The 1,153,433-nt window shown below is 50.3% G+C and overlaps 2 protein-coding genes across 9 annotated transcripts; one reads left to right on the top strand and one right to left on the bottom strand.

Annotated features, from left to right (window-relative positions):
• Positions 1 to 93,257: 93,257 nt before the first annotated feature.
• Positions 93,258 to 112,380, bottom strand: srp9 (signal recognition particle 9). The gene is made up of 3 exons (XM_072500298.1): positions 112,205 to 112,380; positions 98,200 to 98,268; positions 93,258 to 93,779 (listed from the first exon to the last, which is right to left on the bottom strand). Exons 1-3 carry the CDS (start codon positions 112,274 to 112,276, stop codon positions 93,660 to 93,662), a joined length of 261 nt encoding a protein of 86 aa, XP_072356399.1. The 5' UTR covers positions 112,277 to 112,380; the 3' UTR covers positions 93,258 to 93,659.
• A 407,367-nt stretch (positions 112,381 to 519,747) lies between these two features.
• On the top strand, positions 519,748 to 1,075,820 carry enah (ENAH actin regulator). 8 transcript variants are annotated; one of them, XM_072500300.1, is made up of 16 exons: positions 519,748 to 520,170; positions 556,815 to 556,948; positions 739,026 to 739,191; positions 824,657 to 824,834; positions 870,282 to 870,366; positions 916,907 to 917,181; positions 923,975 to 924,784; positions 938,535 to 938,863; positions 953,750 to 953,895; positions 955,407 to 955,464; positions 955,869 to 955,920; positions 979,215 to 979,281; positions 995,130 to 995,192; positions 1,044,663 to 1,044,741; positions 1,059,530 to 1,059,587; positions 1,066,604 to 1,075,820. In XM_072500300.1, exons 2-16 carry the CDS (start codon positions 556,926 to 556,928, stop codon positions 1,066,702 to 1,066,704), a joined length of 2,490 nt encoding a protein of 829 aa, XP_072356401.1. In that variant the 5' UTR covers positions 519,748 to 520,170; positions 556,815 to 556,925; the 3' UTR covers positions 1,066,705 to 1,075,820. The 8 variants fall into 8 exon arrangements, with proteins under 8 accessions (XP_072356401.1, XP_072356402.1, XP_072356400.1 ...); XM_072500301.1 differs by lacking the exon at positions 556,815 to 556,948; XM_072500299.1 differs by lacking the exons at positions 519,748 to 520,170; positions 556,815 to 556,948 and adding an exon at positions 634,612 to 634,889.
• Positions 1,075,821 to 1,153,433: the final 77,613 nt, after the last annotated feature.

Here is a 1,153,433-nt window from a genome sequence, read left to right as displayed (position 1 = left end):
AGAGACAGTGTCCCAGAAATAAGTCTGTCAACATCCCAGAGAGACAGTGTCCCAGAAATCAGTCTCCCAACATCCCAGAGAGACAGTGTCCCAGAAATCAGTCTCCCAACATCCCAGAGAGATAGTGTCCCAGAAATCAGTCTCCCAACATCCCAGAAATCAGTCTCTCAACATCCCAGAGAGACAGTGTCCCAGAAATCAGTCTCCCAACATCCCAGAGAGACAGTGTCCCAGAAATCAGTCTGTCAACTTCCCAGAGAGACAGTGTCCCAGAAATCAGTCTCCCAACATCCCAGAGAGTCAGTGTCCCAGAAATCAGTTTCCTAATATCCCAGGGAGACAGTGTCGCAGAAATCAGTCACCCAGCATCCCAGAGAGACAGTGTCCCAGTAGTCAGTCTCCCAACATCCCAGAAATCAGTCTCCCAACATCCCAGAGAGACAGTGTCCCAGAAATCAGTCTGTCAACTTCCCAGAGAGACAGTGTCCCAGAAATCAGTCAGCCAACATCCCAGAGAGTTAGTGTCCCAGAAATCAGTCTCCCAATATCCCAGGGAGAGAGTGTTCCAAAAATCAGTCTCCCAGCATCCCAGAGAGACAGTGTCCCAGAAATCAGTCTCCCAACATCCCAGAGAGACAGTGTCCCAGAAATCAGTCTCCCAACATCCCAGGGAGACAGTGTCCCCGAAATTAGTCTCCCAACATCCCAGAGAGACAGTGTCCCAGAAATCAGTCTCCCAGCATCCCAGAGAGACAGTGTCCCAGAAATCAGTCTCCCAACATCCCAGAGAGACAGTGTCCCAGAAATCAGTCTCAACATCCCAGAGAGACATTGTCCCAGAAATCAGTCTGTCAACAGCCCAGAGAGACGGTGTCCCAGAAATCAGTCTGTCAACATCCCAGAGAGACAGTGTTCCAGAAATAAGTCTGTCAACATCCCAGAGAGACAGTGTCCCAGAAATCAGTCTCCCAACATCCCAGAGAGACAGTGTCCCAGAAATCAGTCTCCCAACATCCCAGAGAGATAGTGTCCCAGAAATCAGTCTCCCAACATCCCAGAAATCAGTCTCTCAACATCCCAGAGAGACAGTGTCCCAGAAATCAGTCTCCCAACATCCCAGAGAGACAGTGTCCCAGAAATCAGTCTGTCAACTTCCCAGAGAGACAGTGTCCCAGAAATCAGTCTCCCAACATCCCAGAGAGTCAGTGTCCCAGAAATCAGTTTCCTAATATCCCAGGGAGACAGTGTAGCAGAAATCAGTCTCCCAGCATCCCAGAGAGACAGTGTCCCAGAAGTCAGTCTCCCAACATCCCAGAAATCAGTCTCCCAGCATCCCAGAGAGACAGTGTCCCAGAAATCAGTCTGTCAACTTCCCAGAGAGACAGTGTCCCAGAAATCAGTCTCCCAACATCCCAGAGAGTTAGTGTCCCAGAAATCAGTCTCCCAATATCCCAGGGAGAGAGTGTTCCAAAAATCAGTCTCCCAGCATCCCAGAGAGACAGTGTCCCAGAAATCAGTCTGTCAACATCCCAGAGAGACACTGTCCCAGAAATCAGTCTGTCAACAGCCCAGAGAGACGGTGTCCCAGAAATCAGTCTGTCAACATCCCAGAGAGACAGTGTTCCAGAAATCAGTCTCCCAACATCCCAGAGAGACAGTGTCCCAGAAATCAGTCTCCCAACATCCCAGGGACACTGTTTCCCAGAAATCAGTCCGTCAACATCCCAGAGAGACAGTGTCCCAGAAGTAAGTCTCCCAACATCCTAGAAATCAGTCTCCCAGCATCCCAGAGAGACAGTGTCCCAGAAATCAGTCTGTCAACATCCCAGGGATACAGTGTCCCAGAAATCAGTCTCCCAACATCCCAGGGAGACAGTGTCCCAGAAATCAGTCTCCCAATATCCCAGGGAGACACTGTCCCAAAAGTCAGTCTCCCAGCATCCCAGAGAGACAGTGTCCCAGAAATCAGTCTGTCAACATCCCAGAGAGACAGTGTCCCAGAAATCAGTCTCCCAACATCCCAGAGAGACAGTGTCCCAGAAATCAGTCTCCCAACATCCCAGAGAGTCAGTGTCCCAGAAATCAGTCTCCCAACATCCCAGAGAGACAGTGTCCCAGAAATCAGTCTCAACATCCCAGAGAGACACTGTCCCAGAAATCAGTCTGTCAACAGCCCAGAGAGACGGTGTCCCAGAAATCAGTCTGTCAACATCCCAGAGAGACAGTGTTCCAGAAATCAGTCTCCCAACATCCCAGAGAGACAGTGTCCCAGAAATCAGTCTCCCAACATCCCGGAGAGACAGTGTCCCAGAAATCAGTCTGTCAACATCCCAGGGAGACAGTGTCCCAGATATAAGTCTCCCAACATCCCAGGGACACTGTTTCCCAGAAATCAGTCTGTCAACATCCAGGAGAGAGAGTGTCCCAGAAGTCAGTCTCCCAACATCCCTGAAATCAGTCTCCCAACATCCCAGAGAGACAGTGTCCCAGAAATCAGTCTGTCAACATCCCAGAGAGACAGTGTCCCAGACAGAAATCAGTCTCCCAACATCCCAGAGAGACAGTGTCCCAGAAATCAGTCTCCCAACATCCCAGAGAGACAGTGTCCCAGAAATCAGTCTCCCAACATCCCAGATACAGTGTCCCAGAAATCAGTCTCCCAACATCCCAGAGAGACAGTGTCCCAGAAATCATTCTGTCAACATCCCAGAGAGACAGTGTCCCAGAAATAAGTCTCAACATCCCAGAGAGTCAGTGTCCCAGAAATCAGTCTGTCAACATCCCAGAGAGACAGTGTCCCAGAAATCAGTCTGTCAACATCCCAGAGAGACAGTGTCCCAGAAATCAGTCTCCCAACATCCCAGAGAGACAGTGTCCCAGAAATCAGTCTCCCAACATCCCAGAGAGACAGTGTCCCAGAAATCAGTCTCCCAACATCCCAGAGAGACAGTGTCCCAGAAATCAGTCTGTCAACATCCCAGAGAGACAGTGTCCCAGAAATCAGTCTGTCAACATCCCAGAGAGACAGTGTCCCAGAAATCAGTCTCCCAACATCCCAGAGAGACAGTGTCCCAGAAATCAGTCTGTCAACATCCCAGAGAGACAGTGTCCCAGAAATCAGTCTCCCAACATCCCAGAGAGACAGTGTCCCAGAAATCAGTCTCCCAACATCCCAGAGAGACAGTGTCCCAGAAATCAGTCTCAACATCCCAGAGAGACAGTGTCCCAGAAATCAGTCTCCCAACATCCCAGAGAGACAGTGTCCCAGAAATCAGTCTCAACATCCCAGAGAGACAGTGTCCCAGAAATCAGTCTCCCAACATCCCAGAGAGACAGTGTCCCAGAAATCAGTCTGTCAACATCCCAGAGAGACAGTGTCCCAGAAATCAGTCTCCCAACATCCCAGAGACAGTGTCCCAGAAATCAGTCTGTCAACATCCCAGAGAGACAGTGTCCCAGAAATCAGTCAGTCAACATCCTAGAGAGACAGTGTCCCAGAAATCAGTCTGTCAACATCCCAGAGAGACAGTGTCCCAGAAATCAGTCTCCCAACATCCCAGAGACAGTGTCCCAGAAATCAGTCTGTCAACATCCCAGAGAGACAGTGTCCCAGAAATCAGTCTGTCAACATCCCAGAGAGACAGTGTCCCAGAAATCAGTCTCCCAACATCCCAGAGAGACAGTGTCCCAGAAATCAGTCTGTCAACATCCCAGAGAGACAGTGTCCCAGAAATCAGTCTCCCAACATCCCAGGGAGACAGTGTCCCAGAAATCAGTCTCTCAACATCCCAGAGAGACAGTGTCCCAGAAATCAGTCTGTCAACATCCCAGAGAGACAATGTCCCAGAAATCAGTCTGCCAACATCCCAGAGAGATAGTGTCCCAGAAATCAGTCTCCCAACATCCCAGAGAGACAGTGTCCCAGAAATCAGTCTCCCAACATCCCAGAGAGTTAGTGTCCCAGAAATCAGTCTGTCAACATCCCAGAGAGACGGTGTTCCAGAAATCAGTCTCCAAACATCCCAGAGAGACAGTGTCCCAGAAATCAGTCTGTCAACATCCCAGAGAGACAGTGTCCCAGAAATCAGTCTCCCAACATCCCAGAGAGACAGTGTCCCAGAAATCAGTCTCAACATCCCAGAGAGACACTGTCCCAGAAATCAGTCTGTCAACAGCCCAGAGAGACGGTGTCCCAGAAATCAGTCTCAACATCCCAGATAGACCGTGTCCCAGAAATCAGTCTGTCAACATCCCAGGGAGACAGTGTCCCAGAAATCAGTCTCCCAACATCCCAGGGACACTGTTTCCCAGAAATCAGTCCCAACGTCCCAGAGAGACAGTTTCCCAGAAATCAGTCTCCCAACATCCCAGAGAGACAATGTCCCAGAAATCAGTCTCCCAACATCCCAGAGAGACAGTGTCCCAGAAATCAGTCTCCCAACATCCCAGAGAGTTAGTGTCCCAGAAATCAGTCTCCCAATATCCCAGGGAGAGAGTGTTCCAAAAATCAGTCTCCCAGCATCCCAGAGAGACAGTGTCCCAGAAATCAGTCTGTCAACATCCCAGAGAGACAGTGTCCCAGAAATCAGTCTCCCAACATCCCAGAGAGACAGTGTCCCAGAAATCAGTCTGTCAACTTCCCAGAGAGACAGTGTCCCAGAAATCAGTCTCCCAACATCCCAGAGAGTCAGTGTCCCAGAAATCAGTTTCCTAATATCCCAGGGAGACAGTGTCGCAGAAATCAGTCTCCCAGCATCCCAGAGAGACAGTGTCCCAGAAGTCAGTCTCCCAACATCCCAGAGAGACAGTGTCCCAGAAATCAGTCTGTCAACATCCCAGAGAGACAGTGTCCCAGAAATCAGTCTCCCAACATCCCAGAGAGACAGTGTCCCAGAAATCAGTCTCCCAACATCCCAGGGAGACAGTGTCCCCGAAATTAGTCTCCCAACATCCCAGAGAGACAGTGTCCCAGAAATCAGTCTCCCAGCATCCCAGAGAGACAGTGTCCCAGAAATCAGTCTCCCAACATCCCAGAGAGACACTGTCCCAGAAATCAGTCTGTCAACAGCCCAGAGAGACGGTGTCCCAGAAATCAGTCTGTCAACATCCCAGAGAGACAGTGTTCCAGAAATCAGTCTCCCAACATCCCAGAGAGACAGTGTCCCAGAAATCAGTCTCCCAACATCCCGGAGAGACAGTGTCCCAGAAATCAGTCTCAACATCCCAGATAGACAGTGTCCCAGAAATCAGTCTGTCAACATCCCAGGGAGACAGTGTCCCAGATATCAGTCTCCCAACATCCCAGGGACACTGTTTCCCAGAAATCAGTCTGTCAACATCCCAGAGAGACAGTGTCCCAGAAGTAAGTCTCCCAACATCCTAGAAATCAGTCTCCCAGCATCCCAGAGAGACAGTGTCCCAGAAATCAGTCTGTCAACATCCCAGGGATACAGTGTCCCAGAAATCAGTCTCCCAACATCCCAGGGAGACAGTGTCCCAGAAATCAGTCTCCCAATATCCCAGGGAGACACTGTCCCAAAAGTCAGTCTCCCAACATCCCAGAGAGTCAGTGTCCCAGAAATCAGTCTCCCAACATTCCAGAGAGACAGTGTCCCAGAAATCAGTCTCAACATCCCAGAGAGACACTGTCCCAGAAATCAGTCTGTCAACAGCCCAGAGAGACGGTGTCCCAGAAATCAGTCTGTCAACATCCCAGAGAGACAGTGTTCCAGAAATCAGTCTCCCAACATCCCAGAGAGACAGTGTCCCAGAAATCAGTCTCCCAACATCCCGGAGAGACAGTGTCCCAGAAATCAGTCTGTCAACATCCCAGGGAGACAGTGTCCCAGATATAAGTCTCCCAACATCCCAGGGACACTGTTTCCCAGAAATCAGTCTGTCAACATCCCAGAGAGACAGTGTCCCAGAAGTCAGTCTCCCAACATCCCAGAAATCAGTCTCCCAACATCCCAGAGAGACAGTGTCCCAGAAATCAGTCTGTCAACATCCCAGAGAGACAGTGTCCCAGAAATCAGTCTCCCAACATCCCAGGGAGACAGTGTCCCAGAAATCAGTCTCCCAATATCCCAGAGAGACAGTGTCCCAGAAATCAGTCTGTCAACATCCCAGAGAGACAGTGTCCCAGAAATCAGTCTCCCAACATCCCAGAGAGACAGTGTCCCAGAAATCTGTCTCCCAACATCCCAGAGAGACAGTGTCCCAGAAATCAGTCTGTTAACATCCCAGGGAGACAGTGTCCCAGAAATCAGTCTCCCCACATCCCAGAAATCATTCTCTCAACATCCCAGAGAGACAGTGTCCCTGAAATCAGTCTCCCAACATCCCAGAGAGACAGTGTCCCAGAAATCAGTCTCCCAACATCCCAGAGAGTCAGTGTCCCAGAAATCAGTTTCCTAATATCCCAGGGAGACAGTGTCGCAGAAATCAGTCTCCCAGCATCCCAGAGAGACAGTGTCCCAGAAATCAGTCTGTCAACTTCCCAGAGAGACAGTGTCCCAGAAATCAGTCTCCCAACATCCCAGAGAGTTAGTGTCCCAGAAATCAGTCTCCCAATATCCCAGGGAGAGAGTGTTCCAAAAATCAGTCTCCCAGCATCCCAGAGAGACAGTGTCCCAGAAATCAGTCTGTCAACATCCCAGAGAGACAGTGTCCCAGAAATCAGTCTCCCAACATCCCAGAGAGACAGTGTCCCAGAAATTAGTCTCCCAACATCCCAGAGAGACAGAATCCCAGAAATCAGTCTCCCAGCATCCCAGAGAGACAGTGTCCCAGAAATCAGTCTCCCAACATCCCAGAGAGACAGTGTCCCAGAAATCAGTCTCAACATCCCAGAGAGACACTGTCCCAGAAATCAGTCTGTCAACAGCCCAGAGAGACGGTGTCCCAGAAATCAGTCTGTCAACATCCCAGAGAGACAGTGTTCCAGAAATCAGTCTCCCAACATCCCAGAGAGACAGTGTCCCAGAAATCAGTCTCCCAACATCCCGGAGAGACAGTGTCCCAGAAATCAGTCTCAACATCCCAGATAGACAGTGTCCCAGAAATCAGTCTGTCAACATCCCGGGGAGACAGTCTATCTGGGATGTTGAGACTGATTTCTGGGACACTGTCTCTCCGGGATGTTGGGAGACTGATTTCTGGGAAACTGTCTCTCTGGGACGTTGAGACTGATTTCTGGGAAACAGTGTCCCTGGGATGTTGGGAGACTGATATCTGGGACACTGTCTCCCCGGGATGTTGACAGACTGATTTCTGGGACACTGTGTCCCAGATATCAGTCTCCCAACATCCCAGGGACACTGTTTCCCAGAAATCAGTCTCAACGTCCCAGAGAGACAGTTTCCCAGAAATCAGTCTCCCAACATCCCAGGGAGACAGTGTCCCAGAAATCAGTCTGTCAACATCCCAGAGAGACAGTGTCCCAGAAGTCAGTCTCCCAACATCCCAGAAATCAGTCTCCCAGCATCCCAGAGAGACAGTGTCCCAGAAATCAGTCTGTCAACATCCCAGAGAGACAGTGTCCCAGAAATCAGTCTCCCAGCATCCCAGAGAGACAGTGTCCCAGAAATCAGTCTCCCAACATCCCAGGGAGACAGTGTCCCAGAAATCAGTCTCCCAATATCCCAGGGAGACAGTGTCCCAAAAGTCAGTCTCCCAGCATCCCAGAGAGACAGTGCCCCAGAAATCAGTCTGTCAACATCCCAGAGAGACAGTGTCCCAGAAATCAGTCTCCCAACATCCCAGAGAGTCAGTGTCCCAGAAATCAGTCTCCCAACATCCCAGAGAGACAGTGTCCCAGAAATCAGTCTGTCAACATCCCAGAGAGACAGTGTCCCAGAAATCAGTCTGTCAACATCCCAGAGAGACAGTGTCCCAGAAATCAGTCTGTCAACATCCCAGGGAGACAGTGTCCCAGAAATCAGTCTCCCAATATCCCAGGGAGACAGTGTCCCAAAAGTCAGTCTCCCAGCATCCCAGAGAGTCAGTGTCCCAGAAATCAGTCTTCCAACATCCCAGAGAGACAGTGTCCCAGAAATCAGTCTCCCAACATCCCAGAGAGTCAGTGTTCCAGAAATCAGTCTCCCAACATCCCAGAGAGACAGTGTCCCAGAAATCAGTCTGTCAACATCCCAGAGAGACAGTGTCCCAGAAATCAGTCTCCCAATATCCCAGGGAGACAGTGTCCCAAAAGTCAGTCTCCCAGCATCCCAGAGAGACAGTGTCCCAGAAATCAGTCTGTCAACATCCCAGAGAGACAGTGTCCCAGAAGTCAGTCTCCCAACATCCCAGAAATCAGTCGCCCAGCATCCCAGAGAGACAGTGTCCCAGAAATCAGTCTCCCAATATCCCAGGGAGACAGTGTCCCAAAAGTCAGTCTCCCAGCATCCCAGAGAGACAGTGTCCCAGAAATCAGTCTGTCAACATCCCAGAGAGACAGTGTCCCAGAAATCAGTCTCCCAACATCCCAGAGAGACAGTGTCCCAGAAATCAGTCTCCCAACATCCCAGAGAGTCAGTGTCCCAGAAATGAGTCTGTCAACATCCCAGAGAGACAGTGTCCCAGAAATCAGGCTCCTAACATCCCAGGGAGACAGTGTCCCAAAAGTCAGTCTCCCAGCATCCCAGAGAGACAGCGTCCCAGAAATCAGTCTGTCAACATCCCAGAGAGACAGTGTCCCAGAAATCAGTCTCCCAACATCCCAGAGAGACAGTGTCCCAGAAATCAGTCTCCCCAAATCCCAGAGAGACAGTGTCCCAGAAGTCAGTCTCCCAATATCCCAGGGAGACAGTGTCCCAGAAATCAGTCTCCCAACATCCCAGGGAGACAGTGTCCCAGAAATCAGTCTCCCAGCATCCCAGAGAGACAGTGTGCCAGAAATCAGTCTCCCAACATCCCAGAGAGACAGTGTCCCAGAAATCAGTCTGTCAACATCCCAGAGAGACAGTGTCCCAGAAATCAGTCTCCCAACATCCCAGAGAGACAGTGTCCCAGAAATCAGTCTCAACATCCCAGAGAGACACTGTCCCAGAAATCAGTCTGTCAACAGCCCAGAGAGACGGTGTCCCAGAAATCAGTCTCAACATCCCAGATAGACCGTGTCCCAGAAATCAGTCTGTCAACATCCCAGGGAGACAGTGTCCCAGAAATCAGTCTCCCAACATCCCAGGGACACTGTTTCCCAGAAATCAGTCCCAACGTCCCAGAGAGACAGTTTCCCAGAAATCAGTCTCCCAACATCCCAGAGAGTCAGTGTCCCAGGAATCAGTCTCCCAACATCCCAGAGAGACAGTGTCCAGGAATCAGTCTGTCAACATCCCAGAGAGACAGTGTCCCAGAAATAAGTCTGTCAACATCCCAGAGAGACAGTGTCCCAGAAATCAGTCTCCCAACATCCCAGAGAGTCAGTGTCCCAGAAAGCAGTCTCCCAACATCCCAGAGAGACAGTGTCCAGGAATCAGTCTGTCAACATCCCCGAGAGACAGTGTCCCAGAAATAAGTCTGTCAACATCCCAGAGAGACAGTGTCCCAGAAATCAGTCTCCCAACATCCCAGAGAGACAGTGTCCCAGAAATCAGTCTCCCAACATCCCAGAGAGACAGTGTCCCAGAAATCAGTCTCCCAACATCCCAGAAATCAGTCTCTCAACATCCCAGAGAGACAGTGTCCCAGAAATCAGTCTCCCAACATCCCAGAGAGACAGTGTCCCAGAAATCAGTCTGTCAACTTCCCAGAGAGACAGTGTCCCAGAAATCAGTCTCCCAACATCCCAGAGAGTCAGTGTCCCAGAAATCAGTTTCCTAATATCCCAGGGAGACAGTGTCGCAGAAATCAGTCACCCAGCATCCCAGAGAGACAGTGTCCCAGAAGTCAGTCTCCCAACATCCCAGAAATCAGTCTCCCAACATCCCAGAGAGACAGTGTCCCAGAAATCAGTCTGTCAACTTCCCAGAGAGACAGTGTCCCAGAAATCAGTCAGCCAACATCCCAGAGAGTTAGTGTCCCAGAAATCAGTCTCCCAATATCCCAGGGAGAGAGTGTTCCAAAAATCAGTCTCCCAGCATCCCAGAGAGACAGTGTCCCAGAAATCAGTCTCCCAACATCCCAGAGAGACAGTGTCCCAGAAATCAGTCTCCCAACATCCCAGGGAGACAGTGTCCCCGAAATTAGTCTCCCAACATCCCAGAGAGACAGTGTCCCAGAAATCAGTCTCCCAGCATCCCAGAGAGACAGTGTCCCAGAAATCAGTCTCCCAACATCCCAGAGAGACAGTGTCCCAGAAATCAGTCTCAACATCCCAGAGAGACACTGTCCCAGAAATCAGTCTGTCAACAGCCCAGAGAGACGGTGTCCCAGAAATCAGTCTGTCAACATCCCAGAGAGACAGTGTTCCAGAAATAAGTCTGTCAACATCCCAGAGAGACAGTGTCCCAGAAATCAGTCTCCCAACATCCCAGAGAGACAGTGTCCCAGAAATCAGTCTCCCAACATCCCAGAGAGATAGTGTCCCAGAAATCAGTCTCCCAACATCCCAGAAATCAGTCTCTCAACATCCCAGAGAGACAGTGTCCCAGAAATCAGTCTCCCAACATCCCAGAGAGACAGTGTCCCAGAAATCAGTCTGTCAACTTCCCAGAGAGACAGTGTCCCAGAAATCAGTCTCCCAACATCCCAGAGAGTCAGTGTCCCAGAAATCAGTTTCCTAATATCCCAGGGAGACAGTGTAGCAGAAATCAGTCTCCCAGCATCCCAGAGAGACAGTGTCCCAGAAGTCAGTCTCCCAACATCCCAGAAATCAGTCTCCCAGCATCCCAGAGAGACAGTGTCCCAGAAATCAGTCTGTCAACTTCCCAGAGAGACAGTGTCCCAGAAATCAGTCTCCCAACATCCCAGAGAGTTAGTGTCCCAGAAATCAGTCTCCCAATATCCCAGGGAGAGAGTGTTCCAAAAATCAGTCTCCCAGCATCCCAGAGAGACAGTGTCCCAGAAATCAGTCTGTCAACATCCCAGAGAGACAGTGTCCCAGAAATCAGTCTCCCAACATCCCAGAGAGACAGTGTCCCAGAAATCAGTCTCCCAACATCCCAGGGAGACAGTGTCCCTGAAATTAGTCTCCCAACATCCCAGAGAGACAGTGTCCCAGAAATCAGTCTCCCAGCATCCCAGAGAGACAGTGTCCCAGAAATCTGTCTCCCAACATCCCAGAGAGACAGTGTCCCAGAAATCAGTCTCAACATCCCAGAGAGACACTGTCCCAGAAATCAGTCTGTCAACAGCCCAGAGAGACGGTGTCCCAGAAATCAGTCTGTCAACATCCCAGAGAGACAGTGTTCCAGAAATCAGTCTCCCAACATCCCAGAGAGACAGTGTCCCAGAAATCAGTCTCCCAACATCCCAGGGACACTGTTTCCCAGAAATCAGTCCGTCAACATCCCAGAGAGACAGTGTCCCAGAAGTAAGTCTCCCAACATCCTAGAAATCAGTCTCCCAGCATCCCAGAGAGACAGTGTCCCAGAAATCAGTCTGTCAACATCCCAGGGATACAGTGTCCCAGAAATCAGTCTCCCAACATCCCAGGGAGACAGTGTCCCAGAAATCAGTCTCCCAATATCCCAGGGAGACACTGTCCCAAAAGTCAGTCTCCCAGCATCCCAGAGAGACAGTGTCCCAGAAATCAGTCTGTCAACATCCCAGAGAGACAGTGTCCCAGAAATCAGTCTCCCAACATCCCAGAGAGACAGTGTCCCAGAAATCAGTCTCCCAACATCCCAGAGAGTCAGTGTCCCAGAAATCAGTCTCCCAACATCCCAGAGAGACAGTGTCCCAGAAATCAGTCTCAACATCCCAGAGAGACACTGTCCCAGAAATCAGTCTGTCAACAGCCCAGAGAGACGGTGTCCCAGAAATCAGTCTGTCAACATCCCAGAGAGACAGTGTTCCAGAAATCAGTCTCCCAACATCCCAGAGAGACAGTGTCCCAGAAATCAGTCTCCCAACATCCCGGAGAGACAGTGTCCCAGAAATCAGTCTGTCAACATCCCAGGGAGACAGTGTCCCAGATATAAGTCTCCCAACATCCCAGGGACACTGTTTCCCAGAAATCAGTCTGTCAACATCCAGGAGAGACAGTGTCCCAGAAGTCAGTCTCCCAACATCCCTGAAATCAGTCTCTCAACATCCCAGAGAGACAGTGTCCCAGAAATCAGTCTGTCAACATCCCAGAGAGACAGTGTCCCAGACAGAAATCAGTCTCCCAACATCCCAGAGAGACAGTGTCCCAGAAATCAGTCTCCCAACATCCCAGAGAGACAGTGTCCCAGAAATCAGTCTCCCAACATCCCAGATACAGTGTCCCAGAAATCAGTCTCCCAACATCCCAGAGAGACAGTGTCCCAGAAATCAGTCTGTCAACATCCCAGAGAGACAGTGTCCCAGAAATAAGTCTCAACATCCCAGAGAGTCAGTGTCCCAGAAATCAGTCTGTCAACATCCCAGAGAGACAGTGTCCCAGAAATCAGTCTGTCAACATCCCAGAGAGACAGTGTCCCAGAAATCAGTCTCCCAACATCCCAGAGAGACAGTGTCCCAGAAATCAGTCTCCCAACATCCCAGAGAGACAGTGTCCCAGAAATCAGTCTCCCAACATCCCAGAGAGACAGTGTCCCAGAAATCAGTCTGTCAACATCCCAGAGAGACAGTGTCCCAGAAATCAGTCTGTCAACATCCCAGAGAGACAGTGTCCCAGAAATCAGTCTCCCAACATCCCAGAGAGACAGTGTCCCAGAAATCAGTCTGTCAACATCCCAGAGAGACAGTGTCCCAGAAATCAGTCTCCCAACATCCCAGAGAGACAGTGTCCCAGAAATCAGTCTCCCAACATCCCAGAGAGACAGTGTCCCAGAAATCAGTCTCAACATCCCAGAGAGACAGTGTCCCAGAAATCAGTCTCCCAACATCCCAGAGAGACAGTGTCCCAGAAATCAGTCTCAACATCCCAGAGAGACAGTGTCCCAGAAATCAGTCTCCCAACATCCCAGAGAGACAGTGTCCCAGAAATCAGTCTGTCAACATCCCAGAGAGACAGTGTCCCAGAAATCAGTCTCCCAACATCCCAGAGACAGTGTCCCAGAAATCAGTCTGTCAACATCCCAGAGAGACAGTGTCCCAGAAATCAGTCAGTCAACATCCCAGAGAGACAGTGTCCCAGAAATCAGTCTGTCAACATCCCAGAGAGACAGTGTCCCAGAAATCAGTCTCCCAACATCCCAGAGACAGTGTCCCAGAAATCAGTCTGTCAACATCCCAGAGAGACAGTGTCCCAGAAATCAGTCTGTCAACATCCCAGAGAGACAGTGTCCCAGAAATCAGTCTCCCAACATCCCAGAGAGACAGTGTCCCAGAAATCAGTCTGTCAACATCCCAGAGAGACAGTGTCCCAGAAATCAGTCTCCCAACATCCCAGGGAGACAGTGTCCCAGAAATCAGTCTCTCAACATCCCAGAGAGACAGTGTCCCAGAAATCAGTCTGTCAACATCCCAGAGAGACAATGTCCCAGAAATCAGTCTGCCAACATCCCAGAGAGATAGTGTCCCAGAAATCAGTCTCCCAACATCCCAGAGAGACAGTGTCCCAGAAATCAGTCTCCCAACATCCCAGAGAGTTAGTGTCCCAGAAATCAGTCTGTCAACATCCCAGAGAGACGGTGTTCCAGAAATCAGTCTCCCAACATCCCAGAGAGACAGTGTCCCAGAAATCAGTCTGTCAACATCCCAGAGAGACAGTGTCCCAGAAATCAGTCTCCCAACATCCCAGAGAGACAGTGTCCCAGAAATCAGTCTCAACATCCCAGAGAGACACTGTCCCAGAAATCAGTCTGTCAACAGCCCAGAGAGACGGTGTCCCAGAAATCAGTCTCAACATCCCAGATAGACCGTGTCCCAGAAATCAGTCTGTCAACATCCCAGGGAGACAGTGTCCCAGAAATCAGTCTCCCAACATCCCAGGGACACTGTTTCCCAGAAATCAGTCCCAACGTCCCAGAGAGGCAGTTTCCCAGAAATCAGTCTCCCAACATCCCAGAGAGACAATGTCCCAGAAATCAGTCTCCCAACATCCCAGAGAGACAGTGTCCCAGAAATCAGTCTCCCAACATCCCAGAGAGTTAGTGTCCCAGAAATCAGTCTCCCAATATCCCAGGGAGAGAGTGTTCCAAAAATCAGTCTCCCAGCATCCCAGAGAGACAGTGTCCCAGAAATCAGTCTGTCAACATCCCAGAGAGACAGTGTCCCAGAAATCAGTCTCCCAACATCCCAGAGAGACAGTGTCCCAGAAATCAGTCTGTCAACTTCCCAGAGAGACAGTGTCCCAGAAATCAGTCTCCCAACATCCCAGAGAGTCAGTGTCCCAGAAATCAGTTTCCTAATATCCCAGGGAGACAGTGTCGCAGAAATCAGTCTCCCAGCATCCCAGAGAGACAGTGTCCCAGAAGTCAGTCTCCCAACATCCCAGAAATCAGTCTCCCAGCATCCCAGAGAGACAGTGTCCCAGAAATCAGTCTGTCAACTTCCCAGAGAGACAGTGTCCCAGAAATCAGTCTCCCAACATCCCAGAGAGTTAGTGTCCCAGAAATCAGTCTCCCAATATCCCAGGGAGAGAGTGTTCCAAAAATCAGTCTCCCAGCATCCCAGAGAGACAGTGTCCCAGAAATCAGTCTGTCAACATCCCAGAGAGACAGTGTCCCAGAAATCAGTCTCCCAACATCCCAGAGAGACAGTGTCCCAGAAATCAGTCTCCCAACATCCCAGGGAGACAGTGTCCCCGAAATTAGTCTCCCAACATCCCAGAGAGACAGTGTCCCAGAAATCAGTCTCCCAACATCCCAGAGAGACACTGTCCCAGAAATCAGTCTGTCAACAGCCCAGAGAGACGGTGTCCCAGAAATCAGTCTGTCAACATCCCAGAGAGACAGTGTTCCAGAAATCAGTCTCCCAACATCCCAGAGAGACAGTGTCCCAGAAATCAGTCTCCCAACATCCCGGAGAGACAGTGTCCCAGAAATCAGTCTCAACATCCCAGATAGACAGTGTCCCAGAAATCAGTCTGTCAACATCCCAGGGAGACAGTGTCCCAGATATCAGTCTCCCAACATCCCAGGGACACTGTTTCCCAGAAATCAGTCTGTCAACATCCCAGAGAGACAGTGTCCCAGAAGTAAGTCTCCCAACATCCTAGAAATCAGTCTCCCAGCATCCCAGAGAGACAGTGTCCCAGAAATCAGTCTGTCAACATCCCAGGGATACAGTGTCCCAGAAATCAGTCTCCCAACATCCCAGGGAGACAGTGTCCCAGAAATCAGTCTCCCAATATCCCAGGGAGACACTGTCCCAAAAGTCAGTCTCCCAACATCCCAGAGAGTCAGTGTCCCAGAAATCAGTCTCCCAACATTCCAGAGAGACAGTGTCCCAGAAATCAGTCTCAACATCCCAGAGAGACACTGTCCCAGAAATCAGTCTGTCAACAGCCCAGAGAGACGGTGTCCCAGAAATCAGTCTGTCAACATCCCAGAGAGACAGTGTTCCAGAAATCAGTCTCCCAACATCCCAGAGAGACAGTGTCCCAGAAATCAGTCTCCCAACATCCCGGAGAGACAGTGTCCCAGAAATCAGTCTGTCAACATCCCAGGGAGACAGTGTCCCAGATATAAGTCTCCCAACATCCCAGGGACACTGTTTCCCAGAAATCAGTCTGTCAACATCCCAGAGAGACAGTGTCCCAGAAGTCAGTCTCCCAACATCCCAGAAATCAGTCTCCCAACATCCCAGAGAGACAGTGTCCCAGAAATCAGTCTGTCAACATCCCAGAGAGACAGTGTCGCAGAAATCAGTCTCCCAACATCCCAGAGAGACAGTGTCCCAGAAATCAGTCTCCCAACATCCCAGAGAGACAGTGTCCCAGAAATCAGTCTCCCAACATCCCAGATACAGTGTCCCAGAAATCAGTCTCCCAACATCCCAGAGAGACAGTGTCCCAGAAATCAGTCTGTCAACATCCCAGAGAGACAGTGTCCCAGAAATCAGTCTCAACATCCCAGAGAGTCAGTGTCCCAGAAATCAGTCTGTCAACATCCCAGAGAGACAGTGTCCCAGAAATCAGTCTGTCAACATCCCAGAGAGACAGTGTCCCAGAAATCAGTCTCCCAACATCCCAGAGAGACAGTGTCCCAGAAATCAGTCTGCCAACATCCCAGAGAGACAGTGTCCCAGAAATCAGTCTCCCAACATCCCAGGGAGACAGTGTCCCAGAAATCAGTCTCTCAACATCCCAGAGAGACAGTGTCCCAGAAATCAGTCTCCCAACATCCCGGAGAGACAGTGTCCCAGAAATCAGTCTCAACATCCCAGATAGACAGTGTCCCAGAAATCAGTCTGTCAACATCCCAGGGAGACAGTGTCCCAGATATCAGTCTCCCAACATCCCAGGGACACTGTTTCCCAGAAATCAGTCTGTCAACATCCCAGAGAGACAGTGTCCCAGAAGTAAGTCTCCCAACATCCTAGAAATCAGTCTCCCAGCATCCCAGAGAGACAGTGTCCCAGAAATCAGTCTGTCAACATCCCAGGGATACAGTGTCCCAGAAATCAGTCTCCCAACATCCCAGGGAGACAGTGTCCCAGAAATCAGTCTCCCAATATCCCAGGGAGACACTGTCCCAAAAGTCAGTCTCCCAACATCCCAGAGAGTCAGTGTCCCAGAAATCAGTCTCCCAACATTCCAGAGAGACAGTGTCCCAGAAATCAGTCTCAACATCCCAGAGAGACACTGTCCCAGAAATCAGTCTGTCAACAGCCCAGAGAGACGGTGTCCCAGAAATCAGTCTGTCAACATCCCAGAGAGACAGTGTTCCAGAAATCAGTCTCCCAACATCCCAGAGAGACAGTGTCCCAGAAATCAGTCTCCCAACATCCCGGAGAGACAGTGTCCCAGAAATCAGTCTGTCAACATCCCAGGGAGACAGTGTCCCAGATATAAGTCTCCCAACATCCCAGGGACACTGTTTCCCAGAAATCAGTCTGTCAACATCCCAGAGAGACAGTGTCCCAGAAGTCAGTCTCCCAACATCCCAGAAATCAGTCTCCCAACATCCCAGAGAGACAGTGTCCCAGAAATCAGTCTGTCAACATCCCAGAGAGACAGTGTCGCAGAAATCAGTCTCCCAACATCCCAGAGAGACAGTGTCCCAGAAATCAGTCTCCCAACATCCCAGAGAGACAGTGTCCCAGAAATCAGTCTCCCAACATCCCAGATACAGTGTCCCAGAAATCAGTCTCCCAACATCCCAGAGAGACAGTGTCCCAGAAATCAGTCTGTCAACATCCCAGAGAGACAGTGTCCCAGAAATCAGTCTCAACATCCCAGAGAGTCAGTGTCCCAGAAATCAGTCTGTCAACATCCCAGAGAGACAGTGTCCCAGAAATCAGTCTGTCAACATCCCAGAGAGACAGTGTCCCAGAAATCAGTCTCCCAACATCCCAGAGAGACAGTGTCCCAGAAATCAGTCTGCCAACATCCCAGAGAGACAGTGTCCCAGAAATCAGTCTCCCAACATCCCAGGGAGACAGTGTCCCAGAAATCAGTCTCTCAACATCCCAGAGAGACAGTGTCCCAGAAATCAGTCTCCCAACATCCCAGAGAGACAGTGTCCCAGAAATCAGTCTGTCAACATCCCAGAGAGACAGTGTCCCAGAAATCAGTCTGTCAACATCCCAGAGAGACAGTGTCCCAGAAATCAGTCTCCCAACATCCCAGAGAGACAGTGTCCCAGAAATCAGTCTGTCAACATCCCAGAGAGACAGTGTCCCAGAAATCAGTCTCCCAACATCCCAGGGAGACAGTGTCCCAGAAATCAGTCTCTCAACATCCCAGAGAGACAGTGTCCCAGAAATCAGTCTCCCAACATCCCAGAGAGACAGTGTCCCAGAAATCAGTCTGTCAACATCCCAGAGAGACAGTGTCCCAAAAATCAGTCTCCCAACATCCCAGAGAGACAGTGTCCCAGAAATCAGTCTCCCAACATCCCAGAGAGACAGTGTCCCAGAAATCAGTCTCAACATCCCAGAGAGACAGTGTCCCAGAAATCAGTCTCCCAACATCCCAGAGAGACAGTGTCCCAGAAATCAGTCTCAACATCCCCGAGAGACAGTGTCCCAGAAATCAGTCTCCCAACATCCCAGAGAGACAGTGTCCCAGAAATCAGTCTGTCAACATCCCAGAGAGACAGTGTCCCAGAAATCAGTCTCCCAACATCCCAGAGACAGTGTCCCAGAAATCAGTCTGTCAACATCCCAGAGAGACAGTGTCCCAGAAATCAGTCAGTCAACATCCCAGAGAGACAGTGTCCCAGAAATCAGTCTGTCAACATCCCAGAGAGACAGTGTCCCAGAAATCAGTCTCCCAACATCCCAGAGACAGTGTCCCAGAAATCAGTCTGTCAACATCCCAGAGAGACAGTGTCCCAGAAATCAGTCTGTCAACATCCCAGAGAGACAGTGTCCCAGAAATCAGTCTCCCAACATCCCAGAGAGACAGTGTCCCAGAAATCAGTCTGTCAACATCCCAGAGAGACAGTGTCCCAGAAATCAGTCTCCCAACATCCCAGGGAGACAGTGTCCCAGAAATCAGTCTCTCAACATCCCAGAGAGACAGTGTCCCAGAAATCAGTCTGTCAACATCCCAGAGAGACAATGTCCCAGAAATCAGTCTGCCAACATCCCAGAGAGATAGTGTCCCAGAAATCAGTCTCCCAACATCCCAGAGAGACAGTGTCCCAGAAATCAGTCTCCCAACATCCCAGAGAGTTAGTGTCCCAGAAATCAGTCTGTCAACATCCCAGAGAGACGGTGTTCCAGAAATCAGTCTCCCAACATCCCAGAGAGACAGTGTCCCAGAAATCAGTCTGTCAACATCCCAGAGAGACAGTGTCCCAGAAATCAGTCTCCCAACATCCCAGAGAGACAGTGTCCCAGAAATCAGTCTCAACACCCCAGAGAGACACTGTCCCAGAAATCAGTCTGTCAACAGCCCAGAGAGACGGTGTCCCAGAAATCAGTCTCAACATCCCAGATAGACCGTGTCCCAGAAATCAGTCTGTCAACATCCCAGGGAGACAGTGTCCCAGAAATCAGTCTCCCAACATCCCAGGGACACTGTTTCCCAGAAATCAGTCCCAACGTCCCAGAGAGACAGTTTCCCAGAAATCAGTCTCCCAACATCCCAGAGAGACAATGTCCCAGAAATCAGTCTCCCAACATCCCAGAGAGACAGTGTCCCAGAAATCAGTCTCCCAACATCCCAGAGAGATAGTGTCCCAGAACTCAGTCTCCCAACATCCCAGAGAGTTAGTGTCCCAGAAATCAGTCTCCCAATATGCCAGGGAGAGAGTCTTCCAAAAATCAGTCTCCCAGCATCCCAGAGAGACAGTGTCCCAGAAATCAGTCTGTCAACATCCCAGAGAGACAGTGTCCCAGAAATCAGTCTCCCAACATCCCAGAGAGACAGTGTCCCAGAAATCAGTCTCCCAACATCCCAGAGAGTCAGTGTCCCAGAAATCAGTCTCCCAACATCCCAGAGAGACAGTGTCCCAGAAATCAGTCTGTCAACATCCCAGAGAGACAGTGTCCCAGAAATAAGTCTGTCAACATCCCAGAGAGACAGTGTCCCAGAAATCAGTCTCCCAACATCCCAGAGAGACAGTGTCCCAGAAATCAGTCTCCCAACATCCCAGAGAGATAGTGTCCCAGAAATCAGTCTCCCAACATCCCAGAAATCAGTCTCTCAACATCCCAGAGAGACAGTGTCCCAGAAATCAGTCTCCCAACATCCCAGAGAGACAGTGTCCCAGAAATCAGTCTGTCAACTTCCCAGAGAGACAGTGTCCCAGAAATCAGTCTCCCAACATCCCAGAGAGTCAGTGTCCCAGAAATCAGTTTCCTAATATCCCAGGGAGGCAGTGTCGCAGAAATCAGTCTCCCAGCATCCCAGAGAGACAGTGTCCCAGAAGTCAGTCTCCAAACATCCCAGAAATCAGTCTCCCAGCATCCCAGAGAGACAGTGTCCCAGAAATCAGTCTGTCAACTTCCCAGAGAGACAGTGTCCCAGAAATCTGTCTCCCAACATCCCAGAGAGTTAGTGTCCCAGAAATCAGTCTCCCAATATCCCAGGGAGAGAGTGTTCCAAAAATCAGTCTCTCAACATCCCAGAGAGACAGTGTCCCAGAAATCAGTCTCCCAACATCCCAGAGAGACAGTGTCCCAGAAATCAGTCTGTCAACTTCCCAGAGAGACAGTGTCCCAGAAATCAGTCTCCCAACATCCCAGAGAGTCAGTGTCCCAGAAATCAGTTTCCTAATATCCCAGGGAGACAGTGTCGCAGAAATGAGTCTCCCAGCATCCCAGAGAGACAGTGTCCCAGAAATCAGTCTGTCAACTTCCCAGAGAGACAGTGTCCCAGAAATCAGTCTCCCAACATCCCAGAGAGTTAGTGTCCCAGAAATCAGTTTCCCAATATCCCAGAGAGTCAGTGTCCCAGAAATCAGTTTCCTAATATCCCAGGGAGACAGTGTCGCAGAAATCAGTCTCCCAGCATCCCAGAGAGACAGTGTCCCAGAAATCAGTCTGTCAACATCCCAGGGAGACAGTGTCCCAGAAATCAGTCTCCCAACATCCCAGGGACACTGTTTCCCAGAAATCAGTCCCAACGTCCCAGAGAGTTAGTGTCCCAGAAATCAGTCTCCCAATATCCCAGGGAGAGAGTGTTCCAAAAATCAGTCTCCCAGCATCCCAGAGAGACAGTGTCCCAGAAATCAGTCTGTCAACATCCCAGAGAGACAGTGTCCCAGAAATCAGTCTCCCAACATCCCAGAGAGTTAGTGTCCCAGAAATCAGTCTCCCAATATCCCAGGGAGAGAGTGTTCCAAAAATCAGTCTCCCAGCATCCCAGAGAGACAGTGTCCCAGAAATCAGTCTGTCAACATCCCAGAGAGACAGTGTCCCAGAAATCAGTCTCCCAACATCCCAGAGAGACAGTGTCCCAGAAATCAGTCTCCCAACATCCCAGAGAGTCAGTGTCCCAGAAATCAGTCTCCCAACATCCCAGAGAGACAGTGTCCCAGAAATCAGTCTGTCAACATCCCAGAGAGACAGTGTCCCAGAAATAAGTCTGTCAACATCCCAGAGAGACAGTGTCCCAGAAATCAGTCTCCCAACATCCCAGAGAGACAGTGTCCCAGAAATCAGTCTCCCAACATCCCAGAGAGACAGTGTCCCAGAAATCAGTCTGTCAACATCCCAGAGAGACAGTGTCCCAGAAATCAGTCTCCCAACATCCCAGAGAGACAGTGTCCCAGAAATCAGTCTCCCAACATCCCAGAGAGTCAGTGTCCCAGAAATCAGTCTCCCAACATCCCAGAGAGACAGTGTCCCAGAAATCAGTCTGTCAACATCCCAGAGAGACAGTGTCCCAGAAATAAGTCTGTCAACATCCCAGAGAGACAGTGTCCCAGAAATCAGTCTCCCAACATCCCAGAGAGACAGTGTCCCAGAAATCAGTCTCCCAACATCCCAGAGAGATAGTGTCCCAGAAATCAGTCTCCCAACATCCCAGAAATCAGTCTCTCAACATCCCAGAGAGACAGTGTCCCAGAAATCAGTCTCCCAACATCCCAGAGAGACAGTGTCCCAGAAATCAGTCTGTCAACTTCCCAGAGAGACGGTGTCCCAGAAATCAGTCTCAACATCCCAGGGAGACAGTGTCCCAGAAATCAGTCTCCCAACATCCCAGGGACACTGTTTCCCAGAAATCAGTCCCAACGTCCCAGAGAGACAGTTTCCCAGAAATCAGTCTCCCAACATCCCAGAGAGACAATGTCCCAGAATTCAGTCTCCCAACATCCCAGAGAGATAGTGTCCCAGAAATCAGTCTCCCAACATCCCAGAGAGTTAGTGTCCCAGAAATCAGTCTCCCAATATCCCAGGGAGAGAGTGTTCCAAAAATCAGTCTCCCAGCATCCCAGAGAGACAGTGTCCCAGAAATCAGTCTGTCAACATCCCAGAGAGACAGTGTCCCAGAAATCAGTCTCCCAACATCCCAGAGAGACAGTGTCCCAGAAATCAGTCTCCCAACATCCCAGAGAGTCAGTGTCCCAGAAATCAGTCTCCCAACATCCCAGAGAGACAGTGTCCCAGAAATCAGTCTGTCAACATCCCAGAGAGACAGTGTCCCAGAAATAAGTCTGTCAACATCCCAGAGAGACAGTGTCCCAGAAATCAGTCTCCCAACATCCCAGAGAGACAGTGTCCCAGAAATCAGTCTCCCAACATCCCAGAGAGACAGTGTCCCAGAAATCAGTCTGTCAACATCCCAGAGAGACAGTGTCCCAGAAATCAGTCTCCCAACATCCCAGAGAGACAGTGTCCCAGAAATCAGTCTCCCAACATCCCAGAGAGTCAGTGTCCCAGAAATCAGTCTCCCAACATCCCAGAGAGACAGTGTCCCAGAAATCAGTCTGTCAACATCCCAGAGAGACAGTGTCCCAGAAATAAGTCTGTCAACATCCCAGAGAGACAGTGTCCCAGAAATCAGTCTCCCAACATCCCAGAGAGACAGTGTCCCAGAAATCAGTCTCCCAACATCCCAGAGAGATAGTGTCCCAGAAATCAGTCTCCCAACATCCCAGAAATCAGTCTCTCAACATCCCAGAGAGACAGTGTCCCAGAAATCAGTCTCCCAACATCCCAGAGAGACAGTGTCCCAGAAATCAGTCTGTCAACTTCCCAGAGAGACGGTGTCCCAGAAATCAGTCTCAACATCCCAGATAGACCGTGTCCCAGAAATCAGTCTGTCAACATCCCAGGGAGACAGTGTCCCAGAAATCAGTCTCCCAACATCCCAGGGACACTGTTTCCCAGAAATCAGTCCCAACGTCCCAGAGAGACAGTTTCCCAGAAATCAGTCTCCCAACATCCCAGAGAGACAATGTCCCAGAAATCAGTCTCCCAACATCCCAGAGAGTTAGTGTCCCAGAAATCAGTCTCCCAATATCCCAGGGAGAGAGTGTTCCAAAAATCAGTCTCCCAGCATCCCAGAGAGACAGTGTCCCAGAAATCAGTCTGTCAACATCCCAGAGAGACAGTGTCCCAGAAATCAGTCTCCCAACATCCCAGAGAGACAGTGTCCCAGAAAACAGTCTCCCAACATCCCAGAGAGTCAGTGTCCCAGAAATCAGTCTCCCAACATCCCAGAGAGACAGTGTCCCAGAAATCAGTCTGTCAACATCCCAGAGAGACAGTGTCCCAGAAATAAGTCTGTCAACATCCCAGAGAGACAGTGTCCCAGAAATCAGTCTCTCAACATCCCAGAGAGACAGTGTCCCAGAAATCAGTCTCCCAACATCCCAGAGAGATAGTGTCCCAGAAATCAGTCTCCCAACATCCCAGAAATCAGTCTCTCAACATCCCAGAGAGACAGTGTCCCAGAAATCAGTCTCCCAACATCCCAGAGAGACAGTGTCCCAGAAATCAGTCTGTCAACTTCCCAGAGAGACAGTGTCCCAGAAATCAGTCTCCCAACATCCCAGAGAGTCAGTGTCCCAGAAATCAGTTTCCTAATATCCCAGGGAGACAGTGTCGCAGAAATTAGTCTCCCAGCATCCCAGAGAGACAGTGTCCCAGAAATCAGTCTGTCAACTTCCCAGAGAGACAGTGTCCCATAAATCAGTCTCCCAACATCCCAGAGAGTTAGTGTCCCAGAAATCAGTCTCCCAACATCCCAGAGAGTCAGTGTCCCAGAAATCAGTCTCCCAACATCCCAGAGAGACAGTGTCCCAGAAATCAGTCTGTCAACATCCCAGAGAGACAGTGTCCCAGAAATAAGTCTGTCAACATCCCAGAGAGACAGTGTCCCAGAAATCAGTCTCCCAACATCCCAGAGAGACAGTGTCCCAGAAATCAGTCTCCCAACATCCCAGAGAGATAGTGTCCCAGAAATCAGTCTCCCAACATCCCAGAAATCAGTCTGTCAACTTCCCAGAGAGACAGTGTCCCAGAAATCAGTCTCCCAACATCCCAGAGAGTCAGTGTCCCAGAAATCAGTTTCCTAATATCCCAGGGAGACAGTGTCGCAGAAATGAGTCTCCCAGCATCCCAGAGAGACAGTGTCCCAGAAATCAGTCTGTCAACTTCCCAGAGAGACAGTGTCCCAGAAATCAGTCTCCCAACATCCCAGAGAGTTAGTGTCCCAGAAATCAGTCTCCCAATATCCCAGAGAGTCAGTGTCCCAGAAATCAGTTTCCTAATATCCCAGGGAGACAGTGTCGCAGAAATCAGTCTCCCAGCATCCCAGAGAGACAGTGTCCCAGAAATCAGTCTGTCAACATCCCAGGGAGACAGTGTCCCAGAAATCAGTCTCCCAACATCCCAGGGACACTGTTTCCCAGAAATCAGTCCCAACGTCCCAGAGAGACAGTTTCCCAGAAATCAGTCTCCCAACATCCCAGAGAGACAGTGTCCCAGAAATCAGTCTCCCAACATCCCAGAGAGACAGTGTCCCAGAAATCAGTCTCCCAACATCCCAGAGAGTTAGTGTCCCAGAAATCAGTCTCCCAATATCCCAGGGAGAGAGTGTTCCAAAAATCAGTCTCCCAGCATCCCAGAGAGACAGTGTCCCAGAAATCAGTCTGTCAACATCCCAGAGAGACAGTGTCCCAGAAATCAGTCTCCCAACATCCCAGAGAGACAGTGTCCCAGAAATCAGTCTCCCAACATCCCAGAGAGTCAGTGTCCCAGAAATCAGTCTCCCAACATCCCAGAGAGACAGTGTCCCAGAAATCAGTCTGTCAACATCCCAGAGAGACAGTGTCCCAGAAATAAGTCTGTCAACATCCCAGAGAGACAGTGACCCAGAAATCAGTCTCCCAACATCCCAGAGAGACAGTGTCCCAGAAATCAGTCTCCCAACATCCCAGAGAGACAGTGTCCCAGAAATCAGTCTGTCAACATCCCAGAGAGACAGTGTCCCAGAAATCAGTCTCCCAACATCCCAGAGAGAGAGTGTCCCAGAAATCAGTCTCCCAACATCCCAGAGAGACAGTGTCCCAGAAATCAGTCTCCCAACATCCCAGAGAGACAGTGTCCCAGAAATCAGTCTGTCAACATCCCAGAGAGACAGTGTCCCAGAAATAAGTCTGTCAACATCCCAGAGAGACAGTGTCCCAGAAATCAGTCTCCCAACATCCCAGAGAGACAGTGTCCCAGAAATCAGTCTCCCAACATCCCAGAGAGATAGTGTCCCAGAAATCAGTCTCCCAACATCCCAGAAATCAGTCTCTCAACATCCCAGAGAGACAGTGTCCCAGAAATCAGTCTCCCAACATCCCAGAGAGACAGTGTCCCAGAAATCAGTCTGTCAACTTCCCAGAGAGACAGTGTCCCAGAAATCAGTCTCCCAACATCCCAGAGAGTCAGTGTCCCAGAAATCAGTTTCCTAATATCCCAGGGAGGCAGTGTCGCAGAAATCAGTCTCCCAGCATCCCAGAGAGACAGTGTCCCAGAAGTCAGTCTCCCAACATCCCAGAAATCAGTCTCCCAGCATCCCAGAGAGACAGTGTCCCAGAAATCAGTCTGTCAACTTCCCAGAGAGACAGTGTCCCAGAAATCAGTCTCCCAACATCCCAGAGAGTTAGTGTCCCAGAAATCAGTCTCCCAATATCCCAGGGAGAGAGTGTTCCAAAAATCAGTCTCCCAGCATCCCAGAGAGACAGTGTCCCAGAAATCAGTCTCAACATCCCAGAGAGACACTGTCCCAGAAATCAGTCTGTCAACAGCCCAGAGAGACGGTGTCCCAGAAATCAGTCTCAACATCCCAGATAGACCGTGTCCCAGAAATCAGTCTGTCAACATCCCAGAGAGACAGTGTCCCAGAAATCAGTCTCCGAACATCCCAGGGACACTGTTTCCCAGAAATCAGTCCCAACGTCCCAGAGAGACAGTTTCCCAGAAATCAGTCTCCCAACATCCCAGAGAGACAATGTGCCAGAAATCAGTCTCCCAACATCCCAGAGAGACAGTGTCCCAGAAATCAGTCTCCCAACATCCCAGAGAGTTAGTGTCCCAGAAATCAGTCTCCCAATATCCCAGGGAGAGAGTGTTCCAAAAATCAGTCTCCCAGCATCCCAGAGAGACAGTGTCCCAGAAATCAGTCTGTCAACATCCCAGAGAGACAGTGTCCCAGAAATCAGTCTCCCAACATCCCAGAGAGACAGTGTCCCAGAAATCAGTCTCCCAACATCCCAGAGAGTCAGTGTCCCAGAAATCAGTCTCCCAACATCCCAGAGAGACAGTGTCCCAGAAATCAGTCTGTCAACATCCCAGAGAGACAGTGTCCCAGAAATAAGTCTGTCAACATCCCAGAGAGACAGTGTCCCAGAAATCAGTCTCCCAACATCCCAGAGAGACAGTGTCCCAGAAATCAGTCTCCCAACATCCCAGAGAGATAGTGTCCCAGAAATCAGTCTCCCAACATCCCAGAAATCAGTCTCTCAACATCCCAGAGAGACAGTGTCCCAGAAATCAGTCTCCCAACATCCCAGAGAGACAGTGTCCCAGAAATCAGTCTGTCAACTTCCCAGAGAGACAGTGTCCCAGAAATCAGTCTCCCAACATCCCAGAGAGTCAGTGTCCCAGAAATCAGTTTCCTAATATCCCAGGGAGACAGTGTCGCAGAAATCAGTCTCCCAGCATCCCAGAGAGACAGTGTCCCAGAAATCAGTCTGTCAACTTCCCAGAGAGACAGTGTCCCAGAAATCAGTCTCCCAACAGCCCAGAGAGTTAGTGTCCCAGAAATCAGTCTCCCAATATCCCAGAGAGTCAGTGTCCCAGAAATCAGTTTCCTAATATCCCAGGGAGACAGTGTCGCAGAAATCAGTCTCCCAGCATCCCAGAGAGACAGTGTCCCAGAAATCAGTCTGTCAACATCCCAGGGAGACAGTGTCCCAGAAATCAGTCTCCCAACATCCCAGGGACACTGTTTCCCAGAAATCAGTCCCAACGTCCCAGGGAGACAGTTTCCCAGAAATCAGTCTCCCAACATCCCAGAGAGACAATGTCCCAGAAATCAGTCTCCCAACATCCCAGAGAGACAGTGTCCCAGAAATCAGTCTCCCTACATCCCAGAGAGTTAGTGTCCCAGAAATCAGTCTCCCAATATCCCAGGGAGAGAGTGTTCCAAAAATCAGTCTCCCAGCATCCCAGAGAGACAGTGTCCCAGAAATAAGTCTGTCAACATCCCAGAGAGACAGTGTCCCAGAAATCAGTCTCCCAAAATCCCAGAGAGACAGTGTCCCAGAAATCAGTCTCCCAACATCCCAGAGAGTCAGTGTCCCAGAAATCAGTCTCCCAACATCCGAGAGAGACAGTGTCCCAGAAATCAGTCTGTCAACATCCCAGAGAGACAGTGTCCCAGAAATAAGTCTGTCAACATCCCAGAGAGACAGTGTCCCAGAAATCAGTCTCCCAACATCCCAGAGAGACAGTGTCCCAGAAATCAGTCTCCCAACATCCCAGAGAGATAGTGTCCCAGAAATCAGTCTCCCAACATCCCAGAAATCAGTCTCTCAACATCCCAGAGAGACAGTGTCCCAGAAATCAGTCTCCCAACATCCCAGAGAGACAGTGTCCCAGAAATCAGTCTGTCAACTTCCCAGAGAGACAGTGTCCCAGAAATCAGTCTCCCAACATCCCAGAGAGTCAGTGTCCCAGAAATCAGTTTCCTAATATCCCAGGGAGACAGTGTCGCAGAAATCAGTCTCCCAGCATCCCAGAGAGACAGTGTCCCAGAAGTCAGTCTCCCAACATCCCAGAAATCAGTCTCCCAGCATCCCAGAGAGACAGTGTCCCAGAAATCAGTCTGTCAACTTCCCAGAGAGACAGTGTCCCAGAAATCAGTCTCCCAACATCCCAGAGAGTTAGTGTCCCAGAAATCAGTCTCCCAATTTCCAAGGAGAGAGTGTTCCAAAAATCAGTCTCCCAGCATCCCAGAGAGACAGTGTCCCAGAAATCAGTCTGTCAACATCCCAGAGAGACAGTGTCCCAGAAATCAGTCTCCCAGCATCCCAGAGAGACAGTGTCCCAGAAATCAGTCTCCCAACATCCCAGAGAGACACTGTCCCAGAAATCAGTCTGTCAACAGCCCAGAGAGACGGTGTCCCAGAAATCAGTCTCAACATCCCAGATAGACCGTGTCCCAGAAATCAGTCTGTCAACATCCCAGGGAGACAGTGTCCCAGAAATCAGTCTCCCAACATCCCAGGGACACTGTTTCCCAGAAATCAGTCCCAACGTCCCAGAGAGACAGTTTCCCAGAAATCAGTCTCCCAACATCCCAGAGAGACAATGTCCCAGAAATCAGTCTCCCAACATCCCAGAGAGACAGTGTCCCAGAAATCAGTCTCCCAACATCCCAGAGAGTTAGTGTCCCAGAAATAAGTCTGTCAACATCCCAGAGAGACAGTGTCCCAGAAATCAGTCTCCCAACATCCCAGAGAGATAGTGTCCCAGAAATCAGTCTCCCAACATCCCAGAAATCAGTCTCTCAACATCCCAGAGAGACAGTGTCCCAGAAATCAGTCTCCCAACATCCCAGAGAGACAGTGTCCCAGAAATCAGTTTCCTAATATCCCAGGGAGACAGTGTCGCAGAAATCAGTCTCCCAGCATCCCAGAGAGACAGTGTCCCAGAAGTCAGTCTCCCAACATCCCAGAAATCAGTCTCCCAGCATCCCAGAGAGACAGTGTCCCAGAAATCAGTCTGTCAACATCCCAGAGAGACAGTGTTCCAGAAATCAGTCTCCCAACATCCCAGAGAGACAGTGTCCCAGAAATCAGTCTCCCAACATCCCGGAGAGACAGCGTCCCAGAAATCAGTCTGTCAACATCCCAGGGAGACAGTGTCCCAGATATCAGTCTCCCAACATCCCAGGGACACTGTTTCCCAGAAATCAGTCTGTCAACATCCCAGAGAGACAGTGTCCCAGAAGTCAGTCTCCCAACATCCCAGAAATCAGTCTCCCAGCATCCCAGAGAGACAGTGTCCCAGAAATCAGTCTGTCAACATCCCAGGGATACAGTGTCCCAGAAATCAGTCTCCCAACATCCCAGGGAGACAGTGTCCCAGAAATCAGTCTCCCAATATCCCAGGGAGACAGTGTCCCAAAAGTCAGTCTCCCAGCATCCCAGAGAGACAGTGTCCCAGAAATCAGTCTGTCAACATCCCAGAGAGACAGTGTCCCAGAAATCAGTCTCCCAACATCCCAGAGAGACAGTGTCCCAGAAATCAGTCTCCCAACATCCCAGAGAGTCAGTGTCCCAGAAATCAGTCTCCCAACATCCCAGAGAGATAGTGTCCCAGAAATCAGTCTCCCAACATCCCAGAAATCAGTCTCTCAACATCCCAGAGAGACAGTGTCCCAGAAATCAGTCTCCCAACATCCCAGAGAGACAGTGTCCCAGAAATCAGTCTCGCAACATCCCAGAGAGTCAGTGTCCCAGAAATCAGTTTCCTAATATCCCAGGGAGACAGTGTCCCAGAAATCAGTCTCCCAACATCCCAGAGAGACAGTGTCCCAGAAATCAGTCTCAACATCCCAGAGAGACACTGTCCCAGAAATCAGTCTGTCAACAGCCCAGAGAGACGGTGTCCCAGAAATCAGTCTCAACATCCCAGATAGACCGTGTCCCAGAAATCAGTCTGTCAACATCCCAGGGAGACAATGTCCCAGAAATCAGTCTCCCAACATCCCAGAGAGTCAGTGTCCCAGGAATCAGTCTCCCAACATCCCAGAGAGACAGTGTCCAGGAATCAGTCTGTCAACATCCCAGAGAGACAGTGTCCCAGAAATAAGTCTGTCAACATCCCAGAGAGACAGTGTCCCAGAAATCAGTCTCCCAACATCCCAGAGAGTCAGTGTCCCAGAAATCAGTCTCCCAACATCCCAGAGAGACAGTGTCCCAGAAATCAGTCTCCCAACATCCGAGAGAGATAGTGTCCCAGAAATCAGTCTCCCAACATCCCAGAGAGACAGTGTCCCAGGAATCAGTCTCCCAACATCCCAGAGAGACAGTGTCCAGGAATCAGTCTGTCAACATCCCAGAGAGACAGTGTCCAGGAATCAGTCTGTCAACATCCCCGAGAGACAGTGTCCCAGAAATAAGTCTGTCAACATCCCAGAGAGACAGTGTCCCAGAAATCAGTCTCCCAACATCCCAGAGAGACAGTGTCCCAGAAATCAGTCTCCCAACATCCCAGAGAGATAGTGTCCCAGAACTCAGTCTCCCAACATCCCAGAAATCAGTCTCTCAACATCCCAGAGAGACAGTGTCCCAGAAATCAGTCTCCCAACATCCCAGAGAGACAGTGTCCCAGAAATCAGTTTCCTAATATCCCAGGGAGACAGTGTCGCAGAAATCAGTCTCCCAGCATCCCAGAGAGACAGTGTCCCAGAAGTCAGTCTCCCAACATCCCAGAAATCAGTCTCCCAGCATCCCAGAGAGACAGTGTCCCAGAAATCAGTCTGTCAACATCCCAGAGAGACAGTGTTCCAGAAATCAGTCTCCCAACATCCCAGAGAGACAGTGTCCCAGAAATCAGTCTCCCAACATCCCGGAGAGACAGCGTCCCAGAAATCAGTCTGTCAACATCCCAGGGAGACAGTGTCCCAGATATCAGTCTCCCAACATCCCAGGGACACTGTTTCCCAGAAATCAGTCTGTCAACATCCCAGAGAGACAGTGTCCCAGAAGTCAGTCTCCCAACATCCCAGAAATCAGTCTCCCAGCATCCCAGAGAGACAGTGTCCCAGAAATCAGTCTGTCAACATCCCAGGGATACAGTGTCCCAGAAATCAGTCTCCCAACATCCCAGGGAGACAGTGTCCCAGAAATCAGTCTCCCAATATCCCAGGGAGACAGTGTCCCAAAAGTCAGTCTCCCAGCATCCCAGAGCGACAGTGTCCCAGAAATCAGTCTGTCAACATCCCAGAGAGACAGTGTCCCAGAAATCAGTCTCCCAACATCCCAGAGAGACAGTGTCCCAGAAATCAGTCTCCCAACATCCCAGAGAGTCAGTGTCCCAGAAATCAGTCTCCCAACATCCCAGAGAGACAGTGTCCCAGAAATCAGTCTGTCAACATCCCAGAGATACAGTGTCCCAGAAATCAGTCTGCCAACATCCCTGCGACATTGTCCCAGAAATCAGTCTCTCAACATCCCAGAGAGACAGTGTCCCAGAAATCAGTCTGCCAACATCCCAGAGAGAAAGTGTCCCAGAAATCAGTTTCCCAGCATCCCAGAGAGACAGTGTCCCAGAAGTCAGTCTCCCAACATCCCAGAAATCATTCTCCCAGCATCCCAGAGAGACAGTGTCCCAGAAATCAGTCTGTCAACATCCCAGAGAGACAGTGTTCCAGAAATCAGTCTCCCAACATCCCAGAGAGACAGTGTCCCAGAAATCAGTCTCCCAACATCCCGGAGAGACAGCGTCCCAGAAATCAGTCTGTCAACATCCCAGGGAGACAGTGTCCCAGATATCAGTCTCCCAACATCCCAGGGACACTGTTTCCCAGAAATCAGTCTGTCAACATCCCAGAGAGACAGTGTCCCAGAAGTCAGTCTCCCAACATCCCAGAAATCAGTCTCCCAGCATCCCAGAGAGACAGTGTCCCAGAAATCAGTCTGTCAACATCCCAGGGATACAGTGTCCCAGAAATCAGTCTCCCAACATCCCAGGGAGACAGTGTCCCAGAAATCAGTCTCCCAATATCCCAGGGAGACAGTGTCCCAAAAGTCAGTCTCCCAGCATCCCAGAGAGACAGTGTCCCAGAAATCAGTCTGTCAACATCCCAGAGAGACAGTGTCCCAGAAATCAGTCTCCCAACAGCCCAGAGAGACAGTGTCCCAGAAATCAGTCTCCCAACATCCCAGAGAGTCAGTGTCCCAGAAATCAGTCTCCCAACATCCCAGAGAGACAGTGTCCCAGAAATCAGTCTGTCAACATCCCAGAGAGACAGTGTCCCAGAAATCAGTCTGCCAACATCCCTGCGACATTGTCCCAGAAATCAGTCTCCCAACATCCCAGAGAGACAGTGTCCCAGAAATCAGTCTGCCAACATCCCAGAGAGAAAGTGTCCCAGAAATCAGTCTCCCAGCATCCCAGAGAGACAGTGTCCCAGAAATCAGTCTCCCAACATCCCAGAGAGACAGTGTCCCAGAAATCAGTCTCCCAACATCCCAGAGAGACAGTGTCCCAGAAATCAGTCTCCCAACATCCCAGAGAGATAGTGTCCCAGAAATCAGTCTGTCAACATCCCAGAGAGACAGTGTCCCAGAAATCAGTCTCCCAACATCCCAGAGAGACAGTGTCCCAGAAATCAGTCTGTCAACATCCCAGAGAGACAGTGTCCCAGAAATCAGTCTCCCAACATGCCAGAGAGACAGTGTCCCAGAAATCAGTCTGTCAACATCCCAGAGAGACAGTGTCCCAGAAATCAGTCTCCCAACATCCCAGAGAGACAGTGTCCCAGAAATCAGTCTCCCAACATCCCAGAGAGACAGTGTCCCAGAAATCAGTCTCCCAACATCCCAGATACAGTGTCCCAGAAATCAGTCTCCCAACATCCCAGAGAGACAGTGTCCCAGAAATCAGTCTGTCAACATCCCAGAGAGACAGTGTCCCAGAAATCAGTCTCAAAATCCCAGAGAGTCAGTGTCCCAGAAATCAGTCTGTCAACATCCCAGAGAGACAGTGTCCCAGAAATCAGTCTGTCAACATCCCAGAGAGACAGTGTCCCAGAAATCAGTCTCCCAACATCCCAGAGAGACAGTGTCCCAGAAATCAGTCTGCCAACATCCCAGAGAGACAGTGTCCCAGAAATCAGTCTCCCAACATCCCAGGGAGACAGTGTCCCAGAAATCAGTCTCTCAACATCCCAGAGAGACAGTGTCCCAGAAATCAGTCTCCCAACATCCCAGAGAGACAGTGTCCCAGAAATCAGTCTGTCAACATCCCAGAGAGACAGTGTCCCAGAAATCAGTCTCCCAACATCCCAGAGAGACAGTGTCCCAGAAATCAGTCTCCCAACATCCCAGAGAGACAGTGTCCCAGAAATCAGTCTGTCAACATCCCAGAGAGACAGTGTCCCAGAAATCAGTCTGTCAACATCCCAGAGAGACAGTGTCCCAGAAATCAGTCTGTCAACATCCCAGAGAGACAGTGTCCCAGAAATCAGTCTCCCAACATCCCAGAGAGACAGTGTCCCAGAAATCAGTCTGTCAACATCCCAGAGAGACAGTGTCCCAGAAATCAGTCTCCCAACATCCCAGAGAGACAGTGTCCCAGAAATCAGTCTGTCAACATCCCAGAGAGACAGTGTCCCAGAAATCAGTCTGTCAACATCCCAGAGAGACAGTGTCCCAGAAATCAGTCTCCCAACATCCCAGAGAGACAGTGTCCCAGAAATCAGTCTGTCAACATCCCAGAGAGACAGTGTCCCAGAAATCAGTCTCCCAACATCCCAGGGAGACAGTGTCCCAGAAATGAGTCTCTCAACATCCCAGAGAGACAGTGTCCCAGAAATCAGTCTCCCAACATCCCAGAGAGACAGTGTCCCAGAAATCAGTCTGTCAACATCCCAGAGAGACAGTGTCCCAGAAATCAGTCTCCCAACATCCCAGAGAGACAGTGTCCCAGAAATCAGTCTGTCAACATCCCAGAGAGACAGTGTCCCAGAAATCAGTCTGCCAACATCCAAGAGAGACAGTGTCCCAGAAATCAGTCTCCCAACATCCCAGAGAGACAGTGTCCCAGAAATCAGCCTCAACATCCCAGAGAGAGTGTCCCAGAAATCAGTCTCCCAACATCCCAGAGAGACAGTGTCCCAGAAATCAGTCTGTCAACATCCCAGAGAGACAGTGTCCCAGAAATCAGTCTCCCAACATCCCAGAGACAGTGTCCCAGAAATCAGTCTGTCAACATCCCAGAGAGACAGTGTCCCAGAAATCAGTCAGTCAACATCCCAGAGAGACAGTGTCCCAGAAATCAGTCTGTCAACATCCCAGAGAGACAGTGTCCCAGAAATCAGTCTCCCAACATCCCAGAGACAGTGTCCCAGAAATCAGTCTGTCAACATCCCAGAGAGACAGTGTCCCAGAAATCAGTCAGTCAACATCCCAGAGAGACAGTGTCCCAGAAATCAGTCTCCCAACATCCCAGAGAGACAGTGTCCCAGAAATCAGCCTCAACATCCCAGAGAGACAGTGTCCCAGAAATCAGTCTCCCAACATCCCAGAGAGACAGTGTCCCAGAAATCAGTCTGTCAACATCCCAGAGAGACAGTGTCCCAGAAATCAGTCTCCCAACATCCCAGAGACAGTGTCCCAGAAATCAGTCTGTCAACATCCCAGAGAGACAGTGTCCCAGAAATCAGTCAGTCAACATCCCAGAGAGACAGTGTCCCAGAAATCAGTCTGTCAACATCCCAGAGAGACAGTGTCCCAGAAATCAGTCTCCCAACATCCCAGAGACAGTGTCCCAGAAATCAGTCTGTCAACATCCCAGAGAGACAGTGTCCCAGAAATCAGTCTCCCAACATCCCAGAGACAGTGTCCCAGAAATCAGTCTGTCAACATCCCAGAGAGACAGTGTTCCAGAAATCAGTCTCCCAACATCCCAGAGAGACAGTGTCCCAGAAATCAGTCTCCCAACATCCCGGAGAGAAAGCGTCCCAGAAATCAGTCTCCCAACATCCCAGGGACACTGTTTCCCAGAAATCAGTCTGTCAACATCCCAGAGAGACAGTGTCCCAGAAGTCAGTCTCCCAACATCCCAGAAATCAGTCTCCCAGCATCCCAGAGAGACAGTGTCCCAGAAATCAGTCTGTCAACATCCCAGGGATACAGTGTCCCAGAAATCAGTCTCCCAACATCCCAGGGAGACAGTGTCCCAGAAATCAGTCTCCCAATATCCCAGGGAGACAGTGTCCCAAAAGTCAGTCTCCCAGCATCCCAGAGAGACAGTGTCCCAGAAATCAGTCTGTCAACATCCCAGAGAGACAGTGTCCCAGAAATCAGTCTCCCAACATCCCAGAGAGACAGTGTCCCAGAAATCAGTCTCCCAACATCCCAGAGAGTCAGTGTCCCAGAAATCAGTCTCCCAACATCCCAGAGAGACAGTGTCCCAGAAATCAGTCTGTCAACATCCCAGAGAGACAGTGTCCCAGAAATCAGTCTGCCAACATCCCTGCGACATTGTCCCAGAAATCAGTCTCCCAACATCCCAGAGAGACAGTGTCCCAGAAATCAGTCTGCCAACATCCCAGAGAGAAAGTGTCCCAGAAATCAGTCTCCCAGCATCCCAGAGAGACAGTGTCCCAGAAATCAGTCTCCCAGCATCCCAGAGAGACAGTGTCCCAGAAATCAGTCTCCCAACATCCCAGAGAGACAGTGTCCCAGAAATCAGTCTCCCAACATCCCAGAGAGATAGTGTCCCAGAAATCAGTCTGTCAACATCCCAGAGAGACAGTGTCCCAGAAATCAGTCTCCCAACATCCCAGAGAGACAGTGTCCCAGAAATCAGTCTGTCAACATCCCAGAGAGACAGTGTCCCAGAAATCAGTCTCCCAACATGCCAGAGAGACAGTGTCCCAGAAATCAGTCTGTCAACATCCCAGAGAGACAGTGTCCCAGAAATCAGTCTCCCAACATCCCAGAGAGACAGTGTCCCAGAAATCAGTCTCCCAACATCCCAGAGAGACAGTGTCCCAGAAATCAGTCTCCCAACATCCCAGATACAGTGTCCCAGAAATCAGTCTCCCAACATCCCAGAGAGTCAGTGTCCCAGAAATCAGTCTGTCAACATCCCAGAGAGACAGTGTCCCAGAAATCAGTCTCAACATCCCAGAGAGTCAGTGTCCCAGAAATCAGTCTGTCAACATCCCAGAGAGACAGTGTCCCAGAAATCAGTCTGTCAACATCCCAGAGAGACAGTGTCCCAGAAATCAGTCTCCCAACATCCCAGAGAGACAGTGTCCCAGAAATCAGTCTGCCAACATCCCAGAGAGACAGTGTCCCAGAAATCAGTCTCCCAACATCCCAGGGAGACAGTGTCCCAGAAATCAGTCTCTCAACATCCCAGAGAGACAGTGTCCCAGAAATCAGTCTCCCAACATCCCAGAGAGACAGTGTCCCAGAAATCAGTCTCCCAACATCCCAGAGAGACAGTGTCCCAGAAATCAGTCTGTCAACATCCCAGAGAGACAGTGTCCCAGAAATCAGTCTGTCAACATCCCAGAGAGACAGTGTCCCAGAAATCAGTCTGTCAACATCCCAGAAATCAGTCTGTCAACATCCCAGAGAGACAGTGTCCCAGAAATCAGTCTCCCAACATCCCAGAGAGACAGTGTCCCAGAAATCAGTCTGTCAACATCCCAGAGAGACAGTGTCCCAGAAATCAGTCTCCCAACATCCCAGAGAGACAGTGTCCCAGAAATCAGTCTGTCAACATCCCAGAGAGACAGTGTCCCAGAAATCAGTCTGTCAACATCCCAGAGAGACAGTGTCCCAGAAATCAGTCTCCCAACATCCCAGAGAGACAGTGTCCCAGAAATCAGTCTGTCAACATCCCAGAGAGACAGTGTCCCAGAAATCAGTCTCCCAACATCCCAGGGAGACAGTGTCCCAGAAATCAGTCTCTCAACATCCCAGAGAGACAGTGTCCCAGAAATCAGTCTCCCAACATCCCAGAGAGACAGTGTCCCAGAAATCAGTCTGTCAACATCCCAGAGAGACAGTGTCCCAGAAATCAGTCTCCCAACATCCCAGAGAGACAGTGTCCCAGAAATCAGTCTCCCAACATCCCAGAGAGACAGTGTCCCAGAAATCAGTCTGTCAACATCCCAGAGAGACAGTGTCCCAGAAATCAGTCTGCCAACATCCAAGAGAGACAGTGTCCCAGAAATCAGTCTCCCAACATCCCAGAGAGACAGTGTCCCAGAAATCAGCCTCAACATCCCAGAGAGAGTGTCCCAGAAATCAGTCTCCCAACATCCCAGAGAGACAGTGTCCCAGAAATCAGTCTGTCAACATCCCAGAGAGACAGTGTCCCAGAAATCAGTCTCCCAACATCCCAGAGACAGTGTCCCAGAAATCAGTCTGTCAACATCCCAGAGAGACAGTGTCCCAGAAATCAGTCAGTCAACATCCCAGAGAGACAGTGTCCCAGAAATCAGTCTGTCAACATCCCAGAGAGACAGTGTCCCAGAAATCAGTCTCCCAACATCCCAGAGACAGTGTCCCAGAAATCAGTCTGTCAACATCCCAGAGAGACAGTGTCCCAGAAATCAGTCAGTCAACATCCCAGAGAGACAGTGTCCCAGAAATCAGTCTCCCAACATCCCAGAGAGACAGTGTCCCAGAAATCAGCCTCAACATCCCAGAGAGACAGTGTCCCAGAAATCAGTCTCCCAACATCCCAGAGAGACAGTGTCCCAGAAATCAGTCTGTCAACATCCCAGAGAGACAGTGTCCCAGAAATCAGTCTCCCAACATCCCAGAGACAGTGTCCCAGAAATCAGTCTGTCAACATCCCAGAGAGACAGTGTCCCAGAAATCAGTCAGTCAACATCCCAGAGAGACAGTGTCCCAGAAATCAGTCTGTCAACATCCCAGAGAGACAGTGTCCCAGAAATCAGTCTCCCAACATCCCAGAGACAGTGTCCCAGAAATCAGTCTGTCAACATCCCAGAGAGACAGTGTCCCAGAAATCAGTCTCCCAACATCCCAGAGACAGTGTCCCAGAAATCAGTCTGCCAACATCCCAGAGAGATAGTGTCCCAGAAATCAGTCTCCCAACATCCCAGAGAGACAGTGTCCCAGAAATCAGTCTCCCAACATCCCAGAGAGTTAGTGTCCCAGAAATCAGTCTGTCAACATCCCAGAGAGACGGTGTTCCAGAAATCAGTCTCCCAACATCCCAGAGAGACAGTGTCCCAGAAATCAGTCTCCCAACATCCCAGAGAGGCAGTGTCCCAGAAATCAGCCTCAACATCCCAGAGAGACAGTGTCCCAGAAATCAGTCTCCCAACATCCCAGAGAGACAGTGTCCCAGAAATCAGTCTGTCAACATCCCAGAGAGACAGTGTCCCAGAAATCAGTCTCCCAACATCCCAGAGACAGTGTCCCAGAAATCAGTCTGTCAACATCCCAGAGAGACAGTGTCCCAGAAATCAGTCAGTCAACATCCCAGAGAGACAGTGTCCCAGAAATCAGTCTGTCAACATCCCAGAGAGACAGTGTCCCAGAAATCAGTCTCCCAACATCCCAGAGACAGTGTCCCAGAAATCAGTCTGTCAACATCCCAGAGAGACGGTGTTCCAGAAATCAGTCTCCCAACATCCCAGAGAGACAGTGTCCCAGAAATCAGTCTGTCAACATCCCAGAGAGACAGTGTCCCAGAAATCAGTCTCCCAACATCCCAGAGACAGTGTCCCAGAAATCAGTCTGTCAACATCCCAGAGAGACAGTGTCCCAGAAATCAGTCAGTCAACATCCCAGAGAGACAGTGTCCCAGAAATCAGTCTCCCAACATCCCAGAGAGACAGTGTCCCAGAAATCAGCCTCAACATCCCAGAGAGACAGTGTCCCAGAAATCAGTCTCCCAACATCCCAGAGAGACAGTGTCCCAGAAATCAGTCTGTCAACATCCCAGAGAGACAGTGTCCCAGAAATCAGTCTCCCAACATCCCAGAGACAGTGTCCCAGAAATCAGTCTGTCAACATCCCAGAGAGACAGTGTCCCAGAAATCAGTCAGTCAACATCCCAGAGAGACAGTGTCCCAGAAATCAGTCTGTCAACATCCCAGAAATCAGTCTCCCAGCATCCCAGAGAGACAGTGTCCCAGAAATCAGTCTGTCAACATCCCAGAGAGACAGTGTTCCAGAAATCAGTCTCCCAACATCCCAGAGAGACAGTGTCCCAGAAATCAGTCTCCCAACATCCCGGAGAGACAGCGTCCCAGAAATCAGTCTGTCAACATCCCAGGGAGACAGTGTCCCAGATATCAGTCTCCCAACATCCCAGGGACACTGTTTCCCAGAAATCAGTCTGTCAACATCCCAGAGAGACAGTGTCACAGAAGTCAGTCTCCCAACATCCCAGAAATCAGTCTCCCAGCATCCCAGAGAGACAGTGTCCCAGAAATCAGTCTGTCAACATCCCAGGGATACAGTGTCCCAGAAATCAGTCTCCCAACATCCCAGGGTGACAGTGTCCCAGAAATCAGTCTCCCAATATCCCAGGGAGACAGTGTCCCAAAAGTCAGTCTCCCAGCATCCCAGAGAGACAGTTTCCCAGAAATCAGTCTGTCAACATCCCAGAGAGACAGTGTCCCAGAAATCAGTCTCCCAACATCCCAGAGAGACAGTGTCCCAGAAATCAGTCTCCCAACATCCCAGAGAGTCAGTGTCCCAGAAATCAGTCTCCCAACATCCCAGAGAGATAGTGTCCCAGAAATCAGTCTCCCAACATCCCAGAAATCAGTCTCTCAACATCCCAGAGAGACAGTGTCCCAGAAATCAGTCTCCCAACATCCCAGAGAGACAGTGTCCCAGAAATCAGTCTGTCAACTTCCCAGAGAGACAGTGTCCCAGAAATCAGTCTCCCAACATCCCAGAGAGTCAGTGTCCCAGAAATCAGTTTCCTAATATCCCAGGGAGACAGTGTCCCAGAAATCAGTCTCCCAACATCCCAGAGAGACAGTGTCCCAGAAATCAGTCTCAACATCCCAGAGAGACACTGTCCCAGAAATCAGTCTGTCAACAGCCCAGAGAGACGGTGTCCCAGAAATCAGTCTCAACATCCCAGATAGACCGTGTCCCAGAAATCAGTCTGTCAACATCCCAGGGAGACAGTGTCCCAGAAATCAGTCTCCCAACATCCCAGAGAGTCAGTGTCCCAGGAATCAGTCTCCCAACATCCCAGAGATACAGTGTCCAGGAATCAGTCTGTCAACATCCCCGAGAGACAGTGTCCCAGAAATAAGTCTGTCAACATCCCAGAGAGACAGTGTCCCAGAAATCAGTCTCCCAACATCCCAGAAATCAGTCTCTCAACATCCCAGAGAGACAGTGTCCCAGAAATCAGTCTCCCAACATCCCAGAGAGACAGTGTCCCAGAAATCAGTTTCCTAATATCCCAGGGAGACAGTGTCGCAGAAATCAGTCTCCCAGCATCCCAGAGAGACAGTGTCCCAGAAATCAGTCTCCCAACATCCCAGGGAGACAGTGTCCCAGAAATCAGTCTCCCAATATCCCAGGGAGACAGTGTCCCAAAAGTCAGTCTCCCAGCATCCCAGAGAGACAGTGTCCCAGAAATCAGTCTGTCAACATCCCAGAGAGACAGTGTCCCAGAAATCAGTCTCCCAACATCCCAGAGAGACAGTGTCCCAGAAATCAGTCTCCCAACATCCCAGAGAGTCAGTGTCCCAGAAATCAGTCTCCCAACATCCCAGAGAGACAGTGTCCCAGAAATCAGTCTGTCAACATCCCAGAGAGACAGTGTCCCAGTAATCAGTCTGCCAACATCCCTGCGACATTGTCCCAGAAATCTGTCTCCCAACATCCCAGAGAGACAGTGTCCCAGAAATCAGTCTGCCAACATCCCAGAGAGAAAGTGTCCCAGAAATCAGTCTCACAGCATCCCAGAGAGACAGTGTCCCAGAAGTCAGTCTCCCAACATCCCAGAAATCAGTCTCCCAGCATCCCAGAGAGACAGTGTCCCAGAAATCAGTCTGTCAACATCCCAGAGAGACAGTGTTCCAGAAATCAGTCTCCCAACATCCCAGAGAGACAGTGTCCCAGAAATCAGTCTCCCAACATCCCGGAGAGACAGCGTCCCAGAAATCAGTCTGTCAACATCCCAGGGAGACAGTGTCCCAGATATCAGTCTCCCAACATCCCAGGGACACTGTTTCCCAGAAATCAGTCTGTCAACATCCCAGAGAGACAGTGTCCCAGAAGTCAGTCTCCCAACATCCCAGAAATCAGTCTCCCAGCATCCCAGAGAGACAGTGTCCCAGAAATCAGTCTGTCAACATCCCAGGGATACAGTGTCCCAGAAATAAGTCTCCCAACATCCCAGGGAGACAGTGTCCCAGAAATCAGTCTCCCAATATCCCAGGGAGACAGTGTCCCAAAAGTCAGTCTCCCAGCATCCCAGAGAGACAGTGTCCCAGAAATCAGTCTGTCAACATCCCAGAGAGACAGTGTCCCAGAAATCAGTCTCCCAACATCCCAGAGAGACAGTGTCCCAGAAATCAGTCTCCCAACATCCCAGAGAGTCAGTGTCCCAGAAATCAGTCTCCCAACATCCCAGAGAGACAGTGTCCCAGAAATCAGTCTGTCAACGTCCCAGAGAGACAGTGTCCCAGAAATCAGTCTGCCAACATCCCTGCGACATTGTCCCAGAAATCAGTCTCCCAACATCCCAGAGAGACAGTGTCCCAGAAATCAGTCTGCCAACATCCCAGAGAGAAAGTGTCCCAGAAATCAGTCTCCCAGCATCCCAGAGAGACAGTGTCCCAGAAATCAGTCTCCCAGCATCCCAGAGAGACAGTGTCCCAGAAATCAGTCTCCCAACATCCCAGAGAGACAGTGTCCCAGAAATCAGTCTCCCAACATCCCAGAGAGACAGTGTCCCAGAAATCAGTCTGTCAACATCCCAGAGAGACAGTGTCCCAGAAATCAGTCTCCCAACATCCCAGAGAGACAGTGTCCCAGAAATCAGTCTGTCAACATCCCAGAGAGACAGTGTCCCAGAAATCAGTCTCCCAACATGCCAGAGAGACAGTGTCCCAGAAATCAGTCTGTCAACATCCCAGAGAGACAGTGTCCCAGAAATCAGTCTCCCAACATCCCAGAGAGACAGTGTCCCAGAAATCAGTCTCCCAACATCCCAGATACAGTGTCCCAGAAATCAGTCTCCCAACATCCCAGAGAGACAGTGTCCCAGAAATCAGTCTGTCAACATCCCAGAGAGACAGTGTCCCAGAAATCAGTCTCAACATCCCAGAGAGTCAGTGTCCCAGAAATCAGTCTGTCAACATCCCAGAGAGACAGTGTCCCAGAAATCAGTCTGTCAACATCCCAGAGAGACAGTGTCCCAGAAATCAGTCTCCCAACATCCCAGAGAGACAGTGTCCCAGAAATCAGTCTGCCAACATCCCAGAGAGACAGTGTCCCAGAAATCAGTCTCCCAACATCCCAGGGAGACAGTGTCCCAGAAATCAGTCTCTCAACATCCCAGAGAGACAGTGTCCCAGAAATCAGTCTCCCAACATCCCAGAGAGACAGTGTCCCAGAAATCAGTCTCCCAACATCCCAGAGAGACAGTGTCCCAGAAATCAGTCTGTCAACATCCCAGAGAGACAGTGTCCCAGAAATCAGTCTGTCAACATCCCAGAGAGACAGTGTCCCAGAAATCAGTCTGTCAACATCCCAGAGAGACAGTGTCCCAGAAATCAGTCTCCCAACATCCCAGAGAGACAGTGTCCCAGAAATCAGTCTGTCAACATCCCAGAGAGACAGTGTCCCAGAAATCAGTCTCCCAACATCCCAGAGAGACAGTGTCCCAGAAATCAGTCTGTCAACATCCCAGAGAGACAGTGTCCCAGAAATCAGTCTGTCAACATCCCAGAGAGACAGTGTCCCAGAAATCAGTCTCCCAACATCCCAGAGAGACAGTGTCCCAGAAATCAGTCTGTCAACATCCCAGAGAGACAGTGTCCCAGAAATCAGTCTCCCAACATCCCAGAGACAGTGTCCCAGAAATCAGTCTGTCAACATCCCAGAGAGACAGTGTCCCAGAAATCAGTCAGTCAACATCCCAGAGAGACAGTGTCCCAGAAATCAGTCTGTCAACATCCCAGAGAGACAGTGTCCCAGAAATCAGTCTCCCAACATCCCAGAGACAGTGTCCCAGAAATCAGTCTGTCAACATCCCAGAGAGACAGTGTCCCAGAAATCAGTCAGTCAACATCCCAGAGAGACAGTGTCCCAGAAATCAGTCTCCCAACATCCCAGAGAGACAGTGTCCCAGAAATCAGCCTCAACATCCCAGAGAGACAGTGACCCAGAAATCAGTCTCCCAACATCCCAGAGAGACAGTGTCCCAGAAATCAGTCTGTCAACATCCCAGAGAGACAGTGTCCCAGAAATCAGTCTCCCAACATCCCAGAGACAGTGTCCCAGAAATCAGTCTGTCAACATCCCAGGGAGACAGTGTCCCAGAAATCAGTCAGTCAACATCCCAGAGAGACAGTGTCCCAGAAATCAGTCTCCCAACATCCCAGAGACAGTGTCCCAGAAATCAGTCTGTCAACATCCCAGAGAGACAGTGTCCCAGAAATCAGTCAGTCAACATCCCAGAGAGACAGTGTCCCAGAAATCAGTCTGTCAACATCCCAGAGAGACAGTGTCCCAGAAATCAGTCTCCCAACATCCCAGAGACAGTGTCCCAGAAATCAGTCAGTCAACATCCCAGAGAGACAGTGTCCCAGAAATCAGTCTCCCAACATCCCAGAGACAGTGTCCCAGAAATCAGTCTGTCAACATCCCAGAGAGACAGTGTCCCAGAAATCAGTCTGCCACCATCCCAGAGAGATAGTGTCCCAGAAATCAGTCTCCCAACATCCCAGAGAGACAGTGTCCCAGAAATCAGTCTCCCAACATCCCAGAGAGTTAGTGTCCCAGAAATCAGTCTGTCAACATCCCAGAGAGACGGTGTTCCAGAAATCAGTCTCCCAAGATCCCAGAGAGACAGTGTCCCAGAAATCAGTCTGTCAACATCCCAGAGAGACAGTGTCCCAGAAATCAGTCTCCCAACATCCCGGAGAGACAGTGTACCAGAAATCAGTCTCAACATCCCAGATAGACAGTGTCCCAGAAATCAGTCTGTCAACATCCCAGGGAGACAGTGTCCCAGAAATCAGTCTCCCAACATCCCAGAGAGACAGTGTCCCAGAAATCAGTCTCCCGACACCCCAGAGAGACAGTGTCCCAGAAATCAGTCTCCCAACATCCCAGAGAGACAGTGTCCCAGAAATCAGTCTCCCAACATCCCAGAGAGACACTGTCCCAGAAATCAGTCTGTCAACATCCCAGAGAGACAGTGTCCCAGAAATCAGTCAGTCAACATCCCAGAGAGACAGTGTCCCAGAAATCAGTCTGTCAACATCCCAGAGAGACAGTGTCCCAGAAATCAGTCTCCCAACATCCCAGAGACAGTGTCCCAGAAATCAGTCTGTCAACATCCCAGAGAGACAGTGTCCCAGAAATCAGTCAGTCAACATCCCAGAGAGACCGTGTCCCAGAAATCAGTCTCCCAACATCCCAGAGACAGTGTCCCAGAAATCAGTCTGTCAACATCCCAGAGAGACAGTGTCCCAGAAATCAGTCAGTCAACATCCCAGAGAGACAGTGTCCCAGAAATCAGTCTGCCAACATCCCAGAGAGATAGTGTCCCAGAAATCAGTCTCCCAACATCCCAGAGAGACAGTGTCCCAGAAATCAGTCTCCCAACATCCCAGAGAGTTAGTGTCCCAGAAATCAGTCTGTCAACATCCCAGAGAGACGGTGTCCCAGAAATCAGTCTCCCAACATCCCAGAAGACAGTGTCCCAGAAATCAGTCTCCCAACATCCCAGAGAGTCAGTGTCCCAGAAATCAGTCTCCCAACATCCCAGAGAGACAGTGTCCAGGAATCAGTCTGTCAACATCCCCGAGAGACAGTGTCCCAGAAATAAGTCTGTCAACATCCCAGAGAGACAGTGTCCCAGAAATCAGTCAGTCAACATCCCAGAGAGACAGTGTCCCAGAAATCAGTCTGCCAACATCCCAAAGAGATAGTGTCCCAGAAATCAGTCTCCCAACATCCCAGAGAGACAGTGTCCCAGAAATCAGTCTCCCAACATCCCAGAGAGACAGTGTCCAGGAATCAGTCTGTCAACATCCCAGAGAGACAGTGTCCCAGAAATAAGCCTGTCAACATCCCAGAGAGACAGTGTCCCAGAAATCAGTCTCCCAACATCCCAGAGAGTCAGTGTCCCAGAAATCAGTCTCCCAACATCCCAGAGAGACAGTGTCCAGGAATCAGTCTGTCAACATCCCCGAGAGACAGTGTCCCAGAAATAAGTCTGTCAACATCCCAGAGAGAGAGTGTCCCAGAAATCAGTCTCCCAACATCCCAGAGAGACAGTGTCCCAGAAATCAGTCTCCCAACATCCCAGAGAGATAGTGTCCCAGAAATCAGTCTCCCAACATCCCAGAAATCAGTCTCTCAACATCCCAGAGAGACAGTGTCCCAGAAATCAGTCTCCCAACATCCCAGAGAGACAGTGTCCCAGAAATCAGTTTCCTAATATCCCAGGGAGACAGTGTCGCAGAAATCAGTCTCCCAGCATCCCAGAGAGACAGTGTCCCAGAAGTCAGTCTCCCAACATCCCAGAAATCAGTCTCCCAGCATCCCAGAGAGACAGTGTCCCAGAAATCAGTCTGTCAACATCCCAGGGATACAGTGTCCCAGAAATCAGTCTCCCAACATCCCAGGGAGACAGTGTCCCAGAAATCAGTCTCCCAATATCCCAGGGAGACAGTGTCCCAAAAGTCAGTCTCCCAGCATCCCAGAGAGACAGTGTCCCAGAAATCAGTCTGTCAACATCCCAGAGAGACAGTGTCCCAGAAATCAGTCTCCCAACATCCCAGAGAGACAGTGTCCCAGAAATCAGTCTCCCAACATCCCAGAGAGTCAGTGTCCCAGAAATCAGTCTCCCAACATCCCAGAGAGACAGTGTCCCAGAAATCAGTCTGTCAACATCCCAGAGAGACAGTGTCCCAGAAATCAGTCTGCCAACATCCCTGCGACATTGTCCCAGAAATCTGTCTCCCAACATCCCAGAGAGACAGTGTCCCAGAAATCAGTCTGCCAACATCCCAGAGAGAAAGTGTCCCAGAAATCAGTCTCCCAGCATCCCAGAGAGACAGTGTCCCAGAAGTCAGTCTCCCAACATCCCAGAAATCAGTCTCCCAGCATCCCAGAGAGACAGTGTCCCAGAAATCAGTCTGTCAACATCCCAGAGAGACAGTGTTCCAGAAATCAGTCTCCCAACATCCCAGAGAGACAGTGTCCCAGAAATCAGTCTCCCAACATCCCGGAGAGACAGCGTCCCAGAAATCAGTCTGTCAACATCCCAGGGAGACAGTGTCCCAGATATCAGTCTCCCAACATCCCAGGGACACTGTTTCCCAGAAATCAGTCTCCCAACATCCCAGAGAGACAGTATCCCAGAAATCAGTCTCCCGACACCCCAGAGAGACAGTGTCCCAGAAATCAGTCTCCCAACATCCCAGAGAGACAGTGTCCCAGAAATCAGTCTCCCAACATCCCAGAGAGACACTGTCCCAGAAATCAGTCTGTCAACATCCCAGAGAGACAGTGTCCCAGAAATCAGTCAGTCAACATCCCAGAGAGACAGTGTCCCAGAAATCAGTCTGTCAACATCCCAGAGAGACAGTGTCCCAGAAATCAGTCTCCCAACATCCCAGAGACAGTGTCCCAGAAATCAGTCTGTCAACATCCCAGAGAGACAGTGTCCCAGAAATCAGTCAGTCAACATCCCAGAGAGACCGTGTCCCAGAAATCAGTCTCCCAACATCCCAGAGACAGTGTCCCAGAAATCAGTCTGTCAACATCCCAGAGAGACAGTGTCCCAGAAATCAGTCAGTCAACATCCCAGAGAGACAGTGTCCCAGAAATCAGTCTGCCAACATCCCAGAGAGATAGTGTCCCAGAAATCAGTCTCCCAACATCCCAGAGAGACAGTGTCCCAGAAATCAGTCTCCCAACATCCCAGAGAGTTAGTGTCCCAGAAATCAGTCTGTCAACATCCCAGAGAGACGGTGTCCCAGAAATCAGTCTCCCAACATCCCAGAAGACAGTGTCCCAGAAATCAGTCTCCCAACATCCCAGAGAGTCAGTGTCCCAGAAATCAGTCTCCCAACATCCCAGAGAGACAGTGTCCAGGAATCAGTCTGTCAACATCCCCGAGAGACAGTGTCCCAGAAATAAGTCTGTCAACATCCCAGAGAGACAGTGTCCCAGAAATCAGTCAGTCAACATCCCAGAGAGACAGTGTCCCAGAAATCAGTCTGCCAACATCCCAAAGAGATAGTGTCCCAGAAATCAGTCTCCCAACATCCCAGAGAGACAGTGTCCCAGAAATCAGTCTCCCAACATCCCAGAGAGACAGTGTCCAGGAATCAGTCTGTCAACATCCCAGAGAGACAGTGTCCCAGAAATAAGCCTGTCAACATCCCAGAGAGACAGTGTCCCAGAAATCAGTCTCCCAACATCCCAGAGAGTCAGTGTCCCAGAAATCAGTCTCCCAACATCCCAGAGAGACAGTGTCCAGGAATCAGTCTGTCAACATCCCCGAGAGACAGTGTCCCAGAAATAAGTCTGTCAACATCCCAGAGAGAGAGTGTCCCAGAAATCAGTCTCCCAACATCCCAGAGAGACAGTGTCCCAGAAATCAGTCTCCCAACATCCCAGAGAGATAGTGTCCCAGAAATCAGTCTCCCAACATCCCAGAAATCAGTCTCTCAACATCCCAGAGAGACAGTGTCCCAGAAATCAGTCTCCCAACATCCCAGAGAGACAGTGTCCCAGAAATCAGTTTCCTAATATCCCAGGGAGACAGTGTCGCAGAAATCAGTCTCCCAGCATCCCAGAGAGACAGTGTCCCAGAAGTCAGTCTCCCAACATCCCAGAAATCAGTCTCCCAGCATCCCAGAGAGACAGTGTCCCAGAAATCAGTCTGTCAACATCCCAGGGATACAGTGTCCCAGAAATCAGTCTCCCAACATCCCAGGGAGACAGTGTCCCAGAAATCAGTCTCCCAATATCCCAGGGAGACAGTGTCCCAAAAGTCAGTCTCCCAGCATCCCAGAGAGACAGTGTCCCAGAAATCAGTCTGTCAACATCCCAGAGAGACAGTGTCCCAGAAATCAGTCTCCCAACATCCCAGAGAGACAGTGTCCCAGAAATCAGTCTCCCAACATCCCAGAGAGTCAGTGTCCCAGAAATCAGTCTCCCAACATCCCAGAGAGACAGTGTCCCAGAAATCAGTCTGTCAACATCCCAGAGAGACAGTGTCCCAGAAATCAGTCTGCCAACATCCCTGCGACATTGTCCCAGAAATCTGTCTCCCAACATCCCAGAGAGACAGTGTCCCAGAAATCAGTCTGCCAACATCCCAGAGAGAAAGTGTCCCAGAAATCAGTCTCCCAGCATCCCAGAGAGACAGTGTCCCAGAAGTCAGTCTCCCAACATCCCAGAAATCAGTCTCCCAGCATCCCAGAGAGACAGTGTCCCAGAAATCAGTCTGTCAACATCCCAGAGAGACAGTGTTCCAGAAATCAGTCTCCCAACATCCCAGAGAGACAGTGTCCCAGAAATCAGTCTCCCAACATCCCGGAGAGACAGCGTCCCAGAAATCAGTCTGTCAACATCCCAGGGAGACAGTGTCCCAGATATCAGTCTCCCAACATCCCAGGGACACTGTTTCCCAGAAATCAGTCTGTCAACATCCCAGAGAGACAGTATCCCAGAAGTCAGTCTCCCAACATCCCAGAAATCAGTCTCCCAGCATCCCAGAGAGACAGTGTCCCAGAAATCAGTCTGTCAACATCCCAGGGATACAGTGTCCCAGAAATCAGTCTCCCAACATCCCAGGGAGACAGTGTCCCAGAAATCAGTCTCCCAATATCCCAGGGAGACAGTGTCCCAAAAGTCAGTCTCCCAGCATCCCAGAGAGACAGTGTCCCAGAAATCAGTCTGTCAACATCCCAGAGAGACAGTGTCCCAGAAATCAGTCTGCCAACATCCCTGCGACATTGTCCCAGAAATCAGTCTCCCAACATCCCAGAGAGACAGTGTCCCAGAAATCAGTCTGCCAACATCCCAGGGAGAAAGTGTCCCAGAAATCAGTCTCCCAGCATCCCAGAGAGACAGTGTCCCAGAAATCAGTCTCCCAGCATCCCAGAGAGACAGTGTCCCAGAAATCAGTCTCCCAACATGCCAGAGAGACAGTGTCCCAGAAATCAGTCTGTCAACATCCCAGAGAGACAGTGTCCCAGAAATCAGTCTCCCAACATCCCAGAGAGACAGTGTCCCAGAAATCAGTCTCCCAACATCCCAGAGAGATAGTGTCCCAGAAATCAGTCTCCCAACATCCCAGATACAGTGTCCCAGAAATCAGTCTCCCAACATCCCAGAGAGACAGTGTCCCAGAAATCAGTCTGTCAACATCCCAGAGAGACAGTGTCCCAGAAATCAGTCTCAACATCCCAGAGAGTCAGTGTCCCAGAAATCAGTCTGTCAACATCCCAGAGAGACAGTGTCCCAGAAATCAGTCTGTCAACATCCCAGAGAGACAGTGTCCCAGAAATCAGTCTCCCAACATCCCAGAGAGACAGTGTCCCAGAAATCAGTCTGCCAACATCCCAGAGAGACAGTGTCCCAGAAATCAGTCTCCCAACATCCCAGGGAGACAGTGTCCCAGAAATCAGTCTCTCAACATCCCAGAGAGACAGTGTCCCAGAAATCAGTCTCCCAACATCCCAGAGAGACAGTGTCCCAGAAATCAGTCTGTCAACATCCCAGAGAGACAGTGTCCCAGAAATCAGTCTCCCAACATCCCAGAGAGACAGTGTCCCAGAAATCAGTCTGTCAACATCCCAGAGAGACAGTGTCCCAGAAATCAGTCTGTCAACATCCCAGAGAGACAGTGTCCCAGAAATCAGTCTCCCAACATCCCAGAGAGACAGTGTCCCAGAAATCAGTCTGTCAACATCCCAGAGAGACAGTGTCCCAGAAATCAGTCTCCCAACATCCCAGGGAGACAGTGTCCCAGAAATCAGTCTCTCAAAATCCCAGAGAGACAGTGTCCCAGAAATCAGTCTCCCAACATCCCAGAGAGACAGTGTCCCAGAAATCAGTCTGTCAACATCCCAGAGAGACAGTGTCCCAGAAATCAGTCTCCCAACATCCCAGAGAGACAGTGTCCCAGAAATCAGTCTCCCAACATCCCAGAGAGACAGTGTCCCAGAAATCAGTCTGTCAACATCCCAGAGAGACAGTGTCCCAGAAATCAGTCTGCCAACATCCCAGAGAGACAGTGTCCCAGAAATCAGCCTCAACATCCCAGAGAGAGTGTCCCAGAAATCAGTCTCCCAACATCCCAGAGAGACAGTGTCCCAGAAATCAGTCTGTCAACATCCCAGAGAGACAGTGTCCCAGAAATCAGTCTCCCAACATCCCAGAGACAGTGTCCCAGAAATCAGTCTGTCAACATCCCAGAGAGACAGTGTCCCAGAAATCAGTCAGTCAACATCCCAGAGAGACAGTGTCCCAGAAATCAGTCTGTCAACATCCCAGAGAGACAGTGTCCCAGCAATCAGTCTCCCAACATCCCAGAGACAGTGTCCCAGAAATCAGTCTGTCAACATCCCAGAGAGACAGTGTCCCAGAAATCAGTCAGTCAACATCCCAGAGAGACAGTGTCCCAGAAATCAGTCTCCCAACATCCCAGAGAGACAGTGTCCCAGAAATCAGCCTCAACATCCCAGAGAGACAGTGTCCCAGAAATCAGTCTCCCAACATCCCAGAGAGACAGTGTCCCAGAAATCAGTCTGTCAACATCCCAGAGAGACAGTGTCCCAGAAATCAGTCTCCCAACATCCCAGAGACAGTGTCCCAGAAATCAGTCTGTCAACATGCCAGGGAGACAGTGTCCCAGAAATCAGTCAGTCAACATCCCAGAGAGACAGTGTCCCAGAAATCAGTCTGTCAACATCCCAGAGAGACAGTGTCCCAGAAATCAGTCTCCCAACATCCCAGAGACAGTGTCCCAGAAATCAGTCTGTCAACATCCCAGAGAGACAGTTTCCCAGAAATCAGTCTCCCAACATCCCAGAGACAGTGTCCCAGAAATCAGTCTGTCAACATCCCAGAGAGACAGTGTCCCAGAAATCAGTCAGTCAACATCCCAGAGAGACAGTGTCCCAGAAATCAGTCTGCCAACATCCCAGAGAGATAGTGTCCCAGAAATCAGTCTCCCAACATCCCAGAGAGACAGTGTCCCTGAAATCAGTCTCCCAACATCCCAGAGAGTTAGTGTCCCAGAAACCAGTCTGTCAACATCCCAGAGAGACGGTGTTCCAGAAATCAGTCTCCCAACATCCCAGAGAGACAGTGTCCCAGAAATCAGTCTGTCAACATCCCAGAGAGACAGTGTCCCAGAAATCAGTCTCCCAACATCCCAGAGACAGTGTCCCAGAAATCAGTCTGTCAACATCCCAGAGAGACAGTGTCCCAGAAATCAGTCAGTCAACATCCCAGAGAGACAGTGTCCCAGAAATCAGTCTCCCAACATCCCAGAGAGACAGTGTCCCAGAAATCAGCCTCAACATCCCAGAGAGACAGTGTCCCAGAAATCAGTCTCCCAACATCCCAGAGAGACAGTGTCCCAGAAATCAGTCTGTCAACATCCCAGAGAGACAGTGTCCCAGAAATCAGTCTCCCAACATCCCAGAGACAGTGTCCCAGAAATCAGTCTGTCAACATCCCAGAGAGACAGTGTCCCAGAAATCAGTCAGTCAACATCCCAGAGAGACAGTGTCTCAGAAATCAGTCTGTCAACATCCCAGAGAGACAGTGTCCCAGAAATCAGTCTCCCAACATCCCAGAGAGTCAGTGTCCCAGAAATCAGTCTGTCAACATCCCAGAGAGACAGTGTCCCAGAAATCAGTCTCCCAACATCCCAGAGACAGTGTCCCAGAAATCAGTCTGTCAACATCCCAGAGAGACAGTGTCCCAGAAATCAGTCAGTCAACATCCCAGAGAGACAGTGTCCCAGAAATCAGTCTCCCAACATCCCAGAGAGACAGTGTCCCAGAAATCAGCCTCAACATCCCAGAGAGACAGTGTCCCAGAAATCAGTCTCCCAACATCCCAGAGAGACAGTGTCCCAGAAATCAGTCTGTCAACATCCCAGAGAGACAGTGTCCCAGAAATCAGTCTCCCAACATCCCAGAGACAGTGTCCCAGAAATCAGTCTGTCAACATCCCAGAGAGACAGTGTCCCAGAAATCAGTCAGTCAACATCCCAGAGAGACAGTGTCCCAGAAATCAGTCTGTCAACATCCCAGAGAGACAGTGTCCCAGAAATCAGTCTCCCAACATCCCAGAGACCGTGTCCCAGAAATCAGTCAGTCAACATCCCAGAGAGACAGTGTCCCAGAAATCAGTCTCCCAACATCCCAGAGACAGTGTCCCAGAAATCAGTCTGTCAACATCCCAGAGAGACAGTGTCCCAGAAATCAGTCAGTCAACATCCCAGAGAGACAGTGTCCCAGAAATCAGTCTGCCAACATCCCAGAGAGATAGTGTCCCAGAAATCAGTCTCCCAACATCCCAGAGAGACAGTGTCCCAGAAATCAGTCTCCCAACATCCCAGAGAGTTAGTGTCCCAGAAATCAGTCTGTCAACATCCCAGAGAGACGGTGTTCCAAAAATCAGTCTCCCAACATCCCAGAGAGACAGTGTCCCAGAAATCAGTCTGTCAACATCCCAGAGAGACAGTGTCCCAGAAATCAGTCTCCCAACATCCCGGTGAGACAGTGTACCAGAAATCAGTCTCAACATCCCAGATAGACAGTGTCCCAGAAATCAGTCTGTCAACATCCCAGGGAGACAGTGTCCCAGAAATCAGTCTCCCAACATCCCAGAGAGACAGTGTCCCAGAAATCAGTCTCCCGACACCCCAGAGAGACAGTGTCCCAGAAATCAGTCTCCCAACATCCCAGAGAGACAGTGTCCCAGAAATCAGTCTCCCAACATCCCAGAGAGACACTGTCCCAGAAATCAGTCTGTCAACATCCCAGAGAGACAGTGTCCCAGAAATCAGTCAGTCAACATCCCAGAGAGACAGTGTCCCAGAAATCAGTCTGTCAACATCCCAGAGAGACAGTGTCCCAGAAATCAGTCTCCCAACATCCCAGAGACAGTGTCCCAGAAATCAGTCTGTCAACATCCCAGAGAGACAGTGTCCCAGAAATCAGTCAGTCAACATCCCAGAGAGACCGTGTCCCAGAAATCAGTCTCCCAACATCCCAGAGACAGTGTCCCAGAAATCAGTCTGTCAACATCCCAGAGAGACAGTGTCCCAGAAATCAGTCTGTCAACATCCCAGAGAGACAGTGTTCCAGAAATCAGTCTCCCAACATCCCAGAGAGACAGTGTCCCAGAAATCAGTCTCCCAACATCCCGGAGAGACAGCGTCCCAGAAATCAGTCTGTCAACATCCCAGGGAGACAGTGTCCCAGATATCAGTCTCCCAACATCCCAGGGACACTGTTTCCCAGAAATCAGTCTGTCAACATCCCAGAGAGACAGTATCCCAGAAGTCAGTCTCCCAACATCCCAGAAATCAGTCTCCCAGCATCCCAGAGAGACAGTGTCCCAGAAATCAGTCTGTCAACATCCCAGGGATACAGTGTCCCAGAAATCAGTCTCCCAACATCCCAGGGAGACAGTGTCCCAGAAATCAGTCTCCCAATATCCCAGGGAGACAGTGTCCCAAAAGTCAGTCTCCCAGCATCCCAGAGAGACAGTGTCCCAGAAATCAGTCTGTCAACATCCCAGAGAGACAGTGTCCCAGAAATCAGTCTGCCAACATCCCTGCGACATTGTCCCAGAAATCAGTCTCCCAACATCCCAGAGAGACAGTGTCCCAGAAATCAGTCTGCCAACATCCCAGGGAGAAAGTGTCCCAGAAATCAGTCTCCCAGCATCCCAGAGAGACAGTGTCCCAGAAATCAGTCTCCCAGCATCCCAGAGAGACAGTGTCCCAGAAATCAGTCTCCCAACATGCCAGAGAGACAGTGTCCCAGAAATCAGTCTGTCAACATCCCAGAGAGACAGTGTCCCAGAAATCAGTCTCCCAACATCCCAGAGAGACAGTGTCCCAGAAATCAGTCTCCCAACATCCCAGAGAGATAGTGTCCCAGAAATCAGTCTCCCAACATCCCAGATACAGTGTCCCAGAAATCAGTCTCCCAACATCCCAGAGAGACAGTGTCCCAGAAATCAGTCTGTCAACATCCCAGAGAGACAGTGTCCCAGAAATCAGTCTCAACATCCCAGAGAGTCAGTGTCCCAGAAATCAGTCTGTCAACATCCCAGAGAGACAGTGTCCCAGAAATCAGTCTGTCAACATCCCAGAGAGACAGTGTCCCAGAAATCAGTCTCCCAACATCCCAGAGAGACAGTGTCCCAGAAATCAGTCTGCCAACATCCCAGAGAGACAGTGTCCCAGAAATCAGTCTCCCAACATCCCAGGGAGACAGTGTCCCAGAAATCAGTCTCTCAACATCCCAGAGAGACAGTGTCCCAGAAATCAGTCTCCCAACATCCCAGAGAGACAGTGTCCCAGAAATCAGTCTGTCAACATCCCAGAGAGACAGTGTCCCAGAAATCAGTCTCCCAACATCCCAGAGAGACAGTGTCCCAGAAATCAGTCTGTCAACATCCCAGAGAGACAGTGTCCCAGAAATCAGTCTGTCAACATCCCAGAGAGACAGTGTCCCAGAAATCAGTCTCCCAACATCCCAGAGAGACAGTGTCCCAGAAATCAGTCTGTCAACATCCCAGAGAGACAGTGTCCCAGAAATCAGTCTCCCAACATCCCAGGGAGACAGTGTCCCAGAAATCAGTCTCTCAAAATCCCAGAGAGACAGTGTCCCAGAAATCAGTCTCCCAACATCCCAGAGAGACAGTGTCCCAGAAATCAGTCTGTCAACATCCCAGAGAGACAGTGTCCCAGAAATCAGTCTCCCAACATCCCAGAGAGACAGTGTCCCAGAAATCAGTCTCCCAACATCCCAGAGAGACAGTGTCCCAGAAATCAGTCTGTCAACATCCCAGAGAGACAGTGTCCCAGAAATCAGTCTGCCAACATCCCAGAGAGACAGTGTCCCAGAAATCAGCCTCAACATCCCAGAGAGAGTGTCCCAGAAATCAGTCTCCCAACATCCCAGAGAGACAGTGTCCCAGAAATCAGTCTGTCAACATCCCAGAGAGACAGTGTCCCAGAAATCAGTCTCCCAACATCCCAGAGACAGTGTCCCAGAAATCAGTCTGTCAACATCCCAGAGAGACAGTGTCCCAGAAATCAGTCAGTCAACATCCCAGAGAGACAGTGTCCCAGAAATCAGTCTGTCAACATCCCAGAGAGACAGTGTCCCAGAAATCAGTCTCCCAACATCCCAGAGACAGTGTCCCAGAAATCAGTCTGTCAACATCCCAGAGAGACAGTGTCCCAGAAATCAGTCAGTCAACATCCCAGAGAGACAGTGTCCCAGAAATCAGTCTCCCAACATCCCAGAGAGACAGTGTCCCAGAAATCAGCCTCAACATCCCAGAGAGACAGTGTCCCAGAAATCAGTCTCCCAACATCCCAGAGAGACAGTGTCCCAGAAATCAGTCTGTCAACATCCCAGAGAGACAGTGTCCCAGAAATCAGTCTCCCAACATCCCAGAGACAGTGTCCCAGAAATCAGTCTGTCAACATGCCAGGGAGACAGTGTCCCAGAAATCAGTCAGTCAACATCCCAGAGAGACAGTGTCCCAGAAATCAGTCTGTCAACATCCCAGAGAGACAGTGTCCCAGAAATCAGTCTCCCAACATCCCAGAGACAGTGTCCCAGAAATCAGTCTGTCAACATCCCAGAGAGACAGTTTCCCAGAAATCAGTCTCCCAACATCCCAGAGACAGTGTCCCAGAAATCAGTCTGTCAACATCCCAGAGAGACAGTGTCCCAGAAATCAGTCAGTCAACATCCCAGAGAGACAGTGTCCCAGAAATCAGTCTGCCAACATCCCAGAGAGATAGTGTCCCAGAAATCAGTCTCCCAACATCCCAGAGAGACAGTGTCCCTGAAATCAGTCTCCCAACATCCCAGAGAGTTAGTGTCCCAGAAACCAGTCTGTCAACATCCCAGAGAGACGGTGTTCCAGAAATCAGTCTCCCAACATCCCAGAGAGACAGTGTCCCAGAAATCAGTCTGTCAACATCCCAGAGAGACAGTGTCCCAGAAATCAGTCTCCCAACATCCCAGAGACAGTGTCCCAGAAATCAGTCTGTCAACATCCCAGAGAGACAGTGTCCCAGAAATCAGTCAGTCAACATCCCAGAGAGACAGTGTCCCAGAAATCAGTCTCCCAACATCCCAGAGAGACAGTGTCCCAGAAATCAGCCTCAACATCCCAGAGAGACAGTGTCCCAGAAATCAGTCTCCCAACATCCCAGAGAGACAGTGTCCCAGAAATCAGTCTGTCAACATCCCAGAGAGACAGTGTCCCAGAAATCAGTCTCCCAACATCCCAGAGACAGTGTCCCAGAAATCAGTCTGTCAACATCCCAGAGAGACAGTGTCCCAGAAATCAGTCAGTCAACATCCCAGAGAGACAGTGTCTCAGAAATCAGTCTGTCAACATCCCAGAGAGACAGTGTCCCAGAAATCAGTCTCCCAACATCCCAGAGAGTCAGTGTCCCAGAAATCAGTCTGTCAACATCCCAGAGAGACAGTGTCCCAGAAATCAGTCTCCCAACATCCCAGAGACAGTGTCCCAGAAATCAGTCTGTCAACATCCCAGAGAGACAGTGTCCCAGAAATCAGTCAGTCAACATCCCAGAGAGACAGTGTCCCAGAAATCAGTCTCCCAACATCCCAGAGAGACAGTGTCCCAGAAATCAGCCTCAACATCCCAGAGAGACAGTGTCCCAGAAATCAGTCTCCCAACATCCCAGAGAGACAGTGTCCCAGAAATCAGTCTGTCAACATCCCAGAGAGACAGTGTCCCAGAAATCAGTCTCCCAACATCCCAGAGACAGTGTCCCAGAAATCAGTCTGTCAACATCCCAGAGAGACAGTGTCCCAGAAATCAGTCAGTCAACATCCCAGAGAGACAGTGTCCCAGAAATCAGTCTGTCAACATCCCAGAGAGACAGTGTCCCAGAAATCAGTCTCCCAACATCCCAGAGACCGTGTCCCAGAAATCAGTCAGTCAACATCCCAGAGAGACAGTGTCCCAGAAATCAGTCTCCCAACATCCCAGAGACAGTGTCCCAGAAATCAGTCTGTCAACATCCCAGAGAGACAGTGTCCCAGAAATCAGTCAGTCAACATCCCAGAGAGACAGTGTCCCAGAAATCAGTCTGCCAACATCCCAGAGAGATAGTGTCCCAGAAATCAGTCTCCCAACATCCCAGAGAGACAGTGTCCCAGAAATCAGTCTCCCAACATCCCAGAGAGTTAGTGTCCCAGAAATCAGTCTGTCAACATCCCAGAGAGACGGTGTTCCAAAAATCAGTCTCCCAACATCCCAGAGAGACAGTGTCCCAGAAATCAGTCTGTCAACATCCCAGAGAGACAGTGTCCCAGAAATCAGTCTCCCAACATCCCGGTGAGACAGTGTACCAGAAATCAGTCTCAACATCCCAGATAGACAGTGTCCCAGAAATCAGTCTGTCAACATCCCAGGGAGACAGTGTCCCAGAAATCAGTCTCCCAACATCCCAGAGAGACAGTGTCCCAGAAATCAGTCTCCCGACACCCCAGAGAGACAGTGTCCCAGAAATCAGTCTCCCAACATCCCAGAGAGACAGTGTCCCAGAAATCAGTCTCCCAACATCCCAGAGAGACACTGTCCCAGAAATCAGTCTGTCAACATCCCAGAGAGACAGTGTCCCAGAAATCAGTCAGTCAACATCCCAGAGAGACAGTGTCCCAGAAATCAGTCTGTCAACATCCCAGAGAGACAGTGTCCCAGAAATCAGTCTCCCAACATCCCAGAGACAGTGTCCCAGAAATCAGTCTGTCAACATCCCAGAGAGACAGTGTCCCAGAAATCAGTCAGTCAACATCCCAGAGAGACCGTGTCCCAGAAATCAGTCTCCCAACATCCCAGAGACAGTGTCCCAGAAATCAGTCTGTCAACATCCCAGAGAGACAGTGTCCCAGAAATCAGTCAGTCAACATCCCAGAGAGACAGTGTCCCAGAAATCAGTCTGCCAACATCCCAGAGAGATAGTGTCCCAGAAATCAGTCTCCCAACATCCCAGAGAGACAGTGTCCCTGAAATCAGTCTCCCAACATCCCAGAGAGTTAGTGTCCCAGAAACCAGTCTGTCAACATCCCAGAGAGACGGTGTTCCAGAAATCAGTCTCCCAACATCCCAGAGAGACAGTGTCCCAGAAATCAGTCTGTCAACATCCCAGAGAGACAGTGTCCCAGAAATCAGTCTCCCAACATCCCAGAGACAGTGTCCCAGAAATCAGTCTGTCAACATCCCAGAGAGACAGTGTCCCAGAAATCAGTCAGTCAACATCCCAGAGAGACAGTGTCCCAGAAATCAGTCTCCCAACATCCCAGAGAGACAGTGTCCCAGAAATCAGCCTCAACATCCCAGAGAGACAGTGTCCCAGAAATCAGTCTCCCAACATCCCAGAGAGACAGTGTCCCAGAAATCAGTCTGTCAACATCCCAGAGAGACAGTGTCCCAGAAATCAGTCTCCCAACATCCCAGAGACAGTGTCCCAGAAATCAGTCTGTCAACATCCCAGAGAGACAGTGTCCCAGAAATCAGTCAGTCAACATCCCAGAGAGACAGTGTCTCAGAAATCAGTCTGTCAACATCCCAGAGAGACAGTGTCCCAGAAATCAGTCTCCCAACATCCCAGAGAGTCAGTGTCCCAGAAATCAGTCTGTCAACATCCCAGAGAGACAGTGTCCCAGAAATCAGTCTCCCAACATCCCAGAGACAGTGTCCCAGAAATCAGTCTGTCAACATCCCAGAGAGACAGTGTCCCAGAAATCAGTCAGTCAACATCCCAGAGAGACAGTGTCCCAGAAATCAGTCTCCCAACATCCCAGAGAGACAGTGTCCCAGAAATCAGCCTCAACATCCCAGAGAGACAGTGTCCCAGAAATCAGTCTCCCAACATCCCAGAGAGACAGTGTCCCAGAAATCAGTCTGTCAACATCCCAGAGAGACAGTGTCCCAGAAATCAGTCTCCCAACATCCCAGAGACAGTGTCCCAGAAATCAGTCTGTCAACATCCCAGAGAGACAGTGTCCCAGAAATCAGTCAGTCAACATCCCAGAGAGACAGTGTCCCAGAAATCAGTCTGTCAACATCCCAGAGAGACAGTGTCCCAGAAATCAGTCTCCCAACATCCCAGAGACCGTGTCCCAGAAATCAGTCAGTCAACATCCCAGAGAGACAGTGTCCCAGAAATCAGTCTCCCAACATCCCAGAGACAGTGTCCCAGAAATCAGTCTGTCAACATCCCAGAGAGACAGTGTCCCAGAAATCAGTCAGTCAACATCCCAGAGAGACAGTGTCCCAGAAATCAGTCTGCCAACATCCCAGAGAGATAGTGTCCCAGAAATCAGTCTCCCAACATCCCAGAGAGACAGTGTCCCAGAAATCAGTCTCCCAACATCCCAGAGAGTTAGTGTCCCAGAAATCAGTCTGTCAACATCCCAGAGAGACGGTGTTCCAAAAATCAGTCTCCCAACATCCCAGAGAGACAGTGTCCCAGAAATCAGTCTGTCAACATCCCAGAGAGACAGTGTCCCAGAAATCAGTCTCCCAACATCCCGGTGAGACAGTGTACCAGAAATCAGTCTCAACATCCCAGATAGACAGTGTCCCAGAAATCAGTCTGTCAACATCCCAGGGAGACAGTGTCCCAGAAATCAGTCTCCCAACATCCCAGAGAGACAGTGTCCCAGAAATCAGTCTCCCGACACCCCAGAGAGACAGTGTCCCAGAAATCAGTCTCCCAACATCCCAGAGAGACAGTGTCCCAGAAATCAGTCTCCCAACATCCCAGAGAGACACTGTCCCAGAAATCAGTCTGTCAACATCCCAGAGAGACAGTGTCCCAGAAATCAGTCAGTCAACATCCCAGAGAGACAGTGTCCCAGAAATCAGTCTGTCAACATCCCAGAGAGACAGTGTCCCAGAAATCAGTCTCCCAACATCCCAGAGACAGTGTCCCAGAAATCAGTCTGTCAACATCCCAGAGAGACAGTGTCCCAGAAATCAGTCAGTCAACATCCCAGAGAGACCGTGTCCCAGAAATCAGTCTCCCAACATCCCAGAGACAGTGTCCCAGAAATCAGTCTGTCAACATCCCAGAGAGACAGTGTCCCAGAAATCAGTCAGTCAACATCCCAGAGAGACAGTGTCCCAGAAATCAGTCTGCCAACATCCCAGAGAGATAGTGTCCCAGAAATCAGTCTCCCAACATCCCAGAGAGACAGTGTCCCAGAAATCAGTCTCCCAACATCCCAGAGAGTTAGTGTCCCAGAAATCAGTCTGTCAACATCCCAGAGAGACGGTGTCCCAGAAATCAGTCTCCCAACATCCCAGAAGACAGTGTCCCAGAAATCAGTCTGTCAACATCCCAGAGAGACAGTGTCCCAGAAATCAGTCTCCCAACATCCCAGAGAGACAGTGTCCCAGAAATCAGTCTCCCAACATCCCGGAGAGACAGTGTCCCAGAAATCAGTCTTAACATCCCAGATAGACAGTGTCCCAGAAATCAGTCTGTCAACATCCCAGAGAGACAGTGTCCCAGAAATCAGTCTCCCAACATCCCAGAGACAGTGTCCCAGAAATCAGTCTGTCAACATCCCAGAGAGACAGTGTCCCAGAAATCAGTCAGTCAACATCCCAGAGAGACAGTGTCTCAGAAATCAGTCTGTCAACATCCCAGAGAGACAGTGTCCCAGAAATCAGTCTCCCAACATCCCAGAGAGTCAGTGTCCCAGAAATCAGTCTGTCAACATCCCAGAGAGACAGTGTCCCAGAAATCAGTCTCCCAACATCCCAGAGACAGTGTCCCAGAAATCAGTCTGTCAACATCCCAGAGAGACAGTGTCCCAGAAATCAGTCAGTCAACATCCCAGAGAGACAGTGTCCCAGAAATCAGTCTCCCAACATCCCAGAGAGACAGTGTCCCAGAAATCAGCCTCAACATCCCAGAGAGACAGTGTCCCAGAAATCAGTCTCCCAACATCCCAGAGAGACAGTGTCCCAGAAATCAGTCTGTCAACATCCCAGAGAGACAGTGTCCCAGAAATCAGTCTCCCAACATCCCAGAGACAGTGTCCCAGAAATCAGTCTGTCAACATCCCAGAGAGACAGTGTCCCAGAAATCAGTCAGTCAACATCCCAGAGAGACAGTGTCCCAGAAATCAGTCTGTCAACATCCCAGAGAGACAGTGTCCCAGAAATCAGTCTCCCAACATCCCAGAGACCGTGTCCCAGAAATCAGTCAGTCAACATCCCAGAGAGACAGTGTCCCAGAAATCAGTCTCCCAACATCCCAGAGACAGTGTCCCAGAAATCAGTCTGTCAACATCCCAGAGAGACAGTGTCCCAGAAATCAGTCAGTCAACATCCCAGAGAGACAGTGTCCCAGAAATCAGTCTGCCAACATCCCAGAGAGATAGTGTCCCAGAAATCAGTCTCCCAACATCCCAGAGAGACAGTGTCCCAGAAATCAGTCTCCCAACATCCCAGAGAGTTAGTGTCCCAGAAATCAGTCTGTCAACATCCCAGAGAGACGGTGTTCCAAAAATCAGTCTCCCAACATCCCAGAGAGACAGTGTCCCAGAAATCAGTCTGTCAACATCCCAGAGAGACAGTGTCCCAGAAATCAGTCTCCCAACATCCCGGTGAGACAGTGTACCAGAAATCAGTCTCAACATCCCAGATAGACAGTGTCCCAGAAATCAGTCTGTCAACATCCCAGGGAGACAGTGTCCCAGAAATCAGTCTCCCAACATCCCAGAGAGACAGTGTCCCAGAAATCAGTCTCCCGACACCCCAGAGAGACAGTGTCCCAGAAATCAGTCTCCCAACATCCCAGAGAGACAGTGTCCCAGAAATCAGTCTCCCAACATCCCAGAGAGACACTGTCCCAGAAATCAGTCTGTCAACATCCCAGAGAGACAGTGTCCCAGAAATCAGTCAGTCAACATCCCAGAGAGACAGTGTCCCAGAAATCAGTCTGTCAACATCCCAGAGAGACAGTGTCCCAGAAATCAGTCTCCCAACATCCCAGAGACAGTGTCCCAGAAATCAGTCTGTCAACATCCCAGAGAGACAGTGTCCCAGAAATCAGTCAGTCAACATCCCAGAGAGACCGTGTCCCAGAAATCAGTCTCCCAACATCCCAGAGACAGTGTCCCAGAAATCAGTCTGTCAACATCCCAGAGAGACAGTGTCCCAGAAATCAGTCAGTCAACATCCCAGAGAGACAGTGTCCCAGAAATCAGTCTGCCAACATCCCAGAGAGATAGTGTCCCAGAAATCAGTCTCCCAACATCCCAGAGAGACAGTGTCCCAGAAATCAGTCTCCCAACATCCCAGAGAGTTAGTGTCCCAGAAATCAGTCTGTCAACATCCCAGAGAGACGGTGTCCCAGAAATCAGTCTCCCAACATCCCAGAAGACAGTGTCCCAGAAATCAGTCTGTCAACATCCCAGAGAGACAGTGTCCCAGAAATCAGTCTCCCAACATCCCAGAGAGACAGTGTCCCAGAAATCAGTCTCCCAACATCCCGGAGAGACAGTGTCCCAGAAATCAGTCTTAACATCCCAGATAGACAGTGTCCCAGAAATCAGTCTGTCAACATCCCAGGGAGACAGTGTCCCAGAAATCAGTCTCCCAACATCCCAGAGAGACGGTGTTCCAGAAATCAGTCTCCCAACATCCCAGAGAGACAGTGTCCCAGAAATCAGTCTGTCAACATCCCAGAGAGACAGTGTCCCAGAAATCAGTCTCCCAACATCCCAGAGAGACACTGTCCCAGAAATCAGTCTGCCAACATCCCAGAGAGACACTGTCCCAGAAATCAGTCTGTCAACATCCCAGAGAGAGAGTGTCCCAAAAGTCAGTCTCCCAACATCCCAGAGAGACAGTGTCCCAGAAATCAGTCTGTCAACATCCCAGAGAGACAGTGTCCCAAAAGTCAGTCTCCCAACATCCCAGAGAGACAGTGTCCCAGAAATCAGTCTCCCAACATCCCAGAGAGTCAGTGTCCCAGAAATCAGTCTCCCAACATCCCAGAGAGTCAGTGTCCCAGAAATCAGTCTCCCAACATCCCAGAGAGACAGTGTCCCAGAAATCAGTCTCCCAACATCCCAGAGAGACAGTGTCACAGAAATCAGTCTCCCAACATCCCAGAGAGACAGTGTCCCAGAAATCAGTCTCCCAACATCCCAGAGAGACAATGTCCCCGAAATCAGTCTGTCAACATCCCAGAGAGACAGTGTCCCAGAAATCAGTCTCCCAACATCCCAGAGAGACAGTGTCCCAGAAATCAGTCTCCCAACATCCCAGAGAGACAGTGTCCCAGAAATCAGTCTCCCAACATCCCAGAGAGACAGTGTCCCAGAAATCAGTCTGTCAACATCCCAGAGAGACACTGTCCCAGAAATCAGTCTGTCAACATCCCAGAGAGACACTGTCCCAGAAATCAGTCTGTCAACATCCCAGAGAGACACTGTCCCAGAAATCAGTCTGCCAACATCCCTGCGACAGTGTCCCAGGATTCTGCACCAACAACACCAGTAGTGGAGCTGCCGATGTGAGGTAACTCTTTGGGGTAACTCCCTTAAAGTTTATCGGGGGCCCCCGCATCCCCCTCATAATGCAACTCCTGCCCAACCCCCAGCAGACACCCCCCACCCCCAGCAGACCCTCCCCACCCCTACCAGACCTCCCCATCCCCAGCAGATCCTCTCCACCAGACCCTCCCCACCCCCACCAGACCCCCCCACCCCACCCCCAGCAGACACCCCCCACCCCCAGCAGACACCCCCCACCCCCAGCAGACCCTCCCCACCCCTACCAGACCTCCCCATCCCCAGCAGATCCTCTCCACCAGACTCTCCCCACACCCAGCAGACTATCCCCACCCCCACCAGACCCCCCCACCCCACCCCCAGCAGACCCTCTCCGCCACTCTCCCCACACCCAGCAGACTCTCCCCACCCCCAGCAGACCCTCCCCGCCTCCATCAGACTCTCCCCACCCACACCAGATCCCCCCAGACTCTCCCCACCCCCACCAGACTCTCCCCACCCACACCACATCCCCCCAGACTCTCCCCACCCCACTCCTACCAGACCCCTCCGTCCCACCAGACTCACCTACCAGCAGCTGTGATGAATTATCATTTTTTAAAAATCATTTATCGGGTGCTGCCACCGCTGGTTAGGTTGCCCATCCCTAGTTGCCCTTCAGAAGGTGGTGGTGAGCTGCCTTCTTGAACCGCTGCAGTCCTCGAGGTGTAGATACACCCACTGTTCTGTAAGGGAGAGGGTTCCAGGATTTTGTCCCAGCAACAGTGGAGGAACAGTGATATATTTCCCAGTCAGGGTGGTGAGTGACTTGGACGGGAACCTCCAGTTGGTGGGGTTCCCAGGTATCTGCTGCTCTTGTCCTTCTAGATGGGAGCGGTTGTGGATTTGGATTGTGCCGCCTTAGGAACCTTGGTGAGTTATTGCAGTGCATCTTGTAGATGGTACACACGGCTGCTACTGTTCATCGATGTGGAGAGTTTAAATGTTTGTTGGAGGAGGAGCAATCAAGTGGGCTGATTTGTCCTGCTTCTTGGGTGTTGCTGGAGCTGCACTCATCCAGGCAAGTGGAGAGAATTTCATTCCTCTCCTGAGTTATTCCATGTAGATGATGGTCAGACTTTTGGGGGTGGGGGGGGCATCGGGTTGTCCCATCGGGCAACATGGCAGAGACACCAAGAAGTGGGTAGCCTTTGACCTGCCCTGGTAGCCACAGTATTAATGTGGCTAGTCCAGTTCAGTTTCTGATCAATGGTAACCCCCAGGATGTTGATTGTGGGGGATTCAGCGATGGGAATGCTATTGAATGTCAAGAGGCGATGGTTAGATCCTCTCTTGTCGCCTGGCACTTGTGCTGCGTGAACATAAATTGCCACTTCTCAGCCTAAGCCTGGGTATTGGATGCTGTGCCCAGTAACTGCATTTGGTCATTATCTGAGGAGTTGCGAATCATGCTGGACATTGTGCAATCATCCACAACTCCCCACTTCTGACCGTATGATGGAAGGGAGGTCATTGAGGAAGCAGCTGGAGATGGCTGGGCCTACTATCCTCCAGCAGCTCTGGTAATTTATCCACTCGTGTGACCGTGACCCCCTGCCCCCTTCCTTCATCCATCCATCCCCCCACATTATGCCCCATGTTCCCTGACTTTCCCGCTCGCCTGCACCTCTCCCCATGGCCTCAGGCTGAAGGATTGATTCGAGATCAATGGGAACGGGAATGATGTATAAGCTGGAGGGTGTGTGATGGGATATGGGTCGTGACCTTTGCACAAGCTGTTTTCTCAGGATGGAGGATTGCAGAGCAGCTCAGCAGGGCGCTGGAAGTATTAAATCTGTAGCTAACAGAGACATGGCTGAGCATTTCACTGCAGAGAGGATTGGAAGGTAGAAATTGGGTGAATCCCAGAGGTGGAAGGAGGCTGTCATCGGGAAAGGTAAGCAATGATGGTGCGATTGTGAGCAGCTTGGTTCAGTGTGGAACGGGGAAGCAGACGGAGTGCAGATGTATGTTCTGGCTGCTGGTGGAGGGTCTGACATGAGAACTATGGGTCTTACTCCCAAACTTCTGTCCCATCGGGCAACATGGCAGACACCAAGGAAACCGTTGCATTTTCTTCCCATCCAATCTCCATAATCCCAAATTGATCACAGAGGAACTCAGCCATTGCCCATGAAGGGAACAACGCTCGATTTCACCTGAACCTACATACAAGGCGACACACCACCTTAAATATCCACTCTCTCCACAACCAACACAGTGTGGCAGAAGGGAGTACAGAGCAAAAACTCACCAAGTCAGCATGTTCCAAACCCAGGGCCTCCACCCACAAGCGGGACAAGGGCAGCTGGTGCATCTGGAGGTGTCCCTCGCAGCCACTCATCATCCCGACTTGGAAACATATCGCCGCACCTTCACTGGGTCAAAATCCTGGAACTCCCTCCCGAACAGCACGGTGGATGCACCTACACCACAGGGCCCACGCGGTTTGAGAAGGCAGCTCACCACCACCTTCTCATGGGCAATTCAGGATGGGAAATAGATGTAGCTCTAGTAGCGACACACAGATTTCATCAATCAACAAACACACAATGGGCGCTGTGGACAGTAACTGGCAGCTCTGGGACACACACTGGGTGCTGTGGACAGTAACTGGCAGCTCTGGGACACACACTGGGTGCTGTGGACAGTAACTGGCAGCTCTGGGACACACTGGGTGCTGTGGACAGTAACTGGCAGCTCTGGGGCACACTGGGTGCTGTGGACAGTAACTGGCAGCTCTGGGACACACTGCGTGTTGTGAACAGTAACTGGCAGCTCTGGGACACACTGCGTGTTGTGGACAGTAACTGGCAGCTCTGGGACACACTGGGTGCTGTGGACAGTAACTGGCAGCTCTGGGACACACACTGGGTGCTGTGGACAGTAACTGGCAGCTCTGGGACACACTGGGTGCTGTGGACAGTAACTGGCAGCTCTGGGGCACACTGGGTGCTGTGGACAGTAACTGGCAGCTCTGGGACACACTGGGTGCTGTGGACAGTAACTGGCAGCTCTGAGGCACACTGCGTGTTGTGGACAGTAACTGGCAGCTCTGGGACACACTGGGTGCTGTGGACAGTAACTGGCAGCTCTGGGACACACTGGGTGTTGTGGACAGTAACTGGCAGCTCTGGGACACACTGGGTGCTGTGGACAGTAACTGGCAGCTCTGGGACACAGTGTGCTGTGGACAGTAACTGGCAGCTCTGGGACACACTGCGTGTTGTGGACAGTAACTGGCAGCTCTGGGACACACTGGGTGCTGTGGACAGTAACTGGCAGCTCTGGGACACACTGGGTGCTGTGGACAGTAACTGGCAGCTCTGAGGCACACTGCGTGTTGTGGACAGTAACTGGCAGCTCTGGGACACACTGGGTGCTGTGGACAGTAACTGGCAGCTCTGGGACACACACTGGGTGCTGTGGACAGTAACTGGCAGCTCTGGGACACACACTGGGTGCTGTGGACAGTAACTGGCAGCTCTGGGACACACTGGGTGCTGTGGACAGTAACTGGCAGCTCTGGGACACACTGGGTGCTGTGGACAGTAACTGGCAGCTCTGAGGCACACTGGGTGCTGTGGACAGTAACTGGCAGCTCTGGGACACACTGGGTGTTGTGGACAGTAACTGGCAGCTCTGGGACACACTGGGTGCTGTGGACAGTAACTGGCAGCTCTGGGACACACTGTGCTGTGGACAGTAACTGGCAGCTCTGGGACACACTGCGTGTTGTGGACAGTAACTGGCAGCTCTGGGACACACTGTGCTGTGGACAGTAACTGGTAGCTCTGGGACACACTGCGTGCTGTGGACAGTAACTGGCAGCTCTGGGACACACTGCGTGTTGTGGACAGTAACTGGCAGCTATGGGACACACTGCGTGTTGTGGACAGTAACTGGCAGCTCTGGGACACACTGGGTGCTGTGGACAGTAACTGGCAGCTCTGGGGCACACGGTGCTGTGGACAGTAACTGGCAGCTCTGGGACACACTGGGTGCTGTGGACAGTAACTGGCAGCTCTGAGGCACACTGGGTGCTGTGGACAGTAACTGGCAGCTCTGGGACACACTGGGTGCTGTGGACAGTAACTGGCAGCTCTGGGACACACTGGGTGCTGTGGACAGTAACTGGCAGCTCTGGGACACACTGGGTGCTGTGGACAGTAACTGGCAGCTCTGGGACACACACTGTGCTGTGGACAGTAACTGGCAGCTCTGGGGCACACTGGGTGCTGTGGACAGTAACTGGCAGCTCTGGGGCACACTGGGTGCTGTGGACAGTAACTGGCAGCTCTGGGACACACTGGGTGCTGTGGACAGTAACTGGCAGCTCTGGGACACACTGGGTGCTGTGGACAGTAACTGGCAGCTCTGGGACACACACTGGGTGCTGTGGACAGTAACTGGCAGCTCTGGGACACACTGGGTGCTGTGGACAGTAACTGGCAGCTCTGGGACACACTGGGTGCTGTGGACAGTAACTGGCAGCTCTGGGACACACTGGGTGCTGTGGACAGTAACTGGCAGCTCTGGGACACACACTGGGTGCTGTGGACAGTAACTGGCAGCTCTGGGACACACTGGGTGCTGTGGACAGTAACTGGCAGCTCTGGGACACACTGGGTGCTGTGGACAGTAACTGGCAGCTCTGGGACACACACTGGGTGCTGTGGACAGTAACTGGCAGCTCTGGGACACACTGGGTGCTGTGGACAGTAACTGGCAGCTCTGGGGCACACTGGGTGTTGTGGACAGTAACTGGCAGCTCTGGGACACACACTGTGCTGTGGACAGTAACTGGCAGCTCTGGGGCACACTGGGTGCTGTGGACAGTAACTGGCAGCTCTGGGGCACACTGGGTGCTGTGGACAGTAACTGGCAGCTCTGGGACACACTGGGTGCTGTGGACAGTAACTGGCAGCTCTGGGACACACTGGGTGCTGTGGACAGTAACTGGCAGCTCTGGGACACACACTGGGTGCTGTGGACAGTAACTGGCAGCTCTGGGACACACTGGGTGCTGTGGACAGTAACTGGCAGCTCTGGGACACACTGGGTGCTGTGGACAGTAACTGGCAGCTCTGGGACACACTGGGTGCTGTGGACAGTAACTGGCAGCTCTGGGACACACACTGGGTGCTGTGGACAGTAACTGGCAGCTCTGGGACACACTGGGTGCTGTGGACAGTAACTGGCAGCTCTGGGACACACACTGGGTGCTGTGGACAGTAACTGGCAGCTCTGGGACACACTGGGTGCTGTGGACAGTAACTGGCAGCTCTGGGGCACACTGGGTGTTGTGGACAGTAACTGGCAGCTCTGGGACACACACTGGGTGCTGTGGACAGTAACTGGCAGCTCTGGGACACACTGGGTGCTGTGGACAGTAACTGGCAGCTCTGGGACACACTGGGTGCTGTGGACAGTAACTGGCAGCTCTGGGACACACTGGGTGCTGTGGACAGTAACTGGCAGCTCTGGGACACACTGGGTGCTGCGGACAGTAACTGGCAGCTCTGGGACACACTGGGTGCTGTGGACAGTAACTGGCAGCTCTGGGGCACACGGTGCTGTGGACAGTAACTGGCAGCTCTGGGACACACACTGGGTGCTGTGGACAGAAACTGGCAGCTCTGGGACACACACTGGGTGCTGTGGACAGTAACTGGCAGCTCTGGGACACACTGGGTGCTGTGGACAGTAACTGGCAGCTCTGGGGCACACTGGGTGCTGTGGACAGTAACTGGCAGCTCTGGGACACACTGCGTGTTGTGAACAGTAACTGGCAGCTCTGGGACACACTGCGTGTTGTGGACAGTAACTGGCAGCTCTGGGACACACTGGGTGCTGTGGACAGTAACTGGCAGCTCTGGGACACACACTGGGTGCTGTGGACAGTAACTGGCAGCTCTGGGGCACACTGGGTGCTGTGGACAGTAACTGGCAGCTCTGGGACACACTGCGTGTTGTGAACAGTAACTGGCAGCTCTGGGACACACTGGGTGCTGTGGACAGTAACTGGCAGCTCTGGGACACACTGGGTGCTGTGGACAGTAACTGGCAACTCTGGGGCACACTGGGTGCTGTGGACAGTAACTGGCAGCTCTGGGACACACGGTGCTGTGGACAGTAACTGGCAGCTCTGGGACACACACTGGGTGCTGTGGACAGTAACTGGCAGCTCTGGGACACACACTGGGTGCTGTGGACAGTAACTGGCAACTCTGGGACACACCGGGTGCTGTGGACAGTAACTGGCAGCTCTGGGGCACACTGGGTGCTGTGGACAGTAACTGGCAGCTCTGGGACACACTGCGTGTTGTGAACAGTAACTGGCAGCTCTGGGACACACTGCGTGTTGTGGACAGTAACTGGCAGCTCTGGGACACACTGGGTGCTGTGGACAGTAACTGGCAGCTCTGGGACACACACTGGGTGCTGTGGACAGTAACTGGCAGCTCTGGGACACACTGGGTGCTGTGGACAGTAACTGGCAGCTCTGGGGCACACTGGGTGCTGTGGACAGTAACTGGCAGCTGTGGGACACACTGGGTGCTGTGGACAATAACTGGCAGCTCTGGGGCACACTGGGTGCTGTGGACAGTAACTGGCAGCTCTGGGACACACTGCGTGTTGTGAACAGTAACTGGCAGCTCTGGGACACACTGGGTGCTGTGGACAGTAACTGGCAGCTCTGGGACACACACTGGGTGCTGTGGACAGTAACTGGCAGCTCTGGGACACACTGGGTGCTGTGGACAGTAACTGGCAGCTCTGGGACACACTGGGTGCTGTGGACAGTAACTGGCAGCTCTGGGACACACTGGGTGCTGTGGACAGTAACTGGCAGCTCTGGGACACACACTGGGTGCTGTGGACAGTAACTGGCAGCTCTGAGGCACACTGGGTGCTGTGGACAGTAACTGGCAGCTCTGGGACACACTGGGTGCTGTGGACAGTAACTGGCAGCTCTGGGACACACACTGGGTGCTGTGGACAGTAACTGGCAGCTCTGGGACACACTGGGTGCTGTGGACAGTAACTGGCAGCTCTGGGGCACACTGGGTGCTGTGGACAGTAACTGGCAGCTCTGGGACACACACTGGGTGCTGTGGACAGTAACTGGCAGCTCTGGGACACACTGGGTGCTGTGGACAGTAACTGGCAGCTCTGGGACACACTGGGTGCTGTGGACAGTAACTGGCAGCTCTGGGGCACACGGTGCTGTGGACAGTAACTGGCAGCTCTGGGACACACACTGGGTGCTGTGGACAGTAACTGGCAGCTCTGGGACACACTGGGTGCTGTGGACAGTAACTGGCAGCTCTGGGACACACTGGGTGCTGTGGACAGTAACTGGCAGCTCTGGGACACACTGGGTGCTGTGGACAGTAACTGGCAGCTCTGGGACACACACTGGGTGCTGTGGACAGTAACTGGCAGCTCTGAGGCACACTGGGTGCTGTGGACAGTAACTGGCAGCTCTGGGACACACTGGGTGCTGTGGACAGTAACTGGCAGCTCTGGGACACACTGGGTGCTGTGGACAGTAACTGGCAGCTCTGGGGCACACGGTGCTGTGGACAGTAACTGGCAGCTCTGGGACACACACTGGGTGCTGTGGACAGTAACTGGCAGCTCTGGGACACACACTGGGTGCTGTGGACAGTAACTGGCAGCTCTGGGGCACACTGGGTGCTGTGGACAGTAACTGGCAGCTCTGGGACACACTGCGTGTTGTGAACAGTAACTGGCAGCTCTGGGACACACTGCGTGTTGTGGACAGTAACTGGCAGCTCTGGGACACACTGGGTGCTGTGGACAGTAACTGGCAGCTCTGGGACACACACTGGGTGCTGTGGACAGTAACTGGCAGCTCTGGGACACACTGGGTGCTGTGGACAGTAACTGGCAGCTCTGGGGCACACTGGGTGCTGTGGACAGTAACTGGCAGCTGTGGGACACACTGGGTGCTGTGGACAGTAACTGGCAGCTCTGGGGCACACTGGGTGCTGTGGACAGTAACTGGCAGCTCTGGGACACACTGCGTGTTGTGAACAGTAACTGGCAGCTCTGGGACACACTGGGTGCTGTGGACAGTAACTGGCAGCTCTGGGACACACTGGGTGCTGTGGACAGTAACTGGCAACTCTGGGGCACACTGGGTGCTGTGGACAGTAACTGGCAGCTCTGGGACACACGGTGCTGTGGACAGTAACTGGCAGCTCTGGGGCACACACTGGGTGCTGTGGACAGTAACTGGCAGCTCTGGGACACACACTGGGTGCTGTGGACAGTAACTGGCAACTCTGGGACACACTGGGTGCTGTGGACAGTAACTGGCAGCTCTGGGGCACACTGGGCGCTGTGGACAGTAACTGGCAGCTCTGGGACACACTGCGTGTTGTGAACAGTAACTGGCAGCTCTGGGACACACTGCGTGTTGTGGACAGTAACTGGCAGCTCTGGGACACACTGGGTGCTGTGGACAGTAACTGGCAGCTCTGGGACACACACTGGGTGCTGTGGACAGTAACTGGCAGCTCTGGGACACACTGGGTGCTGTGGACAGTAACTGGCAGCTCTGGGGCACACTGGGTGCTGTGGACAGTAACTGGCAGCTGTGGGACACACTGGGTGCTGTGGACAGTAACTGGCAGCTCTGGGGCACACTGGGTGCTGTGGACAGTAACTGGCAGCTCTGGGACACACTGCGTGTTGTGAACAGTAACTGGCAGCTCTGGGACACACTGGGTGCTGTGGACAGTAACTGGCAGCTCTGGGACACACACTGGGTGCTGTGGACAGTAACTGGCAGCTCTGGGACACACTGGGTGCTGTGGACAGTAACTGGCAGCTCTGGGACACACTGGGTGCTTTGGACAGTAACTGGCAGCTCTGGGACACACTGGGTGCTGTGGACAGTAACTGGCAGCTTTGGGACACACACTGGGTGCTGTGGACAGTAACTGGCAGCTCTGAGGCACACTGGGTGCTGTGGACAGTAACTGGCAGCTCTGGGACACACTGGGTGCTGTGGACAGTAACTGGCAGCTCTGGGACACACACTGGGTGCTGTGGACAGTAACTGGCAGCTCTGGGACACACTGGGTGCTGTGGACAGTAACTGGCAGCTCTGGGACACACTGGGTGCTGTGGACAGTAACTGGCAGCTCTGGGGCACACTGGGTGCTGTGGACAGTAACTGGCAGCTCTGGGACACACTGGGTGCTGTGGACAGTAACTGGCAGCTCTGGGACACACTGGGTGCTGTGGACAGTAACTGGTAGCTCTGGGACACACTGGGTGCTGTGGACAGTAACTGGTAGCTCTGGGACACACTGGGTGCTGTGGACAGTAACTGGCAGCTCTGGGACACACTGGGTGCTGTGGACAGTAACTGGCAGGTCAGGGGCACACTGGGTGCTGTGGACAGTAACTGGCAGCTCTGGGACACACTGCGTGTTGTGGACAGTAACTGGCAGCTCTGGGACACACTGGGTGCTGTGGACAGTAACTGGCAGCTCTGGGGCACACTGGGTGCTGTGGACAGTAACTGATAGCTCTGGGACACACTGCGTGTTGTGGACAGTAACTGGCAGCTCTGGGACACACTGGGTGCTGTGGACAGTAACTGGCAGCTCTGGGACACACTGGGTGCTGTGGAGAGTAACTGGCAGCTCTGAGGCACACTGGGTGCTGTGGACAGTAACTGGCAGCTCTGGGACACGCTGGGTGCTGTGGACAGTAACTGGCAGCTCTGGGGCACACTGGGTGCTGTGGACAGTAACTGGCAGCTCTGGGACACACTGCGTGTTGTGGACAGTAACTGGCAGCTCTGGGGCACAATGGGTGCTGTGGACAGTAACTGGCAGCTCTGAGGCACACTGGGTGCTGTGGACAGTAACTGGCAGCTCTGAGGCACACTGGGTGCTGTGGTCAGTAACTGGCAGCTCTGGGACACACTGCGTGTTGTGGACAGTAACTGGCAGCTCTGGGACACACTGGGTGCTGCGGACAGTAACTGGCAGCTCTGGGACACACTGGGTGCTGTGGACAGTAACTGGCAGCTCTGGGGCACACTGTATGCTGTGGACAGTAACTAGCAGCTCTGGGACACACGGTGCTGTGGACAGTAACTGGCAGCTCTGGGACACACACTGGGTGCTGTGGACAGTAACTGGCAGCTCTGGGACACACACTGGGTGCTGTGGACAGTAACTGGCAGCTCTGGGACACACTGGGTGCTGTGGACAGTAACTGGCAGCTCTGGGGCACACTGGGTGCTGTGGACAGTAACTGGCAGCTCTGGGACACACTGCGTGTTGTGAACAGTAACTGGCAGCTCTGGGACACACTGCGTGTTGTGGACAGTAACTGGCAGCTCTGGGACACACTGGGTGCTGTGGACAGTAACTGGCAGCTCTGGGACACACACTGGGTGCTGTGGACAGTAACTGGCAGCTCTGGGACACACTGGGTGCTGTGGACAGTAACTGGCAGCTCTGGGACACACTGGGTGCTGTGGACAGTAACTGGCAGCTCTGGGACACACTGCGTGTTGTGGACAGTAACTGGCATCTCTGGGACACACTGGGTGCTGTGGACAGGAACTGGCAGCTCTGGGACACACACTGGGTGCTGTGGACAGTAACTGGCAGCTCTGGGACACACTGGGTGCTGTGGACAGTAACTGGCAGCTCTGGGACACACACTGGGTGCTGTGGACAGTAACTGGCAGCTCTGGGACACACTGGGTGCTGTGGACAGTAACTGGCAGCTCTGGGACACACTGGGTGCTGTGGACAGTAACTGGCAGCTCTGGGACACACTGGGTGCTGTGGACAGTAACTGGCAGCTCTGGGACACACACTGGGTGCTGTGGACAGTAACTGGCAGCTCTGAGGCACACTGGGTGCTGTGGACAGTAACTGGCAGCTCTGGGACACACTGGGTGCTGTGGACAGTAACTGGCAGCTCTGGGACACACTGGGTGCTGTGGGCAGTAACTGGTAGCTCTGGGACACACTGGGTGCTGTGGACAGTAACTGGCAGCTCTGGGACACACTGCGTGTTGTGGACAGTAACTGGCAGCTCTGGGACACACACTGGGTGCTGTGGACAGTAACTGGCAGCTCTGGGACACACTGCGTGCTGTGGACAGTAACTGGTAGCTCTGGGACACACTGGGTGCTGTGGACAGTAACTGGCAGCTCTGGGACACACTGGGTGCTGTGGACAGTAACTGGCAGCTCTGGGACACACTGTGCTGTGGACAGTAACTGGCAGCTCTGGGACACACTGCGTGTTGTGGACAGTAACTGGCAGCTCTGGGACACACTGCGTGTTGTGGACAGTAACTGGCAGCTCTGGGACACACTGGGTGCTGTGGACAGTAACTGGCAGCTCTGGGACACACACTGGGTGCTGTGGACAGTAACTGGCAGCTCTGGGACACACTGCGTGTTGTGGACAGTAACTGGCAGCTCTGGGACACACACTGCATGCTGTGGACAGTAACTGGCAGCTCTGGGACACACTGGGTGCTGTGGACAGTAACTGGCAGCTCTGGGACACACTGGGTGCTGTGGACAGTAACTGGCAGCTCTGGGACACACTGGGTGCTGTGGACAGTAACTGGCAGCTCTGGGACACACTGTGCTGTGGACAGTAACTGGCAGCTCTGGGACACACACTGGGTGCTGTGGACAGTAACTGGCAGCTCTGGGACACACTGCGTGTTGTGGACAGTAACTGGCAGCTCTGAGGCACACTGGGTGCTGTGGCCAGTAACTGGCAGCTCTGGGACACACTGGGTGCTGTGGACAGTAACTGGCAGCTCTGGGACACACACTGCGTGCTGTGGACAGTAACTGGCAGCTCTGGGACACACTGGGTGCTGTGGACAGTAACTGGCAGCTCTGGGACACACTGGGTGCTGTGGACAGTAACTGGCAGCTCTGGGACACACTGTGCTGTGGACAGTAACTGATAGCTCTGGGACACACTGCGTGTTGTGGACAGTAACTGGCAGCTCTGAGGCACACTGGGTGCTGTGGACAGTAACTGGCAGCTCTGGGACACACTGGGTGCTGTGGACAGTAACTGGTAGCTCTGGGACACACTGCGTGTTGTGGACAGCAACTGGCAGCTCTGGGACACACTCCGTGTTGTGGACAGTAACTGGCAGCTCTGGGACACACTGGGTGCTGTGGACAGTAACTGGCAGCTCTGGGGCACACTGGGTGCTGTGGACAGTAACTGGCAGCTCTGGGACACACTGGGTGCTGTGGACAGTAACTGGCAGCTCTGGGACACACTGGGTGCTGTGGACAGTAACTGGCAGCTCTGGGGCACACGGTGCTGTGGACAGTAACTGGCAGCTCTGGGGCACACTGGGTGCTGTGGACAGTAACTGGCAGCTCTGGGACACACACTGGGTGCTGTGGACAGTAACTGGCAGCTCTGGGACACACTGGGTGCTGTGGACAGTAACTGGCAGCTCTGGGACACACACTGGGTGCTGTGGACAGTAACTGGCAGCTCTGGGGCACACTGCGTGTTGTGGACAGTAACTGATAGCTCTGGGGCACACTGTGCTGTGGACAGTAACTGGCAGCTCTGGGACACACTGCGTGCTGTGGACAGTAACTGGCAGCTCTGGGACACACTGGGTGCTGTGGACAGTAACTGGCAGCTCTGGGACACACTGCGTGCTGTGGACAGTAACTGGCAGCTCTGGGGCACACTGGGTGCTGTGGACAGTAACTGGCAGCTCTGGGACACACTGCGTGTTGTGGACAGTAACTGGCAGCTCTGAGGCACACTGGGTGCTGTGGACAGTAACTGGCAGCTCTGGGACACACTGCGTGTTGTGGACAGTAACTGGCAGCTCTGGGACACACTGGGTGCTGTGGACAGTAACTGGCAGCTCTGGGACACACTGGGTGCTGTGGACAGTAACTGGCAGCTCTGGGACACACTGGGTGCTGTGGACAGTAACTGGCAGCTCTGGGACACACTGGGTGTTGTGGACAGTAACTGGCAGCTCTGGGACACACTGGGTGCTGTGGACAGTAACTGGCAGCTCTGGGGCACACTGGGTGCTGTGGACAGTAACTGATAGCTCTGGGACACACTGGGTGCTGTGGACAGTAACTGGCAGCTCTGGGGCACACGGTGCTGTGGACAGTAACTGGCAGCTCTGGGACACACTGGGTGCTGTGGACAGTAACTGGCAGCTCTGGGACACACACTGGGTGCTGTGGACAGTAACTGGCAGCTCTGGGACACACTGCGTGCTGTGGACAGTAACTGGCAGCTCTGAGGCACACTGCGTGTTGTGGACAGTAACTGGCAGCTCTGGGACACACTGCGTGCTGTGGACAGTAACTGGCAGCTCTGGGACACACTGCGTGTTGTGGACAGTAACTGGCAGCTCTGGGACACACTGGGTGCTGTGGACAGTAACTGGCAGCTCTGGGACACACTGGGTGCTGTGGACAGTAACTGGCAGCTCTGGGACACACTGGGTGCTGTGGACAGTAACTGGCAGCTCTGGGACACACTGGGTGCTGTGGACAGTAACTGGCAGCTCTGGGACACACTGCGTGTTGTGGACAGTAACTGGCAGCTCTGGGACACACTGGGTGCTGTGGACAGTAACTGGCAGCTCTGGGACACACTGGGTGCTGTGGACAGTAACTGGCAGCTCTGGGACACACTGGGTGCTGTGGACAGTAACTGGCAGCTCTGGGACACACTGCGTGTTGTGGACAGTAACTGGCAGCTCTGGGACACACACTGGGTGTTGTGGACAGTAACTGGCAGCTCTGGGACACACTGGGTGCTGTGGACAGTAACTGGCAGCTCTGGGATACACACTGGGTGCTGTGGACAGTAACTGGCAGCTCTGGGACACACTGGGTGCTGTGGCCAGTAACTGGCAGCTCTGAGGCACACTGGGTGCTGTGGACAGTAACTGGCAGCTCTGGGACACACACTGGGTGCTGTGGACAGTAACTGGCAGCTCTGGGACACACTGGGTGCTGTGGACAGTAACTGGCAGCTCTGGGACACACTGGGTGCTGTGGACAGTAACTGGCAGCTCTGGGACACACTGGGTGCTGTGGACAGTAACTGGCAGCTCTGGGACACACACTGGGTGCTGTGGACAGTAACTGGCAGCTCTGAGGCACACTGGGTGCTGTGGACAGTAACTGGCAGCTCTGGGACACACTGGGTGCTGTGGACAGTAACTGGCAGCTCTGGGACACACACTGGGTGCTGTGGACAGTAACTGGCAGCTCTGGGACACACTGGGTGCTGTGGACAGTAACTGGCAGCTCTGGGGCACACTGGGTGCTGTGGACAGTAACTGGCAGCTCTGGGACACACACTGGGTGCTGTGGACAGTAACTGGCAGCTCTGGGACACACTGGGTGCTGTGGACAGTAACTGGCAGCTCTGGGACACACTGGGTGCTGTGGACAGTAACTGGCAGCTCTGGGGCACACGGTGCTGTGGACAGTAACTGGCAGCTCTGGGACACACACTGGGTGCTGTGGACAGTAACTGGCAGCTCTGGGACACACTGGGTGCTGTGGACAGTAACTGGCAGCTCTGGGACACACTGGGTGCTGTGGACAGTAACTGGCAGCTCTGGGACACACTGGGTGCTGTGGACAGTAACTGGCAGCTCTGGGACACACACTGGGTGCTGTGGACAGTAACTGGCAGCTCTGAGGCACACTGGGTGCTGTGGACAGTAACTGGCAGCTCTGGGACACACTGGGTGCTGTGGACAGTAACTGGCAGCTCTGGGACACACTGGGTGCTGTGGACAGTAACTGGCAGCTCTGGGGCACACGGTGCTGTGGACAGTAACTGGCAGCTCTGGGACACACACTGGGTGCTGTGGACAGTAACTGGCAGCTCTGGGACACACACTGGGTGCTGTGGACAGTAACTGGCAGCTCTGGGACACACTGGGTGCTGTGGACAGTAACTGGCAGCTCTGGGGCACACTGGGTGCTGTGGACAGTAACTGGCAGCTCTGGGACACACTGCGTGTTGTGAACAGTAACTGGCAGCTCTGGGACACACTGCGTGTTGTGGACAGTAACTGGCAGCTCTGGGACACACTGGGTGCTGTGGACAGTAACTGGCAGCTCTGGGACACACACTGGGTGCTGTGGACAGTAACTGGCAGCTCTGGGACACACTGGGTGCTGTGGACAGTAACTGGCAGCTCTGGGGCACACTGGGTGCTGTGGACAGTAACTGGCAGCTGTGGGACACACTGGGTGCTGTGGACAGTAACTGGCAGCTCTGGGGCACACTGGGTGCTGTGGACAGTAACTGGCAGCTCTGGGACACACTGCGTGTTGTGAACAGTAACTGGCAGCTCTGGGACACACTGGGTGCTGTGGACAGTAACTGGCAGCTCTGGGACACACTGGGTGCTGTGGACAGTAACTGGCAACTCTGGGGCACACTGGGTGCTGTGGACAGTAACTGGCAGCTCTGGGACACACGGTGCTGTGGACAGTAACTGGCAGCTCTGGGACACACACTGGGTGCTGTGGACAGTAACTGGCAGCTCTGGGACACACACTGGGTGCTGTGGACAGTAACTGGCAACTCTGGGACACACTGGGTGCTGTGGACAGTAACTGGCAGCTCTGGGGCACACTGGGCGCTGTGGACAGTAACTGGCAGCTCTGGGACACACTGCGTGTTGTGAACAGTAACTGGCAGCTCTGGGACACACTGCGTGTTGTGGACAGTAACTGGCAGCTCTGGGACACACTGGGTGCTGTGGACAGTAACTGGCAGCTCTGGGACACACACTGGGTGCTGTGGACAGTAACTGGCAGCTCTGGGACACACTGGGTGCTGTGGACAGTAACTGGCAGCTCTGGGGCACACTGGGTGCTGTGGACAGTAACTGGCAGCTGTGGGACACACTGGGTGCTGTGGACAGTAACTGGCAGCTCTGGGGCACACTGGGTGCTGTGGACAGTAACTGGCAGCTCTGGGACACACTGCGTGTTGTGAACAGTAACTGGCAGCTCTGGGACACACTGGGTGCTGTGGACAGTAACTGGCAGCTCTGGGACACACACTGGGTGCTGTGGACAGTAACTGGCAGCTCTGGGACACACTGGGTGCTGTGGACAGTAACTGGCAGCTCTGGGACACACTGGGTGCTGTGGACAGTAACTGGCAGCTCTGGGACACACTGGGTGCTGTGGACAGTAACTGGCAGCTTTGGGACACACACTGGGTGCTGTGGACAGTAACTGGCAGCTCTGAGGCACACTGGGTGCTGTGGACAGTAACTGGCAGCTCTGGGACACACTGGGTGCTGTGGACAGTAACTGGCAGCTCTGGGACACACACTGGGTGCTGTGGACAGTAACTGGCAGCTCTGGGACACACTGGGTGCTGTGGACAGTAACTGGCAGCTCTGGGACACACTGGGTGCTGTGGACAGTAACTGGCAGCTCTGGGGCACACTGGGTGCTGTGGACAGTAACTGGCAGCTCTGGGACACACTGGGTGCTGTGGACAGTAACTGGCAGCTCTGGGACACACTGGGTGCTGTGGACAGTAACTGGTAGCTCTGGGACACACTGGGTGCTGTGGACAGTAACTGGTAGCTCTGGGACACACTGGGTGCTGTGGACAGTAACTGGCAGCTCTGGGACACACTGGGTGCTGTGGACAGTAACTGGCAGGTCAGGGGCACACTGGGTGCTGTGGACAGTAACTGGCAGCTCTGGGACACACTGCGTGTTGTGGACAGTAACTGGCAGCTCTGGGACACACTGGGTGCTGTGGACAGTAACTGGCAGCTCTGGGGCACACTGGGTGCTGTGGACAGTAACTGATAGCTCTGGGACACACTGCGTGTTGTGGACAGTAACTGGCAGCTCTGGGACACACTGGGTGCTGTGGACAGTAACTGGCAGCTCTGGGACACACTGGGTGCTGTGGAGAGTAACTGGCAGCTCTGAGGCACACTGGGTGCTGTGGACAGTAACTGGCAGCTCTGGGACACGCTGGGTGCTGTGGACAGTAACTGGCAGCTCTGGGGCACACTGGGTGCTGTGGACAGTAACTGGCAGCTCTGGGACACACTGCGTGTTGTGGACAGTAACTGGCAGCTCTGGGGCACAATGGGTGCTGTGGACAGTAACTGGCAGCTCTGAGGCACACTGGGTGCTGTGGACAGTAACTGGCAGCTCTGAGGCACACTGGGTGCTGTGGTCAGTAACTGGCAGCTCTGGGACACACTGCGTGTTGTGGACAGTAACTGGCAGCTCTGGGACACACTGGGTGCTGCGGACAGTAACTGGCAGCTCTGGGACACACTGGGTGCTGTGGACAGTAACTGGCAGCTCTGGGGCACACTGTATGCTGTGGACAGTAACTAGCAGCTCTGGGACACACGGTGCTGTGGACAGTAACTGGCAGCTCTGGGACACACACTGGGTGCTGTGGACAGTAACTGGCAGCTCTGGGACACACACTGGGTGCTGTGGACAGTAACTGGCAGCTCTGGGACACACTGGGTGCTGTGGACAGTAACTGGCAGCTCTGGGGCACACTGGGTGCTGTGGACAGTAACTGGCAGCTCTGGGACACACTGCGTGTTGTGAACAGTAACTGGCAGCTCTGGGACACACTGCGTGTTGTGGACAGTAACTGGCAGCTCTGGGACACACTGGGTGCTGTGGACAGTAACTGGCAGCTCTGGGACACACACTGGGTGCTGTGGACAGTAACTGGCAGCTCTGGGACACACTGGGTGCTGTGGACAGTAACTGGCAGCTCTGGGACACACTGGGTGCTGTGGACAGTAACTGGCAGCTCTGGGACACACTGCGTGTTGTGGACAGTAACTGGCATCTCTGGGACACACTGGGTGCTGTGGACAGGAACTGGCAGCTCTGGGACACACACTGGGTGCTGTGGACAGTAACTGGCAGCTCTGGGACACACTGGGTGCTGTGGACAGTAACTGGCAGCTCTGGGACACACACTGGGTGCTGTGGACAGTAACTGGCAGCTCTGGGACACACTGGGTGCTGTGGACAGTAACTGGCAGCTCTGGGACACACTGGGTGCTGTGGACAGTAACTGGCAGCTCTGGGACACACTGGGTGCTGTGGACAGTAACTGGCAGCTCTGGGACACACACTGGGTGCTGTGGACAGTAACTGGCAGCTCTGAGGCACACTGGGTGCTGTGGACAGTAACTGGCAGCTCTGGGACACACTGGGTGCTGTGGACAGTAACTGGCAGCTCTGGGACACACTGGGTGCTGTGGGCAGTAACTGGTAGCTCTGGGACACACTGGGTGCTGTGGACAGTAACTGGCAGCTCTGGGACACACTGCGTGTTGTGGACAGTAACTGGCAGCTCTGGGACACACACTGGGTGCTGTGGACAGTAACTGGCAGCTCTGGGACACACTGCGTGCTGTGGACAGTAACTGGTAGCTCTGGGACACACTGGGTGCTGTGGACAGTAACTGGCAGCTCTGGGACACACTGGGTGCTGTGGACAGTAACTGGCAGCTCTGGGACACACTGTGCTGTGGACAGTAACTGGCAGCTCTGGGACACACTGCGTGTTGTGGACAGTAACTGGCAGCTCTGGGACACACTGCGTGTTGTGGACAGTAACTGGCAGCTCTGGGACACACTGGGTGCTGTGGACAGTAACTGGCAGCTCTGGGACACACACTGGGTGCTGTGGACAGTAACTGGCAGCTCTGGGACACACTGCGTGTTGTGGACAGTAACTGGCAGCTCTGGGACACACACTGCATGCTGTGGACAGTAACTGGCAGCTCTGGGACACACTGGGTGCTGTGGACAGTAACTGGCAGCTCTGGGACACACTGGGTGCTGTGGACAGTAACTGGCAGCTCTGGGACACACTGGGTGCTGTGGACAGTAACTGGCAGCTCTGGGACACACTGTGCTGTGGACAGTAACTGGCAGCTCTGGGACACACACTGGGTGCTGTGGACAGTAACTGGCAGCTCTGGGACACACTGCGTGTTGTGGACAGTAACTGGCAGCTCTGAGGCACACTGGGTGCTGTGGCCAGTAACTGGCAGCTCTGGGACACACTGGGTGCTGTGGACAGTAACTGGCAGCTCTGGGACACACACTGCGTGCTGTGGACAGTAACTGGCAGCTCTGGGACACACTGGGTGCTGTGGACAGTAACTGGCAGCTCTGGGACACACTGGGTGCTGTGGACAGTAACTGGCAGCTCTGGGACACACTGTGCTGTGGACAGTAACTGATAGCTCTGGGACACACTGCGTGTTGTGGACAGTAACTGGCAGCTCTGAGGCACACTGGGTGCTGTGGACAGTAACTGGCAGCTCTGGGACACACTGGGTGCTGTGGACAGTAACTGGTAGCTCTGGGACACACTGCGTGTTGTGGACAGTAACTGGCAGCTCTGGGACACACTCCGTGTTGTGGACAGTAACTGGCAGCTCTGGGACACACTGGGTGCTGTGGACAGTAACTGGCAGCTCTGGGACACACTGGGTGCTGTGGACAGTAACTGGCAGCTCTGGGACACACTGGGTGCTGTGGACAGTAACTGGCAGCTCTGGGACACACTGGGTGCTGTGGACAGTAACTGGCAGCTCTGGGGCACACGGTGCTGTGGACAGTAACTGGCAGCTCTGGGGCACACTGGGTGCTGTGGACAGTAACTGGCAGCTCTGGGACACACACTGGGTGCTGTGGACAGTAACTGGCAGCTCTGGGACACACTGGGTGCTGTGGACAGTAACTGGCAGCTCTGGGACACACACTGGGTGCTGTGGACAGTAACTGGCAGCTCTGGGGCACACTGCGTGTTGTGGACAGTAACTGATAGCTCTGGGGCACACTGTGCTGTGGACAGTAACTGGCAGCTCTGGGACACACTGCGTGCTGTGGACAGTAACTGGCAGCTCTGGGACACACTGGGTGCTGTGGACAGTAACTGGCAGCTCTGGGACACACTGCGTGCTGTGGACAGTAACTGGCAGCTCTGGGGCACACTGGGTGCTGTGGACAGTAACTGGCAGCTCTGGGACACACTGCGTGTTGTGGACAGTAACTGGCAGCTCTGAGGCACACTGGGTGCTGTGGACAGTAACTGGCAGCTCTGGGACACACTGCGTGTTGTGGACAGTAACTGGCAGCTCTGGGACACACTGGGTGCTGTGGACAGTAACTGGCAGCTCTGGGACACACTGGGTGCTGTGGACAGTAACTGGCAGCTCTGGGACACACTGGGTGCTGTGGACAGTAACTGGCAGCTCTGGGACACACTGCGTGTTGTGGACAGTAACTGGCAGCTCTGGGACACACTGGGTGCTGTGGACAGTAACTGGCAGCTCTGGGGCACACTGGGTGCTGTGGACAGTAACTGATAGCTCTGGGACACACTGGGTGCTGTGGACAGTAACTGGCAGCTCTGGGGCACACGGTGCTGTGGACAGTAACTGGCAGCTCTGGGACACACTGGGTGCTGTGGACAGTAACTGGCAGCTCTGGGACACACACTGGGTGCTGTGGACAGTAACTGGCAGCTCTGGGACACACTGCGTGCTGTGGACAGTAACTGGCAGCTCTGAGGCACACTGCGTGTTGTGGACAGTAACTGGCAGCTCTGGGACACACTGCGTGCTGTGGACAGTAACTGGCAGCTCTGGGACACACTGCGTGTTGTGGACAGTAACTGGCAGCTCTGGGACACACTGGGTGCTGTGGACAGTAACTGGCAGCTCTGGGACACACTGGGTGCTGTGGACAGTAACTGGCAGCTCTGGGACACACTGGGTGCTGTGGACAGTAACTGGCAGCTCTGGGACACACTGGGTGCTGTGGACAGTAACTGGCAGCTCTGGGACACACTGCGTGTTGTGGACAGTAACTGGCAGCTCTGGGACACACTGGGTGCTGTGGACAGTAACTGGCAGCTCTGGGACACACTGGGTGCTGTGGACAGTAACTGGCAGCTCTGGGACACACTGGGTGCTGTGGACAGTAACTGGCAGCTCTGGGACACACTGCGTGTTGTGGACAGTAACTGGCAGCTCTGGGACACACACTGGGTGTTGTGGACAGTAACTGGCAGCTCTGGGACACACTGGGTGCTGTGGACAGTAACTGGCAGCTCTGGGATACACACTGGGTGCTGTGGACAGTAACTGGCAGCTCTGGGACACACTGGGTGCTGTGGCCAGTAACTGGCAGCTCTGAGGCACACTGGGTGCTGTGGACAGTAACTGGCAGCTCTGGGACACACTGGGTGCTGTGGACAGTAACTGGCAGCTCTGGGACACACCGGGTGCTGTGGACAGTAACTGGCAGCTCTGGGACACACTGCGTGTTGTGGACAGTAACTGGTAGCTCTGGGACACACTGGGTGCTGTGGACAGTAACTGGCAGCTCTGGGACACACTGCGTGTTTTGGACAGTAACTGGCAGCTCTGGGGCACACGGTGCTGTGGACAGTAACTGGCAGCTCTGGGACACACTGGGTGCTGTGGACAGTAACTGGCAGCTCTGGGACACACTGGGTGCTGTGGACAGTAACTGGCAGCTCTGGGACACACTGGGTGCTGTGGACAGTAACTGGCAGCTCTGAGGCACACTGCGTGTTGTGGACAGTAACTGGCAGCTCTGGGACACACTGGGTGTTGTGGACAGTAACTGGCAGCTCTGGGACACACACTGGGTGCTGTGGACAGTAACTGGCAGCTCTGGGACACACTGGGTGCTGTGGACAGTAACTGGCAGCTCTGGGACACACACTGGGTGCTGTGGACAGTAACTGGCAGCTCTGGGGCACACTGGGTGCTGTGGACAGTAACTGGCAGCTCTGGGACACACTGGGTGCTGTGGACAGTAACTGGCAGCTCTGGGACACACTGGGTGCTGTGGACAGTAACTGGCAGCTCTGGGACACACTGGGTGCTGTGGACAGTAACTGGCAGCTCTGGGACACACTGGGTGCTGTGGACAGTAACTGGCAGCTCTGGGGGACACTGGGTGCTGTGGACAGTAACTGGCAGCTCTGGGACACACTGGGTGCTGTGGACAGTAACTGGCAGCTCTGGGACACACTGGGTGCTGTGGACAGTAACTGGCAGCTCTGGGGCACACTGGGTGCTGTGGACAGTAACTGGCAGCTCTGGGACACACTGGGTGCTGTGGACAGTAACTGGCAGCTCTGGGGCACACTGGGTGCTGTGGACAGTAACTGGCAGCTCTGGGACACACTGCGTGCTGTGGACAGTAACTGGCAGCTCTGGGACACACTGGGTGCTGTGGACAGTAACTGGCAGCTCTGGGACACACTGGGTGCTGTGGACAGTAACTGGCAGCTCTGGGGCACACGGTGCTGTGGACAGTAACTGGCAGCTCTGGGACACACTGCGTGTTGTGGACAGTAACTGGCAGCTCTGGGACACACTGGGTGCTGTGGACAGTAACTGGCAGCTCTGGGACACACTGTGCTGTGGACAGTAACTGATAGCTCTGGGACACACTGGGTGCTGTGGACAGTAACTGGCAGCTCTGAGGCACACTGGGTGCTGTGGACAGTAACTGGCAGCTCTAGGACACACTGGGTGCTGTGGACAGTAACTGGCAGCTCTGGGACACACTGCGTGTTGTGGACAGTAACTGGCAGCTCTGGGACACACTGGGTGCTGTGGACAGTAACTGGCAGCTCTGAGGCACACTGGGTGCTGTGGACAGTAACTGGCAGCTCTGGGACACACTGCGTGTTGTGGACAGTAACTGGCAGCTCTGGGACACACTGGGTGCTGCGGACAGTAACTGGCAGCTCTGGGGCACACTGGGTGCTGTGGACAGTAACTGGCAGCTCTGGGGCACACTGGATGCTGTGGACAGTAACTGGCAGCTCTGGGGCACACTGGGTGCTGTGGACAGTAACTGGCAGCTCTGGGGCACACTGGGTGCTGTGGACAGTAACTGGCAGCTCTGGGACACACTGGGTGTTGTGAACAGTAACTGGCAGCTCTGGGGCACACTGGGTGCTGCGGACAGTAACTGGCAGCTCTGGGACACACTGGGTGCTATGGACAGTAACTGGCAGCTCTGGGACACACTGTGCTGTGGACAGTAACTGATAGCTCTGGGACACACTGCGTGTTGTGGACAGTAACTGGCAGCTCTGAGGCACACTGGGTGCTGTGGACAGTAACTGGCAGCTCTGGGACACACTGGGTGCTGTGGACAGTAACTGGCAGCTCTGGGACACACTGCGTGTTGTGGACAGTAACTGGCAGCTCTGGGACACACTGCGTGTTGTGGACAGTAACTGGCAGCTCTGGGACACACTGGGTGCTGTGGACAGTAACTGGCAGCTCTGGGACACACTGGGTGCTGTGGACAGTAACTGGCAGCTCTGGGACACACTGGGTTCTGTGGACAGTAACTGGCAGCTCTGGGACACACTGGGTGCTGTGGACAGTAACTGGCAGCTCTGGGGCACACGGTGCTGTGGACGGTAACTGGCAGCTCTGGGGCACACTGGGTGCTGTGGACAGTAACTGGCAGCTCTGGGACACACACTGGGTGCTGTGGACAGTAACTGGCAGCTCTGGGACACACTGGGTGCTGTGGACAGTAACTGGCAGCTCTGGGACACACACTGGGTGCTGTGGACAGTAACTGGCAGCTCTGGGGCACACTGCGTGTTGTGGACAGTAACTGATAGCTCTGGGGCACACTGTGCTGTGGACAGTAACTGGCAGCTCTGGGACACACTGCGTGCTGTGGACAGTAACTGGCAGCTCTGGGACACACTGGGTGCTGTGGACAGTAACTGGCAGCTCTGGGACACACTGCGTGTTGTGGACAGTAACTGGCAGCTCTGGGACACACTGGGTGCTGTGGACAGTAACTGGCAGCTCTGGGACACACTGGGTGCTGTGGACAGTAACTGGCAGCTCTGGGACACACTGCGTGTTGTGGACAGTAACTGGCAGCTCTGGGACACACACTGGGTGTTGTGGACAGTAACTGGCAGCTCTGGGACACACTGGGTGCTGTGGACAGTAACTGGCAGCTCTGGGACACACTGGGTGCTGTGGACAGTAACTGGCAGCTCTGGGACATACTGGGTGCTGTGGCCAGTAACTGGCAGCTCTGAGGCACACTGGGTGCTGTGGACAGTAACTGGCAGCTCTGGGACACACTGGGTGCTGTGGACAGTAACTGGCAGCTCTGGGACACACTGCGTGTTGTGGACAGTAACTGGTAGCTCTGGGACACACTGGGTGCTGTGGACAGTAACTGGCAGCTCTGGGACACACTGCGTGTTGTGGACAGTAACTGGCAGCTCTGGGGCACACGGTGCTGTGGACAGTAACTGGCAGCTCTGGGACACACTGGGTGCTGTGGACAGTAACTGGCAGCTCTGGGACACACTGGGTGCTGTGGACAGTAACTGGCAGCTCTGGGACACACTGGGTGCTGTGGACAGTAACTGGCAGCTCTGAGGCACACTGCGTGTTGTGGACAGTAACTGGCAGCTCTGGGACACACTGGGTGTTGTGGACAGTAACTGGCAGCTCTGGGACACACTGCGTGCTGTGGACAGTAACTGGCAGCTCTGGGACACACTGCGTGTTGTGAACAGTAACTGGCAGCTCTGGGACACACTGGGTGCTGTGGACAGTAACTGGCAGCTCTGGGACACACTGGGTGCTGTGGACAGTAACTGGCAGCTCTGGGACACACTGGGTGCTGTGGACAGTAACTGGCAGCTCTGGGACACACTGCGTGCTGTGGACAGTAACTGGCAGCTCTGGGACACCCTGCGTGCTGTGGACAGTAACTGGCAGCTCTGGGACACACTGCGTGCTGTGGACAGTAACTGGCAGCTCTGGGACACACACTGGGTGCTGTGGACAGTAACTGGCAGCTCTGGGACACACTGGGTGCTGTGGACAGTAACTGGCAGCTCTGGGACACACACTGGGTGCTGTGGACAGTAACTGGCAGCTCTGGGGCACACTGGGTGCTGTGGACAGTAACTGGCAGCTCTGGGACACACTGGGTGCTGTGGACAGTAACTGGCAGCTCTGGGACACACTGGGTGCTGTGGACAGTAACTGGCAGCTCTGGGACACACTGGGTGCTGTGGACAGTAACTGGCAGCTCTGGGATACACACTGGGTGCTGTGGACAGTAACTGGCAGCTCTGGGATACACACTGGGTGCTGTGGACAGTAACTGGCAGCTCTGGGATACACACTGGGTGCTGTGGACAGTAACTGGCAGCTCTGGGATACACACTGGGTGCTGTGGACAGTAACTGGCAGCTCTGGGGCACACTGGGTGCTGTGGACAGTAACTGGCAGCTCTGGGACACACTGCGTGTTGTGGACAGTAACTGGCAGCTCTGAGGCACACTGGGTGCTGTGGACAGTCACTGGCAGCTCTGGGACACACTGGGCGCTGTGGACAGTAACTGGCAGCCCTGGGACACACACTGGGTGCTGTGGACAGTAACTGGCAGCTCTGGGACACACTGGGTGCTGTGGACAGTAACTGGCAGCTCTGGGACACACTGGGTGCTGTGGACAGTAACTGGCAGCTCTGGGACACACTGGGTGCTGTGGACAGTAACTGGCAGCTCTGGGACACACTGGGTGCTGTGGACAGTAACTGGCAGCTCTGGGGCACACTGGGTGCTGTGGACAGTAACTGGCAGCTCTGGGACACACTGGGTGCTGTGGACAGTAACTGGCAGCTCTGGGGCACACTGGGTGCTGTGGACAGTAACTGGCAGCTCTAGGACACACTGCGTGCTGTGGACAGTAGCTGGCAGCTCTGGGACACACTGGGTGCTGTGGACAGTAACTGGCAGCTCTGGGACACACTGGGTGCTGTGGACAGTAACTGGCAGCTCTGGGACACACTGCGTGTTGTGGACAGTAACTGGCAGCTCTGGGACACACTGGGTGCTGTGGACAGTAACTGGCAGCTCTGAGGCACACTGGGTGCTGTGGACAGTAACTGGCAGCTCTGGGACACACTGCGTGTTGTGGACAGTAACTGGCAGCTCTGGGACACACTGGGTGCTGCGGACAGTAACTGGCAGCTCTGGGGCACACTGGGTGCTGCGGACAGTAACTGGCAGCTCTGGGGCACACTGGGTGCTGTGGACAGTAACTGGCAGCTCTGGGGCACACTGGATGCTGTGGACAGTAACTGGCAGCTCTGGGGCACACTGGGTGCTGTGGACAGTAACTGGCAGCTCTGGGGCACACTGGGTGCTGTGGACAGTAACTGGCAGCTCTGGGACACACTGGGTGTTGTGAACAGTAACTGGCAGCTCTGGGGCACACTGGGTGCTGCGGACAGTAACTGGCAGCTCTGGGACACACTGGGTGCTGTGGACAGTAACTGGCAGCTCTGGGACACACTGGGTGCTGCGGACAGTAACTGGCAGCTCTGGGACACACACTGGGTGCTGTGGACAGTAACTGGCAGCTCTGGGACACACTGCGTGCTGTGGACAGTAACTGGCAGCTCTGGGACACACTGCGTGTTGTGGACAGTAAGTGGCAGCTCTGGGACACACTGGGTGCTGTGGACAGTAACTGGCAGCTCTGGGATACACACTGGGTGCTGTGGACAGTAACTGGCAGCTCTGGGATACACACTGGGTGCTGTGGACAGTAACTGGCAGCTCTGGGATACACACTGGGTGCTGTGGACAGTAACTGGCAGCTCTGGGGCACACTGGGTGCTGTGGACAGTAACTGGCAGCTCTGGGACACACTGCGTGTTGTGGACAGTAACTGGCAGCTCTGAGGCACACTGGGTGCTGTGGACAGTCACTGGCAGCTCTGGGACACACTGGGCGCTGTGGACAGTAACTGGCAGCCCTGGGACACACACTGGGTGCTGTGGACAGTAACTGGCAGCTCTGGGACACACTGGGTGCTGTGGACAGTAACTGGCAGCTCTGGGACACACTGGGTGCTGTGGACAGTAACTGGCAGCTCTGGGACACACTGGGTGCTGTGGACAGTAACTGGCAGCTCTGGGACACACTGGGTGCTGTGGACAGTAACTGGCAGCTCTGGGGCACACTGGGTGCTGTGGACAGTAACTGGCAGCTCTGGGACACACTGGGTGCTGTGGACAGTAACTGGCAGCTCTGGGGCACACTGGGTGCTGTGGACAGTAACTGGCAGCTCTGGGACACACTGCGTGCTGTGGACAGTAGCTGGCAGCTCTGGGACACACTGGGTGCTGTGGACAGTAACTGGCAGCTCTGGGACACACTGGGTGCTGTGGACAGTAACTGGCAGCTCTGGGACACACTGCGTGTTGTGGACAGTAACTGGCAGCTCTGGGACACACTGGGTGCTGTGGACAGTAACTGGCAGCTCTGAGGCACACTGGGTGCTGTGGACAGTAACTGGCAGCTCTGGGACACACTGCGTGTTGTGGACAGTAACTGGCAGCTCTGGGACACACTGGGTGCTGCGGACAGTAACTGGCAGCTCTGGGGCACACTGGGTGCTGTGGACAGTAACTGGCAGCTCTGGGGCACACTGGATGCTGTGGACAGTAACTGGCAGCTCTGGGGCACACTGGGTGCTGTGGACAGTAACTGGCAGCTCTGGGGCACACTGGGTGCTGTGGACAGTAACTGGCAGCTCTGGGACACACTGGGTGTTGTGAACAGTAACTGGCAGCTCTGGGGCACACTGGGTGCTGCGGACAGTAACTGGCAGCTCTGGGACACACTGGGTGCTGTGGACAGTAACTGGCAGCTCTGGGACACACTGGGTGCTGCGGACAGTAACTGGCAGCTCTGGGACACACACTGGGTGCTGTGGACAGTAACTGGCAGCTCTGGGACACACTGCGTGCTGTGGACAGTAACTGGCAGCTCTGGGACACACTGCGTGTTGTGGACAGTAACTGGCAGCTCTGTGGCACACTGGGTGCTGTGGACAGTAACTGGCAGCTCTGGGACACACACTGCGTGTTGTGGACAGTAACTGGTAGCTCTGGGACACACTGCGTGCTGTGGACAGTAACTGGTAGCTCTGGGACACACTGGGTGCTGTGGACAGTAACTGGCAGCTCTGGGACACACACTGCGTGTTGTGGACAGTAACTGGCAGCTCTGGGACACACTGCGTGCTGTGGACAGTAACTGGCAGCTCTGGGACACACTGCGTGTTGTGGGCAGTAACTGGCAGCTCTGGGACACACACTGCGTGTTGTGGACAGTAACTGGCAGCTCTGGGACACACACTGCGTGTTGTGGACAGTAACTGGCAGCTCTGGGGCACACTGGGTGCTGTGGACAGTAACTGGCAGCTCTGGGACACACTGCGTGTTGTGGACAGTAACTGGCAGCTCTGTGGCACACTGGGTGTTGTGGATAATAATCACTTGTTGTCACAAGTAGGCTTCAATGAAGTTACTGTGAAAAGCCTCGTCGCTGCATTCTGCGCCTGTTCGGGGAGGCCGGTACGGGAATTGAACCCAGGCTGCTGGCCTTGTGCATTACAAGCCAGCATTTTAGCCCACTGTGCTAAACCAGCCCCTCTGGATAACTGGCAGCTCTGGGGCACAGCTGGCATGCGTTGTGTGTCTATTTGTCGATCACATTATGCTTTGGTTATGTTGGCAGCATGGTGGCACAGTGGTAGCACCGCGGCCTCACGGCGCCGAGGTCCCAGGTTCGATCCCTGCTCTGGGTCACTGTCGGTGTGGAGTTTGCACATTCTCCCAGTGTTTGCGTGGGTTTCGCTCCTACAACCCAAAGATGTGCAGGGGACGTGAATTGGCCACGTTAACGTGCCCCTTAATTGGAAAAAATGAATATTAATTTAAAAAACTGTTGGCTGAATATGGTTAACAATGTAATGACCGAATAACGTTGTGATGCTGGTGGAGGGATTGACACTGTGGTCATTCACTGGACACTGAGTTTCAGCAGCTAAAAGGCATGTATCAAATCCAGGGTTGCAAGGTTCTCTGACAAAGCAGTTTATAATACCGAGGCAGAACGGAAACCTAATGGCATGTATCAGAATATCCATTCTGGCAGGCGGAAATCCACAAGGCAGAACAGGATGTGAGGAATGAACTACGCCAATATTTCCTGTCAAGAGAAACACATAAGAGAGAGCATAGCTGCTGGCTGCGACCCACAAGACATTTAGCCACAGGGCGATGTTGTAGGTCTGTCTACAGAGAGAGAAAAAAATAAAAGATGAGGCAAGTTTAGCCAGGGATCATTTATTTTAGCGCCCAGCTGCAACACGAACGGACAACTTCCCCAGGAATCTCAAAACTAGGAGGGTGATGCAGAGGAAAAGGAGTTTGCCGTCACGCAGGAGTCTGCAGACACGTCACATGATACATGGCAGAGGTTTGAACCTCGCTGGCTGAACCAATCCCAGTCCATCCACCTCGGGGAGTTCATTCAAAGCTCCAATAAACTCGAGTTCCCACTGCAGCCTCCTCAGAGAGACTTCATCTCCAATCTCCAGAGACACCCTGTTCTCCGCAGTCCCTCCTCAATCTGCACCAGTCTTTCAACCTTCACTTCCCAAAAGGTTCTATTCACAGGAGTTCTTTTCGCCCCCCCCCCCACAAATGGGTTTTGCAGCAAACGTTGATTTTTAATCCATCTCCATCAGGTTGCTGCGAGATTCCCGGGAAACCAGGAGACGCATCAACTGGTTCTGGAATTTCTCAAACTTCTTGACATCCTGAGCTTGATCCGTCTTGTATTGCAGGCACTGGGGGAGAGAGAGAATGAAATGAGTGTGCTGTAAGATCCCAGTCAACAATCCACATAGTGGCAGCACAGTGTACGAGCCATTCAGCCCAGACAGTCTGGGACACACTGCAAATGAAGTTGCTGTGTAAACCCCCATGTCGCCACATTCCGGCACCTGGCCGGGTCACAGAGGGAGAATTCACAACGTCCAATTCACCTAACAAGCACGTGTTTCGGGACTTGTGGGAGGAAACCGGAGCACCCGGAGGAAACCCACGCAGAGACGGGGAGAACGTGCAGACTCCGCACAGACAGTGACCCAGCGGGGAATCGAACCTGGGACCCTGGCGCTGTGAAGCCACAGTGCTGAAAAGCAGATTTCAGCAATGTTGGTGCTGACTCAGTGAACACACCAGTTTCCAGTTGCTGCTGTCCTCTGGGTGCCCGTCTTTTTTTTATAAATTTAGAGTATCCAATTCTTTTTTTTCCAATTAAGGGACAATTTAGTGTGGCCGATCCACCTAACCCGCACATCCTTTACCAAGATGGCGCCGGAGCGAGGCGACTTTCTGCGAGCTCAATTTTGTAAACTTAACTTATACTCGTTCAAATCTTTTAAAAATTAATTCTAAAACTATTATTACTAACCTCTCTTTTTATCTTCTCTTGCAGGCTTGAACATCCTCCGAGGCCCTTGGAGACCTTTTGACCCGACCCGACCTCCACGACCTGGAAGTGGATCGGGCCAAAACCGGAAGTGAAGCCCCAACCTCGATTTGGAGCCGACCCGGACCACGGAGCTCCCAACCCGGCCTAACTACCGACGCCAGCTCCCGGATCGCCTTGCCCAGTCCCCGGAGCTCCCGACCCGACTCCCGACGGCAAGACCCGGCCCAACACGACCCTCAGAGACCCGCCCAGCGACCCGACCCGGAGAGGCCCGTCCAACAACCCGACCTACCTGGTGATGGAAGAAAGATCCGACCGCAGCAGCGCCCAGTGAGGGTACAGACCACGGGACCCAGCCCAACCTGCTTCAGGAAGCCCCTGCCCACGACCCAGGAACCCCGATAAGGCGGAGACCCCGCACGAGGACCCAAACGCGCTGCAAGGTATTCCCGCGCCCGCAGAACCCCGGGACCCATCCGGATCGCAAACATGCGCCCTAGCAACCCCTCTACCTCAACCAGCACCCGGGACCCTGCCAGACACGACCCCAGATACGTAGACAGCGCCCTGGTCCCCGCCAGCGCCCTGGACCCCGCCAGACGCAACCATCGACCTTCCAGAAGAGCTGACATCGGCCATCGGATCCCAGGATCATCCAGCAGCAGCCGCCGACCGAGGCAGTGAGGGAAACGCAGCGGTCTGCAGGTTAGACTGAAGCAACGCGGTTTCAAGATCCCTCTCCCCAGCATACTCCTGGCAAACGTCCAAGCGATCGAAAACAAGGTGGATGAGCTTAACGCCAGACTTACCTCTCAGAGGGAAGTAAGAGACTGCTGTGCGCTGTGTTTCAGAGACATGGCTCACCCCCGCCTCACTGGACTGTGCCATACAGCCTGAAGGCTTCTCAATTCACCGGGCGGACCGCACGGCATCATCAGGCAAAACGAAGGGTGGAGGGGTGCCTGGTGCTCGGATGTGGCGACCCACTGCTCCCCAGACCTGAAATATATTACCATGAAGTGCCGCCCATATTATCTTCCACGTGAGTTCACGTCAGCCATTATCTCAGCGGTCTACATCCCACCTCAGGGAGTAGTGAGGAAGGCGCTGGACGAACTATACACAGTTATAAACAACTACGAAACAGAACACCCGGAGGCCTTGTTCATCGTGGCCGGAGACTTCAGCAAGGCCAACTTCAAGAGAGTACTGCCAACATTCCATCAGCTCTTCCCCTGTCCCACCAGGGGCGACAACACTCTTGACCACTGCTGCTCAAAAATCAAGGGCGCCGACCGTTCCATCCCCCGACCGCACTTTGGGAAATCAGACCATAAAGACAGTGCTCCTTCTCCCGGCATACAAGCAGAAACTCAAGCGGGAGAATCCAGCTAAGAAGGTTGTGCAGTGCTGGTCCGAGGAGACAGAAGAGCTCCTACGTGACTGCTTAGAGACAGTGGACTGGTCCATATTTAAGAACTCAGCGACCAACTTAAATGAGTATGTCACCACCGTCACAGACTTCATCAGCAAATGTGTGGACGACTGCGTGCCAAAGAAAGCAGTACGTACGTTCCCCAACCGGAAACCATGACTCAATCGCGAGATTGACTCCCTACTGAAGGACAGATCTGAGGCGTTCAAGACAGACGATCGTGACCTATACAATAAATCCAGGTACGAATTCCGCAAAACCATCCGAGATGCCAAGAGAGAATATCAAACCAAGCTAGAGTCACAGACAGGCTCTCGGCGGTTGTGGTAAGGACTAAACATCATAACGGGCTACAAAGCGAAGCCGAACAGTATCTCTGACAGCAGTGCACCCCTCCTCAATGAACTAAATGCATTCTATGCTCGGTTCGAGCAGGTAACCAATAATCCGCTGTCGAGTGCCCCAGCAGCCCATAATTCATCCATACCCACCATCACAGCTTCCAAAGTCAGATTGGCTTTCCTGAAAGTGAACCCTCGGAAGGCAACGGGCCCAGACGGGATCCCTGGTCGTGTACTCAGAGCCTGCGCGGACCAGCTGGCAGAGGTATTCGCGGACATCTTTAACCTGTCACTACTCCACTCCGAGGTCCCCACCTGCTTCAAGAAGACCACCATCACACCGGTACCAAAGAAGAACCAGGCAACGTGCCTCAATGACTACCATCCAGTGGCCCTGACTCCAGTCATAATGAAGTGTTTCGAGAGGTTGATCATGAAGCACATCACCTCCATACTCCCAGAACGCCGTGATCCACTGCAATTCGCATACCGCTGCAACCGGTCCACATCAGACACCATTTCCCTGGCCCTACACTCATCCCTGGAGCATCTCGAAAACAAGGACTCCTACATCAGACTCCTACTTATTGACTACAGCTCCACCTTCAACACCATAATCCCAGCCAAGCTCATATCAAAGCTCCAAAAGCTAGGACTTGACTCCCCACTCTGCAACTGGATCCTCCATTTTCTGACCAACAGACCACAATCAGTAAGAATGAACAACAACACCTCCTCCACAATAGTCCTCAACACCAGGGCTTTGCAAGGCTGCGTACTTAGCTCCCTACTCTACTCCCTGTACACACACGACTGCGTGGCAAAACTTGGTTCCAACTCCATCTACAAGTTTGCTGACGACACGACAATAGTGGGCCGGATCTCGAATCAGAATACAGGCGGGAGATAGAGAACCTAGTGGAGTGGTGTAGCGACAACAATCTCTCCCTCAATGCCAGCAAAACTAAAGAGCTGGTCATTGACTTCAGGAAGCAAAGTACTGTACACACCACTGTCAGCATCAACGGGGCCGAGGTGGAGATGGTTAGCAGTTTCAAATTCCTAGGGGTGCACATCTGCAAAAATCTGCCCTGGTCCACCCACGTCGATGCTACCACCAAGAAAGCACAACAGCGCCTATACTTCCTCAGGAAACTAAGGAAATTCGGCATGTCCACATTAGCCCTTACCAACTTTTACAGATGCACCATAGAAAGCATCCTATCGGGCTGCATCACAGCCTAGTATGGCAATTGCTCGGCCCAGGACCGCAAGAAACTTCAGAGAGTCGTGAACACCGCCCAGTCCATCACACAAACCTGCCTCCCATCCATTGACTCCATCTACACCTCCCGCTGCCTGGGGAAAGCGGGCAGTATAATCAAAGACCTCTCCCACCCGGCTTACTCACTCTTCCAACTTCTTCCATTGGGCAGGAGATACAGAAGTCTGAGAACACGCATGAACAGACTCAAAAACAGCTTCTTCCCCACTGTCACCAGACTCCTAAATGACCCTCTTATGGACTGACCTCATTAACACTACACCCTGTATGCTTCATCCGATGCAGGTGCTTATGTAGTTACATTGTGTACCTTGTGTTGCCCTATTATGTATTTTCTTTTATTCCCTTTCCTTCCCATGTATTTAATGATCTGTTGAGCTGCTCGCAGAAAAATACTTTTCACTGTAACTCGGTACACGTGGCAATAAACAAATCCAATCCAATCCAAACTTTGGGTTGTGGGGGCGAAACCCACGCAGACACGGGGCGAATGTGCAAACTCCACACGGACAGACCAAGAGCTGGGATCGAACCTGGGACCTCAGTGCTGTGAGGCAGCAGTGCTAACCACTGTGCACCGTGCTGCCCTATGGTGCCCGCCTTGGAGGGGAACGATCTACACCCTGGGGCATAGAGTCACCAGAAACCCAGACTGTGAACTAGTACAAAGTCACAGCTAAAAGCGAGCAGCTCGAGGTGCATTACTCACCACAACATCATCAGTCACCTTCATCAAGAGGAGCCCAGCACAGTGTCGATACTTAATGACCACACGGACCTGGAACACAACAAGGACAGGAAGCAGTCAGCCAGAAACTCAACAACTGATACACCGAGGTGGCAGAGCTGGAGATACTGCCGAAAGGCAGCAGGCAAGGGGAGGAAAGCAGAATGGGGGGGGATTGAGAACAACCTGCAGGTGTAGGTACACCCACAGTGCTGGTGGGGACTTTGACATAGCGACCAGGAACGGGGACAGAGTTCGTTGTTGCCCCAGCGACAGTGAAGGAACGACCGATATATTTCCAAGTCAGGGTGGTGAGTGTCTTGGAGGGGAGCCTCCAGGGGGTGGGGTTCCCAGGTATCTGCTGCTCTTGTCCTTCTAGATGGTAGTGATCGTGGATTGGAAGGTGCTGTCTAAGGAACCTTGGTGAGGTCCTGCAGTGCATCATGTAGATGGTGCACACGGCTGCCACTGTGTGTCGGTGGTGGAGGGTTTGAATGTTTGAATCTTTGTCCTGGATGGTGTTGAGCTTCTAGAGTGTTGTTGGAGCTGCGCTCATCCAGGTAAATGGAAAGTATTTCATTACACTCCTGACTTGTGCCTTGTAGATGGTGGACAGGCTTTTGGTGGTGGCGGCGGGGGGGGGGCCTTTGACCTGCCCTGGTAGCCACAGTATTAATATGGCTGGGTCCAGTTCAGTTTCTGATCAATGGTAACCCCCAGGATGTTGATTGTGGGGGATTCAGCGATGGTAATGCCATTGAATGTCATGGGGCGATAGTTAGAACCTCTCTTGTTGCCTGGCACTTGTGTGGCACGAATGTAACTTGCCACTTCTCAGCCTAAGCCTGGATATTGTCCAGGTCTTGCTGCATTTGGACATGGGACTGCTTCACTATGAGGAGTCGCGAATGGCGCTGAACATTGTGCAGTCCTCCGCAAACATCCCCACTTCTGACATGATGGGAGGCAGGTCATTGATGAAGCAACAAGGGCGGCACGTGTTGACGAATGTGATATAAAATAGTTACTTTAGAGATATTAGTTAATGTAATGTAGAAATAAGCCACTTTGATTCTGGTTAGTTCAGAGACAAAGGATTTTAGACCGCATGGAAAAAGCAGGAAGAGGTGTGTCTATGAGAGTGGTGCTGGATTGATAGGGGCCGGAGAAAGGGATTGGAAGTGAGCCAATCAGAATAGATCAAACAGGTCAGGAGGGACATAGGATGACCTATGGGCGTCGAGTATGTGAAACTTGATGCCATTTGAATGTATCAGTACGGAGCTCTTTGTCTGGGACACACTTAGTCCCGGAGCTGCAGAGAGCAACACGTTATCTGTATCACTGTGGACTAAGTTTAGCTTGCAAGCTGAATAAAATAACTAATGTTATACCTGCAAATCCATCTCGACTTTTATTGAGGCCAGACTGACGGGTAAAGAAATTTGGGATTCAACAGTGTCACAGTGGTTAGCACTGGGGCTACGGCACCGAGGACCCGGGTTACTGTCTGTGTGGAGTTGGCACATTCTCCCCATGTTTACATGGGATTCACCCCTACAACCCAAAGATGTGCAGGGTAGGTGGGTTGAACACGCTAAATTGCCTCTTAATTGGAAAACAAATAATTGGGTACTCTAAATTTATTTGTAAAATTTTTATTTTTTTAAAAATAAATTGAAGCAGCAACTAATGAAGCAGCTGAGGGGCAGTACGGTAGCACAGTGGTTAGCACTGTTGCTTCATAGCACCGGTTCGATTCCCGCTTGAGAGTCTGCATGTTCTCCCCGTGTCTGTGTGGGTTTCCTCCGGGTGCTCCGGTTTCCTCCCACAAGTCCCGAAAGACGTGCTGTTAGGTGAATTGGACATTCTGAATTCTCCCTCTGTGACCCGAACAGGTGCCGGAATGTGGCGACTAGGGGCTTTTCACAGTAACTTCATTGCAGTGTTAATGTAAGCCGACTTGTGACACTAATAAAGATTATTATTAGCCTCTGATCTGCTCTTGTTGCTGCAATATTTATATGGCTAATCCAGTTCAGTTAATAACAGGAGTAGGCCATTCAGCCCATCGAGCCTGCTGCATCAGATCATGGCTGATCAGGCACTTCAATACGTTTTACACACACAACCCCCATAACTCTTCCAGTCAATGATAACCCTCAGGATATTGATAGTCAGGAGAAGGGCTGACATCTGGGGTGAGATATCCGGGGGTGATACCAGGGTGGGTAGTTGCAAGGAACGAAGGTGATGGGATATCGGTTGGGTAGATACCAGACGGAGATGCAAAATGTGTCAGGAATCAGGGTGGCACAGTGGTTAGCACTGCTGCACCACATCACCAGGGACCCAGGTTTGATTCCGGCCTTGGGTGACTGTGAAGTTTCGCCCCGTGTCTGTGTTGGTTTCCTTCCAGTGCTGTGCAGTTTAGGAGGGGTTACGGGATAGGGCGGAGATGGTCGCCTTTTACACTTTTGGTGCAGATTCAATGGGCTGAATGGCCCCTCCTGCACTGTAGAAATTCTATATTTCTATGGAATGGGAAATATGATGGGGGGATAATAACAAAGAGGTGGTGTTAGAAACAGGGAACAATTGGCATAGCGGGTGATAGTGACATACCCCTCCCCCCCATCCCCATAGTGACACACCCCTCCCCCCCATCCCAGTGACACACCCCCCCCATCCCAGTGACACACCCCTCCCCCATCCCCAGTGACACACCCCTCCCCTATCGTGACACACCCCTCCCCAATCCCATAGTGACACACCCCTCCCCCCATCCCCATAGTGACACACCCCTCCCCCATCCCCATAGTGACACACCCCTCCCCCATCCCCATAGTGACACACCCCTCCCCCCCATCCCCATAGTGACACCCCTCCCCCCATAGTGATATACACCCCCCCCATCCCCAGTGATACACCCCCTCTCATCCCCAGTGATACACCCCCCCACCCCCATAGTGATACACCCTCCCATCCCCATAGTGATACACGCCCCCATCCCCAGAGTGATACACGCCCCCATCCCCAGAGTGATACACACCCCCATACCCATAGTGATACACACCCCCATACCCATAGTGATACACACCCCCATACCCATAGTGATACACCCCCCCCCCATCCCCAGAGTGATACACCCCCCATCCCCAGAGTGATACACCCCCCCATCCCCATAGTGATACACCCCCCATCCGCATAGTGATACACGCCCCCATCCCCAGAGTGATACACACCCCCATCCCCAGAGTGATACACCCCCCCCCATCCCCAGAGTGATAAACCCCCCCATCCCCATAGTGATACACCCCCCCATCCCCAGAGTGATACACACCCCCATCCCCAGAGTGATACACCCCCCCATAGTGATACACCCCCCCCATCCCCAGAGTGATGCACCCCCCATCCCCATAGTGATGCACCCCCATCCCCAGAGTGATACACCCCCCCCATCCCCATAGTGATACACCCCCCCATCCCCAGAGTGATACACCCCCCCATCCCCATAGTGATACACCCCCCCCATCCCCATAGTGATACACCCCCCCATCCCCATAGTGATACACACCCCCATCCCCATAGTGATACACACCCCCATCCCCATAGTGATACACACCCCCATAGTGATACACCCCCATCCCCAGAGTGATACACCCCCCCATCCCCATAGTGATACACCCCCCCATCCCCAGAGTGATACCCCCCCCCATCCCCATAGTGATACACCCCCCCATAGTGATACACCCCCATCCCCAGAGTGATACACCCCCCCATCCCCAGAGTGATACCCCCCCATCCCCATAGTGATACCCCCCATCCCCATAGTGATACACCCCCCCATCCCCAGAGTGATACACCCCCCATCCCCAGAGTGATACACCCCCCATCCCCAGAGTGATACACACCCCCCATCCCCAGAGTGATACACCCCCCATCCCCAGAGTGATACACCCCCCCATCCCCATAGTGATACACCCCCCATCCCCAGAGTGATACACCCCCCCATCCCCATAGTGATACACCCCCCCCATCCCCAAAGTGATACACCCCCCATCCCCAGAGTGATACACCCCCCCATCCCCAGAGTGATACACCCCCCCATCCCCATAGTGATACACACCCCATCCCCATAGTGATACACCCCCCCCATCCCCATAGTGATACACCCCCCCATCCCCAGAGTGATACACCCCCCCATCCCCAGAGTGATACACCCCCCCCATCCCCAGAGTGATACACCCCCATCCCCAGAGTGATAAACCCCCCCATCCCCAGAGTGATACACACCCCATCCCCAGAGTGATGCACCCCCCCATCCCCATAGTGATAAACCCCCCCATCCCCAGAGTGATACACCCCCCCCATCCCCATAGTGATAAACCCCCCATCCCCAGAGTGATACACCCCCCCCATCCCTATAGTGATACACCCCCCATCCCCAGAGTGATACACCCCCCATCCCCTTAGTGATACACCCCCCCATAGTGATACACCCCCCATCCCCATAGTGATACACCCCCCCATAGTGATACACCCCCCATCCCCATAGTGATACACCCCCCCATCCCCATAGTGATACACCCCCCCATCCCCATAGTGATACACCCCCCCATCCCCATAGTGATACACCCCCCCATCCCCATAGTGATACACCCCCCCATCCCCATAGTGATACACCCCCCATCCCCATAGTGATACACACCCCCCATCCCCATAGTGATACACCCCCCCATCCCCAGTGATACACATCCCCATCCCCAGTGATACACATCCCCAGAGTGATAAACCCCCCCATCCCCAGTGATACACACACCCCATCCCCAGAGTGATACACACCCCCATCCCCATAGTGATACACCCCCCATCCCCAGAGTGATACACCCCCCCATCCCCAGAGTGATACACCCCCCATCCCCAGAGTGATACACACCCCCATCCCCATAGTGATACACACCCCCATCCCCATAGTGATACACCCCCCATCCCCAGAGTGATACACCCCCCCATCCCCAGAGTGATACACATCCCCATCCCCATAGTGATACACACCCCCATCCCCAGAGTGATAAACCCCCCCATCCCCAGTGATACACACACCCCATCCCCAGAGTGATACACCCCCCCATCCCCAGTGATACACACCCCCATCCCCAGAGTGATACACCCCCCATCCCCAGAGTGATACACACCCTCATCCCCAGAGTGATACACCCCCCCATCCCCATAGTGATACACCCCCCATCCCCTTAGTGATACACCCCCCATAGTGATACACACCCCCATCCCCATAGTGATACACACCCCATCCCCATAGTGATACACCCCCCCATCCCCATAGTGATACACACACCCCCATACCCATAGTGATACACCCCCCCATCCCCATAGTGATACACCCCCCATCCCCATAGTGATACACACCCCCATCCCCATAGTGATACACCCCCCATAGTGATACACACCCCCATCCCCATAGTGATACACACCCCCATCCCCATAGTGATACACCCCCCATAGTGATACACCCCCCCATCCCCAGAGTGATACACCCCCCCATCCCCATAGTGATACACCCCCCCATCCCCAGAGTGATACACCCCCCCCCATCCCCATAGTGATACACACCCCCATCCCCATAGTGATACACACCCCCATCCCCAGAGTGATACACACCCCCATCCCCATAGTGATACACCCCCCCATCCCCAGAGTGATACACACACCCCATCCCCAGAGTGATACACACCCCCATCCCCATAGTGATACACCCCCCCATCCCCATAGTGATACACCCCCCCATCCCCAGAGTGATACACACACCCCATCCCCAGAGTGATACACCCCCCCATCCCCATAGTGATACACACCCCCATCCCCATAGTGATAAACCCCCCCATCCCCATAGTGATACACACCCCCCCATCCCCATAGTGATACACACACCCCCATCCCCATAGTGATACACCCCCCCATCCCCATAGTGATGCACCCCCCCATCCCCAGAGTGATACACCCCCATCCCCAGAGTGATACACCCCCATCCCCATAGTGATACACCCCCCATCCCCAGAGTGATGCACACCCCCATCCCCATAGTGATACACACCCCCATCCCCAGAGTGATACACACCCCATCCCCAGAGTGATACACACCCCCATCCCCAGAGTGATACACCCCCCCATCCCCAGAGTGATACACCCCCCCCCCCCAGAGTGATACACCCCCCCATCCCCAGTGATACACCCCCCCATCCCCAGTGATACACACCCCCATCCCCAGAGTGATACACACCCCCATCCCCAGAGTGATACACCCCCCCATCCCCAGAGTGATACACCCCCCCATCCCCAGAGTGATACACACCCCCATCCCCAGAGTGATACATCCCCCCCATCCCCAGAGTGATACACCCCCCATCCCCATAGTGATACACCCCCCCATCCCCAGAGTGATACAACCCCCATCCCCAGAGTGATACACCCCCCCATCCCCAGAGTGATACATTCCCCCCATCCCCAGAGTGATACACCCATCCCCAGAGTGATACATTCCCCCCATCCCCAGTGATACACCCCCCCATCCCCAGTGATACACCCCCCCATCCCCAGTGATACACCCCCCATCCCCATAGTCATACACCCCCCCATCCCCATAGTGATACACCCCCCATCCCCAGAGTGATACACCCCCCATCCCCATAGTCATACACCCCCCCATCCCCATAGTGATACACCCCCCCCATCCCCATAGTGATACACCCCCCATCCCCAGAGTGATACACCCCCCATCCCCAGAGTGATACACACCCCCATCCCCATAGTGATACACCCCCCATCCCCAGAGTGATACACGCCCCCATCCCCAGTGATACACCCCCCCATCCCCAGAGATACACCCCCCCCAACCCCAGTGATACACACCCCCATCCCCATAGTGATACACACCCCCATACCCATAGTGATACACACCCCCATCCCCAGAGTGATACACCCCCCCCATCCCCAGAGTGATAAACCCCCCCATCCCCATAGTGATACACCCCCCCATCCCCAGAGTGATACACACCCCCATCCCCAGAGTGATACACCCCCCCATAGTGATACACCCCCCCATCCCCAGAGTGATGCACCCCCCATCCCCATAGTGATACCCCCCCATCCCCAGAGTGATACACCCCCCCCATCCCCAGAGTGATGCACCCCCATCCCCAGAGTGATACACCCCCCCCATCCCCATAGTGATACACCCCCCCATCCCCAGAGTGATACACCCCCCATCCCCATAGTGATACACACCCCCATAGTGATACACCCCCATCCCCATAGTGATACACACCCCCATCCCCATAGTGATACACACCCCCATAGTGATACACCCCCATCCCCAGAGTGATACACCCCCCCATCCCCATAGTGATACCCCCCCATCCCCATAGTGATACCCCCCCATCCCCAGAGTGATACACCCCCCATCCCCAGAGTGATACACCCCCCATCCCCAGAGTGATACACACCCCCCATCCCCAGAGTGATACACCCCCCATCCCCAGAGTGATACACCCCCCCATCCCCATAGTGATACACCCCCCATCCCCAGAGTGATACACCCCCCCATCCCCATAGTGATACACCCCCCCCATCCCCAAAGTGATACACCCCCCATCCCCAGAGTGATACACCCCCCCATCCCCAGAGTGATACACCCCCCATCCCCAGAGTGATACACCCCCCCATCCCCAGAGTGATACACCCCCCATCCCCATAGTGATACACCCCCCATAGTGATACACCCCCCCATCCCCAGAGTGATACACCCCCCCATCCCCATAGTGATACACACCCCCATCCCCAGAGTGATACACCCCCCATCCCCAGAGTGATACACCCCCCATCCCCAGAGTGATACACACCCCCCATCCCCATAGTGATACACACCCCCCATCCCCATAGTGATACACACCCCCCATCCCCAGAGTGATACACACCCCCCATCCCCAGAGTGATACACACCCCCCATCCCCAGAGTGATACACACCCCCCATCCCCATAGTGATACACACCCCCCATCCCCATAGTGATACACCCCCCCATCCCCAGAGTGATACACCCCCCCATCCCCATAGTGATACACCCCCCATCCCCAGAGTGATACACACCCCCCATCCCCATAGTGATACACCCCCCATCCCCAGAGTGATACACCCCCCCATCCCCATAGTGATACACCCCCCCATCCCCATAGTGATACACCCCCCCATCCCCATAGTGATACACCCCCCCCATCCCCAGTGATACACATCCCCATCCCCATAGTGATACACACCCCCATCCCCAGAGTGATAAACCCCCCCATCCCCAGTGATACACACACCCCATCCCCAGAGTGATACACCCCCCCATCCCCAGTGATACACACCCCCATCCCCAGAGTGATACACCCCCCATCCCCAGAGTGATACACCGCCCCATCCCCATAGTGATACACACCCTCATCCCCAGAGTGATACACCCCCCCATCCCCATAGTGATACACCCCCCATCCCCAGAGTGATACACCCCCCATCCCCTTAGTGATACACCCCCCCATAGTGATACACACCCCCATCCCCATAGTGATACACACCCCATCCCCATAGTGATACACCCCCCCATCCCCATAGTGATACACACACCCCCATACCCATAGTGATACACCCCCCCATCCCCATAGTGATACACCCCCCATCCCCATAGTGATACACACCCCCATCCCCATAGTGATACACCCCCCATAGTGATACACACCCCCATCCCCATAGTGATACACACCCCCATCCCCATAGTGATACACCCCCCATAGTGATACACCCCCCCATCCCCAGAGTGATACACCCCCCCATCCCCATAGTGATACACCCCCCCATCCCCAGAGTGATACACCCCCCCCCATCCCCATAGTGATACACACCCCCATCCCCATAGTGATACACACCCCCATCCCCAGAGTGATACACGCCCCCATCCCCAGAGTGATACACACCCCCATCCCCAGAGTGATACACCCCCCCATCCCCATAGTGATACACCCCCCCATCCCCATAGTGATACACCCCCCATAGTGATACACACCCCCATCCCCATAGTGATACACACCCCCATCCCCATAGTGATACACCCCCCATAGTGATACACCCCCCCATCCCCAGAGTGATACACCCCCCCATCCCCATAGTGATACACCCCCCCATCCCCAGAGTGATACACCCCCCCATCCCCAGAGTGATACACCCCCCATCCCCAGAGTGATACACCCCCCATCCCCAGAGTGATACACCCCCCATCCCCAGAGTGATACACCCCCCCATCCCCAGAGTGATACACCCCCCCATCCCCAGAGTGATACACCCCCCCATCCCCAGAGTGATACACCCCCCATCCCCATAGTGATACACCCCCCATCCCCATAGTGATACACCCCCCCCATCCCCAAAGTGATACACCCCCCATCCCCAGAGTGATACACCCCCCCATCCCCAGAGTGATACACCCCCCCATCCCCAGAGTGATACACCCCCCCATCCCCAGAGTGATACACCCCCCATCCCCAGTGATACACCCCCCCATCCCCAGAGTGATACACCCCCCATCCCCAGAGTGATACACCCCCCCATCCCCAGAGTGATACACACCCCCATCCCCAGAGTGATACACCCCCCCATCCCCAGAGTGATACACACCCCCATCCCCAGAGTGATACACACCCCCATCCCCAGAGTGATACACCCCCCATCCCCATAGTGATACACCCCCCATCCCCAGAGTGATACACCCCCCCATCCCCAGAGTGATACACCCCCCCATCCCCAGAGTGATACACCCCCCATCCCCAGAGTGATACACCCCCCCATCCCCAGAGTGATACACCCCCCATCCCCAGAGTGATACACCCCCCATCCCCATAGTGATACACCCCCCATCCCCATAGTCATACACCCCCCCATCCCCATAGTGATACACCCCCCCCATCCCCATAGTGATACACCCCCCATCCCCAGAGTGATACACCCCCCATCCCCAGAGTGATACACACCCCCATCCCCATAATGATACACCCCCCCATCCCCATAGTGATACACCCCCCCATCCCCATAGTGATACACCCCCCATCCCCAGAGTGATACACCCCCCCATCCCCAGAGTGATACACGCCCCCATCCCCAGTGATACACCCCCCCATCCCCAGAGATACACCCCCCCCAACCCCAGTGATACACACCCCCATCCCCATAGTGATACACACCCCCATACCCATAGTGATACACCCCCCCATCCCCATAGTGATACACCCCCACATCCCCATAGTGATACACCCCCCATCCCCAGAGTGATACACCCCCCCATCCCCAGAGTGATACACCCCCCCATACCCATAGTGATACATCCCCCCCATCCCCAGAGTGATACACCCCCCATCCCCATAGTGATACACCCCCCCCATCCCCATAGTGATACACACCCCCCATCCCCATAGTGATACACCCCCCCATCCCCAGAGTGATACACCCCCCCATCCCCATAGTGATACACCCCCCATCCGCATAGTGATACACGCCCCCATCCCCAGAGTGATACACACCCCCATCCCCAGAGTGATACACCCCCCCCCATCCCCAGAGTGATAAACCCCCCCATCCCCATAGTGATACACCCCCCCATCCCCAGAGTGATACACACCCCCATCCCCAGAGTGATACACCCCCCCATAGTGATACACCCCCCCCATCCCCAGAGTGATGCACCCCCTATCCCCATAGTGATACCCCCCCATCCCCAGAGTGATACACCCCCCCCATCCCCAGAGTGATGCACCCCCATCCCCAGAGTGATACACCCCCCCCATCCCCATAGTGATACACCCCCCCATCCCCAGAGTGATACACCCCCCCCATCCCCATAGTGATACACCCCCCCATCCCCATAGTGATACCCCCCCATCCCCATAGTGATACCCCCCCATCCCCATAGTGATACCCCCCCATCCCCATAGTGATACACACCCCCATCCCCATAGTGATACACACCCCCATAGTGATACACCCCCATCCCCATAGTGATACACACCCCCATCCCCATAGTGATACACACCCCCATAGTGATACACCCCCATCCCCAGAGTGATACACCCCCCCATCCCCATAGTGATACCCCCCCATCCCCATAGTGATACCCCCCCCCATCCCCAGAGTGATACACCCCCCATCCCCAGAGTGATACACCCCCCATCCCCAGAGTGATACACCCCCCATCCCCAGAGTGATACACCCCCCATCCCCAGAGTGATACACACCCCCCATCCCCAGAGTGATACACCCCCCATCCCCAGAGTGATACACCCCCCCATCCCCATAGTGATACACCCCCCATCCCCAGAGTGATACACCCCCCCATCCCCATAGTGATACACCCCCCCCATCCCCAAAGTGATACACCCCCCATCCCCAGAGTGATACACCCCCCCATCCCCATAGTGATACACCCCCCATCCCCAGAGTGATACACCCCCCCATCCCCAGAGTGATACACCCCCCATCCCCATAGTGATACACACCCCCATCCCCATAGTGATACACACCCCCATCCCCATAGTGATACACCCCCCATCCCCAGAGTGATACACCCCCCCATCCCCAGAGTGATACACCCCCCCATCCCCAGAGTGATACACCCCCCATCCCCATAGTGATACACACCCCCATCCCCATAGTGATACACCCCCCATCCCCAGAGTGATACACACCCCCCATCCCCATAGTGATACACACCCCCCATCCCCATAGTGATACACACCCCCCATCCCCAGAGTGATACACACCCCCCATCCCCAGAGTGATACACACCCCCCATCCCCAGAGTGATACACACCCCCCATCCCCATAGTGATACACACCCCCCATCCCCATAGTGATACACCCCCCCATCCCCAGAGTGATACACCCCCCCATCCCCATAGTGATACACCCCCCATCCCCAGAGTGATACACACCCCCCATCCCCATAGTGATACACCCCCCATCCCCAGAGTGATACACCCCCCCCATCCCCATAGTGATACACCCCCCCATCCCCATAGTGATACACCCCCCCATCCCCATAGTGATACACCCCCCCATCCCCATAGTGATACACCCCCCCATCCCCATAGTGATACACCCCCCCATCCCCAGTGATACACATCCCCATCCCCATAGTGATACACACCCCCATCCCCAGAGTGATAAACCCCCCCATCCCCAGTGATACACACACCCCATCCCCAGAGTGATACACCCCCCCATCCCCAGTGATACACACCCCCATCCCCAGAGTGATACACCCCCCATCCCCAGAGTGATACACCCCCCCATCCCCATAGTGATACACACCCTCATCCCCAGAGTGATACACCCCCCCATCCCCATAGTGATACACCCCCCATCCCCAGAGTGATACACCCCCCATCCCCTTAGTGATACACCCCCCATAGTGATACACACCCCCATCCCCATAGTGATACACACCCCATCCCCATAGTGATACACCCCCCCATCCCCATAGTGATACACACACCCCCATACCCATAGTGATACACCCCCCCATCCCCATAGTGATACACCCCCCATCCCCATAGTGATACACACCCCCATCCCCATAGTGATACACCCCCCATAGTGATACACACCCCCATCCCCATAGTGATACACCCCCCCATCCCCAGAGTGATACACATCCCCATCGTGATACACCCCCCCATCCCCAGTGATACACCCCCCCATCACCAGAGTGATACACCCCCCCATCACCAGAGTGATACACCCCCCCATCCCCAGAGTGATACACACACCCATCCCCAGAGTGATACACACACCCATCCCCAGAGTGATACACCCCCCCATCCCCAGAGTGATACACACACCCATCACCAGAGTGATACACCCCCCCATCCCCAGTGATACACCCCCCCATCCCCAGTGATACACCCCCCCATCCCCAGTGATACACCCCCCATCCCCAGTGATACACCCCCCATCCCCATAGTGATACACCCCCCCATCCCCATAGTGATACACACCCCCATCCCCATAGTGATACACGCCCCCATCCCCATAGTGATACACCCCCCCATCCCCAGTGATACACCCCCCCACCCCCATAGTGATACACCCCCCCATCCCCATAGTGATACACACCCCCATCCCCATAGTGATACACCCCCCCATCACCAGAGTGATACACCCCCCCATCCCCAGAGTGATACACCCCCCCATCCCCAGTGATACACCCCCCATCCCCATTGTGATACACCCCCCCATCCCCAGAGTGATACACCCCCATCCCCAGTGATACACCCCCCCATCCCCAGTGATACACCCCCCCATCACCAGAGTGATACACACCCCCATCCCCAGAGTGATACACCCCCCCATCACCAGAGTGATACACCCCCCCATCCCCAGAGTGATACACCCCCCCATCCCCAGTGATACACCCCCCATCCCCAGAGTGATACACACCCCCATCCCCAGAGTGATACACCCCCCCATCCCCATAGTGATACACACACCCATCCCCATAGTGATACACACACCCATCCCCAGTGATACACCCCCCATCCCCAGAGTGATACACCCCCCCATCCCCAGAGTGATACACCCCCCATCCCCAGAGTGATACACACCCCCCATCCCCAGAGTGATACACCCCCCATCCCCAGAGTGATACACCCCCCATCCCCAGAGTGATACACCCCCCCATCCCCAGTGATACACACCCCCATCCCCAGAGTGATACACCCCCCCATCCCCAGAGTGATACACCCCCCCATCCCCAGAGTGATACCCCCCCCCATCCCCAGTGATACACACCCCCATCCCCATAGTGATACACCCCCCCCATCCCCAGAGTGATACACCCCCCCATGCCCATGCCGGGGGGGGGGGGGGGGGTCTCCTGCCGCCGGTACCTTCGTTGTCTCGGTGACACAGAGTTTCTCGGCCGCTTTGACGAATTCCTCCCAGTTCTGGATGTAGGTCATGTTGACTGCCACAGGGCTCAGTCTCTGGTCAAGACCCTGGGTGTCAATACCAACCAATTATAGAGCGCGATACTGCGGGAGCTGCTTTCTGACCAATTACAGAGCGCGATACTGCGGGAGCTGCTTTCTGACCAATTACAGAGCGCGATACTGAGGGAGCTGCTGACGGACCAATTACAGAGCGCGATACTGAGGGAGCTGCTTTCTGACCAATTACAGAGCGCGATACTGCGGGAGCTGCTTTCTGACCAATTACAGAGCGCGATACTGAGGGAGCTGCTGACGGACCAATTACAGAGCGCGATACTGAGAGGGCTGCTGACTGACCAATTACAGAGCGCGATACTCTGGGAGGTTCTCAGTGACCAATCACACATCATCATACTGAGGTAGCTGCTCACCCACCAATCGCACATCGCCATACTGAGCTGGCCGCTCATTGGCCAATCATACATCACCATACTGTGGGAGCTACTCACTGACCAATCATGAATTATCATACTGAGTCAGCTGCTCACTGACACTCACATATCACCATACTCAGCTGGCCGCTCATTGACCAATCACACATCACCATACTGAGCCGGCCACTCGCTGACCAATCACACATCACCATACTGAGCCAGCTGCTCACTGATCAACATCATACTGACGTATCTGCTCACTGACCAGTCACACATCATCTTACTGAGCCGGCCATAAATTGACCAATCACAAATCACCATACTGAGGGGCTGTTCACTGACCAATCACAAATCACCATACTGAGGGGGCTGCTCACTGACCAATCATTCATCACCGTACTGAGCCGGCCGCTCACTGACCAGTCACACATCACCATATTGTGCCAGAGGCTCATTAACCAATCACAGATCACTCTACTCTGCCAGAAATAACCAATCGGACGTCAGGATACTGAGCCTCCGGGTGAGCGGTGAATCAGACGTGAGCGGCGGCGGAAGACGCAGCCAATCATTAACTGAGATGCGCAACTACAGCGCAACCAACTACCAATGAGCTGCCACGTTCTGAGAATATCCTGGCCATGAATAATCAGCCAATCATGAGTCAGAATGATGCTGACTGGCAGAGAGGATGATGGGATTTGGCCCCTTCAGTCTGTGCTGGCCCAATGGAAGAGCAGTTCCTGGCCCATCATGAGTGAAGCTGCTTCTGTTGAATCCTGATGTTTTAAATATAAATTTAGAGTACCCAATTAGTTTTTTCGATTAAGGGGCAGTTTAGTGGCCAACCCACCTACCTGCACATCTGTGGGTTGTGGGGGAGAAACCCTGCAGACACGGGGAGAATGTGCAAACTCCACCCAGACAGTAACCTAGAGCCGGGATCGAACCTGGGACCTCGGCGCCCTGAGGCCGCAGTGCTAACCACTGTGCCACCGTGCTGCACTGGAACCTGATCTGAACCATTTGCTGCCTGATTTACTTTTCTCTCAGGATCACTTTTTTATGCAGTTACTTTAAAACAGTGTTGTCTGGTTCTGGATCCTTCCACCAATGGGAACAATTTCTTATCCTCAGCAACTTTCCTGAATCCTTATTTTTTAGAAAACATTTTATTGAAGCATTTGTAATTTCCACAGTTTAACAAATGAACTTTCTAAACAGCCTAGCAGCCCGTCACACACAATAGTCCAGTAACATAACCAACGACCCCCCACCCCCACCGCCCTAGCTTCTACTAACTAGCTTTTACACTGCCATGCCTCTCATTTTTCTCCGCCCCCACTCCCCCCCGCACCCCCGCCCTTTCTGCTGCCAGGTTCCTCAAATCCCTGCCAGAACCCTCTCAACTTTGGACATGCCCAGAACATGTGTATGTGATTCGCCGGGCTTCGCCCACACCGGCCACATCTGTCCTCCACTTCCTCGAAAAACCTACTCATCCGGGCTACCGTCATGTGAGCCCTATGGACCACCTTAAACTGGATCAGGCTAAGCCTGCACACGACGAGGATGCATTGAGTCTCCACTTCTTCACCTCCACGATTGGGACCCCTTCCCACTCCATCAATTCCTTATATATTTCCGAGACCCTCCCCTCCCCAACCCCTGTTTTTGACATCACCTTATCCTGCAGTCCCCTTAGAGGGAGGCGAGGGAAGCTTGGAACCTGCCTCCGGACAAAGTCCTGTACCTGTCGGTACCGAAATCCGTTCCCAGCCGGCAACTCAAACTCCTCCAGGCTCGGAAAACCTTCTTCAATGAAGAGGTCGCCAAATCACTCAATCCCTGCCCTCTGCAACCTCTTAAAGCCCCCATCCAGCCCCCCCCCCCCCCCCGGAACAAACCGGTGATTATCACAGATTGGTGACCACACCAACGCCCCCTCCAGTCTTGTGCTGCCTCCATTGCCCCCGCACCCTCAGGGCTGCCACTACCACTGGGCTTGTGAAGTATCGAGCCGGCGAGAACGGCAGAGGTGCCGTTAACAAAGCCTCCAAACTCGTAACCTTACAGGATGCCGCCTCCACTCGCTCCCACACTGATCCCTCCCCCACTACCCACTTCCTAACCATCGATATATTCGCCGCCCAGTAATAATTAATAAAATTCGGAAGGGCCAAGCCCTCCATCCCCCCAAAAGGACCTTCCTCACCCTCAGGGCCTGACCAGCCCAAATGCAACCCAAGATCACCGCGTTCATCTTCCTGGAAAATGCCTTAGGCATAGAAATTGGAAGACATTGAAACACAAATAGCAATCTCAGGAGGACTGTCATCTTCACAGTCTGTATCCTCCCCGCCAGTGACAGCGGGAGCATGTCCCACCTGCGGATGTCTCATTTGCTCCACCACCCTGCCCAAATATAACTTATGGAGCTGACCCCAGTCCCTGGCCACCTAGATCCCCAGGTACCTAAAACTCTTCCCCACCATTTTAAACGGTAACTCCCTCAGTCTCCTCTCCTGCCCCCGTGTCTGAATCGCGAACACCTCACTCTTACCCATATTTAACTTGTAGCCTGAGAACCGACCAAATTCTTCCAATACCTCCATAATTCCAGGGCATTCCCCTTAACGGGTCTGTTATGTAAAGGAGCAAATCGTCCGCATAGAGTGAAACCCTATGCTCCATTCCCCCTCTCACTATTCCCCACTGGACATTTGATGACCTAAGGGCCATTGCCAAGGGCCCTATGGCCAGGGCAAACCGTAGTGGTGAGAGTGGGCACCCCTGTCTTGTCCCCCTACAAAGACTAAAATATTCTGACCGGACCCGGTTGGTCCTTACATTCGCCACTGGTGCCTGATGTAACAGCCGGACCCAGTCAACGAATCCCTGCCCGAACCAAAACCTTCCCAGGTTATCCCACAGGTATTTCCACTCTACCCAATCAAAGGCCTTTTCTGCATCCATGGCTGCCACCACCTCGACCTCGCGCCCTTCCGCTGGCATTATTATCACATTTAAGAGCCGTCTAATGTTGGAAGTCAGGTGCCTGCCCTTCACAAACCCCGTCTGTCCCTCCCCTATCACCTACGGGACACAGTCCTCTATACGTGTGGCCAAGATCTTTGCCAGCAACTTCGCATCTACATTCAAAAGAGAGATCAGCCTATACGATCCACAGTTCTCTGGATCCTTATCCCGCTTCAGAATAAGGGAAATCGATGCCTGCGATAACGTTGGGGGGAGCACGCCCAGCTCCTTGGACTCATTAACAGCCTTTACCAGGAGAGGCCCCAGCAGCCCGGAAAACTTATTGTAGAACTCGACCAGGCACCATTAGGTCCCGGAGCCTTGCCCGTTTGCATCGCCCCCAATCCGTCTATAATCTCCCCAAGCCTGATTGGGCCTCCCAACTCCTCATCTATCCTCGGGAACTCCAGCTCCCCCAAGAATCGCTTCATGCCCTCTTCCCCGCAGGGGGCTTCGATTTGTATAGTCTACTATAAAATTCCTGCAACATATCATTCGCCCCCGCCGGATCCACAACCACCTTCCCCCCCGTATCCTTTACTTTCCCAATTTCTCCCACCCTCTTCACTCTCCTCAGCTGCCCCACCGCCTTACCTGTGGACAGGAGCCCAAATTCCATTTGTCGTCTCTGCCCCTCCTTCAGTGGCCCCTCATCCGGAGACTCCGCATACCTCCGTCCACCTGGCCTGTCCCAACTCCGCCAGCCCACCCTTCTCCTTATGGGCCCGAATCAAAATGAGTTCCCTCCTGATACAGCCTTCAGCGCCTCCCACACCACCCCTGCTGAGATCTCACCCATATCATTGATCCTTATGTATCCCCGAATGGCCACCCGCTCACACACCTCGTCCTCCGCTCGCAGCCCTACATCTGACCTCCATTGCGGCCACTGGGCCTTTCCTCTGCTCACTTGCAGATCTACCCAGTGTGGGGTGTGGTCTGACGCCACAATTGCTAAATATTCAGTCTCCATCACCTCAGCCAGCAGCGTATTGTCCAGCACAAAGAAATCTATCCGGGAGTACACCTTATGCACTTGGGAGTAGAATGAAAACTCCTTACTCCTTGGCCTCCCAAATCTCCGGGTCCACTCCCATGCGCTCCATAAACCCCCGTAGCTCTTTTGCCAGAGTTGACATCTTTCCGAACCTGGGACTCGACCGGTCCAGTCTCAGTTCTAGGACAGTATTAAAGTCTCCCCCCATAATCAGTCGATGTGAGTCCAGGTCCGGGATCTTCCCTGGCACCCTCCTAACAAACTCGACATCATCCCAGTTTGGGGCATATATAGTCACCAGCACCACGGCCATTCCCTCCAGCTTCCCACTAACCATGATGAATCTACCCCCCCGGGTTCGCTTCTATCCTCCCAATGTCATGTGCCATCCTTTTATTGACCAGGGTTGCCACACCCCTCGTTTTAAAGTCCAATCCCGAATGGCACACCTGCCCGACCCATCCCTTCTTCAGTCTAACTTGGTCTCCCATTTCAAGTGGGTCTCCTGTAACTTGGCCACGTCCGCCTCCAGTTGCCTCAGGTGTGCGAACACATGTGCTCTTTTGACCGGCCCATTCAGTCCACGAATGTTCAATGTGACCAGCCTAGTCAGGGGGCACCCTACCCCCCTCCCCTGCCTGTCAGCCATAATCTCTCCTAGGCCAGCCCTTGGCCCATGTCCCGCACCTCACCTGGCCCACCCCAGGCAGCTTCCGTCATCAACTCTTCTCCTCCATCACCTTAAAAGTCCCTCCCTGTCAGTAGTCTAACCTCCCCACCACCACCCCTCCCCCTCCCCCCCCCCCCCCCTTCCGTTGGTCTTCAGCTCACCCCCACTTTGCTTCCGTGAACTTGCCCTCCCAGCTAGCCTGGCAGCCCCCGCCCCTGGCACCAAGCATCTTACCCCCCACTGATTCCTCTCCCTCCCCGCTCTTAATGAAAACTCTCAAAACAATGGCAAGAATCAAGAACAAGCAAACAGTCCCTCCCAAGGTCTGAGCACAGAGGCCACCTCTCCTCCGTGAACAAAATATTATCTATTCAGCTAACCCCACACAGAACCGAATGAAAAACAGAAAAAGAAAATAGATATACAAAGCCTCAAACGTCATTCCGAACATCGCAAATTGACCTTTCCTGAAGCCTAATCAACTGTCGCTCGAAAGACTCCCACATATCCGATATTGATTTATTATCCAACAGCCACACCCAATCCAAATTCTTCAATTCCTGTCTAATGTTATCGTAATTTGCCTTTCCCCAGTTTAGCACCTTAACGCGAGGGTTACCCTCATTCCTGTACAAAAGTACCCTAAAACGTACGGAATTGTGGTCACTACTCCCAAAATATCCCCGCACTGAAACCTCAACCACCTGACCAGGCTCATTCCCCAATACCAGATCCAGTACTGCCTGTGGTATTATCAGGTATTGCAGTGCCCGAGAGGCTGTAGACCATTGGGTAAACCTAGGAGTTTACCATTGGTTGTTTGGTATGTAGCTCCGCCCTGACAGGCGGGGTATAAGAACAGGTGCCGTCCCAGCAGCCCTCATTCTGTACCTGAGCTGCTGGGGAACAGTTCTAGTCTATTAAAGCCTTCAGTTGTGTTACTACCTCGTCTTTGAGTTTAATTGATCGTGCATCACTGCCCCTTCCCTCGTTGGACTATCTACACATTGCATCAAGAAGGCTTCCTGGATACACCTTACAAACTCTGCCCCATCCAAACCCCTAGTACTCAGTGAGTCCCAGTCAATATAGGGGAAATTAAAATCCCCTACCACAGCAACCCTACCCAGATTGCCTCATTGTAAGAGCCCTCTTGAGGTGTCCTCCCGCAGTATGGCTAGAATATTCTCCTTAACCAGTAATGCTACTCCCCCACCGCTTTTACACTGCCCTCTATCTCTCCTGAAGCATCTATACCCTCCAACATTCAGCTGCCAATCCTGCCCTTCCTTTAACCATGTTTCTGTGATAGCCACAATATCGTAATTCCAAGTACTATTAAATGACCTAAGTTCATCTGCCTTACCCGCTATACTTCTGGGGTTGAAACAAAGAACAAAGAACAAAGAACAAAGAAATGTACAGCACAGGAACAGGCCCTTCGGCCCTCCAAGCCCGTGCCGACCATACTGCCCGACTAAACTACAATCTTCTACACTTCCTGGGTCCGTATCCTTCTATTCCCATCCTATTCATATATTTGCCAAGATGCCCCTTAAATGTCCCTATCGTCCCTGCCTCCACTACCTCCTCCGGTAGTGAGCTCCAGGCACCCACTACCCTCTGCGTAAAAAACTTGCCTCGTACATCTACTCTAAACTTTGCCCCTCTCACCTTAAACCTATGCCCCCTAGTAATTGACCCCTCTACCCTGGGGAAAAGCCTCTGACTATCCACTCTGTCTATGCCCCTCATAATTTTGTATACCTCTATCAGGTCGCCCCTCAACCTCCTTCGTTCCAGTGAGAACAAACCGAGTTTATTCAATCGCTCCTCATAGCTTATGCCCTCCATACCAGGCAACATTCTGGTAAATCTCTTCTGCACCCTCTCTAAAGCCTCCACATCCTTCTGGTAGTGTGGCGACCAGAATTGAACACTATACTCCAAGTGTGGCCTAACTAAGGTTCTATACAGCTGCAACATGACTTGCCAATTCTTATACTCAATGCCCCGGCCAATGAAGGCAAGCATGCCGTATGCCTTCTTGACTACCTTCTCCACCTGTGTTGCCCCTTTCAATGACCTGTGGGCCTGTACTCCTAGATCTCTTTGACTTTCAATACTCTTGAGGGTTCTACCATTCACTGTATATTCCCTACCTGCATTAGCCCTTCCAAAATGCATTACCTCACATTTGTCCAGGTTAAACTCCATCTGCCATCTCTCCGCCCAAGTCTCCAGACAATCTAAATCCTGCTGTATCCTCAGACAGTCCTCATCGCTATCCGCAATTCCACCAACCTTTGTGTCGTCTGCAAACTTACTAATCAGACCAGTTACATTTTCCTCCAAATCATTTATATATACTACAAAGAGCAAAGGTCCCAGCACTGATCCCTGTGGAACACCACTGGTCACAGCCCTCCAATTAGAAAAGCATCCCTCCATTGCTACCCTCTGCCTTCTATGGCCTAGCCAGTTCTGTATCCACCTTGCCAGTTCACCCCTGATCCCGTGTGACTTCACCTTTTGTACTAGTCTACCATGAGGGACCTTGTCAAAGGCCTTACTGAAGTCCATATAGACAACATCTACTGCCCTACCTGCATCAATCATCCTAGTGACCTCCTCGAAAAACTCTATCAAGTTAGTGAGACACGACCTCCCCTTCACAAAACCGTGCTGCCTCTCACTAAACAAAGTACTATTGCTGCCAGATCTGCAGCCTGTGCACTCGTGTGCTGGACGCTTTCAGGCTATCTCCCACAGGGCCTTGCTTCCTTGGTCTTTCATGAATATCCCACATCCTATTTTGCTATTTCCCTCTTCCACCATGGAGGACTGGTCTACATAGATTTTTAGAGTAGGGTCAGTATCCCCCTTTGTTTTTGGTAGAAAAGGTCCCTTGCGGTCTTTTACAGCCGGAATCTGGCATCCGTGAGGTTCCCCTCTATAAGTTATATTACCTGCCAAGAGGGGCTGTTTAGCACAGGGCTAAATTGCTGGCTTTGAAAGCAGACCAAGGCAGGCCAGCAGCACGGTTCAATTCCCGTAACAGCCTCCCCGAACAGGCGCCGGAATGTGGCGACTAGGGGCTTTTCACAGTAACTTCACTGAAGCCTACTTGTGACAATAAGCGATTTTCATTTCATTTTGAAGAAGGTGGGAGTTCGGCTGTGCTTCGCGGCAATGCCCCGACCCTGAAGCGTAAGGATCCACCTCGCTAACCTATTCTGACCAACCGCCCCGCCTTTGATCCACCCGTTTGGCACGAGTTAATTAAATTCAAATAAATACTTATTCAATTATTATTAGATTAAATTACAATTAACTATATGGTCCCTGACACTAGATTTCTACTGTAAAATTAAATGCTAAATACTAATCTCCGCCCTCAGGTTTAGTTACTCCTCTACCTCGTTAATTAATTTGTTTCTTCAATGCTTTTTGTTCAAATTTAACACAGACCCACAGCCTTGTGGTCGACTCTCATCCTGCCTCTTCAAGGGCAATTATGAAATGAAATGAAAATCGCTTATTGTCACAAGTAGGCTTCAAATGAAGTTACTGTGAAAAGCCCCTAGTCGCCACATTCCGGCACCTGTTCGGGGAGGCTGGTATGGGAATCGAACCGTGCTGCTGTTTTGCTTTCAAAGCCAGCGATTTAGCCCTGTGCTAAACCAGCCCCTTAGGGAAGTGCAATCATTGCTGAAACGGGTCCTGCTGGCTAGGCCAGCATTTATTGCCCATCCCTAATTGCCCTTGAGAAGGTGATGAGCTGCCGTCTTGAGTTGGTGCAGTTCCACGGAATATAAGGGACAATGGCAACATGGATACAAAATTGATTGAATAATAGGAGGCAGAGATTAATGGTCAATGGATATTTTTCGGGCGGAGGAAGGTTTGCCGTGGTTTTCCCCAGGGATCAGTATTGGGACCCTTGCTTTTCCTGATACGTATGAACAATCTAGATCTTGGTGTGCAGGGGACCATTTCAGTTAGGTGGCAGGTGAAGTTTAATGTGGAGAAGTGTGAGGTGATGCATTTTGGTAGGAAGAACATGGAGGCACAATATAAAATAAGGGGTACTATTCCTTTTTAAAAAATAAATCTAAAGTATGCAATTCATTTTTTTTCCAATTGAGGGGCAATTTAGCATGGCCAATCCACCTAACCTGCCCACTTTGGGTTGTGGGGGTGAGACCCACGCAAACATGGGGAGAATGTGCAAACTCCACACGGACAGTGGGCCGAGATCGAAGCTGGGACCTCGGTGCCGTGAGGCAGCAGTGCTAACCACTGAGCCACCGTGCTGCCCTGGTACAATTCCAAAGGGAATTCCAGGAGCAGAGGGCCCTGGGAGTATATGTGCATCGATCATTGAAGGTGGCAGGACAGGTGGAGAGAGCAGTTAATAAAGCAAATCGGACTCGGAACTTTATTAATAGGGGCACAGAGTACAAGATCAAGGAGGTTAAACTGAATCTATACAAGACACTGGATAGACCTCAGCGGAATATTGTGCACAGTTCTGGGTGCCACACTATAGGAAGGAGGTGAAGGTTTTGGAGCGAGTACAGAAGAGGTTTAGAAGAATGGTCCCAAGGATGGGACACCTCAGTTATGAGGATAGATTGGAGAGGTTGGGACTGTTGTCCTCAGACAAGAAGGTTGTTTCTCATTTATTCCCTGATTTCCTATTTCTTTTATTTTTGCTATTACCATTTTGATCCATGGATGATTAATGGAGCTGTGACTTTAATACAGCCTGTATCCTGAAAACAAAGAAGCAACCTGTGCTCCAAGAGGCTGTTTTAGGGACATTCGGCGGCTCCCGTTAAAACGGACTTTTGGGCGAAACGTGCGAGGGAGAAAAAACAAGATGGCGGTGGGCGTAGATCAAGCGGGATGGGTGCAGGAGCAGCAGGAGTTTCTCAGGCGCTGCTTTGAGGAGCGGAAGAAAGAGGTGCTGGGGCCAATGCTGACGGCGATCGAGGGGTTAGTGGAGACCCAGAAGGCCCAAGGGGCGGCGATCCTGGAGGTGCGGGAAAAAACCGCCGAGAATGAGGATGAGATCTTGGGCCTGGCGGTGAAGGTGGAGGCACACGAGGCGCTGCACAAGAGGTGGGCGGAAAGATTCGAGGACCTGGAGAACAGGTCGAGGAGGAAGAATCTTCGGATTCTGGGTCTCCCTGAAGGAGTGGAGGGGCCGATGCTGGAGCATATGTGAGCACGATGCTCAATTCGCTGATGGGGGCGGGGGCCTTTCCAAATCCCCTGGAGCTGGATGGGACTGATTGGGTCCTGGCAAGGAGACCCAAGGCCAATGAGCCGTCAAGGGCGGTGGTGGTGAGGTTTCACCGTCTCGTGGATAGAGAATGTGTCTTGAGATGGGCCAAGAAAGAGCGGAGCAGCAGGTGGGAGAATACGGAGATCCGAATCTATCAGGACCGGAGTGCGGAGGTGGCTAAGAAGAGAGCTGGTTTTAATCGGGCCAAGGCGGTGCTCCATCGGAAGGGGGTGAGATTCGGAATGCTGCAGCCAGCGCGATTGTGGGTCACATTTCAGGATCGACACCACTACTTCGAAATGCCTGAGGAGGCTTGGACCTTTATACAAACTGAAAAGTTGGACTCAAACTGAGGGTCTGTGGTTGTGGGGGGGGGTGGAGGTCGGTTGTATACAGGGTTTTAACTATGCGTAGGGAATGTTCCACGGGTTGGGTGATGGATGGGGATGGGGGAAGAGATCTGATGGGGAGACTGTGAGAGAATGTGGGCATCGGTGCTGGAGGGAGGGGAGGCCCGGGGAGGGGAATTGGGATAAGGCCGCAAAAGGAGCTGCGCCAGAGGGGGCGGGTCCGGCTTAGGAAAGCGCAGGCGTTTTCCCGCTTTAGGGAAGGACGGAGCGGGGGGTGGAGTAGCGCGCACTGACCAATGGGGAGGAGGGGGAGGGGGGGGTGTCAATGGGATAGCGGGGGAGGCCGGGGTCAGCAGGAGTCAGCTGACTTGAGGGAGTGTTATGGGGGGAGCAAAAGAGCTAGACATGGGTCTAGCGGAGGGGAGGGGGGATATTGGGTTGCTGCTGCATTGGCCGATGGGGAACTGGAAACAGAAGAGGTGGTCGGGACGGGGGTCCCCCGTCTGGGGGACTGGAGGGTGTGGGAGGCACGGGCACGGGACTGGCCTAGAAAAGGAGATGGCTGGTCGGCGGGGGGCGGGGGGCCAATCCGGCTGTTGACTTGGAATGTGAGGGGCCTGAATGGGCCGGTTAAGAGGGCCTGAGTGTTTGCGCGCTCCAAGGGACTGAAGGCAGACGTGGTCATGCTTCAGGAGACACATCTGAAGGTGAAAGACCAGGTCAGGTTAAGAAAGGGATGGATAGGACAGGTATTCCATTCGGGGATGGATGTAAAGAACAGAGGCGTGGCAATACTGATGGGGAAGCAGGTGTCGTTTGAGGCCAAGAATATTGTAGTGGACAATGGAGGTCGATACGTGATGGTGAGCGGTAGGCTGCAGGGGGTGTGGGTGGTGTTGGTAAACGTATACGCCCCGAAGTGGGATGATGCTGGATTTATGAAGCGCATGTTGGGGCGGATTCCGGATCTGGAGGCAGGAAGCTTGATAATGGGGGGGGATTTTAACACGGTGCTGGACCCAGCATTAGATCGCTCCAGATCTAGGACGGGGAAGAGGCCGGCTGCGGCCAAGGTGCTTGGGGGGTTTATGGACCAGGTGGGGGGAGTAGATCTGTGGAGATTTGCAAGGCCCCTGGCCAGAGAATTTTCTTTTTTCTCCCACGTACACAGAGCCTACTCCCGGATAGATTTTTTTGTTTTGAGTAGGGCGCTGATCCCGAAAGTGGAGGGAATGGAGTATTCGGCCGTAGCCCTCTCAGACCACGCCCCGCACTGGGTGGAGCTGGAGTTGGGAGAGGAGAGGGACCAACGCCCGCTGTGGCGTCTGGATGTGGGATTACTGGCGGATGAGGAGGTGTGTGGGAGGGTGCGGGGGTGCATTGAAAGGTATTTGGAGGCCAACGACAACGGGGAGGTGCAGGTGGGGGTAGTATGGGAGGCGCTGAAGGCGGTGGTCAGGGGAGAGTTAATCTCCATTAGGGCTCATAGGGAGAAGAGAGAGGGCAGGGAAAGGGAGAGTTAGTGGGGGAGATTTTAAGGGTGGACAGGAGTTATGCAGAGGCCCCCGAGGAGGGACTACTTAGGGAGCAGCAAAGTCTCCAGACGGAATTCGACCTGTTGACCACAGGGAAGGCAGAGGCACAGTGGAGGAAAGCACAGGGGGCGACGTACGAGTATGGGGAGAAGGCGAGCCGGATGCTGGCACATCAGTTCCATAAGAGGATGGCAGCGAGGGAGATAGGTGGAGTCAAGGATAGCAGGGGAACTACGGTGTGGAGTGCGGTGAAAGTAAATGAGGCATTTAAGGACTTTTATGAGGAGCTGTACAGATCTTAGCCCCCAGCGGGGGAAGAGGGGATGCGACGATTTCTAGATCAACTGAGGTTCCCGAGGGTGGAGGAGCAGGAGGTGGCTGGTTTGGGGCTGCCAATTGGGTTGGAGGAGCTGGTTAAAGGTCTGGGGAGCATGCAGGCAGGGAAGGCCCCGGGGCCAGATGGGTCCCCGGCTGCGTTTTATGGAAGTATGCGGACCCGTTAGCCCCGTTGCTAGTGAGGACTTTCAATGAGGCAAGGGAGGGGGGGACCCTGCTCCCGACAATGTCCGGGGCACTGATCTCTCTGATCCTGAAGCGGACCCACTGCAATGTGGGTCGTATAGACCGATCTCGTTCCTCAATGTGGATGCTAAGTTGCTGGCAAAAGTGCTGGCTACGAGGATCGAGGACTGTGTCCCGGGGGTGATTCACGAGGACCAGACGGGATTTGTAAAGGGCAGGCAGCTAAACACCAATGTGCGGAGGCTCCTCAACATGATTATGATGCCATTGGTGGAGGGAGAGGCGGAGGTAGTGGCAGCTATGGACGCGGAGAAGGCCTTTGACCGAGTAGAGTGGGAGTATCTCTGGGAAGTGTTGCGGAGGTTTGGGTTCGGGGGAGGATTTATTAGCTGGGTTATGCTATATAGAGCCCCGGTGGCAAGTGTGGTTACGAATCGGCGGAGGTCGGAGTATTTCCTGCTGTATCGAGGGCCGAGGCAGGGGTGCCCCCTGTCCCCCCTGTTTGCATTAGCAATTGAACCTTTGGCCATGGCGCTAAGGGAGTCCAGGAAATGGAGGGGGGTGGTCCGAGGGGGAGAGGAGCATCGGGTGTCGCTGTATGCGGACGACCTGTTGCTGTACGTGGCAGATCCAGTGGACGGGATGGTGGAGGTCATGCAGATCCTAAGGGATTTTGGGGACTTTTCGGGCTATAAGCTCAATGTAGGGAAGAGTGAGCTCTTCGTGGTGCATCCGGGGGATCAGGGAAGAGGGATCGACGAACTACCGCTGAGGAGGGCGGAAAGGAGCTTTCGGTACTTGGGGATCCAGGTAGCAAGGAGCTAGGGGGGCCCTGCACAAACTTAATTTGACGCGGCTGGTGGAACAGATGGAGGAGGACTTCAAAAGATGGGATGTGTTGCCACTCTCGCTAGTGGGCAGGGTACAGTCGATTAAAATGATGGTCCTCCCGAGGTTTCTTTTTGTGTTCCAGTGCCTTCCAATTGTGATCATCAAGGCCTTTTTTAAGCGGGTAGGTAGGAGCATCATGGGCTTTGTGTGGGCAAACAAGACCACGAGGGTAAAGAGGGGGTTTCTGGAGCGTAGTAGGGACAGGGGAGGGCTGGCGTTGCCGAGTCTGGGTGACTATTATTGGGCAGCCAACGTGGCGATGATCCGTAAGTGGGTAATAGAGGGAGAGGGGGCGGCATGGAAGAGGTTGGAGGTGGCGTCCTGTAAAGGAACGAGCCTGGGGGCGCTGGTGACGGCACCGCTGCCGCTCTCGCCGACAAGGTACATCACGAGTCCGGTGGTGGCGGCAACACTAAAGATCTGGGGGCAGTGGAGAGGACATAGGGGGGCGATGGGATTCTCGGTGTGATCCCCGATCAGAGATAACCATCGGTTCGTCCCAGGGAGGATGGACGGGGATGTTTCAGAGCTGGCATCGGGCAGGGATCAGAAGATGGGGGACCTGTTTATAGACGGGACGTTTGTGAGCCTAGGGGCACTGGAGGAACAAAACAAAGAACAAAGAAATGTACAGCACAGGAACAGGCCCTTCGGCCCTCCAAGCCCGTGCCGACCATACTGCCCGACTAAACTACAATCTTCTACACTTCCTGGGTCCGTATCCTTCTATTCCCATCCTATTCATATATTTGTCAAGATGCCCCTTAAATGTCCCTATCGTCCCTGCTTCCACTACCTCCTCCGGTAGCGAGTTCCAGGTACCCACTACCCTCTGCGTAAAAAACTTGCCTCGTACATCTACTCTAAACCTTGCCCCTCTCACCTTAAACCTATGCCCCCTAGTAATTGACCCCTCTACCCTGGGGAAAAGCCTCTGACTATCCACTCTGTCTATGCCCCTCATAATTTTGTATACCTCTATCAGGTCGCCCCTCAACCTCCTTCGTTCCAGTGAGAACTAACCGAGTTTATTCAACCGCTCCTCATAGCTTATGCCCTCCATACCAGGCAACATTCTGGTAAATCTCTTCTGCACCCTCTCTGAAGCCTCCACATCCTTCTGGTAGTGTGGCGACCAGAATTGAACACTATACTCCAAGTGTGGCCTAACTAAGGTTCTATACAGCTGCAACATGACTTGCCAATTCTTACACTCAATGCCCCGGCCAATGAAGGCAAGCATGCCGTATGCCTTCTTGACTACCTTCTCCACCTGTGTTGCCCCTTTCAATGACCTGTGGACCTGTACTCCTAGATCTCTTTGACTTTCAATACTCTTGAGGGTTCTACCATTCACCGTATATTCCCTACCTGCAATAGACCTTCCAAAATGCATTACCTCACATTTGTCCGGATTAAACTCCATCTGCCATCTCTCCGCCCAGGAGAAGTTCAGGTTACCCCCAGGAAATGCGTTCAGGTATATGCAAGTGAGGGCGTTTGTGAGGCGGCAGGTGAGGGAATTTCCGTCACTCCCGTCACAGCGGATTCAGGACAGGGTGATTTTGGGTGTATGGGTCGGAGAAGGCAAGGTGTCGGCGATATATCAGGAGATGAAAGAAGAGGGGGAGGCTTTGGTGGAGGAGCTGAAGGGCAAGTGGGAGGAGGAGTTGGGGGAGGAGATTGAGGAGGGGCTATGGGCTGATGCCCTAAGTAGGGTTAATTCCTCTTCCTCATGTGCCAGGCTTAGCCTGATACAGTTTAAGGTTATTCACAGAGCGCACATGACGGGGGCGAGGCTGAGTAGGTTCTTTGGGGTGGAGGGCAGATGTGGGAGGTGCTCGGGAAGTCCGACGAATCACGTCCACATGTTTTGGTCATGCCCGGCGCTGGATGGGTTTTGGAGGGGTTTCGCGAGGACTATGTCCAAGGTGGTGAAAGTCCAGGTCAAACCAAGCTGGGGGCTGGCATTATTTGGAGTAGTGGACGAGCCGGGAGTGCAGGAGGCGAAAGAGGCCGGCATTCTGGCCTTTGCGTCCCTGGTAGCCCGGCGGAGGATGTTGCTAATGTGGAAGGAGGCGAAGCCCCCCAGCGTGGAGGCCTGGATAAATGACAAGGCTGGGTTCATTAAGCTGGAGAGGATAAATTTGCCTTGAGAGGGTCTGCGCAGGGGTTCTACAGGCGGTGGCAACCGTTCCTAGACTATCTCGCGGAGCGTTAGAAGGAGCTTGGTCAGCAGCAGCAGCAACCCGGGGGGGGGGGGGGGCAGGGGAGGGGGGGTTTCTTTTGTTCGGGGGTGGGTGGGCAGGGGAGGGGGGGGTTTCTTTCGTTCGGGGGTGGGTGGGCAGGGGGGGGGGGAGGTTTCTTTCGGGGGGGGGATTTTTGGGCGGGTGGGGGAGGGGTTTTCCCCCAGGTGGTATTTGTAAAAGCATACAGGAGGGTTACTATGTGCGGGAGAAACCCACTGTATAAGTTCTGTAGTATGTTTGATTGATATGTCTATGTTCTGTACTGCTCTTTTTTCTTTTTGTTTTCTGTTGCCGGGGGGGAGGGTTTAACTGGTTGAAAATTTTTGTTGGCAAAACTTTGAATAAACATATATTTTTTAAAAAAGGGGCTGTTTTAGACTGACATCAGTGATGACGCGGATTGTTGATGTGGCTGGTAGCCAATGAATGGGCCCAGGAGGCATTGCTCCGCCCGGTAACAGGTGGTGATTGGATATCACCTCACTGGAATGTTTCTCAGAGCTACAAGATTGCATTGTCCTTTCACTTTCCATTCTGCAAGCTGGATGGAGGAATCTCACCCACTCACTGCAGGAATATCCAGTTAAAGGTCACGGTGAGAGTCTGATAACCCTCTCTCTCTCCATAAAAAGGCTGATATGAGGCAGAATCTGGTAACACTCTGCAAAAAAGAGGCTGGTGAAGTCAGAGGCCTCTCCTGGAGAGGCTGTGAGTGCGATTGCTGCTGAGCTGCCAAGATCATTACGCGCTGTATCCCAGAGACTTTAATCCACACTCGTACTGTAAAGTGAGTGCACGGAACAACTCATCATCTGAAGCAAGGACTTATCTTTTGACCTTACTCGCTGTTTTCCCCTCTGTGTTTGGCTGTCATGTGGGTAGGGTGAGGGTGGGGCAATTGAAGGAGAACCAGGGTGTTAGCTCAACATTAAGCAGCTGTGTTTACTGTATATGTCATATTTGTTCTTGTTACAAATAAACAGTAAGGTGTTTACATTTACAAATCTCTGGGTCGCTGTCCGTGTGGAGTTTGCACATTCTCCCCGTGTCTGCGTGGGCCTCACCCCCACAACCTGAAGATGTGCAGGGTAGGTGGATTGGCCACGCTAAATTGCCCCTGAATTGGAAAAGAAAATAATTGGGTACTCTAAATTAAAAAAAAAATTTTACAAATCTGATGACTGTAATTATCGGGCAGCCAGGGGCCACCGATTTGGGGAATTTTATGAGAATGAATGGTTAATTCACTTGTGCTGTGACTGCGGGGCCTGTGGGGCTGAGATTGACCGTGCACTAGTCCAGGGTGGTGTAACAACGTAAGAGGAGATTTGATAGAGGCGTTCCAAATCATGAGGGTGTTGGACAGAGTCGACAGGGAAAAGCAGTACCCACTTGTATGAGGATGAAGAACGAGAGGGCACAGATTTAAAGTGATTTGAAAAAGATGGAAATGTGATGTGTGAAAAAAATTTTTTTTTGCATGAGTGGTTCAGGTCTGGAATGCACTGTCTGGAAGTGTGGTGGAGGCAGGTTCAATGGAGGCATTTCAAGAGGCATTTTGAGGGCAGTACCGTAGCACAGTGGTTAGCACAATTGCTTCCCAGCTCCAGGGTCCCAGGTTCGATTCCCGGCTTGGGTCACTGTCTGTGAGGAGTCTGCACGTTCTCCCCGTGTGCGTGGGTTTCCTCCGGGTGCTCCGGTTTCCTCCCACAGTCCAAAGATGTGCAGGTTGGGCGGATTGGCCGTGATAAATTGTCCTTATGTCCAAAAAAAGGTTAGGTGGGGTTACTGGGTTACGGGGATAGGGTGGAGGTGAGGGCTTAAGTAGGGTGCTCTTTCCAAGGACCGGTGCAGACCCAATGGGCCGAATGGCCTCCTTCTGCACTGTAAATGCTATGGTTCTAAGAGGGCATTCGAGGATGACTTGAATAGAAACAATTTGCAGGGGTACAGGGAATGGCATGGTGCTTGTTTGGAGAGCCAGTGTAGTCAGGATGGGCCAAATCGCCTCCCTCTGCACCATAAATGCTCAGGAAAGCAGAAGCACAAAGGGACAGGGTGTCCTTGGTCACGATTCCCTTCAGGTTAACCTGCAGGTTCAGTCGGTAGTTAGGAAGGTAAATGCAATGTTAGCATTCCTGTCGAGAGGGCTAGAATACAAGACCAGGGATGTACTTCTGAGGCTGTATAAGGCTCTGGTCAGACCACATTTGGAGTATTGTGAACAGTTTTGGATTGGATTTGTTTATTGTCACGTGTACCGAGGGACAGTGAAAAGTATTTTTCTGTGAGCAGCTCAACAGATCATTAAATACATGGGAAGAAAAGGGAATAAAAGAAAATACATAATAGGGCAACACAAGGTATAGAATGTAACTACATAAACACCGGCATCAGATGTTTTGGGCCCCGGATCTAAGGAAGGATGTGCTGGTCTTGGAAAGTGTCCAGAGGAGGTTCACAAGAATGATCCCTGGAATGAAGAACTTGTCGTATGAGGAACGGTTGAGGACTCTGGGTCTGTACTCCTTGGGAGTTTAGAAGGATGAGAGGGGATCTTATTGAAACGTACAGGATACTGCGAGGCCTGGATAGGGTGGGCGTGGAGAGGATGTTTCCACTTGTAGGAAAAACTAGAAGCAGAGGACACCATCTCAGATTAAAGGGACGATCCTTTAAAACAGAGATGAGGAGGAATTTCTTCAGCCAGAGGGTGGTGAATCTGTGGAACTCTTTGCCGCAGAAGGCTGTGGAGGCCGAATCACCGTGTGTCTTTAAGACAGAGATAGATATTTTCTCGATTAATAAGGCGAGCAGGGATTATGGGGAGAAGGCAGAATGGGGATGAGAAAATATCAGCCATGATTGAAGGCGGAGCAGACTCGATGGGCCAAGTGGCCTACTTCTGCTCCTATGACTTATGGTCGAATTAGGGATGGGCAATAAATGCTGGCCTAACCAACAATGCTCACATCCCATGGAAGAATAAAAAAGCTGTTTCTCACCTGCTGTAATATAGCCTTACAGGGCTTGATGTCAAATTTTACTTTCTAATGCTCTTGTAAAAGGCTTTGGACTATTCTGATGTTAAAGTGTTCTATAAAATACAAGTTACTGTCGTGTCAAATTTAATCAAAATTCTCACTGCCATGAGGGAACTTTAATCATGTCTCCAGATTATTAATGCAGTCACATAATTATTCCACTGCTGGACCCTACACAGCTGATCTCAAAAAACATTCCTCACTGTGCCTGAACCCCAGGGTGAAGTTTTGGTACAATGTGTGTTCAGTATGTCTGCTCCTCCCAATGAGAATTGGCTTTGAGTTCAGGCAAACATGTCACTGCAAAATGGGCATTATGGGTAACGTCTGCCTTGCAGACGAGACATGAATCTAAAGCTCTGCTTGCCAGTGAAAGTTAAATACCCCACGGCAATATTTGACGAGCAGGGAACTGTCCTAGAAACATTTATGCTTGAACTTAACAAATGTTATTTGGTTACTAATTACATTTCACTTCAGCCCTCTGGGATCTGTGCACACTCTGCGTTAAATAATCACATGGTTGGTATCGTCTTGATAGTTCATTAGTATGTGTTACATCATATCTGAATATCCTTCTCCCTAAAGAAAAGGAGTTTCTTAATCACAGAATTATTTCAATACTCGTTTATTTCTGTTCACTGCTTACTGAGCTCATTTTACTGCAGTCTGTGTTTCTGCTGTTCAAGTCCTCTGAGATACAGAGAGGACGTAATTGTCCAATATCCCCCTAAGAACAAAGAAAATTACAGCACAGGAACAGAAACCTGCACCGACCATGCTGCCCTTCTGAACTAAAACCCGCTACACTTCCGGGGTCCCTATCCCTCTATTCACATCCTATTCATGTATTTGTCAAACGCCCCTTAAACGTCACTATCGTCCCTGCTTCCACCACCTCCTCCGGAAACTCCGTGTTACTGATCATGGGTTCTGCGGGTGGTTGTGTGCCTGATGAGCCTGCTGGACAGTGACCCAGGGCTGGGATTGAACTCAGGCCCTTGGCCATTGCGCCATTGTTCTTCCCCTCCGTCTCAGACAATGTTGATGGTGCCTCTCCAGGGCCTTGAGATGGCACCTGGACGTAGTCCAAGTTTAAGTTGTATAGAAGACTTGGAAGGAGGACCGCCTTGTACACGAGGATCTTGGTGTCGCCAAAGACTCTCGACCTTCGATGTCCGAAGGAGGTGCTTACAGAATATGTGGTTTTCTTTGTGTTGCCTATTTCAGGATGGTTGGAGTAGTGTCCACAAAGACCACAAAATAGCTTGAACTTAAACAAAACTATAAATTTATTAACACTAATTTGGATTCGACACGTACTCCTAAAGAATAAACAGTTGATTAGTAACATTTAAACTACACTCATCGACAGCTAATTTCAATACTGAGATAAACTACGATCTGCTCTCACTTACGCTATTTGTACCTCTGACTCACACACAGACACACACTCTCTCTCTGATTGTATCAGGGTTTAGGAGTTCTTTGAAGAGTTTGCTCCATCAAAGGCCGATGTTTTCACTGTCTCTCAAGAGGGTTAATTCCTTACTCCACACTGGTTTGAGGCCGAGGGTATTGGGTCCCATATATCGCCTTGGTGGCACTGAAGAACTGTCATGCTTGGAGGTGAGGAATTGTCCACCATTGATTCTTGATTTCCCCGTTTTTTCTGTCTGCTCTGCTTTGGCTAACTGGTGATCTCCGCTTCGCCTTGCTGATCATGTCATATTGCCAGATGCAGGGAGCTTTCCTTTTCTTGTTGACGAGGTCTTAGTTTGTGTGTGGGTTTCATCGAAACAGTCTTCGTGTTTCTTAGCCTTGTAGCCAATGGATTCTTCACAGCTTGAGATGATGGCTTCAGTTCTTTAAAATAACGCCCCCCCCCCTCCCCCCCACCGAAACAAAATAACACAAAATCGCATTGAGCAAGATATAGACATGCAAAATGGTATATTTACATAGCTTTATACACTGGCTCTCGCCCGCACGTGCCAGTTTTCCCCACCCTCCATGTTATCTCCCGCTCACCCATCCCCTCAAACAGTCTCCCCCCCCCCCCCCCCGCCGCCCCCCCAGGGTTGCTGCTGCTGCTGACCGACCTTCCTCTAACGCTCCGCGAGATAGTCTAGGAACGGTTGCCACCGCCTGTAGAACCCCTGCGCAGACCCTCTCAAGGCAAACTTACTCCTCTCCAACTTTATGAACCCAGCCATATCGTTTATCCAGGCCTCCACGCTGGGGGGCTTCTCCTCCTTCCACATTAGTAAGATCCTTCGCCGGGCTACTAGGGACGCGAAGGCCAGAATGCCGGCCTCTTTCGCCTCCTGCACTCCCGGCTCGTCCACTACTCCGAATATTGCTAGCCCCCAGCCTGGCTTGACCCGGACTTTCACCACCTGAGATATTGCTCCCGCCACGCCTCTCCAGAACCCCTCCAGTGCCGGGCATGACCAAAACATATGGACATGGTTCGCCGGACTCCCTGAGCACCTTCCACATCTGTCCTCTACCCCAAAGAACCTACTCAACCTCGCCCCCGTCAAGTGAGCTCTGTGAACCACCTTAAATTGTATCAGGCTGAGCCTGGCACACGAGGAGGAGGAATTAACCCTACCTAGGGCATCAGCCCACAGACCTTCCTCGATCTCCTCCCCCAGCTCCTCCTCCCATTTACCCTTCAACTCTTCTACCAGCGCTTCCCCCTCTTCTTTCAACTCCTGGTGTATTGCCGAAACCTTGCCCTCCCCGACCCATGCACCCGAGATCACCCAGTCTTGAATTTCTTGTGCCGGGAGCAACGGGAATTCCCTCACCTGTCGCCTCACAAAAGCCCTCACCTGCATATATCTAAAGGCATTTCCCAGGGGTAGCTCAAACTTCTCCTCCAGTGCCCCTAGGCTCGCAAATATCCCGTCAATGAACAGGTCCCCCATTCTTCTAATCCCCGCCCGATGCCAGCCCTGGAACCCCCCGTCCATCTTCCCCGGGACAAACCGGTGGTTACCCCTGATCGGGGACCATATCGATGCTCCCATTGCACCCCTGTGCCGTCTCCACTGGCCCCAGATCCTTAACGTTGCCGCCACCACCGGGCTCGTGGTGTACTTTGACGGCGAGAACGGCAGCGGTGCCGTCACCAGCGCCCCCAGGCTCGTTCCTTTACAGGACGCCATTTCCATCCTCTTCCATGCCGCCCCCTCTCCCTCCATAACCCACTTGCGGATCATCGCCACATTTGCTGCCCAGTAGTGGCTCCCTAGATTTGGCAGCGCCAACCCTCCTCGGTCCCTACTGCGTTCCAGGAACCCTCTCCTTACCCTCGGGGTCTTATTCGCCCACACAAACCCCATAATACTACTGCCTACTCTCTTAAAAAAGCCCTTGGTGATCACGATGGGAACGCACTGAAACACAAACAAAAACCTCGGAAGGACCACCATTTTGACCGACTGCACTCTACCAGCCAGCGAGAGCGGTAACATGTCCCATCTTTTGAAGTCCGCCTCCATTTGCTCCACCAATCTCGTCAAATTCAGTTTATGTAGGGCCCCCCAACTCCTGGCTATCGGATCCCCAGATACCGAAAGCTCCCCTCCGCCCTCCTCAGCGGTAGGTCCCCTATCCCTCTTTCCTGGTCCCCCGCCTGTAATACAAAGAGCTCACTCTTCCCTACATTGTGCTTATAGCCCGAAAACTCCCCAAACTCCCTTAGAGTCTGCATGACCTCCACCATCCCCTCCATTGGATCCGCCACCTACAGCAACAGGTCATCCGCGTATAGCGACACCCGATGCTCTTCTCCCCCTCGGACCACCCCCCTCCATTTATTAGACTCCCTCAATGACATGGCCAATGGTTCGATCGCCAATGCAAACAACAGGGGGGACATGGGGCACCCCTGCCTCGTCCCTCGGTACAGCTGAAAATACTCCGACCTCCGCCGGTTCGTCACTACACCCGCCACCGGGGATCTGTAAAGGAGCTTAACCCAGCTGATAAACCCTCCCCCGAACCCAAACCTACGCAACACCTCCCAGAGGTACTCCCACTCTACTCGGTCAAAGGCCTTCTCCGCGTCCATAGCTGCCACTATCTCCGCCTCTCCCTCCTCCGACGTCATCATTATCACGTTTAAGAGCCACCGCACATTGGTGTTTAGCTGCCTGCCCTTTACGAATCCCGTCTGGTCCTCATGAATCACCCCGGTACACAGTCCTCAATCCTCGTGGCCATCACTTTTGCCAATAACTTAGCGTCCACATTGAGGAGCGAGATCGGCCTGTACGATCCACATTGCAGTGGGTCCTTGTCTCGCTTCAGAATCAAGGAAATTGTCGCCTCCAACATTGTCGGGGGCAGGGTCCCCTCCTCTCTTGCCTTGTTAAAGGTCCTCACTAGTAGCGGGGCCAACAGGTCTACGTACTTCCTGTAGAACTCCACCGGGAACCTGTCCGGCCCCGGGGCCTTCCCCGCCTGCATACTCCCCAAACCCTTACTCAGCTCCTCCAACCCGATTGGTGCCCCCAAACCAGCCGCCTCTTGCTCCTCCACCCTCGGGAACCGCAGTTGGTCTAGGAATCGTCTCATCCCCTCTTCCCCCGCTGGGGGCTGGGATCTGTACAGCTCTTCATAGAAGGCCTTGAATACCTTGTTTATTTTCGTCGCACTCCGAACCGTGGCTCCCCCTCCATCTTTGATTCCCCCTATTTCCCTCGCTGCCGTCCTCTTACGGAGCTGGTGTGCCAGCATCCGACTAGCCTTTTCCCCGTACTCGTAGGTCGCCCCCTGCGCCTTCCTCCACTGTGCCTCCGCCTTCCCCGTGGTCAACAGGTCAAACTCTGTCTGGAGCCGTCGTCTTTCCCCAAGTAATCTTTCCTCCGGGGCATCTGCGTATCTCCTGTCCACTCGCAAAATCTCCCCCACTAGCCTCTCCCTTTCCATGCCCTCTGTCTTCTCCCTATAAGCCCTGATGGAGATTAGCTCTCCCGTGATCACCGCCTTCAAAGCCTCCCATACCACCCCCACCCGCACCTCCCCGTTGTCGTTGGCCTCCAAGTACCTTTCGATACACCCCCTCACCTTCCCACACATCACCTCGTCCGCCAGCAGTCCCACATCCAGCTGCCACAGCGGGCGTTGGTCCCTCTCCTCTCCCAGCCCCAGTTCCACCCAGTGCGGGGCATGGTCCGAAACAGCTATGGCCGTATACTCCGTCCCCTCCACCCTCGGGATGAGCGCCCTGCCCAGAACAAAGAAATCTATCCGGGAGTAGGCCTTGTGCACGTGGGAAAAGAAAGAAAATTCCCTGGCCTGCTGTCCTACAAACCTCCATGGGTCGATCCAGTGCTGGGTCCAACACTGTATTGAAGTCCCCTCCCATTATCAGGCCTCCTTTCTCCAGGTCCGGAATGCGCCCCAACATGCGCTTCATGAATCCAGCATCATCCCAGTTTGGGGCGTATACATTTACCAACACCACCCACGTCCCCTGCAGCCTACCGCTCACCATTACGTATCGCCCTCCATTGTCCGCTACAATAGTCTTGGCCTCAAATGACACCCGCTTTCCCACCAAAATTGCCACCCCCCTATTTTTCGCATCCAGTCCCGAGTGAAATACCTGTCCTACCCATCCCTTTCTTAACCTGACCTGGTCCGCCACCTTCAGGTGTGTCTCTTGGGAGCATAGCCACGTCTGCCTTCAATTGCACGAACACTCGAGCCCTCTTCACCGGCCCATTCAGGCCCCTCACGTTCCACGTTATCAGCCGGATTGGAGGGGCTCCCCCCCCCCCCCCCCCCCCCCCCCCCCACTATCCATCTCCTTTTCTGGGCCAATCCCGTGTCCGCGCCTCCCTCGCTCTCCAGTCCCCCAGCCGGGGGCCCTCCGTCCCGACCACCTCTTCTGTGTCCCATTCCCTTTCGGCCAGTGCAGCAGCAACCCTTCCCCCCCCGCTCTCCCCCTCCCCCCCACCCCCCCGCTAGGCCCCTGTCTAGCTTTTTTGCTCCCCCCATATCACTCCCGTAAGTCAGCTGACACCTGCTGACCCCGGCTTCCCCCGCCATCCCTTTGACCCCCCGTGTGGGAGTCTCCACATCAATATACGTTCCTTCGTTCCCCTTCCCGCCTTTCTTCCCGCGCGCGGGAAAAGAACCCCGCGTTTTCCAAAGCCTGCCCCGCCCCCTCTGGCGCAGTTCCTGTCGCGGCCTAGTCGCTCTCCCCCAGCCCATATAACATTTCCTGCGCGTGATTGACCCCCTATATACAACCGCCATCATACTTCAACACTCAAACACCCCCCTCCCATACAAATCCTCAGTTAGAGTCCAATTTTTCAGCTAATATATAGGTCCACGCCTCTTCGGGCGTTTCGAAGTAGTGGTGTTGGCCATTATGTGTAACCCATAGTCGCGCTGGCTGCAACATTCCAAATTTCACTCCTTTCCGATGCAGCACCGCTTTGGCCCGGTTGAAACCCGCTCTCCGCTTAGCGATCTCCGCGCTCCAGTCCGGGTATATTCTGATCTCCGCATTGTCCCACTTGCTGCTCCGTTCCTTCTTAGCCCATTTCAGGACCCTCTCTCTGTCCGTAAACCGGTGAAATCTCACCACCATCGCCCTTGGCAGCTCATTTGCCTTGGGCTTCCTCGCTAGCACCCAGTGCGCCCCATCCAGCTCCAGCAATCCCGGGGGGGCCTCCGCGCCCATCAGCGCCCCGATCATCGTGCCCGCGTATGCCGCGGCATCGGCCCCCTCCACTCCTTCTGGGAGACCCAGGATCCTCAGATTATTTCTCCTCGACCTGTTCTCCAGGTCTTCGAGTCTTCCCGCCCACTTCTTGTGTAGCGCCTCGTGCCGCTCCACTCTCTCCGCCAGGCCCAGGAGCTCGTCCTCATTCTCACTCACTTTGTCCTGGATCTCCTGGATCTTCACCTCGTGGGCTTTCTGGGTTGCCCCAAGTCCTTCAATTATTGCCAACATAGGCGCCAGCATCTCCTTACGCAGCTCCTTGAAGCAGCGCTTGATGAATTCCTGCATCTCCTCTTTGTCCCTGGCCGCTGCCATTTTGCTTGTTTTCCCTCTCTTCTCCCGCTGCTCCAATGCCACTTTTTTGGCCGTTTCGCTGCGGGTCCGGTCCATACAGGTTAGTGGGGGACCTCTCTCCTCTCTTCCCCACGGGTTGGCTGTGAAAAAAGTTCCGTTGGGGCTCTTCTATCGAGCCCGAAAGTCCATTTTCGCGGGAGCTGCCGAATCGTGCGGCTTAGCTCCGCATAGCCGCAACCGGAAGTCCCGCTGGCTTCAGTTCTTTCCCGTTTCCCTCCACTCCATTTGAATGAGCACTTTGGAGATTTTGATGAAGTCATTGTTGGAAGTTCACTCACTTGTTTGGCTCTTAAAACCGCCCAACATTGATCTTTTTTGAGCTGTTTCTTCATCTTCCACGGCTGGTCGAGTTTGACGGACATACGAAGAGAGGATAGTCTGAGCAGCAGACCCTGCACTGGATTGCTCATTGCTCTGCTGATGAGGGCGTCCCGTTTTGATTGATCATGTGCCAGTGCTTTGATTGGGGTTGTCTCCAAGACAAGTCTTGAACTTGTCTTTTTGGTGATGACAAGCTGGCGTTCCGAGCATTTGGCCAGCAGGAGAACCCCTTGGAATTGCAATTCCTAATTCCTTCTTTTCTAGATTTGGGAGTCCTTTCAAACCCTGGCATTGAACTGCCAAGGAGGGTGATCTTATCTTCCTTTGGAATGTTGGGGAGTATGGTGTCCAGGGTGGAGTAGAAGCCTTATTTGGACTCATCATTGACAGAAAGGGTTGGGGTGTAGGCACCCGACCATTGCCTGTTGGCTCTTGGCAAGTTCTTGGCGGAGAGCTATGTGGTGCTGATTGATGCCGACAGGGAGCAGTTGGTTGACGAGTTGGTTCTTGATGGTGAAACCAATTCCACCTGGGCTGAGTCTTGGGTTTTTTTCTCCACAGAAGGTGTAACCGCCTTCCGTCAGCTGCCCTTTGCCTGCTCTTCATGCCTCTTGCAATGATGAAGTGCCTGAGATAGAGAACCTAGTGGAGCGGTGCAGCGACAACGATCTCTCCCTCAATGTCAGCAAAACTAAAGAGCTGGTCATTGACTTCAGGAAGCAAAGTATCGGACACTTTCAGCATCAACGGGGCCGAGGTGGAGATGGTTGACAAATTCCTAGGTGTGCACATCATCAGCAATCTGTCCTGGGTCGACGCTACCACCAAGAAGGCACAACAGCGCCTATACTTTCTCAGGAAACTAAGGAAATTCGGCATGTCCACATTGACTCTTACTAACTTTTACAGATGCACCATAGAAAGCATCCTATCAGGCTGCATCACAGCCTGGTATGGCAATTGCTCGGCCCAGGACCGCAAGAAGCTTCAGAGAGTCGTGAACACCGCCCAGTCCATCACACAAACCTGCCTCCCATCCATTGACTCCATCTACACCTCCCGCTGCCTGGGGAAAGCGGGCAGTATAATCAAAGATCCCTCCCACCCGGCTTACTCACTCTTCCAACTTCTTCCATCGGGCAGGAGATACAGAAGTCTGAGAACACGCACAAACAGACTCAAAAACAACTTCTTTCCCGCTGTCACCAGACTCCTAAACAACCCTCTTGAAAATGAAATGAAATGAAAATCGCTTATTGTCACAAGTAAGCTTCAAATGAAGTTACTGTGAAAAGCCCCTAGTCGCCACATTCCGACGCCTGTTCGGGAGGCTGTTACGGGAATTGAACCATGCTGCTGGCCTGCCTTGGTCTGCTTTCAAAGCCAGAGATTTAGCGCTGTGCTAAACAGCCCCTGATGGGCTTATGGACTGATCTGATCTCTTCACACATCTGTTCACACATGTTTACAGCTGGGCAGGCATGGTAGCACAGTGGATCGTACTGTGGCTTCACAGCACCAGGGTCCCAGGCTGGGTCACTGTCTGTGTGAAGTCTGCACTTTCTCCCAGTGTCTGCGTGGGTTTTCTCCGGGTGCTCCGGTTTCCTCCCACAAGTCCCGAAAGACGTGCTGTTAGGTGAATTGGACATTCTGAATTCTCCCTCTGTGACCCGAACAGGCCCCGGAATGTGGCGACTAGGGGCTTTTCACAGCAACTTCATTGCAGTGTTAGTGTAAGCCTACTTGTGACAATTTAGATTATTATTATCTTCCCTACTGAGTAGTCCTGCACTCCTGTATGCTTCACCCGATGCCTGTGTCTATGTATTTACATTGTGTATTTTATGTTTGCCCTATTATGTATTTTCTTTTCATGATCTGTCTGAGCTGCTCGCAGAATACTTTTCACCGTACCTCGGTACACGTGACAATAAACAAATCCAATCCAAACCAACTCACGGCAGTTCTCCATTCCAGTTGATTGTTTTGATCATTATCCCTGAAGGTTCATACATTCCAGCCTCCGAAATTCAGTTTAACTTTGATTTTCTGTTGAGGGGCTAGATGCGGGCTTCCAGCCAGTTTGGAGATGGAACAGGCTATTTTTAGGGCACCTTTTCTGACTCTTTCCCCGAGCGGGGTGAGCAGAATGGATCGTGAAGAGAGTTGTTCAGTTGTGAAGAAAGCTGTCAAAACGCTCTCCTGTTCCTAATCATAGCGAGACGACTGAATCGAACATCATCACCGACATGCCGGCCCGAAGCTGGGACTTGAGACATTGGGGTCTTCAGCACAGAAAGACCCGTCCGATCACACCTGCCCTGTTCAAAAACACCCAGATAAATATTCTGGTCCCATTTCCCAGCCCTTGGTCTACTCTGTCTATGGCCCTCATATTTTCATACATCTCAATCTTGTCCCCTCTCTGTCTGTGTTGGTTTCCTCCAGACGGTGAAGTACTGAAAACAGGCTGAGAAGATACACAGGGGCCAGGAACAAAAACTGCCTCATGAAACCCTGGCTGGAATCTATACTGGCTGCAGAAGCACTCAAGTCAATGCATAAACCTGTTATTGCGAAATGGGCTTTGTTATTATCCACTCCAAAGACTATGAATATGTAACAAACTTCCAAACACAGGTGATCAATGTCATGATATCCACATCAGCATATCATGGTGCTATCACACACACACACTGATGGACAGGTAGTTGGACCAACCAGCACACACACATCGCAGCCAATCACCAGTGGGAGCACACGCACTATAAAACAGGGAGTACCACAGTTCCTGCTCATTCTACCAGGAGATAGCTCAGAGCACAGAGCTCACAGCGCGTCACTCAGACATAAACCATGTGCTGAGTGCCTCACTAAGATAGTGGTAGGGCTGGGTCCACAGGTTAGCTGGTGAAGCACGTACCCAAGCCAGCAGTTAGTTGTTACCGTTGTTTAGACAACAAAACAGAGTTGTACCATCTACAGCCGCGTTGGATCATTTGTGCATCGGAACACCCAACACGACAATCAGCTTTGCAGCAGGACAAGGAACAAAAGAAGCCATCAGACTCCATAATGAGCTGATGGCTGGTCAGACAAGGGGAGTTTCAGAGGACAATGGGTCTTGATTGAACCACTGTGGATAAACAGGAGTATCTTGTCTTTCCCATTAACAAGTTGGGGTCTGGTTAGGACAATGGCCAGTGGTGGGCATATACATATGGCTCAATCCTAGTTTACCAGTATAAAGAAAGGACCATGGAACAGATCTTCAGCGATAACCTGGGAGTTCCCCAGGCACAACCATCTCAAGAAGGACCCTGGGTTTCGAACCCAGAGAAGACATCAACATCGAGTGGTCGTAGCTTGCCAGCCTCCTTTAAATGTGGGTAAAACCCAAAGCCCAGCTGTGAGCCTGAGTCAGATTTTGTGGAGTAAGAGAACTGTGAATAAAATTGCGTTAAACTGTGAACCTGTTTTGTCCTTTGTTCATCTCGCAAATACAGACACTGGGGGCTCCGAGCCTAGGGCTTGGCTGTCTGCAGATGACTTGTCATTATGTATTCTGGACTCATTGGGCAGCACTGGGGCGATTATGGAGATCCTGGGGGGATTTGGCCGGTTTTCCGGATACAAAGTGAACATGAGAAAGAGTCAGGTGTTCCCGATCAATGCCACAGGGCAGAAAATGAGATTTGGGGAGTGATTATTTAGGATGGTGGGGACAAGCTTCAAGGTGGGTACCTTGATATTCAGGTGACGGGAGCTGGGCCCAGCTGTATAGATGCAACTTGACCTGATTGGTGGAGGGGATGAAGGTGGATTTTAAGAGATGGGACGTTTTGCCTCTGGGGCTGGCTGGGCGGGTCCAGACAGGGAAAATGTCGATGCTGCCTAGGTTTCTGTTTGTGTTTCAGAACCTACTGATCTTTGTCCCCAAGTCTATTTTGGGGGACAGTCAATGGGTTGACCTCGGGGTTTGTGTGGGCGGGGAAGGTCCCGTGGGTGCGGTGGGCTTTTCGGAATGGGGTGAAGTGCGGGGGTGGGGGAGGCTGGCGTTGCTGAATTTGATCAATTATTATTGGGCAGCAAATATTGCAACGTGAAGAAATGGTCTGTGGAGAAGAGGTTGGTCTGGGAGCGAGTGGAGGCAGTATCGTGTAGCGGAACGAGTTTGAGGGCCTTGTTATTGGTGCCATTGCCATTCTTGCTGGCCAGCTACTCTGGGAGCCCAGTGGTAGGGTCAGCTTTGAAGGTATGGGGGCAGTGTAGGCAGCATTTGGGTTGTAGGCTATGTCGTTGTGGGCACCAATTTGCGACAACCACAGGTTTGTGCCGGCGAGATTGGTGTGAGGTTCCAGGGGTGGCAGCAGGTGGGGATTAAGTACTTCAGGGGCTTGTGAATATTGGGGCAAATGTGCAGGACTGGAGGAGTTGGCGTTGGAGGAATTGTGCAACTTGTCCAAGGCGAATGGTTTTAGGTACCTGCAGGTTCAGGATTTGGTGAGGAGGGAGGTGCCGTCCTTCCTGGGGCTGCCAGCTCCAACCTTGCAGGACAAGCTCTTGTCGGAGAATGAAATAGGGAAGGGGAAAGTGTTGGATATTTATAAATAACTGATGGAGAGGGAGGGTGCCCTGGTGGAGGATGTTAAGCACAAATGGGAGGAGGAGCTGGGTGGAGAGGTGGGAACCGGGACATGAGCTGAGGCCTTGGGTAGGGTGAACACGTCCTTGTGGTGTGCGAGGTTAAGGCCTCATCCAGTTTAAAGTGGTGCATAGGGCCCACCTGATGGTGGCGAGGGTGAGCAGGTTTTTTGCGGGGGTGGAGGATAGGTGCAGGCGGTGTGCGAGCGGGGGGGGGGGGGGGTTGGCCCGAATCAAATCCACATGTTCTGGCTGCGTCCAAGGCTCAGGGGGTTCTGGCAGGAGTCTCTTGGGCGTGATGTCCGACGTGCTGGGTGTGACGGTGGTTCTGAGCCCGGAGGTGTCGATATTTGGAGTGTCAGAAAACGCGGGGGTCTGGGGGGGGGGGTGGGCGTTTGGGCGGCAATCCAAGGAAAATTCTGAACAAATTATACAGATTGTGACGACGGAGACCTTGATATCGGGGTGATAAAGGACTGAATAGTAGTCGGAGTGGCTGATGATGCTCTTTCACACATACTACAGGCAGAAGATAATCCTCACAGAAGTGATCCAAATAGTCAGCCAGTGTCAACACATGGCAAGGTTAATCCCTGGTATAGGGCAACCTCAAACGGCGCACTTCATAAACCAAGTTAGGAAGAAAGTTGAGAAATCGGACCTCAAAGGTAGTGAGTTCAGGATTACTCCCGGTACCATGTGCTAGTCAGAGTAGAAATAGCAGGATATACGTGGCTGAAGAGATGGTGTGAGGGGGAGGGTTTCAGATTCCAGGGACATTGGCACTGGGGGCGGGGGGTTACTTGCTAGAATGGTTGGGGAGGGTTTAAACTAATATGGCAGGGGGACGAGACCCGATGTCAGGATTCAGAGCAGGAGGAATCAAGAACAAGAGAAAAACACAGTGAGGCGAGCATTCAAGATAAAATGGATGAATTAGTTGTGCTGATAGATGTAAAGGGATATGATATAGTTGGGATAACGGAATCATGGCTCCAAGGACTAAACATTGAGGGATATTTATTTTTTAGGAAGGACAGACATAGAACATAGAACATAGAAAATACAGCACAGAACAGGCCCTTCGGCCCACGATGTTGTGCCGAACCTTTGTCCTAGATTAATCATAGATTATCATTGAATTTACAGTGCAGAAGGAGGCCATTCGGCCCCTCGAGTCTGCACCGGCTCCTGGAAAGAGCACCCTACCCAAACTCAACACCTCCACCCAACACCAAGGGCAATTTGGACATTAAGGGCAATTTATCATTGGCCAATTCACCTAACCCGCACATCTTTGGACTGTGGGAGGAAACCGGAGCACCCGGAGGAAACCCACGCAGACACGGGGAGGACGTGCAGACTCCGCACAGACAGTGACCCAAGCCGGAATCGAACCTGGGACCCTGGAGCTGTGAAGCAATTGTGCTATCCACAATGCTACCGTGCTGCCCTTAAGAACAAATAAATCTACACTATATCATTTTACCGTAATCCATGTACCTATCCAATAGCTGCTTGAAGGTCCCTAATGTTTCCGACTCAACTACTTCCACAGGCAGTGCATTCCATGCTCCCACTACTCTCTGGGTAAAGAACCTACCTCTGATATCCCTCCTATATCTTCCACCTTTCACCTTAAATTTATGTCCCCTTGTAATGGTTTGTTCCACCCGGGGTAAAAGTCTCTGACTGTCTACTCTATCTATTCCCCTGATCATCTTATAAACCTCTATCAAGTCGCCCCTCATCCTTCTCCGTTCTAATGAGAAAAGGCCTAGCACCCTCAACCTTTCCTCGTAAGACCTATTCTCCATTCCAGGCAACATCCTGGTAAATCTTCTTTGCACCTTTTCCAAAGCTTCCACATCCTTCCTAAAATGAGGCGACCAGAACTGTACACAGTACTCCAAATGTGGCCTTACCAAAGTTTTGTACAGCTGCATCATCACCTCACGGCTCTTAAATTCAATCCCTCTGTTAATGAACGCGAGCACACCATAGGCCTTCTTCACTGCTCTATCCACTTGAGTGGCAACTTTCAAAGATGTATGAACATAGACCCCAAGATTTCTCTGCTCCTCCACATTGCCAAGAACTCTACCGTTAACCCTGTATTCCACATTCATATTTGTCCTTCTAAAATGGACAACCTCACACTTTTCAGGGTTAAACTCCATCTGCCACTTCTCAGCCCAGCTCTGCATCCTATTTATGTCTCTTTGCAGCCGACAACAGCCCTCCTTACTATCCACAACTCCACCAATCTTCGTATCGTCTGCAAATTTACTGACCCACCCTTCAACTCCCTCATCCAAGTCATTAAAGAAAATCACAAACAGCAGAGGACCCAGAACTGATCTCTGCGGTACGCCACTGGTAACTGGGATCCAGGCTGAATATTTGCCATCCACCACCACTCTCTGACTTCTATCGGTTAGCCAGTTCGTTATCCAACTGGCCAAATTTCCCACTATCCCATGCCTCCTTACTTTCTGCAGAAGCCTACCATGGGGAACCTTATCAAATGCCTTACTAAAATCCATGTACACTACATCCACTGCTTTACCTTCATCCACATGCTTGGTCACCTCCTCAAAGAATTCAAGGCAGAAAGGAAAAGGTGGTGGAGTTACAGTGTTGATTAAAGAAGATAGTGATACAATATCAAGGAAAGATATTAGCACAGACGATGTGGAATCTGTATGGGTTGAGTTTTTAAAAAACACCACGGGGCAAAAAACATTTGTAAGGATGGTGTACAGACCCCCAAACTGCAGTGGTAATGTTGGGAACAGCATGAGTCAGGAAATCAGAGAGGCAAGTGAGAAAGGAACATCTGACTTGGGTGACTTTAATCCGCATATAGATTGGGGACTCAATTTAGTCACCGTACAATAGAGGAGGAATTTCTGGAATGTGTACGGGATGGTTTACTGGACCAATACATTGAGGAGCCACCAAGAGAACAGGCCAATGTGCAATGAGAAAGGATTAGTTGGCAATCTAGTTGTGAGAGAACCCTTGGGGATGAGTGACCATGATATGGTAGAATTCTTTATCAAGGTGAATAGTGAGGTAGTTAGAACATAGAACATACAGTGCAGAAGGAGGCCATTCGGCCCATCATGTCTGCATCGACCCACTTAACCCTCACATCCACCCTATCCCCGTAACCTAATAACCCCTCCTAACCTTTTTGGACACTAAAGGCAATTTATCATGGCCAATCCACCTAACCTGCACGTCTTTGGACTGTGGGAGGAAACCCGGAGCACCCGGAGGAAACCCACGCAGACACGGGGAGAACGTGCAGACTCCGCACAGACAGTGACCCAGTGGGGAATCGAACCTGGGACCCTGGAGCTGTGAAGCCACAGTTCTAGCCACTTGTGCTACCGTGCTGCATAGTTGCTAAGGTAACTATGATGGTATGAGGCATGCGTTGGCTATGATAGATTAGGAAACATTACTGAAAGGAGCGACAGGGGACAGGCAATGGCAGCATTCAAGCAATGAATAACTGAACTCCAAAAGTTCTTTATTCCTAGTTGGCGCAAGAGGTAGAAAGGGAACGGTGACCAAACCATGCCTTACAAGGGAAATGAGAGATAGTATTAGATTCAAAGAAGATGCATAGCAATTAGCAAGAAAAAGCAATAGACCTGAGGATTGGGAAGAGTTTAAAATTCAGCAGATGAAGGGATTGGTTAAGACGGGGAAATAACTTCTGGTGGCAGCCATGGAGTGAGCGGTCGCACGTTTGGCAGCTCCCACTCATGGTGGTCTTTCTGTGGCTTTTACGCCGGATTGTTGCAGGAATTTTGTAAAGTAAGGGTGTAGAAGCAGGAACAGAAGGAGGGGACCCCCAGTTTATGGAACTGCAGCCCAGAAACAAAATCGGAAAAGCAGCAATCAGAAGTTGGTAGCGAGTGAGGACCAGATATCAAGTGTGGCAGTGGCAGATGCACAGGGTCCGGCCCCGACAGCTCAGTTGGTGAGCTTCCGAACGGACCAGTTGGTGAGCTTCCGAAATGAGAAGTTCACTCAACAACGCAAGGAGTGTGCGGAGGACCTGGCCCGGGCGGTGGTTGACCACGTGGAAGAGAGACTGATGACCCAGGGACAGACGATCCAGAGGCTGGAGGAGCTGGCGGGGGAGCAGGAGGAGCAGTCCACCTCGATGGCAGCAGCGATAGAGATGCTGCAAGACCAGCAGAAGCGACTGTTGGAGAAAGTGGAGGACCTGAGAACCGTTCGCGGAGGAAGAACATTCGGGTCGTGGGTCTGCCGGAGGGAAAAGAAGGCTTGGATGCTGGTGCATGTGTGGGGAAGATATTGGCGAAGCTGCTGGCAGAAGGTGCGTTCGACAAGCCGCTGGAGGTGGACCAGGCCCACAGGGCGCTTATGCGCAAGCCCCGGGGGGGGGGAGCCCCCCGCCCCCGAGCAATGATGGTACGATCGCATCGGTTCCTGGACAAGGAACGCATTATGAGGTGGGCCAGGCAGAGGCGATGTACGTGGTGTAACAGGACTCGCAAAGAGATGCGCAAGTTTTAACAAGGTCCAGTCGGCCCTGTGTGAAAAGGGAATAAAGTTTGGACTGCTATACCCGGGTCGCCTGTGGGTGACCTTTGAGGGTCGGGAACTGTACTTTCGCTCGGCGGAGGAAGCGGTGGACTTGAGAAGGAAGACCTTGAACCTTGACTGTGGGGAACTGAGCCATGTTTTAAAAAACTTGTAAGTATTGACTTGCGATGTTCGGACTGACTTTGAAGGTTCTGTATATATTTGTTCCGTTTTTTTTCTGGTTCTGTGTTACGGGAGGACCAGACGGGATCTGTGAAGGGACATCACCACATGTCCAACATTAGACGGCTCTTAAATGTGACAAATGCACCCCTGCGGAGCGGTGCAAGGTCGAGGTGGTGGTAGCCATTGATGCAGAAAAGGCCTTTGATTGGGTCGAGTGGAATGTCCTGGGAAAGCTTGCGTTTGGGCAGGGATTCGTTGCCTGGTTCCGGCTGTTACATCAGGCGCCGGTGGCGAATGTAAGGACCCACCCCCCCTGGGTTGCTGCTGCTGACCGAACTTCATCTAACGCTCCGCGAGATAGTCTGGGAACGGTTGCCACCGCCTGTAGAACCCCTGCGCAGACCCCCTTAAGGCAAACTTAATTCTCTCCAGCTTTATGAACCCAGCCATGTCATTTATCCAAGCTTCCACACTGGGGGGCTTCGCATCTTTCCACACTAACAAGATCCTTCGCCGGGCTACCAGGGACGCGAAGGCCAGAATGCCGGCCTCTTTCGCCTCCTGCACTCCCGGTTCGTCCGCTACTCCGAATATTGCTAGCCCCCAGCTTGGCTTGACCCGGACTTTCACCACCTGAGATATTGCTCCCGCTACTCCTCTCCAGAACCCCTCCAGTGCCGGGCACGACCAAAACATATGGGCATGGTTCGCCGGGCTCCCTGAGCACCTTCCACATCTGTCCTCTACCCCAAAGAACCTACTCAGCCTCGCCCCCGTCATATGCGCTCTGTGAATAACCTTAAACTGTATCAGGCTAAGCCTGGCACACGAGGAAGAGGAATTAACCCTACTTAGGGCATCAGCCCATAGCCCCTCCTCAATCACCTCCCCCAACTCCTCTTCCCATTTACCCTTCAGCTCCTCTACCAAAGCCTCCCCCCTCTTCTTTCATCTCCTGGTATATCACCGACACCTTGCCCTCTCCGACCCATAACGCCCGAAATCACCCCGTCTTGAATCCCCTGTGCCGGGAGCAGCGGGAATTCCCTCACCTGTCGCCTCACAAACGCCCTCACTTGCATGTACCTGAAGGCATTTCCCGGGGGTAACCTGAACTTCTCCTGCAGCGCCCCTAAGCTCGCAAATGTCCCGTCAATGAACAGGTCCCCCATTCTGCTAATCCCTGCCCGATGCCAGCTCTGAAACCCCCCCGTCCATCCTTCCTGGGACAAACCGGTGGTTACCCCTGATCGGGGACCACACCGAGGCTCCCATCGCTCCCCTGTGTCGTCTCCACTGGCCCCAGATCTTTAGCGTTGCCGCCACCACCGGACTCGTGGTGTACCTTGTCGGCGAGAGCGGCAGCGATGCCGTCACCAGCGCCCCCAGGCTCGTTCCTTTACAGGACGCCATCTCCAACCTCTTCCATGCCACCACCTCTCCCTCCATCACCCACTTACGGATCATCGCCACTTTGGCTGCCCAGTAGTAGCCACCCAGATTCGGCAACGCCAACCCTCCTCTATCTCTGCTACGCTCCAGGAACCCCCTCCTTACCCTCGAGGTCTTACTCGCCCACACAAAACCCATAATGCTCCTGCCGATCCTCTTAAAAAAGGCCTTGGTGATCACAATTGGGAGCCACTGGAACAGAAAAATAAACCTCAGGGGACCATCATCTTAATCGACTGTACCCTGCCCGCTAGCGAGAGTGGCAACATGTCCCATCTTTTGAAGTCCTCCTCCATCTGCTCCACCAGCCGCGTCAAATTAAGTTTGTGCAGGGCCCCCCAGCTCCTTGCTACCTGGATCCCCAAGTATCGAAAGCTCCTTTCCGCCCTCCTCAACGGTAGGTCGTCTATCCCTCTTCCCTGATCCCCTGGATGCACCACAAAGAGCTCACTCTTCCCTACATTGAGCTTATAGCCCGAAAAGTCCCCAAAATCCCTTAGAATCTGCATGACTTCCACCATCCCCTCCACTGGGTCCGCCACATACAGCAACAGGTCATCTGCGTACAGCGACACTCGATGCTCCTCTCCCCCTCCGACCACCCCCCTCCAGTTCCTGGACTCCCTTAGCGCCATGGCCAAAGGTTCAATTGCTAATGCAAACAGCAGAGGGGACAGGGGGCACCCCTCCTCGTCCCTCGGTACAGCCGAAAATACTCCGACCTCCGCCGATTCGTAACCACACTTGCCACCGGGCCTCTATATAGGAGCATAACCCAGCTAATAAACCCTCCCCCGAACCCAAACCTCCGCAACACTTCCCAGAGGTACTCCCACTCTACTCGGTCAAAGGCCTTCTCCGCGTCCATAGCTGCCACTATCTCCACCTCTCCCTCCACCGATGGCATCATTATCACGTTCAGGAGCCTCCGCACATTGGTGTTTAGCTGCCTGCCCTTTACAAATCCCGTCTGGTCCTCGTGAATCACCCCCAGGACACAGTCCTCAATTCTCGTAGCCAGCACTTTTGCCAGCAACTTAGCATCTACGTTGAGGAGCGAGATCGGCCTGTACGACCCACATTGCAGTGGGTCCTTATCCCTCCCTTGCCTCATTGAAAGTCCTCACCAGCAACGGGGCTAACAGGTCTACGTACTTCCTGTGGTGATGTGCATCACTGTAAATACATGTAAGCTAGACAGACACTAGAGGGAGCACCAGAAACATCACACACACACACTCAACCAATAGATAAGTTAGAAAGGAGACGACCAAGGGACACAAGGAGGTGACACGACCACAGGGGGGCATTACACCAACTCATACATAAAGGACACCACACACATGATCAGCCCCTTTGGCCAGTGGAGACAGTCAGTGAGGAGAGGCACAGGGTTGATTCATTATCACACCCACCACGTGGAAGACAGCAGCTGGTTAGTCAGTTTAGGTAGCTACAATAGGATTAGCAGTAGTGTCGAACTCAAGTTATAAAAGTGTACATAGTGTAAATAAATGAGTTGAAGTTATTTACACGTCGCGACCTTCCTTGACAAATGCAACACAAGGAAGCCGCTTATGTTATAACAAAACACTTCCTATAGAACTCTACCGGGAACCCATCCGGTCCCAGGGCCTTCCCTGCCTGCATCTCCCCAGTCCTTTAACCAGCTCCTCCAACCCAATTGGCGCCCCCAAACCAGCCACCTCCTGCTCCTCCACCCTCGGGAACCTCAGTTGGTCCAAGAATCGTCGCATCCCCTCTTCCCCCGCTGGGGGCTGAGATCTGTACAGCTCCTCATAGAAGGCCTTAAATGCCCCATTTACTTTCACCGCACTCCGCACCGTAGTTCCCCTTCCATCCTTGACTCCACCTATCTCCCTCACTGCCATCCTCTTACAGAGCTGATGTGCCAGCAACCGGCTCGCCTTCTCCCCATACTCATACATCGCCCCCTGTGCCTTCCTCAACTGTGCCTCTGCCTTCCCCGTGGTCAACAGGTCAAACTCCGTCTGGAGACTTCGCCTCTCCCTGAGTAGTCCCTCTTCAGGGGCCTCTTCATATCTCCTGTCTACCCTTAGGATCTCTCCCACTAACCTCTTCCTTTCCCTGCCCTCTCTCTTCATCCTATGAGTGCTGATGGAGATGAACTCTCCCCTAATCACCGCTTTCAGCGCCTCCCATATAACCCCCACCTGCACCTCCCCATTGTCGTTGGCCTCCAAATACCTTTCAATGCACCCCCGCACCCTCCCGCACACCACCTCATCTGCCAGTAATCCCACATCCAGACGCCACAGCGGGCATTGGTCCCTCTCCTCTCCCAACTCCAGCTCCACCCAGTGCGGGGCGTGGTCTGAAATGGCTATGGCTGAATACTCCGTTCCCTCCATCTTCGGGATGAGCGCCCTGCCCGGAACAAAAAAATCTATCCGGGAGTAGGCTTTGTGTACATGGGAGAAAAAAGAAAATTCACTGGCCAGAGGCCTGGCAAACCTCCACGGATCCACTCCCCCCATCTGATCCATAAACCCCCTAAGCACCTTGGCCGCAGCCGGCCTCTTTCCGGTCCTAGATCTGGAGCGATCCAGTGCTGGGTCCAACACCGTGTTGAAATCCCCACCCATTATCAAGCTCCCTACCTCCAGGTCCGGAATGCGCCCCAACATCCGTTTCATGAATCCAGCATCGTCCCAGTTCGGGACGTATACATTTACCAATACCACCCACATCCCTTGCAACCTACCACTCACCATCATGTATCGGCCTCCATTGTCCGCTACTATGTTCTTGGCCTCAAACGACACCCGCTTCCCCACCAATATAGCCACCCCTCTATTCTTCGCATCCAGCCCTGAATTGAACCCCTGTCCTACCCATCCCTTCCTTAACCTGACCTGGTCTGCCACCTTCAGATGTGTCTCCTGAAGCATGACCACACCTGCCTTCAGTCCCTTTAAGTGCGTGAACACTCGGGCCCTCTTAACCGGCCCATTTAGGCCCCTCACATTCCACGTGATCAGCCGGATTGGGGGGCTTTCCCCCCCCCCCCCCCCCCGCCCCCCCGCCCCCCCCCCCCCCCTCCCCCCGCCGACTAGCCATCTCCTATTTTAGGCCAGTCCCGTGCCCGCGTCTCCCGCACCCTCCAGTCCCCCAGACGGGGAACCCCCGTCCCGACCACCTCTTCCGTTTTCAGTTCCCCCTCGGCCAACGCAGCAGCAATCCTATTTCCCCCCCCTCTCTCCCCCTCCCCTCCCCCCTTCCGAATCTCACCCTCTTTCTATGCAGCACCGCCTTGGCCCGGTTGAAGCCCGCTCTCCTCTTTGCCACCTCCGCACTCCAGTCCTGGTAGACTCGGATCACCGCATTCTCCCATCCACTGCTCCGCACCTTCTTGGCCCATCTCAGGACACTCTCTTTGTCCGCGAAGCGATGGAACCTCGCCACTATCGCCCTTGGCAGCTCGCCAGCCTTGGGTCTCCTCGCCAAGACCCGCTGAGCCCCTTCTAGCTGCAGGGGGCTCGGAGAGACCTCCGCACCCATCAGCGAATGGAGCATCGTGCTCACGTACGCCCCGGCATCAGCCCCCTCCACTTCTTCGGGGAGACCCAGAATCCGGAGATTCTTCCTCCTCGACCTGTTCTCCAGGACCTCGAGTCTCTCGGCCCACCTCTTTTGCACCGTCTCGTGCGCCTCCATCTTTACCGCCAGGCCCAGGATCTCGTCCTCATTCTCATTAGCTTTATCCCTCACCTCACAGAGCTCCACCGCCTGGGCCTTCTGGGTCTCCTTCAGCCCCTCGATCGCCGTCAGCAGTGACGCCAGCACCTCCTTTTTAAGCTCCTCCACGCAGCGCCTGAGAAACTCCTGCTGATCCGGCCCCCATGCTGCTCGATCTCCGCCCTCCGCCATCTTGTTTTTTCCCCCTAGTTTCTGCCGCTGCTCCAAAGCCTCTTTTTCCCCCGCTCCACTTCTGGTCCCCTCCAAACACGACGGAAGGGGGACCTTGCTCTCACCTTCCCACACGGGAATCGGTCGAAAAATTTCCGTTGGGGCTCCTCCGGAGAGCCCAATAGTCCGTGTTAGCGGGAGCCGCCGAAATGTGCGGCTTAGCTCCGCATCGCCGCAACCGGAAGTCAGAAACGGGGAATTTATAATTGGGAACAAAAAAAGTGGCTGAGGAACTAAATTTGTACTTTGTTTCTGTCCTAATTAGTATTAGTAGAGAAATGGTTTTAGGCAATTAATGGGATTGAAGGCAGACAAATCTCCAGGGCCTGATAATCTTCATCCCAGAGTACTTAAAGAAGTGGCTCTAGAAATAGTAGATCCATCGGTGGTCAGTTTCCAAAATTGTTTGGACTCTGGAATGATTCCTACAGATTAGAGGGTAGCTCATATAACCTCGCTATTCAATAAGGTGTGTGTGTGGGGGGAGCTAACAGGGAACTACAGACCAGTGAGCCTAACATCGGTAGTTGGGAAGTTGCTGGAGTCCATTATGAAGGATTCCATAACACAACATTTGGAAAGCAGTGGTGTAATCAGACTAAGTCAGCTGGATTTATGAAAGGGAAATCCTGCTTGAGAAATCCACCGGAATTCTTTGAAGATGTAACTAGTGGAGTTGACCAGGGAGACCCAGTGGACGTGGTTTATATAGACTTTCAGAAGCCTTTCGGCAAGGTCTCACAGAGCAGGTTATGATGTAAAGTTAAAGCGCATGGGATTGCGTGTGGTGTCTTGAGATGGACAGAAAGCTGGTTAGCAGACAGGAAGCAAAAAGTTGGAATAAATGGGTCTTTTTCCGATTTGCAGGCATTGACTAGTGGGGCACCGCAGGGATCTGTGCTCAGACCCAACAGTTCACATTATATATTCATGATTTGGGCAAGGAAACTAAATGTAGTATTTCCACATTTATAGATGATACAAAGTTGGGTGGGAGGGTGAGCTGTGAGGAGGATACAGAGATGCTTCAGCGGGAATTGGACAGGCTGAGTGAGTGGGCACATGCCTGGCAGATACAGTATAATGTGAATAAATGTGAGGTTATCCACTTGGCAGCAAAATAGGAAGGCAGCTTATTATTTGAATGGGTGTAAATTGAGAGAGGTGGATACTCAGCGAGACCTTGGGGGTCCTCGTGCATCAGTCGCTGAAAGTAAGCACGCAGGTACAGTAGGCAGCAAAGAAGGCAAATGGTATGTTGCTTTCAGAGTGAGAGGATTTTTAAAACAAATCTTTATTAGTGTAACAAGTAGGCCCACAAAACACTGCAATGAAGTTACTGTGAAAGCTTTCTCGTCACCACATTCCGGCGCCTGTTCGGGTACTCTGAGGGAGAATTCAGAATGTCCAATTCACCACAAGTCTTTTGGGACTTGTGGGAGGAAACTGGAGCACCCAGAGGAAACCCATACAGACACGGGGAGAACGGTGCGAACCACTGTGCTACCGTGCCACCCTTAAGTATAGGAATAGAGATGTTTGACTGCAATTGTATCAGGCATTGGTGAGGCCACACCTGGAGCATTGTGTGCAGTTTTGGGGTCCTTATCTGAGGAAGGATGTTCTTGCTATGGAGGGAGTGCAGCAAAGGTTTACCACACTGATTCCAGGGATGGCAGGACTGTCATATGAGGAGAGATTAAATCGGTTGGGATTATATTCATTGGAGTTTAGAAGAGTGAGAGGGGATCTCATAGAAACTTTAGAAATTCTACCAGGATTAGACAGATTCAGAAAGAATGTTCCCGATGGTGGGGGTGTCCAGAACTAGGGGTCATAGTTTGAGGATAAGGGGTAAACCTTTTAGGACTGAGGTGAGGAGAAATTTCTTCACCCAGAGAGCGGTGAATCTGTGGAATTCACTCCCACAGAAAGTAGTTGAGGCCAAAACATTGTATAATTTCAAGAAGGAATTAGATACAGCTCTCGGGGCGAAAGGGATCAAGGGATATGGGGGGGAAGGCAGAATCAGGGTATTGAACGTGATGATTGCCATGATCAGAATGAATGGTGCAGCAGGCTAAAGGGGCCGAATGGCCATCCCCTGCTTCTATGCTCTGTGTATTTTTCTACGTGAAAGAGCACGGCAACTCCAGTTCAAGAAACACCCAAAGCAGACATGGTGGGACACCGTGCCCACATTGTGGAGCCAAAGACCTCAGAGGCACGAGGAAAGTGCAGCAATGTCTGTTCAGTGCTTCAGCTACAAGTAGTTGGTACACTTCTGGGAAACTGTGTAAGTCTAGGACCTCAAGACGTGCAGAGGATTACAAAACGCTCCACAAGGTTGAGGTACCAAGAAGGAACCCAACCATGCTTCTTGGGTGAGATCAATAATCTTGGGCCCTCCTTTTGGAATGCTGACAGTGCGAAAGGTCACCTTGATCAATTTCAAATAGCAGATCATGACCGGTACAGACTTGGAGGGCCGAAGGGCCTGTTCCTGTGCTGTATTTGTTCAGAAGCCATTGAAAATGTCCTCTCAGATTAGGAACCATGACTGAAAGACCTCTGGCTGTGGACAGCAGACACACTGCTCTATGTTCTTGGAGCAATCTGACTTTCTGTCCTTGGCATGACCCTCGAACTGCTCCAATATGGCGACATGCAAATAGTCAAGATGTTTTACAGCGAAAACCATTCCTTTTCCTTCTTGCGCAGAGTTGGCTGTGTGGCCCTTATCCTTCTCAAAACGGCAGAAGATGAAGCTGTTGCAACTACACAAAATGGTCGGGGGATCAGGGAAGAGGGATAGACGACCTACCGTTGAGGAGGGCGGAAAGGAGCTTTCGATACTTGGGGATTCAGGTAGCTAGGAGCTGGGGGGCACTGCACAAACTTAATTTGACGCGGCTGGTGGAACAGATGGAGGAGGACTTTAAACGGTGGGACATGTTGCCACTCTCGCTGGCGGGCAGGGTACAGTCGATTAAAATGGTGGTCCTCCCGAGGTTTCTTTTTGTGTTCCAGTGCCTTCCTATTGTGATCACCAAGGCCTTTTTTAAGAGGATCGGCAGGAGCATTATGGGTTTTGTGTGGGCGAGTAAGACCTGGAGGGTAAGGAGGGGGTTCCTGGAGTGTGGCAGAGACAGAGGAGGGCTGGCGTTGCCGAATTTGGAGGGTTACTACTGGGCAGCCAACGTGGCGATGATCTGTAAGTGGGTGATGGAGGGAGAGGGGGCGGCGTGGAAGAGGTTGGAGATGGCGTCCTGCAAAGGAACGAGCCTGGGGGCGCTGGTGACGGCACCGCTGCCGCTCTCGTCGACAAGGTACACCAAGAGTCCGGTGGTGGCGGCAACGCTAAAGATCTGGGGGCAGTGGAGACGACACAGGGGTGCGATGGGAGCCTCGGTGTGGTCCCCGATCAGAGATAACCATCGGTTTATCCCAGGAAGGATGGACGGGGGGTTTCAGAGCTGGCATCGGGCAGGGATTAGCAGAATGGAGGACCTGTTCATCGATGGGACGTTTGCGAGCTTAGGGGCGCTGGAGGAGAAGTTTGGATTACCCCCGGGAAATGCCTTCAGGTACATGCAAGTGAGGGCGTTTGTGAGGCGACAGGTGAGGGAATTCCCGCTGCTCCCGGCACAGGGGATTCAAGACGGGGTGATTTCGGGCGTTATGGGTCGGGGAGGGCAAGGTGTCGGCGATATACCAGGAGATGAAAGAAGAGGGGGAGGCTTTGGTAGAGGAGCTGAAGGGTAAATGGGAGGAAGAGTTGGGGGAGGAGATTGAGGAGGGGCTATGGGCTGATGCCCTAAGTAGGGTTAATTCCTCTTCCTCATGTGCCAGGCTTAGCCTGATACAGTTTAAGGTTATTCACAGAGCGCATATGATGGGGGCAAGGCTGAGTAGGTTCTTTGGGATGGAGGACAGATATGGGAGGTGCTCAGGAAGTCCGGCGAACCATGTCCACATGTTTTGGTCATGCCCGGCACTGGAGGGGTTCTGGAGAGGAGTGGCGGGAACAGTATCTAAGGTGGTGAAAGTCCGGGTCAAGCCAAGCTGGGGGCTAGCAATATTTGGAGTAGTTGACGAACCGGGAGTGCAGGAGGCGAAAGAGGCCCGTATTCTGGCCTTCGCGTCCCTAGTAGCCCGGCGAAGGATCTTGTTATTGTGGAAGGAGGCGAAGCCCCCCAGCGTGGAGGCCTGGATAAACGACATGGCTGGGTTCATTAAGTTGGAGAGGATAAATTTGCCTTGAGAGGGTCTGCGCAGGGGTTCTACAGGCAGTGGCAACCGTTCCTAGACTATCTCGATAAACGACATGGCTGGGTTCATTAAGTTGGAGAGGATTAAGTTCGCCTTGAGAGGGTCTGCGCAGGGGTTCTACAGGCAGTGGCAACCGTTCCTAGACTATCTCGCGGAGCGTTAGAGGAAGGTCAGACAGCAGCAACAGCAACCCGGGGGGGCAGGGGGGGGGGGGGGGGATATCTTTTGTGGGGGGTGGGGGGAGGGAGGAGGGAGGGAGGGGGAAGGGTTTTTTTCTGGGGGGAATTTGAGCAAGAAAACACATGAATGATCCGGAAAACTGACATGTACGGGAGGAATCCAATGTACAAAGTTCTGTATCATATTGACTTGCCAAGTTCATGTCTTCCGTGGGAGGTCACTTCTGCCATCATCACAACAGTCTACATCCCACCCCAGGGGGAAGTGAAGAAGGCGTCTGATGAATTGAACACCGCTATAAATAAGAATGAAACACAGTACCGGGAGGCCTTGTTCATCGTGGCCAGGGATCTCAACAATGCCAACCTCAAGAGTGGGCTGTCAAAATTCCATCAACACATCTCCTGTCCCACCAGGGGCGCCAACACTCTCAACCACTGCTGCTCAAACATCAAGGGTGCTTACAGATCCATCCCCCGGCCACATGTCGGAATATCGGACCTGGGACCCTGGCGCTGAGAAGCAACAGTGCTCACCATTGTGCTACCGTTCTCCCCGTGTGTGCGTGGGTTTCCTCCGGGTGCTCCGGTTTCCTCCCACAGTCCAAAGATGTGCAGGTTAGGTGGATTGGCCATGACAAATTGCCCTTAGTGTCCCAAAAAAAAAAGGTTAGGTGGGGTTACGGGGATAGGGTGGAGGTGTGGGCTTGGGTAGGGTGCTCTTTCCAGGGGCCGGTGCAGACTCGATGGGCCGAATGGCCTCCTCCTGCACTGTAAATTCTATGATTCAATACAGCTCCCACTGCCTTGGGACACCAGGCAACAGAATCAAAGAACCCTCCCACCCGGGTTATTCTCTCCTCGTGCAGAATCCATTTCTCTGGACCTCGGTACACGTGTCAATAAATGTAAATCCGAGGTCCTGTCACCCTTTGCAGAGTCAGTTAGTCCAACTCTTTTGCAGATGACAGTAAAAGCTCCTCTTTGGTTGTACCAGCCGAACCTTCCGATGAACACCAAGATGCTCCAAGTGGAGCATCAGCCCCGACTGTGCAACTTCCCAGTCCAAAAACTGCTGTGCCTTAACCTGTGCAAACCATGGCAATGAAAGCTGAAAGCCAATGCTGGAGAGCAGGACCACCAACCACATCAAAGCACCGCAGCAACCTGCAAGGACACAGAAACCCTTTGGGAATGGAAGCCAAACTGCAGGTTCAGAATGAAGAACATTCAAACATTAACTCCCTGGAAGATCATGACGGACATCACATTCCTTTTGGAAAGAATGGGACCCCTGGTGTCCTAACAAGGTAAAGGGATTCTTGATAAAGAGAGAGAGTTTCAACTCAAAGAAGCACAAAACAAATGAAGCAGGTGGTGACTACCTAGTGCCCAAAGCAACTGAACCCATCACGCCTCCACAGGTGAGAGGAACCCGATCTGGAAGAATAGTCAGATCTCCAGATTGTCTGAATTTATAACGTCAGAGACTTGGCTAGGATGATGCACAGATTGTATTGTAAATCTATTGGGCGGGTAGAAATTTGTATCAGGGTGCACAGCATAGCGAGAGTTAACGTGAGACTGGAGAACAGACCCACCGACGTTGTGATGTAGAAAGTTACATTAATAGTCTGTGTGTACGAAGAGTCTGAGAGAAATCAGCTTGAAGATAGAACTGTACATTGAAGATATCTATATAGATGTGTGTTAATAAAGAAAGTTTATATTCACTCATACAAGCTTCCAGACCTCTTAATTAGACTTCAAACAACCTTACAGCAAATATACTAGAATAGACAAGCTCTCACTCTCTGTGGTGAACGTAATGGGTTAAGAGTGGCAATGTCACACCACTCCATATGCATAAATGCAGAGTATCTCAGTCAGTTCCCAAAATAGCAGAGCTTGAGTAAGAGCACGAGAATCTTCACGCTCTCCAAGTGTCACAGTATGTCTGATCTCAGGAAGATACTCTTCAATTGAGGGTAAGTATTTTTTCACATTTGTGCTGATAATTCTACTGCAAAGTTCAGCCAATCAAATTAAATTGCAAACAATCTGCTTATTACAGCACAACAAGTGGGCTGGCTGTTTTGGGAAATTCAATACACGATTGGCTCCTTGTTAACAGTTTAGCTGAGTGCCTGCTCCCCTTTTATCTGTTTTTAATGCTCCATGAACAGCTGACAGCCTCACTTTGCAACAGCTGTGGGAACGTCCAACAGTGCCAATCAGCTCCTCACTAAATACACATCATTTGTTGCTGTCCATTTAAAGAAATTATTATCTGCTTTTGAATGGTAACTTCATGCCGACAATCCCTCTCACATTTCCACTGGATTAGTGATGCTGAGCCCTGCCTCTTCATTGGAGACTCTGGGGAGCCTGGATGAGTTAGAGAATAATAAATCCCATTGGTCCTACTGTATGCTGGGGCTATAGACAGTAGGACAAGGTGGGAAAGGAATGTGAGCAAATGGGCTTGATGCCAAACAGTCTGGCTTGCAGGGGGAGTATGAGACATAACTAGAATTCACTGTGGAATACAGGGGACCAGATGTCTAACCAGCTGAGTTATTTATACCAAGACACAACTCCATTTCTGCACAAGCAAGCTTCTACAAACAGAAATCACCAGACAAATGTTTCTGCTTAGTTGAAATATAAATCTTGGCCAGGAACAAAGTCCTCACTAAGTTGCACAGGACATGGGTGCTGAGTCGCACTGTCGCACTGTGCTCTGGATTTACCCACATGCTGCACGAGACATGGGTGCTGAGTCGCACTGTCGCACTGTGCTCTGGAATTTACCCACATGCTGCATAGGATGTGGGTGCTGAGTCGCACTGTCGCACTGTGCTCTAGAATTTACCCACATGCTGCACTGGACATGGGTGCTGAATCGCACTGTCGCACTGTGCTCTGGATTTACCCACATGCTGCACGAGACATGGGTGATGAGTTGCACTGTCGCACTGTGCTCTGGAATTTACCCACATGCTGCACAGGACACGGGTGCTGAGTCGCACTGTCGCACTGTGCTCTGGAATCTGACCAACATGCTGCTCAGGATGTGGGGGCTGAGTCGCACTGTCGCACTGTGCTCTGGAATTTACCCACATGCTGCACAGGACATGGGTGCTCAGTCACACTGTCGCACTGTGCTCTGGATTCTGCCCAATATGCTGCGCAGGACATGGGTGCTGAGTCACACTGTCGCACTGTGCTCTAGAATTTACCCACATGCTGCACAGGGCATGGGTGCTGAGTCGCACTGTCGCACTGTGCTCTGGAATCTCCCCCGCATGCTGCACAGGACGTGGGTGCTGAGTCGCACTGTCGCACTGTGCTCTGGAATTTACCCACATGCTGCACAGGACATGGGTGCTGAGTCGCACTGTCGCACTGTGCTCTGGAATTTACCCACATGCTGCACAGGACATGGGTGCTGAGTCGCACTGTCGCACTGTCCTCTGGAATTTACCCACATGCTGCACAGGACGTGGGTGCTGAGTCGCACTGTCGCACTGTGCTCTGGTATTTACCCACATGCTGCACAGGACATGGGTGCTGAGTCGCACTGTCGCACTGTGCTCTGGATTTACCCACATGCTGCACGAGACATGGGTGCTGAGTCGCACTGTCGCACTGTGCTCTGGAATTTAACCACATGCTGCATAGGATGTGGGTGCTGAGTCGCACTGTCGCACTGTGCTCTAGAATTTACCCACATGCTGCACTGGACATGGGTGCTGAGTCGCACTGTCGCACTGTGCTCTGGATTTACCACATGCTGCACGAGACATGGGTGATGAGTTGCACTGTCGCACTGTGCTCTGGAATTTACCCACATGCTGCACAGGACACGGGTGCTGAGTCGCACTGTCGCACTGTGCTCTGGAATCTGACCAACATGCTGCTCAGGATGTGGGGGCTGAGTCGCACTGTCGCACTGTGCTCTGGAATTTACCCACATGCTGCACAGGACATGGGTGCTGAGTCGCACTGTCGCACTGTGCTCTGGAATTTACCCACATGCTGCACAGGACACGGGTGCTGAGTCGCACTGTCGCACTGTGCTCTGGAATCTGACCAACATGCTGCTCAGGATGTGGGGGCTGAGTCGCACTGTCGCACTGTGCTCTGGAATTTACCCACATGCTGCACAGGACATGGGTGCTCAGTCACACTGTCGCACTGTGCTCTGGATTCTGCCCAATATGCTGCGCAGGACATGGGTGCTGAGTCACACTGTCGCACTGTGCTCTAGAATTTACCCACATGCTGCACAGGGCATGGGTGCTGAGTCGCACTGTCGCACTGTGCTCTGGAATCTCCCCCGCATGCTGCACAGGACGTGGGTGCTGAGTCGCACTGTCGCACTGTGCTCTGGAATTTACCCACATGCTGCACAGGACATGGGTGCTGAGTCGCACTGTCGCACTGTGCTCTGGAATTTACCCACATGCTGCACAGGACATGGGTGCTGAGTCGCACTGTCGCACTGTCCTCTGGAATTTACCCACATGCTGCACAGGACGTGGGTGCTGAGTCGCACTGTCGCACTGTGCTCTGGTATTTACCCACATGCTGCACAGGACATGGGTGCTGAGTCGCACTGTCGCACTGTGCTCTGGATTTACCCACATGCTGCACGAGACATGGGTGCTGAGTCGCACTGTCGCACTGTGCTCTGGAATTTAACCACATGCTGCATAGGATGTGGGTGCTGAGTCGCACTGTCGCACTGTGCTCTAGAATTTACCCACATGCTGCACTGGACATGGGTGCTGAGTCGCACTGTCGCACTGTGCTCTGGATTTACCACATGCTGCACGAGACATGGGTGATGAGTTGCACTGTCGCACTGTGCTCTGGAATCTGACCAACATGCTGCTCAGGATGTGGGGGCTGAGTCGCACTGTCGCACTGTGCTCTGGAATTTACCCACATGCTGCACAGGACATGGGTGCTGAGTCGCACTGTCGCACTGTGCTCTGGAATTTACCCACATGCTGCACAGGACACGGGTGCTGAGTCGCACTGTCGCACTGTGCTCTGGAATCTGACCAACATGCTGCTCAGGATGTGGGGGCTGAGTCGCACTGTCGCACTGTGCTCTGGAATTTACCCACATGCTGCACAGGACATGGGTGCTCAGTCACACTGTCGCACTGTGCTCTGGATTCTGCCCAATATGCTGCGCAGGACATGGGTGCTGAGTCACACTGTCGCACTGTGCTCTAGAATTTACCCACATGCTGCACAGGGCATGGGTGCTGAGTCGCACTGTCGCACTGTGCTCTGGAATCTCCCCCGCATGCTGCACAGGACGTGGGTGCTGAGTCGCACTGTCGCACTGTGCTCTGGAATTTACCCACATGCTGCACAGGACATGGGTGCTGAGTCGCACTGTCGCACTGTGCTCTGGAATTTACCCACATGCTGCACAGGACATGGGTGCTGAGTCGCACTGTCGCACTGTCCTCTGGAATTTACCCACATGCTGCACAGGACGTGGGTGCTGAGTCGCACTGTCGCACTGTGCTCTGGTATTTACCCACATGCTGCACAGGACATGGGTGCTGAGTCGCACTGTCGCACTGTGCTCTTGAATTTACCCACATGCTGCACAGGACGTGGGTGCTGAGTCACACTGTCGCACTGTGCTCTGGAATTTGAACCACATGCTGCACAGGACATGGGTGCTGAGTCGCACTGTCGCACTGTGCTCTGGAATTTATCCACATGCTGCACAGGACATGGGTGCTGAGTCGCACTGTGCTCTGGAATTTACCCACATGCTGCACAGGACATGGGTGCTGACTCGCACTGTCGCACTGTGCTCTGGAATTTGAACCACATGCTGCACAGGACACGGGTGCTGAGTCGCACTGTCGCACTGTGCTCTGGAATTTACCCACATGCTGCACAGGACATGGGTGCTGAGTCGCACTGTCCTCTGGAATTTACCCACAAGCTGCACAGGACATGGGTGCTGAGTCGCACTGTCGCACTGTGCTCTGGAATTTGAACCACATGCTGCACAGGACATGGGTGCTGAGTCGCACTGTCGCACTGTGCTCTGGAATCGGAACCACATGCTGCACAGGACACGGGTGCTGAGTCGCACTGTGCTCTGGAATCTGACCAACATGCTGCTCAGGATGTGGGTGCTGAGTCGCACTGTCGCACTGTGCACTGGAATTTGCCTACATGCTGCACAGGACATGGGTGCTGAGTCGCACTGTCGCACTGTGCTCTGGATTCTGCCCAATATGCTGCACAGGATGTGGGTGCTGAGTCGCACTGTCGCACTGTGCTCTAGAAGTTACCCACATGCTGCACTGGACATGGGTGCTGAGTTTCACTGTCGCACTGGCTCTGGAATCTCCCCCGCATGCTGCACAGGACATGGGTGCTGAGTCGCACTGTCGCACTGTGCTCTGGAATATACCCACATGCTGCACAGGACATGGGTGCTGAGTCGCACTGTCGCACTGTACTCTGGAATCTGAACCACATGCTGCACAGGGCATGGGTGCTGAGTCGCACTGTCGCACTGTGCTCTGGAATTTACCCACATGCTGCACAGGACGTGGGTGCTGAGTCGCACTGTCGCACTGTGCTCTGGAATTTACCCACATGCTGCACAGGACACGGGTGCTGAGTCGCACTGTCGCACTGTACTCTGGAATTTACCCACATGCTGCACAGGACATGGGTGCTGAGTCGCACTGTCGCACTGTACTCTGGTATTTACCCACATGCTGCACAGGGCGTGGGTGCTGAGTCGCACTGTCGCACTGTGCTCTGGAATCTGCCCAATATGCTGCACAGGACATGGGTGCTGAGTCGCACTGTCGCACTGTGCTCTGGAATTTACCCACATGCTGCACAGGACGTGGGTGCTGAGTCGCACTGTCGCACTGTGCTCTGGTATTTACCCACATGCTGCACAGGACACGGGTGCTGAGTCGCACTGTCGCACTGTACTCTGGAATTTACCCACATGCTGCACAGGACATGGGTGCTGTGTTGCACTGTGCTCTGGAATCTGCCCAATATGCTGCACTGGACATGGGTGCTGAGTCGCACTGTCGCACTGTGCTCTGGTATTTACCCACATGCTGCACAGGACATGGGTGCTGTGTCGCACTGTGCTCTGGAATCTGCCCAATATGCTGCACAGGACGTGGGTGCTGAGTCGCACTGTCGCACTGTGCTCTGGAATTTACCCACATGCTGCACAGGACATGGGTGCTGAGTCGCACTGTCGCACTGTACTCTGGAATCTGAACCACATGCTGCACAGGACATGGGTGCTGAGTCGCACTGTCGCACTGTGCTCTGGAATTTACCCACATGCTGCACAGGACGTGGGTGCTGAGTCGCACGGTCGCACTGTGCTCTGGTATTTACCCACATGCTGCACAGGACGTGGGTGCTGAGTCGCACTGTCGCACTGTGCTCTGGAATCTGCCCAATATGCTGCACAGGGCATGGGTGCTGAGTCGCACTGTCGCACTGTACTCTGGAATCTGAACCACATGCTGCACAGGACGTGGGTGCTGAGTCACACCGTCGCACTGTGCTCTGGAATCTGCCCAATATGCTGCACAGGACATGGGTGCTGAGTCGCACTGTCGCACTGTGCTCTGGAATTTACCCACATGCTGCACAGGACGTGGGTGCTGAGTCGCACTGTCGCACTGTGCTCTGGAATTTACCCACATGCTGCACAGGACATGGGTGCTGAGTCGCACTGTCGCACTGTGCTCTGGAATTTACCCACATGCTGCACAGGACATGGGTGCTGAGTCGCACTGTCGCACTGTGCTCTGGAATTTGAACCACATGCTGCACAGGACATGGGTGCTGAGTCGCACTGTCGCACTGTGCTCTGGAATTTACCCACATGCTGCACAGGACATGGGTGCTGAGTCGCACTGTCCTCTGGAATTTTCCCACAAGCTGCACAGGACATGGGTGCTGAGTCGCACTGTCGCACTGTGCTCTGGAATTTGAACCACATGCTGCACAAGACATGGGTGCTGAGTCGCACTGTCGCACTGTGCTCTGGAATCTGAACCACATGCTTCACTGGACATGGGTGCTGAGTCGCACTGTCACACTGTGCTCTGGAATTTACCCACATGCTGCACTGGACATGGGTGCTGAGTTGCACTGTCGCACTGTGCTCTGGAATCTGAACCACATGCTGCACAGGACATGGGTGCTGAGTCGCACTGTCGCACTGTGCTCTGGAATCTGAACCACATGCTTCACTGGACATGGGTGCTGAGTCGCACTGTCACACTGTGCTCTGGAATTTACCCACATGCTGCACTGGACATGGGTGCTGAGTCGCACTGTCGCACTGTGCTCTGGAATTTGAACCACATGCTGCACAGGACGTGGGTGCTGAGTCGCACTGTCGCACTGTGCTCTGGAATTTACCCACATGCTGCACAGGACATGGGTGCTGAGTCGCACTGTCGCACTGTGCTCTGGAATTTGCCTACATGCTGCACAGGACATGGGTGCTGAGTCGCACTGTCGCACTGTGCTCTGGAATTTGAACCACATGCTGCACAGGACACGGGTGCTGAGTCGCACTGTCGCACTGTGCTCTGGAATTTGCCCACATGCTGCACAGGACGTGGGTGCTGAGTCGCACTGTCGCACTGTGCTCTAGAATTTACGCAGATGCTGCACAGGACATGGGTGCTGAGTCGCACTGTCGCACTGTGCTCTGGTATTTACCCACATGCTGCACTGGACATGGGTGCTGAGTCGCACTGTCGCACTGTGCTCTGGAATTTACCCACATGCTGCACAGGACGTGGGTGCTGAGTCGCACTGTCGCACTGTGCTCTGGAATTTGAACCACATGCTGCACAGGACGTGGGTGCTGAGTCGCACTGTCGCACTGTGCTCTAGAATTTACCCACATGCTGCACAGGACGTGGGTGCTGAGTCGCACTGTCGCACTGTGCTCTAGAATTTACCCACATGCTGCACTGGACATGGGTGCTGAGTCGCACTGTCGCACTGTGCTCTGGAATTTGAACCACATGCTGCACAGGACGTGGGTGCTGAGTCGCACTGTCGCACTGTGCTCTGGAATTTACCCACATGCTGCACAGGACATGGGTGCTGAGTCGCACTGTCGCACTGTGCTCTGGAATTTGCCTACATGCTGCACAGGACATGGGTGCTGAGTCGCACTGTCGCACTGTGCTCTGGAATTTGAACCACATGCTGCACAGGACACGGGTGCTGAGTCGCACTGTCGCACTGTGCTCTGGAATTTGCCTACATGCTGCACAGGACGTGGGTGCTGAGTCGCACTGTCGCACTGTGCTCTAGAATTTACGCAGATGCTGCACAGGACATGGGTGCTGAGTCGCACTGTCGCACTGTGCTCTGGAATCTGAACCACATGCTGCACAGGACATGGGTGCTGAGTCGCACTGTCGCACTGTGCTCTGGAATTTACCCACATGCTGCACAGGACATGGGTGCTGAGTCGCACTGTCGCACTGTGCTCTAGAATTTACCCACATGCTGCACAGGACATGGGTGCTGAGTCGCACTGTCGCACTGTGCTCTGGAATTTGAACCACATGCTGCACAGGACGTGGGTGCTGAGTCGCACTGTCGCACTGTGCTCTAGAATTTACCCACATGCTGCACAGGACGTGGGTGCTGAGTTTCACTGTCGCACTGTGCTCTGGAATTTACCCACATGCTGCACTGGACATGGGTGCTGAGTCGCACTGTCGCACTGTGCTCTGGAATCTGAACCACATGCTGCACTGGACATGGGTGCTGAGTCGCACTGTCGCACTGTGCTCTGGAATCTCCCCCGCATGCTGCACAGGACATGGGTGCTGAGTCGCACTGTCGCACTGTGCTCTGGAGTTTACCCACATGCTGCACAGGACATGGGTGCTGAGTCGCACTGTCGCACTGTGCTCTGGAATTTACCCACATGCTGCACAGGACATGGGTGCTGAGTCGCACTGTCGCACTGTGCTCTGGAATTTACCCACATGCTGCTCAGGACGTGGGTGCTGAGTCGCACTGTCGCACTGTGCTCTGGAATCTCCCCCGCATGCTGCACAGGACATGGGTGCGGAGTCGCACTGTCGCACTGTGCTCTGGAATTTACCCACATGCTGCACAGGACGTGGGTGCTGAGTCGTGCTGTCGCAATGTGCTCTAGAATTTACCCACATGCTGCACAGGGCATGGGTGCTGAGTCGCACTGTCGCACTGTGCTCTGGAATCTGCCCAATATGCTGCACAGGGCATGGGTGCTGAGTCACACTGTCGCACTGTGCTCTGGAATTTACCCACATGCTGCACAGGACATGGGTGCTGAGTCGCACTGTCGCACTGTACTCTGGAATCTGAACCACATGCTGCACAGGACACGGGTGCTGAGTCACACTGTCGCACTGTGCTCTGGTATTTACCCACATGCTGCACAGGACGTGGGTGCTGAGTCGCACTGTCGCACTGTGCTCTGGAATTTACCCACATGCTGCACAGGACGTGGGTGCTGAGTCGCACTGTCGCACTGTGCTCTGGAATTTACCCACATGCTGCACAGGACGTGGGTGCTGAGTCGCACTGTCGCACTGTGCTCTGGAATTTACCCACATGCTGCACAGGACGTGGGTGCTGAGTCGCACTGTCGCACTGTGCTCTAGAATTTACCCACATGCTGCACAGGGCATGGGTGCTGAGTCGCACTGTCGCACTGTGCTCTGGAATCTGCCCAATATGCTGCACAGGGCATGGGTGCTGAGTCGCACTGTCGCACTGTGCTCTGGAATTTACCCACATGCTGCACAGGACGTGGGTGCTGAGTCGCACTGTCGCACTGTACTCTGGAATCTGAACCACATGCTGCACAGGACATGGGTGCTGAGTCGCACTGTCGCACTGTGCTCTGGAATTTACCCACATGCTGCACAGGGCATGGGTGCTGAGTCGCACTGTCGCACTGTGCTCTGGAATCTGCCCAATATGCTGCACAGGGCATGGGTGCTGAGTCGCACTGTCGCACTGTGCTCTGGAATCTGAACCACATGCTGCACAGGACATGGGTGCTGAGTCGCACTGTCGCACTGTACTCTGGAATTTACCCACATGCTGCACAGGACGTGGGTGCTGAGTCGCACTGTCGCACTGTACTCTGGAATCTGAACCACATGCTGCACAGGACATGGGTGCTGAGTCGCACTGTCGCACTGTGCTCTGGAATTTACCCACATGCTGCACAGGACACGGGTGCTGAGTCGCACTGTCGCACTGTGCTCTGGAATTTACCCACATGCTGCACAGGACGTGGGTGCTGAGTCGCACTGTCGCACTGTGCTCTGGTATTTACCCACATGCTGCACAGGACACGGGTGCTGAGTCGCACTGTCGCACTGTGCTCTGGAATTTACCCACATGCTGCACAGGACGTGGGTGCTGAGTCGCACTGTCGCACTGTGCTCTGGTATTTACCCACATGCTGCACAGGACACGGGTGCTGAGTCGCACTGTCGCACTGTACTCTGGAATTTACCCACATGCTGCACAGGACACGGGTGCTGAGTCGCACTGTCGCACTGTGCTCTGGAATCTCCCATTGCATGCTGCACAGGACGTGGGTGCTGAGTCGCACTGTCGCACTGTGCTCTGGTATTTACCCACATGCTGCACAGGACACGGGTGCTGAGTCGCACTGTCGCACTGTACTCTGGAATTTACCCACATGCTGCACAGGACATGGGTGCTGAGTCGCACTGTGCTCTGGAATCTGCCCAATATGCTGCACAGGGCATGGGTGCTGAGTCGCACTGTCGCACTGTACTCTGGAATCTGAACCACATGCTGCACAGGACATGGGTGCTGAGTCGCACTGTCGCACTGTGCTCTGGAATTTACCCACATGCTGCACAGGACGTGGGTGCTGAGTCGCACTGTCGCACTGTGCTCTGGAATCTCCCATTGCATGCTGCACAGGACGTGGGTGCTGAGTCGCACTGTCGCACTGTGCTCTGGAATTTACCCACATGCTGCACAGGACATGGGTGCTGAGTCGCACTGTCGCACTGTGCTCTGGAATTTAACCACATGCTGCACAGGACATGGGTGCTGAGTCACACTGTCGCAATGTGCTCTAGAATTTACCCACATGCTGCACAGGGCATGGGTGCTGAGTCGCACTGTCGCACTGTGCTCTGGAATCTGCCCAATATGCTGCACAGGGCATGGGTGCTGAGTCGCACTGTCGCACTGTACTCTGGAATCTGAACCACATGCTGCACAGGACATGGGTGCTGAGTCGCACTGTGCTCTGGAATCTGCCCAATATGCTGCACAGGGCATGGGTGCTGAGACGCACTGTCGCACTGTGCTCTGGAATTTACCCACTTGCTGCACAGGACGTGGGTGCTGAGTCGCACTGTCGCACTGTGCTCTGGTATTTACCCACATGCTGCACAGGACGTGGGTGCTGAGTCGCACCGTCGCACTGTGCTCTGGTATTTACCCACATGCTGCACAGGACGTGGGTGCTGAGTCGCACTGTCGCACTGTGCTCTGGTATTTACCCACATGCTGCACAGGACGTGGGTGCTGAGTCGCACTGTCGTACTGTGCTCTGGAATTTACCCACATGCTGCACAGGACATGGGTGCTGAGTCACACTGTCGCACTGTGCTCTGGTATTTACCCACATGCTGCACAGGACATGGGTGCTGAGTCGCACTGTCGCACTGTGCTCTGGATTCTGCTGAACGAGCTGCACAGGACATGGGTGCTGAGTCGCACTGTCGCACTGTGCTCTGGAATCTCCCCCGCATGCTGCACAGGACATGGGTGCTGAGTTGCACTGTCGCACTGTGCTCTGGTATTTACCCACATGCTGCACAGGACGTGGGTGCTGAGTCACACTGTCGCACTGTGCTCTGGATTCTGCTGAACAAGCTGCACAGGACATGGGTGCTGAGTCGCACTGTCGCAATGTGCTCTAGAATTTACCCACATGCTGCACAGGACATGGGTGCTGAGTCGCACTGTCGCACTGTGCTCTGGTATTTACCCACATGCTGCACAGGACGTGGGTGCTGAGTCGCACTGTCGCACTTTGCTCTGGAATTTACCCACATGCTGCACAGGACATGGGTGCTGAGTCGCACTGTCGCACTGTGCTCTGGAATCTGCCCAATATGGTGCATAGGACATGGGCGCTGAGTCGCACTGTCGCACTGTGCTCTGGATTTACCCACATGCTGCACAGGGCATGGGTGCTGAGTTGCACTGTCGCACTGTGCTCTGGAATTTACCCACACGCTGCACTGGACATGGGTGCTGAGTCGCACTGTCGCACTGCGCTCTGGAATTTACCCACATGCTGCACAGGACGTGGGTGCTGAGTCGCACTGTCGCACTGTGCTCTGGAATCTGCCCTGCATGCTGCTCAGGACATGGGTGCTGAGTCACACTGTCGCACTGTGCTCTGGAATCTCTCCCGCATGCTGCACGGGACATGGGTGCTGAGTCGCACTGTCGCACTGTGCTCTGGTATTTACCCACATGCTGCACAGGACATGGGTGCTGAGTCGCACTGTCGCACTGTGCTCTGGAATCTCCCCCGCATGCTGCACAGGACATGCTGAGTCGCACTGTCGCACTGTGCTCTGGTATTTACCCACATGCTGCACAGGACGTGGGTGCTGAGTCGCACTGTCGCACTGTGCTCTGGTACTTACCCACATGCTGCACAGGACATGGGTGCTGAGTCGCACTGTCGCACTGTGCTCTGGTATTTACCCACATGCTGCACAGGACATGGGTGCTGAGTCGCACTGTCGCACTGTGCTCTGGAATCTCCCCCGCATGCTGCACAGGACATGCTGAGTCGCACTGTCGCACTGTGCTCTGGAATTTACCCACATGCTGCACAGGACATGGGTGCTGAGTCGCACTGTCGCACTGTGCTCTGGAATCTGCCCAATATGGTGCATAGGACATGGGCGCTGAGTCGCACTGTCGCACTGTGCTCTGGATTTACCCACATGCTGCACAGGGCATGGGTGCTGAGTTGCACTGTCGCACTGTGCTCTGGAATTTACCCACACGCTGCACTGGACATGGGTGCTGAGTCGCACTGTCGCACTGCGCTCTGGAATTTACCCACATGCTGCACAGGACGTGGGTGCTGAGTCGCACTGTCGCACTGTGCTCTGGAATCTGCCCTGCATGCTGCTCAGGACATGGGTGCTGAGTCACACTGTCGCACTGTGCTCTGGAATCTCTCCCGCATGCTGCACGGGACATGGGTGCTGAGTCGCACTGTCGCACTGTGCTCTGGTATTTACCCACATGCTGCACAGGACATGGGTGCTGAGTCGCACTGTCGCACTGTGCTCTGGAATCTCCCCCGCATGCTGCACAGGACATGCTGAGTCGCACTGTCGCACTGTGCTCTGGTATTTACCCACATGCTGCACAGGACGTGGGTGCTGAGTCGCACTGTCGCACTGTGCTCTGGTACTTACCCACATGCTGCACAGGACATGGGTGCTGAGTCGCACTGTCGCACTGTGCTCTGGTATTTACCCACATGCTGCACAGGACATGGGTGCTGAGTCGCACTGTCGCACTGTGCTCTGGAATCTCCCCCGCATGCTGCACAGGACATGCTGAGTCGCACTGTCGCACTGTGCTCTGGTATTTACCCACATGCTGCACAGGACACGGGTGCTGAGTCGCACTGTCGCACTGTGCTCTGGTATTTACCCACATGCTGCACAGGACGTGGGTGCTGAGTCGCACTGTCGCACTGTGCTCTGGTATTTACCCACATGCTGCACAGGACACGGGTGCTGAGTCGCACTGTCGCACTGTGCTCTGGAATTTACCCACATGCTGCACAGGACATGGGTGCTGAGTCGCACTGTGCTCTGGAATCTGCCCAATATGCTGCACAGGGCATGGGTGCTGAGTCGCACTGTCGCACTGTGCTCTGGAATTTACCCACATGCTGCACAGGACATGGGTGCTGAGTCGCACTGTCGCACTGTGCTCTGGTATTTACCCACATGCTGCACAGGACACGGGTGCTGAGTCGCACTGTCGCAATGTGCTCTGGAATCTCCCCCGCATGCTGCACAGGACATGCTGAGTCGCACTGTCGCACTGTGCTCTGGTATTTACCCACATGCTGCACAGGACACGGGTGCTGAGTCGCACTGTCGCACTGTGCTCTGGAATTTGCCTACATGCTGCACAGGATGTGGGTGCTGAGTCGCACTGTCGCACTGTACTCTGGAATTTACCCACATGCTGCACAGGACGTGGGTGCTGAGTCGCACTGTCGCACTGTGCTCTGGAATTTATCCACATGCTGCACAGGACGTGGGTACTGAGTCGCACTGTCGCACTGTGCTCTGGAATCTGAACCACATGCTGCACAGGACATGGGTGCTGAGTCGCACTGTCGCACTGTGCTCTGGTATTTACCCACATGCTGCACAGGACGTGGGTGCTGAGTCGCACTGTCGCACTGTGCTCTGGAATTTACCCACATGCTGCACAGGACGTGGGTGCTGAGTCGCACTGTCGCACTGTGCTCTGGAATTTACCCACATGCTGCACAGGACGTGGGTGCTGAGTCGCACTGTGCTCTGGTATTTACCCACATGCTGCACAGGACGTGGGTGCTGAGTCGCACTGTCGCACTGTGCTCTAGAATTTACCCACATGCTGCACAGGACGTGGGTGCTGAGTCGCACTGTCGCACTGTGCTCTGGTATTTACCCACATGCTGCACAGGACATGGGTGCTGAGTCGCACTGTCGCACTGTGCTCTGGAATTTACCCACATGCTGCACAGGACATGGGTGCTGAGTCGCACTGTCGCACTGTGCTCTGGTATTTACCCACATGCTGCACAGGACACGGGTGCTGAGTCGCACTGTCGCACTGTGCTCTGGAATCTCCCCCGCATGCTGCACAGGACATGCTGAGTCGCACTGTCGCACTGTGCTCTGGTATTTACCCACATGCTGCACAGGGCATGGGTGCTGAGTCGCACTGTCGCACTGTACTCTGAAATCTGAACCACATGCTGCACAGGACATGGGTGCTGAGTCGCACTGTCGCACTGTGCTCTGGAATTTACCCACATGCTGCACAGGACGTGGGTGCTGAGTCGCACTGTAGCACTGTGCTCTGGTATTTACCCACATGCTGCACAGGACGTGGGTGCTGAGTCGCACTGTCGCACTGTGCTCTGGTATTTACCCACATGCTGCACAGGACGTGGGTGCTGAGTCGCACTGTCGCACTGTGCTCTGGTATTTACCCACATGCTGCACAGGACGTGGGTGCTGAGTCGCACTGTCGCACTGTGCTCTGGAATTTACCCACATGCTGCACAGGACATGGGTGCTGAGTCACACTGTCGCACTGTGCTCTGGAATTTACCCACATGCTGCACAGGACATGGGTGCTGAGTCGCACTGTCCCACTGTGCTCTGGAATTTACCCACATGCTGCACAGGACATGGGTGCTGAGTCGCACTGTTGCACTGTGCTCTGGATTCTGCTGAACAAGCTGCACAGGACATGGGTGCTGAGTCGCACTGTCGCACTGTGCTCTGGAATTTATCCACATGCTGCACAGGGCATGGGTGCTGAGTCGCACTGTCGCACTGTACTCTGGAATTTACCCACATGCTGCACAGGACATGGGTGCTGAGTCGCACTGTCGCACTGTGCTCTGGAATCTGCCCAATATGCTGCACAGGATGTGGGTGCTGAGTCACACTGTCGCACTGTGCTCTGGAATTTACCCACATGCTGCACAGGACGTGGGTGCTGAGTCGCACTGTCGCACTGTGCTCTGGTATTTACCCACATGCTGCACAGGGCGTGGGTGCTGAGTCGCACTGTCGCACTGTGCTCTGGTATTTACCCACATGCTGCACAGGACGTGGGTGCTGAGTCGCACTGTCGCACTGTGCTCTGGTATTTACCCACATGCTGCACAGGACGTGGGTGCTGAGTCGCACTGTCGCACTGTGCTCTGGAATTTATCCACATGCTGCACAGGACACGGGTGCTGAGTCGCACTGTCGCACTGTGCTCTGGAATTTACCCACATGCTGCACAGGACATGGGTGCTGAGTCACACTGTCGCACTGTGCTCTGGAATTTACCCACATGCTGCACAGGACATGGGTGCTGAGTCGCACTGTCGCACTGTGCTCTGGAATTTACCCACATGCTGCACAGGACATGGGTGCTGAGTCGCACTGTTGCACTGTGCTCTGGATTCTGCTGAACAAGCTGCACAGGACGTGGGTGCTGAGTCGCACTGTCGCACTGTGCTCTGGAATCTCCCCCGCATGCTGCACAGGACATGGGTGCTGAGTCGCACTGTCGCACTGTGCTCTGGAATTTACCCACATGCTGCACAGGACGTGGGTGCTGAGTCGTGCTGTCGCAATGTGCTCTAGAATTTACCCACATGCTGCACAGGGCATGGGTGCTGAGTCGCACTGTCGCACTGTACTCTGGAATCTGCCCAATATGCTGCACAGGGCATGGGTGCTGAGTCACACTGTCGCACTGTGCTCTGGAATTTACCCACATGCTGCACAGGACATGGGTGCTGAGTCGCACTGTCGCAATGTGCTCTAGAATTTACCCACATGCTGCACAGGGCATGGGTGCTGAGTCGCACTGTCGCACTGTGCTCTGGAATCTGCCCAATATGCTGCACAGGGCATGGGTGCTGAGTCGCACTGTCGCACTGTACTCTGGAATCTGAACCACATGCTGCACAGGACATGGGTGCTGAGTCGCACTGTCGCACTGTGCTCTGGAATTTACCCACATGCTGCACAGGACGTGGGTGCTGAGTCGCACTGTCGCACTGTACTCTGGAATCTGAACCACATGCTGCTCAGGACATGGGTGCTGAGTCGCACTGTCGCACTGTGCTCTGGTATTTACCCACATGCTGCACAGGGCGTGGGTGCTGAGTCGCACTGTCGCACTGTGCTCTGGAATCTGCCCAATATGCTGCACAGGGCATGGGTGCTGAGTCGCACTGTCGCACTGTACTCTGGAATCTGAACCACATGCTGCACAGGACATGGGTGCTGAGTCGCACTGTCGCACTGTGCTCTGGAATTTACCCACATGCTGCACAGGACATGGGTGCTGAGTCGCACTGTCGCACTGTGCTCTGGAATTTACCCACATGCTGCACAGGACGTGGGTGCTGAGTCGCACTGTCGCACTGTACTCTGGAATTTACCCACATGCTGCACAGGACGTGGGTGCTGAGTCGCACTGTCGCACTGTGCTCTGGAATTTACCCACATGCTGCACAGGACACGGGTGCTGAGTCGCACTGTCGCACTGTACTCTGGAATTTACCCACATGCTGCACAGGACATGGGTGCTGAGTCGCACTGTCGCACTGTGCTCTGGAATTTACCCACATGCTGCACAGGACGTGGGTGCTGAGTCGCACTGTCGCACTGTACTCTGGAATTTACCCACATGCTGCACAGGACGTGGGTGCTGAGTCGCACTGTCGCACTGTGCTCTGGAATTTACCCACATGCTGCACAGGACACGGGTGCTGAGTCGCACTGTCGCACTGTACTCTGGAATTTACCCACATGCTGCACAGGACATGGGTGCTGAGTCGCACTGTCGCACTGTGCTCTGGTATTTACCCACATGCTGCACAGGACACGGGTGCTGAGTCGCACTGTCGCACTGTGCTCTGGAATTTACCCACATGCTGCACAGGACGTGGGTGCTGAGTCGCACTGTCGCACTGTGCTCTGGAATCTGAACCACATGCTGCACAGGACATGGGTGCTGAGTCGCACTGTTGCACTGTGCTCTGGAATTTACCCACATGCTGCACAGGACGTGGGTGCTGAGTCGCACTGTCGCACTGTGCTCTGGAATCTCCCATTGCATGCTGCACAGGACGTGGGTGCTGAGTCGCACTGTCGCACTGTGCTCTGGTATTTACCCACATGCTGCACATGACACGGGTGCTGAGTCGCACTGTCGCACTGTACTCTGGAATTTACCCACATGCTGCACAGGACATGGGTGCTGAGTCGCACTGTGCTCTGGAATCTGCCCAATATGCTGCACTGGACATGGGTGCTGAGACGCACTGTCGCACTGTGCTCTGGAATATACCCACATGCTGCACAGGGCATGGGTGCTGAGTCGCACTGTCGCACTGTACTCTGGAATTTACCCACATGCTGCACAGGACATGGGTGCTGAGTCGCACTGTCGCACTGTGCTCTGGAATATACCCACATGCTGCACAGGACACGGGTGCTGAGTCGCACTGTCGCACTGTACTCTGGAATTTACCCACATGCTGCACAGGACATGGGTGCTGAGTCGCACTGTCGCACTGTACTCTGGAATCTGAACCACATGCTGCACAGGACATGGGTGCTGAGTCGCACTGTGCTCTGGAATCTCCCCCGCATGCTGCACAGGACATGGGTGCTGAGTCGCACTGTCGCACTGTGCTCTGGAATTTACCCACATGCTGCACAGGACGTGGGTGCTGAGTCGCACTGTCGCACTGTGCTCTGGAATTTACCCACATGCTGCACAGGACGTGGGTGCTGAGTCGCACTGTGCTCTGGTATTTACCCACATGCTGCACAGGACGTGGGTGCTGAGTCGCACTGTCGCACTGTGCTCTGGAATTTACCCACATGCTGCACAGGACATGGGTGCTGAGTCGCACTGGCGCACTGTGCTCTGGAATTTACCCACATGCTGCACTGGACATGGGTGCTGAGTCACACTGTCGCAATGTGCTCTAGAATTTACCGACATGCTGCACAGGGCATGGGTGCTGAGTCGCACTGTCGCACTGTGCTCTGGTATTTACCCACATGCTGCACAGGACGTGGGTGCTGAGTCGCACTGTCGCACTGTGCTCTGGAATCTGCCCAATATGCTGCACAGGGCATGGGTGCTGAGTCGCACTGTCGCACTGTGCTCTAGAATTTACCCACATTCTGCACAGGACATGGGTGCTGAGTCGCACTGTCGCACTGTACTCTGGAATCTGAACCACATGCTGCACAGGACATGGGTGCTGAGTCGCACTGTCGCACTGTGCTCTGGAATTTACCCACATGCTGCACAGGACGTGGGTGCTGAGTCGCACTGTCGCACTGTGCTCTGGAATTTACCCACATGCTGCACAGGACGTGGGTGCTGAGTCGCACTGTCGCACTGTGCTCTGGAATTTACCCACATGCTGCACAGGACACGGGTGCTGAGTCGCACTGTCGCACTGTACTCTGGAATTTACCCACATGCTGCACAGGACATGGGTGCTGAGTCGCACTGTCGCACTGTGCTCTGGAATTTACCCACATGCTGCACAGGACGTGGGTGCTGAGTCGCACTGTCGCACTGTACTCTGGAATTTACCCACATGCTGCACAGGACGTGGGTGCTGAGTCGCACTGTCGCACTGTGCTCTGGAATTTACCCACATGCTGCACAGGACACGGGTGCTGAGTCGCACTGTCGCACTGTACTCTGGAATTTACCCACATGCTGCACAGGACATGGGTGCTGAGTCGCACTGTCGCACTGTGCTCTGGTATTTACCCACATGCTGCACAGGACACGGGTGCTGAGTCGCACTGTCGCACTGTACTCTGGAATTTACCCACATGCTGCACAGGACATGGGTGCTGAGTCGCACTGTCGCACTGTGCTCTGGAATTTACCCACATGCTGCACAGGACGTGGGTGCTGAGTCGCACTGTCGCACTGTGCTCTGGTATTTACCCACATGCTGCACAGGACATGGGTGCTGTGTCGCACTGTCGCACTGCGCTCTGGAATCTGCCCAATATGCTGCACAGGGCATGGGTGCTGAGTCGCACTGTCGCACTGTGCTCTGGAATTTACCCACATGCTGCACAGGACGTGGGTGCTGAGTCGCACTGTCGCACTGTGCTCTGGTATTTACCCACATGCTGCACAGGACACGGGTGCTGAGTCGCACTGTCGCACTGTACTCTGGAATTTACCCACATGCTGCACAGGACATGGGTGCTGAGTCGCACTGTCGCACTGTGCTCTGGAATTTACCCACATGCTGCACAGGACGTGGGTGCTGAGTCGCACTGTCGCACTGTGCTCTGGTATTTACCCACATGCTGCACAGGACATGGGTGCTGTGTCGCACTGTCGCACTGCGCTCTGGAATCTGCCCAATATGCTGCACAGGGCATGGGTGCTGAGTCGCACTGTCGCACTGTGCTCTGGAATTTACCCACATGCTGCACAGGACGTGGGTGCTGAGTCGCACTGTCGCACTGTGCTCTGGAATCTGAACCACATGCTGCACAGGACATGGGTGCTGAGTCGCACTGTCGCACTGTGCTCTGGAATTTACCCACATGCTGCACAGGACGTGGGTGCTGAGTCGCACTGTCGCACTGTGCTCTGGAATCTCCCATTGCATGCTGCACAGGACGTGGGTGCTGAGTCGCACTGTCGCACTGTGCTCTGGTATTTACCCACATGCTGCACAGGACACGGGTGCTGAGTCGCACTGTCGCACTGTACTCTGGAATTTACCCACATGCTGCACAGGACATGGGTGCTGAGTCGCACTGTGCTCTGGAATCTGCCCAATATGCTGCACTGGACATGGGTGCTGAGACGCACTGTCGCACTGTGCTCTGGAATATACCCACATGCTGCACAGGGCATGGGTGCTGAGTCGCACTGTCGCACTGTACTCTGGAATTTACCCACATGCTGCACAGGACATGGGTGCTGAGTCGCACTGTCGCACTGTGCTCTGGAATATACCCACATGCTGCACAGGACACGGGTGCTGAGTCGCACTGTCGCACTGTACTCTGGAATTTACCCACATGCTGCACAGGACATGGGTGCTGAGTCGCACTGTCGCACTGTACTCTGGAATTTACCCACATGCTGCACAGGACATGGGTGCTGAGTCGCACTGTCGCACTGTACTCTGGAATCTGAACCACATGCTGCACAGGACATGGGTGCTGAGTCGCACTGTGCTCTGGAATCTCCCCCGCATGCTGCACAGGACATGGGTGCTGAGTCGCACTGTCGCACTGTGCTCTGGAATTTACCCACATGCTGCACAGGACGTGGGTGCTGAGTCGCAGTGTCGCACTGTGCTCTTGAATTTACCCACATGCTGCACAGGACGTGGGTGCTGAGTCGCACTGTGCTCTGGTATTTACCCACATGCTGCACAGGACGTGGGTGCTGAGTCGCACTGTCGCACTGTGCTCTGGAATTTACCCACATGCTGCACAGGACATGGGTGCTGAGTCGCACTGGCGCACTGTGCTCTGGAATTTACCCACATGCTGCACTGGACATGGGTGCTGAGTCACACTGTCGCAATGTGCTCTAGAATTTACCCACATGCTGCACAGGGCATGGGTGCTGAGTCGCACTGTCGCACTGTGCTCTGGTATTTACCCACATGCTGCACAGGACGTGGGTGCTGAGTCGCACTGTCGCACTGTGCTCTGGAATCTGCCCAATATGCTGCACAGGGCATGGGTGCTGAGTCGCACTGTCGCACTGTGCTCTAGAATTTACCCACATTCTGCACAGGACATGGGTGCTGAGTCGCACTGTCGCACTGTACTCTGGAATCTGAACCACATGCTGCACAGGACATGGGTGCTGAGTCGCACTGTCGCACTGTGCTCTGGAATTTACCCACATGCTGCACAGGACGTGGGTGCTGAGTCGCACTGTCGCACTGTGCTCTGGAATTTACCCACATGCTGCACAGGACGTGGGTGCTGAGTCGCACTGTGCTCTGGAATCTGCCCAATATGCTGCACAGGGCATGGGTGCTGAGTCGCACTGTCGCACTGTGCTCTGGAATTTACCCACATGCTGCACAGGACATGGGTGCTGAGACGCACTGTCGCACTGTGCTCTGGAATTTACCCACATGCTGCACAGGACATGGGTGCTGAGTCGCACTGTTGCACTGTGCTCTGGATTCTGCTGAACAAGCTGCACAGGACGTGGGTGCTGAGTCGCACTGTCGCACTGTGCTCTGGAATCTCCCCCGCATGCTGCACAGGACATGGGTGCTGAGTCGCACTGTCGCACTGTGCTCTGGAATTTACCCACATGCTGCACAGGACGTGGGTGCTGAGTCGTGCTGTCGCAATGTGCTCTAGAATTTACCCACATGCTGCACAGGGCATGGGTGCTGAGTCGCACTGTCGCACTGTGCTGTGGAATCTGCCCAATATGCTGCACAGGGCATGGGTGCTGAGTCACACTGTCGCACTGTGCTCTGGAATTTACCCACATGCTGCACAGGACATGGGTGCTGAGTCGCACTGTCGCAATGTGCTCTGGAATTTACCCACATGCTGCACAGGACGTGGGTGCTGAGTTGCACTGTCGCACTGTGCTCTGGTATTTACCCACATGCTGCAAAGGGCGTGGGTGCTGAGTCGCACTGTCGCACTGTGCTCTGGAATCTGCCCAATATGCTGCACAGGGCATGGGTGCTGAGTCGCACTGTCGCACTGTGCTCTGGAATTTACCCACATGCTGCACAGGACGTGGGTGCTGAGTCGCACTGTCGCACTGTGCTCTGGAATCTGAACCACATGCTGCACAGGACATGGGTGCTGAGTCGCACTGTCGCACTGTGCTCTGGAATTTACCCACATGCTGCACAGGACATGGGTGCTGAGTCGCACTGTGCTCTGGAATCTGCCCAATATGCTGCACTGGACATGGGTGCTGAGACGCACTGTCGCACTGTGCTCTGGAATATACCCACATGCTGCACAGGGCATGGGTGCTGAGTCGCACTGTCGCACTGTACTCTGGAATTTACCCACATGCTGCACAGGACATGGGTGCTGAGTCGCACTGTCGCACTGTGCTCTGGAATATACCCACATGCTGCACAGGACACGGGTGCTGAGTCGCACTGTCGCACTGTACTCTGGAATTTACCCACATGCTGCACAGGACATGGGTGCTGAGTCGCACTGTCGCACTGTACTCTGGAATTTACCCACATGCTGCACAGGACATGGGTGCTGAGTCGCACTGTCGCACTGCACTCTGGAATCTGAACCACATGCTGCACAGGACATGGGTGCTGAGTCGCACTGTGCTCTGGAATCTCCCCCGCATGCTGCACAGGACATGGGTGCTGAGTCGCACTGTCGCACTGTGCTCTGGAATTTACCCACATGCTGCACAGGACGTGGGTGCTGAGTCGCACTGTCGCACTGTGCTCTGGAATTTACCCACATGCTGCACAGGACGTGGGTGCTGAGTCGCACTGTGCTCTGGTATTTACCCACATGCTGCACAGGACGTGGGTGCTGAGTCGCACTGTGCTCTGGAATTTACCCACATGCTGCACAGGACATGGGTGCTGAGTCGCACTGGCGCACTGTGCTCTGGAATTTACCCACATGCTGCACTGGACATGGGTGCTGAGTCACACTGTCGCAATGTGCTCTAGAATTTACCCACATGCTGCACAGGGCATGGGTGCTGAGTCGCACTGTCGCACTGTGCTCTGGTATTTACCCACATGCTGCACAGGACGTGGGTGCTGAGTCGCACTGTCGCACTGTGCTCTGGAATCTGCCCAATATGCTGCACAGGGCATGGGTGCTGAGTCGCACTGTCGCACTGTGCTCTAGAATTTACCCACATTCTGCACAGGACATGGGTGCTGAGTCGCACTGTCGCACTGTACTCTGGAATCTGAACCACATGCTGCACAGGACATGGGTGCTGAGTCGCACTGTCGCACTGTGCTCTGGAATTTACCCACATGCTGCACAGGACGTGGGTGCTGAGTCGCACTGTCGCACTGTGCTCTGGAATTTACCCACATGCTGCACAGGACGTGGGTGCTGAGTCGCACTGTGCTCTGGAATCTGCCCAATATGCTGCACAGGGCATGGGTGCTGAGTCGCACTGTCGCACTGTGCTCTGGAATTTACCCACATGCTGCACAGGACATGGGTGCTGAGACGCACTGTCGCACTGTGCTCTGGAATTTACCCACATGCTGCACAGGACATGGGTGCTGAGTCGCACTGTTGCACTGTGCTCTGGATTCTGCTGAACAAGCTGCACAGGACGTGGGTGCTGAGTCGCACTGTCGCACTGTGCTCTGGAATCTCCCCCGCATGCTGCACAGGACATGGGTGCTGAGTCGCACTGTCGCACTGTGCTCTGGAATTTACCCACATGCTGCACAGGACGTGGGTGCTGAGTCGTGCTGTCGCAATGTGCTCTAGAATTTACCCACATGCTGCACAGGGCATGGGTGCTGAGTCGCACTGTCGCACTGTGCTGTGGAATCTGCCCAATATGCTGCACAGGGCATGGGTGCTGAGTCACACTGTCGCACTGTGCTCTGGAATTTACCCACATGCTGCACAGGACATGGGTGCTGAGTCGCACTGTCGCAATGTGCTCTGGAATTTACCCACATGCTGCACAGGACGTGGGTGCTGAGTCGCACTGTCGCACTGTGCTCTGGTATTTACCCACATGCTGCAAAGGGCGTGGGTGCTGAGTCGCACTGTCGCACTGTGCTCTGGAATCTGCCCAATATGCTGCACAGGGCATGGGTGCTGAGTCGCACTGTCGCACTGTGCTCTAGAATTTACCCACATTCTGCACAGGACATGGGTGCTGAGTCGCACTGTCGCACTGTACTCTGGAATCTGAACCACATGCTGCACAGGACATGGGTGCTGAGTCGCACTGTCGCACTGTGCTCTGGAATTTACCCACATGCTGCACAGGACGTGGGTGCTGAGTCGCACTGTCGCACTGTACTCTGGAATTTACCCACATGCTGCACAGGACATGGGTGCTGAGTCGCACTGTCGCACTGTGCTCTGAAATTTACCCACATGCTGCACAGGACGTGGGTGCTGAGTCGCACTGTCGCACTGTGCTCTGGTATTTACCCACATGCTGCACAGGACACGGGTGCTGAGTCGCACTGTCGCACTGTACTCTGGAATTTACCCACATGCTGCACAGGACATGGGTGCTGTGGCGCACTGTCGCACTGCGCTCTGGAATCTGCCCAATATGCTGCACAGGGCATGGGTGCTGAGTCGCACTGTCGCACTGTGCTCTGGAATCTGAACCACATGCTGCACAGGACGTGGGTGCTGAGTCGCACTGTCGCACTGTGCTCTGGAATCTCCCCCGCATGCTGCACAGGACACGGGTGCTGAGTCGCACTGTCGCACTGTGCTCTGGAATCTCCCATTGCATGCTGCACAGGACGTGGGTGCTGAGTCGCACTGTCGCACTGTGCTCTGGAATTTACCCACATGCTGCACAGGACGTGGGTGCTGAGTCGCACTGTCGCACTGTGCTCTGGAATTTACCCACATGCTGCACAGGACGTGGGTGCTGAGTCGCACTGTGCTCTGGTATTTACCCACATGCTGCACAGGACGTGGGTGCTGAGTCGCACTGTCGCACTGTGCTCTGGAATTTACCCACATGCTGCACAGGACATGGGTGCTGAGTCGCACTGGCGCACTGTGCTCTGGAATTTACCCACATGCTGCACTGGACATGGGTGCTGAGTCACACTGTCGCAATGTGCTCTAGAATTTACCCACATGCTGCACAGGGCATGGGTGCTGAGTCGCACTGTCGCACTGTGCTCTGGTATTTACCCACATGCTGCACAGGACGTGGGTGCTGAGTCGCACTGTCGCACTGTGCTCTGGAATCTGCCCAATATGCTGCACAGGGCATGGGTGCTGAGTCGCACTGTCGCACTGTGCTCTAGAATTTACCCACATTCTGCACAGGACATGGGTGCTGAGTCGCACTGTCGCACTGTACTCTGGAATCTGAACCACATGCTGCACAGGACATGGGTGCTGAGTCGCACTGTCGCACTGTGCTCTGGAATTTACCCACATGCTGCACAGGACGTGGGTGCTGAGTCGCACTGTCGCACTGTGCTCTGGAATTTACCCACATGCTGCACAGGACGTGGGTGCTGAGTCGCACTGTCGCACTGTGCTCTGGAATTTACCCACATGCTGCACAGGACACGGGTGCTGAGTCGCACTGTCGCACTGTACTCTGGAATTTACCCACATGCTGCACAGGACATGGGTGCTGAGTCGCACTGTCGCACTGTGCTCTGGAATTTACCCACATGCTGCACAGGACGTGGGTGCTGAGTCGCACTGTCGCACTGTACTCTGGAATTTACCCACATGCTGCACAGGACGTGGGTGCTGAGTCGCACTGTCGCACTGTGCTCTGGAATTTACCCACATGCTGCACAGGACACGGGTGCTGAGTCGCACTGTCGCACTGTACTCTGGAATTTACCCACATGCTGCACAGGACATGGGTGCTGAGTCGCACTGTCGCACTGTGCTCTGGTATTTACCCACATGCTGCACAGGACACGGGTGCTGAGTCGCACTGTCGCACAGTACTCTGGAATTTACCCACATGCTGCACAGGACATGGGTGCTGAGTCGCACTGTCGCACTGTGCTCTGGAATTTACCCACATGCTGCACAGGACGTGGGTGCTGAGTCGCACTGTCGCACTGTGCTCTGGTATTTACCCACATGCTGCACAGGACATGGGTGCTGTGTCGCACTGTCGCACTGCGCTCTGGAACCTGCCCAATATGCTGCACAGGGCATGGGTGCTGAGTCGCACTGTCGCACTGTGCTCTGGAATTTACCCACATGCTGCACAGGACGTGGGTGCTGAGTCGCACTGTCGCACTGTGCTCTGGAATCTGAACCACATGCTGCACAGGACATGGGTGCTGAGTCGCACTGTCGCACTGTGCTCTGGAATTTACCCACATGCTGCACAGGACGTGGGTGCTGAGTCGCACTGTCGCACTGTGCTCTGGAATCTCCCATTGCATGCTGCACAGGACGTGGGTGCTGAGTCGCACTGTCGCACTGTGCTCTGGTATTTACCCACATGCTGCACAGGACACGGGTGCTGAGTCGCACTGTCGCACTGTACTCTGGAATTTACCCACATGCTGCACAGGACATGGGTGCTGAGTCGCACTGTGCTCTGGAATCTGCCCAATATGCTGCACTGGACATGGGTGCTGAGACGCACTGTCGCACTGTGCTCTGGAATATACCCACATGCTGCACAGGGCATGGGTGCTGAGTCGCACTGTCGCACTGTACTCTGGAATTTACCCACATGCTGCACAGGACATGGGTGCTGAGTCGCACTGTCGCACTGTGCTCTGGAATATACCCACATGCTGCACAGGACACGGGTGCTGAGTCGCACTGTCGCACTGTACTCTGGAATTTACCCACATGCTGCACAGGACATGGGTGCTGAGTCGCACTGTCGCACTGTACTCTGGAATTTACCCACATGCTGCACAGGACATGGGTGCTGAGTCGCACTGTCGCACTGTACTCTGGAATCTGAACCACATGCTGCACAGGACATGGGTGCTGAGTCGCACTGTGCTCTGGAATCTCCCCCGCATGCTGCACAGGACATGGGTGCTGAGTCGCACTGTCGCACTGTGCTCTGGAATTTACCCACATGCTGCACAGGACGTGGGTGCTGAGTCGCACTGTCGCACTGTGCTCTGGAATTTACCCACATGCTGCACAGGACGTGGGTGCTGAGTCGCACTGTGCTCTGGTATTTACCCACATGCTGCACAGGACGTGGGTGCTGAGTCGCACTGTCGCACTGTGCTCTGGAATTTACCCACATGCTGCACAGGACATGGGTGCTGAGTCGCACTGGCGCACTGTGCTCTGGAATTTACCCACATGCTGCACTGGACATGGGTGCTGAGTCACACTGTCGCAATGTGCTCTAGAATTTACCCACATGCTGCACAGGGCATGGGTGCTGAGTCGCACTGTCGCACTGTGCTCTGGTATTTACCCACATGCTGCACAGGACGTGGGTGCTGAGTCGCACTGTCGCACTGTGCTATGGAATCTGCCCAATATGCTGCACAGGGCATGGGTGCTGAGTCGCACTGTCGCACTGTGCTCTAGAATTTACCCACATTCTGCACAGGACATGGGTGCTGAGTCGCACTGTCGCACTGTACTCTGGAATCTGAACCACATGCTGCACAGGACATGGGTGCTGAGTCGCACTGTCGCACTGTGCTCTGGAATTTACCCACATGCTGCACAGGACGTGGGTGCTGAGTCGCACTGTCGCACTGTGCTCTGGAATTTACCCACATGCTGCACAGGACGTGGGTGCTGAGTCGCACTGTGCTCTGGAATCTGCCCAATATGCTGCACAGGGCATGGGTGCTGAGTCGCACTGTCGCACTGTGCTCTGGAATTTACCCACATGCTGCACAGGACATGGGTGCTGAGACGCACTGTCGCACTGTGCTCTGGAATTTACCCACATGCTGCACAGGACATGGGTGCTGAGTCGCACTGTTGCACTGTGCTCTGGATTCTGCTGAACAAGCTGCACAGGACGTGGGTGCTGAGTCGCACTGTCGCACTGTGCTCTGGAATCTCCCCCGCATGCTGCACAGGACATGGGTGCTGAGTCGCACTGTCGCACTGTGCTCTGGAATTTACCCACATGCTGCACAGGACGTGGGTGCTGAGTCGTGCTGTCGCAATGTGCTCTAGAATTTACCCACATGCTGCACAGGGCATGGGTGCTGAGTCGCACTGTCGCACTGTGCTCTGGAATCTGCCCAATATGCTGCACAGGGCATGGGTGCTGAGTCACACTGTCGCACTGTGCTCTGGAATTTACCCACATGCTGCACAGGACATGGGTGCTGAGTCGCACTGTCGCAATGTGCTCTGGAATTTACCCACATGCTGCACAGGACGTGGGTGCTGAGTCGCACTGTCGCACTGTGCTCTGGTATTTACCCACATGCTGCAAAGGGCGTGGGTGCTGAGTCGCACTGTCGCACTGTGCTCTGGAATCTGCCCAATATGCTGCACAGGGCATGGGTGCTGAGTCGCACTGTCGCACTGTGCTCTGGTATTTACCCACATGCTGCACAGGACATGGGTGCTGAGTCGCACTGTCGCACTGTGCTCTGGAATTTACCCACATGCTGCACAGGACGTGGGTGCTGAGTCGCACTGTCGCACTGTGCTCTGGTATTTACCCACATGCTGCACAGGACACGGGTGCTGAGTCGCACTGTCGCACTGTACTCTGGAATTTACCCACATGCTGCACAGGACATGGGTGCTGAGTCGCACTGTCGCACTGTGCTCTGGAATTTACCCACATGCTGCACAGGACGTGGGTGCTGAGTCGCACTGTCGCACTGTGCTCTGGTATTTACCCACATGCTGCACAGGACACGGGTGCTGAGTCGCACTGTCGCACTGTACTCTGGAATTTACCCACATGCTGCACAGGACATGGGTGCTGTGTCGCACTGTCGCACTGCGCTCTGGAATCTGAACCACATGCTGCACAGGACGTGGGTGCTGAGTCGCACTGTCGCACTGTGCTCTGGAATCTGAACCACATGCTGCACAGGACGTGGGTGCTGAGTCGCACTGTCGCACTGTGCTCTGGAATCTCCCCCGCATGCTGCACAGGACACGGGTGCTGAGTCGCACTGTCGCACTGTGCTCTGGAATCTCCCATTGCATGCTGCACAGGACGTGGGTGCTGAGTCGCACTGTCGCACTGTGCTCTGGTATTTACCCACATGCTGCACAGGACACGGGTGCTGAGTCGCACTGTCGCACTGTACTCTGGAATTTACCCACATGCTGCACAGGACATGGGTGCTGAGTCGCACTGTCGCACTGTGCTCTGGTATTTACCCACATGCTGCACAGGACGTGGGTGCTGAGTCGCACTGTCGCACTGTACTCTGGAATTTACCCACATGCTGCACAGGACGTGGGTGCTGAGTCGCACTGTCGCACTGTACTCTGGAATCTGCCCAATATGCTGCACAGGGCATGGGTGCTGAGTCGCACTGTCGCACTGTACTCTGGAATCTGAACCACATGCTGCACAGGACATGGGTGCTGAGTCGCACTGTCGCACTGTGCTCTGGAATTTGCCCACATGCTGCACAGGACATGGGTGCTGAGTCGCACTGTCGCACTGTGCTCTGGAATTTGCCCACATGCTGCACAGGACATGGGTGCTGAGTCGCACTGTCGCACTGTGCTCTGGTATTTACCCACATGCTGCACAGGACGTGGGTGCTGAGTCGCACTGTCGCACTGTGCTCTGGAATCTGCCCAATATGCTGCACAGGACGTGGGTGCTGAGTCGCACTGTCGCACTGTGCTCTGGAATTTACCCACATGCTGCACAGGACATGGGTGCTGAGTCGCACTGGCGCACTGTGCTCTGGAATTTACCCACATGCTGCACAGGACATGGGTGCTGAGTCGCACTGTCGCACTGTGCTCTGGTATTTACCCACATGCTGCACAGGACGTGGGTGCTGAGTCGCACTGTCGCACTGTGCTCTGGAATCTGCCCAATATGCTGCACAGGGCATGGGTGCTGAGTCGCACTGTCGCACTGTGCTCTGGAATTTACCCACATGCTGCACAGGGCATGGGTGCTGAGTCGCACTGTCGCACTGTACTCTGGAATTTACCCACATGCTGCACAGGACATGGGCGCTGAGTCGCACTGTCGCACTGTGCTCTGGAATTTACCCACATGCTGCACAGGACACGGGTGCTGAGTCGCACTGTCGCACTGTGCTCTGGTATTTACCCACATGCTGCACAGGACATGGGTGCTGAGTCGCACTGTCGCACTGTGCTCTGGAATCTGAACCACATGCTGCACAGGACATGGGTGCTGAGTCGCACTGTCGCACTGTGCTCTGGTATTTACCCACATGCTGCACAGGACATGGGTGCTGAGTCGCACTGTCGCACTGTGCTCTGGAATTTACCCACATGCTGCACAGGACGTGGGTGCTGAGTCGCACTGTCGCACTGTGCTCTGGTACTTACCCACATGCTGCACAGGACACGGGTGCTGAGTCGCACTGTCGCACTGTGCTCTGGTATTTACCCACATGCTGCACAGGACATGGGTGCTGAGTCGCACTGTCGCACTGCGCTCTGGAATTTACCCACATGCTGCACAGGACGTGGGTGCTGAGACGCACTGTCGCACTGTGCTCTGGTATTTACCCACATGCTGCACAGGACGTGGGTGCTGAGTCGCACTGTCGCACTGTGCTCTGGAATTTACCCACATGCTGCACAGGACATGGGTGCTGAGTCACACTGTCGCACTGTGCTCTGGAATTTACCCACATGCTGCACAGGACATGGGTGCTGAGTCGCACTGTCGCACTGTGCTCTGGATTCTGCTGAACGAGCTGCACAGGACATGGGTGCTGAGTCGCACTGTCGCAATGTGCTCTGGAATTTACCCACATGCTGCACAGGACATGGGTGCTGAGTCGCACTGTCGCACTTTGCTCTGGAATTTACCCACATGCTGCACAGCACATGGGTGCTGAGTCGCACTGTCGCACTGTGCTCTGGAATCTGCCCAATATGGTGCACAGGACATGGGTGCTGAGTCGCACTGTCGCACTGTGCTCTGGATTTACCCACATGCTGCACAGGGCATGGGTGCTGAGTTGCACTGTCGCACTGTGCTCTGGAATTTACCCACACGCTGCACTGGACATGGGTGCTGAGTCGCACTGTCGCACTGCGCTCTGGAATTTACCCACATGCTGCACAGGACGTGGGTGCTGAGTCGCACTGTCGCACTGTGCTCTGGAATCTGCCCTGCATGCTGCTCAGGACATGGGTGCTGAGTCACACTGTCGCACTGTGCTCTGGAATCTCTCCCGCATGCTGCACGGGACATGGGTGCTGAGTCGCACTGTCGCACTGTGCTCTGGTATTTACCCACATGCTGCACAGGACATGGGTGCTGAGTCGCACTGTCGCACTGTGCTCTGGAATCTCCCCCGCATGCTGCACAGGACATGCTGAGTCGCACTGTGCTCTGGTATTTACCCACATGCTGCACAGGACGTGGGTGCTGAGTCGCACTGTCGCACTGTGCTCTGGTATTTACCCACATGCTGCACAGGACATGGGTGCTGAGTCGCACTGTCGCACTGTGCTCTGGTATTTACCCACATGCTGCACAGGACATGGGTGCTGAGTCGCACTGTCGCACTGTGCTCTGGAATCTCCCCCGCATGCTGCACAGGACATGCTGAGTCGCACTGTCGCACTGTGCTCTGGTATTTACCCACATGCTGCACAGGACACGGGTGCTGAGTCGCACTGTCGCACTGTGCTCTGGTATTTACCCACATGCTGCACAGGACGTGGGTGCTGAGTCGCACTGTCGCACTGTGCTCTGGTATTTACCCACATGCTGCACAGGACACGGGTGCTGAGTCGCACTGTCGCACTGTGCTCTGGAATTTACCCACATGCTGCACAGGACATGGGTGCTGAGTCGCACTGTGCTCTGGAATCTGCCCAATATGCTGCACAGGGCATGGGTGCTGAGTCGCACTGTCGCACTGTGCTCTGGAATTTACCCACATGCTGCACAGGACATGGGTGCTGAGTCGCACTGTCGCACTGTGCTCTGGTATTTACCCACATGCTGCACAGGACACGGGTGCTGAGTCGCACTGTCGCACTGTGCTCTGGAATTTACCCACATGCTGCACAGGACGTGGGTGCTGAGTCGCACTGTCGCACTGTGCTCTGGAATTTACCCACATGCTGCACAGGACGTGGGTGCTGAGTCGCACTGTGCTCTGGTATTTACCCACATGCTGCACAGGACATGGGTGCTGAGTCGCACTGTCGCACTGTGCTCTGGATTCTGCTGAACGAGCTGCACAGGACATGGGTGCTGAGTTGCACTGTCGCAATGTGCTCTGGAATTTACCCACATGCTGCACAGGACATGGGTGCTGAGTCGCACTGTCGCACTTTGCTCTGGAATTTACCCACATGCTGCACAGCACATGGGTGCTGAGTCGCACTGTCGCACTGTGCTCTGGAATCTGCCCAATATGGTGCACAGGACATGGGTGCTGAGTCGCACTGTCGCACTGTGCTCTGGATTTACCCACATGCTGCACAGGGCATGGGTGCTGAGTTGCACTGTCGCACTGTGATCTGGAATTTACCCACACGCTGCACTGGACATGGGTGCTGAGTCGCACTGTCGCACTGCGCTCTGGAATTTACCCACATGCTGCACAGGACGTGGGTGCTGAGTCGCACTGTCGCACTGTGCTCTGGAATCTGCCCTGCATGCTGCTCAGGACATGGGTGCTGAGTCACACTGTCGCACTGTGCTCTGGAATCTCTCCCGCATGCTGCACGGGACATGGGTGCTGAGTCGCACTGTCGCACTGTGCTCTGGTATTTACCCACATGCTGCACAGGACATGGGTGCTGAGTCGCACTGTCGCACTGTGCTCTGGAATCTCCCCCGCATGCTGCACAGGACATGCTGAGTCGCACTGTCGCACTGTGCTCTGGTATTTACCCACATGCTGCACAGGACGTGGGTGCTGAGTCGCACTGTCGCACTGTGCTCTGGTATTTACCCACATGCTGCACAGGACATGGGTGCTGAGTCGCACTGTCGCACTGTGCTCTGGTATTTACCCACATGCTGCACAGGACATGGGTGCTGAGTCGCACTGTCGCACTGTGCTCTGGAATCTCCCCCGCATGCTGCACAGGACATGCTGAGTCGCACTGTCGCACTGTGCTCTGGTATTTACCCACATGCTGCACAGGACACGGGTGCTGAGTCGCACTGTCGCACTGTGCTCTGGTATTTACCCACATGCTGCACAGGACGTGGGTGCTGAGTCGCACTGTCGCACTGTGCTCTGGTATTTACCCACATGCTGCACAGGACGTGGGTGCTGAGTCGCACTGTCGCACTGTGCTCTGGAATTTACCCACATGCTGCACAGGACATGGGTGCTGAGTCGCACTGTGCTCTGGAATCTGCCCAATATGCTGCACAGGGCATGGGTGCTGAGTCGCACTGTCGCACTGTGCTCTGGAATTTACCCACATGCTGCACAGGACATGGGTGCTGAGTCGCACTGTCGCACTGTGCTCTGGTATTTACCCACATGCTGCACAGGACACGGGTGCTGAGTCGCACTGTCGCACTGTGCTCTGGAATTTACCCACATGCTGCACAGGACGTGGGTGCTGAGTCGCACTGTCGCACTGTGCTCTGGAATTTACCCACATGCTGCACAGGACGTGGGTGCTGAGTCGCACTGTGCTCTGGTATTTACCCACATGCTGCACAGGACGTGGGTGCTGAGTCGCACTGTCGCACTGTGCTCTGGTATTTACCCACATGCTGCACAGGACGTGGGTGCTGAGTCGCACTGTCGCACTGTGCTCTGGTATTTACCCACATGCTGCACAGGACATGGGTGCTGAGTCGCACTGTCGCACTGTGCTCTGGAATTTACCCACATGCTGCACAGGACATGGGTGCTGAGTCGCACTGTCGCACTGTGCTCTGGTATTTACCCACATGCTGCACAGGACACGGGTGCTGAGTCGCACTGTCGCACTGTGCTCTGGAATTTACCCACATGCTGCACAGGACACGGGTGCTGAGTCACACTGTCGCACTGTGCTCTGGAATTTACCCACATGCTGCACAGGACATGGGTGCTGAGTCACACTGTCGCACTGTGCTCTGGAATTTACCCACATGCTGCACAGGACGTGGGTGCTGAGTCGCACTGTCGCACTGTGCTCTGGTATTTACCCACATGCTGCACAGGACGTGGGTGCTGAGTCGCACTGTCGCACTGTACTCTGAAATCTGAACCACATGCTGCACAGGACGTGGGTGCTGAGTCGCACTGTCGCACTGTGCTCTGGAATTTACCCACATGCTGCACAGGACATGGGTGCTGAGTCACACTGTCGCACTGTGCTCTGGAATTTACCCACATGCTGCACAGGACATGGGTGCTGAGTCGCACTGTCGCACTGTGCTCTGGAATTTACCCACATGCTGCACAGGACATGGGTGCTGAGTCGCACTGTTGCACTGTGCTCTGGATTCTGCTGAACAAGCTGCACAGGACATGGGTGCTGAGTCGCACTGTCGCACTGTGCTCTAGAATTTACCCACATGCTGCACAGGGCATGGGTGCTGAGTCGCACTGTCGCACTGTACTCTGGAATTTACCCACATGCTGCACAGGACATGGGTGCTGAGTCGCACTGTCGCACTGTGCTCTGGAATCTGCCCAATATGCTGCACAGGATGTGGGTGCTGAGTCACACTGTCGCACTGTGCTCTGGAATTTACCCACATGCTGCACAGGACGTGGGTGCTGAGTCGCACTGTCGCACTGTGCTCTGGTATTTACCCACATGCTGCACAGGACGTGGGTGCTGAGTCGCACTGTCGCACTGTGCTCTGGTATTTACCCACATGCTGCACAGGACGTGGGTGCTGAGTCGCACTGTCGCACTGTGCTCTGGTATTTACCCACATGCTGCACAGGACGTGGGTGCTGAGTCGCACTGTCGCACTGTGCTCTGGAATTTATCCACATGCTGCACAGGACACGGGTGCTGAGTCGCACTGTCGCACTGTGCTCTGGAATTTACCCACATGCTGCACAGGACATGGGTGCTGAGTCGCACTGTCGCACTGTGCTCTGGAATTTACCCACATGCTGCACAGGACATGGGTGCAGAGTCGCACTGTTGCACTGTGCTCTGGATTCTGCTGAACAAGCTGCACAGGACATGGGTGCTGAGTCGCACTGTCGCAATGTGCTCTAGAATTTACCCACATGCTGCACAGGGCATGGGTGCTGAGTCGCACTGTCGCACTGTACTCTGGAATTTACCCACATGCTGCACAGGACATGGGTGCTGAGTCGCACTGTCGCACTGTGCTCTGGAATCTGCCCAATATGCTGCACAGGATGTGGGTGCTGAGTCACACTGTCGCACTGTGCTCTAGAATTTACCCACATGCTGCACAGGACGTGGGTGCTGAGTCGCACTGTCGCACTGTGCTCTGGTATTTACCCACATGCTGCACAGGACATGGGTGCTGAGTCGCACTGTCGCACTGTGCTCTGGAATTTACCCACATGCTGCACAGGACGTGGGTGCTGAGTCGCACTGTCGCACTGTGCTCTGGTATTTACCCACATGCTGCACAGGACATGGGTGCTGTGTCGCACTGTCGCACTGTGCTCTGGAATTTACCCACATGCTGCACAGGACGTGGGTGCTGAGTCGCACTGTCGCACTGTGCTCTGGTATTTACCCACATGCTGCACAGGACACGGGTGCTGAGTCACACTGTCGCACTGTGCTCTGGTATTTACCCACATGCTGCACAGGACATGGGTGCTGAGTCGCACTGTCGCACTGTGCTCTGGAATTTACCCACATGCTGCACAGGACATGGGTGCTGAGTCGCACTGTCGCACTGTGCTCTGGATTCTGCTGAACAAGCTGCACAGGATGTGGGTGCTGAGTTGCACTGTCGCACTGTGCTCTGGATTCTGCTGAACAAGCTGCACAGGACATGGGTGCTGAGTCGCACTGTCGCACTGTGCTCTGGAATTTACCCACATGCTGCACAGGATGTGGGTGCTGAGTCGCACTGTCGCACTGTGCTCTGGAATTTATCCACATGCTGCACAGGACACGGGTGCTGAGTCGCACTGTCGCACTGTGCTCTGGAATTTACCCACATGCTGCACAGGACATGGGTGCTGAGTCGCACTGTCGCACTGTGCTCTGGAATTTACCCACATGCTGCACAGGGCATGGGTGCTGAGTTACACTGTCGCACTGTGCTCTGGAATCTGCCCAATATGGTGCACAGGACATGGGCGCTGAGTCGCACTGTCGCACTGTGCTCTGGATTTACCCACATGCTGCACAGGGCATGGGTGCTGAGTTGCACTGTCGCACTGCGCTCTGGAATTTACCCACATGCTGCATAGGACGTGGGTGCTGAGTCGCACTGTCGCACTGTGCTCTGGAATTTACCCACATGCTGCATAGGACGTGGGTGCTGAGTCGCACTTTCGCACTGTGCTCTGGAATCTGCCCTGCATGCTGCTCAGGACATGGGTGCTGAGTCACACTGTCGCACTGTGCTCTGGAATCTCTCCCGCATGCTGCACGGGACATGGGTGCTGAGTCGCACTGTCGCACTGTGCTCTGGTATTTACCCACATGCTGCACAGGACATGGGTGCTGAGTCGCACTGTCGCACTGTGCTCTGGAATCTCCCCCGCATGCTGCACAGGACATGCTGAGTCGCACTGTCGCACTGTGCTCTGGTATTTACCCACATGCTGCACAGGACGTGGGTGCTGAGTCGCACTGTCGCACTGTGCTCTGGTATTTACCCACATGCTGCAGAGGACATGGGTGCTGAGTCGCACTGTCGCACTGTGCTCTGGTATTTACCCACATGCTGCACAGGACATGGGTGCTGAGTCGCACTGTCGCACTGTGCTCTGGAATCTCCCCCGCATGCTGCACAGGACATGCTGAGTCGCACTGTCGCACTGTGCTCTGGTATTTACCCACATGCTGCACAGGATGTGGGTGCTGAGTCGCACTGTTGCACTGTGCTCTGGAATTTACCCACATGCTGCACAGGACGTGGGTGCTGAGTTGCACTGTCGCACTGTGCTCTGGAATTTACCCACATGCTGCACAGGACATGGGTGCTGAGTCGCACTGTCGCACTGTGCTCTGGAATTTACCCACATGCTGCACAGGACATTGGTGCTCAGTCGCACTGTCGCACTGTGCTCTGGAATCTGAACCACGTGCTTCACTGGACATGGGTGCTGAGACGCACTGTCGCACTGTGCTCTAGAATTTACCCACACGCTGCACTGGACATGGGTGCTGAGTCGCACTGTCGCACTGTGCTCTGGAATTTACCCATATGCTGCACTGGACATGGGTGCTGAGTCGCACTGTCGCACTGTGCTCTGGAATTTGCCCAATATGCTGCACAGGACGTGGGTGCTGAGTCGCACTGTCGCACTGTGCTCTGGAATCTCCCCCGCATGCTGCACTGGACATGGGTGCTGAGTCGCACTGTCGCACTGTGCTCTGGAATTTACCCATATGCTGCACTGGACATGGGTGCTGAGTCGCACTGTCGCACTGTGCTCTGGAATTTGCCCAATATGCTGCACAGGACGTGGGTGCTGAGTCGCACTGTCGCACTGTGCTCTGGAATCTCCCCAATATGCTGCACAGGACGTGGGTGCTGAGTCGCACTGTCGCACTGTGCTCTGGAATCTCCCCCGCATGCTGCACAGGACATGGGTGCTGAGTCGCACTGTCGCACTGTGCTCTGGAATTTGCCCAATATGCTGCACAGGACGTGGGTGCTGAGTCGCACTGTCGCACTGTGCTCTGGAATCTCCCCCGCATGCTGCACAGGACATGGGTGCTGAGTCGCACTGTCGCACTGTGCTCTGGAATTTGCCTCACACATTCACCATGATTTGTAATGGAAAACCAGGTGTGCCGACCATGTGAAAACAAATCGTACACTGGAAAAATCTAACCATGAGCAGCAGCTAAATTTCAAGGAAAACATTGAGCAGAGCCTTGTTCATCATCAAATAATGGCATGGGATGTTTAATATCCAAACAAAGCACAGGACATGGGTGCTGAGTCGCACTGTCGCACTGTGCTCTGGAATCTCCCCCGCATGCTGCACTGGACATGGGTGCTGAGTCGCACTGTCGCACTGTGCTCTGGAATTTACCCATATGCTGCACAGGACATGGGTGCTGAGTCGCACTGTCGCACTGTGCTCTGGAATTTGCCCAATATGCTGCACAGGACGTGGGTGCTGAGTCGCACTGTCGCACTGTGCTCTGGAATCTCCCCCGCATGCTGCACAGGACATGGGTGCTGAGTCGCACTGTCGCACTGTGCTCTGGAATCTCCCCCGCATGCTGCACTGGACATGGGTGCTGAGTCGCACTGTCGCACTGTGCTCTGGAATTTCCCCAATATGCTGCACAGGACGTGGGTGCTGAGTCGCACTGTCGCACTGTGCTCTGGAATCTCCCCCGCATGCTGCACAGGACATGGGTGCTGAGTCGCACTGTCGCACTGTGCTCTGGAATCTCCCCCGCATGCTGCACTGGACATGGGTGCTGAGTCGCACTGTCGCACTGTGCTCTGGAATCTCCCCCGCATGCTGCACAGGACATGGGTGCTGAGTCGCACTGTCGCACTGTGCTCTGGAATTTGCCCAATATGCTGCACAGGACGTGGGTGCTGAGTCGCACTGTCGCACTGTGCTCTGGAATTTACCCATATGCTGCACTGGACAAGGGTGCTGAGTCGCACTGTCGCACTGTGCTCTGGAATTTGCCTCACACATTCACCATGATTTGTAATGGAAAACCAGGTGTGCCGACCATGTGAAAACAAATCGTACACTGGAAAAATCTAACCATGAGCAGCAGCTAAATTTCAAGGAAAACATTGAGCAGAGCCTTGTTCATCATCAAATAATGGCATGGGATGTTTAATATCCAAACAAAGCACAGGACATGGGTGCTGAGTCGCACTGTCGCACTGTGCTCTGGAATCTCCCCCGCATGCTGCACTGGACATGGGTGCTGAGTCGCACTGTCGCACTGTGCTCTGGAATTTACCCATATGCTGCACAGGACATGGGTGCTGAGTCGCACTGTCGCACTGTGCTCTGGAATTTGCCCAATATGCTGCACAGGACGTGGGTGCTGAGTCGCACTGTCGCACTGTGCTCTGGAATCTCCCCCGCATGCTGCACAGGACATGGGTGCTGAGTCGCACTGTCGCACTGTGCTCTGGAATCTCCCCCGCATGCTGCACTGGACATGGGTGCTGAGTCGCACTGTCGCACTGTGCTCTGGAATTTCCCCAATATGCTGCACAGGACGTGGGTGCTGAGTCGCACTGTCGCACTGTGCTCTGGAATCTCCCCCGCATGCTGCACAGGACATGGGTGCTGAGTCGCACTGTCGCACTGTGCTCTGGAATCTCCCCCGCATGCTGCACTGGACATGGGTGCTGAGTCGCACTGTCGCACTGTGCTCTGGAATCTCCCCCGCATGCTGCACAGGACATGGGTGCTGAGTCGCACTGTCGCACTGTGCTCTGGAATTTGCCCAATATGCTGCACAGGACGTGGGTGCTGAGTCGCACTGTCGCACTGTGCTCTGGAATTTACCCATATGCTGCACTGGACAAGGGTGCTGAGTCGCACTGTCGCACTGTGCTCTGGAATCTCCCCCGCATGCTGCACAGGACATGGGTGCTGAGTCGCACTGTCGCACTGTGCTCTGGAATTTGCCCAATATGCTGCACAGGACGTGGGTGCTGAGTCGCACTGTCGCACTGTGCTCTGGAATCTCCCCCGCATGCTGCACAGGACATGGGTGCTGAGTCGCACTGTCGCACTGTGCTCTGGAATTTGCCTCACACATTCACCATGATTTGTAATGGAAAACCAGGTGTGCCGACCATGTGAAAACAAATCGTACACTGGAAAAATCTAACCATGAGCAGCAGCTAAATTTCAAGGAAAACATTGAGCAGAGCCTTGTTCATCATCAAATAATGGCATGGGGTGTTTAATATCCAAACAAAGCACAGGACATGGGTGCTGAGTCGCACTTTCGCACTGTGCTCTGGAATCTCCCCCGCATGCTGCACTGGACATGGGTGCTGAGTCGCACTGTCGCACTGTGCTCTGGAATTTACCCATATGCTGCACAGGACATGGGTGCTGAGTCGCACTGTCGCACTGTGCTCTGGAATTTGCCCAATATGCTGCACAGGACGTGGGTGCTGAGTCGCACTGTCGCACTGTGCTCTGGAATCTCCCCCGCATGCTGCACAGGACATGGGTGCTGAGTCGCACTGTCGCACTGTGCTCTGGAATCTCCCCCGCATGCTGCACTGGACATGGGTGCTGAGTCGCACTGTCGCACTGTGCTCTGGAATTTCCCCAATATGCTGCACAGGACGTGGGTGCTGAGTCGCACTGTCGCACTGTGCTCTGGAATCTCCCCCGCATGCTGCACAGGACATGGGTGCTGAGTCGCACTGTCGCACTGTGCTCTGGAATCTCCCCCGCATGCTGCACTGGACATGGGTGCTGAGTCGCACTGTCGCACTGTGCTCTGGAATCTCCCCCGCATGCTGCACAGGACATGGGTGCTGAGTCGCACTGTCGCACTGTGCTCTGGAATTTGCCCAATATGCTGCACAGGACGTGGGTGCTGAGTCGCACTGTCGCACTGTGCTCTGGAATTTACCCATATGCTGCACTGGACAAGGGTGCTGAGTCGCACTGTCGCACTGTGCTCTGGAATTTGCCTCACACATTCACCATGATTTGTAATGGAAAACCAGGTGTGCCGACCATGTGAAAACAAATCGTACACTGGAAAAATCTAACCATGAGCAGCAGCTAAATTTCAAGGAAAACATTGAGCAGAGCCTTGTTCATCATCAAATAATGGCATGGGATGTTTAATATCCAAACAAAGCACAGGACATGGGTGCTGAGTCGCACTGTCGCACTGTGCTCTGGAATCTCCCCCGCATGCTGCACTGGACATGGGTGCTGAGTCGCACTGTCGCACTGTGCTCTGGAATTTACCCATATGCTGCACAGGACATGGGTGCTGAGTCGCACTGTCGCACTGTGCTCTGGAATTTGCCCAATATGCTGCACAGGACGTGGGTGCTGAGTCGCACTGTCGCACTGTGCTCTGGAATCTCCCCCGCATGCTGCACAGGACATGGGTGCTGAGTCGCACTGTCGCACTGTGCTCTGGAATCTCCCCCGCATGCTGCACTGGACATGGGTGCTGAGTCGCACTGTCGCACTGTGCTCTGGAATTTCCCCAATATGCTGCACAGGACGTGGGTGCTGAGTCGCACTGTCGCACTGTGCTCTGGAATCTCCCCCGCATGCTGCACAGGACATGGGTGCTGAGTCGCACTGTCGCACTGTGCTCTGGAATCTCCCCCGCATGCTGCACTGGACATGGGTGCTGAGTCGCACTGTCGCACTGTGCTCTGGAATCTCCCCCGCATGCTGCACAGGACATGGGTGCTGAGTCGCACTGTCGCACTGTGCTCTGGAATTTCCCCAATATGCTGCACAGGACGTGGGTGCTGAGTCGCACTGTCGCACTGTGCTCTGGAATTTACCCATATGCTGCACTGGACAAGGGTGCTGAGTCGCACTGTCGCACTGTGCTCTGGAATCTCCCCCGCATGCTGCACAGGACATGGGTGCTGAGTCGCACTGTCGCACTGTGCTCTGGAATTTGCCCAATATGCTGCACAGGACGTGGGTGCTGAGTCGCACTGTCGCACTGTGCTCTGGAATCTCCCCCGCATGCTGCACAGGACATGGGTGCTGAGTCGCACTGTCGCACTGTGCTCTGGAATCTCCCCCGCATGCTGCACTGGACATGGGTGCTGAGTCGCACTGTCGCACTGTGCTCTGGAATCTCCCCCGCATGCTGCACAGGACATGGGTGCTGAGTCGCACTGTCGCACTGTGCTCTGGAATTTGCCCAATATGCTGCACAGGACGTGGGTGCTGAGTCGCACTGTCGCACTGTGCTCTGGAATTTACCCATATGCTGCACTGGACAAGGGTGCTGAGTCGCACTGTCGCACTGTGCTCTGGAATCTCCCCCGCATGCTGCACAGGACATGGGTGCTGAGTCGCACTGTCGCACTGTGCTCTGGAATTTGCCCAATATGCTGCACAGGACGTGGGTGCTGAGTCGCACTGTCGCACTGTGCTCTGGAATCTCCCCCGCATGCTGCACAGGACATGGGTGCTGAGTCGCACTGTCGCACTGTGCTCTGGAATTTGCCTCACACATTCACCATGATTTGTAATGGAAAACCAGGTGTGCCGGCCACGTGAAAACAAATCGTACACTGGAAAAATCTAACCATGCGCAGCAGCTAAATTTCAAGGAAAACATTGAGCAGAGCCTTGTTCATCATCAAATAATGGCATGGGATGTTTAATATCCAAACAAAGCACAGGACATGGGTGCTGAGTCGCACTGTCGCACTGTGCTCTGGAATCTCCCCCGCATGCTGCACTGGACATGGGTGCTGAGTCGCACTGTCGCACTGTGCTCTGGAATTTGCCCAATATGCTGCACAGGACGTGGGTGCTGAGTCGCACTGTCGCACTGTGCTCTGGAATTTACCCATATGCTGCACTGGACAAGGGTGCTGAGTCGCACTGTCGCACTGTGCTCTGGAATCTCCCCCGCATGCTGCACAGGACATGGGTGCTGAGTCGCACTGTCGCACTGTGCTCTGGAATTTGCCCAATATGCTGCACAGGACGTGGGTGCTGAGTCGCACTGTCGCACTGTGCTCTGGAATCTCCCCCGCATGCTGCACAGGAGATGGGTGCTGAGTCGCACTGTCGCACTGTGCTCTGGAATTTGCCTCACACATTCACCATGATTTGTAATGGAAAACCAGGTGTGCCGACCATGTGAAAACAAATCGTACACTGGAAAAATCTAAACATGCGCAGCAGCTAAATTTCAAGGAAAACATTGAGCAGAGCCTTGTTCATCATCAAATAATGGCATGGGATGTTTAATATCCAAACAAAGCACAGGACATGGGTGCTGAGTCGCACTGTCGCACTGTGCTCTGGAATCTCCCCCGCATGCTGCACTGGACATGGGTGCTGAGTCGCACTGTCGCACTGTGCTCTGGAATTTGCCCAATATGCTGCACAGGACGTGGGTGCTGAGTCGCACTGTCGCACTGTGCTCTGGAATTTACCCATATGCTGTACTGGACAAGGGTGCTGAGTCGCACTGTCGCACTGTGCTCTGGAATCTCCCCCGCATGCTGCACAGGACATGGGTGCTGAGTCGCACTGTCGCACTGTGCTCTGGTACTTACCCACATGCTGCACAGGACACGGGTGCTGAGTCGCACTGTCGCACTGTGCTCTGGTATTTACCCACATGCTGCACAGGACATGGGTGCTGAGTCGCACTGTCGCACTGCGCTCTGGAATTTACCCACATGCTGCACAGGACGTGGGTGCTGAGTCGCACTGTCGCACTGTGCTCTGGTATTTACCCACATGCTGCACAGGACGTGGGTGCTGAGTCGCACTGTCGCACTGTGCTCTGGAATTTACCCACATGCTGCACAGGACATGGGTGCTGAGTCACACTGTCGCACTGTGCTCTGGAATTTACCCACATGCTGCACAGGACATGGGTGCTGAGTCGCACTGTCGCACTGTGCTCTGGATTCTGCTGAACGAGCTGCACAGGACATGGGTGCTGAGTCGCACTGTCGCAATGTGCTCTGGAATTTACCCACATGCTGCACAGGACATGGGTGCTGAGTCGCACTGTCGCACTTTGCTCTGGAATTTACCCACATGCTGCACAGCACATGGGTGCTGAGTCGCACTGTCGCACTGTGCTCTGGAATCTGCCCAATATGGTGCACAGGACATGGGTGCTGAGTCGCACTGTCGCACTGTGCTCTGGATTTACCCACATGCTGCACAGGGCATGGGTGCTGAGTTGCACTGTCGCACTGTGCTCTGGAATTTACCCACACGCTGCACTGGACATGGGTGCTGAGTCGCACTGTCGCACTGTGCTCTGGTATTTACCCACATGCTGCACAGGACGTGGGTGCTGAGTCGCACTGTCGCACTGTGCTCTGGAATCTGCCCTGCATGCTGCTCAGGACATGGGTGCTGAGTCACACTGTCGCACTGTGCTCTGGAATCTCTCCCGCATGCTGCACGGGACATGGGTGCTGAGTCGCACTGTCGCACTGTGCTCTGGTATTTACCCACATGCTGCACAGGACATGGGTGCTGAGTCGCACTGTCGCACTGTGCTCTGGAATCTCCCCCGCATGCTGCACAGGACATGCTGAGTCGCACTGTCGCACTGTGCTCTGGTATTTACCCACATGCTGCACAGGACGTGGGTGCTGAGTCGCACTGTCGCACTGTGCTCTGGTATTTACCCACATGCTGCACAGGACATGGGTGCTGAGTCGCACTGTCGCACTGTGCTCTGGTATTTACCCACATGCTGCACAGGACATGGGTGCTGAGTCGCACTGTCGCACTGTGCTCTGGAATCTCCCCCGCATGCTGCACAGGACATGCTGAGTCGCACTGTCGCACTGTGCTCTGGTATTTACCCACATGCTGCACAGGACACGGGTGCTGAGTCGCACTGTCGCACTGTGCTCTGGTATTTACCCACATGCTGCACAGGACGTGGGTGCTGAGTCGCACTGTCGCACTGTGCTCTGGTATTTACCCACATGCTGCACAGGACACGGGTGCTGAGTCGCACTGTCGCACTGTGCTCTGGAATTTACCCACATGCTGCACAGGACATGGGTGCTGAGTCGCACTGTGCTCTGGAATCTGCCCAATATGCTGCACAGGGCATGGGTGCTGAGTCGCACTGTCGCACTGTGCTCTGGAATTTACCCACATGCTGCACAGGACATGGGTGCTGAGTCGCACTGTCGCACTGTGCTCTGGTATTTACCCACATGCTGCACAGGACACGGGTGCTGAGTCGCACTGTCGCACTGTGCTCTGGAATTTACCCACATGCTGCACAGGACGTGGGTGCTGAGTCGCACTGTCGCACTGTGCTCTGGAATTTACCCACATGCTGCACAGGACGTGGGTGCTGAGTCGCACTGTGCTCTGGTATTTACCCACATGCTGCACAGGACGTGGGTGCTGAGTCGCACTGTCGCACTGTGCTCTGGTATTTACCCACATGCTGCACAGGACGTGGGTGCTGAGTCGCACTGTCGCACTGTACTCTGGAATCTGAACCACATGCTGCACAGGACATGGGTGCTGAGTCGCACTGTCGCACTGTGCTCTGGAATTTACCCACATGCTGCACAGGACGTGGGTGCTGAGTCGCACTGTCGCACTGCGCTCTGGAATTTACCCACATGCTGCACAGGACGTGGGTGCTGAGTCGCACTGTCGCACTGTGCTCTGGTATTTACCCACATGCTGCACAGGACGTGGGTGCGGAGTCGCACTGTCGCACTGTGCTCTGGAATTTACCCACATGCTGCACAGGACATGGGTGCTGAGTCACACTGTCGCACTGTGCTCTGGAATTTACCCACATGCTGCACAGGACATGGGTGCTGAGTCGCACTGTCGCACTGTGCTCTGGATTCTGCTGAACGAGCTGCACAGGACATGGGTGCTGAGTTGCACTGTCGCAATGTGCTCTGGAATTTACCCACATGCTGCACAGGACATGGGTGCTGAGTCGCACTGTCGCACTTTGCTCTGGAATTTACCCACATGCTGCACAGCACATGGGTGCTGAGTCGCACTGTCGCACTGTGCTCTGGAATCTGCCCAATATGGTGCACAGGACATGGGTGCTGAGTCGCACTGTCGCACTGTGCTCTGGATTTACCCACATGCTGCACAGGGCATGGGTGCTGAGTTGCACTGTCGCACTGTGCTCTGGAATTTACCCACACGCTGCACTGGACATGGGTGCTGAGTCGCACTGTCGCACTGCGCTCTGGAATTTACCCACATGCTGCACAGGACGTGGGTGCTGAGTCGCACTGTCGCACTGTGCTCTGGAATCTGCCCTGCATGCTGCTCAGGACATGGGTGCTGAGTCACACTGTCGCACTGTGCTCTGGAATCTCTCCCGCATGCTGCACGGGACATGGGTGCTGAGTCGCACTGTCGCACTGTGCTCTGGTATTTACCCACATGCTGCACAGGACATGGGTGCTGAGTCGCACTGTCGCACTGTGCTCTGGAATCTCCCCCGCATGCTGCACAGGACATGCTGAGTCGCACTGTCGCACTGTGCTCTGGTATTTACCCACATGCTGCACAGGACGTGGGTGCTGAGTCGCACTGTCGCACTGTGCTCTGGTATTTACCCACATGCTGCACAGGACATGGGTGCTGAGTCGCACTGTCGCACTGTGCTCTGGTATTTACCCACATGCTGCACAGGACATGGGTGCTGAGTCGCACTGTCGCACTGTGCTCTGGAATCTCCCCCGCATGCTGCACAGGACATGCTGAGTCGCACTGTCGCACTGTGCTCTGGTATTTACCCACATGCTGCACAGGACACGGGTGCTGAGTCGCACTGTCGCACTGTGCTCTGGTATTTACCCACATGCTGCACAGGACACGGGTGCTGAGTCGCACTGTCGCACTGTGCTCTGGTATTTACCCACATGCTGCACAGGACATGGGTGCTGAGTCACACTGTCGCACTGTGCTCTGGAATTTACCCACATGCTGCACAGGACGTGGGTGCTGAGTCGCACTGTCGCACTGTGCTCTGGTATTTACCCACATGCTGCACAGGACGTGGGTGCTGAGTCGCACTGTCGCACTGTACTCTGAAATCTGAACCACATGCTGCACAGGACGTGGGTGCTGAGTCGCACTGTCGCACTGTGCTCTGGAATTTACCCACATGCTGCACAGGACATGGGTGCTGAGTCACACTGTCGCACTGTGCTCTGGAATTTACCCACATGCTGCACAGGACATGGGTGCTGAGTCGCACTGTCGCACTGTGCTCTGGAATTTACCCACATGCTGCACAGGACATGGGTGCTGAGTCGCACTGTTGCACTGTGCTCTGGATTCTGCTGAACAAGCTGCACAGGACATGGGTGCTGAGTCGCACTGTCGCACTGTGCTCTAGAATTTACCCACATGCTGCACAGGGCATGGGTGCTGAGTCGCACTGTCGCACTGTACTCTGGAATTTACCCACATGCTGCACAGGACATGGGTGCTGAGTCGCACTGTCGCACTGTGCTCTGGAATCTGCCCAATATGCTGCACAGGATGTGGGTGCTGAGTCACACTGTCGCACTGTGCTCTGGAATTTACCCACATGCTGCACAGGACGTGGGTGCTGAGTCGCACTGTCGCACTGTGCTCTGGTATTTACCCACATGCTGCACAGGACGTGGGTGCTGAGTCGCACTGTCGCACTGTGCTCTGGTATTTACCCACATGCTGCACAGGACGTGGGTGCTGAGTCGCACTGTCGCACTGTGCTCTGGTATTTACCCACATGCTGCACAGGACGTGGGTGCTGAGTCGCACTGTCGCACTGTGCTCTGGAATTTATCCACATGCTGCACAGGACACGGGTGCTGAGTCGCACTGTCGCACTGTGCTCTGGAATTTACCCACATGCTGCACAGGACATGGGTGCTGAGTCACACTGTCGCACTCTGCTCTGGAATTTACCCACATGCTGCACAGGACATGGGTGCTGAGTCGCACTGTCGCACTGTGCTCTGGAATTTACCCACATGCTGCACAGGACATGGGTGCAGAGTCGCACTGTTGCACTGTGCTCTGGATTCTGCTGAACAAGCTGCACAGGACATGGGTGCTGAGTCGCACTGTCGCAATGTGCTCTAGAATTTACCCACATGCTGCACAGGGCATGGGTGCTGAGTCGCACTGTCGCACTGTACTCTGGAATTTACCCACATGCTGCACAGGACATGGGTGCTGAGTCGCACTGTCGCACTGTGCTCTGGAATCTGCCCAATATGCTGCACAGGATGTGGGTGCTGAGTCACACTGTCGCACTGTGCTCTAGAATTTACCCACATGCTGCACAGGACGTGGGTGCTGAGTCGCACTGTCGCACTGTGCTCTGGTATTTACCCACATGCTGCACAGGACATGGGTGCTGAGTCGCACTGTCGCACTGTGCTCTGGAATTTACCCACATGCTGCACAGGACGTGGGTGCTGAGTCGCACTGTCGCACTATGCTCTGGTATTTACCCACATGCTGCACAGGACATGGGTGCTGTGTCGCACTGTCGCACTGTGCTCTGGAATTTACCCACATGCTGCACAGGACGTGGGTGCTGAGTCGCACTGTCGCACTGTGCTCTGGTATTTACCCACATGCTGCACAGGACACGGGTGCTGAGTCACACTGTCGCACTGTGCTCTGGTATTTACCCACATGCTGCACAGGACATGGGTGCTGAGTCGCACTGTCGCACTGTGCTCTGGAATTTACCCACATGCTGCACAGGACATGGGTGCTGAGTCGCACTGTCGCACTGTGCTCTGGATTCTGCTGAACAAGCTGCACAGGATGTGGGTGCTGAGTTGCACTGTCGCACTGTGCTCTGGATTCTGCTGAACAAGCTGCACAGGACATGGGTGCTGAGTCGCACTGTCGCACTGTGCTCTGGAATTTACCCACATGCTGCACAGGATGTGGGTGCTGAGTCGCACTGTCGCACTGTGCTCTGGAATTTATCCACATGCTGCACAGGACACGGGTGCTGAGTCGCACTGTCGCACTGTGCTCTGGAATTTACCCACATGCTGCACAGGACATGGGTGCTGAGTCGCACTGTCGCACTGTGCTCTGGAATTTACCCACATGCTGCACAGGGCATGGGTGCTGAGTTACACTGTCGCACTGTGCTCTGGAATCTGCCCAATATGGTGCACAGGACATGGGCGCTGAGTCGCACTGTCGCACTGTGCTCTGGATTTACCCACATGCTGCACAGGGCATGGGTGCTGAGTTGCACTGTCGCACTGCGCTCTGGAATTTACCCACATGCTGCATAGGACGTGGGTGCTGAGTCGCACTGTCGCACTGTGCTCTGGAATTTACCCACATGCTGCATAGGACGTGGGTGCTGAGTCGCACTGTCGCACTGTGCTCTGGAATCTGCCCTGCATGCTGCTCAGGACATGGGTGCTGAGTCACACTGTCGCACTGTGCTCTGGAATCTCTCCCGCATGCTGCACGGGACATGGGTGCTGAGTCGCACTGTCGCACTGTGCTCTGGTATTTACCCACATGCTGCACAGGACATGGGTGCTGAGTCGCACTGTCGCACTGTGCTCTGGAATCTCCCCCGCATGCTGCACAGGACATGCTGAGTCGCACTGTCGCACTGTGCTCTGGTATTTACCCACATGCTGCACAGGACGTGGGTGCTGAGTCGCACTGTCGCACTGTGCTCTGGTATTTACCCACATGCTGCAGAGGACATGGGTGCTGAGTCGCACTGTCGCACTGTGCTCTGGTATTTACCCACATGCTGCACAGGACATGGGTGCTGAGTCGCACTGTCGCACTGTGCTCTGGAATCTCCCCCGCATGCTGCACAGGACATGCTGAGTCGCACTGTCGCACTGTGCTCTGGTATTTACCCACATGCTGCACAGGATGTGGGTGCTGAGTCGCACTGTTGCACTGTGCTCTGGAATTTACCCACATGCTGCACAGGACGTGGGTGCTGAGTTGCACTGTCGCACTGTGCTCTGGAATTTACCCACATGCTGCACAGGACATGGGTGCTGAGTCGCACTGTCGCACTGTGCTCTGGAATTTACCCACATGCTGCACAGGACATTGGTGCTCAGTCGCACTGTCGCACTGTGCTCTGGAATCTGAACCACGTGCTTCACTGGACATGGGTGCTGAGACGCACTGTCGCACTGTGCTCTAGAATTTACCCACACGCTGCACTGGACATGGGTGCTGAGTCGCACTGTCGCACTGTGCTCTGGTATTTACCCATATGCTGCACTGGACATGGGTGCTGAGTCGCACTGTCGCACTGTGCTCTGGAATTTGCCCAATATGCTGCACAGGACGTGGGTGCTGAGTCGCACTGTCGCACTGTGCTCTGGAATCTCCCCCGCATGCTGCACTGGACATGGGTGCTGAGTCGCACTGTCGCACTGTGCTCTGGAATTTACCCATATGCTGCACTGGACATGGGTGCTGAGTCGCACTGTCGCACTGTGCTCTGGAATTTGCCCAATATGCTGCACAGGACGTGGGTGCTGAGTCGCACTGTCGCACTGTGCTCTGGAATCTCCCCAATATGCTGCACAGGACGTGGGTGCTGAGTCGCACTGTCGCACTGTGCTCTGGAATCTCCCCCGCATGCTGCACAGGACATGGGTGCTGAGTCGCACTGTCGCACTGTGCTCTGGAATTTGCCCAATATGCTGCACAGGACGTGGGTGCTGAGTCGCACTGTCGCACTGTGCTCTGGAATCTCCCCCGCATGCTGCACAGGACATGGGTGCTGAGTCGCACTGTCGCACTGTGCTCTGGAATTTGCCTCACACATTCACCATGATTTGTAATGGAAAACCAGGTGTGCCGACCATGTGAAAACAAATCGTACACTGGAAAAATCTAACCATGAGCAGCAGCTAAATTTCAAGGAAAACATTGAGCAGAGCCTTGTTCATCATCAAATAATGGCATGGGATGTTTAATATCCAAACAAAGCACAGGACATGGGTGCTGAGTCGCACTGTCGCACTGTGCTCTGGAATCTCCCCCGCATGCTGCACTGGACATGGGTGCTGAGTCGCACTGTCGCACTGTGCTCTGGAATTTACCCATATGCTGCACAGGACATGGGTGCTGAGTCGCACTGTCGCACTGTGCTCTGGAATTTGCCCAATATGCTGCACAGGACGTGGGTGCTGAGTCGCACTGTCGCACTGTGCTCTGGAATCTCCCCCGCATGCTGCACAGGACATGGGTGCTGAGTCGCACTGTCGCACTGTGCTCTGGAATCTCCCCCGCATGCTGCACTGGACATGGGTGCTGAGTCGCACTGTCGCACTGTGCTCTGGAATTTCCCCAATATGCTGCACAGGACGTGGGTGCTGAGTCGCACTGTCGCACTGTGCTCTGGAATCTCCCCCGCATGCTGCACAGGACATGGGTGCTGAGTCGCACTGTCGCACTGTGCTCTGGAATCTCCCCCGCATGCTGCACTGGACATGGGTGCTGAGTCGCACTGTCGCACTGTGCTCTGGAATCTCCCCCGCATGCTGCACAGGACATGGGTGCTGAGTCGCACTGTCGCACTGTGCTCTGGAATTTGCCCAATATGCTGCACAGGACGTGGGTGCTGAGTCGCACTGTCGCACTGTGCTCTGGAATTTACCCATATGCTGCACTGGACAAGGGTGCTGAGTCGCACTGTCGCACTGTGCTCTGGAATTTGCCTCACACATTCACCATGATTTGTAATGGAAAACCAGGTGTGCCGACCATGTGAAAACAAATCGTACACTGGAAAAATCTAACCATGAGCAGCAGCTAAATTTCAAGGAAAACATTGAGCAGAGCCTTGTTCATCATCAAATAATGGCATGGGATGTTTAATATCCAAACAAAGCACAGGACATGGGTGCTGAGTCGCACTGTCGCACTGTGCTCTGGAATCTCCCCCGCATGCTGCACTGGACATGGGTGCTGAGTCGCACTGTCGCACTGTGCTCTGGAATTTACCCATATGCTGCACAGGACATGGGTGCTGAGTCGCACTGTCGCACTGTGCTCTGGAATTTGCCCAATATGCTGCACAGGACGTGGGTGCTGAGTCGCACTGTCGCACTGTGCTCTGGAATCTCCCCCGCATGCTGCACAGGACATGGGTGCTGAGTCGCACTGTCGCACTGTGCTCTGGAATCTCCCCCGCATGCTGCACTGGACATGGGTGCTGAGTCGCACTGTCGCACTGTGCTCTGGAATTTCCCCAATATGCTGCACAGGACGTGGGTGCTGAGTCGCACTGTCGCACTGTGCTCTGGAATCTCCCCCGCATGCTGCACAGGACATGGGTGCTGAGTCGCACTGTCGCACTGTGCTCTGGAATCTCCCCCGCATGCTGCACTGGACATGGGTGCTGAGTCGCACTGTCGCACTGTGCTCTGGAATCTCCCCCGCATGCTGCACAGGACATGGGTGCTGAGTCGCACTGTCGCACTGTGCTCTGGAATTTGCCCAATATGCTGCACAGGACGTGGGTGCTGAGTCGCACTGTCGCACTGTGCTCTGGAATTTACCCATATGCTGCACTGGACAAGGGTGCTGAGTCGCACTGTCGCACTGTGCTCTGGAATCTCCCCCGCATGCTGCACAGGACATGGGTGCTGAGTCGCACTGTCGCACTGTGCTCTGGAATTTGCCCAATATGCTGCACAGGACGTGGGTGCTGAGTCGCACTGTCGCACTGTGCTCTGGAATCTCCCCCGCATGCTGCACAGGACATGGGTGCTGAGTCGCACTGTCGCACTGTGCTCTGGAATTTGCCTCACACATTCACCATGATTTGTAATGGAAAACCAGGTGTGCCGACCATGTGAAAACAAATTGTACACTGGAAAAATCTAACCATGAGCAGCAGCTAAATTTCAAGGAAAACATTGAGCAGAGCCTTGTTCATCATCAAATAATGGCATGGGATGTTTAATATCCAAACAAAGCACAGGACATGGGTGCTGAGTCGCACTTTCGCACTGTGCTCTGGAATCTCCCCCGCATGCTGCACTGGACATGGGTGCTGAGTCGCACTGTCGCACTGTGCTCTGGAATTTACCCATATGCTGCACAGGACATGGGTGCTGAGTCGCACTGTCGCACTGTGCTCTGGAATTTGCCCAATATGCTGCACAGGACGTGGGTGCTGAGTCGCACTGTCGCACTGTGCTCTGGAATCTCACCCGCATGCTGCACAGGACATGGGTGCTGAGTCGCACTGTCGCACTGTGCTCTGGAATCTCCCCCGCATGCTGCACTGGACATGGGTGCTGAGTCGCACTGTCGCACTGTGCTCTGGAATTTCCCCAATATGCTGCACAGGACGTGGGTGCTGAGTCGCACTGTCGCACTGTGCTCTGGAATCTCCCCCGCATGCTGCACAGGACATGGGTGCTGAGTCGCACTGTCGCACTGTGCTCTGGAATCTCCCCCGCATGCTGCACTGGACATGGGTGCTGAGTCGCACTGTCGCACTGTGCTCTGGAATCTCCCCCGCATGCTGCACAGGACATGGGTGCTGAGTCGCACTGTCGCACTGTGCTCTGGAATTTGCCCAATATGCTGCACAGGACGTGGGTGCTGAGTCGCACTGTCGCACTGTGCTCTGGAATTTACCCATATGCTGCACTGGACAAGGGTGCTGAGTCGCACTGTCGCACTTTGCTCTGGAATTTGCCTCACACATTCACCATGATTTGTAATGGAAAACCAGGTGTGCCGACCATGTGAAAACAAATCGTACACTGGAAAAATCTAACCATGAGCAGCAGCTAAATTTCAAGGAAAACATTGAGCAGAGCCTTGTTCATCATCAAATAATGGCATGGGATGTTTAATATCCAAACAAAGCACAGGACATGGGTGCTGAGTCGCACTGTCGCACTGTGCTCTGGAATCTCCCCCGCATGCTGCACTGGACATGGGTGCTGAGTCGCACTGTCGCACTGTGCTCTGGAATTTACCCATATGCTGCACAGGACATGGGTGCTGAGTCGCACTGTCGCACTGTGCTCTGGAATTTGCCCAATATGCTGCACAGGACGTGGGTGCTGAGTCGCACTGTCGCACTGTGCTCTGGAATCTCCCCCGCATGCTGCACAGGACATGGGTGCTGAGTCGCACTGTCGCACTGTGCTCTGGAATCTCCCCCGCATGCTGCACTGGACATGGGTGCTGAGTCGCACTGTCGCACTGTGCTCTGGAATTTCCCCAATATGCTGCACAGGACGTGGGTGCTGAGTCGCACTGTCGCACTGTGCTCTGGAATCTCCCCCGCATGCTGCACAGGACATGGGTGCTGAGTCGCACTGTCGCACTGTGCTCTGGAATCTCCCCCGCATGCTGCACTGGACATGGGTGCTGAGTCGCACTGTCGCACTGTGCTCTGGAATCTCCCCCGCATGCTGCACAGGACATGGGTGCTGAGTCGCACTGTCGCACTGTGCTCTGGAATTTGCCCAATATGCTGCACAGGACGTGGGTGCTGAGTCGCACTGTCGCACTGTGCTCTGGAATTTACCCATATGCTGCACTGGACAAGGGTGCTGAGTCGCACTGTCGCACTGTGCTCTGGAATCTCCCCCGCATGCTGCACAGGACATGGGTGCTGAGTCGCACTGTCGCACTGTGCTCTGGAATTTGCCCAATATGCTGCACAGGACGTGGGTGCTGAGTCGCACTGTCGCACTGTGCTCTGGAATCTCCCCCGCATGCTGCACAGGACATGGGTGCTGAGTCGCACTGTCGCACTGTGCTCTGGAATCTCCCCCGCATGCTGCACTGGACATGGGTGCTGAGTCGCACTGTCGCACTGTGCTCTGGAATCTCCCCCGCATGCTGCACAGGACATGGGTGCTGAGTCGCACTGTCGCACTGTGCTCTGGAATTTGCCCAATATGCTGCACAGGACGTGGGTGCTGAGTCGCACTGTCGCACTGTGCTCTGGAATTTACCCATATGCTGCACTGGACAAGGGTGCTGAGTCGCACTGTCGCACTGTGCTCTGGAATCTCCCCCGCATGCTGCACAGGACATGGGTGCTGAGTCGCACTGTCGCACTGTGCTCTGGAATTTGCCCAATATGCTGCACAGGACGTGGGTGCTGAGTCGCACTGTCGCACTGTGCTCTGGAATCTCCCCCGCATGCTGCACAGGACATGGGTGCTGAGTCGCACTGTCGCACTGTGCTCTGGAATTTGCCTCACACATTCACCATGATTTGTAATGGAAAACCAGGTGTGCCGGCCACGTGAAAACAAATCGTACACTGGAAAAATCTAACCATGCGCAGCAGCTAAATTTCAAGGAAAACATTGAGCAGAGCCTTGTTCATCATCAAATAATGGCATGGGATGTTTAATATCCAAACAAAGCACAGGACATGGGTGCTGAGTCGCACTGTCGCACTGTGCTCTGGAATCTCCCCCGCATGCTGCACTGGACATGGGTGCTGAGTCGCACTGTCGCACTGTGCTCTGGAATTTGCCCAATATGCTGCACAGGACGTGGGTGCTGAGTCGCACTGTCGCACTGTGCTCTGGAATTTACCCATATGCTGCACTGGACAAGGGTGCTGAGTCGCACTGTCGCACTGTGCTCTGGAATCTCCCCCGCATGCTGCACAGGACATGGGTGCTGAGTCGCACTGTCGCACTGTGCTCTGGAATTTGCCCAATATGCTGCACAGGACGTGGGTGCTGAGTCGCACTGTCGCACTGTGCTCTGGAATCTCCCCCGCATGCTGCACAGGACATGGGTGCTGAGTCGCACTGTCGCACTGTGCTCTGGAATTTGCCTCACACATTCACCATGATTTGTAATGGAAAACCAGGTGTGCCGACCATGTGAAAACAAATCGTACACTGGAAAAATCTAACCATGCGCAGCAGCTAAATTTCAAGGAAAACATTGAGCAGAGCCTTGTTCATCATCAAATAATGGCATGGGATGTTTAATATCCAAACAAAGCACAGGACATGGGTGCTGAGTCGCACTGTCGCACTGTGCTCTGGAATCTCCCCCGCATGCTGCACTGGACATGGGTGCTGAGTCGCACTGTCGCACTGTGCTCTGGAATTTGCCCAATATGCTGCACAGGACGTGGGTGCTGAGTCGCACTGTCGCACTGTGCTCTGGAATTTACCCATATGCTGCACTGGACAAGGGTGCTGAGTCGCACTGTCGCACTGTGCTCTGGAATCTCCCCCGCATGCTGCACAGGACATGGGTGCTGAGTCGCACTGTCGCACTGTGCTCTGGAATTTGCCCAATATGCTGCACAGGACGTGGGTGCTGAGTCGCACTGTCGCACTGTCCTCTGGAATCTCCCCCGCATGCTGCACAGGACATGGGTGCTGAGTCGCACTGTCGCACTGTGCTCTGGAATTTGCCTCACACATTCACCATGATTTGTAATGGAAAACCAGGTGTGCCGGCCACGTGAAAACAAATCGTACACTGGAAAAATCTAACCATGCGCAGCAGCTAAATTTCAAGGAAAACATTGAGCAGAGCCTTGTTCATCATCAAATAATGGCATGGGATGTTTAATATCCAAACAAAGCAGCACGGGGGGTTTGATTTAATGTATGATCTGTAATCGCAGACCTCTGACTGCACTCTGACAAGGAAAAGCACTGCCCAATGACAACTCACTGACATTTAAATAAATGATGAAGAATGTGGAATGGTTTGGTGCAGACACACTGAGGGGGACACTCAATATAACTCCTCTCCCAAAAGATAATCGACTAAACATTGCTTCAGTGAACAAAAAGGAAGAACATAGCGCACTTACAACACCCAATAATCTCTTTCACCTCAGTTACTCGTGGTAGCTCTCACAGGGACATGAAGAATTTCAGAAAGTAAGAATATTAATCAGGCATTTTGGAAAACCATATTCCTTCAACTTGAATTAAGGATACAGGCCTACTGAATCCCAAATCCTTCAGACACAGACACTCCACCCTCGTCTGTTACTCCGACCGTTCTCCACCCTCCTGTTTATTATTTTAAAAGCTTGCCACCTTCCACACAAAACTGCCCCCTTGACCCTGTGAATCTCCCTGCTCTCTATCATCTGTTTTAGACTCGCTCTGTCAATTTGTAGACTCTTTTCATTGACATTTTTTATAAGAGTGCACATTCTCCCACAGGAACTTATTATTTATGTGACACTCTATAGGTATTGTTCCCAAATCCCCTGTTCCTTTTAAAATTTTAGTCAAGATTCTGGATATAAAAAATTCCTATCTCCAGCCTCCACTCGAGCAAGTGTCTCTGCTGTCAATGTATTTTTACCACTCTTCATTCCTTTTTATTTTCCCATGTCAAAGGGCAACATTTACCTTTCTCCCCCAGGAGAAAAATTATAAATCCTCCCGCACTCAAAAAGCCATCACAGAGATTATCATAAGATGCATCACTAGAAACAATCCGTTTCAGTTGACGAATATCACCCAAAGATGGGAATTTCAAAACATCATTTTTCAATTTTACTTCAATGTTTTGTTTACTCTTAACAATTTCTTCAACTTTAGGATCGTTTATTTTACTGCTTACTTCTAGAATCTGCCTATAGTGCAGCAGGAGGCTATTCGGCCCATTGAGTCTGCGCCGACCCTCCGAGAGAGCACCCTTCCTAGGCCTAATTACCCATCCTATCCCCGTAACCCCACCTAACCATTGGACACTAAGGGCCAATTCTGCTAACCTACACATTTTTGGACTATGGGAGGAAGCCAGAGCACACGGAGGAAACCCATGCAGACATGGGGAGAATGTGCAAACTCCACGGGATTGGAATTGAACCCGGGTCCCTGACACCCGAGGCAGCAGTGCTAACCAGTGTGCCGCGTGCAACCCAGTTCTAAAGCACCAAAACTGGCGCCTGGTCTTGTTTGTCTAGCTAGCCAATTCAGCTGCCCAATTAAACTTCAGAGTTCCTCTTTTCCCATTTTAGAAGCCGCCGTATCCTTTTGTGAGGCCCTACCACGAGTAATTGCTGTGGGGTTATTGTCTCCGAGTCAGGCTGCTGGTGCAGGGTGACATGCGAATCACTCTGCCTGATTTCTAATCCAATGTATTTGAATGCACCAGAGGCATGACTTCCAATCTTGGACTCCGTTCTAAGCCCGTTAATAACAGTATTTTCAAATTCACTATTATCACCCACAAAACAATCATCTACATTCATCATGAAGACGCCCAAACGTTTCCCTCCATGTTGCCAGTCAAACATTGCAGGGCCTGCTTTCAACTGAACTCAATCCAACTTTAACAAAACTGACCTCACTGAGAAATACCAAACGTGTATTCACATTGATTTATATTCCAGAATACCCTTTGTGTTTACGGCCTCTATCGTAGAATGAAGAAAAATTTCCCTGTAAGAAAACAGCTCGAATATCTATCGACTTGATTTCCAAGCAGTTGTGGCTCGCAGAGCCAAGGAGATCTTCAAAATAATCTTTCCTGCCGTCGGTGAATCTACCCTTACATCTGGGTCACCCAAAGTTTCTTCAAACCTCGTGCCCCCAGCCTGGTTTTAGCTTTATACGTTCCAGGATGAAGCTGCTTTTTTGTGCATATCCATCTAGGAGATGGAGCTCATTATCCCTGGTCTGGTCTGTGTACACCTCAAATTCTTCGGGCGGTATTCTTCCCCCCGCCGGGTGGGAGAATCACCGGGGAGCCGCGTGAACCGCGCCACGCAGCCCTGACCCCCGCACGCGATTCTCCCCCCCCCCCGAAACCAGCGTCGCACGAATCGCGCTGGGCCACTCGGAGAATGGCCGCAAACGGCGAGCGCCGATTCTCCGGCCCGGATGGGCAGAGCGGCCGCACGTAAACGGCCTAGTCTCGCCGGCGTCGTCCACACCTGGTCACTGCCGGCGGGTGCTCGTCACGAAGGCCTGGCGGGGGGCGGCCTGTGGGGGAGGGGGGAACGGGGCCCCGTTCCCGGGGGGGGGTCCTCCGGAGTGGCCTGGTACGCGATCGGGACCAACCGATCGGCGGGCCGCCTCTCTGTCGGCGGGCCTCCTTTCCTCCGCCGGCGAGCCTGGATCCATCCGCCATGTTTGTGCGGGACGGCCTGGGAGAGGACGGTCACTGCGCAGGCGCTAGTTAGCGCCGGCCCAACTGCGCATGCGCGGGACACAAGGCGGCGTGTCTTTTACGGGGTCTCTGACGCCGTGCTGAGGCCCCGCCCCCGTAAATCGCGTGACAGCCCTGCTAGCCCCACGGAGGGGGGAGAATAGGGGTCTGGGAACGGGCACCGACACCGGAGTTAAACACTCCGGGCTTTACTCCGGTGTCGCAGTTGGACTCCCGTTGGGAGAATCCCACCCTTGTTGTTTTGCACAGTCACAGAGTCAGAGATGTTTACAGCACAGAAACAGGCCCTTCGGCCCAGCTGGTCCATGTCACCCAGTTTCTATCACTAAGCTAGTCCCAATTGCCCGCATTTGGCCCACATTCCTCTATGCCCACCCTGCCCATGGAACTATCTAAATGTTTTTTAAAAGACACAATTGTACCCGCCTCTACTACTACCTCTGGCAGCACATTCCAGACACTCACTACCCTCTGAGTGAAGAAATTGCCCCTCTGGGCCCTTCTGAATCTCTCCCCTCTCACCTTAAACCTATGCCCTCTAGTTTTAGACTCCCCTACCTTTGGGAAAAGACGTTGACTATCTACGTTATCTATGCCCCTCATTATTTTATAGACCTCTATAAAATCACCCCGAAGGCTCCTACGCTCCAGGGATTCCAGCCTATCCAGCCTCTCCTTATAACTCAAGTCCCGGTATCATCCTAGTAAATCTTTTCTGCACTCTTTCTAGTTTAATAATATCCTTTCTATAATAGGGTGCCCAGAACTGCACACAGTATTCCAAGTGTGGCCGTACCAATGTCTTGTACAACTTCAACAAGACATCCCAACTCCTGTATTCAATGTTCTGACCAATGAAACCAAGCATGCCGAATGCCTTCTTCACCACCCTGTCCACCTGCGACTCCACCTTCAAGGAGCTATGAACCCGTACCCCTAGATCTCTTTGTTGTATTATTCTTTTATTCATTTATCATTTGTTGGAAGCCACGAAGATCTCATGATCATATGGACCTCTGGTCCGTGTAGCATTCCTAGCCTGTCCCATATTTCTTGACCTTGTTCAGCTGGCCCCTCTATCTTGCCTTATATCTCTTTCCGGACTGCCACCAGTTGATCTCTCCTTATGAGATGTTCTTTTAGGGTAGCACGGTGGCACAGTGGTTAGCCCTGCGGCCTCACGGCGCCGAGGAACGGGTTCGATCCCGGCTCCGGGTCACAGTCCGTGAGGAGTTTGCACATTCTCCCCGCGTCTTCATGGGTCTCAGCCTTATAACCCAAAAAGATGTGCAGGGTAGGTGGATTGGCCACGCTAAATTGCCGCTGAATTAGAATAAAAAAGAATTGAACAAAGAACATACAGCACAGGAACAGGCCCTTCGGCCCTCCAAGCCTGTACTGGTCATGATACCAACACTGGCCAAACCCCTCAGCACTTCCTTGTATTGTATCTGTCTATACCCATTGATGCACGATCAATTACAATTAAAGACAAGGTAGTAACACAACTGAAGGCTTTAATAGACTAGAACTGTTCCCCAGCAGCTTCGGTACAGAATAGGGGCTGCTGGGACGGCACCGGTTCTTATACCCCGCCTGTCAGGGCGGAGCTACATACCAAACAGCCAATGGTAAATGTCATGATATTAAGGTAAACATCATAGCACATACATACATACATACATACTGATGGACAGATCAACGGACCAATCAACACACACAACACGACAGCCAATCACAGGCAAGAGCATACACAGTACAAAACAGGGAACACGACACTTCCTGGGCACTCGAGCAGGAGACGGCTCAGGGCACAGAGCTCATTACAAGCCACTCAGATAGCCACCATGTGCTGAGTGCCACCACAAGATAGAATTAGGAATAGGTCCACAGAATCGAGGGTCATGATCGAACCTCAGTAAACAGTTTACCACTGTAAATAGATGTTTGAAATAAAACTGCGTTGTACCATTCGCAACCGTGTTGGTTCGTCTGTGTAGCAGAGTACCCAACCATTCAGTAAACTCCTAGGTTTAACCAATGGTCTTCAGCCTCTCGGGTACTGCAATACCTGATAATACCTGTCAGTTAGAGGGGTGCTGTGCTCTGACTGTGAGATGTGGCAGGTCCGGGAGGCTTCCAGCGTCCCGGATGGCTTCATCTGCAGAAAGTGCACCCAACTGGAGCTCCTCACAGACCGCATGGTTCGGTTGGAGCTGCAGTTGAATGCACTTAGGAGCATGCAGGTGGCGGAAAGCGTCATAGATCGCAGTTATATAAATGTGGTCACACCCAAGGTGCAGGCAGAGAAATGGGTGACCACCAGAAAGGGCAGGCAGTCAGTGCAGGAATCCCCTGTGGTTGTCCCCCTCTCGAACAGGTATACCCCTTTGGATACTGTCGGGGGATAGCCTATCAGGGGAAAACAGCAGCAGCCAGAGCAGTGGCACCACGGCTGGCTCTGATGTTCAGAAGGGAGGGTCAAAGCGCAGAAGAGTAATAGTAATAGGGGACTCGATAGTCAGGGGCACAGATAGGCGCTTCTGTGGACGTGAAAGAGACTCCAGGATGGTATGTTGCCTCCCTGGTGCCAGGGTCCAGGATGTCTCCGAACGGGTAGAGGGCATCCTGAAGGGGGAGGGCAAACAGGCAGAGGTCGTTGTACATATTGGTACTAACGACATAGGCAGGGAGGGGCATGAGGTCCTGCAGCAGGAGTTCAGGGAGCTAGGCAGAAAGTTAAAAGACAGGACGTCGAGGGTTGTAATCTCGGGATTACTCCCTGTGCCACGTGCCAGTGAGGCTAGAAATAGGAAGATAGAGCAGACAAACACGTGGCTAAACAGCTGGTGTAGGAGGGAGGGTTTCCATTATCTGGACCACTGGGAGCTCTTCCGGGGCAGGTGTGACCTGTATAAGAAGGACGGGTTGCATCTAAACCGGAGAGGCATAAATATCCTGGCCGCGAAGTTTGCTAGTGTCACACGGGAGGGTTTAAACTAGTATGGCAGGGGGGTGGGCACGGGAGCAATAGGTCAGAAGGTGAGAGCATTGAGGGAGAACTAGGGAATAGGGACAGTGTGGCTCTGAGGCAGAGCAGACAGGGAGAAGTTGCTGAACACAGCGGGTCTGGTGGCCTGAAGTGCGTATGTTTTAATGCAAGAAGTATTACCGGTAAGGCAGATGAACTTAGAGCTTGGATTAGTACTTGGAACTATGATATTGTTGCCATTACAGAGACCTGGTTGAGGGAAGGGCAGGATTGGCAGCTAAACGTTCCAGGATTTAGATGTTTCAGGCGGGATAGAGGGGGATGTAAAAGGGGAGGCGGAGTTGCGCTACTGGTTCGGGAGAATATCACAGCTGTACTGCGAGAGGACACCTCAGAGGGCAGTGAGGCTATATGGGTAGAGATCAGGAATAAGAAGGGTGCAGTCACAATGTTGGGGGTTTACTACAGGCCTCCCAACAGCCAGCGGGAGATAGAGGAGCAGATAGGTAGACAGATTTTGGAAAAGAGTAAAAACAACAGGGTTGTGGTGATGGGAGACTTCAACTTCCCCAATATTGACTGGGACTCACTTAGTGCCAGGGGCTTAGACGGGGCGGAGTTTGTAAGGAGCATCCAGGAGGGTTTCTTAAAACAATATGTAGACAGTCCAACTAGGGAAGGGGCGGTACTGGACCTGGTATTGGGGAATGAGCCCGGCCAGGTGGTAGATGTTTCAGTAGGGGAGCATTTCGGTAACAGTGACCACAATTCAGTAAGTTTTAAAGTACTGGTGGACAAGGATAAGAGTGGTCCTAGGATGAATGTGCTAAATTGGGGGAAGGCTAATTATAACAATATTAGGCGGGAACTGAAGAACATAGATTGGGGGCGGATGTTTGAGGGCAAATCAACATCTGACATGTGGGAGGCTTTCAAGTGGCAGTTGAAAGGAATTCAGGACCGGCATGTTCCTGTGAGGAAGAAGGATAAATACGGCAATTTTCGGGAACCTTGGATGACGAGAGATATTGTAGGCCTCGTCAAAAAGAAAAAGGAGGCATTTATCAGGGCTAAAAGGCTGGGAACAGACGAAGCCTGCGTGGAATATAAGGAAAGTAGGAAGGAACTTAAGCAAGGAGTCAGGAGGGCTACAACGGTCATGAAAAGTCATTGGCAAATAGGGTTAAGGAAAATCCCAAGGCGTTTTACACGTATATAAAAAGCAAGAGGGTAGCCAGGGAAAGGGTTGGCCCACTGAAGGATAGGCAAGGGAATCTATGTGTGGAGCCAGAGGAAATGGGCGAGGTACTAAATGAATACTTTGCATCAGTATTCACCAAAGAGAAGGAATTGGTAGATGTTGAGTCTGGAGAAGGGGGTGTAGATAGCCTGGGTCACATTGAGATCCAAAAAGAAGAGGTGTTGGGTGTCTTAAAAAATATTAAGGTAGATAAGTCCCCAGGGCCTGATGGGATCTACCCCAGAATAATGAAGGAGGCTGGAGAGGAAATTGCTGAGGCCTTGACGGAAATCTTTGGATCCTCGCTGTCTTCGGGGGATGTCCCGGAGGACTGGAGAACAGCGGGGCCCGACAGAGTTAGCGGGCCGTCTTACAGCGCAGGCCTGCGGGGACACGGGGAAGGTCTGTGGGGCTGCCGCTGCGGGATGCCACGCAGCCCAGGGGGCCGCCGCGCGGTCGGGCACATAGGATTGCGCGTTTCTGGGCGCAACGTCCATGGACCCTGCCAGGGCCCGTGCCTCTCTAGGTCCCAGGGTATCTTTTTCTAAGAGTCTTTGGCGGATCTCTGAGGAGCTCATACCTGCTACAAAGGCATCCCGGATTAGGAGTTCCGTGTGCTCGCTCCCCGAAACTTGCGGGCAGCCACAGTTTCTGCCCAGCACCAGTAGCGCACGGTAGAACTCCTCCAACCATTCCCCGGGGCTTTGCCGTCTAGTTGCAAGCAAGTGACATGCGTAGACCTGATTTACAGGGCGGATATAATGTCCTATTAACAGTTCGATCGCAGCATCGAAGTCCTCCGCCTCCTCGATGAGGGTGTAGATCCCAGGGCTTACCCTTGAGTGCAGGCGATGCAGTTTCTGTTCTCCTGAGGGGGTGCCTCCGGCCGTCTCGAGGAAGCCTTTAAAACACGCCAGCCAGTGCTTAAATTTCGCCGCCGAGTTCTCCGCGTGGGGGCTGAGTTGTAGACACGCCGGCTTGATTCGGAGATCCATCCTTTCAGCTTAAGTGTAGTCTATTAAATTGATGCACCATCAATTACTATTAAAACAAGGTAGTAACACAACTGAAGGCTTTAATAGACTAGAACTGTTCCCCAGCAGCTCAGGTACAGAATGAGGGCTGCTGGGACGGCACCGGTTCTTATACTCCGCCTGTCAGGGCGGAGCTACATACCAAACAGCCAATGGTAAACTCCTAGGTTTAACCAATGGTCTTCAGCCTCTCGGGTACTGCAATACCTGATAATACCACACCCATCCTATCCATGTTTTGTCAAGATGCTTTTTGAACACCGTTAATGTATCAGTTCCACAATCTCCCCTGGCAACGCATTCCAGGCACTCGCCACTGGGGACACTAAAATTATTTTTGAAATGAGATGTTTTTCATGCTTGATCTCTTCCTCGGGACATGTCCACTGCCAGCCCTACTGTCCAAATTGGCACGTGTCCATTTCTGTACCTCACGTTCCCAATCCACCGACCTCCAGGGATTGACGGCAGCACAGTGGTTAGCATTGTTGCTTCACTGCGCCCCCATCTGTTACCCCTACACTCCATCCTCCTCCACCCTCCGTTACTCCTACACTCCATCCCCCCTACACTCCATCCTCCTCCGCCCTCTGTTACTCCTACACTCCATCCTCATCCACCCTCTGTTACCCCTACACTCCATCCCCCTCCACCCTCTGTTACTCCTACACTCCATCCTCCTCCACCCTCTGTTACTCCTACACTCTATCCTCCTCCACCCTCTGTTACTCCTACACTCCATCCCCCTCCACCCTCTGTTACTCCTACACTCCATCCCCCTCCACCCTCTGTTACTCCTACACACCATCCTCCTCCACCCTCTGTTACTCCTACACTCCATCCTCATCCACCCTCTGTTACTCCTACACTCCATCCTCCTCCACCCTCTGTTACTCCTACACTCCATCCTCCTCCACCCTCTGTTACTCCTACACTCCATCCTCCTCCACCCTCTGTTACTCCTACACTCCATCCCCCTCCACCCTCTGTTACTCCTACACTCCATCCCCCTCCACGCTCTGTTACTCCTACACTCCATCCTCCTCCACCCTCTGTTACTCCTACACTCCATCCCCCTCCACCCTCTGTTACTCCTACACTCCATCCTCCTCCACCCTCTGTTACTCCTACACTCCATCCTCCTCCACCCTCTGTTACTCCTACACTCCATCACCCTCCACCCTCTGTTACTCCTACACTCCATCCTCCTCCACCCTCTGTTACTCCTACACTCCATCCCCCTCCACCCTCTGTTACTCCTACACTCCATCCGCCTCCACCCTCTGTTACTCCTACACTCCATCACCCTCCACCCTCTGTTACTCCTACACTCCATCCCCCTCCACCCTCTGTTCCTCCTACACTCCATCCCCCTCCACCCTCTGTTACTCCTACACTCCATCCCCCTCCACCCTCTGTTACTCCTACACTCCATCCTCCTCCACCCTATGTTACTCCTACACTCCATCCTCCTCCACCCTCTGTTACTCCTACACTCCATCCTCCTCCACCCTCTGTTACTCCTACACTCCATCCTCCTCCACCCTCTGTTACTCCTACACTCCATCACCCTCCACCCTCTGTTACTCCTACACTCCATCCTCCTCCACCCTCTGTTACTCCTACACTCCATCCCCATCCACCCTCTGTTACTCCTACACTCCACCCCCTCCACCCTCTGTTACTCCTACACTCCATCCTCCTCCACCCTCTGTTACTCTTACACTCCATCCCCCTCCACCCTCTGTTACTCCTAGACTCCACCCCCGTCCACCCTCTGTTACTCCTACACTCCATCCCCCTCCACCCTCTGTTACTGCTACACTCCATCCCCCTCCACCCTCTGTTACTCCTACACTCCATCCTCCTCCACCCTCTGTTACTCCTACACTCCATCCTCCTCCACCCTCTGTTACTCCTACACTCCATCCTCCTCCACCCTCTGTTACTCCTACACTCCATCCTCCTCCACACTCTGTTACTCCTACACTCCATCCTCCTCCACCCTCTGTTACTCCTACACTCCATCCTCCTCCACCCTATGTTACTCCTACACTCCATCCTCCTCCACCCTCTGTTACTCCTACACTCCATCCTCCTCCACCTCTGTTACTCCTACACTCCATCCCCCTCCACCCTCTGTTACTCCTACACTCCATCCTCCTCCACCCTCTGTTACTCCTACACTCCATCCTCCTCCACCCTCTGTTACTCCTACACTCCATCCTCCTCCACCCTCTGTTACTCCTACACTCCATCCCCCTCCACCCTCTGTTACTCCTACACTCCATCCTCCTCCACCCTCTGTTACTCCTACACTCCATCCCCCTCCACCCTCTGTTACTCCTACACTCCATCCTCCTCCACCCTCTGTTACTCCTACACTCCATCCCCCTCCACCCGCTGTTACTCATACACTCCATCCCCCTCCACCCTCTGTTACTCCTACACTCCATCCCCCTCCACCCTCTGTTACCCCTACACTCCATCCCCCTCCACCCTCTGTTACTCCTACACTCCATCCTCCTCCACCCTCTGTTACTCCTACACTCCATCCCCCTCCACCCGCTGTTACTCATACACTCCATCCCCCTCCACCCTCTGTTACTCCTACACTCCATCCCCCTCCACCCTCTGTTACCCCTACACTCCATCCTCCTCCACCCTCTGTTACTCCTACACTCCATCCTCATCCACCCTCTGTTACTCCTACACTCCATCCCCCTCCACCCTCTGTTACTCCTACACTCCATCCTCCTCCACCCTCTGTTACTCCTACACTCCATCCCCCTCCACCCTCTGTTACTCCTACACTCCATCCCCCTCCACCCTCTGTTACTCCTACACTCCATCCTCCTCCACCCTCTGTTACTCCTACACTCCATCCCCCTCCACCCTCTGTTACTCCTACACTCCATCACCCTCCACCCTCTGTTACTCCTACACTCCATCCTCCTCCACCCTCTGTTACTCCTACACTCCATCCTCCTCCACCCTCTGTTACTCCTACACTCCATCCCCCTCCACCCTCTGTTACTCCTACACTCCATCACCCTCCACCCTCTGTTACTCCTACACTCCATCCTCCTCCACCCTCTGTTACTCCTACACTCCATCCCCCTCCACCCTCTGTTACTCCTACACTCCATCCTCCTCCACCCTCTGTTACTCCTACACTCCATCACCCTCCACCCTCTGTTACTCCTACACTCCATCCCCCTCCACCCTCTGTTCCTCCTACACTCCATCCCCCTCCACCCTCTGTTACTCCTACACTCCATCCCCCTCCACCCTCTGTTACTCCTACACTCCATCCTCCTCCACCCTATGTTACTCCTACACTCCATCCTCCTCCACCCTCTGTTACTCCTACACTCCATCCTCCTCCACCCTCTGTTACTCCTACACTCCATCCTCCTCCACCCTCTGTTACTCCTACACTCCATCACCCTCCACCCTCTGTTACTCCTACACTCCATCCTCCTCCACCCTCTGTTACTCCTACACTCCATCCCCCTCCACCCTCTGTTACTCCTACACTGCACCCCCCTCCACCCTCTGTTACTCCTACACTCCATCCTCCTCCACCCTCTGTTACTCTTACACTCCATCCCCCTCCACCCTCTGTTACTCCTACACTCCACCCCCGTCCACCCTCTGTTACTCCTACACTCCATCCCCCTCCACCCTCTGTTACTGCTACACTCCATCCCCCTCCACCCTCTGTTACTCCTACACTCCATCCTCCTCCACCCTCTGTTACTCCTACACTCCATCCTCCTCCACCCTCTGTTACTCCTACACTCCATCCTCCTCCACCCTCTATTACTCCTACACTCCATCCTCCTCCACACTCTGTTACTCCTCCACTCCATCCTCCTCCACCCTCTGTTACTCCTACACTCCATCCTCCTCCACCCTCTGTTACTCCTACACTCCATCCTCCTCCACCCTCTGTTACTCCTACACTCCATCCTCCTCCACCTCTGTTACTCCTACACTCCATCCCCCTCCACCCTCTGTTACTCCTACACTCCATCCTCCTCCACCCTCTGTTACTCCTACACTCCATCCTCCTCCACCCTCTGTTACTCCTACACTCCATCCTCCTCCACCCTCTGTTACTCCTACACTCCATCCTCCTCCACCCTCTGTTACTCCTACACTCCATCCTCATCCACCCTCTGTTACTCCTACACTCCATCCCCCTCCACCCTCTGTTACTCCTACACTCCATCCTCCTCCACCCTCTGTTACTCCTACACTCCATCCCCCTCCACCCTCTGTTACTCCTACACTCCATCCTCCTCCACCCTCTGTTACTCCTACACTCCATCCCCCTCCACCCGCTGTTACTCATACACTCTATCCCCCTCCACCCTCTGTTACTCCTACACTCCATCCCCCTCCACCCTCTGTTACCCCTACACTCCATCCTCCTCCACCCTCTGTTACTCCTACACTCCATCCTCATCCACCCTCTGTTACTCCTACACTCCAACCCCCTCCACCCTCTGTTACTCCTACACTCCATCCTCCTCCACCCTCTGTTACTCCTACACTCCATCCCCCTCCACCCTCTGTTACTCCTACACTCCATCCCCCTCCACCCTCTGTTACTCCTACACTCCATCCTCCTCCACCCTCTGTTACTCCTACACTCCATCCCCCTCCACCCTCTGTTACTCCTACACTCCATCACCCTCTACCCTCTGTTACTCCTACACTCCATCCTCCTCCACCCTCTGTTACTCCTACACTCCATCCTCCTCCACCCTCTGTTACTCCTACACTCCATCCCCCTCCACCCTCTGTTACTCCTACACTCCATCACCCTCCACCCTCTGTTACTCCTACACTCCATCCTCCTCCACCCTCTGTTACTCCTACACTCCATCCTCCTCCACCCTCTGTTACTCCTACACTCCATCCCCCTCCACCATCTGTTACTCCTACACTCCATCCCCCTCCACCCTCTGTTACTCCTACACTCCATCCTCATCCACCCTCTGTTACTCCTACACTCCATCCTCATCCACCCTCTGTTACTCCTACACTCCATCCTCCTCCACCCTCTGTTACTCCTACACTCCATCCTCCTCCACCCACTGTTACTCCTACACTCCATCCTCCTCCACCCTCTGTTACTCCTACACTCCATCCTCCTCCACCCTCTGTTACTCCTACACTCCATCCCACTCCACCCTCTGTTACTCCTACACTCCATGCTCCTCCACCCTCTGTTACTCCTACACTCCATCACCTCCACCCTCTGTTACTCCTACACTCCATCCCCCTCCACCATCTGTTACTCCTACACTCCATCCCCCTCCACCCTCTGTTACTCCTACACTCCATCCCCCTCCACCCTCTGTTACTCCTACACTCCATCCCCCTCCACCCTCTGTTACTCCTACACTCCATCCTCCTCCACCCTCTGTTACTCCTACACTCCATCACCCTCCACCCTCTGTTACTCCTACACTCCATCCTCATCCACCCTCTGTTACTCCTACACTCCATCCTCCTCCACCCTCTGTTACTCCTACACTCCATCCCCCTCCACCCTCTGTTACTCCTACACTCCATCCCCCTCCACCCTCTGTTACTCCTACACTCCATCACCTCCACCCTCTGTTACTCCTACACTCCATCCTCCTCCACCCTCTGTTACTCCTACACTCCATCCTCCTCCACCCTCTGTTACTCCTACACTCCATCCTCATCCACCCTCTGTTACTCCTACACTCCATCCCCCTCCACCCTCTGTTACTCCTACACTCCATCCTCCTCCACCCTCTGTTACTCCTACACTCCATCCTCCTCCACCCTCTGTTACTCCTACACTCCATCCTCCTCCACCCTCTGTTACTCCTACACTCCATCCTCCTCCACCCTCTGTTACTCCTACACTCCATCCCCCTCCACCCTCTGTTACTCCTACACTCTATCCCCTCCACCCTCTGTTACTCCTACACTCCATCACCTCCATCCTCTGTTACTCCTACACTCCATCCTCCTCCACCCTCTGTTACTCCTACACTCCATCACCTCCACCCTCTGTTACTCCTACACTCCATCCCCTCCACCCTCTGTTACTCCTACACTCCATCCTCCTCCACCCTCTGTTACTCCTACACTCCATCCTCCTCCACCCTCTGTTACTCCTACACTCCATCCTCCTCCACCCTCTGTTACTCCTACACTCCATCCTCATCCACCCTCTGTTACTCCTACACTCCATCCTCCTCCACCCTCTGTTACTCCTACACTCCATCCTCATCCACCCTCTGTTACTCCTACACTCCATCCTCCTCCACCCTCTGTTACTCCTGCACTCCATCCTCCTCCACCCTCTGTTACTCCTACACTCCATCCTCATCCACCCTCTGTTACTCCTACACTCCATCCTCCTCCACCCTCTGTTACTCCTACACTCCATCCTCATCCACCCTCTGTTACTCCTACACTCCATCCTCCTCCACCCTCTGTTACTCCTACACTCCATCCTCCTCCACCCTCTGTTACTCCTACACTCCATCCTCCTCCACCCTCTGTTACTCCTACACTCCATCCCCCTCCACCCTCTGTTACTCCTACACTCCATCCCCCTCCACCCTCTGTTACTCCTACACTCCATCCTCCTCCACCCTCTGTCACTCCTACACTCCATCCTCCTCCACCCTCTGTTACTCCTACACTCCATCGCCCTCCACCCTCTGTTACTCCTACACTCCATCCTCATCCACCCTCTGTTACTCCTACACTCCATCCTCCTCCACCCTCTGTTACTCCTACACTCCATCCCCCTCCACCCTCTGTTACTCCTACACTCCATCCTCATCCACCCTCTGTTACTCCTACACTCCATCCTCCTCCACCCTCTGTTACTCCTACACTCCATCCCCCTCCACCCTCTGTTACTCCTACACTCCATCCTCCTCCACCCTCTGTTACTCCTACACTCCATCCCCCTCCACCCTCTGTTACTCCTACACTCCATCCCCCTCCACCCTCTGTTACTCCTACACTCCATCCTCCTCCACCCTCTGTTACTCCTACACTCCATCCTCCTCCACCCTCTGTTACTCCTACACTCCATCACCCTCCACCATCTGTTACTCCTACACTCCATCCTCCTCCACCCTCTGTTACTCCTACACTCCATCCTCATCCACCCTCTGTTACTCCTACACTCCATCCTCATCCACCCTCTGTTACTCCTACACTCCATCCCCCTCCACCCTCTGTTACTCCTACACTCCATCCTCCTCCACCCTCTGTTACTCCTACACTCCATCCCCCTCCACCCTCTGTTATTCCTACACTCCATCCTCCTCCACCCTCTGTTACTCCTACACTCCATCCTCCTCCACCCTCTGTTACTCCTACACTCCATCCCCCTCCACCCTCTGTTACTCCTACACTCCATCCTCATCCACCCTCTGTTACTCCTACACTCCATCCTCCTCCACCCTCTGTTACTCCTACACTCCATCCCCCTCCACCCTCTGTTACTCCTACACTCCATCCCCCTCCACCCTCTGTTACTCCTACACTCCATCCTCCTCCACCCTCTGTCACTCCTACACTCCATCCTCATCCACCCTCTGTTACTCCTACACTCCATCCTCCTCCACCCTCTGTTACTCCTACACTCCATCCTCCTCCACCCTCTGTTACTCCTACACTCCATCCTCCTCCACCCTCTGTTACTCCTACACTCCATCCCCCTCCACCCGCTGATACTCCTACACTCCATCACCCTCCACCCTCTGTTACTCCTACACTCCATCCTCCTCCACCCTCTGTTACTCCTACACTCCATCCTCCTCCACCCACTGTTACTCCTACACTCCATCCTCCTCCACCCTCTGTTACTCCTACACTCCATCCTCTTCCACCCTCTGTTACTCATACACTCCATCCCCCTCCACCCAATGTTACTCCTACACTCCATCACCCTCCACCCTCTGTTACTCCTACACTCCATCACCCTCCACCCTCTGTTACTCCTACACTCCATCCTCCTCCACCCTCTGTTACTGCTACACTCCATCCTCCTCCACCCTCTGTTACTCCTACACTCCATCCTCATCCACCCTCTGTTACTCCTACACTCCATCCTCATCCACCCTCTGTTACTCCTACACTCCATCCTCATCCACCCTCTGTTACTCCTACACTCCATCCTCCTCCACCCTCTGTTACTCCTACACTCCATCCTCATCCACCCTCTGTTACTCCTACACTCCATCCTCATCCACCCTCTGTTACTCCTACACTCCATCCCCCTCCCCCCTCTGTTTCTCCTACACTCCATCCCCCTCCACCCTCTGTTACTCCTCCACTCCATCCTCCTCCACCCTCTGTTACTCCTACACTCCATCCTCATCCACCCTCTGTTACTCCTACACTCCATCCTCCTCCACCCTCTGTTACACTTACACTCCATCCTCATCCACCCTCTGTTACTCCTACACTCCATCCCCCTCCACCCTCTGTTACTCCTACACACCATCCTCCTCCACCCTCTGTTACTCCTACACTCCATCCCCCTCCACCCTCTGTTACTCCTACACTCCATCCCCCTCCACCCTCTGTTACTCCTACACACCATCCTCCTCCACCCTCTGTTACTCCTACACTCCATCCTCCTCCACCCTCTGTTACTCCTACACTCCATCCTCTTCCACCCTCTGTTACTCCTACACTCCATCCCCCTCCACCCAATGTTACTCCTACACTCCATCACCCTCCACCCTCTGTTACTCCTACACTCCATCACCCTCCACCCTCTGTTACTCCTACACTCCATCCTCCTCCACCCTCTGTTACTGCTACACTCCATCCTCCTCCACCCTCTGTTACTCCTACACTCCATCCTCATCCACCCTCTGTTACTCCTACACTCCATCCCCCTCCACCCTCTGTTACTCCTACACTCCATCCCCCTCCACCCTCTGTTACTCCTCCACTCCATCCTCCTCCACCCTCTGTTACTCCTACACTCCATCCTCATCCACCCTCTGTTACTCCTACACTCCATCCTCCTCCACCCTCTGTTACACTTACACTCCATCCTCATCCACCCTCTGTTACTCCTACACTCCATCCCCCTCCACCCTCTGTTACTCCTACACACCATCCTCCTCCACCCTCTGTTACTCCTACACTCCATCCTCCTCCACCCTCTGTTACTCCTACACTCCATCCTCCTCCACCCTCTGTTACTCCTACACTCCACCCTCATCCACCCTCTGTTACTCCTACACTCCATCCTCCTCCACCCTCTGTTACTCCTACACTCCACCCTCATCCACCCTCTGTTACTCCTACACTCCATCCTCCTCCACCCTCTGTTACTCCTACACACCATCCTCCTCCACCCTCTGTTACTCCTACACTCCATCCCCCTCCACCCTCTGTTACTCCTACACTCCATCCCCCTCCACCCTCTGTTACTCCTACACACCATCCTCCTCCACCCTCTGTTACTCCTACACTCCATCCCCCTCCACCCTCTGTTACTCCTACACTCCATCCTCATCCACCCTCTGTTACTCCTACACTCCATCCTCCTCCACCCTCTGTTAATCCTACACTCCATCCCCCTCCACCCTCTGTTACTCCTACACTCCATCCTCCTCCACCCTCTGTTACTCCTACACTCCATCCTCCTCCACCCTCTGTTACTCCTAGACTCCATCCTCCTCCACCCTCTGTTACTCCTACACTCCATCCTCATCCACCCTCTGTTACTCCTACACTCCATCACCCTCCACCCTCTGTTACTCCTACACTCCATCCTCATCCACCCTCTGTTACTCCTACACTCCATCCTCCTCCACCCTCTGTTACTCCTACACTCCATCCTCCTCCACCCTCTGTTACTCCTACACTCCATCCTCCTCCATCCTCTGTTACTCCTACACTCCATCCTCCTCCACCCTCTGTTACTCCTACACTCCATCCCCCTCCACCCTCTGTTACTCCTACACTCCATCCTCCTCCACCCTCTGTTACTCCTACACTCCATCACCCTCCACCCTCTGTTACTCCTACACTCCTTCCCCCTCCACCCTCTGTTACTCCTACACTCCATCCTCCTCCACCCTCTGTTCCTCCTACACTCCATCCCCCTCCACCCTCTGTTCCTCCTACACTCCATCCCCCTCCACCCTCTGTTACTCCTACACTCCATCCCCCTCCACCCTCTGTTACTCCTACACTCCATCCTCCTCCACCCTATGTTACTCCTACACTCCATCCTCCTCCACCCTCTGTTACTCCTACACTCCATCCTCCTCCACCCTCTGTTACTCCTACACTCCATCCTCCTCCACCCTCTGTTACTCCTACACTCCATCACCCTCCACCCTCTGTTACTCCTACACTCCATCCTCCTCCACCCTCTGTTACTCCTACACTCCATCCCCATCCACCCTCTGTTACTCCTACACTCCACCCCCTCCACCCTCTGTTACTCCTACACTCCATCCTCCTCCACCCTCTGTTACTCTTACACTCCATCCCCCTCCACCCTCTGTTACTCCTACACTCCACCCCCGTCCACCCTCTGTTACTCCTACACTCCATCCCCCTCCACCCTCTGTTACTGCTACACTCCATCCCCCTCCACCCTCTGTTACTCCTACACTCCATCCTCCTCCACCCTCTGTTACTCCTACACTCCATCCTCCTCCACCCTCTGTTACTCCTACAGTCCATCCTCCTCCACCCTCTGTTACTCCTACACTCCATCCTCCTCCACACTCTGTTACTCCTACACTCCATCCTCCTCCACCCTCTGTTACTCCTACACTCCATCCTCCTCCACCCTATGTTACTCCTACACTCCATCCTCCTCCACCCTCTGTTACTCCTACACTCCATCCTCCTCCACCTCTGTTACTCCTACACTCCATCCCCCTCCACCCTCTGTTACTCCTACACTCCATCCTCCTCCACCCTCTGTTACTCCTACACTCCATCCTCCTCCACCCTCTGTTACTCCTACACTCCATCCTCCTCCACCCTCTGTTACTCCTACACTCCATCCTCCTCCACCCTCTGTTACTCCTACACTCCATCCTCATCCACCCTCTGTTACTCCTACACTCCATCCCCCTCCACCCTCTGTTACTCCTACACTCCATCCTCCTCCACCCTCTGTTACTCCTACACTCCATCCCCCTCCACCCTCTGTTACTCCTACACTCCATCCTCCTCCACCCTCTGTTACTCCTACACTCCATCCCCCTCCACCCGCTGTTACTCATACACTCCATCCCCCTCCACCCTCTGTTACTCCTACACTCCATCCCCCTCCACCCTCTGTTACCCCTGCACTCCATCCTCCTCCACCCTCTGTTACTCCTACACTCCATCCTCATCCACCCTCTGTTACTCCTACACTCCATCCCCCTCCACCCTCTGTTACTCCTACACTCCATCCTCCTCCACCCTCTGTTACTCCTACACTCCATCCCCCTCCACCCTCTGTTACTCCTACACTCCATCCCCCTCCACCCTCTGTTACTCCTACACTCCATCCTCCTCCACCCTCTGTTACTCCTACACTCCATCCCCCTCCACCCTCTGTTACTCCTACACTCCATCACCCTCCACCCTCTGTTACTCCTACACTCCATCCTCCTCCACCCTCTGTTACTCCTACACTCCATCCTCCTCCACCCTCTGTTACTCCTACACTCCATCCCCCTCCACCCTCTGTTACTCCTACACTCCATCACCCTCCACCCTCTGTTACTCCTACACTCCATCCTCCTCCACCCTCTGTTACTCCTACACTCCATCCCCCTCCACCCTCTGTTACTCCTACACTCCATCCTCCTCCACCCTCTGTTACTCCTACACTCCATCACCCTCCACCCTCTGTTACTCCTACACTCCATCCCCCTCCACCCTCTGTTCCTCCTACACTCCATCCCCCTCCACCCTCTGTTACTCCTACACTCCATCCCCCTCCACCCTCTGTTACTCCTACACTCCATCCTCCTCCACCCTATGTTACTCCTACACTCCATCCTCCTCCACCCTCTGTTACTCCTACACTCCATCCTCCTCCACCCTCTGTTACTCCTACACTCCATCCTCCTCCACCCTCTGTTACTCCTACACTCCATCACCCTCCACCCTCTGTTACTCCTACACTCCATCCTCCTCCACCCTCTGTTACTCCTACACTCCATCCCCCTCCACCCTCTGTTACTCCTACACTGCACCCCCCTCCACCCTCTGTTACTCCTACACTCCATCCTCCTCCACCCTCTGTTACTCCTACACTCCATCCCCCTCCACCCTCTGTTATTCCTACACTCCATCCTCCTCCACCCTCTGTTACTCCTACACTCCATCCTCCTCCACCCTCTGTTACTCCTACACTCCATCCCCCTCCACCCTCTGTTACTCCTACACTCCATCCTCATCCACCCTCTGTTACTCCTACACTCCATCCTCCTCCACCCTCTGTTACTCCTACACTCCATCCCCCTCCACCCTCTGTTACTCCTACACTCCATCCCCCTCCACCCTCTGTTACTCCTACACTCCATCCTCCTCCACCCTCTGTCACTCCTACACTCCATCCTCATCCACCCTCTGTTACTCCTACACTCCATCCTCCTCCACCCTCTGTTACTCCTACACTCCATCCTCCTCCACCCTCTGTTACTCCTACACTCCATCCTCCTCCACCCTCTGTTACTCCTACACTCCATCCCCCTCCACCCGCTGATACTCCTACACTCCATCACCCTCCACCCTCTGTTACTCCTACACTCCATCCTCCTCCACCCTCTGTTACTCCTACACTCCATCCTCCTCCACCCACTGTTACTCCTACACTCCATCCTCCTCCACCCTCTGTTACTCCTACACTCCATCCTCTTCCACCCTCTGTTACTCATACACTCCATCCCCCTCCACCCAATGTTACTCCTACACTCCATCACCCTCCACCCTCTGTTACTCCTACACTCCATCACCCTCCACCCTCTGTTACTCCTACACTCCATCCTCCTCCACCCTCTGTTACTGCTACACTCCATCCTCCTCCACCCTCTGTTACTCCTACACTCCATCCTCATCCACCCTCTGTTACTCCTACACTCCATCCTCATCCACCCTCTGTTACTCCTACACTCCATCCTCATCCACCCTCTGTTACTCCTACACTCCATCCTCCTCCACCCTCTGTTACTCCTACACTCCATCCTCATCCACCCTCTGTTACTCCTACACTCCATCCTCATCCACCCTCTGTTACTCCTACACTCCATCCCCCTCCCCCCTCTGTTTCTCCTACACTCCATCCCCCTCCACCCTCTGTTACTCCTCCACTCCATCCTCCTCCACCCTCTGTTACTCCTACACTCCATCCTCATCCACCCTCTGTTACTCCTACACTCCATCCTCCTCCACCCTCTGTTACACTTACACTCCATCCTCATCCACCCTCTGTTACTCCTACACTCCATCCCCCTCCACCCTCTGTTACTCCTACACACCATCCTCCTCCACCCTCTGTTACTCCTACACTCCATCCCCCTCCACCCTCTGTTACTCCTACACTCCATCCCCCTCCACCCTCTGTTACTCCTACACACCATCCTCCTCCACCCTCTGTTACTCCTACACTCCATCCTCCTCCACCCTCTGTTACACCTACACTCCATCCTCTTCCACCCTCTGTTACTCCTACACTCCATCCCCCTCCACCCAATGTTACTCCTACACTCCATCACCCTCCACCCTCTGTTACTCCTACACTCCATCACCCTCCACCCTCTGTTACTCCTACACTCCATCCTCCTCCACCCTCTGTTACTGCTACACTCCATCCTCCTCCACCCTCTGTTACTCCTACACTCCATCCTCATCCACCCTCTGTTACTCCTACACTCCATCCCCCTCCACCCTCTGTTACTCCTACACTCCATCCCCCTCCACCCTCTGTTACTCCTCCACTCCATCCTCCTCCACCCTCTGTTACTCCTACACTCCATCCTCATCCACCCTCTGTTACTCCTACACTCCATCCTCCTCCACCCTCTGTTACACTTACACTCCATCCTCATCCACCCTCTGTTACTCCTACACTCCATCCCCCTCCACCCTCTGTTACTCCTACACACCATCCTCCTCCACCCTCTGTTACTCCTACACTCCATCCTCCTCCACCCTCTGTTACTCCTACACTCCATCCTCCTCCACCCTCTGTTACTCCTACACTCCACCCTCATCCACCCTCTGTTACTCCTACACTCCATCCTCCTCCACCCTCTGTTACTCCTACACTCCACCCTCATCCACCCTCTGTTACTCCTACACTCCATCCTCCTCCACCCTCTGTTACTCCTACACACCATCCTCCTCCACCCTCTGTTACTCCTACACTCCATCCCCCTCCACCCTCTGTTACTCCTACACTCCATCCCCCTCCACCCTCTGTTACTCCTACACACCATCCTCCTCCACCCTCTGTTACTCCTACACTCCATCCCCCTCCACCCTCTGTTACTCCTACACTCCATCCTCATCCACCCTCTGTTACTCCTACACTCCATCCTCCTCCACCCTCTGTTAATCCTACACTCCATCCCCCTCCACCCTCTGTTACTCCTACACTCCATCCTCCTCCACCCTCTGTTACTCCTACACTCCATCCTCCTCCACCCTCTGTTACTCCTAGACTCCATCCTCCTCCACCCTCTGTTACTCCTACACTCCATCCTCATCCACCCTCTGTTACTCCTACACTCCATCACCCTCCACCCTCTGTTACTCCTACACTCCATCCTCATCCACCCTCTGTTACTCCTACACTCCATCCTCCTCCACCCTCTGTTACTCCTACACTCCATCCTCCTCCACCCTCTGTTACTCCTACACTCCATCCTCCTCCATCCTCTGTTACTCCTACACTCCATCCTCCTCCACCCTCTGTTACTCCTACACTCCATCCCCCTCCACCCTCTGTTACTCCTACACTCCATCCTCCTCCACCCTCTGTTACTCCTACACTCCATCACCCTCCACCCTCTGTTACTCCTACACTCCTTCCCCCTCCACCCTCTGTTACTCCTACACTCCATCCTCCTCCACCCTCTGTTCCTCCTACACTCCATCCCCCTCCACCCTCTGTTCCTCCTACACTCCATCCCCCTCCACCCTCTGTTACTCCTACACTCCATCCCCCTCCACCCTCTGTTACTCCTACACTCCATCCTCCTCCACCCTATGTTACTCCTACACTCCATCCTCCTCCACCCTCTGTTACTCCTACACTCCATCCTCCTCCACCCTCTGTTACTCCTACACTCCATCCTCCTCCACCCTCTGTTACTCCTACACTCCATCACCCTCCACCCTCTGTTACTCCTACACTCCATCCTCCTCCACCCTCTGTTACTCCTACACTCCATCCCCATCCACCCTCTGTTACTCCTACACTCCACCCCCTCCACCCTCTGTTACTCCTACACTCCATCCTCCTCCACCCTCTGTTACTCTTACACTCCATCCCCCTCCACCCTCTGTTACTCCTACACTCCACCCCCGTCCACCCTCTGTTACTCCTACACTCCATCCCCCTCCACCCTCTGTTACTGCTACACTCCATCCCCCTCCACCCTCTGTTACTCCTACACTCCATCCTCCTCCACCCTCTGTTACTCCTACACTCCATCCTCCTCCACCCTCTGTTACTCCTACAGTCCATCCTCCTCCACCCTCTGTTACTCCTACACTCCATCCTCCTCCACACTCTGTTACTCCTACACTCCATCCTCCTCCACCCTCTGTTACTCCTACACTCCATCCTCCTCCACCCTATGTTACTCCTACACTCCATCCTCCTCCACCCTCTGTTACTCCTACACTCCATCCTCCTCCACCTCTGTTACTCCTACACTCCATCCCCCTCCACCCTCTGTTACTCCTACACTCCATCCTGCTCCACCCTCTGTTACTCCTACACTCCATCCTCCTCCACCCTCTGTTACTCCTACACTCCATCCTCCTCCACCCTCTGTTACTCCTACACTCCATCCTCCTCCACCCTCTGTTACTCCTACACTCCATCCTCATCCACCCTCTGTTACTCCTACACTCCATCCCCCTCCACCCTCTGTTACTCCTACACTCCATCCTCCTCCACCCTCTGTTACTCCTACACTCCATCCCCCTCCACCCTCTGTTACTCCTACACTCCATCCTCCTCCACCCTCTGTTACTCCTACACTCCATCCCCCTCCACCCGCTGTTACTCATACACTCCATCCCCCTCCACCCTCTGTTACTCCTACACTCCATCCCCCTCCACCCTCTGTTACCCCTACACTCCATCCTCCTCCACCCTCTGTTACTCCTACACTCCATCCTCATCCACCCTCTGTTACTCCTACACTCCATCCCCCTCCACCCTCTGTTACTCCTACACTCCATCCTCCTCCACCCTCTGTTACTCCTACACTCCATCCCCCTCCACCCTCTGTTACTCCTACACTCCATCCCCCTCCACCCTCTGTTACTCCTACACTCCATCCTCCTCCACCCTCTGTTACTCCTACACTCCATCCCCCTCCACCCTCTGTTACTCCTACACTCCATCACCCTCCACCCTCTGTTACTCCTACACTCCATCCTCCTCCACCCTCTGTTACTCCTACACTCCATCCTCCTCCACCCTCTGTTACTCCTACACTCCATCCCCCTCCACCCTCTGTTACTCCTACACTCCATCACCCTCCACCCTCTGTTACTCCTACACTCCATCCTCCTCCACCCTCTGTTACTCCTACACTCCATCCCCCTCCACCCTCTGTTACTCCTACACTCCATCCTCCTCCACCCTCTGTTACTCCTACACTCCATCACCCTCCACCCTCTGTTACTCCTACACTCCATCCCCCTCCACCCTCTGTTCCTCCTACACTCCATCCCCCTCCACCCTCTGTTACTCCTACACTCCATCCCCCTCCACCCTCTGTTACTCCTACACTCCATCCTCCTCCACCCTATGTTACTCCTACACTCCATCCTCCTCCACCCTCTGTTACTCCTACACTCCATCCTCCTCCACCCTCTGTTACTCCTACACTCCATCCTCCTCCACCCTCTGTTACTCCTACACTCCATCACCCTCCACCCTCTGTTACTCCTACACTCCATCCTCCTCCACCCTCTGTTACTCCTACACTCCATCCCCCTCCACCCTCTGTTACTCCTACACTGCACCCCCCTCCACCCTCTGTTACTCCTACACTCCATCCTCCTCCACCCTCTGTTACTCTTACACTCCATCCCCCTCCACCCTCTGTTACTCCTACACTCCACCCCCGTCCACCCTCTGTTACTCCTACACTCCATCCCCCTCCACCCTCTGTTACTGCTACACTCCATCCCCCTCCACCCTCTGTTACTCCTACACTCCATCCTCCTCCACCCTCTGTTACTCCTACACTCCATCCTCCTCCACCCTCTGTTACTCCTACACTCCATCCTCCTCCACCCTCTGTTACTCCTACACTCCATCCTCCTCCACACTCTGTTACTCCTACACTCCATCCTCCTCCACCCTCTGTTACTCCTACACTCCATCCTCCTCCACCCTCTGTTACTCCTACACTCCATCCTCCTCCACCCTCTGTTACTCCTACACTCCATCCTCCTCCACCTCTGTTACTCCTACACTCCATCCCCCTCCACCCTCTGTTACTCCTACACTCCATCCTCCTCCACCCTCTGTTACTCCTACACTCCATCCTCCTCCACCCTCTGTTACTCCTACACTCCATCCTCCTCCACCCTCTGTTACTCCTACACTCCATCCTCCTCCACCCTCTGTTACTCCTACACTCCATCCTCATCCACCCTCTGTTACTCCTACACTCCATCCCCCTCCACCCTCTGTTACTCCTACACTCCATCCTCCTCCACCCTCTGTTACTCCTACACTCCATCCCCCTCCACCCTCTGTTACTCCTACACTCAATCCTCCTCCACCCTCTGTTACTCCTACACTCCATCCCCCTCCACCCGCTGTTACTCATACACTCTATCCCCCTCCACCCTCTGTTACTCCTACACTCCATCCCCCTCCACCCTCTGTTACCCCTACACTCCATCCTCCTCCACCCTCTGTTACTCCTACACTCCATCCTCATCCACCCTCTGTTACTCCTACACTCCATCCCCCTCCACCCTCTGTTACTCCTACACTCCATCCTCCTCCACCCTCTGTTACTCCTACACTCCATCCCCCTCCACCCTCTGTTACTCCTACACTCCATCCCCCTCCACCCTCTGTTACTCCTACACTCCATCCTCCTCCACCCTCTGTTACTCCTACACTCCATCCCCCTCCACCCTCTGTTACTCCTACACTCCATCACCCTCTACCCTCTGTTACTCCTACACTCCATCCTCCTCCACCCTCTGTTACTCCTACACTCCATCCTCCTCCACCCTCTGTTACTCCTACACTCCATCCCCCTCCACCCTCTGTTACTCCTACACTCCATCACCCTCCACCCTCTGTTACTCCTACACTCCATCCTCCTCCACCCTCTGTTACTCCTACACTCCATCCTCCTCCACCCTCTGTTACTCCTACACTCCATCCCCCTCCACCATCTGTTACTCCTACACTCCATCCCCCTCCACCCTCTGTTACTCCTACACTCCATCCTCATCCACCCTCTGTTACTCCTACACTCCATCCTCATCCACCCTCTGTTACTCCTACACTCCATCCTCCTCCACCCTCTGTTACTCCTACACTCCATCCTCCTCCACCCACTGTTACTCCTACACTCCATCCTCCTCCACCCTCTGTTACTCCTACACTCCATCCTCCTCCACCCTCTGTTACTCCTACACTCCATCCCACTCCACCCTCTGTTACTCCTACACTCCATGCTCCTCCACCCTCTGTTACTCCTACACTCCATCACCTCCACCCTCTGTTACTCCTACACTCCATCCCCCTCCACCATCTGTTACTCCTACACTCCATCCCCCTCCACCCTCTGTTACTCCTACACTCCATCCCCCTCCACCCTCTGTTACTCCTACACTCCATCCCCCTCCACCCTCTGTTACTCCTACACTCCATCCTCCTCCACCCTCTGTTACTCCTACACTCCATCACCCTCCACCCTCTGTTACTCCTACACTCCATCCTCATCCACCCTCTGTTACTCCTACACTCCATCCTCCTCCACCCTCTGTTACTCCTACACTCCATCCCCCTCCACCCTCTGTTACTCCTACACTCCATCCCCCTCCACCCTCTGTTACTCCTACACTCCATCACCTCCACCCTCTGTTACTCCTACACTCCATCCTCCTCCACCCTCTGTTACTCCTACACTCCATCCTCCTCCACCCTCTGTTACTCCTACACTCCATCCTCATCCACCCTCTGTTACTCCTACACTCCATCCCCCTCCACCCTCTGTTACTCCTACACTCCATCCTCCTCCACCCTCTGTTACTCCTACACTCCATCATCCTCCACCCTCTGTTACTCCTACACTCCATCCTCCTCCACCCTCTGTTACTCCTACACTCCATCCTCCTCCACCCTCTGTTACTCCTACACTCCATCCCCCTCCACCCTCTGTTACTCCTACACTCTATCCCCTCCACCCTCTGTTACTCCTACACTCCATCACCTCCATCCTCTGTTACTCCTACACTCCATCCTCCTCCACCCTCTGTTACTCCTACACTCCATCACCTCCACCCTCTGTTACTCCTACACTCCATCCCCTCCACCCTCTGTTACTGCTACACTCCATCCTCCTCCACCCTCTGTTACTCCTACACTCCATCCTCCTCCACCCTCTGTTACTCCTACACTCCATCCTCCTCCACCCTCTGTTACTCCTACACTCCATCCTCATCCACCCTCTGTTACTCCTACACTCCATCCTCCTCCACCCTCTGTTACTCCTACACTCCATCCTCATCCACCCTCTGTTACTCCCACACTCCATCCTCCTCCACCCTCTGTTACTCCTACACTCCATCCTCCTCCACCCTCTGTTACTCCTACACTCCATCCTCATCCACCCTCTGTTACTCCTACACTCCATCCTCCTCCACCCTCTGTTACTCCTACACTCCATCCTCATCCACCCTCTGTTACTCCTACACTCCATCCTCCTCCACCCTCTGTTACTCCTACACTCCATCCTCCTCCACCCTCTGTTACTCCTACACTCCATCCTCCTCCACCCTCTGTTACTCCTACACTCCATCCCCCTCCACCCTCTGTTACTCCTACACTCCATCCCCCTCCACCCTCTGTTACTCCTACACTCCATCCTCCTCCACCCTCTGTCACTCCTACACTCCATCCTCCTCCACCCTCTGTTACTCCTACACTCCATCGCCCTCCACCCTCTGTTACTCCTACACTCCATCCTCATCCACCCTCTGTTACTCCTACACTCCATCCTCCTCCACCCTCTGTTACTCCTACACTCCATCCCCCTCCACCCTCTGTTACTCCTACACTCCATCCTCATCCACCCTCTGTTACTCCTACACTCCATCCTCCTCCACCCTCTGTTACTCCTACACTCCATCCCCCTCCACCCTCTGTTACTCCTACACTCCATCCTCCTCCACCCTCTGTTACTCCTACACTCCATCCCCCTCCACCCTCTGTTACTCCTACACTCCATCCCCCTCCACCCTCTGTTACTCCTACACTCCATCCTCCTCCACCCTCTGTTACTCCTACACTCCATCCTCCTCCACCCTCTGTTACTCCTACACTCCATCACCCTCCACCATCTGTTACTCCTACACTCCATCCTCCTCCACCCTCTGTTACTCCTACACTCCATCCCCCTCCACCCTCTGTTACTCCTACACTCCATCCTCCTCCACCCTCTGTTACTCCTACACTCCATCCTCCTCCACCCTCTGTTACTCCTACACTCCATCCTCCTCCACCCTCTGTTACTCCTACACTCCATCCTCCTCCACCCTCTGTTACTCCTACACTCCATCCCCCTCCACCCTCTGTTACTCCTACACTCTATCCCCTCCACCCTCTGTTACTCCTACACTCCATCACCTCCATCCTCTGTTACTCCTACACTCCATCCTCCTCCACCCTCTGTTACTCCTACACTCCATCACCTCCACCCTCTGTTACTCCTACACTCCATCCCCTCCACCCTCTGTTACTCCTACACTCCATCCTCCTCCACCCTCTGTTACTCCTACACTCCATCCTCCTCCACCCTCTGTTACTCCTACACTCCATCCTCCTCCACCCTCTGTTACTCCTACACTCCATCCTCATCCACCCTCTGTTACTCCTACACTCCATCCTCCTCCACCCTCTGTTACTCCTACACTCCATCCTCATCCACCCTCTGTTACTCCCACACTCCATCCTCCTCCACCCTCTGTTACTCCTACACTCCATCCTCCTCCACCCTCTGTTACTCCTACACTCCATCCTCATCCACCCTCTGTTACTCCTACACTCCATCCTCCTCCACCCTCTGTTACTCCTACACTCCATCCTCATCCACCCTCTGTTACTCCTACACTCCATCCTCCTCCACCCTCTGTTACTCCTACACTCCATCCTCCTCCACCCTCTGTTACTCCTACACTCCATCCTCCTCCACCCTCTGTTACTCCTACACTCCATCCCCCTCCACCCTCTGTTACTCCTACACTCCATCCCCCTCCACCCTCTGTTACTCCTACACTCCATCCTCCTCCACCCTCTGTTACTCCTACACTCCATCCTCATCCACCCTCTGTTACTCCCACACTCCATCCTCCTCCACCCTCTGTTACTCCTACACTCCATCCTCCTCCACCCTCTGTTACTCCTACACTCCATCCTCATCCACCCTCTGTTACTCCTACACTCCATCCTCCTCCACCCTCTGTTACTCCTACACTCCATCCTCATCCACCCTCTGTTACTCCTACACTCCATCCTCCTCCACCCTCTGTTACTCCTACACTCCATCCTCCTCCACCCTCTGTTACTCCTACACTCCATCCTCCTCCACCCTCTGTTACTCCTACACTCCATCCCCCTCCACCCTCTGTTACTCCTACACTCCATCCCCCTCCACCCTCTGTTACTCCTACACTCCATCCTCCTCCACCCTCTGTCACTCCTACACTCCATCCTCCTCCACCCTCTGTTACTCCTACACTCCATCGCCCTCCACCCTCTGTTACTCCTACACTCCATCCTCATCCACCCTCTGTTACTCCTACACTCCATCCTCCTCCACCCTCTGTTACTCCTACACTCCATCCCCCTCCACCCTCTGTTACTCCTACACTCCATCCTCATCCACCCTCTGTTACTCCTACACTCCATCCTCCTCCACCCTCTGTTACTCCTACACTCCATCCCCCTCCACCCTCTGTTACTCCTACACTCCATCCTCCTCCACCCTCTGTTACTCCTACACTCCATCCCCCTCCACCCTCTGTTACTCCTACACTCCATCCCCCTCCACCCTCTGTTACTCCTACACTCCATCCTCCTCCACCCTCTGTTACTCCTACACTCCATCCTCCTCCACCCTCTGTTACTCCTACACTCCATCACCCTCCACCATCTGTTACTCCTACACTCCATCCTCCTCCACCCTCTGTTACTCCTACACTCCATCCTCATCCACCCTCTGTTACTCCTACACTCCATCCTCATCCACCCTCTGTTACTCCTACACTCCATCCCCCTCCACCCTCTGTTACTCCTACACTCCATCCTCCTCCACCCTCTGTTACTCCTACACTCCATCCCCCTCCACCCTCTGTTATTCCTACACTCCATCCTCCTCCACCCTCTGTTACTCCTACACTCCATCCTCCTCCACCCTCTGTTACTCCTACACTCCATCCCCCTCCACCCTCTGTTACTCCTACACTCCATCCTCATCCACCCTCTGTTACTCCTACACTCCATCCTCCTCCACCCTCTGTTACTCCTACACTCCATCCCCCTCCACCCTCTGTTACTCCTACACTCCATCCCCCTCCACCCTCTGTTACTCCTACACTCCATCCTCCTCCACCCTCTGTCACTCCTACACTCCATCCTCATCCACCCTCTGTTACTCCTACACTCCATCCTCCTCCACCCTCTGTTACTCCTACACTCCATCCTCCTCCACCCTCTGTTACTCCTACACTCCATCCTCCTCCACCCTCTGTTACTCCTACACTCCATCCCCCTCCACCCGCTGATACTCCTACACTCCATCACCCCCCACCCTCTGTTACTCCTACACTCCATCCTCCTCCACCCTCTGTTACTCCTACACTCCATCCTCCTCCACCCACTGTTACTCCTACACTCCATCCTCCTCCACCCTCTGTTACTCCTACACTCCATCCTCTTCCACCCTCTGTTACTCATACACTCCATCCCCCTCCACCCAATGTTACTCCTACACTCCATCACCCTCCACCCTCTGTTACTCCTACACTCCATCACCCTCCACCCTCTGTTACTCCTACACTCCATCCTCCTCCACCCTCTGTTACTGCTACACTCCATCCTCCTCCACCCTCTGTTACTCCTACACTCCATCCTCATCCACCCTCTGTTACTCCTACACTCCATCCTCATCCACCCTCTGTTACTCCTACACTCCATCCTCATCCACCCTCTGTTACTCCTACACTCCATCCTCCTCCACCCTCTGTTACTCCTACACTCCATCCTCATCCACCCTCTGTTACTCCTACACTCCATCCTCATCCACCCTCTGTTACTCCTACACTCCATCCCCCTCCCCCCTCTGTTACTCCTACACTCCATCCCCCTCCACCTTCTGTTACTCCTCCACTCCATCCTCCTCCACCCTCTGTTACTCCTACACTCCATCCTCATCCACCCTCTGTTACTCCTACACTCCATCCTCCTCCACCCTCTGTTACACTTACACTCCATCCTCATCCACCCTCTGTTACTCCTACACTCCATCCCCCTCCACCCTCTGTTACTCCTACACACCATCCTCCTCCACCCTCTGTTACTCCTACACTCCATCCCCCTCCACCCTCTGTTACTCCTACACTCCATCCCCCTCCACCCTCTGTTACTCCTACACACCATCCTCCTCCACCCTCTGTTACTCCTACACTCCATCCTCCTCCACCCTCTGTTACTCCTACACTCCATCCTCTTCCACCCTCTGTTACTCCTACACTCCATCCCCCTCCACCCAATGTTACTCCTACACTCCATCACCCTCCACCCTCTGTTACTCCTACACTCCATCACCCTCCACCCTCTGTTACTCCTACACTCCATCCTCCTCCACCCTCTGTTACTGCTACACTCCATCCTCCTCCACCCTCTGTTACTCCTACACTCCATCCTCATCCACCCTCTGTTACTCCTACACTCCATCCCCCTCCACCCTCTGTTACTCCTACACTCCATCCCCCTCCACCCTCTGTTACTCCTCCACTCCATCCTCCTCCACCCTCTGTTACTCCTACACTCCATCCTCATCCACCCTCTGTTACTCCTACACTCCATCCTCCTCCACCCTCTGTTACACTTACACTCCATCCTCATCCACCCTCTGTTACTCCTACACTCCATCCCCCTCCACCCTCTGTTACTCCTACACACCATCCTCCTCCACCCTCTGTTACTCCTACACTCCATCCTCCTCCACCCTCTGTTACTCCTACACTCCATCCTCCTCCACCCTCTGTTACTCCTACACTCCACCCTCATCCACCCTCTGTTACTCCTACACTCCATCCTCCTCCACCCTCTGTTACTCCTACACTCCACCCTCATCCACCCTCTGTTACTCCTACACTCCATCCTCCTCCACCCTCTGTTACTCCTACACACCATCCTCCTCCACCCTCTGTTACTCCTACACTCCATCCTCCTCCACCCTCTGTTACTCCTAGACTCCATCCTCCTCCACCCTCTGTTACTCCTACACTCCATCCTCATCCACCCTCTGTTACTCCTACACTCCATCACCCTCCACCCTCTGTTACTCCTACACTCCATCCTCATCCACCCTCTGTTACTCCTACACTCCATCCTCCTCCACCCTCTGTTACTCCTACACTCCATCCTCCTCCACCCTCTGTTACTCCTACACTCCATCCTCCTCCATCCTCTGTTACTCCTACACTCCATCCTCCTCCACCCTCTGTTACTCCTACACTCCGTCCCCCTCCACCCTCTGTTACTCCTACACTCCATCCTCCTCCACCCTCTGTTACTCCTACACTCCATCACCCTCCACCCTCTGTTACTCCTACACTCCATCCCCCTCCACCCTCTGTTCCTCCTACACTCCATCCCCCTCCACCCTCTGTTACTCCTACACTCCATCCCCCTCCACCCCCTGTTACTCCTACACTCCATCCTCCTCCACCCTATGTTACTCCTACACTCCATCCTCCTCCACCCTCTGTTACTCCTACACTCCATCCTCCTCCACCCTCTGTTACTCCTACACTCCATCCTCCTCCACCCTCTGTTACTCCTACACTCCATCACCCTCCACCCTCTGTTACTCCTACACTCCATCCTCCTCCACCCTCTGTTACTCCTACACTCCATCCTCCTCCACCCTCTGTTACTCCTACACTCCATCCTCCTCCACCCTCTGTTACTCCTACACTCCATCCTCCTCCACCCTCTGTTACTCTTACACTCCATCCCCCTCCACCCTCTGTTACTCCTACACTCCACCCCCCTCCACCCTCTGTTACTCCTCCACTCCATCCTCCTCCACCCTCTGTTACTCCTACACTCCATCCTCATCCACCCTCTGTTACTCCTACACTCCATCCTCCTCCACCCTCTGTTACACTTACACTCCATCCTCATCCACCCTCTGTTACTCCTACACTCCATCCCCCTCCACCCTCTGTTACTCCTACACACCATCCTCCTCCACCCTCTGTTACTCCTACACTCCATCCTCCTCCACCCTCTGTTACTCCTACACTCCATCCTCCTCCACCCTCTGTTACTCCTACACTCCACCCTCATCCACCCTCTGTTACTCCTACACTCCATCCTCCTCCACCCTCTGTTACTCCTACACTCCACCCTCATCCACCCTCTGTTACTCCTACACTCCATCCTCCTCCACCCTCTGTTACTCCTACACACCATCCTCCTCCACCCTCTGTTACTCCTACACTCCATCCCCCTCCACCCTCTGTTACTCCTACACTCCATCCCCCTCCACCCTCTGTTACTCCTACACACCATCCTCCTCCACCCTCTGTTACTCCTACACTCCATCCCCCTCCACCCTCTGTTACTCCTACACTCCATCCTCATCCACCCTCTGTTACTCCTACACTCCATCCTCCTCCACCCTCTGTTAATCCTACACTCCATCCCCCTCCACCCTCTGTTACTCCTACACTCCATCCTCCTCCACCCTCTGTTACTCCTACACTCCATCCTCCTCCACCCTCTGTTACTCCTAGACTCCATCCTCCTCCACCCTCTGTTACTCCTACACTCCATCCTCATCCACCCTCTGTTACTCCTACACTCCATCACCCTCCACCCTCTGTTACTCCTACACTCCATCCTCATCCACCCTCTGTTACTCCTACACTCCATCCTCCTCCACCCTCTGTTACTCCTACACTCCATCCTCCTCCACCCTCTGTTACTCCTACACTCCATCCTCCTCCATCCTCTGTTACTCCTACACTCCATCCTCCTCCACCCTCTGTTACTCCTACACTCCATCCCCCTCCACCCTCTGTTACTCCTACACTCCATCCTCCTCCACCCTCTGTTACTCCTACACTCCATCACCCTCCACCCTCTGTTACTCCTACACTCCATCCCCCTCCACCCTCTGTTCCTCCTACACTCCATCCCCCTCCACCCTCTGTTACTCCTACACTCCATCCCCCTCCACCCTCTGTTACTCCTACACTCCATCCTCCTCCACCCTATGTTACTCCTACACTCCATCCTCCTCCACCCTCTGTTACTCCTACACTCCATCCTCCTCCACCCTCTGTTACTCCTACACTCCATCCTCCTCCACCCTCTGTTACTCCTACGCTCCATCACCCTCCACCCTCTGTTACTCCTACACTCCATCCTCCTCCACCCTCTGTTACTCCTACACTCCATCCCCATCCACCCTCTGTTACTCCTACACTCCACCCCCTCCACCCTCTGTTACTCCTACACTCCATCCTCCTCCACCCTCTGTTACTCTTACACTCCATCCCCCTCCACCCTCTGTTACTCCTACACTCCACCCCCGTCCACCCTCTGTTACTCCTACACTCCAGCCCCCTCCACCCTCTGTTACTGCTACACTCCATCCCCCTCCACCCTCTGTTACTCCTACACTCCATCCTCCTCCACCCTCTGTTACTCCTACACTCCATCCTCCTCCACCCTCTGTTACTCCTACACTCCATCCTCCTCCACCCTCTGTTACTCCTACACTCCATCCTCCTCCACACTCTGTTACTCCTACACTCCATCCTCCTCCACCCTCTGTTACTCCGACACTCCATCCTCCTCAACCCTATGTTACTCCTACACTCCATCCTCCTCCACCCTCTGTTACTCCTACACTCCATCCTCCTCCACCTCTGTTACTCCTACACTCCATCCCCCTCCACCCTCTGTTACTCCTACACTCCATCCTCCTCCACCCTCTGTTACTCCTACACTCCATCCTCCTCCACCCTCTGTTACTCCTACACTCCATCCTCCTCCACCCTCTGTTACTCCTACACTCCATCCTCCTCCACCCTCTGTTACTCCTACACTCCATCCTCATCCACCCTCTGTTACTCCTACACTCCATCCCCCTCCACCCTCTGTTACTCCTACACTCCATCCTCCTCCACCCTCTGTTACTCCTACACTCCATCCCCCTCCACCCTCTGTTACTCCTACACTCCATCCTCCTCCACCCTCTGTTACTCCTACACTCCATCCCCCTCCACCCGCTGTTACTCATACACTCCATCCCCCTCCACCCTCTGTTACTCCTACACTCCATCCCCCTCCACCCTCTGTTACCCCTACACTCCATCCTCCTCCACCCTCTGTTACTCCTACACTCCATCCCCCTCCACCCTCTGTTACTCCTACACTCCACCCTCATCCACCCTCTGTTACTCCTACACTCCATCCTCCTCCACCCTCTGTTACTCCTACACTCCACCCTCATCCACCCTCTGTTACTCCTACACTCCATCCTCCTCCACCCTCTGTTACTCCTACACACCATCCTCCTCCACCCTCTGTTACTCCTACACTCCATCCTCCTCCACCCTCTGTTACTCCTAGACTCCATCCTCCTCCACCCTCTGTTACTCCTACACTCCATCCTCATCCACCCTCTGTTACTCCTACACTCCATCACCCTCCACCCTCTGTTACTCCTACACTCCATCCTCATCCACCCTCTGTTACTCCTACACTCCATCCTCCTCCACCCTCTGTTACTCCTACACTCCATCCTCCTCCACCCTCTGTTACTCCTACACTCCATCCTCCTCCATCCTCTGTTACTCCTACACTCCATCCTCCTCCACCCTCTGTTACTCCTACACTCCATCCCCCTCCACCCTCTGTTACTCCTACACTCCATCCTCCTCCACCCTCTGTTACTCCTACACTCCATCACCCTCCACCCTCTGTTACTCCTACACTCCATCCCCCTCCACCCTCTGTTCCTCCTACACTCCATCCCCCTCCACCCTCTGTTACTCCTACACTCCATCCCCCTCCACCCTCTGTTACTCCTACACTCCATCCTCCTCCACCCTATGTTACTCCTACACTCCATCCTCCTCCACCCTCTGTTACTCCTACACTCCATCCTCCTCCACCCTCTGTTACTCCTACACCCCATCCTCCTCCACCCTCTGTTACTCCTACACTCCATCACCCTCCACCCTCTGTTACTCCTACACTCCATCCTCCTCCACCCTCTGTTACTCCTACACTCCATCCTCCTCCACCCTCTGTTACTCCTACACTCCATCCTCCTCCACCCTCTGTTACTCCTACACTCCATCCTCCTCCACCCTCTGTTACTCTTACACTCCATCCCCCTCCACCCTCTGTTACTCCTACACTCCACCCCCCTCCACCCTCTGTTACTCCTCCACTCCATCCTCCTCCACCCTCTGTTACTCCTACACTCCATCCTCATCCACCCTCTGTTACTCCTACACTCCATCCTCCTCCACCCTCTGTTACACTTACACTCCATCCTCATCCACCCTCTGTTACTCCTACACTCCATCCCCCTCCACCCTCTGTTACTCCTACACACCATCCTCCTCCACCCTCTGTTACTCCTACACTCCATCCTCCTCCACCCTCTGTTACTCCTACACTCCATCCTCCTCCACCCTCTGTTACTCCTACACTCCACCCTCATCCACCCTCTGTTACTCCTACACTCCATCCTCCTCCACCCTCTGTTACTCCTACACTCCACCCTCATCCACCCTCTGTTACTCCTACACTCCATCCTCCTCCACCCTCTGTTACTCCTACACACCATCCTCCTCCACCCTCTGTTACTCCTACACTCCATCCCCCTCCACCCTCTGTTACTCCTACACTCCATCCCCCTCCACCCTCTGTTACTCCTACACACCATCCTCCTCCACCCTCTGTTACTCCTACACTCCATCCCCCTCCACCCTCTGTTACTCCTACACTCCATCCTCATCCACCCTCTGTTACTCCTACACTCCATCCTCCTCCACCCTCTGTTAATCCTACACTCCATCCCCCTCCACCCTCTGTTACTCCTACACTCCATCCTCCTCTACCCTCTGTTACTCCTACACTCCATCCTCCTCCACCCTCTGTTACTCCTAGACTCCATCCTCCTCCACCCTCTGTTACTCCTACACTCCATCCTCATCCACCCTCTGTTACTCCTACACTCCATCACCCTCCACCCTCTGTTACTCCTACACTCCATCCTCATCCACCCTCTGTTACTCCTACACTCCATCCTCCTCCACCCTCTGTTACTCCTACACTCCATCCTCCTCCACCCTCTGTTACTCCTACACTCCATCCTCCTCCATCCTCTGTTACTCCTACACTCCATCCTCCTCCACCCTCTGTTACTCCTACACTCCATCCCCCTCCACCCTCTGTTACTCCTACACTCCATCCTCCTCCACCCTCTGTTACTCCTACACTCCATCACCCTCCACCCTCTGTTACTCCTACACTCCATCCCCCTCCACCCTCTGTTCCTCCTACACTCCATCCCCCTCCACCCTCTGTTACTCCTACACTCCATCCCCCTCCACCCTCTGTTACTCCTACACTCCATCCTCCTCCACCCTATGTTACTCCTACACTCCATCCTCCTCCACCCTCTGTTACTCCTGCACTCCATCCTCCTCCACCCTCTGTTACTCCTACACTCCATCCTCCTCCACCCTCTGTTACTCCTACGCTCCATCACCCTCCACCCTCTGTTACTCCTACACTCCATCCTCCTCCACCCTCTGTTACTCCTACACTCCATCCCCATCCACCCTCTGTTACTCCTACACTCCACCCCCTCCACCCTCTGTTACTCCTACACTCCATCCTCCTCCACCCTCTGTTACTCTTACACTCCATCCCCCTCCACCCTCTGTTACTCCTACACTCCACCCCCGTCCACCCTCTGTTACTCCTACACTCCAGCCCCCTCCACCCTCTGTTACTGCTACACTCCATCCCCCTCCACCCTCTGTTACTCCTACACTCCATCCTCCTCCACCCTCTGTTACTCCTACACTCCATCCTCCTCCACCCTCTGTTACTCCTACACTCCATCCTCCTCCACCCTCTGTTACTCCTACACTCCATCCTCCTCCACACTCTGTTACTCCTACACTCCATCCTCCTCCACCCTCTGTTACTCCTACACTCCATCCTCCTCCACCCTATGTTACTCCTACACTCCATCCTCCTCCACCCTCTGTTACTCCTACACTCCATCCTCCTCCACCTCTGTTACTCCTACACTCCATCCCCCTCCACCCTCTGTTACTCCTACACTCCATCCTCCTCCACCCTCTGTTACTCCTACACTCCATCCTCCTCCACCCTCTGTTACTCCTACACTCCATCCTCCTCCACCCTCTGTTACTCCTACACTCCATCCTCCTCCACCCTCTGTTACTCCTACACTCCATCCTCATCCACCCTCTGTTACTCCTACACTCCATCCCCCTCCACCCTCTGTTACTCCTACACTCCATCCTCCTCCACCCTCTGTTACTCCTACACTCCATCCCCCTCCACCCTCTGTTACTCCTACACTCCATCCTCCTCCACCGTCTGTTACTCCTACACTCCATCCCCCTCCACCCGCTGTTACTCATACACTCCATCCCCCTCCACCCTCTGTTACTCCTACACTCCATCCCCCTCCACCCTCTGTTACCCCTACACTCCATCCTCCTCCACCCTCTGTTACTCCTACACTCCATCCTCATCCACCCTCTGTTACTCCTACACTCCATCCCCCTCCACCCTCTGTTACTCCTACACTCCATCCTCCTCCACCCTCTGTTACTCCTACACTCCATCCCCCTCCACCCTCTGTTACTCCTACACTCCATCCCCCTCCACCCTCTGTTACTCCTACACTCCATCCTCCTCCACACTCTGTTACTCCTACACTCCATCCCCCTCCACCCTCTGTTACTCCTACACTCCATCACCCTCCACCCTCTGTTACTCCTACACTCCATCCTCCTCCACCCTCTGTTACTCCTACACTCCATCCTCCTCCACCCTCTGTTACTCCTACACTCCATCCCCCTCCACCCTCTGTTACTCCTACACTCCATCACCCTCCACCCTCTGTTACTCCTACACTCCATCCTCCTCCACCCTCTGTTACTCCTACACTCCATCCCCCTCCACCCTCTGTTACTCCTACACTCCATCCTCCTCCACCCTCTGTTACTCCTACACTCCATCACCCTCCACCCTCTGTTACTCCTACACTCCATCCCCCTCCACCCTCTGTTCCTCCTACACACCATCCCCCTCCACCCTCTGTTACTCCTACACTCCATCCCCCTCCACCCTCTGTTACTCCTACACTCCATCCTCCTCCACCCTATGTTACTCCTACACTCCATCCTCCTCCACCCTCTGTTACTCCTACACTCCATCCTCCTCCACCCTCTGTTACTCCTACACTCCATCCTCCTCCACCCTCTGTTACTCCTACACTCCATCACCCTCCACCCTCTGTTACTCCTACACTCCATCCTCCTCCACCCTCTGTTACTCCTACACTCCATCCCCCTCCACCCTCTGTTACTCCTACACTGCACCCCCCTCCACCCTCTGTTACTCCTACACTCCATCCTCCTCCACCCTCTGTTACTCTTACACTCCATCCCCCTCCACCCTCTGTTACTCCTACACTCCACCCCCGTGCACCCTCTGTTACTCCTACACTCCATCCCCCTCCACCCTCTGTTACTGCTACACTCCATCCCCCTGCACCCTCTGTTACTCCTACACTCCATCCTCCTCCACCCTCTGTTACTCCTACACTCCATCCTCCTCCACCCTCTGTTACTCCTACACTCCATCATCCTCCACCCTCTGTTACTCCTACACTCCATCCTCCTCCACACTCTGTTACTCCTACACTCCATCCTCCTCCACCCTCTGTTACTCCTACACTCCATCCTCCTCCACCCTCTGTTACTCCTACACTCCATCCTCCTCCACCCTCTGTTACTCCTACACTCCATCCTCCTCCACCTCTGTTACTCCTACACTCCATCCCCCTCCACCCTCTGTTACTCCTACACTCCATCCTCCTCCACCCTCTGTTACTCCTACACTCCATCCTCCTCCACCCTCTGTTACTCCTACACTCCATCCTCCTCCACCCTCTGTTACTCCTACACTCCATCCTCCTCCACCCTCTGTTACTCCTACACTCCATCCTCATCCACCCTCTGTTACTCCTACACTCCATCCCCCTCCACCCTCTGTTACTCCTACACTCCATCCTCCTCCACCCTCTGTTACTCCTACACTCCATCCCCCTCCACCCTCTGTTACTCCTACACTCCATCCTCCTCCACCCTCTGTTACTCCTACACTCCATCCCCCTCCACCCGCTGTTACTCATACACTCTATCCCCCTCCACCCTCTGTTACTCCTACACTCCATCCCCCTCCACCCTCTGTTACCCCTACACTCCATCCTCCTCCACCCTCTGTTACTCCTACACTCCATCCTCATCCACCCTCTGTTACTCCTACACTCCATCCCCCTCCACCCTCTGTTACTCCTACACTCCATCCTCCTCCACCCTCTGTTACTCCTACACTCCATCCCCCTCCACCCTTTGTTACTCCTACACTCCATCCCCCTCCACCCTCTGTTACTCCTACACTCCATCCTCCTCCACCCTCTGTTACTCCTACACTCCATCCCCCTCCACCCTCTGTTACTCCTACACTCCATCACCCTCTACCCTCTGTTACTCCTACACTCCATCCTCCTCCACCCTCTGTTACTCCTACACTCCATCCTCCTCCACCCTCTGTTACTCCTACACTCCATCCCCCTCCACCCTCTGTTACTCCTACACTCCATCACCCTCCACCCTCTGTTACTCCTACACTCCATCCTCCTCCACCCTCTGTTACTCCTACACTCCATCCTCCTCCACCCTCTGTTACTCCTACACTCCATCCCCCTCCACCATCTGTTACTCCTACACTCCATCCCCCTCCACCCTCTGTTACTCCTACACTCCATCCTCATCCACCCTCTGTTACTCCTACACTCCATCCTCATCCACCCTCTGTTACTCCTACACTCCATCCTCCTCCACCCTCTGTTACTCCTACACTCCATCCTCCTCCACCCACTGTTACTCCTACACTCCATCCTCCTCCACCCTCTGTTACTCCTACACTCCATCCTCCTCCACCCTCTGTTACTCCTACACTCCATCCCACTCCACCCTCTGTTACTCCTACACTCCATGCTCCTCCACCCTCTGTTACTCCTACACTCCATCACCTCCACCTTCTGTTACTCCTACACTCCATCCCCCTCCACCATCTGTTACTCCTACACTCCATCCCCCTCCACCCTCTGTTACTCCTACACTCCATCCCCCTCCACCCTCTGTTACTCCTACACTCCATCCCCCTCCACCCTCTGTTACTCCTACACTCCATCCTCCTCCACCCTCTGTTACTCCTACACTCCATCACCCTCCACCCTCTGTTACTCCTACACTCCATCCTCATCCACCCTCTGTTACTCCTACACTCCATCCTCCTCCACCCTCTGTTACTCCTACACTCCATCCTCATCCAGCCTCTGTTACTCCTACACTCCATCCTCCTCCACCCTCTGTTACTCCTACACTCCATCCCCCTCCACCATCTGTTACTCCTACACTCCATCCCCCTCCACCCTCTGTTACTCCTACACTCCATCCTCATCCACCCTCTGTTACTCCTACACTCCATCCTCATCCACCCTCTGTTACTCCTACACTCCATCCTCCTCCACCCTCTGTTACTCCTACACTCCATCCTCCTCCACCCACTGTTACTCCTACACTCCATCCTCCTCCACCCTCTGTTACTCCTACACTCCATCCTCCTCCACCCTCTGTTACTCCTACACTCCATCCCACTCCACCCTCTGTTACTCCTACACTCCATGCTCCTCCACCCTCTGTTACTCCTACACTCCATACTCCTCCACCCTCTGTTACTCCTACACTCCATCACCCCCACCCTCTGTTACTCCTACACTCCATCCTCATCCACCCTCTGTTACTCCTACACTCCATCCCACTCCACCCTCTGTTACTCCTACACTCCATCCTCCTCCACCCTCTGTTACTCCTACACTCCATCACCTCCACCCTCTGTTACTCCTACACTCCATCCCCCTCCACCATCTGTTACTCCTACACTCCATCCCCCTCCACCCTCTGTTACTCCTACACTCCATCCCCCTCCACCCTCTGTTACTCCTACACTCCATCCCCCTCCACCCTCTGTTACTCCTACACTCCATCCTCCTCCACCCTCTGTTACTCCTACACTCCATCACCCTCCACCCTCTGTTACTCCTACACTCCATCCTCATCCACCCTCTGTTACTCCTACACTCCATCCTCCTCCACCCTCTGTTACTCCTACACTCCATCCTCATCCAGCCTCTGTTACTCCTACACTCCATCCCCCTCCACCCTCTGTTACTCCTACACTACATCCTCCTCCACCCTCTGTTACTCCTACACTCCATCCTCATCCACCCTCTGTTACTCCTACACTCCATCCTCCTCCACCCTCTGTTACTCCTACACTCCATCACCCTCCACCCTCTGTTACTCCTACACTCCATCCTCCTCCACCCTCTGTTACTCCTCCACTCCATCCTCCTCCACCCTCTGTTACTCCTACACTCCATACTCCTCCACCCTCTGTTACTCCTACACTCCACCCTCCTCCACACTCTGTTACTCCTACACTCCATCCTCCTCCACCCTCTGTTACTCCTGCACTCCATCCTCCTCCAGCCTCTGTTACTCCTACACTCCATCCTCCTCCAGCCTCTGTTACTCCTACACTCCATCCCCCTCCACCCTCTGTTACTCCTACACTCCATCCTCCTCCACCCTCTGTTACTCCTACACTCCATCCCCCTCCACCCTCTGTTACTCCTACACTCCATCCTCCTCCACCCTCTGTTACTCCTACACTCCATCCTCATCCACCCTCTGTTACTCCTACACTCCATCCTCCTCCACCCACTGTTACTCCTACACTCCATCCCCCTCCACCCTCTGTTACTCCTACACTCCATCCTCCTCCACCCTCTGTTACTCCTACACTCCATCCCCCTCCACCCTCTGTTACTCCTACACTCCATCCTCCTCCACCCTCTGTTACTCCTACACTCCATCCTCATCCACCCTCTGTTACTCCTACACTCCATCCTCCTCCACCCACTGTTACTCCTACACTCCATCCTACTCCACCCTCTGTTACTCCTACACTCCATCCTCCTCCACCCTCTGTTACTCCTACACTCCATCCTCCTCCACCCTCTGTTACTCCTACACTCCATCCTCCTCCACCCTCTGTTACTCCTACACTCCATCCTCCTCCACCCTCTGTTACTCCTACACTCCATCCTCCTCCACCCTCTGTTACTCCTACACTCCATCCTCCTCCACCCTCTGTTACTCCTACACTCCATCCTCCTCCACCCTCTGTTACTCCTACACTCCATCCCCCTCCACCCACTGTTACTCCTACACTCCATCACCCTCCACCCTCTGTTACTCCTACACTCCATCCTCCTCCACCCTCTGTTACTCCTACACTCCATCCTCCTCCACCCTCTGTTACTCCTACACTCCATCCTCCTCCACCCTCTGTTACTCCTACACTCCATCCTCCTCCACCCTCTGTTACTCCTACACTCCATCCTCCTCCACCCTCTGTTACTCCTACACTCCATCCCCCTCCACCCTCTGTTACTCCTACACTCCATCACCCTCCACCCTCTGTTACTCCTACACTCCATCCTCCTCCACCCTCTGTTACTCCTACACTCCATCACCCTCCACCCTCTGTTACTCCTACACTCCATCCTCCTCCACCCTCTGTTACTGCTACACTCCATCCTCCTCCACCCTCTGTTACTCCTACACTCCAGCCTCATCCACCCTCTGTTACTCGTACACTCCATCCCCCTCCACCCTCTGTTACTCCTACACTCCATCCCCCTCCACCCTCTGTTAATCCTCCACTCCATCCTCCTCCACCCTCTGTTACTCCTACACTCCATCCTCATCCACCCTCTGTTACTCCTACACTCCATCCTCCTCCACCCTCTGTTACACTTACACTCCATCCTCATCCACCCTCTGTTACTCCTACACTCCATCCCCCTCCACCCTCTGTTACTCCTACACACCATCCTCCTCCACCCTCTGTTACTCCTACACTCCATCCTCCTCCACCCTCTGTTACTCCTACACTCCATCCTCCTCCACCCTCTGTTACTCCTACACTCCACCCTCATCCACCCTCTGTTACTCCTACACTCCATCCTACTCCACCCTCTGTTACTCCTACACTCCATCCTCCTCCACCCTCTGTTACTCCTACACTCCATCCTCCTCCACCCTCTGTTACTCCTACACTCCATCCTCCTCCATCCTCTGTTACTCCTACACTCCATCCTCCTCCACCCTCTGTTACTCCTACACTCCATCACCTCCACCCTCTGTTACTCCTACACTCCATCCCCTCCACCCTCTGTTACTCCTACACTCCATCCTCCTCCACCCTCTGTTACTCCTACACTCCATCCTCATCCACCCTCTGTTACTCCTACACTCCATCCTCCTCCACCCTCTGTTACTCCTACACTCCATCCTCATCCACCCTCTGTTACTCCTACACTCCATCCTTCTCCACCCTCTGTTACTCCTACACTCCATCCTCCTCCACCCTCTGTTACTCCTACACTCCATCCTCCTCCACGCTCTGTTACTCCTACACTCCATCCTCCTCCACCCTCTGTCACTCCTACACTCCATCCTCCTCCACCCTCTGTTACTCCTACACTCCAACCCCCTCCACCCTCTGTTACTCCTACACTCCATCCTCCTCCACCCTCTGTTACTCCTACACTCCACCCTCATCCACCCTCTGTTACTCCTACACTCCATCCTCCTCCACCCTCTGTTACTCCTACACTCCACCCTCATCCACCCTCTGTTACTCCTACACTCCATCCTCCTCCACCCTCTGTTACTCCTACACACCATCCTCCTCCACCCTCTGTTACTCCTACACTCCATCCCCCTCCACCCTCTGTTACTCCTACACTCCATCCCCCTCCACCCTCTGTTACTCCTCCACTCCATCCTCCTCCACCCTCTGTTACTCCTACACTCCATCCCCCTCCACCCTCTGTTACTCCTACACTCCATCCTCATCCACCCTCTGTTACTCCTACACTCCATCACCCTCCACCCTCTGTTACTCCTACACTCCATCCCCCTCCACCCTCTGTTACTCCTACACTCCATCCTCCTCCACCCTCTGTTACTCCTGCACTCCATCCTCCTCCACCCTCTGTTACTCCTACACTCCATCCCCCTCCACCCTCTGTTACTCCTACACTCCATCCTCCTCCACCCTCTGTTAATCCTACACTCCATCCCCCTCCACCCTCTGTTACTCCTACACTCCATCCCCCTCCACCCTCTGTTACTCCTACACTCCATCCCCCTCCACCCTCTGTTACTCCTACACTCCATCCTCCTCCACCCTCTGTTACTCCTACACTCCATCCTCCTCCACCCTCTGTTACTCCTACACTCCATCCTCCTCCACCCTCTGTTACTCCTACACTCCATCCTCCTCCACCCTCTGTTACTCCTACACTTCATCCTCCTCCACCCTCTGTTACTCCTACACCCCATCCTCCTCCACCCTCTGTTACTCCTACACTCCATCCTCCTCCACCCTCTGTTACTCCTAGACTCCATCCTCCTCCACCCTCTGTTACTCCTACACTCCATCCTCATCCACCCTCTGTTACTCCTACACTCCATCCTCCTCCACCCTCTGTTACTCCTACACTCCATCCTCCTCCACCCTCTGTTACTCCTCCACTCCATCCCCCTCCACCCTCTGTTACTCCTACACTCCATCGGTCTCCACCCTCTGTTACTCCTACACACCATCCTCATCCACCCTCTGTTACTCCTACACTCCATCCTCCTCCACCCTCTGTTACTCCTACACTCCACCCTCATCCACCCTCTGTTACTCCTACACTCCATCCTACTCCACCCTCTGTTACTCCTACACTCCATCCTCCTCCACCCTCTGTTACTCCTACACTCCATCCTCCTCCACCCTCTGTTACTCCTACACTCCATCCTCCTCCATCCTCTGTTACTCCTACACTCCATCCTCCTCCACCCTCTGTTACTCCTACACTCCATCCCCCTCCACCCTCTGTTACTCCTACACTCCATCCTCATCCACCCTCTGTTACTCCTACACTCCATCCCCCTCCACCCTCTGTTACTCCTACACTCCATCCCCCTCCACCCTCTGTTACTCCTACACTCCATCACCTCCACCCTCTGTTACTCCTACACTCCATCCCCCTCCACCCTCTGTTACTCCTACACTCCATCCTCCTCCACCCTCTGTTACTCCTACACTCCATCCCCCTCCACCCTCTGTTACTCCTACACTCCATCCTCCTCCACCCTCTGTTACTCCTACACTCCATCCTCATCCACCCTCTGTTACTCCTACACTCCATCCCCCTCCACCCTCTGTTACTCCTACACTCCATCCCCCTCCACCCTCTGTTACTCCTACACTCCATCCTCCTCCACCCTCTGTTACTCCTACACTCCACCCCCGTCCACCCTCTGTTACTCCTACACTCCATCCTCCTCCACCCTCTGTTACTCCTACACTCCATCCCCCTCCACCCTCTGTTACTCCTACACTCCATCCCCCTCCACCCTCTGTTACTCCTACACTCCATCCTCCTCCACCCTCTGTTACTCCTACACTCCACCCCCGTCCACCCTCTGTTACTCCTACACTCCATCCTCCTCCACCCTCTGTTACTCCTACACTCCATCCTCCTTCACCCACTGTTACTCCTACACTCCATCCTCCTCCACCCTCTGTCACTCCTACACTCCATCCTCCTCCACCCTCTGTTACTCCTACAATCCAACCCCCTCCACCCTCTGTTACTCCTACACTCCATCACCCTCCACCCTCTGTTACTCCTACACTCCATCCCCCTCCACCCTCTGTTACTCCTACACTCCATCCTCCTCCACCCTCTGTTACTCCTACACTCCATCCCCCTCCACCCTCTGTTACTCCTACACTCCATCCCCCTCCACCCTCTGTTACTCCTCCACTCCATCCTCCTCCACCCTCTGTTACTCCTACACTCCATCCTCATCCACCCTCTGTTACTCCTACACTCCATCCTCCTCCACCCTCTGTTACACTTACACTCCATCCTCATCCACCCTCTGTTACCCCTACACTCCATCCCCCTCCACCCTCTGTTACGCCTACACACCATCCTCCTCCACCCTCTGTTACTCCTACACTCCATCCTCCTCCACCCTCTGTTACTCCTACACTCCATCCTCCTCCACCCTCTGTTACTCCTACACTCCACCCTCATCCACCCTCTGTTACTCCTACACTCCATCCTCCTCCACCCTCTGTTACTCCTACACTCCACCCTCATCCACCCTCTGTTACTCCTACACTCCATCCTCCTCCACCCTCTGTTACTCCTACACACCATCCTCCTCCACCCTCTGTTACTCCTACACTCCATCCCCCTCCACCCTCTGTTACTCCTACACTCCATCCCCCTCCACCCTCTGTTACTCCTACACACCATCCTCCTCCACCCTCTGTTACTCCTACACTCCATCCCCCTCCACCCTCTGTTACTCCTACACTCCATCCTCATCCACCCTCTGTTACTCCTACACTCCATCACCCTACACCCTCTGTTACTCCTACACTCCATCCCCCTCCACCCTCTGTTACTCCTACACTCCATCCTCCTCCACCCTCTGTTACTCCTGCACTCCATCCTCCTCCACCCTCTGTTACTCCTACACTCCATCCCCCTCCACCCTCTGTTACTCCTACACTCCATCCTCCTCCACCCTCTGTTAATCCTACACTCCATCCCCCTCCACCCTCTGTTACTCCTACACTCCATCCCCCTCCACCCTCTGTTACTCCTACACTCCATCCCCCTCCACCCTCTGTTACTCCTACACTCCATCCTCCTCCACCCTCTGTTACTCCTACACTCCATCCTCCTCCACCCTCTGTTACTCCTACACTCCATCCTCCTCCACCCTCTGTTACTCCTACACTTCATCCTCCTCCACCCTCTGTTACTCCTACACCCCATCCTCCTCCACCCTCTGTTACTCCAACACTCCATCCTCCTCCACCCTCTGTTACTCCTAGACTCCATCCTCCTCCACCCTCTGTTACTCCTACACTCCATCCTCATCCACCCTCTGTTACTCCTACACTCCATCCTCCTCCACCCTCTGTTACTCCTACACTCCATCCTCCTCCACCCTCTGTTACTCCTCCACTCCATCCTCCTCCACCCTCTGTTACTCCTACACTCCATCCCCCTCCACCCTCTGTTACTCCTACACTCCATCCTCCTCCACCCTCTGTTACTCCTACACTCCATCCCCCTCCACCCTCTGTTACTCCTACACTCCATCCCCCTCCACCCTCTGTTACTCCTACACTCCATCCCCCTCCACAATCTGTTACTCCTACACTCCATCCTCATCCACCCTCTGTTACTCCTACACTCCATCCCCCTCCACCCTCTGTTACTCCTACACTCCATCCTCATCCACCCTCTGTTACTCCTACACTCCATCCTCCTCCACCCTCTGTTACTCCTACACTCCATCCCCCTCCACCCTCTGTTACTCCTACACTCCATCCTCCTCCACCCTCTGTTACTCCTACACTCCATCCTCCTCCACCCTCTGTTACTCCTACACTCCATCCCCCTCCACCCTCTGTTACTCCTACACTCCATCCTCATCCACCCTCTGTTACTCCTACACTCCATTCTCCTCCACCCTCTGTTACTCCTACACTCCATCCCCCTCCACCCTCTGTTACTCCTACACTCCATCCTCTTCCACCCTCTGTTACTCATACACTCCATCCCCCTCCACCCAATGTTACTCCTACACTCCATCACCCTCCACCCTCTGTTACTCCTACACTCCATCACCCTCCACCCTCTGTTACTCCTACACTCCATCCTCCTCCACCCTCTGTTACTCCTACACTCCATCCTCATCCATCCTCTGTTACTCCTACACTCCATCCCCCTCCACCCTCTGTTACTCCTACACTCCATCCTCCTCCACCCTCTGTTACTCCTACACTCCATCCTCCTCCACCCTCTGTTACTCCTACACTCCATCCCCCTCCACCCTCTGTTACTCCTACACTCCATCACCCCCACCCTCTGTTACTCCTACACTCCATCCTCCTCCACCCTCTGTTACTCCTACACTCCATCCTCCTCCACCCTCTGTTACTCCTCCACTCCACCCCCCTCCACCCTCTGTTACTCCTACACTCCATCGGTCTCCACCCTCTGTTACTCCTACACACCATCCTCATCCACCCTCTGTTACTCCTACACTCCATCCTCCTCCACCCTCTGTTACTCCTACACTCCACCCTCATCCACCCTCTGTTACTCCTACACTCCATCCTACTCCACCCTCTGTTACTCCTACACTCCATCCTCCTCCACCCTCTGTTACTCCTACACTCCATCCTCCTCCACCCTCTGTTACTCCTACACTCCATCCTCCTCCATCCTCTGTTACTCCTACACTCCATCCTCCTCCACCCTCTGTTACTCCTACACTCCATCCCCCTCCACCCTCTGTTACTCCTACACTCCATCCTCATCCACCCTCTGTTACTCCTACACTCCATCCCCCTCCACCCTCTGTTACTCCTACACTCCATCCCCCTCCACCCTCTGTTACTCCTACACTCCATCACCTCCACCCTCTGTTACTCCTACACTCCATCCCCCTCCACCCTCTGTTACTCCTACACTCCATCCTCCTCCACCCTCTGTTACTCCTACACTCCATCCCCCTCCACCCTCTGTTACTCCTACACTCCATCCTCCTCCACCCTCTGTTACTCCTACACTCCATCCTCATCCACCCTCTGTTACTCCTACACTCCATCCCCCTCCACCCTCTGTTACTCCTACACTCCATCCCCCTCCACCCTCTGTTACTCCTACACTCCATCCTCCTCCACCCTCTGTTACTCCTACACTCCACCCCCGTCCACCCTCTGTTACTCCTACACTCCATCCTCCTCCACCCTCTGTTACTCCTACACTCCATCCCCCTCCACCCTCTGTTACTCCTACACTCCATCCCCCTCCACCCTCTGTTACTCCTACACTCCATCCTCCTCCACCCTCTGTTACTCCTACACTCCACCCCCGTCCACCCTCTGTTACTCCTACACTCCATCCTCCTCCACCCTCTGTTACTCCTACACTCCATCCTCCTTCACCCACTGTTACTCCTACACTCCATCCTCCTCCACCCTCTGTCACTCCTACACTCCATCCTCCTCCACCCTCTGTTACTCCTACAATCCAACCCCCTCCACCCTCTGTTACTCCTACACTCCATCACCCTCCACCCTCTGTTACTCCTACACTCCATCCCCCTCCACCCTCTGTTACTCCTACACTCCATCCTCCTCCACCCTCTGTTACTCCTACACTCCATCCCCCTCCACCCTCTGTTACTCCTACACTCCATCCCCCTCCACCCTCTGTTACTCCTCCACTCCATCCTCCTCCACCCTCTGTTACTCCTACACTCCATCCTCATCCACCCTCTGTTACTCCTACACTCCATCCTCCTCCACCCTCTGTTACACTTACACTCCATCCTCATCCACCCTCTGTTACCCCTACACTCCATCCCCCTCCACCCTCTGTTACGCCTACACACCATCCTCCTCCACCCTCTGTTACTCCTACACTCCATCCTCCTCCACCCTCTGTTACTCCTACACTCCATCCTCCTCCACCCTCTGTTACTCCTACACTCCACCCTCATCCACCCTCTGTTACTCCTACACTCCATCCTCCTCCACCCTCTGTTACTCCTACACTCCACCCTCATCCACCCTCTGTTACTCCTACACTCCATCCTCCTCCACCCTCTGTTACTCCTACACACCATCCTCCTCCACCCTCTGTTACTCCTACACTCCATCCCCCTCCACCCTCTGTTACTCCTACACTCCATCCCCCTCCACCCTCTGTTACTCCTACACACCATCCTCCTCCACCCTCTGTTACTCCTACACTCCATCCCCCTCCACCCTCTGTTACTCCTACACTCCATCCTCATCCACCCTCTGTTACTCCTACACTCCATCACCCTACACCCTCTGTTACTCCTACACTCCATCCCCCTCCACCCTCTGTTACTCCTACACTCCATCCTCCTCCACCCTCTGTTACTCCTGCACTCCATCCTCCTCCACCCTCTGTTACTCCTACACTCCATCCCCCTCCACCCTCTGTTACTCCTACACTCCATCCTCCTCCACCCTCTGTTAATCCTACACTCCATCCCCCTCCACCCTCTGTTACTCCTACACTCCATCCCCCTCCACCCTCTGTTACTCCTACACTCCATCCCCCTCCACCCTCTGTTACTCCTACACTCCATCCTCCTCCACCCTCTGTTTCTCCTACACTCCATCCTCCTCCACCCTCTGTTACTCCTACACTCCATCCTCCTCCACCCTCTGTTACTCCTACACTTCATCCTCCTCCACCCTCTGTTACTCCTACACCCCATCCTCCTCCACCCTCTGTTACTCCAACACTCCATCCTCCTCCACCCTCTGTTACTCCTAGACTCCATCCTCCTCCACCCTCTGTTACTCCTACACTCCATCCTCATCCACCCTCTGTTACTCCTACACTCCATCCTCCTCCACCCTCTGTTACTCCTACACTCCATCCTCCTCCACCCTCTGTTACTCCTCCACTCCATCCTCCTCCACCCTCTGTTACTCCTACACTCCATCCCCCTCCACCCTCTGTTACTCCTACACTCCATCCTCCTCCACCCTCTGTTACTCCTACACTCCATCCCCCTCCACCCTCTGTTACTCCTACACTCCATCCCCCTCCACCCTCTGTTACTCCTACACTCCATCCCCCTCCACAATCTGTTACTCCTACACTCCATCCTCATCCACCCTCTGTTACTCCTACACTCCATCCCCCTCCACCCTCTGTTACTCCTACACTCCATCCTCATCCACCCTCTGTTACTCCTACACTCCATCCTCCTCCACCCTCTGTTACTCCTACACTCCATCCCCCTCCACCCTCTGTTACTCCTACACTCCATCCTCCTCCACCCTCTGTTACTCCTACACTCCATCCTCCTCCACCCTCTGTTACTCCTACACTCCATCCCCCTCCACCCTCTGTTACTCCTACACTCCATCCTCATCCACCCTCTGTTACTCCTACACTCCATTCTCCTCCACCCTCTGTTACTCCTACACTCCATCCCCTCCACCCTCTGTTACTCCTACACTCCATCCTCTTCCACCCTCTGTTACTCATACACTCCATCCCCCTCCACCCAATGTTACTCCTACACTCCATCACCCTCCACCCTCTGTTACTCCTACACTCCATCACCCTCCACCCTCTGTTACTCCTACACTCCATCCTCCTCCACCCTCTGTTACTGCTACACTCCATCCTCCTCCACCCTCTGTTACTCCTACACTCCATCCTCATCCACCCTCTGTTACTCCTACACTCCATCCTCATCCACCCTCTGTTACTCCTACACTCCATCCTCATCCACCCTCTGTTACTCCTACACTCCATCCTCCTCCACCCTCTGTTACTCCTACACTCCATCCTCATCCACCCTCTGTTACTCCTACACTCCATCCTCATCCACCCTCTGTTACTCCTACACTCCATCCCCCTCCCCCCTCTGTTACTCCTACACTCCATCCCCCTCCACCCTCTGTTACTCCTCCACTCCATCCTCCTCCACCCTCTGTTACTCCTACACTCCATCCTCATCCACCCTCTGTTACTCCTACACTCCATCCTCCTCCACCCTCTGTTACACTTACACTCCATCCTCATCCACCCTCTGTTACTCCTACACTCCATCCCCCTCCACCCTCTGTTACTCCTACACACCATCCTCCTCCACCCTCTGTTACTCCTACACTCCATCCCCCTCCACCCTCTGTTACTCCTACACTCCATCCCCCTCCACCCTCTGTTACTCCTACACACCATCCTCCTCCACCCTCTGTTACTCCTACACTCCATCCTCCTCCACCCTCTGTTACTCCTACACTCCATCCTCTTCCACCCTCTGTTACTCCTACACTCCATCCCCCTCCACCCAATGTTACTCCTACACTCCATCACCCTCCACCCTCTGTTACTCCTACACTCCATCACCCTCCACCCTCTGTTACTCCTACACTCCATCCTCCTCCACCCTCTGTTACTGCTACACTCCATCCTCCTCCACCCTCTGTTACTCCTACACTCCATCCTCATCCACCCTCTGTTACTCCTACACTCCATCCCCCTCCACCCTCTGTTACTCCTACACTCCATCCCCCTCCACCCTCTGTTACTCCTCCACTCCATCCTCCTCCACCCTCTGTTACTCCTACACTCCATCCTCATCCACCCTCTGTTACTCCTACACTCCATCCTCCTCCACCCTCTGTTACACTTACACTCCATCCTCATCCACCCTCTGTTACTCCTACACTCCATCCCCCTCCACCCTCTGTTACTCCTACACACCATCCTCCTCCACCCTCTGTTACTCCTACACTCCATCCTCCTCCACCCTCTGTTACTCCTACACTCCATCCTCCTCCACCCTCTGTTACTCCTACACTCCACCCTCATCCACCCTCTGTTACTCCTACACTCCATCCTCCTCCACCCTCTGTTACTCCTACACTCCACCCTCATCCACCCTCTGTTACTCCTACACTCCATCCTCCTCCACCCTCTGTTACTCCTACACACCATCCTCCTCCACCCTCTGTTACTCCTACACTCCATCCTCCTCCACCCTCTGTTACTCCTAGACTCCATCCTCCTCCACCCTCTGTTACTCCTACACTCCATCCTCATCCACCCTCTGTTACTCCTACACTCCATCACCCTCCACCCTCTGTTACTCCTACACTCCATCCTCATCCACCCTCTGTTACTCCTACACTCCATCCTCCTCCACCCTCTGTTACTCCTACACTCCATCCTCCTCCACCCTCTGTTACTCCTACACTCCATCCTCCTCCATCCTCTGTTACTCCTACACTCCATCCTCCTCCACCCTCTGTTACTCCTACACTCCATCCCCCTCCACCCTCTGTTACTCCTACACTCCATCCTCCTCCACCCTCTGTTACTCCTACACTCCATCACCCTCCACCCTCTGTTACTCCTACACTCCATCCCCCTCCACCCTCTGTTCCTCCTACACTCCATCCCCCTCCACCCTCTGTTACTCCTACACTCCATCCCCCTCCACCCTCTGTTACTCCTACACTCCATCCTCCTCCACCCTATGTTACTCCTACACTCCATCCTCCTCCACCCTCTGTTACTCCTACACTCCATCCTCCTCCACCCTCTGTTACTCCTACACTCCATCCTCCTCCACCCTCTGTTACTCCTACACTCCATCCCCCTCCACCCTCTGTTACTCCTACACTCCATCCTCCTCCACCCTCTGTTACTCCTACACTCCATCCCCATCCACCCTCTGTTACTCCTACACTCCACCCCTCCACCCTCTGTTACTCCTACACTCCATCCTCCTCCACCCTCTGTTACTCTTACACTCCATCCCCCTCCACCCTCTGTTACTCCTACACTCCACCCCCCTCCACCCTCTGTTACTCCTCCACTCCATCCTCCTCCACCCTCTGTTACTCCTACACTCCATCCTCATCCACCCTCTGTTACTCCTACACTCCATCCTCCTCCACCCTCTGTTACACTTACACTCCATCCTCATCCACCCTCTGTTACTCCTACACTCCATCCCCCTCCACCCTCTGTTACTCCTACACACCATCCTCCTCCACCCTCTGTTACTCCTACACTCCATCCTCCTCCACCCTCTGTTACTCCTACACTCCATCCTCCTCCACCCTCTGTTACTCCTACACTCCACCCTCATCCACCCTCTGTTACTCCTACACTCCATCCTCCTCCACCCTCTGTTACTCCTACACTCCACCCTCATCCACCCTCTGTTACTCCTACACTCCATCCTCCTCCACCCTCTGTTACTCCTACACACCATCCTCCTCCACCCTCTGTTACTCCTACACTCCATCCCCCTCCACCCTCTGTTACTCCTACACTCCATCCCCCTCCACCCTCTGTTACTCCTACACACCATCCTCCTCCACCCTCTGTTACTCCTACACTCCATCCCCCTCCACCCTCTGTTACTCCTACACTCCATCCTCATCCACCCTCTGTTACTCCTACACTCCATCCTCCTCCACCCTCTGTTAATCCTACACTCCATCCCCCTCCACCCTCTGTTACTCCTACACTCCATCCTCCTCCACCCTCTGTTACTCCTACACTCCATCCTCCTCCACCCTCTGTTACTCCTAGACTCCATCCTCCTCCACCCTCTGTTACTCCTACACTCCATCCTCATCCACCCTCTGTTACTCCTACACTCCATCACCCTCCACCCTCTGTTACTCCTACACTCCATCCTCATCCACCCTCTGTTACTCCTAAACTCCATCCTCCTCCACCCTCTGTTACTCCTACACTCCATCCTCCTCCACCCTCTGTTACTCCTACACTCCATCCTCCTCCATCCTCTGTTACTCCTACACTCCATCCTCCTCCACCCTCTGTTACTCCTACACTCCATCCCCCTCCACCCTCTGTTACTCCTACACTCCATCCTCCTCCACCCTCTGTTACTCCTACACTCCATCACCCTCCACCCTCTGTTACTCCTACACTCCATCCCCCTCCACCCTCTGTTCCTCCTACACTCCATCCCCCTCCACCCTCTGTTACTCCTACACTCCATCCCCCTCCACCCTCTGTTACTCCTACACTCCATCCCCCTCCACCCTATGTTACTCCTACACTCCATCCTCCTCCACCCTCTGTTACTCCTACACTCCATCCTCCTCCACCCTCTGTTACTCCTACACTCCATCCTCCTCCACCCTCTGTTACTCCTACACTCCATCACCCTCCACCCTCTGTTACTCCTACACTCCATCCTCCTCCACCCTCTGTTACTCCTACACTCCATCCCCATCCACCCTCTGTTACTCCTACACTCCACCCCCTCCACCCTCTGTTACTCCTACACTCCATCCTCCTCCACCCTCTGTTACTCTTACACTCCATCCCCCTCCACCCTCTGTTACTCCTACACTCCACCCCCGTCCACCCTCTGTTACTCCTACACTCCAGCCCCCTCCACCCTCTGTTACTGCTACACTCCATCCCCCTCCACCCTCTGTTACTCCTACACTCCATCCTCCTCCACCCTCTGTTACTCCTACACTCCATCCTCCTCCACCCTCTGTTACTCCTACACTCCATCCTCCTCCACCCTCTGTTACTCCTACACTCCATCCTCCTCCACACTCTGTTACTCCTACACTCCATCCTCCTCCACCCTCTGTTACTCCTACACTCCATCCTCCTCCACCCTATGTTACTCCTACACTCCATCCTCCTCCACCCTCTGTTACTCCTACACTCCATCCTCCTCCACCTCTGTTACTCCTACACTCCATCCCCCTCCACCCTCTGTTACTCCTACACTCCATCCTCCTCCACCCTCTGTTACTCCTACACTCCATCCTCCTCCACCCTCTGTTACTCCTACACTCCATCCTCCTCCACCCTCTGTTACTCCTACACTCCATCCTCCTCCACCCTCTGTTACTCCTACACTCCATCCTCATCCACCCTCTGTTACTCCTACACTCCATCCCCCTCCACCCTCTGTTACTCCTACACTCCATCCTCCTCCACCCTCTGTTACTCCTACACTCCATCCCCCTCCACCCTCTGTTACTCCTACACTCCATCCTCCTCCACCCTCTGTTACTCCTACACTCCATCCCCCTCCACCCGCTGTTACTCATACACTCCATCCCCCTCCACCCTCTGTTACTCCTACACTCCATCCCCCTCCACCCTCTGTTACCCCTACACTCCATCCTCCTCCACCCTCTGTTACTCGTACACTCCATCCTCATCCACCCTCTGTTACTCCTACACTCCATCCCCCTCCACCCTCTGTTACTCCTACACTCCATCCTCCTCCACCCTCTGTTACTCCTACACTCCATCCCCCTCCACCCTCTGTTACTCCTACACTCCATCCCCCTCCACCCTCTGTTACTCCTACACTCCATCCTCCTCCACCCTCTGTTACTCCTACATTCCATCCCCCTCCACCCTCTGTTACTCCTACACTCCATCACCCTCCACCCTCTGTTACTCCTACACTCCATCCTCCTCCACCCTCTGTTACTCCTACACTCCATCCTCCTCCACCCTCTGTTACTCCTACACTCCATCCCCCTCCACCCTCTGTTACTCCTACACTCCATCACCCTCCACCCTCTGTTACTCCTACACTCCATCCTCCTCCACCCTCTGTTACTCCTACACTCCATCCCCCTCCACCCTCTGTTACTCCTACACTCCATCCTCCTCCACCCTCTGTTACTCCTACACTCCATCACCCTCCACCCTCTGTTACTCCTACACTCCATCCCCCTCCACCCTCTGTTCCTCCTACACTCCATCCCCCTCCACCCTCTGTTACTCCTACACTCCATCCCCCTCCACCCTCTGTTACTCCTACACTCCATCCTCCTCCACCCTATGTTACTCCTACACTCCATCCTCCTCCACCCTCTGTTACTCCTACACTCCATCCTCCTCCACCCTCTGTTACTCCTACACTCCATCCTCCTCCACCCTCTGTTACTCCTACACTCCATCACCCTCCACCCTCTGTTACTCCTACACTCCATCCTCCTCCACCCTCTGTTACTCCTACACTCCATCCCCCTCCACCCTCTGTTACTCCTACACTGCACCCCCCTCCACCCTCTGTTACTCCTACACTCCATCCTCCTCCACCCTCTGTTACTCTTACACTCCATCCCCCTCCACCCTCTGTTACTCCTACACTCCACCCCCGTGCACCCTCTGTTACTCCTACACTCCATCCCCCTCCACCCTCTGTTACTGCTACACTCCATCCCCCTGCACCCTCTGTTACTCCTACACTCCATCCTCCTCCACCCTCTGTTACTCCTACACTCCATCCTCCTCCACCCTCTGTTACTCCTACACTCCATCCTCCTCCACCCTCTGTTACTCCTACACTCCATCCTCCTCCACACTCTGTTACTCCTACACTCCATCCTCCTCCACCCTCTGTTACTCCTACACTCCATCCTCCTCCACCCTCTGTTACTCCTACACTCCATCCTCCTCCACCCTCTGTTACTCCTACACTCCATCCTCCTCCACCTCTGTTACTCCTACACTCCATCCCCCTCCACCCTCTGTTACTCCTACACTCCATCCTCCTCCACCCTCTGTTACTCCTACACTCCATCCTCCTCCACCCTCTGTTACTCCTACACTCCATCCTCCTCCACCCTCTGTTACTCCTACACTCCATCCTCCTCCACCCTCTGTTACTCCTACACTCCATCCTCATCCACCCTCTGTTACTCCTACACTCCATCCCCCTCCACCCTCTGTTACTCCTACACTCCATCCTCCTCCACCCTCTGTTACTCCTACACTCCATCCCCCTCCACCCTCTGTTACTCCTACACTCCATCCTCCTCCACCCTCTGTTACTCCTACACTCCATCCCCCTCCACCCGCTGTTACTCATACACTCTATCCCCCTCCACCCTCTGTTACTCCTACACTCCATCCCCCTCCACCCTCTGTTACCCCTACACTCCATCCTCCTCCACCCTCTGTTACTCCTACACTCCATCCTCATCCACCCTCTGTTACTCCAACACTCCATCCACCTCCACCCTCTGTTACTCCTACACTCCATCCTCCTCCACCCTCTGTTACTCCTACACTCCATCCCCCTCCACCCTCTGTTACTCCTACACTCCATCCCCCTCCACCCTCTGTTACTCCTACACTCCATCCTCCTCCACCCTCTGTTACTCCTACACTCCATCCCCCTCCACCCTCTGTTACTCCGACACTCCATCACCCTCTACCCTCTGTTACTCCTACACTCCATCCTCCTCCACCCTCTGTTACTCCTACACTCCATCCTCCTCCACCCTCTGTTACTCCTACACTCCATCCCCCTCCACCCTCTGTTACTCCTACACTCCATCACCCTCCACCCTCTGTTACTCCTACACTCCATCCTCCTCCACCCTCTGTTACTCCTACACTCCATCCTCCTCCACCCTCTGTTACTCCTACACTCCATCCCCCTCCACCATCTGTTACTCCTACACTCCATCCCCCTCCACCCTCTGTTACTCCTACACTCCATCCTCATCCACCCTCTGTTACTCCTACACTCCATCCTCATCCACCCTCTGTTACTCCTACACTCCATCCTCCTCCACCCTCTGTTACTCCTACACTCCATCCTCCTCCACCCACTGTTACTCCTACACTCCATCCTCCTCCACCCTCTGTTACTCCTACACTCCATCCTCCTCCACCCTCTGTTACTCCTACACTCCATCCCACTCCACCCTCTGTTACTCCTACACTCCATGCTCCTCCACCCTCTGTTACTCCTACACTCCATCACCTCCACCCTCTGTTACTCCTACACTCCATCCCCCTCCACCATCTGTTACTCCTACACTCCATCCCCCTCCACCCTCTGTTACTCCTACACTCCATCCCCCTCCACCCTCTGTTACTCCTACACTCCATCCCCCTCCACCCTCTGTTACTCCTACACTCCATCCTCCTCCACCCTCTGTTACTCCTACACTCCATCACCCTCCACCCTCTGTTACTCCTACACTCCATCCTCATCCACCCTCTGTTACTCCTACACTCCATCCTCCTCCACCCTCTGTTACTCCTACACTCCATCCTCATCCAGCCTCTGTTACTCCTACACTCCATCCTCCTCCACCCTCTGTTACTCCTACACTCCATCCCCCTCCACCATCTGTTACTCCTACACTCCATCCCCCTCCACCCTCTGTTACTCCTACACTCCATCCTCATCCACCCTCTGTTACTCCTACACTCCATCCTCATCCACCCTCTGTTACTCCTACACTCCATCCTCCTCCACCCTCTGTTACTCCTACACTCCATCCTCCTCCACCCACTGTTACTCCTACACTCCATCCTCCTCCACCCTCTGTTACTCCTACACTCCATCCTCCTCCACCCTCTGTTACTCCTACACTCCATCCCACTCCACCCTCTGTTACTCCTACACTCCATGCTCCTCCACCCTCTGTTACTCCTACACTCCATACTCCTCCACCCTCTGTTACTCCTACACTCCATCACCCCCACCCTCTGTTACTCCTACACTCCATCCTCATCCACCCTCTGTTACTCCTACACTCCATCCCACTCCACCCTCTGTTACTCCTACACTCCATCCTCCTCCACCCTCTGTTACTCCTACACTCCATCACCTCCACCCTCTGTTACTCCTACACTCCATCCCCCTCCACCATCTGTTACTCCTACACTCCATCCCCCTCCACCCTCTGTTACTCCTACACTCCATCCCCCTCCACCCCCTTTTACTCCTACACTCCATCCCCCTCCACCCTCTGTTACTCCTACACTGCATCCTCCTCCACCCTCTGTTACTCCTACACTCCATCACCCTCCACCCTCTGTTACTCCTACACTCCATCCTCATCCACCCTCTGTTACTCCTACACTCCATCCTCCTCCACCCTCTGTTACTCCTACACTCCATCCTCATCCAGCCTCTGTTACTCCTACACTCCATCCCCCTCCACCCTCTGTTACTCCTACACTACATCCTCCTCCACCCTCTGTTACTCCTACACTCCATCCTCATCCACCCTCTGTTACTCCTACACTCCATCCTCCTCCACCCTCTGTTACTCCTACACTCCATCACCCTCCACCCTCTGTTACTCCTACACTCCATCCTCCTCCACCCTCTGTTACTCCTCCACTCCATCCTCCTCCACCCTCTGTTACTCCTACACTCCATACTCCTCCACCCTCTGTTACTCCTACACTCCATCCTCCTCCACACTCTGTTACTCCTACACTCCATCCTCCTCCACCCTCTGTTACTCCTGCACTCCATCCTCCTCCAGCCTCTGTTACTCCTACACTCCATCCTCCTCCAGCCTCTGTTACTCCTACACTCCATCCCCCTCCACCCTCTGTTACTCCTACACTCCATCCTCCTCCACCCTCTGTTACTCCTACACTCCATCCCCCTCCACCCTCTGTTACTCCTACACTCCATCCTCCTCCACCCTCTGTTACTCCTACACTCCATCCTCATCCACCCTCTGTTACTCCTACACTCCATCCTCCTCCACCCACTGTTACTCCTACACTCCATCCCCCTCCACCCTCTGTTACTCCTACACTCCATCCTCCTCCACCCTCTGTTACTCCTACACTCCATCCCCCTCCACCCTCTGTTAATCCTACACTCCATCCTCCTCCACCCTCTGTTACTCCTACACTCCATCCTCATCCACCCTCTGTTACTCCTACACTCCATCCTCCTCCACCCACTGTTACTCCTACACTCCATCCTACTCCACCCTCTTTTACTCCTACACTCCATCCTCCTCCACCCTCTGTTACTCCTACACTCCATCCTCCTCCACCCTCTGTTACTCCTACACTCCATCCTCCTCCACCCTCTGTTACTCCTACACTCCATCCTCCTCCACCCTCTGTTACTCCTACACTCCATCCTCCTCCACCCTCTGTTACTCCTACACTCCATCCTCCTCCACCCTCTGTTACTCCTACACTCCATCCTCCTCCACCCTCTGTTACTCCTACACTCCATCCCCCTCCACCCACTGTTACTCCTACACTCCATCACCCTCCACCCTCTGTTACTCCTACACTCCATCCTCCTCCACCCTCTGTTACTCCTACACTCCATCCTCCTCCACCCTCTGTTAATCCTACACTCCATCCTCCTCCACCCTCTGTTACTCCTACACTCCATCCTCCTCCACCCTCTGTTACTCCTACACTCCATCCTCCTCCACCCTCTGTTACTCCTACACTCCATCCCCCTCCACCCTCTGTTACTCCTACACTCCATCACCCTCCACCCTCTGTTACTCCTACACTCCATCCTCCTCCACCCTCTGTTACTCCTACACTCCATCACCCTCCACCCTCTGTTACTCCTACACTCCATCCTCCTCCACCCTCTGTTACTGCTACACTCCATCCTCCTCCACCCTCTGTTACTCCTACACTCCAGCCTCATCCACCCTCTGTTACTCGTACACTCCATCCCCCTCCACCCTCTGTTACTCCTACACTCCATCCCCCTCCACCCTCTGTTAATCCTCCACTCCATCCTCCTCCACCCTCTGTTACTCCTACACTCCATCCTCATCCACCCTCTGTTACTCCTACACTCCATCCTCCTCCACCCTCTGTTACACTTACACTCCATCCTCATCCACCCTCTGTTACTCCTACACTCCATCCCCCTCCACCCTCTGTTACTCCTACACACCATCCTCCTCCACCCTCTGTTACTCCTACACTCCATCCTCCTCCACCCTCTGTTACTCCTACACTCCATCCTCCTCCACCCTCTGTTACTCCTACACTCCACCCTCATCCACCCTCTGTTACTCCTACACTCCATCCTACTCCACCCTCTGTTACTCCTACACTCCATCCTCCTCCACCCTCTGTTACTCCTACACTCCATCCTCCTCCACCCTCTGTTACTCCTACACTCCATCCTCCTCCATCCTCTGTTACTCCTACACTCCATCCTCCTCCACCCTCTGTTACTCCTACACTCCATCACCTCCACCCTCTGTTACTCCTACACTCCATCCCCTCCACCCTCTGTTACTCCTACACTCCATCCTCCTCCACCCTCTGTTACTCCTACACTCCATCCTCATCCACCCTCTGTTACTCCTACACTCCATCCTCCTCCACCCTCTGTTACTCCTACACTCCATCCTCATCCACCCTCTGTTACTCCTACACTCCATCCTTCCCCACCCTCTGTTACTCCTACACTCCATCCTCCTCCACCCTCTGTTACTCCTACACTCCATCCTCCTCCACCCTCTGTTACTCCTACACTCCATCCTCCTCCACCCTCTGTCACTCCTACACTCCACCCTCATCCACCCTCTGTTACTCCTACACTCCATCCTCCTCCACCCTCTGTTACTCCTACACTCCACCCTCATCCACCCTCTGTTACTCCTACACTCCATCCTCCTCCACCCTCTGTTACTCCTACACACCATCCTCCTCCACCCTCTGTTACTCCTACACTCCATCCCCCTCCACCCTCTGTTACTCCTACACTCCATCCCCCTCCACCCTCTGTTACTCCTCCACTCCATCCTCCTCCACCCTCTGTTACTCCTACAGTCCATCCTCCTCCACCCTCTGTTACTCCTACACTCCACCCTCATCCACCCTCTGTTACTCCTACACTCCATCCTCCTCCACCCTCTGTTACTCCTACACTCCACCCTCATCCACCCTCTGTTACTCCTACACTCCATCACCCTCCACCCTCTGTTACTCCTACACTCCATCCCCCTCCACCCTCTGTTACTCCTACACTCCATCCTCCTCCACCCTCTGTTACTCCTGCACTCCATCCTCCTCCACCCTCTGTTACTCCTACACTCCATCCCCCTCCACCCTCTGTTACTCCTACACTCCATCCTCCTCCACCCTCTGTTAATCCTACACTCCATCCCCCTCCACCCTCTGTTACTCCTACACTCCATCCCCCTCCACCCTCTGTTACTCCTACACTCCATCCCCCTCCACCCTCTGTTACTCCTACACTCCATCCTCCTCCACCCTCTGTTACTCCTACACTCCATCCTCCTCCACCCTCTGTTACTCCTACACTCCATCCTCCTCCACCCTCTGTTACTCCTACACTCCATCCTCCTCCACCCTCTGTTACTCCTACACTTCATCCTCCTCCACCCTCTGTTACTCCTACACCCCATCCTCCTCCACCCTCTGTTACTCCTACACTCCATCCTCCTCCACCCTCTGTTACTCCTAGACTCCATCCTCCTCCACCCTCTGTTACTCCTACACTCCATCCTCATCCACCCTCTGTTACTCCTACACTCCATCCTCCTCCACCCTCTGTTACTCCTACACTCCATCCTCCTCCACCCTCTGTTACTCCTCCACTCCATCCCCCTCCACCCTCTGTTACTCCTACACTCCATCGGTCTCCACCCTCTGTTACTCCTACACACCATCCTCATCCACCCTCTGTTACTCCTACACTCCATCCTCCTCCACCCTCTGTTACTCCTACACTCCACCCTCATCCACCCTCTGTTACTCCTACACTCCATCCTACTCCACCCTCTGTTACTCCTACACTCCATCCTCCTCCACCCTCTGTTACTCCTACACTCCATCCTCCTCCACCCTCTGTTACTCCTACACTCCATCCTCCTCCATCCTCTGTTACTCCTACACTCCATCCTCCTCCACCCTCTGTTACTCCTACACTCCATCCCCCTCCACCCTCTGTTACTCCTACACTCCATCCTCATCCACCCTCTGTTACTCCTACACTCCATCCCCCTCCACCCTCTGTTACTCCTACACTCCATCCCCCTCCACCCTCTGTTACTCCTACACTCCATCACCTCCACCCTCTGTTACTCCAACACTCCATCCCCCTGCACCCTCTGTTACTCCTACACTCCATCCTCCTCCACCCTCTGTTACTCCTACACTCCATCCCCCTCCACCCTCTGTTACTCCTACACTCCATCCTCCTCCCCCCTCTGTTACTCCTACACTCCATCCTCATCCACCCTCTGTTACTCCTACACTCCATCCCCCTCCACCCTCTGTTACTCCTACACTCCATCCCCCTCCACCCTCTGTTACTCCTACACTCCATCCTCCTCCACCCTCTGTTACTCCTACACTCCACCCCCGTCCACCCTCTGTTACTCCTACACTCCATCCTCCTCCACCCTCTGTTACTCCTACACTCCATCCCCCTCCACCCTCTGTTACTCCTACACTCCATCCCCCTCCACCCTCTGTTACTCCTACACTCCATCCTCCTCCACCCTCTGTTACTCCTACACTCCACCCCCGTCCACCCTCTGTTACTCCTACACTCCATCCTCCTCCACCCTCTGTTACTCCTACACTCCATCCTCCTTCACCCACTGTTACTCCTACACTCCATCCTCCTCCACCCTCTGTCACTCCTACACTCCATCCTCCTCCACCCTCTGTTACTCCTACAATCCAACCCCCTCCACCCTCTGTTACTCCTACACTCCATCACCCTCCACCCTCTGTTACTCCTACACTCCATCCCCCTCCACCCTCTGTTACTCCTACACTCCATCCTCCTCCACCCTCTGTTACTCCTACACTCCATCCCCCTCCACCCTCTGTTACTCCTACATTCCATCCCCCTCCACCCTCTGTTACTCCTCCACTCCATCCTCCTCCACCCTCTGTTACTCCTACACTCCATCCTCATCCACCCTCTGTTACTCCTACACTCCATCCTCCTCCACCCTCTGTTACACTTACACTCCATCCTCATCCACCCTCTGTTACCCCTACACTCCATCCCCCTCCACCCTCTGTTACTCCTACACACCATCCTCCTCCACCCTCTGTTACTCCTACACTCCATCCTCCTCCACCCTCTGTTACTCCTACACTCCATCCTCCTCCACCCTCTGTTACTCCTACACTCCACCCTCATCCACCCTCTGTTACTCCTACACTCCATCCTCCTCCACCCTCTGTTACTCCTACACTCCACCCTCATCCACCCTCTGTTACTCCTACACTCCATCCTCCTCCACCCTCTGTTACTCCTACACACCATCCTCCTCCACCCTCTGTTACTCCTACACTCCATCCCCCTCCACCCTCTGTTACTCCTACACTCCATCCCCCTCCACCCTCTGTTACTCCTACACACCATCCTCCTCCACCCTCTGTTACTCCTACACTCCATCCCCCTCCACCCTCTGTTACTCCTACACTCCATCCTCATCCACCCTCTGTTACTCCTACACTCCATCCTCCTCCACCCTCTGTTACTCCTACACTCCAACCCCCTCCACCCTCTGTTACTCCTACACTCCATCCTCCTCCACCCTCTGTTACTCCTACACTCCACCCTCATCCACCCTCTGTTACTCCTACACTCCATCCTCCTCCACCCTCTGTTACTCCTACACTCCACCCTCATCCACCCTCTGTTACTCCTACACTCCATCCTCCTCCACCCTCTGTTACTCCTACACACCATCCTCCTCCACCCTCTGTTACTCCTACACTCCATCCCCCTCCACCCTCTGTTACTCCTACACTCCATCCCCCTCCACCCTCTGTTACTCCTCCACTCCATCCTCCTCCACCCTCTGTTACTCCTACACTCCATCCCCCTCCACCCTCTGTTACTCCTACACTCCATCCTCATCCACCCTCTGTTACTCCTACACTCCATCACCCTCCACCCTCTGTTACTCCTACACTCCATCCCCCTCCACCCTCTGTTACTCCTACACTCCATCCTCCTCCACCCTCTGTTACTCCTGCACTCCATCCTCCTCCACCCTCTGTTACTCCTACACTCCATCCCCCTCCACCCTCTGTTACTCCTACACTCCATCCTCCTCCACCCTCTGTTAATCCTACACTCCATCCCCCTCCACCCTCTGTTACTCCTACACTCCATCCCCCTCCACCCTCTGTTACTCCTACACTCCATCCCCCTCCACCCTCTGTTACTCCTACACTCCATCCTCCTCCACCCTCTGTTACTCCTACACTCCATCCTCCTCCACCCTCTGTTACTCCTACACTCCATCCTCCTCCACCCTCTGTTACTCCTACACTCCATCCTCCTCCACCCTCTGTTACTCCTACACTTCATCCTCCTCCACCCTCTGTTACTCCTACACCCCATCCTCCTCCACCCTCTGTTACTCCTACACTCCATCCTCCTCCACCCTCTGTTACTCCTAGACTCCATCCTCCTCCACCCTCTGTTACTCCTACACTCCATCCTCATCCACCCTCTGTTACTCCTACACTCCATCCTCCTCCACCCTCTGTTACTCCTACACTCCATCCTCCTCCACCCTCTGTTACTCCTCCACTCCATCCCCCTCCACCCTCTGTTACTCCTACACTCCATCGGTCTCCACCCTCTGTTACTCCTAAACACCATCCTCATCCACCCTCTGTTACTCCTACACTCCATCCTCCTCCACCCTCTGTTACTCCTACACTCCACCCTCATCCACCCTCTGTTACTCCTACACTCCATCCTACTCCACCCTCTGTTACTCCTACACTCCATCCTCCTCCACCCTCTGTTACTCCTACACTCCATCCTCCTCCACCCTCTGTTACTCCTACACTCCATCCTCCTCCATCCTCTGTTACTCCTACACTCCATCCTCCTCCACCCTCTGTTACTCCTACACTCCATCCCCCTCCACCCTCTGTTACTCCTACACTCCATCCTCATCCACCCTCTGTTACTCCTACACTCCATCCCCCTCCACCCTCTGTTACTCCTACACTCCATCCCCCTCCACCCTCTGTTACTCCTACACTCCATCACCTCCACCCTCTGTTACTCCTACACTCCATCCCCCTGCACCCTCTGTTACTCCTACACTCCATCCTCCTCCACCCTCTGTTACTCCTACACTCCATCCCCCTCCACCCTCTGTTACTCCTACACTCCATCCTCCTCCACCCTCTGTTACTCCTACACTCCATCCTCATCCACCCTCTGTTACTCCTACACTCCATCCCCCTCCACCCTCTGTTACTCCTACACTCCATCCCCCTCCACCCTCTGTTACTCCTACATTCCATCCTCCTCCACCCTCTGTTACTCCTACACTCCACCCCCGTCCACCCTCTGTTACTCCTACACTCCATCCTCCTCCACCCTCTGTTACTCCTACACTCCATCCCCCTCCACCCTCTGTTACTCCTACACTCCATCCCCCTCCACCCTCTGTTACTCCTACACTCCATCCTCCTCCACCCTCTGTTACTCCTACACTCCACCCCCGTCCACCCTCTGTTACTCCTACACTCCATCCTCCTCCACCCTCTGTTACTCCTACACTCCATCCTCCTTCACCCACTGTTACTCCTACACTCCATCCTCCTCCACCCTCTGTCACTCCTACACTCCATCCTCCTCCACCCTCTGTTACTCCTACAATCCAACCCCCTCCACCCTCTGTTACTCCTACACTCCATCACCCTCCACCCTCTGTTACTCCTACACTCCATCCCCCTCCACCCTCTGTTACTCCTACACTCCATCCTCCTCCACCCTCTGTTACTCCTACACTCCATCCCCCTCCACCCTCTGTTACTCCTACACTCCATCCCCCTCCACCCTCTGTTACTCCTCCACTCCATCCTCCTCCACCCTCTGTTACTCCTACACTCCATCCTCATCCACCCTCTGTTACTCCTACACTCCATCCTCCTCCACCCTCTGTTACACTTACACTCCATCCTCATCCACCCTCTGTTACCCCTACACTCCATCCCCCTCCACCCTCTGTTACTCCTACACACCATCCTCCTCCACCCTCTGTTACTCCTACACTCCATCCTCCTCCACCCTCTGTTACTCCTACACTCCATCCTCCTCCACCCTCTGTTACTCCTACACTCCACCCTCATCCACCCTCTGTTACTCCTACACTCCATCCTCCTCCACCCTCTGTTACTCCTACACTCCACCCTCATCCACCCTCTGTTACTCCTACACTCCATCCTCCTCCACCCTCTGTTACTCCTACACACCATCCTCCTCCACCCTCTGTTACTCCTACACTCCATCCCCCTCCACCCTCTGTTACTCCTACACTCCATCCCCCTCCACCCTCTGTTACTCCTACACACCATCCTCCTCCACCCTCTGTTACTCCTACACTCCATCCCCCTCCACCCTCTGTTACTCCTACACTCCATCCTCATCCACCCTCTGTTACTCCTACACTCCATCACCCTACACCCTCTGTTACTCCTACACTCCATCCCCCTCCACCCTCTGTTACTCCTACACTCCATCCTCCTCCACCCTCTGTTACTCCTGCACTCCATCCTCCTCCACCCTCTGTTACTCCTACACTCCATCCCCCTCCACCCTCTGTTACTCCTACACTCCATCCTCCTCCACCCTCTGTTAATCCTACACTCCATCCCCCTCCACCCTCTGTTACTCCTACACTCCATCCCCCTCAACCCTCTGTTACTCCTACACTCCATCCCCCTCCACCCTCTGTTACTCCTACACTCCATCCTCCTCCACCCTCTGTTACTCCTACACTCCATCCTCCTCCACCCTCTGTTACTCCTACACTCCATCCTCCTCCACCCTCTGTTACTCCTACACTTCATCCTCCTCCACCCTCTGTTACTCCTACACCCCATCCTCCTCCACCCTCTGTTACTCCTACACTCCATCCTCCTCCACCCTCTGTTACTCCTAGACTCCATCCTCCTCCACCCTCTGTTACTCCTACACTCCATCCTCATCCACCCTCTGTTACTCCTACACTCCATCCTCCTCCACCCTCTGTTACTCCTACACTCCATCCTCCTCCACCCTCTGTTACTCCTCCACTCCATCCCCCTCCACCCTCTGTTACTCCTACACTCCATCCTCCTCCACCCTCTGTTACTCCTACACACCATCCTCATCCACCCTCTGTTACTCCTACACTCCATCCTCCTCCACCCTCTGTTACTACTACACTCCATCCTCCTCCACCCTCTGTTACTCCTACACTCCATCCTCCTTCACCCTCTGTTACTCCTACACTCCATCCTCCTCCACCCTCTGTTACTCCTACACTCCATCCTCCTCCACCCTCTGTTACTCCTACACTCCATCCTCTGTTACTCCTACACTCCATCCTCCTCCACCCTCTGTTACTCCTACACTCCATCCTCCTCCACCCTCTGTTACTCCTACACTCCATCCTCATCCACCCTCTGTTACTCCGACACTCCATCCTCCTCCACCCTCTGTTACTCCTACACTCCATCCTCCTCCACCCTCTGTTACTCCTACACTCCATCCTCATCCACCCTCTGTTATTCCTACACTCCATCCTCCTCCACCCTCTGTTACTCCTACACTCCATCACCCTCCACCCTCTGTTACTACTACACTCCATCCTCCTCCACCCTCTGTTACTCCTACACTCCATCCCCCTCCACCCTCTGTTACTCCTACACTCCATCCCCCTCCACCCTCTGTTTCTCCTACACTCCATCCCCCTCCACCCTCTGTTTCTCCTACACTCCATCACCCTCCACCCTCTGTTACTCCTACACTCCATCCTCCTCCACCCTCTGTTACTCCGACACTCCATCCTCCTCCACCCTCTGTTACTCCTACACTCCATCCCCCTCCACCCTCTGTTACTCCTACACTCCATCCTCCTCCACCCTCTGTTACTCCTACACTCCATCCCCCTCCACCCTCTGTTACTCCTACACTCCATCACCCTCCACCCTCTGTTACTCCTACACTCCACCCTCCTCCACCCTCTGTTACTCCTACACTCCATCCTCATCCACCCTCTGTTACTCCTACACTCCATCCTCATCCACCCTCTGTTACTGCTGCACTCCATCCTCATCCACCCTCTGTTACTCCTACACTCCATCCCCCTCCACCCTCTGTTACTCCTACACTCCATCCCCCTCCACCCTCTGTTACTCCTACACTCCATCCTCCTCCACCCTCTGTTACTCCTACACTCCATCCTCATCCACCCTCTGTTACTCCTACACTCCATCCCCCTCCACCCTCTGTTACTCCTACACTCCATCCCCCTCCACCCTCTGTTACTCCTACATTCCATCCTCCTCCACCCTCTGTTACTCCTACACTCCACCCCCGTCCACCCTCTGTTACTCCTACACTCCATCCTCCTCCACCCTCTGTTACTCCTACACTCCATCCCCCTCCACCCTCTGTTACTCCTACACTCCATCCCCCTCCACCCTCTGTTACTCCTACACTCCATCCTCCTCCACCCTCTGTTACTCCTACACTCCACCCCCGTCCACCCTCTGTTACTCCTACACTCCATCCTCCTCCACCCTCTGTTACTCCTACACTCCATCCTCCTTCACCCACTGTTACTCCTACACTCCATCCTCCTCCACCCTCTGTCACTCCTACACTCCATCCTCCTCCACCCTCTGTTACTCCTACAATCCAACCCCCTCCACCCTCTGTTACTCCTACACTCCATCACCCTCCACCCTCTGTTACTCCTACACTCCATCCCCCTCCACCCTCTGTTACTCCTACACTCCATCCTCCTCCACCCTCTGTTACTCCTACACTCCATCCCCCTCCACCCTCTGTTACTCCTACACTCCATCCCCCTCCACCCTCTGTTACTCCTCCACTCCATCCTCCTCCACCCTCTGTTACTCCTACACTCCATCCTCATCCACCCTCTGTTACTCCTACACTCCATCCTCCTCCACCCTCTGTTACTCCTACACTCCATCACCCTCCACCCTCTGTTACTCCTACACTCCATCCTCATCCACCCTCTGTTACTCCTACACTCCATCCTCATCCACCCTCTGTTACTCCTACACTCCATCCCCCTCCACCCTCTGTTACTCCTACACTCCATCACCTCCACCCTCTGTTACTCCTACACTCCATCCCCCTCCACCCTCTGTTACTCCTACACTCCATCACCTCCACCCTCTGTTACTCCTACACTCCATCCTCCTCCACCCTCTGTTACTCCTACACTCCATCCCCCTCCACCCTCTGTTACTCCTACACTCCATCCTCCTCCACCCTCTGTTACTCCTACACTCCATCCCCCTCCACCCTCTGTTACTCCTACACTCCATCCTCATCCACCCTCTGTTACTCCTACACTCCATCCTCCTCCACCCTCTGTTACTCCTACACTCCATCCCCCTCCACCCTCTGTTACTCCTACACTCCATCCTCCTCCACCCTCTGTTACTCCTACACTCCATCCTCCTCCACCCTCTGTTACTCCTACACTCCATCCTCCTCCACCCTCTGTTACTCCTACACTCCATCCTCATCCACCCTCTGTTACTCCTACACTCCATTCTCCTCCACCCTCTGTTACTCCTACACTCCATCCCCCTCCACCCTCTGTTACTCCTACACTCCATCCTCCTCCACCCTCTGTTACTCCTACACTCCATCCTCCTCCACCCTCTGTTACTCCTACACTCCATCCTCATCCACCCTCTGTTACTCCTACACTCCATCCCCCTCCACCCTCTGTTATTCCTACACTCCATCCTCCTCCACCCTCTGTTACTCCTACACTCCATCCTCCTCCATCCTCTGTTACTCCTACACTCCATCCTCCTCCACCCTCTGTTACTCCTACACTCCATCCCCCTCCACCCTCTGTTACTCCTACACTCCATCCCCCTCCACCCTCTGTTACTCCTACACTCCATCCTCATCCACCCTCTGTTACTCCTACACTCCATCCTCCTCCACCCTCTGTTACTCCTACACTCCATCCCCCTCCACCCTCTGTTACTCCTACATTCCATCCTCCTCCACCCTCTGTTACTCCTACACTCCATCCCCCTCCACCCTCTGTTACTCCTACACTCCATCCCCCTCCACCCTCTGTTACTCCTACACTCCATCCTCATCCACCCTCTGTTACTCCTACACTCCATCCTCATCCTCCCTCTGTTACTCCTACACTCCATCCTCCTCCACCCTCTGTTAATCCTACACTCCATCCTCCTCCACCCTCTGTTACTCCTCCACTCCATCCTCCTCCACCCTCTGTTACTCCTACACTCCATCCCCCTCCACCCTCTGTTACTCCTACACTCCATCCTCCTCCACCATCTGTTACTCCTACACTCCATCCCCCTCCACCCTCTGTTACTCCTACACTCCATCCTCATCCTCCCTCTGTTACTCCTACACTCCATCCCCCTCCACCCTCTGTTACTCCTACACTCCATCCTCCTCCACCCTCTGTTACTCCTCCACTCCATCCTCCTCCACCCTCTGTTACTCCTACACTCCATCCCGCTCCACCCTCTGTTACTCCTACACTCCATCCTCCTCCACCCTCTGTTACTCCTACACTCCATCCTCCTCCACCCTCTGTTACTCCTACACTCCATCCTCCTCCACCCTCTGTTACTCCTACACTCCATCCTCCTCCACCCTCTGTTACTCCTACACTCCATCCCCCTCCACCCTCTGTTACTCCTACACTCCATCCTCCTCCACCCTCTGTTACTCCTACACTCCATCCCCCTCCACCCTCTGTTACTCCTACACTCCATCCTCCTCCACCCTCTGTTACTCCTACACTCCATCCCCCTCCACCCTCTGTTACTCCTACACTCCATCCTCCTCCACCCTCTGTTACTCCTACACTCCATCACCCTCCACCCTCTGTTACTCCTACACTCCATCCTCCTCCACCCTCTGTTACTCCTACACTCCATCACCCACCACCCTCTGTTACTCCTACACTCCATCCTCCTCCACCCTCTGTTCCTCCTACACTCCATCCTCCTCCAGCCTCTGTTACTCCTACACTCCATCCTCCTCCACCCTCTGTTACTCCTACACTCCATCCCCCTCCACCCTCTGTTACTCCTACACTCCATCCCCCTCCACCCTCTGTTACTCCTACACTCCATCCTCCTCCACCCTCTGTTACTCCTACACTCCATCCCCCTCCACCCTCTGTTAATCCTACACTCCATCCTCCTCCACCCTCTGTTACTCCTACACTCCATCCCCCTCCACCCTCTGTTACACCTACACTCCATCCTCCTCCACCCACTGTTACTCCTACACTCCATCCTCCTCCACCCTCTGTTACTGCTACACTCCATCCCCCTCCACCCTCTGTTACTCCTACACTCCATCCCCCTCCACCCTCTGTTACTGCTACACTCCATCCCCCTCCACCCTCTGTTACTCCTACACTCCATCCCCCTCCACCCTCTGTTACACCTACACTCCATCCTCCTCCACCCTCTGTTACTCCTACACTCCATCCTCCTCCACCCTCTGTTACTCCTACACTCCATCCTCATCCACCCTCTGTTACTCCTACACTCCATCCCCCTCCACCCTCTGTTACTCCTACACTCCATCCCCCTCCACCCTCTGTTACTCCTACACTCCATCCTCCTCCACCCTCTGTTACTCCTACACTCCATCCTCCTCCACCCTCTGTTACTCCTACACTCCATCCTCATCCACCCTCTGTTACTCCTACACTCCATCCTCCTCCACCCTCTGTTACTCCTACACTCCATCCTCCTCCACCCTCTGTTACTCCTACACTCCATCCTCATCCACCCTCTGTTACTCCTACACTCCATCCTCCTCCACCCTCTGTTACTCCTACACTCCATCCTCCTCCACCCTGTTACTCCAACACTCCATCCCCCTCCACCCGCTGTTACTCCTACACTCCATCACCCTCCACCCTCTGTTACTCCTACACTCCATCCCCCTCCACCCTCTGTTACTCCTACACTCCATCCTCCTCCACCCTCTGTTACTCCTACACTCCATCCCCCTCCACCCTCTGTTACTCCTACACTCCATCCTCATCCACCCTCTGTTACTCCTACACTCCATCCTCCTCCACCCTCTGTTACTCCTACACTCCATCCTCCTCCACCCTCTGTTACTCCTACACTCCATCCTCCTCCACCCTCTGTTACTCCTACACTCCATCCTCCTCCACCCTCTGTTACTCCTACACTCCATGCCCCTCCACCCGCTGTTACTCCTACACTCCATCACCCTCCACCCTCTGTTACTCCTACACCATCCTCCTCCACCCTCTGTTACTCCTACACTCCATCACCCTCCACCCTCTGTTACTCCTACACTCCATCCTCCTCCACCCTCTGTTACTGCTACACTCCATCCTCCTCCACCCTCTGTTACTCCTACACTCCATCCTCATCCACCCTCTGTTACTCGTACACTCCATCCCCCTCCACCCTCTGTTACTCCTCCACTCCATCCTCCTCCACCCTCTGTTACTCCTACACTCCATCCTCATCCACCCTCTGTTACTCCTACACTCCATCCTCCTCCACCCTCTGTTACTCCTACACTCCATCCTCCTCCACCCTGTTACTCCAACACTCCATCCCCCTCCACCCGCTGTTACTCCTACACTCCATCACCCTCCACCCTCTGTTACTCCTACACTCCATCCCCCTCCACCCTCTGTTACTCCTACACTCCATCCTCCTCCACCCTCTGTTACTCCTACACTCCATCCCCCTCCACCCTCTGTTACTCCTACACTCCATCCTCATCCACCCTCTGTTACTCCTACACTCCATCCTCCTCCACCCTCTGTTACTCCTACACTCCATCCTCCTCCACCCTCTGTTACTCCTACACTCCATCCTCCTCCACCCTCTGTTACTCCTACACTCCATCCTCCTCCACCCTCTGTTACTCCTACACTCCATGCCCCTCCACCCGCTGTTACTCCTACACTCCATCACCCTCCACCCTCTGTTACTCCTACACCATCCTCCTCCACCCTCTGTTACTCCTACACTCCATCACCCTCCACCCTCTGTTACTCCTACACTCCATCCTCCTCCACCCTCTGTTACTGCTACACTCCATCCTCCTCCACCCTCTGTTACTCCTACACTCCATCCTCATCCACCCTCTGTTACTCGTACACTCCATCCCCCTCCACCCTCTGTTACTCCTCCACTCCATCCTCCTCCACCCTCTGTTACTCCTACACTCCATCCTCATCCACCCTCTGTTACTTCTCCACTCCATCCTCCTCCACCCTCTGTTACTCCTACACTCCATCCTCATCCACCCTCTGTTACTCCTACACTCCATCCTCCTCCACCCTCTGTTACTCCTACACTCCACCCTCATCCACCCTCTGTTACTCCTACACTCCATCCCCCTCCACCCTCTGTTACTCCTACACACCATCCTCCTCCACCCTCTGTTACTCCTACACTCCATCCTCCTCCACCCTCTGTTACTCCTACACTCCACCCTCATCCACCCTCTGTTACTCCTACACTCCATCCCCCTCCACCCTCTGTTACTCCTACACACCATCCTCCTCCACCCTCTGTTACTCCTACACTCCATCCCCCTCCACCCTCTGTTACTCCTACACTCCATCCTCATCCACCCTCTGTTACTCCTACACTCCATCACCCTCCACCCTCTGTTACTCCTACACTCCATCCCCCTCCACCCTCTGTTACTCCTACACTCCATCACCCTCCACCCTCTGTTACTCCTACACTCCATCCCCCTCCACCCTCTGTTACTCCTACACTCCATCCCCCTCCACCCTCTGTTACTCCTACCCTCCATCCTCCTCCACCCTCTGTTACTCCTACACTCCATCCCCCTCCACCCTCTGTTACTCCTACACTCCATCCTCCTCCACCCTCTGTTACTCCTGCACTCCATCCTCCTCCACCCTCTGTTACTCCTACACTCCATCCCCCTCCACCCTCTGTTACTCCTACACTCCATCCTCCTCCACCCTCTGTTAATCCTACACTCCATCCCCCTCCACCCTCTGTTACTCCTACACTGCATCCCCCTCCACCCTCTGTTCCTCCTACACTCCATCCCCCTCCACCCTCTGTTACTCCTACACTCCATCCTCCTCCACCCTCTGTTACTCCTACACTCCATCACCCTCCACCCTCTGTTACTCCTACTCTCCATCCTCCTCCACCCTCTGTTACTCCTACACTCCATCCCCCTCCACCCTCTGTTACTCCTACACTCCATCCCCCTCCACCCTCTGTTACTCCTACACTCCATCCTCCTCCAGCCTCTGTTACTCCTACACTCCATCCTCATCCACCCTCTGTTACTCCTACACTCCATCCTCCTCCACCCTCTGTTACTCCTACACTCCATCCTCCTCCACCCTCTGTTACTCCTACACTCCATCCTCCTCCACCCTCTGTTACTCCTACACTCCATCCCCCTCCACCCTCTGTTACTCCTACACTCCATCCTCCTCCACCCCCTGTTACTCCTACACTCCATCCCCCTCCACCCTCTGTTACTCCTACACTCCATCACCCTCCACCCTCTGTTACTCCTACACTCCATCCTCATCCACCCTCTGTTACTCCTACACTCCATCCTCATCCACCCTCTGTTACTCCTACACTCCATCCCCCTCCACCCTCTGTTACTGCTACACTCCATCCTCATCCACCCTCTGTTACTCCTACACTCCATCCTCCTCCACCCTCTGTTACTCCTACACTCCATCCTCATCCACCCTCTGTTACTCCTACACTCCATCCCCCTCCACCCTCTGTTACTCCTACACTCCATCCTCCTCCACCCTCTGTTACTCCTACACTCCATCCCCCTCCACCCTCTGTTACTACTACACTCCATCCCCCCTACACTCCATCCCCCTCCACCCTCTGTTACTCCTACACTCCATCCCCCTCCACCCTCTGTTACTCCTACACTCCATCCTCCTCCACCCTCTGTTACTCCTACACACCATCCCCCTCCACCCTCTGTTACTCCTACACTCCATCACCTCCACCCTCTGTTATTCCTACACTCCATCCTCCTCCACCCTCTGTTACTCCTACACTCCATCCTCCTCCACCCTCTGTTACTCCTACACTCCATCCCCCCTACACTCCATCCCCCTCCACCCTCTGTTACTGCTACACTCCATCCCCCTCCACCCTCTGTTACTCCTACACTCCATCCCCCCTACACTCCATCCCCCTCCACCCTCTGTTACTCCTACACTCCATCCTCCTCCACCCTCTGTTACTCCTACACTCCATCCTCCTCCACCCTCTGTTACTCCTACACTCCATCCCCCTCCACCCTCTGTTACCCCTACACTCCATCCTCCTCCACCCTCTGTTACTCCTACACTCCATCCTCCTCCACCCTCTGTTACTCCTACACTCCGTCCCCCTCCACCCTCTGTTCCTCCTACACTCCATCCTCCTCCACCCTCTGTTACTCCTACACTCCATCCCGCTCAACCCGCTGTTACTCCTACACTCCATCCCCCTCCACCCTCTGTTACTCCTACACTCCATCCCCCTCCACCCTCTGTTACTCCTACACTCCATCCTCCTCCACCCTCTGTTACTCCTACACTCCATCCCCCTCCACCCTCTGTTACTCCTACACTCCATCCTCCTCCACCCTCTGTTACTCCTACACTCCATCCCCCCCACCCTCTGTTACTCCTACACTCCATCCTCCTCCACCCTCTGTTACTCCTACACTCCATCCTCCTCCACCCTCTGTTACTCCTACACTCCATCCCGCTCCACCCGCTGTTACTCCTACACTCCATCCCCCTCCACCCTCTGTTACTCCTACACTCCATCCCCCTCCACCCGCTGTTACTCCTACACTCCATCCCCCTCCACCCTCTGTTACTCCTACACTCCATCCCCCTCCACCCTCTGTTACTCCTACACTCCATCACCCTCCACCCTCTGTTATTCCTACACTCCATCCTCATCCACCCTCTGTTACTCCTACACTCCATCCTCCTCCACCCTCTGTTACTCCTACACTCCATCACCCTCCACCCTCTGTTACTCCTACACTCCATCCCCCTCCACCCTCTGGTACTCCTACACTCCATCCCCCTCCACCCTCTGTTACTCCTACACTCCATCCTCCTCCACCCTCTGTTACTCCTACACTCCATCCCCCTCCACCCTCTTTTACTCCTACACTCCATCCTCCTCCACCCTCTGTTACTCCTACACTCCATCCCTCCACCCTCTGTTACTCCTACACTCCATCACCCTCCACCCTCTGTTACTCCTACACTCCATCCCCTCCACCCTCTGTTACTCCTACACTCCATCCTCCTCCACCCTCTGTTACTCCTACACTCCATCACCTCCACCCTCTGTTATTCCTACACTCCATCCTCCTCCACCCTCTGTTACTCCTACACTCCATCCCCCTCCACCCTCTGTTACTCCTACACTCCATCCTCCTCCACCCTCTGTTACTCCTACACTCCATCCTCCTCCACCCTCTGTTACTCCTACACTCCATCCTCCTCCACCGTCTGTTACTCCTGCACTCCATCCCCCTCCACCCTCTGTTACTCCTACACTCCATCCTCCTCCACCCTCTGTTACTCCTACACTCCATCCTCATCCACCCTCTGTTACTCCTACACTCCATCCCCCTCCACCCTCTGTTACTCCTACACTCCATCCTCCTCCACCCTCTGTTACTCCTACACTCCATCCTCCTCCATCCTCTGTTACTCCTACACTCCATCCCCCTCCACCCTCTGTTACTCCTACACTCCATCCCCCTCCACCCTCTGTTACTCCTACACTCCATCCTCCTCCACCCTCTGTTACTCCTACACTCCATCCTCCTCCACCCTCTGTTACTCCTACACTCCATCCCCTCCACCCTCTGTTACTCCTACACTCCATCCCCCTCCACCCTCTGTTACTCCTACACTCCATCCTCCTCCACCCTCTGTTACTCCTACACTCCATCACCCTCCACCCTCTGTTACTCCTACACTCCATCCTCCTCCACCCTCTGTTACTCCTACACTCCATCACCCTCCACCCTCTGTTACTCCTACACTCCATCCTCCTCCACCCTCTGTTACTCCTCCACTCCATCCTCCTCCACCCTCTGTTACTCCTACACTCCATACTCCTCCACCCTCTGTTACTCCTACACTCCATCCTCCTCCACACTCTGTTACTCCTACACTCCATCCTCCTCCACCCTCTGTTACTCCTACACTCCATCCTCCTCCACCCTCTGTTACCCCTACACTCCATCCTCCTCCAGCCTCTGTTACTCCTACACTCCATCCCCCTCCACCCTCTGTTACTCCTACACTCCATCCTCCTCCACCCTCTGTTACTCCTACACTCCATCCCCCTCCACCCTCTGTTACTCCTACACTCCATCCTCCTCCACCCTCTGTTACTCCTACACTCCATCCTCATCCACCCTCTGTTACTCCTACACTCCATCCTACTCCACCCTCTGTTACTCCTACACTCCATCCTCCTCCACCCTCTGTTACTCCTACACTCCATCCTCCTCCACCCTCTGTTACTCCTACACTCCATCCTCCTCCACCCTCTGTTACTCCTACACTCCATCCTCCTCCACCCTCTGTTACTCCTACACTCCATCCTCATCCACCCTCTGTTACTCCTACACTCCATCCTCCTCCACCCTCTGTTACTCCTACACTCCATCCCCCTCCACCCTCTGTTACTCCTACACTCCATCCTCCTCCACCCTCTGTCACTCCTACACTCCATCCTCATCCACCCTCTGTTACTCCTACACTCCATCCTCCTCCACCCTCTGTTACTCCTACACTCCATCCTCCTCCACCCTCTGTTACTCCTACACTCCATCCTCCTCCACCCTCTGTTACTCCTACACTCCATCCCCCTCCACCCTCTGTTACTCCTACACTCCATCCTCCTCCACCCTCTGTTACTCCTACACTCCATCCTCCTCCACCCTCTGTTACTCCTACACTCCATCCCCCTCCACCCTCTGTTACTCCTACACTCCATTCCCCTCCACCCTCTGTTACTCCTACACTCCATCCTCCTCCACCCTCTGTTACTCCTACACTCCATCCTCCTCCACCCTCTGTTACTCCTACACTCCATCCTCCTCCACCCTCTGTTACTCCTACACTCCATCCTCCTCCACCCTCTGTTACTCCTACACTCCATCCCCCTCCACTCTCTGTTACTCCTACACTCCATCACCCTCCACCCTCTGTTACTCCTACACTCCATCCTCCTCCACTCTCTGTTACTCCTACACTCCATCACCCTCCACCCTCTGTTACTCCTACACTCCATCCTCCTCCACCCTCTGTTACTGCTACACTCCATCCTCCTCCACCCTCTGTTACTCCTACACTCCATCCTCATCCACCCTCTGTTACTCGTACACTCCATCCCCCTCCACCCTCTGTTACTCCTACACTCCATCCCCCTCCACCCTCTGTTACTCCTCCACTCCATCCTCCTCCACCCTCTGTTACTCCTACACTCCATCCTCATCCACCCTCTGTTACTCCTACACTCCATCCCCCTCCACCCTCTGTTACTCCTACACACCATCCTCCTCCACCCTCTGTTACTCCTACACTCCATCCCCCTCCACCCTCTGTTACTCCTACACTCCATCCTCCTCCACCCTCTGTTACTCCTACACTCCATCCTCCTCCACCCTCTGTTACTCCTACACTCCATCCTCCTCCACCGTCTGTTACTCCTGCACTCCATCCCCCTCCACCCTCTGTTACTCCTACACTCCATCCTCCTCCACCCTCTGTTACTCCTACACTCCATCCTCATCCATCCTCTGTTACTCCTACACTCCATCCCCCTCCACCCTCTGTTACTCCTACACTCCATCCTCCTCCACCCTCTGTTACTCCTACACTCCATCCTCCTCCACCCTCTGTTACTCCTACACTCCATCCCCCTCCACCCTCTGTTACTCCTACACTCCATCACCCCCACCCTCTGTTACTCCTACACTCCATCCTCCTCCACCTCTGTTACTCCTACACTCCATCCTCCTCCATCCTCTGTTACTCCTACACTCCATCCCCCTCCACCCTCTGTTACTCCTACACTCCATCCCCCTCCACCCTCTGTTACTCCTACACTCCATCCTCCTCCACCCTCTGTTACTCCTACACTCCATCCTCCTCCACCCTCTGTTACTCCTACACTCCATCCCCTCCACCCTCTGTTACTCCTACACTCCATCCCCCTCCACCCTCTGTTACTCCTACACTCCATCCTCCTCCACCCTCTGTTACTCCTACACTCCATCACCCTCCACCCTCTGTTACTCCTACACTCCATCCTCCTCCACCCTCTGTTACTCCTACACTCCATCACCCTCCACCCTCTGTTACTCCTACACTCCATCCTCCTCCACCCTCTGTTACTCCTCCACTCCATCCTCCTCCACACTCTGTTACTCCTACACTCCATACTCCTCCACCCTCTGTTACTCCTACACTCCATCCTCCTCCACACTCTGTTACTCCTACACTCCATCCTCCTCCACCCTCTGTTACTCCTACACTCCATCCTCCTCCACCCTCTGTTACCCCTACACTCCATCCTCCTCCAGCCTCTGTTACTCCTACACTCCATCCCCCTCCACCCTCTGTTACTCCTACACTCCATCCTCCTCCACCCTCTGTTACTCCTACACTCCATCCCCCTCCACCCTCTGTTACTCCTACACTCCATCCTCCTCCACCCTCTGTTACTCCTACACTCCATCCTCATCCACCCTCTGTTACTCCTACACTCCATCCTACTCCACCCTCTGTTACTCATACACTCCATCCTCCTCCACCCTCTGTTACTCCTTCACTCCATCCTCCTCCACCCTCTGTTACTCCTACACTCCATCCCCCTCCACCCTCTGTTACTCCTACACTCCATCCCCCTCCACCCTCTGTTACTCCTACACTCCATCCTCCTCCACCCTCTGTCACTCCTACACTCCATCCTCATCCACCCTCTGTTACTCCTACACTCCATCCTCCTCCACCCTCTGTTACTCCTACACTCCATCCCCCTCCACCCTCTGTTACTCCTACACTCCATCCTCCTCCACCCTCTGTCACTCCTACACTCCATCCTCATCCACCCTCTGTTACTCCTACACTCCATCCTCCTCCACCCTCTGTTACTCCTACACTCCATCCTCCTCCACCCTCTGTTACTCCTACACTCCATCCTCCTCCACCCTCTGTTACTCCTACACTCCATCCTCCTCCACCCTCTGTTACTCCTACACTCCATCCTCCTCCACCCTCTGTTACTCCTACACTCCATCCCCCTCCACCCTCTGTTACTCCTACACTCCATCACCCTCCACCCTCTGTTACTCCTACACTCCATCCTCCTCCACTCTCTGTTACTCCTACACTCCATCACCCTCCACCCACTGTTACTCCTACACTCCATCCTCCTCCACCCTCTGTTACTCCTACACTCCATCCTCCTCCACCCTCTGTTACTCCTACACTCCATCCCCCTCCACCCTCTGTTACTCCTACACTCCATCACCCTCCACCCTCTGTTACTCCTACACTCCATCCTCCTCCACTCTCTGTTACTCCTACACTCCATCACCCTCCACCCTCTGTTACTCCTACACTCCATCCTCCTCCACCCTCTGTTACTGCTACACTCCATCCTCCTCCACCCTCTGTTACTCCTACACTCCATCCTCATCCACCCTCTGTTACTCGTACACTCCATCCCCCTCCACCCTCTGTTACTCCTACACTCCATCCCCCTCCACCCTCTGTTACTCCTCCACTCCATCCTCCTCCACCCTCTGTTACTCCTACACTCCATCCTCATCCACCCTCTGTTACTCCTACACTCCATCCCCCTCCACCCTCTGTTACTCCTACACACCATCCTCCTCCACCCTCTGTTACTCCTACACTCCATCCTCCTCCACCCTCTGTTACTCCTACACTCCATCCTCCTCCACCCTCTGTTACTCCTACACTCCACCCTCATCCACCCTCTGTTACTCCTACACTCCATCCTACTCCACCCTCTGTTACTCCTACACTCCATCCTCCTCCACCCTCTGTTACTCCTACACTCCATCCTCCTCCACCCTCTGTTACTCCTACACTCCATCCTCCTCCACCCTCTGTTACTCCTACACTCCATCCTCCTCCACCCTCTGTTACTCCTACACTCCATCCTCATCCTCCCTCTGTTACTCCTACACTCCATCCCCCTCCACCCTCTGTTACTCCTACACTCCATCCTCATCCACCCTCTGTTACTCCTACACTCCATCCTCCTCCACCCTCTGTTACTCCTACACTCCATCCTCCTCCACCCTCTGTTACTCCTACACTCCATCCCCCTCCACCCTCTGTTACTCCTACACTCCATCCTCATCCACCCTCTGTTACTCCTACACTCCATCCCCCTCCACCCTCTGTTACTCCTACACTCCATCCTCATCCACCCTCTGTTACTCCTACACTCCATCCCCCTCCACCCTCTGTTACTCCTACACTCCATCCTCATCCACCCTCTGTTACTCCTACACTCCATCCCCCTCCACCCCCTGTTACTCCTACACTCCATCCCCCTCCACCCTCTGTTACTCCTACACTCCATCCTCCTCCACCCTCTGTCACTCCTACACTCCATCCTCCTCCACCCTCTGTTACTCCTACACTCCATCCTCCTCCACCCTCTGTTACTCCTACACACCATCCTCATCCACCCTCTGTTACTCCTACACTCCATCCTCCTCCACCCTCTGTTACTCCTACACTCCATCCTCCTCCACCCTCTGTCACTCCTACACTCCATCCTCCTCCACCCTCTGTTACTCCTACACTCCATCCTCCTCCACCCTCTGTCACTCCTACACTCCATCCTCCTCCACCCTCTGTTACTCCTACACTCCATCCTCCTCCACCCTCTATTACTCCTGCACTCCATCCACCTCCACCCTCTGTTACTCCTACACTCCATCCTCCTCCACCCTCTGTCACTCCTACACTCCATCCTCATCCACCCTCTGTTACTCCTACACTCCATCCTCCTCCACCCTCTGTTACTCCTACACTCCATCCTCCTCCACCCTCTGTTACTCCTACACTCCATCACACTCCACCCTCTGTTACTCCTACACTCCATCCTCCTCCACCCTGTTACTCCTACACTCCATCCCCCTCCACCCGCTGTTACTCCTACACTCCATCACCCTCCACCCTCTGTTACTCCTACACTCCATCCCCCTCCACCCTCTGTTACTCCTACACTCCATCCTCCTCCACCCTCTGTTACTCCTACACTCCATCCCCCTCCACCCTCTGTTACTCCTACACTCCATCCTCCTCCACCCTCTGTTACTCCTACACTCCATCCTCCTCCACCCTCTGTTACTCCTACACTCCATCCTCATCCACCCTCTGTTACTCCTACACTCCATCCTCCTCCATCCTCTGTTACTCCTACACTCCATCCTCCTCCACCCTCTGTTACTCCTACACTCCATCCTCCTCCACCCTCTGTTACTCCTACACTCCATCCTCCTCCACCCTCTGTTACTCCTACACTCCATGCCCCTCCACCCGCTGTTACTCCTACACTCCATCACCCTCCACCCTCTGTTACTCCTACACCATCCTCCTCCACCCTCTGTTACTCCTACACTCCATCCTCCTCCACCCTCTGTTACTCCTACACTCCATCCTCATCCACCCTCTGTTACTCGTACACTCCATCCCCCTCCACCCTCTGTTACTCCTCCACTCCATCCTCCTCCACCATCTGTTACTCCTACACTCCATCCTCATCCACCCTCTGTTACTTCTCCACTCCATCCTCCTCCACCCTCTGTTACTCCTACACTCCATCCTCATCCACCCTCTGTTACTCCTACACTCCATCCTCCTCCACCCTCTGTTACTCCTACACTCCATCCTCCTCCACCCTCTGTTACTCCTACACTCCATCCTCCTCCACCCTCTGTTACTCGTACACTCCACCCTCATCCTCCCTCTGTTACTCCTACACTCCATCCCCCTCCACCCTCTGTTACTCCTACACACCATCCTCCTCCACCCTCTGTTACTCCTACACTCCATCCTCCTCCACCCTCTGTTACTCCTACACTCCATCCTCCTCCAGCCTCTGTTACTCCTACACTCCATCCCCCTCCACCCTCTGTTACTCCTACACTCCATCCTCCTCCACCCTCTGTTACTCCTACACTCCATCCCCCTCCACCCTCTGTTACTCCTACACTCCATCCTCCTCCACCCTCTGTTACTCCTACACTCCATCCTCATCCACCCTCTGTTACTCCTACACTCCATCCTACTCCACCCTCTGTTACTCCTACACTCCATCCTCCTCCACCCTCTGTTACTCCTACACTCCATCCTCCTCCACCCTCTGTTACTCCTACACTCCATCCTCCTCCACCCTCTGTTACTCCTACACTCCATCCTCCTCCACCCTCTGTTACTCCTCCACTCCATCCTCATCCACCCTCTGTTACTCCTACACTCCATCCTCCTCCACCCTCTGTTACTCCTACACTCCATCCCCCTCCACCCTCTGTTACTCCTACACTCCATCCTCCTCCACCCTCTGTTACTCCTACACTCCATCCCCCTCCACCCTCTGTTACTCCTACACTCCATCCTCCTCCACCCTCTGTTACTCCTACACTCCATCCCCCTCCACCCTCTGTTACTCCTACACTCCATCCTCATCCACCCTCTGTTACTCCTACACTCCATCCTCCTCCACCCTCTGTTACTCCTACACTCCATCCTCCTCCACCCTCTGTTACTCCTCCACTCCATCCTCCTCCACCCTCTGTTACTCCTACACTCCATCCCCCTCCACCCACTGTTACTCCTACACTCCATCACCCTCCACCCTCTGTTTCTCCTACACTCCATCCTCCTCCACCCTCTGTTACTCCTACACTCCATCCTCCTCCACCCTCTGTTACTCCTACACTCCATCCTCCTCCACCCTCTGTTACTCCTACACTCCATCCTCCTCCACCCTCTGTTACTCCTACACTCCATCCCCCTCCACCCTCTGTTACTCCTACACTCCATCACCCTCCACCCTCTGTTACTCCTACACTCCATCCTCCTCCACCCTCTGTTACTCCTACACTCCATCACCCTCCACCCTCTGTTACTCCTACACTCCATCCTCCTCCACCCTCTGTTACTGCTACACTCCATCCTCCTCCACCCTCTGTTACTCCTACACTCCATCCTCATCCACCCTCTGTTACTCGTACACTCCATCCCCCTCCACCCTCTGTTACTCCTACACTCCATCCCCCTCCACCCTCTGTTACTCCTCCATTCCATCCTCCTCCACCCTCTGTTACTCCTACACTCCATCCTCACCCACCCTCTGTTACTCCTACACTCCATCCCCCTCCACCCTCTGTTACTCCTACACACCATCCTCCTCCACCCTCTGTTACTCCTACACTCCATCCTCCTCCACCCTCTGTTACTCCTACACTCCATCCTCCTCCACCCTCTGTTACTCCTACACTCCACCCTCATCCACCCTCTGTTACTCCTACACTCCATCCTACTCCACCCTCTGTTACTCCTACACTCCATCCTCCTCCACCCTCTGTTACTCCTACACTCCATCCTCCTCCACCCTCTGTTACTCCTACACTCCATCCTCCTCCACCATCTGTTACTCCTACACTCCATCCTCCTCCACCCTCCGTTACTCCTACACTCCATCCCCCTCCACCCTCTGTTACTCCTACACTCCATCCTCCTCCACCCTCTGTTACTCCTACACTCCATCCTCCTCCACCCTCTGTTACTCCTACACTCCATCCTCCTCCACCCTCTGTTACTCCTACACTCCATCCTCATCCACCCTCTGTTACTCCTACACTCCATCCTCCTCCACCCTCTGTTACTCCTACACTCCATCCTCCTCCACCCTCTGTTACTCCTACACTCCATCCTCATCCACCCTCTGTTACTCCTACACTCCATCCTCCTCCACCCTCTGTTACTCCTACACTCCATCCTCCTCCACCCTCTGTCACTCCTACACTCCATCCTCCTCCACCCTCTGTTACTCCTACACTCCATCCTCCTCCACCCTCTGTTACTCCTACACTCCATCCTCCTCCACCCTCTGTCACTCCTACACTCCATCCTCCTCCACCCTCTGTTACTCCTACAATCCATCCTCCTCCACCCTCTGTTACTCCTACACTCCATCCCCCTCCACCCTCTGTTACTCCTACACTCCATCCTCCTCCACCCTCTGTCACTCCTACACTCCATCCTCATCCACCCTCTGTTACTCCTACACTCCATCCTCCTCCACCCTCTGTTACTCCTACACTCCATCCTACTCCACCCTGTTACTCCTACACTCCATCCCCCTCCACCCGCTGTTACTCCTACACTCCATCACCCTCCACCCTCTGTTACTCCTACACTCCATCCCCCTCCACCCTCTGTTACTCCTACACTCCATCCTCATCCACCCTCTGTTACTCCTACACTCCATCACCCTCCACCCTCTGTTACTCCTACACTCCATCCTCCTCCACCCTCTGTTACTCCTACACTCCATCCCCCTCCACCCTCTGTTACTCCTACACTCCATCCTCCTCCACCCTCTGTTACTCCTACACTCCACCCTCATCCACCCTCTGTTACTCCTACACTCCATCCTCCTCCACCCTCTGTTACTCCTACACTCCATCCTCCTCCACCCTCTGTTACTCCTACACTCCATCCTCCTCCACCCTCTGTTACTCCTACACTCCATCCTCCTCCACCCTCTGTTACTCCTACACTCCATCCTCCTCCACCCTCTGTTACTCCTACACTCCATCCCCCTCCACCCTCTGTTACTCCTACACTCCATCCTCTTCCACCCTCTGTTACTCCTACACTCCATCCTCCTCCACCCTCTGTTACTCCTACACTCCATCCCCCTCCACCCTCTGTTACTCCTACACTCCATCCTCATCCACCCTCTGTTACTCCTACACTCCATCCTCATCCACCCTCTGTTACTCCTACACTCCATCCTCCTCCACCCTCTGTTACTCCTACACTCCATCCCCCTCCACCCTCTGTTACTCCTACACTCCATCCTCATCCACCCTCTGTTACTCCTACACTCCATCCTCCTCCACCCTCTGTTACTCCTACACTCCATCCTCCTCCACCCTCTGTTACTCCTACACTCCATCCTCCTCCACCCTCTGTTACTCCTACACTCCATCCTCCTCCACCCTCTGTTACTCCTACACTCCATGCCCCTCCACCCGCTGTTACTCCTACACTCCATCACCCTCCACCCTCTGTTACTCCTACACCATCCTCCTCCACCCTCTGTTACTCCTACACTCCATCACCCTCCACCCTCTGTTACTCCTACACTCCATCCTCCTCCACCCTCTGTTACTGCTACACTCCATCCTCCTCCACCCTCTGTTACTCCTACACTCCATCCTCATCCACCCTCTGTTACTCGTACACTCCATCCCCCTCCACCCTCTGTTACTCCTCCACTCCATCCTCCTCCACCCTCTGTTACTCCTACACTCCATCCTCATCCACCCTCTGTTACTTCTCCACTCCATCCTCCTCCACCCTCTGTTACTCCTACTCTCCATCCCCCTCCACCCTCTGTTACTCCTACACTCCATCCTCCTCCACCCTCTGTTACTCCTACACTCCATCCTCATCCACCCTCTGTTACTCCTACACTCCATCCTCCTCCACCCTCTGTTACTCCTACACTCCATCCTCCTCCACACTCTGTTACTCCTACAGTCCATCCTCCTCCACCCTCTGTTACTCCTACACTCCATCCCCCTCCACCCTCTGTTACTCCTACACTCCATCCTCCTCCACCCTCTGTTACTCCTACACTCCATCCTCCTCCACCCTCTGTTACTCCTACACTCCACCCTCATCCACCCTCTGTTACTCCTACACTCCATCCCCCTCCACCCTCTGTTACTCCTACACACCATCCTCCTCCACCCTCTGTTACTCCTACACTCCATCCCCCTCCACCCTCTGTTACTCCTACACTCCATCCTCATCCACCCTCTGTTACTCCTACACTCCATCACCCTCCACCCTCTGTTACTCCTACACTCCATCCCCCTCCACCCTCTGTTACTCCTACACTCCATCCTCCTCCACCCTCTGTTACTCCTGCACTCCATCCTCCTCCACCCTCTGTTACTCCTACACTCCATCCCCCTCCACCCTCTGTTACTCCTACACTCCACCCTCATCCACCCTCTGTTACTCCTACACTCCATCCTCCTCCACCCTCTGTTACTCCTACACACCATCCTCCTCCACCCTCTGTTACTCCTACACTCCATCCCCCTCCACCCTCTGTTACTCCTACACTCCATCCCCCTCCACCCTCTGTTACTCCTACACTGCATCCCCCTCCACCCTCTGTTACTCCTACACTCCATCCTCCTCCACCCTCTGTTACTCCTACACTCCATCACCCTCCACCCTCTGTTACTCCTACACTCCATCCTCCTCCACCCTTTGTTACTCCTAGACTCCATCCCCCTCCACCCTCTGTTACTCCTACACTCCATCCCCCTCCACCCTCTGTTACTCCTACACTCCATCCTCCTCCAGCCTCTGTTACTCCTACACTCCATCCTCATCCACCCTCTGTTACTCCTACACTCCATCCTCCTCCACCCTCTGTTACTCCTACACTCCATCCTCCTCCACCCTCTGTTACTCCTACACTCCATCCTCCTCCACCCTCTGTTACTCCTACACTCCATCCCCCTCCACCCTCTGTTACTCCTACACTCCATCCTCCTCCACCCTCTGTTACTCCTACACTCCATCCCCCTCCACCCTCTGTTACTCCTACACTCCATCCCCCTGCACCCTCTGTTACTCCTACACTCCATCCTCATCCACCCTCTGTTACTCCTACACTCCATCCTCCTCCACCCTCTGTTACTCCTACACTCCATCCTCATCCACCCTCTGTTACTCCTACACTCCATCCCCCTCCACCCTCTGTTACTCCTACACTCCATCCTCCTCCACCCTCTGTTACTCCTACACTCCATCCCCCTCCACCCTCTGTTACTCCTACACTCCATCCTCATCCACCCTCTGTTACTCCTACACACCATCCCCCTCCACCCTCTGTTACTCCTACACTCCATCACCTCCACCCTCTGTTATTCCTACACTCCATCCTCCTCCACCCTCTGTTACTCCTACACTCCATCCTCCTCCACCCTCTGTTACTCCTACACTCCATCCCCCCTACACTCCATCCCCCTCCACCCTCTGTTACTGCTACACTCCATCCCCCCTACACTCCATCCCCCTCCACCCTCTGTTACTCCTACACTCCATCCCCCCTACACTCCATCCCCCTCCACCCTCTGTTACTCCTACACTCCATCCTCCTCCACCCTCTGTTACTTCTACACTCCATCCTCCTCCACCCTCTGTTACTCCTACACTCCATCCCCCTCCACCCTCTGTTACTCCTACACTCCATCACCCTCCACCCTCTGTTACTCCTACACTCCATCCTCATCCACCCTCTGTTACTCCTACACTCCATCCTCCTCCACCCTCTGTTACTCCTACACTCCATCACCCTCCACCCTCTGTTACTCCTACACTCCATCCCCCTCCACCCTCTGTTACTCCTACACTCCATCCCCCTCCACCCTCTGTTACTCCTACACTCCATCCTCCTCCACCTTCTGTTCCTCCTACACTCCATCCTCCTCCACCCTCTGTTACTCCTACACTCCATCCCCCTCCACCCTCTGTTACTCCTACACTCCATCCCCCTCCACCCTCTGTTACTCCTACACTCCATCCCCTCCACCCTCTGTTACTCCTACACTCCATCCTCATCCACCCTCTGTTACTCCTACACTCCATCCTCCTCCACCCTCTGTTACTCCTACACACCATCCTCCTCCACCCTCTGTTACTCCTACACTCCATCACCCTCCACCCTCTGTTACTCCTACACTCCATCCTCCTCCACCCTCTGTTACTCCTACACTCCATCCCCTCCACCCTCTGTTACTCCTACACTCCATCCTCCTCCACCCTCTGTTACTCCTACACTCCATCCCCCTCCACCCTCTTTTACTCCTACACTCCATCCTCCTCCACCCTCTGTTACTCCTACACTCCATCCCTCCACCCTCTGTTACTCCTACACTCCATCACCCTCCACCCTCTGTTACTCCTACACTCCATCCCCTCCACCCTCTGTTACTCCTACACTCCATCCTCCTCCACCCTCTGTTACTCCTACACTCCATCACCTCCACCCTCTGTTATTCCTACACTCCATCCTCCTCCACCCTCTGTTACTCCTACACTCCATCCCCCTCCACCCTCTGTTACTCCTACACTCCATCCTCCTCCACCCTCTGTTACTCCTACACTCCATCCTCCTCCACCCTCTGTTACTCCTACACTCCATCCTCCTCCACCGTCTGTTACTCCTGCACTCCATCCCCCTCCACCCTCTGTTACTCCTACACTCCATCCTCATCCACCCTCTGTTACTCCTACACTCCATCCCCCTCCACCCTCTGTTACTCCTACACTCCATCCTCCTCCACCCTCTGTTACTCCTACACTCCATCCTCCTCCACCCTCTGTTACTCCTACACTCCATCCCCCTCCACCCTCTGTTACTCCTACACTCCATCACCCTCCACCCTCTGTTACTCCTACACTCCATCCTCCTCCACCCTCTGTTACTCCTACACTCCATCCCCCTCCACCCTCTGTTACTCCTACACTCCATCCTCCTCCACCCTCTGTTACTCCTACACTCCATCACCCTCCACCCTCTGTTACTCCTACACTCCATCCTCCTCCACCCTCTGTTACTCCTGCACTCCATCCTCCTCCACCCTCTGTTACTCCTACACTCCATCACCCTCCACCCTCTGTTACTCCTACACTCCATCCTCCTCCACCCTCTGTTACTCCTACACTCCATCCTCCTCCACCCTCTGTTACTCCTACACTCCATCCTCCTCCAGCCTCTGTTACTCCTACACTCCATCCCCCTCCACCCTCTGTTACTCCTACACTCCATCCTCCTCCACCCTCTGTTACTCCTACACTCCATCCTCATCCACCCTCTGTTACTCCTACACTCCATCACCCTCCACCCTCTGTTACTCCTACACTCCATCCCCCTCCACCCTCTGTTACTCCTACACTCCATCCCCCTCCACCCTCTGTTACTCCTACACTCCATCCCCCTCCACCCTCTGTTACTCCTACACTCCATCCTCCTCCACCCTCTGTTACTCCTACACTCCATCCTCCTCCACCCTCTGTTACTCCTACACTCCATCCCCCTCCACCCTCTGTTACTCCTACACTCCATCCTCCTCCACCCTCTGTTACTCCTACACTCCATCACCCTCCACCCTCTGTTACTCCTACACTCCATCCTCCTCCACCCTCTGTTACCCCTACACTCCATCCTCCTCCACCCTCTGTTACTCCTACACTCCATCCTCCTCCACCCTCTGTTACTCCTACACTCCATCCTCCTCCACACTCTGTTACTCCTACACTCCATCCTCCTCCACCCTCTGTTACTCCTACACTCCATCCTCCTCCACCCTCTGTTACTCCTACACTCCATCCTCCTCCAGCCTCTGTTACTCCTACACTCCATCCCCCTCCACCCTCTGTTACTCCTACACTCCATCCTCCTCCACCCTCTGTTACTCCTACACTCCATCCTCCTCCAGCCTCTGTTACTCCTACACTCTATCCCCCTCCACCCTCTGTTACTCCTACACTCCATCCTCCTCCACCATCTGTTACTCCTACACTCCATCCCCCTCCACCCTCTGTTACTCCTACACTCCATCCTCCTCCACCCTCTGTTACTCCTACACTCCATCCTCCTCCAGCCTCTGTTACTCCTACACTCCATCCCCCTCCACCCTCTGTTCCTCCTACACTCCATCCTCCTCCACCATCTGTTACTCCTACACTCCATCCCCCTCCACCCTCTGTTACTCCTACACTCCATCCTCCTCCACCCTCTGTTACTCCTACACTCCATCACCTCCACCCTCTGTTACTCCTACACTCCATCCTCCTCCACCCACTGTTACTCCTACACTCCATCACCCTCCACCCTCTGTTACTCCTACACTCCATCCTCCTCCACCCTCTGTTACTCCTACACTCCATCCCCCTCCACCGTCTGTTACTCCTACACTCCATCCCCCTCCACCCTCTGTTACTGCTACACTCCATCCCCCTCCACCCTCTGTTACTCCTACACTCCATCCCCCCTACACTCCATCCCCCTCCACCCTCTGTTACTCCTACACTCCATCCTCCTCCACCCTCTGTTACTCCTACACTCCATCCTCCTCCACCCTCTGTTACTCGTACACTCCATCCTCCTCCACCCTCTGTTACTCCTACACTCCATCCCCCTCCACCGTCTGTTACTCCTACACTCCATCCCCCTCCACCCTCTGTTACTGCTACACTCCATCCCCCTCCACCCTCTGTTACTCCTACACTCCATCCCCCCTACACTCCATCCCCCTCCACCGTCTGTTACTCCTACACTCCATCCTCCTCCACCCTCTGTTACTCCTACACTCCATCCCCCTCCACCCTCTGTTACTCCTACACTCCATCCCCCTCCACCCTCTGTTACTCCTACACTCCATCCTCCTCCACCCTCTGTTACTCCTACACTCCATCCCCCTCCACCGTCTGTTACTCCTACACTCCATCCCCCTCCACCCTCTGTTACTGCTACACTCCATCCCCCTCCACCCTCTGTTACTCCTACACTCCATCCCCCCTACACTCCATCCCCCTCCACCCTCTGTTACTCCAACACTCCATCCCCCTCCACCCTCTGTTACTCCTACATCCTCCTCCACCCTCTGTTACTCCTACACTCCATCCTCCTCCACCCTCTGTTACTCCTACACTCCATCCCCCTCCACCCTCTGTTACTCCTACACTCCATCCTCCTCCACCCTCTGTTACTCCTACACTCCATCCCCCTCCACCCTCTGTTACTCCTACACTCCATCACCTCCACCCTCTATTACTCCTACACTCCATCCTCCTCCACCCTCTGTTACTCCTACACTCCATCCTCCTCCACCCTCTGTTACTCCTACACTCCATCCTCCTCCACCCTCTGTTACTCCTACACTCCATCGTCCTCCACCCTCTGTTACTCCTACACTCCATCCTCCTCCACCCTCTGTTACTCCTACACTCCATCCCCCCTACACTCCATCCCCCTCCACCCTCTGTTACTCCTACACTCCATCCCCCTCCACCCTCTGTTACTCCTACACTCCATCACCTCCACCCTCTGTTATTCCTACACTCCATCCTCCTCCACCCTCTGTTACTCCTACACTCCATCCCCCTCCACCCGCTGTTACTCCTACACTCCATCCCCCTCCACCCTCTGTTACTCCTACACTCCATCCCCCTCCACCCTCTGTTACTCCTACACTCCATCCCCCTCCACCCTCTGTTACTCCTACACTCCATCCTCCTCCACCCTCTGTTACTCCTACACTCCATCCTCCTCCACCCTCTGTTACTCCGACACTCCATCCTCCTCCACCTTCTGTTACTCCTACACTCCATCCCCCTCCACCCTCTGTTACTCCTACACTCCATCCCCCTCCACCCTCTGTTACTCCTCCACTCCATCCCCCTCCACCCTCTGTTACTCCTACACTCCATCCTCCTCCACCCTCTGTTACTCCTACACTCCATCCCCCTCCACCCTCTGTTACTCCTACACTCCATCCTCCTCCACCCTCTGTTACTCCTACACTCCATCCTCCTCCACCCTCTGTTACTCCTACACTCCATCCTCCTCCACCCTCTGTTACTCCTACACTCCATCCTCATCCACCCTCTGTTACTCCTACACTCCATCACCCTCCACCCTCTGTTACTCCTACACTCCATCCCCCTCCACCCTCTGTTACTCCTACACTCCATCCCCCTCCACCCTCTGTTACTCCTACACTCCATCCCCCTCCACCCTCTGTTACTCCTACACTCCATCCTCCTCCACCCTCTGTTACTCCTACACTCCATCCTCCTCCACCCTCTGTTACTCCTACACTCCATCCCCCTCCACCCTCTGTTACTCCTACACTCCATCCTCCTCCACCCTCTGTTACTCCTACACTCCATCACCCTCCACCCTCTGTTACTCCTACACTCCATCCTCCTCCACCCTCTGTTACTCCTACACTCCATCCTCCTCCACCCTCTGTTACTCCTACACTCCATCCTCCTCCACCCTCTGTTACTCCTACACTCCATCCTCCTCCACACTCTGTTACTCCTACACTCCATCCTCCTCCACCCTCTGTTACTCCTACACTCCATCCTCCTCCACCCTCTGTTACTCCTACACTCCATCCTCCTCCAGCCTCTGTTACTCCTACACTCCAACCCCCTCCACCCTCTGTTACTCCTACACTCCATCCTCCTCCACCCTCTGTTACTCCTACACTCCATCCTCCTCCAGCCTCTGTTACTCCTACACTCCATCCCCCTCCACCCTCTGTTACTCCTACACTCCATCCTCCTCCACCATCTGTTACTCCTACACTCCATCCCCCTCCACCCTCTGTTACTCCTACACTCCATCCTCCTCCACCCTCTGTTACTCCTACACTCCATCCTCCTCCAGCCTCTGTTACTCCTACACTCCATCCCCCTCCACCCTCTGTTCCTCCTACACTCCATCCTCCTCCACCATCTGTTACTCCTACACTCCATCCCCCTCCACCCTCTGTTACTCCTACACTCCATCCTCCTCCACCCTCTGTTACTCCTACACTCCATCACCTCCACCCTCTGTTACTCCTACACTCCATCCTCCTCCACCCACTGTTACTCCTACACTCCATCACCCTCCACCCTCTGTTACTCCTACACTCCATCCTCCTCCACCCTCTGTTACTCCTACACTCCATCCCCCTCCACCGTCTGTTACTCCTACACTCCATCCCCCTCCACCCTCTGTTACTGCTACACTCCATCCCCCTCCACCCTCTGTTACTCCTACACTCCATCCCCCCTACACTCCATCCCCCTCCACCCTCTGTTACTCCTACACTCCATCCTCCTCCACCCTCTGTTACTCCTACACTCCATCCTCCTCCACCCTCTGTTACTCGTACACTCCATCCTCCTCCACCCTCTGTTACTCCTACACTCCATCCCCCTCCACCGTCTGTTACTCCTACACTCCATCCCCCTCCACCCTCTGTTACTGCTACACTCCATCCCCCTCCACCCTCTGTTACTCCTACACTCCATCCCCCCTACACTCCATCCCCCTCCACCGTCTGTTACTCCTACACTCCATCCTCCTCCACCCTCTGTTACTCCTACACTCCATCCCCCTCCACCCTCTGTTACTCCTACACTCCATCCCCCTCCACCCTCTGTTACTCCTACACTCCATCCTCCTCCACCCTCTGTTACTCCTACACTCCATCCCCCTCCACCGTCTGTTACTCCTACACTCCATCCCCCTCCACCCTCTGTTACTGCTACACTCCATCCCCCTCCACCCTCTGTTACTCCTACACTCCATCCCCCCTACACTCCATCCCCCTCCACCCTCTGTTACTCCTACACTCCATCCCCCTCCACCCTCTGTTACTCCTACATCCTCCTCCACCCTCTGTTACTCCTACACTCCATCCTCCTCCACCCTCTGTTACTCCTACACTCCATCCCCCTCCACCCTCTGTTACTCCTACACTCCATCCTCCTCCACCCTCTGTTACTCCTACACTCCATCCCCCTCCACCCTCTGTTACTCCTACACTCCATCACCTCCACCCTCTGTTACCCCTACAGTCCATCCTCCTCCACCCTCTGTTACTCCTACACTCCATCCTCCTCCACCCTCTGTTACTCCTACACTCCATCCTCCTCCACCCTCTGTTACTCCTACACTCCATCGTCCTCCACCCTCTGTTACTCCTACACTCCATCCTCCTCCACCCTCTGTTACTCCTACACTCCATCCCCCCTACACTCCATCCCCCTCCACCCTCTGTTACTCCTACACTCCATCCCCCTCCACCCTCTGTTACTCCTACACTCCATCACCTCCACCCTCTGTTATTCCTACACTCCATCCTCCTCCACCCTCTGTTACTCCTACACTCCATCCCCCTCCACCCGCTGTTACTCCTACACTCCATCCCCCTCCACCCTCTGTTACTCCTACACTCCATCCCCCTCCACCCTCTGTTACTCCTACACTCCATCCCCCTCCACCCTCTGTTACTCCTACACTCCATCCTCCTCCACCCTCTGTTACTCCTACACTCCATCCTCCTCCACCCTCTGTTACTCCTACACTCCATCCTCCTCCACCTTCTGTTACTCCTACACTCCATCCCCCTCCACCCTCTGTTACTCCTACACTCCATCCCCCTCCACCCTCTGTTACTCCTCCACTCCATCCCCCTCCACCCTCTGTTACTCCTACACTCCATCCTCCTCCACCCTCTGTTACTCCTACACTCCATCCCCCTCCACCCTCTGTTACTCCTACACTCCATCCTCCTCCACCCTCTGTTACTCCTACACTCCATCCTCCTCCACCCTCTGTTACTCCTACACTCCATCCTCCTCCACCCTCTGTTACTCCTACACTCCATCCTCATCCACCCTCTGTTACTCCTACACTCCATCACCCTCCACCCTCTATTACTCCTACACTCCATCCTCCTCCACCCTCTGTTACTCCTACACTCCATCCCCCTCCACCCTCTGTTACTCCTACACTCCATCCCCCCTACACTCCATCCCCCTCCACCCTCTGTTACTCCTACACTCCATCCTCCTCCACCCTCTGTTACTCCTACACACCATCCTCCTCCACCCTCTGTTACTCCTACACTCCATCCCCCTCCACCCTCTGTTACTCCTACACTCCATCACCTCCACCCTCTGTTATTCGTACACTCCATCCTCCTCCACCCTCTGTTACTCTTGCACTCCATCCTCCTCCACCCTCTGTTACTCCTACACTCCATCCCCCCTACACTCCATCCCCCTCCACCCTCTGTTACTCCTACACTCCATCCTCCTCCACCCTCTGTTACTCCTACACTCTATCCTCCTCCACCCTCTGTTACTCCTACACTCCATCCTCCTCCACCCTCTGTTACTCCTACACTCCATCACCCTCCACCCTCTGTTACTCCTACACTCCATCACCCTCCACCCTCTGTTACTCCTACACTCCATCCCCCTCCACCCTCTGTTACTCCTACACTCCATCCTCCTCCACCTTCTGTTCCTCCTACACTCCATCCTCCTCCACCCTCTGTTACTCCTACACCCCATCCCCCTCCACCCTCTGTTACTCCTACACTCCATCCTCATCCACCCTCTGTTACTCCTACACTCCATCACCCTCCACCCTCTGTTACTCCTACACTCCATCACCCTCCACCCTCTGTTACTCTTACACTCCATCCTCCTCCACCCTCTGTTACTCCTACACTCCATCACCCTCCACCCTCTGTTACTCCTACACTCCATCCTCCTCCACCCTCTGTTACTCCTACACACCATCCTCATCCACCCTCTGTTACTCCTACACTCCATCCTCCTCCACCCTCTGTTACTCCTACACTCCATCCCCTCCACCCTCTGTTACTCCTACACTCCATCCTCCTCCACCCTCTGTTACTCCTACACTCCATCCCCCTCCACCCTCTGTTACTCCTACACTCCATCCTCCTCCACCCTCTGTTACTCCTACACTCCATCCTCCTCCACCCTCTGTTACTCCTACACTCCAACCTCATCCACCCTCTGTTACTCCTACACTCCATCCTCATCCACCCTCTGTTACTCCTACACTCCATCCTCCTCCACCCTCTGTTACTCCTACACTCCATCCCCCTCCACCCTCTGTTACTCCTACACTCCATCCTCATCCACCCTCTGTTACTCCTACACTCCATCCTCCTCCACCCTCTGTTACTCCTACACTCCATCCTCCTCCACCCTCTGTTACTCCTACACTCCATCCTCCTCCACCCTCTGTTACTCCTACACTCCATCCCCCTCCACCCTCTGTTACTCCTACACTCCATCCTCCTCCACCCTCTGTTACTCCTACACTCCATCCCCCTCCACCCTCTGTTACTCCTACACTCCATCACCCTCCACCCTCTGTTACTCCTACACTCCATCCTCCTCCACTCTCTGTTACTCCTACACTCCATCACCCTCCACCCACTGTTACTCCTACACTCCATCCTCCTCCACCCTCTGTTACTCCTACACTCCATCCTCCTCCACCCTCTGTTACTCCTACACTCCATCCCCCTCCACCCTCTGTTACTCCTACACTCCATCACCCTCCACCCTCTGTTACTCCTACACTCCATCCTCCTCCACTCTCTGTTACTCCTACACTCCATCACCCTCCACCCTCTGTTACTCCTACACTCCATCCTCCTCCACCCTCTGTTACTGCTACACTCCATCCTCCTCCACCCTCTGTTACTCCTACACTCCATCCTCATCCACCCTCTGTTACTCGTACACTCCACCCCCCTCCACCCTCTGTTACTCCTACACTCCATCCCCCTCCACCCTCTGTTACTCCTCCACTCCATCCTCCTCCACCCTCTGTTACTCCTACACTCCATCCTCATCCACCCTCTGTTACTCCTACACTCCATCCCCCTCCACCCTCTGTTACTCCTACACACCATCCTCCTCCACCCTCTGTTACTCCTACACTCCATCCTCCTCCACCCTCTGTTACTCCTACACTCCATCCTCCTCCACCCTCTGTTACTCCTACACTCCACCCTCATCCACCCTCTGTTACTCCTACACTCCATCCTACTCCACCCTCTGTTACTCCTACACTCCATCCTCCTCCACCCTCTGTTACTCCTACACTCCATCCTCCTCCACCCTCTGTTACTCCTACACTCCATCCTCCTCCACCCTCTGTTACTCCTACACTCCATCCTCCTCCACCCTCTGTTACTCCTACACGCCATCCTCATCCTCCCTCTGTTACTCCTACACTCCATCCCCCTCCACCCTCTGTTACTCCTACACTCCATCCTCATCCACCCTCTGTTACTCCTACACTCCATCCTCCTCCACCCTCTGTTACTCCTACACTCCATCCTCCTCCACCCTCTGTTACTCCGACACTCCATCCCCCTCCACCCTCTGTTACTCCTACACTCCATCCTCATCCACCCTCTGTTACTCCTACACTCCATCCCCCTCCACCCTCTGTTACTCCTACACTCCATCCTCATCCACCCTCTGTTACTCCTACACTCCATCCCCCTCCACCCTCTGTTACTCCTACACTCCATCCTCATCCACCCTCTGTTACTCCTACACTCCATCCCCCTCCACCCCCTGTTACTCCTACACTCCATCCCCCTCCACCCTCTGTTACTCCTACACTCCATCCTCCTCCACCCTCTGTTACTCCTACACTCCATCCTCCTCCACCCTCTGTTACTCCTACACTCCATCCTCATCCACCCTCTGTTACTCCTACACTCCATCCTCCTCCACCCTCTGTTACTCCTACACTCCATCCTCCTCCACCCTCTGTCACTCCTACACTCCATCCTCCTCCACCCTCTGTTACTCCTACACTCCATCCTCCTCCACCCTCTGTCACTCCTACACTCCATCCTCCTCCACCCTCTGTTACTCCTACACTCCATCCTCCTCCACCCTCTATTACTCCTACACTCCATCCACCTCCACCCTCTGTTACTCCTACACTCCATCCCCCTCCACCCTCTGTTACTCCTACACTCCATCCTCCTCCACCCTCTGTTACTCCTACACTCCATCCCCCTCCACCCTCTGTTACTCCTACACTCCATCCTCCTCCACCCTCTGTTACTCCTACACTCCATCCTCCTCCACCCTCTGTTACTCCTACACTCCATCCTCCTCCACCCTCTGTTACTCCTACACTCCATCCTCATCCACCCTCTGTTACTCCTACACTCCATCACCCTCCACCCTCTATTACTCCTACACTCCATCCTCCTCCACCCTCTGTTACTCCTACACTCCATCCCCCTCCACCCTCTGTTACTCCTACACTCCATCCCCCCTACACTCCATCCCCCTCCACCCTCTGTTACTCCTACACTCCATCCTCCTCCACCCTCTGTTACTCCTACACACCATCCTCCTCCACCCTCTGTTACTCCTACACTCCATCCCCCTCCACCCTCTGTTACTCCTACACTCCATCACCTCCACCCTCTGTTATTCGTACACTCCATCCTCCTCCACCCTCTGTTACTCTTACACTCCATCCTCCTCCACCTTCTGTTACTCCTACACTCCATCCCCCCTACACTCCATCCCCCTCCACCCTCTGTTACTCCTACACTCCATCCTCCTCCACCCTCTGTTACTCCTACACTCTATCCTCCTCCACCCTCTGTTACTCCTACACTCCATCCTCCTCCACCCTCTGTTACTCCTACACTCCATCCCCCTCCACCCTCTGTTACTCCTACACTCCATCCTCCTCCACCCTCTGTTACTCCTACACTCCATCCTCCTCCACCCTCTGTTACTCCTACACTCCATCCTCCTCCACCCTCTGTTACTCCTACACTCCATCCCCCTCCACCCTCTGTTACTCCTACACTCCATCACCCTCCACCCTCTGTTACTCCTACACTCCATCCTCCTCCACCCTCTGTTACTCCTACACTCCATCACCCTCCACCCTCTGTTACTCCTACACTCCATCCTCCTCCACCCTCTGTTACTGCTACACTCCATCCTCCTCCACCCTCTGTTACTCCTACACTCCATCCTCATCCACCCTCTGTTACTCGTACACTCCATCCCCCTCCACCCTCTGTTACTCCTACACTCCATCCCCCTCCACCCTCTGTTACTCCTCCACTCCATCCTCCTCCACCCTCTGTTACTCCTACACTCCATCCTCATCCACCCTCTGTTACTCCTACACTCCATCCCCCTCCACCCTCTGTTACTCCTACACACCATCCTCCTCCACCCTCTGTTACTCCTACACTCCATCCTCCTCCACCCTCTGTTACTCCTACACTCCATCCTCCTCCACCCTCTGTTACTCCTACACTCCACCCTCATCCACCCTCTGTTACTCCTACACTCCATCCTACTCCACCCTCTGTTACTCCTACACTCCATCCTCCTCCACCCTCTGTTACTCCTACACTCCATCCTCCTCCACCCTCTGTTACTCCTACACTCCATCCTCCTCCACCATCTGTTACTCCTACACTCCATCCTCCTCCACCCTCTGTTACTCCTACACTCCATCCCCCTCCACCCTCTGTTACTCCTACACTCCATCCTCCTCCACCCTCTGTTACTCCTACACTCCATCCTCCTCCACCCTCTGTTACTCCTACACTCCATCCTCCTCCACCCTCTGTTACTCCTACACTCCATCCTCATCCACCCTCTGTTACTCCTACACTCCATCCTCCTCCACCCTCTGTTACTCCTACACTCCATCCTCCTCCACCCTCTGTTACTCCTACACTCCATCCTCATCCACCCTCTGTTACTCCTACACTCCATCCTCCTCCACCCTCTGTTACTCCTACACTCCATCCTCCTCCACCCTCTGTCACTCCTACACTCCATCCTCCTCCACCCTCTGTTACTCCTACACTCCATCCTCCTCCACCCTCTGTTACTCCTACACTCCATCCTCCTCCACCCTCTGTCACTCCTACACTCCATCCTCCTCCACCCTCTGTTACTCCTACACTCCATCCTCCTCCACCCTCTGTTACTCCTACACTCCATCCCCCTCCACCCTCTGTTACTCCTACACTCCATCCTCCTCCACCCTCTGTCACTCCTACACTCCATCCTCATCCACCCTCTGTTACTCCTACACTCCATCCTCCTCCACCCTCTGTTACTCCTACACTCCATCCTACTCCACCCTGTTACTCCTACACTCCATCCCCCTCCACCCGCTGTTACTCCTACACTCCATCACCCTCCACCCTCTGTTACTCCTACACTCCATCCCCCTCCACCCTCTGTTACTCCTACACTCCATCCTCATCCACCCTCTGTTACTCCTACACTCCATCCCCCTCCACCCTCTGTTACTCCTACACTCCATCCTCCTCCACCCTCTGTTACTCCTACACTCCATCCCCCTCCACCCTCTGTTACTCCTACACTCCATCCTCCTCCACCCTCTGTTACTCCTACACTCCACCCTCATCCACCCTCTGTTACTCCTACACTCCATCCTCCTCCACCCTCTGTTACTCCTACACTCCATCCTCCTCCACCCTTTGTTACTCCTACACTCCATCCTCCTCCACCCTCTGTTACTCCTACACTCCATCCTCCTCCACCCTCTGTTACTCCTACACTCCATCCTCCTCCACCCTCTGTTACTCCTACACTCCATCCCCCTCCACCCTCTGTTACTCCTACACTCCATCCTCCTCCACCCTCTGTTACTCCTACACTCCATCCTCCTCCACCCTCTGTTACTCCTACACTCCATCCCCCTCCACCCTCTGTTACTCCTACACTCCATCCTCATCCACCCTCTGTTACTCCTACACTCCATCCTCATCCACCCTCTGTTACTCCTACACTCCATCCTCCTCCACCCTCTGTTACTCCTACACTCCATCCCCCTCCACCCTCTGTTACTCCTACACTCCATCCTCATCCACCCTCTGTTACTCCTACACTCCATCCTCCTCCACCCTCTGTTACTCCTACACTCCATCCTCCTCCACCCTCTGTTACTCCTACACTCCATCCTCCTCCACCCTCTGTTACTCCTACACTCCATCCTCCTCCACCCTCTGTTACTCCTACACTCCATGCCCCTCCACCCGCTGTTACTCCTACACTCCATCACCCTCCACCCTCTGTTACTCCTACACCATCCTCCTCCACCCTCTGTTACTCCTACACTCCATCACCCTCCACCCTCTGTTACTCCTACACTCCATCCTCCTCCACCCTCTGTTACTGCTACACTCCATCCTCCTCCACCCTCTGTTACTCCTACACTCCATCCTCATCCACCCTCTGTTACTCGTACACTCCATCCCCCTCCACCCTCTGTTACTCCTCCACTCCATCCTCCTCCACCCTCTGTTACTCCTACACTCCATCCTCATCCACCCTCTGTTACTTCTCCACTCCATCCTCCTCCACCCTCTGTTACTCCTACTCTCCATCCCCCTCCACCCTCTGTTACTCCTACACTCCATCCTCCTCCACCCTCTGTTACTCCTACACTCCATCCTCATCCACCCTCTGTTACTCCTACACTCCATCCTCCTCCACCCTCTGTTACTCCTACACTCCATCCTCCTCCACACTCTGTTACTCCTACAGTCCATCCTCCTCCACCCTCTGTTACTCCTACACTCCATCCCCCTCCACCCTCTGTTACTCCTACACTCCATCCTCCTCCACCCTCTGTTACTCCTACACTCCATCCTCCTCCACCCTCTGTTACTCCTACACTCCACCCTCATCCACCCTCTGTTACTCCTACACTCCATCCCCCTCCACCCTCTGTTACTCCTACACACCATCCTCCTCCACCCTCTGTTACTCCTACACTCCATCCCCCTCCACCCTCTGTTACTCCTACACTCCATCATCATCCACCCTCTGTTACTCCTACACTCCATCACCCTCCACCCTCTGTTACTCCTACACTCCATCCCCCTCCACCCTCTGTTACTCCTACACTCCATCCTCCTCCACCCTCTGTTACTCCTGCACTCCATCCTCCTCCACCCTCTGTTACTCCTACACTCCATCCCCCTCCACCCTCTGTTACTCCTACACTCCACCCTCATCCACCCTCTGTTACTCCTACACTCCATCCTCCTCCACCCTCTGTTACTCCTACACACCATCCTCCTCCACCCTCTGTTACTCCTACACTCCATCCCCCTCCACCCTCTGTTACTCCTACACTCCATCCCCCTCCACCCTCTGTTACTCCTACACTGCATCCCCCTCCACCCTCTGTTACTCCTACACTCCATCCCCCTCCACCCTCTGTTACTCCTACACTCCATCCTCCTCCACCCTCTGTTACTCCTACACTCCATCACCCTCCACCCTCTGTTACTCCTACACTCCATCCTCCTCCACCCTTTGTTACTCCTACACTCCATCCCCCTCCACCCTCTGTTACTCCTACACTCCATCCCCCTCCACCCTCTGTTACTCCTACACTCCATCCTCCTCCAGCCTCTGTTACTCCTACACTCCATCCTCATCCACCCTCTGTTACTCCTATACTCCATCCTCCTCCACCCTCTGTTACTCCTACACTCCATCCTCCTCCACCCTCTGTTACTCCTACACTCCATCCTCCTCCACCCTCTGTTACTCCTACACTCCATCCCCCTCCACCCTCTGTTACTCCTACACTCCATCCTCCTCCACCCCCTGTTACTCCTACACTCCATCCCCCTCCACCCTCTGTTACTCCTACACTCCATCCCCCTGCACCCTCTGTTACTCCTACACTCCATCCTCATCCACCCTCTGTTACTCCTACACTCCATCCTCCTCCACCCTCTGTTACTCCTACACTCCATCCTCATCCACCCTCTGTTACTCCTACACTCCATCCCCCTCCACCCTCTGTTACTCCTACACTCCATCCTCCTCCACCCTCTGTTACTCCTACACTCCATCCCCCTCCACCCTCTGTTACTCCTACACTCCATCCTCATCCACCCTCTGTTACTCCTACACACCATCCCCCTCCACCCTCTGTTACTCCTACACTCCATCACCTCCACCCTCTGTTATTCCTACACTCCATCCTCCTCCACCCTCTGTTACTCCTACACTCCATCCTCCTCCACCCTCTGTTACTCCTACACTCCATCCCCCCTACACTCCATCCCCCTCCACCCTCTGTTACTGCTACACTCCATCCCCCCTACACTCCATCCCCCTCCACCCTCTGTTACTCCTACACTCCATCCCCCCTACACTCCATCCCCCTCCACCCTCTGTTACTCCTACACTCCATCCTCCTCCACCCTCTGTTACTCCTACACTCCATCCTCCTCCACCCTCTGTTTCTCCTACACTCCATCCCCCTCCACCCTCTGTTACTCCTACACTCCATCACCCTCCACCCTCTGTTACTCCTACACTCCATCCTCATCCACCCTCTGTTACTCCTACACTCCATCCTCCTCCACCCTCTGTTACTCCTACACTCCATCACCCTCCACCCTCTGTTACTCCTACACTCCATCCCCCTCCACCCTCTGTTAGTCCTACACTCCATCCCCCTCCACCCTCTGTTACTCCTACACTCCATCCTCCTCCACCTTCTGTTCCTCCTACACTCCATCCTCCTCCACCCTCTGTTACTCCTACACTCCATCCCCCTCCACCCTCTGTTACTCCTACACTCCAGCCCCCTCCACCCTCTGTTACTCCTACACTCCATCCCCTCCACCCTCTGTTACTCCTACACTCCATCCTCATCCACCCTCTGTTACTCCTACACTCCATCCTCCTCCACCCTCTGTTACTCCTACACACCATCCTCCTCCACCCTCTGTTACTCCTACACTCCATCACCCTCCACCCTCTGTTACTCCTACACTCCATCCTCCTCCACCCTCTGTTACTCCTACACTCCATCCCCTCCACCCTCTGTTACTCCTACACTCCATCCTCCTCCACCCTCTGTTACTCCTACACTCCATCCCCCTCCACCCTCTTTTACTCCTACACTCCATCCTCCTCCACCCTCTGTTACTCCTACACTCCATCCCTCCACCCTCTGTTACTCCTACACTCCATCACCCTCCACCCTCTGTTACTCCTACACTCCATCCCCTCCACCCTCTGTTACTCCTACACTCCATCCTCCTCCACCCTCTGTTACTCCTACACTCCATCACCTCCACCCTCTGTTATTCCTACACTCCATCCTCCTCCACCCTCTGTTACTCCTACACTCCATCCCCCTCCACCCTCTGTTACTCCTACACTCCATCCTCCTCCACCCTCTGTTACTCCTACACTCCATCCTCCTCCACCCTCTGTTACTCCTACACTCCATCCTCCTCCACCGTCTGTTACTCCTGCACTCCATCCCCCTCCACCCTCTGTTACTCCTACACTCCATCCTCATCCACCCTCTGTTACTCCTACACTCCATCCCCCTCCACCCTCTGTTACTCCTACACTCCATCCTCCTCCACCCTCTGTTACTCCTACACTCCATCCTCCTCCACCCTCTGTTACTCCTACACTCCATCCCCCTCCACCCTCTGTTACTCCTACACTCCATCACCCTCCACCCTCTGTTACTCCTACACTCCATCCTCCTCCACCCTCTGTTACTCCTACACTCCATCCCCCTCCACCCTCTGTTACTCCTACACTCCATCCTCCTCCACCCTCTGTTACTCCTACACTCCATCACCCTCCACCCTCTGTTACTCCTACACTCCATCCTCCTCCACCCTCTGTTACTCCTGCACTCCATCCTCCTCCACCCTCTGTTACTCCTACACTCCATCACCCTCCACCCTCTGTTACTCCTACACTCCATCCTCCTCCACCCTCTGTTACTCCTACACTCCATCCTCCTCCACCCTCTGTTACTCCTACACTCCATCCTCCTCCAGCCTCTGTTACTCCTACACTCCATCCCCCTCCACCCTCTGTTACTCCTACACTCCATCCTCCTCCACCCTCTGTTACTCCTACACTCCATCCTCATCCACCCTCTGTTACTCCTACACTCCATCACCCTCCACCCTCTGTTACTCCTACACTCCATCCCCCTCCACCCTCTGTTACTCCTACACTCCATCCCCCTCCACCCTCTGTTACTCCTACACTCCATCCCCCTCCACCCTCTGTTACTCCTACACTCCATCCTCCTCCACCCTCTGTTACTCCTACACTCCATCCTCCTCCACCCTCTGTTACTCCTACACTCCATCCCCCTCCACCCTCTGTTACTCCTACACTCCATCCTCCTCCACCCTCTGTTACTCCTACACTCCATCACCCTCCACCCTCTGTTACTCCTACACTCCATCCTCCTCCACCCTCTGTTACTCCTACACTCCATCCTCCTCCACCCTCTGTTACTCCTACACTCCATCCTCCTCCACCCTCTGTTACTCCTACACTCCATCCTCCTCCACACTCTGTTACTCCTACACTCCATCCTCCTCCACCCTCTGTTACTCCTACACTCCATCCTCCTCCACCCTCTGTTACTCCTACACTCCATCCTCCTCCAGCCTCTGTTACTCCTACACTCCATCCCCCTCCACCCTCTGTTACTCCTACACTCCATCCTCCTCCACCCTCTGTTACTCCTACACTCCATCCTCCTCCAGCCTCTGTTACTCCTACACTCCATCCCCCTCCACCCTCTGTTACTCCTACACTCCATCCTCCTCCACCATCTGTTACTCCTACACTCCATCCCCCTCCACCCTCTGTTACTCCTACACTCCATCCTCCTCCACCCTCTGTTACTCCTACACTCCATCCTCCTCCAGCCTCTGTTACTCCTACACTCCATCCCCCTCCACCCTCTGTTCCTCCTACACTCCATCCTCCTCCACCATCTGTTACTCCTACACTCCATCCCCCTCCACCCTCTGTTACTCCTACACTCCATCCTCCTCCACCCTCTGTTACTCCTACACTCCATCACCTCCACCCTCTGTTACTCCTACACTCCATCCTCCTCCACCCACTGTTACTCCTACACTCCATCACCCTCCACCCTCTGTTACTCCTACACTCCATCCCCCTCCACCCTCTGTTACTGCTACACTCCATCCCCCTCCACCCTCTGTTACTCCTACACTCCATCCCCCCTACACTCCATCCCCCTCCACCCTCTGTTACTCCTACACTCCATCCTCCTCCACCCTCTGTTACTCCTACACTCCATCCTCCTCCACCCTCTGTTACTCGTACACTCCATCCTCCTCCACCCTCTGTTACTCCTACACTCCATCCCCCTCCACTGTCTGTTACTCCTACACTCCATCCCCCTCCACCCTCTGTTACTGCTACACTCCATCCCCCTCCACCCTCTGTTACTCCTACACTCCATCCCCCCTACACTCCATCCCCCTCCACCGTCTGTTACTCCTACACTCCATCCTCCTCCACCCTCTGTTACTCCTACACTCCATCCCCCTCCACCCTCTGTTACTCCTACACTCCATCCCCCTCCACCCTCTGTTACTCCTACACTCCATCCTCCTCCACCCTCTGTTACTCCTACACTCCATCCCCCTCCACCGTCTGTTACTCCTACACTCCATCCCCCTCCACCCTCTGTTACTGCTACACTCCATCCCCCTCCACCCTCTGTTACTCCTACACTCCATCCCCCCTACACTCCATCCCCCTCCACCCTCTGTTACTCCTACACTCCATCCCCCTCCACCCTCTGTTACTCCTACATCCTCCTCCACCCTCTGTTACTCCTACACTCCATCCTCCTCCACCCTCTGTTACTCCTACACTCCATCCCCCTCCACCCTCTGTTACTCCTACACTCCATCCTCCTCCACCCTCTGTTACTCCTACACTCCATCCCCCTCCACCCTCTGTTACTCCTACACTCCATCACCTCCATCCTCTGTTACTCCTACACTCCATCCTCCTCCACCCTCTGTTACTCCTACACTCCATCCTCCTCCACCCTCTGTTACTCCTACACTCCATCCTCCTCCACCCTCTGTTACTCCTACACTCCATCGTCCTCCACCCTCTGTTACTCCTACACTCCATCCTCCTCCACCCTCTGTTACTCCTACACTCCATCCCCCCTACACTCCATCCCCCTCCACCCTCTGTTACTCCTACACTCCATCCCCCTCCACCCTCTGTTACTCCTACACTCCATCACCTCCACCCTCTGTTATTCCTACACTCCATCCTCCTCCACCCTCTGTTACTCCTACACTCCATCCCCCTCCACCCGCTGTTACTCCTACACTCCATCCCCCTCCACCCTCTGTTACTCCTACACTCCATCCCCCTCCACCCTCTGTTACTCCTACACTCCATCCCCCTCCACCCTCTGTTACTCCTACACTCCATCCTCCTCCACCCTCTGTTACTCCTACACTCCATCCTCCTCCACCCTCTGTTACTCCTACACTCCATCCTCCTCCACCTTCTGTTACTCCTACACTCCATCCCCCTCCACCCTCTGTTACTCCTACACTCCATCCCCCTCCACCCTCTGTTACTCCTCCACTCCATCCCCCTCCACCCTCTGTTACTCCTACACTCCATCCTCCTCCACCCTCTGTTACTCCTACACTCCATCCCCCTCCACCCTCTGTTACTCCTACACTCCATCCTCCTCCACCCTCTGTTACTCCTACACTCCATCCTCCTCCACCCTCTGTTACTCCTACACTCCATCCTCCTCCACCCTCTGTTACTCCTACACTCCATCCTCATCCACCCTCTGTTACTCCTACACTCCATCACCCTCCACCCTCTGTTACTCCTACACTCCATCCCCCTCCACCCTCTGTTACTCCTACACTCCATCCCCCTCCACCCTCTGTTACTCCTACACTCCATCCCCCTCCACCCTCTGTTACTCCTACACTCCATCCTCCTCCACCCTCTGTTACTCCTACACTCCATCCTCCTCCACCCTCTGTTACTCCTACACTCCATCCCCCTCCACCCTCTGTTACTCCTACACTCCATCCTCCTCCACCCTCTGTTACTCCTACACTCCATCACCCTCCACCCTCTGTTACTCCTACACTCCATCCTCCTCCACCCTCTGTTACTCCTACACTCCATCCTCCTCCACCCTCTGTTACTCCTACACTCCATCCTCCTCCACCCTCTGTTACTCCTACACTCCATCCTCCTCCACACTCTGTTACTCCTACACTCCATCCTCCTCCACCCTCTGTTACTCCTACACTCCATCCTCCTCCACCCTCTGTTACTCCTACACTCCATCCTCCTCCAGCCTCTGTTACTCCTACACTCCATCCCCCTCCACCCTCTGTTACTCCTACACTCCATCCTCCTCCACCCTCTGTTACTCCTACACTCCATCCTCCTCCAGCCTCTGTTACTCCTACACTCCATCCCCCTCCACCCTCTGTTACTCCTACACTCCATCCTCCTCCACCATCTGTTACTCCTACACTCCATCCCCCTCCACCCTCTGTTACTCCTACACTCCATCCTCCTCCACCCTCTGTTACTCCTACACTCCATCCTCCTCCAGCCTCTGTTACTCCTACACTCCATCCCCCTCCACCCTCTGTTCCTCCTACACTCCATCCTCCTCCACCATCTGTTACTCCTACACTCCATCCCCCTCCACCCTCTGTTACTCCTACACTCCATCCTCCTCCACCCTCTGTTACTCCTACACTCCATCACCTCCACCCTCTGTTACTCCTACACTCCATCCTCCTCCACCCACTGTTACTCCTACACTCCATCACCCTCCACCCTCTGTTACTCCTACACTCCATCCTCCTCCACCCTCTGTTACTCCTACACTCCATCCCCCTCCACCGTCTGTTACTCCTACACTCCATCCCCCTCCACCCTCTGTTACTGCTACACTCCATCCCCCTCCACCCTCTGTTACTCCTACACTCCATCCCCCCTACACTCCATCCCCCTCCACCCTCTGTTACTCCTACACTCCATCCTCCTCCACCCTCTGTTACTCCTACACTCCATCCTCCTCCACCCTCTGTTACTCGTACACTCCATCCTCCTCCACCCTCTGTTACTCCTACACTCCATCCCCCTCCACCGTCTGTTACTCCTACACTCCATCCCCCTCCACCCTCTGTTACTGCTACACTCCATCCCCCTCCACCCTCTGTTACTCCTACACTCCATCCCCCCTACACTCCATCCCCCTCCACCGTCTGTTACTCCTACACTCCATCCTCCTCCACCCTCTGTTACTCCTACACTCCATCCCCCTCCACCCTCTGTTACTCCTACACTCCATCCCCCTCCACCCTCTGTTACTCCTACACTCCATCCTCCTCCACCCTCTGTTACTCCTACACTCCATCCCCCTCCACCGTCTGTTACTCCTACACTCCATCCCCCTCCACCCTCTGTTACTGCTACACTCCATCCCCCTCCACCCTCTGTTACTCCTACACTCCATCCCCCCTACACTCCATCCCCCTCCACCCTCTGTTACTCCTACACTCCATCCCCCTCCACCCTCTGTTACTCCTACATCCTCCTCCACCCTCTGTTACTCCTACACTCCATCCTCCTCCACCCTCTGTTACTCCTACACTCCATCCCCCTCCACCCTCTGTTACTCCTACACTCCATCCTCCTCCACCCTCTGTTACTCCTACACTCCATCCCCCTCCACCCTCTGTTACTCCTACACTCCATCACCTCCACCCTCTGTTACTCCTACACTCCATCCTCCTCCACCCTCTGTTACTCCTACACTCCATCCTCCTCCACCCTCTGTTACTCCTACACTCCATCCTCCTCCACCCTCTGTTACTCCTACACTCCATCGTCCTCCACCCTCTGTTACTCCTACACTCCATCCTCCTCCACCCTCTGTTACTCCTACACTCCATCCCCCCTACACTCCATCCCCCTCCACCCTCTGTTACTCCTACACTCCATCCCCCTCCACCCTCTGTTACTCCTACACTCCATCACCTCCACCCTCTGTTATTCCTACACTCCATCCTCCTCCACCCTCTGTTACTCCTACACTCCATCCCCCTCCACCCGCTGTTACTCCTACACTCCATCCCCCTCCACCCTCTGTTACTCCTACACTCCATCCCCCTCCACCCTCTGTTACTCCTACACTCCATCCCCCTCCACCCTCTGTTACTCCTACACTCCATCCTCCTCCACCCTCTGTTACTCCTACACTCCATCCTCCTCCACCCTCTGTTACTCCTACACTCCATCCTCCTCCACCTTCTGTTACTCCTACACTCCATCCCCCTCCACCCTCTGTTACTCCTACACTCCATCCCCCTCCACCCTCTGTTACTCCTCCACTCCATCCCCCTCCACCCTCTGTTACTCCTACACTCCATCCTCCTCCACCCTCTGTTACTCCTACACTCCATCCCCCTCCACCCTCTGTTACTCCTACACTCCATCCTCCTCCACCCTCTGTTACTCCTACACTCCATCCTCCTCCACCCTCTGTTACTCCTACACTCCATCCTCCTCCACCCTCTGTTACTCCTACACTCCATCCTCATCCACCCTCTGTTACTCCTACACTCCATCACCCTCCACCCTCTGTTACTCCTACACTCCATCCTCCTCCACCCTCTGTTACTCCTACACTCCATCCCCCTCCACCCTCTGTTACTCCTACACTCCATCCCCCCTACACTCCATCCCCCTCCACCCTCTGTTACTCCTACACTCCATCCTCCTCCACCCTCTGTTACTCCTACACACCATCCTCCTCCACCCTCTGTTACTCCTACACTCCATCCCCCTCCACCCTCTGTTACTCCTACACTCCATCACCTCCACCCTCTGTTATTCGTACACTCCATCCTCCTCCACCCTCTGTTACTCTTACACTCCATCCTCCTCCACCCTCTGTTACTCCTACACTCCATCCCCCCTACACTCCATCCCCCTCCACCCTCTGTTACTCCTACACTCCATCCTCCTCCACCCTCTGTTACTCCTACACTCCATCCTCCTCCACCCTCTGTTACTCCTACACTCCATCCTCCTCCACCCTCTGTTACTCCTACACTCCATCACCCTCCACCCTCTGTTACTCCTACACTCCATCACCCTCCACCCTCTGTTACTCCTACACTCCATCCCCCTCCACCCTCTGTTACTCCTACACTCCATCCTCCTCCACCTTCTGTTCCTCCTACACTCCATCCTCCTCCACCCTCTGTTACTCCTACACCCCATCCCCCTCCACCCTCTGTTACTCCTACACTCCATCCTCATCCACCCTCTGTTACTCCTACACTCCATCACCCTCCACCCTCTGTTACTCCTACACTCCATCACCCTCCACCCTCTTTTACTCTTACACTCCATCCTCCTCCACCCTCTGTTACTCCTACACTCCATCACCCTCCACCCTCTGTTACTCCTACACTCCATCCTCCTCCACCCTCTGTTACTCCTACACACCATCCTCATCCACCCTCTGTTACTCCTACACTCCATCCTCCTCCACCCTCTGTTACTCCTACACTCCATCCCCTCCACCCTCTGTTACTCCTACACTCCATCCTCCTCCACCCTCTGTTACTCCTACACTCCATCCCCCTCCACCCTCTGTTACTCCTACACTCCATCCTCCTCCACCCTCTGTTACTCCTACACTCCATCCTCCTCCACCCTCTGTTACTCCTACACTCCAACCTCATCCACCCTCTGTTACTCCTACACTCCATCCTCATCCACCCTCTGTTACTCCTACACTCCATCCTCCTCCACCCTCTGTTACTCCTACACTCCATCCCCCTCCACCCTCTGTTACTCCTACACTCCATCCTCATCCACCCTCTGTTACTCCTACACTCCATCCTCCTCCACCCTCTGTTACTCCTACACTCCATCCTCCTCCACCCTCTGTTACTCCTACACTCCATCCTCCTCCACCCTCTGTTACTCCTACACTCCATCCCCCTCCACCCTCTGTTACTCCTACACTCCATCCTCCTCCATCCTCTGTTACTCCTACACTCCATCCTCCTCCACCCTCTGTTACTCCTACACTCCATCCCCCTCCAGCCTCTGTTACTCCTACACTCCATCCTCCTCCACCCTCTGTTACTCCTACACTCCATCCCCCTCCACCCTCTGTTACTCCTACACTCCATCCTCCTCCACCCTCTGTTACTCCTACACTCCATCCCCCTCCACCCACTGTTACTCCTACACTCCATCCTCCTCTGTTACCCCTGCACTGCACCCCCTCTTCTGTTACCTAGTAGCCAACCTGAGGAGGAAGTAATCAATTGTATCTTTCGAAAGGAAATGGATTGAGCATCTGAGGAACAACAACTTCCTGTTCAACAAAACATTTTTACCCATCACAACTAGAGGCAGCCCACAGATGTGCAGGTGAGGTGGATTGGCCATGCCAAATTGCAGCTTTGTGTCCAAAGGTTCGATGGGCTTACCGGGCCCTGGGGTATAGGGTGGGGAGTGGGCCAAGGTAGGGAGCTCTTTCGGAGGCCCTGTGCAGCCACGATGGGCTGAATGGCCTCATTCTGTACTGTAGGGATTCTGGGATGGGGGCATAGGTTAAAGGTGAGGACTAAGTGGTTTGGAGGTGAACAGGGGAAACACGTTTTCACTCAAGAGAAACATAGAAATTAGAAGCAGGAGGAGGCCTCTTCGAGCCTCTTCGAGCCTGCTCAGTCATTCATTGTGATCATGGCTGATCATCAATTTCAATACCCTGATCCTGACATCCCCCCATATCCCTCGATCCCTTTAGCCTCAAGAACTATATCTAATCTCTTCTTCAAATTACACAACGTTTTCGCCAATGGTTTTGGAAGGAGTAACAGGAAGACAGAGTACTGGGCTAATGGTAAGATTCTTGGCAGTGTGGATGAGCAGAGAGATCTCGGTGTCCATGTACATAGATCCCTGAAAGTTGCCACCCAGGTTGATAGGGTTGTGAAGAAGGCCTATGGAGTGTTGGCCTTTATTGGTAGAGGGATTGAGTTTCGGAGCCATGAGGTCATGTTGCAGCTGTAGAAAACTCTGGTGCTGCCGCATTTGGAGTATTGCGTACAGTTCTGGTCACCGCATTATAGGAAGGATGTGGAAGCATTGGAAAGGGTGCAGAGGAGATTTACCAGGATGTTGCCTGATCTGCAGGGAAGATCTTATGAGGAAAGGCTGAGGGATTTGAGGCTGTTTTCGTTAGAGAGAAGAAGGTTAAGAGGTGACTTAATTGAGGCATACAAGATGATCAGAGGATTGGATAGGGTGGACAGTGAGAGCCTTTTTCCTCGGATGGTGATGGCTAGCACGAGGGGACATAGCTTTAAATTGAGGGGGGATAGATATAGGACAGATGTCAGAGGTAGGTTCTTTACTCAGAGAGTAGTAAGGGCGTGGAATGCTCTGCCTGCAACAGTAGTGGACTCGCCAACACTAAGGGCATTCAAATGGTCATTGGATAGACATGTGGACGATAAGGGAATAGTGTAGATGGGCTTTAGAGGGGTTTCACAGGTCGGCGCAACATCGAGGGCCGAAGGGCCTGTACTGCGCTGTAATGTTCTATGTTCAACAACTTTCTGTTCATGAATTCCAGAGATTCACCGCTCTCTGGGTGAAGAAATTTCTCCTCACCTCAGTCCTAAAAGGTTTACCCCTTATCCTCAAACTATGACCCCGAGTTCTGGCCTCCCAATTGTTATCACTCTTCATGGGACTCATCCAGCTGGGGATGATTGTTCCCGAGTGCTGATTGGGTTGTGAGTTAACCAGCACTACTGTAACAGGTCAGCTGCAGCAGCTGAAGGAGTGAGGACGCCTGAGGTGTGGAACTGCGTCCTGTGAAAATACTGCTGTTATGCTGAATAAATGTCTTTCTTATGAACTCTTTGGATTACCTGCGATCCCATGTGCTTTAACTTTCCACAGTAATCTGCTGTGTGAGACCTTGTCAAAAGCTTCCTGAAAGTCTAAATAAATCACATCCACCAGTTCTCCCTGGTCAACGCTACTAGTTACATCTAGAGGGTGGTGTAAATATGGAACGGGCTGCCTGAGAGGGTGGTGGAGGCAGGTCGCAACATGGAATAATAATAATAATAATCGCTTATTGTCACAAGTAGGCTTCAATGAAGTTACTGTGAGAAGCCCCTAGTCGCCACATTCCGGCGCCTGTTCGGGGAGGCTGGTATGGGAATTGAACCCGCGCGGCTGGCATTGTTCTGCATTGCAAGCCAACTATTTAGCCCATTGTGCTAAACCAGCCCCATTTAAGACGTATCTGGACGAGCACTTAAATTGCCATGGCAGAGTGGGCTATGCACCAAGTGCTGGTAAGTGGGGTTAGTTTAGATTGGTATTTGATGGTCAGCACAGACATGGTAGGCCGAAGGGCCTGTTTCTGTGACAAGAGACGGGTCATTGGTGGAGACATATAGATTTTTTTTCTGGTGAGGTTCTTTCTTTCGTATGGACCTGAAACAAGGGGGTAATTAAAGTGGAGGTAGGGAATATTTAATGTGGTGGATGGGATACAAATCTAATGGCGGATGAGCTTCTTGAGTTGACTTGTGCCTTGTAGATGGTGGACAGGAGAAGGTGAAGTACTTGCCTCAGAATTCCTGGCCTTTAACCTGCTCCTAGCCTCTGACCTGCCCTGGTAGCCACAGTATTAATGTGACTGGGTCCAGTTCACTTTCTGATCAATGGTAACCCCCAGGATGTTGACAGTGGGGGATTCTGTGATGGTAATTCCATCGAATGTCAAGGGGCGATAGTTAGATTCCCTGCGTGGCACTCGTGAATGTGGCGTGAGGCGTTGCAGCGCTAGTAGAAAAATGAAATTCTCAAACCTTCTTGGCCGTTTTCAGCATGTTGGTAGCTGCTCCTCAGGGCTGGCTTTCCCTGGTGTTGTTAGCCTGCAAGACAGATTGAATTAAAATGGCGTTGAAGTTTGATTGATGTGTTCGAATATATGGTTGCTAAATGTGATCACGCCAAGATAGATAGGAATGTAAGTTGTGAAGAGGACATCAGGGGTGAAATTCTCCGGAAACGGCGCGATGTCCGCCGACTGGCGCCCAAAATGGCGCCAATCAGACGGGCATCGCGCCGCCCCAAAGGTGCGGAATGCTCTGCATCTTTGGGGGCCGAGCCCCAACATTGAGGGGCTAGGCCGACGCCGGAGGAATTTCCGCCCCGCCAGCTGGCGGAAACGGCCTTTGTTGCCCCGCCAGCTGGCGCGGAAATGACATCTCCGGGCGGCGCATGCGCGGGAGCGTCAGCGGCCGCTGACAGTTTCCCGCGCATGCGCAGTGGAGGGAGTCTCTTCCACCTCCGCCATGGTGGAGACCGTGGCGGAGGCGGAAGGGAAAGAGTGCCCTCACGGCACAGGCCCGCCCGCGGATCGGTGGGCCCCGATCGCGGGCCAGGCCACCGTGGGGGCACCCCCCGGGGCCAGATCGCCCCGCGCCCCCCCCAGGACCCCGGAGCCCGCCCACGCCACCTTGTCCCGCCGGTAAGGTAGGTGATTTAATTTACGCTGGCGGGACAGGCAATTTATCAGCGGGACTTCGGCCCATCCAGGCCGGAGAATCGAGCGGGGGGGCCCGAACCAGCGCGGCGCGATTCCCACCCCCGCCGAATATCCGGTGCTGGAGACTTCGGCAACCGACGGGGGTGGGATTCACGCCAGCCCCCGGCGATTCTCTGACCCGCTGGGTGGTCGGAGAATGTCGCCCCCGTAGTCTGCAGATAAATATCGATAGGTTGAGTGTCTGGGCTGACATCTGGCAGAAGGAAAATGTGAACTTGACCACTTTGGAAGAATAAACAGTGGCATATTATTTAAATGAAGAGACATTGTAGAACTTTGAGGGATTTGGGCCTCCTGGTCTGTGAAACACAAAGTTAGCAGGCAGCTATGGAAGGCTGTTGTTTATTGCAAGAGAGATGTTTTGCTACAGTTGTATCTGACATTGGTGAAACCACATTGACAGTACTGTGTATAGTTTTGGTCTCCTTATTTAAGAAAGGACATAATTGCCCCTTGTTCAGGGAAGGTTCACTCACCTGATACGTGGGTTGAGGGTTTTCCATTCGTTCCCGGGATGTGGGAGTCACTGGTTAGGCCACGATTTATTGCTCATCCCTGATTGCCCTTCAGAAGGTGATGGTGAGCTGGATTCTTGAACCGCTGAGTCCCAGAGGTGTAGGTACACCCACTGTGCTGTTGGAGGGGAGTTCCAGGATTTTGTCCCAGCGACAGTGAAGGAGCGGTGATATATTTCCAAGTCAGGGTGGTGAGTGACTTGGAGGGGAACCTCCAGGTGGGGGTGATCCCAGGTATCTGCTGCTCTCGTCCTTCTAGATGGTAGTGATCGTGGGTTGGAAGGTGCTGTCTAAGGAACCTTGGTGAGTTGTTGCAGTGCATCTTGTAGATGGTACACACGGCTGCCACTGTGTGTCGGTGGTGGAGGGTTTGAATGTGGAAGGAGCAATCAAGCGGTTTGCTTTGTCCTGGATGGTGTCGAGCTTCTTGAGTGTTGTTGGAGCTGCACTCACCAGGCAAGTGGAGAGTATTCCATCACACTCCTGACTTGTGCCTTGTAGATGATGGACAGGCTGAAGGGAGTCAGGAGGTGAGTTACTAGCCTCTGATCTGCTCTTGCAGCCACAGTATGTACGTGGCTGGTCCAGTTCAGCTTTTTGGTCAATGGTAACCCCCTGGATGTTGATTGTGGGCGATGGTAATGCCATTGAATGTCATGGTGCGATGGTTAGATGCTCCCTTGTAGGAGATGGCCATTGCCTGGCACTTGTGGCATAATGAGGAAATGTTGGATGTGTTCCACCTGTATCCATCGGAGTTTCCAAGATGAGAGGTGATTTTATTGAAACAAATAAGATCCTGAGGGTAGTTGACAGGGTGAATGGAGAAAGGGGGCAGGATTCTCCACAATCGGCGCGATGTCCGCCGACTGGCGCGATTCAGTCCGGCATCGCGCTGCCCCAAAGGTGCGGAATTCTCCGCATCGTGAGAGGCCGAGCCCTCACCTTGAGGGGCTAGGCCCGCGCCGGACTGATTTCCACCCCGCCGGCTGGCGGGAAAGGCCTTTGGCGCCCCGACAGCTGGCGCGGAAATGACTTTGCCTTGCGGCGCATGCGCGGGAGCGTCAGCGGCCGCTCACGGCATCCCCACGCATGCGCACTGGAGGGGGTCTCCTCCGTCATGGTGGAGACCATGGCGAAGGTGGAAGGAAAAGAGTGCCCTCACGGCACAGGCCCGCCCGTGGATCGGTGGGCCCCGATCGCGGGCCAGGCCACCGAGGGGGCACCCCGGGGGCCAGATCGCCCCGCGCGGCCCCCCCCAGGACCCCGGAGCCCGCCCGCGCCGCCTTGTCCCGCCGTCCCAAAGGTGGTTCAATCCACGCCGGATGGCGTGGGCTGACAGCAGCGGGACTTGGGCCCATCGCGGACCGGAGAATCGCAGGGGGTGTGCCCGCCGACCGGCGCGGCGCGATTCCCGCCCCTGCCGAATGTCCGGTGGCGGAGAATTCGGGACACGGTGGGGGCGGCGGGATTCACGCCGGCCCCCGGCGATTCTCCGACCCGGTGGGTGGTCGGAGATGTTTCCCCTTGTGGGGAGAGACTGGAGCTAGGGGGCCGCATGGTGGAGGTGAGGAGGATTTATTTCTCTGAGGGTTGTGAGTGTGTGCAATTCACATCCCCAGTGGCCGCTGTTCATTTCATATTTTGAAAGCTGAATTAGATTCTTGATTGAGAAGGAAATAGGGGAGAGAAAGGAATGTGGAGTTGAGGCCAATATCTGATCAGCCATGAATGGCAGAGCAGGCTCGAGGAGCCACATGGCCCAGCTCTATGTCAGAGTCTCCTAGCACACCCTGACCCTGAAGGCTGATTCTCCAGGGCTGTCTGGACTGGAAGGCACCTTGGGCGCGATTCTCCACTCCCACGCTGGTTGGGAGAATCGCCTGAGCTGCCAAAATTTCCTGAATCGGTCGGGATAGGGGCCGTTTCGCGCCGGCGTGAACCTCGACGGCATTCACGACGGCGTGGGCACTTCGGCGCAGGAGTGGAGAATCCCGCCCCTTGTACCCAACAAACCAAAATGCTCCAATAAAATGACAAGGAGATGGTGAGGAGACTGTTGGTGTGGTCTCTCTCTCTCTCTCTCTCACACACACACAAACACTGGTCTCGCTGTCATTGCAGCAGGGGTTAGGATTGAGATGAAAGATTGTTTTGAAAAGAAACAACAGCCCTGTGATTTGTTCCACCGCTGTGAAAGCACAGGGTGATTCAGCAAGCCAGCACCATCTGCTTCAAGGTGCGGGCTTCATTTAATTCAGTGACATGGAGAATGCTGAGATTATGGCCAGGTAGCAAGTCCCGCTCCGTGTTCTATTGTCTCTACTCTTTGTTGTGCCTGTTGAAAGATTGGGAGGGTGAGGGAATGGTGGCTGCCTCTCACAGGCAGGTCAGTGATAAATAAAGCCAATGACAGAATCTGGTGGAATGTGCCTCTGACTGGCTGCTGTGGAAAGATTCCCCCTGCTCGCCCTGCATGAGGCCCCTTGGCAGAACCATTTGTTCCATGTTTACTTGTCCTGTCGGTGTAACAGGATCAGAATGCATCCAGAAACTTCTCTCATCCTATGACATGCTCCATGCTCCTTAACTGCTTCCTCACTTTCTGTCCTTCGCTCCCTTCCTTGCTCAGTTGCTCCAGGGTTTCAGGCCAGCCAGTGACTGACGTTATTGCCTGAGAAACCATTTTGATGTTGGGTGGCGGAGGGTGTTGCCGATTATCAGTGACCACCTCTATTCTGGAGTATCACAGCCAGGCACCCCATTATGAGCTGGCTCTAATGTCTCATTTAACCCCGACTCTACTCTCTGTACACACACGACTGTGTGGCAAAACTTGGTTCCAACTCCATCTACAAGTTTGCTGACGATACGACCATAGTGGGCCGGATCTCGAATAACGATGAGTCCGAATACAGGAGGGAGATAGAAAACCTAGTGGAGTGGTGTAGCGACAACAATCTCTCCCTCAATGCCAGCAAAACTAAAGAGCTGGTAATGGACTTCAGGAAGCAAAGTACTGTACACACCCCTGTCAGCATCAACGGGGCCGAGGTGGAGATGGTTAGCAGTTTCAAATTCCTAGGGGTGCACATCTGCAAAAATCTGCCCTGGTCTACCCATGTCGACGCTACCACCAAGGAAGCACAACAGCGCCTATACTTCCTCAGGAAACTAAGGAAATTCGGCATGTCCACATTAACCCTTACCAACCTTTACAGATGCACCACAGAAAGCATCCTATCGGGCTGCATCACAGCCTGGTATGGCAACTGCTCGGCCCAGGACCGCAAGAAACTTCAGAAAGTCGTGAACACAGCCCAGTCCATCACACGAACCTGCCTCCCATCCATTGACTCCATCTACACCTCCCGCTGCCTGGGGAAAGCGGGCAGCATAATCAAAGACCCCTCCCACCCGGCTTACTCACTCTTCCAACTTCTTCCATCGGGCAGGAGATACAGAAGTCTGAGAACATGCACGAACAGACTCAAAAACAGCTTCTTCCCCACTGTCACCAGACTCCTAAATGACCCTCTTATGGACTGACCTCATTAACACTCCACCCTGTATGCTTCATCTGATGCCAGTGCTTATGTAGTTACATTGTATACCTTGTGTTGCCCTATTATGTGTTTTCTTTTATTCCCTTTCCTTCCCATGTACTTAATGATCTGTTGAGCTGCTCGGAGAAAAATACTTTTCACTGTAACTCGGTACACATGACAATAAACAAATCCAATCCAATCATTCGGAAACGGTACCTCTGACAGTGAGGTACTCACTCTGAGGTTGCTTCAGCTGAGTTGGTTGGACAGAGTGGGTTTAATTCCCGGACCAGTTGAGGTTATTCATGAAGGCCCCACCTTCTCAACCTCGCCTGAGGTGTGGTGACCCTCTGGTTAAATCACAACCTGTCAGCTCTCCCCCTCAAAATGATCAGGGGCTATGGTGACTGCACTGGAGTGACTGCACTGGAGTGACTGCACTGGAGTGTCAGCCTCGAGTATGGGATCAAGTCCCTCAAATCGGGGTTGAATCCACATCTTTCTGACTTTGAAGCGAGGAGGTCACCATTTATCCATGTTTGACCCCGGAAAACTTCGGAAAAGCTACCTTGCTCACCAAACATTAGGTCAGCTTTCCTACTGAGGTTCCTTTTGTTTGGTGTTAATGTTGACCTGACATCACTGCTGTTGGGACATCTTACTGCATTTAAGGTGTTATATAAATGTAGGTTGTTGTTGGTTGAAATGATTCGGAGAAGGATAGGAAACTGTATGAAAAGGGGCCAGACAGACCATTTGCCCATGCCAGCTGCGTGTTATGACTGGCACGGTGGCACAGTGGAATTTGCACGTTCTCCCCGTGTCTGCATGAGTTTCCTCCCACAGTCTAAAGATGTGCAGGTTTGGTGGATTGGAAATGTTAAACAACCCGTTAGTGTCCAAAGATCTGTAGGACAGGTGAAAGGGTTACTAGGATAGGGCAGGGGAGTGGGCTTGGGTGGGGAAATCTTTCAGAGGGTCGGTGCAGATTCGATGGGCAGAATGGCCTCCTTCTGCACTGCAGCGATTCCAGGATTGTATGAAGTGCAACACATTAGTAACATTGGCCTGCAGATTTCTATGTTCAAAGACACGGCATTCCAGACCCCACTCTGTCAGCAGTGTATTCCAGATCCCACTCTGTCAGCAGTGTATTACAGATCCCACTCTGTCAGCAGTGTATTCCAGATCCCACTCTCTCAGCAGTGTATTACAGATCCCACTCTGTCAGCAGTGTATTCCAGATCCCAGTCTGTCAGCAGTGTATTCCAGATCCCACTCTGTCAGCAGTGTATTCCAGATCCGACTCTCTCAGCAGTGTATTCCAGATCCCACTCTGTCAGCAGTGTATTCCAGATCCCACTCTCTCAGCAGTGTATTCCAGATCCCAGTCTGTCAGCAGTGTATTCCAGATCCCACTCTGTCAGCAGTGTATTCCAGATCCCAGTCTCTCAGCAGTGTATTCCAGATCCCACTCTCTCAGCAGTGTATTCCAGATCCCAGTCTGTCAGCAGTGTATTCCAGATCCCACTCTGTCAGCAGTGTATTCCAGATCCCACTCTGTCAGCAGTGTATTCCAGATCCCACTCTCTCAGCAGTGTATTCCAGATCCCACTCTCTCAGCAGTGTATTCCAGATCCCACACTCTCAGCAGTGTATTCCAGATCCCACTCTGTCAGCAGTGTATTCCAGATCCCACTCTCTCAGCAGTGTATTCCAGATCCCACTCTGTCAGCAGTGTATTCCAGATCCCACTCTCTCAGCAGTGTATTCCAGATCCCACTCTCTCAGCAGTGTATTCCAGATCCCACTCTGTCAGCAGTGTATTCCAGATCCCACTCTGTCAGTAGTGTATTCCAGATCCCACTCTCTCAGCAGTGTATTCCAGATCCCACTCTGTCAGCAGTGTATTCCAGATCCCAGTCTCTCAGCAGTGTATTCCAGATCCCACTCTGTCAGCAGTGTATTCCAGACCCCACTCTGTCAGCAGTGTATTTCAGATCCCACTCTCTCAGCAGTGTATTCCAGATCCCACTCTCTCAGCAGTGTATTCCAGATCCCACTCTCTCAGCAGTGTATTCCAGATCCCAGTCTGTCAGCAGTGTATTCCAGATCCCACTCTGTCAGCAGTGTATTCCAGATCCCACTCTCTCAGCAGTGTATTCCAGATCCCAGTCTGTCAGCAGTGTATTCCAGATCCCACTCTCTCAGCAGTGTATTCCAGATCCCACTCTGTCAGCAGTGTATTCCAGACCCCACTCTGTCAGCAGTGTATTTCAGATCCCACTCTCTCAGCAGTGTATTCCAGATCCCACTCTCTCAGCAGTGTATTCCAGATCCCACTCTCTCAGCAGTGTATTCCAGATCCCACTCTCTCAGCAGTGTATTCCAGACCCCACTCTGTCAGCAGTGTATTCCAGATCCCACTCTCTCAGCAGTGTATTCCAGATCCCACTCTCTCAGCAGTGTATTCCAGATCCCACTCTGTCAGCAGTGTATTCCAGATCCCACTCTCTCAGCAGTGTATTCCAGATCCCACTCTGTCAGCAGTGTATTCCAGATCCCACTCTCTCAGCAGTGTATTCCAGATCCCACTCTCTCAGCAGTGTATTCCAGATCCCACTCTGCCAGCAGTGTATTCCAGATCCCAGTCTCTCAGCAGTGTATTCCAGATCCCACTCTCTCAGCAGTGTATTCCAGACCCCACTCTGTCAGCAGTGTATTCCAGATCCCACTCTGTCAGCAGTGTATTCCAGATCCCACTCTCTCAGCAGTGTATTCCAGATCCCAGTCTGTCAGCAGTGTATTCCAGATCCCAGTCTGTCAGCAGTGTATTCCAGATCCCACTCTCTCAGCAGTGTATTCCAGATCCCACTCTGTCAGCAGTGTATTCCAGATCCCACTCTGTCAGCAGTGTATTCCAGATCCCACTCTCTCAGCAGTGTATTCCAGATCCCAGTCTCTCAGCAGTGTATTCCAGATCCCACTCTCTCAGCAGTGTATTCCAGACCCCACTCTGTCAGCAGTGTATTCCAGATCCCACTCTGTCAGCAGTGTATTCCAGATCCCACTCTCTCAGCAGTGTATTCCAGATCCCAGTCTGTCAGCAGTGTATTCCAGATCCCAGTCTGTCAGCAGTGTATTCCAGATCCCACTCTCTCAGCAGTGTATTCCAGATCCCACTCTGTCAGCAGTGTATTCCAGACCCCACTCTGTCAGCAGTGTATTCCAGATCCCACTCTCTCAGCAGTGTATTCCAGACCCCACTCTGTCAGCAGTGTATTCCAGATCCCACTCTCTCAGCAGTGTATTCCAGATCCCACTCAGTCAGCAGTGTATTCCAGATCCCACTCTCTCAGCAGTGTATTCCAGATCCCACTCTGTCAGCAGTGTATTCCAGACCCCACTCTGTCAGCAGTGTATTTCAGATCCCACTCTCTCAGCAGTGTATTCCAGATCCCACTCTCTCAGCAGTGTATTCCAGATCCCACTCTCTCAGCAGTGTATTCCAGATCCCACTCTCTCAGCAGTGTATTCCAGACCCCACTCTGTCAGCAGTGTATTCCAGATCCCACTCTGTCAGCAGTGTATTCCAGATCCCAGTCTGTCAGCAGTGTATTCCAGATCCCACTCTCTCAGCAGTGTATTTCAGATCCCACTCTCTCAGCAGTGTATTCCAGATCCCACTCTCTCAGCAGTGTATTCCAGATCCCACTCTCCCAGCAGTGTATTCCAGATCCCACTCTCTCAGCAGTGTATTCCAGATCCCACTCTCTCAGCAGTGTATTTCAGATCCCACTCTGTCAGCAGTGTATTCCAGATCCCACTCTCTCAGCAGTGTATTCCAGATCCCACTCTCTCAGCAGTGTATTCCAGATCCCACTCTGTCAGCAGTGTATTCCAGATCCCACTCTCCCAGCAGTGTATTCCAGATCCCAGTCTCTCAGCAGTGTATTCCAGATCCCACTCTGTCAGCAGTGTATTTCAGATCCCACTCTGTCAGCAGTTTATTCCAGATCCCACTCTGTCAGCAGTGTATTTCAGATCCCACTCTCTCAGCAGTGTATTCCAGATCCCACTCTCTCAGCAGTGTATTCCAGATCCCACTCTCTCAGCAGTGTATTCCAGATCCCACTCTCTCAGCAGTGTATTCCAGACCCCACTCTGTCAGCAGTGTATTCCAGATCCCACTCTCTCAGCAGTGTATTCCAGATCCCACTCTCTCAGCAGTGTATTCCAGATCCCACTCTGTCAGCAGTGTATTCCAGATCCCACTCTCTCAGCAGTGTATTCCAGATCCCACTCTGTCAGCAGTGTATTCCAGATCCCACTCTCTCAGCAGTGTATTCCAGATCCCACTCTCTCAGCAGTGTATTCCAGATCCCACTCTGTCAGCAGTGTATTCCAGATCCCAGTCTCTCAGCAGTGTATTCCAGATCCCACTCTCTCAGCAGTGTATTCCAGACCCCACTCTGTCAGCAGTGTATTCCAGATCCCACTCTGTCAGCAGTGTATTCCAGATCCCACTCTCTCAGCAGTGTATTCCAGATCCCAGTCTGTCAGCAGTGTATTCCAGATCCCAGTCTGTCAGCAGTGTATTCCAGATCCCACTCTCTCATCAGTGTATTCCAGATCCCACTCTGTCAGCAGTGTATTCCAGATCCCACTCTGTCAGCAGTGTATTCCAGATCCCACTCTCTCAGCAGTGTATTCCAGATCCCAGTCTCTCAGCAGTGTATTCCAGATCCCACTCTCTCAGCAGTGTATTCCAGACCCCACTCTGTCAGCAGTGTATTCCAGATCCCACTCTGTCAGCAGTGTATTCCAGATCCCACTCTCTCAGCAGTGTATTCCAGATCCCAGTCTGTCAGCAGTGTATTCCAGATCCCAGTCTGTCAGCAGTGTATTCCAGATCCCACTCTCTCAGCAGTGTATTCCAGACCCCACTCTGTCAGCAGTGTATTCCAGATCCCACTCTCTCAGCAGTGTATTCCAGACCCCACTCTGTCAGCAGTGTATTCCAGATCCCACTCTCTCAGCAGTGTATTCCAGATCCCACTCTGTCAGCAGTGTATTCCAGATCCCACTCTCTCAGCAGTGTATTCCAGATCCCACTCTGTCAGCAGTGTATTCCAGACCCCACTCTGTCAGCAGTGTATTTCAGATCCCACTCTCTCAGCAGTGTATTCCAGATCCCACTCTCTCAGCAGTGTATTCCAGATCCCACTCTCTCAGCAGTGTATTCCAGATCCCACTCTCTCAGCAGTGTATTCCAGACCCCACTCTGTCAGCAGTGTATTCCAGATCCCACTCTGTCAGCAGTGTATTCCAGATCCCAGTCTGTCAGCAGTGTATTCCAGATCCCACTCTCTCAGCAGTGTATTTCAGATCCCACTCTCTCAGCAGTGTATTCCAGATCCCACTCTCTCAGCAGTGTATTCCAGATCCCACTCTCCCAGCAGTGTATTCCAGATCCCACTCTCTCAGCAGTGTATTCCAGATCCCACTCTCTCAGCAGTGCATTTCAGATCCCACTCTGTCAGCAGTGTATTCCAGATCCCACTCTCTCAGCAGTGTATTCCAGATCCCACTCTCTCAGCAGTGTATTCCAGATCCCACTCTGTCAGCAGTGTATTCCAGATCCCACTCTCCCAGCAGTGTATTCCAGATCCCAGTCTCTCAGCAGTGTATTCCAGATCCCACTCTGTCAGCAGTGTATTTCAGATCCCACTCTGTCAGCAGTTTATTCCAGATCCCACTCTCTCAGCAGTGTATTCCAGATCCCACTCTCTCAGCAGTGTATTCCAGATCCCACTCTGTCAGCAGTGTATTCCAGATCCCACTCTCCCAGCAGTGTATTTCAGATCCCACTCTGTCAGCAGTGTATTCCAGATCCCACTCTCTCAGCAGTGTATTTCAGATCCCACTCTGTCAGCAGTGTATTCCAGATCCCACTCTGTCAGCAGTGTATTTCAGATCCCACTCTGTCAGCAGTTTATTCCAGATCCCACTCTCTCAGCAGTGTATTCCAGATCCCACTCTCTCAGCAGTGTATTCCAGATCCCACTCTGTCAGCAGTGTATTCCAGATCCCACTCTGTCAGCAGTGTATTCCAGATCCCACTCTCTCAGCAGTGTATTCCAGATCCCACTCTGTCAGCGGTGTATTCCAGATCCCACTCTGTCAGCAGTGTATTCCAGATCCCACTCTGTCAGCAGTGTGTTTCAGATCCCACTCTCTCAGCAGTGTATTCCAGATCCCACTCTCTCAGCAGTGTATTTCAGATCCCACTCTGTCAGCAGTGTATTCCAGATCCCACTCTCTCAGCAGTGTATTCCAGATCCCACTCTCTCAGCAGTGTATTCCAGATCCCACTCTGTCAGCAGTGTATTCCAGATCCCACTCTCCCAGCAGTGTATTCCAGATCCCAGTCTCTCAGCAGTGTATTCCAGATCCCACTCTGTCAGCAGTGTATTTCAGATCCCACTCTGTCAGCAGTTTATTCCAGATCCCACTCTCTCAGCAGTGTATTCCAGATCCCACTCTCTCAGCAGTGTATTCCAGATCCCACTCTGTCAGCAGTGTATTCCAGATCCCACTCTCCCAGCAGTGTATTTCAGATCCCACTCTGTCAGCAGTGTATTCCAGATCCCACTCTCTCAGCAGTGTATTTCAGATCCCACTCTGTCAGCAGTGTATTCCAGATCCCACTCTGTCAGCAGTGTATTTCAGATCCCACTCTGTCAGCAGTTTATTCCAGATCCCACTCTCTCAGCAGTGTATTCCAGATCCCACTCTCTCAGCAGTGTATTCCAGATCCCACTCTGTCAGCAGTGTATTCCAGATCCCACTCTGTCAGCAGTGTATTCCAGATCCCACTCTCTCAGCAGTGTATTCCAGATCCCACTCTGTCAGCGGTGTATTCCAGATCCCACTCTGTCAGCAGTGTATTCCAGATCCCACTCTGTCAGCAGTGTGTTCCAGATCCCACTCTCTCAGCAGTGTATTCCAGATCCCACTCTGTCAGCAGTGTATTCCAGATCCCACTCTCTCAGCAGTGTATTCCAGATCCCACTCTCTCAGCAGTGTATTCCAGATCCCACTCTGTCAGCAGTGTATTCCAGATCCCACTCTCTCAGCAGTGTATTCCAGATCCCACTCTGTCAGCAGTGTATTCCAGATCCCACTCTCTCAGCAGTGTATTCCAGATCCCACTCTGTCAGCAGTGTATTCCAGATCCCACTCTGCCAGCAGTGTATTCCAGATCCCACTCTGTCAGCAGTGTATTCCAGATCCCACTCTGTCAGCAGTGTATTCCAGATCCCACTCTGTCAGCAGTGTATTCCAGATCCCACTCTGTCAGCAGTGTATTCCAGATCCCACTCTGTCAGCAGTGTATTCCAGACCCCACTCTGTCAGCAGTGTATTCCAGATCCCACTCTGTCAGCAGTGTATTCCAGATCCCACTCTCCCAGCAGTGTATTCCAGATCCCACTCTCTCCGCAGTGTATTCCAGATCCCACTCTCCCAGCAGTGTATTCCAGATCCCACTCTCCCAGCAGTGTATTCCAGATCCCACTCTCCCAGCAGTGTATTCCAGATCCCACTCTCCCAGCAGTGTATTCCAGATCCCACTCTCTCAGCAGTGTATTCCAGATCCCACTCTCTCAGCAGTGTATTCCAGATCCCACTCTCCCAGCAGTGTATTCCAGATCCCACTCTCTCAGCAGTGTATTACAGATCCCACTCTCCCAGCAGTGTATTCCAGATCCCACTCTCCCAGCAGTGTATTCCAGATCCCACTCTGTCAGCAGTGTATTCCAGATCCCACTCTGTCAGCAGTGTATTCCAGATCCCAGTCTCTCAGCAGTGTATTCCAGATCCCACTCTCCCAGCAGTGTATTCCAGATCCCACTCTGTCAGCAGTGTATTCCAGATCCCACTCTGTCAGCAGTGTATTCCAGATCCCAGTCTGTCAGCAGTGTATTCCAGATCCCACTCTGTCAGCAGTGTATTCCAGATCCTACTCTCTCAGCAGTGTATTCCAGATCCCACTCTCTCAGCAGTGTATTCCAGATCCCACTCTGTCAGCAGTGTATTCCAGATCCCACTCTGTCAGCAGTGTATTCCAGATCCCACTCTCTCAGCAGTGTATTCCAGATCCCACTCTGTCAGCAGTGTATTCCAGATCCCACTCTCCCAGCAGTGTATTCCAGATCCCACTCTCTCAGCAGTGTATTCCAGATCCCACTCTCCCAGCAGTGTATTCCAGACCCCACTCTGTCAGCAGTGTATTCCAGATCCCACTCTGTCAGCAGTGTATTCCAGATCCCACTCTCCCAGCAGTGTATTCCAGATCCCACTCTCCCAGCAGTGTATTCCAGATCCCACTCTCCCAGCAGTGTATTCCAGATCCCACTCTCTCAGCAGTGTATTCCAGATCCCACTCTCTCAGCAGTGTATTCCAGATCCCACTCTGTCAGCAGTGTATTCCAGACCCCACTCTGTCAGCAGTGTATTCCAGATCCCACTCTCTCAGCAGTGTATTCCAGACCCCACTCTGACAGCAGTGTATTCCAGATCCCAGTCTGTCAGCAGTGTATTCCAGATCCCACTCTCTCAGCAGTGTATTCCAGATCCCACTCTCCCAGCAGTGTATTCCAGATCCCACTCTGTCAGCAGTGTATTCCAGATCCCACTCTCTCAGCAGTGTATTCCAGATCCCACTCTCCCAGCAGTGTATTCCAGATCCCACTCTCCCAGCAATGTATTCCAGATCCCACTCTGTCAGCAGTGTATTCCAGACCCCACTCTGTCAGCAGTGTATTCCAGACCCCACTCTGTCAGGAGTGTATTCCAGATCCCACTCTGTCAGCAGTGTATTCCAGATCCCACTCTCTCAGCAGTGTATTCCAGATCCCACTCTGTCAGCAGTGTATTCCAGATCCCACTCTCCCAGCAGTGTATTCCAGATCCCACTCTCTCAGCAGTGTATTCCAGATCCCACTCTCCCAGCAATGTATTCCAGATCCCACTCTGTCAGCAGTGTATTCCAGACCCCACTCTGTCAGCAGTGTATTCCAGACCCCACTCTGTCAGGAGTGTATTCCAGATCCCACTCTGTCAGCAGTGTATTCCAGATCCCACTCTCTCAGCAGTGTATTCCAGATCCCACTCTGTCAGCAGTGTATTCCAGATCCCACTCTCCCAGCAGTGTATTCCAGATCCCACTCTCTCAGCAGTGTATTCCAGATCCCACTCTCCCAGCAGTGTATTCCAGACCCCACTCTGTCAGCAGTGTATTCCAGATCCCACTCTCTCAGCAGTGTATTCCAGATCCCACTCTCTCAGCAGTGTATTTCGGATCCCACTCTGTCAGCAGTGTATTCCAGATCCCACTCTCCCAGCAGTGTATTCCAGATCCCACTCTGTCAGCAGTGTATTCCAGATCCCACTCTCTCAGCAGTGTATTCCAGACCCCACTCTGACAGCAGTGTATTCCAGATCCCAGTCTGTCAGCAGTGTATTCCAGATCTCACTCTCTCAGCAGTGTATTCCAGATCCCACTCTCCCAGCAGTGTATCCCAGATCCCACTCTGTCAGCAGTGTATTCCAGATCCCACTCTCTCAGCAGTGTATTCCAGATCCCACTCTCCCAGCAGTGTATTCCAGATCCCACTCTCCCAGCAGTGTATTCCAGATCCCACTCTGTCAGCAGTGTATTCCAGACCCCACTCTGTCAGCAGTGTATTCCAGACCCCACTCTGTCAGCAGTGTATTCCAGATCCCACTCTCCCAGCAGTGTATTCCAGATCCCACTCTCCCAGCAGTGTATTCCAGATCCCACTCTCTCAGCAGTGTATTCCAGATCCCACTCTGTCAGCAGTGTATTCCAGACCCCACTCTGTCAGCAGTGTATTCCAGACCCCACTCTGTCAGCAGTGTATTCCAGATCCCACTCTGTCAGCAGTGTATTCCAGACCCCACTCTGTCAGCAGTGTATTCCAGACCCCACTCTGTCAGCAGTGTATTCCAGATCCCACTCTCTCAGCAGTGTATTCCAGATCCCACTCTCCCAGCAGTGTATTCCAGATCCCACTCTGTCAGCAGTGTATTCCAGATCCCACTCTGTCAGCAGTGTATTCCAGATCCCACTCTCTCAGCAGTGTATTCCAGATCCCACTCTGTCAGCAGTGTATTCCAGATCCCACTCTGTCAGCAGTGTATTCCAGATCCCACTCTCTCAGCAGTGCATTCCAGACCCCACTCTGTCAGCAGTGTATTCCAGACCCCACTCTGTCAGCAGTGTATTCCAGATCCCACTCTGTCAGCAGTGTATTCCAGATCCCACTCTCTCAGCAGTGTATTCCAGATCCCACTCTCTCAGCAGTGTATTCCAGATCCCACTCTGTCAGCAGTGTATTCCAGATCCCACTCTGTCAGCAGTGTATTCCAGATCCCACTCTCTCAGCAGTGTATTCCAGATCCCACTCTGTCAGCAGTGTATTCCAGATCCCACTCTCCCAGCAGTGTATTCCAGATCCCACTCTCTCAGCAGTGTATTCCAGATCCCACTCTCCCAGCAGTGTATTCCAGACCCCACTCTGTCAGCAGTGTATTCCAGATCCCACTCTGTCAGCAGTGTATTCCAGATCCCACTCTCTCAGCAGTGTATTCCAGATCCCACTCTCCCAGCAGTGTATTCCAGATCCCACTCTCCCAGCAGTGTATTCCAGATCCCACTCTCTCAGCAGTGTATTCCAGATCCCACTCTCTCAGCAGTGTATTCCAGATCCCACTCTGTCAGCAGTGTATTCCAGACCCCACTCTGTCAGCAGTGTATTCCAGATCCCACTCTCTCAGCAGTGTATTCCAGACCCCACTCTGACAGCAGTGTATTCCAGATCCCAGTCTGTCAGCAGTGTATTCCAGATCCCACTCTCTCAGCAGTGTATTCCAGATCCCACTCTCCCAGCAGTGTATTCCAGATCCCACTCTGTCAGCAGTGTATTCCAGATCCCACTCTCTCAGCAGTGTATTCCAGATCCCACTCTCCCAGCAGTGTATTCCAGATCCCACTCTCCCAGCAATGTATTCCAGATCCCACTCTGTCAGCAGTGTATTCCAGACCCCACTCTGTCAGCAGTGTATTCCAGACCCCACTCTGTCAGGAGTGTATTCCAGATCCCACTCTGTCAGCAGTGTATTCCAGATCCCACTCTCTCAGCAGTGTATTCCAGATCCCACTCTGTCAGCAGTGTATTCCAGATCCCACTCTCCCAGCAGTGTATTCCAGATCCCACTCTCTCAGCAGTGTATTCCAGATCCCACTCTCCCAGCAGTGTATTCCAGACCCCACTCTGTCAGCAGTGTATTCCAGATCCCACTCTCTCAGCAGTGTATTCCAGATCCCACTCTCTCAGCAGTGTATTCCAGATCCCACTCTGTCAGCAGTGTATTCCAGATCCCACTCTCTCAGCAGTGTATTCCAGACCCCACTCTGACAGCAGTGTATTCCAGATCCCAGTCTGTCAGCAGTGTATTCCAGATCCCACTCTCTCAGCAGTGTATTCCAGATCCCACTCTCCCAGCAGTGTATTCCTGATCCCACTCTGTCAGCAGTGTATTCCAGATCCCACTCTCTCAGCAGTGTATTCCAGATCCCACTCTCCCAGCAGTGTATTCCAGATCCCACTCTCCCAGCAGTGTATTCCAGATCCCACTCTGTCAGCAGTGTATTCCAGACCCCACTCTGTCAGCAGTGTATTCCAGACCCCACTCTGTCAGCAGTGTATTCCAGATCCCACTCTCCCAGCAGTGTATTCCAGATCCCACTCTCCCAGCAGTGTATTCCAGATCCCACTCTCTCAGCAGTGTATTCCAGATCCCACTCTGTCAGCAGTGTATTCCAGACCCCACTCTGTCAGCAGTGTATTCCAGACCCCACTCTGTCAGCAGTGTATTCCAGATCCCACTCTGTCAGCAGTGTATTCCAGACCCCACTCTGTCAGCAGTGTATTCCAGACCCCACTCTGTCAGCAGTGTATTCCAGATCCCACTCTCTCAGCAGTGTATTCCAGATCCCACTCTCCCAGCAGTGTATTCCAGATCCCACTCTGTCAGCAGTGTATTCCAGATCCCACTCTGTCAGCAGTGTATTCCAGATCCCACTCTCTCAGCAGTGTATTCCAGATCCCACTCTGTCAGCAGTGTATTCCAGATCCCACTCTGTCAGCAGTGTATTCCAGATCCCACTCTCTCAGCAGTGCATTCCAGACCCCACTCTGTCAGCAGTGTATTCCAGACCCCACTCTGTCAGCTGTGTATTCCAGATCCCACTCTGTCAGCAGTGAATTCCAGATCCCACTCTCTCAGCAGTGTATTCCAGATCCCACTCTCTCAGCAGTGTATTCCAGATCCCACTCTGTCAGCAGTGTATTCCAGATCCCACTCTGTCAGCAGTGTATTCCAGATCCCACTCTGTCAGCAGTGTATTCCAGATCCCACTCTGTCAGCAGTGTATTCCAGATCCCACTCTCTCAGCAGTGTATTCCAGATCCCGCTCTCTCAGCAGTGTATTCCAGATCCCACTCTGTCAGCAGTGTATTCCAGATCCCACTCTCTCAGCAGTGTATTCCAGACCCCACTCTCTCAGCAGTGTATTCCAGATCCCGCTCTGTCAGCAGTGTATTCCAGATCCCACTCTCTCAGCAGTGTATTCCAGATCCCACTCTGTCAGCAGTGTATTCCAGATCCCACTCTCCCAGCAGTGTATTCCAGATCCCACTCTGTCAGCAGTGTATTCCAGACCCCACTCTCTCAGCAGTTTATTCCAGATCCCACTCTCTCAGCAGTGTATTCCAGATCCCACTCTGTCAGCAGTGTATTCCAGACCCCACTCTCTCAGCAGTGTATTCCAGATCCCGCTCTCTCAGCAGTGTATTCCAGATCCCACTCTCCCAGCAGTGTATTCCAGATCCCACTCTGTCAGCAGTGTATTCCAGATCCCACTCTGTCAGCAGTGTATTCCAGATCCCACTCTGTCAGCAGTGTATTCCAGATCCCACTCTCTCAGCAGTGTATTCCAGATCCCACTCTCTCAGCAGTGTATTACAGATCCCACTCTCTCAGCAGTGTATTCCAGATCCCACTCTCGCAGCAGTGTATTCCAGATCCCACTCTGTCAGCAGTGTATTCCAGATCCCACTCTGTCAGCAGTGTATTCCAGATCCCACTCTGTCAGCAGTGTATTCCAGATCCCACTCTGTCAGCAGTGTATTCCAGATCCCACTCTCTCAGCAGTGTATTCCAGATCCCACTCTGTCAGCAGTGTATTCCAGATCCCACTCTGTCAGCAGTGTATTCCAGATCCCACTCTGTCAGCAGTGTATTCCAGATCCCACTCTCCCAGCAGTGTATTCCAGATCCCACTCTGTCAGCAGTGTATTCCAGATCCCACTCTGTCAGCAGTGTATTCCAGATCCCACTCTCTCAGCAGTGTATTCCAGATCCCACTCTCTCAGCAGTGTATTACAGATCCCACTCTCTCAGCAGTGTATTCCAGATCCCACTCTCGCAGCAGTGTATTCCAGATCCCACTCTGTCAGCAGTGTATTCCAGATCCCACTCTGTCAGCAGTGTATTCCAGATCCCACTCTGTCAGCAGTGTATTCCAGATCCCACTCTCTCAGCAGTGTATTCCAGATCCCACTCTGTCAGCAGTGTATTCCAGATCCCACTCTCTCAGCAGTGTATTCCAGATCCCACTCTCTCAGCAGTGTATTCCAGATCCCACTCTCTCAGCAGTGTATTCCAGATCCCACTCTCTCAGCAGTGTATTCCAGATCCCACTCTGTCAGCAGTGTATTCCAGATCCCACTCTCTCAGCAGTGTATTCCAGATCCCACTCTCGCAGCAGTGTATTCCAGATCCCACTCTGTCAGCAGTGTATTCCAGATCCCACTCGGTCAGCAGTGTATTCCAGATCCCACTCTGTCAGCAGTGTATTCCAGATCCCACTCTGTCAGCAGTGTATTCCAGATCCCACTCTCTCAGCAGTGTATTCCAGATCCCACTCTCTCAGCAGTGTATTCCAGATCCCACTCTGTCAGCAGTGTATTCCAGATCCCAGTCTCTCAGCAGTGTATTCCAGATCCCACTCTCTCAGCAGTGTATTCCAGATCCCACTCTGTCAGCAGTGTATTCCAGATCCCAGTCTCTCAGCAGTGTGTTCCAGATCCCACTCTGTCAGCAGTGTATTCCAGATCCCACTCTGTCAGCAGTGTATTCCAGATCCCACTCTGTCAGCAGTGTATTCCAGATCCCACTCTCTCAGCAGTGTATTCCAGATCCCACTCTCTCAGCAGTGTATTCCAGATCCCACTCTGTCAGCAGTGTATTCCAGATCCCACTCTGTCAGCAGTGTATTCCAGATCCCAGTCTCTCAGCAGTGTATTCCAGATCCCACTCTGTCAGCAGTGTATTCCAGATCCCACTCTCTCAGCAGTGTATTCCAGATCCCACTCTCTCAGCAGTGTATTCCAGATCCCAGTCTGTCAGCAGTGTATTCCAGATCCCAGTCTCTCAGCAGTGTATTCCAGATCCCAGTCTCTCAGCAGTGTATTCCAGATCCCATTCTGTCAGCAGTGTATTCCAGATCCCACTCTGTCAGCAGTGTATTCCAGATCCCACTCGGTCAGCAGTGTATTCCAGATCCCACTCTGTCAGCAGTGTATTCCAGATCCCACTCTGTCAGCAGTGTATTCCAGATCCCACTCTGTCAGCAGTGTATTCCAGATCCCACTCTCTCAGCAGTGTATTCCAGATCCCACTCTGTCAGCAGTGTATTCCAGATCCCACTCTCTCTGCAGTGTATTCCAGATCCCACTCTCTCAGCAGTGTATTCCAGACCCCACTCTGTCAGCAGTGTATTCCAGATCCCACTCTGTCAGCAGTGTATTCCAGATCCCACTCTGTCAGCAGTGTATTCCAGATCCCACTCTGTCAGCAGTGTATTCCAGATCCCACTCTGTCAGCAGTGTATTCCAGATCCCACTCTGTCAGCAGTGTATTCCAGATCCCACTCTGTCAGCGGTGTATTCCAGATCCCACTCTCTCAGCAGTGTATTCCAGATCCCACTCTGTCAGAAGTGTATTCCAGATCCCACTCTGTCAGCAGTGTATTCCAGATCCCACTCTGTCAGCAGTGTATTCCAGTTCCCACTCTGTCAGCAGTGTATTCCAGATCCCACTCTGTCAGCAGTGTATTCCAGATCCCAGTCTCTCAGCAGTGTATTCCAGATCCCACACTGTCAGCAGTGTATTCCAGATCCCACTCTCTCAGCAGTGTATTCCTGATCCCACTCTCTCAGCAGTGTATTCCAGATCCCAGTCTGTCAGCAGTGTATTCCAGATCCCAGTCTCTCAGCAGTGTATTCCAGATCCCAGTCTCTCAGCAGTGTATTCCAGATCCCATTCTGTCAGCAGTGTATTCCAGATCCCACTCTGTCAGCAGTGTATTCCAGATCCCACTCGGTCAGCAGTGTATTCCAGATCCCACTCTGTCAGCAGTGTATTCCAGATCCCACTCTGTCAGCAGTGTATTCCAGATCCCACTCTCTCAGCAGTGTATTCCAGATCCCACTCTCCCAGCAGTGTATCCCAGATCCCACTCTGTCAGCAGTGTATTCCAGATCCCACTCTCTCAGCAGTGTATTCCAGATCCCACTCTCCCAGCAGTGTATTCCAGATCCCACTCTCCCAGCAGTGTATTCCAGATCCCACTCTGTCAGCAGTGTATTCCAGACCCCACTCTGTCAGCAGTGTATTCCAGACCCCACTCTGTCAGCAGTGTATTCCAGATCCCACTCTCCCAGCAGTGTATTCCAGATCCCACTCTCCCAGCAGTGTATTCCAGATCCCACTCTCTCAGCAGTGTATTCCAGATCCCACTCTGTCAGCAGTGTATTCCAGACCCCACTCTGTCAGCAGTGTATTCCAGACCCCACTCTGTCAGCAGTGTATTCCAGATCCCACTCTGTCAGCAGTGTATTCCAGACCCCACTCTGTCAGCAGTGTATTCCAGACCCCACTCTGTCAGCAGTGTATTCCAGATCCCACTCTCTCAGCAGTGTATTCCAGATCCCACTCTCCCAGCAGTGTATTCCAGATCCCACTCTGTCAGCAGTGTATTCCAGATCCCACTCTGTCAGCAGTGTATTCCAGATCCCACTCTCTCAGCAGTGTATTCCAGATCCCACTCTGTCAGCAGTGTATTCCAGATCCCACTCTGTCAGCAGTGTATTCCAGATCCCACTCTCTCAGCAGTGCATTCCAGACCCCACTCTGTCAGCAGTGTATTCCAGACCCCACTCTGTCAGCAGTGTATTCCAGATCCCACTCTGTCAGCAGTGTATTCCAGATCCCACTCTCTCAGCAGTGTATTCCAGATCCCACTCTCTCAGCAGTGTATTCCAGATCCCACTCTGTCAGCAGTGTATTCCAGATCCCACTCTGTCAGCAGTGTATTCCAGATCCCACTCTCTCAGCAGTGTATTCCAGATCCCACTCTGTCAGCAGTGTATTCCAGATCCCACTCTCCCAGCAGTGTATTCCAGATCCCACTCTCTCAGCAGTGTATTCCAGATCCCACTCTCCCAGCAGTGTATTCCAGACCCCACTCTGTCAGCAGTGTATTCCAGATCCCACTCTGTCAGCAGTGTATTCCAGATCCCACTCTCTCAGCAGTGTATTCCAGATCCCACTCTCCCAGCAGTGTATTCCAGATCCCACTCTCCCAGCAGTGTATTCCAGATCCCACTCTCTCAGCAGTGTATTCCAGATCCCACTCTCTCAGCAGTGTATTCCAGATCCCACTCTGTCAGCAGTGTATTCCAGACCCCACTCTGTCAGCAGTGTATTCCAGATCCCACTCTCTCAGCAGTGTATTCCAGACCCCACTCTGACAGCAGTGTATTCCAGATCCCAGTCTGTCAGCAGTGTATTCCAGATCCCACTCTCTCAGCAGTGTATTCCAGATCCCACTCTCCCAGCAGTGTATTCCAGATCCCACTCTGTCAGCAGTGTATTCCAGATCCCACTCTCTCAGCAGTGTATTCCAGATCCCACTCTCCCAGCAGTGTATTCCAGATCCCACTCTCCCAGCAATGTATTCCAGATCCCACTCTGTCAGCAGTGTATTCCAGACCCCACTCTGTCAGCAGTGTATTCCAGACCCCACTCTGTCAGGAGTGTATTCCAGATCCCACTCTGTCAGCAGTGTATTCCAGATCCCACTCTCTCAGCAGTGTATTCCAGATCCCACTCTGTCAGCAGTGTATTCCAGATCCCACTCTCCCAGCAGTGTATTCCAGATCCCACTCTCTCAGCAGTGTATTCCAGATCCCACTCTCCCAGCAGTGTATTCCAGACCCCACTCTGTCAGCAGTGTATTCCAGATCCCACTCTCTCAGCAGTGTATTCCAGATCCCACTCTCTCAGCAGTGTATTCCAGATCCCACTCTGTCAGCAGTGTATTCCAGATCCCACTCTCTCAGCAGTGTATTCCAGACCCCACTCTGACAGCAGTGTATTCCAGATCCCAGTCTGTCAGCAGTGTATTCCAGATCCCACTCTCTCAGCAGTGTATTCCAGATCCCACTCTCCCAGCAGTGTATTCCTGATCCCACTCTGTCAGCAGTGTATTCCAGATCCCACTCTCTCAGCAGTGTATTCCAGATCCCACTCTCCCAGCAGTGTATTCCAGATCCCACTCTCCCAGCAGTGTATTCCAGATCCCACTCTGTCAGCAGTGTATTCCAGACCCCACTCTGTCAGCAGTGTATTCCAGACCCCACTCTGTCAGCAGTGTATTCCAGATCCCACTCTCCCAGCAGTGTATTCCAGATCCCACTCTCCCAGCAGTGTATTCCAGATCCCACTCTCTCAGCAGTGTATTCCAGATCCCACTCTGTCAGCAGTGTATTCCAGACCCCACTCTGTCAGCAGTGTATTCCAGACCCCACTCTGTCAGCAGTGTATTCCAGATCCCACTCTGTCAGCAGTGTATTCCAGACCCCACTCTGTCAGCAGTGTATTCCAGACCCCACTCTGTCAGCAGTGTATTCCAGATCCCACTCTCTCAGCAGTGTATTCCAGATCCCACTCTCCCAGCAGTGTATTCCAGATCCCACTCTGTCAGCAGTGTATTCCAGATCCCACTCTGTCAGCAGTGTATTCCAGATCCCACTCTCTCAGCAGTGTATTCCAGATCCCACTCTGTCAGCAGTGTATTCCAGATCCCACTCTGTCAGCAGTGTATTCCAGATCCCACTCTCTCAGCAGTGCATTCCAGACCCCACTCTGTCAGCAGTGTATTCCAGACCCCACTCTGTCAGCTGTGTATTCCAGATCCCACTCTGTCAGCAGTGAATTCCAGATCCCACTCTCTCAGCAGTGTATTCCAGATCCCACTCTCTCAGCAGTGTATTCCAGATCCCACTCTGTCAGCAGTGTATTCCAGATCCCACTCTGTCAGCAGTGTATTCCAGATCCCACTCTGTCAGCAGTGTATTCCAGATCCCACTCTGTCAGCAGTGTATTCCAGATCCCACTCTCTCAGCAGTGTATTCCAGATCCCGCTCTCTCAGCAGTGTATTCCAGATCCCACTCTGTCAGCAGTGTATTCCAGATCCCACTCTCTCAGCAGTGTATTCCAGACCCCACTCTCTCAGCAGTGTATTCCAGATCCCGCTCTGTCAGCAGTGTATTCCAGATCCCACTCTCTCAGCAGTGTATTCCAGATCCCACTCTGTCAGCAGTGTATTCCAGATCCCACTCTCCCAGCAGTGTATTCCAGATCCCACTCTGTCAGCAGTGTATTCCAGACCCCACTCTCTCAGCAGTTTATTCCAGATCCCACTCTCTCAGCAGTGTATTCCAGATCCCACTCTGTCAGCAGTGTATTCCAGACCCCACTCTCTCAGCAGTGTATTCCAGATCCCGCTCTCTCAGCAGTGTATTCCAGATCCCACTCTCCCAGCAGTGTATTCCAGATCCCACTCTGTCAGCAGTGTATTCCAGATCCCACTCTGTCAGCAGTGTATTCCAGATCCCACTCTGTCAGCAGTGTATTCCAGATCCCACTCTCTCAGCAGTGTATTCCAGATCCCACTCTCTCAGCAGTGTATTACAGATCCCACTCTCTCAGCAGTGTATTCCAGATCCCACTCTCGCAGCAGTGTATTCCAGATCCCACTCTGTCAGCAGTGTATTCCAGATCCCACTCTGTCAGCAGTGTATTCCAGATCCCACTCTGTCAGCAGTGTATTCCAGATCCCACTCTGTCAGCAGTGTATTCCAGATCCCACTCTCTCAGCAGTGTATTCCAGATCCCACTCTGTCAGCAGTGTATTCCAGATCCCACTCTGTCAGCAGTGTATTCCAGATCCCACTCTGTCAGCAGTGTATTCCAGATCCCACTCTCCCAGCAGTGTATTCCAGATCCCACTCTGTCAGCAGTGTATTCCAGATCCCACTCTGTCAGCAGTGTATTCCAGATCCCACTCTCTCAGCAGTGTATTCCAGATCCCACTCTCTCAGCAGTGTATTACAGATCCCACTCTCTCAGCAGTGTATTCCAGATCCCACTCTCGCAGCAGTGTATTCCAGATCCCACTCTGTCAGCAGTGTATTCCAGATCCCACTCTGTCAGCAGTGTATTCCAGATCCCACTCTGTCAGCAGTGTATTCCAGATCCCACTCTCTCAGCAGTGTATTCCAGATCCCACTCTGTCAGCAGTGTATTCCAGATCCCACTCTCTCAGCAGTGTATTCCAGATCCCACTCTCTCAGCAGTGTATTCCAGATCCCACTCTCTCAGCAGTGTATTCCAGATCCCACTCTCTCAGCAGTGTATTCCAGATCCCACTCTGTCAGCAGTGTATTCCAGATCCCACTCTCTCAGCAGTGTATTCCAGATCCCACTCTCGCAGCAGTGTATTCCAGATCCCACTCTGTCAGCAGTGTATTCCAGATCCCACTCGGTCAGCAGTGTATTCCAGATCCCACTCTGTCAGCAGTGTATTCCAGATCCCACTCTGTCAGCAGTGTATTCCAGATCCCACTCTCTCAGCAGTGTATTCCAGATCCCACTCTCTCAGCAGTGTATTCCAGATCCCACTCTGTCAGCAGTGTATTCCAGATCCCAGTCTCTCAGCAGTGTATTCCAGATCCCACTCTCTCAGCAGTGTATTCCAGATCCCACTCTGTCAGCAGTGTATTCCAGATCCCAGTCTCTCAGCAGTGTGTTCCAGATCCCACTCTGTCAGCAGTGTATTCCAGATCCCACTCTGTCAGCAGTGTATTCCAGATCCCACTCTGTCAGCAGTGTATTCCAGATCCCACTCTCTCAGCAGTGTATTCCAGATCCCACTCTCTCAGCAGTGTATTCCAGATCCCACTCTGTCAGCAGTGTATTCCAGATCCCACTCTGTCAGCAGTGTATTCCAGATCCCAGTCTCTCAGCAGTGTATTCCAGATCCCACTCTGTCAGCAGTGTATTCCAGATCCCACTCTCTCAGCAGTGTATTCCAGATCCCACTCTCTCAGCAGTGTATTCCAGATCCCAGTCTGTCAGCAGTGTATTCCAGATCCCAGTCTCTCAGCAGTGTATTCCAGATCCCAGTCTCTCAGCAGTGTATTCCAGATCCCATTCTGTCAGCAGTGTATTCCAGATCCCACTCTGTCAGCAGTGTATTCCAGATCCCACTCGGTCAGCAGTGTATTCCAGATCCCACTCTGTCAGCAGTGTATTCCAGATCCCACTCTGTCAGCAGTGTATTCCAGATCCCACTCTGTCAGCAGTGTATTCCAGATCCCACTCTCTCAGCAGTGTATTCCAGATCCCACTCTGTCAGCAGTGTATTCCAGATCCCACTCTCTCTGCAGTGTATTCCAGATCCCACTCTCTCAGCAGTGTATTCCAGACCCCACTCTGTCAGCAGTGTATTCCAGATCCCACTCTGTCAGCAGTGTATTCCAGATCCCACTCTCTCAGCAGTGTATTCCAGATCCCACTCTGTCAGCAGTGTATTCCAGATCCCACTCTGTCAGCAGTGTATTCCAGATCCCACTCTGTCAGCAGTGTATTCCAGATCCCACTCTGTCAGCAGTGTATTCCAGATCCCACTCTGTCAGCGGTGTATTCCAGATCCCACTCTCTCAGCAGTGTATTCCAGATCCCACTCTGTCAGAAGTGTATTCCAGATCCCACTCTGTCAGCAGTGTATTCCAGATCCCACTCTGTCAGCAGTGTATTCCAGTTCCCACTCTGTCAGCAGTGTATTCCAGATCCCACTCTGTCAGCAGTGTATTCCAGATCCCAGTCTCTCAGCAGTGTATTCCAGATCCCACTCTGTCAGCAGTGTATTCCAGATCCCACTCTCTCAGCAGTGTATTCCTGATCCCACTCTCTCAGCAGTGTATTCCAGATCCCAGTCTGTCAGCAGTGTATTCCAGATCCCAGTCTCTCAGCAGTGTATTCCAGATCCCAGTCTCTCAGCAGTGTATTCCAGATCCCATTCTGTCAGCAGTGTATTCCAGATCCCACTCTGTCAGCAGTGTATTCCAGATCCCACTCGGTCAGCAGTGTATTCCAGATCCCACTCTGTCAGCAGTGTATTCCAGATCCCACTCTGTCAGCAGTGTATTCCAGATCCCACTCTCTCAGCAGTGTATTCCAGATCCCACTCTCTCAGCAGTGTATTCCAGATCCCACTCTGTCAGCAGTGTATTCCAGATCCCAGTCTCTCAGCAGTGTATTCCAGATCCCACTCTCTCAGCAGTGTATTCCAGATCCCACTCTGTTAGCAGTGTATTCCAGATCCCAGTCTCTCAGCAGTGTATTCCAGATCCCACTCTGTCAGCAGTGTATTCCAGATCCCACTCTCTCAGCAGTGTATTCCAGATCCCACTCTGTCAGCAGTGTATTCCAGATCCCACTCTGTCAGCAGTGTATTCCAGATCCCACTCTCTCAGCAGTGTATTCCAGATCCCACTCTCTCAGCATTGTATTCCAGATCCCACTCTGTCAGCAGTGTATTCCAGATCCCACTCTGTCAGCAGTGTATTCCAGATCCCAGTCTCTCAGCAGTGTATTCCAGATCCCACTCTGTCAGCAGTGTATTCCAGATCCCACTCTCAGCAGTGTATTCCAGATCCCACTCTCTCAGCAGTGTATTCCAGATCCCAGTCTGTCAGCAGTGTATTCCAGATCCCAGTCTCTCAGCAGTGTATTCCAGATCCCAGTCTCTCAGCAGTGTATTCCAGATCCCATTCTGTCAGCAGTGTATTCCAGATCCCACTCTGTCAGCAGTGTATTCCAGATCCCACTCTCTCAGCAGTGTATTCCAGACCCCACTCTGTCAGCAGTGTATTCCAGATCCCACTCTGTCAGCAGTGTATTCCAGATCCCACTCTCTCAGCAGTGTATTCCAGATCCCACTCTGTCAGCGGTGTATTCCAGATCCCACTCTGTCAGCAGTGTATTCCAGATCCCACTCTGTCAGCAGTGTATTCCAGATCCCAGTCTCTCAGCAGTGTATTCCAGATCCCACTCTGTCAGCGGTGTATTCCAGATCCCACTCTGTCAGCAGTGTATTCCAGATCCCACTCTGTCAGCAGTGTATTCCAGATCCCACTCTGTCAGCAGTGTATTCCAGATCCCACTCTGTCAGCAGTGTATTCCAGATCCCACTCTGTCAGCAGTGTATTCCAGACCCCACTCTGTCAGCAGTGTATTCCAGATCCCACTCTCTCAGCAGTGTATTCCAGATCCCACTCTCTCAGCAGTGTATTCCAGATCCCACTCTGTCAGCGGTGTATTCCAGATCCCACTCTGTCAGCAGTGTATTCCAGATCCCACTCTGTCAGCAGTGTATTCCAGATCCCACTCTCTCAGCAGTGTATTCCAGATCCCACTCTCTCAGCAGTGTATTCCAGATCCCACTCTGTCAGCAGTGTATTCCAGATCCCACTCTCTCTGCAGTGTATTCCAGATCCCACTCTCTCAGCAGTGTATTCCAGACCCCACTCTGTCAGCAGTGTATTCTAGATCCCACTCTGTCAGCAGTGTATTCCAGATCCCACTCTCTCAGCAGTGTATTCCAGATCCCACTCTGTCAGCAGTGTATTCCAGATCCCACTCTCTCAGCAGTGTATTCCAGATCCCACTCTGTCAGCAGTGTATTCCAGATCCCAGTCTCTCAGCAGTGTATTCCAGATCCCACTCTGTCAGCAGTGTATTCCAGATCCCACTCTGTCAGCAGTGTATTCCAGATCCCACTCTGTCAGCAGTGTATTCCAGATCCCACTCTCTCAGCAGTGTATTCCAGATCCCACTCTCTCAGCAGTGTATTCCAGGTCCCACTCTGTCAGCAGTGTATTCCAGATCCCACTCTGTCAGCAGTGTATTCCAGATCCCAGTCTCTCAGCAGTATATTCCAGATCCCACTCTCTCAGCAGTGTATTCCAGATCCCAGTCTCTCAGCAGTGTATTCCAGATCCCAGTCTCTCAGCAGTGTATTCCAGATCCCAGTCTCTCAGCAGTGTATTCCAGATCCCATTCTGTCAGCAGTGTATTCCAGATCCCACTCTGTCAGCAGTGTATTCCAGATCCCACTCTCTCAGCAGTGTATTCCAGACCCCACTCTGTCAGCAGTGTATTCCAGATCCCACTCTGTCAGCAGTGTATTCCAGATCCCACTCTCTCAGCAGTGTATTCCAGATCCCACTCTGTCAGCGGTGTATTCCAGATCCCACTCTGTCAGCAGTGTATTCCAGATCCCACTCTGTCAGCAGTGTATTCCAGATCCCAGTCTCTCAGCAGTGTATTCCAGATCCCACTCTGTCAGCGGTGTATTCCAGATCCCACTCTGTCAGCAGTGTATTCCAGATCCCACTCCGTCAGCAGTGTATTCCAGATCCCACTCTGTCAGCAGTGTATTCCAGATCCCACTCTGTCAGCAGTGTATTCCAGATCCCACTCTGTCAGCAGTGTATTCCAGACCCCACTCTGTCAGCAGTGTATTCCAGATCCCACTCTCTCAGCAGTGTATTCCAGATCCCACTCTCTCAGCAGTGTATTCCAGATCCCACTCTGTCAGCGGTGTATTCCAGATCCCACTCTGTCAGCAGTGTATTCCAGATCCCACTCTGTCAGCAGTGTATTCCAGATCCCACTCTCTCAGCAGTGTATTCCAGATCCCACTCTGTCAGCAGTGTATTCCAGATCCCACTCTCTCTGCAGTGTATTCCAGATCCCATTCTCTCAGCAGTGTATTCCAGACCCCACTCTGTCAGCAGTGTATTCCAGATCCCAGTCTGTCAGCAGTGTATTCCAGATCCCACTCTCTCAGCAGTGTATTCCAGATCCCACTCTGTCAGCAGTGTATTCCAGATCCCACTCTGTCAGCAGTGTATTCCAGATCCCACTCTGTCAGCAGTGTATTCCAGACCCCACTCTGTCAGCAGTGTATTCCAGATCCCACTCTGTCAGCCGTGTATTCCAGATCCCACTCTCTCAGCAGTGTATTCCAGATCCCACTCTGTCAGAAGTGTATTCCAGATCCCACTCTGTCAGCAGTGTATTCCAGATCCCACTCTGTCAGCAGTGTATTCCAGTTCCCACTCTGTCAGCAGTGTATTCCAGATCCCACTCTGTCAGCAGTGTATTCCAGATCCCACTCTCACAGCAGTGTGTTCCAGATCCCACTCTGTCAGCAGTGTATTCCAGATCCCACTCTGTCAGCAGTGTATTCCAGATCCCACTCTCTCAGCAGTGTGTTCCAGATCCCACTCTGTCAGCAGTGTATTCCAGATCCCACTCTGTCAGCAGTGTATTCCAGATCCCACTCTGTCAGCGGTGTATTCCAGATCCCACTCTCTCAGCAGTGTATTCCAGATCCCACTCTGTCAGAAGTGTATTCCAGATCCCACTCTGTCAGCAGTGTATTCCAGATCCCACTCTCTCAGCAGTGTATTCCAGATCCCACTCTGTCAGCAGTGTATTCCAGATCCCACTCTGTCAGCAGTGTATTCCAGATCCCACTCTCTCAGCAGTGTGTTCCAGATCCCACTCTCTCAGCAGTGTATTCCAGATCCCACTCTCTCAGCAGTGTATTCCAGATCCCACTCTCTCAGCAGTGTATTCCAGATCCCACTCTCTCAGCAGTGTATTTCAGATCCCACCCTGTCAGCAGTGTATTCCAGATCCCACTCTGTCAGCAGTGTATTCCAGATCCCACTCTGTCAGCAGTGTATTCCAGATCCCACTCTGTCAGCAGTGTATTCCAGATCCCACTCTGTCAGCAGTGTATTCCAGATCCCACTCTCCCAGCAGTGTATTCCAGATCCCACTCTCTAAGCAGTGTATTCCAGATCCCACTCTCTCAGCAGTGTATTCCAGATCCCACTCTCTCAGCAGTGTATTCCAGATCCCACTCTGTCAGCAGTGTATTCCAGATCCCACTCTGTCAGCAGTGTATTCCAGATCCCACTCTCCCAGCAGTGTATTCCAGATCCCACTTTCTCAGCAGTGTATTCCAGATCCCACTCTCTCAGCAGTGTATTCCAGATCCCACTCTCTCAGCAGTGTATTCCAGATCCCACTCTGTCAGCAGTGTATTCCAGATCCCACTCTCTCAGCAGTGTATTCCAGATCCCACTCTGTCAGCAGTGTATTCCAGTTCCCACTCTCTCAGCAGTGTATTCCAGATCCCACTCTCTCAGCAGTGTATTCCAGATCCCACTCTGTCAGCGGTGTATTCCAGATCCCACTCTGTCAGCAGTGTATTCCAGATCCCACTCTCTCAGCAGTGTATTCCAGATCCCACTCTGTCAGCAGTGTATTCCAGATCCCACTCTGTCAGCAGTGTATTCCAGATCCCACTCACTCAGCAGTGTATTCCAGATCCCACTCTGTCAGCAGTGTATTCCAGATCCCACTCTGTCAGCAGTGTATTCCAGATCCCACTCTGTCAGCAGTGTATTCCAGATCCCACTCTCTCAGCAGTGTATTCCAGATCCCACTTTCTCAGCAGTGTATTCCAGATCCCACTCTCTCAGCAGTGTATTCCAGATCCCACTCTGTCAGCAGTGTATTCCAGATCCCACTCTGTCAGCAGTGTATTCCAGATCCCACTCTGTCAGCAGTGTATTCCAGATCCCACTCTCCCAGCAGTGTATTCCAGATCCCACTCTCTCAGCAGTGTATTCCAGATCCCACTCTGTCAGCAGTGTATTCCAGATCCCACTCTCTCAGCAGTGTATTCCAGATCCCACTCTCTCAGCAGTGTATTCCAGATCCCACTCTCCCAGCAGTGTATTCCAGATCCCACTCTGTCAGCAGTGTATTCCAGACCCCACTCTGTCAGCAGTGTATTCCAGATCCCACACTCTCAGCAGTGTATTCCAGATCCCACTCTGTCAGCAGTGTATTCCAGATCCCACTCTGTCAGCAGTGTATTCCAGATCCCACTCTCCCAGCAGTGTATTCCAGATCCCACTCTCCCAGCAGTGTATTCCAGATCCCACTCTCTCAGCAGTGTATTCCAGATCCCAGTCTGTCAGCAGTGTATTCCAGATCCCACTCTCTCAGCAGTGTATTCCAGATCCCACTCTGTCAGCAGTGTATTCCAGATCCCACTCTGTCAGCAGTGTATTCCAGATCCCAGTCTGTCAGCAGTGTATTCCAGATCCCACTCTCTCAGCAGTGTATTCCAGATCCCACTCTCTCAGCAGTGTATTCCAGATCCCAGTCTGTCAGCAGTGTATTCCAGATCCTACTCTCTCAGCAGTGTATTCCAGATCCCACTCTCTCAGCAGTGTATTCCAGATCCCACTCTCTCAGCAGTGTATTCCAGATCCCACTCACTCAGCAGTGTATTCCAGATCCCAGTCTGTCAGCAGTGTATTCCAGATCCCACTCTCTCAGCAGTGTATTCCAGATCCCAGTCTCTCAGCAGTGTATTCCAGACCCCACTCTCTCAGCAGTGTATTCCAGATCCCACTCTCTCAGCAGTGTATTCCAGACCCCACTCTCTCAGCAGTGTATTCCAGATCCCACTCTCTCAGCAGTGTATTCCAGATCCCACTCTGTCAGCAGTGTATTCCAGATCCCACTCTGTCAGCAGTGTATTCCAGATCCCACTCTGTCAGCAGTGTATTCCAGATCCCAGTCTGTCAGCAGTGTATTCCAGATCCCAGTCTCTCAGCAGTGTATTCCAGATCCCAGTCTCTCAGCAGTGTATTCCAGATCCCATTCTGTCAGCAGTGTATTCCAGATCCCACTCTGTCAGCAGTGTATTCCAGATCCCACTCTCTCAGCAGTGTATTCCAGACCCCACTCTGTCAGCAGTGTATTCCAGATCCCACTCTGTCAGCAGTGTATTCCAGATCCCACTCTCTCAGCAGTGTATTCCAGATCCCACTCTGTCAGCGTTGTATTCCAGATCCCACTCTGTCAGCAGTGTATTCCAGATCCCACTCTGTCAGCAGTGTATTCCAGATCCCAGTCTCTCAGCAGTGTATTCCAGATCCCACTCTGTCAGCGGTGTATTCCAGATCCCACTCTGTCAGCAGTGTATTCCAGATCCCACTCCGTCAGCAGTGTATTCCAGATCCCACTCTGTCAGCAGTGTATTCCAGATCCCACTCTGTCAGCAGTGTATTCCAGATCCCACTCTGTCAGCAGTGTATTCCAGACCCCACTCTGTCAGCAGTGTATTCCAGATCCCACTCTCTCAGCAGTGTATTCCAGATCCCACTCTCTCAGCAGTGTATTCCAGATCCCACTCTGTCAGCGGTGTATTCCAGATCCCACTCTGTCAGCAGTGTATTCCAGATCCCACTCTGTCAGCAGTGTATTCCAGATCCCACTCTCTCAGCAGTGTATTCCAGATCCCACTCTCTCAGCAGTGTATTCCAGATCCCACTCTGTCAGCAGTGTATTCCAGATCCCACTCTCTCTGCAGTGTATTCCAGATCCCACTCTCTCAGCAGTGTATTCCAGACCCCACTCTGTCAGCAGTGTATTCCAGATCCCACTCTGTCAGCAGTGTATTCCAGATCCCACTCTCTCAGCAGTGTATTCCAGATCCCACTCTGTCAGCAGTGTATTCCAGATCCCACTCTGTCAGCAGTGTATTCCAGATCCCACTCTGTCAGCGGTGTATTCCAGATCCCACTCTCTCAGCAGTGTATTCCAGATCCCACTCTGTCAGAAGTGTATTCCAGATCCCACTCTGTCAGCAGTGTATTCCAGATCCCACTCTGTCAGCAGTGTATTCCAGTTCCCACTCTGTCAGCAGTGTATTCCAGATCCCACTCTGTCAGCAGTGTATTCCAGATCCCAGTCTCTCAGCAGTGTATTCCAGATCCCACTCTGTCAGCAGTGTATTCCAGATCCCACTCTCTCAGCAGTGTATTCCAGATCCCACTCTCTCAGCAGTGTATTCCAGATCCCAGTCTGTCAGCAGTGTATTCCAGATCCCAGTCTCTCAGCAGTGTATTCCAGATCCCAGTCTCTCAGCAGTGTATTCCAGATCCCATTCTGTCAGCAGTGTATTCCAGATCCCACTCTGTCAGCAGTGTATTCCAGATCCCACTCGGTCAGCAGTGTATTCCAGATCCCACTCTGTCAGCAGTGTATTCCAGATCCCACTCTGTCAGCAGTGTATTCCAGATCCCACTCTCTCAGCAGTGTATTCCAGATCCCACTCTCTCAGCAGTGTATTCCAGATCCCACTCTGTCAGCAGTGTATTCCAGATCCCAGTCTCTCAGCAGTGTATTCCAGATCCCACTCTCTCAGCAGTGTATTCCAGATCCCACTCTGTCAGCAGTGTATTCCAGATCCCACTCTGTCAGCAGTGTATTCCAGATCCCACTCTGTCAGCAGTGTATTCCAGATCCCACTCTCTCAGCAGTGTATTCCAGATCCCACTCTCTCAGCAGTGTATTCCAGATCCCACTCTGTCAGCAGTGTATTCCAGATCCCACTCTGTCAGCAGTGTATTCCAGATCCCAGTCTCTCAGCAGTGTATTCCAGATCCCACTCTGTCAGCAGTGTATTCCAGATCCCACTCTCTCAGCAGTGTATTCCAGATCCCACTCTCTCAGCAGTGTATTCCAGATTCCAGTCTGTCAGCAGTGTATTCCAGATCCCAGTCTCTCAGCAGTGTATTCCAGATCCCAGTCTCTCAGCAGTGTATTCCAGATCCCATTCTGTCAGCAGTGTATTCCAGATCCCACTCTGTCAGCAGTGTATTCCAGATCCCACTCTCTCAGCAGTGTATTCCAGACCCCACTCTGTCAGCAGTGTATTCCAGATCCCACTCTGTCAGCAGTGTATTCCAGATCCCACTCTCTCAGCAGTGTATTCCAGATCCCACTCTGTCAGCGGTGTATTCCAGATCCCACTCTGTCAGCAGTGTATTCCAGATCCCACTCTGTCAGCAGTGTATTCCAGATCCCAGTCTCTCAGCAGTGTATTCCAGATCCCACTCTGTCAGCGGTGTATTCCAGATCCCACTCTGTCAGCAGTGTATTCCAGATCCCACTCTGTCAGCAGTGTATTCCAGATCCCACTCTGTCAGCAGTGTATTCCAGATCCCACTCTGTCAGCAGTGTATTCCAGATCCCACTCTGTCAGCAGTGTATTCCAGACCCCACTCTGTCAGCAGTGTATTCCAGATCCCACTCTCTCAGCAGTGTATTCCAGATCCCACTCTCTCAGCAGTGTATTCCAGATTCCACTCTGTCAGCGGTGTATTCCAGATCCCACTCTGTCAGCAGTGTATTCCAGATCCCACTCTCTCAGCAGTGTATTCCAGATCCCACTCTGTCAGCAGTGTATTCCAGATCCCAGTCTCTCAGCAGTGTATTCCAGATCCCACTCTGTCAGCAGTGTATTCCAGATCCCACTCTGTCAGCAGTGTATTCCAGATCCCACTCTGTCAGCAGTGTATTCCAGATCCCACTCTCTCAGCAGTGTATTCCAGATCCCACTCTCTCAGCAGTGTATTCCAGGTCCCACTCTGTCAGCAGTGTATTCCAGATCCCACTCTGTCAGCAGTGTATTCCAGATCCCAGTCTCTCAGCAGTGTATTCCAGATCCCACTCTCTCAGCAGTGTATTCCAGATCCCAGTCTGTCAGCAGTGTATTCCAGATCCCAGTCTCTCAGCAGTGTATTCCAGATCCCAGTCTCTCAGCAGTGTATTCCAGATCCCATTCTGTCAGCAGTGTATTCCAGATCCCACTCTGTCAGCAGTGTATTCCAGATCCCACTCTCTCAGCAGTGTATTCCAGACCCCACTCTGTCAGCAGTGTATTCCAGATCCCACTCTGTCAGCAGTGTATTCCAGATCCCACTCTCTCAGCAGTGTATTCCAGATCCCACTCTGTCAGCGGTGTATTCCAGATCCCACTCTGTCAGCAGTGTATTCCAGATCCCACTCTGTCAGCAGTGTATTCCAGATCCCAGTCTCTCAGCAGTGTATTCCAGATCCCACTCTGTCAGCGGTGTATTCCAGATCCCACTCTTTCAGCAGTGTATTCCAGATCCCACTCCGTCAGCAGTGTATTCCAGATCCCACTCTGTCAGCAGTGTATTCCAGATCCCACTCTGTCAGCAGTGTATTCCAGATCCCACTCTGTCAGCAGTGTATTCCAGACCCCACTCTGTCAGCAGTGTATTCCAGATCCCACTCTCTCAGCAGTGTATTCCAGATCCCACTCTCTCAGCAGTGTATTCCAGATCCCACTCTGTCAGCGGTGTATTCCAGATCCCACTCTGTCAGCAGTGTATTCCAGATCCCACTCTGTCAGCAGTGTATTCCAGATCCCACTCTCTCAGCAGTGTATTCCAGATCCCACTCTCTCAGCAGTGTATTCCAGATCCCACTCTGTCAGCAGTGTATTCCAGATCCCACTCTCTCTGCAGTGTATTCCAGATCCCACTCTCTCAGCAGTGTATTCCAGACCCCACTCTGTCAGCAGTGTATTCCAGATCCCACTCTGTCAGCAGTGTATTCCAGATCCCACTCTCTCAGCAGTGTATTCCAGATCCCACTCTGTCAGCAGTGTATTCCAGATCCCACTCTGTCAGCAGTGTATTCCAGATCCCACTCTGTCAGCAGTGTATTCCAGATCCCACTCTGTCAGCAGTGTATTCCAGATCCCACTCTGTCAGCGGTGTATTCCAGATCCCACTCTCTCAGCAGTGTATTCCAGATCCCACTCTGTCAGCAGTGTATTCCAGATCCCACTCTGTCAGCAGTGTATTCCAGATCCCACTCTGTCAGCAGTGTATTCCAGTTCCCACTCTGTCAGCAGTGTATTCCAGATCCCACTCTGTCAGCAGTGTATTCCAGATCCCACTCTCACAGCAGTGTGTTCCAGATCCCACTCTGTCAGCAGTGTATTCCAGATCCCACTCTGTCAGCAGTGTATTCCAGATCCCACTCTCTCAGCAGTGTGTTCCAGATCCCACTCTGTCAGCAGTGTATTCCAGATCCCACTCTGTCAGCAGTGTATTCCAGATCCCACTCTGTCAGCGGTGTATTCCAGATCCCACTCTCTCAGCAGTGTATTCCAGATCCCACTCTGTCAGAAGTGTATTCCAGATCCCACTCTGTCAGCAGTGTATTCCAGATCCCACTCTCTCAGCAGTGTATTCCAGATCCCACTCTGTCAGCAGTGTATTCCAGATCCCACTCTGTCAGCAGTGTATTCCAGATCCCACTCTCTCAGCAGTGTGTTCCAGATCCCACTCTCTCAGCAGTGTATTCCAGATCCCACTCTCTCAGCAGTGTATTCCAGATCCCACTCTCTCAGCAGTGTATTCCAGATCCCACTCTCTCAGCAGTGTATTCCAGATCCCACTCTCTCAGCAGTGTATTCCAGATCCCACTCTGTCAGCAGTGTATTCCAGATCCCACTCTGTCAGCAGTGTATTCCAGATCCCACTCTGTCAGCAGTGTATTCCAGATCGCACTCTCCCAGCAGTGTATTCCAGATCCCACTCTCTAAGCAGTGTATTCCAGATCCCACTCTCTCAGCAGTGTATTCCAGATCCCACTCTCTCAGCAGTGTATTCCAGATCCCACTCTGTCAGCAGTGTATTCCAGATCCCACTCTGTCAGCAGTGTATTCCAGATCCCACTCTCCCAGCAGTGTATTCCAGATCCCACTTTCTCAGCAGTGTATTCCAGATCCCACTCTCTCAGCAGTGTATTCCAGATCCCACTCTCTCAGCAGTGTATTCCAGATCCCACTCTGTCAGCAGTGTATTCCAGATCCCACTCTCTCAGCAGTGTATTCCAGATCCCACTCTGTCAGCAGTGTAATCCAGTTCCCACTCTCTCAGCAGTGTATTCCAGATCCCACTCTCTCAGCAGTGTATTCCAGATCCCACTCTGTCAGCGGTGTATTCCAGATCCCACTCTGTCAGCAGTGTATTCCAGATCCCACTCTCTCAGCAGTGTATTCCAGATCCCACTCTGTCAGCAGTGTATTCCAGATCCCACTCTGTCAGCAGTGTATTCCAGATCCCACTCTGTCAGCAGTGTATTCCAGATCCCACTCACTCAGCAGTGTATTCCAGATCCCACTCTGTCAGCAGTGTATTCCAGATCCCACTCTGTCAGCAGTGTATTCCAGATCCCACTCTGTCAGCAGTGTATTCCAGATCCCACTCTCTCAGCAGTGTATTCCAGATCCCACTTTCTCAGCAGTGTATTCCAGATCCCACTCGCTCAGCAGTGTATTCCAGATCCCACTCTGTCAGCAGTGTATTCCAGATCCCACTCTGTCAGCAGTGTATTCCAGATCCCACTCTGTCAGCAGTGTATTCCAGATCCCACTCTCCCAGCAGTGTATTCCAGATCCCACTCTCTCAGCAGTGTATTCCAGATCCCACTCTGTCAGCAGTGTATTCCAGATCCCACTCTCTCAGCAGTGTATTCCAGATCCCACTCTCTCAGCAGTGTATTCCAGATCCCACTCTCCCAGCAGTGTATTCCAGATCCCACTCTGTCAGCAGTGTATTCCAGACCCCACTCTGTCAGCAGTGTATTCCAGATCCCACACTCTCAGCAGTGTATTCCAGATCCCACTCTGTCAGCAGTGTATTCCAGATCCCACTCTGTCAGCAGTGTATTCCAGATCCCACTCTCCCAGCAGTGTATTCCAGATCCCACTCTCCCAGCAGTGTATTCCAGATCCCACTCTCTCAGCAGTGTATTCCAGATCCCAGTCTGTCAGCAGTGTATTCCAGATCCCACTCTCCCAGCAGTGTATTCCAGATCCCACTTTCTCAGCAGTGTATTCCAGATCCCACTCTCTCAGCAGTGTATTCCAGATCCCACTCTCTCAGCAGTGTATTCCAGATCCCACTCTGTCAGCAGTGTATTCCAGATCCCACTCTCTCAGCAGTGTATTCCAGATCCCACTCTGTCAGCAGTGTATTCCAGTTCCCACTCTCTCAGCAGTGTATTCCAGATCCCACTCTCTCAGCAGTGTATTCCAGATCCCACTCTGTCAGCGGTGTATTCCAGATCCCACTCTGTCAGCAGTGTATTCCAGATCCCACTCTGTCAGCAGTGTATTCCAGATCCCACTCTGTCAGCAGTGTATTCCAGATCCCACTCTGTCAGCAGTGTATTCCAGATCCCACTCACTCAGCAGTGTATTCCAGATCCCACTCTGTCAGCAGTGTATTCCAGATCCCACTCTGTCAGCAGTGTATTCCAGATCCCACTCTGTCAGCAGTGTATTCCAGATCCCACTCTCTCAGCAGTGTATTCCAGATCCCACTTTCTCAGCAGTGTATTCCAGATCCCACTCGCTCAGCAGTGTATTCCAGATCCCACTCTGTCAGCAGTGTATTCCAGATCCCACTCTGTCAGCAGTGTATTCCAGATCCCACTCTGTCAGCAGTGTATTCCAGATCCCACTCTCCCAGCAGTGTATTCCAGATCCCACTCTCTCAGCAGTGTATTCCAGATCCCACTCTGTCAGCAGTGTATTCCAGATCCCACTCTCTCAGCAGTGTATTCCAGATCCCACTCTCTCAGCAGTGTATTCCAGATCCCACTCTCCCAGCAGTGTATTCCAGATCCCACTCTGTCAGCAGTGTATTCCAGACCCCACTCTGTCAGCAGTGTATTCCAGATCCCACACTCTCAGCAGTGTATTCCAGATCCCACTCTGTCAGCAGTGTATTCCAGATCCCACTCTGTCAGCAGTGTATTCCAGATCCCACTCTCCCAGCAGTGTATTCCAGATCCCACTCTCCCAGCAGTGTATTCCAGATCCCACTCTCTCAGCAGTGTATTCCAGATCCCAGTCTGTCAGCAGTGTATTCCAGATCCCACTCTCTCAGCAGTGTATTCCAGATCCCGCTCTGTCAGCAGTGTATTCCAGATCCTACTCTCTCAGCAGTGTATTCCAGATCCCACTCAGTCAGCAGTGTATTCCAGATCCCACTCTGTCAGCAGTGTATTCCAGATCCCACTCTCTCAGCAGTGTATTCCAGATCCCACTCTCTCAGCAGTGTATTCCAGATCCCACTCTGTCAGCAGTGTATTCCAGATCCCACTCTGTCAGCAGTGTATTCCAGATCCCAGTCTGTCAGCAGTGTATTCCAGATCCCACTCTCTCAGCAGTGTATTCCAGATCCCACTCTCTCAGCAGTGTATTCCAGATCCCAGTCTGTCAGCAGTGTATTCCAGATCCTACTCTCTCAGCAGTGTATTCCAGATCCCACTCTCTCAGCAGTGTATTCCAGATCCCACTCTCTCAGCAGTGTATTCCAGATCCCACTCTCTCAGCAGTGTATTCCAGATCCCAGTCTGTCAGCAGTGTATTCCAGATCCCACTCTCTCAGCAGTGTATTCCAGATCCCAGTCTCTCAGCAGTGTATTCCAGACCCCACTCTCTCAGCAGTGTATTCCAGATCCCACTCTCTCAGCAGTGTGTTCCAGATCCCACTCTCTCAGCAGTGTATTCCAGATCCCACTCTGTCAGCAGTGTATTCCAGACCCCACTCTCTCAGCAGTGTATTCCAGATCCCACTCTCTCAGCAGTGTATTCCAGATGCGACTCTGTCAGCAGTGTATTCCAGATCCCACTCTGTCAGCAGTGTATTCCAGATCCCACTCTGTCAGCAATGTATTCCAGATCCCACTCTGTCAGCAGTGTATTCCCGATCCCACTCTGTCAGCAGTGTATTCCAGATCCCAGTCTGTCAGCAGTGTATTCCAGATCCCACTCTCTCAGCAGTGTATTCCAGATCCCACTCTGTCAGCAGTGTATTCCAGATCCCACTCTCTCAGCAGTGTATTCCAGATCCCACTCTCTCAGCAGTGTGTTCCAGATCCCACTCTCTCAGCAGTGTATTCCAGATCCCACTCTCTCAGCAGTGTATTCCAGATCCCACTCTCTGAGCAGTGTATTCCAGATCCCACTCTGTCAGCACTGTATTCCAGATCCCACTCTGTCAGCAGTGTATTCCAGATCCCACTCTCTCAGCAGTGTATTCCAGATCCCACTCTGTCAGCAGTGTATTCCAGATCCCACTCTCTCAGCAGTGTATTCCAGATCCCACTCTCTCAGCAGTGTATTCCAGATCCCACTCTGTCAGCAGTGTATTCCAGATCCCACTCTCTCAGCAGTGTATTCCAGATCCCACTCTGTCAGCAGTGTATTCCAGATCCCACTCTCTCAGCAGTGTATTCCAGATCCCACTCTGACAGCAGTGTATTCCAGATCCCACTCTGTCAGCAGTGTATTCCAGATCCCACTCTGTCAGCAGTGTATTCCAGATCCCACTCTGTCAGCAGTGTATTCCAGATCCCACTCTCTCAGCAGTGTATTCCAGATCCCACTCTCTCAGCAGTGTATTCCAGATCCCACTCTGTCAGCAGTGTATTCCAGATCCCACTCTGTCAGCAGTCTATTCCAGATCCCACTCTCTCAGCAGTGTATTCCAGATCCCACTCTCTCAGCAGTGTATTCCAGATCCCACTCTGTCAGCAGTGTATTCCAGATCCCACTCTGTCAGCAGTGTATTCCAGATCCCACTCTGTCAGCAGTGTATTCCAGATCCCACTCTGTCAGCAGTGTATTCCAGATCCCACTCTGTCAGCAGTGTATTCCAGATCCCACTCTGTCAGCAGTGTATTCCAGATCCCACTCTGTCAGCAGTGTATTCCAGATCCCACTCTCTCAGCAGTGTATTCCAGATCCCACTCTCTCAGCAGTGTATTCCAGATCCCACTCTGTCAGCAGTGTATTCCAGATCCCACTCTGTCAGCAGTGTATTCCAGATCCCACTCTGTCAGCAGTGTATTCCAGATCCCACTCTCTCAGCAGTGTATTCCAGATCCCACTCTCTCAGCAGTGTATTCCAGATCCCACTCTGTCAGCAGTGTATTCCAGATCCCACTCTGTCAGCAGTGTATTCCAGATCCCACTCTGTCAGCAGTGTATTCCAGATCCCACTCTCTCAGCAGTGTATTCCAGATCCCACTCTGTCAGCAGTGTATTCCAGATCCCACTCTCTCAGCAGTGTATTCCAGATCCCACTCTGTCAGCAGTGTATTCCAGATCCCACTCTGTCAGCAGTGTATTCCAGATCCCACTCTGTCAGCAGTGTATTCCAGATCCCACTCTCTCAGCAGTGTATTCCAGATCCCACTCTCTCAGCAGTGTATTCCAGATCCCACTCTGTCAGCGGTGTATTCCAGATCCCACTCTGTCAGCAGTGTATTCCAGATCCCACTCTGTCAGCAGTGTATTCCAGATCCCACTCTCTCAGCAGTGTATTCCAGATCCCACTCTCTCAGCAGTGTATTCCAGATCCCACTCTGTCAGCAGTGTATTCCAGATCCCACTCTCTCTGCAGTGTATTCCAGATCCCACTCTCTCAGCAGTGTATTCCAGACCCCACTCTGTCAGCAGTGTATTCTAGATCCCACTCTGTCAGCAGTGTATTCCAGATCCCACTCTCTCAGCAGTGTATTCCAGATCCCACTCTGTCAGCAGTGTATTCCAGATCCCACTCTCTCAGCAGTGTATTCCAGATCCCACTCTGTCAGCAGTGTATTCCAGATCCCAGTCTCTCAGCAGTGTATTCCAGATCCCACTCTGTCAGCAGTGTATTCCAGATCCCACTCTGTCAGCAGTGTATTCCAGATCCCACTCTGTCAGCAGTGTATTCCAGATCCCACTCTCTCAGCAGTGTATTCCAGATCGCACTCTCTCAGCAGTGTATTCCAGATCCCACTCTGTCAGCAGTGTATTCCAGATCCCACTCTGTCAGCAGTGTATTCCAGATCCCACTCTGTCAGCAGTGTATTCCAGATCCCAGTCTCTCAGCAGTGTATTCCAGATCCCACTCTGTCAGCAGTGTATTCCAGATCCCACTCTCTCAGCAGTGTATTCCAGATCGCACTCTCTCAGCAGTGTATTCCAGATCCCACTCTGTCAGCAGTGTATTCCATATCCCACTCTGTCAGCAGTGTATTCCAGATCCCACTCTCTCAGCAGTGTATTCCAGATCCCACTCTCTCAGCAGTGTATTTCAGATCCCACTCTCTCAGCAGTGTATTACAGATCCCACTCTCTCAGCAGTGTATTCCAGATCCCACTCTGTCAGCAGTGTATTACAGATCCCACTCTGTCAGCAGTGTATTACAGATCCCACTCTGTCAGCAGTGTATTCCAGGTCCCACTCTCTCATCAGTGTATTCCAGATCCCACTCTGTCAGCAGTGTGTTCCAGATCCCACTCTGTCAGCAGTGTATTACAGATCCCACTCTGTCAGCAGTGTATTACAGATCCCACTCTGTCAGCAGTGTATTCCAGGTCCCACTCTCTCATCAGTGTATTCCAGATCCCACTCTGTCAGCAGTGTATTCTAGATCCCAGTCTCTCAGCAGTGTATTCCAGATCCCACTCTCTCAGCAGTGTATTCCAGATCCCAGTCTGTCAGCAGTGTATTCCAGATCCCAGTCTCTCAGCAGTGTATTCCAGATCCCAGTCTCTCAGCAGTGTATTCCAGATCCCATTCTGTCAGCAGTGTATTCCAGATCCCACTCTGTCAGCAGTGTATTCCAGATCCCACTCTCTCAGCAGTGTATTCCAGACCCCACTCTGTCAGCAGTGTATTCCAGATCCCACTCTGTCAGCAGTGTATTCCAGATCCCACTCTCTCAGCAGTGTATTCCAGATCCCACTCTGTCAGCGGTGTATTCCAGATCCCACTCTGTCAGCAGTGTATTCCAGATCCCACTCTGTCAGCAGTGTATTCCAGATCCCAGTCTCTCAGCAGTGTATTCCAGATCCCACTCTGTCAGCGGTGTATTCCAGATCCCACTCTGTCAGCAGTGTATTCCAGATCCCACTCCGTCAGCAGTGTATTCCAGATCCCACTCTGTCAGCAGTGTATTCCAGATCCCACTCTGTCAGCAGTGTATTCCAGATCCGACTCTGTCAGCAGTGTATTCCAGACCCCACTCTGTCAGCAGTGTATTCCAGATCCCACTCTCTCAGCAGTGTATTCCAGATCCCACTCTCTCAGCAGTGTATTCCAGATCCCACTCTGTCAGCGGTGTATTCCAGATCCCACTCTGTCAGCAGTGTATTCCAGATCCCACTCTGTCAGCAGTGTATTCCAGATCCCACTCTCTCAGCAGTGTATTCCAGATCCCACTCTCTCAGCAGTGTATTCCAGATCCCACTCTGTCAGCGGTGTATTCCAGATCCCACTCTCTCTGCAGTGTATTCCAGATCCCACTCTCTCAGCAGTGTATTCCCGACCCCACTCTGTCAGCAGTGTATTCCAGATCCCACTCTGTCAGCAGTGTATTCCAGATCCCACTCTCTCAGCAGTGTATTCCAGATCCCACTCTGTCAGCAGTGTATTCCAGATCCCACTCTGTCAGCAGTGTATTCCAGATCCCACTCTGTCAGCAGTGTATTCCAGATCCCACTCTGTCAGCGGTGTATTCCAGATCCCACTCTCTCAGCAGTGTATTCCAGATCCCACTCTGTCAGAAGTGTATTCCAGATCCCACTCTGTCAGCAGTGTATTCCAGATCCCACTCTGTCAGCAGTATATTCCAGTTCCCACTCTGTCAGCAGTGTATTCCAGATCCCACTCTGTCAGCAGTGTATTCCAGATCCCACTCTCTCAGCAGTGTATTCCAGATCCCACTCTGTCAGCAGTGTATTCCAGATCCCACTCTGTCAGCAGTGTATTCCAGATCCCACTCTCTCAGCAGTGTGTTCCAGATCCCACTCTCACAGCAGTGTATTCCAGATCCCACTCTCTCAGCAGTGTATTCCAGATCCCACTCTCTCAGCAGTGTATTCCAGATCCCACTCTCTCAGCAGTGTATTCCAGATCCCACTCTGTCAGCAGTGTATTCCAGATCCCACTCTGTCAGCAGTGTATTCCAGATCCCACTCTGTCAGCAGTGTATTCCAGATCCCACTCTCCCAGCAGTGTATTCCAGATCCCACTCTCTCAGCAGTGTATTCCAGATCCCACTCTCTCAGCAGTGTATTCCAGATCCCACTCTCTCAGCAGTGTATTCCAGATCCCACTCTGTCAGCAGTGTATTCCCGACCCCACTCTGTCAGCAGTGTATTCCAGATCCCACTCTGTCAGCAGTGTATTCCAGATCCCACTCTGTCAGCAGTGTATTCCAGATCCCACTCTGTCAGCAGTGTATTCCAGATCCCACTCTGTCAGCAGTGTATTCCAGATCCCACTCTGTCAGCAGTGTATTCCAGATCCCACTCTGTCAGCGGTGTATTCCAGATCCCACTCTCTCAGCAGTGTATTCCAGATCCCACTCTGTCAGAAGTGTATTCCAGATCCCACTCTGTCAGCAGTGTATTCCAGATCCCACTCTGTCAGCAGTATATTCCAGTTCCCACTCTGTCAGCAGTGTATTCCAGATCCCACTCTGTCAGCAGTGTATTCCAGATCCCACTCTCTCAGCAGTGTATTCCAGATCCCACTCTGTCAGCGGTGTATTCCAGATCCCACTCTGTCAGCAGTGTATTCCAGATCCCACTCTGTCAGCAGTGTATTCCAGATCCCACTCTCTCAGCAGTGTATTCCAGATCCCACTCTCTCAGCAGTGTATTCCAGATCCCACTCTGTCAGCAGTGTATTCCAGATCCCACTCTCTCTGCAGTGTATTCCAGATCCCACTCTCTCAGCAGTGTATTCCCGACCCCACTCTGTCAGCAGTGTATTCCAGATCCCACTCTGTCAGCAGTGTATTCCAGATCCCACTCTCTCAGCAGTGTATTCCAGATCCCACTCTGTCAACAGTGTATTCCAGATCCCACTCTGTCAGCAGTGTATTCCAGATCCCACTCTGTCAGCAGTGTATTCCAGATCCCACTCTGTCAGCAGTGTATTCCAGATCCCACTCTGTCAGCGGTGTATTCCAGATCCCACTCTCTCAGCAGTGTATTCCAGATTCCACTCTGTCAGAAGTGTATTCCAGATCCCACTCTGTCAGCGGTGTATTCCAGATCCCACTCTGTCAGCAGTGTATTCCAGATCCCACTCTGTCAGCAGTGTATTCCAGATCCCACTCTCTCAGCAGTGTATTCCAGATCCCACTCTCTCAGCAGTGTATTCCAGATCCAACTCTGTCAGCAGTGTATTCCAGATCCCACTCTCTCTGCAGTGTATTCCAGATCCCACTCTCTCAGCAGTGTATTCCCGACCCCACTCTGTCAGCAGTGTATTCCAGATCCCACTCTCTCTGCAGTGTATTCCAGATCCCACTCTCTCAGCAGTGTATTCCCGACCCCACTCTGTCAGCAGTGTATTCCAGATCCCACTCTGTCAGCAGTGTATTCCAGATCCCACTCTCTCAGCAGTGTATTCCAGATCCCACTCTGTCAGCAGTGTATTCCAGATCCCACTCTGTCAGCAGTGTATTCCAGATCCCACTCTGTCAGCAGTGTATTCCAGATCCCACTCTGTCAGCAGTGTATTCCAGATCCCACTCTGTCAGCGGTGTATTCCAGATCCCACTCTCTCAGCAGTGTATTCCAGATCCCACTCTGTCAGAAGTGTATTACAGATCCCACTCTGTCAGCAGTGTCTTCCAGATCCCACTCTGTCAGCAGTATATTCCAGTTCCCACTCTGTCAGCAGTGTATTCCAGATCCCACTCTGTCAGCAGTGTATTCCAGATCCCACTCTCTCAGCAGTGTATTCCAGATCCCACTCTGTCAGCGGTGTATTCCAGATCCCACTCTGTCAGCAGTGTATTCCAGATCCCACTCTGTCAGCAGTGTATTCCAGATCCCACTCTCTCAGCAGTGTATTCCAGATCCCACTCTCTCAGCAGTGTATTCCAGATCCCACTCTGTCAGCAGTGTATTCCAGATCCCACTCTCTCTGCAGTGTATTCCAGATCCCACTCTCTCAGCAGTGTATTCCCGACCCCACTCTGTCAGCAGTGTATTCCAGATCCCACTCTGTCAGCAGTGTATTCCAGATCCCACTCTCTCAGCAGTGTATTCCAGATCCCACTCTGTCAGCAGTGTATTCCAGATCCCACTCTGTCAGCAGTGTATTCCAGATCCCAGTCTGTCAGCAGTGTATTCCAGATCCCAGTCTCTCAGCAGTGTATTCCAGATCCCAGTCTCTCAGCAGTGTATTCCAGATCCCATTCTGTCAGCAGTGTATTCCAGATCCCAGTCTGTCAGCAGTGTATTCCAGATCCCACTCTCTCAGCAGTGTATTCCAGACCCCACTCTGTCAGCAGTGTATTCCAGATCCCACTCTGTCAGCAGTGTATTCCAGATCCCACTCTCTCAGCAGTGTATTCCAGATCCCACTCTGTCAGCAGTGTATTCCAGATCCGACTCTCTCAGCAGTGTATTCCAGACCCCACTCTGTCAGCAGTGTATTCCAGATCCCACTCTGTCAGCAGTGTATTCCGGATCCCACTCTCTCAGCAGTGTATTCCAGACCCCACTCTGTCAGCAGTGTATTCCAGATCCCACTCTGTCAGCAGTGTATTCCAGATCCCAGTCTCTCAGCAGTGTATTCCAGATCCCACTCTGTCAGCGGTGTATTCCAGATCCCACTCTGTCAGCAGTGTATTCCAGATCCCACTCCGTCAGCAGTGTATTCCAGATCCCACTCTGTCAGCAGTGTATTCCAGATCCCACTCTGTCAGCAGTGTATTCCAGATCCCACTCTGTCAGCAGTGTATTCCAGACCCCACTCTGTCAGCAGTGTATTCCAGATCCCACTCTGTCAGCAGTGTATTCCAGATCCCACTCTCTCAGCAGTGTATTCCAGATCCCACTCTGTCAGCGGTGTATTCCAGATCCCACTCTGTCAGCAGTGTATTCCAGATCCCACTCTGTCAGCAGTGTATTCCAGATCCCACTCTCTCAGCAGTGTATTCCAGATCCCACTCTCTCAGCAGTGTATTCCAGATCCCACTCTGTCAGCAGTGTATTCCAGATCCCACTCTCTCTGCAGTGTATTCCAGATCCCACTCTCTCAGCAGTGTATTCCCGACCCCACTCTGTCAGCAGTGTATTCCAGATCCCACTCTGTCAGCAGTGTATTCCAGATCCCACTCTCTCAGCAGTGTATTCCAGATCCCACTCTGTCAGCAGTGTATTCCAGATCCCACTCTGTCAGCAGTGTATTCCAGATCCCACTCTGTCAGCAGTGTATTCCAGATCCCACTCTCTCAGCAGTGTATTCCAGATCCCACTCTCTCAGCAGTGTATTCCAGATCCCACTCTGTCAGCAGTGTATTCCAGATCCCACTCTCTCTGCAGTGTATTCCAGATCCCACTCTCTCAGCAGTGTATTCCAGATCCCACTCTCTCAGCAGTGTATTCCAGATCCCACTCTGTCAGAAGTGTATTCCAGATCCCACTCTGTCAGCAGTGTATTCCAGATCCCACTCTGTCAGCAGTATATTCCAGTTCCCACTCTGTCAGCAGTGTATTCCAGATCCCACTCTGTCAGCAGTGTATTCCAGATCCCACTCTCTCAGCAGTGTATTCCAGATCCCACTCTGTCAGCAGTGTATTCCAGATCCCACTCTGTCAGCAGTGTATTCCAGATCCCACTCTCTCAGCAGTGTGTTCCAGATCCCACTCTCTCAGCAGTGTATTCCAGATCCCACTCTCTCAGCAGTGTATTCCAGATCCCACTCTCTCAGCAGTGTATTCCAGATCCCACTCTCTCAGCAGTGTATTCCAGATCCCACTCTGTCAGCAGTGTATTCCAGATCCCACTCTGTCAGCAGTGTATTCCAGATCCCACTCTGTCAGCAGTGTATTCCAGATCCCACTCTCCCAGCAGTGTATTCCAGATCCCACTCTCTCAGCAGTGTATTCCAGATCCCACTCTCTCAGCAGTGTATTCCAGATCCCACTCTGTCAGCAGTGTATTCCAGATCCCACTCTCTCAGCAGTGTATTCCAGATCCCACTCTGTCAGCAGTGTATTCCAGATCTCACTCTGTCAGCAGTGTATTCCAGATCCCACTCTGTCAGCAGTGTATTCCACATCCCACTCTGTCAGCAGTGTATTCCAGATCCCACTCTGTCAGCAGTGTATTCCAGATCCCACTCTCTCAGCAGTGTATTCCAGATCCCACTCTGTCAGCAGTGTATTCCAGATCCCACTCTGTCAGCAGTGTATTCCAGATCCCACTCTGTCAGCAGTGTATTCCAGATCCCACTCACTCAGCAGTGTATTCCAGATCCCACTCTGTCAGCAGTGTATTCCAGATCCCACTCTGTCAGCAGTGTATTCCAGATCCCACTCTGTCAGCAGTGTATTCCAGATCCCACTCTGTCAGCAGTGTATTCCAGATCCCACTCTGTCAGCAGTGTATTCCAGATCCCACTCACTCAGCAGTGTATTCCAGATCCCACTCTGTCAGCAGTGTATTCCAGATCCCACTCTGTCAGCAGTGTATTCCAGATCCCACTCTGTCAGCAGTGTATTCCAGATCCCACTCTCTCAGCAGTGTATTCCAGATCCCACTTTCTCAGCAGTGTATTCCAGATCCCACTCTCTCAGCAGTGTATTCCAGATCCCACTCTGTCAGCAGTGTATTCCAGATCCCACTCTGTCAGCAGTGTATTCCAGATCCCACTCTCCCAGCAGTGTATTCCAGATCCCACTCTCTCAGCAGTGTATTCCAGATCCCACTCTGTCAGCAGTGTATTCCAGATCCCACTCTCTCAGCAGTGTATTCCAGATCCCACTCACTCAGCAGTGTATTCCAGATCCCACTCTGTCAGCAGTGTATTCCAGATCCCACTCTGTCAGCAGTGTATTCCAGATCCCACTCTGTCAGCAGTGTATTCCAGATCCCACTCTCTCAGCAGTGTATTCCAGATCCCACTTTCTCAGCAGTGTATTCCAGATCCCACTCTCTCAGCAGTGTATTCCAGATCCCACTCTGTCAGCAGTGTATTCCAGATCCCACTCTGTCAGCAGTGTATTCCAGATCCCACTCTCCCAGCAGTGTATTCCAGATCCCACTCTCTCAGCAGTGTATTCCAGATCCCACTCTCTCAGCAGTGTATTCCAGATCCCACTCTCTCAGCAGTGTATTCCAGATCCCACTCTGTCAGCAGTGTATTCCAGATCCCACTCTCTCAGCAGTGTATTCCAGATCCCACTGTCAGCAGTGTATTCCAGATCCCACTCTGTCAGCAGTGTATTCCAGATCCCACTCTGTCAGCAGTGTATTCCACATCCCACTCTGTCAGCAGTGTATTCCAGATCCCACTCTGTCAGCAGTGTATTCCAGATCCCACTCTCTCAGCAGTGTATTCCAGATCCCACTCTGTCAGCAGTGTATTCCAGATCCCACTCTGTCAGCAGTGTATTCCAGATCCCACTCTGTCAGCAGTGTATTCCAGATCCCACTCACTCAGCAGTGTATTCCAGATCCCACTCTGTCAGCAGTGTATTCCAGATCCCACTCTGTCAGCAGTGTATTCCAGATCCCACTCTGTCAGCAGTGTATTCCAGATCCCACTCTGTCAGCAGTGTATTCCAGATCCCACTCTGTCAGCAGTGTATTCCAGATCCCACTCACTCAGCAGTGTATTCCAGATCCCACTCTGTCAGCAGTGTATTCCAGATCCCACTCTGCCAGCAGTGTATTCCAGATCCCACTCTGTCAGCAGTGTATTCCAGATCCCACTCTCTCAGCAGTGTATTCCAGATCCCACTTTCTCAGCAGTGTATTCCAGATCCCACTCTCTCAGCAGTGTATTCCAGATCCCACTCTGTCAGCAGTGTATTCCAGATCCCACACTGTCAGCAGTGTATTCCAGATCCCACTCTGTCAGCAGTGTATTCCAGATCCCACTCTGTCAGCAGTGTATTCCAGATCCCAGTCTGTCAGCAGTGTATTCCAGATCCCACTCTCTCAGCAGTGTATTCCAGATCCCACTCTCTCAGCAGTGTATTCCAGATCCCAGTCTGTCAGCAGTGTATTCCAGATCCTACTCTCTCAGCAGTGTATTCCAGATCCCACTCTCTCAGCAGTGTATTCCAGATCCCACTCTCTCAGCAGTGTATTCCAGATCCCACTCTCTCAGCAGTGTATTCCAGATCCCACTCTGTCAGCAGTGTATTCCAGATCCCACTCTCTCAGCAGTGTATTCCAGATCCCACTCTCTCAGCAGTGTATTCCATATCCCAGTCTCTCAGCAGTGTATTCCAGATCCCACTCTGTCAGCAGTGTATTCCAGATCCCACTCTGTCAGCAGTGTATTCCAGATCCCACTCTGTCAGCAGTGTATTCCAGATCCCACTCTCTCAGCAGTGTATTCCAGATCCCACTCTGTCAGCAGTGTATTCCAGATCCCAGTCTGTCAGCAGTGTATTCCAGATCCCACTCTCTCAGCAGTGTATTCCAGATCCCACTCTCTCAGCAGTGTATTCCAGATCCCACTCTGTCAGCAGTGTATTCCAGATCCCAGTCTCCCAGCAGTGTATTCCAGACCCCACTCTCTCAGCAGTGTATTCCAGATCCCACTCTCTCAGCAGTGTATTCCAGAGCCCACTCTCTCAGCAGTGTATTCCAGATCCCACTCTCTCAGCAGTGTATTCCAGATCCCACTCTGTCAGCAGTGTATTCCAGATCCCACTCTGTCAGCAGTGTATTCCAGATCCCACTCTCTCAGCAGTGTATTCCAGATCCCACTCTCTCAGCAGTGTATTCCAGACCCCACTCTGTCAGCAGTGTATTCCAGATCCCACTCTGTCAGCAGTGTATTCCAGATCCCAGTCTCTCAGCAGTGTATTCCAGATCCCACTCTGTCAGCGGTGTATTCCAGATCCCACTCTGTCAGCAGTGTATTCCAGATCCCACTCCGTCAGCAGTGTATTCCAGATCCCACTCTGTCAGCAGTGTATTCCAGATCCCACTCTGTCAGCAGTGTATTCCAGATCCCACTCTGTCAGCAGTGTATTCCAGACCCCACTCTGTCAGCAGTGTATTCCAGATCCCACTCTGTCAGCAGTGTATTCCAGATCCCACTCTCTCAGCAGTGTATTCCAGATCCCACTCTGTCAGCGGTGTATTCCAGATCCCACTCTGTCAGCAGTGTATTCCAGATCCCACTCTGTCAGCAGTGTATTCCAGATCCCACTCTCTCAGCAGTGTATTCCAGATCCCACTCTCTCAGCAGTGTATTCCAGATCCCACTCTGTCAGCAGTGTATTCCAGATCCCACTCTCTCTGCAGTGTATTCCAGATCCCACTCTCTCAGCAGTGTATTCCCGACCCCACTCTGTCAGCAGTGTATTCCAGATCCCACTCTGTCAGCAGTGTATTCCAGATCCCACTCTCTCAGCAGTGTATTCCAGATCCCACTCTGTCAGCAGTGTATTCCAGATCCCACTCTGTCAGCAGTGTATTCCAGATCCCACTCTGTCAGCAGTGTATTCCAGATCCCACTCTCTCAGCAGTGTATTCCAGATCCCACTCTCTCAGCAGTGTATTCCAGATCCCACTCTGTCAGCAGTGTATTCCAGATCCCACTCTCTCTGCAGTGTATTCCAGATCCCACTCTCTCAGCAGTGTATTCCAGATCCCACTCTCTCAGCAGTGTATTCCAGATCCCACTCTGTCAGAAGTGTATTCCAGATCCCACTCTGTCAGCAGTGTATTCCAGATCCCACTCTGTCAGCAGTATATTCCAGTTCCCACTCTGTCAGCAGTGTATTCCAGATCCCACTCTGTCAGCAGTGTATTCCAGATCCCACTCTCTCAGCAGTGTATTCCAGATCCCACTCTGTCAGCAGTGTATTCCAGATCCCACTCTGTCAGCAGTGTATTCCAGATCCCACTCTCTCAGCAGTGTGTTCCAGATCCCACTCTCTCAGCAGTGTATTCCAGATCCCACTCTCTCAGCAGTGTATTCCAGATCCCACTCTCTCAGCAGTGTATTCCAGATCCCACTCTCTCAGCAGTGTATTCCAGATCCCACTCTGTCAGCAGTGTATTCCAGATCCCACTCTGTCAGCAGTGTATTCCAGATCCCACTCTGTCAGCAGTGTATTCCAGATCCCACTCTCCCAGCAGTGTATTCCAGATCCCACTCTCTCAGCAGTGTATTCCAGATCCCACTCTCTCAGCAGTGTATTCCAGATCCCACTCTGTCAGCAGTGTATTCCAGATCCCACTCTCTCAGCAGTGTATTCCAGATCCCACTCTGTCAGCAGTGTATTCCAGATCCCACTCTGTCAGCAGTGTATTCCAGATCCCACTCTGTCAGCAGTGTATTCCACATCCCACTCTGTCAGCAGTGTATTCCAGATCCCACTCTGTCAGCAGTGTATTCCAGATCCCACTCTCTCAGCAGTGTATTCCAGATCCCACTCTGTCAGCAGTGTATTCCAGATCCCACTCTGTCAGCAGTGTATTCCAGATCCCACTCTGTCAGCAGTGTATTCCAGATCCCACTCACTCAGCAGTGTATTCCAGATCCCACTCTGTCAGCAGTGTATTCCAGATCCCACTCTGTCAGCAGTGTATTCCAGATCCCACTCTGTCAGCAGTGTATTCCAGATCCCACTCTGTCAGCAGTGTATTCCAGATCCCACTCTGTCAGCAGTGTATTCCAGATCCCACTCACTCAGCAGTGTATTCCAGATCCCACTCTGTCAGCAGTGTATTCCAGATCCCACTCTGTCAGCAGTGTATTCCAGATCCCACTCTGTCAGCAGTGTATTCCAGATCCCACTCTCTCAGCAGTGTATTCCAGATCCCACTTTCTCAGCAGTGTATTCCAGATCCCACTCTCTCAGCAGTGTATTCCAGATCCCACTCTGTCAGCAGTGTATTCCAGATCCCACTCTGTCAGCAGTGTATTCCAGATCCCACTCTCCCAGCAGTGTATTCCAGATCCCACTCTCTCAGCAGTGTATTCCAGATCCCACTCTGTCAGCAGTGTATTCCAGATCCCACTCTCTCAGCAGTGTATTCCAGATCCCACTCACTCAGCAGTGTATTCCAGATCCCACTCTGTCAGCAGTGTATTCCAGATCCCACTCTGTCAGCAGTGTATTCCAGATCCCACTCTGTCAGCAGTGTATTCCAGATCCCACTCTCTCAGCAGTGTATTCCAGATCCCACTTTCTCAGCAGTGTATTCCAGATCCCACTCTCTCAGCAGTGTATTCCAGATCCCACTCTGTCAGCAGTGTATTCCAGATCCCACTCTGTCAGCAGTGTATTCCAGATCCCACTCTCCCAGCAGTGTATTCCAGATCCCACTCTCTCAGCAGTGTATTCCAGATCCCACTCTCTCAGCAGTGTATTCCAGATCCCACTCTCTCAGCAGTGTATTCCAGATCCCACTCTGTCAGCAGTGTATTCCAGATCCCACTCTCTCAGCAGTGTATTCCAGATCCCACTGTCAGCAGTGTATTCCAGATCCCACTCTGTCAGCAGTGTATTCCAGATCCCACTCTGTCAGCAGTGTATTCCACATCCCACTCTGTCAGCAGTGTATTCCAGATCCCACTCTGTCAGCAGTGTATTCCAGATCCCACTCTCTCAGCAGTGTATTCCAGATCCCACTCTGTCAGCAGTGTATTCCAGATCCCACTCTGTCAGCAGTGTATTCCAGATCCCACTCTGTCAGCAGTGTATTCCAGATCCCACTCACTCAGCAGTGTATTCCAGATCCCACTCTGTCAGCAGTGTATTCCAGATCCCACTCTGTCAGCAGTGTATTCCAGATCCCACTCTGTCAGCAGTGTATTCCAGATCCCACTCTGTCAGCAGTGTATTCCAGATCCCACTCTGTCAGCAGTGTATTCCAGATCCCACTCACTCAGCAGTGTATTCCAGATCCCACTCTGTCAGCAGTGTATTCCAGATCCCACTCTGCCAGCAGTGTATTCCAGATCCCACTCTGTCAGCAGTGTATTCCAGATCCCACTCTCTCAGCAGTGTATTCCAGATCCCACTTTCTCAGCAGTGTATTCCAGATCCCACTCTCTCAGCAGTGTATTCCAGATCCCACTCTGTCAGCAGTGTATTCCAGATCCCACACTGTCAGCAGTGTATTCCAGATCCCACTCTGTCAGCAGTGTATTCCAGATCCCACTCTGTCAGCAGTGTATTCCAGATCCCAGTCTGTCAGCAGTGTATTCCAGATCCCACTCTCTCAGCAGTGTATTCCAGATCCCACTCTCTCAGCAGTGTATTCCAGATCCCAGTCTGTCAGCAGTGTATTCCAGATCCTACTCTCTCAGCAGTGTATTCCAGATCCCACTCTCTCAGCAGTGTATTCCAGATCCCACTCTCTCAGCAGTGTATTCCAGATCCCACTCTCTCAGCAGTGTATTCCAGATCCCACTCTGTCAGCAGTGTATTCCAGATCCCACTCTCTCAGCAGTGTATTCCAGATCCCACTCTCTCAGCAGTGTATTCCATATCCCAGTCTCTCAGCAGTGTATTCCAGATCCCACTCTGTCAGCAGTGTATTCCAGATCCCACTCTGTCAGCAGTGTATTCCAGATCCCACTCTGTCAGCAGTGTATTCCAGATCCCACTCTCTCAGCAGTGTATTCCAGATCCCACTCTGTCAGCAGTGTATTCCAGATCCCAGTCTGTCAGCAGTGTATTCCAGATCCCACTCTCTCAGCAGTGTATTCCAGATCCCACTCTCTCAGCAGTGTATTCCAGATCCCACTCTGTCAGCAGTGTATTCCAGATCCCAGTCTCCCAGCAGTGTATTCCAGACCCCACTCTCTCAGCAGTGTATTCCAGATCCCACTCTCTCAGCAGTGTATTCCAGAGCCCACTCTCTCAGCAGTGTATTCCAGATCCCACTCTCTCAGCAGTGTATTCCAGATCCCACTCTGTCAGCAGTGTATTCCAGATCCCACTCTGTCAGCAGTGTATTCCAGATCCCACTCTCTCAGCAGTGTATTCCAGATCCCACTCTCTCAGCAGTGTATTCCAGATCCCACTCTCCCAGCAGTGTATTCCAGATCCCACTCTGTCAGCAGTGTATTCCAGACCTCACTCTGTCAGCAGTGTATTCCAGATCCCACTCTCTCAGCAGTGTATTCCAGATCCCACTCTGTCAGCAGTGTATTCCAGATCCCACTCTGTCAGCAGTGTATTCCAGATCCCACTCACTCAGCAGTGTATTCCAGATCCCACTCTCTCAGCAGTGTATTCCAGATCCCACTCTGTCAGCAGTGTATTCCAGATCCCACTCTGTCAGCAGTGTATTCCAGATCACACTCTCTCAGCAGTGTATTCCAGATCCCACTCTCTCAGCAGTGTATTCCAGATCCCACTTTCTCAGCAGTGTATTCCAGATCCCACTCTGTCAGCAGTGTATTCCAGATCCCACTCTCTCAGCAGTGTATTCCAGATCCCACTCTCTCAGCAGTGTATTCCAGATCCCACTCTCCCAGCAGTGTATTCCAGATCCCACTCTCTCAGCAGTGTATTCCAGATCCCAGTCTGTCAGCAGTGTATTCCAGATCCCACTCTCTCAGCAGTGTATTCCAGATCCCGCTCTGTCAGCAGTGTATTCCAGATCCTACTCTCTCAGCAGTGTATTCCAGATCCCACTCTGTCAGCAGTGTATTCCAGATCCCACTCTGTCAGCAGTGTATTCCAGATCCCACTCTCTCAGCAGTGTATTCCAGATCCCACTCTCTCAGCAGTGTATTCCAGATCCCACTCTGTCAGCAGTGTATTCCAGATCCCACTCTGTCAGCAGTGTATTCCAGATCCCAGTCTGTCAGCAGTGTATTCCAGATCCCACTCTCTCAGCAGTGTATTCCAGATCCCACTCTCTCAGCAGTGTATTCCAGATCCCACTCTGTCAGCAGTGTATTCCAGATCCCACTCTCTCAGCAGTGTATTCCAGATCCCAGTCTGTCAGCAGTGTATTCCAGATCCCACTCTGTCAGCAGTGTATTCCAGATCCCACTCACTCAGCAGTGTATTCCAGATCCCACTCTCTCAGCAGTGTATTCCAGATCCCACTCTGTCAGCAGTGTATTCCAGATCCCACTCTGTCAGCAGTGTATTCCAGATCACACTCTCTCAGCAGTGTATTCCAGATCCCACTCTCTCAGCAGTGTATTCCAGATCCCACTTTCTCAGCAGTGTATTCCAGATCCCACTCTGTCAGCAGTGTATTCCAGATCCCACTCTCTCAGCAGTGTATTCCAGATCCCACTCTCTCAGCAGTGTATTCCAGATCCCACTCTCCCAGCAGTGTATTCCAGATCCCACTCTCTCAGCAGTGTATTCCAGATCCCAGTCTGTCAGCAGTGTATTCCAGATCCCACTCTCTCAGCAGTGTATTCCAGATCCCGCTCTGTCAGCAGTGTATTCCAGATCCTACTCTCTCAGCAGTGTATTCCAGATCCCACTCTGTCAGCAGTGTATTCCAGATCCCACTCTGTCAGCAGTGTATTCCAGATCCCACTCTCTCAGCAGTGTATTCCAGATCCCACTCTCTCAGCAGTGTATTCCAGATCCCACTCTGTCAGCAGTGTATTCCAGATCCCACTCTGTCAGCAGTGTATTCCAGATCCCAGTCTGTCAGCAGTGTATTCCAGATCCCACTCTCTCAGCAGTGTATTCCAGATCCCACTCTCTCAGCAGTGTATTCCAGATCCCAGTCTGTCAGCAGTGTATTCCAGATCCTACTCTCTCAGCAGTGTATTCCAGATCCCACTCTCTCAGCAGTGTATTCCAGATCCCACTCTCTCAGCAGTGTATTCCAGATCCCACTCTCTCAGCAGTGTATTCCAGATCCCAGTCTGTCAGCAGTGTATTCCAGATCCCACTCTCTCAGCAGTGTATTCCAGATCCCACTCTCTCAGCAGTGTATTCCAGATCCCACTCTGTCAGCAGTGTATTCCAGATCCCAGTCTCTCAGCAGTGTATTCCAGACCCCACTCTCTCAGCAGTGTATTCCAGATCCCACTCTCTCAGCAGTGTATTCCAGACCCCACTCTCTCAGCAGTGTATTCCAGATCCCACTCTGTCAGCATTGTATTCCAGATCCCAATCTGTCAGCAGTGTATTCCAGATCCCACTCTGTCAGCAGTGTATTCCAGATCCCACTCTGTAAGCAGTGTATTCCAGATCCCACTCTCTCAGCAGTGTATTCCAGATCCCACTCTGTCAGCAGTGTATTCCAGATCCCACTCTGTCAGCAGTGTATTCCAGATCCCACTCTCCCAGCAGTGTATTCCAGATCCCACTCTCCCAGCAGTGTATTCCAGATCCCACTCTCTCAGCAGTGTATTCCAGATCCCACTCTCTCAGCAGTGTATTCCAGACCCCACTCTCTCAGCAGTGTATTCCAGATCCCACTCTGTCAGCATTGTATTCCAGATCCCAATCTGTCAGCAGTGTATTCCAGATCCCACTCTGTCAGCAGTGTATTCCAGATCCCACTCTGTAAGCAGTGTATTCCAGATCCCACTCTCTCAGCAGTGTATTCCAGATCCCACTCTGTCAGCAGTGTATTCCAGATCCCACTCTGTCAGCAGTGTATTCCAGATCCCACTCTCCCAGCAGTGTATTCCAGATCCCACTCTCCCAGCAGTGTATTCCAGATCCCACTCTCTCAGCAGTGTATTCCAGATCCCACTCTCTCAGCAGTGTATTCCAGATCCCACTCTCTCAGCAGTGTATTCCAGATCCCACTCTGTCAGCAGTGTATTCCAGATCCCACTCTCTCAGCAGTGTATTCCAGATCCCACTCTGTCAGCAGTGTATTCCAGATCCCACTCTGTCAGCAGTGTATTCCAGATCCCTCTCTGTCAGCAGTGTATTCCACATCCCACTCTGTCAGCAGTGTATTCCAGATCCCACTCTGTAAGCAGTGTATTCCAGATCCCACTCTCTCAGCAGTGTATTCCAGATCCCACTCTGTCAGCAGTGTATTCCAGATCCCACTCTGTCAGCAGTGTATTCCAGATCCCACTCTGTCAGCAGTGTATTCCAGATCCCACTCACTCAGCAGTGTATTCCAGATCCCACTCTGTCAGCAGTGTATTCCAGATCCCACTCTGTCAGCAGTGTATTCCAGATCCCACTCTGTCAGCAGTGTATTCCAGATCCCACTCTGTCAGCAGTGTATTCCAGATCCCACTCTGTCAGCAGTGTATTCCAGATCCCACTCACTCAGCAGTGTATTCCAGATCCCACTCTGTCAGCAGTGTATTCCAGATCCCACTCTGTCAGCAGTGTATTCCAGATCCCACTCTGTCAGCAGTGTATTCCAGATCCCACTCTCTCAGCAGTGTATTCCAGATCCCACTTTCTCAGCAGTGTATTCCAGATCCCACTCTCTCAGCAGTGTATTCCAGATCCCAATCTGTCAGCAGTGTATTCCAGATCCCACTCTGTCAGCAGTGTATTCCAGATCCCACTCTCCCAGCAGTGTATTCCAGATCCCACTCTCTCAGCAGTGTATTCCAGATCCCACTCTGTCAGCAGTATATTCCAGATCCCACTCTCTCAGCAGTGTATTCCAGATCCCACTCTCTCAGCAGTGTATTCCAGATCCCACTCTCCCAGCAGTGTATTCCAGATCCCACTCTGTCAGCAGTGTATTCCAGACCCCACTCTGTCAGCAGTGTATTCCAGATCCCACTCTCTCAGCAGTGTATTCCAGATCCCACTCTCCCAGCAGTGTATTCCAGATCCCACTCTCTCAGCAGTGTATTCCAGATCCCAGTTTGTCAGCAGTGTATTCCAGATCCCACTCTCTCAGCAGTGTATTCCAGATCCCAGTCTGTCAGCAGTGTATTCCAGATCCTACTCTCTCAGCAGTGTATTCCAGATCCCACTCTGTCAGCAGTGTATTCCAGATCCCACTCTGTCAGCAGTGTATTCCAGATCCCACTCTGTCAGCAGTGTATTCCAGATCCCAGTCTGTCAGCAGTGTATTCCAGATCCCACTCTCTCAGCAGTGTATTCCAGATCCCACTCTCTCAGCAGTGTATTCCAGATCCCAGTCTGTCAGCAGTGTATTCCAGATCCCACTCTCTCAGCAGTGTATTCCAGATCCCACTCTGTCAGCAGTGTATTCCAGATCCCACTCTGTCAGCAGTGTATTCCAGATCCCACTCTCTCAGCAGTGTATTCCAGACCCCACTCTCTCAGCAGTGTATTCCAGATCCCACTCTCCCAGCAGTGTATTCCAGACCCCACTCTCTCAGCAGTGTATTCCAGATCCCACTCTCTCAGCAGTGTATTCCAGATCCCACTCTGTCAGCGGTGTATTCCAGATCCCACTCTGTCAGCAGTGTATTCCAGATCCCACTCTGTCAGCAGTGTATTCCAGATCCCACTCTGTCAGCAGTGTATTCCAGATCCCACTCTGTCAGCGGTGTATTCCAGATCCCAGTCTGTCAGCAGTGTATTCCAGATCCCACTCTCTCAGCAGTGTATTCCAGATCCCACTCTGTCAGCAGTGTATTCCAGATCCCACTCTCTCAGCAGTGTATTCCAGATCCCACTCTCTCAGCAGTGTGTTCCAGATCCCACTCTCTCAGCAGTGTATTCCAGATCCCACTCTCTCAGCAGTGTATTCCAGATCCCACTCTCGCAGCAGTGTATTCCAGATCCCACTCTCTCAGCAGTGTATTCCAGATCCCACTCTCTCAGCAGTGTATTCCAGATCCCACTCTGTCAGCAGTGTATTCCAGATCCCACTCTCTCAGCAGTGTATTCCAGATCCCACTCTGTCAGCAGTGTATTCCAGATCCCACTCTCTCAGCAGTGTATTCTAGATCCCACTCTGTCAGCAGTGTATTCCAGATCCCACTCTGTCAGCAGTGTATTCCAGATAACACTCTCTCAGCAGTGTATTCCAGATCCCACTCTCTCAGCAGTGTATTCCAGATCCCACTCTCTCAGCAGTGTATTCCAGATAACACTCTCTCAGCAGTGTATTCCAGATCCCACTCTCTCAGCAGTGTATTCCAGATCCCACTCTGTCAGCAGTGTATTCCAGATCCCACTCTGTCAGCAGTGTATTCCAGATCCCACTCTGTCAGCAGTGTATTCCAGATCCCACTCTCTCAGCAGTGTATTCCAGATCCCACTCTCTCAGCAGTGTATTCCAGATCCCACTCTGTCAGCAGTGTATTCCAGATCCCACTCTGTCAGCCGTGTATTCCAGATCCCACTCTGTCAGCAGTGTATTCCAGATCCCACTCTCTCAGCAGTGTATTCCAGATCCCACTCTCTCAGCAGTGTATTCCAGATCCCACTCTGTCAGCAGTGTATTCCAGATCCCACTCTGTCAGCAGTGTATTCCAGATCCCACTCTGTCAGCAGTGTATTCCAGATCCCACTCTGTCAGCAGTGTATTCCAGATCCCACTCACTCAGCAGTGTATTCCAGATCCCACTCTGTCAGCAGTGTATTCCAGATCCCACTCTGTCAGCAGTGTATTCCAGATCCCACTCTCTCAGCAGTGTATTCCAGATCCCAGTCTCTCAGCAGTGTATTCCAGATCCCACTCTCTCAGCAGTGTATTCCAGATCCCAGTCTGTCAGCAGTGTATACCAGATCCCAGTCTCTCAGCAGTGTATTCCAGATCCCAGTCTCTCAGCAGTGTATTCCAGATCCCATTCTGTCAGCAGTGTATTCCAGATCCCACTCTGTCAGCAGTGTATTCCAGATCCCACTCTCTCAGCAGTGTATTCCAGACCCCACTCTGTCAGCAGTGTATTCCAGATCCCACTCTGTCAGCAGTGTATTCCAGATCCCACTCTGTCAGCAGTGTATTCCAGATCCCACTCTGTCAGCAGTGTATTCCAGATCCCACTCTGTCAGCAGTGTATTCCAGATCCCACTCTGTCAGCAGTGTATTCCAGATCCCACTCTCTCAGCAGTGTATTCCAGATCCCAGTCTGTCAGCAGTGTATTCCAGATCCCCGTCTCTCAGCAGTGTATTCCAGATCCCAGTCTCTCAGCAGTGTATTCCAGATCCCATTCTGTCAGCAGTGTATTCCAGATCCCACTCTGTCAGCAGTGTATTCCAGATCCCACTCTCTCAGCAGTGTATTCCAGACCCCACTCTGTCAGCAGTGTATTCCAGATCCTACTCTCTCAGCAGTGTATTCCAGATCCCACTCTGTCAGCAGTGTATTCCAGATCCCACTCTCTCAACAGTGTATTCCAGATCCCACTCTGTCAGCGGTGTATTCCAGATCCCACTCTGTCAGCAGTGTATTCCAGATCCCACTCTGTCAGCAGTGTATTCCAGATCCCAGTCTCTCAGCAGTGTATTCCAGATCCCACTCTGTCAGCGGTGTATTCCAGATGCCACTCTGTCAGCAGTGTATTCCAGATCCCACTCCGTCAGCAGTGTATTCCAGATCCCACTCTGTCAGCAGTGTATTCCAGATCCCACTCTGTCAGCAGTGTATTCCAGATCCCACTCTGTCAGCAGTGTATTCCAGACCCCACTCTGTCAGCAGTGTATTCCAGATCCCACTCTGTCAGCGGTGTATTCCAGATCCCACTCTCTCAGCAGTGTATTCCAGATCCCACTCTCTCAGCAGTGTATTCCAGATCCCACTCTGTCAGCAGTGTATTCCAGATCCCACTCTCTCAGCAGTGTATTCCAGATCCCACTCTGTCAGCAGTGTATTCCAGATCCCACTCTGTCAGCAGTGTATTCCAGATCCCACTCTGTCAGCAGTGTATTCCAGATCCCACTCTCCCAGCAGTGTATTCCAGATCCCACTCTCTTAGCAGTGTATTCCAGATCCCACTCTCTCAGCAGTGTATTCCAGATCCCACTCTCTCAGCAGTGTATTCCAGATCCCACTCTCTCAGCAGTGTATTCCAGATCCCACTCTCTCAGCAGTGTATTCCAGATCCCACTCTGTCAGCAGTGTATTCCAGATCCCACTCTCTCAGCAGTGTATTCCAGATCCCACTCTGTCAGCAGTGTATTCCAGATCCCACTCTGTCAGCAGTGTATTCCAGATCCCACTCTCTCAGCAGTGTATTCCAGATCCCACTCTGTCAGCAGTGTATTCCAGATCCCACTCTGTCAGCAGTGTATTCCAGATCCCACTCTCTCAGCAGTGTATTCCAGATCCCACTCTGTCAGCAGTGTATTCCCGATCCCACTCTGTCAGCAGTGTATTCCAGATCCCACTCTGTCAGCAGTGTATTCCAGATCCCACTCACTCAGCAGTGTATTCCAGATCCCACTCTGTCAGCAGTGTATTCCAGATCCCACTCTGTCAGCAGTGTATTCCAGATCCCACTCTGTCAGCAGTGTATTCCAGATCCCACTCTCTCAGCAGTGTATTCCAGATCCCACTTTCTCAGCAGTGTATTCCAGATCCCACTCTCTCAGCAGTGTATTCCAGATCCCACTCTCTCAGCAGTGTATTCCAGATCCCACTCTGTCAGCAGTGTATTCCAGATCCCACTCTGTCAGCAGTGTATTCCAGATCCCACTCTCCCAGCAGTGTATAGCAGATCCCACTCTCTCAGCAGTGTATTCCAGATCCCACTCTGTCAGCAGTGTATTCCAGATCCCACTCTCTCAGCAGTGTATTCCAGATCCCACTCTCTCAGCAGTGTATTCCAGATCCCACTCTCCCAGCAGTGTATTCCAGATCCCACTCTGTCAGCAGTGTATTCCAGACCCCACTCTGTCAGCAGTGTATTCCAGATCCCACTCTCTCAGCAGTGTATTCCAGATCCCACTCTGTCAGCAGTGTATTCCAGATCCCAGTCTGTCAGCAGTGTATTCCAGATCCCAGTCTGTCAGCAGTGTATTCGAGATCCCACTCTCTCAGCAGTGTATTCCAGATCCCACTCTCTCAGCAGTGTATTCCAGATCCCACTCTCTCAGCAGTGTATTCCAGATCCCAGTCTGTCAGCAGTGTATTACAGATCCCACTCTGTCAGCAGTGTATTCCAGATCCCAGTCTGTAAGCAGTGTATTCCAGATCCCACTCTGTCAGCAGTGTATTCCAGATCCCACTCTCTCAGCAGTGTATTCCAGATCCCACTCTGTCAGCAGTGTATTCCACATCCCACTCTCTCAGCAGTGTATTCCAGATCCCACTCTGTCAGCAGTGTATTCCAGATCCCACTCTCTCAGCAGTGTATTCCAGATCCCACTCTCTCAGCAGTGTATTCCAGATCCCACTCTGTCAGCAGTGTATTACAGATCCCACTCTGTCAGCAGTGTATTCCAGATCCCAGTCTGTAAGCAGTGTATTCCAGATCCCACTCTGTCAGCAGTGTATTCCAGATCCCACTCTGTCAGCAGTGTATTCCAGATCCCACTCTGTCAGCAGTGTATTCCAGATCCCACTCTGTCAGCAGTGTATTCCAGATCCCACTCTCCCAGCAGTGTATTCCAGATCCCACTCTCCCAGCAGTGTATTTTAGATCCCACTCTCTCAGCAGTGTATTCCAGATCCCAGTCTGTCAGCAGTGTATTCCAGATCCCACTCTCTCAGCAGTGTTTTCCAGATCCCGCTCTGTCAGCAGTGTATTCCAGATCCTACTCTCTCAGCAGTGTATTCCAGATCCCACTCTGTCAGCAGTGTATTCCAGATCCCACTCTGTCAGCAGTGTATTCCAGATCCCACTCTCTCAGCAGTGTATTCCAGATCCCACTCTCTCAGCAGTGTATTCCAGATCCCACTCTGTCAGCAGTGTATTCCAGATCCCACTCTGTCAGCAGTGTATTCCAGATCCCAGTCTGTCAGCAGTGTATTCCAGATCCCACTCTCTCAGCAGTGTATTCCACATCCCACTCTCTCAGCAGTGTATTCCAGATCCCACTCTCTCAGCAGTGTATTCCAGATCCCACTCTGTCAGCAGTGTATTCCAGATCCCACTCTCTCAGCAGTGTATTCCAGATCCCAGTCTGTCAGCAGTGTATTCCAGATCCTACTCTCTCAGCAGTGTATTCCAGATCCCACTCTGTCAGCAGTGTATTCCAGATCCCACTCTGTCAGCAGTGTATTCCAGATCCCACTCTGTCAGCAGTGTATTCCAGATCCCAGTCTGTCAGCAGTGTATTCCAGATCCCACTCTCTCAGCAGTGTATTCCAGATCCCACTCTCTCAGCAGTGTATTCCAGATCCCAGTCTGTCAGCAGTGTATTCCAGATCCCACTCTCTCAGCAGTGTATTCCAGATCCCACTCTGTCAGCAGTGTATTCCAGATCCCACTCTGTCAGCAGTGTATTCCAGATCCCACTCTCTCAGCAGTGTATTCCAGACCCCACTCTCTCAGCAGTGTATTCCATATCCCACTCTCTCAGCAGTGTATTCCAGATCCCACTCTCCCAGCAGTGTATTCCAGACCCCACTCTCTCAGCAGTGTATTCCAGATCCCACTCTCTCAGCAGTGTATTCCAGATCCCACTCTGTCAGCGGTGTATTCCAGATCCCACTCTGTCAGCAGTGTATTCCAGATCCCACTCTGTCAGCAGTGTATTCCAGATCCCACTCTGTCAGCAGTGTATTCCAGATCCCACTCTGTCAACAGTGTATTCCAGATCCCAGTCTGTCAGCAGTGTATTCCAGATCCCACTCTGTCAGCAGTGTATTCCAGATCCCACTCTCTCAGCAGGGTATTCCAGATCCCACTCTGTCAGCAGTGTATTCCAGATCCCACTCTGTCAGCAGTGTATTCCAGATCCCACTCTGTCAGCAGTGTATTCCAGATCCCACTCTCTCAGCAGTGTATTCCAGATCCCACTCTGTCAGCAGTGTATTCCAGATCCCACTCTCTCAGCAGTGTATTCCAGATCCCACTCTCTCAGCAGTGTGTTCCAGATCCCACTCTCTCAGCAGTGTATTCCAAATCCCACTCTCTCAGCAGTGTATTCCAGATCCCACTCTCGCAGCAGTGTATTCCAGATCCCACTCTCTCAGCAGTGTATTCCAGATCCCACTCTCTCAGCAGTGTATTCCAGATCCCACTCTCTCAGCAGTGTATTCCAGATCCCACTCTGTCAGCAGTGTATTCCAGATCCCACTCTGTCAGCAGTGTATTCCAGATCCCACTCTCTCAGCAGTGTATTCTAGATCCCACTCTGTCAGCAGTGTATTCCAGATCCCACTCTCTCAGCAGTGTATTCCAGATCCCACTCTGTCAGCAGTGTATTCCAGATAACACTCTCTCAGCAGTGTATTCCAGATCCCACTCTCTCAGCAGTGTATTCCAGATCCCACTCTGTCAGCAGTGTATTCCAGATCCCACTCTGTCAGCAGTGTATTCCAGATCCCACTCTCTCAGCAGTGTATTCCAGATCCCACTCTCTCAGCAGTGTATTCCAGATCCCACTCTGTCAGCAGTGTATTCCAGATCCCACTCTGTCAGCCGTGTATTCCAGATCCCACTCTGTCAGCAGTGTATTCCAGATCCCACTCTCTCAGCAGTGTATTCCAGATCCCACTCTCTCAGCAGTGTATTCCAGATCCCACTCTCTCAGCAGTGTATTCCAGATCCCACTCTGTCAGCAGTGTATTCCAGATCCCACTCTGTCAGCAGTGTATTCCAGATCCCACTCTGTCAGCAGTGTATTCCAGATCCCACTCTGTCAGCAGTGTATTCCAGATCCCACTCACTCAGCAGTGTATTCCAGATCCCACTCTGTCAGCAGTGTATTCCAGATCCCACTCTCTCAGCAGTGCATTCCAGATCCCACTCTGTCAGCAGTGTATTCCAGATCCCACTCTGTCAGCAGTGTATTCCAGATCCCACTCTGTCAGCAGTGTATTCCAGATCCCACTCTGTCAGCAGTGTATTCCAGATCCCACTCACTCAGCAGTGTATTCCAGATCCCACTCTGTCAGCAGTGTATTCCAGATCCCACTCTGTCAGCAGTGTATTCCAGATCCCACTCTCTCAGCAGTGTATTACAGATCCCACTTTCTCAGCAGTGTATTCCAGATCCCACTCTGTCAGCAGTGTATTCCAGATCCCCCTCTCTCAGCAGTGTATTCCAGATCCCACTCTCTCAGCAGTGTATTCCAGATCCCACTCTGTCAGCAGTGTATTCCAGATCCCACTCTGTCCGCAGTGTATTCCAGATCCCACTCTCTCAGCAGTGTATTCCAGATCCCACTCTCTCAGCAGTGTATTCCAGATCCCACTCTGTCAGCAGTGTATTCCAGATCCCACTCTGTCAGCAGTGTATTCCAGATCCCACTCTGTCAGCAGTGTATTCCAGATCCCACTCTGTCAGCAGTGTATTCCAGATCCCACTCTGTCAGCAGTGTATTCCAGATCCCACTCACTCAGCAGTGTATTCCAGATCCCACTCTGTCAGCAGTGTATTCCAGATCCCACTCTCTCAGCAGTGCATTCCAGATCCCACTCTGTCAGCAGTGTATTCCAGATCCCACTCTGTCAGCAGTGTATTCCAGATCCCACTCTGTCAGCAGTGTATTCCAGATCCCACTCTGTCAGCAGTGTATTCCAGATCCCACTCACTCAGCAGTGTATTCCAGATCCCACTCTGTCAGCAGTGTATTCCAGATCCCACTCTGTCAGCAGTGTATTCCAGATCCCACTCTCTCAGCAGTGTATTACAGATCCCACTTTCTCAGCAGTGTATTCCAGATCCCACTCTGTCAGCAGTGTATTCCAGATCCCCCTCTCTCAGCAGTGTATTCCAGATCCCACTCTCTCAGCAGTGTATTCCAGATCCCACTCTGTCAGCAGTGTATTCCAGATCCCACTCTGTCAGCAGTGTATTCCAGATCCCACTCTGTCAGCAGTGTATTGCAGATCCCACTCTGTCAGCAGTGTATTCCAGATCCCACTCACTCAGCAGTGTATTCCAGATCCCACTCTGTCAGCAGTGTATTCCAGATCCCACTCTGTCAGCAGTGTATTCCAGATCCCACTCTCTCAGCAGTGTATTCCAGATCCCACTTTCTCAGCAGTGTATTCCAGATCCCAATCTGTCAGCAGTGTATTCCAGATCCCACTCTGTCAGCAGTGTATTCCAGATCCCACTCTCTCAGCAGTGCATTCCAGATCCCACTCTCTCAGCAGTGTATTCCTGATCCCACTCTCTCAGCAGTGTATTCCAGATCCCACTCTGTCAGCAGTGTATTCCAGATCCCACTCTGTCAGCAGTGTATTCCAGATCCCACTCTGTCAGCAGTGTATTCCAGATCCCACTCTCTCAGCAGTGTATTCCAGATCCCAGTCTGTCAGCAGCGTATTCCAGATCCCACTCTGTCAGCAGTGTATTCCAGATCCCACTCTGTCAGCAGTGTATTCCAGATCCCAGTCTGTCAGCAGCGTATTCCAGATCCCACTCTGTCAGCAGTGTATTCCAGATCCCACTCTGTCAGCAGTGTATTCCAGATCCCACTCTGTCAGCAGTGTATTCCAGATCCCACTCTCTCAGCAGTGTATTCCAGATCCCACTTTCTCAGCAGTGTATTCCAGATCCCACTCTGTCAGCAGTGTATTCCAGATCCCACTCTGTCAGCAGTGTATTCCAGATCCCACTCTGTCAGCAGTGTATTCCAGATCCCACTCTGTCAGCAGTGTATTCCAGATCCCACTCTCCCAGCAGTGTATTCCAGATCCCACTCTCTCAGCAGTGTATTCCAGATCCCACTCTCTCAGCAGTGTATTCCAGATCCCACTCTGTCAGCAGTGTATTCCAGATCCCACTCTGTCAGCAGTGTATTCCAGATCCCACTCTGTCAGCAGTGTATTCCAGATCCCACTCTGTCAGCAGTGTATTCCAGATCCCACTCTCCCAGCAGTGTATTCCAGATCCCACTCTCCCAGCAGTGTATTCCAGATCCCACTCTGTCAGCAGTGTATTCCAGATCCCACTCTCCCAGCAGTGTATTCCAGATCCCACTCTCTCAGCAGTGTATTCCAGATCCCACTCTCTCAGCAGTGTATTCCAGATCCCACTCTGTCAGCAGTGAATTCCAGATCCCACTCTCTCAGCAGTGTATTCCAGATCCCAGTCTCTCAGCAGTGTATTCCAGATCCCGCTCTGTCAGCAGTGTATTCCAGATCCCACTCTGTCAGCAGTGTATTCCAGATCCCGCTCTGTCAGCAGTGTATTCCAGATCCCACTCTGTCAGCAGTGTATTCCAGATCCCACTCTGTCAGCAGTGTATTCCAGATCCCACTCTGTCAGCAGTGTATTCCAGATCCCACTCTGTCAGCAGTGTATTCCAGATCCCACTCTCTCAGCAGTGTATTCCAGATCCCACTCTGTCAGCAGTGTATTCCAGATCCCACTCTCTCAGCAGTGTATTCCAGATCCCACTCTCTCAGCAGTGTATTCCAGATCCCACTCTCCCAGCAGTGTATTCCAGATCCCACTCTGTCAGCAGTGTATTCCAGATCCCACTCTCTCAGCAGTGTATTCCAGATCCCACTCTCTCAGCAGTGTATTCCAGATCCCACTCTCCCAGCAGTGTATTCCAGATCCCACTCTGTCAGCAGTGTATTCCAGATCCCAGTCTCCCAGCAGTGTATTCCAGATCCCACTCTGTCAGCAGTGTATTCCAGACCCCACTCTGTCAGCAGTGTATTCCAGATCCCAGTCTCCCAGCAGTGTATTCCAGATCCCACTCTCCCAGCAGTGTATTCCAGATCCCACTCTCTCAGCAGTGTATTCCAGATCCCAGTCTGTCAGCAGTGTATTCCAGATCCCACTCACTCAGCAGTGTATTCCAGATCCCACTCTGTCAGCAGTGTATTCCAGATCCCAGTCTGTCAGCAGTGTATTCCAGATCCCACTCTGTCAGCAGTGTATTCCAGATCCCAGTCTGTCAGCAGTGTATTCCAGATCCCACTCTCTCAGCAGTGTATTCCAGATCCCACTCTGTCAGCAGTGTATTCCAGATCCCACTCTGTCAGCAGTGTATTCCAGATCCCACTCTGTCAGCAGTGTATTCCAGATCCCACTCTGTCAGCAGTGTATTCCAGATCCCACTCTCTCAGCAGTGTGTTCCAGATCCCACTCTCTCAGCAGTGTATTCCAGATCCCACTATCTCAGCAGTGTATTCCAGATCCCACTCTCTCAGCAGTGTATTCCAGATCCCACTCTCTCAGCAGTGTATTCCAGATCCCAGTTTGTCAGCAGTGTATTCCAGATCCCACTCTGTCAGCAGTGTATTCCAGATCCCAGTCTGTCAGCAGCGTATTCCAGATCCCACTCTGTCAGCAGTGTATTCCAGATCCCACTCTGTCAGCAGTGTATTCCAGATCCCAATCACTCAGCAGTGTATTCCAGATCCCACTCTGTCAGCAGTGTATTCCAGATCCCACTCTGTCAGCAGTGTATTCCAGATCCCACTCTGTCAGCAGTGTATTCCAGATCCCACTCTCTCAGCAGTGTATTCCAGATCCCACTTTCTCAGCAGTGTATTCCAGATCCCACTCTCTCAGCAGTGTATTCCAGATCCCACTCTCTCAGCAGTGTATTCCAGATCCCACTCTGTCAGCAGTGTATTCCAGATCCCACTCTGTTCGCAGTGTATTCCAGATCCCACTCTCCCAGCAGTGTATTCCAGATCCCACTCTCTCAGCAGTGTATTCCAGATCCCACTCTCTCAGCAGTGTATTCCAGATCCCACTCTGTCAGCAGTGTATTCCAGATCCCACTCTGTCAGCAGTGTATTCCAGATCCCACTCTGTCAGCAGTGTATTCCAGATCCCACTGTGTCAGCAGTGTATTCCAGATCCCACTCTCCCAGCAGTGTATTCCAGATCCCACTCTCCCAGCAGTGTATTCCAGATCCCACTCTGTCAGCAGTGTATTCCAGATCCCACTCTCCCAGCAGTGTATTCCAGATCCCACTCTCTCAGCAGTGTATTCCAGATCCCACTCTCTCAGCAGTGTATTCCAGATCCCACTCTGTCAGCAGTGAATTCCAGATCCCACTCTCTCAGCAGTGTATTCCAGATCCCAGTCTCTCAGCAGTGTATTCCAGATCCCGCTCTGTCAGCAGTGTATTCCAGATCCCACTCTGTCAGCAGTGTATTCCAGATCCCGCTCTGTCAGCAGTGTATTCCAGATCCCACTCTGTCAGCAGTGTATTCCAGATCCCACTCTGTCAGCAGTGTATTCCAGATCCCACTCTGTCAGCAGTGTATTCCAGATCCCACTCTCTCAGCAGTGTATTCCAGATCCCACTCTCTCAGCAGTGTATTCCAGATCCCACTCTCTCTGCAGTGTATTCCAGATCCCACTCTCTCAGCAGTGTATTCCAGATCCCACTCTCTCAGCAGTGTATTCCAGATCCCACTCTCTCAGCAGTGTATTCCAGATCCCACTCTCTCAGCAGTGTATTCCAGATCCCACTCTCTCAGCAGTGTATTCCAGATCCCACTCTCCCAGCAGTGTATTCCAGATCCCACTCTGTCAGCAGTGTATTCCAGATCCCACTCTGTCAGCAGTGTATTCCAGATCTTACTCTGTCAGCAGTGTATTCCAGATTCCACTCTGTCAGCAGTGTATTCCAGATCCCACTCTCTCAGCAGTGTATTCCAGATCCTACTCTCTCAGCAGTGTATTCCAGATCCCACTCTGTCAGCAGTGTATTCCAGATCCCAGTCTCCCAGCAGTGTATTCCAGATCCCACTCTGTCAGCAGTGTATTCCAGACCCCACTCTGTCAGCAGTGTATTCCAGATCCCAGTCTCCCAGCAGTGTATTCCAGATCCCACTCTCCCAGCAGTGTATTCCAGATCCCACTCTCTCAGCAGTGTATTCCAGATCCCAGTCTGTCAGCAGTGTATTCCAGATCCCACTCTGTCAGCAGTGTATTCCAGATCCCAGTCTGTCAGCAGTGTATTCCAGATCCCACTCTGTCAGCAGTGTATTCCAGATCCCAGTCTGTCAGCAGTGTATTCCAGATCCCAGTCTGTCAGCTGTGTATTCCAGATCCCACTCTCTCAGCAGTGTATTCCAGATCCCACTCTGTCAGCAGTGTATTCCAGATCCCACTCTGTCAGCAGTGTATTCCAGATCCCACTCTGTCAGCAGTGTATTCCAGATCCCACTCTGTCAGCAGTGTATTCCAGATCCCACTCTCTCAGCAGTGTGTTCCAGATCCCACTCTCTCAGCAGTGTATTCCAGATCCCACTCTCTCAGCAGTGTATTCCAGATCCCACTCTCTCAGCAGTGTATTCCAGATCCCACTCTGTCAGCAGTGTATTCCAGATCCCACTCTGTCAGCAGTGTATTCCAGATCCCACTCTCTCAGCAGTGTATTCCAGATCCCACTCTGTCAGCGGTGTATTCCAGATCCCACTCTCTCAGCAGTGTATTCCAGATCCCACTCTGTCAACAGTGTATTCCAGATCCCACTCTCCCAGCAGTGTATTCCAGATCCCACTCTGTCAGCAGTGTATTCCAGATCCCACTCTGTCAGCAGTGTATTCCAGATCCCACTCTGTCAGCAGTGTATTCCAGATCCCACTCTGTCAGCAGTGTATTCCAGATCCCACTCTCTCAGCAGTGTATTCCAGATCCCACTCTGTCAGCAGTGTATTCCAGATCCCACTCTCTCAGCAGTGTATTCCAGATCCCACTCTGTCAACAGTGTATTCCAGATCCCACTCTCCCAGCAGTGTATTCCAGATCCCACTCTCTCAGCAGTGTATTCCAGATCCCACTCTGTCAGCAGTGTATTCCAGATCCCACTCTGTCAGCAGTGTATTCCAGATCACACTCTGTCAGCAGTGTATTCCAGATCCCACTCTCTCAGCAGTGTATTCCAGATCCCACTCTGTCAGCAGTGTATTCCAGATCCCACTCTCTCAGCAGTGTATTCCAGATCCCACTCTCTCAGCAGTGTGTTCCAGATCCCACTCTCTCAGCAGTGTATTCCAGATCCCACTCTCTCAGCAGTGTATTCCAGATCCCACTCTCTCAGCAGTGTATTCCAGATCCCACTCTCTCAGCAGTGTATTCCAGATCCCACTCTGTCAGCAGTGTATTCCAGATCCCACTCTCTCAGCAGTGTATTCCAGATCCCACTCTGTCAGCAGTGTATTCCAGATCCCACTGTGTCAGCAGTGTATTCCAGATCCCACTCTCTCAGCAGTGTATTCCAGATCCCAGTCTCTCAGCAGTGTATTCCAGATCCCGCTCTGTCAGCAGTGTATTCCAGATCCCACTCTGTCAGCAGTGTATTCCAGATCCCGCTCTGTCAGCAGTGTATTCCAGATCCCACTCTGTCAGCAGTGTATTCCAGATCCCACTCTGTCAGCAGTGTATTCCAGATCCCACTCTGTCAGCAGTGTATTCCAGATCCCACTCTCTCAGCAGTGTATTCCAGATCCCACTCTCTCAGCAGTGTATTCCAGATCCCACTCTCTCTGCAGTGTATTCCAGATCCCACTCTCTCAGCAGTGTATTCCAGATCCCACTCTCTCAGCAGTGTATTCCAGATCCCACTCTCTCAGCAGTGTATTCCAGATCCCACTCTCTCAGCAGTGTATTCCAGATCCCACTCTCTCAGCAGTGTATTCCAGATCCCACTCTCTCAGCAGTGTATTCCAGATCCTACTCTCTCAGCAGTGTATTCCAGATCCCACTCTGTCAGCAGTGTATTCCAGATCCCAGTCTCCCAGCAGTGTATTCCAGATCCCACTCTGTCAGCAGTGTATTCCAGATCCCGCTCTGTCAGCAGTGTATTCCAGATCCCACTCTGTCAGCAGTGTATTCCAGATCCCGCTCTGTCAGCAGTGTATTCCAGATCCCACTCTCTCAGCAGTGTATTCCAGATCTTACTCTGTCAGCAGTGTATTCCAGATTCCACTCTGTCAGCAGTGTGTTCCAGATCCCACTCTCTCAGCAGTGTATTCCAGATCCTACTCTCTCAGCAGTGTATTCCAGATCCCACTCTGTCAGCAGTGTATTCCAGATCCCAGTCTCCCAGCAGTGTATTCCAGATCCCACTCTGTCAGCAGTGTATTCCAGATCCCGCTCTGTCAGCAGTGTATTCCAGATCCCACTCTGTCAGCAGTGTATTCCAGATCCCGCTCTGTCAGCAGTGTATTCCAGATCCCACTCTGTCAGCAGTGTATTCCAGATCCCACTCTGTCAGCAGTGTATTCCAGATCCCACTCTGTCAGCAGTGTATTCCAGATCCCACTCTCTCAGCAGTGTATTCCAGATCCCACTCTGTCAGCAGTGTATTCCAGATCCCACTCTCTCTGCAGTGTATTCCAGATCCCACTCTCTCAGCAGTGTATTCCAGATCCCACTCTCTCAGCAGTGTATTCCAGATCCCACTCTCTCAGCAGTGTATTCCAGATCCCACTCTCTCAGCAGTGTATTCCAGATCCCACTCTCTCAGCAGTGTATTCCAGATCCCACTCTCTCTGCAGTGTATTCCAGATCCCACTCTCTCAGCAGTGTATTCCAGATCCCACTCTCTCAGCAGTGTATTCCAGATCCTACTCTCTCAGCAGTGTATTCCAGATCCCACTCTGTCAGCAGTGTATTCCAGATCCCAGTCTCCCAGCAGTGTATTCCAGATCCCACTCTGTCAGCAGTGTATTCCAGATCCCACTCTCTCAGCAGTGTATTCCAGATCCCACTCTCTCAGCAGTGTATTCCAGATCCCACTCTCTCAGCAGTGTATTCCAGATCCCACTCTCTCAGCAGTGTATTCCAGATCCCACTCTCTCAGCAGTGTATTCCAGATCCCACTCTCCCAGCAGTGTATTCCAGATCCCACTCTGTCAGCAGTGTATTCCAGATCCCACTCTGTCAGCAGTGTATTCCAGATCTTACTCTGTCAGCAGTGTATTCCAGATTCCACTCTGTCAGCAGTGTATTCCAGATCCCACTCTCTCAGCAGTGTATTCCAGATCCTACTCTCTCAGCAGTGTATTCCAGATCCCACTCTGTCAGCAGTGTATTCCAGATCCCAGTCTCCCAGCAGTGTATTCCAGATCCCACTCTGTCAGCAGTGTATTCCAGACCCCACTCTGTCAGCAGTGTATTCCAGATCCCAGTCTCCCAGCAGTGTATTCCAGATCCCACTCTCCCAGCAGTGTATTCCAGATCCCACTCTCTCAGCAGTGTATTCCAGATCCCAGTCTGTCAGCAGTGTATTCCAGATCCCACTCTGTCAGCAGTGTATTCCAGATCCCAGTCTGTCAGCAGTGTATTCCAGATCCCACTCTGTCAGCAGTGTATTCCAGATCCCAGTCTGTCAGCAGTGTATTCCAGATCCCAGTCTGTCAGCAGTGTATTCCAGATCCCACTCTCTCAGCAGTGTATTCCAGATCCCACTCTGTCAGCAGTGTATTCCAGATCCCACTCTGTCAGCAGTGTATTCCAGATCCCACTCTGTCAGCAGTGTATTCCAGATCCCACTCTGTCAGCAGTGTATTCCAGATCCCACTCTCTCAGCAGTGTGTTCCAGATCCCACTCTCTCAGCAGTGTATTCCAGATCCCACTCTCTCAGCAGTGTATTCCAGATCCCACTCTCTCAGCAGTGTATTCCAGATCCCACTCTGTCAGCAGTGTATTCCAGATCCCACTCTGTCAGCAGTGTATTCCAGATCCCACTCTCTCAGCAGTGTATTCCAGATCCCACTCTGTCAACGGTGTATTCCAGATCCCACTCTCTCAGCAGTGTATTCCAGATCCCACTCTGTCAACAGTGTATTCCAGATCCCACTCTCCCAGCAGTGTATTCCAGATCCCACTCTGTCAGCAGTGTATTCCAGATCCCACTCTGTCAGCAGTGTATTCCAGATCCCACTCTGTCAGCAGTGTATTCCAGATCCCACTCTGTCAGCAGTGTATTCCAGATCCCACTCTCTCAGCAGTGTATTCCAGATCCCACTCTGTCAGCAGTGTATTCCAGATCCCACTCTCTCAGCAGTGTATTCCAGATCCCACTCTGTCAACAGTGTATTCCAGATCCCACTCTCCCAGCAGTGTATTCCAGATCCCACTCTCTCAGCAGTGTATTCCAGATCCCACTCTGTCAGCAGTGTATTCCAGATCCCACTCTGTCAGCAGTGTATTCCAGATCCCACTCTGTCAGCAGTGTATTCCAGATCCCAATCTCTCAGCAGTGTATTCCAGATCCCACTCTGTCAGCAGTGTATTCCAGATCCCACTCTCTCAGCAGTGTATTCCAGATCCCACTCTCTCAGCAGTGTGTTCCAGATCCCACTCTCTCAGCAGTGTATTCCAGATCCCACTCTCTCAGCAGTGTATTCCAGATCCCACTCTCTCAGCAGTGTATTCCAGATCCCACTCTCTCAGCAGTGTATTCCAGATCCCACTCTCTCAGCAGTGTATTCCAGATCCCACTCTGTCAGCAGTGTATTCCAGATCCCACTCTCTCAGCAGTGTATTCCAGATCCCACTCTCCCAGCAGTGTATTCCAGATCCCACTCTGTCAGCAGTGTATTCCAGATCCCACTCTGTCAGCAGTGTATTCCAGATCACACTCTCTCAGCAGTGTATTCCAGATCCCACTCTCTCAGCAGTGTATTCCAGATCCCATTCTCTCAGCAGTGTATTCCAGATCCCACTCTGTCAGCAGTGTATTCCAGATCCCACTCTGTCAGCAGTGTATTCCAGATCCCACTCTGTCAGCAGAGTATTCCAGATCCCACTCTGTCAGCAGTGTATTCCAGATCCCACTCTGTCAGCAGAGTATTCCAGATCCCACTCTCTCAGCAGTGTATTTCAGATCCCAGTCTCTCAGCAGTGTATTCCAGATCCCACTCTGTCAGCAGTGTATTCCAGATCCCAGTCTGTCAGCAGTGTATTCCAGATCCCACTCTCTCAGCAGTGTATTCCAGATCCCACTCTGTCAGCAGTGTATTCCAGATCCCAGTCTGTCAGCAGTGTATTCCAGATCCCACTCTGTCAGCAGTGTATTCCAGATCCCAGTCTGTCAGCAGTGTATTCCAGATCCCACTCTCTCAGCAGTGTATTCCAGATCCCACTCTGTCAGCAGTGTATTCCAGATCCCACTCTCTCAGCAGTGTATTCCAGATCCCACTCTCTCAGCAGTGTATTACAGATCCCACTCTGTCAGCAGTGTATTCCAGATCCCAGTCTGTAAGCAGTGTATTCCAGATCCCACTCTGTCAGCAGTGTATTCCAGATCCCACTCTGTCAGCAGTGTATTCCAGATCCCACTCTCTCAGCAGTGTATTCCAGATCCCACTCTGTCAGCAGTGTATTCCAGATCCCAGTCTGTCAGCAGTGTATTACAGATCCCACTCTGTCAGCAGTGTATTCCAGATCCCACTCTGTCAGCAGTGTATTCCAGATCCCACTCTGTCAGCAGTGTATTCCAGATCCCACTCTGTCAGCAGTGTATTCCAGATCCCACTCTGTCAGCAGTGTATTCCAGATCCCACTCTGTCAGCAGTGTATTCCAGATCCCACTCTGTCAGCAGTGTATTCCAGATCCCACTCTCTCAGCAGTGTATTCCAGATCCCACTCTGTCAGCAGTGTATTCCAGATCCCACTCTCTCAGCAGTGTATTCCAGATCCCACTCTCTCAGCAGTGTATTACAGATCCCACTCTCTCAGCAGTGTATTACAGATCCCACTCTGTCAGCAGTGTATTCCAGATCCGAGTCTGTAAGCAGTGTATTCCAGATCCCACTCTGTCAGCAGTGTATTCCAGATCCCACTCTCTCAGCAGTGTATTCCAGATCCCACTCTGTCAGCAGTGTATTCCAGATCCCAGTCTCTCAGCAGTGTATTCCAGATTCCACTCTCTCAGCAGTGTATTCCAGATCCCACTCTGTCAGCAGTGTATTCCAGATCCCACTCTGTCAGCAGTGTATTCCAGATCCCAGTCTGTCAGCAGTGTATTCCAGATCCCACTCTGTCAGCAGTGTATTCCAGATCCCACTCTCTCAGCAGTGTATTCCAGATCCCACTCTCTCAGCAGTGTATTCCAGATCCCACTCTCTCAGCAGTGTATTCCAGATCCCACTCTGTCAGCAGTGTATTCCAGATCCCACTCTCTCAGCAGTGTATTCCAGATCGCACTCTCTCAGCAGTGTATTCCAGATCCCACTCTCTCAGCAGTATATTCCAGACCCCACTCTCTCAGCAGTGTATTCCAGATCCCACTCTGTCAGCAGTGTATTCCAGATCCCAGTCTGTCAGCAGTGTATTCCAGATCCCACTCTCTCAGCAGTGTATTCCAGATCCCACTCTCTCAGCAGTGTATTCCAGATCCCACTCTCTCAGCAGTGTATTCCAGATCCCACTCTGTCAGCAGTGTATTACAGATCCCACTCTGTCAGCAGTGTATTCCAGATCCCAGTCTGTAAGCAGTGTATTCCAGATCCCACTCTGTCAGCAGTGTATTCCAGATCCCACTCTCTCAGCAGTGTATTCCAGATCCCACTCTGTCAGCAGTGTATTCCAGATCCCACTCTCTCAGCAGTGTATTCCAGATCCCACTCTGTCAGCAGTGTATTCCAGATCCCACTCTCTCAGCAGTGTATTCCAGATCCCACTCTCTCAGCAGTGTATTCCAGATCCCACTCTGTCAGCAGTGTATTCCAGATCCCAGTCTGTAAGCAGTGTATTCCAGATCCCACTCTGTCAGCAGTGTATTCCAGATCCCACTCTCTCAGCAGTGTATTCCAGATCCCACTCTGTCAGCAGTGTATTCCAGATCCCACTCTGTCAGCAGTGTATTCCAGATCCCACTCTCTCAGCAGTGTATTCCAGACCCCACTCTCTCAGCAGTGTATTCCAGATCCCACTCTGTCAGCAGTGTATTCCAGATCCCAGTCTGTCAGCAGTGTATTCCAGATCCCACTCTCTCAGCAGTGTATTCCAGATCCCACTCTCTCAGCAGTGTATTCCAGATCCCACTCTCTCAGCAGTGTATTCCAGATCCCAGTCTGTCAGCAGTGTATTACAGATCCCACTCTGTCAGCAGTGTATTCCAGAACCCAGTCTGTAAGCAGTGTATTCCAGATCCCACTCTGTCAGCAGTGTATTCCAGATCCCACTCTCTCAGCAGTGTATTCCAGATCCCACCCTGTCAGCAGTGTATTCCAGATCCCAGTCTGTCAGCAGTGTATTCCAGACCCCACTCTGTCAGCAGTGTATTCCAGATCCCACTCTCTCAGCAGTGTATTCCAGATCACACTCTGTCAGCAGTGTATTCCTGATCCCACTCTCTCAGCAGTGTATTCCAGATCCCACTCTGTCAGCAGTGTATTCCAGATCCCACTCTGTCAGCAGTGTATTCCAGATCCCACTCTGTCAGCAGTGTATTCCAGATCCCACTCTCTCAGCAGTGTATTCCAGATCCCACTCTCTCAGCAGTGTATTCCAGATCCCACTCTGTCAGCAGTGTATTCCAGATCCCACTCTCTCAGCAGTGTATTACAGATCCCACTCTGTCAGCAGTGTATTCCAGATCCCAGTCTGTCAGCAGTGTATTACAGATCCCACTCTGTCAGCAGTGTATTCCAGATCCCAGTCTGTAAGCAGTGTATTCCAGATCCCACTCTGTCAGCAGTGTATTCCAGATCCCACTCTCTCAGCAGTGTATTCCAGATCCCACTCTGTCAGCAGTGTATTCCAGATCCCAGTCTCTCAGCAGTGTATTCCAGATCCCACTCTGTCAGCAGTGTATTCCAGATCCCAGTCTGTCAGCAGTGTATTACAGATCCCACTCTGTCAGCAGTGTATTCCAGATCCCACTCTGTCAGCAGTGTATTCCAGATCCCACTCTCTCAGCAGTGTATTCCAGATCCCACTCTGTCAGCAGTGTATTCCAGATCCCAGTCTCTCAGCAGTGTATTACAGATCCCACTCTGTCAGCAGTGTATTCCAGATCCCAGTCTGTAAGCAGTGTATTCCAGATCCCACTCTGTCAGCAGTGTATTCCAGATCCCACTCTCTCAGCAGTGTATTCCAGATCCCACTCTGTCAGCAGTGTATTCCAGATCCCACTCTCTCAGCAGTGTATTCCAGATCCCACTCTGTCAGCAGTGTATTCCAGATCCCACTCTGTCAGCAGTGTATTCCAGATCCCACTCTCTCAGCAGTGTATTCCAGATCCCACTCTGTCAGCAGTGTATTCCAGATCCCACTCTGTCAGCAGTGTATTCCAGATCCCACTCTCTCAGCAGTGTATTCCAGATCCCACTCTGTCAGCAGTGTATTCCAGATCCCACTCTGTCAGCAGTGTATTCCAGATCCCACTCTCTCAGCAGTGTATTCCAGATCCCACTCTGTCAGCAGTGTATTCCATATCCCACTCTGTCAGCAGTGTATTCCAGATCCCACTCTCTCAGCAGTGTCTTCCAGATCCCACTCTGTCAGCAGTGTATTACAGATCCCACTCTGTCAGCAGTGTATTCCAGATCCCAGTCTGTCAGCAGTGTATTCCAGATCCCACTCTCTCAGCAGTGTATTCCAGATCCCACTCTGTCAGCATTGTATTCCAGATCTCACTCTGTCAGCAGTGTATTCCAGATCCCACTCTCTCAGCAGTGTATTCCAGATCCCACTCTGTCAGCAGTGTATTCCAGATCCCACTCTCTCAGCAGTGTATTCCACATCCCACTCTCTCAGCCGTGTATTCCAGATCCCACTCTCTCAGCAGTGTATTCCAGATCCCACTCTCTCAGCAGTGTATTACAGATCTCACTCTGTCAGCAGTGTATTCCAGATCCCACTCTCCCAGCAGTGTATTCCAGATCCCAGTCTGTCAGCAGTGTATTCCAGATCCCACTCTGTCAGCAGTGTATTCCAGATCCCACTCTGTCAGCAGTGTATTCCAGATCCCACTCTGTCAGCAGTGTATTCCAGATCCCACTCTGTCAGCTGTGTATTCCAGATCCCACTCTCTCAGCAGTGTATTCCAGATCCCACTCTGTCAGCAGTGTATTCCAGATCCCACTCTCTCAGCAGTGTATTCCAGATCCCACTCTGTCAGCAGTGTATTCCAGATCCCACTCTCTCAGCAGTGTATTCCAGATCCCACTCTCTCAGCAGTGTATTCCAGATCCCACTCTCTCAGCAGTGTATTCCAGATCCCACTCTCTCAGCAGTGTATTCCAGATCCCACTCTCTCAGCAGTGTATTCCAGATCCCACTCTCTGAGCAGTGTATTCCAGATCCCACTCTGTCAGCAGTGTATTCCAGATCCCACTCTGTCAGCAGTGTATTCCAGATCCCAGTCTCTCAGCAGTGTATTTCAGATCCCACTCTGTCAGCAGTGTATTCCAGATCCCACTCTCTCAGCAGTGTATTCCAGATCCCACTCTGTCAGCAGTGTATTCCAGATCCCACTCTGTCAGCAGTGTATTCCAGATCCCACTCTCTCAGCAGTGTATTCCAGATCCCACTCTCTCAGCAGTGTATTACAGATCTCACTCTGTCAGCAGTGTATTCCAGATCCCACTCTCCCAGCAGCGTATTCCAGATCCCAGTCTGTCAGCAGTGTATTCCAGATCCCACTCTGTCAGCAGTGTATTCCAGATCCCACTCTGTCAGCAGTGTATTCCAGATCCCACTCTCTCAGCAGTGTATTCCAGATCCCACTCTGTCAGCAGTGTATTCCAGATCCCACTCTCTCAGCAGTGTATTCCAGATCCCACTCTGTCAGCAGTGTATTCCAGATCCCACTCTCTCAGCAGTGTATTCCAGATCCCACTCTGTCAGCAGTGTATTCCAGATCCCACTCTCTCAGCAGTGTATTCCAGATCCCACTCTCTCAGCAGTGTATTCCAGATCCCACTCTGTCAGCAGTGTATTCCAGATCCCAGTCTGTAAGCAGTGTATTCCAGATCCCACTCTGTCAGCAGTGTATTCCAGATCCCACTCTCTCAGCAGTGTATTCCAGATCCCACTCTGTCAGCAGTGTATTCCAGATCCCACTCTGTCAGCAGTGTATTCCAGATCCCACTCTCTCAGCAGTGTATTCCAGACCCCACTCTCTCAGCAGTGTATTCCAGATCCCACTCTGTCAGCAGTGTATTCCAGATCCCAGTCTGTCAGCAGTGTATTCCAGATCCCACTCTCTCAGCAGTGTATTCCAGATCCCACTCTCTCAGCAGTGTATTCCAGATCGCACTCTCTCAGCAGTGTATTCCAGATCCCAGTCTGTCAGCAGTGTATTACAGATCCCACTCTGTCAGCAGTGTATTCCAGAACCCAGTCTGTAAGCAGTGTATTCCAGATCCCACTCTGTCAGCAGTGTATTCCAGATCCCACTCTCTCAGCAGTGTATTCCAGATCCCACCCTGTCAGCAGTGTATTCCAGATCCCAGTCTGTCAGCAGTGTATTCCAGACCCCACTCTGTCAGCAGTGTATTCCAGATCCCACTCTCTCAGCAGTGTATTCCAGATCCCACTCTGTCAGCAGTGTATTCCAGATCCCACTCTCTCAGCAGTGTATTCCAGATCCCACTCTGTCAGCAGTGTATTCCAGATCCCACTCTGTCAGCAGTGTATTCCAGATCCCACTCTGTCAGCAGTGTATTCCAGATCCCACTCTCTCAGCAGTGTATTCCAGATCCCACTCTCTCAGCAGTGTATTCCAGATCCCACTCTGTCAGCAGTGTATTCCAGATCCCACTCTCTCAGCAGTGTATTACAGATCCCACTCTGTCAGCAGTGTATTCCAGATCCCAGTCTGTCAGCAGTGTATTACAGATCCCACTCTGTCAGCAGTGTATTCCAGATCCCAGTCTGTAAGCAGTGTATTCCAGATCCCACTCTGTCAGCAGTGTATTCCAGATCCCACTCTCTCAGCAGTGTATTCCAGATCCCACTCTGTCAGCAGTGTATTCCAGATCCCAGTCTCTCAGCAGTGTATTCCAGATCCCACTCTGTCAGCAGTGTATTCCAGATCCCAGTCTGTCAGCAGTGTATTACAGATCCCACTCTGTCAGCAGTGTATTCCAGATCCCACTCTGTCAGCAGAGTATTCCAGATCCCACTCTCTCAGCAGTGTATTCCAGATCCCACTCTGTCAGCAGTGTATTCCAGATCCCAGTCTCTCAGCAGTGTATTACAGATCCCACTCTGTCAGCAGTGTATTCCAGATCCCAGTCTGTCAGCAGTGTATTACAGATCCCACTCTGTCAGCAGTGTATTCCAGATCCCAGTCTGTAAGCAGTGTATTCCAGATCCCACTCTGTCAGCAGTGTATTCCAGATCCCACTCTCTCAGCAGTGTATTCCAGATCCCACTCTGTCAGCAGTGTATTCCAGATCCCACTCTCTCAGCAGTGTATTCCAGATCCCACTCTGTCAGCAGTGTATTCCAGATCCCACTCTGTCAGCAGTGTCTTCCAGATCCCACTCTGTCAGCAGTGTATTACAGATCCCACTCTGTCAGCAGTGTATTCCAGATCCCAGTCTGTCAGCAGTGTATTCCAGATCCCACTCTCTCAGCAGTGTATTCCAGATCCCACTCTGTCAGCAGTGTATTCCAGATCTCACTCTGTCAGCAGTGTATTCCAGATCCCACTCTCTCAGCAGTGTATTCCAGATCCCACTCTGTCAGCAGTGTATTCCAGATCCCACTCTCTCAGCAGTGTATTCCACATCCCACTCTCTCAGCCGTGTATTCCAGATCCCACTCTCTCAGCAGTGTATTCCAGATCCCACTCTCTCAGCAGTGTATTACAGATCTCACTCTGTCAGCAGTGTATTCCAGATCCCACTCTCCCAGCAGTGTATTCCAGATCCCAGTCTGTCAGCAGTGTATTCCAGATCCCACTCTGTCAGCAGTGTATTCCAGATCCCACTCTGTCAGCAGTGTATTCCAGATCCCACTCTGTCAGCAGTGTATTCCAGATCCCACTCTGTCAGCTGTGTATTCCAGATCCCACTCTCTCAGCAGTGTATTCCAGATCCCACTCTGTCAGCAGTGTATTCCAGATCCCACTCTCTCAGCAGTGTATTCCAGATCCCACTCTGTCAGCAGTGTATTCCAGATCCCACTCTGTCAGCAGTGTATTCCAGATCCCACTCTCTCAGCAGTGTATTCCAGATCCCACTCTCCCAGCAGTGTATTCCAGATCCCACTCTCTCAGCAGTGTATTCCAGATCCCACTCTCTCAGCAGTGTATTCCAGATCCCACTCTCTCAGCAGTGTATTCCAGATCCCACTCTCTCAGCAGTGTATTCCAGATCCCACTCTCTCAGCAGTGTATTCCAGATCCCACTCTGTCAGCAGTGTATTCCAGATCCCACTCTGTCAGCAGTGTATTCCAGATCCCAGTCTCTCAGCAGTGTATTCCAGATCCCACTCTGTCAGCAGTGTATTCCAGATCCCACTCTCTCAGCAGTGTATTCCAGATCCCACTCTGTCAGCAGTGTATTCCAGATCCCACTCTGTCAGCAGTGTATTCCAGATCCCACTCTCTCAGCAGTGTATTCCAGATCCCACTCTCTCAGCAGTGTATTACAGATCTCACTCTGTCAGCAGTGTATTCCAGATCCCACTCTCCCAGCAGCGTATTCCAGATCCCAGTCTGTCAGCAGTGTATTCCAGATCCCACTCTGTCAGCAGTGTATTCCAGATCCCACTCTGTCAGCAGTGTATTCCAGATCCCACTCTCTCAGCAGTGTATTCCAGATCCCACTCTGTCAGCAGTGTATTCCAGATCCCACTCTCTCAGCAGTGTATTCCAGATCCCACTCTGTCAGCAGTGTATTCCAGATCCCACTCTCTCAGCAGTGTATTCCAGATCCCACTCTCTCAGCAGTGTATTCCAGATCCCACTCTCTCAGCAGTGTATTCCAGATCCCAGTCTCTCAGCAGTGTATTCCAGATCCCACTCTCTCAGCAGTGTATTCCAGATCCCACTCTCTCAGCAGTGTATTCCAGATCCCACTCTGTCAGCAGTGTATTCCAGATCCCACTCTCTCAGCAGTGTATTCCAGATCCCACTCTCTCAGCAGTGTATTCCAGATCCCACTCTGTCAGCAGTGTATCAGGATCCCACTCTGTCAGCAGTGTATTCCAGTTCCCACTCTGTCAGCAGTGTATTCCAGATCCCACTCTCTCAGCAGTGTATTCCAGACCCCACTCTGTCAGCAGTGTATTCCAGATCCCACTCTGTCAGCAGTGTATTCCAGATCCCACTCTGTCAGCAGTGTATTCCAGATCCCACTCTGTCAGCAGTGTATTCCAGATCCCACTCTCTCAGCAGTGTATTCCAGATCCCACTCTGTCAGCAGTGTATTCCAGATCCCACTCTGTCAGCAGTGTATTCCAGATCCCAGTCTCTCAGCAGTGTATTCCAGATCCCACTCTGTCAGCAGTGTATTCCAGATCCCACTCTGTCAGCAGTGTATTCCAGATCCCACTCTGTCAGCAGTGTATTCCAGATCCCACTCTGTCAGCAGTGTATTCCAGATCCCACTCTCTCAGCAGTGTATTCCAGATCGCACTCTCTCAGCAGTGTATTCCAGATCCCACTCTCTCAGCAGTGTATTCCAGATCCCAGTCTGTCAGCAGTGTATTCCAGATCCCACTCTCTCAGCAGTGTATTCCAGATCCCACTCTGTCAGCAGTGTATTCCAGATCCCACTCTCCCAGCAGTGTATTCCAGATCCCACTCTCTCAGCAGTGTATACCAGATCCCACTCTGTCAGCAGTGTATTCCAGATCCCACTCTCTCACCAGTGTATTCCAGATCCCACTCTGTCAGCAGTGTATTCCAGATCCCACTCTGTCAGCAGTGTATTACAGATCCCACTCTGTCAGCAGTGTATTCCAGATCCACTCTCCCAGCAGTGTATTCCAGATCCCACTCTCTCAACATGTATTCCAGATCCCACTCTGTCAGCAGTGTATTCCAGATCCCACTCTCTCAGCAGTGTATTCCAGATCCCACTCTGTCAGCAGTGTATTCCAGATCCCACTCTGTCAGCAGTGTATTACAGATCCCACTCTGTCAGCAGTGTATTCCAGATCCCACTCTGTCAGCAGTGTATTCCAGATCCCAGTCTGACAGCAGTGTATTCCAGATCCCACTCTGTCAGCAGTGTATTCCAGATCCCACTCTCTCAGCAGTGTATTCCAGATCCCACTCTCTCAGCAGTGTATTCTAGATCCCACTCTGTCAGCAGTGTATTCCAGATCCCACTCTGTCAGCAGTGTATTCCAGATCCCAGTCTCTCAGCAGTGTATTCCAGATCCCACTCTCTCAGCAGTGTATTCCAGATCCCACTCGCTCAGCAGTGTATTCCAGATCCCACTCTCTCAGCAGTGTATTCCAGATCCCACTCGCTCAGCAGTGTATTCCAGATCCCACTCTCCCAGCAATGTATTCCAGATCCCACTCTGTCAGCAGTGTATTCCAGATCCCACTCTCTCAGCAGTGTATTCCAGATCCCACTCGCTCAGCAGTGTATTCCAGATCCCACTCTGTAAGCAGTGTATTCCAGATCCCACTCTCTCAGCAGTGTATTCCAGATCCCACTCTGTCAGCAGTGTATTCCAGATCCCACTCTGTCAGCAGTGTATTCCAGATCCCACTCTCTCAGCAGTGTATTCCAGATCCCACTCTCTCAGCAGTGTATTCCAGATCCCACTCTCTCAGCAGTGTATTCCAGATCCCACTCTGTCAGCAGTGTATTCCAGATCCCACTCTGTCAGCAGTGTATTCCAGATCCCAGTCTGACAGCAGTGTATTCCATATCCCACTCTCTCAGCAGTGTATTCCAGATCCCACTCTCTCAGCAGTGTATTCCAGATCCCAGTCTCTCAGCAGTGTATTCCAGATCCCACTCTCTCTGCATTGTATTCCAGATCCCACTCTCTCAGCAGTGTATTCCAGATCCCACTCTCTCAGCAGTGTATTCTAGATCCCACTCTGTCAGCAGTGTATTCCAGATCCCACTCTCCCAGCAGTGTATTCCAGATCCCACTCTCTCAGCAGTGTATTCCAGATCCCTCTCTGTCAGCAGTGTATTCCAAATCCCACTCTCTCAGCAGTGTATTCCAGATCCGACTCTCTCAGCAGTGTATTCCAGATCCCACTCTGTCAGCAGTGTATTCCAGATCCCACTCTCTCAGCAGTGTATTCCAGATCCCACTCTCTCAGCAGTGTATTCCAGATCCCACTCTGTCAGCAGTGTATTCCAGATTCCACTCTCTCAGCAGTGTATTCCAGATCCCACTCTGTCAGCAGTGTATTCCGGATCCCACACTCTCAGCAATGTATTCCAGATCCCACTCTGTTAGCAGTGTATTCCAGATCCCACTCTCTCAGCAGTGTATTCCAGATCCCACTCTCTCAGCAGTGTATTCCAGATCCCACTCTCTCAGCAGTGTATTCCAGATCCCACTCTGTCAGCAGTGTATTCCAGATCCCACTCTCTCAGCAGTGTATTCCAGATCCCACTCTGTCAGCAGTGTATTCCAGATCCCACTCTCTCAGCAGTTTAATCCAGATCCCACTCTGTCAGCAGTGTATTCCAGATCCCACTCTGTCAGCAGTGTATTCCAGATCCCACTCTCTCAGCAGTGTATTCCAGATCCCACTCTCTCAGCAGTGTATTCCAGATCCCAGTCTGTCAGCAGTGTATTACAGATCCCACTCTGTCAGCAGTGTATTCCAGATCCCACTCTGTCAGCAGTGTATTCCAGACCCCACTCTCCCAGCAGTGTATTCCAGATCCCACTCTGTCAGCAGTGTATTCCAGATCCCACTCTGTCAGCAGTGTATTCCAGATCCCACTCTGTCAGCAGTGTATTCCAGATCCCACTCTGTCAGCAGTGTATTCCAGATCCCACTCTCTCAGCAGTGTATTCCAGATCCCACTCTGTCAGCAGTTTATTCCAGATCCCACTCTGTCAGCAGTGTATTCCAGATCCCACTCTGTCAGCAGTGTATTCCAGATCCCAGTCTCTCAGCAGTGTATTCCAGATCCCAGTCTCTCAGCAGTGTATTCCAGATCCCACTCTCTCAGCAGTGTATTCCAGATCCCACTCTGTCAGCAGTGTATTCCAGACCCCACTCTCCCAGCAGTGAATTCCAGATCCCACTCTCTCAGCAGTGTATTCCAGATCCCACTCTGTCAGCAGTGTATTCCAGATCCCACTCTCTCAGCAGTGTATTCCAGATCCCACTCTGTCAGCAGTGTATTCCAGATCCCACTCTGTCAGCAGTGTATTCCAGATCCCACTCTGTCAGCAGTGTATTCCAGATCCCACTCTCTCAGCAGTGTATTCCAGATCCCACTCTGTCAGCAGTGTATTCCAGATCCCACTCTGTCAGCAGTGTATTCCTGATCCCACTCTGTCAGCAGTGTATTCCAGACCCCACTCTCCCAGCAGTGTATTCCAGATCCCACTCTCTCAGCAGTGTATTCCAGATCCCACTCTCTCAGCAGTGTATTCCAGATCCCACTCTGTCAGCAGTGTATTCCTGATCCCACTCTGTCAGCAGTGTATTCCAGACCCCACTCTCCCAGCAGTGTATTCCAGATCCCACTCTCTCAGCAGTGTATTCCAGATCCCACTCTCTCAGCAGTGTATTCCAGATCCCACTCTGTCAGCAGTGTATTCCAGATCCCACTCTCTCAGCAGTGTATTCCAGATCCCACTCTCTCAGCAGTGTATTCCAGATCCCACTCTGTCAGCAGTGTATTCCAGATCCCACTCTCTCAGCAGTGTATTCCAGACCCCACTCTGTCAGCAGTGTATTCCAGACCCCACTCTGTCAGCAGTGTATTCCAGATCCCAGTCTCCCAGCAGTGTATTCCAGATCCCACTCTCTCTGCAGTGTATTCCAGATCCCACTCTCTCAGCAGTGTATTCCAGATCCCACTCTGTCAGCAGTGTATTCCAGATCCCACTCTCTCAGCAGTGTATTCCAGATCCCACTCTCTCAGCAGTGTATTCCAGATCCCACTCTGTCAGCAGTGTATTCCAGATCCCACTCTCCCAGCAGTGTATTCCAGATCCCACTCTCTCAGCAGTGTATTCCAGATCCCACTCTGTCAGCAGTGTATTCCAGATCCCACTCTCTCAGCAGTGTATTCCAGATCCCACTCTGTCAGCAGTGTATTCCAGATCCCACTCTCTCAGCAGTGTATTCCAGATCCCACTCTGTCAGCAGTGTATTCCAGATCCCACTCTGTCAGCAGTGTATTCCAGATCCCACTCTGTCAGCAGTGTATTCCAGATCCCACTCTCCCAGCAGTGTATTCCAGATCCCACTCTGTCAGCAGTGTATTCCAGATCCCACTCTCTCAGCAGTGTATTCCAGATCCCACTCTCTCAGCAGTGTATTCCAGATCCCACTCTGTCAGCAGTGTATTCCAGATCCCACTCTCTCTGCAGTGTATTCCAGATCCCACTCTCTCAGCAGTGTATTCCCGACCCCACTCTGTCAGCAGTGTATTCCAGATCCCACTCTGTCAGCAGTGTATTCCAGATCCCACTCTCTCAGCAGTGTATTCCAGATCCCACTCTCTCAGCAGTGTATTCCAGATCCCACTCTCTCAGCAGTGTATTCCAGATCCCAGTCTGTCAGCAGTGTATTCCAGATCCCAGTCTCTCAGCAGTGTATTCCAGATCCCACTCTGTCAGCAGTGTATTCCAGATCCCACTCTGTCAGCAGTGTATTCCAGATCCCACTCTGTCAGCAGTGTATTCCAGATCCCACTCTGTCAGCAGTGTATTCCAGATCCCAGTCTCTCAGCAGTGTATTCCAGATCCCACTCTCTCAGCTTTGTATTCCAGATCCCACTCGCTCAGCAGTGTATTCCAGATCCCACTCTCTCAGCAGTGTATTCCAGATCCCACTCGCTCAGCAGTGTATTCCAGATCCCACTCTCCCAGCAATGTATTCCAGATCCCACTCTGTCAGCAGTGTATTCCAGATCCCACTCTCTCAGCAGTGTATTCCAGATCCCACTCGCTCAGCAGTGTATTCCAGATCCCACTCTGTAAGCAGTGTATTCCAGATCCCACTCTCTCAGCAGTGTATTCCAGATCCCACTCTGTCAGCAGTGTATTCCAGATCCCACTCTGTCAGCAGTGTATTCCAGATCCCACTCTCTCAGCAGTGTATTCCAGATCCCACTCTCTCAGCAGTGTATTCCAGATCCCACTCTCTCAGCAGTGTATTCCAGATCCCACTCTGTCAGCAGTGTATTCCAGATCCCACTCTGTCAGCAGTGTATTCCAGATCCCAGTCTGACAGCAGTGTATTCCATATCCCACTCTCTCAGCAGTGTATTCCAGATCCCACTCTCTCAGCAGTGTATTCCAGATCCCAGTCTCTCAGCAGTGTATTCCAGATCCCACTCTCTCTGCATTGTATTCCAGATCCCACTCTCTCAGCAGTGTATTCCAGATCCCACTCTCTCAGCAGTGTATTCTAGATCCCACTCTGTCAGCAGTGTATTCCAGATCCCACTCTCCCAGCAGTGTATTCCAGATCCCACTCTCTCAGCAGTGTATTCCAGATCCCTCTCTGTCAGCAGTGTATTCCAAATCCCACTCTCTCAGCAGTGTATTCCAGATCCGACTCTCTCAGCAGTGTATTCCAGATCCCACTCTGTCAGCAGTGTATTCCAGTTCCCACTCTCTCAGCAGTGTATTCCAGATCCCACTCTCTCAGCAGTGTATTCCAGATCCCACTCTGTCAGCAGTGTATTCCAGATTCCACTCTCTCAGCAGTGTATTCCAGATCCCACTCTGTCAGCAGTGTATTCCGGATCCCACACTCTCAGCAATGTATTCCAGATCCCACTCTGTTAGCAGTGTATTCCAGATCCCACTCTCTCAGCAGTGTATTCCAGATCCCACTCTCTCAGCAGTGTATTCCAGATCCCACTCTCTCAGCAGTGTATTCCAGATCCCACTCTGTCAGCAGTGTATTCCAGATCCCACTCTCTCAGCAGTGTATTCCAGATCCCACTCTGTCAGCAGTGTATTCCAGATCCCACTCTCTCAGCAGTTTAATCCAGATCCCACTCTGTCAGCAGTGTATTCCAGATCCCACTCTGTCAGCAGTGTATTCCAGATCCCACTCTCTCAGCAGTGTATTCCAGATCCCACTCTCTCAGCAGTGTATTCCAGATCCCAGTCTGTCAGCAGTGTATTACAGATCCCACTCTGTCAGCAGTGTATTCCAGATCCCACTCTGTCAGCAGTGTATTCCAGACCCCACTCTCCCAGCAGTGTATTCCAGATCCCACTCTGTCAGCAGTGTATTCCAGATCCCACTCTGTCAGCAGTGTATTCCAGATCCCACTCTGTCAGCAGTGTATTCCAGATCCCACTCTCTCAGCAGTGTATTCCAGATCCCACTCTGTCAGCAGTTTATTCCAGATCCCACTCTGTCAGCAGTGTATTCCAGATCCCACTCTGTCAGCAGTGTATTCCAGATCCCAGTCTCTCAGCAGTGTATTCCAGATCCCAGTCTCTCAGCAGTGTATTCCAGATCCCACTCTCTCAGCAGTGTATTCCAGATCCCACTCTGTCAGCAGTGTATTCCAGACCCCACTCTCCCAGCAGTGAATTCCAGATCCCACTCTCTCAGCAGTGTATTCCAGATCCCACTCTGTCAGCAGTGTATTCCAGATCCCACTCTCTCAGCAGTGTATTCCAGATCCCACTCTGTCAGCAGTGTATTCCAGATCCCACTCTGTCAGCAGTGTATTCCAGATCCCACTCTGTCAGCAGTGTATTCCAGATCCCACTCTCTCAGCAGTGTATTCCAGATCCCACTCTGTCAGCAGTGTATTCCAGATCCCACTCTGTCAGCAGTGTATTCCTGATCCCACTCTGTCAGCAGTGTATTCCAGACCCCACTCTCCCAGCAGTGTATTCCAGATCCCACTCTCTCAGCAGTGTATTCCAGATCCCACTCTCTCAGCAGTGTATTCCAGATCCCACTCTGTCAGCAGTGTATTCCTGATCCCACTCTGTCAGCAGTGTATTCCAGACCCCACTCTCCCAGCAGTGTATTCCAGATCCCACTCTCTCAGCAGTGTATTCCAGATCCCACTCTCTCAGCAGTGTATTCCAGATCCCACTCTGTCAGCAGTGTATTCCAGATCCCACTCTCTCAGCAGTGTATTCCAGATCCCACTCTCTCAGCAGTGTATTCCAGATCCCACTCTGTCAGCAGTGTATTCCAGATCCCACTCTCTCAGCAGTGTATTCCAGACCCCACTCTGTCAGCAGTGTATTCCAGACCCCACTCTGTCAGCAGTGTATTCCAGATCCCACTCTGTCAGCAGTGTATTCCAGATCCCAGTCTCCCAGCAGTGTATTCCAGATCCCACTCTCTCTGCAGTGTATTCCAGATCCCACTCTCTCAGCAGTGTATTCCAGATCCCACTCTGTCAGCAGTGTATTCCAGATCCCACTCTCTCAGCAGTGTATTCCAGATCCCACTCTCTCAGCAGTGTATTCCAGATCCCACTCTGTCAGCAGTGTATTCCAGATCCCACTCTCCCAGCAGTGTATTCCAGATCCCACTCTCTCAGCAGTGTATTCCAGATCCCACTCTGTCAGCAGTGTATTCCAGATCCCACTCTCTCAGCAGTGTATTCCAGATCCCACTCTGTCAGCAGTGTATTCCAGATCCCACTCTCTCAGCAGTGTATTCCAGATCCCACTCTCTCAGCAGTGTATTCCAGATCCCACTCTGTCAGCAGTGTATTCCAGATCCCACTCTGTCAGCAGTGTATTCCAGATCCCACTCTGTCAGCAGTGTATTCCAGATCCCACTCTCCCAGCAGTGTATTCCAGATCCCACTCTGTCAGCAGTGTATTCCAGATCCCACTCTCTCAGCAGTGTATTCCAGATCCCACTCTCTCAGCAGTGTATTCCAGATCCCACTCTGTCAGCAGTGTATTCCAGATCCCACTCTCTCTGCAGTGTATTCCAGATCCCACTCTCTCAGCAGTGTATTCCCGACCCCACTCTGTCAGCAGTGTATTCCAGATCCCACTCTGTCAGCAGTGTATTCCAGATCCCACTCTCTCAGCAGTGTATTCCAGATCCCACTCTCTCAGCAGTGTATTCCAGATCCCACTCTCTCAGCAGTGTATTCCAGATCCCAGTCTGTCAGCAGTGTATTCCAGATCCCAGTCTCTCAGCAGTGTATTCCAGATCCCACTCTGTCAGCAGTGTATTCCAGATCCCACTCTGTCAGCAGTGTATTCCAGATCCCACTCTGTCAGCAGAGTATTCCAGATCCCACTCTGTCAGCAGTGTATTCCAGATCCCACTCTCTCAGCAGTGTATTCCAGATCGCACTCTCTCAGCAGTGTATTCCAGATCCCACTCTCTCAGCAGTGTATTCCAGATCCCAGTCTGTCAGCAGTGTATTCCAGATCCCACTCTCTCAGCAGTGTATTCCAGATCCCACTCTGTCAGCAGTGTATTCCAGATCCCACTCTCCCAGCAGTGTATTCCAGATCCCACTCTCTCAGCAGTGTATACCAGATCCCACTCTGTCAGCAGTGTATTCCAGATCCCACTCTCTCACCAGTGTATTCCAGATCCCACTCTGTCAGCAGTGTATTCCAGATCCCACTCTGTCAGCAGTGTATTACAGATCCCACTCTGTCAGCAGTGTATTCCAGATCCCACTCTCCCAGCAGTGTATTCCAGATCCCACTCTCTCAGCAGTGTATTCCAGATCCCACTCTGTCAGCAGTGTATTCCAGATCCCACTCTCTCAGCAGTGTATTCCAGATCCCACTCTGTCAGCAGTGTATTCCAGATCCCACTCTGTCAGCAGTGTATTACAGATCCCACTCTGTCAGCAGTGTATTCCAGATCCCACTCTGTCAGCAGTGTATTCCAGATCCCAGTCTGACAGCAGTGTATTCCAGATCCCACTCTGTCAGCAGTGTATTCCAGATCCCACTCTCTCAGCAGTGTATTCCAGATCCCACTCTCTCAGCAGTGTATTCTAGATCCCACTCTGTCAGCAGTGTATTCCAGATCCCACTCTCCCAGCAGTGTATTCCAGATCCCACTCTCTCAGCAGTGTATTGCAGATCCCACTCTGTCAGCAGTGTATTCCAGATCCCAGTCTCTCAGCAGTGTATTCCAGATCCCACTCTCTCAGCAGTGTATTCCAGATCCCACTCGCTCAGCAGTGTATTCCAGATCCCACTCTCCCAGCAATGTATTCCAGATCCCACTCTGTCAGCAGTGTATTCCAGATCCCACTCTCTCAGCAGTGTATTCCAGATCCCACTCGCTCAGCAGTGTATTCCAGATCCCACTCTGTCAGCAGTGTATTCCAGATCCCACTCTGTAAGCAGTGTATTCCAGATCCCACTCTCTCAGCAGTGTATTCCAGATCCCACTCTGTCAGCAGTGTATTCCAGATCCCACTCTGTCAGCAGTGTATTCCAGATCCCACTCTCTCAGCAGTGTATTCCAGATCCCACTCTCTCAGCAGTGTATTCCAGATCCCACTCTCTCAGCAGTGTATTCCAGATCCCACTCTGTCAGCAGTGTATTCCAGATCCCACTCTGTCAGCAGTGTATTCCAGATCCCAGTCTGACAGCAGTGTATTCCATATCCCACTCTCTCAGCAGTGTATTCCAGATCCCACTCTGTCAGCAGTGTATTCCAGATCCCAGTCTCTCAGCAGTGTATTCCAGATACCACTCTCTCTGCAGTGTATTCCAGATCCCACTCTCTCAGCAGTGTATTCCAGATCCCACTCTCTCAGCAGTGTATTCTAGATCCCACTCTGTCAGCAGTGTATTCCAGATCCCACTCTCCCAGCAGTGTATTCCAGATCCCACTCTCTCAGCAGTGTATTCCAGATCCCTCTCTGTCAGCAGTGTATTCCAAATCCCACTCTCTCAGCAGTGTATTCCAGATCCGACTCTCTCAGCAGTGTATTCCAGATCCCACTCTGTCAGCAGTGTATTCCAGATCCCACTCTCTCAGCAGTGTATTCCAGATCCCACTCTCTCAGCAGTGTATTCCAGATCCCACTCTGTCAGCAGTATATTCCAGGTTCCACTCTCTCAGCAGTGTATTCCAGATCCCACTCTGTCAGCAGTGTATTCCGGATCCCACACTCTCAGCAATGTATTCCAGATCCCACTCTGTTAGCAGTGTATTCCAGATCCCACTCTCTCAGCAGTGTATTCCAGATCCCACTCTCTCAGCAGTGTATTCCAGATCCCACTCTCTCAGCAGTGTATTCCAGATCCCACTCTGTCAGCAGTGTATTCCAGATCCCACTCTCTCAGCAGTGTATTCCAGATCCCACTCTGTCAGCAGTGTATTCCAGATCCCACTCTCTCAGCAGTTTAATCCAGATCCCACTCTGTCAGCAGTGTATTCCAGATCCCACTCTGTCAGCAGTGTATTCCAGATCCCACTCTCTCAGCAGTGTATTCCAGATCCCACTCTTTCAGCAGTGTATTCCAGATCCCAGTCTGTCAGCAGTGTATTACAGATCCCACTCTGTCAGCAGTGTATTCCAGATCCCACTCTGTCAGCAGTGTATTCCAGACCCCACTCTCCCAGCAGTGTATTCCAGATCCCACTCTGTCAGCAGTGTATTCCAGATCCCACTCTGTCAGCAGTGTATTCCAGATCCCACTCTGTCAGCAATGTATTCCAGATCCCACTCTGTCAGCAGTGTATTCCAGATCCCACTCTCTCAGCAGTGTATTCCAGATCCCACTCTGTCAGCAGTTTATTCCAGATCCCACTCTGTCAGCAGTGTATTCCAGATCCCACTCTGTCAGCAGTGTATTCCAGATCCTAGTCTCTCAGCAGTGTATTCCAGATCCCAGTCTCTCAGCAGTGTATTCCAGATCCCACTCTCTCAGCAGTGTATTCCAGATCCCACTCTGTCAGCAGTGTATTCCAGACCCCACTCTCCCAGCAGTGAATTCCAGATCCCACTCTCTCAGCAGTGTATTCCAGATCCCACTCTGTCAGCAGTGTATTCCAGATCCCACTCTCTCAGCAGTGTATTCCAGATCCCACTCTGTCAGCAGTGTATTCCAGATCCCACTCTGTCAGCAGTGTATTCCAGATCCCACTCTGTCAGCAGTGTATTCCAGATCCCACTCTCTCAGCAGTGTATTCCAGATCCCACTCTCTCAGCAGTGTATTCCAGATCCCACTCTGTCAGCAGTGTATTCCAGATCCCACTCTGTCAGCAGTGTATTCCTGATCCCACTCTGTCAGCAGTGTATTCCAGACCCCACTCTCCCAGCAGTGTATTCCAGATCCCACTCTCTCAGCAGTGTATTCCAGATCCCACTCTCTCAGCAGTGTATTCCAGATCCCACTCTGTCAGCAGTGTATTCCTGATCCCACTCTGTCAGCAGTGTATTCCAGACCCCACTCTCCCAGCAGTGTATTCCAGATCCCACTCTCTCAGCAGTGTATTCCAGATCCCACTCTCTCAGCAGTGTATTCCAGATCCCACTCTGTCAGCAGTGTATTCCAGATCCCACTCTCTCAGCAGTGTATTCCAGATCCCACTCTCTCAGCAGTGTATTCCAGATCCCACTCTGTCAGCAGTGTATTCCAGATCCCACTCTCTCAGCAGTGTATTCCAGACCCCACTCTGTCAGCAGTGTATTCCAGACCCCACTCTGTCAGCAGTGTATTCCAGATCCCACTCTGTCAGCAGTGTATTCCAGATCCCAGTCTCCCAGCAGTGTATTCCAGATCCCACTCTCTCAGCAGTGTATTCCAGATCCCACTCTCTCTGCAGTGTATTCCAGATCCCACTCTCTCAGCAGTGTATTCCAGATCCCACTCTGTCAGCAGTGTATTCCAGATCCCACTCTCTCAGCAGTGTATTCCAGATCCCACTCTCTCAGCAGTGTATTCCAGATCCCACTCTGTCAGCAGTGTATTCCAGATCCCACTCTCCCAGCAGTGTATTCCAGATCCCACTCTCTCAGCAGTGTATTCCAGATCCCACTCTGTCAGCAGTGTATTCCAGATCCCACTCTCTCAGCAGTGTATTCCAGATCCCACTCTGTCAGCAGTGTATTCCAGATCCCACTCTCTCAGCAGTGTATTCCAGATCCCACTCTCTCAGCAGTGTATTCCAGATCCCACTCTGTCAGCAGTGTATTCCAGATCCCACTCTGTCAGCAGTGTATTCCAGATCCCACTCTGTCAGCAGTGTATTCCAGATCCCACTCTCCCAGCAGTGTATTCCAGATCCCACTCTGTCAGCAGTGTATTCCAGATCCCACTCTCTCAGCAGTGTATTCCAGATCCCACTCTCTCAGCAGTGTATTCCAGATCCCACTCTGTCAGCAGTGTATTCCAGATCCCACTCTCTCTGCAGTGTATTCCAGATCCCACTCTCTCAGCAGTGTATTCCCGACCCCACTCTGTCAGCAGTGTATTCCAGATCCCACTCTGTCAGCAGTGTATTCCAGATCCCACTCTCTCAGCAGTGTATTCCAGATCCCACTCTCTCAGCAGTGTATTCCAGATCCCACTCTCTCAGCAGTGTATTCCAGATCCCAGTCTGTCAGCAGTGTATTACAGATCCCACTCTGTCAGCAGTGTATTCCAGAACCCAGTCTGTAAGCAGTGTATTCCAGATCCCACTCTGTCAGCAGTGTATTCCTGATCCCACTCTCTCAGCAGTGTATTCCAGATCCCACCCTGTCAGCAGTGTATTCCAGATCCCAGTCTGTCAGCAGTGTATTCCAGACCCCACTCTGTCAGCAGTGTATTCCAGATCCCACTCTCTCAGTAGTGTATTCCAGATCCGACTCTCTCAGCAGTGTATTCCAGATCCCTCTCTGTCAGCAGTGTATTCCAGATCCCACTCTCTCAGCAGTGTATTCCAGATCCCACTCTGTCAGCAGTGTATTCCAGATCCCACTCTGTCAGCAGTGTATTCCAGATCCCACTCTGTCAGCAGTGTATTCCACATCCCACTCTCTCAGCAGTGTATTCCAGATCCCACTCTCTCAGCAGTGTATTCCAGATCCCACTCTGTCAGCAGTGTATTCCAGATCCCACTCTCTCAGCAGTGTATTACAGATCCCACTCTGTCAGCAGTGTATTCCAGATCCCAGTCTGTCAGCAGTGTATTACAGATCCCACTCTGTCAGCAGTGTATTCCAGATCCCAGTCTGTAAGCAGTGTATTCCAGATCCCACTCTGTCAGCAGTGTATTCCAGATCCCACTCTCTCAGCAGTGTATTCCAGATCCCACTCTGTCAGCAGTGTATTCCAGATCCCAGTCTCTCAGCAGTGTATTCCAGATCCCACTCTGTCAGCAGTGTATTCCAGATCCCAGTCTGTCAGCAGTGTATTACAGATCCCACTCTGTCAGCAGTGTATTCCAGATCCCACTCTGTCAGCAGTGTATTCCAGATCCCACTCTCTCAGCAGTGTATTCCAGATCCCACTCTGTCAGCAGTGTATTCCAGATCCCAGTCTCTCAGCAGTGTATTACAGATCCCACTCTGTCAGCAGTGTATTCCAGATCCCAGTCTGTCAGCAGTGTATTACAGATCCCACTCTGTCAGCAGTGTATTCCAGATCCCAGTCTGTAAGCAGTGTATTCCAGATCCCACTCTGTCAGCAGTGTATTCCAGATCCCACTCTCTCAGCAGTGTATTCCAGATCCCAATCTGTCAGCAGTGTATTCCAGATCCCACTCTCTCAGCAGTGTATTCCAGATCCCACTCTGTCAGCAGTGTATTCCAGATCCCACTCTGTCAGCAGTGTCTTCCAGATCCCACTCTGTCAGCAGTGTATTACAGATCCCACTCTGTCAGCAGTGTATTCCAGATCCCAGTCTGTCAGCAGTGTATTCCAGATCCCACTCTCTCAGCAGTGTATTCCAGATCCCACTCTGTCAGCAGTGTATTCCAGATCTCACTCTGTCAGCAGTGTATTCCAGATCCCACTCTCTCAGCAGTGTATTCCAGATCCCACTCTGTCAGCAGTGTATTCCAGATCCCACTCTCTCAGCAGTGTATTCCACATCCCACTCTCTCAGCCGTGTATTCCAGATCCCACTCCCTCAGCAGTGTATTCCAGATCCCACTCTCTCAGCAGTGTATTACAGATCTCACTCTGTCAGCAGTGTATTCCAGATCCCACTCTCCCAGCAGTGTATTCCAGATCCCAGTCTGTCAGCAGTGTATTCCAGATCCCAGTCTGTCAGCAGTGTATTCCAGATCCCACTCTGTCAGCAGTGTATTCCAGATCCCACTCTCTCAGCAGTGTATTCCAGATCCCACTCTGTCAGCAGTGCTTTCCAGATCCCACTCTCTCAGCAGTGTATTCCAGATCCCACTCTGTCAGCAGTGTATTCCAGATCCCACTCTCTCAGCAGTGTATTCCAGATCCCACTCTGTCAGCAGTGTATTCCAGATCCCACTCTGTCAGCAGTGTATTCCAGATCCCACTCTCTCAGCAGTGTATTCCAGATCCCACTCTCCCAGCAGTGTATTCCAGATCCCACTCTCTCAGCAGTGTATTCCAGATCCCACTCTCTCAGCAGTGTATTCCAGATCCCACTCTCTCAGCAGTGTATTCCAGATCCCACTCTCTCAGCAGTGTATTCCAGATCCCACTCTCTCAGCAGTGTATTCCAGATCCCACTCTGTCAGCAGTGTATTCCAGATCCCACTCTGTCAGCAGTGTATTCCAGATCCCAGTCTCTCAGCAGTGTATTCCAGATCCCACTCTGTCAGCAGTGTATTCCAGATCCCACTCTCTCAGCAGTGTATTCCAGATCCCACTCTGTCAGCAGTGTATTCCAGATCCCACTCTGTCAGCAGTGTATTCCAGATCCCACTCTCTCAGCAGTGTATTCCAGATCCCACTCTCTCAGCAGTGTATTACAGATCTCACTCTGTCAGCAGTGTATTCCAGATCCCACTCTCCCAGCAGCGTATTCCAGATCCCAGTCTGTCAGCAGTGTATTCCAGATCCCACTCTGTCAGCAGTGTATTCCAGATCCCACTCTGTCAGCAGTGTATTCCAGATCCCACTCTCTCAGCAGTGTATTCCAGATCCCACTCTGTCAGCAGTGTATTCCAGATCCCACTCTCTCAGCAGTGTATTCCAGATCCCACTCTGTCAGCAGTGTATTCCAGATCCCACTCTGTCAGCAGTGTATTCCAGATCCCACTCTCTCAGCAGTGTATTCCAGATCCCACTCTCTCAGCAGTGTATTCCAGATCCCAGTCTCTCAGCAGTGTATTCCAGATCCCACTCTCTCAGCAGTGTATTCCAGATCCCACTCTCTCAGCAGTGTATTCCAGATCCCACTCTGTCAGCAGTGCATTCCAGATCCCACTCTCTCAGCAGTGTATTCCAGATCCCACTCTCTCAGCAGTGTATTCCAGATCCCACTCTGTCAGCAGTGTATCAGGATCCCACTCTGTCAGCAGTGTATTCCAGTTCCCACTCTGTCAGCAGTGTATTCCAGATCCCACTCTCTCAGCAGTGTATTCCAGACCCCACTCTGTCAGCAGTGTATTCCAGATCCCACTCTGTCAGCAGTGTATCCAGATCCCACTCTGTCAGCAGTGTATTCCAGATCCCACTCTGTCATCAGTGTATTCCAGATCCCACTCTGTCAGCAGTGTATTCCAGATCCCACTCTCTCAGCAGTGTATTCCAGATCCCACTCTGTCAGCAGTGTATTCCAGATCCCACTCTGTCAGCAGTGTATTCCAGATCCCAGTCTCTCAGCAGTGTATTCCAGATCCCACTCTGTCAGCAGTGTATTCCAGATCCCACTCTGTCAGCAGTGTATTCCAGATCCCACTCTGTCAGCAGTGTATTCCAGATCCCACTCTGTCAGCAGTGTATTCCAGATCCCACTCTCTCAGCAGTGTATTCCAGATCGCACTCTCTCAGCAGTGTATTCCAGATCCCACTCTCTCAGCAGTGTATTCCAGATCCCAGTCTGTCAGCAGTGTATTCCAGATCCCACTCTCTCAGCAGTGTATTCCAGACCCCACTCTGTCAGCAGTGTATTCCAGATCCCACTCTGTCAGCAGTGTATCCAGATCCCACTCTGTCAGCAGTGTATTCCAGATCCCACTCTGTCATCAGTGTATTCCAGATCCCACTCTGTCAGCAGTGTATTCCAGATCCCACTCTCTCAGCAGTGTATTCCAGATCCCACTCTGTCAGCAGTGTATTCCAGATCCCACTCTGTCAGCAGTGTATTCCAGATCCCAGTCTCTCAGCAGTGTATTCCAGATCCCACTCTGTCAGAAGTGTATTCCAGATCCCACTCTGTCAGCAGTGTATTCCAGATCCCACTCTGTCAGCAGTGTATTCCAGATCCCACTCTGTCAGCAGTGTATTCCAGATCCCACTCTCTCAGCAGTGTATTCCAGATCGCACTCTCTCAGCAGTGTATTCCAGATCCCACTCTCTCAGCAGTGTATTCCAGATCCCAGTCTGTCAGCAGTGTATTCCAGATCCCACTCTCTCAGCAGTGTATTCCAGATCCCACTCTGTCAGCAGTGTATTCCAGATCCCACTCTCTCAGCAGTGTATTCCAGATCCCACTCTGTCAGCAGTGTATTCCAGATCTCACTCTGTCAGCAGTGTATTCCAGATCCCACTCTCTCAGCAGTGTATTCCAGATCCCACTCTGTCAGCAGTGTATTCCAGATCCCACTCTCTCAGCAGTGTATTCCACATCCCACTCTCTCAGCCGTGTATTCCAGATCCCACTCTCTCAGCAGTGTATTCCAGATCCCACTCTCTCAGCAGTGTATTACAGATCTCACTCTGTCAGCAGTGTATTCCAGATCCCACTCTCCCAGCAGTGTATTCCAGATCCCAGTCTGTCAGCAGTGTATTCCAGATCCCAGTCTGTCAGCAGTGTATTCCAGATCCCACTCTGTCAGCAGTGTATTCCAGATCCCACTCTCTCAGCAGTGTATTCCAGATCCCACTCTGTCAGCAGTGCTTTCCAGATCCCACTCTCTCAGCAGTGTATTCCAGATCCCACTCTGTCAGCAGTGTATTCCAGATCCCACTCTCTCAGCAGTGTATTCCAGATCCCACTCTGTCAGCAGTGTATTCCAGATCCCACTCTGTCAGCAGTGTATTCCAGATCCCACTCTCTCAGCAGTGTATTCCAGATCCCACTCTCCCAGCAGTGTATTCCAGATCCCACTCTCTCAGCAGTGTATTCCAGATCCCACTCTCTCAGCAGTGTATTCCAGATCCCACTCTCTCAGCAGTGTATTCCAGATCCCACTCTCTCAGCAGTGTATTCCAGATCCCACTCTCTCAGCAGTGTATTCCAGATCCCACTCTGTCAGCAGTGTATTCCAGATCCCACTCTGTCAGCAGTGTATTCCAGATCCCAGTCTCTCAGCAGTGTATTCCAGATCCCACTCTGTCAGCAGTGTATTCCAGATCCCACTCTCTCAGCAGTGTATTCCAGATCCCACTCTGTCAGCAGTGTATTCCAGATCCCACTCTGTCAGCAGTGTATTCCAGATCCCACTCTCTCAGCAGTGTATTCCAGATCCCACTCTCTCAGCAGTGTATTACAGATCTCACTCTGTCAGCAGTGTATTCCAGATCCCACTCTCCCAGCAGCGTATTCCAGATCCCAGTCTGTCAGCAGTGTATTCCAGATCCCACTCTGTCAGCAGTGTATTCCAGATCCCACTCTGTCAGCAGTGTATTCCAGATCCCACTCTCTCAGCAGTGTATTCCAGATCCCACTCTGTCAGCAGTGTATTCCAGATCCCACTCTCTCAGCAGTGTATTCCAGATCCCACTCTGTCAGCAGTGTATTCCAGATCCCACTCTCTCAGCAGTGTATTCCAGATCCCACTCTCTCAGCAGTGTATTCCAGATCCCACTCTCTCAGCAGTGTATTCCAGATCCCAGTCTCTCAGCAGTGTATTCCAGATCCCACTCTCTCAGCAGTGTATTCCAGATCCCACTCTCTCAGCAGTGTATTCCAGATCCCACTCTGTCAGCAGTGTATTCCAGATCCCACTCTCTCAGCAGTGTATTCCAGATCCCACTCTCTCAGCAGTGTATTCCAGATCCCACTCTGTCAGCAGTGTATCAGGATCCCACTCTGTCAGCAGTGTATTCCAGTTCCCACTCTGTCAGCAGTGTATTCCAGATCCCACTCTCTCAGCAGTGTATTCCAGACCCCACTCTGTCAGCAGTGTATTCCAGATCCCACTCTGTCAGCAGTGTATCCAGATCCCACTCTGTCAGCAGTGTATTCCAGATCCCACTCTGTCATCAGTGTATTCCAGATCCCACTCTGTCAGCAGTGTATTCCAGATCCCACTCTCTCAGCAGTGTATTCCAGATCCCACTCTGTCAGCAGTGTATTCCAGATCCCACTCTGTCAGCAGTGTATTCCAGATCCCAGTCTCTCAGCAGTGTATTCCAGATCCCACTCTGTCAGCAGTGTATTCCAGATCCCACTCTGTCAGCAGTGTATTCCAGATCCCACTCTGTCAGCAGTGTATTCCAGATCCCACTCTGTCAGCAGTGTATTCCAGATCCCACTCTCTCAGCAGTGTATTCCAGATCGCACTCTCTCAGCAGTGTATTCCAGATCCCACTCTCTCAGCAGTGTATTCCAGATCCCAGTCTGTCAGCAGTGTATTCCAGATTCCACTCTCTCAGCAGTGTATTCCAGATCCCACTCTGTCAGCAGTGTATTCCAGATCCCACTCTCCTAGCAGTGTATTCCAGATCCCACTCTCTCAGCAGTGTATTCCAGATCCCACTCTGTCAGCAGTGTATTCCAGATCCCACTCTCTCACCAGTGTATTCCAGATCCCACTCTGTCAGCAGTGTATTCCAGATCCCACTCTGTCAGCAGTGTATTACAGATCCCACTCTGTCAGCAGTGTATTCCAGATCCCACTCTCCCAGCAGTGTATTCCAGATCCCACTCTCTCAGCAGTGTATTCCAGATCCCACTCTGTCAGCAGTGTATTCCAGATCCCACTCTCTCAGCAGTGTATTCCAGATCCCACTCTGTCAGCAGTGTATTCCAGATCCCACTCTGTCAGCAGTGTATTACAGATACCACTCTGTCAGCAGTGTATTCCAGATCCCACTCTGTCAGCAGTGTATTCTAGATCCCAGTCTGACAGCAGTGTATTCCAGATCCCACTCTCTCAGCAGTGTATTCCAGATCCCACTCTCTCAGCAGTGTATTCCAGATCCCACTCTCTCAGCAGTGTATTCTAGATCCCACTCTGTCAGCAGTGTATTCCAGATCCCACTCTCCCAGCAGTGTATTCCAGATCCCACTCTCTCAGCAGTGTATTCCAGATCCCACTCTGTCAGCAGTGTATTCCAGATCCCAGTCTCTCAGCAGTGTATTCCAGATCCCACTCTCTCAGCAGTGTATTCCAGATCCCACTCGCTCAGCAGTGTATTCCAGATCCCACTCTCCCAGCAATGTATTCCAGATCCCACTCTGTCAGCAGTGTATTCCAGATCCCACTCTCTCAGCAGTGTATTCCAGATCCCACTCGCTCAGCAGTGTATTCCAGATCCCACTCTGTCAGCAGTGTATTCCAGATCCCACTCTGTAAGCAGTGTATTCCAGATCCCACTCTCTCAGCAGTGTATTCCAGATCCCACTCTGTCAGCAGTGTATTCCAGATCCCACTCTCTCTGCAGTGTATTCCAGATCCCACTCTCTCAGCAGTGTATTCCCGACCCCACTCTGTCAGCAGTGTATTCCAGATCCCACTCTGTCAGCAGTGTATTCCAGATCCCACTCTCTCAGCAGTGTATTCCAGATCCCACTCTCTCAGCAGTGTATTCCAGATCCCACTCTCTCAGCAGTGTATTCCAGATCCCAGTCTGTCAGCAGTGTATTACAGATCCCACTCTGTCAGCAGTGTATTCCAGAACCCAGTCTGTAAGCAGTGTATTCCAGATCCCACTCTGTCAGCAGTGTATTCCAGATCCCACTCTCTCAGCAGTGTATTCCAGATCCCACCCTGTCAGCAGTGTATTCCAGATCCCAGTCTGTCAGCAGTGTATTCCAGACCCCACTCTGTCAGCAGTGTATTCCAGATCCCACTCTCTCAGCAGTGTATTCCAGATCCCACTCTCTCAGCAGTGTATTACAGATCTCACTCTGTCAGCAGTGTATTCCAGATCCCACTCTCCCAGCAGCGTATTCCAGATCCCAGTCTGTCAGCAGTGTATTCCAGATCCCACTCTGTCAGCAGTGTATTCCAGATCCCACTCTGTCAGCAGTGTATTCCAGATCCCACTCTCTCAGCAGTGTATTCCAGATCCCACTCTGTCAGCAGTGTATTCCAGATCCCACTCTCTCAGCAGTGTATTCCAGATCCCACTCTGTCAGCAGTGTATTCCAGATCCCACTCTCTCAGCAGTGTATTCCAGATCCCACTCTCTCAGCAGTGTATTCCAGATCCCACTCTCTCAGCAGTGTATTCCAGATCCCAGTCTCTCAGCAGTGTATTCCAGATCCCACTCTCTCAGCAGTGTATTCCAGATCCCACTCTCTCAGCAGTGTATTCCAGATCCCACTCTGTCAGCAGTGTATTCCAGATCCCACTCTCTCAGCAGTGTATTCCAGATCCCACTCTCTCAGCAGTGTATTCCAGATCCCACTCTGTCAGCAGTGTATCAGGATCCCACTCTGTCAGCAGTGTATTCCAGTTCCCACTCTGTCAGCAGTGTATTCCAGATCCCACTCTCTCAGCAGTGTATTCCAGACCCCACTCTGTCAGCAGTGTATTCCAGATCCCACTCTGTCAGCAGTGTATCCAGATCCCACTCTGTCAGCAGTGTATTCCAGATCCCACTCTGTCATCAGTGTATTCCAGATCCCACTCTGTCAGCAGTGTATTCCAGATCCCACTCTCTCAGCAGTGTATTCCAGATCCCACTCTGTCAGCAGTGTATTCCAGATCCCACTCTGTCAGCAGTGTATTCCAGATCCCAGTCTCTCAGCAGTGTATTCCAGATCCCACTCTGTCAGCAGTGTATTCCAGATCCCACTCTGTCAGCAGTGTATTCCAGATCCCACTCTGTCAGCAGTGTATTCCAGATCCCACTCTGTCAGCAGTGTATTCCAGATCCCACTCTCTCAGCAGTGTATTCCAGATCGCACTCTCTCAGCAGTGTATTCCAGATCCCACTCTCTCAGCAGTGTATTCCAGATCCCAGTCTGTCAGCAGTGTATTCCAGATCCCACTCTCTCAGCAGTGTATTCCAGATCCCACTCTGTCAGCAGTGTATTCCAGATCCCACTCTCCCAGCAGTGTATTCCAGATCCCACTCTCTCAGCAGTGTATTCCAGATCCCACTCTGTCAGCAGTGTATTCCAGATCCCACTCTCTCACCAGTGTATTCCAGATCCCACTCTGTCAGCAGTGTATTCCAGATCCCACTCTGTCAGCAGTGTATTACAGATCCCACTCTGTCAGCAGTGTATTCCAGATCCCACTCTCCCAGCAGTGTATTCCAGATCCCACTCTCTCAGCAGTGTATTCCAGATCCCACTCTGTCAGCAGTGTATTCCAGATCCCACTCTCTCAGCAGTGTATTCCAGATCCCACTCTGTCAGCAGTGTATTCCAGATCCCACTCTGTCAGCAGTGTATTACAGATACCACTCTGTCAGCAGTGTATTCCAGATCCCACTCTGTCAGCAGTGTATTCTAGATCCCAGTCTGACAGCAGTGTATTCCAGATCCCACTCTCTCAGCAGTGTATTCCAGATCCCACTCTCTCAGCAGTGTATTCCAGATCCCACTCTCTCAGCAGTGTAGTCTAGATCCCACTCTGTCAGCAGTGTATTCCAGATCCCACTCTCCCAGCAGTGTATTCCAGATCCCACTCTCTCAGCAGTGTATTCCAGATCCCACTCTGTCAGCAGTGTATTCCAGATCCCAGTCTCTCAGCAGTGTATTCCAGATCCCACTCTCTCAGCAGTGTATTCCAGATCCCACTCGCTCAGCAGTGTATTCCAGATCCCACTCTCCCAGCAATGTATTCCAGATCCCACTCTGTCATCAGTGTATTCCAGATCCCACTCTCTCAGCAGTGTATTCCAGATCCCACTCGCTCAGCAGTGTATTCCAGATCCCACTCTGTCAGCAGTGTATTCCAGATCCCACTCTGTAAGCAGTGTATTCCAGATCCCACTCTCTCAGCAGTGTATTCCAGATCCCACTCTGTCAGCAGTGTATTCCAGATCCCACTCTCTCTGCAGTGTATTCCAGATCCCACTCTCTCAGCAGTGTATTCCCGACCCCACTCTGTCAGCAGTGTATTCCAGATCCCACTCTGTCAGCAGTGTATTCCAGATCCCACTCTCTCAGCAGTGTATTCCAGATCCCACTCTCTCAGCAGTGTATTCCAGATCCCACTCTCTCAGCAGTGTATTCCAGATCCCAGTCTGTCAGCAGTGTATTACAGATCCCACTCTGTCAGCAGTGTATTCCAGAACCCAGTCTGTAAGCAGTGTATTCCAGATCCCACTCTGTCAGCAGTGTATTCCAGATCCCACTCTCTCAGCAGTGTATTCCAGATCCCACCCTGTCAGCAGTGTATTCCAGATCCCAGTCTGTCAGCAGTGTATTCCAGACCCCACTCTGTCAGCAGTGTATTCCAGATCCCACTCTCTCAGTAGTGTATTCCAGATCCGACTCTCTCAGCAGTGTATTCCAGATCCCACTCTGTCAGCAGTGTATTCCAGATCCCACTCTCTCAGCAGTGTATTCCAGATCCCACTCTGTCAGCAGTGTATTCCAGATCCCACTCTGTCAGCAGTGTATTCCAGATCCCACTCTGTCAGCAGTGTATTCCACATCCCACTCTCTCAGCAGTGTATTCCAGATCCCACTCTCTCAGCAGTGTATTCCAGATCCCACTCTGTCAGCAGTGTATTCCAGATCCCACTCTCTCAGCAGTGTATTCCAGATCCCACTCTGTCAGCAGTGTATTCCAGATCCCAGTCTCTCAGCAGTGTATTCCAGATCCCACTCTGTCAGCAGTGTATTCCAGATCCCAGTCTGTCAGCAGTGTATTACAGATCCCACTCTGTCAGCAGTGTATTCCAGATCCCACTCTGTCAGCAGTGTATTCCAGATCCCACTCTCTCAGCAGTGTATTCCAGATCCCACTCTGTCAGCAGTGTATTCCAGATCCCAGTCTCTCAGCAGTGTATTACAGATCCCACTCTGTCAGCAGTGTATTCCAGATCCCAGTCTGTCAGCAGTGTATTACAGATCCCACTCTGTCAGCAGTGTATTCCAGATCCCAGTCTGTAAGCAGTGTATTCCAGATCCCACTCTGTCAGCAGTGTATTCCAGATCCCACTCTCTCAGCAGTGTATTCCAGATCCCAATCTGTCAGCAGTGTATTCCAGATCCCACTCTCTCAGCAGTGTATTCCAGATCCCACTCTGTCAGCAGTGTATTCCAGATCCCACTCTGTCAGCAGTGTCTTCCAGATCCCACTCTGTCAGCAGTGTATTACAGATCCCACTCTGTCAGCAGTGTATTCCAGATCCCAGTCTGTCAGCAGTGTATTCCAGATCCCACTCTCTCAGCAGTGTATTCCAGATCCCACTCTGTCAGCAGTGTATTCCAGATCTCACTCTGTCAGCAGTGTATTCCAGATCCCACTCTCTCAGCAGTGTATTCCAGATCCCACTCTGTCAGCAGTGTATTCCAGATCCCACTCTCTCAGCAGTGTATTCCACATCCCACTCTCTCAGCCGTGTATTCCAGATCCCACTCTCTCAGCAGTGTATTCCAGATCCCACTCTCTCAGCAGTGTATTACAGATCTCACTCTGTCAGCAGTGTATTCCAGATCCCACTCTCCCAGCAGTGTATTCCAGATCCCAGTCTGTCAGCAGTGTATTCCAGATCCCAGTCTGTCAGCAGTGTATTCCAGACCCCACTCTGTCAGCAGTGTATTCCAGATCCCACTCTCTCAGTAGTGTATTCCAGATCCGACTCTCTCAGCAGTGTATTCCAGATCCCACTCTGTCAGCAGTGTATTCCAGATCCCACTCTCTCAGCAGTGTATTCCAGATCCCACTCTGTCAGCAGTGTATTCCAGATCCCACTCTGTCAGCAGTGTATTCCAGATCCCACTCTGTCAGCAGTGTATTCCACATCCCACTCTCTCAGCAGTGTATTCCAGATCCCACTCTCTCAGCAGTGTATTCCAGATCCCACTCTGTCAGCAGTGTATTCCAGATCCCACTCTCTCAGCAGTGTATTCCAGATCCCACTCTGTCAGCAGTGTATTCCAGATCCCAGTCTCTCAGCAGTGTATTCCAGATCCCACTCTGTCAGCAGTGTATTCCAGATCCCAGTCTGTCAGCAGTGTATTACAGATCCCACTCTGTCAGCAGTGTATTCCAGATCCCACTCTGTCAGCAGTGTATTCCAGATCCCACTCTCTCAGCAGTGTATTCCAGATCCCACTCTGTCAGCAGTGTATTCCAGATCCCAGTCTCTCAGCAGTGTATTACAGATCCCACTCTGTCAGCAGTGTATTCCAGATCCCAGTCTGTCAGCAGTGTATTACAGATCCCACTCTGTCAGCAGTGTATTCCAGATCCCAGTCTGTAAGCAGTGTATTCCAGATCCCACTCTGTCAGCAGTGTATTCCAGATCCCACTCTCTCAGCAGTGTATTCCAGATCCCACTCTCTCAGCAGTGTATTCCAGATCCCACTCTGTCAGCAGTGTATTCCAGATCCCACTCTGTCAGCAGTGTCTTCCAGATCCCACTCTGTCAGCAGTGTATTACAGATCCCACTCTGTCAGCAGTGTATTCCAGATCCCAGTCTGTCAGCAGTGTATTCCAGATCCCACTCTCTCAGCAGTGTATTCCAGATCCCACTCTGTCAGCAGTGTATTCCAGATCTCACTCTGTCAGCAGTGTATTCCAGATCCCACTCTCTCAGCAGTGTATTCCAGATCCCACTCTGTCAGCAGTGTATTCCAGATCCCACTCTCTCAGCAGTGTATTCCACATCCCACTCTCTCAGCCGTGTATTCCAGATCCCACTCTCTCAGCAGTGTATTCCAGATCCCACTCTCTCAGCAGTGTATTACAGATCTCACTCTGTCAGCAGTGTATTCCAGATCCCACTCTCCCAGCAGTGTATTCCAGATCCCAGTCTGTCAGCAGTGTATTCCAGATCCCAGTCTGTCAGCAGTGTATTCCAGATCCCACTCTGTCAGCAGTGTATTCCAGATCCCACTCTCTCAGCAGTGTATTCCAGATCCCACTCTGTCAGCAGTGCTTTCCAGATCCCACTCTCTCAGCAGTGTATTCCAGATCCCACTCTGTCAGCAGTGTATTCCAGATCCCACTCTCTCAGCAGTGTATTCCAGATCCCACTCTGTCAGCAGTGTATTCCAGATCCCACTCTGTCAGCAGTGTATTCCAGATCCCACTCTCTCAGCAGTGTATTCCAGATCCCACTCTCCCAGCAGTGTATTCCAGATCCCACTCTCTCAGCAGTGTATTCCAGATCCCACTCTCTCAGCAGTGTATTCCAGATCCCACTCTCTCAGCAGTGTATTCCAGATCCCACTCTCTCAGCAGTGTATTCCAGATCCCACTCTCTCAGCAGTGTATTCCAGATCCCACTCTGTCAGCAGTGTATTCCAGATCCCACTCTGTCAGCAGTGTATTCCAGATCCCAGTCTCTCAGCAGTGTATTCCAGATCCCACTCTGTCAGCAGTGTATTCCAGATCCCACTCTCTCAGCAGTGTATTCCAGATCCCACTCTGTCAGCAGTGTATTCCAGATCCCACTCTGTCAGCAGTGTATTCCAGATCCCACTCTCTCAGCAGTGTATTCCAGATCCCACTCTCTCAGCAGTGTATTACAGATCTCACTCTGTCAGCAGTGTATTCCAGATCCCACTCTCCCAGCAGCGTATTCCAGATCCCAGTCTGTCAGCAGTGTATTCCAGATCCCACTCTGTCAGCAGTGTATTCCAGATCCCACTCTGTCAGCAGTGTATTCCAGATCCCACTCTCTCAGCAGTGTATTCCAGATCCCACTCTGTCAGCAGTGTATTCCAGATCCCACTCTCTCAGCAGTGTATTCCAGATCCCACTCTGTCAGCAGTGTATTCCAGATCCCACTCTGTCAGCAGTGTATTCCAGATCCCACTCTCTCAGCAGTGTATTCCAGATCCCACTCTCTCAGCAGTGTATTCCAGATCCCACTCTCAGCAGTGTATTCCAGATCCCACTCTCTCAGCAGTGTATTCCAGATCCCACTCTCTCAGCAGTGTATTCCAGATCCCACTCTGTCAGCAGTGCATTCCAGATCCCACTCTCTCAGCAGTGTATTCCAGATCCCACTCTCTCAGCAGTGTATTCCAGATCCCACTCTGTCAGCAGTGTATCAGGATCCCACTCTGTCAGCAGTGTATTCCAGTTCCCACTCTGTCAGCAGTGTATTCCAGATCCCACTCTCTCAGCAGTGTATTCCAGACCCCACTCTGTCAGCAGTGTATTCCAGATCCCACTCTGTCAGCAGTGTATCCAGATCCCACTCTGTCAGCAGTGTATTCCAGATCCCACTCTGTCATCAGTGTATTCCAGATCCCACTCTGTCAGCAGTGTATTCCAGATCCCACTCTCTCAGCAGTGTATTCCAGATCCCACTCTGTCAGCAGTGTATTCCAGATCCCACTCTGTCAGCAGTGTATTCCAGATCCCAGTCTCTCAGCAGTGTATTCCAGATCCCACTCTGTCAGCAGTGTATTCCAGATCCCACTCTGTCAGCAGTGTATTCCAGATCCCACTCTGTCAGCAGTGTATTCCAGATCCCACTCTGTCAGCAGTGTATTCCAGATCCCACTCTCTCAGCAGTGTATTCCAGATCGCACTCTCTCAGCAGTGTATTCCAGATCCCACTCTCTCAGCAGTGTATTCCAGATCCCAGTCTGTCAGCAGTGTATTCCAGATCCCACTCTCTCAGCAGTGTATTCCAGACCCCACTCTGTCAGCAGTGTATTCCAGATCCCACTCTGTCAGCAGTGTATCCAGATCCCACTCTGTCAGCAGTGTATTCCAGATCCCACTCTGTCATCAGTGTATTCCAGATCCCACTCTGTCAGCAGTGTATTCCAGATCCCACTCTCTCAGCAGTGTATTCCAGATCCCACTCTGTCAGCAGTGTATTCCAGATCCCACTCTGTCAGCAGTGTATTCCAGATCCCAGTCTCTCAGCAGTGTATTCCAGATCCCACTCTGTCAGAAGTGTATTCCAGATCCCACTCTGTCAGCAGTGTATTCCAGATCCCACTCTGTCAGCAGTGTATTCCAGATCCCACTCTGTCAGCAGTGTATTCCAGATCCCACTCTCTCAGCAGTGTATTCCAGATCGCACTCTCTCAGCAGTGTATTCCAGATCCCACTCTCTCAGCAGTGTATTCCAGATCCCAGTCTGTCAGCAGTGTATTCCAGATCCCACTCTCTCAGCAGTGTATTCCAGATCCCACTCTGTCAGCAGTGTATTCCAGATCCCACTCTCTCAGCAGTGTATTCCAGATCCCACTCTGTCAGCAGTGTATTCCAGATCTCACTCTGTCAGCAGTGTATTCCAGATCCCACTCTCTCAGCAGTGTATTCCAGATCCCACTCTGTCAGCAGTGTATTCCAGATCCCACTCTCTCAGCAGTGTATTCCACATCCCACTCTCTCAGCCGTGTATTCCAGATCCCACTCTCTCAGCAGTGTATTCCAGATCCCACTCTCTCAGCAGTGTATTACAGATCTCACTCTGTCAGCAGTGTATTCCAGATCCCACTCTCCCAGCAGTGTATTCCAGATCCCAGTCTGTCAGCAGTGTATTCCAGATCCCAGTCTGTCAGCAGTGTATTCCAGATCCCACTCTGTCAGCAGTGTATTCCAGATCCCACTCTCTCAGCAGTGTATTCCAGATCCCACTCTGTCAGCAGTGCTTTCCAGATCCCACTCTCTCAGCAGTGTATTCCAGATCCCACTCTGTCAGCAGTGTATTCCAGATCCCACTCTCTCAGCAGTGTATTCCAGATCCCACTCTGTCAGCAGTGTATTCCAGATCCCACTCTGTCAGCAGTGTATTCCAGATCCCACTCTCTCAGCAGTGTATTCCAGATCCCACTCTCCCAGCAGTGTATTCCAGATCCCACTCTCTCAGCAGTGTATTCCAGATCCCACTCTCTCAGCAGTGTATTCCAGATCCCACTCTCTCAGCAGTGTATTCCAGATCCCACTCTCTCAGCAGTGTATTCCAGATCCCACTCTCTCAGCAGTGTATTCCAGATCCCACTCTGTCAGCAGTGTATTCCAGATCCCACTCTGTCAGCAGTGTATTCCAGATCCCAGTCTCTCAGCAGTGTATTCCAGATCCCACTCTGTCAGCAGTGTATTCCAGATCCCACTCTCTCAGCAGTGTATTCCAGATCCCACTCTGTCAGCAGTGTATTCCAGATCCCACTCTGTCAGCAGTGTATTCCAGATCCCACTCTCTCAGCAGTGTATTCCAGATCCCACTCTCTCAGCAGTGTATTACAGATCTCACTCTGTCAGCAGTGTATTCCAGATCCCACTCTCCCAGCAGCGTATTCCAGATCCCAGTCTGTCAGCAGTGTATTCCAGATCCCACTCTGTCAGCAGTGTATTCCAGATCCCACTCTGTCAGCAGTGTATTCCAGATCCCACTCTCTCAGCAGTGTATTCCAGATCCCACTCTGTCAGCAGTGTATTCCAGATCCCACTCTCTCAGCAGTGTATTCCAGATCCCACTCTGTCAGCAGTGTATTCCAGATCCCACTCTCTCAGCAGTGTATTCCAGATCCCACTCTCTCAGCAGTGTATTCCAGATCCCACTCTCTCAGCAGTGTATTCCAGATCCCAGTCTCTCAGCAGTGTATTCCAGATCCCACTCTCTCAGCAGTGTATTCCAGATCCCACTCTCTCAGCAGTGTATTCCAGATCCCACTCTGTCAGCAGTGTATTCCAGATCCCACTCTCTCAGCAGTGTATTCCAGATCCCACTCTCTCAGCAGTGTATTCCAGATCCCACTCTGTCAGCAGTGTATCAGGATCCCACTCTGTCAGCAGTGTATTCCAGTTCCCACTCTGTCAGCAGTGTATTCCAGATCCCACTCTCTCAGCAGTGTATTCCAGACCCCACTCTGTCAGCAGTGTATTCCAGATCCCACTCTGTCAGCAGTGTATCCAGATCCCACTCTGTCAGCAGTGTATTCCAGATCCCACTCTGTCATCAGTGTATTCCAGATCCCACTCTGTCAGCAGTGTATTCCAGATCCCACTCTCTCAGCAGTGTATTCCAGATCCCACTCTGTCAGCAGTGTATTCCAGATCCCACTCTGTCAGCAGTGTATTCCAGATCCCAGTCTCTCAGCAGTGTATTCCAGATCCCACTCTGTCAGCAGTGTATTCCAGATCCCACTCTGTCAGCAGTGTATTCCAGATCCCACTCTGTCAGCAGTGTATTCCAGATCCCACTCTGTCAGCAGTGTATTCCAGATCCCACTCTCTCAGCAGTGTATTCCAGATCGCACTCTCTCAGCAGTGTATTCCAGATCCCACTCTCTCAGCAGTGTATTCCAGATCCCAGTCTGTCAGCAGTGTATTCCAGATCCCACTCTCTCAGCAGTGTATTCCAGATCCCACTCTGTCAGCAGTGTATTCCAGATCCCACTCTCCCAGCAGTGTATTCCAGATCCCACTCTCTCAGCAGTGTATTCCAGATCCCACTCTGTCAGCAGTGTATTCCAGATCCCACTCTCTCACCAGTGTATTCCAGATCCCACTCTGTCAGCAGTGTATTCCAGATCCCACTCTGTCAGCAGTGTATTACAGATCCCACTCTGTCAGCAGTGTATTCCAGACCCCACTCTCCCAGCTGTGTATTCCAGATCCCACTCTCTCAGCAGTGTATTCCAGATCCCACTCTGTCAGCAGTGTATTCCAGATCCCACTCTCTCAGCAGTGTATTCCAGATCCCACTCTGTCAGCAGTGTATTCCAGATCCCACTCTGTCAGCAGTGTATTACAGATACCACTCTGTCAGCAGTGTATTCCAGATCCCACTCTGTCAGCAGTGTATTCTAGATCCCAGTCTGACAGCAGTGTATTCCAGATCCCACTCTCTCAGCAGTGTATTCCAGATCCCACTCTCTCAGCAGTGTATTCCAGACCCCACTCTCTCAGCAGTGTATTCTAGATCCCACTCTGTCAGCAGTGTATTCCAGATCCCACTCTCCCAGCAGTGTATTCCAGATCCCACTCTCTCAGCAGTGTATTCCAGATCCCACTCTGTCAGCAGTGTATTCCAGATCCCAGTCTCTCAGCAGTGTATTCCAGATCCCACTCTCTCAGCAGTGTATTCCAGATCCCACTCGCTCAGCAGTGTATTCCAGATCCCACTCTCCCAGCAATGTATTCCAGATCCCACTCTGTCAGCAGTGTATTCCAGATCCCACTCTCTCAGCAGTGTATTCCAGATCCCACTCGCTCAGCAGTGTATTCCAGATCCCACTCTGTCAGCAGTGTATTCCAGATCCCACTCTGTAAGCAGTGTATTCCAGATCCCACTCTCTCAGCAGTGTATTCCAGATCCCACTCTGTCAGCAGTGTATTCCAGATCCCACTCTGTCAGCAGTGTATTCCAGATCCCACTCTGTCAGCAGTGTATTCCAGATCCCACTCTGTCAGCAGTGTATTCCAGATCCCACTCTCTCAGCAGTGTATTCCAGATCCCACTCTGTCAGCAGTGTATTCCAGATCCCACTCTGTCAGCAGTGTATTCCAGATCCCAGTCTGACAGCAGTGTATTCCATATCCCACTCTCTCAGCAGTGTATTCCAGATCCCACTCTCTCTGCAGTGTATTCCAGATCCCACTCTCTCAGCAGTGTATTCCAGATCCCACTCTCTCAGCAGTGTATTCTAGATCCCACTCTGTCAGCAGTGTATTCCAGATCCCACTCTCCCAGCAGTGTATTCCAGATCCCACTCTCTCAGCAGTGTATTCCAGATCCCTCTCTGTCAGCAGTGTATTCCAAATCCCACTCTCTCAGCAGTGTATTCCAGATCCGACTCTCTCAGCAGTGTATTCCAGATCCCACTCTGTCAGCAGTGTATTCCAGATCCCACTCTCTCAGCAGTGTATTCCAGATCCCACTCTGTCAGCAGTGTATTCCAGATCCCAGTCTCTCAGCAGTGTATTCCAGATTCCACTCTCTCAGCAGTGTATTCCAGATCCCACTCTGTCAGCAGTGTATTCCGGATCCCACACTCTCAGCAATGTATTCCAGATCCCACTCTGTTAGCAGTGTATTCCAGATCCCACTCTCTCAGCAGTGTATTCCAGATCCCACTCTCTCAGCAGTGTATTCCAGATCCCACTCTCTCAGCAGTGTATTCCAGATCCCACTCTGTCAGCAGTGTATTCCAGATCCCACTCTCTCAGCAGTGTATTCCAGATCCCACTCTGTCAGCAGTGTATTCCAGATCCCACTCTCTCAGCAGTTTATTCCAGATCCCACTCTGTCAGCAGTGTATTCCAGATCCCACTCTGTCAGCAGTGTATTCCAGATCCCACTCTCTCAGCAGTGTATTCCAGATCCCACTCTCTCAGCAGTGTATTCCAGATCCCAGTCTGTCAGCAGTGTATTACAGATCCCACTCTGTCAGCAGTGTATTCCAGATCCCACTCTGTCAGCAGTGTATTCCAGACCCCACTCTCCCAGCAGTGTATTCCAGATCCCACTCTGTCAGCAGTGTATTCCAGATCCCACTCTGTCAGCAGTGTATTCCAGATCCCACTCTGTCAGCAGTGTATTCCAGATCCCACTCTGTCAGCAGTGTATTCCAGATCCCACTCTCTCAGCAGTGTATTCCAGATCCCACTCTGTCAGCAGTTTATTCCAGATCCCACTCTGTCAGCAGTGTATTCCAGATCCCACTCTGTCAGCAGTGTATTCCAGATCCCAGTCTCTCAGCAGTGTATTCCAGATCCCAGTCTCTCAGCAGTGTATTCCAGATCCCACTCTCTCAGCAGTGTATTCCAGATCCCACTCTGTCAGCAGTGTATTCCAGACCCCACTCTCCCAGCAGTGAATTCCAGATCCCACTCTCTCAGCAGTGTATTCCAGATCCCACTCTGTCAGCAGTGTATTCCAGATCCCACTCTCTCAGCAGTGTATTCCAGATCCCACTCTCTCAGCAGTGTATTCCAGATCCCACTCTCTCAGCAGTGTATTCCAGATCCCACTCTCTCAGCAGTGTATTCCAGATCCCACTCTCTCAGCAGTGTATTCCAGATCCCACTCTGTCAGCAGTGTATTCCAGATCCCACTCTGTCAGCAGTGTATTCCTGATCCCACTCTGTCAGCAGTGTATTCCAGACCCCACTCTCCCAGCAGTGTATTCCAGATCCCACTCTCTCAGCAGTGTATTCCAGATCCCACTCTCTCAACAGTGTATTCCAGATCCCACTCTCTCAGCAGTGTATTCCAGATCCCACTCTCTCAGCAGTGTATTCCAGATCCCACTCTCTCAGCAGTGTATTCCAGATCCCACTCTCTCAGCAGTGTATTCCAGATCCCACTCTGTCAGCAGTGTATTCCAGATCCCACTCTCTCAGCAGTGTATTCCAGACCCCACTCTGTCAGCAGTGTATTCCAGACCCCACTCTGTCAGCAGTGTATTCCAGATCCCACTCTGTCAGCAGTGTATTCCAGATCCCAGTCTCCCAGCAGTGTATTCCAGATCCCACTCTCTCAGCAGTGTATTCCAGATCCCACTCTCTCTGCAGTGTATTCCAGATCCCACTCTCTCAGCAGTGTATTCCAGATCCCACTCTCTCAGCAGTGTATTCCAGATCCCACTCTGTCAGCAGTGTATTCCAGATCCCACTCTCCCAGCAGTGTATTCCAGATCCCACTCTCTCAGCAGTGTATTCCAGATCCCACTCTGTCAGCAGTGTATTCCAGATCCCACTCTCTCAGCAGTGTATTCCAGATCCCACTCTGTCAGCAGTGTATTCCAGATCCCACTCTCTCAGCAGTGTATTCCAGATCCCACTCTCTCAGCAGTGTATTCCAGATCCCACTCTGTCAGCAGTGTATTCCAGATCCCGCTCTGTCAGCAGTGTATTCCAGATCCCACTCTGTCAGCAGTGTATTCCAGATCCCACTCTCCCAGCAGTGTATTCCAGATCCCACTCTCTCAGCAGTGTATTCCAGATCCCACTCTGTCAGCAGTGTATTCCAGATCCCACTCTCTCAGCAGTGTATTCCAGATCCCACTCTGTCAGCAGTGTATTCCAGATCCCACTCTCCCAGCAGTGTATTCCAGATCCCACTCTGTCAGCAGTGTATTCCAGATCCCACTCTGTCAGCAGTGTATTCCAGATCCCACTCTCCCAGCAGTGTATTCCAGATCCCACTCTGTCAGCAGTGTATTCCAGATCCAACTCTCTCAGCAGTGTATTCCAGATCCCACTCTGTCAGCAGTGTATTCCAGACCCCACTCTGTCAGCAGTGTATTCCAGATCCCACTCTGTCAGCAGTGTATTCCAGATCCCACTCTCTCAGCAGTGTATTCCAGATCCCACTCTCTCAGCAGTGTATTCCAGATCCCACTCTGTCAGCAGTGTATTCCAGATCCCACTCTGTCAGCAGTGTATTCCAGATCCCAGTCTGTCAGCAGTGTATTCCAGATCCCACTCTGTCAGCAGTGTATTCCAGATCCCACTCTGTCAGCAGTGTATTCCAGATCCCAGTCTGTCAGCAGTGTATTCCAGATCCCACTCTGTCAGCAGTGTATTCCAGATCCCAGTCTGTCAGCAGTGTATTCCAGATCCCAGTCTGTCAGCAGTGTATTCCAGATCCCAGTCTCTCAGCAGTGTATTCCAGATTCCACTCTCTCAGCAGTGTATTCCAGATCCCACTCTGTCAGCAGTGTATTCCGGATCCCACACTCTCAGCAATGTATTCCAGATCCCACTCTGTTAGCAGTGTATTCCAGATCCCACTCTCTCAGCAGTGTATTCCAGATCCCACTCTCTCAGCAGTGTATTCCAGATCCCACTCTCTCAGCAGTGTATTCCAGATCCCACTCTGTCAGCAGTGTATTCCAGATCCCACTCTCTCAGCAGTGTATTCCAGATCCCACTCTGTCAGCAGTGTATTCCAGATCCCACTCTCTCAGCAGTTTATTCCAGATCCCACTCTGTCAGCAGTGTATTCCAGATCCCACTCTGTCAGCAGTGTATTCCAGATCCCACTCTCTCAGCAGTGTATTCCAGATCCCACTCTCTCAGCAGTGTATTCCAGATCCCAGTCTGTCAGCAGTGTATTACAGATCCCACTCTGTCAGCAGTGTATTCCAGATCCCACTCTGTCAGCAGTGTATTCCAGACCCCACTCTCCCAGCAGTGTATTCCAGATCCCACTCTGTCAGCAGTGTATTCCAGATCCCACTCTGTCAGCAGTGTATTCCAGATCCCACTCTGTCAGCAGTGTATTCCAGATCCCACTCTGTCAGCAGTGTATTCCAGGTCCCACTCTCTCAGCAGTGTATTCCAGATCCCACTCTGTCAGCAGTTTATTCCAGATCCCACTCTGTCAGCAGTGTATTCCAGATCCCACTCTGTCAGCAGTGTATTCCAGATCCCAGTCTCTCAGCAGTGTATTCCAGATCCCAGTCTCTCAGCAGTGTATTCCAGATCCCACTCTCTCAGCAGTGTATTCCAGATCCCACTCTGTCAGCAGTGTATTCCAGACCCCACTCTCCCAGCAGTGAATTCCAGATCCCACTCTCTCAGCAGTGTATTCCAGATCCCACTCTGTCAGCAGTGTATTCCAGATCCCACTCTCTCAGCAGTGTATTCCAGATCCCACTCTCTCAGCAGTGTATTCCAGATCCCACTCTCTCAGCAGTGTATTCCAGATCCCACTCTCTCAGCAGTGTATTCCAGATCCCACTCTCTCAGCAGTGTATTCCAGATCCCACTCTGTCAGCAGTGTATTCCAGATCCCACTCTGTCAGCAGTGTATTCCTGATCCCACTCTGTCAGCAGTGTATTCCAGACCCCACTCTCCCAGCAGTGTATTCCAGATCCCACTCTCTCAGCAGTGTATTCCAGATCCCACTCTCTCAGCAGTGTATTCCAGATCCCACTCTCTCAGCAGTGTATTCCAGATCCCACTCTCTCAGCAGTGTATTCCAGATCCCACTCTCTCAGCAGTGTATTCCAGATCCCACTCTCTCAGCAGTGTATTCCAGATCCCACTCTGTCAGCAGTGTATTCCAGATCCCACTCTCTCAGCAGTGTATTCCAGACCCCACTCTGTCAGCAGTGTATTCCAGACCCCACTCTGTCAGCAGTGTATTCCAGATCCCACTCTGTCAGCAGTGTATTCCAGATCCCAGTCTCCCAGCAGTGTATTCCAGATCCCACTCTCTCAGCAGTGTATTCCAGATCCCACTCTCTCTGCAGTGTATTCCAGATCCCACTCTCTCAGCAGTGTATTCCAGATCCCACTCTCTCAGCAGTGTATTCCAGATTCCACTCTGTCAGCAGTGTATTCCAGATCCCACTCTCCCAGCAGTGTATTCCAGATCCCACTCTCTCAGCAGTGTATTCCAGATCCCACTCTGTCAGCAGTGTATTCCAGATCCCACTCTCTCAGCAGTGTATTCCAGATCCCACTCTGTCAGCAGTGTATTCCAGATCCCACTCTCTCAGCAGTGTATTCCAGATCCCACTCTCTCAGCAGTGTATTCCAGATCCCACTCTGTCAGCAGTGTATTCCAGATCCCGCTCTGTCAGCAGTGTATTCCAGATCCCACTCTGTCAGCAGTGTATTCCAGATCCCACTCTCCCAGCAGTGTATTCCAGATCCCACTCTCTCAGCAGTGTATTCCAGATCCCACTCTGTCAGCAGTGTATTCCAGATCCCACTCTCTCAGCAGTGTATTCCAGATCCCACTCTGTCAGCAGTGTATTCCAGATCCCACTCTCCCAGCAGTGTATTCCAGATCCCACTCTGTCAGCAGTGTATTCCAGATCCCACTCTCTCAGCAGTGTATTCCAGATCCCACTCTGTCAGCAGTGTATTCCAGATCCCACTCTGTCAGCAGTGTATTCCAGATCCCAGTCTGTCAGCAGTGTATTCCAGATCCCACTCTGTCAGCAGTGTATTCCAGATCCCAGTCTGTCAGCAGTGTATTCCAGATCCCAGTCTGTCAGCAGTGTATTCCAGATCCCACTCTCTCAGCAGTGTATTCCAGATCCCACTCTCCCAGCAGTGTATTCCAGATCCCACTCTGTCAGCAGTGTATTCCAGATCTCACTCTCTCAGCAGTGTATTCCAGATCCCACTCTCTCAGCAGTGTATTCCAGATCCCACTCTGTCAGCAGTGTATTCCAGATCCCACTCTCTCAGCAGTGTATTCCAGATCCCACTCTGTCAGCAGTGTATTCCAGATCCCACTCTCCCAGCAGTGTATTCCAGATCCCACTCTGTCAGCAGTGTATTCCAGATCCCAGTCTGTCAGCAGTGTATTCCAGATCCCACTCTGTCAGCAGTGTATTCCAGATCCCAGTCTGTCAGCAGTGTATTCCAGATCCCACTCTCTCAGCAGTGTATTCCAGATCCCACTCTCTCAGCAGTGTATTCCAGATCCCAGTCTGTCAGCAGTGTATTCCAGATCCCACTCTCTCAGCAGTGTATTCCAGATCCCACTCTCCCAGCAGTGTATTCCAGATCCCACTCTGTCAGCAGTGTATTCCAGATCTCACTCTCTCAGCAGTGTATTCCAGATCCCACTCTCTCAGCAGTGTATTCCAGATCCCACTCTGTCAGCAGTGTATTCCAGATCCCACTCTCTCAGCAGTGTATTCCAGATCCCACTCTGTCAGCAGTGTATTCCAGATCTCACTCTCTCAGCAGTGTATTCCAGATCCCACTCTCTCAGCAGTGTATTCCAGATCCCACTCTCTCAGCAGTGTATTCCAGATCCCACTCTCTCAGCAGTGTATTCCAGATCCCACTCTCTCAGCAGTGTATTCCAGATCCCACTCTGTCAGCAGTGTATTCCAGATCCCACTCTGTCAGCAGTGTATTCCAGATCCCACTCTCTCAGCAGTGTATTCCAGATCCCAGTCTGTCAGCAGTGTATTCCAGACCCCACTCTGTCAGCAGTGTATTCCAGACCCCACTCTGTCAGCAGTGTATTCCAGATCCCACTCTGTCAGCAGTGTATTCCAGATCCCACTCTCTCAGCAGTGTATTCCAGATCCCACTCTCTCAGCAGTGTATTCCAGATCCCAGTCTGTCAGCAGTGTATTCCAGACCCCACTCTGTCAGCAGTGTATTCCAGATCCCACTCTCTCAGCAGTGTATTCCAGATCCCACTCTGTCAGCAGTGTATTCCAGATCCCACTCTCTCAGCAGTGTATTCCAGATCCCACTCTGTCAGCAGTGTATTCCAGATCCCACTCTGTCAGCAGTGTATTCCAGATCCCACTCTGTCAGCAGTGTATTCCAGATCCCACTCTCTCAGCAGTGTATTCCAGATCCCACTCTCTCAGCAGTGTATTCCAGATCCCACTCTCTCAGCAGTGTATTCCAGATCCCACTCTCTCAGCAGTGTATTCCAGATCCAACTCTGTCAGCAGTGTATTCCAGATCCCACTCTCTCAGCAGTGTATTCCAGATCCCACTCTGTCAGCAGTGTATTCCAGATCCCACTCTCTCGGCAGTGTATTCCAGATCCCACTCTCTCAGCAGTGTATTCCATATCCCAGTCTGTCAGCAGTGTATTCCAGATCCCACTCTGTCAGCAGTGTATTCCAGATCCCACTCTCCCAGCAGTGTATTCCAGATCCCACTCTCTCAGCAGTGTATTCCAGATCCAACTCTGTCAGCAGTGTATTCCAGATCCCACTCTCTCAGCAGTGTATTCCAGATCCCACTCTGTCAGCAGTGTATTCCAGATCCCACTCTCTCAGCAGTGTATTCCAGATCCCACTCTCTCAGCAGTGTATTCCATATCCCAGTCTCTCAGCAGTGTATTCCAGATCCCACTCTGTCAGCAGTGTATTCCAGATCCCACTCTCCCAGCAGTGTATTCCAGATCCCACTCTCTCAGCAGTGTATTCCAGATCCCACTCTGTCAGCAGTGTATTCCAGATCTCACTCTGTCAGCAGTGTATTGCAGATCCCACTCTGTCAGCAGTGTATTGCAGATCCCACTCTGTCAGCAGTGTATTCCAGATCCCACTCTCTCAGCAGTGTATTCCAGATCCCACTCTCTCAGCAGTTTATTCCAGATCCCACTCTGTCAGCAGTGTATTCCAGATCCCACTCTCTCAGCAGTGTATTCCAGATCCCACTCTCTCAGCAGTGTATTCCAGATCCCACTCTCTCAGCAGTGTATTCCAGATCCCACTCTGTCAGCAGTGTATTCCAGATCCCACTCTGTCAGCAGTGTATTCCAGATCCCACTCTGTCAGCAGTGTATTCCAGACCCCACTCTGTCAGCAGTGTATTCCAGATCCCACTCTGTCAGCAGTGTATTCCAGATCCCACTCTCTCAGCAGTGTATTCCTGATCCCACTCTGTCAGCAGTGTATTCCAGATCCCACTCTGTCAGCAGTGTATTCCAGATCCCACTCTGTCAGCAGTGTATTCCAGATCCCACTCTCTCAGCAGTGTATTCCAGATCCCACTCTGTCAGCAGTGTATTCCAGATCCCACTCTCTCAGCAGTGTATTCCAGATCCCACTCTGTCAGCAGTGAATTCCAGATCCCACTCTCTCAGCAGTGTATTCCAGATCCCACTCTCTCTGCAGTGTATTCCAGATCCCACTCTGTCAGCAGTGTATTCCAGATCCCACTCTGTCAGCAGTGTATTCCAGATCCCACTCTCCCAGCAGTGTATTCCAGATCCCACTCTCTCAGCAGTGTATTCCAGATCCCACTCTGTCAGCAGTGTATTCCAGATCCCACTCTCTCAGCAGTGTATTCCAGATCCCACTCTGTCAGCAGTGTATTCCAGATCCCACTCTCCCAGCAGTGTATTCCAGATCCCACTCTGTCAGCAGTGTATTCCAGATCCCACTCTCTCAGCAGTGTATTCCAGATCCCACTCTCTCAGCAGTGTATTCCAGATCCCACTCTGTCAGCAGTGTATTCCAGATCCCAGTCTGTCAGCAGTGTATTCCAGATCCCACTCTGTCAGCAGTGTATTCCAGATCCCAGTCTGTCAGCAGTGTATTCCAGATCCCAGTCTGTCAGCAGTGTATTCCAGATCCCACTCTCTCAGCAGTGTATTCCAGATCCCACTCTCCCAGCAGTGTATTCCAGATCCCACTCTGTCAGCAGTGTATTCCAGATCTCACTCTCTCAGCAGTGTATTCCAGATCCCACTCTCTCAGCAGTGTATTCCAGATCCCACTCTGTCAGCAGTGTATTCCAGATCCCACTCTCTCAGCAGTGTATTCCAGATCCCACTCTGTCAGCAGTGTATTCCAGATCCCACTCTCTCAGCAGTGTATTCCAGATCCCACTCTGTCAGCAGTGTATTCCAGATCCCACTCTGTCAGCAGTGTATTCCAGATCCCACTCTCTCAGCAGTGTATTCCAGATCCCACTCTGTCAGCAGTGTATTCCAGATCCCACTCTCTCAGCAGTGTATTCCAGATCCCACTCTGTCAGCAGTGTATTCCAGATCCCACTCTGTCAGCAGTGTATTCCAGATCCCACTCTGTCAGCAGTGTATTCCAGATCCCACTCTCTCAGCAGTGTATTCCAGATCCCACTCTCTCAGCAGTGTATTCCAGATCCCACTCTCTCAGCAGTGTATTCCAGATCCCACTCTCTCAGCAGTGTATTCCAGATCCAACTCTGTCAGCAGTGTATTCCAGATCCCACTCTCTCAGCAGTGTATTCCAGATCCCACTCTGTCAGCAGTGTATTCCAGATCCCACTCTCTCAGCAGTGTATTCCAGATCCCACTCTCTCAGCAGTGTATTCCATATCCCAGTCTCTCAGCAGTGTATTCCAGATCCCACTCTGTCAGCAGTGTATTCCAGATCCCACTCTCCCAGCAGTGTATTCCAGATCCCACTCTCTCAGCAGTGTATTCCAGAACCCACTCTGTCAGCAGTGTATTCCAGATCTCACTCTGTCAGCAGTGTATTGCAGATCCCACTCTGTCAGCAGTGTATTGCAGATCCCACTCTGTCAGCAGTGTATTCCAGATCCCACTCTCTCAGCAGTGTATTCCAGATCCCACTCTCTCAGCAGTTTATTCCAGATCCCACTCTGTCAGCAGTGTATTCCAGATCCCACTCTCTCAGCAGTGTATTCCAGATCCCACTCTCTCAGCAGTGTATTCCAGATCCCACTCTCTCAGCAGTGTATTCCAGATCCCACTCTGTCAGCAGTGTATTCCAGATCCCACTCTGTCAGCAGTGTATTCCAGATCCCACTCTGTCAGCAGTGTATTCCAGACCCCACTCTGTCAGCAGTGTATTCCAGATCCCACTCTCTCAGCAGTGTATTCCTGATCCCACTCTGTCAGCAGTGTATTCCAGATCCCACTCTGTCAGCAGTGTATTCCAGATCCCACTCTCTCAGCAGTGTATTCCAGATCCCACTCTGTCAGCAGTGTATTCCAGACCCCACTCTCCCAGCAGTGTATTCCAGATCCCACTCTGTCAGCAGTGTATTCCAGATCCTACTCTGTCAGCAGTGTATTCCAGATACCACTCTGTCAGCAGTGTATTCCAGATCCCACTCTGTCAGCAGTGTATTCCAGATCCCACTCTCTCAGCAGTGTATTCCAGATCCCACTCGCTCAGCAGTGTATTCCAGATCCCAGTCTCTCAGCAGTGTATTCCAGATCCCAGTCTCTCAGCAGTGTATTCCAGATCCCACTCGCACAACAGTGTATTCCAGATCCCACTCTGTCAGCAGTGTATTCCAGATCCCACTCTGTCAGCAGTGTATTCCAGATCCCACTCTGTCAGCAGTGTATTCCAGATCCCACTCTCTCAGCAGTGTATTCCAGATCCCACTCTGTCAGCAGTGTATTCCAGATCCCACTCTGTCAGCAGTGTATTCCAGATCCCACTCTCTCAGCAGTGTATTCCAGATCCCACTCTGTCAGCAGTGTATTCCAGATCCCACTCTGTCAGCAGTGTATACCAGATCCCACTCTGTCAGCCGTGTATTCCAGACCCCACTCTCCCAGCAGTGTATTCCAGATCCCACTCTCTCAGCAGTGTATTCCAGATCCCACTCTGTCAGCAGTGTATTCATGATCCCACTCTCTCAGCAGTGTATTCCAGATCCCACTCTGTCAGCAGTGTATTCCAGATCCCACTCTGTCAGCAGTGTATTCCAGATCCCACTCTGTCAGCAGTGTATTCCAGATCCCACTCTGTCAGCAGTGTATTCCAGATGCCACTCTCTCAGCAGTGTATTCCAGATCCCACTCTGTCAGCAGTGTATTCCAGATCCCACTCTCTCAGCAGTGTATTCCAGATCCCACTCTCTCTGCAGTGTATTCCAGATCCCAGTCTCCCAGCAGTGTATTCCATATCCCACTCTCTCAGCAGTGTATTCCAGATCCCACTCTCTCTGCAGTGTATTCCAGATCCCACTCTCTCAGCAGTGTATTCCAGATCCCACTCGCTCAGCAGTGTATTCCAGATCCCAGTCTCTCAGCAGTGTATTCCAGATCCCACTCTCTCAGCAGTGTATTCCAGATCCCACTCGCACAGCAGTGTATTCCAGATCCCACTCTGTCAGCAGTGTATTCCAGATCCCACTCTCCCAGCAGTGTATTCCAGATCCCACTCTGTCAGCAGTGTATTCCAGATCCCACTCTCTCAGCAGTGTATTCCAGATCCCACTCTCTCAGCAGTGTATTCCAGACCCCACTCTCCCAGCAGTGTATTCCAGATCCCACTCTGTCAGCAGTGTATTCCAGACCCCACTCTCCCAGCAGTGTATTCCAGATCCCACTCTCTCAGCAGTGTATTCCAGATCCCACTCTCTCAGCAGTGTATTCCAGATCCCACTCTCTCAGCAGTGTATTCCAGATCCCACTCTGTCAGCAGTGTATTCCAGATCCCACTCTGTCAGCAGTGTATTCCAGATCCCGCTCTCTCAGCAGTGTATTCCAGATCCCACTCTCTCAGCAGTGTATTCCAGATCCCACTCTCTCAGCAGTGTATTCCAGATCCCACTCTCTCTGCAGTGTATTCCAGATCCCAGTCTCCCAGCAGTGTATTCCAGATCCCAGTCTGTCAGCAGAGTGTTCCAGATCCCACTCTGTCAGCAGTGTATTCCTGATCCCACTCTCTCAGCAGTGTATTCCAGATCCCACTCTGTCAGCAGTGTATTCCAGATCCCACTCTCTCAGCAGTGTATTCCAGATCCCACTCTCTCAGCAATGTATTCCAGATCCCACTCTCTCAGCAGTGTATTCCAGATCCCACTCTCTCAGCAGTGTATTCCAGACCCCACTCTGTCAGCAGTGTATTCCAGATCCCACTCTGTCAGCAGTGTATTCCAGATCCCACTCTGTCAGCGGTGTATTCCAGATCCCACTCTGTCAGCAATGTATTCCAGATCCCACTCTGTCAGCAATGTATTCCAGATCCCACTTTCTCAGCAGTGTATTCCAGATCCCACTCTCTCAGCAGTGTATTCCAGATCCCACTCTGTCAGCAGTGTATTCCAGATCCCACTCTCTCAGCAGTGTATTCCAGATCCCACTCTCTCAGCAGTGTATTCCAGGTCCCACTCTCTCAGCAGTGTATTCCAGATCCCACTCTGTCAGCAGTGTATTCCAGATCCCACTCTCTCAGCAGTGTATTCCAGATCCCAATCTCTCAGCAGTGTATTCCAGATCCCACTCTCTCAGCAGTGTATTCCAGATCCCACTCTGTCAGCAGTGTATTCCAGATCCCACTCTGTCAGCAGTGTATTCCAGATCCCACTCTGTCAGCAGTGTATTCCAGATCCCACTCTGTCAGCAGTGTATTCCAGATCCCACTCTGTCAGCAGTGTATTCCAGATCCCAGTCTGTCAGCAGTGTATTCCAGATCCCACTCTGTCAGCAGTGTATTCCAGATCCCACTCTGTCAGCAGTGTATTCCAGATCCCACTCTGTAAGCAGTGTATTCCAGATCCCACTCTGTCAGCAGTGTATTCCAGATCCCACTCTGTCAGCAGTGTATTCCAGATCCCACTCTCTCAGCAGTGTATTCCAGATCCCACTCTCTCAGCAGTGTATTCCAGATCCCACTCTCTCAGCAGTGTATTCCAGATCCCACTCTCTCAGCAGTGTATTCCAGATCCCACTCTGTCAGCAGTGTATTCCAGATCCCACTCTCTCAGCAGTGTATTCCAGATCCCACTCTCTCAGCAATGTATTCCAGATCCCACTCTCTCAGCAGTGTATTACAGATCCCACTCTCTCAGCAGTGTATTCCAGACCCCACTCTGTCAGCAGTGTATTCCAGATCCCACTCTGTCAGCAGTGTATTCCAGATCCCACTCTGTCAGCGGTGTATTCCAGATCCCACTCTGTCAGCAATGTATTCCAGATCCCACTCTGTCAGCAATGTATTCCAGATCCCACTTTCTCAGCAGTGTATTCCAGATCCCACTCTCTCAGCAGTGTATTCCAGATCCCACTCTGTCAGCAGTGTATTCCAGATCCCACTCTCTCAGCAGTGTATTCCAGATCCCACTCTCTCAGCAGCGTATTCCAGGTCCCACTCTCTCAGCAGTGTATTCCAGATCCCACTCTGTCAGCAGTGTATTCCAGATCCCACTCTCTCAGCAGTGTATTCCAGATCCCAATCTCTCAGCAGTGTATTCCAGATCCCACTCTCTCAGCAGTGTATTCCAGATCCCACTCTGTCAGCAGTGTATTCCAGATCCCACTCTGTCAGCAGTGTATTCCAGATCCCACTCTGTCAGCAGTGTATTCCAGATCCCACTCTGTCAGCAGTGTATTCCAGATCCCACTCTGTCAGCAGTGTATTCCAGATCCCAGTCTGTCAGCAGTGTATTCCAGATCCCACTCTGTCAGCAGTGTATTCCAGATCCCACTCTGTCAGCAGTGTATTCCAGATCCCACTCTGTAAGCAGTGTATTCCAGATCCCACTCTGTCAGCAGTGTATTCCAGATCCCACTCTGTCAGCAGTGTATTCCAGATCCCACTCTCTCAGCAGTGTATTCCAGATCCCACTCTCTCAGCAGTGTATTCCAGATCCCACTCTCTCAGCAGTGTATTCCAGATCCCACTCTCTCAGCAGTGTATTCCAGATCCCACTCTGTCAGCAGTGTATTCCATATCCCACTCTCTCAGCAGTGTATTCCAGATCCCACTCTGTCAGCAGTGTATTCCAGATCCAAGTCTCTCAGCAGTGTATTCCAGATCCCACTCTCTCAGCAGTGTATTCCAGATCCCACTCGCTCAGCAGTGTATTCCAGATCCCACTCTCTCAGCAGTGTATTCCAGATCCCACTCTGTCAGCAGTGTATTCCAGATCCCACTCTCTCAGCAGTGTATTCCAGATCCCACTCTGTCAGCAGTGTATTCCAGATCCCACTCTGTCAGCAGTGTATTCCAGATCCCAGTCTCTCAGCAGTGTATTCCAGATCCCACTCTCTCAGCAGTGTATTCCAGATCCCACTCTGTCAGCAGTGTATTCCAGATCCCACTCTCTCAGCAGTGTATTCCAGATCCCACTCTGTCAGCAGTGTATTCCAGATCCCACTCTGTCAGCAGTGTATTCCAGATCCCACTCTCTCAGCAGTGTATTCCTGATCCCACTCTGCCAGCAGTGTATTCCAGATCCCACTCTGTCAGCAGTGTATTCCAGATCCCACTCTCTCAGCAGTGTATTCCAGATCCCACTCTGTCAGCAGTGTATTCCAGACCCCACTCTCCCAGCAGTGTATTCCAGATCCCACTCTGTCAGCAGTGTATTCCAGATCCCACTCTGTCAGCAGTGTATTCCAGATCCCACTCTGTCAGCAGTGTCTTCCAGATCCCACTCTCTCAACAGTGTATTCCAGATCCCACTCGCTCAGCAGTGTATTCCAGATCCCAGTCTCTCAGCAGTGTATTCCAGATCCCACTCTCTCAGCAGTGTATTCCAGATCCCACTCTCTCAGCAGTGTATTCCAGATCCCACTCTGTCAGCAGTGTATTCCAGATCCCACTCTGTCAGCAGTGTATTCCAGATCCCACTCTCTCAGCAGTGTATTCCAGATCCCACTCTGTCAGCAGTGTATTCCAGGTCCCACTCTCTCAGCAGTGTATTCCAGATCCCACTCTCTCAGCAGTGTATTCCAGATCCCACTCTCTCAGCAGTGTATTCCAGATCCCACTCTGTCAGCAGTGTATTCCAGATCCCACTCTGTCAGCAGTGTATTCCAGATCCCACTATCTCAGCAGTGTATTCCAGATCCCACTCTCTCAGCAGTGTATTCCAGATCCCACTCTGTCAGCAGTGTATTCCAGATCCCACTCTGTCAGCAGTGTATTCCAGATCCCACTCTCTCAGCAGTGTATTCCAGATCCCACTCTCTCAGCAGTGTATTCCATATCCCACTCTCTCAGCAGTGTATTCCAGAACCCACTCTCTCAGCAGTGTATTCCAGATCCCACTCTCTCAGCAGTGTATTCCAGATCCCACTCTGTCAGCAGTGTATTCCAGATCCCACTCTCCCAGCAGTGTATTCCAGATCCCACTCTCTCAGCAGTGTATTCCAGATCCCACTCTGTCAGCAGTGTATTCCAGATCCCAGTCTCCCAGCAGTGTATTCCAGATCCCACTCTCTCAGCAGTGTATTGCAGATCCCACTCTGTCAGCAGTGTATTCCAGATCCCACTCTCCCAGCAGTGTATTCCAGATCCCACTCTCCCAGCAGTGTATTCCAGATCCCACTCTGTCAGCAGTGTATTCCAGATCCCACTCTCCCAGCAGTGTATTCCAGATCCCACTCTCCCAGCAGTGTATTCCAGATCCCACTCTCCCAGCAGTGTATTCCAGATCCCACTCTGTCAGCAGTGTATTCCAGATCCCACTCTGTCAGCAGTGTATTCCAGATCCCACTCTGTCAGCAGTGTATTCCCGATCCCACTCTGTCAGCAGTGTATTCCAGATCCCACTCTGTCAGCAGTGTATTCCAGATCCCACTCTCTCAGCAGTGTATTCCAGATCCCACTCTGTCAGCAGTGTATTCCAGATACCACTCTGTCAGCAGTGTATTCCAGATCCCACTCTGTCAGCAGTGTATTCCAGATCCCACTCTCTCAGCAGTGTATTCCAGATCCCACTCTGTCAGCAGTGTATTCCAGATCCCACTCTGTCAGCAGTGTATTCCAGATACCACTCTGTCAGCAGTGTATTCCAGATCCCACTCTGTCAGCAGTGTATTCCAGATCCCACTCTGTCAGCAGTGTATTCCAGATCCCACTCTGTCAGCAGTGTATTCCAGATCCCACTCTCTCAGCAGTGTATTCCAGATCCCACTCTGTCAGCAGTGTATTCCAGATCCCAATCTGTCAGCAGTGTATTCCAGATCCCACTCTGTCAGCAGTGTATTCCAGACCCCACTCTGTCAGCAGTGTATTCCAGATCCCACTCTCTCAGCAGTGTATTCCAGATCCCACTCTGTCAGCAGTGTATTCCAGATCCCACTCTGTCAGCAGTGTATTCCACATCCCACTCTCTCAGCAGTGTATTCCAGATCCCAGTCTCTCAGCAGTGTATTCCAGATCCCACTCTCTCAGCAGTGTATTCCAGATCCCACTCTCTCAGCAGTGTATTCCAGATCCCACTTGCTCAACAGTGTATTCCAGATCCCACTCTGTCAGCAGTGTATTCCAGATCCCACTCTCCAGCAGTGTATTCCAGATCCCACTCTGTCAGCAGTGTATTCCAGATCCCACTCTGTCAGCAGTGTATTCCAGACCCCACTCTGTCAGCAGTGTATTCCAGATCCCACTCTCTCAGCAGTGTATTCCAGATCCCACTCTGTCAGCAGTGTATTCCAGATCCCACTCTGTCAGTAGTGTATTCCAGACCCCACTCTCTCAGCAGTGTATTCCAGATCCCACTCTCTCAGCAGTGTATTCCAGATCCCACTCTCTCAGCAGTGTATTCCAGATCCCACTCTGTCAGCAGTGCATTCCAGATCCCAGTCTCTCAGCAGTGTATTCCAGATCCCACTCTCTCTGCAGTGTATTCCAGATCCCAGTCTCCCAGCAGTGTATTCCATATCCCACTCTCTCAGCAGTGTATTCCAGATCCCACTCTCTCAGCAGTGTATTCCAGATCCCACTCTCTCAGCAGTGTATTCCAGATCCCACTCGCTCAGCAGTGTATTCCAGATCCCAGTCTCTCAGCAGTGTATTCCAGATCCCACTCTCTCAGCAGTGTATTCCAGATCCCACTCGCACAGCAGTGTATTCCAGATCCCACTCTGTCAGCAGTGTATTCCAGATCCCACTCTCCCAGCAGTGTATTCCAGATCCCACTCTGTCAGCAGTGTATTCCAGATCCCACTCTCTCAGCAGTGTATTCCAGATCCCACTCTCTCAGCAGTGTATTCCAGATCCCACTCTGTCAGCAGTGTATTCCAGATCCCACTCTGTCAGCAGTGTATTCCAAACCCCACTCACCCAGCAGTGTATTCCAGATCCCACTCTCTCAGCAGTGTATTCCAGATCCCACTCTCTCAGCAGTGTATTCCAGATCCCACTCTCTCAGCAGTGTATTCCAGATCCCACTCTGTCAGCAGTGTATTCCAGATCCCACTCTGTCAGCAGTGTATTCCAGATCCCGCTCTCTCAGCAGTGTATTCCAGATCCCAGTCTCTCAGCAGTGTATTCCAGATCCCACTCTCTCAGCAGTGTATTCCAGATCCCACTCTCTCAGCAGTGTATTCCAGATCCCACTCTCTCTGCAGTGTATTCCAGATCCCAGTCTCCCAGCAGTGTATTCCAGATCCCAGTCTGTCAGCAGTGTGTTCCAGATCCCACTCTGTCAGCAGTGTATTCCAGATCCCACTCTCTCAGCAGTGTATTCCAGATCCCACTCTGTCAGCAGTGTATTCCAGATCCCACTCTCTCAGCAGTGTATTCCAGATCCCACTCTCTCAGCAGTGTATTCCAGATCCCACTCTCTCAGCAGTGTATTCCAGATCCCACTCTGTCAGCAGTGTATTCCAGATCCCACTCTGTCAGCAGTGTATTCCAGATCCCACTCTCTCAGCAGTGTATTCCAGATCCCACTCTGTCAGCAGTGTATTCCAGATCCCACTCTGTCAGCAGTGTATTCCAGATCCCACTCTCTCAGCAGTGTATTCCTGATCCCACTCTGTCAGCAGTGTATTCCAGATCCCACTCTGTCAGCAGTGTATTCCACATCCCACTCTCTCAGCAGTGTATTCCAGATCCCACTCTGTCAGCAGTGTATTCCAGACCCCACTCTCCCAGCAGTGTATTCCAGATCCCACTCTGTCAGCAGTGTATTCCAGATCCCACTCTGTCAGCAGTGTATTCCAGATCCCACTCTGTCAGCAGTGTATTCCAGATCCCACTCTCTCAACAGTGTATTCCAGATCCCACTCGCTCAGCAGTGTATTCCAGATCCCAGTCTCTCAGCAGTGTATTCCAGATCCCACTCTGTCAGCAGTGTATTCCAGATCCCACTCTCTCAGCAGTGTATTCCAGATCCCACTCTCTCAGCAGTGTATTCCAGATCCCACTCTGTCAGCAGTGTATTCCAGATCCCACTCTGTCAGCAGTGTATTCCAGATCCCACTCTGTCAGCAGTGTATTCCAGATCCCACTCTCTCAGCAGTGTATTCCAGATCCCACTCTCTCAGCAGTGTATTCCAGATCCCACTCTGTCAGCAGTGTATTCCAGATCCCACTCTGTCAGCAGTGTATTCCAGATCCCACTATCTCAGCAGTGTATTCCAGATCCCACTCTCTCAGCAGTGTATTCCAGATCCCACTCTGTCAGCAGTGTATTCCAGATCCCACTCTGTCAGCAGTGTATTCCAGATCCCACTCTCTCAGCAGTGTATTCCAGATCCCACTCTCTCAGCAGTGTATTCCAGATCCCACTCTGTCAGCAGTGTATTCCAGATCCCACTCTGTCAGCAGTGTATTCCAGATCCCAGTCTGTCAGCAGTGTATTCCAGATCCCAGTCTGTCAGCAGTGTATTCCATGTCCCACTCTCTCAGCAGTGTATTCCAGATCCCACTCTGTCAGCAGTGTATTCCAGATCCCACTCTGTCAGCAGTGTATTTCAGATCCCAGTCTGTCAGCAGTGTATTCCAGATCCCACTCTGTCAGCAGTGTATTCCATGTCCCACTCTCTCAGCAGTGTATTCCAGAACCCACTCTCTCAGCAGTGTATTCCAGATCCCACTCTCTCAGCAGTGTATTCCAGATCCCACTCTGTCAGCAGTGTATTCCAGATCCCACTCTCCCAGCAGTGTATTCCAGATCCCACTCTCTCAGCAGTGTATTCCAGATTCCACTCTGTCAGCAGTGTATTCCAGATCCCAGTCTCCCAGCAGTGTATTCCAGATCCCACTCTCTCAGCAGTGTATTGCAGATCCCACTCTGTCAGCAGTGTATTCCAGATCCCACTCTCCCAGCAGTGTATTCCAGATCCCACTCTCCCAGCAGTGTATTCCAGATCCCACTCTGTCAGCAGTGTATTCCAGATCCCACTCTCCCAGCAGTGTATTCCAGATCCCACTCTCCCAGCAGTGTATTCCAGATCCCACTCTCCCAGCAGTGTATTCCAGATCCCACTCTGTCAGCAGTGTATTCCAGATCCCACTCTGTCAGCAGTGTATTCCAGATCCCACTCTGTCAGCAGTGTATTCCCGATCCCACTCTGTCAGCAGTGTATTCCAGATCCCACTCTGTCAGCAGTGTATTCCAGATCCCACTCTGTCAGCAGTGTATTCCAGATCCCACTCTGTCAGCAGTGTATTCCAGATACCACTCTGTCAGCAGTGTATTCCAGATCCCACTCTGTCAGCAGTGTATTCCAGATCCCACTCTCTCAGCAGTGTATTCCAGATCCCACTCTGTCAGCAGTGTATTCCAGATCCCACTCTGTCAGCAGTGTATTCCAGATACCACTCTGTCAGCAGTGTATTCCAGATCCCACTCTGTCAGCAGTGTATTCCAGATCCCACTCTGTCAGCAGTGTATTCCAGATCCCACTCTGTCAGCAGTGTATTCCAGATCCCACTCTGTCAGCAGTGTATTCCAGATCCCACTCTGTCAGCAGTGTATTCCAGATCCCAATCTGTCAGCAGTGTATTCCAGATCCCACTCTGTCAGCAGTGTATTCCAGACCCCACTCTGTCAGCAGTGTATTCCAGATCCCACTCTCTCAGCAGTGTATTCCAGATCCCACTCTGTCAGCAGTGTATTCCAGATCCCACTCTGTCAGCAGTGTATTCCACATCCCACTCTCTCAGCAGTGTATTCCAGATCCCAGTCTCTCAGCAGTGTATTCCAGATCCCACTCTCTCAGCAGTGTATTCCAGATCCCACTCTCTCAGCAGTGTATTCCAGATCCCACTCGCTCAGCAGTGTATTCCAGATCCCACTCTGTCAGCAGTGTATTCCAGATCCCACTCTCCAGCAGTGTATTCCAGATCCCACTCTGTCAGCAGTGTATTCCAGATCCCACTCTGTCAGCAGTGTATTCCAGACCCCACTCTGTCAGCAGTGTATTCCAGATCCCACTCTCTCAGCAGTGTATTCCAGATCCCACTCTGTCAGCAGTGTATTCCAGATCCCACTCTGTCAGTAGTGTATTCCAGACCCCACTCTCTCAGCAGTGTATTCCAGATCCCACTCTCTCAGCAGTGTATTCCAGATCCCACTCTCTCAGCAGTGTATTCCAGATCCCACTCTGTCAGCAGTGCATTCCAGATCCCAGTCTCTCAGCAGTGTATTCCAGATCCCACTCTCTCTGCAGTGTATTCCAGATCCCAGTCTCCCAGCAGTGTAATCCATATCCCACTCTCTCAGCAGTGTATTCCAGATCCCACTCTCTCTGCAGTGTATTCCAGATCCCACTCTCTCAGCAGTGTATTCCAGATCCCACTCGCTCAGCAGTGTATTCCAGATCCCAGTCTCTCAGCAGTGTATTCCAGATCCCACTCTCTCAGCAGTGTATTCCAGATCCCACTCGCACAGCAGTGTATTCCAGGTCCCACTCTGTCAGCAGTGTATTCCAGATCCCACTCTCCCAGCAGTGTATTCCAGATCCCACTCTGTCAGCAGTGTATTCCAGATCCCACTCTCTCAGCAGTGTATTCCAGATCCCACTCTCTCAGCAGTGTATTCCAGATCCCACTCTGTCAGCAGTGTATTCCAGATCCCACTCTGTCAGCAGTGTATTCCAGACCCCACTCTCCCAGCAGTGTATTCCAGATCCCACTCTCTCAGCAGTGTATTCCAGATCCCACTCTCTCAGCAGTGTATTCCAGATCCCACTCTCTCAGCAGTGTATTCCAGATCCCACTCTGTCAGCAGTGTATTCCAGATCCCACTCTGTCAGCAGTGTATTCCAGATCCCGCTCTCTCAGCAGTGTATTCCAGATCCCACTCTCTCAGCAGTGTATTCCAGATCCCACTCTCTCAGCAGTGTATTCCAGATCCCACTCTCTCAGCAGTGTATTCCAGATCCCACTCTCTCTGCAGTGTATTCCAGATCCCAGTCTCCCAGCAGTGTATTCCAGATCCCAGTCTGTCAGCAGTGTGTTCCAGATCCCACTCTGTCAGCAGTGTATTCCAGATCCCACTCTCTCAGCAGTGTATTCCAGATCCCACTCTGTCAGCAGTGTATTCCAGATCCCACTCTGTCAGCAGTGTATTCCAGATCCCACTCTGTCAGCAGTGTATTCCATATCCCACTCTGTCAGCAGTGTATTCCAGATCCCAGTGTGTCAGCAGTGTATTCCAGATCCCACTCTCTCTGCAGTGTATTCCAGATCCCACTCTGTCAGCAGTGTATTCCAGATCCCACTCTGTCAGCAGTGTATTCCAGATCCCACTCTGTCAGCAGTGTATTCCAGATCCCACTCTGTCAGCAGTGTATTCCAGATCCCAGTCTGTCAGCAGTGTATTCCAGATCCCACTCTGTCAGCGGTGTATTCCAGATCCCACTCTCTCAGCAGTGTATTAAGGATCCCACTCTCTCAGCAGTGTATTCCAGATCCCACTCTCTCAGCAGTGTATTCCAGATCCCACTCTGTCAGCAGTGTATTCCAGATCCCACTCAGTCAGCAGTGTACTCCAGATCCCACTCTCTCAGCAGTGTATTCCAGATCCCAGTCTGTCAGCAGTGTATTCCAGATCCCACTCTGTCAGCAGTGTATTCCAGATCCCACTCTGTCAGCAGTGTATTCCAGACCCCACACTCTCAGCAGTGTATTCCAGATCCCACTCTCTCAGCAGTGTATTCCAGATCCCACTCTGTCAGCAGTGTATTCCAGATCCCACTCTCTCAGCAGTGTATTCCAGATCCCACTCTGTCAGCAGTGTATTCCAGATCCCACTCTCTCAGCGGTGTGTTCCAGATCCCACTCTGTCAGCAGTGTATTCCAGATCCCACTCTGACAGCAGTGTATTCCAGATCCCACTCTCTCAGCAGCGTATTCCAGATCCCACTCTGTCAGCAGTGTATTCCAGACCCCACTCTCTCAGCAGTGTATTCCAGATCCCACTCTGTCAGCAGTGTATTCCAGACCCCACTCTCTCAGCAGTGTATTCCAGATCCCACTCTGTCAGCAGTGTATTCCAGATCCCACTGTCTCAGCAGTGTATTCCAGATCCCACTCTCTCAGCAGTGTATTCCAGATCCCACTCTGTCAGCAGTGCTTTCCAGATCCCACTCTGTCAGCAGTGTATTCCAGATCCCACTCTGTCAGCAGTGTATTCCAGATCCCACTCTGCCAGCAGTGCTTTCCAGATCCCACTCTGTCAGCAGTGTATTCCAGATCCCACTCTGTCAGCAGTGTATTCCAGACCCCACTCTCTCAGCAGTGTATTTCAGATCCCACTCTGTCAGCAGTGTATTCCAGATCCCACTCTGTCAGCAGTGTATTCCAGATCCCACTCTCTCAGCAGTGTATTCCATATCCCACTCTGTCAGCAGTGTACTCCAGATCCCACTCTCTCAGCAGTGTATTCCAGATCCCACTCTGTCAGCAGTGTATTCCAGATCCCACTCTGTCAGAAGTGTATTCCAGATCCCACTCTCTCAGCAGTGTATTCCAGATCCCACTCTGTCAGCAGTGTATTCCAGATCCCACTCTGTCAGCAGTGTATTTCAGATCCCACTCTGTCAGCAGTGTATTCCAGATCCCACTCTGTCAGCAGTGTATTCCAGATCCGACACTGTCAGCAGTGTATTCCAGATACCACTCTCTCAGCAGTGTATTCCAGATCCCACTCTCTCAGCAGTGTATTCCAGATCCCACTCTCTCAGCAGTGTATTCCAGATCCCACTCTCTCAGCAGTGTATTCCAGATCCCACTCTCTCAGCAGTGTATTTCAGATCCCACTCTTCCAGCAGTGTATTCCAGATCCCACTCTCTCAGCAGTGTATTCCAGATCCCACTCTGACAGCAGTGTATTCCAGATCCCACTCTCTCAGCAGCGTATTCCAGATCCCACTCTGTCAGCAGTGTATTCCAGACCCCACTCTCTCAGCAGTGTATTCCAGATCCCACTCTGTCAGCAGTGTATTCCAGATCCCACTCTGTCAGCAGTGTATTCCAGATCCCACTCTCTCAGCAGTGTATTCCAGATCCCAGTCTGTCAGCAGTGTATTCCAGATCCCACTCTCTCAGCAGTGTATTCCAGATCCCACTCTGTCAGCAGTGTATTCCAGATCCCACTCTGACAGCAGTGTATTCCAGATCCCACTCTCTCAGCAGCGTATTCCAGATCCCACTCTGTCAGCAGTGTATTCCAGACCCCACTCTCTCAGCAGTGTATTCCAGATCCCACTCTGTCAGCAGTGTATTCCAGACCCCACTCTGTCAGCAGTGTATTCCAGATCCCAATCTCTCAGCAGTGTATTCCAGATCCCACTCTGTCAGCAGTGCTTTCCAGATCCCACTCTGTCAGCAGTGTATTCCAGATCCCACTCTGTCAGCAGTGTATTTCAGATCCCACTCTGTCAGCAGTGTATTCCAGATCCCAGTCTGTCAGCAGTGTATTCCAGATCCCACTCTGTCAGCAGTGTATTCCAGATCCCACTCTGTCAGCAGTGCTTTCCAGATCCCACTCTGTCAGCAGTGTATTCCAGATCCCAGTCTGTCAGCAGTGTATTCCAGATCCCACTCTGTCAGCAGTGTATTCCAGATCCCACTCTGTCAGCAGTGTATTCCAGATCCCACTCTGTCAGCAGTGTATTCCAGATCCCACTCTGTCAGCTGTGTATTCCAGATCCCACTCTCTCAGCAGTGTATTCCAGATCCCAGTCTCTCAGCAGTGTATTCCAGATCCCAGTCTGTCAGCAGTGTATTCCAGATCCCAGTCTGTCAGCAGTGTATTCCAGATCCCACTCTGTCAGCAGTGTATTCCAGATCCCACTCTGTCAGCAGTGTATTCCAGATCCCACTGTCTCAGCAGTGTATTCCAGATCCCACTCTGTCAGCAGTGTATTCCAGATCCCCCTCTCTCAGCAGTGTATTCCAGATCCCACTCTGTCAGCGGTGTATTCCAGATCCCACTCTCTCAGCAGTGCTTTCCAGATCCCACTCTGTCAGCAGTGTATTCCAGATACCACTCTGTCAGCAGTATATTCCAGATGCCACTCTGTCAGCAGTGTATTCCAGATCCCACTCTCTCAGCAGTGTATTCCAGATCCCAGTCTCTCAGCAGTGTATTCCAGATCCCAGTCTGTCAGCAGTGTATTCCAGATCCCAGTCTGTCAGCAGTGTATTCCAGATCCCACTCTGTCAGCAGTGTATTCCAGATCCCACTCTGTCAGCAGTGTATTCCAGATCCCACTCTGTCAGCAGTGTATTCCAGATCCCACTCTGTCAGCAGTGTATTCCAGATCCCACTCTGTCAGCAGTGTATTCCAGATCCCACTCTGTCAGCAGTGTATTCCAGATCCCACTCTGTCAGCAGTGTATTCCAGATCCCACTCTCTCAGCAGTGTATTCCAGATCCCACACTCTCAGCAGTGTATTCCAGATCCCACTCTGTCAGCAGTGTATTCCAGATCCCACTCTCTCAGCAGTGTATTCCAGATACCACTCTGTCAGCAGTGTATTCCAGATCCCACTCTGTCAGCAGTGTATTCCAGATCCCAGTCTCTCAGCAGTGTATTCCAGATCCCACTCTCTCAGCAGTGTATTCCAGATCCCACTCTCTCAGCAGTGTATTCCAGATCCCACTCTCTCAGCAGTGTATTCCAGATCCCACTCTGTCAGCAGTGTATTCCAGATCCCACTCTGTCAGCAGTGTATTCCATATCCCACTCTGTCAGCAGTGTATTCCAGATCCCAGTCTGTCAGCAGTGTATTCCAGATCCCACTCTCTCTGCAGTGTATTCCAGATGCCACTCTGTCAGCAGTGTATTCCAGATCCCACTCTGTCAGCAGTGTATTCCAGATCCCACTCTGTCAGCAGTGTATTCCAGATCCCACTCTGTAAGCAGTGTATTCCAGATCCCAGTCTGTCAGCAGTGTATTCCAGATCCCACTCTGTCAGTGGTGTATTCCAGATCCCACTCTCTCAGCAGTGTATTAAGGATCCCACTCTCTCAGCAGTGTATTCCAGATCCCACTCTCTCAGCAGTGTATTCCAGATCCCACTCTGTCAGCAGTGTATTCCAGATCCCACTCAGTCAGCAGTGTACTCCAGATCCCACTCTCTCAGCAGTGTATTCCAGATCCCAGTCTGTCAGCAGTGTATTCCAGATCCCACTCTGTCAGCAGTGTATTCCAGATCCCACTCTGTCAGCAGTGTATTCCAGACCCCACACTCTCAGCAGTGTATTCCAGATCCCACTCTCTCAGCAGTGTATTCCAGATCCCACTCTGTCAGCAGTGTATTCCAGATCCCACTCTCTCAGCAGTGTATTCCAGATCCCACTCTGTCAGCAGTGTATTCCAGATCCCACTCTCTCAGCAGTGTGTTCCAGATCCCACTCTGTCAGCAGTGTATTCCAGATCCCACTCTGACAGCAGTGTATTCCAGATCCCACTCTCTCAGCAGCGTATTCCAGATCCCACTCTGTCAGCAGTGTATTCCAGACCCCACTCTGTCAGCAGTGTATTCCAGATCCCACTCTGTCAGCAGTGTATTCCAGATCCCACTGTCTCAGCAGTGTATTCCAGATCCCACTCTCTCAGCAGTGTATTCCAGATCCCACTCTGTCAGCAGTGCTTTCCAGATCCCACTCTGTCAGCAGTGTATTCCAGATCCCACTCTGTCAGCAGTGTATTTCAGATCCCACTCTGTCAGCAGTGTATTCCAGATCCCACTCTGTCAGCAGTGTATTCCAGATCCCACTCTCTCAGCAGTGTATTCCAGATCCCACTCTCTCAGCAGTGTATTCCAGATCCCACTCTGTCAGCAGTGCTTTCCAGATCCCACTCTGTCAGCAGTGTATTCCAGATCCCACTCTCTCAGCAGTGTATTCCAGATCCCACTCTCTCAGCAGTGCTTTCCAGATCCCACTCTGTCAGCAGTGTATTCCAGATCCCACTCTGTCAGCAGTGTATTCCAGATCCCACTCTGTCAGCAGTGTATTCCAGATCCCACTCTCTCAGCAGTGTATTCCAGACCCCACTCTCTCAGCAGTGTATTTCAGATCCCACTCTGTCAGCAGTGTATTTCAGATCCCACTCTGTCAGCAGTGTATTCCAGATCCCACTCTCTCAGCAGTGTATTCCAGATCCCACTCTGTCAGCAGTGTATTCCAGATCCCAGTCTCTCAGCAGTGTATTCCATATCCCACTCTGTCAGCAGTGTATTCCAGATCCCACTCTCTCAGCAGTGTATTCCAGATCCCACTCTGTCAGCAGTGTATTCCAGATCCCACTCTGTCAGAAGTGTATTCCAGATCCCACTCTCTCAGCAGTGTATTCCAGATCCCACTCTGTCAGCAGTGTATTCCAGATCCCACTCTGTCAGCAGTGTATTTCAGATCCCACTCTGTCAGCAGTGTATTCCAGATCCCACTCTGTCAGCAGTGTATTCCAGATCCGACACTGTCAGCAGTGTATTCCAGATACCACTCTCTCAGCAGTGTATTCCAGATCCCACTCTCTCAGCAGTGTATTCCAGATCCCACTCTCTCAGCAGTGTATTCCAGATCCCACTCTCTCAGCAGTGTATTCCAGATCCCACTCTCTCAGCAGTGTATTCCAGATCCCACTCTCTCAGCAGTGTATTTCCGATCCCACTCTTCCAGCAGTGTATTCCAGATCCCACTCTCTCAGCAGTGTATTCCAGATCCCACTCTGACAGCAGTGTATTCCAGATCCCACTCTCTCAGCAGCGTATTCCAGATCCCACTCTGTCAGCAGTGTATTCCAGACCCCACTCTCTCAGCAGTGTATTCCAGATCCCACTCTGTCAGCAGTGTATTCCAGATCCCACTCTGTCAGCAGTGTATTCCAGATCCCACTCTCTCAGCAGTGTATTCCAGATCCCAGTCTGTCAGCAGTGTATTCCAGATCCCACTCTCTCAGCAGTGTATTCCAGATCCCACTCTGTCAGCAGTGCTTTCCAGATCCCACTCTGTCAGCAGTGTATTCCAGATCCCACTCTGTCAGCAGTGTATTTCAGATCCCACTCTGTCAGCAGTGTATTCCAGATCCCAGTCTGTCAGCAGTGTATTCCAGATCCCACTCTGTCAGCAGTGTATTCCAGATCCCACTCTGTCAGCAGTGCTTTCCAGATCCCACTCTGTCAGCAGTGTATTCCAGATCCCAGTCTGTCAGCAGTGTATTCCAGATCCCACTCTCTCAGCAGTGTATTCCAGATCCCACTCTGTCAGCAGTGTATTCCAGATCCCACTCTGTCAGCAGTGTATTCCAGATCCCACTCTGTCAGCAGTGTATTCCAGATCCCACTCTGTCAGCTGTGTATTCCAGATCCCACTCTCTCAGCAGTGTATTCCAGATCCCAGTCTGTCAGCAGTGTATTCCAGATCCCAGTCTGTCAGCAGTGTATTCCAGATCCCAGTCTGTCAGCAGTGTATTCCATATCCCACTCTGTCAGCAGTGTATTCCAGATCCCACTCTGTCAGCAGTGTATTCCAGATCCCACTGTCTCAGCAGTGTATTCCAGATCCCACTCTGTCAGCAGTGTATTCCAGATCCCCCTCTCTCAGCAGTGTATTCCAGATCCCACTCTGTCAGCGGTGTATTCCAGATCCCACTCTCTCAGCAGTGCTTTCCAGATCCCACTCTGTCAGCAGTGTATTCCAGATACCACTCTGTCAGCAGTATATTCCAGATCCCACTCTGTCAGCAGTGTATTCCAGATCCCACTCTCTCAGCAGTGTATTCCAGATCCCAGTCTCTCAGCAGTGTATTCCAGATCCCAGTCTGTCAGCAGTGTATTCCAGATCCCAGTCTGTCAGCAGTGTATTCCAGATCCCACTCTGTCAGCAGTGTATTCCAGACCCCACTCTCTCAGCAGTGTATTCCAGATCCCACTCTGTCAGCAGTGTATTCCAGATCCCACTCTGTCAGCAGTGTATTCCAGATCCCACTCTCTCAGCAGTGTATTCCAGATCCCAGTCTGTCAGCAGTGTATTCCAGATCCCACTCTCTCAGCAGTGTATTCCAGATCCCACTCTGTCAGCAGTGCTTTCCAGATCCCACTCTGTCAGCAGTGTATTCCAGATCCCACTCTGTCAGCAGTGTATTTCAGATCCCACTCTGTCAGCAGTGTATTCCAGATCCCAGTCTGTCAGCAGTGTATTCCAGATTCCACTCTGTCAGCAGTGTATTCCAGATCCCACTCTGTCAGCAGTGCTTTCCAGATCCCACTCTGTCAGCAGTGTATTCCAGATCCCAGTCTGTCAGCAGTGTATTCCAGATCCCACTCTCTCAGCAGTGTATTCCAGATCCCACTCTGTCAGCAGTGTATTCCAGATCCCACTCTGTCAGCAGTGTATTCCAGATCCCACTCTGTCAGCAGTGTATTCCAGATCCCACTCTGTCAGCTGTGTATTCCAGATCCCACTCTCTCAGCAGTGTATTCCAGATCCCAGTCTCTCAGCAGTGTATTCCAGATCCCAGTCTGTCAGCAGTGTATTCCAGATCCCAGTCTGTCAGCAGTGTATTCCAGATCCCACTCTGTCAGCAGTGTATTCCAGATCCCACTCTGTCAGCAGTGTATTCCAGATCCCACTGTCTCAGCAGTGTATTCCAGATCCCACTCTGTCAGCAGTGTATTCCAGATCCCCCTCTCTCAGCAGTGTATTCCAGATCCCACTCTGTCAGCGGTGTATTCCAGATCCCACTCTCTCAGCAGTGCTTTCCAGATCCCACTCTGTCAGCAGTGTATTCCAGATACCACTCTGTCAGCAGTATATTCCAGATCCCACTCTGTCAGCAGTGTATTCCAGATCCCACTCTCTCAGCAGTGTATTCCAGATCCCAGTCTCTCAGCAGTGTATTCCAGATCCCAGTCTGTCAGCAGTGTATTCCAGATCCCAGTCTGTCAGCAGTGTATTCCAGATCCCACTCTGTCAGCAGTGTATTCCAGATCCCACTCTGTCAGCAGTGTATTCCAGATCCCACTCTGTCAGCAGTGTATTCCAGATCCCACTCTGTCAGCAGTGTATTCCAGATCCCACTCTCTCAGCAGTGTATTCCAGATCCCAGTCTGTCAGCAGTGTATTCCAGATCCCACTCTCTCAGCATTGTATTCCAGATCCCACTCTGTCAGCAGTGCTTTCCAGATCCCATTCTGTCAGCAGTGTATTCCAGATCCCACTCTGTCAGCAGTGTATTTCAGATCCCACTCTGTCAGCAGTGTATTCCAGATCCCACTCTCTCAGCAGTGTATTCCAGATCCCAGTCTGTCAGCAGTGTATTCCAGATCCCACTCTGTCAGCAGTGTATTCCAGATCCCACTCTGTCAGCAGTGCTTTCCAGATCCCACTCTGTCAGCAGTGTATTCCAGATCCCAGTCTGTCAGCAGTGTATTCCAGATCCCACTCTGTCAGCAGTGTATTCCAGATCCCACTCTGTCAGCAGTGTATTCCAGATCCCACTCTGTCAGCAGTGTATTCCAGATCCCACTCTGTCAGCAGTGTATTCCAGATCCCACTCTGTCAGCAGTGTATTCCAGATCCCACTCTCTCAGCAGTTTATTCCAGATCCCAGTCTCTCAGCAGTGTATTCCAGATCCCAGTCTCTCAGCAGAGTATTCCAGATCCCAGTCTGTCAGCAGTGTATTCCAGATCCCACTCTGTCAGCAGTGTATTCCAGATCCCACTCTGTCAGCAGTGTATTCCAGATCCCACTCTGTCATCAGTGTATTCCAGATCCCACTCTCTCAGCAGTGTATTCCAGATCCCACTCTGTCAGCAGTGTATTCCAGATCCCACTCTGTCAGCAGTGTATTCCAGATCCCACTCTCTCAGCAGTGTATTCCAGATCCCACTCTCTCAGCAGTGTATTCCAGATCCCACTCTCTCAGCAGTGTATTCCAGATCCCACTCTGTCAGCAGTGTATTCCAGACCCCACTCTGTCAGCAGTGTACTCCAGATCCCACTCTGTCAGCAGTGTATTCCAAATCCCACTCTGTCATCAGTGTATTCCAGACCCCACTCTGTCAGCAGTGTATTCCAGATCCCAGTCTGTCAGCAGTGTATTCCAGATCCCAGTCTCTCAGCAGTGTATTCCAGATCCCACTCTGTCAGCAGTGTATTCCAGATCCCACTCTGTCAGCAGTGTATTCCAGATCCCACTCTGTCAGCAGTGTATTCCAGATCCCACTCTGTCAGCAGTGTATTCCAGACCCCACTCTGTCAGCAGTGTATTTCAGATCCCACTCTCTCAGCAGTGTATTCCAGATCCCACTCTCCCAGCAGTGTATTCCAGATCCCACTCTCTCAGCAGTGTATTTCAGATCCCACTCTGTCAGCAGTGTATTCCAGATCCCACTCTCTCAGCAGTGTATTCCAGATCCCACTCTGTCAGCAGTGTATTCCAGATCCCACTCTCTCAGCAGTGTATTTCAGATCCCAGTCTGTCAGCAGTGTATTCCAGATCCCACTCTCTCAGCAGTGTATTCCAGATCCCACTCTGCCAGCAGTGTATTCCAGATCCCACTCTGTCAGCAGTGTATTCCAGATCCCACTCTCTCAGCAGTGTATTCCCGATCCCAGTCTGTCAGCAGTGTATTCCAGATCCCACTCTGTCAGCAGTGTATTCCAGATCCCACTCTGTCAGCAGTGTATTACAGATCCCAGTCTCTCAGCAGTGTATTCCAGATCCCACTCTGTCAGCAGTGTATTCCAGATCCCACTCTCTCAGCAGTGTATTCCAGATCCCAGTCCGTCAGCAGTGTATTCCAGACCCCACTCTGTCAGCAGTGTATTTCAGATCCCACTCTGTCAGCAGTGTATTCCAGATCCCACTCTCTCAGCAGTGTATTTCAGATCCCACTCTGTCAGCAGTGTATTCCAGATCCCACTCTCTCAGCAGTGTATTTCAGATCCCACTCTGTCAGCAGTGTATTCCAGATCCCACTCTGTCAGCAGTGTATTCCAGATCCCACTCTCTCAGCAGTGTATTCCAGATCCCACTCTCTCAGCAGTGTATTCCAGATCCCACTCTGTCAGCAGTGTATTTCAGATCCCACTCTGTCAGCAGTGTATTCCAGATCCCACTCTGTCAGCAGTGTATTCCAGATCCCATTCTGTCAGCAGTGTATTCCAGATCCCACTCTCTCAGCAGTGTATTCCAGATCCCACTCTCTCAGCAGTGTATTGCAGATCCCAGTCTGTCAGCAATGTATTCCAGATCCCACTCTGTCAGCAGTGTATTCCAGATCCCACTCTGTCAGCAGTGTATTCCAGATCCCACTCTGTCAGCAGTGTATTCCAGATCCCACTCTGTCAGCAGTGTATTCCACACCCCACTCTGTCAGCAGTGTATTCCAGATCCCACTCTCTCAGCAGTGTATTCCAGATCCCACTCTGTCAGCAGTGTATTCCAGACCCCACTCTCTCAGCAGTGTATTCCAGATCCCACTCTGTCAGCAGTGTATTCCAGATCCCACTCTGTCAGCAGTGTATTCCAGATCCCACTCTGTCAGCAGTGTATTCCAGATCCCACTCTCTCAGCAGTGTATTCCAGATCCCACTCTGTCAGCAGTGTATTCCAGATCCCACTCTCTCAGCAGTGTATTCCAGATCCCACTCTGTCAGCAGTGTATTCCAGATCCCACTCTGTCAGCAGTGTATTCCAGATCCCACTCTCTCAGCAGTGTATTCCAGATCCCACTCTCTCAGCAGTGTATTCCAGATCCCACTCTGTCAGCAGTGTATTCCAGATCCCACTCTGTCAGCAGTGTATTCCAGATCCCACTCTGTCAGCAGTGTATTCCAGATCCCACTCTGTCAGCAGTGTATTCCAGATCCCACTCTGTCAGCAGTGTATTCCAGATCCCACTCTCTCAGCAGTGTATTCCAGATCCCACTCTGTCAGCAGTGTATTCCATATCCCACTCTCCCAGCAGTGTATTCCAGATCCCACTCTGTCAGCAGTGTATTACAGATCCCACTCTCTCAGCAGTGTATTCCAGATCCCACTCTCTCAGCAGTGTATTCCAGATCCCACTCTCTCAGCAGTGTATTCCAGATCCCACTCTCTCAGCAGTGTATTCCAGATCCCACTCTCTCAGCAGTGTATTCCAGATCCCACTCTCCCAGCAGTGTATTCCAGATCCCACTCTGTCAGCAGTGTATTCAAGATCCCACTCTGTCAGCAGTGTATTCCAGATCCCACTCTCTCAGCAGTGTATTCCAGATCCCACTCTGTCAGCAGTGTATTCCAGATCCCACTCTGTCAGCAGTGTATTCCAGATCCCACTCTGTCAGCAGTGTATTCCAGATCCCACTCTGTCAGCAGTGTATTCCAGATCCCACTCTGTCAGCAGTGTATTCCAGACCCCACTCTGTCAGCAGTGTATTCCAGATCCCACTCTCTCAGCAGTGTATTGCAGATCCCAGTCTGTCAGCAGTGTATTCCAGATCCCACTCTCTCAGCAGTGTATTCCAGATCCCACTCTGTCAGCAGTGTATTCCAGATCCCACTCTCTCAGCAGTGTATTCCAGATCCCACTCTGTCAGCAGTGTATTCCAGATCCCACTCTGTCAGCAGTGTATTCCAGATCCCACTCTGTCAGCAGTGTATTCCAGATCCCACTCTGTCAGCAGTGTATTCCAGACCCCACTCTGTCAGCAGTGTATTCCAGATCCCACTCTCTCAGCAGTGTATTCCAGATCCCACTCTGTCAGCAGTGTATTCCAGACCCCACTCTCTCAGCAGTGTATTCCAGACCCCACTCTCTCAGCAGTGTATTCCAGATCCCACTCTGTCAGCAGTGTATTCCAGATCCCACTCTGTCAGCAGTGTATTCCAGATCCCACTCTGTCAGCAGTGTATTCCAGATCCCACACTGTCAGCAGTGTATTCCAGATCCCTCTCTCTCAGCAGTGTATTCCAGATCCCACTCTGTCAGCAGTGTATTCCAGATCCCACTCTCTCAGCAGTGTATTCCAGATCCCACTCTGTCAGCAGTGTATTCCAGATCCCACTCTGTCAGCAGTGTATTCCAGATCCCACTCTCTCAGCAGTGTATTACAGATCCCACTCTCTCAGCAGTGTATTCCAGATCCCACTCTCTCAGCAGTGTATTCCAGATCCCACTCTCTCAGCAGTGTATTCCAGATCCCACTCTCTCAGCAGTGTATTCCAGATCCCACTCTGTCAGCAGTGTGTTCCAGATCCCACTCTGTCAGCAGTGTATTCCAGATCCCACTCTGTCAGCAGTGTATTCCAGATCCCACTCTGTCAGCAGTGTATTCCAGATCCCACTCTGTCAGCAGTGTATTCCAGATCTCACTCTGTCAGCAGTGTATTCCAGATCCCACTCTGTCAGCAGTGTATTCCAGAACCCACTCTGTCAGCAGTGTATTCCAGATCCCACTCTGTCAGCAGTGTATTCCAGATCCCAGTCTCTCAGCAGTGTATTCCAGATCCCACTCTGTCAGCAGTGTATTCCAGATCCCACTCTGTCAGCAGTGTATTCCAGATCCCACTCTGTCAGCAGTGTATTCCAGATCCCACTCTGTCAGCAGTGTATTCCAGATCCCACTCTGTCAGCAGTGTATTCCAGATCCCACTCTGTCAGCAGTGTATTCCAGATCCCACTCTGTCAGCAGTGTATTCCAGATCCCACTCTCTCAGCAGTGTATTCCAGAGCCCACTCTCTCAGCAGTGTATTCCAGATCCCACTCTCTCAGCAGTGTATTCCAGATCCCACTCTCTCAGCAGTGTATTCCAGATCCCACTCTCTCAGCAGTGTATTCCAGATCCCACTCTGTCAGCAGTGTATTCCAGATCCCACTCTCTCAGCAGTGTATTACAGATCCCACTCTCTCAGCAGTGTATTCCAGATCCCACTCTCTCAGCAGTGTATTCCAGATCCCACTCTCTCAGCAGTGTATTCCAGATCCCACTCTGTCAGCAGTGTATTTCAGATCCCACTCTGTCAGCAGTGTATTCCAGATCCCACTCTGTCAGCAGTGTATTCCAGATCCCATTCTGTCAGCAGTGTATTCCAGATCCCACTCTCTCAGCAGTGTATTCCAGATCCCACTCTCTCAGCAGTGTATTGCAGATCCCAGTCTGTCAGCAGTGTATTCCAGATCCCACTCTCTCAGCAGTGTATTCCAGATCCCACTCTGTCAGCAGTGTATTCCAGATCCCACTCTCTCAGCAGTGTATTCCAGATCCCACTCTGTCAGCAGTGTATTCCAGATCCCACTCTGTCAGCAGTGTATTCCAGATCCCACTCTGTCAGCAGTGTATTCCAGATCCCACTCTGTCAGCAGTGTATTCCAGACCCCACTCTGTCAGCAGTGTATTCCAGATCCCACTCTGTCAGCAGTGTATTCCAGATCCCACTCTGTCAGCAGTGTATTCCAGACCCCACTCTGTCAGCAGTGTATTCCAGATCCCACTCTGTCAGCAGTGTATTCCAGATCCCACTCTGTCAGCAGTGTATTCCAGATCCCACTCTGTCAGCAGTGTATTCCAGATCCCACACTGTCAGCAGTGTATTCCAGATCCCACTCTCTCAGCAGTGTATTCCAGATCCCACTCTCTCAGCAGTGTATTCCAGATCCCACTCTGTCAGCAGTGTATTCCAGATCCCACTCTGTCAGCAGTGTATTCCAGATCCCACTCTCTCAGCAGTGTATTCCAGATCCCACTCTCTCAGCAGTGTATTCCAGATCCCACTCTCTCAGCAGTGTATTCCAGATCCCACTCTCTCAGCAGTGTATTCCAGATCCCACTCTCTCAGCAGTGTATTCCAGATCCCACTCTGTCAGCAGTGTGTTCCAGATCCCACTCTGTCAGCAGTGTATTCCAGATCCCACTCTGTCAGCAGTGTATTCCAGATCCCACTCTGTCAGCAGTGTATTCCAGATCCCACTCTGTCAGCAGTGTATTCCAGATCTCACTCTGTCAGCAGTGTATTCCAGATCCCACTCTGTCAGCAGTGTATTCCAGAACCCACTCTGTCAGCAGTGTATTCCAGATCCCACTCTCTCAGCAGTGTATTCCAGATCCCAGTCTCTCAGCAGTGTATTCCAGATCCCACTCTGTCAGCAGTGTATTCCAGATCCCACTCTGTCAGCAGTGTATTCCAGATCCCACTCTGTCAGCAGTGTATTCCAGATCCCACTCTGTCAGCAGTGTATTCCAGATCCCACTCTGTCAGCAGTGTATTCCAGATCCCACTCTGTCAGCAGTGTATTCCAGATCCCACTCTCTCAGCAGTGTATTCCAGATCCCACTCTGTCAGCAGTGTATTCCAGATCCCACTCTCCCAGCAGTGTATTCCAGATCCCACTCTGTCAGCAGTGTATTACAGATCCCACTCTCTCAGCAGTGTATTCCAGATCCCACTCTCTCAGCAGTGTATTCCAGATCCCACTCTCTCAGCAGTGTATTCCAGATCCCACTCTCTCAGCAGTGTATTCCAGATCCCACTCTCTCAGCAGTGTATTCCAGATCCCACTCTGTCATCAGTGTATTACAGATCCCACTCTGTCAGCAGTGTATTCCAGATCCCACTCTCTCAGCAGTGTATTCCAGATCCCACTCTGTCAGCAGTGTATTCCAGATCCCACTCTCTCAGCAGTGTATTCCAGATCCCACTCTCTCAGCAGTGTTTCCAGATCCCACTCTGTCAGCAGTGTATTACAGATCCCACTCTGTCAGCAGTGTATTCCAGATCCCACTCTCTCAGCAGTGTATTACAGATCCCACTCTCTCAGCAGTGTATTCCAGATCCCACTCTCTCAGCAGTGTATTCCAGATCCCACTCTCTCAGCAGTGTATTCCAGATCCCACTCTCTCAGCAGTGTATTCCAGATCCCACTCTGTCAGCAGTGTGTTCCAGATCCCACTCTGTCAGCAGTGTATTCCAGATCCCACTCTGTCAGCAGTGTATTCCACATCCCACTCTGTCAGCAGTGTATTCCAGATCCCACTCTGTCAGCAGTGTATTCCAGATCTCACTCTGTCAGCAATGTATTCCAGATCCCACTCTGTCAGCAGCGTATTACAGATCCCACTCTCTCAGCAGTGTATTCCCGATCCCACTCTGTCAGCAGTGTATTCCAGATCTCACTCTGTCAGCAGTGTATTCCAGATCCCACTCTCTCAGCAGTGTATTCCAGATCCCAGTCTGTCAGCAGTGTATTCCAGATCCCACTCTCTCAGCAGTGTATTCCAGATCCCACTCTGTCAGCAGTGTGTTCCAGATCCCACTCTGTCAGCAGTGTATTCCAGATCCCACTCTGTCAGCAGTGTATTCCAGATCCCACTCTGTCAGCAGTGTATTCCAGATCCCACTCTGTCAGCAGTGTATTCCAGATCCCACTCTGTCAGCAGTGTATTACAGATCCCACTCTGTCAGCAGTGTATTACAGATCCCACTCTGTCAGCAGTGTATTACAGATCCCACTCTCTCAGCAGTGTATTACAGATCCCACTCTCTCAGCAGTGTATTCCAGATCCCACTCTCTCAGCAGTGTATTCCAGATCCCACTCTCTCAGCAGTGTATTCCAGATCCCACTCTCTCAGCAGTGTATTCCAGATCCCACTCTGTCAGCAGTGTATTCCAGATCCCACTCTGTCAGCAGTGTATTCCAGATCCCACTCTGTCAGCAATGTATTCCAGATCCCACTCTCCCAGCAGTGTATTCCAGATCCCACTCTGTCAGCAGTGTATTCCAGATCCCACTCTCCCAGCAGTGTATTCCAGATCCCACTCTGTCAGCAGTGTATTCCAGACCCCACTCTGTCAGCAGTGTATTCCAGACCCCACTCTGTCAGCAGTGTATTCCAGATCCCACTCTCTCAGCAGTGTATTCCAGACCCCACTCTGTCAGCAGTGTATTCCAGATCCCACTCTGTCAGCAGTGTACTCCAGATCCCACTCTCTCAGCAGTGTATTCCAGATCCCACTCTGTCAGCAGTGTATTCCAGATCCCACTCTGTCAGCAGTGTATGCCAGATCCCACTCTCCCAGCAGTGTATTCCAGACCCCACTCTGTCAGCAGTGTATTCCAGATCCCACTCTGTCAGCAGTGTAATCCAGACCCCACTCTGTCAGCAGTGTATTCCAGATCCCACTCTGTCAGCAGTGTATTCCAGATCCCACTCTGTCAGCAGTGTATTCCAGATCCCACTCTCTCAGCAGTGTATTCCAGATCCCACTCTCTCAGCAGTGTATTCCAGATCCCACTCTGTCAGCAGTGTATTCCAGATCCCAGTCTGTCAGCAGTGTGTTCCAGATCCCACTCTCTCAGCAGTGTATTCCAGATCCCACTCTCTCAGTGGTGTATTCCAGATCCCACTCTCCCAGCAGTGTATTCCAGATCCCACTCTGTCAGCAGTGTCTTCCAGATCCCACTCTGTCAGCAGTGTATTCCAGATCCCACTCTGTCAGCAGTGTATTCCAGATCCCAATCTGTCAGCAGTGTATTCCAGATCCCAGTCTCTCAGCAGTGTATTCCAGATCCCACTCTGTCAGCAGTGTATTCCAGATCCCACTCTGTCAGCAGTGTATTCCAGATCCCACTCTGTCAGCAGTGTATTCCAGATCTCACTCTGTCAGCAGTGTATTCCAGATCCCACTCTCTCAGCAGTGTATTCCAGATCCCATTCTCTCAGCAGTGTATTCCAGATCCAACTCTGTCAGCAGTGTATTACAGATCTCACTCTGTCAGCAGTGTATTCCAGATCCCACTCTCTCAGCAGTGTATTCCAGATCCCACTCTGTCAGCAGTGTGTTCCAGATCCCACTCTATCAGCAGTGTATTCCAGATCCCACTCTGTCAGCAATGTATTCCAGATCCCACTCTCCCAGCAGTGTATTCCAGATCCCACTTTGTCAGCAGTGTATTCCAGACCCCACTCTGTCAGCAGTGTATTCCAGACCCCACTCTGTCAGCAGTGTATTCCAGATCCCACTCTCTCAGCAGTGTATTCCAGACCCCACTCTGTCAGCAGTGTACTCCAGATCCCACTCTCTCAGCAGTGTATTCCAGATCCCACTCTGTCAGCAGTGTATGCCAGATCCCACTCTCCCAGCAGTGTATTCCAGATCCCGCTCTCTCAGCAGTGTATTCCAGATCCCACTCTCCCAGCAGTGTATTCCAGACCCCACTCTGTCAGCAGTGTATTCCAGATCCCACTCTCTCAGCAGTGTATTCCAGATCCCACTCTCTCAGCAGTGTATTCCAGACCCCACTCTGTCAGCAGTGTACTCCAGATCCCACTCTCTCAGCAGTGTATTCCAGATCCCACTCTGTCAGCAGTGTATTCCAGATCCCACTCTGTCAGCAGTGTATGCCAGATCCCACTCTCCCAGCAGTGTATTCCAGATCCCACTCTGTCAGCAGTGTATTCCAGACCCCACTCTGTCAGCAGTGTATTCCAGATCCCACTCTGTCAGCAGTGTATTCCAGATCCCACTCTGTCAGCATTGTATTCCAGATCCCACTCTCTCAGCAGTGTATTCCAGATCCCACTCTCTCAGCAGTGTATTCCAGATCCCACTCTGTCAGCAGTGTATTCCAGATCCCAGTCTGTCAGCAGTGTATTCCAGATCCCACTCTCTCAGCAGTGTATTCCAGATCCCACTCTCTCAGCGGTGTATTCCAGATCCCACTCTCCCAGCAGTGTATTCCAGATCCCACTCTGTCAGCAGTGTATTCCAGATCCCACTCTCTCAGCAGTGTATTCCAGATCCCACTCTGTCAGCAGTGTATTCCAGATCCCACTCTGTCAGCAGTGTGTTCCAGATCCCACTCTGTCAGCAGTGTATTCCAGATCCCACTCTGTCAGCAGTGTATTCCAGATCCCACTCTCTCAGCAGTGTATTCCAGATCCCACTCTGTCAGCAGTGTATTCCAGATCCCACTCTGTCAGCAGTGTATTCCAGATCCCACTCTGTCAGCAGTGTATTCCAGATCCCACTCTCTCAGCAGTGTATTCCAGATCCCACTCTGTCAGCAGTGTATTCCAGATTCCACTCGGTCAGCAGTGTATTCCAGATCCCACTCTGTCAGCAGTGTATTCCAGATCCCACTCTGTCAGCAGCGTGTTCCAGATCCCACTCTGTCAGAAGTGTGTTCCAGATCCCAGTCTGTCAGCAGTGTATTCCAGATCCCACTCTGTCAGCAGTGTATTCCAGATCCCACTCTCCCAGCAGTGTATTCCAGATCCTACTCTCTCAGCAGTGTATTCCAGATCCCACTCTGTCAGCAGTGTATTCCAGATCCCACTCTGTCAGCAGTGTATTCCAGATCCCACTCTGTCAGCAGTGTATTCCAGATCCCGCTCTGTCAGCAGTGTATTCCAGATCCCACTCTGTCAGCAGTGTATTCCAGATCCCACTCTGTCAGCAGTGCATTCCAGATCCCACTCTGTCAGCAGTGTATTCCAGATCCCACTCTCTCAGCAGTGTATTCCAGATCCCACACTCTCAGCAGTGTATTCCAGATCCCACTCGGTCAGCAGTGTATTCCAGATCCCAGTCTCTCAGCAGTGTATTCCAGATCCCACTCTCTCAGCAGTGTATTCCAGATCCCACTCTGTCAGCAGTGTATTCCAGATCCCACTCTGTCAGCAGTGTATTCCAGATCCCACCCTGTCAGCAGTCTATTCCAGATCCCAGTCTGTCAGCAGTGTATTCCAGATCACAGTCTCTCAGAGGTGTATTCCAGATCCCACTCTCTCAGCAGTGTATTCCAGATCCCACTCTGTCAGCAGTGTATTCCAGATCCCACTCTGTCAGCAGTGTATTCCAGATCCCACTCTCTCAGCAGTGTATTCCAGATCCCACGCTCCCAGCTGTGTATTCCAGATCCCACTCTCTCAGCATTGTATTCCAGATTCCACTCTGTCAGCAGTGTATTCCAGATCCCACTCTCTCAGCAGTGTATTCCAGATCCCACTCTGTCAGCAGTGTATTCCAGATCCCACTCTCCCAGCAGTGTATTCCAGATCCCACTCTCTCAGCAGTGTATTCCAGATCCCACTCTGTCAGCAGTGTATTCCAGATCCCACTCTGTCAGCAGTGTATTCCAGATCCCACTCTGTCAGCAGTGTATTCCAGATCCCACTCTGTCAGCAGTGTATTCCAGATCCCACTCTGTCAGCAGTGTATTCCAGATCCCTCTCTGTCAGCAGTGTATTCCAGACCCCACTCTGTCAGCAGTGTATTCCAGATCCCACTCTCTCAGCAGTGTATAACAGATGCCACTCTGTCAGCAGTGTATTCCAGATCCCAGTCTCTCAGCAGTGTATTCCAGATCCCACTCTCTCAGCAGTGTATTCCAGATCCCAGTCTCTCAGCAGTGTATTCCAGATCCCACTCTCTCAGCAGTGTATTCCAGATCCCACTCTCTCAGCAGTGTATTCCAGATCCCACTCTGTCAGCCGTGTATTCCAGATCCCACTCTGTCAGCAGTGTATTCCAGATCCCACTCTGTCAGCAGTGTATTCCAGATCCCACTCTGTCAGCAGTGTATTCCAGATCCCACTCTGTCAGCAGTGTATTCCAGATCCCAGTCTGTCAGCAGTGTATTCCAGATCCCACTCTCTCAGCAGTGTATTCCAGATCCCACTCTGTCAGCAGTGTATTCCAGATCCCACTCTGTCAGCAGTTTATTCCAGATCCCACTCTGTCAGCAGTGTATTCCAGATCCCACTCTGTCAGCAGTGTATTCCAGATCCCACTCTGTCAGCAGTGTATTCCAGATCCCAGTCTGTCAGCAGTGTATTCCAGATCCCACTCTGTCAGCGGTGTATTCCAGATCCCACTCTGTCAGCAGTGTATTACAGATCCCACTCTCTCAGCAGTGTATTCCAGATCCCACTCTCTCAGCAGTGTATTCCAGATCCCACTCTGTCAGCAGTGTATTCCAGATCCCACTCTGTCAGCAGTGTATTCCAGATCCCACTCTCTCAGCAGTGTATTCCAGATCCCACTCTGTCAGCAGTGTATTCCAGATCCCACTCTCTCAGCAGTGTGTTCCAGATCCCACTCTGTCAGCAGTGTATTCCAGATCCCACTCTGATAGCAGTGTATTCCAGATCCCACTCTGTCAGCAGTGTGTTCCAGATCCCACTCTGTCAGCAGTGTATTCCAGATCCCACTCTGTCAGCAGTGTATTCCAGATCCCACTCTCTCAGCAGTGTATTCCAGATCACACTCTGTCAGCAGTGTATTCCAGACCCCACTCTCTCAGCAGTGTATTCCACATCCAACTCTGTCAGCAGTGTATTCCAGATCCCACTCTCTCAGCAGTGTATTCCACATCCAACTCTGTCAGCAGTGTATTCCAGATCCCACTCTCTCAGCAGTGTATTCCAGATCCCACTCTGTCAGCAGTGCTTTCCAGATCCCACTCTGTCAGCAGTGTATTCCAGATCCCACTCTGTCAGCAGTGTATTCCAGATCCCACTCTGTCAGCAGTGTATTCCAGATCCCAGTCTCTCAGCAGTGTATTCCAGATCCCACTCTGTCAGCAGTGTATTCCAGATCCCACTCTCTCAGCAGTGTATTCCAGATCCCACTCTGTCAGCAGTGTATTCCAGATCCCACTCTGTCAGCAGTGTATTCCAGATCCCACTCTGTCAGCAGTGTATTCCAGATCCCACTCTGTCAGCAGTGTATTCCAGATCCCAGTCTGTCAGCAGTGTATTCCAGATCCCACTCTGTCAGCGGTGTATTCCAGATCCCACTCTGTCAGCAGTGTATTACAGATCCCACTCTCTCAGCAGTGTATTCCAGATCCCACTCTCTCAGCAGTGTATTCCAGATCCCACTCTGTCAGCAGTGTATTCCAGATCCCACTCTGTCAGCAGTGTATTCCAGACCCCACACTCTCAGCAGTGTATTCCAGATCCCACTCTCTCAGCAGTGTATTCCAGATCCCACTCTGTCAGCAGTGTATTCCAGATCCCACTCTCTCAGCAGTGTATTCCAGATCCCACTCTGTCAGCAGTGTATTCCAGATCCCACTCTCTCAGCAGTGTGTTCCAGATCCCACTCTGTCAGCAGTGTATTCCAGATCCCACTCTGACAGCAGTGTATTCCAGATCCCACTCTGTCAGCTGTGTGTTCCAGATCCCACTCTGTCAGCAGTGTATTCCAGATCCCACTCTGTCAGCAGTGTATTCCAGATCCCACTCTCTCAGCAGTGTATTCCAGATCCCACTCTGTCAGCAGTGTATTCCAGACCCCACTCTCTCAGCAGTGTATTCCACATCCAACTCTGTCAGCAGTGTATTCCAGATCCCACTCTCTCAGCAGTGTATTCCAGATCCCAGTCTGTCAGCAGTGTATTCCAGATCCCACTCTCTCAGCAGTGTATTCCAGATCCCACTCTGTCAGCAGTGCTTTCCAGATCCCACTCTGTCAGCAGTGTATTCCAGATCCCACTCTGTCAGCAGTGTATTCCAGATCCCACTCTGTCAGCAGTGTATTCCAGATCCCACTCTCTCAGCAGTGTATTCCAGATCCCACTCTGTCAGCAGTGTATTCCAGATCCCACTCTCTCAGCAGTGTATTCCAGATCCCACTCTGTCAGCAGTGTATTCCAGATCCCACTCTGTCAGCAGTGTATTCCAGATCCCACTCTCTCAGCATTGTATTCCAGATCCCACTCTGTCAGCAGTGTATTCCAGATCCCACTCTCTCAGCAGTGTATTCCAGATCCCACTTTCTCAGCAGTGTATTTCAGATCCCACTCTGTCAGCAGTGTATTTCAGATCCCACTCTGTCAGCAGTGTATTCCAGATCCCAGTCTGTCAGCAGTGTATTCCAGATCCCACTCTCTCAGCAGTGTATTCCAGATCCCACTCTGTCAGCAGTGCTTTCCAGATCCCACTCTGTCAGCAGTGTATTCCAGATCCCACTCTGTCAGCAGTGTATTCCAGATCCCAGTCTGTCAGCAGTGTATTCCAGATCCCACTCTCTCAGCAGTGTATTCCAGATCCCAGTCTCTCAGCAGTGTATTCCAGATCCCACTCTGTCAGCAGTGTATTCCAGATCCCACTCTGTCAGCAGTGTATTCCAGATCCCACTTTGTCAGCAGTGTATTCCAGATCCCACTCTCTCAGCAGTGTATTCCAGATCCCACTCTGTCAGCAGTGTATTCCAGATCCCACTCTCTCAGCAGTGTATTCCAGATCCCACTCTGTCAGCAGTGTATTCCAGATCCCACTCTGTCAGCAGTGTATTCCAGATCCCACTCTGTCAGCAGTGTATTTCAGATCCCACTCTGTCAGCAGTGTATTCCAGATCCCACTCTGTCAGCAGTGTATTCCAGATCCCACTCTGTCAGCAGTGTATTCCAGATACCACTCTCTCAGCAGTGTATTCCAGATCCCACTTTCTCAGCAGTGTATTCCAGATCCCACTCTGTCAGCAGTGTATTCCAGATCCCACTCTGTCAGCAGTGTATTCCAGATCCCACTCTGTCAGCAGTGTATTCCAGATCCCACTCTCCCAGCAGTGTATTCCAGATCCCACTCTGTCAGCAGTGTATTCCAGATCCCACTCTGTCAGCAGTGTATTCCAGATCCCACTCTCTCAGCAGTGTATTCCAGATCCCACTCTCCCAGCAGTTTATTCCAGATCCCAGTCTCTCAGCAGTGTATTCCAGATCCCACTCTGTCTGCAGTGTATTCCAGATCCCACTCTGTCAGCAGTGTATTCCAGATCCCACTCTCCCAGCAGTGTATTCCAGATCCCACTCTGTCAGCAGTGTATTCCAGATCCCAGTCTCTCAGCAGTGTATTCCAGATCCCACTCTCCCAGCAGTGTATTCCAGATCCCACTCTCTCAGCAGTGTATTCCAGATCCCACTCTGTCAGCAGTGTATTCCAGATCCCACTCTCTCAGCAGTGTATTTCAGATCCCACTCTCCCAGCAGTGTATTCAAGATCCCACTCTGTCAGCATTGTATTCCAGATCCCAGTCTGTCAGCAGTGTATTCCAGATCCCACTCTGTCAGCAGTGCTTTCCAGATCCCACTCTCTCAGCAGTGTATTTCAGATCCCACTCTGTCAGCAGTGTATTCCAGATCCCAGTCTGTCAGCAGTGTATTCCAGATCCCACTCTCTCAGCAGTGTATTCCAGATCCCAGTCTGTCAGCAGTGTATTCCAGATCCCACTCTGTCAGCAGTGTATTCCAGATCCAACTCTGTCAGCAGTGTATTCCAGATCCCACTCTGTCAGCAGTGTATTCCAGATCCCACTCTGTCAGCAGTGTATTCCAGACCCCACTCTGTCAGCAGTGTATTCCAGATCCCACTCTGTCAGCAGTGTATTCCAGATCCCACTCTGTCAGCAGTGTATTCCAGACCCCACTCTCTCAGCAGTGTATTCCAGATCCCACTCTGTCAGCAGTGTATTCCAGATCCCACTCTGTCAGCAGTGTATTCCAGATCCCACTCTGTCAGCAGTGTATTCCAGATCCCACTCTGTCAGCAGTGTATTCCAGATCCCACTCTGTCAGCAGTGTATTCCAGATCGCACTCTGTCAGCAGTGTATTCCAGATCCCACTCTCTCAGCAGTGTATTCCAGATCCCACTCTGTCAGCAGTGTATTCCAGATCCCACTCTCTCAGCAGTGTATTCCAGATCCCACTCTGTCAGCAGTGTATTCCAGATCCCAGTCTCTCAGCAGTGTATTCCAGATCCCACTCTCTCAGCAGTGTATTCCAGATCCCACTCTCTCAGCAGTGTATTACAGATCCCACTCTGTCAGCAGTGTATTCCAGATCCCACTCTGTCAGCAGTGTATTCCAGATCCCACTCTCTCAGCGGTGTATTACAGATCCCACTCTGTCAGCAGTGTATTCCAGATCCCACTCTCTCAGCAGTGTATTCCAGATCCCACTCTCTCAGCAGTGTATTCCAGATCCCACTCTCTCAGCAGTGTATTCCAGATCCCACTCTCTCAGCAGTGTATTCCAGATCCCACTCTGTCAGCAGTGTGTTCCAGATCCCACTCTGTCAGCAGTGTATTCCAGATCCCACTCTGTCAGCAGTGTATTCCAGATCCCACTCTGTCAGCAGTGTATTCCAGATCTCACTCTGTCAGCAGTGTATTCCAGATCCCACTCTGTCAGCAGTGTATTACAGATCCCACTCTGTCAGCAGTGTATTCCAGATCCCACTCTGTCAGCAGTGTATTCCAGATCCCACTCTGTCAGCAGTGTATTCCAGATCCCACTCTCTCAGCAGTGTATTCCAGATCCCACTCTGTCAGCAGTGTATTCCGGATCCCACTCTCTCAGCAGTGTATTCCAGATCCCACTCTGTCAGCAGTGTATTCCAGATCCCACTCTCTCAGCAGTGTATTCCAGATCCCACTCTCTCAGCAGTGTATTCCAGATCCCACTCTCTCAGCAGTGTATTCCAGATCCCACTCTCTCAGCAGTGTATTCCAGATCCCACTCTGTCAGCAGTGTGTTCCAGATCCCACTCTGTCAGCAGTGTATTCCAGATCCCACTCTGTCAGCAGTGTATTCCAGATCCCACTCTGTCAGCAGTGTATTCCAGATCGCACTCTGTCAGCAGTGTATTCCAGATCTCACTCTGTCAGCAGTGTATTCCAGATCCCACTCTGTCAGCAGTGTATTACAGATCCCACTCTGTCAGCAGTGTATTCCAGATCCCACTCTGTCAGCAGTGTATTCCAGATCCCACTCTGTCAGCAGTGTATTACAGATCCCACTCTCTCAGCAGTGTATTCCAGATCCCACTCTCTCAGCAGTGTATTCCAGATCCCACTCTCTCAGCAGTGTATTCCAGATCCCACTCTCTCAGCAGTGTATTCCAGATCCCACTCTGTCAGCAGTGTGTTCCAGATCCCACTCTGTCAGCAGTGTATTCCAGATCCCACTCTGTCAGCAGTGTATTCCAGATCCCACTCTGTCAGCAGTGTATTCCAGATCCCACTCTGTCAGCAGTGTATTCCAGATCTCACTCTGTCAACAGTGTATTACAGATCCCACTCTGTCAGCAGTGTATTACAGATCCCACTCTGTCAGCAGTGTATTACAGATCCCACTCTGTCAGCAGTGTATTCCAGATCCCACTCTCTCAGCAGTGTATTACAGATCCCACTCTCTCAGCAGTGTATTCCAGATCCCACTCTCTCAGCAGTGTATTCCAGATCCCACTCTCTCAGCAGTGTATTCCAGATCCCACTCTCTCAGCAGTGTATTCCAGATCCCACTCTGTCAGCAGTGTGTTCCAGATCCCACTCTCTCAGCAGTGTATTCCAGATCCCACTCTGTCAGCAGTGTATTCCAGATCCCACTCTGGCAGCAGTGTATGCCAGATCCCAGTCTGTCAGCAGTGTATTCCAGATCCCACTCTGTCAGCAGTGTATTCCAGACCCCACTCTGTCAGCAGTGTATTCCAGATCCCACTCTGTCAGCAGTGTATTCCAGATCCCACTCTCTCAGCAGTGTATTCCAGATCCCACTCTCTCAGCAGTGTATTCCAGATCCCACTCTGTCAGCAGTGTATTCCAGATCCCACTCTCTCAGCAGTGTATTCCAGATCCCACTCTCTCAGCAGTGTATTCCAGATCCCACTCTGTCAGCAGTGTATTCCAGATCCCACTCTGTCAGCAGTGTATTCCAGATCCCACTCTCTCAGCAGTGTATTCCAGATCCCTCTCTGTCAGCAGTGTATTCCAGATCCCACTCTCTCAGCAGTGTGTTCCAGATCCCACTCTGTCAGCAGTGTATTCCAGATCCCACTCTCTCAGCGGTGTATTCCAGATCCCACTCTCCCAGCAGTGTATTCCAGATCCCACTCTGTCAGCAGTGTATTCCAGATCCCACTCTCTCAGCAGTGTATTCCAGATCCCACTCTGTCAGCAGTGTATTCCAGATCCCACTCTGTCAGCAGTGTGTTCCAGATCCCACTCTGTCAGCAGTGTATTCCAGATCCCACTCTGTCAGCAGTGTATTCCAGATCCCACTCTGTCAGCAGTGTATTCCAGATCCCAGTCTCTCAGCAGTGTATTCCAGATCCCACTCTGTCAGCAGTGTTTTCCAGATCCCACTCTCCCAGCAGTGTATTCCAGATCCCACTCTGTCAGCAGTGTATTCCAGATCCCACTCTGTCAGCAGTGTATTCCAGATCCCACTCTCCCAGCAGTGTATTCCAGATCCCACTCTGTCAGCAGTGTATTCCAGATCCCACTCTGTCAGCAGTGTATTCCAGATCCCAGTCTCTCAGCAGTGTATTCCAGATCCGACTCTGTCAGCGGTGTATTCCAGATCCCACTCTGTCAGCAGTGTATTCCAGATCCCAGTCTCTCAGCAGTGTATTCCAGATCCCAGTCTCTCAGCAGTGTATTCCAGATCCCACTCTGTCAGCGGTGTATTCCAGATCCCACTCTGTCAGCAGTGTATTCCAGATCCCACTCTGTCAGCAGTGTATTCCAGATCCCACTCTGTCAGCAGTGTATTCCAGATCCCACTCTCTCAGCAGTGTATTCCAGATCCCACTCTCTCAGCAGTGTATTCCAGATCCCACTCTCTCAGCAGTGTATTCCAGATCCCACTCTCTCAGCAGTGTATTCCAGATCCCACTCTGTCAGCAGTGTATTCCAGATCCCACTCTGTCAGCAGTGTATTCCAGATCCCACTCTGTCAGCAGTGTATTCCAGATCCCACTCTGTCAGCAGTGTATTCCAGATCCCACTCTGTCAGCAGTGTATTCCAGATCCCACTCTGTCAGCAGTGTATTCCAGATCCCACTCTGTCAGCAGTGTATTCCAGATCCCACTCTGTCAGCAGTGTATTCCAGATCCCAGTCTCTCAGCAGTGTATTCCAGATCCCACTCTGTCAGCAGTGTATTCCAGATCCCACTCTGTCAGCAGTGTATTCCAGATCCCACTCTGTCAGCAGTGTATTCCAGATCCCACTCTCTCAGCAGTGTATTCCAGATCCCACTCTCTAAGCAGTGTATTCCAGATCCCACTCTCTCAGCAGTGTATTCCAGATCCCACTCTCTCAGCAGTGTATTCCAGATCCCACTCTCTCAGCAGTGTATTCCAGATCCCACTCTGTCAGCAGTGTATTCCAGATCCCACTCTCTCAGCAGTGTATTCCAGATCACACTCTGTCAGCAGTGTATTCCAGATCCCACTCTCTCAGCAGTGTATTCCAGATCCCACTCTGTCAGCAGTGTATTCCAGATCCCACTCTGTCAGCAGTGGATTCCAGATCCCACTCTGTCAGCAGTGTATTCCAGATCCCACTCTCTCAGCAGTGTATTCCAGATCCCACTCTGTCAGCAGTGTATTCCAGATCCCACTCTGTCAGCAGTGTATTCCAGATCCCACTCTGTCAGCAGTGTATTCCAGATCCCACTCTGTCAGCAGTGTATTCCAGATCCCAGTCTCTCAGCAGTGTATTCCAGATCCCACTCTGTCAGCAGTGTATTCCAGATCCCACTCTGTCAGCAGTGTATTCCAGATCCCAGTCTCTCAGCAGTGTATTCCAGATCCCACTCTCTCAGCAGTGTATTCCAGATCCCACTCTCCCAGCAGTGTATTCCAGATCCCACTCTGTCAGCAGTGTATTCCAGATCCCACTCTCTCAGCAGTGTATTCCAGATCCCACTCTGTCAGCAGTGTATTCCAGATCCCACTCTCCCAGCAGTGTATTCCAGATCCCACTCTGTCAGCAGTGTATTCCAGATCCCAGTCTCTCAGCAGTGTATTCCATATCCCACTCTCCCAGCAGTGTATTCCAGATCCCACTCTGTCAGCAGTGTATTCCAGATCCCAGTCTCTCAGCAGTGTATTCCAGATCCCACTCTGTCAGCAGTGTATTCCAGATCCCACTCTGTCAGCAGTGTATTCCAGATCCCACTCTGTCAGCAGTGTATTCCAGATCCCACTCTCCCAGCAGTGTATTCCAGATCCCACTCTCCCAGCAGTGTATTCCAGATCCCACACTCTCAGCAGTGTATTCCAGATCCCACTCTCTCAGCAGTGTATTCCAGATCCCACTCTGTCAGCAGTGTATTCCAGATCCCACTCTCTCAGCAGTGTATTTCAGATCCCACTCTGTCAGCAGTGTATTCCAGATCCCACTCTCTCAGCAGTGTATTCCAGATCCCACTCTGTCAGCAGTGTATTACAGATCTCACTCTGTCAGCAGTGTATTCCAGATCCCACTCTCTCAGCAGTGTATTCCAGATCCCACTCTGTCAGCAGTGTGTTCCAGATCCCACTCTGTCAGCAGTGTATTCCAGATCCCACTCTGTCAGCAATGTATTCCAGATCCCACTCTCCCAGCAGTGTATTCCAGATCCCACTCTGTCAGCAGTGTATTCCAGACCCCACTCTGTCAGCAGTGTATTCCAGACCCCACTCTGTCAGCAGTGTATTCCAGATCCCACTCTCTCAGCAGTGTATTCCAGACCCCACTCTGTCAGCAGTGTACTCCAGATCCCACTCTCTCAGCAGTGTATTCCAGATCCCACTCTGTCAGCAGTGTATGCCAGATCCCACTCTCCCAGCAGTGTATTCCAGATCCCGCTCTCTCAGCAGTGTATTCCAGATCCCACTCTCCCAGCAGTGTATTCCAGACCCCACTCTGTCAGCAGTGTATTCCAGATCCCACTCTCTCAGCAGTGTATTCCAGACCCCACTCTGTCAGCAGTGTATTCCAGATCCCACTCTCTCAGCAGTGTATTCCAGACCCCACTCTGTCAGCAGTGTATTCCAGATCCCACTCTCTCAGCAGTGTATTCCAGATCCCACTCTGTCAGCAGTGTATTCCAGATCCCACTCTGTCAGCAGTGTATTCCAGATCCCACTCTGTCAGCAGTGTATTACAGATCCCACTCTCTCAGCAGTGTATTCCAGACCCCACTCTGTCAGCAGTGTATTCCAGATCCCACTCTCTCAGCAGTGTATTCCAGATCCCACTCTGTCAGCAGTGTATTCCAGATCCCACTCTGTCAGCAGTGTATGCCAGATCCCAGTCTGTCAGCAGTGTATTCCAGATCCCACTCTGTCAGCAGTGTATTCCAGACCCCACTCTGTCAGCAGTGTATTCCAGATCCCACTCTGTCAGCAGTGTATTCCAGATCCCACTCTCTCAGCAGTGTATTCCAGATCCCACTCTCTCAGCAGTGTATTCCAGATCCCACTCTGTCAGCAGTGTATTCCAGATCCCACTCTCTCAGCAGTGTATTCCAGATCCCACGCTCTCAGCAGTGTATTCCAGATCCCACTCTGTCAGCAGTGTATTCCAGATCCCACTCTGTCAGCAGTGTATTCCAGATCCCACTCTCTCAGCAGTGTATTCCAGATCCCACTCTCTCAGCGGTGTATTCCAGATCCCACTCTCCCAGCAGTGTATTCCAGATCCCACTCTGTCAGCAGTGTATTCCAGATCCCACTCTCTCAGCAGTGTATTCCAGATCCCACTCTGTCAGCAGTGTATTCCAGATCCCACTCTGTCAGCAGTGTGTTCCAGATCCCACTCTGTCAGCAGTGTATTCCAGATCCCACTCTGTCAGCAGTGTATTCCAGATCCCACTCTGTCAGCAGTGTATTCCAGATCCCAGTCTCTCAGCAGTGTATTCCAGATCCCACTCTGTCAGCAGTGTTTTCCAGATCCCACTCTCCCAGCAGTGTATTCCAGATCCCACTCTGTCAGCAGTGTATTCCAGATCCCACTCTGTCAGCAGTGTATTCCAGATCCCACTCTCCCAGCAGTGTATTCCAGATCCCACTCTGTCAGCAGTGTATTCCAGATCCCACTCTGTCAGCAGTGTATTCCAGATCCCAGTCTCTCAGCAGTGTATTCCAGACCCCACTCTGTCAGCAGTGTATTCCAGATCCCACTCTGTCAGCAGTGTATTCCAGATCCCACTCTCTCAGCAGTGTATTCCAGATCCCACTCTGTCAGCAGTGTATTCCAGATCCCACTCTGTCAGCAGTGTATTCCAGATCCCACTCTGTCAGCAGTGTATTCCAGATCCCACTCTGTCAGCAGTGTATTCCAGATCCCACTCTCTCAGCAGTGTATTCCAGATCCCACTCTCTCAGCAGTGTATTCCAGATCCCACTCTCTCAGCAGTGTATTCCAGATCCCACTCTGTCAGCAGTGTATTCCAGATCCCACTCTGTCAGCAGTGTATTCCAGATCCCACTCTGTCAGCAGTGTATTCCAGATCCCACTCTGTAGGCAGTGTATTCCAGATCCCACTCTCTCAGCAGTGTATTCCAGATCCCACTCTGTCAGCAGTGTATTCCAGATCCCACTCTCTCAGCGGTGTATTCCAGATCCCACTCTGTCAGCAGTGTATTCCAGATCCCACTCTCTCAGCAGTGTATTCCAGATCCCAGTCTGTCAGCAGTGTATTCCAGATCCCACTCTGTCAGCAGTGTATTCCAGATCCCACTCTCTCAGCAGTGTATTCCAGATCCCAGTCTGTCAGCAGTGTATTCCAGATCCCACTCTGTCAGCAGTGTATTCCAGATCCCACTCTCTCAGCAGTGTATTCCAGATCCCACTCTGTCAGCAGTGTATTACAGATCCCACTCTCTCAGCAGTGTATTCCAGATCCCACTCTGTCAGCAGTGTATTCCAGATCCCACTCTGTCAGCAGTGTATTCCAGATCCCAGTCTCTCAGCAGTGTATTCCAGATCCCACTCTGTCAGCAGTGTATTCCAGATCCCACTCTCTCAGCAGTGTATTCCAGATCCCACTCTGTCAGCAGTGTATTCCAGATCCCACTCTCTCAGCAGTGTATTCCAGATCCCACTCTCTCAGCAGTGTATTCCAGATCCCACTCTCTCAGCAGTGTATTCCAGATCCCACTCTGTCAGCAGTGTATTTCAGATCCCACTCTCTCAGCAGTGTATTCCAGATCCCACTCTCTCAGCAGTGTATTCCAGATCCCACTCTGTCAGCAGTGTATTCCAGATCCCACTCTCTCAGCAGTGTATTCCAGATCACACTCTGTCAGCAGTGTATTCCAGATCCCACTCTCTCAGCAGTGTATTCCAGATCCCACTCTGTCAGCAGTGTATTCCAGATCCCACTCTGTCAGCAGTGGATTCCAGATCCCACTCTGTCAGCAGTGTATTCCAGATCCCACTCTGTCAGCAGTGTATTCCAGATCCCACTCTGTCAGCAGTGTATTCCAGATCCCACTCTGTCAGCAGTGTATTCCAGTTCCCACTCTGTCAGCAGTGTATTCCAGATCCCAGTCTCTCAGCAGTGTATTCCAGATCCCACTCTGTCAGCAGTGTATTCCAGATCCCACTCTGTCAGCAGTGTATTCCAGATCCCACTCTCTCAGCAGTGTATTCCAGATCCCACTCTGTCAGCAGTGTATTCCAGATCCCACTCTGTCAGCAGTGTATGCCAGATCCCAGTCTGTCAGCAGTGTATTCCAGATCCCACTCTGTCAGCAGTGTATTCCAGACCCCACTCTGTCAGCAGTGTATTCCAGATCCCACTCTGTCAGCAGTGTATTCCAGATCCCACTCTCTCAGCAGTGTATTCCAGATCCCACTCTCTCAGCAGTGTATTCCAGATCCCACTCTGTCAGCAGTGTATTCCAGATCCCACTCTCTCAGCAGTGTATTCCAGATCCCACGCTCTCAGCAGTGTATTCCAGATCCCACTCTGTCAGCAGTGTATTCCAGATCCCACTCTGTCAGCAGTGTATTCCAGATCCCACTCTCTCAGCAGTGTATTCCAGATCCCACTCTCTCAGCGGTGTATTCCAGATCCCACTCTCCCAGCAGTGTATTCCAGATCCCACTCTGTCAGCAGTGTATTCCAGATCCCACTCTCTCAGCAGTGTATTCCAGATCCCACTCTGTCAGCAGTGTATTCCAGATCCCACTCTGTCAGCAGTGTGTTCCAGATCCCACTCTGTCAGCAGTGTATTCCAGATCCCACTCTGTCAGCAGTGTATTCCAGATCCCACTCTGTCAGCAGTGTATTCCAGATCCCAGTCTCTCAGCAGTGTATTCCAGATCCCACTCTGTCAGCAGTGTTTTCCAGATCCCACTCTCCCAGCAGTGTATTCCAGATCCCACTCTGTCAGCAGTGTATTCCAGATCCCACTCTGTCAGCAGTGTATTCCAGATCCCACTCTCCCAGCAGTGTATTCCAGATCCCACTCTGTCAGCAGTGTATTCCAGATCCCACTCTGTCAGCAGTGTATTCCAGATCCCAGTCTCTCAGCAGTGTATTCCAGATCCCACTCTGTCAGCGGTGTATTCCAGATCCCACTCTGTCAGCAGTGTATTCCAGATCCCACTCTCTCAGCAGTGTATTCCAGATCCCACTCTCTCAGCAGTGTATTCCAGATCCCACTCTGTCAGCAGTGTATTCCAGATCCCACTCTGTCAGCAGTGTATTCCAGATCCCACTCTGTCAGCAGTGTATTCCAGATCCCACTCTCTCAGCAGTGTATTCCAGATCCCACTCTCTCAGCAGTGTATTCCAGATCCCACTCTCTCAGCAGTGTATTCCAGATCCCACTCTGTCAGCAGTGTATTCCAGATCCCACTCTGTCAGCAGTGTATTCCAGATCCCACTCTGTCAGCAGTGTATTCCAGATCCCACTCTCTCAGCAGTGTATTCCAGATCCCACTCTGTCAGCAGTGTATTCCAGATCCCACTCTCTCAGCGGTGTATTCCAGATCCCACTCTGTCAGCAGTGTATTCCAGATCCCACTCTCTCAGCAGTGTATTCCAGATCCCAGTCTGTCAGCAGTGTATTCCAGATCCCACTCTGTCAGCAGTGTATTCCAGATCCCACTCTCTCAGCAGTGTATTCCAGATCCCAGTCTGTCAGCAGTGTATTCCAGATCCCACTCTGTCAGCAGTGTATTCCAGATCCCACTCTCTCAGCAGTGTATTCCAGATCCCACTCTGTCAGCAGTGTATTACAGATCCCACTCTCTCAGCAGTGTATTCCAGATCCCACTCTGTCAGCAGTGTATTCCAGATCCCACTCTGTCAGCAGTGTATTCCAGATCCCAGTCTCTCAGCAGTGTATTCCAGATCCCACTCTGTCAGCAGTGTATTCCAGATCCCACTCTCTCAGCAGTGTATTCCAGATCCCACTCTGTCAGCAGTGTATTCCAGATCCCACTCTCTCAGCAGTGTATTCCAGATCCCACTCTCTCAGCAGTGTATTCCAGATCCCACTCTCTCAGCAGTGTATTCCAGATCCCACTCTGTCAGCAGTGTATTCCAGATCCCACTCTCTCAGCAGTGTATTCCAGATCACACTCTGTCAGCAGTGTATTCCAGATCCCACTCTCTCAGCAGTGTATTCCAGATCCCACTCTGTCAGCAGTGTATTCCAGATCCCACTCTGTCAGCAGTGGATTCCAGATCCCACTCTGTCAGCAGTGTATTCCAGATCCCACTCTGTCAGCAGTGTATTCCAGATCCCACTCTGTCAGCAGTGTATTCCAGATCCCACTCTGTCAGCAGTGTATTCCAGTTCCCACTCTGTCAGCAGTGTATTCCAGATCCCAGTCTCTCAGCAGTGTATTCCAGATCCCACTCTGTCAGCAGTGTATTCCAGATCCCACTCTGTCAGCAGTGTATTCCAGATCCCAGTCTCTCAGCAGTGTATTCCAGATCCCACTCTGTCAGCAGTGTATTCCAGATCCCACTCTCCCAGCAGTGTATTCCAGATCCCACTCTGTCAGCAGTGTATTCCAGATCCCACTCTCTCAGCAGTGTATTCCAGATCCCACTCTGTCAGCAGTGTATTCCAGATCCCACTCTCCCAGCAGTGTATTCCAGATCCCACTCTGTCAGCAGTGTATTCCAGATCCCAGTCTCTCAGCAGTGTATTCCATATCCCACTCTCCCAGCAGTGTATTCCAGATCCCACTCTGTCAGCAGTGTATTCCAGATCCCAGTCTCTCAGCAGTGTATTCCAGATCCCACTCTGTCAGCAGTGTATTCCAGATCCCACTCTGTCAGCAGTGTATTCCAGATCCCACTCTGTCAGCAGTGTATTCCAGATCCCACTCTCCCAGCAGTGTATTCCAGATCCCACTCTCCCAGCCGTGTATTCCAGATCCCACTCTCTCAGCAGCGTATTCTAGATCCCAGTCTGTCAGCAGTGTATTCCAGATCCCACTCTCTCAGCAGTGTATTTCAGATCCCACTCTCTCAGCAGTGTATTCCAGATCCCACTCTGTCAGCAGTGTATTTCAGATCCCACTCTGTCAGCAGTGTATTCCAGATCCCACTCTGTCAGCAGTGTATTCCAGATCCCACTCTCTCAGCAGTGTATTCCAGATCCCACTCTCTCAGCAGTGTATTCCAGATCCCACTCTGTCAGCAGTGTATTTCAGATCCCACTCTGTCAGCAGTGTATTCCAGATCCCACTCTGTCAGCAGTGTATTCCAGATCCCACTCTCTCAGCAGTGTATTCCAGATCCCACTCTCTCAGCAGTGTATTCCAGATCCCACTCTCTCAGCAGTGTATTCCAGATCCCACTCTCTCAGCAGTGTATTTCAGATCCCACTCTGTCAGCAGTGTATTCCAGATCCCACTCTGTCAGCAGTGTATTCCAGATCCCACTCTCTCAGCAGTGTATTCCAGATCCCACTCTGTCAGCAGTGTATTCCAGATCCCACTCTCTCAGCAGTGTATTCCAGATCCCACTCTGTCAGCAGTGTATTCCAGATCCCACTCTGTCAGCAGTGTATTCCATATCCCACTCTCTCAGCAGTGTATTCCAGATCCCACTCTGTCAGCAGTGTATTCCAGATCCCACTCTCTCAGCAGTGTATTCCAGATCCCACTCTCTCAGCAGTGTATTTCAGATCCCACTCTGTCAGCAGTGTATTCCAGATCCCACTCTGTCAGCAGTGTATTCCAGATCCCACTCTCTCAGCAGTGTATTCCAGATCCCACGCTCTCAGCAGTGTATTCCAGATCCCACTCTGTCAGCAGTGTATTCCAGATCCCACTCTGTCAGCAGTGTATTCCAGATCCCACTCTCTCAGCAGTGTATTCCAGATCCCACTCTCTCAGCGGTGTATTCCAGATCCCACTCTCCCAGCAGTGTATTCCAGATCCCACTCTGTCAGCAGTGTATTCCAGATCCCACTCTCTCAGCAGTGTATTCCAGATCCCACTCTGTCAGCAGTGTATTCCAGATCCCACTCTGTCAGCAGTGTGTTCCAGATCCCACTCTGTCAGCAGTGTATTCCAGATCCCACTCTGTCAGCAGTGTATTCCAGATCCCACTCTGTCAGCAGTGTATTCCAGATCCCAGTCTCTCAGCAGTGTATTCCAGATCCCACTCTGTCAGCAGTGTTTTCCAGATCCCACTCTCCCAGCAGTGTATTCCAGATCCCACTCTGTCAGCAGTGTATTCCAGATCCCACTCTGTCAGCAGTGTATTCCAGATCCCACTCTCCCAGCAGTGTATTCCAGATCCCACTCTGTCAGCAGTGTATTCCAGATCCCACTCTGTCAGCAGTGTATTCCAGATCCCAGTCTCTCAGCAGTGTATTCCAGATCCCACTCTGTCAGCGGTGTATTCCAGATCCCACTCTGTCAGCAGTGTATTCCAGATCCCACTCTCTCAGCAGTGTATTCCAGATCCCACTCTCTCAGCAGTGTATTCCAGATCCCACTCTGTCAGCAGTGTATTCCAGATCCCACTCTGTCAGCAGTGTATTCCAGATCCCACTCTGTCAGCAGTGTATTCCAGATCCCACTCTCTCAGCAGTGTATTCCAGATCCCACTCTCTCAGCAGTGTATTCCAGATCCCACTCTCTCAGCAGTGTATTCCAGATCCCACTCTGTCAGCAGTGTATTCCAGATCCCACTCTGTCAGCAGTGTATTCCAGATCCCACTCTGTCAGCAGTGTATTCCAGATCCCACTCTCTCAGCAGTGTATTCCAGATCCCACTCTGTCAGCAGTGTATTCCAGATCCCACTCTCTCAGCGGTGTATTCCAGATCCCACTCTGTCAGCAGTGTATTCCAGATCCCACTCTCTCAGCAGTGTATTCCAGATCCCAGTCTGTCAGCAGTGTATTCCAGATCCCACTCTGTCAGCAGTGTATTCCAGATCCCACTCTCTCAGCAGTGTATTCCAGATCCCACTCTCTCAGCAGTGTATTCCAGATCCCACTCTGTCAGCAGTGTATTTCAGATCCCACTCTGTCAGCAGTGTATTCCAGATCCCACTCTGTCAGCAGTGTATTCCAGATCCCACTCTCTCAGCAGTGTATTCCAGATCCCACTCTCTCAGCAGTGTATTCCAGATCCCACTCTCTCAGCAGTGTATTCCAGATCCCACTCTCTCAGCAGTGTATTTCAGATCCCACTCTGTCAGCAGTGTATTCCAGATCCCACTCTGTCAGCAGTGTATTCCAGATCCCACTCTCTCAGCAGTGTATTCCAGATCCCACTCTGTCAGCAGTGTATTCCAGATCCCACTCTCTCAGCAGTGTATTCCAGATCCCACTCTGTCAGCAGTGTATTCCAGATCCCACTCTGTCAGCAGTGTATTCCATATCCCACTCTCTCAGCAGTGTATTCCAGATCCCACTCTGTCAGCAGTGTATTCCAGATCCCACTCTCTCAGCAGTGTATTCCAGATCCCACTCTCTCAGCAGTGTATTTCAGATCCCACTCTGTCAGCAGTGTATTCCAGATCCCACTCTGTCAGCAGTGTATTCCAGATCCCACTCTCTCAGCAGTGTATTCCAGATCCCACTCTGTCAGCAGTGTATTCCAGATCCCACTCTCTCAGCAGTGTATTCCAGATCCCACTCTGTCAGCAGTGTATTCCAGATCCCACTCTGTCAGCAGTGTATTCCAGATCCCACTCTCTCAGCAGTGTATTCCAGATCCCACTCTCTCAGCAGTGTATTCCAGATCCCACTCTCTCAGCAGTGTGTTCCAGATCCCACTCTGTCAGCAGTGTATGCCAGATCCCACTCTCCCAGCAGTGTATTCCAGATCCCACTCTGTCAGCAGTGTATTCCAGACCCCACTCTGTCAGCAGGGTATTCCAGATCCCACTCTGTCAGCAGTGTATTCCAGATCCCACTCTGTCAGCAGTGTATTCCAGATCCCACTCTGTCAGCAGTGTATTCCAGATCCCACTCTCTCAGCAGTGTATTCCAGATCCCACTCTGTCAGCAGTGTATTCCAGATCCCAGTCTGTCAGCAGTGTATTCCAGATCCCACTCTCTCAGCAGTGTATTCCAGATCCCACTCTCTCAGCGGTGTATTCCAGATCCCACTCTCTCAGCGGTGTATTCCAGATCCCACTCTCCCAGCAGTGTATTCCAGATCCCACTCTGTCAGCAGTGTATTCCAGATCCCACTCTCTCAGCAGTGTATTCCAGATCCCACTCTGTCAGCAGTGTATTCCAGATCCCACTCTGTCAGCAGTGTGTTCCAGATCCCACTCTGTCAGCAGTGTATTCCAGATCCCACTCTGTCAGCAGTGTATTCCAGATCCCAGTCTCTCAGCAGTGTATTCCAGATCCCACTCTGTCAGCAGTGTATTCCAGATCCCACTCTGTCAGCAGTGTATTCCAGATCCCACTCTCCCAGCAGTGTATTCCAGATCCCACTCTCCCAGCCGTGTATTCCAGATCCCACTCTCTCAGCAGTGTATTCTAGATCCCAGTCTGTCAGCAGTGTATTCCAGATCCCACTCTCTCAGCAGTGTATTTCAGATCCCACTCTCTCAGCAGTGTATTCCAGATCCCACTCTCTCAGCAGTGTATTTCAGATCCCACTCTGTCAGCAGTGTATTCCAGATCCCACTCTGTCAGCAGTGTATTCCAGATCCCACTCTCTCAGCAGTGTATTCCAGATCCCACTCTCTCAGCAGTGTATTCCAGATCCCACTCTGTCAGCAGTGTATTTCAGATCCCACTCTGTCAGCAGTGTATTCCAGATCCCACTCTGTCAGCAGTGTATTCCAGATCCCACTCTCTCAGCAGTGTATTCCAGATCCCACTCTCTCAGCAGTGTATTCCAGATCCCACTCTCTCAGCAGTGTATTCCAGATCCCACTCTCTCAGCAGTGTATTTCAGATCCCACTCTGTCAGCAGTGTATTCCAGATCCCACTCTGTCAGCAGTGTATTCCAGATCCCACGCTCTCAGCAGTGTATTCCAGATCCCACTCTGTCAGCAGTGTATTCCAGATCCCACTCTCTCAGCAGTGTATTCCAGATCCCACTCTGTCAGCAGTGTATTCCAGATCCCACTCTGTCAGCAGTGTATTCCATATCCCACTCTCTCAGCAGTGTATTCCAGATCCCACTCTGTCAGCAGTGTATTCCAGATCCCACTCTCTCAGCAGTGTATTCCAGATCCCACTCTCTCAGCAGTGTATTTCAGATCCCACTCTGTCAGCAGTGTATTCCAGATCCCACTCTGTCAGCAGTGTATTCCAGATCCCACTCTCTCAGCAGTGTATTCCAGATCCCACTCTGTCAGCAGTGTATTCCAGATCCCACTCTCTCAGCAGTGTATTCCAGATCCCACTCTGTCAGCAGTGTATTCCAGATCCCACTCTGTCAGCAGTGTATTCCAGATCCCACTCTCTCAGCAGTGTATTCCAGATCCCACTCTCTCAGCAGTGTATTCCAGATCCCACTCTCTCAGCAGTGTATTCCAGATCCCACTCTCTCAGCAGTGTGTTCCAGATCCCACTCTGTCAGCAGTGTATGCCAGATCCCACTCTCCCAGCAGTGTATTCCAGATCCCACTCTGTCAGCAGTGTATTCCAGACCCCACTCTGTCAGCAGTGTATTCCAGATCCCACTCTGTCAGCAGTGTATTCCAGATCCCACTCTGTCAGCAGTGTATTCCAGATCCCACTCTGTCAGCAGTGTATTCCAGATCCCACTCTCTCAGCAGTGTATTCCAGATCCCACTCTGTCAGCAGTGTATTCCAGATCCCAGTCTGTCAGCAGTGTATTCCAGATCCCACTCTCTCAGCAGTGTATTCCAGATCCCACTCTCTCAGCAGTGTGTTCCAGATCCCACTCTCCCAGCAGTGTATTCCAGACCCCACTCTGTCAGCAGTGTATTCCAGATCCCACTCTGTCAGCAGTGTATTCCAGATCCCAGTCTGTCAGCAGTGTATTCCAGATCCCACTCTGTCAGCAGTGTATTCCAGATCCCACTCTCTCAGCGGTGTATTCCAGATCCCACTCTCTCAGCGGTGTATTCCAGATCCCACTCTCCCAGCAGTGTATTCCAGATCCCACTCTGTCAGCAGTGTATTCCAGATCCCACTCTCTCAGCAGTGTATTCCAGATCCCACTCTGTCAGCAGTGTATTCCAGATCCCACTCTGTCAGCAGTGTGTTCCAGATCCCACTCTGTCAGCAGTGTATTCCAGATCCCACTCTGTCAGCAGTGTATTCCAGATCCCAGTCTCTCAGCAGTGTATTCCAGATCCCACTCTGTCAGCAGTGTATTCCAGATCCCACTCTGTCAGCAGTGTATTCCAGATCCCACTCTCTCAGCAGTGTATTCCAGATCCCACTCTGTCAGCAGTGTATTCCAGATCCCACTCTCCCAGCAGTGTATTCCAGATCCCACTCTCTCAGCAGTGTATTCCAGATCCCACTCTGTCAGCAGTGTATTCCAGATCCCAGTCTGTCAGCAGTGTATTCCAGATCCCACTCTCTCAGCAGTGTATTCCAGATCCCACTCTGTCAGCAGTGTATTCCAGATCCCACTCTCTCAGCAGTGTATTCCAGATCCCACTCTCTCAGCAGTGTATTCCAGATCCCACTCTGTCAGCAGTGTATTCCAGATCCCACTCTCCCAGCAGTGTATTCCAGATCCCACTCTCTCAGCAGTGTCTTCCAGATCCCACTCTGTCAGCAGTGTATTCCAGATACCAGTCTGTCAGCAGTGTATTCCAGATCCCACTCTGTCAGCAGTGTATTCCAGATACCACTCTCTCAGCAGTGTGTTCCAGATCCCACTCTGTCAGCAGTATATTCCGGATCCTAACCACCTGTCCTCATATGTATCCACATGTCACTATTGCTTCTTTTGGATTGTGTCGTCTGGCTCTGGAACGTTCCATGAACAGATTTTTAAAAATCATGTCGGCTTCGCTGGCAAGTCCAGCCTGGGCGGTACGATAGCACAGTGGTTATCACAGTTGCTTCACGGCGCCAGGGTCCCGGGTTCAATTCCGGCTTGGGTCACTGTCTGTGCGGAGTCTGCACGTTGTTCCCGTGTCTGCGTGGGATTCCTCCGGGTGCTCCTGTTTCCTCCCACAAGTCCCGATAGACGTGCTTTAGGTGAATTGGACATTCTGAATTCTCCCTCTGTGACCCGAACAGGTGCCAGAATGTGGCGACTAGGGGATTTTCACAGGAACTTCATTGTAGTGTTAATGTGAACCGACTTGTGACAATAAAGATTATTATTATTATTATTAATAATAATAATCATTGCCCATGTGTAGTTAACCTTGAGAAGGTGGTGGTGAGCTGCCTTCTTAAACCACGGCTGTCCCTGAGGTGTAGGTACATCCACCATGCTGTTAGGGTAGGAGTTCCAGTGACAGTGAAGGAACGTTGACATATTTCCAAGTCAGGGTGGTGAGTGAGTTGGAGGGGACCCTCCAGGTGATGGTGTTCAGGCCTCTTGTGATTTTTGAACACCGTTATCACGTCGCACTTAATCCGTGCTCCTCCAAGAACAATCCTAGTTTAGCTGGCTTTGAAAGCAGACCAAGGCAGGCCAGCAGCACGGTTCAATTCACCTACCAGCCTCCCCGAACAGGCGCTGGAATGTGGCGACTAGGGGCTTTTCACAGTAACTTCATTGAAGCCTACTTGTGACAATAAGCGATTTTCATTTCATTTTCATTTCAAATCTCTCCTTGGAATTGAAGTTCCGTCTCCCTGGAACCATTTTGGTGAAACTTTTCTGCACTCTCGCAATTGTGTTCACCCTTGTTTTTTTTTTTTTTTTTTTTTTTTTTTATAAATGTTTTATTGAAAATTTTTTCCCAAACAACAATTTTTCCCCTCTTACAAAGCAAACGCAACAATAACAATACAGAAATTTTAAACAATACACAAGTAACAAAACCCCTTTATCTTTCACCTAAACTAAACCCCCCCTCCCCCCCCCCCTCCCCCTGGGTTGCTGCTGCTGGTCATCTATCTCCCCTCGAACGTTCCCCTAGGTAGTCGAGAAATGGCTGCCACCGCCTGGTGAACCCTTGAGCCGATCCTCTCAGGGCAAACTTTATCTGCTCCAGTTTAATGAACCCCGCCATATCATTTACCCAGGCCTCCAGTCCGGGGGGTTTCGCCTCCTTCCACATGAGTAGGATCCTGCGCCGGGCTACTAGGGACGCAAAGGCCACAACGTCGGCCTCTTTCGCCTCCTGCACTCCCGACTCTTCCGCAACTCCAAATAGAGCTAACCCCCAGCCTGGTTTGACCCGGGCCCTCACCACCCGCGAAATCACTCCCGTCACTCCCTTCCAATACCCTTCCAGTGCCGGGCATGCCCAAAACATATGTGCGTGGTTTGCCGGGCTCCCGCCACACCTCCCACATTTGTCCTCCACTCCAAAGAACCTGCTCAATCTTGCTCCCGTTATGTGTGCTCTATGTAGCACCTTAAATTGAATCAGGCTAAGCCTGGCGCATGAGGAAGAGGAATTTACCCTGCTTAGGGCATCAGCCCACATACCCTCCTCTATCTCCTCCCCTAGTTCTTCTTCCCACTTTCCTTTTAGTTCGCCCACCGACTCCTCCCCCTCTTCCCTCATCTCTCGGTAAATCTCTGACACCTTGCCCTCTCCGACCCACACCCCTGAAAGCACCCTGTCCTGTATCCCCTGTGTCGGGAGCAATGGAAATTCCCTCACCTGTTGTCTAGTAAATGCCCTCACCTGCATATATCTCAAGAAATTTCCCCGGGGCAACTTATACTTTTCCTCCAATGCTCCCAAGCTCGCAAAAGTCCCATCTATAAATAAATCTCCCACCCTCCTAATTCCCAACTGGAACCAGCTCTGAAATCCTCCATCCATTCTTCCTGGGGCGAACCTATGGTTGTTCCTGATTGGGGACCCCACCAGGGCTCCCCGCACCCCTCTCTGTCGCCTCCACTGTCCCCAGATATTCAATGTTGCCGCCACCACCGGGTTCGTGGTAAACTTTTTAGGTGAGATCGGTAGCGGCGCCGTCACCAGCGCCTCTAAACTCGTCCCTTTACAGGACTTTCTCTCCAGTCTTTCCCACGCCGCTCCCTCACCCTCCATCATCCATTTACGTATCATTGCCACATTGGCGGCCCAATAGTAATCGCCCAAGTTCGGTAGTGCCAATCCTCCTCTGTCCCTACTACGCTGAAGGAACCCCCTCCTGACTCTCGGAACTTTCCCTGCCCACACGAAGCTCGTGATGCTCCTGTCTATTTTATTAAAAAAGGTCTTAGTGATTAGTATAGGGAGACATTGAAATACAAATAAGAACCTCGGGAGGACCATCATCTTAATTGCTTGCACCCTGCCCGCCAGCGATAGAGGCTGCATGTCCCACCTCTTGAAGTCCTCCTCCATTTGTTCTACCAACCGTGTCAGATTAAGTCTGTGCAAGGTTCCCCAGCTCCTAGCGATCTGAATCCCCAGGTATCGGAAGTTTCTTTCCACTTTCCTTAGAGGCAAGCCTTCTATCTCTCTACTCTGGTCCCCTGGATGTATCACAAATAATTCACTCTTCCCCATGTTTAGCCTATACCCCGAGAAATCCCCGAACCCCCTCAAAATTCGCATAACCTCTATCATTCCCTCCGCTGGGTCCGACACGTATAACAATAGGTCATCCGCATATAACGAGACTCGGTGTTCTTCTCCCCCTCTAATCACCCCTCTCCATTTCCTGGAGTCTCTCAACGCCATGGCCAGAGGTTCAATTGCCAACGCGAACAACAATGGAGACAGCGGGCATCCCTGTCTTGTTCCCCTATATAGTCGGAAATACTCCGATCTATGTCGACCTGTAACTACGCTTGCCGTTGGAGCCCCATAAAGAAGTCTAACCCAGCTAATAAACCCGTTCCCAAACCCAAACCTCCTTAACACTTCCCATAAATACTCCCACTCCACCCTATCAAATGCCTTCTCTGCGTCCATTGCCGCCACTATCTCTGCCTCCCCCTCCACTGGGGGCATCATTATCACCCCTAATAGTCGTCGCACGTTAACATTCAGTTGTCTCCCTTTTACGAACCCTGTCTGGTCTTTGTGCACCACCCCCGGGACACAGTCCTCTATCCTCGATGCCAGTACCTTTGCCAACAATTTGGCGTCCACGTTCAACAATGAAATGGGTCTATAGGACCCGCACTGCAACGGATCTTTATCCCTCTTCAAAATTAACGATATCGTCGCCTCCGACATCGTCGGGGGTAGAGTCCCCCCTTTCCTGGCCTCATTGAACGTCCTCACCATCAACGGGGCCAACAAGTCCACATATTTTCTGTAATACTCCACCGGGAACCCGTCTGGTCCTGGGGCCTTCCCTGCTTGCATGCTTCCCAGTCCCTTAATAACCTCGTCCACCCCAATCGGTGCCCCCAGGCCTACCACCCCCCGCTCCTCCACTTTCGGGAACCTCAATTGGTCCAGGAACTGCCGCATCCCCTCCTCTCCCTCTGGGGGTTGAGACCTATACAGTTCCTCATAGAAGGTCTTGAACACCTCATTTATCTTTCCTGCCCTTCGCACCGTGTCTCCCCTTTCGTCTCTAATTCCTCCTATTTCCCTCGCTGCTGCCCTCTTTCGCAATTGATGAGCCAACAGGCGACTCGCCTTTTCCCCATATTCATACCTCCTCCCCTGTGCCTTCCTCCACAGTACCTCCGCCTTTCTGGTGGTCAGAAGGTCAAATTCCGTCTGGAGTCGTCTCCTCTCCCTGTACAATTCCTCCTCCGGGGTGTTCACCCTTGTTAAAGTACAGTGGCCACAATTGGACAATATTCCAGGTGGGACTGAGCTCGGGTTCACCTTCACCTCCTTGCCTTTGTACTCTCTGTGCCTGGATCCGGTTTCCACGCTTTCCGAACCTTCCTGCCACCTTCAATGATTTGTGTACAAAACGTTCAGGTCTCCCTTTGCTCCTGCAACCTGTTCAGAATTGCATCCATTATTTTACCCAGCCTCTCTTTGTTCTTCCTGCCAAAATGTCTCACTTCCCACTTCCCAGCATTAAATTTCATTTGCCAGTATGTGCCAATTCCACCAGCCTGTCTGTTTCCTTGAAGTCTATCATGATCCTCCTCACAGTTCACAATGGTGCCTGGCAGGCCCAAATCTGCATCATTGAGGGAGATCACGAAAAGCAGCGGTGCTAATACTGACCCCTCGGGAATCCGACAGTTTTCGATACTGCAATCTGAAAACAACTGTTCACCGCAACTCTCTGTTCCTGTCACACAGGAAACCTCGCATCCATTTTGTGCTTCATTCCATGGGATTTAAGCTTGCCTGTTGTGTGGAAGACCAGACCAGCCCATGTCAGCCCTCCCTGTTACTTCATCCAAAAACTCAAAGCAAGTTAAACCCAATTTGTCCATCGCAAATTCACGATGTTTTCATTCATTCATCCTCACAAGTGATGGTGAATTTTGTCCTGAATTATCATTTCTAAAACTTCCCCACCAACGAGGTAAACCGGCTGGTTTTTAGTTTGGGCTTACCCTCACACCTTGTTTTCGAACAATTGTGTAACATTTGCAATTCTCCAGTTCTCTGGCAATATCCCAGTATCGAGGAACATTATTGTCAGTCCCTCCACCATTTCAAACTTTACTTCCCTCTGTATCCTCGGATGCATCCCATCGTCCTGGTCAGTCATAATAATAATAATCTTTATTAGTGTCACAAGTAGGCTTACATTAACACTGCAATCATAGAATTTACAGTACAGAAGCAGGCCATTCGGCCCATCGAGTCTGCACCAGCCCTTGGAAAGAGCACCCTACCCAAGCCCACGCCTCCACCCTATTCCCGTAACCCTATCTAACCTTTTATTTTGGATACTAAGGGCAATTTATCATGGTCAATCCACCTAACCCGCACATTTTTGGACTGTGGGAGGAAACCGGAGCACCCGGAGGAAACCCACGCAGACACGGGGAGAACGTGCAGACTCCACACAGACAATGACCCAAGCCGGGAATCGAACCTGGGACCCCGGAGCTGTGAAGCAACTGTGTTAACCACTGTGCTACCGTGCTGCCCACTTATAGGTACAGCCAGTCTATCTAATATCTCTTCTTTATCAATTTTTAGCCCACCCAGCAACATGGGGGTGATGGCGGTGCAGTGGTAATAACACTGATATGGTTACTTAGAAACCCAGATTAATGCTCTTGGGACATGGGTTCAAATCCTCCCTATAGCAGCTGGTGGAATCTGAATTCCATTAACAAAATCTGGAATATCAAGTTAGTCTCAGTAATAATAACCATGGCAGACGTTCCTGCAGAAAGTAAGTGGATGTTTTGCTGGGTTGGTCATGTTTTGTGTCCTGCCCGGTCCCCAGCCTGTCAAACTATTATCGATTGTTGTAAAAACTCCTCGGATTCACTAATAATAATAATAATCGCTTATTGTCCCAAGTAGGCTTCAATGATGTTACTGTGAAAAGCCCCCAGTCGCCACATTCTGGCGCCTGTTCGGGGAGGCCGGTACAGGAATTGAACCCGCGCTGCTGGCATTGTTCTGCATTACAAGCCAGCTATTTAGCCCACTGTGCTAAACGAGGCCATAATGTCCTTCAGAGAAGGAAATCTGCCGTCTTACCTGGTTTGGTCGACATGTGACTCCAGACCCACAGCAATGTGGTTAACTTTTAAATGCCCTCAGAAATGACCTATCAAGTCACCACATTCAATTCGGGATGTGTGGGCCTTGTCAGTGAAACCCATGAAAGAATAAAGAGAAGAAATGACCTCCTCTTTCACTCTGACTTTCGGTTGCATATTTTTCCTTTGATAAAGACAATGCAACGTATTTATTTATTTACCTCAGCTTTCATGGGTATTTTTGTCATTCGTTCATGGGGCGTGGGCATCGCAGGCTGTGCCAGCATTTATTGCCCGTCCCTAATTGCCCTCGAGGGGGCAGTTAAGAGTCACCCACATTGCTGTGGGCCTGGAGTCACAGGTAGGCCAGACCGGGTAAGGACGGCAGATTTCCTTCCCTGAGGGACATTAGTGAACCAGATGAGGTTGTTTTTACGACAATGGTTCATTGGTCACCTTTAGACTTTTAATTCCAGATTTTTATTGAATTTGAATTTCACCATCTGCGGGATTTGAACCTGGATCCTCAGAGCAGTACACTGGGAGTCTGGGTTACTAGTCCAATCACAATACCAATACGCCACCGCCTCCCCTTTTTGGTTCCTAATTGCCCCCACTCCTCCTTTTAACCAAATGTTTCTACTTAAATGCAGATAAAAGACTTTTGGGTTGCCTTTTATGTTACCTACTTTACCTATGTCACCTCTTGTCATACAATACTTTCACTTGCTTTATTTGTATTTTCAATTCCCCTCTGACCATTCGAGACTTCACAGTAACTTCATTGCAGTGTTAATGTATGCCTACTTGTGACACTATGAAAAGATTGTTAATCAACCTGGTGCTCCTTAGCACCTGACATGTTTCTCTGCTTCATCGTACCTTCAATCTTTCATCATCCAAGGAGCTCTGCTTTTGTTTGTCCTACCTTCCTCCTCTTGGGAATGTACTTTGACTGTTCCAAACCATCTCCTCTTTAATGGCAGACCATTGTTCTGTTACAGTTTTCCTAACCAGCTTGAACTCCAATATACCTGGGCCAGACCTATTCTCATGCCAGTGAAATTGGCTTACCCCCCCCCCATTATTTACTGTTGCTCTGTTTTCTCCATGCCCCTTCCAATAGCCAATCTAAATCATATGACACTGTGATAGCGCCAGAGACCCGGAATCTGCACGTTCTTCCCGTGTCTGCGTGGGTTCCCTCCGGGTGCCCCGGTTTCCTCAGCCAAGTCCCGAAAGACATGCTTATTAGGTGAATTGGACATTCTGAATATTCCTCTGTGACCCGAACAGGCGCCGGAATGTGGCGACGAGGGGATTTTCACAGTAACTTTAATGCAGTGCTAATGTAAGCCTACTTGTGACACTAATAAAGATTATTAATATTATTGCTGTCCCCGAAATATTGGTGGTACCTCATCCATTTAAATCACCTCATTCCTCAGAATTAGATCCAACAATGTCTCCTGGAAACAAACTGATGAAGAGAATTCTTCTGAACACACTTCAGAATCTTTCATAGAATCATAGAATTTACAGTGCAGAAGGGGGCCTTTCGGCCCATCGAGTCTGCACCAGCCCTTGGAAAGAGCACCCTACCCAAGCCCACACATCCACCCTATCCCCTGTAACCCCACCCACCTTTTTGGACACTCCGGCAACTTAGCATGGCCAATCCACCTAACTTGCACATCTTTGGAGAGCACCCGGAGGAAACCCACACAGTCACGGGGAGAACGTGCAGACTCCTCACAGACAGTGACCCAAGCTGGGAATCGAACCTGGAGGCAGAGGACTATTGAGGGGAAACATGTTGGGCACAAATGGGAAAAGCCACCTGGAAGATAAAAGAAGGCAGGGACACTTGGAGAAGAAGCCTAAAAGCGCTCTCCACTGCTCAAAGCTGAGCAGTGGACGTCATGCTGCTGGCCGGCCACTCGGGGGCGCTGAGGGCGGAGGTGGCGGCCGGAGTGAGGGGGGGGGGTTCGGCTGCTGCTGATTGACAGGCGGCCCGGCGGCAGAGGCGGAAGTGACTGTGGTGATTGACGGGGAGCCAGGGGGCGGGGCTCCGGCCGGCCGGTCGGTCACTGCGGTCTGTGATTGGCAGCTGCGGTGGGTCGGCCACATCCGGCGAGCGGGCGCCAATCTGTGAGCGGTTGTGCGAGCGGAGCAGCGCGCGCCGGGCCGGACCGTTAATCATTTGAAAATATAAAATATAATTTAGCCTCAGGGGGAAAAAAACCCGTCTCCTGAGAAATGGTTTGGGAGAAGTTCCCCCTCCCCGCTCAGTAACTCTGACATTTTCTGAGGGAACCGGGCTTAGTTTCTCTCTCTTTGATTTCTTGTCGCAGAGCCGGTTGTTTGCGGCGGTCCCGCGGATTTATTTATTTATATTTCTCCGGCTCCGCTTCGGATTCCCCCCTTCACGGTGCCGGCTGAAGTCGCCGCTTCTTTGCGAAGTGAGTGACAAGTGGGGGAAAAAAGAGGAATTTTCTCTCAGACGCAAACAGCGGAATCACCGCAAGGAAGAGCCTGGGAGCGCGAGAGGGGAGCCGACAATGAGGTAAGGCAGCTCCGATCATTCAGTCATCACAATCCCAATTCAGTCATCACAATCCCAATTCAGTCATCACAATCCCAATTCAGTCATCACAATCCCAATTCAGTCATCACAATCCCAATTCAGTCATCACAATCCCAATTCAGTCATCACAATCCCAATTCAGTCATCACAATCCCAATTCAGTCATCACAATCCCAATTTAGTCATCACAATCCCAATTCAGTCATCGCAGTTACAATCCCAATTCAGTCATCACAATCCCAAGTCAGTCATCACAATCCCAATTCAGTCATCACAATCCCAATTCAGTCATCACAATCCCAATTCAGTCATCGCAGTTACAATCCCAATTCAGTCATCACAATCCCAAGTCAGTCATCACAATCCCAATTCAGTCATCACAATCCCAATTCAGTCATCACAATCCCAATTCAGTCATCACAATCCCAATTCAGTCATCGCAGTTACAATCCCAATTCAGTCATCACAATCCCAAGTCAGTCATCACAATCCCAATTCAGTCATCACAATCCCAATTCAGTCATCACAATCCCAATTCAGTCATCACAATCCAATTCAGTCATCGCAGGTTACAATCCCAATTCAGTCATCGCAGTTACAATCCCAATTCAGTCATCGCAGTTACAATCCCAATTCAGTCATCGCAGTTACAATCCCAATTGTCATCGCATTTACAATCCCAATTCAGTAAACCCATCACAATCCTAATTCAGAAAGCCCTCACAATCCCAATTCAGTCATCACAATCCCAATTCAGTCATCACAATCCCAATTCAGTCATCACAATCCCAATTCAGTCATCGCATTTACAATCCTAATTCAGTAAACCCATCACAATCCTAATTCAGAAAGCCCATCACAATCCTAATTCAGAAAGACACATCACAATTCTAATTCAGAAAGGACCACCACAATCCGTAATTCACAAAGCCCACCACAATCCTAATTCACAAAGCCCATCACAATCCTAATTCACAAAGCCCATCACAATCCAGTAAGACGTTTTACAACACCAGATTAAAGTCCAACAGGTTTGTTTCAAAACACTAGCTTTCGGAGCACTGCTCATCCTCGGGGGAATCCTATTCCTAATTCCGAATACAATTCTAATTCAGAAAGACCATCACAATTCTAATTCACAATGACCATCACAATCTGAATTCAGAAAGACCATCACTATCCTAATTCAGAAAGACCACCACAATCTGATTTCGGGCAGCCCGGGCGCGAGCAGCCGCTTTTGTTTTCCTCCTGCTGGTAGGGCTGGGCCTTGGAGCCCGGTTTCCCCCATAAAATCCACTGGGAGCTGAAGTGGGAGAGGGAGGGAATCCCCCCTCAATCTCAACTACCCTCACCCCTCTCACCTCCACCACCCTCACTCACTACCCTCACCCCCCTCCCCCTCCCTCACTAACCCTCACCACCCTCCCCCTCCCTACTACCCTCACCCCCCTCCCTCCCCTCCCTCCACTCCACCACCTCACCCTCTACCCCCCACCCCTTCACCCCCTACCCCCAACCCCTTCACCCCAACCCCTTCACCCCAACCCCTTCACCCCCAACCCCTTCACCCCCAACCCCCTCACCCCCAACCCCCTCACCCCCAACCCCCTCACCCCAACCCCCTCACCCCCAACCCCCCTCACCCCCCAACCCCCCTCACCCCCAACCCCCCTCACCCCCAACCCCCCTCACCCCCAACCCCCCTCACCCCCATCCCCCTCACCCCCAACCCCCCCCTCACCCCAACCCCCCCCTCACCCCCAACCCCCCCCTCACCCCCAACCCCCCCCTCACCCCCAACCCCCCCTCACCCCCAACCCCCCCCTCACCCCCCAACCCCCCCCCTCACCCCCAACCCCCTCACCCCCAACCCCCTCACCCCCAACCCCCTCACCCCCAACCCCTCACCCCCAACCCCCTCACCCCCAACCCCCCTCACCCCCAACCCCTCACCCCCCAACCCCCTCACCCCCAACCCCCCTCACCCCCAACCCCCTCACCCCCACCCCCTCACCCCCACCCCCTCACCCCCCACCCCCTCACCCCCACCCCCTCACCCCCCACCCCCTCACCCCCACCCCTCACCCCTCACCCCCAACCCCCTCACCCCAACCCCCTCACCCCCAACCCCCTCACCCCCAACCCCCTCACCCCCAACCCCCTCACCCCCAACCCCCTCACCCCAACCCCCTCACCCCCAACCCCCTCACCCCCAACCCCTCACCCCAACCCCCTCACCCCCAACCCCCTCACCCCCAACCCCCTCACCCCCAACCCCCCTCACCCCCAACCCCCCTCACCCCCCAACCCCCCTCACCCCCAACCCCCCCTCACCACCCAAACCCCCCTCACCCCCAACCCCCCTCACCCCCAACCCCCTCACCCACCAACCCCCTCACCCCCAACCCCTCACCCCCAACCCCCTCACCCCCTCACCCCCAACCCCCTCACCCCCAACCCCCTCACCCCCAACCCCCTCACCCCCAACCCCCTCACCCCCAACCCCCTCACCCCCAACCCCCTCACCCCAACCCCCTCACCCCCAACCCCCTCACCCCACCCCCACACCCCCACTCCCCCACCCCCTCACTCATCTCCTCACCATCACCCTCCTCACCCTCACCCCCATCACCTTCACCCCCCTCACTACCCTCACCCTCATCATCCTTACTCTCATCATTCCTCACCGTCCCTCACAATCATCCCCTCTCATCCTGCCTCCTCACCCTCACCCCATCAACCTCACTCTCCTTTAACACCCCCCCTCCATTAGCTGTTTTCAGCAAGGATCCACCCTCCAGGATTTCTAACTGTCCTTTCAGTATTGCTTTGTCTTGAATAGTCAAGAGCTTTCAAACGTCCACAATATCCCAGGTACTCAGTCCCCAACTGAATACTATTGCTCTAAAGACGAATAAGGACATCGACTGTACGATTGCTTCAGATATCTGACTTTTCTCTAGGCAATTTCACCCAGTCTCAAATTCCAGTTCCTGTTTTCCTTTTTTCCTCCATCTTCTTGAAAACTTCTCTTTATTCTCTAGTTTCCAGAACTAACTGGCCTTTAATTTCTCTGGGACTTGCTTTCTTGCCCATTATTCCATTGTATGGTTTCCCTGCTTCTATTTCTAAAAAATAAATTGAGTACCCAATTAATTTGACCAATTATGGGGCAATTTAGCATGGCCAATCCACCTACCCTGCAGATCTTTGGGTTGTGGGGGTGAAACCCACGCAGATACGGGGAGAACGTGCAAACTCCACATGGACAGTGACCCAGGGCCAGGATCAAACCTGGGACCTCGGCGCCGTGAGGCAGCAGTGCTAACAACCGTGCTGCCGGCTTTCCTGCTTCTAACAGGACTGTGAGAGCTACCTTCCCTCTTACTGTCCAGCTCCATTTGCTGTTGAGTTCAGTGAAACAAATTACAAGGACTTCCTTTCCTAAAGTAGCCCCAGGTTGCTAAGTAACAACTCATTCTTTCTTCAAGCTCTTGTTTACTTTTCATGCTGTAAACTGTATAAGCACAATAGAGATGTTCTTTAAAATGAATTCAAAACCCTCATACCTGCAAACACCTTTGTGAACATGAATCCTTTCTTACCCAGAAATACTAAATTACACACAAATCTATACCTTATTTCGTAAACTACCTCTGCTTCCTGCTACTCGATACTCTATCTTGGGAACATGGACAACAGGTTGGCTGATAGAATCATAGAATCCCTAAAATGCAGAAGGAGGCCATTCAGCCCATTGAGTCTGCACCGGCCCTTGGAAAGAGCACCCGACTTAAGCCCACACCTCCACCCTATCCCAGTAACCCAACTAATCTTCTGGACACTAAGTGGCAATTTAACATGGCCAATCCACCTAACCTGCACTTTTTGGACTGGGAGAAAACTGAAGCACCCGTAGAAAGCCCACGCAGATGCGGGGAGGAGGTGCAAGCACCACACATACAGTCACCAAAGGCTGGAATTGAAGCTGGGTCCCTGGAGCTGTGATGAAGCAGTCCTAACCACTATGCCACCCGTGCCATCGTCATGATTATTTGATCTTTGGTGTGCTTCTACAATGGTGCCCCTGCCATCGGAACAGGAGGGGGCCATTCAACAAATGTATTTAAAATTCTGTTTGTAGCAGCCTGCTGGTTTGTTGCACTGTGTGGTTCCTTGTCCATGTGTTCATCTTAAATTAAGTATGGCTTGTTCTCGGTGTGGTAAATTCCTGGCTTTTTGCCATCCATAAATCTGCATAACTTATCACATTGCATTCAACCTCTTGATTCTCTTCCACTTTATCATGGCAATCTGTATCCTAACTTTTTCGATCTACATTGTTGCTTGAACTTTTAATATCTGTGCCGAACAAATAACTTCAACCTTGAATACCTTTGCAGAACAAATATCTATCAAGCACAGTGGTTAGCACTGTGGCTTCACAGCTCCAGGGTCCCAGGTTCGATTCCCGGCTTGGGTCACTGTCTGTGTGGAGTCTGCACGTTCTCCCCGTCTCTGCGTGGGTTTCCTCCGGGTGCTCCGGTTTCCTCCTACAAGTCCCCAAAGACGTGCTGTTAAGTAAATTGGACATTCTGAATTTTCCCTCTGTGACCCGAACAGGCTCCGGGGTGTGGCGACTAGGGGATTTTCACAATAACGTCATTGCAGTGTTAATGTAAGCTGACTTGTGACAATAAAGATTCTTATTATTATGATTCGTTTTTAAACTTTTGATTGACTTAACCTCAGCAGCTTTCTGGGGCGAGTTTCGGATTTCCACTGCTCCTGTAGTGATGTGGCACTAATTTTAAGGATCAGCCCCCTTGCCCTACACCTTCAGCCAACTGTATAATTTCTTTAATCACCTTGAGCACCCCAATTAAATGATCCTTTAATCTTAATAGAATGAAATGGTTTGAGTTCATTTGGATTTGTTTATTGTCACGTGTACCGAGGTACAGTGAAAAGTATTTTTGTGATCAGTTCAAACAGATCATTTAGTACATGAAAATAAAATAAAGCGAAAATACATAAAAGGGCAACATAAGGTACACAATGTAAATACATACACACCAGCATTGGGTAAAGCATACAGGAGTGTAGTGTCAATCAGGTCAGTCCATAAGAGGGTCGTTGAGGAGTCTGGTAACAGCAGGGAAGAAGCTGTTTTTGAATCTGTTAGTGCGTGTTCTCAGACTTTTGTATCTCCTGCCCGAAGGAAGAAGTTGGAAGAGTGAGTAAGCCGGGTGGGAGGGATCTTTGATTATACGGCCCGCTTTCCCCAGGCAGCGGGAGGTGTAGATGGAGTCAATGGATGGGAGGCAGATTTGTGTGATGGACTGGGCTGTGTTCACGACTCTGATGGAGCCAGATAGGATGCTTTCTATGGTGCATCTGTAAAAGTTGGTAAGAGTCAGTGTGGACATGCTGAATCTCCTTAGTTTCCTGAGGAAGTATAGGCGCTGTTGTACTTTCTTGGTGGTAGCGTCGGCCTGGGTGGGCCAGGACAGATTTTTGGTGATGTGCACTCCTAGGAATTTGAAGCTGTTAACCATCTCCACCTCAGCTCTGTTGATGCAGGCAGGGGTGTGTACAGTACTTTGCTTCCTGAAGTCAATGACCAGCTCTTTAGTTTTGCTGACATTGAGGAATAGATTGTTGTCGCTGCACCACTCCACGAGGTTCTCTATCTCCCTCCTGTATTCTGACTCATCGTTATTCGAGACTGACCCACTATGGTTGTGTCATTAGCAAACTTGTAGATGGAGTTGGAACCAAATTTTGTCACGCAGTCGTGTGTGTACAGGGAGTATAATCGGGGGCTAAGTACGCAGCCTTGCGTATTGAGGACGATTGTGGAGGAAGTGTAGTTTATTCTTTTTGATTGTGGTCTGTGGGTCAGAAATACAAGGATCCAGTTGCAGAGTGAGGAGCCAAGTCCGGTTTTGGAGCTTTAATTAGCCATGTCCGTGCCAGCGCATCTCAGCTAGTCCCATCCATCGTTCCTATAGCTCTACAAATTTTCTCTCTTCAGGTGTTTATTTATTTTCCCTTTGAAAGCCATGATTGAATCTGGCTCCACCACATTCAGGCAATGTATCCCAGATCCTCACCACTTGCTGTATTGTAAAAATAAATGTTGCTGTTGGTTCATTTGCCATTCACCTTGTATTGGTATTTTTTTGTTTGCAATCCTTCTGCCAATGCGAACAGTTTCTCTCTATCTGTTTCTTTCTATCTACTCTCTCTAGAGCCTTTATGATTTTGAATACTTCGGACAAACCCTCAAACCCTGATTCTCCAATCTGTCCATGTAGCTGAAGTCTCTCCTTCCTGGAATCATTTTTATAAATATTTTTATTGAGGGCATTTTTCATGATATACAAAAGTGAAACCTCGGCAGCAGGTAACAAAACTAACAACCCAGCCTACCCATCTCCCCGTCACCCTCGCCCACGACCTTTTTTCCTTCGCATCATACTCGTCGCAAACAAAATACACAACTCCACCACCCGCAGATTCACCCAGTGAGGCACGTGGTCAGAAACCACGATCGCCAAATACTCTGAACCAACCAACCCGCCAACAGCGTCATATCCAGTACAAGGAAATCTATCCGGAATTATACCCGGTGCAAGTGTGAAACGTATGCAAATTCCTTCGCTCTCGGCCTGCCACGGGTCCACCTCTCCCATATGTTCCATGGACCCCATCAACTCTTTCGCCATAGTTGAAACCTTCAGGGACCTAGGGCACGATTGGTCTAACCTATGTTCCAGAACCGTATTGAAGACTCCCCCCATAATCAGCCGATGCTTGTCTAGCGTGGCGTCTTCCCCAAAACCCGCCTCAAAAAATCCATGCCATCCCAGTTTGGGGCATGAACATTCACTAATGCCACAGGCGCCTTCTCAAGCTTCCCTGCTAACCACAACATACCTGCCCCCAGGGTCAGCTATGAAATTGCTGACCTCAAAGGCCACCCTCTTGTTGATCAGCACCGACGGCATGGTGGCACTGCTGCCTCACCCCACTGAGGACCTGGGTTTGATCCCGGCTCTGGCTCACTGTCTGTGTGGACTTTGTGCATTCTCCCTGTGTCAGCGTGGGTCTCACCCCAAAACCCAAAGATCTGCAGAGTAGGTGGATTGGCCACGCTAAATTGCCCCTTAATTGAAAAAAAAGAATTGGATACTCTAAATCTACTTAAAAAAAATTGTTGATCAGCATCGCCAACCCCTCGTCTTCATATCCAACCCAGAGTAGAACACCTGCTCCACCCACCCCTTCTTCAGCCTCGTCTGATACCCCAGCTTCAGATGTGTCTCTTGGTCCGCCACCTTCTCCCTCAGCCTGCTATGGTTATCCGCCACCAGCAACATCTCTGCCTTCAGTGCTTATGTACCATTCGGCAGCCAAACACCCCTCAATTCGGGTGGGGAAAGATCAGAAAACTCTACCTCGACCGGGAGCCACCAAATGTGCGAACACTCACTCCATGGCTGCCATTGGAAATCCCCGGAATCCTCCTTGTCAATATTTTCTGCATACTTTCCAAAGCCTTCACATCCTTTCTATATTGAGCTCTTTAAGCACAGGGGCTGTTTAGCACAGGGCTAAATCGCTGGCTTTGAAAGCAGACCAAGGCAGGCCAGCAGCACGGTTCAATTCCCGTACCAGCCTCCCCGAACAGGCGCTGGAATGTGGCGACGAGGGGGTTTTCACAGTAACTTCATTTGAAGCCTACTTGTGACAATAAGCGATTTTCATTTCATTTCATTTCATTAAAAGGAAAGAAACCAGACTGACCACCCGACATCGACCAAAGCACTGGAAACGACAGCGGCAATCCCAGTCCTGTCGACCCTGCAAAGTCCTCCTTACTAATATCTGCTAATTTGATGGACCCTGACAATATTCCGGCAATTGCACTGAAGACTTGTCCTCTAGAACTTGCATGCCCCTAGCCAAGCTGTTCCAGCACAGCTACAGCACTGGCATCTACGTGGCAATGTGGAAAATCGCCCAGCTATGTCCTGCTCACGCAAAGCGGGACAAATCCATCCCGGCCAATTACCGCCCATCAGCCTACTCTTCATCAGCAATGTGATGGAAAGGGTCGACAATAGCACTTTCAAGTGGCACTTACTCAGAAATAACCTGCTTATTGATGCTCAGTTTGAGTTCCACCAGCGCCACTCGGCTCCTGACCTCATTGGTTCAAACATGGACAAAAGAGCTGAGCTCCAGAGCTGAGAGTGACTGCCCTTGAGATCAAGGCAGCATTTGATCTAGTATGGCATCAAGGAACCCTAGCAAAACTTGAGTCAATAGTACTGGGGGAACATTTTGGTGATAGTCATAGAATTATCATAGCATTTACAGTTCAGAAGGAGGCCATTCGGCCGATCGAGTCTGCACCGGCTCTTGGAAAGTGCACCCTACCCAAGGTCAACACCTCCACCCTATCCCCATAACCCAGTAACCCCACCCAACACTAAGGGCAATTTATCATGGCCAATCCACCTAACCTGCACATCTTTGGACTGTGGGAGGAAACCGGAGCACCCGGAGGAAACCCACGCACACACGGGGAGGATGTGCCGACTCCGCACAGACAGTGACCCACGCCGGACTCGAACCTGGGACCCTGGAGCTGTGAAGCAATTGTGCTATCCACAATGCTACCGTGCTGCCCCAAGTGACCACCGTAGTGACCACAATATGGTGCAATTTAAGTTTTGTTGTGGACAAAAAAATAGACAAGTTGTGAAAAAAAGATTTTGGATTGGGGGAGAGTGCATTTTAGTAAAATAAGGCAGGATCTGGCCAACTGGATAGAGCTACTTGTGGGGAAATCTACAGAAGAGCAGTGGAGGGAGGGGGTGGCGTCAAAAAGGAAATGGGGAGGGTACAGGCCCACATGTTCCCTCTAGGGTAATAGCAAACCAGCTATTAAAACCATGGATGACCAGAGACATTCAGGATACGATGAGAAGGAAAAGAGAGGCTTTTAGCAAGTACAAGAGGAGCAAATCAATGGAAGCATTGTGGAGTACAAAAAGTACAGGAGAGAGCTTAAGAAAGCAATTAGGAGAGCAAAGAGGGAATATGAGAAATCTCTGGCTGGTAAAAGTAGGGAAAATCCCAAGATAAGTATATCAATGGGAAGAAGATAACCAGGGACAGAGTAGGGCCCATTAAGGACCAACGGGGAAATCTGTAGGTGGAGCCAGAGGACGTTGGGAGGGTGTTGAACGAATACTTGACATCCGTCTTCACCCACGAGAATTGAGGATGTCGATATGGAACCCAGGCCGAGAGAATCTGGGTTCTTGAGCAAATTGTCATAGGGAGTGACAAGGTATTGGAGATGTTGGCCGGCTTAATAGTGGACAAATCTCCAGGTCTAGATGAATTGTGTCGCAGGATGCTGTGGGAGGCGAGGAAGGAAGTTGTAGGGGCTCTGACCCAATTTTTTAATTACTCTCCTGGCCACGGGGGAAGGTGTCAGAAGACTGGAGAGCAGCTAATGTGGTCCCACTATTTAAGAAGGGTTGTACAGATAAGCCAGAGAACTAGAGCAGTGAGTCTCGCTTAATCAGGAATAGTTTAATCAGGAATAGTTAACATGGCTTTGTCAGAGCGAGGTCATGCCTAACAAATTTGATTGAATATTTTGAGCACGTGACCAGGTGTATAGATAAGGGTAATGCAGTTGATGTAGTTTAATGGATTTCAGCAAAGGTTTTGACCAGGTTCCGCGCCGGAGAAAGATAAAGAAGGCAAATGCACATGGACTACAGGGTAATTTGATAAGGTGGATTCCAAATTGGCTTAGCTGCAGGAGACCGGGGGTGATGACAGGCAGCTGCTTTAGTGTCTGGAAGCCAGTGGCATACCACAAGAACTTGTGCTGGGCCCCCTATTGTTTGTCGTTTATATAAATGACATAGATGACGATGTAGGGTCATTAAGTTTGCGGATGACGCAAAGATTGACCGGGTGGTTAACAGCGAGGTTGAGTGTTTTGGGATACAGGAAAATATAGATGGGATGGTCAAATGGGCACAAAAGTGGCAGCTGGAATTTTGCCCTGAAAAGTGAGGTGATACAGTTTGGAAAGAGTAATGTGGCAAGTATTCAATGAATAGCCTGACACTGGGACGTTCTGAGGAACAAAGGAACCTTGGTGCATTTGTCCATAGATCTCTGAAGGCAGACGGGCAGGTTAATACGGTGGTGAAACAGGCTTATGGGTCACTTGTCTTTATCAATCGAGGAATAGATTACAAAAGCAGGGAGGTCATGTTGGAGTTGTATAGAACTTTGGTGAGGCCACGGTTGGAGTACTGTGTGCAATTCTGGTCGCTACATTATAGGAATGTTGTGATTGCAGAGGCAACTCACCAGGATGTTGCCCGGGATGGAACATTTAAGTTTTGAAGAGAGGTTGGATAGACTTGGGTTGTTTTCACTGGAGCAGAGAAGACTGAGGGGCAACCTGATCGAGCTGTACAAGATTGATTATGAGGGGCATGGAGAGGGTGGATAGGGAGCAGCTGTTCCCCTTAGTTGAAGAGGACTCAAGTTCAAGGTGAGGGGCAGGAGGTTTAGGGGGGACTGGAGGAAAAACTTCTTTGCCCAGAGGGTGGTGACTGTCTGGAATGCACTGCCTGGGAGGGTGGTAGAGGAGGTTGCCTTACATCCTTTAAAACGTACCTGAATAAGCACTTGGCACTTCAGAACATTCAAGGCTATGGTCCAAGTGCTGACAAAGGGGATTAGGTAGTCAGGTCAGGTGTATTTCATGTGTTGGAGCACACTCAATGCGCCAAAGGGCTTCTAATGCACTATTATTTTGGATTCAAGGAGGAAATTCTCCACGGTTTGGTGTCATACCTAGCACAAAAGAAGATGGTTGTGGTTGTTGGAGGCCAATCATCTCAATTCGAGGATGTCACTGCAGGAGTTCCTCAGGGTACTGTCCTGGGCCCGATCATCTTCATTTGCTTCATTTAAAAACCTTCCTTCCAACATAAGGTCAAAAATGGAGGTGTCCGCTGATGATTGCATAATGTTCAGCACCATTCGTGACTCCTCAGACACTGAAGGCGTCTCTGTGAAAAACTGCAGCAAGACCTGGACTGTATCCAGGCTTGGGCTGACAGGTGGTAAGTAATATTCGTGCCACACAAGTGCCAGGCAATGACCATCTCCAGTAAGAGAATCGAACCATTGCCCCAATGGCATTACCATTTCTAAATCCCCCACAATCAAAATCCTGGAGTTACTATTCACCAGAAACAACTGGAGTTGGCATAAAAATATTGTGGCTGTCCTTCGCCTCTCTGATTGCACGGCGGCGGATTTTGCTGGAGTGGTGGTCAGCATCGCCACCGGGGGTAGCGGCATGGTTGGGTGACCTGTACGACTTCCTTGGTTGGAGAAGATAAAGTATGAGTAAAGGGGCGTTTGAGAAAAGATGGGGGATGTTTGTGACCATGTTTGAGGAGCTGTTCGTCGCGGGGGGGTGAAAAAGGGGGAAAATCTGTACAGACTGTATAGTTGATTGTTGGGAAGTATGTTTCCCGGGGTGTTTATTGGCTGTAACCTGCTTTGATACATGTTTGTAATAAAATACATTTAAAAAAAAATACTGTGGCGACAAGAGCAGGTCAGAGGCTTGGAATCCTGCGGCGAGTAACTCATCTACTGACTTCCCAAGCTTATCCGTCGCCTACAAGTCACAAGTGTGATGGAATACTCTCCACTTGACAACAACACTCAAGAAGCTAACACCATCCAGGACAAAGCCCGCTTGATTGGCACCCCTTCCAGAAACATTCACTCCCTCCACCACCAATGCAGTGCAGCAGCCGTGTGTACCATCTACAACAGCGTTCTTCAAACTTTTTTTCCGGGGACCCATTTTTACCAACCGGCCAGACTTCAGGACCCAACCCGGCCGACCTTCGTGACCCACGCCGGCCGATCTTCGCGAACCACCATTTTCTCTTACCTTGTTTGCTGCTGACAGAAATGGAGGAAATGGTTTTGGATCCCTTTGGCCCTCGTACACGCTCCTCCAATGGAACCTGTTGGATGAAGGTGAAGCCTCCCGGTGTGAGAAAATATGGAGTCTCCATCTGTCCAAAGTTCTGCATTTTTTTCCTGGAAAACTTTATCAAATAAACCCCCCCGAACTTGTAAAAAAAAAGTAAAATGAATAAAATAAATGAAAAAGATAAAAATTAAATGAATAATTGTAAAACAAAAAGCCTCGACCGTTTTTAAAAAAAAAAGGCGACCGCGCTACGCATGTGTGCCCGATGCGTATAGTTGTGCATGCGCAGTGTGGCCGCATTTTTTTACATGTTCGTTGCCATTTTGAAGGCCGCTTACAGCCGGCGTTATTAACGGCTGGCTGTTGCGCACAGATTTGCACGATCGGGAGCGCCACAACGGGTGGCTCCGTGACCCTCCCGACTCCCGCTCGTGACCCACCCGCGGGTTGCACCCCCGAGTTTGTCAATGCCTGATCTACAAGATGCACTGCATTGAACATACAGTGCAGAAGGAGGCCATTCGGCCCATCAAGTCTGCACCGACCCAGTTAAGCCCTCACTTCCACCCTATCCCCGTAACCCATTAACCCCTTTTAACCTTTTTGGTCACTAAGGGCAATTTATCATGTCCAATCCACCTAACCTGCATATCTTTGGACTGGGAGGAAACCGGAGCACCCGGAGGAAACCCACGCAGACAGTGATCCAGTGGGGAATCGAACCTGGGACCCTGGCTCTGTGAAGCCGCAGTGCTATCCACTTGTGCTACCTAGCTACCGTTCACTGCAGGAACTCGCCAAGGCTCGTTCGGCACCACCTTCCAAATCCATGACCACTACTAATCTAGAAGGACAAGGGCAGCAGATATGTGACCACCACCTCGAAGTTCCTCTCCAAGCCACTCGCCATCCTGACTTGGAAATATATTGCCATTCTTTCACTGTCGCTGGGCCAAAATCCTAGAACTCCCTCCCTAATATAGCACAGTGGGTGTACCGACACCATATGGGCTGCAGCGATTTAAGAAGGCAGTTACCAGCACCTTCTCAAGGGCAAGTAGGGATAGCCAGCTAAACCCGCATCCTGTTTAAAACAAAAATCCCTGTTGGGGTGGTAAATAGTGAGGAGATTCGATGTCAGGAGGATTATAGACGGGGTGGTCAGATGGCTGATTGGTGGCAAATGGAATTCAATCAGGATAAGTGTGAGTTGATGTACTTGGGCAGGACGAACAAGGCAAGGGAATGCATGATAAATGGCAGGACCCTAGGAAGCACCGAGGATCAGAGGGATCTTGGTGTGCATGTACACTGGTCCCTTAAGGTAACAGAGCCGGTGGATACAGTAGTTAAGGAGGCATGTGGTATACTTGCCTTTATTAGCCGAGGCATAAGAATTTAATAGCAGGGAGGTTGTGCTGGAACTGAATAAAGCGTTGGTTAGGCAACAGCTTGAGTATTGTGTGCAGTTATGGAATCCAAATTAGGGATGTGATAACATTGGAAAGGGTGCAGAGGAGATTTACCAGGATGTTGCCTGGGCTGGAGAGCTTTAGCTATGAAGAGAGATTGGATAGACTGGTGCAGCAGAGGAAACTGAGGGGGACATGATTGAGATGTATAAAATTAGGTGGGGCATAGAGTAGACAGGAAGAAACCTTTCCTTGGTGGAGGGATCAATGACTAGGGGGCACAGATTTAAGATGAGGGGCAGGAGGCTTAGAGGGGATGTGAGGAAAATCCTTTTTACCCAGAGGGTGGTTGGGAGTTTGAAATTCGCTGCCTGAAAAGGCGGTGGAGGCAGAGACCCTCATAACATTTAAGAAGTATTTTGATGTACACTTGCGATGCCAAGGCAAGTGCTGGAAAATGGGATTAGAATAGTTAGGTCGTTGTTTTTGACCGGCGTAGACGCGATGGCTGAAGGGCCTCTATGACTACAACTCTCCTCTGAGCCATTAGAACATGGAACATACAGTGCAGAACCATTCGGCCCATCGAGTCTACACCGACCCACTTAAGCCCTCGCTTCCACCCTATCCCCGTAACCCAATAACACCTCCTAACCTTTTTGGACACTAAGGGCAATTTAGCATGGCCAATCTACCTAACCCGCACAGTCTTTGGACTGTGGGAGGAAACCGGAGCACCCGGAGGAAACCCACGCAGACACGGGAAGAACGTGCAGACTCCGCACAGACAGTGACCCAGCAGGGAATCGAACCTGGGACCCTGCTGCTGTGAAACCACAGTGCTAACCACTTGTGCTACCGTGCTGCCCTAATGCTTCACCAGCCACTTGTCCACCTATTTATTCCTCCAGCCTCTTAAAGTCTATTACTATCTTCCTCACACTTCAAAATAATTACATGTTTTTCCTTTTGTGACTTGGTGTCAAATTTTGTTTGATAATTTCTCTGATGCATCTTGGAACATTTTACTATGTTAGATTCGCAATATGAAAACAATTTGCTTTTGAAAACAATTTGGATGGTCACCTTTTGTTTTGAGCTTAATGTGAGAGAGCTGAGGGCCGGTTTAGCAGAGTTGACTGGACGTCTGATTCGTGATGCAGAGCGAGGCCAACAGCGACGGTTCAATTCCCATACCGGCTGAAACCCGCCTTCTCAACTGTTCCACTCGCCTGAGGTGTGGTGATCCTCAGGTTAAATCACCACCAGTCAGCTCTCCCCCTCAAAAGGGAAAGCAGCCTATGGTCATCTGGGACTATGGCGACTTTCATAGAATCCCTACAGTGCGGAAGGAGGCCGTTCAGCCTATCAAGTCTGCAGTGGCCCTTGGAAAGAGCATCCTACTTAAGCCCACACCTCCACCCTATCTTTTCACAGTAACTTCATTGCAGTGTTAATGCAAGTCTGCTTGTGACAATAAAGATTATTATTATCCCTGTAACCCAGTAACCTCACCTAATCTTTTAGACATTAAGGGACAATCCACCTAACCTGCATATCTTTGGAGTGTGGGAGGAAACCAGAACGCCCAGAGAAAACCCATGCAGACACGGGGAGAAAGTGCACACTCCGCACAGACAGCCAAGGTCAGAATTGAACCCTGGAGCTGTGATGCAGCACTGCTAACCATTGCCACCTTACTTACTTTACTTACTATTGTGAGAGCTAGTCTTGAGAGTTGGCATTTTTGGAGCGTTTTCTGTCACTTGATGAAGTTCTATGATTCTGCTTCAGTGATGACTTGCGATTCTTGCAAATGGATTGTTGCTGTAATTCAGGCAATGCAGACATGGACTGTTATATATCCAATACCCCTCCAATCCATTCTGAAGGATACAATGCTGCAATTGAGCATCAGCTTGTTTAATTTTGAATTCTGTGGAGTGGAGAGCAAGCAGCTTGTGTCTAGTTCTATACAGTTTATGATGAGATGTGCTGGGTAGAAGCTGTGGTATCTACAGGAAAGGTTAACATTGGATGGGAAAAGTGGACCCAGATAGAGGCTGGCATTCGATTACAAGAACGTTGTTACTGACCTAGGCTCAGAGTTGAAAGTTGTAGATGTCATGACAGATTGAAGAAGAAAAGTAAAATCCCATGTGTTCTGAATAATTTTTTTTATAAATCAGAGTGAAGACCCAACTATTGAATACATTTTCATAGTATTTCCAATTATGGGGCATATCAGCACAATGTATTTAAGATTTAAGTATGTAACTTCTGCTCACTTTTCTTAAGTTCAGTGGTATGAAAAACATTGTATTTCACTGTGCGCATCATGTTTGTTCCTCTTGTCATTTTGGTTAACTAGTGGTAAAAATCACTTATTTTTGTTCAGCCTTGAAGTGTTTCCTTTGTCTATTATGAATAAAATTGTGATCTGTAATAGTTTTAAATCTTGCAATGCCAGGAAATTATCTCTTCCTCGGGGATGACAAACAAATTACTGCAGCAATAAAGTTGTTCGAATTTTAGGAGTAACAGTGCAGACAACATCAACAACTGAAAAGCTTTGAACATTTCTATTTGGCTGTGTTTTCCCATCTTTGTTCAACATTTTCTTACTAACTGTGCTTTGATCTTTTATTAATAGCGTTTTAAATAAAGAGTTTTGTCTGAATTAAACTGTATAAAATTCTTGGGGCTTAACAGGGTAGATGTAACTGGGGGCTATAGTCTTATGATAGAAGTCAATCATTTTGGACATGGATGAGCAATTTCTTCATTTAGTTTCTGCATCTTCAATTCTCCATCCCAGAAATCTGTGGATGAAGGGAATTGAGGGGACGGGTGGAGTTGATGTAGAAGCTCACCCAAGTTCTTGTAGAAATTTTTGGATTGTATGGCACACTGCTATTTTTAAAGTTCCTTATGCAATCATTCAACAGATTTCAATTGCTTTTTTTAAATTTGAAAACTTGGTCAGTTTCTCTCTCAATTTACTTTCTAATCACTTAGGTTTATAGCATGTTCAAAGGGTGTCGCTTGTCTGGAAGTGTACACTGCCATTTTCAGCTGATTGAGACCCAATTGACTGTCATTATAAATATATTGGGTTAAATTGATGTTTTTATATTGGACTCCAGGAGCTAGTTTCTGGCATTTATGTTCTTAAATCTACTTGCTCTAGATGCCCACAACTTTGGCTAATTTGTAAAACTACCCAGTGAGCCCCATTTCAGGGCTCAACACCTATCTAGGTTCATAGTGCCGTAATGAATGAGTGCAGCATTGTCTGTTGCACTTTTTCTTTTGCTATGCTGTCTATTTCATTGCATGTGACTTAAATTGCCTGTTGTATTTGGGGGGAAGCAGTGATTTCTCAAGTTCAACATTTCTTCCTCACCGAAAAATCAAGTTAACTGATAATCAGAATGTAAAACAATGTAGATGCTGGAAACACTCTGCAGGGCAGAGAAAACAGTTGTGAACCATTCATCAAAACGAAAGGGTCCATGTCTGAAATGTTAATTTCTTCTCTATAGATGTGGTCTCTATTACTGAGAGTTAACTGATCATCCTATTCATTTCAAACAAAAACAGAAAATGCTGGAAAACTTAGCAGGTCTGTCAGCATCTGTGGAGAGAGAAAACAGTAAACCGTTCGAATGCTCTTCAGAGCATTTTCTGTTTTTGTTTTAGATTCCACCATCTGCAGTACTTTTTATTTTGATTCAATTTATTTGTTGGACTGTGCTTTGTGCAATTTACCTGCATTACTGTGCTTCAGCATAATTATTTAGTTGTAAAATGGTTTGAAATATCCAAGGAATATTGCAGAATTATTTCTTTGCAATTTGTTGATAGTCGATGAATGTTGAATCCACTCGGATAAATGGGAGCTGGTGCATAAATAATGACTCTTGGAATGTGAATAAGAAGGCACATATCAAAGCTGTTTTTCAGTTGTCTTGTTTGAAATGGAGGAACCCAAACCATTGACATTTCGTCCCAGGCATTGTAGAATATCTTTGCTCATGGAGTGTAGAGGCTGAACAGTTAGATGTTTTGCTGTCATTAGTGCTCTGATTGGCAAGATGTGATCCATTGGAGGGTATATGTCATGGCTAACGGAAGTTGTATTTATATAGAACTTTGAATGTAATAATGCCCTAAGGTGCTTCATTGGAGCATTATAAAGCAAAATGCCATGAAGCCATGTGAAGGGGTATTAGGTCAGATGACCAAGGGCCTACTCAAAAAGGTAGGTTTTCAGAAATTCTTACAAGAGAAGGAGAGGTGTAGGGAGGGAATTCTAAAGCTTAGGGCTAGGAACTGAAAGCATGGCTATCAATGGTGATGTGATTAATTTTTTTTTTGTTCATTCATGGGAAATGACTGCCTGATAAGCCGAGAATTTATTGCTCATCCCTAATTGCCTTTGAGTAGGTGTGGTGGCGACCCATCTGGAATTGCTACAGTCAGTCTGTATGGTATAGTTATGCCCACAGCTGTATTAGGAATGGACTTCCAGAGTTTTGACCCAGCAACAGTTGGGGAAAGAAATGCAGGTAACATTGGGCGAAATTCTCCCGAAACGGCGCGATGTCCGCCAACTGGCGCCCAAAACGGCGCCAATCAGACGGGCATCGCGCCGCCCCAAAAGTGCGGAATGCTCCGCATCTTTGGAGGCCGAGCCCCAACATTGAGGGGCTAGGTCGGCGCCGGATGAATTTCCGCCCCGCCAGCTGGCGGAAAAGGCCTTTGTTACCCCGCCAGCTAGCGCGGAAATGACATCCCCGGGCGGCGCATGCGCGGGAGCGTCAGCGGCTGCTGACAGTTTCCCACGCATGTGCAGTGGAGGGAGTCTCTTCCGCCTCCGCCATGGTGGAGACCGTGGCGGAGGCGGAAGGGAAAGAGTGCCCCCACGGCACAGGCCCGCCTGCGGTTCGGTGGGCCCCGATCGCGGGCCAGGCCACCGTGGGGGCACCCCCCGGGGCCAGATCGCCCCGCGCCCCCCCCAGGACCCCGGAGCCCGCCCACGCCGCCTTGTCCTGCCGTTCAAAAGGTGGTTTAATCCACGCCGGCGGGACAGGCAATTTATCGGCGGGACTTCGGCCCATCCGGGCCGGAGAATCGAGCGGGGGGGCCCGAACCGGCGTGGGGCGATTCCCGCCCCCGTCGAATATCCGGTACCGGAGACTTCGGCAACCGGCGGGGGCGGGATTCACGGCAGCCCCCGGCGATTCTCCGACCCGGCGGGGGGTCGGAGAAGGACGCCCATTGTTCCAAATCAGATGTGTGTAATTTAGGTGGTGAAGGATGCGGGTTTGGAAGTTGCTTTCAGAGGAGAATTGGCAAGTTGCTTGCAGTTGGTATACACTGTAGCCATGTGAATATTCCATCGCACTTCTCATTTATGCCTTTGTGGGTGGTAGACAGACTTTGGAGTCAGGAAATGAGTTACTCGCTGCAGAATTTTCAGCCTCTGACTTGCTGTCGCAGCCACATTAGGAACGCAGGAAATAGGAGCATGAGTATTCAGTTTTGCCAACTGGCTGACCTTCACGACACACTCCACAACCACTTAACTTAAATGCGAAAGGAGAGCTTGCTTGGTGTTCTCAATCTCACTTCAATAGCGCAGTGGTTAGCACTGTTGCTTCAGGGGCCCAGGTTCGATTCCCGCTTGGGTTACTGTCTATGCGGAGTCTGCACATTCTCCCCGTGTCTGCGTGGGTTTCCCCCGGGTGCCTCCCACAAGTCCTGAAAGATGCACTTGTTAGGTGAATTGGACATTCTGAATTCTCCCTCTGCACTCGAACAGTGTGGTGACTCGGGGATTTTCACAGTAACGTCATTGCAGTGTTAATACTTAGCCCCCTACTATACCCCCTGTACATAACTCCTCCACAATAGTCCTCAATACCGGGGCCCCCTACTATACTCACCCCAGTCCAACGCCGGCATCTTCACATCATACTCCCTGTACACACACACGACTGCGTGGCAAAATTTGGTTCCAACTCCCATCTATAAGTTTGCTGACAATACGATCATAGTGGGCCAGATCTCGAATAACGACGAGTCAGAATACAGGAGGAAGATTGAGAACCTAGTGGAATGGTGCAATGGCAACAATCTCTCCCTCAATGCCAGCAAAACTGAAGAGCTCGTCATTGACTTCAGGAAGCAAAGTACTGTACACGCCCCTGTCCGCATCAACGGGGCCGAGGTGGAGATGGTTAGCAGTTTCAAATTCCTAGGGGTACTGTTATAACCTGCCTGCTTACCATTGGCTGGGGACTAATGACAATCCCACAATCCTGTGGGAGTATGAGCTTCCCCAATGAGGGGGGCGGAGAAACCATTAGTAAGCTCCAAGTATAAATAAAGCTGGTCAGTTTGGAACCAGCAGGAAGGAGAGTGCAGCAAGGTAAGTTGCTGCTGCTGTTATATATATATATATATATATATATATATGTTATTGTAAATAAATGTTATTACTTTGTATCCTTAAAACTCGTGCTGGATTCTTCATGGCCCTCACAAAACTGGCGACGAGGGTTAAAGTGAATAGCTGTCTACACTGCTGAAGCCACCTCCCTGGATTTTTGTTGGATACAGGCTGGAAGTTGTTTTCTATTATGCCATGCCTCTGTACGGACGTTTGGATGTTTTTGATGCTGCGCTGGAAAGCTGGGACCAGTACGCACAAAGGATGCGTTATGATTTCCGGGCAAACAATATCACCGAAAACGAGCGCCAGGTGGTCATATTGTTCACCGCCTGTGGCCCGCATACGTTTGGGGTGATTAGGAGCCTTACGTACCCAGCTGCGCCGGACACCAAAACATTTGATGAACTTGTGAATATAGTGGGGCAACATTTTAACCCAACCCCGTCCATGATAGTCCAGCGTTACCGGTTTAATACCGCTGAGAGGACCCCTGGAGAATCCCTTGCCGATTTTCTATCCAGGCTACGCAGGATTGCGGAGTACTGTGACTATGGTGAGACCTTGTCAGATATGTTACGCGACCGTTTGGTTTGCGGTATTAACAATGCGGCCACCCAGAGAAAGTTGCTAGCTGAGCCAACATTGACTTTTCAACAGGCCATTCAAATAGTATTGTACCGAGAGAGCGCAGAACGAGGAGTGCAGGAGCTACAGGGAATGGAAGTGCATGCCTTGGGGCGCAACCCCTTCCATCCAAAAACGTCCCCCCGCACTCCTGCGGTACCTTGGGCGAGGCGACGTCCGGTGGCCGTCGGACATTCCTCCCCGAAGGGCGCCTTCTCCAGAACCAATGGATGAGGAGCCATGTCCGTGTCAGACTTGTAGGCGCCGACCCCGTCGCGGACGCCGGTCCTGGGGGCGCGCCATCGTTCCGACCGAAACTGGGACCAGCCCAGGGGTCGTACCTTCCATGTGGATGAACCTGCGGTGACTACTCCTGAGGGCGTGGAGACTGAGGACAACTGCCTGCAGCTGCATTGTGTGGCAGCTCCCCGTGTGGCCCCCATTAAGGTGACAGTACGGGTCAATGGTCACCCGCTTGAGATGGAGTTGGACACTAGCGCAGCGGTCTCCATGATCGCCCAGAGGACATTCGACCGCATCAAGCAAGGTATACAGACCGTTACATTAACCGACTCACAGGCCAGGTTGGCCACCTACACGGGGGAACCACTGGACATTGCAGGAACTACAATGACCCCTGTTAATGGTCGCCAGGAGGGGTGTTTCCCACTTATCGTGGTGCGCAGCCATGGGCCCAGCATGTTGGGCCGGGACTGGTTGCGCCATTTGCGGTTGCAATGGCAGCACATCCTCCAAACAGTTTCTGAAGGGTTGACTGAGGTGCTAGGACGATACCCAGATGTATTCCAGCCTGGTTTGGGGAAAATAAAAGGGGCCGTAGCCCGTATCCAAGTCGAACCAGGAGCCACGCCGCGCTATTTCCGGGCGCGCCCGGTGCCTTACGCCTTGCTCGAGAAGGTAGAAGGAGAGCTCACTCGTTTGGAGAGTTTGGGTATTATCAGGCCCGTCCGTTTTGCTGACTGGGCAGCACCAATTGTACCTGTAATGAAGCCAGATGCCACAGTTCGCTTGTGTGGCGACTATAAACTTACAGTGAATACGGCTTCCCGACTCGACCGATATCCAATGCCTCGCATAGAGGATCTCTACGCGAAGCTTGCAGGTGGACTCTCGTTCACAAAATTAGATACGAGTCACGCCTACCTGCAGTTGGAGCTGGACCCTGCCTCCCGACCATATGTAACGATTAATACACACCGGGGCCTGTATGAATATACACGGTTGCCCTTTGGAGTATCCTCTGCCTGCGCTATTTTTCAACGTGTTATGGAGGGCATTTTGAGAGGTTTACCACGAGTTGCTGTCTACTTAGATGACGTTTTGATTACAGGGACGTCGGAGCAGGAGCATTTGGAAAACCTGGAGGCTGTCCTTAGACGCTTTTCGGAGGCTGGAGTCCGTTTACGTCGCACAAAGTGCGTATTTCAGGCTAAGGAAGTAGTCTACCTAGGTTATCGGGTGGACCGCGAAGGTTTGCATCCCGTCGCAGAGAAGGTGCGTGCGATTCAACAGGCCCCCGCCCCGACTGACACTTCGCATCTTCGTTCTTTTCTCGGTCTCGTAACCTATTACAGGAAGTTCCTCCCCAATCTGGCAACTACGCTGGCCCCGTTGCACCTTCTGCTAAAGAAAAATCACACCTGGGTTTGGGGTCAGCGCAAGAAACCGCTTTCCGGCGGGTAAAGCAACAATTGTCGTTGTCTGGGTTACTAACTCACTATGATCCTGGAAAGCCTTTGCTCGTCACATGTGATGCATCCCCATATGGTATTGGGGCCGTCGTGTCCCACAAGATGGAGAACGGGGCCGAGCGACCGATAGCTTTCGCCTCCCGCACATTGACTGCAGCGGAGAAAAAGTACGCGCAGATCGAGAAGGAGGGCCTGGCAGTGGTTTTTGCGGTGAAACGCTTCCACCAGTACGTATATGGCCGACATTTCACTATTGTGACTGATCATAAGCCTCTGCTGGGACTTTCCAGAGAGGATAAGCCAATACTGCCCATTGCTTCCGCACGGATCCAGCGCTGGGCTTTGTTGCTTGCTGCATACGAGTATTCTCTGGAGCACAAACCAGGAACGCAGATAGCAAATGCCGATGCACTGAGCCGATTGCCTTTATCGACTGGCCCCATGTCGACCCCCACGACCGGTGAGGTGGTTGCAACCCTAAATTTTATGGACACCCTGCCTGTCACGGCATCACAGATCCGTGAGTGGACCCAGACGGAGCCAGTCTTGTCCAAGGTTCGGCACATAGTCCTGTATGGTGGGCAGCATAGACAGCTCCCAGGCGAGTTGTGGGCATTTTCCTCCAAGCTGTCAGAATTCAGCGTGGAAGACGGCATCCTCTTGTGGGGGACGCGTGTGATTGTCCCGGAAAAAGGCCAGGAGCTGATACTAAGAGACTTGCACAATGGGCACAATGACCAAAATGAAAATGTTGGCCCGGAGTTATGCCTGGTGGCCAGGCCTCGACACTGACATTGAGAAGGTGGCCCAAAACTGCTCCATTTGCCAGGAGCATCAGAAGCTTCCGCCGGCCGCCCCCCTACATCACTGGGAATGGCTAGGGCGGCCTTGGGCACGCTTGCATGCAGACTTTGCAGGTCCTTTTCAAGAATCCATGTTCCTTCTATTGGTCGACGCCCAGTCTAAATGGCTAGTGGTGCATAAGATGCAGGGGACAACGTCCTGCGCAACAATTGAAAAGATGCGTTTGTCTTTTAGTGCGCATGGCCTCCCCGAGGTGCTGGTCACGGATAGCGGCACTCCATTCACGAGTGAGGAGTTTGCGAGGTTCACGAAGCTGAATGGCATCCGCCATATCCGAACTGCCCCTTACCACCCGGCTTCAAATGGGTTGGCAGAGCGCACAGTGCAGACATTCAAAAGAGGCCTAAAGAAGCAGTCTTCCGGATCAATGGACACGAGACTGGCTCGCTTTTTGTTTACGTATAGGACCACCCCCCATGCGGTGACTGGGGTAGCTCCCGCAGAACTCCTAATGGGCCGGAGACTTCGCACCCGCCTCAGTATGGTTTTCCACGGCGCAAAAGTACGCCGCACACAAGAACGGCAGGGACAGGGATTTTCTCGGCATCGGCCAATTCGGCAGTTTGCGCCCGGTGACCCAGTGTTCGTTCGGAATTTTGCTGGTGGTGCCCAGTGGGTTCCTTGCATAATCTTTCGCCAAACGGCCCCTATATCTTACCAGGTGCAAGCCCAGGGTCGTCTCCAGCGCAAACATGTAGACCACGTTCGATCCAGAAGACTATCCCCTCAAAAGATTCCCTACCCCCGGAGCTCATTTCTACAGCCGCAGAGACCAGAGACAAGGGAAGGTAGTCCTCACAATCTTCCACTGGTGCCTCACTCGAAGCCTGCGCAGGTCGTTACAGAACCGAATGGAGATAGAGACGCTAACATGACGGAGGCAGCAGACTCTGACTCCGAGATGGAGACACAGGACGCATCAGAGGGGGAATCCTCGGGTCCACGGGCCGTGGATGTACAACCGTTACGCCGTTCATCACGGAAGCGCCGGTCTCCGTCTCATTACACGCCACCTGATCCAGCGCCGCGTGCAAATGGTGTCCGGCCTGCGGCAAATCGAGTCCGACGCCCTCCTTCGCCAGGGTCTTCGGTGGATTCCTTGGACTTTGGGGGGGAGGGATGTTATAACCTGCCTGCTTACCATTGGCTGGGGACTAATGACAATCCCACAATCATGTGGGAGTATGAGCTTCCCCAATGAGGGGGGGCGGAGAAACCATTAGTAAACTCCAAGTATAAATAAAGCTGGCCAGTTTAGAACCAGCAGGATGGAGAGTGCAGCAAGGGAAGTTGCTGCTGCTGTTATATATATATGTTATTGTAAATAAATGTTATTACTTTGTATCCTTAAAACGTGTGCTGGATTCTTCGTGGCCCTCACAAAAGGTACACATCTCCAAAAATCTGTCCTGGTCCACCCACGTCGACGCTACCACCAAGAAAGCACAACAGCGCCTATACTTCCTCAGGAAACTAAGGCAATTCTGTATGTCCACATTAACGCTTAAACTTTTACAGATGCACCATAGAAAGCATCCTATCTGGCTGCATCACAGCCTGGTATGGCAACTGCTCGGCCCAAGACCGCAAGAAACTTCAGAGAGTCGTGAACACAGCCCAGTCCATCACACAAACCTGCCTACCATCCATTGACTCCATCTACACCTCCCACTGCCTGGGGAAAGCGTGCAGCATAATCAAAAACCCCTCCCACCCAGCTTACTCACTCTTCCAACTTCTTCCCTCGAGCTGGAGTTACAGAAGTCTGAGAACACGCACAAACAGACTCAAAAACAGCTTCTTCCCTGCTGTTACCAGACTCCTAAATGACCCTTTTATGGACTGATCTCATTAACACTACGCCCCTGTATGCTTCACCGGATGCCGGTGTTATGTAGTTACATTGTGCACCTTGTGTTGCCCTATTATGTATTTTCTTTTCTTTTTTTTTTCCATGTACTTAATGATCTGTTGAGCTGCTCGACGAAAAATACTTTTCACTGTACCGTGACAATAAATAAAATCCAATATAAGCCTACTTGTGACAATAGTAATAATAAAGAAGAAGATCAGGTTCACAGGCAAAGAGGGTAATGTATATATCAGGTGCAGACTTCAGCCAGCTTCTTTGTATTGTAGGTTGTTGTGAAGGGCAATAGCAACAGAATGCTTGTTTTACTCAGCACTGGATACTCCTGGGAGATGCTACTCCAGAATGCTGACATGTTTTATTTAATAAATTTAGAGTACCCAATTCATTATTTTTTTCCAATTCAGGGACAAGTTAGTGTGGCCAATCCACCTATCCTGCACATCTTTGGGTTGTGGGGGTGAGATCCACGCAGAAACAGGGAGAATGTGAAAAATCCACATGGACAGTGACCCGGGGCCGTGATCAAACACAGGTCCTCGGTGCCGTGAGGCAGCAGTGCTAACCACTTTGATACCATGCTGCCCTTTTGACATGTTTTTAATGTTCTATCGCAGGTTAGGTGCAGCAGTGTAGTCTTTCCATTTGGAGTCAGTTGTAAGTTAATAACTAACTCTGGGGTCTCAACCTCAAAAGGAATTTTTCACTTGCCACTTCTCTTTCAAAATTTGAACCTCTCTCATTTGCCAATACTCCTCTGCATATAACACACATGGGCTTTGCACTCTTATTTGCATTGGTACAATTGACAAAATCATACCTCAAGAAATCATCTTTATGCTACTTTGTTCCCAAGTTAAGTATCTTCTTTGTAGGCTGTTAACCAGAAGCCCTGGAGCTCTGTGCAAAGCATTGCTCTGTCCTGCCCTGGACTCTCCTGAACATCTCCAGCAGATTCAGTTATCAGATCCTGTCCAGTAGGTACACTGTCGATTTGTGTCTCTGGAGGTCTCTTGTAAGAAGATGATTAATCTTCGCAGTCCTCTTGCCTTGTTTCCCTACAGCTAGAAAATAGAAGAATCTCTTCTCCGTGATTTGGCACCAAAGGTACATCCATACAGGGCACTTGGCGTCAAATATATGTGCAGGGTGCTTGACCTGTTCACTGCTGCCACTTCTGGCTGGTAGACTGCACAAAGCCTCATTTCCTTATTTAAAAAGTGGCAGCAGCCACCATTTTCAATAACAATGTCGGTAGCGACTGTTGGTTGTGCTTTTCCCACGATCGGGTCTACTGCTGGAATGCTGTGGCTGATCGCTCCGTGACCTTCCTGACACCTGTCTGTGGGTCACAGCCCACAATTTAAAAAATCCTGGTCTAGATGATTGATGGCCTATGTGGCTGATATTGTACTTCAGTGCTATTTTCCCGTGCTACCCCAATATCCCTTATTATCTTCAATAACTAGAAATTTATCCACCTCTGCCTTGGACATACATCGTGACTGAGCCTTCACAATCCCCTGGGGTAGAGAAATGCAAGGATTCACCAGTCTGAGGATTCTATCCCGGCCCAGATTAGCCTACCTCTTATTGTGAGACTTGTGTCCTTGGTTCTAGACCACCCAGCCAGGGGAAATTTCCAGCTGTACACAATACTCCAGGTGTGGTCTCATCGAGGCTCTGTACAACTACAGCAACATTTCTTTACTCCTGTACTTGAGATCTTCTTCCAATAAAGGCCAACATACAATTTGCCTTCCTAATTGCTTGTTACACCTTTGTGTCTCTTTCAGTGACGTGTGAACAAGGACACACAATCCTTTTTGGACTTCCCAATCTCTCACCATTCAGAAATATTCTGCATTTCTGTTTTGCCTACCAAAGTGGATAGAAACATAGAAAATAGGAGTGGGCCAATTGGTACTTTGAGCCTGCTCCACCATTCATTATGCTAATCTTTATTAGTGTCACAAGTAGGCTTACTTTAACACTGCAATGAAGTTACTGTGAAAATCCCCGAGTTGCCACACTCCTGTTCAGGTACACTGAGGGAGAATTCAGAATGTCTAATTCACCTAACAAGCACGTCTTTCAGGACTTGTCGGAGCACCGGGAGGAAACCCACGCAGAGAACATGCAGACTTATAGCTGATCATCCATCTCAGCAACTTGCTCCTGCTTTTCTCCCATATCCTTTAATCCCTTTAGCCCCAAGAGCTATATATAACTCCTTGCCTCAGCTGCTTTCTGTGGTAGTGAATTCCAGAGGTTCACCACTTTCTATGTGAAGAAGTTTCTCATCTTAGTCCCAAATTGTCTACCCTGCATCTGGTTCTGGACTCTCCTGACATTGGGAACATCCTTCATGCATCTACCCTGTTAGAATTTAATACATTACCGCCCCCCCCCCCCCCCCCCCCTCTGAACTGCAGCGAATATATAATCTTAATCGACTCAGTCTCTCCACATAATGTCAGTCCTGTCATCCCAGAAATCAGTCTGGTAAACCTTCTCTGCACTCCCTCTTTAGCAAGAACATCCTTCCTCAGATAAAGAGACCAAATTGCACACAATATTCCAGGTGTGGTCTCACCAGGGCCCTGTATAATTGCAGCAAGACATCACTGCTCCTGCACTTGAATCCTCTTGCTTTGAAGGCCAACACTACCTGCTGCACCTGCATGCTTACTTTCAGCGACTGTTAGCTTTTCATTTTTCCACATGTAGCATGTCTAAATTGCTTAGAATCCTCTTTCTTTCTTTGTCACACATATCCCATCCTTTTGTCTCCCCCTCCTTTCTTAAATAGTGGGGTTACATTTGCCAACTTCCAATGTGCAAGAACTGTTCCAGAATCTATAGAATGTTGAAAGCTGATCACCAATGCATCCACTGTGTCTATAACCACCTATTTTAATACTCTGGGATGTAGATTATCAGGTTCAACCAACCTTTCCGTCCCACTAATTTCTCCAATATGTTTTTTAAAACTAATTTCTTTCAGGTCTTCAATTTGCCTCTCAAGTATTTCAGGGAGGATTTCATATCTTCCTTCGTGAAGACAGACACAAAGTATTTGATTAGTTCCTTTGCCATATCCTTATTCCCTACGGTAAATTCTCCTATTACTGCTTTCATAGACCCACATTTGTCTTTGCTGATCTTTTCCTTTTTACATACACATATAAGCTTTTAGTGTCTCGCTAGTTTACTTTCACATTCTATTTTCTCCATCAGTTTCTTGGTTCTCCTTTGCTGAATTCGAAAATGTTCCCAACCCTCAAGCTTACTGTTCTCTCTTTTGGCAAATTTATAGGCCTCTTTTGACCTAATGTGCTCCTTAACTCTCTTGAATTTTTATGTAGCTGAACCAGTTAAGAACAGACTCGCATTTAGATAGTGCTTTTCACAACTGCTGGATGCCTCCAAACAAATGTCTTAAAGTTTGATTTGATTTGATTTGATTTATTGTCACATGTACCGAAGTACCTCTGACAGTGTGGCGCTCTTATCCTCGCAGTTGAAGTGGGCCTAGTACAATTTTACATGCCTTCCATTACACTTTACAGAGATCTGCTTTTGAAGTGCCCAGTTGAAATTGTGTTCTACAGCAGAGGAGGGAAATCATGTTGACCTGTATTGCTTCTATTGTCCTTTTCTGGTATCTGGCAGATAAGTATAATTTCCATAGCCTAGACCTAATTGATTTGTTTCCGTTCTTCGAAGTGCCATCTTTGGGCTGAGATAACACACTGTAGCCTTGTCTGTGCTCGGTTGGCATTATTTGAAGAAGAGTGGGGCTATTTTGGTACCCCAGAAAACATTTGATCCTTGAGCAACAGCACCGAAATCATATCTGGTGATTTATCGTCTTTATGGAGGCCTGCTGTGTGCATGTTATCTGCCCTGCACAGTCACTACAAAGCACTTCTCTATGAAGCACTTTGGAGATTCTGTAAAGGAGTTGCCTAAGTGCAAACCCGTGCATTTTCTCACTGGGATGAATATTTTAAGGAAATTGCCCAATTGGTTAAAAAGCATATAGATGTTTCCCACAGATTAAAGGTTCCACCTATGAATGTTGAGCTCCGTTAAGATGTGGAGATGCCGGCTTTGGACTGGGGTGAGCTCAGCAAGAAGTCTTACAACACCAGGTTAAAGTCCAACAGGTTTGACTTCCGGGTGCGGCGATGACCAGCTAAGTCGCACATTTCGGCACCTCCCGTTTTAACGGACTTTTGGGCTCTTATCGGGAGCCCCAACAGCAATTTTCGAAGGCTAAACCCACTGTGAGGCGACATAGAAGGGAGTCCCCCCGGATGTTAATGGACAGAAGAGATAATAGTGGCCAGATTGCGGAGGATCCTCTGGAGCAGCGGCAAAGAAGGGAAGTGAGAAGCAAGATGGCGGCGGAGGGAGGCCAGTTGGTATGGGGCCTGGAACAGCAGGAGTTCCTCCGGCGATGTGTGGAGGAGCTCAAGAAGGAGGTGCTGGCGCCGATGCTGCAGGCGATTGAGGGGTTAAAGGAGGCGCAGAAGATCCAAGAGATGGAGCTCCGTGGAGTGAAGGCAAAAGCTGCCGAAAATGAGGACGAGATACAGGGCTTGGTGGTGAAGACGGAGACGCACGAGGCACTGCATAAGAGGTGTATAGAGAGACTGGAAGCCCTGGAAAATAGCTCGAGGAGGAAGAACTTAAGAATCTTGGGTCTTCCCGAAGGGGCAGAGGGAGCGGACGTTGGGGCGTATGTGGGCACGATGCTCCATACCTTAATGGGAGCTGAGGCCCCGACGGACCCCCTGGAAGTGGAGGGAACGTATCGAGTCCTCGTGAGAAGACCAAAGGCAGGAGAAATACCTCGAGCAATAGTGGTGAGGTTCCACCGCTACAAGGACAGGGAGATGGTCCTGAGATGGGCGAAAAAGACACGGAGCAGCAGGTGGGAGAACGCGGTGATCCGCGTGTATCAGGATTGGAGTGCGGAGGTGGCGAGAAGGAGGGCGAGTTTCAATCGGGCCAAGGCGGTGCTCCACAAGAGGAAAGTGAAGTTCGGAATGTTGCAGCCGGCAAGACTGTGGGTTACACACCAGGGTAAACACCACTACTTCGCGACGGCAGAAGAGGCGTGGACATTTATTGAAGAGGAGAAGTTGGACTAGATTGGAGAAAGAGTGTTTGAAATGAAGTAGTGAGGTGGTGGCAAGGGGCTGTGAATCAGATGGGGGAAAATTTTCTTTCCCCTCGAAGGGGACACACACGAAGAAATGTGGGCGCCGGTGGGGAAGGGGAGGGGGAAGGAGAGAGGGAGCAGCGCCATCAGGGGCGGGGCCGAGAGGGAAGCGCGGGCTTTGTTCCCGCGCTATGGAAATTGTGGCGGGAAAAGGGGGCGCAGGAAGGAGGGGGCCTCACGTAATGGGAGGCTAAGGATAAACGGGGGAAGCCGAGGTCAGCCAGAGTTTGCTGACTTCCGGAAGCAATATGGGGGGAGCAACTAAGCTAGCGAAAGCTCTAGCGCGGGGGGGGGGGGGGTTAACTGGGTTGCTGCTGCTAAGGGGAAGAGGGAGCTGTTACGGGATGGGATGGTCGGGACGGGAGGGCGCCGTCGGGGGGATAAGCGGGTGCGTGGGAACCGGGTGAGGAGCTGGTCTAAAAAAGGGGATGGCTAGTCGACGAGGGGGGGGGGGGTAAAGAGCCCCCCAACCCGGTTGATCACGTGGAACGTGAGAGGGTTGAATGGGCCGATTAAGAGGGCAAGGGTACTTGCGCACCTAAAGAAATTAAAGGCAGACGTGGTCATGCTTCAGGAGACGCACCTGAAACTGGCGGATCAGGTCAGATTAAGAAAAGGAGGGTGGGACAGGTATTCCACTCGGGCTTGGATGCGAAAAATAGAGGGGTGGCAAAACTGGTGGGGAAATGGGTATTGTTTGAGGCGAAGACCATAGTGGCGGACAGTGGGGGTAGATACGTGATGGTGAGTGGCAGATTGCAAGGTGAGGCGGTGGTGCTGGTGAATGTATATGCCCCGAACTGGGATGACGCAAACTTTATGAAGCGTATGTTGGGGCGCATCCCGGACCTGGAGATGGGAAAGTTGGTAATGGGGGGGGGACTTCAACACAGTGCTGGACCCAGGGCTGGACCGGTCCAGATCTAGGACCGGGAGGAGGCCGGCAGCGGCCAAGGTGCTTAAGGGCTTTATGGAGCAGATGGGAGGAGTGGATCCCTGGAGATTTACTAGGCCAAGGAGTAAAGAGTTTTCCTTCTTCTTCCATGTCCACAAAGTGTGCTCCCGGATAGACTTCTTTGTCCTGGGAAGGGCGCTGATCCCGAAGGTGGCAGGAACAGAGTATTCGGCTATAGCCATTTCAGATCATGCCCCACATTGGGTAGATCTGGAAGTAGGAGAGGAAAAGGAACAGCGCCCACTCTGGAGATTAGATATGGGACTGTTGGCGGACGAGGGGGTATGTGCAAGGGTGAGGGGATGTATTGAAAGGTACCTAGAGATTAATGATGGCGGAGAGGTCCAGGTGGTAGTGGTCTGGGAGGCGCTGAAGGCAGTGGTTAGAGGGGAGCTGATCTCCATAAGGGCCCATAAGGGGAAACAAGAGGGTAAAGAAAGGGAGAGATTGTTGAGGGAGATTTTGAGGGTGGATAGGCAATATGCGGAGGCTCCAGATGAAGGGCTATACAGGGAAAGACGGAGATTGCACACGGACTTTGACTTGTTGACCACGGGTAAGGCGCAGGCACAATGGAGGAAGGCACAGGGAGTGCAGTATGAATATGGAGAGAAGGCGAGCCGGCTGCTGGCCCAACAACTTAGGAAGAGGAGGGCGGCGAGAGAGATCGGAGGGGTTAGAGACGAGGAGGGAAAGATGGAACGGGGAGCGGAGAGGGTGAACGGGGTGTTTAAGGTATCTTACGAGAGGCTATATAAGGCTCAACCCCCCGGAATGGAAAGAGGGAATGATGCGTTTCCTAGACCAGCTGGAGTTCCCGAAGGTTGAGGAACAGGAGATGACAGGACTGGGAGCGCAGATTGAGGTGGAGGAGGTGGTAAAAGGAATTGGGAACATGCAGGCAGGGAAGGCCCCGGGACCGGATGGGTTCCCGGTGGAGTTCTATAGGAAATACGTGGACCTGCTGGCCCCACTTCTGACGAGAACCTTTAATGAGGCTAGGGAAAGGGGGACACTACCCCCGACGATGTCGGAGGCGACGATATCGCTGATCCTGAAAAGAGACAAAGACCCGCTGCAGTGCGGGTCATACAGTCCTATTTCCCTCTTGAACGGAGATGCCAAGCTTTTGGCCAAGGTGATGGCGACGAGGATAGAGGACTGTGTCCCTGGGGTGGTGCATGATGATCAAACGGGGTTTGTTAAAGGGAGGCAATTGAATGCTAATATACGGAGGCTGCTGGGGGTGATGATGATGCCCCCACTGGAGGGGGAGGCGGAGATAGTGGTGGCAATGGATGCAGAGAAAGCATTTGATAGAGTGGAGTGGGACTACCTGTGGGAAGTACTGAGGAGATTTGGATTTGGAGAGGGGTTCATTAGATGGGTTCAGCTCCTGTACAGGGCCCCGGTGGCAAGTGTGATTACAAATAGGCAACGATCTGACCACGATCTGGAAAAGACTGGAGATGGCGTCCTGTAGGGGAACTAGCCTAAAAGAACTGGCGACGGCGCCGTTACCGTTCTCCCCGAAAAAATACACCACAAACCCAGTGGTGGTGGCAACTCTGAAAATTTGGGGGCAGTGGAGACGACATAAGTGAGTGGCGGGTGCCTCAGTGGTCCCCGATAAGGAACAACCATAGGTTTGTCCCGGGAAGGATAGATGGGGGATTTAAATCTTGGCAGCGAGCAGGAATTGCGAAATTGAAGGACTTGTTCTTAGACGGGACGTTCGCGAGTCTGGGAGCACTGACAGAAAAATATGGGTTGCCACCTGGGAATGCATTTCGCTATATGCAAGTGAGGGCATTTGTGAGGCAACAGGTGAGGGAATTTCCGCAGCTCCCGGCGCAAGAGATCCAGGACAGAGTGATTTCGGGGGCATGGGTGGGTGATGGTAGGGTGTCAGATATATATAGGGAAATGAGAGGCGAGGGGGAGACGATGGTAGAGGAGCTGAAGGGAAAATGGGAGGAGGAGCTGGGGGAAGAGATTGAGGAGGGGCTGTGGGCAGATGCCCTAAGTAGGGTAAACTCTTCATCCTCGTGTGCCAGGCTCAGCCTGATCCAATTCAAGGTTCTACACAGGGCGCATATAACTGGAGCAAGGCTGAGTAGATTTTTTGGAGTGGAGGATAGGTGCGGGAGATGCGCGGGAAGCCCGGCAAACCACACCCACATGTTTTGGTCATGTCCGGTATTGCATGGGTTCTGGTTGGGTGTGGCAAAAGTGATTTCAAAGGTGGTGGGGGTCCGGGTCGAACCAGGCTTGGGGTTGGCTATATTTGGGGTTGCAGATGAGCCGGGAGTGCAGGAGGCGAGAGAGGCCGATGTTTTGGCCTTTGCGTCCCTAGTAGCCCGGCGAAGGAAGCTAAACCCCTGGGCGTGGAGGCCTGGATAAACGACATGGCAGGGTTCATAAAATTGGAGCGGATAAAGTACGCACTAAGAGGTTCGGCTCAAGGGTTCACCAGGCGGTGGCAACCGTTCCTCGACTATCTCGCAGAGCGATAAGGGAAAATAGGAAAGGTAGCAGCAGCAACCCAGGGGGGGGAGGGCTCATTTCGGTCCTCAGGGGTTTTATGTGTGTGTTTATATATTAGTTATTTATATTAGATGTTATGAAGTTACTATTTTAGTTACTATTTCTGTTGTTTCTTATTTTGTTGTTGGCAGTTGCCGTTAGTTAGCATATTATTTATTTAAAAAACGATCAATGTATATATTATTACAAAGTTGTAAAATGGGAATTTTTGTTTGATCGAAAAACTTTAATAAAATTTTTTTAAAAAGTCCAACAGGTTTGTTTCAAATCACTAGCCTTTCGGAGCCCTGCTCCTTCCTCGGGTGAATGCTGAGGAAGGAGCAGTGCTCCGAAAGTTAGTGATTTGAAACAAACCTATTGGACTTTAACCTGGTGTTGTAAGACTTCTTACTGAGCTCTGTCAAGATAGTAGGAAGGGGTGCAGTAATTAACTTCAGTTCTACGAGGTTAGGGAGAGGAAAATCATTCGTGGCTTTTTAATTGGGCAGTCCAATGATTCTTTGAGTTAGAGTGAACTTAGATTTTTAAGATGCCTTTCAAAACCTCCGAGGATTCCACAGTGCATTTTCATGTGTAGTCTCTGATGGAATCTATGGAATGTGCTTGGCAACCAATTTAGGCACAGTCAGAATGCGATGGATTATTGTCTTTGTTATAGCTGAGGGATAATTTTGGCCAAGTACTAGAATAACTCCTCTGAACCTCTTTGAATGGTGCCTTGGGATGATTTTTTTATGTATTTTGAAGGGGCAGATGGGGACCTAGTTTAACGTTACATGCAAAAGACAACATCTCTGTTTCATGTATGGTAGCATATTTGTTACTGGACAAGTAATTCAGAAGCTTGGACTAATGGTCCAGAAACATGAGTCAAAATCCAACTATGGTAACTATAGAATTTGATTCTGTTAATTAAATAAATTTAGGATAAGATATGAATCTGTGTTGATAACTCAGAAACAAATGGATTATCGTAAAAGCCGATCTGGTTCACTAAGACGTGCTTGTTAGGTGAATTGGACATTCTGAATTCTCCCTTTGTGTAACTGAACAGGCGCCGGAGTGTGGCGACTAGGGGATTTTCACAGTAACTTCATCACAATGTTAATGTCAGCCTACTTGTGACAATAATAAAGATGATTATTTGGGTGGCATGGTAGCACAGTGGTTAGCACTGTTGCTTCACAGCGCCGGGCTCCCAGGTTCAATTCCCAGTTTGGGTCACTATCTGTGCGGAGTTTGCACGTTCTCCCCGTGTCTGCGTGGGTTTCCTCTGGGTGCTCCGGTTTCTTCTCACAAGTCCCGAAAGATGTGCTTTTAGGTGAATTGGTCATTCTGAATTCTCCCTCTGTGCACCTGAACAGGAAGGCAGTGCAGTGCCTTTCACAGCACCTTGTGGGCAATTAATGCTTGAATTCACAGCGATGGCTGCATTCCATGAATGGATAAAAAAATGCAACAGTTCATTAGTGCTGCGCTGTGCCAGGGTAAGATGCTCAAATTCCTGAAATGGAGCTTGAACCTCTTGTCCTTTCGACTTGGAAGTAAATGTGCTACTAGTGACCAAATGCTAATACCTAATGTACACAAAGCTAATGTGAGATTCTGTTATTTTTTAAAAAAATGCTGACTTGCATTATTAATTTAAGAGGATGAACCCAGTTTACTTCAATGCAAAATTACCAGATTTAAGACAGATTGGCAGTGATTGTTTGGAGGGGATGATAAAACTTATTTGGGCTTGGATCTGTTTTTCAGATTAAAAATTGTCAGTTCGTCACATAAGGAAAGGTTTCATGGTTGTGAATGAAGGAACGGGTTAAAATATTACGTTGCAGCAAATGTTTGTGTGTCTGCACAGCAGTGAAACTATATGCAGAGCTTGTGATTATTAAAGCATGACTTAAAACCTGGGTATTTATAGTATGAAAGCTATTTTATGTGAAATATTAGAAGTTGGTGTGGTAGTCATTTCATCTCCCATTTTAAGCAGCGGATTTCCAACCCTTGCCCTAATTAGGACAAAACCAATGTACAAATAACATGTATGTTCTAAAATATAGTTACTGATAGCAAAGGAAAAGTATTTGGGCAGCTTTGTGAGGGAAAATTTAGATGGCTTCCTTTTTGTTTGTCTTTCTATGTAAATGGGGAAAAATTCAAATAAAGTTTTTTTTTCTGGTCTGAAACCTTAAGGTAGCAAATTAGATTAGCAACAATGTAGAAATGTTTATTTTCTTTGAAATGTGTTGATCTTTCTAAAATGTGTTAATTACATAATCTTTGATCTTGAACTAAATCACCATTGAGTAAATGTTTTTAGCAAGGATGGCTATGATTGGTTTTGATCCAGTGTCAGTGAAGGGAGGTGATATAGTTCCAAGCCATGTATGTAGCCTTGCAAGTAACAAGGTAATGCAGTAATCATGGGGGACTTAAATCTACACCTCCTTCAGCGATATGATTTTTAAAATTAAATTTTTTTTTGAGAGTACCCAATTCATTTTTTCCAATTAAGGGGCAATTTAGCGTGGCCAATCCACCTACCCTGCACATCTTTTGGGTTGTGGGGGTGAAACCCACACATACACGGGGAGAATGTGCAAACTCCACACGGACAGTGACCCAGAGCCGGGATCGAACCTGGGACCTCGGCGCCGTGAGGCAGCAATGCTAACCACTGTGCCACCGTGCTGCCCTTCAGCGATATGATTGACCACCTAAGAAACTGTTACTGATTATAGGTACTGTGGGTCGTTGTGTGGCTGATGAGCCTGCTCCTAGAGTCGCATCTTTGACCACACAGTTAGCAGGTGTTTCCGGGAGGAGGGGTCGGTCCTTGGACTCGAGATTGCTGGTATTCTTTTTTTCAGGTTCCTTTTCAGGGCCTCCTCTTACCATCAGGTGTCCTCGAAGAATTGTGTCCCTTCAATCAGGAGGTTTCTACAAGTAGGTCTCTTCTGAGCAAAGATCTTCAGGCGTTGATGTTTATGTTGCATTTTTTGAGGTAAGCCTTCACAGTGTTTTTAGACTGGGTAAACCTAATTAGCATTGTTGACTGGGACCCTTGTTCCAGTCGATTGATAGACACAACACCTTTAACTTTGAATCAAATCGGGCTGGAGCAGGGGGAAATATTTAGATACATGCAGGTTCGAGACTTTGCCAGAGATACAGAGCTTCCCAGTGGAGCCAGCTTCCACATTGCTGGAGGAGGTGCTGACGACAGGGGGACTGGAGAAGGCGGTAGTATCGGCGGTTTACGGAGCTGTTTTGGAGGAAGAGAAAGCGCCGTGAGAAGAGATGAAGGCAAAGTGGGAGGAAGACTTGGGAGAGGGTATGGAGGAGGGGTTCTGGTGTGAGGTGCTCCGGAGGGTGAACGCCTCCAACCCGTGTGCGAGGTTGGGGCTGATACAGCTGAAGGTGGTGTACAGAGCGCACCTTACAAGGGCGAGGATGAGCCGGCTCTTTGTGGGGGTAGAAGATGTGTGTGAACGTTGCGGGGGGGCCCCCGCAAATCACCTTCATATGTTTTGGTCCTGTCCAAAGGTTGGGGGAGAGGGACTGTATGTGTTAGTGGTGACTATGGGTGATTCCTGATTCCTTTTTGTCATTTGTTTATGTTAACATGCGGGCTAATGCCTGGGGTTTACTGGGAGGATGGGATCGTTGTTATTGATATGGGGATTGACATTACATTCGTTACTGATTATTGTTTATTGTTGGGTGTAAATTTGGGAGAAAATGTGAAAAAGGAGAATAACAAATATTTAAAAAAAACAGCAACTTTGAATCAAATCACTTCTTCATTGAACACAATATAAAAACCCAATGCTTATCGCTACTACAAGAGAGGTTCTGTCATACACTGCATCGGAGCCGTATTAGGCTGCTCTTTCAGAGGGTCAATGTAGATTTGATGGGCTGAATGGCCTCCTTCTGCACTGTAGGGATTCTATGAAAGCACATAAATGATTCTACCTTCCTTTGCTACCACGGCAAGTTCGCAAGCATCGGTGAAACTAGAACAAAGAACAAAGAAATGTACAGCACAGGAACAGGCCCTTCGGCCCTCCAAGCCCGTGCCGACCATGCTGCCCGACTAACTACAATCTTCTACACTTCCTGGGTCCGTATCCCTCTATTCCCATCCTATTCATGTATTTGTCAAGATGCCCCTTAAATGTCACTATCGTCCCTGCTTCCACCACCACCTCCGGTAGCGAGTTCCAGGCACACATTACCCTCTGTGTAAAAAACTTGCCTCGTACATCTACTCTAAACCTTGCCCCTCTCACCTTAAACCTATGCCCCCTAGTAATTGACCCCTCTACCCTGGGGAAAAGCCTCTGACTATCCACTCTGTCTATGCCCCTCATAATTTTGTAGACCTCTATCAGGTCTCCCCTCAACCTCCTTCGTTCCAGTGAGAACAAACCGATTTATTCAACCGCTCCTCATAGCTAATGCCCTCCATACCAGGCAACATTCTGGTAAATCTCTTCTGCACCCTCTCTAAAGCCTCCACATCCTTCTGGTAGTGTGGCGACCAGAATTGAACACTATACTCCACGTGTGGCCTAACTAAGATTCTATACAGCTGCAACATGACTTGCCAATTCTTGTACTCAATGCCCCGGCCAATGAAGGCAAGCATGCCGTATGCCTTCTTGACTACCTTCTCCACCTGTGTTGCCCCTTTCAATGACCTGTGGACCTGTACTCCTAGATCTCTTTGACTTTCAATACTCTTGAGGGTTCTACCATTCACTGTATATTCCCTACCTGCATTAGACCTTCCAAAATGCATTACCTCACATTTGTCCGGATTAAACTCCATCTGCCATCTCTCCGCCCAAGTCTCCAAACAATCTAAATCCTGCTGTATCCTCTGACAGTCCTCATCGCTATCCGCAATTCCACCAACATTTGTGTCATCTGCAAACTTACTAATCAGACCAGTTACATTTTCCTCCAAATTATTTATATATACTACAAAGAGCAAAGGTCCCAGCACTGATCCCTGTGGAACACCACTGGTCGCAGCCCTCCAATTAGAAAAGCATCCTTCCATTGCTACTCTCTGCCTTCTATGACCTAGCCAGTTCTGTATCCACCTTGCCAGCTCACCCCTGATCCCGTGTGACTTCACCTTTTGTACTAGTCTACCATGAGGGACCTTGTCAAAGGCCTTACTGAAGTCCATATAGACAACATCCACTGCCCTACCTGCATCAATCATCTTAGTGACCTCCACGAAAAACAATATCAAGTTAGTGAGACACGACCTTCCCTTCACAAAACCGTGCTGCCTCTCACTAATACGTCCATTTGCTTCCAAATGGGAGTGGATCCTGTCTCGAAGAATTTTCTCCAGTAATTTCCCTACCACTGAAGTAAGGATCACCGGCCTGTAGTTCCCGGTATTATCCTTGCTACCCTTCTTAAACAGAGGAACAACATTGGCTATTCTCCAGTCCTCCGGGACATCCCCTGAAGACAGTGAGGATCCAAAGATTTCTGTCAAGGCCTCAGCAATTTCCTCTCCAGCCTCCTTCAGTATTCTGGGGTAGATCCCATCAGGCCCTGGGGACTTATCTACCTTAATATTTTTTAAGACACCCAACACCTCGTCTTTTTGGATCTCAATGTGACCCAGGCTATCTACACACCCTTCTCCAAACTCAACATCTACCAATTTCTTCTCTTTGGTGAATACTGATGCAAAGTATTCATTTAGTACCTCGCCCATTTCCTCTGGCTCCACACATAGATTCCCTTGCCTATCCTTCAGTGGGCCAACCCTTTCCCTGGCTACCCTCTTGCTTTTTATGTACGTGTAAAACGCCTTGGGATTTTCCTTAACCCTATTTGCCAATGACTTTTCGTGACCCCTTCTAGCCCTCCTGACTCCTTGCTTAAGTTCCTTCCTACTTTCCTTATATTCCACGCAGGCTTCGTCTGTTCCCAGCCTTTTAGCCCTGACAAATGCCTCCTTTTTCTTTTTGACGAGGCCTACAATATCTCTCGTTATCCAAGGTCCTCACAGGAACATGCCGGTCCTGAATTCCTTTCAACTGACACTTGAAAGCCTCCCACATGCCAGATGTTGATTTGCCCTCAAACATCCGCCCCCAATCTATGTTCTTCAGTTCCCGCCTAATATTGTTATAATTAGCCTTCCCCCAATTTAGCACATTCATCCTAGGACCACTCTTATCCTTGTCCACCAGTACTTTAAAACTTACTGAATTGTGGTCACTGTTACTGAAATGCTCCCCTACTGAAACATCTACCACCTGGCCGGGCTCATTCCCCAATACCAGGTCCAGTACCGCCCCTTCCCTAGTTGGACTGTCTACATATTGTTTTAAGAAGCCCTCCTGGATGCTCCTTACAAACTCCGCCTCGTCTAAGCCCCTGGCACTAAGTGAGTCCCAGTCAATATTGGGGAAGTTGAAGTCTCCCATCACCACAACCCTGTTGTTTTTACTCTTTTCCAAAATCTCTGTACCTATCTGCTCCTCTATCTCCCGCTGGCTGTTGGGAGGCCTGTAGTAAACCCCCAACATTGTGACTGCACCCTTCTTATTCCTGATCTCTACCCATATAGCCTCACTGCCCTCTGAGGTGTCCTCCCGCAGTACAGCTGTGATATTCTCCCGAACCAGTAGCGCAACTCCGCCTCCCCTTTTACACCCCCTTCTATCCCGCCTGAAACATCTAAATCCTGGAACGTTTAGCTGCCAACCCTGCCCTTCCCTCAACCAGGTCTCTGTAATGGCAACAACATCATAGTTCCAAGTACTAATCCATGCTCTAAGTTCATCTGCCTTACCCGTAATACTTCTTGCATTAAAACATATGCACTTCAGGCCACCAGATCCGCTGTGTTCAGCAACTTCTCCCTGTCTGCTCTGCCTCAGAGCCCCACTGTCCCTATTCCCTTGTTCTCCCTCAATGCTCTCACCTTCTGACCTATCGCTCCCGTGCCCACCCCCCTGCCATACTAGTTTAAACCCTCCCGTGTGACACTAGCAAACCTCGCGGCCAGGATATTTATGCCTCTCCGGTTTAGATGCAAGCCGTCCTTATATAGGTCACACCTGCCCCGGAAGAGCTCCCAGTGGTTCAGATAACGGAAACCCTCCCTCCTACACCAGCTGTTTAGCCACGTGTTTAGCTGCTCTATCTTCCTATTTCTAGCCTCACTGGCACGTGGCACAGGGAGTAATCCCGAGATTACAACCCTAGAGGTCCTGTCTTTTAAGTTTCTGCCTAGCTCCCTGAACTCCTGCTGCAGGACCTCATGCCCCTTCCTGCCTATGTCGTTAGTACCAATATGTACAACGACCTCTGCCTGTTTGCCCTCCCCCTTCAGGATGCCCTCTACCCGTTCGGAGACATCCTGGACCCTGGCACCAGGGAGGCAACATACCATCCTGGAGTCTCTTTCACGTCCACAGAAGCGCCTATCTGTGCCCCTGACTATAGAGTCCCCTATTACTATTACTCTTCTGCGCTTTGACCCTCCCTTCTGAACATCAGAGTCAGACGTGGTGCCACTGCTCTGGCTGCTGCTGTTTTCCCCTGATAGGCTATCCCCCCCGACAGTATCCAAAGGGGTATACCTGTTCGAGAGGGGGACAACCACAGGGGATTCCTGCACTGACTGCCTGCCCTTTCTGGTGGTCACCCATTTCTCTGCCTGCACCTTGGGTGTGACCATATTTACATTACTGCGATCTATGACGCTTTCCGCCACCTGCATGCTCCTAAGTGCATCCAATTGCTGCTCCAACCGAACTATGCGGTCTGTGAGGAGCTCCAGTTGGGTGCACTTTCTGCAGATGAAGCCACCCGGGACGCTGGAAGCCTCCCGGACCTGCCACATCTCTCAGTCAGAGCACTGCACCCCTCTAACTGACATTGCGTCAATTAATTAAAATTAAAATGTAATATATTTTTTCAAAGTTACTGTTAACTATCTGTTTCCTAGCACTAGATTTCTAATAGAAATGCGAAAGCTAAGCATAGTACTCTCCGATCTCTGGCTTAGATATCCCTCTAAATTATAATTAAGTAATTATGTTTAATTGTTTAATTATGTTTAACCGTGGGCAGCACGGTAGCATAGTGGTTAGCACAATTGCTTCACCGCTCCAGGGTCCCAGGTTCGATTCCCGGCTTGGATCGCTGTCTGTGCGGAGTCTGCACGTTCTGCCCGTGTGTGCGCGGGTTTCCTCCGGGTGCTCCGGTTTCCTCCCACAGTCCAAAGATGTGCGGGTTAGGTGGATTGGCCGTGCTAAAAAATTGCCCCTTAGTGTCCAAAATTGCCGTTGGGGTGGGGTTACTGGGCTATGGGGATAGGGTGGGGGGTATGGGTTTGGGTAGGGTGCTCTTTCCAAGAGCCGGTGCAGACTCGATGGGCCAAATGGCGGCCTCCTGCACTGTAAATTCTATGACATTAGTTACCAATGCTTAATTTTTAAAATTTAGTGTAGATTCCCAACCAGCCACTCAGGCCACAGCTTTTCTGTGATGTCACTTCAGTTTCCCCCCGACACACACAATTTGAAAAAGGTATAAAAGTAAAAATGAGTAAAAATCACTTACTTACCTTCTTACCCTCTGAGTGTCTTAGATGTTCTCAGGTTCTCTCCCTGACAGAGACTGCTCCTGCTCCTCCGAACGGCTCCCGAAACTAGGCCGTGATCTTTTAAAATCTCCGCTCCGACTCGCAGCTCCCGCGCTTTTTAAATCTCCCGCGCTGTTTTCAGAGTCCCGGCTCTCTCACCTCTCGCGCTGTTTTTACTGTCCCGGCCCACTCAGCTCCCGCGCTGTTTTCACTGTCCCGGCTCACTCAGCTCCCGCGCTGTTTTCAGAGTCCCGGCTCACTCAGCTCCCGCGCTGTTATCAGAGTCCCGGCTCACTCAGCTCCCGCGCTGTTTTCAGAGTCCCGGCTCACTCAGCTCCCGCGCTGTTTTCAGAGTCCCGGCTCACTCAGCTCCCGCGCTGTTTTCACTGTCCCGGCTCACTCAGCTCCCGCACTGTTTTCAGAGTCCCGGCTCACTCAGCTCCCGCGCTGTTTTCAGAGTCCCGGCTCACTCAGCTCCCGCGCTGTTTTCAGAGTCCCGGCTCACTCAGCTCCCGCGCTGTTTTCAGAGTCCCGGCTCACTCGGCTCCCGCGCTGTTTTCAGAGTCCCGGCTCACTCAGCTCCCCCGCTGTTTTCAGAGTCCCGGCTCACTCAGCTCCCCCGCTGTTTTCAGAGTCCCGGCTCACTCAGCTCCCGCGCTGTTTTCAGAGTCCCGGCTCACTCAGCTCCCGCGCTGTTTTCAGAGTCCCGGCTCACTCAGCTCCCGCGCTGTTTTCAGAGTCCCGGCTCACTCAGCTCCCGCGCTGTTTTCAGAGTCCCGGCTCACTCAGCTCCCGCGCTGTTTTCAAAGTCCCGGCTCACTCAGCTCCCGCGCTGTTTTCAGAGTCCCGGCTCACTCAGCTCCCGCGCTGTTTTCAGAGTCCCGGCTCACTCAGCTCCCGCGCTGTTTTCAGAGTCCCGGCTCACTCAGCTCCCGCGCTGTTTTCAGAGTCCCGGCTCACTCAGCTCCCGCGCTGTTTTCAGAGTCCCGGCTCACTCAGCTCCCGCGCTGTTTTCAAAGTCCCGGCTCACTCAGCTCCCGCGCTGTTTTCAGAGTCCCGGCTCACTCAGCTCCCGCGCTGTTTTCAGAGTCCCGGCTCACTCAGCTCCCGCGCTGTTTTCAAAGTCCCGGCTCACTCAGCTCCTGCGCTGTTTTCAGAGTCCCGGCTCACTCAGCTCCCGCGCTGTTTTCAAAGTCCCGGCTCACTCAGCTCCCGCGCTGTTTTCAAAGTCCCGGCTCACTCAGCTCCCGCGCTGTTTTCAAAGTCCCGGCTCACTCAGCTCCTGCGCTGTTTTCAGAGTCCCGGCTCACTCAGCTCCCGCGCTGTTTTCAAAGTCCCGGCTCACTCAGCTCCCGCGCTGTTTTCAAAGTCCCGGCTCACTCAGCTCCCGCGCTGTTTTCAAAGTCCTGGCTCACTCAGCTCCCGCGCTGTATTCAGAGTCCCGGCTCACTCAGCTCCCGCGCTGTTTTCAAAGTCCCGGCTCACTCAGCTCCCGCGCTGTTTTCAAAGTCCCGGCTCACTCAGCTCCCGCGCTGTTTTCAAAGTCCCGGCTCACTCAGCTCCTGCGCTGTTTTCAGAGTCCCGGCTCACTCAGCTCCCGCGCTGTTTGCAAAGTCCCGGCTCACTCAGCTCCCGCGCTGTTTTCAAAGTCCCGGCTCACTCAGCTCCCGCGCTGTTTTCAAAGTCCTGGCTCACTCAGCTCCCGCGCTGTTTTCAGAGTCCCGGCTCACTCAGCTCCCGCGCTGTATTCAGAGTCCCGGCTCACTCAGCTCCCGCGCTGTTTTCAGAGTCCCGGCTCACTCAGCTCCCGCGCTGTTTTCAGAGTCCCGGCTCACTCAGCTCCCGCGCTGTATTCAGAGTCCCGGCTCACTCAGCTCCCGCGCTGTTTTCAAAGTCCTATTAATTCAATATATTTGAATTCAATAGTTTGAATTATTTCAAACTATTAATAATTATCTAACTTCTAGTAGTGGACTTGTGGAGGAGGTGATTACTCCATTGCACTGGTCAGTCACAAGTGGTGGTTAGACTCAGGCTTCAAGTTGGAGGCTTGATGTTGTTCCTCGAGGTTTCTTTGGTGAAATTTTTTTGTCTCCTTATACAGATCAAGCTGGCATTGATCTCATGTTTCCAGTCGTGTGCTCACAGGACAGCACAAATCAATTACTGTCCTTGTTCAAAGAGTTGTGATTCACTCGGGTCGTATTTCTTCTCTTGATCACGACTCGGGGATCTCTGTTCAATCATTGTCTATCCAAGGCATTACACCAGCTATTGTCCAATCATCTCCTGTCCTCACTCACTGACTGCGTATCATGGGCAGGATTCTCAGTCGGCTGACGCCAGAGTCTGGAAACTTGATTGGGTGGAGAATCGGTTCCAATGCCAAAATCGTGGCGGGTGTGGTTTCATGTCGAATCGCAATTCTCCGTCATTTCGACAGTGGCATCAATGCGTTCCAGAACGCACATACAGTAAACACCCATGACATATAATTAGTGGGTCTGACCCGGTATTCTCCACCTCCACTGTGGTAAATTCCCAACAGCGAGGTTCACTTGTGCTTTTAAAAATCAGGAAACCAGCGCCGTGGCTGCTGAGGGAGAGAGAGGGGGTACAGAAAGTGTCCAACATTGCCATAGTTTGCTGACAGTCATGCCGCTTCTGCCAGAGCCGGTGGAAGTAGTGGGGGGGTGGCCAGGAAGTGGACTGTGGGGCAGCGGTAGACATGTATGGAAAACCATTGCTATGACCCGCAAGGCAGCCATGCGGCTTCGCACGCTGCTGACTGCCCACTATAAACTTAGAGCCACAGGTCATATGGGTGTCCTCCCCAGGCCACCACCCCTAGGTGCCGTCTGGCCCAGCCGACCCATCAACGGGATGGGTATGCTCCAGCGCTACCAGTGTCATCTTGAGTGTGTGAGGGGGGAGTGAAGTGTGTGCATGTGGCTGCAGCTTGTCAGCCTCTGGGTGTCAATCATGGACCCAGTGAATCCCGCACCATTTCTCATTGGAATCGATTGTGTTCAATGTGGCGCCGGTGCTCGCCCCTTAACAGTTGTTGAATCGGTCCAGATGCGGAACCTGTTTTGCTGTTGTGGAAGTCTACGAATCTTGCCCTGGCGTCAACACAGTCACAAGAACGGAGAATCCATCCGCATGTTCTTCACTGCAGACCCCCACTGTTTATGGTTATAGTTAGCCTTTTTAACCATCTGGCTTTGTTGGTGTTTTCACTTTGCTGGTATCTTTTACGTGGTCATATTTCACAGGCATAGCGCCAGGTTTGCTGTATTTATTGTTGATGAATGCAGGATGAATTCCTGGAATGTATGCACAATAGTTTTCTAGAACAGTATGTGAGGAACCAATTGGAGAATGGGCTATTTTCCATCTAGTATTATGCAATGAGAAAGGGCTAATCTTTTAAAGGAGCTTTTCAGGAAGAGTGATCATAATTTAGTAGAATTTTGCATTGAGTTTGAAAGTGCTAAAGTTTGATATAAACAAAAGGAAACTACAAAGTTATGAGATAGACTGGGAAGCTACATGAATAGGTATGATTGTAGAACGGCAATGTCTGGCATTTAAATAATTAATACAGGGATACATGGTTTGCAACAAATTTACATTCTTTGAAGGTACAGAAAGCCATGAGGAGATGTGATACAACCACGGCTAACAGAAAGGTTGAGGATTCTATTAGATCAAGGGAAGAGGCATATAAAATTGCCAAAAAGTAGTAAACCGGAGGACTGGGAGTATTTCAAAATTCAGCAAAAGAGAACCAAGAAATTGATAGAAAATAGAATACAAAATTAAATTGGCAAGGAACATAAAAGTTGCTATCAGTATGTAAAAAGGAAATGGTTAGTAAAGTCACGATGAGCAGAGAATGGAGAATTTATCATTTAGATCCTAACTACTTGCTACTCAAAAACAAATTATTTCATTGTGTCATGGAGTCACAAAGTCATTGTGGTACAGAAGGAGGTTGTTTATCCTATTGACTCCATGCCGGCTGTCAGTCCCGTCCCAGTAGCCCTGCAGATTTAATTCCCTCAAGTTCCTGCCCAGTTTTCCTTTTGAAACCATTCATCGTCTCTGCTTTCTCCATCCTCCAGCAAGTTCCCGCTCATCACTAATTGTTCAAAAAACATTCTTCCTTGCAAGCACACTGGGCTAAGTTGCTGGCTTTTAAAGCAGACCAAGGCAGGCCAGCAGCACAGTTCAATTCCCATACCAGCCTCCCCGAAGAGGCGCCGGAATGTGGCGACTAGGGGCTTTTCACAGTAACTTCATTTGAAGCCTACTTGTGACAATAAGCGATTTTCATTCATTCATTTCATTTCATTTTTCATTCTTATCCAATACCTCATCTATTACCCAAAACTGTAACTATGCGTCCATTAGACCATGTACCATCAGCTAATCAGCTTTTCTTTGTCTACTTTATCTAAATCCGTCATAATCTGTAGATTTCAAGCAAATCTCCTTACTCCAAGGAGATCAACTCCAGCTTCTCCAACCTAAACTTATAGCTAAAATCACTCCTGTCTAGAACCATTCTGCTAAGTCTCCTCTACACCGTCATCTTTTGGTTCTTTTGCCATTCACCTTAAATCTGTGTCTGCTGGCCCTCAGCCTTTCTGCCAGCAGGAGCAATTCCTCCCTGTCTACTATCTGTCTGTCTGAACCTTTGATTTTGAGCAACTATGAGATAATGTCTCAATCCTCTCTTCTCTAAAGAGAGCATCCCTGCCTCTCCAATCTGTCCATATCATTGAACTTCTTTATCCCCAGAATTATTCTCAAATCTTTTGTGCCCTCTCTAAAGCCTTTACATCTTGAGGTGTGGTGCCCAGAATTGGATGCAATACTCCAGCTCTGAGCAAATGCTTTGTAAAGGTTCACCCCGATCCTTGGGAGGCCATATTCGGGGTGTCGGACCAGCCGGGGCTGGAAACGGGCGTGGAGGCAGATGTTGTAACGTTCGCCTCGTTGATCGCCCGAAGGCAGATCCTGTTAGGGTGGAGATCAACCTCTCCACCCTGTGCTCTGGCGTGGCGGGGGGGGGGCTGCTGGAATTCTTGACGCTTGAAAAGGTCAAATTTGAACTGAGGGGAAGGATGGAGGGATTCTGCAATTCATGGGCGTTATTCATTCTGCACTTTCGAGAATTGCATCACATCGAACATTAGGGGGGTTGGGGGGAGGGGGACTGTTATGTGTTAATGGTGACAGGGTGATTCCTCTTTGTCATTTGTTTATGTTAACATGCGGGCTAATGTTTGGGGGTTTGGTGGGAGGATGGGATCGTTGTTATGGATATGGGGATTGACATTACATTCGTTACAGATTATTGTTTATTGTTGGGTGTAAATTTGGGAGAAAATGTGTAAAAGGAGAATAAAAAAATATTTTTTTAAAAACTTGCTCTCTTGTACTCCATGCTTTATGTTTACCCAATGTATTTTTTTCATAAGACCATAAGACAGAGGAGCAGAATTATGCCACTCGGCCCATCGTGTCTGCTCTGCCATTCAATTATGGCTGATATGTTTCCCATCCCCATTCTCCTGCCTTCTCCCCATAACCCCTGATCCCCTTATGAATCAAGGACCTATCTATCTCTGTCTTAAAGACACTCAATGATTTGGCCTTCGGGTGGCACTTGGCACAGTGGTTAGCACTGGGACTGCGGCGCGGATAACCTGGCCTTCGAATCCCGGCACTTGGTCACTGTCCATGTGGCGTTTGCACATTCTCCCCTTGTCTGCGAGGGTTTCACCCACACAGCCCAAAGATGTGCAGGTTAGGTGGATTGGCCATGAAAAATTGCCCCTTAATTGGAAAAAAATAATAATTGGGTACTCTAAATTTAAAAAAAAACAAACATGATTTGGCCTCCACAGCCTTCTGCGGCAAAGGGTTCTACAGATTCACCACCCTCTGGCTGAAAAAATTCCTCCTCATCTCTGTTTTAAAGGATCCTCCCTCTAGCCTAAAATTGTGTCCTCTGCTTCTAGTTTTTCTACAAGTGGAAACATCTTCTCCACGTCCACTCTATCCAGGCCTCGCAGTGTCCTGTAAGTTTGAATAAGATTCCCCCTCATCCTTCTAAACTCCAATGAGTACAGACCCAGATTTCCTCATACAACAAGCTCTTCATTCCAGGGATCATTCTTGTGAACCTCCTCTGGACCCTTTCCAAGGCCAGCACTTCCTCCCTTAGATACGGGGCCCAATACTGCTCATAATACTCCAAATGGGACCTGACCAGCGCCTTATACAGCCTCTGAAGTACATCCCTGGTCTTGTATTCTAGCCCTCTCGACATGAATGCTAACATTGCATTTGCCTTCCTAACTTCCGACTGAACCTGCATGTTAACCTTAAGAGAATCGTGAACAAGGACTCCCAAACCCCTTTGTGCTTGTGATTTCCTAAGCATCTCCCCATTTAGAAAATAGTCTATGCCTCCATCTCTCCTTCCAAAGTGCATAACCTCACACTTTTCCACATTGTATTTCATCTGCCACTTCTTTGCCCACTCTCCTAGCCTGTCCAAGTCCTTCTGCAGCCAGCCTACTTCCTCAATACTACCTGTCCCTCTACAGATCTTTGTATCACCTGCAAACTTAGCAACAGTGCCTTCAGTTCCTTCTTGCAGATCATTAACTTATATTGTGAAAAGTTGTGGTCCCAGCACAGACCCCTGAGGCACACCATGAGTCACCGGCTGCCATCCTGAAAAAGACCCCTTTATCCCCACTCTATGCTTTCTGTGAGTCAACCAATCCTCTCTCCATGCCAGGATCTTACCATGGGCTCTTAACTTATTTACCTTGTCAAAGGTTTGCTGGAAATCTAAATAAATCACGTCCACTGATTCGCCTCTGTCTAACTTCCTTGTTACTTCCTCAAAGAACTCTAACAGATTTGTCAGATATGACCTCCCCTTGGCAGTCTATGCATAGACTGATCTGTCTGAACTGCACGCAGAACAATACTTTTCACTGTACCTCGGTACACGTGACAATAAACAAATCCAATGCTTCTATTTATAAAACCAAGGTTTCCCCTTTTTCGTCTTAACCAACCTGCCCTGCTATCTTCAATGAAGTGTGCCCATATACTTCCAGGTCACTCAGCTCCTGTGCGCACTTCAGATTGTACCTTTTTTTTTGTTGGCTCTCCTTGTCAAAATGTTCACGTCATACGTCCTGCATTAAAAATCATCTTCTACATTTCGGTCCATTCCTCCAGCCTGTCTGTCCTCTTAAAGTTCGACACCAACCTTCTCATCGCTCACAATACTTACAAGTATGACTTCCGGTTGCGGCGATGCGGAGCTAAGCCGCACATTTCGGCAGCTCCCGCTAGAACGGACTTTTGGGTTCTCCGGAGGAGCCCCAACGGAAATTTTTTGACCAAATCCCGTGTGGGAAGGTGAAGCAAGTCGTGTATGGAGGGGACTAGAAGTGGAGCGGCGGAAAAAGAGGCTTTGGAGCAGCGGCAGAAACGAGGGGGAAAAAACAAGATGGCGGAGGGCGGAGATCGAGCAGCATGGGGGCCGGACCAGCAGGGGTTTCTCAGGCGCTGCGTGAAGGAGCTTAAAAAGGAGGTGCTGGCGCCAATGCTGTTGGCGATCGAGGGGCTGAAGGAGACCCAGAAGGCCCAGCCGGTAGATCTCCGAGAGGTGAAGGACAAAACTAACGAGAACGAGGACGAGATCTTGGGCCTGGCGGTGAAGATGGAGGCGCACGAGGCGCTGCACAAGAGGTTGGCCGAGAGATTCGAGGCCCTGGAGAACAGGTCGAGGAGGAAGAATCTCCGGATTCTGGGTCGCCCCGAAGGAGTGGAGGGGGCTGATGCCGGGGCGTATGTGAGCACGATGCTCCATTCGCTGATGGGTGCGGAGGCCTCTCCGAGCCCCCGGAGCTAGAAGGGGCTCACCGGGTCCTGGCGAGGAGACCCAAGGCTGGCGAGCTGCCAAGGGCGATAGTGGCGAGGTTCCATCGTTTTGCGGATAGAGAGAGTGTCCTGAGATGGGCCAAGAAGGAGTAGAGCAGTAGATGGGAGAATGCGGTGATCCGAGTCGACCAGGACTGGAGCGCGGAGGTGGCAAAGCGGAGAGCTGGCTTCAATCGGGCCAAGGCGGTGCTGCATTAAAAAAAGGGTGAGATTCGGAATGCTGCAGCCAGCGCGACTGTGGGTCACGTATCCGGACCGACACCACTATTTCAAAACGCCAGAAGAGGCTTGGACCTTTATCCAAATGGAAAAATTGGACTCGAACTGAGGGACTGTGGTTGTGGGGGAGATGTTGACTGTATACAGGGTTGTAAATATGGGTAAAGAATGTTTCAAGAGTGGGACGATGGATGGGGACGGGGGAAGAGTTTTTGATGGGGGGGACAGTGAGGAATGTGGGCGTCGGTGCTGGAGAGAGGTGAGACTTGGGGATGGGGGAATTGGGATAAGGCCGCAACAGGAGCTGCGCCACAGGGAGCGGGGTTGGCTCAGGACAGCGCGGGCTTTTTCCCGCGTGGGGGGGGGGGATGGAGGAGGGCAAGGAGGAGGAGGGATTTCTACACGGTGGGGGGGGTCAACGGGAAGGCGGGGGAAGCCGGGGTCAGCAGGAGTCAGCTGACTTACGGAAGTATTATGGGGGAGCAAAAGAGCTAGATTTGGATCTGGGGGGGAGGGGGGGGGACAATAGGGTTGCTGCTGCATTGGCCGAGGGGGAACTAAAAATGGAAGAGGTGGTCGGGGCGGGGGTTCCCCGTCTGGGGGACTGGAGGGTGCGGGAGACGCGGGCACGGGACTGGCCTAAAATAGGAGATGGCCAGTCGGCAGGCCCGGGGGGGGGGGGGGGGGGGGGGAGTAGCCCCCCAATCTGGCTGATCACGTGGAATGTGAGAGGCCTAAATGGGCCGGTTAAGAGGGCCCGAGTGTTCACGCACTTAAAGGGACTGAAGGCAGATGTGGTCATGCTTCACGAGACACATCTGAAGGTGGCAGATCAGGTCAGGTTAAGGAAGGGATGGGTCGGACAGGTGTTCCATTCGGAGCTGGATGCGAAGAATAGAGGGATGGCAATACTGGTGGGGAAGCGGGTGTCGTTTGAGGCCAAGAACATAGTAGCAGACAATGGAGGCCGATACGTGATGGTGAGCGGTAGGTTGCAGGGGACGGGGGTGGTATTGGTAAATGTATACGTCCCGAATTGGGACGATGCTGGATTCATGAAACGGATGTTGGGGCGTATTCCGGACTTGGAGGTAGGAAGCTTGATAATGGGTGGGGATTTCAACACGGTGTTGGACCCAGCACTGGATCGCTCCAGATCTAGGACCGGAAAGAGGCCGGCTGCGGCCAAGGTGCTTAGGGGGTTTATGGATCAGATGGGGGGAGTAGATCCGTGGAGATTTGCCAGGCCTTTGGCCAGAGAATTTTCTTTTTTCTCCCATGTACACAAGGCCTATTCCCGGATAGATTTTTTTGTTCTGGGCAGGGCATTGATCCCGAAAGTGGAGGGAACGGAGTATTCGGCCATTGCCATTTCAGACCACGCCCCGCACTGGGTGGAACTAGAGCTGGGGGAGGAGAGGGACCAACGCCTGCTGTGGCGGTTGGATGTGGGACTGCTGGCAGACGAGGAAGTGTGCGGGAGGGTGCGGGGGTGCATCGAATGGTATCTGGAGGCCAACAACAACGGGAGGTGCAGGTGGGAGTAGTATGGGAGGCGCTGAAGGCGGTGGTCAGAGGAGAGTTAATCTCCATCAGGGCTCATAGGGAGAAGAGAGAGGGCAGGAAAAGGGAGAGGTTAGTGGGGGAGATTTTAAGAGTGGACAGGAGATATGCAGAGGCCCCTGATGAGGGACTACTCAGGGAGAGGCGAAGTCTCCAGACGGAGTTCGATCTGTTGACCACAGGGAAGGCAGAGGCACAGTGGAGGAAGGCACAGGGGGCGATGTATGAGTATGGGGAGATGGCGAGCCGGATGCTGGCACAACAGCTCCATAAGAGGATGGCAGCGAGGGAAATAGGTGGAGTCAAGGATGGAAGGGGAACTACGGTGCGGAGTGCGGTGAAAGTGAATGAGGCATTTAAGGCCTTCTACGAGGAGCTGTATAGGTCCCAGCCCCCAGGGAGAAAAGAGGGGATGCGACGATTCTTGGGACCAACTGAGGTTCCTGAGGGTGGAGAAGCAGGATGTGACTGGTTTGGAGGCGCCAATTGGGGTGGAGGAGCTGGTTAAAGGACTGGGGAGCATGCAGGCAGGGACCGGATGGGTTCCCGGTGGAGTTCTATAGGAAGTATGTAGACCTGTTAGCCCCGTTGCTGGTAAGGACTTTCAATGAGGCAAGGGAGGGGGGGACCCTGCCCCCGACAATGTCGGAGGCGACAATCTCTTTGATCCTGAAGCGGGATAAGGACCCACTGCAATGCAGGTCGTATAGGCCGATCTCGCTCCTCAACGTAGATGCTAAGTTGCTGGCAAAAGTGTTGGCTACGAGGATTGAGGACTGTGTCCTGGGGGTGATTCACGAGGACCAGACGGGATTTGTAAAGGGCAGGCAGCTAAACACCAATGTGCGGAGGCTCCTAAATGTGATTATGATGCCATCGGTGGAGGGAGAGGTGGAGATAGTGGTAGCTATGGACGCGGAGAAGGCCTTTGACCGAGTAGAGTGGGAGTATCTCTGGGAAGTGTTGCGGAGGTTTGGGTTCGGGGGAGGGTTTATTAGCTGGGTTAAGCTATATAGAGCCCCGGTGGCAAGTGTGGTTACGAATCGGCGGAGGTCGGAGTATTTCCTGCTGTATCGAGGGCCGAGGCAGGGGTGCCCCCTGTCCCCCCTGTTTGCATTAGCAATTGAACCTTTGGCCATGGCATTAAGGGAGTCCAGGAAATGGAGGGGGGTGGTTTGAGGGGGAGAGGAGCATCGAGTGTCGCTGTATGCAGACGACCTGTTGCTGTATGTGGCGGACCCAGTGGAGGGGATGGTGGAGGTCATGCAGATCCTAAGGGAGTTTGGGGACTTCTCGGGTTACAAGCTCAATGTAGGGAAGAGTGAGCTCTTTGTGGTGCATCCAGGGGATCAGGGAAGAGGGATAGACGACCTACCGTTGAGGAGGGCGGAAAGGAGCTTTCGATACTTGGGGATCCAGGTAGCTCGAAGCTGGGGGGCCCTGCACAAACTTAATTTGACGCGGCTGGTGGAGCAGATGGAGGAGGACTTTAAACGGTGGGACATGTTGCCACTCTCGCTAGCGGGCAGGGTACAGTCGATTAAAATGGTGGTCCTCCTGAGGTTTCTTTTTGTATTCCAATGCCTTCCAATTGTGATCACCAAGGCCTTTTTTAAGAGGATCGGCAGGAGCATTATGGGTTTTGTGTGGGCGAGTAAGACCTGGAGGGTAAGGAGGGGGTTCCTGGAGTGTGGCAGAGATAGAGGAGGGCTGGCGTTGCCGAATCTGGGTGGCTACTACTGGGCAGCCAAAGTGGCGATGATCCGTAAGTGGGTGATGGAGGGAGAGGGGGCGGCATGGAAGAGGTTGGAGATGGCGTCCTGTAAAGGAACGAGCCTGGGGGCGCTGGTGACGGCACCGCTGCCGCTCTCATCGACAAGGTACACCACGAGTCCGGTGGTGGCGGCAACGCTAAAGATCTGGGGGCAGTGGAGACGGCACAGGGGTGCGATGGGAGCCTCGGTGTGGTCCCCGATCAGAGATAACCATCGGTTTATCCCAGGAAGGATGGACGGGGGGGTTTCAGAGCTGGCATCGGGCAGGGATTAGAAGAATGGGGGACCTGTTCATCGATGGGACGTTTGCAAGCTTAGGGGCGCTGGAGGAGAAGTTTGGACTACCCCCGGGAAATGCTTTCAGGTACATGCAAGTGAGGGCGTTTGTGAGGCGACAGGTGAGGGAATTCCCGCTGCTCCCGGCACAGGGGATTCAAGACGGGGTGATTTCGGGCGTTATGGGTCGGAGAGGGCAAGGTGTCGGTGATATACCAGGAGATGAAAGAAGAGGGGGGAGGCTTTGGTAGAGGAGCTGAAGGGTAAATGAGAAGAGGAGTTGGGGGAGGTGATTGAGGAGGGGCTATGGGCTGATGCCCTAAGTAGGGTTAATTCCTCTTCCTCATGTGCCAGGCTCAGCCTGATACAGTTTAAGGTTATTCACAGAGCGCATATGACAGGGGCGAGGCTGAGTAGGTTCTTTGGGGGTGGAGGACAGATGTGGGAGGAGCTCGGGAAGCCCGGCGAACCATGCCCATATGTTTTGGTTATGCCCGGCACTGAATGGGTTCTGGAGGGGAGTTGCGAGAACTATATCTAAGGTGGTGAAAGTCCAGGTCAAGCCAACTTGGGGGCTAGCATTATTTGGAGTAGCGGACGAGCCGGGAGTGCAGGAGGCGAAAGAGGCCGGCATTCTGGCTTTTGCGTCCCTGGTAGCCCGGCGAAGGATCTTGTTAGTGTGGAAAGATGCGAAGCCCCCCAGTGTGGAAGCCTGGATAAATGACATGGCAGGGTTTATCAAGTTGGAGAGGGTCTGTGCAGGGGTTCTCCAGGCGGTGGCAACCGTTCCTAGACTATCTCGCGGAGCGTTAGATGAAGTTCGGTCGACAGCAGCAACCCAAGGGGGGGGGGAGGGGTGGTGGGGGGACATTTCTCTTGGGGGGAGGGGGGGAAAGACGGAGGGACGGGGAAGGGTTTTTTTTCTGGGGGCCGTCTGAGCAAGAAAATATATAAATGATCCGGAAAACTGATATGTACGGGAGTAATCCAATGTACAAAGTTCTGTATCATATTGATTTGCCATGTTTATGTCTTGCTATGCGAGTTTTCTTTTCTTTTTGTTACGGGGCAGGGGTTTGTTTGTATGGTTGAAAATTGTGTTTAAAAATTCTTAAACATATTTAAAAAAAATACATACAAGTATGCAACAAACCCTGAAAACTGGTACAGTGCAGCATAAATGCTTCTGCGACATGAAATGTTTGTGTTAATGGGCAGCACAGGAGCACAGTGGTTAGCACTGTTGCTTCACAGCTCCATCCCAGATTCGATTCCGGCTTAGGTCAATGTCTGTGTGGAGTCTGCATGGTCTCCCTGTGTCTGCGTGGGTTTCCTCCGGGTGCTCCGGTTTCCTCCCACAAGTCCCGAAAGATGTGCTGTTAGGTATTTTGGACATTCTGAATTCTCCCTCTGTGTACCCAAACAGGCGCCGGAATGTGGTGACTAGGGGCTTTTTTGCAGTAATTTCATTGCTGTGTTAATGTAAGCCTACTTGTGACAATAAAGATTATTATTATTATAATTGGTATTCACTAATTCAGGAGTTCTGCTGCACAAGTTCAGATAAACTTGACACGTCTGAAATTGGGATCTTCCTATTCTAAATAGAATTGCAGAGATGGATGTTTTAGATCCACATTACTCCCATTGAAAGCTCAAGGGTGTAAATGATCTCTGCTGTAGATGGCTGACACTGGTAATGTGTTCCACTGATAACTAACAAGAACTGTATTTACATGGTGTCGGAACTGTCTTAGCTTTTCAATTTGGAAGAACAGCTTTCATGCCAAAATGTGTTAATTCAGTAGTGTTGTTTTTAAAAAAAAAAACATTTTATTAAGGTATTTGTAATTTTCTAATAATAACTAACAACAGCAGTAAATAATGGAAATCCAAACAATAACATATTGCATAAATCATCTCTATCCCTATCAAATCCCTCCTCCCCTAAACAGAAAATAGCTTAACTCCCACCCCCCCTTAAATGTTTTGCCTCTGCTGACAGTTAATTTCCCCCGAAGAAGTCGACAAACGGCTGCCACCTCCGGACGAACCCTAGCATTGGCCCTCTTTGGGCGAACTTGATTTTCTCGAGACTGAGAAAGCCAGCCATGTCGCTAACCCAGGTCTCCGATCTCGGGGGCTTTGAGTCCCTCCACACTAGCAATATCCGTCTCCGGGCTACCAGGGAGGCAAAGGCCAAGACGTCACCTGGACTCCTGGATCTTCCGACACTCCAAAAATCGCCACCTCTGGACTCGGCACCACCCGTGTTTTTAGTACTGCGGACATGACATCTGCAAAACCCTGCCAGAATCCCCTAAGCTTTGGGCTTGCCCAAAACATATGGACATGATTTGCTGGCCCCCCCCCGCACACCTTGCAGACACCTGTCCTCTACCCCAAAAAACGTGCTCATCCGGGCCACCGTCAGGTGTGCCCAGTGAACTACCTTAAATTGTGTTGGGCTGAGCCTGGCACATGATGAGGATATATTGACTCTACTCAAGGCATCCGCCCACAGACCTGCCTCTGTCTCTCCCCCAAGCTCATCTTCCATTTGCCCTTTAGTTCCTCTATCTGAGTTACCTCCGACTCCATAAGTTCTTTGTAGATACCCGATACCTTCCCCTCTCCCACCCCCGTTTTGGAAACTACCCTGTCCTGTGTCCCCCCCTGGCGGTAGGAGCGGAAAGGTCGAAACCTGCCTTCGCAAAAAATCCCGTACCCGCAGATATCTGAATCCGTTTTCTGCTGGCAATTCAAATTTCTCCTCTAAATCCTTCAAACAGGGTAAGCTCCCATCTATGAATAAATCCCCCAACCTCTTGATCCCTGCTCTCTACCGCCTCCGAATGCCCCCATCCAGCCTTCAGTAGTGTTGTTAAGGACATGGCTGGTAAACTGCCCTCAACTGTATTTTTGCAATTTGGTATAATGTGAGAAGAGTTTTGAAATCCGGAGAATAATGTCCCTGATGTTTTATGATAATAAATAAATGTTAAGCAATAAAATTAACAACAATAAAGTGAACTAGATAATAGATAATGGTATTACTAATTTTACACCGTTCCTTTTCTTGTGTTAAATACATTTTGGAGTAACCAATTCTTTCTTCCAATTAAGGGGCAATTTAGCTTGGCCAACTCACCTACCCTGCACATCTTTTTGGGTTGTGGGGGTGAGACCCATGCAGACACGGGGAAAATATGCAAACTCCACACGGACAGTGTCCCGGGGCTGGGATCGAAACCAGGTCCTCGGCGCTGTGAATTTTCCACAATTCCAAACAATCTTTACTTGACTACCGTCAGAGCGAATTCTTCCTGAACGTTTCACAATCCTTTATAGATTTTAAAAACTATAAAAGTCTGCTAATGTTACCATACCTCTTTGGGGTGCTTCTGAGGTCAACCAAACAGCTTGCTTTTCACTTCAGGCTTTCATAGGAACAGGAGTAGGCTATTCAGCCCCTCAAGCCTGTCCCGCCATTTGATGAGACCATGGCTGATCTGTGACCTAACTCTATGTAGCTGCTGTTGGCCCATATCCCTTAATATCTTTTTTTTCTTCTTTTTTTTTCCTATAAATTTAGAGTACCCAATTCATTTTTCCAATTAAGGGACAATTTAGTGTGGCCAATCCACCTAACCTGAACATACGAACTAGGAGCAGGAGTAGGGCAGGGAATTCCATAGATTCACAACCCTTTGGGTGAAGAAGTTCCTCCTAAGCTCTGTCCTAAATCTACTTCCCCTTATTTTGAGGCTATGCCCCCTAGTTCTGCTTTCACCCGCCAGTGGAAACAACCTGCCCGCATCTATCCTGTCTATTCCCTTCATAATTTTATATGTTTACTTCTAAATTCCGAGTACAGTCCCAGTCTACTCAACCTCTTCTCGTAATCCAACCCTTTCAGCTCTGGACTTAACCTAGTGAATCTCCTCTGCACGCCCTCCAGCGCCAGTACGTCCTTTCTCAGGTAAGGAGACCAATACTGAACACAATACTCCAGGTGTGGCCTCACTAACACCTGATACAATTGCAGCATAACCTCCCTAGTCTTAAACTCCATCCCTCTAGCAATGAAGGGCAAAACTCCATTTGCCTTTTTAATCATCTGTTGCACCTGTAAACCAACTTTTTGCGACTCATACACTAGCACACACAGGTCTCTCTGTACAGTGGTATGTTTTAATATTTTATCATTTAAATAATAATCCCTTTTGCTATGATTCCTACCAAAATGGATAATCTCACATTTGCCAACATTGTATTCCATCTACCAGACCCTAGCCCATTCACTTAACCTATCCAGTGGAGATCCAGATAGCCAGAGACTGGACACAGATCCACAAGTGGAACCTGACCAGCCTGGTGGAGGAAGTAAGAAGAGACCTTCAAAGGTGGGGCTCACCCCCACTCTCCCTGGCGGGGAGAGTGCAGACGATCAAGATGAACGTACTGTCACGATTCCTCTTCCTGTTTAGATCCATTCCGATCTTCATCCCCAAGGCCTTTTTCCAAAACGTAGACATTCTAATCATGGCGTTTCTGTGGGGGGGGGGGGGGGGGGGGGGGAGAATCCGAGAATCCCAAAACAGACACTGCAAAGAAGGAAAATGAAAGGGGGCTTGGCCTTACCAAACCTACAATACTACCACTGGGCAGCAACGGCAGAAAGAGTGAGGGGATGGGTACAAGAACCCGACACAGATTGGGGACACATGGAGGAGGCATCCTGTAAAGGAACGACCCTCCGGGCCCTGGCTACAGCAGCACTCCCATCCCCCTCAACAAGGTACACAACAAGCCCAGTGGTAGCGGTCACGCTGAGAACATGGACCCAGCTGAGACAACACTTCGGGATCTAAAATGTCCCCCATGGCCCCAATCTGTGGCAATCACAGATTCCCCCCAGCCATGCTGGATACCACCTTCAAAAGATAGAGGCGGGACGGGGGCACACTAATGGCGGGGACTTCGACGTAGGGTACAGACGGATGACACTAGACTAACTGACGAGGAAGTGGAGGCTAGCAAAAGGACAGGAAATAAGACATCTCCAAATAAAACACTTCCTCCGCAAAGAGATAGTGGAGTACCCTGGTGCCCCAGAAACCACACTAGAGAACCTGATAGGCACAAGCAACGAGAAGGGGGCGCTATGTGGGAAAATATACGGACAGCTACTGGACAGAGCCCGGTCTCCACTGGACGAGATCAGGCAAAAATGGGAGGACGAACTGGGGACAGAGGTAGGATGGGGACTCTGGAGCGAAGCACTGAGCAGGGTGAACTTCACCTCCTCCTGCGCAAGGCTGCCTAATGCAGCTCAAAATGGTGCACAGAGCGCACCTGACCAGAACCCGAATGAGCAGGTTCTTCCCGGAGGTGGAGGACAAATGTGAGCGGTGCCAGAGGAGGAGGAAGGAAGGCGGGGAAACCACAAGAGGTGATTCTACTCTGAATGGAAAATAAAAGAAGCGGGGGGGGGGGGGGGGCAAGGGGGAGGAACCATAGACCGATCCAGAGGGCAATGAAAGGCCCATAGGGTCAGTTAAACGAAGGGCAAACTAAACTTCTGAATAATAAAGGAAATTAGCGTGGGTGAGAAAAATGTGATGTGTATATATACAACTGTTTATAAATATGAGAAATGCCAATAAAAAGACTTTAGAAAAAGAAATTCATCCCAAGGAGGAGGAAACATGCTAAGGGCAGGACAAGGCATCCATGGTTGACGAGGGAAGTCAAGGACAGCATAAAAGCAAGAGAAAAAGCATACAAAGTGGTGAGGATTTGTGGGAAGCCAGAGGATTGGGAATCATTTAAAAGCGAGCAGAGGACAACTAAAAAAATCAGTGAGCGTCAGAGAAGATGAAATATGAATGCAAGTTAGCTAGTAATATAAAAGAAGATAGGAAGAATTTCTTTCAATATATCGAAGGTAAGAGAGAGGCAAGAATAGACATTGGACCACTGGAAAACGTGGCTGGAGAAGTAATAATAGGAAACAAAGAAATGACAGACAAACTGAATAATTTGCATCAGTCTTCACGGTGGAAGACACCCATGGGATGCCAGAGCTCCAGGAGAACCAGGGGGCAGAGGTGAGTGCAGTGACCATTACTAAGGAGAAGGTTCTGGGGAAACTGAAAGGTCTGAAGGTGGATTAGTCACCAGGACCAGATTGACTACACCCAAGGGTTCTAAATGAGATAGCTGAGGAAATTGTGGAGGCATTGGTGGTGGATCTTTCAGGAATCGCTGGAGGCAGGAACAGTCCCAGAGGACTGGAAAGTGGCTAATGTAACACCCCTGTTTAAGAAGGGAGGAAGGCAGAATACAGGAAATTATAGGCCGGTTAGCCTGACTTCGATCATTGGTAAGTTTTCGAGTCTGTTATTAAAGATGAGATCGCAAAGTACTTGGAAGTGCATAATAAAATAGGACTGAGTCAGCACGGTTTTGTCAAAGGGAGGTCATGTCTGACCAATCTGTTAGAGTCCTTTGAGGAGGTAACAAGAAAGTTAGACAAAGGAGAATCGGTGGACGTGATTTATTTTGATTTTCAGAAGGCCTTTGACAAGGTGCCACACTGAAGGCTGTTAGATAAGTTAAGAGCCCATGAGGAATAGATAGGAGATTCTGTGGTCGCGAGCGAGACTCCCGGAAGGTATGTTGCCTCCCGGGTGCCAGGGCCAGGGATGTCTCGGATCGTGTCTTCAGGATCCTTAAGGGGGAGGGAGAGCAGCCAGAAGTCGTGGTGCACATTGGTACCAACGACATAGGTAGGAAAAGGGGTGTGGAGGTAATAAACAAGTTTAGGGAGTTAGGCTGGAAGTTAAAAGCCAGGACAGTCAGAGTTGTCATCTCTGGTTTGTTGCCGGTGCCACCTTACCTTTACAGGAGCAGCCCTTTGGATTTCGGCGGCAGCGGTGCGCAGGGGCCTTCTGGGAGGTGAGTAGTGTATTTAAAAACCTTACCTTTACAGGAGCAGCCCTTTGGATTTCGGCGGCAGCGGTGCGCAGGGGCCTTCTGGGAGGTGAGTAGTGAATTTAAAAACCCTTGCCTGGTCCCGTGTCTGTTCTTCTTTTCTGTTTTATTTGTTTTTATATAAGGCGGGAACCGGAAGTTCGACCTCTGGCAAGTCCCCCCCCCCTCCCCCCAACCAATAAATTCTGGTGGAGAGGAAACCCGAGACACTACACGTGTAGTGTCTCCCACCCGCCCTCCTCCTCTAACCTAATAATAAGACCCATTGGTGTAAGGTAAGTGCCATATTATATTATTATATTATTAGCATTGTGCAGGTCAAGGATCGGAGGTGGAGGAGCAGTCTCTGTCAGCGAGAGAACCTGAGAACATCTCAGACACTCAGAAGGTAAGTAAGTGATTTTTACTTTTATACCTTTTTTCAAATTGTGTGTCGGGGGGAAACTGAAGTGACATCACAGAAAAGCTGTGACCTGAGTGGCTGGTTGGGATTCTAACCTAAATTTAAAAAAAAAAAAAAAAATTTTGAGTATTTGGGAACTAATTAAACATAATAACTTAATTATAATTTAGAGGATATCTAAGCCAGAGATCGGAGAGTATTATAGTTAGCTATCGCATTTCTATTAGAAATCTAGTGCTAGGAAACAGATAGTTGACAGTAACTTTGCAATTTAAAAAAAAAAGTATTAAAAAAAAAAAAGAGACAAATTTTAATTAATTGACGCAATGTCAGTTAGAGGGGTGCTGTGCTCTGACTGGGAGATGTGGCAGGTCCGGGAGGCTTCCAGCGTCCCGGATGGCATCATCTGCAGAAAGTGTACCCAACTGCAGCTCCTCACAGACCGCATGGTTCGGTTGGAGCAGCAATTGGATGCACTTAGGAGCATGCAGGTGGCGGAAAGCGTCATAGATCGCAGTTATGTAAATGTGGTCACACCCAAGGTGCAGGCAGAGAAATGGGTGACCACCAGAAAGGGCAGGCAGTCAGTGCAGGAATCCCCTGTGGTTGTCCCCCTCTCGAACAGATATACCCCTTTGGATACTGTCGGGGGGGATAGCCTATCAGGGGAAAACAGCAGCAGCCAGAGCAGTGGCACCACGGCTGGCTCTGATGTTCAGAAGGGAGGGTCAAAGCGCAGAAGAGTAATAGTAATAGGGGACTCTATAGTCAGGGGCACAGATAGGCGCTTCTGTGGACATGAAAGAGACTCCAGGATGGTATGTTGCCTCCCTGGTGCCAGGGTCCAGGATGTCTCCGAACGGGTAGAGGGAATCCTGAAGGGGGAGGGCAAACAGGCAGAGGTCGTTGTACATATTGGTACTAACGACATAGGCAGGGAGGGGCATGAGGTCCTGCAGCAGGAGTTCAGGGAGCTAGGCAGAAAGTTAAAAGACAGGACCTCGAGGGTTGTAATCTCGGGATTACTCCCTGTGCCACGTGCCAGTGAGGCTAGAAATAGGAAGATAGAGCAGACAAACACGTGGCTAAACAGCTGGTGTAGGAGGGAGGGTTTCCGTTATCTGGACCACTGGGAGCTCTTCCGGGGCAGGTGTGACCTGTATAAGATGGACGGGTTGCATCTAAACCGGAGAGGCATAAATATCCTGGCCGCGAGGTTTGCTAGTGTCACACGGGAGGGTTTAAACTAGTATGGCAGGGGGGTGGGCACGGGAGCAATAGGTCAGAAGGTGAGAGCATTGAGGGAGAACTAGGGAATAGGGACAGTGTGGCTCTGAGGCAGAGCAGACGGGGAGAAGTTGCTGAACACAGCGGGTCTGGTGGCCTGAAGTGCATATGTTTTAATGCAAGGAGCATTACGGGTAAGGCAGATGAACTTAGAGCTTGGATTACTACTTGGAACTATGATGTTGTTGCCATTACAGAGACCTGGTTGAGGGAAGGGCAGGATTGGCAGCTAAACGTTCCAGGATTTAGATGTTTCAGGCGGGATAGAGGGGGATGTAAAAGGGGAGGAGGAGTTGCGCTACTTGTTCGGGAGAATATCACAGCTATACTGCGAGAGGACACCTCAGAGGGCAGTGAGGCTATATGGGTAGAGATCAGGAATAAGAAGGGTGCAGTCACAATGTTGGGGGTATACTACAGGCCTCCCAACAGCCAGCGGGAGATAGAGGAGCAGATAGTTAGACAGATTTTGGAAAAGAGTAAAAACAACAGGGTTGTGGTGATGGGAGACTTCAACTTCCCCAATATTGACTGGGACTCACTTAGTGCCAGGGGCTTAGACGGGGCGGAGTTTGTAAGGAGCATCCAGGAGGGCTTCTTAAAACAATATGTAAACAGTCCAACTAGGGAAGGGGCGGTACTGGACCTGGTATTGGGGAATGAGCCCGGCCAGGTGGTAGATGTTTCAGTAGGGGAGCATTTTGGTAACAGTGACCACAATTCAGTAAGTTTTAAAGTACTGGTGGACAAGGATAAGAGTGGTCCGAGGATGAATGTGCTAAATTGGGGGAAGGCTAATTATAACAATATTAGGCGAGAACTGAAGAACATAGATTGGGGGCGGATGTTTGAGGGCAAATCAACATCTGACATGTGGGAGGCTTTCAAGTGTCAGTTGAAAGGAATACAGGACAGGCATGTTCCTGTGAGGAAGAAAGATAAATACGGCAATTTTCGGGAACCTTGGATGACGAGTGATATTGTAGGCCTCGTCAAAAAGAAAAAGGAGGCATTTGTCAGGGCTAAAAGGCTGGGAACAGACGAAGCCTGTGTGGCATATAAGGAAAGTAGGAAGGAACTTAAGCAAGGAGTCAGGAGGGCTAGAAGGGGTCATGAAAAGTCATTGGCAAATAGGGTTAAGGAAAATCCCAAGGCTTTTTACACGTACATAAAAAGCAAGAGGGTAGCCAGGGAAAGGGTTGGCCCACTGAAGGATAGGCAAGGGAATCTATGTGCGGAGCCAGAGGAAATGGGCGAGGTACTAAATGAATACTTTGCATCAGTATTCACCAAAGAGAAGGAATTGGTAGATGTTGAGTCTGGAGAAGGGGGTGTAGATAGCCTGGGTCACATTGTGATCCAAAAAGACGAGGTGTTGGGTGTCTTAAAAAATATTAAGGTAGATAAGTCCCCAGGGCCTGATGGGATCTACCCCAGAATACTGAAGGAGGCTGGAGAGGAAATTGCTGTGGCCTTGACAGAAATCTTTGGATCCTCGCTGTCTTCAGGGGATGTCCCGGAGGACTGGAGAATAGCCAATGTTGTTCCTCTGTTTAAGAAGGGTAGCAAGGATAATCCCGGGAACTACAGGCCGGTGAGCCTTACTTCAGTGGTAGGGAAATTACTGGAGAGAATTCTTCGAGACAGGATCTACTCCCATTTGGAAGCAAATGGACGTATTAGTGAGAGGCAGCACGGTTTTGTGAAGGGGAGGTCGTGTCTCACTAACTTGATAGAGTTTTTCGAGGAGGTCACTAAGATGATTGATGCAGGTAGGGCAGTAGATGTTGTCTATATGGACTTCAGTAAGGCCTTTGACAAGGTCCCTCATGGTAGACTAGTACAAAAGGTGAAGTCACACGGGATCAGGGGTGAACTGGCAAGGTGGATACAGAACTGGCTAGGCCATAGAAGGCAGAGGGTAGCAATGGAGGGATGCTTTTCTAATTGGAGGGCTGTGACCAGTGGTGTTCCACAGGGATCAGTGTTGGGACCTTTGCTGTTTGTAGTATATATAAATGATTTGGAGGAAAATGTAACTGGTCTGATTAGTAAGTTTGCAGACGACACAAAGGTTGGTGGAATTGCGGATAGCGATGAGAACTGTCTGAGGATACAGCAGGATTTAGATTGTCTGAAGACTTGGGCGGAGAGATGGCAGATGGAGTTTAATCCGGACAAATGTGAGGTAATGCATTTTGGAAGGTCTAATGCAGTTAGGGAATATACAGTGAATGGTAGAACCCTCAAGAGTATTGAAAGTCAAAGAGATCTAGGAGTACAGGTCCACAGGTCATTGAAAGGGGCAACACAGGTGGAGAAGGTAGTCAAGAAGGCATACGGCATGCTTGCCTTCATTGGCTGGGGCATTGAGTATAAGAATTGGCAAGTCATGTTGCAGCTGTATAGAACCTTAGTTAGGCCACACTTGGAGTATAGTGTTCAATTCTGGTCGCCACACTACCAGAAGGATGTGGAGGCTTTAGAGAGGGTGCAGAAGAGATTTACCAGAATGTTGCCTGGCATGGAGGGCATAAGCTATGAGGAGCGATTGAATAAACTCGGTTTGTTCTCACTGGAACGAAGGAGGTTGAGGGGCGACCTGATAGAGGTATACAAAATTATGAGGGGCATAGACAGAGTGGATAGTCAGAGGCTTTTCCCCAGGGTAGAGGGGTCAATTACTAGGGGGGCATAGGTTTAAGGTGAGAGGGGCAAGGTTTGGAGTAGATGTACGAGGCAAGTTTTTTACGCAGAGGGTAGTGGGTGCCTGGAACTCGCTACCGGAGGAGGTAGTGGAAGCAGGGACGATAGGGACATTTAAGGGGCATCTTGACAAATATATGAATAGGATGGGAATAGAAGGATACGGACCCAGGAAGTGTAGAAGATTGTAGTTTAGTCGGGCAGTATGGTCGGCACGGGCTTGGAGGGCCGAAGGGCCTGTTCCTGTGCTGTACATTTCTTTGTTCTTTTGTTTTGTGATAGCGAGGCTAGGAATGGGGAGAGAGTGCAGTTGAACACGTGGCTGCAGGAATGGTGTAGGAGGGAGGGCTTCAGGTATTTGGATAATTGGAGCGCATTCTGGGGAAGGTGGGACCTGTACAAGCAGGACGGGTTGCATCTGAACCAGAGGGGCACCAATATCCTGGAAGGGAGGTTTTCTAGTACTCTTCGGGAGGGTTTAAACTAATTTGGCAGGGGAATGGGAACCGGATTTGTAGTCCAGCAACTAAGGTAGCCGATATTCAGGACGCCAAAGCGTGTAATGAGGCAGTGGGGAAGGGAACACTGACAAAGGAGAGTACTTGCAGGCACGGAGATGGGTTGAAGTGTGTATACTTCAACGCAAGAAGCATCAGGAATAAGGTGGGTGAACTTAAGGCATGGATCGGTACTTGGGACTACGATGTGGTGGCCATCACGGAAACTTGGATAGAAGAGGGGCAGAAATGGTTGTTGGAGGTCCCTGGTTATAGATGTTTCAATAAGATTAGGGAGGGTGGTAAAAGAGGTGGGGGGTTGGCATTATTAATTAGAGATAGTGACTTCCGGGTGCGGCGATGACCAGCTGAGTCGCACGTTTCGGCAGCTCCCTGTGAAACGGACTTTTGGGCTCTTGATAGGAGCCCCAACGGCAATTTTGACGGCAAAAAACACTGTGCGGTAAACCAGAAGGGAATCCCCCCTGGATACGGATGGAAAAAGGAGGAGAGAGTGGCCAGATTGCAGTGGATCCTTTAGAACAGCGGCAAGGAAGGCAAGCAAAAACCAAGATGGCGTCGGAAGGTGGCAGTTTAACATGGGGCCCTGAACAACAAGAGTTCTTGAAATGCTGTGTGGAAGAGATCAAAAAGGAAATGAAGAAAGAGCTGTTGGCCCCGATACTACAGGCGATCGAAGGGCTAAAGGAGGAACAAAAGACCCAGGAGCGGGAGCTTCGGGTCGTGAAGGCAAAGGCAGCCGAGAATGAGGACGATATACAGGGCCTGGTGGTGAAGACGGAGACGCAGGAGGCACATCAGAAACGATGTGTGGAAAGGTTGGAGGCACTGGAAAACAACGCAAGGAGGAACAACCTGAGGATTCTTGGTCTTCCTGAAGGTGTGGAGGGAGCGGACGTCGGGGCATATGTGAGCACGATGCTGCACTCGTTAATGGGAGCGGAGGCCCCAGCGGGTCCGTTGGAGGTGGAGGGAGCATACCGAGTGATGGCGCGAGGACCGAGAGCAGGAGAAATTCCCAGAGCCATAGTGGTGAGATTCCTCCGTTTTAAGGATAGAGAAATGGTCCTTAGATGGGCGAAGAAAACTCGGAGCAGTAAATGGGAGAACGCGGTGATCCGCGTTTATCAAGACTGGAGTGCGGAGGTGGCGAGAAGGAGGGCGAGCTTTAATCGGGCCAAGGCGGTGCTTCATAAAAAGAAGATAAAATTTGGAATGCTGCAACCGGCAAGACTGTGGGTCACATATCGAGGGAGGCACCACTACTTTGAGACGGCGGATGAAGCGTGGACTTTTATTGTGGAAGAAAAACTGGAATGAGCGGGTTATTAAAAAGAACGTTCGAACAAAGTGGTGGGGCGAATGTGGGGGGCAAAGAGGGGTTTTATGTACTAATCCTGCGATGTGGTAACTTTTCTCTCTCCCACAGGTGGTGATGGGGGGAGGTGGAGGAGATGGGGCGTTGGCCATTGGGGGCGGGGCCAAGGGAGAAGCGCGGGCTTGGTTCCCGCGCTATGATAATCATGGCGGGAATAGAGAAGCAGGAAGGAGGGGGCGTCGCACGGTGCGAGCCGAGGTCACGGGGGGAAGCCGAGGTCAGCCAGAGTTTGCTGACTTCTGGGAGCAACATGGGGGGAGTAATTACTCTAGCGGGGGGGGTGGGAGGGGGGAATTACTGGGTTGCTGCTGCTGGGGAGAGGGGGGAGCTGGTATGGGAGAGAATGGGCGGGGGGGCACCGCCTGGGGGAGATACAGCTGCGTGGGAACCGGGTGAGGAGCTGGAAAAAGGTGATGGCTAATCGACAAGGGGGGGGGGGTAGGAAGCCCCCCAACTCGGCTGATCACGTGGAACGTGAGAGGGCTGAACGGGCCGATAAAGAGGGCATGGGTACTCGCACACCTTAAGAAACTTAAGGCAGATGTGGTTATGTTACAGGAAACGCACCTGAAACTGATAGACCAGGTTAGGCTACGCAAAGGATGGGTGGGGCAGGTGTTCCATTCGGGGCTAGATGCGAAAAACAGGGGGGTGGCTATATTAGTGGGGAAGCGGGTAATGTTCGAGGTAAAGACTATAGTGGCAGATAACGGGGGCAGATACGTGATGGTGAGTGGCAAACTACAGGGGGAGACGGTGGTTTTGGTAAACGTATATGCCCCGAACTGGGATGATGCCAATTTTATGAGGCGGATGCTAGGACGCATTCCGTACCTAGAGAAGGGAAAGCTGATAATGGGGGGAGACTTTAACACGGTGTTGGAACCAGGGCTGGATAGGTCGAAGTCCAGGACTGGAAGGAGGCCGGCAGCAGCCAAGGTACTTAAAGATTTTATGGAGCAGATGGGAGGTGTAGACCCGTGGAGATTTAGCAGACCTAGGAGTAAGGAGTTCTCGTTTTTCTCCTATGTCCATAAAGTCTACTCGCGAATAGACTTTTTTGTGCTGGGTAGGGCATTGATCCCGAAGGTGAGGGGAACGGAGTATACGGCTATAGCCATTTCGGATCACGCTCCACACTGGGTGGACTTGGAGATAGGGGAGGAAACAGGAGGGCGCCCACCCTGGAGAATGGACATGGGACTAATGGTAGATGAGGGGGTGTGTCTAAGGGTGAGGGGGTGCATTGAAAAGTACTTGGAACTCAATGATAAAGGGGAGGTCCAGGTGGGAGTGGTCTGGGAGTCGTTGAAGGCGGTGGTTAGAGGGGAGCTGATATCAATAAGGGCACATAAAGGGAAGCAGGAGAGTAAGGAACGGGAGCGGTTGCTGCAAGAACTTTTGAGGGTGGACAGACAATATGCGGAAGCACCGGAGGAGGGACTGTACAGGGAAAGGCAAAGGCTACATGTAGAATTTGACTTGCTGACTACAGGCACTGCAGAGGCACAATGGAGGAAGGCACAGGGTGTACAGTACGAATATGGGGAGAAGGCGAGCAGGTTGCTGGCACACCAATTGAGGAAAAGGGGAGCAGCGAGGGAAATAGGGGGAGTGAGGGATGAGGAAGGAGAGATGGAGCGGGGAGCGGAGAGAGTGAATGGAGTGTTCAAGACATTTTATAAAAAATTATATGAAGCTCAACCCCCTGATGGGAGGGAGAGAATGATGGGCTTCTTGGATCGGCTGGAATTTCCTAAGGTGGAAGAGCAGGAAAGGGTGGGACTGGGAGCACAGATCGAGGTAGAAGAAGTGGTGAAAGGAATTAGGAGCATGCAGGCGGGAAAGGCCCCGGGACCGGATGGATTCCCAGTCGAATTCTATAGAAAATATGTGGACTTGCTCGCCCCGGTACTGACGAGGACCTTTAATGAGGCAAAGGAAAGGGGACAACTGCCCCCGACTATGTCTGAAGCAACGATATCGCTTCTCTTAAAGAAGGAAAAGGACCCGCTACAATGCGGGTCCTATAGACCTATTTCCCTCCTAAATGTAGATGCCAAGGTCCTGGCTAAGGTAATGGCAATGAGAATAGAGGAATGTGTCCCGGGGGTGGTCCACGAGGACCAAACTGGGTTTGTGAAGGGGAGACAGCTGAACACGAATATACGGAGGTTGTTAGGGGTAATGATGATGGCCCCCCCAGAGGGAGAAACGGAGATAGTAGTGGCGATGGATGCCGAGAAAGCATTTGATAGAGTGGAGTGGGATTATTTGTGGGAGGTGTTGAGGAGATTTGGTTTTGGAGAGGGGTATGTTAGATGGGTGCAGCTGTTGTATAGGGCCCCAGTGGCGAGCGTGGTCACGAATGGACGGGGATCTGCATATTTTCGGCTCCATAGAGGGACAAGGCAGGGATGCCCTCTGTCCCCATTATTGTTTGCACTGGCGATTGAGCCCCTGGCGATAGCGTTGAGGGGTTCCAAGAAGTGGAGGGGAGTACTTAGGGGAGGAGAAGAGCACCGGGTATCTTTGTATGCAGACGATTTGCTACCATACGTGGCGGACCCGACGGAGGGGATGCCAGAATTAATGCGGATACTTGGGGAGTTTGGGGATTTTTCAGGGTATAAATTGAACATGGGGAAAAGTGAGTTGTTTGTGGTGCATCCAGGGGAGCAGAGTAGAGAAATAGAGGACCTACCGTTGAGGAAGGTAACAAGGGACTTTCGTTACCTGGGGATCCAGATAGCTAAGAATTGGGGCACATTGCATAGGTTAAATTTAACGCGGTTGGTGGAACAGATGGAGGAGGATTTCAAGAGATGGGCTATGGTATCCCTGTCAATGGCAGGGAGGGTGCAGGCGGTTAAGATGGTGGTCCTCCCGAGATTCCTCTTTGTGTTTCAGTGCCTCCCGGTGGTGATCACGAAGGCTTTTTTTAAAAGGATTGAAAAGAGCATCATGGGTTTTGTGTGGGCCGGGAAGACCCCGAGAGTGAGGAAGGGATTCTTACAGCGTAGCAGGGATAGGGGGGGGCTGGCACTACCGAGCCTAAGTGAGTATTATTGGGCCGCTAATATTTCAATGGTGAGTAAGTGGATGGGAGAGGAGGAGGGAGCGGCGTGGAAGAGATTAGAGAGGGCGTCCTGTAGGGGGACTAACCTACAGGCTATGGTGACAGCCCCATTGCCGTTCTCACCGAGGAACTACACCACAAGCCCGGTGGTGGTGGCTACACTGAAGATTTGGGGACAGTGGAGACGGCATAGGAGAAAGACTGGAGCCTTGGGGGGGTCCCCGATAAGAAACAACCATAGGTTTGCCCCGGGGGGAATGGATGGGGGATATGGAATGTGGCAAAGAGCAGGAATAACGCAACTGAAAGATCTGTTTGTGGATGGGAAGTTCGCGAGTCTGGGAGCGCTGACCGAGAAATATGGGTTGCCCCAAGGGAATGCATTCAGGTATATGCAACTGAGCGCTTTTGCGAGGCAACAGGTGAGGGAATTCCCGCAGCTCCCAACACAAGAGGTGCAGGACAGAGTGATCTCAAAGACATGGGTGGGGGATGGTAAGGTGTCAGATATATATAGGGAAATGAGGGACGAAGGGGAGACTATGGTAGATGAACTAAAAGGGAAATGGGAAGAAGAGCTGGGGGAGGAGATCGAGGAGGGGCTGTGGGCAGATGCCCTAAGCAGGGTAAACTCGTCGTCCTCGTGTGCCAGGCTAAGCCTGATTCAGTTTAAGGTATTACACAGGGCACATATGACTGGAGCACGGCTCAGTAAATTTTTTGGGGTGGAGGATAGGTGTGCGAGGTGCTCGAGAAGCCCAGCGAATCATACCCATATGTTTTGGTCATGCCCGGCACTACAGGGGTTTTGGATGGTGGTGACAAAGGTGCTTTCAAAAGTAGTAGGAGTCCGGGTCGAACCAAGCTGGGGGTTGGCTATATTTGGGGTTGCACAAGAGCCGGGAGTGCAGGAGGCGAGAGAGGCCGATGTTTTGGCCTTTGCGTCCCTAGTGGCCCGGCGCAGGATATTGCTAATGTGGAAAGAAGCCAAGCCCCCGGGGGTGGAGACCTGGATAAATGACATGGCGGGGTTTATAAAGTTAGAGCGGATTAAGTTCGTTCTAAGGGGGTCGGCTCAAGGGTTCACCAGGCAGTGGCAACCGTTCGTCGAATACCTCGCAGAAAGATAGACGGAATGGGAAAAAGAAGGCAGCAGCAGCAGCCCAGGATCGGGGTTGGGGGGGGGGGGGGGGGGGGTGGAGGAGGAACCAGAAGGACTCTCAGGGTTGTTAATATATACTGTATAGTATGTATAGGTCGTTGCTACAGATAATTATATATTGGACTGTTAAATTATATTTTTGGAGAGTGTTACTTGTGACAAGGCAGTTGCCAATTAGGGCTAGTTTTCATTTTTGTTATTTATTCATTTTTTGTTTATAAAATAGGTCATTGTTATTTGTGTTGTTATAATATTGTGTAAAGGATGCACAATGTACTGTGTTGGTTGACCAAAAATTTTCAATAAAATATTTAATTTAAAAAAAAGAGATAGTATAACAGCTGCAGAAAGGCAGTTCGAGGAGTATCACCCTATTGAGGTAGTATGGGTTGAAGTCAGAAATAGGAAAGGAGCAGTCACCTTGTCAGGAGCTTTCTATAGGCCCCCCAATAGTAGCAGAGATGTGGAGGAACAGATTGGGAAACAGATTTTGGAAAGGTGCAGAAGTCATTGGAGGGATACAAGATAGCCAGGAGGGAACTGAAGAAAGGGATTAGGAGAGCTAAGAGAGGGCATGAACAATCTTTGGCAGGTAGGATCATGGGCGACTTTAACTTCCCAAATTTTGAGTGGAAACTCTTTAGATCAAATAGTTTGGATGGGGTGGTGTTTGTGCAGTGTGTCCAGGAAGCTTTTCTAACACAGTATGTAGATTGTCCGACCAGAGGAGGGGCAATATTGGATTTAGTACTGGGTAATGAACCAGGGCAAGTGATAGATTTGTTAGTGGGGGAGCATTTTGGAGATAGTGACCACAATTCTGTGACTTTCACTTTAGTAATGGAGAGGGATAGGTACGTGCAACAGGGCAAGGTTTACAATTGGGGGAAGGGTAAATACGATGTTGTCAGACAAGAATTGAAGTGCATAAGTTGGGAACATAGGCTGGCAGGGAAGGACACAAGTGAAATGTGGAACTTGTTCAAGGAACAGGTGCTACGTGTCCTTGATATGTATGTCCCTGTCAGGCAGGGAAGAGATGGTCGAGTGAGGGAACCATGGTTGACAAGAGAGGTTGAATGTCTTGTTAAGAGGAAAAAGGTGACTAATGTAAGGCTGAGGAAACAAGGTTCAGACAGGGCATTGGAGGGATACAAGATAGCCAGGAGGGAACTGAAGAAAGGGATTAGGAGAGCGAAGAGAGGGCATGAACAATCTTTGGCGGGTAGGATCAAGGAAAACCCCAAGGCCCTTTACACATATGTGAGAAATATGAGAATGACTAGAGCGAGGGTAGGTCCGATCAAGGATAGTAGCGGGAGATTGTGTATTGAGTCTGAAGAGATAGGAGAGGTCTTGAACGAGTAGTTTTCTTCTGTATTTACAAATGAGAGGGGCGATATTGTTGGAGAGGACAGTGTGAAACAGATTGGTAAGCTCGAGGAAATACTTGTCAGGAAGGAAGATGTGTTGGGCATTTTGAAAAACTTGAGGATAGACAAGTCCCCCGGGCCTGACGGGATATATCCAAGGATTCTATGGGAAGCAAGAGATGAAATTGCAGCGCCGTTGGCAATGATCTTTTCATCCTCACTGTCAACAGGGGTGGTACCAGGGGATTGGAGAGTGGCGAATGTCGTGCCCCTGTTCAAAAAAGGGACTAGGGATAACCCTTGGAATTACAGGCCAGTTAGTCCTTCTTCGGTGGTAGGCAAAGTAATGGAAAGGGTACTGAAGGTTAGGATTTCTGAGCATCTGGAAAGACACTGCTTGATTAGGGATAGTCAGCACGGATTTGTGAGGGGTAGGTCTTGCCTTACAAGTCTTATTGAATTCTTTGAGGAGGTGACCAAGCATGTGGATGAAGGTAAAGCAGTAGATGTAGTGTACATGGATTTTAGTAAGGCATTTGATAAAGTTCCCCATGGTAGGCTTATGCAGAAAGTAAGGAGGCATGGGATAGTGGGAAATTTGGCCAGTTGGATAACGAACTGGCTAACCGATAGAAGTCAGAGAGTTGGTGGATGGCAAATATTCAGCCTGGATCCCAGTTACCAGTGGTGTACCGCAGGGATCAGTTCTGGGTCCTCTGCTGTTTGTGATTTTCATTAATGACTTGGATGAGGGAGTTGAAGGGTGGGTCAGTAAATTTGCAGACGATACGAAGATTGGTGGAGTTGTGGATAGTAAGGAGGGCTGTTGTCGGCTGCAAAGAGACATAGATAGGATGCAGAGCTGGGCTGAGAAGTGGCATTGGAGTTTAACCCTGAAAAGTGTGAGGTTGTCCATTTTGGAAGGACAAATATGAATGCGGAATACAGGGTTAACGGTAGAGTTCTTGGCAATGTGGAGGAGCAGAGAGATCTTGGGGTCTATGTTCATACATCTTTGAAAGTTGCCACTCAAGTGGATAGAGCTGTGAAGAAGGCCTATGGTGTGCTCGCGTTCATTAACAGAGGGATTGAATTTAAGAGCCGTGAGGTGATGATGCAGCTGTACAAAACTTTTGTAAGGCCACATTTGGAGTACTGTGTACAGTTTTGGTCGCCTCATTTTAGGAAGGATGTGGAAGCTTTGGAAAAGGTGCAAAGAAGATTGACCAGGATGTTGCCTGGAATGGAGAGTAGGTCTTACGAGGAAAGGTTGAGGGTGCTAGGCCTTTTCTCATTAGAACGGAGAAGGATGAGGGGCGACTTGATAGAGGTTTATAAGATGATCAGGGGAATAGATAGAGTAGACAGAGACTTTTTCCCCGGGTGGAACAAACCATTACAAGGGGACATAAATTTAAGGTGAAATGTGGAAGATATAGGAGGGATATCAGAGGTAGGTTCTTTACCCAGAGAGTAGTGGGGGCATGGAATGCACTGCCTGTGGAAGTAGTTGAGTCGGAAACATTAGGGACCTTCAAGCAGCTATTGGATAGGTACATGGATTACGGTAAAATGATATAGTGTAGATTTATTTGTTCTCAAGGGCAGCACGGTAGCATTGTGGATAGCACAATTGCTTCACAGCTCCAGGGTCCCAGGTTCGATTCCGGCTTGGGTCACTGTCTGTGCGGAGTCTGCACGTCCTCCCCGTGTCTGCGTGGGTTTCCTCCGGGTGCTCCGGTTTCCTCCCACAGTCCAAAGATGTGCGGGTTAGGTGAATTGGCCAATGATAAATTGCCCTTAATGTCCAAATTGCCCTTGGTGTTGGGTGGAGGTGTTGAGTTTGGGTAGGGTGCTCATTCCAAGAGCCGGTGCAGACTCAAAGGGCCGAATGGCCTGTTCTGTGCTGTATTTTCTATGTTCTATGTTCTATGATGTTAAGGGTAAGATCCTGGCATGGATAGAGGATTGGCTGACTGGCAGAAGGCAGAGAGTGGGGCCAGGGTAGAGGGGTCAATTACTAGGGGGCATAGGTTTAAGGTGAGAGGGGCAAGGTTTAGAGTAGATGTACGAGGCAAGTTTTTTACGCAGAGGGTAGTGGGTGCCTGGAACTCGCTACCGGAGGAGGTAGTGGAAGCAGGGACGATAGGGACATTTAAGGGGCATCTTGACAAATATATGAATAGGATGGGAATAGAAGGATACGGACCCACGAAGTGTAGAAGATTGTAGTTTAGTCGGGCAGTATGGTCGGCACGGGCTTGGAGGGCCGAAGGGCCTGTTCCTGTGCTGTACATTTCTTTGTTCTTTGTTTTGTTCTAAAGGGGTCTTTTTCAGGATGGCAGCCGGTGACTAGTGGTGTGCCTCAGGGCTCTGTGCTGGGACCACAACTTTTCACAATATACATTAATGATCTGGACGTAGGAACTGAAGGCACTGTTGCTAAGTTTGCAGATGATACAAAGATCGGTAGACAACACTATTGAGGAAGCAAGGGGGCTGCAGAAGGATTTGGACAAGCTAGGAGAGTGGGCAATAAAGTGGCAAATGAAATACGATGTGGAAAAGTGAGGTTATGCACTTTGGAAAGAGGAATTTAGGCAGAGACTATTTTCTAAATGGGGAAATGCTTAGGAAATTACAAAGGGATTTGGGTATCCTAGTTCACGATTCTCTTAAGGTTAACCATAAGACATAGGAGCAGAAGTAAGGCCATTCGGCCCATCGAGTCCACTCCACCATTCAATCATGGCTGATTTCAACTCCATTTACTCGCTCTCCATAGCCCTTAATTCCTCGAGAAATCAAGAATTTATCAACTTCTGTCTTAAAGACACTCAACGTCCCTGCCTCCACCGCCCTCTGTGGCAATGAATTCCACAGACCCACCACTCTCTGGCTGAAGAAATTTCTCCTCATCTCTGTTCTAAAGTGACTCCCTTCTATTCTAAGGCTGTGCCCCTGGGTCCTAGTCTCCCCTGCGAATGGAAACAACTTCCCTACGTCCACCCTATCTAAGCCATTCATTATCTTGTAAGTTTCTATTAGATCTCTCCTCAACCTCCTAAACTCCAATGAATATGATCCCAGGATCCTCAGACGTTCATCGTATGTTAGGCCTACCATTCCTGGGATCACCCGTGTGAATCTCCGTTGGACACGCTCCACCGCTCCAGTGCCAGTATGTCCTTCCTGAGGTGTGGGGCCCAAAATTGCTCACAGTATTCTAAATGGGGCCTAACTAGTGCTTTATAAAGCTTCAGAAGTACATCCCTGCTTTTATATTCCAAGCCTCTTGAGATAAATGACAACATTGCATTTGCTTTCTTAATTACGGACTCAACCTGCAAGTTTACCTTTAGAGAATCCTGGACTAGGACTCCCAAGTCCCTTTGCACTTCAGCATTATGAATTTTGTCACCGTTTAGAAAATAGTCCATGCCTCTATTCTTTTTTCCAAAGTGTAAGACCTTGCACTTGCCCACGTTGAATTTCATCAGTCATTTCTTGGACCACTCTCCTAAACTGTCTAAATCTTTCTGCAGCCCCCCACCTCCTCCATACTACCTGCCCCTCCACCTATCTTTGTATCATCGGCAAACTTAGCCAAAATGCCCCCAGTCCAGTCATCTAGATCGTTAATATATAAAGAGAACAACTGTGGCCCCAACACTGAACCCTGCGGGACACCACTCGTCACCGGTTGCCATTCTGAAAAGAACATTTTATCTCAACTCTCTACCTTCTGCCTGACAGCCAATCATCAATCCATGTTAGTACCTTGCCTCGAATACCATGGGCCCTTATTTTACTCAGCAGTCTCCTGTGAGGCACCTTATCAAAGGCCTTTTGGAAGTCAAGATAGATAACATCCATTGGCTCTCCTTGGTCTAACCTATTTATTATCTCTTCAAAGAACTCTTAACAGGTTTGTCAGGCACGACCTCTACTTACTAAATCCATGCTGACTTGTCCTATCCGACCCTGCACTTCCAAGAATTTAGAAATCTCATCCTTAACGATGGATTCTAGAATCTTGCCAACAACCGAGGTTAGGCTAATTGGCCTATTATTTTCCATCTTTTTCCTTGTTCCCTTCTTGGGTTACAACAGCGATTTTCCAATCCTCTGGGACTTTCCCTGACTCCAGTGACTTTTGAAAGATCATAACTAACGCCTCCACTATTTCTTCAGCTATCTCCTTTAGAACTCTAGGATGTAGCCCATCTGGGCCCGGAGATTTATCAATTTTTAGACCTCTTAGTTTCTCTAGCACTTTCTCCTTTGTAATGGCTACCATATTCAACTCTGCCCCCTGACTCTCCTGAATTGTTGGGATATTACTCATGTCTTCTACTGTGAAGACTGACGCAAAGTACTTATTTAGTTCCTCAGCTATTTCCTTGTCTCCCATCACTAGATTACCAGCGTCATTTTGGATCGGCCCAATGTCTACTTTTGCCTCCCATTTTTAATATATTTAAAGAAACTTTTACTATCATTCCGAATGTTACTGGCTAGCCTACCTTCATATTTGATCTTCTCTTTCCTTATTTCTCTCTTTGTTATCCTCTGTTTGTTTTTGTAGCCTTCCCAATCTTCTGACTTCCCACTACTCTTTGCCACATTATAGGCTTTCTCTTTTGCTTTGATGCATTCCCTGACTTCCTTTGTCAGCCATGGCTGCCTAATCCCCCCTCTGATAACCTTTCTTTTCTTTGGGATGAACCTCTGTACTGTATCCTCAATTACTCCCAGAAACTCCTGCCATTGCTGTTCTACTGTCTTTCCCACTAGGCTCTGCTCCCAGTCGATTTTTGTCAGTTCCTCCCTCATGCCCCTGTAGTTACCTTTATTTAACTGTAACACCTTTACATCTGATTCTACCTTCTTTCTTTCAAATTGCAGAGTGAATGCTACCATATTATGATCACTGCCTCCCAAGTGCTCCCTTACTTTAAGATCTTTTATCAAGTCTGGCTCATTAAATAACACTAAATCCAGAATGGCCTGTTCCCTCATGAGCTCCATCACAAGCTGTTCCAAAAAGCCCTCCTGTAAACATTCAATGAATTCCCTTTCTTTGGGTCCACTGGTAACATTATTTACCCAGTCCACCTGCATATTGAAGTCCCCCATGATCACTGTGACCTTGCCTTTCTGACAGACACTTTCTATTTCGTGGTGCATTTTGTGCCCCTGGTCCTGACCACTGTTAGGAGGCCTGTACATAACCCCCATTATGGTTTTTTTGCCTTTGTGGTTCCTCAACTCTACCCACACAGACTCCACATCATCTGACCCTATGTCGTTTAGCGCTATTGATTTAATTTTATTCCTAATTAACAAGGCAACCCCGCCCCCTCTGCCCACCTCACTGTCTTTTTGATAGGTTGTGAATCCCTGGATGTTTAAATGCCAGTCTTGAACCCCCTGTAACCACGTCTCTGTGATGCCTACCACATCGTACCTGCCAGTCACAATCTGGGCCACCAGCTCATCTCCCTTGTTCCGTACACTGCGCGCATTTAAATATAGCATCTTTAATTCTCTATTGACCGTCCCTTTTTGTTTTCTTAGTGTGGTGGACCTTGGTTTACTGAGCCTTTCCATACACTGTGTCATATTTTGTGAGATGGGGACTATCGTAACCTCTCCTGAGTTTTGTCTTTTCGTGCTTTTTTGTATTCCTAAGCAGCTACACTTCCCACTGATTACTTCACCTCTTGGTTGCCTGACTTTCCCTTCCCCCCCAATCTCTAGTTTAAAGTCCTATTGACCACCCTATTTACTCTTTTCGCCAGAACACTGGTCCCAGCTTGGTTCAGGTGGAGACCATCCCAACGGTATAGGTCCCCCCTGTCCCAAAACTGATGCCAGTGTCCCATGAAAAGGAACCCCTCTTTCCCACACCACTCTTTCAGCCACGTGTTAACTTCCTTTATTCTTGCCTCCCTATGCAAATTTGCACGTGGCTCGGGCAGTAATCCGGAGATTATGACCCTTGAGGACCTGTTTTTTTAATTTGAATCCTAGCTCTTTATAATCTCTAAACAGGTCCTCTTTCCTAGACTTGCCTATGTTGTTGGTACTGACATCGACCACAACAACTGGATCCTCCCCCTCCCTCTCCAGTATCCTTTCAAGCCGGTCAGAGATGTCCCGCACCCTAGCACCGGGCAGGCAACATACCATGCGGGACTCTTTATCCTGCTCACAAAGGATACTATCTATCCCCCTGATAATAGAATCCCCTACAACTACAACTTGCCTATTTACTCCCTCCCCTTGAATGGCCTGCTGAACCATGGTGCCTTGGTCAGCTGACTCATCCTTCCTGCAGCCCTGTTCGCCATCCACACAGGGAGCAAGTGCCTCATACCTGTTGGGCAGGGTCAAGGGCTGAGGCTCCTGAGTTCCTGACTGCTGGTTCCCTTTACCTGCCTGACTTGCAGTCACACCCTGCTGTCCCTGGCCACTGGCAGGATTTAAACTACTTACTCTGACAGGTGTGACTGCCTCCTGAAACACAGTGTCCAGGTAAGTCTCCCCCTCCCGGATGTGCCTCAGTGTTTGAAGCTCAGACTCCAGCTCATCAACTCTGAGCCGGAGCTCTTCGAGCAGCCAACACTTACTGCAGATGTGGTCGCTGCAGCTCGCAATGGGATCTGCCAGCTCCCACATCAAGCAGCTCAAGCACATCACCTGACCAGCCATCTCTATTTAATTAATTATTTTAATTTAAGTTTACGAGTTTACGTGCAGGTTCAGTCGGCAGTTAAGAAGGCAAATGCAATGTTAGCATTCATGTCAAGAGGGCTAGAATACAAGACCAGGGATGTACTTCTGAGGTTGTATAAGGCTCTGGTCAGACCCCATTTGGAGTATTGTGAGCAGTTTTGGGCCCCGTTTCTAAGGAAGGATGTGCTGGCCTTGGAAAGGGTCCAGAGGAGGTTCACAAGAATGATCCCTGGAATGAAGAGCTTGTCATATGAGGAATGGTTGAGGACTCTGGGTCTGTACTCATTGGAGTTTAAAAGGATGAGGGGGGATCTATTCAAACTTACAGGACACTGCGAGGCCTGGATAGAGTGGACGTGGAGAAGATGTTTCCACTTGCAGAAAAACTAGAAGCAGAGGACACAATCTCAGGCTAGAGGGAGGATACTTTAAAACAGAGATGAGGAGGAGTTTCTTCAGCCAGAGGGTGGTGAATCTGTGGAACTCTTTGCCGCAGAAGGCTGTGGAGGCCAAATCACTTGAGTGTCTTTAAGACAGAGATAGGTTCTTGATTAATAAGGGGATCAGGGATTACAGGGAGAAGGCAGAATGGGGATGAGAAAATATCAGCCATGATTGAGCTGAGTGACATAATTCTGTTCCTATGTCTTATGGTCTTATAGACACGAAGGCGGGTGGAGTTGTAGATAGTGTTGAGGGCTGTTGCAGGTTACAACAGGACATTGACAGGATGCAGAGCTGTGCTGAGAAGTGGCAGATGGAGTTCAACCTAGATAAATGTGAAGTGATTCATTTTGGAAGGTTGAATTTGAATGCTGAATATAGGGTTAAAGGCAGGATTCTTGGAAGTGTGGAGGAACAGAGGGATCTTGGGGTCCTTACATAGATCCGTCAAAGTTGCCACCCAGGTTGATAGGGTTGTTCAGAAGGCGTATGGTGTGAGGCAAGCTTTTTTTTTTACACAGAGGGTAGTGAGTGCCTGGAACTCGCTGCCGGAGGAGGTGGTGGAAGCAGGGGGCGATAGTGACATTTAAGGGGCATCTTGACAAATGCATGAATAGGATGGGAATAGAGGGATACGGACCCCAGAAGTGTAGAAGATTTTAGTTTAGACGGGCAGCATGGTTGGCGCAGGCTTGGAGGACCGAAGGGCCTGTTCCTGTGCTGTACTTTTCTTTGTTCTTTGTTTAAGGCACCTGCAAATAAAACACTTCCTCCGCAAACAGACAGTACGGTACCCCAGAAACCACATTATAGGACCTGATAGGCACAAGCAGGAAAGAACGAGGACTATGTGGGAAAATGTACAGACAGTTACTGAACAGAGCTTGAACACCACTGGATGAGACCAGACAGAAATGGGAGGACGAATTGGGGACAGAGGTCCCCAGTTCTGGTCACCCTATTATAGAAAGGATATTATTAAACTAGAAAGAGACCAGAAAAGATTTACTAGGATGTTACCGAGACTTGATGGTTTGAGTTATAAGGAGAGGCTGAATAGACTGGGACTTTTTTCCCTGGAGCGTAGGAGGCTTAGGGGTGAACTTATAGAGGTCTATAAAATAATGAGGGGCATAGATAAGGTAGATAGTCAACATCTTTTCCCAAAGGTAGGGGAGTCTAAAACTAGAGGGCATAGGTTTAAGGTGAGAGGGGAGAGATTCAGAAGGGCCCAGAGGGGCAATTTCTTCACTCAGAGGGTAGTGAGTGTCTGGAATGGGCTGCCAGAGGTAGTAGCAGAGGCGGGTACAATTGTGTCTTTTAAAAAGCATTTAGATAGTTACATGGGTCAGATGGGTATAGAGGGTTATGGGCCAAGTGCGGGCAACTGGGACTAGCTTTAATGGTAAAAACTGGGCGGCATGGACTGGTTGGGCCAAAGGGCCTGTTTCCATGCTGTAAACTTCTATGATTCTAGGTGGGGTGGTCCCTCTGGAGCGAAGCACAGAGCAGGGCTAACTCCACCTCCTCCTGCGCAAGGTGGTGCACAAAGCGCACCTGACCAGAACTCGAATGAGCAGGTTCTTCCTGGAGGTGGAGGATAAATGTGAGCGGTGCCCGAGGGGCCCGGCCAACCGCAGCCACATGCTTTGGGCATGTTCCAAACTTGCTGGGTTCTGGACAGCCTTCTCCGAGGCAATGCCCAAGGTTGTGGGGGTGAGGGTGAAGCCATGCCCAATAGTGGCAATCTTCAGGGTATCGGAGCAGGCAGAGCTACACATGGGGAAGGGGGCCAACGCCCTTGCTTTCGCTCCCCCAATCACACGCTGGAGAATCCTGCTCGGCTGGCGATCCAGTCTGGCAGCATCACCCATAGCTCCAGACTGGCTCGCTGACCTCTCGGAATTTCTCCATCTGGAGAAGATTAAATATGCCATCCGAGGGTCGGAGGAGGGCTTCCTAGATGCATGGGGGCAGTTTGCTGGCCTGTTCCAAAATCTGTTCGAGGCCAGCAACGAAGAGTAAGATAGGAAAACGTGCGAGATAGGAGGAAAAAAGAGGAAGGACAAGGTGAAAACTAAGACAGAGGGGGAACCAAAGGATCGTGCAACTCGAAGGAGGGGGGAGGAGGAGAAAGAGGAAAGGCTGGAAAGTCACAAAAAGGGAACAAAATGGGAGGGGGGGGCAACAAGGCAAACACAGCGGAAGTCAACGGGGGGAGGGGAACAAAAGGGAGGGGGGGTGAGGGAAAGGGGAAGGACACAAGAGGGGGGCAAGGAGGGGTGGGGGGAGCGGAAGGGACCACAGGCCGAGCTGGAGGGTGACAAAATGTACATAAGTAAATTAAGGGAAGGACAGGATAAACATTTCTGGATAACGCAACAAATTATAAATCTTGTCTCTTATAATCCCCTCCAAGACTTTACCCACAACAGACGTGAGGCTCACCGGTCTATAGTTGCCTGGGTTGTCTCTACTCCCCTTTTTGAACAAAGGGACCACATTTGCTAACCTCCAGTCCTCTGGCACTATTCCTGTAGCCAATGATGACACAAAAATCAAAGCCGAAGGCCCAGCAATCTCTTCCCTGGCCTCCCAGAGAATCCTAGGATAAATCCCATCAGGCCCCGGGGACTTATCTATTTTCAGCCTGTCCAGAATTGCCAACACCTCTTCCCTACGTTCCTCAATGTCATCTATTCTAATAGCCTGGGTCTCAGCATTCTCCTCCACAACATTATCATTTTCCTGAGTGAATACTGACGAAAAATATTCATTTAGTATCTCGCCTATCTCTTCAGACTCCACACACAACTTCCCATCCCTGTCCTTGACTGGCCCTACTCTTACCCTAGTCATTCTTTTATTCCTGACATACCTATAGAAAGCTTTTGGGTTTTCCTTGATCCTACCTGCCAAATACTTCTCATGTCCCCTCCTTGCTCGTCTTAGCTCTCTCTTTAGATCCTTCCTCGCTACCTTGTAACTATCCATCGCCCCAACTGAAACTTCACACTTCATCTTCACATAGGCCTCCTTCTTCCTCTTAACAAGAGATTCCACTTCTTTGGTAAACCACGGTTCCCTCGCTCGACGCCTTCCTCCCTGCCTGACCGGTACGTACTTATCCAGAACACGCAGTAGTTGTTCCTTGAACAAGCTCCACTTATCCAGTGTGCCCAACACTTGCAGCCTACTTCGCCAACCTATCCCCCCCCAAGTCATGTCTAATGGCATCATAATTGCCCTTCCCCCAGCTATAACTCTTTTTTTTTTAAATAATATTTTATTGAAAATTTTTGGTCAACCAACACAGTACATTGTGCATCCTTTACACAACATTGTAACAATACAGATAATAATGACCTTTTTTAAATTTAAACAAAAACAACAACAAATAAATAAATATTAAATAACAAAAAATAAAAACTAGCCCTAATTGGCAACTGCCCCACCCCCCCCCCCCCCCCCCCCCCCCAAGTCCTGGGCCGCTGCTGCTGCCTTCTTTGTTCTCCCCTATCTATCTTTCCGCAAGATATTCGACGAACGGTTGCCACCGCCTAGTAAACCCTTGAGCCGACCCCCTTAGGACGAACTTAATCCGCTCTAACTTTATGAACCCCGCCATATCATTTATCCAGGTCTCCACCCCCGGGGGCTTGGCTTCTTTCCACATTAGCAATATTCTGCGCCGGGCTACTAGGGACGCAAAGGCCAAAACATCGGCCTCTTTCGCCTCCTGCACTCCCGGCTCTTGTGCAACCCCAAATATAGCCAACCCCCAGCTTGGTTCGACCCGGACTCCTACTACTTTCGAAAGCACCTTTGTCACCCCCATCCAAAACCCCTGTAGTGCCGGGCATGACCAAAACATATGGGTATGATTCGCTGGGCTTCTCGAGCACCTCGCACACCTATCCTCCACCCCAAAAAATTTACTGAGCCGTGTTCCAGTCATATGTGCCCTGTGTAATACTTTAAACTGAATCAGGCTTAGCCTGGCGCACGAGGACGACGAGTTTACCCTGTTTAGGGCATCTGCCCACATCCCCTCCTCAATCTCCTCCCCTAGCTCTTCTTCCCATTTCCCTTTTAGTTCGTCCATCATAGTCTCCCCTTCGTCTCTCATTTCCCTATATATATCCGACACCTTACCGTCCCCCACCCATTTCTTTGAGATGACTCTGTCCTGCACCTCTTGTGTCGGGAGCTGCGGGAATTCCCTCACCTGCTGCCTCGCAAAAGCCCTCAATTGCATGTACCTGAATGCATTCCCTTGGGGCAACCCATATTTCTCGGTCAGCGCTCCCAGACTCGCAAACTTCCCATCCACAAATAGATCTTTCAATTGCGTTATACCTGCTCTTTGCCACATTCCATATCCCCCATCCATTCCCCCCGGGGCAAACCTATGGTTGTTTCTTATCGGGGACCCCCCCAGTGCTCCGGTCTTTCCCCTATGTCGTCTCCACTGTCCCCAAATATTCAGTGTAGCTACCACCACCGGACTCGTGGTATAGTTCCTTGGTGAGAACGGCAATGGGGCTGTCACCATAGCCTGCAGGCTGGTCCCCCTACAGGACGCCCTCTCTAATCTCTTCCACGCCGCTCCTTCCTCCTCTCCCATCCACTTACTCACCATTGAAATATTAGCGGCCCAATAATACTCACTTAGGCTCGGTAGTGCCAGCCCCCCCCTATCCCTACTACGCTGTAAGAATCCCTTCCTCACTCTCGGAGTCTTCCCGGCCCAAACAAAACCCATGATACTCTTTTCTATCCTTTTGAAAAAAGCCTTTGTGATCACCACCGGGAGACACTGAAACACAAAAAGGAATCTCGGGAGGACCACCATCTTAACTGCCTGCACCCTCCCTGCCATTGACAATGCTACCATATCCCATCTCTTGAAATCTTCCTCCATCTGTTCCACCAACCGCGTCAAATTTAACCTGTGCAATGTGCCCCAATTCTTAGCTATCTGGATCCCCAGGTAACGAAAGTCTCTTGTTACCTTCCTCAACGGTAGGTCTTCTATTTCTCTACTCTGCTCCCCTGGATGCACCACAAACAGCTCACTCTTTCCCATGTTCAATTTATACCCTGAAAAATCCCCAAACTCCCCAAGTATCCGCATTATTTCTGGCATCCCCTCCGCTGGATCCGCCACATATAGTAGCAGATCATCCGCATATAAAGATACCCGGTGTTCTTCTCCTCCCCTAAGTATTCCCCTCCATCCCTTGGAACCTCTCAGCGCTATCGCCAGGGGCTCAATCACCAGTGCAAACCGTAATGGGGACAGAGGACATCCCTGCCTTGTCCCTCTATGGAGCCGAAAATATGCCGATCCCCGTCCATTCGTGACCACACTCGCCACTGGGGCCCTATACAACAGCTGCACCCATCTAACATACCCCTCTCCGAACCCAAATCTCCTCAACACCTCCCACAGATAATCCCACTCCACTCTATCAAATGCTTTCTCGGCATCCATCGCCACTACTATCTCCGTTTCACCCTCTGGTGGGGCCATCATCATTACCCCTAACAACCTCCGTATGTTCGTGTTCAGCTGTCTCCCCTTCACAAACCCAGTTTGGTCCTCATGAACCACCCCCGGGACACATTCCTCTATTCTCATTGCCATTACCTTGGCCAAGACCTTGGCATCTACATTGAGGAGGGAGATTGGTCTGTAGGACCCGCATTGTAGCGGATCCTTTTCCTTCTTTAAAAGAAGCGATATCGTTGCTTCTGACATAGTCGGGGGCAGTTGTCCCCTTTCCTTTGCCTCGTTGAAGGTCCTCGTCAGTAGCGGGGCGAGCAAGTCCAAATATTTTCTGTAAAATTCAACTGGGAATCCGTCCGGTCCCGGGGCCTTTCCCGTCTGCATGTTCCTAATTCCTTTCACCACTTCTTCTACCGTGATCTGTGCTCCCAATCCCATCCTTTCCTGCTCTTCCACCTTGGGAATTTCCAGCCGATCCAAAAACTCCATCATTCTCTCCCTCCCATCCGGGGGTTGAGCTTCATACAATTTTTTATAAAATGTCTTAAACACTTCATTCACTCTCTCCGCTCCCCGCTCCGTCTCTCCATCTTCGTCTCTCACCCCCCCTATTTCCCTCGCTGCTCCCCTTTTCCTCAATTGGTGTGCCAGCAATCTGCTCGCCTTCTCTCCATATTCATACTGTACACCCTGCGCCTTCCTCCATTGTGCCTCTGCAGTGCCTGTGGTCAGCAAGTCAAATTCCACATGCAGCCTTTGCCTTTCCCTATACAGTCCCTCCTCCGGTGCTTCCGCATACTGTCTGTCCACCCTCAAAAGTTCTTGCAACAACCGCTCCCGTTCCTTACTCTCCTGCTTCCCTTTATGTGTCCTTATTGATATCAGCTCCCCCCTAACCACCGCCTTCAACGCCTCCCAGACCACTCCCATCTGAACCTCCCCATTGTCATTGAGTTCCAAGTACTTTTCAATGCATCCCCTCACCCTTAAGCACACCCCCTCATCCGCCATTAGTCCCATATCCATTCTCCAGGGTGGACGCCCTCTTGTTTCCTCCCCTATCTCCAAGTCTACCCAGTGTGGGGCATGATCCGAAATGGCTATAGCCGTATATTCCGTTCCCCTCACCCTCGGGATCAATGCCCTACCCAACACAAAAAAGTCTATGCGTGAATAGACTTTATGGACATAGGAGAAAAACGAGAACTCCTTACTCCTAGGTCTACTGAATCTCCACGGGTCCACCCCTCCCATCTGCTCCATAAAATCCTTAAGCACCTTGGCTGCTGCCGGCCTCCTACCAGTCCTGGACTTCGACCTATCCAGCCTTGGTTCCAACACCGTGTTAAAGTCTCCCCCCATTATCAGCTTTCCGGTCTCTAGGTCTGGGATGCGTCCTAGCATTCGCCTCATAAAATTGGCATCGTCCCAATTCGGGGCATACACGTTTACCAACACCACCATCTCTCCCTGTAATTTGCCACTCACCATCACGTATCTGCCCCCGTTATCCGCCACTATAGTCTTTGCCTCGAACATTACCCGCTTCCCCACTAATATAGCCACCCCCCTGTTTTTCGCATCCAGCCCCGAATGGAACACCTGCCCGACCCATCCTTTGCGCAACCTAACCTGATCTATCAGTTTCAGGTGCGTTTCCTGTAACATGACCACATCTGCTTTAAGTTTCTTAAGGTGTGCGAGTACTCGTGCCCTCTTTATCGGCCCGTTAAGCCCCCTCACGTTCCACGTGATCAGCCGAGTTGGGGGGCTTCCCACCCCCCCCCCCTTGCCGGTTAGCCATCATCTTTTTCCAGCTTCTCGCCCAGTTCCCACGCGGCTGTATTTCTCCCAGACGGTGCCCCCCCACCCATCCTTTCCCGCACCCACTCCCCCCTTTCCCCAGCAGCAGCAACCCAGTAATTCCCCCCTCCCCCCCCCCCCCGCTAGACCCCCCGCTAGCGTAATTACTCCCCCCATGTTGCTCCCAGAAGTCAGCAAACTCTGGCTGACCTCTGCTTCCCCCCGTGATCGCGGCTCGCCCCGTGCGGCGCCCCCTCCTTCCTGCTTCTCTATTCCCGCCATAATTATCATAGCGCGGGAACCAAGCCCGCGCCTCTCCCTCGGCCCCTCCTCCCATGGCCAACGCCCCATCTCCTCTCCCTCCCCACCTCCCCCCATCACCACCTGTGGGAGAAAGAAAAGTTACCATACCGCAGGATTAATCATACAATCCCTCTTCGCCCCCCCCCCCCACTCGTCCCACCACTTTGTCCAAACGTTCATTTTCGTAGTCCAATCATTCCAATTTTTCTTCGACAATAAAAGTCCACGCTTCATCCGCCGTCTCAAAGTAGTGGTGCCTCCCTTGATATGTGACCCACAGTCTTGCCGGTTGCAGCATTCCAAACTTTATCTTTTTTTTGTGAAGTACCGCTTTGGCCCGATTAAAGCTCGCCCTCCTTCTCGCCACCTCCGCACTCCAATCTTGATAGACGCGGATCACCGCGTTCTCCCATTTACTACACCGAGTTTTCTTCGCCCATCTAAGGACCATTTCTCTATCCTTAAAACGGAGAAATCTCACCACTATGGCTCTGGGAGCTTCTCCTGCTCTCGGTCCTCGCACCATAACTCGGTATGCTCCCTCCACCTCCAACGGACCCGTCGGGGCCTCCACTCCCATTAACGAGTGCAGCATCGTGCTCACATATGCCCCGACGTCCGCCCCCTCCACACCTTCAGGAAGGCCAAGAATCCTCAAGTTGTTCCTCCTTGCGTTATTTTCCAGTGCCTCCAACCTCTCCACAGATCGTTTCTGGTGTGCCTCCTGTATCTCCGACTTCACCACCAGGCCCTGTATGTCGTTTTCATTCTCTGCTGCTTTCGCCTTCACGACCCGAAGCTCCTGCTCCTGGGTCTTTTGTTCCTCTTTCAGCCCTTCAATCGCCTGTAATATCGGGGCCAACAACTCTTTCTTCATTTCCTTTTTTATCTCCTCCACGCAGCGTTTCAAAAACTCTTGTTGTTCAGGGCCCCATATGAAACTGCCACCTTCCGACGCCATCTTGGTTTCTGCTTGCCTTCCTTGCCGTTGTTCCAAAGGATCCGCTGCAATCCGGCCACTTTCCTCTCCTTTTTCCATCCGTGTCCAGGGGGAACACCCTTCTGGTTTACCGCACGGTGTTTTCAGCCGTTAAAATTGCCGTTGGGGCTCCTATCAAGAGCCCAAAAGTCCGTTTCACAGGGAGCTGCCGAAACGTGCGACTCAGCTGGTCATCGCCGCACCCGGAAGTCGCCCAGCTATAACTCTTGCCCTGCGGTGTATACTTATCCCTTTCCATCATTAACGTAAACGTCACCGAATTGTGGTCACTGTCCCCAAAGTGCTCTCCTACCTCCAAATCCAACACCTGGCCTGGTTCATTACCCAAAACCAAATCCAAAGTGGCCTCGCCTCTTGTTGGCCTGTCAACATATTGTGTCAGGAAACCCTCCTGCACACATTGTACAAAAAACGACCCATCTGATGTACTGAAACTATATCTTTTCCACTCAATATTTGGAAAGTTAAAGTCTCCCATAATAACTACCCTGTTACTTTTGCTCATATCCAGAATCATCTTCGCCATCCTTTCCTCTACATCCCTAGAACTATTTGGAGGCCTATAGAAAACTCCCAACAGGGTGACCTCTCCTTTCGTGTTTCTAACTTCAGCCCATACTACCTCGGAAGAAAAGTCCCCATCTAGCACCCTCTCCGCCACCGTAATACTGCTCTTGACTAGCAGCGCCACTCCTCCCCCTCTTGCCTCCTTCTCTGAGCTTACTAAAACACCTAAACCCCGGAACCTGCAACATCCATTCCTGTCCCTGCTCTATCCATGTCTCCGAAATGGCAACAACATCGAAGTCCCAGGTGCCAACCCATGCTGCCAGTTCCCCTACCTTATTTCGTATACTCCTGGCATTGAAGTAGACACACTTCAAACCACCTACCTGAACACTGGCCCCCTCCTGCGACATCAAATCTGTGCTCCTGACCTCTATACTCTCATTCTCCCGTACCCTAAAACTACAATCCAGGTTCCCATGCCCCTGCTGCATTAGTTTAAACCCCCCCCCCCCCCCCCCCCAACGAGCACTAACAAATCTCCCCCCCCAGGATATTTGTGCCCCTCAGGTTCAGATGTAGACCATCCTGTCTGTAGAGGTCCCACAACTCTGTTTGTTCTCGTTCTGAGCTTCCACCCTAGCTCCCTGAAAGCCTGCCTGACATTCTTGTCCCCTTTCCTACCTATGTCGTTAGTGCCAATGTGGACCACGACTTGGGGCTGCTCCCCCTCCCCCTTAAGAACAAAACAAAGAACAAAGAACAAAGAAATGTACAGCACAGGAACAGGCCCTTCGGCCCTCCAAGCCCGTGCCGACCATACTGCCCGACTAAACTACAATCTTCTACACTTCCTGGGTCCGTATCCTTCTATTCCCATCCTATTCATATATTTGTCAAGATGCCCCTTAAATGTCCCTATCGTCCCTGCCTCCACTACCTCCTCCGGTAGTGAGTTCCAGGCACCCACTACCCTCTGCGTAAAAAACTTGCCTCGTACATCTACTCTAAACTTTGCCCCTCTCACCTTAAACCTATGCCCCCTAGTAATTGACCCCTCTACCCTGGGGAAAAGCCTCTGACTATCCACTCTGTCTATGCCCCTCATAATTTTGTATACCTCTATCAGGTCGCCCCTCAACCTCCTTCGTTCCAGTGAGAACAAACCGAGTTTATTCAATCGCTCCTCATAGCTTATGCCCTCCATACCAGGCAACATTCTGGTAAATCTCTTCTGCACCCTCTCTAAAGCCTCCACATCCTTCTGGTAGTGTGGCGACCAGAATTGAACACTATACTCCAAGTGTGGCCTAACTAAGGTTCTATACAGCTGCAACATGACTTGCCAATTCTTATACTCAATGCCCCGGCCAATGAAGGCAAGCATGCCGTATGCCTTCTTGACTACCTTCTCCACCTGTGTAGCCCCTTTCAATGACCTGTGGACCTGTACTCCTAGATCTCTTTGACTTTCAATACTCTTGAGGGTTCTACCATTCACTGTATATTCCCTACCTGCATTAGCCCTTCCAAAATGCATTACCTCACATTTGTCCAGGTTAAACTCCATCTGCCATCTCTCCGCCCAAGTCTCCAGACAATCTAAATCCTGCTGTATCCTCAGACAGTCCTCATCGCTATCCGCAATTCCACCAACCTTTGTGTCGTCTGCAAACTTACTAATCAGACCAGTTACATTTTCCTCCAAATCATTTATATATACTACAAAGAGCAAAGGTCCCAGCACTGATCCCTGTGGAACACCACTGGTCACAGCCCTCCAATTAGAAAAGCATCCCTCCATTGCTACCCTCTGCCTTCTATGGCCTAGCCAGTTCTGTATCCACCTTGCCAGTTCACCCCTGATCCCGTGTGACTTCACCTTTTGTACTAGTCTACCATGAGGGACCTTGTCAAAGGCCTTACTGAAGTCCATATAGACAACATCTACTGCCCTACCTGCATCAATCATCTTAGTGACCTCCTCGAAAAACTCTATCAAGTTAGTGAGACACGACCTCCCCTTCACAAAACCGTGCTGCCTCTCACTAATACGTCCATTTGCTTCCAAATGGGAGTAGATCCTGTCTCGAAGAATTCTCTCCAGTAATTTCCCTACCACTGAAGTAAGGCTCACCGGCCTGTAGTTCCCGGGATTATCCCTGCCACCCTTCTTAAACAGAGGAACAACATTGGCTATTCTCCAGTCCTCCGGGACATCCCCTGAAGACAGCGAGGATCCAAAGATTTCTGTCAAGGCCTCAGCAATTTCCTCTCCAGCCTCCTTCAGTATTCTGGGGTAGATCCCATCCGGCCCTGGGGACTTATCTACCTTAATATTTTTTAAGACACCCAACACCTCGTCTTTTTGGATCACAATGTGACCCAGGCTATCTACACCCCCTCAGGTTCAGATGTAGACCATCCTGTCTGTAGAGGACCCGGAAAACACGATCTGAGACATCACGTACCCTTGCACCTGGGAGGCAACATACCAAACGTGAGTCTCTCTCGCTCCCACAAAATCTCCTATCTGTGCCCCTGACTATCGAGTCCCCAATTACTAATGCTCTACTCCTCTCCCCCCTTCCCTTCTGAGCAACAGGGACAGACTCCATGCCAGAGGCCCGTACCCCATGGCTTACCCCTGGTAAGTCGTCCCCCCCCCCAAGTATCCAAAGCGGTATGCTTGTTACTCAGGGGAACGACCGCAGGGGATCCCTGCACTGACTGCTTCTTCCCAGTCCCTCTAACAGTTACCCATCTATCTCCAATCTTTGGTGTAACTAATTCCCTGAAGCTGCTATCTATGACCCTCTCTGCCTCCCGAATGATCCAAAGTTCATCCAACTCCAGCTCCAGTTCCCTAACTCGGTCTTGGAGGAGCTGGAGATGGCTGCACTTCCTGCAGGTAAAATCAGCAGGGACACTAACGGCATCCCTCAGCTCAAACATCGTGCAGGAGGAACATTGCACTCCCTTCCCTGCCATCCCTCTAACTATCAAGCAAGATCTGGCTAATAAATAAATTTAAAAAAAAAAGAAAGAAAAATAATAATATAATATGGCACTTACCTCACACCAATGGGTTTTATTATTAGGTTAGAGGAGGAGGGCGGGTGGGAGACACTACACGTGTAGTGTCTCCGGTTTCCTCTCCACCAGAATTTATTGGTGGGGGGGGATGCTGGAATCTATCATCAAGGAAGAAATAGCGAGGCACCTGGATGGAAATTATCCCATTGGGCAGAAGCAGCATGGGTTCATAAAGGGCAGGTTGTGCCTAACTAATTTAGTGGAATTTCTTGAGGATATTAACAGTGCGGTAGATAACGGGGAGCCAATGGATGTGGTATATCTGGATTTCCAGAAAGCCTTCAACAAGGTGCCACACAAAAGGTTGCTGCAGAAGATAAAGATGCATGGCATTCAGGGTAAAGTAGTAGCATGGATAGAGGATTGGTTCATTAATAGAAAGCAAAGAGTGGGGATTAATGGTTTCTCTGGTTGGCAAACAGTAGCTAGTGGTGTCCCTCCGGGATCAGTGTTGGGCCCACAATTGTTCACAATTTACATAGATGATTTGGAGTTGGGGACCAAGGGCAATGTGTCCAAGTTTGCAGACGACACTAAGATGAGTGGTAAAGCAAAAAGTGCAGAGGATACCGGAAGTCTGCAGAGGGATTTGGATAGGTTAAGTGAATGGGCTAGGGTCTGGCAGATGGAATACAATGTTGACAAATGTGAGACTATCCATTTTGGTAGGAATAACAGCACAAGGGATTATTATTTAAATGATAAAATATTAAAACATACTGCTGTGCAGAGAGACCTGGTTGTGCTAGTGCATGAGTCGCAAAAAGTTGGTTTACAGGTGCAACAGGTGATTAAGGAGGCGAATGGAGTTTTGTCCTTCATTGCTAGAGGGATGGAGTTCAAGACTAGGGAGGTTATGCTGCAATTGTATAAGGTGTTAATGAGGCCACACCTGGATTATTGTGTTCATTTTTGTTCTCCTTACCTGAGAAAGGACTTACTGGCGCTGGAGGGTGTGCAGAGGAGATTCACTAGGTTAATCCCAGAGCTGAAGGGGTTGGATTACGAGGAGAGGTTGAGTAGTCTGGGACTGTACCCGTTGGAATTTACAAGGATGAGGGGGGATCTTAAAAGAAACGTATAAAATTATGAAGGGAATAGATAGGATAGATGCGGGCAAGTTGTTTCCTCTGGCGGGTGAAAGCAGAACTAGGGGGCATAGCCTCAAAATAAGGGGAAGTAGATTTAGGACTGAGTTTAGGAGGAACTTCTTCACCCAAAGGGTTGTGAATCTATGGAATTCCTTGCCCAGTGAAGCAGTTGAGGCTCCTTCATTAAATGTTTTTAAGATAACGATAGTTTTTTGAAGAATAAAGGGATTTAGGGTTATGGTGTTCGGGCCGAAAAGTGGAGCTGAGTCCACAAAAGATCAGCCATGATCTCATTGAATGGCGGAGCAGGCTCGAGGGGCCAGATGGCCTACTCCTGTTCCTAGTTCTTATGTTCTTACTACGCTCCATACCAGGCAACATACTGGTAAACCTTTTCTGTACTCTCTCCAAAGCCTCTCTGTCCTTCTGGTAGTGTGGTGACCAGAATTGGACACAATATTCCAAATATGACCTACCCAACGTTCTATATAACGAACATAATTTGCCAATCTTTTACACTCGATACCCCGTCCGATGAAGGCAAGCATGCCATATGCTTTCTTTACCACCATTTCCACCTGTCCTGCCACTTTTAAGGAACTGTGGACCTGCACGCCCAGATCTCTCTGTGTCTCTGTGCTACTGATGGTTCTGCCATTTATTTTATAGCTCCCACCTGAATTGAATCTACCAAAATGCATCACCTCGCATTTGTCCGGGTTAAATTCCATCTGCCATTTCTCCTCCCAATTTTGCAGCCTATCTATATCCAGCTGTATTCTCTGACAATCTTCATCACTTTCCGCAACTCCTGCAATCTTAGTATCATCTGCAAACTTGCTAATCAGACCAGCTTTGTTTTCTTCCGAGTCAATTATATATACATTACAATCAGCAGAGGTCCCAGTACCGAACCCTGCGGAACACCACTAGTTACAGACCTCCATTCGGAAAAACACCTTTCCACTGCTACCCTCTGTCTCCCATGGCCAAGCCAGTTCTGAATCCATCCAGCTAGTTCACCCCTGACCCCATGTGATCGTTTGCACCAGCCTGCCATGAGGGACCTTGTCAAATGCTTTACTAAAGTTTATGTAGACAACATCCACAGCCCTTCCCTCGTCAATCATTTTTGTCACCTCCTCAAAAAACTCAATTAAATTAGTGAGACATGACCTCCCTCGTACAAAACCATGCTGTCTGTCGCTAATCAGACCATTCACTTCCAAATGTGCATAGATCCTGGGCGCGATTCTCCACTGCCACGCCGGTTGGGAGAATCGCCTGGGCCGCCAAAATTTCCGGGGACGCCGGTCCGACGCCCTCCCGCGATTCTCCCAAGCGGCGGGAACGGCCCGGTCGAGTTTTGCGGGCCGCAGGCCGGAGAATCGCCGGAGACACCCAAAATGGCGATTCTCCGGCACCCAAAGAACAAAGAAATGTACAGCACAGGAACAGGCCCTTCGGCCCTCCAAGCCCGTGCCGACCATGCTGCCCGACTAACTACAATCTTCTACACTTCCTGGGTCCATATCCCTCTATTCCCATCCTATTCATGTATTTGTCAAATGCCCCTTAAATGTCACTATCGTCCCTGCTTCCACCACCTCCTCCGGTAGCGAGTTCCAGGCACCCACTACCCTCTGCGTAAAAAACTTGCCTCGTACATCTACTCTAAACCTTGCCCCTCTCACCTTAAACCTATGCCCCCTAGTAATTGACCCCTCTACCCTGGGGAAAAGCCGCTGACTATCCACTCTGTCTATGCCCCTCGTAATTTTGTAGACCTCTATCAGGTCTCCCCTCAACCTCCTTCGTTCCAGTGAGAACAAACCGAGTTTATTCAACCACTCCTCATAGCTAATGCCCTCCATACCAGGCAACATTCTGGTAAATCTCTTCTGCACTCTCTCTAAAGCCTCCACATCCTTCTGGTAGTGTGGCGATCAGAATTGAACACTATACTCCAAGTGTGGCCTAACTAAGGTTCTATACAGACCCCCGCTATTCTGAGGCCCGGATGGGCCGAGCGGCCAGGCCAAAACGGCGGGTTCCCCCCGGCGCCGTCCACACCTGGTCGCTGCAGACGTGGGCGGTCCGTGAACGCTTGGGGGGGGGGGCCTGTGGGGGGGGGGGGGCGAGGGGGGATCCTGCACCGGGCTTTACCTGGAATGTGGGGTGGCCCGCGATCGGTGCCCACCGATCGTCGGGCCGTCCTCTCTGAAGGAGGACCTCCTTCCTTCTACGGCCCCGCAAGATCCGTCCCCCATCTTCTTGCGGGGCGGACTTAGAGAGGACGGCAACCACGCATGCGCGGGTTGGCACCGGCCAACCCGCGCATGCGCGGATGACGCTCATTATGCGGCGCCGGCTGCGTCGTCTATGCGGCGCCGCTTTTACACGGGCGACAAGGCCTGGCGCGTGTAGATGACGCGGCCCCGATCCTGGCCCATTGTCAGGGCCTGAATCGGTCGGGACCGGGGCCGTTCCGCGCCGTCGTGAACCTCGACGGCGTTCACGACGGCGCGGCCACTTCGGCGTGGGAGTGGAGAATCCCGCCCCGCATCTCAGAATCTTTTCCAACAATTTCACTATCACTGACGTCAAACTCACTGGCCTATAATTATCCGGGTTATCCTTGCAACCCTTCTTAAATAACGGGATAACCTCCAACCCTCTGGGACCTCACATGTGGCCAACGAAGAAACAAAGATTTCTGTTAGGGGCCCGGTGATTTCATCTCTTGTTTCCCTTAGCAATCTGGGATAGATGCCATCTGGCCCTGGGGATTTGTCTACCTTAATACTTTTTAAACACACCTAACACTTCCTCCCTCGTAATAATGACTTGTTCTAAAGTGTTTACATATCCCTCCTCGACATCACCAATCAACGTGTCCCTTTTCTTTGTGAATACCAATGCAAAGTACTCATTAAGGATCTCACCTACTTCCTTATCGATTCTACACATAATTTCCCTCCTTTGTCCTTGAGTGGACCAATGTTCCTCCTTTGTCCTTGAGTGGACCAACTCTTTCTCTTGCTACCCTCTTATTCCTAATATACGTATAAAATACCTTGGGATTCTCCTTAATCCTGTCTGCCAAGGACATTTTGTGACCCCTTTTTGTCCTCCTAGCTCCCTGTTTGAGCTTAAAAAAATCAAGAACATTACAGCACAGGAACAGGCCCTTCGGCCCTCCAAGCCTGCGCCAACCATGGTACCTGCCTAAACTAAGCCGGGATCAAGAGGATGGGAGATTTATTTATAGAAGGGAGTTTCCTCTGTTTGAAGGATTTGGAGGAGTAATTTGAACTGCCAGCAGGGAACGGGTTTAGGTATCTGCAGGTACGGGATTTTTTGCAAAGGCAGGTTCCGGCCTTCCCGCTCCTGCCACCATGGGGGATACAGGACAGGGTAGTTTCCAGAACTGGGGTGGGAGAGGGGAAGGTATCAGATATCTACAAATAGCTTATGGAGTCTGAGGAAACTCAGATAGAAGAGCTAAAGGACAGAGCAAGTTTTTTGGGATAGAGGATAGGTGTGTGAGGCGTGCGGAGGGCCAGCAAATCATGTCCACATGTTTTGGGCATGCCCGAAGCGTAGAGGATTTTGGCAAGGTTTCGCTGATGTCATGTCCACGGTACTTAAAACAAGTGTGGTGCCGAGTCCAGAGGTGGCGATCTTTGGAGTGTCGGAAGAGCCGGGGGTCCAGGGGGCGAGAGAGGCGACGTTTTGGCCTTTGCCTCCCTGGTAGCCTGGAGACGGATACTGTTAATGTGGAGGGACTCGAAGCCCCCAAAATCAGAGACCTGGGTTCGCGACATGGCTGGGTTTTTCAGTCTTGAGAAAATAAAGTTTGCCCAAAGAGGGTCAATGTTAGGGTCCGTACGGAGGTGGCAGCTGTTTGTCGACATTTTCGGGAAAGTTAAATGTCAGCAGAGACAGAAATCTAGTTGCGAGGGGGGGGTGGTTTTAGGCTATTGTTTCTTTGTTGGGGGTGTGAGGAACATGTCAGGGACGGAAATGTTTTATATACTATGTTTATGTTGTTATTGGTATTATAAAAACTTTAAATACCCTAATAAAATGTTTTTAAAAAAAAAATAAATAAATACGGGCTATCCAAAGCTAGACTAAGGATATTGATGATAAAATAAGGAAGGAAAAAGATGCATGCTGGAATAATAGTAGCAATAGAAATCAGGAAGAGTATCTCAAATGCAGGAGAGAGGCTAAGGCTGGAGTAAGGTAGGTTAAGAGGAAGCATGAGGAAAGGATTGCAGGCTATGCTGAAACAAATAGCAAAATGTTAGAACATAGAACATAGAAACTACAGCACAGAACAGGCCCTTCGGCCCACGATGTTGTGCCGAACCTTTGTCCTAGATTAATCATAGATTATCATTGAATTTACAGTGCAGAAGGAGGCCATTCGGCCCTTTGAGTCTGCACCAGCTCTTGGAAAGAGCACCCTACCCAAACTCAACACCTCCACCCAACACCAAGGGCAATTTGGACATTAAGGGCAATTTATCATTGGCCAATTCACCTAACCATCACATCTTTGGACTGTGGGAGGAAACCGGAGCACCCGGAGGAAACCCACGCAGACACGGGGAGGACGTGCAGACTCCGCACAGACAATGACCCAAGCCGGAATCGAACCTGGGACCATGGATCTGTGAAGCAATTGTGCTATTCACAATGCTACCGTGCTGCCCTTAAGAACAAATAAATCTACACTATATCATTTTCCCGTAATCCATGTACCTATCCAACAGCTTGAAGGTCCCTAATGTTTCCGACTCAACTACTTCCACAGGCAGTGCATTCCATGCCCCCACTACTCTCTGGGTAAAGAACCTACCTCTGATATCCCTCCTATATCTTCCACCTTTCACCTTAAATTTATGTCCCCTTGTAATGGTGTGTTCCACCTGGGGAAAAAGTCTCTGACTGTCTACTCTATCTATTCCCCTGATCATCTTATAAACCTCTATCAAGTCGCCCCTCATCCTTCTCCGCTCTAATGAGAAAAGGCCTAGCACCCTCAACCTTTCCTCGTAAGACCTACTCTCCATTCCAGGCAACATCCTGGTAAATCTTCTTTGCACCTTTTCCAGAGCTTCCACATCCTTCCTAAAATGAGGCGACCAGAACTGTACACAGTACTCCAAATGTATCCTTACCAAAGCTTTGTACAGCTGCATCATCACCTCACGGCTCTTAAATTCAATCCCTCTGTTAATGAACGCGAGCACACCATAGGCCTTCTTCACAGCTCTATCCACTTGAGTGGCAACTTTCAAAGATGTATGAACATAGACCCCAAGGTCTCTCTGCTCCTCCACAATGCCAAGAACTCTACCGTTAACCCTGTATTCCGCATGCATATTTGTCCTTCCAAAATGGACAACCTCACACTTTTCAGGGTTAAACTCCATCTGCCACTTCTCAGCCCAGCTCTGCATCCTATCTATGTCTCTTTGCAGCCGACAACAGCCCTCCTTACTATCCACAACTCCACCAATCTTCGTATCGTCTGCAAATTTACTGACCCACCTTTCAACTCCCTCATCCAAGTCATTAATGAAAATCACAAACAGCAGAGGACCCAGAACTGATCCCTGCGGTACACCACTGGTAACGGGGATCCAGGCTGAATATTTGCCATCCACCACCACTCTCTGACTTCTATCGGTTAGCCAGTTCGTTATCCAACTGGCCAAATTTCCCACTATCCCATGCCTACTTACTTTGTGCAGAAGCCTACCATGGGGAACTTTATCAAATGCCTTACTAAAATCCATGTACACTACATCCACTGCTTTACCTTCATCCACATGCTTGGTCACCTCCTCAAAGAATTCAATAAGATTTGTAAGGCAAGACCTACCCCTCACAAATCCGTGCTGACTATCCCGAATCAAGCAGTGTCTTTCCAGATGCTCAGAAATCCTATCCTTCAGTACCCTTTCCATTACTTTGCCTACCACCGAAGTAAGACTAACTGGCCTGTAATTCCCAGGGTTATCCCTAGTTCCTTTTTTGAACAGGGGCACGACATTCGCCACTCTCCAATCCGCTGGTACCACCCCTGTTGACAGTGAGGACGAAAAGATAATTGCCAACGGCTCTGCAATTTCATCTCTTGCTTCCCATAGAATCTTTGGATATATCCCGTCAGGCCCGGGGGACTTGTCTATCCTCAAGTTTTTCAAAATGCCCAACACATCTTCCTTCCTAACAAGTATTTCCTCGAGCTTACCAATCTGTTTCACACTGTCCTCTCCAACAATATCGCCCCTCTCATTTGTAAATACAGAAGAAAAGTACTCATTCAAGACCTCTCCTATCTCTTCAGACTCAATACACAATCTCCCACTACTATCCTTGATCGGACCTACCCTCGCTCTAGTCATTCTCATATTTCTCACATATGTGTAAAGGGCCTTGGGGTTTTCCTTGATCCTACCCGCCAAAGATTGTTCATGCCCTCTCTTAGCTCTCCTAATCCCTTTCTTCAGTTCCCTCCTGGCTATCTTGTATCCCTCCAATGCCCTGTCTGAACCTTGTTTCTTCAGCCTTACATAAGTCACCTTTTTTCTCTTAACAAGACATTCAACCTCTCTTGTCAACCATGGTTCCCTCACTCGACCATCTCTTCCCTGCCTGACAGGGACATACATATCAAGGACACGTAGCACCTGTTCCTTGAACAAGTTCCACATTTCACTTGTGTCCTTCCCTGCCAGCCTATGTTCCCAACTTATGCACTTCAATTCTTGTCTGACAACATCGTATTTACCCTTCCCCCAATTGTAAACCTTGCCCTGTTGCACGTACCTATCCCTCTCCATTACTAAAGTGAAAGTCACAGAATTGTGGTCACTATCTCCAAAATGCTCCCCCACTAACAAATCTATCACTTGCCCTGGTTCATTACCCAGTACTAAATCCAATATTGCCCCTCCTCTGGTCGGACAATCTACATACTGTGTTAGAAAAGCTTCCTGGACACACTGCACAAACACCACCCCATCCAAACTATTTGATCTAAAGAGTTTCCACTCAATATTTGGGAAGTTAAAGTCGCCCATGACTACTACCCTATGACTTCTGCACCTTTCCAAAATCTGTTTCCCAATCTGTTCCTCCACATCTCTGTTACTATTGGGGGGCCTATAGAAAACTCCTAACAAGGTGACTGCTCCTTTCCTATTTCTGACTTCAACCCATACTACCTCAATAGGGTGATACTCCTCGAACTGCCTTTCTGCAGCTGTTATACTATCTCTAATTAATAATGCCACCCCCCCACCTCTTTTACCACCCTCCCTAATCTTATTGAAACATATTAATGATAAAGATTATTAAAGGATAAAATGGGGCCCATAAAGGGCAAGCAGGGTAAACTGCTCACTGAAGCAGAGGGTATGGTAGTGGTACTACATGAATACTTTGCTTATGTCTTTATCAAATTAGAAGATGGTGACAATGGCCCAGTTAAAAATGTGGGTTTTGAGCAACTAAGCAGTATAGTGATAGATGAAGAATAGGTGCTTAAAAAGGCTGGCAGCATTGCAGGTAGAGAAGACGCCAGGCCCGGGTGGGATGCATCCTAGATTGTTGAGAGAGGTAAGGGAGCACATTGCGGAGCCATTGACAGAAATTTTCCAGGCCTCTCTGAATACTGATAAGTCCAGGGAGACTGGAGGATTGCAAATGTGACGCCGGTGTTTAAGGAAGGGCTAAAGATCACAGGAAACTTCAGACCTGTGTGATGAACGGTTACTGCCTTATCATCATGTAAGGTGATGTCCCCTTTAAGACCGGGCTTGGAACCCTGGGGACTCCGCCTCTGGCTCCGCCCATCTGGGAGCCATACATAAAGGGCTGCCTCATGGTCTGTGTAGCAGTCAGCTCTTGTCTCTAGATGTAGCATAGTTATTCGTCTAATAAAGCCTTCTTTACAGTTTAATCTCTATGCGTCATTATTGAGGGTACCTCAATCTGTCAGCTTGACATCAATAGTTGGAAAACCGATGGAGTCCATAATACTTCATGAGATAAAGATACACTTCGAGAAAAATAAATTAATACAAGACTGTCAACATTGTTTGTCAAAGGCAGGTCATGTCTGACAAATTTAATTGAGTTGGGCGGCATGGTATCACAGTGGTTATGATGTGGAGATGCCGGCGTTGAATTGCTGCAGAATCGCCGAGCAGAAACTTATAGCCAAGTTCCGCACACATGAGTACGGCCTCAACCAGGACCTTGGATTCATGTTGCATTACATTCACCCCCCTCACCATCTGGCCTGGGCTTGCGAAATCCTACCAACTGTCTTGGTCTGAGACAATTCGCACCTCTTTAACCTGGGGTTACCTCTCTCTCTGGATCTGGAAAGACTTAATTACCTGCAAATGCTCGCAGTCAAAGTACGGTCTTGCATCTTTGACTTTGTCTATATATATGTTTCTGGAACCTACCTCTTCATTCACCTGAGGAAGGAGCTGTGCTCCGAAAGCTAGTGATTTGAAACAAATCTGTTGTCTTTAACCTGGTGTTGTAAGACTTGAAATGAAAAAATGAAAATCGCTTATTGTCACAAGTAGGCTTCAAATGAAGTTACTGTGAAAAAGCCCTAGTCGCCACATTCTGGCGCCTGTTCGGAGAGGCTGGTACAGGAATTGAACCCGCACTGCTGGCCTGCCTCGGTCTGCTTTAAAAGTCAGCTAATTAGCCCTGTGCTAAACCAGCCCCTGGCTGATGAGGTGACACAGGCAGTGGATGCAGGTCGTGGCGTGGATGTTGCATATTTGGACGTTCAGAAAGCATTTGATACAGTGCCACATGGCAGGTTGGTTAGCAAATTAAAAATGTTTGAGATTGATGGCAGCATGGATTAGATGTTGGCTAAGAGATAGGAAACAGAGGGTAAATATAGATGGACATTTCTTGACTGGAGATGAGTTGAAAGTGGTGTTCCCCAGGGCTCAGTGTTGGGACCTCTGCTTTTTTGGATTTATATAAATGATTTAGAAGTGTGTGTTGAGGGCAAAATCTCTACATTTACAGATGTTACTGAGCTAAGTAGAATAGTGAATTGTGAGGATGACGCTGAACGACCTCCGAGGGGCATTGATAAGTTGGCCAAATGGGCAGACACCTGGCAGATGAACTTAAATGCAATAAAACGTGAGGTAATGCATTTTGGTAGAAGAAACACGGGAGACAGTATAGGCTCAATGGTACAACTTTGAGGGGAGTACAGGAGCAGAGGGACCTCAGGGTTCAAGTGCATAATTCTCTGAAGGAGGCCAGGCAAGTTGAGACAGTTGTTAAGAAGGCTTATAGCATCCTTGGATTTATAAATAAGGCATAGAATATAAAAGCAAGGAAATGATGCTGCACTTCTACAAATCATTGGTCAGACCACATTTGGAGTATTGTGTTCATTCTGGGCACCTTATTTAAGGGAGGATGTTAAAACCCTGGAGAGAGTGCAGAGGAGATTTATTTGAATGATACCAGGAAACAGGAATTTTAGATGCAAGGAAAGATTGGAGAAATTGAGCTTGTTCTCCTTGGAGCAGAGAAGATTAAGAGGCGACCTTATTATCGAATTTACAGTGCAGAAGGAGGCCGTTCGGCCCATCGAGTCTGCACCGGCTCTTGGAAAGAGCACCCTACCCAAGCCCACATCTCCACCCTATCCCCATAACCCAGTAACCCCACCCAATACTAAGGGCAATTTTGGACACTAAGGGCAATTTAGCATGGCCAATCCACCTAACCTGCACATGTTTTGACTGTGGGAGGAAACCGGAGCACCCGGAGGAAACCCACGCAGACACAGAACGTGCAGACACCGCACAGGCAGTGACCCAAGCCAGGAATCGAACCTGGGACCCTGGAGCTGTGAAGCAATTGTGCTAACTACTATGCTACCGTGCTGCCCATTATTAGGGCAGCACGGTGGCGCAGTCGGTTAGCCCTGCTGCCTCATGGCGCCGAGGACCCGGGTTCGATCCCGGCCCTGGGTCACTGTCCGTGTGAAGTTTGCACATTCTCCCCGTGTTTGCGTGGGTTTCGCCTCCACAACCAAAAAGATGTGCAGGCTAGGTGGATTGGCCACGATAAATTGCCCCTTAATTGAAAAAAATGAAATGGGTATTCTAAATTTAAAAAAGAAAAGAGGCGACCTTATTGAGCTGCTCAGAATTCTGAACAATTTTGACAGGGTAAAGGATATTCTGTTTCCACTGGTTTGTATGTCAGTCACTAGGGGTTACAATTTCAAGATAGTAAGAGAGTTAGGAGTGAGATGAGGAGAAACTTCTTTAATCAGTTGTTGGGGTTTGGAATGCGCTGCCTGGGAGACTGGTGGAGGTGGATTCCATAGGAGGCTTCAAAAGAGAGCTGGATATATATTTGAAAGTGATGAATTTAGAGGGCTACAGAGATGGGGCTGGGGAATGGGACTCGCTAGGTTGCTCTTTTGGGAGCCAATCCAGACATGATGGGCCGAATGGTCTCCTGTGCTGCAAATAAGAAACAAACAAAAATTGTTCACAGTATTCCAGGTGTTGTCTAACTCGTGCCTTGTATAATTTTCACAGGACTTTCCTATTATTGCATTCCCGTTTGAAATAGAGGCCAACATTCCATTTGCTTTCCCAATTATCTGCTGAACTTGCATGCTAACCTTTTTGTGATTTATACATGAGGACCGTCAAATCCCTCTGTGCTGCAGTTCTCTGCAGTCTTTCTCCATTTAAATAAGTTACAGCTCCATTATTCCTCCTACCAAAGTGCATAACTTCACATTTTCCTGCAGCATATTCCATCTGCCAAGTTTTTACCAATTTACCTAACCTGTCTATATCCCTCTGTAGATTCTTTGCATCATCCTCACCATTTGCCTTCCCACCTATTTCTGTGTCATCTGCAAACTTGGCAATAGTCTTTCCACTTGTCTCATCCAAGTCATTAATGTATATTGTGAATAATTGTGGCCCCAGCATGTATCCCTGTGGTACTCCACTTGTTACCATTCTGGTTGCCATTCTGAAAATGTTCCTCTTGTCCCAACTCTGACTCCTATCAATTAGCGAATTCTCTGTCCATGCTAACATACTATCCCCAACACCATGGGCCTTTGTGGATCAGCACGAAGGCGAGGTCCCGGGTTCGATCCCAGCCCCGGGTCACCGTCTGTGTGGAGTTTGCATTTTCTCCCCTTGTCTGGCGGGTCTCACCCCCACAACCCAAAAAGATGTGCAGGGGAGGTGAATTAGCCACGCTAAATTGTCCCTTAATTGGGAAAAAATAAATTGGGTACTCTAAATTTAAAGTAGCCTTTTGTGCTGTATCTTGAACATTTCATCTATCCTTTTTCATCTATCTTGCTCGGTACCACCTCAAAGTATTCTAATAAATTTATCAGGCATAATTTCCCTTTCGTGAAGCCATGCTGACCCTGCTTAATTATGTTATGCATTCCTTTTTTAAAAATGTTTTCAATTTAAGGTGTAATTTTTTATTTTATTTTTTTAAATATAAATTTAGAGTATCCAATTATTATTTTTTCCAATTAAGGGGCAATTTAGTGTGGCCAATCCACCTAACCTGCACATCTTTGGTTTGTGGGGGTAAAACACATGGGGAGAATGTGCAAACTCCACACGGACAGTGACCCGTGTAAATTCTAAGATTCTATGATATGACCCAGGGCCGGGATTCGAACCCGGGTCCTCAGCGCCTCAGTCCCAGTGCTAACCACTGTGCCACGTGCCGCCCCTGAGGGAAATATTTGGTTCATAGAATAGAATCCCCACAGGATAGAAGGAGGACGTTCGGCCGATCAAGTCTGCACCAGCCCTTGCCCTGATAGAGCACCCTATCTGGACTCAATCCCCTGCCCCCATCCCCGTAACCCCACCTAACCTTTGGGCAATTTTTTTAAGGATGGTCAATTCACCTACCCTGCACATCTTTGGACTGTGGGAGGAAACTGGAGGAAACCCACGCAGATACAGGGAGAACGTACAAACTCCACACACATGTTCACTCGGGATCTGCATTTCACACTAAACCCAGGCCCCTGGCGCTGTGAGGCAGCTGTGCTAATCACTGCAACCGTGCCGCGGTTAATTTTGTTCATTTATTTTTAAAAATATATATTTTTATCCTCTTTTTTTCACATTTTCATCCAAATTTACACCCACCAACAAACAATCAACATTAACAAATACAATGTCAATCCCCTGGCCAACAATTCCTCCCTCCCACCAACCCCCAAACAACCCTCAACGTCAAAGAAAATGATTCAGGAATCCACCATCCACCCATACATAGTCACCATCAACATACACAGTCCAAACCCACCCCCCCAACGTTCGATGTCATTCAATTCTTGAAAATATTTGTTCATTTTTAATCAACAACACTCTTCAACCCCTCCAGCTTTACATTCTCCCTTTTACTTGCAGCGACAAGTAAAGCTTGAGGGTTTAATCTTCACAGAATCAGTTGACTTTATATGCACTATTCTTTGTTTTACAGCTTAACCCTCTTCATCGGAGTCTTTGTAATCGCAGCTTTTATCTCCATTCAGTAATATGGACTTATACAATTTGTGCTTTCCAGATTTCAACTGTTTTTTACTTTTAGAATCAAAGGATAACACATTGTTGGTTCCATGAACTTTTTACGTTAACATATGTGGTTTCAGTGTATGGTTCCTCGTCCACCTTCCTCCTCAAAAGCAGTTGATCACTGATTATTTAATCTCCTTTCCTACCTTGAAGAGGCACTGTGGGCCCTTAAAGGGATGTGGGTTAATCAGCTGTTTGCTTGGTGTCATTTCACAGTCACTGCTGCCCTCATCCTGAACAGCTGATGCCATGCTAATTTGTATATTTTCCTTCAAGCCAGACATGCTCTGGACAATATTTGTATCTGCACTGAATAGCAGTAGGTTTCCTGCAAGAGGCTGTGACAAGATACTTTTAGGAAAGTCAAACTCACTTTCTTCTGCTGTCTTCTTTCCTAGCTTTGGAAGAATTAGAGGTCTATTCGATGGCAGGTGCTTATCATTTCTTCATAATCAGAATCCAAATTGATTCAGAACTTGCGTCTGAATTTTCATCACAGTTATTATTAGATTCTTTCTAGGGATCACCTTCAGTCTTGGAATTCTCAGGATCTGGTTCTCTACTGGATTTTATCTTTGACAAACGTCTGTGTGGAATCATTCTCGTAGAGATAATTTCATCAGTATTAGCAGAATCAGATTCATTACAATTGTTATTTGATGTGTGATTAATGTCTTTCAACATTTCTTTTTTTGAGTCATTTAGTGCCCAATGAATTTTCCTAATTGAAAAAATGAAATGAAAATCGCTTATTGTCACAATTAGGCTTCAAACGAAATTACTGTTAAAAGCCCCGAGTCGCCACATTCCGGCGCCTGTTCGGGGAGGCTGGTACGGGAATTGAACCGTGCTGCCTTGGTCTGCTTTCAAAGCCAGCGATTTAGCTCTGTGTGCTAAAACAGCCCCTTATTCCCACCTGTTTTGCCATTGGTATCTCATGTGCTATCCACAGGACTTCCCCCGCACTCTCTCTAATCATGGGTGAAGCTACAACCTTCATTTCTGCCAAATCATTCCCCAAATGTTCAGATTTAGATTTATTGTCATGTGTACCAAGGTACTGTGAAAAATATTGTTCTGCGTACAATCCAGGCAGATCGTTCCATGCATGAAAAACATAGGACATACGATAAATACAAAATATAAATACATACATAGACATCAGGTGAAGCATACGGAGTGTAGTACTACTCAGTGGAGAAAATGTGTGGAGAGATCAGTTCAGTCCACAAGAGGGTCATTCAGGAGTCTGGTAACAGCGGGGAAGAAGCTGTTTTTGAATCTGTTAGTGCGTGTTCTCAGACTTTTGTGTCTTCTGCCCGATGGAAGAGGTTGGAAGAGAGAATAACCTGGGTGGGAGGGGTCTTTGATTATGTTGCCCGCTTTCCCAAGGCAGATAAAGTCAACAGATGGGAGGTGGATTCGCGTAATGGACTGGGCTATATTCATGACTCTAGTTTCTTATGGTCTACTCGGGCCACTGGTAACTCCTTAACCTCTCCATCTACTGCACATGACACTAAATCCCACTCCAATTGTACTTTATACAGTGGAGCCAGGGCATCATCTCCACCTATCCTCTTCACTAATACCTTAGCTTTTATTGAACACTGGAGGGAAAATCAATCCTTCTCCAGTAAACGAGTTTGCGTAGCACCTGTGTACCTTTAAATAGTCATAGATGGGTGGCATGATGGCGCAGTGGTTAGCACTGCTGCCTAAGGCGTCGAGGACCTGGGTTCTATCACGGCCCCAGGTCACTGTCCATGTGGAGTTTGAATATTCTCCCGGGTCTGCGTGGGTCTCACCCCACAACGCAAAGATGTACAGGGTAGGTGAATTGGCCACGTTAAATTGCCCCTTAATTGGAAAATTAAAGAAAAGAATAGTCATGGATTTGGCTACCTAGTTGAGGAAAATGGGGTAATCTTACCGTTAGACAAAAACCCTGCATATCTCTCATCTACCTCATCATACCTGATCCCACAGCAGTGTTTACCTCGGGTCTCCTCAGCCCAGTTAAAGTTACAGTCTGCCCTGTAGTATTCTTCACTCTTGTTCCCTTTTCAGAATCCTCGTTAGGAACTCCAACAAGTCTCATAGGCATTCCTTGCAACTTCCAACAGGCTGAACGAACATGTCCCACCTTATTACAATGGTAACACCTAGGCTTTCGAGTCTCACCTACACCCTCAGTACCTTACTTCCTGGTCTGAGAAGGAGATCTCGGAGCATTTCCAGTTATTCATTCTTTACTGTGGCTGCCTGCTTTCCTTTCACTCTGCCACCTCCTATCCTTTTCAAAATTGCTTGTCTGTAAATGCCTCGACTTTGCGTGCGAGGTGGGGGCTGGTACAACAGAAGGTGTTGTATGGGGCGCACCACACAAAGGCGAGGATGAGCCGACTCTTTGAGGATGTCTGTGAATGTTGTGGGGTGGGGGGGGCCCCCTGCAAACCACGTTCATATGTTTTGGTCATGTCCAAAGCTGGTGGGGGGGGTAATTTCCGGGTAATTTCGAAGGCGGTACATGTGAGGCTTGAGCGGGTTATATGGAGGCCATATTCGGGGTATCGGATCGGCAGGGGTTGGAAGCGGGAGCGGAGGCAGATGTTTTAGCCTTTGCCTCGTTGATCGCCCGGAGGTGGATCCTGTTGGGTTGGAGGTCAGTTTCTCCACCCTGTGCCCTGGCGTGGCGGGGGGGATCGAGTTTTTAACACTTGAGAAGGTGAAGTTTGAGTTGAGGGGAAGCTTGGAAGGGTTCTACAATTCATGGGCTTTGTTGATTATGCACTTTCAAGAATTGGATGATATCGAACACTCGGGGGGGGGGGGGGGGGGGGGGGGGGTTGGTGTGGTTGGGGGAAGGGGAGAGAGTTGGGACTGTGTATGTTGTTGGTGACTATGTATGGGTGGATGGTGGATTCCTGAATCCTTTTCTTTGATGTTTGTATTTAAAATGTTGGGGGTTGGTAGGAGGGAGGAATTGTTGGCCAGGGGATTGACATTGTATTTGTTACCGTTGATTGTTTGTTGTGGGTGTAAATTTGGATGAAAATGTGAAAAAGGAGGAGAGTAAAAATATATATATTTTTTTTTAAATTGCTTGTCTAGCAGTTGTCACCTGTTGGTCTTCAAAATGGTTCTTATTGTAGAAGGTAGGGAATTCTTCCAAGAGAATAACCTCTCTGAGCCTCATAGGTAGTCGCAACTCCCATCTATCAAAATTGTTTTGCTTAACCTTTCAAATTCGGCATACATCTGTCCCGGCTGTCTCAAATTCTGAAACTTTTGCTTTGGGAACCAATTCATGTGCATCCAGAATAGACTTTATACCCTTGTCATAATTCTTCCACACCCGCTGTGACAGGGAAGCATAAATTTCCTATGCCCGCCCCGTCAATTTACTTTGCATAGATAATGTTCTTTTCTTTTGGCCACTCCAGTTGGGTTGCTATTTTCTCAAAAGCCCTAAAAGAAACGGTTTCTACCTCCTTCACTTTGAATTTTTGGAGGGCATTTCTAAAGTTAAACATATTGTCACTGTGCACTGTTCGCCGCTCCCCTCCAGCTCCTGGCAGCTCCCTTATAATATCAAGTGCCTTAAGATGGAACTCTCTGTTTTTTCCTCTCTCTCTAATTCCAACCTCATTGCAATTTCCATTTGAAAAGCTTTTTAGTTTTGCTGCATCTGCATTTCTTTTCCTTTTTGTTGCATCTCTAATTGTTTCATTTGTAACTGGATTTTAGCTAATTCTACTGATGGTTTCCATTACCCAGGCTGTGTTTCAGTATTTATTTCAAATTTAAATGCTGAGCAATCGCTTCAGTTATCTCCACCTTAATAGCTTTAGCTGGTACCTCTATTTTTAATTTACCAGCCAATTCGACTAGCTTTTTGAAGCCTTTTAAATAAAACAAAGACAAGTTGTCCACCTGGAGAAAATACGTAGCACCTTCCAGAGCCATCCTGTTATATCGATCCTGTTATACCACTACAATCCTTTTTAAAAAAAATCTTTTTATTCGCATTTTAAAAATTATATACATTGCCGTTTGTTTTCATTTATTGTACAGTACCCAAAGACTTCTTCTTAGGTTTCTCTATTTGCAGTCTGTTGCCGTCTGGCTCAGCGTTCAATCCCCCCCCCCCCCCCCCCAATCCAGCTCCCCTCTACCTCCCTTTCCCCCCCCCTTCTTCACTGCTGCCCCCCATTCTTTCTTTCTTGCTGGGTTTTGCTACCTCACTTTGCCCCCCTCCGGTCCTCTCTCACTTTCCTCTTTCTGTCTTGTCCTGGCTATTTCTCCCTGGCTACTGGCTATTTATTTATTCATGTGTTGGCCACAAACAGGTCTCGGAACAGTCGGGTGAATAGCTCCCAAGTTTTATGGAAACCTTCTTCCGATCCAAGGAAGGTGAAGTTGATTTTCTCCATTTAGAGAAATTCCGATAGGTCGGATAGCCAGCCCATGGCTTTAGGTGGTACTGCTGATCGGCAACCGAGCAAGATTCTGCGGCGGGCGATCAGGGAGGCAAAGGCAAGAGCGTCCGCCCTCCTCCCCATGAAGAGACCTGGCTGGTCTGATACCCCGAAGACCGCCACCTTCGGGCATGGCTTCACCCTCATCCCCACCACTTTGGAAATTGCCTCGAAGAAGGCTGTTCAGTACCCAGCAAGTCTGGGGCAAGACCAGAACATGTGGACGTGGTTGGCCGGGCCTCCTTGGCACCATTCACATCTATCCTCTACTTCCGAGAGGAACCTGATCATTTGGGTTCTGGTCAAGTGGGCTCTATGTACCACTTTTAGCTGCGTTAGGTTGCGCCTCGCGCAAGTGGAGGTAGAGTTGACCCTGTGCAGTGCTTTGCTCCAGAATCCCCACCCTATTTCGAACCCCAAGTCTTCCTCCCATTTCCTCCTTGTGTCCAGTTCGGTGTCGGCCCTCTCGAGCAGTCGTTTGTATATGTCACTACAGTTCCCTTTGCCTATGATGTCTGCATCCAGTAGCTCTTCTAATAGTGTCTGTCGTGGTGGTCGCAGATATGTCCTTGTCTCCTTCCGGAGGAAGTTTTTAAGCTACAGGTACCTGGGTTTGTTGCCCTTAGCTAGTTGGAATCTCTGCGTCAGTTCTTCCAGTGTTGTGACCCTACCGTCAGTGTATAGGTCCCTGACCGCCAATGTCTCCCCGTCCTGCCTCCACCTTTTGAAGGTGGTGTCAGTGAGTGCTAGTGTGAACCTGTGGTTATTGCAGATGGGGGCTTTGTCGGACATTTCGGGCAGTCCGAATTGCTGCTGTAGTTGGTTCCACGTCTTGAGGGTGGATATCACCACTGGGCTGCTGGAGTGTTTGTTGGGCAGGGTTGGGAGTGCCGCCGTGGCGAGGGCCCGGAGAGAGGTCCCCTTGCAGGAGGCCTCCGCGCACACCCACTGGGCTTCTGGCTCTTTTGTCCATCCCATCACTCTTTCTGCTGTCGCTGCAAACCCAGTGGTATAATTGTAGGTTTGGGAGGTCTAGCCCTCCTCTGGATTTTGTTTTCTGTAGGACCTCCTTTGTGATCCTAGCATTCTTTCCTCCCTCATAAAAACGCCATGATTAATTTGTCCAGTGAGTTGAAAACGGCCTTGAGGATATAAATCGGGATGGATCTTAGTAGGAAGAGGTATCTGGGCAGTATGTTCATTTTGATTGTCTGGGGAGTGATTTCCACCTCTGCAGGTCCTTTTTGACTTCCTCTGTCAGACTGGTCAGGTTCCATTTGTGGATCCCCGTCCAGTCATGAGTGATTTGGATCCCCAGGTAGCGGAATTTGTGTCGGGCTTGTTTAAACGGCAGTCCCGCCAGAGCTCCTCCCCCCTCCTCCTCCCCCTCTTCCCCCCCTCCTCCCCCTCTTCCCCCCCTCTCCCCCCCTCCTCCCCCTCTCCCCCCTCCCCCCTCTCTTCCCCCTCCTCCCCCCCTCCTCCCCCCCCTCCTCCTCCCCCCCCTCCTCCCCCCCCTCCCTCCTCCCCCCCTCCCTCCTCCCCCCTCCCTCCTCCCCCCTCCCTCCTCCACCCCCTACCTCCTCTCCCCCCCCCCCCTCTGTCCTGCTCACGCCAGGGCCCCCTCTAGCCTGCCCATGCCAGGCCCCCTCTCTGTCCTGCCCGTGCCAGGGCCCCCTGTGTCCTGCCCGTGCCAGGCCCCTCCCTCTGTCATGCCCGTGCCAGGCCCCCTCTCTTTCCTGCTCACGCCAGGGCCCCCTCTAGCCTGCCCGTGCCAAGCCCCTCTCTCTGTCCTGCCCGTGCCAGGCCCCCTCTCTGTCCTGCCCGTGCCAGGCCTCCTCTCTGTCCTGCCTGTGCCAGGCCCCCTCTCTGTCCTGCCTGTGCCAGGCCCCCTCTCTGTCCTGCCTGTGCCAGGCCCCCTCTCTGTCCTGCCCGTGCCAGGCCCCCTCTCTGTCCTGCCCGTGCCAAGCCCCCTCTCTGTCCTGCCCGTGCCAGGCCCCCTCTCTGTCCTGCCCATGCCAGGCCCCCTCTCTGTCCTGCCCGTGCCAGGGCCCCCCGTGTCCTGCTCGTGCCTGGCCCCTCCCTCTGTCCTGCATGTGCCAGGCCCCTCCCTCTGTCCTGCACGTGCCAGGCCCCCTCTCTGTCCTGCATGTGCCAGGCCCCCTCTCTGTCCTGCCCATGCCAGGCCCCCTCTCTGTCCTGCCCGTGCCAGGCCCCCTCTCTGTCCTGCCTGTGCCAGGCCCCCTCTCTGTCCTGCCTGTGCCAGGCCCCCTCTCTGTCCTGCCTGTGCTGGCCCCCTCTCTGTCCTGCCTGTGCCAGGGCCCCTGTGTCCTGGTCGCGCCAGGGCCCCCTCTGTCCTGCCCATGCCAGGCCCCCTCTGTCCTGCCCATGCCAGGCCCCCTCTGTCCTGCCCATGCCAGGCCCCCTCTCTATCCTGCCAGCGCCAGGCTCCCCCACTGTCTTGCCCGTGCCAGGCTCCACGTCTGTCCTTCCCGCGCTAAACCACCCCCTCTGTCCTGCCCGCACCAGCCTCCCCTTCTGTCCTGCCCGCACCAACCCCCCCTCTGTCCTGCCCACGCCAGCCCCCCCCCTGTCCTGCCTGCGCCAGTCCCTCCTCTGCCCTGCCTGTGCCAGGCCACCTCTGTCCTACCCGTGCCAGCCCCCTCTGTCCTGCCCGTGCCAGTCCCCCCTCTGTCCTGCCCACGCCAGCACCCCCTCTGTCCTGCCCATGCCAGCCCCCCCCCCTCTGTCCTACCTGCGCTAGACCCTATCTCTGTCCTGCCCTTGCCAGCCCCCTCTCTGTCCTGCCCTTGCCAGCCCCCTCTCTGTCCTGCCCGTGCCAGACCACCCTCTGTCCTACCCGCGTCAGCTCCCCCCCCTGTCCTGCCCATGCCAGGGCCCTTTCTGTCCAGCTTTCGCCAGGCACCCCCTCTGTCCTGCACGCGCCAGGGCCCCCTCTGTCCTGCCCGTGCCAGGGCCCCCTCTGTCCTGCCCGTGCCAGGGCCCCCTCTGTCCTGCCCGTGCCAGGGCCCCCTCTGTCCTGCCCGCGCCAGGGCCCCCTCTGTCCCGCCCACACCAGCCCACCCTCTGTCCTGCCTGTGCCAGCCCACTCTCTGTCCTGTCTGCGCCAGCCCACCCCATCTGTCCTGCCCATGCCAGCCCCCTCTGTCCTGCCTATGCCAGGCCCCCCTCTGTCCTGTCTATGCCAGGCCCCCCTCTGTCCTGCCCATGCCAGCCCCCCTGTTCTGCCCATGCCAGGCACCCCTCCCTCCACTCCCTCCCCCTCACTCCCCTTCTCCCCTCTCTCTGTCCCCTCCCCCTCACTCCCTCCCCCTCTCTCTTCCCCTCCCCTCTCTCATCCCCTCCCCCACTTTCTCTCTCCCCTTCCCCCACTTTCTCTCTCCCCTCCCCCCTTTCTCTCCCTATTTCCCCCCCGCTTCTCTCTCTCTGTCTCTCTTCCCTCTCCCTCCCTCTCTGTGTCTCCCCCTCTCTCTCGCTTCCCCTTCCTCTCTCGTGCCCCCCCCCCCCCCCCTCATGCACTAGTCTCTTCTTCTCTTCCCCCTCCTCCACCCCACAATGCCCTGCATGTGCTTCCTCCTTGCTCTCCTGCCTGCTGATCTCTCTATCCCTTTACCTTCCTCTTTACCTACGAAGCAGTTGGAGAGGTCTCGGTGATGTTTATACAGCAACATTGTTGTATTTTTTCCATTAGCATGTAAGCGTCTGGTGCTAATATCTTAGCCAACTGTCTGTTAACTCGAATAATGGAGGGGATAACAGTCATATGAAAAAATTATTGATGATATTTTTCTTTTCTTCAACAATTGTATATTATACCAAACAATGACACAGTATTCCAAGTTAATTTTGACTGAAAGTATTTTGCTCATAAAGATAACCTTTCGGGAGCCATGTTTTGGAGCTGGACCATGTGGAGAATTCAGTTGCTGTGAGTCTTAAACCTTTTGTTGATATGGTAACTGAAACAATATGTCTAAATTTGACAAAAATATTTGTAGAAATTGTAAATCCTGTGAGCGCAAATGTGTTTTGAAGGAGTGTCTATTTTTAGCATGCTTCAGAGAGAAGTAGAAATTCTCATCTTTCATAGAATATGAATTGCTACTGCAGTCCTCACACAATGCTCCCAATTTCATCAGTGCAAATAATAAATTTAACCTGCTGCAGCCTAATGTGTTCCGATATGGCCAATATCCTTTGTATTTCTGCACTGACATGTCGGATTCATTTGCACAAACAGAATTTTAGTATATATAGCAGAAAGACATGCAGATGTACATACTGCATCAAACTCGTTCTACTGCCTGAACAAGTGGACATGTAAACAGGAGGGATGCGTTTACTGCAGAAACAGCTGTGGGGAGTGCTGTTAGTAAAATTGCAGTTGATTGATTCTTGGCATTTATGTGTAAATGATATTGATGCATTTTGAGATCCGAAAGCTTTTGTCAATTTAAGGAATACCATTTAGGATGGTACTGTGACTTGCGACGCATGTGTTATGGGGAGTGCATTAATTTATGCCTGTGATTTCCAAAGTGGTGCGTTGTTGATCATAGCGAAGGTGTTTAGGTGAACTGCTTCCTCCTGAGGGAGTAAAAATGTGGAAGATGCTTACGCTATATTAGAGACTTGTCATTTGGAGCTGTCTTGTGGTTAACCGTACCTACAAAACACGAGCACTTGCATGCTGCTTGGAGTTGGGGGTGAGAGGAGAGAGGGGTGTGGGAAGTTGTGTGGTTCTTAATGCATCAAAGGAAAATAATTAATAGAATGTTGATCATTGATTATTTTAAATCTGTTGGACAGATTTATTATACCATAAATGGTGTACATGTGATGGAGTTCTGCAACATGATGTATAAGATTGAGTTATTCATTTGGGTTTTTCTCACGCTGGATAGGTTAGTTGGAATTTTATGGACTGAATTTCAAAATTATGAATTATGAATTTAAAATCTGAATAAGCTCAGTTTAAAAAGAATTAAATAATGTGATTGAGCTTCTAGTTTTACAATTTTCAGTTCAAGTGAAAATCCATAGAATCTCTACAGTGCAGAAGGCCATTTGGTCCATCGAGTTTGCACCAATCCTCTGAATGAGGCCCATTCCTCTGCCCTATCCCCATAACCCCGAGCATTGATCGTGGCCAATCCATCTAACCTGCAGTTTGGGCTGTGGGTGAAAACCGGAGCACCCGAGGAGACATGGGGAGAATGTGAAAACTCTACACTAGCCACTCAAGGCCAGAATTGCACCCAGGTCCCTGGTGCTGTAATTGTATGCAATTTAGAATTCAATTCCTTATTGCATGAGCAGAATTATAAATCATTAAAAAAAAATATATATAAGCTAAGCCTGAAGGTCTCTTTGTGCAAATCTCCTCCAATCTTTTATTAAAATATCAACTTTGTGTTGTTTTTCTTTTCTATACCAGAGGATTTCAAAATCCTGGGTGGTGTTGAATGCCATCCATAATATTCTTTGTGGTATTTTCTTCTAAAGTAAGCACTTTGGATTTGTACCAATTTATTTTGACTGCATTAATAATCTGAACACAAGAAGTGCTCATTAAAGAGAGTTGGAAATACATTATGGTCTGCAAAAATGAATCATGTCCTTCAGTCTGGAATGCCTATTTCATAACAGATGAGAAATTTTGACTGATCTGAATGGGCAAAGTTTGGTAATGGTGTTGCTACATTAAACCTATAATAATATGCAGTTTTTGCCTGGCCGGACAGTTTGATTGGTCAGTTTAAGAGGTGGATCTATTGTTTAGGACCTTCCCTGTTGTTGTCAATTGAGTCAAAAATTGCTACACTCAGTACACTTGGAACCTTCAAGTTAGAATAAGCATTGATGGGTTTGTTGGTGGACAGTGCGAGGTTAGTTATCGCTGCAGTTTATGACTGGGTGGTGGGTAGTGGAAACCTGCACCGATTTTGTAAATTTTCCAATCTAAGACTGCAAAGTACTGGCACTAATCAAAGTTACAAATAGCATCCTTTGTGATTCAGACCATGGTACGTTTTCTCTCGTGCATTTCTCTTAAGAACACGTTGAGCGTGACCACACAATTCTCCTTGCCTACCCTTTGTTAAGGTCAGTGAGATTACCTTCACTTGGCTAGAACATCTCCAGCAGGGACTTCTCTTTCCTTTACTGCAGAATTATCTAGAATTTCTCTTGGCTCCCTCCCTTTTCCTTGGCGATGACATCCAAAGAAATGAACCCTGAGCTGATGGATCTATTGTTTAGACCATATATTTTATTTAAAAAGATTGTCTCTTCCACTTTAAAATTTTTTTTTAGAGTAGCCAATTAATTTTTTCCAATTAAGGGTCAATTTAGCGTGGCCAATCCACTTACCTGCACATCTTTGGGTGGTGAGGGGGAAACCCACACAGACACGGGGAGAATGTGCAAACTCCACACGGACAGTGACCCAGAGCCGAGATTGAACCTGGGACCTCGGCGCCATGAGACTGCAGGGCTAACCCACTGCGCCACCATGTTGCCCTTCTCTCTTCCTCTTTTAACGTTGCCAGCATCCATCCTTGCTTTGGTTTATCTGAAACAGATCTTTGCCTTTCTCGCCTTCAGATGCTCCCGACTTCAATTCATCCATACCTCTGGTACTGTTATCCTACTCAGCTCGCCCACCATCACTCTTGTGCCCACTGACCTACATTGTTAACAATCCCTAAAGGCCCCTTGTTCGAAATCTTGTTAATATTTAAATCTCTTAATGGACTTTGTCCCCCCACTGTACTTCACCTCTAGCAGTCCTATAACCCTCTTCCAACCCCCAGAATGCACACTTCCTCTGACTTCCAACATTTCCATCATTTCTGTTTAAAAAGATTGAACGGTAAGTTTTTGGTCGCTCCCCTTTAATATCCCCTTCTTTGGTTTGCTGTCCTTGTTATGGTTGTAGTAAACTGGCATATTGGTCAAGTATAACAGTACCATCAAAGCAGAGCTGTAGTGAAATACTGCCGATACTGGGAATGTGAAATAAAAACAGAAAATGTGGAAATGGTCAGCAGGTCTGGCGACAGATTCTTGGGATGGAAAGATTGCCTTAAGTGGAGAGATTGAGTCGACTTGGCCTATATTCCATAGAAGTTAGAGGAATGAGAAGAGATCTAATTCAAACATTAAATTCAGTGCTGGGGCCACAATTATTTATTAATGACTTGGACGAGTGAAGTGAATGTACCATTGGCAAGTTTACGGATGACACAAGAATCGGTGGGAAGGCGAGTGATGAGGATGACACAAAGAGTCTATAGAGGTATGTAGACAGGTTGAATAAGTGGGCAAACAGTTGAATATATTACAGGGAAATGTGAAGCTATGCACTTTGGTCAGGGTAGGAAGAGGAATTTGGGGGTCCTCGTGCATAAATCACAAGAAAAGCATACAAATTCAGCAGGTAATAGGGAAAGCAAATGGAATGTTAGCCTTTATTTCAAAGGAACGGAGTATAAAAATAGGGAGGGCTTGCTAAAATTATACAAGGCACTAGTTAGACCACACCTGGAATGCCGTGAACTGTTTTGGTCCCCTTATCTAAGGAAAGATATACTGTAATTGGAGGCAGTCAAGAGAAGGTTCATTAGGTTGACCGCAAGTATGGGGAGATTTTCTTTTGAGGAGAGGTTGTGTAGGTTGACTGAGGAGTGACCTTATTGAGACATATAGGATTCTCAGGGGGCTTGACGGGGTAGATGTAAGAGGTTGTTCCACCTGTGGAATCTCAGATAAGAGGTCGCCCATTTAAGACCGCAATGAGGAGGAGTTTCTTCTCTCAGAGGGTTATGGATTTGTGCAATTCTTTACCGCAAAGGGCTGTAGAGGCTGGGTTAAGTATGTTCAAGGCTCAGTTACAGATTTTGAATCAGTAGGGGAATCAAGGGTTATAGAGATAAGGTGTGAAAGTGGAGTTGAGGATTATCACCAGATCAGTGACAATCTCATTGAATGGCGGAGCAGAATCAGTGAGCCGGATGGCCTACTTCTGCTCCTACACCTTATGGTTCTGTGGTCTTAAGGTGCATGACTGAGTGGATGTTAGGAGTATGTTTTCCACTTGCTGGGGAGTCCACAACTAGGGGTCACAGCCTTGGAATAAGAGATCAGCCAGTTAGGACAGTCATGAACGATTTCTTCAAAATTCTGTGAATCTTTGGAATTCTACACCCCAGAGGGCTACAGAGGCTTAGTTGTTAAGACAGAGATTGATATATCTTTGGGTACTAGAGAATTGGTCCATTGTAGCTGTTAGTGCTGTCAAAGGCTTTGACTTTCGGACCTGGATAGTGCCTGATGTATCACAAGTTACTTTGAAAAGGCTAAATGTCTATTAAAAAAAATTGAAAATAGGTTAAGCAACTTGTTTCACGCTGCTGGTATTGGATTGGATTTGTTTTATTATCGGTGTACCAAGGTACAATGAAAAGTATTGTTCTGCGTGATCATTCCATACATGAAAAAAAAGCATAGGGCATACATAACTAAACAATGTAAATACATGGGCACAGGCATCAGATGAAGCGTACAGGAGTGCAGTACTGCTCAGTAGAGAAGATGTGTGAAGAGATTAGATCAGTTCAGAAGAGAATCATTCAGGATTCTGCCCCCTGAACTCTCGAGTACCAGCTACTTTTCTGGGGCTGAGGAAGAAGCTGTTTTTGAATCTGTTAGTGCGTGTTCTCAGACTTTTGTATCTCTTGCCCAATGGGAGAAGTTGGAAGAGAGAATAACCTGATTGGAAGGGGTCTTTGATTATGCTACACCCTTTCTCACGGCAGTGGGAGGCGTAGACAGAGTCAATGGATGGGAGGCAAGTTTGCGTGATGCTCTGTGCAGTGTTCACGACTCTCTGTTTCTTACGGTCTTCGGCCGAGCAGTTGCCATACCAGGCTGTGGTGCAGCCAGATACGATGCTTTCTATGGTACAGTTGTAAAAATTGGTAAGAGTCAATGTGGAAATGCCAAATTTCCTTAGTTTCCTGAGAAAGAATAGCTGCTGTTGTACTTTCTTGGTCGTAGCGTTGATGAACAGTGCTACACAAGTAGTATTTACTACAAACAGGTCCATCTATCTGCCACACAATTGAGCAACATTGTGTATGAATTTTAGTGCCAGTGTGATGCCTAGTACAAGGACCGCATGTCTCAATAATTGGCTGATGGAATGAAATAGCATGTTTCTTCCGTTGTATGTAATAGGCAAGAATACAGATTGTACTCAACCAACCTGCGCTTGCAAAGCCCAAAACAACACGTCTATTGGTAGATGGTAATTCCATGATTGGGCAGCACTTGCTAAATAATCCTGAGTGTGCTAATAGCCACTAACAACCAATTTGAGATAATCTGTCAAGCTCATTTACATTTGCTAGAAGTAACATAACATTCAAGGACCAGTTATCTGCAAATAAAAAGAACATGTTCAAGCCTTGTACCTTTTTTGAATTACCCAGGAGCAGTGAAGATCTTATAGTTTCTTTTTGTTTTCTCCATGGTAATGCCTGACTCATTCAGATTCGACTTGTCAACAATCAGTACCCTTTCTCCTGTAGTGTAAATAGTCAAAATTGATTGAAATGTGGCATTCTTACATTTGTCCTGCTAAGTTCAAGACAAAAAATGTTGGCAACATGTTTCGCTTTTCAGCAGTTTTAAGTAGATTATGAAAAGGCAACTATTTAAATATGCTGCATAAGCTAAATAGACAGGAAAAACAAATGATTCATTATAGGTGAGCATGGTTACTGTGCCAGAGGGCGAACTGATGGATGAAGTCAATTACCACAGCCGGAGGCAGTCTGTTGTCCGTTCTGCTATTTTGTTTTGCTCTCCTTCTGAACCTAACCAAGGTGTTAGGAAGCTCTTTCCCCAGCCTTTTTTCCAATGCAACTGCTTGACGTGGACTGCCCCTGAACTCTCAAGTACCGGCTACTATTCTGGGGCTGACTATTTATCCAATTGTTCAAATTCTTCTGGCCAATTACCAGGATCAGGATGTCATTTCATAGAATTTACAGTGCAGAAGGAGGCCATTCGGCCCATCAAGTTTGCACCAACTCTTGGAAAGAGCACCCTACCCAAGGTCCACACCTCCACCCTATCCCCATAACCCAGTAACCCCACCCAACACTAAGGGCAATTTTTGACACTAAGGGCAATTTATCATGGCCAGTCCACCTAACCTGCACATCTTTGCACTGTGGGAGGAAACCGGAGCACCCGGAGGAAACCCACGCAGACACTGGGAGGATGTGCAGACTCCGCACAGACAGTGACCCAAGCCGGAATCGAACCTGGGACCCTGGAGCTGTGAAGCAATTGTGCTATCCACAAAGCTACCGTGCTGACCACCTTTCATCGCCTTGGCTGAGATAATTTTTTAACTTATCATCTGTTAACTGCTGCCAGTCACTTTTATACCTAAAATGGTACACAAGATGTCCCAGGACTCCCCGAGAGCACCGGTCTCTCTGACTATTACCGTCACGATTCTTCTGCCAATGGGAACAGTTATTCAAGATTTTTGACAGCTCTTATCAAATCTCCTGTTATAGAATCATACACAGTTGAGACCACTTGGCCCATTGTGTCTGCACGGCCGGAAAATGAACCACCCACTCTAATCTCAATTTTCAGCATTTGGTGTGGAACCCTGCAGGTTACAGCACCTGAGGTGCACATCCGGACACCTTTTAAATTAGTTCAGGGTTTCAGCTTCTACCACCCTTTCAGGCAGTGAGTATCGAACATCCACAACCCTCTGGGTGAAAAAATCTTTCCTCCTCTTCCCTCATCTTTCTACCAGTCACTTTAAATCTATGCTTCCTCATAATTTAAGGAAAGGCGGTGGCATAGTGGTATTGTCGCTGGACTCGTAATCCATAGACCCAAGATAATGATCCAGGGACCCGGGTTTGAATCCCACCACAGCAGGTGATGGAAATAAACTCAATAAAATATCTGGAGTTAAAAAAAGTCCAATACGTTCATAAGATGTAGGAGCAGAATTAGGCCATTCAGCTCATCGTGTCTGCCCCGCCATTCTATCATGGCTGATATGTTCCTCGTCTGCTACCTACAATGTTATAGGCCAAGAGCTGGATTGCGAGATAAGCCAGAGCATCTCCTCCCTCGAACACATGATCGAGGAGCAGGGGGAGTAGGCAATTTAGCTTCCCGAGCCTAACACCCTCAATATACTCATTGCTGATCCCATCCTGGCCTCAACTCCACCGCCCTGCCCGTTCTCCATAACCCTTCAACTCATCACCAATTAAAAATCTGTGTAACTCCACCTGAAATATACTCACTATACCTGCATCCACCTCACTCTAGGGTAGTGAATTCCACAGATTCACAACCCTTTGGGCGAAGTAGCTTTTCCTCAAATCTGTTTTAAATTTGCTACCTCTTATTCTAAGATTATGACCTCTCGTTTTAGCATCAGTTCGACGTCTACTTTATCCATACCTTTTAACATCTGGTATACCTCAATTAGATCTCCCCTCATTCTTCTAAACTCAAGAGAGTATAGGTCTAAATTGTTCAATCTCTCCTCATGTGACAAACCCCTCCTCTCTGGAATCAATCTAGTGAACCTCCTCTGAACTGCCTCCAATGCCACTACATCTTTCCTCAAATAAGCGGACTAAAACTGTGCACAATACTCCAGGTGCGGTCTTACCAATGCCTTGTATCATTGCAACAATACTTCTTTACCTTTATACTCAATTCCTTTTGCTAAAAAATGCCAACATTTCATTTGCTTTCCTTATTATCTGCTGTGCCTGCATGCTCGTTTTCTGTGACTCGTGCACGAGGGCACCCAGACCCCTCTGCATCGGAGCACCCCGAAGTCTCTCCCCATTTAGACAATAAGTTGCCTTTCCATTTTTTCGACAAAATGCATGACCTCCCACATATCCACGTTAAACTCCACCTGCCACATTTTGACCCACTCTCCTAACCCATCTGTATCCATTTGTAAGGTTCTTATTTCCTCATTGCAACTTGCAGTCACATCTATTTTTGTGTCATCTGCAAATTTGACTTTGGAACCTTCTATCCCTGTATCCAAGTCGTTTATATAGATTGTAAATAGCTGGGGCACCAAGTACCGAACCCTGTGGCACTCCACTAGCTACATCTTGCCACCCAGAAAAAGACCCATTTATCCCGACTCTTTGTCTCCTGTCCGTCAGCCAGTCTTTTATCCAAGCTAATAAGTTACCCCTAGTCCATGTGATCTCACCTTGTGAATTAACCTTCTGTAGGGTACCTTATCAAACGGCTTCCAGAAGTCTAGATATACTACATCTCCAGGATCCCCATTATCCACTTTTCTTGTTACATCTTCGAAGAACAGAAGCAAATTAGTCAAACATGATTTGCCCTTCATTAAACCATGCTGACTCGGATGGATAGCGCTTTGGCTTTCCAAATGTCCTGGTATTACGTCCTTGATAACTGATTCTAACAATTTTCCAACAACAGATGTTAAACTAACTGGTCTGTAATTTCCCACATTCTGCCTCCCTCCCTTTTTGAATAAGGGCGTTACATTAACATTTTCCCAATCCACTGGAACCTTTCCCGTGTCCTTGGAATTTTGGAATATCATAACCAATGGATCCACTATCTCTGCTGCCACTTCTTTAACACCCTGGGATGTAGGCCATCAGGCCTTGGGGACTTGTCTGCTCTTAATCTCAAGAGTTTGTTGAGTACTGTTTCCCTATTGATGTTGATTGTTCCAAGTTCCACCCTTTCTATTACCTCTGAATTGCCCATTCCTATAGGAATGGTATTACTGTCCTTCACTGTGAAAACTGAGGCGAAGTATTGATTTTGCATCTCTGCCGTTTCTATGTTCCCCACTATTAACTCATCAGTTTAATCTTCCAAGGGACCAACATTCACCTCAGCAACTCTCTTCCCTTTTATGTACATGTAGAAGCTTTTGCTATCCTTTTTGATATTCTGTGTTAGTTTTTTTTTGTAATTTACCTTAAGTTTTTTTAAATAACTTTTTAGTATCCCTTTGTTTATGTTTGAAAGTTTCCCAGTCTTCCAGTTTGCCACTGGCCATTGCAATATGATATAACTTAGTTTTTGTCCTTATAATGTCCTTGACCTCCTTGTTTAGCCATGGATGTTTTTTACCCCTCTTCCCATCTTTCTTCTTCACTGGGATATATTTTAATTGTGAGGAATTGAGTATCTCCTTAAAAAAACTGCCACTGCTCATCAGTTGTCCCACCTTTTAGCCTTCCTGCCCACTGTACTCGGGCCAAATCTGTCCTTCAGCCTATATAATTTCTCTCCCCCCCCCCCCCCCCCCCCATTTAGTTTATGATGACCATGAAACCGTTGTTGATTATCGTAAGAACCCATCTGGTTCACTAATGTCCTTTAGGGAAGGAAATCTGTCATCATTACCTGGTCTGGCCTATATGTGACTCCAGGCCCACAGCAATGTGGTTGACTCTTAACTGTCCCCTCAAGGGCAATTAGGGAAATTTTGCAAAAGTAAATACGCCTTTCTCATCCACGCTATCCAAGCCCCTCACAATTTTGTACACAAATCTCTCTTCAGCCTCCTCTGTTCCAAGGAGAACAACAACCACAGCCTATCCAATCTTTCCTCAGCTGCAATTTTCCAGTCTTTGCAAAATCTCTGAAGGCAGAAGGGTAGCATAATAGGATGGTAAAAAAGGCGTACTGTGCACTTGCCTTTATCAATTGTGGCACAGAATACAAAAACAAGGAAGTCATGTTGTAGTTATATAGAACATTGGTGAGGCCACAGTTGGAGTATAATGTGAAGTTCTGGTCGCCACATTATAGGAATGATGTGATTGCATTGGAGGGAGTACAGGCCCTTCGGTCCTCGATGTCGCGCTGACCTATGAAACCAATCTAAAGCCCATCTACACTATTCCCTTATCGTCCATATGTCTATCCAATGACCATTTGAATGCCCTTAATGTTGGCGAGTCCACTACTGTTGCAGACAGGGCATTCCACGCCCTTACTACTCTCTGAGTAAAGAACCTACCTCTGACATCTGTCCTCTATCTATCTCCCCTCAATTTAAAGGTATGTCCCCTTGTGCTAGACATCACCATCCGAGGAAAAAGGCTCTCACTGTCCACCCTATCTAATCCTCTGATCATCTTGTATGCCTCTGTTAAGTCACCTCATAATCTTCTCTCTAACGAAAACAGCCTCAAGTCCCTCAGCCTTTCCTCATAAGATCTTCCCTCCATACCAGGCAACATCCTGGTAAATCGCCTCTGCACCCTTTCCAATGCCTCCACATCCTTTCTATAATGCGGCGACCAGAACTGCACGCAATACTCCAAATGCGGCCGCACCAGAGTTTTGTACAGCTGCAACATGACCTCATGGCTCCGAAATTCAATCCCTCTACCAATAAAAGCTAACACACCGTACGCCTTCTTAACAACCCTATCAACCTGGGTGGCAACTTTCAGGGATCTATGTACATGGACACTGAGATCTCTCTGCTCATCCACACTACCAAGAATCTTACCATTAGCCTATTACTCTGTATTCTTGTTACTCCTTCCAAAATGAATCACCTCACACTTTTCTGCATTAAACTCCATTTGCCACTTCTCAGCCTAGCTCTGCAGCTTATCTATGTCCCTCTGTAACTGCAACGTCCTTCCGCACTGTCCACAACTCCACCGACTTCAGTGTCATCCGCAAATTTACTCACCCATCCTTCTACGCCCTCCAGGTCATTTATAAAAATAACAAACAGCAGTGGCCTCAAAACAGATCCTTGTAGTACACCACTAGTAACTGAACTCCAGGTTGAACATTTCCCATCAACCACCACCCTCTGTCTTCTTACAGCTAGCCAATTTTTGATCCAAACTGCTAAATTACCCTCAATCCCATGCCTCTGTATTTTCTGGAACCTTATCAAACGCTTTACTGAAATCCATATACACCACATCAACTGCTTTAACCTCGTCCACCTATTGGGTCACCTTCTCAAAGAACTCAATAAGGTTTGTGAGGCACGACCTACCCTTCACAAAACCGTGTTGACTATCCCTAATCAAATTATTCCTTTCTAGATGATTATAAATCCTATCTCTTATAATCCTTTCCAAGACTTTGCCCACAACAGAAGTAAGGCTCACTGGTCTATAGTTACCGGGATTGTCTCTACTCCCCTTCTTGAACCAGGGGACAACATTTGCTATCCTCCAGTCTTCTGGCACTATTCCTGTAGGCAATAACGACATAAAGATCAAAGCCAAAGTCTCTGCAATCTTCTCCCTAGCTTCCCAGAGAATCCTAGGATAAATCCCATCCGGCCCAGGGGACTTATCTATTTTCACGCTTTCCAGAATTGCTAACACCTCCTCCTTATGAACCACAATCCCGTCTAGTCTAGTAGCCTGAACCTCAGTATTCTCCTCGACAACATTGTCTTTTCCCTGTGAATACTGATGAAAAATATTCATTTAGCGCCTCTCCTATCTCCTCGGACTCGACGCACAATTTCCCACGACTGTCCTTGGCTGACCCTACTCTTACCCTAGTCATTCTTTTATTCCTGACATACCTATAGAAAGCTTTAGGGTTTTCCTTGATCCTACCTGCCAAGGACTTCTCATGTCCCCTCCTGGCTCTTCTTAGCTCTCACTTTAGGTCCTTCCAAGCTAACTTGTAACTCTCAAGCGCCCTAACTGAACCTTTACGTCTCATCTTTACATAAGCCTCTTTCTTCCTCTTGACAAGTGATTCAACTACTTTAGTAAACCACGGTTCCCTTGCTCGACCACTTCCTCCCTGCCTGACAGGTACATACTTATCAAGGACACGCAGTAGCTGTTCCTTGAGCAAGCTCCACATTTCAATTGTGCCCATCCCCTGCAGTTTCCTTCCCCATCCTATGCATCCTAAGTCTTGCCTAATCGCATCATAATTGCCTTTCCCCCAGCTATAACTCTTGCCTTGCGGTATATACCTATTCGTTTCCATCGCTAAAGTAAACTTAACCGAACTGTGGTCACTATCACCAAAGTGCTCACCTACCTCCAAATGTAACACCTGTCCTGGTTCATTACCCAGTACCAAATCCAATGTGGCCTCGCCTCTTGTTGGCCTATCTACATACTGTGCACACATTGGACAAAATCTGACCCATCTAAAGTACTTGAACTATAGCATTTCCAGTCAATATTTGGAAAGTTAAAGCTCCCCATAACAACTACCCTGTTACTTTCACTCCTATCCAGAATCATCTTTGCAATCCTTTCCTCTACATCTCTGGAACGTTTCGGAGGCCTATAGAAAACTCCCAACAGGGTGACCTCTCCTTTCCTGTTTCTAACCTCAGCCCATTCTACCTCAGTAGACGAGTCCTCATCAAACGTCCTTTCTGCCACCGTAATACTGTCCTTGACTAACAATGCCACCCCTCCCCCTCTTTTACCACCTTCCCTAAGCTTACTGAAATATCTAAACCCCTGGACCTGCAACATCCATTCCTGTCCCTGCTCTATCCATGTCTCCGAAATGGCCACAACATCGAAGTCCCAGGTACCAACCCATGCTACAAGTTCACCCACCTTATTCCGGATGCTCCTGGCGTTGAAGTAGATACACTTCAAACCACCTTCCTGCCTGCCGGTGCACTCCTGCGACCTTGAAACCTTACTCATGACCTCACTACTCTCACCCTCCTGTACACTGGAGCTACAATTCAGGTTCCCATTCCCCTGCTGAATTAGTTTAAACCCTCCCGAAGAGCATTAGCAAATTTCCCCCCCAGGATATTGGTACCCCTCTGGTCCAGGTCTCCCAGCCACCACCACCACCAGTATCCAAAGCGGTATACTTGTTACTAAGGGAAATTACCACAGGGGATCCCTGTACTGACTGCTTCCTCCCAGCCTCTCTCACCGTCACCTACCTATCTTCATTCTTCGGAGTAACTACATGGGGCTGTTTAGCACAGGGCTAAATCGCTGGCTTTGAAAGCAGACCAAGGCAGGCCAGCAGCACGGTTCAATTCCCATAACAGCCTCCCCGAACAGGCGCCGACTAGGGGCTTTTCACAGTAACTTCACTGAAGCCTACTTGTGACAATAAGCGATTTTCATTTCATTTCATTTCATTTCATCCCTGAAGCTTCTATCTATGACCACCTCTGCCTCCCGAATGATCTGAAGTTCATCCAGCTCCAGGTTCCCTAACGTGGTTTTTGAGGAGCTGGAGGCAGGTGGAATCAGCAGGGACACTATCAGTGTCCCTCACCTCAAATATTCTGCAGGAGGAACATTGCACTGCCTTCTCTGCCATCCCCTCTAGATAACTTGCGGATAAAACGAGAAAAAGAAAGAAAGAGCTTACCTGATATTCACTCAACCCCTTAGGTTAGAGGAGGTGGCTCCTCTCCCGCGCTTTTAAATCTCCGGCTCCTCTCCCGCTTTTAAATCTCCGGCTCCTCTCCCGCTTGTGTTTTCGCTGGAGCAGAAACGACTGAGGGGGGAACCTGATTGAGGTGTACAAGATTATGAGGGGCATGGACAGGGTGGATAGGGAATAGCTGTTCCCCTTAGTTGAAAGGTTGGTTATGAGGGGGGACAAATTCAAGGTGAGGGGTCATCCAGATGGTGGTGACAGTCTGGAGCGCACTGCCTGGGAGGATGTTATAGGCAGGCCTCACATCCTTTAAAAAGTACCTGGACGAGCACTTGGCACGTCAGAACATTCGAGCATATGGGTGAAGTGCTGGTAAATGGGATTAGGATTGGCAGATCAGGGCCCTTTCATACGGCGGTGCAGACTCGAAGGGCCTTATCTGTACTGCATTTTTCTGTGATTCTATACGGACTTCCGGTGACGTCATGTGAAAGGAAAATGCTTGAAAGGCGGCTCCTGGCAGGTCTTTGTTTTGATCCCTTTTAACCGTTTTTTTCATGGGGAGTTTTGATGTCCTTACTCATTTAGTGGAGTTACTGAACCCGACGGAGATATGTCGACAGAGTTGACAAGAGGCCCACTGTAAAGAACAACAAAGAACAGTACAGCACAGGAACAGGCTCTCTGGCCATCCAAGCCTGCGCCGATCATGATGCCTGTCTAAACTAAACCCTTCAGCACTTTTGGGGTCCGTATCCCTCTGTTCCCATTCTATTCATGTATTTATCAAGATACCTCTTAAACGTTGCTATCGTATCGGCTTCTATCACCTTCCCCGGCAGCGCATTCCAGGCACTCACTACCCTCTGAGTAAAAAAAATAAATTGCCTCGCATATATCCTCTAAACTTTGCCCCACGCACCTTAAACTTATGTCCTCTAGTAATTAACTTTTCCACCCTGGAAAAAAGCGTCTGACTGTCCACTCTTTCCATGTCATTCATAATTTTGTATATTTCGTTGGCGGCACAGTGGTTAGCACTGCTGCCTCACGGCACCGAGGACCCGGGTTCGATCCCAGCTTCGGGTCACTGTCCGTGTGTGGTGATTTCACATTCTCCACGTGTCTGCGTGGGTCTCATCCCCACAAGCCGAAAGATGTGCAGGTTCGATGAATTGGCCTTGCTGATTTGCCCCTTCAGTGAAACAAAATGAATTGGGTACTCAAAATTTTTTTTTTAAACCTATATCAAGATGATAAAAAGTGTGGATAAAGTGGACGTGAAGAGGATGCTTCCCTTTGTGGGACATTCTAGAACGAGAGATCATAGTCTTAGGATAAGAGGTAGCAAATTTAAAATTGCAAAACTACTTCTCCCAAAGCGTTGTGAATCTGTGGAATTCACTACCTCAGAGTGTGGTGAATGCTGGGGCAGTGAGCAAATTTAAGGAGAAGTTAGACAAGATTTAAAAAAATTTTTAAATTTAGAGTACCCAATTAATTTCCTTCAATTTAAGGGGCAATTTAGCGTGACCAATTCACCTACCTTGCACATCTTTAGGTTGTGCAGGTGAGACCCATGCAGACATTGGGTGCTCCACACGGATAGTGACCTGGGGCCGTGATCGAACCCGGGTCCTCGGCGCTGTGAGGCAACAGTGCTAACCCCGCGCCACCTTGCTGCCATAAATTTTTAATGGGTAGAAGGGCTATGGAGAACGGGCAGGACGGTGGAGTTAAGGCCAGGATAAAGGCCAGGATGAGATTAGCTATGATCGAATGGTGGAGCAGACCCGATGGGCCAAATGGCCTAATTCTGCTCCTAAATCTTATGAACTGACCAGTTTTTCTCCCCTCCAAAAATGATGTCAGTTCCCCCCCCCCCCCCTTCCCAGCCCCAACCTTGAAAAGCACAAGAACGTAACAAAAAGAGGCATAAAAACATTTTTACACACACCCCATAAAGTCCCCAACAGTCCTCCTCAGACCGGTCCCAGCTTCTTGACCGTGAGGAAGGCCTCAGCCAGCTCCCGCATGTTGATGAAGTAGTCTTTCGAATTCATTGTTACCCGCAGACACACCAGGCACTTCATCCTGAACTCGACCCCTTTTTTGTAGAACACCACCTTTGCTTTGTTGAAGGCTGCATGCCTTTTTGCCAGCTCAGTCCCAGTGTTATTGGCAGTTTGGCAAGTCCAATCGACCTAACCTGCATTTCTTTGGACTGTAGGCGAGGGCTGAATGTTGGCCAGGACACTAGGGGTAGCTGCCTTACTCTTTTTTTCAATAGAGCCACGGGATCTTCGGTGGCCACACGAGAAAGCAGATATCGAGTGGGATGCTCCAGCCCTTCTCACCATATAATAATCTTTATTGTCACAATAGGCTTACATTGACACTACAATGAAGTTACAGTGAAAAGCCCCGAGTCACCGCATTCCAGCGTCTGTTCGGGTACGCAGTGGGAGAATTCAGAATATCCAAATGACCTAACAGCACGTCTTTCGGAACTTGTGGGAGGAAATCCACGCAGACACGGGAGAATGTGCAGACTCCACACCGACAGTGACCCAAGCCGGGAATCGAACCTGGGACCCTGGAGCTGTGGAGCAACAGTGCTACCGTGCTGCCCACCATTGGCAGAATCTTCCGGTGGTTTAATATCTCATCTGAAGGCAGCACCTTGGGCAGTGCAGCAGAAGAGATCTCTGTCGTGCCCCTTGTATATGAGGACGGGTGGGTATACCTTCCTAGTGAATCCTGCCATTTGTGCCAACTGGGGTGGGGGAGGGGGGGTGGGGGGTGGGTGGAGAATCTTAAAACCACATCAGACAAGCGGGTTGGCGACTTCCGGTGGTGGCCATGGTGTGAGTGGTCACACACAGGACAGCTTCTACTTGAAGGCACGGAAAAGAGCTCTTTTTTCCCGATACTGGGTGGAATTTTGTTGAGACAAGTGGGTTGGCATTCCAGGGAGGACACCTTCAGGGATGTTTTTTTCGGCCTGCAATATTCAGCTTTTCTTTGCTGCCAGGGTCTCAGTTCGGCTTTTGTATGCTCAAAGAAGGCGTGGCTCAAGCTTTAATTTATAGGTGCACTCCCTTTTTTGCGTCTTTTCCCCAGAGCCTGGCTCTCATTTACCACTTGTTACCCGCTGTTTCAGCTAAAGTTCTCTTTGTAATCCTGGAAAAATCATTCCCAGCTTGAGACAACTGACAAAAGGTTGGTATATCTCCCTGCCCCTTGCAACCATTTATGGGCGGCACAGTAGCACAGTGGTTAGCACTGTTGCTTCACGATGCCAGGGACCCAGATTCGATTTCTGGCTTGGGTCACTGTCTGTGCGGAGTCTGCACGTTCTCCCCGTGTCTGTGTGGGTTTCCTCTGGCCGCTACGGTTTCCTCCCACAAGTCCCGAAAAACGTGCTTTTTAGGTGAATTTTACATTCTGAATTCTCCCTCCAGACACCCGAAGGTGCTGGAATGTGGTGACTCGGGGATTTTCACAGTAACTTCATTGTGGTGTTAATGTAAGCCTACTTGTGACAATAGTAAAGATTATTGTTATTATTCACACTGCCCATCCTAGTCAATGTCGCAGCTCTTTTTTGCCCACTCCAAGTCTCTCCTTCCTCTGATAATTGTAAAACAGGTTAATTACCGCCTACGATGGCTCATTTGGTATGGCTTCTACCTGATTGCCCGAAGAACTCTATCCAACTCCAGAGGGGCGAACACCTCGTCCCCTCCACTTGCTGGGAAAACATCTCGTAGAATCATAAAATCTCTATGGTGCTGAAGGAGGCCATTTGGCCCATCAAGTCTGCACCGACCCTTCGAAAGACCCCTACCTAGGCCCAATCCTCCACCCTATTCCTGCAACTCCACCCTAAGGGGCAATTTGGCATGGCCAATTCACCTAACCTGCCCATCTTTGGAATGTGGGAGGAAACCGGAGCACCCGGAGGAACCCACAAACTCCACACAGACAATTTCCCAAGGTCGGAATCGAACCCGGGTCCCTGGCATTGTGAGGCAGCAGTGCTAAGCACTGTGCCGCCCACGAGAAGTACTCAGTCGACTTTGAGCTCTTCACTCCCGGCAACCCTATCATCCTGTGGTTCAACGGTCTCAACCTGTTTGCAAGATCCTCCACCTTCAGCCTCAGACTTTGTTGCCGTCCGCCACAAGCAGCAATCCCGCTTCCAATGAGGCAAAACACCCCATATGCTGCGACAAGGCTTCCTCCACACCCTTCAACGTCTCACCTTGTGCACTCAACACATTCAAGGTCTTTTGTAGCTGATTACGAATTGGGCCCAGTGCCTCATCGACAGTGGCTTTAAATTACTCTGCAATCAGTAGCTGGTGGTGTCTCTCAGGGATCAATGTTGGGCCCACAATTGTCCACAATTTACATAGATGATTTGGAATTGGGGACCAAGGGCAATGTGTCCAAGTTTGCAGACGACACTAAGATGAGTGGTAAAGCAAAAAGTGCAGAGGATACTGGAAGTCTGCAGAGGGATTTGGATAGGTTAAGTGAATGGGCTAGGGTCTGGCAGATGGAATACAATGTTGACAAATGTGAGGTTATCCATTTTGGTAGGAATAACAGCAAAAGGGATTATTATTTAAGTGATAAAATATTAAAACATGCTGCTGTGCAGAGGGACCTGGGTGTCCTAGTGCATGAGTCTCAAAAAGTTGGTTTACAGGTGCATATGAAGGCGAATGGAGTTTTGTCCTTCATTGCTAGAGGGATGGAGTTTAAGACTAGGGAGGTAATGCTGCAACTGTATACGGTGTACTCGTTTGAATTTAGAAGGATGTGGGGGGGGATCTTATGGAAACATATAAAATTATGAAGGGAATAGATAGGATAGATGTGGGGAGGTTGTTTCCACTGGCGGGTGAAAGCAGAACTAGGGGGCATAGCCTCAAAATAAGGGGAAGTAGATTTAAGACTGAGTTTAGGAGGAACCTCTTCACCCAAAGGGCTCTGAATCTATGGAATTCCCTGCCCAGTGAATCAGTTGAGGCTCCTTCATTGAATGTTTTCAAGGTAAAGATAGATAATGTTTTGAAGAATAAAGGAATAAAGGGTTATGGTGTTCGGGCGGGAAAGTAGAGCTGAGTCCACAAACGATCAGCCATGATCTCATTGAATGGTGGAGCAGGCTCGAAAGGCCAGATGGCCTACTCCAGTTCCTTGTTCTTATGTTCTTGCCTTGCTCTCAAACTGCCTGTCCATCAGCTTGCTGAATTTTGCCAGCTGCTGAACCATCACTACAGCCAGCACGTCTAAAGTAATGAGCGCAGCAGCCATCTTCCCTCCTTCAAGCTGTTTCGACGGGCTACCCCCTGGGCTAATTACAACAATATTAGTCAGGAACTGAAGAATTTGGGTTGGGGGCAGCTGTTTGAGGATAAATCAACATTAGACATGTGAGGGTCTTTCAAGCGTCAGTTGATTAGAATTCAGGACTGGCAAGTTCCTGCGAAGGTGAAGGATAAATATGGCAAGTTTTGGGAACCTTGGATAATGAGGGATATTGTGGGTCTTAGTCAAAAAGAAAAAGGAAGCACTTGTAAGGTCTAGAAGGCCGAGAACAGACAAAGCCCTTGAAGAATATAAAGAAAGTAAGAAGCAAGCGGTCAGGAGGACTAAAAGGGGTCATAAAAAGACCGTGACAAACAGGATTAAGGAGAATTCCAAGGCATTGTATAACTATATAAAGAGTAAGAGGGTAGGTAGGGAAAGGGGTTGGCCCACTCAAGGACAGAGGAGGGAATCCCTGCATGGAGCCAGAGAAAATAGATGAGGTACTAAATGAGTATTTTGCATCTGTATTCACCCAAGAGAAGGACTTGGTGGATGATGAGTCTCGGGAAGGGTGTGTAGGTATTCTGGATCATGTAGATGTCAAAAAGGAGGTGATGTTGGATGTCTTAAAACGCATTAAGGTGGATACTGCGGGAGGCAAGGGAGGAAATTGCTGGGGCCATGACAGAAATCTTTGTATCCTCATTGGCTACAGGTGAGGTCCCAGAGGACTGGAGAATAGCCAATGTTCCTTTGTTTAAGAAGGGATAATCCAGGAAATTATAGGCTGGTGAGCTTTATTTACGTCAGTGGTAGGGAAATTATTGGAGAAGGTTCTTAGGGACAGGATTTACTCACAGTTGGAAACAAATGAACTTATTAGCGATAGGCAGCATGGTTTTGTGAAGGGGAGGTCGTGTCTCACTAATGTGTTTACATTTTTTGAATAAGTGACGAAGAAGATTGATGAAGGAAGGAATGTGGATGTTGTCTACATGGACTTCAGTAAAGTGTTTGACAAGGTTCCTCATGGCACACTGGCACAAAAGGTGAAGTTACACAGGTTCAGAGGTGAGCACCCAAGATGAATGCCAAACTGGTTTGGACATAGTGGACTGAGGGTAGCGGTGGGAACGTGCTTTTCTGAGTGGAAGGTTGTTACTAGTGGTGTTCCGCAGGAATCAATGCTGGGACCTTTGTTGTTCGTAATATATATAAATGATTTGGAGGAAAATGTAGTTGGTCTGATTAGTAAGTTTGTGGATGACACTGAGATTGGGGGAGTTGCGACAGTGAAGAGGATTGTCAGGATACAGCAGGATGTAGATCGGTTGGAGTCTTTAAATTTTTTTTATAGTACCCAATTATTTTTTCTCCAATTAAGGGCCAATTTAGCGTGGCCAATCCACCTACCCTGCACATCTTTGGGTTGTGGGGGAGAAACCCACGCAGACATGCGGAGAATGTGCAAACTCCACACAGACAGTGACCCAGGGCCGGGATTTGAACCCGGGTCCACAGTGCTGCAGTCCCAGTGCTAAACATTGCGCCGCATGCCGCCTGAGACCGGTTGAAGACTTGGCAGAGAAATGGCAATGGAGTTTAATCCAGACAAATGTAAGGGAATGCATTTTAGAAGGTCTAATGCAGACGGAATTATACGGTAACTGGCAAAACCCTTAGGAGTATTGACAGGCATCAGATCCTGCACAGACCAGCTGGCAGATGGGTTCGCGGACATCCTGAACCTCTCCCTACTCCGTTCCGAGGTCCCCACCTGCTTCAAGAAGACCTCCATCATAACGGTGCCAAAGAAGAACCAGGCAACGTGCCTCAATGACTCTCATCTGGTGGCCTTGACATCGATCGTAACAAAGTGCTTTGAGAGGTTGGTCATGAGGCACATCAACTCCATAGTCCCAGAATGCCTAGATCCACTGCAATTCGCATACCGCCACAACCGGTCCACAGCAGACACCGTCTCCCTGGCCCTACGTTCATCCCTGGAGCATCTTGACAACAAGGACTCTTACATAAGACTCCTGTTTATTGATTCCAGCTCTTTCATCAACACCATAATCCCAGCCACGCTCATATCAAAACTCCAAAACCTAGGACTTGGCTCCTCACTCTGCAGCTGGATCCTCGACTTCCTGACCCATGGACCACAATCAGTAAGGATAAACAACAACACCACCTCCACGATAGTCCTCAATGCCGGCGCCCCTTAAGGCTTCCACACAACATGGGAGTCATTCACCCGACTGTTTCGGGACCTGTTTGATTAACTGGTCCAATGAATTAAAAAACGGCTTGGGGATATAGATCGGGATGGATCTTAGTAGGAAGAGGTACCTGGGCAGTACGTTCATTTTGATCTCCCTACCAGGGAGAGTGGGAGTGTGTGACTCCTACCAATTTTTACAGGTGCACGATAGAAAGCATCCTATCTGGCTGCATCACAGCCTGGTATCGCAACTGCTCGGCCCAAGACCGTAAGAAACTACAGAGAATCGTGAACACCGCTCAGTCCATCACACAAACCTGCATCCCACCCATTGACTCTGTCTACACCTCCCACTGACTTGGGAAAGCAGGCAGCATAATCCAAGACTCCTCCCATCTGGCTTATTTACTCTTCCAACTTCTACCATCGGGCAGGAGATACAAAAGTCTGAGAACACGCACTAACAGATTTGAAGAACAGCTTCTTCCCTGCTGTTACCAGACATTTTCTCTACTGAGTAGTACTGCACTCCGTATGCTCACCCGTTGCCTGTGCCTTTGTATTTACATTGTGTATTTATGTATGTCTTACTGTTCATATATGGAATGATTTGTCTGGACTGTATGCAGAACAATACTTTTCACTGTACCTCGGTGACAATAAAACAAATCCAATCCAATATACCTCAAAATGATCTCCCCTCATTTTTCTAAATTCTAGAGCGGACAGGCCTAAACTGTTCAATCTCTCTTCAGACGACAAACCCCATCTCTTTGGAATCAACCGAGTGAACCTCCTCTGAACTGCCTCTAATTCCACTACATCTTTCCCAAGTAAGGGGACCAAAACTGTGCACAATACTCCAGGTATGGTCTCACCACTGCCTTGTATGGTTGTAACTTCATTACCATTATACTCTCTTCCTTTAGCTATAAATACCAACATTCCATTTGCTTTCTTTGTTATCTGCTGTTCCTACATGCTAATTTTCTGTGACTTCTGAACGAGAAACCCCAGATCCCTCTGTATTGGAGCACCCCAAAGTCTCTCCCCATTTGGATAATAAGTTGCCGTCTCATTATTCCGACCAAAATGTATGACCTCACACTTAACTGCATTAAACTCCCATCTGCCACATTTTGACCCACTCTCCTAACCATCCATTTGTAAGGTTCTTATATCCTCATTGCAACTTACTGTCCCACCTATTTGTGTTGTCTGCAAATTTGGCTATAGAACCTTATATTCCTGTATCCAAGTCGTTTATATAGATTGTAAATAGTTGGGGACGAAGGACCGAACCCTGTTGCACCCCACTAGTTACACCTTAGTGGCGTGTGGGGTTTGGCATTTTATGGAGGGGATTGGGGTAGGAGGGATTAGATGGTTGTTGTTTGTCGTTTTAGGGGGGAATTGGATTGGGACCCAGGGTGGGGACCGCACGAGTGGGACGGGGAAGAGGTGGCTAGTTCATAGAATTTACAATGCAGAGGGAGGCCATTCGGCCCATCGAGTCTGCACCTGCCCTTACAAAGAGCACCCTACTCAAGCCTACGTCTCTACCCTATCCCCTTAACCCAGTAACCCCCATTTAACCTTTTTGGACACCTAAGGCAATTTAACATGGCCAATCCACCTAACCCGCACATCTTTGGTCTGTGGGAGGAAACCCACGGAGATACGGGGATAACGTGCAGACTCTGCACAGACAGTGACCCAAGCCGGGAATCGAACCTTGGACCCTGGAGCTGCAAAGCAACTGTGCTAACCACTATGCTACCGTGCTGCCTTTTTGAGGGAATGAACGGCAATGGAGTTGTGGGGGGGGGGAGAAACTGCGGCCCGTTTGGCCAGGTTGGGTGATACACAGTGAGTCTAGTTGTTTGGTTAGTATGAGGATGGGGTTGGGTGAGGTGGCAGGAGGTTTGCGAGCCTGAGGGTGGGAGTGGGGGGGAACTAGCAGTGACCAGGGAGTTCTCTTTGTCTCACCATAAAGGTGGGTCTGGGACCCAGGAATCTTGTGTAGGAAGCTTGCACAAAGGTGCAGATGGCTAACTCGAGGAGGGGGAAATGAGAGACCCCTGACAAGGTGAGTCACCTGGAAGGTGCGAGGCCTTAGGGGCTTATGAAGAGGGCAAGAGCTTTTGTCTACTTAATGGGGCCGATGTGGTGTTTGTGCAAGAAACTCACCTGCAGGTGTGGGACCAGATCAGGCTGTGGAAGACCTGTGTGAGCTAGGTTTTCCACTTGGGGGTTTGACGGTACGGCCTAGGGAGTGTGATTCTGGTCAGCAAAAGGGTCCGTTTTCAGGCAGGGACGCCCCTCGCTGATTTGGCGTGGGGGGGGGGGGTCCATTACGTAATGGTTACCGGTACACTGGAGGGGAAGGCTATGTTGTTAGTGAATGTATATGCCCCGAATTTGGATGATGTCAAGTTTATGGGATTGTCACTGCTGCAATACTGGAGTTAGACAAGCACTAATTGATTTTGGGGACGGATTTTGACTTGTGTTAGATCTGAAGCTGGGGAAGGCGGCACGATGGCGCAGTGGTTAGTACTATTGCTTCACGGCACCGAGGACCCGGGTTCGATTCCGGCCCCAGATCACTGTCCGTGTGGAGTTTGCACATTCTCCCTGTGTCTACATGGGTCTCACCCCCACAGCCCAAAGATGTGCAGAGCAGGTAGGTTGGCCATGCTAAATTGCTCCTTAATTGGAAAAACTAAAAAGACAAATCCGAAGCTGATCGCTCAAGGCCAAGGTTGCTGGCCCCTTCTGTAGTTAAGGAAATCTGCCATCCTTATCTAGTCAGGCAATCATGTGGCTCCAGGCCCACAGCAATATCGTTGACTGTTAACTGCCTCTGAAATGGCAGCCATTGCATTCAAGAGCATTTAGGGATGGGTAGCAAATACTGGCCTTCTCGATGACACCCACATTCCATGAAAGAAGAAATTAAAATGATTCCTTTTCGACCCTGGAATCAGCCTAGTGAACCTTCACTGAACTGGTTCCAATGCAAGTATATGTCTCCTGAGTAAGGACACCAAATATATGCACAGTACTCTTGGTGTGGTCTGTACAGTTGTCATCATGCATGGAGGCAGTGGTATTGTCATGGGACTAATAATCCAGAGATCCAGGGTAATTCTTATGTTTGAATCCCACTATGGCAGATGGTGCAATTTGAATTCAATAAAATATTTGGAATTAAAAGTCTAATGATTTAGATTTATTGTCACATGTACCGAGGTATAGTGAAAAGTATTGTTCTGCGTCCATTCCAGGCAGATCGATCCATACATAAAAAACCTAGAACATACGATAAATACACAATATAAATACATATCAAACATTCAAAGAGTGCATGGAGGACCTGAAATAATTGTTTATTCCTGTCTTGTACAAAAGTAAAATGGGAAAGGTGGCCAATCCATGGCTTACGAGGGAAATTAGGCATAGTATTCGATCCAAGGAAGTAGCATACAAATTGGCCAAGAAAAACAAGAGGTCTGCGTATTGGGAGCTGTTTAGAATTCAGCAAAGAAGGAATAAGGGATTGATTAAGAAGAGGAAAATAGAGTAAGAAAGTAGTTTGCAGGAATCATAAAAACTGACTGTAAAAGTTTCTATAGGTACGTGAAGAGAAAAAGATTGGTGAAGACAAATGTGGGTCCCTGACAGTCAGAAACAGGGGAATATATATTAGGGGACAAAAAAATGGCTGAGCAACAAAATACATACTTTGGTTCTGTCTTCACAAATAAAGACACAAATAAGATACCAGAAATGTTGGGGAATGCAGGCTTCAGTGAGAAGGAGGGACTGAAGGAGATCAATATCAATAGAGAAACGGTGTTGGAGAAATTGATGGGATTGAAGGCTGATAAATCCCCAGGGCCTGATAATCTGCATCCCAGGGACTGATGGAGGTGGCTCTAGAAATAGTGGAAGCATGGGGGTCATCGTCCAGGATTCTATAGACTGCGGAACAATTCCTGCAGATTGGAGGGTGACAACTGTAACTCCACTATTTAAAAAGGGAGGTAGCGCGAATGCAGGGAATTGTACCAGTAAGCCTGGTGCCTATAGAGGGGGAAATTCTAGAATCCATTATCAAAGATTTTATAGCAGAGCACTTAGAAACCAGTGGCAGGATCGGACAGAGTCCACATGGATTTATTATAAAGGGGAAACCATACTGGACAAATCTACTGGAATTTTTTGAAGATTTATCTGGTAGAATTGATGAAGGGGAGCCAGTGGATGTGATGTATTTGGATTTTCAGAAGGCTTTTGACAAAGTCCCGCATAAAAGAATAGTGTGTAAAATTAAAGCACATGGGATTGGGGGTGGTGTATTGGGATCGATAGAAAACTGGTTGGCAGCCAGAAAACGAAGAATAGGAATTTTAAAAAATCTATAAATTTAGAGTATCCAATTCATTTTTTTTTCCAATTAAGGGGCAATTTAATGGCCAATACATCTACCCAGCACATCTTTGGGTTGTGGGGGCGAAACCCAGGTAAACATGGGGAGAATGTGCAAACTCCACACGGACAGTGACCCAGAACAAACCCCAACAATTGTAAAACCCCTCATTCGCCACCCTCAGCGCAAACTTCACTGTCAAGCCTTGGTAGATTCGTATACCAATGCCTTCCCACCTCACTTCTCACCTCTGCTTCGTCCAACGCAGGACATTCTCCTTCACGTGGAACTTATGGAAGCAGATTATGACCGCCCTTGGTAGCCCATTTGCTTTCGGCTTTGGCCTGAGTGACTGATGTGCCCTGTCAAACTTGTATCGGAAGGGTTCTTCCCCCGCCCCCAGCAACTCTGTCAGCATCTTTCCAAAGTACCCGGTTGGCCTCGGACCCTCCACTCCCTCCGACAGGCCTACAATCCATAGATTTTGTCGTCTGGACCTGTTCTCCAGGTCCTCCACCTTAGCTCTGAACCCTTTGTTGGCCTCCGCCACCCTCCGCAGCTCCTCATCGAGATGCTGCGACAGAGCCTCCTCCATCCCCTTCAGTTTCTCTCCCTGCTCGCGCACCTCGACCAACGTCTTCAACACTGTTGTCTTTACTGGCACAAACCCTTCCTCCACTCACTCTTTCATCGCAGACATCATCTCCCTCCGCAGCACCTCAATGTGCTTGGCGAACTGCCTCTCAAATTCCCCCCCCCCGCCATCTTCCTGCCGGACTCACCAACTGACAGGACTGCGGACTTCGACTCGCTCCCTTCTTTCCAGTGCCCTTCTGCAGGGCCTTCGACATGGGCAGCACGGTAGCACAGTGGGTAGCACTGTTGCTTCGCAGCTCCAGTGTCCCAGGTTTGATTCCCGGCTTGGGTCACTCTGCGTGGAGTCTGCATGTTCTCCCTGTGTCTGCGTGGGTTTCCTCCGAGTGCTCCGGTTTCCTCCCACAAGTCCCGAAAGACGTGCTTGTTAGGTAATTTGAACATTCTGAATTCTCCCTCTGTGTACCCAAACAGGCGCCGGAATGTGGCGACTAGGGGCTTTTCACAGTAACTTCATTGCAGTGTTAATGTAAGCCGACTTGTGACAGTAAAGATTATTATTACCTTGCACCTTCCTTATACCTTCCCATGCCAGCTCATTCAAACACTACCCCAGAAACCGGGCACCAAAGTCCAAAAACCGGAGCCTCGAGCAGGAGCTACCTAACCTGCGACCTTGACCTCCATGCCGCCACCAGAAGTCCTATGTCTCCTGTCCTGTTTTCGTTGGCAGTCGAGCCATTGGCTATTGCACTGAGGGCCTTGGGCAAGTGAAGAGGAATTGTGAGGGGTGGGGTAGAGTACAGGGTGTCCCTGTATGCAGATGACCGTCTGTTGTACGCAAGGCATCCGGGGCCAGTCATGGAGGACAGTATGGGTATATTGAAGAGGTTCGGCTCCTTCTACGGGTATAAGTTAAATTTTGGGAAAAGTGAGTATTTTGTGGTTAGCCCTCCGGAAGGACGATATTGGGTTAAGGGGCGTTCCGTTCCATCTGGCCGGGATCAGTTTCCGGTATCTGGGGGTCCAGGTGTTGTGAGTTTGGGTGCAGCTTCGTAAATTAAATTATGCCAGCCTGGCAAGCAGCATCAGGGTGACTTTACAGAGGTGCAGCAGCCTTCCGTTGTCATTGGCAGGCTGTGTTCAATCCATTAAGATGAACATCTTGCCGCGATTCTTGTTTTTATTTCAATATCTCGCAGTCTTTCTGCCGAAGTCGTTTTTTCGGGGGTTGGAGCGACTCATATCAGACTTTATATGGGCGGGAGGATTCATGATCTTGCGCCGGGGTGGTGGGCTGGCTAGTTTGTTGATTTATTATTGGCCGGCTACTGCGGAGAAGGTGTTGGGATGATTTGGTGAGCAGGAGGCTACCTGGGTGCGGATGGAACTGGTGTCGTGCAGAGGCTCCAGCTTGGCGGTGAAGGCGACGATGTGTCTACCATTCGCACCGATGAAATATTCTTTGAACCTGGTGGTTGGCTCTACTTTGACTCCCCAAAAGCCTGTCCACCATCTACAAGGCACAAGTCAGGAGTGTAATGGAATACTCTCCACTTGCCTGGAGGAGTGCAGCTCCAACAACACTCAAGAACCTCGGCACCATCCAGGACAAAGCAAACCGCTTGATTGCTCCTCCTTCCATAAACATTCAAACCCGCCACCACCGACGAACAGTGGCAGCCGTGTGCACCATTACAAGATGCACTGCAGTAATTTCCAAAGGTTCCTTAGACAACACCCTCCAAACCCACGACCAATACCACCTAGAGGGACAAGAGCAGCAGATACCTGGAAACCCCACCACCTGGAGGTTCCCCGCCAAGTCACTCACCACCCCGACTTGGAAATATATCGCCGCTCCTTCACTGTCGCTGGGTCAAAATCCTGGCACTCCCTCCCTAACAGCACAGTGGGTATACCTGCATGCCAAGAACTGCAGCAGTTCAAGAAGGCAACTCACCACCACCTTCTGAAGAGCAACTAGGGATGGGCAATAAATGCTGGCCTAACCAGTGAAGCCCACATCCCGTGAATAAAAAAAATATATGGCAGCAACTCCGTAAGCATTTTAAGTTGAGGGCAGTGTCAAGGCGGGCCCCTATCTGCAGGAATCATTTGTTTTGATTTGGTGAGATTAGGTGCCACATTTGGGGCAGAAAAGGAAGGGGTTGGAGAGAGTAAGGGATTTGTTTCTGGAGGGGTGGTTTGCCACCTTGGAGGAGCTGAAAGAGAAAGCAGGACTGGTGGGAGCAGATACGTTTAGGAGTTTGATTGTTGGACATTCCCGGTGGCACCACTATCTACTTTATTGGAGAGGATTCTTTCTTGCGCAGGGTCGGAGGACGGCAGCACGTCCGGGATATATGGACTGATCTTTGGTGGGGGGGGGGAATAGGCCCCGATAGAAGAGAAGGTCAGGTGGGAGGAGGAGCTGGGACCGATATCGGAGGAAGAGGTGTGGAGTGAGTCCCACCGCAGGGTGAATGCTACGTCATGCTGTGTGAGGTTAAGTTTGATTCAGCTCAAGGTGGTGTTCAGGGCGCACCTCCCCCAGGCCAGAATGAGTCAATATTTAGAGGGAGTTGAGGATAGGTGGGAGCGGTGTTTGAGAGGGCTGTGAATCTCATACACACGTTCTGGTCCTGTCCCAAATTGGTGGGTTTTTCTGTCTCTTTATTTAGCCCCACATCGGCAATCCTACATATTGTTCTAGTCCGCTAGTGGCTATATTTGTGGTCTCTGAAAGTTTGGAGCTGAGGACAGGCCCAGGGGCAGATGCTCTGGCATTTGCCCCACTGATTGCTCAGAGGCGAATTCTGTTGAGCTGGAGAGACATGCAACAATGCCATCTAGTGCCTCGGCGTGGTGAGGTGACTTCCTGGAGTTTCTGCACTTTGAGAAGGTCAAATTTACAGTGAGGGGGTCGATTGAAAGGTTCTACCGCAGATGGTGGCCTTTCATTTTGCACTTTAAGGAATTGGTTGCTGTTAGTTCCGGTCACAAAAACATCGACCAACAATTCCCCGTTATTTCCGTCCACTGAACTAGTTTTGTATCTAGCTTAATATGCTCACCTGGATCCCATGGGCTTTTTTAAAACTCGTCTGCAATGTGGAACCTTGTCAAAAGCCTTGCTAAAATCTTGTAGACCACATCAACTTTACTAATTAATCCTCCTTGTTACATTCTCAAAGAATTCAACCTTCTGTCCTGCTTCTGCAGAGAGAATAACCCCAACTTCTACAGTCATGCATGTAACCTAAATCGGGGGTCTCCTGGTAGGCATGCTACGCCTTCTGTCAGAATTTAATCCTGTTTCATTTAGCAGCCACATGCAGGCAATATTCAGCAACTCCTGTTGGGAAACATTGATCCTATTGGGAGGGCTGATTAGCCTATTTACCTCTTCTGTGCCACGGGAATAAGGCCAACAAGACAGTGGAGTAGGTGGGTTGGGGAGTGAGATTGCTTGTGAAGAATGCAAGGGAGTGGAATCGAATGGCCATGTCTGTGAGCAAGATGTGCGAACAGAGAGATGACAAGTTCAGGTAGCTGAGAATTCACTTTGCAAAGCTGAGGCGGATCCTCAATGAGAAACTCAGGACAAGGCTTCGGAGTGGGTGAAGGAGAATGAGAAATTTCAAGGAGGGACGAATGATGCGAAGTCCTTGATAAAAGGAAGGGGGAGGTCTGGCCTCCATGTAATTAAGAGGCATGGGACAAGATAATTTATGGTGATTGACAAAACAATTAAAGGTGACATGAGGAAAAACGTTTCTGCATAATGCATTATGATTTGGATTGCAGTGCCTGACAGGGTGGTAGGAATCAAATTCAATATAATCAACTAAGCGGATGCAACTTTGTTCCACCACCTCCCACAAATTTGACTATTGATTTAGAATCTACCTCAGATCTGGAAATTATAATAACCCCAAATGCTTGAAAAACTTAGGAGGTCAGGCAGCATTTGTGGAAAAAAACAGGGGGTGTGATCTACTGGCTGCATTGTGCCTGAATGGGAGCGCGACGCGGCCGGTAGATGCCGGGAGAGGCCCCCTGTCTGCTTCCCGACAGCCAGTATGCCTCGCGGGATCAGGATTCCGCCCACAATGATAGGTTCAAAACTTACTTAGGCGTGCTGACCTGGGATCTATCGGTCTCCCGGCATCTATCGGCCTCCCTAGAAAATCCCCAGCTGGGCGCCACACAAAGGTGGACCAGGTGGAATAGCACCCGGGGGGTCTCCCAGGCCATTGGAGGTCCCTTGGCCCTCCCCCTTGAATGTGGGCACCTTGGCACTGCCAGGCTGGCATATTGGTACTGCCCGGGCTAGCTAACAGGGGCACAGTGGGGGGTGGCCAGGTTGTTTGTATTTACTGTTTATACAAATGCCTTAATAAAAATATTTTTTAAAAAATCCTATCCAGGGTTACTGTTTCATCTGAACTGAAGAAAAATGAGGGCAGGAGATGTATCTGCCAAAGAGAGATGTAATGGATGTTGTAAAAAAGGTTGTTGAACTTGTTGCCTTTTCGTCTCTTACTCTTTTACTCTGTCCTTTCTGTGGCTCTGTTCCAATTATGGCAATCAGTGAATTTGCCCTTCTTTCTATGTTATCAGGTATCAAATGCTACCACCACAAGTTTCAACCGGCTACCGATCAAAGAGCCAAACACCAGTTAGTTAGTTCAAGGTCAAAGGTACTTTATTTACACACAATTAGTTATGCAACAGAAACACTACTAGTTAACTACACCTATCGACTAAGACAACCTGTACTTAACTTCGGGCACCCGGCTTAGGTCAGAGAACAGTGGCCGCTGTTCGATTCTGGATCTTCTCGGGTCTGAAGGAGTAACTGCTGCTCAGCTAGGCTCATCCGTCTGGTAGCGAGCATTGAACTTGTACTTGCTTCTGGTGTTGCTGCACTTGGAGATGGCTGTGACCAGGGTACCAGGCCAAGTGAGGTCGAACATGTGGCGGACTCCTCTTCTTATACTTAAGGGTTTTCGCGCTCTTTTGGGCGGTTCTCCGGCTTGGGCCCTACTAATTGGGTGATCCCTGATCACTCCGTTCGATTCTTAACCAATAAGTGGGCGGGGATCTGGATGGCTGGGCGGGTCCCAAGCGGTCACTGACCCTGTTGTTTGCGTTTCCCTTGAATAGGGAGTGGCGCTGAAATGTCTGGGACTGTACCGGTTGCTCGAGTACCAGTCCTTTGTCTTGGTGAAGATGGGCCATCAAATGCTAATCAGCCCCATTAAAATGCTAATTGGTCGGAGTTTCTATATCGTCTGGTCTTCTTGCTTGCAAATCTGCATTTCAGGCTCTGAGCCTGCCTGAGTCTTAGCTTGTCCATTTTACCTGCTAGGCTTTGCGAGTTTCTCTGTACCTAGTTGTAAGTGGCCATCCCAGATGGCTACAAACTGTTTAATCCAGAAGACTGTAAAGTGCAGAGTCAAAAGATTTAAAAGAAATAAATTTAAGAGTACCCAATTTTTTTCCAATTAGGGGGCAATTTAGCATGGCCAATCCACCTAGCCTTTTGGGTTGTGGGGCTGAGACCCATGCAGACACGGGGAGAATGTGCAAAATCCACACGGACAGTGACTCGGGACCGGATTCGAACCCGTGTCCTCGGCACCACGAGGCAGCAGCGCCACCATGCCACCCTTGTAGAGCCAAAAGATAAGGCTATTTTATTCTGCCTTATCGTCTTTGGTTGAAAGCCAACCATAATTGTATACAGTACGCCAAAGTGTGTTGTAGGTTTTTCATTCACCATAAACCAAACAATGTTAACTAAATTTGCATATGACATATCCTGTTAATATAATCATGGTGCATTCTTCCTTGACCCCTCTGCAGCCATTGATATGGCTGACCACAAAATCCTCTTCCAGCAGCTCTACTGTCCAACCTGTTGAGAGTAATTTTGTTTTTTTTCTCATCTTGCTGATTTGATCATACCAATCTATCTAAGGTTAACTTTTCTTCATACCCTCTGTAGCCTCCAGAGACTACAAAGTCACACCTTCCTTTTTCAAATACTTCCCTTTGGCGCATTATCCAGAAAAGCAATTTCAGCTTCCACATGTACATTCTGAGCACTGCTTCTGCTGACTGTCCAAAATGAGTTCCAGTTTCTTTCATTGAAACAGTGGAAAGATTTGGTCTGTCATTACTCCCTGGCTTTGGTTTTTAAAATTTTTAGAGTACCCAATTATTTGTTTATTTATTTATTTTCTCCAATTTATGGGGCAATTTAGCGTGGCCAATCCACCTAACCTGCACATCTTTGGGTTGTGGGGGTGAAACCCATGCAGACATGGGGAGAATGTGCAAACTCCACAAGGACAGTGACCCAGGGCCGGGATTCGAACCCGGGTCCTCAGCGCCGCAGTCCCAGTGCTAACTGTGCCACATGCCGCCCTTCTCCCTGGCTTTGTTGCCAATTTCACCTCCATTTCTGGCCAGTGACATTGGTGTCACTCTGGCGCCTGTTCGGGTCACAGGGAGAATTCAGAATGTCCAATTCACCTAACAGCACGTCTTTCGGGATTTGTGGGAGGAAACCGGAGCACCCAGAGGAAACCCACACAGACACGAGAACATGCAGACTCCGCACACACAGTGACCAAAATGCAAATCAAACCTGGGACCTGGCGCTGTGAAGCAACTGTGCTAACCACTGTGCTACCCTGCCACCCATATCATGTCCATTACAGGCTGCTTCTGACCATTATCTGCTGCTGAAACCCTCGACCATTCCTTTGTCACCATTTGGTTCAACTATTAAGTGCCCTACGCTCACCTCTCTCCAAGTCATTTAAAACTTTACTGTATATATTCTGTTCCAGAATATATGGAAGTGCTGCATGTGCGCCATTAGTACTATTGCAGAATTGCCGATTGTAAAAACATACTGTACGGCGAGAGGAAATTTGATCCATCATACTTTGATAACTATGTGATAAAGGGTGCAGAAAAGATTTACTAGAATGATCCAACTAGTCTCACTCCTCAGCCTTTTATAACCCTGTAATTGTTTTCCCCTCATTTGTCTCTAATTCTCTTTTGAAAGTGATTATTGAATCTGCTTCTATCAATCAGTGCATTCCAGATCACAATTTGCTGCTTAAATTTTGCTTTTTTGGGCCATCATGCTAGCTGGGCAGGCTAGTTAGTGCAATGGGGGATGGTCAGGAGGGGAGGGGGATCTGACGGTGGACATCCAAGGGTGGGCCTGGAGGGTCGAGTGACGAGGGCCGTGAGCTGGGCCAAAACGGGATATGGTTGATTGGGGGGAGAAGAGGAAGCCCCCTGACCAGGCTGGTCACATGGAATGTGAGAGGGCTGAGTGGGCCAATCAAACGGTAACGTATGTTCGCGCACCTGAGGAGTCTGGCGGTGGATGTGGCCTTTTTGTAGGAGATGTGGGAACCAGACAAGGTTGAGGAAAGGATGTGTGGGGCAGGTGTTCTACACTGGACTGGACTTGAAGACGAGGGGGGGTGGGGTGCTGGCGTTCGAGGTAGGGAACATTGTGACAGACTTTGGGAGGAGGAGGTTGTTCGTGATAGTGAGTGGGAAACTGGAAGGGATGCCGATAGTCCTGGTAAATGTTTATGCCCCAAACTGGGGTGATGTAGATTTCATGTGGTGGATGCTGGGGAAGATTTGCGATCTGGACTCGCACCGGTTGATCATGGGGTGGGGGTCTTTAATACGGTAATGGAGCCGGGTTTGGACCGGTCGAGCCCGAGTTCCAGGAAAGTGTCGGCAGTGGCTAAGGAGCTGAAGGGGTTCATGGAGCGCATGGGAGGAGTGGAGGTTTGGGAGGCTGAGGGCAAACAAATTTTCATATTTCTCCCATGTGCATCAGGTGTACTCCTGGATTGACTTCTTCGTGGTGGACAAAGCATTGCTGGCGGGGGTGGTCGACTCGGAGTATTCGGCGATTGTACTCTCCCACCACTGGGATTTGCGAGTGGATCGAGGAGGGGGTGGAGCCCAGTGCCTGCAGTGGAGGTTGGATGGATTGTTGGCAGATGAGGTGTGCGAGTGGGTGAGGGCTGCCATTTGGGGGTATGTGGAGCCCAGTGATATGGGCGAGGTCACGGCTGCCACGCTTTGGGAGGCACTCAAGGCTGTGGTTAGGGGGGAGTTTATCTCAATTCGGACACATCGGGAGAAGGCGGAATGGGCGGAGATGGCAAGGTTCGTAGTTGAGGTCTTGAGAGTTGACAGAAGGTATTTGGAGGCCCCGGAGGCAGGGTTTTGAAGGAGGCTCCAGAAGGGGTTCGGATTAGTGTCCAGGGGGAAGACGGCGGGGTAGTTACGGAGGGACAGAGGGGAAGTGTATAAATACGGTGAGAAGGCGAGCAGGTTGCTGGCCCACCAGTTGGGGAAGCAAGAGGCAGCAAGGGAGATTGGCAGAGTAAAGGACAAGATGGGAAGGGTGGTGTTGGACCCGGAGGGGGTGAATGGTGTGTTTGCGGCGTTCTATAGGAGACTATATGAGTGTGAGCCCCTGTCTTTGGGGTGGGGGGGGAATACGGTGGTTCTTGGATGGGTTGGAGTTTCCCAGGTGGACAAGGGGTTGGTGCAGGAATTGGGGGCCCCAATTGGGCTGAGGAAGGTGATGGAGAGTATGGGGGCAATGCAGGCAGGGAAGGCTTCGGGCTCAGATGGGTTCCCGGTGGAGTTCGATAAAAAATTTGGGGGGGACCTGGGGCCACTTCAGGCATCCATCTCTCTGATATTGAAAAATGACAAGGATCCAGAGCAGTGTGGGTTGTGCCACCTGGTAATTGTAGACGCCAAGTTGCTGGCGAAGATGCTGGTTTTGCGAATTGAGGACTGTGTCCCGGGGGTGATAGGCGAGGACCTAAAGGGGTTTGTGAAAGGGAGGCAGCTGTCGACAAATGTGAGGAGGCTACTCAATGTAACTATAATGCCTCCAGATGGACGCGGAGAAGGGGTTTGACCGGGTGGAGTGGGAATATCTGTTGGAGGTGCTGGGGCGGTTCGGGTTTGGGCAGGGATTTGTGGACTGGGTCTGATTGCTGTACAAGGCACTGGTTGCAAGTGTGCGGATGAACCGAGTGAGTTCGGGATATTTTAAGCTGCGTCGGAGGACAAGGCATGGGCGCCCGCTCTTTGCCTTGGCAGTAGAGCCGCTGGCAATGGCATTTAGAGCGTGAAGGGATGGGACAAGGTTTATATGGGGGGGGGGGGGTGCTGGCGCTGAGCTCAGGGTCTCGCTGTACTCGGACGACCTGCTGTTATATATTTCGGACCCACTGGGTGGCATTGGGGCAGTATGGGGATTCTGGAGAATTTTGGTCGGTTCTCCGGGTACAAGTTGTACATGGGAAAGAGCGAGGTGCTCCCGATTGAGGCCAGAAGGCAGGAGAGGAGGTTAGGAGTGCTGCCGTTTAAGGTAGTGGGGGGGGCGAGCTTAAGATACCTAGGCATTCAGGTGACGCGAGATTGGGCACAGTTGCATAAGTTGAATTTGACTCGGTTGGTGGAGCAGATAAAGGGGGACTTTAAGAGGTGGGATGTGCTGCCATTGTCGCTGGCGGTACGGGTGCAGACAGTAAAGCTGACGGTGCTGCCAAGATCCCTGTTCGTATTTCAGAATCTCCCAATCTTTGTCCCAGAGTCGCTCTTTAAAAAGGTCAATGCTCCGATCTCTGGGTTTGTTTGGGCAGGGAAGACCCCGCGGGTCAGGAGGTCTTTTTTGGAGTGGGGGAGCTAGTGTTGCCGAATATCATGAACTACTACTTGGTGGTGAACATCGTCATGGTTAGGAAATGGTTGGTGGGGGAGGGGTTGGCTTGGGAGTGGATGGAGGCGGATTCTTGTAGGGGAACGAGCTTAAGGGCGTTGTTAACAGCGCCTCTGCCATTCTCACCAGCCAGATACTCCGTGAGCCCAGTGTTGATGTTGGTCTTGAGGGTGTGGGGGCAGTGGAGGCAGCATTTGGGACGGGAGGGTGCCTCGGTGTGGGCACTGATTTGTGATAACCAGGTTCGGGATTTCCTGGATTACTGCCCTTGGGGTTGCAAGACAAGGTGCGGCCGAAGGTGGTATAGGGGAGGGCAAGGTGACCCAAGTCTGCAAGGAGCTGATGGATTGGGAGAGGCCCCCGTGGGGGATAAAAAGCATAAGTGGGAGGAGGAGCTGGGAAGGGAGGTGGAGGCTCAGACATGGGCTGAGGCCCTGCAGAGGATGAATGCATCCCTGTCGTGTAAAAGGCTAAGCCTCGTTCAGTTTAAAGAAATTCATAGAGCACATATAAAGGTAGCGTGTATGAGTAGGTTTTTCTGAGGGGGCAGAGGATAGGTGAGGGTGGTGCGCAGGGAGGTTCGCGAATCACGTCCATACGTTCTGACCATGTCCGAAGCTAAAGGGGTTGTGGCAGGGGTTTGCGGATGTAATGTCAGAGGTAATAGGGGAGAGGGTGGCTCCCAGTCCAGAGGTAGCAATATTTGGGGTGTCCGAAGACTCGGGAGTCCAGGGGGCGAGAGAGGCCGTGTCTTGGCCTTTCCGATAACCTGGAGACGGATCTTACTTGGATAGAACATAGAACATAGAACATTACAGCGCAGTACAGGCCCTTCGGCCCTCGATGTTGCGCCGACCTGTGAAACCACTCTAAAGCCCATCTACACTATTCCCTTATCGTCCATATGTATGCCTCAATTAAGTCACCTCTTAACCTTCTTCTCTCTAACGAAAACAGCCTCAAGTCCCTCAGCCTTTCCTCATAAGATCTTCCCTCCATACCAGGCAACATTCTGGTAAATCTCCTCTGCACCCTTTCCAATGATTCCACATCCTTCCTATAATGCGGTGACCAGAATTGCACGCAATACTCCAAATGCGGCCGCACCAGTGTTTTGTACAGCTGCAACATGACCTCATGGCTCCGAAACTCAATCCCTCTACCTATAAAAGCTAACACACCGTACGCCTTCTTAACAACCCTCTCAACCTGGGTGGCAACTTTCAGGGATCTATGTACATGGACACCGAGATCTCTCTGCTCATCCACACTGCCAAGAATCTTACCATTAGCCCAGTACTGTAATTCCTTCCAAAATGAATCACCTCACACTTTTCTGCATTAAACTCCATTTGCCACCTCTCAGCCCAGCGCTGCAGCTTATCTATGTCCCTCTGTAACTTGTAACATCCTTCCGCACTGTCCACAACTCCACCGACTTTACTGTCATCTGCAAATTTACTCACCCATCCTTCTGCGCCCTCCTCCAGGTCATTTATAAAAATGACAAACAGCAGTGCCCCAAAACAGATCCTTGTGGTACACCACTAGTAACTGGACTCCAGTCTGAACATTTTCCATCAACCACCACCCTTTGCCTTCTTCCAGCTAGCCAATTTCTGATCCAAACTGCTAAATCACCCTGAATCCCATGTTTCCGTATTTTCTGCAGTAGCCTACCGTGGGGAACCTTATCAAACGCTTTACTGAAATCCATATATACCACATCAACTGCTTTACCCTCATCCACCTGTTTGGTCACCTTCTCAAAGAATTCAATAAGGTTTGTGAGGCACGACCTACCCTTCACAAAACCGTGTTGACTATCTCTAATCAAATTATTCCTTTCCAGATGATTATACATCCTATCTCTTAGAAACCTTTCCAAGATTTTGCCCACAACAGAAGTAAGGCTCACTGGTGTATCGTTACCGGGGTTGTCTCTATTCCCCTTCTTGAACAAGGGGACAACATTTGCTATCCTCCAGTCTTCTGGCACTATTCCTGTTGACAAAGATGACTTAAAGATCAAAGCCAAAGGCTCAGCAATCTCCTCCCTAGCTTCCCTGAGAATCCTAGGATAAATCCAATCTGACCCAGGGGTCTTATCTATTTTCACACTTTCCAGAATTGCAAACACCTCCTCCTTATGAACCTCAAGCCCTTCTATTCTAGTAGCCTGAATCTCCGTATTCTCCTCGACAACATTGTCTTTTTCCTGATACAGTGAATACTGATGAAAAATATTCATTTAGCACCTCTCCTATCTCCTCGGACTCCAAGTACAACTTCCCACGACTGTCCTTGACTGGCCCTACTCTTACCCAAGTCATTCGTTTATTCCTGACATATCTAGAGAAAGCTTGAGGGTTATCCTTGATCCTACCTGCCAAAGACTTCTCATGTCCCTTCCTGGCTCTTCTTAGCTCTCTCTTTAGGTCCTTTCTATCTAACTTGTAACCCTCGAGCGCCCTAACTGAACCTTCATGCCTCATCTTTACATAAGCCTCCTTCTTCCTCTTGACAAGTGTTTCGACTGCTTTAGTAAACCACAGTTCCCTTGCTCGACCACTTCCTCCCTGCCTGGCAGGTACATACTTATCAAGGACACGCAGTAGTTGTTCCTTGAACAAGCTCCACATTTCCATTGTGCCCATCCCCTACAGTTTTCCTCTCCATCCGATGCATCCTAGGTCTTGCCTCATCGCCTCATAATTGCCTTTCCCCCAGATATAACTCTTGCCCTGCGGTATATATCTATCCCTTTCCATCACTAAAGTAAACGTAATCGAATTGTGGTCACTATCACCAAAGTGCTCACCTACCTCCAAATCTAACACCTGTCCTGGTTCGTTACCCAGTACCAAATCCAATATGGCCTTGCTTCTCGTTGGCCTATCTACATACTTTGTCAGGAAACCCTCCTGCACACATTGGACAAAAGCGGACCCATCTAAAGTACTCGAACTATAGAGTTTCCAGTCAATATTTGGAAAGTTAAAGTCCCCCATAACAACTACCCTGTTATTTTCGCTCCTATCCAGAATCATCTTTGCAATCCTTTCCTCTACATCTCTGGAACTTTTCGGAGGCCTATAGAAAACCCCTAACAGGGTGAACTCTCTTTTCCTGTTTCTGTTTCTAACCTCAGCCCATACTACCTCAGTAGACGAGTCCTCATCAAACGTCCTTTCTGCCACCGTAATACTGTCCTTTACTAACAATGCCACCCCTTCCCCTCTCTAACAATGCCACCCCTTCCCCTCTTTTACCACCTTCCCTGAGCTTACTGAAATATCTAAACCCCGGCACCTGCAACAACCATTCCTGTCCCTGCTCTATCCTGGATGGAGGGACTCGGAGCTGCCGAAAGCGGGGGTGACCTGTTGCTGGCGAATGTCAAGTTCGTCTTGAGGGGGTCGGTTGATGGGTTCGTTCAGAGGTGGAAGCCGGTCATTGACTTCTTTAAGGAGGATTGACGGGTCAGCAAAGGGGTTGGGGACAGGGGTTAAAATGGGGAAGGCAGGATGGCGGTGGGGGGGGGGGGGGGGGGGGGGGGGCAATTGGCTGTTGGGTTATTTATCATGTACGATTTTGCTTCTGCTTCGGTTTGTTTTTAATGAAAATGTCTGAATAAAATATAAAAACATACTGTATACTTCACCCACTGTCTATTTTTATGTATTTTCATTATGTATCCTCCTCTATTTATTGTATGCATTTATCGCATTTCAAGTATGGGGCGATCTGCCTCGAATGGACGCAGAACAATACTTTTCACTGTGCCTCGGTACGTGACAATAAATCTAAATCTAAATTGTCGGGGATAGTGTTCAGTTGTATGGAAAATTAGAAAATCAAAATTAAAGGAGAAGGTTGGAGTGCATGTTAGTGATGAGGTGGATTGTTACCAGAATATAAAAGGAAGGGACAGACGGGACAGTGAAAGTAATATTGCACCATGGCATAAGATATGAATAGGGAAATTTGAAAATAGAAGAAACTTAAAGACTTTGTGCCTGAATGGACAAAGCATTCAAAACAAAATTACTGAGTTAACAGTGCAAATTGAGACAAAGGGATATGATTTACTGAGGCATGGTTACAAGGAGACCAGGTCTGGGAGTTGAAAATCCAAGGATACTCAATTTTTAGGAAAGGTAGATGGAAAGTTAAAGGAGATGGTGAAGCTTTGCTGGCAAAGAAAGGGATCAGTGCTGTAGTGAGAAATGGTATAGGCACTGGAGATCAAGATGTTGAATCAGTCTGATAGAAATAAGAAATCAGAGTGGGAGTAATCTATAAATATAAATCAGGAAATATTGGAGGCTTATAAGAAAGGTACGACAATAAACATGGGTCATTTTTACATGCATACAGACTGGATCAAATTCACAAGGGTAGCCTCGAGGGAGAGTTTATTGAATGTATTAGATATTGTTTCTTGGAGCAATATGTTGTGGAACCAACCAGGGAGCAGGCGATTCTGGATTTGGTTGTGCAATGAGGGGGATTGATTAATAACCACATAGTTAAGGATCCTCTACGGAAGACTGATTACACCATGATTGAATTTTAAATTCAGTTTGAGGGCGAGAAACTGGAGTCTCACACTCGCATTCTAGAGTTAAATAAAGGTAATTACGTCAACATGAGGACAGATTTAGCCCCAGTGGACTGGGTAGGAAGACTAAAAGGTAGGACAGTTGATGAGCAGTGGCAGTTGTTTAAGGAGATATCCAATTACTCCCAACTAAAATATATTCCAGAGAGAAAGAAAGATTGTCAGAGGGGGAACAAACATCCATGGCTAAGCAAGGAGGTTAAAAATAATATAAAGACAAAAGCTAAGGCGTACTATATTTCAAAGGCCAGTGGCAGGCTGGAAAAGTGGTAAACTTTTGAAGATCAACAAAGGGTTACTAAAAAAGTAAGAAAAAGAGCAAAGGTAAATTAGGAAAGAAAACAAGCACAAAATATAAGAAAGTATAGCAAAAGCTTTCATATGTATATAAAAGGGGAGAGAGTAGTTGAAGTGAATGTTGGTCACTTGGCGGATGAAACCGGGAAGTTAATAATGGAGAACACCAAAATGGCATAGATGCTAAATCAACATTTTGCCTCATTTATCACGGTGGACGACAGTAGTACCACCCCAATACTAATAGATAATGCAGAGGTAATAGAGAGGGAGGAACTTGGAACAAGTATCATCAATAGTGAAAAAGTACTAAACTATTGGGATTGAGGGCAAACAACTCCCCTGGGCCTGATGGGCTACATCCTAGGTTCTTTCAGGATTTGGCAGCAGAGATGGTGTATCCATTGGTTATAATATTCCAAAATTCCCTGGATACCATAAAGGTTCCAGCGAATTTGAAAAACGCTCATAATAATGCTAATTCCTTATTCAGAAAAGGAGGGAGACAGAAAGTAGGAAACTATAGACCAGTTAGTTTAACATCTGCAATTGGGAAATTGTTAGAGCTGCCTCACGGCACCGAGGTCCTAGGTTCGATCCGGGCTCTGGGTCACTGTCCATGTGGAGTTTGCACATTCTCCCTGTGTTTGCGTGGGTTTCGCTCCCACAACCCAAAGATGTGCAGGCTAGGTGGGTTGAACATGCTACTCTAAATTTTTTTAAAAAGGAGAAAAAAGGAAATTGTTAGAATCCATTATTAAGGAAGTAATAACAAGACATCTAGAAAGTCAAAATTCAATCCACCAGAATCAGCATGTTTTTATGAAGGGCAAATCATGTTTGAGTAATTTGCTAGAGTTCCTCGAAGATGTAACAAGCAAAGTGGATAATGGGGATCCTTTAGATGTAGTATATCTGGACTTTGATAAAGTGCTGCAGAAAAGGTTAATACTCAAGGTATGATCACATGGGATTAGGGGTAATTTATTAGTTTGGATAGAAGCCTGGCTAACCAACAGAAAACAGAGAGTCGGGACTTTTTGTGATTGGCAGGATATAGCTCGTGGGGTGCCACAGGGTTCGGTCCTCGGGGCCCCAATTATTTACAATCTATAATAATGACGTGGCTATAGGGATAGAAGGTACTAAAGCCAAATTTGCAGATGACACTAAAGTAGGTGGGATAAGTTGCAATGAGGAAATAAATTTACAAATGGATATAGATAGGTGAGATGAGTGGGCCAAACTTTTGTCAGATGGAGTTTAACGTGGATAAGTGTGAGATCATCCATTTTGGTAGGAAAAATGCAAAGGAAACTTATTATTTAAATGGAGAGAAACCTAAGAGTGCTTCAGTGCAGAGGGATCTGGATGTCCTCGTGTGCCTGAATGGCAGAAAACTAATATGCAGCAGGTAATAAGGAAGACAAATGGAACTTTGACCTTTATAGCTAAAGGAATAGAGTATTAAAGCAGGGAGGTGTTGCTGCAATTTTACAAACCATTGGTGAGATCGCACCTGGAGTACTGTGCAGAGTTTTGGTCTCCTTATTTGACGAGGGATGTGGTTGCATTAAAAACAGTTCAGAAGAAGTTCACTAGATTGATTCCAGAGATGAGGGGTTTGTCTTATGAAGAGAAATTGAGCAGTTTAGGTCTCTACTCCCTCGAGTTTAGAAGAATGAGAGGCGATCGAACTGAGGTATATAAGATAAAATATATTGACAAAGTAGAAGTACAGCAGATGCTTCCTCTTGTGGGGAAATCCAGAAAGTGAGGTCATAGTTTTAGGATGAGGGGTAGCAGATTTAAAACAGAGATGAGAAGAAATTGCCCTCTCTCAAAGAGTCGTCAATCTGTGGACTTCACTACCCCAGAGTACGGGGGATGCTGAGTCATTGAGTAAATTTAAGGAGGAGATAGACAGATTTTTAATTAGTAATGGGTTGAAGGGTTATGGAGAAGAGGCAGTAAAGTGGAGTGGAGGCCACGATCGTATTGAATGGTGGAGCTGGCTCAAGGGGCTGGATTGCCTACTCCTGATGCTAGTTCCTATGTTCTTATGGTTACATAGACTTCAAGAAGGCATTTGATGAAGTGCTACATAACAGACTTATGGACAAAATTATAGTTCATGGAATAAAAGGAATAGTAGCAGCATGTATACAAAATTTGTGAGTGACAGGAAACAGTACTGGTTATTGTGTCATGAATCCAGCTGGAGACAGCAATAGACAGTATTCAAAGGCCTCAATTGGTGTGCATCCCTCTCAGGAATGATTTTGGAATGGCAGTTTGGTTGATGATCAAGTGTGAATAGCTTATGGAGGAGAAACAGATTTTGGATGATTGAGAAAGATCCCTGAGACATACGTACGTTAATGTATAGTCAAGGAAGTTGATAGGGGCAGACATTTGAATACACAACGCATAATCAAAGAATAACAAAGGTATAATTGCTGAGAAGCAAGAGAGGCAGTTACCATCTAGCAGTGTCAGAAACGGACAGCCCAGTTTCTAGCCACCAAGCTGATGGCCAAGTTTATAGAAAACAAGCTTCTAAGTCTTAGAATCAAGGCAGTGCAGAAAATCTTAGCAGCAGTTTTAAAATATCCTCGCTGGACCAGGAAAAAGACGTTTCACAGATTTGAGTATCATCCCTGAATTGTGCGGTAACTATGGCTGGTTATTTAATTTGGATGTTGTTTGGGGAACAACTTAAGTCTTACCGATATTGCAGATACATTTTGCAACAAGAGATACATTCTATGTAAACTATGTGTGTTTAGCAATTCATATAGGTAAATTGCATGACGTAGAGTAGCCCTGTTTGTGTATTGTTATGGGCGAGGCGTTTTCAGAACCCCAAAATGTATCATGGAGTTCAACCAACCTCACCCTTTAATGTATTTGTCGCTTTTCCGAGCACACGGCTTTTTCCCTAGGTGTGGGATTACAATTATGGACACGTGGGTTTTTAAACACAAAACACTGTTTATTCCATGAACTCAACTTAACATCTTAAATAAACATTGGATCTCTGAACCACCCCTTACTTCAAAGATAACTGAGAAAATATTGCAACAGTAAATAATTCCTTAAAATGTTCCTTCAAACTTCCAAGAGACTTAACACCTTTAAACAAAATCATATCAGGTTAAAGGCTTCACTATTATAAGTTTAAATCAGCTAAATGATCCAGAGATAGTCTTTCATGGCAGAGATCCAGTTCACTGCAAAACACAGACACACACCAGCTCTTTTCAAAACTGAAACTAAAAACCTGCAAAATGGCTGACCTGAGCTCAGCCCCACCCACTCTCTGACATCATTTTTTTCTTAAAGATACATTGCTTAAACATCCATGCCTTAAAGGTACTCTGACATGACAGTATATTTATCTTTTCATTACTTTAAAAAATAGTCTTTAAAAATTGTTACACGTAGACTGGGCTATTTATTCTTACTGGGGTTTCACTTGTCTCCTCACTCCAAAACAAAACTATATACCCCCACAAACTGGTGTTCCAAGCTGGTATCCTTGCAGATAACATCAGCGTGCTTCGTGACAATTGGTTGTTTTTCAGTATGGAGGAAGGTTTATAGTCGGGTTCATTGTTCGGATCCCTGCTTTTCTGGATGTATATTATGACCTAGCAGGGCACAATTTCGGGGCAGCACGGTGGCGCAGTGGGTTAGCCCTGCTGCCTCATGGCGTCGAGGTCCCAGGTTCGATCCCGGCTCTGGGTCACTGTCCATATGGAGTTTGCACATTCTCCCTGTGTTTGCGTGGGTTTTGCCCCCACAACCCAAAGATGTGCAGGGTAGGTGGATTGGCCACGCTAAATTGCCCCTTAATTGGAAAAAAAATGAATTGTGTACTCTGAATTAAAAAAAAAAGGGCTCAATTTCACAATTTATAGATGACCCAAAAGTACTGTGAGCTACCAGGGGGACAGAGATATGCTTTATTTATCACACTCTCACCCTGACTTGCCATCCTCAATAATTTGTGCCCAAGGCTCCTCTGCTCTTGAATCTTCTTAAGAATTGTACCCTTTAACTTATATTTCTTCTGATAAAAATGAATCATTTCACACTTCTCTGATTTAAATTTCATCTGGGTCTTGCCTGTTCCACTATCCTTTTGAGGTTTAACACTATCCTCACAGCTCCCCTTTTATTCCATGAGTTATGATTTTGCTCACAACCCTGTTACATGGCACTTTAAAACATCCTTTGGAAGTCCATGTGCCATCACATCAAACTGCATCACTCCGGAGTATTAGTCTCATTTTTTTAAGGAAATATGTAAATGCGTCAGAAGCAGTTCAGAGAGGGTTTATTAGACTAATACCAGTAATGGGCAGGTTGTCTGATGAGGAAAACTTGGAGAGGTTAGGTTTGTATCCATGAGAGTTTAGAAGAGATAAGAGGTGACTTGATTGCAACCTTTAAGATCATGAGGTGTATTTACAGGGTGAATGGGGAATAGATGTTTCCTCTTGGAGAACCTAAAACTGGGGGTCACTTTAAAAATAAGGAGGTCGCTCATTTAACAGAGATCTGGAGAACTTTTCTCTCAAGAGGTTTGTGAGTCACTGGAAGCAGATTCTTTGAATATTTTTCAGGCAGAGGTAGATAGATTATGGATAAGCAAAGGATAGGCAGGAATGTAGGGTTGAAGTTATAATCATGATCGTTCTGAATGGCGGGGCAGGCCAGAGGTGCCGAGTGACCAACACTCGTTCCTAATTCATATGTTCGTCTGTACTCTCATCCACCCTCTCTGTTATTGCATCAAAAACCACAAACAAGTTAGTTACTGTTAATTTTGTTTTGAATTCTCACTTCTCAAAGCTTCCCAGCAGAGAAATAAAACTGACTAGCTTGTAGTTTCTTTAAATTTGTTCTTGGAACGGGGGAGTTGCAGGCCCAGCCAGCATTTGTAGCCCATCCCTAATTGCCCTTGAACTGAGTGGCTTGCTAAGGGGACAGTTAAGAGTCAACCACGTCGCTGTGTGGGTCTGGAATCACATGTAGGCCAGATCAGGCCAGGACAGCAGATTTCCTTCCCTGATGTGAACCTGATGTTTTTTTACGGCAATTTCAGTATTGAAAAAAAGACAATGTTGTCGAGGAGAATGCTGAGATTCAGGCTACTAGACTAGAAGGGCTTGAGGTTCATAAGGAGGAGGTGTTAACAATTCTGGAAAGGGTGAAAATAGATAAGTCCCCTGGGCCAGATGGGATTTATCCTAGGATTCTTTGGGAAGCTAGGGAGGAGATTGCTGAGCCTTTGGCTTTGATCTTTAAGTCATCTTTGTCAACAGGAATAGTGCCAGAAGACTGGAGGATAGCAAATGTTGTCCCCTTGTTCAAGAAGGGGAGTAGAGACAACCCCGGTAACTATAGACCAGTGAGCCTTACTTCTGTTGTGGGCAAAATCTTGGAAAGGTTTCTAAGAGATAGAATGTATAATCATCTGGAAAGGAATAATTTGATTAGAAATAGCCAACACGGTTTCGTGAAGGGTAGGTCGTGCCTCACAAACCTTATTGAGTTCTTTGAGAAGGTGACCAAACAGGTGGATGAGGGTAAAGCAGTTGATGTGGTGTATATGGATTTCAGTAAAGTGTTTGATAAGTTTCCCCACGGTAGGCTACTGCAGAAAATACGGAAGCATGGGATTCAGGGAGATTTAGCAGTTTGGATCAGAAATTGGCTAGCTGGAAGAAGACAAAGGATGGTGGTTGATGCGAAGTGTTCAGACTGGAGTCCAGTTACTAGTGGTGTAACACAAGGATCTGTTTTGGGGCCACTGCTGTTTGTCATTTTTATAAATGACCTGGAGGAGGGCGCAGAAGGATGGGTGAGTAAATTTGCAGATGACAGTAAAGTCGGTGGAGTTGTGGACAGTGCGGAAGGATGTTGCAAGTTACAGAGGGACATAGATAAGCTGCAGCGCTGGGCTGAGAGGTGGCAAATGGAGTTTAATGCAGAAAAGTGTGAGGTGATTCATTTTGGAAGGAATAACAGTACTGGGCTAATGGTAAGATTCTTGGCAGTGTGGATGAGCAGAGAGATCTCGGTGTCCATGTACATAGATCCCTGAAGTTGCCACTCAGGTTGAGAGGGTTGTTAAGAAGGCGTATGGTGTGTTAGCTTTTATTGGTAGAGGGATTGAGTTTCGGAGCCATGAGGTCATGTTGCAGCTGTACAAAACTCTGGTGCGGCCGCATTTGGAGTATTGCGTGCAATTCTGGAAGGATGTGGAAGCATTGGAAAGGGTGCAGAGGAGATTTACCAGAATGTTGCCTGCTTTGGAGGGAAGATCTTATGAGGAAAGGCTGAGGGACTTGAGGCTGTTTTCGTGAGAGAGAAGAAGGTTAAGAGGTGACTTAATTGAGGCATACAAGATGATCAGAGGGTTGGATAGGGTGGACAGTGAGAGCCTTTTTCCTCGGTGGTGATGTCTAGCACAAGGGGACATACCTTTAAATTGAGGGGAGATAGATAGAGGACAGATGTCAGAGGTAGGTTCTTTACTCAGAGAGTAGTAAGGGCGTGGAATGCCCTGTCTGCAACAGTAGTGGACTCGCCAACACTAAGGGCATTCAAATGGTCATTGGATAGACATATGGACGATAAGGGAATAGTGTTGATGGGCTTTAGAGTGGTTTCACAGGTCGGGGCAACATCGAGGGCCGAAGGGCCTGTACTGCGCTGTAATGTTCTATGTTCTATGTTCTATCCAAGTAAGATCAGTCTCCAGGTTATCAGGGAGGGAAAGGCCAAGACACGGCCTCTCTCGTCCCCTGGACTCCCGAGTCTTCGGACACCCCAAATATTGCTACCTCTGGACTGGGAGCCACCCTCTCCCCTATTACCTCCAACATTACGTCCGCAAACCCCTGCCACAACCCCTTTAGCTTCGGACATGGTCAGAACGTATGGACGTGATTCGCGAACCTCCCTGCGCACCACCCTCACCTATCCTCTGCCCCCTCAGAAAAACCTACTCATACACGCTACCTTTATATGTGCTCTATGAATTTCTTTAAACTGAACGAGGCTTAGCCTTGTACATGACAGGGATGCATTCATCCTCTGCAGGGCCTCAGAGGTTTCACAGGTCGGCGCAACATCGAGGACCGAAGGGCCTGTACTGCGCTGTAATGTTCTATGTTCTATGAATTCAAATTTCACCATCTGCAGTGGCAGGATTCGAACCCAAGACCCTAGAGCATTACCCTAGGTTTCTGGATTACCTGACTAGTGACAATACCACTGTGCCGACACCTCCCCTATATATTAGTTAGTCTCCTTGCACTCTTTATTGAACAATATTCGCAATTTTGCATCCTCTGGTACCACACTTGTATCTAAGAAGCATTGGAAAATTCTGGCTAGTGCCTCAAATTCCCACCCCTGCTTGACTGAGTAATCCTGCCTCTCATCCATTCTGTGCTTTAACCAATCTATGATTCTCTGAGATAATGAGCTGAAAGAAAACCTGAATTGAGTTAATATGATGTCCTCCGAAATTACCAAAACATGTTTGAAGGGTGAGGAGAGAGCAAGCTGCATTGTTTCATTTATTCTATAAAAATTCTGTACAGCAGACAACTAAGAATTATTATTTGGTGGAATTAAATTTAATCAAGCAAAGTGCTGGAAGCTGAGGGCATTATTCTCTGGCCTTGCTGTACTCTCGCTTGAGCGAAATGAGGCCAGTGAATAGTGGGAGAGGCGGAAAACGAGAACCACGGCAGGCGCCAAACAGCTTGCGATGCAACTGGCCCGTTCCCGTAGGCGAAATCGGGATTTCACCGTAGCCTGGCAAAAAACCCAATTATCACCACTTAAGTTCTATTTCCATACAATTAACAAGAGCCACCCCATATCCAACGACCTCCCGTCATTCAGCGGCCTCGCCAGCAAATGTTCATGCTGGCGCTGATTAGTACTCCGTTTCAAAGACACAAACCTGGTGGAAGGGCTTCTGTGGGGAGCGGAGGAGGTGAGTAGCCATCTTTGTTCTCAGGCAAAGAGCTTAGGGGCACTTGGTTTGCTACCCCAGTGCTTGGCCGGGGGTGGGGGCACCCTCAGCTGGGGGTGGGGGATCCTCTGCAGGGGTGGGCCACCGGGGGGGGGGGGGGGGGGGCAAACTGCGCGTGGCACCACCAAGCCAACCATTGGATGGTGTGTACCAGTTCTGGGAGCAACCCCTGTCCCTACCGTCTGCCCCATCGACCACTCATAACCTCCATCGACTGCCGAGGCCTCTGGCCGTGCAGCTGATGGCAATTGCTAATAGAGAATTGGCAATTGTGGTTAAGTGAGCGCTTCATACAACCCAAATGGATTCCCTTGGGTGGATGGGCCATGTAGCATGTGTGAGTCATTGCCTAGCATCCCAATCACACTTTGATGCCTGGACACTGTGCCTGAACACTGTGGGAGGCAACACCACACATGCAGCAGCCAACATTCAAACACCCAGTGGATGGGACACATCTCCGGGGACATGTCCATAGCCGGGAGATGGGTGTTGCCTGGAAAAATGGGGCAAAGGTGTCGGAGGTCGACGCGCATTGTGGAAGAAAGTGACAGAGGCATCATACTGTTTGTGCACAAGGGTGTTTCTTGAGTTTTACAATTCCCCACCCTCCTGATGGTGCTGCCCCTCCCCAACCCCCGCACCCTCACCTCTATCTACCTCCCCTGGTGGCCACCGTCGCCACTCATTGGAACGGGTCAGGGTTGGCATCTGGCGCCCTGTCCCAGTTGGTGCCCATAGGGCCCTGGGGTTTACCTTTGGACGGAGGGGCAGCTGGTTCGAGCCCCGGCTGCCCTGCATCATCTGGCTCTGCCAGCCCTGGTGGTTTCCCATAGAACATAAAACAGTACGGGCCCTTCAGCCCATGATGTTCTGCCGAGCATTTATCCTAATCTAAGATCAACCTAACCTACACCTCTTCAATTTCAATGTCCATGGGACTGTCCAAGAGTCGCTTAAATGTCCCTAATGACTCTGACTCCACCACCTCCACTGGCAGTGCATTCCATGCACTCGCCACTCTCTGTAAAGAACCTACCTCGGACATCTCCCCTATACCGTCCTCCAATCACCTTAAAATTATGTCCCCTCGTGACAGCCATTTCCGCCCTGGGGAAAAGTCTCAGGCTAGCCACTCTATCCATGCCTCTCATCACCTTGTACACTATCTAATGCAGCAGGGGCATGGGAACCTGGATTGTAGTTTTAGGGTAAGGGCGAATGAGAGTATAGAGGTCAGGAGCACAGATTTGACGTCGCAGGAGGGGGCCAGTGTTCAGGTAGGTGGTTTGAAATGTGTCTACTTCAATGCCAGGAGTATACGAAACAAGGTAGGGGAACTGGCAGCATGGGTTGGTACCTGGGACTTCGATGTTGTGGCCATTTCGGAGACATGGATAGAGCAGGGACAGGAATGGATGTTGCAGGTTCCGGGGTTTAGGTGCTTTAGTAAGCTCAGAGAAGGAGGCAAAAGAGGGGGAGGTGTGGCGCTGCTAGTCAAGAGCAGTATTACGGTGGCGGAGAGGATGCTAGATGGGGACTCTTCTTCCGAGGTAGTATGGGCTGAAGTTAGAAACAGGAAAGGAGAGGTCACCCTGTTGGGAGTTTTTTATAGGCATCCTAATAGTTCTAGGGATGTAGAGGAAAGGATGGCGAAGATGATTCTGGATAAGAGCGAAAGTAACAGGGTAGTTATTATGGGAGACTTTAACTTTCCAAATACTGACTGGAAAAGATATAGTTTGAGTACAATAGATGGGTCGTTTTTTGTACAGTGTGTGCAGGAGGGTTTCCTGAAACAATATGTTGACAGGCCAACAAGAGGCGAGGCCACGTTGGATTTGGTTTTGGGTAATGAACCAGGCCAGGTGTTGGATTTGGAGGTAGGAGAGCACTTTGGGGACAGTGACCACAATTCGGTGACGTTTACGTTAATGATGGAAAGGGATAAGTATACACCGCAGGGCAAGAGTTATAGCTGGGGGAAGGGCAATTATGATGCCATTAGACGTGACTTGGGGGGGATAAGGTGGAGAAGTAGGCTGCAAGTGTTGGGCACACTGGATAAGTGGAGCTTGTTCAAGGATCAGCTACTGCGTGTTCTTGATAAGTATGTACCGGTCAGGCAGGGAGGAAGGCGTCGAGCGAGGGAACTGTGGTTTACCAAGGAAGTGGAATCTCTTGTTAAGAGGAAGAAGGAGGCCTATGTGAAGATGAGGTGTGAAGTTTCAGTTGGGGCGATGGATAGTTACAAGGTAGCGAGGAAGGATCTAAAGAGAGAGCTAAGACGAGCAAGGAGGGGACATGAGAAGTATTTGGCCGGAAGGATCAAGGAAAACCCAAAAGCTTTCTACAGGTATGTGAGGAATAAGCGAATGACTAGGGAAAGAGTAGGACCAGTCAAGGACAGGGATGGGAAATTGTGTGTGGAGTCTGAAGAGATAGGCGAGATACTAAATGAATAATTTTCGTCAGTATTCACTCAGGAAAAAGATAATGTTGTGGAGGAGAATGCTGAGCCCCAGGCTAATAGAATAGATGGCATTGAGGTACGTAGGGAAGAGGTGTTGGCAATTCTGGACAGGCTGAAAATACATAAGTCCCCGGGACCTGATGGGATTTATCCTAGGATTCTCTGGGAGGCCAGGGAAGAGATTGCTGGACCTTTGGCTTTGATTTTTATGTCATCATTGGCTACAGGAATAGTGCCAGAGGACTGGAGGACAGCAAATGTGGTCCCTTTGTTCAAAAAGGGGAGCAGAGACAACCTCGGCAACTATAGACCGGTGAGCCTCACGTCTGTAGTGGGTAAAGTCTTGGAGGGGATTATAAGAGACAAGATTTATAATCATCTAGATAGGAATAATATGATGAGGGATAGTCAGCATGGCTTTGTGAAGGGTAGGTCATGCCTCACAAACCTTATTGAGTTCTTTGAGAAGGTGACTGAACAGGTAGATGAGGGTAGAGCAGTTGATGTGGTGTATATGGATTTCAGCAAAGCGTTTGATAAGGTTCCCCACGGTAGGCTATTGCAGAAAATATGGAGGCTGGGGATTGAGGGTGATTTAGAGATGTGGATCAGAAATTGGCTAGCTGAAAGAAGACAGAGGGTGGTGGTTGATGGGAAAGGTTCAGAATGGAGTACAGTCACAAGTGGAGTACCACAAGGATCTGTTCTGGGGCTGTTGCTGTTTGTCATTTTTATCAATGACCTAGAGGAAGGCGCAGAAGGGTGGGTGAGTAAATTTGCAGACGATACTAAAGTCGGTGGTGTTGTCGATAGTGTGGAAGGATGTAGCAGGTTACAGAGGGATATAGATAAGCTGCAGAGCTGGGCTGAGAGGTGGCAAATGGAGTTTAATGCAGAGAAGTGTGAGGTGATTCACTTTGGAAGGAATAACAGGAATGCGGAATATTTGGCTAATGGTAAAGTTCTTGAAAGTGTGGATGAGCAGAGGGATCTAGGTGTCCATGTACATAGATCCCTGAAAGTTGCCACCCAGGTTGATAGGGTTGTGAAGAAGGCCTATGGAGTGTTGGCCTTTATTGGTCGAGGGATTGAGTTCCGGAGTCGGGAGGTCATGTTGCAGCTGTACAGAACTCTGGTACGGCCGCATTTGGAGTATTGCGTACAGTTCTGGTCACCGCATTATAGGAAGGACGTGGAGGCTTTGGAGCGGGTGCAGAGGAGATTTACCAGGATGTTGCCTGGTATGAAGGGAAAATCTTATGAGGAAAGGCTGATGGACTTGAGGTTGTTTTCGTTGGAGAGAAGAAGGTTAAGTGGAGACTTAATAGAGGCATACAAAATGATCAGGGGGTTGGATAGGGTGGACAGTGAGAGCCTTCTCCCGCAGATGGAAATGGCTGGCACGAGGGGACATAACTTTAAACTGAGGGGTAATAGATATAGGACAGAGGTCAGAGGTAGGTTCTTTACGCAACGAGTAGTGAGGCCGTGGAATGCCCTACCTGCTACAGTAGTGAACTCGCCAACATTGAGGGCATTTAAAAGTTTATTGGATAAACATATGGATGATAATGGCATAGTGTACGTTAGATGGCTTTTGTTTCGGTGCAACATCGTGGGCCGAAGGGCCTGTACTGCGCTGTATTGTTCTATGTTCTATGTTCTATAGAGTAGGTGGAGCTCAGCTCAGATCAGTCATTTTGCAGTTTTTTAGTTTCAGTTTTGAAAAGAGCTGGTGTGTCTGTGTTTTGCAGTGAGCTGGATCTCTGACATGAAAGACTATCTCTGGATCATTTGGCTGATTTAAACTTATGATAGTGAAACCTTTAACCTGATGTGATTTTGTTTAAAGGTGTTAAGTCTCTTGGAAGTTTGAAGAAACATTTTAAGGAGTTATTTACTGTTGCAATATTTTCTGAGTTATCTTTGAAGTAAGAGGTGTTAAGAGATCCAATGTTTATTTAAGATGTTAAGTTGAGTTCATGGAATAAACAGAGTTTTGTGTTTAAAAACCCACGTGTTCATAATTGTAATCCCACACTTAGGGAAAGCTGTGTGCTAGGAAAAGCAACAAATCCATTAAAGGGAGAGGTTGGTTGAACTCCATGATACATTTTGGGGTTCTGAAAACGCCTCCCCCATAACAATTGGGGGCTCGAGGGGGATAAAAGTCTATCTATTGGATTGGCTTTTGTGAACTTAAAGACAGTGAAGGATTGTTGCTTTTCCGGTGTGGTATATTAGTTTAAGTGGGGAGAGTGTTGTGAACAATGGCTCTTTCAGAGGCTCAGAAGTTTTTGGGGGTGGAGAATGTCACACGTAGTACTTTATGGACAGAAACGAAAAGCAGACTGTTAGATTTGGCAAGAACATTGCAGTTAACATTACCTGACAAAATGCGAAAAGATGAGGTAATTATGGCAGTGGTTAAGCATTTAAAGTTGCCTGAGATGGAGTTTGACTCATTGGAAATGGCAAAAATTCAGTTGCAAATTAAACAAATGGAACATCAGAAAGAATTAAAGCGGCTGGAATACGAGAGTGAGAGAGAGGAAAGGGAAAGAGAGAGAGAGAGGAAAAAGAAAAGGAGAGAGAAGAAAGGAGAAAAGAAAGAATAGCCCTAGCAGAACAAAAAGAGAAAGAAAGGGAGATACAGATCAGGGAAAAAGATAAAGAGAGGGAGTTTGAACTTCAGAAAATGGCCATGAAACATGACAATCAGTTAAAATTGGCAGACGTAAAGGGAAACGTACAGTTGGATGATAGTGATGAGGATGGTGAGAAAGAGTGTCATAGTCGAAGACGTGATGAGAATCTATTTAAATATGTCCAAGCATTGCCAGGGTTTGACGAGAAGGAAGTGGAAGCCTTTTTCATTTCATTTGAGAAGGTAGCTGAACAAATGAAATGGCCACAGGACATGTGGGTGTTACTGATTCAAACAATGCTGGTAGGTAGAGCTAGTGAAGTGTTTGCATCACTACCGGAGGAGGTATCTGGAACGTATGAGGAGGTGAAGAAATCCATCTTAAGCGCATATGAGCTAGTGCCTGAAGCTTACAGACAAAGGTTTAGAAATGTAAGGAAAGAATTTGGTCAAACATACATGGAGTTTGAAAGGCTCAAACAGAGTAATTTTGATAGGTGGATAAGGGCTTTGAGAATAGACCAAACGTATGACGCTCTCAGAGAAATTATACTTTTGGAGGAGTTTAAAAATTCAATCCCTGATGTAGTGAGAACTCATGTGGAAGAACAGAGGGTTAAAACTGCGAGATTAGCAGCAGAAATGGCAGATGATTTTGAATTAGTTCATAAATCAAAGATTGGTTTCCGACAGCAGTTTCAGCTGGTGACGGATAGAAACTGGGGACATGAGGGACTCAAGTGGTAAAGGTAAAGGTGATCTGATGGGAGACAATAAAGAGAGTGTACCTCAGATTAAAAAGGAAATCCAGGAGGGTGGAAAAGAAATGAAAAGTTTCAGATGTTTTCACTAATAAACTAGGCCATGTAAAGTCACAGTATACCAGAGTGTTATTACCGTAAAAATGATGTCTTGATGAGAAAATGGAGACCTGTACATATGCAGGCGGCTGAAAAGTGGGCAGAAGTTCATCAAGTAGTATTGCCGGTAGGGTACAGAAAGGAGGTGTTGAGAGTTGCACATGAGATACCAGTGGGAGGTCATTTGGGAATAAGCTAAAATCCAGAAACATTTTTATTGGCCTGGACTACATAAAGATGTAGTTAAATTTTGTCAATCATGTCACACATGTCAAGTGATAGGGAAACCTCAAGCAGTGATAAAACCAGCGCCCTTAATACCCATTCCAGCATTTGAGGAACCTTTTACAAGGGTCCTAATTGATTGTGTAGGACCGCTTCCTAAAACAAAAAGTGGGAATCAATATCTTTTGACTGTAATAGATATGTCTACTAGGTTTCCAGAGGCCATTCCAGTACATAATATTACAGCTGAAAGGATTGTGGAGGAGTTACTTAAATAATTTACTAGATATGGACTACCCACAGAAATTCAATCGGATCATGGAACAAATTTTACTTCAAAGTTATTCAACAATGTTATGAATAGCTTAGGAATAAAACAATTTAAATCAACTGCGTACCATCCAGAATTGCAGGGAGCGTTAGAAAGGTGGCATCAGACATCAAAGACAATGTTGAGGGCGTATTGTCAAGATTATCCAGAGGATTGGGATAAAGGAATTCCATTCGTATTGTTTGCAATTAGGGATGCACCTAATGAGTCCTTTTTAACTAATTTTTGGTCATGAGGTAAGGGGACCACTTAAATTGATGCAGGAAAAATTGGTGGGTGAGAAATCGAAATTGCACTATTGGATTACGTGTCACGGGAAAATGTGATAGCCGATGCTTTGTCATGAATGTGATCAATCGAGAAGGATTTCGGTTGGAGGAAGAAGAACAAAGAAAAATGGACTATATTATTATACCTGCTTGCGTTTGTTGTTTTCTTTAAATGAAAATGTATATTTACTGTGTGCATTTCTTAGTGGATGGTGCAAAAGTGAAAAATGAAATCATCTTGACATTGATGGGTTTTTTTTCTTGGGGGGGAGGTGTCATGCGAGAGTGCCTTTAAGAACTGGATGTTTAAGCAATGTACCTTTAAGAAAACAGTGATGTCATAGAGTGGGTGGAGCTCAGCTCAGATCAGCCATTTTGCAGTTTTTTAGTTTCAGTTTTGAAAAGAGCTGGCGTGTGTCTCTGTTTGCAGTGAGCTGGATCTCTGCCATGAAAGACTATCTCTGGATCATTTGGGTGAATGATGTGATTTTGTTTAAAGGTGTTAAGTCTCTTGGAAGTTTGAAGGAACATTTTAAGGAGTTATTTACTGTTGCAATATTTTCTGAGTTATCTTTGAAGTAAGGGGTGTTAAGAGATCCAATGTTTATTTAAGACGTCAAGTTCAGTTCATGGAATAAACAGTGTTTTGTGTTTAAAAACCCATGTGTCCCATAATTGTAATCCCACACCTAGGGAAAGCCGTGCGCTCGGAAAAGCAACAAATCCATTAAAGGGAGAGGTTGGTTAAACTCCATGATACATTTTGTGGTTCTGAAAACGTCTTGCCCATAACACCTGTGAGAACACTATTCACGACGCCCTATGCTGCTGTTGCTCATGTATTTGCTTTGTTTGGCCCCTTTTTCCGCACGGTCGACGTATCATTTGTCAATGTTCTCTGTTGATTATTCTTTTGTCTACTATGTACGTACTGTGTACGTTCCCTCGGCAGCAGAAAAATACTTTTGACTGTACTTCGGTACATGTGAGAATAAATCAAATCAAATCAGATGAAGCGGCACTAAAATAGTCATCAATGTACCGGTAAAGTGGTTGTGGGAGTGGATCAGGGTAGGCCTGGAACAAGGAATGTTCCACATACTCCATAAAAAGGCAATTGTAGGTAAGACCCATGCGGGTACCCATTGCTACACCTTTGATTTGGGGAAAATGGGATGAGTTAAAGGAGAAGTTGTTGAGAGATAGAATGAGTTTAGCCAGGCAGAGGAGAATGGTGGTGAATGGGAATTGTCGAGAAAGAAGCAAAGAGCTTTAGAACATAGAACATAGAACGATACAGCGCAGTACAGGCCCTTCGGCCCTCGATGTTGCACCGAAACAAAAGCCATCTAACCTACACTATGCCATTATCATCCATATGCTTATCCAATAAACTTTTAAATGCCCTCAATGTTGGCGAGTTCACTACTGTTGCCGGTAGGGCATTCCACGGCCTCACCACTTTCAGGCCATCCTGTTGTGGGCTAGAAGTGTAAAGAGATTGCACATCCATGGTGAATAGGATGCGGTTAGGGCCTGTGAACTGGAAGCTGTCAATATGACGCAGGGCACCAGGGGAATCCCGGATGTAGGTGTAGTAAGTTTCGAACAGATGTGCGATGCAAGTTTCTTTACACAGAGGGTGGTAAATATATGGAATGGACCAGAGGAGTGAGCATGGAGTCAAGATAAGAGGAAATAAGTTGGGTGGGGCAAGAGCATGCTGACACAATGGGCCTGCTGGGACTGTCCTTCTTGTGGATTTTGGGAAGTAGGTAAAAGCGGGCTGTCCGGGGTTGGGAGGCTATGAAGTTGGAAGCCGTAGGGGGAAGGCATCCGGAGGAAATGAGGTCACTAACTATTTTGGAGATAATGGCTTGATGTTCAGTGGTCTGGTGATAGTCCAGGGGGAGGTAGGGGGAAGTATCTTGAGAATTGGCGCTCAGCCACTGCGAGGTAGAGGTCAGTCCGCCAGATGACAACAGCACCCCCTTTGTCAGCAGGTTTGATGACAAAGTCGGGGTTAGAACTGACGGAGTGAAGAGCAGAAAGTTCGGAAGGAGAGATGTTGGAATGGGTGAGGGGGGCAGAACAATTAAGACGGCCAATGTCCCGTCGAGTTCTCAATGAAAAGATCTGAGGGCAGGTAATTGTCCTGGTGGGGATGTCCACTTGGAGGCAGAATGTTGGAGGCACATGAAAGGATCAGTGGAACGTGGGGGGGGAGGTCTCTTGCCCAAATAAGTGGGCACGGAGACGAAGGCGACGAAAGAAGAGTTCAACATCATGTCGAGCCTGGAATTCATTGAGGTGGGGACGTAAGGGTACAAAGCTGAGTACTTCGCTGAGAACAGCACGCTCAGCCTGAGAGGGGAAGGTCGGAGGGTATGGTGAACACGGGGTTTACCAGGATGTTGCCTGGCATGGAGGGCATTAGCTATGAGGAGAGGTTAGATAAACTCGGTTTGTTCTCACTGGAACAATGGAGGTTGAGAGGCGACCTGATAGAGGTCTACAAGATTATGATTGGCATGGACAGAATGGATATTCAGATGCTCTGTCCTATGGTAGGAGAGTCAAGTACTAGAGGACATAGGTTTAAAGTGCGTGGGGAAAAGTTTCAAACAGATGTGCGATGCAAGTTTCTTTACACAGAGGGTGGTAAATATATGGAACGCACTGCAGGGGAAGTGGTGGGAGCAGGTACAATAGCGGCATTTAAGGGGCATCTAGACAGACATATGAATAGGGTGGGAGTGGAAGGTCTCTAAGTGCGTATGGTTTTAGTTTAGGCAGATACCATGGTCGGCACAGTCTTGGAGGGCCGAAGGGCCTGTTCCTGTGCTGTATTGTTCTTTGTTCTCCAAGAAAAACAGACCCAATCTCTCCAATCTATCCTCGTAGCTACAGTTGTTTTGCCCTGAAATCATTCTTGTCAATCTCTGCACACTCTTAATGCCTTCACATCCTCCTCAAGTATGCCACTGAGAATTGGATGCTGTACTTCAGATGAAACCTAGGTAGTGTCTTATACATATTCAAGATGACCTCCTTAACCTTGTACTTAATGCCCCTATTAATAATACCATATGATGTATTAACTGCTCTCTCAAAGCCCTACCACCTTTGATGATTGATGTACATATATAATTTGTTTCTCATCTCTTTTAGAGTTTCTCCCTTTAGTTGATACTGTCTCACCACTTCCTATTAAAATGAATCACCTCACACTTCCTTGTATTGAACTTCATCTGTCATTAACACCAATGTGTCAATGTGTCTATGTCCTTTCCAAATTCAAGTCTGTGCTCATCATAGCTGACAGTGCTTCCAATCTTGGTATCATCACAAATTTTGAAGTCGTGCGCTGAGCATCACAGTGTAGGTCATTAATATATATCAGGAAGAACAAGGGTTCCAACATCGCCCCTGTGGAACTGCACTACAGACCTTACTCCAATCTGAAAAATAACTGTCACTACTCCGTTTCCTGTCACTCAACCAATTTCTTATCCAAGTGCCGACTTTCTCTTTTATTCCATGAGCTAGACTTTTGCTCACAAGTGTGTTGTGTGGCACTGTTTCAAATGCTTTTTGAAAAGCCATATACACCACATCAACAGCGTTGTCCTTATCAACATCATCAAATGAACTCCAGTAAGTCACTTAAACATGATTTTCCTTTAAATCCATGCTGGCTTTTCTGATTTAACCTACATTTGTCTAAGTGACTAGTGATTTGGTCCCAAAGTATAGTTCCCAGACTTTTCCCTGCCACGGAAGTCAAACTGCAGTTGCCGACATTATCCTTGCACCCCTTTTTGAGCAAGGGTGTAAATATTTGCACATCTCCAGTCCTCCAGCACCACCCCTGTGTCTGAGGAAGACTGGAAGATTATCACCAGTGCCTCAAATTTCCACACTCGCCTCCCTCAGTATCCTTGGATGCATCTCTTCTGGTCTTGGTGCCTTAATAAGTTTAAGTAAAGATCGCCTTTCTTACACCCCTTCCTTCTTAATTGTAAATTCTTCGAGTGTACGAGTTACTTCCTCTCTAACTTTGGCCTGGTTCTTCCTTTGCCCAGGGCCAGGTGGCATCTATCCCAGATTACTGAGGGAGGCAAGAGATGAATCGCTGGGCCTCTGACAATCTTTGTGTCCTCATTGGCCACAGGTGAGATCCCAGAGGATTGGAGGATAGCCAATGTTGTACCTTTATTTAAGAAGGGTTGCAAGGATAATCCGGGTAATTATAGACCAGTGAGCTTGATGTCAGTGATAGTGAAATTGTTGGAAAAGATTCTCAGAGATAGGATCTATGCACATTTGGAAGTGAATGGTTTTATTAGCGACAGACAGCATGGTTTTGTACAAGGGAGGTCATGTCTCACTAATTTAATTAAGTTTTTTGAGGAGGTGACAAAAATGATTGATGAGGGAAGGGCTGCAGATGTTGTCTACATGGACTTTAGCAAAGCATTTAAGAAGGTCCCTCATGGCAGGCTGGTGCAAAAGATTAGATCACATGGGGTCAGGAGTGAACTAGTTGGATGGATCCAGAACTGGCTTGGCCATAGAAGACAGAGGGTAGCAGTGGAAGGGTGTTTTTCTAAATGGAGGTCTGTAACTAGTGGTGTTCCGCAGGGATCAGTTCTTGAACCTCTGCTCTTTGTAATATATATGTGATGAACGGTTACTGCCTTATCATCATGTAAGGTGATGTCCCCTTTAAGACCAGGCTTGGAACCCTGGGGACTCCGCCTCTGGCTCCGCCCATCTGGGAGCCATACATAAAGGCCTGCCTCATGGTCTGTATAGCAGTCAGCTCTCGTCCATTTCATCAAGTCCCGCAACCTACCTTACTCAACCAAGGAGGTCAAGGCCATGGTCAGGGCCTGCCAGGTATGTGCACTTCTATCGGCCAGACAAGGTTCGGCTCGTGAAGGCCTCGGGCCCCTTTGAGCGACTGAGCGTGGACTTCAAGGGGCCCCTCCCGTCCACCAACCGTTATGCCTATTTCCTCACCGTGATCGATGAGTTCTCCCGTTTCCCATTCGCCATTCCCTGCACCGACATGACCTCAGCCACGGTGATTAAGGCACTGCACAGCATCTTCACCCTGTTCGGTTTCCCTGCTTATATCCACAGCGACCGGGGTACATCGTTCATGAGCGATGAACTGCGTCAGTATCTGCTCAGCAAAGGCATCGCCTCGAGCAGAACAACCAGCTATAACCCACGGGGAAACGGGCAGGTGGAGAGGGAGAACGTGACCGTGTGGAAGGCTGTCCTTCTGGCCCTGCGGTCGAGAAATCTCCCAACCACCCGCTGGCAGGAGGTCCTACCCGATGCCCTACACTCCATTAGGTCACTCCTCTGCACGGCCACAAATGAGAGCGATTGTTCCTCTTCCCCAGGAAGTCTACCTCCGGGGTCTCGCTTCCACCTTGGCTGACGGCTCCGGGACCTGTTCTTCTCCGGAGGCACGCGAGGAGCCATAAAACGGACCCCCTAGTTGAAAAGGTCCGACTGCTCCACGCCAACCCCAGTTACCCCTACGTGGAGTACTCCGACGGCAGGCAAGATACGGTTTCCCTCCGGGATCTGGCGCCCGCTGGATCCTCCACCACAGACGCCCCTTCCCGCGCCGCTCCCCTGTAGGACCCGTCGCCCCCTACAACACACCCCCTTCCGGCCCTACCACCCGTTGGTGAGCTCCTACCGTGCGCCCCCCCTTGCGCCCCCCTTTACACACCCTGCCGGCGCCGGCTCCACTACCCCCGGCCCTGCCTAGTTCCTCTGCCCCGACCCGGACCGAAGCTCCGACCGCTGTGCTCCCGGATGTGCCCTCAACCTGGACGTCGGTGCCCGCCGCACCACCGCCCGAACTGAGGAGATCGAGGAGGACGATCCGGCCACCGAGACGGATGGACCTATGATGGCACTTCACCCCCGCCGGACTCCTTTTTAAACAGGGGATGAATGTGATGAACGGTTACTGCCTTATCATCATGTAAGGTGATGTCCCCTTTAAGACCAGGCTTGGAACCCTGGGGACTCCGCCTCTGGCTCCGCCCATCTGGGAGCCATACATAAAGGCCTGCCTCATGGTCTGTATAGCAGTCAGCTCTCGTCCAAATCTGTAGCATAGTTATTAGCCTAATAAAGCCTTCTTTACAGTTTAATCTCTAAGCATCATTATTGAGGGTACCTCAATATATAAATGACTTGGAGGAAAATGTAGCGGGTCTGATTAGCAAGTTTACGGATGATACTAAGATTGCAGAAGTTGTGGATTGTGATGAAGATTGTCAGAGAATACAACATGATATAGATAGGCTGCAAAATTGGGCAGAGATATGGCAGACGGAGTTTGACGAGGACAAATGCGGGGTGATGTATTTTGGGAGATCGAATTCAGGTGGGGGTTATGAAATAAATGGCAGAACCATCAGGAGCATAAAGACACAGAGAGATCTGGGTGTCCACAGATTCTTAAAAGTGGCAGCACAGGTGGAAATGGTGGTAAAGAAAGCATACGGCATGCTTGCCTTCATTGGACGCAGTAACGAGTATAAAAGCTCGAAAATTGTGTTACAATTATATAGAATGTTGGTTAGGCACATTTGGAATATTGTGTCCAATTCTGGTCACCGCACTACCACAATAATAATCTTTTATTGTCACAAGTATGACATTACTGTGAAAAGCGCCTAGTCGGCGCCTGTTCGGGTAAGCTGGTACGGAAATTGAACCCGTGCTGCTGGCCTTGTTCAGCATCAAATACCAGCTGTGTAGCTCACTGAGCTAAACCTACCCTCAATGTCAACAAAACAAAGGAGATTGTCATCGACTTCAGGAAGTGTAGTGGAGAACATGCCCCTGTCTATATCAACTGGAATGAAGTAGAAAGGGTCGAGATCACCAGCAGCCTGTCCTGGTCCCCCGATCACCAACCACCCGTCTTGGTCCCCTGATCACCGACCACCTGTCCCGGTCCCCTGATCACCGACCACCTGTCCTGGTCCCCCGATCACCAACCACCTGTCCCGGTCCCCCGATCACCAACCACCCGTCCTGGTCCCCCGATCTCCGACCACCTGTCCTGGTCCCCCAATCACCGACCACCTGTCCTGGTCCCCCGATCTCCGACCACCTGTCCCGGTCCCCCGATCACCGACCACCTGTCCCGGTCCCCCGATCACCGACCACCTGTCCCGGTCCCCCGATCACCAACCACCCGTCCTGGTCCCCCGATCACCGACCACCTGTCCTGGTCCCCCGATCACCAACCACCCGTCCTGGTCCCCCGATCACCGACCACCTGTCCTGGTCCCCCGATCACCGACCACCTGTCCTGGTCCCCCGATCACCAACCACCCGTCCTGGTCCCCCGATCACCGACCACCTGTCCTGGTCCCCCGATCACCAACCACCCGTCCTGGTCCCCCGATCACCGACCACCCGTCCCGGTCCCCCGATCACCGACCACCTGTCCTGGTCCCCCGATCACCGACCACCTGTCCCGGTCCCCCGATCACCGACCACCTGTCCCGGTCCCCCGATCACCGACCACCTGTCCTGGTCCCCCGATCACCGACCACCTGTCCTGGTCCCCCGATCACCGACCACCTGTCCCGGTCCCCCGATCACCGACCACCCGTCCTGGTCCCCCGATCTCCGACCACCTGTCCTGGTCCCCCGATCTCCGACCACCTGTCCTGGTCTCCCGATCACCGACCACCTGTCCTGGTCCCCCGATCACCGACCACCTGTCCTGGTCCCCCGATCACCAACCACCCGTCCTGGTCCCCCGATCACCGACCACCCGTCCCGGTCCCCCGATCACCGACCACCTGTCCTGGTCCCCCGATCACCGACCACCTGTCCCGGTCCCCCGATCACCGACCACCCGACCTGGTCCCCCGATCACCGACCACCTGTCCTGGTCCCCCGATCACCGACCACCCGACCTGGTCCCCCGATCACCGACCACCTGCCCTGGTCCCCCGATCACCGACCACCCGACCTAGTCCCCCGATCACCGACCACCTGCCCTGGTCCCCCGATCACCGACCACCTGTCCTGGTCCCCCGATCACCGACCACCTGTCCTGGTCCCCCGATCACCGACCACCTGTCCTGGTCCCCCGATCACCGACCACCTGTCCTGGTCCCCCGATCACCGACCACCTGTCCTGGTCCCCCGATCACCGACCACCTGTCCTGGTCCCCCGATCACCGACCACCTGTCCTGGTCCCCCGATCACCGACCACCTGTCCTGGTCCCCCGATCACCGACCACCTGTCCTGGTCCCCCGATCACCGACCACCTGTCCTGGTCCCCCGATCACTGACCACCTGTCCTGGTCCCCCGATCACCTGTCCTGGGCCCCCGATCTCGGACCACCTGTCCCGGTCCCCCGATCACCAACCACCCGTCCTGGTCCCCCGATCACCGACCACCCGTCCTGGTCCCCCGATCTCCGACCACCTGTCCTGGTCTCCCGATCACCGACCACCTGTCCTGGTCCCCCGATCACCGACCACCTGTCCTGGTCCCCCGATCACCGACCACCCGACCTGGTCCCCCGATCACCGACCACCCGTCCTGGTCCCCCGATCACCGACCACCCGACCTGGTCCCCCGATCACTGACCACCTGTCCTGGTCCCCCGATCACCGACGACCTGTCCTGGTCCCCCGATCACCGACCACCTGTCCTGGTCCCCCGACCACCGACCACCCGTCCTGGTCCCCGATCACCGACCACCCGTCCTGGTCCCCCGATCACCGACCACCTGTCCTGGTCCCCCGATCACCGACGACCTGTCCTGGTCCCCCGATCACCGACCACCTGTCCTGGTCCCCCGACCACCGACCACCCGTCCTGGTCCCCGATCACCGACCACCCGTCCTGGTCCCCCGATCACCGACCACCCGTCCTGGTCCCCCGATCACCGACCACCCGACCTGGTCCCCCGATCACCGACCACCTGTCCTGGTCCCCCGATCACCGACGACCTGTCCTGGTCCCCCGATCACCGACCACCTGTCCTGGTCCCCCGACCACCGACCACCCGTCCTGGTCCCCGATCACCGACCACCCGTCCTGGTCCCCCGATCAACGACCACCTGTCCTGGTCCCCCGACCACCGACCACCCGTCCTGGTCCCCGATCACCGACCACCCGTCCTGGTCCCCCAATCACCGACCACCTGTCCCGGTCCCCCGATCACCGACGACCTGTCCTGGTCCCCCGATCACCGACCACCTGTCCTGGTCCCCCGATCACCGACCACCTGTCCTGGTCCCCCGATCACCGACCACCCGACCTGGTCCCCCGATCACCGACCACCTGTCCTGGTCCCCCGATCACCGACCACCCGACCTGGTTCACCGACCACCTGTCCTGGTCCCCCGATCACCGACCACCCGTCCTGGTCCCCCGATCACCGACCACCCGTCCTGGTCCCCCGATCACCGACCACCTGTCCTGGTCCCCCGATCACCGACGACCTGTCCTGGTCCCCCGATCACCGACCACCTGTCCCGGTCCCCCGATCACCGACGACCTGTCCCGGTCCCCCGATCACCGACCACCTGTCCTGGTCCCCCGATCACCGACCACCTGTCCTGGTCCCCCGATCACCGACCACCCGACCTGGTACCCCGATCACCGACCACCCGTCCTGGTCCCCCGATCACCGACCACCCGTCCTGGTCCCCCGATCACCGACCACCCGTCCTGGTCCCCCGATCACCGACCACCTGTCCTGGTCCCCCGATCACCGACCACCCGACCTGGTTCACCGACCACCTGTCCTGGTCCTCCGATCACCGACCACCCGTCCTGGTCCCCCGATCACCGACGACCTATCCTGGTCCCCCGACCACCCGTCCTGGCCCCGTTCTCTTCCCCCCCCCCCCCCCCCCACCCCTGCCGACACTACAGTTGAGAAAGCCCACCAATGACTACTTTCTTAGAAGACTAAGGAAATTTGGCATGTCAGCTACGACTCCCCCCAACTTTTATAAATGCAGCATAGAAAATTATTAGAGGTATAGATAGGGTGAACAGTTGAGAGGCGTTTTCCCAGGGTGAAATGACAATTGGAAGGGGGCACAAGTTCAAGATGAGGTGGGGGAAAGGTTCAGTGGGGATGGGCGGGGGAAGTTTTTTTTACACCGAGGGTGGTGGTGGCCTGGAATGCACTGCCAAGTGAGGTGGTTGAGACAGATATGTTAGCGACCTTTAAGTCTTACCTGATTTGGCACTTGGAACAGACGGGGCATAGAAGGATACAGGCGGTTGGTCTAGGTAGGACACGTGATCCGTGCAGGCTTGGAGGGCTTGTGCTGTATTGTTCTTTGTAAACTACTGGTTTAATATCTCTACTACTCCTCCTGCCACCACATGCAAATCTTCCAATTTATCCTTAACCAGCTCTACACCTTTTATTCACTTGCTTATAGAAGACCTCGGGATTCCCCTTTATTTTAGCCTCTAGTCTCTTTTCATGCTCCCTCCTCACATTTTTGATTCGATTTTTCATTTCCAATCTGGTCCTTTCATATTCAGCCTGATTCTCCATTGTATTTTCTGTCTGACATCTGTTACCTGCATACTACTTCTTTTGCATCTTCACTGTTATTTCTCTCATCATCGAGGACGCCCTGGATTTGTATGTCCCACCTTTCCCCTTCAAGGGAATATACATTGACATTGCCTACAATACTATCTCTTTGACGGTGGCCCGTTGTTCAACCATCTTTTCCATCAACGTTTGATTCTAATGTCCAGGTAGCACTGCTGTCTCACAGCGCCAAGGACCCGGTATCTATTCCGACCTTGGATGACTGTCTGTCTGCAGTTAGCACTTTCTGCCTTTGTGTGGGTTTCATCCAGGTGCTCCGGTTTATTCCCACAATCCAAACATGTGCAGGTGAGGACGGTTGAGGACTCTGGGTCTGCACTCGTTGGAGTTTAGAAGGATGAGGGGTTACCTTATTGAAACTTACAGGATACTGCGAGGCCTGGGTGGAGTGGTCGTGGAGAGGACGTTTCCACTTGTAGGAAAAACTAGAAGCAGAGGACACAATCTCAGACTAAAGGGACAATCCTTTAAAACAGAGATGAGGAGGAATTTCTTCAGCCAGGGGGTGGTGAATCTGTGGAACCCATTGCTGCAGAAGGCTGTGGAGGCCAAATCATTGAGTATCAAAAGACAGAGATAGACAGATTCTTGATTAATAAGGGGATGAGGGGTTATGGGGAGAAGGCAGGAGACTGGGGATGAGAAAAATATCAGCCATGATTGAATGGTGGAGCAGATTCAATGGGCCGAGTGGCCTGAAAAAAATAAAAATTATACGATGAGAAACGTTTATGCAGCGAGCGGTTCGGGTTTGGAATGCACAGCCTTGAAGAGTGTAGTGAAAGAAGGTTCAACTGAAGCATTCTAAAGGAAATTAGACTTATCTGAAAAGGAAGCACGTGTAGGGTTACAGGCAGAAGGCGGGGGAAAGGTGCTCGGCGAGTTGCTCATTTAGAGAGCTGGTGCAGACACCATGGGCCTTCTGAGCTGTAATAATTCTATGAATGTAGGAAAAAAATCCTTGAATTTTTTAAAGGAATGGAATCAGAGAAAAGTTGGAGAAACAAAAAGAGACATGAGAAATATGGGGTGATTCAATGCGAGGTTGAAAGGAGATAGGTAGAGGAGCAGATGTTAAAGGAATTCCAGATCTTACGGTCTAGGTAGTTGATTGACTGCAAGGTTGGTGATATTGGACAAAAGGGAGAATGCATGAGACCAGAATCAAATTAATTAATTGGTTACAGAGTTTTTTTTTATGGTGTCCTGAGGACATCAGAGGTGCTATCTAAATACAAGGCTGTACCTTCCTCCTGCACCTTTGCCTGATAAGAATTATATCTTGGTTCGTAGGCTTGCAGCTTACCATGGTATGGAGCAGTAAAACATCTGGTGCTGGATTCTCCCGATTGTCGACACCAAAATTGCATTCAGCGATTGGCCGGAGAATCCTCTTTTACGGCGAAATTGGGGATGGCGCCGTTTGTCCGATGCTCCGCCCCCTCAAAAACGGCGTACTCGAGTATGCCGCATGTCGTTGTGACGGCCTCAGGACGTCATCTGAAGCCCTCTCCCGATGCTCCGCCGACTTCCCGACGGCATTGGTCGCGTGTCCTCTCAACTTTTGTAAAACTGGCTTGCCGGCTGCGGACTGTGTCCAGCGCTGCCACAGTTGGGAGTAGGGGAACCGTTCTGCTGGCAGGGGGGCTTTGACGGGAGCTGTGAGACTGGTGGGGGGGAGGTCCGGGGTGGCGAGGGGAATTACAGGGGTGCCGTTTTTGGCAGGCCGGGTCCTTGCACAGCCGACGCCATGTTGTACGGCGCAGCTGCTGCAAGCTGCCGGCGTGCGCATGCACGGCCACGGATCCGGCCATTCTGCATCCTTATCGACAGGTAAATACGTGGCGCGGCTGCTAGCCCTCCACGGGATGGCGCATTGGTGCGGGGGCGCCGCCGACTTTATGGTCGGAAGACCAGATGCATCCTCTGGACATAGCCGCAGAATCAGAGAATCCAGTCCCTGATGTATTAGGAACTGTTAATCAAAACCAGCTCATTAACCCTTTCTCTTTCAATCTCATCAAGGTACAGTCTTCTAACAATGTTGTGAATACTCTGGATTTTCAGACTGTATTTGAACAATGAAGGAAAGGATATAGATGTTAAAGCATAATTCTTCAATTTGTTTTCAAAATGAATGCTCATGTTGAAACAAATATTTCAAATGTCATTGTAAGTAAAGATTAAACTGGATGAAGGGATAACATTTTTTGTAGCTTATCAAGATGAATATGCACAATTCAAATCCCAGTATATGCCGTAATTATTTAAAGCTCCTCTCAAATGGCCTTGTCGGATCATCATTAATTCATTAGCGACTTCTGAACATTAGTCATAGCTTTGAGTTGATTTGGTTCACCAGTAAATGTGGTTTGTCCCAGTTTGTGTAGATGAAATTGAATTGCTGCATGTGTGGTTCTACTTGGGAATCCCACAGTGACTGCTAACCTTTGACTTAAATTTAGTGTAGTAGTTGAATAGTGGCAGGCTGACAGATTGCACCAATTAGTGTCATGTACACTGCAAAGCACCTAGAGTCTCATGCACACTGAACAAATACCCAGTCCAGTACAGAATTTCGTAGAAAGCACCATAATAGGGTTGCAGTTAGATTTTATACAACAGGACCATTCTATTTTCTAAAATCATATTGGACATGTTTTTGTGCTATTTAAAATGCAGCAGAAATACCAATAAACACGAGCAGTGCCTTTTTTAAAGAGAAGGTGTTATTGGACACCAAATACATAGAACATAGAACATTACAGCGCAGTACAGGCACTCCAAAAGGAGAGAACAGTTTTTTAAAACGACTGTGGTTCTGTGTATTCATGTATGAGATGGCAAAGCTTGAAGAACGCCGTGAGATTGGATTGTTTGTGTTAGTTGTGTTGTTGCTCTCTTTATTTGGTTCTAAATATGGCGGTCAGTATGGTCGCCTTCCTTAATCCTAATTACGTTTGCTTTAGAGTCGCCAGGTATCTTTCGATACTGCCACAAGGTTCAAACTCGAATACTGATCAAAGAGTCGGTACACCAGTTAGTTAGTTCAAAGTCAATACTATTTATTTACACACACAGCAATATCTACTCATGCACGAAATACTACAGACTAAACTATCACTACTGCTAAAGCCTATACTTAGCTTCGGGCGCTCACTCAGTCAGAGGAACAATGGCTGTTGTTCGGTTCTGAGGCTGCTGGCGTCGAAGTGGTAGACTTCAGGAACAGCTAAGATCATCCGTCTGGTAGCGAGCGTTGACCTTGGACTTACTTGCTTCTGGTGGACGGGTCTCTCCGCTGTGAGAGCCAAGTCCAAGAGAGCGGTTCTCTCTTGGGGCCTTCTTCTTATACCCGAAGGGGGCTTCGTGCGCTTTTGGGCGTCCTTGAACTTTGCCCCAATCAATTGGGCCATTTCTTGATCATTCGCATTGATCTTGACCAATAAAGTGGTGGGTGCCCTGATGGCTGGGCGTGTCCTAGTTGGCCATTGGCCTGCTTTGTTTTGTGCTTTCGGTTTGGGGAACTGGCGCCGTGGGGCCAGATCGGTTACTTAAGTATCTTCCTTTGTTCCCGGAGATGGGCCATCCATATGCTAATGGGCCTACAGTTTCGGTCTCGTCTGGGAGCTGTTTCTCCAATGTGCAGACAGGCTCTGTGCCTGCCTGCTTCCTTAGCATTGTCCATATTTCCCTGTAATCTTTGCAAATGTCCATTTTGTATTCTGGAATGGGCCATCCCAGATGGCTACAGTGTGGTTGTGGTTAAAATCCAGTCTGATGCTGAGTAAAATGGACTTACACATTATACTCATAGAATCAGAGAAAAGTTACAGCATATTCGGCCCATGTTGTCCATGCCAGCCAGAAGACACTCAGGTGCCCCTTCTAATCCCACTTTCCTGCACCCAGTCCATCGCCCTGTATCATAGAATTTACAGTGCAGAAGGAGGCCATTCAGCCCATCGACTTTGCATCGGCCTTTGGAAAGAGCACCCTACTGAAGCCCTCACCTCCACCCTATCCCTGTAACCCAGTAACTCTACCTAACCTGTTGAATAGTAAGGGGAAATTTATCATGGCCAATCCACCTAACCTGCACATCTTTGGACTGTGGGAGAAAACCGGAGCACTCGGAGGAAACCCACGCAGACACGGGGAAAAGTGTAAACTCCACACAGACTGTAGCTTAGAGCACTTAAAATGCAGATTCAGGTACCATTCTGTAGTGCCGTCATTTTCAAAGCCAGGCTCACAACCCACGGGTGGGTCGCAGGCGGATGTTGGGAGGATCGCAGGGCCATGCATCGCGGTATTCCTGATCATGGAAAGCAGTGGCCAACGGCTGCAGCCGGCTTTTAAAAATACCGGCATGCCGTGCACGCATGCGCGCTCAGTGTGCAGGCCCGGAGCCCATGGGAAAGACCGCAGCAGGACAAAGCAGTGATGGTGTGAGCTCTATATGAACAACCCGTATAGAAATGTAACATTGAATAACAAAGCAAGTGAGATCGCGAAGATCAAGCAGGCTCATTTGTCGCATGAAAGGTAAGTGAAAATGGTGGGTCACGAAGTTCGGGCGGCGTGGGTCGTGAAGGTCGGCTAGTGTGGGTTGCGAAGGTCTGCTGGCATGGGTCGTGACGGTCGGCCAACTTGGGTCCCGAAGGTTGGTCAGTTGGTAAAAATGGGTCCCCAGAAAAAAAGTTTGAAAAACACTGTTGTAGTGGACATGCCATGAAACAGGAGATAGAAACATCAAATGTGGACCTTTCTCTCTCCCTTTGCCCCAACACACCTATTGTCATAGCCAACATCACTCAGGCCAGCTGTAGCACCTCAACCTTGGTCAAAATCCGTACTCAATATTAAACAAAGGATATTGAAGTTGGGGAAACCATCTAGCTGGTGTTTTGAACTACTACCATCAAAAACAAGTCTTCAATTGAGATGACTGTCTGCTGGCAAGAGCAGTGCAACCATTCTTGGGGATGCAGTTTTTAACTTATCTTCTGTGATTTTCATGTAAATTGTATTTTGCTTGGCTGTTGTGATGTTGAATTATTCAAATAAAATTGATGCACTGATGTTATGAACCATTTTTAAAGAGTTTATAAGAGTTCATAGAATGTTCTTACAATTGCTCAGTTGCTATTGAGAAAGTCAAAGAATTCATTTTTTTCCAGTTAAAGTGTGATTTAGCGTGGCCAATCCACCCACTCTGCACATCTTTGGGTTGTGGGGGTGAGACCCTCGCAGACATCAGAATGTACGACACAGACATGACCCGGGGCCGGGATCGAACCCAGGTCCTCAATGACATGAGGCAGCAGTGCCAGCCACTGCCCCACCGTGCCACCCTAAACCCTAAAGTCAAATAATTTAAGATAAGCTCATAATTCATATCATTTAAACATACAAAGTTGCAAATTGTGTTTTAAAAAAAAAAAATCAGGCCAAAATGAAAGGTCCAGTTTTAACTCAATAGGAATCTGGATGCAGGGTATAACACAGGTGGCAAACAATGTTGTGTGATGCACAGGGCATTTTAATTCCAAGGCTTCATTGCACATCTTAATTCTGATTCCTGCATGAAGCTGGCAGAAATAAAATCGCAGCCAGCAGGCCAGAGTTAAAATTGGGGTGGCAGGCTGCTGACAGTGACCAATGGAAATGGTTGTTGGCAGTGTAAGAATGGGAAGGGAAGGTGGGAAATTTCAAAGTAGCCATGTGGAATGCAGACATCGCTGAAAAGATGAGATTTATTGCTCTTGGAGATGGTTGTGAGCTGCCTTATTGAACTGCTGCAGCCCATGTGGGAATAACAACTCTCAAGGCTGTTCGGGAGCAAGTTCAGGATTTTGATTCAGTGGCAGTGAAATAATGTCAAGTCAGGGTGGTGTGTGACTTGAAGGGGAATGGATAGTGGTGTCCCTGAATGTCTTCCTTGTAGGCGGTAGAAGTTGCAGGTTTGGATGGTGCTGTGAAAGAAGATAGCTGTAGGTGGTACACACTGCTGCTCCTGTGCACTAAGAGAATTAATGTGAAAGACTGGATGGGGTTCCAATTAAGTTGGCTGCTTTACCTTGGTGTTGAACTTCGAATTATAGAATTCCTACAGTGAAGAAGGAGGGTATTCGGCCCATCGAGTCTGCATCGACCCTCTGAAGGAGTACCCTACCTAGGCACTCCGTTCCCGTAACCACATAACCCCACCTAACCTGCACATCTTTGGACACTGCATGGGGCAATTTTTTTGCATGGCCAACCCACCTCAGCTGCATATATTTGGACTGTGCGAAGAAACCAGAGCACCCAGAGGAAACCCACGCAGACACGGGAACGTACAAATACCACACAGACATTCACCCCAGGCTGGAATTGAACCTGGGTCCCTGGTGTTGTGAGGCAGCAGTGCCACTGTGCCGCCCCTTCTCGAGTTTTGAAATTTCACTCATTCAAATAGTGAGGAGTATTCCATCACTCTCCTGAATTGTGCTTTGTAGATGGTGGACAGACTTTAAAAGAATCAGGAGGAGGTGCAGAGCTCTCAGCCTTTGAATTATTTTGTAATTGGCCACCACCATTGACAAATGGATATGGCATGATTGCTGAGTACATACCAGCTCTGGTTGTGGGATTGCTTGGTTGTATCTGTAATCCATAGAATCCCTACAGTGCAGAAGGAGGCCATTTGGCCCATTGAGTCTGCACCTACCCTCTGAAAGAGCACCCTACCTCGTTTCACTATCCCCTATCCTATCCCCGTAACCCCCTTTAACCTGCATATCTTTGAACACAAGGGGCAATTTAGCATGGCCAATCCACCTAACCTGCACATCTTTGGACTGTGGAAGGAAACAGGAGCACCCGGAGGAAACCAACGAGCATATGTGGAGAACGAGTCACTCAAGACTGGAATCGAATCTTGATCACTGGTGCTGTGAGGCAGCAGTGCTAACCCTCGTGCTGCCCTTCTGTTTGCGCTTTGTAACATGCATGTAGTCCTGTGTTGTAGCTTTAGCAGGTTGACACCTTTTTGGTATGGCTGGTGTTTCTCCTGGCACGCTCTCCTATACCTCTTATTGAACCAAGGTTGGTCCTTCACTTGATACTAATTGTTGTGTAAGGGATGTGCCAAACAGTTGAACATAATTCTGCTTCTGATGGCACACATTGGCGCAGTGTTTCAAGGATGCCAGTTTTGAGCTACTAGATCTGTTCTGAATCTATCCCATTTACAAAAAACAATACAGCTCAGGAAGAGGCCCTTCGGCCCTCCAAGCATGCGCTGACCATGGTACCTGCTTAAACTAAAACCGTATGCACTTACGAAGTCCGTATCCTTCCATTCCCACCCTATTCATATATTTGTCTAGATGCCCCTTAAATGCCGCTCTTGTACCTGCTCCCACCACCTCTCCAGGCAGTGCGTTCCATATATTTACCACCCTCTGTGTAAAAAACCTTGCGTCTCACATCTGTTCTAAACTTTTCCCCATGCACTTTAAACCTATGTCCCCTAGTACTTGACTCTCCTACCCAAGGAAAGACAATAAACATTCTTATTATAGCGAGAGGATTTGAGTATAGGAATAGGGATGTTTTACTGCAATTGTATAGGACATTGGTGAGGCCACACCTGGAGGATTGTGTGCTGTTCTGGTGTCCTTATCTGAGGAAGGATAGTCTTGCTGTGGAGGGAGGAGAGACTAAGTCAGTGAGGATTATATTCATTGGAATTTAGAAGAGTGAGAGGGGATCGCATAGAAACTTATAAAATTCGAAGAGGATCAGACAGGGTAGATTCAGAAAGAATGTTCCCAATGGTGGGGGCCTCCAGAACTAGGGGTCATAGTTTGAGGATATGAGGTAAACCTTTTAGGATTGAGGGTGAGGAGAAATTTATCGAGTCATGGAGTCATAGATGTTTACAATACGGAAACAGGTCCTTCGGCCTAGCTTGTCCATGCCGCCCAGTTTTTATCACTAAGCTAGTCCCACTTGCCTGCATTTGGCCCATATCCCTCTATACCCACCCAGCCCATGTAACTGTCTAACTGTTTTTTAAAGTAAAAAATCGTACCCGCCTCTACCACTACCTCTGCCAGCCTGTTCCAGATGCTCACCACTGGTTCCCCTCTGGTCTCTTTTGTATCTCTCCCCTCTCTGGTTCTAGACTCCTCTATCTTTGGGAAAAGATGTTGACTATCTACCTTATCTATGCTCCTCATTATTTTATAGACCTCTATAAGATCACCCTTAAGCCTCCTGCGCTCCAGGGAAATAAGTCCCAGCCTATCCAGCCTCTCCTTATAATTCAGACCATCAAGTCCTGGTAGCATCCTCGTAAATCTCTTCTACACTCTTTCTAGGTTAACAATATCCTTCCTATAATAGGGTGACATGAACTGGTACCGGAGCAATAGGTCAGAAGGTGAAAAAATTGAGGGAGAACTAGGAAATAGGGCCACTATGGCTCTGAGGAAGAGCAGATAGGGAGATGTTGCTGAAACAGCGGGACTGGTGGTCTGAAGTGCATAGGCTTTAATGCAAGAAGTATAACAGGTAAGGCAGATGAACTTAGAGCTTTGGATTAGTACTTGGAACTATGATGTTGTGGCCATTACAGGGACCTAGTTGAGGGAAGGACAGGATTGGCAGTTAAACATTCCAGGATTTAGATGTTTCAGGCGGGATAGAGGGGATGTAAAAGGGGTGGAGGAATTGCACTACTGGTTAGGGAGAGTATCACAGCTGTACTGCGGGAGGACACCTCAGAGGGCAGCGAGGCTATATGGGTAGAGATCGGGAATAAGAAGGGTGCAGTCACAATGTTGGGGGTTTACTACAGGCCTCCCAACAGCCAGCGGGAGATAGAGGAGCAGATAGGTATACAGATTTTGGAAAGGAGTAAAAGCAACAGGGTTGTTGTGATGGGAGACTTTAACTTCCCCAATATTGACTGGGACTCACTTAGTGCTAGGGGCTTGGACGGGGTAGAGTTTGTAAGGAGCATCCAGGAGGGCTTCTTAAAACAATATGTAGACAGTCCAACTAGGGAAGGGGCGGTACTGGACCTGGTATTGGGGAATGAACCCGGCCAGGTGGTAGAAGTTCCAGTAGGGGAGCATTTCGGGAACAGTAACCACAATTCAGGAAGTTTTAAAGTGCTGGTGGACAAGAATAAGAGTGGGCCTAGGATGAATGTGCTAAATTGGGGGAAGGCTAATTATAACAATATTAGGCAGGAACTGAAGAACCTAGATTGGGGGCGGATGTTTGAGGGTAAATCAACATCTGACATGTGGGAGGCTTTCAAATGTCAGTTGAAAGGAATTCAGGACCGGCATGTTCCTGTGAGGAAGAAAGATAAATCTGGCAAATCTCGCAATCCTTGGATAACGAGGGATATTGTAGGCCTCGACAAAAAGAAAACGGAGGCATTTGTCAGGGCTAGAAGGCTGGGAACAGACTGTGTGGAATATACGGAACGTAGGAAGGAACTTAAGCAAGGAGTCAGGAGGGCTAACCGGGGTCACGAAACGTGGCAAATAGCGTTTAGGAAAATCCCAAGGCTTTTTGCACGTACATAAAAAGCAAGAGGGTAGCCAGGGAAAGGGTTGGTGGAATCTTAGGCAAGGGAATCTATGTGTGGAGCCAGAGGAAATGGGCGAGGTACTAAATGAATACTTTGCATCAGTATTCACCAAAGAGAAGGAATTGGTGGATGTTGAGTCTGGAGAAGGGTGTGTAGATAGCCTGAGTCACGTTGAGATCCAAAAAGACGAGGTGTTGGGCATCTTGAAAAATATTAAGGTAGATAAGTCCCCAGGGCCTGATGGGATCTACCCCAGAATACTGAAGGAGGCTGGAGAGGAAATTGTTGAGGCCTTGACAGAAATCTTTGGATCCTCACTGACTTCAGGTGATGTCCCGGAGGACTAATGTTAAGAATAGCCAATGGTGTTCCTCTGTTTAAGAAAGGGTAGCAAGGATAATCCAGGAAAATACAAGCTTTACTTCAGTGGTAGGGAAATTACTGGAGAGAATTCTTCGATACAGGATCTACTCCCATTTGGAAGGAAGCGGTTGTATTAGCGCGAGGCAGCACAGGTTTGTGAAGGGGAGGTCGTGTCTCACTAACTTGATAGAGTTTTTGGAGGAGGAGACAAAGATGATTGATGCAGGTAGGGCAGTGGATGTTGTCTATATGGACTTCAGTAAGACCTTTGACAAGATCCCTCATGGCAGACTGGTACAAAAGGTGAATCACGCGGGATCAGAGGTGAGCTGGCAAGATGGATACAGAACTGGCTTGGTTAGAAGGCAGAGAGTAGCAATGGAAGGCTGCTTTTCTGATTGGAGGGCTGTGACCAGTGGTGTTCCACAGGGATCAGTGCTGGGACCTTTGCTGTTTGTAGTATATATAAATGATTTGGAGGAAAATGTAACTGGTCTGATTAGTAAGTTTGCAGATGACACTGAGATTGGTGGAATTGCGGATAGCGAAATGAAAATGTAAATCGCTTATTGTCACAAGTAGGCTTCAAAAGAAGTTACTGTGAAAAGCCCCTAGTCGCCACATTCCGGCGCCTGTTCGGGGAGGCTGTTACGGGAATCGAACCGTGCTGCTGGCCTGCCTTGGCCTGCTTTCAAAGCCAGCGATTTAGCCCTGTGCTAAACAGCCCCGATGAGGACTGTCAGAGGATACAGCAGAATTTAGATTGTTTGGAGACTTGGGCGGCGAGATGGCAGATGAAGTTTAATCTGGACAAATGTGAGGTAATGCATTTAGGAATGTCTAATACAGGTAGGGAATATACAGTGAATGGTAGAACCCTCAAGAGTACCCAATTCATTTTTCCAATTGAGGGGCAATTTAGTGTGGCCAATCCACCTACCCTGCCCATCTTTGGATTATGGAGGCGAAACCCAGGCAAACACACGAAGAATGTGCAAACTCCACACGGACAGTGACCCAGATCCAGGATCGAATCTGGGACCTCAGCGTCGTGAGGCAGCAGGGCTAACCCACTGCTCCACCGTGCTGCCAACCCTCAAGAGTATTGACAGCCAGAGAGATCTTGGTGTACAGGTCCACAGGTCACTGAAAGGGGCAACACAGGTGGAGAAGGTAGTCAAGAAGGCATACGGCATGCTTGCCTTCATTGGCCGGAGCATTGAGTATAAAAATTGGCAAGTCATGTTGCAGCTGTATAGAACCTTAGTTAGGCCACACTTGGAGTATAGTGTTCAATTCTGGTCACCACACTACCAGAAGGATGTGGAGGCTTTAGAGAGGGTGCAGAAGAGATTTACCAGGATGTTGCTTGGTATGGAGGGCAGTAGCTATGAGGAGAGGTTAAATAAACTCGGTTTGTTCTCACTGGAACAACGGAGGTTGAGGGGCGACCTGATAGAGGTCTACAAAATTATGAGGGGCATAGACAGAGTGGATAGTCAGAGGCTTTTTCCCAGGGTAGAGGAGTCAATTACTAGGGGGCATAGGTTTAAGGTGCGAGGGGGAAGGTTTAGAGGAGATGTACGAGGCAAGTTTTTTTTAACACACAGGGTAGTGGGTGCCTGGAATTCGCTGCCGGAGGAGATGGTGGAAGCAGGGGGCGATAGTGACATTTAAGGGGCATCTTGACAAATACATGAATAGGATGGGAATAGAGGGATACGGACCCAGGAAGTGCAGAAGATTGTAGTTTAGTCGGGCAGCAAGGTCGACACGGGCTTAGAGGGCCGAAGGGCCTGTTCCTGTGCTGTACTTTTCTTTGTTCTTTGTATTCCATGTGTGGTCTTACCAATGTTTTGTACAGCTTCAACAAGACGTCCCAACTCATGTATTCAATATTCTGACCAATAAAACCGAGCATGCTGAATGCCTTCTTCACCACCCTTGCAATCGTATATAACCTTCACTATCCACTATGCCACCAATCTTGGTGTCACCTGCAAACTTACTAACTAGGCCTCCTACATTCTCATCCAAATCATTAATATATAAAACAAATAATAAATTTTGTCACAGAGATGGTGCATCTGTGGAATTCACTACCACAGAAAGTAGTCGAAGCCAAAACGTTGAGTTATTTCAAGAAGGAATTAGATAAGGCCCTTGGTTTCAAAGGGAATCAAAGGGTATGGAGGGAAGGCATAATGAATTGATCATAATGAATTGCAGAGCAGGCTCGTAGGGCCTGTATGTTTCTATGTATGTTAAAGCTGAATTAAACACTAGTTTGGCCTCATCTGGAGTATTGTGTCCAGTTCTGGGAAACATGTGAATGCATTGGGCAGTAAACAGTCACATTAATTTTTCGAAGGATGAGGAACTTCAGTTAACCAGAACGATTGGAGAAGTTGGGACTGTTCTACTTTGAGAAGAGATGGTCGACAGGAGTTTAGATAGAGGTACTCAAAATTATCTGTCCTATCTGGACAGAGTAGAAAGGGAGAAACTGTTCATGATAGTGGAAGGATGGACAATAAGATAGTACAGATTTAAGGAAACTGACAAACGATGCAATGATGACATGACTTTTTTTTCATACAGTGAATGATTTGGATCTATTTTTAAATAAAATGTATTTTATTACAAACATGTATCAAAACAGGTTACAGCAAATAAACACCCCTGGAAACATACTTCCCAACAATTAACGATACCGTCTGTACAGATTCCCCCCCCCTGCACGACGAACAGCCCTCAAACATGGTCACAAATATTCTCTGAAAACCCAAATATTGCCACCAAAGGGTCTGGGTCCACCTCCTCCTCCACTATCCTGGCTAAGACCACGAACACTCCCGCTCAGAATCTTCCCAATATTTCGCAACCGCAAAACATGTGCACGTGATTCGCTGGCCCCAGCCCACACCTCTCACACTCATCTGCTACCACTTGAAAGAATCCACTCATTCTCGCCCGAGTCATATGCACCCTGTGCACCACCTTAAACTGTATCAGGCTCATCCTTGCACAAGAGGAGGTCCCATTTACCCTTCGCAGTGCCTCACTCCATACTCCCCAATTGATCGCCCCTCCCAACTCCGCTTCCCATTTCTCCTTGATCGTTAACACCCACACACCTCCCTGCTCCCCCAGCCACTTATATAGATATTCCCAATTCTTCCCCCTCGTTCCACATCCGGAAGCAGCAGTCGCTCCCGAAGGGTGTATCCGGGGAACCCCCTGCAGACCTTTTGCGCAAAGTCCCAAACCTGCAGATAACTTTTTAAAAATAAATTTAGTGTACCCAATTCATTTTTCCAATTAAGGGGCAATTTAGCATGGCCAATCCCTTACCCTGCACATGTTTGGGTTGTGGGGACGAAACCCACGCAAGCACAGGGAGAATGTGCAAACTCCACACGGACAGTGACCCAGAGCCGGAATCGAACCTGGGACCTCAGCGCCGTGAGGCAGCAGTGCTAACCACTGCGCCACTGTGCTATCCCCAACCTGCAGATACTTGAACTCACTCCCCCTCGCCAACTCTACCCCTCTCCCTTAGCTCCTCCTGACTGGTGAATATCACCTTCACCAGCCCCACTTCCCTCCACCTCCTGTGTACCCGATCCATCCTCCCTTGCTCAAACCCATGATTCTCGCACAGCGGCGTTAGCACCGACATCCCTTCCACCCTAAAATACCTCAACTGATTCCATATCTTCACCATGGATTGCACCACCAGGCTCCCTGAATACCTACTCGGAGCCATTGGCAACGCTGCTGTCACCATAGCCCTCAAACTAGACCCCTTACAAGATTCCTCCTCCATCCGAACCCACTTCCCCCCTTCTCCTTCCCACCACCTCCGCACCTTGTCCACATTCGCCGGCCAATAATAATGAAGCAAGTTTGGTAACGCCAACTGCTGTCTCTGCCTTTGTCGCAGGGTCTTGAATGGTTAGGATTTAGAATGCACTGCTTGACAGTGTGGTGAAGGCAGGGAAAATTCAACCTTGCAAAAGGAAATCAGATCATTAAAAAAGAAAGATTTGCATGGCGACATGGAAAAGGCAGGGGAATTACTCCTTCAGAGGGTCAGCACAGACACGACAGTCTGAATGGCCGCCTTCTGCATAAATACAAACCACCTTTCCTCAATACTGTAATTTTGAGCTGGATCACAAATGTAATTAGCTGATAGGCAACCATGGAGCCACTACTTTCCATTAACTTGGACATCCTCCTTTACCACTCGAACAAATAAATCTATTTGCTGATTTTGAGTCACACCTAATAGCACCTTATCACAGCTTCCATTTATGTCATATCTTGCAGTCTGTTAGCTTACTCTGGACACTGAAAATTCTTCCAACCAAAAAGATGGGATTTAAAAATAATATTCTAATAGTTCAAAGTTCAAGTGTACTTAATCCTCAAGATGCCCAATGGGTGCCAAGGTTTCCAGACAGTTTCATTGCTATTCGAATGAAATAATTACAATGTAATGGAGCACTGTCTTTCACCATCTTCTATCCCAAACTCAAACACTCTAAATTTTCTCAAAGACCTTCAATACATCACATTGTCACACTGAGCACAGGCTACATCATGAAAGCTCTGCACTTTGAAGAATATTCTAACTACCAATAACTTCAAAGGGAGAATGTATAACGTCTACCTGGTCTGGTCTCCTTTAGCATTTGCTCAACGATACACAGATCTGAGACTGCAGTAAAGCACAGTGAATGCCACTGTGAAAGAAAAGCATGAGCTGCCAGGAATTCAAGTGAACTCAAGAAAATAACTAATCCATAACTCTACAAACCATACATGTTGTCAGACCAGAAGTAAAGAACCAGAACTTTTTCACCATTAAAAAACGGGCAAACTCACACACAAAAAACAGAGATACATACAAAGAACAAAGAAAAGTACAGCAAGCCCGTGCCGACCATGCTGCCCGACTAAACTACAATCTTCTACACTTCCTGGGTCCGTATCCCTCTATTCCCATCCTATTCATATATTTGTCAAGATGTCCCTTAAATGTCACTATCGTCCCTGCTTCCACCACCTCCTCCGGCAGTGAGGTCCAGGCACCTACTACCCTCTGTGTAAAAAAAACTTGCCTCATACCTCTCCTCTAAACCTTGCCCCTCGCACCTTACACCTTTGCCCACGAGTAATTGACCCCTCTACCCTGGGAAAAAGCCTCTGACTCTCCACTCTGTCTATGCCCCTCATAATTTTGTAGACCTCTATCAGGTCGCCCCTCAACCTCCGTCATTCCAGTGAGAACAAACCGAGTTTATTCAACTGCTCCTCATAGCTAATGCCCTCCATACCAGGCAACATCCTGGTAAATCTCTTCTGCACCCTCTCTAAAGCCTCCACATCCTTCTGGTAGTGTGGCGACCAGAATTGAACACTATACTCTAAGTGTGGCCTAACTAAGGTTCTATACAGCTGCAACATGACTTGCCAATTCTTATACTCAATGCCCCGGCCAATGAAGGCAAGCATGCTGTATGCCTTATTGACTACCTTCTCCACCTGTGTTGCCCCTTTCAGTGACCTGTACACCTAGATCTCTCTGACTTTCAATACTCTTGAGGGTTCTACCATTCACTGTATATTCCCTACCTGCATTAGACCTTCCAAAATGCATTACCTCACATTTGTCCGGATTAAACTCCATCTGCCATCTCTCCGCCCAAGTCTCCAAACAATCTAAATCCTGCTGTATCCTTCTTCCTCACAGGAACATGCCGGTCCTGAATTCCTTTCAACTTACACTTGAAAGCCTCCCACATGTCAGATGTTAATTTACCCTCAAACATCCGCCCCCCAATCTAGGTTCTTCAGTTCCCGCCTAATATTGTTATAATTAGCCTTCCCCCAATTTAGCACATTCACCCTAGGACCACTCTTATACTTGTCCACCAGCACTTTAAAACTTCCTGAATTGTTGTCACTGTTCCCGAAATGCTCCCCTACTGAAACTTCTACCAGCTGGCCGGGCTCATTTCCCAATACCAGGTCCAGTACAGCCCCTTCCCTAGTTGGACTGTCTACATATTGTTTTAAGAAGCCCTCCTGGATGCTCCTTACAAACTCTGCCCCGTCTAAGCCCCTGGCACTAAGTGAGTCCCAGTCAATATTGGGGAAGTTGAAGTCTCCCATCACAACAACCCTGTTGTTTTTACTCTTTTCCAAAATCTGTCTACCTAATTGCTCCTCTATCTCCCGCTAGCTGTTGGGAGGCCTGTAGTAAACCCCCAACATTGTGACTGCACCCTTCTTATTCCTGATCTCTACCCATATAGCCTCACTGCCCTCTGAGGTGTCCTCCCGTAGTACAGCTGTGATATTCTCCCCAACCAGTAGCGCAACTCCGCCACCCCTTTTACATCTCCCTCTATCCCGCCTGAAACATCTAAATCCTGGAACGTTTAGCTGCCAATCATGCCCTTCCCTCAACCAGGTCTCTGTAATGGCAGCAACATCATCGTTCCAAGTACTAATCCAAGCTCTAAGTTCATCTGCCTTACCCGTAATACTTCTTGCATTTAAACATATGCACTTCAGGCCACCAGACCCGCTGTGTTCAGCAACTTCACCCTGTCTGCTCTGCCTCAGAGCCATACTAGCCCTATTCCCTAGTTCTCCCTCAATGCTCTCAGCTTCTGACCTATTGCTCCCGTGCCCACCCCCCTGCCATACTAGTTTAAACCCTCCCGTGTGACACTAGCAAACCTCACGGCCAGGATATTTATGCCTCTCCAGTTTAGATGCAACCCATCCTTATATAGGTCACACCTGCCCCGGAAGAGCTCCCAGTGGTCCAGATAACGGAAACCCTCCCTCCTACACCAACTGTTTAGCCACGTGTTTAGCTGCTCTATCTTCCTATTTCTAGCCTCACTGGCACGTGGCACAGGGCGTAATCCCGAGATTACAACCCTCGAGGTCCTGTCTTTTAACTTTCTGCCTAGCTCCCTGAACTCCTGCTGCAGGACCTCATGCCCCTTCCTGCCTATGTCGTTAGTACCAATATGTACAACAACCTCTGCCTGTTTGCCCTCCCCCTTCAGGATGCCCTCAACCCGTTCGGAGACATCCTGGACTGGCACCAGGGAGGCAACATACCACCCTGGAGTCTCTTTCACATCCACAGAAGCGCCTATCTGTGCCCCTGACTATAGAGTCCCCTATGACTATTGCTGTTCTGCGCTTTGACCCTCCCTTCTGAACATCAGAGCCAGCCGCGGTGCCACTGCTCTGGCTGCTTATGTCTTCCCCTGATAGGCTATCCCCCCCGACAGTATCCAAAGCGGCATACCTGGTCGAGAGGGGGACAACCACAGGGGATTCCTGCACTGACTGCCTGCCCTTTCTGGTGGTCACCCATTTCTCTGCCTGCACCTTGGGTGTGACCACATTTATATAACTGCGATCTATGACGCTTTCCGCCACCTGCATGCTCCTAAGTGCATCCAACTGCCTCTCCAACCGAACCATGCGGTCTGTGAGGAGCTCCAATTGGGTGCACTTTCTGCAGATGAAGCCATCCGGGACGCTGGAAACCTCCCGGACCTGCCACATCTCACAGTCTCACTGCACCCCTCTAACTGACATTGCGTCAATTAATTAGTAAATTAAATTTAAAAGTTTTTTAAAAAGTTACTGTTAACTATATGTTTCCAGCACTAGATTTCTACTATAAATGTGAAAGCTAAATACAGTACTCTCCGATCTCTGGCTTAGATACCCCTCTAAATTATAATTCAGTAATTATGTTTAATTAGTTTACCAATGCTTAATTTTTAAAATTTAGTGTAGATTCCCAACCAGCCAATCAGGTCACAGCTTTTCTGTGATGTCACTTCAGTCCCCCCCCCCAAATGGTAATAAAAGTAAAAATGAGTAAAAATCACTTACTTACCTTCTGAGGGTCTCAGGTGCTCTCTGGTTCTCTCCCTGCTGATTAAAAGTTACAGGCCAGAAGTAAGAGAGAGAACAAAACAGTTGGGACAAAGCACCTTCTCCCACTCTGCACCGAATTACCTCACTGCACCAAATTACCAAGTTCCAAATTCCCACTCTGGATGTGTCTCACTCACTCAGGCTATCTCTCTTTGACCTGCGCAAAGCTGACTGAGTGCGCTTTCTCTCTGTCTTTTATACAGACTTTAGCTGACCAGGGTGACTTAAACTACTTAAATTTCAAAGAGAAGAATACAATGTGTACCTTTGTGCCCCTAAACAGGCCTCAGGTGACTGCCAGATAACTGCCTCTCAGCAATTAGGGTGGGGGCAGCTTCAGCCAATCAGACATTAATCTACACACTGCACTTTTGACTGAAAAACAGCAGAATTAGACTTACCACGTTCCTTTCCTGGTTACCTCACTGCACCAAATTACCAAGTTCCAAATTCCCACTCTGGATGTGTCTCACTCAGGCTGTGTCTCTTTGACCTGCGCAACCATAAGGTTGCCTTGTGCAGACAAAAAGGAAAAACACACAGTTTGGAAATAAATTATTGAGTCAGTGCCTGGGCATAGAGCCCAGAATATGTCGTTTGTGTGAAGTCCACAGGGTAGAAATTGTGAAAACTTCAACAAATTCGGGCCCTGAAACTGAAGCCCAAGAGATATCCAGCTGACAGAGGTTACATTGGAAAATATTATTTAAAAATGAATGCATCCATCAATGGAATATGAAATTAAAACTTGGTATCTCTGTTTAAAAACAAAGGATTTCCTACTTTTAGGAGAATTGAAGGTGATCTTATTGAAAAATGCGAGATTCTGAGGGGACTTCGGATGGAAACTGCAAAGATGTTTCCCCTTGTGGGGGAGTTTGAAACTGGGGAAAACAGTTAAAAAATTCACGGTCTCCCATTTAAGACTGAGATAAGGAGAAATGTTTTTCTCTCAGAGGGTGGATAGTCTGTGGCGATCTCGTCCCCAGAGAAAAAGAGAAACTGTGACATTGAATTTATTTAATGCTGACTTAGATTTTTGATCTACAAGAGAGTCACGGGTTATGGGAGGCAGACAGGAAAGTGGAGTTGAGGCCACAATCCGATCAGCCATGATCTTATTGGATGGTAGAGCAGGCTCGAGGAGCTGAATGGCCTACTCCTCCTAATTCCAGAATTCTTGTGTCACACTGCAGCATTAAAGTCACCGTACAAGGCAACAAACAGGTTTTGAATGTGATGTATGGAAACAGACAAGGACATAGTTTCCCTTTGTTACAGTTCTTCCAATGGAATGCTAAAATGCCTAGCTGCCTACTCTGGAATGTAACAATAATTTGATGAGAAGGAAAAATTAATAATATAACGAGGTGATTTCTTCAGTCAAGATGAAGTTAGGCCTTCAAGTGAAGCAGAGATGTAACGATATAATAATATAATCTTTATTGAGACAAGTAGGCTTACATTAACACTGCAAAGTGTGAAAAGCCCCTAGTCCCTACACTCCAGTGCCTGTTCTGGTACATCGAGGGAGAATTCAGAACATCCAAATTTCCTAACAGCACTGTGCTACCATGCTGCCCATTATACTGCATCTGCCATGCATATGCCCACTTACTCAGCCTGTCCAAATCCCGCTGAAGCATCTCTGCATCCTCCTCATAGCTTACCCTGCCACCCAATTTTGTATCATCTGCAAATTTGGAGATAATGCATTTAATAATAATAATAATAATAATAATCTTTATTAGTGCCGCAAATAGACTTGTGGAAGGAAACCGGAGCACCCGGAGGAAACCCACGCAGACACGGGGAGAACGTGCAGATTCCGCACAGACAGTGAACCCGAGTCCCTGGCGCTGTGGGATCCACTTTGCTACTGTGCCACCCATAGTTCCCTCGTCCAAATCATTAAAAATATTGTGAACACTTGGGCTCTGAGCACAGAGCCCTGCGGTACCCTACTAATCACTGCCTGTCAATCGGAAAAGACCCAATTGTTCCAACTTTGTGCTTCCTGTCTGCTGACCAGCTTTCTATCCATCTCAAGACACTACCCGCAATCTCACACGCTTTAACTTTATACAGTCGTCTGCTATGTGAGACCTAATAATAATCTTTATTATTGTCACAAGTCGGCGTACATTAACACTGCAATGAAGCTACTGTGAAAATCCCCTCGTCACCACACATAGGTGTTCGGGTACACAGAGGGAGAACTTGTCGAAAGACTTGTGAAAGTCTAAATAGACCACAACTGGTCAACTCTACTAGTTACATCTTCAGAGAATTCTAGTAGATTTGCCAAGCATGATTTCCTTTTCATAAATCCATGCTGACTTTGTCTGAATATACCACTGTTTTCCGAATGCTGTGCTATGAAACCCTTGATAAGACTCCAGCAACTTCCCTACTACCGACGTTAGGTTCACTGGTCTATAGTTTTCTCTCTGCCTCCCTTTTTGAATAGCGGGATTATATTAGCTATCCTCTAATCTGTAAGAACCATTCCAGAGTCCAAAAGAATTTTGGAAAATGACCACCATAACTTCCTTGCTTTTCTACTCTGGGCCCCTGTTAGAAAAGCCCAGGATAGTGTAGACTTTATTAACCGCCCTCTCATCCTGTCCTGCCATCTTCAATGACAAATCCACATATGCACCCAGATCCCGCTCTCTGCTCCTGCACCCCCTTCAGAATTGTACCCTTTTTAATATTTTCGCTTTGCATTCTTCTGCAGAAAAATACTTTTCACTGTAGCTTGGTACACGTGACAATAAACAAATCCAAATCCCTTAACGGGGGAGCTTGTATTCTGGAAGGTTCACGGGGAAGTTAATTATTCCCACACAGTAAAATACTCGTGACGTACAACATCCCTTCCCCCCCCCCCCCTCCCCAAAGTCCGAAGGATCCTCCAACCTCTGGGGGCAGGAGGGCGCCAGATTTGATTTGCGTCTGGTCGGACGTCGCGCACCCGAGATGCGAACGCCGCTTCCGAGTGGAGTGTCGCGGTGGCTGCTCCAGTGGTAGCTGATATCTCCATCGGAGATTTTCAATGCTTGAGTTTCCATTTCCAAGACTGTGCCCATGACCTCAGTTATCTCGGGGTCTTGATCTCCTTGGATCACCATTATGGGCTGCTGCGGCATCAGAATTGGCTGGATGAGAACTTTACGCTGGCCTCCACACTAAATTCTGACAAGTTTTGACAAAAATGCCCTTAACACGCCTGGTAGCTGACTTGCTGTTATACGTGTCGGAACCGAGTGTGTCAATAGGGGGAATATTGGAGCTGCTTCGGGTGTTTGGGTCTTTCTCGGGGTACAAACTAAATCTAGACAAGAGTACGTATTTTGTGGTGTCTCGGCCGGGGGTGGGGGCAGGGGTGGGGGGGCTGCTGTTCCGCAGGGCAGGGACTCACTTTAGATACCTGGGGGTGCAGGTTGCCCGGGAGTGGGGGGGCTCCGCAGGTACAACATCTCCCAATTTGGTGGGGAGAGTGAAAGTTAATCTGGCAAGGTGGGATGGTCTCTCTCTCTCTCACTGGCGGGTCGGGTACAGGCGGTTAAAATGAACGTGTTGCCGCGATTTGTGTTTATTTTCCAATGCCTGCCGATTTTCCATCCAAAGGCATTTTTCAGAGAGATTGAAGGAATGATTACCTCGTTCATACGGGGAGGAAAGGTGGCCAAAGTTAGAAAGGTGCTGCTACAGAGGTGAAGGCAGGCAGGTGGTTTGGGTCTTCCGAACCTGATGTATTACTACTGGGCGGCGAATGTGGAGAAGGTGTGGAGCTGGGTCAGAGGGGTTGATTCCCAGTGGGTCAGAATGGAGGAGAGTTTGTGCAGGGGGTCGGGATTGAAAGCACTAGCAACAGCGCTGCTCCCGATAGCACCGGGGAAATACTCAGGGAGTCTGGTAATAATAGCTTCATTGAGAATTTGGCAGCAGTTTCGCCAACACTTCGGGTTGGGGGCAGGGTCAAGGGAAATGCCGATTTGGGAGAACCACAGATTTGAGTCAGGGTAGTGGATGGAAATTTTCGGAAATGGGAGGAAAAGGGGATTAAGACACTAAGAGATTTGTTTTTTGGGGGTCGGTTTGCAGGATTTAAGGAGCTGGAAGCGAAGTATGGGCTGGAGCAGGAGGAAATATTTAAATACATGCAGGTTTGAGATTTTGCCAGAAAGGAGATACAGAGCTTCCCAGTGGAGCCGGCCTCCACATTGCTGGAGGAGGCGTTGACGACAAGGGGACTGGAGAAGGGGGCAGTGTCAGCGGTTTACGGAGCTATTTTGGAAGAGGAGAAGGCACCACTGGAAGGGATCAAAGCAAAGTGGGAGGAAGGGTTGGGAGAGGATATGGAGGAGGGGTTCTGGTGTGAGGTGCTCCAGAGAGTGAATGCCTCCACCTCGTGCCCGAGGTTGGGGCTGATACAGCTGAAGGTGGTATACAGAGCACACCTTACAAGGGCGAGGATGAGCCGGCTCTTTGTGGGGGTAGAAGATGTGTGTGAACGTTGCGGGGGGCCCCCGGAAATCACGTTCATATGTTTTGGTCTTATCCAAAGCTGGAGGATTACATGATGGAGGTTTTTAGGGTAATCTCTAAAGTGGTCTTTCTTGCGGTACAAAATAAATCTAGATAAGAGTCAGTATTTTGTGGTGTCTCAGGTGGGGGTGGGGGCAGGGGTAGGGGCACTGAAACTGGACCCGGGCCCTCGGGAGGCCATGGGCGGGATTCTCTGACCCCGCTCCGGATTGGTGAATCGCCGGGGGTCGCGCGAATCGTGCCATGCCGCCCCATCGCCGGGACGCGATTCTCGCAGAGCGGAGAATTGGCACCATTGTGGTCGGCACAGCGCCGGTCGGGGGTCGCTCTACACGGCCTCCCCCGCGATTCTCCTGCCCGGATGGGCCGAGCGGCCGTTCTAACCTGCTGTGAGCCGGCGGGACCTCGGCGTTGAAGGGTCGGGTTGGGGGGGGGGGGGGGGGGGGTGGGGGGGGGGGGGGGGCTCCGTTGTGGCCTGGCCCGCAATCGGGGCCCACCAATCGGGGCTGGCCTCTCTGGCTGGGGGCCTCCTTTCCGACACGCCGACCCCTGGAGGCCAGCGCCATGTTGCGTCGGGGCCGGTGCGTTGAAGGAGGCCACTGCGCATGCGCCTGTTGGCGCCGGTGCCACAGTTGCGTGGATCCTGCGGCGCACAGGTTAAAATCTAACAGGTTTGTTTGGAATCACTAGCTTTCGGAGACTCACATGATGAAGGAGCTGCGCTCCGAAAGCTAGTGATTCCAAACAATCTTGTTGGACTTTAACCTGGTTTTGTAAGATGTCTTACTGTCAACTCCAATAAACCAAGTAAAGGCTTGCAGTCCGTAATAATAGTGAAATGGCGGCTGTAAAAGTACCTGGTGACATTTTTTCACTGCGTCAACCACCACCAGACCCTCCTTTTTGATCTAAGCATATTTCCGTTCTGCCACAGCAAACAACCAAGAGACGAAAGCAATCAGCCGCTCCCCTCAGTTCTCCATCTGGCGTGACAGGACGGCCCCAATGCCTTAAGGCGATGTGTAGCAGGTGACGAGTAAGGGTTTGGTGCGATCGTAGTGGCTCAGTAACCCGGATAACTGCCTCACCTTCACCTGCAGAAAAGCTCTATCCTGCGACTTCCACCACTTCAAAAGGAGATGTAAGGGGCCAACGTGGTCGTAAGGTTCAGGGTGAACTTGGTAGAAATAGTTAACAAGTCCTAAAAATGAACCAAGTTCTGAGGTGTCCATTGGGGTGTGGGCCTGCTGAATGGCGTGCATCTAGTCTGCTACGGGGTGTAAGCCTCGGCGGTTCATCCCATAACCGAGGTAGAACACCTCTCTTGCATTGAAGACATATTTCGCTTGGCCCAAGCAGACACCAGACTGAGAAATTTTTCAATACTGCCTCAAGGTTCACCGGATGGTCTCGTTTGGTCGCTCCCAGCACATCATCTAAATAAAACGCCACATGCGGCAACCCCCTCAGGATGTTATCCATTACTTGTTGAAATATAGCACAGGCAAAGGACGCCCCGAGAGGCAGTCGGATGTACTCGTACAGTCCTCTGTATTTATTGTAATAGTTTCGGGAGGCCGCGTCCGACTCAAACGATAAATACCCATGTCGAGCTATGTGAACGAATGTCCACCTGCCAGCTTCGCATAAAGATCTTCAATGCGGGGCATGGGTTAGCAATCTAACCTTGAAGCTGTATACACGGTGAGCTGATTGCCCTCGCATAACGGGACTGTCTTGTTTGGTTTTAACACCAGCACTACTCTGAATTGTTTGTGTCCTTTTCCATAGCCAACCTAAACTTTATGACACAATGATCACTGTTCCCTAAATGTTTCTCTTACTTGATTCACTTGGCCCAAGAGCCAGATTTAGCTCTGCCTCCTTTCTCATTACACTGGAAAAATACTGCTGTGGAAAATATTCCTGAACACACTTTGGGAGCTCTTGCCCTGTCTGTCCTTTCTACCAGTGCTATCCCTATCTATATTCAGATAATTAGCCTCCTTTATAAATACTCCCTTTGTCTTGTATCCACGACATACTTATCAAATCTATTGTGAGCTCACGCCAATACCAGACCATCTATTTGCTTCATATGCTTCACCCCTCTCTTCTACAGCATAAAACCTATTACATTTCCACCTCTCTTCAGCTCTGAGGAGGTCATACAGATTCGAAACGTTAACTCTGTTTCTCTCGCCACAGATTCCTCTCGAGTTTTTTCCGTATTCTCTGATTCTAGTTCAGATCCCTCCCTTCTGTTGACGGTTAATTTTCCCCAAAGAAGTCGACAAACGGTTGCCACCTCCGGACGAACCCTAACATTGACCCTCTCAGGGCGAACTTGATTTTCTCCAGACTGAGAAAGTTAGCCATGTCCAATAGCCAGGTCTCCGACTTCGGGGGCTTTGAGTCCCTCCAAGCTAATAATATCCGTCTCCGGGCTACCAGGGAGGCAAATGCCAGGACGTCTCCCTCTTTCTCCTCCTGGATTCCTGGATCTTCCGACACTCTGAAAATCGCCACCTCTGGACTCGGTGCCACCCTTGTTTTTAACACCGTGGACATGACATCCGCAAACCCCTGCCAGAATCCCCTAAGCTTTGGGCATGCCCAGAACATAGGAACATGGTTCACTGGTCCTCCCGCACACCTTGCGCACCTGTCTTCTACCCTAAAGAACCTGCTCATCCGGGCCACTGTCATGTGAGCCCGGTGAACGATCTTAAACTGTATCAGGCTGAGCCTGGCACATGTTGTGGATGCGTTGACTCTACTCAACGCGTCCGCCCAGAGACCATCCCTCTTATCTCTCCTCCCAGCTCCTCCTCCCACTTGCGTTTCAGCTCCTCAGTCTGCGTTTCCTCTGACCCCATGAGTTCCTTGTAAATGTCTGAAACCCTCCCTTCTCCCACCCACATTCTGGAAACTACCCTGTCCTGTATCCCCCTTGGTGGTAGGAGTGGGAAGGTTGAGACCTGCCTGCGTAGGAAATCCCGTGGCTGCAGGTACCTAAACCCATTTCCACCCATCAGTTCAAATTTCTCCTCCAACTCCCTCAGGCTGGGGAAGCTCCCCTCTTTAAACAGATCTCCCATCCTCTCGATCCCTGCTCTTTGCCAGCTCTGTAACCCTCCATCTAGCCTCCCCGGGGCAAACCGATGGTTATTGCAGATTGGAGACCAAACTGATGCTCCCTCTGCTCCCACTTGTTTCCTCCATTGCCCCCAGACTCTCAGGGCCGCCACCACCACGGGGCTGGTGGAGTACCGTGCCGGCGGGAATGGCAGAGGCGCCGTTACCAATGCCCCCAAGCTTGTGCCCTTACATGATGCCGCCTCTACTCGCTCCCACATCGACACCACCCCCCCCCCCGCACCACCCACTTCCTAATCATGGGTATATTTGCCGCCCAATAATAATTACTAAAGTTCGGCAGCGGCAGCCCGCCCTCCCCCTGGCTGTGCTCCAGCATCCCCTTTTTTACTCGCGGGGTCATACCTGCCCATACAAAGCCAGAGATCACCTTGTTGACCCGTTTAAAGAAGGACCGACCTACAGCTTTTTTATTTTAGTTAAATTTTAAATTGACTTACTTGACCATACTGAAAGATGCACAGGTCACTGTGTATAGCAGATGCCTTCGATTGATCATCTAATGGGTCACCTGGCAAGGTTAAGTGCTGGGGTCCCTTTAAAATGCTGGCTATTACCTTGGTCCAGGTGCCTGCAGCGTCCGAGACCGGACATAAGAACATAAGAACTAGGAGCAGGAGTAGGCCATCTGGCCTCTCGAGCCTGCTCCGCCATTCAATGAGATCATGGCTGATCTTTTGTGGACTCAGCTCCACTTTCCGGCCCGAACACCATAACCCTTAATCCCTTTATTCTTCAAAAAACTATCTATCTTTATCTTAAAATCATTTAATGAAGGAGCCTCAACTGCTTCACTGGGCAAGGAATTCCATAGATTCACAACCCTTTGGGTGAAGAAGTTCCTCCTGAACTCAGTCCGAAATTTACTTCCCCTTGTTTTGAGGCTATGCCCCCTAGTTCTGCTTTCACCCGCCAGTGGAAACAACCTGCCCGCATCTATCCTGTCTATTCCCTTCATAATTTTATATGTTTCTATAAGATCCCCCCTCATCCTTGTAAATTCCAACGAGTACAGTCCCAGTCTACTCAACCTCTCCTCGTAATCCAACCCCTTCAGCTCTGGGATTAACCTAATGAATCTCCTCTGCACATCCTCCAGTGCCAGTACGTCCTTTCTCAGGTAAGGAAAACAAAACTGAACACACTACTCCAGGTGTGGCCTCACTAACACCTTATACAATTACAGCATAACCTCCCTAGTCTTGAACTCCATCCCTCTAGCAATGAAGGACAAAATTCCATTTGTCTTCTTAATCAACTGTTGCACCTGTAAACCAACTTTTTGCGACTCATGCACTAGCACACCCAGGTCTCTCTGCACAGCAGCATGTTTTAATATTTTATCATTTAAATAATCCCTTTTGCTTTTATTCCTACCAAAATGGATAATCTCACATTTGTCAACATTGTATTCCATCTGCCAGACCCTAGCCCATTCACTTAACCTATCCAAATCCCTCTGCAGACTTCCGGTATCCTCTGCACTTTTTGCTTTACCACTCATCTTAGTGTCGTCTGCAAACTTGGCCACATTGCCCTTGGTCCCCAACTCCAAATCATCTTTGTAAATTGTGAACAGTTGTGGGCCCAACACTGATCCCTGAGGGACACCACTAGCTACTGATTGCCAACCAGAGAAACACCCATTAATCCCCACTCTTTGCTTTCTATTAATTAACCAATCCTCTATCCATGCTACTACTTTCCCCTTAATGTCATGCATCTTTATCTTATGCAACAACCTTTTGTGTGGCACCTTGTCAAAGGCTTTCTGGAAATCCAGATATACCACATCCATTGGCTCCCCGTTATCTACCGCACTGTTAATGTCCTCAAAAAATTCCACTAAATTAGTTAGGCACGACCTGCCCTTTATGAACCCATGCTGCGTCCAATGGGACAATGTCCATCCAGATGCCTCACTATTTCTTCCTTGATGATAGATTCCCGCATCTTCCCTACTACCGAAGTTAAGCTCACTGGCCTATAATTACCCGCTTTCTGCCTACCTCCTTTTTTAAACAGTGGTGTCACGTTTGCTAATTTCCAATCCGCCGGGACCACCCCAGAGTCTAGTGAATTTTGGTAAATTATCACTAGTGCATTTGCAATTTCCCTAGCCATCTCTTTTAGCACTCTGGGATGCATTCCATCAGGTCCAGGAGACTTGTCTACCTTTAGCCCCATTAGCTTGCCCATCACTACCTCCTTGATGATAACAATCCTCTCAAGGTCCTCACCTGTCATAGCCTCATTTCCATCAGTCACTGGCATGTTATTTGTGTCTTCCACTGTGAAGACCGACCCAAAAAACCTGTTCAGTTCCTCAGCCATTTCCTCATCTCCCATTACTAAATCTCCCTTCTCATCCTCTAAAGGACCAATATTTACCTTAGCCACTCTTTTTTGTTTTATGTATTTGTAGAAACTTTTATTATCTGTTTTTATATTCTGAGCAAGTTTACTCTCATAATCTATCTTACTCTTCTTTATAGCTTTTTTAGTAGCTTTCTGTTGCCCCCTAAAGATTTCCCAGTCCTCTAGTCTCCCACGGATCTTTGCTACTTTGTATGTTTTTTCCTTCAATTTGAAACTCTCCCTTATTTCCTTAGATATCCACGGTCGATTTTCCCTCTTTTTACCGCCCTTCCTTTTTGTTGGTATAAACCTTTGCTGAGCACTGTGAAAAATCACTTGGAAGGTTCTCCACTGTTTCTCAACTGTTTCACTATCAAGTCTTTGCTCCCAGTCTACCTTAGCTAGTTCTTCTCTCATCCCATTGTAATCTCCTTTGTTTAAGCACAAAACTCTAGTGTTTGATTTTACCTTCTCACCCTCAATCTGTATTTTAAATTCCACCATATTGTGATCGCTCCTTCCGAGAGGATCCCGAACGATGAGATCCTGAATCAATCCTGTCTCATTACACAGGACCAGATCTAGGACCGCTTGTTCCCTCGTAGGTTCTATTACATACTGTTCTAGGAAATTATCGCGGATACATTCTATAACCTCCTCCTCAAGGCTGCCTTGACCGACCTGGTTAAACCAATCGACATGTAGATTAAAATCCCCCATGATAACTGCTGTACCATTTCTACATGCATCTGTTATTTCTTTGTTTATTGCCTGCCCCACCATAATAAGAAGTACATCCTTGCTCTTGTCTTCTAGCCCTCTGACATGAATGCTAACATTGCATTTGCCTTCCTAACTGCCTACTGAACCTGCACAATAACATTAAGAGAATCTTGAACTAGAACTCCCAAGTCCCTTTGAGCTTCTGATTTCCTAAGCATTTTCCCATTTAGAAAATACTCTATGCCTCCAGTCTTCCTTCCAAAGTGCTTAATCTCTCACTTTTCCACATTGTATTCCATCTGCCACTTCTTTGCCCGCTCTCCTAGCCTGTCCAAGTCCTTCTGCAGCCCCCTTGCTTCCTCAATACTACCTGTCCCTCTGCATATCTTTGTATCATCTGCAAACTTAGCACCAGTGCCTTCAGCTGCTTCTTCCAGATCATTAATATAAATTGTGAAAGTTGTGGTCCCAGCACAGACCCCTGAGGCACACCACTAGTCACCGGCTGCCATCCTGAAAAAGACCCCTTTATCCCCACTCTCTGCCTTCTGCCAATCCTCTTATCAATGCCAGGATCTTACCCTTAACACCATGTGCTCTTAACTTATTTAATAGCCTCCTGTACGACACTTTGTCAAAGGCCTTCTGGAAATCTAAATATATCACATCCACTGGTTCTCCTTTGTCCAACCACCTTGTTACCTCCTCAAAGAACTCTTAACAGATTTGTCAGACACGACCTCCCTTTGACAAAGCCGTGCTGACTCAGTCCTATTTTACCATGCACTTCAAGTGCTCCGCGATCTCATATTTAATAACGGACTCTAAAATCTGACCAATGACCAAAGTCAGGCTAACCAGCCTATAATTTCCCGTCTTCTGCCTCCTTCCCTTCTTAAACAGGGATTGGATTAGATTGGATTTGTTTATTGTCACGTGGACCGAGGTACAGTGAAAAGTATTTTTCTGTGAGCAGATCATTAAGTACATGAGAAGAAAAGGGAATAAAAGAAAATACCTAATCGGGCAACACAAGTTATACAATGTAACTACATAAGCACTGGGGTGTTACATTCGCCATTTTCCAGTCCTCTGGGAACCTTCCTGCCTCCAGTGATTCCTGAAAGATCACCACCAATGTCTCCACACTCTCCTCAGCTATCTCCTTTAGAACCCTGGAGTGTAATCCATCTGGTCCAGGTGACTTATCCACCTTCAGACCTTTCAGTTTCCCCAGAACCTTCTCCTTCGTGATGGTCACTACACTCACCTCTGTCCCCTGGTTCTCCTGGAGCTCTGGCATCCCACTGGTGTCTTCCACCGTGAAGACTGATGCAAAGTAACTATTCAGTTCGTCTGCCATTTCTTTGTTTCCTATTATTACTTCTCCAGCCTCATTTTCCAGTTGTCCAATGTCTATTCTTGCCTATCTCTTACCTTTTATATGTTGAAAAAAACTCTTCCTATCTTCTTTTATATTACTAGCTAACTTGCACTCATACTTCATTTTCTCCCCCCTTTTTGCCTTTTTAGTTGTCTTCAGCTCGCTTTTAAAGGCTTCCCAATCCTCTAGCTTCCCACTAAGCTTCACCACTTTGTATGCATTTGCTTTTGCTTTTATGCTGTCCGTGACATCCCTCATCAGCCATGGATGCCATGTCCTCCCCTTAGCATGTTTCCTCCTCCTTGGGATGAATTTCTGTTGTGCCTCCCTAATAACCCCAAAAACTCCTGCCATTGCTGTTCCACTGTCTTCCCTGCTAGGCTCCTTCTCCAATCAACTCTGGCCAGCTCCTCCCTCATGTCTTTGTAGTTACCCTTATTTAATTGTAATCCCGTTACATCTGATTGCAGCTTCTCCCTCTCAAACTGCAGGGTAAATTGTATCATACTGTGGTCACTGCTCCCTAAGGGTGCCTTCACTTAATCAAGTCTGCCTCATTACACATCACCAAATCCAGAATTGCCTGTTCCCTCGTCGGCTCTGTCACACGCTGCTCCAAAAAACCATCTCTTAGACATTCCACAAATTCTATTTCTTGGGATCCACTACCAACCTGATTTTCCCAGTCCACCTGCATATTGAAGTCCCCCTTGATTATGATAATATTTAAAAAAAATCTTTTTATGCTCCTTATTTTCAAAATTTTCATCAATAAACAACCAAAGAAGAAAAAGCCCAAAACAAATACAATAACAATCCCCCACACACAATCCCCCCCCCCCCCCCAATGAAAAATGAAAATGAAATGAAATGAAAAAATGAAAATCGCTTATTGTCACAAGTAGGCTTCAAATGAAGTTACTGTGAGAAGCCTCTAGTCGCCACATTCCAGCGCCTGTTCGGGGAGGCTGGTACGAGAATTGAACAGTGCTGCTGGCCTGCCTGGGTCTGCTTTCAAAGCCAGCGATTTAGCCCTGTGCTAAACAGCCCCTTAATGATCAATGGGAACCAATTCTCGGAAGTGCATAATAAACAGCCCTCATGAATTGTGAAACCCTTCAAACCCCTCCCATTCCACGGAACTATCTAACCGGGGGGGTCTGTCACCTCCCCCCCCCTCATCCACCATTCTCATAACTCCAGACCCTGCCCACTGGCCTTGGCTCGCCCCGTCCCATTGTTACCATCGAGCCCCTCCCAGAATCCTCCCATCCACTTCCTCTCGAAAATACCTCACCCAGTATCGGTCCTCTACCCCAACTTTGCACACCTCCTAGGCCCATCGAAACCTGTTCTACCAGGCTCTGATATCCAAAGCCCCTCCCCCCACCACACTCCAGTTCACTGGCCAGCTTGAGCTAGCCAGTGTGGAGGCCCCTGCCCAGGCCTCACTCCCCTCCAATCCCCTCCCCCTGCCCAGGACCCAGGAAAACAAAAGAAATTCCCTTCAACGCACAACCCCAGTGCAGACACACAAACCCTAAAGAACCATCATTGCAAAAGAAAATCCCAACTCTTACCTTGTCCCAAATAGACAACTTCAACTCATGTAGCACATATAACAACATGCAGTGAAAAATAGAGCTACATACGCTCCTACATCCTCCCTACCCTCAGTCCAAGACCAATTCTCAGTTCCATTTCTCACTTCTGTCCAAGTCCTTCTGCCTTCACAAACGCCTCCTCCACTTCCACCGTCTCAAAATAAAAGTCTTTGGAGTTGTAGGTCACCCTCAACTTAGCTGGGTGCACTGTGCCGAACATACTGCTGTTACAGTGCCACCTTCACTCGGCCGAAGGCCCCTCGCCTCCTCGCCAACTCCACAGTAAAGTCCTGGTATATACGTATACCAGCTCCAGCCCACTGCACCGCCCGCTTCTGCTTTGCCCAACTCAGGACCTTCTCCTTCATGCGGTACCTACTGAAACAAATAATCGCTGCTCTTGGCAGCTCATTCACCTTTGGTTTAGGCCTCCACGCCCTATGAGCCCGATCCAGTTCATACCGAGAGGGATCTTCTCCCTCGCCCAACAGCTCCGCCAACTTAGCAAAAGACCCACGATCCTCAGATTTTGCCACCTAGGTCTATTTTCCAGGTCCTCCACTTTGCCTCGCAGACCTTTGTTGGCCTCCACCACCCTCTGCAGTTCCTCACCCATCGAGTTGAGTTGATCACTATGTTGCGACAAGGCCTCTTCCACTTCCTGCATTGTCTCACCCTGCTCCCGCACCTCGGCCGATGTCCTCAACACCGCCTCCTTCACCGGGGAAATCGCCTCCTCCTCCAGCACCTTCGCTGCCATCATCGCCTTCCTTATCACCTCCATGTGCTTTGTGAACTGTTTTTCAAGTTCCACAACCATCACCTCAGTCATCTTTTCTGCCGTGAAACCCGCCCAGCGACCCAACCTCCGCCATCCTTCCATTTGCCGAGCCGACCTTTCCACTCGACGGTGAAACTTCATTCACCCCCTTCTTCATGGCAGCTTTCCTTTGGGCTTTGGACATCTTTCTTCCTTGTGCCTTCCTGCACTTATTTATCGAAAAATTGCCCCTGGGACCGGTCATTAAATTCTAAGAAAATCAAGCCTTGAGCAGGAGCCATCCCAACATGCGACCTCCTCCTACATACCGCCACTGAAAGCCTCTGATTATTATAGAACATAGAACAATACAGCGCAGTACAGGCCCTTCGGCCCACGATGTTGCACCGAAACAAAAGCCATCTAACCTACACTATGCCATTATCATCCATATGTTTATCCAATAAACTTTTAAATGCCCTCAATGTTGGCGAGTTCACTACTGTAGCAGGTAGGGCATTCCACGGCCTCACTACTCTTTGCGTAAATAACTTACCTCTGACCTCTGTCCTGTATCTATTACCCCTCAGTTTAAAGTTATGTCCCCTCGTGCCAGCCATATCCATCCGCGGGAGAAGGCTCTCACTGTCCACCCTATCCAACCCCCTGATCATTTTGTATGCCTCTATTAAGTCTCCTCTTAACCTTCTTCTCTCCAACGAAAACAACCTCAAGTCCATCAGCCTTTCCTCATAAAATTTTCCCTCCATACCAGGCAACATCCTGGTAAATCTCCTCTGCACCCGCTCCAAAGCCTCCACGTCCTTCCTATAATGCGGTGACCAGAACTGTACGCAATACTCCAAATGCGGCCGTACCAGAGTTCTGTACAGCTGCAACATGACCTCCCGACTCCGGAGCTCAATCCCTCTACCAATAAAGGCCAACATTCCATAGGCCTTCTTCACAACCCTATCAACCTGGGTGGCAACTTTCAGGGATCTATGTACATGGACACCTAGATTCCTCTGCTCATCCACACTTTCAAGAACTTTACCATTAGCCAAATATTCCGCATTCCTGTTATTCCTTCCAAAGTGAATCACCTCACACTTCTCTACATTAAACTCCATTTGCCACCTCTCAGCCCAGCTCTGCAGCTTATCTATATCCCTCTGTAACCTGCTACATCCTTCCACACTATCGACAACACCACCGACTTTAGTATCGTCTGCAAATTTACTCACCCACCCTTCTGTGCCTTCCTCTAGGTCATTGATAAAAATGACAAACAGCAACGGCCCCAGAACAGATCCTTGTGGTACTCCACTTGTGACTGTACTCCATTCTGAACATATCCCATCAACCACCACCCTCTGTCTTCTTTCAGCTAGCCAATTTCTGATCCACATCTCTAAATCACCCTCAATCCCCAGCCTCCGTATTTTTTGCAATAGCCTACCGTGGGGAACCTTATCAAACGCTTTGCTGAAATCCATATACACCACATCAACTGCTCTACCCTCGTCTACCTGTTCAGTCACCTTCTCAAAGAAGGTGACTGAACAGGTAATATTGTAATATTGTCTTTCTTATATGCCTTTTCTATCTCCTGATTTATTTTCTGCCCCACATCCTGACTACTGCTCGGGGGCCTGCACATAGCCCCCATCAAGATCTTTTGCTATTCCTCAACTCTATCCACACTGTTTCTGCCTGTACTTTCGATAGGACACATATCCTTGGATATTTAGATCTCGGTCCTGATCCCCTTGCAGCCACATCTCTGTGATGCCCACAACATTGTACCGGCCAATTTCAACCTGCGCAACAAGCTCATTTACCTTGTTCCGTATACTGCAAGGATTTAGTTTCAACACCCTCAGTCAAGCATTGACTGCATTCTCATATTTGTTCTTTTAAAATAAATTTAGAGTACCCAATTATTTATTTATTTTCCCCAATTAAGAGTCAATTTAGCGTAGCCAATCCACCTAACCAGCACATCTTTGGGTTGTGGGGGTGAAACCCACGCAGACACGGGGAGAATGTGCAAACTCCACCCGGACAGTGGCCCATGGCCGGGATTCGAACCCGGGTCCTCAGCGCCGTAGTCCCAGTGCTAACCACTGCGCCGCGTGCTGCCCCTCCCTTCTCATATTTGTCAGCATTTTTGCTTTGCCTGAAGTTAGATTCATATGGATGTCAAATAACCTGTGACACTTTTTTAAAAAGTGGAGACATTTGCCAAACCCTGGTCAAAATGTATCCCTCAATTAGTCTCAACCGGGTGCTCCGGTTTCCTCCCACAGTCCAAAGACGTGCAGGTTAGGTGGGTTGGCCATGATAAATTGCCCTTAGTGTCCATAAGGGTTGGGAGGGGTTATTGGGTTGCGGGGATAAGGTGGAAGTGAGGGATTAATGTGGGTCGGTGCAGACTCGATGGGCCGAATGGCCTCCTTCTGCACTGTATGTTCTATGTAATCTATGTATGTCAAAGTTAATTGAAAGGTAATATGCTTTTGGATATGGAAAAATTCTGAATGATGTCTGTGAAACAGTTTTCTTGCATTGCACCCCCTCCTTTTTGTTCCATCCTATCCTTCTGTTGCTTCTCATTCCTTGTTCTTCCCTTCTCCCACTCCATACGTTCCTGTGACAGTGACAGTACAGTCAGAAATGTCAAAAGGTGACCAGACATAAAAATGGAAGTGGCTCAGGTAAACTGAAAGCAGCCACTTTTAAATTATATGGAATGTCGATGCCAGTTATCATTTGGACCCTTTTCTAAATAAGTAGTCCTGTCACAAATTGCAAATAGTTGTAATTTCCCTTGACGAGAGAAACAGGATTTGCTACTACCAGTTCGTGAATAACTTCATCCATTAGAACTGTGGAGAGAGAAGGGAGCTAATGTTTTGAATCAGCGTTTTCAAAGCTGGAGAGAACTGGAAATAGGATCAAATTTGCACTGTAGTTGTGGGCGTGGAGCGATGAAGCTGAACAGGGGGCCACCGATAGGTGGCGACTGACAAACATGTCGAGGACAGAAAGACAAAAGGAATGTAAATGAGGGTGATTAAGGCTAAGAAAGGGCTGATAGTGACACATAAAGTGATTACATGTGTGAATGGCAGGACAAAGGTGAGCAGTGAGTCAAAGGGCAACCATGAACAGTTGACCTAAGTGGAGTGCGGGGAGAGGAAACATAGCGAGGGAAAAACAGATCAATGGAAGAAATGAAAATAATTTGATAGAAATAAAAAGTGGGTGCAGGTGGAGGAGAGAGTTCCCAGTCTGAAGTTGTTGAACTCAATGTTAAGTGCAGAAGGCTAGACCATGGCTAATCGGAAGATGGGGTGCTGTTCCTCCAGTCTGCGCTGGGCTTCACTGGAACACTGCAGCAGGCCAAGGGTGGACATGTGGATGTGAGAGCAGGACGGTGAGTTGAAATGGCAAGCAACAGGAAGGTCTGAGTCCTGCTTGTGGACGGACTGGAGGTGTTCTGAAAAGTGGTCACCCAATCTACTTTTAGTCTCTGAAATGTAGTGTGGACCACATTGGGAGCAGCGAATGCAATAGACCAGATTGAAGGAAGTTCATGTGAAGCGCTGCCTTACCTGGAAAGAGTGTTTAGCGCCGTGAGGAGGTAAAGGGTCAGGTGTTACACCTTCTACGATTGCATGGGAAGGTGCTGTGGGAAGAGGGTGAGGTGTTAGGGGTGATCGAGGAGTGGACCAGGGTATCCTGGAGGGAGCGGTCCCTGTAAAATGCTGATAGGGGAGTGAGGGGAAGATGTGTTTGGTGGCGGAATCATGCTGGAGTTGGCGGAACTGGCGGAGGGTGATTCTTTGAATGCGGAGGCTGGTGGATGAAAAGTGAGGACAAGGGGGACCCTATGCTGGTTCTGGGAGGGAGGAGAAGGGGTGAGGGCAGAGGTGCGGGAGATGGGTCGGACACGGTTGAGAGCTCTGTCGACCACAGTGGGTGGGAAACTACAATTAAGAAAGAATGAAGACATGTCAGTAGCACCGTGTTGGAAAGTGGCATCATCAGAACTCTGTTGCCTGTCACTCGGCCAATTTTGTATTCATGATTCCACAATTTGGTATATATCTCTACTTCAGAATTTAAAATTGATTTATTGCTGTTTTAGTCTTTGCATAGTAACCAAACAACAATTCTACTTGTTAATAAGAACATGACTAGTTCCTCCTTGAAATCCATTGAGGTTTGTTCTACCACCTGTGCAGATCTGTTTGACACGAGAAAGAACTTGAATTTATATGGTGTCTTTAATAATCCTGGAGTGTCCAAAGCAGCTTATAGCCAACACAGTACTTATGAAATGTAGGTACCGTTTGGTGTGTATGGAATTTCAGCAACCAATTTTCCCCATGGCAACACTCCACAAACAGCAATGACATAAATGACCAATAGATCAGTTTTAGTGATGTTGGTTGAGGAGTAAGTATTGGCCAGAATACCAAGCTGAACTCTGAAGGTTCCGTTTGATTTTCTTTGATCCTTAATTTGTAAATATCATCTTATGCTTAAATTATATACATAACAAAAGGGCTGAATAGTATCCAATTTGTACAAGCCTTTCTTTCTTGTCTCTGGCTCTCCCTCTCTCAAACTCAACACGTCTCCAATCTATCCATCAGGCTTCGCCTCCCCACTATATCTGGTTCATCCTGTCGCTCTGTGTACCTTCACCCCTCTCTCACCCTCTTGTTTTTCTCCCTCTTTCTCTGTTTCTTTGTTTTTCTGTTTTATATTCCCTTCCTCTATCTCTGTGCATCTGTGTTGCTTACTGTGCCCTCTGCCAGCACCTTGTTCAGTGTCCCCTTCACTATTGCATGCAATAAATCAACATAATATGGCCCATGAATCATACTACTTTCCAAGACTTCAAAGAATTTGGCTATCATTCATCCTAGTATCCTTACTCAGTCTGGAGAAAGATATGGAAAACCTAAAATGAATGTTTTGCCTTTAAGTCACTGCCTGAATACTGTACAATTGTAGAGAATTAAAACAAAGATATTTTTGAAATGTTTCACTGCTAGTGTCAAAAATTTAAATTGTAACTAATTTTACTGCATTTTACCTTATTGAAATGATCATTTTCTGAACAAAAAATAAATAAATTCTGGGAGTATTGAGCAGTTCAGACAGTGCCTTGCAGAGAGAGAGAGAGAGAGTTTTCAAGTTTGATGTCTCATCAGAACTGTTTCTAAACTGGTAAACTACTGAACAAGTTAATTAACCTTTTGTTTTTCTGTTTCTGCAGTGAACAAAGTATATGCCAGGCACGGGCTGCTGTTATGGTGTACGATGATGGCAATAAGAAGTGGGTACCAGCTGGTGGAGCAACTGGATTCAGTCGAGTGCATATTTACCATCACACAGGCAACAACACGTTCCGAGTGGTGGGGAGAAAAATTCAGGACCATCAGGTAGAAATGAGTTCAGTTTTGTTCTGTGGACATCTCACTTTCAGCATATTAAGTGCAAATGCATGAGCTTTTTATTTCATTTTGATTTATAGTCTATCATTTTACTTGATTTCCTTCGCACTTTTTGATTTGTTGCAATTTTGGTCTGTTCTGTTACAAGATAAGCTTTACTTCTCAGTTTTAAAAATTATTTTATGGAATGCGGACAGAGCTGACTCGGCCAGCATGTATTGCCCATCCCTAATTGCCCTTGAGAAGGTGTTGGTGAGCTAACACAATTCATTATTTCTCTCAAGTCACATTAGTGTCCATATTTTATTGATCTTTAAATTCATTCTCAGGATCTCGGTATTGCTGGCATGCAGGACTGATATTTATCCCCCATCCCTAGTTCCCTTTGAGAAGTTGGTGGCGGGCTGCTGTCCTGAAGCTTTGTATACCGTTTGGCGAAGCTGCTCTTATGAGGTAGAGAATTCCAGAGTTTTGATCCAGTGACCTTGAAGAACCCGTGATGCATGTCCAATCTGTTGTGATTTGGGAGGTGATGATGTTCCTACGCATCCACTGCCTTTGTCCTCCAAGGTAGTGGAAGCTACAATTTGGGAGGTATTGCTGCAGAGTTACAGCGCATCTTACTCCACACATTGTAGCCATGGCAGCCTGATGAACGGAGTGAAACATAGAAAATACGAGGAGTAGGCTTTTCGGCCTTCGAACCTGCTCCGCCATTCATTATGATCATAGCTGATCATCCAATTCAGTAACCTGTTCCCACTTTGACCAATTTCCTTTCATCCCTTTAGCCCCAAGAACTATATCCAACTCCTTCTTGAAAACATAAATGTTTTGGCCTCAACTACTTTCTCTGGTAGAGAATTCCACAGGCTCACCATTCTCTGGGTGAGGATATGTCTCCTCACGTCAGTCCTAAATAGTGTATTCCGTACCTTTAGACTGCGATCCCTGTTTCGGGACTCACCCGCCATCGGAACATTCTTCCTGCAACTACCATACCTAGTCCTTTTGGAACTTTATAGATTTCTATGAGATTCCCCCCTCTCACTCTTCTAAACTCCAGCGAATATAATCCGAACCGACTCGATCTCTCCTAGTATGATAGTCCTGCCATCCCAGGAATCATAAGGAAATTGCCTCTCTCGCCACCGTCACCTCTCCAACCCCACCACCATCTTCACTCTTCACTCCCCCCCCCCCCCCCCCCCCCCCCACACGTATTCGCCGGCATGCACCCCTCTTCCCCCTACCACCACAAGTAAGGAAGTCCCCCTCCCCCAATGAAGAAGGGTAACTCCCCCTGGCACTGCCCATCTCAGTGCCCCCATCACAGCTGGAGGGCAATGCCCAGGCTCACCATTACAGGGGGCTGGAAGATACGCATAAAGTCATTCAATGAGATTGAAATCACTGTAAATGTATGGAAATCCCGTTCGCACCCTCCTTGAGAGTGAACCTGATCCACGTCATTGACGGGGGAGGCGGGGTTTTGGGAGGAGATTACTTTTAATGATCTGTGTGTAGCCACAAGTTCCTTTGCTGCTGCACCCCTTTTAGAAGTGTATCCTTTATTTTATTACCTCATCTCAGTCTCCCTTTCAAAATGTATCATTTAACACTTCTGTGTATTATATCTCATCTGCCACTTGTCTGCTCTTTCCACTGTCTATTTCCTCTTGAAGTTTGTCATTATCCTTACGATTCAGAATACTTCCAAGATTTGTTTCATCTGACATTTTTGAAATTGTGTCTTCCATATTCAATTCAAGGTCAGTAATATAGATCAAGAAAAGAGTGGTCACGGTAACAACCCTTGAGGAACCCATTGTACACCTTTATGCAGTCTGGATAACAACCGTTCACCACAGCAGCTCTGGAGAGAGGTCATATGGACTCAAAACGCTAATTTTGCTTCTCTCTCCACTAATGCTGCCAGACCCGCTGAGTTTATCCAACATTTTATGTTTTAATTGCTAGTTCACGACCATTCTGTTTCCTGTCACTCAGCCAACTTGGTATCCACCATAATCAAATGCCTTTACATGCATTACCAACCAACTGCATTATCCTCATTGATACTCTATTATCTCATTTAAAAAAACCTCAAATATGTGCTCAGCAAACTCCTACAAACAGCAATGTGGTAATCAGATCTTAAGCAGAAACTGATATGGTTATCCTCTTAGTATTTCTGGCCAAAATGGTTGCCTTGTCTTTTGCGATGCCATACTGGGCACCCATTGTGTTGCCATGATTTTGGAGACAATTTGTTTTAATTGTCCACCACCATTCACAACTGCTGTTGATGGATCATTTTATTCATTCATAATAATAATCTTTATTCCTGTCATAAGTAGGCTTACATTAGCACTGCAATGAAGTTACTGTCAAAATCCCCCATTCGCCACACTCCAGCACCTGTTCGGGTACACTGAGGGAGAATTCAGAATGCCCTATTCATGTCTTTTGGGACATGTGGGAGGAAACCGGAGCACCCAGAGGAAACCCATATGGACATGAGAACGGGCAGACAGTGACCTAAGAGGGAATCGAACCTGGGACCCTGCCACTGTGAAGCAACAGTGCTACCACTATGCCACCATGCGATGTGGTTGGCCAGCATTTATTGTCCATCCCTAATTTTCCTTTAGCGGACTGGTTTGCTAGGCCATTTTGGAAGGCATTTAAGAGTCATTGCTGTGGGCCTGGAGTCACATGTAAGGCAGACCAGGTAAGGATGGCTGATTTTCTCCCCTAAGGACACTGGTGAACCTTTTGAGTTTTTACAGCAATCGACAATCTTTTCATGGTCACCATTAGATTATTAATTCCAGATTTATATTAAATATATATTTCACCATTTGCCATGGTGGGATTTGAACCCAGGTCCCCAGAGCATCTCTGGATTACTAGTCCAGTGGCAATATCACTATGCCACCCGCATGCTGCCTAACAGTTGCTCAGTTTTGAGCTGCTAATCCTTTTGAGTCTATCATGGTGGATGTGCCATACAACACAATGGAGTTTATCCTCTGCCTGATGATGGAAGCTGGTCTCCACTGAGTGATCAGTGTGGTGATCACTCCTACCAATGCCTTTGTGGACAGGTGCATCTATGACCATTAGATTGGTGAGGACAAGGTCAAGTATATTTTTTCCTCTTATTGATTCATTCATCACCTGTAGTGAGGACTCAGGACTGCCAGCTTGGTCAGTAGTGGTGCTGCCAAGCCACTCTTCGTGATGGGCTTTTATCACCCGGAATATATTCTGTGCCCTTGTTTCCCTTTTTCAAAGTTGTGTTCAACATGGAAGAGTGCTGATTCATCAGCTGAAGGAGGGTAGTAGGTGGTAATAAGCAGGAGGTTTCCTTTTCTGTCTTTGTCCTAATGGCATTAGTCAAAGTTGAAGACTCTCAAGTCCACTCTCTCCTAAATGTATACCACTGTGGGGACAACAAAGAACAAAGAAGAACAACGAAAAGTACAGCACAGGAACAGGCCCTTCGGCCCTCCAAGCTCGTGCCGACCATGCTGCCCGATTAAACTACAATATTCTACACTTCCTGGGTCCGTATCACTCTATTCCCATCCTATTCATGTATTTGTCAAGTCGCCCCTTAAATGTCACTATCGTCCCTGTTTCCACCACCTCCTCCGGCAGCGAGTTCCAGGCACCCACTACCCTCTGTGTAAAAAAAACTTGCCTCGTACATCTCCTCTAAACCTTGCCCCTCTCACCTTAAACCTATGTCCCCTAGTAATTGACCCTTCTACCCTGGGGAAAAGCCTCTAACTATCCACTCTGTCTATGCCCCTCATAATTTTGTAGACCTCTATCAGGTCGCCCCTCAACCTCCGTCGTTCCAGTGAGAACAAATCGAGTTTATTCAACCGCTCCTCATAGCTAATACCTTCCATACCAGGCAACGTTCTGGTAAAGACAACTGGTGAGACAACTCTGGTCTCACCTGCCAGTTTGACAGGGTGTAACCAAAGATGTTGATGGAAGAGTCAGAGACATTAGCAGTAAGGTTTGATTTTGACCTTGCAGGATTGACAGGGCAGAGAATGTCTTTGTCCTTTCGGGCCTAAGTCGATGCCAGGCATCCTGTACATTTTTTTTATTCTTCAGATTTTCTGCTGTGGCTTGAAAGAGTGGAAGGGCTTGCTTGGCAATTTCAGAGGACAGTTAAGAGTCAACCACAATGCTGCTGGTCTCTAATCATTATCCAGACCAGTTAAGGATGGCAGATTTTCTTCACTGCAGTGTTTTAGCGAATCAGATTGATTTTTTTCAGACAATAGTCATTTCATAATAGTTAATTTATTATTATTAAGTATCATTTTATTCGTGTTATTAATTAATCAAATTTAAATTCCTCCAGCTGCCTTAGTAGAATTTAAATGTGTTTCTGACACATTATTCCAAACCTCTTGAATACTAGTCATGTTACCACTACATCACCATTCCCCTACTGTCTCATTATCTTTTCCCTAAAATCTACCTGTAGCTCCTCATTTATCTTTTTAGATAACAGAAAAGCTTTGAGGAATTAGGAGATGAATTACTTGTTATAGGAGACCCAGCCCCTGAGATTCGCATGACGTGACATTTTTGTGGCTGGTCAGTGGGGCTACAAAATGTTGATTGATGGGAACTCCTAAATGCTAATGTCATTGAATGTAAAAGGGAAGAGGTTACACTCTTGCTTGTTAGAGATGGCCATTGCTTATCACATAGGGAGCACAAATGTTTCTTGCTACTTTCAGCCCAATGTTGTTTTGGACTTGATGGACATGGGCTGCTTCATTATCTCAGGAATTAAAAATCGAGCTGAATAGTAAAATCAACAATGATGGAGAGGAGGTCATTGAGGAAGGAATTGAAGATAATTGGGTCTTGGACTCTGTGGTGAACATTTTCTTTTAATATTTTTGCAGCTATTGTGTTAGTCTATGGGAATGCTGTTAGTTGGGGAACAGGGGCGAGATTCTCCGACCCCCTGCCGGATCGGAGAATCGCCGGAGGCTGGCGTGAATCCCGCCCCCGCCGGTTGCCGAATTCTCCGGCACCGGAGATTCGGCGGATTCGGGAATTGCGCCGCGCCGGTTGGCGGACACCCCCCCCCCCCCCCCCCCCCCCCCCCCCGCGTTTCTCCGGCCCGGATGGCCCGAAGTCCCGCTGCTAGAATGCCTGTCCCGCCGGCGTGGATTAAACCACCTACCTTACCGGCGGGACAAGGCGGCGCGGGCGGGTTCCGGGGTCCTGGGGGGGGCGCGGGGTGATCTGGCCCCAGGGGGTGCCCCCACGGTGGCCTGGCCCGCGATCGGGGCCCACCGATCCGCGGGCGGGCCTGTGCCGTGGGGGCATACTTTTCCTTCCGCCTTCGCCACGGTCTCCACCATGGCGGAGGCGGAAGAGACTCCCTCCACAGCGCATGCGCGGGGATGCCGTGAGCGGCCACCAACGCTCCCGCGCATGTGCGCCCGGCAATGTCATTTCCGCGCCAGCTGGCGGGGCGGAAATCAGTCCGGCGCAGGCCTAGACCCTCAAGGTTATGGCTCGGCCCCCCAAGATGCGGAAGATTCCGCACCTTTGGGGCTTCGCGATGCCCAACTGATTTGCGCCGTTTTTGGCGCCGGTGGGCGGACATCGTGCCGATACCAGAGAATTTCGCCCCAGGTGTCTGTGGAATGGAGACCAACAGAGGGGCTGGTTGTGAAAATCAGACATTTGATGCAAATAGGGCCAAGTTGCATGTTTACAAGTGTCATGTGGGAGTACCTTTAAGAAATGGATGGGTTTTTATAAATGGGTATGTATATAAATATCTGTAGTGAGAGTACCTTTAAGAAATAGATGTTTACCACTGCAGTGATGTCAGAGAGTGGGTGGAGCTGGGCCGTCTGTCAGCTTATTACTTACATTTTAGGCTGTTTCCTGCAGGTGTGTTTTAGTTTTGTTTTCAGAGCTGGATAGCTGCAGTCGCAGCCAGAAGGTGTATGAATCTCTCTCTGTAATCTAAAGACTGTAAATCGATCCTGGTGATTTAAAACTAATAACAGTAGTGGCATTAACCTGATGTGCTTCTGGGAAAAGGTGTTTTAAGTCTTCTGGATGTTGTTTGGGAAGTTATTAAGGATTATTATTGTTGTATTCTTTGGGGGTTGTATTTGAATTGATGGTTGCTCAGAAGTTCACTATGTTTCAAAAAGGTTAACTTGAGTTCATAGAATAAACATTGTTTTGCTTTAAAAAAATACGTTTTCCATTTCTGCTGTACCACACCCGTAGAGTGGGCCGTGTGCTTCCCATACCATAATCTATTAAAAGTTGTGGTTCAGGTGAACTCCATGATACACTTTGGGGTTCTTAAACCCTGGCCCATAACAAATTGGGGGCACGAGGGGGATAAAGTCCACCTAACCTGCACATCTTTAGACTAGGAGGAAACTAGAGCACCCGGAGGAAACCTGCGCAGACACGGGGAGAACGTGCAAACTCCGCACAGACAGTGACCAAGCTGGGAATCGAACCCAGGTCCCTGGCACTGTGAAGCAACAGTGCTAACCACTGAGCTACCGTGCCGCCCCTCTGGGTCTACCACCACCGTATTTCTCTGACCCCTCACCCTACCAATTTCCCTCGCCGCTTCCTGTTTCCTCAGCTGGTGGGCCAGCATCTACTTGTCTTTCCCCCGTACTCATGCACTGGCCCACTGCAACTGCCATACCGCCTTCCTTGTGGACACTAACCTAATCTCCATCTAAATTGTAAAAGGTTGAGGTCCCAGCACTATAGCATACCACTCATAACATCTTGAAACCAGAAAACAGTCCCATTTCTATCAACTCTCTTTCCTGTTAGCTAGCCAATCTTTTATCCATGCCAAAACGTTGGTTTGCAGGTGTAGCAGGTAATTAAGAAGGCAAATGGAATTTTGTTCTTCATGAGGGATGGAATTTAAAAATAGGGAGGTTATACTGCAGCTGGATAGGGTACTGGTGAGACCACACCTGGAGTACTGTATATAGTTTTGGTCTCATTACTTGAGAAGGGATGTACTGGCACTGCAGGGGGTGCAGAGGAGATTCACTGGATTGATTCTGGAGTTGAGAGGATTGGCTTATGATGAGAGACTGAGTAGACTGGGACTATACTCTTTGGAATTTAGCAGCATGAGGGGGATTATAGAAACATATAAAATTATGAAGGGAACAGATAAGTTAGAAGCATGGAGGTTGTTTCCACGGGCGGTTGAAGCTAGAACTAATGGGCATAGCCTCAACATAGGGGGGAGCAGATTTAGGACTGAGTTGAGGAGGAACTTCTTCACCCAAATGGTTGTAAACCTGTGGAATTCCCTGCCCAATGAAGCAGTTGAGGCTTCATTTATTTAAGGCAAAGATAGGTAGATTTTTGTTCAGTAAAGGAATAAAAGGTTACGGTGAGCATGCAGGTAAGTTGAGCTGAGTCCACAAAAAGCTCAGCCATGATCTTATTGAATGGCGGAGAAGGCTTGAGGGGCTAGATGGCCTACTCCTGCTCCGAGTTCTTATGTAACATGTTACACATCCCACCATGAGCTTTTATTTTTTGCAAAACCTTTGATATGACACCTTATCAAATGCCTTCTGCCACTGGTTCCCTTTATCCACAGCACATGTGACTCCTTCAAAGAACTCCAATAAATTTGTTAAACATGACTTCCCTTTCAAAAAACCATTTAACAACGATATCGGACAGTAGGACCCGCACTGCTCCGGATCCATATCTTTCTTCCGTATCAGGGAGATGGATGCTTTCGATACTGTAGGGGGGGATCTCCCCCCTCTCTCTAGCCTCATTATATGCCCTCACCAGCAGCTGACCCAGACCCCCCTCCGAACATGGTGCATATGTCGGTGGCAAGGATGAATAGGTTCTTTGAGGGAATAGAGGATAGGTGTGGACGGTGCGCGGGGAGGCCTGCGAACCATTCCCACAACGATCGAAACTGAAGGGCTTCTGGCAGGGTTTTGCAGACATAATGTCTGAGGTTTTTGGTTAAAGGTGACCCCAAGCCTAGAGGTAGCGATATTTGGGGTGTCGGAAGCCCCGGAAATCCAGGGGGCGAGAGAGTCTGATGTATTGGCGTTTGGCTCCCTGAAAGCCAGGAGACTGATTTTGCTTGGGTGGAAGGACTCGGAGACGCTGAAAGTGAGGATGTGGTGAGTGACCTGGAGGAATTCCTGAGGTTAGAAACGATCAAGTTCGTCTTGAGAGAGTCGGGCATAAGGGGATTAAATGGGGAAGGCAGGACCTGAGGAGTGGAACGGCAAGGGGGGATTGGGTGTTAGTTGTTTATTATGCTGTAATATTTTGCTTCTGATCTTATTTGTGTTTGTTGTTGATATAAATGCCTTCATAAAATAATTTTTTTTAAAAAAGAAATTATATTGACACTAAGGGCCAAAATGTTGAATCGATGTGGAAATAAAAAACAAGGGAAAAACTTCTTTAGAGGAGTAATTTACAGGCCCCTGACCAATACTTCCAAAGTGGGGCATAGTATAAACCAAGAAATAATATGGGCTTGTGAGAAAGGCACAACGGTAATCATGGGTGATATTAATATGCATATTGACTGGATTAATCAAATTGGCACGGGTAGCCTCGAGAGAGGTTTGAGGGACTGTTTCTTAGAGCAATATGTTATGGAGCCAACCAGGGAGCAGGCTATTTTGGATTTAGTATTATGTGATGAAGAAAGGTTGATAAATAGTCTTGTCGTTAAGGATCCTCCTGGAAGGAGTGATCACAACATGCTAGAATTTCAGATTCAGATTGAGCGAGAGAGGGCAGAGTGCCATACTTAAGTTTTGGCATTGGGCAGAGGTAATTATACAGGCCTGAGGAAAGATTTGGCCCAAGTAGACTGGGAACAGATAATTGAGGGTAGGACAGTTGAGGATCAATGGCGGATGTTCAGGGAGGTATTAAATACCACTCAATTAAAGTATATCCCTGAGAGGAAGTGGAATTGTAAAAGGACGAACAACGTTCCATGGCTAAACAAGGAAATCAAGGAAGGCAAAAACTAGAGCATACCATATTGCAAAAGCTAGTGGTAAGCTGGAGGATTGGGAAAACTTTACGGTTCAGCAAAAGGCTACTAAAAATAAAATCAAAAAAGCTAAGATGAACTATGGAAGGAAACTAGCAGAAAATGTAAACACTGATACCAAAAGCTTCTAGAATTATATAAAGAGGAAGAGAATAGCTAAAGCAAATGTTGGCCCTTTAGAGGACGATATTGGTGAGATAATAATGGGGAACATAGAGATGGCGGAGGCACTGAACCAATATTTTGCCTCTATCTTCACAGTAGAAGATAATAAAAAATTTCCCAAACTACAGTTAATGCAGAGAAACTTGGTGCAATAATCATCACGAGGGAAATAAACTGATGGGATTCAGGGCAGGTAAGTCTCCGGGACCTGATGGCCTGCACCCTAGGGTATTAAGGGAGGTGGCAGCAGAGATAGTGGATATATTACTTATGATTTTTCAGAATTCCCTGGAATTTGGAAGGGTCCCGGTGGATTGGGAACACGCTAATGTAATGCCCCTATTCAAAAAGGGAGAGAGGCCAAAAGTAGGAAACTATAGACTGGTTAGCTTGACCTCTGTGGTGGGGAAGTTGCTGGAATGAATCATTAAGTAGGAGATGACTGAATATTTGGAAGGTCAAAGCTCAATCCACCATTGTCAGCATGATTTTATAAAGGGTAAGTCATGCTTGATATACTTGCTTGAGTTCTTTGAGGATGTAACCAGCAAGGTCGACAATGGGCAACTTGTGGATGTGGTCTATCTTGACTTCCAGAAAGCGTTTGACAAGGTGCCGTATAAAAGACTGATCCAGAAGGTGAGATCATAGGGGATTGGGGGTAGAGTACTAGATTGGATTGAGGATTGGCTGACTGACAGAAAGCAGAGGGTCAGGATAAATGGGTCCTTCTCTGGCTGATGAACTGTAACTAGCGGGGTGCCACAGGGGTCAGTCCTCAGACCTCAACTCTTCACAATCTATATAATTGATCTGCAAGCTGGGACAGAGTAATATAGCAAAAGTTGTGGGCTGATGCTAAGATAGGTGGGAAAGCAGGCAAAGAAGGAGAGATAAAGAGTTTACAGACGGATATGGATAGGCTAGGAGATTGGGCCAAAATTTGGCAGATGGAGTTTAATGTGGATAAGTGTGAGGTTATCCATTTTGGCCGAACAAATAGGCAAATTCAAGATGCATCTGGGCAGAGGGATCTGGGTGTCTTTGTTCATGAATTGCAGAAAGTGGGTATGCAGGTATAGCCGGTAATTAAAAAGGCAAATGGAATGTTATCAATTATTACAAAAGGACTGGAGTATAAAAGTAGAGAAGTATTGTTGCAATTGTATAGGGTGTTGGTGAGACCACATCTGGAGTATTGTATCCAGTTTTGGTCGTCTCATTTGAGGAAGGATGTGGTGGAATTGGAAACAGTTCAGAGGAGGTTCACCAGATTGATTCCGGGGATGAAAGGGTTGACATATGAGGAGAGATTAAACAGTTTGGACTTATACTCGCTGGAGTTTAGAAGGATAAGAGGGGATCTGATTGAGATGTGCAAAATACTAAATGGGAGGGCGGCATAGTGGTCCAGTGGTTAGCTCACGGCACCGAGAACCCGGGTTCGATCCCGGCCCCGGGTTACTGTCCATGGGGAGTTTGTACATTCTCCCTGTGTCTGCGTGGGTCACACTCCCACAACCCAAAAGGATGTGCAGGGTAGATGGATTGTCCACGCTAAATTGCCCCTTAATTGGAAAAAAAAATGAATTGGGTACTTTAAATTGAAAATGAAATAAAATATTCAATGGGATTGATAAGTTAAACGTAGATCAAATGTTCACCTTTGTGGGAAAATCTGGAACAAGAGATCACGGATATAGGTTGAGAGGCAGTAGATTTAGAGCTGATGTGAGGAGGAATGACTTCTCGTAGAGGGTGGTGAATTTGTGGAACTCCCTGCCCCATAGTGCGGTGGAATCGGAGTCCTTAAATGGTTTCCAGAAAGAGATAGATAAATTTTTGATTAAAAAATGGGTTAAAGGGATATGAGGGACAGGTAGGGAGGTGGATTTGCACCAGGGGAGATCAACCACGATCTGATTGAATGGTGGAGCAGGCTCAAAGGGCTGAATTGCCTACTTCTGCTCCTAATTCCTATGTTCCTATGTTCCTCTAGTAAAGACTGTTGCAAAATATTGAATTTATCCACCATTTTCCATTATCAATTCGCCCAACGCACTTTGTATAGAATCAACACTCACTTTAACTCTTTTCTCATTGAAATATCTTTAGAAACTCTTGCTACTTGTCATGCTGTACTCTGTCATGGGCCATTGCACTGGTGGATCATTGACGCTCTGATTTATTCCATTACTTATCGTCATCACCTATTTCTTATATAGTGACAATCTAAACCTTTGGTTAAAACAACGCAGCTTGGGGATCTGGCTGCCTATCTGCCTTGAGTATACTGATGCCAAGGTACAAAATCATCTAGAGCAGATACTATTTGGTCTTGGTATATGTATAATTACAGTGTATAAAGACTAAACAAAGTGTCCAGACAGTCCATTTATGCTTTAGGAGCTGGTGATCATCACGATTGTAGCTTCTCACGTGATCCGCCCATTCTAATAATTGCCGAACAACACTAAAAATTAATATCTGATGGATGCCAAATATTAGTGACCGGACACAGGCAATGTGTGTGCTGTGTTGGTAGCAGAACTTGAGTGTGCCTCTGTGCATCATACTGTCCAAGTACTGCTGAGACTGGTATTTGTAGGTGGCACCTACTTTGCTTTTTTAGTATTAGTTCTGTGTGCATGTCATCATTTCCTGCACTGTCTTGCCACCGTGGGGGCACGGTGGCACAGTGGTTAGCACTGATGCCTCACAGCGCCAGGGACCCAGATTCAATTCCGGGCTCAGGTGACTATCTGTGTGAAGTTTACACTTTACTTTTTCCCCGTATCTGCGTGAGTTTCCTCCAGGTACTCCGGCTTCCTCCCACAGTCCAAAGATGTGCAGGTTAGGTGAATTGGCCATGATAAATTGCCCCTTAAGCATCCTAAAGGTTAGGTGGGGTTATTGGGCTACGGGTATAGGGTCGGGGCGTGGGCCGAGGTGCTCTTTCCAAGGGTCGGTGCAGACTCGATGGGTCAAATGGCCTTCTTCTGCACTGTAGAGATTCTAAACATAAGTGAGCTGGAATTTGTAAAGGGACAACTTGGATAACTCCCATTATGTTATGGCATTGATCAGCTCATGTGTAAAATGACAAAATAGTTGCATTTCATCTTTTTTGTTACAGTATGTACTCCCACCTATTGGCTTAGCTGAGAAATGAATGAATCTGAAGAACATTTTTATTCATGGGGTCTGAGCATTGCTGCCTGGACCAGCATTTATTGCCCATCCCTGAGTAGCTTGCTGGGCCATCTTTTTAAAAAAAAATATTTTATTGGAGGTATTTTCAAATATATACAGAAAAGAAACGAGCAAACAACAGCAGCAACAGTAAACAATATACAGATACAAAGAACCCTCCCGCTAACGTGCTAGTGCTCCTTAAAGAAGTCAGTGAACAGCCTTCAAACAGCTTCCACCCTGTAGAATCCCTCCTCCACCCCTTTTATAGTGAACTAGGTGGAGGAACTCTGCCAAGTCGATCACCCTTGCCCCACTTTTGGTGGCTCCGATTCATGCCAGTACAGCAAGATCCATCTTCGGGGAGGCAAAGGCAATGTCTGCTTCTCTCCCCACCTGCACTCGCGGATTCCCCAACACCCCAAATATCGCCACTCATGAGCTCAACGCCACCTCCACTCCCAAAATCTTCACCATTACGTTGGCAAACTTTTTCCAGAACCCCTCAATCCTCGGACATACCCGAAACATACATGGACATGGTTCACCGGTCCCCCTGCACACCATCCACATATATATTCCACCCCTGGAAAAAAATACGGCTTATCCTAGACCATGTCATATGAACCCTAAGCACCACCTTAAACTGTATGAGACTCAGTCTTGCACACGACGAGGACGGGTTTATCCTCTGCATTCCACACCCCAGCGTGCATCGCCACTCCCGGGCGCAATTCTCCGAGCTCCGCGCCGGGCCGGAGAATCGCAGCAACCGCGCCACGCCTCCCTGACGCCGGCGCGCGATTCTCCGAGGTGCGTAGAATCGGCGCCATTTGCGCCGGAGCGGACCGCTGTCCGCGGCCGGGCTGCCGATTCTCCGGCCCAAATGGGCCGAGGGCCGCGCGGAAACGGCAAAGTCCCGCCAGCGCCGTTCATCCCTGGTCGCTGCCGGCGGGAACTCTGTGTGAAGGGTCGGGGGCGGCCTGTGGGGCGGGGAAAAGCGCTCCTTCACCGGGGAGGCCTCCGTTGGGGTCTGGCCTGCGATCGGGGCTCACCGATCGGTGGGCTGGTCACCCCCCCCCCCCCCCCCGGGCCTACTTTGTTCCGCTTCCGGCCCCAGAACCCCCACACCATGTTGCGTCGGGGCCGGAACGTTCCGTGAGTGTACTGCGCATGTGTCGGTTGGCGCTTCGTCACTGCGCATGCAAGGGTTGGTGCCACCCCCAGTCCGCGCCATGATGTAAGGCTGGAGCGGCGTGAACCGCTCCAGTGCCATGCTGGCCCTTGGTTGTCCCCGCGCCCGTTTCATGCCATCGTGAAAGCGACGGCGTTCACGACGCGCGAACACTTAGTCTCCATTTTGGAGAATTGTGCCCCCCCGGGTCCTTATCCCACTTACACTGGACTTCCTCCACCGGGATGTTCTCCCTCCTCATCAGCTCCCGATATATATCTGACAGCTATCTTAGCCTCGGACAGCAGTTTTTCCTCTTGCGCTGGAGGTGGCAGCTGTGGGAACGAATCCAACTCCTTCCTCAAAAAGTCTCTCACCTGCAGGTACCTGAACCCATTTCCCTTCAGCAGCAGGTACACTCCTGATGCTCCTCCAACTCAGCAAACTTACCCCCCCACAAACTTGTCCTGGAAATACTCTATCCCTAACTGCCCCATCCCCGAAACCTCGGATTCAGCCATGCCGAAACAAACCTGTGGTTGCCACAAATTGGCGCCCTCAGTGATGTGACTTCCACCCTCCAGTGCTGTCAACATTGATTCTACACCCTCAACACTGATACCACCATTGGGCTCGCGAACTACCATGCTGGCGAGAATGGAAGCCCGCAACAGTGCCCTCAGACTTGTTCCTTTACGCGAAGGCTCCTCCATTCATCTCTCCCTACACCCAACCCTCCCACCCCACCTACCCCATTCCAGACAATGCCATGATAGCACAGTGGTTAACACTGTTGCTTCACAACTCCAGGGTTCCAGGTTCCATTCCCGGCTTGGGTCACTGTCTGTGTGGAGTCTGCATGTTCTCCCCGTGTCTGCGGGGGTTTCCTCCGGGTGCTCCGGTTTCCTCCCACAAGTCCCGAAAGACGTGCTGTTAGGTGAATTGGACATTCTGAATTCTCCCTCTGTGACCCGGACAGGTGCCGGAATGTGACGACTAGGGGATTTTCACAGTAACTTCATTGCAGTGTTAATGTAAGCCTACTTGTGACAATAAAGATTATTATTATTATTATTATTATTAGTCAGGAAATTGTATTGGGATAAGTCCCCAGGGCCTGAAGCTCTGCATCCCAGAGTACTTAAGGGAGCCTTAGAAATAATGGATGATCATTTTCCAGTATTCTGGAAGAGCTCCAATAGATTGGAGGGTAACTAATGTAACCCCACCTTTTAAAAAAGGAGAGAGAGAGAAAAGGGGGAATTATAGCCTGACATTGGTGGTTGGGAAAATGCTGGAGTCAATTATTAAGGATGAAATAACTGAGTATTTGGGAAGTGAGGACAGGTTCGGTCCACGTCAGCATGGATTCACTAAAGGGAAATCATGTTTGACAAATCTTCTGGAATTTTTTACAATGTGACCAGCAGAGTGGTCAAGGGTGAACCAGTGGATGTTATGTCTCTGGACTTTCAAAAGACTTTTGACAAGGTCTCACTAAGAGATTAGTGAGAAAATTAACGCTCATGGTATCGGGGGTAATGTATTGACGTGTTGAGAGAACTGGTTAGCAGACAGGAAGCAGAGAGTGGGAATAAACGGGTCCTTTTCAGAGTGGCAGGCAGTGACTAGTGGGTTCAGTGCTGGGACCCCAGCTGTTCACAATATAATTCATGATTTGGACGAAGGAATTGCAATATCTCCAAATTTGCAGAGGACACTAAGCTGGGTGGCAGTGTGCGCTGTGAGGAGGATACAAAGAGGCTGCAGGATGACTTGGACAGGCTGGCTGAGTGGGCAAATGCAATGTAATGTGGGAAAATGTGAGGTTATCCACATTAGTGGCAAAAACAGGAAGGCAGATTATTATCTGAATGGTGGCAGTTTCGGAAAAGCGGAAGTGTAACGAGGCCTGGGTGTCATGGTGGAAGTCGCTGAAGGTTGGCATGCAGGTACAGCAGGCGGTGAGGTAAGCTAATGGCATGCTGGCCTTCATAGCGAGAGGATTTGAGTGTAGGAGTAGGAATGTCATGCTGCAGTTGTACAGGGTCTTGGTGAGGCCACACCTTGAGTATTGTGTGCGGTTTTGGCCTAGTTTGAGGAAGGACATTCTTGCTATTGAGGGTGTCCAGCGAAGATTCACCAGACTAATTCCCAGGATGGCAGGACTGACATATAAAGAAAGACTGGATCGACTGGGCTTGTACTCACTGGAGTTGAGAAGAATGAGAGGAGATCTCATAGAAACGTATAAAATCCTGTTGGGACCGGACAGGCTAGACACGGGAAGAATGTTTCCGATGTTGGGGACATCCAGAACTAGGGATCACAGCCTAAGATATAAGGGAAAAGCCATTCAGGGCAGAGATGAGGAAGAACTTCTCTCAGAGAGTTGTGAACTTGTGGAATTCTCCACCACAGAACGCTGTGGGGACCAGTTCATTGGATACATTCAAGAGAGAGCTGGACGTGAGCCTTGAAGGGATCAAGGGATATGGAGAGAAAGTGGGAGTGGGATCCTGAATTTGCATGATCAGCCATGAAGGGCCGGGCGGCCTACTCCTGCACCTATTTTCTAAGTTGCTATGTTTTAAGTTAATTTACTAAATAAAATAAACTTTTTATAAGAAAGACGAGACTTTAGACAGAAATGAACCCTGAATGAACCTCTAATTTCCCTCAGTCACGAAACCCCCACTTTAGCATGCTAAGGCAGGCCAAAGTCAGCACTCCACTGCATCTTATTCTTATTAAAAAAAGACTTAGCCATGAAAATCGGGAGATTCTGAAACACGAACAGAAACTTCGGCAACACTGTCATCTTTACCATCAGGACCCTTCCAGCCAATGACAAAGGCAACACATCCCACCTCCTAAAGTCCTCCTTCAATCCCTCCAGCAGCTTTGCCAGATTCAACTGATGCAGCTGGGCCCAGCTCTGTGCCACGTGTATCCCAAGGTGAACGAAAGCTCGCTAATGACCAATCGGAAAAACAACTTCCTTAAACCCCCCCCCCCTTTGATCTGGAATACCTCCTTCTCCCCATGCTGAGCTCATACCCCGAAAAAAAGACTGAACTCCCCCATACTCGGGGCCCCCAGCCCATGCACCCTCGGCTCATCCACCCTCGGGAACTCCAGCCCATCCAGTAACCGCCTCATCCCCTGTTGGAGGCTCCGACCTGTACAGTTTTAATAAAAAGCCTCACACATTCCATTTACCTCTCCCCGGCTCCGTTATAAGTTTGCCCTCCCCAATCACCCCAATCTCCCTCACTGCCGTCTGCCTGCTCAGCTGATGCACAAGCAGCCTGCTTGCCTTCTGCGCATACTCGTATGCTGCCCTCTGGCCTTGCGCAGTTGTTCCACCCCCTCCCCCGTTGACACTAGCCCAAAATCCATTTGGAGCTTCTGCCTCTCCTTCAGGAGTGCCCCCTCAGGCGCTGAGACATGTCCACCCGAGGAAGAATCCTTAACTCTGTCTGTTCCTGTACTTTATACCAACAAATACCTCCGACAGCAATATTAATAATAATAATCGCTTATTGTCACAAGTAGGCTTCAATGAAGTTACTGTGAAAAGCCCCGAGTCGCCACATTCCGGCGCCTGTTCGGGGAGGCCGGTACGGGAATTGAGCCCGCGCTGCTGGCCTTGTTCTGCATTCCAAGCCAGCTGTTTAGCCCACTGTGCTAAACCAGCCCGTGAATGTGTAACAAGAACCAAACAATTCCACCTCAAGCAGGAGCTACCAAATGTGTAACTGTTCACTCCGTGTCCGCCAAAGGAAATCTTGCTCGGCCATTTCAACCAGATTGCTGTGGATGTGGAGTCACAGATAAGGACATTCCTTACAGGACATTAGTGAATCTGACGTGTTTTTTACAACAGTGGACAATGGTATCATGGTCATCATTAGATTAGTAGAGGTTTAATTCCTGAAATTGTATTGAATTCATATTTCACTATCTGGCATGGTGAGGTTGAAACCCAGGTCTCCAGGATCATTAATGCAGTGACAGTACCACTATGCCACTGCTTCTCCACATGATTGATGGCATTTATTTTAATGCTGTCAAGATTTGTAAAAATTGTTGTGTTACATACTGAGGATAAGAAAAGGCCATTGACCCATATATTTGCTTGTGTCCCTCCACATGACTCGTCAGTAATTGCTTTTCTGTCCCCTCCTGCTGTTACCTCTGTTTCTGTCCCCTCCTGCTGTTACCTCTGTTTCTGTCCCCTCCTGCTGTTACCTCTGTTGCCCAAGGATTTTATCTACATGCTGCACTTTGATGATATCGTCTGAAAACATAACTTGAGTTTCCACATAACCACTCCCACTACTCTTGGCCCCTTCCACTGGCTAAATTGTCTGACTACTTGTCCAATATCCAGTACTGGATCAGTTGAAATTTCCTCCTGTTAAACATAGTGCAGCCTCAGTCTCCGTTCCGCCCAAAAGCTCCTCTCCCTATCCTCTGATCCATACCTTCCCATGGCAACTTTGCAGCTGAATAAAACTTTCTTCTGTTATGGGCCAGGGTTTAGAAAACTCCAAAGTATATCTTGGAGTTCACCTGACCTACAACTGTTTGTAGATTTTGGTTATGAGGAGCGCAACGGCCTATCTTTCAGGTGTTATTCAACAGAGGCCTTCAGCACTTTTAATCCAAAATAAAGTTTATTCTATGAATTCAGTTTATAAACACACACAGTAAACATTTTTATCAACTACAAACATAAATACCCCACACAGTTAAAGTACTCTATGTATAACCCTGAATAAATTCTCCCTTAAGGTGTTTCCAATTTAATACCAAGATCCCATGAAACCAGAAAACCCTTTTACCAAAACAGTAGGTTTGAATTTCTTCCAAAAAACAGTAGCACTTTTAAAATATCAAGTAATCTGGAAACAGCTTTTGACATGCAGAGAGAGCGAGACAAGACAAGACTTCTCTGTCTGAATTCAGCTTCCAAATGTGAAAACCAAAGCAGGAAAACTCAGAGCCACACAACAGCTCCCAGCTCAAAATGAAAGTAAAACTCAAAGCCACAGCCCAACTCCACCCACACAATGACATCACTGAAGCCATGTGATAAGACAAAACATTTCTTAAAGGGACACTCCCATGACATCTCCCTCCAAAAACAAAATAAACCATCAACTTCAAAGATGGTTTCATTTTTCACCTTTTCACTTTCCTTTAAGAAAAATTGACAATACTTCTGGTTGCGGCTATGCTGAACTAAGTCGCACGTTCGGCAGCTCCCGCCAGAAACTGACTTTTGGGCTCTTTTGAGGGGCCCTAGCGGCATTTGTTCGACGGTTCCCAGTGTGGGAAGGTGACAGTACGATTTCCCCGCCACTGTATGGATTGGACCAGGAGTGGAGCGGTGAAAAAAGTAATTCTGGTGCAGCAAAAAGTGCAAGGGAGGAAAGCCAAGATGGCGGCGGGTGGAGACCAGGCAGCGTGGGCGCAGTGGGCGCAAGAGCAGCAGGAGTTTCTCAAGTGCTGCTTTACGGAATTGAAAGCAGAGCTGCTGGAGCCGAGAAAGGCTTCGATCGACAAGCTGGTCGAGACCCAGAAGGCCCAAGGGGAGGCGATCCGGGAGGTGCGGCAGAAGGCCTCGGAGAATGAGGACGAGATATTGGGCCTGGCGGTGAAGGTGGAGGCGCACGAGGCGCTGCATAAGAAATGGCAGGAGAAGTTCGAGGACATTGAGAATCAGTCGAGGAGGAAGAATCTGCGGACTCTGGGTCTCCCGGAGGGAGTGGAGAGGTCGGATGCTGGAGCATATGTGGTCACGATGCTGAACACGTTGATGGGCGCGTGTGCCTTCCCGAGACCCCTGGAGCTGGATGGGGCCCACCGAGTCCTGGCGAGGAGGCCCAAGTCTGACGAGCCGCCGCGGGCAGAATTGGTGCGGTTCCACCGCTTGGTGGACAGGGAGTGTGTCCTAAGATGGGCAGAAAAGGGGCGGAGCAGCAGGTGGGAGAATGCAGAGGTCCGTATATACCAGGACTGGAGCGCGAAGGTGGCCAAGAAGAGGGCCGGGTACAATCGGGCTAAGGCGGTTCTGCATCGGAAGGGGGTGAAATTCGGGGTTCTGCAGCCGGCGCGACTGTGGGTCACGTTTAAGGACCGCCACCATTACTTTGAGACGCCAGAGGAGGCGTGGACCTTTATTCAGGCCGAAAAGTTGGACACGGACTGAGGGTCGGTTGTGAGGGGTGGTCGCGGGGGCCTACTGTGGTTACTGTGCTTTGTTGGGGGACATTCTGTTCTGTATTATTTCCTTGGGTGCTGGGTGGGGTAGGGTGAATTGGTTCGAAGTGGGGGTTTTGTGAGAGTGTGAGCGTCGGTGGTTGGAAGGACGGGCCCCGTTGGGGGGAGGGGAGATGGGAGGCCCGAGGTGGGGGAGCTGGGATTAGGGCGCAAAAGGGAGATGCGCCAAAGAGGGCGGGGCTGGTCTGATGGAAAGCGCAGGCTTTTTCCCGAGCTAGAGAAGGAAGGGGGCAAGGCCGGTGTTGGAGAGGAGCGCCCGCTGATGGACAGGACGGGGGGGGAGCAGACTACCACGCTGGGGGGTCGATGGAGTGGCCGGGGTCATCAGGAGTCAGCTGACTTACGGGAGTGCTATGGGGGGAGCAACGCAGCTAGGGGGGGAACCTAGCTGGGGGGGGGGGACCGGGGTGGGGGGTGGGGGGGGGACTGGGTTGCCGCTGCATTGGCCAAAGGTGAGCTGGAGCTCGGAGAGAGAGTCGGGGCGGGGGTCTGCCGCTGGGGGGAATGGAGAGTGCGGGAGGCGCGGGCACGTGGCTGGCCTAGAAAAGCGGATGGCTAATCAGCAGTGGGGGAGGGGAGGGGGGGAGTAGCCCCCCCGATCCGGCTGATAAGTTGGAATGTGACAGGCCTGAACGGGCCGGTCAAGAGGGCCCGGGTGTTCGCGCACCTGAAGGGACTGAAGGCAGATGTGGTTATGCTCCAGGAGACGCATTTGAGGGTGGCAGATCAAGTTAGGCTGAGCAAGGGGTGGGTAGGGCAGGTTTTCCACTCGGGGTTGGACGCAAAGAATAGAGGGGTGGGGATTTTGGTGGGGAAGCGGGTGTCGTTTGAGGCGCTGGACATCGTGGCAGAAGGTATATGATGGTGAGTGGTAAGCTGCAGGGGGTGCGGGTGGTATTAGTGAATGTATATGCCCCGAATTGGGACGATGCCGGATTTATGCGGCGCATGTTGGGCCAGATTCCGGTCCTGGAGGCAGGGAGCTTGATAATGGGGGGGGGGGGACTTCAACATGGTACTGGATCCAGCATTGGACCGCTCCAGGTCCAGGACGGGTAAGAGGCCGGCGGCGGCCAAGGTGCTGAGGGGGTTTATGGACCAGATGGGAGGAGTGGACCCATGGAGGTTTGTCAGGCCGGGGGCCAGGGAATTTTCTTTTTTTTCCCACGTCCATAAAGCCTACTCCCGGATAGACTTCTTCATTATGAGCAGGGCACTAATTCCGAGGGTGGAGGGCACGGAGTATTCGGCCATAGCCATCTCAGTCCATGCCCCGCATTGGGTGGAGCTGGAGCTAGAGTAGGAGAGGGCCCAGCGCCCGCTGTGGCGCCTGGATGTGGGTGTGCGGGCGGATCCGGGGGGTGTATTGAAAGCTATCTAGAGGCTAATGATAATGGGGAGGTGCAAGTGGAGGTGGTCTGGGAGGCGCTGAAGGCGGTGATTAAGGGAGAGCTAATCACCACTAGGGCCCACAAGAGAAGAAGGAGAGGAGAGAGAGGGAGAGATTGGTGGCGGAGATTTTAAGGGTGGATAGGAGGTATGCAGAGGTCCCCGAGGAGGGACTACTCAAGGAGCGACAAAGCCTCCAGGCCGAGTTCGACCTGTTGACCACCAAGAAGGCAGAGGTGCAGTGGAGGAAAGCGCAAGGGGCGGTGTATGAGTACGGGGAGAAGGCTAGCCGGATGTTGGCACACCAGCTTCGGAAGCGGGAGGCAGCGAGGGAGATTGCGGGAGTTAGGGACAAAGGGGGGAACATGGTGCGGAGTGCGGTGGGAATAAATGGGGTATTTAGAGACTTTTATGAGGGGCTGTGTAGGTCTGAGCCCCGACGGAGGAGGGGGGGATGCGTCGATTTTTGGATCGACTGAGGTTCCAAAGGGTGGAGGAGGAGCAGGTGGCTGGGCTTGGGGCACCGGTAGGGCTGGAGGAGCTGACTAAGGGGCTGGGGAGTATGCAGACAGGGAAGGCACCGGGGCCAGATTCCCGGTGGAATTTTACCAGAAGTACATGGACCTGCTGGGCCCTCTATTAGTGAGGACTTTCAATGAGGCGAGGGAGGGGGGCCCTACCCCCGACGATGTCCAAGGCGCTGATCTTGAAGCGGGACAAGGACCCATTACAGTGTGGGTCGTATAGGCCAATCTCTCTCCTCAACGTGGACGCGAAGCTGTTAGCAAAGGTTTTGGCTACCAGAATTGAGGACTGTGTCCCGGGGGCGATTCACGAGGACCAGACGGGTTTTGTTAAGGGAAGGCAGCTGAATACCAATGTGCGGAGGCTCCTTCACGTAATCATGATGCCTACAGTGGAGGGGGCGACGGAGATAGTGGCGGCGATGGACGCGGAGAAGGCCTTCGATAGGGTGGGGTGGAGTGGGGGTACCTCTGGGAAGTGTTGAGGAGGTTTGGGTTCGGGGAGGGGTTCATTAGTTGGGTTAGGCTACTTTACGAAGCCCCGGTGGCGAGTGTGGCTACGAATCAGAGGAGGTCGGAATACTTTCGGCTGTACCGGGGAACGAGGCAGGGGTGCCCCCTATCCCCCTTGCTATTTGCATTGGCAATTGAGTCTTTGGCTATGGCTCTAAGGGAGTCCAGGAACTGGAGCGGGGGGGGGGGGGGGGGGGGGGGGGGTTTACACCGGGTTTCGTTGTATGCCGATGACTGTTACTGTATGTGGCAGACCCAGTGGGGGAGATGCCGGAGGTGATGCGGATCCTTAGGGAGTTTGGGGACTTTTCCGGATATAAGCTCAACGTGGGGAAGAGTGAGCTCTTCGTGGTACACCCAGGGGACCAGGGAAGGGGGATAGACGAGCTTCCTCTGAAGAGGGTGGAAAGGAGTTTTCGGTATCTGGGATCCAGGTGGCCAGGAGCTGGGGGGCCTTACACAAGCTCAACTTGACGAGGCTGGTGGAGCAGATGGAAGAGGAGTTTAAAAGATAGGATATGCTGCCACTCTCCTTGGCGGGTAGGGTACAGTCGGTGAAGATGACGGTGCTCCCGAGGTTCCCTTTAATATTCCAGTGCCTCCCCATCCTGATCCCTAAGGCCTTTTTTAAGCGGGTCAGTAGGAGCATCATGGGATTCGTGTGGGCGAAAAATACCAGGGTGAGAAGGGTGTTTCTGGAGTGGAGTAGGGCCAGAGGAGGGTTAGCGTTACCTAATCTGTGTTGGTATTACTGGGCTGCCAATGTTGCGATGATACGCATGTGGGTAATGGAGGGGGAGGGGGCGGCGTGGAAGAGGCTGGAGATGGCGTCCTGTGTGGGCACGAGTCTAGGAGCACTGGTGACAGCACCACTGCCGCTCCCGCCGACTAGATACACCACGGGTTCGGTGGTGGCGGCGACTTTGAAAATTTGGGGGCAGTGGCGGCGCCACAGACGTGAGGTAGAGGCTTCGGTTTGGTCCCCGATCCGGGAGAACCATCAGTTCGTCCCGGGGAGAATGGATGGAGGGTTCCTGAGCTGGCACAGGGCAGGAATTAGAAGGATGGGACTTTTGCGAGCCTTGGGGCGCTGGAGGAAAAATTTGGGCTTCCCCCCGGAAATGCCTTCAGGTACATGCAGGTAAGGGCGTTTGTAAGACGGCAGGTGAGGGAGTTCCCGCTGCTTCCAGCACTCAGGATCCAGGATAGGGTGCTCTCGGGGGTGTGGGTTGGAGAGGGCATGGTCTCGGCGATCTACCAGGAGATGCAGGAGGAGGAAGAGACCGCGGTGGAGGAGCTAAAGGCTAAATGGGAGGAGGAGCTTGGGGAGGAGATAGACGAGGGTACGTGGGCGGACGCCCTGGGTAGGGTTAATTCTTCCTCCTCTTGCGCCAGGCTTAGCCTGATACAATTTAAGGTTCTTCACAGAGCGCATATGACGGGCGAGGCTGAGCAGGTTCTTTGGGATGGAAGACAGGTGTGGGAGGTGCTCGGGGAGCCCAGCAAATCATACCCATATGTTCTGGGCGCACCCGGCGCTGGATGGGTTCTGGAGGGGTATTGCGAGGACGATGTCTGAGGTGGTTAAGCCGAGCTGGGGGTTAGCACTATTTGGGGTATTGGACGAGCCGGGAGTCCAGGAGGCGAAAGAGGCCGGTATTCTGGCCTTTGCGTCCCTGGTAGCCCGGCGGAGGATTCTGCTACAGTGGAAGGATGCGAGGCCCCCGAGCGTGGAAGCCTGGATCAGCGACATGGCAGGGTTCATTAAAAATTTGAGAGGGTAAAATTTACCTTGAGAGGGTCTGTGCAAGGGTTCTTCAGGCAGTGGCAACTGTTCCTGGACTTTCTAGCGGGGCGTTAGGAGGTGGTCAGCAGCAGCAGCAACCCGGAGGGGTGTACTTTGTGTTTTCTACTGTGTTTATTATTGCTTAATGGGGGGGGTTTGTATATTGGGGGAATTCGTGATGTTGATGTAAGATGTTTATTTATGTGTTCTTTGTTTTTCTTTTTTCTGTATATTTTTTTGTTGAAAATATGTAAAAATTTGAATAAAAATATTTCTTTTTTAAAAAATTGACAATAAGTATACTTTTTTTTAAACAAAAACAAAACAGGCAATCATTAATAATAATACTGTCCATTTTACTTCTTCGTCCAACATCGAATCTGCGTCTCTTTTTCACCTTCGTGACAAAGTATCGGCTATCATGTTTTCCCGCCACATGTATAATTTTTAAATAAAATGACTGTAACAATAAACTTAATCAAAACAGTCTCGTGATTATTCCTGAATCGCTCCAAAAACGTCAATGGATTATGATCAGTATATATAATTGTTTCAGACGAGTTGCTGGTAACATAAATATGAAAATGTTGCAAAACCAGCACCAAACTCAAAGTCTCCTTCTAAATCGTTGAATACTTCCTCTGGTGATCATTCAATTTCTTCAAAAAATAACCAATAGGCCGCTCTATCCCTTCATCGTCTTCTTGCAAGAGCACAGCACCTCCGCCCACATCACTCGCATCGACAGCTACTTTGAATAATTTTGTGTAATTTGGGGTGGCCGGCACAGGAGCAGTAGTTAACTCAGCCTTCAGGCCGTGTTATGCCTGTTGACACTCTGCCGTCCACTGAAATTTGTTAAGCTTCTTCAGCAAGTCTGTCAGTGGAGCAACCACGCTGCAAAATCTAGGCCCAAACTTTCCGTAAAATCCACTCATACCAAGAAATCGCATCATTTCCCTTTGTATCGAGGGTATTGGAAACTCCTCAATAACTTTTGTTTTCCCATCCCGTGGGACCATTCAACCCTGTCCGATTGTATGGCCAAGGAACGGAACTTGGCTTTTTCCAAATTCACTTTTGGCTAGGATTACCACCAAACCCGCCTCCTGAAGTCGATCGAATAACTCCATCTGATGCTTCAAATGTTCTTACCATGTCTGGCTGAAAATCACCAGATCACGATGTATACCGCACAATTGGGTAATCCTGAAACAACTTTGTTAGTTAATCATTGAAATGTGGCTGGGGGCGTTTTTCATGCCAAATGACATAACTTTGCATTGGTATATACCATCTGGAGTCACACAAGCTGAAATCTCCTTCACCTTTTCGGATAAAGGTACCTGCCAGTAACCATTAAGTAAATCCAGTTTGGAAATAAAAGCTGATTGTCCCACCTTCTCAATGCAGTCCTCCAAGCGTTGGATAGGATAAGAGTCTGTTCTTGTAACTGCATTAACCTTTCTATTTCTATAACAGCATTATGGCACGGTTGCACAAGTGGGTAGCACTGTGGCTTGATAGCACTGTGGCTTCACAGCACCAGGGTCCCAGGTTCGATTCCCCGCTGGGTCACTGTGCGGAGTCTGCACGTTCTCCCCGTGTGTGCGTGGGTATCCTCCGGGTACTCCGGTTTCTTCCCACAGTCCAAAGACGTGCAGGTTAGGTGAAGTAGCCATGATAAATTGCCCATAGTGACCAAAAAAGTTAGGAGGTGTTATTGGGTTACGCGGATAGGCTGGAAGTGAGGGCTTAAGTGGGTCGGTGCAGACTCGATGGGCCGAATGGCCTCCTTCTGCACTGTATGTTCTATGTCTATTAACCTTTCTATAGTCCCCACATAACCGTCGGGTACTGTCTGGTTTTGGTACCATCACTATGGGTCAGCTCCATTGGCTGCAACGCACTTCAATCATGCCATTTTTAAGCATACTTTCAATTTCTTTGTTAACCTGTGCCAATTTTAAAGGGTTACGTCTATATGGATATTGTTTAATTGGAACAGCATTTCCCACATTTCCATCATGTATAGCCATTTTAGTACTTCCCAACTCATCTCCACAAACTTGCCCATGTGATATTAATAACTCTTTCCGATCAGTTTGTTTTTCCTCTGGAAGGTAACTCAACAATTTATCCCAATTTTTAAGAACATCCTCCTTATCCAATTTAATTTGAGGAATGTCAAATTCAGAGTCATCTGTATTTGGTTCTCCACTTTGAGTTAGAATCACTAAAATCTCCTCCTTTTGTTCTCCTTCCCTTTCAATGTACCTTTTAAGCATATTCACATGACACACTCGGTGAGTGTCCCATCTATCTGACGTTCTTACCACATAATTCACCTCATTTAATTTCCTTTCAATCTGATAAGGTCCTCAAAACCTTGCTTTTAAAGGTTCACCTACCAATGGTAACAATACTAAAACTTTATCTCCACTTGCAAAACCACAAACGTTTGCTTTCTTGTCCGCTACCCGTTTCATCACATCCTGTGCAACTTTTAAAAGTTGACTAGCCAATTCACCTGCTGTATTTAATCGTTCCCTAAAATTTGACATGTAATCTATTAATGTAATTTCAGACTGCTCACTCACCAATTTCTCCTTAATCAATTTAAGTGGTCCTCTTACCTCATGACCAAAAATTAGTTCAAAAGGACTGAATTTGGTTGACTCATTAGGTGCATCCCTAATTGCAAACAGTACACATGGAATTCCTTTATCCGAATCCTTTGGATACTCTTGACAATAAGTCCTCAACATTGCCTTTAACGTCTGATGTCACCGTTCTAATGCTCCCTGCGAATTTGGACGGTACGCAGTTGATTTAAATTGTTTAACTCCTAAGCTATCCATAACTTCTTTGAATAATCTTGACGTCAAATTTGATGCTTGATCCGATTGTATTTCTGTGGGTAGTCCACATCTAGTAAAGAGTTTCAGTAACTCCTCCACAATCTTTTTAGCTGTAATATTGTGTACTGGAATGGCCTCTGTAGACACATCCATTACAGTGAAAAGATAGTGATTCCCACTTTTTGTTTTGGGAAGCGGTCCTGCGCAATCAATTAAGACCCTTGTAAAAAGTTCCTCAAAAGCTGGAATGGGTATTAAGGGCACTGGTTTTATCACTGCTTGAGGTTTCCCTATCACTTGACATGTGTGACATGATCGACAAAACCTATGTAGTCCAGGCCAATAAAAATGTTTCTGGATTTTTAGCTCGAGTTTTCCTTACTCCCAAATGACCTCCTTCTAGTATCCCATGTGCTACTTGCAACACCTCCTTTCTATACCTTACTGGCAATATCGCTTGATGAGCTTCTGCCCACTTTTCATCCACCTGCATCTGTAAAGATCTCCATTTTCGCATCAAGACATCATTTATAAAGTAATAACATTCTGGTCTCTACTCGGATTCCTCTTCCGTGTATGCTTTCTGTTACATCCGTTTTATTTCAATATCTTTCTGTTGTAACTCCGCCAATTTTGCTGAACTAAAAATATCCGCCTCATCCTCCACCTGTTTTTGTTCTTTTCCAACCATCTGATCAAAAATCGTTTCTGATAATTGCACTTCAACTTCATCTTTATCTTCACTCTTTGATTTCTCCTCTTGTCTTAACCTGTGATTTTGCGACCTTGTTACTACACAATCCGGAAAAATCCCAGGATATTCGTCCTTCAACAATTCAGTTGTTTGATTTTCCACTGGCTCGTCAACCACAGTAGGCATCACTCCCACCTGTGATCCACCTATATCATTACCCAAGATAAACTGTATCCTGGACAAGATAGTTTATCTATTACTCCTACTACCACTTCACCACTCTTCACTGGACTTTGCAACCTTACCTTATATAATGGAACACTACTCTTCTCACCCTGAATTCCACATATTACCACCTTTCTGGCAATATTCCTCCCAAACTACATAACTCCTCATCTCTTACCATCAAAGATTGACTAGCTCCCGTATCTTTTAAAATTCTGACTTCTTTACCTACTCCTCCCGGTACACATGAGTAAACTTTACCCATACAAGTAAATTCTTTAAAGAAATCTGGCACCTTCTTATCAATCACCTCTAGATGAAAATGAAATGAAATGAAAATTGCTTATTGTCACAAGTAGACTTCAAATGAAGTTACTGTGAAAAGCTCTTAGTCGCCACATTCCGGCGCCTGTTCGGGGAGGCTGTTACGGGAATTGAACATTGCTGCTGGCCTGCCTTGGTCTGCTTTCAAAGCCAGCTATTTAGCCCTGTGCTAATCAGGCTGTACAATCTTTTGCACCTCCTTCGCTTCCCTTGGGCTTCTTTTACCACCTTAACAAACCCCACTGGCTTATCCTCTTTTTTTTTAACAAACAATTTTTAATGAGGTATTTTTGGCATATCAAACAACCACAGTACAAAAACAATAGAGTACAAAGAACAGTAATCAAAAAAACAGTTGCCGATATCCGTCCCTCCTATTTAACCCCCTACTCTATACTACCCTAGCCCCCCCCTCTTCTCCCTGCTGACGATTAATTTCCTGCAAAGAAGTCAATGAATGGTTGCCACCTCTGGGTGAACCCTGACACCGACCCTCTCAAGGTGAACTTGATCTTTTCCAGGCCGAGAAATCTCGCTCATGTCGGTTCACCAGGCCTCTGACTTCGGAGGCCTAGGCTCCCTCCAAGCCAGTCGTATCTGTTGTCGGGCTACCAAGGAGGAAAAGGCCAGAACATCTGCCTCTCCTTCCTCCTGAACACCTGGGTCCTCCAACACTCCAGAGATCGCTACCCCTGGACTCATTTCCACCCTTGTCTTCAATACCCTGGTGTTGTAAGACTTCTTACTGTGTTCAATACCCTGGACATGACATCCGCGAACCCCTGCCAATGTCCCCTAAGTTTTGGGCATGCCCAGAACATGTGGACATGGTTCGCTGGTCCACCCGCACACCTGACACACTTGTCTTCCACCCCAAAAAATCTACTCATCCGGTTCGCTGTCATGTGCACCCGGTGCACCACCTTAAACTGGATCAAGATGAGCATTGCGCATGCAGCGGTCGTGTTGACCCTGCTCAGCGCCTCCGCCCACAGGCCGTCCTTCATCTCAGCCCCCAGTTCCTCCTTCCACTTACGCTTCAGCTCCTTTATATGCGTCTCCTTCGCCCCCATTAATTCTTTGTAGATGTCCGAGATGCTCCCCACCCCCACCCATCCCCTAGACACTATCTTGAATCTCTCTTAGTGGCAGGAGTGGGAAGGATGGTACCTGCCTGCGCAGAAAGTCCCGCACCTGTAAATATCTGAAATGATTCCCTGCTGCCAGCCCAAACTTCTCCTCCAGCGCCCTTAAGCTAGAAAAGCTCCCTTCCTGAAACAGGTCCCCCACCTTCTCAATCCCCGCACTTTACCACACCCGAAATCCCCCATCTAAGCTCCCCGGAGTGATCCGATGGTTGTCACATATTGGGGTCCAAACCGATGCACTCACTGCACCAATGAATCTCCTTGACTGACCTCAGGGCCGCCACCACCACGGGACTGGTGGAATATCTTGCCGGCGGGAACGGCAATGGTGCCGTTATCAGCGCCCCCAAGCTGGTGCCCCTGCATGAGGCCGCTTCGATCCGCTCAGAAGCTGCCCCCGCCCCCACCACCCACTTCCTTATCATCGCAATATTGGCCGCCCAGTAATAATTACTAAAATTTGGCAGGGCCAGCCCCCTCTCCCCCCAATTACTCGCGAGCATCACCTTTTTCACCCGTGGGGACTTACCCGCCCAGCCAAAGCCCAAAATGATTTTGTTCATCCTCTTAAAAAGAGACCGCGGTATAAAAATCGGGAGGCATTGGAACACAAATAGAAATCTCGGTAATATCGTCATCTTAACCGCACCCTCCCCGCCAGTGACAAATTATACTTATAGCATCAAAACAATACTACCCGCCTGGAATTGCACCCGCTTATTAATTAAAATCGCCACCCCTCTCGTCTTAGTATCCAGCCCCGAATGGAAGACCTGACTGACCCAACACTGCCTCAACCTAACCTGATCCGCCACTTTCAGGTGCGTCTCTTGCAGCATCACCACATCCGCCTTCAGAGCCCTCAGGAGCGCAAACACATGGGCCCTCTTGATAGGCCCATTTAGCCCTCTAACATTCCAGGTGATCAGCCTAGTTGGGGGACACTGCACCATTTCTCTTCCACCCTCCTGGATTTCTTTATTAATCTGAGGTACACTCTCCTTATTATCTCCCATCAGGTCCCCTTTACCTTTACCTCTTGAGTATTTCTCTTTCCCCCAATTTCTATCCCTCACAAGCTGAAACTGATGTCGGAAGCTATTTCTGCTGCTCACCTCGCAGTTTTAACCCTCTGCTCTGCCCATGAGTTCTCACTACATCAGGAATTGAATTTTTAAACTCCTCCAAAAGTATAATTCCTCTAAAAGCTTCATTTGTTTGGTCTATTTTGAAAGCCCTTATCCACCTATCAAAATTACTCCGTTTGATCCTTTCAAACTCCATGTATGTTTGACCAAGTTTTTTCCTTAAATTTCTAAACCTTTGTCTGTAGGCTTCAGGCACTAGTTCATATGCACCTTAGATGGATTTTTTCACCTCTTCATATGTTCCAGATACCTCCTCTGATAGTGATGCAAACATTTCACTCGCTCTACCTTCCAACTTTGTTTGAATCAGTAATACCCACATCTCCTGTGGCCATATCACTTGTTTAGCTACCTTCGCAAATGAAATGAAAAAGACGTCTACCTCCTTCTCATCAAACCTTTGCAATGCTTGGACCTATTTAAATAGATCCCCACCAAGTATTCGACTATGACGCTTTTTCTCACTATCCTCATCACTATCCTCAAACTAGGTTTCTCTTTACATCCGCCTTTCACGTTTCATGGCAATTTTCCAAAGTTCAAAGTCTTTTTCTTGTTCTTTTTACCTGATCTGTACCTCCCTTTCTCTTTATTTTTGTTCTGCTAGGGCTATTCTTTTTCCCTTTCTTCGTATTCAAGCTGCTTTAATTCTTTTTCATGTTCAAGCTGCTTGATCTCTAAATAAATTCTTGCCATTTCCAATTATGCTGACTGTGTCTCAGGCAATTTTAAATGCTCAGCTACCACCGCAATTACCACTTCTTTTTCGTATTTTGTCAGGTAATGTTAACTGCAATGTTTTTCCCAAATCTAAAAGCCTTTTCTTAGTCTCTGTCTGTAAGGTACTGCGTGTGACCTTCTCCACCCCCAAAAACTTCTGAGCCTCTGAAAGAGCCATTGTCCACAACACACACTCTATTTAAACTTAAATACAAAACCTGAAAAGCAACCACAAATATGCTCACCCCTCACTGCCTATAAGTTCACTAAGCCAACCCAATCACGAAAGACTTTTATCCCACGAGCCCCCAATTTATTATGGGCCAGGGTTTAGAAAACTCCAAAGTATATCTTGGCGTTCACCTGACCTACAACTGTTTATAGATTTTGGTTATGAGGGGCACACGGGCCTACCTTTCAGGTGTTATTCAACAGAGGCTTTAAGCACTTTTAATCAAAAACAAAGTTTATTCTACAAATTCAGTTAACATTTTTGTAAACACGCACAGTAAACATTTTATCAACTACAAACATAAATAACCCACACAGCTACAGTACTCTATGTATAACCCTTAATACATTCCCCCTTAAGCTGTTTCCAATTTAATAACAAGATCCCATGAAACCAGAAAATCCTTTTTCCAAAACAGTAGGTTTGAATTCCTTCCAGAACACAGTTATCACTCAGAGCCACAGCCCAACCCCACCCACACAATGACATCACTGAAGCCATGTGATAAGACAAAACATTTCTTAAAGGGACACTCCCATGACACTATAACCTTGATCTAATTTTTGATCCCAGGTTCAACTTCTGACCACATATCTGTGCCATCACTAAGGCTGCTTATTTCCATTTTGGACCATCACCTGACTCCACCCAGGTCTCAGCTCATCTGCAGATGGAACTGGCAAACATTATTGAAAGGAAGGACAGCGAACCGGCAATGGTGGGCATTCATGGGACGAATAGGTGAACTCCAAAAGTTGTTTATCCTTAGTTGGCACAAGAGTAGAAAGGGAACGGTGACCAAACCATGCCTTACAAGGGAAATGAGAGATAGTATTAGATTCAAAGAAGAGGCATTCAAATTAGCAAAAAAAAGCAATAGACCTGAAGATTGATAATAGTTTAAAATTAAACAAAGACAGACCAAGGGTTTGATTAAGATGGGGAAAATAGCATTTGAAAGTGAACTAGCGGGGAACATAAAAACTGACTGTAAAGTTTTCTATAGGTATAGGAGAAAAAGATTAATTTAAAAAATATATATTTTTTACTCTTCTCACCTTTAACATTTTTATCAAATATATACTCAACAACAGATAACCAACAATATCAAATACAATGGCAATCCCTTGACCAACAACCCCTTTATCCTACACCCCCCCCCCCCAACCATCCCCCAACATCTCAAGTGCAAAACAAGAAAGAAAAAGAGAATCCACGGTCATCCCATACGTAATCACTAATAATGCATACACTCACCCCCCCCCAATGTTCGATGTCAACCAATTGTTGAAAGTTCAAGATGAACAATGCCCATGAATTGTAGAACTCTTCCATCCTTCCCATCAGCTCAAACTTCACCTTCTCGAGCTTTCAAAATTCCAGCAGATCCCCCAGCCGCGCCGAGGCACAGGGCAGAGAAGCTGACCACCACCCCAACAGGACCCGCCTTCGGGTAATCAGTGAGGCTAAGACATCTGCCTCCGTATCCGCCTCCAGCCCCGGCTGGTCCGACACCCTGAATATGGCTTCTAGTGACCCTGGTTTGAACCTCGTGCACCACCCTCGTGATAACCCTGAAGACCTCCCTCCAATATCCCTCCAGTTTTGGACAGGACCAAATCATGAGAACATTGTTTGCAGGGCTCTTCCCACAGCGCGCACACACATCCTCCACTCCCTCAAAGAGTCGGCTCATCCTTGTCTTTGTGAGGTGCGCTCTATACACCACCTTCAATCGTATCAGTCCCAACCTCGCGCACGAGGTTGAGGCATTCACCCTCCAGAGCACCTCACGCCACAAACTCTCCCTCCCAACTCTTCCTCCCACTTCGCTTTAATCCCTCCAATGTCACCTTGTCCTCCCACAGAATCACCCTATAGATCACCGACACCACCCCCCTCTCCATTCCCCTTGCCACCAATAACTCCTCAAACAATGAGGGGGCAGGCGCCAACGGGAAGCTCTGAATCTCCTTCCTGGTGAAATCTTGGACCTAAACATCTTCCCTTTGCTCCAACCCATATTTCTCCGCCAACTCCTCCAGCCTCACAAACCAGCCCCCCAGAAACAAATCCTTTCATACCCTAACTCCCCTCTCCTCCCACCTCCAAAAAGTCCCATCTCACCTCCCTGGCTCAAACCTATGGTTCCCCTTAATCGGCATCTCCCTTGGCCCGCCCACAACTTAAAGTGCTGCCTCAACTGCCTCCAGATCTTCAACGTCGCCATCACCACTAGACTCCCCGAATATTTATCTGAGGCCATTGGGAGCAGCGCTGTTGCCAAAGCCCTCAGTACCAACCCCCTGCATTCTAACCCACTGGGAGGTCTCCCCCACCCCACCACCACCACCTCTGACCCACTCCTCACCTTTTCAGCATTCGCCGCCCACTAATAATATAGTAGATCCGGGAGACCCAACCCCCCTGACTGCCGTCTTCTCTTCAGAAGCACCTTCCTAATCCTAGTAACCCCCCCCCACTTCCTTTGGCAAAAAGATTGGCAGGCACTGAAAAATAAACAAACCACATTCATTTTAATCGCCTGCACCCAACCCGCCAGCGACAGAAGAAGACCCTCCCGATTTGCCAAATCCACATTCACCCTCCCTACCAGACTAGTAAGATTATACCTACGGACCCCCCCACCCCCAAGTCCTTTTCCACCTGCAGCCCCAGGTATCTAAAGTGGGGCACCACCCTACGGAATGGCAGGGCCCCCACTCCCTAATATTCAAAAAGAGCTGTCTCCCTTTCACAAACCGTCTGATCCTCCCCTATCACCTTCGGGAGGCACTTCTCCAACCAAACCGCCAACACCTTCACCAGTACCTTTGTATCCACATTCAAGAGTGATATAGGCCTATACGACCCACACTCTGTTGGATCCTTATCCTTCTTTAGCAGCAAGGAGATCGAGGCCTGCCCCAAAGTCTGTGGCAGCACCCCCTTCCCTATCACCTCCTCAAACATCCCCACCATTGGCGGCACCAACTTATCCCTAAATTTCTTATAGTACTCCACCGGAAACCCATCCAGCCCTGCTACCTTCCCCGACTGCATCCTCCCAATTGCTTTAAGGGGATTTTCACAGTAACTTCATTGCAGTGTTAATGTAAGCCTACTTGTGACAATAATAAAGATTAATGAATTATCTCCTGCTCCCCAATCACCTCCTCCAATGTGGCCCTATCCTCCTCCCCCAAGCTCGGGTATTCCAAACCATCCAGGAATCTCTGCATCTCCCGATCCTCCCCTGGTCGTTCCTACCTATGGAACCTCTCCTAAAACTCCTCGAACACCCCATTAATCTGGTCCGGGACCACCACCAATTTCCCCATCCTATTCCACACCTGAACAATTTCCCTTGCCACTGCCTCCCTCTGAAATTGGTCTGCAAGCATGCGTCCCGCCTTCTCCCAATACTCATAGACTGCTCCCCTCACCCGCCTTAATTGGCGCACCGCCTTCCTTGTGGACAACCGATTAAAGCTCACCTGCAACTCCTTCCTCTTCTCCAAAAGCGCTGGATCCATGTCCTCTGCTTACACCTTGTCTACCTACAACATCTCGTCTATCAACCTTTGCTGCTCCACCATCTCCTCTTTGTCCACCTTCGCCTTCTACGATATCACCTCCCTTCTCACCACCGCCTTCAGAGCTTCCCATACCACCGCCAGCGAAACCTCCCCCGTACAATTAAACCCCACGTATTCCTCAATTACCTTTCCAATCTTAACACAAAACCTTGGTCCCCAAACAAACCCACATCCAATCTCCACCCCGGCCTCTGCACTGCCCCCTTCTCCATCACCATGTCCACCCAATGTGTTCAGATTAGTAGGGGGAAGCTTTAGGTACCTAGGCTTTCAAGTGGCTCAGGAATGGGACCGGCTGCATAAATTAAATCTGGCCCGACTAGTAGACCAAATGGAGGACAATTTTCGGAGATGCGACGCGCTTCCGTTGTCATTAGCTGGGCGGGTGCAGACGGTGAAGATGATGGTCCTCCCGAGATTCCGGTTCATGTTTCAACGTCTCCCCATCTTTATTCCGCGGTCCTTTTTTAAACGGGTCAACAAAGTGATCTCTGGCTGTTTGGGCGGGCAAGACCACGCGGGTAAGGAAGGTAATGCTTGAGCGGAGTCGGGGAGAGGGCAGGCTGGCGCTGCCAAATTTTAGTAACCATTACTGTGCGGCGAATATAGCCATGATCAGGAAGTGGGTGGTGGGGGAGGGGTCGGCATGGGAGCGTATGAAGGCGGCTTCATGCAAGGCCACCAGTTTGAGGGCGTTGATAACGGCGCCTCTGCCGTAGCCGCCGCACGGTATTCCACCAGCCCAGTGGTGGTGGCGGCCCGGAGAGTCTGGGGGCAATGGAGGGTCTCTACCTCCAGCACCCTTTCAAGCAGTGAATTCCAGACTCCCACCACCCAGTGAGTGAAGAAGCTTTTCCTCACATCCCCTCTGAAGCTCCTGCCCCTGACCGTAAATCTCTGCGCCCTGGTCATTGATCCCTCCAGCAAGGGGAAAAGTTTCTTCCCATATTCTCTATTTTGTTACATCTTAATCATGTCTCCCTTTAGTCTGCTCTGCTCCAAAGAAAATAAGCCACTCTATCCAATATCTGTTCATAGCTAAAACTCTCCAGCTCAGGCAACATGCTGATATATCTCCTCTGCATCCCTTCCAGCGTTATCACATCCCTCCTCTAATGTGGTTTCCAGAACTATCAAAAGCCTTGCTGAAGTCCAAGTAGATTATCGCAAATGCCCTCATCTACATACGTGGTCACTTCTTCACAATATTCAATGAGGTTGGTCAGACATGACCCCCCTTTAACAAAACCATGCCGACTGTTCTTGATTCACTTTTGCCTCTCCAAATGTGTCTCATAATTGCTTCCAATAGTGTCACACCACTGAGGTGAGACTGACTGGCCTGTAGTTTCCTGGTTTATCCCTTCCTCCCTTCTTGAATAATGGTACCACATTGGCTGTCCTCCAGTCCTCCGGCACCTCTCCTGTCACCAGAGAGGGATTGAAAATTATTGCCAGTGCCCCTGCTATTCCCTCCCTTGCCTCACTGAACAGCCTGGGCAACATTTCATCCTGCCCTGGATATTTATCTACTTTTAACCCTGCCAGGGCACTCCGAACCTCCTCTCTGTCTATGTTAATCTCTTTAATTTTATCACAATCCTTGATTTCTATACAGTCTCCCTGGTTTCTATTCCCACATTGTCCCTCTGATGAATGAACATTGACACAAAGTATTCATTTAGAACCCTACCTACCTAAACTAATGTGGCAGGGGGATGGGAATCAGAACAGTAAGCCAGCAAGTGTACAGACTGGGGATGAGCATGGTACCAGGGCCAGGCTGGCTAAGCGGAAGGGCACGCTGGGGGAGATCAAATTCAATGGGCCTGGAGTGTATCTGCTTCAATGCACAGAGTATAGCAGGTAAGACAAATGAACTTAGAACCTTGATTCACGCCCGGAACTTGGATGCGGTTGCGATAACGGAGACTTGGTAAAAAAAGGAACAGTACTGGCAGCTAAATATTCCGGGATATAGGTGTTTTAGGCGAGACAGGGGAAAGGTAAAAGAAGTGGGGGAATTGCAATACTGGTTAGAGAACATATTACAGCTGTTCAGAGGGAGGACACTATGGAAAAATCAAGTAACGAGGCACTGTGGGTAGAACTCAAACAGGAAGGGGCAATCACTATGATGGGGGTGTACTACAAACCCACCAATAGCCCACGGGAAGTTGAAGAATTGACATGTAAGCAGATTCTGGATAGATGAAGAAATAATAGGGTTGTTGTAGTGGGAGATTTTAATTTTCCCCATATTGACTGGAAATCCCTTAGGATTAGGGGTCTGGATGGTGAGGAATTTGTTAAGTGTGTCCAAGAAGGTTTTTTGGAACAATATGTGGATAGTCTGACTAGAGAGGGGGTTATATTGGACCTAATACTAGGGAACGAGCTTGGCCAGGTCATCAAAGTTGCAGTGGGAGAACATGTGGCGAGCAGTGACCACAATTCCGTAAAGGATGAGTGTTGTCCTAGGGTTAAGGTGCTAAATTGGGGGAAGGCTAACTACAACCAGATTAGGCAGGATTTGGAGGCTGTTGTTTGGGAGAGGCTGTTTTAGGGTAAATCCACATTTGGCATGTGGGAGTCTTTTAAGGAGCAGCTGATGGGAGTGCAGGACAGGCATGTGCCGATGAAAAGGAAAGGCAGGATTCGGGAACTGTGGATGACCAGGGAAATTGTGAGTCCAGTCAAAAAGAAAAAGGATGCATACATGAGGTCTCGGCAAGAAAAAACAGATGTGGCACTTGAAGGATACAAGGAAAGTAGAAAGAGCTCGCTCAAACAGGGAGTTAGGAGGGCAAAAAGAGGTCGCAAAATGTCCTTGGCAGACAGGATTAAGGAGAATCCCAAGGCATTTATATGTATATAGGAACAAGAGGGTAGCTAGAGAAAGAGCTTTGTCACTCAATGACAAAGGAGGGAAATTATACATAGAACCAAAGGAAGTAGGTGAGATCCTTAATGAGTATTTGGATTATCATAGAATTTACAGTGCCGAAGGAGGCCATTCGGCCCATCGAGTCTGCACCGGCTCTTGGAAAGAGCACCCTACCCATGGTCAACACCTCCACCCTATCCCCACAACCCAGCAACCCCACCCAACACCAAGGGCAATTTTGGACACTAAGGGCAATTTATCATGGCCAATCCACCTAACCTGCACATCTTTGGACTGCATCGGTATTCACAAAGGAAAGGGACACGTTGATTGGTGGTGTCTCAGAGGGATGTGTAAACATTTCAGAACAGGTCGTTATTACGAAGGAGGAAGTGTTAGGTGTGTTCAAAAGCAAGAGATGCAATCGCTGGGATTCTAACAGAAATCTTTGTTTCCTCATTGGCCAAGGGTAAGGTCCCAGAGGATTGATCGATAGTCAATGTTGTCCGTTATTTAAGAAGGGTTGCAAGGATAACCCGGGTAATTATAGGCCAGTGAGCTTGACGTCAGTGATGGTGAAATTGTTGGAAAAGATTCTGAGATAGGATCTATGCACATTTGAAATGAAATGAAAATCGCTTATTGTCACAAGTAGGCTTCAAATGAAGTTACTGTGAAAAGCCCCTAGCCGCCACATTCCGGCGCCTGTTCGGGGAGGCTGGTACGGGAATTGAACCGTGCTGCTGGCCTGCCTTGGTCTGCTTTCATAGCCAGCGATTTAGCCCAGTGTGCTAAACCAGGCCTTAAAGTGAATGGTCTTATTACCGACAGACAGCATGGTTTTGTACGAGGGAGGTCATGTCTCACTAATTTAATTGAATTTTTTGAAGAGGTGACAAAAATGATTGACAAGGGAAGGGCTGTAGATGTTGTCTACATGGCCTTTCGTAAAGCATTTGATAAGGTCCCTTATGGCAGGCTGGTGCAAAAGATTAAATCACACGGGGTCAAAGGTGAACTAGCTGGATGGATTCAGAACTGGCTTGGCCATAGAAGACAGAGGGTAGCAGTGGAAGGGTGTTTTTCCGAATGGAGGTCTGTAACTAGTGGTGTTCCGCAGGGATTTGTATTGGGACCTCTGCTGTTTGTAATATATATAATGACTTGGAAGAAAACGTAGCGGGTCTGATTAGCAAGTTTGTGGATGATACTCAGATTGCAGGAGTTGCGGATAGTGATGAAGATTGTCAGAGAATACAACAGGATATAGATAGGCTGCAAAATTGGGCGGAGAAATGGCAGACGGAATTAACCCAGACAAATGCGAGGTGATGCATTTTGGGAGATCCAATTCAGGTGGGAGCTATAAAATAAATGGCAGAACCATCAGTAGCACAGAGACACAGCGAGATCTGGGCGTGCAGGTCCACAGTTCCTTAAAAGTGGCAGCACAGATGGAAATGGTGGTAAAGAAAGCATATGGCATGCTTGCCTTCATAGGACGGGGTATCGAGTGTAAAAGCTCGAAAATTATGTTGCAGTTATATAGAACGTTGGTTAGGCCACATTTGGATACTGTGTCCAATTCTGGTTACCAGAATACCAGAAGGACGTGGAGGCTTTGGAGAGAGTACAGAAAAGGTTGACCAGGATGTTGCCTGGTATGGAGGGTATTAGGTATGAGGAGAGATGGCATAAACTGGGATTGTTCTCCCTAGAGCGACGGAGGCTGAGGGGCGACCTGATAGAAGTTTATAAAATTTTTGGGGGTATCGATAGGGTGAACTTCTGGCAGGCTTCTTCCCAGGGCGGAAATGACAATTACAAGGGGGCACAAGTTCAAGGTGAGGGGGAAAGGTGTTAAGTAATGGGTTAAGAAGGAACAGGTGCTACGTGTCCTTGATATGTATGTCCCTGTCAGGCAGGGAAGAGATGGTCGAGTGAGGGAACCATGGTTGACAAGAGAGGTTGAATGTCTTGTTAAGAGGAAAAAGGTGACTTATGTAAGGCTGAGGAAACAAGGTTCAGACAGGGCATTGGAGGGATACAAGATAGCCAGGAGGGAACTGAAGAAAGGGATTAGGAGAGCTAAGAGAGGGCATGAACAATCTTTGGCGGGTAGGATCAAGGAAAACCCCAAGGCCTTTTACACATATGTGAGAAATATGAGAATGACTAGAGCGAGGGTAGGTCCGATCAAGGACAGTAACGGGAGATTGTGTATTGAGTCTGAAGAGATAGGAGAGGTCTTGAACGAGTACTTTCCTTCTGTATTTACAAATGAGAGGGGCGATATTGTTGGAGAGGACAGTGTGAAACAGATTGGTAAGCTCGAGGAAATACTTGTTAGGAAGGAAGATGTGTTGGGCATTTTGAAAAACTTGAGGATAGACAAGTCCCCCGGGCCTGACGGGATATATCCAAGGATTCTATGGGAAGCAAGAGATGAAATTGCAGCGCCGTTGGCAATGATCTTTTCGTCCTCACTGTCAACAGGGGTGGTACCAGGGGATTGGAGAGTGGCGAATGTCGTGCCCCTGTTCAAAAAAGGGACTAGGGATAACCCTGGGAATTACAGGCCAGTTAGTCTTACTTCGGTGGTAGGCAAAGTAATGGAAAGGGTACTGAAGGATAGGATTTCTGAGCATCTGGAAAGACACTGCTTGATTAGGGATAGTCAGCACGGATTTGTGAGGGGTAGGTCTTGCCTTACAAATCTTATTGAATTCTTTGAGGAGGTGACCAAGCATGTGGATGAAGGTAAAGCAGTGGATGTAGTGTACATGGATTTTAGTAAGGCATTTGATAAAGTTCCCCATGGTAGGCTTATGCAGAAAGTAAGGAGGCATGGGATAGTGGGAAATTTGGCCAGTTGGATAACGAACTGGCTAACCGATAGAAGTCAGAGAGTGGTGGTGGATGGCAAATATTCAGCCTGGATCCCAGTTACCAGTGGCGTACCGCAGGGATCAGTTCTGGGTCCTCTGCTGTTTGTGATTTTCATTAATGACTTGGATGAGGGAGTTGAAGGGTGGGTCAGTAAATTTGCAGACGATACGAAGATTGGTGGAGTTGTGGATAGTAAGGAGGGCTGTTGTCGGCTGCAAAGAGACATAGATAGGATGCAGAGCTGGGCTGAGAAGTGGCAGATGGAGTTTAACCCTGAAAAGTGTGAGGTTGTCCATTTTGGAAGGACAAATATGAATGCGGAATACAGGGTTAACGGTAGAGTTCTTGGCAATGTGGAGGAGCAGAGAGATCTTGGGGTCTATGTTCATACATCTTTGAAAGTTGCCACTCAAGTGGATAGAGTTGTGAAGAAGGCCTATGGTGTGCTCGCGTTCATTAACAGAGGGATTGAATTTAAGAGCCGTGAGGTGATGATGCAGCTGTACAAAACTTTGGTAAGGCCACATTTGGAGTACTGTGGAGTACAGTTCTGGTCGCCTCATTTTAGGAAGGATGTGGAAGCTTTGGAAAAGGTGCAAAGAAGATTTACCAGGATGTTGCCTGGAATGGAGAGTAGGTCTTACGAGAAAAGGTTGAGGGTGCTAGGCCTTTTCTCATTAGAACGGAGAAGGATGAGGGGCGACTTGATAGAGGTTTATAAGATGATCAGGGGAATAGATAGAGTAGACAGTCAGAGACTTTTTCCCCGGGTGGAACAAACCATTACAAGGGGACATAAATTTAAGGTGAAAGGTGGAAGATATAGGAGGGATATCAGAGGTAGGTTCTTTACCCAGAGAGTAGTGGGGGCATGGAATGCACTGCCTGTGGAAGTAGTTGAGTCGGAATCATTAGGGACCTTCAAGCAGCTATTGGATAGGTACATGGATTACGGTAAAATGATATAGTGTAGATTTATTTGTTCTCAAGGGCAGCACGGTAGCATTGTGGATAGCACAATTGCTTCACAGCTCCAGGGTCCCAGGTTCGATTCCGGCTTGGGTCACTGTCTGTGCGGAGTCTGCACGTCCTCCCCGTGTCTGCGTGGGTTTCCTCCGGGTGCTCCGGTTTCCTCCCACAGTCCAAAGATGTGCGGGTTAGGTGAATTGGCCAATGATAAATTGCCCTTAATATCCAAATTGCCCTTGGTGTTGGGTGGAGGTGTTGAGTTTGGGTAGGGTGCTCTTTCCAAGAGCCGGTGCAGACTCAAAGGGCCGAATGGCCTCCTTCTGCACTGTAAATTCAATGATAATCTATGATTAATCTAGGACAAAGGTTCGGCACAACCTCGTGGGCCGAAGGGCCTGTTCTGTGCTGTATTTTCTATGTTCTATGTTCTAAGAGTTAAGTAATGCATTAAGAGACATTGCAATTAGTTGTCTCATTTATGTTAAGTATCCAATGATTGACACTGATATGTAAAGGGGCTTCAGGTGGCTCTTGTGTCAGGTAATGTGTTGTTAGAGTTTTGTGCAGGGGCTGTGAAAGTGAAATAAATGATGTTTGGTGAAAAGGAACAGGAGTTTTGACTCTTCATACAACGGTAACTAAAACGTATAACAATGGTAGCAGAGAATGGTTAATTTTAAAGATGTTCTTTTAGCCACAAAGGCATGGGAATGCAAATCTATAGATATGAAAGCTGCCTTGTTGCAGGGGCATTAGCTCCAGAGAGACATTTTTCTCCGTCCTCCTAAAGAAGCAGCTAACACAGAAGGGGTACTCTGGAAGTTGAACAAATGTGTATGTGGTTTAAATGTTGCATCTAGAGTCTGATATTTTTCGGTAAGGTCAGTTTTGTTAAAGTTAGGCTGTTACCAGTTGAAAGTAGATCCAGTAATGTTTTACTGGAACTATAAAGGGAACCTTTCTGGCATCTTTATGATGCATGTCAAATAGTTTTTGTGGGGTGGGGCTAGTGATTTTGAAGCTTTTGTAATCTCTGGTTTGAGGAAAGAATTCAGGGTCGGAAGTCAGGCTTCCGGTGCATTTAAATATATTTGACTGGAAATTGGACAGACTAGGTTAGGGGCAACTTTACGTCAGCAATCTTATTTGGAAAGCAGCAGCCCAATAGCAATTAGTCGTGGCTGGGTTTTCACAAAAAGATACAAAGTTTCAAAGATGGAAAAAGAGCAACTGCAAAGTTTAATTGGGCAACTGAATTGGTTAGGTAGACAGACTAGACCGGACGTGAGTTTTGATGTCTTAGAGTTGAGTACAAAAATGAATGATCCCAAAGTGGAAGACATAGTAAGAGCAAATAAAGCGTCTGGCCAAACTAAAAATTCAGGAGTGTGTTTTGAGGTTCACGGTTTTAGGTGACCGTAGGCACTTGAAATTCATAGTTTATAATGATGCATCCTATGCAAATCAAGTACAGGAGGTTTTATAATTTTCCTCTTGGGGAACAATGGTAAATGTTGTCCTCTTGTGTGGGAAACAAAGAAAATAAGTAAAGTGGTCAAAAGCACTTTGGCTGCTGAGACGTTAAGCTTTGTAGAGGCGGTGGATATGGCCGTTTATATATCTCAGATATTGACAGAAATTTAACTTTTGGATATTGTTAATGAAGGGCGCCTGTTTCTGTGATTTTTTTTTTCATCCAAAAAACAACAAATTTGAAACAAAAGGGGGGAAATTGCATGTGTGTTTTTGAGTTTCTTTAAATTTTGTTTTCACCTAATTATTTTTTTCTCCAAGGAAGGGGAGACTGTTAAGTAATGGGTTAAGAGACATTGCAATTAGTTGTCTCATTTATGTTAAGTATCCAATGATTGACACTGATATGGAAAGGAGCTTCAGGTGGCCCTTGTGTCAGGTGGTGTGTTGTTCGAGTTTTATGCAGAGGCTGTGGAAGTGAAATAAATGGTATTTGGTGAAAAGAAACAGGAGTTTTGACTCTTCATACAACGGTAACTAAAAGGTATAACAATAGGTTCAGTGGAGATGTGCGGGGGGAGTTCTTTACACAGAGGGTGGTGGTGGCCTGGAATGCACGGCCAAGTGAGGTGGTTGAGGCAGATACGTTAGCGACCTTTAAGACATATCTGGATAGGCACATGAACAGACGGGGTATAGAAGGATACAGGCGGTTGGTCCAGATAGGACATGTGATTGGCGCAGGCTCGGAGGGCCAAAGGGCCTGTTCCTGTGCTATCCTGGTCTTTGTTATTTGTACATCCTAACGTGTCCACATGCAAGTTGCCACTGTGGTCCTTAATGGGCCCTACTCTTTCCCTAAGTTATCCTTTCATACATTTTCGGAATTTTACAGTTTTATGCATAATTAACATAAGTTGATTATTGTGGGTGGGATTCTCTGCTGGCAGACACCAAAATCCGGAAACTCAAATGGGCAGAGAATCTGTCTTGACGCCAATATCGTGGCTGATGCCGGGTTCACGCCAAATCGCAATTTGTGGTGGCTCGACAGCTGCGTCAGTGCACTCTACTCCACACATACAGTTTTAGCAGGCCTGACCCTGTATTCTCCGGGACCTCCGCGATGGTCCGCCTCCAACAGGAGGAGCTCCTGATGGTGAGGTCCACTTGTGCTCTTAAAAATCAGGAAATAGGCATTGTCGCTAATGAGGGAGACAGAGGAGGTAGGACATGCAGAGACGTGATTGTGGGCTGTGGTCCTAAGGAGGCGGTGGGGGGGTGACCCCCCCATAGGACCGTGGTGTCCAGGCACGGATCGCCATTGCTGCAGCCTGTAAAACAGCCATCTTGTTGTGCACCTCAATGGCCAACCACCTTGGGTCATGGTTTTGCAGAGTGACACTGGCCATATGGGTGGCCCATCCCCACACCCACCCTCCCCATTACCCCCCCATTCCCAGCCAGCCGGCAACCGCCGGCGGTGCATTATGCGACCCACCCAAGGGCAACGCCCACAGTAGTTCCTACAGGGGGCGCTGGACAGGGGCCGCGGAGCATACCGGTGGCATGGGCAGCACCAGCTGACAGTACCCTGGTAGCAGGGATGAGCGCTAGGGCCAGTAGCCCCCATGGTACCAGGCACCGACGGGGCCAGGGGTGCAGAGATAGAGGAGGGCGGGGTAGGGGGATACACAGGAACAGGGTCTGCAATGCCAACTGGGGCTACCATGTTGCCCATTGGACCTGGTTGGGCACAGGGGTACAGGGGGCGATCGACGGATCGCATGTCACCCGTTGAGCACCTGCAGATGACAGGCCGGGCTTCACAAACCGAAAAGGGTTTCACTCAATCAACGTTCAGCTGGTGTGTAACCATGAGATGTGCGTCATGCACATCTGCGCCCGTTACCCGGGCAGTGTGCATGACGCCTTCATCCTGGCATCCCGGATGGTTCCTGCCCTCTTCGAGCCCCTCTCTCTCCCCGCCCCCCCCCCCCCACCCCCCGAGGATGGTCTCCTTGGTGACGGGTTATATGCTGGGGCCATGGCTGATGACGCCTATCTGGAGGCCAGAGACTGACACGGAGTCGCACTACACCAACACCTATGCAACAGTCATTGAGTGGTGATTCGACATTCCGAAGATGCGGTTCAGGTGCCTGGACTGCTGTGGAGGGGCCCTCCAATATAGTGCTGGGAAAGTTATCCACATCGTGGTAGCCTGCCGCATCCTCCACAACATCGCGCAGCAGAGGGGCAACGTGCTGCAGGAGGAGGTTGAATGACAGTCCTCATCAGACGGGGGGGAGGGCAAGGATGGGCAGAACATGGGGCCCAGGAAATCACGGGGAGGAAATGCACAGTGTTAGACAGTCCGATGAATGCAGCCCAGGTCGTGGATAACTGGCGGCTTCAGTGGCCAAGCACTTGCCTTAGCGGCCGGCATGGATGCCGGCATGTGGTGTCGGGTGGGGGTTTGGCCGCCCTCCTGGTGGAGTGGTTACGGGTGTGTGAGACGGGAGTTGGTACTAGGGGCACAGTGTTGCCTCCTCACTGTGGCCGCACTGAGGTGTTTGTGCAATTTCTTTTGGCACTGCTGGCTGGTCCTTGCGGTGTTGCCCACTGCACTGACGACCTCTGCCACCAGCGTCCAGGTCCAGCAAACTGCTGCGGCTGGCAGCCGTCTTCTCACCCGGGGGTACAAGGTCACCCGCCTCGCCTCCACGGCATCCAGAAGGTCTCCAGTTTGGCTTCTGTACACCTTGGTGCCACTCGTCTTGCTGCCATCGTGTTGGATGGGATGAGTGTGTGTGGGGAGTGCAGTCTATATATGCAGCTGCAGCTTGTCCAGCGTGCTTATCCCCAATCTGGCACTGTTTCTCATTGGAATTGATCTGTTCCACGTGGCACCTGCATTAGCCCCTTAACGGTGGGTGAATTGGTCCAGTTTTGCCGTCGTAGGAGACTGTTAAATAAGCTGAGAGCCCATGGTGTTAAAGGTAAGATCCTGGCATAGATAGAGGATTGGCTGACTGGCAGAAGGCAGAGAGTGGGGATAAAGGGGTATTTTTCAGGATGGCAGCCGGTGACTACTGGTGTGCCTCAGGATTCTGTGCTGGGACCACAACTTTTCGCAATATACATTAATGATCTGGAAGAAGGTACTGAAGGCACTGTTGCTAAGTTTGCAGATGAGACAAAGATCTGTAGAGGGGCAGGTAGTATTGAGGAAGCAAGGGGGCTGCAGAAGGACTTGGACAGGCTAGGAGAGTGGGCAATGAAGTGGCAGATGTAATACAATGTGGATAAGTGTGAGGTTATGCACTTTGGAAGGAGGAATTTAGGCAGAGACTATTTTCTAAATGGGGAAATGCTTAGGAAATCAGAAGCACAAAGAGAATTGGGAGTCGTCGTTCAAGATTCTCTTAAGGTTAATGTGCAGGTTCAGTCGGCAGTTAAGAAGGCAAATGCAATGATAGCATTTCTGCTCCTATGACTTATGGTCTGAGTCACCACCAACCTCTTTATTTCAGCCTCCAGGGCGATGATTCGGTCGCTCTGGTCCGGCAAGGCTTACTCATGTTCCTTTATCGTGTTGCCCTCCAGTCTCTTTCCCATTCTGCCAAGGGCCACATGCATGGCGGCCAGTGCTCCTGTCACTGCCCCCTTGACCGCTGCTTTGATTTCTATCTTTATCCCCTCCTTCCCTCGTGAGGACCGTCTTCCATCCATCCGGGGGAGCGGTGGGGGGGGGGGGCTTGTTTTACGGGTCACTGGACACCCTCTCCTGACCTTTACCGTCGTATTTGGGTGTCTCTGCGACCTCTGAAGCTGTGCTTCCTGGCATCTCTGTTGATTGTTGAGGGTGAGGATATGTTTTAGTCCAGTTTTTGTGGGCAAACTTTGGCTAAAAGTGCCTTTTTTCTTGCCCTTCGGTGGAGAGCTACCTGATCAGACCATAAGTCATAGGAGCAGAATTAGGCCACTCGGCCCATCGAGTCTGCTCCGCCATTCAATCATGGCTGATATTTTCTCATCCCCATTCTCCTGCCTTCTCCCCATAACCCCTGATCCTCAAGAACCTATCTATCTCTGTCTTAAAGACACTCAGTGATTTGGCTTCCACAGCCTTCTGTGGCAAAGAGTCCCACAGAACTGATGAGCGACTGCGAGCACACCCTCATCACCGGACGTCCTTACTTATAATACAAGTTAGGATTTTCCTTTATTTTACCTGCCAGTATCCTTTCATGCCCACTTTTTAAAAAAATTCCAATTAAGAGGCAATTTAGCGTGGCCAATTCACCTATCCTGCACATCTTTGAGTTGTGGGGGTGAGGCCCACGCAGATACAGGGAGAATATGCAAATTCCGCACGGTCAGTGACCCGGGACCGGGATGGAATCCGGGTCCTAGGCGCTGTAATCCTTGACTGCTCCAATGAGTTACTGACACCAGATTTACAAGTATGAATAACAAAGTATGAATAAAAAGGGGAAAAGATGAACATATAAGGAAATAACAGGATAACCATCTACCAGACTACCTAATCCCAAGATCCCGCCCCACCCTCTGCCCAGCACACTGAAAACAAACACCAGGTAAGGGAGAAATACAATAAAACAGGGATTAAAGGGTAGGTCTGAGATGAGCCTTCACTCTGTGGTTGCAGTCTCTCATTGTTTACTCGAGAAGTTCAGGTTGGCACAATTCTGCCCTTCGGCCACCAGATGGTCTTTCACCTAAGAATTCCAGGTCAGTGCAGTTCTCGTCGCCGGCCACCAGATGGTGCTGTACAGATGAAGAGATGGGTTCCAGAAACATATATATTGACAAAGTCAAAGATGCAAGACGATACTTTGAATGCGAGTCTTTGCAGGTAATTAAGTCTTTGCAGGTAATTAAGTCTTTACAGGTCCAGACGGAGCAACTGGAGAGAGGGGTAACCCCAGGTTAAAGAGATGTGAATTGTCTCAAGCCAGGACAGTTGGTAGGATTTCGCAGGCCAGATGGTGGGGGATGAATGTAATGCGACATAAATCCAAGGTCCCGGTTGAGGCCGTACTCGTGTGTGCGGAACTCGGCTATACGTTTCTGCTCGACATTCTATGTTGTCGCGCGTCCTGAAGGCCGCCTTGGAGAACGCTTACCCGGAGACCAAAGGCTGAATGCCCTTGACTGCTGAAGTGTTCCCCGACTGGAAGGGAACACTCCTGTCTGAGAACACTACAGCTCTAGTCCTGGAATTTAGCTGTTTTTACGGGCCCGATTCCTGTACAAACTCTGGCGGCTTTCTCACAAACGCTTCCACCTTAAGCTTTAATTCTTTAGCTCTTCCCAGCCCTTGACACACACCAGTTCGAAGGTTACTGACCTTTGGGAAAACTTGTACCTTCACTCTCAAGATTTCTTTCCCAGATCTATTGGTGTCTGTGCTCCTTTAACACAGGAACGTCTTCACAGATTTGACTACAATGCTTCTTAATATCGTATTATTATTATTAATAATATCGTCCAGCACACAGAGAGAAAGGGAGACTTCTGGGTCCTTGCTTCGATGACTGCTTAACAGAACTCAACAAATCATCATAGCCATGATGTGGAGATGCCGACGTTGGACTGGTGTGGGCACAGTAAGAAGTCTTGCAACACCAGGTTCTGTGGGTAAGGGTGGAGGGGGGGGGCTCTGTGGGTAAGGGTGGAGGGGGGGGGCTCTGTGGGTAAGGGTGGAGGGGGGGCTCTGTGGGTAAGGGTGGAGGGGGGGCTCTGTGGGTAAGGATGGAGGGGGGGCATCAGTCGAGATCTTTGTGTCCCGAGTAGTGTCGAAGAACGCCAATACCGGGGCGGTGGTGAGCTTGATCTTGAGCTCCTCCCATTCCTTCTGGTGTGTGGGCAGCCACTGGAATTCCGTTGTCTTCTTGACCAGGTGGCGAGGCAAGGTTGGGAATAAACTTCCCCAGGAAGTTGACCATCCCGAGAAAGCGTAGCACTGCCTTCTTGTCTGCCGGCTGCGGCATGGCTGCGATGGCTGCCACTTTGTCGGCATCTGGACGCACCCCTGACCGGGATATGTGGTCCCCCAGAAACTTTAGCTCAGTTTGGCCAAAAGAGCACTTGGCTCGGTTGAGGCGCAGGCCGTGATCTCGTATCCGTGCAAAGACACGCTGGAGATGACTGATGTGCTCCTGTGGTGTGGCGGGCTAGATGATGACGTCGTCAACATAGACGCGCAACCCTTCGATGCCCTCCATCATCTGTTCCATGATGCGATGGAACACCTCGGATGCCAAGATGATGCCAAACGGCATCCTATTGCAGCAGTATCTGCGAAAGGGAGTGTTGAAAGTGCACAGCTTCCTGCTGGACTGATCCAGTTGAGTCTGCCAAAAACCCTTTGAGGCATCAAGCTTGGTGAAAATTTTAGCCCGAGCCATTTCGCTCGTGATTTCTTCCCTTTTGGGTATGGGGTAGTGTTCCCTCATGATGTTGTTGTTCAGGTCTTTTGGGTCGATGCAGATCCGGATCTCGCCAGAGGGCTTTTTTACGCACACCATGGAGCTGACCCATGGCGTTGGCTCCGTGACCCTGGAAAGCACTCCCTGGTCCTGCAGATGCTGCAGTTGTTGCTTGAGGCGGTCCTTGAGTGGTGCTGGGACTCTACGAGGTGCGTGAATAACCGGGGTGGCGTCCTGTTTGAGCCGTATTCTGTAAGTGGCGGGCAGTGTGCCCATGCCCTCGAAAACCTCCTGGTTGTGGGCGAGGAGCGAGTGGAGCTGCGCCCTAAAGTCTGCATCCGGGAAATCGGACGTGCCTTCTGGAGACAGAGTGTGTACCCGATGAACGAGGTGGAGGATCTTGCACGCCTGCGCGCCTAAAAGAGAGTCCTTCGAGGATCCAACTATCTCAAAAGACAGTGTGGCTGTGTATGAATTATGTGCAACCTCGAGCTGGCAGGACCCCATGGCCGGGATAACGTTCCCGTTGTAATCAACCAGCTCACAGTGGGATGGCCGAATCGGTGGTTTAACCTTCAAGGTGTGGAAGGCTGACCATGCAATGAGATTGGCGGAGGCACCAGTGTCTAAGCGGAATGTGATTGGTGATCGGTTGACCGTTAGGGTGGCACACCATTCATCGCCCGGATTAATGCTGTGCACTGGCATCGGCTGGTAGGTCCTACTTGGGGACATCCGGTTCCTGTTGATAACCGCAACGCAGAAGGGTTCCCAATCGTCGGTATCACCGGTCTGCGCGTCGTCAGGGTATGACTCGGTGTATGGGGGCTGAATGGCCCGCACGTCCCTGTGAGGCTGGCGGAATTGCGGAGAGTTGGCAGGTTGAGCTGCTCGACAGCAGGCGGCGTAGTGGCCCATGCTGCCACAGCGGAGGCATTGTCGCGTTTTGGCTGGACATTGCCGCTTTAAGTGTGCGGATCCACAGTTGCTGCACGTCGTGACGTCATGGCGTTTGTTGCGCCACCGCGCATGCGTGGTGCGATCCTGCATGGAGCGCGCCTGCGCATTCCGACCCTCTGCATCGACGTCCCCTCCTTTGGCGTGTACAAGCGCGGGAGGCCTCGGAAAGCGCGTGAAATGGCCGCCCTCGTCCGGGCTGCGGGCCGGGAGGAACTCGATCGACTGGACCCGCACGGCCTCGTAGGACCCCTGCCGTGCCGATTCGGCCGTCTGGATTTGGGAGTAGCGGCTGTTCGCGTTTTCGTGGAAGACGCAGATCTCGATGACGGTGGCTAGGGTGAGGCGCTTTATTTTGAGGACCTGCTGGCGTAGGGTGTCTGAGGTGACCCCAAAAACTATCCGATCCCGAACCTTGGAGCCGGAGGTGGTCTCATAGCCGCAGGACTGCGCGAGGATACGGAGGTGTGTCAAATAAGATTGCCCATCCTGTGTCTCGGCGTGACGGGGGGGATTTACTGGGGTTTAGTTAGGGTCGGGGTCAGTCTCTCCACCCTGTGTCTCGGCGTGGCGGGGGGGATTTCCTGGGATTTTGTTAGGGTGGGGGTCAGTCTCTCCACCCTGTGTCTCGGCGTGGCGGGGGGGGGATTTACTGGGGTTTTGTTAGGGTCGGGGTCAGTCTCTCCACCCAGTGTCTCGGCGTGGCGGGGGGGGGGATTTACTGGGGTTTTGTTAGGGTGGGGGTCCGCCTCTCCACCCTGTGTCTCGGCGTGGCGGGGGGGGGGGGATTTACTGGGGTTTTGTTAGGGTGGGGGTCAGTCTCTCCACCCTGTGTCTCGGCGTGGCGGGGGGGGGATTTACTGGGGTTTTGTTAGGGTGGGGGTCAGCCTCTCCACCCTGTGTCTCGGCGTGGCGGGGGGGGATTTACTGGGGTTTTGTTAGGGTGGGGGTCAGCCTCTCCACCCTGTGTCTCGGCGTGACGGGGGGGATTTACTGGGGTTTTGTTAGGGTGGGGGTTAGTCTCTCCACCCTGTGTCTCGGCGTGGCGGGGGGGGTGGTTTACTGGGGTTTTGTTAGGGTGGGGGTCTGCCTCTCCACCCTGTGTCTCGGCGTGGTGGGGGGGGGGGGGGGATTTACTGGGGTTTTGTTAGGGTGGTGGTCAGCCTCTCCACCCTGTGTCTCGGCGTGGCGGGGGGGGGGGGGGATTTACTGGGGTTTTGTGAGGGTGGTGGTCAGCCTCTCCACCCTGTGTCTAGGCGGGGCGGGGGGGGGATTTACTGGGGTTTTGTTAGGGTGGGGGTCAGTCTCTCCACCCTGTGTCTCGGCGGGGGGGGGGATTTACTGGGGTTTTGTTAGGGTGGGGGTCAGTCTCTCCACCCTGTCTCTCGGCGTGGCGGGGTGGGGGGGGATTTACTGGGGTTTTGTTAGGGTGGGGGACCGCCTCTCCACCCTGTGTCTCGGCGTGGTGGGGGGGATTTACTGGGGTTTTGTTAGGGTGGGGGTCAGTCTCTCCACCCTGTGTCTCGGCGGGGGGGGGATTTACTGGGGTTTTGTTAGGGTGGGGGTCAGTCTCTCCACCCTGTCTCTCGGCGTGGCGGGGGTGGGGGGGGATTTACTGGGGTTTTGTTAGGGTGGGGGACGGCCTCTCCACCCTGTGTCTCGGCGTGGCGGGGGGGATTTACTGGGGTTTTGTTAGGGTGGGGGTCAGTCTCTCCACCCTGTGTCTCGGCGTGGCGGGGGGGGATTTACTGGGGTTTTGTTAGGGTGGGGGTCAGTCTCTCCACCCTGTGTCTCGGCGTGGCGGGGGGGGATTTACTGTGGTTTTGTTAGGGTGGGGGTCAGTCTCTCCACCCTGTGTCTCGGCGTGACGGGGGGGTTTTACTGGGGTTTTGTTAGGGTGGGGGTCAGTCTCTCCACCCTGTGTCTCGGCGTGACGGGGGGGTTTTACTGGGGTTTTGTTAGGGTGGGGGTCAGTCTCTCCACCCTGTGTCTCGGCGTGACGGGGGGGTTTTACTGGGGTTTTGTTAGGGTGGGGGTCAGTCTCTCCACCCTGTGTCTCGGCGTGACGGGGGGGATTTACTGGGGTTTTGTTAGGGTGGGGGTCAGTCTCTCCACCCTGTCTCTCGGCGTGGCGGTGGTGGGGGGGGATTTACTGGGGTTTTGTTAGTGTGGGGGTCAGTCTCTCCACCCTGTGTCTCGGCGTGGCGGGGGGTGATTTACTGGGGTTTTGTTAGGGTGGGGGTCAGTCTCTCCACCCTGTGTCTCGGTGTGACGGGGGGGGATTTACTGGAGTTTTGTTAGGGTGGGGGTCAGCCTCTCCCCCCTGTGTCTCGGCGTGACGGGGGGGGTTTACTGGGGTTTTGTTAGGTTGGGGGTCAGCCTGTCCACCCTGTGTCTCGGTGTGGCGGGGGGGGGATTTACTGGGGTTTTGTTAGGGTGGCGGTCAGTCTCTCCACCCTGTGTCTCGGCGTGGCGGAGGGGGGGGTTTACTGGGGTTTTGTTAGGGTGGGGGTCTGCCTCTCCACCCTGTGTCACGGCGTGGTGGGCGGGGGGGGGGATTTACTGGGGTTTTGTTAGGGTGGGGGTCAGCCTCTCCACCCTGTGTCTCGGCGTGGCGGGGGGGATTTACTGGGGTTTTGTTAGGGTGGGGGTCAGCCTCTCCACCCTGTGTCTCGGCGTGGCGGGGGGGGATTTACTGGGGTTTTGTTAGGGTGGGTGTCTGCCTCTCCACCCTGTGTCTCGGCGTGGCGGGGGCGGGGGGGGATTTACTCTGGTTTTGTTAGGGTGGGGGTCAGTCGCTCCACCCTGTGTCTCGGCGTATGGGGGGGGGGAGTTACTGGGGTTTTGTTAGGGTGGGGGTCTGCCTCTCCATCCTGTTTCTCGGCATGGCGGGGGGGGGGGGGGGGATTTACTGGGGTTTTGTTAGGGTGGGGGTCTGCCTCTCCACCCTGTGTCTCCGCGTGACGGGGGGGGGGGGGGATTTACTGGGGTTTTGTTAGGGTGGGGGTCTGCCCCTCCACCCTGTGTCTCGGCGTGGCGGGGGGGATTTACTGGGGTTTTGTTAGGGTGGGGGTCAGTCTCTCCACCCTGTGTCTCGGCGTGGCGGGGGGGGGGATTTACTGGGGTTTTGTTATGTTGGGGGTCTGCCTCTCCACCCTGTGTCTCGGCGTGGGGGGGGAGTTACTGGGGTTTTGTTAGGGTGGGGTTAGCCTCTTCACCTTGTGTCTCGGCGTGGCGGGGGGGGGGTTTACTGGGGTTTTGTTAGGGTGGGGGTCTGTCTCTCCACCCTGTGTCTCGGCGTGGCGGGGGGATTTACTGGGGTTTTGTTAGGGTGGGGTTCAGTCTACCCCCCCCTGTGTCTCGGCGTGGCGGGGGGGGATTTACTGGGGTTTTGTTAGGGTGGGGGTCAGTCTCTCCACCCTGTGTCTCGGCGTGGCGGGGGGGGATTTACTGGGGTTTTGTTATTGTGGGCGTCAGCCTCTCCTCCCTGTGTCTCGGCGTGGCGGGGGGGATTTACTGGGGTTTTGTTAGTGTGGGCGTCAGCCTCTCCACCCTGTGTCTCGGCATGGCGGGGGGATTTACTGGGGTTTTGTTAGTGTGGGGGTCAGTCTCTCCACCCTGTGTCTCGGCGTGGCGGGGGGGATTTACTGGAGTTTTGTTAGGGTGGGGGTCCGCCTCTCCACCCTGTGTCTCGGCGTGGCGGGGGGGGGAATTTACTGGGGTTTTGTTAAGGTGGGGGTCTGCCTCTCCACCCTGTGTCTCGGCGTGGCGGGGGGGGATTTACTGGGGTTTTGTTAGGGTGGGGGTCAGTCTCTCCACCCTGCGTCTCGGCGTGGCGTGGGGGATTTACTGGGGTTTTGTTAGGGTGGAGGTCAGTCTCTCCGCCCTGTGTCCGGTGTGGCGGGGGGCGGATTTACTGGGGTTTTGTTAGGGTGGGGGTCAGTCTCTCCCCCCTGTGTCTCGGCGTGACGGGGGGGATTTACTGGGGTTTTGTTAGGGTGGGGGTCAGTCTCTCCCCCCTGTGTCTCGGCGTGACGGGGGGATTTACTGGGGTTTTGTTAGGGTGGGGGTCAGTCTCTCCACCCTGTGTCTCGGCGTGGCTGGGGGGATTTACTGGGGTTTTGTTATGGTGGGGGTCAGTCTCTCCACCCTGTGTCTCGGCGTGGCGGGGGCGGGGGATTTACTGGGGTTTTGTTAGGGTGGGGGTCTGCCTCTCCACCCTGTGTCTCGGCGTAGCGGGGGGGGGGGGATTTACTGGGGTTTTGTTAGGGTGTGGGTCTGCCTCTCCACCCTGTGTCTCGGAGTGGCGGGGGGGATTTACTGGGGTTTTGTTAGGGTGGGGGTCAGTCTCTCCACCCTGTGTCTCGGCGTGGCGGGGGGGATTTACTGGGGTTTTGTTAGGGTGGGGGTCTGCCTCTCCCCTCCTGTGTCTCGGCATGGCGGGGTGGATTTTCTGGGGTTTTGTTAGGGTGGGGGTCAGTCTCTCCACCCTGTGTCTCGGCGTGGCGGGGGGGATTTACTGGGGTTTTGTTAGGGTGGGGGTCTGCCTCTCCCCCCTGTGTCTCGCATGGCGGGGGGGATTTACTGGGGTTTTGTTAGGGTGGGGGTCAGTCTCTCCACCCTGTGTCTCGGCGTGGCGGGGGGGATTTACTCTGGTTTTGTTAGGGTGGGGGTCTGCCTCTCCACCCTGTGTCTCGGCATGGCAGGGGCGGGGATTTACTGGGGTTTTGTTAGGGTGGGGGTCATCCTCTCCACCCTGTGTCTCGGCGTGGCGGTGGGGAATTACTGCGGTTTTGTTCGGGTGGGGGTCTGCCTCTCCACCCTGTGTCTCGGCGTGGCGGGGGGGGGATTTACTGGGGTTTTGTTAGGGTGGCGGTCAGTCTCTCCACCCTGTGTCTCGGCGTGGCGGGGAGGGGGGGATTTACTGGGGTTTTGTTAGGGTGGGGGTCAGCCTCTCCACCCTGTGTCTCGGCGTGATGGGGGGGGGGGATTTACTGGGGTTTTGTTATGGTGGGGGTCAGTCTCTCCACCCTGTGTCTCGGCGTGACGGGGGGGATTTACTGGGGTTTTGTTAGGGTGGGGGTCAGTCTCTCCACCCTGTCTCTCGGCGTGGCGGTGGTGGGGGGGGATTTACTGGGGTTTTGTTAGGGTGGGGGTCAGCCTCTCCACCCTGTGTCTCGGCGTGGCGGGGGCGGGGGATTTACTGGGGTTTTGTGAGGGTGGGGGTCAGCCTCTCCACCCTGTGTCTCGGCGTGGCGGGGGGGGTTTTACTGGGGTTTTGTTAGGGTGGGGGTCAGTCTCTCCACCCTGTGTCTCGGCGTGACGGGGGGGTTTTACTGGGGTTTTGTTAGGGTGGGGGTCAGTCTCTCCACCCTGTGTCTCGGCGTGGCGGGGGTGCGGGGGGATTTACTGGGGTTTTGTTAGGGTCGGGGTCAGTCTCTCCACCCAGTGTCTCGGCGTGGCGGGGGGGGGATTTACTGGGGTTTTGTCAGGGTGGGGGTCCGCCTCTCCACCCTGTGTCTCGGCGTGGCGGGGGGGGGGATTTACTGGGGTTTTGTTAGGGTGGGGGTCAGTCTCTCCACCCTGTGTCTCGGCGTGGCGGGGGGGGACTTACTGGGGTTTTGTTGGGGTGGGGGTCAGTCTCTCCACCCAGTGTCTCGGCGTGGCGGGGGGTGATTTACTGGGGTTTTGTTAGGGTGGGGGTCAGTCTCTCCACCCTGTGTCTCGGCGTGACGGGGGGGGGGGATTTACTGGAGTTTTGATAGGGTGGGGGTCAGCCTCTCCCCCCTGTGTCTCGGCGTGCCGGGGGGGGTTTACTGGGGTTTTGTTAGGGTGGGGGTCAGCCTGTCCACCCTGTGTCTCGGTGTGGCGATGGGGGGGGTTTACTGGGGTTTTGTTAGGGTGGGGGTCAGTCTCTCCACGCTGTGTCTCGGCGTGGCGGAGGGGGGGGTATACTGGGGTTTTGTTAGGGTGGGGGTCTGCCTCTCCACCCTGTGTCTCGGCGTGGCGGGGGCGGGGGGGGATTTACTCTGGTTTTGTTAGGGTGGGGGTCAGTCTCTCCACCCTGTGTCTCGGCGTATGGGTGGGGGATTTACTGAGGTTTTATTAGGGTGTGGGTCTGCCTCTCCACCCTGTGTCTCGGCATGGCGGGGGGGGGTGGGGATTTACTGGGGTTTTGTTAGGGTGGGGGTCTGCCTCTCCACCCTGTGTCTCGGCGTGGCGGGGGGGGGATTTACTGGGGTTTTGTTAGGGTGGGGTTCTGCCTCTCCACCCTGTGTCTCGGCGTGGTGGGGGGGGGATTTACTGGCGTTTTGTTATGTTGGGGGTCTGCCTCTCCACCCTGTGTCTCGGCGTGGGGGGGGAGTTACTGGGGTTTTATTAGGGTGGGGGTCAGCCTCTTCACCCTGTGTCTCGGTGTGGCGGGGGGGGGGTTTACTGGGGTTTTGTTAGGGTGGGGGTCTGTCTCTCCACCCTGTGTCTCGGCGTGGCGGGGGGATTTACTGGGGTTTTGTTATGGTGGGGGTCATACTCTCCTCCCTGTGTCTCGGCATGGCGGGGGGATTTACAGGGGTTTTGTTAGTGTGGGGGTCAGCCTCTCCACCCTGTGTCTCGGCGTGGCGGGGGGGGGGATTTACTGGGGTTTTGTTAAGTTGGGGGTCTGCCTCTGCACCCTGTGTCTCGGCGTGGCGGGGGGGATTTACTGCGGTTTTGTTAGGGTGGAGGTCAGTCTCGCCGCCCTGTGTCCGGCGTGGCGGGGGGCGGATTTACTGGGGTTTTGTTAGGGTGGGGGTCAGTGTCTCCCCCCTGTGTCTCGGCGTGGTGGGCGGGGGGGGGATTTACTGGGGTTTTGTTAGGGTGGGGGTCAGTCTCTCCCCCCTGTGTCTCGGCGTGGTGGGCGGGGGGGGGATTTACTGGGGTTTTGTTAGGGTGGGGGTCAGTCTCTCCACCCTGTGTCTCGGCGTGGCGGGGGCGGGGGATTTACTGGGGTTTTGTTAGGGTGGGGGTCAGTCTCTCCACCCTGTGTCTCGGCGTGGCGGGGGGGATTTACTGGGGTTTTGTTAGGGTGGGGGTCAGTCTCTCCACCCTGTGTCTCGGCGTGGCGGGGGGGGATTTACTGGGGTTTTGTCAGGGTGGGGGTCTGCCTCTCCACCCTGTGTCTCGGCGTAGCGGGGGGGGGGATTTACTGGGGTTTTGTTAGGGTGGGGGTCAGTCTCTCCACCCTGTGTCTCGGCGTGGCGGGGGGATTTACTGGGGTTTTGTTAGGGTGGGAGTCAGACTCTCCACCCTGTGTCTCGGCGTGGCGGGGGGGGTATTTACTGGGGTTTTGTTAGGGTGGGGGTCAGTCTCTCCACCCTGTGTCTCGGCGTGGCGGGGGGGGGATTTACTGGGGTTTTGTTAGGGTGGGGGTCAGTCTCTCCACCCTGTGTCTCGGCGTGGCGTTACTGGGGTTTTGTTAGGGTGGGGGGCAGCCTCTCCACCCTGTGTCTCGGCGTGGCGGGGGGGATTTACTGGGGCTTTGTTAGGGTGGGGGTCAGTCTCTCCACCCTGTGTCTCGGCGTGACGGGGGCGGGGGGGATTTACTGGGGTTTTGTTAGGGTGGGGGTCAGTCTCTCCACCCTGTGTCTCGGCGTGGCGGGGGGGGGGATTTACTTTGTTTTGTTCGGGTGGGGGTCAGTCTCTCCAACCTGTGTCTCGGCGTGGCGGGGGAGGGGTGATTTACTGGGGTTTTGTTAGGGTGGGGGTCAGTCTCTCCACCCTGTGTCTCGGCGTGGCGGGGGGGATTTACTGGAGTTTTGTTAGGGTGGGGTTCAGTCTCTCCACCCTGTGTCTCGGCGTGGCGGGGTGGGGGGATTTACTGGGGTTTTGTTAGGGTGGGAGTCAATCTCTCCACCCTGTGTCTCGGCGTGGCGGGGGGGATTTACTGGGGTTTTGTTAGGGTGGGGGTCAGTCTCTCCACCCTGTGTCTCGGCGTGGCGGGGGGATTTACTGGAGTTTTGTTCGGGTGGGGTTCAGTCTCTCCACCCTGTGTCTCGGCGTGGCGGGGGGGATTTACTGGGGTTTTGTTAGGGTGGGGGTCAGTCTCTCCACCCTGTGTCTCGGCATGGCGGGGGGGGGGGGTTTACTGGGGTTTTGTTAGGGTGGGGGTCCGCCTCTCCACCCTGTGTCTCGGCGTGGCGGGGGGATTTACTGGAGTTTTGTTAGGGTGGGAGTCAGTCTCTCCACCCTGTGTCTCGGCGTGGCGGGGGGGATTTACTGGAGTTTTGTTAGGGTGGGGTTCAGTCTCTCCACCCTGTGTCTCGGCGTGGCGGGGGGATTTACTGGGGTTTTGTTAGGGTGGGGGTCAGTCTCTCCACCCTGTGTCTCGGCGTGGCGGGGGGGATTTACTGGAGTTTTGTTAGGGTGGGGTTCAGTCTCTCCACCCTGTGTCTCGGCGTGGCGGGGGGATTTACTGGGGTTTTGTTAGGGTGGGGGTCAGTCTCTCCACCCTGTGTCTCGGCATGGCGGGGGGGGGGGGGTTTACTGGGGTTTTGTTAGGGTGGGGGTCAGTCTCTCCACCCTGTGTCTCGGCGTGGCGGGGGGGATTTACTGGGGTTTTGTTAGGGTGGGGGTCAGTCTCTCCACCCTGTGTCTCGGCGTGGCGGGGGTGATTTACTGGGGTTTTGTTAGGGTGGGGGTCTGCCTCTCCACCCTGTGTCTCGGCATGGCGGGGGGGGGATTTACTGGGGTTTGTTAGGGTGGGGGTCATCCTCTCCACCCTGTGTCTCGGCGTGGCGGTGGGGAATTACTGCGGTTTTGTTAGGGTGGTGGTCTGTCTCTCCACCCTGTGTCTCGGCGTGGCGGGGGGGGGATTTACTGGGGTTTTGTTAGGGTGGCGGTCAGTCTCTCCACCCTGTGTCTCGGCGTGGCGGGGAGGGGGGGGATTTACTGGGGTTTTGTTAGGGTGGGGGTCAGCCTCTCCACCCTGTGTCTCGGCGTGATGGGGGGGGGGATTTACTGGGGTTTTGTTAGGGTGGTGGTCAGTCTCTCCACCCTGTGTCTTGGCGTGGCGTTACTGGGGTTTTGTTAGGGTGGGGGTCAGCCTCTCCACCCTGTGTCTCGGCGTGGCGGGGGGGGGTGGATTTACTGGGGTTTTATTAGGGTCGGGGTCAGTCTCTCCACCCTGTGTCTCGGCGTGGCGGGGGGGATTTACTGGGGTTTTGTTAGGGTGGGGGTCAGCCTCTCCACCCTGTGTCTCGGCGTGGCGGAGGGGGATTTACTCTGGTTTTGTTAGGGTGGGGGTCTGCCTCTCCACCCTGTGTCTCGGCATGGCGGGGGGGGGGCGGATTTACTGGGGTTTTGTTAGGGTGGGGGTCCGCCTCTCCACCCTGTGTCTCGGCGTAGCGGGGGGGGATTTACTGGGGTTTTGTGAGGGTGGGGGTCAGTCTCTCCACCCTGTGTCTCGGCGTGGTGGGGGGGGGATTTACTGTGGTTTTGTTAGGGTCGGGGTCAGTCTCTCCACCCTGTGTCTCGGCGTGGCGGGGGGGATTTACTGGGGTTTTGTTAGGGTGGGCGGGTCAGCCTCTCCACCCTGTGTCTCGGCGTGGCGGGGGGGGATTTACTCTGGTTTTGTTAGGGTGGGGGTCTGCCTCTCCACCCTGTGTCTCGGCATGGCGGGGGGGTGGGGGATTTACTGGGGTTTTGTTAGGGTGGGGGTCCGCCTCTCCACCCTGTGTCTCGGCGTAGCGGGGGGGGATTTACTGGGGTTTTGTGAGGGTGGGGGTCAGTCTCTCCACCCTGTGTCTCGGCGTGGCGGGGGGGGGATTTACTGGGGTTTTGTTAGGGTGGGGGTCAGTCTCTGCAACCTGTGTCTCGGCGTGGCGGGGGGGATTTACTGGGGTTTTGTTAGGGTGGGGGTCAGTCTCTCCACTCTGTGTCTCGGCGGGGGGAGGGGGGATTTACTGGGGTTTTGTTAGGGTGGGAGTCAGTGTCTCCACCCTGTGTCTCGGCGTGGCGGGGGGGGATTTACTCTGGTTTTGTTAGGGTGGGGGTCTGCCTCTTCACCCTGTGTCTCGGCATGGCGGGGGGGGGGGGGGATTTACTGGGGTTTTGTTAGGGTGGGGGTCAGTCTCTCCACTCTGTGTCTCGGCGGGGGGAGGGGGGATTTACTGGGGTTTTGTTAGGGTGGGAGTCAGTGTCTCCACCCTGTGTCTCGGCGTGGCGGGGGGGATTTACTGGTGTTTTGTTAGGGTGGGGGTCAGTCTCTCCACCCTGTGTCTCGGCGTGACGGGGGGGGGATTTACTGGGGTTTTGTTAGGGTGGGGGTCAGTCTCTCCACTCTGTGTCTCGGCGGGGGGAGGGGGGATTTACTGGGGTTTTGTTAGGGTGGGAGTCAGTGTCTCCACCCTGTGTCTCGGCGTGACGGGGGCGGGGGGGATTTACTGGGGTTTTGTTAGGGTGGGGGTCAGTCTCTCCACCCTGTGTCTCGGCGTGGCGGGGGGGGGGATTTACTGGGGTTTTGTTCGGGTGGGGGTCAGTCTCTCCAACCTGTGTCTCGGCGTGGCGGGGGAGGGGTGATTTACTGGGGTTTTGTTAGGGTGGGGGTCAGTCTCTCCACCCTGTGTCTCGGCGTGGCGGGGGAGGGGTGATTTACTGGGGTTTTGTTAGGGTGGGGGTCAGTCTCTCCACCCTGTGTCTCGGCGTGGCGGGGGGGATTTACTGGAGTTTTGTTAGGGTGGGGTTCAGTCTCTCCACCCTGTGTCTCGGCGTGGCGGGGGGGGGGGATTTACTGGGGTTTTGTTAGGGTGGGAGTCAGTCTCTCCACCCTGTGTCTCGGCATGGCGGGGGGGATTTACTGGGGTTTTGTTAGGGTGGGGGTCAGTCTCTCCACCCTGTGTCTCGGCGTGGCGGGGGGATTCACTGGAGTTTTGTTCGGGTGGGGTTCAGTCTCTCCACCCTGTGTCTCGGCGTGGCGGGGGGGATTTACTGGGGTTTTGTTAGGGTGGGGGTCAGTCTCTCCACCCTGTGTCTCGGCATGGCGGGGGGGGGGGGTTTACTGGGGTTTTGTTAGGGTGGGGGTCCGCCTCTCCACCCTGTGTCTCGGCGTGGCGGGGGGATTTACTGGAGTTTTGTTAGGGTGGGAGTCAGTCTCTCCACCCTGTGTCTCGGCGTGGCGGGGGGGATTTACTGGAGTTTTGTTAGGGTGGGGTTCAGTCTCTCCACCCTGTGTCTCGGCGTGGCGGGGGGATTTACTGGGGTTTTGTTAGGGTGGGGGTCAGTCTCTCCACCCTGTGTCTCGGCGTGGCGGGGGGGATTTACTGGAGTTTTGTTAGGGTGGGGTTCAGTCTCTCCACCCTGTGTCTCGGCGTGGCGGGGGGATTTACTGGGGTTTTGTTAGGGTGGGGGTCAGTCTCTCCACCCTGTGTCTCGGCATGGCGGGGGGGGGGGGTTTACTGGGGTTTTGTTAGGGTGGGGGTCAGTCTCTCCACCCTGTGTCTCGGCGTGGCGGGGGGATTTACTGGGGTTTTGTTAGGGTGGGGGTCAGTCTCTCCACCCTGTGTCTCGGCGTGGCGGGGGTGATTTACTGGGGTTTTGTTAGGGTGGGGGTCTGCCTCTCCACCCTGTGTCTCGGCATGGCGGGGGGGGGATTTACTGGGGTTTGTTAGGGTGGGGGTCATCCTCTCCACCCTGTGTCTCGGCGTGGCGGTGGGGAATTACTGCGGTTTTGTTAGGGTGGTGGTCTGTCTCTCCACCCTGTGTCTCGGCGTGGCGGGGGGGGGATTTACTGGGGTTTTGTTAGGGTGGCGGTCAGTCTCTCCACCCTGTGTCTCGGCGTGGCGGGGAGGGGGGGGATTTACTGGGGTTTTGTTAGGGTGGGAGTCAGTCTCTCCACCCTGTGTCTTGGCGTGGCGTTACTGGGGTTTTGTTAGGGTGGGGGTCAGCCTCTCCACCCTGTGTCTCGGCGTGGCGGGGGGGGTGGATTTACTGGGGTTTTGTTAGGGTCGGGGTCAGTCTCTCCACCCTGTGTCTCGGCGTGGCGGGGGGGATTTACTGGGGTTTTGTTAGGGTGGGGGTCAGCCTCTCCACCCTGTGTCTCGGCGTGGCGGGGGGGGATTTACTCTGGTTTTGTTAGGGTGGGGGTCTGCCTCTCCACCCTGTGTCTCGGCATGGCGGGGGGGGGGGGGGATTTACTGGGGTTTTGTTAGGGTGGGGGTCCGCCTCTCCACCCTGTGTCTCGGCGTAGCGGGGGGGGATTTACTGGGGTTTTGTGAGGGTGGGGGTCAGTCTCTCCACCCTGTGTCTCGGCGTGGTGGGGGGGGGGATTTACTGGGGTTTTGTTAGGGTCGGGGTCAGTCTCTCCACCCTGTGTCTCGGCGTGGCGGGGGGGATTTACTGGGGTTTTGTTAGGGTGGGCGGGTCAGCCTCTCCACCCTGTGTCTCGGCGTGGCGGGGGGGGGATTTACTCTGGTTTTGTTAGGGTGGGGGTCTGCCTCTCCACCCTGTGTCTCGGCATGGCGGGGGGGTGGGGGATTTACTGGGGTTTTGTTAGGGTGGGGGTCCGCCTCTCCACCCTGTGTCTCGGCGTAGCGGGGGGGGATTTACTGGGGTTTTGTGAGGGTGGGGGTCAGTCTCTCCACCCTGTGTCTCGGCGTGGCGGGGGGGGGATTTACTGGGGTTTTGTTAGGGTGGGGGTCAGTCTCTGCAACCTGTGTCTCGGCGGGGGGAGGGGGGATTTACTGGGGTTTTGTTAGGGTGGGAGTCAGTGTCTCCACCCTGTGTCTCGTCGTGGCGGGGGGGGATTTACCCTGGTTTTGTTAGGGTGGGGGTCTGCCTCTTCACCCTGTGTCTCGGCATGGCGGGGGGGGGGGGGATTTACTGGGGTTTTGTTAGGGTGGGGGTCAGTCTCTCCACTCTGTGTCTCGGCGGGGGGAGGGGGGATTTACTGGGGTTTTGTTAGGGTGGGAGTCAGTGTCTCCACCCTGTGTCTCGGCGTGGCGGGGGGGATTTACTGGTGTTTTGTTAGGGTGGGGGTCAGTCTCTCCACCCTGTGTCTCGGCGTGACGGGGGGGGGATTTACTGGGGTTTTGTTAGGGTGGGGGTCAGTCTCTCCACTCTGTGTCTCGGCGGGGGGAGGGGGGATTTACTGGGGTTTTGTTAGGGTGGGAGTCAGTGTCTCCACCCTGTGTCTCGGCGTGGCGGGGGGGATTTACTGGTGTTTTGTTAGGGTGGGGGTCAGTCTCTCCACCCTGTGTCTCGGCGTGGCGGGGGAGGGATTTACTGGGGTTTTGTTAGGGTGGGGGTCAGTCTCTCCACCCTGTGTCTCGGCGTGGCGGGGGGGATTTACTGGGGTTTTGTTAGGGTGGGGGTCTGCCTCTCCCCCCTGTGTCTCGGCGTGGCGGGGGGGATTTACTGGGGTTTTGTTAGGGTGGGGGTCTGCCTCTCCCCCCTGTGTCTCGGCATGGCGGGGGGGATTTACTGGGGTTTTGTTAGGGTGGGGGTAAGCCTCTCCACCCTGTGTCTCGGCGTGGCGGGGGGGGATTTACTCTGGTTTTGTTAGGGTGGGGGTCTGCCTCTCCACCCTGTGTCTCGGCATGGCGGGGGGGTGGGATTTACTGGGGTTTTGTTAGGGTGGGAGTCATCCTCTCCACCCTGTGTCTCGGCGTGGCGGGGGGGATTTACTGCGGTTTTGTTAGGGTGGGGGTCTGCCTCTCCACCCTGTGTCTCGGCGTGGCGGGGGGGGGATTTACTGGGGTTTTGTTAGTGTGGGGGTCAGTCTCTCCACCCTGTGTCTCGGCGTGGCGGGGGCGGGGGGGATTTACTGGGGTTTTGTTAGGGTGGGGGTCAGCCTCTCCACCCTGTGTCTCGGCGTGATGGGGGGGGGCGGGATTTACTGGGGTTTTGTTAGGGTGGTGGTCAGTCTCTCCACCCTGTGTCTTGGCGTGGCGTTACTGGGGTTTTGTTAGGGTGGGGGTCAGCCTCTCCACCCTGTGTCTCGGCGTGGCGGGGGGGGTGGATTTACTGGGGTTTTGTTAGGGTCGGGGTCAGTCTCTCCACCCTGTGTCTCGGCGTGGCGGGGGGGATTTACTGGGGTTTTGTTAGGGTGGGGGTCAGCCTCTCCACCCTGTGTCTCGGCGTGGCGGGGGGGGATTTACTCTGGTTTTGTTAGGGTGGGGGTCTGCCTCTCCACCCTGTGTCTCGGCATGGCGGGGGGGGGGGGATTTACTGGGGTTTTGTTAGGGTGGGGGTCCGCCTCTCCACCCTGTGTCTCGGCGTAGCGGGGGGGGATTTACTGGGGTTTTGTGAGGGTGGGGGTCAGTCTCTCCACCCTGTGTCTCGGCGTGGTGGGGGGGGGGATTTACTGGGGTTTTGTTAGGGTCGGGGTCAGTCTCTCCACCCTGTGTCTCGGCGTGGCGGGGGGGATTTACTGGGGTTTTGTTAGGGTGGGCGGGTCAGCCTCTCCACCCTGTGTCTCGGCGTGGCGGGGGGGGGATTTACTCTGGTTTTGTTAGGGTGGGGGTCTGCCTCTCCACCCTGTGTCTCGGCATGGCGGGGGGGTGGGGGATTTACTGGGGTTTTGTTAGGGTGGGGGTCCGCCTCTCCACCCTGTGTCTCGGCGTAGCGGGGGGGGATTTACTGGGGTTTTGTGAGGGTGGGGGTCAGTCTCTCCACCCTGTGTCTCGGCGTGGCGGGGGGGGGATTTACTGGGGTTTTGTTAGGGTGGGGGTCAGTCTCTGCAACCTGTGTCTCGGCGGGGGGAGGGGGGATTTACTGGGGTTTTGTTAGGGTGGGAGTCAGTGTCTCCACCCTGTGTCTCGGCGTGGCGGGGGGGGATTTACTCTGGTTTTGTTAGGGTGGGGGTCTGCCTCTTCACCCTGTGTCTCGGCATGGCGGGGGGGGGGGGGATTTACTGGGGTTTTGTTAGGGTGGAGGTCAGTCTCTCCACTCTGTGTCTCGGCGGGGGGAGGGGGGATTTACTGGGGTTTTGTTAGGGTGGGAGTCAGTGTCTCCACCCTGTGTCTCGGCGTGGCGGGGGGGATTTACTGGTGTTTTGTTAGGGTGGGGGTCAGTCTCTCCACCCTGTGTCTCGGCGTGACGGGGGGGGGATTTACTGGGGTTTTGTTAGGGTGGGGGTCAGTCTCTCCACTCTGTGTCTCGGCGGGGGGAGGGGGGATTTACTGGGGTTTTGTTAGGGTGGGAGTCAGTGTCTCCACCCTGTGTCTCGGCGTGGCGGGGGGGATTTACTGGTGTTTTGTTAGGGTGGGGGTCAGTCTCTCCACCCTGTGTCTCGGCGTGGCGGGGGAGGGATTTACTGGGGTTTTGTTAGGGTGGGGGTCAGTCTCTCCACCCTGTGTCTCGGCGTGGCGGGGGGGATTTACTGGGGTTTTGTTAGGTTGGGGGTCTGCCTCTCCCCCCTGTGTCTCGGCGTGGCGGGGGGATTTACTGGGGTTTTGTTAGGGTGGGGGTCTGCCTCTCCCCCCTGTGTCTCGGCATGGCGGGGGGGATTTACTGGGGTTTTGTTAGGGTGGGGGTAAGCCTCTCCACCCTGTGTCTCGGCGTGGCGGGGGGGGATTTACTCTGGTTTTGTTAGGGTGGGGGTCTGCCTCTCCACCCTGTGTCTCGGCATGGCGGGGGGGTGGGATTTACTGGGGTTTTGTTAGGGTGGGAGTCATCCTCTCCACCCTGTGTCTCGGCGTGGCGGGGGGGATTTACTGCGGTTTTGTTAGGGTGGGGGTCTGCCTCTCCACCCTGTGTCTCGGCGTGGCGGGGGGGGGATTTACTGGGGTTTTGTTAGTGTGGGGGTCAGTCTCTCCACCCTGTGTCTCGGCGTGGCGGGGGCGGGGGGGATTTACTGGGGTTTTGTTAGGGTGGGGGTCAGCCTCTCCACCCTGTGTCTCGGCGTGATGGGGGGGGATTTACTGGGGTATTGTTAGGGTGGGGGTCAGTCTCTCCACCCCGTGTCTCGGCGTGGCGGGGGGGGGGTTACTGGGGTTTTGTTAGGGTGGGGGTCAGCCTCTCCACCCTGTGTCTCGGCGTGGCGGTGGGGGGGGGATTTACTGGGGTTTTGTTAGGGTCGGGGTCAGTCTCTCCACCCTGTGTCTCGGCGTAGCGGGGGGGGGATTTACTGGGGTTTTGTTAGGGTGGGGGTCAGTCTCTCCACCCTGTGTCTCGGCGTGGCGGGGGGGGGATTTACTGGGGTTTTGTTAGGGTGGGGGGTCAGTCTCTCCACCCTGTGTCTCGGCGTGGCGGGGGCGGGGGATTTACTGGGGTTATGTTCGGGTGGGGGTCAGCCTCTCCACCCTGTGTCTCGGCGTGGCGGGGGGGGATTTACTGGGGTTTTGTTAGGGTGGGGGCCAGTCTCTCCACCCTGTGTCTCGGCGTGGCGGGGGCGGGGGATTTACTGGGGTTTTGTTAGGGTGGGGGTCTGCCTCTCCAACCTGTGTCTCGGCGTGGCGGGGGGGAGGATTTACTGGGGTTTTGTTAGGGTGGGGGTCTGCCTCTCCACCCTGTGTCTCGGCGTGGCGGGAGGGGGATTTACTGGGGTTTTGTTAGAGTTTGGGTCTGCCTCTCACCCTGTGTCTCGGCGTGGCGGGGGGGATTTACTGGGGTTTTGTTAGGGTGGGGGTCAGTCTCTCCACCCTGTGTCTCGGCGTGGCGGGGGGGGGGGATTTACTGGGGTTTTGTTAGGGTGGAGGTCTGTCACTCCACCCTGCGTCTCGGCGTGGCGGGGCGAGATTTACTGGGGTTTTGTTAGGGTGGGGGTCAGCCTCTCCACCCTGTGTCTCGGCGTGGCGGGGGCGGGGGATTTACTGGGGTTTTGTTCGGGTGGGGGTCAGTCTCTCCACCCTGTGTCTCGGTGTGGCGGGGGGGGATTTACTGTGGTTTTGTTAGGGTGGGGGTCAGTCTCTCCACCCTGTGTCTCGGCGTGGCGGGGGAGGGATTTACTGGGGTTTTATTAGGTTGGGGGTCTGCCTCTCCACCCTGTGTCTCGGCGTGGCGGGGGGGGATTTACTGGGGTTTTGTTAGGGTGGGGGTCTGCCTCTCCACCCTGTGTCTCGGCGTAGCGGGGGGGGGGGGGATTTACTGGGGTTTTGTTAGGGTGGGGGTCAGTCTCTCCACCCTGCGTCTCGGCGTGGCGGGTGGGATTTACTAGGGTTTTGTTAGGGTGGGGGTCAGTCTCTCCACCCTGTGTCTCGGCGTGGCGGGGGAGGTATTTACTGGGGTTTTGTTAGGGTGGGGGTCAGTCTCTCCACCCTGTGTCTCGGCGTGGCTGGAGGGTGTGGGTTACTGGGGTTTTGTTAGGGTGGGGGTCAGTCTCTCCACCCTGTGTCTCGGCGTGGTGGGGGGGGGGGATTTACTGGGGTTTTGTTAGGGTGGGGGTCAGTCTCTCCACCCAGTGTCTCGGCGTGGCGGGGGAGGGGGGATTCACTGGGGTTTTGTTAGGGTGGGGGTCAGGCTCTCCACCCTGTGTCTCGTCGTGGCGGGGGGGGATTTACTCTGGTTTTGTTAGGGTGGGGGTCTGCCTCTTCACCCTGTGTCTCGGCATGGCGGGGGGGGGGGGGGATTTACTGGGGTTTTGTTCGGGTGGGGGTCAGTCTCTCCACTCTGTGTCTCGGCGGGGGGAGGGGGGATTTACTGGGGTTTTGTTAGGGTGGGAGTCAGTGTCTCCACCCTGTGTCTCGGCGTGGCGGGGGGGATTTACTGGTGTTTTGTTAGGGTGGGGGTCAGTCTCTCCACCCTGTGTCTCGGCGTGACGGGGGGGGGATTTACTGGGGTTTTGTTAGGGTGGGGGTCAGTCTCTCCACTCTGTGTCTCGGCGGGGGGAGGGGGGATTTACTGGGGTTTTGTTAGGGTGGGAGTCAGTGTCTCCACCCTGTGTCTCGGCGTGGCGGGGGGGATTTACTGGTGTTTTGTTAGGGTGGGGGTCAGTCTCTCCACCCTGTGTCTCGGCGTGGCGGGGGAGGGATTTACTGGGGTTTTGTTAGGGTGGGGGTCAGTCTCTCCACCCTGTGTCTCGGCGTGGCGGGGGGGATTTACTGGGGTTTTGTTAGGGTGGGGGTCTGCCTCTCCCCCCTGTGTCTCGGCGTGGCGGGGGGGATTTACTGGGGTTTTGTTAGGGTGGGGGTCTGCCTCTCCCCCCTGTGTCTCGGCATGGCGGGGGGGATTTACTGGGGTTTTGTTAGGGTGGGGGTAAGCCTCTCCACCCTGTGTCTCGGCGTGGCGGGGGGGGATTTACTCTGGTTTTGTTAGGGTGGGGGTCTGCCTCTCCACCCTGTGTCTCGGCATGGCGGGGGGGTGGGATTTACTGGGGTTTTGTTAGGGTGGGAGTCATCCTCTCCACCCTGTGTCTCGGCGTGGCGGGGGGGATTTACTGCGGTTTTGTTAGGGTGGGGGTCTGCCTCTCCACCCTGTGTCTCGGCGTGGCGGGGGGGGGATTTACTGCGGTTTTGTTAGTGTGGGGGTCAGTCTCTCCACCCTGTGTCTCGGCGTGGCGGGGGCGGGGGGGATTTACTGGGGTTTTGTTAGGGTGGGGGTCAGCCTCTCCACCCTGTGTCTCGGCGTGATGGGGGGGGGCGGGATTTACTGGGGTTTTGTTAGGGTGGTGGTCAGTCTCTCCACCCTGTGTCTTGGCGTGGCGTTACTGGGGTTTTGTTAGGGTGGGGGTCAGCCTCTCCACCCTGTGTCTCGGCGTGGCGGGGGGGGTGGATTTACTGGGGTTTTGTTAGGGTCGGGGTCAGTCTCTCCACCCTGTGTCTCGGCGTGGCGGGGGGGATTTACTGGGGTTTTGTTAGGGTGGGGGTCAGCCTCTCCACCCTGTGTCTCGGCGTGGCGGGGGGGGATTTACTCTGGTTTTGTTAGGGTGGGGGTCTGCCTCTCCACCCTGTGTCTCGGCATGGCGGGGGGGGGGGGATTTACTGGGGTTTTGTTAGGGTGGGGGTCCGCCTCTCCACCCTGTGTCTCGGCGTAGCGGGGGGGGGATTTACTGGGGTTTTGTGAGGGTGGGGGTCAGTCTCTCCACCCTGTGTCTCGGCGTGGTGGGGGGGGGGATTTACTGGGGTTTTGTTAGGGTCGGGGTCAGTCTCTCCACCCTGTGTCTCGGCGTGGCGGGGGGGATTTACTGGGGTTTTGTTAGGGTGGGCGGGTCAGCCTCTCCACCCTGTGTCTCGGCGTGGCGGGGGGGGGATTTACTCTGGTTTTGTTAGGGTGGGGGTCTGCCTCTCCACCCTGTGTCTCGGCATGGCGGGGGGGTGGGGGATTTACTGGGGTTTTGTTAGGGTGGGGGTCCGCCTCTCCACCCTGTGTCTCGGCGTAGCGGGGGGGGATTTACTGGGGTTTTGTGAGGGTGGGGGTCAGTCTCTCCACCCTGTGTCTCGGCGTGGCGGGGGGGGGATTTACTGGGGTTTTGTTAGGGTGGGGGTCAGTCTCTGCAACCTGTGTCTCGGCGGGGGGAGGGGGGATTTACTGGGGTTTTGTTAGGGTGGGAGTCAGTGTCTCCACCCTGTGTCTCGGCGTGGCGGGGGGGGATTTACTCTGGTTTTGTTAGGGTGGGGGTCTGCCTCTTCACCCTGTGTCTCGGCATGGCGGGGGGGGGGGGGATTTACTGGGGTTTTGTTAGGGTGGAGGTCAGTCTCTCCACTCTGTGTCTCGGCGGGGGGAGGGGGGATTTACTGGGGTTTTGTTAGGGTGGGAGTCAGTGTCTCCACCCTGTGTCTCGGCGTGGCGGGGGGGATTTACTGGTGTTTTGTTAGGGTGGGGGTCAGTCTCTCCACCCTGTGTCTCGGCGTGACGGGGGGGGGATTTACTGGGGTTTTGTTAGGGTGGGGGTCAGTCTCTCCACTCTGTGTCTCGGCGGGGGGAGGGGGGATTTACTGGGGTTTTGTTAGGGTGGGAGTCAGTGTCTCCACCCTGTGTCTCGGCGTGGCGGGGGGGATTTACTGGTGTTTTGTTAGGGTGGGGGTCAGTCTCTCCACCCTGTGTCTCGGCGTGGCGGGGGAGGGATTTACTGGGGTTTTATTAGGTTGGGGGTCTGCCTCTCCACCCTGTGTCTCGGCGTGGCGGGGGGGGATTTACTGGGGTTTTGTTAGGGTGGGGGTCTGCCTCTCCACCCTGTGTCTCGGCGTAGCGGGGGGGGGGGGGATTTACTGGGGTTTTGTTAGGGTGGGGGTCAGTCTCTCCACCCTGCGTCTCGGCGTGGCGGGTGGGATTTACTAGGGTTTTGTTAGGGTGGGGGTCAGTCTCTCCACCCTGTGTCTCGGCGTGGCGGGGGAGGTATTTACTGGGGTTTTGTTAGGGTGGGGGTCAGTCTCTCCACCCTGTGTCTCGGCGTGGCTGGAGGGTGGGGGTTACTGGGGTTTTGTTAGGGTGGGGGTCAGTCTCTCCACCCTGTGTCTCGGCGTGGTGGGGGGGGGGGATTTACTGGGGTTTTGTTAGGGTGGGGGTCAGTCTCTCCACCCAGTGTCTCGGCGTGGCGGGGGAGGGGGGATTCACTGGGGTTTTGTTAGGGTGGGGGTCAGGCTCTCCACCCAGTGTCTCGGCGTGGCGGGGGCGGGGGATTTACTGGGGTTTTGTTAGGGTGGGGGTCCGCCTCTCCACCCTCTGTCTCGACGTGGCGGGGGGGGGATTTACTGGGGTTTTGTTAGGGTGGGGGTCAGTCTCTCCACCCTGTGTCTCGGCGTGGCGGGGGGATTTACTGGGGTTTTGTTCGGGTGAGGGTCAGCCTCTCCACCCTGTGTCTCGGCGTGGCGGGGGGGGATTTACTGGGTTTTTGTTAGGGTGGGGGTCTGCCTCTCCACCCTGTGTCTCGGCGTGGCGGGGGGGATTTACTGGGGTTTTGTTAGGGTGGGGGTCAGTCTCTCCACCCTGTGTCTCGGCGTGGAGGGGGGGGGGGTTTACTGGGGTTTTGTTAGGGTGGGGGTCAGTCTCTCCACCCTGTGTCTCGGCGTGGCGGGGGGTGGGGGGGGGGTTACTGGGGTTTTGTTAGGGTGGGGGTCAGTCTCTCCACCCTGTGTCTCGGCGTGGCGGGGGGGGGGGAGATTTACTGGGGTTTTGTTGGGGTGGGAGTCAGCCTTTCCACCCTGTGTCTCGGCGTGGCGGGGGGGGGATTTACTGGGGTTTTGTTCGGGTGGGGGTCTGCCTCTCCACCCTGTGTCTCGGCGTGGCGGGGGGGGATTTACTGGGGTTTTGTTAGGGTGGGGGTCAGTCACTCCACCCTGTGTCTCGGCGTGGCGGGTGGGGGGATTTACTGGGGTTTTGTTAGGGTGGGGGTCAGTCACTCCACGCTGTGTCTCGGCGTGGCGAGGGGGGGGATTTACTGGGGTTTTGTTAGAACAAACACAAAGAAGAAAGAAATGTACAGCACAGGAACAGGCCCTTCGGCCCTCCAAGCCCGTGCCGACCATACTGCCCGACTAAACTACAATCTTCTACACTTCCTGGGTCCGTATCCTTCTATTCCCATCCTATTCATATATTTGTCAAGATGCCCCTTAAATGTCCCTGCTTCCACTACCTCCTCCGGGAGCGAGTTCCAGGCACCCACTACCCTCTGCGTAAAAAACTTGCCTCGTACATCTACCCTAAACCTTGCCCCTCTCACCTTAAACCTATACCCCCTAGTAATTGACCCCTCTACCCTGGGGAAAAGCGTCTGACTATCCACTCTGTCTATGCCCCTCATAATTTTGTATACCTCTATCAGGTCGCCCCTCAACCTCCTTCGTTCCAGTGAGAACAAACCGAGTTTATTCAATCGCTCCTCATAGCTTATGCCCTCCATACCAGGCAACATTCTGGTAAATCTCTTCTGCACCCTCTCTAAAGCCTCCACATCCTTCTGGTAGTGTGGCGACCAGAATTGAACACTATACTCCAAGTGTGGCCTAACTAAGGTTCTATACAGCTGCAACATGACTTGCCAATTCTTATACTCAATGCCCCGGCCAATGAAGGCAAGCATGCCGTATGCCTTCTTGACTACCTTCTCCACCTGTGTTGCCCCTTTCAATGACCTGTGGACCTGTACTCCTAGATCTCTTTGACTTTCAATACTCTTGAGGGTTCTACCATTCACTGTATATTCCCTACCTGCATTAGCCCTTCCAAAATGCATTACCTCACATTTGTCCGGATTAAACTCCATCTGCCATCTCTCCGCCCAAGTCTCCAGACAATCTAAATCCTGCTGTATCCTCAGACAGTCCTCATCGCTATCCGCAATTCCACCAACCTTTGTGTCGTCTGCAAACTTACTAATCAGACCAGTTACATTTTCCTCCAAATCATTTATATATACTACAAACAGCAAAGGTCCCAACACTGATCCCTGTGGAACATCACTGGTCACAGCCCCCCAATTAGAAAAGCATCCCTCCATTGCTACCCTCTGCCTTCTATGGCCTAGCCAGTTCTGTATCCACCTTGCCAGTTCACCCCTGATCCCGTGTGACTTCACCTTTTGTACTAGTCTACCATGAGGGACCTTGTCAAAGGCCTTACTGAAGTCCATATAGACAACATCTACAGCCCTACCTGCATCAATCATCTTAGTGACCTCCTCGAAAAACTCTATCAAGTTAGTGAGACACGACCTCCCCTTCACAAAACCGTGCTGCCTCTCACTAATACGTCCATTTGCTTCCAAATGGGAGTAGATCCTGTCTCGAAGAATTCTCTCCAGTAATTTCCCTACCACTGAAGTAAGGCTCACCGGCCTGTAGTTCCCGGGATTATCCTTGCTACCCTTCTTAAACAGAGGAACAACATTGGCTATTCTCCAGTCCTCCGGGACATCCCCTGAAGACAGCGAGGATCCAAAGATTTCTGTCAAGGCCTCAGCAATTTCCTCTCCAGCCTCCTTCAGTATTCTGGGGTAGATCCCATCAGGCCCTGGGGACTTATCTACCTTAATATTTTTTAAGACACCCAACACCTCGTCTTTTTGGATCACAATGTGACCCAGGCTATCTACACCCCCTTCTCCAGACTCAACATCTACCAATTCCTTCTCTTTGGTGAATACTGATGCAAAGTATTCATTTAGTACCTCGCCCATTTCCTCTGGCTCCGCACATAGATTCCCTTGCCTATCCTTCAGTGGGCCAACCCTTTCCCTGGCTACCCTCTTGCTTTTTATGTAAGTGTAAAAAGCCTTGGGATTTTCCTTAACCCTATTTGCCAATGACTTTTCATGACCCCTTCTAGCCCTCCTGACTCCTTTCTTAAGTTCCTTCCTACTTTCCTTATATGCCACACAGGCTTCGTCTGTTCCCAGCCTTTTAGCCCTGACAAATGCCTCATTTTTCTTATTGACGAGGCCTACAATATCACTCGTCATCCAAGGTTCCCGAAAATTGCCGTATTTATCTTTCTTCCTCACAGGAACATGCCTGTCCTGTATTCCTTTCAACTGACACTTGAAAGCCTCCCACATGTCAGATGTTGATCTGCCCTCAAACATCCGCCCCCAATCTATGTTCTTCAGTTCTCGCCTAATATTGTTATAATTAGCCTTCCCCCAATTTAGCACATTCATCCTCGGACCACTCTTATCCTTGTCCACCAGTACTTTAAAACTTACTGAATTGTGGTCACTGTTACCAAAATGCTCCCCTACTGAAACATCTACCACCTGGCCGGGCTCATTCCCCAATACCAGGTCCAGTACCGCCCCTTCCCTAGTTGGACTGTTTACATATTGTTTTAAGAAGCCCTCCTGGATGTTCCTTACAAACTCCGCCCCGTCTAAGCCCCTGGCACTAAGTGAGTCCCAGTCAATATTGGGGAAGTTGAAGTCTCCCATCACCACAACCCTGTTGTTTTTACTCTTTTCCAAAATCTGTCTAACTATCTGCTCCTCTATCTCCCGCTGGCTGTTGGGAGGCCTGTAGTATACCCCCAACATTGTGACTGCACCCTTCTTATTCCTGATCTCTACCCATATAGCCTCACTGCCCTCTGAGGTGTCCTCTCGCAGTATAGCTGTGATATTCTCCCGAACAAGTAGCGCAACTCCGCCTCCCCTTTTACATCCCCCTCTATCCCGCCTGAAACATCTAAATCCTGGAACGTTTAGCTGCCAATCCTGCCCTTCCCTCAACCAGGTCTCTGTAATGGCAACAACATCATAGTTCCAAGTAGTAATCCAAGCTCTAAGTTCATCTGCCTTACCCGTAATGCTCCTTGCATTAAAACATATGCACTTCAGGCCACCAGACCCGCTGTGTTCAGCAACTTCTCCCCGTCTGCTCTGCCTCAGAGCCACACTGTCCCTATTCCCTAGTTCTCCCTCAATGCTCTCACCTTCTGACCTATTGCTCCCGTGCCCACCCCCCTGCCAAACTGGGGTTTTGTTAGGGTGGGGGTCAGTCTCTCCACCCTGTGTCTCGGCGTGACGTGGGGGGATTTACTGGGGTTTTGTTAGGGTGGGGGTCAGTCTCTCCACCCTGTGTCTCGGCGTGGTGGGGGGGGATTTACTGGGGTTTTGTTAGGGTGGGGGTCAGCCTCTCCACCCTGTGTCTCGGCGTGGCGGGGGGGGGATTTACTGGGGTTTTGTTAGGGTGGGGGTCAGTCTCTCCGCCCTGTGTCTCGGCGTGGCGGGGGGGTATTTACTGGGGTTTTGTTAGGGTGGGGGTCAGTCTCTCCGCCCTGTGTCCGGCGTGGCGGGGGGGGGGATTTACTGGGGTTTTGTTAGGGTGGGGGTCAGCCTCTCCACCCTGTGTCTCGGCGTGGCGGGGGGAATGTACTGGGGTTTGGTTAGGGTGGGGGTCAGCCTCTCCACCCTGTGTCTCGCCGTGGCGGGGGCGGGGGGGGATTTACTAAGGTTTGTTAGGGTGGGGGTCAGTCTCTCCACCCTGTGTCTCGGCGTGGCGGGGGGGATTTACTGGGGTTTTGTTAGGGTGGGGGTCAGTCTCTTCACCCTGTGTCTCGGCGTGGCGGGGGAGGGGTGATTTACTGGGGTTTTGTTAGGGTGGGGGTCAGTCTCTCCACCCTGTGTCTCGGCGTGGCGGAGTGATTTACTGGGGTTTTGTTAGGGTGGGGGTCAGTCTCTCCACCCTGTATCTCGGCGTGGCGGGGGAGGGGTGATTTGCTGGGGTTTTGTTAGTGTGGGGGTCACTCTCTCCACCCTGTGTCTCGGCGTGACGGGGGGGGGGGGATTTCCTGGGGTTTTGTTAGGGTGGGGGTCAGTCTCTCCACCCTGTGTCTCGGCGTGGCGGGAGGGGGGGGGGATTTACTGGGGTTTTGTTCGGGTGGGGGTCTGCCTCTCCACCCTGTGTCTCGGCGTGGCGGGGGGGATTTACTGGAGTTTTGTTAGGGTGGGGGTCAGTCTCTCCACCCTGTGTCTCGGCGTGGCAGGGGGGGGGGGATTTACTGGGGTTTTGTTAAGGTGGGGGTCAGTCTCTCCACCCTGTGTCTCGGCGTGGCGGGGGGGGATTTACTGGGGTTTTGTTAGGGTGGGGGTCAGTCTCTCCACCCTGTGTCTCGACGTGGCGGGGGGGGATTTACTGGGGTTTTGTTAGGGTGGGGGTCAGTCTCTCCACCCTGTGTCTCGGCGTGGCGGGGGGGGGATTTACTGGGGTTTTGTTAGGGTGGGGGTCTGCCTCTCCACCCTGTGTCACAGCCTGTCGGGGCGGGGGGGATTTACTGGGGTTTTGTTAGGGTGGGGGTCAGTCTCTCCACCCTGTGTCTCGGCGTGGCGGGGGGGGATTTACTGGGGTTTTGTTAGGGTGGGAGTCTGCCTCTCCACCCTGTGTCTCGGCGTGGCGGGGGGGGATTTACTGGGGTTTTGTTAGGGTGGGGGTCAGTCTCTCCACCCTGTGTCTCGGCGTGGCGGGGGGGGGGATTTACTGGGGTTTTGTTAGGGTGGGGGTCCGCCTCTCCACCCTGTGTCTCGGCGTGGCGGGGGGGGGATTTACTGGGGTTTTGTTAGGGTGGGGGTCAGTCTCTCCACCCTGCGTCTCGGCGTGGCGGGGGGGGATTTACTGGGGTTTTGTTAGGGTGGGGGTCAGTCTTTCCTCCCTGCGTCTCGGCGTGGCGGGGGCATTTACTGGGGTTTTTGACCCTAGAGAAGGTAAAGTTCAAACTGAGGGGGATGAAGGAAAGGTTCTTCAATTGTTGGGGTTTGCTTATTATGCATTTTGGGGAATTGGTTACCGTTGTTTGTTGAGGGGAGGAGGTGGAGATGGGGGGGAATGGGTTATTTATTTGTTTGGGGGTTGCTTGATGTTGTTTGGGTGTTTCATTGTGAAAATGTTGTAATATATGTTTTTTTTTAATGCACATTTGGTTAAGCACTTCAGACCAAAAACGGATAACACTGAAGAAAAAGGAGCAGGAGTACGCCATTTGGCTTTTCGAGCCTCCTCCATTATGCAGCAAGGCCATGGCTAATGTGCTCCTGGCCTCAACTCCGTTTTCCTGCCTGCCACTGAGAACATTCGACTGCCTGATAGATGAAGAATCTGTCTAACTCAGCCTTGAACATATATATTAAATGTTATATCTTAAAATACATTATATATTACAGGGGCTGTTTAGCACGGGGCTAAATCGCTGGCTTTGAAAGCAGACCAAGGCAGGCCAGCAGCACGGTTCAATTCCCGTAACAGCCTCCCCGAACAGTGCCGGAATGTGGCGACTAGGGGCTTTTCACAGTAACTTCATTTGAAGCCTACTTGTGACAATAAGCGATTTCATTTTCATTTTTCATTTTCATTCATTTCATTTCATTCATTTCAAATGACAGACTCCACTGCTCTCGGGTATTGAATTCCAAAGATCAGTGACCCCCTGAGAGCACAAATTCAGCTGAAATGGGAAATCCTGCTTCCTGAAACTGCCCCTAGTTCCACATTTCCCCACGAGAAGAAACATCTTCAATACAGCTCTCCAGAATCTTAGATGTTTCAATACGATCACCTCTCATTCTTCTAAACTCCAGTGAATATCGGCCCAATCTGCTCAACTTTTCTTTGCAAGATGGGATTCATCCCAGGAATCAACCCAGAGAACTTAGTCAGAGCCGCTTTTAAAGCACTTATATTCTTTCTTAAGTAAGGAGACCAAAACTGTATATAGTACTCTAGATGTGGTCTCAAAGATCCTATGTATGGTTGTAGTAAGACGTCCTATCTTTCTATTCCATTCCACTTGCCATAAAATCCATTTGTCTTTCTAATTACTTGCTGTACCTTCTGTCATGTTATTAACCCTGGGGTAACAGGGACTGCAACTCGATGCAGTTGGACTGGAAAGCAGACACCAAACTTGGACGTTGCTTCAATACGATTTATTGAACTTCTGTAACAATGCACACAGCTTGCTGTGGGTTGACACTCTACTACTCTAAGTGTGCTAACTCTAACTAACCAGACCAGACTAGCTCTGAGCCACGTGTAGAAGTTGCTAACTGATATAAACACCCTGACTGTCACTACAGTTGTCACCAGTGGAAAGAGGGGGAGTGCTGATGCCTTGTGTGTTTTATAGTAGGAAGCCCCCCTCTAGTGTTCTGTCTGGTGATTGGTTGTGTTCTGTCCTGTATGTTGATTGGCTAACCTGGGTGTCTGTCACTGCCTGTCTTTACCTCATGATGTGCATGAGTGCATATTATGACACCTACATGCTAATGGCTTGTGATTCACATCTGAGAACACCTAGAACCCCCTATCCTACAGCATTCTTGTAGTCTCTGCATTTAAATAATCTGCTTTTCTCTTTGCCTGCCAAAGTGAACAATTCCCATTTTCCAACATTTTACTCCAACTACTAAATTTTTACCCACTCATTTAACCTATCTATATCCCTTTGCAAACTTTTGCATCCTCCCCACAACTTGCTTTCCTACCTGTTTTTGTATCATCAGCAAATTTGGCAACAAGATAGTCGGTTCCTTTATCCGAATCATGAGTATAGATTGTAAACAGTTGAGGCTCCAGCATTGAACCTTGTGCCCTACAAGTTACAGTTTCCCAACTTAAAAATGATCCATTTCCTGGCAGTTAGCCAATCCTCTATCCATGCTAATAATATATTACCCACAACTCCATAAGCTCTTGCATTGTATGACATCTTCAGGGGATGTCCCGGAGGACTGGAGAATAGCCAATGTTGTTCCTCTGTTTAAGAAGGGTAGCAAGGATAATCCCGGGAACTACAGGCCGGTGAGCCTTACTTCAGTGGTAGGGAAATTACTGGAGAGAATTCTTCGAGACAGGATCTACTCCCATTTGGAAGCAAATGGACGTATTAGTGAGAGGCAGCACGGTTTTGTGAAGGGGAGGTCGTGTCTCACTAACTTGATAGAGTTTTTCGAGGAGGTCACTAAGATGATTGATGCAGGTAGGGCAGTGGATGTTGTCTACAAGGACTTCAGTAAGGCCTTTGACAAGGTCCCTCATGGTAGACTAGTACAAAAGGTGAAGTCACACGGGATCAGGGGTGAGCTGGCAAGGTGGATACAGAACTGACTAGGCCATAGAAGGCAGAGAGTAGCAATGGAAGGATGCTTTTCTCATTGGAGGGCTGTGACCAGTGGTGTTCCACAGGGATCAGTGCTGGGACCTTTGCTCTTTGTAGTATATATAAATGATTTGGAGGAAAATGTAACTGGTCTGATTAGTAAGTTTGCAGACGACACAAAGGTTGGTGGAATTGCGGATAGCGATGAGGACTGCCGGAGGATACAGCAGGATTTAGATTGTTTGGAGACTTGGGCGGAGAGATGGCAGATGGAGTTTAATCCGGACAAATGTGAGGTAATGCATTTTGGAAGGTCTAATGCAGGTAGGGAATATACAGTGAATGGTAGAACCCTCAAGAGTATTGAAAGTCAAAGAGATCTAGGAGTACAGGTCCACAGGTCATTGAAAGGGGCAACACAGGTGGAGAAGGTAGTCAAGAAGGCATACGGCATGCTTGCCTTCATTGGCCGGGGCATTGAGTACAAGAATTGGCAAGTCATGTTGCAGCTGTATAGAACCTTAGTTAGGCCACACTTGGAGTATAGTGTTCAATTCTGGTCGTCACACTACCAGAAGGATGTGGAGGCTTTAGAGAGGGTGCAGAAGAGATTTACCAGAATGTTGCCTGGTATGGAGGGCATTAGCTATGAGGAGCGGTTGAATAAACTCGGTTTGTTCTCACTGGAACAAAGGAGGTTGAGGGGAGACCTGATAGAGGTATACAAAATTATGAGGGGCATAGACAGAGTGGATAGTCAGAGGCTTTTCCCCAGGGTAGAGGGGTCAATCACTAGGGGGCATAGGTTTAAGGTGAGAGGGGCAAGGTTTAGAGTAGATGTACGAGGCAAGTTTTTTACGCAGAGGGTAGTGGGTGCCTGGAACTCGCTACCGGAGGAGGTGGTGGAAGCAGGGACGATAGTGACATTTAAGGGGCATCTTGACAAATACATGAATAGGATGGGAATAGAAGGATACGGACCCAGGAAGTGTAGAAGATTGTAGTTTAGTCGGGCAGCGTGGTCGGCACGGGCTTGGAGGGCCGAAGGGCCTGTTCCTGTGCTGTACATTTCTTTGTTCTTTGTTCTTTGTATAATAATCATTTATGCTGCACCTTCATCAAATGACTTTTGAAAATCCACATCCACTACATCCACCTTTATTCACGGAGTGTTACATCTCAAAGAATTCTAATAAATTTGATTTATGAAATTTCTAATTAATCCTGTCTCATTACAAATTATATCGATCTAAGATAGCTTTATCCCTAGCCACTTCCACAATGTATTGGTCCAGCGAAAACAGCGCGGGAGCAGAGAGAGCCGGGACAGCGAAAACAGCGCCGGAGGAGAGAGCCGGGAGATTTAAAAAGTGCGGGAGGAGAGAGCCGGGACAGCGAAAACAGCGCGGGAGCAGAGAGAGCCGGGACTGCGAAAACAGCGCCGGAGGAGAGAGCCGGGAGATTTAAAAAGCGCGGGAGGAGAGAGCCGGGATAGCGAAAACAGCGCAGGAGCAGAGAGAGCCGGGACAGCGAAAACAGCGCCGGAGGAGAGAGCCGGGAGATTTTAAAAAGCGCGAGAGGAGAGAGCCGGGACAGTGAAAACAGCGCGGGAGCAGAGAAAGCCGGGACAGCGAAAACAGCGCCGGAGGAGAGAGCCGGGAGATTTAAAAAGCGCGGGAGGAGAGAGCTGGGACAGCGAAAACGCGCGGGTGCAGAGAGAGCCGGGACAGCGAAAACAGCGCCGGAGGAGAGAGCTGGGAGATTTAAAAGCGCGGGAGGAGAGAGCCGGGACAGCGAAAACAGCGCGGGAGCAGAGAGAGCCGGGACAGCGAAAACAGCGCCGGAGGAGAGAGCCGGGAGATTTTAAAAGCGCGGGAGGAGAGAGCCGGGACAGCGAAAACAGCGCGGGAGCAGAGAGAGCCGGGACAGCGAAAACAGCGCCGGAGGAGAGAGCCGGGAGATTTAAAAAGCGCGGGAGGAGAGAGCCGGGGCAGAGAGAGCCGGGACAGCGAAAACAGCGCCGGAGGAGAGAGCCGGGAGATTTAAAAAGCGTGGGAGTAGAGAGCCGGGGCAGCGAAAACAGCGCGGGAGCAGAGAGAGCCGGGACAGCGAAAACAGCGCCGGAGGAGAGAGCCGGGAGATTTAAAAAGCGCGGGAGGAGAGTGCCGGGACAGCGAAAACAGCGCGGGAGCAGAGAGAGCCGGGACAGTGAAAACAGCGCCGGAGGAGAGAGCTGGGAGATTTAAAAGCGCGGGAGGAGAGAGCCGGGACAGCGAAAACAGCGCGGGAGCAGAGAGAGCCGGGACAGCGAAAACAGCGCCGGAGGAGAGAGCCGGGAGATTTTAAAAGCGCGGGAGGAGAGAGCCGGGACAGCGAAAACAGCGCGGGAGCAGAGAGAGCCGGGACAGCGAAAACAGCGCCGGAGGAGAGAGCCGGGAGATTTAAAAAGCGCGGGAGGAGAGAGCCGGGGCAGAGAGAGCCGGGACAGCGAAAACAGCGCCGGAGGAGAGAGCCGGGAGATTTAAAAAGCGTGGGAGTAGAGAGCCGGGGCAGCGAAAACAGCGCGGGAGCAGAGAGAGCCGGGACAGCGAAAACAGCGCCGGAGGAGAGAGCCGGGAGATTTAAAAAGCGCGGGAGGAGAGTGCCGGGACAGCGAAAACAGCGCGGGAGCAGAGAGAGCCGGGACAGTGAAAACAGCGCCGGAGGAGAGAGCCGGGAGATTAAAAAAGCGCGGGAGGAGAGAGCCGGGACAGCGAAAACAGCGCGGGAGCAGAGAGAGCCGGGACAGCGAAAACAGCGCCGGAGGAGAGAGCCGGGACAGTGCTGGGAGAGGTGCGTGCACACAAGGTGTGGCAGGAGTGCCTTTAGTCACGGAGTGCTGATTGGAACAGAGTGCATCTGAGTTTAGGTGAGTGCTGATTGGAACAGAATGCATCTGAGTTTAGGTAAGTGCTGATTGAAACAGAGTGCATCTGAGTTTAGGTGAGTGCTGATTGGAACAGAGTGCATCTGAGTTTAGGTGAGTGACTGAGTTCAGGTGAGTGGCAAGAGAGGGCTGTGTTTTTGTTGGTGTTCGGGTTTATCCTTGAGGTTCTATAAAGACATTTTTTAAAAAAATTTAAATTAATTAACTAGTTGAATATGGCTGGACAGGTGATGTGCTGTTGCTGTATGATGATGGAACTGGTAGATCCCATTGAGACCGTCAGTGACCACATCTGCAGCAAGTGCTCGAGGAACTTCGGCTCAGAATTGATGAGCTGGAGACCGAGCTGCACACACTGCGGCACATCAGGGAGGGGGAACATTACCTGGACGCTTTGTTTCAGGAGGCAGTCACACCCGGTAGAATAAGTTCTGTTAATTCGGACAGTGGTCAGGGACAGAGTGGTGTGACTGCAAGGGAGGCAGGTAGGGGGATCCTGAGTTTAGGAGTTGAGGAGCCTCAGCCCTTGACCTTGTCCAACAGGTATGAGGTACTTGCTCCCTGTGTGGATGAGGAAGAGGGCTGTAGGGAGGATGCGTTGACTGACCACTGCACCGTGGTACAGGAAGCCATTCAAGAGGGGGGAGCAAAAAGACAAGTGGTAGTTGTAGGGGATTCTATAATTAGGGGGATTGATGGCATCCTTTGTAAGCCAGATTGAGAGTGCCGCATGGTATGTTGCCTGCCCACAATTTACATAGACGATTTGGAGTTGGGGACCAAGTGCAATGTGTCAAAGTTTGCAGACGACACTAAGATGAGCGGTAAAGCAAAAAGGGCAGAGGATACCGGAAGTCTGCAGAAGGATTTGGATAGGTTAGGTGAATGGGCTAGGGTCTGGCAGATGGAATTCAATGTTGCCAAGTGTCAGGCTATCCATTTTGGGAGGAATAACAGCAGAATTGATTATTATTTAAACGGTAAGATGTTAAAACATGCTGCTGTGCAGAGGGACCTGGGTGTGCTGGTGCACGAGTCGCAAAAAGTTGGTGTGCAGGTGCAGCAGGTGATTAAGAAGGCTAATCGAGTTTTGTCTTTCATTGCTAGAGGGATGGAGTTCAAGACTAGTGAGGTTATGCTGCAATTGTATAGGGTGTTGGTGAGACCGCATCTGGAGTATTGTGTTCAGTTTTGGTCTCCTTACCTGAGAAAGGACATATTGGCACTGGAGGGAGTGCAGAGGAGATTCACTAGGTTGATCCCTGAGTTGAGGGGATTAGATTATGACGAGTGGTTGAGTAGACTGGGACTGTACTCATTGGAGTTTAGAAGGATGCGGGGGGATCTTATTGAGACATATCAAATTATGAAGGGAATAGATAGGATAGATGCGGGCAGGTTGTTTCCACTGGTCGGGGAAAGCAGAACTAGGGGACATAGCCTCAAGATAAGGGGAAGCAGATTTAGGACGGAGTGTAAGAGGAACTTCTTCACCCAAAGGGTTGTGAATCTCTGGAATTCCTTGCCCAGTGAAGCAGTTGAGGCTCCTTCTTTAAACGTTTTTAAGAAAAAGATAGATGCCTTTCTAAAGAATAAAGGGATTAAGGGTTATGGTGTACAGGCCGGAGAGTGGAGCTGAGTCCACAAAGATCAGCCATGATCTCATTGAATGGCGGAGCAGGCTCAAGGGGCCAGATGGCCTACTCCTGTTCCTAGTTCTTATGAAACAATCATGAAAACATTTTACAAACTCATCTGCTGTGCTAATTTGAATGTCCTGGTCTATATGAAGAATAAAGTCACCCACATTTACTACACTGCTTTTACAAGCTCCAATAATTTCTTGTTTAATGCTTTGTCCAATGGTATTGACCTGTGTTCGGGAGCATAAGTCCTTCCACCAGTGCTTTCTGATTGTTGCTTGTCGTAATTTGCACCGATATTGATTCTACTTCATGATCGTCTGAGGCTAGACCCTGATTTGTTATGTTGTAGGTGTAACATAAGCGGCTTCCTTGTGGTGTACTTGACAAAGGAAGGTTCAGACGTGGAGATAACTTCAACACGTTTATTAAACTATTTACACTTCTATTACTCGGGTTCTACACTACTGTTAATCCTACTATAGCTACCCAGACTGACTAACCAGTTGCTGCAATCCACGTGGTGGGAGTGATATTGAATCAATCCTGTGTCTGTACTCACTGACTGTCTCTACTGGAAAGAGGCAGATCATGTGTGTGGTGTCCTTTATATATGGGTTGGTGTAATGCCCTCTTGTGGTCGTGTCACCTCCGTGTGTATCGTGAATGTCCATTGGCCGTGTCCTATCCAACTGATCTATTGGTTGAGTGTGCGTGTGTGATGTCTCCGGTGCTCCCTCTAGTGTCTAGCTAGCCTAATGCATTTACATTGATGCATATCACCACAGACCCTTTCTCACTAATGTCCTTATTTCATCTTTTACTAACAGGATGACCTCTCCTGCTTTGCCATTCTGTCTGCCTTTTTGAGCTTTTTGAGCTGGATGAACCAGAATAGCATATACATGGGAAGCCAACCTGCAAGTTCCCCTTCGAGCCACACACCATCTCGACTTTTAACTATATCGATATTGCTTCACTGTCAATGGGTCAAAATCCTGGAACTCTTGTTCTAACAACACTGTGCATAAATATGAACTGCAGCAGCTCAAGAAAGCAGCTCACCACCACATTTTCAACAGAATGGGCAATAAATGCTGTTCTAGTCAGCGTCAGCCACATTCGTGAAAGTGCAGAAAAAAATAATTCTGTTGAAATTGAAGTTAGTTAGTCCAAGCATGTTGCATTGGAGGATCTGCATTCACAAAGGTTTATGGGTATAAATAAGATCACTGTTCTGATCGTTCAGTGAATTTGATGGGAAAAGTTTTTTCTGTATAAACCCGAGCTTATGGTTTGATTTTTTTTAACACTTCAGATGGGAGGAAGCAGCACGGTAGCACTGTGGTTAGCACTGTTGCTTCACAGCTCCAGGGTCCCAGGTTCGATTCCCGGTTTGGGTCACTGTCTGTGTGAAGTCTGCATGTTCTCCCCGTGTCTGCGGGGGTTTCCTCCGGGTGCTCCGGTTTCCTCCCACAAGTCCTGAAAGACGTGCTGTTAGGTAATTTGGATATTCTGAATTCTCCCTCTGTGACCCAAACAGGCGCCGGAATGTGGTGACTAGGGGCTTTTCACTGTAACTTCATTGCAGTGTTAATGTAACCCTACTTGTGACAATAAAGATTATTATTATTTAAAATATTCGCCCATCTCCACCTCCAATGGGAGTAGCACTCGTTCTTGGATTAGAGCATTTAAAAAATTCTGACACTTTTATTTGCAGGTGGTGATAAACTGTGCCATTCCGAAGGGGCTGAAATACAACCAGGCCACACAGACCTTTCATCAGTGGCGAGATGCCAGGCAGGTGTATGGTCTGAACTTTGGCAGCAAAGAAGATGCCAATGTGTTTGCAAGTGCCATGATGCATGCCTTGGAAGTGCTAAATTCCCAGGATTCAGGTACATGTTCCAAATCTTGATTTAAGTGTTTCTTCATTTCCAACATTTCTTCAGGATTGAGGAGGACTTCCACTTTGGTTTGATGGTGTTAGAAATGAAAATATTCACACGAAGGCCTGAGTATAAGTAAAAAAGCAGCTTATTATGTCAGAATTCTCAGAGAGAAGGTCTCAGACTCCGCAGCCTTTGATAGCATCTTTTCTCACTTGAGCTAAAGCTCACACGGGTTAATATACAGATTCAAGGGGCGGAATTAGTTTGTATTCTCATTTACATAAAATCAATCAACTATATTCGCATCACACTTATTACATGCAGTCAATCAATTTTCCTAGCATCCCAGTTATCACATATATGGTTAAAGTGGGTGTTGTCTTACCCGCCCCTAACTTCATACAGACGTCATTCAAAACTAACATAATAATGTGTCCTGTCTACAGCTGTAGACCTTGAGCTTTATCAAGGATACATTGCATGTCTTGTTCTGTGAAGCTATTATCAGCGGCTGTTGGGATACACCCTATACATACCCACGGTTGGGTCTCATGAGACAGTTTACAGGGAATGTGGCTTGTTCAGCCATTTTATATCACAAAATAGCTAACAGCCATTTTGTGTCTTTTCTGATATTAACAGCATTGTGTATACACTATCTGTTTCCACAAATTGCCTCTTCTAAACAGGCATTTAAGCCAGTGAGTACCTTTTGTTTCATCAGAACTATTCAAAAGTAATATAGGAGCACAAATATAGTTACAGGGCCACCTATAATTTATATCATAGTCCAGTATCACAAAATGCCCTCCAACAGATGGGTTCTGGATGGTTGATAAGTCCAATACGCTATCTGCAGACTGGAGAAGTGCTACTCTGTAGAATGCTACTGTTGAAGTGTTACTAGACTCCTGAATGATCCTCTTATGGACTGAACTGTTCTCTCTCTGCATCTTCTCTACTGTTGTAGCACTATACTCAGTATGCTTCACCCAATGCCAATGTCTATGTATTAACATCATGTATTTATCATATGTCCTATGTTTTTTCATATATGGAACGAGCTGCCTAGACTATATGCATAACAAAATTTTCAGTGTAGGTACACGTGACAATAAATCTAAATCTAATCTAAATCTACGCCTAAAAGAAAATCAGAAAATGCTGCAAATACTCAGCAGGTCTGGCATCAAATATAGAGAGAGAAACAGAACTAAGGTCTCAGCTCAATGGTCTTTCTTTAACAGCATGGAACTCTGTTTCTCTGTTCATAGATGATGCCAGACCTACTGAATATTCCTAGCCCATCATAATCTTGTAGACCTCTTATCAGGTCACCTCCGTCTTTCTAATGAAAACAAAGAACAAAAAAAGTACAGCACAAGAACACGCCCTTCGGTCCTCCAAGCCTGCGCCAACCATGCTGCCTGCCTAAACTAAAATCTTCTACACTTCTGGGGTCCATATCCCTCTATTCCCATCCTATTCATGTATTTGTCAAGATGCCCCTTAAACGTCACTATCGGCCCTGCTTCCACCACCTCCTCCAGCAGCGAGGTCCAGGCACCCACTACTCTGTGTTTAAAAAAAACTTGCCTCGCACATCTCCTCTAAACCTTGCCCCTCGCACATCTCCTCTAAGCCTTGCCCCTCGCACCTTAAACCTATGCTCCCTAGTAATTGACCCCTCTACCCTGGGAAAAAGTCTCTGACTATCCCTTCTTCGCTCCAGTGAGAACAGTCGGAGTCTATTCAACTTATCCACATAGCTAACACCATCTAGACCAGGCAACATCCTGGTAAACCACCTCTGCACCCTCTCCAAAGCCTCCACATCCTTCTGGTAGTGTGGGGACCAGAATTGTGCGCAATATTCCAAGTGCGGCCTTACTAAGGTTCCATACAACTGTAGCATGACTTGCCAGTTTTTACACTCGATGCCCTGCCCAATGAAGGCACGCATTCTGTATGCTTTCTTGAATACCTTGTCCACTTGTGTTGCCACCTTCAAAGATCTGTGAAGCTGCACGCCCAGATCTCTCTGACTTTCTACATTCCTAAGAGTTTTGCCATTTACGGAATATTTCCCCTCTATGTTAGACCTACCAAAATGCATTACCTCACATTTGTTCAGATTAAACTCCATTTGCCATTTCTTTGCCCAAGTCCCCAACCTATCTCTGTCCTGCTGTATCCTTTGACAATCCTCAATACTATCTGCCACTCCACCAACCTTTGCAACACCGCAAACTTACTAATCACACCGGCTACATTTTCCTCCAAATCGTTTATGTACACTACAAACAACAGAGGTCCCAGCACAGATCCCTGTGGAACACCACTAGTCACAACCTTCCATTCAGAAAAACACCCTTCTACTGCTATCCTTTGCCTTTCGTGACCGAGCCAGTTTTGTATCCATCTTGCCACCTCACCTCTGATCCCGTGTGATCACCTTTTGTACCAGTCTGCCATGAGGGACCTTGTCAAAGGCTTCACTGAGGTCCATGCATACAACATCCACCACCCTCCCCATATCAATCATCTTTGTCACACATCCACTGCTCTCCCCTCATCAATCATCTTTGTCATGTTTGTGGAAAGAGGAGCAATCAAGTGGGCTGCTTTGTCCTGGTTGGTGTCCAGCTTCTTGAGTGTTGTTGGAGCTGCATTCATACAGGCAAGTGGAGAATATTCCACTTGTAGATGGTGGACAGGCTTTGGAGGGGTCAGGAGATGAGTTACTCGCCGTAGGATTCCTAGCCTTTGACCTGCCCTGGTAGCCATAGTATTAATATGGTTGGTCCAGTTCAGTTTCTGATCAGTGCTAACCCCGCAGGATGTTGATTGCGGGGGATTCAGCGATGGTAATGCCATGAATGTCATCGGGCAATGGTTAGATCCTCTCTTGTAGGAGATGGTCATTCCCTGGCATTTGTGTGGAGCGAATGTAACTTGCTACTTGTCAGCCCAAGCCTGGATATTGTCCAGGTTTTGCTGCATTTAGATACGGACTGTTTTATTACCTGAGGGGTCGCGAATGGTGCTGAACATTGTGCAGTCCTCCGCAAACATCCGCACTTCTGACCTTATGATAGAAGGGAGGTCATTGATGAAGCAGCTGAAGATGGTTGGGCCGAGGACACTACCTTGAGGAACTCCCTCAGTGATGTCCTGGAGCTGAGATAATTGACCTCCAACTACCACAACCATCTTCCTTTGTGCCGGGTATGACCCCAACCAGCGGAGAGTTTTCCCACCGATTCCCATTGGCTCCAGTTTAGCTCGGGCTCCTTGATGCCACACTGGGTCAAATGCTGCCTTGATGTCGAGGGCAGTCACTCTCACCTCACCTCACTCTCAGAGCATTCAGCTCTCTTGTCCATGTTTGTACCAAGGCTGTAATGAGGTCAGAAACTGAGTGACCCTGGCGGAACCCACACTGAGCGTCCGTGAGCAGGTTATTGCAGAGTAAGTGCTGCTTCATAGCACTGCTGATGAGTCCTTCCATCATTTTGCTGATGATGGAGAGTAGACAGATAGGACTGTAATTGGCTCGGTTGGCTGAGTGCCCATGAGCAGGTTATTGCTGAGTAAGTGCCACTTGATAGCATTCGTAAAAAATATATATTTTTATTCAATTTTTACATTTTAAATATACAACACAACAAAGTAAACAACAAAAAATAACTAAAGATCCCTCCCCCAACTCCATCCTCCAACACCCAAGTAGCTCAAAACAAATGCACCCCCCCCCCCCTCCCCCCCTCCCTTTAGCAGCTGACGGTAAACAACTCTTTAAAGTTTAATATAAACACACCCCATCTGTTTTGGAACTCGTCACCCCCTCAAAATGAACTTATCCATTTCCAAGTACAGGAACTCTTATCAAGTCCCCCAGCCACACTGACGCACAGGCTGGAGATGCTGACCTCCACCCCCATCAGGATCCGCCTGCGAACAATCAGCAAGTTGAAGGCTTTAGACATCTGCCCCCGCTCCCATCTGCAGCTCCGGCAAGTCTGACACCCCAAATAAGGGGACTGGGCTCCAAATCCACATACAGGATCGCCGACGTGCTGAAAAACGACCTCCAAAATTTCTCCAACTTGGGACAGGACCAGAACATACGTACATGATTGGCCAGACCTGTCCCACACCGTTCACAAGTGTCCTCCACCCCCTCAAACAACCGGCTCATCCTCGACTTTGTCAGCTGCATTCTGTGTACCAACTTTAGCTGTATCAACCCCAGCCTCGCATACGAGGTTGAGTCATTCACCCTCCACAACACCTCACATCACAACCCTACCTCAACCACCAACCCCAGCTTCTCTTCCCACTTAGCCGTAACCCCCCTCCAATGACGCCATATCCTCCTCCAAACCCCTCCCATAGATCGCGGTGATGACCACCCTCTCCAACCCCATAACCAACAACACCCCCCTAACAACGAGAAGGACAGTGTCACCGGAAAAGTTGGGAAACTGTCTTCACAAAATCCGGCACCTGCATATACCTAAAATCCTCCCCTTGTGGAATCCCAAACTTCTCCGACTTGATAGCATTGTTGTTGACTCCTTCCATCATTTTGCTGATGATGGAGAGTAGGCTGACAGGGTGGCAATTGGCTGGGCTGGATTTCTCATGTTTCTAGTGTGCAGAGAACACCTGGGCAATTTTCCACTGGCCAGTGTTATAGCTATACTGGAACAGCATGGCTAGGCGTGCGGTAAGTTCTGGAGCACATGTCTTCAGTACTATTGCCGGAATATTGTCAGGGCCCCTAGCATTGCAGTATCCAGTCCTTCAGTTTCTTGATATCACGTGGAGTGAATTGTATTGACTGAAGACTGACATCTGTGATGCTGGGGTCCTCAGGAGGTGACCGAGCTGGATCAGCCACTCAGAACTTCTGGCTGACGATTCTTGCAAATAATAGAATCATAGAATTTACAGTGCACAAGGAGGCCATTCGGCCCATCGGTCTGCACTGGCCCTTGGAAAGAACATCCTAATTAAGTCCACACCTTCGCCCTATCCCTGTAACCCAGTAACCCCACCTACCCTTTTTTTGGACACTAAGGGCAATTTAGCATGGCCAATCCACCTAACCTGCACATCTTGAAACGAAATGAAAATCGCTTATTGTCACAAGTAGGCTTCAAATGAAGTTACTGTGAAAAGCCCCTAGTCGCCACATTCCGGCGCCTGTTCGGGGAGGCTGGTACGGGAATTGAACCCGCGCTGCTGGCCTGCCTTGGTCTGCTTTAAACGCCAGCTATTTAGCCCTGTGCTAAACCAGTCCCAGTCTTTGGACTGTGGGAGGAAACCGGAGCATCTGGAGGAAACACACCCAGACACGATGAGAACGTACAGACTCCGCACAGAACATAAGAACTAGGAGCAGGAGTAGGCCATCTGGCCCCTTGAGCCTGCTCCACCATTCAATGAGATCATGGCTGATCTTTTGTGGACTTAGCTCCACTTTCCGGCCCGAACACCGTAACCCTTAATCCCTTTGTTCTTCAAAAAACTATCTATCTTTATCTTAAAAACATTTAATGAAGGAGCCTCAACTGCTTCACTGGGCAAGGAATTCCATAGATTCACAACCCTTTGGGTGAAGAAGTTCCTCCTAAACTCAGTCCTAAATCTACTTCCCCTTATTTTGAGGCTATGCCCCCTAGTTCTGCTTTCACCCACCAGTGGAAACAACCTGCCCGCATCTATCCTATCTATTCCCTTCATAATCTTATATGTTTCTATAAGATCCCCCCTCATCCTTCTAAATTCCAACGAGTACAGTCCCAGTCTACTCAACCTCTCCTCGTAATCCAACCCCTTCAACTCTGGGATTAACCTAGTGAATCTCCTCTGCACACCCTCCAGTACCAGTACGTCCTTTCTCAAGTAAGGAGACCAAAACTGAACACACTACTCCAGGTGTGGGCTCACTAACACCTTATACAATTGCAGAATTACCTCCCTAGTCTTAAACTCCATCCCTCTAGCAATGAAGGACAAAATTCCATTTGCCTTCTTAATCACCTGTTGCACCTGTAAACCAACTTTTTGCGACTCATGCACTAGCACACCCAGGCCTCTCTGCACAGCAGCATGTTTTAACATCTTACCGTTTAAATAATAATCCCTTTTGCTGTTATTCCTCCCAAAATGGATAACCTCACATTTGTCAACATTGTATTCCATCTGCCAGACCCTAGCCCATTCACTTAGCCTATCCAAATCCCTCTGCAGACTTCCAGTATCCACTGCACTTTTTGCTTTACCACTTATCTTAGTGTCGTCTGCAAACTTGGACACATTGCCCTTGGTCCCCAACTTCAAATCATCTATGTAAATTGTGAACAGTCGTGGGCCCAACACTGATCCCTGAGGGACACCACTAGCTACTGATTGCCAACCAGAGAAACACCCATTAATCCCCACTCTTTGCTTTCTATTAATTAACCAATCCTCTATCCATGCTACTACGTTCCCCTTAATGCCATGCATCTTTGTCTTATGCAGCAACCTTTTGTGTGGCACCTTGTCAAAGGCTTTCTGGAAATCCAGATATACCACATCCATTGGCTCCCCGTTATCTACCGCACTGTTAATATCCTCAATAAATTCCACTAAATTAGTTAGGCACGACCTGCACTTTATGTACCTATGCTGCGTCTGCCCAATGGGACAACTTCCATCCAGATGCCTCGCTATTTCTTCCTTGATGATAGATTCCAGCATGTTCCCTACTACCGAAGTTAAGCTCACTGGCCTATAATTACCCACTTTCTGCCTACCTCCTTTTTTAAACAGTGGTGTCACGTTTGCTAATTTCCAATCCGCCGGGACCACCCCAGAGTCTAGTGAATTTTGGTAACTTATCACTAGTGCATTTGCAGTTTCCCTAGCCATCTCTTTTAGCACTCTGGGATGCATTCCATCAGGTCCAGGAGACTTGTCTACATTTAGCCCCATTAGCTTGCCCATCACTACCTCCTTGGTGATAACAATCCTCTCAAGGTCCTCACCTGTCATAGCCTTATTTCCATCAGTCACTGGCATGTTATTTGTGTCTTCCACTGTGAAGACCGACCCAAAAAACCTGTTCAGTTCCTCAGCCATTTCCTCATCTCCCATTATTAAATCTCCCTTTTCATCCTCTAAAGGACCAATATTTACCTTAGCCACTCTTTTTTGTTTTATGTATTTGTAGAAACTTTTACTACCTGTTTTTATATTCTGAGCAAGTTTACTCTCATAATCTATCTTACTTTTCTTTATAGCTTTTTTAGTAGCTTTCTGTTGCCCCCTAAAGGTTTCCCAGTCCTCTAGTCTCCCACTGATCTTTGCTACTTTGTATGTTTTATCCTTCAATTTGATACTCTCCCTTATTTCCTTAGATAGCCACGGTCGATTTTTCCTCTTTTTACCGTCCTTCCTTTTTGTTGGTATAAACCTTTGCTGAGCACTGTGAAAAATCACTTGGAAGGTTCTCCACTGTTCCTCAACTGTTTCACCATAAAGTCTTTGCTCCCAGTCTACCTTAGCTAGTTCTTCTCTCATACCATTGTAATCTCCTTTGTTTAAGCACAAAACACTAGTGCTTGATTTTACCTTCTCACCCTCCATCTGTATTTTAAATTCCACCATATTGTGATCGCTCCTTCCGAGAGGATCCCTAACTATGAGATCCTGAATCAATCCTGTCTCATTACACAGGACCAGATCTAGGTCCGCTTGTTCCCTCATAGGTTCCATTACATACTGTTCTAGGAAACTATCGCGGATACATTCTATGAACTCCTCCTCAAGGTTGCCTTGACCGACCTGGTTAAACCAACATGTAGATTAAAATCCCCCATGATAACTGCTGTACCATTTCTACATGCATCAGTTATTTCTTTGTTTATTGCCTGCCCCACCATAATGTTACTATTTGGTGGCCTATAAATTATTCCTATCAGTGACTTTTTCGCCTTACTATTCCTGATTTCCACCCAAATGGATTCAACCTTATCCTCCATAGCACCGATGTCATCCCTTACTGTTGCCCGGATGTCATCCTTAAATAACAGAGCTATACCACCTCCCTTACCATCCACTCTGTCCTTCCGAATAGTTTGATACCCTCGGATATTTAACTCCCAGTCGTAACCATACTTTAACCATGTTTCAGTAATGGCCACTAAATCATAGTCATTCACGATGATTTGCGCCATCAACTCATTTACCTTAATCCGAATACTACGAGCATTCAGGTAAAGTACACTTATGTTGGCTTTGTTGGCTATGGCAGTGACCCAAGCCGGGAATCGAACCTGGGACCCTGGAGTTATGAAGCGACAGTGCTAACCACTGTGCTACTGTGCCGCCCACTGTTCAGCCTTGTATTTTGCACATGTGTGCTGGGCTCCTCCATCATTGAAAATGGAGATATTTGTGGAGCCTCCTCCTCCAGTGAGCTGTTTAATTGTCCATCACCATTCACGGCTGGATGTGGCAGGACTGCAGAGCTTAGATCTGATACGTCCGCTATGGAATCGCTTAGCTCTGTCTATCACTTGCTGCTTCTGCGTTTGGCACACAAGTAGTCCTGTATTGTAGCTTCACCAGGTTGACACCTCATTTTTGGGTCTGCCTGATGTTGCTCCTGGCTCTCCTGCACTCTTCATTGAACCAGGGTTGTTCCCTGGCTTGGTGGTAATGGTAGAGTGGGGGATAGGCCGGGCCATGAGGTTGTAGATTGGGGTTGAATATAATTCTGCTGCTGCTGATGACCCACAGCGCCTCATGGATGCCCAGTCTTAAGTTGCTAGATCTGTTCGAAGTCTGTTCCATTTAGCACGGTGGTAGTGCCACACAACACGATGGAGGGTATCCTCAATGTGAAGATGAGTCTTGTCTCTATCACTGTGCAGTGGTCACTTCTACTGATATTGTCATGGACAGATGCATCTGCAGCAGGCAGGTTGGTGAGGATGGGATCAAGTATGATTTTCCGTCTTGTTGATTCCCTCACCAACTGCTGCGATCCCAGACTGGCAGCTCTGTCCACCCAGCCAGCTTGGTGATGGACATTGAAGACACCGCCCAGAGCACATTCTGTGCCCTTACCGCCCTCCGTGCTCCCTCCAAGTGGTGTTCAACATGGAGGAGTATTGATTCATCAGCTGATGGTGGACGTTACGTGGTAAATACTCTCCTGCGTTTAGAAGAATGAAGGGAAATCTAATTGTGGTATATAAGATGATAAAAGGTATTGACAAAGTAGATATAGAGTGGATGTTTCCTACTGTGCGGCAATCTAGAATGAGAGGTAATCGTTTTTGGATAAAGGGTAGCAGATTTAAAACAGAAGAGGAGAAATTACTTCTCTCAAAGAGCCATCAATCTATGGAATTCACTAGAGTCATAGAAGTTTACAGCATGAAAACAGGCCCTTCGGCCCAACTTGTCAATGCTGCCCAGTTTTTATCACAAAACTTGTCCCAATTGCCTGCATTTGGCCAATATCCCTCTGTACCCATCTTTCCCATATAACTGTCAAAATGCTTTTTAAAAGACAAAATTGTACCCGCCTCTACTACTGCCTCTGGCAGCTCGTTCCAGATACTCACCACCCTCTGTGTGAAAACTACCCCAGAGTGCAGTGGTTGCTGGGACACTGAATACATTTAAGGAGGAGATGGACAGATTTTTTATGAATAATGGGTTGAAGGGTTATAGCAGGACCACGGCAGGAAAGTGGAGTTCGAGACCGAGAGATTAGCCATGATCGTATTGAATGGCAGAGCGAGTTTAAGGGACTCAATTGCCTATTCCTGCTCCTTGCTTTTACGCTCTTTCTCAGCGTCCATCGCCACCACTATCTCCGCCTCTCCCTCCGGCGGGGACATCATCATCACACCTAGCAGCCTCCGTATATTAATGTTCAACTGTCTCCCCTTAACAAACCCAGTTTGATCCTCGTGAACCACCCCTGGAACATAATCCTCGATCCTCGTCGCCATCACCTTGGCCAAGAGCTTGGCATCTACATTCAGAAGGGAGATAGGCCTGTAAGACCCGCACTGCAGCGGGTCTTTGTCCCTCTTCAGGAGCAACAATATCGTCGCCTCCGACATCGTCGGGGGCAACGTCCCCCCTTCCCTGGCCTCGTTAAAGGTTCTCGTCAGAAGCGGGGCTAGTACGTCCATGTATTTCCTATAAAATTCCACCGGGAACCCATCTGGTCCCGGGGCCTTCCCTGCCTGCATGCTCCCAATCCCTTTTACCACCTCCTCCACCTCAATCTGTGCTCCCAATCCTGTCCTCTCCTGCTCCTCCACCTTCAGGAATTCCAGCTGATCCAGGAAGTGCATCATTCCCTCCTTCCCTTCCGGGGGTTGAGCCTTATACAGCCTCTCATAAAATGCCTTAAACACCCCGTTCACCCTCTCTGCTCCCCGTTCCATCTCACCCTCCTCGTCCCTCACCCCACCTATCTCCCTCGCCATCCCTCTCTTCCTCAATTGTTGGGCCAGTAACCAGCTCGCCTTCTCTCCGTACTCATACTGTAATCCCTGTGCCTTCCTCCATTGTGCCTCTGCCCTGCCCGTGGTCAGCAAGTCAAATTCCGTATGCAACCTTCGTCTTTCCCTGTACAGTCCCTCATCCGGAGCCTCTGCATATTGCCTATCCACCCTCAAAATTTCTCTCAACAATCGCTCCCTCTCTTTACTCGCTTGTTTCCCCTTATGGGCCTTTATGGAAATCAGTTCCCCTCTGACCACCGCCTTCAGTGCCTCCCAGACCACTCCCACCTGAACCTCTCCATCATCGTTAATCTCCAGGTACCTTTCGATACATCCCCTCACCCTTACACACACACCCTCATCCGCCAACAATCCCATATCTAATCTCCAGAGTGGGTGCCGTTCCTTTTCCTCTCCTACTACCAGATCTACCCAATGTGGAGCATGGTCCGAGATGGCTATGGCCGAATACTCCGTCCCTGTCACCTTCGGGATCAGTGCCCTTCCCAGGACAAAGAAGTCTATCCGAGAATACACCTTGTGGACATGGGAGAAGAAGGAAAACTCCCTACTCCTGGGCCGAGTGAATCTCCAGGGGTCTACTCCTCCCATCTGCTCCATGAAGTCCATAAGCACCTTGGCCGCTGCCGGCCTCCTCCCGGTCCTAGACCTGGACCGGTCCAGCCCTGGATCCTGCACCGTGTTGAAATCTCCCCCCATTACCAACTTTCCCGCCTCCAGGTCCGGGATACGCCCCAGCATACGCTTCATGAAGTTTGCATCATCCCAGTTCGGGGCATATATGTTCACCAGAACCACCGCTTCCCCTTGCAAGCTGCCACTCACCATCACGTATCTACCCCCACTGTCCGCTACTATGGTCCTCGCCTCAAAAACACTACCCGTTTCCCCACTAATATAGCCACCCCTCTATTTTTTGCATCCAAGCCCGAATAAAATACCTGTCCCACCCATCCTTTACGTAATCTGACCTCATCCGCCAGTTTCAGATGCGTCTCCTGTAGCATGACCACATCTGCCTTTAATTTCTTTAGGTGCGCGAGTACCCTTGCCCTCTTAATCGGCCCATTCAGCCCTCTCACATTCCACGTGATCAACCGGGTCGGGGGGCTCTTTACCCCCCCCCCCCCAGTCGACTAGCCATCCCCTTTTTTAGACCAGCTCCTCACCCGGTTCCCACGCTCCCGTTTGTCCCTCCCGAAGGTGTCCTCCCATCCTGACCACCCCGCCCCATAACAGCTCCCCCTTTCCCTTAGCAGCAGCAACCCAGTTAACCCCCCCCCCCCTCCGCTAGATCCCTTTCTAGCGTAATTGCTACCCCCATGTTACTCCCAGAAGTCCGCAAACTCTGGCTGACCTCGGCTTCTCCCGTTTATCCTTGGCCCCCCATTGTGTAAGGCCTCCTCCTTCCTGCGCTCCCTTTCCCGCCGCAATTACCATAGCGCGGGAACAAAGCCTGCGTTTCCTACTCGGCCCCGGCTTTTACGCTCTTAAGTACACTTATTTATTGGACGCACACAAAGGTTTCTGAAGCAAATTAGGTGCTCGTGGAGTTGGGGATAATATAAGAGCATGGATGGTGACTTGCTTGCTTATCAGCCAAAGTGGAAATGTTGTCCAAATCTTGCTGCATGATGGCATGGATTTAACTATCTAAGGAGTTAACAAATGGAACTGAACCACTGCAATCATCAGTGAACAGTCTCACCTTATGATGGAAGGAAGATCATTAATGAAGCAGCTGAAGATCATTGGCCATAAATCATGACCGTAAGGAACTCCTGCAGGAATTGAGTCCACGACTGTCCAGCAACTGCAACCATCTTCCTTTGTGCTCGGAATGACTCCAGTCTGTGGCGAGTTTCCCCTGATTCCGATTGACTTCAATGGGTACTTGGTCAAATGCTGTCTTGATGACCAAGGTGATTCCTCCTCACCTTAGCTCTGAAATTCAGATTTTCTGTCCATGTTTGGACCAAGGCTGAGGTCTGGATCCCAGTGGCCCCGATTGAACACACATTTAGTGTGGGTGAGCAGGTTTATTAGTGGATTTCTCCTTTTTGTGGATAGGACATCCTAAACAATTTTCCACATTGTCAGTGTTGCAGCCAAACTGAAACAGCTTAGCTCAGTTTGTCCCGAGCGCGAACCTTCAGTGCTGCAGCTGGAATGTTATCAGGGTCCTTTGTCATGTCCAGTTCCTTCAGCTGTTTCTTGGTACCACGTAGAATGAATCAAATTAGTTGAAGCCTGGCATCTGTCATGCTTAAGAAGGCAGAACTGGATTATGGACTCAGCACTTGTGGATGAAGGCGATTGCAAATGCTTCAGCTTTGTGTTTCCACTGACATGCTGGACTAACCCAGCATTGAGGACAGGGATTTTTGTTCAGTCCCCTCCTCTCGTTAGTTGCCCATTAATTTTCAATTAATAATCTTTATTGTATAGGGTGGGGCTCTGGAGCGAAGCACTGCATAGGGTCAACTTCACCTCCATGTGCGCAAGGCTCAGCCTGACGCAACTAAAAGTGGTACATAGAGCCCACGTAACAAGAACTCGTATGAGTAGGTTCTTCCCGGAGGTGCAGGATAGATGTGAGCGGTGCCAAGGAGGCCCGGCCAACCACGCCCACATGTTCTGGTCTTGCCCCAGACTTGCGGGGTACTGGACAGCCTTCTTCGAGGCAATGTCCAAGGTGGTGGGGGTGATGGTGGAGCCAAGCCCGAAAGTGTCGCTCTTCAGGGTTTCAGACCAGCCAGATCTATTCCTGCGGAGGAGGGCGGACGCCCTTGCCTTTGCCTCCCTGATCGCCCGCCGCAGAATCCTGTTCGGCTGGCTGTCAGCGACACCACCCAAAGCTGCAGACTGGCTGTCCAACCTCTCGGAATCTCTCCAAATGGAGAAAATCTAATTTGCCATCCGAGGGTCGGACGACGGCTTCCACAGAACGTGGGAGCCATTCAGCCAATTGTTCCGGGACCTGTTTGTGGCCAACAAACAAGCAGAAGAATAGCCAGGTAACCAAGAACCAGGGGAAAGCAGCCAAAGCATGAGAGGGAGAGATAGACCGGGAGAGGGGGGGGAGGGGACAGTTAAATCTAAGAGGAAAGAAATGCGAACCACAGAGGGGGGGGGGGGGGGTAGAGGGAAGAGACAGGGAACAATAGAGGAGAGCCAGGGAGGGGGAGGGGGGAGGCAGGGAAACGTTAACAAACTTGGCATCCACAGGAGCAGAGAAAACTGGGAAGACGGGAGGGCCGCAGAAGCGGAAGGGAGCACGGGACGACAACGGCAGCGAACTCCGTCCGGGAGAAGCAAGGGACAACACCACGAACAGATGCATACTGATGTGTGTAAATAATTTTGCCAAGTGTACAGAGCTGCTGCTGTTGAGCGGGGGCATAATACCGTCCGTCGACTTCTTGGAAAATTAAAACGTCAGATGCAGCAGCGATCCATGTTGGGGGCGGGGGGGGGGGGGGGGGCGTGGTGTGGGAAGACTGAGGTGCAGGGGGTAACGTCTAGTTAATTGCTATTGTATATTCTCTTTCTGCACTATGTTAATGTTCACTCTATTTTGCTGTGTTAGGATTATTACTATTTATTTTGAAATATTTTGCAAAACTTTAATAAAAATATATATATTTTAAAAATTTATTGTCACAAGTAGGCTTACATTTACACTGCAATGAAGTTACTACCATTCACCACTAGATATTATGAGCCATGAGGTTACAAATTGTAGCTGAATACAACTCTGCTCCTGCTGGTGGCCCATAGTGTTTCATGGATGCCCAGTTTTATGTTGCCAAATCTGTTCTGAGTCTATCCCATTTAGCACATTGGTAGTGCCACACAAAATAATGGAAGGTGTCCTCTGTATGAGGGTTGGACTTGGGTCTCCACAAGGGCTGTGCAGAGATCACTCCTACCAATACTGTGTTGGATAGATGCATCGACAACAGGTAGATTGTTGAGGACAAGATTAAGTAGACTCTTACCTCTTGATTCCCCCACTACCTGCTGCAGATCTGGGGCGGGATTCTCCGCAATCGGCACGATGTCCGCCGACCGGCGCCAAAAACAGCGCAAATCAGTCCGGCATCGGCCACCCCAAAGGTGCGGAATTCCCCGCATCTTGAGGGGCCGAGCCCTCACCTTGAGGGGCTAGGCCCGCGCCGGACTGATTTCCGCCCCGCCAGCTGGCGGGAAAGGCCTTTGGTGCCCCGCCAGCTGGCGCGGAAATGACTTTGCCGTGCGGCGCGGGAGCGTCAGCGCAGTGGAAGGGGTCTCTTCCATCTCCGCCATAATGGAGACCATGGCGAAGGCGGAAGGAAAAGAGTGCCCCCACGGCACAGGCCCGCCCGCGGACCGGTGGGCCCCGTTCGTGGGCCAGGCCACCATGGAGGCACCCCCCGGGGCCAGATCGCCCCGCGCCCCCCCCCAGGATCCCGGAGCCCGCCCACGCCGACTTGTCCCGCCGTTCGAAAGGTGGTTCAATCCACGCCGGCTGGCGTGGGTTGACAGCGGCGAGACTTCGGCCCATCGCGGACCGGAGAATCGCAGGGGAATTTCCGCCGACTGGGGCAGCGCGATTCCCGCCCCCGCCTGATCTCTGGTGGCGGAGAATTCAGGACACGGCGGGGGTGGGATTCACTCCGGCCCCGGCGATTCTCCGACCCGGTGGGGGGGTCGGAGAATCGCGCCCCTGGTCTTTGACCTTCAGGACTTGTCAGTAGTGATACTGCCAAGCTAATGAACATTGAAGTTCCTTCACTGTGCATTCTGTGCCCTTGCTACCCTCAGTACTTTCAATTAGTGTTTAATGTGGATGAATCCTGATTCATGAGCTTTTTTAGAAAATGTTTTGATTGGGTTTTCACATTTTATATTTCACAACTAGTATGTTACACCGAACATAAACATGCGAAAAAGAGAAAAAGAAATGAGCAAGAAATAAAAGGAGATAAGAAGACCGGCAGAAGTCAGCACAGATATTTACATGCAATCACCTTCCCTCCTGCTGTGGCTGTGTCCCCCACTTTGGTCGGTGTACCTTTGCTGCAAACCCCCCCCAACCACTCTATTTGAACAGATCTTGGAAAAAGTTAGTGACTGGCTTCCACATCCTGTTGAAGCCATCTTGCAACCCTCGGGTAGCAAATTTTCTTTTCTCCACTTTGAGAAATTTCGCCAGGTCAGACAGCCAGTCTGCAACCTTGGGTGGTGCTGCCCATTGCCAGACAGGCAGAATTCTCTGGCGAGCGATCAGGGAGGCAAAGGCTAGGGCATCGGTCCTCCTCCCCATGAATAGTTCTGGCTGGTCTGAGACCCCGAACTGCCACTTTTGGGCATGGCTCCAACCTCACTCACTTGGGCAGCACGGTAGCATTGTGGATAGCACAATTGCTTCACAGCTCCAGGGTCCCAGGTTCGATTCCGGCTTGGGTCACTGTGCGGAGTCTGCACGTCCTCCCCGTGTGTGCATGGGTTTCCTCCGGGTGCTCCGGTTTCCTCCCACAGTCCAAAGATGTGCGGGTTAGGTGGATTGGCCATGATAAATTGCCCTTAGTGTCCAAAAATTGCCCTTAGTGTTTGGTGGGGTTACTGGGTTATGGGGATAGGGTGGAGGTGTGGACCTTGGGTAGGGTGCTCTTTCCAAGAACCGGTGCTGACTCGAAGGGCCGGGTGGCCTCCTTCTGCATGTAAATTCTATGAACCCTGGACGTTGATTGAAAAAAGGTCGTCCAGTACCCAGCAAGACTGGGGCAGGCTCAGAACATGTGGGTGTGGTTGGCCGGGCCTCCCTGGCACCGTTCACATTTGTCCTCCAACCCAAGAAAGAACTCATCCGGGTTCTGGTAAGGTAAGCTTTGTGCACCACCTTTAGCTATGTTAGGTTAAGCCCTGCGCAAGTGAAGGTAAAGTTGCCCTTTGCAGTGCTTCGATCCAGAGTCCTCCCCTATTTCTATGCCTAGCTTCTCGTCCCAATTTTCCCTTGTCTCGTCCAGGGGGGTGCGTTCCACCTCCAACAGTCGCCCAAACAGTTTCCCTTTCCTAGGTTGCCCGCGTCCAGTTCTTGGATGAGCGATTATCCTGGTTTCTGGGGGGGTGTCGTTGTTTCCTCATGCAGGGAGTTTTTGACCTGTATGTGGCTTAGCTTGTTTCCTTTTGACAATTAGAACCTCTTTGTGAGTTGCCCCAGGGTCACTATTCTGTCGTCCGTGTATGTGTCCCTAACCCTAAGTGTCCCGTCATCCTCTCTCCACCTTTTGAAGGTGGCGACCATTATTGCGAGAGTAACCTGTGGTTGTTGCAGGTAATAATAATGATCTTTATTGTCACAAGTAGGCTTACATTAATACAGCAATGAAGTTACTGTGAAAAGCCCTTAGTCGCCACATTCCGCCACCTGTTCGGGTACAAAGAGGGAGAATTCAGAATGTACAAATTATCTAACAGCACATCTTTCAGGACTCGTGGGAGGAAACTGGAGCACCCGGAGGAAACCCACACAGACACAGGGAGAACGTGCAGACTCCACACAGACCGTGGCCCGAACCGGAATCGAACCTGGGACCCTGGCGCTGTGAAGCAACAGTGCTACCCACTGTGCTACCGTGCAGCCCACAATGGCGGTCATGGAGTTTTGGTTACGCCACAATGTTGCCTCATTCGGTACTACGTCCGGAGCGTGGCTACTACCACTGGGCTTCCTCTACCAGCCTCGTCAGGCTCTGTCCAGTAGCTGTCCATATATTTTCCCACATAGCCCCCCCTTCTGGTTCCTTGTGCCTATCTGGTCCTCTAGTAGTGTGGTTTCTGGGGCCCCAGGGTACCCCACTGTCTCTTTGCGGAGGAATGTTTTATTTGGAGGTGTCTCATTTCCTGTCCTTTTGCTAGCTTCCACTTCCTCATCAGTTCGTCTAGTGTCGCCAGTCTGTGCCCTACGTAGAAGTCGCCGCCCATCAGTGTCCCCCGTCCCGCCTCCATCTTTTGAAGGTGGTATCCAGCATGGCTGGGGGGAATCTGTGATTGCTGCATATTGGAGCCATGAGGACATTTTGATTATCCCGAAGTGTTGTCTGAGCTGGGTCCACGTTCTCAGCGTGGCCGCTACCACTGGGCTCGTTGTGTATCTTGTTGAGGAGAATGGGAGTGCTGCAGTGGCCAGGGCCCGGAGGGACGTTCCTTTACAAGAATCCTGTTCTCTTGTTGAGCAGATACGGGGAGAATGTGCAAACTCCACACAGACAGTGACCCAGAGCCGGGATCCGAACCCAACTCTTTCTTATCCACAGTCGGTCCTCAGGTGGGTCTCCTGTGTCGGCTGACTATTCCCCCCCCCCTGTGGGATCAACCATATTTACCTTGTGGATGCGCCCCGTACTCCGAGGTTTTCCTTTGTTCAGGGGCCAACTAAAACGTCCACCATCTATTGTGCACCATGTGGATGCGCCCCTGCAATCCAGAGGGTTTCCTTTTGTTTGGGGGCCCTCCAAAGTGGTTGGTTGCGATGCCTTCCCCAGGAGTCGATCTATTCCTCCCTCGACCGATGTGTGTCTTACCCCCTTTCCTTCTCCTCACCCCCTCCTGCGATCTACTGCTCTCACCCCCTCCTCTCTGAGACTCAATATCAGACTTGAAGCCGAGGCAGTTCAGTCCCACGCAAATCGTCTCTACATTTTTTTTTTTAAGGGGCAATTTAACGCGGCCAATCCGCCTAGCCTGCACATCTTTGGGTTGTGGGGGCAAAACCCATGGCAATGCGGGGAGAATGTGCAAACTCCATACGGACAGTGACCCAGAGCCGGGATCGAACCTGGGACCTCGGTGCCATGAGGTAGCAGTGCTATCCACTGCGCCACCGTGCTGCCCTGTCTACATTTTTTGTTGTTGACCGATTGTATTAAATGTCTGGTTCAGCGCTGGTTTTGTTGCCTTCCCAGCTCATGCTTGTGCACTAATTCATCTGTTTCCGCTGGTGCGATTAAATAGTCTTGGAAAGTCACCCAGAGCTTGGCAAGGTACAGCATCCCGAGTTCAGGATCTTTTCCCAGTCTTGGTACAGGTGCAGTTTTGCAATGATGGTCCGCAGCTACTCCCCGGCCTAGGGCTTTGGCCGGAGTGACTTGTGGGCTCCGTCCACTTCTGGGATTTGGGAAGCTTTCCCCTCCAACCAGTTTGCCCAGCATCTGGGCCACATACTCCGCAAGGTTCCTGCCCACGGTACTCTCCAGTAGGCCCTAAATCGATCGATTATCTTGGTCCTTGACCTTCTCCCTTAATGTCCCATGCATCGTCACCAACCTTGCCATCCACTGTCTACAATTCTGGTCGCCACACTACCAGAAGGATGTGGATGCTTTGGAGAGGGTACAGAAGCGGTTTACTAGGATGTTGCCTGGCGTGGAGGGCATTAGCTATGAGGAGAGGTTAGATAAACTCGGTCTGTTCTTACTGGAACGACGGAGGTTGAGAGAGGTCTACAAGATTATGAGTGGAATGGACAGAGTGGATAGTCAGATGCTCTTTCCTAGGGTAAGAGAGTCAGGTACTAGGGGAATATAGGCTTAAAGTGCGCGGGGAAAAGTTTAGAACAGATGAGTAAGGCAAGTTTTTTTACACAGAGGGTGGTAAATATATGGAACGCACTGCCTGGGGAGGTGGTGGGAGCAGGTACAGTAGCGGCACTTAAGGGGCATCTAGACAGACATATGAATAGGGTGGGAATGGAAGGATACGGACTCTGTAAGTGTAAACGGTTTTAGGCAAGTACCATGGTCGGCGCAGGCTTGGTTGGCCTTAGGGCCTGTTCCTGTGCTGTATTGTTCTTTGTTCCCTGTCTCTAGTGAGGCGATCCGATTTACAAAGAACAAAGAACAAAGAAATGTACAGCACAGGAACAGGCCCTTCGGCCCTCCAAGCCCGTGCCGACCATACTGCCCGACTAAACTACAATCTTCTACACTTCCTGGGTCCGTATCCTTCTATTCCCATCCTATTCATATATTTGTCAAGATGCCCCTTAAATGTCCCTATCGTCCCTGCCTCCACTACCTCCTCCGGTAGTGAGTTCCAGGCACCCACTACCCTCTGCGTAAAAAACTTGCCTCGTACATCTACTCTAAACTTTGCCCCTCTCACCTTAAACCTATGCCCCCTAGTAATTGACCCCTCTACCCTGGGGAAAAGCCTCTGACTATCCACTCTGTCTATGCCCCTCATAATTTTGTATACCTCTATCAGGTCACCCCTCAACCTCCTTCGTTCCAGTGAGAACAAACCGAGTTTATTCAATCGCTCCTCATAGCTTATGCCCTCCATACCAGGCAACATTCTGGTAAATCTCTTCTGCACCCTCTCTAAAGCCTCCACATCCTTCTGGTAGTGTGGCGACCAGAATTGAACACTATACTCCAAGTGTGGCCTAACTAAGGTTCTATACAGCTGCAACATGACTTGCCAATTTCAGATTTCAAATTCCTGTGTTGATATTGGGCTGTCTATCCGGTTTTATTCTTCTTTGACATTTCTGTAACTCTGATACAACTGAATAACTTGCTCGGCCACTTCAGAGAGCAGCGAAGAATCAACCACATTGCTTCGGGTCACATGAAGGCCCCAACTGGGTAAGGATGGTAGATTTCATTTCCTTAAGGACCTAAGTGAACCAGTTGTGGTTTTACAGCAATTAGTAGTTTCTGAGATGCATTTTGTTTTAGATTTATTAATTTTTCTATTTAAATGTCTCTATCTGTCATTGTAGAATTTGAATGCATGTCTCTTGAGCCTTAGTTTGAACCTCAGGATAACTGGTCCAGTAACAATACCAGCAGTCCTGATGTTGCTGTCTATTAAGACCCCTATAAAATGCACATATTTGCAAAACCTTTTGTGCATTTTCAAAACGTTCCTCCTTTGGCTTGTCATTTGATTTGTTCTCATCATGTGAGGATATTGGGGCACCTCCTCTGTCAAAGATGCTATGTAAAATTTTAAACAGGAAACCTATGCACAAAGACTTGCTATTCTGCACCTTTAATGCATTTAAGGATAAACATTCACATTTGAACTGCAGTTTATTGACTGTTAGAAATGTTGAAATTGGAGCTCCGCTGGAATAAATTTGCTGCTGATCAAACCTGCAACCCTGGCAAAATTGGAAAGTGGCAAAATGGAAGCAAGTGTTGGAAATTTCAAGTTGAGGTGTTAAAACATGCAGGATGCCTGTTTCCTCTGGGCATGAGTTCTCAAACTGTGAATTTGAGTAATGGGGGACAAGGTGAACTGAACATTAAGGTACAGGGGAAATATTTGTAATCTTGCTCATCTGATTTTCTGTTTTTCACTTTGTCTAGTTTTAGTTTCCTGTCAATGTTAGTTTTAAACCTGTCCTTTCCCATATGCAACCATATGTTTGTGTAATTTGTCAAAGCCATGGGTACAATATACAGACCTGCAGAGGGAGCTACAGTACTCGCAGTAGCCATTCTGCTCTATCACCCTTTATTCATTCACATTCATTTTCTCCTTAATATGTCAGGTCATACTGGGTAAATAATTGCATATTGCAAGCCCAACCAGCTCTACTGCACTGTAATTATGATCTATAGTTGCTGAATGTGAGAGTATGATGGCTGCTAGATTAAAGGATCTCCCTCATGTTGCCAAACTGTACAAGACATCACACTGTTGTTATCACAGGATCACTCCCAATATCTTGTATATTTCAGCTTTAAAGTAAGTAAGAGATAAAGGATTAACTAAACGGGAACAAAGTCCCATAGCAAGTGCCGCGTGTTTCCCGGCGCTCGCAGTGCTATAAAACGGCACTCACGTGAGATAGGGGGCCTCAGCGGACAACGCGCAGCCGAGGCCACACATAGCCCCGTTTTGTGCACGAAGGAGCTCCGCTGTTGAATTACACTGTATTGAATGCCTTCTGAAAGTCCATATACCCACATGAACAGCGTAAGCCGCATCAACCCTCTCTGTTGCCACTTCAAAAATCTTAATCAACTTATTAAATATGATCTTCCCACAAGAAATCGATGCTGGCTCTTCCTAATCAACCCACATTTTGTCATGTGAATAAGACCATAAGACATAGGAGCAGAAATAGGCCCCTCGGCCCATTGAGTCTGCTCCATCATTCAATCATGGCTGATATTTTTTTCATCCCCATTCTCCTGCTTTGTCCCCATAACCCCTGATCCCCTTATTAATCATGAACCTATCTATCTCTGGGCAGCATGGTGGTGCAGTGGTTAGCACTGCTGCCTCACAGCGCCGAGGTCCCAGGTCAATTCCGGCTCTGAGTCACTGTCCATGTGGAGTTTGCACATTCTCCCCATGTTTGACCTCACAATCCAAAAGATGTGCATGATAGGTGGATTGGCCATGCTAAATTGACCCTTAATTGGAAAAAATTAATGGGCACTCTAAATTTTTTTTTTTAAGTACCTATCTATCTCCGTCTTAAAGCCACTCAGTGATTTGGCCTCCACAGCTTTTGGCTACAAATAGTTCCACAGATTCACCAGCCTCTGGCTGAAGAAATTCCTCCTCATCTCTGTTTTGAAAGATCGTCCCTTTCGTCTGGGATTGTACCCTCTGGCTCAAGTTTTTCCTACAAGTGGCAACATCCTTTCCACGTCCACTCTATCCAGACCTCGCAGTATCCTGTAAGTTTCAACAAGATCCCCCCTCAGCCTTCTAAAGTCCAACGAGTAGAGACCCAAGAGTCCTCAACCGTTCCTCATACGACAAGCTCTTCATTCCAGGGATAATTCTTGTGAACCTCCTTTGGACCCTTTCCAAGGCCAGCACATCCTTCCTTAGATACGGGGCCCAAAACTGCTCTCAATACTCCAAATGGGGTCTGACCAGAGCCTTACACAGGCTCAGAAGTACATCCCTGGTCTTGAATTCTAGCCCTCTTGACATGAATGCTAACATTGCATTTGCTTTTCCAACTGCTGACTGAACCTGCACGTTAACCTTAAGAGAATCTTGAACAAGGACTCCCAAGTCCCTTTGTGCTTCTGATTTCCTAAGCATTTCCCCATTTATAAAATAGTCTATGCCTCCATTTCTCCTTCCAAAGTGCATAACCTCACACTTTTCCACATTGTATTCCATCTGCCACTTCTTTGCCCGCTCTCCTAGCCTGTCCAAGTCCTTCTGAAGCCCTCTTGCTTCCTCAATACTACCTTTCCCTCTACAGTTCTTTGTATCATCTGTAAACTTAGCAACAGTGCCTTCAGTACCTTCTTCCAGATCATTAATGTATATTGTGAAAAGTTGTGGTCCCAGCACAGAACCCTGAGGTACACCACTAGTCACCGGCTGCCATCCTGAAAAAGGCTCCTTTATCCCCACTCTCTGCCTTCTGCCAGTCAGCCAATCTTCTATCCATGCCAGGATCTTACCCTGAACACCACGGGCTCTTAACTTATTTAACTGTCTCCTCTGCGGCACCTTGCGAACGGCCTTCTCGGAATCTAAATAAATCATGTCCACTGGTTCTCCTTTGTCTAACTTCTCTGTTACATCCTCAAAGAACTCGAACAGATTTGTCAGACATGACCTCCCCTTGACAAAGCCGTGCTGACTCAGCCCTATTTTATCATGCACTTCCAAGTACTCAATGATCTCATCTTTAATTATGTACTCTAAACTCTTACCAATGACCGAAGTCAAGCTAACCGACCTATAATTTCCCGTCTTCTGCCTCCCTCCCTTCGGAAACAGCGGTGTTACATTAGCCACTTTCCAGTCCTCTGGGACCCTCCCTGCCTCCAGTGATTCCTGAAAGATCATCACCAATGCATCCACAATTTCCTCATCTATGTTTTTTCGAACCTTGGGCAGTAGTCCATCCAGTCCAGATGATTTACCCACCTTCAGACCTTTCAGTTTCCCCAGAACCTTCTCCTTAGTGATGGCCACTACACTCACCTCTGCCCCCTGGTTCTCCTGGAGCTCTGGCATCCCACTGGTGTCTTCCACCGTGAAGACTGATGCAAAGTAACTATTCAGTTTGTCTGCCATTTCTTTGTTTCCTATTATTACTTCTCCAGCCACATTTTCCAGTGGTCCAATGTCTATTTTTGTCTCCCTTTTATATATTGAAAAAAACTCTATCTTCTTTTATGTTACTAGCTAGCTTGCACTCATATTTCATTTTCGCCCCCCTTATTACTTTTTTAGTTGTCCTCTGCTCGCTTTTAAATGATTCCCAATCCTCTGGCTTCCCACTAATCCTCGCCACTTTGCTTTTTCTTTAGCTTTTATGCTGTCCGTGACGTCTCTCGTCAGCCATGGATGCCTCATCCTCCCCTTAGCTCAGCATGTTTCCTCCTCCTTGGGATGAATTTCTGTTGTGCCTCCCGAATAACCCCTAAAAACTCCTGCCGTTGCTGTTCCACTGCCTTCCCTGCTAGGCTCCTTTTCCAATTCCAATCAACTCTGGCCTGCTCCTCCCTCATGTCTTTGTAGTTACCCTTATTTAATTGTAATACCGTTACATCTGATTGCAGCGTCTCCCTCTCAAACTGCAGGGTAAATTTATCATACTGTGGTCACTGCTCCCTAAGGGTGCCTTCACTTAATCAAGTCTGCCTCATTACACATCACCAAATCCAGAATTGCCTGTTCCCTAGTCGGCTCTGTCACACGCTGCTCCAAAAAAACATCTCTTAGACATTCTATAAATTCCTTTTCTTGGGATCCACTACCAACCTGATGTTCCCAGTCCACCTGCATATTGAAGTCCTCCATGATTTTGCAGTATTGCTTTTTTTATATGCCTTTTATCTCCTGATTTATTTTCTGCCCCACAACCTGACTACTGCTAGGGGCCTGCACATAACTCCCATCAGGGTCTTTTTACCTTTGCGATTCCTCAACTCTACCCACAGAGATTCTATGCATTCTGATCCTATATCGCTCCCTGCTATCGATTTAACTTCATTCCTTACTAACAATGCAATCTCGCCCCCTTTGCCCATCTGCCTGTCCTTTCGATAGGACACATATCCTTGGATATTTAGATCCCAGCCCTGCAGTAACTCGCCAAGGTTCCTTAGGCAATTCCTTCCAAACCCCCGATCACTACCATCTAGATGGACACGAGCAGCAGATACCTGGGAATCCCCACCACCTGTACCTGAACGCTGACCTTCAGTGACTGATGTTCAAGGACACCCAGGTCTCTTTGCACATTCCCCTCTCCTAATTTATGACAGCGCCAGGGACCCAGGTTCGATTCCCAGCTTGGGTCACTTGCTGTGCGGAGTCTGCATATTCTCCCTGTGTCTGCGTGGGTTTCCTCCGGGTGCTCCGGTTTCCTTCCACAAGTCTTGAAAGATGTGCTTGTTAGGTGAATTGGACATTCTGAATTCTCCCTCGATGTTCCCGAACAGGTGCTGGAGTGTGGCGACTAGGGGCTTTTCACAGTAACTTCATTGCAGTGTTAATGTAACCCTACTTGTGACACTAATGAGTTGAGGATTTTGTGCTATTGTGCCGCCCTCTTAACAGTGATAGGTGCGCCATTAAAAGCAGGATGTAGTGGACTTAGAAATTGAGTGAGGTGAAATTATTTGATAAGAACGCCAGACAGAAGGGAAACTGAAAATGTGTCAGGTTAATATGCTCAAAAGGTATTATGATAGAGAAGGAAAGAAGGAGGAGGTGTTAGTCATTGTCTCTCAGGGAGAAGAGATAAAACCTGATGATTCTGAAATTGACATTCCTCAAATTAGATTGGACAGTGAGGAAGTAATAAGAAACTGGGATAAAATTACTCAGTTCTCTTCTGGAGGAAAATAAAAATAACCTAAATGGGTTATTGCAGTCACATAGAGCTGTATGTGGGAATAAATTAGGAAGTACCGAAGTAATTATGCATGATGTAGATGTAGAAATTGCTATTCCAATTCAGCAACATCCATCCGGTCTCAATCCACTAAAGTTAGCACAGGTACTAAAGGAGATTGACAACATGCTTAAGAATGATATTATCGAAGTGAGTTGCAGCGATTAGAACTCACTGATTGTGATGGTACTAAAACCAGATGGAATACAACGATTGTGTGTGGACGCTAGGAAAATTAATGCAGTTACAAAGTCAGATTTGTATCCTGACAAAGGATCATTTGGACTCAAAACATTAGCTCTTCTCTCCCTACAGATGTTGCCAGACCTGCTGAGATTTTCCAGCATTTTCTCTTTGGTTTCAGATTCCAGCATCCGCAGTAATTTGCTTTTATCCTATTCGTATCCTATTCCTTGTCTGGAAGACTGTGTTGAAGAGGTGGGACAAGCAGATTTTATTACCAAACTTGATTTACTTAACAGATATTGGCAAGTATCTTGATCAGACAGGGCAAAGGAAGTTTTGGCTTTTGTGACGCTAAATGGTCTGTATTTATTTAAAGTATAGCCATTCTGAATGACGAATATGTCGGCAACATTCCAAAGATTAAACAACAAGTTCATTTCTGGACTAAATAATTGTGCACCAATTTGGTGGTGTTCAATAAAATGTGGAAAGAGCATTTGGAACATTTAACGGGATTAGTTGAACGACTGCAAAAGGCTGGATTGGCAGTAAATTTGGCTAAAAGTGAATTTGCGAAAGCTCGAGTCACAAACATTCCCTCCACCACCGATGCACGGAAGTGTGTACCATCTACAAATGCACTGCAGCAACTCACCAAGGCTCCTTAGACAGTACTTTTGAAACCCAGGACCACTACAATCTCGAAGGGCAAGACAATAATAATCTTTATTAGTGTCACAAATAGGCTTGCATTAACACTGCAATGAAGTTACTGTGAAAAGCCCGTGTCGCCACATTCCGGCGCCTGTTCGGGTCACAGAGGGAGAATTCAGAATGTCCAAATCAACTTTGTGAGAGTTGTGGGAGGAAACTGGAGCATCCGGAGAAAACCCACGCAGACACGGGGAGAAAGTGCAGACTCCACAAAGACAGTGATCTAAGCCGGGAATCGAACCCAGGTTCCTGGCGCTGTGAAGCAGCAGTGCTAAGCACTGTGCTACTGTGCCGCCCACAGCTGACAAATGGGAACACACCGCCTGAAAGTTCTCACCCAAGCCACTCACCATCCTGACTTGGAACTACATCCGTTCATTCATTATCGGCGGGTCAGAATTGTGGAACTCACTCCCTAACAGCACTGTGGGTGTATCCAAACCTCCGGGACTGCAGTGGTTCAAGAAGGCAGCACACCACCACCTTCTCAATAAATGCTGGCCTGGCCTCTGACTCCCACATCCTGTAAATGAATTGAAAAAAGAATGGGAAATATCCTTTCCCGAAAGGAAATTAGTGAACGAGTTGAGTTTTTATGAAAATGATAGTTTCATAGAACCATAGAAAATTGATGCAGGAATAGGCTATTTGACCCTTCGAGCCTGCACCATCATTCAATGTGATCATGGCTGATCATGCAAATTCAGTATCCCACTCCCACTTTCTCTCCATACCCCTTGATCCCTTTAGCTGCAAGGGCCATGTCCAGTTCCCTCTTGAATATATCCAATAAACTGGTCCCAACAGCTTTCTGTGGTAGATATTTCCACAAGTTCACAACACTCTGAGAGTAGTTCTTCCTCATCTCAGCCCTGAATGGCTTACCCCTTATTCTGAGGCTGTGGTCCCTAGTTCTGGACACCCCCAACATTGGGAACATTTTTCGCACATCTAGCCTGTCCAGTCCCATCAGGATTTTATATGTTTCTGTGAGCTCCCCTCTCATTCTTCCAAATTCCAGTGAGTACAAGCCCAGTCTATGCAGTCTGAGTGAGTTAGCAGTGAGTTATCATTACTGAGACTTGCTTTCAATTCCAGGTTTTGTAGTTCCACAGACTGCAGTGGTGGGATTTGACCCATGCCCCCAGAACCTTTCTTATGGCCTTATTAACCTTGGCCTCTGACCAGTCACATTACCAATTTGCCACAATCTCCCTCGAAAGGTGTGGTGAACATTGGGCAGGTTGTGCCTTCTCGTGATGACTAGGTCTGTTTGGTGACAATGTTCTGACATGATACCATGTGGCAATGTCTACCCTGAATGAAGGTGTGTGTATCGCAGAGTTCATTCAAGACACAGAACTCAAGAAGGCCATGTCTGCACCTCCTGTCTTTCAAGGCACATTGGCCATGAATCACTGTCTCTCCCAATAAAGTAAAGCCACCATAGTCCCAGATGACCATAGTCTGCTTTGCTCTTTGAGGAGGCGAGCTGACTGGTGGTGATTTAACCAGAGGATCACCACACCAGGTAAGGTTGAGAAGGCCGGCCTTCATGAATCATCTCAGCCGGTACAATAATTGAACTCCCGCTGTTGGCCTCGCCCTGCATCACGAACTAGCAGTCCAGCCAACTGCGCTAAACTGGCCCCCAGTAATATGTGCATTGAGGTCACCCAGGATGAAGAGGCTCTCTCCATTAGGACTGCTCCTCGGAACCTCACTGAAAAATGCCAGAATCTTGACATGATACATAGAAACATGCACAGAAATAAAAACAGTCCCTTCGATCCTGCTCCGCTATTCATTATGATCATGGCTGATCATCGTTCAATACCTTAATCCCGCCTTCCCCCCCCATATCCCTTGACCCTTTAGCCCCAAGAACTATATCTAATTCCTTTCTTGAAATTACACAACAAATTACTTTTTGTGGTAGTGAATTCCACAGATTCACCACTCACTGGGTGAAGAAATTTCTCCTCACCTCAAATCCCTTGTCCTCAAACTATGACCCCTATTTCTGGACTCCGCATCATCGGGAACATTCTGAATCTACCCTGTCTAATCCTATTGGAATTTTATAAGTTTCTATGAGATCCCCTCTCAATCTTCTGAATTCCAATGAATATAATCCTAATCGATTTATTCTCCCTTCATATGACAGTCCCGCCATCCCAGGAATCAGTCTGGCAAACCTTTGTTGCACTCCCTCCATAGCAAGAACATCCTTCCTCAGATCAGGACACCAAAACTGCTCACAATACTCCAGGTGTGGCCTCACCAATGCCCGATACAATTGCAGTAAAACATCCCTACTCCTATACTCAAATCCTCTCGCTATGAAGGCCAGCATACGATTTGCCTTCTTTACTGCCTGCTGTACCTGCACGCTTACTTTCAGCGACTGGTGCATGAGGACACAAAGGTCTCGCTGAGTATCCACCTCTCTCAACTTACACCCATTCCTATTTTTGCTACTCACATTTAATCCACATTATATTGCAACTGGCATGCATCTGCCCACTCACTCAGCCTGTCCAAATCCCTCTGAAGCATTTCTTCATCCTTCTCACAGCTCACCCTTCAATCCAACTTTGTATCATCTGCCAATATGGAGATACACTTAGTTCCCTCTGCCAAATCATTAGTATATAATGTGAACAGTTGGGGTCCTCGCACAGATCCCTACGGTGCCCACTAGTCATAGAATCGTAGAATCTGCAGTGCAGAAGGAGGCTATTCAGCCTATCGAGTCTGCCCCGGTCCTTGGAAAGAGCACCCCACTTAAGCCCACACCTCCACCCTATCCCCATAACCCAGCAACCCCACCTAACCTTATTGGACACTAAGGGCAATTTATCATGGCCAATCCATCTAACCTGCACATCTTTGGACTGTGGGATGAAACCAGAGCACCCTGAGGAAACCCACAGAGACACGGGGAAAATGTGCAGATTCCACACAGACAGTGACCCAAGTGGGAATTGAACCTGGAACCCTGGAGCTGTGAAGCAACTGTGCTAACGTGCCTGCCAATCAGAAAAATACCCATTTGTTCCAACTTTTTGCTTCCTGTTTGCTAACCAGTTTTCTATCCATCACAAGACACTACCCATAATTCCATACGCTTTAATCTGCTCTGTGAGACCTTGTCAAAAGCCTCCTGAAAGTCTAAATGTCCAACGGTTCTCTTTGGTCAACTCTACTAGTAAAATCTTCAAAGAATTCCAGTTGATTTGTCAAGTATGATTTCCCTTTCTTAAATCGATGCTGACTTCATAGAGTCATAGATGTTTACAGCATGGAAACAGGCCCTTCAGCCCAGCTTGTCCATGCTGCCCAGTTTCTATCACTAAGCTAGTCATACTTGCCCGCATTTAGCCCATAACCCTCTATACCCACCCTGCCCATGTAACTATCTAATTGCTTTTTAGAACACAAGAACTAGGAGCAGGAGTAGGCCATCTGGCCCCTCGAGCCTGCTCCGCCATTCAATGAGATCATGGCTGATCTTTTGTGGACTCAGCTCCACTTTCCGGCCAGAACACCATAACCCTTAATCCCTTTATTCTTTAAAAAAACTATCTATCTTTATCTTAAAAACATTTAATGAAGGAGCCTCAACTGCTTCACTGGGCAAGGAATTCCATAGATTCACAGCCCTTTGGGTGAAGAAGTTCCTCCTAAACTCAGTCCTAAATCTACTTCCCCTTATTTTGAGGCTATGCCCCCTAGTTCTGCTTTCAGCAGCCAGTGGAAACAACCTGCCCGCATCTATCCTATTATTCCCTTCATAATTCTATATATTTCTATAAGATCCCCCCTCATCCTTCTAAATTCCAACGAGTACAGTCCCAGTCTACTCAACCTCTCCTCGTAATCCAACCCCTTCAGCTCTGGGATTAACCTAGTGAATCTCCTCTGCACACCCTCCAGCACCAGTACGTCCTTTCTCAGGTAAGGAGACCAAAACTGAACACAATACTCGTGTGGCCTCACTAACACCTTATACAATTGCAGCATAACCTCCCTAGTCTTAAACTCCATCCTTCTAGCAATGAAGGACAAAATTCCATTTGCCTTCTTAATCACTTGTTGCACCTGTAAACCAACTTTTTGCGACTCATGCACTAGCACACCCAGGTCTCTCTGCACAGCAGCATGTTTTAATATTTTATCATTTAAACAATCCCTTTTGCTGTTATTCCTACCAAAATGGATAACCTCACATTTGTTAACATTTTTAAAAGACAAAATCGTACCCGCCTCTACCACCACCTCTGGCAGCCCGTTCCAGATGCTCATCACCCTCTGTATCATATAATTTATAGTGCAGAAAGGAGGCCATTCGGTCCATCAAGTCTGCACTATATCTAAACCCATACCTCCACCCTATACCTGTAGCCCCACCTAACCTTTTTTGGACACTAAGGGCAATTTATCATGGCCAATCCACCTAACCTGCACATCTTTGGACTGTGGGAGGAAACCGGAGCACCCGGAGGAAATCCACGTAGACACAGGGAGAACATGCAGACACCGCACAGACAGTGACCCAAGCCGGGAATCGAACCTGGGAACCTGGAGCTTTGGAACAACTGTGCTAACCACTGTGCTACCATGCTGCCCTCTATGAAGAAATTTCCCCTCTTGGCTCTTTTGTATCTCTCCTATATTTCCAAGTCGCGATTGTGAGGAGCTTGGAGGGGGAACTCCCAGGTGGTCGTCTCCCCAAATATCTGCTGCCCTTGTCCTTCTAGATCAGTGGTGGTGGACAACATGCGGCCCAGGAGCCACATTCGACCCATCTGGTTTCTGAGAAAGGCCCATGAGACATTTTGTTGACTCTTGTCCTCATGCTGGGTTGCCACATTCAGTTGATTTCCATCCATGTATTTTTTCTTTCCACAGTATGACTGATGTGATAAGCATCCAAAGCAAGGTCAAATGAAGCGAGGTGCATGCTGATTGCACACAACATTGACTGTGTGACCTGTTTTTACCATTTGAAGTTGATGATAGATCTATCAATGTATAAATGATTTGGGGCACGATTCTCCGGAAAGATTTTGAAGTGTGGTAGCAAGTGGGAACTGCCGCTAGCTTCCCGGCACTCATCCCAATAAGGCCGGAAGTGCTATTCAACGTTAATTGATCTGCTTAACAAGGCCCCGCAGACTTTTCACTGCAAATGAAGGTTCGCCAGCCGATTCGCCAGGACCGTGCTCGCCAGCACCTCCGCTAACAAGGTCCAACAGCACTTGCACAGCCAGCCCCCACAGCTCGCAGCCATAGCGCCGAGAAGTCTGGCCCCAGGATTCGGTGATGCGGACCTGGCGAGGCTCCTAGATGTGGCCGAGACCAGGAGGGATGTCCTGTTCTCCCAGAGGGTGAGCCACAGGGCAGCCAGTGCCGCCTGGGTGGCGGCGACTGTAAGCACTTCACAGTGCCAGTGTCCCAGGTTCGATTCCCGCTTGGGTCACTGTCTGTGCGGAGTCTGCACGTTCTCCCCATGTCTGCGTGGGATTCCTCTGGGTGCTCCGGTTTCCTCCCACAAGTCCCGAAAGACGTGCTTGTTAGGTGAATTGGACATTGTAAATTCTCCCTCAGTGACCCAAACAGGAGCCGGAATGTGGCGACGAGGGGATTTTCACAGTAACTTTATTGCAGTGTTAATGTAAGCATACTTATGACAATAAAGATTATTATTAGTATTATTATCTCCTCCTCCCCATAGACACTCAGCCACCCTCTGGTCGTGGACATGTCCCGGGTGCTGTGTCCCATCCCCTAGGTGTTCGGATATTGGCTGCTGCGTGTGTGGCGTTGTCTCCCGCAGTGTTCAGGCACAGAGTTCGGGCATCACGGTCTGATTGGAATGTTAGGCAATGACTCCTGTTAGCTTCTGGATGCTGTTCAGCAAAGAGTTGAATTCTTTCCCAAGACACCTTTATTTTCCTTGAACACATTTTGTTCAAAACTCTATCACCACACCACACCAAACAAGTGCCACCTGCAACCTCTTTACACATCAGTGTCAATTATTGGATACTTAACATCAATGAGACATCTAATTGGAATGTCTCAACCCATTCCTTAACGACTCCCACATGCTACATGGCCCGCCCGCCCACTGGAATCCACATGGATTGTGTGAAGTGCTCACATAATCACGATTGCCAATTCCCTATTATCAATAGCCTTCAGCCAGAGGCCGCAGCAGTCGGTGGCTGTTATGGGTGGTTGGTGGGGCAGGGCTAGGGTTTCTCCTGGAACGGTACGCATGATCCATGGTTTGGCATGCTGGTGCCGCGCGCAATTGCCCCCCAGCGCCTCCGCTACTCTAAAAGCACTGGGGCAGCTAGCCCAGCGCTCTCAGGATCATTGCCTTTGAGCAAGGATGGCTACTCACCTCCTCGGCTCCCTACAGAAGCACTTCCACCAGATTCACATTTTCAAAAGGACTACTGATCAGCACTGGTGCGGTTCTTGTTTTTAGCCTCTCCCGCTGTTCACTGGTCTCGTTTCACTCGAGCAAGAGCACAACGAGGCATGAGAATCACGCCTTGGGCATTTTCTATAACTCGTTGTGAAATATTCAGCATGTATTAAATGTATTTAATCCTATTAATGAAGTCATAGTTAGTGAACAAGCCCGAGTTCAATCTTGTGACCCACTGAAATGAAGGAGGACCACTCATGTGGCCCACTTAGTCGTCTAGGTTGCCCATCACTGTTCTAGATCATAGTAGTTTGGACGATCTTGTTGAAAGTAATAGCAAGCTCAAATGGGCAAATGACTTATTACAGCTTCATTTTTGTGTTATGCCTCGGTTTTTATTTTTGCTGCATTGAAGATGACCTCTTCAGAAGGACTTTCTTATCCCTGCACCACATCAGCTCATCATTGAGGTAGCTGTATTACTCCTTCATTCACAGAGGCTATTGTAAGAAACTCTGGTAACTTTTGTTTTGCTTGTGTCATTGCTTAATGCACACAATGTCTGGAACGGTTTGAAATTGTAAAGATTAGTATAGTTTCACTCAGCTTCCATGCCAATTTGTTTTGTTAAATGAGTATTAAGAGAGAAAATTGATTTCTACCAACGCCTGAAGTTTAAGTGAATTGACATTTTTATACTTGACATTCCAGTGTCCGTTTGAAAATTAATACATACTGTATTTCTCTTCTACTACCTCCCCCTGCAAATATTGCAGACTATTGTGGGAGGGGGGTTGCTGGAGGACATCAGCTACATCATGTACTGAGGGCTCTTTGTCAGATTAAGTAATGTATCTCATGACAGTATCTTGTTATATCTGATCAATACTTTGCAGTGCATTTGACCTTGGTGACTACACCAAGTATGTGATGTGTTCCAAAAATACCTTTGATTATAAATGGAAAGATAGGACTTACTTCATAATCGCTTTACTAAGTGCATTATTTAAAAGTGAAAATTTTCCCTCGATAGATAGTGGGTTGCCTCGCTTTCATTATAAGCGTTGAATATATGATATTAAATCCCTGTTATCTGCAGAATTAGCTGTTCTGAGGCAAAAATGACACTGGCTTCCCTTGGACAAGAGATAGACAATCCAGCTTGAAAATGCACTTGTGTTCAATACAGGGGGGTTAGGGAGCAAGGAGGGGTGGAGGTAGGGGGAGGGAGTTAGACTATGTCGGTTTAGCTTAGGCGAGAACTGTGGGAGATGGAGGGGTGGGTTACGCGTGGAACTATGTTTATGCCTGGACTTGTGTATTTTGTTATTATAAAACCATAATTGCCTTAATAAAATGCTTTTAAAAAAAAAAAGGAAATGCACTTGTGAACATCAGGTGAGAATACGACTGTGTTTTCTCTGATGATCATTCTGAAAAGCCTGCAAAGAATAATCTCTTGGCTGAGATAACTGGGAACTTTAACACGTACCTAATGGTGAAATTGCAAAATTGAGAGTTATTATCCGATATGAACAAGTCATGGTGGAGTGCCTCGCAATCAGCCTTTTCCACAACCTTATTTTAGAATATCCTGAAATTCTTTTATATAAATAGTACCCATTAAAAAAACTCCAACCAATTAGGTGAATCTCTATATGTATTATAACTAAATAGTCCAATTTGCTGAGAAAAATGAATTGTTTCTTATCCTTTGCTGGATATGATGTAATTGAAAGGAAAGTTGAAGTGCAATGGCAATATCAGCCGCAAGAGTGCTGCACCATAAAACAATCCCCACCATGTGGCTCACTGGCAGCAAGTATTCATTATTTAGTAGTAACAGGAAATGTAGAGCATTCTAGTAAGACAGGGTACTGAAATAGTCAAACTTGATCTCTGATAGAAACTGTTAGAGACATGGCTGATAGGAACCTGCACGGTTTAAAATAACCCCTCATTTACCTGTGAGAGAACTTGTCTACTTGATTTGGCTGAGAATGAACGATATGGTTGAGAAGAAATCTGAAGATATATTGGGATTTGAGTTTGAAGCAATGATTCACCTACAGACTGAGAAATCGTATGAACATGGTCAGAGCGCGACATCTCAGGATGCAAGTCATGGTATGTGGCACTACTTGTGCTGCCAAAAGCGGGACCAAGCCTTCATTTTTACATGTAGGTGCCTTTTAGATGTGTATGGTTAAACACAAAATCACTGCTACTATTTAATTCAAAATAAAATTCTGTAAATATTTGACTGTCTACAATGCACGCCACAGATAAACACAGTTTTTAAACTGCTAGGTGGATGATTGAGAGATCATCTGTCTGATTGTTCAGTTGTAGTTGTTTGTACTGCAGTACATTTAGATGTCTCAAGTGTGTCTGAGTTTGGATGTGTATAAAATGAGTGATGCACTAAACCAGGTTCACCCCTGTGTAAACAAGTTGATATCGAGGAGAAATCGGTATATGATACAACTGTGAGCTTTTTTATGGTTCATTTAAGACAGCCGTATGTCTCCATTAGTGTCATTAATCTTGTGTATTTTTATGGAACATTGTCACTTAACAGTTGCTTTGGAGTTGTCAGGTCATTGTCTCAGGAAATCATTATGCTTTGCTTTGATTTTTGCAATCGGTGCTGAAATCTGTGTGTAAAATAGGATCTAATGACTTAGAAACAGAAAATGCTGGAAATATGCAGAGGTCTGGCCACATTTGTGGAGGAAGTAACAGAATTATAGTTTCAAACGTAAAGTATTTCTCCATACATGCTGACGGACTAGATGTCCCCAACATTTTCTGTTTTCATTCAAATGTCCAGCATCCTCACAACTTGGCTTTTGTAATGATTTGTTGGTGGACTTTATCTTATGAATAAGTTTTAAATTGCCAGTAATGCTTTGAGAGTGTTACTGAAAATTGAAGGTTAAAAATAGGTTACTGATGTGTTTTATTGCTGGTTTGAAAAGCTTGCATCATCATCAGCTAGATTCATCAGTCTTACCAAGGTATAATTAGTTTGGGGTTTTAACTAATATTTTTGGGATTCCTAACCACTCATAGATAATTTATCATAAGTACAAGGATCAAATTGAAAGGATCATTTATTGTGCTAAATTCACATTTAAGCTGGTCTGATCACAAGATCCTTGGATTAACCTTTCTGTGATAGGTTCTCGCTGATTGTCCATGGAGCCGCCCCAATTTTTATTTTTATTTCTCATTTTTTGCTCTCCTTTCTCACTCTCCTCACTTTGCGTCTCCACTCAGTACTCTCCTCTCATTTCATTTTTCTTAACTGTCTCCTTTCTTCACTCTTTTTCCTTGTCTCTATTTCTGTTTCTGTCCCTGTCTGTCTCCATCTCTCCAGTTTGACTGCTTCCTCAAGCACACCTTTAGTATTGTGCTGCTATTGTACCAAAACAAGTTGCCATTTTTTTGTGAATCATTTACCCTGCGTGTACTGTGACGAAAAGAAGCCAATTTGTCACAAGGATTAAAAGAAAAGTATTACAGTAAAGTCCTGCCTTTGGTGACTTCCTTGTTCATGTTTTCGCTTACCTGCACCGCCCATCGTGTGAGCAATGTTTGTTTATCCACGTTTGAAATTTCCAAATCTCTGCACGATTATTTAACAAGTACAACCGTTGAGCACAGCTTGAGTGTGGGATCGGTTAATTTACCTTAAGATGTCAGTTTTGCAAAAGATCTTTGAAAGCTGAGACAGATAACTGGTAAATTTAACACTGTGAGACGTGACCGCCAGAGCAGTAAGGAACTGATGTATTGAAATGCTGTGTCCGCGACACAGCAAGTAATTGTTGGGGTCAGTTACTCTTGGAGTACATTTACTGTCACCGTTGTGAGTTTATTCTGTGAGTAACTGAACTGTGCAGCCCAGGATGGTCTATGGATCAGCACGGCTTTAGCTGATCTCAACTCGATCAATGATATGTCAGCGCAATTGGTCGTAGAAATCAGAACTCCTGCTCGGTTTCCCAGTAACCCTGGTCAAATTGCATGCGAATAGATCCGGTGAGAATAATTTGCTGAGTGTAACTGCTCAAACCAATGCTCCCTTCGCACGGCTGGAGCCGATCAAATTGAGACTCATTGAATTCACGATTTTGCCACTTGCGAGGTTTTGCAGGAATGAAACCTGTGTGAAGGGTGGGTTTTTATTGTACCAGCCTTAAAGCTGCTCAGCTGTCCTTTTGGGGAGATATGGAACAGGGTTGAAAACATGATTTCGGTAGGAAATATGAATCAATCAAAGGGAAAATTAAGGAAGTAGAGAAATCCCATGTAGCCTGGAATTACAATTATCAGTTCTATTTTCTAGTTGGGGCGAGGGAATAGGATGTTAACTTTCCACTTCTTGCTTCCTGATGACGTTGATGACGAGTGCTGCCAGGATTCAAAGTCCATGGCAGTGGTGGGTGAAATGACCCTGGAAACGACTACCATATCCCCCAAAACGTCAACGACAGGAGAGAAAGATTGAAGAAAGGTAGAATCACGGAATAGAATCATACAGTACAGAAGCAGCCCTTCAGCTCGTCAAGCCAGCACCAACAATAAGAAACAACTCTAATCTACACTAACCCCACTTCCCATACCCTTGAATGTTGTGACAAGTACTCAGCCAAGTACCTTTTAAAGATTGTGAGGTTTCCTGCCTCAACTACCCTCCTAGGCAGTGCATTCTGGATCCCCACCACCCTCTGGGTGAAAAAGGTTTTCCTCTAAACCTCCTGCCTTTCACCTTAAAGTTATGCCCCCTTGTTATTGACGCTTTAGCTAAGGGAACAGCTGCTTTCTGTCCACTCTGCCCATGCTCCTAGTGACATCGAAACAAACCTGTTGGACTTTAACCTGGTGTTGTAAGACTTCTTACTGTGCTCACCCCAGTCCAACGTCGGCATCTCTTCATAGCTCAAATGCTATTTTATTGCAAACTTGTATCAAAGCAGGTTACAGCAAGTAACCACCCTGGGAAACATGGATCCCAACAAGCAACTATATAGTCTGTGCAGATTTTTCCTCTCTTTCACCCCCCCCCCCTCCCCCTGCGACGAACAGCTCCTCAAACATGGTCACAAACATCCCCCACCTTTTCTCAAACTTCCCTTAACTCATACTTTATCTTCTCTAACCGCAGGAAGTCGTACAGAACACCCAACCATGCCGCTACCCCCGGTGGCGATACCGACCGCCATTCCAGCAAAATTCGTCGCCGTGCAATCAGAGGCCAAGGCCACGAAAATGAAAAATGAAATGAAATGAAAATGAAAAACGCTTATTGTCACAAGTAGGCTTCAAATGAAGTTACTGTGAAAAGCCCCTAAGCGCCACATTCTGGCGCCTGTTCGGGGAGGCTGATACGGGAATCGGATATCGACTTTCCTCGTCTCCACGAGCTCCGGCTTTTCTGAAACCCCAAATATCGCCGCCAAAGGATCCGGGTCCTCCACCTCCTCCACTATCCTGGCTAAGACCGCGAACACACTCGCCCAGAATCTTCCCAATTTTTCGCAACCCCAAAACATGTGCGCGTGATTCGCTGGCCCCCGCCCACACCTCTCACACTCATCTGCTACTCCCTGAAAGAATCCACTCATTCTCCGAGTCATATGCACCCTGTGCACCACCTTAAACTGTATCAGGCTCATCCTTGCACAAGAGGAGGTCCCGTTTACCTTTCGCAGTGCCTCACTCCATACTCCCCAATTGATCTCCATTCCCAACTCTGCTTCCCATTTCTCCTTGATCTTCACCACCCGCTCATCTCCCCCAGCCACTTATGTATTTCCCCAATTTTCCCTTCCCCTTCTACATCCGGAAGCAGCAGTCGCTCCAACAGGGTGTAGGGTGTATCTTACTCTGAGATTATGCCCCCTTATCCTGGACTCTCCAAAAAGTGGAAACAATCTCTCAGCATCTAACCCATCAAGCCCGTTGCTGACTTCTATCTTTATTACTATTAATAACCACAATGTGCGAGTGTGTTCCGTGTATTGGACAAATCACCACACAACAAGTATTTAGTATAATCACAGTTTATTATTGAACATAGGATTAGTTCTATATTTAATAAATTACATGCTACTACACATTAGACTATATCTAGCAGTTAAACAACCTTTACTTAACTTCCAAGTGACTGGCTCCGAAAGCTAGTGATTTGAAACAAATCTGTTGGACTTTAACCTGGTGTTGTAAGACTTCTTACTGTGCTCACCCCAGTCCAATGCCAGCATCTCCACATCATGACTATTTTAAAAAGTAAACGCATTAAACAGTTCTATGGCTTGTGATCCAGTCATTGTGAGAAACAGCGCAATTTTTCGCTGGTCACTGGCTGACTCTAGAGCTGAAGCTGAGAGATATAACTGAAATTGCTGCTTAAAGCTTTTCCAATTCACATCCAGTTTACCAGTAGTCATGAAGTGTTTCGGAGTCTGTAGACCTTCCATCTTTTTGCTTCTTTCACTCGGTGGGTCTAGATGCGACTGGCTTGTAGACTGCAATGGGGTTTTTTTTCGATGGTTTTTCTTTCTTTGATTAAGTCTTTTTCCCAACAATCTTCTTTCTAACATTACTAAACCCTATTAAGAGCCTTTAGCTAATCACTCCTGGTACCATGTTGTGTTCTTTGTATTGTTCTTCAGGATGGTGAAGGTTGTAGTGTTGACAAAGAACACCAAGCAGTGTTTAACAAACAAAGCTAATTTATGACACTACACAATTAGATTTGAACATTTACTCAGGAATTATATAAGGAAAGGATACACTACACTTCTACAATACTAAACTATGCTATCAGCTAAACTATCTCAGCTACTCAGTTGACTTTCTTCCACTCTCTACTGTGTCTCCCGTCTCTCTCTTGTCTGTCTCCCAGAAGTCAAAGAGGCATGTGATCGTTATATGGTTGCTCTATAGCACTATCTAGTGACTAGAGTAGTAATATTACATTAACCCTTTATGTTCTTTACAATATCCACATATTGTGACACCATGTTTTGAAACCATGTCCCCAGGTATTATCCTGGGCCCTTGGTTGCTGGTTTATTGACATTAGAACTCCTCTACTGCTCAAAATAATCCACCAAAATCATGGATTCAAACAGTGTGATTATTTAAAATGTGCCTATCTGGAAGAGAATATGTACAGGAGAATTAACTGCAATGTTGAGTAGTTTTCGCTTTCCTTATCTCTTGTTCACATGTCCTGAAAGCAGTTGCAACTATCAATTTATCTTGGTTGGAAGAAATTGATTATCTGCAAAAGCTGCTTCATTCTGCTCCCCCCATCTCTGTGTACCACCACCCCCTCCACCCCAAACAAAATAAAATGTAAATGATAATTTATTCTGCCACTGACAGTAGCCAGACCATTTGTTGTTTGGTCTCGCACTTAAAAATGTTGCCAAGCTAGAGTAATGAGTCAAAATTACTGTGTAGTGTAGTCTCACACGTTATTTCCCACAGTCATTTCATATGCGAATCAAAGATTTTGTGTTAATGAATGAAATTTTAGTTGCTGTAATCCAAATTTTTACTCCGTGTGATTGTGAGAAGTGGAAATGTTTCAGCCTTTTAAGTTGCCTTCTTCTTGCAATTGACTTTACATTTAAGAGATGGGTTACTTTTGGATGTCTATTTGATCCTTTGCAGTTAGTTCAGCTTTATTAGTTGTTACATTAACTGCAACTGGCTGGATTTTATTTCTTTGTGCATATGGCAATGTGGTAACAGGTTCAGGAGTTGGTATTTTTCAACCATTAAGGTTGTCCTTATCGTTCTGACATTTTCCACAATTCTCCATTCAAGTGCATTACTACTTGCCGTGCATGATCACCTGGCTTTCTGTCGAACAACCTCCTTGTGCTTCACTCAGGACTAGAAGTAATTGAAGTGAAAACCTATCCATATTCTGCACTGTGCTGTCTGTTCATTGAGAGTGAGGACAAGGTGGCAGTTTGTTCCTCTGCTTTCAAGATGAGGTGTCAGCTTCTACAAGCTGTCCCATCAATAACCCAGTTATGCACTAATGTGAACTGGGAGAAGGAACTGTAGGTTGGCTGGCTTCATTGAGGCAGAGTGATTGGACCCTTGGATAGGAGCCCACACCGTGAAACTGGTGTATTTGTCATGGTTCTCTGGAAAGCCACGTTTGTAGCTGTTGGGAGACCAAACAAAGTCTTTATTTAAAACTAAAAATTCTACCATTTAGTTTCAGCCAATTGAATAGATTTTCTAAATAGTCAAAAGAGGCATTCTGCTGGGAAACAATTACTTATTTATGGAGTGATCAGTCTAAGGAGTCTCAACCTGACTGCTGTCCAATTGAACTGAGCACTTTCAAACATGTGTCACCTGTACATATAAATCACACAATGAGGCTTTTATGGTCTGTCTAATTTTGTGTTCAAAGCTAATTTAGCGTGCAAAGTTGATTTAAGAGATTATCAGCTGGTATGTATTATAGGGGTATGATCTACCTGCCGCAGATCCGTGCAAGCCGGTTAGATCGCGGGAGAGACCAAAATCGGGATTTCCGCCGGGCACTGATATGTTTCCAATCTGACAGGCCCACTCCTCTTGGCGGCTTCCTAGACATGGCCAATTTCCAATTAACACCAATTGAGCGCAATCCCCTTCTCATTAAAGCCTCCTGAGATCTAACCGGCTGCCCAGCAGGAGGTCACACAGGCACCCTTTAGCTCACCTATTAATAAACAGGAACCTAGCGCAATGGCTGTTGGGGAGATGGGAGGAGATTCATTTTTTCCTCAATTAATTTTTCCAATTAAGGAGCAATTTAGCGTGGTCAACTCACCTACCCTGCACATCTTTGCGTTGTGGGGGCGAAACCCATGCACATACGGGGAGAATGTGCAAACTCCACACGGACAATGATCCAGAGCCGGGATCGAACCTGGAACCTCGGCGCAGTGAGGCAGCAATGCTAACCACTGCACCACCGTGCTGCCCGAGATCGGAGGGAATGAATAGCCCTCTTCAAAATTGGGCACGAAGCCTGGAAATGCAGCCCCAGTGCTCGGCGGCAAGGTGATGAGGTTGGGCAGAGCAGGTTGGGAGGGCTGGGCGCCATCTGTGGGGAGGGAGAGAGGGACTCCGCACCCGCGAGTCCCACAGACCATCCCCTGAATTTTGTGTACCCATAAAAGGGGCAATTTCAGCCGATGCATGTCTGTCCCACAAAACACCTCCAAGCCGAGCCCTGTCCGTGGTAATATGGTGGAGGTCACTTTAACGCCCCCGACCGTGTGCAGCTTCTGGCTGCACAGCTGAAGGCTATTGTTAATAGGGAATTGCCATTGTTAGTTATATGAGCACTTTCCAGCTGTCGAGTGGAGTCCCGTGGGTACACGTGCCTTGTCTCAGGCGGCTGTTATTACCTTGCATCCCAATCAAACTGTTAAGCCTGGACACTTTTGCCTGAATCCTGGAGGCATCAACACCACAGAGGCAGCAACCAACATTCAAATACCCTAGAGCTGGGCCTCAACACTGGGATTATCCCAACGTTCAGAGGGTGAGTGTGTGGATGGGGGAGGGAATTAGGTCCAGTGTCTAGAGCTCCTGCTGTGATGGGGATACATGTGTATATGGCGGATTCCCCCAGCACAACCAGCTTGTTGGATGGCACCCTGAAAGAAGGCAGGAAACGTAAGGCTGCGGGGACTTGGGGGATTTGAGGCACCCGGAGTGGAAGCATGGTGGTGCAGTGGTCAGCTGACTCACGGCACCGAGGACTCGGGTTCGATCCTGGCCCCGGGTCACTGTCTGTGTGGAGTTTGTACATTCTCCCCATGTCTCTTTTTAAAAATATTTTTATTAAAGTTTGCATTTTTACACTGTACAACAAAAATATGGATAAGGCAGTAACAGTTTACATGTTTCTTTTCGTCACCCCCACTTCCCCTCCCCCTGTTTCCAGGTGTTATCTTAGGCTCTTTCTTTCAGCGTAGGTGGTTTGTCATTTTCTTGTGGCTTTGTGTTGGGCCCTCTGATCCCCGTGTCGGTCTGTCTCTGGGCTCCCCCTTGGTATTTCCTCCAGTTTATCTCTCTCCCCCCCCCCCCCCTCCGGCAACTGTTCCAGTCTGTTTTCTGTGGCTCCCATGCAACCCCCCCAGTTCTATCAGTTGTTGGCTTTGAAGAGGTCTAGGAATAGACATGAAAGGCCTGCACGCTTTCTGGAAGCCATGCTCCAACCCTCAAATGGTGAACTTGATCTTCTCCTGATGGAGAAATTTCGATAGGTCAGCCAGCCAGTTTGCAGCTGTGGGTGGTGCTGCTGATCGCCAGCCGAGCAGGATTCTACGGCGGGCGATTAGGGAAGCAAAGGCCAGGGCGACAGCTCTCTTCCCCATCTAAAGTTCTGGCTGGTCCAATACCCCGAAGACTGCCACTCTCGGGCATGGATCCACCCTCACCCCCACAACTTTGGACATTACCTCGATAACGGCTGTCCAGAACCCGACATGTAGGTGTGGTTGGCCGGGCATGCTTGACACCATTCACATTTGTCCTCCACCTCTGGGAAGAAGCTGCTCATTCGGGTTCTGTTAGCTGTGCTCTGTGCACCACTTTATGCTGCATGAGGCTGAGCCTTGCGCAGGAGGAGATGGAGTTGGCCCTGTTCAGTGCTTCGCTTCAGAATCCCCACTCTACTTCTGTCCAGAACTCTTCCTCCCATTTTTCCCTTGTTCCGCTCAATGGGGAACGTGTCCTTTCTAAAAGTCTTCCGTATATGTCCCCACAATTCCCCTTTTCCAGACTGTCCGCGTCCAGCATTTCCTCCAACATTGTGTCTTGTCAGGGCCCTAGGGTACCTCCTCATCACCTTGCGGAGAAAGTTTTTGATTTGCAAATGTCAGAGTTCCTCATTTTCCTCATGACTGCGTGGGTCTCACCCCCACAATCCAAATATGTGCAGGGTAGCTGGGTTGACTACGCTAAATTGCCCCTTAATTGGAGAAAAAATGCATTGGGTGCTTTGGTTTTCTCCCACAAGACCCGAAAGAATTCTGAATTCTCCTTCAGTGTACCCGAACAGGCGCAGGAGTGTGGCAACGAGGGAATTTTCACAGTAACTTCATTGCAGTGTTAATGTAAGCCTACCTGTGACAATAATAAAGATTTCTGATTTCCAAAACCTTATCCCATTTAGAAAATATCTATGCCTCCATCCTTCCCACCAAAGTGCATAACCTCACACTTTTCCACATTGTATTCCATTTGCCACTTCTTTGCCCACTCTCCTAGCCTGTCCAAGTACTTCTGCAGCCCTCCTGCTTCCTCAACACTACCTGTCCCTCTGCATATCTTTGTAATATCTGCAAACTTAGCAATAGTACCTTCAGTTCCTTCTTCCAGATTGTTAATGAATCCCTCACAATCAACATCCTAGGCGTTAGCCATATTAATAATGCGGCTATCAGGGCAGGTCAAAGGCTAGGAATTCTACGGCGAGTAACTCACTTCCTGACCCCACCAAAGCCTACAAGGCACAAGTCACGAGCGTGATGGAATATGTGATGAGTCCAGCTCCAACAACACACAAGAAGCTCAACACCATCCAGGACAAAGCAGCCCGCTTGATGGTTCCCCTTCCACAAACATTCAAACCCTCCACCACCGACGAACAGTGGCAGCCGTGTGTACCATCTACAAGATGCACTACAGTAACTCACCAAGGTTCCTTAAGACAGCACCTTCCAAACCCACAACCACTCCCATCCAGAAGGACAAGAGCAGCAGATATCTGGAACCCCACCACCTGCAGGTTTCCCTCCCAAGTCACTTACCTGCCTGACCTGGAGATATATTGCCGGCCCTTCACTGTCGCTGGAGCAACATCCTGAAAATCCCTCCCTAACAGCACAATGGGTGTATCTACACCTCAGGGACTGCAGCGGTTCAAGGAGGCAGCTCACCACCACCTCCTGAAGGGCAACTCGGGATGGGCAATAAATGCTGGCCTAACCAGCGACACCCACATCCTGTAAATGAATGGAAAAAAACATTTGTTCATAACTGCATAGAAAAAAGTACTCATGGACCTATGTGATGTGTGTGGTTTTTTTTCATTCCCCCCCCCCCATGTGTGGCCTTGGCCTTGGATACTGAATGTTGCTAGGGGGCACCAGTGTTGAGTCCAATTCTGTCCAGATCAAATCTTTTCAGTAGGGAGCACTGGACAGCTGTGGTCTGATTTCCTCTCCCTAAATTAGCGGTGCTGAGTCTGTGATTTGCTTACTCACTACGGCTGAGTGCTGGGCAAACATTTTGTCACTTGAATGTGCAGAATGCATGGTCATACTATGATGTTACATGGTGCCTTTCAGTATTGGCTGACTGTTATTGGCAAGCTTTGAATATACAATCTGTCAATGGAATTCATTTACACACTTTTCTGTGTTGCTAATTATAGCTCTAAAAGATTCCAACTAAATGTACCATTTTATTTAAAAATTCTGTGCACAAAAGAACATGCGGCGGAGTTGCATAGGGAAAAAACAGTCACTCTATGACATCAGTGAATGAATTTGTGTATCTGCTCCTTGTTCCTGTGTTAACTTTTTATAAAAGGATATCTTTTTTAAACAATTTTCATTGTTTCCCCTTTTCAGGTCCAACATTGTCACGACAGAATTCACAACTGTTCCCACAAGTGCAGAATGGACCATGCCAGGAGGAACTGGAAATTCAGAGGCGGTAAAGACTTACTTGTTTATACTGGAGAGATAAAAATGGTGACTTGTACTGAAATGTGTCTAACATTACATGCTGTTATTTTAATAAGATAAAAAAGCTTCCTAATAAGGTAAGAGCCCGTGTTGGGGGTCAGATGTTAGTGTGGACTAACATGTAACTAGTAGTGTGCCACAGGGATCAGTGCTGGGGCCACAATTATTTCCATAATATATTAATCACCTCGACTATGGAAATGAATGAACTATCGCCAAGTTTACGGCGAGCACAAAAATAGGTGGGAAGTGAAGTGATGAGGATGACACAACGAGTCTACAGTGGGATATAGACAGTTAAGTGAATGGGCAAAAACTTAGCAACTGGAATATAATATAAGAAAATATGTACACACCCCTGTCAGCATCAACGGGGCCGAGGTGGAGATGGTTAGCAGTTTCAAATTCCTAGGGGTGCACATCTCCAAAAATCTGTCCTGGTCCACCCACGTCGACGCTACCACCAAGAAAGCACAACAGCGCCTATACTTCCTCAGGAAACTAAGGAAATTCGGCATGCCCACATTGACTCTTACCAACTTTTACAGCTGCACCATAGAAAGCATCCTATCAGGCTGCATCACAGCCTGGTATGGCAACTGCTCGGCCCATGACCGCAAGAAACTTCAGAGTCGTGAACACCACCCAGTCCATCACACAAACCTGCCTCCCATCCATTTACTCCATCTACACCTCCCGCTGCCTGGGGAAAGCGGGCAGTATAATCAAAGATCCCTCCCACCCGGCTTACTCACTCTTCCAACTTCTTCCATCGGGCAGGAGATACAGAAGTCTGAGAACACGCACCAACAGACTCAAAAACAGCTTCTTCCCCACTGTCACCAGACCCCTAAATGACCCTCTAATGGACTGACCTCATTAACACTACACCCTGTATGCTTCATCCAATGCCAGTGCTTTTGTAGTTACATTGTATATGTTGTGTTGCCCTAATATGTATTTTCTTATATTCCCTTTTCTTCTCATGTACTTAATAATCTGTTGAGCTGCTCGCAGAAAAATACTTTTCACTGTACCTCAGGACACGTGACAATAAACAAATCCAATCCAATGAAGTTATGCTCTTTGGTAGGAGCTGGTTTAGCACACTGGGCTAAATCGCTGGCTTTTAAAGCAGACCCAGGCAGGCCAGCAGCACGGGTTCAATTCCCGTACCAGCCACCCCGAACAGGTGCCGGAATGTGGCGACTAGGGGCTTTTCACAGTAACTTCATTTGAAGCCTACTTGTGACAATAAGCGATCTTCATTTTTCGTTTTGGGAAGAATAAAGGAGCTGCATATCCTTGAAATGGGGAAAGACTGCAGAAAGCAGCAGCACAGTGGGATTTGGGGCCCTCGTGCATAAATCACAAAAAGCTAGAAAAAACTGGAATGTTGGTCTTTATTTAAAAGGGAATGGAATATAAAAATAGAGAAGTCCTGCTAAAACTATACAAGGCACTCGCTAGACCACACCTGAAATATTGGGAACAGTTTGGTCCCCTTACCTAAGGAAAGATATTGGAGACAGTCCAACACAAGGTTCACTAGGTTGATCCCAGGTATGTCAGGATTTTCTCATGAGCAGTTGAATAGGTTAGGCCTGTACTCATTGGAGTTGAGGAGAATGAGAGGCGACCTTATTAAGACATATAGGCCAGGATTCTCCGAAATCCCGGCCAAGTGTTGACGCCGGCGTTAAAACCTGCGTGAGCGACGCTGGCGTCACCGGGCCTCCAGGCCCAGTCATTCTCCCCTTCCCGGGGGCTAGCACGGCGCCTGGGGCTAGCACGAAAGCCAGCCCTACACGGCCGGCGTAGGTCCGCGCATGTTCGCCACGGCCGTCTCCATTCCGGCTTTCGGGCAACATGGCGGAGCCCTATGGAGGAGCATAGGCCGCCCCCAATCGTGGGCCTGGCCACTGTGGAGGCCCCCCCCCGGAATTGGCTCCCCCCGCCCCCCCACCAGGATGGCCCCCGCAGCCAGAACGCCGAGGTCCCGCCGGGTAGGACCATACGCGAACGACGTCGGCGGACACTCGGCAAGTCGAGTGCGTAGAATCGCCGCGCGGGGAACTTTCAACGGCCTACGACCGGCGCCGTGCCGGCACGATTGCCGCCGATTCTCTGGTTGCCGGAGAATCGGCGGCCCGCGTCGGAGCGGGCTCAGAGAATCCCACCCCATAGGATTTTCAAGGGGTTTGACAGGGTAGATGCTGAGAGTTTGCTTCCCCTTGTGGGAGAGTCTAGGACCAGAGGGCATAGTCTCAGAGTAAGGGGTCACCCATTTAAAACCAAAATGAGGAGGAATTTCTAATGTCAGAGGGTAGTGAATCTGTAGAATTCGTTACTGCAGAGAGCTGCAGAGGCTGATTGTTAAGTACGTTCAAGGCTGAGACAGACAGATTTTTGATCAGTAAGGGAAGCAATGGTTATGAGGATAAGGCAGGAAAATGGAGTTGAGGATTCGCATAGCAGAAGTCATGATCTGATTGAATGGCAAAGCAGACTCAATGGGCTGAATGACCTACTTCTGCTCCTACATCTTACGGCATATGGTTGGGATAAACTGGCTGGACCTGCTGGTGATGGGGTGGGTCCACCTGGCGTCCACCGCCCCCAGCCTGTGCCACAGCTAGAGACCCATCCTGTGAGCTAAGCAACGATGATAGCAGCTCGGATGGTAGCCCTCCACGGAGACTTAGGAGACCCCGGAGCTCAGGTCGGAGGATGACACTGGCTTTCCATCACAGCTGTCTCCAACGCCCTCCACCATCCCAAAGGTGCTCACCTCGGTTGGGCATTTTAGTGAAGAGGCTCCTGGAAGGCTATCTAGTGCTCACTATACAGCTGCTAGGATACAGCAAGTGGAATTAGGAACACCCGAGGGACGGACGGTCGGAGGGCAGGTCGACCCCAGGGACTATCTGCTGTCCAGATGGGTTTCGGGCTTCTGGACAGACGATCCCACCCATAGTGGAGATGCAGTCGTAGAGCCAGGGACTGCATGTAGGGTTGTCAGCGAGCACCCAGTACCTGCAGGTGCAGTTGGAGGAGTCCAACCACGTGTTGCAGCAAGAGGTGGTGTTGACCATTTGTGCCACCCAGGCCAACACCGCACGGGTGGTATCTGCGGTGGAGGCATTGGGTGCAACGGTTATGGATCAACATCTGTGCTGTGCTGGTCGAGGCTCAGGGCAGGGTTGCCGTCTCACAGGCAACCATGTGCCAGAGCCACCTGGACATCGCAGCGACACTCCTGAGCGTGACCCAGTAACAGCAGGCCATGGCTGGAAAGTTGGCGGCATTGACCAGGTGGTAAGGGCGGTGTGGGGGTGCGGGTGGTATTGTTGGGGGTTGACCCATGTGTCATGGTGAACCGCATGACACAAAGGGAGGTTGCTCAATCCCAGAGGGAGATGGCGCAGTCACAGGCTGATGTGACACAAACCCAGAAGGTGGTGGCACAGTCAATGGGTGATGTGTCACAGTCCCAGATAGATATGGTACACTCCCTGTGCTCCATGGCTGGGAGCGTGTGGACTCTTGTAGAGACCAGAGCGGGCCTCAAGGACTGGCAGCGTCAGGTGGGCGGGGGAGCCTCAGGGGATAACTCCGCTCGCACCCCTGTCCCATGGAATAGCCCAGGGCAGCAAGGTAGCACAGTGGTTAGCACTGTTGCTTCACAGCTCCAGGGTCCCAGGTTCGATTCCCCAGTTGGGTCACTGTCCAGGTGGAGTCTGCACGCTCTCCCCGTGTCTGCGTGGGTTTCCTCCGGGTGCTCCGGTTTCCTCCCACAAGTCCTTAAAGACGTGCTGTTAGGTAATTTGGACATTCTGAATTATCCGTCTGTGTACTCGAAAAGGCTCCGGAATGTGGTGACTAGGGACATTCATTGCAGTGTTAATGTAAGCCTACTTGTGACAATAAAGATTATTACAAGGGGCCATCAGGCACCTCGAGGGAGGAGGAGGTGATGGGGTCCATGCCGATGACTTCCACAAGGAAAGAGCTGGAACAGCGCAGCACCTCGGAATCCCCTCCCAAATCCTTGGTGCATCAGGTGGGCAGCAGGCGGAACAGGGCGGCACCATGTCACCTGGGACACACGAGCAGCAGCCTGGCCCATCCACCCAGGTTGCAGGGCGGCAATCACAACAGGCCGTCTCCACTCCTGCTGTACCATCTGGTGAAGCACCTAGAAGTAGCGTTAGGGCCCATAAGGCCTGAAAGTTAGACACCAGTTAAGTTGGCATGGATGCAGGGCACAGTTTAGTTATAGGGGCTAGGGCGCAAATCTGTAAATATTTGTTCACAGTAAACCAACTCCAGAATGGAGACAATCAACCGCTGTGTAACTGCTCCTCCTCCCTAACCCTGTGTGTTCTATCTGATATTTTCTCCCCCCCTTATCGCCGTCTTCAGTGCCTCCCTGTTCTGGTTGCAACGCATGTAGTTGCCAATTACCAGTGCCATCTTTTCACAAAAAGCCTTGTCAGCGAGCAGAGCCGTGTCCAACCTCGCATCCACATAATGTGATTCCTGGTCTGAGATAGCTGTTGCTGAATATTCAGTCCCTCCTATCCGATTTCCCCACTACAAAGAAGTCTATTCAGGAGTAGGCCCTGTGAACATTTGAGAAGAAGGAGCACTCCCATCTCTTCCCCCTGCGGTGATGTCGTAATCAGGAAACCAATTAACCCTCTTTCAGAATACTTCCCAGTCCACTTATTTCTCAAAGGGAACATCGTGTATAAGAGAAATATACGCTTTGACCATCACAACTCTCTTGCAATGATTCTTAACTTTAATTTGTGTCGCTTCAGCTGGGACTCTTTTTACACATGACGTGATTGCGTTCATTGATAGGCTTAGCAGCTGGATCAGTCAGCAATCCCCTCGGTTATTATGAGATGGTGAGCTGTGAAATAGCTATTTGACTGGAAGAAACTCCATTAAGACATTTGCATCATTGTACTGGTGCTGAGTTGTGGGCTATTAATTCAGTCTGTGTCATAAACCAGGCATTCATGTTGGGAAAGATATAAAAGGACTCAAATCAATCCTAGTTATTCTTTTGCAAGTTATCAGCCATGAAGCTGTTCGACAAAAATGTGCATCAGAAGAATATGGGACCAGATATCAGACATTTCTTAGCGTGAGTACAATAAGCCAACTATGTCAATATACAATAAGTATTTTCATAGAGTCAGAGTCATACAGCACAGAAAAGGCCCTTCAGCCCATCGCGTCTGCGCTGGTCAAAAACAACCACCTAACTATTTTCAGTAGTGTTCTCAACAGAAAAACCATTACTATAGGATGAATTTGGTTATGAGCGATAGTGAATGGTACCCTTTGTTATTCTGTATTATGTATTTATGGAATTCTGGACATGATCTATTGATAAACTTTCCCTGATTAAGTGACTGATAAACGATCTACCAGGTTTAGCACCATATCCATACATATATCTATGGAAAATCAGGCACAATTACTGCTCCCAATTACTATTTTGGCTCCTGAAAAGTGGAAGGTTACCAAGTGAGTCTGGGATTTAGACAGGAAGGAAACCAAGGGATATGAAACGAAAGTGGAGATGAGGTAGAAGATCAGCCATGGTCTTGGTCAATGAAAAACAGTCTTGAGTAGCCATATGGCCTACTTTTGCTTCTCTTTCTTATATTCTTGTCAGATGCAATTGTGATGCCTCCATTGTTAAATGGACTGTTGCTCACATAAAGACTGAAGTATTTATGGTCACTGTCAATAGCTTGAGGGGCAAAGAAGAAAAAATGGGAAATAAGGTAATAATTGCAATCTCTGGTTTATTCAGATTCCAGGCTTATTATGTGTTGCAATTACAATGTTTAATTTTACAGATGAATTTAGGCTGAATTCCTCAAAATATTGTAATTATTACAAATGTGAAGCCTCTGACCTTCGTATTTAGGATAGTCTTGGTGTGCTTATATCAGTCTAATAGTGTGAATGAAAACTGAAAGGGCAGCAGCCCTCTGCAGTTGTTTGAATGTCCAATTGCCATGTGCGTCAGTGATTTATCAGTTAATTGAGAGGTGGCCATCACACACACACACACACAGCAATTCTTGTTTGAGTTGGGTACCAGGGACTAGAATGCAAACACATACCCATTGACTTGTTAATGATGGTACTGGAGGACAGAGGGAATTCTCCTGGAGGGGTCTTATGTTCCAATCTGTTTTACTAGCTAAGGAACAAAGAGATTAATTTTCTGAACTGGTGTGAGTAGATCTTAAACAAAATAATAAATTGGTTGAACTTAAATGCCCCTAAAAATGCAAGAGTAGAAAATTGGATGGGATGCGCCAAGTAACTGCGATATGAAAAACAATACCCAGTTGTCAGGTATGGAGATGATGAAGTCTACGTTTGAGGGTTTGATACGAATTGAATGAAAATGACTGTGCAGTTTGAATCTTGTCACTCATGAACTACCCATTCTGTATACCTTACTAATGTAGATTACGTAGCTCTTAAACTGCGGCAGCAGTTGTACCCTGGTGCAGAGTTTGACAGCAAGGTAACTATTAGTAATTGTATAAAAGCAAAATACTGTGAATGCTAGGAATCTGAGATAAAATAAGAAAATGCTGGACAAACTCAGCAGTAGTATCTGTGAAGTTAGAAACCGAGTCCGTATGACTCTTCCGAGCTTAAACTGTTAACTTTCTCTCTCCACGGATGCTGCCAGACCAGCTGAATTTATCCAGCATTTTCTGTTTTTTTTATTAGTAACTATGTTGACAGAATTTTGAACTGGTTGATTGTCTGCATAGCTTTTCAGGCTATCCCATTGTCACTGACTGTCAAAAGATTATTAATCATTTAGCAGTATATCCAGTGAATACAATTAAGCTTTTACATGTATGCATTGTATGAATGTAAATGTTTCCTCCTATTCTATTGTTGGAAACATAGGAATAAACATGGTTATATTATTTTTCATGGCGAGGCTTTGAAGTGATTAGAACATTATATTTAGTCAGACAGATGTTGGAATGTTGTGCTTTCTTTGCACCTTGCTGTTTTAGGGCTTGGAAACAAACTGATTCAATTGTACATTGTCGTTGATCCAACTAACAATTATCATATTAACATAGATGGGAAAGAATGTTTGGATTTAATACAGGCCAATTAATTCCACCTCAGCCCAACTCTCTCAATACAGAATACTTCACTAAAATCTCAATCCATCACATGTCTCTCTATTACTCTCCTGTTAGACTGTCTAATTAAACTTTGCAGCGCGCAAACAAGGCGTTTGGGACACCAGGTCTCTGCTGGTATTTATGCTCCACACTTCACATTTTCTGCTCTGAGTCATTTGGGTCCTTTTCATTAATGGTGAGAATAGGTATAGTCATATTATGTACTTAATATGGGTCCTTTATGTTGCACTGGTGGTGGCTCATTGGTGAGACCTAGAGGCTTGTGTTTAAGCATAAACATCTTTATTGATAGGCTCTAATTATATACAGTTCCAAGTATGGATACGCATGTGGTTGCTCACCATGTAGGCTAGCTGCTTACGGAGTGTTGTTCTAGACTGTTCTTTGCCCATGTGACTACATACATCACACTGTGCCAGTGCCACTCTCCAGTCGGATAACTCTCACTGTGCAGAGCAGCTTACATTATAATGCATGTAGGCACATATCATCACAGGTATAATCTGGAAAAGGAAACGTGAAGACCAATATCAGGAAGCACTTATTGGCATGATATGACTAATACATGGAATGGTCTTTCTATTGTGTAAGGTAATGGCTGCAAAAACTCTTGAGTCACTCTCGAGATATATTGAGACATTCATTTCTCGTAGATTTGTCAAGCATGATTTCCCTTTCATAAATTCATGTTGACTTTGTCTGATATTACCATTGCTTTCTAAATGCTATTGTTATGGGTCAGGGATTAGAGAACCCCAAAGTGTATCATGGAGTTCACCTGATCTACAACTTTTAATAGATTGTGATATGGGGAGCACACGGCCCACTCTATAGATGTGGTACAGCAGAAATGGAAAAGTATTTTTTAAAGCAAAATAATGTTTATTCTCTGAACTCAAGTTAACCTTTTAAAAATATACAGTGAACATCTTAGCAACCATTAATTCAAATACAACCCCCAAAGAATACAACACTAAGTAATCCTTAAGCTGTCCTTTTTACATCCATAAGACTTAAAAAAGAACTTTTAACAGAAGCACATCAGGTTAAAGTCACTACTGAGAGCAGTTATTAGTTTTAAGTCACCAAAGGATCGATTTACAGTCTTTAGATTACAGAGAGAGAGAGACTCATACACCTTCTGGCTGTGACTGCAGCTATCCAGCTCTGAAAACGAAACTAAAAACTCACCCTGCAGCAAACAGCTGAAAATGAAAGTAAAAAGCTGACAGACAGCCCAGCTCCACCCACACTCTGACATCACTGATAAACACCCATTTCTTAAAGGTACATTTCTTAAACACTCATTTCTTAAAGGTACTCTCACATGACACTATGCTATGAAATCCTTCATAATGGACTCCAACAACTTCCCTACTACTGAAGTCAGGCTCACTGGTCTATCGTTCCGTTTTCTCTCTTCCTCTCTTTTGAATAGCGGGGTTGTATTAGCTACCCTCCAATGTGTAGGAACCATTCCAGAGTCCAAAGAAGTTTGGAAACTGACTGCCAGTGGATCTACTGTTTCTAGGGCTACTTCCTTAAGTACTCTGGGATGAAGATTATCAGACACTAAAACCATTTCTCTCCAATACTCCAATACTAATTTCCTTCAGCTCCTCACTAAAACTTGTGTTTCTCAGAATCTCTGATACAGTATTCAAGTCTTCCTTTGTGAAGACAGAAGCAAAGTCTGAATTTAGTTCCTCAGCCATTTCTTTGTTTCCCGTTATGAATTCCTCTGTTTCTGACTGCAATGGGCCTACATTAGTTTTTATCAATCTTTTGTCTTTACATACCTATAGATAAGTGAGATCTTTCTGTGAAATGAATGAAAATCGCTTATTGTCACAAGTAGGCTTCAATGAAGTTACTGTGAAAAGCCCCTCGTTGCCACATTACGGTGCCTGTTCGGGGAGGCTGGTACGGGAATTGAACCGTGCTGCTGGCCTGCTTGGTCTGCTTTAAAAGCCAGCAATTTAGCCCAGTGTGCTAAACCAGCCCCTGTGAGAGGATGATGCCCAAATGTTACTTTCATCTGATCTTGGAATAACAGTAATTTACAGGTTTGGATTTATTCTCAATATCCTTTTTCAGAGTAGACTAGAATTCCAGGTCGGCAGTTATTCAAATCTAATACCTGTTTCATTTGGATAGTGAGTAGCAGAGCTTTCTGACACTACTGTCAGTGAGTTACATTTACCCCTGGTGACTAGATCTATTTGACTGTAGCGATTGGGAATTGAAATCCACACCGCTTTGAGAATTGTTGTTATTTTATGTCAGTAGACTGAATCAGGCGGTTTCTTTGAATATCCAATATATTGCCACATGTGTCCATGACATATGAAAACTGGATTCACTGGAGCATTGGCGGGTTTATGAGAGATTTATTAGAAGTTCACAATATTTTAATAGGGTTTGAAGGGGGAAAACATTGTAAGATTATTTTCACTTGATGCAGATACATGTGTGTTGTATCTGTCCAATTCAGATACTTCAGCTGGCTCCTTAATCAAAGTTTACCCAAGTGTCTTTATTTATGAGGAGAACAAAGTACAGACACAGATATAATGCAACTCACTTTATTTAATATAGCTAACCGTAAATTACCCACTTTTATATGTACAAGAAACACCCAGGATTCGATTATACTACCCGCAAAGGTGGTTTGGTAAGCTGCAGATCCGATCCGTGAGTCCCTCTGGTGCCTCTTTGCGAAGGTGATTCTCACTGGCTGTTTCTTGCTTGCTTCCTTCCTTCCTTCTGGTCTGGTCAAGGTCACCTCACACGTTGCCTCACGGCGCCAAGGTCCCAGGTTCGATCCCGGCTCTGGGTCACTGTCCGTGTGGAGTTTGCACATTCTTCCCGTGTCTGCGTGGGTTTCGCCCCCACAACTCAAAGATGTGCAGCTTAGGTGGATTGGCCACGCTAAATTGCCCCTTAATTGGAAAAAATTAATTGGGTACTCTAAATTTATTTTTAAAAAGGTCACCTCACACACCTCACCTTCGGCCAATGGAATCTCAGGAGGCAGAGTTCAGCGCCCATCTGGTTGATGACCAATTGACAGGGCACCTGAGCCCGCCCTAGGAGGAGCAATGATTGCTTGATGGGTTATCAGGAACTGTGGACAATAGGCCAATGCATCTTAAGTAGGAGCGATAATCACTTGATGAGGTATCAGCAACTGTGGACAATAGGCCAATGCATGTTAGGTAGGAGCGATAATTACTTGATAGGGTATCAGAAGCTGCTCCAGGCATGCCCCGGCAGCCTGTCTGATTTCTGTATATTCGGATTCTGCAGGCTTCTTGCTGGAGCGGACTGTGGTTTTAATTTAAAGTGCCCAATTCTTTGATTTAGGATATCCAATTTAATAGGCCTTAAAACTAGGCCCTGATTATATTGCCACATGTATCCATGACAGTATTAGTAGAAGCAGCCACTGCACAGTGGAAACAAAGTCCCATCTTCACACTGAGGCCACTCTCCATCATGTGTGTCACCTTCATTGTTCAAAGTGGGATGGATTCAGAATAGATCTAGCAGATCAAAACTGAGCATCCATGAGGTACTGTGGTCATCATCAACAGCCCCAGAATTGCGTTCCACTATAATCTGTGACCTAATGGCTCATCATATCCCTTGCAGTAGCATTATCATTAAATCAGGGGGTCAACTGTAATTTAATAAGAAATGTTGGAGGGCACGCAAGTGTAACACCAGGAATACCTAAGCATCAGGTGCTAACATGGTGAATCTGCAACTCAGAACCAATGCATGTCAAACAGCATACAATAGACAAAGCAAAGGTATCCCACAATGAGTGAAATTATAGTTCTGCAATCCTGCCACATCCATTTGTGAATGTTGGTGGACAGTGAAACAAGAGAAGCCTCAACGATTACCCTCCATCTTCAATGATAGCAGAGACCAGCAAGTCATTGCTAAAGTCACTTTTGCAGCCATCTTCAACCAGAAGTGGTGAGTGTATGATCCAGCTTGGCCTCCTCCTGAAGTTCTCCGCATCATAGATGTCAGTCTTCAGCCACTTTGAGTCCCTCCATGTGATATCAAGAAACAGCTAAAGTGCTGGTTAGCACTGTTGCTTCACAGCACCAGGGTCCCAGGTTCGATTCCCGGCTTGGGTAACTGTCTGTGCGGAATCTGCACGTTCTCCCCGTGTGTGCGTGTGTTTCCTCCGGGTGCTCCAGATTCCTCCCACAAGTCCCGAAAGACGTGCTTGTTAGGTAAATTGGACATTCTGAATTCTCCCTCAGTGTACCGAACAGGTACCGGAATGTGGTGACCAGGGGATTTTCACTGTAACTTCATTGCAGTGTTATTGTGAGCCTGCTTGTGACGTTAATAAAGATTATTATTATCCCTTCGCCATCTCCAAAGTCACACATACTCCCCCCACCCTTTCTGTCTCTTTCTTTCCCTGACTCCCTGTCCCCTATACACACTCTCAGGACCACCCACCCCACCATACCCCCTGCCTTGCCCTGACTCCATCTCTTCACTGCAACCCCCTCTTTTGTCAGGATTCCCTCTTCTCTCTCACTGTCTCGCAAGGACTTCCTTCCCACATTCTATCGCCTGGGCATTGAGGGATGTAAATTTTTAAATCTGAAATTGGAGATGTCGATACACTGATCCTACGTAACATTGCACATTGGGACTTCCGGGTGCGGCGATGACCAGCTGAGTCGCACGTTTCGGCAGCTCCCTGTGAAACGGACGTTTGGGCTCTTGATAGGAGCCCCAACGGCAATTTTGACGGCTAAAAACACTGTGCGGTAAACCAGAAGGGAATCCCCCCTGGATACGGATGGAAAAAGGAGGAGAGAGTGGCCAGATTGCAGTGGATCCTTTAGAACAGCGGCAAGGAAGGCAAGCAAAAACCAAGATGGCGTCGGAAGGTGGCAGTTTAACATGGGGCCCTGAACAACAAGAGTTCTTGAAATGCTGTGTGGAAGAGATCAAAAAGGAAATGAAGAAAGAGCTGTTGGCCCCGATACTACAGGCGATCGAAGGGCTAAAGGAGGAACAAAAGACCCAGGAGCGGGAGCTTCGGGTCGTGAAGGCAAAGGCAGCCGAGAATGAGGACGATATACAGGGCCTGGTGGTGAAGACGGAGACGCAGGAGGCACATCAGAAACGATGTGTGGAAAGGTTGGAGGCACTGGAAAACAACGCAAGGAGGAACAACCTGAGGATTCTTGGTCTTCCTGAAGGTGTGGAGGGAGCGGACGTCGGGGCATATGTGAGCACGATGCTGCACTCGTTAATGGGAGCGGAGGCCCCGGCGGGTCCGTTGGAGGTGGAGGGAGCATACCGAGTGATGGCGCGAGGACCGAGAGCAGGAGAAATTCCCAGAGCCATAGTGGTGAGATTCCTCCGTTTTAAGGATAGAGAAATGGTCCTTAGATGGGCGAAGAAAACTCGGAGCAGTAAATGGGAGAACGCGGTGATCCGCGTTTATCAAGACTGGAGTGCGGAGGTGGCGAGAAGGAGGGCGAGCTTTAATCGGGCCAAGGCGATGCTTCATAAAAAGAAGATAAAATTTGAAATGCTGCAACCGGCAAGACTGTGGGTCACATATCGAGGGAGGCACCACTACTTTGAGACGGCGGATGAAGCGTGGACTTTTATTGTGGAAGAAAAACTGGAATGAGCGGGTTATTAAAAAGAACGTTCGAACAAAGTGGTGGGGCGAATGTGGGGGGCAAAGAGGGGTTTTATGTACTAATCCTGCGATGTGGTAACTTTTCTCTCTCCCACAGGTGGTGATGGGGGAGGAGGGGAGGTGGAGGAGATGGGGCGTTGGCCATTGGGGGCGGGGCCAAGGGAGAAGCGCGGGCTTGGTTCCCGCGCTATGATAATCATGGCAGGAATAGAGAAGCAGGAAGGAGGGGGCGTCGCACGGTGCGAGCCGAGGTCACGGGGGGAAGCCGAGGTCAGCCAGAGTTTGCTGACTTCTGGGAGCAACATGGGGGGAGTAATTACGCTAGCGGGGGATCTAGCGGGGGGGGTGGGAGGGGGGAATTACTGGGTTGCTGCTGCTGGGGAGAGGGGGGAGCTGGTATGGGAGAGGATGGGCGGGGGGGCACCGCCTGGGGGAGATACAGCTGCGTGGGAACCGGGTGAGGAGCTGGAAAAAGGTGATGGCTAATCGACAAAGGGGGGGGGGGGGGGGGTAGGAAGCCCCCCAACTCGGCTGATCACGTGGAACGTGAGAGGGCTGAACGGGCCGATAAAGCGGGCACGGGTACTCGCACACCTTAAGAAACTTAAGGCAGATGTGGTTACGTTACAGGAAACGCACCTGAAACTGATAGACCAGGTTAGGCTACGCAAAGGATGGGTGGGGCAGGTGTTCCATTCGGGGCTAGATGCGAAAAACAGGGGGGTGGCTATATTAGTGGGGAAGCGGGTAATGTTCGAGGTAAAGACTATAGTGGCGGATAACGGGGGCAGATACGTGATGGTGAGTGGCAAACTACAGGGGGAGACGGTGGTTTTGGTAAACGTATATGCCCCGAACTGGGATGATGCCAATTTTATGAGGCGGATGCTAGGACGCATTCCAGACCTAGAGATGGGAAAGCTGATAATGGGGGGAGATTTTAATACGGTGTTGGAACCAGGGCTGGATAGGTCGAAGTCCAGGACTGGAAGGAGGCCGGCAGCAGCCAAGGTACTTAAAGATTTTATGGAGCAGATGGGAGGTGTAGACCCGTGGAGATTTAGCAGACCTAGGAGTAAGGAGTTCTCGTTTTTCTCCTATGTCCATAAAGTCTACTCGCGAATAGACTTTTTTGTGCTGGGTAGGGCATTGATCCCGAAGGTGAGGGGAACGGAGTATACGGCTATAGCCATTTCGGATCACGCTCCACACTGGGTGGACTTGGAGATAGGGGAGGAAACAGGAGGGCGCCCACCCTGGAGAATGGACATGGGACTAATGGCAGATGAGGGGGTGTGTCTAAGGGTGAGGGGGTGCATTGAAAAGTACTTGGAACTCAATGATAATGGGGAGGTCCAGGTGGGAGTGGTCTGGGAGGCGTTGAAGGCGGTGGTTAGAGGGGAGCTGATATCAATAAGGGCACATAAAGGGAAGCAGGAGAGTAAGGAACGGGAGCGGTTGCTGCAAGAACTTTTGAGGGTGGACAGACAATATGCGGAAGCACCGGAGGAGGGACTGTACAGGGAAAGGCAAAGGCTACATGTAGAATTTGACTTGCTGACTACAGGCACTGCAGAGGCACAATGGAGGAAGGCACAGGGTGTACAGTACGAATATGGGGAGAAGGCGAGCAGGTTGCTGGCACACCAATTGAGGAAAAGGGGAGCAGCGAGGGAAATAGGGGGAGTGAGGGATGAGGAAGGAGAGATGGAGCGGGGAGCGGAGAGAGTGAATGGAGTGTTCAAGACATTTTATAAAAAATTATATGAAGCTCAACCCCCGGATGGGAGGGAGAGAATGATGGGCTTCTTGGATCGGCTGGAATTTCCCAAGGTGGAAGAGCAGGAAAGGGTGGGACTGGGAGCACAGATCGAGGTAGAAGAAGTGGTGAAAGGAATTAGGAGCATGCAGGCGGGAAAGGCCCCGGGACCGGATGGATTCCCAGTCGAATTCTATAGAAAATATGTGGACTTGCTCGCCCCGGTACTGACGAGGACCTTTAATGAGGCAAAGGAAAGGGGACAACTGCCCCCAACTATGTCTGAAGCAACGATATCGCTTCTCTTAAAGAAGGAAAAGGACCCGCTACAATGCGGGTCCTATAGACCTATTTCCCTCCTAAATGTAGATGCCAAGGTCCTGGCCAAGGTAATGGCAATGAGAATAGAGGAATGTGTCCCGGGGGTGGTCCACGAGGACCAAACTGGGTTTGTGAAGGGGAGACAGCTGAACACGAATATACGGAGGTTGTTAGGGGTAATGATGATGGCCCCACCAGAGGGAGAAACGGAGATAGTAGTGGCGATGGATGCCGAGAAAGCATTTGATAGAGTGGAGTGGGATTATTTGTGGGAGGTGTTGAGGAGATTTGGTTTTGGAGAGGGGTATGTTAGATGGGTGCAGCTGTTGTATAGGGCCCCAGTGGCGAGCGTGGTCACGAATGGACGGGGATCTGCATATTTTCGGCTCTATAGAGGGACAAGGCAGGGATGCCCTCTGTCCCCATTATTGTTTGCACTGGCGATTGAGCCCCTGGCGATAGCGTTGAGGGGTTCCAAGAAGTGGAGGGGAGTACTTAGGGGAGGAGAAGAGCACCGGGTATCTTTGTATGCAGACGATTTGCTACTATACGTGGCGGACCCGGCGGAGGGGATGCCAGAAATAATGCGGATACTTGGGGAGTTTGGGGATTTTTCAGGGTATAAATTGAACATGGGGAAAAGTGAGTTGTTTGTGGTGCATCCAGGGGAGCAGAGTAGAGAAATAGAGGACCTACCGTTGAGGAAGGTAACAAGGGACTTTCGTTACCTGGGGATCCAGATAGCTAAGAATTGGGGCACATTGCATAGGTTACATTTAACGCGGTTGGTGGAACAGATGGAGGAGGATTTCAAGAGATGGGATATGGTATCCCTGTCAATGGCAGGGAGGGTGCAGGCGGTTAAGATGGTGGTCTTCCCGAGATTCCTCTTTGTGTTTCAGTGCCTCCCGGTGGTGATCACGAAGGCTTTTTTAAAAAGGATTGAAAAGAGCATCATGGGTTTTGTGTGGGCCGGGAAGACCCCGAGAGTGAGGAAGGGATTCTTACAGCGTAGCAGGGATAGGGGGGGGCTGGCACTACCGAGCCTAAGTGAGTATTATTGGGAGCGCTGACCGAGAAATATGGGTTGCCCCAAGGGAATGCATTCAGGTATATGCAACTGAGGGCTTTTGCGAGGCAACAGGTGAGGGAATTCCCGCAGCTCCCGACACAAGAGGTGCAGGACAGAGTGATCTCAAAGACATGGGTGGGGGATGGTAAGGTGTCAGATATATATAGGGAAATGAGGGACGAAGGGGAGACTATGGTAGATGAACTAAAAGGGAAATGGGAAGAAGAGCTGGGGGAGGAGATCGAGGAGGGGCTGTGGGCAGATGCCCTAAGCAGGGTAAACTCGTCGTCCTCGTGTGCCAGGCTAAGCCTGATTCAGTTTAAGGTATTACACAGGGCGCATATGACTGGAGCAGTAAATTTTTTGGGGTGGAGGATAGGTGTGCGAGGTGCTCGAGAAGCCCAGCGAATCATACCCATATGTTTTGGTCATGCCCGGCACTACAGGGGTTTTGGATGGGGGTGACAAAGGTGCTTTCAAAAGTAGTAGGAGTCCGGGTCGAACTGACATGGCGGGGTTTATAAAGCTAGAGCGGATTAAGTTCGTCCTAAGGGGGTCGGCTCAAGGGTTCACCAGGCGGTGGCAACCGTTCGGGGGGGGGGGGGGGAGGAACCAGAAGGACTCTCAGGGTTGTTAATATATACTGTATAGTATGTATAGGTCGTTGCTACAGATAATTATATATTGGACTGTTAAATTATATTTTTGGAGAGTGTTACTTGTGACAAGGCAGTTGCCAATTAGGGCTAGTTTTCATTTTTGTTATTTATTATTTATTCATTTTTTGTTTATAAAATAGGTCACTGTTATTTGTGTTGTTATAATATTGTGTAAAGGATGCACAATGTACTGTGTTGGTTGACCAAAAATGTTCAATAAAATATTTAATAAAAAAAAACATTGCACATTGGGATTATGGCAATATTTATCATAGCTCAGCAGATAGGAGCTTAATGGTTGGTTGGAGCACAGGAAATTCAGAAAAATTATCTTCTGAGACAAGAGGCAGGATTCTCCGTTAGCTGACGCTGAATTTGGGAAAGGCGATTGGGCGGAGAATCAGTTCCGACGGCAAAATCACAGCAGGTGATTTGACGCCAAAACGCAATTCTCTAGCACCTCTGTAGCAGCGTCAATGCGTTCCGGAACGCGCATACAGTAAACACCGTTTGCATATCGTTAGCAGGCCCGGCCCAGTATTCTCCGGTTCCTCCACAATTCTCTTCCGATGGGCCGAGGTCCCAACGGCACAGTTCACATGATTTTAAAAATCGTGAAACCGGCATCGTGGCTGATGAAGGATAGAGAGAGGAGGTAGAACCCGGAGAGGAAAGACTGCAGGCTGCCGGCCCGGACACTGGCCCTGCTTGCTGGGGTGGGAGATGGGGTGTGGGGGTTTGGCGGGGAGGGGGAGGGTAGGAAACATGTGGGGGCCGAACCCACAGTGCCAACCGGGTCCACCATGTAGCCTTGTGGACCTGGTTGAGCACAGGGGTAGGCAGCTGGTGTACTAGATGAGATGTATGGTGCGCACCAGATAGTGTCCCAGGAGCCTCTTCGCTAATGTGCCCAACCGAGGTGATAGTCTCTGGGATGGTGGAGGCTGTAGCAGTCAGCTGTGACCGAAAGTCAGTGTCATCCTCCGACCCAAGCTCCGGGGTGTCCTGAGTCACGGACGGAGGGCTGATTTTTAAGGCTGCTCTTCCCGTCAGTGCTCGGCCATCTAGTGGGCGCCGACTCTGGCACTGGCTGGGGGCGGGGGACTCCGGATGGTCCGGCCCCATCTCCGGCAGGTCCTGTAAGACACAAGATGACATGTATGATCAGACAGCGGGCCGAGGGGGGTGAGGGGTGTGGGGCATGCGTTTTCATGGAATTGATTGCGTTCCACATGGCGACGGTGTTAACCCATGTAATGTAACTGAATCGGTGCAGCTGTTGCATCAATTTTTCTGTCGTAAAGCGCCACATATCCTCCGCTGGCGTCAACACTTAACCTCAGGAATGGAGAATCCAGCCCGCGGTCTCAGAAACGGAGAATCCCTCCCAAGATATCTCAGGATATTCAGAGCCAACATTCAATAAAAACTTAATATGTTTTATCTTTTGTGTTTTACATTTAACAATCACCTGCCTTGTCCTGTCTCTTTCCAATATCTTAGGAGTACATCTGTAATACCTGATTCTATCATGGCCCTCACCCGCTCACATACCTCCTCATCTACTAACAACCCTACACCCAGCCTCCACTGCAGCACTGCGCCCCACCACCGATCCACTTGCAAGTCCACCTAATGCGGCGGTGGTCTGAAACATCTTACCCAGCACAAAAAACTAAGAGTACACCCTGTGCACATGGGAGAAGTATGAAAACTCCTTCGCCCTCAGCCTTCCAAACCTCCACGGGTCCAGCCCCCATGCCCTCCATGGATCCCTTCAGCTCCTTCGCCACCGCCGATTCCCTCCCCGACCTTGGGCTCGACCGGTTCAACCTTGGATCAATGACCATATTAAGCGCCGCTGCCGCGCCCCCCCCCCCCCCCAATAATATCATAGAGACAATATAGAATTTACAGTGCAGAAGGAGGCCATTCGGCCCATCGAGTCTGTACCGGCTCTTGGAAAGAGCACCCGACCCAAGGTCAACACCTCCACCCTATCCCCATAACCCAGCAACCCCACCCAACACTAAGGGCAAGTTTGGACACTAGGGGCAATTTATCATGGCCAATCCACCTAACCTGCACATCTTTGGACTGTGGGAGGAAACCGGAGCACCCGGAGGAAACCCACGCAGACACGGGGAGGATGTGCAGACTCCACACAGACAGTGACCCAAGCCGGAATCGAACCTGGGATCCTGGAGCTGTGAAGCAATTGTGCTATCCACAATGCTACTGTGCTGCCCTTCAAGTGCGAGTTCAGATCCGGGATTTTCCCTAGCACTCGCCTCATAAATTCCTTGCTGTCCCAATTTGGGGCATAAACATTCAGCCCCCTCACGTTCTATGTGACCAACCTGGTCGGAAGGCACAAATACACTTTCTTAGACCAGCCCCCGGCCCGTGCCACGCGACCGTTCAGGCCCACCCTCAGATGTCCACCCTCACCACTCCCTCCCATGCTACGCCACAGCAACAACACCTTTGTCAGCAACTCCCCCCTCCCCCTGAACAAAATAACAGCCCCATCCCCCTCTGCTACATTAACCATCTGATCACCCCCCACAGTGCTGCCGTTAACTAGCCCGCCCAGCTAGCCTGGCAGCCCCTGCCCAAGGCGTCAAGCATCCTACCCCCTGCTGATTCCCCTCCCTACCACTCGCACACCTCACAAGCAACAATGAAACAAGAAAAAAAGGTGCATTCATCCTCAATTGCAACAAAATATCTCGAAGGAGAAAAGTTCTCCAACAACCATCAAAAACAAAGAAACAAGAAAAAATGGACAGAGAAAGCCCCCATCTCCTCCACAGTTCAATGTTCTCCCTCTCCTGTCAGTTCAGTGCCTCTTAAAAACTCCATCGCCTCCTCTGGTGTTCCAAAATCACGTTCTCGGTTATTAAAAGTCACCCAGAGGAGGGCCGGGTACAACATCCCAAACTTCGCCCCATTTTTAAAAAGGGCAGCCTTCACCAGATTAAACCCAGCTCTCCTCTTTGCCAGGTCTGCGTCCAGGTCCTGATACACCCGAAGCTCGTTCCCCTCCCAGGTGCATCTCCTCGTCTGCCTCGCCCATCTCAGTATCTTCCCCTTTCCAGGACTGGTGAAGACGCACCACCATCGCCCTCGGTGACTCATTCGCCTGCTGTTTCCTCATCGGCGCCCTGTGCGCTCGGTCGACCCCCAGGGACCAATCAAAGGCCCCCCCTCCACAACTTCTCCAAAATCTTATCCACATATGTTCCAGTGTCTGCTCCTCCTGCCCCCAGGAGCGGTTCTCCAGGTCCTGCGTCTTCCCTTTAACCGCTGCTGAGTCTCCGGCATCACACCTACTTCAGCCGCCAATGGGACAAGCCGCTCCTCATGCACCCCCATCGCCTCCTGCCCTTTCCGATAACCTGGCCCTGGGACTCCAGCCTCTGCTCCACGCGCCAAATTCCTGTTTTTAACCGCCTTGGCTAGGTTCTCCTGGGCCTCCCTCCTCTGTCAGCTAAACTTTTCATTTACAAAGTCCACCAGTTGCTCCGACGACCATTGGCCAGACAAGGCAGACCCTTTACCCTCCGCCAGCTTGACCTGTGGCGCACAAAGATTCTCTCGCTCCAGCAGCTCCCTTCTTCTCATTCCACTTCTGGCCAATGGATCCATCCACCAGCCCCACCAGTGGAGTCAAACTATTCTCTGCACCTACACCTTTTCCCCACAAAACATCCACCCTACAAACAGGAAAAAAGTTTAAAAAAACAGCCTCGAGTGGGAGCTGTCGAATGTGCGACCACTCACTCAATGGCTGCCACCGGAAGCCCGACTGGTGCCTAACTAAAGTTTTATACAACTGTAACATGGCCTGCCAACTCTTGTACCTCGTTTGAGGTTGCGCGGTTGTTTGAAGGCAAGTAGCAAGCCTTCAACACGTCATTGATGACGATGAACATCTTGCCAAGGTCATCCCCACACCCCCACTACTTGCCTTCAAACAACCGCGCAACCTCAAACGAACCATTGTTTGCAGCAAACTACCCAGTCTTCAGAACAGTGACCTCGACACCACACAACCCTGTCATGGCAATCTCTGCAAGACGTGCCAGATCATCGACATGGATACCACTATTACACGTGAGAACACCACCCACCAGGTACGCGGTACATACTCGTGCGACTCAGCCAACGTTGTCTACCTCATACGCTGCAGGAAAGGATGTCCCGAAGCGTGGTACATTGGCAAGACCATGCAGACGCTGCGACAACGAATGAACGGACATCGCGCAACAATCACCAGGCAGGAATGTTCCCTTCCAGTCGGGGAACACTTCAGCAGTCAAGGGCATTCAGCCTCTGATCTCCGGGTAAGCGTTCTCCAAGGCGGCCTTCAGGACCCGCGACAACGCAGAATCGCCGAGCAGAAACTTATAGCCAAGTTCCGCACACATGAGTGCGGCCTCAACCGGGACCTGGGATTCATGTCGCATTACATTCATCCCCCACCATCTGGCCTGCAAAATCCTACCAACTGTCCTGGCTTGGTACAATTCACACCTCTTTAACCTGGGGTTACCCCATCTCTGGATCTGTAAAGATTTAATCACCTGCTAATGCTCGCATTCCAAGCATTGTTTGGCATCTTTGAATTTGTCTATATATGTGTTTCTGGAACAGACCTCTTCATTCACCTGAGGAAGGAGCAGCGCTCCGAAAGCTAGTGACATCGAAACAAACCTGTTGGACTTTAACCTGGTGTTGTAAGACTTCGTACTGTGCCAGAGATACTGTTCGGCTTCGCTTTGTAGCCCGTTATATTGTTTAGTCCTTGCCACAACCGCCGAGCGTCTGTCTGTGACTCTAGCTTGGTTTGATATTCTCTCTTGGCATCTCGGATGGCTTTGCGGAGGTCGTACCTGGATTTCTTGTATAGATCACGTTCGTCTGTCTTTTTTTTTAAAAAATATTTTTATTAAGGTTTTTTAACAACACAATTTTTTCCCCTTACAAACAATAACCCCCCCCCCCCGTAACAAAATAACGCAAATTCTCCCTGAGCAAGATATATACAAGGCAAGATGGTATATTTACATAGCTTTATACACTGGCTCTTGGCCGCGCGTACCATTTCCCCCCACCCTCCATGCTATCTCCCGCTCGTCCATCCCCTCAGACAGCCTCTCGTTCTCCCCCCTCCAGGGTTGCTGCTGCTGCTGATTGACCTTCTTCTAACGCTCTGCGAGATATTCTAGGAACGGTTGCCACCGCCTGTAAAACCCCTGTGCAGACCCTCTCAAAGCAAACTTAATTCTCTCCAATTTTATGAACCCTGCCATGTCGTTAATCCAGGCCTCCAGGCTAGGGGGCTTCGACTCCTTCCACAATAGCAAGACCCTTCGCCGGGCTACTAGGGACGCAAAGGCCAGAATTCCGGCCTCTTTCGCCTCCTGCACTCCCGGCTCATCCACTACTCCAAATATTGCTAGCCCCCAGCTTGGCTTGACCCGGACTTTCACCACCTGGGATATTACTCCCGCCACTCCTCTCCAGAACCCCTCCAATGCCGGGCATGACCAAAACATATGGACATGGTTCGCCGGGCTCCCTGAACATCTTTCACATCTATCCTCTACCCCAAAGAACCTACTCAGCCTCGCCCTCGTCAAATGCGCTCTGTGAACCACCTTAAATTGTATCAGACTGAGCCTGGCACACGAGGAAGAGGTATTAACCCTACCCAGGGCGTCGGCCCATAGCCCTTCCTCAATCTCCTCCCCCAGCTCCTCCTCCCATTTACCTTTCAGTTCTTCTACTAGCGCTTCCCCCTCTTCTTCTTGGTATATTTCCGATACCTTGCCCTCCCCGACCCATACCCCCGAGATCACCCTATCTTGAACTTCTTGTGCCGGGAGCAACAGAAATTCCCTCACCTGTCGCCTCACAAAAGCCCTCACCTGCATATATCTAAATGCATTTCCCGGGAGTAACTCAAATTTCTCCTCCAGTGCCCCTAGACTCACAAATGTCCCGTCAATGAACAGGTTCCCCATTCTTCTTATCCCCGCCCGATGCCAGCCTTGGAACCCCCCATCCATCTTCCCCGGGACAAACCGGTGGTTACCCCTGATCGGGGACCACACCGATGCTCCCATTGCACCCCTGTGTCTTCTCCACTGGCCCCAGATCTTTAGTGTTGCCGCCGCCACCGGGCTTGTGGTGTATTTTGTCAGCAAGAGCGGCAGCGGTGCCGTTACCAACGCCCCCAGGCTCGTTCCTTTACAGGACGCCATCTCCATCCTCTTCCATGCCGCCCCCCCATCCCTCCATAACCCACTTACGGATCATCGCCACATTTGCTGCCCAGTAGTAACTCTCTAGGTTTGCCCTCCTCGGTCCCTGCTGCGTTCCAAGAACCCTCTCCTAACCCTCGGGGTTTTATTTGCCCACACATACCCCATAATACTCCTACCTACTCTCTTGAAAAAGCCGTTGGTGATCACGATGGGGAGGCACTGAAACACGAACAAAAGCCTCAGAAGGACCACCATTTTGACTGACTGCACCCTACCCGCCAACGAGAGCGGGAGCATGTCCCATCTTTTAAATCCTCCTCCATTTGCTCCACCACCCTCGTCAAATTCAGTTTATGTAGGGCCCCCCAACTTCTGGCTATCTGGATCCCCAGATACCGAAAACTCCTCTCCGCCCTCCTCAGCTGCAGGTCCCCTATCCCTCTTTCTTGGTCCCCTGCCTGTAATACAAAAAGCTCACTCTTCTCTACGTTAAGCTTGTAGCCCGAAAACTCTCCAAAATCCTTTAGAGTCTGCATGACCTCCACCATCCCCTCCATTGGGTCCGCCACGTATAGCAGCAGGTCATCCGCATATAGCGATACCCGATGCTCCTCTCCCCCGCGGACTATCCCCCTCCATTTCTGAGACTCCCTAAGTGATATGGCCAAGGGTTCGATCACCAATGCAAACAACAGAGGGGACAGGGGGCACCCCTGTCTCGTCCCTCGGTACAGCCGAAAGTACTCTGACCTCCGCCGGTTTGTCACTCGCGGACAAACTCGCCACCGGGGCGCTGTAAAGGAGCTTAACCCATCTAATAAACCCTCCCCCGAACCCAAACCTGCGCAATACCTCCCAGAAGTACTCCCACTCTACTCGGTCAAAGGCTTTTTCCGCGTCCATAGCTGCCACTATCTCCGCCTCTCCCTCCTCCGATGTCATCGTTATCACGTTTAAGAGCCGCCGCACATTGGTATTTAACTGCCTGCCCTTTACGAATCCCGTTTGGTCCTCGTGAATCACCCCCGGGACACGTCCTCAAAGTGGCCAGTACCTTCGCCAATAGCTTAGCATCCACATTGTGGAGCGAAATCGGCCTGTACGATCCACATTGCAGTGGATCCTTATCTCGCTTTAGGATCAGGGAGATTGTCGCCTCCGACATTGTCTGGGGCAGGGTTCCCTCCTCTCTTGCCTTGTTGAAGGTCCTCACTAGTAGCGGGGCCAGCAGGTCCACATATTTTCTGTAGAATTCCACCGGGAACCCGTCCGGCCCCGGGGCCTTCCCCGCCTGCATGCTCCCCAAACCCTTACTCAACTCCTCCAGCCCAATTGGTGCCCCAAACCAACCGCCTCCTGCTCCTCCACCCTTGGGAACCCCAGCTGGTCCAGGAAGCGCCTCATCCCCCCTTCCCCCCCCCTGGGGGCTGGGATCTGTACAGCTCTTCATAAAAGTCCTTAAATACCTTATTTATTTTCGTTGCACTTCGAACCGTGGCTCCCCTTCCATCTTTGATTTCCCCCTATTTCCCTCGCTGCCGCCCTCTTACGGAGCTGATGCGCCAGCATCCGACTAGCCTTTTCCCCGTACTCGTAAGTCGCCCCTTGCGCCTTCCTCCACTGTGCCTCCGCCTTGCCCGTGGTCAGCAGGTCAAACTCCGTCTGGAGCCGTCGCCTTTCCCCAAGTAATCTTTCCTCCGGGGCCTCTGCGTATCTCCTGTCCACCCGCAAGATCTCCCCCACTAACCTCTCCCTTTCCATTCCCTCTATATTCTCCCTATGAGCCCTGATGGAGATCAGCTCTCCCCTGATCACCGCCTTCAACGCCTCCCATACCACCCCCACTCACACCTCCCCGTTGTCGTTGGCCTCCAAGTACCTTTCAGTACACCCCCTCACCTTCCCACACACTACCTCATCGGCCAGCAGTCCCACATCCAGCTGCCACAGCGGGCGGTGGTCCCTCTCATCTCCCAGCTCCAGTTCCACCCAGTGCAGGGCATGGTCCAAAACGGCTATGGCCGAATACTCCGTCCCCCCCACTCTCGGGATGAGCGCCCTGCCCAGAACAAAGAAATCTATCCGGGAGTAAGCCTTATGCACGTGGGAGAAAAAAGAAAATTTCCTGGCCTGCGGTCTTGCAAACCTCCATGGGTCCACTCCCCCCCCCCCCATCTGATCCATAAACCCCCTAAGTACCTTGGCCGCCGCCGGCCTCCTTCCCGTCCTTGATCTGGAGCGGTCCAGTGCTGGGTCCAGCACCGTATTGAAGTCCCCTCCCATTATTAGTCCTCCTATCTCCAGGTCCGGAATGCGCCCCAACATGCGCTTCATGAATCCAGCATCATCCCAGTTCGGGGCGTATACATTTACCAACACCACCCACGTCCCTTGCAACCTACCGCTCACCATCACATATCTCCCTCCATTATCCGCTACGATAGTCTTGGCCTCAAATGACACATGCTTTCCCACCAGAATTGCCACCCCTCTATTTTTTGCGTCCAATCCCGAGTGAAATACCTGTCCTACCCATCCCTTTCTTAACCTGACCTGATCCGCCACCTTCAGGTGTGTCTCTTGGAGCATTGCCACATCTGCCTAAAGTCCCTTCAAGTGCGCGAACACTCGAGCCCGCTTCACCGGCCCATTCAGGCCCCTCACGTTCCACGTTATCAGCCGGATTGGAGGGACTCCCCCGCCCCGCCGACTATCCATCTCCTTTTCTGGGCCAGTCCCTTGTCCGCGTCTCCCTCACTCTCCAGTCCTCCAGCTGGGGGACCCCCGTCCCAGCCATCTCTTCTGTGTCCCGTTCTCTTTCGGCCAGTGCAGCAGCAACCCTTTCTTCCCCACCTCCCTCCTCTTCTCCCCCCCCCCCCCCCCCTCCCGCTAGATCCCCGTCTAGCTTTTTTGCTCCCCCCATATCCCTCCCGTAAGTCAGCTGACCCCGGCTTCCCCCGCCATCCCTTTAACCCCCCCGTGTGGGACTCTCCCAATCAATGTACATTCCTTTGTCCCCTTCCCGCCCTTTTTATTTATTTTTTTTGCCGCGCGCGGGAAAAACCCCGCGCTTCCCAAAGCCTGCCCCGCCCCCCATGGCGCTGCTCCTGTCATGGCCTTGTCCCTCTCCCTCAGCCCATATATCCTTTCCTGCGCGTGGTTGACCCCCTATGTACAACAAACATCATACTTCATGATGAATAAAGGGATTAAGGGTTATGGTGTTCGGGCCGGAAAGTGGAGCTGAGTCCACAAAAGATCAGCCATGATCTCATTGAATGGTGGAGCAGGCTCGAGGGGCCAGATGGCCTACTCCTGCTCCTAGTTCTTATGTTCTTATGTTCACCCCTCAAACACCCCCCTCCCACACAAACCCTCAATTAGAGTCCAATTTTTCAGCTAATATAAAGGTCCACGCCTCTTCGGGCGTTTCGAAGTAGTGGTGTTGGCCATTATGTGTAACCCACAGTCGCGCTGGCTGCAACATTCCAAATTTCACTCCTTTCCGGTGCAGCACCGCTTTGGCCCGGTTGAAACCCGCTCTCCGCTTAGCGATCTCCGCGCTCCAGTCCGGGTATATTCTGATCTCCGCATTGTCCCACTTGCTGCTCCGTTCCTTCTTGGCCCATTTCAGGACCCTCTCTCTGTCCGTAAACCGGTGAAATCTCACCACCATCGCCCTTGGCGGCTCTTTTGCATTGGGCTTCCTCGCTAGCACTCGTTGCGCCCCATCCAGCTCCAGCAATCTCGGGGGTCCTCCACACCCATCAGCGTCCCGATCATTGTGCCCACATATGCCGCGGCGTCGGCCCCCTCCATTCCTTCTGGGAGACCCAGGATCCTCAAGTTGTTTCTCCTTGATCTGTTCTCCAGGTCTTCGAGTCTTCCCGCCCACGTCCTGTGCAGCGCCTCGTGCCGCTCCACTCTCTCCGCCAGGCCCACGAGCTCGTCGTCATTCTCACTCACTTTTTCCTGGATCTCCTGGATCTTCACCTCGTGGGCTTTCTGGGTTGCTCCAAGTTTTTCCACCATTGCCAGTATAGGCGCCACCATCTCCTTACGCAGCTCCTCGAAGCAGCCCTTGATGAACTCTTTCATCTCCTCTCTGTCCATGGGCGCCGCCATTTTGGTTTTTTCTTCTTTCTTCTCCCGCTGCTCCAGGGCCGCTTTCCTTGCCGTTTCACTGCGGGTCCGGTCCATGCAGGGCTGTAGGGGGCTTCCTCCGTTCTTCCCCATGGGTTGTTTTTTTTTTTTTTTTGCAGGTCCATTGGGGCTCCGTTAGCGGGCCCAAAAGTCCGTTTCTGCGGGAGCTGCCGACTCGCGCGGCTTAGCTCCGCATTGCCACGACCCGGAAGTCTACGATCGTCTGTCTTGAACGCCTCAGATCTGTCCTTCAGTAGGGAGTCAATCTCGCGATTGAGCCATGGTTTCCGGTTGGGGAACGCACGTACTGCTTTCTTTGGCACGCAGTCGTCCACACATTTGCTGATGAAGTCTGTGACGGTGGTGGCATACTCATTTTAAGTTGGTCGCTGAGTTCTTAAATATGGACCAGTCCACTGTCTCTAAGCAGTCACGTAATGTGCTGATTGAGATGTTTGGCGCAGGTGGCAATTTCCTTGATGTTAACGAAGGATAAAGACCCAACAGAGTGTGGGCCATACCGCCCCATTTCATTATTGCATTATTGAATGCGGATGCAAAGCTGTTGGCAAGGTCTTGGCAAAGTGCATGGAACCCTCCCTCCCTGGGGTCATATCTGAGAAGCAGATGGGGTTTGTTAAGGGAAGACAGCGGTCAATGTTCGGAGGCTGCTTATTGTGGTTTTGTCCCCCTCTTCATCCCTTGAATGTTTGATTACCTTGCTAGCTGCGGAGGTGTTTGATAGGGTGGAGTGGGGCTATTTGTTCGAAGTCTTGGGGAGGTTTGGCTTGGACATAGGTTTATTTATAGAGTCATAGAGCCCTACATCACAAAAAAGGTTCTTCAGCCCATCACATCTGTACTGGTAAAAAACAACCACCGTATTATTCTAATCCCATTTTCCAACACTTGGCCCATAGCCTTGAATGCCTTGGCAACGCAAGTGCACATCTAAATACTTCTTTAAGGTTATGATGGTCTCTGCCTCCACCAGGGAACATTCCTGCCTGGCGATTTTTGCGCGATGTCTTCATCCGTTGTCGCAGCGTCTGCATGGTCTCGCCAATGTACCACGCTTCGGGACATCCTTTCCTGCAGCGTTTGAGGTAGACAACGTTGGCCAAGTCGCACGAGTCTGTACCACGTACCTGGTGAGTGGTGTCACGTGTACTGGTGGTACATCGCGCAACAGTCGCCAGGCAGGAATGTTCCCTTCCAGTCGGGGAACATTTCAGCAGTCACAGGCATTCAGCCTCTGATCTTCGGGTAAGCATTCTCCAAGGTGGCCTTCAGGATGCACGATAACGCAGAATTTCCGAGCAGAAACTTATAGCCAAGTTCCGTACACATGAATACGGCCTCAACCGGGACCTTGGATTCATGTTGCATTAGATTCACCCCCCACCATCTGGCCTGGGCTTGCGAAATCCTACCAACTGTCCTGGTTTGAGACAATTCACATCTCTTTAACCTGTGAATATCCCTCTCTCCAGTTGCTCCGTCTGGACCTGTAAAGACTTAATTGACATTGTCTATATATATGTTTCTGGAACCCACTTCTTCATTCACCTGAGGAAGAAGCTGTGCTCCGAAAGCTAGTGATTCAAAACAAACCCGTTGGACTTTAACCTGGTATTGTAAGACTTCTTACCATTATTTCAGGCTGCAGGTTCCAAACTCTTACCACCCTCTGGGTAAAATCCTACAAACCTCCTGCCCCTTACCTTACATCTATTACCCCTGGTCATTTAGATCCCTCCACCAAGGGGAAATGTTTCTTCCTGTCTACTCTATCTATGCCCCTCATAATTTTGTAGATTTCAATCATGTCCCCCCCCTCAGTCTTTTCTGCTCCAAGGAAAACAACTCAGTCTATCTAATCTCTCTTCATAGCTAACACTCTCCAGCCCAGGCAACATCCTGGTAAATCTCCTCTGCACCCTTTCCAATGTTATCACATCCCTCCTGTAATGTGGATTCCAGAACTGCACACAATGCTCTAGCTGTGGCCTAACCAACGTTTTATTCAGTTCCAGCATAAACTCCCTGCTCTTAAGCTCTGCCTCGGCTAATAAAGCCAAATACACTATATGCCTCCTTAAGGACTGTATCCACCTGTTCTGCTATCTGAAGGGACCGGTACATGCACACCACGAACCCTCTGATCCTCGGTGCTTCCCAGGGTCCTGCCATTTATCATGTATTCCAGCTCTTATAAGCCCTTACTCCGAGTGTCCGTATAAACGCTTTAAATTCAAAATACTTCCAACTGAGGAAATGAAATGAAGTGAAAAATGAAAATCGTTTATTGTCACAAGTAGGCCAAATGAAGTTACTGTGAAAAGCCCCTAGTCGGGGAGGCTGGTAAGGAAAGAGAACCGTGCTGCTGGCCTGCTTTCAAAGCCAGCTAATTAGCCCTGTGCTAAACCAGGCACGGGGCAGGGGTGCCCAATGTCCACGCTATTGTTTGCCTGGGCGATTGAGTCCCTGGCCATAGCATTGTCTTCCACAAACTGGAGGGGAACAGAGAGGGGAGGGAGCATAGGGTGTCATAATATGTGGACGACCTGCTGCTGTATGTGACAGACCTTCTCTCCAGTGCACTGGAGATAATGAAGCCGCTCTGTTCCTTCTCGGGATACAGATTGAACCTGGGTAAATGCAAATGCTTTCCAGTGAATATTCCAGGGAGGGGAGCTGACTTGGGAAGTCACCTTTTTTGCATGACGCGTAAACAGAAAATGCTGGACAATCTGAGCAGGTCTGACAGCATCTGTGGAGACAAAAGGGAGCGAACGTTCGAGTCTGCATAACACTTTGTCAAAGCTAGAGAGAACTGGAAATGGGGTCAGATTTATACTGTAGTGGGGGGTAGGAGCGGTGGGGCTGGATAGGGGCCAGTGTTAGGTGGAGATAGACAAAGATGTCGAGGACGGAAGATAAAAGGAATGTAAATGAGAGTGATTAAGGAAAAGAAGCGTGCTGATAGTGGCATATAAAGATTTTTTTAAAAATTTTTTTTAGAGTACCCAATTCATTTTTTCCAATTAAGGGGCAATTTAGCGTGGCCAATCCACCTAGCCTGCACATCTTTGGGTTGTGGGGCGAAACCCAAGCAAACACGGGGAGAATGTGCAAACTACCCAAAGACAGTGACCCAGGGCCGGGATTGAACCTGGGTCCTCGGTGCCGTGAGGCAGCAGTGCTAACCACTGTGCTACCATGCTGCCCGTGGCACATGAAGATTAAAATGTACGAATGGCAGAACAAAGGTGAGCAGTGTGTAAAGGGAAACTGGGAACAGTTGGCCTAAGTGGACTGCGGGGAGAAGAAACGTAGTGAGGAAAAGACAGATCAATGGAAGAAATGAAAATAAATTGAAAGAACTAAAAAGTGGGTGAAGGTGGAGGAGAGAGTTCCCAGTCTGAAATTGTTGAACTCACTGTTAAGTCCGGAAGGCTGTAACGTGCCTAGTCGGAAGATGAGGTGCTGTTCCTCCAGTCTGCGCTGGGCTTCACTGGAACACTGCAGCAGGCCAAGGGTGGACATGTGGATGTGAGAGCAGGACGGTGAGTTGGAACGGCAGCGGGAGGAAGGTCTCGATGCAACATCGTGGGCCGAAGGGCCTGTACTGCGCTGTATCGTTCTATGTTCTATGTCTGAGTCCTGCTTGCAGACACCGGAGGTGTTCTGCAAAGTGGTCACCCAATCTACTTTTAGCCTCTGAAATTTAGAGTGGACTATATTGGGAGCAGCGAATGCAATACCATAGATTATCATAGAATTTACAGTGCAGAAGGAGGCCATTCGGCCCATCGAGTCTGCACCGGCTCTTGGAAAGAGCACCCTACCCAAGGTCAACGCCTCCACCCTATCCCCATAACCCAGTAACCCCACCCAACACTAAGGGCAATTTTGGACACTAAGGGCAATTTATCATGGCCAATCCACCTAACCTGCACATCTTTGGACTGTGGGAGGAAACCGGAGCACCCGGAGGAAATCCACACACACATGGGGAGGATGTGCAGACTCCGCACAGACAGTGACCCAAGCCGGAATCGAACCTGGGACCCTGGAGCTGTGAAGCAATTGTGTTATCCACAATGCTACCGTGCTGCCCAATAGACCAGATTGAAGTAGGTGCACATGAAGCACTGCCTCACTTGAAAAGCGTGTTTCGGGCCCGAGATGATGAGCAGGGAGGAGGTAAAGGGGCAGGTGTTACCCCTTCTGTGATTGCCTATTTGCTTGGCCAGGTCGAGTTTTCGTTACCTGGGAATTCGGGTGGCCCATGATTGAGCCTCACCACGGAAGTTAAATTTTGGGGCCCTGGTTAAAGAGATGAAAGATGACCTAAAGAGTTGGGATAACCTCCTGCTGACTTTGGCAGAGAGGGTTCAGTCGGTCAAAATGGATATCCTCCCAAGGTTTCTATTTTTGTTTCAGTGCCTTCCAGTTTTTCTTCCAAAATCTTTCTTCGTGGGAGTCAATAAGATGATCACAGGCTATAAAGCAAGGCCAGGCGGAATATCTGGGGCTTGAGCATCCCTACCCGATGATCTGAACAAGTTCTATGCCCGCTTTGAGCAGTCAGCCAATGTATCAGTGCCACCTGCGCCGACAGCTCTGGACACACCCACACCCACTATTACAGCACCAGAGGTAAGAGCTGCCTTCTTGAAAGTGAATCCGCGGAAAGCGACGGGCCCCGACGGAGTCCCTGGGCGAGCACTCGGAGCCTGCACAGACCAGCTGGCGAGTGTATTCGCAGATATCTTCACCACCTCACTCCCCCGCTCTGAGGTCCCCACCTCCTTCAAGAAGACCACCATAATACCAGCACCAAAGAAGAACAAGGTAGCCTGCCTCAACGACTACCGACCGGTGGCCCTGACGTTTCTGTTATCATGAAATGCTTCGAGCGGCTAGTCATGAGACGGATCACTGCCAGCCTCCCAGGCTGTCTCGATCCATTGCAGTTTGCCTAGCACCGCAACCGGTCCACAGCAGATGCTCTCCCTGGCTCTACAATCAACACTCGAACATCTCAACAACAAGGACACCTATGTAAGACTGCTGTTCATCGACTACAGCTCCGCCTTCAACACCATTATCCCGACAAGGCTAATAACCAAACTCCGCAATCTTGGACTTGACCCCTCCCTGTGCAGCTGGTTCCTTGACTTCCTCACCAACAGACCGCAATCTGTCAGGATAGGCAACAGCATCTCCTCCACAATAGTCCTCAACACCGGAGCCCCGCAAGGATGTGTGCTCAGTCCTCTACTGTACTCCCTATACACACATGACTGTGTGGCAAGATTTAACTCCCATTCGATCTACAAGTTTGCGGATGATATGACTGTGGTGGGTCGTATCTCAAACAACGACGAATCAGACTACAGGAGGGAGATAGATCACTTGGTTGCATGGTGTACCGAAAACATGGTGTACTCTAAATGTTGGAAAGACCAAGGAACTAATCATCGACTTCAGGAAGCGTAGCATGACACACACTCCCGTCTGCATCAATAGCGCCGAAGTGGAGATAGTCGATAGCTTTAAGTTCCAGGGGGTCACCATCACCAACAGTCTGTCCTGGTCCACTCACATTGATGCAACAGTCAAGAAAGCCTAACAACGTGTCTACTTCCTACGGAAGCTAAATAAATTTGGCATGTCGGCATCGACTCTCACAAACGTCTACAGATGTGCCATAAAGCATCCTATCCAGCTGCATCACAGCCTGGTATGGCAACTGCTCGGTTCAAGGCCGCAAGAAATTGCAGAGTGTGGTGAACTCAGCCCAACGCATCACACAAGCTTGCCATCCTCCCATTGATTCTATATACACCTCCCGCTGCCTCAGGAAGGCAGACAGCATTATCAGAGACCTCTCCCACCCAGGCATTGCCTTCTTCCAGACTCTTCCATCAGGCAGAAGGTACAGAAGTCTGAAGACCCGCACATCCAGACATAGGAACAGCTTCTTCACCACAGCTGCAAGACTCCTCAACGACTACCCCTCGGACGGATCTGAAAATGAAAATCGCTTATTGTCACAAGTAGGCTTCAAATGAAGTTACTGTGAAAAGCCCCTAGTCGCCACATTCTGGCGCCTGTTCGGGGAGGCTGGTACGGGAATTGAACCGTGCTGCTGGCCTGCCTTGGTCTGCTTTAAAAGCCAGCGATTTAGCCCAGTGAGCTAAACCTGCCCATGTTCCCTAAATCTGTTCCCTGTAAGAACAGTATTCACGATGCCCTATGCTGCTCTTGCTCATGTATTTTCTTTGTTTGGCCCCTTGTTCTGCACTGTAACCAATCACTGTTTGTAAAATGTACCATTTGTCAATGTTCTCTTTGATTATTCTTTTTGTCTACTACGTAAGCACTGTGTACATTCCCTCGGCTGCAGAAAAACACTTTTCACTGTACTTCGGTACATGTGACAATAAATCAAATCAAAATCAAAAATGATCTGGTATTTTGTTTGGGCTGGCAGGACCCCACGGGTCCGTAGGGGTTTTTACAAAGGGATAGACAATCTGGAGGCCTAGCGTTGCCCAACTTGTTATGCTACTATTGGGCGGCGAACATTGAAAAGATGCGGGGGTGGTACAGAGGGGCAGAGTCCATATGGGGGCAGATGAAGAGGAATGACTATAAAGGCACCAGTTTGAAGAGTTTTGATCACGGCTCCCCTTCCGTTTCCTCCAATGAAATTGACTGCTAATCTGGTAGTGGTGGCTACCTTGAAAATATGGAAACAGTTTAGACAGCACTTTAAACTTGGTGCTACGTCGGTGCTGGCCCCAATTTGCAGAAACTATCGTTTTGTGTCGGCAATCTTGGATTCGCCCTTTGGGGCTTGGAGGGAGGAGGGATTACACTGGTTTGCTGAATTGTTTGTAGGTGGTACGTTCGCTAGTTTTGAGAAATAGAAGTTTCCTAGAGCTAACCAGTTTCAGTACTACCAGGTGCAAAAGTTTGTGCGTAAGGAAGTTGTCTCCTTCCCTTTGCCCCCCCACACACCCTCGCTAATGGACAGAGTTCTCTTGGTGGTTGAGGTAGGGGAGGTGAGGAGAGGATGTCAGAGATTTATGGTCAGCTTGTGTCAACGGAGCATGTCCTGTTGGACGAGATTAAAAGGCAGTGGAAGGAGTCGGTTCAGGAATTTGAGGGAGGGGTATGGAGCGAGGCTCTATATAGAGTAAACTCTACCTCCTTGTGTGCCAGGCTCAGCCTGATTCAATTCAAGGTGGTACGTATGGCACATTTGACTTGGGCACGAATGAGTGGATATTTTACAGGCGTAGAGGATAGGGGTGAGTGGTGCTCCAAGGTGCATCATACACATACATACTGATCCTGCACTGAGCATGTGAGCTTCTGGGTCTCCTTCTTCAGCACCATGTCGAGAATTCTTGGGTTGACTTGGGACCATGCCTTTTGGGGGATATGTTTGGGATCTCAGATTTACCGGAGTTGCAGACAGGGGCGAAGGCAGATGCTCTTGCCTTCTCTTCCTTAATAACCCGAAGGCAGGTTGTATTTGATTGGAAGTCTTCAGCCCACCTATTGCCATGGCATCGTTAAGCAACCTGATGGGAGTTTTTGCACTTGGAAAAAAATCAAGTGCGTAATGAGAGTCGGCTGAAAGGTTCTACCTGAGGTGGCAGCCGCTTATTTCCTATTCAGGGAGTTGGTCACCATCCGAATCGTAGAATTTACAGTGCAGGAGGAGGCCATTCAGCTCATCGAGACTGCACCAGTCCTTGGAAAGAGCACCCTACTTAAGCCCATGCCTCCACCCCGTCTCCGTAACCCACCTGACCTTTTGGACACTAAGGGGCAATTTATCATGGCCAATCCACCTAACCTGCGTATCTTTGGGCTGTGGGAGGAAACCGGAGCACCCGGAGGAAACCCACGCAGGCATGGGGAGAATGCGCAAACTCCACACAGACAGTCACCCGAGGCTAGAATTGAACCCAGATCCCTACCGCTGTGAGGCAGCAGTTGTGCTGCCCTGATGTTAAAGGGGGATTTCCCGGCTTGGGCAACTGTCCATGTGGATTCTGCACGTTGTCCCCTAGTCTGCGTGGGGTTCCTCCAGGTGCTCCGGTTTCCTCTCACAAGTCCCGAAAGGTAATTTGGACATTCTGAATTCTCCCCCTGTGTAACCGAGCAGGGGCCGGAATGTGGCAACTAGGTGATTTTCACAGTAACTTAGTGCAGCGTTAATGTGAGCCTACTTGTGACAATAAAGATTATTATTATTGAAACTGGTCAATTATTGAAATTGGGTGGAAAACCCCTGAGGCGGATTCTCCGTTAGTCGACAAAATCGGGGCGTTCGATCAGGTGAAGAAAAGTCCCGGACACCGAAATCGGGCCAGGCGCGGTTTGATGCAGAATCGCGATGCTCTGCGTCCTCGAAAACAAAATCATTGCGACGCACGCTGCACGTAGTTGAAATCATGTTCACATCTCATTAGTGGGCCCACCTGCGATGCTCTGCCTCTGATAGGCCGAGTTCCCGACTACGCGGTCAAGCTGTGCTCTCATCAATTGTGAACCTGGCGTGGTGGCTGCTGAGAGAGAGGGCATACGGACAATGTCCAGCCCTGCTATACTTCGCCGACAGTCGTGCCGCTGGCTGGGGGGGTTTCTGCCAGGGAGGGGAGGGAGTAGTGGGGTGTGGCCAGGAGGTGGGCTGTGGGGTTGGGATGGACGGGTACGCAACACCATTAACACAGCTGGCAAGGCAGCCATGCAACTGCGCATGCTGCTGACAGCCTGCTAAAAGCCCGGTGCCCTGGATCGTATAGGTGACCCTCCTGGGTGCCCTCTGACTGCTACTGGCCCATCAGCAGTATGGGTGCTCCAGCACAACCTGTCCCATATTTTTGGTTGTGATCAGTGTGTGTGTGTGTGGGGGGGGGGTGTATAGTTTGAGCGCGGCTGCAGCCTGCGAGTGTCCATCACGGACCCGCCGATTCCCGCACCATTTTTAGTGTGATGTGTTCTATGCAGCGCCAGTGCTAGCCCCTCACCGGTAGCGGAATCGGTGCGGAGTTGGCGTTGATTTTTCTGCCGTGGAATTTCACGGATCCTCCGTTGGCATCAGCACTTAGACTCAGGAACGGAAACCCTGATATCTGCAGTCATAACTGACACTAAAGATGACTATAGTGGTATTTAAAAATTCATTGACGGGATGTAGGGCCAGCATTTATCACCCATTCCTAAGGGCATTTAAGATCAACCACATTGCTGACGGTCACAGCAGAAAAGGACAACAGATTTCCTGCCCTAAAGCGCATTAGTAAACCAGATGGTCATCATTAGACTGGTTCCAGATTTTATTTTTATTGAATTCAAATTTCACCATCTGACCTGGTGGGATTCAAACCTAGTCACTGGATTTTTATTGGCATTTCTCATATTTATAAACAATTGTATATATACATCACATTTTTCTTACCCGTATTAATTTACTTTATGGTACAGAGCGGTTTATTTTGTCTTTAATTTAATTGACCTTATATACATTTTGCCGCCCTCTGGATCAGTCTTTGGCTTTAACTGTGTTTTGCTTTTATTTTCAGGGAAAGCTCCCTCCTCTTCTCTTCTTTTGTGGTTTCCCCACCTTCCATCCGTCTTCCCCCACACCAGCTTGCGCAGTCCTTTGGTTTCTCATCTATCTTGTTTTTGTATTCTGGGGCTCGTTTAGCACAGTGGGCTAAATAGCTGACTTGTAATGCAGAAGGCCAGCGGCGCGGGTTCAATTCCCGAACGAGCGCCGGAATGTGGCGACTCGGGGCTTTGCACAGTAACTTCATTGAAGCTTACTTGTGACAATAAGCGATTATTATTTATTATTATTATAACTTATTCCTCGCTGCCAACAAACCGCTCCCAAGTATCGAGGAAGCCTTCCTCTGACCCTCGGATGGTATACTTAATCTTTTCCAGGTGGAGAAATTCCCAAAGGTCTGCGAGCCAGTCTGCAGCGGTGGGTGGTGCTGCCGATCGGCAGCCGAGCAGGATTCTCCGGCGGGCGATTAGGGAAGCAAAAACAAGGACGTTGGCCCCCTTCCCAATGTGTGACTCTGGCTGCTCCGATACCCTGAAGATTGCCACTATTGGGCATGGCTTCACCCTCACCCCCACAACCTTGGGCATTGCCTCGGAAAAGGCTGTCCAGAACCCAGCAAGCTTGGGGCAAGCCCAAAACATGTGGTGTGGTTGGCCGGATCCCTCTGGCACCGTTCACATTTGTCCTCCACATCTGGGAAGAACCTGCTCATTCGGGTTCTGGTCAGGTGCGTTCTGTGCACTACTTTGAGCTGCATTCGGCTTAGCCTTGCGCAGGAAGAGGTTTGGTTCGCCCTGCTCTGTGCTTCACTCCAGAGTCCCCACCCCACCTCTGTCCCCAATTCATCCTCCCATTTTTGTCTGGTCTCGCCCAGTGGTGTTCGAGCTCTGTCCACTAACTGTCCATATATTTTCCCACATAGCCGCCCCACCCTTCTTGCTGTTTGTGCCTATCAGGTCCTATAGTAGTGTTGTTTCTGGGGCCCTGGGGTACCCCACTGTCTCTTTGCAGAGGTGTTTTATTTCCAGTCCTTTTGGTGGTTTCCACTTCCTCGTCAGTTCATCCAGTGTCGCCAGTCTGTGCCCTACGTAGAAGTCCCCGACCGTCAGTGGGCACTTGTCCCACCTCCATCTTTTGAAGGTGGTATCTAGTATGGCTGGGGGATCTGTGATTGCATTAAATCTCCAGCTCCTCTCGCGCTTTTAAATCTCCGGCTCCTCTCCTGAGGTTTTGAATCTCCGGCTCCTCTCGCACTTTTAAATCTCCAGCTCCTCTCCCGCTTTTAAATCTCCGGCTCCTCTCCCGCGCTTTTAAATCTCCGGCTCCTCTCCTGAGATTTTGAATCTCCGGCTCCTCTCGCACTTTTAAATCTCCGGCTCCTCTCCCGCTTTTAAATCTCCGGCTCCTCTCCCGAGATTTTGAATCTCCGGCTCCTCTTGCACTTTTAAATCTCCGGCTCCTCTCCCACTTTTAAATCTCCGGCTCCTCTCGCACTTTTAAATCTCCGGCTCCTCTCCCGCTTTTAAATCTCCGGCTCCTCTCCCGAGATTTTGAATCTCCGGCTCCTCTCGCACTTTTAAATCTCTGGCTCCTCGCCCGCTTTTAAATCTCCGGCTCCTCTCGCACTTTTAAATCTCCGGCTCCTCTCCCGAGATTTTGAATCTCCGGCTCCTCTTGCACTTTTAAATCTCCGGCTCCTCTCCCGCTTTTAAATCTCCGGCTCCTCTCGCACTTTTAAATCTCCGGCTCCTCTCCCGCTTTTAAATCTCCGGCTCCTCTCACCGCAAGATCGCACTGCGCATGCGCAGTGGCGCAACGAACGCCGTGACGTCATGACGTGCGGCAATTGTGGAGCTCTACATTTAAAAGGGCAATGTCCTGCAAAAAACCGACAGTGCCTCAGATGTGGCAAGATGGGCCACTACGCAGCCCACTGTCGTTCGGCTCAGCCCACTGTCGTTCGGCTCAACCCATGGATCCGGCGCATCCTCGACAATCTCGCAGACAAGTCAGGACCGTCCAGCCCACGCATCAAGACTTCCAGTTAAGTGATGCAGATGACCAGGATGCCTTCCGCGTTTCCGTCATTGATGTCAACAAGGTCAATGCCATCAATCCAGCCGATGAGTGGTGTGCCACCCTGACGGTCAACCGATCGCGTGTCGCCTTCCGTCTGGACACCGGCGCATCCGCCAACCTGATTGCTTACTCTGCAGTCCAGGCCATGAAGGTCAAACCACCCATCACGCCATCCCGGCTCAAGATGGTTGACTATAACGGGAACGTCATCCCGTCCATAGGATCTTGCCAGCTACAGGTGACTCACAAGATGTACACGGCCACACTCCCCTTCGAAGTTGTCGGCTCATCAAAGGACTCGTTACTGGGCGCACAGGCGTGTAAGGTCCTTCACCTGGTACAGCGCATTATGTCTCTCTCTCCAGATGAGATATCCGACTTCCCGGATGCTGAGTTCCACGCAAATCTCCATTCCCTCCTTGCTCACAACCAGGAGGTTTTTGAAGGCATGGGGACATTGCCATACACGTACAAGATTCGACTCAGACCGGACGCCATCCCTGTCGTTCACGCACCTCGCAGGGTTCCTGCGCCACTCAAAGACCGCCTCAAGGCACAACTGCAGATTCTTCAGGACCAAGGGGTCCTATCCAGGGTCACGGAGCCCACGCCATGGGTCAGCTCCATGGTCTGTGTAAAGAAGCCCTCTGGCGAGCTCCGTATATGTATAGATCCTAAAGATCTGAATAACAACATCATGCGGGAACACTATCCCATCCCGAAACGAGAAGACCTCACCAGCGAGATGGCGCGAGCCAAAATATTCACTAAATTGGATGCGTCCAAAGGATTCTGGCAGATCCAACTGGACCCGGCCAGCCGAAGACTATGCACATTCAACACCCCTTTTGGCAGATTCTGCTACAACCGGATGCCATTCGGCATCATTTCAGCATCTGAAGTTTTCCACCGCATTATGGAGCAGATGATGGAAGGCATCGAAGGGGTACGTGTATATGTGGACGATATCATCATTTGGTCCACCACTCCGCAGGAACACATGCATCGTCTACGACGTGTCTTTACCCGCATACGACAAAATGGCCTGCGTCTCAACCGTGCGAAGTGTGCCTTCGGCCAGACGGAGCTGAAATTCCTCGGGGACCACATCTCAAGGTCAGGGGTCCGTCCCGATGCAGACAAGGTTGGCGCCATCACAGCCATGCCACGACCGGCTGACAAGAAGGCTGTCTTAAGATTCCTGGGCATGGTCAACTTCCTTGGGAAGTTCATTCCCAACCTGGCTTCTCATACAACAAATATGCGCCATCTCGTAAAAAAATCGACAGAATTCAACTGGCACCAATCGCATCAGCGGGAATGGGAGGAGCTCAAGCACAAACTGGTCACGGCACCAGTGCTGGCCTTCTTTGACACGACTCGCCCTACAAAGATCTCAACAGACGCCAGCCAATCTGGTATTGGAGCGGTACTCCTGCAAAAAGACAGCACGTCGTCATGGGCCCCGGTTGCATATGCCTCACGAGCCATGACCCCTACCGAACAGCGCTACGCGCAAATCGAAAAAGAATGCCTGGGCTTGTTAACTGGACTGGACAAGTTCCACGACTATGTGTATGGCCTGCCACGATTTACGGTCGAAACTGACCACCGCCCCCTGGTCAACATCATTAACAAAGACCTGAACGACATGACTCCTCGCCTCCAGCGCATCTTACTTAAACTCAGGAGGTACGATTTTGAACTGATCTACACTCCGGGGAAGGAGCTCATCGTGGCGGACACTCTTTCCCGAGCAGTGAGCACACCACCAGATGCGGAGGGGTTCGTGCGTCAAATTGAGGCACACGTAACTCTGACAGCAGCAAATCTGCCAGCTGATGATCCTAGTCTGGCCCACATACGCGCAGAGACGGCGACTGACCCCCTTCTGCAGCGAGTGATGCGCCACATGACGGAAGGGTGGCTAAAAGGGCAGTGCCCCCAGTTTTATAATGTGCGAGATGATCTCACCAACATAGACGGGGTCCTTATGAAATCACACAGGATCGTTATTCCTCACAGCGTGCGCCAGATGATTCTTCATCAACTACACGAAGGCCACTTGGGCGTCGAAAAATGCAGACGAAGGGCCCGGGAGGCGGTATATTGGCCGGGTATTAATGAAGACATAGCCAACATGGTGCTCAACTGCACAACCTGTCAGAGGTTTCAGCCGGCGCAACCTCCGGAAACACTTCTACCACACGAGATGGTGACGTCCCCCTGGGCGAAGGTGGGTGTTGACCTATTTCACGCGCTCGGCAGAGATTACATCGTTATTATAGACTACTTCTCAAACTACCCGGAAGTCATGCCTCTCCATGATCTGACGTCGTCCGCAGTCATTGGGGCCTGCAAGGAAACATTTGCTCGCTATGGCATTCCAAGGACTGTCATGTCAGACAATGGACCCTGTTTCGCCAGCCGTGAATGGTCGTCCTTTGCCGCAGCATATGGTTTCACTCATGTGACATCCAGCCCTCTGCATCCACAATCGAACGGGAAGGCTGAAAAGGGTGTCCACATCGCCAAGCGGCTCCTGTGCAAGGCGGCTGCTGCCGGATCGGACTTTAACCTTGCCTTGCTGGCCTATCGATCGGCCCCGCTATCCACGGGTCTCTCGCCAGCGCAGCTACTAATGGGTCGCTCCCTCAGGACGACGGTACCTTCCATCCTGGCACCAACAACAGACCATGAGGCGGTTCTTCGGAACATGCAACTGCAGCGTGATCGCCAGAAAAGTCGGTACGACACACGAGCGACGGACCTGCCCCCCCTGTCCTCCGGAGACAAAGTACGCGTCCATCAACCGTATGGTGGCTGGTCAGCACCGGCCGAAGTCCTCCGACAAGTGGCTCCCCGCTCGTTCCTGGTTCGCATGCCGGATGGTTCCGTGCGTCGCCGCAATCGGCGCGCCCTTCGCCGACTTCCACGCTCACAGCCACACAGTACGCACACGCCAGATCCTCAACAGGCTTCCGAGGATGACTTTGTGGAGCTGCCGCACATCACGCCCTTTCCATCGCCACCCATGGCCATGCCTGCACAGCAGCCGGTGGTTCTTGATCCACCCTTGAGACGGTCAACCCGAACTCGTCGCAAGCCCATTAGACTGGACTTATAATACCGTTCATATGTTTAACAAGTTGCACAATTTTACATGATAACCTGTTGTTGTTTATCGTTCCAGATGTCGTCTGACTGGACAACTGTTCAAGTTTTTTTTTTTTTCTTCTTCTCTCGTTCGCATTTATGTTATGTTATGGTACAACTTGGTTCATGTGACGCACCCGACATCGCCCCATGTACATAGTTCCGTCATATGCACATGCTGCACACGACACACACACACTCTTAGATGCACTCACGACACGATCATATTTATTACCACGTAGGCACATATCTTTGTAAAAAGGGGGGATGTCATGATATTCAAACACACACATCATGATGGACACACTAACAGGCAAATCAGAGTACACAACACCACAACCAATCACAGACAAGAACACCAACCACATAAAAAGCACGAGCACGACACCTGGTGGTCAGTAGGTCTGGGGAGAAGGGAACAAGAAAGAGCTGTTAAAACATCACAAGCAGGGAACCCCCACGTGCAGAGTGCAAAGACCAAACTGTAAATAGTAAGTTTAAATAAAATAGCGTTGTACCATATACAACCGTGTTGGCTCATCTGTGTGTCAGAACACCCAACACCACAGCATTTATATACAATTTAGTTTGGGTCTCAGCTTACCATCGGACCGTTCCCTTGCGGCTTTGTCCTTCCTGCTCGTACCTTCGAGGGAGAGCTGTATCAACGTGTGGGTTTTTTAACAAAAATACCCCACGGAACTAGGCAAAAAGAACTAAAAGTTCAGTACTTTAGCTGGAGCTGCCTCGTGCACATCTTCTCCCTACAAAACGCCACCTGAAGTCCCTGGTCACTCTGGATTACTTGTCCAACGACAATACCACTATGCCACTGCCTCCCCAGGATTTAAGTCTGCCAGCAGCGACATATCAAACCTCCACGAGGGGTGCTGAGCAGGGCCCAACCCAACCACCAGGTCCACATAATAGGGAGCGTGATCAGAAATCATTATCGGCGTGTACCCCGCCCCCGCCACCCGTGGCAACAGGCATCTCCTTACCACTAGGAAGTCAATCCTGGAATAGACCTGGTGGACCTGTGAGAAGAACGAAAAATCCTTCTCCCCTGGTGCAGAAATTTCCAAGAGTCAGCACCCCCCATCTGCTCCATAATGGTCAACAGTACTTTCGCCATTCCAGAAGGCCTCAACACCTTAGGCTTCGACTTATCCAGTCAGGAATCTAATCGGCAATTAAAGTCCCCACCCATAATTAGAGTCCAAATCTCAGATCAAAGACCAAATTTATAAAAGCTGGGGCATATGCATTGACCAAAACCACCGGTGCACCAGCTAACAACCCACTAACCACTACATACCTCCCATACGGATCTGTCAAAATCTTCCCCGCTGATCACCTTGTGGGCTCCTGAAACCTCTCAACGCACTTTCTGTAGTTATGGGTCAGGGTTTAGAAAACTCCAAAGTATATCATGGTGTTCACCTGACCTACAACTGTTTATTAATTCTGGTTATGAGGAGCACAAGGGCCCACTTTTCAGGTGTTGTTCAACAGAGGCCTTCAGCACTTTTAATCAAAAACTAAGTTCATTCTACAAATTTAGCTAACATTTTTATAAACACACAGTAAACATTTTTATCAACTACCAACATAAATACCGCACACAGCACTCTTATGTTTAACCCTCAATAAATTTCCCTTAACTGTTGCAATTTTATAACAACATCCCATAAACCAGAAAACTCTTTTACCAAAACACTAGGTTGGAATTCCTTCCAGAAAACAGTTATCACTTTTCAAGTTATGAAGTCATCTGGAAACAGCTTTTAAAATGCGAGAGAGAGAGAGAGACTGCAAAATACTTGTCTCTGAATACAGTAGTCAAATGTGAAAACGAAAGCAAACAACTCCGAGTCACACAACAGCCCCAAACCAAAGCTAAAGTAAAACTCAGAGCCACAGCCCAGCTCCACCCACACAATGACATCACTGAAGCCATGTGATAAGACAAAACATTTCTTAAAGAGACATTCCCATGACGAGTTCTACAGCCAAACTTTCCACAATTAGGGGAGTGGCCCCATGCATTGTAATTGCCTCTGCCGTTTTCTTGAACCAGTGCACACAAAGCCTCTAATTTCAAAGCTGTTTCCGTGTTCTTTTGTTGTCTAGTTCGACACCGATTGCACTTCCCCTTACTGTGGGAGACTTAAATCATCGAGTTAAAAAGTGGGTGGGAGTTCCACTGCTGGTCAGGCGAAAATTGTTGTAATAGGAGCTCCCACACGTGCGACCGCTCCGTTGCATGCTGCAAGGGAAGTCTCACTGAGCAGGTTATTGCTGAGTAGTGTTGCTTGACAACCCGTTCCATCAATTTACTGATTGGAATTAGGCAGATGGGACAGTAGTTGGCTCGGATGGATTCATTTTACTTTTGGCGGATGGGACACACGTGGGCAGTTTCCCATATTGCTACAACTATGCTGAAAGCTTAGTTAGAAGCATTGCTAATTCTGAAGCACTGGCCTTGAGTATTGTAACTGGGAAGTTGTTGGAACCTGCTGAGTCCAGTGCAGTCAGCCATTTTGTGATATTGTTATTTGAAATGGATGAAAATAAGCATCTGTTGGGAATTATGAGGTTGTTTAATTCTTCATCATTCGCAACTGCTTGTAGTGGGACAACAGAGCTTTGACCTGATCAATTGTTTGTACCATCAACTAGCGCTCTCTAGAATGCTGCTTTTGCTGTTCAGCATTATTGATAAATTTTAGACACTAAAGAAATTGAGGAACGTGGGAATAAGGCAGGAAAGTTGAGTTAAAAACGTAGAACGTAGAAAATACAGCACAGAACAGGCCCTTCGGCCCACGATGTTGTGCCGAACCTTTGTCCTAGATTAATCATAGACTATCACCGAATCCACAGTGCAGAAGGAGGCCACCCGGCCCCCCGAGTCCGCACCAGCCCCCGGAAAGAGCACCCCACCCAAACCCAACACCTCCACCCAACACCAAGGGCAATTTGGACATTAAGGGCAATTTATCATTGGCCAATTCACCTAACCCGCACATCTTTTGACTGTGGGAGGAAACCGGAGCACCCGGAGGAAAGTCCATTTAAGGTGGAACATAGAACATACAGTGCAGAAGGAGGCCATTCGGCCCATCGGGCCTACACCAACCCACTTACGCCCTCACTTCCACCCTATCCCCATAACCCAATAACCCCTCCTAACCTTTTTTGGACACTAAGGATAATTTATCATGGCCAATCCACTGAACCTGCACATCTTTGGACTGGGAGGAAACCGGAGCACCCGGAGGAAACCCACGCAGACACGGGGAGTCTGCACTGACCCACTTAAGCCCTCACTTCCACCCTATCCCCATAACCCAATAACCCCTCCTAACGTTTTTGGTCACTAAGGGCAATTTATCATGGCCAATCCACCTAACCTCCACGCAGACACAGGAAGAACGTGCAGACTCCGCACAGACTGTGAACCAGCAGGGAATTGAACCTGGACCCTGGCGCTGTGAAGCCACAGTGCTATCCACTTGTGCCACCGTGCTGCCCTAATATGCATATGCAATTCTGTTGTTGCTGATGCCCCATGGATGCCCAGTTTTTAACTGTTGGATCATCTCTTAAGCAAGTCCATTTAGCAGAGTGGTATTCCACATGACAGGATGGAAGATGTCATCATTTTAAAGATGGGACTAGATCTCCTCACAGACTTACCTGGTTTTCATGTACAGACACATGTGCAACAAACAGACTGGTGAGAGCAATGTCAAGGAGGTTATTCCTTTGTATTGACATTGTTGGCATCTGCAGCAAGCCCAGTCTTGCAGCGATATCCTTCCTAGTCAGTGTCAAGCCACTTTTGAAGGTGAACATCGAACTCGCTGAACCAAAGTGCAATCTGTTCCCTTAAAATCCTCAGCTCTTCTTCTAAGTGATGTTGAACATCAAGGAGTACTGACTTAGTAACTGATAAGGAAAGGCAATAGTTGGTTACCAGCAGGAGCTTCTGGTCTGCGTTTAACTTGAAGCCATGAGACTACATGGGTCAATGGTGAGTCTTTTCTCAAAGAGTCTTTTATCCACAGCTAAACATCTGTGCTTCAAATGAGGTGGATCTGTCCTACTAGTGGGATAGGGCATACCCAGGTATGATAATGGAGGAACCTGGAGCATTGGTAGATGGTTATAATGTCGAGAGTGTGACTATTAAGTTGTATCTTGAATAGCTGTCCCAATTTTGGCACCAGTCCCCAGATGTCAGTGAGAAGGACTTCATAGGTTTTACTGAACCAGAAGTCATTTGTATATGTGCAAGGTACAGAGTTTGCAGAAAGAGGGGAAAGCATTGTGGGCAACCAAGAAATTTGAGAGCAAGTTGTTGTCATTTTGGTGTAAAGAGAGAGAGAACGTCTTGTATTTTTTTAAGAGAACAAAGTGACCAGTGCAATTCATACATTTGGTACTAACGGTTGTGTTACAATTTTGTGGCCTGTAACTCTGCCTTGGCATAACACCCACTGTGCCATCCTGTGTGTTCCAGGCAACTGCAAGAGCAGCAACGACAGAAGGAATTGGAAAGAGATCGCCTGGAGCGTGAGCGGATGGAACATGAGAGATTGGAAAGAGAGAGGCTTGAACAGGAACAGGTGGAACGTGAAAAGCAGGAGAGAGAAAAACATGAGCGTATGGAGCAAGAAAGACAAGAACAAGAAAGACAAGAACAAGAGGAACTGGAACGACAAGAAAGGGAACATCAAGAACAGCTCGAGAGAGAACAGCTGGAGTGGGAGTTGGAACGGAGGATGTCATCTGCTGGTAAGTGATAAGTAGAGGTAAATGTAAGTTATGCGCTGGTCACAGTAAACGGATCAGATTTGAAGCTACAGTATCTCTTTTTGTTGGCCTGCACTCCAACCTATTTCACTTACAGGTTTGTTCGGTTCAGTATATGATAAAAAGGTTTATGCAGAGCTTAATATTTGATTTGCAACTATACAGGTTCAAGGACTGGACAGTGAACTGATTCAGAACCGGCCTGCATTTCAGTTAAAGCCTGGGATTTTGTAGTCAGCAGTGAGGCAACAGCACTCACGGTTCATCATGCTGGCAGCTGTCCACAGACGTTTTTGGACTTTTGAGCGGCAGCTTGTATTATTAGATCATTTTCAGCATGGTGCCCTCAACAAGGCATCTGTTGTGTATCCAGGGTGATCAACCATCCCTTGATTTATTGGGTTGCCCCGTAATCGATTCTACTGTCCCAGGTTCCGGGACGCTGTTTTTCCCATATTTCGGATTTTAAATCATGTGCAACCGCAGCATCTACTCTGCTCCCATTTGCACCGGCCCCAAACTCTGAATGCACCCCCGTGCCAGAACGTCCCTTAATTTTCCCCGCGAGAGTTGGGCAATCTGCACATATCTGAACAGAGCAAGCAACAGCAATGCTCTTCAACCAATCAGGTTAAAGAATTTCCTCTGACACGAGGAAATAGAAATTAAAATGTTTAATTTGTGATCAAAAAATACAGAGCAGGGTACTTTCTAAATGGGAAGAGATTAGGTACAGTGGATGGTCAAGGAGACTTAGGGGTTCAGGTGCATAGAACATTAAAATGCCAGGAACAAGTGCAGAAAATAATCAAAAGGGATAATAGAATGCTAGACTTTATATCTAGAGGATTGGAGTGTAAAGACACGGGTTATGCTGCAGCTTTACAAAACCCTGGTTAGCTCTCACATGGAGTACTGTGAGCAGTTCTGGGCACCTCACCTTAGAAAGGGTATATTGATCTTGGAGGGAGTGCAATGTAGGTTTACAAAAATGATACCTGGACTATGGGCGTTAAGTTTCGAGGAGATACACAGATTAGTCCTGTTTTTGTTAGAATTCAGAAGGTTAAGAGGTAATCTGATCGAAGTCTTCGAGATATTAACAGGAAAAGTCAGGGTAGATAAAGATAAACTATTCCTACTGGTTGGAGATTCTAAAACTAGGGGGCATCGTCTAAAAATGAGGGCCAGACCGTTCAGGAGAGATGTTAGGAAGCACTTCTTCATGCAAAGAGTGGTAGAGGTTTGAAATTCTCCCCACAAACAGCGGTTGAAGCTGGATCAGTTGTTCATTTTAAATCAGAGATAGATTTTTGATAAGCAAAGATATTAAGGGATATGGGCCAAAGACAGGTAAATGGAGTTAAATCACAGATCAGCCATGATCTCATTGAATGGCGGGACAGGCTTGAGGGGCTGAATGGCCTACTCCTGTTCCTATAAATCTATTAAGCAAAATGGAGAAGGAAATGAAGATCGGATTAACAGAATGCCTGAATTATGAACAAGTGAAATGCGAGAACTTTGAAAAAAGAATAGAACCAATAAAAGACAATGTGAAACAAGTACAGGGATATTAATCTTTTAAAGGTCCAACCTGGGAAGGGATGAAACTCCATGCATATAAAATTAACTTTTCAGAGCCAGAGAGGGTGTTTGCAAATAATTTTGACTAATCGGCTGTAAAAATTCATTTACAACAGAACACACCGGCCCTTACTAGGTTTGGGATGTTTAGTGAAATTTGGTGGGCAAGGACATCAACTTCGCACATGGATTTCGATGACAAATCTAGAAGTGCAGAAATGTTATAGCTCAACCTGTGGATGAACAGGATGGGGGTATACTCCGGCCGTTCGCTGGCAGTGGGGTTCTCTGGTACCGCCGGCAGCGCACCCCTGCTGTGGGTCCCCGGCAGCGTGGGAGGTTTCAATGGAAAATCCCATTGACAAGCGGCGGGAGTAGAGCATCCGGCTGCCAGCGAACGACACGTCAAATTCTCCATCCTCACTAGCAACGGTAGCGAGGCGGACTCGAAGCGGAGAATGCCAGCCTGTAACTCGGGCAGTAACTTTGAGATTCAGGTGTTTAACTTCTCATGTGTGAATTCTGGAAGTTGCTATCCGATTTACTCCACAACACTGAGCTTCACTGATAATCTTGACACAAAATCTAGACCATTACATTGTCAATCCAGATTTCAATCTGCATTGGGGTATACGTCATTCTTGATGTAGTATTCCTCAGGTTGCAATTTTGCACTTGTACTGCCAGGATGATTCAAGTCACTGCTTTGTGAAGGCTGTTCGGATGCAATTTGTATTCTAACATTGGCTAATCTTCATTGAGAGTTCAACAATCTTTAGATATACAAAGATTCCAACATAGACAGTGGAATACAGTATGCTTTCATTAAAATGTGTTTGGGATGATTATTTGGCAACTTGGTTAAGGATATGGAATTCCCTGTCCAGTGAAGCAGTTGAGGCTCCGTCATTAAATGTTTTCAGGATAAAGATAGATAGTTTTTTGAAGAATAAAGGGATTAAGGGTTATGGTGTTCAGGCGGGGGCAGCATGGTGGTGCAGTGGGTTAGCCCTGTTGCCTCACGGCGCCGAGGTCCCAGGTTCGATCCCGGCTCTGGGTCACTGTCAAAGGAGAGTTTGCACATTCTCCCCGCGTTTGCGTGGGTTTCGCCCCCACAACCCAAAAGATGTGCAGGGTAGGTGGATTGAACATGCTAAACTGCCCCTTAATGGGAAAAAATAAATTGGGTACTCTAAATTTTTTTTAAATGTTTAAATGTTGTTCAGGCGGGGAAGTGGAGCTGAGTCCACAAAAGATCAGCCATGATCTCATTGAATGGCGGAGCAGGCTCGAGGGGCCAGATGACCTACTCCTGCTCCTAGTTCTTATGTTCTTAAAGTAACTACCTTTGCCTGACTGGCAATAGCTCCTGTTGCAGTAACAAGAGGTGCCAGGTGGGGTAATTGAGCAAAGATTAAGAGTTATGGTTTCAGGATCCAGTCATCTACATACACCTTGCAGATGGTTCAAGTGTCATTGCTTGTTCTTTCAATTAAGAAATGAGGGTTGTCATAGGGCATGTGAGAGAAGAATTACAGGCTTTTAGTCGAAACATAAACTGTCAGAAAATGTAATTTCAACATGAACGATGAGAGTTTGTTTATTGTAAATGTAGTTATGTCTGGTTGGGAAGTTCACAAACAAACATATTTTAGCTTGAAATTCAAAACAGTAAGGATTGAACAATTTGAGGCCAAGTGGGTTTATGTGCTTGTAAATTAGACCCTGGAAGAGATACTGTAGCTGTGTTAAAAGTTTGCTTTTTGTTTAGAGAGATGTTGTTTCATTTGTTCACTGAATGGATGATGATTACTCCAGCTAATATTGATTTATCTTCTGAATTGTGTATTTACAGCTTGCCTCACAGGACTAGCCATAAAAGGAGGGGGATTTATAACCTTGAAACATTTTTTAAAATAAATTTAGAGTACCTAATTATTTTCTTCCCAATTTAGCATGGCCAATTCACCTACCCTGCACATTTGGGTTGTAGGGCTGAAGGGCCTGTTTCCATGCTGTAAACATCTATGACTCTAAATGCTGGTGTTTAGAGCGGTGCCCACGTCTCGTGAAAGAATCGTGCAGATTGGAGCCAGCCTCGATACCACCCACAATTTAAAATGTTGCTGAAATTGTCTCCATATCTTCAGGGTGGAGACAATCGTTGAATATTTCACTGGTGAGAACGGGAGCGAGGCCGTTGCTAGTGCCCTTAACCCTGACCCCCTACATGATTTTGACTCCATCTGTACCCAGGTAGCATCCGGAACCCCACACCAACCCAACACCTTTTCCGCATTCGCCACCCTGTAATAATATACCAGGCTCAGCAACGCCAACCCCCCTGACTGTTGTCCCTCTGAAAGACTGTCCTACGAATCCTCGCCACTCTACCTACCCAAATAAAGGACAGAATTAATTTCTCAACTCCCCCAAAAAAGGACTTGGGAAGAAAAACAGGCAAACAATGGAACAGAAACAGAAATCTTGGTAAAATATTCATCTTGACCGACTGAATCCTGCCAGCCAAGGACAAAGAAAGACTATCCCACCTCTGCAAAGACCCATCGGTCTTGTCCCTTCCCATCAAGCTTGTATAGTTAAACTTACGGAGCTGGGCCCAATCCCAAGTAACCTGAACCCCCAGATATCTGATAAAAGCAAAGTACTGTGGATGCTGAAACTGAAGCAAAAACAGAAAATACTGGACAATCTCAGCAGATCTGACAGCATCTGTGGAGAGAGAAAGGAGCGAACATTTCGAGTCTGGACTTTTCTCCCAGTTCAATTTGTACCCTAAGAAAGAGCGAAAGCGCCCCAACAGTGCCATTATATCGCCCATAGTGGGTCTGTCGCATGGTGTAGAAGACCGTCAGCTGACGGGTTCTGCCCTGCCCGAAGCTCTCAAGTCACAAGCCAAAGACTCTATCGCCAATGCAAACTAGAGGGGGAGACGTATGACACCCCTGTCTCGTTGCCCTGCTCAACTGAAAATATCCCAAGCTCACGGTGTTTGTGAACACTGGCCTTCGGTGCTTTATACCACAATCGTACCCATCACACAAAATTAGGCCCTCCCCCAACAACTTCCTCTCAAACTCTTACCTTTCCTCACCATCCCTCCACCATTCACACCTTTGAGGCTCATCGAAACCTGCCTAAACAGGCCCACCTAGCTGCAGCCCTTCCCTCCACCACGTTCCCATTCACTAACTAACCTTGCCTGCTAATGAGGCAGCCCCCTACCAGGGCCCACACCAAATGAGTAACAGAAAATAACCAAAACCCGTATCTCCAACGTCCTCCGTCTCCCTTCCACCCCCAAAAACATTTACTTCCTCAACACAAGATCATAAATTTCAGTGAACCATATCTGTACACAAAAAGGATAAACAATACAACATCCCCAAACAGGACCCTCTCCTTCTTTCGACAGCTGTGAAAGCACACTGTCGCCACTCAAGGTGGCTCATTTCGTCCGTAGCTTCACCCGGAGCACCGGTGGCCCCTGTCCAGCTTGAGGGGCGAAACCTGATCCGTTTGTGAACAGGGGTGGCACGTGGACAGTGGTTAGCACTGCTGCTTATGGAGCTGAGGACCCGGGTTCGAATCCCGGCCCTGTGTTACGGTCTGTGTGGAGTTTTCATATTCTCCTCGTGCCTGCGTGGGTTTCGCCCCCACAACCTGAAGATGTACAGGTTCGATGGATTGGCCACGCTAAATTGCCCCTTAATTGGAAAAAAAATAATTGGGTACTCTAAATTTAAAAAAAAGACTTTGCCAGCAAAGTTGGGGCCTCCACCCCCTCCAGCAACCCCACAATCCTGAGGTTCTGTGTTCTCGACCTATTCTCCATGTCCTCGATCTTAGCCCTCAGGCCCTTGTTCTTGTCCTCCACCATCAACAACTCAGCTTCCAGTGAGGCGATCTGCTCACTGTGTCATGACAGGGTCTCTTCCACCACCTTCAGCACCTCACCATGCTCCCGCACTGTCTCCAAGATCTTTACCAATGTTTCCTTTATCAAGTCCAAAGAATCCTCCACTGACTTTTTGAGGGCGTACATCATCTCCCTCCCCTGCCTCTCAAAATGCTTGCTGAATTGTCTTTCAAATTCAGGTCCTCGGCGCTGTGAGGCAGCAGTGCTAACCACTGCGCCACCGTGCTGCCCAGTCCTGTTCTCACCTGATGGCCGCACGAGGATACACTTTCCAATAGGGAGCACTTGATACTGATCAGTAAATGGAATCCGTCTCCACTCTGGCACGTTTAAGGCCCATTGTTGCCCACCATTGCTTTTCTAGCTGAGATCAGCCAAAGGCATAGGTGGAGAATTGAATGTAATGAGACTGCTTTTTTCAAAGGAAAGCGAGGTTCAATGATTAAGTGTAGTTTTCTAATATAAAACTATTAAAACCCAGTGAGGAATTAATCTATTCAAAGAATCTCTGATTAAAGCTTTTGTACTCTAGTGTCTGTTGTGACGTTTAGTCTAATCTCTAGTGGCTCCTATTTGACAAGCCTAAAACAGGAGGAGCAAGCATTTAGGCAGTGCTGTGCATGTGTGGAGAAACGGTTAGCTCCTCATTATTGAACAGAATCAACCAGTTGAAAGCTGGACTTTTTTGATCCAGTTTAAAATAATACGATTGCAGGGGCAGCACGGTGGCGCAGTGGTTAGCACTGATGCCTCACGACGCCGAGGTCCCAGGTTCGATCCCGGCTCTGGGTCACTGTCCGTATGGAGCTTGCGTATTCCCCCGTGTTTGCGTGGGTTTCACCCCCACAACCCAAAGGTGTGCAGGCTAGGTGGATTGGTCACGCTAAATTGCCCCTTGATTGGAAAAAATGAATTGGGTACTCTAAATTTTAACAAATAAAATAGTACGATTGCTGTGCTGTAATACATCAAACTGGAGCCAGCCATGTGGTCACCCAACTAAACAAAGATTTTGATTTTTGTTTACATAGATTGATTTACTTTGTCTTTCTCCAGGATGTTTTAGGAAGTTGGCTGCAGTAAACTGGTATTTCTGTCAGTTTACCAAGACAGTCCTATGAGGCAAACTGCAACTTTTTTAAACATGGTTTTCTTTCACTACTGACTTTGTTGCTATGTTAGCCATATTTTTCTCTTCTTTCTCTCTCCTCTTGTCTCCTTTTTGTGCTGCTTCCATTTCATTTCCAGCCTCATCTTTCGAATACAACACACCACCTCCTGAATACAGCAGCTGTCAACCTCCATCAATTCCTCCCCCGCCTTACACAAAAGCTGTGTCTGCTGCCCCTGTCTCATCATTCACTCCCTCCTCATCTGATTCTGTTTCGGAGTATGCATCACTAGCCTCATCTAATTCCACCCCACCAACCCCACCTTTGCGCCACTCAGCATCTCGTTTTGCTACTTCACTTGGTTCTGCCTTCCATCCTGTCCTACCCCATTATGCAACTGTTCCCCGCCCTGTCCATAGAACCCCTGGACCACCATCTCCCATCAGTGCTCCACCATCTCTTCCCTCAGCCCCCAAACCAGTGGTCTGGCCCGCCACAAATTTTTCTCCTCTTCCACCTTCCCCACCCGTGGTTATAAGCAGTCCACCTGCCAAAGCCACGGGTCCTCGAGCAGTTCTTCCTGTTCCAACTCCCATCCAAATCCAGAAGCCACCATCACCCACTGGCTTTAATGGTCCACCAGATATTTTACCCCAACAGGTCCCAAATCCTGTCCAAGCTACACCACCACCACCCCCACCTCCTCCACCTCCTCGTCCTCCATCTCATCTGCCACTCTCAGTGACATCCTCTCACACTGCTGCATTATCAAACACCATTGTCCCTTTGTCTCAGTCTCCTGTGCCACCTCCTCCCTCTGCAGTCAACCCTACCTCCCCCAAGCTGCCTGCCTCTGAGAACTCTATCTCTCAGCTGGGAGACTCCTCGGCTCCTGAGCCAATCACCCAGACACTCCCTCAGCTGGCTGAACCAACAATTCGACAGGGTAAGGCTTTCTCTCTGCTACAGTATATCCGTTCTAGGAAAGAAAAAAAGTTTGCTTCAGTGTAACCCAAGTATTGATTTTACGACTTTCTTTTTCTGCTAAACAACATTTTGACTCTTTAATGGTTAATGAAATAAGCTCTGCTAATAATGTAGAGTGCATTGGGACATCTGGTGGTCATGAAAGGTGTTATAAAAATTCAAATAATTTTGCTGACAGGTGAGCTAAATAAATTGCATCAATTTGTTTTATTTCAGCATTAATTGAACATCATCTACTTGGTAAAGATCCTGGGTTAGTTTTCCATCTGTGCGAAGTTTACTGATCTTCACTTACTCAGCTGTTAAGGTGCTTCAATATCTTTGGAGAAGTGAGGAGAGAGTCAGTTTGCCTTGATTGCTGAAACATACACATATGCCTATCCAGAGGGAATGATAAATAATATGCCAGCAATCAGTCTGTAGGTTTCCTCAGGTTGATATACTGGAGAGTCTCACACCTCCTGAACTCGCCTCTGGCAGGCCAGGAAAAAAGAATAAGAAGAGGTCTGACAAATAAAAACAAACCGGAATCATGAACCTTTGTAGTGTGCATTCCAACCAAATGATACCAAGTAATATTTAAGTAAAACCTATAGACGGAATTGCATGTTATATGGGTTACCACTGCTTTATTGATGTTGAATGGAATTGCCTTTGGTGCACCATGTGGAAACAATAGGTCCCGTTCTGTGCCTTCAAAAATTCAAAACATTGCTCAATGTTCCACAAGTGTTCAAGGGCTTCTTTCGTGTATCTTGCTTGGGCTAACTGATGACCCTTGAAGGTCATCATAAATTAATGAAAAAGGTTCAACAAAACAGTCTGTTGAGTTTTCTGATGCTAGTACTCTCAGTATTGTGACCAATTACGCAACGTTCACAGGCTCAGGGTCTTTACATGGCCAATTAAGTAATTTTGCAGTGTGGTCACTCTTGTGTTGAACATAGGAACGTCTCATGAAGGAGATAAATGAATAGATACCGGAACATGGGAAGAACTTCCTTGCTCCATGAGAACAGTGCCTTGGGACCCATAATAATCTTTTGAGAGGGCCGATGGGATTTGGTTTAAAATCCAATCCATAACTAAAGTCCCTCAATCCCGGAATTCTTTTTTCTATATATTCTCTAAAGCCTTCACATTCTTCTTAAAGTGCAGTGCAATTCTCTAGTCGAGGCTGTTTTATGAAGGTTGCTCATAAGTTCTTTGCGTTTGAAAGCTGTGCTTCTCTTTATGAAGCCCAGGTTCCTGTAATAACTTCTTTAACCAATTTCTCAACCACCTTTTAAAAAAATAATAATTTACGGGGCATGGGTGTCGCCAATTTATTGCCAATCCCTAGTTTCCCTTGAAGAGCCATGATGTGGAGGTGCGGGCGTTGGACTGGGGTGAGCACAGTAAGAAGTCTTACAACACCAGGTTAAAGTCCAACAGGTTTGTTTCAAACACTAGCTTTCGGAGCACTGCTCCTTTCTCGGGTGAATGAAGGGGTATGTTCCAGAAACATATATATAGACAGATTCAAAGATGCAAGACAATGCTTAGAATGCGAGTATTTGCAGGTAATTAAATCTTTACAGATCCAGAGAGAGGGGTTAAAGAGGTGTGAATTGTGTCAAGCCAGGACAGTTGGTAGGATTTCACAAGCCCAGGCCAGATGATGGGGGGTGAATGTAAATGCTCCGAAAGCTAGTGTTTGAAACAAATCTGTTGGACTTTAACCTGGTGTTGTAAGACGTCTTACTGTCCCTCGAAGAGGTGATGGTCAGCTGCCTCCTTGAACCACTGCAGTCCCTGAGCTGTAGTTCCACCTATTGTGCTGTTAGGGAGGGAGTTCCAGGATTTTGATCCAGCAACAGTAAAGGAATGGTGGTATATTTCCAAGTCAGGGTGGTGAGTGACTTGGAGGGGACTTCCCAGTGGTGGTGTTCCCATGTATCTGCTGCCCTTGTTCTTCAAAAAGGAAGTGGCCGAGGGTTCAGAAGGTGCTGCCTAAGGGGTCTTAGTGAGTTTCTGCAATCCATTTGTAGATGTGATATGCACTACTGTTACTGTGGTGAACCATCTACAAGATGCACTGAAGTAACTCACCAAGGTTCCTTAGGCAGCACCTTCCAAATCCACGACCACTACCATTTAGAAGGACAAGAGCAGCAGATACCTGGGAACCCCACCAACTGGAGGTTCCCCTCCAAGTCACGCACCACCCTGACTTGGAAATATATCGCCGTTCCTTCACTGTCGCTGTGGCAACATCCTGGAACTACCTCCCTAACAGCACAGTGGGTGTACCTACACCTCAAGGTCTGCAGCAGTTAACGGTGGCACAGTAATTAGCACGAGGAACTGGGTTAGATCCAGGCCCCGAGTCACTGTGCGTGTGGAGTTTGCACACACTCCCCGTGTCTGCGTGTGCCTCACCCACACAACCCAAGGATAATAATAATAATCGCTTATTGTCATAAGTAGACTTCAATGAAGTTACTGTGAAAAGCCCCTAGTCGCCACATTCCAGTGCCTGTTCGGGGAGGCTGGTACAGAAATTGAACCCATGCTGCTGGCATTGTTCTGCATTGCAAGCCAGCTGTTTAGCCCACTGTGCTAAACCAGCCCCTACGTGCAGGGTAAATGGATTGGCCATGCTAAATTGCCCCATAATTGGAAAAAAAGAATTGGGTTCAAGAAGGCAACTCACCCCCACCTTCTGAAGAACAATTAGGGATGGGAATAAATGCTGGTCTAACCAGTGACACCCACATCCTTCAAATGAATTTATTCAATTTATATTCTTAGAGAGATTAAAGACCTTCCTGGATTATTAGTTGAAGGTTACAACTGTAATAATGTATGATGTTATTCTGGGTGTGACCTACTGGGCGCAATACGTCCAAAAGGAGGTGTGGCCGGTAGATGCCAGGAGGTCCCTCTTCCGGGATCTACCCGGTTCACCATGCCTCGTGAGATCTAATGTGATCACGTGAGATGTTGCAATCTCAATCCCACCATAGGGTGATTTGGGGCTTTGGGGAGGTTCAGGGGTTGCATCAGAGGGGTCGAGCAGAACACTTCTGTGCAGGAAACGGGACTAGGTACGGCCACGTCGGGGTGTTCCCCACTGAGGCCCCAAATTGAACCAGAATCCCGGTAGATAGTGTGGTGCTTCTCGGCGCTGTGGGGGCCAGGAAATCCCGCAAGGCGTGAAGACTGCCAGGTAGTCTGCGAGAGGCCTCCCCCGGGATCTACCGGCCGTGTTGTGCTCTTGCTCAAGCGCAACATGGCCACAAAATCGTGCCCTGAGTTTAGCTTTATGTTCCAGATTTTAATGAATTAATTTAAATTAGTGGGATATGCATCCAAGTCCCCAGGATATTAGCCTTGACCTCCATGCACCATCCCACCACTATATGGCAGGGGGGTGGGCACGGGAGCAATAGGTCAGAAGGTGAGAGCATTGAGGGAGAACTAGGGAATAGGGACAGTGTGGCTCTGAGGCAGAGCAGACAGGGCGAAGTTGCTGAACACAGTGGGTCACGTGGCCTGAAGTGCATATGTTTTAATGCAAGAAGTATTATGGGTAAGGCAGATGAACTTAGAGCTTGGATTAGTGCTTAGAACTATGATGTTGTTGCCATTACAGAGACCTGGTTGAGGGAAGGGTAGGATTGGCAGTTAAACGTTCCAGGATTTAGATGTTTCAGGCGGGATAGAGGGGGATGTAAAAGGGGTGGCAGAGTTGCGCTACTGGTTAGGGAGAATATCACAGCTGTATTACGGGAGGACACCTCAGAGAGCAGTGAGGCTATATGGGTAGAGATCAGGAATAAGAAGGGCACAGTCACAATGTTGGGGGTTTACTACAGGCCTCCCAACAGCCAGCGGGAGATAGAGGAGCAGATAGGTAGACAGATTTTGGAAAAGAGTAAAGACAACAGGGTTGTGGTGATGGGAGATTTTAGCTTCCCCAATATTGACTGGGACTCACTTAGTGCCAGGGTCTTAGACGGGGCAGAGTTTGTAAGGAGCATCCAGGAGGGCTTCTTAAAACAATATGTAGACAGTCCAACTAGGGAAGGGGCGGTACTGGACCTGGTATTGGGGAATGAGCCCAGCCAGGTGGTAGCAGTTTCAGTAGGGGAGCATTTCGGGAACAGTGACCACAATTCAGTAAGTTTTAAAGTGCTGGTGGACAAGGATAAGAGTGGTCCTAGGATGAATGTGCTAAATTGGGGGAAGGCTAATTATAACAATATTAGGCGGGAACTGAAGAACCTAGATTGGGGGCGGATGTTTGAGGGCAAATCAACATCTGACATGTGGGAGGCTTTCAAGTGTCAGTTGAAAGGAATTCAGGACCGCCTTGTTCCTGTGAGGAAGAAGGATAAATACGGCAATTTTCGGGAACCTTGGATAACGAGGGATATTGTAGGCCTCGTCAAAAAGAAAAAGGAGGCAATTGTCAGGGCTAAAAGGCTGGGAACAGACGAAGCCTGTGTGGAATATAAGGAAAGTAGGAAGGAACTTCAGCAAGGAGTCAGGAGGGCTAGAAGGGGTCACGAAAAGTCATTGGCAAATAGGGTTAAGGAAACTCCCAAGGCTTTTTACACATACATAAACAGCAAGAGGGTAGCCAGGGAAAGGGTTGGCCCACTGAAGGATAGGCAAGGGAATCTATGTGTGGAGCCAGAGGAAATGGGCGAGGTACTAAATGAATACTTTGCATCAGTATTCACCAAAGAGAAGGAATTGGTAGATGTTGAGTCTGGAGAAGGGTGTGTAGATAGCCTGGGTCACATTGAGATCCAAAAAGACGAGGTGTTGAGCGTCTTAAAAAATATTAAGGTAGATAAGTCCCCAGGGCCTGATGGGATCTACCCCAGAATACTGAAGGAGGATGGAGAGGAAATTGCTGAGGCCTTGACAGAAATCTTTGGATCCTCACTGTCTTCAGGTGATGTCCCGGAGGATTGGAGAATAGTCAATGTTGTTCCTCTGTTTAAGAAGGGTAGCAAGGATAATCCAGGGAACTGCAGGCCGGTGAGCCTTCTTCAGTAGTAGGGAAATTACTGGAGAGAATTCTTCGAGACAGGATCTACTCCCATTTGGAAGCAAATGGACGTATTAGTGAGAGGCAGCATGGTTTTGTGAAGGGGAGGTCGTGTCTCACTAACTTGATAGAGTTTTTCGAGGAGGTCACAAAGATGATTGATGCAGGTAGGGCAGTGGATGTTGTCTATATGGACTTCAGTAAGGCCTTTGACAAGGTCCCTCATGGTAGACTGGTACAGAAGGTGAAGTCACACGGGATCAGGGGTGAGCTGGCAAGATGGATACAGAATTGGCTAGGTCATAGAAGTCAGAGAGTAGCAATGGAAGGGTGCTTTTCTGATTGGAGGACTGTGACTAGTGGTGTTCTGCAGGGTTCAGTGCTGGGACCTTTGCTGTTCGTAGTATATATAAATGATTTGGAGGAAAATGTAACTGGTCTGATTAGTAAGTTTGCAGACGACACAAAGGTTGGTGGAATTGCGGATAGCGATGAAGACTGTCGGAGGATACAGCAGGATTTAGATCGTTTGGAGACTTGGGCGGAGAGATGGCAGATGGCGTTTAATCCAGACAAATGTGAGGTAATGCATTTTGGAAGGTCTAATGCAGGTAGGGAATATACAGTGAATGGTAGAACCCTCAAGAGTATTGAAAGTCAGAGAGATCTAGGAGTGCAGGTCCACAGGTCACTGAAAGGGGCAACACAGGTGGAGAAGGTAGTCAAGAAGGCATACGGCATGCTTGCCTTCATTGGCCGGGGCATTGAGTATAAGAATTGGCCAGTCATGTTGCAGCTGTATAGAACCTTAGTTAGGCCACACGTGGAGTATAGTGTTCAGTTCTGGTCGCCACACTACCAGAAGGATGTGGAGGCTTCCAAGAGGGTGCAGAAGAGATTTACCAGGATGTTGCCTGGTATGGAGGGCATTAGCTATGAGGAGCGGTTGAATAAACTCGGTTTGTTCTCACTGGAACGACGGAGGTTGAGGGGCGACCTGATAGAGGTCTACAAAATTATGAGGGGCATAGACAGAGTGGATAGTCAGAGGCTTTTCCCCAGGGTAGAGGGGTCAATTACTAGGGGGCATAGGTTTAAGGTGAGAGGGGCAAGGTTTAGAGTAGATGTACGAGGCAAGTTTTTTACACAGAGGGTAGTGGGTGCCTGGAACTCGCCAGCGGAGGAGGTGGTGGAAGCAGGGACGATAGTGACATTTAAGGGGCATCTTGACAAATACATGAATAGGATGGGAATAGAGGGATACGGTCCCAGGAAGTGTAGAAGATTGCAGTTTAGCCAGGCAGCATGGTCGGCACGGGCTTGGAGGGCCGAAGGGCCTGTTCCTGTGCTGACATTTCTTTGTTCTTTGTACTCCTCATGGTAATTGGCAAAAGAAGCATTTGTGACATGAAGAAAAACATTTACATGCAGTGAGTGGTTAGATCTGGAATGCATTGCCTGGGAGTGTGGGCGAGGCACTTTCAATCTAGGCACTCGGTAGGGAATTGGATTGTTCTCTGAAAAGGAAGAAAGTGCAGGGAGAAGGTAGGGTGTGGAACCAGGTAAATTGCTCCCACTGAGAGCAGGTGCAGACATGATGGGCTGAATGGCCTCCTATGCTGTAACAATCCTGTGATTCTGGAATTGTGACTTAAATGTTCATCGTGAGTACAAGGGCCTGGAGAGCAACTTCTTCCTTCACTGAAACATGCCTGCTAATTTGGGAGGCACTTTCTAAAACCTGTTTTACCTTGTTAAGGATGAACAGTTTGATCACATTGTCGATCGTAGTCAGAAGGGCAATGAGGTAATAGCTTTTGGGATTGTTTACTGGTTTTCCTAATTTTAGGACGGCAGTGTCTTCGTAATGACACCAGACTTCTGGGATTATCGGAGTGTCAAAGATTTTAGAGATGGATTTGGCAAGCCACATTTGGGCTACAGTTCTTGAGAAACTTGAAATAGATGTCATCAGTTCCAGTGACCTTCCTAGCCCTGGTGGCTGTCGGAGCTATGTCTACCTCTTAATAATAATAATCTTTATTAGTGCCACAAGTAGGCTTACATTAAGACTGCAATGACGTTACTGTAAAAATGATGAAGACTACCAAAAAGGTGGTGTTTGGAATGCCTTTTTGCACAGAGGTTAAGCTGCTTTTTCATTCTGCATTTATTTTGGTGCCCTTGAATTGGTTAGGAGGCAGGCTGCAGTGTCACCTGCACTTTGTTGCCTTCTGGTTGTAGGGAAGTGAAATGGCACAAGCCAACATAGCAAGTTTCAGGATTTCCTTTGCAAAATTCACGTTTTCATTGTTTTCTCGTTTAGCTCACTGGGCTAAATCGCTGGCTTTTAAAGCAGACCAAGGCAGGCCAGCAGCACGGTTCAATTCCCGTACCAGCCTCCCCGAACAGGCGCCGGAATGTGGCGACTAGGGGCTTTTCACAGTAACTTCATTGAAGCCTACTTGTGACAATAAGCGATTTTCATTTCATTTCATTCATCTGCTTTAGTTAAAGGAAATCCATGTTGCGGTACCAGGTCTCCTTGTTTAAGAAAGGGCGTCATTGCATTAGAAGCAGTTCAGAGAAAGTTCACTTTTTAAAAAAATGTATTTCATTACAAACGTGTATCAAAAAAGGTGCCAGCACATAAACATCTCTTTTCACCCCCACCCCCCTTTGCTGCTTATACTTTTATCTTTTCCAACCGCATGAAGTTGTACAGGTCACCAAACCAGACCGTCCAGCGTTAACACCGACATCTCCTCCATCCTAAAATGCCTCCTCATCTAGTTCCAAATGTTCACCATGGACTGCACCACTAGGCTCCCTGAATACCTACTCAGCGCCATTGGCAACACTGCCGTCACCATGGCCCTTAGACTGGACCCCTTACAAGATTCTTCCTCTCTTTCCCACCATCGCCGCACCTTTTCCACATTTGCCGCCCAATAATAATGAAACGGGTTCAGCAACGCCAACCCCCCTGCTGCCTCTGTAGCAGGGTCCTCCTAACGCTTGGCATCTTCCCCACCCATACAAAGTCAGAAATAATTGTGGCCGGTCTCTGAAAAAAGGCCTTTTGCATAATGATCGGGAATGTCTGAAAAATAAACAAGAACCTCAGCAGAATATTCATTTTTACCACTTGGACCCTCCCCACCAAAGTCAACTGCAGTGTATCCCACCTCTTAAGATCCCCCCTAGCCTCCTCCACCAGCTCCGTTAAATTCCACTTATGGAAGCCTGTCCATTCCCTCGCCACCTGAATCCCCAAATATCTGAACCTGTCCACTCATTCACTGGGAAAACGTTGCTTTTCCCCTATATTCAGCTTATACCGCGTGAACTCCACAAACCTCCCAAGCAAGCCCATGATCCTTCCCAAACTCTCCAGCAGTCCGAAACATACAATAGGTCGTCGGTATAGAGCGACACACGATGCTCGCTCTGTCCCCTCATAAGGCACAGCCTTAGAATAAAAGGGAGTCACTCTAGAACAGAGACGAGGAGACATTTCTTCAGCCAGAGAGTGGTGGGTCTGTGGAATTCATTGCCACAGAAGGCGGTGGAGGCCGGGACGTTGAGTGTCTTTAAGACAGAAGTTGATAAATTCTTGATTTCCCGAGGAATTAAGGGCTATGGAGAGAGAGTGGGTAAATGGAGTTGAAATCAGCCATGATTGAATGGTGGAGTGGACTCGATGGGCCGAATGGCCTTACTTCCGCTCCTATGTCTTATGGTCTTATAATCTCCCGCCACTCCGCCGACTCCCAAAGAGCCATTGCCAATGGCTCTACGACCAGAGCAAACAATGACGACAGCCGGCATCTCTTCCTTGTACCCCTGCGCAGTTCAAAGCTTTGTGAGCTCATATAATTCGTCATCACACTCGCCCTTGGTGCCACATATAGCAAGCGCACCCATGCCACAAATCTCGGCCCAAACCCAAACCAGAAAGAACCTCGAACAAGTATCAACACTCCACCCAGTCGAATGCCTTCTCTGCGTCCATGGACACCACTACCTCCGGTACCAGGACTCCCGACAGATTCATGACTACGTTCAACAACCTTCTTATATTGCTCGCGAGCTGCCTGCCTTTCCCGAGGCCTGTTTGTTCCTCTGCAACAACCCTTGGGACACAATCCTCCATCCTCCCTGCCAACAACTTAGCCAATACTTTCACATCCGTGTTCAACAGTGATATGGGTCTATATGACCCGCATTCCACTGCGCCCTTCCCCTTTTTCGGGATTAACGTAATCACTGCTTGCGCCATCGTCTCCAGCAGCTCCCCCTTCTCCAATGCCTCATTAAACACCCCCAAAAGATGTGGTGTCAGGTCCATCGCGAACTCCTTATAAAATTCTGCCGATACACATCCGGCCCTGGGGCCTTCCCCGACTACGTACCCCGGGTACTATCCAGCACCTCCCTCAGCCCCAGGGATTCCTCCATCGCCTGCCTCTGGGGAAACTCCAGCTCTTCCAAAAAACGTCCCCCACCTTTTCCCCCCCAGGTCCACCTGGTACAATCCCTGAGAATACTCCCTGAAAGCCTCATTTATCTTCCCTGGCTCTGACACCATATCCCCAGCCCCAGTCTGTATCCTCAGTATTTCGCTATATGTGGCCTGCCTCCGCAGCTGGTTCACTAGAATACAACTCGCCTTCTCCCAATACTCATATTGCACCCGTCTTGCCCTACGTAGCTGTCCTACCGCCCTCTCCTTTGCCAACCTGTCAAATTGCCCCTGCAACGTTTCCTCTTCGGCAATCGCTCCATGGTGGGCACCCTCAAATACTCCCTGTCCACCTCCACTATCTCGCTCATTAGGCGGTCATATTCCTCCCTCCTTTCCCTATCCGCGTGAGTCTTGAACAAGATAATTTCTCCCTGGACCACTAGCTTCAGCGCTTCCCCAAAAATGGCCCGCACCATGTCACGATAGCCTCCACCCACCAGCAACCCCGAATCAATCCTCCATCCCGGCTTCTGCTCTCGTTCCAGTGGGGCGCATGGTCTGAAATAACTATCAATGCATACTGTGCCCCCCCCAACCCAACCAAAATCTCCTGGTTCCCAACAAAATAATCAATCCTCAAATACACCTTATAGATGGGTGAAAAAAAGGAATACTCCCCTCCCCTGGGTTCTGAAAGCACCACGATACCCATCCTTTCCATAAACCCACCCAGCTCCCTTGCCATTTGTACCCTACCCATCGACCTTGGACTCGACCTATCCACCCTCGGCCCTTGGACACAGTTAAAATCTCCTCCCATAATCAACAGGTATGTGGCCAAATCCGGGATCGCTGCCAGCAACCCTGTCATAAAACCAACATCATCCCAATTTGGGGCATCCACCTTTACCAACACCACCAGCGCCCCTTCCAATAACCCACTCACAATCACATATCTCCCACCCAGATCCCTCACTTCCTTCGCACTCACAAATCCCATTTTCTTGCTCATTATAATTGCCACGCCCCTCAATTTCGAATCAAACCCCAAGTGGCAAACTTGCCACACCCACCCCTTCCCTAACCTAACCTGGTCCTTCACACGGAGGTCTGTCTCCTGCAGAAAGATCACCTCCGCTTTCATGCTCCTAAGGTACGCAAACACCCGTGACCTTTTAGCTGGTCCATTAAGTCCCCGGACGTTCCACGTCACCTTCCCCACTTAACTCCAGCCCTGTTAATTCCACCCTGTACCTAGCCCATCTCAGATGGTCCCTGACCATGTCGTCTCTCACCCCCTGCCACGTCGCGTCAACCCCCCGCAGTTTATGCTCCTTGATGAAGTCAAGATCTTCCCTTCACAAATTTGTGGAGTCTCAGCGGCTCCCCAGCTCTAGGTGTTGACTTCTGTCTCTTTTAATAATAATAATCAGTGTGTGAGTGTACCCTGTGTATTGGACAAAGGATCACACAAGCATTCAGTTCAATCACAGTTTATATATTGAACATAAGATTAGTTCTATACTTAAGAAATCACATATTCCTACACATTATACTATATCTATCTGTTTGAATGACCTTGACTTAACTTCCAAATGACCGGCTCGGTGCAGGGTAGATAAGGCTTTATCTGTTTCCTCATCTGTGGCGGCTGGAGGTTGTCTGCTGAGAGGTTGTCTTCCGGTAGACGTCCTTGAACTTGGCTGGTATTGGTAGCTGTGTTGCAGTTGGTGGTCAGGAGCCTGTCCAAAAGAGACAGAAATCATGGCTGCATTGTCTTTTAACTGGCTTGAGTTTTCCCTGCCCCTTTTGTGGGCAGTTTCTGGGTCACTGCCAATCAATTCCTCAGGGCTCCATCCTCAAGTGGCCACATCCAATCAGGGGCTGCCACATCACTTTTGGGGTAGGCACTCAGTGGCCAATCCTGGGAGGGCTCCAAGCAGGAGCTCGGTGCTGTCTAGTCTCGAAGATGATGTGATGGACCTGATGGTCCCATTGTTACTTTAATCGCCTTGAATGGGCCATTTGCAGGTGTGAATTCCTGCATATGTCTGAGTGGTTGTTTGCAAATCCACAAGCTGCAGCATGTCTATGTCCCAACCTGACCACAATTTCCATCATTTTAGATGGCCACATAGGCTTCTGCCTCAGGGAACTGTGCGCTCTGTTCACTTTATGGGCCTTATCTAGCACCCACTCCGCCACCAGCTCCATCAGCATCTTTGAGACGTACCTCGTGGCACTCACACCTTCCACTCCTTCAGACAGGCCCACTATTCTATGCCACCCAGGTTGATAGGGTTGTGAAGAAGGCCTATGGAGTGTTGGCCTTTATTGGTAGAGGGATTGAGTTCCGGAGTCGGGAGGTCATGTTGCAGCTGTACAGAACTCTGGTACGGCCGCATTTGGAGTATTGCGTACAGTTCTGGTCACCGCATTATAGGAAGGACGTGGAGGCTTTGGAGCAGGTGCAGAGGAGATTTACCAGGATGTTGCCTGGTATGGAGGGAAAATCTTATGAGGAAAGGCTGATGGACTTGAGGTTGTTTTCGTTGGAGAGAAGAAGGTTAAGAGGAGACTTAATAGAGGCATACAAAATGATCAGGGGGTTGGATAGGGTGGACAGTGAGAGCCTTCTCCCGCGGATGGAAATGGCTGGCACGAGGGGACATAACTTTAAACTGAGGGGTAATAGATATAGGACAGAGGTCAGAGGTAGGTTCTTTACGCAAAGAGTAGTGAGGCCGTGGAATGCCCTACCTGCTACAGTAGTGAACTCGCCAACATTGAGGGCATTTAAAAGTTTATTGGATAAACATATGGATGATAATGGCATAGTGTAGGTTAGATGGCTTTTGTTTCGGTGCAACATCGTGGGCCGAAGGGCCTGTACTGCGCTGTATTGTTCTATGTTCTATTCGCAGGTTCTGCCTCCTCGAGGCTTCCTAAAAGCCCCACTTCCGCCTCCAGTGCCACCACACGATCGCTGTGGTCCAAGATCACTCCTTCGATCTCTAGGCGCTGCGACCCCTGCACCTCCAAGCACTTCTCCACCTGTTCCATCGAGCTCTTCAGGGGTGCTCCTTCGATGGCTTTCGAGCGATCCTCCCACATCTCCTTCCTCTGCTGGCGGAATTCCTCTTTAATAAAAGCCATCAACTGCTCCATCTGGGGCTTTCCACCTTGTACCAGCCCTTCCCCCTGCGCCATCCTTACACCAGCTGCTGTGCTACATACAGGTTCCTCCAACTCTTTGGCCAGGTCTCTCAACGTCTTCTGCCAGGTTTGGTAGCCAGCAGACATACCACTCCTGAGGGAAACTCCTCCGACCTTCAACTATACCTTTTTGTCGAAATTATAATAGTAATAATATTAATCTTTTATTGTCACAAGTATGAAGTTACTGTGAAAAACCCTAGTCGTCACATTCTGGAGCCTGTTCGGGTAAGCCGGTACGGGAATTGAACATGTAAGATCCTAAGTGGACTTAACAAGGTGGATGCTCCCTTGTGGATAAACTAGAACTAGGGGAACGGGGTCTCTCATTTAAGATGGTGATGAAGAAAAAGATTTCTCTCTGAGGGCCATGAGTCTTTGGAACTCTCTTTCACAAAGAGCAGTGGAGGCTGGGGCATTCAATATTTTTTAAGGCAGCTGTAGATAGATTCTTGACTAACAAGGGAGTCAAAAGACATAGGCAGTAGGGAGGAAAGTGGAGTTGAGGTCACAATCAGACCAGCCATGATCTTATTGAATGGTGGAGCAAGTTCAAGGGGCCGAATGGCCTTCTCCTCCTAATTCGTATGTTTGGTATGCAAGTCTTAAGCGATATTAAACTTAGCCAGCAATCTCTCACTATCCCAGAACTAGAATGGCACAAATTATTTTCGGATACTTCTGGCAGCCCCCACTCCCAGCAGTTGTACCAAACATTTGCACTGCAGTTCGTTTGAGACAGATGTCCTCTGGTGAAGGTGGGCTGCCTTACAAACTTCCCATCTTGGTTTCAGTCCCAAGGTGACTGTTGGTCACTCAGTGCCTATGTGAACAGTGCGGAGTTGGATTTATGAGTGGGTAAAGTTCTGAACTTCTAAAAGACATAGCTATGATAGTTGTTTGTCTTCTCACACAAAACAGACAAACTCAAAGTAATTTTCTGTCATGTTTTTATCTGATTATTTTGTTCTATCAACACAGGTATTGGCCCAACAAATGATGGTGTCCAAGGACCATCGCTCCCTCCACCTGCACCCCCTCTTCCTCCTGGGCCACCACAGCTACCAACGTCAGCACCACCGTTGCCACCAGGTCCTCCACCTGCACCTCCATTGCCAGTGTCAGGACCCCCTCCTCCACCTGGACCGCCACCTCCACTTCCAGGGCAGGCATTACCTCCTGTTCCACCTCCCCCTCCTGCCCCACCTCTTCCCTCCTCAGGTTTTTCATCATCGATGGCTGAAGATGATCGTCCCCTGACAGGATTGGCAGCTGCTTTAGCTGGAGCTAAACTCAGAAAAGTGGGACGGGTAAGTGCATCGGGTTAATTCTTAAAACCATTCAGTAGAACTTGGAGCAATACAAAAGCAAAATACTGCAATGTTGGAAATCTGAAATAAAAACAGAATTTTTAAAAAATTATTTTTTACGGGATGTGCTGGTTGGGCCAGCATTTATTGTCCATCCCTAACTGCCCTCCATTTCGGAGGGCATTTGAGAGTCAAACACATTGCTGTGGATCTGGAGTCACAAGTAGGCCATATCAGTGAATAAGAAAAGTGATAGGTGGAGAAACCAAAGGCAAAATTTAAACAGGGCGAAAGAGAAAAATATTGGGAGCAAGACAAACATTGTGAAAAAGACAAACTTCTAGGCTCTGTGCCTTAATGCACGGAACATTTCCAATAAAGTGGATGAACTAATGGGTATGATAAAATTGGGATTACGGAGACATGGCTGCAGGGCGACCAGGGATGGGAACTGAATATCCCATTCAGTATTTAGGAAGGACAGGCATAAAAGAAAAGGTGGTGGTGTGGCACTGCTGGTTAAAGAGAAAATTAACACAATAGTGAGGGAGGATATTCGCTCTGACAATGCGGAATCTGTATGGGTAGAGCTGAGAAATACCAAGCGGCAAAAAACATTAGTGGGTGTCATTTATAGACCCTCAAACTGCAGTGATGATGTTGGGAATGGCATTAAACACAAAATTAGAGATGCATGTAACAAGGGTATATCCGTGATCATGGGTGATTTGAATCTTCACATAGATTGGGAAAATCAAATTAGCCACAATGCCGTAGAGGAGGAATTCCTGGGGTGTGTACGGGTTGGTTTTCTTGACCAATATGTGGAGGAACCAGCTAGAGAGCAGGTCATCGTAGACTGGGTACTGTGTAATGAGAAGAGAATCATTGCCAATCCGGCTGTGCAAGACCCTCTTGGGGATGAGTGACCATAACATGATAGAATTTTTTCTCAAGATGGAGGAGTGAAATAGTTGATTCAGAGACTAGGGTGCTGAATCTTAATAAAAGAAACTATGAAGATATGAGGCGTTAGTTGGCCTTGATAGATTGGGACGAGTTACTTAAAGGGATGATAGTTGATAGGCAATGGCAAACATTCAAGGAATGCATGGGGGAACTACATCAACTGTTCCTGTGTGGCACAAAAGCAAAATGGGAAAGGTGGCCAATCCATGGTTTACAAAAGAAATTAGAAATAGTATCCGATCCAAGGAAGAAGCATACAGATTGGCCAAGAAAAATATTAGGTCTGAGGATTGGGAGGAGTTTAGAATTCAGCAAAGAAGGACAAAGGGATTGATTATGAAGGGGAAAGTACACTATAAAAGTAAGCTTGCAGGGAACATAAAGTCTGACACTAAGAGTTTCTGTAGATATGTGAAGAGAAAGATATTGGTAAAGACAAACCTAGGCCTCCTACAGGCAGAAACGGGAATGCATAATAAGGGACAAAGAAATGGCTGAGCAATTGAATACATACTTTAGTTTTATCTTCACAAAAGAGTACACAAATCAGATACCAGAAATGTTGGAGAATGAAAGGTTTAGTACGAAGTCTTACAACGCCAGGTTAAAGTCCAACAGGTTTGTTTCGATGTCACTAGCTTTCGGAGCGCTGCTCCTTCCTCAGGTGAATGAAGAGGTATGTTCCTGAAACATATATATAGACAAATTCAAAGATGCCAGACAATGCTTGGAATGCGACCATTAGCAGGTGATTAAATCTTTACAGATCCAGAGATGGGGTAACCCCAGGTTAAAGTGGTGTGAATTGTGTCAAGCCAGGACAGTTGGTAGGATTTCGCAGGCCAGATGGTGGGGGATGAATGTAATGCGACATGAATCCCAGGTCCCAGCTCCAGCTTCCACCCTAAACACATTAAAGAAGCCATCCCCTATGGACAAGCTCTCCGTATACACAGGATCTGCTCAGACGAGGAGGAGCGTAACAGACATCTACAGACGTTGAAAGATGCCCTCGTACGAACGGGATATGGCACTCGACTCATCGATCGACAGTTCCAACGCGCCACAGCAAAAAACCGTACCGACCTCCTCAGAAGACAAACATGGGACACAACCGACAGAATACCCTTCGTCGTCCAGTACTTCCCCGGAGCGGAGAAACTATGTCATCTTCTTCACAGCCTTCAACACGTCATTGATGAAGATGAACATCTTGCCAAGGTCATCCCCACACCCCCACTACTTGCCTTCAAACAACCGCGCAACCTCAAACAAACCATTGTTTGCAGCAAACCACCCAGTCTTCAGAACAGTGACCACGACACCACACAACCCTGCCATGGCAATCTCTGCAAGACGTGCCAGATCATCGACATGGATACCACCATTACACGTGAGAACACCACCCACCAGGTACGCGGTACATACTCGTGCGACTCGGCCAACGTTGTCTACCTCATACGCTGCAGGAAAGGATGTCCCAAAGCGTGGTACATTGGCGAGACCATGCAGACGCTGCGACAACGAATGAACGGACAACGCGCGACAATCACCAGGCAGGAATGTTCCCTTCCAGTCGGGGAACACTTCAGCAGTCAAGGGCATTCAGCCTCTGATCTCCGGGTAAGCGTTCTCCAAGGTGGCCTTCAGGACGCGCGACAACGCAGAATCGCCGAGCAGAAACTTATAGCCAAGTTCCGCACACATGAGTGCGGCCTCAACCGGGACCTGGGATTCATGTCGCATTACATTCATCCCCCACCATCTGGCCTGCGAAATCCTACCAACTGTCCTGGCTTGACACAATTCACACCTCTTTAACCTGGGGTTACCCCATCTCTGGACCTGTAAAGATTTAATCACCTGCTAATGGTCGCATTCCAAGCATTGTCTGGCATCTTTGAATTTGTCTATATATATGTTTCTGGAACATACCTCTTCATTCACCTGAGGAAGGAGCAGTGCTCCGAAAGCTAGTGACATCGAAACAAACCTGTTGGACTTTAACCTGGTGTTGTAAGACTTCGTACTGTGCTCACCCCAGTCCAACGCCGGCATCTCCACAGAAAGGTTTAGTGAGAGGGAAGAACTGAGAGAAATCAACATTAGTAGAGAAATGGTGCTGGGAGAATTGATGGGATTGAAGACGGATAAATCCCCAGGGCCTGAGAATCTGAATCCCAGAGTGCTGAAGGAGTTGGCTCTGGAAACAGTGGATGCATTGGTGGTCATCTTCTAGGATTCTATAGACTCTGGAACAATCCGTGAAGATTGGAGGGTAGCTCACGTCACTCCGATATTCAAAAAGGGAAGTAGACAGGAAGCAGGGAATTATAGACCAGAAAGCCGAACATCGGTAGTGGGGAAAATGCTTGAATCCATTATCAAGGACTTTATAGCGGAACATTTAGAAAGCAGTGGCAGGATCAGTCAGAGTCAGCATGGTTTTATGAAGGGAAAATCATGCTCGACAAATCTGTTGGAATTCTTTGCAGATGTAATCGGTACAGTCGACAAGGGGGAGCCAGTCGATGTGGTATATTTGAACTTTCGGAAGGCGTTTGACAAAGTCCCGCATAAGAGATTATTTTGCAAAATTAAAGCGCATGGGATTGGGGGAAGTGTATTGAGGTGGATAGAAAACTGGTTGGCAGAGAGGAAACAAAAAGTAGGAATTAATAGGTCCTTTTCAAATGGGCAGGCAGTAACTAGTGAGGTCCCACAGGGATCGGTGCTGGGACCCCAGCTATTCACAATATATATTAATGATGTAGTTGAGGGAACAAAATGTAACATCTCAAAGTTTGCAGATGATACCAAGAAGGGTGGGAGGGTGAACTGTGATGAGAATGCAGAGATCCTGCAGCATGATTTGGACAGGTTGGGTGAGTGGGCAAATCAATGGCAGATGCAGTATAATTTGGATAAGTGTGAGGTTATTCATTTTGGAAGCAAAAACAGAAAGGCAGATTACTACCTGAATGGTTGTAAATTGGGAGAGGGGAGTGTGCAGCGGGACCTGGGTGTCCTTGTGCACCATTCGCTGAAGGTAAGCATGCAGGTGCAGCAGGCGGTAAAGAAGGCTAATTGTATGTAGGCCTTCATTGCGAGAGGTTTCGAGTATAGAAGCAGGGATGTGTTGCTGCAATTATACAGGGCCTTGGTGAGGCCACACCTGGAGCATTGTGTGCAGTTTTGGTCTCCTTCTCTGAGGAAGGATGTTCTTGCTCTCGAGGGAGTGCAGCGAAGGTTTACCAGACTGATTCCAGGGATGGCAGGACTGTCATCTGAAGAGAGATTGACTATGTTTAGGGCAGCACGGTAGCATTGTGGATAGCACAATTGCTTCACAGCTCCAGGATCCCAGGTTCGATTCCGGCTTGGGTCACTGTCTGTGCGGAGTCTGCACATCCTCCCCGTGTCTGCGTGGGTTTCCTCCGGGTGCTCCGGTTTCCTCCCACAGTCCAAAGATGTGCAGGTTAGGTGGATTGGCCATGATAAATTGCCCTTAGTGTCCAAAATTGCCCTTAGTGTTGGGTGGGGTTACTGGGTTATGGGATAGGGTGTAAGTGTTGTCCTTGGGTAGGGTGCTCTTTCCAAGAGCCGGTGCAGACTCGATGGGCCGAATGGCCTCCTTCTGCACTGTAAATTCTATGATAAATTCTATGTTAGGATTGTTCTCTGGAGTTCAGATGAATGAGGGGGGATCTCATAGAGACTTATAAAATCCTAACAGGACTAGACAGGGTAGATGTAGGGAAGATGTTACCAATTGTGGGTGTGTCCAGAACCAGGGAGAACAGTCTGAGGATTCAGGGTAAACCATTTCGGACAGAAATGAGGAGACAATGGTGAGCCTGTGGAATTCATTACCACAGGAAGTAGTTGATGCTAAAACTTTGAATGTATTCAAGAGGCGGCTGGATAAAGCACTTGGGGAGAATGGGATCAAAGGTTATGGGGAGAAAGCAGGATTAGGCTATTGAGTTGGATGATCAGCCACGATCGTGATGAATGGCGGAGCAGGCTCGAAGGGCCAAAAGGCCTCCTCCTGCTCCTATCTTCTATGTTGTATCTATGTATCAAGGCAAGGATGGCAAATTTCCTTCCCTAAAGTGCATTCGTGAACCAGATGGTTTTTTAACGATAATTGACAATCGTTTCATGCTAATTAGACTTCCAGATTTTTGTTGAATTCAAATTACACCAGATGCCTTGGCGGGATTTGAACCCAGGTCCCAGATCTTGGTCTGGGTGGCACAGTTGTTGGCACTGTTACCTCACAGCACCAAGGACCCAGCTTTGATTCCAGCCTTGAGTGACTGTATGGAGTTTTCACATTCTCCCCGTGTCTGTGTGGGTTTCTTCCTGTTTCCTTCACAGTCCAAACATGTGCAGGTTAGGTAGATTGGCCATGATCAATGCGCAGGGTTAGATTGATAGGGCTGTGGAGTGGTCATAGGTAGAGTGCTCTTTTGGAGGGTGGGTGCAGACTCGATGGGCCAAATGGCCTCCTGCCCTGAAGGGAATTATATGCATTACTAGTCACCAATAAATTCTGTTGGAGAGGAAACCCGAGACACTACACGTGTAGTGTCTCCCACCCGCCCTCCTCCTCTAACCTAATAATAAAACCCATTGGTGTGAGGTAAGTACCATATTTTATTATTGTTATTAATATATTTTTTTAATATAAAAAATTTAATTTAGTTGTTAGCCAGATCTTGGTAGAAAGTTAGAGGGATGGCAGGGAAGGGAGTGCAATGTTCCTCCTGCAGGATGTTTGAGGTGAGGGATGCCGTTAGTGTCCCTGCTGATTTTACCTGCAGGAAGTGCTGCCATCTCCAGCTCCTCCAAGACCGAGTTAGGGAGCTGGAGCTGGAGTTGGAAGAACTTCGGATCATTCGGGAGGCAGAGGGGGTCATAGATAGCAGCTTCAGGGAATTAGTTACACCAAAGATTGGAGATAGATGGGTAACTGTAAGAGGGACTGGGAAAAAACAGTCAGTGCAGGGATCCCCTGCAGTCGTTCCCCTGAGAAACAAGGGGGGGGAGACTTACCAGGGGTAAGCCATGGGGTACGGGCCTCTGGCACGGAGTCTGTCCCTGTTGCTCAGAAGGGAAGGGGGGAGAGGAGCAGAGCATTAGTAATTGGGGACTCGATAGTCAGGGGCACAGATAGGAGATTTTGTGGGAGCGTGAGAGACTCACATTTGGTATGTTGCCTCCCAGGTGCAAGGGTACGTGATGTCTCGGATCGTGTTTTCCGGGTCCTTAAGGGGGAGGTGGAGCAGCCCCAAGTCGTGGTCCACATTGGCACTAACGACATAGGTAGGAAAGGGGATAAGGATGTCAGGCAGGCTTTCAGGGAGCTAGGATGGAAGCTCAGAACTAGAACAAACAGAGTTGTTATCTCTGGGTTGTTGCCCGTGCCACGTGATAGTGAGATGAGGAATAGGGAGAGAGAGCAATTAAACACGTGGCTACAGGGATGGTGCAGGCGGGAGGGATTCAGATTTCTGGATAACTGGGGCTCTTTCTGGGGAAGGTGGGACCTCTACAGACAGGATGGTCTACATCTGAACCTGCGGGGCACAAATATCCTGGGGGGAGATTTGTTAGTGCTCTTTGGGGGGGTTTAAACTAATGCAGCAGGGGCATGGGAACCTGGATTGTAGTTTTAGGGTAAGGGAGAATGAGAGTATAGAGGTCAGGAGCTCAGATTTGACGTCGCAGGAGGGGATCAGTGTTCAGGTAGGTGGTTTGAAGTGTGTCTACTTCAATGCCAGGAGTATACGAAATAAGGTAGGGGAACTGGCAGCATGGGTTGGTACCTGCGACTTCGATGTTGTGGCCATTTCAGAGACATGGATAGAGCAGGGACAGGAATGGATGTTGCAGGTTCCGGGGTTTAGTTGTTTTAGTAAGCTCAGAGAAGGAGGCAAAAGAGGGGGAGGTGTGGCGCTGCTAGTCAAGAGCAGTATTACGGTGGCGGAGAGGATGCTAGATGGGGACTCATCTTCCGAGGTAGTATGGGCTGAGGTTAGAAACATGAAAGGAGAGGTCACACTGTTGGGAGTCTTCTATAGGCCTCCAAATAGTTCTAGGGATGTAGAGGAAAGGATGGCGAGGATGATCCTGGATAAGAGCGAAAGTAACAGGGTAGTTATTATGGGAGACTTTAACTTTCCAAATATTGACTGGAAAAGATATAGTTCGAGTACATTAGATGGGTCGTTTTTTGTACAGTGTGTGCAGGAGGGTTTCCTGACACAGTTTGTTGACAGGCCAACAAGAGGCGAGGCCACATTGGATTTGGTTTTGGGTAATGAACCAGGCCAGGTGTTGGATTTGGAGGTAGGTGAGCACTTTGGGGACAGTGACCACAATTCGGTGACGTTTACGTTAAGGATGGAAAGGGATAAGTATACACCGCAGGGCAAGAGTTATAGCTGGGGGAAGGGAAATTATGATGCCATTAGACGTGACTTGGGGGGGGATAAGGTGGAGAAGTAGGCTGCAAGTGTTGGACACACTGGATAAGTGGAGCTTGTTCAAGGATCAGCTACTGCGTGTTCTTGATAAGTATGTACCGGTCAGGCAGGGAGGAAGGTGCCGAGCGAGGGAACCGTGGTTTACCAAAGAAGTGGAATCTCTTGTTAAGAGGAAGAAGGAGGCCTATGTGAAGATGAGGTGTGAAGTTTCAGTTGGGGCGATGGATAGTTACAAGGTAGCGAGGAAGGATCTAAAGAGAGAGCTAAGACGAGCAAGGAGGGGACATGAGAATTATTTGGCAGGAAGGATCAAGGAAAACCCAAAAGCTTTCTATAGGTATGTCAGGAATAAGCGAATGACTAGGGAAAGAGTAGGACCAGTCAAGGACAGGGATGGGAAGTTGTGTGTAGAGTCTGAAGAGATAGGCGAGATACTAAATGAATATTTTTCGTCAGTATTCACTCAGGAAAAAGATAATGTTGTGGAGGAGAATGCTGAGCTCCAGGTAAATAGATTAGATGGCATTGAGGTACGTAGGGAAGAGGTGTTGGCAATTCTGGACAGGCTGAAAATAGATAAGTCCCCAGGACCTGATGGGATTTATCCTAGGATTCTCTGGGAGGCCAGGGAAGAGATTGCTGGACCATTGGCTTTGATTTTTATGTCATCATTGGCTACAGGAATAGTGCCAGAGGACTGGTGGATTGCAAATGTGGTCCCTTTGTTCAAAAAGGGGAGCAGAGACAACCCCGGCAACTATAGACCGGTGAGCCTCACGTCTGTAGTGGGTAAAGTCTTGGAGGGGATTATAAGAGACAAGATTTATAATCATCTAGATAGGAATAATATGATCAGGGATAGTCAGCATGGCTTTGTGAAGGGTAGGTCATGCCTCACAAACCTTATCGAGTTCTTTGAGAAGGTAACTGAACAGGTAGACGAGGGTAGAGCAGTTGATGTGGTGTATATGGATTTCAGCAAAGCGTTTGATAAGGTTCCCCACGGTAGGCTATTGCAGAAAATACGGAGGCTGGATTGAGGGTGATTTAGAGATGTGGATCAGAAATTGGCTAGCTGAAAGAAGACAGAGGGTGGTGGTTGATGGGAAATGTTCAGAATGGAGTTCAGTCACAAGTGGAGTACCACAAGGATCTGTTCTGGGGCCGTTGCTGTTTGTCATTTTTATCAATGACCTAGAGGAAGGCGCAGAAGGGTGGGTGAGTAAATTTGCAGACGATACTAAAGTCGGTGGTGTTGTCGATAGTGTGGAAGGAAGTAGCAGGTTACAGAGGGATATAGATAAGGTGCAGAGCTGGGCTGAGAGGTGGCAAATGGAGTTTAATGTAGAGAAGTGTGAGGTGATTCACTTTGGAAGGAATAACAGGAATGCGGAATATTTGGCTAATGGTAAAGTTCTTGAAAGTGTGGATGAGCAGAGGGATCTAGGTGTCCATGTACATAGATCCCTGAAAGTTGCCACCCAGGTTGATAGGGTTGTGAAGAAGGCCTATGGAGTGTTGGCCTTTATTGGTAGAGGAATTGAGTTCCGGAGTCAGGCGGTCATGTTGCAGCTGTACAGAACTCTGGTACGGCCGCATTTGGAGTATTGCGTACAGTTCTGGTCACCGCATTATAGGAAGGACGTGGAGGCTTTGGAGCGGGTGCAGAGGAGATTTACCAGGATGTTGCCTGGTATGGAGGGAAAATCTTATGAGGAAAGGCTGATGGACTTGAGGTTGTTTTCGTTGGAGAGAAGAAGGTTAAGAGGAGACTTAATAGAGGCATACAAAATGATCAGGGGGTTGGATAGGGTGGACAGTGAGAGCCTTCTCCCGCGGATGGAAATGGCTGGCACGAGGGGACATAACTTTAAACTGAGGGGTAATAGATATAGGACAGAGGTCAGAGGTAGGTTCTTTACGCAAAGAGTGGTGAGGCCGTGGAATGCCCTACCTGCTACAGTAGTGCACTCGCCAACATTGAGGGCATTTAAAAGTTTATTGGATAAACATATGGATGATAATGGTATAGTGTAGGTTAGATGGCTTTTGTTTCGGTGCAACATCGTGGGCCGAAGGGCCTGTACTGCGCTGCATTGTTCTATGTTCTATGTTCTAGTCCAGTGACAATACCACTGCGCCACAGCCTCCCTCAAATGCTGGAAATACTCAGCAGGTCAGACAGTATTTGTGGAGAGAAACAGATTCAAAAATAAATAAATTTAGAGTATCCAGTTATTTATTTTCCAATTATGGGTCAATTTAGTGTGACTAATCCACCTACTCGGCACATATTTTAGTTTGTGGGAAATGGGACCCAAGCAGACACGGGGAGAATGTAGAAACTCCACATGGACAGTGACCTGGGGCCGGCATCAAACCTGGGACCTCGGCGCCATGAGGCAGCAGTGCTAACCCCTGTGCCACCGTGCCGCCCAAGAGAAACGGAGTTAACATTGCAGGCTGTGATGACCATTCATCAGAAATAGTTGAAAGCCATCTTTTCTGATGATGCTCATCAAATGAAGAAGTGTTTTCAAGAAAATGTAATGGTCAACGTTAAATTGTGAACATCACTTCAAGCCTTGGTTTAGTTTTCAGCACTCTCACCCCAGAGTCTTGGATTCAGCTCCCTTAACTAGATTGGAGCAAATAGTCCAGCCTGACACTGCAATAGTCTACTTGGAATGTGTTGTCTGTGTCCAAACGGGAAGATAGGAAATTAAGGCCCAATCTAAACCCTTTGGGAGCAATTCTCGCCAAATATTTTGAAGTTCATTTGTGGCGGGTGTTTCAGGGAGTTTCCCGCCGGCTCTGTCGGCGAAATTCCCACCGATATTCAATTACACTTCAGCCCTGGGCAATTTCTCACCGGTTTAGCCCACACTTAGGGTGCGATTCTACGGCCTTGTTTCGCTGAAGCGATAGTGGAGTGCCAGGCCGACCTTTTTTTTAAAAATACATTTCGAGTACCCAATTATTTTTTTCCAATTATGGGGCAATTTAATGTGGCCAATCCACCTAACTTGCACATCTTTGGGTTGTGGAGGTGAAACCCACGCAGACATGGGGAAAAAATGCAAACTCCACACGACAGTGACACGGGGCCAGGACCGAATCCCGGTCCTCAGCGTCGCAGGCAGCAGTGCGAACCACTGCGCCACCATGCCGCCCCTGCCAGCCGACCATGATGGGGGTTCTGCAGGACATGTCCCACTCTCAGATGGGAATGGCCGAGGTGCTTGTCCCAGTCGCAGGTGGGCATGGCTGAGGCACTGCAGAGCATGGCCCGGTCACTGCGGAGCATCGCTGAGGGCGTCGTACTCGTACCAAAGAAGAACAAGGTAGCCTGCCTCAACGACTACCGACCAGTGGCACTGACGTCTGTTATCATGAAATGCTTCGAGCGGCTAGTCATGAGACGGATCACTGCCAGCCTCCCAGACGGTCTCGATCCACTGCAGTTTGCCTGTCACCGCAACCGGTCCACAGCAGGTGCTATCTCCCTGGCTCTACAATCAACACTCGAACACCTCGACAACAAGGTCACCTATGTAAGACTGCTGTTCATCGACTACAGCTCCACCTTCAACACCATTATCCCGACAAGACTAATAACCAAACTCTGCAATCTTGGACTTGACCCCTCCCTGTGCAGCTGGATCCTCGACTTCCTCACCAACAGACCGCAATCTGCCAGGATAGGCAACAGCATCTCCTCCACAATAGTCCTCAACACCGGAGCCCCGCAACGATGTGTGCTCAGTCCTCTACTGTACTTCCTATACACACATGACTGTGTGGCAAGATTTAACTCCAACTCAATCTATAAGTTTGCGGATGATACGACTGTAGTGGGCCGTATCCGGCGAATCAGACTACAGGAGGGAGATGTATCACTTGGTTGTATGGTGTACCGACAACAACCTCTCCCTAAATGTCGGAAAGACCAAGGAACTGATCATCGACTTCAGGAAGCGAAGCACAACACACACTCTCGTCTGCATCAATGGCTGCGAAGTGGAGAAGGTCGATAGCTTTAAGTTCCTGGGGGTCACTATCACCAACAGTCTGTCCTGGTCCACTCACGTTGATGCAACTGTCAAGAAAGCCCAACAACGTGTCTACTTCCTGCGGAAGCTAAAGAAATTCAGCATGTCTGCATCGACTCTCACAAACTTCTACAGATGTGCCATAGAGAGGGGCTGTTTAGCACAGGGCTAAATCGCTGGCTTTGAAAGCAGACCAAGGCAGGCCAGCAGCACGGTTCAATTCCCGTACCAGCCTCCCCGAACAGGCGCCGGAATGTGGCGACTACGGGTTTTTCCCAGTAACTTCATTTGAAGCCTACTTGTGACAATAAGCGATTTTCATTTTTCATTTCATTCCTATCCGGCTGCATCACAGCCTGGTATGGCAAATGCTCAGTCCAAGATCGCGAGAAACTGCAGAGTGTGGTGAACTCAGCCCAGCGCATCACACAAGCTTGCCACCCTCACATTGATTCTGTCTACACCTCTCGCTGCCTCAGGAAGGCAGGCAGCATTATCAGAGACCCCTCCCACCCAGGCAATGCCTTCTTCCAGCCCCTTCCATCAGGCAGAAGATACAGAAGTCTGAAGACCCGCACATCCAGACATAGGAACAGCCTCTTCCCACAGCTACTAGACTCCTCAACGACTCCCCCTCGGACTGATCTGTTCCCTGTAAGAACACTATTCACGACGCCCTATGCTGCTCTTGCTCATGTGTTTGCTTTGTTTGGACCCTTGTTTCGCACTGTAACCAATCACTGTTTGTCGATGTACCATTTGTCAATGTTCTCTGTTGATTATTCTCTTTGTCTACCGTGTACGTTCCCTCGACCGCCGAAAAATATTTTTCACTGTACTTCGTTACATGTGACAATAAATCAGATCAAATCAAATCGACAAGATGGCGCGGACTATGGGGAACCATCAGGCTGGCAGAGCCAGATAATGCGGTGGCAGCTGGGGCTCGACCCAGCTGCCCCTCCATCCCAAGGTGAACTCCAGGGCCCTATAGGCACCGACCAGGAGGAAGGGGCACTGAGTACCAACCCGGGCCCGTCCCATGTGCCGGCGATGGTGGCCACCAGCACTCCCATGTTCCATCCCCCTCATGAGGCAGCATCTCAGGGTCAGCACACGGGACAGGGTGGCACGGCTGTGCATGTGCCGTCAACAAGTGAGCCAGGGCTCTCCGGCCCCAGAGCTCCCAGAGGACATCTGCCAGGGGCATCGAAGGTCACGGGATGAGGTAAGCAGCTGGCTGCCTCCATCCCAGGTGTGCAACCTGGGGAAACACCCAAGACCTAGTGGTAGAACTAGGAGGACCAGGCACATTGAGCATCACTGAGGGCACCGGGGTAGGGGGGAGGGGTTAGGTAGGGGGTGGCATTGGGGGCTGGGGTTGTTGGGGAGGCGGCACTATCGGGAATGTGGTATGAAGCAACGTTTTGCACAAACATTATAATGCCACTGTCACTTTCTTCCGCAATGCAGGCTGACCTCCGGATCCTTTGCCTGTCTCTCCAGGCAAGCCCCCTCCCCACCCACCCACCCTCCAGCCTAGATCATGTCCCGGGGTGTTGTGTCCCATCCCCTGGGTGTTTGGATGTTGGCTGCTGCGTGTGTGGTGTTGACCCCCATACAGTGTCCAGGCATTAAGGTGTGATCGGATTGCTAGGCAATGACTCCCACCTGCTACATGGCCCGCCTACCCACTGAATCCACTTGGCACGTGTCGGGTATTCACTTAACCACGCTTGCCAATTCCCCATTAGCGATTGCCTTCAGCCGCACAGTCAGAGGCCTCAGCAGTTGGGGGTTATGGGTGATGGTGGCGCAGACGGGCAGGGACGGGGTTGCCATGGAATGGCGTTGGGATTCGGAGGTTGGCATGCTGGTGCCACGAGCGATTGGCCCCTCAGTTGCCCCCTCCCAGCGCCTCCCTCCCCCAACCTCCCATGACGGCCCATCGCTGCGGAGGGTCCCCCACCCCATGCCGAGCACTGGGGTGGCAAGCCTAGCACCCCTGGTCTCTTTGCCTGTGAGCAAAAATTGCTACTCTCCTCGGCTCCCCACGAAAGCCCTTCTGTCAGTTTCACGTTTTTAAAAAGGAGTACCAATCGGCGCCAGCGTGAGCACTTGCTGGGAAGGCCGGTCAATGACGGGAGGCCGTTGGATGACGGGTGGCTCTCGTTAATTGTATGGAAATGGGACTTAAGTGGTTTCTTAAAATTGGTTTCTCGCCACGCTACGGTGACATTCCGAATTCGCCTACGGGAGCAGGCCAGTTGCATTGCAAGCTTTTGGCGCCTGGCGCGGTTTCTGTTTTTGGCTTCTCCCGCTAGTCATCAACCTCATTATGATGCTTGAGCGCAAGTGTAACGAGGCCGGAAGATCACGCCCTAAATTTATTTTAAAAAAGAGACCGTCAGTTTCAAACTTCGCCTCACTGATTGCCTGGAGGCGGGTCCTGTTGGGGTGGTGGTCAGCTTCTCCACCCTGTGCCCGGCTTGGCGGGGAACCTACCTGAATATCTGACCCTTGAGAATATGAAATTTGAGCTGAAGGGGATGACGGAGGGGTTCTACAATTCATGGAGAATGTTTATTGTGCACTTTCGGGAACTGGTTGCCATTGTTCAATTCTGGTCGCCACACTACCAGAAGGATGTGGAGGCTTTAGAGAGGGTGCAGAAGAGATTTACCAGGATGTTGCCTGGTATGGAGGGCATTAGCTATGAGGAGCGGTTGAATAAACTCGGTTTGTTCTCACTGAACGACTGAGGTTGAGGGGTGACTGATAGAGGTCTACAAAATTATGAGGGGCATTGACAGAGTGGATAGTCAGAGGCTTTTTTCCCAGGGTAGAGGGGTCAATTACTAGGGGGCATAGGTTTAAGGTGAGAGGGGAAGGTTTAGAGGAGATGTGCGAGGGAAGTTTTTTTACACAGAGGGTAGTGGGTGCCTGGAACTCGCTACCGGAGGAGGTGGTGGAAGCAGGGACGATAGTGACATTTAAGGAGCATCTTGACAAATACATGAATAGGATGGGAATAGAGGGATACGGACCCAGGAAGTGTAGAAGATTGTAGTTTAGTCGGGCAGCATGGTCGGCGCAGTACTTTTCTTTGTTCTTTGGTCTTTGTTCTTTGAACATTGTGGAAGGGGGGGGGCTGTTGGGTTTACTGTTTTGTTAACTTTTACCTAGAATGCACAAATGGATGTATTGGATTGTATATTGAGGTTTTTTTTGTTTTTCTCTTGTTGTTTATTTGATGAAAATGTGCAGAATAAAAAGATTTTTTAAAAATCTTATGAAACTCACACTTGTAACAATTTGGTTCAGGTTCTTGATTTTATGTAAAGTGATCTCTGCAATTTTTCTTTTTACAGACTGAGGAAGCTTTAAGTTCTGCAATGAGCAGTATTAGTTCAGTCTCCACTTCTTCGAAAGCTGAGTCTTCACGAGGTAATGGAGTGCCGATTTCTATAGGAGGTACTGGTCTGATGGAAGAAATGAGTGCCCTGCTGGCCAGGAGGTGAGTTTTGACAAATACTTGGGATGGGTAATTGATGATTCATATCAAAGGACCAACAGTAAGAAAAAACATCTCGTACATCAGATTTATTCAGGACCGGGCTTGTCTTTTTTTTCTTATTCATTGTACTTTAACCCTTTACCTGATAAATCAAGAATTGATTTACTTTTTTTAATGCATTAGTTGAGTCAGTAAGTCCTGAATTAGCTGCCAATTCATTTCAGGCATCAAACCAATTTTATCCAAAATTTTTAGAAATGTACTGGCCAATTCAGAACAACTAGCTCAAGCATGTGACCCCATGACAGATTTTAAGAAGTGCCCAATTGAGTTAAAGAGCAGTGGTAGGCGAGGTGGTGTATATGGATTATGAAGGTGATTGAAGCTTATTACTGAAACTTCATGATACAACCTATGATATTTAAAAAATGTAGCAGCATGGATAGAAACAAAATGTTAGGGTAATGGTTGATGGAGCACCACAGGGATTAGCACTGCTTCCACTTCTAAATATAACACTGATGATGGCAAGGGCGTGAAATGTACTCTGGGTGGGGGACTTCAATGTTCAACAATGAAGTGTGGAGCCCACCACAGGAAGCATATGATATGCTCCTCTTATTCTTGAATTTTTAACTGCTACCAAGATGAGATCATCTAACTTAACACAAACTAATGTTCAATTAGTCTCTGTATGACACAATACCTCGATATCATTAGTGTCACCTTGGTTCAGTGGGCAGGACATTAGTTATGGAGTTCCATGTCAAGACCTGAACACGTAATCTAGGCTATCAGGTCAGTGCAATAAGGATTGCATCCTTATCAATGGTGCCATCTGACAGATGCCTTATTTAAAGTGTGAGACCCTCGGTGGGATTCTCCGCCCCCGCAACGGGTCGGGGAATCGCCGGGGGGGCGCGAATTCCCCGCTCCGACGCCAGGCTGCCGATTCTCCGGCCCCTGTAGGGTTCCGTCATGTTGCCCAGGGGCCAGAGTGGAGAAGGAAACCCACGCTCATGCGCAGACTCGCATCGGCCGTGGCGCGCAAGCATGGACCCGCGCCGGCCATGGGCCGCGTGCACGGACCCGCACCGCCTGTGCTGGCGCTCATACCGGCAGCTGGAGCTGCGTGTGGCGCTCCAGTGCTGTGCTGGCCCCTGTGTGGCACACGATCACTGCTCCTAGGGGCCAGATGACACCATCGTAAAACGCTCCGCCGTTTAAGATGGCATTAACACTTAGCCACATTATCAGAGAATCCCGCCCCCGTGTCTCCTTTTAGAATGACATGTAAGATACCTTGGCACTATTGAAAGAAACTCAGGGAATTTTCCCCAGTGTTGTGGCCAATTTTCTTTCCTCAACTGGGCACTCGCTCACTGGCTCTCACCTCAGATCGGTCCTTGTTCTGTACACCTCATCCACTCTCTCATTGCTTGTTTTTCTTGGTTAGAATTTTGCTTGTGTGTAGAATTTAAATAATGGAATTATTTCTTTATTTCTCTAAGGAGAAGGATTGCTGAAAAGGGTTCAGTTCCTGAGCCAGATCCAAAAGAGGAGAAAAATGTAAGTAGAAGCCTGTGCTGCTGGATTCAGGTTTCCAACTACGTAATTCTCCCTCCCTCTCTCTGTCCCTCCCTGTAAGTTCAAATAGAAGCCATGACTAGCGAATATACAATTGCATTATCCCAGACCTGTGTTAGTAGCCTCTGACTCAGAGTTGAATCAGTGGCAATCAGCTGGTTATAACTACTTTGTAAGAAAGTACCCCAACAGAAGGCTGTAAGTTAGATAGAGTTTGTCACTCCACAGTTCTGTGTATCCTCTCTAACCTGTACATATCAGTCACAACTAGAACTGTTTAAATGCTTTCTATCACCATTATCATTGTATACCCTGCCAAATGTACCTGCTTAATAACAGTGTAATCATTTTGAGTGTTTTATCTTTGAATGATTTGCTTTCATCAGGAAGAATCTGAATCTTCTAGTATGAAAGGCCCAAGTACATCAAACACATCAGGTAGGTGTGAAGAACTATTTGGCTCATTTAATGACCTTCAATCTAGCAGTGTAGCTTTTTTGTTTTTCTAGGGATCACGAATAATCCTTGGCCAGCAGGATTAAGGAAAATCCCAAGGCTTTTTATACATTTATAAAGAGCAAGAGGGTAGCCAGGGAGAGGGTTGGCCCACTCCAGGACAGATGAGGGAATATATGCGTGGAGCCAGAGGAAATGGGCGAGGTGATAAATGAGCACTTTGTGTCAGTATTCACCAAAGAGGACGTGGTGGATTATGAGTCGAGGGAATGGTGTGTAGATACTTTGGGTCATGTTGAAATTAAAAAGGAGAAGGTATTGGAGATCTTGAAAAACATTAAGGCAGACAAGTCCCCAGGGCCTGATGGGATATACCCTAGAATACTGAGAGAGACAAGGGAGGAAATTGCTGGGGCCTTGAGAGAAATCTTTGTATCCTCACCGGCTACAGGGGAGGTCCCAGAGGATTGGATATGTTGTTCCTTTGTTGAACGAGGAAAACAACATTTTCTTACGTCAGTGGTAGGGAAATTATTGGAGAGGATTCTTCGAAACAGGATTTACTCCCACTTGGAAATAAGTGGATGTATCATTGAGAGGCAACATGGTTTTTTGAGGAAGTGACAAAGATAATTGATGAGGGTAGGGCAGTGGCTGTTGTCTCCATGGACTTCAGTAAGGCCTTTGACAAGGTCCCTCATGGCAGACTGGCACAGAAGGTGAAGTCGCACCGGATCAGAGGTGAGCTGGCAAGATGGATGCAGAACTGGCTAGGTCATAGAAGGCAGAGAGTATCAATGGAAGGGTGCTTTTCTGGTTGGAGGGCTGTGACTAGTGGTGTTCCTCAGGGATCAGTGCGGGGACCTTTGCTGTGTGTAATATATATAAATGATTTGGAGGAAAATGTAATTGGTTTGATTAGTAAGTTTGCGGATGACATAAAGTTTTGTGGAATTGCTGATAGCAATGAGGACCGTCAGAGGATTTAGCAGGATATCGATCGGTTGGAGACCTGGGCGGAGAGATGGCAGATAGAGTTTAATCCGGACAAATGTGAGGTAATGCATTTTGGAAGGTCTGATGCAGGTAGGGAATATACAGTGAATGGTAGAACCCTCAAGAGTATTGAAAGTCAGAGAGATCTAGGAGTGCAGGTCCACAGGTCACTGAAAGGGGCAACACAGGTGGAGAAGGTAGTCAAGAAGGCATACGGCATGCTTGCCTTCATTGGCCGGGGCATTGAGTATAAGAATTGGCAAGTCATGTTGCAGCTGTATAGAACCTTAGTTAGGCCACACTTGGAGTATAGTGTTCAATTCTAGTCGCCAGACTACCAGAAGGATGTGGAGGCTTTAGAGAGGGTGCAGAAGAGATTTACCAGGATGTTGCCTGGTATGGAGGGCATTAGCTATGAGGAGAGAACATAGAACATAGAAAATACAGCACAGAACAGGCCCTTCGGCCCACGATGTTGTGCCGAACCTTTGTCCTAGATTAATCATAGATTATCATTGAATTTACAGTGCAGAAGGAGGCCATTCGGCCCTTTGAGTCTGCACCGGCTCTTGGAAAGAGCACCCTACCCAAACTCAACACCTCCACCCAACACCAAGGGCAATTTGGACATTAAGGGCAATTTATCATTGGCCAATTCACCTAACCCGCACATCTTTGGACTGTGGGAGGAAACCGGAGCACCCGGAGGAAACCCACGCAGACACGGGGAGGACGTGCAGACTCCGCACAGACAATGACCCAATCCGGAATCGAACCTGGGACCCTGGAGCTGTGAAGCAATTGTGCTATGCACAATGCTACCGTGCTGCCATTAAGAACAAATAAATCTACACTATATCATTTTACCGTAATCCATGTACCTATCCAATAGCTGCTTGAAGGTCCCTAATGATTCCGACTCAACTACTTCCACAGGCAGTGCATTCCATGCCCCCACTACTCTCTGGGGCTTGCTCCACATCATGCTCTGAGGTTGGAGAAACTTGGTTTGTTCTCACTGGAACAACGGAGGTTGAGGGGTGACCTGATAGAAGTCTACAGAATTATGATGGGCATGGACAGAGTGGATAGTCAGAGGCTTTTTCCCAAGGTGGAAGAGTCAATTTCTAGGGGCATAGGTCTAAGGTGTGGGGGGCAAGGTTTAAAGGAGATGTATGAGGCAGGTTTTGTACACAGAGGGAGGTGGAAGCCTGGAACCTGCTGCCGGGGGAGGTAGTGGAAGCTGATACGATAGTGACTTTTAAGGGGCGTCTTGACAAATACATGAATAGAATGGCAATAGAGGGATATGGTCCCCGGAAGGGTAAGGGGTTTTAGTTTAGATGGGCAGCATGATCAGTGCAGGCTTCGAGGGCCGAAGGCCTGTTCCTGTGCTGTAATTTTCTTTGTTCTTTGAAAGTATGCTCTCATTTAACAGTTGTTTAGTTACTGAGACCGTTGTTGTAAATGCCAACAAATTCTCTGCAAAGTCAACAGAATGAGTTCTGAGATACTGGTTCTGCAAATCAAATACACCGTAAGAGAATACATGACCGCATATCCATTCCATCACAAAGACTATTGCCACCCCCCTTAATATTGTCTGTTTGCATCCTTGTCTCAGTTCATCTACTGCCGAAGATAAATTTCCCAGTCACTGACAGAAATAACTAAATGGCAAGATTTCATATTTTAAGACCTGTGCTGTAACAAACTGAAATCAACATAGATAAAACATTACTTAACAGGCGAATAATACACCAAAGTAAAGAAAAGGTATTTTCGCGTTAACTAACGCAACAAAATATATCTTATGAAATCCTTTTGCCATGTGCATGCTTCTGGAAAATATGTAGCATTCTAGGAAAGCCCTACAGTCACTCCCAGCACCCTGCAGAATCACTTCTCTTCGCCACACCAGGTCAAAACTTCCAATATCATTAAGCAATCATTCTAAGTTTCTCCTTGTTCAAGTTTTCCTAATCTAATTATTAGCAGTAACCCATGCCTCGGCGACTTTCTGATGCTTGAATCTCCAAGGGCTCTATCTGTTCCCTTCTGAACAGAAACTAAGCTGCCACCATCATCCTGCTTAGCCGCTAACACAAAAAGAGAAGACCTGCTTCTCCACTGCTGTCGCTTTTCTCCATGTCTCAAACAGCTGCTGTCCTTTTTATGTGAAATAATTTGATGCAGTATTAAAACTGACACCCAACACTTCAGTGGGTTTCTGTTTGAGTTTTTCAACCCATGGCAGCTGGATTACATGGGCAAGTCTCTGAGCTGCGGTTTTCATCCAGAATTCTTTGATTTTTAAAAATTCTTTCATGGGATGTGGACATTGCTGTGAAGGCCAGCATCTGTTTGCTCAATCCTGTTTGCACTGAAACGGTGGTGATAAACGTTCTTCAATGTTGCAGTCCTTGTGTAGGTATATCTATATTGCTGTGAGAACGAAAGTTCCAAGATTTTGATCCAGTGACACTGAAGGGACGGCGATATAATTCCAACTCAGGATGGTATGTCACTTGGATGGGAACTTTGCAAGTAGTGTTTCCATGCATTTGCTACCCTTGTCTTTCGAGGTGTGGATTTGAAAAGTGCTGTTGGAAGAATCTTGCTGCATTATTGCATTGCACCTTGTAGGTGGTACACACAGTTCTAGATCCTAACATTTGCTGCCTAAACAATTTTCCCCTCATGTCACTGTTGGTTCTCTTGTCAACCACCTTGGTCCTCGATTCTTTCACCAATGGAAATGGTTTCTCTCACTGACCGTGTCTTGGCCCCTCATGATTCTGAACACAACCAAATTTTCTCTCAATGTTCTCTTCTATAAAGAGACGGTCCCAGCCTCTCTAATATGTCCATCCCTGGAGTCCTCCTTGGAAATGTTTTCTCCACCCATAATGTGTGGATTGGCCACACTAAATTGCCCATTAATTTTTAAAAAAGTTTAGAATGGAACACTATAATCCAGTTGAGACGCACCAGATTTTTTAATAAAGGTTCATTATATCTTCCTTTCTTTTTTTCTCTGTGCCTTTATTTCTAAAGCCCGGTATCCATGTACCTTTTTAACTACTTTGTCAGCTTGCCTGCTATCCTCAATGATTTGTGCACATATACCTCTAGCTCATTCTGTTCCTGCACCGCTCGAGAATAATGTCCTTTATTTTGGGTCAAAATCTTGGAACTTCCTCCTTAACAGCATTGTAGGTATAACTACACCACATGGACTGCAGCAGTTCAAGAAGACAGCTCATCACAACCTTCTCATGTGCAATTAGGGATGGGCAAGAAATGTTGGCCTGGAGCGCCTCTTCATACTCCCGACTAAAATGAATCACACTTCTCTGCAATAAATTTCATTTTCCACTCTCCATCCATTCCACCAACATACCCTTTTGAAGTCTCGATAGGAAGACATGGCTTAGGAGTAGGCCATTTGGCCCTGCTTTGCCATTCAATAAGATCATTGTCTGATCTGGTTGAAGTCTCAGTTCCATTTCCCTCTCTGCCCCCATAACTCATTCCATGACAACCAGTCAGTATGGCCAAGCGGTCTAAGGCGCTGTGTTCAGGGCGCAGTTTCCTTAGGAGGGGCGGCACAGTGGCACAATGGTTAACACTGCTGCCTCACAGCTCCAGGGTCCTGGGTTCAATTCTGACCTCGGATGACTGTCTGTGTGGAGTTTGCACTTTCTCCCCATGTGGGCGTGGGTTTCCTCCGGGTGCTTCGGTTTCCTCCCACAGTCCAAAAATGTGCAGGTTAGGTGGATTGGCCATGATAAATTGCCACTTAATGTCCAAAAAGGTTAGGTGGGGTTACTGAGGTAGGGTGGAGGTGTGGGCTTAAGTAGGGTGCTCTTTCCAAGGGCTGGTGCAGACTCGATGGGCCAACTGGCCTCCTTCTTGACTGTAAATTCAATGATTCTATAATCTCAGTGTACAGAAAGATATACACAATATGTAAACATAATTCAACCATGTATTTACTCAGTCATTCACTCTTTATCCAGAGTCTGCAGAGTTTTACCTGACTTTTTTGCTTTCCAGATAATTCGACAAAGTCCATTCTTGATAATGCATCAGCAATTATATTATCATTTTCAGCAATATGAACAATCAGCAAGCTCCATCTGAGCAGTCTGTTATTCTGAGTCTTCATTTTTTCCCACGAAGACCATGGAATTTTGGTCAGAATATATTTGTGTTTCTTTACAGCCAAAACAGACATATTCCTCAAAATGTTTAAGAGCTATTGAAATGAAAATCGCTTATTCTCACTAGTAGGCTTCAATGAAGTTACTGTGAAAAGCCCCTAGTCGCCACATACCGGCGCCTGTTCGGGGAGGCTGGTACGGGAATCGAACTGTGCTACTGGCCTGCCGTGGTCTGCTTTAAAAGCCAGCGATTTAGCCCAGTGAGCTAAACCAGCCCCTATTAACAATTCCAGGGTTTCCTTTTCTACTGCAGAGTAGCTCTTTTGATGTTGAGTTAATTTATTAGGAAAATATCCCATTGACTTCTCTACGCCCAATTTGTTTTCCTGTAATAAGACCACATCCACCCGTGTGTCACTGGGCATTGATTGCCACCTTGAAGGGTTTATTGAACTTGGGGGCGGCTAACCTTTATATAGAACATTCTCCACATCCACATCATGCAAAGGGTATTGCCACTGGACTAATAGACTAAAGGCCCAGAGTGATGCTCTGGGGACCTGGGTTCAAATCCCGCCACTGCAGATGGTGAAATTGAAATTCAGTAAAAATCTGAAATTAAAAATCTAATGATGACCATGAAACCATTGCTGATTGTCATAAAAACCCATTCGGTTCACTTTGAAGGAAGGAAATCTGCCGTCCTTACCTAGTCTGGCCGACAGATGACTGCAGGCCCACAGCAATATGATTGACATAACTGCTGCCCCCTCAAGGGCAATTAGGGATGGGCATTAAATGCTGGCCCGTTAACGAATAAAAAGATAACATGGCTAAAATTGTACACCCTGGTTTATTCCCACAGGTTCCTTTAAATTCTGTAAGTAACCTTACTAGCTCTTCCTCATTGTCCTGCCTCCATAAGTATGAAAATATGGTATCTAACTGTCAAAATATTTCAGTGCTGGCTAACCAGATAGTAGGAGGTTCAATTTGTGAACTGTCTTCAGTCCCCCTCTACCTCACTCTCGCTGTCTCTCTCATTCCTCACTGTGCTTTCCATATTGCTCTTTCCTATTCCCCTCCCTACGGTAATATTGTTCTTGCATGTCAATATGACACAACCGATTCCTGCGAGTTGGGTGTCTTTACATTTATCAACCCTCTTAATTACCTTGTAGGACCCTCATCTATGCTTTCCAGGGTTCTCCCGTAAAGGCAATAACACTAACGTCCCTGATTGAAGCATCATCTGCAGGTCTGTGAAGAGGTCTCCACTTTTTCCCATTTCTAATATAACAACACCTTGGAACTGCCTCAGCTTTATCTTCAGTTTGAGCTGATTGTTACCTTCCTTAACTCCAGATCGGCTTGTTCAGCTTCAACAAGAGGAGATTTGCTAATCATCTCTTTCAGAACATCTAAGTCCTTTTTTTTCTTTTTTTTTTAAATATAGAGTGCCCAATTATTTTTTTCCAATTGAGGGGCAATTTAGCATGGCCAATCCACCTACCCTGCAGATCTTTGGGTTGTGGGGGTGAAACCCATGCAGACACAGGGAGAGTGTACAAACTCCACAGACAGTGACCAGAGCCGGGATCGCACCTGGGACCTCGGCACCATGAGGCAGCAGTGATAACCACTGCACCACCGTGTTATACAGCAAGTTATCATGGAGTTTCTTTGTACTCCTCTGGAACTACCCCAGCACGACTGTCCACTTATACGTCTTATAACCATCTCCTTCTGGCCGGATGTACCCCACTTATATTGGAGTGCCTTGTCATATGACCACTATCTTGAGACCGCGTGATACGTCTGTACCGCCACCTGCTGGTCAGAGATCGCACCACCAGCCATCTATGATATTGCTTACAGGCATATCACTACATCCCCCTTCCTCAGAAAACATTAAGATTTGTTTACAACCAACATTGTAAACGTTTGTTGTAAACGAGGCAGCACGGTAGCATTGTGGATAGCGCAATTGCTTCACAGCTCCAGGGTCCCAGGTTCGATTCCCGGCTGGGTAACTGTCTGTGCGGAGTCTGCACGTTCTCCCTGTGTGCGTGGGTTTCCTCCGGGAAAACCTCCTAACTTAAGCAAGGAGTCAGGAGGGCTAGAAGGGGTCACGAAAAGTCATTAGCAAATAGGGTTAAGGAAAATCCCAAGGCTTTTTACACGTACATAAAAAGCAAGAGGGTAGCCAGGGAAAGGGTTGGCCCACTGAAGGATAGGCAAGGGAATCTATGTGTGGAGCCAGAGGAAATGGGCGAGGTACTAAATGAATACTTTGCATCAGTATTCACCAAAGAGAAGGAATTGGTAGATGTTGAGTCTGGAGAAGGGGGTGTAGATAACCTGGGTCACATTGTGATCCAAAAAGACGAGGTGTTGGGTGTCTTAAAAAATATTAAGGTAGATAAGTCCCCAGGGCCTGATGGGATCTACCCCAGAATACTGAAGGAGGCTGGAGAGGAAATTGCTGAGGCCTTGACAGAAATCTTTGGATCCTCGCTGTCTTCAGGGGATGTCCCGGAGGACTGGAGAATAGCCAATGTTGTTCCTCTGTTTAAGAAGGGTAGCAAGGATAATCCCGGGAACTACAGGCCGGTGAGCCTTACGTCAGTGGTAGGGAAATTACTGGAGAGAATTCTTAGAGACAGGATCTGCTCCCACTTGGAAGCAAATGGACGTATTAGTGAGAGGCAGCAAGGTTTTGTGAAGGGGAGGTCGTGTCTCACTAACTTGATAGAGTTTTTCGAGGAGGTCACTAAGATGATTGATGCAGGTAGGGCAGTAGATGTTGTCTATATGGACTTCAGTAAGGCCTTTGACAAGGTCCCTCATGGTAGACTAGTACAAAAGGTGAAGTCACACGGGATCAGGGGTGAACTGGCAAGGTGGATACAGAACTGGCTAGGCCATAGAAGGCAGAGGGTAGCAATGGAGGGATGCTTTTCTAATTGGAGGGCTGCGACCAGTGGTGTTCCACAGGGATCAGTGCTGGGACCTTTGCTCTTTGTAGTATATATAAATGATTTGGAGGAAAATGTAACTGGTCTGATTAGTAAGTTTGCAGACGACACAAAGGTTGGTGGAATTGCGGATAGCGATGAGGACTGTCTGAGGATACAGCAGGATTTAGATTGTCTGGAGACTTGGGCGGAGAGATGGCAGATGGAGTTTAATCCGGACAAATGTGAGGTAATGCATTTTGGAAGGTCTAATGCAGGTAGGGAATATACAGTGAATGGTAGAACCCTCAAGAGTATTGAAAGTCAAAGAGATCTAGGAGTACAGGTCCACAGGTCATTGAAAGGGGCAACACAGGTGGAGAAGGTAGTCAAGAAGGCATACGGCATGCTTGCCTTCATTGGCCGGGGCATTGAGTATAAGAATTGGCAAGTCATGTTGCAGCTGTATAGAACCTTAGTTAGGCCATACTTGGAGTATAATGTTCAATTCTGGTCGCCACACTACCAGAAGGATGTGGAGGCTTTAGAGAGGGTGCAGAAGAGATTTACCAGAATGTTGCCTGGTATGGAGGGCATAAGCTATGAGGAGCGGTTGAATAAACACGGTTTGTTCTCACTGGAACGAAGGAGGTTGAGGGGCGACCTGATAGAGGTATACAAAATTATGAGGGGCATAGACAGAGTGGATAGTCAGAGGCTTTTCCCCAGGGTAGAGGGGTCAATTACTAGGGGGCATAGGTTTAAGGTGAGAGGGGCAAGGTTTAGAGTAGATGTACGAGGCAAGTTTTTTACGCAGAGGGTAGTGGGTGCCTGGAACTCACTACCGGAGGAGGTAGTGGAAGCAGGGACGATAGGGACATTTAAGGGGCATCTTGACAAATACATGAATAGGATGGGAATAGAAGGATACGGACCCAGGAAGTGTAGAAGATTGTAGTTTAGTCGGGCAGTATGGTCGGCACCGGCTTGGAGGGCCGAAGGGCCTGTTCCTGTGCTGTACATTTCTTTGTTCTTTGTTCTTTGGGTGCTCCGGTTTCCTCCCACATTGCAGGTTAGGTGGATTGGCCATGCTAAATTGCCCTTAGTGTCCAAAATTGCCTTTAGTGTTGGTTGAGTGGGGTTACTGGATTATGGGTATAGGGTAGTATGGGCTTGGGTATGGTGCTCTTTCCAAGAACCGGTGTAGACTCGATGGGCCGAATGGCCTCCTTCTGCACTGTAAATTCTATGAAATCTATGAAACATTAATCTTTTGCTTTATACATTCATGATATATCTAACAATGTGAATAAGTTCAACTAGGGTGTCCATAAACATGATATGCCTGGACAGTGTCCGTCTCTTTCGCACATGTCATTGTGCCCCCCTCACGGTATCACCTCTGTGATCATTTGGACTGCTGCCAGCCTCTTCGAAGACTGGTTTACACACCGGCCTCGTACTACGTCTCCTCTTCACTCTGTGCCTCTGGGAGGCATGCATTCGTGATTTCCACGCTTGCATCACCAGCTTCCTTTTCCTCTTCTCGCCACGACGCAGCTTGCTGCTTCTCTTTGTTTCTGTTTCCGGTTTGTTAGTGGGATGAGCTAGCTCTCCCAATCTTTGTTCTGAGAATAGAATGACGCAGTTTCTTGCATTTCTGCTTAGACTTGGCAGGCTGAGGTATGGTGCTGGTCTTCACCCTGTGCTCGGAGTCTGGAGTTTCGGGCGGACCCTGAGCGGCCGATGCGTTATCGCTGGGTTGTGTGACCACATCCACTTCTGCGGCCTCTCTGCAATGTTGGAGCGCCTTGCTTTCTGGTGCCTGGATGGAAGTGGGAACTGTGGCAACAGGTGCCGCCACCCTCTTGGCTCGCTGGAGCATCGCTCAACCGCACTTCTTCACTAGAGATTACGATGCTCTCTGGTCGTGATGATCTAGGAATTGGGGCATCTTGGTCAAATTCAAGAATGTATGAGTGATATCCTTTAAGCTGCATAGCGAGATTGTCATCAGCTCCTCCTCTGGGTCACTCTCAGAGTCGCCAATCACTTCAACATGAGGGGCATAGATGAGGTAGATAGTCACCAACTTTTCCCAAAGGTAGGGGAGTCTAAACCTAGAGGGCATAGGTTTAAGGTAAGATGGGAGAGATACAAAAGGGTTCAGAGGGGCAATTTTTTTACACAGAGGGTGGTGAGTGTTTGGAATGAGCTGCCAGAGGCAGTAGTAGAGGCGGGTACAATTTTGTCTTTTAAAAAGCATTTGGACAGTTAAATGGGAAAGCTGCGTATAGAGGGTTATGGGCTAAATGCAGGCAATTGGGACTAGCTTAGTGGTTAAAAACTAGGTGGCATGGACAAGCTGGGCCGAGGGGCCTGTTTTCATGCTGTAAACCTCTATGACTCTATGACATCCGAGTTGCTGTCATCATATTCATCATCAATGTCTTCCCATTCATCGTCAGTGACCTCAAGGATTTCCACCGTTTCAGTCCTGGAGTCGTCAAACTCTCCAACATCAGAGTTGCTGTCATCATCTGCATCATCAATGTCTTCCCACTCATCCTCAGGGTTCACGATGATCTGGGAATAGACTACAGGAATTGTTTCAAAGACCTGGAAGGAGTCCCACGTACCTCTGGAGCCATTTTCTCTAATATTGGGATGATTTCTTCTGTCTCTAGCTTGGTCAGTGGCTGGCACTCCGTGGTGTCAGAAGCTTTGTTTGCAGTTTCTATTTTTGAGCGCGCCATCTCCGAGCTCTGCTCTTTTCAGTGTCCAGCGCGGTCTGGGTGTGCCCCATGACCATCTCTTCATTTCGTCCAAACCACTGGAGTAGTGCTTCTTGAGTCTTTTCATTGATCCTGTCTTTGCTCCTGCGAAAAAGATCTACAAGTAGTTCATACTGGTCTTCATCTGTCTCACCTTCTGCATCATTGTCAAAATCTTCAAACATATATTTGTAGTGGTCATCGTCGGATTCAGCATTGTGTGCAATGATTTCTGCTGTAAAATACAACATTGCACATGCAATTATGTGTTCACGCAGTAGGCCACCAAGTTCAAAGTTCAGCCTTGAGTTTGGCCGCTGAATTTTGGCTTGACATTCCACGCTGTGGAACTTCAGGAGAACTGAAGAAATTAAAGAACGTTTCATTGGTACAATATTCATGATTGTTCTGCTAGCGCTTCGACCTTTGTGCTTCGCTTCTGTTTTAATTGTTTTGAATGTTACATTTTTGCTCTCTCCAGTCGATCGTACAGCCCGTGCACCCCATGATTCTGGTTCATCAAAGAATGATTTAAGCGGCCCCGAATCCAACTGATATACTTTTCTGATCACCTCATTTGTGAAATACTCATTTGGCTCGAACTTAAATTCCAGAGTGAAGCTCCTCATCTGAGGCTCCTCATGCTCTGTCCATTTAACATTCAAATCTTGCAGATGCTTCAATACGGGCTCGTCATGCTCCTGTATCATGCCACTGAGCCTGTGCACGTTCTTGAAGACTGTTGACCAGAATTACAGAATGCGTGGTTGTCTGATCCCTCGTCCTCCATCTGGATTTGTTCTGAATCCTCATCAACCGTGCACACTCTACTATTTTGTGGGGATCTGTAGTATTCAGCTGGCCAGCCATCTCGCCGACCACACAGTTGCTCAACTAAGTTCAGGGCTTCAGACGCATCAGCCCCCAGGATCGGCTCACGTTTTGTGTTCACAATGGAGAACGGCACAATATGTCTTTTATTGTGCACCCACACTTCTAGGACACATTCCCCCATCATCTCAAACTCATTTCCACTGTGGTCGGGCAGTGTCCTTGGCCGTGTCACCACTTCCGGTGTCACCTGCAAACCGTGCAGATCACGCACACTGAGGTTTGCCGTCACATTTTATGTTTCACATTTCAGTTAAATTACAAGTTGCATAACGATACATAATACATAACTAAGGAAAATTTTAAATGACAAAAGAGAAAAAACAAAGAGAGAAAAAGAAAACAGAAACAAACAAAGATCATTATCAATATTTACATACGTGGCTTGTCCGTGACCCCCTCTCCCCCTTTGCTCTACTGGTTGCTGGCTATGAACAGGTCTTGGAATAAGTTAGTGAAAGTCCTGTGGAAACCCTCTGCCGACCCCCAGATGGCAAATTTTATCTTCTCCATTTGGAGGAATTCTGCCAGGGTGGACAGCCAGTCTACAGCTGTGGGTGGTGCTGCAGATCACCAGCTGAGCAGGATTCTACGGCGAGCGATTAGAGAGGCCCCCCCTGCCTAAAAGGAGTTCTGGCTGCTCTGAGACCCTGAAGACCGTCACTTTTGGGCACGCATGGCTTCACCCTCACCCCCACAACCTTGGACATTGCCTCAAAGAAGATTGTCCAGAACCCAACAAGTCTGGGGCAGGCCCAGAACATGTGGGTGTGGTTGGCCGGGCCTCCCTGGCACCGTTCACATTTGTCCTCCACCCCCGGGAAGAGCCCCCTCATTCGGGCTCTGTCCGCCACCTTTAGCTGCATTAGGCTCAGCCCTGCGCATGTGGAGGTGGAGTTTGCCCTGTGTAGTGCTTCGACCCAGAGTCCCCGCCTCTACTACTGTGCCTAGTTCGTCCTCCCACCTTTCCCTTGTCTCATCCAGTTGGGAGCATACCTCCTCCAACAGTCACCTATACAAGTCCCCACAGTTCCCCCTCCCTCGGTCGCCCCCATCCAACAATTCCTCAATTACAAATATCCTGGTATCTGGAGGTATGTCACCGTTTCCCTGCAGAGGAAGTTTTTGACCTGTATGTGTCTCAGTTTGTTTCCTTTTGGTAATTGGAACCGCTCCGTGAGTTTCCCCAAGGTTGATAATCTGTCGTCTGTATACATGTCTCTAACCCTAAGTGTCCCCTCGTCCGGTCTCCATCTTCTGAAGGTGGCGCCCATTGTTGCAGGCGTAAACCTGATGGGTGCCATAGTGGACATTCCGATTAGGCCAAAGTGCTGTCTCATCTGATGCCACGTTCGGAGTGTGGTTACTACCACTGGGCTTCTTGAGTACTTGGCCAGAGGATATGGGGGTGCGGTTGTGACTAGGGCTCAAAGAGGTGTCCGTATGCAGGAACTCTCCTCCATCCTCGCGCATTCCGCCTCCCTCACTCTGCTGTGGCCGCCCAGTGGTAGAACTGTAGGTTTGGGAGGGCCTGCCATGCTTCTTCTCCTTTGTCAAACCCTTTTTTGGATCTTCGGGTTCTTTCTCTTCCCCTCCCAAGAACACCATGATTAGTTTGTCTACAATGTGATGAAGGCCTTGGGGATGTATTTTGGGGGGGATCGGAACAGGAAGAGGAACCTGTGCAGTACATTCATTTTGATTGTCTGCATTCTCCCCGCCAGCGAGAGGGGGAGTGTGTCCCACCTCTGCAGATCCCTTTTGACTTTCCCCAATAGACTAGTCAGGTTCCATTTGTGGGTCCGGGTCAGCCGGGGCTATTTGGATCCCCTTGTAGCGGAATTTGGTTTGGGCTTGTTTGAATGGTAGTCCTTCCAGATCTGTCCCTCCTCCTTGCAGGTTCACCAGGAAGATTTCACTTTTGCTCAGGTTGTGTTTGGAGCTTCATGATCTCTTCCATGCTGGCTTGGGGGTTTGAGATGTAGAGGAGCAGGTCATCCGCATAGAGTGAAACCCTACTCTGGATACCTATCCAGCCCTTTGCCCTTTGGAGGTCGATCGCTGGTGACTTGGTTGGCGGAGCGAACAGCAGCTTTCTTTCTACTAATCACTTTAAATCTGTGTCCCAGAGTCACTGACCTCTACCCAGACCCCACACAATTTAATATATTTCCGTCAAATCTCCACTCAGTCTCCTCTGTTCCAAGGAGAACAACTCCAACCTATCTTGCCACACGGCTGCAATTCTCCAGTCCTGGCAACATCCAAAATCTCCTCGGTGCTCTCTCAAATGCAATTACATCCTTTCTATAATTGGGTGACCAGATGTGTGGCCCACCTAACATTTTATATCGTGTTATAATCCAGCAAATGGCAAAATGACAATTGCCATGCAAACCAAATCCTGAAGGGAAACTTGGCAAACGCACCACAACTCTCTTTTTTGTATGTTGACCACGAGAAGATCTGTGTACTGAATTCAGAGGCCACAAATTCCAGGTGATTTTAAATATTAAATGAAAACATTAAAAAAAAAAAAATTTAGAGTACCCAATTCATTTTTTCCAATTAAGGGACAATTTAGCGTGGCCAATCCACCTACCCTGCACATCTTTGGGTTGTGGGGGCGAAACCCATGAAAACACAGGGAGAAAGTGCAAACTCCACACGGACAGTGACTCAGAGCCGGTATCAAGCCTGGGACCTCGGACCTCAGCCCATGTCTGGATGTTGTCGAACTCTTTCTTGCATTTGGACATTCATAGATTCCCTACAGTGCAGTAGGAGGCCATTTGGCCCATCGAGTCTGCACAGACCCTCCGAAAGAGCACTCTACCTGGTTTAGCACACTGGGCTAAATCGCTGGCTTTTAAAGCAGACCAAGGCAGGCCAGCAGCATGGTTCAATTCCCGTACAAGCCTCCCTGAACAGGCGCCAGAATGTGGCGACTAGGGGCTTTTCGCAGTAACTTCATTTGAAGCCTACTTGTGACAATAAGCGATTTTCATTTCATTTCTACCTGGGCCCACAATCCTGCCCTATCCCCATAATCCTCTGCATTGATCATGGTCAATCCACCTAACCTGCACAATTTTGGAAACCAGGAGGCAATTTAGCATGGCAATCCACCTAACCTTCACATCTTTGGACTGTGGGAGGAAACTGGAGCACCAGGAGGAATAATAATAATCTTTTATTGTCACAAGTATGAAGTTACTGTGAAAAGCCCCTAGTCGCCACATTCTGGCGCCTGTTTGGGTAGGCCGGCACGGGAATTGAACCCGCACTGCTGGCCTTGTTCTGCAAAAACCAGCTGTCTAGCCCACTGAGCTAAACCAGCCCAGAAACCCTCGGAGAAAACGTGCAAGCACCGCACAGTCGCTCAAGGCTGGAATCAAACCCAAGTCCCTGGTACGGTGAAGCAGCACTGCTAGCCACTGTGCCATTGTGTTGTCCATGGTATCAGGTCAAGCATAGCACGAAAAATTGGTGGTTATTCAAGCAAGCTTGAAGAACTGAATCGCGTACTCCTGTTCCTTTCTTTTTTTAAAAAAATATATTTTATTCGAGTTTTTTGGCCAAACATAACAATACGTAGTGTTTCTTTTACACAACAATAAAGCAATATAAATAGCCGTGGCCAGTTTTAAACAAATAAATAAATAATATATATAAACAAAAACAAAAGAAAAACAAAACTAAATGGCAACTGCCTTGTCCAAAATAAATACTCTCCAAAATTACAATCCAACAGTCCAATATACAATTACATATACCAAATACCTGTACATGTACAATAACATCCCTGAGAGTCCGTCCGATTCCTCCCCCCCCCCTTCCCCCTCCCCCCCGGGTTGCTGCTGTTATCTACTTCTTTTCCATTCCCTCTATCTTTCTGTGAGGTAATCGACGAACGGTTGCCACCGCCTGGTGAACCCCTGAGCCGAACCCCTTAACACAAACTTAATCCGTTCTAACTTTATGAACCCTGCCATATCGTTTATCCAGGTCTCCACACCCGGGGGCTTAGCTTCCTTCCACATTAACAATATCCTGCGCCGGGCTACAAGGGACGCAAAGGCCAACACGTCAGCCTCTCTCGCCTCCTGCACTCCCGGCTCTTCTGCAACCCCAAATATAGCCAACCCCCAGCTTGGTTCGACCCGGATTCCCCACCACCTTCGAAAGCACCTTTGCCACCCCCACCCAGAACCCCTGTAGTACCGGGCATGACCAGAACATGTGGGTGTGATTCGCTGGGCCTCTTGAGCATCTCGCACACCTATCCTCTACCCCCAAAAATTTACTAAGCCGTGCTCCAGTCATATGCGCCCTGTGTAGCACCTTAAATTGTATCAGGCTTAGCCTGGCACACGAGAGCGATGAGTTTACCCTACGTAGGGCATCCGCCCACAGCCCCTCCTCAATCTCCTCCCCCAGTTCTTCTTCCCATTTCCCTTTCAGCTCATCTACCATGATCTCCCCCTCGTCCCTCATCTCCCTGTATATGTCCGCTACCTTACCGTTCCCCCACCCATGTCTCTGAGATCACTCTATCCTGCACTTCCTGCGCCGGGAGTTGCGGGAATTCCCTCACCTGTTGCCTCGTAAAAGCCCTCAATTACATATACCGAAATGCATTCCCTTGGGGCAACCCATATTTCTCCGTCAGCGCTCCCAAACTCGCAAACGTCCCATCTACAAATAGATCTCTTAATTGTACTACCCCAGCTCTTTGCCATGCTCCAAATCCCCCATCCATTCTCCCCGGAACGAACCTATGATTGTTTCTTATCGGGGACCGCACCGAAGCTCCCGTCCCTCCCCTATGCCGTCTCCACTGCCCCCAAATTCTCAATGTAGCCACCACCACCGGGCTTGTGGTGTATTTCTTTGGTGAGAACTGCAACGGCGCCGTCACCATTGCTTGCAGGCTAGTCCCCTTTGCTGGACGCCCTCTCCATTCTCTTCCACGCCGCTCCCTCCCCTTCTCCCATCTACTTACACACCATTGAAACATTGGCGGCCCAGTAGTACTCACTTAGGCTCGGTAGTGCCAGCCCCCCCCCTGTCCCTACTACGCTGCAAGAATCCCCGCCTCACTTTCGGGGTCTTCCCAGCCCACACAAAACTCATAATGCTTTTCTCAATTCTTTTGAAAAAAGCCTTCGTGATCACCACCGGGAGGCACTGAAACACAAAAAGGAATCTCGGGAGGACCACCATCTTAACCGCCTACACCCTACCTGCCAGTGACAGGGATACCATATCCCATCTCTTGAAATCCTCCTCCATTTGTTCCACCAACCGCGTTAAATTTAACCTATGTAATGTACCCGAATTCTTGGCTATCTGGATCCCCAGGTACCGGAAGTCCCTTGTTACCTTCCTCAACGGTAAATCCTCTATCTCTCTGCTCTGCTCCCCCGGGTGCACCACGAATAACTCACTTTTCCCCATGTTCAGTTTATACCCTGAAAAATCCCCAAACTCCCCAAGTATCCGCATTATCTCTGGCATCCCCTCCGCCGGGTCCACCACATATAGCAACAAATCGTCCGCATATAGAGATACCCGGTGTTCTTCTCCCCCCCTAAGTACTCCCCTCCACTTCCTGGAACCCCTCAGTGCCATGGCCAGGGGTTCAACCGCCAGTGCAAACAATAACGGGGGCAGAGGACATCCCTGCCTCGTCCCTCTATGGAGCCGAAAATAGTCAGACCCCCGTCCATTCGTGACCACGCTCGCCATCGGGGCCCTATACAGCAACTATACCCACCTGATATACCCGTCCCCAAAGCCAAATCTCCTCAACACCTCCCACAAATAATCCCACTCCACTCTATCAAATGCTTTCTCGGCATCCATTGCCACCACTGTCTCCGCTTCCCCCTCTGGTGGGGGCATCATCATTACCCCTAGCAGCCTCCGTATATTTGTATTTAGCTGTCTCCCCTTCACAAACCCAGTTTGGTCGTAATGGACCACCCCCGGGACACAATCCTCTATCCTCATTGCCATTACCTTGGCCAGGATCTTAGCATCCACATTCAGGAGGGAAATGGGCCTGTACGACCTGCATTGCAGTGGGTCTTTTTCCTTCTTTAGGAGGAGCGATATCGTTGCCTCTGACATAGTCGGGGGCAGCTGCCCCCTTTCCCTCGCCTCATTAAAGGTTCTCATCAGTAGCGGGGCCAGCAAGTCCAAATATTTCTTATAGAATTCAACTGGGAATCCGTCTGGTCCCGGGGCCTTCCCCGCCTGCATGCTTCCAATCCCTTTCACTACTTCCTCCGTCTCAATCTGTGCTCCCAGCTCCACTCTCTCCTGTTCCTCCACCTTAGGAAATTCCAGCTGATCCAGAAAGCACATCATTCTCTCCTTCCCGTCCGGGGGCTGCGCTTCATATAATCTTTCATAAAATGCCTTGAACACTCCATTCATTCTCTCCGCTCCATCTCCCCCTCCTCATCTCTCACCCCCCCTATCTCCCTCGCTGCTCCCCTTTTCCTCAGTTGGTGGGCCAACAACCTACTCGCCTTCTCCCCATATTTGTACTGTACACCCTGTGCCTTCCTCCATTGTGCCTCTGCCTTACCCGTAGTCAACAAGTCAAACTCTATATGTAGCCTTTGCCTTTCCCTGTATAGTCCCTCCTCCGGTGCCTCCGCGTATTGTCTGTCCACCCTCAGCAGTTCTTTCAACAACCGCTCCCTTTCCCTACCCTCCTGCTTTCCTTTATGTGCCCTAATAGATATCAGCTCCCCTCTAACCACTGCCTTCAGTGCCTCCCAGACCACTCCCACCTGTACCTCCCCATTATCATTAATTTCCAAGTACCTTTCAATACACCCCCTCACCCTTAAACACACCCCCTCATCTGCCAATAATCCCATGTCCATTCTCCAGGGTGGAAGCTGTTGTTTTTCTTCCCCTATCTCCAGGTCCACCCAGTGTGGAGCATGATCCGAGATGGCTATAGCCGTGTACTCCGTCCCCGTCACCTTTGGGATCAGTGCCCTTCCCAAAACAAAAAAATCTATTCGTGAAAATAATTTATGTACATAGGAGAAAAACGAAAACTCCTTACTCCTAGGTCTACTAAATCTCCAGGGATCTACTCCGCCCATCTGTACCATAAAATCCTTAAACACCCTAGCTGCAGCCGGCCTCCTTCCGGTCCTGGACCTCGATCTGTCCAGCCCTGGGTCCAGCACCGTATTAAAGGCTCCACCCATTACCAACTTTCCCGCCTCTAGGTCCGGGATGCGTCCTAACATACGCCTCATAAAATTGGCATCATCCCAGTTCGGGGCATACACGTTCACCAATACCACCGCCTCCCCTTGCAGTTTGCCACTCACCATCACGTATCTGCCCCCACTATCTGCCACTATAGTCTTTGTCTCAAACATTACCCGCTTCCCCACTAGTATGGCCACCCCCTTGTTTTTTGCATCCAGCCCCGAATGAAACACCTGCCCCACCCATCCTTTGCGAAGTCTAACCTGGTCTGTCAGCTTCAGATGCGTCTCCTGAAGCCTGTTCCTCTTTCTAATAGTCTTATGATCATCACTATCTTTCAAAAAATTAATTTACAGGATGTGGGCGTTGCTGGATCGGCCAGCATTCATTTATTTACCTGATTGTGCTATGCCCCTGAGAAAATAATTTCATAGAATTTCAATGCAGAAGAAGGGCACCGAGCCCATCGAGTGACGGGTGAGATCCTAAATTAATATTTCTCATCGGTATTTATTGTTGAGAAAGGCATGGATGTTTGGGAACTTGGGGAAATAAATGTGATGTCTTGAGTCATAGATAGTCATAGAATGTTCAGTGCAGAAGGAGGCTATTCGGCACATCAAGTCTGCACCAGTCCTTGGAAAGAGCACGCGACCCAAGCCCACACCTCCACCCTATCCCCGTAAACCCACCCCACCTTTTTTTGGACACTAAGGGCAATTTATCATGGCCAATCCACCTAACCTGCACATCTTTGGACTGTGGGAGGAAACCGGAGCACCCGGAGGAAACCCACGCACACAAGGGGAGAACGTGCAGACTCCACACAGACAGTCACCCAAGCCGGGAATCGAACCTGGGTACCTGGAGCTGTGAAGCAACTTTGCTAACCACAGGAGTGCATATATTACAGAGAAGGAGGTGCTGAAAGTCTTAAAGCGCATCAAGGTAGATAAATCCCCGGGATTGATGAAATGTATCCCAGGACGTTGTGGGAGGCTAGGGAGGAAATTGCGGGTCCCCTCGCAGAGAGATTTGAATCATCAACAGCTACAGAAGATTGGACGGTAGTAAATTTGTGCCTTGTTTAAGAAGGGCCCTAGGGAAAAGCCTGGGAACTAAGACCGGTAAGCCTAACGTCAGTGGTGGGTAAGTTGGTAGAAGGTATTCTGAAAGACAGGATCTACAAGCATTCAGAGAGGCAAGGACTGATCAGGGCCAGTCAGCATTGCTTTGTGAGTGGAAAATCGTGCCTCATGAATTTAATTGAGTTTTTTGAAGGGGTAACCAAGTAGGTAGATGAGGGCAGTGCAGTCGACATTGTCTACACCGACTTTAGCAAGGCCTTTGACAAGATACCGCATGGTAGTTTGTTACATAAGGTTAAACCTCATGTTTTCCAGGGTGAGGTAGCCAATTGGATACAAAATTGGCTTGACGACAGAAGGTAAAGGGTGGTTGTAGAGGGTTGTTTTTCAAACTGGAGGCCTGTGACCAGCGGTGCCTCAGGGATCAGTGCAGGGTCCACTGGTATTTATTCATATTAATGATTTGGATGAGATTGGTTAGTAAGTTTGCAGATGACACCAAGATTTGTGGCATAGTGGACAGTGAAGAAGGTTATCTAGGATTGCAATGGGATCTTGATCCAATGGGCCGATGAATGGCAGATTGAGTTTAATTTGGATAAATGTGAGGTGATGCATTTTGATACATTGAATCGGGGCAGGACCTACTCAGTTAATGGTAGGGAGTTGGGGAGAGTTACAGAACAAAGAGATCTAGGGGTACAGATTCATAGCTCCTTGAAAATGGAGCCACAGATGGACAGGGTGGTGAAGATGGCATTCGGCATGCTAGGTTTTATTGGTCAGAATATTGAATACAGGAGTTGGGACATCTTGCAGAAGTTGTACAGGACATTAGTAAGGCCACACTTGGAATACTGTGCACAGTTCTGGTCAACCTATTATAGAAAATATATTATTAAGCGAGAAAGAGTGCAGAAAAGATTTACTAGGATGCTACAGGACTGATGGTTAGAGTTATAAGGAGAGGCTGGATAGACTAGGACTTTTTTCCCTAGAGCGTAGGAGGCTTAGGGGTGATCATAATAATGATAATCTTTATTATTGTCACAAGTAGGCTTGCATTAACACTGCAATGAAGTTACTGTGAAAAGCCCCTAGTCGCCACATTCCGGCGCCTGTTCGGGTCACAGAGGGAGAATTCAGAATGTCCAATTCACTTAACAGCACGTCTTTCAGGACTTGTGGGAGGAAACCGGAGCACCCGGAGGAAACCCACACAGACATAGGGAGAACGTGAAGACTCTACACAGACAGTGACCCAAGAGGGAATTGAACATGGACCCTGATGCTGTGAAGCAGCAGTGCACTGTGAAGCATCTGTGCTAACCACTATGCTACCCGTGCTGCCCTAGAGAGAGGTCTATAAAATAATGAGGGGCATAGATAAGGTCAACATATTTTCCCAAAGGTAGGGGAGTCTAAAACTATGAGTGATATCCTTTGAGCTGCATAGCGAGATTGTCATCAGCTCGTCCTCTGGGTCACTCTCAGAGTCGCCAATCACTTCGTCATGAGGGGCATAGATGAGGTAGATAGTCACCAACTGTTCCCAAAGGTAGGGGAGTCTAAACCTAGAGGGCGTAGGTTTAAGGTGAGCGGGGTAGAGATACAAAAGAGTCCAGAGGAGCAATTTTTTTTACACAGAGGGTGGTGAGTGTTTGGAATGAGCTGCCAGAGGCAGGAGTAGAGGCGGGTACAACTTTGTTTTTTAAAAAGCATTTGGACAGTTGTATGGAAAAGATGGGTACAGAGGGTTATGAGCCAAATACGGGCAATTGGGACTAGCTTAGTGGTAAAAACTAGGCGGCATGGATAGGTTGGGCCGAAGGGCCTGTTTTCATGCTGTAAACCTGTCTGAGTCTGCACCAGCTCACGGAAGGAGCACCCCACCCAAGCCAAATGCAATAAGTTATCAGCAGGACTCCAAACTGAAAATGTCATGGGCATTTAGATAACTTGCATTCTCATTCTCTCACTCCCTCTTTAATGAGTGATGATATACCAATTTTCAGCTCGGCAACACCTATCCTCTCATTTACAGATGCTCAGGTTACGAATGTAGGACTTAGGAGCAGAAGTAGGCTTTTCAGCCCTTTGTGCCTACTCTGCCATTCAATAAGATCATGGCTGATCTGGTTGTGGTTTCAGCTCCACCTTCTTGTCTGTCCCCCATAATCCTCGACTCCCTTGTCTCTCAAATCTATCTAACTCAGCCTTGAATAAACTCAATGACCCAGCCGCCGCTGCTTTCTGAGGAAGACAATTGCAGTTGCTTCACAACCAAACAATTCCTTTGAATTGCAGGTGCTATTGTGTAAGCACGACAATGTACCCACAGAAAATGGTATTTTTTCCAGTCATAGTGGACTGCTTGCAGCATGAGCTGGCCTATTAATAATAATCTTTATTGTTACAAGTAGGCTTGCATTAACACTGCAATGAAGTTACTGTGAAAAGCCCCTAGTCGCCACATTCCGGGGCCTGTTCGGGTCACAGAGGGAGAATTCGGAATGTCCAAATCACCTAACAGCACGTCTTTCGGGACTTGTGGGAGGAAACCGGAGCACCCGGAGGAAACCCACGCAGACACAGGGAGAGCGTGCAGACTCCGCACAGACAGTGACCCAGCGGGGAATCGAACCTGGGACCCTGGAGCTGTGAAGCAACTGTGCTAACCACTGTGCTTCCTAATTGCTCCAGCAGCAACTGAATATTAATTTTGCTTCTGCCATTCAAGCAGCCAATGATTTTTAGGCTATTCATGGACCCGAGAGGCTTTGGAAAGAAATGACCATCTATGTTACTTTATTCTCGAGAGCAGTTCCTGCCACATTAATTCAAAAATGGGGCTGAACAGAAATAAAAGCATATAAAGTGATGAAATAAAAACCTATAATAAAAGGGAGAGTTACTGTCTGTCATGGGATGGAGCATTTTGGATTATTGAGCCTCCTGCTTAGATTCCAGCCTGTAACTCATTCCTTCATATCCAGAATTCAGCATCTTTATTCCCCCTTGATTAGACTGCAGCCCTGCCCTTTGAACCCTGTGAGGTATTTTTTCCCATTTGCAGAACACATGTTGCAAATTGCTTTGATCAACAAAGTCTTTTTTTAATAAATGGAAATTGAATCCTGTGAAAATGCTTATTTTCAGAGACGACCAGAAAGCCTTGGGAAAGATCAAGCACTGTAAACGGCAACAAATCCCCAGTAATATCCAGGTAAGATCATACAGCTTTAGGACAACATATGATGCAGGTAGACAGCCTGGTGCCATAATATAATGGCATAATAATTACTTGCGAATTGTATATTCGATAAGAGAATGTGAAACTGTTCTGCAATGGTAAGTATCTGATGTGAAAAAAGTTGCCAGGGAGGTGCAGGTGAAACGACAATGGGGTGGAATAATCTCCCAGAAATACTTTGGTTAATGAATGATTTTAATCAGCTTTGACCTGAGAGTCGCTCCTCATGGTTGTAGAATGCTTGTAGGGAAGGAGCAATAAATTGTAAAAGATATAGCTTGTTCCACTATAAACAAGATTTTATAATGTTACATTATTGTTCTGTTGTACCCATCTGACCAAACTAGTGGCGTATGTATACAAATACTGCTGCAACATTTTTTTAAGAGTTTAGGTGATACCATTTGCCTGGTGTCTGTTTTCTCATAATGTCAGCTTGGCTCAGTAGTGGCACTGCCTTCTCTGAATCAATGGTTATGGGTTGAAGCCCAACCACAGGACTGATCACATAATCTCAGCTGACGTTTTGGTCCAGGTCTGAGGCAGTACAGAATCATCAACCCAGAAACTTGCCTTCACGAAGCACAGCAGGAAGATTAGTGTCACTTGTACCGAGGTGCAGTGAAAAGTATTGTTCTGGGCACAGTCCAGGCCGATCGTTCCATACATGAAAACGTTGAACATATGATAAATACATGAGGATACATAATGAAAATACATAAACATAGACAGTGGGTGAAGTATACGGTATATAGTATTACAACTGCAGAGAAGATACATATTTAAGAACTCAGCGACCAACTTAAATGAGTATGCCACCACCGTCACAGACTTCATCAGCAAATGTGTGGACGACTGCGTGCCAAAGAAAGCAGTACGTACATTCCCCAACTGGAAACCATGCCTCAATTGCGAGATTGGCTCCCTACTGAAGGACGGGTCTGAGGTGTTCAAATCAGGCGACCCTGACCTATACAAGAAATCAAGGTACGACCTCCGCAAAGCCATCCGAGATGCCAAGAGAGAATATCAGATTTCGGTATATGCAACTGAGGGCTTTTGCGAGGCAACAGGTGAGGGAATTCCCGCAGCTCCCGACGCAGGAGGTGCAGGATAGGGTGATCTCAGAGACATGGGTGGGGGATGGTAGGGTGTCGGACATATACAGGGAAATGAGGGACGAGGGGGGGATCATGGTAGATGAGCTGAAAGGGAAATGGGAAGAAGAGCTGGGGGAGGAGATTGAGGAGGGGCTGTGGGCTGATGCCCTACGTAGGGTAAACTCGTCGTCCTCGTGTGCCAGGCTAAGCCTGATACAATTCAAGGTTCTACACAGGGCGCATATGACTGGAGCACGGCTCAGTAAATTTTTCGGGGTAGAGGATAGGTGTGGGAGATGCTCGAGAAGCCCAGAGAATCACACCCACATGTTCTGGTCATGTCCGACATTACAGGGGTTCTGGGTGGGGGTGGCGAAGGTGCTTTCGAAGGTGGTGGGGGTCCGGGTCGAGCCAGGCTGGGGGTTGGCTATATTCGGGGTTGCAGAAGAGCCGGGAGTGCAGGAGGCGAGAGAGGCTGATGTTTTGGCCTTTGCGTCCCTAGTAGCCCGGCGCAGGATATTGTTAATGTGGAAGGAAGCCAAACCCCCGGGCGTGGAGACCTGGATAAACGACATGGCGGGTTTATAAAGTTAGAACGGATCAAGTTCGTATTAAGGGGTTCGGCTCAAGGGTTCACCAGGCGGTGGCAACCGTTCGTCAACTACCTCACAGAACGATAGAGGGAATGAAAAAGAAGTAGACAACAGCAGCAACCCGGGCGGCGGGGTGGGGGGGGGGAGGATCCGGGCGGGCTCTTAGGGATGTCATTGTATATGTATAGACATTTGTTATAGGTAATGTATATTGGACTGTTGGATTGTATCTTTGGAGAGTATTTATTTTTGACAAGGCAGTTGCCATTTAGTTTTGTTTTTGTTCCTGTTTATATATTATTTATTTATTTGTTTAAAACTGGCCACGGTTATTTATATTGCTTTATTGTTGTTTAAAAGTACATAAAAATAAAATAAAAAAAAATAAATAATAGGGCAACACAAGGTACACAATATAACTACATAACACAGGCGGCGGATGACGCAGCCAGGGGTGTAGTGTTAATGTGGTCAGTCCATAAGAGGGTCATTTAGGAGTCTGGTGACAGTGGGGAATCTCCCGGTTAAACCATGGTTTCTGGTTGGGGAAACACACTGATTACCTTCTTTGGCATGCAGTCTTCTACAAACTTGTTGATGAAGCTGTGATGGTGGTGGCATACTTGTCTAGGTTGGCCACTGAGTTTTTTAAATGTGGACCAGTCCACTGTCTGCAAGCAGTCGCCATGATCTCTTCTGTTGCCTCGGACATGCACTGGACGACCTTCTGAACCGGATATATTTAGTTATCTTGGCTGTGCATTTGAATTTTCTTTCTCATTTTTCAGTGGTGATTGTGGACATTTTACGGAGAACTCCTTTGTTCTTCAAATCATAATATTTGGGCGGGATTCTGTGTCCAGCGAAACCGGGCAGAGAATCGCATATCCGCCAGAAATCGAGGTTGCGTTGGACACACAATGGAACACCATGCTCCGGCGCCTCAATAAAGGAGGGAATGTGTTGCAAGCCCCATGCTGGCATGGGCATGGAAATTGCACAGTAATGGCTATTGGCAGATCATTAACGGGCCCGACCCGGTAGTCTCCAGTCTCCCACAATGCTCCACCTTCACCATGAGGAAGTGACGCCGGCTTGTGGTTTTTAAAAATAGGAACCTCCCCACTGTGCTGTTGAGAGTGAGAGAGGAGGTAAGACATGTTTCCAAATGTGCAACAATGGGCTGCCAGTTGTGCCACTGGATGAGGGAGGCGTCTGCCAGGACTGGGGGCGACCATTGGCCGTGGACCCGGGGTATCCCCCCGGGTCCGGGCACAGGCTGCCATTGTCGCAGTTTGTGAGGCAGCCATCCTGTTGTGCACTCCACTGACTACCCACCATGTCCCGTAAATGTGCAGAGCGTCACTGGCTGTATGGGTGACCACATCCCCACAGGCCACCCCCAGGAATCCCCAGACACCAGCCGACCCATCAGTGGAATGTGCGTGACTCAGCGCATCCAGGGGCTGGCACTCCTCAGTGCATCCATCTGAGACGCGAGGGGGAGGATTGCACAGCGCACCCCAAAAGTGCACACATGCACCATGGCTTTGCCACTCTCTCTGGCACCCCCCACCCCCCCCAAGGTGGATGCCCTATCAGTGGCACCAGCAGCCAGTCCATCCTGCGGGAACACGGGCCGGCACAAGCCCCAGCTGCCCACTGTGCTCCTGCTTCCATCCATCCTGCCCCCAGACAGCTAGGCACAACCCGAGCATTGTACAGAGGACCCATGGCACACTGGACCTACGGTCACAGCAGGTGCCCATGCCCCTCGTCCAGCCCCGTCTGCAGTCCCTACCGCACACATGCCAAATGTCGCCAGTCGGTGGCACGCAGTGCCCCACATAACCAAACGGCACCCTGGCGGGGTAGGATGTGGTCCACCTAAGGAGGACACCCACGGTGGACCATTGAGGAGGGCGCAGGACAGGGGCCACAGAGTGTAGCGTTGGCAGGAATGGGTAGCGGGGCAGAAGGCACCACCGGTGACAGGCACCAGCAGGACCAAGTGCATAATATGTAGGGGAGAGTGTCGGGGGGAATGGCTGGTAGGTGGGGCTAGGAGGGGGAGGCGGACATGCGGGGTCAGCGGTTGCAGTGCAGGCCAGGGCCGCCTTGTAGCCCATTGGGCTTGGTTGGGCACGGGAGGAATCACCATGCTAACATGTATGCACTTTACCCCCTGCAGCCAATGGATTTTGGTGTACAGCCGGGTGGATTGGCATCTGCCTGGCTGCGGCAGCCCTGGCGGATGCAATGAGGCTGCATGAGCAGGAGCTTAATGGGGGGGACCCTGCAGAATAGGAGTCTGCCGCAGAGGAGCAGGAGTCAACTGGTGACAATGGAGAGCAGGCCACCCAACAGGCCGAGGAGAATGTGGGAAGGAGGCTTTGCATCAGGTCTCGTGTATACCGGCAGCGCCTGTCGTATGAACACCTGCTGGACACGTCGGCGTGTAGCCGACCTCTGCTGACTGGGGCCATGCCAGGTCCCTCAAATCAATCAGTACCAGGCCAATGCTCTTGATGCCTGCATTCATAGCCCGTGGTTGGGCCACGCTCTGGAGCACCGCAGCAATGTCCATGTGGCCCTGGTACATGGCTGCCTGCAACATAGCCACCCTCTCCTGTGCCTCAGCCCCAAGGCCTTGGACATCCTGACCCATGGCCAAAACCTTTGCACCCCAGGCCTCTATTGCTGACGTCAACCATGTGGTGTTGGCCTTGGTGGCACACATGATCGGAAGCGCCTCCTGCCTCTGCAGCTGGTTGGACTTCTCCAACTGCACCTGCAGGCACTGGGTGGTTGTTGACACTTCCTCGTGTAGTCCCCCGCTCAGTGCTTGCATCTCCAGCATTGATGGAACTGCCCTTTCCAGAGGTGGCACAGTGGTTAGCACTGCTGCCTCACAGCACCAGAGACCTGGGTTCAATTCCAACCTTGGTCTGCACGTTCTCCCCGTGTCTGCTTGGGTTTCCTCCGGGTGCTCCGGTTTCCTCGCACAGTCCAACGATGTGCAGGTTAGATGGATTGGCCATGGTACATTGCCCATTAGTGTCCAGGGATGTATGGGTTAGGTGGAGTTATGAGGTTGCAGGGATAGGACAGGAATCTGGTTAGGGTGCTCTTTCAAATGATCAGTGTAGATTCGAAGAGCCAAATGACCTCCTTCTGCACTGAAGGGATTCTATTCTAGAAAATGCAAGACCTGTCTGAACGGCAGCTCGTCCCTGCGATCGGAACGCCTGCCAACTATCTGGCCTCTCGGGTGTTCCTACCTCCACCTGATGCACCGCTGCATGTCTGTGGTGCACACCATAGTGCCTCAGGAGCATCTTCGAAAAATGCCCAATCGAGGTGAGTGTCTCTGGGGTGGTGGAGGGTGTTGGTTTCAGCAGTGATGAGAAGTGGGTGTTGCCACTAGACATGTGCTCCGGGTGTTGCGAGGTGGCATCAGGGCATGGGACCCCAGACGGTTCCTCATCACCTGGTGGTGACTCTGCAAGAATCAAGTCAGGATGCATGGTTAGATCGTGGGGTCATAGATGTCATAGAATTTACAGTGCAGAAGGAGGCCATTCGGCCCATCGAGTCTGTACCGGCTCTTGGAAAGAGCACCCTACCCAAGGTCAACACTTCCACCCTATCCCCATAACCCAGTAACCCCACCCAACACTAAGGGCAATATTGGACACTAAGGGCAATTTAGCATGGCCAATCCTTTGGACTGTGGGAGGAAACCGGAGCACCCGGAGGAAACCCACGCGCACACGGGGAGGATGTGCAGACTCCGCACAGACAGTGACCCAAGCCGCAATCGAACCTGGGACCCTGGAGCTGTGAAGCAATTGTGCTATCCACAATGCTACCGTGCTGCCCTTGTGACTCACGTAGGGGTGACTCACGTGCCACAGGGCCATCGCAACGCATTGGTGGATCACTTGGTTGTCTCATTCCGATCTCCGCCTTGGTGACTGACTGTTCACCCACCATGCCCAACTCCCTCTGCCGCAGGTCCCTCGGACCTCCTCTGGTCTTCCGCTCCCCACGGTTCTTGTGTTATGGTCCAGGGTTTAGAGAACCCCAAAGTGTATCATGGACTTCACCTGACCCACAACTTTTCATAGATTGTGGTATGGGGAGCACACGGCCCACTCTACAGGTGTGGTACAGCAGAAATGGAAAAGTATTTTTTAAAGCAAACCAATGTTTATTCTATGAACTCAAGTTAACCTTTTTGAAACATACAGTGAACATCTTAGCAACTATCAATTCAAATACAACCCCCAAAGAATACAACACTAAGTAATCCTTAATAACTTCCCAAACAACATCCAGAAGACAGAAGAAACACCTTTTAACAGAAGCACATCAGGTTTACATTCACTACTGAAAACATTTATAATTCTGAATTAGCAAATAATCAAGAGATCGTCTTTTCATGGCAGAGAGATCAACAGTACACCTGCTCTGTGTGGCTTCAGCTCCAAAACTGAAAATGAAACTAAAACACATCCTACAGCAAACAGCCTAAAATGAAAGTAAAAAGCTGGCAGACAGTCCAGCTCCACTCACACTATGACATCACTGATAAACACCGTTTTCTTAAAGGTACATTTCCTAAACAGCCATTTCTTAAAGGTACTCTCACATGACACCTCCCCCCATGAAAAAGAAACCAATCAACTTCAAGATGGTTTCATTTTTCACCTTTTCACTACCCTTTAAGAAATGCACACAGTAAATATACTTTTTCGTTTCAAAAAACAACACACGCAAACAGGTATAATAATATAGTCCAATTTTTCCGTTCTTCTTCCTCCAACTGAAATCCGTCTCGATTAACAGTCTCTTTGAACAAGAAAGTCTCTGCACGATCCATCCATTTCTCTACGCTTCGGCATTTCTCTTTAAAGTCAGAGACTTCAGTTCAACCTGATCACATAGTCCCTTGTAATTCTCCAACACAGGAACATTGGTTATCACAGCTTTCAGGCAGTCAAATGCCTGTTGAAAGTCCGCTGTCCACTGAAATTTGTTACGCTTCTTGAGCAAATCCGTCAGTGGAGCAACTACGCTACAAAACTTTTGCACAAATGTTCATTCAAATCCACTCATGCCAAGAAATCGCATTATTCCCCTTTGTCTCGGGGGTATTGAAAACTCCTCAATAACTGTTGCTTTCACATCCTGTGTGACCATTTGACCCTGTCCGATTGTATGGCCAAGGAAAGTGACTTAGGCATTTCCAAATTCACTTTTGGCTAGGTTTATCACCAGACCCGCCTCCTGAAGTCGATCGAATAACTCCATCAGATGTTTTAAATGTTCTGTCCATGTCTGGCTGAAAATTACCAGATCGTCGATGTATACCGCACAATTGGGTAATCCTGAAACGACTTTGTTAGTTAACCGTTGAAATGTGGCTGGGGTGTTTTTCATGCCAAATGGCATAACTTTGAATTGGTATATACCATCTGGAGTCACAAAAGCTGAAATCTCCTTCGCCCTTTCGGATAAAGGTACCTGCCAGTAACCTTTAAGTAAATCCAGTTTGGAAATAAAAGCTGATTGTCCCACTTTCTCAATGTAATCCTCCAAACGTGGGATAGGATAGGAGTCTGTTCTTGTAACTGCATTCACCTTTCTATAGTCCACACACAACCGTTGGGTACCGTCTGGTTTTGGTGCCATCACTATGGGTGAGCTCCATTGGCTATAACCACTTCAATTATGCTATTTTTAAGCATACTCTCAATCTCTTTGCTAACCTGTGCCAATTTTAAAGGGTTAAGTCGATATGGATGTTGTTTGATTGGAACAGCATTTCCCGCATCTACATCATGTATAGCCATTTTAGTACTTCCTAATTTATCTCCACAAACTTGCCCATGTGACATCAATAACTCTTTCAGGTCCGTCTGTTTTTCCTCTGGAAGGTAACTCAACAATTTATCCCAATTTTTAAGAACATCCTCGTTTTCCAATTTAATTTGAGGTATGTCAAATTCACAGTCATCTGGATTTGGTTCATCACTTTGAGTTAGAATCATTAAAACCGCCTCCTTTTTCTCTCCTTCCCTTTCAAAGTACCTTTTAAGCATATTCACATGACACACTCGGTGAGTCTTCCTTCTATCTGGTGTTTTTACCACATAATTCACCTGACTTAATTTCCTTTCAATCTGATAAGGTCCACAAAATCTTGCTTTTAAAGGCTCCCCTACCAGTGGTAACAATACTAAAACTCTATCTCCACTGGCAAAACTACGAACTTTGGATTTCTTGTCCACTACCCGTTTCATCACATTTTGTGCAACTTTTAAATGTTGTCTAGCCAATTTACCTCTATTTAATCGTTCCCTAAAATTTGACATGTAGTCCAATCATGTAATTTCCAATTTCTCAGTCACCAATTTTTCCTTAATCAATTTAAGTGGTCCTCTTACCTCATGACCAAAAATTAGTTCAAAAGGACTAAATTTGGTTGACTCATCAGGTGCATCCCTAATTGCAAACAGTACGAATGGAATTCCTTTATCTCAATCCTCTGGATAATCGTGACAATAAGCCCTCACATTGTCTTTAATGTCTGATGCCACCTTTCCAACACTCCCTGCGATTCTGGATGGTACGCAGGTGATTTAAATTGTTTTATTCCTAAGCTATCCATAACTTCTTTGAATAACCTTGAGGTAAAATTTGAACCTTCATCCGATTGTATTTCTGTGGGTAGTCCATATCTAGTAAGGAATTTAAGTAACTCCCCCACAATCTTTTTAGCTGTAATATTACGTACTGGAATGGCCTCTGGAAACCTAGTAGACACATCCATTATACTCAAAAGATATTGATTCACACTTTTTGCTTTAGAAAGCGGTCCTACGCAATCAATTAGGACCCTTAGTAAAAGGTTCCTCAAAAGCTGGAATGGGTATTAAGGGCGCTGGTTTTATCACTGCTTGAGGTTTCCCTATCACTTGACATGTGTGACGTGATTGACAAAATGTAACTACATCTTTATGTAGTCCAGGCCAATAAAAATGTTTTTGGATTTTAGCTTGAGTTTTCCTTCTTCCGAAATGACCTCCCACTGGCACCTCATGCACAACTCGCAACATCTCCTTTCTATACCCGACCGGCAATACTACTTGATGAACTTCTGCCCACTTTTCATCCGCCTGCATATGTAAAGGTCTCCATTTTCTCATCAAGACATCACCTGCCTAAAGGTCTCCATTTTCTCATCAAGATATCACTTTTACGGTAATAACACTCTGGTATACACTCAGATTCCTCTACCGTGTGTGCTTTCTGATACATCCGTTTTATTTCTATACCTTTTTGTTGTAACTCCGCCAATTTTCCTGAACTAAAATTATCCACCTCATCCTCCACCTGTTCTTGTTCTTTTTCAACCATCTGATCAAAAATCGTTTCTGATAATTGCACTTCAACTTCATCTTCACTCTTTGATTTCTCCTCTTGTCTTAACCTGTGACTTTGCGACCTTGTTACTACACAATCCAGAAAACTCCTTCAACACTTCAGTTGCCTGATTTTCCACTGGCTTATCAACCACAGTAGGCATCACTCCCACCTGCAATCCAGCTATATAATTACCCAAGATAAACTGTATTCCTGGACAAGATAGTTTTTCTATTACTCCTACTACCACTTCACCACTCTTCACTGGACTTTCCAACCTTACATTATATAATGGAACACTATTCCTCTCACCCTGAATTCCACATATTACCACCTTTTCTGGCAACATTCTTCCCAAACTACATAACTCCTCATCTCTTACCATTAAAGATTGACTAGTTCCCGTATCTCTTAAAATTGCAACTTCTTTACCTGCTCCTCCTGATACACATGAGTAAACTTTACCCACACAAGTAAATTCTTTAAAGAGACCTGGCACCTTCTTATCAATCACCTTTTGATCAGACTGTACAATCTTTTGCACCTCCTTCACTCACTTGGGCTTTCCTTTACCACTTTCACAAACCCCACTGTCTTATCCTGTTTTACCACATCAGCCTTCCCAATGCTTTTCTTCAACCACCAACATTGTGACTTTACATGGCCTAGTTTATTACAGTGAAAACATTTGAAACTTTTCATGTCTCTTCCACCCTCCTTGATTTCTTTATTAGTCTGAGGTAGACTCTCCTTATTATCTCCCATCAGATCACCTTTACCACTTGAGTATTTCTCGTGTCCCCAGTTTCTATTCCTCACAGGCTGAAACTGATGTCGGAAACCAACCTTTGATTTATGAACTAATTCATAATCATCTGCCATTTCTGCTGCTACCCTCGCAGTTTTAACCCTCTTTTCTTCCACATGAGTTCTCACTAAATCAGGAATTGAATTTTTAAACTCCTCCAAAAGTATAATTTCTCTGAGAGCTTCATACGTTTGGACTATTTTCAAAGCCCATATCCACCTCTCAAAATTACTCTGTTTGAGCCTTTCAAACTCCATGTATGTTTGACCAAATTCTTTCCTTAAATTTCTAAAGCTTTGTCTGTAGGCTTTAGGCACTAGTTCATATGCGCCTAAGATGGATTTTTTCACCTCCTCATATGTCCCAGATACCTCCTCTGGTAGTGATGCAAACATTTCACTAGCCCTACCTATCAGCTTTCTGTGAATCAGTAATACCCACATGTCCTGTGGCCATTTCATTTTTTTTATTTTTTATAAATATATTTTATTCAAGATTTTTTGGCCAAACATAACAGTTCGTAGTGTTTCTTTTAAACAACAATAAAGCAATATAAATAACAGTGGCCAGTTTTAAACAAATAAATAAATAATATATGAACAGAAACATAAACCAAACTAAATGGCAACTGCCTGGTCAAAAATAAATACTCTCCAAAGATACAATCCAACAGTCCAATATACATTACCTAAAACAAGTGCCTATACATATACAATAACATCCCTGAGAGTCCGTCCGATTCTTCCCCCCCTCCCCCACCCTCCCCCCTGGGTTGCTGCTGTTGTCTTCTTCTTTTCCATTCCCTCTATCTTTCTGTGAGGTAGTCGACGAACGGTTGCCACCGCCTGTTGAACCCTTGAGCCGAACCCCTTAGTACAAACTTAATCCGTTCTAACTTTATAAACCCTGCCATGTCGTTTATCCAGGTCTCCACACCCGGGGGTTTGGCTTCCTTCCACATTAACAATATCCTGCGCCGGGCTACTAGGGACGCAAAGGCCAAAACATCAGCCTCTCTCGCCTCCTGCACTCCCGGCTCTTCTGCAACCCCAAATATAGCCAACCCCCAGCTTGGTTCGACCTGGACCCCCACCACCTTCGAAAGCACCTTTGCCACCCCCACCCAAAACCCCTGTAGTGCCGGGCATGACGAGAACATGTGGGTGTGATTCGAGCATCTCCCACACCTATCCTCTACCCCAAAAAATTTACTGAGCCGTGCTCCAGTCATATGCGCCCTGTGTAACACCTTAAATTGTATCAGGCTTAGCCTGGCACACGAGGACGATGAGTTTACCCTACGTAGGGCATCAGCCCACAGCCCCTCCTCAATCTCCTCCCCCAGCTCTTCTTCCCATTTCCCTTTCAGCTCATCTACCATGATCTCCCCCTCGTCCCTCATTTCCCTATATATGTCCGACACCTTACCATCCCCCACCCATGTCTCTGAGATCACTCTATCCTGCATCTCCTGCGTCGGGAGCTGCGGGAATTCCCTCACCTGTTGCCTCGCAAAAGCCCTCAGTTGCATATACCGAAATGGGGCATTCCCTTGGGGCAACCCATATTTTTCCGTCAGCGCTCCCAGACTCGCAAACGTTCCATCTACGAACAGATCTCTCAATTGTGCTACCCCTGCTCTCTGCCATGCTCCAAATCCCCCATCCATTCTCCCCGGAACAAACCTATGGTTATTTCTTATCGGGGACCGCACCGAGGCTCCCGTCTTTCCCCCATGCCGTCTCCACTGCCCCCAAATTTTCAATGTAGCCACCACCACCGGGCTTGTGGTGTATTTCTTCGGTGAGAACGGCAACGGTGCCGTCACCATAGCTTGTAGGGTAGTCCCACTGCAGGACGCCCTCTCCAATCTCTTCCACGCCGCTCCCTCCTCTTCTCCCATCCACTTACACACCATTGAAATATTGGCGGCCCAGTAGTACTCACTTAGGCTCGGTAGTGCCAGCCCCCCCCTGTCCCTACTACGCTGCAAAAATCCCCTCCTCACTCTCGGGGTCTTCCCGGCCCACACAAAACTCATAATACTCTTCTCGATTCTTTTGAAAAAAGCCTTCGTGACCACCACCGGGAGGCACTGAAACACAAAAAGGAATCTCGGGAGGACCACCATTTTAACCGCCTGCACCCTCCCTGCCAGTGACGGACACCATGTCCCATCTCTTAAAGTCCTCCTCCATCTGTTCCACCAACCGCGTTAAATTAAGCCTATGTAACGTACCCCAATTCTTGGCTATCTGGATCCCCAAGTACCGAAAGTCCCTTGTTACCTTCCTCAACGGTAAATCCTCTATTTCTCTGCCATTTCATTTGTTGAGTTACATTCTCAAATGAAATGAAAAAGGCTTCTACCTCCTTCTCATCAAACCTTGGCAATGCTTGGACATATTTAAATAGATTCCCACCAATCCTTCGACTATGACGCTGTTTCTCACTATCCTCATCACTATCATCCAACTGTACGTTTCCCTTTATGTCTGCCAATTTTAAGCGACTGTCATGTTTCATGGCCATTTTCTGAAGTTCAAACTCTCTCTCTTTATCTTTTTCGATGATCTGTATCTTTCTCTTTCTTTTTGTTCTGCTCGTGATATTCTTTCTTTTCTCCTTTCTTCTCTCTCCTTTTCTTTTTCCCCTCTCTCTCTTTCGTATTCAAGCTGCTTTAATTCTTTCTCATGTTCCATTTGGTTAAGTTGTAACTGAATTTTTGCCATTTCCAATGAGTCAAACTGTATCTCAGGCAACTTTAAATGCTTAGCCACCGCCATAATTACCTCATCTTTTCCATTTTGTCAGGTAATGTTAACTGCAGTGTTTTTGCCAAATCTGACGGTCTGCTTTTAGTCTCTGTCCGTAAGGTACTGCGTGTGACCGTCTCCGCCCCCAAAATCTTCAGAGCCTCTGAAAGAGCTATTGTCCACACCACACTCCCCACTTAAACTGGAATACCGCACCTGAAAAGCAACCACAACATGCTCACCCCTCACTGTCTTTAAGTTCACTAAGCCAATCCAATAGGTATACTTTTATGCCAGATGAGTCCCCAATTTGTTATGGGCCAGGGTTTAGATAACCCCAAAGTGTTCACCTGACCCACAACTTTTCATAGATTGTGATCTGGGGAGCACACGGCCCACTCGACATGTCAGGTACAGCAGAAATGGAAAAGTAATTTTTAAAGCAAAACAATGTTTATTCTATGAACTCAAGTTAACCTTTTTGAAACATACAGTGAACATCTTAGCAACCATCAATTCAAATACAACCCCCCAAAGAATGCAACACTAAGTAATCCTTAATAACTTCCCAAACAACATCCAGAAGACAGAAGAAACACCTTTTAACAGAAGCACATCAGGTTTACATTCACTACTGAAAACATTTATAATTCTGAATTCACCAAATGATCAAGAGATAGTCTTTTCATGGCAGAGAGATCAACAGTACACCTGCTCTGTCTGGCTTCAGCTCCAACACTGAAAACAAAACTAAAAACACACCCTGCAGCAAACAGCCTAAAACGAAAGTAAAAAGCTGACAAGACAGCCCAGCTCCACCCACACTCTTAACATCACTGATAAACACCCATTTCTTAAAGGTACATTTCGTAAACACCCATTTCTTAAAGGTACTCTCATGTGCCACTTGGCTGCCTCCTCCTGGGGGGACAGATAATGCACAGTGTGAGACACTTGTGGGCAGTGCAGAGGCCCACAACTGGTGGCCTGTGTGTGCATGGCATCCATTCATGGCAGGCAGTATGGGTTGGCATGTGGTGCAAGATGGGGTGCAAGTGGGCTGCCGGCAGATGGGGTGCGGTAGCCCTTGGGGAGTGAGGGGTGTGGGACGGGGATTTGTGGGACGAGGGTGTGCGAGGGGCAAGGAGTGATTGTCTCACTGTGCCTGGGCAGTGGGGTTGCCCATCCTAACCCAGCACTGCCTGCAGGAAATACTGATCTAACGGGGAACATAAAAACTGACTGTAAAAGTTTCTATCGGTATGTAAAGAGAAAAAGATTGATAAAAACTAATGTAGACCCCTTACAGTAAGAAACGGGGGAATGCATCCCAGAGAACAAAGAAATGGCTGAGGAGCTAAATTTGTATTTTGCTTCTGTCTTCACAAAGGAAGACATGAATAATGTACCGGAGGTTCTGAGTAACACAGGTTTTAGTGAGGAGCCGAACAAAATTGGTGTTAGTAAAGAAATGGTTTGGGGAACTTATGGGATTGAAGGCGGACAAATCTCCAGGGCCTGATCATCTTTATCCAGAATCCTTAAGGAAGTGGCTCTAGAAATAGTAGATCCATTGGTGGTCATTGTCCAAAATTCTTTGGACTCTGGAATGGTTCCTACAGATTGGAGGGATCGCATGTAACCCCGCTATTCAAAAAGGGAACTAATAGCCAAGTGAGCCTGACGTTGATAGTAGGGCAGTTGTTGGAGTCCATTTTCAAGGATTCCATAACACAGCATTTGGAAAGCAGTGGTGTAATCAGACTAAGTCAGTCTGGATTTATGAAAGGAAAATCATGCTTGACAAATCTATTAGAATTCTTTGAAGATGTAACTAGTAGAGTTGACCAGGGTGAACCAGTGGATGTGGTTTATTTAGACTTTCATAAGGCTTTCAACAAGGTCTCACAATATGTAAAGTTAAAGCACATAAGATTACGGGTAGTGTCTTCAGATGGATAGATCTTTGCTAGGACCCCAACTGTTCACATTACATATTAATGATTTGGACGAGTGAACTAAATGTGTTATCTCTAAATTTGCAGATGATATAAAGTTGGGTGGGTGAGTGAGCTGTGGGGAGGGTGCAGAGGTGACTTCAGTGGGATTTGGACAGGCTGATTGAGTGAACATGCATGATCGATGCAATATAATGTGGGTAAATGTGAGGTTATCCGCTTCGGTAGCAAAATCGGAAGGCAGATTATTATTTGAATGGGTGTAAATTGAGAGAGGTGGATACTCAGTGAGATCTTGGTGTCCTCGTACATCAGTCGCTGAAAGTAAGCACGCAGGTACAGCAGGCAGTAAAGAATGCAACTGGTATGTTGGCCTTCATAGCGAGAGAATTTGAGTATAGGAATATCGATGATTTACTGCAATTGTATAGGACCTTGATGAGGCCACACCTGGAGTATTGTGCCCAGTTTTGGTGTCCTGATCTGAGGAAGGATGTTCTTGCTATGGAGGGAGTGCAGCGAAGGTTTATCAGGCTGATTCCTGGGATGGCAGGACTGTCATATGAGGAGAGATTAAATCGGTTGGGATTATATTCATTGGAGTTTAGAAGAGTGAGAGGGGATCTCATAGAAACTTCAGAAATTCTACCAGGATTAGACAGATTCAGAAATAATGTTCCCAATGGTGGGGGAGTCCAGAACTAGGGGTCACAGTTTGAGGATAAGGGGTAAACCTTTTAGGACTGAGGTGAGGAGAAATTTCTCCACCCAGAGAGTGGTAAATCTGTGGAATTCACTCCCACAGAAAGTAGTTGAGGCCAAAACATTGTGTAATTTCAAGAAGGAATTAGATTTGCTCTCGGGGCGAAATTCCTGAATATCAGGAATAAACTTTTATTTTATGAGCATTCGAATTTTAGTATTTACCTTTTGCTATTTTATGTACAAAATAACCTTTTGAAAGTGCAGACACTAGACCCGTACCAGATAATTCAAATATAAAACTGGGGGTTTCGGTTTATGCACCCCCGGTGTTTGCAACTCTTTCAGGAGTTCAGTCCTCAATTATTGGTGGTGTAAACTTCAGAGAGGTTATGATTTGGGTTGCTACTGGTTCCTTTGCTGCACCAAAAACAGCAAGAGATTTTTTTCTAGCTTCCTCTTCTTTCTCACAGACGGGATTCTCCGTGGAGAAATCAACTCATCTCTGACAGCAAGTCCTGTGACACACCAAACAGGTACCAATTGGCCTGTTGAGTCTGTTTTTTAATGAAAATTAAACATCAGTGTGCATCACCAGAGATGTCCGAGCAGGCTCCGAGCCCCACTGTGCACGGATTGTGGAATGTGTGTATTAATCTGCATGCTAAGCCTGATGTTTGTTTGGCTGGGTGGTCCAAAAATTTCCTTTTTCTGCCCTTGTTTTCTGTTTCCTTTTATGAACAGTGGTTTCCTTCACTACTTAGAATGGGTATACTTGCAACCGTAAATACTTATAAAGTTTCCTACGACAAGGATATCTCCTTAAACTTGAGTTTATTTGAGACTCAAGCATCCCAAATAGCAGATTAAACTTTTAAGACTTGAGTTTATGGCCGGGAGCTTTGTTTCTCATTGCAGTAGGTGTCATTGCAGGCACGGTAGCTAAACCTCATGAGAAGACCAAAAACCACAATGAATTAAGACGAGAAAGTGATTGTGCGTTTCAGCTGTCAATGACAGGCCACGCTTCCTGCTGCCAGACCTCACCAGTATCATTCACATAAATCAACAACCCGCTCGTCAGAATCATTCCTCCACGCTGAATTAAGAGCCCACATGCAGTTAGAACGACAGAATTTAAATGACATGCAGCTGGCAACCTGCACTTTTGAGATACGCCTGCACACCTTGTATTGCAGAGTGCTCACAGGGGTCAGAAACTGGCTTCACAGGCTGCATCACGGGGTCTCACAGGAAAGTCTCTCCAGCCACCACACCAGTATTAAGGTGGGGGTGGCTTTTTTTGTGTTGCAGGGCAAGGGCTCCATTGGGATTGTGCCAGATAGGACTGAGGGAAGAGAAGGGACTGCAGGGCAATGAATCAACTGGGGAAGGGGCAAGAAGGGACTGCAGGGCACTGAATCAACTGGGGAAGGGGCGAGAAGGGACTGCAGGGCACTGAATCAACTGGGGAAGGGGCGAGAAGGGACTGCAGGGCAATGAATCAACTGGGGAAGGGGCGAGAAGGGACTGCAGGGCAATGAATCAACTGGGGAAGGGGCGAGAAGGGACTGCAGGGCAATGAATCAACTGGGGAAGGGGCGAGAAGGGACTGCAGGGCACTGAATCAACTGGGGAAGGGGCGAGAAGGGACTGCAGGGCACTGAATCAACTGGGGAAGGGGCGAGAAGGGACTGCAGGGCACTGAATCAACTGGGGAAGGGGCGAGAAGGGACTGCAGGGCATTGAATCAACTGGGGAAGGGGCGAGAAGGGACTGCAGGGCAATGAATCAACTGGGGAAGGGGCGAGAAGGGACTGCGGGGCAATGAATCAACTGGGGAAGGGGCGAGAAGGGACTGCAGGGCACTGAATCAACTGGGGAAGGGGCGAGAAGGGACTGCAGGGCAATGAATCAACTGGGGAAGGGGCGAGAAGGGACTGCAGGGCACTGAATCAACTGGGGAAGAGGCGAGAAGGGACTGCAGGGCAATGAATCAACTGGGGAAGGGGCGAGAAGGGACTGCAGGGCAATGAATCAACTGGGGAAGGGGCCAGACAGGACTGAGGGAATAGAAGGCACTGCAGGGCAATGAATCAACTGGGGGCAGCAAACGGGGACGGTTGCTTTGAGATACATGACTGGAGGGAACTTAAGGGCCAACCAACTGAAATGATAGTTCAAAATGGAAGATAGAGAAGGAGGGGAATCGTTTTAAATTGGCTTCAGCAGGTCAGGTTTGGGTTGATGGAACAAGATGCCACTAAGCAGCCACTTTGGAGAGTCCCTAAACAAAGAGAAATCCAGAGTGCAGGGGCGCACCCATGTGGCCTACACACAATTGCAGTGAATCAAGCATTCTGGGAATATGGAGCTGAAGTGTCTCATGACCAACCTCTTGAGCACTTCATAATGATAGATGTCAAGGCCACCGGACGGCAATCGTTGAGGCACATTGCCTGGTTCGCCTTTGGCACTGATATGATGGTGGTCTTCTTGAAGCAGATGGGAACCTCGGGACGGAGTAGGGAGAGGTTGAAGATGTCCGTGAACACATCGGCCAGCTGGTCCGCACAGAATCTGAGTGCACGACCAGGGACTCAGTCAGGACCCGTTGCTTTCCGAGGGTTCACTTTCACGAAGGCTGATCTGACTTTGGAAGCTGTGACGGTGGGTATGGGTGTGTCCGAGGCTGCTGGGGCAGTGACAGCGGTTTGTTGGTTTCCTGCTCAAAACAAGCAGAGAATGCATTGAGTTCATTGGGGTGGGGTGCGCTGTTGCCGGGGATTCTACTCGGCTTTGTTTTGTAGCTGTTATATTGTTTAAGCCTTACCACAACCGACAAAGGTTTGTGTCGTTAATCTGTGACTTTAGCTTAGTCTGGTATTGTCTCTTGGCATCCCTGATGGCTTTGTGGAGGTCGTTCCGAGATATCTTGTATAGGTCAGGGTGTCCTGTCTTGAATACCTCAGACCTTGACTTCAGTACAGAGTGAATCTCCCGGTTAAACCATGGTTTCCGGTTGGGGAACACACATTCTAACTTCTTTGGCACGCAATCTTCTACACACTTGCTGATGAAGTCTGAGCCGGTGGTGGCATTCCCGTTTAGGTTGGTCGCTGAGTTCTTGAATATGGACCAGTCCACTGACTCCAAGCAGTCACGTAGGAACTCTTCCTTTGCCTTGGACCAGCATTGCAGGACCTTCTTAACCAGATTCTCCCGCTTAAGTTTCTGCTTGCATGCCAGGAGAAGAAGAATTTGGGAACTATCTAAGTCTCCTTCTGCCTCATTCTCACCGTTTCTCTAATCTTTCACTGTGCTTACAACCTGACATGCCTGCTCCTTAACACTAACACTTCATTGTAATGTTTGGGTCATAGCTTGCTTATCTGCCCTTTCCTTCATGTTTGTTTGAAAAATTTGAAGATGTTCTTCAGCCACTCTGCAGGCTCTCGTCAGCTGTTCCTGGAGCATGGACACATAATCTAACATTAAGGGTTCCCCCCGTTTTTGTCCGTGTGGAGTTTGCACATTTTTCCCGTGTCTGCGTGGGTTTCACCCCCACAACCAAAGATGTGCTGGTTAGGTGAATTGGCCACGCTAAATTGCCCCTTAATTGGAAAAGAAAAAAAATTGGGTGCTCTAAATTTTAAAAAGGGTTCTCCCCTATGTCCTGAAAAACATTTCTTTGATTAATTTCAGAGGACCTCTGACCACATATCCATAAATTAATTCAAAAGGGCTAAAACTAGTAGGTTCATTCGGTGAATCTCAGGTAACAAATAAAAGAAAGTCCAGTCCTTTGTCCCAATCATGGGGATAATCATGCTTTTGGGAGTTTGGTGGTACCTCTTGAAAGATCATTGGTGGGATTCTCCGTCCGGCCCACCGGCAGCAGGATTCTCCGTCCCGGCAGCCAGCCAATGGGATTTCCCATTGTGGGCACTCCCATGCCGTTGAGCCTGAGTGCGCTGCCGGCGAGACCGAGGATTCTGCCGACGGAGAATCCAGCCCCTTGTGTTTGTGGATGATATGCTGTGGACTTACTTTTTTTATACTCAAACTACTCAATGTTTTGGAAAATTTTAGACATAAGATTGGAACCTTGATCTGACTGGATCTCTAGCGGTAATCCTTTTCGAGTAAAAAGTTGGAATAAGGGCTTCAGGTGGTGGCTGTGTGGTGAGCAGTCACACACATGGTACTTTGTTTTGGGCCTTTTTTGCCCGGTTTATGGGTGACTTTTTTGTGGGAAATTGGTGTAGCTTGATGGATTAAAATCTCCTCGTACGAGTAAGGTCCAGTAAATATAACACAAGGCAGAAGCTGGGCAAGGGATCATCATCAGATTCAGACGTTCCTCGAGCTTCAGCAGGGAGGAACCTGGCGGAGGTTTCTGCTGTGTCATTGGCCCCTCAGTGGTCAACTGCGACATTAATTAGCTTCTTGACCGACGAGTTTAAGAAGCAGTGCAGGCCCTGAGGATCTGGAGAAGGCAATGGAGGGGGATTTGGCTCCAATTTGGGTGGTCATGGACAAGATGGATCAGCAGATAAAGGTACAAGGAATGACGATACAGAAGGTGGAGGTGGCACTCTCTCACCATAGTGATCAGATTGCCTCTGGTGTTGGCAATGCTTTTGGAGCATTGCTTACCTGGGGTGATTTCGGAGAAGCAGACTGGATTTGTTAAGGACCAGCATTTGGCGACCAATATTAGGAGGTTGTTAAATGTTGTGTTGTCTCCCTCCTTATGGACTGAGCCAGAGGTAATTATTTTGATGAATGCGGAAAAGGCGTTCAACAGGCTTGAGTGGAAGTACCTCTTTGAGATCCTGGGGCGTTTGGCTTCGGGACAAAGTTTATTTAATCAAATAGGCTTTTGTACTGGGCCCCAACCGTGAGTGAATGTACTAATGCCCTGAGCTTGGGTTATTCACAACTGAACAGGGGTACAAGACAGGGGTGTCTGTTGTCTCCACTTTTGTTTACCTGAGCAATCGAGTCGCTGGCCATTGAATTGAGGTCGCCTAACAGATGAAGGGGGATAGCGAGTGGGGGAGAGAGCATAGTGTGTCCTTATAAGCGGATGATTTGTTACTGTAGATTACGGACCCACTCTCCAATGTGGGGGAGACAATGGAGGAAGATTGGTTCCTTTTCAGGGTGCAAGCTGAATCTGGGTAAGAGTGAATATTTTCCGGTGAACCCCTGGGGAGGGGAGCTGATCTGGGCTGCCATTTCGTCCGGACAGGACTAGCTTCTGATATCTGGGAATCCGGGTGGCCATGACTGCACCTTGCTCCATAAACTTAACTTTCCTAATCTGGTGGATGGGGTGAAGGCTAATTTTGAAAAGGTGGGATGCCCTCCCTCGGACCTTAATGGGAAAGGTACAGACGGTGAATATTCTCCTGAGGTTTTTGTTTCTGTTCCAGTGTCTACCAGTCTTTCTTCCCAAGACTTTCTTTTGCAGGACTAATAAATTGATATTTGGGGCTGGATCTCCATTTCAGCAGCTAAGTGCTGGCTTGAACGGATAATTTGCGTGAGGTTTCCGCCAAAAAAAATCAGCGCCGACCCCTCACCGATTCCGGGACCAGTGCGGGGCTAGCAGCAGCGCCGGGTGAAACACCAGGCTCCCGCGCCGAAAACAGCTGGAGAATGGCCGGGTCCCTGGCTGCACATGCGCACGGCTGTCGACCTGCAGCGGTCGTGCCGTACGACATGGCACCGGCTGTGCATCCCCCCGGCCAGTGGCACAGATCCCGGCCAAGTGTGGACACAGTCTGCATCCGCCACGTCCGGTTCCCGACCGCTGAAAACACACCTGTCCCGTGCCGTCGGGAACTCGGCCCATCGGGGTTGTTGGCGCATCTTGGGAGAGCCTGCCGATGATGCACCAATGCCGTTGCAACAGCTCTTAACACGATTATGCCATTTCCGAGGGGATGGAGCATGGCTAATCGGCATCGGAGTCGATTCTCCACCCAATCGCCGACTACGATATTGGCGTTGGGCAACGGAGAATCCTGCCCCTGCTTTTGTTTGGGGTGGTAGGGGTTGTAGGATGTTTTTGCAAAGGGATAAGCAGTTGGGGGTTGACATTACCTGATCTATTATGTTACTACGTGGCGGCAAATATTGATACGGCGCAGGGTGGTTCAAGGATTCGGACTCTGTATGGGAGCGGATGGAGGCCGTTTTGTGCATAGGGTCGAATCTGAGTTTCTGTACCACTCCCGTTTTCCCCTGCTACATTTGTTTTGAGCCCGGTGGTGAGAGCCACTTTGAGGATTTGGAATCAGTTTAGGCAGCACTTTAAACTGGGTTCCATGTTCCTGCTGGCTCTGATTTGCAGAAACCTTAGGTTTGTACCGTCTGCGTAGATTAATCTTTTAGGGCATGGGAGTGAGAGGGGTTGATGAGGTTTCGGGACATGTTTCTGGAAGGTAGATTTGACAACCTAGATGAGTTGCTAGAGACGTTCCAGCTCCCGAGAGGGAATGTATTCGGGTACTTTCAGGTACACAATTTTTTTACACAAGCTTTCTCCATTTCCCTGGTACTGTCCCTTTCGCTAATGGACAGGGTCCAATCGTAGGTTGAGATCGGGACGATAGGATTTTGGATGTCTATGGGAAGATTTAGCGATGGATCAGGCATCATTGGAGGAAGTAAAGAAGAAGCGGGTGGGTGAACTGGGTTTGGACTTTGAGGGGGTAGTGTGGAGTGAGGCTCTTCACAGGGCCAATTTCGCCTCCTCACAGGACAGTACAGTGGCGCAGTGGTTAGCACTGTTCCCTCACCTGAAGACCCAGGTATGATCCCGGCCCCGGGTCACTGTCCGTTTGGAGTTTGCACATTCTCCCCATTTCTGCATGGATCTCACCGCCACAACCCAAAAAGATGTGCAGTGTAGGTGGATTGGCTTTGCTAAATTGCACCTGAATTGGAAAAAAAGAATTGGGTACTCTAAATTTATAAAAAATAAAACATTTCACCTCCTCGTGTGCGTGGTTAAGCCTGATCCAGTTCAAGGCGGTGCATAGGACACACCTGACTACGGCGCATATGAGTGGGTTCTTCTCGGGGGTGGAGGATAGGTGTGAACGGTGTAATGTTCTTGTCGGATGGCCTGATTTATATTACACGAACACTTTTAGCTAAAGCTATAAACGCTTTATTAACATTAACTGTCTGACTGTGGTTCAAATGTATACTGAACGACAGATGAATAAACGTATGAACATGCACAAGCAACCTCTCTCCCAGCTTCCTAGGCAGTCTGAGGTCACCAGACTCTTAACAGTCACTTATATGCTAATGAATCTCCTTGTGGGACTTCCGGTAGTGGCTATGGAGTGAGTGGTCACACATTTGGCAGCTCCCGCTTGAGGCGGTTTTTTCGAACCTTTACCCCATTTGTAAGGTGGATGTTTTGTTGAAAGGTGCAGGGGGGACTGGGGAAAGTTAAACTCCACTGCTGGGGCTGGTGGATGGATCCACAGACCAGAAATGGAGTGAGAAGAAGGGAGCTGCTGGAGCTAGAGAATCTTTGTGCGACACAGGTCAAGATGGCGGAGGGTAAAGGGCCTGCCTTGCCTGCCCAGTAGTCGGAGGAGCAACTGGTGGACTTCTTAAATGAGAAATTTAGCCAACAGAGCAGGGAGGCCCATGAGGACCTAGCCGGTGGAACCATTAAAAACGGGAATTGACCGCATGGAGCAGAGGCTGGAGTCCAAGAGCCAGGCTATTCGGAAAGTGGAGGAGGTGGCGGGGGAGCACAAGGAGCAGCTCGCCTTGTTGGTGGCTGAAGTAGGTGTGATGCGAGAGACCCAGAAGCGGTTAAAGGAGAAGGTGGAGGACTTGGAGAACCGCTCCCAGAGACGGATTCTAAGAATTGTGGGGATGACTGAAGGCATCGAGGGAGCGGACGCTGTCAAGTATGTGTTCAAGATGGTGGAAACATTGATGGGGGAGGGGACTTTTGACCGGCCCCTGGAGGCCGACCAAGCGTACAGGGCGCTGATGAGGAAGCTGCAGGCGATTGAGCCACCGAGTGCGATGGTGGTGCGTCTTCACCGGTTCCTGGATATAATGAGATGAGCAAGGCTGACGACGAGGAGGGGAGCAAGCTTCGGGTGTACGAGGATCTGGATGCGGACCTGGCAAAGAGGAGTACCGGGTTTAATCTGGTGAAGGCTGCCCTCTTGAAAAAGGGGCTGAAGTTCGGGATGTTGTACCCGGCACGCCTCTGGGTGACTTTTAATAGCCAAGAACATTATTTTGGAACACTAGAAGAGACAATAGAGTTTTTACGAAACAATGAACTTACAGGAGAAGGAGGATATTGAACTGTGGAGGAGGTGTGAGGAGATAGGTGCTTTTTCTGTCCATTCTTTTGTTGGGGAACTTTTCTTCTTCGAGATGTTCTGTTGCATTGAGGGTGAGTGCACCTTTGTTTCTTGTTCCATTGTTATTGGGGCAGCACCGTAGCACAGTGGGTAGCACTGTTGCTTCACAGCTCCAGGTCCGATTCCCGGCTTGGGTCACTGTCTGTGTGGAGTCTGCACGTTCTCCCCTTGTCTGCGTGGGTTTCCTCCGGGTGCTCCAGTTTCCTCCCACAAGTCTTAAAGACATGCTGTTAGATAATTTGGACATTCTGAATTCTTGTTCTCTGTACCCGAATAGGCGACAGAATGTGGCGACTAGGGGATTTTCACAGTAACTTCATTGCAGTGTTAGTGTAAGCCGACTTGTGACAATAAAGATTTTTTTTCTAATGTATTTGTGCTATGGAGGTGTGCGAGGTGAGGGGAATCAGCAGGAATGGGGGGGGGGGTTGTAGGAGGCTCAGGCACCGTGGGCGGGGGCTGCCAGTCTAGCTGGGTGGGCTAGTTAACGGGAGCACAGTGGGGGGTGGTCAGGTGGTTAGTGTAGCAGAGGGGGATAGGGTTGTTTTGTTCAGGGGGAGGGGGGTTGCTGACAAAGGCGTTGCTGCTGTGGCGTAGCATTGGAGGTGGTGATGGTGGACGTCCAACGGTAGGCCTGGAGGGTTGTGCGGCATGGGCCGGGGGCTGGCCCAAGAAGCAATTTGGTTGATTGGCAGGGGAGGGGGGAGGACGGGGCGCCCTCTGAAAGTGAGGGGGCTGAATGGGCCAGTTAAACGGTCGCGTGTTTTCAAGTACCTGAGGAGCTTGAAGGCAGACGTGGCCTTTTTGCAAGAAACACACTTGAAGATTGGGAATCAGACAAGGCTAAGGAAAGGGTGGGTAGGGCAAGTCTTCCATTCGGGATTGGATATGAAGATGCGGGGAGTGGCGGTGCTGGTAAATAAAAGGGTGGCGTTTGAGGTGGCCAATATATTAGCAGATTTGGGGGGAGAAGGTTTGTGATGGTGAGTGGGAAGCTGGAGGGGATGCCGGTGGTTTTGCTTAATGTTTATGGCCCAAATTGGGATGGTGTGGAGTTTATGAGGCGGATAATGGGGAAGATCCCAGACCGGGACTCGCACCGGTTGTTTGTGGGGAGGACTTTAACACGGTCATTGACCCAGGTTTGGACCAGTCGAGCCTGAGGTTAGGGAAGGTGGCGAAGGTGCTGATGGGGTTTATGGAGTGCATGGGGGGATGGATCCGTGGCGGTTTGGGAGGCTGAGGGCGAAGGAGTTTTCATACTTCTTCCATGTGCACAGGGTGCACTCTTGGATCGATTTTTTTGTGGTGGACAAGACGCTGCTGGCGGGGGTGTTCGACTCGGGTTTCAGATCACGCGCCGCGTTGGGTGGACTTGCAAGTGGACCGGGGTGCAGGGGGGTGAGGTCGAGGTCTCGGCTGCCACGCTGTGGGAGGCACTCAGAGCAGTGGTAAGGGGGCAGTTCATACCAATCCGGGCGCATAGGGAGAAGGAGGAGCAAGCAGAGATGGCAAGGTTGGTGGATGAGATTTTGCAGATGAACAGGAGGTATTCGGAGGCCCCGGATGCAGGATTGTTGAAGGAGAGGCAGAAGCTTCAGATGGAATTCACGCTGGTGTTCATGGGGAAGGCAGTAGGGCATTTGCAGAGGGCCAGAGGGGCAGTGTATGAGTACGGGGTGAAGGCTAGTAGGATGCTGGCCCACCAACTCAAGAAGCAGGAGGCGGCAAGGGAGATTGGAAGGGTGAAGGACGGAAGGGGTAGAGTGGTGCTAGTTTATTTGAGGAGTTTTACAAGAGGCTTTATGAATTGGAGCCCCTAACCGGCAGGGGGAGGGAATGCGGCGACTCCTGGACGGTTGGATTTCCCCAAGGTGGAGGAGGACCTGGTAGAGGGGTTGGGAGCACCCATCGGAATAGTGGAGGTGATGGAGGGTATGGGAATGATGTAGGCAAGGAAGCCCCCCCCCCAACCACCCCCATCCCCCCAGAATGCTTCCTGGTAGAATTTTATAAAACCTGGGGGCACTGCTGGTAAGGACATTTAATGAGGCAAGTGGGAGCTCTCTCTCCCCCCCGCAACTTTATCGCAGGCCTTGATATCTTTAATTTTGAAGAAGGACATGGACCCGAAGTAGTGTGGGTCCTACCATCCGGTATCATTGCAGAATGTAGAAGCCAAGTTGTTGGCTAAGATCTTGGCCTCGCGGATTGAGGACTGTGTGCTGGAGGATATAGGGAAGACCAAACGGGGTTTGTAAAGGAGAGGCATCTGTCAGCGAACGTTAGGCGTTTGTTGAATGTTATAATCATGCTCCCGGAGAGACGGAATGTGGAGGTAGCAGTTGCTATAGTCGCGAATAAGGCCTTTAATCGGGTAGAATGGGAATATTTGTGGGAGGTACTGGGGTGGTTCAGGTTCGGGCAGGGGCTTATGAATTGTGTACGGTTGTTGTATCGGGCACCGGCAGCGAGTGGAAGGACGAACCGGGTGAGTTCGGGGTATTTTAGGCTGCATCATGGGACGAGGCAGAGATATGCCCACTCTCCCATTGCTCTTTGCCTTGGCGATAGAGCCATTGGCCATGGGACTTAGAGCGTCAAGGGGTTGGCAGGGGATAGTGCAGGGGGAGGTGGATGATCTGTTGCTTTACATATCACACCCATTGGAAGGCATCAGGGGGATTATGGAACATTTTGGAGGAATTCAGCCGGTTTTCTGGGTATAAGTTAAACATGGGGAAGAGTGAGGTCTTCCCGATCCAGGCGAGGGCGCAGGAGAGGAGGCTGGGTGAGCTGCCGTTTTAAGGTAGTTGGGGCGGGTTTCAGGTATCTGGACATCAACGTGGCGCGGGGATGGGAGCAATTACATAAATTGCATTTGGCGTGATTGGTGGTGCAGATGAAGGGGGATTTTAAGAGGTGGGATGTACATCCGCTGTCGTTGGCGGGGCGGGTGCAATCGGTGAAGATCATGGTGCTCCGAAGGTTTTTATTCGCATTCCAGCACCTTCCGATTTTTATTTCAAAGGCCTTCTTTGGGAAGATTAATGCATGATTCTTTAGGAAGATTAATGCATGATTCTCGGGATTTGTGTGGACGGGGAAAGCTCCACGGGTGAAGAAGGTGCTGCAGGAGCGGGCACGTGGGGGAGGGTCCGTTACTTACAGGTGCGGGACTATGTGAGGAAACAGGTGCCATCCTCTCCTGACCTGCCGCCACCGGGGTTGCAGGACAAGGTGATGTCAAAACCAGTGGTTGGTGAGGGCAGCGTGTCAGATCTACAAGGAATCAATAGGCTGGGAGGGTGCCCCCATAGGAGAAGTTAAGCGGAAGTGGGAGGAAGAGCTGTTGAAGGTGTTGGAGGCTGGGTTATGGGAGGAGGCAGGGTGGCTGGAGGATATTGGCAGGGGTGTTGGTTATTTATTTGTTATGTAATTTCCTGTTCTCTTTTTGGTTGTGTTTGATGTATACATATAAATGTCTTAATAAAAACATTTTTTTTTAAAATGAGACTCCTTGTGGTCAGTCGGTGAATTACAACACAGCCATGATATCACTACATCCCCTTTCCTTTGAAGGAATAAATCAATACATTATCATCAGTATATTTACATGTGATATCATTAGCCTGTGTGACTAAGAGTATTAATTTTTTTCTTCAACATTTTTTAAACTGATTTAACTAATATATATATATAAAATATATGTGTACAAATTATACAAGAACAGCAAGCTTAGTATGTACAATAGTCTAAATCTGCAAATTGAGTCGATCAGGCTTTCTTCTGACCCTGGTTGATCTTCTCAAAGTTTGACCCTGCTGCTCAGAACTTGTAGATTCAATGATCTCCATGATATTCTCATGCTCAGGAACTGCTGACATTCTCATGCTCAGGAACTGCTGTCATTCTCATGCTCAGGAACTGCTGACATTCTCATGCTCAGGAACTGATGATATTCCCATGCTCAGGAACTGCTGATATTCTCATGCTCAGGAACTGATGATATTCTCATGCTCAGGAACTGCTGATATTCTCATGCTCAGGAACTGCTGATATTCTCATGCTCAGGAACTGCTGATATTCTCATGCTCAGGAACTGCTGATATTCTCATGCTCAGGAACTGCTGATATTCTCATGCTCAGGAACTGCTGATATTCTCATGCTCAGGAACTGATGATATTCTCATGCTCAGGAACTGATGACATTCTCATGCTCAGGAACTGCTGATATTCTCATGCTCAGGAACTGATGACATTCTCATGCTCAGGAACTGCTGATATTCTCATGCTCAGGAACTGATGATATTCACATTTTTTAAACTGATTTAACTAATATATATATATAAAATATATGTGTACAAATTATACAAGAACAGCAAGCTTAGTATGTACAATAGTCTAAATCTGCAAATTGAGTCGATCAGGCTTTCTTCTGACCCTGGTTGATCTTCTCAAAGTTTGACCCTGCTGCTCAGAACTTGTAGATTCAATGATCTCCATGATATTCTCATGCTCAGGAACTGCTGACATTCTCATGCTCAGGAACTGCTGACATTCTCATGCTCAGGAACTGATGACATTCTCATGCTCAGGAACTGCTGTCATTCTCGTGCTCAGGAACTGCTGATATTCTCATGCTCAGGAACTGATGACATTCTCATGCTCAGGAACTGCTGTCATTCTCATGCTCAGGAACTGCTGATATTCTCATGCTCAGGAACTGCTGATATTCTCATGCTCAGGAACTGCTGATATTCTCATGCTCAGGAACTGCTGATATTCTCATGCTCAGGAACTGCTGATATTCTCATGGTCAGGAACTGCTGACATTCTCATGCTCAGGAACTGCTGACATTCTCATGCTCAAGAACTGATGACATTCTCATGCTTAGGAACTGCTGATATTCTCATGGTCAGGAACTGCTGATATTCTCATGCTCAGGAACTGATGATATTCCCATGCTCAGGAACTGATGATATTCTCATGCTCAGGAACTGATGACATTCTCATGCTCAGGAACTGCTGATATTCTCATGCTCAGGAACTGATAATATTCTCATGCTCAGGAACTGCTGATATTCTCATGCTCAGGAACTGCTGATATTCTCATGCTCAGGAACTGCTGATATTCCCATGCTCAGGAACTGATGATATTCTCATGCTCAGGAACTGATGATATTCTCATGCTCAGGAACTGATGACATTCTCATGCTCAGGAACTGCTGACATTCTCATGCTCAGGAACTGCTGATATTCTCATGCTCAGGAACTGCTGATATTCTCATGCTCAGGAACTGCTGATATTCTCATGCTCAGGAACTGCTGTCATTCTCATGCTCAGGAACTGCTGATATTCTCATGCTCAGGAACTGCTGATATTCTCATGCTCAGGAACTGATGACATTCTCATGCTCAGGAACTGCTGATATTCCCATGCTCAGGAACTGCTGATATTCTCATGCTCAGGAACTGCTTATATTCTCATGCTCAGGAACTGCTTACATTCTCATGCTCAGGAACTGCTGATATTCTCATGCTCAGGAACTGATGACATTCTCATGCTCAGGAACTGCTGATATTCCCATGCTCAGGAACTGCTGATATTCCCATGCCAGGGATCTGATGACATTCTCATGCTCAGGAACTGCTGACATTCTCATGCTCAGGAACTGCTGATATTCCCATGCTCAGGAACTGCTGATATTCTCATGCTCAGGAACTGCTGATATTCTCATGCTCAGGAACTGATGATATTCTCATGCTCAGGAACTGCTGATATTCTCATGCTCAGGAACTGATGATATTCTCATGCTCAGGAACTGATGATATTCTCATGCTCAGGAACTGATGACTTCTCATGCTCAGGAACTGCTGATATTCTCCTGCTCAGGAACTGATGATATTCTCATGCTCAGGAACTGATGACATTATCATGCTCAGGAACTGCTGATATTCTCATGCTCAGGAACTGCTGATATTCTCATGCTCAGGAACTGCTGATATTCTCATGCTCAGGAACTGCTGATATTCTCATGCTCAGGAACTGATGATATTCTCATGCTCAGGAACTGATGACATTCTCATGCTCAGGAACTGCTGATATTCTCATGCTCAGGAACTGATGACATTCTCATGCTCAGGAACTGCTGATATTCCCATGCTCAGGAACTGCTGATATTCCCATGCCAGGGATCTGATGACATTCTCATGCTCAGGAACTGCTGACATTCTCATGCTCAGGAACTGCTGATATTCCCATGCTCAGGAACTGCTGATATTCTCATGCTCAGGAACTGCTGATATTCTCATGCTCAGGAACTGATGATATTCTCATGCTCAGGAACTGCTGATATTCTCATGCTCAGGAACTGCTGATATTCTCATGCTCAGGAACTGATGATATTCTCATGCTCAGGAACTGATGATATTCTCATGCTCAGGAACTGATGACTTCTCATGCTCAGGAACTGATGATATTCTCCTGCTCAGGAACTGATGATATTCTCATGCTCAGGAACTGATGACATTATCATGCTCAGGAACTGCTGATATTCTCATGCTCAGGAACTGCTGATATTCTCATGCTCAGGAACTGCTGATATTCTCATGCTCAGGAACTGCTGATATTCTCATGCTCAGGAACTGATGATATTCTCATGCTCAGGAACTGATGACATTCTCATGCTCAAGAACTGCTGATATTCGCATGCTCAGGAACTGCTGATATTCTCATGCTCAGGAACTGCTGATATTCTCATGCTCAGGAACTGCTGATATTCTCATGCTCAGGAACTGATGATATTCTCATGCTCAGGAACTGCTGTCATTCTCATGCTCAGGAACTGCTGATATTCTCATGCTCAGGAACTGCAGATATTCTCATGCTCAGGAACTGCTGACATTCTCATGCTCAGGAACTGCTGATATTCTCATGCTCAGGAACTGATGATATTCCCATGCTCAGGAACTGCTGATATTCTCATGGTCAGGAACTGCTGTCATTCTCATGCTCAGGAACTGCTGACATTCTCATGCTCAGGAACTGATGACATTCTCATGCTCAGGAACTGCTGATATTCTCATGGTCAGGAACTGCTGTCATTCTCATGCTCAGGAACTGCTGACATTCTCATGCTCAGGAACTGATGATATTCCCATGCTCAGGAACTGCTGATATTCTCATGCTCAGGAACTGCTGATATTCTCATGCTCAGGAACTGCTGATATTCTCATGCTCAGGAACAGATGATATTCTCATGCTCAGGAACTGCTGATATTCTCATGCTCAGGAACTGCTGATATTCTCATGCTCAGGAACTGATGATATTCTCATGCTCAGGAACTGCTGATATTCTCATGCTCAGGAACTGCTGATATTCTCATGCTCAGGAACTGCTGATATTCTCATGCTCAGGAACTGATGATATTCTCATGCTCAGGAACTGATGACATTCTCATGCTCAGGAACTGCTGATATTCTCATGCTCAGGAACTGATGACATTCTCATGCTCAGGAACTGCTGACATTCTCATGCTCAGGAACGGCTGATATTCTCATGCTCAGGAACTGCTGATATTCTCATGCTCAGGAACTGCTGATATTCTCATCTCAGGAACTGCTGATATTCTCATGCTCAGGAACTGCTGATATTCTCATGCTCAGGAACTGCTGATATTCTCATGCTCAGGAACTGCTGATATTCTCATGCTCAGGAACTGATGACATTATCATGCTCAGGAACTGCTGACATTCTCATGCTCAGGAACTGCTGACATTCCCATGCTCAGGAACTGATGATATTCTCATGCTCAGGAACTGATGATATTCTCATGCTCAGGAATTGATGATATTCTCATGCTCAGGAACTGCTGATATTCTCATGCTCAGGAACTGCTGATATTCTCATGCTCAGGAACTGCTGATATTCTCATCTCAGGAACTGATGATATTCTCATGCTCAGGAACTGCTGATATTCTCATGCTCAGGAACTGATGATATTCTCATGCTCAGGAACTGATGATATTCTCATGCTCAGGAACTGATGACATTCTCTTGCTCAGGAACTGCTGATATTCTCATGCTCAGGAACTGCTGACATTCTCATGCTCAGGAACTGCTGACATTCTCATGCTCAGGAACGGCTGATATTCTCATGCTCAGGAACTGCTGATATTCTCATGCTCAGGAACGGCTGACATTCTCATGCTCAGGAACTGCAGATATTCTCATGCTCAGGAACTGATGATATTCCCATGCTCAGGAACTGCTGATATTCTCATGGTCAGGAACTGCTGTCATTCTCATGCTCAGGAACTGCTGACATTCTCATGCTCAGGAACTGATGACATTCTCATGCTCAGGAACTGCTGATATTCTCATGGTCAGGAACTGCTGTCATTCTCATGCTCAGGAACTGCTGACATTCTCATGCTCAGGAACTGATGATATTCCCATGCTCAGGAACTGCTGATATTCTCATGCTCAGGAACTGCTGATATTCTCATGCTCAGGAACTGCTGATATTCTCATGCTCAGGAACAGATGATATTCTCATGCTCAGGAACTGCTGATATTCTCATGCTCAGGAACTGCTGATATTCTCATGCTCAGGAACTGATGATATTCTCATGCTCAGGAACTGCTGATATTCTCATGCTCAGGAACTGCTGATATTCTCATGCTCAGGAACTGCTGATATTCTCATGCTCAGGAACTGATGATATTCTCATGCTCAGGAACTGATGACATTCTCATGCTCAGGAACTGCTGATATTCTCATGCTCAGGAACTGATGACATTCTCATGCTCAGGAACTGCTGACATTCTCATGCTCAGGAACGGCTGATATTCTCATGCTCAGGAACTGCTGATATTCTCATGCTCAGGAACTGCTGATATTCTCATCTCAGGAACTGCTGATATTCTCATGCTCAGGAACTGCTGATATTCTCATGCTCAGGAACTGCTGATATTCTCATGCTCAGGAACTGCTGATATTCTCATGCTCAGGAACTGATAACATTATCATGCTCAGGAACTGCTGACATTCTCATGCTCAGGAACTGCTGACATTCCCATGCTCAGGAACTGATGATATTCTCATGCTCAGGAACTGATGATATTCTCATGCTCAGGAATTGATGATATTCTCATGCTCAGGAACTGCTGATATTCTCATGCTCAGGAACTGCTGATATTCTCATGCTCAGGAACTGCTGATATTCTCATCTCAGGAACTGATGATATTCTCATGCTCAGGAACTGCTGATATTCTCATGCTCAGGAACTGCTGATATTCTCATGCTCAGGAACTGATGATATTCTCATGCTCAGGAACTGATGACATTCTCATGCTCAGGAACTGCTGATATTCTCATGCTCAGGAACTGCTGACATTCTCATGCTCAGGAACTGCTGACATTCTCATGCTCAGGAACGGCTGATATTCTCATGCTCAGGAACTGCTGATATTCTCATGCTCAGGAACGGCTGACATTCTCATGCTCAGGAACTGATGATATTCTCATGCTCAGGAACTGATGACATTCCCATGCTCAGGAACTGCTGATATTCCCATGCTCAGGATCTGATGACATTCTCATGCTCAGGAACTGCTGACATTCTCATGCTCAGGAACCGCTGATATTCCCATGCTCAGGAACCGCTGATATTCTCATGCTCAGGAACTGCTGATATTCTCATGCTCAGGAACTGATGATATTCTCATTCTCAGGAACTGCTGTCATTCTCATGCTCAGGAACTGCTGATATTCCCATGCTCAGGAACTGCTGATATTCTCATGCTCAGGAACTGCTGATATTCTCATGCTCAGGAACTGCTGATATTCTCATCTCAGGAACTGATGATATTCTCATGCTCAGGAACTGCTGATATTCTCATGCTCAGGAACTGATGATATTCTCATGCTCAGGAACTGATGACATTCTCATGCTCAGGAACTGCTGACATTCTCATGCTCAGGAACTGATGATATTCTCATGCTCAGGAACTGCTGACATTCTCATGCTCAGGAACTGCTGATATTCCCATGCTCAGGAACTGATGATATTCTCATGCTCAGGAACTGATGATATTCTCATGCTCAGGAACTGATGATATTCTCATGCTCAGGAACTGCTGATATTCTCATGCTCAGGAACTGCTGGTATTCTCATGCTCAGGAACTGCTGATATTCTCATCTCAGGAACTGATGATATTCTCATGCTCAGGAACTGATGATATTCTCATGCTCAGGAACTGATGATATTCTCATGCTCAGGAACTGATGACATTCTCATGCTCAGGAACTGCTGACATTCTCATGCTCAGGAACTGATGACATTCTCATGCTCAGGAACTGCAGATATTCTCATGCTCAGGAACTGCTGACATTCTCATGCTCAGGAACTGCTGATATTCTCATGCTCAGGAACTGATGATATTCCCATGCTCAGGAACTGCTGATATTCTCATGGTCAGGAACTGCTGTCATTCTCATGCTCAGGAACTGCTGACATTCTCATGCTCAGGAACTGATGACATTCTCATGCTCAGGAACTGCTGATATTCTCATGGTCAGGAACTGCTGTCATTCTCATGCTCAGGAACTGCTGACATTCTCATGCTCAGGAACTGATGATATTCCCATGCTCAGGAACTGCTGATATTCTCATGCTCAGGAACTGCTGATATTCTCATGCTCAGGAACTGCTGATATTCTCATGCTCAGGAACAGATGATATTCTCATGCTCAGGAACTGCTGATATTCTCATGCTCAGGAACTGCTGATATTCTCATGCTCAGGAACTGATGATATTCTCATGCTCAGGAACTGCTGATATTCTCATGCTCAGGAACTGCTGATATTCTCATGCTCAGGAACTGCTGATATTCTCATGCTCAGGAACTGATGATATTCTCATGCTCAGGAACTGATGACATTCTCATGCTCAGGAACTGCTGATATTCTCATGCTCAGGAACTGATGACATTCTCATGCTCAGGAACTGCTGACATTCTCATGCTCAGGAACGGCTGATATTCTCATGCTCAGGAACTGCTGATATTCTCATGCTCAGGAACTGCTGATATTCTCATCTCAGGAACTGCTGATATTCTCATGCTCAGGAACTGCTGATATTCTCATGCTCAGGAACTGCTGATATTCTCATGCTCAGGAACTGCTGATATTCTCATGCTCAGGAACTGATGACATTATCATGCTCAGGAACTGCTGACATTCTCATGCTCAGGAACTGCTGACATTCCCATGCTCAGGAACTGATGATATTCTCATGCTCAGGAACTGATGATATTCTCATGCTCAGGAATTGATGATATTCTCATGCTCAGGAACTGCTGATATTCTCATGCTCAGGAACTGCTGATATTCTCATGCTCAGGAACTGCTGATATTCTCATCTCAGGAACTGATGATATTCTCATGCTCAGGAACTGCTGATATTCTCATGCTCAGGAACTGATGATATTCTCATGCTCAGGAACTGATGATATTCTCATGCTCAGGAACTGATGACATTCTCTTGCTCAGGAACTGCTGATATTCTCATGCTCAGGAACTGCTGACATTCTCATGCTCAGGAACTGCTGACATTCTCATGCTCAGGAACGGCTGATATTCTCATGCTCAGGAACTGCTGATATTCTCATGCTCAGGAACGGCTGACATTCTCATGCTCAGGAACTGCAGATATTCTCATGCTCAGGAACTGATGATATTCCCATGCTCAGGAACTGCTGATATTCTCATGGTCAGGAACTGCTGTCATTCTCATGCTCAGGAACTGCTGACATTCTCATGCTCAGGAACTGATGACATTCTCATGCTCAGGAACTGCTGATATTCTCATGGTCAGGAACTGCTGTCATTCTCATGCTCAGGAACTGCTGACATTCTCATGCTCAGGAACTGATGATATTCCCATGCTCAGGAACTGCTGATATTCTCATGCTCAGGAACTGCTGATATTCTCATGCTCAGGAACTGCTGATATTCTCATGCTCAGGAACAGATGATATTCTCATGCTCAGGAACTGCTGATATTCTCATGCTCAGGAACTGCTGATATTCTCATGCTCAGGAACTGATGATATTCTCATGCTCAGGAACTGCTGATATTCTCATGCTCAGGAACTGCTGATATTCTCATGCTCAGGAACTGCTGATATTCTCATGCTCAGGAACTGATGATATTCTCATGCTCAGGAACTGATGACATTCTCATGCTCAGGAACTGCTGATATTCTCATGCTCAGGAACTGATGACATTCTCATGCTCAGGAACTGCTGACATTCTCATGCTCAGGAACGGCTGATATTCTCATGCTCAGGAACTGCTGATATTCTCATGCTCAGGAACTGCTGATATTCTCATCTCAGGAACTGCTGATATTCTCATGCTCAGGAACTGCTGATATTCTCATGCTCAGGAACTGCTGATATTCTCATGCTCAGGAACTGCTGATATTCTCATGCTCAGGAACTGATAACATTATCATGCTCAGGAACTGCTGACATTCTCATGCTCAGGAACTGCTGACATTCCCATGCTCAGGAACTGATGATATTCTCATGCTCAGGAACTGATGATATTCTCATGCTCAGGAATTGATGATATTCTCATGCTCAGGAACTGCTGATATTCTCATGCTCAGGAACTGCTGATATTCTCATGCTCAGGAACTGCTGATATTCTCATCTCAGGAACTGATGATATTCTCATGCTCAGGAACTGCTGATATTCTCATGCTCAGGAACTGCTGATATTCTCATGCTCAGGAACTGATGATATTCTCATGCTCAGGAACTGATGACATTCTCATGCTCAGGAACTGCTGATATTCTCATGCTCAGGAACTGCTGACATTCTCATGCTCAGGAACTGCTGACATTCTCATGCTCAGGAACGGCTGATATTCTCATGCTCAGGAACTGCTGATATTCTCATGCTCAGGAACGGCTGACATTCTCATGCTCAGGAACTGATGATATTCTCATGCTCAGGAACTGATGACATTCCCATGCTCAGGAACTGCTGATATTCCCATGCTCAGGATCTGATGACATTCTCATGCTCAGGAACTGCTGACATTCTCATGCTCAGGAACCGCTGATATTCCCATGCTCAGGAACCGCTGATATTCTCATGCTCAGGAACTGCTGATATTCTCATGCTCAGGAACTGATGATATTCTCATTCTCAGGAACTGCTGTCATTCTCATGCTCAGGAACTGCTGATATTCCCATGCTCAGGAACTGCTGATATTCTCATGCTCAGGAACTGCTGATATTCTCATGCTCAGGAACTGCTGATATTCTCATCTCAGGAACTGATGATATTCTCATGCTCAGGAACTGCTGATATTCTCATGCTCAGGAACTGATGATATTCTCATGCTCAGGAACTGATGACATTCTCATGCTCAGGAACTGCTGACATTCTCATGCTCAGGAACTGATGATATTCTCATGCTCAGGAACTGCTGACATTCTCATGCTCAGGAACTGCTGATATTCCCATGCTCAGGAACTGATGATATTCTCATGCTCAGGAACTGATGATATTCTCATGCTCAGGAACTGATGATATTCTCATGCTCAGGAACTGCTGATATTCTCATGCTCAGGAACTGCTGGTATTCTCATGCTCAGGAACTGCTGATATTCTCATCTCAGGAACTGATGATATTCTCATGCTCAGGAACTGATGATATTCTCATGCTCAGGAACTGATGATATTCTCATGCTCAGGAACTGATGACATTCTCATGCTCAGGAACTGCTGACATTCTCATGCTCAGGAACTGATGACATTCTCATGCTCAGGAACTGCTGACATTCTCATGCTCAGGAACTGCTGATATTCTCATGCTCAGGAACTGCTGATATTCTCATGCTCAGGAACTGCTGATATTCTCATGCTCAGGAACTGCTGATATTCTCATGCTCAGGAACTGCTGATATTCTCATGCTCAGGAACTGATGACATTATCATGCTCAGGAACTGCTGACATTCTCATGCTCAGGAACTGCTGATATTCCCATGCTCAGGAACTGATGATATTCTCATGCTCAGGAACTGATGATATTCTCATGCTCAGGAACTGATGATATTCTCATGCTCAGGAACTGCTGATATTCTCATGCTCAGGAACTGCTGGTATTCTCATCTGAGGAACTGATGATATTCTCATGCTCAGGAACTGCTGATATTCTCATGCTCAGGAACTGATGACATTCTCATGCTCAGGAACTGCTGACATTCTCATGCTCAGGAACTGATGATATTCTCATGCTCAGGAACTGCTGACATTCTCATGCTCAGGAATTGCTGATATTCTCATGCTCAGGAACTGATGACATTATCATGCTCAGGAACTGCTGACATTCTCATGCTCAGGAACTGCTGACATTCCCATGCTCAGGAACTGCTGATATTCTCATGCTCAGGAACTGCTGATATTCTCATGCTCAGGAACTGCTGTCATTTTCATGCTCAGGAACTGCTGATATTCCCATGTTCAGGAACTGCTGATATTCTCATGCTCAGGAACTGATGATATTCTCATGCTCAGGAACTGATGATATTCTCATGCTCAGGAACTGATGATATTCTCATGCTCAGGAACTGCTGATATTCTCATGCTCAGAAACTGATGATATTCTCATGCTCAGGAACTGATGATATTCTCATGCTCAGGAACTGCTGATATTCTCATGCTCAGGAACTGCTGATATTCTCCTGCTCAGGAACTGCTGTCATTCTCATGCTCAGGAACTGCTGATATTCTCATGCTCAGGAACTGCTGATATTCTCATGCTCAGGAACTGCTGATATTCTCATGCTCAGGAACTGCTGATATTCTCATGCTCAGGGACTGATGATATTCTCATGCTCAGGAACTGATGATATTCTCATGTTCAGGAACTGATGATATTCTCATGCTCAGGAACTGATGATATTCTCATGCTCAGGAACTGCTGATATTCTCATGCTCAGGAACTGCTGATATTCTCATGCTCAGGAACTGCTGATATTCTCATGCTCAGGAACTGCTGATATTCTCATGCTCAGGAACTGATGACATTCTCATGCTCAGGAACTGATGATATTCTCATGCTCAGGAACTGCCGATATTCTCATGCTCAGGAACTGCTGATATTCTCATGCTCAGGAACTGCTGATATTCTCATGCTCAGGAACTGATGATATTCTCATGCTCAGGAACTGCTGATATTCTCATGCTCAGGAACTGATGATATTCTCATGCTCAGGAACTGTTGATATTCTCATGCTCAGGAACTGCTGATATTCTCATGCTCAGAAACTGCTGATATTCTCATGCTCAGGAACTGATGATATTCTCATGCTCAGGAACTGCTGTCATTCTCATGCTCAGGAACTGCTGATATTCTCATGCTCAGGAACTGATGATATTCTCATGCTCAGGAACTGATGATATTCTCATGCTCAGGAACTGATGATATTCTCATGCTCAGGAACTGATGATATTCTCATGCTCAGGAACTAATGATATTCTCATGCTCAGGAACTGATGATATTCTCATGCTCAGGAACTGATGATATTCTCATGCTCAGGAACTGCTGATATTCTCATGCTCAGGAACTGATGATATTCTCATGCTCAGGAACTGCTGATATCCTCATGCTCAGGAACTGATGATATTCTCATGCTCAGGAACTGCTGATATTCTCATGCTCAGGAACTGATGATATTCTCATGCTCAGGAACTGATGATATGCTCATGCTCAGGAACTGCTGACATTCTCATGCTCAGGAACTGCTGATATTCTCATGCTCAGGAACTGATGATATTCTCATGCTCAGGAACTGCTGACATTCTCATGCTCAGGAACTGCTGATATTCTCATGCTCAGGAACTGCTGATATTCTCATGCTCAAGAACTGCTGATATTCTCATAGTCAGGAACTGATTATATTCTCATGCTCAGGAACTGCTGACATTCTCATGCCCAGGAACTGCTGACATTCTCATGCTCAGGAACTGCTGATATTCTCATGCTCAGGAACTGCTGATATTCTCATGCTCAGGAACTGCTGACATTCTCATGCTCAGGAACTGCTGACATTCTCATGCTCAGGAACTGCTGACATTCTCATGCTCAGGAACTGATGATATTCTCATGCTCAGGAACTGTTGATATTCTCATGCTCAGGAACTGATGACATTCTCATGCTCAGGAACTGCTGACATTCTCATGCTCAGGAACTGATGACATTCTCATGCTCAGGAACTGATGATATTCTCATGCTCAGGAACTGCTGTCATTCTCATGCTCAGGAACTGATGATATTCTCATGCTCAGGAACTGATGATATTCTCATGCTCAGGAACTGCTGATATTCTCATGCTCAGGAACTGCTGATATTCTCATGCTCAGGAACTGCTGACATTCTCATGCTCAGGAACTGCTGATATTCTCATGCTCAGGAACTGCTGACATTCTCATGCTCAGGAACTGATGATGTTCTCATGCTCAGGAACTGATGATATTCTCATGCTCAGGAACTGATGATATTCTCATGCTCAGGAACTGATGATATTCTCATGCTCAGGAACTGCTGAACTGTCTGACACTGCAGTTGACCTTGATTCTGATGTAGATTCGACATCCATCACGTTTTTGTGAAAGCCTTCTCTGGTTTTCAAGAGCATGCAACGATTTATTCTTAAAACCAACCCTTCCTCTGTCTGTAGGAACGAGGTGCTACTTCTTCAAGTACAATGTTTTTTTTCGACCAATTGCCTGTTTCTTCTATTCTCATAATGTCACTACTTAGAGATGGTAAAGTTCCAGACACTCTATCATAGAACTGCTTTTGTTTTGCTTTAATGTTTTGCATTTCCTGAAGTACCATTACATTCACTTCCTTTTCCAAGTATGGAAGTGTGGTACGCAACCTTCTATTCATGAGTAACTGTGCTGCCGATTTACCATGCGACAATGGTGACGCTTTGTAGTCATGTGAGAGTACCTTTAAGAAATGGGTGTTTAAGAAATGTACCTTTAAGAAAGGGTGTTTATCAGTGATGTCAGAGTGTGGGCGGGGCTGGGCTGTCTGTCAGCTTTTTACTTTCATTTTAGGCTGTTTGCTGCAGGATGTGTTTTAGTTTCATTTTCAGAGCTGGAAAGCTGCATTCACAGCCAGAAGGTGCATTGGAGTCTCTCTCTAATCTAAATAATGTAAATCGATCCTTTGGTGACTTAAAACTAATAACTGCTCTCAGTCGTGACTTTAGCCTGATGTGCTTCTGTTAAATGTTTTTTTTTAGTCTTATGGATGTTAAAAGGAAAGTAAGAATTACTTAGTGTTGTATTCTTTGGGGTTGCATTTGAATTAATGGTTGCTAAGATGTTCACTGTATGTTTTAAAAAGGTTAACTTGAGTTCATAGAATAAACATTGTTTTGCTTAAAAAATACTTTTCCATTTCTGCTGTACCACACCTGTAGAGTGAGCCGTGTGCTCCTGTCATGTGAGAGTACCATTAAGAAATGGGTGTTTAAGAAATGTACCTTTAAGAAATGGCTATTATCAGTGATGTCAGAGTGTGGGTGGAGTTGGGCTGTCTGTCAGCTTTTTACTTTCATTTTTAAGCAGGCTGCAGGGTGTGTTTTAGTTTTGTTTTCAGTGTTGGAGCTGAAGTCAGACAAAGCAGCTGAACTGCTGTTCTCTCTGCCATGAAAAGACTATCTTGATCATTTGGTGAATTCAGAATTATAAATGTTTCCAGTCGTGACTTTAACTTGATGTGCTTCTGTTAAAGGTTATGTTTTTTGTAGGGCAGCCCTTTAAAAGGGCAGCGTAAGCATTACTTAGTGTTGTACTCTTTGGGGGTTGCATTTGAATTGATGGTTGCTAAGATGTTCACTGTTTGTTTTAAAAAGGTTAACTTGAGTTCATAGAATAAACATTGTTTTGCTTTAAAAAATACTTTTCCATTTCTGCTGTACCACACCTGTAGAGTGGGCCGTGTGCTCCCCATACCACAATCTATTAAAAGTTGTGGGTCAGGTGAAGTCCATGATACACTTTGGGGTTCTCTAAACCCTGGCCCATAACAATTTGGGGGCTCGAGGGGGATATAAGTCTATCTATTGGATTGGCTTAGACAACTTAAAAGACAGTGAGGGGTGAGCATATTGTGGTTGCTTTCCAGGTGTGGTATTCCAGTTTAAGTAGGGAGTGTGTTGTGGACAATGGCTCTTTCAGAGGCTCTGAAGTTTTTGGGGGTGGAGACGGTCACACGCAGTACCTTACGGACATAGACTAAAAGCAGACTGTTAGATTTGGCAAAAACATTGCAGTTAACATTACCTGACAAAATGCGAAAAGATGAGGTCATTATGGCGATGGCTAGGCATTTAAAGTTGCCCGAGATACAGTTTAACTCATTGGAAATGGCAAAAATTCAGTTGCAAATTAAACAAATGGGACATGAGAAATAATTAAAGCAGCTTGAATACGAAAGAGAGAGAGAGGAAAAAGAAAGAGAAAGAGAGAGAGAGAGAGGAAAAAGAGAGAGAAGAAAGGAATACAGAAAGATCAGTTCTAGCAGAACAAAAAGAAAGAGAAAGGGAGATACAGATCAGGGAAAAAGATAAAGAGAGAGTTTGAACTTCAGAAAATGGCAAACATGACAGTCAGTTAAAATTGGCAGTCGTAAAGGGAAACGTACAGTTGGAGGATAGTGATGAGGATAGTGAGAAAGAGCATCAAAGTCGAAGGTTTGGTGGGAATCTATTTAAATATGTCCAAGCATTGCCAAGGTTTGACGAGAAAGAGATAGAAGCCTTTTTCAGTTTATTTGAGAAGGTGACTAAACAAATGAAATGGCCACAGGACATGTGGGTATTACTGATTCAGACAATGCTGGTAGGTAGGGCTAGTGAAGTGTTTGCATCACTACCGGAGGAGGTATCTGAGACATATGAGGAATGGAAAAATCCATCTTAGGTGCATATGATCTTAGGTGCATATTAATCAGGGGCTGTTTAGCACAGGGCTAAATCGCTGGCATTGAAAGCAGACCATGGCAGGCCAGCAGCACGGTTCGATTCCCGTAAGAGCCTCCGCGAACAGGCGCCGGAATGTGGCGACTAGGGGCTTTTCACAGTAACTTCATTTGAAGCCTACGTGTGACAATAAGCGATTTTCATTTCATTTCATGAACTAGTGCCTGAAGCTTACAGACAAAGGTTTAGAAATTTAAGGAAATAATTTGGTCACACATACATGGAGTTTGAAAGGAGTAATTTTGATCGGTGGATACGGGCTTTGAAAATAGACCAAACGTATGAAGCTCTCAGAGAAATTATACTTTTGGAGGAGTTTAAAAGTTCAATTCCTGATGTAGTGAGAACTCATGTGGAAGAGCAGAGGGTTAAAACTGCAAGATTGGCAGCAGAAATGGCGGATGATTATGAATTAGTTCATAAATCAAAGCTTGGTTTCCGACATCAGTTTCAGCCTGTGAGGGATAGAAACTGGGGACACGAGAAATACTCAAGTGGTAAAGGTAAAGGTGATCTGATGGGAGACAATAAAGAGAGTGTACCTCAGATTAAAAAATAAATCCAGGAGGGTGGAAAATAAATGAAAAGTTTCAAATGTTTTCACTGTAATAAACTAGGCCATGTAAAGTCACAATGTTGGTGGTTGAAGAAAAGCACTGGGAAAGCTGATGTGGTAAAACAGGATAAGACAGTAGGGTTTGTTAAAGTGGTAAAGGAAAGCCCAAGTGAAGCGAAGGAGGTGCAAAAGATTGTACAGCCTGATCAAGAGGTGATTGATAAGAAGGTGCCAGTTCTCTTTAAAGAATTTACTTGTGTGAGTAAAGTTTACTCGTGTATCAGGAGGAGCAGGTAAAGAAGTCACAATTTTAAGAGATACGGAAGCTAGTCAATCTTTAATGGTAAGAGATGAGGAGTTATGTAGTCTGGGAAGAATATTGCCAAAAAAGGTGGTAATATGTGGAATTCAGGGTGAGAGGAGTAGTGTTCAATTATATACGATAAGGTTGGAAAGTCCAGTGAATAGTGGTGAAGTGGTAGTAGGAGTAATAGAGAAACTATCTTGTCCAGGAATACAGTTTATTATGGGTAATGATATAGCTGAATCGCAGGTCGGAGTGATGCCTACTGTGGTTGATAAGCCAGTGTAAAATCAGACAACTGAAGTGTTGAATCATAGAATCACAGAATTTACAGTGCAGAAGGAGGCCATTCGGCCCATCGAGTTTGCACCGGCTCTTGGAAAGAGCACCCTACCCAAAGTCCACACCTCCACCCTATCCCCATAACTCAGTAACCACACCCTACACTAAGGGCAATTTAGCATGGCCAATCCACCTAACTTGCAAACCTTTGGACTGTGGGAGGAAACCAGAGCACCCGGAGGAAACCCACGCACACACGGGGAGGATGTGCAGACTCCGCACAGACAGTGACCCAAGCCGGGAATCGAACCTCGGAGCCTGGAGCTGTGAAGCAATTGTGCTAACCACGATGCTACCGTGCTGCCCCATTGACGGACGAATATCCTGGGATTTTTCCGGATTGTGTAGTAACAAGGTCGCAAAGTCACAGGTTAACAAAGAGATTGAGAGTATGGTTAAAAATGGCATAATTGAAGTGGGTTGCAGCCAATGGAGCTCACCCATAGTGATGGTACCTCAACCAGACGGTACCCAACGGTTGTGGTGTGGACTATAGAAAGGTTAATGCAGTTACAAGAACGGGCTCTTAACCTATCCCACGTTTAGAGGATTGCATTGAGAAAGTGGGACAATCAGCTTTTATTTCCAAACTGGATTTACTTAAAGGTTACTGGCAGGTACCTTTATCCAAAAGGGTGAAGGAGATTTCAGCTTTTGTGACTCCAGATGGTATATACCAATTCAAAGTTATGCCATTTGGCATGAAAAACGCCGCAGCCACATTTCAACGGTTAACTAACAAAGTCGTTTCAGGATTACCCAATTGTGCGGTATACATCGACGATCTGGTAATTTTCAGCCAGACATGGAAAGAACATTTAAAACATCTGATGGAGTTATTTGACCAACTTCAGGAGGTGGGTTTGGTGATAAACCTAGCCAAAAGTGAATTTGGAAAAGCCCAAGTCACTTTCCTTGGCCAAACAATTGGACAGGATAGAATGGTCACACGGGATGTGAAACCAACAGTTATTGAGGAGTTTCCGATACCCTCAAGACGAAGGGAAATAATGCGATTTCTTGGCATGAGTGGATTTGTTCGAACATTGGTGAAAAATATTTGTAGAGTGGCTGCTCCAGTGACGGACTTGCTCAAGAAGTGTAACAAATTCCAGTGGACAGCGGAGTTTCAACAGGCATTTGACTGCCTGAAAGCTGTGATAACCAATGCTCCTGTGTTGGAGAATTACAAGGGATTCTGTGATCAGATTGAACTAAAGTATCTGACTTTAAAGAGAAATGCCGAAGCATAGAAGGATCGTACAGAGACCTTCTTGTTCAAACAGACTATCAATCGAGAAGGATTTCAGTTGGCGGAAGAGAAACAACAACAAAAAATGGACTATATTATTATACCTATTTGCATGTGTTGTTTTTTGAAACGAAAAAGTATATTTACTATGTGCATTTCTTCAAGGATAGTGAAAAGCTGAAAAATGAAACCATCTGGAAGTTGATGGTTTATTTTTTTTTCTTGGGGGGAGGTGTCTTGTGAGAGTACCTTTAAGAAATGGGTGTTTATCAGTGATGTCCGAGTGTGGGTGGAGCTGGGCTGTCTGTCAGCTTTTTACTTTTGTTTTAGGCTGTTTGCTGCAGGGTGTGTTTTAGTTTCGTTTTCAGAGCTGGATAGCTGCAGTCACAGCCAGAAGGTGTATTGGGTCTCTCTTTGTAAACTAAAGAATGTAAATCGATCCTTTGGTGATTTAAAACTAATAACTGCTCTCAGTAGTGACTTTAACCTGATGTGCTTCTGTTAAAAGTTTTTTTTTAAAGTCTGATGCATGTTAAAAGGAAAATAAGAATTACTTAGTGTTGTATTCTTTGGGGGGTTGTATTTGAATTAATGGTTGCTAAGATGTTCACTGTTTGTTTTAAAAGGGTTAAATTGAGTTCATAGAATAAACATTGTTTTGTTTAAAAAATACTTTTCCATTTCTGCTGTACCACCTGTAGAGTGAGCCGTGTGCTCCCCATACCGCAATCTATTAAAAGTTGTGGGTCAGGGGAACTCCATGATACACTTTGGGGTTCTCTAAACCCTGGCCCATAACACTGTAACTCAGTAGTGCTGGGTATGGATCAGATTGGCTGTCCATTGCCTTCTTCAACAATTGCTTGACAGTATGTGCACCTTTTTCGGCTTTGCATTGCCTTGCGGGTACAATGGACTTGACATGACGTGATTGAAATCATACGTGACTGCGAAGTGTTGCCACACTTTACAGCTAAAACAAGGACTGTTGTTACTCATGATGACTTGAGGAATTCTATGTCTAGCAAAAATTGACATTGTATGCAGTATTACACTGCTTGCTGTTATGCTTGACAGTCGAGCCATTTCAGGATAGTTTGAAAAATAGTCTATGATCATTAAATAATCTTTCCCTCTTAGATGAAAGCGATCCATAGCTACTTTTTTGCCATGGTGCCGTAGGTAAATCAGATATTTGCATATTTGCTTGCAACGATGCGTCTGGCATGTGTCACAACAGACCATCCTGTCAATATCCTGGTTTCTACCTAGCCAGTAAATAGAGCCATGAGCTCTCCGCTTACACTTCTCAATCCGAGATGTCCTCATGGATCCTCTAAAGTACTTCCTTGCGAAGAGATTGAGGTATAACTATAATGTTCAAATTAAGTACCACACCATTAACGATACTGAGTTCAGATCTTATGTTGTAGAACTCCATACATTGACCTCTGGGCCAGTGTGAGTTGATGTTCCTCATGACCGCTTGAAGAGTTTGATTGAGCCCCAAATGATGATGTCATCCACATACACATGTACACCTTCAATGCCGTAGATTATGTGCTCCATGGCACGGTAAAAAATTGCTGATGCCGAAATTGTGCCAAACGGCATTCTCAGAAAGCAATACCGTCCCAATGGCATGTTAAAAGTGTTGTACTTTGTTCCTCTAGCTTTGGCTGCCACAAACCTTAAGATGCATCAAGTTTCATAAAGAATTGTGCACCAGCCATCTCAGATGTGATTTCTTCACGCTTTGGTATTTGGTAGTGTTCTCTTTTGATATTCTTGTTAAGATCTTTGGAATCCATACAGATGTTAATATTGCCATTCTTTACACATACCATGGAATTTACCCAATCGGTCGGTTCTTCTATCTTTCTGATTACTTTTAATTTTGCCATTCTGTTTAGCTCCTTTTTGTGGTGATCCTGAAGAGGTGCAGGTACTCTTCTTTGCATGCATCACAGGTTTTGCATCCTCTTTGATCTTGTAGGTACAAACCGCTGAATATGCTGATAATTTTCTCAGAATCGTTAGAGTGTTGATTCAAACCTTTGGATGCTATATACCAACCGCGTTTGTCGTAATTCTTCACAGGACTGATCACCTAATATGAATTCAAGCCCTCGGAAACAGTACAGAATGGGATGGAATAAACTGTGTTCTTTCACCACCACACTCAGGTCACAAGCACCATAACATTTAATGCTTGAGCCATTAGACTCTCTCAGCAATAGAACATAGAACAGTACAGGCCCTTCGGCCCACGATGTTGTGCCGACCACTTATCCTAATCTAAGATCAACCTAACCTACACCCCTTCAATTTACTGCTGTCCATGTGCCTGTCCAAGAGTCGCTTAAATGTCCCTAATGACTCTGACTCCGCCACCTCCACTGGCAGTGCATTCCACCCACCCACCACTCTCTGTGTAAAGAACCTACCCTCTGACATCTCCCCTCTCCCTTCCTCCAATCACCTTAAAATGATGTCCCCTCATGACAGCCATTTCCACCCTGGGGAAAAATCTCTGGCTATCCACTCTATCCATGCCTCTCATCACCTTGTACACCTCTATTAAGTCGCCTCTCTTCCTTCTTCACTCCAGTGAGAAAAGCCCTAGCTCCCTCAACCTTTCTTCATAAGACATGCCCTCCAGTCCAGACAGCATCCTGGTAAATCTCCTCTGTACCTTCTCCAAAGCATCCACGTCCTTCCTATAATGAGGCGACCAGATCTGGACATAGTATTCCAAGTGTGGTCTAACCAAGGTTTTATATAGCTGCAGAAAATCTCGCAGCTCTTAAACTCAATCTCCCTGTGAATGAAAGCCAATACACCATGCGCCTTCTTAACAACCTATCAACCTGGGTGGCAACTTTGAGGGATCTATGTCCGTGGACCCCAAGATCCCTCTGTTCCTCCACACTTCCAAGAATCCTGCCTTTTACCCTGTATTCAGCATTCAAATTCGACCTTCCAAAATTAATCACTTCACATTTATCAAGGTTGAACTCCATCTGCCACTTCTCAGCCCAGCTCTGCATCATGTCAATGCCCTATTGTAACCTGCAACAGCCCTCAACACTATCTACAACTCCACCAACCTTCGTGTCATTGGCAAACTTACTAACACACCCTTCCACTTCCTCATCCAAGTCATTTATAAAAAGCACAGGTCCCAGAACAGATCCTTGCGGGACACCACTGGTCACCAATCACCAGGCGGAATACTTTCCATCCGCTACCACTCACTGTCTTCTTTCGGCCAGCCAATTCTGCATCCAGACAGCCAAATTTCCCTGTATCTCATGCCCCCTAACTTTCTGAATGAGCCTACCATGGGGAACCTTATCAAATGCCTTACTGAAATCCATATACATCATATGGGGAACTGCCACCACACGGTCCGACCTTCATCAATGTGTCTTGTCACAACCTGAAAAAATTCAATGAGGCTTGTGAGGCATGACCTGCCCCTCAGAAAGCCATGCTGACTATCTTTAATCAAACTATGTTTTTCTAAATAACCATAAATCCTATCTCTCAGAATCCTTTCCAGTATTTTGCTCACCACAGATGTAAGACTGACTGGTCTGTAATTCCCAGGGATTTCCCTATTCCCTTTGTTGAACAGGGGAACAATATTCGCCTCCTTCCAATCATCCGGTACTGCTCCAGTGGAGAGGGAGGACACAAAGATCATCGCCAACGGCGCAACAATCTACTCCCTCGCTTCCCATAGGAACCTTGGGTATATTCCGTCTGGCCCAGGGGACTTATCTAGCCTGTTGCTTTTCAAAGTTTCCAGTGCATCCTCCTCCTTAATATCAAGCTGTTCAAGACTATTAACCTGGTTCACACTGTTCTCATGAGCAACAAGGTCCCTATTTCAAGTGAATACTGAAGCAAAATGTTCACTTAGGGCTTCCACTACATCCTCAGAGTCTAGGCACAAGTTTCCTCCGGTATCCCTGATCGACCCTACTCTCACTCTGATCATCCTCTTATTTCTCACATAAGTGTAGAACGCCTTGGGATTTTCCCTAATCCTTCCCGCCAGGGCTTTTTCAGGCCCTTTTCTAGCTCTCCCAAGTCGATTTTTGAGTTTTTTTGAGTTCCTTCCTGGCTACCTTGTAACCCTCTAGAGCTGTGCCAGATCTTTGCTTCCTCAACCTTACGTAAGCTTCCTTCTTATTCTTGACTAGAAGGTCCACTTCTCTTGTCATCCAAGGCTCCTTCACCTTACCATTACTTCCTTGTCTCAGTGGGACAAAACTATCCAGCACTCGCAGCAAGTGCTCCTTAAACAACCCCCACATTATTGTTGTGCATTTTCCTGAGAACATCTGTTCCCACTTTATGCTCCTCAACTCCAGTCTAATAGAGTATAATTTCTCCTCACAAATTAAATACCTGCCCATATTGACTGTTCCTATCCCTCTCCATGACTATGGAAAGGTCAAGGAGTTGTCACTGTCACCGAAATGCTCTCCCACCGAGACTACTGACACCTGGCCTGGTTCGTTGTCAAACACCAAATCCAATATGGTCTCCCCCTAGTCGGCCTACCTACATTTTCAGTCAGGAATCCTTCCTTGTCACGCCTGACAAAATCTGTTCCGTCCAAACCATTTGCACTAAGGATATTTTGTGATTCCTTCTAATCGGCTGGATTTTTAGATTTTTAAAATTCATGCTGATTAAATTGGCTTTGGCACCAGTGTCTAACTTCAAGCGGACCACTTTACCATTCACTTCAAGTGGTTGCAACCATTTGTCCATATCAACCACATTTATTTTAAATGGAGCATCAGTTTGCATTTTCTTAAGTTGGAGAATTTTTTGATGTCTCCAAAAAATTCTTCTTCTCTGTTATTACTCCAACAAACAATGATGTTTCATCAGTGGACACTGTCTTCCACTGTGCTGACTAATCTGGGTTGAGCATAGAATAAAAATTCTGAGCAAAGTGATTTTTTCCTTTGCATCTGGAACAAAACTTGCCAAATGCTGGATATTGCCTTAATTTGTTCCTTTGATCACAACTTTTACACAGAAATACTTTGTCCTGATCTTTCACCTGTTGGTGTGTGAGGAGCTGCAGGAACTTTCCCTCCTTTTTGGAAGTTTCTCACCTTTTTGGGAAAAGGGCGGCAACCGGAGTGCTTTCCTCCAAGAAGATGCCACCATTACTGCTCTAGGAGACCGACAAATCACATGCGCATGTTTTGGTTAGTTTCTGGGTCTCCTTTTCTGATACACTGTGAGGAACCTTGGGCGTTCAATTGGAGTTGTGCCTTATGGTGGCTATTTGTGTGGTATCACACTCGCCAATGCTGCTGATGGGGAGGAGGGCTGATGTCTTAGCCTTCGCTAATAACCCAGAGGTGAGTTCTGCTTGGGAGAAAGTCCCCGATGCTGCCTAAGGCCATGCCTTGGTTGGGGAACCTCATGGAATTTGGGATGTGAATGGATCAAAGGTGCAGATGGATTGTACAAGCTGTCAATCAGAGACCACGACTCAAAGCTATGAATAGCTTGCAACTAATGGATCTGTGGGAACTAGATCTCACAGCTGCTGTACTTGGAGGAATGAACACATGGAGCTGCAAGTTAAGTATTACAGCCAAAATGTTTCCCACTGCCCCTGTCACACATCTCTTCTAAACTTTGCGCCACAGACCTTAAACCTATACCCCTGAGTGACTGGCCCCTCCACCCTGGAAAGGAGTGCCTGCCCATCCACTCTATCCATGCCCCTCATAATTTTGTAGACCTCTATCAGGTCACCCCTCAACCTCTGTCTTTCTAATGAAAACAGTCTGAGTCTATTCAGCCTCTCCACATAGCTAACACCCTCCAGACCAGGCAACATCCTGGTAAACCTCCTCTACACCCTCTCCAAAGCCTCCACATCCTTCTGGTAGTGTGGCGACCAGAATTGTACGCAATATTCCAGGTGCGGCCTTACTAAGGTTCTATACAACTGTAGCATAACTTGCCAGTTTTTATACTCGATGCCCTGCCCAATGAAGGCAAGCATTCCGTATGCTTTCTTGAATACCTTGTCCATTTGTGTTGTGGTTGCCACCTTCAAAGATCTGTGGACCTACACACCCAGATCTCTCTGACTTTCTATATTCCTAAGAGTTTTACCATTTACGGTATCTTTCCCCTCTATGTTAGACCTACCGAAATACATTACCTCACATTTGTCCGGATTAAACTCCATCTGCCATTTCTCTGCCCAAGTCTCCACCCTACCTCTGTCCTCCTGTATCCTCTGACAATCCTCAACACCATCTGCCACTCCACCAACCTTGGTGTCATCCGCGAACTTACTAATCATCGTTTAGCACTCCTTTTTTAAAAAGTGAAGCTGGCGAAATGGCTGCTATGGGGAACTGAGGAGGTGAGTAGCCATTTCCATTATCCAGCATGCACTGGGGTGGGGGACCCCTTAGTCGGGTTGGGCTTGGCCGGGGGCTGAAGCGTTCCCGGTTGGGAGTCGCCCCTGGGACAGGGGGTGGTGTGGGGCTATTTGTCCATGAGGCCGTCAAGCCAACTTTAAATATTGTGGATACCCATAACAGGGGCAACTACAGCTGCTGAATTTCTGTCCAACCAAAACTTGCAGGACAAGTCCTGTTCTTGGTTATATGCTGAAGTTCACTTCAGCTCCCATCGACTGTGAGCAGCTCAAGCTTTATAGCTGATAAGGAATTGGCCTTGTTAGTTGGGAGAGCACTTCACTGCTGCAGGTTGTGTTTGTTGCTTGCTCCTGCTTATGGCTGCAGATGCCTGGGGACTGCTGTTTTTTTCCTTCCTTTTCTGCAGCCAGAAAGAAGGACAATTTTTGCAAAGATACCTGGGTCCTGGAACACCGGGCTCATGGGGACTTATGAGGCCAGAAGGCAATCCAGTTTGAAGCAAGACGACGCTGTGGGACCTGGTGCGCGGCATTGAAGAAATGCTTTTGCAGATTGCTGATGCTTTTGTTGCTAGTGTGGTGAATGCTAAATGTAACTGGTACGTCACCGCGGGCCAAACTCGTGGAAGTCAAGGATGTTCAACAGCACCTTGAGTGCCAGTGGAATATGTGGATGTCAGAATTTGGGGTTCCGGTGGGAATGGGACGTGTGGGAGGGCCTGCACAGCTGCGGCTCCTGGACAGAGAATGAATAAATGAAATGAAAATCGCTTATTGTCACAAGTTGGCTTCAAATGAAGTTACTGTGAAAAGCCCCTAGTCGCCACATTCCGGTGCCTGTACAGGGAGGCTGGTAAGGGAATGGTACTGATACGTGGATCAAGTCACGCATTGATGGACAGATCATTTCTACGACAAAGTTCTGGATAGGATAACAATTCTCAGGCTTATCCTCCATTTCTGTTGAGGAACCTGAGAGGGGTGATACTGTGCGTTGTTTGTTTTGCGGTATCCTGTGGAGGAGGTCGACACCCGTTCCCAATGGCCGTGAAGGTCACTGTAGCCATGAACTTTTATGCAACCAGTTCATTCTAGGACTCGAGCAGGGGATTGTGGGGCATTTTACAACCCACAACCGACAAGCACATCCGTGAAGTCACGTATGCCCGGACAGCAGACTATATCAACTTTGAGTTGGACCAAGCCCATGAAGATGTCTGGGCTGCACAGTTCTCCGCCATCACCAGGATGCCCCATGTCCACTGGGTAATTGATAGCACGCATTTCACCTTGAGCACAACAAGGCATCAGGGAGTGACCTTCATTAACTGGAATGAGTTTCACTATCTGAATGTTCAATTCGTGTGCGACCGCCACCTCCTGGATCATTCGCTTATGTGCAGACTTGCCAGGGAGTGTGCACCATAGCTACATCCCGGGACATTCGAAGTGGCGTCTTCGAGGACCACCCCAAGATGATGGGTTGGCTCTTGGGGATAAGTGGCACCCGCTGAGATCCTGGCTGATGACACCAGTGTGGAGACCATAAGACATAGGAGCGGAAGTAAGGCCATTCGTCCCATCGAGTCCACTCCACCATTCAATCATGGCTGATTTCAACTCCATTTACCCACTCTCTCTCCATAGCCCTTAATTCCTCGAGAAATCAAGAATTTATCAACTTCTGTCTTAAAGACACTCAACGTCCCTGCCTCCACCGCCCTCTGTGGCAATGAATTCCACAGACCCACCACTCTCTGGCTGAAGAAATTTCTCCTCATCTCTGTTCTAAAGTGACTCCCTTCTAGTCTAAGGCTGTGCCCCTGGGTCCTAGTCTCCCCTGCGAATGGAAACAACTTCCCTACGTCCACCCTATCTAAGCCATTCATTATCTTGTAAGTTTCTATTAGATCTCTCCTCAACCTCCTAAACTCCAATGAATATGATCCCAGGATCCTCAGACGTTCATCGTATGTTAGGCCTACCATTCCTGGGATCATCCGTGTGAATCTCTGTTGGACACGCTCCACCGCTCCAGTGCCAGTATGTCCTTCCTGAGGTGTGGGGCCCAAAATTGCTCACAGTATTCTAAATGGGGCCTAACTAGTGCTTTATAAAGCTTCAGAAGTACATCCCTGCTTTTATATTCCAAGCCTCTTGAGATAAATGACAACATTGCATTTGCTTTCTTAATTACGGACTCAACCTGCAAGTTTACCTTTAAAGAATCCTGGACTAGGACTCCCAAGTCCCTTTGCACTTCAGCATTATGAATTTTGTCACCGTTCAGAAAATAGTCCATGCCTCTATTCTTTTTTCCAAAATGCAAGACCTCGCACTTGCCCACGTTGAATTTCATCAGCAATTTCTTGGACCACTCTCCTAAACTGTCTAAATCTTTCTGCAGCCTCCCAAGAGAACAGCTGTGGCCCCAACACTGAACCCTGCGGTTCACCACTCGTCACCGGTTGCCATTCCGAAAAAGAACCTTTTATCCCAACTCTCTGCCTTCTGCCTGACAGCCAATCGTCAATCCATGTTAGTACCTTGCCTCGAATACCATGGGCCCTTATTTTACTCAGCAGTCTCCCGTGAGGCACCTTATCAAAGGCCTTTTGGAAGTCAAGATAGATAACATCCATTGGCTCTCCTTGGTCTAACATAAGAACTAGGAACAGGAGTAGGCCATCTGGCCCCTCGAGCCTGCTCCGCCATTTAATGAGATAATGGCTGATCTTTGTGGACTCAGCTCCACTCCGGCCCATACACCATATCCCCGAATCCCTTTATTCTTTAGAAAGGCATCTATCTTTTTCTTAAAAACGTTTAAAGAAGGAGCCTCAACTGCTTCACTGGGCAAGGAATTCCAGAGATTCACAACCCTTTGGGTGAAGAAGTTCCTCCTACACTCCGTCCTAAATCTACCTCCCCTTATTTTGAGGCTATGCCCCCTAGTTCTGCTTTCCCCGACCAGTGGAAACAACCTGCCCGCATCTATCCTATCTATTCCCTTCATAATTTTATATGTCTCAATAAGATCCCCCCGCATCCTTCTAAACTCCAATGAGTACAGTCCCAGTCTACTCAACCTCTCGTCATAATCTAATCCCCTCAACTCTGGGATCAACCTAGTGAATCTCCTCTGCACTCCCTCCAGTGCCAATATGTCCTTTCTCAGGTAAGGAGACCAAAACTGAACACAATACTCCAGATGCGGCCTCACCAACACCCTATACAATTGCAGCATAACCTCCCTAGTCTTGAACTCCATCCCTCTAGCAATGAAAGACAAAACTCGATTAGCTTCTTAATCACCTGTTGCACCTGCACACCAACTTTTTGCGACTCGTGCACCAGCACACCCAGGTCCCTCTGCACAGCAGCATGTTTTAACATCTTACCGTTTAAATAATAATCCATTCTGCTGTTATTCCGCCCAAAATGGATAGCCTCACACTTGGCAACATTGAATTCCATCTGCCAGACCCTAGCCCATTCACCTAACCTATCCAAATCCTTCTGCAGACTTCCGGTATCCTCTGCACCTTTTGCTTTACCACTCATCTTCGTGTCGTCTGCAAACATTGCACTTGGTCCCCAACTCCAAATCGTCTATGTAAATTGTGAACAACTGCGGGCCCAACACTGATCCTTGAGGGACCCTACTAGTTACAGGTTGCCAACCAGAGAAACACCCATTTATCCCCACTCTTTGCTTTCTATTAATTAACCAATCCTCTACCCATGCTACCACTTTACCCTCAATGCCATGCATCTTTAGTTTATGCAGCAACCTTTTGTGTGGCACCTTTTCAAAAGCTTTCGGGAAATCCAGATATACCACATCCATTGGCTCCCCGTTATCTACTGCACTGGTAACGTCCTCAAAAAATTCTACCAAATTAGTCAGACACGACCTACCCTTTGTGAACCCATGCTGCGTCTGCCCAATGGGACAATTTCCCTCCAGGTGTCCCGCTATTTCCTCCTTAATGATAGATTCCAGTATTTTCCCTACAACCGAAGTTAAGCTTACCGGCCTATAATTACCCGCTTTCTGCCACCCTCCTTTTTTAAACAGTGGTGTCACGTTTGCTTATTTCCAATCCTCTGGGACCACCCCAGAGTCTAGTGAATTTTGATAAATTATCACTAGTGCGTTTACAATTTCCCTAGCCATCACTTTTAACACTCAAGGATGCATCCCATCAGGGCCAGGAGACTTGTCTACCCTTAGCCCCATTAGCTTGCCCAATACTGCCTCCTTAGTGATTACAATCATCTCAAGGTCCTCACCTATCATATCTTTATTTCCATCAGTCACTGGCATGTTATTTGTGTCCTCCACTGTGAAGACTGACCCAAAAAACCTGTTCAGCTCCTCAGCCATTTCCCCGTCTCCGATTATTAAATCTCCCTTCTCATCTTCCAAAGGACCAATATTTACCTTAGCCACTCTTTTTTGTCTTATATATTTGTAGAAGCTTTTACTATCTGCTTTTATGTTCTGAGCCAGTTTACTTTCATAGTCTACCTTACTCTTCTTTATGGCTTTTTTAGTAGCTTTCTGTTGTCCCCTAAAGACTTCCCAGTCCTCTAGTCTCCCACTAATTTTTGCCACTTTGTATGTTTTTTCCTTCAATTTGATACTCTCCCTCACCTCCTTAGATATCCACGGTCGATTTTTCCCCTTTCTACCGTCTTTTTTGTCGGTATGAACCTTTTCTGAACACTGAAAGATCGCTCGGAAGGTTCTCCACTGTTCCTCAACTGCTTCACCATGAAGTCTTTGCTCCCAGTCTACCTTAGCTAGTTCTTCTCTCATCCCATTGTAATCGCCTTTGTTTAAGCACAAAACACTAGTGATTTTACCTTGTCATCCTCCAACTGTATTTTAAATTCCACCATATTGTGGTCGCTCCTTCCAAGAGGATCCCGAACTATGAGATCATTAATCAATCCTGCCTCATTACACAGGACCAGATCTAGGACCGCTTGTTGCCTTGTAGGTTCCATTACATACTGTTCCAGGAAATTATCCCGGGCACATTCTATAAACTCCTCCTCAAGGCTGCCTTTACCAACCTGGTTAAACCAATCGATATGCAGATTAAAATCTCCCATGATAACCGCTGTACCATTTCTACATGCATCCGTTATTTCTTTGCTTATTGCTTGCCCTGATTGTAACCATCCTGTTACTATTTGGTGGCCTATAGACTACTCCTATCAGTGACCTTTTCGCCTTACTATTCCTGATTTCCACCCAAATTGATTCAACCTTGTCCTCCATAGCACCAATATCATCCCTTACTATTGCCCGGATGCCATCCTTAAACAACAAAGCTACACCACCGCCCTTACCGTCCATTCTATCCTTTCGTATAGTCTGATACCCTTGGATATTTAACTCCCAGTCGTGACCATCTTTTAACCATGTTTCAGTAATGGCCACTAAATCATAGTCATTCACGATGATTTGCGCCATCAACTCATTTACCTTATTTCGTATACTCCGAGCATTCAGGTAAAGTACACTTATGCTGTTTTTTATGTCTTTGTTATGAATCCTAACACCTTGATCAGTAACTTTTCGCAATTTATTTTTCCTCTTACCCTATCTCCTAATTTTCCTTGTCTTTGAACCCATGTCTCTACATAATAACCTGTCACGTAACCTGCTGCCTTGATCTCCATTAACCATTATACTGTCCATAGCTTTACATTTCCCTTCCCCCCCCAACTTGCTAGTTTAAAGTCCTTGTGACCAACCTATTTATCCTATTCGCTAGAACACTGGTCCCAGAATGGTTCAGATGAAGACCGTCTCAACAATACAGGTCCCTCCTGCCCCAGTACTGATGCCAATGCCCCATGAAATGGAATCCCTCTTTCCCGCACCACTCCTTTAGCCACGTGTTAACTTCTCTAATTTTCTCAACCCTATATCAAAGGCCTTTTGGAAGTCAAGATAGATAACATCCATTGGCTCTCCTTGGTCTAACCTATTTGTTATCTCTTCAAAGAACTCTAACAGGTTTGTCAGGCACGACCTCCCCTTACTAAATCCATGCTGACTTGTCCTAATCCGACCCTGCACTTCCAAGAATTTAGAAATCTCATCCTTAACAATGGATTCTAGAATCTTGCCAACAACCGAGGTTAGGCTAATTGGCCTATAATTTTCCATCTTTTTCCTTGTTCCCTTCTTGAACAGGGGGGTTACAACAGCGATTTTCCAATCCTCTGGGACTTTCCCTGACTCCAGTGACTTTTGAAAGATCATAACTAACGCCTCCACTATTTCTTCAGCTATCTCCTTTAGAACTCTAGGATGTAGCCCATCTGGGCCTGGAGATTTATCAATTTTTAGACCTCTTAGTTTCTCGAGCACTTTCTCCTTTATGATGGCTGCCATATTCAACTCTGCCCCCTGACTCTCCTGAATTGTTGGGATATTACTCATGTCTTCTACTGTGAAGACTGACGCAAAGTACTTATTTAGTTCCTCAGCTATTTCCTTGTCTCCCATCACTAGATTTTGCCTCCCGTTTGTTTTTAATGTATTTAAATAAACTTTTACTATCATTCCTAATGTTACTGGCTAGCCTACCTTCATATTTGATCCTCTCTTTCCTTATTTCTCTCTTTGTTATCCTCTGTTTGTTTTTGGAGCCTTCCCAATCTTCTGACTTCCCACTACTCTTTGCCACATTATAGGCTTTCTCTTTTGCTTTGATGCATTCCCTGACTTCCTTTGTCAGCCATGGCTGCCTAATCCCCCCTCTGATAATCTTTCTTTTCTTTGGGATGAACCTCTGTACTGTGTCCTCAATTACTCCCAGAAACTCTTGCCATTGCTGATCTACTGTCTTTCCCACTAGGCTCTGCTCCCAGTCGATTTTCGTCAGTTCCTCCCTCATGCCCCTGTAGTTACCTTTATTTAACTGTAACACCTTTACATCTGATTCTACCTTCTTTCTTTCAAATTGGAGATTGAATTCTACCATATTATGATCACTGCCTCCTAAGTGTTCCCTTACTTTAAGATCTTTATTCAAGTCCGGCTCATTACATAACACTAAGTCCAGAATGGCCTGTTCCCTCGTGGGCTCCATCACAAGCTGTTCCAAAAAGCCCTCCTGTAAACATTCAATGAATTCCCTTTCCTTGGGTCCACTGGCAGCATTATTTACCCAGTCCACCTGCATATTGAAGTCCCCCATGATCACTGTGACCTTGCCTTTCTGACATGCACTTTCTATTTCGTGGTGCATTTTGTGCCCCTGGTCCTGACCACTGTTGGGAGGCCTGTACATAACTCCCATTATGGTTTTTTTGCCTTTGTGGTTCCTCAACTCTACCCACACTACCCTATGTCGTTTAGTGCTATTGATTTAATTTCATTCCTAATTAACAAGGCAACCCCGCCCCCTCTCTGTCTTTTCGATAGGTTGTGAATCCCTGGATGTTTAAATGCCAGTCCTGAACCCCCTGCAACCACATCTCTGTGATGCCTACCACATCATACCTGCCAGTCACAATTTGGGCCACAAGCTCATCTACCTTGTTCCGTACACTGCGCACATTTAAATATAGCACCTTTAATTCTCTATTGACCGTCCCTTTTTGTTTTCTTAGTGTGGTGGACCTTGGTTTACTGAGCCTTTCCATACACTGTGTCAAATTTTGTGGGATGGGGACTATCGTAACCTCTACTGAGTTCTGTCTTTTCGTGCTTTTTTGTATTCCTAAGCAGCTACGCTTCCCACTGATTATTTCACCTCTTGGTTCCCTGACTTTCCTTCCCCCCCCCCCCCCCCCCCCCCCCAATCTCTAGTTTAAAGTCCTATTAACCACCCTATTTACTCTTTTTGCCAGAACACTGGTCCCAGCTCGGTTCAGGTGGAGACCATCCCAAATGTATAGGTCCCCCCTGTCCCAAAACTGATGCCAGTGTCCCATGAAAAGGAACCCCTCTTTCCCACACCACTCTTTCAGCCACGTGTTAACTTCCCTTATTCTTGCCTCCCTATGCCAATTTGCACGTGGCTCGGGCAGTAATCCGGAGATTATGACCCTTGAGGACCTGTTTTTTTAATTTGAATCCTAGCTCTTTATAATCTCTAAACAGGTCCTCTTTTCTAGACTTGCCTATGTTGTTGGTACCGACATGGACCACAACAACTGGATCCTCCCCCTCCCTCTCCAGTATCCTTTCAAGCCGGTCAGAGATGTCCCGCTCCCTAGCACCGTGCAGGCAACATACCATGCGGGTCTCTTTATCCTGCTCACAAAGGACACTATCTATCTCCCTGATAATAGAATCCCCTACAACTACAACTTGCCTATTTACTCCCTCCCCTTGAATGGCCTGCTGAACCATGGTGCCTTGGTCAGCTGACTCATCCTTCCTGCAGCCCTGTTCGCCATCCACGCAGGGAGCAAGTGCCTCATACCTGTTGGACAGGGTCAAGGGCTGAGGCTCCTGAGTTCCTGACTGCTGGTTCCCTTTACCTGCCTGTCTTGCAGTCACACCCTGCTGTCCCTGGCCACTGGCAGGCTTTAAACTACTTACTCTGACAGGTGTGACTTCCTCCTGAAACACCGTGTCCAGGTAAGTCTCCCCCTCCCGGATGTGCCTCAGTGTTTGAAGCTCAGACTCCAGCTCATCAACTCTGAGCCGGAGCTCTTCGAGCAGCCAACACTTACTGCAGATGTGGTCGCTGCAGCTCGCAAAGGGATCTGCCAGCTCCCACATCAAGCAGCTCAAGCACATCACCTGACCAGCCATCACTAATTAATTAATTAGTTTAATTTAAGTTTACGAGTTTAGCTGTGGTTTTTTGAAAAATTTGGGGCAGATTTGCCATCAACCAATCCGATCACAGCTTCCCTCTGATGTCACTTTTGGGGGGAAAAACAGGAAAACAGAAAGTTACCGTTAGGTTTTTATACTCCCAGAGACTGCTCGTCCTCCTCCCGAAATTAGGCCCGAAGAAAGAGAGAGAGAACAAAACAGTCGGGGAAAAAGCACCTTATCCCACTCTTCACCGAATTACCTCACTGCACCAAATTACCAAATTCTCACTCTGTCTGTGTCTCACTCACTCAGGCTGTGTCTCTTGACCAAATATAACAAGGCCCACCGTTGCCACCTGTGTCATTGAGTGGTGCATCGGACTGCTCAAAATGCGGTTCCGATGACTGGACTGCTCTGGTGGTGCACTGCAGTACACCCCCCCCCCCCCCCCCCCCCCCCCACAGGGTCTACAGTTTGGTGGTGGTCTGCTCTGCTCTTCACAACATTTGTTATGGGCCAGGGTTTAGAGGAGCCCAAAGTGTATCATGGAGTTGCCCTGACCCGCAACTTTCAATAGATTGTGGTATGGGGAGCACACCGCCCACTCTACAGGTGTGGTACAGCAGAAATGGAAAAGTATTTTTTAAAGCAAAACAATGTTTATTCTATGAACGCAAGTTAACCTTTTTAAAACATAGTGAACATCTTAGCAACCATTAATTAAAATACAACCCCCCAAAGAATACAACACTAAGTAATCATTTAAGCGTTCCTTTTAACATCCATAAGACTTAAAACACCTTTTACCAGAAGCACATCAGGTTAAAGTCACTACAGTTATTAGTTTTAAATCACCTGGATCGATTTACAGTCTTTAGATTACAGAGAGAGACTCTAATACACCTTCTGGCTGTGACTGCAGCTATCCAGCTCTGAAAACGAAACTAAAACACACCCTGCAGCAAACAGCCTAAAACAAAAGTAAAAAGCTGACAGACAGCCCAGCTCCACCCCCTCTCTGATATCACTGCAGTAATAAACACACATTTCTTAAAGGTACTCTCACTACAGATATTTATATACACACCCATTTATAAACACACATTTCTTAAAGGTACTCTCACATGACACCTACCACAACAGCAAGGCGACATGCTGCAGGAGAGGGAGGGACATGCGGCTTTGTCTGAGGAGGAGAAGCCGGAGCAGGAGGAGATGATGAACGAATCCGGGGAGGAGCTGCAGGAGGAGCCGGAAGATGGAGGACAGACGCGGTTTGCCTGGAGGACCAGGGAGGCCCTCATCCTCACAAGATGAGGCTTTGTCCGTCAGCTCACCCCATTCCCCTCCCTCCTCATTCCCCTCCCTCCTCATTCCCCTACTTACCACCATTCGCCGCCCCCCCCCCACCCTGTTCAACCATCCCAGGGTGCATGTAACACCACCACATGGTGATGGGCTTGTGTTGGCATTGTCAGCGGGTCAATATACCAGACATGAGAGTTGGTAAGTTCCTGTGAGGTAAGCTCTGGTGCTCCTCAGTTTACACCAGAGTCTGACTCCTATCATTCTGCTGACAGCGCCGACATCCCTCCCTCAGCGATGTTCCTTAGTGACTGGGCCACGCTAAGCAGTGCTCTGACAATGTCCACCTACATCTGGGACACATCCCTCAGCGACTGGGCTGTGGTCTGCATTGCCTTAGCAATGTCCACCTGCGTATGGCACATAACCCTCAGCGACTGGGACATGATTTTGAGGCCCTCAGTCATGGCCTTCACAGACTGAGCCATGTCTTGGACACCACCACTCAAGATGCTGACCTCATGCTCCAAGCTTTTCACTACATTTGCCACCCTAGCAGTGTTGGCCTCGCTGCCACACATTGTTGGCATCATCTACTGTGCCCGTAGCACTTGGTGGAATGTCGCTTACATCTCCTGAATCTCACGGCCATGTCCTAGCATCTCCATCAGCTCTGGGATAACCTTGTCCAGAGGATAGGCATCTTACTGGGACTCCATGGATAATCCTGCCTCCCCCATCAGCATCAGCAACTTTGCGATGCTCATCAGATTGCCTGTCCACTCATGTCACCCACCAAGGTATGTGTCTCCATGCTGGTGGAAGGTGGGGGTGATAGCTGTAATGCCTCGATTGTGGAGTGAGTGGTGAGGGAGCATTTAAAGCAGCTCCCCATTGTAGGCGGTGAGGCAATGAGGCACCAGTCTGGCAAATTAGATGGCGAGACAGCCAGTATTGGCGAGAAGCTCGTGGGGGCTCATTTCCAACACTAAGTACTGTTAAATACAGGCCGTGATCTCGCCAATGTGACCATCAATAAACGCCCTGCCAATCGCACCCAAAATCATACTTAGAAATGTTTCTGTTTAATTGCGCCCTGTGGCTGAAGAGATGAAGGATTTGGTTCTGCAAACAGCCAGTAAAGCATTGAAATATATAAGACTAGCATGGGCTTAAAGTCCAGCACAGCCATCGCTGTCAATCCAAGAGACAAAATGAACTGATTTATATACGCAGCAGATAGGCTCTGACACAAATCCTGTCATTCCCGACCCCAGGGCCTAATGGCCTACATCCTAGGGTGTTGAAGGAAATAGCATTGGAGATAGTGGATCCATTGGTTTTCATATTCCAAAATTCCCTGGATGCAGGAAAGGTTCCGGTGGATTGGAAAAATGATGCTGTAACGCCCTTATTCAAAAAGGGAGGGAGGCAGAAAGTAGGAAACTAAAGACCGGTTAGTTAAACATCTGTCGTTGGAAAATTGTTGGAATCCAGGACATTTGGAAAGTCAAAATGCAATCCATCAAAGTCAGCATGGTTTTATGAAGGGTAAATCGTGTTTGACTAATTTGCTAGAGTTCGTCGAAGATGTAACGAACCAAATGGATAATGGGGATCCTGTAGATGTAGTATATCTGGACTTCCGGTAGGCATTTGATACGGTGCCGCACAGAAGGTTAATACACAAGGTAAGATCACATGGGATTAGGGTAATTTATTAGCTTGGTTAGAAGACTGGCTAACCGACAGAAAGCAGAGAGTTGGGATAAATGGATCATTTTCTGGTTGACAAGATGTAACAAGTGGGGTGCCACAGTCCTCGGGCTCCAACTATTTACAATATATATTCATGACCTGGCTGCAGGGATAAAAGCTCCTATAGCCAAAGTTGCAGATGACACTAAAATAGGCAGGATAGTAAGTTGCAATGAGGAAAGATTAAATTCACAAATGAAATGAAATGAAAATCACTTATTGTCACAAGTAGGCTTCAAATGAAGTGACTGAAAAGCCCCTAGTCGCCACATTCCAGCTCCTGTTCGGGGAGGCTGGTACAGGAATTGAACTGTGCTGCTGGCCTGCTTTAAAAGCCAGCGATATAGCCCTGTGCTAACCAGCCCCTAGTGGATATAGATAGGTTAGATGAGTGGGCCAAAATTTGGATAAGTGTGAGGGTTTGAATGTTTGTGGAAGGGGGAGCAATCAAGCGGGCTGCTTTGTTCTGGATGGTGTCAAGCTTCTTGAGTGTTGTTGGAGCTGCACTCATCCAGGCAAGCGGAGAGTATTCCACAGTTGGTAGGATTTCGCAAGCCCAGGCCAGATGGTGGGGGGTGAATGTAATGCGACATGAATCCAAGGTCCCGGTTGAAATCCTACCGACTGTCCTAGCTTGAGACAATTCACACCTCTTTAACCTGGGATTACCCCTCTCTCTGTATCTGTAAAGACTTAATTACCTGCAAATGCCCGCATTCAAAGCATTGTCTTGCATCTTTGACTTTGTCTATATATATGTTTCTGGAACCTACCTCTTCATTCACCTGAGGAAGGAGCAGCGCTCCGAAAGCTAGTGATTTGAAACAAACCTGTTGGAATTTAACCTGATGTTGTAAGACTTCTTATTGAATGTAAAGGGCAGTGGTTAGATCCTCTCTTGTAGAAGATGGTCAGTGCCTGGCACTTGTGTGGAGCGAATGTAACTTGCCGCTTGTCAGCCCAAGCCTGGATATTGTCCAGGTTTTACTGCATTTGGACATGGACTGCTTCACTATCTGAGGAGTCGCAAATGGTGCTAAACATTGTGCAGTCATCCTCAAACATCCCCATTTCTGACCTTATGATGGAAGGCAGATCATTGATGAAGCAGCTGAAGATGATTGGGCCGAGGACATTACCCTGTGAAACTCCTGCAGTGATATCCTGGAGCTGAGATGATTGATCTCCAACCACCACAACCATCTTCCTGTGTGCTGGGTATGACTCCAACCAGCGGAGAGTTTTCCTGCTGATTCCCATTGACTCCAGTTTAGCTCGGGCTCAATGGGTTGAAGGGTCATGGAGAAGGGGCAGGGAATTGGAGTTGAGGCCGCGAGAAAATCAGCCATGATCATATTGAATAGTGGAGCAGGCTCGAGGGGCTGAATTGTCTACTCCTGCTCCTAGTTCCTATGTTCAGGGGCTTCTGACTGAGGAGAGCCCAAGAGCAATGCAATTTAAAGAATCCTTTGATATGGTATTGGAGTACACAAGTGGAACTAAAGGATTTACTTGTGCTGGTGTTACCTTTTTAATGTTGGATTTTTCCTATTTTAATAAGAAACTTAGATTTTGAATGGTATCTGATGGTCAAGGTAAATGAAAGATGTAGCAGTGAAGCTTGAACACCAAGTGCTTTTCAACCGCTCATTCCTCAGGGGGCTACTTGTTGGTTGTAAAGTGTTGTGAGTTTCCTTCAGCCATACTCCTGTGTAACGCAGTTTTCTGCATTTCAGAAGCAAATCCACATCGAGTGGCCCAGCAAATACCAATGGTGTGCAGACAGAAATCCTGGATTACGACAGATTGAAACAGGTGTGTTGGGTGGTTTCTGCTTTTTCTTTTCACACATTATTTAGTCTCCTGTACTCCTCGTTCAATCAGTTATTCCTCTGGCTCAATTGTTTTTATTCTTTCATGGGATGTGGGCATTGCTGGCTCGGTCAGCACTAATTGCTCTTGAGAAGGTGGTGGTGAACTTCCTTCTTGAACTGCGGAGGTGTAGGTACCCCACAGTGCTGTTAGGGAGGGAGTTCCAGGATTTTGAGTCAGCGACAGTGAAGGAACGAGGATATATTTCCAAGTCGAGGTGGTGAGCGATTTGGAGGGGAACCTCCAGGTGATGGTGTTCCCAGGTATCTGCTTTCCTTGTCCTTCTAGCTGGTAGAGGTCACAGGTTTTGAAAGTGCTGTCGAAGGAGAATTCCAAAGATTCGCCTGAGTAAAATCATTCCTCCTCATCTCAGTCCGAAGTGGCTTCCCCTTTATTTTGAAATTGTGTACACCTGTTCTAGATTCCCCAAACAAGGAAAACATATCTCCTGCATCTACACTGTCTGTCCATTTTAAGCATTTTGTAGATTTCAATGAGATCATCTCTTATTTTTTGAACAATAAAATACAGGCCCAATTTCCCCAATCTCTTTCGATATGACAGCCTGCTATCCTTGGAATAAGTCTGGTAAACCTGTTACACTCCCTCCATAGCAATAATATCCTTCCTAAGATAAGGGGGCCAAAACTACACACACTACTCCAGGTGTGGCTTAACCAAGCTCCTACACACTTGAAGTAAGACTTTGCTTCTGCTGTACTCAAATCCTCTTCCATCATAACAAAAACAGATATAACAAATCTAATAAAAACACATGACCGTTCTACATTCTGTAGAAAGGTCATATGGACTCAAAACATTAACTGTATTTCTCTCTTCACAGCTGCTGCCTGGCCTGCTGAGTTTATCCAGCATTTTCTGTTTTTTATTTCAGATTCCAGCATCCGCAGTATTTTCTTTTTTATTCCTCTTGCCTTTAATCTTCCTGATTCCTTGCTGCACCTGCATGCTAACTTTCACTTATTGACGAGAGTACTTTGTATAAAAGGTAAAGTCGCCATAGTCCCAGATGACCACAGGCTGCTTTCTCCTTTGAGGGGGAGAGCTGATTGGTGGTGATTTGACCTGAGGGGCAAGGTTGAGATGGCGAGGCCTTCATGAATAACCTCAGCTGGTAAGGGAATTGAATCCGTGCTGCTGGCCGCGCTCTGCATCACAAATCAGCTATTTAGCTAACTGAGCTAAACCTTTGTATAGTTACACTTTCTCACCTCTTACCATTTAAGAAATACCCTGCACAGCTGTTCCTGCTACCAAAGTGGATAACCTCACATTTTATACATTATGTGTCATCTGCCGTGTTCTTGCCCACTCACTAAGTCTGTCCACATCCCTTCAAAGCCGCTTTGCCTCTTCCTCACAAACACACATTCCCACCTAGCTTTGTGTCATCCGCAAACTTGGGAATATTACTCTTGGTCCCCACATCCAAATCATTGATATATATTATTGATGTTTGTGGTGCCCAATTAGTCACAGCCTGCCAACACATGAATGATCCATTTACTCCTACTGTTTTCTGCCTGCTAGCTGATTCTTAACCCATGCCAGGATATTAGTTCCTATCTCATGAGCTTTAATTTTACTAACCAACCTCCTGTGGGGGATTTTATCAAAAGCCTTCTGAAAATCTAACTATACTTTAACATCCGCAGAAACTCCCAACAGGTTTTTGTCAAATGTGATTTCCTTTTCATAAATCCATGTTGACTATGCTCAATCAGACCATTATTATCCAAGTAGCCATTTATCACATCCTTTAGAATAGATTGTGGCATTTTCCCTAATGCCGATGGAAGTCTAACTGGTCTGTAGATCCGTTATCACTCTCCCACTCCTCTTAACATTTGGAACCTTGCAAACTGCAGGAACTGTTCCAGAATCTAGAGAATTTTGGAAGATGACCACCAATGCATCCATTAATTCTCGAGCCACCACCTTCAGTACCCTGGGATGTAGATCATCAGGCCCTGGGACTTATGGGGAGGCGGTGGTGTCATGGTATTGTTACTGGTCCAGTGATCCAGGGTAAAACTCTGAGGACCTGCATTCAAATCCAACCACTGCAGATAATGAAATTAGAAGTCAGTAAAATCATGACAATGAAGCCATTGTTGATTGTCGTAAACAACGATTGTATACTCCACGCCTGATATTTGGGCTCACAGGGCCTGGGAACCAATTCAATTCTGGCCTTGGGTCACTGTCTGTGCGGAGTCTGCATGTTCTCTGTGTCTGCGTGGGTTTCCTCCGGCTGCTCCAGTTTCCTCCGGATGCTCCGGTTTCCTCCCATAGGCCAAAGATGTGCAGGTTAGGTGGATTGACCATGCTAAATTTCCCCTTAGTGTCCAAAAGGCTGGGTGGGGTTACTGGGTATTACAGGGATAGGTAACATGCTCTTTCAGAGTTGGTGCAGAGTTGATGGACCAAATGGCCTCCTTTTGCACTGTAGTGATACCATTGTACCATCACCTCTATTACAAGGTATCCTATAAGGTATGATTCCATGATTATGACAGTCAGACTGTTGCTTGACCAGTCTGTGGGGTCAACTTTCCAAATTTTGACACTAGTCTCCAGATGTGAATAAGGAGGACTTTCCAGGATCGACAGAGCTATGTTTGTCATTATTGTTTCCAGTGCCTAGGTCAATGCTGGGTGGTCCATCTGGTTTCTTTCCTTATTGGCTTTCTAATGGTTTGATACAACTGTGTAGCTTACTAGGCCATTTCAGAGTCAACCGCTTTGGTCTGAAGTCACATGTAGGTCAGACTAGCAGATTTCCTTTAGCGACCCAGATAGATTTTTACAACCATCGTTTATTGGTCATCATTAGGCATTTAAGGGTGGTGCAGTGGTGAGCACTGCTGCGTCATGGTGCCAAGGACCTGGGTTTGATTCGGCCGCAGGTTGTGTGGAGTTTGCACATTCTCCCCCTGTCCGCGTGGGTCTCACCCCCACAGCCCAAAGATGTGTAGCGTAGGTGGATTGGCCATGCTAAATTGCCCCTTAATTGAATTTTCTTTTTTAAACCATTAGACTTTTAATTCCAGATTTTTATTGAATTCAAACTCCGTCATGGTGAGATTCGAATACGGGTCCCCAGAGCATTTCTTTGAGTTTCTAGATTACTAGTCCAGTAACAATACCACTACGCCAACACCTCCACTTACGTTCACATCCTTCCTATAGTATGGTGTCCAGAACTTGATGCAATACTTGATTTAAAGCCTAAAATGCTTTATTAACTACTCTCTCAACCTATCCTGCCACCTTTGATGATTTCTGCACAGGGCCTGATGATCTACATCCCAGGGTAGTGAAGGAGGTGGCTGCACATATGCACCCAGCTTCTGTTCCTGTACATCCTATAGATCTGTGCCTTTCATAGAAAAAGTAAGTGCAGGAGGAGGTCGTTCAGCTCTTCAAGCCTGCTCCGCCATTCATTACGATCATCCAACACAATAACCTAATCCCACTTTCCCCATATCCTTTGATCCCCTTCGGCCTAAGTGCTATATCTAACTGCTTCTTGAAACCAAACAATGTTTTGGACTCAACTACTTCCAGTGGTGGTGAATCAGTCTGGTAAACCTTCGCTGCACTCCCTCTATAGCAAGAACATCCTCAGAAAAGGAGACCAAAACTGCACACAATATTCCAGGTGTGGCCTCACCAAGGCCGTGTATAATTGCAGCAAGACATCCCTGCTCCTGTACTCTAATCCTCTCGCTATGAAGGTCAGCATACCATTTGCCTTCTTTACCGCCTGCTGTACCTGCATGCTTACCTTCAGTGACTGGTGTACGAGGACACCCAGGTCTCATTGCACATTCCCCTCTCCTAATTTGTGGCCATTCAGGTAATAGTCTGCCTTCTTGTTTTTGCTACCAAAGTGGATAACCTCGCATTTATCCACATTATACTGCATCTGCCATTCATTTGCCCACTCACTCAACTTGTCCAAATCACACTGAAGGATCTCTGTATCCTCCTCACAGCTCACCCTCCCACCCAACTTGGTTTCATCTGCAAATTTGGGGATATGACATTTTGTTCCCTCATCTAAATCATTGTTTTTTTTTAATTTAGAGTACCCAATTCTTTTTCTTTCCAATTAAGGGTCAATTTAGCGTGGCCAATCCACCTAGCCTGCACATTTTTGGATTATGGGGGTGAGACCCACGCAGACATGGTGAAAATTTCATCTAAATATATTGTGAATAGCTGGGTTCCTAGCACCAATCCCTGCAGTATCTCACTGGTTACTGCCTGCCAATTTGAAAAGACCCATTAATTCCTACTCTTTGTTTCCTGGCTGCCAACCAGTTTTCTCTCCATCTCAATACACTACCCCCAATCCCATGCTCTTTAATTTTACATATTCATCTTTTATGCGGGACTTTGTCAAAGCCTTCTGAAGTCCAAATAAACCACATACACTGGCTCCCCTTCATCAACTCTACTAGTTACATCCTCGAAGAATTCCAGTAGATTTGTCAAGCATGATTTCCCTTCATAAATCCATGCTGACTCTGTCCAATCCTGTCACTTTCCCAAGTGCTCTGCCATAAAATCTTTAACAATGGAGTCTAGAATTTTTCCCACTACTGACATCAGGCTTTCCTGCTTTCTCTCTACCTCCCTTTTTAAATAGTGGAGTTACATTAGCCACCCTCCGATCTGCAATGACGCCCACTAATGTTTTTTGCCCCTTGCTGTTTCTCAGCTCTACCCATACAGATTCCGCATTGTCAGAGCGAATATCCTCCCTCACTATTGTGTTAATTTCCTTCTTGACGAGCAAATACTGAGTATCCCTGGACATTCAGTTCCCATCCCTGGTCATCCTGCAGCCATATCTTTGAAATCCCGACGATATCATATCATTCACTTCTATTTGTGCGATTAGTTCATCCACTTTATTTTGAATGTTCCGAGCGTTAAGGGACAAAGCCTTGAAGCTTGTCTTTTTAACATTACTAGTCCCGCTTCCAATAGTTTTTACTGTGGCCCTGTTTGAATCTGGCTCTTGGTTTATCTGCCCATTACTTCTCTTATTCCCCTTTCTGATGGGATTTTGTCCTTATTTCCTCCTCCTCTGACTCCTTGCATAGGTTCCAATCACCCTGCCATATTAGTTTAAACACTCCCCAAGCACTCTAGCAAATACTCCCCCTAGGACATCAGTCCCGGTCCTGCCCAGGTGTAACCCGTCCAGTTTGTCTTGTTCCCACTGCCCCCAGAACCGGTCCCAATGCCCTAGGAATCTGAAACCCTACCCCTCACACCATCTCTTCAGCCTCGCATTTAGCTGATATATCCTGTCATTTCTACTCTGACCAGCACACGGCACTGGTAGCAATCCTGAGATCACTAACTTAGAGGTCCGACTTCTCAACTTCCTTCCTAACTCCCTTTATTCTGCTTTTAGGATCTTATCCCTTTTTTACCTTTGTCTTTGGTACCAATCTGTACCACAACCACTGGCTGTTCACCGTCCCCCTCCAGAATGTCCTGTAACCACTCCGAGATATCCTTGACCCTAGCACCAGGGTGGCAACATACCATCCCAGAGTCTCGTTTGCGAAATGCCCATCTGTTACTCTTACAGTTGAATCTCCTCTAACTAATGCATTCTCACGCTTCTGATTCCTCCCCTCTGCAGCAGAACCAACCGTGGTGCAATGAATTTGGCTGTTGCTGCTTTCCCCTGAAGTCATTCTCTCAACAGTATCCAAAGCGGTATATCTGTTTTGCAGGGGAATGGCCACAGGAGATACCTGCACTGCCTGCCTGGCTCTCTTGTTCTGCCTGGTGGTCACCCATTCCCTTCCTGCCTGTGGAGTCTGAGCCTGAGGTGTGCACACCTCTCTATACGTGCTATCCACAATACTCTCTGACTCGCGGATGTTCCACAGTGTCTCCAGCCGCCGCTCCAGCTCTGAAACTCGAGCTTCCAGGAGCTGCAGCTGGAGACACTTCCTGCACACATGCTGGTCCCAGACACTGGAAATTTTCCCTACCTCCCACATGGAGCAAGAGGAGCATACCAAGGCCTGGAGATCTCCTGCCATGACGCAAACCTTTAAATTAAACCTTTAGAAGTGCTTAACATCAGATTATATCCAATTCTCTAGGTCCTTCTTTCCTTGTCCTTGTAACTACCAATTATTACCCTTGCAGATTATGAACCACAAAATGGATTTTCAAACCGTAAAAGTGATAGAAGTTGTAAATACTTATCGACCTTGCCCACTACTTACCAATCAGCTCTCTCTCTTGAAGCCTCTTCTCCCAGTTCCACCTAACTACCTGTTTTCACCCAACTCCAAAAGCACTCTCATTCAGCCAACCAGCACTAGAGAGCGCTGCTTTTATAAGTTTCAAATTACAATGCTCTGGAACTGGTTTGAACCAGTTACACAATTAACCTGCCAGAGCTAAAGTTGAGTGCAATTCAGCTGACCCGTTTCAGGAATGCAACTAACTAAAGTGCATGGTGGCGCAGTGGTTAGCACTGTTGCCTCACAATGCCGAGGACCCGGGTTCAATCCCAGCCCCGGGTCACTGTCCATGTGGAGTTTGCACATTCTCACCGTGTTTGCTTGGGTTTCGCCCCCACAACCCAAAGATGTGCTGGGTAGGTGGATTGGCCCCGCTAAATTGCCACTTAATTGGAAAAAAAAGAATTGGATACACTAAAAAAATTTAAAACTAACTGAAGTACAGCTTTTAAATACCCAATTAAAGGACTTCCGGGTGCGGCGATGACCAGCTGAGTCGCACGTTTCGGCAGCTCCCTGTGAAACGGACTTTTGGGCTCTTGATAGGAGCCCCAACGGCAATTTTAACGGCTGAAAACACCGTGCGGTAAACCAGAAGGGTGTTCCCCCTGGACACGGATGGAAAAAGGAGAGGAAAGTGGCCGGATTGCAGCGGATCCTTTGGAACAACGGCAAGGAAGGCAAGCAGAAACCAAGATGGCGTCGGAAGGTGGCAGTTTCATATGGGGCCCGGAACAACAAGAGTTTTTGAAACGCTGCGTGGAGGAGATAAAAAAGGAAATGAAGAAAGAGTTGTTGGCCCCGATATTACAGGCGATTGAAGGGCTGAAAGAGGAACAAAAGACCCAGGAGCAGGAGCTTCGGGTCGTGAAGGCGAAAGCAGCGGAGAATGAAAACGACATACAGGGCCTGGTGGTGAAGTCGGAGATACAGGAGGCACACCAGAAACGATCTGTGGAGAGGTTGGAGGCACTGGAAAATAACGCAAGGAGGAACAACTTGAGGATTCTTGGCCTTCCTGAAGGTGTGGAGGGGGCGGACGTCGGGGCATATGTGAGCACGATGCTGCACTCGTTAATGGGAGTGGAGGCCCCGACGGGTCCGTTGGAGGTGGAGGGAGCATACCGAGTTATGGTGCGAGGACCGAGAGCAGGAGAAGCTCCCAGAGCCATAGTGGTGAGATTTCTCCGTTTTAAGGATAGAGAAATGGTCCTTAGATGGGCGAAGAAAACTCGGTGTAGTAAATGGGAGAACGCGGTAATCCGCGTCTATCAAGATTGGAGTGCGGAGGTGGCGAGAAGGAGGGCGAGCTTTAATCGGGCCAAAGCGGTACTTCACAAAAAAAAGATAAAGTTTGGAATGCTGCAACCGGCAAGACTGTGGGTCACATATCAAGGGAGGCACCACTACTTTGAGACGGCGGATGAAGCGTGGACTTTTATTGTAGAAGAAAAATTGGAATGATTGGACTACGAAAATGAACGTTTGGACAAAGTGGTGGGACGAGTGGGGGGGGGGGGGGGGGGGGGCGAAGAGGGATTGTATGATTAATCCTGCGGTATGGTAACTTTTCTTTCTCCCACAGGTGGTGATGGGGGGAGGTGGGGAGGGAGAGGAGATGGGGCGTTGGCCATGGGAGGCGGGGCCGAGGGAGAGGCGCGGGCTTGGTTCCCGCGCTATGATAATTATGGCGGGAATAGAGAAGCAGGAAGGAGGGGGCGCCGCACGGGGCGAGCCGTGATCACGGGGGGAAGCCGAGGTCAGCCAGAGTTTGCTGACTTCTGGGAGCAACATGGGGGGAGTAATTACGCTAGCGGGGGGGGGGGGGGGGGGGGAGGGGGGGAGGGGGGAATTACTGGGTTGCTGCTGCTGGGGAAAGGGGGGAGTGGGTGCGGGAAAGGATGGGCGGGGGGGCACCGTCTGGGAGAAATACAGCCGCGTGGGAACTGGGCGAGAAGCTGGAAAAAGATGATGGCTAACCGGCAAGGGGGGGGGGTGGGAAGCCCCCCAACTCGGCTGATCACGTGGAACGTGAGGGGGCTTAACGGGCCGATAAAGAGGGCACGAGTACTCGCACACCTTAAGAAACTTAAAGCAGATGTGGTCATGTTACAGGAAACGCACCTGAAACTGATAGATCAGGTTAGGTTGCGCAAAGGATGGGTAGGGCAGGTGTTCCATTCGGGGCTGGATGCGAAAAACAGGGGGGTGGCTATATTAGTGGGGAAGCGGGTAATGTTCGAGGCAAAGACTATAGTGGCGGATAACGGGGGCAGATACGTGATGGTGAGTGGCAAATTACAGGGAGAGATGGTGGTGTTGGTAAACGTGTATGCCCCGAATTGGGACGATGCCAATTTTATGAGGCGAATGCTAGGACGCATCCCAGACCTAGAGACCGGAAAGCTGATAATGGGGGGAGACTTTAACACGGTGTTGGAACCAAGGCTGGATAGGTCGAAGTCCAGGACTGGTAGGAGGCCGGCAGCAGCCAAGGTGCTTAAGGATTTTATGGAGCAGATGGGAGGGGTGGACCCGTGGAGATTCAGTAGACCTAGGAGTAAGGAGTTCTCGTTTTTCTCCTATGTCCATAAAGTCTATTCACACATAGACTTTTTTGTGTTGGGTAGGTAGGGCATTGATCCCGAGGGTGAGGGGAACGGAATATACGGCTATGGCCATTTCGGATCATGCCCCACACTGGGTAGACTTGGAGATAGGGGAGGAAACAAGAGGGCGTCCACCCTGGAGAATGGATATGGGACTAATGGCGGATGAGGGGGTGTGCTTAAGGGTGAGGGGATGCATTGAAAAGTACTTGGAACTCAATGACAATGGGGAGGTTCAGGTGGGAGTGGTCTGGGAGGCGTTGAAGGCGGTGGTTAGGGGGGAGCTGATATCAATAAGGACACATAAAGGGAAGCAGGAGAGTAAGGAACGGGAGCGGTTGTTGCAAGAACTTTTGAGGGTGGACAGACAGTATGCGGAAGCACCGGAGGAGGGACTGTATAGGGAAAGGCAAAGGCTGCATGTGGAATTTGACTTGCTGACCACAGGCACTGCAGAGGCACAATGGAGGAAGGCGCAGGGTGTACAGTATGAATATGGAGAGAAGGCGAGCAGATTGCTGGCACACCAATTGAGGAAAAGGGGAGCAGCGAGGGAAATAGGGGGGGTGAGAGACGAAGATGGAGAGACGGAGCGGGGAGCGGAGAGAGTGAATGAAGTGTTTAAGACATTTTATAAAAAATTGTATGAAGCTCAACCCCCGGATGGGAGGGAGAGAATGATGGAGTTTTTGGATCGGCTGGAAATTCCCAAGGTGGAAGAGCAGGAAAGGATGGGATTGGGAGCACAGATCACGGTAGAAGAAGTGGTGAAAGGAATTAGGAACATGCAGACGGGAAAGGCCCCGGGACCGGACGGATTCCCAGTTGAATTTTACAGAAAATATTTGGACTTGCTCGCCCCGCTACTGACGAGGACCTTCAACGAGGCAAAGGAAAGGGGACAACTGCCCCCGACTATGTCAGAAGCAACGATATCGCTTCTTTTAAAGAAGGAAAAGGATCCGCTACAATGCGGGTCCTACAGACCAATCTCCCTCCTCAATGTAGATGCCAAGGTCTTGGCCAAGGTAATGGCAATGAGAATAGAGGAATGTGTCCCGGGGGTGGTTCATGAGGACCAAACTGGGTTTGTGAAGGGGAGACAGCTGAACACGAACATACGGAGGTTGTTAGGGGTAATGATGATGGCCCCACCAGAGGGTGAAACGGAGATAGTAGTGGCGATGGATGCCGAGAAAGCATTTGATAGAGTGGAGTGGGATTATCTGTGGGAGGTGTTGAGGAGATTTGGGTTCGGAGAGGGGTATGTTAGATGGGTGCAGCTGTTGTATAGGGCCCCAGTGGCGAGTGTGGTCACGAATGGACGGGGATCGGCATATTTTCGGCTCCATAGAGGGACAAGGCAGGGATGTCCTCTGTCCCCATTACTGTTTGCACTGGCGATTGAGCCCCTGGCGATAGCGCTGAGAGGTTCCAAGGGATGGAGGGGAATACTTAGGGGAGGAGAAGAACACCGGGTATCTTTATATGCGGATGATCTGCTACTATATGTGGCGGATCCAGCGGAGGGGATGCCAGAAATAATGCGGATACTTGGGGAGTTTGGGGATTTTTCAGGGTATAAATTGAACATGGGAAAGAGTGAGCTGTTTGTGGTGCATCCAGGGGAGCAGAGTAGAGAAATAGAAGACCTACCGTTGAGGAAGGTAACAAGAGACTTTCGTTACCTGGGGACCCAGATAGCTAAGAATTGGGGCACATTGCACAGGCTAAATTTGACGCGGTTGGTGGAACAGATGGAGGAAGATTTCAAGAGATGGGATATGGTAGCATTGTCAATGGCAGGGAGGGTGCAGGCAGTTAAGATAGTGGTCCTCCCGAGATTCCTTTTTGTGTTTCAGTGTCTCCCGGTGGTGATCACAAAGGCTTTTTTCAAAAGGATAGAAAAGAGTATCATGGGTTTTGTTTGGGCCGGGAAGACTCCGAGAGTGAGGAAGGGATTCTTACAGCGTAGTAGGGATAGGGGGGGCTGGCACTACCGAGCCTAAGTGAGTATTATTGGGCCGCTAATATTTCAATGGTGAGTAAGTGGATGGGAGAGGAGGAAGGAGCGGCGTGGAAGAGATTAGAGAGGGCGTCCTGTAGGGGGACCAGCCTGCAGGCTATGGTGACAGCCCCATTGCCGTTCTCACCAAGGAACTATACCACGAGTCCGGTGGTGGTAGCTACACTGAAGATTTGGGGACAGTGGAGACGACATAGGGGAAAGACCGGAGCACTGGGGGGGTCCCCGATAAGAAACAACCATAGGTTTGCCCCGGGGGGAATGGATGGGGGATATGGAATGTGGCAAAGAGCAGGTATAACGCAATTGAAAGATCTATTTGTGGATGGGAAGTTTGCGAGTCTGGGAGCGCTGACCGAGAAATATGGGTTGCCCCAAGGGAATGCATTCAGGTACATGCAATTGAGGGCTTTTGCGAGGCAGCAGGTGAGGGAATTCCCGCAGCTCCCGACACAAGAGGTGCAGGACAGAGTCATCTCAAAGAAATGGGTGGGGGACGGTAAGGTGTCGGATATATATAGGGAAATGAGAGACTAAGGGGAGACTATGATGGACGAACTAAAAGGGAAATGGGAAGAAGAGCTAGGGGAGGAGATTGAGGAGGGGATGTGGGCAGATGCCCTAAACAGGGTAAACTCGTCGTCCTCGTGCGCCAGGCTAAGCCTGATTCAGTTTAAGGTATTACACAGGGCACATATGACTGGAACACGGCTCAGTAAATTTTTGGGGGTGGAGGATAGGTGTGCAAGGTGCTCGAGAAGCCCAGCGAATCATACCCATATGTTTTGGTCATGCCCGGCACTACAGGGGTTTTGGATGGGGGTGACAAAGGTGCTTTCGAAAGTAGTAGGAGTCCGGGTCGAACCAAGCTGGGGGTTGGCTATATTTGGGGTTGCACAAGAGCCGGGAGTGCAGGAGGCGAAAGAGGCCGATGTTTTGGCCTTTGCGTCCCTAGTAGCCCGGCGCAGAATATTGCTAATGTGGAAAGAAGCCAAGCCCCCGGGGGTGGAGACCTGGATAAATGATATGGCGGGGTTCATAAAGTTTGAGCGGATTAAGTTCGTCCTAAGGGGGTCGGCTCAAGGGTTTACTAGGCGGTGGCAACCGTTCGTCGAATATCTTGCGGAAAGATAGATAGGGGAGAACAAAGAAGGCAGCAGCAGCGGCCCAGGACTTGGGGGGGGGGGGGGGGGGAGGGATGGGGGGGGGGGGGAGGGATGGGGGGGGGGGGGGGGAGGGATGGGGGGGGGGGGGGGGGATGGGGGGGGGGGGGGAGGGATGGGGGGGGGGGGAGGGATGGGGGGGGGGGGGGAGGGATGGGGGGGGGGGGGGGGGGATGGGGGGGGGGGAAAGGAGGGATGGGGGGGGGGGGGGAGGGATGGGGGGGGGGGAGAGGAGGGATGGGGGGGGGGGAGGGATGGGGGGGGGGGAGAGGAGGGATGGGGGGGGGGGGAGAGGAGGGATGGGGGGGGGGGGAGAGGAGGGATGGGGGGGGGGGGAGAGGAGGGATGGGGGGGGGGGAGAGGAGGGATGGGGGGGGGGGAGAGGAGGGATGGGGGGGGGGGAGAGGAGGGATGGGGGGGGAGGAGGGATGGGGGGGGGGGAGGGAGGAGGAGGGATGGGGGGGGGGGGGAGGAGGGATGGGGGGGGGGGGTGGCCTGAGACAAGGCAGTTGCCAATTCGGGCTAGTTTTTATTTTTTGTTATTTAATATTTATTTATTTGTTGTTGTTTTTGTTTAAATTTAAAAAGGTCATTATTATCTGTATTGTTACAATGTTGTGTAAAGGATGCACAATGTACTGTGTTGGTTGACCAAAAATTTTCAATAAAATATTATTTAAAAAAAAAAAAATACCCAATTAAAGAACTAATTTAGCTAACCCTGAAAACAAGCAGCCTTGTGGAGTCCGTGGACCGTGTCTATGTTATAGGCTGCACCCCGTTTTTCGTTTTCTGTAGACTCTTTTGTCGAAGTTTTGTTTACACTTCAGCCCCAAGCTCCCAATCTAAGGGCACCCGTTGCGGATAGGGGAGGGGAAGCGCAGGACCGCCTTGTGAATCTGCTCCTGGGCCTCGCGAAGCACACCATTTATAGGTCCAGGCAGCGGGCAAACGAGGCGGTTGTCTGACCGGACTGTCTGCCCCTCTCCCGCTGCTACATCAATGGCCGGGTGTCACCAGAGAGGGAGCAAGTGGTGTACACGGGCACCATCGAGGCCTTTTATGCCCGGTGGCACCACCGGGGTTGGAGTGTTAATTGACCCCTTTAACTGTACTCTTATTTGATATTTTTAAGTTTCCGTTGATCTTTGTTACGTTCGGGAAGTGCTCCTAACAGGAGTGGCCTTTTTTTGCTTTAGCCTACAGTTTGGTTTATTTTCTCTAATTTGGATAAACTCGAAGAGAACCCTGAAAACAAGCAGCCTTGTGGAGTCCGTGGACCGTGTCTATGTTACATGTTTTAGGCTGCACCCCATTTTTAGTTTTCTGTCGACTCTTTTGTTGAAGTTTTGTTTACACTTCAGCCCCATGCTCCTGATGTAGCCAGTGCGGGGAGGGGCGGGCAACGCGGAGGACCTCCTTGTGAACCTGCTCCTGGATCTGGCTAAGCACGCCATTTTTAAGTCCAGGCAGCCGGCGACCGAGTGGGTGGTCTGACCGGACTGTTTGCCCCTCTTCCACAGCCAGATTCGCAGCTGGATGTCGCCAGAAAGGGAGCATGCGGTGTCCACGGGCACTATCAAGGCATTCTGTGCCCGGTGGGCACCACAGGGGTTGGAATGCTTGATTGTCCCCTTTAATTGCATTCTTATCTGATGGTTTTCTTTAAGTTTCCGTTGATCTTTGTTACGTTCGGGCAGTACCCATAACAGGAGCGGCCCTTTTTTGCTTTTACCCCTCAGAATTTTTTTCTTTTATTTGGTTTAACTCAAAAAAATAACCCTGAAAACAAGTTTAATTAATACTTACCTCCTTATAACTCACCACTTGAACGCCCTGTTTCCACCCAACTCTGAAAGCACTCTCACTCAGCACTCAGTGAGCTCATTTTATACCTCTCAGCATTCTTCATACCAAAATGAGTCATTTCACACTTTTCTGCATTAGATTTAGCCCATTCCACCAATCAATCTACACCCTTTTCAAGTACTACACTATCCTCCTCACAGTTGACAATACTTCCAAGTTTCATATCATCTCCAAATTTTGAAATTATGCCCTGTACACCAAATTGTAGGCCATTAATATATCTGAAAGAACAAGGAACCCAACACCGTCCCTTGGGGAATTGCACTACAACCCTTCCCCAATTAGGAGAAAGAAAAGAAATGCAACTTCTTCCTCACGTCACTGTAGGCGTTTTGTTTTAAACCTCTCTTCTTGACATTAGCGCCTCGTTACCTCCAGGCACTGCCCTCCAATTGAGGGCTCCTCTCAAGGACTCAATACTGGTATCTCTCTCCACCTGAACTGTCTTACAGTCTATACCTGCTACCCTCCAGTGTGCACTTCTTTGTTAGAAACTTACCCTGAATGACTAAAATACAATTCATCTCCCTCCATGGCAGTGACATCCTCCTAAATTTCTTTGCATTCAACTCATGCTGGGTCTCTGGAGCAGTCTTACTCAGTCGGTGTGTCAGACTGTTACCTCTCAAGCTTGCTCTTCCTGTGGTAGGATTGTTGAATACAGTACCACTTTGGTTACAGGTCTTGCCTTCAAATATGCTGCTGTTATTTTTCCCTTGCTTTTACCTTTTCCTCATTGTTTTACTTTTAAAATAGGATATTTTGGAAGAAATGAGGAAAGAACTTCAGAAACTAAAAGAGGAGCTTATCAATGGTGAGTGTAAACATAATGCAGTTTAAAAGCTCATTTATCGATCACTGATTATCTTCACAATATCACTACATCAATTTATAATTGAATATTTTTGATGCGGTCACTAACCTGGCATGCTTCCTGTACCAGCCTCCCCGAACAGTCGTTGTTCATTGAAGCCTACTCGTGACAATAAGCGATTTTCATTTCATTTCATGCTTTTAAAATACGTTTGATAGGTCCACCGCCTGGTGGTTTCTCACCTCTGCGGCGTCAGCCAGCCTCCGGGTGGGCGACCGCCCTGTCCTCGGCCACACTGGACACCTCCGGGGCCCGCTCCTCAAAGGAGGTGAGGATTCTCAAGCCCTGCACCCCACCGCCAGTTTGGGCCTTCTCCCACTGATTATTGGAGAGCTTTTACAGAGGGGTCTCAGAGAGGGCATCATGGGGCAGCATGTGGCGCAGTGGTTAGCACTGCGGCCTCACGGCGCTGAGGAACCGGGTTCGAATCCCGGCCCTGGGTCACTGTCTGTCTGGAGTTTGCACATTCTCCCCATGTCTGTGTGGGTTGCACCCCCACAACCCAAAGATGTGCAGGGTAGGTGGATTGGCCCCGCTAAATTGCCCCTTAATTGGAAAATAAAAATAATTGGCTACTCTAAATTTATTTTTTAAAAAGAGATGGCATCATTAGCCACATGCATGGTTCACAGTTGTGGGAGGTGTGAAGGGAGGGTTGGGTGGTTGGAGGGGTGGGTGGAGGGATTGCGGAAAGGGGATGGAGGGAGTCTTGGGGGTCGCCTGGGCGGATGCTCTCTTGTGGGGTGGGGGGTTTGAGTCTACTTACTCTGGCTGCCCAGCGTAGATCATTGACCTTCATCCGACACTGGAGGCCAGACCTCCTGGTGCTATGGGCCAGGGCTTGGAAACTCCAAACTGTATTATGAAGTTCATCTGACCTACAACCTTTATGTTGAATTTGGCTAGGATGAGGAGGGTTTAAACTAATGGGGCAGGGGGATGGGAATCGATGCAGGAAGTCGGAGGGAAGTAAAACGGGGCCAGAAACAAAAAGCAATAAGGGGGACAGTATAAGGCAGAGAAGCCATAGTCAAAAATCAAAAAGGACCACTGTAAAGGGTACAGTGACTGAGGAGAGTGTGAAAAGGGAGGTGGCCAATGCAGCATTGAGGGTGTTGTACCTAAATGAACGCACGGAACAAGGTAAATGAGCTTGTTGCGCATATTGAAATTGGCCGGTACAATGTTGTGGGCATCACAGAGACATGGCTGCAAGGGGATCAGGGCTGGTATCTAAATATCCAAGGATATGTGTCCTATCGAAAGGACAGGCAGATGGGCAGAGGGGGCAGAGTTGCATTGTTAGTAAGGAATGAAGTTAAATTGATAGCAAGGAATGATATAGGATCAGAAGGCATAGAATCTCTGTGGGTAGAGTTGAGGAATCGCAAAGGTAAAAAGACCCTGATGAGAGTTATGTACAGGCCTCCTAGCAGTAGTCAGGATGTGGGGCAGAAAATAAATCAGGAGATAGAAAAGGCATGTAAGAAAGGTAATATTACAATAATCATCGGGGACTTCAATATGCAGGTGGACTGGGAAAATCAGGTTGGTAGTGGATCCCAAGAAATGGAATTTGTGAATGTCTAAGAGTTGGTTTTTTGGAGTAGCTTGTGACAGAGCCTACTAGGGAACAGGCAATTCTGGATTTGGTGATGTGTAATGAGGCAGACTTGATTAGGGAACTTAAGGTTAAAGAACCCTTAGGGAGCAGTGACCACAATATGATAGAATTTACCCTGCAGTTTGAGAGGGAGAAGCTGCAATCAGATGTAACCATATTACAATTAAATAAGGGTAACTACAAAGACATGAGGGAGGAGCTGGCCAGAGTTGATTGGAAAAGGAGCCGAGCAGGGAAGACAGTTTGGCAGGAGTTTTTGGGGGTTATTCGGGCGACACAACAGAAATTCATCCCAAGGAGGAGGAAACATGCTCAGGGGAGGACAAGGCATCCATGGCTGACAAGGGATGTCAAGGACAGCATAAAGGTTAAAGAAAAAGCATATAAAGTGGCGAGTATTAGTGGGAAACCAGAGGATTAGGAAGCCTTTAAAAGCGAGCAGAGGACAACTAAAAAAGCAATAAGTGGGTGAAGATGAAGTACGAGTGCAAACTAGCTAGTAATATAAAGGAAGATAGGAAGAGATTTTTTCAATATATAAAAGGTAAGAGAGAGGCAAAAATAGACATTGGACCACTGGAAAATGTGGCTGGAGAAGTAATAATAGGAAACAAAGAAATGGCAGATGAAGTGAATAGTTACTTTGCATCAGTCTTCACGTTGGAAGACACCAGTGGGATGCCAGAGCTCCAGGAGAACCAGGGGGCAGAGGTGAGTGTAGTGACCATTACTAAGGAGAAGATTCTGGGGAAACTGAAAGGTTTGAAGGTGAATAAGTCACCTGGACCGGATGGACTACATCCCAGGGTCCTAAAAGAGATAGCTGAGGAAAATGTGGAGGAATTAGTGATGATCTTTCAGGAATCACTGGAGGCAGGAAGGGTCCCAGAGGACTGGAAAGTGGCTAATGTAACACCCCTGTTTAAGAAGGGAGGGAGGCAGAAGATGGGAAATTATAGGCCGGTTAGCCTGACTTCGATCATTGGTAAGATTTTAGAGTCCGTTATTAAAGATGAGATCGCGAAGCACTTGGAAGTGCATGGTAAAATAGGACTGAGTTAGCACGGCTTTATCAAAGGGAGGTCGTGTCTGACAAATCTGTTAAGAGTTCTTTGAGGAGGTAACAAGGAAGTTAGACAAAATAGAACCAGTGGAAGTGATTTATTTAGATTTCCAGAAGGCCTTTGACAAGGTGCCGCATAGGAAACTGTTAAATAAGTTAAGAGCTCATAGTGTTCAGGGTAAGATCCTGGCATGGATAGAGGATTGGCTGACTGGCAGAAGGCAGAGAGTGGGGATAAAGGGGTCTTTTTCAGGATGGCAGCCGGTGACTAGTGGTGTGCCTAAGGAGTTTGTGCTGGGAGCACAACTTTTCACAATATACATTAATGATCTGGAAGAAGGAACTGAAGGCACTGTTGCTAAGTTTGCAGATGATACAAAGATCTGTAGAGGGACAAGTAGTATTGAGGAAGCAAGGGGGCTGCAGAAGGACTTGGACAGGCTAGGAGAGTGGGCAATGAAGTGGCAAATGAAATACAATGTGGAAAAGTGTGAGGTTATGCACTTTGGAAAGAGGAATTTAGGCTTAGACTATTTTCTAAATGGGGAAATGCTTCGGAAAGCAGAAGCACAAAGGGACAGGGAGTCCTTGTTCACGACTCCCTTCAGGTTAATGTGCAGGTTCAGTCGGCAGTTAGGAAGGCAAATGCAATATTAGCATTCATGTCAAGAGGGCTAGAATACAAGACCAGGGATGTACTTCTGAGGCTGTATAAGGCTTTGGTCAGAGCCCATTTGGAGTATTGTGAGCAGTTTTGGGCCCCGTATCTAAGGAAGGATGTGCTGGCCTTGGAAAGGGTCCAGAGGAGGTTCACAAAAATGATCCCTGGAATGAAGAACTTGTCGTATGAGGAATGGTTGAGGACTCTGGGTCTGTATTCTTTGGAGTTTAGAAGGGTGAGAGGGGATCTTATTGAAACTTACAGGATACTGCGAGGCCTGGATAGAGTGGACGTGGAGAGGATGTTTCCACTTGTAGGAAAAACTAGAACCAGAGGACACCATCTCAGGCTAAAGGGATGATCCTTTAAAACAGAGATGAGGAGGAATTTCTTCAGCCAGAAGGTGGTGAATCTGTGGAACTCTTTGCCGCAGAAGGCTGTGGAGGCCAATTCATTGAGTGTCTTTAAGACAGAGATAGATAGGTTCTTGATTAATAAGTGGATCAGGGGTTATGGGGAGAAGGCAGGAGAATGGGGATGAGAAAAATATTAGCCATAATTGAATGGCAGAGCAGATTCGATGGGCCATGTGGCCTAATTCTGCTCCTATGTCTTATGGTCTTATGAGCACAAAAGCCTTCACTGCAGGTGTAATTCATCAGACTTTCTGGACACTTTAATTAAAACAAGGTTTATTCTAAGAATGTAGTTAACATATATATATATATATATATAAACACAGCAAGAATTTTTATCAATTACAAACATAAAGACAGTACATAACACACAATGAATTGCCCCTTAGCTGTTCCAATTCAATAACAAACTCCAATAAACCAAAAAAAACCTTTTCAAGGGCGTGGCCCAGCACACTGTATTCTCACTTGACTGTAACTGGTCCTCTCCCTGAGATTCTGATCCAGTTCCAAGCAGCTGTTTCAAACTCCTTCCGGAAAACAACTCTATCTTTAAAGTTACCATGGCAGTTAGCCCCACACAATGTGCTTTTCACTTGAACAGCTTTTAAAATGAAAACAGAGAAAACACTTCTGTCTTCTGCAGTCAAAATGAAACTGAAACCCCTCTCAACTCACAGCCACAGCCCAACTCCACCCACAAATTACATCAAATCACATGATAAGAGACCAAACCTTTTTTAAAGGGACACTCGTGACACTGGTCACACTGCCCAAGCTGACTGCTGCTGCCACCTCTTCCCAGCTGCCTTGTCGCTCAGCCTCCAGGACCCTCGGGGGAATAGGACATCCCTCCTGGTCTCTACCGCATCCAGGAACCTCTCCAGGTCAGCATCCCCGAATCATGGGGCTGGTCTCCTCGGCACCATTGTTGCGAGCTGGCTGGGGTTGGCTGACGTTGTTAGTGGGGGGCATGGTCACGGTGAATCAGCCGGCGAGCCGGCATTCAGGGCGGGAAGCCCATGAGGCCTCGTGAAGTGGGCCAATTAATGTTGAACAGTGTATCCGGCCTCGCCAGGCTGAGCGCCGGGAAACACGCAGCAATTCCCGGTCGCTACGGCGCTTGGAAATTGTTCCGGAGAATCCTATCCAAAGATGTTCACAGCAATTGGGCATGAGATAAATCAAACCACTAGCCTTCTCATGCTAAGTGTTGGATGCGGTCAGAGAGATTTGTGTTGGCTCGAGTCAGGGACTTCCCGCATCAGTTGTAAAAAACAAAACCTGTGGTTTTTGGATGTTTTCGGATAAAGAATACTTGACTACATGCTTCTTTGTTGCTGCTTTGTTTTTTCAGGCATCTGGCATCACATTAATCTTCAAGTATTAAAATGGGGTCACATTTTTGGAAATTTGTTTGTGAAGCACTGTCCAGAACAAAATTACTTGCATTCATCTGGTGTCTTCAGTGAACCAAGACACAGCAAGAACAGCTTCTGGAAAGAAACATTTGAGCTGTACTGAAAGAAGACATTTTGTCAAAGCTTTTTGTCTTGCACTCATCAGGATAATGGCAAGAATACCAATGTTCGGGGAAACAACAATTTTATACCATATAAGAGAGTGCTGCTAGGTTGGCAAGTGGACTCTGATTGATGGAGGCTTTGCCATGGAGAATGCACCAGTCGATAGTGCCTGACAGAATTGTTTGGAAATTTAAACCCAGCAGCTTGACTGCGATTGGTCAAGACATTGTCTTAAGGAATGAACCACTTATTTTGTTTTGCTGAAACAGCATAATGTATGTACATATTCTTTCTGTCCGCAAAGAACTGGGTCCTGTGTATTAATATCTGTAGTTTCCAGTACACAGAAATGCACCACACTGTGAGTCCGACTGATAATCTTAAATTGGTTGTCAGTGATCTGCCAGCATCCAAGCAAACAGCATGTCCCTTATGCTGTTCTCAGTGGGCAAGGTGCAGACCGTACCCAACCAGCCCATGCTTGCAAAACACAGTGTCCGCATTAGATGTGATTCTGCAACTGGACAATATTTGCTAAATAATGCTCAGTGTGCTGAAAATTAAAATGATTGTTTCCCCTGGCATTGGTTTCCTTGATGAAGTGCAAGATGAAAAGTTGTGACAAAATGTCTTTTTTCAGCAATATTCAAGTTCTGTACAACCAAACGACTAAAAGGAAAACTTATTGGGATGAAAATCAAACAATATAAAAATGTATTCATAACTTTTGGGCTGAAATGGGTTAGATTGTACTAAAGCATTCCCTCCTATCTTTTCCCACAGCAATCAGACAGGAGCTGAGCAAATCCAACAATGCATAGATAATGTGCTGAATGGAATTGACCCTTTTATTAAGAAGTGATGACTAATGACAGTGAGAGGGAGATGAGAAAATGACAAGACACCCAGCAGAGGACAGAAGGGAGGAAGGAGAGCTCTCCCATGTGCTGCATTTGGAGATTTTGCAGGCAGCCTCATTACACCGTCGTGCTTTTCTTTTTTTCCCCCCTCACTGCTTGCCGCTTTTTATGACTTTGCTCCTGGAGGAATGAAGTCTTCTGACTGTAATATTATGCAAAGATTCTTATAAGTCCGTCAAAATCAAATCATAGTGTGCTGAAAAGTCACGTAAATTGAAAGAAAAAATTTGCACAACAATTGTGTTTCTTTTGTTTTTTCCTCTAGGAGGTGGGTTATAATTTGAGCACAAATCTTGGAGACAGCTAACTATAGAGCAGTTTGTGCTGCACTGTCCAGGACTGTGGCCCTGCCTCATTGCAATGGTGCAGTTTATACATATAGGAAGATGTATTGAGTATAAAAGCCTCGCAGAATGGTATGTGCTCTATGGGAAGGGTGTCCTGGAATTATGTTATTTTTCTAATATTCAAAGCAACGGCAGTTCACAGGGTTTGAGGATACAGAGATGCCTTTCTTAGTTTATTATTGTGATAATGCTTTACCAAATCAAAGACTTGTCAGTCAATCCAATCAATAATGTAAGTTAATCAGTGCAGTGTCTGTAATTGTTTTTTCCCCTGATTCTGCGCATGTTGGGATATAATTCTTTATATCTAAATCAGCTGTAAACTGGTCTTTCATCCCATTTTACTTGAGCAATCGTCAGTCATATTAATTTGCCGTCCATTTCCCTTTTTAAATGTAGGAAGCGGGGAAAGGCTGGGACTGAGAAGACGGACACTCTGTATCCATGCGACTCATACCTGTATATTCTGTGAAACATGGTACAATGCTACACACATTTAGTTCTTTATTTCAGTTTTTAATAAGTGCTTGTGATTATTGGAATAGGAACACTTTCTGAATGTCTCTTGTTCATTTACTTATATTTTACCAAATGGATGTAACCTAAAGCAGGGGGGAAAGGGTGTTGAAGTAGCAAGGGTGCCATTCATAGGGATCCCTCATTTCTATCCATTGGATGATATCCTGAACCTTGGCCTCCTTTGTAGCTGCAAATTCAAACAGCATTATTCTCACGTTGTCAGTTGCTGCTAAGATGAGCACCTTGTTTCCATAAAGTGTTCAGTAGCTTAGAGATCATGTGAAACAGGTGGGTTTGATAGCAAGCATCTGGGATCCCAAATACTTCATCATTTAGGTTTCTCAGGTGCCTTTGACTTGTCATTTAGTTTTTCTGGAGCCAAAATCCTGGAGTAGGGGAACTTTAAAGTTCAGCTGATTTTCTGCAGGCATGGGGTGGGTGTGACATGGAGGTGTATTACAAATCAACTTGCGTCTGCCCCAGTAAAGCAAGTCAGTGGGGGTGAATCATAAGTCTTCCACCAAAGCCCGCATCCTCCCATATCTGCAGGTAGCTTTGGGGACACGCTTGCAGTTGTTTTTGGGCTACGGGAGGAATTCTGTTCTACATGGAAGCCATTCTTGTTGACAGTCAGCATTGAGTTCTTAGTCTCACATAGCCCACAAACAATTGGGGGAGCGGGGGGGGTGAAATTGATCCCAAAAGGGGTCATTATATTTTTCAGTTTAAATTTTCAGGCCGATGTGGACCTCCAGCTTTCCCAGTTGGAATGACAGGGTGCACCTCTGATTCTTCTTTGAGGTGGAAGCCTCTACAGGCACAGGCCACAAACATCAACTACTTAAATTGTATTAGTCCCTGCTTTTAGTAACTTCTTGAAACTGGTCATTTTCCCACTGTATTTACATCATGACTGACTCCCAGCAACGTCTGTTTCTAATAATCTTCCATCTCTTAGCACCTTGTAGCCATGTTTCCATAACTGGATTATTTTTGTTAAGTGATGTTTCATGTCAGGTCTACTTCCGGTACACTCATAAACATCCAAATCAAATTCATTTTTCTCACCCACTGGGAATCATGAAATATTATTTTATATCCTGCAGTGAGATTGCTGCATTTTGGCACATCCCAAATTGAAATCCAATGTAAGCTACAGTCTTGAGCCAATTTTGGTTAAAATTGTCAATTTTCAGTTCAGAAATCTGATTGCATAAAATTTCATAAACATCAATAGAAATAGTTTATCAAGTGTTTGGTTCATATCTTGTAGTTCTCAAGGTCCGCTTAATGACCCTGTTGATCATTCATGTACAGATAATTACACTGTAGCTCCCAGCCCTAGTCAGTTGATGAATTGTGGGATTGTAGATAGACTTCTGTTGTCTAGATTATGCTGAACTCATGGGATCCAACAAAAGTTCTACAAAATTAAACTGTTGCGTTAAAGATAATGAAATGGTTGTCTTGAGGAAGGTTATTTGATTTTTCTGTTACTATTTGTCAGGGTGTTTATTAATCACTTGCTTACAAAGTGATCATGGAGGTTTTTTTTAAACTGAGGTCTTCAGATGGATAAAAGTATACTGCCAGAACAAAACCGAGCACTGTTATTTTTTAGATTATATAGGGTGAGATTTTTTTCCTTTGAGATGTTCATTGCTTCCTTTCCCTTGTTTCATCTCCAAATACTCAAAAAGATCACAAGGAGATTCCGAAAAATAGCTGGGGAGGGGGTTGTGGGGGGGAGCCACCTTCCTTGAATAATTTGCTCTAAGCGCTAACTACAAAACGGTGCTTGACTCTGCATGTTATCTACCCACAACTGGAACCAGTAACATTCCATGCAGAGGACAACCGTGGCCATAATCATATGTCCTACCACTGTGAAAGGAGTTTCTAATGTGAGTGTGAGCCAACCCCTTCAACAAATGATGTGCAAAACCTATTCTACTCAGTAAAATTATCTTGGAAGACTCATTGGTCATTCCACACTCCTAAGTTATCTAATTTTCCCAACTGGTGGAAAGAATGCTGTCGTCTGAAGTTCCCATTCAGTATACCCTGGGAGCAAGCACCAAGGCACTGGCATGTGGCCACATTAAGTCTCACCGTCTCAGATGCACTTTCACATCAATAGTTCAGCTGAAAAACCGAAGTTTCTGACATGGTCCCAGAGTTAGGGATCATTCTGTTAAGGAATTGTGGGTGCATCTGTACATTCAATGAAGACAATTGAACCCTAAACATCAGAACTGTCTGTGTAGAAAATCTTTTTAAAAATAGTTTTACTTCATATTTGCGTGAGGTTTTTTAGTCACAATGCTGGTTGACTGAAATAATTTGTGATGTAGTTTCCACATCTGTCTCTTCCCATATCTTAGTGTCAACATTGTCAGCTGATGCCAACTGGGCATCTGCCAGGATTGCAGCTGGATCCTGAAGGCTTGGAGAAATGTTCTGCGAGATCAGGCTGGTGCTGATCTTGTAGGATGTTTGATATTAGGATGCTTTGTTAAGATATTCAGAGTGATACCCATGTCTTTTTATATTACTAGATGTAAATGTATTGAATTAACATGCCACACAGTCTTTAAGAAGAAGGTACTAATTTTAACAGTTAATTTACTTGAATCTCCTGTTCCTGTAGACGGAAATGAGAAGTTGGACATTGTCAGCCAGAGGGTATTTTTCAGTGATGATTGGTTGCAGTGAAAGTAGTTTCCTCTCGCCATCTTTCCACCTGGCAAATTTGTTTTATCCTTCAACTTGGGAATTTCTTGTTGCTCTTTACTTTTTAGAATCTGCTACTTAAGTAAAAATGTTGATGAAACTTCAATAATTTTTAAATCTTCTCCTGGTGAATAAGGATCAGTCTCCACAACCAGTGTTTGAATTGCCCGATCAGAATTTGCACATTTTTACCAATAGATCTACTTTTCCCCAATATTTCAAATGAAGTATTGCTGAAAAAAAGAGGAATATTAAATGACAGGTAGATAGAGGCAGAGTTTGTACCTCAGTTACCTCAAAATTTTAGGCTGTTTTGCCGAACAAATATTTCACTTGAGCAATGGTCTCCATGTGTTTACTTTGGTCGAACATTCCACAGCCGCACAATGATAGAAAAATAATCCTGGTGCTCTGTCCGGAACCTCAAAGGAGGTGTACGATTCTCTCGGATCTCAGTAAAATGATGGGCTGCTGCTCAGCATGTGGTACACTTGCTTTCTTTCCCTTTTACCTGTGTTTTTAGAACTATGTCAGTTGTTTCAGACATTGAAACAAATGGAAGCAGAGTTTTCCCAAAATGTGCATTCGGACTGAAACCCCTCTGAAACCAGCAATTGCACACTTGCTGTGCAGTGTGGGTTGCTTTGACGAAATATTAGTATGAAAAGGTTATCTTTCGAAAATGTGGCTTGGAGGCTTTTTGAGTTGGAATATATCCCAGCCAATGCACAATGTTAGACAGGTGAACTGCCTCATTGGGTCTACTTATTATACTCTTCACGGCACTACCAGTCAGTTTTGAATTTCACTTTACCCTTCACCATTATTTGATGAGTCACTTAGATCATTTTATAGCTTCTGTAAGACTTGTTCAAAATCAGCCTTATTTTGCTGTGTCGGCAATCAACTTGGTCCTTGAGCATTGTATGAGTTCAATGTTCTGGGTTTCATGAGGATATTCACACGTAGTTTGATGCTCTCTACAGAGTTCCTGAGGACAGTTTCATTGAGTTCAGTGCTCTGAGTTTCCTGAGGACACCTTCATTGAGTTCAGTGCTCTGAGTTTCCTGAGGACACCTTCATTGAGTTCAGTGCCCTTAGTTTCCTGAGGACAGTTTCATTGAGTTCAGTGCTCTGAGTTTCCAGAGGACACCTTCATTGAGTTCAGTGCTCTGAGTTTCCTGAGGACACCTTCATTGAGTTCAGTGCCCTGAGTTTCCTGAGGACACCTTCATTGAGTTCAGTGCCCTGTGTTTCCTGAGGACACCTTCATTGAGTTCAGTGCCCTGAGTTTCCAGAGGACACCTTCATTGAGTTCAGTGCTCTGAGTTTCCTGAGGACACCTTCATTGAGTTCAGTGCCCTGAGTTTCCTGAGGACACCTTCATTGAGTTCAGTGCCCTGTGTTTCCTGAGGACACCTTCATTGAGTTCAGTGCCCTGAGTTTCCTGAGGGCACCTTCATTGAGTTCAGTGCTCTGAGTTTCCTGAGGACACCTTCATTGAGTTCAGTGCTCTGAGTTTCCTGAGGACACCTTCATTGAGTTCAGTGCTCTGAGTTTCCTGAGGACAGTTTCATTGAGTTCAGTGCTCTGAGTTTCCTGAAGACAGTTTCATTGAGTTCAGTGCCCTGAGTTTCCTGAGGACAGTTTCATTGAGTTCAGTGCCCTGTGTTTACTGAGGACAGTTTCATTGAGTTCAGTGCCCTGAGTTTCCCGAGGACAGTTTCATTGAGTTCAGTGCCCTGAGTTTCCTGAGGACAGTTTCATTGAGTTCAGTGCCCTGTGTTTCCTGAGGACAGTTTCATTGAGTTCAGTGCCCTGTGTTTCCTGAGGACAGTTTCATTGAGTTCAGTGCCCTGAGTTTCCTGAGGACAGTTTCATTGAGTTCAGTGCTCTGAGTTTCCTGAGGACAGTTTCATTGAGTTCAGTGCTCTGAGTTTCCTGAGGGCAGTTTCATTGAGTTCAGTGCTCTGAGTTTCCCGAGGACACCTTCATTGAGTTCAGTGCTCTGAGTTTCCTGAGGACACCTTCATTGAGTTCAGTGCCCTGAGTTTCCTGAGGACAGTTTCATTGAGTTCAGTGCTCTGAGTTTCCCGAGGACACCTTCATTGAGTTCAGTGCTCTGAGTTTCCTGAGGACACCTTCATTGAGTTCAGTGTCCTGAGTTTCCTGAGGACAGTTTCATTGAGTTCAGTGCCATGAGTTTCCTGAGGACAGTTTCATTGAGTTCAGTGCCCTGTGTTTACTGAGGACAGTTTCATTGAGTTCAGTGCCCTGAGTTTCCCGAGGACAGTTTCATTGAGTTCAGTGCCCTGAGTTTCCTGAGGACAGTTTCATTGAGTTCAGTGCCCTGTGTTTCCTGAGGACAGTTTCATTGAGTTCAGTGCCCTGTGTTTCCTGAGGACAGTTTCATTGAGTTCAGTGCCCTGAGTTTCCTGAGGACAGTTTCATTGAGTTCAGTGCTCTGGGTTTCCTGAGGACAGTTTCATTGAGTTCAGTGCTCTGAGTTTCCTGAGGGCAGTTTCATTGAGTTCAGTGCTCTGAGTTTCCCGAGGACACCTTCATTGAGTTCAGTGCTCTGAGTTTCCCGAGGACACCTTCATTGAGTTCAGTGCTCTGAGTTTCCTGAGGACACCTTCATTGAGTTCAGTGTCCTGAGTTTCCTGAGGACAGTTTCATTGAGTTCAGTGCTCTGAGTTTCCTGAGGACAGTTTCATTGAGTTCAGTGCTCTGAGTTTCCTGAGGACACCTTCATTGAGTTCAGTGCTCTGAGTTTCCTGAGGACACCTTCATTGAGGTCAGTGCTCTGAGTTTCCTGAGGACACCTTCATTGAGTTCAGTGCTCTGAGTTTCCTGAGGACAGTTTCATTGAGTTCAGTGCTCTGAGTTTCCTGAGGACAGTTTCATTGAGTTCAGTGCTCTGAGTTTCCTGAGGACAGTTTCATTGAGTTCAGTGCTCTGAGTTTCCTGAGGACAGTTTCATTGAGTTCAGTGCTCTGAGTTTCCCGAGGACACCTTCATTGAGTTCAGTGCTCTGAGTTTCCTGAGGACACCTTCATTGAGTTCAGTGCCCTGAGTTTCCTGAGGACAGTTTCATTGAGTTCAGTGCTCTGAGTTTCCTGAGGACAGTTTCATTGAGTTCAGTGCCCTGAGTTTCCTGAGGGCACCTTCATTGAGTTCAGTGCCCTGAGTTTCCTGAGGACAGTTTCATTGAGTTCAGTGCTCTGAGTTTCCTGAGGACAGTTTCATTGAGTTCAGTGCTCTGAGTTTCCTGAGGACAGTTTCATTGAGTTCAGTGCTCTGAGTTTCCTGAGGACAGTTTCATTGAGTTCAGTGCTCTGAGTTTCCTGAGGACACCTTCATTGAGTTCAGTGCCCTGAGTTTCCTGAGGACACCTTCATTGAGTTCAGTGCCCTGAGTTTCCTGAGGACAGTTTCATTGAGTTCAGTGCTCTGAGTTTCCTGAGGCCAGTTTCATTGAGTTCAGTGCTCTGAGTTTCCTGAGGACACCTTCATTGAGTTCAGTGCCCTGAGTTTCCTGAGGGCACCTTCATTGAGTTCAGTGCCCTGAGTTTCCTGAGGACAGTTTCATTGAGTTCAGTGCTCTGAGTTTCCTGAGGACAGTTTCATTGAGTTCAGTGCTCTGAGTTTCCCGAGGACACCTTCATTGAGTTCAGTGCCCTGAGTTTCCTGAGGACACCTTCATTGAGTTCAGTGCCCTGAGTTTCCTGAGGACAGTTTCATTGAGTTCAGTGCTCTGAGTTTCCCGAGGACACCTTCATTGAGTTCAGTGCCCTGAGTTTCCTGAGGACACCTTCATTGAGTTCAGTGCCCTGAGTTTCCTGAGGACAGTTTCATTGAGTTCAGTGCTCTGAGTTTCCTGAGGCCAGTTTCATTGAGTTCAGTGCTCTGAGTTTCCTGAGGACACCTTCATTGAGTTCAGTGCCCTGAGTTTCCTGAGGGCACCTTCATTGAGTTCAGTGCCCTGAGTTTCCTGAGGACAGTTTCATTGAGTTCAGTGCTCTGAGTTTCCCGAGGACACCTTCATTGAGTTCAGTGCTCTGAGTTTCCTGAGGACACCTTCATTGAGTTCAGTGTCCTGAGTTTCCTGAGGACAGTTTCATTAAGTTCAGTGCTCTGAGTTTCCTGAGGACAGTTTCATTGAGTTCAGTGCTCTGAGTTTCCTGAGGACACCTTCATTGAGTTCAGTGCTCTGAGTTTCCTGAGGACACCTTCATTGAGTTCAGTGTCCTGAGTTTCCTGAGGACAGTTTCATTGAGTTCAGTGCTCTGAGTTTCCTGAGGACAGTTTCATTGAGTTCAGTGCTCTGAGTTTCCTGAGGACACCTTCATTGAGTTCAGTGCTCTTGAGTTTCCTGAGGACAGTTTCATTGAGTTCAGTGCCCTGAGGGCACCTTCATTGAGTTCAGTGCCCTGAGATTCCTGAGGACACCTTCATTGAGTTCCGTGCCCTGAGTTTCCTGAGGACACCTTCATTGAGTTCAGTGCTCTGAGTTTCCTGAGGACACCTTCATTGAGTTCAGTGCCCTGAGTTTCCTGAGGACAGTTTCATTGAGTTCAGTGCTCTGAGTTTCCTGAGGACACCTTCATTGAGTTCAGTGCCCTGAGTTTCCTGAGGACAGTTTCATTGAGTTCAGTGCCCTGAGTTTCCTGAGGCCAGTTTCATTGAGTTCAGTGCTCTGAATTTCCTGAGGCCAGTTTCATTGAGTTCAGTGCTCTGACTTTCCTGAGGACATCTTCATTGAGTTCAGTGCTCTTGAGTTTCCTGAGGACAGTTTCATTGAGTTCAGTGGCCTGAGTTTCCTGAGGACACCTTCATTGAGTTCAGTGCTCTGAGTTTCCTGAGGACACCTTCATTGAGTTCAATGCTCCTGAGTTTCCTGAGGACAGTTTCATTGAGTTCAGTGCTCTGAGTTTCCTGATTTTGAGACTTTTTGTTTGAGTGACATAAATTGGATTGGGGAATGTTGTGGATTTAATATGCTGGATCTGGCTATCTTTCAAAGCTGCATCTTACACAAGCCTTCAAGAAAGTTGTCACCTTCTTATAAAAGTTCAAAATTATTACTATTTTAATTGTGCTAGTTTCATGAGGGTTTTAAAATGAAATTTGCAAAATGAAATGCAGTGAAAATGTTGCAACAAATTTTCAGCATTATGTATATTTCTGTCCATAGAACTGGCATAAATAAAACATCTACATTTAACAGTTGACCAAATGTGTGTGTGTGTTCAAAAAGGCCACACTAAGGGATTATAATAAGCGTGCATTTTTTCAGCACAAGTCCTGTACAATACCAGGGGAAGGAGAAGTGGAGACAATTATTTCTCAATAAAGTGCATTTCAAATAAGCTTCGCTGTCTACCTGGCTTGGACTTTGTACCATATCTGAATGAGGATTGGCATATCCCATGCACAGTAAATAACAAATGAGGTATTTTAAACTTCATAAGCTCAGGCTCACAATCTGAACTGTATGAGAAAACCGGCATTTGCTGTGGAAAAGATTTTTCTTCTTTATCTCCTGTAATCAAATGAAATGAATGTCTGTTTTAAGAATAGTACTGGTGCTGGAACCAGGATTGAGTCCTTAAATCATGTGAAAATGTTCAGCAGTTTGTACTAGCAAGTATTGTGTTTTTCAAAGCTGCATTTTGCCTTTCGATGTTGTGCAGGTGAATATCAGGTTTTTTTACAAGTACAGTTCACCATAGAGATGAGAATAGCCTTCGACAGATCACTGGTGAATGTTATAGAATCAATCAACTGTGCAACTGAGGCAGTCACAAGATGTCTCATTCCGTACTTTTAGGGCAGCAAACAGGCCTGTCTCCACGGCAAAACTAGAGTTCATGGTAGGGAAGAGGCCAATGGGGTTGCCCATCAAGTACATCTATAAAGCAGGGCTATGTCGGGATCCCAGTACACACATTTCACCTACAGATAGCATAAATATGGAAAGCAATTTATTTTGATTCAACTACTTCCTATTATGTAGTGTAAACAAGGTTTCTGTCTCCAGCATGTCTCCAGATGTTGACTGCTCTTGTTCCTCATCTCTAACATAAATGGGATTTGTTTGGGACTATTTTTTTTTTGGTTGCCAAAATTATTTGCACAGACTTCTATTGGTAACTGTCTTGTCAGAAGAGCTGAAGAATTTATTTTCCTTTTCTGATGGAATGAACAAGATTTATCAACAGATTTGTCAAATATTCTTGTCTCTAAATTAATTCTTTATATTTACAATTTGTTGCAATTCTGTTCTATCATGTTACATTTTAAAATTTCTTACATGCTAATTTTTTGAGCGAATGGAATAAAAATCGACGTTAGATCTCTTGGCCAAGTGTTTCTGTTGATTTGCTTTTAAATAATACATCAGCAAAGTTCATTATTGTAAAATTTTGCTAATTCCCAGCGGGAATCTAAAAAGCATGAAAGGTCTTTGTTGTTAAAAAACTTGCAGTATTTTTCACTTCTACAAGATACCTTAGAGCACCTTTCCTCATAAGACAACTCCTTCATCCTGAGAATCAGCCTGGTTTGCCTTCTCTGAACTACTCCAGTGGAAATATATCCTTCATTAAGCAAGGAGACGTAAACCATGCACAATAGTCCAGGTGTGGCCTCACCAATACCCTGTACAGCAGTCATTTTTAAAGTCGGGGTCGCGATTCGGGGGCGGGTGTCGGGAGGGTCGTGGAGCCATCCATCGGGCATTCCCGATCGCGGGAATTAACGCACAACGGCCGCAGCAGCCAGCTTTTTAAAATGCCGGTTGCGAGCAGCTTTAAAAATGACGGCTGTGACCTGCTTTAAAAATGCCGATGCAATGCGCATACGTGCCCGCTCATCAGTGCGTATGCCCGGAGCCCAGCGAGAAGCACCGTCTCCTGCCGTGACGCAGGAGAAGATTTTCTGACTGAAGCGAGGCAGAGAGTAGGTCACATGCCTCAAACACTGACATCATGTGCTCTGGGCGCGATTGCGATTCCTCCATTTTGTCAGCAGTAAACAAGCAACAGGGCTGAAAATCTTTTAATGGATTGTTTTGTAATAAGAAAGAGAGAGGGCCAGCGACACAAACAGGCCAGGATCTCGGAACTAAACCTGCTGGAGTGAGTGGCTCAGGAGAATCCACAGCTGCACAAAGCAGTGTTGGTGTGAGCTGTACAGGAGAGTCCACAACAGGACAAAGCAGTGCTGGTGTGAGCTGTACAGGAGAGTCCACAACAGGACAAAGCAGCGCTGGTGTGAGCTGTTCAGGAGAGTCCACAACAGGACAAAGCAGTGGTGGTGTGAGCTCCAGGAGAGTCACAACAGGACAAAGCAGTGGTGGTGTGAGCTGTACAGGAGAGTCCACAACAGGACAAAGCAGTGTTGGTGTGAGCTCCAGGAGAATCACAACAGGACAAAGCAGTGTTGGTGTGAGCTGTTCAGGAGAGTCCACAACAGGACAAAGCAGTGTTGGTGTGAGCTCCAGGAGAATCACAACAGGACAAAGCAGTGTTGGTGTGAGCTGTTCAGGAGAGTCCACAACAGGACAAAGCAGTGTTGGTGTGAGCTGTTTAGGAGGGTCCACAACAGGACAAAGCAGTGCTGGCGTGAGCTGTTCAGGAGAATCACAACAGGACAGAGCAGTGGTAGTGTGAGCTGTACAGGAGAGTCACAACAGGACAAAGCAGTGGTGGTGTGAGCTCCAGGAGAGTCACAACAGGACAAAGCAGTGGTGGTGTGAGCTGTACAGGAGAGTCCACAACAGGACAAAGCAGTGGTAGTGTGAGCTGTTCAGGAGAGTCACAACAGGACAAAGCAGTGGTAGTGTGAGCTGTTCAGGTGAGTCCACAACAGGACAAAGCAGTGCTGGTGTGAGCTCTAGGGCCTCTGATGAACAACCCATACAGAAATGTAACATTGAATGACAAAACAAGTGAGGACCAAGCAGGCTCACATGTCGCAGTAAAGGTAAACGGAAATGGTGGGTCACGAAGGTTGGACGGTTGGTAAAAATGGGTCCCCAGGAAAAAAGTTTGAAAAACACTGCTGTACAGTTATAGAAAGCCTTGCTTGCTTTCATATTCCATCCTTGCAATAAAGGCCAATATGCCATTTGCTTCCCTAATTATTTGCTCTTGCCTGCATTTTTGTGATAAGTGTACAAGGTCACCCAGATCCCTTTATTATAATATAATCTTTAGTGTCACAAGTAGGCTAACATTAACACTGCAATGAAGTTACTGTGAAAAGCCCCTAGTTGTACTGTAGCATTCTGAGGTCTCAATATAATAATATTCTCTTTTCACATTCTTCCTGTCAAAATGAACAACCTAATTTTCTCACTAAGTTCCATCTGCTAAATATTTGTCCGCTCTTAACTTATCCATATCACTTTGCAAGACTCTCAGTGCCCTCCTCACAACTTGCTTTCCTACCTATCTTTGTATAATAAGCAAATTTGGCTACTTTATTATTGGTCCTGTCATCCAAGTCATTTATACAGATTGTAACTGGTAAGGGCCCCAGCACTGATCCCTGCAGCACTCCACTAGATACATGATGTGGAGATCGTTGGACTGGGGTGAGCACAGTAAGAAGTCTTACAACACCAGGTTAAAGTCCAACAGGTTTGTTTCAAACACTAGCTTTCAGAGCACTGCTCCTCCCTCAGGTGAATGAAGAGGTAGGTTCCAGAAACATATATATAGACAAATTCAAAGATACAAGACAATGCTTTGAATGCGAGCATTTGCAGTTAATTAAGTCTTTACAGATCCAGAGATGGGGGTAACCCCAGGTTAAAGAGGTTTGAATTGTCTCAAGCCAGGACAGTTGGTAGGATTTTGCAAGCCCAGGCCAGATGGTGGGGGATGAATGTAATGCAACATGAATCCCAGGTCCCGGTTGAGGCCGCACTCATGTGTGCGGAACTTGGCTATGAGTTTCTGCTCGGCGATTCTGCATTGTCGCGCGTCCTGAATGCCGCCTTGGAGAACGCTTACCCAGAGATCAGAAGCTGAATGCCCTTGACTGCTGAAGTGTTCCCCGACTGGAAGGGAACATTCCTGCCTGGTGATTGTCGCACGATGTCCGTTCATTCGTTGTTGCAGCGTCTGCATGGTCTCGCCAATGTACCATGCTTCAGCACATCCTTTCCTGCAGCGTATGAGGTAGACAACGTTGGCCGAGTCGCACGAGTATGTACCGCGTACCTGGTGGGTGGTGTTCTCATGTGTAATGGTGGTATCCATGTCAATCTGGCATGTCTTGCAGAGATTGCCATGGCAGGGTTGTGTGGTGTGGTCGCTGTTCTGAAGGCTGGGTAGTTTGCTGCAAACTAGATACAGTTTGATAACTTGAAAATGACCCATTTATCCGGGCTGCCCAGTTGCACAGTGGTTAGCACTGTTGCTTCACAGCTCCAGGTCCCATGTTTGATTCCCGGCTTGGGTCGCTGTCTGTGCGAAATCCGCACGTTCTCCCCGTGTCTGCGTGGGTTTCCTCCGGGTGCTCCGGTTTCCTCCCACAAGTCTCGAATTACGTGCTGTTACAGCAATGTTTGCACTGAGTGCTGAATTTGGTGCATTTGAGTGCGATAGTGAGAGTTTGGTGACCGAGGGAGTGCTGAATTTGGTGCATTTGAGTGCGATAGTGAGAGTTTGGTGACCGAGGGAGTGCTGAATTTGGTGCATTTGAGTGCGATAGTGAGAGTTTGGTGACCGAGGGAGTTAGGTGAGGAGGGAGTAAGGTGCTCCTTTCATTTTGTTTCCGACATTTCCGCAAAGAGTGCGAAGAGAGCCAGGAGTTTACAGGAAGTGTAGCTGACTGGGAGCAGAGTCGGAGAGCGGAGATCTAGTTAGTCCACACAGCAGCTATATTCTGTAAGGTAAGAGGGGATGGAGGCTAGGCCAGTTACATGCTCCTGTAGGATGTGGGTGGTGAGGGATACCACCGGTGTCCCCACTGACTATACCTGCGGGAAGTGCACCCAACTTCAGCTCCTCAAAGACCGTGTTAGGGAACTGGAACTGGAGCTGAAGCTGGATGAACTTCGGATCATCCGGGAGGCAGAGGGGGTGATTGAGAAGAGTTACAAGGAGGTAACCACACCCAAGGACAGGACAAGAATAGCTGGGTTACAGTCAGGGGGAAAAAAACAAACAGGCAGACAGTGCAGGGATCCCTCGTGGCCGTTCCCCTTCAAAACAAGTATACCGTTTTGGATGCTGTTGGGGGGGATGACCTACCGGGGGAAGGCCCTAGCGGCCAGGTCTCTGGCACTGAGTCTGGCTCTGGGGCTCAGAAGGGAAGGGGGGAGAATAGAAAAGCAATAGTTGTAGGAGATTCAATGGTTAGGGGAATAGATAGGAGATTCTGTGGTCGCGAGCGAGACTCCCAGAAGGTATGTTGCCTCCCGGGTGCCAGGGCCAGGGATGTCTCGGATCGTGTCTTCAGGATCCTTAAGGGGGAGGGGGAGCAGCCCGAAGTCGTGGTGCACATTGGTACCAACGACATAGGTAGGAAAAGGGGTGTGGAGGTAATAAACAAGTTTAGGGAGTTAGGCTGGAAGTTAAAAGCCAGGACAGACAGAGTTGTCATCTCTGGTTTGTTGCCGGTGCCACGTGATAGCGAGGCTAGGAATAGGGAGAGAGTGCAGTTGAACACGTGGCTGCAGGAATGGTGTAGGAGGGAGGGCTTCAGGTATTTGGATAATTGGAGCGCATTCTGGGGAAGGTGGGACCTGTACAAGCAGGACGGGTTGCATCTGAACCAGAGGGGCACCAATATCCTGGGAGGGAGGTTTTCTAGTACTCTTCGGGAGGGTTTAAACTAATTTGGCAGGGGAATGGGAACCGGATTTGTCGTCCAGCAACTAAGGTAGCCGATATTCAGGACGCCAAAGCGTGTAATGAGGCAGTGGGGAAGGGAACACTGACAAAGGAGAGTACTTGCAGGCACGGAAAGGGGTTGAAGTGTGTATACTTCAACGCAAGAAGCATCAGGAATAAGGTGGGTGAACTTAAGGCATGGATCGGTACTTGGGACTACGGTGTGGTGGCCATCACGGAAACTTGGATAGAAGAGGGGCAGAAATGGTTGTTGGAGGTCCCTGGTTATAGATGTTTCAATAAGATTAGGGAGGGTGGTAAAAGAGGTGGGGGGGGTGGCATTATTAATTAGAGATAGTATAACAGCTGCAGAAAGGCAGTTCGAGGAGTATCAGCCTACTGAGGTAGTATGGGTTGAAGTCAGAAATAGGAAAGGAGCAGTCACCTTGTTAGGAGTTTTCTATAGGCCCCCCAATAGTAGCAGAGATGTGGAGGAACAGATTGGGAAACAGATTTTGGAAAGGTGCAGAAGTCATAGGGTAGTAGTCATGGGCGACTTTAACTTCCCAAATATTGAGTGGAAACTCTTTAGATCAAATAGTTTGGATGGGGTGGTGTTTGTGCAGTGTGTCCAGGAAGCTTTTCTAATGCAGTATGTAGATTGTCCGACCAGAGGAGGGGCAATATTGGATTTAGTACTGCGTAATGAGCCAGGGCAAGTGATAGATTTGTTAGTGGGGGAGCATTTTGGAGATAGTGACCACAATTCTGTGACTTTCACTTTAGTAATGGAGAGGGATAGGTACGTGCAACAGGGCAAGGTTTACAATTGGGGGAAGGGTAAATACGATGTTGTCAGACAAGAATTGAAGTGCATAAGTTGGGAACATAGGCTGGCAGGGAAGGACACAAGTGAAATGTGGAACTTGTTCAAGGAACAGGTGCTACGTGTCCTTGATATGTATGTCCCTGTCAGGCAGGGAAGAGATGGTCGAGTGAGGGAACCATGGTTGACAAGAGAGGTTGAATGTCTTGTTAAGAGGGAAAAGGTGACTTATGTAAGGCTGAGGAAACAAGGTTCAGACAGGGCATTGGAGGGATACAAGATAGCCAGGAGGGAACTGAAGAAAGGGATTAGGAGAGCTAAGAGAGGGCATGAACAATCTTTGGCGGGTAGGATCAAGGAAAACCCCAAGGCCTTTTACACATATGTGAGAAATATGAGAATGACTAGAGCGAGGTAGGTCCGATCAAGGACATTAGCGGGAGATTGTATATTGAGTCTGAAGAGATAGGAGAGGTCTTGAACGAGTATTTTTCTTCTGTATTTACAAATGAGAGGGGCGATATTGTTGGAGAGGACAGTGCGAAACAGATTGGTAAGCTCGAGGAAATACTTGTTAGGAAGGAAGATGTGTTGGGCATTTTGAAAAACTTGAGGATAGACAAGTCCCCCGGGCCTGACGGGATATATCCAAGGATTCTATGGGAAGCAAGAGATGAAATTGCAGAGCCGTTGGCAATGATCTTTTCGTCCTCACTGTCAACAGGGGTGGTACCAGGGGATTGGAGAGTGGCGAATGTCGTGCCCCTGTTCAAAAAAGGGACTAGGGATAACCCTGGGAATTACAGGCCAGTTAGTCTTACTTCGGTGGTAGGCAAAGTAATGGAAAGGGTACTGAAGGATAGGATTTCTGAGCATCTGGAAAGACACTGCTTGATTAGGGATAGTCAACACGGATTTGTGAGGGGTAGGTCTTGCCTTACAAATCTTATTGAGTTCTTTGAGGAGGTGACCAAGCATGTGGATGAAGGTAAAGCAGTGGATGTAGTGTACATGGATTTTAGTAAGGCATTTGATAAAGTTCCCCATGGTAGGCTTATGCAGAAAGTAAGGTGGCATGGGATAGTGGGAAATTTGGCCAGTTGGATAACGAACTGGCTAACCGATAGAAGTCAGAGAGTGGTGGTGGATGGCAAATATTCAGCCTGGATCCCAGTTATCAGTGGCGTACCGCAGGGATCAGTTCTGGGTCCTCTGCTGTTTGTGATTTTCATTAATGACTTGGATGAGGGAGTTGAAGGGTGGGTCAGTAAATTTGCAGACGATACGAAGATTGGTGGAGTTGTGGATAGTAAGGAGGGCTGTTGTCGGCTGCAAAGAGACATAGATAGGATGCTGAGCTGGGCTGAGAAGTGGCAGATGGAGTTTAACCCTGAAAAGTGTGAGGTTGTCCATTTTGGAAGGACAAATATGAATGCGGAATACAGGGTTAACGGTAGAGTTCTTGGCAATGTGGAGGAGCAGAGAGATCTTGGGGTCTATGTTCATACATCTTTGAAAGTTGCCACTCAAGTGGATAGAGCTGTGAAGAAGGCCTATGGTGTGCTCGCGTTCATTAACAGAGGGATTGAATTTAAGAGCCGTGAGGTGATGATGCAACTGTACAAAACTTTGGTACGGCCACATTTGGAGTACTGTGTACAGTTCTGGTCGCCTCATTTTGGGAAGGATGTGGAAGCTTTGGAAAAGGTGCAAAGAAGATTTACCAGGATGTTGCCTGGAATGGAGAGTAGGTCTTACGAGGAAAGGTTGAGGGTGCTAGGCCTTTTCTCATTAGAACGGAGAAGGATGAGGGGCGACTTGATAGAGGTTTATAAGATGATCAGGGGAATAGATAGAGTAGACAGTCAGAGACTTTTTCCCCGGGTGGAACAAACCATTACAAGGGGACATAAATTTAAGGTGAAAGGTGGAAGATATAGGAGGGATATCAGAGGTAGGTTCTTTACCCAGAGAGTAGTGGGGGCATGGAATGCACTGCCTGTGGAAGTAGTTGAGTCGGAAACATTAGGGACCTTCAAGCAGCTATTGGATAGGTACATGGATTACGGTCAAATGATATAGTGTAGATTTATTTGTTCTCAAGGGCAGCACGGTAGCATTGTGGATAGCACAATTGCTTCACAGCTCCAGGGTCCCAGGTTCGATTCCGGCTTGGGTCACTGTCTGTGCGGAGTCTGCACATCCTCCCCGTGTCTGCGTGGGTTTCCTCCGGGTGCTCCGGTTTCCTCCCACAATCCAAAGATGTGCGGGTTAGGTGAATTGGCCAATGATAAATTGCCCTTAATGTCCAAATTGCCCTTGGTGTTGGGTGGAGGTGTTGAGTTTGGGTGGGGTGCTCTTTCCGGGGGCCGGTGCAGACTCGGGGGGCCGAATGGCCTCCTTCTGCACTGTAAATTCAATGATAATCTATGATTAATCTAGGACAAAGGTTCGGCACAACATCGTGGGCCGAAGGGCCTGTTCTGTGCTGTATTTTCTATGTTCTATGTACGTGAATTGGACATTCTGAATTCTCCCTCTGCGTACCCGAACAGGCGCCGGAATGTGGCGACTAGGGGATTTTCACAGTAACTTCATTGCAGTGTTAATGTAAGACTGCCTGCGACAATAATAAAGATTATTATTTATCCCGACTGGGGCTGTTTAGCACAGGGCTAAATCGCTGGCTTTGAAAGCAGGCCAGCAGCATGGTTCAATTCCCGTAACAGCCTCCCCGAACAGGCGCCGGAATGTGGCGACTAGGGGCTTTTCACAGTAACTTCATTGAAGCCTACTTGTGACAATAAGTGATTTTCATTTCATTTCATTTCACTTGTTTTCTTTTAGTTAGCCAATCCCTTATTTATGCTAAAGGATCACCCCAAAACCATGATCTCTTGTGCAGTAACCTTTGATTCACTTAATTGGTGACACAACACTCCCAAGAGGATCCTGCCCTTGTTACTAGGCAGGAACCAATGTAATAAGAGCCTGGACACATGGTGTACTTTAAATGTTATAATCTCCACAGACTGCCAATTTAGCACACAGCGACACAGGTAAAAAATGGATTTCAAGACAAGTTTGGTTTCACAAACCATATTGACTCTGCCTGATTGCATTATGATTTTCTAAATGCCCTGCTGCTGCCTTCTTAGTGATGGATTCTATCAGCTGACTTGCGGAAATGCAATGGGGGGGGGGGGGAGTAAATCAGCTAGGATGGGTCCTAGCTGGGGGGGGGGGGGGGGGTTGGGTGGGGGGAAATCGAGTTGCTACTGCTCTGGTCAAGGAGGAGCTGGAGCGAGGGGGGGGTCGAGATGGGTGTATGTCGCTCTGGGGAACGGGCCGGGTGTGGGGTGCGGGCGCGTGGCTGGCCGAGGAGGGGTCATGGCTAGTCAGCGGGGAGGGGGGGCGGGTAGCCCCCTGACCCGGCTGATAACCTGGATTGTAAGGGGACTGAATGGGCCGGTTAAGCGGGCCCACGTGTTCGTGCACCTGAAGGGGCTCAAGGCGGATGTGGTTATGCTTCAGGAGATACACCTGGAGGTGGCAGACCAGGTAAGATTGAGGAAAAGGTGGGTAGGTCAGGTGTTTCACTTGGGGCTGGATGCCAAAAGTCGAGGGGTGGCGATCTTGGTGGGAAAGAAGGTGGTACTGGTCAATGTGTATGCTCCGAACTGGGATTATGCGGGTTTTATGTGGCGTATGTTGGGTCGGATCCCAGACTTGGAAGTGGGGGGCCTGATAATGGGGGGAGACTTTTAACACGGTGCTGGATCCGGCACTGGATCGCTCCAGGTCTAGGACGGGTAGGAAGCTGGCGGCGGCTAGAGTGCTGAGGGGGTTTATGGACCAGATGGGAGGGGTGGACCCTTGGAGATTTGCAAGGCCGGGGGCTAGGGAATTTTCATTCTTCTCACATTTCCATAAGGCTTATTCCCGAATCGACTTTTTCATCTTGAGTAGGGCGTTGATAGCGAGAGTAGAGGATACTGAGTATTCGGCAATAGCCATTTCGGAACACGCCTCGCATTGGGTGGACTTGGAGATGAGGGAGGAGAGGGAGCAGCGCCCGCTGTGGCGCTTGGAGGTGGGGTTGTTGGCGGATGAGGAGGTGAGCGAGCGGGTCCGAGGAAGTATAGAGAGGTACCTGGAGACCAACGACAACGGGGAGGTCCGAGTGGGGATGGTATGGGAGGCACTGAAGGCTGTGGTGAGGGGAGAGCTGATCTCCATTAGGGCCCACAAGGAGCGGGGGAAGAGGGAGTGGCTGGTGGGGGAGATGGTGAGGGTAGACAGGCGGTATGCGGAGGAGCCCGAGGAAGGATTGTTGAGGAAGAGGCGTAGCCTCCAGGCCGAATTCGACCTGGTGACCACCAGGAAGGTGGAGGTGCAGTGGAGGAAGGCCCAGGGGGGGGGATCAATGAGTATGGGGGAAAGGCAAGCTGGATGCTGGCGCATCAGCTTCGGAAGCGGGACGCAGCTAGGGAGATCGGGGGAGTTAAGGACAGGGGAGGGAGTGTGGTGCGGAGTGGAGCTTGCATCAATGGGGTCTTCAGGGACTTCTATAAGGAATTGTACCGATCCGAGCCCCCACGGGAGGAGGGAGGGATGGGCCGCTTCCTGGGCCAATTGTGGTTTCCAAAGGTGGAAGAGGGACTGATGGCGGGATTGAGGGCCCCGATTGGGCTGGAGGAGCTGATCAAAGGGATAGGAAGCATGCAGGCGGGGAAGGCACCGGGGCCGGATGGTTTCCCGGTCGAATTCTATAAAAAATATATGGACTTGTTGGGCCCGCTGTTACTTATGTTGCTAATTTTCTCCTTGGTTCAATTGCTCTGTTTTATCACCTTTGCTCTCGAGTCGCCAGGTATCTTTATGATACCGCCACGAGGTTCAAGTCCGAGTAATGATCAATAATCCAATACACCAATTAGTAAGATTTAGTTCAAAGCACATCTGTTATACACAGTAATCGCTACTCATGCACAAATTCTACGTCTAAGCTACTTCTACAACTAAAAGGCCTATACTTAACTTTGGACTGGCCCACCAGGTCAGGGGAACAAATGGCCTTTCGTTCGGGTTCTGAGTCTGCGGGATTCAAAGTTGGTACGGATTGGTAGCTAGGAGCGCCTATCTCGTAGCGAGCGTTGAACTAAGACTGACAATTGTCGGTCTTCATTGCACCGGTCACGGTCAATGTTGGTTCGTGTTGCTGGGTGACCCGGGCAGGAAGAAGAGAGTGAAGAGGAGCTGCTGAAGAGTAAAGAGAGAGATTTGAACTTGGGGCTCAATTCTTCTAGTCCCCAGGGGCTTCCCGCCTTTCGGGGCGGACCCTGTACCTGGTCCCAAGTGATTGGACTTTGTCCCAATCGCTTGGTTCGATTTTCTCCAATACTGGAGCGGTTCCCTGATCGATGGGCGGTCTTGAGGTGCCCGTTCACCTCCCTTGTGTTGGCTCCTGCTGGCGCCAGGAGTCTGGCTTTGCATTGTGTGTCAAAATGTTACTTATTGTTCCCGGGGATTGCTCATCAGTATGCAGATGGCTGTTACTTTGTTATGCTGATGGTCGCTGGTATCGATGTTGTCTGGTTTTTGCAGAGGTAAATACACAGCAAACCTGCAGCCGCTGGTTTCTGTCTTGTTGGCTGACTTTCCCATCAGCCTTTGCCGTTCGCCATTTTGAATCCGGAGTTGGCCAATTTAGGTGGCTACATTCCCTCCTTGTGATCCTAAAGCGAAGCGTGAAGGATCACATAACTATGTTGCTTTCCATTCCCTGACCTGGGAGGCACTTCTTTCATGGCCTCTACACTGACCATAACTATGCAAAAAATGTTAACTGACAATCCTAAGGGGTGCTATGCCAAACAGGGACATGCATTACAAAACAATAAAAATGGGAACCTCTAACTATTCTTAATACACTACACTCAAACATTTCATTATTCTAACTTCCTCAACCATACAAACAAAATGATAGAGGTCTACACACCTGTTTCCTGGCTTGGCAGCCAAGCTCAGGATCGTACAATTGCTCATGAACAGTTCTTTACATTTCTTTATTTACAATAAAACCGCAAATGAATGCTCTTTATTACAGATCACGGGGGTCGGGGGTCTGGTCGTATCCAAAAATGGGGGATCTGGTCCTATATACCGGGGTTCGAGCGCGGTAGGCTCTCCTCCATTTCCTTAGACGCATAGTCTGCACGATGCAGCAGAGTATCGCTAATACCAGTAAGGTTTCTATTACATAGGACAGGGAGTCCCAGGTTATGAACCTGGCACACCAAGATGATGTGGTGTCGCTGGTGACTGGGCTCTGGGTACTGCGGGGAAGTGAAACATTAACGGCTGTGGGGCTTGAGGTCATGGGGTTCGCGTTCATGCGCAAACCAAATGTCCATAAAGATGATGCTGATCCATGTGGAGGAAGTCCTCATGGTGCTTCTCCTTTTCTTTCCTTCTCTTCTCCGGTCCTGGAGCTTCTGGAGTTCTGTGGAAACAAGCATAGTGTCTGTAACTATCTTTGTTTAACATCTCGTACAATAGTCTGTCTGTCCTTTAGTGCCAATTACTCCCTTTATAATTGGTCACTATGTGTGACTCCCTCATTTTTGTTTCTTCAAAAACCGAATTTTAGGACAAGACACACTTCCCAATAATGAACCAGTGCGAGCCGTCTCGCAGACTGCGCAATTTACCATCCAAACGTTTCAGGATGTAAATAGCATGTGGTTGGCAACCTAAGGGTTACCTGAAAGAAAACAAAACTTTTTGAACTAAAATTTCCAAAATGTGGTGCGTATGGGCCGTGATGGGTAAGAGATGGATGGAGTCCCCGGGTAGGACGGCTACCAATGCCGTGTCTCCCCTACCCGAGCGTAGTTGACCAGTGGGGGGGTTCCCAGGCAGGACGGGTCCCAAGCCGTTTCTCCACTGCCTGAGCAACCGACAAGAAGGGCAGCACGGTAGCATAGTGGTTAGCGCAATTGCTTCACAGCTCCAGGATCCCAAGTTCGATTCCCGGCTGGGTCACTGTCTGTGTGGAGTCTGCACGTTCTCCCCGTGTGTGCGTGGGTTTCCTCCGGGTGCTCCGGTTTCCTCCCACAGTCCAAAGATGTGCGGCTTAGGTGGATTGGCCATGCTAAATTGCCCTTAGTGTCCAAAATTGCCCTTAGTGTCCAAAAAATTGCCCTTAATGTTGGTTGGGGTTACTGGGTTATGGGGATAGGGTGGTGTGGGCTTGGGTAGGGTGGTGTGGGCTTGGGTAGGGTGCTCTTTCCAAGAGCCGGTGCAGACTCGATGGGCCGAATGGCCTCCTTCTGCACTGTAAATTCTATGAAATTAACTAGAATCGTAAAGCTCTATAAAGAACGGGCAAGAAATGTAGTCATCGTGGTGGGGCTGCCGTAGTGGTTCTTTCCTTCGAACCAGAAGAGCAGTTATGAACGGGGGTCTGGGTTTCCGACAACAGACGAGTTCCACTGAACTGGCGTCTGGGACCTTAACAAGTCTCTGCAGACAAGCTAGTTGCGCTGAACTAGTGTCTGGCAATAGTGAGTCTCTGTGGGCAAGTCCTCAGAGGTTTCGGCCGAAAAGGCGTGGGGCCGTGAAATTTTTTTTCCCTGTCTGACATACAACATTTAACAAACTTACAAACAACATAAAAGATGCGGCAGGTTCCATCAGAAAGGACAACACTTCTCCCAAGCGGTTCCTTTTAAAACATCATCTGGACACCTCAGTTCTCGGTTTCGAACAGGGTCGCAAAGGGGTTCTCGGTTTGGGAGTCAGACCCAAGGTCGTCATCGTCTCCCAGGTGCCAAACTCTGGAGTGGATTAGGGCTGAAAGGTCTGCATGGTGTGAGGTGGGGTCGCTCTCGTCGTTGCGGACGAGTCGGAACAAGTTATCTCGGTGCCAATAGTTGGTGTCTAGTTGTGTGGGGACAGAATCGGGGTCGTCAGTGTAGTTCGGTGGTCGGTGGTGGGGTTTGTTCAGGAAAGTGATCATGAAGGGATCACTTGGATCATAGTCGGAGTCGCTGGGCGTGGGTCCGGTTGGATGGGGATAGTAGGGAGGCGTGCTGTGGCTATCGTCCGAGTCACAGTCGCTGTCTCTGCTGCTGCAGTCTGTGGGCATTCCGGGGCGAGTGTACATTTCGGGGGTGGAGTCGGGGTCGAGTCCATGGCGGGGCTGGACTTGTTGGGGGATGGTAGGGTTACGTTGGGTGTGGGCGGGGCGTGGTGTGCGTGGTTCGACTGTGTTCCATATGCCTTCAGCTGGTTTATATGAAACCACGCAGTCTTACCGTTGGGATACTTTATTTTATATACAGAAGGGCTTACTTTGTCCGCAATGGAGTACGGACCCGAGTATTCTGGTGACAGGAATGTGCTGGGGTTATATACGGAGAGCATGACTTGCTGTCCTATACTGTACTCAGTCGCATGCACTGTCTTGTCGAAACAGGCCTTGCTCTGTTTCTTTCTGGTGCGCAATTTTACTGCGGCTGCTAGCTGAGCCGTTTTAACATTTTCAACTCATTGCTCTACTGCTTTCTCGTGTGTGAGGGCCGTCACCTCGGGGCTGGTCAAGTCTAAACCTAACAATTCTATGCCTCCATGGGGTGTCCGGTCATGAGGGTGTGTGGGGTGTAACCTGTGGAAGTAGAAATTGTATTACGCAGAATCATCAGCGCGAAAGGGAGGACTGAGTCCCAAGTGGTGTTGTTCTGCTGGACCATTTTCCTGAGGGTGGATTTTAGGGTCCGATTCATGCGCTCCACGATGCCACTCAACTGTGGGTGGTATGCTATGTGGAATTTTTGGGTGATGCCAAATGTCGTGAGGACGTTCTGCATGACACGTCCCGTAAAATGGGAACCTTGGACTGATTCAATGCTGCGGGGGAGTCCCCATCTTGTAAAGATGTGGTGGGTCAAAATCTTGGCTGTGGTTTTTGCCGTGTTTGTGCGGGCTGGGAATGCTTCCACCCATTTCGTAAATGTGTCAATCACCACGAGTACATATTTATAACCATTCCTGCAAGGGGGCAACGGTCCTATAAAATCAATCTGGAGGTTAGTCCAGGGGCCATTAACGTGTCGGGTGTGGCTGAGTTGAGCCTTTTTGGCATATCTGTCCGGATTATTCTGGGCACAGATAAGACAATTCTCGATGTAATGATTTACATCTTCCTTTAAATTCGGCCACCAACAAAGCTGCTTGAGATGGGCTGTAGTGGGATCGATTCCCTGATGTCCATGACCGTCATGGAACAAACAAATCAGTTGATTCCTGTCCTGTTCAGGAACCACATAAAGGGTGTCTTTTAACACCACACCGTCATGTGTGGTCAGTGCATTTTTAAACCTCTCATAGGCTGCTGGATATTTTCCTTTTACAATCTCCCTGAGATTGCTGTCCTGCTTCTGGGCCTCCACTAGATCCTCGATCTTTGTCTGTGAGACCTGAACTGCACTCACTGAGGCGTTTTCGGGGGGGTGTCCAAAAATATCCGTGTCTGGAACCTGCTTTAGCCAGTGCGTCGGCTTTCACATTTCCAGGGGGGGAGGAACGATGGTGACTGCGGACTTTGATTATCCCAAAAGTCCTGTTCTGCGCTCTCTCTAAAATATGACGGAGCAATGGGGCTGAGGGGCGGGGTTTTCCGTCTGCGGAAACAAATCCTCTTGCTTTCCACAGGGGCAGAAATTCCGTGAGGCTGTTCCAGACATCGAGGCTGTCCGAGTATATGTCTGCTGGGCTGGGGAAGGAATCTGGGTGTTCCACTATATATGCGACGGCCGCGAGCTCTGCTGCCTGCGCGCCTAAGTGTCCGGGTAGTTTTATCGATATTTCCTTGAGGGCGCGTCCCTGTGCGTCTTCAACATAGATACCGCAACCTGTTATGCGCTTCCAATCCAAGACTGTGGAAGATCCATCCACATAGATCTTTATGGGCTCACATGTGTCAGTGTGCTGGGGGGTCTGGGTTGAACTACCTATCTTTCTGGGGGGTGTTTTAAAGAGGCCTGTGTTGTGGTGTGGAGAGATAATTTAACATTCATGGGGGGTTCCGGGGTACTGTAAGTTATCGGCTAAAAAGGTGTGCGTCTTTGTCCGTTTACCAGTGATGTCCCGTCCCTGCAAGAGAAGAGTCCATCTAGCTGCTCTAATCTGGCTTACTGTACCGTCTTTGAGTCGTCCGTCCAGTAAAAGTTGGATGGGGGTGTGTTCGGTGAGAATTGTGATGGGATTCAGTCCGGTAATATTTTTTTTTTTTTATAAATGTTTTATTGAAAATTTTTTCCCAAACAACAATTTTTCCCCTCTTACAAAGCAAACGCAACAATAACAATACAGAAATTTTAAACAATACACAAGTAACAAAACCCCTTTATCTTTGACCTAAACTAAACCCCCCCCCCCCCCCCCCCCCCCTCCCCCTGGGTTGCTGCTGCTGGTCATCTGTCTTCCCTCTAACGTTCCCCTAGGTAGTCGAGAAATGGCTGCCACCGCCTGGTGAACCCTTGAGCCGATCCTCTCAGGGCAAACTTTATCTGCTCCAGTTTAATGAACCCCGCCATATCATTTACCCAGGCCTCCAGTCCGGGGGGTTTCGCCTCCTTCCACATGAGTAGGATCCTGCGCCGGGCTACTAGGGACGCAAAGGCCACAACGTCGGCCTCTTTCGCCTCCTGCACTCCCGACTCTTCCGCAACTCCAAATAGAGCTAACCCCCAGCCTGGTTTGACCCGGGCCCTCACCACCCGCGAAATCACTCCCGTCACTCCCTTCCAATACCCTTCCAGTGCCGGGCATGCCCAAAACATATGTGCGTGGTTTGCCGGGCTCCCGCCACACCTCCCACATTTGTCCTCCACTCCAAAGGACCTGTTCAATCTTGCTCCCGTTATGTGTGCTCTATGTAGCACCTTAAATTGAATCAGGCTAAGCCTGGCGCATGAGGAAGAGGAATTTACCCTGCTTAGGGCATCAGCCCACATACCCTCCTCTATCTCCTCCCCTAGTTCTTCTTCCCACTTTCCTTTTAGTTCGCCCACCGACTCCTCCCCCTCTTCCCTCATCTCTCGGTAAATCTCTGACACCTTGCCCTCTCCGACCCACACCCCTGAAAGCACCCTGTCCTGTATCCCCTGTGTCGGGAGCAATGGAAATTCCCTCACCTGTTGTCTAGTAAATGCCCTCACCTGCATATATCTCAAGAAATTTCCCCGGGGCAACTTATACTTTTCCTCCAATGCTCCCAAGCTCGCAAAAGTCCCATCTATAAATAAATCTCCCACCCTCCTAATTCCCAACTGGAACCAGCTCTGAAATCCTCCATCCATTCTTCCTGGGGCGAACCTATGGTTGTTCCTGATTGGGGACCCCACCAGGGCTCCCCGCACCCCTCTCTGTCGCCTCCACTGTCCCCAGATATTCAATGTTGCCGCCACCACCGGGTTCGTGGTAAACTTTTTAGGTGAGATCGGTAGCGGCGCCGTCACCAGCGCCTCTAAACTCGTCCCTTTACAGGACTTTCTCTCCAGTCTTTCCCACGCCGCTCCCTCACCCTCCATCATCCATTTACGTATCATTGCCACATTGGCGGCCCAATAGTAATCGCCCAAGTTCGGTAGTGCCAATCCTCCTCTGTCCCTACTACGCTGAAGGAACCCCCTCCTTACTCTCGGAACTTTCCCTGCCCACACGAAGCTCGTGATGCTCCTGTCTATTTTATTAAAAAAGGTCTTAGTGATTAGTATAGGGAGACATTGAAATACAAATAAGAACCTCGGGAGGACCATCATCTTAATTGCTTGCACCCTGCCCGCCAGCGATAGAGGCTGCATGTCCCACCTCTTGAAGTCCTCCTCCATTTGTTCTACCAACCGTGTCAGATTAAGTCTGTGCAAGGTTCCCCAGCTCCTAGCGATCTGAATCCCCAGGTATCGGAAGTTTCTTTCCACTTTCCTTAGAGGCAAGCCTTCTATCTCTCTACTCTGGTCCCCTGGATGTATCACAAATAATTCACTCTTCCCCATGTTTAGCCTATACCCCGAGAAATCCCCGAACCCCCTCAAAATTCGCATAACCTCTATCATTCCCCCCGCTGGGTCCGACACGTATAACAATAGGTCATCCGCATATAACGAGACTCGGTGTTCTTCTCCCCCTCTAATCACCCCTCTCCATTTCCTGGAGTCTCTCAACGCCATGGCCAGAGGTTCAATTGCCAACGCGAACAACAATGGAGACAGCGGGCATCCCTGTCTTGTTCCCCTATATAGTCGGAAATACTCCGATCTATGATCAGTCCGGTAATATATGAAAAATACTGCACTGCCCAAAATACTGCGAGCAGGTGCCTCTCACAGGCTGAAAATCCCTGCTCCACAGCATCTAAAATTCTGGCGGCGTAAGCTACGGGCCTTAACTGGTCGTGCCGTTCCTGAAGGAGCACGGCCGAAAGGGTGCGGTCTGTGGTTGCTACCTCTAGCATAAGGGGAAAGCGGGTCTGGAACTTGTAGTGCGGGGGCTGCTATGAGTGCCTGTTTTAAAGAGTCCACAGCATCTGTATGCTGCGGAAGCCATTCCCAGGGGGCTCCCTTCTTTAGGAGGTCTGAGAGGGGTGCTGCCTTGCTGGCAAAACCGTCAATGTGGTTTCGGCAGTAGCCAACCAGTCCTAAAAACGACCGGAGGGCTGAAACGTTCTGGGGAAGGGGCAATTTAGCGATCGAGTCAATCCTTTTATGCTTGATCTTGCGTTTACCATGTGTGATAATTGTTCCCAAATATATCATCTTATCTTCCAAAATCTGGGCCTTTTTGGGGTTGACTTTACAACCAATTGGGTGTAAGAGTTCCAGGAGTTCGGACAGAAGCTCGATGTGCTCTTCCTTGGTGTCTGTCTGCAGTAGTAGGTCGTCTACATACTGAACGAGACATTCGGGGCGAGAGAATTTGGCTAAACCATTGGCCAGCTGTCAGTGGAAAATGGAAGGGGGAGTTGTGGAAGCCTTGTGGAAGGCCTGTCCACGTGTACTGCTGTGCTTTAAAGGTGAAGGCAAATTTATACTGGCACGCCTTTGCCAATGGAATGGACCAGAATCCATTACTGACGTCCAAAACCGTGAAATATCGGGAATTGAGTCCCTGCTTGAGCATGGTCTGGGGACTTGTTGCTACTGTGGGGGCTGCTGCGGGGGTGATTTTGTTGAGTTCCCGGTAATCGATGGTCAGTCGCCATGATCCGTCGGGCTTTCTCACTGGCCAAATTGGGGCATTATTAGTGGAGGCTTCTGATCTAAGTACGCCCTGCTCTAATAAGCTTTCTATTACCTTGGAGATTTCTCCCTCTGCCTCTTGGGGAAACCCGTACTGTTTTGGGGGTCTAGGGTCAGATCCTGTTATTTGTACGGAGCCAGTCATCCGTCCACAGTCGTGCTTGTGGGTCGCGAATGCTGCCCTGTTCTTTTGCAGAACTGCCCTAACCTGCTTGTCCGTGCTAAGCGTGGTCGGGTTGAACCAAAATTCGCCTATGGCGCTAATTTTGTTCATATATTCGCCTATGTTGAGCGTTGCGGGGGCTCTTGCGGATTTTGCCATCTTCCAGACACACTGGTTGACTGGATCAAATGAAAGATTATGGGAATTCATGAAATCGATTCGCAGAATGTGTTCTGCTGTGTGGGGCAGGTCAACTAATACTACGGGGTGCTTGGTGGTGATGGTACCCATTTGAATGGGTACAGGGGCTGTGATGTGTCCCTGCTGTGAGTGGCCTGTAAAGCCGCTGAGGGTGATAGTGGCTGTAGTGGGCCACGTGTCTTTTTGAAACATGGTGGAGTAATTTATTGTGGTGCGGGACCCTCCTGTGTCCCAGAGAAATTTGATGGGCTGTCCCCGAATTTTCGCTGCAACTACTGGTCGTCCGGATCTATCCCAAAGGGTGTCGCAGACCCAACTGGGGGAGCCCATACACAGTCAGTCTATTTCGGTCAAGTCCGTCTGATCCGAACGGGCGCTAACGCTATGAATGGGCTCTGTCTTTTTCTTACTCAGAGTGCCCGTCTGCTGGGATCTCTGTGGCTTTCTAGGGGCATTGCACTCTCTTGCGAAGTGTTTTAAACTGAGGGGTAATAGATATAGGACAGAGGTCAGAGGTAAGTTCTTTACGCAAAAAGTAGTGAGGCCGTGGAATGCCCTACCTGCTACAGTAGTGAACTCGCCAACATTGAGGGCATTTAAAAGTTTATTGGATAAACATATGGATGATAATGGCATAGTGTAGGTTAGATGGCTTTTGTTTCGGTGCAACATCGTGGGCCGAAGGGCCTGTACTGCGCTGTATTGTTCTATGTTCTATGTATGTTCTATGTCCCAACTGTCCGCAGTTGTAACACTCCTGTGACTTGGGTGGGGAGCTGTTCTTTCCCTCATTCACCCATGCGGGTTCTGGTGTGTTGTAACTGCCTATATATCTGCGGCGGCCTGCTTTTCCTCGGGATTCTTAACAGTGGGTTTGCTCTGTATAGATTGCTCCCAAGTGCGGGTCAATCTTTTCACTACCCACTTCTCGTTATGGGCCTCCTCTGAGGGATCATAACTCGCGCAGGCTTTCTGTCCTGTTTCTGTGGCATGGGAGATAAGGGTGCGTGTCCATTTGGCCATGTTGTCTGGGGACAAAGGAGCACGGTCTACGTCTCCGAAGACTGCTGCGAAGTGAATCCACAGGCGTCCAGCAAACGCTGTGGGGTGCTCGGATTTCTTTTGCCTACATTTGTTGAGGCCGTCTACGGGGTCACCCCGGTTATATCCGATCGCATCCAGGATCGCGGTATGCATTTCTGCAAGGGTGCCTCCTCCTACATTCTGTGGGTCGGGAAGGGCTGCTGCTACTGAAGGGTCTAAACTTAAAACTGTGAGCTTTACATGCTCTCGCTCATCCAGGCCGTACATGGTCGCCTGATGCTTAACTGTGGCAAAGAAATGGTGGGGGTCTGAGGTGGGGACGAACGGTGTGATCTTATCGCACGCGTCCCGTAATTGGGTCACTGTTAAGGGGGTGGAGTATAGAAATTCCGCATCGTCCGTTGTGGCTGACCGATACGTGGTTACTGGGTTAATTGGAGCTTGAACTATCTGCTCTGTGGGGGGTTGGGGCGCTTTCCTCTTTTGGGGCTTTCCCTGCGCACATGTTCCCTGAACATATCTCTGCGCTGTTTCGTTCAATTCTTCCCAATCGGGGCCATCTTCCTGATCTAATTTTGCTCCAAAGGTTTCCTGGAAGCCTTTCTGAACTGAAAGCAGCGATTGCAGCTCTGCAATCTGCTTCCGGCACTTTGCGTGATCTAGCGTGCTTTGTCTTTGTTCTGTGGTGGCAGCATGGAGTGCTCTGAATGCTGCCTTTAGGTCACTACACTGTCTCTGTAATGCCTCTACCTGCTTTTCTGTTTCTTCACGTACCAGGACTGCACGTTGCGTGTCCTGATAGGCCTTTTCGTATTGAGACTGGAAGCTGCTCAAGTGCGCCAGACAAGACTGGTGAGCCCTTTTGGCATCCTCCACCTCTCCGTCTTTTGCTGCCAACTTCCTTCTCAATTCCAAATTCTCCTTTTCTACCTCGCTTACATCGACCTTACTCATTTGATGTATGCCCTCAACCTCTTTCCGGAGCATCCTAACGACCTCCTCTGTGCCTCGCAATTGTGCCAAGCAGGACACGATTGCCATCGGCTTGCGAGCTTTCCCTTAGCTCTTTTTGTGGATCTCGCTCAGGTTCTCCCACCAAGTATGTCCTATACTCCCGGGGCCTGATTCCTCGTTGTCACAGAATTCATTCCAAAGGGGCCATCCTTTCCCTTTGAGATATTTCCTGATCTCTTCCTCCTAAATGGGACATTGTCCCACTCTACTGCTGCTGGTCGCGGCGACCGCAAATTCCTCTGGGTTCATTAGGCGCTGCATTGCCTGCATTGCCATCTTTCCTATCCGAATGCTGCTCTTCAAATTTGGGACAGGGGTTTTAATCCGAATGTTGCTCTTCAAATTTGGGACAGGGGTATTAAGGTGGTGCTGTAAATATGGGTACGGCTTTCGCTACATTCCGAAATACAAACTTCCGACAGTTTTGGCGCAACAAAATATCTATCAGTTTTACCTTATCGCCCTGTTAGTTACGCTTGCATACACACACTTCCGAATTTATGAGTATTGATCAGAACTGCTTGAACACTTGTGGTTTTCTGTTTCCAATTGGATCTCTAATTCAAACTCCGGGTTCTCCCGGAGTGGTTTTCCACTTCTAGATCGGATCCCAGCGGAGTCGCCAAATAATGTTGCTGATTTTCTCCTTGGTTCAATTGCTCTGTTTTATTACCTTTGCTCTCGAGTCGCCAGGTATCTTTATGATACCACCACGAGGTTCAAGTCAGAGTAATGATCGATAATCCAATACACCGATTAGTAAGATTTAATTCAAGGCACATTTATTATACATAGTAATCGCTACTCATGCACAAATTCTACGTCTAAGCTACTTCTACAACTAACAGGCCTATACTTAACTTTGGACTGGCCCACCAGGTCAGGGGAACAAATGGCCTTTCGTTCAGGTTCTGAGTCTGCGGGATTCGAAGTTGGTACGGATTGGTAGCTAGGAGCGCCTATCTTGTAGCAAGCGTTGAATTAAAAGTTACGATTGTCGGTCTTCACTGCACCGTTCACGGTCAATGTTGGTTCGTGTTGCTGGGTGACCCGGGCAGGATGAAGAGAGTGAAGAGGAGCTGCTGAAGAGTGAAGAGAGAAATTTGAACTTGGGGCTCAACTCTTATAGTCCCCAGGGGCTTCCCGCCTTTCGGGGCGGACCCTGTATCTGGTCCCAAGTGATTGGACTTTGTGCCAATCGCTTGGTTCGATTTTCTCCAATACTGGAGCGGTTCCCTGATCGATGGGCGGTCCTGAGGTGCTCGTTCACCTCCTTTTGTGTAGGCTCCTGCTGGCGCCGAAGAGTAAGGCTTTGCTTTGTGTGTCAAAATGTTACTTATTGTTCCCGGGGATTGCTCATCAGTATGCAGATGGCTGTTGTTTTGTTATGATGATGGTCGCTGGTATCGATGTTGTCTGGTTTTTGCAGAGGTAAATACACAGCAAACCTGCAGCCGCTGGTTTCTGTCTTGTTGGCTGACTTTCCCATCAGCCTTTGCCGTTCGCCATTTTGAATCGGGAGTTGGCCAATTTAGGTGGCTACAGTTAGGACCTTCAATGAGGCAAGGGAGGGGGGGCTTTGCCCCCTACGATGTCCCGGGCACTGATCTCCTTGATCCTGAAGTGGGACAAGGATCCCCTGCAGTGTGGGTCTTACAGACCGCTTTCCTTGCTAAATGTAGATGCCAAGGTGCTGGCGAAGGTCTTAGCAACGAGGATTGAGGATTGTGTGCCACAGATCATCCATGAAGACCAGACGGGGTTTGTGAAGGGGAGGCAGTTGAACGCAAATGTGCGGAGGCTTTTGAACGTTATCATGATGCCGGCGAGGGAGGGGGAGATTATGGTGGCGCTGGACGCTGAGAAAGCCTTCGATAGGGTAGAGTGGGGGTACCTGTGGGAGGTGCTGAAGAGGTTCGGGTTTGGGGAGGGGTTTGTCAGGTGGGTTAGGCTGTTTTATGAGGTCCCGATGGCGAGTGTGGCCTGAAACAGGAGGAGGTCTGAGTACTTGCGGTTGCACCGAGGGACGAGACAGGGGTGTCCCTTATCCTCCCTGCTCTTCGCACTGGTGATTGAATCCCTGGCTATGGCACTGAGGGAGTCGAGGAACTGGAGGGGGTTGGTGCGGGGTGGGGAGGAGCATAGGGTGTCGCTTTATGTGGACGACCTGCTGCTGTATGTGGCGGACCCGGTGGGAGGAATGCCAGAGGTAATGAGGATTCTTAGGGAATTCGGGGACTTTTCGGGGTACAAGCTCAACATGGGGAAGAGCGAGCTGTTCGTAGTTCAGCTAGGGGACCAGGAGAGGGGGATTGGCGAGCTCCCACTAAAATGGGCAGAGAGGAGCTTCAGATATTTGGAGGTCTAGGTGGCCAGGAGCTGGGGGGCCCTGCATAGGCTTAACTTTACAAGTCTGGTGGAGCAAATGGAGGAGGAGTTCAAGAGGTGGGACGTGTTGCCGCTGTCCGTGGCGGGTAGGGTGCAGTCAATCAAAATGACGGTGCTCCCAAGGTTTTTGTTCCTGTTCCAGTGCCTCCCCGTGTTTATCCCGAAGGCTTTTTTCAGGCGGGTTAACAGGTGCATAATGGGGTTTGTGTGGGCGCGAGGGACTCCGAGGGTGAGAAGGGTGTTCCTGGAGCGGAGTAGAGATAGGGGGGGGGGGCTAGCGCTGCCCAACCTCTGTGGTTACTACTGGGCTGCCAATGCGACGATGGTGCGCAAGAGGGTGATGGAGGGGGAGGGGGCTGCATGGAAGAGGCTGGAGACGGCGTCTTGTATGGATACGAGTCTGGGGGCGCTGGCAACGGCGCCGCTGCCGCTCCCTCCAAGGAGGTATACCACGAGCCCGGTGGTGGTGGCTGCCCTCAAAATTTGGGGGCAGTGGAGGCGGCACAGGGGGAAAGTTGGGGCTTCGGCGGAATTCCCCCATTACGGGGGAACCACCGGTTCACCCCAGGAAGAACAGGTGGAGGGTTTTCTGGGTGGCACAGGGCAGGGATACGAAAGTTGGGGGATCTGTTTGTGGACGGGAAGTTCGCGAGCTTGGGTGAGCTGGAGGAGAAGTACGGGCTCCCCCGGGGAACACCTTCAGGTACTTACAGGTAAGGGCGTTTGCCAGATGGCAGGTGATGGAATTCCCGCAGCTACTGCCACACACAGTACAGGACAGGGTGCTCTCGAAGGGGTGGGTGGAGGGGGGAGATCTCGGAAACGTACCAGGTGATGCAGGAGGAGGAGGAGGAGGTCTCGGTGGTGGAGTTGAAAGGTAAGTGTGAGGAGGAGTTGGGAGAGGAGATCAAAGAGGGGACGTGGGCAGATGCCCTAGGGAGGGTGAATTCTTCCTCGTCGTGTGCGAGGCTCAGCCTCATACAGTTTAAGGTGCTGCACAGGGCACACATGACCGGGACAAGGATGAGCCCGTTCTTTGGGGGTGAGGACAGGTGTGTTAGGTGCTCAGGGAGCCCAGCAAATCACACCCATATGTTCTGGGCATGCCCAGCGCTGGAGGAATTTTGGAAGGGCGTAGCGAGGACGGTGTCGAGGGTGGTAGGATCCAGGGTCAGACCGGGCTGGGGGCTCGCAATATTTGGGGTGGCAGAGGAGCCGGGAGTGCAGGAGGTGAAAGAGGCCGGAATTCTGGCCTTTGCGTCCCTGGTAGCCCGGCGAAGGATTCTTCTTCAGTGGAAGGATGCGAGGCCCCCAAGCGTGGAATCCTGGATCAGCGATATGGCAGGGTTCATTAAATTGGAGAGGGTGAAATTCGCCTTGAGAGGGTCGGTACAAGGGTTCTTTAGGTGGTGGCAACCATTCTTAGACTTTCTGGCAGAACGATAGACATTGGTCAATGGCAGCAGCAGCTCGGGGGGGAGGGTTACTTTATTTTTGTTTATGTTATTTACACTGGAGGGTCTGAGGGTCTGAATACACCTGTTGTGTTAAGTCGGGGTGTTAATGTTAATTTATTATTTATGTACGGGCGGGGGGGAGGGGTTTGGGGGGGTTGCTTTTTTAGATTGTGTTTTGTACTTAACCCTGTTGGGTTCTTTTTTCTTTCATTTTGTTATTGATATTTTATGAAAACCTTTAATAAAAATTATTTTTTTAAAAAGAGATTCGACCTACGCCAGTATTTCCCACACTGGACTTGACCGAGTCCATTTGTCCACAGGATGTTCCTCGCCACACAACACCAGACAGTACTCTTGATGACATCAAACCATCATCCCTACTACCACCCTGAAGACGCTCCAGCAGAAGCCGTAAGGCACCCGACCGGCTAGATTTGTGACGACACTTCAACACACGCACAGGACGAATGTGGACATTTCTCACAATGGACTCACAACACAGTGAATTGTTTCTGTATTACTTTTATCATTTTCACAGTGTGCAGATTTGCATATTCTCACCACTTGTTATGTTCAGTTTTCTTGAGGCCAGTCTAGAAAACATGTCCAATAAAAGGGGGGGGGCGGGTAACGGCCTTGGGAACGGTTCATAATTTTAAAGATAATTATAACTAAGCTGAAAGCTACAGAATGTTATAATGTAGGCCTCCTCTAAGGGGGCTGTCCTCAGAAAAGAAACAGTGTCATATATTGTATATAAACTACTGTTGGATGTATTAACTTTGGCTGGCTGCTGTACCTCTCCGAGATACAGTGGTGTAGCTCCGGCCGAGAATAAACGTATGATTAAGAAACTTGGTGTTCGATTGAGCATTTCATCCGGACTGAAGGGAAACAAATTCTCATTTGGTGGCAGCGGTGGGATAAAGGGCTTGAATGTAAGGTGGAGGCGGTGGTAGTGGCGGGGGAATGGTCGGTCGTCCCCTATATTGCCAATTTTCAAGGTCATCCTCATTGTCTCCCTCGGTCAAGGCAAGGCCGACCATTTGACCTTACGGTCCTGATTTAGAAATGGGGGCTTTACAGATTTAGGCCTTTTTCTATGGTGGGCACATTCCTTTCTCAAAACCTCCGCAGTCTTAACAATTCCCCCTTTCTGTTAATTCGATACCCAACTTTAAAGCGTTAGCCTGCCAACTAGCCAATAAAGATGTATCTTTTAATTTTTGGCAGTACTCCCGCCATAACTCGATCAATTTCTTAGCCGTGGAGCTACGGTTATGTCGCCAAATAATCTGCTGTGCCTCCATAACAGTGGGCAAATCTTTTGATCCTACCAGGGGCCATCTCCCCTTTCCCAAATTCTTATGCAATTCTGACAACTGCCGCAGCTGCTTAGAATGTTCCGGATACTGTTCGCAAAGAGTCTGAAGCGCGCTTCCACTATCAGAGGTGCTATCCAGAGTATTACCCATTGTCTCCTAGACTCGGATGATCCTTGTGGTCGGATGATCCTTGTGGTTACCTACTTAATTTTGGTGGCGATCCTAAATCGCTTATTCAATCAAGAATTTAAACGGGGTTATCCTGCCCCGTTACCCAATCAGGAGGCTTAGGCAATTGTTCGAGTGTTCCGACAGGGTACACGACGGTGAAACCCTGTTTATTGTGCAGTTTAAGGCGTCATCCGCACCTGATGGGAAATACTATATTTAGGACGGAGTTATCGGGCTCCGCTGTAGCCAATAGTCAACCCGGAGTGTCGAACAAGTCAAGACACTGGTTGAGACAATCACTTGTTTTAAGGGCAACCTTTTATCGCGAAGGTATCAAGCAACCAGAAGGATCATCATCAGCCAAGCACCTTTCCCCCGCCACTACCACCGCCTCCACCTTACATTCAAGCCCTTTATCCACCGCTCCCACCACCACTACCACCACCTCCACCATCGCAAGGAGGTCCGGCGACTCGCACTCGTTCTAAAACCCATGCTAATCAATTCCCACAGATGAATCAAGAGTTAGTCCCGGGAAAAGAGGGGGCACCGGAGGTGGATTTCCCTGATTACCCAGACGATTACCAGCAGCGGTGCCAATTCCCCGTCCGGCAAGTTCCCAATATAGCATACAACCCTGCCAACCCCCGGGGACCAACAACCAGGCATTTCAAAATAATTATTATAATCAATAAATTAATCAAATTTGATACTACTGATTCAGTATTAATAAATTATACAATGTGTTAATAATACAGTCAAACAGTTGATTGATCAGTAACATTTCAATAATAGTATTTCAGCTCAAATTCATCGATTGGGGGTACAGTTGGGTTAGTTTGAATCATTCTAATAGTTGGTCCCCTGCGTTTAGCGAATAGTTTTTTTCTGCACTTAGCACATTGGTATGTTATGTAAATGATGAATACAGCTACACAGGGGAATGAGATTATTCTTATTGTGGACATTCCAGTGTGTCCAAGCCACCCACAGATTGTATCCCAGAGAGAGATAAATTGGGGTGGATCAAGTATTTTGATTTCTTTTTGGATATGTAATGCCAAATCTTTAACTTCTTTCGAGTTATTGGGAATGAAAGTGCAACATTCTGCACCAATCAGGGTGCAGTGCCACCTTTTTCAGCTCACACATAGTCAAGTGCCATTCGATTTTGTCAAGTCTTTGACATCTTCTGGATTATACACTGTAGTAGTATGCATTAGGGGTCATGTGGACTGTGAAGCCGTGATGTCATTGGCTGACAGATCCCGGGTCCTGGTTGGCTGTTGATCTCTAGCTCCGCCCTGAAGGCGGAGTATAAGAACCAGGAGTTCTCCCCGCAGCTCCAGTCTGTTGCTGAACTGCGGGGAACAAATCACGCTTAATAAAGCCTCATCGACTTCATCTCTATTCGTCTCTCGTAAGTCATTGTGCGCTACAATTTATTAAGCGAGCTTAAAGGACTATGGAGCCCAGGATCGCCCCGGAATGCCTGCGGATCAGCCCCCACGCAGTGAACTCAGCAGCAGTTTTTAAACACTGGCAGACTTGTTTCGAAGGCTACCTCCGAACGGCCCCCGGCCGGATCACAGAAGACCAGAAACTGCAGATCCTGCATTCGAGGGTAAGCCCGGAAATTTTCCCTCTCATAGAAGACGCAGAGGATTTCCAGACGGCGTTCGCAGCACTAAAGAGCGTCTACGTTCGCCCAGTGAACCAGGTCTACGCACGCTACCAACTCGCAACGAGACGGCAAAGTCCTGGAGAATCGCTAGACGAATTCTACGCCGCGCTGCTAATTTTGGGACGGGCCTGCAGCTGCCCGCCGGTAAACACGGCTGAACACACGGACATGTTAATTCGCGATGCGTTTGTGGCAGGTATGAACTCTCCCCAAATCCGCCAAAGACTGTTAGAAAAAGAGTCGCTAGGACTCTCAGAGGCACGGGCCCTTGCAGCTTCCCTAGATATGGCCGCGCAAAACGCCCGCACGTACGGCCCCGACCGCGCGGCAGCCCCTTGGGCTCCGTGGACCCCCGTCGCGACAAACCACCCCCCCCCTCACAGGCTTGCGCGGTTCAGACGCCAGGTCATCCCGGGGGGGCCCGCTGCTATTTCTGCGGGCAGGCGAAACACCCCCGGCAGCGCTGCCCGGCCCGCGCAGCGATTTGCAAGAGCTGCGGCAAAAAGGGCCATTTCGCGGCTGTGTGCCGGTCCCGGGGGGTCGCCGCTGTCCCCGGAGAAGAAAGAGTCCAGCGCATCCCAAACGCTCCTCAACCCCCCCAGCGCCCCATGTGCGACCCGCAGGCGCCGCCATTTTGGGTCCCGGCCACCACGAGGGGAGGATGGGCGCCGCCATCTTGTGACCCCCCAGCCATGTGCGATGCATGGGGGCGGCCATTTTGTCCACCCCCGCCGCCATCTTGGGACCCCCCAGCCATGTGCGATGCATGGGGGTGGCCATTTTGTCCACCCCGCCGCCATCTTGGACGGACCCCAGCATCGACGGCTCCACAGGGTTCGAAGAAGACGCTGAGACACTGCGACCACATCTGGCCTCGGTGACGCTGGACCAAGCACGGCCCCGGACGCTCCAGACGACGACAACAACGGTGCTGATCAACGGACACGAGACACCATGCCTAATCGACTCCGGGAGCACCGAAAGTTTCATCCACCCCGACACGGTAAGACGCTGCTTCTTGACCATCCGCCCAAGTATGCAAAAGATTTCCCTAGCTGCAGGATCCCACTCCGTACAGATCAAAGGGTTCTGCATAGTGACCCTAACGGTGCAAGGGAGGGAGTTTAAAAACTACAGGCTCTACGTCCTTCCCCAACTCTGCGCGCCCACATTACTGGGATTAGACTTCCAGTGCAACCTGCAGAGCCTAACATTCCAATTCGGCGGCCCAATACCCCCACTCACTATCTGCGGCCTCGCAACCCTCAAAGTTGAACCCCCATCCTTGTTTGCAAACCTCACCCAGGATTGCAAACCCGTCGCCACTAGGAGCAGACGGTACAGCGCCCAGGACCGGACATTTATTCGGTCCGAAGTCCAGCGGTTGCTGAAGGAAGGCATAATCCAGGCCAGCAATAGTCCCTGGAGAGCACAGGTGGTAGTAGTAAAGACAGGGGAGAAGCAAAGGATGGTCATAGACTATAGCCAGACCATCAACAGGTACACACAGCTAGATGCGTACCCTCTCCCCCGCATATCCGACATGGTCAATCGGATTGCCCAATATAAGGTCTTCTCCACCGTGGACCTCAAGTCCGCCTACCACCAGCTCCCCATCCGCCCAAGTGACTGCAAGTACACAGCCTTCGAGGCAGACGGGCGACTATACCACTTCCTAAGGGTCCCATTTGGCGTCACAAACGGGGTCTCGGTCTTCCAACGGGAGATGGACCAAATGGTTGATCAACACGGGTTGCAGGCCACGTTCCCGTATCTCGACAACGTAACCATCTGCGGCCACGATCAGCAGGACCACGACGCCAACCTCCCAAAATTCCTCCAGACCGCTAAAGCCTTGAACCTCACATACAACGAGGACAAGTGCGTGTTTAGCACAAACCGGCTAGCCATCTTGGGATATGTAGTGCGCAATGGGATAATAGGCCCCGACCCCGAACGCATGCGCCCCCTCATGGAATTTCCCCTCCCCCACTGCTCCAAAGCCCTGAAACGCTGCCTGGGGTTCTTTTCATATTACGCCCAGTGGGTCCCCCAGTACGCAGACAAGGCCCGCCCCCTAATACAGACCACTACCTTCCCCCTGTCGACAGAGGCTCGCCAGGCCTTCAGCCGCATCAAAGCGGATATCGCAAAGGCCACGATGCGCGCCATCGACGAGTCCCTCCCCTTCCAAGTCGAGAGCGACTCCTCCGACGTAGCTCTGGCGGCCACCCTTAACCAAGCGGGCAGACCCGTGGCCTTTTTCTCCCGGACCCTCCACGCCTCAGAAATCCGCCACTCCTCAGTGGAAAAGGAAGCCCAAGCCATAGTGGAAGCTGTGCGACATTGGAGGCATTACCTGGCCGGCAGGAGATTCACTCTCCTCACTGACCAACGGTCGGTAGCTTTCATGTTCGATAATGCACAGCGGGGCAAAATTAAAAATGACAAGATCTTAAGGTGGAGGATCGAGCTCTCCACCTTCAACTACGAGATCTTGTACCGTCCCGGAAAGCTGAACGAGCCGTCCGATGCCCTATCCCGCGGCACATGTGCCAACGCACAAATAGACCGTCTCCAAACCCTCCACGAGGACCTCTGCCACCCGGGAGTCACTCGGTTCTACCATTTTATAAAGTCCCGCAACCTCCTCTACTCCGTGGAGGAGGTCCGTACAGTCACCAGGAACTGCTACATCTGCGCAGAGTGCAAACCGCACTTTTTCAGGCCGGATAGAGCGCACCTGATCAAGGCTTCCCGTCCCTTTGAACGCCTCAGTCTGGATTTCAAAGGGCCCCTCCCCTCCACCGACCGCAACACATACTTCCTGAACGTGGTGGACGAGTACTCTCGTTTCCCTTTCGCCATCCCCTGCCCCGACATGACAGCAGCCACGGTTATTAAAGCCCTTAGCACCATATTCACACTGTTCGGTTGCCCCGCATATATCCATAGCGACAGGGGGTCCTCCTTCATGAGTGACGAGCTGCGCCAGTTCCTGCTCAGCAAGGGTATAGCCTCGAGCAGGACGACCAGCTACAACCCCCGGGGGAACGGGCAAGTAGAGAGGGAGAACGGCACGGTCTGGAAGACCGTCCTACTGGCCCTACGGTCCAGGGATCTCCCAGTTTCACGGTGGCAGGAGGTCCTCCCGGACGCTCTCCACTCCATCCGGTCGCTGCTGTGTACCACCACTAATCAAACGCCTCATGAGCGCCTCCTTGTCTTCCCCAGGAAGTCCTCCGGAACGTCGCTGCCGACCTGGCTGGCGGCCCCAGGACCCATCTTGCTCCGGAAACATGTGCGGGCGCACAAGTCGGACCTGTTGGTCGAGAGGGTTCACCTCCTCCACGCGAACCCGCAGTACGCCTACGTGGAGTACCCCGACGGCCGACAGGACACGGTCTCCCTGCGAGACCTGGCGCCCGCCGGCAACACGCACACCCCCCCGACTCCGATCACCCCCTCCCTGCCACCGGCGCACCCCGCGACCGCCCCCTTCCCGGGAGGATCGGTTCTCCTCCCATGTCCGACCAGGAGTGAAGCAGAAGCAGACACCGTAAAGCTCCCGGAGACGACAACGCTGGAACAAGCACCTGCACCACCACCGGGGCTGAGGCGATCGACAAGGAAGACCAGACCGCCCGCTCGACTCGTGGCATCGGTGTAACACAAGAATGTTGTGGGACTATAACGAGAAGGTTCTGTTCCTCTTACGAATATTGTAAATAGTTCACAAACCCTGTACATAACCCAGTGTAGGGCACTGTAATGACATGCAAAAAGTTTTTTTTTCCTCCCAGGACCAGCCTTGTAAACCCTTACCACCATGCGAAGCACCACCCCGCCGGGTTCATTCTTAAGAAGGGGTGAATGTGGTAGTATGCATTAGGGGTCATGTGGGACTGTGAAGCCGTGATGCCATTGGCTGACAGATCCCGGGTCCTGGTTGGCTGTTGATCTCTAGCTCCGCCCTGAAGGCAGAGTATAAGAACCAGGAGTTCTCCCCGCAGCTCCAGTCTGTTGCTGAACTGCGGGGAACAAGTCACGCTTAATAAAGCCTCATCGACTTCATCTCTATTCGTCTCTCGTAAGTCATTGTGCGCTACATACACAAAAGCTTGTTGAAATAGTTAATTTTCTTGCAGAGGCAAAAAGAGGCGTAGAGCTTGGAATGATGCCATTCGCATCTCTAAACTTTAAAAAAAATATTTGTCATTCAAATGGACTGGGAGTAAAAGTTGGATTGCTGCCAAATTCCCGTTATCAAATGTCTTTGAACGATCTGTTCTTTTGGAATATAGATTTGCTTTTAATCAGAGTTGTTTTGGGTTTTTTTTAAAACCATCTTCCACATTGTTTGAAGTTTTAATTTCCACGCTAATTCTAAACATTTATTTTAAAATATCAAACACAACTTATTAAACATATAACTGAACCAATCTCGCGCTGTCTCTTGGTTTTCTGTAGATGAATTTGTCGATTCTATTAAAGAAAGCACAACTAACAAGATATGGTAATTTCTTAAAATTAATAAAGCAATATTCAGAATAATGACAGTTCTCTTAAGTTGACAGTTCTTGACTATCCCGCCTGCACTCAGATCCTTGCTTCTATTTACAACAGCCTCCAGCCGGCGGCTACCCTTGCCCTCCAGCAGGACATTGTGGTTTACAGTTCCCACTCTGTCACGGCCCTGCTCGGACAGCTCCAAACCCAACATTTAACCATGGCTCGGCAGAACAAATAGGAGATTTATCTCCTGAATAATCCCAAGCTCCAATTTCACCACTGCACCACCATCAATCCAGCAAGTTTTCTCTCCGAACCACCCTCGGAATGCTCACAGCCGGGCCACAATTGTCTGACGCTCCTCAGAGAGGACGCCTCCGTGCGCGATGGTCTCACTGATACTCCCCTGCCCGATGCAGACTGAACTGTTTTCACCGACGGCAGTGCTTCCGTCGGCGAAAGGGGAGATAGATTATCAGGGTACGCTATAGTTAATCAGCAGGGCGAAACCCTGGAAGCAGCAGAATTTGAAACGCCGTTCTCCGCCCAACAAGCCGAGCTATTTGCACTTATCCGAGCGTGCGTGTTAGGAGAGAGTAAGAAAATAAACATTTACACAGACTCCAGATACGCATTTGGAGTCACTCACGACTTCGGTCAATTATGGAAGAACAGGGGATTTCTTACATCTGCAGGCACTCAGATATCCCACAAACAGTTAGTTACACAATTACTACAGGCTTTAATGCTCCCTAAACAAATAGCCGTAATAAAGTGCGCTGCCCATACGACAGGCAAAACCCTGGTGGACGCGGGTAATCGGCAGGCGGACCACCAAGCCAAAGAGGCTTCTCGCTTAAAAGACATGGTGGTACCAAAAATGATGAGCCAGACTAAAAGCTCTAAGGGTCAGTCTCCCTCTGAAAAGCCAATGCCGACCATCACTGACGTCATTCAGTTACAGGAGGACGCTCCTGCCTGTGTAAAAAGAATTGGGATGTTGTTATGATCCTGTAAACAAATTGTGGGTCACCCCGGCAGGGCAGACTTGTATGCCCGATGCATTGGCAACCTGGGTCACCGAATGTGTTCACTTTGCAACTCATTGTGGTGCACGAGCTACGGGTGATGTATTGCTCAAGACTTGGTGGCATCCAAGACTGCAGGACATAGCGCAAAAACTTTAGCAGTTGTTGTCTAGTATGTCAGCAGTATAATCCTGGAAAATCCCTGTGAAATGGGTAAAACCCCGCTACCGGAAGGTCCCTTTGAGACACTCCAGATGGATTACATTGAGTTGGAAAGATGCCAATGTTATAAACATGTATTGGTTATTGTTGATGTATTTAGTAAATGGATAGAAGCTTACCCCACTGTAGATAACAAAGCTTCCACGGTAGTAAAAGTTTTGATGCGAGAAATTGTTCCTAGATTTGGGATTCCATATCGATTAACTTCTGATAATGGACCTCATTTTGTGGGACAGATCAATGAGGAATTTTGTACTCAGCTGGGAATAAAACAACAATTACACTGCACGTACCGACCCCAGGCAGCGGGAATGGTAGAAAGGGCTAATCAGACATTAAAAACAAAACTGGCAAATCTACAGGCAGAGACTGGAGCCACTTGGCTCAAATTATTGCCTATTGCCCTCTTCCAAATACGTGCAAACCCAGCTGGAAAGACACGACTGAGTCCCGCCAAAATTTTATACAGAAGACCGTTGCGTACTCCTTGGGATCAAGGGAAACATAAGGAAGTACAGTTTCACCATATGACCACTGAAATGGCCAACTATGTGATAGCCTTGACTAAAGTACTAAAAGGCCTCCATTCACGGGTACGAGCTGCTTATGAGGAGATACCTCCCTTGTCCAGTTCTGTCACTATTAATCCGGGGGAGTATGTTCTGATTCGTAATTGGGTTCGGAAAGGATCAGAACCTCGATGGGAAGGACCACACCAGGTCCTACTCACTACTCCCACTGCTGTAAAAGTGGAAGCAGAAATGCCTGGATCCACATCCACCATTGTAAGGTTGTGAAAATGTAATAGAAAATAACCCTCTGTTTCGAGCCCGAGGTAATAATTCCGGCATCACTTAAAGAATGAAGGCCACACTTATTATCGTAACCCTGCTGGGACCTTTGGAAACGGGAGGAGAGGCCAAGCGAAGAACCTGTGGCCCCAAGGGAAGACGGACTCATCACCTCTGTCGAGGAGACACCTTACAATGCACCAGTCAAGGCCCAGGAGAAGGACCTTGGAACGCGACCCCTGCGGACGGATGTTCGGCCTACGTACAACGATGCAATCGGACCATACTCATCAGGGGAGTGACTAAGGGCAACCTACCCTGTCATCCGGTCAACTGTAAATGGGACTATAGCTGCAGAAACAAAAATAAGACTTTACCCTTGGGATGCGGTGACCAAGGGAGGGTAAGGCTGCGGAAAAAAAGGAAATACATGTAAACACGTATTTGTATATGTCATATGTGTACGCAAAGGATATGGATGTTTCTGGTTGCTGGGTATGTACACATATCCCGACCCATGCTAAGGGAGGGATCCCCCTCAGACCTGTTCCCCTTAACCTGTCAGAAACAGTAGAATGGTATATTTACCAGGATGGTACTCGTCAATCCCCCAGGACTATAAGAATTGCATCGATGGTAAGACACCCAGACGGCGGGGCAGCTTCTAGTTTATTGTTTCTCCCCATATCCCCAAGACCTTGGAAAGAGGGAGGCTATCCAATGAACACCTTTGAGATGTGGTACCAACCAAGTTAGAACAGATCCCACCAGCCTCCGTTTCTTACCCTCACTAATACCACCAACATGGGAAGACCACTGGGAATAATATGTTTAGTAAGGAATGTGGTTAAAGGGATATTCGTAGGTGCTAGTCGATGCGAGCACAAATTTGTAGTGGTCAACATATCTAAGGTCTATCCCGTACATACGTCTCCTCAGTTTTATGGGTGCACACTGGACGTCCCATACGCTAACGGGACAGGTACCTTCAAGTACTCCCTCGTGGCTGAAGGGTTTGATGTGGACAAACTCACTTCGTACAATGGGACATACTTTATTTGTGGTCACAAGGCATATCCCCGGCTGCCAGAGAATTGGACGGGATCCGTTATCTGGGGTATGTAGTCCCCTTTATACACCACCTCGCCAATTTAGGCGACCATTACCAAATGATGAAGCGACAAAAGAGAGCAATAACCGAAACACAACAATACTTTGGGATCCTGCTTCCCCCTATCGGGGTAGCTCTTGCAATAAAGGAAATAAGGAAGGTAGCAAAAATCCTGGAAGAGGTAGCAAACGACACCACTGAAGCATTGACTGAGATAAATAATGAAATGGTGGCAATAAGAACCGTAGCCCTACAAAACCGAATGGCCCTCGATTACCTCCTTGCAAACAAAGGTGGGACTTGTGCCATGATCGGTTCGGAATGTTGCACCTACATCCCCGATAGTTCGGAGAACATCACCCACCTCGTGGATCATATCCGCAAAGAGGTTAAGAAACTGCATGAAACATCAAGAGATGGGTGGCTAGATTGGTTGTTTGCCGGATCATGGGGGTCTTACCTAGTGCATGGATTAATAATCCTGGTAGTTGTAATACTTGTAATAATTATGCTTAGCTTCCTAATTAAATGCTTGTGTAAAAGTATCGGTGCTGCAGTAATTTCTCAACAGTTAATACAGCAACATGAAGTGAGCCTTGAAGAGTTAATGGATGTGAAAGAAAGTGCTGAGGAACATAAGAAAATGATAGAAGTACAGATAGAATGGGAGAGACTGAGACGAGTGGCTATGGATTAGAAGTTATCATGAAATGATAACAGGGGGGAATGAGAGTTTGGCTCAAGACAGAATAGAGATCTATGGGAAAATAGAATGTCAAATAGAGCTTTGTGTAAGCTGGAATGTCAAGGCAGGCTTTGTAGCAGGCTTTGTAATCGCTTCTGCACCAGACAAATTGCAGTAACGGCCTTGGGAACGGTTCATAATTTTAAAGATAATTATAACTAAGCTGAAAGCTACAGAGTTATAATGTAGGCCTCCTCTAAGGGGGCTGTCCTCAGAAAAGAAACAGTGTCATATATTGTATATAAACTACTGTTGGATGTATTAACTTTGGCTGGCTGCTGTACCTCTCCGAGATACAGTGGTGTAGCTCCGGCCGAGAATAAACGTATGATTAAGAAACTTGGTGTTCGATTGAGCATTTCATCCGGACTGAAGGGAAACAAATTCTCAAGAGCAAAGACGGCATTGTACAAGAGTGGAGTATGTTTTGGAGTTGTCTACCCGGCGAGATTGAGGGTTACGCACAACTTGAAGGACCATTTCTTTGAGACAGTGGAAGAGCCAGAGGCATTCGAAAAGACAGGACTGGGGGTGGATTGAGTATGGTGGAAGGGAGACTTTGTTGCTGTTGAGGGGTGGGCCAAATGATTGATAAAGTTGTATTTTCCTGTTTTTTGTCCATCTCGGTGTTTTGATGCCCTTCGCTGAATATAGGTACTTGGTGAGGGTGGAGAAGTGTTGGGGGGCGGGGGTTGTGTTTTGGTGGTGTGCTTCGTGGGGTGGAGGGGTTTTGATTTCTTTGTTTGAGTGGGGGGAGGGAGACTCTGGTGGAGAGGTACCCTCGGTATCAAGCTGCTGTTCGCTAGTGAGTGGGAGGCTGGGGTTGACAGAACCTGTGTATGCAGGCTTCAGCGTGCCTTGGAGGTGTGAATGGTGGGAGATTGTGGAGAATGAGGTAGTGGATGGGAGGTTTCTGGGAAGGGCAGTGGGTCGACTGGGGGTGAGGGATGGGTCCACCCGCTGGGTGAGGCACGGCAACATCTTGTGTGGCCTTTGGGCTGTGGAATTTGGGGGCGTTGGGAACATCTGGAGGGGTGATGGCTGAGAGCAGGAGGTGGGGAGAGGGGAGTGAGAACCCTCCAATCCGACTGGTGACAAGGAATGTCTGAGGGTTGGGAGGCCCGTGAAACGGATGAGACTTTTTGCGCATCTAAAGAATCTGAGGGCCATCGTGCTGCTGTTGCAGGAGATTCTCTTGCAAGTGAAGGACCAGTTATGACTTTGTAAAGGTTGGGTAAGTCAGGTGTTCCACTCGGGATTTGATAGTAGGGCCCGGGAGTATTGTGTCCCGTGTTCTTGTCTTGCACTGAATCTACAGAACTGCTGGTGACAGCCAGAACGATGATTTATTAATGTACGCTGGTAAGGTAATGATCAGAATCCTAGTGTTGGGTGGGGTTACTGGGATAGGATGGAGGTGTTGACCTTAGGTAGGTTGCTCTTTCCAAGAGCCGGTGCAGACTCGATGGGCCGAATGGCCTCCTTCTGCACTGTAAATTCTATGATCTATGATTATGAAATGAAAAATGAAATGAAATAAAAATGAAATGAAAATCGCTTATTGTCACAAGTAGGCTTCAAATGAAGTTACTGTGAAAAGCCCCTAGTCGCCACATTCCGGCGCCTGTTCGGGGAGGCTGATACGAGAACATCTGGAGGGGTGATGGCTGAGAGCAGGAGCTTATACAGACCAAGTTATTACAGAGTTCCATTAGACACTCCTGGAATTACCCTGAGGTGCAACTGTCCTCGTGTACGCCTTACAACCTTCTGCTGGTAGCCGGATGTCACCTGACTGATGTCTGACGCCACCTGCTGGTGGGAGGTCACACTGCTGAGTACATGTAATATTATCTACAGGCCAATCACCACATCCCCCTTCCTTAGGAGACATTGATGTTTCTGTACAGACATGATTAATACCTTTAGTTTAGATATTTGGTACATGCATAAACAATATAAGCAAATTTAACGAGTGTGTCCATAGACATGATATGCCTGCATGCTGTATGTTCCTTGCGCACAGCCCATTGTGCCTCTCTCATGGGATCGCCCCTGTGATCACGTGGGCTGTTGCCAGCCTTTTTGAAGATTGGTTTGCCTGCCGGTCTCTTGCTCCGTATTCTTTTGACACAATGCCTCTTGAAGGCATCCTTGATGGCCACCCATGTGTCACCAGCATTTTCTTTTTTCGCTTCTACGCCGCTGCCTGCTTCTTCATTGTATGTTCCCGGTGTCTGGCTTGTCAGTCACAACACCAACATCTTCTCTTTTATCTTCATCAGTGGGATGTGGTTCTTTGGAGTGGAGGACAAATGTGGGAGGTGTGGTGGGAGCCCGGCAAACCACGCACATATGTTTTGGGCATGCCCGGCACTGGAAGGGTATTGGAAGGGCGTGACGGGAGTGATTTCGCGGGTGGTGAAGGCCCGGGTCAAACCAGGCTGGGGGTTAGCTCTATTTGGAGTTGCGGAAGAGCCGGGAGTGCAGGAGGCGAAAGAGGCCGACGTTGTGGCCTTTGCGTCCCTAGTAGCCCGGCGCAGGATCCTACTCATGTGGAAGGAGGCGAAACCCCCCGGACTGGAGGCCTGGGTAAATGATATGGCGGGGTTCATTAAACTGGAGCAGATAAAGTTTGCCCTGAGAGGATCGGCTCAAGGGTTCACCAGGCGGTGGCAGCCATTTCTCGACTACCTAGGGGAACGTTAGAGGGAAGACAGATGACCAGCAGCAGCAACCCAGGGGGAGGGGGGGGGGGGGGGGGGTTTAGTTTAGGTCAAAGATAAAGGGGTTTTGTTACTTGTGTATTGTTTAAAATTTCTGTATTGTTATTGTTGCGTTTGCTTTGTAAGAGGGGAAAAATTGTTGTTTGGGAAAAAAATTTCAATAAAACATTTATTAAAAAAAAAAAAAATCAGTGGGATGTGCGAGCTCTCCCACTCGTCTCCTCTTCCTCTTTTTTGTTTTAATGATCATCTGGCGAGTACTTTTCTTCTCACTTTTGGGTTTGGCAACCACTGTTTTAGTGCTGGTCTGCACCCTGTGGATAGAAGTGTGTGGATCCTCAGCTGGGACCTGTGGTGCTGGCGTGCATCCAAGGGATTGTATAGCCACGCCCAATTCGGTGCCCTCAACTGGAGGTTGGAGAGCCCCACTCTCTGGTGCCTGGGTGCAAGTCACATCTAGAACATCAGGTGCCGTCCCTTCATGGTTCGTTGGAGCAGCGATTAATGGCTCCTCATCACTGGAAATGACGATACAAACACTCTCTGGTCCTGACGATCATCCTAGTCTTGCTCCAGTTTATATGAGTGATCCGACAAGCTATATAGCGATATAGTCATCAGCTCTTCTAACTCATCCTCCGGTGGAGTAACCTCGAGCAGCAGGGAGTCGATTACCGGAACCATTACAGAAGCCTAAGACAATTCACCCATTGCCTCTGGAGCTAGTGTCTCCACCGTTGGTTTAATGTCCAGTGCTATCACCTCATCACGCCCTCAAAACCATCCTACCAGTGTTTTATCATCGCCCTCCGCTGACTCACTCTTGGAGTCGTCATCATATTCACATTCTTCTTATGTGTCCTCGCAGTCCTCACCAACAGAGTTAATACCATCGCACTCATCATCAATATCCTCGGCATCATCATCACTATCTTGGCACTCATCATCAATATCCTCGTACTCATCATCAATATCCTCGTACTCATCATCAATATCCTCGTACTCATCATTACTATCTTCGCACTCAACATCAATATCCTCGCACACATCATCAATATCTTCATACTCATCATCAATATCCTCGCACTCATCAATATCCTTGCACTCATCATCAATATCTTCATACTCATCATCAATATCCTCGCACTCATCAATATCCTCGCACTCATCATCAATATCGTCGCACTCATCATCAATATCGTCGCACTCATCATCAATATCGTCGCACTCATCATCAATATTGTCGCACTCATCATCAATATCCTCGCACTCATCAATATCCTCGCACTCATCATCAATATCGTCGCACTCATCATCAATATCGTCGCACTCATCATCAATATCCTCGCTCATCATCAATATTGTCGCACTCATCATCAATATCCTCGCACTCATCATCAATATCCTCGCACTCATCAATATCCTCGCACTCAATATCCTCGCACTCATCATTACTATCTTCGCACTCAACATCAATATCCTCGCACACATCATCAATATCTTCATACTCATCATCAATATCCTCGCACTCATCAATATCCTCGCACTCATCATCAATATCTTCATACTCATCATCAATATCCTCGCACTCATCAATATCCTCGCACTCATCATCAATATCTTCATACTCATCATCAATATCCTCGCACTCATCAATATCCTCGCACTCATCAATATCCTCGCACTCATCAATATCCTCGCACTCATCATCAATATCCTCGCACTCATCATCAATATCCTCGCACTAATCATCAATATCGTCGCACTCATCATCAATATTGTCGCACTCATCATCAATATCCTCGCACTCATCATCAATATCCTCGCACTCATCAATATCCTCGCACTCATCAATATCCTCGCACTCATCAATATCCTCGCACTCATCATCAATATCGTCGCACTCATCATCAATATCCTCGCACTCATCATCAATATCCTCGCACTCATCATCAATATCCTCGCACTCATCATCAATATCCTCACACTCATCGTCATCTTCCGTGAAGTATAACACTGCTTGTGGAAGTACGTGTTCCTGCAGAAAGTGATCTATTTTCAAATCAGGAGTGAGTCTTGCTGCAGAGCTTCCATCTAATACTCCCTGTTTTGGAACCTCAGGGGGAGTACACAAATTGGAAAAAAAAAAGTTATTTAGTACAGTTTTCATGTCTGCTTTACGGGTAGGTCGACCCTCATACAACTGGTTCAGTCTAATAGTTTTCATTGTGACATTTTTGTGATGCTTCCAGTGGATGTGGCAGCCTGAGCACCCCGTGATTGGAAATACGAGGAAGCCTGCCCCATCGGGCCACGACTCCATTTGGTATGCTTTTACGAGCATTTCATTCGTGAAGTACTGTTATAACCTGCCTGCTTACCACTGGCTGGGGACTAATGGCAATCCCACAATCCTTTGGGAGTATGAGTTTCCCCAATGAGGGGGGCGGAGAAATCATTCGCAGATTCCCTGCAGAAATAAAGCTGGCCAGTTTGGAACCAGCTGGAGAGGAGTGAGCAGTAAGGGAGTTACTGCTGCTGTTGTGTATATATGTATATAATTATTGGAAATAAATGTTATTTCTTTCTATCCTACAACTCATGCTGGATTCTTCGTGGCCCTCACAAAACTGGCGATGAGGGTTAAAGACCTTGTCAGAAATGTTACGCGACAGTTTGGTTTGCGGTATTAACAATGCGGCCACCCAGAGGAAGTTGTTAGCGGAGCCAACATTGTCTTTTCAACAGGCCATTCGAATAGTATTGTCCCGCGAGAGCGCAGAACGGGGAGTGCAGGAGCTACAGGAAATGGAGGTGCACGTCTTGGGGCGCAGCCCCTTCCATCCAAAAGCGTCTCCCCACACCTCTGCGGTACCTTGGGGGGGGCGGTGTCCAGATTGACACCAGTGGCCGCCGGACATTCCTCCCCAAAGGGAGCCTTCTCCAGAACCAATGGATGAGGAGCCATGTCAGTGTCGGACTTGTGGGCACCAACCCTGTCGCGGACACCGGTCCTGGGGGCGCCAGAGGCGCCGTTGTTCCGACAGAAACTGAGGTTAGCCCAGGGTCCGTACCTTCCATTTAGATGAACCTGCGGCGACTACTCCCTAGGACATGGAGACGGAGGACGACTGCCTGCAGCTGCGTTGTGTGGCAGCTACCCGTGAGGCCCCCATTAAGGTACGGGTCAATGGTCACCCGCTTGAGATGGAGTTGGACACTGGTGCAGCGGTCTCCAAGAATGCCCAGAGGACATTTGACCGCATCAAGCAGGGTATACAGACCCTTACATTAACCGACACACAGGCCAGGTTGGCCACCTACACGGGGGAACCGTTGGACATTGCAGGAACTACGATGACCCCTGTTGTTTATGGATGCCAGGAGGGACGTTTCCCACTTACTGTGGTGCGCGGCCACGGGCCCAGCCTGTTGGGTCGGGACTGGTTGCGCCATTTGCGGCTGCAGTGGCAGCACATCCTCTAAACAGGTTCTGGAGGGTTGACGGAGGCACTAGGACGGTACCCAGATGCATTCCAGCCCGGTATGGTGTCATGTGAGAGTACCCTTAAGAAATGGATGTTTAAGCAATGTACCTTTAAGAAATGGAGCTGATCATATTACTGAAGTGATGTCAGAGTCGTCATCATATTCACATTCTTCGTATGTGTCCTCGTAGTCCTCACCAACGGAGTTAATACCATCGCACTCATCATCAATATCCTCGGCATCATCATCACTATCTTGGCACTCATCATCAATATCCTCGTACTCATCATCAATATCCTCGTACTCATCATCAATATCCTCGTACTCATCATTACTATCTTCGCACTCAACATCAATATCCTCGCACACATCATCAATATCTTCATACTCATCATCAATATCCTCGCACTCATCAATACCCTCGCACTCATCAATATCCTCGCACTCATCATCAATATCCTCGTACTCATCATTACTATCTTCGCACTCAACATCAATATCCTCGCACACATCATCAATATCTTCATACTCATCATCAATATCCTCACACTCATCAATATCCTCGCACTCATCATCAATATCGTCGCACTCATCATCAATATCCTCGCACTCATCATCAATATCCTCGCACTAATCATCAATATCCTCGCACTCATCATCAATATCCTCGCACTCATCGTCATCTTCCGTGAAGTATAACACTGCTTGTGGAAGTACGTGTTCCTGCAGAAAGTGATCTATTTTCAAATCAGGAGTGAGTCTTGCTGCAGAGCTTCCATCTAATACTCCCTGTTTTGGAACCTCAGGGGGAGTACACAAATTGGAAAAAAAAAAGTTATTTAGTACAGTTTTCATGTCTGCTTTACGGGTAGGTCGACCCTCATACAACTGGTTCAGTCTAATAGTTTTCATTGTGACATTTTTGTGATGCTTCCAGTGGATGTGGCAGCCTGAGCACCCCGTGATTGGAAATACGAGGAAGCCTGCCCCATCGGGCCACGACTCCATTTGGTATGCTTTTACGAGCATTTACGAGCGGAGAATCATTCGCAGATTCCCTGCAGAAATAAAGCTGGCCAGTTTGGAACCAGCTGGAGAGGAGTGAGCAGTAAGGGAGTTACTGCTGCTGTTGTGTATATATGTATATATATATATATATATATAGTTATTGGAAATAAATGTTATTTCTTTCTATCCTACAACTCATGCTGGATTCTTCGTGGCCCTCACAAAACTGGCGATGAGGGTTAAGACCTTGTCAGAAATGTTACGCGACAGTTTGGTTTGCGGTATTAACAATGCGGCCACCCAGAGAAAGTTGTTAGCGGAGCCGACATTGTCTTTTCAACAGGCCATTCGAATAGTATTGTCCCGCGAGAGCGCAGAACGGGGAGTGCAGGAGCTACAGGAAATGGAGGTGCACGTCTTGGGGCGCAGCCCCTTCCGTCCAAAAGCGTCTCCCCACACCTCTGCGGTACCTTGGGGGGGGGGGGGGGTGGTGTCCAGATTGGCACCAGTGGCCGCCGGACATTCCTCCCCAAAGGTGTTAATGGGTGTTAAGATATTCAATGTTTGTTTTAAAAAGGTTAACTTGAGTTCATAGAATAAACATTGTTTTGTTTTAAAAACCACTTGTCCATTTCTGCTGTATCACACCTGGAGAGTACGCCGTGTGCTTCCCACACCACAATCTATTAAAGGTTGTGGGTCGGTTGAACTACATGAAACACTTTGGGGTTCTGTAAACCCAGACCCATAACAATTAGGGGCTCGAGGGGGATAAAAGTCTATCGATTGGATTGGCTTAACAAACTGAAAGACAGTGAGGGGTGAGCATATTGTGGTTGCTTTTCAGGTGTGGTATTTTAGGTTAAGTGGGGTGTGTGTTGTGGACAATGGCTCTTTCAGAGGCTCAGAAGTTTTTGGGAGTGGACATGGTAACACACAATACTTTACGGACAGAGACTAAAAGCAGACTGTTAGATTTGGCAAAAGCATTGCAGTTAACATTGCCTGGCAAAATGCGAAAAGATGAGGTACTTACCGCGGTAGCTGAGCATTTAAATTTGCCTGAGATACATTCTGAGTCATTAGAAATGGCAAAACTCCAGTTGCAGATTAAGCAATTTGAACATGAAAAAGAATTAAAGCAACTTGAATATGCAATGAGAGAAAAAGAAAAGGAGAGAGAAGAAAGAAACAAAGAAAGAGATAGAGATAGAGATGAAAAAGAAAAGGAGAGAGAAGAAAGAAACAAAGAAAGAAATAGAGAGGAAAGGGAAAAAGAGAGTTTGTACTTCATAAAATGGCTATGAAACATGAAAATCAGTTACAATTGGCAGACGCAAAGGGACACATACAGTTCGATGAGATTGATGAGGATAGTGAGACAGAGCATCTTAGTCCAAGACGTGGTGGGGATCTATTTAAATCTGTCCAAGCATTGCCAAGGTTTGAGAAGGAGGTAGAAGCCTTTTTCATTTCATTTGAGAAGGTAGTGAAACAAATGAAATGGCCACAGGACATGTGGGTATTACTGATTCAAACAAAGCTGGTAGGTAGAGCTAGTGAAGTGTTTCCATCACTACCGGAGGAGGTATCTGGAACGTATGAGGAGGTGAAAAAAAATCGATCTTAGGTGCATATGAGCTAGTGCCTGAAGCCTACAGACAAAGGTTTAGAAATTTTAAGGAAAGAATTTGGTCAAACATACATGGAGTTTGAAAGGCTCAAACAGAGTAATTTGGATAGGTGGATACGGGCTTTGAAAATAGACCAAAAGTATTAAGCTCTCAGAGAAATTATACTTTTGGAGGAGTTTAAAAATTCAATTCCTGACAGTAGTGAGAACTCATGTGGAAGAGCAGAGGGTTAAAACTGTGAGATTAGCAGCAGGAATGGCAGATGATTATGAATTAGTTCATAAATCAAGGCTTGGTTTCCGACATCAGTTTCAGCCGGTGAGGGATAGAAACTGGGGACATGAGAAATACTCAAGTGGTAAAGGTAAAGGTGATCTGATGGAGGATAATAAAGAGAGTGTACCTCAGATTTTTTTTTAAATCCAGGAGGGTGGAAGAGAAATGAAAAGTTTCAAATGTTTTCACTGTAATAAACTAGGCCATGTGAAGTCACAGTGTTGGTGGTTGAAGAAAAGCACTGGGAAGGCTGATGTGGTAAAACAGGATAAGACGGGGTTTGTTAGAGTGGTAAAGGAATGCCCAAGGGAAGCGAAGGAGGTGCAAACGATTGTACAGCCTGTTCAAGAAGTAATTGATAAGAAGGTGCCAAATGTCTTTAAAGAATTTACTTGTGTGGCTAAAGTTTACTCATGTGTATCAGGAGGAGCAGGTAAAGAAGTCACAATTTTAAGAGATACAGGAGCTAGTCAATCTTTAATGGTAAGAGATGAGGAAATATGTAGTTTGGGAAGAATGTTGCCAGAAAAGGTGGTAATATGTGGAATTCAGGGTGAGAGGGTTAGTGTTCCATTATATAAGGTAAGGTTGGAACGTCCAGTGAAGAGTGGTGAAGTGGTAGTAGGAGTAATAGAGAAACTATCTTGTCCAGGAATACAGTTTACCTTGGGTAATGATATAGCTGGATCGCAGGTGGGAGTGATGCCTACTGTGGTTGATAAGCCAGTGGAAAATCAGACAACTGAAGTGTTGAAGAACGAACATTCTGGGATTTTTCCGGATTGTGTAGTAACAAGGTCGCAAAGTCACAGGTTAAGACAAGAGGAGAAATCAAAGAGTGAAGATGAAGTTGAAGTGCAATTATCAGAAACGATTTTTGATCAAATAGTTGAAAAAGAACAAGAACAGGTGGAGGATGAGGCGGATATTAAAGACAATGTTGAGGGCTTATTGTCAAGATTATCCAGAGGATTGGGATAAAGGAATTGCATTCGTACTGTTTGCAATTAGGGATGCACCTAATGAGTCAACCAAATTTAGTCCTTTTGAACTAATTTTTGGTCATGAGGTAAGAGGACCACTTAAATTGATTGAAGAAAAATTGTTGGGTGAGAAATCGGAAATTACAATATTGGATTACATGTCAAATTTTAGGGAATGATTAAATAGAGCAGGTGAATTGGCTAGACAACATTTGAAAGTTGCACAAAATGTGATGAAACGAGTCGCGGACAAGAAATCCAACGTTCGTATTTTTACCAGTGGAGATAAAGTTTTAGTGTTGTTACCAGTGGTAGGTGAACCTTTAAAAGCAAGGTTTTGTGGATTGTATCGGATTGAAAGGAAATTGAGTGAGGTGAATTTTGTGGTAAAAACACCAGATAGAAGGAAGATTCACTGAGTGTGTCATGTGAATATGTTTAAAAGGTACTTTGAAAGGGAAGGAGAGAAAAAGGAGGTTTTAATGATTCTAACTCAAAGTGACGAACCAAATCCAATTGACTTTGAATTTGACATACCTCAAATTAAATTGGAAAATGAGGATGTTCTTAAAAATTGGGATGAATCGTTACCTTCCAGAGGAAAAATGAACTGACCTGAAAGAGTTATTGATATCACATGGGCAAGTTTATAGAGATAAATTGGGAAGTACTAAAATAGCTATACATGATGTAGATGTGGGAAATGCTGTTCCAATCAAACAACATCCATGTAGACTTCATCCTTTAAAATTGGCACAGGTTAACAGAGATTTGAGAATATGCTTAAAAATGGCATCATTGAAGTGGGTTGCGGCCAATGGAGCTCACCCATAGTGATGGTACCTAAACCAGACGGTACCCAACAGTTGTGTGTGGACTATAGAAAGGTGAATGCAGTTACAAGAACAGACTCTTATCCTATCCCACATTTGGAGGATTGCATTGAGAAAGTGGGACAATCAGCTTATATTTCCAAACTGGATTTACTTAAATGGTTACTGGCAGGTACCTTTATCCGAAAGGGCGAAGGAGATTTCAGCTTTTGTGACTCCAGATGGTACATACCAATTCATAGGTATGCCATTTGGCATGAAAACCGCCCCAGCCACATTTCAACGGTTAACTAATACAGTTGTTTCAGGATTACCCAATTGTGCGGTATATATCGACGATCTGGTAGTTTTCAGCCAGACATGGAAAGAACATTTAAAACATCTTATGAAGTTATTCGATCGACTTCAGGAGGCGGGTTTGGTGATAAACCTAGCCAAAAGTGAATTTGGAAAACCCCAAGTCACTTTCCTTGGCCATACAATCGGACAGGGTCGATTGGTCCCACGTGATGTGAAAACAAAAGTTATTGTGGAGTTTCCGATACCCTCGACACGACGGGAAATAATGAGATTTCTTGGTATGAGTGGATTTCACCGGAAATTTGTACCAAATTTTAGCAGTGTGGTTGCTCCACTGATGGACTTGCTGAAGAAACGTAAAAAAATTTCAATGGACAGCGGAGTTTCAACATGCATTTGACTGCCTGAAAGCTGTGGTAACTGATGCTCCTGTATTGGAGAATTGCAAGGGATCAGATTGAACTGAAGTATCTAACTTTAAAGAGAAATGCCGAGACGCAGAGGAATGGATGGATCGTGCAGAGAATTTCTTGTTCAAAGAGACGGTCAATCGAGAAGGATTTCGGTTGGAGGATGAAGAACGGGAAAAAAAAAAATGGACTATATTATTATATCTGTTTGCGTGTTAGTTTTTTTGAACCGGTAAAGTGTTTTTACTATGTGCATTTCTTAATTGATGGTGCATAGGTGAAAAATGAAACCATCTTGAAGTTGATGGTTTATTTTTTGTGAGGGCCACGAAGAATCCTATTCAAAATTTTGCTGGTGGTGCCCAGTGGGTCCCTGGCATTATCCTTCGCCGAACGGGCCATATCTCTTCCCAGGTGCAAGCCCAGGGTCGTCTCCAGCGCAAGCATGTAGACCATGTTCGGTCCAGAAGACCATCTCTTCCAAAGATTCCCCGCCCCGGAGCTCATTTCTACAGCCACAGAGACCAGACACAGTGGAGAGTATTCCTCACAATCTTCCTCTGGTGCCGCACTCAAAGTCTGCGCAGGTCATCGCAGAACCGCTGGAGATAGAGACGGCGAGATGACGGAGGCTGTGGACTCCGAGATGGAGACTCAGGACGCTTCAGAGAGGGAGTCCTCAGGCCCACGGGCCGTGGATGTACAACCGTTACGCCGTTCATCACGGAAGTGCCGTTTTCCGTCTCATTGCAACATCCTTACATACCTCAGCATTTCATCTTGAAATATGGTAGTCCCTCAGTACTGCAGTGAAGAAGTGTCAGCCTAGATTGGTGCACTCAAATCCTGACGTGAGACTTGAACCCACAACGTTGTGAGGCAACAGTGCTACAACCGAGCCAAGGTTGACACACAAGTGAAGTGGCTACAGCTCTAGTGGCACTCATCACTTCAGATATGAAATATCTATCAATTTCTGTAATCTAGTTTCTATATTGCTTGCTTGCTTGCATGCTGAGATTGTGCAGTACAAGTGAAACATCTGTTTCCTGCTGATTTGCAAGTGCTGAGTGAAAGGTGGGACTTAAACCAGGAAATGGAGTACAAATGATTTAAAACTTCCAGACTCTTTTTTGAAGCATTTACAGAGTTAATGGAAGTTAATGCGAGATACAATAGGAGCGCAGCAGGTGAACTCTCTCCTGGTCTCCATCAAAAATCCAAAGGCTTCTATTTTTCAAATAAATTTAGAATACCCAATTCAGTTTTTCCAATTAAGGGGCAATTTAGCATGGCCAATCCACCTACCCTGCACATCTTTTGGGTTGTGGGGGAGAAACCCACGCAAACACGGGGAGAATGTGCAACCTCCACACGGACAGTGACCCAGAGTCGAACCTGGGACCGCGGCGCCGTGAGTCTGCAGGGCTAACTAAAGGCTAATCTAAATGCTCATCAATTAAGAGCTAAACAAGATCCCAGGCTTGATTGGATTGGATTGGATTTGTTTATTGTCAGGTGACCTGAGGTACAGTGAAAAGTATTTTTCTGCGAGCAGCTCAAACAGATCATTTAGTACATGAAAAGAAAAAGAAAATACATAATAGGGCAACACAAGGTCCGTGCTTGTCTAGTGTTATCTCAGCCAGCCAAGTCACACAACATTCTGACTTGGACACCACCTTCTCAAGGGCAATTAGGGATGGACAATAATGCTGGCCTAGCCAGTGATTCCCATATCCCGTGAACAAATTAAAAAAATATATAATCAAATTCAGGTGGCAGCCAAGAGCCGAGTGGTCGCACAAAAGGTGGTCCTCTCCTAGAAACGTTTGGTTAGACCTTTTAACCCTGTCAAACGGGCACCAAAAGTGTAAAATGTTCTCCAGTTTAACCCCCATCGACTACTTAATCGACGAGTCAGTAATCCCGCCGCAAAACCAGTTGAAGCAAAGAGAGGAAAGCCACAACACCAAAACAGTACCGGGAACCTGGGAGGAAGAAAGCGTACTGTGACATCACAGCCAGAAGATCAGTGATTGGCTGGTGACTGGTAAGTAGTTTTTATTTTCTATTCTCTTATTCTCTCTTGGCGTTGTTGTAAAGTTAACTTAAGGGTTAAGTCATGGCAGGAGATCCCAGACCCATGTGGTGCTCCTCCTGTGCAATGTGGGAATTCAAGGATCCTTCCGGTGTCCCTGACTCCTTCACATGCAGGAAGTGTGTCCAACTGCAACTCCTGTCAGACCGCTTGACAGCTCTGGAGCTGCAGGTGGACTAACTTTGGATCATCCGCGATGCTGAGGAAGTCGTGGATAGCACGTTCAGTAAGTTGGCCACACCGCAGATAAAGAGCACTGAGGGAGATAGGGAATGGGTGACCACTAGGCAGAGGAAGACTAGGAAGGCAGTGCAGGGGTCCCCTGCGGTCATCTCCCTCCAAAACAGATGTACCATTTTGAATACTTGAGGGAGATGGCTCACCAGGGGAAGGTGGCAGCAGCCAGGTTCATGGCATCGTGGCTGGCTCTGCTGCGCAGGAGGGCAGGAAAAAGAGTGGCGGAGCTATAGTGATAGGTGACTCAATGGAAAGGGAGGTGGGGTACCGTTGCTGGTTAGAGATCAACGCAATAGTAATCTGGCGGCACGGTAGCTGCGTGGTTAGCACTGTTGCTTCACAGTGCCAGGGTCCGAGGTTCGATTCCCGGCTTGGGTCCCTGTCTGTGCGGAGTCTGCACGTTCTCCGTGTGTGTGCATGGGTTTCCTCCGGGTGCTCCGGTTTCCTCCCATAGTTCAAAGATGTGCAGGTTAGGTGGATTGGCTATGTTAAATTGCCCTTAGTGTCCAAAAAAGTTTGGTGGGGTTGCTGGGTTACAGGGATAGGTTGAAGTGTGGTCTTAATGGGGTGCTCTGTCCAAGAGCCGGTGCAGACTCGATGGGCCTCATGGCCTCATTCTTCACTGTAAATTCTATGAACGTCGTGGTGAGAGATGAGTGACCATAATATGGTAGAATTCTGCATTTAGACGGAGAGTGAGTTTTATTTTTAATTTGGAGTAACCCGTAACCCTACCACCCCCCACCCCACCCAGAGGCGGGTGAACCCCCACCCTACACCACATGTCGACACCCATGGCCATGTGCCCTGGCCACTGAGGCCACCAGCTACCCAACCCCTGGGTTGCATGCGTTGGACTGTCTAATACTGTTGTGCTTTGTTTGCCCCCCCCACCCCAGAAGGCGGCCCACAACCACCAGGATCAGTAAAAGACTGAAGGGGGAGCGACGGACCTGCTGCCCCCGACCATGGTAGAGCAGAGGGCCTTGGGTGTGGTCGGCAGCCTGGAGGAAAGGGAGGTGGCCGGGGCGGAGTTCGGTCGCGGGCGAGTGAGACCCTGCTGAGTTGCGGTTCCCTGTGTGTCACCCCCCCCCTTTTGGTGTTTTGCAGGATGTGCCGGAGATGTGGGGGGGGGGGGTCTGGCTGTTAACCCAGCCCCAGCTGGAGCCGGAGCCAGTGCCACAGCCGGAGCCCCAGCCAGAGACCCCCCCCCCCCCCCCCCCCTCTGTGAGCCGAGCAGCGAAACTAAGAGCAGCTCAGGCGCCAGCCCTCTACCTGAGACCCAGGACACCCTGTAGCTCGAGTCATGAATGACACTGACTTCCCATCACAACTGTCCCCTACACCCTCCACCAGCCCAGAGGTACTCACCTCAGTCGGGCACTTCAGTGAAGAGGCTCCGGGGACACTCTCTGCTATGCACAACACACCTGACTCGTACAGCAGGTAGAGGTAGGAACTCTCAAGGGGGCGGGCGGTCGGAGGGCAGGCCGACCCCAGGGACTAGCTGCCAACTGGGTATCTTGCTTGACCATTTAAGAGTCAACTACGTTGCTGTGGGACTGGAGTCACTTGTAGACCAGACCAGGTAAGGACGGCAGATTTCCTTCCTTAAAGGCATTAGTGAACCAGTTGGGTTTTTATAACAATTGACAATGGCTATCATTAGACTTTTAATTCAAGATGTTTTATTGAGTTTAAATTCCACCATCTTCGGGGACCCCAGTGCATTACCCTGGGTCTCTCTGGATTACTAGTCCACAGAGTAGGACTAGTATAATACCACACCACTGCTTTTCTGGGCATCCATTTTGCTGTAGGATCATCCAAAGGGCAGTTATGGCCCACTATCTGAGGAACGATATACTGCCGGTAGCGCAGTGGTTAGCACTGTGGCTTCATAGTGACACGGTCCCAAGTTCGATTCCCGGCTTGGGTCACTGTCTGTGTGGAGTCTGCATGTTCTCCTCGTCTCTGCGTGGGTTTCCTGCGGGTGCTCCGGTTGCCTCCCACAAGTCCCGAAAGACGTGCTGTTAGGTGGATTGGACATTGTGAATTCTCCCTCTGTGACCCGAACAGGCGCCGGAATGTGGCGACTAGGGGCTTTTCACAGTAACTTTGTTGCAGTGTTAATGTAAGTGTTATTAGTTCAGAGAAGGTTCACTAAGTTGATCGCGGGAATGGATGGATTTTCTGATGAGGAGAGTTGAGTAGGTTGAGCCTATACTCATTGGAGTTTCGAAGAATGAGAGGCAACCTTATTGGGAGCTAGGATTCTCAGGGGGGCTTGACTGGATAAATGCTGAGAGGATGTTTCATCTTGGGGGAGTGTCTAGGACCAGCAGACATAATCTCAGGAATTTCTTCTCTGAGGGTTGTGAAACTGTGGAATTCTTTACCGCAGAGAGCTGTGGAGGCTGAGTCATTGAATATGTTCAAAGCTGAGAGAGACAGATTTTTAATCAGTAAGGGAATCAAGGGTTGAGGATAAGGCAGGAATGCGGAGTTAAAAATTATATCAAATCAACCATGATCTCATTGAATGGCGAAGCAGTCTCGATGGGCCGAGTGGCCTGCTTCTGCTCCTACGTCTATGATCTTATAATCTGATTCAGAGTTGAACGTTTTTATAAGATCAAAGAAAGCTGTGTACAAAGAGATGTTCTGTTCTCTGCATTTTTCCTGAAGTTGGTGTGCTGTGAAGATCAGAGGTTGTTCCTCTGGCAGGTCAGAAACCACACTGAAACTCTGTGAGACCCCCACTGCAATTGTCGAGAGACAATTATGAAGTCACCTAGCTAGGACTTTGCCAACAGTTGAGAGCAATGCTACGTCCCTGTAGTTGCTACAGTCTGACATGTCACATGAAGAATGCGATCATCATGGCATCTGTAAGGTCACTTGGAATTTCTTCATTCTGTCTCAGCTTCACAAATAGACATGTATCCCGGAGACCAGTATGTTTCCTCACTGTTTCAATACTTTGACAGGGATTTTGTCAAGACCCAAAACTTTGTTGTTTCCACCGTGTTGACAGCATTCATTACTTCATTAAGGGTTGAATCCTTGGTTGCCTGGAGAAGATGACTAAAGTTGCTGTCACTGATCTTATGTGGAAATGCCAGGATTGTAACCCAGTAATGATGAATTAAGGACAATATAATTTTAAAAAATGTGTTTATTGAAGTTTCATTTATGACAGGTAAATCTTCTCATCATATACTTCAATTATACAGTTGCATCAATCATAACTGAGGTTATAAATAATTGACACCCTTTTAGTGTACATAGTCGAAATTAACATTAGTATCAAACAAAAAGAGCTAAAGGAAAAAATACAACAGCAGAGATAAGTGGCCGCCCCTTCACCCTTGTGTTAAAGCATGCCTGCAATGTTTGTTCCATACAGCTTTCCCTGACCCTCAGTCAGTCCTTCTCTTAAATGAGACTCGTGTTGAAAGACTACGTCGACCTCAGGCTTTCAAGATGAGCGAAAGCTCTGGATCTTTTCACCGGCCTGTTGAGTCCCCCATCATTCCATGTGACTCTTCTGATGGGAGATTTCTATCCCCCCACCCCCGTGGGGTCAGTTATACTTATCTTGTGGATCCAGTGACGGCCATGGTGAGTGGTCACACATTTGGCAGCTCCCGCCCAAGGCTGTTTTGTTGGTCCTTTTCCTCGATTAACGGGCAGATGTTTTAACGGAAAAAGGTGGAGGAAGACTATACTCCACCGGTGAATGGATTCGTGGACCGAAAGTGGTTCTAGAAGAAAGGAACTGTTAAAGCAAGAAACTTTTCCTGCGACACCGGGAAAGATGGCGGAGAGCAAGGGATCGGGCCTATCATCTCAATGGTCGATGGAACAGCTAGTGGACTTTTTGAATGAAAGATTCAACCAACAGAGAAGAGAAGCTCTGGAGGACCTGGCGAAGACGGTGGACCCGCTGAAGGCGGGGATCGATCATGTGAACCTGAGGTTGGAGACCCAAAGTCAGATCCAGAAGGTGGAAGAGACGGTGGGGGAGCATGAGGAGCAGCTTACTTCGTTGGCGGCCGAAATCAGGAAGTTGAGGGATGCCCAGAAGCGGCTCAAAGAGCAAGTGGAGAATCTGGAGAACTATTCCCAGAGACAGAATTTGAGGATTGTGGGGTTGTCAGAGGGCATTGAGGGAGCAGACACCGGCTCTAATGTAGCCAAAATGCTAGAGAAGCTGCTGGGGAAGGGGGCCTTCGACCGGGCCCAGAAGGTGGATCGGGTGCATAGGGCGCTGATGAGATAGCCGCAGGCGAACAAGCCACCAAGGGCGATGATGGTGAGCTTACACGCATTCCTTGATAAGGAAAGGATCTTGTGCTGGGCCAGGCAGATGAGGTGTACCTGGGAGGGTAACAAGCTCCGGGTATATCAGAACCTGGGTGTGGAACTGGCCAAGAGAGCGGGTTTTAACCCAGTAAAGCCAGCTTTCTTTAAGAAGGGGGTGAAGTTCAGGATGTTTTACCCTGCCGCCTCTGGGTGACCCACAGTGGTCATGAGTATTACTTTGGTACACCAGAGGAAGCGATGGGGTTTATTAGAGACAATGGACAGGCAGGAGGACATTGAACTTTGCAGGTGGTGTTTGGGGAGTTTGGTTCTCTCTGTCCCCCTTGCTGGGGAGTTTGGGGTTTTCTTTTCTTTTAAACTGTTATTGTTGTTACTTTCTTGTTTCTCTGAGGGGGGTCGGAGGAGAACCTTTTTTTTCCACTCAGGGTTATTTAATGAGATGCTTGGAGGGCCATGCTGTGTGAGTGCAACCTTTTTTCACCCTCCGTGCGTTATTCGCCTTTTTTCTCTTTCTTTCTTATTGTTATTGTTGTTTGCACCATGGGAAGGGTGTGCGCGGGGGGACGACGACGAGAGACAGCGGGGGTTAGGATTTTATGCACCATAGACAGGGGTTGCCAGGCTAGGAGAGGGTTGAAGACAGTGGACATTTGAGGGTGGGCCTGGAGGGTTGTGTGACGAGGGCTGGCCCAAGAGGGGCTATGTTGATCGGCAGGGGTAGGGGGTGTCCCCCGACCAGGCTGATCACTTGGAATGCGAGAGGACTTGGACTGAATGGGCCGGTCAAAAGGTCCCGTGTCTTCGCGCATTTGAGGAGCTTAAAGGCATTCTTGCACGAAACACACCTGAAGATCGGGATCAGACTAGGCTAAGGAAAGGGTGGGTAGGTCAGGTCTTCTACTAAGGATTAGAAATGAAGTCGTTGGGGGAGGGGGGTGGGGGAAAGAGAACGTGGACGGTCCCAATGAATAGCGGGTAGCTTTGAGGTGGGGAATATAGTAGCATGAATGAGAAATTGGAGGGGATGCTGGTGGTCCTGGTGAACGTTCATGCCACAAATTGGGCCGATGTTAAATTCATAAGGCGGGTGCTGGGGAAGATTCCGGACCTGGACTCACATTGGTTGATAATGCGGGGGGGGGGGATTTTCATTCTTCTCTCATGTAGATAGGGTGTATTCCCGAAAGGACTTCGTTGGCGGGGGTGGTCTGCTTGAAGTTCTCGGCGATTGTGGTCTTGGACCAAGCACCACATTGGGTGGACTTGCAGGTGGATCGGGGGGGGCTAGGCGGCTGAAAGAGCGGCAGAAACTCCAGATGCAGTTTGGGGACTGATAACTACGGGTAAGGCATTAGGGCAGCTGAGGAAGGCCCGGGGACAGTCTATGAAGAGGAGAGTAGGATGTTAATAATAATAATCACTTATTATCACAAGTAGGCTTCAATGAAGTTACTGTGAAAAGCCCCTAGTCGCCACATTCCGTGGCGCCTGTTTGGGTAGGCCGGTACGGGAATTGAACCTGCACTGCTGCCTTGTTCTGCGTTACAAGCCAGTTGTTTAGCCCACTGTGCTAAACCAATTGGTACACCAATTGAGGAACCAGGAGGGAGATTGGAAAGGTGAAGGATAGATGGGGTAATATGGTCTTGGACCCGGTGGAGGTCAATGGAGTATTTGAGGATTTATTTACAAGAGGCAATATGATTCGGAATCCCCAGCCAGGGTGGAGGGGATGAGGCATTTTTTGGACGGGTTGGAGCTCAAGGGGAAGGAGGACCTGGTGGAGTGGCTGGGTGCTCCCATTGGATTGCTGGAGGGCAAGCGGGTGATGCAGCGGGGAAGGCCTCAAGCCCAGGTGGCTTCCCGGTGGAATTTTATAAAAGGTTCTTGGGGTACCTGGGTTCCCTGCTGACAAAGAAAATCACAGCACAGGAACAGGCCCTTCGGCCCTCCCAGTCTGCGCCCATCCACAGCACAGGAACAGGCCCGTCGGCCCTCCCAGCCTGCGCCCATCCACAGCACAGGAACAGGCCCGTCGGCCCTCCCAGCCTGCACCGATCCACAGCACAGGAACAGGCCCTTCGGCCCTCCCAGTCTGCGCCCATCCACAGCACAGGAACAGGCCCGTCGGCCCTCCCAGCCTGCGCCCATCCACAGCACAGGAACAGGCCCGTCGGCCCTCCCAGCCTGCACCGATCCACAGCACAGGAACAGGCCCTTCGGCCCTGCCAGCCTGCGCCCATCCACAGCACAGGAACAGGCCCTTCGGCCCTCCCAGCCTGTGCCCATCCACAGCACAGGAACAGGCCCTTCGACCCTCCCAGCCTGCGCCAATTCACAGCACAGGAACAGGCCCTTCGGCCCTCCCAGCCTGTGCCCATCCACAGCACAGGAACAGGAGGCCCTTCGGCATCCCAGCCTGCACCGATCCACAGCACAGGAACAGGCCCGTCGGCCCTCCCAGCCTGCACCGATCCACAGCACAGGAACAGGCCCTTCGGCCCTCCCAGCCTGCGCCGATCCACAGCACAGGAACAGGCCCTTCGGCCCTCCCAGCCTGCGCCCATCCACAGCACAGGAACAGGCCCTTCGGCCCTCCCAGCCTGCGCCCATCCACAGCACAGGAACAGGCCCTTCGGCCCTCCCAGCCTGCGCCCATCCACAGCACAGGAACAGGAGGCCCTTCGGCCCTCCCAGCCTGCGCCCATTCACAGCACAGGAACAGGCCCGTCGGCCCTGCCAGCCTGCGCCGATCCACAGCACAGGAACAGGCCCGTCGGCCCTGCCAGCCTGCACCCATCCACAGCACAGGAACAGGCCCTTCGGCCCTCCCAGTCTGCGCCCATCCACAGCACAGGAACAGGCCCTTCGACCCTCCCAGCCTGCGCCCATCCACAGCACAGGAACAGGCCCTTCGACCCTCCCAGCCTGCGCCCATCCACAGCACAGGAACAGGCCCTTCGACCCTCCCAGCCTGCGCCCATCCACAGCACAGGAACAGGCCCTTCGACCCTCCCAGCCTGCGCCCATCCACAGCACAGGAACAGGCCCTTCGGCCCTCCCAGCCTGCACCCATCCACAGCACAGGAACAGGCCCTTCGGCCCTCCCAGCCTGTGCCCATCCACAGCACAGGAACAGGCCCTTCGGCCCTGCCAGCCTGCGCCCATCCACAGCACAGGAACAGGCCCTTCAGCCCTCCCAGCCTGCGCCGATTCACAGCACAGGAACAGGCCCTTCGGCCCTGCCAGCCTGCACCCATCCACAGCACAGGAACAGGCCCTTCGGCCCTCCCAGCCTGCGCCCATCCACAGCACAGGAACAGGCCCTTCGGCCCTCCCAGCCTGCGCCGATTCACAGCACAGGAACAGGCCCTTCGGCCCTCCCAGACTGCGCCGATTCACAGCACAGGAACAGGCCCGTCGGTCCTCCCAGCCTGCGCCGATCCACAGCACAGGAACAGGCCCTTCGGCCCTCCCAGCCTGCGCCGATCCACAGCACAGGAACAGGCCCTTCAGCCCTCCCAGCCTGCGCCCATCCACAGCACAGGAACAGGAGGCCCTTCGGCCCTCCCAGTCTGCGCCCATCCACAGCACAGGAACAGGCCCTTCGACCCTGCCAGTCTGCGCCCATCCACAGCACAGGAACAGGCCCTTCGACCCTGCCAGTCTGCGCCCATCCACAGCACAGGAACAGGCCCTTCGGCCCTCCCAGCCTGCACCCATCCACAGCACAGGAACAGGCCCGTCGGTCCTCCCAGTCTGCGCCGATTCACAGCACAGGAACAGGCCCGTCGGCCCTCCCAGCCTGCGCCGATCCACAGCACAGGAACAGGAGGCCCTTCGGCCCTCCCAGTCTGCACCCATCCACAGCACAGGAACAGGCCCGTCGGCCCTCCCAGCCTGCGCCGATCCACAGCACAGGAACAGGAGGCCCTTCGACCCTCCCAGCCTGCGCCCATCCACAGCACAGGAACAGGCCCTTCGGCCCTCCCAGCCTGCGCCCATCCAAAGCACAGGAACAGGCCCGTTGGCCCTCCCAGCCTGCGCCGATTCACAGCACAGGAACAGGCCCGTCGGCCCTCCCAGCCTGCGCCGATCCACAGCACAGGAACAGGCCCTTCGGCCCTCCCAGTCTGCGCCCATCCACAGCACAGGAACAGGCCCTTCGGCCCTCCCAGTCTGCACCGATCCACAGCACAGGAACAGGCCCTTCGGCCCTCCCAGCCTGCGCCGATTCACAGCACAGGAACAGGCCCTTCGGCCCTCCCAGTCTGCACCGATCCACAGCACAGGAACAGGCCCTTCGGCCCTCCCAGCCTGCGCCGATCCACAGCACAGGAACAGGCCCTTTTGCCCTCCCAGCCTGCGCCGATTCACAGCACAGGAACAGGCCCGTCGGCCCTCCCAGCCTGCACCCATCCACAGCACAGGAACAGGCCCTTCGGCCCTCCCAGCCTGCGCCCATCCACAGCACAGGAACAGGAGGCCCTTCGGCCCTCCCAGTCTGCGCCGATTCACAGCACAGGAACAGGCCCTTCGGCCCTCCCAGCCTGCGCCGATTCACAGCACAGGAACAGGCCCTTCGACCCTCCCAGCCTGCGCCCATCCACAGCACAGGAACAGGCCCTTCGGCCCTCCCAGCCTGCGCCGATTCACAGCACAGGAACAGGCCCTTCGGCCCTCCCAGCCTGCGCCCATCCACAGCACAGGAACAGGCCCTTCGGCCCTCCCAGCCTGCGCCGATTCACAGCACAGGAACAGGCACTTCGGCCCTCCCAGCCTGCGCCCATCCACAGCACAGGAACAGGCCCTTCGACCCTCCCAGCCTGCGCCCATCCACAGCACAGGAACAGGCCCGTCGGCCCTCCCAGCCTGCGCCCATCCACAGCACAGGAACAGGCCCTTCGGCCCTCCCAGCCTGCGCCGATTCACAGCACAGGAACAGGCCCTTCGACCCTCCCAGTCTGCACCCATCCACAGCACAGGAACAGGCCCTTCGGCCCTGCCAGCCTGCGCCGATCCACAGCACAGGAACAGGCCCGTCGGCCCTCCCAGCCTGCGCCGATTCACAGCACAGGAACAGGCCCTTCGACCCTCCCAGCCTGCGCCGATCCACAGCACAGGAACAGGCCCTTCGGCCCTCCCAGCCTGCGCCGATCCACAGCACAGGAACAGGCCCTTCGACCCTCCCAGTCTGCGCCGATCCACAGCACAGGAACAGGCCCGTCGGCCCTCCCAGCATGCGCCGATCCAGATCCTTTATCTAAACCTGTCTTCTATTTTCCAAGGATCTACTTCCCTCTGTTCCCCGCCCGAACATATATCTGTCTAGATGCATCTTGAATGATGCTATTGTGCCCGCCTCTACCACCTCCGCTGGCAAAGCGCTCCAGGCACCCACCACCCTCTGCGTAAAAAACTTTCCACGCACATCTCCCGTAAACGTTCCTCCTCTCACCTTGAAATCGTGACCCCCTTGTAATTGACACCCCCACTCTTGGAAAAAGCTGTTGCTATCCACCCTGTCCATACCTCTCATAATTTTGTAGACCTCAATCAGGTCCCCCTCAACCTCCGTCTTTCTAAAGAAAACAATCCTAATCTACTCAACCTTTCTTCACAGCTAGCACCCTCCATACCAGGCAACATCCTGGTGAACCTCCTCTGCACCCTCTCTAAAGCATCCATATCCTTCTGGTAATGTGGCGACCAGAACTGCACGCAGTATTCCAAATGTGGCCTAAACAAAGTCCTATACAACTGTAACATGACCTGCCGACTCTTGTACTCAATGCCCCGTCGATGAAGGAAAGCATGCTGTATGCCTTCTTGACCACTCTATTGACCTGCGTTGCCACCTTCAGGGTACAATGGACCTGAACTCCCAGATCTCTCAGTACATCATTTTTCCCCAGGACTCTTCCATTGACCGTATAGTCCGCTCTTGAATTAGATCTTCCAAAATGCATCACCTCACATTTGCCTGGATTGAACTCCATCTGCCATTTCTCTGCCCAACTCTCCAATCTATTTATATTTTGCTGTATTCTCTGACAGTCCTCCTCGCTATCTGCAACTCCACCAATCTTAGTATCATCGGCAAACTTGCTAATCAGACCACCTATACATTCGTCCAGATCATTTATGTATATCACAAACAACAGTGGTCCGAGCACGGATCCCTGTGGAACACCACTAGTCACCTTTCTCCATTGTGAGACACTCCCTTCCACTACTCTGTCTCCTGTTGCCCAGACAGTTCTTTATCCATCTAGCTAGTACACCCTGAACCCCATACAACTTCATTTTTTACATCAACCTGTTATGGGAAACTTTATCAAACGCCTTGCTGAAGTCCATGTATATGGGGTTGGGGGGGTTCGCGGTGGGGGGTGCTGGTGGGTTTGGGGTGGGGGTGTGGGTGGGTGAGGGGGTTGTTGTTAGGGTGGGGGTTGGGGGTGCTGTGAGGGTGCCGGTGGGCTTGGGGTGGGGGTGGGGGGGTGGTTGCGGGGGTGGGGGGGGGGTGGTTGTGGTTATGGGGGGGGGGGGTTGGCTGTCGGGAGGACCGGTGGGTTTGGGGTGGGGGTGGTGGGGTGGTTGTGGTTGTGGGGGGTGGGGATGCCAGTCCGGACGACGTTGCCCATGGCCCTGACCGCGTCTGCCACCTGCGCCCAGGCACGGTGAATGGTGGCACCTGGCGGCCTTCCTCCCGGGCCGGGATACATCCTCCCCTCCTCCACGGTGTCCAGGGGGGTGTCCAGCTCAGTGTCCCTGTACCCTGGCGCTGTGCTCCTTCCAGCCGTCCTGTTGGCGGGCACGGTGAGTGCGGGCACGGTGAGTGCGGGGGGAAGGGCCGTTCAGATGCGGCTGCCGCGTGCAAGTCTCTGTTGCCCCAAGCACGGACCCGTGTGGCGATGGTGCGAGCCCATTAACAGGAACTGAATCGGTGCAGCTGTTGCGCTGTTTTTTTCTGCTCAGACGAGGAGGAGCGTAACAGACGTTGAAAGATGCCCTCGTACGAATGGGATATGGCGCTCGACTCATCGATCGACAGTTCCAACGCGCCACAGCAAAAAACTGCACCGACCTCCTCAGAAGGCAAACATGGGACACAACCGACAGAATACCCTTCGTCGTCCAGTACTTCCCCGGAGCGGAGAAACTACGACATGTTCTTCACAGGCTTCAACAAGTCATCGATGAAGATGAACATGTTGCCAAGGTCATCCCCACACCCCCACTACTTGCCTTCAAACAACCGTTCAACCTCAAACAAACCATTGTTTGCAGCAAACTACCCAATCTTCAGAACAGCGACCACGACACCACACAACCCTGCCATGGCAATCTCGGCAAGACGCGCCAGATCATCGACATGGATACCATCATTACACGTGAGAACACCGTTCAGAGACATCCTAGACCCTGGCACCAGGGAGGCAACACACCATCCTAGAGTCTCTGGGCTAAATCGCTGGCTTTGATAGCAGACCAAGGCAGGCCAGCAGCACGGTTCGATTCCCGTAACAGCCTCCCCGAACAGGCGCCGGAATGTGGCGACTAGGGGCTTTTCACAGTAACTTCATTGAAGCCTACTTGTGACAATAAGTGATTTTCATTTTACATGAGAGAGGGGGACAGCCACAGGGATTTCTGCACTGACTGCCTGCCCCTTCTGGTGGTCACCCATCTCTCTGCCTGCACCTTGGGTGTGACCACATTTATATAACTGCGATCTATGACGCTTTCCGCCACCTGCATGCTCCTAAGTGCACCCAACTGCTGCTCCAACCTATCCATGCGGTCTGTGAGGAGCTGAAATGTGTGCAGTTCCTACAGATGTAGTTGTCTGGAACGCTGGACGTTTCACGGACCTCCCACATCTCGCAATCCCATTTAGTATTTTATACACCTCAACCAAATCCCCTCTCATCCTTCTAAACTCCAGTGAGTATAATCCCACAGTCTTCAATCTCTCCTCATACGTCAACTCCTTCATCCCCGGATTCAATCTGGTGATCCTGCTCTGAACTGTCCACAATCCCACCACACCCGTCCTCAAATAACAAGACGAAACAAAGAACAACAAAGAACAAAGAAATGTACAGCACAGGAACAGGCCCTTCGGCCCTCCAAGCCCGTGCCGACCATGCTGCCCGACTAAACTACAATCTTCTACACTTCCTGGGTCCGTATCCCTCTATTCCCATCCTATTTGTCAAGATGCCCCTTAAATGTCACTATCATCCCTGCTTTCACCACCTCCTCCGGTAGCGAGTTCCAGGCACCCACTACCCTCTGTGTAAAAAAACTTGCCTCGTACATCTACTCTAAACCTTGCCCCTCTCACCTTAAACCTATGCCCCCTAGTAATTGGCCCCTCTACCCCGGGGAAAAACCTCTGACTATCCACTCTATCCATGCCCCTTATAATTTTGTAGACCTCTATCAGGTCACCCCTCAACCTCCGTCATTCCAGTGAGAACAAACCGAGTTTATTCAACCGCTCCTCATACCTAATGCCCTCCATACCAGGCAACATTCTGGTAAATCTCTTCTGCACTCTCTCTAAAGCCTCCACATACTTCTGGTAGTGTGGCGACCAGAATTGAACACTATACTCCAAGTGTGGCCTAACTAAGGTTCTATACAGCTGCAACATGACTTGCCAATTCTTATACTCAATGCCCCGGCCAATGAAGGCAAGCATGCCGTATGCCTTCTTGACTACCTTCTCCACCTGTGTTGCCCCTTTCAGTAACCTGTCCACCTAGATCTCTCTGACTGTCAATACTCTTGAGGGTTCTACCATTCACTGTATATTCCCTACCTGCATTAGACCTTCCAAAATGCATTACCTCACATTTGTCCGGATTAAACTCTATCTGCCATCTCTCCGCCCAAGTCTCCAAACAATCTAAATCCTGCTGTATCCTCTGACAGTCCTCATTGCTATCCGCAATTCCACCAACCTTTGTGTTGTCTGCAAACTTACTAATCAGACCAGTTACATTTTCCTCCAAATCATTTATATATACTACGAACAGCAAAGGTCCCAGCACTGATCCCTGTGGAACACCTCTAGTCACAGCCCTCCAATCAGAAAAGCATCCTTCCATTGCTACTCTCTGCCTTCTATGACCTAGCCAGTTCTGTATCCATCTTGCCAGCTCACTCCTGATCCTGTGTGACTTCACCTTTTGTACCAGTCTGCCATGAAGGACCTTGTCAAAGGCCTTACTGAAGTCCATATAGACAACATCCACTGCCCGACCTGCATCAACCACCTTTGTGACCTCCTCGAAAAACTCTATCAAGTTAGTGAGACACGACCTTCCCTTCACAAAACCGTGCTGTCTCTCGCTAATACGTCCATTTGCTTCCAAGTGGGATTAGATCCTGTCTCGAAGAATTCTCTCCAGTAATTTCCCTACCACTGACGTAAGGCTCACCGGCATGTAGTTCCCTGGATCATCCTTGCTACCCTTCTTTCGGAGACATGGATAGAGCAGGGACAGGAATGGTTGTTGCAGGTTCCAGGATTTAGATATTTCAGTAAGCTCAGGGAAGGTGGTAAAAGAGGGGGAGGGGTGGCATTGTTAGTCAAGGACAGTGTTACGGTGGCAGAAAGGATGTTTGATGAGAACTCGTCTACTGAGGTAGTATGGGCTGAGGTTAGAAACAGGAAAGGAGAGGTCACCCTGTTAGGAGTTTCTATAGGCCTCCAAATAGTTCCAGAGATGTAGAGGAAAGGATTGCAAAGATGATTCTGGATAGGAGCGAAAGTAACAGGGTAGTTGTTATGGGGGACTTTAACTTTCCAAATATTGACTGGAAATGCTATAGTTCGAGTACTTTAGATGGGTCCGTTTTTGTCCAAAGTGTGCAGGAGGGTTTCCTGACACAATATGTAGATAGGCCAACGAGAGGCGAGGCCATATTGGATTTGGTACTGGGGAATGAAACAGGACAGGTGTTAGATTTTGAGGTAGGTGAGCACTTTGGTGATAGTGATCACAATTTGATTACGTTTACTTTAGCGATGGAAAGGGAGAGGTATATACCGCAGGGCAAGAGTTATATCTGGGGGAAAGGCAATTATGATGCGATTAGGCAAGACTTAGGATGCATAGGATGGGGAAGGAAACTGCAGGGTATGGGCACAATTAAAATGTGGAGCTTGTTCAAGCAACAGCTACTGCGTGTCCTTGATAAGTATGTACCTGTCAGGCAGGGAGGAAGTGGTCGAGTGAGGGGAACCGTGGTTTACTAAAGTAGTTGAATCACTTGTCAAGAGGAAGAAGGAGGCTTATGTAAAGATGAGTCGTGAAGGTTCAGTTAGGGCGCTTGAGAGTTACAAGTTAGCTGGGAAGGACCGAAAGAGAGAGCTAAGAAGAGCCAGGAGGGGACATGAGAAGTCTTTGGCAGGTAGGATCAAGGATAACCCAAAAGCTTTCTATAGATATGTCAGGAATAAAAGAATGACTCGGGTAAGAGTAGGGCCAGTCAAGGACAGTAGTGGGAAGTTGTGCGTGGAGTCCTAGGAGATAGGAGAGGTGCTAAATGAATATTTTTCGTCAGTATTCACACAGGAAAAAGACAATGTTGTTGAGGAGACTACTGAGATTCAAGCTACTAGACTAGAAGGGCTTGAGGTTCATAAGGAGGAATTGTTAGCAATTCTGGAAAGTGTGAAAATAGATAAGTCCCCTGGGCTGGATGGGATTTATCCTAGGATTCTCTGGGAAGCTAGGGAGGAGATTGCTGAGCCTTTGGCTTTGATCTTTATGTCATCATTGTCTACAGGAATAGTGTCAGAAGATTGGAGGATAGCAAATGTTGTCCCCTTGTTCAAGAAGGGGAGTAGATTCAACCCCGGTAACTATAGACCAGTGAGCCTTACTTCTATTGTGGGCAAAGTCTTGGAAAGAATTATAAGAGGTAGGATTTATAATCATCTAGAAAGGAATAATTTGATTAGAGATAGTCAACACGGTTTGGTGAAGGGTAGGTCATGCCTCACAAACCTTATTGAGTTCTTTGAGAAGGTGACCAAACAGGAGGATGAGGGTAAAGCAGTTGACGTGGTGTATATGGATTTCAGTAAAGCGTTCGATAAGGTTCCCCACGGTAGGCTATTGCAGAAAATACAGAGGCATGGGATTCAGGTTGATTTAGCAGTTTGGATCAGAATTTGGCTAGCTGTAAGAAGACAGAGGGTGGTGGTTGATGGGAAATGTTCAGACTGGAGTCCAGTTACTAGTGGTATACCACAAGGATGTGTTTTGGGGCTACTGCTGTTTGTTATTTTTATGAATGACCTGGAGGAGGGCGTAGAAGGATGGGTGAGTAAATTTGCAGATGACACTAAAGTCGGTGGAGTTGTGGACAGTGCGGAAGGATGTAGCAGGTTACAGAGGGACATAGATAAGCCGTAGTGCTGGGCTGAGAGGTGGCAAATGGAGTTTAATGCAGAAAAGTGTGAGGTGATTCATTTTGGAAGGAATAACAGGAATACAGAGTACTGGGCTAATGGTAAGATTCTTGGTAGTGTGGATGAGCAGAGAGATCTCGGTGTCCATGTACATAGATCCCTGAAAGTTGCCACCCAGGTTGAGAGGGTTGTTAAGAAGGCGTACGGTGTGTTAGCTTTTATTGGTAGAGGGATTGAGTTTCGGAGCCATGAGGTCATGTTGCAGCTGTACAAAACTCTGGTGCGGCCGCATATGGAGTATTGTGTGCAGTTCTGGTCATTATAGGAAGGGTGTGGAAGCTTTGGAAAGGGAAATCTTATGAGGAAAGGCTGAGGGACTTGAGGCTGTTTTCGTTAGAGAGAAGAAGGTTAAGAGGTGACTTAATTGAGGCATGCAAGATGATCAGAGGATTAGATAGGGTGGACGTGAGAGCCTTTTTCCTCGGATGGTGATGTCTCGCACGAGGGGACATACCTTTAAATTGAGGGGAGATTGGTTTCACAGGTCGGCGCAACATCGAGGGCCGAAGGGCCTGTACTGTGCTGTAATGTTCTATTCTGAACAAAGGAATCTGTCGATTTCGGCGGGAGAACAGCTGGTGATTCAATTTCAGCGGGGGCAGTGCAGAAGTGATTGCTGGGAGTTAAGTCTGTCCTTTAAAAACACTTGTCTTTGCAGGGGCAGGCCAGTCGATTTCGGCGGGAGAACAGCTGGTGAGTCAGTTTCAGCGGGAGCAGTGCGGAAGTGGCTGCTGGGAGGTAAGTCTGTCCTTTAAAAACACTTACCTGGTCCCGTTTTCGGTCCCTCTTTTCTGTTTTTTTAAAATATTTTTTTATATTTTAGTATTTAAGGCGGGAACAGGAAGTTCGACCCACGGACATCTGGGAAGACCCTCACCAATAAATTCTGGTGGAGAGGAAACGTGTAGTGTCTCCCACCCGCCCTCCTCCTCTAACCTAATAATAAAACCCATTGGTGTGAGGTAAGTACCATATTTTATTATTAACACTAAGAAGGTAAGTAAGTGATTTTTATTCATTTTTACTTTTGTACCTTTTTCAAATTGTGTGTGTCGGGGGGAAACTGAAGTGACATCACAGAAACTTTAACCACCTGGCCGGGATCATTCCCCAATACCAGTCCCGAGTTGGACTATTTACATACTGCTCTAAAAAACTCTCCTGGATGCTCCTTACAAATTCTGCTCCATCTACGCCTCCAACACTACATGAGTCCCATTCAATGCTGGGGAAGTTAAAATCTCCCATCACGGCCACCCTATTGCTCCTACATCTTTCTATAATCTGTCTACATATTTGTATCTCTACTTCATGCTTGCTTTTTGGAGGCCTGTAGTAAAGTCCCAACAAAGTTACTGCACCCTTCCTATTTCTTAGCTCTACCCATATTGCCTCAGTGCTCGAATCCTCCATCGTGCCCTCCTTAATCATAGCTGTGATATCATCTCTGACCAGTAATGCAACTCCTCCACTCCTTTACCTTCCTCTCTATCCATCCTGAAGCATCTATACCCTGGGATATTTAGTTGCCAGTCTTGCCCTTCCCTCAACCAAGTCTCAGTAATACCAATATCATATTCCCGGGTACTAATCCAAGCCCTAAATTCATCTGCCTTACCTGCTACACTTCTCGCATTGAAACAAATGCACCTCAGACCACCTGTCCCTTTGCGTTCATCATCTCTTCCCCTTAGTCACATTGAGTTTATTATCTAGTACCTTACTGGCTTTAGTTGCTGCCTCTTTACTGACCTCTAACTTCATAATCTGGTTCCCATCCCCCTGCCACATTAGTTTAAAACCTCCCCAACAGTATTAGCAAAAGCACCCCCATGGGCATTGGTTCCAGTCCTGCCCAGGTGTAGACCATCCGATTTGTAATGGTCCCACCGTCCCCAGAACCGGTTCCAATGTCCCAAAAATCTGAATCCCTCCCTCCTGCACCATCTCTCAAGCCACGTATTCATTCTGACTATTCTTGAATTTCTACTCTGACTGTCTCATGGTACTGGTAGCAATCCTGAGATTACTACCTTTGAGGTCCTACTTTTTAAACTTATCTCCTAACTCCCTAAATTCCGATTGTAGGATCTCATCCCGTTTTTTACCAATATCGATGGTGCCTATATGCACCACGACAACTGGCTATTCACCCTCCCCCTTCAGTATGTCCTGCAGCCGATTTGAGACATCCCTGACCCGTGCACCAGGGAGGCAACATACCATTCGGGAGTCTCATGTTCGACCATAGAAACGCCTGTCTACTCCCCTTACGATTGAATCCCCTATGACTATAGCCCTGCCAGTCTTTTTCCCGCACTTCTGTGCAGCAGAGCCAGCCACGGTACCATGAGCCTGGCTACTACTGCCTTCCCCTGGTGAGTCATCTCCCCCAACAGTATCCAAAACGGTATCCCTGTTTTGGAGGGAGATGACCGCAGGGACACCTGCACTGCCTTCCTGCTCTTTCTCTGCCTTTTGGTCACCCATTCCCTGTCTCCCTCACCAACCTTAATCTGCGGTGTGACCAACTCACTGAACATGCTATCCATGACCTCCTCAGCATCGTGGATGCTCTAAAGTGAGTCCATCCGCAGCTCCAGAGCCGTCATGCGGTCGAACAGGAGCTGCAGCTGGACACACTTCCCGCACATGAAGGAGTCAGGGGCATCGGCCGCGTTCCTGAACTCCCACATTGAGCACGATAAGCAAAACATGGGTCTGGGATCTTTTACCATTTTTACCTTAACTGATTACAAATATAATATCAAATAATGAATAAGTGAAAGGATTAAGGATTTTACTTACCAATCACAATACTTACCAACCCAGGAAGAGTTAAATTTCACCCAGCTACTTACCTTCCCGACAGACCCCTGGCTACAGCTCCCGCCGAAAAACTGAAGGCCGCTTCTCCTGCAAGGTAAGTTTTTAATGGGTAAACTTACCTTCCCGACAGACCCCTGGCCACTGCTCCCGCCGAAAATCTGAAGCTATAGCTTGCGGATAAAAGAAAAAAGAGAGCTTACCTGATATTCACTCACCCCCCTTAGGTTAGAGGAGGTGGAAGGGTGGGAGACACTACAACCGCCCAACTTAAATAGAGGTAAAAATCAAACACTTAAGCACCTACCCGATTCCCAAGCTGCACTCGCTGAACTCCGGCCCTCTCTCTCTCCCGCTCCGAAAAATGAAGGCCGCTGGAACCTGGGGGCAAGTTTAAACACCTACCTGAATCCCAAGCTCCATTCGCTGCGCTCTGGCTCCCTCTCTCTCTCCCGCTCCGAAAAATGAAGGCCGCTGGAACCTGGGTGCAAGTTTAAACACCTACCTGAATCCCAAGCGGCTCTCGCTGCGCTCCGGCTCCCTCTCTCTCCCGCTCCAAAAAATTAAGGCCGCTGGAACCTGGGGGCAAGTTTAAATACCTACCTGAATCCCAAGCTGCACTCGCTGCGCTCCGGCTCCCTCCCTCTCTCGGAAATGAAGGCCGCTGGAACCTGGGGGCAAGTTTAAACACCTACCTGAATCCCAAGCTGCACTCGCTGCGCTCCAGCTCCGTCTCTCTCTCTCCCGGAAATGAAGGCCGCTGGAACCTGGGGGCAAGTTTAAACACCTACCTGAAACCCAAGCTCCATTCTCTGCGCTCCGGCTCCCTCTCTTTCCCGCTCCAAAAAATTAAGGCGGCTGGAACCTGGGGGCAAGTTTAAATACCTACCTGAATCCCAAGCTGCACTCGCTGCGCTCCATAAGACATAGGAGTGGAAGTAAGGCCATTCGGCCCATCGAGTCCACTCCACCATTCAATCATGGCTGATTTCAACTCCATTTACCCGCTCTCTCTCCATAGCCCTTAATTCCTCGAGAAATCAAGAATTTATCAACTTTTGTCTTAAAGACACTCAACGTCCCGGCCTCCACCGCCCTCTGGGGCAATGAATTCCACATACCCACCACTCTCTGGCTGAAGAAATTTCTCCTCATCTCTGTTCTAAAGTGACTCCCTTTTATTCTAAGGCTGTGCCCCCGGGTCCTAGTCTCCCCTGCTAATGGAAACAACTTCCCTACATCCACCCTATCTAAGCCATTCATTATCTTGTAAGTTTCTATTAGATCTCCCCTCAACCTCCTAAACTCCAATGAATATAATCCCAGGATCCTCAGACGTTCATCCTATGTTAGGCCTACCATTCCTGGGATCATCCGTGTGAATCTCCGCTGGACCCGCTCCAGTGTCAGTATGTCCTTCCTGAGGTGTGGGGCCCAAAATTGCTCACAGTATTCTAAATGGGGCCTAACTAATGCTTTATAAAGCTTCAGAAGTACATCCCTGCTTTTATATTCCAAGCCTCTTGAGATGAATGACAACATTGCATTTGCTTTCTTAATTACGGACTCAACCTGCAAGTTTACCTTTAGAGAATCCTGGACTAGGACTCCCAAGTCCCTTTGCACTTCAGCATTATGAATTTTGTCACCGTTTAGAAAATAGTCCACGCCTCTATTCTTTTTTCCAAAGTGCAAGACCTCGCACTTGCCCACGTTGAATTTCATCAGCCATTTCTTGGACCACTCTCCTAAACTGTCTAAATCTTTCTGCAGCCTCCCCACCTCCTCCTTACTACCTGCCCCTCCACCTATCTTCGTATCATCGGCAAACTTAGCCAGAATGCCCTCAGTCCCGTTATCTAGATCGTTAATATATAAAGAGAACAGCTGTGGTCCCAACACTGAACCCTGCGGGACACCACTCGTCACCGGTTGCCATTCCAAAAAAGAACCTTTTATCCCAACTCTCTGCCTTCTGCCTGACAGCCAATCGTCAATCCATGTTAGTACCTTGCCTCGAATACCATGGGCCCTTACTTTACTCAGCAGTCTCCCGTGAGGCACCTTATCAAAGGCCTTTTGGAAGTCAAGATAGATAACATCCATTGGCTCTCCTTGGTCTAACCTATTTGTTATCTCTTCAAAGAACTCTAACAGGTTTGTCAGGCACGACCTCCCCTTACTAAATCCATGCTGACTTGTCCTAATCTGACCCTGCACTTCCAAGAATTTAGAAATCTCATCCTTAACAATGGATTCTAGAATCTTGCCAACAACCGAGGTCAGGCTAATTGGCCTATAATTTTCCATCTTTTTCCTTGTTCCCTTCTTGAACAGTGGGGTTACAACAGCGATTTTCCAATCCTCCGGTACTTTCCCTGATTCCAGTGACTGTTGAAACATCATCACCAACGCCTCCACTATTTCTTCAGCTATCTCCTTTAGAACTCTAGGATGTAGCCCATCTGGGCCCGGAGATTTGTCAATTTTTAGACCTCTTAGTTTCTCTAGCACTTTCATGAAAAGTCATTGGCAAATAGGGTTAAGGAAAATCCCAAGGCTTTTTACACTTACATAAAAAGCAAGAGGGTAGCCAGGGAAAGGGTTGGCCCACTGAAGGATAGGCAAGGGAATCTATGTGTGGAGCCAGAGGAAATGGGCGAGGTACTAAATGAATACTTTGCATCAGTATTCACCAAAGAGAAGGAATTGGTAGATGTTGAGTCTGGAGAAGGGGGTGTAGATAGCCTGGGTCACATTGTGATCCAAAAAGACGAGGTGTTGGGTGTCTTAAAAAATATTAAGGTAGATAAGTCCCCAGGGCCGGATGGGATCTACCCCAGAATACTGAAGGAGGCTGGAGAGGAAATTGCTGAGGCCTTGACAGAAATCTTTGGATCCTCGCTGTCTTCAGGGGATGTCCCGGAGGACTGGAGAATAGCCAATGTTGTTCCTCTGTTTAAGAAGGGTGGCAGGGATAATCCCGGGAACTACAGGCCGGTGAGCCTTACTTCAGTGGTAGGGAAATTACTGGAGAGAATTCTTCGAGACAGGATCTACTCCCATTTGGAAGCAAATGGACGTATTAGTGAGAGGCAGCACGGTTTTGTGAAGGGGAGGTCGTGTCTCACTAACTTGATAGAGTTTTTCGAGGAGGTCACTAAGATGATTGATGCAGGTAGGGCAGTAGATGTTGTCTATATGGACTTCAGTAAGGCCTTTGACAAGGTCCCTCATGGTAGACTAGTACAAAAGGTGAAGTCACACGGGATCAGGGGTGAACTGGCAAGGTGGATACAGAACTGGCTAGGCCATAGAAGGCAGAGGGTAGCAATGGAGGGATGCTTTTCTAATTGGAGGGCTGTGACCAGTGGTGTTCCACAGGGATCAGTGCTGGGACCTTTGCTCTTTGTAGTATATATAAATGATTTGGAGGAAAATGTAACTGGTCTGATTAGTAAGTTTGCAGACGACACAAAGGTTGGTGGAATTGCGGATAGCGATGAGGACTGTCTGAGGATACAGCAGGATTTAGATTGTCTGGAGACTTGGGCGGAGAGATGGCAGATGGAGTTTAACCTGGACAAATGTGAGGTAATGCATTTTGGAAGGGCTAATGCAGGTAGGGAATATACAGTGAATGGTAGAACCCTCAAGAGTATTGAAAGTCAAAGAGATCTAGGAGTACAGGTCCACAGATCACTGAAAGGGGCTACACAGGTGGAGAAGGTAGTCAAGAAGGCATACGGCATGCTTGCCTTCATTGGCCGGGGCATTGAGTATAAGAATTGGCAAGTCATGTTGCAGCTGTATAGAACCTTAGTTAGGCCACACTTGGAGTATAGTGTTCAATTCTGGTCGCCACACTACCAGAAGGATGTGGAGGCTTTAGAGAGGGTGCAGAAGAGATTTACCAGAATGTTGCCTGGTATGGAGGGCATAAGCTATGAGGAGCGATTGAATAAACTCGGTTTGTTCTCACTGGAACGAAGGAGGTTGAGGGGCGACCTGATAGAGGTATACAAAATTATGAGGGGCATAGACAGAGTGGATAGTCAGAGGCTTTTCCCCAGGGTAGAGGGGTCAATTACTAGGGGGCATAGGTTTAAGGTGAGAGGGGCAAAGTTTAGAGTAGATGTACGAGGCAAGTTTTTTACGCAGAGGGTAGTGGGTGCCTGGAACTCACTACCGGAGGAGGTAGTGGAGGCAGGGACGATAGGGACATTTAAGGGGCATCTTGACAAATATATGAATAGGATGGGAATAGAAGGATACGGACCCAGGAAGTGTAGAAGATTGTAGTTTAGTCGGGCAGTATGGTCGGCACGGGCTTGGAGGGCCGAAGGGCCTGTTCCTGTGCTGTACATTTCTTTGTTCTTTGTTCTTTCTCCTTTGTGATGGCTACCATATTCAACTCTGTCCCCTGACTCTCCGGAATTGTTGGGATATTACTCATGTCTTCTACTGTGAAGACTGACGCAAAGTACTTATTCAGTTCCTCGGCTATTTCCATGTCTCCCATCACAAAATTACCAGCGTCATTTTGGAGCGGCCCAATGTCAACTTTTGCCTCCCGTTTGTTTTTAATGTATTTAAAGAAACTTTTACTATCATTCCTAATGTTACTGGCTAGCCTACCTTCAAATTTGATCCTCTCTTTCCTTATCTCTCTCTTTGTTATCCTCTGTTTCTTTTTGTAGCCTTCCCAATCTTCTGACTTCCCACTACTCTTTGCCACATTATAGGCTTTCTCTTTTGCTTTGATGCATTCCCTAACTTCCTTTGTCAGCCATGGCTGCCTAATCCCCCCTCTGATAACCTTTCTTTTCTTTGGGATGAACCTCTGTACTGTGTCCTCAATTACACCCAGAAACCCCTGCCATTGCTGTTCTACTGTCTTTCCCACTCGGGTCTGCTCCCAGTCGATTTTCGTCAGTTCCTCCCTCATGCCCCTGTAGTTACCTTTATTTAACTGTAACACCTTTACATCTGATTCTACCTTCTTTCTTTCAAATTGGAGATTGAATTCGACCATATTATGATCACTGCCTCCTAAGTGCTCCCTTACTTTAAGATCTTTAATCAAGTCTGGCTCATTACATAACACTAAGTCCAGAATGGCCTGTTCCCTCGTGGGCTCCATCACAAGCTGTTCCAAAAAGCCCTCCTGTAAACATTCAATGAATTCCCTTTCCTTGGGTCCTCTGGCAGTATTATTTACCCAGTCCACCTGCATATTAAAGTCCCCCATGATCACTGTGACCTTGCCTTTCTGACATGCACTTTCTATTTCGTGGTGCATCTTGTGCCCCTGGTCCTGACCACTGTTAGGAGGCCTGTACATAACTCCCATTATGGTTTTTTTGCCTTTGTGGTTCCTCAACTCTACCCACACAGACTCCACATCATCCGACCCCATGTCGTTTAGTGCTATTGATTTAATTTCATTCCTAATTAACAAGGCAACCCCGCCCCCTCTGCCCACCTCTCTGTCTTTTCGATAGGTTGTGAATCCCTGGATGTTTAAATGCCAGTCATGAACCCCCTGCAACCATGTCTCTGTGATGCCTATCACATCATACCTGCCAGTCACAATCTGGGCCACAAGCTCATCTGCCTTGTTCCGTACACTGCGCGCATTTAAATATAGCACCTTTAATTCTCTATTGACCGTCCCTTTTTGTTTTCTTAGTGTGGTGGACCTTGGTTTACTGAGCCTTTCCATACACTGTGTCATATTTTGTGGGATGGGGACTATTGTAACCTCTCCTGAATTCTGTCTTTTCGTGCTTTTTTGTATTCCTAAGCAGCTACGCTTCCCACTGATTACTTCACCTCTTGGTTGCCTGACTTTCCCTTCCCCCCCAATCTTTAGTTTAAAGTCCTATTGACCACCCTATTTACTCTTTTCGCCAGAACACTGGTCCCAACTCGGTTCAGGTGGAGACCATCCCAACGGTATAGGTCCCCCCTGTCCCAAAACTGATGCCAGTGTCCCATGAAAAGGAACCCCTCATTCCCACACCACTCTTTCAGGCACGTGTTAACTTCCCTTATTCTTGCCTCCCTATGCCAATTTGCACGTGGCTCGGGCAGTAATCCGGAGATTATGACCCTTGAGGACCTGTTTTTCAATTTGAATCCTAGCTCTTTATAATCTCTAAACAGGTCCTCTTTTCTAGACTTGCCTATGTTGTTGGTACCAACATGGACCACAACAACTGGATCCTCCCCCTCCCTCTCCAGTATCCTTTCAAGCCGGTCAGAGATGTCCCGCACCCTAGCACCGGGCAGGCAAAATACCATGCGGGACTCTTTATCCTGCTCACAAAGGATACTATCTATCCCCCTGATAATAGAATCCCCTACAACTACAACTTGCCTATTTACTCCCTCCCCTTGAATGGCCTGCTGAACCATGGTGCCTTGGTCAGCTGACTCATCCTTCCTGCAACCGGCTTCATTTTCCTGCTCCGGCTCCCTCTCTCTCTCCCACTCCAAAAAATGAAGGCCACTGGAACCTGGGGGCAAGTTTAAACACCTACCTGAATCCCAAGCTGCACTCGCTGCGCTCCGGCTCCCTCTCTCTCCCGCTCCCGAAAATGAAGGCCGCTGGAACCTGGGGGCAAGTTTAAATACCTACCTGAATCCCAAGCTGCACTCGCTGCGCTCCGGCTCTCTCTCTCTCTCTCCCGGAAATGAAGGCCGCTGGAACCTGGGGGCAAGTTTCAACACCTACCTGAAACCCAAGCTGCACTCGCTGCGCTCCGGCTCCCTCTCTCTCTCTCTAGCTCCAAAAACTGAAGGCCGCTGGAACCTAGGGGCAAGTTTAAACACCTACCTGAATCCCAAGCTGCACTCGCTGCGCTCCGGCTCCCCCTCTCTCTCCCGCTCCTGGAAGTGAAGGACGCTGGAACCTGGGGGCAAGTTTCAACACCTACCTGAATCCCAAGCTGCACTCGCTGCGCTCCGGCTCCCTCTCTCTCTCCCGCTCCGAAAAATGAAGGCCGCTGGAACCTGGGGGCAAGTTTAAACACCTACCTGAAACCCAAGCTGCACGCGCTTAAATAAGGCAAGGGAGAAGGAAGAGCTCCCCCTCACGTTGTTGCAGGCCTCTATTTCCTTAATTTTAAAGAATGATAAAGACCCGGAGCAGTGAGGTTCCAACCGCCCAATTTTGTTGCTGAATGTGGATGCCAAGTTGTTGGCCTCATGGATTGAGGACTGTGTGCTGGGGTGATAGGAGAAGACCAGACGGGGTTTGTAATGGGGAGGCATCTGTTGGCCAAGATTAGGCATTTGTTAAACATTATAATGATGCCCCCAGAGGGACAAAATGGTGAGTTAGCGGTTGCTATGGACGCGGAGAAGACTTTTGACCGGGTGGAAGGGATTACTTGTTGGAGGTGCTGGGGCGGTTTGGGTTTGGTCAGGGGTGTGTGGATTGGATCCGGTTGTTGTATGGGGCGCTGGCACACTCCCCGCTGCTTTTTGCCTTAGCGATAGAGCCATTGGCAATGACGCTTAGAGCGTCAAGGGGTTGGCAGGGGATAGTGCGTGGGGGGGGGGGGGGGGTTTGGAATATAGGGTGTCGCTGTATGTGGACGATTTGTTGCTCTGTCGTGGAAATTATAATAAAGACAAACTCTTCGAGCTTCGATTCAGGAAACTTATTTGACACAAATATTTGCGGAGTGGGCCGTGGTCTGGCTAAATAGCCATTCCACAGTACTCTGAATTATACAGTTGAAAACCATTATATTTATAGTATGAAATAAACAATTCTGAAGAGATAAAACCTTGGGAACATATGCAAGAGGAAATATGAATGTTTTTCCCTTGGTTTAAAAACAATCTCATACGCAGGTGTTATCTATCGGGAGGACATCGGGAGGGGAGAGATTCAGAAGGGCCCAGAGGGGCAATTTCTTCACTCAGAGGGTAGTGAGTGTCTGGAATGGGCTGCCAGAGGTAGTAGTAGAAGCGGGTACAACTGTGTCTTTTAAAAAACATTTAGATAGTTACATGGGTAAGATGGGTATAGAGGGTTATGGGCCAAGTGCGGGCAACTGGGACTAGCTTAATGGTAAAAACTGGGCGGCATTGACTGGTTGGGCCGAAGGGCCTGTTTCCATGCTGTAAACTTCTATGATTCTATGACAATGTGTTATCAAAATAAGGCCGAGAACAAAATATTAAGCAGAATGTTTTTCCGTTACCTGACCTTCTAACCTTTTGTTCAGAAATTAATGTATGCTCTAAGTGGGCAACTACCCCTCACATTAATTTCCCTTCCACAGCTCTATATATCGAACCTGCTGGAAGGTATTGGGGGGAATCATGGACATATTAGCACAGGGCTAAATCACTGGCTTTGAAAGCAGACAAAGGCAGGCCAGCAGCATGGTTCGATTCCCGTAGCAGCCTCCCCGAACAGGCGCCGGAATGTGGCGACTAGGGGCTTTTCACAGTAACTTCATTTCGAGCCTACTT

Source organism: Scyliorhinus torazame, chromosome 4 (genome assembly GCF_047496885.1).
Source record: "Scyliorhinus torazame isolate Kashiwa2021f chromosome 4, sScyTor2.1, whole genome shotgun sequence".
Classification (NCBI taxonomy): domain Eukaryota; kingdom Metazoa; phylum Chordata; class Chondrichthyes; order Carcharhiniformes; family Scyliorhinidae; genus Scyliorhinus; species Scyliorhinus torazame.
Note: the sequence above shows the minus strand (reverse complement) of the source record. Positions and strands in the feature narration are given on the sequence as shown.

Bases quoted from the DNA above. Each gene is read 5' to 3' on its own strand.
- srp9 (XM_072500298.1), bottom strand. From the start codon at position 112,276: ATGACCTACATCCAGAACTGGGAGGAATTCGTCAAAGCGGCCGAGAAA. The intron at 98,269-112,204 runs GTACCGGCGGCA...GTTGTGTTCCAG, and splicing joins GTGTCACCGAGACAACGAAG to GTCCGTGTGGTCATTAAGTA. The intron at 93,780-98,199 runs GTGAGTAATGCA...TCTCTCCCCCAG, and splicing joins AGGTGACTGATGATGTTGTG to TGCCTGCAATACAAGACGGA.
- enah (XM_072500299.1), top strand. From the start codon at position 634,852: ATGTTTTGGAGCTGGACCATGTGGAGAATTCAGTTGCT. The intron at 739,192-824,656 runs GTAGAAATGAGT...TTTTATTTGCAG, and splicing joins GAAAAATTCAGGACCATCAG to GTGGTGATAAACTGTGCCAT. The intron at 979,282-995,129 runs GTAAGATCATAC...TCTTTCTCACAG, and splicing joins AAATCCCCAGTAATATCCAG to ACGGGATTCTCCGTGGAGAA.